This window comes from Pelophylax lessonae (assembly GCF_965119305.1).
Source record: "Pelophylax lessonae genome assembly, chromosome: 5".
Taxonomy (NCBI): Eukaryota; Metazoa; Chordata; class Amphibia; order Anura; family Ranidae; genus Pelophylax; species Pelophylax lessonae.
In genome coordinates, this window is record NC_138772.1 from 248,108,720 (window position 1) to 249,112,177 (window position 1,003,458).

The 1,003,458-nt window shown below is 44.9% G+C and overlaps 1 protein-coding gene across 1 annotated transcript; it reads right to left on the reverse strand.

The window, feature by feature from the left end:
* Nucleotides 1–310,106: 310,106 nt before the first annotated feature.
* Nucleotides 310,107–895,963, reverse strand: GALNT12 (polypeptide N-acetylgalactosaminyltransferase 12). Its single transcript, XM_082258648.1, has 10 exons — nucleotides 895,486–895,963; nucleotides 763,925–764,094; nucleotides 761,461–761,650; nucleotides 728,704–728,889; nucleotides 680,072–680,189; nucleotides 613,531–613,707; nucleotides 562,742–562,873; nucleotides 475,926–476,039; nucleotides 413,395–413,550; nucleotides 310,107–310,483 (listed from the first exon to the last, which is right to left on the reverse strand). The coding sequence occupies exons 1-10, from the start codon at nucleotides 895,902–895,904 to the stop codon at nucleotides 310,346–310,348; spliced, it is 1,800 nt and encodes a 599-aa protein (XP_082114774.1). The 5' UTR covers nucleotides 895,905–895,963; the 3' UTR covers nucleotides 310,107–310,345.
* Between the last annotated feature and the right edge of the window lie 107,495 nt (nucleotides 895,964–1,003,458).

The window sequence follows — 1,003,458 nt, forward strand, 5'->3', positions numbered from 1 at the left end:
TACAGCATGCAACAATCCAGGTAGTGTTATACAATCCTTCCCTCCTAAGAACTAGACGACGCTTAGGCCAGGAGTCAACTCAGAATGCATTGTTTATTGAAAATACAAGAGATCAACACTTCTCCAAAACCCCCTCCCTCTTCGAGTCATTCCACACAAACACACATCCCATAATATGCTTAGAAGGCAGACAGGAACAATAGGACAATGGAATGCAGGTAATCACAATAACAAACCCCACCCCACTAGCAGGGGTCTATGAAACACTGCTGCCATATTCTAGCAATCTGCAATATATCTTTATATATTTCCTCAGGGGCACTGTTCAGTAATATTATGGCCATTCTTTCAACACAAGCCACACTCTCAGTGTCCATTCCACTACAGCCTGGGAATACCAGGTGCTGTAGGCTTTTCCATTATTCGTTGGCTTTCTTTTTGTTTCTCCTGAGGTGCCATCTTGTCATTGCCAAGTTCAAAGGGGTCGAGGGTGGCAGTTGTGATCGCCTACGGCCACATAACCTTGAACGCGCCCAATCTCGTCTGATCTCGGAAGCTAAGCAGGGTTGGGCCTGGTTAGTAGCTGGATGAGAGACTGCCTGGGAATACCAGGTGCGGTAGGCTTTTGGCTTTTCATTTATTTGTTGGCTTTCTTTTTGTTTCTCCTGAGGTGCCATGTTGTCATGGCCAAGTTCAAAGGGGTCTAGGGTGGCAGTGGTGATCGCCGATGGCCACATCACCCCGAACATGCCCGATCTCATCTGATCTCAGAAGCTAAGCAGGGTCGGGCCTGGTTATTACCTAGATGGGAGACCGCCTTGGAATACCAGGTGCTGTAGGCTTTTGGCTTTTCCTTTATTTGTTGGCTTTCTTTTTGTTTCTCCTGAGGTGCCATCTTGCCATGGCCAAGTTCAAAGGGGTCGAGGGTGGAAGTGGTGATCGCCTACGGCCACATCACCCTGAACACGCCCAATCTGGTCTGATCTCTTAAGCTAAGCAGGGTCGGGCCTGGTTAGTATCTGGATGGGAGACCACCTGGGAATATCAGGTGCTATAGGCTTTTGGCTTTTCCTTTATTCGTTGGCTTTCTTTTTGTTTCTCCTGAGGTGCCATCTTGCCATGGCCAAGTTCAAATGGGTCGAGGGTGGCAGTGTTGATTGCCTACGGCCACATCACCCTGAACGCTCCCAATCTCGTCTGATCTCGGAAGTAAAAGGCCCCTGACAGCTAAAAACATAGTATTTTGTGGCTGAAGGTACATTAGGCATTCACAGGGTACAGAAGTAAGTGTCGGCCATAAAAGGCCCCAAAAATTAGCCCACATGGGTTTACCTGACAGCTAAGAACGTAGTATTTGGTGGCTGATGGCATATTAGGCATTCACAGGGTACATAAGTAAGTGTCGGCCTGCATAGGCCCCAAAAATTAGCCCACATGGGTTTAATTGACAGCTAAGAACGTAGTATTCTGTGGCTGAAGGTACATTAGGCATTCACAGGATACAGAAGTAAGTGTCGGCCATAAAAGGCCCCAAAAATTAGCCCACATGGGTTTACCTGACAGCTAAGAACGTAGTATTTGGTGGCTGAACGTATATTAGGCATTCACAGGGTACAGAAGTAAGTGTCGGCCTGTATAGGCCCCAAAAATTAGCCCACATGGGTTTAATTGAAAGCTAAGAACGTAGGGGGCGTGCCCGGAAGCGGTCATGTGAGGACGCGCTCCGTGTAGCTCGATGAGACTCCCTCCCTATCTCCCGGCTACCGAGGAAAGAGCCTGAGATCAGCAACGCTAGGCTGTGCGTCCGAGTGACAGATCGGTGTCTAAGAGAGGGGGTCTGCGGTGACTCACCTATGCTGAAAGTTTATCGGGAAAGCGGGTCCTGCACAGGATAGCGAGGAGGAGGCGGAGGAAGAGGGGGGACCAGTGGCTCCCCGCCGGAGTGTGGGTTGCAGCGATCCTCTTTCTGTCCCGGAGTGGTCTGTGGCAGGGCTCTGAGCTGCTCGAGTGTCGGCTCGTCGCTGGGGAGGGGCCCCGTGCGGTGTGTTGCTCGCGCCGGAGGGTGAGTGGAAGGAGGAGAAGTGGCTCCCTCACAGCATAGGGTAGAGGAGGTGGAGGAGGAGCGGAGACCTCTGACCCCCCTCCTCACTACAGCGGACTTCCCAATACTGCTGTGCGGCGTATGAGCAACAGAGACGCTGCTGACCCCTCTGTCTGCCACAGTGGGGAAGACAGCGGTGCTCTGCAAACAAACTGACACATCACAGTTGGAGTGGGAACCGAGGAGGAGTGGAGACTGTGCCGTGGTGACAGAGTGGAGAGCATTGGCACCCTGCATATAAATGTAATTGACCCAAGGCAGAGGGAACCTGCCGTGAAGACATAAAGCGGCATAAACGAAAATATAAGACCAGACAGCATACGAAGCTGAAAGTCCCCCTACAGAGCAGTGCCTGGCACTATAGGAGCAATAGAGTCCGGTAATTCCCCTCCCACCCCCCCTCCTGGTTACAGTGTGGAGGCTAGCAGGGATTTGCAAACAAGCTGTGGAGGACAGAGGTGCATTGCAAGTGAGGAAGAGAGATTCGGCTGGAGAGACAGAAATATCTGCAATCAAATAGCACAGATCTGACGTCATACAAAGCTGGAAAATACTCTGTGGAGGTGAGATCTCTTACTTTGTTATATTGGGGACTGTATTTTGATTGGAAGGTGGTGGAAAGGCTCTCGCTAGAGGAGGAATAATACTCAGCATGTCTCTCTTAGAAGATCGTGCAACACCCCCAAAACACAGCAAGAGATAGTATGACCCTCACAAAAAAATGCAAGAGCAGAAAGTGTACAGTGAAAAATCCAGGAAAATCAGATGGGGAAATAAGAAAGTTCTTATCTGCTGGCCAGAAAACAACAGAAACCAATAGAACAGCAGAAATGGGTGATACCCCTACAGAATGGGACTCTAGTGGTGTTACAGACTCTAGAGCAACATCCCCCCTGCAGATGGGAGACGCGGAAGTCACTCCAAATACATCATTAAGACAGAAAAGTGACTCAGTAGTCTCGCTGGGGCCCCAATGGGATATACAAATGGCTGAGTTTAGAGCAAAACGGGACATGGAACAGTTAGTTGGACGAGTAGAAGAGACTCACAGAAAGGAAATACAGCTGATTAAAAAAGAAGTTCAAACACTAGCTACTAAGGTACGAGATGAAGAGGTAGAAATATCCATGATAAAAGAACGATTAGTAAAGTTGGAAAAAAGGAAAGAACTTCAGGAGGAAAGAGAATTTAGAATGCAACTACAACTTGAGGATATGGAAAACCGGAATAGGCGCAATAACTTAAGGATTCGGGGACTATTGGAGTCCCTGAAAGGCCCACAACTGGAAGATTCCGTAAATACCCTATTCAAAAATATTCTGGGGGAAAATTATCCAGGCAAAATAGAGCTTGATAGGATACATAGGATCCAGAGCCCACAGAAAAAGCCCCAGGAGAAACCAAGGGACGTTATCTGTAAATTGCATTATTATACTCAGAAGGATCTGATTTTGCAAAAAGCCCGGGTTTCCAGGGAGTGGAAGTTGGAGGATATGGACATTTTGATTTTTTCGGATATCTCAAGAGGGACACTGCAGAGAAGGGCCATCCTGAAACCTATTCTGGAGTTGGCGAAGAAAAAAGGGTGCACCTATAGATGGGGCTTCCCATTTACAGTGACTTTCTGTAGAGAGGGACGTTTCTTCACTCTGCACATTTATCAAGAAAGAGAAGCTTTGTTTGATTTTTAGAAGTGGAGGCCATAGAAGTTCCAAATTGGTTGGGTAGAGTAACAGGTAGTGGGCCTAGGGGCCCTATATGAGCAGGGATAAGGGGGTGGGAGGAGGGAAGCTGGAGGGGAGAAATCGTTCCCCGGATAGTTGAGTAGGAATTTAGGTTCACCTGCATTTTGGGGGAAAAAAAAAGGAAGTGAATGTGTTTTTTGTTTTTTTTTTGTTTTCACATTAAAATTGGATGGGTTACATCCTCGTATTATGTATAGCACAAACAAGGGATATCTGGGTTTTATAGAACTGGGTGATTTAACACCCTCGTCTACAATTGGATGGGTGGAGGGGGAAAAAAAGGAAGAAAAAGGGAAAGGGGGATTTTTTTTGGACACTATTGGAGTTGGAGAAGAAATTGAGTTCTGCACTTTGGGTTTTTTTTGGGGGGAGGGGTTTTATTAGTAGATTATTGAAAATAAGGACCTAAAATGTAGGTGCTTGTATCGAGTACGAGACTGGAGGACTCTGGTTAAATAGTGGGAAGGAAGGGGGAAGAGGGAGGGAAAGGGAAGGGTAAAGAAATGTATGATGTATATAAGATGATTTGCCTTAAAAAAGGTTTCTCCCCTTTTTCATTTCTCTCTTCTACTTCTTTTTCCTCCTCTCCCTGTGGACCTCTTCCCCTTTAGTGAACTGGTTTAATGATGGGAAGGAATAAAATTCATGGGATTCGCACTGAGCTGGGAAGGCCGGAGCATCCCTTGGTAGGAAAAACCCTCACCAATAAACGTGTCTCTTAGGGAGGAGGGAAGGGAGGGGGGGAGGAGAGGGGAAGGGAAGAGAAAAAAGGGGAAATTTTTTTTGTTTGTTTGTTTGGAAAAATTGGGTGGTATAGCACAAATAAGAGGGGGGGTCGATGGTTGACTTAGAATTAATTGGATTTTTTTTTTTTTTTTTTTAGAAAACTGGGTGATATTTTACCCACAGCACAAACATGGGGGGGGGGGTTGATCCTGGGAAATTTTTTTTTCCTTTCCTTTTTTTTTTTTTAGAAAACTGGGTGATATTTTACTCACAGCACAAATAAGAGGGGGGGGGGGGTTGATATAGAAATTTTTTTTTCTTTCTCTTTTTTTCTCTCTTTTCCCCCTCTTTCTTCGTTTCTCCCCGGACTTATGTCAAAGTTGTGTAAACCCTCATGTTGGGATTAAAATAAGAGACTTAAGATGAGCGGTTAACTTATAATTAGAGATTAAGCTAAGATAGCAAGGCTCTAGAATACTGGGGGTTTACAGAGGAGGAAGAGGACGAGAGGGAGAAAAAAAACACACACAAAAAACCCCAAAGAAAACAAACAAGAGCAAACTCACTCTTTATTACACACTCACACTTACCAAACCCCTCTTTCACTCGCCTGTGTCCCAGGTTGGGATGAGTGAAACTCTGTCCCAATAGGGTTCACAGGGCAGATTTAAATCCTTCCAACACACGGCGTCTTACTGCCACTAGTGTGTTCTTAATTGTATGGGGGTAAAATACCCAAAGCGGTCTCCCAAGCTCCTGCTCCTCCCTCCCCTCTCCCTTTCCACATACATCCATCTTGCCATTATTTCTCCCCTCTCCCCCCTCCCCTCCCCCCTCAATGCCCCATACTCTCCTCCCCCTCCCCCCTCACTGGGGGCCCCTCCTTACATTCTCCTATTCCAAAACCTCCCCTCTCTCTCCCTTCCAGGCATATAATTTCAATAGAGTTTAAAAAGCTTTTTTAGTATAAATAACTGCATTTGGTCACCAATGGCCTGAAAAAAAATTTTTAGTCAAAATAACTCCATTTGGTCACCAAAGGTCTGATAAAAAAAAATGTAGTCAAAATGACTGTATTTTTGTCTTTTACAGCCTTAAAAAGCCGGTTTTAGACAAGATTGTCTAAAACCTGCCATTTGGGCTCCAATGGCCTGAAAAATTTTTTTCGGTCAAAATGACTCTATTTTGGTCTCCAAGTGTCTAAAAAGCCTTTTTTAGTCAAAATAACTGCATTTGGTAACCAAAGGTCTGAAAAAAAAAATTAGTCACAATGACTATATTTTTGTCTTTTAGAGCCTTAAAAAGCCGGTTTTAGACAAGATTTTAGACATTTGGCTCCAATGGCCTGAAAAAAATGTTTTGGTCAAAATGACTATTTTGGTCTCCAAGTGTCTAAAAAACCTTTTTTAGTCAAAATAACGGCATTTGGCCACCAAAAGTCTGAAAAAATATTAGTCAAAATGGCTGCATTTTTGTCTTTTAGAGCCTTAACCACTTTACCACCGGAGGATTTTGCTGTCTTCCGTCCAGGCCACTTTTTGCAATTCGGCGCTGTGCGACTTTAACTGACAATTGCGCGGTCGTGCGACGCCGTACCCAAACGAAATTTACGTCCATTTTTCCCACAAACAGAGCTTTCTTTTGGTGGTATTTGATCACCTGTGCGATTTTTACTTTTTGCGCTATAAACAAAAAAATAGCATTTATTTTGAAAAAATAACAATATTTTCACATTTTTTTATATGAAATTCCCCCCCAAAAAAATGTAAAAATCTAATTTTTTTAAAATTTTTGGCCAATTTGTTTTATGCTACCTATGTTTAGTAAAAAAAATCGCAATAAGCGTATTTTGATTGGTTTGCGCAAAACTTATTGCGTTTACTAACTAAGGGAAAGATTTCTGTCATTTTTGGTGTTTTTTTTTTAACGCGTAATGGCGGTGATCTGCGATTTTTTTGCGGGACTGCGACATTGCGGCGGACAGATCGGACCCTTGACTGACATTTTTGACACTTTTGGGGGTACCAGTGACATTTCTACAGTAATCAGTGCTATATATATGCACTGTTACTGTAAAAATGACACTGGCAGGGAAGGGGTTAATTTTATTGGAGAGGGAGGGGTTAATGTATGCCTGGTGCTTACTGACGTGTGGGGGGAGGTGACTGTGTGACAGAAGGACAGATCGGATGTCCAGCTATGCTGAACACTCCGATCTGTCAGTCCCTGTCACTATGGAGATCCGCCCGCTGTGTTTACACACAGCGGGAGGATCTCCAGACTCGATCCCCGACGATCGGGGCAGAGCAGCGGCAATCGCCGCTGCTCCTCCCCTGGCCCGACTCCCGCTGTGAATGAACACAGCGGGAGCGAGCCTCCAGCGGCGCGCGAGCGCCGCCCACAAGGGGCGGAGTCCAGCGACGTAGGTCTACGTCGCTGGACGGGATCGCGGCACTTTGCCGCAGTAGCCTCCATGTGAGTGGGGCTAAAGTGGTTAAAAAGCCGGTGTTAGACAAGATTTGTCTAAAACCGGCCATTTGGGCTCCAATGGCCTAAAAAATTTCTTTGGTCAAAATGACTCTTTTTTGGTCTCCAAGTTTCTAAAAAGCCTTTTTTAGTCAAAATAACTGCATTTGGTCACCAAAGGTCTGAAATAAAATGTAGTCAAAATTACTGTATTTTTGTCTTTTAGAGCCTTAAAAAGCCAGTTCTAGACAAGATTCGTCTAAAACCGGCCATTTGGGCTCCAATGGCCTGAAAAAAAATTTTGGTCAAAATGACTCTATTTTGGTCTCCATGTGTCTAAAAAGCTTTTTTTTAGCCAAAATAACTGCATTTGGTCACCAAAGGTCTGACAAACTTTTTTAGTCAAAATGACTGTATTTTTGTCTTTTAGGGTCTTAACCACTTACCGCATATCAACGTACCGATACGTCGGTACACTTTGCGGGTTTATACCGGGATGATGCCTCTAGTTAGAGGCATCATCCCGGTACCGTGGTTTGAAGCCGACGGTCGGCTTTCCGTCGGTAACGACCGATGCGGCTCGGGAGCCGCTCGATCGTTACCCGGGGGGGCGGGAGGGGACGTCCCACCGGGAGCCCCGAGCACCCAGCCGGCACGTCCGCCGGCTGGATGGAGTCCCGATGAATGCCGGAAACGGCATCGATCCATGACGTCACTTCCGGGTTACTGTGCTGCAAAAGGCGGCAAATTTAAAAAACGGCTGTATGCAAAAATGCCGTTTTCGGCGTTTTGCATACAGGGAAGTGTAGTGGAGGGGTCTAGGGTCTTTTAGACCCTCGATCCCTCCATAAAGAGTACCTGTCACACATATTGCTGTCACAAGGGATGTTTACATTGCTTGTGACAGCAATAAAAGTGATCAGATTTTTTTTTAAAAAAAACCTGTAATAAAGTTTAAAAAAAATAAAAAATAAATAGGAAAAAAAAAAAAAAATTCGCCGCCCCCGTCCCCGTTAGCTCGCACACAAAAAAAAACGTATACGCAAGTCGAGCCGCGAATTAAATCGCTGTTCAAACCCCACATGTGAGGTATCGCCGCGATTGCCAGAGCGTGCGCAATAATTAAAAAAAAAGAGCTACACTGTACCTCTAAACTGGTAACCGTTAAATAAATTTAAAGCGTCGCAGATTGAGATCTCTATTGACCGTAGTTTGTCGCCATCCCACGGGGGGGGGGCACAATTTTAAACCGTAACATGTTGGGTATCTATTTACTCGGCGTGACATCATCTTTCACAATATACAAAAAAAATGGGCTAACTTTACTGTTTAGTATTTTTTAAATGCAGTGAAATGTGATTTTTCAATTTTTTTCCAAAAAAATTGCGTTTTAAAGACCGCTGCGCAAATACCGCTTGACAAAAAGTTTTGCAATGACCGACATTTTATTCTCCAGAGTCTTTGCTAAAAAAATATACATAATGTTTGGGGGTTCTAAGTAGTTTTCTAGGAAAAAATACTGCTTTTAACTTGTAAACAAAAAGTGTCTGAAATAGGGCTGGGGCTTAAGTGGTTAAAAAGACAGTTTTAGACAAGATAACTGCACTTGGTCTCCAATGGTCTGAAATTTGTTTTGTCAAAATGAATGTATTTAGTATTCTGTGGCTGAAGGTACATTAGGCATTCACAGGATACAGAAGTAAGTGTCGGCCATAAAAGTCCCCAAAAATTAGCCTGACAGCTAAGAACGTAGTATTTGGTGGCTGAAGGTATATTAGGCATTCACAGGGTACAGAAGTAAGTGTCGGCCTGTATAGGCCCCAAAAATTAGCCCAAATGGGTTTAACTGACAGCTAAGAACATAGTATTCTCTGACTGAAGGTAAGTGTCAGGTAAACCTATGTGGGCTAATTTCTGGGGCCTTTTATGGCCAACACTTAGGGCTCTTTCACACGGGCGGTCCGATCAGATCCGCCCGTCAGTTTTTTAGGCGGATCTGATCGGATCCACCATGCAGCTCTATGGGGCAGCGGGTGTCAGCGGAGACACCTCCGCTGACACCCGCTGCCATCCGCATCCAATCCTGTGCTTAAAATCTGGACTGATGGAAACCCTATTTTTCCATCCGTTCAGTAATCGGAGCGGATCGGATCTGATGAGAGCGGACAAGCGGTCCGCTCTCATCCGATCCCCCATAGAGGGCAGCGGGGGCTGAGACGCCTCCCTCTCCGCTCTGCAAGCGGAGACGGAGCTGTCATCCGCCCGGCTCAGCGGGGATCGCGGATCGATCCCCGCTGAGCAACACGGATCCGCCTACGGAGCGGACCGTGTGAAAGAGCCCTTACTTCTGTATACTGTGTGAATGCCTAATGTACCTTCAGCCACAGAATTCTACGTTCTTAGCTGTCAGTAAAACCCATGTGGGCTAATTTTTGGGGACTATACAGGCCAACACTTACTTCTGTATCCTGTGAATGCCTAATGTACCTTCAGCCACCAAATACTACATTTTTAACTGTCAGGTAAACCCATGTGAGCTATTTTTTGGGGCCTATACAGGCCGACACAAACTTCTCAAAAAGAAAACCAACGAATAAAGGAAAAGCCAAAAGCCTACAGCACCTGGTATTCCCAGGCTGTATCGGAATGGACACTGAGAGTGTGGCTTGTGTTGAAAGAATGACCATAATATTACTGAACAGTGTCCCTGAGGAAATATATAAAGATATATTGCAGGTTGCTAGAATATGGCAGCAGTGTTTCATAGACCCCTGCTAGTGGGGTGGGGTTTGTTATTGTGAATACCTGCATTCCATTGTCCTATTGTTCCTGTCTGCCTTCTAAGCATATTATGGGATGTGTGTTTGTTTGGGATGACTCGAAGAGGGAGGGGGTTATGGCAGAGTGTAGATCTCTTGTGTTTTCAATAAACAAGGCATTCTGAGTTGACTCCCAGCCTATGTGTCGTATAGTTCTTGTGAGGGAAGGATTGTTGTACTACCTGGATTGTTGCATGCTGTACCAGCCTAGTTGGATTATTACCTGTTTTCCTATCTACCAGCAGAGCCCATGTAGATAAAACTACTCCTCCGCTACACAGGCGTTCTCCCATCCAGGTACTAACCAGGCCTGACCCTGCTTAGCTTCTGATATCAGACGAGATCGGGCGTGTTCAGGGTGATGTGGCCATAGGCAATCACCACTTCCACCCTTGACCCCTTTGAACTTCGCCATGGCAAGATGGCACCTCAGGAGAAAAAAAAAGAAAGCCAACGAATAAAGGAAAAGCCAAAAGACTACAGCACCTGGTATTCCCAGGCGGTCTCCCATCCAGATACTAACCAGGCCCGACCCTGCTTAGCTTCTGAGATCAGATGAGATTGGGCGCTTTCAGGGTGATGTGGCCGTAGGTGATCACAAATGCCACCCTCGACCCCTTTGAACTTGGCCATGGCAAGATGGCACCTCAGGAGAAACAAAAATAAAGCCAACGAAAAAAGGAAAAGCCAAAAGCCTACAGCACCTGGTATTCCCAGGCGGTCTCCCATCCAGGTACTAACCAGGCCCGACCCTGCTTAGCTTCCGAGATTAGACAAGATCGGGTGGGTTCAGGGTGATGTGGCCGTAGGCGATCACCACTGCCACCCTCGACCCCTTTGAACTTGGCCATGGCAAGATGGCACCTCAAGTTATTCGTTGGCTTTCTTTTTGTTTCTCCTGTGTGAATGCCTAATTTACCTTTAGCCATCAAATACACTATGTTCTTTGCTGTCAGTTAAACCCATGTGAGCTAAGTTTTGGGGCCTATACAGGCTGACACTTACTTCTGTATCCTGTGAAAGCCTAATGTACCTCCAGCCATCAAATACTACGTTCTGTGCTGTCAGTTAAACCCATGTGAGCTAATGTTTGGGGCCTATAAAGGCCGACACTTACTTCTGTCTACTGTGAATGCCTAATGTACCACCAGCCATCAAATACACTACGTTCTTTGCTGTCAGTTAAACCCATGTGAGCTAATTTTTGGGGCCTATACAGTCCGACACTTACTTCTGTATACTATGTGAATGCCTAATGTACCTCCAGCCACCAAATACTACGTTCTTAGTTGTCAGGTAAACTGATGTGGGCTAATTTTTGGGGCCTTTTATGGCCGACACTTACTTCTTTATCCTGCGAATGCCTAAAGTACCTTCAGCCACAGAATACTACGTTCTTAGCTGTCAGGTAAACCCATTTGGGCTACTTTTTTGGGGCCTTTTATGGCCGAAACTTACTTCTTTATCCTGTAAATGCCTAATGTACCTTCAGCCACAGAATACTATGTTCTTAGCTGTCAGGTAAACCCATGTGGGCTATTTTTTGGGGCCTTTTATGGCCGACACTTACTTCTGTATCCAGTGAATGCCTAATGTACCTTCAGCCAAAGAATACTACGTTCTTAGCTGTCAATTAAACCCATGTGGGCTAATTTTTTGGGGTTATACAGGCCGACACTTACTTCTGTACCCTGTGAATGCCTAATATACCTTCAGCCACCAAATACTACGTTCTTAGCTGTCAGGTAAACCCATATGGGCTAATTTTTGGGGCCTTTTACGGCCGACACTTACTTCTGTATCCTGTGAATGAAAAAATGTTTTATTCAAAATGACTGTATTTTTGTATTTTAGTCTTAAAAAGCCGGTTTTAGTCAAGATAGCTGCATTTTGCTCTCCAATGGCCTGAAAATGTTTTTGGTCAAAATGACTCTATTTTGGTCTCCAAGTGTCTTAAAAGCCTTTTTTAGTCAAAATAACTGCATTTGGTCACCAAAGGTCTGAAAAATATTTTTTTAGTCAAAATGACTGTATTTTTGTCTTTTAGAGTTTTAAAAAGCCGGTTTTAGACAAGATAGCTGCATTTTGCTCTCCAAAGGCTTGAAAATGTTTTTGGTCAAAATGACTCTATTTTGGTCTCCAAGTGTCTTAAAAGCCTTTTGTAGTCAAGATAACTGCATTTGGTCACCAAAGGTCTGAAAATTTATTTTAGTCAAAATGACAGTATTTTCGTCTTTTAGAGTCTTAAAACGCCGGTTTTAGACAAGATAACTGCATTTGGTAATCCAATGGCCTGAAAAAATGTTTTTGGTCAAAATGACTAAATGTAGGTCTCCAAGTGTCTAAAAATACTTTTTTTTAGTCACGATAATTGCATTTGGTCACCAAAGGTCTGAAAATGTTTTTTTAGTCAAAATGACTGTATTTTCGTCTTTTAGAGGCTTAAAACGCCGGGTTTAGACAAGATAACTGCATTTGGTAAAACAATGGCCTGAAAAAAGTTTTTTTCTTCAAAATGACTCTATGTTTCTCTCCAAGTGTTTAAAAAGCCCTTTTAAGTCAAGATAACTGTATTTGGTCACCAAAGGTCTGAAAGGTTTTTTTAGTCAAAATGACTGTATTTTCGTCTTTTAGAGTCTTAACCACTTGCCGACCGCCGCACGACTATCTACGTCGGCGGTCAGCCCCTCACAGGCAAACTAACGTAGGTCTACGTCGCTTGCTTGTGAGGATCTAGGGAGCGAGCGCGCACCCCCGGAGGCACGCTCCCGCTCCCGCGTGGTCACTGACCCCCCTGCGCATGTGACCGGCGGACATCGGGTCCACTCTGCGATCGGTGGAGGAGAGGGAGAAAATCAGGCGGCTTGTGTAAACAAGCTGCCTGTCATTCTCCCCTGTGTATGAATGATGATCATACGGTTCTACTATGTAGAACCGTTGATCACCGTTCATACATCTGAAGCCACAGCCAATCACAGTAGAAAGCACGCCCCTAGGGACACACATAGCCCCTCCCTTTCAAAAAAAGTTAACCCCTTCACTGCCAGTGTATTTTTACAGTAACAGTGCATATGTATAGCACTGATTACTGTAGAAATGTCACTGGTAACCCCAAAAGTGTCAAAAATGTCAGTCAAGGGTCCGATCTGTCCGCCGCAATGTCGCAGTACCGGAAAAAAAATCGCAGATCGCCGCCATTACGCGTTAAAAAAAAACAACAAAAATGACAAAAATCTTTCCCTTTGTTAGTAAACGCGATAACTTTTGCGCAAACCAATCAAAATACGCTTTTTGCGATTTTTTTTACCAAACATAGGTAGCATTAAACAAATTGGCCGAAAATGTTAAAAAATTTTGATTTTTACATTTTTTGGGGGGGGGAATTTCATATAAAAAAATGTGAAAAATATTGCTATTTTTGCAAAATTTACGCTCTTTTTTTGTTTATAGCGCATGATCAAAAAATCGCACAGGTGATCAAATACCACCAAAAGAAAGCTCTGTTTGTGGGAAAAAAGGACGCCAAATTTGTTTAGATACAGCGTCGCACGACCGTGCATTTGTCCGTTAAAGTCATGCAGTGCCGAATCGCAAAATACCCCCTGGTCAGGAAGGGGGTAAAATCTTCCGGGGCTTAAGTGGTTAAAAAGCCGGTTTTAGACATTTTGTAACCAATAGCCTGAAAAAAAGTATTTGGTCAAAATGACTCAATTTTGTTCTCCAAGTGTCTAAAATAGCTTTTTTAGTCAAAATAACTGCATTTGGTCACCAAAGGTCTGAAAACATTTTTTAGTCAAATTGACTGTATTTTCGTCTTTTAGAGGCGTAAAACGCTGGGTTTAGACAAGAAAACTGCATTTGGTAAACCAATGGCCTGAAAAAAGTTTTTTTATTCAAAATGACTGTATTTTGGTCTCCAAGTGTCTAAAAAGCCTTTTTTAGTCATGATAACTGCATTTGGTCACCAAAGGTCTGAAAATTTTTTTTAGTCAAAATTACTGTATTATTATCTTTTAGTGTCTTAAAAAGCCGGTTTTAGACAAGATACTTGCATTTAATAACCAATAGCCTGAAAAAAATTATTTGGTCAAAATGACTCAATTTTGTCTGCAAGTGTCTAAAAAGCCTTTTTTAATCAAGATAACTGCATTTGCATTTCATACCAAAGGTATGAAAATCTATTTTAGTCAAAATGACTGTATTTTCGTCGTTTAGAGTCTTAAAACGCCGGTTTTAGACAAGATAAGTGCATTTGGTAACCAATGCCTGAAACATTTTTTATGGGTCAAAATGACTAAATTTAGGTCTGCAAGTGTCTAAAAAGGCTTTTTTAGTCAAAATAACTGCATTTGGTCACCAAAGGTCTGAAAACATTTTTTAGTCAAAATGACTGTATATTTGTCTTTTAGAGGCTTAAAACACCGGGTTTAGACATTTTTGTAACCAACAGCCTGAACATTTTTTGGGTCAAAATGCCTCTATTTTGGTCTCCAAGTGTCTAAAAAAGCCTTTTTTAGTCAAGATAACTGCATTTGGTCACCAAAGGTCTGAAAAAATTTTTTAGTCGAAATGACAGTATTTTCTAAAGTCTTAAAAAGTCGATTTTGGACAAGATAATTGCATTTGGTAACCAATGCCTGAAACATTTTTTATGGGTCAAAATGACTAAATTTTAGGTTTTCAAGTCTCTTAAAAGGCTTTTTTAGTCAAAATAACTGCATTTGGTCACCAAAGGTCTGAAAATTTTTTTTAGTCAAAATGACTGTATTTTCGTCGTTTAGAGTCTTAAAACGCCGGTTTTAGACAAGATAACTGCATTTGGTAAACCAATGGCCTGAAAAAATTTTTTTTTTGTTCAAAATGACTCTATGTTGGTCTCCAAGTGTCTAAAAAGTTTTTTTAGTCAAGATAACTGTATTTGGTCACCAAAGGGCTGAAAATATTCTTAGTCAAAATGACTATATTTTCGTCTTTAAGAGTCTTAAAAAGCCGATTTTGGACAAGATAATTGCATTTGGTAACCAATGTCTGAAACATATTTTTATGGGTCAAAATGACTAAATTTAGGTCTCCAAGTGTCTAAAAAGGCTTTTTTAGTCAAAATAACTGCATTTGGTCACCAAAGGTCTGAAAACATTTTTTAGTCAAAATGACTGTATTTTTGTCTTTTAGAGGCTTAAAACGCCGGTTTTAGACAAGGTAATTGCATTTGGTAACCAATGGCCTGAAACATTTTTTTGGTCATTGCATTTGGTCACAAAAGGTCTAAAGAAAATGTTTAGTCAAAATTACTGTATTTTCGTCTTTTAGAGGCTTAAAACGCCGGTTTTAGACAAGATAACTGCATTTAGTAAACCAATGGCCTGAAAAAAGTTGTTTTGTTCAAAATGACTCAATTTTGTTCTCCAAGTGTCTAAAAAAGCTTTTTTAGTCAACGTAACTGCATTTGGTCACCAAAGGTCTGAAAACATTTTTTAGTCAAATTGACTGTATTTTCGTCTTTTAGAGGCGTAAAACGCTGGGTTTAGACAAGAAAACTGCATTTGGTAAACCAATGGCCTGAAAAAAGTTTTTTTATTCAAAATGACTGTATTTTGGTCTCCAAGTGTCTAAAAAGCCTTTTTTAGTGATAAATGATAACTGCATTTGGTCACCAAAGGTCTGAAAATTTTTTTTAGTCAAAATTACTGTATTATTATCTTTTAGTGTCTTAAAAAGCCGGTTTTAGACAAGATACTTGCATTTAGTAACCAATAGCCTGAAAAAAATTATTTGGTCAAAATGACTCAATTTTGTCTGCAAGTGTCTAAAAAGCCTTTTTTAATCAAGATAACTGCATTTGCATTTCATACCAAAGGTATGAAAATCTATTTTAGTCAAATGACTGTATTTTCGTCGTTTAGAGTCTTAAAACGCCGGTTTTAGACAAGATAAGTGCATTTGGTAACCAATGCCTGAAACATTTTTTATGGGTCAAAATGACTAAATTTAGGTCTCCAAGTGTCTAAAAAGGCTTTTTTAGTCAAAATAACTGCATTTGGTCACCAAAGGTCTGAAAACATTTTTTAGTCAAAATGACTGTATATTTGTCTTTTAGAGGCTTAAAACACCGGGTTTAGACATTTTGTAACCAACAGCCTGAACATTTTTTGGGTCAAAATGCCTCTATTTTGGTCTCCAAGTGTCTAAAAAAGCCTTTTTTAGTCAAGATAACTGCATTTGGTCACCAAAGGTCTGAAAAATTTTTTTAGTAGAAATGACAGTATTTTCTAAAGTCTTAAAAAGTCGATTTTGGACAAGATAATTGCATTTGGTAACCAATGCCTGAAACATTTTTTATGGGTCAAAATTAGGGTTGAGCGGACACCTAGATGTCCGTGTTCGACGGGTTCGGCCGAACTTTAAAAAAAAGTCCGGGTCCGTGTCCCGGACTTTTACCGAACTTTTCCCGGACACCGAACCCCATTGAAGTCAATGGGGACCCGAACTTTAAGGCACTAAAATGGCTCTAAAACACCAATGGAAAGGGCTAGAGTGCTGCAAATGGCAGCAAAACGTAGTTAAGAGCATGGCAAGTGCTCTGCAAACAAATGTGGATAGGGAAATAACTTAAAACAACAAAAAAAAACAGAAAAATAAAACAATGTTCTTCATCTCTGAAGGACGAGGCCCATATGGAGTAGGAGGGAGGTTGAGGTGGTGGTGGATGTGGCGGTGTCATAGGCGTGCACACAGGGTGTGCCTGGTGTACCTGGGCACACCCTAATCACCTAGGGCACATAGCATTATCGCTCTGTTTGCCAGTGAGGAGATGGGAAAGATCTCCCTCGCACCTGCTCTGCTCTATTTCTCTTTGCCAGCAGGGAGAGTAATGTATCGGGGCCATGTACATGTAGGCAAACACATGCATGTGTATTTCAACTTTGGGGTGCACACCCTAATGCAATAGGCTGCGCACACCTATGGGCGGTGTAGGTGGAAGCGGCGGTGGAGGAGGACCAGGGCCGGATTAAGAGCATCATGGTCTTGGTGCTGAGGATTTTGAAGGGCCTTAAGGGCCGTGCCTTGGCATGCACCCAGAGGAGGAAGGGTGCAGCCATGCATGCCTAATTCAACATGGGATGCTGTCTCTGAAGCCCATAAACACATCCATGCATCGGCAACTGTCCCTCCTTGTCCGGCCTTCGCGCTGTGTGGGGAGGTTCTGAGGGTGCTGCCTGGGGAAGCGAGCATAGAAGCCAGACTTCTGTGTTTACAAGTGACAGAAGAGCGGTTGCAGCTCCAATAGCCCCTACGTTAATCTGGCCCTGAGGAGGAGGACAAGGTAGCCAACACTGCTTCTTTTCACAAATTTTAAATGAGGGTACACCCCAAAAGAGTGAGAAAGAGCAAAAATGGAACAATGGCTGGGTAAGGTCGGTATCCATTGCTATTCTGCACAAGGTACGGAAAAGTCCCGTGGGATCCATGCCTGGTTCATTTTAATGAACGTGAGCTTGTCCACATTGTCTCTGGACAGGCGGCTGCGCTTGTCTGTTATAACACCCCCAGCCGTGCTAAATACCCGTTCAGATAATACACTGGCTGCAGGGCACGCCAGCACCTCCAAGGCGTAAAGGGCAAGCTCAGGCCATGTGCCCAATTTGGAGACCCAGAAGTTGAAGGGGGCAGACCCCTCATTCACTACATGTAGGCGTGTGCACACATACTGCTCCACCATGTTGGTAAAATGCTGCCTCCTGCTAAGACGTTCCATCTGAGCTGCTGGTGCTGCTGTTTGTTGTGGCGTGCTGACAAAGCTTTTCCACATTTCGGCCATGCTAACCCTGCCTTCTGAGGTGCTGGCGGTGCCCTGGTTGAGTTGGCGACCTCCTCCCCCTCCTCCTCTGCCTTGTGCTTCCACTGTGGCCCCGCTGTCAGATGGGAATGCCAGCAGCATCGCGTCTACCAGCGTGCGCTTGTACTCGCGCATCTTGCGATCGCGCTCCAGTGAGTGAATTAAGGACGGTACGTTGTCCTTGTAACGGGGATCCAGCAGCGTGGCCACCCAGTAATCAGCACAAGTTAGAATGTGGGCAACTCGGCGGTCGTTGTGGAGACACTGCAGCATGCAATCGCTCATGTGTGCCAGGCTGCCCAGAGGCGACGAAAGGCTGTCCTCTGTGGGAGGTGTATCGTCCGTGTCCTCTGTATCCCCCCAGCCACGCACCAGTGATGGCCATGAGCTGGCCTGGGTGCCACCCTGCTGTGAACATGGTTCCATCTCCTCCTCCAGCTCCTCCTCCTCCTCATCCTCCTCATCCTCCAGAACTGTGCCCCTGCTGGACAATTGTGTCCCTGGCGTTTGTGTGTGCAGGAACCCACCCTCGGAGCCCCTTGCGAATGACTGCCCTGAAAGCCTTGGAAATGTTACCTCTTCATCCTCCTCCTCCTCCTCATCCTGTGCCACATCCTCTTCCATCATCGCACAAATTGTTTTTTCAAGGAGGCATAGAAGTGGGATAGTTAAGCTGAGAACGGCGTCATTGCCACTGGCCATGTTGGTGGAGTACTCAAAACAGCGCAACAAGGCACACAGGTCTCGCATGGAGGCCCAGTTATTGGTGGTGAAGTGGTGCTGTTCCGCAGAGCGACTCACGCGTGCGTGCTGCAGCTGAAACTCCACTATGGCCTGCTGCTGCTCGCACAGTCTTTTTAGCATGTGCAAGGTGGAGTTCCACCTTGTGGGCACGTCACATATGAGGCGGGGAGCGGGAAGGCCGAAGTTACGCTGCAGCGTTGCCAGGCGAGCAGCAGCAGGGTGAGAACGCTGAAAGTGCGCACAAACGGCCCACACTTTCTGCAGCAGCTCTGACATATCGGGGTAGTTTTTAAGGAACCTCTGCACCACCAAATTCAGCACATGCGCCAGGCAAGGGATGTGCGTCAAACCGGCTAGGCCCAGAGCTGCTATGAGATTTCTCCCGTTATCGCACACCACCAGGCCGGGCTTGAGGCTCGCTGGCAGCAACCACTCATTTGTCTGCTGTTCCATGCTCCTCCACAACTCCTGCGTGGTGTGTGGTTTGTCCCCCAAAAAGGCAAGTTGTAAAACTGCCTGCTGTCGTTTACCCCTGGCCGTGCTGAAGTTGGTGGTGAAGGTGTTACGCTGTCCGGATGAGGAGGCGGTAGAGGATGAGGAAGCGGAGTAGGAGGAGTTAGGAACAGGAGGCAAACTGAAGCGCCCTGCAATCCTCGGTGGTGGAAGGACATGCGCCAAATTGCTATCCGCCTCAGGCCCATCCGCCACTGCATTTACCCAGTGTGCCGTTAGGGAGATATAACGCCCCTGACCGTGCTTACTGGTCCACGTATCGGTAGTTAGGTGGACCTTGGCACAGATGGCGTTGCGCAGTGCACACCTGATTTTTTCCCCCACTTGGTTGTGCAGGGAAGGGATGGCTTGCCTGGAAAAGTAGTGGCGGCTGGGCACGACGTACTGTGGGACAGCCACCGACATAAGGTTTTTAAAACTGTGCGTCTCCACCAGACGGAATGACAGCATTTCAAAGGCCAATAATTTTGAAATGCTGGCATTCAGGGCCAGGGATCGCGGGTGGGTAGGGGGGTACTTCCTCTTCCTCTCAAGTGTTTGGGAGATGGAAAGCTGAACGCTTCCACGGGACATTGTGGAGATGGTTGTTGGTGACCCAGGTGGTGGTGTTGCTGACAGATCGTCTGTTTGCGGGGTGGCAGGTGCCGGTATCACTACAGATGTGGCTGGAGCGGCCGAGACTGCAGCAGAAGAGGAAGCAGGATGAGCCAGAGACGTTTCTTGGTTTTGAAGGTGTGTACTCCACTGCAGCTCGTGCTTTGCACTTAGATGCCTGATCATGCAGGTTGTGCTCAGGTTGAGAAGGTTTATGCCTCGCTTCAAGCTCTGATTGCACAGGGTGCAAACAACTCGTGTCCTGTCATCAGCACATTTTCTAAAGAACTTCCACGCTAGAGAACTCCTTTGAGCTGACTTTGGTGCGCTCGTTCCCTTGCTGCGTTGGGCAGTAGCGGGCATAGTGTCTAGGGCACGGCCGCTCCGCTTCTGCACCCTGCTCCCTCTTCTGCTGTGCTGGTGGCTCTGTGCGACCACCGCCTCTTCCTCCAAACTACTCAGGTCACCTGCATGACGTTCATTCCATGTGGGGTCGAGGACCTCATCGTCCTCCACATCATCTTCCACCCAGTCTTCACCCCTGCCCTCCTTGTCGGTCTCCACAATGCTGAACGCCGCAGCAGTTGGCACCTGCGTTTCGTCATCATCGGAGACGTGCTGCGATGATCCTTGCATGTACTCATCTTGAGAAATAAGTGGTTGGGCATCGCTGCACTCAATCTCTTCCACTTCTGGGGCAGGGCTAGGTGGATGGCCCTGGGAAACCCTGCTGACAGAGTCATCAAAAAGAAGAAGAGACTGCTGTATGGCTTGGGGCTCAGACTGCTTGCCTGATTTGCAAGGGGGTGAGGTGAAAGACGGTTGGACATCGGCTGCAGGTGCCAACTGTGACCTTTCTGCAGTAGACTGGGTGGGAGACAATGTGAAGGAACTGGAGGCACTGTCAGCAGCAAACCAATCTACTATCGCCTCCACTTGTTCTGGCCTCATCACTTCTAGGGGCGTATGATGCCCTACCAAATACTGATGCAGGTTCTGTCGCCTACTCACACTTGAGGAAGGTGTTTCACTTGTGCGTGTAGCTGGCACAGATCATAGCGGAATAGGAAATATGATCAAAAAAAAGTGTATGTTTTTCACACGTACAGAAGCACACTAGGCCCCAATTACTATTGTTTGTACACCAAAAAGGATGGATGAGGAGGAGGAGGAGGAGGAGGAGGAGGAGGAGTACACTAGGCCCCAATTACTATTGTTTGTACACCTAAAAGGATGGATGAGGAGGAGGAGGAGGAGGAGTATAGAACAGGCAGCACCCTCAAAGCTTCAGAAGTATGAGATGAACCCCAAAAACTTGGAAAGGTGGATCTCACACGTACCGACACAGACTATTCCGCAATTTAATTGAGCCCCAAAGGTTTTTATTGAATAGCGGAATAGGAAATATGATCAAAAAAAGTGTATGTTTTTCACACGTACAGAAGCACACTAGGCCCCAATTACTATTGTTTGTACACCTAAAAGGATGGATGAGGAAGAGGAGGAGGAGGAGTATAGAACAGGCAGCACCCTCAAAGCTTCAGAAGTATGAGATGAACCCCAAAAACTTGGAAAGGTGGATCTCACACGTAACGACACAGACTATTCCGCAATTTAATTGAGCCCCAAAGGTTTTTATTGAATAGCGGAATAGGAAATATGATCAAAAAAAAGTGTATGTTTTTCACACGTACAGAAGCACACTAGGCCCCAATTACTATTGTTTGTACACCTAAAAGGATGGATGAGGAAGAGGAGGAGGAGGAGTATAGAACAGGCAGCACCCTCAAAGCTTCAGAAGTATGAGATGAACCCCAAAAACTTGGAAAGGTGGATCTCACACGTACCGACACAGACTATTCCGCAATTTAATTGAGCCCCAAAGGTTTTTATTGAATAGCGGAATAGGAAATATGATCAAAAAAAGTGTATGTTTTTCACACGTACAGAAGCACACTAGGCCCCAATTACTATTGTTTGTACACCTAAAAGGATGGATGAGGAGGAGGAGGAGGAGGAGTATAGAACAGGCAGCACCCTCAAAGCTTCAGAAGTATGAGATGAACCCCAAAAACTTGGAAAGGTGGATCTCACACGTACCGACACAGACTATTCCGCAATTTAATTGAGCCCCAAAGGTTTTTATTGAATAGCGGAATAGGAAATATGATCAAAAAAAAGTGTATGTTTTTCACACGTACAGAAGCACACTAGGCCCCAATTACTATTGTTTGTACACCTAAAAGGATGGATGAGGAAGAGGAGGAGGAGGAGTATAGAACAGGCAGCACCCTCAAAGCTTCAGAAGTATGAGATGAACCCCAAAAACTTGGAAAGGTGGATCTCACACGTACCGACACAGACTATTCCGCAATTTAATTGAGCCCCAAAGGTTTTTATTGAATAGCGGAATAGGAAATATGATCAAAAAAAAGTGTATGTTTTTCACACGTACAGAAGCACACTAGGCCCCAATTACTATTGTTTGTACACCTAAAAGGATGGATGAGGAAGAGGAGGAGGAGGAGTATAGAACAGGCAGCACCCTCAAAGCTTCAGAAGTATGAGATGAACCCCAAAAACTTGGAAAGGTGGATCTCACACGTACCGACACAGACTATTCCGCAATTTAATTGAGCCCCAAAGGTTTTTATTGAATAGCGGAATAGGAAATATGATCAAAAAAAAGTGTATGTTTTTCACACGTACAGAAGCACACTAGGCCCCAATTACTATTGTTTGTACACCTAAAAGGATGGATGAGGAAGAGGAGGAGGAGGAGTATAGAACAGGCAGCACCCTCAAAGCTTCAGAAGTATGAGATGAACCCCAAAAACTTGGAAAGGTGGATCTCACACGTACCGACACAGACTATTCCGCAATTTAATTGAGCCCCAAAGGTTTTTATTGAATAACGGAATAGGAAATATGATCAAAAAAAGTGTATGTTTTTCACACGTACAGAAGCACACTAGGCCCCAATTACTATTGTTTGTACACCTAAAAGGATGGATGAGGAGGAGGAGGAGGAGGAGTATAGAACAGGCAGCACCCTCAAAGCTTCAGAAGTATGAGATGAACCCCAAAAACTTGGAAAGGTGGATCTCACACGTACCGACACAGACTATTCCGCAATTTAATTGAGCCCCAAAGGTTTTTATTGAATAGCGGAATAGGAAATATGATCAAAAAAAAGTGTATGTTTTTCACACGTACAGAAGCACACTAGGCCCCAATTACTATTGTTTGTACACCTAAAAGGATGGATGAGGAAGAGGAGGAGGAGGAGTATAGAACAGGCAGCACCCTCAAAGCTTCAGAAGTATGAGATGAACCCCAAAAACTTGGAAAGGTGGATCTCACACGTACCGACACAGACTATTCCGCAATTTAATTGAGCCCCAAAGGTTTTTTTTGAATAACGGAATAGGAAATATGATCAAAAAAAGTGTATGTTTTTCACACGTACAGAAGCACACTAGGCCCCAATTACTATTGTTTGTACACCTAAAAGGATGGATGAGGAGGAGGAGGAGGAGTATAGAACAGGCAGCACCCTCAAAGCTTCAGAAGTATGAGATTGTGTTCACTGTACCCCACAAAGATTGTGTTCACTGTACCCCACAAAGATTGTGTTCACTGTACCCCACAAAGGTTTTGTTCACTGCACCCCACAAAGATTGTGTTCACTGTACCCCACAAAGGTTTTGTTCACTGCACCCCACAAAGATTGTGTTCACTGTACCCCACAAAGATTGTGTTCACTGCACCCCAAAAGGATTGTCTTCTCTGCACCCCACAAAGATTGTGTTCACTGTACCCCACAAAGGTTTTGTTCACTGTACCCCACAAAGATTGTGTTCACTGCACTCCAAAAGGATTGTCTTCACTGCACCCCACAAAGATTGTGTTCACTGTACCCCACAAAGGTTTTGTTCACTGCACCCCACAAAGATTGTGTTCACTGTACCCCACAAAGGTTTTGTTCACTGCACCCCACAAAGATTGTGTTCACTGTACCCCCCAAAGATTTTGTTCACTGCACCCCACAAGGATTGTTTGTCTTCACTGCACCCCACAAGGATTGTCTTCACTGCACCCCACAAGGATTGTCTTCACTGCACCCCACAAAGATTGTGTTCACTGCACCCCACAAAGGTTTTGTTCACTGCACCCCACAAAGATTGTGTTCACTGCACCCCACAAAGATTGTGTTCACTGTACTACACAAAGATTGTGTTCACTGCACCCCAAAAAGGATTGTCTTCTCTGCACCCCACAAAGATTGTGTTCACTGTACCCCACAAAGGTTTTGTTCACTGCACCCCACAAAGATTGTGTTCACTGTACCCCACAAAGGTTTTGTTCACTGCACCCCACAAAGATTGTGTTCACTGTACCCCACAAAGATTGTGTTCACTGTACCCCACAAAGGTTTTGTTCACTGCACCCCACAAAGATTGTGTTCACTGTACCCCACAAAGGTTGTGTTCACTGCACCCCACAAAGATTGTGTTCACTGCACCCCACAAAGATTGTGTTCACTGTACCCCACAAAGGTTTTGTTCACTGCACCCCACAAAGGTTTTGTTCACTGCACCCCACAAAGATTGTGTTCACTGTACCCCACAAAGATTGTGTTCACTGCACTCCAAAAGGATTGTCTTCACTGCACCCCACAAAGATTGTGTTCACTGTACCCCACAAAGGTTTTGTTCACTGCACCCCACAAAGATTGTGTTCACTGTACCCCCCCAAAGATTTTGTTCACTGCACCCCACAAGGATTGTCTTCACTGCACCCCACAAAGATTGTGTTCACTGTACCCCACAAAGATTGTGTTCACTGCACTCCAAAAGGATTGTCTTCACTGCACCCCACAAAGATTGTGTTCACTGCACCCCACAAAGATTGTGTTCACTGTACCCCCCAAAGATTTTGTTCACTGCACCCCACAAGGATTGTCTTCACTGCACCCCACAAGGATTGTCTTCACTGCACCCCACAAAGATTGTGTTCACTGTACCCCACAAAGATTTTGTTCACTGCACCCCACAAAGATTGTGTTCACTGTACCCCACAAAGATTTTGTTCACTGCACTCCAAAAGGATTGTCTTCACTGCACCCCACAAAGATTGTGTTCACTGTACCCCACAAAGGTTTTGTTCACTGCACCCCACAAAGATTGTGTTCACTGTACCCCACAAAGGTTTTGTTCACTGCACCCCACAAAGATTGTGTTCACTGTACCCCACAAAGATTGTGTTCACTGTACCCCACAAAGGTTTTGTTCACTGCACCCCACAAAGATTGTGTTCACTGTACCCCACAAAGGTTGTGTTCACTGCACCCCACAAAGGTTTTGTTCACTGCACCCCACAAAGATTGTGTTCACTGCACCCCACAATGATTGTGTTCACTGTACCCCACAAAGGTTTTGTTCACTGCACCCCACAAAGATTGTGTTCACTGCGCCCCACAAAGATTGTGTTCACTGTACCCCACAAAGGTTTTGTTCACTGCACCCCACAAAGATTGTGTTCACTGTACCCCACAAAGGTTGTGTTCACTGCACCCCACAAAGGTTTTGTTCACTGCACCCCACAAAGATTGTGTTCACTGCACCCCACAAAGATTGTGTTCACTGTACCCCACAAAGGTTTTGTTCACTGCACCCCACAAAGATTGTGTTCACTGTACCCCACAAAGGTTTTGTTCACTGCACCCCACAAAGATTGTGTTCACTGCACCCCACAAAGATTGTGTTCACTGTACCCCACAAAGGTTTTGTTCACTGCACCCCACAAAGATTGTGTTCACTGTACCCCACAAAGATTGTGTTCACTGCACTCCAAAAGGATTGTCTTCACTGCACCCCACAAAGATTGTGTTCACTGTACCCCACAAAGGTTTTGTTCACTGCACCCCACAAAGATTGTGTTCACTGTACCCCACAAAGGTTTTGTTCACTGCACCCCACAAAGATTGTGTTCACTGTACCCCACAAAGGTTTTGTTCACTGCACCCCACAAAGATTGTGTTCACTGTACCCCACAAAGATTGTGTTCACTGCACCCCAAAAGGATTGTCTTCTCTGCACCCCACAAAGATTGTGTTCACTGTACCCCACAAAGGTTTTGTTCACTGTACCCCACAAAGATTGTGTTCACTGCACTCCAAAAGGATTGTCTTCACTGCACCCCACAAAGATTGTGTTCACTGTACCCCACAAAGGTTTTGTTCACTGCACCCCACAAAGATTGTGTTCACTGTACCCCACAAAGGTTTTGTTCACTGCACCCCACAAAGATTGTGTTCACTGTACCCCCCAAAGATTTTGTTCACTGCACCCCACAAGGATTGTTTGTCTTCACTGCACCCCACAAGGATTGTCTTCACTGCACCCCACAAGGATTGTCTTCACTGCACCCCACAAAGATTGTGTTCACTGCACCCCACAAAGGTTTTGTTCACTGCACCCCACAAAGATTGTGTTCACTGCACCCCACAAAGATTGTGTTCACTGTACTACACAAAGATTGTGTTCACTGCACCCCAAAAGGATTGTCTTCTCTGCACCCCACAAAGATTGTGTTCACTGTACCCCACAAAGGTTTTGTTCACTGCACCCCACAAAGATTGTGTTCACTGTACCCCACAAAGATTGTGTTCACTGTACCCCACAAAGGTTTTGTTCACTGCACCCCACAAAGATTGTGTTCACTGTACCCCACAAAGGTTGTGTTCACTGCACCCCACAGAGATTGTGTTCACTGCACCCCACAAAGATTGTGTTCACTGTACCCCACAAAGGTTTTGTTCACTGCACCCCACAAAGGTTTTGTTCACTGCACCCCACAAAGATTGTGTTCACTGTACCCCACAAAGATTGTGTTCACTGCACTCCAAAAGGATTGTCTTCACTGCACCCCACAAAGATTGTGTTCACTGTACCCCACAAAGGTTTTGTTCACTGCACCCCACAAAGATTGTGTTCACTGTACCCCCCCAAAGATTTTGTTCACTGCACCCCACAAGGATTGTCTTCACTGCACCCCACAAAGATTGTGTTCACTGTACCCCACAAAGATTGTGTTCACTGCACTCCAAAAGGATTGTCTTCACTGCACCCCACAAAGATTGTGTTCACTGCACCCCACAAAGATTGTGTTCACTGTACCCCCCAAAGATTTTGTTCACTGCACCCCACAAGGATTGTCTTCACTGCACCCCACAAGGATTGTCTTCACTGCACCCCACAAAGATTGTGTTCACTGTACCCCACAAAGATTTTGTTCACTGCACCCCACAAAGATTGTGTTCACTGTACCCCACAAAGATTTTGTTCACTGCACTCCAAAAGGATTGTCTTCACTGCACCCCACAAAGATTGTGTTCACTGTACCCCACAAAGGTTTTGTTCACTGCACCCCACAAAGATTGTGTTCACTGTACCCCACAAAGGTTTTGTTCACTGCACCCCACAAAGATTGTGTTCACTGTACCCCACAAAGATTGTGTTCACTGTACCCCACAAAGGTTTTGTTCACTGCACCCCACAAAGATTGTGTTCACTGTACCCCACAAAGGTTGTGTTCACTGCACCCCACAAAGGTTTTGTTCACTGCACCCCACAAAGATTGTGTTCACTGCACCCCACAAATATTGTGTTCACTGTACCCCACAAAGGTTTTGTTCACTGCACCCCACAAAGATTGTGTTCACTGCGCCCCACAAAGATTGTGTTCACTGTACCCCACAAAGGTTTTGTTCACTGCACCCCACAAAGATTGTGTTCACTGTACCCCACAAAGGTTGTGTTCACTGCACCCCACAAAGGTTTTGTTCACTGCACCCCACAAAGATTGTGTTCACTGCACCCCACAAAGATTGTGTTCACTGTACCCCACAAAGGTTTTGTTCACTGCACCCCACAAAGATTGTGTTCACTGTACCCCACAAAGGTTTTGTTCACTGCACCCCACAAAGATTGTGTTCACTGCACCCCACAAAGATTGTGTTCACTGTACCCCACAAAGGTTTTGTTCACTGCACCCCACAAAGATTGTGTTCACTGTACCCCGCAAAGATTGTGTTCACTGCACTCCAAAAGGATTGTCTTCACTGCACCCCACAAAGATTGTGTTCACTGTACCCCACAAAGGTTTTGTTCACTGCACCCCACAAAGATTGTGTTCACTGTACCCCACAAAGGTTTTGTTCACTGCACCCCACAAAGATTGTGTTCACTGTACCCCCCAAAGATTTTGTTCACTGCACCCCACAAGGATTGTCTTCACTGCACCCCACAAGGATTGTCTTCACTGCACCCCACAAAGATTGTGTTCACTGCACCCCACAAAGGTTCTGTTCACTGCACCCCACAAAGATTGTGTTCACTGTACCCCCCCAAAGATTTTGTTCACTGCACCCCACAGGGATTGTCTTCTCTGCACCCCACAAAGATTGTGTTCACTGTACCCCCCAAAGATTTTGTTCACTGTACCCCACAAGGATTGTCTTCACTGCACCCCACAAGGATTGTCTTCACTGCACCCCACAAAGATTGTGTTCACTGTACCCCCACAAAGGTTTTGTTCACTGCACCCCACAAAGATTTTGTTCACTGCACTCCAAAAGGATTGTGTTCACTGCACCCCAAAAAGATTGTGTTCACTGCAGCCCACACACAGAAAAATGGATGTGGATCACTGACACCTGCCTATCTCCTATCCCACACCACACAGCAATATCGATTGTAGTTTGTAGAACACACTTTCCCTAAAATTCAGCAGACTCTGTCCCTAACAGGATTGAGAAGAGATCGTAGATCAGGAGAACTAAGTGCAGACCCCACCCCACACAGCAATATCGATTGTAGTTTGTAGAACACACTGACCCTATAATTCAGCAGACTCTATCCCTAAAATGCCTACAACTCGCCCTGCCTAAACACTCCGACCTGTCCCTCAATTCTATCCGGACACAAATGGTTTTTTCCTGCCTATCTTTCCCTAATCAGCAGCCAGCACGTTGATGTGTGCTCTGTCCCTGATCTAAGCAGCATAATGACGCCGCTGCGGCTGCCTCGAACTTATAAAGACTTGGTCACATGCTTCAGACGGCCAATCACAGCTACTGAGACATTTGCAGGCATGGCTGGGATGGCTTAAGGCACACCAGTTAAACGATTGTTGATTGGCTGTTGAAAGCCCGCCATGAAAAGAGCGCCAAAGCATGCAAAACCCGGAAATAAAACGACCGAACACGGATTTTTACCCGAATATACAGTAAAGTGTCCGTGTTCGTGTTCGGGTAACAAAAATCCAATTATTCGGTACGAACACGAATAATACAGTCCGTGTTCGCTCAACACTAGTCAAAATGACTAAATTTTAGGTTTTCAAGTCTCTTAAAAGGCTTTTTTAGTCAAAATAACTGCATTTGGTCACCAAAGGTCTGAAAAATTTTTTTTGTCAAAATGACTGTATTTTTGTCGTTTAGAGTCTTAAAACGCCGGTTTTAGACAAGATAACTGCATTTGGTAAACCAATGGCCTGAAAAAAGTTTTTTTTTGTTCAAAATGACTCTATGTTGGTCTCCAAGTGTCTAAAAAGTTTTTTTAGTCAAGATAACTGTATTTGGTCACCAAAGGGCTGAAAATATTTTTAGTCAAAATGACTATATTTTCGTCTTTAAGAGTCTTAAAAAGCCGATTTTGGACAAGATAATTGCATTTGGTAACCAATGTCTGAAACATTTTTTTATGGGTCAAAATGACTAAATTTAGGTCTCCAAGTTTCTAAAAAGGCTTTTTTAGTCAAAATAACTGCATTTGGTCACCAAAGGTCTGAAAACATTTTTTAGTCAAAATGACTGTATTTTTGTCTTTTAGAGGCTTAAAACGCCGGTTTTAGACAAGGTAATTGCATTTGGTAACCAATGGCCTGAAACATTTTTTTGGTCATTGCATTTGGTCACAAAAGGTCTAAAGAAAATGTTTAGTCAAAATTACTGTATTTTCGTCTTTTAGAGGCTTAAAACGCCGGTTTTAGACAAGATAACTGCATTTAGTAAACCAATGGCCTGAAAAAAGTTGTTTTGTTCAAAATGACTCTATGTTGGTCTCCAAGTATCTAAAAAGCCTTTTTTAGTCAACGTAACTGCATTTGGTCACCAAACGTCTGAACATTTTTTTTAGTCAAAATGACTGTATTTTCATCTTTTAGAGTCTTAAAAAGCCAGTTTTCAGACCTTTGGAGACCAAATGCAGTTATTTTGATTAAAAAAGGCTTTTTAGACACTTGGAGACCAAAATTTAGTCATTTTGACCCCAAAAAAATGTTTCAGGCCATTGGTTACCAAATGCAATTATCTTTTACAAAATCGGCTTGCCGACCGCCGCAAGTACATATACTGCGGCGGTCAGCCCCTCACAAGCAAAATGATGTATATATACGTCACTAGCCTGTGAGGCTCTGGGGAGCGAGCGCGCGCCCCCGTGCGTGTGACCGGCGGACCCGATGTTTGCCAGTCACTTGGCGATCGTCGGGGGAGAGGGAGAAAGGCAGGTGGCTAGTGTAAACACGTTAAAAAAAAATACAAAAATCTTTCCCTTTGTTAGTAAGCGCGATAACTTTTGCACAAACCAATCAAAATACGCTGTTTGCGATTTTTTTACCAAACATATGTAGCATAAAACAAATTGGCTAAAAATGTTAAAAAAATTTGATTTTTACATTTTTTGGGGGGAATTTCATATAAAAAATGTGAAAAATATTGTTATTTTTGCAAAATTGACGCTCTTTTTTTGTTTATTGCGCATGATCAAAAAATCGCACAGGTGATCAAATAGAAAGCTCTGTTTTTGGGAAAAAAAGGACGTCAAATTTGTTTAAGTACAGCGTCGCACGACCGCGCAATTGTCCGTTAACGTCACGCAGTGCCGAACCGCAAAATACCCCCTGGTCAGGAAGGGGGTAAAATCTTCCGGGGCTTAAAAGGTTAAGACTGTAAAAGACGAAAATACAGTCATTTTGACAAAAAAAATTTCAGACCTTTGGTGACCAAATGCAGTTATTTTGACTAAAAAAGGCTTTTTAGACACTTGGAGACCAAAATAGAAACATTTTGACCAAAAAAATATTTCAGGCCATTGGTTTACCAAATGCAGTTATCTAGGCTAAAACCAGCGTTTTAAGACTCTAAACGACGAAAATACAGTCATTTTGACTAAAAAAAAATTTCAGACCTTTGGTGACCAAATGCAGTTATCATGACTAAAAAAGGCTTTTTAGACACTTGGAGACCAACATGGAGTCATTTTGACCAAAAAAACTTTTTCCAGGCCATTGGTTTACCAAATGCAGTTATCTTGTCTAAAACCGGCCTTTTAAGACTCTTGCGGTGAAAAAAATTAAATTACGGCATAGTTTGCATCGGTACGTGTGAGATACACCTTTCAAATTTTTTGGGCGCATCTTCCACCGCCGAGGATTGCAGGGCGCTTCAGTTTGCCTCCTTTTCCGAACTCCTCCTACTCCTCTTCCTCATCCTCATCCTGCCTTTAGGGTACAAAAAATTGTAATCGGGGCCTATTCTGTGTTTGTACGTGTGAGATACACCGTTTTATAACATTTTTTCTATTCCGCTATTCAATATACACCCTTTTGGGGTGAAAAAAATTAAATTGCGGCATAGTCTGTACCAGTACGTGTGACATACACCTTTTTATATATACTTTCTTCTATTCCGCTATTCAATATACACCCTTTTGGGTGAAAAAAATTAAATTGCGGCATAGTCTGTATCGGGACGTGTGAGATACACCTTTTAAATTTGTTTGGCGCATCTCCTTCCACCGCCGAGGATTGCAGGGCGCTTCAGTTCGCCTCCTGTTCCGAACTCCTCCTACTCCTCTTCCTCATCCTCCCTTTAGGGTACAAAAAATTGTAGTCGGGGCCTAGTCTGTGTTTGTACGTGTGAGATACACTGTTTTATATCCTTTTTTCTATTCCGCTATTCAATATACACCCTTTTGGGGAAAAAATAAATTAAATTGCGGCATAGTTTGCATATTTGACTGTGAGATACACCCGTGCGATACTGTTGTTGTTTTGTTCCGCAATTCAATAAACACCTTTCTAGGGAAAGATCATAAATTACAGAAATATGAGGAGAACGTCAAATAGAACGTCTGGTAGAGATCCTGTTGCAAGGAGAGGACGTGGTCGATCTGTGCCAGCTACACGCACAAGTGAAACACCTTCCTCAAGTGTGAGTAGGCGACAGAACCTGCAGCAGTATTTGGTAGGGCATCATGCACCTCTACAAGTGTTGAGGCAAGAACAAGTAGAGGCGATAGTAGATTGGTTTGCTGACAGTACCTCCAGTTCCTTCACATTGTCTCCCACCCAGTCTACTGCAGAAAGGTCAGAGTTGGCACCTGCAGCCGATGTCCAACCGTCTTTCACCTCACCCCCTTGCAAATCAGGCAAGCAGTCTGAGCCCCAAGTAATGCAGCAGTCTCTTCTTCTTTTTGATGACTCTGTCAGCAGGGTTTCCCAGGGCCATCCACCTAGCCCTGCCCCAGAAGTGGAAGAGATTGAGTGCAGCGATGCCCAACCACTTATTTCTCAAGATGAGTACATGGAAGGACCATCGCAGCACGTCTCCGATGATGACGAAACGCAGGTGCCAACTGCTGCGGCACTCAGAATTGTGGAGACCGACAAGGAGGGCAGGGGTGAAGACTGGGTGGAAGATGATGTGGAGGACGATGGAATGAAGGTCATGCAGGTGACCTAAGTAGTTTGGAGGAAGAGGCGGTGGTCGCACAGAGCCACCAGCACAGCAGAAGAGGGAGCAGGGTGCAGAAGAGGAGCGGCCGTGCCCTAGACACTATGCCTGCTACTGCCCAACGCAGCAAGGGACCGAGCACACCAAAGCCAGCTCAGAGGAGTTCTCTAGCGTGGAAGTTCTTCAGACAATGTGCTGATGACAGGACACGAGTGGTTTGCACCCTGTGCAATCAGAGCCTGAAGCGAGGCATAAACCTTCTCAACCTGAGCACAACCTGCATGATCAGGCATCTAAGTGCAAAGCACGAGCTGCAGTGGAGTAGACACCTTAAAAACCAAGCAGTCTCGGCCTCTTCATCCACCTCTGTAGTGATACCGGCACCTGCCACACCGCAAACAGACGATCTGTCAGCAACACCACCACCTGGGTCACCAACCATCTCCACAATGTCCCGTGGAAGTGTTCAGCTTTCCATCTCCCAAACACTTCAGAGGAAGAGGAAGTACCCCCCTACCCACCCGCGATCCCTGGCCCTGAATGCCAGCATTTCAAAATTCTTGGCCTTTGAAATGCTGTCATTCCGTTTGGTGGAGACGCACAGTTTTAAAAGCCTTATGTCAGTGGCTGTCCCACAGTACGTCGTGCCCAGCCACCACTACTTTTCCAGGCAAGCCATCCCTTCCCTGCACAACCAAGTGGGGGAAAAAATCAGGTGTGCACTGTGCAACGCCATCTCTGGCAAGGTCCACCTAACTACCGATACATGGACCAGTAAGCACGGTCAGGGGCATTATATCTCCCTAACGGCACACTGGGTAAATGCAGTGGTGGCTGGGCCTGAGGCGGATAGCAATTTGGCGCATGTCCTTCGACCACCGAGGATTGCAGGGCGCTTCAGTTTGCCTCCTGTTCCTAACTCCTCCTACTCCGCTTCCTCATCCTCTACCGCCTCCTCATCTGGTCAGCGTAACGCCTTCACCACCAACTTCAGCACAGCCAGGGGTAAACAACAGCAGGCAGTTTTAAAACTTGCCTGTTTGGGGGGAAAAACCACACACCGCGCAGGAGTTGTGGAGGAGCATGGAACAGCAGACCGATGAGTGGTTGCTGCCAGCGAGCCTCAAGCCCGGCTTGATGGTGTGCGATAACGGGCGAAATCTCATAGCAGCTCTGGGCCTAGCCGGTTTGACGCACATCCCTTGCCTGGCGCATGTGCTGAATTTGGTGGTGCAGAGGTTCCTTAAAAATTACCCCGATATGTCAGAGCTGCTGCAGAAAATGCGGGCCGTCTGTGCGCACTTTCGGCGTTCTCACCCTGCTGCTGCTCGCCTGTCAGCGCTGCAGCGTAACTTCGGCCTTCCCGCTCACCGCCTCATATGTGACGTGCCCACAAGGTGGAACTCCACCTTGCACATGCTGGAAAGACTGTGCGAGCAGCAGCAGGCCATAGTGGAGTTTCAGCTGCAGCACGCAGGCGTGAGTCGCTCTGCGGAACAGCACCACTTCACCACCAATAACTGGGCCTCCATGTGAGACCTGTGTGCCTTGTTGCGCTGTTTTGAGTACTCCACCAACATGACCAGTGCCGATGACGCCGTTGTCAGCTTAACTATCCCACTTCTATGCCTCCTTCAAAAAACGATTTGGGCGATGATGGAAGAGGATGTGGCACAGGAGGAGGAGGAGGAAGAGGGATCATTTCCAAGGCTTTCAGGGCAGTCATTCACAAGTGGCTCTGAGGGTGGGTTCCTGCACCCACAAACGCCAGGTATACAATTGTCCAGCAGGGGCACAGTTCTGGAGGATGAGGAGATGAAGGAGGAGATGGAACCATGTTCACAGCAGGGTGGCACCCAGGCCAGCTCATGGCCATCACTGGTGCGTGGCTGGGGGGATACAGAGGACACAGACGATACACCTCCCACAGAGGACAGCCTTTCGTTGCCTCTGGGCAGCCTGGCACACATGAGCGATTACATGCTGCAGTGTCTCCACATTCTAACTTGTGCTGATTACTGGGTGGCCACGCTGCTGGATCCCCGTTACAAGGACAATGTACCGTCCTTAATTCACTCACTGGAGCGTGATCGCAAGATGCACGAGTACAAGCGCACGCTGGTAGACGCGATGCTGCTGGCATTCCCACCTGACAGCGGGGCCACAGTGGAAGCACAAAGGCCAAGGCAGAGGAGGAGGAAGAGGTCACAACGCAACCAGGGCACCGCCAGCACCTCAGAAGGCAGGGTTAGCATGGCAAAAATGTGGAAAAGCTTTGTCAGCACGCCTGTCACGTACCTGATCCGAAGCCGGAATGTAGAGAGGGCTCCCCTTTTGGCTAGGTGCAGAACACCCCTGGAGATGAGACAGGGAGTGCTGTGCCCGAAGTAGCACGGGTTGCCGGCTGGGATGGCCAGATGGTGGCTGAGGCCAATGGGTGATAGGTCCAAGGCGGATCTGGAAAACTTGACAAGCCAGGCAGGTTTGCTGCAGGAACAAGGTAAGTTGGATAGCCCACAGGAGACTGGTAAAGCGGAGTCAATAGCCAAGCCGGGTCAGACACTGGAGAAAACAGGGAAAGTCCAGGGACAAGCCAAAGGGTCAAAAACCAGAGGTATCAAGAAGAGTCGATGGTCAAGCAATCCGGGTCGGCAACAGGAAATCCAAGATAAAGGCAAAACAAGGCACAAGGGACACAGGGAGCTGAAGATCATCCAACAACTAGTGCCTGTCATTGCTGAGTTTAAATAGGGCGTTTGGGGACAAGCGCCGCCACGTCCTGCGTGCGTGTGTGCGCATTGGCGCACGCACGTTCTTAGTTTATCTTGCCCGGAGTTGGCCGCGCATGCGTATTCGCGCCAATGCGCGAATTCGCTGATTAGCCAAACTGTTGGAGTTTACCTGACAGTGCCCCCCCCGAGGGGCAGCCACCGGATGCCCAAAAGGGCTTGTTTTCCAGGAAATTTTTTTAAAAAGTCCCGTAACAGCCTGGGAGCATGTATGTTTTGTGCAGGTTCCCAAGAACTTTACTCCGGAGGGTAGCCTTTCCATTTCACCAGATACTGGGTTTGCCTTCCTCTTCTACAGCAATCCAGAATGGATTCAACTTCATACTCCGTTTCACCATGAACTAGAACTGGAGGTGGAGGCAAATCGTCTCTATTAGGAAAGGGACCAGGATTGGCCGGTTTGAGCAGGGACACGTGGAACACTGGATGGATCCTGTACGTATTAGGGAGGCACAGTTCAAAGGCCACAGGGTTAATTATTCTCTTGATAGGGAAGGGACCAATGAACCTTGGCCCCAACTTCCTAGATGGGCAGGACAACTTGAGGTTAAGGGTGGACAGCCACACCTTATCTCCCACTTTCAAGGCAGGACTGTCTTTCTTCCTTTTGTCAAAAAACTGTTTGTAGTCCTCTTGTGCTTTTTGCATAGTCCTTTGTAGGAGCAGGAAATTTTCTTGGAGGAATGTTATCCTATCTTGCACAGCAGGTACCGTAGTTTCAGGCATCGGGCTGGACAGAAAAGATGGGTGTAACCCATAGTTCGCAAAGAATGGAGACTGATGTGTGGAAGCGTGAATGGAGTTGTATGCAAACTCGGCACACGGGAGCAAGGCTACCCAATTGTCCTGTGAGAATGTAGAGAAACAGCGGAGATATTGTTCAATGGTCTGATTTGTCCTTTCTGTTTGGCCGTTACTTTGTGGGTGATACGCTGATGATAGACAGACCTCGATATTGAAGATTTTGCAAAGAGCCCTTCAGAATCTGGAGGTAAATTGTACTCCTCGGTCGGACACGATGCTGCTGGGCAAACCATGTTACCTCACAATTTCTTTGATAAAGGTATGCGCCGTGTCCACGGCCGAAGGAGTGCCAACCATGGGCACAAAGTGAGCCATTTTAGATAGGCGATCTACTACCACCATAATTGTAGAAAATCCCTCTGGAGAAGGTAGGTCCACTATAAAGTCCATGGATAGCATTACCCAAGGTTGCTTAGGAACAGGAAGTGGTCTCAATAGACCCCAGGCTTGGACATGGCTGCCCTTACTCCGAAGGCAGGTCGTTGTAAGATTCTGGTACCTTCGGTACCCTTCCAGCCCATTTCTTCCGCATTGCGTTCCACCATTTAGGTAGGTGGAACGCATATAGCTACCTGTCCCTTTAAATCTCATGACGTCATCACTAGGCGCCGCTCTGAGCGGCTATTTCAATCGCCGGCTTTCACTCACAAGGTGTTCGTGCAAACCGCTTGTTATACAGCCTTGTCTGACGCTGCCGAAGCCTCCAGCTATTTCCCCAGTATCTGGATAGACCGGAGTCTCGCTACTTGATCCTGTATCTCGCTACTGATCCTGTATCTCGCTACCTGATCCTTATCTCATTACCGGACCCCTCATCTCTCTAAACCAACTAGTGATAAGTACCCCACAGGGGATTCCTTCCTATCAACTTACACTATCTACTCTTGCATACTAAAGACTGTTGCTATCTATGCATTACTATTTCTATCATCTGCACTGTTACATAGATTGCTAGCTCTTGAGTCTACTACTATCTATATCCTTGCACTGAGTTAGCAATTCCTGTACACTTCATCTGCTGTCCCCTACCACCTGTTATTTGTACATGATTGCTAACCTATCTGCATACTATCTATCACCATCTACTAACACTCCAGAACATTACTATTGAGTGCCTATCATTGCTATCACTACTCACGCCTGTCCTTTCAGCACATCACCTCTATACTATCGTATACAACCTATCACTCCAGGAACATCTTATCTGAGTGCCTGTATATTTGCATGCTGAGGCAGGCTGGGCCACAATGATGAGTCTGGAGAGTTGAATATGGTGATTCAACACATCTCTACACGACTACTGAGTGGAAATTCTGCAGCTGCAAATCCAGTTACAGATTGCACGAACCAGAAAAAAAAATGGATTCAGCAGAATTAGCCACTCATGTGTTACAACTAACACAAAAGGTAGATGCATTAATCCTTTCCCTTGCCGAAGTGAAAAATGAAAATCAGACTTTGAGACAGCAGATAGCCCGTGTTTCACAGCTCACTGCTGCTCAACCTCGTGAGCCCAAAATAAACCCTCCTCTAGTGTTTACAGGTGATCGGAAAAAATTTTGTGAATTTAAAAACGCATGTCAATTGCTTTTTAAATTAAAACCTCGTACTTACACTACAGACCAAATTAAAGTCTGCACCACTATCTCATATTTGTCGGGTGATCCACGGGCTTGGGCAGACTCTCTCTTTGAGAAAAATGACCCTCTTCTTAACTCCTATCCTTTATTCTTAGCAGAACTCGCTAGCTTATATGAAGACCCAAATAGGCAGAGTACTGCTGACAGCCAATTGAGGGCTTTAAAACAAGGAAGGAGACCTGTTGAAGACTTCGTAGCAGAGTTCAAAAGATGGACCCTTGATTCAGGGTGGAATGATGCATCTTTGCGAACCCAGTTCAGACTCGGGTTATCAGAAGCCGTTAAAGACGAGCTCGCCCGAGCGGATTTACCTGGCACTTTGGATGCCTTAATACAACTCAGCATCAATATTGACAGGCGACTGCGAGAAAGAAAGGCTGAGAAAATGGGAGTACCATTATCCAATCCTTCTCGGGTTTCGCCCGTTGACCCTACTCCTATGGAGGTAGGAACCATACGCCCACCATTATCGTCTACTGAACGAGCCAGGAGAAGATCTGAAAATCTCTGCATGTACTGCGCCTCCCCGGATCATTTGATTAGTGTCTGTCCCCTTGTCCGCAAAAAAGAGGGTGAGTGTTCACATGTCTTGCTGGGGGGATTAACGACTTCTTTTTCTAATCCCTATCTTTTTATTCATTTGACCTTACAGTGGGACCACAATAGGATCACCACCAAGGCTATGATCGACACAGGATCTTGTGGGAACTACATTGACACTAGTTTTGTTGCTTTAAATAAAATACCTATTATTTCAAAATCTAAACCTGTCTCTGTTAGTTTTATTAACGGTATTCCGTTATCTTCTGGTCCAATTACCAATCAGACACAAGCACTCCTTGCTACTGCTAACGAGTCTCATGCTGAGACCACCACTTTTGATGTATTACCTTCACCACATTTTCCCATTATTTTGGGACTTCCCTGGTTACACATACATCAACCAATCATTGATTGGAAAACACGGACTTTAACCTTCCCCTCTCACTACTGCGAGACCACGTGTAACCTTCAATCATATAAAAAAATCCTGTCCATGGTGTCAGATGAAATTTCACCACCACCATGTTATCAGGATCTATCAGAAGTCTTCCTTGAGAAAAATGCTCAAGTATTGCCTCCCCATAGGGACTACGATTGTTCTATTGATCTACTCCCTAATAGTAAATTACCTTTCGATCATGTTTATCCTCTTTCTCAGGATGAACTTTCTCATCTCAAGGAATACTTGGATGAGAATTTAGCGAAAGGGTTTATTAGACCCTCTACTTCTTCCACAGCTGCAGGACTTTTCTTTGTCCGCAATAAGGATTTAAGTCTCAGGCCTATTATTGACTATAGGCAATTAAATACCATTACGATAAAGGATCGCTATCCTTTACCTCTCATTCCCGAACTCATTGAACAAGTGCGCGGAGCTACCTACTTTTCAAAATTGGACCTAAAAGGGGCATACAACCTCATCCGAATCCGTAATGGGGATGAGTGGAAGACGGCATTCAGAACCAGATACGGATTATTCGAATATCTAGTGATGCCTTTTGGGTTGTGTAATGCTCCCGCAGCATTTCAGCGATTCATAAATGACATCTTCAGAGACTTACTTGATGTTTGTGTTGTGGTATATCTGGATGATATACTCATTTATTCTCAGTCCTTGTCCGAACATGTAAGACATGTAAGACTTGTGCTATCCAGATTACTCGCACACAATTTATACGTAAAATTGAAAAAATGCCTATTTCATAAGGAAGAAGTACTATTCCTAGGATACATCATATCTAAGAACGGTATCAAGATGGATATGAGCAAGATATCGTGTATACTGGATTGGCCTGTACCAACAACTCGTAAGGCATTACAACGATTCCTTGAATTTTCAAACTTCTATAGGAAGTTCATCAAGAACTTCTCTTCTATTGTGAGACCGCTCACACAACTTACAAGTGTAAAGAAACCATTCAAATGGTCTGAAGAAGCAAATAAAGCTTTCCGCTTGTTAAAATCAAGCTTCACTTCTGCTCCCATACTACGCCATCCAGACCCATCCCTCCAATACATCCTGGAGGTAGATGCGTCAAATATGGCTGTAGGAGCAGTTCTTTCCCAACGACCAACGAATACTTCACCACTCCACCCAGTTGCTTTTTTCTCTAAATCACTAAGTAGCCCAGAGGTGAATTACCCAGTGGGTGAAAAAGAGTTGCTTGCCATAAAACTGGCGCTAGAAAATTGGCGACATTTACTTGAAGGTACTCGATTGCCAATACTCATATATACAGACCATAAGAATCTCCAATACCTTCAGACCAACAAGACTCTTTCCCACCGGCAGGTACGTTGGTCATTATTCTTCCTAAGATTCAACTTCCTAGTGACCTACACGCCTGCAGACAAAAACAAAAAAGCGGATGCGCTATCACGGCTAACCGAAGATAACTGCGCCGAAATCCCTTCACTTCCTATAATACCCCATGACCGTATTATTGGTGTTGTTCGTTCCTTGAAGGAAGAGATTCTGCACAGTATAGGACTGGATTCACCACCACCACAACTAAGTGCTGATGCAAAAGGCTTCCTCTACTTTAATGACAAACTCTACATACCTCCTGGTATGCGTACCAAGATCTTGGAATTATCACATGACGTACCTATGGCAGGACATATGGGTATGACTAAGACATTCAATTTGCTCACCAGGCAATTTTGGTGGCCTGATATGAAGACGTCTGTACAAAAATTTGTTTCTTCATGTGACATCTGTGCAAGGTCCAAAATTGACACTACAAAACCATCTGGTCTACTTTGCAGTCTACCAATACCCAAAGTTCCATGGGAAGTTGTGTCCTTAGACTTTATAGTAGAATTACCACCTTCCAAAGGATTTACTAACATTCTAGTGTCAGTGGACCATCTGACAAAGATGGCACATTTCATTTCTATTCGCAGACTACCTTCATCTAAGGAAACAGCGGAATTACTAGTGAAACATGTGTTCAAGCTACATGGAATTCCAAAGACTCTTTTATCTGACCGAGGTTCACAGTTCATCTCCAAGTTTTGGCAAGCTCTATGTCATATACTACGAATTGAGCGAAAACTTACTTCTCCCTACCACCCTCAGACCAATGGACAAACTGAAAGAGTCAACCAGTGCATTGAACAATATTTGCGTTGCTACACCTCATACCTACAGGATGATTGGGTGGACCTCCTCCCTCTGGCAGAATTTGCTTACAATAACGCAACCCACAGTACTACTAAGCAAAGTCCATTCTACCTAAACTATGGGTTTCATCCCACACTTCTTCCACCACGCATCCTACCATCAAGTAACCCAGTAGCCTCTGACTATCTTACCCAAATAAAAGACTCTCTGGGTTTACTTAACACCACCATCTCACATGCTCATAGCCAACAAAAAAGGTACTACCACCTCCGTAGAAGACCTTCTCCTCAATATGCTATTGGGGATCTCATTTGGCTATCTACGAAAAACTTAAGGTTAAAGATCCCCAGTAAAAAGTTTGGGCCTTTTTTTCTAGGACCTTTCCCAATTGAGAAGCTCATTGGGAGAGCTGCAGTTCAACTCACCTTACCGGCAGATCTTAAAATACACCCCATCTTTCACGTGTCGCTACTGAAACCACATGTTCCCAACCAAGGAATAAGACCTACCATCTCGCCTCCACCTCCAGTACAAGTTGAGGGTGGAGAAGAATTTGAGATTAAGGAGATTTTGGATTCTCGCATCCACAGAGGGAATCTCCAATATCTCATAAGATGGAAAAACTATGGACCCCAAGACGACACCTGGTTGGATACTTCTGACGTTCACGCTCCCAGGCTTATACGAAGGTTCCACTCCAAATACCCGGAGAGACCAGTGCTATAGGCCTTCCGGAGCCAGCCTTAAGGGGGGGGGGTACTGTAAGATTCTGGTACCTTCGGTACCCTTCCAGCCCATTTCTTCCGCATTGCGTTCCACCATTTAGGTAGGTGGAACGCATATAGCTACCTGTCCCTTTAAATCTCATGATGTCATCACTAGGCGCCGCTCTGAGCGGCTATTTCAATCGCCGGCTTTCACTCCCAAGGTGTTCGTGCAAACCGCTTGTTATACAGCCTTGTCTGACGCTGCCGAAGCCTCCAGCTATTTCCCCAGTATCTGGATAGACCGGAGTCTCGCTACTTGATCCTGTATCTCGCTACTGATCCTGTATCTCGCTACCTGATCCTTATCTCATTACCGGACCCCTCATCTCTCTAAACCAACTAGTGATAAGTACCCCACATGGGATTCCTTCCTATCAACTTACACTATCTACTCTTGCATACTAAAGACTGTTGCTATCTATGCATTACTATTTCTATCATCTGCACTGTTACATAGATTGCTAGCTCTTGAGTCTACTACCATCTATATCCTTGCACTGAGTTAGCAATTCCTGTACACTTCATCTGCTGTCCCCTACCACCTGTTATTTGTACATGATTGCTAACCTATCTGCATACTATCTATCACCATCTACTAACACTCCAGAACCTCCAGAACATTACTATTGAGTGCCTATCATTGCTATCACTACTCACGCCTGTCCTTTCAGCACATCACCTCTATACTATCGTATACAACCTATCACTTCAGGAACATCTTATCTGAGTGCCTGTATATTTGCATGCTGAGGCAGGCTGGGCCACAATGATGAGTCTGGAGAGTTGGATATGGTGATTCAACACATCTCTACACGACTACTGAGTGGAAATTCTGCAGCTGCAAATCCAGTTCACTAAACAAACGCCGGAGCGTTACAGTCGTGCAGGAACTTACATACTCCTTACAGTCTTTTCTGACATTCGGCCACCAATAGGACCGTTGGATGAGTTCCAGGGTCTTGCGGACCTCAGAGTGACCGGCTAATTGGTGGTCATGGCATGCTTTAAGGACCGTGAGTCTGGCTTCCTGAGGTACAAAAATTTTATTTTTATATAAGAAAAAATGACCCTGTTTCTGGAGTGTAGAAGTCTCAGGGGCAGTGCATTGGGCAGAGGCCCGTTCAAGGGTGGTCCTGAGATCCGGCTGGATTAACAGAAAATTTTGGGCAGACAAAATTGTGCTAGGGGTGACATCCATAGGAGTTTCCGGGAACATCCGTGAGAGGGCGTCTGCTTTCCCGTTCTTGGATCCTGGCTGGTACGTAAGATGAAAATTAAATCTTGAAAAGAATAGGGCCCATCTGGCTTGTCGCGGTCTCAAGCGTCTGGCAGATCTGAGATACTCAAGATTTTTATGATCTGTAAAGATCATAATTGGATGGGCTGCGCCTTTCAACAAGTACCGCCACTCTTCAAGTGCTGCCTTGATGGCCAGCAGTTCTCGGTCCCCCACGTCATAGTTCCTCTCAGGTTGAGTGAGCTTTCGGGAAAAAAAGCTACTGGGTGGAGCAGAGCTTTAGGTCCCTGGCGTTGCGAGAGGATTGCTCCCGTGGCTACCTCTGAGGCATCAACTTCAAGGACATAAGGCAAGGCCGGGTCCGGATGCTGTAGCACGGGGGCACTGGTGAACACAGCCTTGAGTTTGTCAAACGCTTCTTGAGCCTCTGAAGACCAGAGGAAGCGGGTGTGTTGCCCAGTTATCTGAGTAATGGGGGCAATGATGCGGGAAAAGTCTTTAATGAATCTGCGATAAAAATTTGCGAAACCCACAAACCTCTGGATACCCTTTTTGTCCGTGGGAGCAGGCCACTCCAAGATGGCAGACACTTTCTGAGGGTCCATTGCTATCCCATCCCATCTCAAATTCACATTTTTCCGCCTTTGCATAAAGCCCGTGTTTTCTGAGAGTGGCCAATACTTTTTGCACGTGTATTCTGTGTGACTCCAAGTTGGCAGAAAAAAACAAAATGTCATCTAAGTAAACTATAAGGAAATTGTCCAGGAATTCTCTGAAAATGTCGTTTACTAGATGCTGGAAGGTGGCAGGGGCATTGCAGAGCCCAAAGGGCATAACCAGGTATTCGAAGTGCCCGAAACGGGTTCGAAAAGCAGTCTTCCACTCGTCGCCTTCACGGATCCGTACCAAGTTATAAGCAACTCGTAGATCTAATTTGGTGAAGACTTGAGCGGAGCGGAATCTCTGGAAAAGCTCAGGAACGAGAGGAAGCGGGTACCGGTTCTTTATAGTGATTTTATTTAAGTCTCTGTAATCCACACAAGGCCTTAGAGTATGGTCTTTCTTTTCTACGAAAAAGATGCCGACTCCGGCCGGAGAGGAGGAAGGATGAATGAACCCTTTCTTGAGGTTCTCGTCAATGTATTGCCGTAGGGCTTCAAGCTCAGTCTCTGAGAGCGGGAAGATACGGCCGAAAGGAATTTCGGCACCAGGTAACAGCTCTATCGGGCAATCGTAGGGACGATGAGGTGGTAATGAGTCCACTTTCTTCTTATCAAAGACATTCAGGAAGTTGTGGTACACAGAGGGAACATCTTGGCCGATATTGGAAACAGGCTGAATAGAAAAACAACCAGCAGGAGGCGGGATCTCAGGAGCCACAAAATGTTGACGGCAGTATGCTGACTTAAAAGATACTTCCCCTGTTGACCAGTCTATCAGTGGGTTGTGTGCCCAGAGCCAGGGGATTCCCAAAATTACAGGGAACATGGGCGAAGGAAGAACGTCAAAGTGAAGAAGTTCTTGATGGCCAGGGCCGGTTGTGGCAAGAATAGGTAAGGTTTCCTGGATGATGGGCCCGGATCTGGGAGACGTGCCATCTGCAAGGTGGATTTCTAGCTTACGGTTCTTGGTCTGGAGAGGTAAGTGATGATCTCTTGCCAATGAGATATCCAGGAAACAGCTGCAGGCTCCAGAGTCAATAATGGCTGGCAGCTTGACCTCCCCTCCTGCCACCTGCAAAGAAACAAGGAGGACCAGGTGAGTGGGGGAAGACCCAGGGGTCTGGAGATGCATATGACGGGAAATAAGAGGCTTACTTGGTCTGACTGGGCAGTCACTAAGGAAATGTCCATTGTCCCCACAGTACAGACATAAGTTCAGTTGTCTGCGACAAAGTCTTTCCGCAGGGGTTAAGGCTGAACGGACCACCCCGATCTGCATAGGCTCCTCAGGTGACATTGGGCTGGCAGCAGTCGGTAAAGGTGTAGGAGGTGGTGGCACCCTGGGTAGCATCCAAGCAGGCTGAAAGGACTGAGCACGTTCGGACCGGCGTTCCCGAAAACATCTGTCTAACTGGATGGCCAGTTGAATGAGCTCCTCTAAAGTGGTGGGGGTCTCAACCCGTGCTAACTCATCCTTGAGAGTTTCCGACAGGCCTAGCCGATATTGATGTTTGAGGGCGCCCTCGTTCCAGCCTGTGTCTGCAGACCACCTACGAAAGTCTACGGTGTAATCTTCCACGGGGCGTCGGCCTTGCTGTAATTTATGAAGTGTCGCTTCGGCAGTGGCTGTGCGTTGTGGGTCATCGTACAGCTGGGCCATTGCTTTAAAGAAGACCTCAACAGAGTCCAGAGCAGGATCCTTCTGTTCCAGCAAATGGTGGGCCCAGGACTGGGGTTCATCAGACAGCAAGGGAGATGATAAACCCTACTTTAACTGCCTCCAAGGAGAAAGTTCTGAGTTGCAGAGCCAAATATAATGAGCAGGCGTTTTTAAATGATTTAAACTTCCTGCGATCACCAGAGAAGCGTTAAGGCAGAGGTACTCTGGGTTCAGGAGGAGGAGCTATCATGGTAGGAATAGAAGCTGGTTGTCCCGAAGCTGCAGGAGCAGGGTTAGAGGCTGCAGCAGATGGATCTGCAGGAGCCGCCGGAGGCGGTGTAGACAGGTACTGCAGGCGACCTTCCAGTTGGAAGTAACCCTCCTGAAGATTCTTCACAGCCTGGGTTAAAGCTCCAACTTGCTGGCATAAGGTTTCCAGCGGGGAGGCACCTCTCTCGGCTTCTGTCATGGCTGGATGATACTGTCACGTACCTGATCCGAAGCCGGAATGTAGAGAGGGCTCCCCTTGCGGCTAGGTGCAGAACACCCCTGGAGGTGAGACAGGGAGTGCTGTGCCCGAAGTAGCACGGGTTGCCGGCTGGGATGGCCAGATGGTGGCTGAGGCCAATGGGTGATAGGTCCAAGGCGGATCTGGAACACTTGACAAGCCAGGCAGGTGTGCTGCAGGAACAAGGTAAGTTGGATAGCCCACAGGAGACTGGTAAAGCGGAGTCAATAGCCAAGCCGGGTCAGACACTGGAGAAAACAGGGAAAGTCCAGGGACAAGCCAAAGGGTCAAAAGCTAGAGGTATCAAGAAGAGTCGATGGTCAAGCAATCCGGGTCGGCAACAGGAAATCCAAGATAAAGGCAAAACAAGGCACAAGGGACACAGGGAGCTGAAGATCATCCAGCAACTAGTGCCTGTCATTGCTGAGTTTAAATAGGGCGTTTGGCGCCAAGCGCCGTTACGCCCTGCGTGCGTGTGTGCGCATTGGCGCACGCACGTTCTTAGTTGATCTTGCCCGGAGTTGGCCGCGCATGCGTATTTGCGCCAATGCGCGAATTCGCTGATTAGCCAAACTGTTGGAGTTTACCTGACAACGCCACAACAAACAGCAGCACCAGCAGCTCATATGGAACGTCTTAGCAGGAGGCAGCATTTCACCAACATGGTGGAGCAGTATGTGTGCACACGCCTAAATGTAGTGAATGACGGGTCTGCCCCCTTCAACTTCTGGGTCTCCAAATTGGGCACATGGCCTGACCTTGCCCTTTACACCTTGGAGGTGCTGGCGTGCCCTGCAGCCAGTGTATTATCTGAACGTGTATTTAGCATGGCTGGGGGTGTTATCACAGACAAGCACAGCCTCCTGTTCAGAGACAATGTGGACAAGCTCACGTTCATTAAAATGAACCAGGCATGGATCCCACAGGACTTTTCCGTACCTTGTGCAGAATAGAGATGGATACCGACCTTACCCAGCCATTGTTATATTTTTGATCTTTCTCACTCTTTTGGGGTGTACCCTAATTTAAAATGACTAAAAAAAAGCAGTGTTGGCTACCTCGTCCCCCTCCACCGCCACTTCCACCTACACCGCCACATCCACCGCCACCTCAACCTCCCTCCTACTCTATATGGGCCTCATCCTTCACAGATGAAGAAAATTCTTTTATTTTTCTGTTTTTTTTGTTGTTTTAAGTTATTTCCCTATCCACATTTGTTTGCAGAGCACTTGCCATGCTCTTAACTACATTTTGCTGCTATTTGCAGCACTCTAGCCCTTTCCATTGTTTTTTTAGAGCCATTTTAGTGCCTGAAAGTTCGGGTCCCCATTGACTTTAATGGGGTTTGGTGTCCGGGTAAAGTTCGGAAAAAGTCCGGGTCACGGACCCGGACTTTTTTTTCAAGTTCGGCCGAACCCGCAGAACACGGACATCCAGGTGTCCGCTCAACTCTAATTATAAGCAAACTCTGCTGTAGGAAGGTAGTCAACCCAATCATCCTGCAGATAAGTCACAAAACATCGAAGGTATTGCTCCAAAGTTTGATTGGTCCTTTCGGTCTGACCATTAGACTGAGGATGAAAAGCTGAGGAAAGATTAATTGTTACACCCAAAGCTGAGCAAAAATTTCTCCAAAATTTTGAGGTAAACTGTACTCCCCTGTCGGACACTACATCATCAGGAATTCCATGTAGTTTAAAAACTTCTCGAACCATTACTTCTGCAGTATGCTCCGCTGAGGGTACACCTTTAACTGGTATGAAATGAGCCATCTTAGTGAGACGGTCAACAACTACCAGGATAGTGGTCATCCCTTTTGAAAGGGGAAGATCAACCACAAAATCCATAGAAATTGACCCCCATGGTCTTGATGGAACAGGCAGTGGTTGAAGTAACCCCAGAGGAGAAGATCGGGGTGTCTTATTGCGAGCATATGTCAGACATGAGGCCACATATCTCTTGACATCCTTCTTGTACCCAGGCCACCAAAAGGTACGTGATAAGAGTTCTTCTGTTTTAGAAACCCCAAAATGACCAGCAAGCTTGGAGTCATGAACCAATTTGAGGGCTTCTACCTGAACAGATTCAGGTACATAGAGGCGATGCGCTTGAGTCCAAAAGCTGTTCTTGTATTTGAGATTAATGTTCCTAGGAGGATGATTAAGAAGTGGGTCATTCTCATACCCCTCCTTAAGAAGATTAAAAAAGGTTTTAGAACTTGTGGCCCCTAGAAAGTTATTTTGAGGCAGAATCGTACATTTGGAGTTGCTTTCCTGGAGGGGCCCAGACAACATCCGCGATAGAGCATCAGCCTTACCGTTCCTTGACCCAGGGCGGTACGAAATAACAAAATTGAACCTGGAGAAGAATAGGGTCCAACGTGCTTGTCTAGATGACAGTCTTTTGGCAGAACGAATAAATTCTAAATTTTAAAGATCCGTGAGAACGGTTACAGAGTGCTTAGCCCCTTCCAACAGATGCCTCCACTCAGAAAATGCTTCCTTAATTGCCAGCAGCTCCTTGTTTCCGATGTCATAATTCTTCTCAGCAGATGACATCAGTCGGGAGAAATAAGCACAAGGATGGAGCTGCATTCTTTCGCCAATTCGCTGAGAAAGGATAGCTCCCACAACAGAATCTGAAGCATCCACTTCTACGATGAAAGGTAGCTCTGGATCTGGATGTACCAATATTGGTGCAGAACTGAAGAGAGTCTTTAATTTAGTAAAGGCGGCCTGTGTCTCTGGTGACCACAAAAAGGGCACCCCCTTCTTTGTCAGCTGCGTAATTGGAGCAATTACCTTGGAGAAATTCCTTATAAATCTTCTGTAAAAGTTGGCAAATCCAACAAATCACTGTATTTCCTTAACATTCTTAGGGACAGGCCAATCCACCACTGCTTTGATCTTATTGGGATCCATGCTCACTCCTTCAGAAGAAATTATGTATCCCAAGAACTGGATCTTAGTTTGTTCAAACTCGCATTTCTCTAGTTTAATGTAAAGTTGATTCCGCCTTAGTCTCTCGAAGACAGTACAGACGTGCTTGCGGTGTTCTTCCAAATTATCAGAAAAAATAAGAATATCATCCAAATATGCTATTACAAACTGATCCAACAAATCTCAAAAAACATCATTAATGAAATGTTGGAAGGTTGCGGGAGCATTGCAAAGTCCAAAAGGCATAACCAAAGACTCAAAATGTCCATATATGGTTCTGAAATCAGTTTTCCATTCATCTCCGGGACGAATGCAGACCAGGTTGTATGCTCCTCGTAAACCTAATTTGGTAAAGAGCTTGGCGGAGCGTAGTCTCTCAAGCATTTCTGGAATTAGTGGAAGTGGATAGCGATTTTTAATTGTGATCCTATTTAACTCCCTATAGTCAATACATGGACGCAGGGTGGAATCCTTTTTCTCTACGAAGAATAAGGCCGCTCCAGCAGGAGAAGTTGAGTGTCTAATAAACCCTTCTTTTAGATTCTCATCAAGCCACTCCCTGAGCACCTTTAGTTCAGGTTCAGATAAGGAATAAAGATGGCCAAAGGGGATCTCTGCCCCTGGAAGCAATTCAATGGGACAATCATAAGAGCGATGTGGAGGCAGCTGATCAGCATTTTTTTTATCACAAACATCCTTAAATTCAAGATATTGTGGGGGCAGGTCTTCGTATGACTGGGTAGTTACCATAGCTGCTTGCGAGTCCTGGGTTGGTGGTGGGCTTACTTGGTAAGATCTTTTGCAATGTTCTTTGCAATAGTCAGAGGTAAGTTTTACAGAACGTGTCTCCCAGTTGATGGAAGGATTATTGATAGAGAACCAAGGAATTCCCAGGATGATAGGGAATTTAGGCGATGTGATCAGCTGAAAGCTGATAGTCTCCTGATGGTCAGTCTCGATTAAGAGTTCAAGTGGGACAGTCTCGTGGGTAACAGGTCCTGAAGACAAAGGTGAGCCATCCACAGTATCAATTGGGGCAAATTTATTTCTTCCTTGTATGTTATTATTTTGGGCAAATTCAATGTCCATGAAGTTCTCCCCCGGCCCCTGAGTCCAGCATAGCGGAGCAAGGTATTTCTCTGCTTTCAGTGATAAGCTTTACAGGGATGACAAAATGAGAAGATAACAAATTAACTTTATGAGCTTCTTGAATCAAAGGAGAGACAGACTGAGAAATTGAGTTTATTTGTTCAGATACCATAAGATCTGTTGCCGCAATTGTTCTTTTAAATTTATTGGGACAATTGATTGCGTAATGCCCAGATTCTCCACAATAAAGACATAAGTTTTCTGAACGTCGTCTTTCTTTCTCCTGAGTTGTAATAGATCTTTTAATAGCATCCACCTGCATAGGTTCAGGAGTGTCAGAACCTGGAAGAACTCTTGGACCCTTAGGAGTATACTGAGTAGTAGAAAAACACATGCCACCATTACTGCCTAGAATTCCCTGCCTCTCTTTTCTCCTTTCAGTAAGTCTTTGATCAATTCGAATACATCATTTAATAAAGGCCTCAAGGTCATCAGGGCTTTCTACTCGGGCAAGCTCATCTTTTACTTGTTCAGAGAGTCCTTGACGAAACTGACTCTTTTGCGCTGCTGGAATCCAATTGGTATCTGAAATCCAACGTCTGAGTTCCGTTGTGTACTCGTCAACAGAGCGCCTCCCCTGCCGTAAATTGTGCAATTTTGCCTCAGCAGTAGCGCAGCGGTTAGGATCAGCAAAAATTAGATTCATGGCAGCCACAAAATTATTGAAATTATCCAGGATGACATCATCTTTCTCCACATAAGGGGAGGCCCAGGCTAAGGCTTCCTCAGTCAGGAGGTTGATGATAAACAGCACCTTTTTCCTGTCAGAAGTAAATGCAGCAGGTTGCATCTCAAAGTAAATACGACTTTTATTAAGGAAACCTCTGTAATTGTGATGGTCACCATGCAACTTGAGTGGGAGGGGCATTCGTGTGCTAGTATCAACTGCAACAGCATCTTGAGAACGCATGTCCCGCAACTGTCTGAGCAGATCAAGGATGTCCTCTTGTAGCCCTTTCACTTCAGTTTGTAACTCAGCAAACTTTTCCTGGTAGGTAGTACCAAACGCCTGCAACTCAGAGATTTGTACCCTGAAAGGAGCCACAGCAGCTGCTACAACGGCCTCCATGTTTTGGGCCAGATTATTATTTCACGATCTGGAGTCAGGCTCGAAGACCAATAGCTATAGCAGCTTACACAGGAACCAGCTGGATAGGAACACAGGCAGGTCACTCTGGCAGATGACGCAGGCTCACCTGATGTGCGGAATCTAAGTACTAACCGGTGTTCACCAGCGCTCCTGATGGTGGAGATGGATTTTGCTGCGTGTTAGTACCAGGTCACGGTCCTCAGGATCGCCCCACCAGGAGGTGAGCAAGCCAGGGTCCAGTAGCAGATATAGCAGGTCAGGATCAAGCAGAAGCGTAGTCTAGGAATAGCCAAAGGTTGGTAACAAGTAGTTGCAGGTCGGGATTAGGCAAAAGCGTAGTCGAGGAACAAGCCAAGTGTCGATAACGGATGATAGCAAAGATACGGACGGCAGCAGGAGAGACAAGCGAGATATCGGCTGTTGAAGGCACAATATTTTGGCAACCAGGAAGTGCAAAGACATGGCTTATAACAGGAAGTTCATGGGAGGAGCAAAGGGTTCAAGGTAATAAAGATTCACAGCAGAATCATTCAAGGATTCAAGTCCGGGTCCTGATATTTGGTGACCAAATGCAGTTATTGTGACTAAAAAAGGATTTTTAGACACTTGGAGACCAAAATAGAGTCATTTTGACCCAAAAAAACTTTTTTCAGGCCATTGGCTTTTCCTTTATTCATTGGCTTTCTTTTTGTTTCTCCTGAGGTGTCATCTTGCCATGGCCAAGTTCAAAGGGGTAGAGGGTGGCAGTGGTGATCGCTTTCAGCCACATCACCCTGAACGCGCCCGATCTCGTCTGATCTCGGAAGCTAAGCAGGGTCGGTCACCTCAAAGGGAGACCGCCTGGGAACACAAGGTGCTGTAGGCTTTTGGCTTTTCCTTTATTCGTTGGCTTTCTTTTTGTTTCTCCTGAGGTGCCATCTTGCCATGGCCAAGTTCAAAGGGGTCGAGGGTGGCAGTGGTGATGAGCCTATGCCCACATAACCCTGAACGTGCCCGATCTCGTCTGATCTCAAAAGCTAAGCAGGGTCAGGCCTGGTTAGTACCTGGATGGGAGACCCCCAGGGAATACCAGGTGCTGTAGGCTTTTGGCTTTTCCTTTATTCGTTGGCTTTCTTTTTGTTTCTCCTGACGTGCCATCTTGCCATGGCAAAGTTCAAAGGGGTCGAGGGTGGCAGGGTTGATGGCCTAAGGCCACATCACCCTGAACGCGCCCAATTTCATCTGATCTTGAAAGCTAAGCAGGGTCAGACCTGTTTAGTACCTGGATGGGAGACCACCTGGGAATACCAGGTGCTGTAGGCTTTTGGCTTTTCCTCTTTTTTTTTTTATTAAAAATTTTGTAATATAACACGTGAGTATCAACAACAGAAAAGTTACAATTAAACACAGACATTATGCAAATTAGGTCACTCATAGTATGGGTAACCTGAACTGGGGAAGGGCAGGGCAGGGCGGGGGGTCCAGAGTCAAAATAGCATGGAAACTGATGGGGAATGTGAGAGTGGGGAAGAGTTCTTTTGCGAGAAAAGGGGTAAAAAAACTGCGCTAATGGTGTAAAAAATTAATTAATATAAATAAATTTTGAATATAAAGTGATAAAGTGGGATTTCTCCCACGCTGTCAGCTGCTACACAAACGTGGAATCGTGATAAATAGTGAACAAATGGGGATGTAGCGCTCGACAGAAATATATAAATAAATAAATACAAACATGTGAACCATATAAACCATATAGAATGATTCGTGCAATAAAGTCTCTGGTGTCCAAAGCAATTGGATAATTAACAGCCAATATGGAAGACACAGACTTGATAGGGTGGTTTCCTTAGCAAAGCCTTCACCTTCACACGATCACCCAGTGGAATAACTATATGAGCCGCTTACCAGATTTAATGGACCCCTTGATTATAGGGGGTCAAATGCGCTGTGTACTTGTAATGTTCTGGTACCTCTGGTACCCTTGTCTCCATATTTCTCCTTTCCTAATTGCGTCCCATCTTGTGTAACAAGGGACGCATATACCTTTAAGACCGGATGACATCATTGCCGAGCGCCGCTATGAGCGGCTATTTCAATCGACGGTTTGCTCTCACTCATCGCTCGTTCAAACCGCATGTTCACCGCACCTACTCCTGTGAAGTCGGAGCTGCTGACATTCTCCCATGCTGAACTGAAGCCGGAAACCTCGCTGGTGATCCGTATCTCGCTACGGGATCACCCCTCTCCAATGGACACTGTTACTCCTAAACCTATCTAAGTGATAAGTACCCCGCAGGGGATTCTTACTAACCAATCTCCCACTGTCATCTACTGCAATTACCAAGACTATCTGTATCTATCTATTCACTATCATCTGCATAGACTGTTAGCTCTTGGGACTACCTTCAACTATCCTTGCACTAGGTTACTCTGTCTAAGTATACTCCATCTGTGTCCTCTTACCATCTGCACTATACTTGACATCAGAACCTATCTGCTTTACCATCACCTGCAAACTCTCCTAATACTACTTCTAGTGCTCACCATACAATAGCCTGCCTCTCATCTATATATCCTCATATATTCTATCCCTCCATTAACATCTATTAATATATATGGTATATAACAGGCTGTACACGGTGATGAAGTCCTGAGAGTTGGATATGTTTGTTCAACAGATTCTCTACAAGGCTACTGAGTGTAATAATTCTGCAGCTGTAAATCCATCCACTAACAAAAACGCATGAACGTTACAGATTGAACGAGCCTTTAAAGCAAATATGGATTCAGCAGAATTATCCACTCATGTACTACAATTAAAACAGCAAGTAGATGCATTGATCCTTGCGCTTACAGAGGTACAAAATGAAAATCAGACCTTGAGACAGCAGCTTGGCCGTCTCACACAGCCTCCTGCTGCTCAGCCCCGTGAGCCTAAGATAAACCCTCCTATAGTGTTTTCTTGTGATCGGAGCAAATTCCGTGAATTTAAAAACGCATGTCGATTGTTTTTTTTGTTAAAACCTCTAACCTACACCACTGACCAAATTAAGGTTTGTACCATGATCTCCTATTTAACAGGTGAACCCCGGGCCTGGGCAGATGCTCTCTTTGAAAAGGATGATCCACTCCTTAATTCTTATCCCTTATTTCTAGCACAACTTGCTAGTTTATATGAAGACCCCAACAAGCAGAGTACCGCTGACACCCAATTACGGGCCTTAAAACAAGGAAGGAGACCTCTTGAAGATTTCGTGGCAAATTTTAAAAGATGGTCCCCTGATTCAGGGTGGAACGACACATCTTTGCGAACGCAGTTTAGACTCGGCCTATCTGAGGCCGTTAACCACTTAAGCCCCGGAGGATTTGGCTGCTAAAGGACCAGGGGTTTTTTTGCGATTTTTTACTGCGTGACTTTAACGGACAATTGCGCGGTCGTGCGACGCTGTACCTAAACAAATTTGACGTCCTTTTTTTCCTACAAACAGAGCTTTCTTTTGGTGGTATTTGATCACCTGTGCGATTTTTTGATCACGCGCTATAAACAAAAAAAAGCGTAAATTTTGCAAAAATAACAATATTTTTCACATTTTTTTATATGAAATTCCCCAAAAAAAAAGTAAAAATCAAAATTTTTTAACATTTTTCGGCCAATTTGTTTTATGCTACCTATGTTTGGTAAAAAAAAATCGCAAAAAGCGTATTTTGATTGGTTTGCGCAAAAGTTATCGCGTTTACTAACAAAGGGAAAGATTTTTGTCATTTTTGGTGTTTTTTTTTTTTTAACGCGTAATGGCGGCGATCTGCGATTTTTTTTTCGGTACTGCGACATTGCAGCAGACAGATCGGACCCTTGACTGACATTTTTGACACTTTTGGGGGTACCAGTGACATTACTGCAGTAATCAGTGCTATACATATGCACTGTTACTGCAAAAATGACACTGGCAGGGAAGGGGTTAACTTTATTGGACAGGGAGGGGTTAAGTGTGTCCTAGGTGCGTGCTTCTAACTGTGCAGGGACATTCCTATTGGTGTAAAAGCAAAGATCAACCGTTCTACATAGTAAAACGGTCAGATCTTCACTTTTACACAGGGAGAACTGACAGGCAGCTTGTTTACACAAGCCGCTCTGTCTTTCTCCCTTCACAGGAGCGATCGCAGTGTGACTGGCGGACATCGAGTCCGCCGGTCACACGCACTGACTTGTCTGTGAACGAGCCGCGGCGGGCGCGCGCCCGCCCGCGATAGGCTCGCAAGTCAGTGACAGGCGAGTGACGTACCGATACATCACTCTGCCTGGCCGGGGCTGACCGCCGCAGTATATAGTCGTGCGGCGGTCGGCAACCGGTTAAAGACGAGCTCGCCCGAGCGGATTTACCTGGCACTCTAGAGGGACTGATACAGACCAGTATCAATATTGACAGACGACTACGAGAAAGAAAGGCTGAGAAGATGGGCTCACCATTTTCCAGTCCTTCTCGGATGTTGCCTGCTGACCCTACTCCTATGGAAGTAGAAATGATACGTCCACCTCTGACCCTTTCTGAACGTGCCAGGAGGAAAACCGAACATCTTTGCATGTACTGCGCATCCCCGAATCATTTGGTAAACGGCTGTCCTCTTGTCCGCAGAAAAGAGGGTGAGTGTTCAAATGTCTTGCTAGGGGGACTCACAACTTCCTTTTCTAATCCCTATCTTTTTGTTCAATTAACATTGCAGTGGGACCAAACTAGGATCACCACCAAGGCTATGATTGACACCGGATCTTGTGGAAACTACATTGACATTTGTTTTGTCTCCCTTAATAAAATACCTATTGTTTCAAAACCCAAACCTGTCTCCGTTAGTTTTATTAACGGTACCCCTTTATCCTCTGGTCCTATCACCAGTCAGACACAGGCACTTCTTGTAACTGCTGACGAGTCTCATGTGGAGACCACCACCTTTGATGTATTAACTTCACCACATTTTCCAATCATTTTGGGACTTCCCTGGTTACACATACATCAACCAATCATCGATTGGAAAACAAGAACGTTAGCCTTCTCTTCTCACTATTGTGAGACGACGTGTAACCTCCCCACACATGATAGGATCCTGTCTGTACTGCCGGATGACATTATTCCTAAGTGTTATCAGGATTTATCGGAGGTTTTCCTTGAGAAAAACGCTCAAATGCTACCTCCCCATAGGGACTATGATTGTTGTATCGATTTACTCCCTAATAGCAAGTTGCCTTTCGGACATGTTTATCCTCTCTCACAGGATGAACTCTCTCATCTTAAGGAGTATCTGGATGAGAACTTGGCAAAAGGATTCATCCGACCTTCTACTTCCTCCACTGCTGCTGGGCTCTTCTTCGTCCGCAATAAGGACTCTAGCCTTAGGCCTATCATTGATTTCAGACAATTAAATGCCATCACAATAAAGGATCGTTATCCTTTACCCCTTATTCCTGAACTTATCGAACAGGTGCGTGGGGCTTCTTTCTTTTCAAAATTGGACCTAAAAGGGGCATACAATTTAATTCGAATCCGTAAAGGGGATGAATGGAAGACGGCATTCAGAACCAGATACGGACTGTTTGAGTACCTTGTAATGCCATTTGGGCTATGTAATGCTCCCGCAGCCTTCCAACGGTTTATAAATGAGATATTCCGAGACTTGCTTGATGTTTGTGTGGTAATATATTTGGACGATATACTTATCTATTCTCATTCCTTACCTGAACACATAAAACATGTGAGACTTGTGTTGTCAAGACTACTTGCACATAACTTATATGTTAAATCAAAGAAATGTTTGTTTCATAAAGAGGAAGTACTATTCCTAGGGTATATTATATCTAAAAGTGGAATCAAAATGGACATGAGCAAAATATCCTGCATTCTGGATTGGCCTGTGCCAACCACTCGCAAAGCATTACAAAGGTTCCTAGGATTCTCTAATTACTATAGGAAATTCATTAAGAACTTCTCTGCGATTGTGAAACCTCTCACACAACTTACAAGCATGAAGAAACCATTTAATTGGTCAAAAGAAGCAAATGGAGCATTCTCTCTACTGAAATCAAGCTTTACTACTGCCCCCATACTATGCCATCCAGACCCATCCCTTCAATACATCTTGGAGGTAGATGCGTCTAATATGGCAGTAGGAGCAGTTCTCTCACAACGACCAACAAACACCTCACCTCTTCACCCAGTTGCTTTCTTTTCAAAGTCATTAAGTAGCCCCGAGGTGAACTACCCAGTAGGTGAGAAAGAGTTATTAGCAATAAAACTGGCGTTAGAGAATTGGCGACATCTACTTGAGGGCACTCAATTGCCAATTCTGATATATACTGATCACAAAAACCTTCAATACCTTCAGACTAATAGAACCCTTTCCCACCGGCAGGTACGGTGGTCGTTACTCTTTCTGAGATTTAATTTTTTTGTGACTTACACGCCCGCAGACAAAAATAAAAAAGCGGATGCACTCTCACGACTAGCCGAGAAAGATTGTACTGAGGTTCCCTCAGTTCCTATAATACCACTTGAACGTATTATCGGAGTCGTTCGCTCCCTGAAGGAGGAGATTTTGCACAGCATAGGATTGGATTCACCTCCACCACAACTAACTACTGACGCAGAAGGCTTCCTCTACTACAACGATAAATTATACATACCCCCTACTATGCGAACCAAGATCTTAGAATTGTCGCATGATGTACCTATGGCAGGACATATGGGTATGACAAAAACTCTCAATCTACTCACTAGGCAATTTTGGTGGCCAGACATGAAGACAACCGTAAAAAAGTTTGTTTCATCTTGTGATATCTGTGCAAGGTCTAAAATTGACAACACGAAACCATCGGGGTTACTTTGTAGTTTACCGATACCCCAGGTTCCGTGGGAAGTGGTATCCTTAGACTTCATAGTGGAACTACCACCTTCCAAAGGATTCAACACCATCTTGGTGTCAGTGGACCATCTGACCAAGATGGCACATTTCACTCCTATCCGAAAACTACCTTCATCCAAACAAACAGCGGAATTACTTGTGAAACATGTCTTTAAGTTACATGGTATTCCAAAAACACTGCTGTCTGACCGTGGTTCACAATTCATCTCAAAGTTTTGGCTAGCTCTATGTCAGATACTACGAATAGAGCGTAAACGTACTTCTCCCTACCACCCTCAGACCAACGGACAGACAGAGAGAGTTAACCAGTGCATTGAACAGTACCTGCGTTGCTATACTTCGTATCTACAGGACGATTGGGCAGATCTCCTCCCGCTGGCGGAATTCGCCTATAACAACGCTACTCATAGCACTACTAAGCAAAGTCCGTTTTACCTGAATTATGGGTTTCATCCCACACTCCTTCCTCCACGTATCTTGCCATCAAGTAATCCAGTGGCATCTGATTATCTTGCCCAGATAAAGGATTCTCTGGGATTACTCAACAATACCATATCCCATGCTCATAGCCAGCAAAAAAGTACTACGACCTCCGTAGGAAACCCTCTCCCCAATATGCCATTGGGGATCTTGTTTGGCTTTCTACAAAAAATCCCTAGTAAAAAACTTGGACCTCTATTTCTGGGACCTTTTCCAATAGAGAAGCTTATTGGAGAGAAGCTTATTGGAAAAGCTGCAGTACAACTCACATTGCCAGTAGACCTCAAAATACATCCTGTCTTCCATGTGTCTCTACTGAAGCCCCATGTTCCTAACCAAGGAATAAGGCCTACTATCTCACCTCCACCTCCTGTACAAGTGGAGGGCGGAGAAGAATTTGAGATAAAAGAAATTTTGGATTCCCGTTTTAATACGATGGAAGAACTATGGGCCCCAAGATGACACCTGGCTGGATAACTCCGATATACATGCCCCTAGACTGATTCGCAATTTCCACTCGAAATATCCGGAAAAAACAGTTCTAGAGGCCTTCCAGAGCCGGCCTTAAGGGGGGGGGGTACTGTAATGTTCTGGTACCTCTGGTACCCTTGTCTCCATATTTCTCCTTTCCTAATTGCGTCCCATCTTGTGTAACAAGGGACGCATATACCTTTAAGACCGGATGACATCATTGCCGAGCGCCGCTATGAGCGGCTATTTCAATCGCCGGTTTGCTCTCACTCATCGCTCGTTCAAACCGCATGTTCACCGCACCTACTCCTGTGAAGTCGGAGCTGCTGACATTCTCCCATGCTGAACTGAAGCCGGAAACCTCGCTGGTGATCCGTATCTCGCTACGGGATCACCCCTCTCCAATGGACACTGTTACTCCTAAACCTATCTAAGTGATAATTCCCCCGCAGGGGATTCTTACTAACCAATCTCCTACTGTCATCTACTGCAATTACCAAGACTATCTGTATCTATCTATTCACTATCATCTGCATAGACTGTTAGCTCTTGGGACTACCTTCAACTATCCTTGCACTAGGTTACTCTGTCTAAGTATACTCCATCTGTGTCCTCTTACCATCTGCACTATACTTGACATCAGAACCTATCTGCTTTACCATCACCTGCAAACTCTCCTAATACTACTTCTAGTGCTCACCATACAATAGCCTGTCTCTCATCTATATATCCTCATATATTCTATCCCTCCATTAACATCTATTAATATATATGGTATATAACAGGCTGTACACGGTGATGAAGTCCTGAGAGTTGGATATGTTTGTTCATAAGATTTTCTACAAGGCTACTGAGTGTAATAATTCTGCAGCTGTAAATCCATCCACTAACAAAAACGCATGAACGTTACAGTACTCCAGTAAGGAACTCTATTGCATCTTGCTCCCATAAGTAGAGGTCATCACAGCCAGAGTCAGTGCCATAATCAGAAAGCCAAGCCATATGCAGGGATGAAAAAATAGTCTCATGGTGCAGTATCTCTTATCAATCAAGCATTTATTTAAGATAAATTGCACTTACTAGACAAAAAGCAGATAAAAGCCTTCAATAAAATCGTTTGCTGGGGATGGGAGACGCCGCTCCACGCTGCGCTCCTCAGACCTCAGACCCGGATGTGTATGGTCTCACGTTCCCGACGTTTCGTCAGTCAAGGCTGACGTCATCAGGGGATCAGGTTGATACATTAGGCATTCACAGGATACAGAAGTAAGTAGAAAATGTTAGGTGCCGACCCTAAATGCCAGTAAGCCAAGAAAGGTCCCGCCACATCCCTAAGGACATATGAGAAAAAAGTGTATCAAGTGTATCAAGTGTCGGCCTGTTTAGGGCCCAAAAATTAGCTCACATGGGTTTAACTGACAGCAAAGAACGTATTATTGGATGGCTAGAGGTACATCAGGCATTCACACAGTATACAGAAGTAAGTGTCGGCCTGTATAGGCCCCAAAAATTAGCTCACATGGGTTTAACTGACAGCAAAGAACGTAGTATTTGATGGCTGGAGGTACATTAGGCATTCACACAGTATACAGAAGTAAGTGTCGGCCTCTATAGGCCCCAAAAATTAGCTCACATGGGTTTACCTGACTGCTAAGAACGTAGTATTCTGTGACTAAAGGTACATTAGGCATTCACAGGATACAGAAGTAAGTAGAAAATGTTAGGTGCCGACCCTAAATGCCAGTAAGCCAAGAAAGGTCCCGCCACATCCCTAAGGACATATGAGAAAAAAGTGTATCAAGTGGTATTGGTGTTCCAATACACCAGACCCTAAATGAGCCCTACAGGGAACTGTGTATTCTGAGGAAACACCCAACCTGGGACTTTGCAGGCAGGAGTTACTTGGCATGAATAGATAAATAGAAGACCAATTTAAAATGTAATGATTTTATTAATACATGTGTACAAAATTGTTTAAAAAGACACAGATGCAAAGGCATCAAAAGACAGTCAATATAGAAAATATGTGATACATAAAATTATAAACCATATCCTAGAGTAGTGGGGTCACCCAGGTCCAACATGTTTCGCCGACTCAACAATTTTTTCAGGCCATTGGAGCCAAATGTCTAAAATCTTGTCTAAAACCGGCTTTTTAAGGCCCTAAAAGACAAAAATATAGTCATTTGGACTAAAAAAAAATGTCAGACCTTTGGTGACCAAATGCAGTTATTTTGACTATAAAAGGCTTTTTAGACACTTGGAGACCAAAATAGAGTCATTTTGACCGAAAATTTATTTTCAGGCCTTTGGAGCCCAAATGGCCGGTTCTAGACAAATCTTGTCTTAAACCGACTTTTTAAGGCTCTAAAAGACAAAAATATAGCCATTTTGACTAAATTTTTTTTCAGACCTTTGGTGACCAAATGCAGTTATTTTGGCTAAAAAAGGCTTTTTAGACACTTGGAGACCAAAATAGAGTCATATTGACCAAAAATATTTTTTCAGGTCATTGGAGCCCAAATTGCCGGTTTTAGACAAATCTTAGAAACTAGAGAGAGAATAAGTGTTTCCCAAAACAACGGACCCTAAAAAAGCCCCATAGGGCCCGTATGAGGACAGGAAACACCCAATGTGGGACTTTAAAGGCGGAGTTCACTTGGCATATGTAGATAAATAGTCATGAAGAGCAATGAGATAAAATGCAATAGTTTTATTGATACATAAATCACATGAAATATTAACCAACAGAGATGCAAAGCATCAATACATATGTTAAAAATTGTGCAATAAAAACAGGATTTAAGAACCATATCCTAGAGCAACCGGGTTACAGAGGTCCGACATGTTTCGCCGCCATTTGTGGGCTTCTTCAGGGACCATAGATACTGGTGACCTCCAAATAGGTTCTAGGTACAAATGATATATTATAAGTGTAACGGACCGTTTCAGCAGACAAGGGGTTAAAATCCGTTTAGGCGATATGCCCCTTTCTGAGAGACAGGCACAGCTACTGCAGAACATCAAACTCCCGAACTGGATACAAAATAGCACTCCAACCTGGAACCTCACGAATAGCTGCTAGCAGACCAACAGGAAAAGCATACATCAGCTTACACTCCTAGCAATCAGTCTCCAACAGCATACAGTGAATACCCCCAATAACGAGACAAAGCTCCGAGTTGAGGGTAAAACAGGAACAACATTTATTGGAAGAACACAGCACACTTTTATACAGAAATTGCAACATCCTTCCCCCAACAACCGCTTTCCCATTGGTCAATTTCAAAGTACCTGCAGTTCCCATTCAGGTCCTCTTTTAGCCATGCAAATGAGGAATTGAAAATGAGTCAACAGGGATTGGTCAGATAGCTTGACCAATGCAAGGAGACAGAAACCCCAGGGGGCAATCAATGTACACAATAGTCAGACACAGAACAATAGTTCCCTAACGAGCCCTCAATACACATTACTCTGAGTGTCAATACATCCCTTAGCAGACAACAGGTGAGGTCATTAGCACACCTGACAATAGGTGAATGGAGAGCCACCTCAGACAGCCCGTCTCCTCAGAACTTCCTGTAATGACCATATTAGGAGTTGACTTCCTGTTCAGAGACCTCATTTCAAATGGGAACAACAATCTTCATATTACAAGGGAGACATTATTCTTGAATATGACTGTCCCATTTGTAGTAGTCCAAACCATAGTGTCAGTGTTCACCACCCTCCTGGTCACCCTGCATCCATAACAGATGCAGGGTGACTTAAACATAAGAAAGCCACACAAGGCTGGACATGGTGCCTCCCAACCTCTTTAAAGGAATTTGGGGTCCACAACCCCCATGCCCAAAGTGACTCCTGTCACAATAAGTATCATATATACAGTTTTATTTTAACATTGCAAAAAGGTTTAGACATGAATCATCTATATAGATATGTCAAAATCAGACACTCACCAATACAATAAAATCCGGGGCACAATTAATAGATCAATGGCAAGTGGCATAATCTGCAAATCCATCTTGGGAGTGCTCACACTCCTGGATTAGGTCCAGATAGGTATGTCCTCATAATGTGGATGGGAGACCACCTGGGAATACCAGGTGCTGTAGGCTTTTGGCTTTTCTTTTCTTCGTTGGCTTTCTTTTTGTTTTTCCTGAGGTGCCATCTTGCCATGGCCAAGTTCAAAGAGGTCGAGTGTGGCAGTGGTGATTGCCTACGGCCACATCACCCTGAACACGCCCGATCTCGTCTGATCTCAAAAGCTAAGTAGGGTCGGGCCTGGTTAGTACCTGGATGGGAGACTGCCTGGGAATACCAGGTGCTGTAGGCTTTTGGCTTTTCCTTTATTCGTTGGCTTTCTTTTTGTTTCTCCTGAGGTGCCATCTTGCCATGGCCAAGTTCAAAGGGGTCGAGGGTGGCAGTGGTGATTGCCTACAGCCACATCACCCTGAACATGCCCGATCTTGTCTGATCTCAGAAGCTAAGTAGGGTCGGGCCTGGTTAGTACCTGGATGGGAGACCGCCTGGGAATACCAGGTGCTGTAGGCTTTTGGCTTTTCCTTTATTCGTTGGCTTTCTTTTTGTTTCTCCTGAGGTGCCATCTTGCCATGGCCAAGTTCAAAGGGGTCGAGGGTGGCAGTGGTGATCGCCTACGGCCACATCACCCTCAACGCACCCGATCTCGTCTGATCTAGGAAGCTAAGCAGGGTCGGGCCTGGTTAGTAAAACTGGACCGAATAGTGCCAGACCACGGAAGTTAATGGAGCGGCCAGCAATAAAATTATTAAATTGCTGCCTCCTTGAGGTCAAGCAAGAAAAGAAAGGGAGAAGAAAAAATTGGCATAAAAAATCCAACAATATATGCATGGTCTGGGATGGCGTCTATGTAAGCCAACATTGCCAGACCAATATTATTATCAAGGTTTTAAGCCGATGAAGCAGACATGAGTTGGGCAGTGTGTAAGAATGAGAAAGAAAAAAGTGCTTGAATTGTTTTTAGTCAAAGCTAATGCCCAGTGAGTACAAGTAAAAGAGAGAGAGCAAAGGTATATCCATCGAGTTATCTTGTGCAAATAGATACACTCCCGCATTTCCCAAAATTGGGATGCCTGGGTGTAAGGGGTTAAAAATACAGTTGAATAACAGTATCCTCTATAGACCCCATGTGCTATATTGTAGTTGCAGGAAAAGAGAAAGCAAGTGTATAGGTCCATAAATCAACATACCGAAGAGAAAAAGTGCCAAAGGTTAGTCGAGACTAAGACCCAGAAGAAATTAAGATATCTGTCCATAATGTCCGCCAGATCGGCAATCTTCCAATAGTAATACCTTCAAGAGCGTCCAGACGCATGTGTTTACGGTCCAGCAGGTAACATCGCCATAGTCGTGACCTGCTTAGACCGCGCCGTGGTCGGCATTAAATTTTCGGTCCCACCGGAAGTGATGCAGTCGTAACTGACCTCTGAGAATCCCGTCCCGTGCGATCCGCCCAAAAGGAAAGGGCGGGCGGTAGGACAGGACCACCGAAAGGGGCGGACTCAGGGAATAACATGGGAGGAGGCAATACAGAGGGAAAATAGCCTCAACTCACAAACCCCGGCTTGGCGCCCGAGTATCCACCACTAGAATAGAGGATCATACCACAACCCAGTGGTATTGATGCTTTGCATCTCTGTTGGTTAATATTTCATGTGATTTATGTATCAATAAAACTATTGCATTTTATCTCATTGCTCTTCATGACTATTTATCTACATATGCCAAGTGAACTCCGCCTTTAAAGTCCCACATTGGGTGTATCCTGTCCTCACACGGGCCCTATGGGGCTTTTTTAGGGTCCGTTGTTTTGGGAAACACCTATTCTCTCTCTAGTTTCCTGGGTTGGTTTGGTTTATATTCCTACCCTGGTATCTATTCATGTCAGCACATATTGTATGCCATAAATTTATGGCGGTGATGGTGTTACCTGCACTCCTCCATTTCCACAAATTAATTATCTCTCACCTTTTCTTCTAGTTGTAGACTCTCTACAACCACTATTTTCTCACTTTTCTCACTTTTAAATCACTTAACATATCACATCACACTTATGGTATATACAGGTGTATATATATATATATATATGTGTATATGTATATATATATGTATATACATATGGTGTTCACTACGGTTTCCGCTTATTACCTTCTACATTATTCAGGTTCTTCCCTCACACCTGGGTGTCACCTTTCGTTCATTTTCAATGAATATCCACTTCATTCCTTGTTCTTCTTACACTCGATCTAGGGACATTGAATTAAATTTATGATCCACTCCTCTTACTTACCAGCATAGGCTCTCCCACCAGCCACCCGTTAGCCCTCTCATTTGGATGGATTATGAGATGTATACATACATACCTTTTGGTAAGACTGTTTCCCATATATACCCCCTTTTTCTTTACATATATTTTATAATTTTCCATATACTTTGAGGACTAATATGAATACTCTACATATCCAATTTCTTCTTTACCTTTAACTTGTTTTATAGTGAATAATTACGCTACTATTGTGACCCTTATTACCTGGCCTCTTTTAGGCTTGGACCGCTCCCATGTCCGCCTGGGGGGTCATCTACTCTAATTACGATCCCTGGTCTATCCTCTTGGTCTTGGGATTGGTCTGGTTGCAGGTGGGTGTTTTGGCCTCAAGTGTGCCTCTCCTTTTGACCCCTACATCTCAAATGAATACTCATACATTGAATGTACTATGTTTTGTGTGATATTTTGTTCCACTCATCATGTTTTTTCTTTTTTATTCTTGTTTTGGTAGCATTTGTGATGTCCCTTATCTGTGTATATGCCCCTGAAGAAGCGGTTACCCGCGAAACATGTTGGGCCAGTGTATGGGCATCAACGTTCATCACTACATCAAACCTATGTTACCCCTTGGGTTTCCGTGCATGCTACCTACAATATTTGCAATACAGTATTTATGTTTTTCAATACAGTCATTTTTTTATATATGACTATGGTTTCTTCCATTAAAGACTGTTTTTACTCCATATGTACTTTGATTATTGGTCTAAAGATGGTATCCCCTTTAAAAGTCCCCCTGCCCCTCCTTGTTCTTATTTTTTTCAATGACTATATTTTTGTCTCCAAGTGTCTAAAAAGCATTTTTTAGTCACAATAACTGCATTTGGTCACCAAAGGTCTGATGAAAAAAATTAGTCAAAATGACTATATTTTTGTCATTTCGAGCCTTAAAAAGCAGGTTTTAGACAAGATTTGTCTAAAACCGGCCATTTGGGCTCCAATGGCCTGAAAAAATGTTTTCGGTCAAAATGACTCTATTTTGGTCTCCAAGTGTCTAAAAAGCCTTTTTTTAGCCAAAATAACTGCATTTGGCCACCAAAGGTCTGAAAATTTATTTTAGTCCAAATGACTATATTTTTGTCTTTTAGAGCCTTAAAAAGTCGGGTTTAGACAAGATTTTAGACATTTGGCTCCAAAGTTTTTTGGTCAAAATTACTCTATTTTGGTCTCCAAGTGTCTAAAAAGCATTTTTCTAGTCAAAATAACTGCATATTTTGGTCACCAAAGGTCTGAAAAAAAATGTATTCAAATTGACTGTATTTTTGTCTTTTAGTGCCTTAAAAAGCCGGTTTTTAAGAGTCTGCGACTCTGCAGAGTTGGCGAAACATGTTGGACCTGGGTGACCCCACTACTCTAGGATATGGTTCATAATTTTATGTATCACATATTTTCTATATTGACTGTCTTTTGATGCCTTTGCATCTGTGTCTTTTTTAACAATTTTGTACACATGTATTAATAAAATCATTATATTTTAAATTGTTCTTCTATTTATCTATTCATGCCAAGTAACTCCTGCCTACAAAGTCCCAGGTTGGGTGTTTCCTCAGAATACACAGTTCCCTGTGGGGCTCATTTAGGGTCTGGTGTATTGGAACACCAATACCACTTGATACACTTTTTTCTCATATGTCCTTAGGGATGTGGCGGGACCTTTCTTGGCTTACTGGCATTTAGGGTCGGCACCTAATATTTTCTACTTACTTCTGTATCCTGTGAATGCCTAATGTACCTTTAGCCACAGAATACTACCTTCTTAGCAGTCAGGTAAACCCATGTGAGCTAATTTTTGGGGCCTATAGAGGCCGACACTTACTTCTGTATACTGTGTGAATGCCTAATGTACCTCCAGCCATCAAATACTACGTTCTTTGCTGTCAGTTAAACCCATGTGAGCTAATTTTTGGGGCCTATACAGGCCGACACTTACTTCTGTATACTGTGTGAATGCCTGATGTACCTCTAGCCACCCAATAATACTGTCAGTTAAACCCATGTGAGCTAATTTTTGGGGCCTAAACAGGCCGACACTTACTTCTGTATACTGTGAATGCCTGATGTACCTCCAGCCATCAAATACACTACGTTCTTTGGTGTCAGTTAAACCCATGTGAACTAATTTTTGGGGCCTATACAGGCCGACACTTACTTCTGTATCCTGTGAATGCCTAATGTACTTCCATCCTTTAAATACTACGTTCCTTGCTGTCAGTTAAACCTATGTGAGCTAATTTTTGGGGCCTATACAGGCTGACACTTACTTCTGTATCCTGTGAATGCCTAATGTACCTTCAGCCACAGAATACTATGTTCTTAGCTGTCAGTTAAACCCATGTGGGCTAATTTTTGGGGACTATACAGGCCGAGACTTACTTCTGTATCCTGTGAATGCCTAATGTACCTTCAGCCTCCAAATACTACATACTTAGCTGTCAGGTAAACCCATGTGAGCTAATTTTTGGGGCCTATACATGCCGACACTTACTTCTGTGTACTGTGTGAATGCCTAATGTACCTCTAAACAAAACGATTCAGGATGCTCATAAGTGTCCGTTATGTTCCGCGGAAAGACCTTCTCTTTGCCACAAGTTCTGGTCCTGTCCCTATATCACGACATTCTGGGACCAGGTACTGACCTTCATCGGGGAAGTGACGAAGTGGCACATACCGAAAGACCCTATATTGCTCCTGTTCGGTTACTGGGACAAACGCCTCCAAAAGTGGTCTAGCAACCCTGCCTTGCCACATCGTCTGTGGATCCTGACCTGTTTACTGGTGGCCAGAAGGACAATCCTAACTAATTGGATCTCCACGACTCCCCCCTTAGTTTCCCAGGTCAGATCAGAGCTTTCCACACTTCTTTCCATTGACCGCCTCAACACGGATTTTTCAGCCCCATCCTCACGGAAATCATTTCTACAGAAATGGGACAATTACATCAAGTACTCCTTCCCCAAATCCGACCCCTCTATGGATCAATATACATTTACGTTCCAGGACTCGCCCAAGAACTCTCCCCCACTCCCACATTCCCCATCAGTTTCCATGCTCTTTTGACTCTGGACCCCCCTCCCCCCGCACTGCCCTGCCCTTCCCCAGTTCAGGTTACCCATGAGTGACCTAATTTGCATAATGTCTGTGTTTAATTGTACATTTTCTGTTGTTGATACTCACGTGTTACAAAATTTTAAATAAAAAATAAAAAAAGGAAAAGCCAAAAGCCTACAGCACCTGGTATTCCCAGGCGGTCTCCCATCCAGGTACTAAACAGGCCTGACCCTGCTTAGCTTCTGAGATCAGATGAGATTGCGTGTGTTCAGGGTGATGTGGCCGTAGGCCATCACCACTGCCACCCTCAACCCCTTTGAATTTGGCCATGGCAAGATGGCACCTCAGGAGAAACAAAAAGAAAGCCAACGAATAAAGGAAAAGCCAAAAGCCTACAACACCTGGTATTCCCAGGCGGTCTCCCATCCAGATACTAACCAGGCCGGTCCCTGCTTAGCTTCCGAGATCAGACGAGATAGGGCGCGTTCAGGGTGATGTGGCCGTAGGTAATCACCACTGCCTCCCTTGACCCCTCTGAACTTGGCCATGGCAAGATGGCTCCTCAGGAGAAACAAAAAGAAAGCCAACGAATAAAGGAAAAGCCAAAAGCCTACAGCACCTGGTATTCTCAGGCTGTAGCGGAATGGACACTGAGAGTGTGGCTTGTGTTTAAAGAATGGCCATAATATTACTGAACAGTGTCCCTGAGGAAATATATAAAGATATACTGCAGAATGCTAGAATATGGCAGCAGTGTTTCATAGACCCCTGCTAGTTGGGGGGGGGGGGGTTTTATTGTGAATACCTGCATTCCATTGTCCTATTGTTCCTGTCTGCCTTTTAAGCATATTATGGGATGTGTGTTTGTGTGGAATGACTCGAAGAGGGAGGGGGTTTTGGCAGAGTGTAGATCTCTTGTGTTTTCAATGAACAAGGCATTCCGAGTTGACTCCCAGCCTATGTGTCGTCTAGTTCGTGGGAGGGAAGGATTGTATAATGCTACCTGGATTGTTGCATGCTGTACTTGCCTAGTTGGATTATTACCTGTTTTCCTATCTACCAGCAGAGCCAATGTAGGTTAAACTACTGCTCCGCTACACAGGCGGTCTCCCATCCAGGTAGTAACCAGGCCCGACCCTGCTTAACTTCCGAGATCAGGCATGTTCAGGGTGATGTGGCCGTAGGCGATCACCACTTCCACCCTCGACCCCTTTGAACTTGAACTTGGCCATGGCAAGATGGCACCTCAGGAGAAACAAAAAGAAAGCCAACGAATAAAGGAAAAGCCAAAAGCCTACAGCACCTAGTATTCCCAGGCGGTCTCCCATCCAGGTACTAACCAGGCCCGACCCTGCTTAGCTTCTGAGATCAAACGAGATCAGGCGCATTCAGGATGATGTGCCCATAGGCGACCACCACTGCCACCCTCGACCCCTTTGAACTTGGCCATAGCAAGACGGCACCTCAGGAGAAACAAAAAGAAAGCCAACGAATAAAGGAAAAGCCAAAACCCTACAGCACCTGGTATTCCCAGGCAGTCTCCCATCCAGGTTCTAACCAGGCCCGACCCTGCTTAGCTTCTGAGATGAGACGAGATTGGGTGCGTTCAGGGTTATGTGGCCGTAGGTGATCACCACTGCCACCACTGCCACCACTGCCACCCTCGACCCTTTTGAACTTGGCCATGGCAAGATGGCCCCTCAGGAGAAACAAAAAGAAAGCCAACGAATAAAGGAAAAGCCAAAAGCCTACAGCACCTGGTATTCCCAGGCTGTAGCGGAATGGACACTGAGAGTGTGGCTTGTGTTGAAAGAATGGCCATAATATTACTGAACAGTGTCCCTGAGGAAATATATAAAGATATATTGCAGATTGCTAGAATATGGCAGCAGTGTTTCATAGACCCCTGCTAGTGGGGTGGGGTTTGTTATTGTGAATACCTGCATTCCATTGTCCTATTGTTCCTGTCTGCCTTCTAAGCATATTATGGGATGTGTGTTTGTGTGGAATGACTCGAAGAGGGAGGGGGTTTTGGCAGAGGGTAGATCTCTTGTGTTTTCAGTAAACAAGGCATTCTGAGTTGACTCCCAGCCTATGTGTCGTCTAGTCTAACCAGGCCCGACCCTGCTTAGCTTCTGAGATGAGACGAGATTGGGTGCGTTCAGGGTTATGTGGCCGTAGGTGATCACCACTGCCACCACTGCCACCACTGCCACCACTGCCACCCTCGACCCTTTTGAACTTGGCCATGGCAAGATGGCCCCTCAGGAGAAACAAAAAGAAAGCCAACGAATAAAGGAAAAGCCAAAAGCCTACAGCACCTGGTATTCCCAGGCTGTAGCGGAATGGACACTGAGAGTGTGGCTTGTGTTGAAAGAATGGCCATAATATTACTGAACAGTGTCCCTGAGGAAATATATAAAGATATATTGCAGATTGCTAGAATATGGCAGCAGTGTTTCATAGACCCCTGCTAGTGGGGTGGGGTTTGTTATTGTGAATACCTGCATTCCATTGTCCTATTGTTCCTGTCTGCCTTCTAAGCATATTATGGGATGTGTGTTTGTGTGGAATGACTCGAAGAGGGAGGGGGTTTTGGCAGAGGGTAGATCTCTTGTGTTTTCAATAAACAAGGCATTCTGAGTTGACTCCCAGCCTATGTGTCGTCTAGTTCTTGGGAGGGAAGGATTGTATAATGCTACCTTGATTGTTGCATGCTGTACCTGCCTAGTTGGATTATTACCTGTTTTCCTATCTACCAGCAGGGTCAATGTAGATTAAACTACTGCTCCGCTACACAGGCGGTCTCCCATCCAGGTAGTAACCAGGCCCGGCCCTGCTTAGCTTCTGAGATCAGACGAGATTGGGCGCGTTCAGGGTTATGTGGTCGTAGGCGATCTCCACTGCCACCCTCGACCCCTTTGAACTTGGCCATGGCAAGATGGCACCTCAGGAGAAACAAAAAGAAAGCCAACGAATAAAGGAAAAGCCAAAAGCCTACAGCACCTGGTATTCCCAGGCTGTAGCGGAATGGACACTGAGAGTGTGGCTTGTGTTGAAAGAATGGCCATAATATTACTGAACAGTGTCCCTCAGGAAATATATAAAGATATATTGCAGATTGCTAGAATATGGCAGCAGTGTTTCATAAACCCCTGCTAGTGGGGTGGGGTTTGTTATTGTGAATACCTGCATTCCATTGTCCTATTGTTCCTGTCTGCCTTCTAAGCATGTTTGTTTGTTTGGGATGACTCGAAGAGGGAGGGGGTTTTGGCAGAGTGTAGATCTCTTGTGTTTTCAATAAACAAGGCATTCTGAGTTGACTCCCAGCTTATGTGTCGTCTAGTTCTTGGGAGGGAAGGATTGTATAATGCTGCCTGGATTGTTGCATGCTGTACCTGCCTAGTTGGATTATTACCTGTTTTCCTATCTACCAGCAGAGCCAATGTAGATTAAACTACTGCTCCGCTACACAGGCGGTCTCCCATTCAGGTATTAAAAAGGCCCGACCCTGCTTAGCTTCTGAGATCAGACGAGATCGGGTGTGTTCAGGGTGATGTGGCCGTAGGCAATCACCACTTCCACCCTCGACCCCTTTGAACTTGGCCATGGCAAGATGGCACCTCAGGAGAAAGAAAAAGAAAGCCAACGAATAAAGTAAAAGCCAAAAGCCTACAGCACCTGGTATTCCCAGGTGGTCTCCCATCCAGGTACTAACCAGGCCCGACCCTGCTTAGCTTCTGAGATCAGACGAGATCGGGTGTGTTCAGGGTGATGTGGCCGTAGGCGATCACCACTTCCACCCTCGACCCCTTTGAACTTGGCCATGGCAAGATGGCACCTCAGGAGAAAGAAAAAGAAAGCCAACAAATAACGTAAAAGCCAAAAGCCTACAGCACCTGGTATTCCCAGGCGGTCTCCCATCCAGGTACTAACCAGGCCCGACCCTGCTTAGCTTCTGAGATCAGACGAGATTGGGTGTGTTCAGGGTGATGTGGCCGTAGGCGATCACCGCTTCCACCCTTGACCCCTTTGAACTTGGCCATGGCTGAGCTAACTTTTGGGGCCTATACAGGCCAACACTAACTTCTGTATACTGTGAATGCCTAATGTACCTCCATCCATCAAATACTACGTTCTTTGCTGTCAGTTAAACCCATGTGAGCTAATTTTTGTGGCCTATACAGGCCGACACTTACTTCTGCATATTGTGAATGCCTGATGTACCTCCAGCCAGCAGAGTTGACTTACAGCCTATGTGTCGTCTAGTTCTTGGGAGGGAAGGATTGTATGATGCTACCTGGATTGTTGCATGCTGTACCTGCCTAGCTGGATTAGTACCTGTTTTCCAGTCAACCAGCAGAGACAATGTAGATTAAACTACTCCTCCGCTACACAGGCGGTCTCCCATCCAGGTACCGACCATGCTTAGCTTCAGAGATCAGACGAGATCAGGGCGCGTTCAGGGTGATGTGGCCATAGGCGATCACCACTGCCACCCTTGACCCCTTTGAACTGGGCCATGGCAAGATGGCACCTCAGGTTATTCGTTGGCTTTCTTTTTGTTTCTCCTGTGTGAATGCCTAATTTACCTCTAGCCATCAAATACTACGTTCTTTGCTGTCAGTTAAACCCATGTGAGCTATTTTTGGGGCCTAGACAGGCCGACACTTACTTCTCTATACTGTGAATGCCTAATGTACCTTCAGCCATCAAATACACTATGTTATTTGCTGTCAGTTAAACCCATGTGAGCTAAGTTTTGGGGCCTATACAGGCTGACACTTACTTCTATCTCCTGTGAAAGCCTAATGTACCTCCAGCCATCAAATACTACGTTCTGTGCTGTCAGTTAAACCCATGTGAGCTAATATTTGGGGCCTATACAGGCCGACACTTACTTCTGTCTACTGTGAATGCCTAATGTACCACCAGCCATCAAATACACTACGTTCTTTGCTGTCAGTTAAACCCATGTAAGCTAATTTTTGGGGCCTATACAGTCCGACACTTACTTGTGTATACTGTGTGAATGCCTAATGTACCTCCAGCCACCAAATACTACGTTCTTAGTTGTCAGGTAAACTGATGTGGGCAAATTTTTGGGGCCTTTTATGGCCAACACTTACTTCTTTATCCTGTGAATGCCTAATGTACCTTCAGCCAAAGAGTACTACGTTCTTAGCTGTCAATTAAACCCATGTGGGCTAATTTTTGGGGTTATACAGACCGACACTTACTTCTGTACCCTGTGAATGCCTAATATACCTTCAGCCACCAAATACTACGTTCTTAGCTGTCAGGTAAACCCATGTGAGCTAATTTTTGGGGCCTTTTACGGCTGACACTTACTTCTGTATCCTGTGAATGAAAACATTTTTTATTTAAAATGACTGTATTTTTGTATTTTAGAGTCTTAACCGCTTGCCGACCGCCGCACGAACATATCCTGCTGTGGTCAGCCCCTCACAGGCAGAGTGACGTATCGGTACGTCACTAGCCTGGGAGGGTCTGGGGAGCGAGCGCGCGCCGCCGCCGGCGCGCTCCCGCGCGGTCACGCACCCCCCCCCCCACGCGTGTGACCGGCGGACCCGATGTCTGCCGGTCACTCTGCGATAGTCGGGGGAGAGGGAGAAAGGCAGGCAGCTTGTGTAAACAAGCTGCCTGTCAGTTCTCCCTGTGTAGAGACACTGATCATACGGTTCTACTATGTAGAACCGTTGATCAGTGTAACTACACATCAAGCCACAGCCAATCACAGTTAGAATCATGCCCCTAGGGACACACACAGCCCCTCCCTCTCAAATAAAGTTAACCCCTTCACTGCCAGTGTATTTTTACAGTAACAGTGCATATATATAGCACTGATTACTGTAGAAATGTCACTGGTAACCCCAAAAGTGTCAAAAATGTCAGTCCGCCGCAATGTCACAGTACCGCAAAAAAATCGCAGATCGCCGCCATTACGCGTTAAAAAAAACAACAACAAAAATGACAAAAATCTTTCCCTTTGTTAGTAAACGCGATAACTTTTGTGCAAACCAATCAAAATACGCTTTTTGCAATTTTTTTTACCAAACATATGTAGCATAAAACAAATTGGCTGAAAATTTTAAAAAATTTTGATTTTTACTTTTTTTTGGGGGGGAATTTCATATAAAAATATGTGAAAAATATTGTTATTTTTGCAAAATTGACGCTCTTTCTTTGTTTGTAGCGCGTGATCAAAAAATCGCACAGGTGATCAAATACCGCCAAAAGAAAGCTCTGTTTGTGGGAAAAAAAGGACGTCAAATTCGTTTAGGTACAGCGTCGCACGACTGCACAATTGTCCATTAAAATCACGCAGTGCCGAATGGCAAAATACCCCCTGGTCGGAATGGGGGTAAAATCTTCCGGGGCTTAAGTGGTTAAAAAGCCAGTTTCAGTCAAGATAGCTGCATTTTACTCTCCAATGGTCTGAAAAGGTTTTTGGTCAAAATGACTCTATTTTGGTCTCCAAGTGTCTTAAAAGCCTTTTTTCTGTCAAAATAACTGCAATTGGTCACCAAAGGTCTGAAAAAACTTTTTTGTCAAAATTACTGTATTTTTGGCTTTTAGAGTCATAAAAAGCCGGTTTTAGTCAAGATAGCTGCATTTTGCTCTCCAATGGCCTGAAAATGTTTTTGGGCAAAATGACTCTATTTTGGTCTCCAAGTGTCTTAAAAGTTTGGGTCACCAAAGGTCTGAAATTTTTTTTTAGTCAAAATGACTGTATTTTGATCTCCAAGTGTCTAAAAAGCCTATTTTAGTCAAAATAACTAGGGTTGAGCGAACACCTAGATGTCCGTGTTCGACGGGTTCGGCCGAACTTTAAAAAAAAGTCCGGGTCCGTGTCCCGGACTTTTACCGAACTTTTCCCGGACACCGAACCCCATTGAAGTCAATGGGGACCCGAACTTTAAGGCACTAAAATGGCTCTAAAACACCAAAGGAAAGGGCTAGAGTGCTGCAAATGGCAGCAAAACGTAATTAAGAGCATGGCAAGTGCTCTGCAAACAAATGTGGATAGGGAAATAACTTAAAACAACAAAAAAAAAACAGAAAAATAAAACAATGTTCTTCTTCATCTCTGAAGGACGAGGCCCATATGGAGTAGGAGGGAGGTTGAGGTGGTGGTGGATGTGGCGGTGACATAGGCGTGCGCACAGGGTGTGCTGGGTGTGCCTGGGCACACCCTAATCACCTAGGGCACATAGCATTGCCAGTGAGGAGATGGGAAAGATCTCCCTGGGACCTGCTCTGCTCTATTTCTCCTTGCCTACAGGTACATGGCCCCGATACATTACTCTCCCTGCTGGCAAACACATGCATGTGTATTTCAACTTTGGGGTGCACACCTTAATGCAATAGGCTGCGCACACCTATGGGCGGTGTAGGTGGAAGCGGCGGTGGAGGAGGACCAGGGCCGGATTAACAGCATCATGGGCTTGGTGCTGAGGATTTTGAAGGGCCTTAAGGGCCGTGCCTTGCCATGCACCCAGAGGAGGAAGGGTGCAGCCATGCATGCCTAATTCAACATGGGATGCTGTCTCTGAAGCCCATAAACACATCCATGCATCGCCAACTGTCCCTCCTTGTCCGGCCTTCACGCTGTGTGGGGAGGTTCTGAGGGTGCTGCCTGGGGAAGCGAGCATAGAAGCCAGACTTCTGTGTTTACAAGTGACAGAAGAGCGGTAACAGTGAATATGGCCAACCCGGGGCCTATATAAAAGGTAGGGGCCTGGAGCTGCAGCTCCAATAGCCCCTACATTAATCTGGCCCTGAGGAGGAGGACGAGGTAGCCAACACTGCTTCTTTTCAAAAATTTTAAATGAGGGTACACCCCAAAAGAGTGAGAAAGAGCAAAAATGGAACAATGGGTGGGTAAGGTCGGTATCCATTGCTATTCTGCATAAGGTACGGAAAAGTCCCGTGGGATCCATGCCTGGTTCATTTTAATGAACGTGAGCTTGTCCACATTGTCTCTGGACAGGCGGCTGCGCTTGTCTGTTATAACGCCCCCAGCCGTGCTAAATACCCGTTCAGATAATACACTGGCTGCAGGGCACGCCAGCACCTCCAAGGCGTAAAGGGCAAGCTCAGGCCATGTGCCCAATTTGGAGACCCAGAAGTTGAAGGGGGCAGACCCGTCATTCACTACATGTAGGCGTGTGCACACATACTGCTCCACCATGTTGGTAAAATGCTGCCTCCTGCTAAGACGTTCCATCTGAGCTGCTGGTGCTGCTGTTTGTTGTGGCGTGCTGACAAAGCTTTTCCACATTTCGGCCATGCTAACCCTGCCTTCTGAGGTGCTGGCGGTGCCCTGGTTGCGTTGGCGACCTCCTCCTCCTCCTCCTCTGCCTTGTGCTTCCACTGTGGCCCCGCTGTCAGATGGGAATGCCAGCAGCATGGCGTCTACCAGCGTGCGCTTGTACTCGCGCATCTTGCGATCGCGCTCCAGTGAGTGAATTAAGGATGGTACGTTGTCCTTGTAACGGGGATCCAGCAGCGTGGCCACCCAGTAATCAGCACAAGTTAGAATGTGGGCAACTCGGCGGTCGTTGTGGAGACACTGCAGCATGTAATCGCTCATGTGTGCCAGGCTGCCCAGAGGCGACGAAAGGCTGTCCTCTGTGGGAGGTGTATCGTCCGTGTCCTCTGTATCCCCCCAGCCACGCACCAGTGATGGCCATGAGCTGGCCTGGGTGCCACCCTGCTGTGAACATGGTTCCATCTCCTCCTCCAGCTCCTCCTCCTCCTCATCCTCCTCATCCTCCAGAACTGTGCCCCTGCTGGACAATTGCGTCCCTGGCGTTTGCGTGTGCAGGAACCCACCCTCGGAGCCCCTTGCGAATGACTGCCCTGAAAGCCTTGGAAATGTTACCTCTTCATCCTCCTCCTCCTCATCCTGTGCCACATCCTCTTCCATCATCGCCCGAATTGTTTTTTCAAGGAGGCATAGAAGTGGGATAGTTAAGCTGAGAACGGCGTCATTGCCACTGGCCATGTTGGTGGAGTACTCAAAACAGCGCAACAAGGCACACAGGTCTCGCATGGAGGCCCAGTTATTGGTGGTGAAGTGGTGCTGTTCCGCAGAGCGACTCACGCGTGCGTGCTGCAGCTGAAACTCCACTATGGCCTGCTGCTGCTCGCACAGTCTTTCCAGCATGTGCAAGGTGGAGTTCCACCTTGTGGGCACGTCACATATGAGGCGGTGAGCGGGAAGGCCGAAGTTACGCTGCAGCGCTGCCAGGCGAGCAGCAGCAGGGTGAGAACGCCGAAAGTGCGCACAAACGGCCCGCACTTTCTGCAGCAGCTCTGACATATCGGGGTAGTTTTTAAGGAACCTCTGCACCACCAAATTCAGCACATGCGCCAGGCAAGGGATGTGCGTCAAACCGGCTAGGCCCAGAGCTGCTATGAGATTTCGCCCGTTATCACACACCACCAGGCCGGGCTTGAGGCTCGCTGGCAGCAACCACTCATTTGTCTGCTGTTCCATGCTCCTCCACAACTCCTGCGCGGTGTGTGGTTTGTCCCCCAAACAGGCAAGTTGTAAAACTGCCTGCTGTCGTTTACCCCTGGCCGTGCTGAAGTTGGTGGTGAAGGTGTTACGCTGTCCGGATGAGGAGGCGGTAGAGGATGAGGAAGCGGAGTAGGAGGAGTTACGAACAGGAGGCAAACTGAAGCGCCCTGCAATCCTCGGTGGTGGAAGGACATGCGCCAAATTGCTATCCGCCTCAGGCCCATCCGCCACTGCATTTACCCAGTGTGCCGTTAGGGAGATATAACGCCCCTGACCGTGCTTACTGGTCCACGTATCCGTAGTTAGGTGGACCTTGGCACAGATGGCGTTGCGCAGTGCACACCTGATATTTTCCCCCACTTGGTTGTGCAGGGAAGGGATGGCTTGCCTGGAAAAGTAGTGGCGGCTGGGCACGACGTACTGTGGGACAGCCACCGACATAAGGTTTTTAAAACTGTGCGTCTCCACCAGACGGAATGACAGCATTTCAAAGGCCAATAATTTTGAAATGCTGGCATTCAGGGCCAGGGATCGCGGGTGGGTAGGGGGGTACTTCCTCTTCCTCTCAAGTGTTTGGGAGATGGAAAGCTGAACGCTTCCACGGGACATTGTGGAGATGGTTGTTGGTGACCCAGGTGGTGGTGTTGCTGACAGATCGTCTGTTTGCGGGGTGGCAGGTGCCGGTATCACTACAGATGTGGCTGGAGCGGCCGAGACTGCAGCAGAAGAGGAAGCAGGATGAGCCAGAGACGTTTCTTGGTTTTGAAGGTGTGTACTCCACTGCAGCTCGTGCTTTGCACTTAGATGCCTGATCATGCAGGTTGTGCTCAGGTTGAGAAGGTTCATGCCTCGCTTCAAGCTCTGATTGCACAGGGTGCAAACCACTCGTGTCCTGTCATCAGCACATTTTCTAAAGAACTTCCACGCTAGAGAACTCCTTTGAGCTGACTTTGGTGCGCTCGTTCCCTTGCTGCGTTGGGCAGTAGCGGGCGTAGTGTCTAGGGCACGGCCGCTCCGCTTCTGCACCCTGCTCCCTCTTCTGCTGTGCTGGTGGCTCTGTGCGACCACCGCCTCTTCCTCCAAACTACTCAGGTCACCTGCATGACGTTCATTCCATGTGGGGTCGAGGACCTCATCGTCCTCCACATCATCTTCCACCCAGTCTTCACCCCTGCCCTCCTTGTCGGTCTCCACAATGCTGAACGCCGCAGCAGTTGGCACCTGCGTTTCGTCATCATCGGAGACGTGCTGCGATGATCCTTGCATGTACTCATCTTGAGAAATAAGTGGTTGGGCATCGCTGCACTCAATCTCTTCCACTTCTGGGGCAGGGCTAGGTGGATGGCCCTGGGAAACCCTGCTGACAGAGTCCTCAAAAAGAATAAGAGACTGCTGTATGGCTTGGGGCTCAGACTGCTGGCCTGATTTGCAAGGGGGTGAGGTGAAAGACGGTTGGACATTGGCTGCAGGTGCCAACTCTGACCTTTCTGCAGTAGACTGGGTGGGAGACAATGTGAAGGAACTGGAGGCACTGTCAGCAGCAAACCAATCTACTATCGCCTCAACTTGTTCTGGCCTCATCACTTCTAGGGGCGTTTGATGCCCTACCAAATACTGATGCAGGTTCTGTCGCCTACTCACACTTGAGGAAGGTGTTTCACTTGTGCGTGTAGCTGGCACAGATCGACCATGTCCTCTCCTTGCAACAGGAGCTCTACCAGCAGCACCACGACCCAGGCCACGGCCCTTATTTGACGGTCTCCTCATATTTCTGTAATTTAAGATCTTGCCCTAGAAAGGTTTTTATTGAATAGCGGAATAGAAAATATGATCCAAAAAAAGTGTATGTATATCACACGTACACAACCACACTAGGCCCCAATTACTATTGTTTGTACCCCTAAAAGGCTAGATGAGGAGTAGGGGGAGTATGGAACAGGCAGCACCCTCAAACCTTCAGAAGTATGAGATGAACCCCAACAACTTGGAAAGGTGGATCTCTCTCACACGTACCGACACAGACTATCCCGCAATTCAATTGATCCTCAAAGGTTTTTATTGAATAGCGGAATAGGAAATATGATCAAAAAAAGTGTATGTATCTGGCACGTACACAACCACACTAGGCCCCAATTACTATTGTTTGTACCCCTAAAAGGCTAGATGAGGAGTAGGGGGGGTATGGAACAGGCAGCACCCTCAAACCTTCAGAAGTATGAGATGAACCCCAACAACTTGGAAAGGTGGATCTCTCTCACACGTACCGACACAGACTATCCCGCAATTCAATTGATCCTCAAAGGTTTTTATTGAATAGCGGAATAGGAAATATGATCAAAAAAAGTGTATGTATCTCGCACGTACACAACCACACTAGGCCCCAATTACTATTGTTTGTACCCCTAAAAGGCTAGATGAGGAGTAGGGGGGGTATGGAACAGGCAGCACCCTCAAACCTTCAGAAGTATGAGATGAACCCCAACAACTTGGAAAGGTGGATCTCTCTCACACGTACCGACACAGACTATCCCGCAATTCAATTGATCCTCAAAGGTTTTTATTGAATAGCGGAATAGGAAATATGATCAAAAAAAGTGTATGTATCTCGCACGTACACAACCACACTAGGCCCCAATTACTATTGTTTGTACCCCTAAAAGGCTAGATGAGGAGTAGGGGGGGTATGGAACAGGCAGCACCCTCAAACCTTCAGAAGTATGAGATGAACCCCAACAACTTGGAAAGGTGGATCTCTCTCACACGTACCGACACAGACTATCCCGCAATTCAATTGATCCTCAAAGGTTTTTATTGAATAGCGGAATAGGAAATATGATCAAAAAAAGTGTATGTATCTCGCACGTACACAACCACACTAGGCCCCAATTACTATTGTTTGTACCCCTAAAAGGCTAGATGAGGAGTAGGGGGGGTATGGAACAGGCAGCACCCTCAAACCTTCAGAAGTATGAGATGAACCCCAACAACTTGGAAAGGTGGATCTCTCTCACACGTACCAACACAGACTATCCCCCAATTTAACTGATCCCCAAAGGTTTTTGATTAAATAGCGGAATAGAAAATATGATCCAAAAAAAGTGTATGTATATCACACGTACACAACCACACTAGGCCCCAATTACTATTGTTTGTACCCCTAAAAGGCTAGATGAGGAGTAGGGGGAGTATGGAACAGGCAGCACCCTCAAACCTTCAGAAGTATGAGATGAACCCCAACAACTTGGAAAGGTGGATCTCTCTCACACGTACCAACACAGACTATCCCCCAATTTAACTGATCCCCAAAGGTTTTTGATTAAATAGCGGAATAGAAAATATGATCCCAAAAAAGTGTATGTATATCACACGTACACAACCACACTAGGCCCCAATTACTATTGTTTGTACCCCTAAAAGGCTAGGAGTAGGGGGAGTATGGAACAGGCAGCACCCTCAAACCTTCAGAAGTATGAGATGAACCCCAACAACTTGGAAAGGTGGATCTCTCTCACACGTACCAACACAGACTATCCCCCAATTTAACTGATCCCCAGAGGTTTTTGATTAAATAGCGGAATAGAAAATATGATCCCAAAAAAGTGTATGTATATCACACGTACACAACCACACTAGGCCCCAATTACTATTGTTTGTACCCCTAAAAGGCTAGGAGTAGGGGGAGTATGGAACAGGCAGCACCCTCAAACCTTCAGAAGTATGAGATGAACCCCAACAACTTGGAAAGGTGGATCTCTCTCACACGTACCAACACAGACTATCCCCCAATTTAACTGATCCCCAAAGGTTTTTGATTAAATAGCGGAATAGAAAATATGATCCCAAAAAAGTGTATGTATATCACACGTACACAACCACACTAGGCCCCAATTACTATTGTTTGTACCCCTAAAAGGCTAGGAGTAGGGGGAGTATGGAACAGGCAGCACCCTCAAACCTTCAGAAGTATGAGATGAACCCCAACAACTTGGAAAGGTGGATCTCTCTCACACGTACCAACACAGACTATCCCCCAATTTAACTGATCCCCAAAGGTTTTTGATTAAATAGCGGAATAGAAAATATGATCCCAAAAAAGTGTATGTATATCACACGTACACAACCACACTAGGCCCCAATTACTATTGTTTGTACCCCTAAAAGGCTAGGAGTAGGGGGAGTATGGAACAGGCAGCACCCTCAAACCTTCAGAAGTATGAGATGAACCCCAACAACTTGGAAAGGTGGATCTCTCTCACACGTACCAACACAGACTATCCCCCAATTTAACTGATCCCCAAAGGTTTTTGATTAAATAGCGGAATAGAAAATATGATCCCAAAAAAGTGTATGTATATCACACGTACACAACCACACTAGGCCCCAATTACTATTGTTTGTACCCCTAAAAGGCTAGGAGTAGGGGGAGTATGGAACAGGCAGCACCCTCAAACCTTCAGAAGTATGAGATGAACCCCAACAACTTGGAAAGGTGGATCTCTCTCACACGTACCAACACAGACTATCCCCCAATTTAACTGATCCCCAGAGGTTTTTGATTAAATAGCGGAATAGAAAATATGATCCCAAAAAAGTGTATGTATATCACACGTACACAACCACACTAGGCCCCAATTACTATTGTTTGTACCCCTAAAAGGCTAGGAGTAGGGGGAGTATGGAACAGGCAGCACCCTCAAACCTTCAGAAGTATGAGATGAACCCCAACAACTTGGAAAGGTGGATCTCTCTCACACGTACCAACACAGACTATCCCCCAATTTAACTGATCCCCAAAGGTTTTTGATTAAATAGCGGAATAGAAAATATGATCCCAAAAAAGTGTATGTATATCACACGTACACAACCACACTAGGCCCCAATTACTATTGTTTGTACCCCTAAAAGGCTAGGAGTAGGGGGAGTATGGAACAGGCAGCACCCTCAAACCTTCAGAAGTATGAGATGAACCCCAACAACTTGGAAAGGTGGATCTCTCTCACACGTACCAACACAGACTATCCCCCAATTTAACTGATCCCAGAGGTTTTTGATTAAATAGCGGAATAGAAAATATGATCCCAAAAAAGTGTATGTATATCACACGTACACAACCACACTAGGCCCCAATTACTATTGTTTGTACCCCTAAAAGGCTAGGAGTAGGGGGAGTATGGAACAGGCAGCACCCTCAAACCTTCAGAAGTATGAGATGAACCCCAACAACTTGGAAAGGTGGATCTCTCTCACACGTACCAACACAGACTATCCCCCAATTTAACTGATCCCCAAAGGTTTTTGATTAAATAGCGGAATAGAAAATATGATCCCAAAAAAGTGTATGTATATCACACGTACACAACCACACTAGGCCCCAATTACTATTGTTTGTACCCCTAAAAGGCTAGATGAGGAGTAGGGGGAGTATGGAACAGGCAGCACCCTCAAACCTTCAGAAGTATGAGATTGTGTTCACTGTACCCCACAAAGATTGAGTTCACTGCACCCCACAATGATTGTGTTCACTGCACCCCACAAAGATTGTGTTCACTGCACCTCACAAAGATTGTGTTCACTGTACCCCCCAAAGATTGTGTTCACTGCACCCCACAAAGATTCTGTTCACTGTACCCCACAAAGATTGTGTTCACTGCACCCCAAAAAGATTGTGTTCACTGCACCCCAAAAAGGATGTTGTTCACTGCACCCCAAAAAGGATGTTGTTCACTCCACCCCAAAAAGATTGTGTTCACTGCACCCCACAAAGATTGTGTTCACTGCACCCCAAAAAGATTGTGTTCACTGCACCCCAAAAATGATTTTGTTCACTGCACCCCAAAAAGGATTTTGTTCACTGCACCCCAAAAAGGATGTTGTTCACTCCACCCCAAAAAGATTGTGTTCACTGCACCCCAAAAAGATTGTGTTCACTGCACCCCACAAAGGATTTTGTTCACTGCACCCCAAAAAGATTGTGTTCACTGCACCCCAAAAAGGATGTTGTTCACTGCACCCCAAAAAGGATTTTGTTCACTGCACCCCAAAAAGATTGTGTTCACTGCACCCCACAAAGGATTTTGTTCACTGCACCCCACAAAGATTTTGTTCACTGCACACCAAAAAGGATTGTGTTCACTGCACCCCAAAAAGATTTTGTTCACTGCACCCCAAAAAGATTGTGTTCACTGCAGTCCAAAAAGATTGTGTTCACTGCAGCCCAAAAAGATTGTGTTCACTGCAGCCCAAAAAGATTGTGTTCACTGCAGCCCAAAAAGATTGTGTTCACTGCAGCCCAAAAAGATTGTGTTCACTGCAGCTCACACACAGAAAAATGGATGTGGATCACTGACACCTGCCTATCTCCAATCCCACACCACACAGCAATATCGATTGTAGTTTGTAGAACACAGTTTCCCTAAAATTCAGCAGACTCTGTCCCTAACAGGATTGAGAAGAGATCGTAGATCAGGATTGAGTGCAGACCCCACCCCCCACACAGCAATATCGATTGTAGTTTGTAGAAGACACTGACCCTATAATTCAGCAGACTCTATCCCTAAAATGCCTACAACTCGCCCTGCCTAAACACTCCGACCTGTCCCTCAATTCTATCCGGACACAAATGGTTTTTTCCTGCCTATCTTTCCCTAATCAGCAGCCAGCACGTTGATGTGTGCTCTGTCCCTGAATCTAAGCAGCATAATGACGCCGCTGCGGCTGCCTCGAACTTATAAAGACTTGGTCACATGCTTCAGACGGCCAATCACAGCTACTGAGACATTTGCAGGCATGGCTGGGATGGCTTAAGGCACACCAGTTAAACGATTGTTGATTGGCTGTTGAAAGCCCGCCATGAAAAGAGCGCCAAAGCATGCAAAACCTGGAAATAAAACGACCGAACACGGATTTTTACCCGAACATACAGTAAAGTGTCCGTGTCCGTGTTCGGGTACAAAAAATCCAATTATTCGGTACGAACACGAATAATACAGTCCGTGTTCGCTCAACACTAAAAATAACTGCATTTGGTCACCAAAGGTCTGAAAAAATTTTCGTCAAAATTACTACATTTATGTCTTGTAGAGCCTTAAAAAGCCAGTTTTAGACAAGATTTTAGACATTTAGCTCCAATGGGCTGAAATTTTTTTTTGGTCAAAATGACTCTATTTTGGTCTCCAAGTGTCTAAAAAGCCTTTTTTAGTCAGAATAACTGCATTTGGTCACCAAAGGTCTGAAAATTATTTTTGTCAAAATTACTGTATTTTTGTCTTTTAGAGCCTTAAAAAGCCGGTTCTTAGCTGTCAATTAAACCCATGTGGGCTAATTTGGCCCCAGAAATTAGCCCACATGGGTTTACCTGACACTCACCTTCAGCCACCAAATACTACATTCTTAACTGTCAGTTAAACCCATGTGGGCTAATTTTTGGGGCCTATACATGCCGACACCTACTTCTGTATACTGTGTGAATGCCTAATATACCTCTAGCCATCAAATACTACGTTCTTTGCTTTCATTTAAACCCATGTGAGCTAATTTTTGGGGCCTTTAGAGGCTGACACTTACTTTTGTATACTGTGTGAATGCCTAATGTACCTCCAGCCATCAAATACACTACGTTCTTTGCTGTCAGTTAAACCCATGTGAGCTAATTTTTGGGGCCTATACAGGCCGACACTAACTTCTGTATACTGTGTGAATGCCTAATGTACCTCCAGCCACCAAATACTACGTTCTTAGTTGTCAGGTAAACTGATGTGGGCTATCTTTTGGGGTCTTTTATGGCCGACACTTACTTCTTTATCCAGTGAATGCCTAATGTACCTTCAGCCACAGAATACTACATTCTTAGCTGTCAGGTAAACTCATGTGGGCTAATTTTTGGGGCCTTTTACGGCCGATACTTACTTCTGTATCCCGTGAATGTCTAATGTACCTTCAGCCACAGGATACTACGTTCTTAGCTTTCAATTAAACCCATGTGGGCTAATTTTTGGGGCCTATACAGGCCGACACTTACTTGTGTATCCTGTGAATGCCTAATATACGTTCAGCCACCAAATACTATGTTCTTAGCTGTCAGGTAAACCCATGTGGGCTAGTTTTTGGGGCCTTTTATGGCCGACACTTACTTCTGTATCCTCTGAATGCCTAATGTACCTTCAGCAACAGAATACTACGTTCTTAGCTGTCAATTAAACCCATGTGGGCTAATTTTTGGGGCCTATGCAGGCCGAACCTTACTTCTGTACCCTGTGAATGCCTAATATACCATCAGCCACCAAATACTACGTTCTTAACTGTCAGGTAAACTCATGTGGGCTAATTTTTGGGGCCCTTTACGGCCGACACTTACTTCTGTATCCTGTGAATGTCTAATGTACCTTCAGCCACAGAATACTACGGTCTTAGCTTTCAATTAAACCCATGTGGGCTAATTTTTGGGGCCTATACAGGCCGACACTTACTTCTGTATCCTGTGAATGCCTAATATACGTTCAGCCACCAAATACTATGTTCTTAGCTGTCAGGTAAACCCATGTGGGCTAGTTTTTGGGGCCTTTTATGGCCAACACTTACTTCTGTATCCTGTGAATGCCTAATGTACCTTCAACCACAGAATACTATGTTCTTAGCTGTCAGGTAAAAACATGTGGGCTAATTTTTGGGGCTTTTTACAGCCGACACTTACTTCTGTATCCTGTGAATGAAAAAAATTTTTAGTCAAAATTACTGTATTTTTGTATTTTAGAATCTTAACAAGCCAGTTTTAGTAAAGATAGCTGCATTTTGCTCTCCAATGGCCTGAAAATTATTTTGGTCAAAATGACTCTCTTTTGGTCTCCAAGTGTCTAAAAAGCCTTTTTTAATCAAGATAACTGCATTTGGTCACCAAAGGTCTGAAATTTTTTTTAGTCAAAATGACTATATTTTCCTCTTTTAGAGTCTTAAAACGCCGGTTTTAGACAAGATAACTGCATTTGGTAAAGCAATGGCCTGAAAAAATGTTTTGGTCAAAATGACTCTATTTTGGTCTCCAATTGTCTATAAAGCCTTTTTTAGTCAAAATAACTATATTTGGTCACCAAAGGTCTGAAAAATATTTTTAGTCAAAATTACTGTATTTTTGTCTTTTAGAGTCTTAAAACGCAGCTTTTAGACAAGATAACTGCATTTGGTAACCGATAGCCTGAAAAAAATGTTTTTGGTCAAAATGACTCTATTTTGAGTGTCTCCAAGTGTCTATAAAGCCTTTTTTAGTAAAAAAAAAAAACTGCATTTGGTCACCAAAGGTCTGAAATTTTTTTTAGTCAAAATGACTGTATTTTTGTCTTTTAGAGTCTTAAAAAGCCGGTTTTAGACAAGATAATTGCATTTGGCAACCAATGGCCTGAAACATTATTTTGGGTCAAAATGACTCAATTTTGGTCTCCAAGTGTCTAAAAAGCCTTTTTCAGTCAAAATAACTGCATTTGGTCACCAAAGATCTGAACATTTTTTTTAGTCAAAATGATTGTATTTTCGTCTTTTAGAGTCTTAAAACACCAGTTTTAGACAAGATTACTGCATTTTGTCTCCAATGATCTGAAAAATGTTTTTTGGTCAAAATGACTCTAATTTGGTCTCCAAGTGTCTAAAAAGCCTATTTTAGTCAAAATAACTACCAAAGGTCTGAAAAAAAATTAGTCAAAATTACTATTTTTGTCTTTTAGAGCCTTAAAAAGCCAGTTTTAGACAAGATTACTGCATTTTGTCTCCAATGGTCTGAACATTTTTTTGGGTCAAAATGACTGTATTTTGTTCTCCAAGTGTCTAAAGAGCCTTAAAAAGCCAGTTTTAGACAAGAGTTGTCTAAAACCGGCCATTTGGTCCTACAGTGGCCTGAAAAACATTTTTTGGTCAAAATGACTCTATTTTGGTCTCCAAGTGTCTAAAAAGCCTTTTTTTAGTCAAAATAACTGCATTTGGTCACAAAAGGTCTGACATTTTTTTTAGTCAAAATTACCCAATTTTTGTCTTTTAGAGTCTTAAAAAGCCGGTTTTAGACAAGATTTTGTCTCCAATGGCCTGAAAATTTTTTTTGGGTCAAAATGACTGTATTTTGTTCTCCAAGTGTCTAAAGAGCCTATTTTAGTCAAAATAACTGATTTGGTCACCAAAGGTCTGAAATTTTTTTGTCAAAATGACTGTATTTTTGTCTTTTAGAGCCTTAAAAAGCCAGGTTTTAGACACGATTTGTCTAAAACCGGCCATTTGGGCTCCAATGGCCTGAAATTTTTTTTGGTCAAAATGACTCTATTTTGGACTCCAAGTGTATAAAAAGCCTTTTTAACCACTTGCCGACCGCCGCCAGTAGATATACTGCGGCGGTCAGCCCCGGCCAGGCAAAGTGACGTATATATACGTCATTAGCCTGTCACCGATTTGTTAGCCAATAGCGGGCGGCTCATTCACTGAAGAGTCCACGCGTGTGATCGGCATACCCGATGTCCGCCGGTCACACTGAGATCGTCGGTAGAGAGGGAGAAAGTCATCCGGCTTATGGAAACAAGCCGCCTGTCATTCTCGCCTTGGGTAAAAATGGAGATCAGATTCTACTATGTAGAACCGTTGAGCTCTGTTTTTACAATAGTAGACATGTCCCATCACAGTTAGAAACACGCCCCTAGGACACACTTAACCCCTCCCTCTCCAATACAGTTAACCCCTTCCCTGCCAGTGTCATTTTTACATTAACAGTTAATATGTATAGCACTGATTACTGCAGTAATGTCACTGGTAACCCCAAAAGTGTCAAAAATGTCAGTCAAGGGTCCGATCTGTGCGCCGCAATGTCGCAGTCCCACAAAAAAAATCGCAGATCGCCGCCATTACTCGTTAAAAAAAATACCAAAAATGACAAAAATCTTTCCCTTTGTTAGTAAACGCAATAACTTTTGCGCAAACCAATCAAAATACGCTTTTTGCGATTTTTTTTACCAAACATATGTAGCATAAAACAAATTGGCCGAAAATGTTAAAAAATTTTGATTTTTACATTTTTTTGGGGAATTTCATATAAAAAAATGTGAAAAATATTGTTATTTTTGCAAAATTTATGCTCTTTTTTTGTTTATAGCGCATGATCAAAAATGCACAGGTGATCAAATACCACCAAAAGAAAGCTCTGTTTTTGGGGAAAAAAGGACGTCAAATTCGTTTAGGTACAGCGTCGCACGACCGCGCAATTGTCCATTAAAGTCACGCAGTAAAAAATCGCAAAAACCCCCTGGTCAGGAAGGGGTTAAAATCTTCCGGGGCTTAAGTGCTTAAGTCAAAATAACTGCATTTGGTCACCAAAGGTCTGAAAAGTTTTTTTTGGTCAAAATTACTCTATTTTGGTCTCAAAGTGTAAAAAAAATAGAAAATTGATATCAATACTTACCGTAACTTTCCTTTCCTGATGGACTCCATGGCAGCACACGTTCGGGTAGGCCCCGCCTCCTCTCCTACCTCATAGGACCCCACTCCCATAAATCTTTGCTCCCTTTCAGCATCAGTGTTCTGTAACTAGCCTACTCAGGAAATGGGAGGGGACTCCTGTTGCCATGGAGTCCATCAGGAAAGGAAAATTACGGTAAGTATTGATATCAATTTTCCGTTTTCCTGACAGACTCCATGGCAGCATACGTTCGGGAAATAACTCGCTATACACTCCCGGGTGGGAAGATGCTGAAGAAAGAAAAACTTTAATTGGCACTGTCAACTGACAAGACTTGAACGCCAAAGTTAACGGAAGATAAGGCAGCAGGTTCAAAACAATAATGGGAAAGGAAGGTATTGACAGATGACCAGGAAGCTGCTTTGCAGATCACATCAGGCGCAACATGTTTGGAAGCTGCCCAAGACGTAGCGATGCTTCTGGTAGAATGAGCCATAATCGCCTCTGGAGGAGCCAAGCCCTTCGCTCTATACGCCCATTGGATAGCCTGGACGATCCACGCAGCCACTGCTCTAGAAGAGGCACGCATTCCTTTCTTTTTGCCATGGAGAAGAACGTAAAGGAAGTCCGATTGGCGGAAGGAGGATGTGGACTCCAAGTATTGACTTAAAGTGTTGCCCACGTCTAAAGGATGGACTAAAGATTCCTCATCAGTTCTGAAGGTGGGAAGAATTACCTCAGAGTTTTCGTGGAAGACAGAGGTCACTTTCGGGTTTGACCCCAGCATAGGGATTAGGACCACTCTGTCCTGAAAGAAGGTCAGAAAAGGTTCTTTGCAACCTAAATTATGTATCTCCGAGACCCTTTTAGCGGAGGTAATGGCCACCAAAAATGCTGTCTTTAGTGTAATCTCTTTGATTGACATGGTAGCAACATCTTTTGAAGAAAAAAAGTTCAAAACTAATGGGAGATCCCATTTTGGGAATCTCGGCTTTCTCTGAGGCCTGAGCCTGACTGCGCCCTTGAAAAATTGTTGAATCAGATGATGACTTGCACACTGAATTCCGGTGAAGGCTGAGATGGCAGAGACTTGCACCCGGAGAGAGCTAACCGAGAGGGACAGATCCAGACCAGATTGCAAGAAACTCAGAATTTGCTGAATAGTAGGTGTACCTACTGGGCCTGACCTCTGGGCTTGATGACTCATGAACCTAGCCCAGATCCTTTCATATACCCTGTTGGTGCTAGCTCTTCTTGAACTCATAAGAGTCGGGATCACCTCCTCTGAGCATCCGAGGGCCTCCAACCTCCCCCTCTCAAGAACCAAGCCCTGAGGTGCAGACGTGCAGGGCATGGATGCAGAGTAGGACCCTGAAATAGAAGGCCTGAGAGGTAGAGGGATTGGATCCCTGAAGCTGAGAAGGGACAGCAGGGGAAACCAGGGCCTGTTGGGCCAGAAGGGAATTATTGCAATGATTTCCACTTCCTCCATCTTCAGTCTCCGTAGGAATTAGAGTACTATCGGTACTGGTGGAAAGGCATAAGCAGACTGGAAGTTCCATCTGTCCGTCAGGGCATCCACCCCAAAGGCTCGAGGATCCCTGAACCTGGTATAGTACTTCCGAAGTTTCTTGTTGCGTGGACTCGCAAACAGATCCACTTCTGGCGACATCCCCAGGGACAGTACCCAATTGAACACCTCCCGATGGAGGGACCATTCGTTGTTGTCTAATTGGAATCGGGATAGGAAGTCTGCTTCCACATTCAACACTCCCGGAACAAAGACCGCCGAAAGATTGGCCAGATGATGCTGGGCCCATGTCATAATCGGCTCTGTTTCTTGGAGGAGAGACATGCTGCGAGTTCCTCCCTGCCTCTTGACGTATGCCACTGCCGTGGTGTTGTCCATCCTTAGCAACACTGAGGCCCCTTGAGTTAGATGGTGAAAAGCCTGAAGGGCTTTGAGGGCAGCTCGTAGTTCTAGGATATTGGACACCACTCCGTGACCGGGAAAATCCCATCTGCCTTGTGCCACTTCTGACAGACAGTGGGCTCCCCAACCAGTACTGCTGGCATCGGAAGTTATCGTAATCCAGGAGATTGGAGCAATTGAGTGGCAGTTGGTTAGATTCACACGGCGTAACCACCAAGGAAGGCACCCCTTCATGAATGGGGTCAGGTGAATAACTTGCGACAAGTTCTCCGTCGTCCATTGTTGGAGAAACCCCTTCTGGAAGGGTCTCAGTTTCCACAGAGCCCACTTCACCATGGGTGCAGTAGCCACGAGAGTCCCTACTACCTTCAGACATTGACGAGCAGTGAGCCAGGAGGCAGCGAGAGCGAGAGCCACCCTGCTCTGAACTACTGGGATTTTCTCTTCGGGCAGAGAGATGGTGCACTTCACCGTGTTGAATAGTGCTCTGAGAAACACCAGAGACTGCGTTGGCACCAGATGGCTCTTCTCTAGATTCAGAATCCACCCGAATTCCTGGAGCGTAGAGATCACCTGTTCCAGATGTGAGAGTAAATGAATTCTGTCCTGGGACAGAAGAAGGAGATCGTCCAGATAATGATGCAATCTGACACCTCTGGTCCTGATGAGAGCCACAACCGCCAACAAGGTCTTGGAGAATGTGCGAGGCGAAGTTGAGAGCCCGAAGGGAAGACATGTAAACTGCATGTGGGCATGACCGACAGCAAACTGGAGAAACTGATGATATTCTTTTGCCACAGGTACATGGAAGTACGCATCTTTTAGGTCTATCGATGCTAACCAATCTCCTGGGAGAACCGAATGCTGTATTGTAACCAGGGATTCCATCTTGAATCTTTCTCAATGGATAGATCTGTTGAGATATGTGAGATCTATTACCGGGAGCCAGGTGCCATTCTTTTTCTGGACAAGGAAGAGAGGTGAGTAGACTCCCAGACCTCTTTCCACTTCGGGAACTGGTATGACGGCTCGCTGAGCCAGTAGGGTGTCCACATAGCCAAGAAGAATCTTCCTTTCCTCTGCTGAAGGAGGAAGGGAAGTTGCGACGAACCTGGGTTTGGGAACGTTGTCGAACGCCCAAGAGTGGCCTTGGGACACAATATTTAAAACCCAGGGATCCTGGATCGAGGCCGTCCAGATCTCCCGAAAATGGAGCAACCTGGCTCCTACCGGGAAAGCCTGGACGGGCCCAACCTCAAAAGGATTTGGTGGCCTCCCGGTCACCGGACGAAGAGCCTTTTGGGCCTTTCTGGAAGGTGGATTGCCTTGACTTCCAACCTCTTCCATAGGACTTGCCTGGTCTGTAGCTGCGTGCTTCTTTAGACCGGTTAGTGTTCTGTCTCCTTGAGGAAAAGCGCTTCTGAGCACCTGGGCGTTTATCCTGAGGGAGGAACCCAGATTTTCCGCCTGTGGCCCGAGTTATGGCTGCATCCAATTTGTTCCAAAAGAGGGAAGAACCCTCAAAGGGAATCCGGCACCATGCCTGTTTGGAAGCAGCATCGGCAACCCAAGGACGAAGCCAAAGGGCACGTTTAGCCGTAACAGAAGACAGCATAACTCGGGCCAAAAGGCGAATGGTGTCCAAAGACGCCTCCCCCAAGAAGCCCGCGGCCATCTTCAGCTCCTGGATCGGGGAGCTCCGGAGAACTTCCTCTGAGACTCCTCCAAGAGTGCCCTCCAAGGCGTTGATCCAGACTTCCATGGCCTTTGAAATTGTAGCCAAAGCCAAGGCTGGCTTGCAGGCCATGCCGGCTGAAAGGTATGCTCGTTTAAGATCAGCGTCGATCCTCCTATCCAACGGATCCTTAAATGAGGCTGTATCCTCCATTGGAAGTGTGACATGCTTAACCAAACGCATTACAGATGCATCCACACTGGGGGAAGATTCCAGGTGCTTCACCTCTTCTTGTTTAAATGGATACAACTTCGCCATCTTTGTGGTCATGGAATTTTTCCTTTCCACTTTGCTCCACTCTTCGGAAATTATATCCCCCAGCTCCCCTAGAAATGGAAAGTTCAAGCGTTCTTTGCATAACTGCTTGAAATATTTTCGCTGCTTCGGGGAGGAGACAGCCGGATCTTCCCAGTCAAGGGCTTCCCTCACCGCCTTTACTAGAGGGGAGACGAGGTTAAATTCAAACCCTGTACCGGAGTCTTCTGAATCAGACTCAGATTCTGATAGGAGAACCGAAGGATGGCTGGGCTGGGAAGATTCAAAAGGATCTTGAACCAAAAGATCTCTTTCAGGAGAGTGGGATGGCCTTGCAGAAGTACTTGGTCTGTGTAGATCCGCCAGGGAATCTCTAAGGACTCTGCGCACAACCTCCTCAATATGTTGATCCGACCTCTCCCGTTCACCCGTAGCTTGGGTATAACACGGTTTGCACAAAGAGGAGCCATCTGACACAAGGGTACCACACCCCCAGCACTTCTTCCCGTGCGGACACTCCGAGTGATCTGGGCGTTTGGATGAGGAAGACTGGCCCTCGCGTCCCTTACCATGGGGGGAGCTGCATCTGGACTTAGAGGAGGAGTGCCGGTGATGCGATTTAGAGTGACTGTCTTCGCTGCGTGTGCTGGGCTGTTTATCAGACCTAGAAGAGCTGGAGACAGACAATATAGCATAGGAAAGACAAGAAGATACAAACAATCCAACCTCCCCCCCCCTAAACTACCCAGCACATACCTTGTATGAGCGGGCTGGCCACTAGGGGGCGGCGATGCATCCATACTGACAGTAAAGGAAGTAGACACCTTCAGGCTAGATAAATAAAATCAGCAGGCTAAGAAACACATAAATCCTGTAAAGATGGCCAAAACACACTTAAAGACTGCATACAGTCTCTTACCTTAAGCACAGAGCCAGACACTGGGGGAGGCTGTCAAACGCCGACCTTCCCACCAGCTATGGCATTATAGGAAGTTTAAATAGGCCGCCTGTGCGAGTGACGTCACGCGTCATCGCGCCGAATCAGGCCCCCGGCCGCTACCGCGCATGCGCAGAGCATAGCGCAACCTGGAAGCGGCGGCCGTAATTTCGGCCGATGCCGGTAACCAGAGATACGAGCGGCAGCCACCGGAGGTACTACGATCCCTAAAGCCCCATGACAGGGCGAAGCAGGCGACTCAAGACCAGGTAAAGGGAGCCTAAACAACCGAAGGCATTAGAATAAAAAACACCTAACACAGTAACAAAATAAGGAAAAAAGAGATCCCATAACAGGGTTTACCACCCCGACCGGAGCAGGGACGGGTCCAGAGACGCATCACCAGTCATGTCTTCGGGTAATGATGGGCCACCCGCAGCAGGAAAGCCTTTTTTAGTCAAAATAGCTGCATTTGGTCACCAAAGGTCTGAAATTTTTTTTAGACAAAATGACTGTATTTTTGTCTTTTAGAGCCCTAAAAAGCCAGTTTTAGACAAGAGTTGTCTAAAACCGGCCATTTGGGCTCCAATGGCCTGAAAAAAAATTTGGGTCAAAATGACTCAATTTTGGTCTCCAGGTGACTAAAAAGCCTTTTTTCGTCAAAATAACTGCATTTCGTCACCAAGGGTCTAAAAAAAATTTAGTCAAAGTGACTGTATTTTGTCTTTTAGAGCCTTAACCACTTGCCGACTGCCGCACGACTATTTACGTCGGCAGTCAGCCCCTCACAGGCAAAGTGATGTTGATCTACGTCGCTAGCCTGTGAGGGTCTAGGGAGCGAGCGCGCACCCCCGGAGGCGCACTCCCGCGTGGTCACGGACCCCCGCGCATGTGACCGGTGGACCCGATGTCCGCCGGGCACTTGGCGATCGTCGCTGCAGAGGGAGAAAGTCAGGCGGCTGATGTAAACAAGCTGCCTGTCATTCTCCCCTGTGTAGAAACAGTGATCATACGGTTCTACTATGTAGGACAATTGATCACTGTTCCTACAGCTCAAGCCACAGCCAATCACAGTTAGAATCACGCCCCTAGGGACACACACAGCCCCTCCCTCTCTAAAAAAGTTAACCCCTTCACTGCCAGTGTAATTTTACAGTAACAGTGCATATGTATAGCACTGATTACTGTAGAAATGTCACTGGTAACCCCAAAAGTGTCAAAAATGTCAGTCAAGGGTCCGATATGTCTGCCACAATTTTGCAGTACCGCAAAAAAATCGCAGATCGCCGCCATTACGCGTTGAAAAAAAAACAACAAAAATGACAAAAATCTTTCCCTTTGTTAGTAAACGCAATAACTTTTGCGCAAACCAATCAAAATACGCTTTTTGCAATTTTTTTACCAAACATATGTAGCATAAAACAAATTGGCCGAAAATGTTAAAAAATTTAGATTTTTCCATTTTTTTGGGGAATTTCATATAAAAAAAATGTGAAACATATTGCTATTTTTGCAAAATTGACGCTCTTTTTTTGTTTATAGCGCATGATCAAAAAATCGCACAGGTGATCAAATACCATCAAAAGAAAGCTCTGTTTATGGGGGAAAAAGGACGTCAAATTCGTTTAGGTACAGCGTCGCACGACCGCCCAATTGTCCGTTAAAATCAACGCAGTGCCGAATCGCAAAATAGGCCCTGGTCAGGAAGGGGGTAAAATCTTCAGGGGCTTAAGTGGTTAAGAAGCCAGTTTTAGACAAGATTTGTCTAAAACCGGCCATTTGAGTTTCAATGGCCTGAAAAAAAATTTTGGTCAAAATGACTCTATTTTGGTCTCCAAGTGTCTAAAAAGCCATTTTTAGTCAAAATAACTGCATTTGGTCACCAAAGGTCTGATAAAAAAAATTAGTCAAATTGACTGTATTTTTGTCTTTTAGAGCCTTAAAAAGCAGGTTTTAGACAAGATTTTAGACATTTGGGCTCCAATGGCCTGAACATTTTTTTTGGTTAAAATGACTCTATTTTGGTCTCCAAGTGTCTAAAAAGCCTTTTTTAGTATAAATAACTACATTTGGTCACCAAAGGTCTGAAAAAAATTAGTCAAAATGAATGTATTTTTGTCTTTTAGTGTCTTAAAAAGACGGTTTTAGACCAGATTTGTCTAAAACCGGCCATTTGGGCTCCAATGGCCTGAAAAAATATTTTTGGTCAAAATGACTCTATTTTGATCTCCAAGTGTCTAAAAAGCCTTTTTAGTCAAAATAACTCCATTTGGTCACCAAAGGTCTGATAAAAAAAATATAGTCAAAATGACTGTATTTTTATCTTTTAGAGCCTTAAAAAGACGGTTTTAGACAAGATTTGTCTCAAACCTGGCCATTTGGACTCCAATGGCCTGAAAATTTTTTCGGTCAAAACGACTCTATTTTGGTCTCCAAGTGTCTAAAAAGCCTTTTTAGTCAAAATAACTGCATTTGGTAACCAAAGGTCTGAAAAAAACTAGTCAAAATTACTTTATTTTTGTCTTTTAGAGCCTTAAAAAGCCGATTTTAGACAAGATTTTAGACATTTGGCTCCAATGGCCTGAAAAAAATGTTTTGGTCAAAATGACTCTATTTTGGTCTCCAAGTGTCTAAAAAGCCTTTTTCAGTCAAAATAACGGCATTTGGTCACCAAAGATCTGAAAAAAAATTTGTCAAAATAACTGTATTTTTGTCTTTTAGAGCCTTAAAAAGTCGGTTTTAGACAAGATCTGTCTAAAACCGGCCATTTGGGCTCCAATGGCCTGAAAACATTTCTTTGGTCAAAATGACTCTTTTTTGGTCTCCAAGTGTCTAAAAAGCTTTTTTTAGTCAAAATAACTGCATTTGGTCACCAAAGGTCTGACAAACTTTTCTAGTCAAAATTAGTGTATTTTTGTCTAAAAAGCCGGTTTTAGGCAAGATAACTACACTTGGTCTCCAATGGTCTGAAATTTTTTTTGTCAAACTGAATGTATTTAGTATTCTGTGGCTGAAGGTACATTAGGCAATTACAGGATACAGAAGTAAGTGTCGGCCATAAAAGTCCCCAAAAATTAGCCTGACAGCTAAGAACATAGTATTTGGTGGCTGAAGGTACATTAGACATTCACAGGGTACAGAAGTAAGTGTAGGCCATAAAAGTCCACAAAAATTAGCCTGACAGCTAAGAACATAGTATTTGGTGGCTGAAGGTACATTAGGCATTCACAGGGTACAGAAGTAAGTGTCGGCCTGTATAGGCCCCAAAAAATTAGCCCACAGAATACTACATTCTTAGCTGTCAGTAAATCCCATGTGGGCTAATTTTTGGGGACTATACAGGCCGACACTTACTTCTGTATCCTGTGAATGCCTAATGTACCTTCAGCCACCAAATACTACATTCTTAACTGTCAGGTAAACCCATGGGAGCTCATTTTTGGGGCCTATACATGCCGACACTCACTTCTGTATACTGTGTGAATGCCTAATGTACCTCTAGCCATCAAATACTATATTCTTTGCTGTCAGTTAAACCCATGTGAGCTATTTTTTGGTGCCTATACAGGCCGACACAAACTTCTCAAAAAGAAAGCCAACGAATAAAGGAAAAGCCAAAAGGCTACCGCACCTGGTATTCCCAGGTGGCCTACCATCCAGATACTAACCAGGCCCGACCCTGCTTAGCTTCCAAGATCAGCTGAGATCAGGCACGTACAGGATGATGTGGCCGTAGGCAGTCACCTCTGCCACCCTCGACCCCTTTGAACTTGGCCATGGCAAGATGGCACCTCAGGAGAAACAAATAGAATGCCAATGAATAAAGGAAAAGCCAAAAGCCTACAGCACCTGGTATTCCCAGGTGGTCTCCCATCCAGGTACTAACCAGGCCCGACCCTGCTTAGCTTCTGAGATTGGGTGCGTTCAGGGTGATGTGGCCGTAGGCAATCACCATTGCCACCATTGCCACCATTGCCACCCTCGACCCCTTTGAAGTTGGCCATGGCAAGATGGCACCTCAGGAGAAACAAAAAGTAAGCCAACGAATAAAGGAAAAGCAAAAAGCCTACAGCACCTGATATTCCCAGGCGGTCTCCCATCCAGGTATTAACCAGGCCATACCCTGCTTAGCTTTCGAGATCAGACGAGATTGAGCACGTTCAAGGTGATGTGGCCATAGGCGATCACCACTGCCACCCTCGACCCCTTTGAACTTGGGCATGGCATGATGGCACCTCAGGAGAAACAAAAAGAAAGCCAACAAATAAAGGAAAAGCCAAAAGCCTACAGCACCTGGTATTCCCAGGCGGTCTTCCATCCAAGTACTAACCAAGCCCGTCCCTGCTTAGCTTCCGAGATCAGACAAGATCAGGTGCGTTCAAGGTGATCTGGTCATAGGTGATCACCACTGCCCCCCTCGACCCCTTTTAACTTTGCCATGGCAATATGGCACCTCAGGAGAAACAAAAAGAAAGCCAACGAATAAAGGAAAAGCCAAAAGCCTACAGCATCTGGTATTCCCAGGCGGTCTCCCACCCAGGAACTAACCAGACCCGACCCTGCTTAGCTTCTGAGATCAGACAAGATCGGGTGCTTTCAGGGTGATGTGGCCAAAGGCAATCACCACTGCCACCCTCGACCCCTTTGAACTTGGCCATGGCAAGATGGCACCTCAGGAGAAACAAAAACAAAGCCAACGAATAATGGAAAAGCCAAAAGCCTACAGAACCTGGTATTCCCAGGCTGTAGTGGAATGGACACTGAGAGTGTGGCTTGTGTTGAAAGAATCGCCATAATATTACTGAACAGTGTCCCTGAGGAAATATATAAAGATATATTGCAGATTGCTAAAATATGGCAGCAGTGTTTCATAGTGGGGTGGGGTTTGTTATTGTGAATACCTGCATTCCATTGTCCTATTGTTCCTGTCTGCCTTGTAAGCATATTATGGGATGTGTGTTTGTGTGGAATGAATCGAAAAGGGAGGGGGTTTTTGGCAGAGTGTAGATCTCTTGTGTTTTCAACAAGATGGCACCTCAGGAGAAACAAAAAGAAAGCCAACGAATAAAGGAAAAGCCAAAAGCCTACAGCACCTAGTATTCCCAGGCGGTCTCCCATCCAGGTACTAATCAGGCCCAACCCTACTTATCTTCCGAGATCAGACGAGATCGGGCGCGATCAAGGTGATGTGGCTGTAGGCGATCACCACTGCCACCCTTGACCCCTTTGAACTTGGCTATGGCAAGATGGCACCTCGGGAGAAACAAAAAGAAAGCCAACGAATAAAGGAAGTGCCAAAAGCCTACAGCACCTGGTATTCCCAGGCGGTCTCCCATCCAGGTACTAACCAGGCCTGACCCTGCTTAGCTTCAAAGATCAGACAAGATCGGGCACGTTCAGGGTTATGTGGCCATAGGCAATCACCACTGCCACCCTCAACCCCTTTGAACTTGGCCATGGCAAGATGGCGCCTCAGCAGAAACAAAAAGAAAGCCAACGAATAAAGGAAAAGCCAAAAGCTGACAGCACCTGGTGTTCCCTTTGAGGTGCCCGACCCTGCTTAGCTTCCGAGATCAGGCACGTTCAGGGTTATGTGGCTGTAGGCAATCACCACTGCCACCCTCGACCCCTTTGAACTTGGCCATGGCAAGATGGCACCTCAGGAGAAACAAAAAGAAAGCCAACGAATAAAGGAAAAGCCAAAAGCTGACAGCACCTGGTGTTCCCTTTGAGGTGCCCGACCCTGCTTAGCTTCTGAGATCAGACGAGATCGGGCGCGTTCAGGGTGATGTGGCTGTAGGCGATCACCACTGCCACCCTCTACCCCTTTGAACTTGGCCATGGCAAGATGACACCTCAGGAGAAACAAAAAGAAAGCCAACGAATAAAGGAAACGCCAATGGCCTGAAAAAAGTTTTTTTTGGTCAAAATGACTCTATTTTGGTCTCCAAGTGTCTAAAAATCCTTTTTTAGTCACAATAACTGCACTTGGTCACCAAATGTCAGGACACGGACTTGAATCTGGGACCTCCAGTGTTTTTGCCAAAGACTCTACTTGCTGAGCCACCTGGAATGCTAGACAGCTCATTGGACAAATCCTTGAATGATTCTACTGGGAATCTTTATTACTTTGAACCTTGAACCCTTTGCTCCTCCCATGAACTTCCGGTTATAAGCCATGTCTTTGCACTTCCTGGTTTCCAAAATATTGTGCCTTCAACAGCCGATATCTCGCTTGTCTCTCCTGCTGCCGTCCGTATCTTTGCTATCATCCGTTATCGACACTTGGCTTGTTCCTCGACTACGCTTTTGCCTAATCCCGACCTGCAATTACTTGTTACCGACCTTTGGCTATTCCTAGACTACGCTTCTGCTTGATCCTGACCTGCTATATCTGCTACTGGACCCTGGCTTGCTCACCTCCTGGTGGGGCGATCCTGAGGACCGTGACCTGGTACTAACACGCATCCCCACCATCAGGAGCGCTGGTGAACACTGGTTAGTACTTAGATTCCGCACCTGAGGTGAGCCTGCGTCATCTGCCAGTGTGACCTGCCTGTGTTCCTATCCAGCTGGTTCCTGTGTAAGCTGCTATAGCTATTGGTCTTCGAGCCTGACTCCAGATCGTGACAGAATATTCTGGCCCAAAACATGGAGGCTGTTGTAGCAGCTGCTGTGGCTCCTTTCAGGGTACAAATCTCTGAGTTGCAGGCGTTTGGTACTACCTACCAGCAGCGCAAAAGAGTCAGTTTCGTCAAGGACTCTCTGAACAAGTAAAAGATGAGCTTGCCCGAGTAGAAAGCCCTGATGACCTTGAGGCCATTATTAAATTATGTATTCGAATTGATCAAAGACTTACTGAAAGGAGAAAAGAGAGGCAGGGAATTCTAGGCAGTAATGGTGGCATGTGTTTTTCTACTACTCAGTATACTCCTAAGGGTCCAAGAGTTCTTCCAGGTTCTGACACTCCTGAACCTATGCAGGTGGATGCTATTAAAAGATCTATTACAACTCAGGAGACAGAAAGACGACGTTCAGAAAACTTATGTCTTTATTGTGGAGAATCTGGGCATTACCCAATCAATTGTCCCAATAAATTTAAAAGAACAATTGCGGCAACAGATCTTATGGTATCTGAACAAATAAACTCAATTTCTCAGTCTGTCTCTCCTTTGATTCAAGAAGCTCATAAAGTTAATTTGTTATCTTCTCATTTTGTCTTCCCTGTAAAGCTTATCACTGAAAGCAGTGAAATACCTTGCTCCGCTATGCTGGACTCAGGGGCCGGGGGGAACTTCATGGACATTGAATTTGCCCAAAATAATAACATACAAGGAAGAAATAAATTTGCCCCAATTGATACTGTGGATGGCTCACCTTTGTCTTCAGGACCTGTTACCCACGAGACTGTCCCACTTGAACTCTTAATCGAGACTGACCATCAGGAGACTATCAGCTTTCAGCTGATCACATCGCCTAAATTCCCTATCATCCTGGGAATTCCTTGGTTCTCTATCCATAATCCTTCCATCAACTGGGAGACACATTCTTTAAATCTTACCTCTGACTATTGCAAAGAACATTGCAAAAGATCTTACCAAGTAAGCCCACCACCAACCCAGGACTCGCAAGCAGCTATGGTAACTACCCAGTCATACGAAGACCTGCCCCCACAATATCTTGAATTTAAGGATGTTTGTGATAAAAAAAATGCTGATCAGCTGCCTCCACATCGCTCTTATGATTGTCCCATTGAATTGCTTCCAGGGGCAGAGATCCCCTTTGGCCATCTTTATTCCTTATCTGAACCTGAACTGAAGGTGCTCAGGGAGTGGCTTGATGAGAATCTAAAAAAAGGGTTTATTAGACACTCAACTTCTCCTGCTGGAGCGGCCTTATTCTTTGAAGAGAAAAAGGATTCCACCCTGCGTCCATGTATTGAATACAGGGAGTTAAATAGGATCACAATTAAAAATCGCTATCCACTTCCACGAATTCCAGAAATGCTTGAGAGACCACGCTCCGCCAAGCTCTTTACCAAATTAGATTTACGAGGAGCATACAACCTGGTCCGCATTCGTCCCGGAGATGAATGGAAAACTGCTTTCAGAACCATATATGGACATTTTGAGTCTTTGGTTATGCCTTTTGGACTTTGCAATGCTCCCGCAACCTTCCAACATTTCATTAATGATGTTTTTCGAGATTTGTTGGATCAGTTTGTAATAGCATATTTGGATGATATTCTTATTTTTTCTGATAATTTGGAAGAACACCGCAAGCACGTCTGTACTGTCTTCGAGAGACTAAGGCGGAATCAACTTTACATTAAACTAGAGAAATGCGAGTTTGAACAAACTAAGATCCAGTTCTTGGGATACATAATTTCTTCTGAAGGAGTGAGCATGGATCCCGATAAGATCAAAGCAGTGGTGGATTGGCCTGTCCCTAAGAATGTTAAGGAAATACAGTGATTTGTTGGATTTGCCAACTTTTAGAGAAGATTTATAAGGAAATTCTCCAAGGTAATTGCTCCAATTACGCAGCTGACAAAGAAGGGGGTGCCCTTTTTGTGGTCACCTGAGACACAGGCCGCCTTTACTAAATTAAAGACTCTCTTCACTTCTGCACCAATACTGGTACATCCAGATGCAGAGCTACCTTTCATCGTAGAAGTGGATGCTTCAGATTATGCTGTGGGAGCTATCCTTTCTCAGCGAATTGGCGAAAGAATGCAGCTCCATCCTTGTGCTTATTTCTCCCGACTGATGTCTTCTGCTGAGAAGAATTATGACATCGGAAACAAGGAGCTGCTGGCAATTAAGGAAGCATTTTCTGAGTGGAGGCATCTGTTGGAAGGGGCTAAGCACTCTGTAACAGTTCTCACGGATCATAAAAATTTTAGAAATTATTAGTTCTGCCAAAAGACTGTCATCTAGACAAGCACGTTGGACCCTATTCTTCTCCAGGTTCAATTTTGTTATTTCGTAACGCCCTGGCTCAAGGAATGGTAAGGCTGATTCTCTTTAATGGATGTTGTCTGGGCCCCTCCAGAAAAGCAACTCCGAATGTAGGATTCTGCCTCAAAATAACTTTCTAGGGGCCACAAGTTCTAAAACCTTTTTTAATCTTCTTAAGGAGGGGTATGAGAATGACCCACTTCTTAATCATCCTCCTAGAAACATTAATCTCAATTACAAGAACAGCTTTTGGACTCAAGCGCATCGCCTCTATGTACCTGAATCTGTTCGGGTAGAAGCCCTGAAATTGGTTCATGACTCTAAACTTGCTGGTCATTTTGGGGTTTCTAAAACAGAAGAACTCTTATCACGTACCTTTTGGTGGCCTGGGTACAAGAAGGATGTCAAGAGATATGTGGCCTTGTGTCTCACATATGCTCGTAATAAGACACCCCGATCTTCTCCTCTGGGGTTACTTCAACCACTGCCTGTTCCATCAAGACCATGGGGGTCAATTTCTATGGATTTTGTGGTTGATCTTCTCCTTTCAAAAGGGATGACCACTATCCTGGTAGTTGTTGACCGTGTCACTAAGATGGCTCATTTCATACCAGTTAAAGGTGTACCCTCAGCGGAGCATACTGGAGAAGTAATGGTTAGAGAAGTATTTAAACTACATGGAATTCCTGATAATGTAGTGTCCGACAGGGGAGTACAGTTTACCTCAAAATTTTGGAGAAATTTTTGCTCAGCTTTGGGTGTAACAATTAATCTTTCCTCAGCTTTTCATCCTCAGTCTAATGGTCAGACTGAGAGGACCAATCAAACTTTGGAGCAATACCTTCGATGTTTTGTGACTTATCTGCAGGATAATTGGGTTGACTACCTTCCTACAGCAGAGTTTGCTTATAATTAGAGTTGAGTGGACACCTGGATGTCCGTGTTCGGCGGGTTCGGCCGAACTTGAAAAAAAAGTCCGGGTCCGTGACCCGGACTTTTTCCGAACTTTACCCGAACACCGAACCCCATTGAAGTCAATGGGAACCCGAACTTTCAGGCACTAAAATGGCTCTAAAAAAACCAATGGAAAGTACTAGAGTGCTGCAAATGGCAGCAAAATGTAGTTAAGAGCATGGCAAGTGCTCTGCAAACAAATGTGGATAGGGAAATAACTTAAAACAACAAAAAAAAACCCAGAAAAATAAAACAATTTTCTTCATCTGTGAAGGATGAGGCCCATATGGAGTAGGAGGGAGGTTGAGGTGGCGGTTGAGGTGGCGGTGGATGTGGCGGTGTAGGTGGAAGTGGCAGTGGAGGGGGACGAGGTAGCCAACACTGCTTTTTTTAGTAATTTTAAATTAGGGTACACCCCAAAAGAGTGAGAAAGATCAAAAATATAACAATGGTCGGTATCCATCTCTATTCTGCACAAGGTACGGAAAAGTCCTGTGGGATCCATGCCTGGTTCATTTTAATGAACGTGAGCTTGTCCACATTGTCTCTGGACAGGCGGCTGTGCTTGTCTGTGATAACGCCCCCAGCCAAGCTAAATACACGTTCAGATAATACACTGGCTGTAGGGCACGCCAGCACCTCCAAGGTGTAACGGGCAAGCTCAGGCCATGTGCCCAATTTGGAGACCCAGAAGTTGAAGGGGGCAGACCCGTCATTCACTACATTTAGGCGTGTGCACACATACTGCTCCACCATGTTGGTGAAATGCTGCCTCCTGCTAAGACGTTCCATATGAGCTGCTGGTGCTGCTGTTTGTTGTGGCATGCTGACAAAGCTTTTCCACATTTCGGCCATGCTAACCCTGCCTTCTGAGGTGCTGGCGGTGCCCTGGTTGCGTTGGCAACCTCTTCCTCCTCCTCCTCTGCCTTGGCCTTTGTGCTTCCACTGTGGCCCCGCTGTCAGGTGGGAATGCCAGCAGCATCGCGTCTACCAGCGTGCGCTTGTACTCGTGCATCTTGCGATCATGCTCCAGTGAGTGAATTAAGGACGGTACGTTGTCCTTGTAACAGGGATCCAGCAGCGTGGCCACCCAGTAATCAGCACAAGTTAGAATGTGGAGACACTGCAGCATGTAATCGCTCATGTGTGCCAGGCTGCCCAGAGGCAACGAAAGGCTGTCCTCTGTGGGAGGTGTATCGTCTGTGTCCTCTGTATCCCCCCAGCCACGCACCAGTGATGGCCATGAGCTGGCCTGGGTGCCACCCTGCTGTGAACATGGTTCCATCTCCTCCTCCTCATCCTCCTCATCCTCCAGAACTGTGCCCCTGCTGGACAATTGTGTACCTGCGTTTGTGGGTGCAGGAACCCACCCTCAGAGCCACTTGTGAATGACTGCCCTGAAAGCCTTGGAAATGATCCCTCTTCCTCCTCCTCCTCCTGTGCCACATCCTCTTCCATCATCACCCAAATCGTTTTTTGAAGGAGGCATAGAAGTGGGATAGTTAAGCTCACAACGGTGTCATCGGCACTGGCCATGTTGGTGGAGTACTCAAAACAGCGCAACAAGGCACACAGGTCTCGCATGGAGGCCCAGTTATTGGTGGTGAAGTGGTGCTGTTACACAGAGCGTCTCACGCGTGCGTGCTGCAGCTGAAACTCCACTATGGCCTGCTGCTGCTCGCACAGTCTTTCCAGCATGTGCAAGGTGGAGTTCCACCTTGTGGGCACGTCACATATGAGGCGGTGAGCGGGAAGGCCGAAGTTACGCTGCAGCGCTGACAGGCGAGCAGCAGCAGGGTGAGAACGCCGAAAGTGCGCACAGACGGCCCGCACTTTCTGCAGCAGCTCTGACATATCGGGATAATTTTTAAGGAACCTCTGTACCACCAAATTCAGCACATGCACCAGGCAAGGGATGTGCGTCAAACCGGCTAGGCCCAGAGCTGCTATGAGATTTTGCCCGTTATCGCACACCACCAGGCTGGGCTTGAGGCTCGCTGGCAGCAACCACTCATCGGTCTGCTATTCCATGCTCCTCCACAACTCCTACACGGTGTGTGGTTTTTCCCCCAAACAGGCAAGTTTTAAAACTGCCTGCTGTCGTTTACCCCTGGCTGTGCTGAAGTTGGTGGTGAAGGTGTTACGCTGACCAGATGAGGAGGCGGTAGAGGATGAGGAAGCGGAGTAGGAGGAGTTAGGAACAGGAGGCAAACTGAAGCGCACTGCAATCCTCAGTGGTGGAAGGACATGCACCAAATTGCTATCCGCCTCAGGCCCAGCCGCCACTGCATTTACCCAGTGTGCCGTTAGGGAGATATAACGCCCCTGACCGTGCTTACTGGTCCACGTATCGGTAGTTAGGTGGACCTTGCCAGAGATGGCGTTGCACAGTGCACACCTAACTTTTTCCCCCACTTGGTTGTTCAGGGAAGGGATGGCTTGCCTGGAAAAGTAGTGGCGGCTGGGCACGACGTACTGTGGGACAGCCACCGACATAAGGCTTTTAAAACTGTGTGTCTCCACCAGACGGAATGACAGCATTTCAAAGGCCAAGAATTTTGAAATGCTGGCATTCAGGGCCAGGGATCGCGGGTGGGTAGGGGGGTACTTCCTCTTCCTCTGAAGTGTTTGGGAGATGGAAAGCTGAACGCTTCCACGGGACATTGTGGAGATGGTTGGTGACCCAGGTGGTGGTGTTGCTGACAGATCGTCTGTTTGCGGGGTGGCAGGTGCCGGTATCACTACAGAGGTGGATGAAGAGGCCGAGACTGCAGCAGAAGAGGAAGCAGGAGGAGCCAGAGACCTTTCTTGGTTTTGAAGGTGTCTACTCCACTGCAGCTCGTGCTTTGCACTTAGATGCCTGATCATGCAGGTTGTGCTCAGGTTGAGAAGGTTTATGCCTCGCTTCAGGCTCTGATTGCACAGGGTGCAAACCACTCGTGTCCTGTCATCAGCGCATTTTCTGAAGAACTTCCACGCTAGAGAACTCCTTTGAGCTGGCTTTGGTGCGCTCAGTCCCTTGCTGCGTTGGGCAGTAGCAGGCGTAGTGTCTAGGGCATGGCCGCTCTGCTTCTGCACCCTGCTCCCTCTTCTCCTGTGCTGGTGGCTCTGTGTGACCACTGCCTCTTCCTCCAAACTACTTAGGTCACCTGCATGACCTTCATTCCATGTGGGGTCGAGGACCTCATCGTCCTCCACATCATCTTCCACCCAGTCTTCACCCCTGCCCTCCTTGTCGGTCTCCACAATTCTGAGTGCCGCAGCAGTTGGCACCTGCGTTTCGTCATCATCGGAGACATGCTGCGATGGTCCTTCCATGTACTCATCTTGAGAAATAAGTGGTTGGGCATCGCTGCACTCAATCTCTTCCACTTCTGGGGCAGGGCTAGGTGGATGGCCCTGGGAAACCCTGCTGACAGAGTCATCAAAAAGAAGAAGAGACTGCTGCATGACTTGGGGCTCAGACTGCTTGCCTGATTTGCAAGGGGGTGAGGTGAAAGACAGTTGGATATCGGCTGCAAGTGCCAACTCTGACCTTTCTGCAGTAGACTGGGTGGGAGACAATGTGAAGGAACTGGAGGTACTGTCAGCAAACCAATCTACTATCGCCTCTACTTGTTCTTGCCTCAACACTTGTAGAGGCGCATGATGCCCTACCAAATACTGCTGCAGGTTCTGTCACCTACTCACACTTGAGGAAGGTGTTTCACTTGTGCGTGTAGCTGGCACAGATCGACCACGTCCTCTCCTTGCAACAGGAGCTCTACCAGCAGCACCATGACCCAGGCCTCGGCCCCTATTTGACGTTCTCCTCATATTTCTGTAATTTATGATCTTGCCCTAGAAAGGTGTTCATTGAATAGCAGAACAAAACAACAACAGTGTCGCACAGGTGTATCTCACAGTCAAATATGCAAACTATTTTGTTTTACTTCAAAAGGGTGTATATTAAATAGCGGAATAGAAAAAAGGATATAAAACGGTGTATCTCACACGTACAAACACAGACTAGGCACCGATTACAATTTTTTGTACCCTAAAGGGAGGATGAGGAAGAGGAGTAGGAGGAGTTCGGAACAGGAGGCGAACTGAAGCGCCCTGCAATCCTCGGCGGTGGAAGGAGATGCGCCAAACAAATTTAAAAGGTGTATCTCACACGTACCGATACAGACTATGCCACAATTTAATTTTTTTCACCCCAAAAGGGTGTATATTGAATAGAAGAATAGAAAAAAGTATATAAAAGGGTGTATCTCACACGTACAAACACAGACTAGGCCCCGATTACATTTTTTTGTACCCTAAAGGGAGGATGAGGAAGAGGAGTAGGAGGAGTTCGGAACAGGAGGCAAACTGAAGCGCCCTGCAATCCTCGGCGGTGGAAGGAGATGCGCCAAACAAATTTAAAAAATGTATCTCACAAGTACCGATACAGACTATGCCGCAATTTATTTTTTTTCACCCCAAAAGGGTGTATATTGAATAGCGGAATAGAAAAAAGTATATATAAAAAGGTGTATCTCACACGTACCGATACAGACTATGCCGCAATTTAATTTTTTTCACCCCAAAAGGGTGTATATTGAATAGCGGAATAGAAAAAAGTATATAAAACGGTGTATCTCACACGTACAAACACAGACTAGGCCCCGATTACAATTTTTTGTACCCTAAAGGCAGGATGAGGATGAGGAAGAGGAGTAGGAGGAGTTCGGAACTGGAGGCAAACTGAAGCGCCCTGCAATCCTCGGCGGTGGAAGATGCGCCCAAAAAATTTGAAAGGTGTATCTCACACGTACCGATACAGACTATGCCGTAATTTAATTCTTTTCACCCCAAAAGTCTTAAAAAGCCGGTTTTAGACAAGATAACTGCATTTGGTAAACCAATGGCCTGAAAAAAGTTTTTTTGGTCAAAATGTTTCTATTTTGGTCTCCAAGTGTCTAAAAAGCCTTTTTTAGTCAAAATAACTGCATTTGGTCACCAAAGGTCTGAAATTGTTTTTGTCAAAATGACTGTATTTTCGTCTTTTAGAGTCTTAACCTTTTAAGCCCCGGAAGATTTTACCCCCTTCCTGACCAGGGGGTATTTTGCGATTCGGCACTGCGTGACTTTAACGGACAATTGCGCGGTCGTGCGATGCTGCACCTAAACTAATTTGACGTCCTTGTTTCCCCACAAACAGAGCTTTCTTTTGGTCACCTGTGTGATTTTTTGATCATGCGCTATAAACAAAAAAGGAGCTACAATTTTGCAAAAATAACAATATTTTTCACATTTTTTTTATATGATATTCCCCCCAAAAAAATGTAAAAATCAAAATTTTTTAACATTTTCGGCCAATTTGTTTTATGCTACATATGTTTGGTAAAAAAAATCACAAAAAGCGTATTTTGATCAGTTTGCGCAAAAGTTATCGCGTTCACTAACAAAGGGAAAGATTTTTGTCATTTTTGTTTTTTTTTTAAACGCGTAATGGCGGTGATCTGCAATTTTTTTTGCGGTACTGCGACATTGCGGCGGACTGACATTTTTTACACTTTTGGGGTTACCAGTGACATTTCTACAGTAATCAGTGCTATACATATGCACTGTTACTGTAAAATTACACTGGCAGTGAAGGGGTCAACTTTATTTGAGAGGGAGGGGCTGTGTGTGTCCCTAGGGGCGTGATTCTAACTGTGATTGGCTGTGGCTAGAGCTGTAGGAACAATGATCAATGGTCCTACATAGTAGAACCGTATGATCATTGTTTCTACACAGGGGAGAGTGACAGGCGGCTTGTTTACACTAGCCGCCTGCCTTTCTCCCTCTCCCCCGATGATCACGAGTGACTGGCGGACATCGGGTTCGCCGGCGGCGCGCGCTCACTCCCCAGAGCCTCACAGGCTAGTGACGTATATATACGTCACTTCGCCTGTGAGGGGCTGACCGCCGCAAGTACAAGCCGATTTTGGAAAAGATAATTGCATTTGGTAACAAATGGCCTGAAACATTCTTTTGGGGTCAAAATGACTAAATTTTGGTCTCCAAGTGTCTAAAAAGCCTTTTTTAATCAAAATAACTGCATTTGGTCTCCAAAGGTCTGAAATTTTTTTTGTCAAAATGACAGTATTTTCGTCTTTTAGAGGCTTAAAACGCCGGTTTTAGACAAGATAACTGCATTTAGTAAACCAATGGCCTGAAAAAAGTTTTTTTGTATCTTGACTAAAAAAGGCTTTTAAGACACTTGGAGACCAAAATCGAGTCATTCTGACCCAAAAAAATGTTTCAGGCCATTGGTTACCAAATGCAATTATCTTGTCCAAAGGCGTCTTTTTAACTACTTAAGCCCCGGAGGATTTGGCTGCTAAAAGACCAGGGGGTATTTTGCGATTCGGCACTGCGTGACTTTAACGGACAATTGCGCGGTCGTGCGACGCTGTACCTAAACGAATTTGACGTCCTTTTTTTCCCACAAACAGAGCTTTCTTTTGGTGGTATTTGATCACCTGTGCAATTTTTTGATCACGCGCTACAAACAAAAAAAGAGCGTCAATTTTGCAAAAATAACAATATTTTTCACATTTTTTTATATGAAATTCCCCCAAAAAAAAGTAAAAATCAAAATTTTTTAACATTTTCGGCCAATTTGTTTTATGCTACATATGTTTGGTAAAAAAAATCGCAAAAAGCTTATTTTGATTGGTTTGCGCAAAAGTTATCGCGTTTACTAACAAAGTGAAAGATTTTTGTCATTTTTGTTGTTTTTTTTTAACGCGTAATGGCGGCGATCTGCGATTTTTTTGCGGTACTGCGACATTGCGGCGGACAGATCGGACCCTTGACTGACATTTTTGACACTTTTGGGCTTACCAGTGACATTTCTACAGTAATCAGTGCTATATATATGCACTGTTACTGTAAAAATACACTGGCAGTGAAGGGGTTAACTTTATTTGAGAGGGAGGGGCTGTGTGTGTCCCTAGGGGCGTGATTCTAACTGTGATTGGCTGTGGCTTGGGGTGTAGTTACACTGATCAACGGTTCTACATAGTAGAACCGTATGATCAGTGTCTCTACACAGGGAGAACTGACAGGCAGCTTGTTTACACAAGCTGCCTGCCTTTCTCCCTCTCACCCGACGATCGCAGAGTGACCGGCGGACATCGCGCGGTCACACGCGAGGGGGGGTGCGTGACCGCGCGGGAGTGGGAGCGCTCGCTCCCCAGACCCTCCCAGGCTAGTGACGTACCGATATGTCACTCTGCCTGTGAGGGGCTGACCGCCGCAGTATATGTGCGTGCGGCGGTCGGCAAGAGGTTAAGACTCTAAAAGACGAAAATACAGTCATTTTTGACTAAAAAAAATATTTTCAGACCTTTGGTGACATAATGCAGTTATCTTGACTAAAAAAGGCTTTTTAGACACTTGGAAACCAAAATCGAGTCATTCTAACCAAAAAAATGTTTCTGGCCATTGGTTACAAAATGCAACTATCTTTTCTAAAACCGGCTTTTTAAGACTCTAAAAGACGAAAATACAGTCATTTTGACTAAAACAAATTTTCAGACCTTTGGTGACCAAATACAGTTATCTTGACTAAAAAAGGCTTTTTAGACACTTGGAGACCAACATAGAGTCATTTTGAACAAAAAAAAAACTTTTTTCAGGCCATTGGTTCACCAAATGAAGTTATCTTGTCTAAAACCGGCGTTTTAAGACTCTAAAAGACGAAACAGTCATTTTGACTAAAAATAACTTTCAGATCTTTGGTGACCAAATACAGTTATCTTGACTAAAAAAGGCTTTTTAGACACTTGGAGACCAACATAGAGTAATTTTGAACAAAAAAAAACTTTTTTCAGGCCATTGGTTCACCAAATGAAGTTATCTTGTCTAAAACCGGCGTTTTAAGACTCTAAAAGACGAAAATATAGTCATTTTTACTAAACATTTTTTCAGACCTTTTGTGATCAACTGCAGTTATTTTGACTAAAAAATACTTTTTAGACACTTGGAGACCAGAATCGAGTCATTCTGACCCAAAAAAATGTTTCAGGCCATTTTTTTCCAAATGCAATTATCTTGTCCAAAAACGGCTTTTTAAGACTCTAAAAGACGAAAATACTGCCATTTTGACTAAAAAAGTTTGTCAGACCTTTGGTGACCAAATGCACTTATTTTGACTAAAACTTTATTTTCGTCTTTTAGAGTCTTAAAAAGCCGATTTTGGACAAGACGAAAATACAGTCATTTAATGACTCTATGTTGGTCTCCAAGTGTCTAAAAAACCTTTTTTAGTCATGATAACTAAATTTGGTCTCCAAAGGTCTGAAAGTTTTTTTTAGTCAAAATGACTGTATTTTCGTCTTTTAGAGTCTTAAAAAGCCGGTTTTAGACAAGATAATTGCATTTCGTAACCAATGGCCTGAAAAAATTTTTTTGGTCAAAATGACTCTAAAATGGTCTCCAAGTGTCTAAAAAGCCTTTCATGGTAACTGCATTTGGTCACCAAAGGTCTGAAATTTTTTTTTAGTCAAACTGACTGTATTTTCGTCTTTTAGTGTCTTAAAAAGCCGGTTTTAGACAAGACATTTAGTAACCAATGGCCTGAAAATTTGTTTTTGGTCAAAATGACTCGATTTTGGTCTCCAAGTGTCTAGAAAAGCCTTTTTAGTCAAGATAACTGCATTTGGTCATCAAAGGTTTGACAATTTTTTTTAGTCAAAATGACAGTATTTTCGTATTTTACAGTCTTAAAAAGCCGATTTTGGACAAGATAATTGCATTTGGTAACCAATGCCTGAAACATTTTTTATGGGTCAAAAATGACTAAATCTAGGTCTCCAAGTGTCTAAAAAGGCTTTTTTAGTCAAAAAAACTGCATTTGGTCACCAAAGGTCTGAAAGTTTTTTTTAGTCAAAATGACTGTATTTTCGTATTTTAGAGTCTTAAAAAGCTGGTTTTAGACAAGATAATTGCATTTTGTAACCAATGGCCTGAAAAAATTGTTTTGGTCAAAGTGACTCAATTTTGGTCTCCATGTGTCTAAAAAGCCTTTTTTTTAGTCAAGATAACTGCATTTGGTCACCAAAGATCTGAAAATTTATTTTAGTCATAATGACTGTATTTTCGTAGTTTAGAGTCTTAAAACGCCGGTTTTAGACAAGATAACTGCATTTGGTAATCCAATGGCCTGACATTTTTTTTGGTCAAAATAACTTTATTTTGGTCTCCAAGTGTCTAAAAAAGCCTTTTTTAGTCTAGATAACAGCATTTGGTCACCAAAGGTCTGAAAACATATTTTTTAGTCAAAATGACTGTATTTTCGTCTGTTAGAGTCTTAAGCCGATTTTGGACAAGATAATTGCATTTAGTAACCAATGCCTGAAACATTTTTTTGGTCAAAATGGCTAAATTTAGGTCTCCAAGTGTCAAAAAAGCCTTTTTTTAGTCAAAATAACTGCATTTGGTCACCAAAGGTCTGAAAATTTATTTTAGTCATAATGTCTGTATTTTCGTCGTTTAGAGTCTTAAAACGCCAGTTTTAGACAAGATAATTGCATTTGGTAACCAATGCCTGAAACATTTTTTATGTGTCAAAAATGACTAAATTTAGGTCTCCAATTGTCTAAAAAGGCTTTTTTAGTAAAAATAACTGCATTTGGTCACCAAAGGTCTGAAATTTTTTTTAGTCAAAATGACTATTTTCGTCTTTTAGAGTCTTAAAAAGCTGATTTTGGACAAGATAACTGCATTTGGTAAACCAATGGCCTGAACAAAGTTTTTTTTCTTTAAAATGACTCTATGTTGGTCTGCAAGTGTCTAAAAAGCCCTTTTTAGTCAGGATAACTGTATTTGGTCACCAAAGGTCTGGAAGCTTTTTTAGTAAAAATGACTGTATTTTTGTCTTTTAATGTCTTAAAAAGCCGGTTTTAGACAAGATACTTGCATTTAGTAACCAATGGCCTGAAAAATTGTTTTTGGTCAAAATGACTCTATTTTGGTCTCCAAGTGTCTAAAAAGCCTTTTTTAATCAAGATAACTGCATTTGGTCACCAAAGGCCTGAACGTTTTTTTTAGGGAAAATGACAGTATTTTCGTCTTTTAAAGTCTTAAAACGCCGATTTTAGACAAGATAATTGCATTTCGTAACCAATGGCCTGAAAAACATTTTTTGGTCAAAATGACTATTTTGGTCTCCAAGTGTCTAAAAAGCCTTTTTTAGTCATGATAACTGCATTTGGTCACCAAAGGTCTGAAAATTTTTTTTAGTCAAAATGACTGTATTTTTGTCTTTTAGTGTCTTAAAACGCCGGTTTTAGACAAGATATTTGCATTTGGTAACCAATGCCTGAAACATTTTTTATGGGTAAAAATTACTACATTTAGGTCTTCAATTGTCTAAAAGGGCTTTTTTTTTGTCAAAATAAGTGCATTTGGTCACCAAAGGTCTGAAAACATTTTTTAGTCAAAATGACTGTATTTTCGTCTTTTAGAGGCTTAAAACGCCGGGTTTAGACAAGATAACTGCATTTGGTAAAACAATGGCCTGAAAAAAGTTTTTTTCTTCAAAATGACTCTATATTGGTCTCCAAGTGTCTAAAAGCCCTTTTTAGTCAAGATAACTGTATTTGGTCACCAAAGGTCTGGAAGTTTTTTTAGTCAAAATTACTGTTTTTTCGTCTTTTAGAGTCTTAAAAAGCCGGTTTTAGACAAGATAATTGCATTTTGTAACCAACGGCCTGAAAAAATTTTTTTGGTCAAAATGACTATTTTGGTCTCCAAGTGTCTAAAAAGCCTTTTTTAGTCATGATAACTGCATTTGGTCACCAAAGGTCTGAAAAAATTTTTTAGTCAAAATTACTGTATTTTTGTCTTTTAGTGTCTTAAAAAGCCGGTTTTAGACAAGATATTTGCATTTGGTAACCAATGCCTGAAACGTTTTTATGGGTAAAAATGACTACATTTAGGTCTCCAATTGTCTAAAAGGGCTTTTTTTTAGCTCTACTTTTTGCCATTTGGTCAATCAACAGTATGGTTTTTATCCCATTGTCCCGTCCCTGTCTCCCCGGGATGAATCCTACTTGATCATTGTGTATCCACTCCCCCATTAGGTTCTTCATTCTAGTGGCCAATATTTTTGTGAATAATTTAGTATCAACATTAAGTAGGGAGATGGGTCTAAAACTAGAACACAGTAACGGGTCTTTTCCCTCTTTCCGTATAACTGTGATTGATGCTGACAGGGCCTCTCTACTCATCTCATACTGAGTCCCTATTCCGTTTATATATTCTTTAAATCTTGGGATTAGAATGTCCTTAAATTTTTTATAATAACTTATGGTAAACCCATCTGGTCCTGGGCTTTTACCTAGACTCGTTTCTTTAATGGCTCTCTCTATTTCTTGTTCTGAGATTGGTCTTTCTAAGAATGCTAATTTTTCCTCATCTATCTTTGTCAATCCTGCGTCTACAAGGTATTTTTTGATTTTCTCCCTCCTTTCTGTTTCATTCCCCTGTATCTCACCTTTCTTTACTGCATAGAGGTTTGCATAGTAGTTTTGGAATTCTTTGGCTATTTCTGTCGTTGTTTGAATTATTTCCCCATTTTTATTTTTAATTTTATCTACAAAATTTTTTCCTTTCTTCTTTTTCAGGATTTTTGCTAGGTTTTTCCCAACCTTATTACTTTCAATGTATTTTTCTCTTATACATCTTTTCATTTCCTGCTTTATTTCCTGTTCTAGCAGATCTTTCAATTCTTCTCTTTTTACCTCAAGTAAATTATTTATTAATATATCTTGTGTATTTTTATGTTTTTGCTCTAATTGATGTACTTCTGTCATTAGCCTAATCTTATCTTTTATTCTTTCTTTTTTTCTTTGGGCCCCCTTTGAGATAAATATGCCCCTCATATAAGCTTTATGAGCTTCCCATACTATGTCTTTTGGTGCATCTTTTGTATCGTTTATTTGAAAGTAGAATTCCAACTCTTTCACTATTTCTTTTTCACACTTTTTATCTCCAAGAATCTCTTCATTTATTTTCCAGGCATCCATCCTAGGCCGCTCTTTCGCCATTTTTATTTTTACCGTAATGGGGGTATGGTCCGACCAAGTCTTGACCCCAATCTCTGCCTCGCTTACCCTTTCGATCCACCTATGTTCGATTAGTATATAATCCAATCTTGAGTATGTTCCATGTACACTTGAGTAGCATGTAAAATCTCTATCTTTCGGATGGAGGATTCTCCAAATATCTGCCAATTGATTTGTAAATAATTTTTCCTTTATTTTCTTTGCCTGTACTTTATTTATCCGTAGGGTTTTTGATGTGGTATCTACTTTAGGGTCGAGGCAGAGATTGAGGTCCCCTGCCAGTATGACTCCTCCCTTTTTAAACTCCATTAATTTTCCCAGTACTTTACCTAGGAAGTCTACTTGTCTCTCATTAGGACTATATATATTTACTAGGGTCAAATCTTCATCTCCTATTTTTCCTCTTAAAAAGAGGTATCTTCCCTCTGGGTCTACCATTCTCGACTCTAGAGCAAATCCAAGGCCCCTAGAAATGCCAATGGCTACTCCCTTGGACTTCCTCCCGGGTGAGTCCGCGTAATACCAGGTAGGGTGGCTCTTAGAGTATATTCTAATATTAGATGCGTGAGATAAATGAGTCTCCTGTAAGAATGTCAAATCTGCTTTCAAATAACTAATTTCTTTTAGAATTTTTTTCCTTTTTTCTGGAGAGTTTAAACCTCGGACATTATAAGATAATATATTGACTATAACCATTGTTTCTTTTCTTGCCTTATGGGTTCTCTTAATTCTTGTATTTTCTTATAGGAGACAATTGAATCTATTGACTTCTTTTTCCCTCTTTCTTTCCCTTTCCTCCTCCCGCCCCTACCCTCCCCCCCCCTATTCGTTACCCCCACCCCTCTTTTCCTCTCCTCCCTCTCCCTTCCTTGTGGGGGCATATCTATTCCCGGTCCCTCCATCAGGGTTGTCGATTCCCCTTCCTCCCTTTCCAATCGACTTGTGGCCGAGGTCGAGCTCTGCCAGTGGTCACCGTTCCCTCCCATCTTCCCTAGTGTTGGGTCTGATGGTGACGGCCCGCTGATCTCCGTAGGGCCACCCGTTTTATATTCTTACTTGCTCCTCCCCTTCTTCCCTACTCCCGCCAGCCCTCCTCCCTCTCCCCCAATCCCCCCGGTCCCCCCAGTCCTTTTTCATCCTCTTGTTTTCAGCTTTTTCTTCTGTTTCCACTGGTTCGACTCTCCTTCATCAACTTCTTCTTCCATAAACTCCTGGTCTGTCCAGCCTGGAATGTCTATGAGTGGGATATTTACTGCTTCACAAAAATCTTTAGTTTCCTCTGGGTATCTAAGGAGTACTGTCCTTCCATCTCTTCTCACTCCTAAACCTGCTGGGAAGTTCCAGAAGTACTGTATATCATTTTTCTTTAGTACATCTACCATTGGTCTAAGGATGCGTTTTCTATTAATTGTTTCTTTTGCCAGGTCTGGAAAAATCTGAATGTCCTCCCCATCATATTTTAATTCACGTCCATCTCTCATTTTCTCCCAGATCTGGGCCCTTGTCTCGTACTTATGGAATCTTGCAATCATGTCTCTTGTTTTTTCTTTTGGTAAATTAGTTGGTTTACGCAACCTATGTATTCTTTCAAATTTAATTTTATCTGTGATCGCCTTTCCCACCAAAGGGTTAAATAACTTCTCCAGGGTTTCTTCTAAATTTTCTGTCGATCCTTTCTCTGGTAATCCTCTTATTCTCAGATTTTTTCTTTGATTTCTGTTCTCCTGATCTTCGATCTTGTATAACATATTTCTCTGCTCCATTTTCATTTTCCTCATTTGATCTTTTAGGTTTTTTAACTCTTTTCCATGGGAGTCCACCTTCTCTTCTGTTTCTTCTACTCTACCCAAGATATGCCCAAAGCCGACGTGTAAAGTAGCCATCTCAGCTTTGATGGATCTTTTAAGGCTTGCAAACATTTCCCTCATTTCAGATTTTGATGGTGGATAATCTTTTTCACTGAGTTCATCTTCTCTATTCATATCTCCATCTTCTATTGTTAAACTACTTTCTCTTGACACTTGTAGGCTTTCTTCTACACTTGCTCCTATATGCTTTTGATTCTTAATTTTCTTAGTTCCCTCTGTATTTTGTTTGGGTCTTACGACCGGTTGATTCTCTGGCTGTGTATTTTGCCCTTTTCCCTCAGGTGTCATGTACTTTTTGATTGTTCCTGGGCTTGCTGTAATTTTTGCAGGTTTCCCTGCTACTTCTTTTGCCGGTTTATTTCTCATTTTGGATTCGGCTCTGGGGGATAAACCCACAGTATAACTTCCTCTTATGTCTCTATTGTCAGTATAAACTAGGTATCATATGTATTATTCAGTGACTTAAGTAAGCAGAGTCCCGCATTTTTTACACAACAGTCCCGCTAGTTCTTAAGCTGTACACTCATGAATGATAATATAACAGTGCTTTCAGGGAAGGCTGATATTGAGATCCAACGTAAGAAAATTCTGGGGGATTTCCCCTCTCATTCAAGCAGGCAAAGTCCCGTACACTTTTCAAAACAGTCCCACCATCTCTTAAGCCGTATACCCATAGATGACAATATGACTATGCTTCCAGGGAAGGCCGGTATTTAAATCAAATGAAGGAAAATTCTGGGGGGTTTCCCCTCCCCCTAAGTGAGCAGAGTCCCACACATTTTTTCAAAACAGTCCCACTAACTCTTAAGCTATATACTCATGAATGATAATATAGCAGTGCTTTCAGGGAAGGCTGATATTAAGATCAAACGCAAAAAAAAAAAAAAAAAATTCTGGGGGGTTTCCCCTCTCACTTAAATAAGCAGAGTCCCGCACATTTTTCAGAACAGTCCCGCTGTCTCATTAAGCTGTACACTCATAGATGGTAATATGACAATGCTTTCAGGAAGAGCTGGTATTGAGATCAAACGTAAAACAATTCTGGGGGGTTTCCCCTCACACCTAAGTAAGCAGAGTCCCGCACATTTTTCCAAAACAGTCTCGTTAGCTCTTAAGCTATACACTCATGGATGATAATATGACAATATGACAGTACTTTCAGGGAAAGCTGGTATTGAGATCACGCATAAGAAAATTCTGGGGGGTTTCCCCTCTCACCAGTCCCCTTCGGCTATTCTGTGGAGTTCCTTGTGCTGAGGTATGGAGGGGGTGGTTATGGTCTCCAATACTACTGGGTCTCTCCAGACTGGATCCCTCCAGCACTAGCCACCCAGCAGTGTCCAAACCAACCAGGTCCTTCTCTCCTGGACGCCGGCTCTCCCAGCGTTCCCGCAACTGCAGCACTCGGCGGCCACCCCGCCGGGGGATAGCCGATCCCCGCCGGACACGAGGGACCCCGGGCGCTCGTCCTCCTTCCTCCACACCTCAAACCAGATCCACGATCAGGACCGGTGCGGGCCGTCGGGTGAACGGGGGGGGCAGAGGATTCCAGCTAGGCGGGCCTCCAGGCCGGGGGAGCGAGCGTTCCCTCACTCATCTCTCTGGGCGGCGGTCCAGAAACCAAGCGGGCCGTCGGAGTTGGCGCCACTAGCAGGCTCCTCCCTCCATGCACTCCTACCGTGAAACATTTTTTTTACTCAAAATGACTGTATTTTTGTCTTTTAGTGTCTTAAAAAGCCGATTTTGGACAAGATAACTGCATGTGGTAACCAATGCCTGAAACATTTGTTATGGGTCAAAATGACTACATTTAGGTCTCCAAGTGTCTAAAAAGGCTTTTTTAGTAAATAAAAATGCATTTGGTCACCAAAGGTCTGAAAACATTTTTTAGTCAAAATGACTGTATTTTTGTCTTTTAGAGGCTTAAAACGCCGGGTTTAGACAAGATAACTGCATTTGGTAAAACAATGGCCTGAAAAAAGTTTTTTTTCTTCAAAATGACTCTATGTTTCTCTCCAAGTGTCTAAAATGCCCTTTTTAGTCAAGATAACAAGTTTTTTTTAGTCAAAATGACTGTATTTTCGTCTTTTAGAGTCTTAAAAAGCCGGTTTTAGACATTTTGTAACCAATAGCCTGAAAAAAATTTGGTCAAAATGACTCAGTTTTGGTCTCCAAGTGTCTAAAAAGCCTTTTTTAGTCAAGATAACTGCATTTGGTCACCAAAGGTCTGAATTTTTTTAGTCAAAATGACTATTTTCGTCTTTTAGAGTATTAAAAAGCCGATTTTGGACAAGATAATTACATTTGGTAACCAATGCCTGAAACATTTTTTTATGGGTCAAAATAACAGTATTTTCGTCTTTTAGAGTCTTAACACGCCGGTTTTAGACAAGATAATTGCATTTCGTAACCAATGGCCTGAAAAACATTTTTTGGTCAAAATGACTCTATTTTGGTCTCCAAGTGTCTAAAAAGCCTTTTTTAGTCATGATAACTGCATTTGGTCACCAAAGGTCTGAAAATATTTTTTAGTCAAAATGACTGTATTTTAGTCTTTTAGAGTCTTAAAACGCAGGTTTTAGACAAGATAAGTGCATTTGGTAATCCAATGGCCTGAAAAACATTTTTTGGTCAAAATGACTCTATTTTGGTCTCCAAGTGTCTAATAAAAGCCTTTTTTAGTCAAGATAACTGAATTTGGTTACCAAAGGGCTGAAAATATTTTTAGTCAAAATGACAGTATTTTCATCTTTTAGAGTCTTAAAAAGCCGATTTTGGACAAGATTATTGCATTTGGTAACCAATACCTGAAACATTTTTTTTGGTCAAAATGACTAAATTAAGGTCTCCAGGTGTCTAAAAAGGCTTTTTTAGTCAAAATAACTGCATTTGGTCACCAAAGGTCTGAAAACATTTTTTTTAGTCAAAATTACTGTATTTTCGTCTTTTAGAGGCTTAAAACGCCGGTTTTGACAAGATAACTGCATTTGGTAAACCAATGGCCTGAAAAAAGTTGTTTTGTTCAAAATTACTCTAAGTTGGTCTCCAAGTGTCTAAAAAGCCTTTTTTAGTCAAGATAACTGCATTTGGTCACCAAAGGTCTAAACATTTTTTTAGTCAAAATTACTGTATTTTCATCTTTTAGAGTCTTAAAAAGCCAGTTTTCAGACCTTTGGTGACCAAATGCCGTTATCTTGACTAAAAAAAGGCTTTTTAGACACTTGGAGACCAACATAGAGTCATTTTGAACAAAAAAATGTTTCAGGCCATTGGTTACGAAATCTTGTCTAATACCGGCGTTTTAAGACTTTAACCACTTGCCGACTGCCGTCAGTAGATTTACTGCGGCAGTCAGCCCCTCACAGGCAAAGTGACGTATATTTACGTCACTAGCCTGTGAGGATCTCGGGAGCAAGCGCGCGCCGGCGGCGGCGCGCTCGCGCTGCCGCGCGGTCACGGGCCCCCCCGTGCCTGTGACCGGCGGACCCGGAGAGGGAGAAAGGCAGGCAGCTTGTGTAAACAAGCTGCCTGTCATTCTCCCCTATGTAGAGACACTGATCATATGGTTTTACTATGTAGGACCGTTGATCAGTGTAACTACAGCTCAACAGACAGCCAATCACAGTTAGAATCACGCCCCTAGGGATAAAGTTAACCCCTTCACTGCCAGTGTATTTTTACAGTAACAGTGCTTATATATAGCACTGATTACTGTAGAAATGTCACTGGTAACCCCAAAAGTGTCAAAAATGTCAGTCAAGGGTCCGATCTGTCCGCCGCAATGTCGCAGTACCGCAAAAAAAATCACAGATCGCCGCCATTACGCGTTAAAAAAAACAACAAAAATGACAAAAATCTTTCCCTTTGTTAGTAAACGCGATAACTTTTGCGCAAACCAATCAAAATACGCTTTTTGCGATTTTTTTTTACCAAACATATGTAGCATAAAACAAATTGGCCGAAAATGTTAAAAAATTTTGATTTTTACTTACTTTTTTGGGGGGGGAATTTCATATAAGAAAATGTGAAAAATATTGTTATTTTTGCAAAATTGTCGCTCTTTTTTTGTTTATAGCGCGTGATCAAAAAATCGCATAGGTGATCAAATACCACCAAAAGAAAGCTCTGTTTGTGGGAAAAAAAGGACATCAAATTTGTTTAGGTACAGCATCGCACGACCGCGCAATTGTCCATTAAAGTCACGCAGTGCTGAATCGCAAAATACCCCCTGGTCTTTTAGCAGCCAAATCCTCCAGGGCTTAAGTGGTTAAAATACGAAAATACAGTCATTTTGACTAAACATTTTTTTCAGACCTTTTGTGACCAAATGCAGTTATTTTAACTAAAAAATTTTTTAGACACTTGGAGACCAAAATAGAGTTATTTTCACCAAAAAAACTTTTTTTAGGCCATTGGTTTACCAAATGCATTTATCTTGTCTAAAACTGGCGTTTTAAGCCTCTAAAAGACGAAAATACAAGTCATTTTGTCAAAAAAAGAATTTTCAGACCTTTGGTGACCAAATGCAGTTATTTTGACTAAAAAAAGGCTTTTTAGACACTTGGAGACCAAAATTTAGTCATTTTGACCCCAAAAAAATGTTTCAGGCCATTGGTTACCAAATGCAATTATCTTTTCGAAAATCGGCTTGCCGACCGCCGCAAGTACATATACTGCGGCGGTCAGCCCCTCACAAGCAAAGCGATGTATATATACGTCACTAGCCTGTGAGGCTCTGGGGAGCGAGCGTGCACCGCCGGCAGCGCGCTCCCGCTCCCACGCGGTCACTTTCCCCCCCGTGCGTGTGACCGGCAGACCCGATGTCCGCCAGTCACTCGGCGATCGTCAGGGGAGAGGGAGAAAGGCAGGCGGCTAGTGTAAACAAGCCGCCTGTCATTCTCCCCTGTGTAGAAACAATGATCATACGGTTATACTATGTAGGACCGTTGATCATTGTTCCTACAGCTCTAGCCACAGCCAATCACAGTTAGAATCACGCCCCTAGGGACACACACAGCCCCTCCCTCTCAAATAAAGTTAACCCCTTCACTGCCAGTGTAATTTTACAGTAACAGTGCATATGTATAGCACTGATTACTGTAGAAATGTCACTGGTAACCCCAAAAGTGTCAAAAATGTCAGTCCAGGGTCCATTCTGTTCGCCGCAATGTCGCAGTACCGCAAAAAAAATCACAGATCGCCACCACTACGCGTTAAAAAAACAACAAAAATGACAAAAATCTTTCCCTTTGTTAGTAAACGCGATAACTTTTGCGCAAACCAATCAAAATACGCTTTTCGCGATTTTTTTTACCAAACATATGTAGCATAAAACAAATTGGCCAAAAATGTTAAAAAGATTTTGATTTTTTAATTTTTTGGGGGGGAATTTCATATAAAAAATGTGAAAAATATTGTTATTTTTGCAAAATTGACGCTCTTTTTTTGTTTATTGCGCATGATCAAAAAATCGCAAAGGTGATCAAATACCACCAAAAGAAAGCTCTGTTTGTGGGAAAAAAAGGACGTCAAATTCGTTTAGATACAGCATCGCACATCCGCGCATTTGTCCGTTAAAGTCAAGCAGTGCCAAATCGCAAAATACCCCCTGGTCAGGAAGGGGGTAAAATCTTCCGGGGCTTAAAAGGTTAAGACTCTAAAAGACGAAAATACAGTCATTTTGACAAAAAAAATTTCAGACCTTTGGTGACCAAATGCAGTTATTTTGACTAAAAAAGGCTTTTTAGACACTTGGAGACCAAAATAGAAACATTTTGATCTAAAAAATATTTCAGGCCATTGGTTTACCAAATGCAGTTATCTAGGCTAAAAGGAATTGTGGTGGGGGACACAGTGGTTATTTAAATAATCGTCTATTGGCACCTCCCCCAAGAAGAACAAAAATTGTATGTAGGGAGTGAAGGCATGTGCTGGTCTACACACAGAAAGGGTGCAGTCCAAGCATCAGGCCTGGGGGTTTAAATGTGCCACATATACTAACAAAGGAAATTATTTTCACACTTCCAAACCATGTAAAAGGTAACAAATATGATTTTATTAGGTTTATGTTGACAACAATAGGAAATGTAAGAGTTAAATGTGGTACAGCAATCATAAATACATATTATTACATTACATAAAGCCCCAAAGTGTCCGGGCTACATAGATAGAATGAAGAGCTGGAACTACGCGTTTCGCATGAGATGCTTCCTCAGGTTCCAGCAAGGTAGAAATAACAATATGTTCTATATACTTTTATTAGCGTTGGTTCTTACTGAATATATAGATCTCAATCAGCTGACTAAAGATCTATCCTTCCACATAGCATTAGAGTGAGTGGGGGGGGGGGGAAGGGAAAAGGAGGGGGGCAAGTTTTGGAAAAAACGGAAATAACAAGGATGTTTCATTAAAAACCCAATGAAGCTGGGATGAAATATATCGGATAGATATATATATATATCAGGGTATAGATGAATTACCCAAGGAAATAGTGAATATAGTGTATTTAAAAGATATAATATATCACCGGGATATAGACTTGGAAGGATATGACCATATCTCTCAATAGCGCTGTATGGGGATGCTTATGACTAAGAAGTCAATTGTAGACATCCAATCTGGTTCCATCAGCGTTCAATGAGAGAGTATGTCAATCGTAGAGTATAAAGGTTTGCAGGTAAGTATAGTCCCGTATGTTACGCTGGCCAAAAGACGAAAATACAGTCATTTTGACAAATGACCAAATGCAGTTATTTTGACTAAAAAAGGCTTTTTAGACACTTGGAGACCAAAATAGAAACATTTTGATCTAAAAAATATTTCAGGCCATTGGTTTACCAAATGCAGTTATCTAGGCTAAAACCGGCGTTTTAAGACTCTAAAAGACGAAAATACAGTCATTTTGACTAAAAAAATTTCAGACCTTTGGTGACCAAATGCAATTATCATGACTAAAAAAGGCTTTTTAGACACTTGGAGACCAACATAGAGTCATTTTGACCAAAAATTTTTTTTTCAGGCCATTGGTTTACCAAATGCAGTTATCTTGTCTAAAACCGGCTTTTTAAGACTTTTGGGGTGAGAAAAATTAAATTACGGCATAGTCTGTATCGGTACGTGTGAGATACACCTTTCAAATTTTTTGGGCGCATCTTCCACCGCCGAGGATTGCAGGGCGCTTCAGTTTGCCTCCTGTTCCGAACTCCTCCTACTCCTATTCCTCATCCTCATCCTGCCTTTAGGGTACAAAAAATTGTAATCGGGGCCTAGTCTGTGTTTGTACGTGTGAGATACACTGTTTTATATCCTTTTTTCTATTCCGCTATTCAATATACACCCTTTTGGGGTGAAAAAAATTAAATTGTGGCATAGTCTGTATCGGTACGTGTGAGATACACCTTTTTATATATACTTTCTTCTATTCCGCTATTCAATATACACCCTTTTGGGGTGAAAAAAAATTAAATTGCGGCATAGTCTGTATCGGTACGTGTGAAATACACCTTTTAAATTTGTTTGGCGCATCTCCTTCCACCGCCGAGGATTGCAGGGTGCTTCAGTTTGCCTCCTGTTCCGAACTCCTCCTACTCCTCTTCCTCATCCTCATCCTCCCTTTAGGGTACAAAAAATTGTAATCGGGGCCTAGTCTGTGTTTGTACGTGTGAGATACACTGTTTTATATCCTTTTTTCTATTCCGCTATTCAATATACACCCTTTTGGGGTAAAAAAAATTAAATTGCGGCATAGTTTGCATATTTGACTGTGATATACACCCGTGCGACACTGTTGTTGTTTTGTTCTGCTATTCAATGAACACCTTTCTAGGGCAAGATCAAAAATTACAGAAATATGAGGAGAATGTCAAATAGGGGCCGTGGCCTGGGTCATGGTGCTGCTGGTTGAGCTCCTGTTGCAAGGAGAAGATGTGGTCGATCTGTGCCAGCTACACGCACAAGTGAAACACCTTCCTCAAGTGTGAGTAGGCGACAGAACCTGCAGCAGTATTTGGTAGGGCATCATGCGCCTCTACAAGTGTTGAGGCAAGAACAAGTAGAGGCGATAGTAGATTGGTTTGCTGACAGTACCTCCAGTTCCTTCACATTGTCTCCCACCCAGTCTACTGCAGAAAGGTCAGAGTTGGCACCTGCAGCTGATGTCCAACCGTCTTTCACCTCACCCCCTTGCAAATCAGGCAAGCAGTCTGAGCCCCAAGTCATGCAGCAGTCTCTTCTTCTTTTTGATCACTCTGTCAGCAGGGTTTTCCAGGGCCATCCACCTAGCCCTGCCCCAGAAGTGGAAAAGATTGAGTGCAGCGATGCCCAACCACTTATTTCTCAAGATGAGTACATGGAAGGACCATTGCAGCACGTCTCTGATGATGACGAAACGCAGGTGCCAACTGCTGCGGCACTCAGAATTGTGGAGACCGACAAGGAGGGCAGGGGTGAAGACTGGGTGGAAGATGATGTGGGTCCTCGACCCCACATGGAATGAAGGTCATGCAGGTGACCTAAGTAGTTTGGAGGAAGAGGCGGTGGTCGCACAGAGCCACCAGCACAGCAGAAGAATGAGCAGGGTGCAGAAGCGGAGCGGCCGTGCCCTAGACACTATGCCTGCTACTGCCCAACGCAGCAAGGGACCAAGCACACCAAAGCCAGCTCAAAGGAGTTCTCTAGCGTGGAAGTTCTTCAGACAATGTGCTGATGACAGGACATGAGTGGTTTGCACCCTGTGCAATCAGAGCCTGAAGCGAGGCATAAACCTTCTCAACCTGAGCACAACCTGCATGATCAGGCATCTAAGTGCAAAGCACAAGCTGCAGTGGAGTAGACACCTTCAAAACCAAGAAAGGTCTTTGGCTCCTCCTGCTTCCTCTTCTGCTGCAGTCTCGGCCTCTTCATCCACCTCTGTAGTGATACTGGCACCTTCCACACCGCAAACAGACGATCTGTCAGCAACACCACCACCTGGGTCACCAACCATCTCCACAATGTCCCGTGGAAGCGTTCAGCTTTCCATCTCCCAAACACTTCAGAGGAAGAGGAAGTACCCCCCTACCCACCCGTGATCCCAAACCATCCCTTCCCTGCACAACCAAGTGGGGGAAAAAATCAGGTGTGCACTGCGCAACGCCATCTGTGGCAAGGTCCACCTAACTACCGATACATGGACCAGTAAGCACGGTCAGGGGCGTTATATCTCCCTAACGGCACACTGGGTAAATGCAGTGGCGGCTCGCCTGAGGCGGATAGCAATTTGGCGCATGTCCTTCCACCACCGAGGATTGCAGGGCGCTTCAGTTTGCCTCCTGTTCCTAACTCCTCCTACTCCGCTTCCTCATCCTCTACCGCCTCCTCATCTGGTCAGCGTAACACCTACACCGCCAACTTCAGCACAGCCAGGGGTAAACGGCAGCAGGCAGTTTTAAAACTTGCCTGTTAGGGGGAAAAACCACACACCGCGCAGGAGTTGTGGAGGAGCATGGAACAGCAGACCGATGAGTGGTTGCTGCCAGTGAGCCTCAAGCCTGGCCTGGTGGTGTGCGATAACGGGCGAAATCTCATAGCAGCTCTGGGCCTAGCCGGTTTGACGCACATCCCTTGCCTGGCGCATGTGCTGAATTTGGTGGTGCAGAGGTTCCTTAAAAATTACCCCGATATGTCCGAGCTGCTGCAGAAAGTGCGGGCCTTCGGTGCGCACTTTCGGCATTCTCACCCTGCTGCTGCTCGCCTGTCAGCGCTGCAGCGTAACTTCGGCCTTCCCGCTCACCGCCTCATATGTGACGTGCCCACAAGGTGGAACTCCACCTTGCACATGCTGGAAAGACTGTGCGAGCAGCAGCAAGCCATAGTGGAGTTTCAGCTGCAGCACGCACGCGTGAGTCGCTCTGCGGAACAGCACCACTTCACCACCAATAACTGGGCCTCCATGCGAGACCTGTGTGCCTTGTTGCGCTGTTTTGAGTACTCCACCAACATGGCCAGTGCCGATGACGCCGTTGTCAGCTTAACTATCCCACTTCTATGCTTCCTTCAAAAAATTATTCGGGCGATGATGGAAGAGGATGTGGAACAGGAGGAGGAGGAGGAGGAGGAGGAGGAGGAGGAGGAAGAGGGACAATTTCCAAGGCTTTCAGGGCAGTCATTCACAAGTGGCTCTGAGGGTGGGTTCCTGCACCCACAAACGCCAGGTACACAATTGTCCAGCAGGGGCACAGTTCTGGAGGATGAGGAGGATGAGGAGGAGGAGATGGAACCATGTTCACAGCAGGGTGGCACCCAGGCCAGCTCATGGCCATCACTGGTGCGTTGCTGGGGGGATACAGAGGACACAGACGATACACCTCCCACAGAGGACAGCCTTTCATTGCCTCTGGGCAGCCTGGCACACATGAGCGATTACATGCTGCAGTGTCTCCACATTCTAACTTGTGCTGATTACTTGGTGGCCACGCTGCTGGATCCCCGTTACAAGGACAACGTACCGTCCTTAATTCACTCACTGGAGCGTGATCGCAAGATGCATGAGTACAAGCGCACGCTGGTAGACGCGATGCTGCTGGCATTCCCACCTGAGAGCGGGGCCACAGTGGAAGCACAAAGGCCAAGGCAGAGGAGGAGGAGGAGGAGGAAGAGGTCACCAACGCAACCAGGGCACCGCCAGCACCTCAGAAGGCAGGGTTAGCATGGCCAAAATGTGGAAAAGCTTTGTCAGCACGCCACAACAAACAGCAGCACCAGCAGCTCATATGGAACGTCTTAGCAGGAGGCAGCATTTCACCAACATGGTGGAGCAGTATGTGTGCACACGCCTAAATGTAGTGAATGACGGGTTTGCCCCCTTCAACTTCTGGGTCTCCAAATTGGGCACATGGCCTGAGCTTGCCCTTTACGCCTTGGAGGTGCTGGCGTGCCCTGCAGCCAGTGTATTATCTGAACGTGTATTTAGCATGGCTGGGGGCGTTATCACAGACAAGCGCAGCCGCCTGTCCAGAGACAATGTGGACAAGCTCACGTTTATTAAAATGAACCAGGCATGGATCCCACAGGACTTTTCCGTACCTTGTGCAGAATAGAGATGGATACCGACCTTACCCAGCCATTGTTATATTTTTGATCTTTCTCACTCTTTTGGGGTGTACCCTAATTTAAAATTACTAAAAAAAAGCAGTGTTGGCTACCTCGTCCCCCTCCACCGCCACTTCCACTTACACTGCCACATCCACCGCCACCTCAACCTCCCTCCTACTCCATATGGGCCTCATCCTTCACAGATGAAGAAAATTGTTTTATTTTTCTGTTTTTTTTTTGTTGTTTTAAGTTATTTCCCTATCCACATTTGTTTGCAGAGCACTTGCCATGCTCTTAACTACATTTTGCTGCCATTTGCAGAACTCTAGCCCTTTCCATTGTTCTTTTAGAGCCATTTTAGTGCCTGAAAGTTCGGGTCCCCATTGACTTCAATGGGGTTCGGTGTCCGGGTAAAGTTCGGAAAAAGTCCGGGTCACAGACCCGGACTTTTTTTCAAGTTCGGCCGAACCCGCCGAACACGGACATCCAGGTGTCCGCTCAACTCTAATTATAAGCAAACTCTGCTGTAGGAAGGTAGTCAACCCAATCATCCTGCAGATAAGTCACAAAACATCGAAGGTATTGCTCCAAAGTTTGATTGGTCCTCTCGGTTTGACCATTAGACTGAGGATGAAAAGCTGAGGAAAGATTAAATTGTTACACCCAAAGCTGAGCAAAAATTTCTCCAAAATTTTGGGGTAAACTGTACTCCCCTGTCGGACACTACATCATCAGGAATTCCATGTAGTTTAAAAACTTCTCGAACCATTACTTCTGCAGTATGCTCCACTGAAGGTACACCTTTAACTGGTATGAAATGAGCCATCTTAGTGAGACGGTCAACAACTACCAGGATAGTGGTCATCCCTTTTGAAAGGGGAAGATCAACCACAAAATCCATAGAAATTGACCCCCATGGTCTTGATGGAACAGGCAGTGGTTGAAGTAACCCCAGAGGAGAAGATCGGGGTGTCTTATTGCGAGCATATGTCAGACACGAGGCCACATATCTCTTGACAACCTTCTGGTACCCAGGCCACCAAAAGGTACGTGATAAGAGTTCTTCTGTTTTAGAAACCCCAAAATGACCAGCAAGTTTAGAGTCATGAACCAATTTGAGGGCTTCTACCCGAACAGATTCAGGTACATAGAGGCGATGCGCTTGAGTCCAAAAGCTGTTCTTGTATTTGAGATTAATGTTCCTAGGAGGTCATTCTCATACCCCTCCTAAAGAAGATTAAAAAAGGTTTTAGTGGCCCCTAGAAAGTTTTTTTGAGGCAGAATCGTACATTCGGAGTTGCTTTCCTGGAGGGGCCCAGACAACATCCATGATAGAGCATCAGCCTTACCGTTCCTTGACCCAGGGCGGTACGAAATAACAAAATTGAACCTGGAGAAGAATAGTCATCCAACGTGCTTGTCTAGATGACAGTCTTTTGGCAGAACGAATAAATTCTAAATATTTATGATCCGTGAGAACGGTTACAGAGTGCTTAGCCCCTTCCAACAGATGCCTCCACTCAGAAAATGCTTCCTTAATTGCCAGCAGCTCCTTGTTTCCGATGTCATAATTCTTCTCAGCAGAAGACATCAGTCGGGAGAAATAAGCACAAGGATGGAGCTGCATTCTTTTGCCAATTCGTTGAGAAAGGAACTGTATTTCCTTAACATTCTTAGGGACAGGCCAATCCACCACTGCTTTGATCTTATCGGGAATCCATGCTCACTCCTTCAGAAGAAATTATGTATCCCAAGAACTGGATCTTGGTTTGTTCAAACTCGCATTTCTCTAGTTTAATGTAAAGTTGATTCCGCCTTAGTCTCTCGAAGACAGTACAGACGTGCTTGCGGTGTTCTTCCAAATTATCAGAAAAAATAAGAATATCATCCAAATATGCTATTACAAACTGATCCAACAAATCTCGAAAAACATCATTAATGAAATGTTGGAAGGTTGCGGGAGCATTGCAAAGTCCAAAAGGCATAACCAAAGACTCAAAATGTCCATATCTGGTTCTGAAAGCAGTTTTCCATTCATCTCCGGGACGAATGCGGACCAGGTTGTATGCTCCTCGTAAATCTAATTTGGTAAAGAGCTTGGCGGAGCGTAGTCTCTCAAGCGTTTCTGGAATTAGTGGAAGTGGATAGCGATTTTTAATTGTGATCCTATTTAACTCCCTATAGTCAATACATGGACGCAGGGTGGAATCCTTTTTCTCTACGAAGAATAAGGCCGCTCCAGCAGGAGAAGTTGAGTGTCTAATAAACCCTTATTTTAGATTCTCATCAAGCCACTCCCTGAGCACCTTCAGTTCAGGTTCAGATAAGGAATAAAGATGGCCAAAGGGGATCTCTGCCTCTGGAAGCAATTCAATGGGACAATCATAAGAGCGATGTGGAGGCAGCTGATCAGCATTTTTTTTTATCACAAACATCCTTAAATTCAAGATATTGTGGGGGCAGGTCTTCGTATGACTGGGTAGTTACCAGGCTTGCGAGTCCTGGGTTGATGGTGGGCTTACTTGGTAAGATCTTTTGCAATGTTCTTTGCAGTAGTCAGAGGTAAGTTTTACAGAACGTGTCTCCCAGTTGATGGAAGGATTATGGATAGAGAACCAAGGAATTCCCAGGATGATAGGGAATTTAGGCGATGTGATCAGCTGAAAGCTGATAGTCTCCTGATGGTCAGTCTCGATTAAGAGTTCAAGTGGGACAGTCTCGTGGGTAACAGGTCCTGAAGACAAAGGTGAGCCATCCACAGTATCAATTGGGGCAAATTTATTTCTTCCTTGTATGTTATTATTTTGGGCAAATTCAATGTCCATGAAGTTCCCCCCGGCCCCTGAGTCCAGCATAGCGGAGCAAGGTATTTCACTGCTTTCAGTGATAAGCTTTACAGGGATGACAAAATGAGAAGATAACAAGTTAACTTTATGAGCTTCTTGAATCAAAGGAGAGACAGACTGAGAAATTGAGTTTATTTGTTCAGATACCATAAGATCTGTTGCCTCAATTGTTCTTTTAAATTTATTGGGACAATTGATTGCGTAATGCCCAGATTCTCCACAATAAAGACATAAGTTTTTTTGAACGTCGTCTTTCTTTCTCCTGAGTTGTAATAGATCTTTTAATAGCATCCTCCTGCATAGGTTCAGGAGTGTCAGAACCTGGAAGAACTCTTGGACACTTAGGAGTATACTGAGTAGTAGAAAAACGCATGCCACCATTACTGCCTAGAATTCCCTGCCTCTCTTTTCTCCTTTCAGTAAGTCTTTGATCAATTCGAATACATAATTTAATAAAGGCCTCAAGGTCATCAGGGCTTTCTACTTGGGCAAGCTCATCTTTTACTTGTTCAGAGAGTCCTTGACGAAACTGACTCTTTTGCGCTGCTGGATTCCAATTGGTACCTGAAATCCAACATCTGAGTTCCGTTGTGTACTCTGCAACAGAGCGCCTCTCCTGCCGTAAATTGTGCAATTTTGCCTCAGCAGTAGCGCAGCGGTTAGGATCATCAAAAATTTGATTCATGGCAGCCACAAAATTATTGAAATTATCCAGGATGACATCATCTTTCTCCACATAAGGGGAGGCCCAGGCTAAGGCTTCCTCAGTCAGGAGGTTGATGATAAACAGCACCTTTTTCTTGTCAGAAGTAAATGCAGCAGGTTGCATCTCAAAGTATATACGACATTAAGGAAACCTCTGTAATTGTGATGGTCACCATTAAACTTGAGTGGGAGGGGCATTCGTGTGCTAGTATCAACCGCAACAGCATCTCGAGAACGCATGTCCCGCAACTGTCTGTGCAGATCAAGGATGTCCACTTGTAGCCCTTTCACTTCAGTTTGTAACTCAGCAAACTTTTCCTGGTAGGTAGTACCAAACGCCTGCAACAGAGATTTGTACCCTGAAAGGAGCCACAGCAGCTGCTACAATGGCCTCCATGTTTTGGGCCAGAATATTCTGTCACAATCTGGAGTCAGGCTCGAAGACCAATAGCTATAGCAGCTTACACAGGAACCAGCTGGATAGGAACACAGGCAGGTCACACTGGCAGATGATGCAGGCTCACCTGAGGTGCGGAATCTAAGTACTAACCGGTGTTCACCAGTGCTCCTGATGGTGGAGACTGATTTTGCTGCGTGTTAGTACCAGGTCGCGGTCCTCAGGATCGCCCCACCAGGAGGTGAGCAAGCCAGGGTCCAGTAGCAGATATAGCAGGTCAGGATCAAGCAGAAGTGTGTAGCCAAAGGTGGGTAACAAGTAGTTGCAGGTCTGGATTAGGCAAAAGCGTAGTCGAGGAACAAGCCAAGTGGCAATAACGGATGATAGCAAAGATACGGACGGCAGCAGGAGAGACAAGCAAGATATCGGCTGTTGAAGGCACAATATTTTGGCAACCAGGAAGTGCAAAGACATGGCTTATAACAGGAAGTTCATGGGAGGAGCAAAGGGTTCAAGGTTCAAGGTAATAAAGATTCACAGCAGAATCAATCAAGGATTTGTCCAAGGAGCTGACCAGCATTCCAGGTGGCTCAGCAAGTAGAGTCATTGGCAGAACCACTGGAGGTCCCAGGTTCAAGTCCGGGTCCTGACATTTGGTGACCAAATGCAGTTATTGTGACTAAAAAAGGATTTTTAGACACTTGGAGACCAAAATAGAGTCATTTTGACCAAAAAAAACTTTTTTCAGGCCATTGGCTTTTCCTTTATTCGTTGGCTTTCTTTTTGTTTCTCCTGAGGTGTCATCTTACCATGGCCAAGTTCAAAGGGGTAGAGGGTGGCAGTGGTGATCGCCTACAGCCACATCACCCTGAACGCGCCCGATCTCGTCTGATCTCGGAAGCTAAGCAGGGTCGGGCACCTCAAAGGGAGACCACCTGGGAACACCACGTGCTGTAGGCTTTTGGCTTTTCCTTTATTCGTTGGCTTTCTTTTTGTTTCTCCTGAGGTGCCATCTTGCCATGGCCAAGTTCAAAGGGGTCGAGTGTGGCAGTGGTGATTGTCTATGGCCACATAACCCTGAACGCGTCTGATCTCGGAAGCTAAGCAGGGTTAGGCCTGGTTAGTACTTGGATGGGAGACTGCCTGAGAATACCAGGTGCTGTAGGCTTTTGGCTTTTCCTTTATTCGTTGGCTTTCTTTTTGTTTCTCCCAAGGTGCCATCTTGCCATAGCCAAGTTCAAAGGGGTCGAGGTTGGCAGTGGTGATCACCTACGGCCACATCACCTTGAACGCGCCCGATCTCGTCTGATCTCGGAAGCTAAGTAGGGTCGGGCCTGATTAGTACCTGGATGGGAGACTGCCTGGGAATACTAGGTGCTGTAGGCTTTTGGCTTTTCCTTTATTTGTTGGCTTTATTTTTTTTTCTCCTGAGGTGCCATCTTGCCATAGCCAAGTTCAAAGGGGTCGAGGGTGGCAGTGGTGATCGCCTACGGCCACATCACCTTGAACGCACCCGATCTTGTCTGATCTCAGGAGCTAAGCAGGGTTGGGCCTGGTTAGAAGCTGGATGGGAGACTGCCTGGGAATACCAGGTGCCTTTTGGCTTTTCCTTTATTCGTTGGCTTTCTTTTTGTTTCTCCTGAGGTGCAATCTTGCCATGGCAAAGTTCAAAGGGGTCGAGGGTGGCAGTGGTGATCGCCTACGGCCATATCACCCTGAACGCGCCCGATCTCATCTGATCTCAGAAACTAAGCAGGGTCGGGCCTGGTTAGTAGAATAGGTAAAGAAATCAGGTGCGCTGCCCTAGTGCATATGTGCAACATACAAAATGATGTAAACAAATAAACCAAAAATGCAATAATAATGCAAAAAAATGAAAACGTATGCAAATCGTGTAAAACAAAAAATGTCCAGAAGGTGACTAGTGATACACCAATGTGCAATAAACGTCCATATTATAAGTCCATAAATAAAGTGCAAAAAATGGTGACAAAAACTTCCAGCTTGGGGAAAGGTGAACTGTGATTGGAAGGTGCAAAGTCCCACCACCAGCTTGGCCTCTTACCAGAAGTTAAACGTTAAGGGCATATATGAATATGACCGCTCCAAAGGTCATGCAGCCAGGTAGAAAAGTTCCCAGAAATACAGAAGGCACTCTGACACACTCGTGCTCCCTAGACTCTTACCGGACAAAAGCCAAACAAGAAGCCTGGTTCTATGGTGATGAGTGGTCCTGCCGGGGGGTTACTGGACTCTAGGATGGCTGATGTAGTTGCTTGTGTCCAAGAGGAACAGACCCAGTCAGAAAGCCTGACGAAAGAAGATCCTGCCAAAGGTGGCTAGACTCTGATTGGCTGCTGTAACTCCTTAGTCTGGTCGACCTCAATAATAGGGGACACAACAGAGGGGACCGCAATGGTGCATTACCAACAGTAGATTTTTATTAAAACAAATGGTTGCACTTACAGTTGTGAAGACTGGTTAGTAGTTGGATGGGAGACTGCCTGGGAATACCAGGTGCTGTAGGCTTTTGGCTTTTCCTTTATTTGTTGGCTTTCTTTTTGTTTCTCCTGAGGTGCCATTTTGCCATGGCCAAGTTCAAAGGGGTCGAGGGTGGCAGTGGTGATTGCCTACGGCCACATAACCCTGAACGCACCCAATCTCGTCTGATCTCAGAAGCTAAGCAGGGTCGGTTCTGGTTAGAACCTGGATGGGAAACTGCCAGGGAATACCAGGTGCTGTAGGCTTTTGTCGTTTCCTTTATTCGATGGCTTTCTTTTTGTTTCTCCTGAGGTGCCATCTTGCCATGGCAAAGTTAAAAGGGGTCGAGGGTGGCAGTGGTGATTGCCTACAGCCACATCACCCTGAATGCATCCGATCTCGTCTGATCTCGGAAGCTAAGCAGGGTCGGGCCTGGTTAGTACCTGAATGGGAGACCACCTGGGAATACCAGGTGCTGTAGGCTTATGGCTTTTCCTTTTTTTTTTATTTAAAATTTTGTAATATAACACGTGAGTATCAACAACAGAAAAGGTACAATTAAACACAGACATTATGCAAATTAGGCACTCATAGTATGGGTAACCTGAACTGGGGAAGGGCAGGGCAGGGGGTCCAGAGTCAAAAGAGCATGGAAACTGATGGGGAATGTGAGAGTGGGGGAGAGTTCTTGGGCGAGTCCTGGAACGTAAATGTATATTGATCCATAGAGGGGTCGGATTTGGGGAAGGAGTACTTGACGTAATTGTCCCATTTCTGTAGAAATGATTTCCGTGAGGATGGGGCTGAAAAACCCGTGTTGAGGTGGTCAATGGAAAGAAGTGTGGAAAGCTCTGATCTGACCTGGGAAACTAAGGGGGGAGTCGTGGAGATCCAATTAGTTAGGATTGTCCTTCTGGCCACCAGTAAACAGGTCAGGATCCACAGACGATGTGGCGAGGCAGGGGTGCTAGACCACCTTTGGAGGTGTTTGTCCCAGTAACCGAACAGGAGCAATATAGGGTCTTTGGGTATGTGCCACTTCCTCACTTCCCCAATGAAGGTCAGTACCTGGTCCCAGAATGTCGTGATATAGGGACAGGACCAGAACTTGTGGCAAAGAGAAGGTCTTTCCGCGGAACATAACGGACACTTATGAGCATCCTGAATCGTTTTGTTTAGAGGTACATTAGGCATTCACACAGTACACAGAAGTAAGTGTCGGCCTGTATAGTCCCCAAAAATTAGCCAACATGGGTTTAACTGACAGCTAAGAACATAGTATTCTGTGGCTGAAGGTACATTAGGCATTCACAGGATACAGAAGTAAGTGTCAGCCTGTATAGGCCCCAAAAATTAGCTCACATGGGTTTAAATGACAGCAAAGAACGTACTGTATTTGATGGCTGGAGGTACATTAGGCATTCACAGTATACAGAAGTGTCGGCCTGTATAGGCCCCAAAAATTAGCTCACATGGGTTTAACTGGCAGTAAAGAACGTAGTGTATTTGATGGCTGGAGGTACATTAGGCATTTCCAGTATACAGAAGTAAGTGTCGGTCTGTATAGGCCCCAAAAATTAGCTCACATAGGTTTAACTGACAGCAAGGAACGTAGTATTTAAAGGATGGAAGTACATTAAGCATTCACAGGATACAGAAGTAAGTGTCGGCCTGTATAGGCCCCAAATATTAGCTCACATGGGTTTAACTGACACCAAAGAACGTAGTGTATTTGATGGCTGGAGGTACATCAGGCATTCACAGTATACAGAAGTAAGTGTCGGCCTGTTTAGGCCCCAAAAATTAGCTCACATGGGTTTAACTGACAGCAAAGAACGTAGTATTTGATGGCTGGAGGTACATTAGGCATTCAAACAGTATACAGAAGTAAGTGTCGGCCTCTATAGGCCCCAAAAATTAACTCACATGGGTTTACCTGACTGCTAAGAACGTAGTATTCTGTGGCTAAAGGTACATTAGGCATTCACAGGATACAGAAGTAAGTAGAAAATGTTAGGTGCCGACCCTAAATGCCAGTGAGCCAAGAAAGGTCCCGCCACATCCCTAAGGACATATGAGAAAAAAGTGTATCAAGTGGTATTGGTATTCCAATACACCAGACCCTAAATGAGCCCCACAGGGAAATTCTGAGGAAACACCCAACCTGGGACTTTGTAGGCAGGAGTTACTTGGCATGAATAGATAAATAGAAGACCAATTTAAAATATAATAATTTTATTAATACATGTGTACAAAATTGTTTAAAAAGACACAGATGCAAAGGCATCAAAAGACAGTCAATATAGAAAATATGTGATACATAAAATTATGAACCATATCCTAGAGTAGTGGGGTCACCCAGGTCCAACATGTTTCGCCGACTCTGCAGACTTTTTAAGGCTCTAAAAGACAAAAATACATTCATTTTGACTAAATTTTTTTCAGACCTTTGGGGACCAAATGCAGTTAGTTATACTAAAAAAGGCTTTTTAGACACTCGGAGACCAAAATAGAGTCATTTTGACCAAAAAAAATTTCAGGCCATTGGAGCCCAAATGTCTAAAATCTTGTCTAAAACCGGCTTTTTAAGGCACTAAAAGACAAAAATACAGTCAATTTGAATAAAAAAAATTTTCAGACGTTTGGTGACCAAATGCAGTTATTTTACTAGAAAAAGGGCCAATTGGCCGGTTTTAGACAAATCTTGTCTTAAACCGGCTTTTTAAGGATCTAAAAGATAAAAATATAGCTATTTTGACTAAATTTTTTTTTCAGACCTTTGGTGACAAAATGCAGTTATTTTGGCTAAAAAGGCTTTTTAGACACTTGGAGACCAAAATAGAGTCATATTGACCAAATATATTTTTTCAGGTCATTGGAGCCCAAATGGCCGGTTTTAGACAAATCTTAGAAACTAGAGAGAGAATAGGTGTTTCCTAAAACAACGGACCCTAAAAAAGCCCCATAGGGCCCGTGTGAGGACAGGATACACCCAATGTGGGACTTTAAAGGCGGAGTTCACTTGGCATATGTAGATAAATAGTCATGAAGAGCAATGAGATAAAATGCAATAGTTTTATTGATACATAAATCACATGAAATATTAACCAACAGAGATGCAAAGCATCAATACATATGTTAAAAATTGTGCAATAAAAAACAGGATTTAAGAACCATATCCTAGAGCAACCGTGTTACACAGGTCCGACATGTTTCGCCGCCATTTGTGGGCTTCTTCAGGGACCATAGATACTGGTGACCTCCGAATAGGTTCTAGGTACAAATGATATATTATAAGTATCATATATACAGTTTTATTTTAACATTGCAAAAAGGTTTAGACATGAATCATTTATATAGATATGTCAAAATCAGACACTCACCAATACAATAAAATCCGGGGCACAATTAATAGATCAATGGCAAGTGGCATAATCTGCAAGTCCATCTGGGGAGTGCTCACACTCCTGGATTAGGTCCAGCTAGGTATGTCCTCATAATGTGGATGGGAGACCGCCTGGGAATACCAGGTGCTGTAGGCTTTTGGCTTTTCCTTACTTCGTTGGCTTTCTTTTTGTTTCTCCTGAGGTGCCATCTTGCCATGGCCAAGTTCAAAGGGGTCGAGGGTGGCAGTGGTGATTGCCTACGGCCACATCACCCTGAACACGCCCTATCTCATCTGATCTTGAAAGCTAAGCAGGGTCGGGCCTGGTTAGTACCTGGATGGGAGACCGCCTGGGAATACCAGGTGCTGTAGGCTTTTGGCTTTTCCTTTATTCGTTGGCTTTCTTTTTGTTTCTCCTGAGGTGCCATCTTGCCATGGCCAAGTTCAAAGGGGTCGAGGGTGGCAGTGGTGATCGCCTACGGCCACATCACCCTCAACCCACCCGATCTCGTCTGATCTCGGAAGCAAAGCAGGGTCGGGCCTGGTTAGTAAAAATGGACCGAATAGTGCCAGACCACGGAAGTTATTCGAGCGGCCAGCAATAAAATGATTAAATTGCTGCCTTCTTGAGGTCAAGCAAGAAAAGAAAGGAAGAAGAAAAAATTGGCATAAAAAATCCAATAATATATGCATGGTCTGGGATGGCGTCTATGTATGCGTCCCAAAAATTGGAAAGGTTTATCTCACACGTACCGATACAGACTATGCCGCAATTTAATTCTTTTTACCCCAAGGGTGTAGATTGAATAGCGGAATAGAAAATATGATACCAAAAGGTGTATCTATCTCACACGTACAGACCCAGACTAGGCCCCGATTACTATTTTTTGTACCCAAAAGGCAGGATGAGGAGTAGGAGGAGTTCGGAACAGGCAGGAGGCAAACTAAAGCACCCTGATATCCTCGGCGGTGTAAGATGCGCCCCAAAAATTGGAAAGGTGTATCTCACACGTACCGATACAGACTATGCCGCAATTTTATTCTTTTTACCCCAAGGGTGTAGATTGAATAGCGGAATAGAAAATATGATATCAAAAGGTGTATCTATCTCACACGTACAGACCCAGACTAGGCCCTGATTACTATTTTTTGTACCCTAAAGGCAGGATGAGGATGAGGAGTAGGAGGAGTTCGGAACAGGCAGGAGGCAAACTGAAACACCCTTCAATCCAATGCGATGTAAGATGCGCCCCAAAAATTAGAAAGGTGTATCTCACACGTACCGATACAGACTATGCCGCAATTTAATTCTTTTTACCCCAAGGGTGTAGATTGAATAGCGGAATAGAAAATATGATATCAAAAGGTGTATCTATCTCACACGTACAGACCCAGACTAGGCCCAGATTACAATTTTTTGTACCCAAAAGGCAGGATGAGGATGAGGAGTAGGAGGAGTTTGGAACAGGCAGGAGGCAAACTGAAACACCCTGCAATCTTCGGCGGTGTAAGATGCGCCCCAAAAATTGGAAAGGTGTATCTCACACGTACCGATACAGACTATGCCGCAATTTAATTCTTTTTACCCCAAGGGTGTAGATTGAATAGCGGAATAGAAAATATGATATCAAAAGGTGTATCTATCTCACACATACAGACCCAGACTAGGCCCTGATTACTATTTTTTGTACCCTAAAGGCAGGATGAGGAGTAGGAGGAGTTCGGAACAGGCAGGAGGCAAACTGAAGCACCCTGCAATCCTCGGCGGTGTAAGATGCGCCCCAAAAATTGGAAAGGTGTATCTCACACGTACCGATACAGACTATGCCGCAATTTAATTCTTTTTACCCCAAGGGTGTAGATTGAATAGTGGAATAGAAAATATGATATCAAAAGGTGTATCTATCTCACACGTACAGACCCAGACTAGGCCCCGATTGCAATTTTTTTACCCTAAAGGCAGGATGAGGATGAGGAGTAGGAGGAGTTCGGAACAGGCAGGAGGCAAACTGAAACACCCTGCAATCCTCGGCGGTGTAAGATGCGCCCCAAAAATTGGATAGGTATATCTCACACGTACCGATACAGACTATGCCGCAATTTAATTCTTTTTACCCCAAGGGTGTAGATTGAATAGCGGAATAGAAAATATGATATCAAAAGGTGTATCTATCTCCCACGTACAGACCCAGACTAGGCCCTGATTACTATTTTTTGTACCCTAAAGGCAGGATGAGATGTAGGAGGAGTTCGGAACAGGCAGGAGGCAAACTGAAGCACCCTGCAATCCTCTGCGGTGTAAGATGCGCCCCCAAAAATTGGAAAGGTGTATCTCACACGTACCGATACAGACTATGCCGCAATTTAATTCTTTTTACCCCAAGGGTGTAGATTGAATAGTGGAATAGAAAATATGATATCAAAAGGTGTATCTATCTCACACGTACAGACCCAGACTAGGCCCGATTACTATTTTTTGTACCAATAAATATATATCTGGACACACGTATGTCAAGCAGGATATCTCTGCGCTTGCTGGAGGAGTCAGCTGGTTAACTGCTAAAAACAAACAAACTGCTGCTACTTAACCAAATATCGTATAACTTGGAAAAACATGAATGAAGAATAATAGTAGCGCAAAAAGTCACTTATGATGTAACTCACAAATTGCATAAAATACAACCATAAAATAAGGGGTGTTTTAAAACACTTCAATATAGGATAAAAAAATATTTTATCCTATATTGAAGTGTTTTAAAACACCCCTTATTTTATGGTTGTATTTTATGCAATTTGTGAGTTACATCATAAGTGACTTTTTGCGCTACTATTATTCTTCATTCACTATTTTTTGTACCCCAAAGGCAGGATGAGGAGTAGGAGGAGTTCGGAACAGGCATGAGGCAAACTGAAGCACCCTGCAATCCTCGGCGGTGCAAGATGCGTCCCAAAAATTGGAAAGGTGTATCTCACACGTACCGATACAGACTATGCCGCAATTTAATTCTTTTTACCCCAAGGGTGTAGATTAAATAGCGGAATAGAAAATATGATATCAAGAGGTGTATCTATCTCACTGTAACGCTCCTGCGTTTTACGTATGATGTGGATTTTCAGCTGCAGAAATATTCCACTTCAGTAGTCATGTAGAGAAACGCTGAGACACCAATCCCAACTCTCAATGACTCATCATGTGTGGATAATCTCAATTCAGCAAGTAAATACACACACTCAATAAGATGTTTCCTAGAGTGACTTATGTATATAGTAACACAGTGATGATAGGCTGAAGAGACAGGTTGGGTGGAGATGGTAGATGACAGACACTTGAAAGGAAATGTTCTTGAAAGTAAGATAGTAGCAGATGGGATGCAGATAGGTTTAGCAATCATGTATGGTAGCAGATGACAGAGTAGCAGGTGGACATACAAGAGAGATCAACCCAGTGCAAGAACAGGTGGTAGTAGGCTCAAGAGCTAGCAATCTTAGATAATGCAGATGTAGTAATAGTCCTTAGTATGCAGAGCTAGATAGTGTAAGCTTTAGTATAAAGGTTATAGAGGTTTCCCCTGTGGGGTACTTATCACTAATAGCAATGTAGCAGAGGAGAGGTTCGGCAAGAGCGGATGATCCGGTAGCGGGATACAGGGATCAGCGCAGCGTGGTTCCGACAGCGAGGTATGCTTGCAAGCATGAGAGCTTCAAGACAGGTTAGCATCAAGGCACAAAGCAGTTTGAACGAACACATGTGAGTGAGAGCCGGCGATCTAAATAGCCATCCAGTCCGGCGCTCAGTGATGACAGCATCAGTCTTAAAGGTGTATGCGCACCTTACCAAAAGAGAATGGTGGGGCGCATACACTTATGAAAGAGTAATTAGGGTACCCAAAGGTACCAGAACATTACACTCACACGTACAGACCCAGACTAGGCCCTGATTACAATTTTTTGTACCCTAAAGGCAGGATGAGGATGAGGAGTAGGAGGAGTTCGGAACAGGCAGGAGGCAAACCGAAAAACCCTGTAATTTTCGGCGTTGTAAGATGCGCCCCAAAAATTGGAAAGGTGTATCTCACATGTACCGATACAGACTATGCCGCAATTTAATTCTTTTTACCCCAAGGGTGTAGATTGAATAGCGGAATAGAAAATATGATATCAAAAGGTGTATCTATCTCACACGTACAGACCAAGACTAGGTCCCGATTACTATTTTTTGTACCCTAAAGGCAGGATGAGGAGTAGGAGGAGTTCGGAACAGGCAGGAGGCAAACTAAAGCTCCCTGCAATCCTCGGCGGTGTAAGATGCGCCCCAAAAATTGGAAAGGTGTATCTCACACGTACCGATACAGACTATGCCGCAATTTTATTCTTTTTACCCCAAGGGTGTAGATTGAATAGCGGAATAGAAAATATGATATCAAAAGGTGTATCTATCTCATACGCATAGACCCAGACTAGGCCCTGATTACTATTTTTTTGTACCCTAAAGGCAGGATGAGGAGTAGGAGGAGTTCGGAACATGCCGGAGGCAAACTGAAGCACCCTGCAATCCTCGGCGATGTAAAATGCGCCCCAAAAATGGGAAAGGTGTATCTCACACGTACCGATACAGACTATGCCGCAATTTAATTATTTTTACCCCAAGGGTGTAGATTGAATAGCGGAATAGAAAATATGATATCAAAAGGTGTATCTATCTCACACGTACAGACCCAGACTAGGCCCCGATTACTATTTTTTGTACCCTAAAGGCAGGATGAGGAGTAGGAGGAGTTCGGAACAGGCAGGAGGCAAACTAAAGCACCCTGCAATCCTCGGCGGTGTAAGATGCGCCCCAAAAATTGGAAAGGTGTATCTCACACGTACCGATACAGACTATGCCGCAATTTAATTCTTTTTACCCCAAGGGTGTAGATTGAATAGCGGAATAGAAAATAGGATATCAAAAGGTGTATCTATCTCACACGTACAGACCCAGACTAGGCCCCGATTACTATTTTTTGTACCCTAAAGGCAGGATGAGGAGTAGGAGGAGTTCGGAAAAGGCAGGAGGCAAACTAAAGCACCCTGCAATCCTCGGCGGTGTAAGATGCGCCCCAAAAATTGGAAAGGTGTATCTCACACGTACCGATACAGACTATGCTGCAATTTAATTATTTTTACCCCAAGGGTGTAGATTGAATAGCGGAATAGAAAATATGATATCAAAAGGTGTATCTATCTCACACGTACAGACCCAAACTAGGCCCCGATTACTATTTTTTGTACCCTAAAGGCAGGATGAGGATGAGGAGTAGGAGGAGTTCGGAACAGGCAGGAGGCAAACTGAAACACCCTGCAATCCTCGGCAGTGTAAGATGCGCCCCAAATATTGGAAAGGTGTATCTCACACGTACCGATACAGACTATGCCGCAATTTAATTCTTTTTACCCCAAGGGTGTAGACTGAATAGCGGAATAGAAAATATGATATAAAAAGGTGTATCTATCTCACACGTACAGACCCAAACTAGGCCCCGATTACTATTTTTTGTACCCTAAAGGCAGGATGAGGAGTAGGAGGAGTTTGGAACAGGCCGGAGGCAAACTGAAGCACCCTGCAATCCTCGGCGGTGTAAGATGCGCCCCAAAAACTATGCCGCAATTTAATTCTTTTTACCCCAAGGGTGTAGATTGAATAGCGGAATAGAAAATATGATATCAAAAGGTGTATCTATCTCACACGTACAGACCCAGAGTAGGCCCCGATTACTATTTTTTGTACCCTAAAGGCAGGATGAGGAGTATGAGGAGTTCGGAACAGGCAGGAGGCAAACTGAAGCACCCTGCAATCCTCGGCGGTGTAAGATGCGCCCCAAAAATTGGAAAGGCGTATCTCACACTTACCGATACAGACTATGCCGCAATTTAATTCTTTTTACCCCAAGGGTGTACATTGAATAGCAGAATAGAAAATATGATATCAAAAGGTGTATCTATCTCACACGTACAGACCCAGACTAGGCCCTGATTACTATTTTTTTTTACACTAAAGGCAGAATGAGGAGTAGGAGGAGTTCGGAACAGGCATGAGGATAACTGAAGCACCCTGCAATCCTCGGCGGTGTAAGATGCGTCCCAAAAATTGGAAAGGTGTATCTCACACGTACCGATACAGACTATGCCGCAATTTAATTCTTTTTACCCCAAGGGTGTAGATTGAATAGCGGAATAGAAAATATGATATCAAAAGGTGTATCTATCTCACACGTACAGACCCAGACTAGGCCCCGATTACTATTTTTTGTACCCTAAAGGCAGGATGAGGATGAGGAGTAGGAGGAGTTCGGAACAGGCAGGAGGCAAACTGAAACACCCTGCAATTTTCAGCGGTGTAAGATGCGCCCCAAAAATTGGAAAGGTGTATCTCACACGTACCGATACAGGCTATGCCGCAATTTAATTCTTTTTACCCCAAGGGTGTAGATTGAATAGCGGAATAGAAAAGATGATATCAAAAGGTGTATCTATCTCACACATACAGACCCAGACTAGGCCCCGATTACAATTTTTTGTACCCTAAAGGCAGGATGAGGAGTAGGAGGAGTTCGGAACAGGCAGGAGGCAAACTGAAACACCATGCAATCCTCGGCGGTGTAAGATGCGCCCCAAAAATTGGAAAGGTGTATCTCACACGTACCGATACAGACTATGCCGCAATTTAATTCTTTTTACCCCAAGGGTGTAGATTGAATAGCGGAATAGAAAATATGATATCAAAAGGTGTATCTATCTCACACGTACAGACCCAGACTAGGCCCTGATTACTATTTTTGTAACCTAAAGGCAGGATGAGGAGTAGGAGGAGTTCGGAACAGGCAGGAGGCAAACTGAAGCACCCTGCAATCCTCGGCGGTGGAAGATGTGCCCCAAAATTCGGAAAGGTGTATCTCACGTACCGATACAGAATATGCCGCAATTTAATTATTTTTACCCCAAGGGTGTAGATTGAATAGCGGAATAGAAAATATGATATCAAAAGGTGTATCTATCTCACACGTACAGACCCAGACTAGGCCCCGATTACTATTTTTTGTACCCCCAAGGCAGGATGAGGAGTAGGAGGAGTTCGGAACAGGCAGGAGGCAAACTGAAGCACCCTGCAATCCTCGGCGGTGTAAGATGCGCCCCAAAAATTGGAAAGGTGTATCTCACACGTACCGATACAGAATATGCCGCAATTTAATTATTTTTACCCCAAGGGTGTAGATTGAATAGCGGAATAGAAAATATGATATCAAAAGGTGTATCTATCTCACACGTACAGACCCAGACTAGGCCCCGATTACTATTTTTTGTACCCCAAAGGCAGGATGAGGAGTAGGAGGAGTTCGGAACAGGCAGGAGGCAAACTGAAGCACCCTGCAATCCTTGGCGGTGTAAGATGCGCCCCAAAAATTGGAAAGGTGTATCTCACATGTACCGATACAGACTATGACGCAATTTAATTATTTTTAACCCAAGGGTGTAGATTGAATAGCGGAATAGAAAATATGATATCAAAAGGTGTATCTATCTCACACGTACAGACCCAGAGTAGGCCCCAATTACTATTTTTTGTACCCTAAAGGCAGGATGAGGAGTATGAGGAGTTCGGAACAGGCAGGAGGCAAACTGAAGCACCCTGCAATCCTCGGCGGTGTAAGATGCGCCCCAAAAATTGGAAAGGTGTATCTCACACGTACCGATACAGACTATGCCGCAATTTAATTCTTTTTACCCCAAGGGTGTAGATTGAATAGCAGAATAGAAAATATGATATCAAAAGGTGTATCTATCTCACACGTACAGACCCAGACTAGGCCCTGATTACTATTTTTTTTTACACTAAAGGCAGAATGAGGAGTAGGAGGAGTTCAGAACAGGCAGGAGGCAAACTGAAGAACCCTGCAATCCTCAGCGGTGTAAGATGCGCTCCCAAAAATTGGAAAGGTATATCTCACACGTACCGATACAGACTATGCAGCAATTTAATTATTTTTACCCCAAAGGGTGTAGATTGAATAGCGAAATAGAAAATATGATATAAAATTGGTGATTTTTCAATAGCACATGTGAACACAGCAGTGTCTTATCTTTTATGTCACAGTCAGCTCTGCAGCAGGCTATGAAGGAAAAAAAAAGGAAGTTCCCCTTCAAAGCGGAGTTCCGGGGACAGATGTCATTTTTTAATAAACATACCCCCGGGACAGCCAGGGCTAGCACATTCCACAATGGCTAGCCTCTGATCTGTCCCGGTTCGCACTTACCTTTTAGAAGAAATACTTAATTTCTTCCACAGCGTTTCCATCTCTCTTGTGGGCAGCTGAAGCCGGCGCGGTCCTCTTCTGTGTCTTCTTCCGCGTCTTCTTGTCCCAGAATGCGCCGCACCGACCCCTCTCGTCACTTCCGGCGCGTCGCCGCATTCCTCCACAGCTTCTGGGCATGCCCAGAAGCTGTTTAGCAGGCGTCGCCTGGAAATGACGAGCAGGGCCAGTGCCGTCGCATTGATTCCTGGGAGCTGTGACGTTCAGCTCCCAGGAATCATAGCGAGGCAGGAAGTGACGGGGTGAGCCGCGGCTCCGAGGGAGGAAGTACTCTGAGGTGAGTATCTTCGATCTTCAATTGCAAGGTAAGTAAACAAAAAAATAACTATCCAATTCCTTTTCAGGTGAGGCATACCTAGCGGAGGGGCACAAAAAAAATATTGTTTTTGTGCCCGGAACTCCGCTTTAAGTTTGTAATTTTTAAATAGATTAGTACAGACTATGCCACAATTTAATTTTTTTTAACCCAAAAGGGTATATATTGAATAGTGGAATAGAAAATGGTGTATAAAATTTAAAATCACTCAATAGCACATGTGAATACAGCAGTGTCTTATGTCACAGTCAGCACTGGAGCAAAAAGGCTATGAAGGGGGAAAAAAAAATCCCTTTTAACTTGTAGTAAAATAGATCTAAGATGAACGCTGCACACAACTGACTGATAAAAATAGATTTTCTTTTCTCCCTCCTCCTCCTTAGTGGGCTCCAGTGAGGGCAAAAAGATTGTTCACTGCACCACCCCCCACACAGCAAAATCGATGTATACTGTCCCTGCCTAATCTCCAGCCTGTCCCTAATATGCTCAAAAAGATCGTTCACTGCACCACCCCCCACACAGCAAAATCGATGTAGAAGACTGCCCTGCCTAATCTCCAGCCTGGCCCTAAAATGCTCTAATAACTTTCCCTGCCTGCACTCCGACCTGTCCCTGCTTTATTTTCGGACACAATTTTTCACAGAATCACTGTCTGTCCCTAATCAGCAGCCAGCACGTATGATGTGTGCTCTGTCCCTAAACTACAGCAGAATGATGCGGCGCGCTGGGGGCTCTCGAACTTATAAAGACATGGTCACATGCTTCAGATGGCCAATCACAGCTACTAATACATTAGTAGGCATGGCTGGGATGGCTTAAGGCACGCCAGTTAAACGCTTGTTGATTGGCTGTTGAAAGCCCGCCATTAAAAGCGCGCCATTACATAAAAAACAGGAAATAAAATGACCGAACACGGATTTTAAACCCGAACATACAGTAACGTTTTCGGGTCCGTGTTCGGGTAACAAAAATCCAATTATTCGGTACGAACACGAATAATACAGTCCGTGTTCGCTCAACACTAGTCTCCAAGTGTCTAAAAAGCCTTTTTTAGTCACAATAACTGCATTTGGTCACCAAAGGTCTGAAAAATTGTTTTAGTCAAAATGGCTGTATTTTTTCTTTTAGAGTCTTAAAAAGCCGGTTTTAGACATGATAACTGCATTTGGGTTCCATTGGCCTGAAAATTTTCTTTAGTCAAAATGAGTTTATTTTCATCTTTTAGAGTCTTTAAAAGACGCTTTTAGACAAGATAACTTCATTTGGTAACCAATAGCCTGAAAACTTTTTTTGGTCAAAATGACTCTATTTTGGTCTGCAAGTGTCTAAAAGGCCTTTTTCCGTCAAAATAACTGCATTTGGTCACCAAAGGTCTGAAATTTTTTTTAGTCAAAATGACTTTATTTTGGTCTCCAAGTGTCTGAAAAGCATCTTTTAGTCAAAATAACTGCATTTGGTCACCAAAGGTCTGAAACAAATTTAGTCAAAATGACTGTATTTTTGTCCTTTAGAGCCTTAAAAAGCCGGATTTAGACAAGATTTTAGACATTTGGGCTCCAATGGTCTGAAATAGTTTTTTAGTCAAAATGACTCTATTTTGGTCTCCAAGTGTCTGAAAGGCCTTTTTTAGTCAAAATAACTGCATTTGTTGACCAAAGGTCTGGAAAAAAAATTAGTAAAAATGACTGTATTTTTGTCTTTTAGAGCCTTAAAAAGACGGTTTTAGACAAGATTTGTCTAAAACCGGCCATTTGGGCTCCAATAACCTGAAAACATTTTTTGGGTCAAAATGACTCTATTTTGGTCTCCAAGTGTCTAAAAAGCATTTTTTAGTCAAAATTACTGCATTTGGTCACCAAAGGTCTGAAAAAAATATTTAGTCAAAATGACTGTATTTTTGTCCTTTAGAGCCTAAAAAGCCAGTTTTAGACAAGATAACTGCATTTGGGATCCAATGGCCTGAAACTTTTTTTATGGTCACAACGACTCTATTTTGGTCTCCAAGTGTCTAGCATATTTTAGTCAAAATAACTGCATTTGGTCACCAAAGGTCTGAAAACAAAATTTAGTCAAAATGACTGTATTTTTGTCTTTTAGAGCCTTAAAATGCCCATTTTAGACAAGATTTGTCTAAAACTGGCCATTTGGGCTCCAATGGCATGAAAAAATGTTTTGGTCAAAATTACTCTATTTTGGTCTCCAAGTGTCTAAAAAGCCTTTTCTATTCAAAATAACTGCATTTGGTCTCCAAAGGTCTGAAAAAAACAATGTAGTCAAAATAACTGTATTTTTGTCCTTTAGAGCCTTAAAAAGCCTGGTTTAGACAGGATTTGTCTAAAACCGGCCATTTGGGCTCCAATGGCCTAAAAAAAATGTTTTGGTCAAAATGACTCTATTTTGGTCCCCACGTGTCTAAAAAGCCTTTTCTATTCAAAATAACTGCATTTGGTCACCAAAGGTCTAAAAAAGAAAAATGTAGTCAAAATGACTGTACTTTTGTCTTTTAGAGCCTTAAAAAGTCGGTTTTAGACAAGATAACTGCATTTGGGCTCCAATGGCCTGAAAATTTCTTTTGGTCAAAATGACTCTATTTTGGTTTCCAAGTGTCTAAAAAGCCTTTTCTATTCAAAATAACTGCATTTGGTCACCAAAGGTCTGAAAAAAAATGTAGTCAAAATGACTGTATTTTTGTCTTTTAGAGCCTTAAAAAGCCCGTTTTAGACAAGAATTGTCTAAAACTGGCCATTTGGGCTCCAATGGCCTGAAAAAAATGTTTTGGTCAACATGACTCTATTTTGGTCTCCAAGTGTCTAAAAAGCCTTTTTTAGTCAAAATAACTGCATTTGGTCACCAAAGGTCTGAAAAAAATGTAGTCAAAATGACTGTATTTTTGTCTTTTAGAGCCTTAAAAAGCAGGTTTTAGACAAGATAACTGCATTTGGGCTCCAATGGCCTGAAACTTTTCTTTGGTCACAACGACTCTATTTTGGTCTCCAAGTGTCTAGCATTTTTTAGTCAAAATAACTGCATTTGTGTAATGTTCTGGTACCTCTGGTACCCTTATTTCCACATTTCTCTCTTAATATTGCGTCCCATCTTGCTATCCAAATGGGACGCATACACCTTTAAGGGCAATGACATCATCGCCGAGCGCCGCTATGAGCAGCTATTTCAATCGCCGGCTTTCTCTCACTCATTGCTCGTTCAAACCGCATGTTCACCGCACCTTCTCTTGTGAAGCTGGAGCTGCTGGCTATTCCCTTTGCCTGAACTGAACCGGAACCTCGCTGCCGATCCGTATCTCGCTACTGGATCACCTCTCACTACTGAACTTTGTTACTACTACCTATCTAGTGATAAGTACCCCACAGGGGATTCCTTACTAACCTGCACTTCTTATATCATCTACTGCATATACCAGGACTATCTCTATCTAAGCTATTTCCTATCATCTGCATAGACTGTTAGCTCTTGGGACTACCATCAACTATCCTTGCACTAGGTTACTCTGTCTTGTATACTCCATCTGCTGTCCCCTACCATCTGCACTATACTTGACATTAGAACCTATCTGCTTACTACCATCACCTAAACACTCTCCTAATACTACTCCTAGGTGCTCACCATACGATAGCCTGTCTCTCACCTATATACTCTCACATATTCTATCCCTCCATTAACATCAGATTGAGTGTATGTATATTGCATAAACAGGCTGTGCACAGTGATGAAGTCCTGAGAGTTGGATATGTTTGTTCAACAGAATCTCTACACGACTACTGAGTGTGACAATTCTGCAGCTGCAAATCCATCCACTAACAAAAACGCATGAGCGTTACAGATTGAACGAGCCTTAAAAAAAATTATGGATTCAGCAGAATTACCCACTCAGGTACTACAATTAAAACAGCAAGTAGATGCATTGATCCTTGCTCTTACAGAGGTAAAAAACGAAAATCAGGCTTTAAGACAGCAGGTTGGCCGTCTCACGCAGCTTTCTGTTGCTCAGCCCCGTGAGCCTAAGATAAACCCTCCAGTAAACCCTCCTAGTGTTTACTGGTGATCGGAGTAAATTTCGTGAATTTAGAAACGCATGTCTACTGCTTTTCTTGTTAAAACCTCTGACCTACACCACTGACCAAATTAAAGTCTGTACCATTATCTCCTATCTGACGGGTGAACCCCAGGCCTGGGCAGACGCTCTCTTTGAAAAAGATGACCCACTCCTTAACTCCTATCCTTTATTCCTAGCGCAACTCGCTAGTTTATATGAAGACCCCAATAGGCAGAGTACTGCTGATACCCAATTGAGGGCTTTAAAACAAGGAAGGAGACCTGTTGAAGATTTCGTGGCAAATTTCAAAAGATGGTCCCCTGATTCAGGGTGGAACGACACATCTTTGCGAACGCAGTTCAGACTCGGCCTATCAGAGGCCGTTAAAGACGAGCTCGCCCAAGCGGATTTACCTGGCACTTTGGATGGCCTGATGCAGACCAGTATCAATATTGACAGACGACTGCGAGAAAGAAAGGCTGAGAAGATGGGCTTACCATTTTCCAGTCCTTCTCGGATGTCGCCTGCTGACCCTACTCCTATGGAGGTAGGAATGATACGCCCACCTTTGACCCTTTCCGAACGTGCCAGGAGGAAAACCGAACATCTCTGCATGTACTGCGCATCCCCGGATCATTTGATAAGCGGCTGTCCCCTTGTCCGCAAAAAAGAGGGTGAGTGTTCAAATGTCTTGCTAGGGGGACTAACAACTTCCTTTTCTAATCCTTATCTTTTTGTTCAATTGACATTGCAGTGGGACCAAACTAGGATCACCACCAAGGCTATGATCGACACTGGATCTTGTGGAAACTACATTGATACTTGTTTTGTCTCCTTAAATAAAATACCTATTGTTCCAAAACCCAAACCTGTCTCTGTTAGTTTTATTAACGGTACCCCTTTATCCTCCGGTCCCATCACCAATCAGACACAGGCACTCCTTGTAACTGCTGACAAGTCTCATGTGGAGACCACCACCTTTGATGTATTAACCTCACCACATTTTCCCATTATTTTGGGACTTCCCTGGTTACACATACATCAACCAATCATCGATTGGAAAACAAGAATGCTAGCCTTCTCTTCTCACTATTGCGAAACTACGTGTAATCTCCCCCCATATGGTAGGATCCTGTCTGTGGTGTCGGATGACATTATACCAAAATGTTATCAGGATTTATCGGAGGTTTTCCTTGAGAAAAACGCTCAAGTGTTGCCTCCCCATAGGGACTATGATTGTTGTATCGATCTACTCCCTAATAGTAAGTTGCCTTTCGGTCACGTCTATCCTCTTTCACAAGATGAACTCTCTCATCTCAAGGAATATCTGGATGAAAACTTGGCAAAAGGATTCATCCAACCTTCTACTTCCTCCACTGCTGCTGGACTCTTCTTTGTCCGCAATAAGGATTCTAGTCTTAGGCCTATCATTGATTTCAGACAATTAAATACCATTACAATAAAGGATCGTTATCCTTTACCTCTTATTCCTGAACTAATCGAACAGGTGCGCGGAGCTTCCTACTTTTCAAAATTGGACTTAAAAGGGGCATACAATTTAATTTGAATCCGTGAGGGGGATGAATGGAAGACAGCATTCAGAACCAGATACAGACTGTTTGAGTACCTCGTGATGCCATTTGGGTTGTGTAATGCTCCCGCAGCCTTCCAACGTTTTATAAATGAGATATTCAGAGACTTGCTTGATGTTTGTGTTGTAGTATATTTGGACGATATACTTATTTATTCTCATTCCTTACCTGAGCACATAAAACATGTAAGACTTGTGTTGTCAAGACTACTTGCACATAACTTATATGTTAAATCAAAAAAATGTTTATTCCATAAAGAGGAAGTACTATTCTTAGGATACATTATATCTAAAAATGGAATCAAAATGGACATGAGCAAAATATCCTGCATTCTGGATTGGCCTGTGCCAACCACTTGCAAAGCATTACAAAGGTTCCTTGGATTCTCTAACTACTATAGGAAGTTCATTAAGAACTTCTCTGCGATTGTGAAACCTCTCACACAACTCACAAGCACAAAAAAATCATTCAAATGGTCAGAAGAAGCAAATGGAGCTTTCTGTCTGTTGAAATCAAGCTTTACTTCTGCTCCCATACTACGCCATCCAGACCCATCCCTTCAATACATCTTGGAGGTAGATGCGTCAAATATGGCAGTAGGAGCAGTTCTCTCACAACGACCAACAAACACCTCACCTCTTCACCCAGTTGCTTTCTTCTTAAAGTCATTAAGCAGCCCCGAGGTGAATTACCCAGTAGGTGAGAAAGAGTTGCTAGCCATAAAACTGGCACTAGAGAATTGGCGACATCTACTGGAGGGTACTCAATTGCCAATCCTTATATATACTGATCACAAAAACCTTCAATACCTTCAGACTAATAGAACTCTTTCCCACCGGCAGGTACGGTGGTCGTTATTCTTTTTGAGATTTAATTTTTTAGTAACCTACACACCTGCAGACAAAAATAAAAAAGCGGATGCGCTTTCACGATTAGCCGAGAATGATTGCACCGAGGTTCCCTCAGTTCCTATAATACCACATGAACGTATTGTCGGCGTCGTTCGTTCCCTGAAGGAGGAGATTTTGCACAGCATAGGACTGGATTCACCTCCACCACAACTAAATGCTGACGCAGAAGGCTTCCTTTACTACAACGATAAATTATACATACCCCCTACTATGCGAACCAAGATCTTGGAATTGTCGCATGATGTACCTATGGCAGGACATATGGGTATGACTAAAACTTTCAATCTACTTACTAGGCAGTTTTGGTGGTCAGACATGAAGACAACCGTAAAAAAGTTCGTTTCATCTTGCGATATCTGTGCAAGGTCTAAAATTGACAATACGAAACCATCGGGTCTACTTTGTAGTTTACCAATACCCCAGGTTCCGTGGGAAGTGGTATCCTTAGACTTCATAGTGGAACTACCACCTTCCAAAGGATTCAACACCATCTTAGTGTCAGTGGACCATCTGACCAAGATGGCACATTTCACTCCTATCCGAAGACTACCTTCATCCAAACAAACAGCGGAATTACTTGTGAAACATGTCTTTAAGTTACATGGTATTCCAAAAACACTGCTGTCTGACCGTGGTTCACAATTCATCTCAAAGTTTTGGCTAGCTCTATGTCAGATACTACGAATAGAGCGTAAACTTACTTCTCCTTACCACCCTCAGACCAACGGACAGACAGAGAGAGTTAACCAGTGCATTGAGCAATATCTACGTTGCTATACTTCATATCTACAGGACGATTGGGTGGATCTCCTCCCGCTGGCGGAATTCGCCTATAACAACACGACCCACAGCACTACTAAACAAAGTCCATTCTACTTAAATTATGGGTTTCATCCCACACTCCTTCCACCACGTATTTTGCCATCAAGTAATCCAATGGCATCTGATTATCTTGCCCAGATAAAGGATTCCCTGGGATTACTCAACAATACCATCTCACATGCTCATAGCCAACAAAAGAGGTACTACGACCTCCGTAGGAAACCCTCTCCCCAATATGCCATTGGGGATCTTGTCTGGCTTTCTACAAAAAATCTGAGATTAAAGATCCCTAGTAAAAAACTTGGACCTCTATTCTTGGGACCTTTCCCAATAAAGAAGCTTATTGGAAAAGCTGCAGTACAACTCACATTACCAACAGACCTCAAGATACATCCCATCTTCCATGTGTCGCTACTAAAGCCCCATGTTCCTAACCAAGGAATAAGGCCTACCATATCACCTCCACCTCCTGTACAAGTTGAAGGTGGAGAAGAATTTGAGATAAAGGAGATTCTGGATTCCCGTATCCATAGAAGAAGACTCCAATATCTAGTACGATGGAAGAACTATGGGCCCCAAGATGACACCTGGCTGGATACCTCCGATATACATGCCCCTAGACTGATTCGCAATTTCCACTCGAAATACCCGGAAAAACCAGTTCTAGAGGCCTTCCGGAGCCGGCCTTAAGGGGGGGGTACTGTAATGTTCTGGTACCTCTGGTACCCTTATTTCCACATTTCTCTCTTAATATTGCGTCCCATCTTGCTATCCAAATGGGACGCATACACCTTTAAGGGCAATGACATCATCGCCGAGCGCCGCTATGAGCGGCTATTTCAATCGCCGGCTTTCTCTCACTCATTGCTCGTTCAAACCGCATGTTCACCGCACCTTCTCTTGTGAAGCTGGAGCTGCTGGCTATTCCCTTTGCCTGAACTGAACCGGAACCTCGCTGCCGATCCGTATCTCGCTACTGGATCACCTCTCACTACTGAACTTTGTTACTACTACCTATCTAGTGATAAGTACCCCACAGGGGATTCCTTACTAACCTGCACTTCTACTATCATCTACTGCATATACCAGGACTATCTCTATCTAAGCTATTTCCTATCATCTGCATAGACTGTTAGCTCTTGGGACTACCATCAACTATCCTTGCACTAGGTTACTCTGTCTTGTATACTCCATCTGCTGTCCCCTACCATCTGCACTATACTTGATATTAGAACCTATCTGCTTACTACCATCACCTAAACACTCTCCTAATACTGCTCCTAGGTGCTCACCATACGATAGCCTGTCTCTCACCTATATACTCTCACATATTCTATCCCTCCATTAACATCAGATTGAGTGTATGTATATTGCATAAACAGGCTGTGCACAGTGATGAAGTCCTGAGAGTTGGATATGTTTGTTCAACAGAATCTCTACACGACTACTGAGTGTGACAATTCTGCAGCTGCAAATCCATCCACTAACAAAAACGCATGAGCATTACAATTTGGTCACCAAAGGTCTGAAAACAAAATTTTGTCAAAATGACTGTATTTTTGTCTTTTAGAGCCTTAAAATGCCCGTTTTAGACAAGATTTGTCTAAAACTGGCCATTTGGGCTCCAATGGCATGAAAAAAATGTTTTGGTCAAAATGACTCTATTGTGGTCTCCAAAGTGTCTAAAAAGCCTTTTATATTCAAAATAACTGCATTTGGTCACCAAAGGTCTGAAAAAATTTTTTGTCAAAATGACTGTATTTTTGTCCTTTGGAGCCTTAAAAAGCCACGTTTAGACAAGATTTTAGACATTTGGGCTCCAATGACCTGAAATTTTTTTTTTAGTCAAAATAACTGCATTTGGTCACCAAAGGTCTGAAAAAAATATTTCGTCAAAATAACTACTTTTGTCTTTTGGAGCCTTAAAAAGATTTGTCTAAAACCGGCCATTTGGGCTCCAATGGCCTGAAAAATATTTCTTGGTCAAAATGACTCTATTTTGGTCTCCAAGTGTCTAAAAAGCCCTTTTTAGTGAAAATAACTGCATTTGGTCACCAAAGGTCTGGAAAAAAATTTAGTCAAAATGACTGTATTTTTGTCCTTTAGAGCCTTAAAAAGCCGGTTTTAGATAAGATTTTAAACATTTGGGCTCCAATGGCCTGAATTTTTTTTAGTCAAAATGACTTTATTTTGGTCTCCAAGTGTCTGAAAAGCATTTTTTAGTCAAAATAACTGCATTTGGTCACCAAAGTTCTGAAAAAAAATTAGTCAAAATGACTGTATTTTTGTCCCTTAGAGCCTTAGAAGGTGGTTTTATACAAGATTTGTCTAAAACCGGCCATTTGGGCTCCAATAACCTGAACATTTTTTTGGGTCAAAATGACTCTATTTTGGTCTCCAAGTGTCAAAAAAGCATTTTGTAGTCAAAATAACTGCATTTGGTCACCAAAGGTCTGAAAAAAATTTAGTCAAAATGACTGTATTTTTGTCTTTAAGAGCCTTAAAAAGCCTGGTTTAGACAAGATTTGTCTAAAACCGGCAATTTGGGCTCCAATGGCCTGAAAATTCTTTTTTTGGTCAAAATGAATCTAGTTTGGTCTCCAGGTGTCTAAAACGCCTTTTCTATTCAAAATAACTGTATTTGGTCTCCAAAGGTCTTAAAAAGAAAAATTTAGTCAAAATGACTGTATTTTTGTCTTTTAGAGCCTTAAAAGGCCGGTTTTAGACAAGATAACTGCATTTGGGCTCCAATGGCCTGAAAAATATTTTTAGTCAAAATGACTTTATTTTGGTCTCCAAGTGTCTGAAAAGCATTTTTTAGTCAAAATAACTGCATTTGGTCACCAAAGTTCTGAAAAAAAATTAGTCAAAATGACTGTATTTTTGTCCCTTAGAGCCTTAGAAGGTGGTTTTATACAAGATTTGTCTAAAACCGGCCATTTGGGCTCCAATAACCTGAACATTTTTTTGGGTCAAAATGACTCTATTTTGGTCTCCAAGTGTCAAAAAAGCATTTTGTAGTCAAAATAACTGCATTTGGTCACCAAAGGTCTGAAAAAAATTTAGTCAAAATGACTGTATTTTTGTCTTTAAGAGCCTTAAAAAGCCTGGTTTAGACAAGATTTGTCTAAAACCGGCAATTTGGGCTCCAATGGCCTGAAAATTCTTTTTTTGGTCAAAATGAATCTAGTTTGGTCTCCAGGTGTCTAAAACGCCTTTTCTATTCAAAATAACTGTATTTGGTCTCCAAAGGTCTTAAAAAGAAAAATTTAGTCAAAATGACTGTATTTTTGTCTTTTAGAGCCTTAAAAGGCCGGTTTTAGACAAGATAACTGCATTTGGGCTCCAATGGCCTGAAAAATATTTTTGGTCAGAATGACTCTATTTTGGTCTCCAAGTGTCTAAAAAGCCTTTTTTAGTGAAAATAACTGCATTTGGCCACCAAAGGTCTGGAAAAATTTAGTCAAAATGACTGTATTTTTGTCTTTCAAAGCCTTAAAAAGCCGGTTTTAGACAAGATTTTAGACATTTGGGCTCCAATGGCCTGAATTTTTTTTAGTCAAAATGATTTTAATTTTGGTCTCCAAGTGTCTGAAAAGCATTTTTTAGTCAAAATAACTGCATTTGGTCACCAAAGTTCTGAAAAAAATTTAGTCAAAATGACTGTATTTTTGTCCCTTAGAGCCTTAGAAGGTGGTTTTATACAAGATTTGTCTAAAACCGGCCATTTGGGCTCCAATAACCTGAAAATTTTTTTGGGTCAAAATTAATATATTTTGGTCTCCAAGTGTCTAAAAAGCATTTTGTAGTCAAAATAACTGCATTTGGTCACCAAAGGTCTGAAAAAAATTTAGTCAAAATGACTGTATTTTTGTCTTTAAGAGCCTTAAAAAGCCTGGTTTAGACAAGATTTGTCTAAAACCGGCCATTTGGGCTCCAATGGCCTGAAAATTCTTTTTTTGGTCAAAATGAATCTAGTTTGGTCTCCACGTGTCTAAAAAGCCTTTTCTATTCAAAATAACTGTATTTGGTCTCCAAAGGTCTTAAAAAGAAAAATTTAGTCAAAATGACTGTATTTTTGTCTTTTAGAGCCTTAAAAGGCCGGTTTTAGACAAGATAACTGCATTTGGGCTCCAATGGCCTGAAAAATATTTTTGGTCAGAATGACTCTATTTTGGTCTCCAAGTGTCTAAAAAGCCTTTTTTAGTCAAAATAACTGCATTTGGCCACCAAAGGTCTGAAAAAAATTTAGTCAAAATGACTGTATTTTTGTCTTTTAGAGCCTTAAAAAGCCGGTTTTAGACAAGATAACTGCATTTTATCTTGTCTAAAACCGGCTCTAAAGGACAAAAATAGTCATTTTGACTAAATTTTTTTCAGACCTTTGGTGGGCAAATGCAGTTATTTTGACTAAAACAGGCTTTTTAGACACTTGGAGACCAAAATAGAGTCATTCTGACCAAAAATATTTTTCAGGCCATTGGAGCCCAAATGTCTAAAACCGGCTTTTTAAGGCTCTAAAAGACAAAAATACAGTCATTTTGACTACATTTTTTTTCAGAACTTTGGTCTAAAAAAGGCTTTTTAGACACTTGGAGACCAAAATAGAGTCATTTTGACCAAAACATTTTTTCAGGCCATTGGAGCCCAAATGGCCAGTTTTAGACAATTCTTGTCTAAAACGGGCTTTTTAAGGCTCTAAAAGACAAAAATACAGTCATTTGTTGACTAAATTTTGTTTTCAGACCTTTGGTGACCAAATGCAGTTATATTGACTAAAAAAGGCTTTTTAGACACTTCGGCGGTGGAAGATGTGCCCAAAAAATTGGAAAGGTGTATCTCACACGTACCGATACAGACTATGCCGCAATTTAATTCTTTTTACCCCAAAGGGTGTAGATTGAATAGCAGAATAGAAAATATGATATCAAAAGGTGTATCTCACACGTACAGACCCAGACTAGGCCCTGATTACAATTTTTTGTACCCTAAAGGCAGGATGAGGAGTAGGAGGAGTTCAGAACAAGAGGCAAACTGAAGCACCCTGCAATCCTCGGAGGTGGAAGATGCGCCCCAAAAATTTGGAAGGTGTATCTCACACGTACCGATACAGACTATGCCGCAATTTAATTCTTTTCACCCCAAAGGGTGTAGATTGAATAGCGGAATAGAAAATATGATATCAAAAGGTGTATCTCACACGTACAAACCCAGACTAGGCCCCGATTACAATTTTTTGTACTCTAAAGGCAGGATGAGGATGAGGAGTAGGAGGAGTTCGGAACAGGCAGGAGGCAAACTGAAACACCCTGCAATCCTCGGCGGTGTAAGATGCACCCAAAAAATTGGAAAGGTGTATCTCACACGTACCGATACAGACTATGCCGCAATTTAATTATTTTTACCCCAAAGGGTGTAGATTGAATAGCGGAATAGAAAATATGATATCAAAAGGTGTATCTCACACGTACAAACCCAGACTAGGTCCCGATTACAATTTTTTGTACCCTAAAGGCAGGATGAGGAGTAGGAGGAGTTCGGAACAGGCAGGAGGCAAACTGAAGCACCCTGCAATCCTCGGCGGTGTAAGATGCGCCCAAAAATTTGGAAAGGTGTATCTCACACGTACCGATACAGACTATGCCGCAATTTAATTCTTTTTACCCCAAAGGGTGTAGATTGAATAGCGGAATAGAAAATATGATATCAAAAGGTGTATCTCACACGTACAGACCCAGACTAGGCCCCAATTACTATTTTTTGTACCCTAAGGCCAGGATGAGGAGTAGGAGGAGTTTGGAACAGGAGGCAAACTGAAGCACCCTGCAATCCTCGGCGGTGGAAGATGCGCCCCAAAAATTTGGAAGGTGTATCTCACACGTACCGATACAGACTATGCCGCAATTTAATTCTTTTTACCCCAAAGGGTGTAGATTTTTTTGGTCTCCAAGTGTCTAAAAAGCCTTTTTTAGTCAAAATAACTGCATTTGGTCACCAAAGGTCTGAAAAAAAATTTAGTCAAAAATTACTGTATTTTTGTCTTTTAGAGCCTTAAAAAGCCGGTTTTAGACAAGATAACTGCATTTGGGCTCCAATGGCCTGAAAAAATTTTTGGTCAAAATGATTCTATTTTGGTCTCCAAGTGTCTAAAAAGCCTTTTTTTAGTCAAAATAACTGCATTTGGTCACCAAAGGTCTGAAAAAAACTATTTAGTCAAAATGACTGTATTTTTGTCTTTTAGAGCCTTAAAAAGCCATTTTTTTTATCGCTTAGTTGCCTGTTTGTAAACCTTTCTGGAAATCCTGCTCTGTCTATCCAGCCCTAATTTATCAACTCCTGATTGTTTAATTGGATAGCCCCCACCTCAGATCTAACAGTATATAACAGTATATAAGTAGAGCATCTCTTGGAGAAGGCACGTTTGCAAGGGGGGGCACGTTTGCTCTTTGGGGGCTCATTCTCAAAGTGGGGCGATTTCTATAAGTGGACGCACTTCTGATTCTGCACTAATCATCTCAATGTGTCATCTGAAACCTTCTTCTCTGTCTCTCCACAGGTATGTCCATTATCCTGCATTTTCCACCCAATGCTAAACTTCTGAATCCTGCATTTTCTATATTCGGTCTTTAATTTGTGGTACGTCCATTATCCTGCATTTTCCACCCAATGCTAAACTTCTGAATCCTGCGTTTTCTATATTCTGTCTTTAATTTGTGGTACGTCCATTATCCTGCGTTTTCCACCCAATGCTGAACTTCTGAATCCTGTGTTTTCTATATTCTGTCTTTAATTTGTGGTATGTTTGTTTACCCATCTGTAGACTGGTCCTTGCCATGTTTTCTTACCTTTCATTTATAACCATTATAGCCTTTAACCTTTAGAGGTATCTCTTAGTTGCCTGTTTGTAAATCTTTCTGAAGTGGAAATCCTGCTCTGTCTATCCAGCCCTAATTTATCAACTCCTGATTGATTAATTAGATAGCCCCCACCCCAGGTCTAACAGTATATAAGTAGAGCATCTCTTGGGGAAGGCACATTTGCAAGGGGGGGGGGCACATTTGCTCTTTGGGGGCTGATTCTCAAAGTGGGGCGATTTCTATAAGTGGATGCACTTCTGATTCTGCACTAATCATCTCAATGTGTCATCTGAAACCTTTTTCTATGTCTCTCCACAGGTATGTCCATTATCCTGCATTTTCTACCCAATGTTGAACTTCTGAATCCTGCGTTTTCTATATTCTGTCTTTAATTTGTGGTATGTCAATTGTCCTGCATTTTCCACCCAATGCTGAACTTCTGAATCCCGTGTTTTCTATATTCTGTCTTTAATTTGTGGTATGTTTAGACTAGTCCTTGCCATGTTTTCTTACCTTTAATTTATAACCATTATAGCCTTTAACCTTTAGAGGTATCTCTTAGTTGCCTGTTTGTAAACCTTTCTGGAGTGGAAATCCTGCTCTGTCTATCCAGCCCTAATTTATCAACTCCTGATTGCTTAATTGGATAGCCCCCACCCCATGTCTAACAGTATGTAAGTAGAGCATCTCTTGGGGAAGGCACGTTTGCAAGGGGGGGCATGTTTGCTCTTTGGGGGCTCATTCTCAAAGTGGCCTGAGATATACACCACATAGACTTCAGGTGACCTAATTTACCCTATCAGCTCTTGCTCCTTGTAACATGCACTCTCTACCACTTCTTGTTACAGCCATGTCCTCTATCCTTAAACTCTCTCTCCTTTACCCCTCTTCTCTACCTCACAGCTTACATATTTCACCCTCACTACTGTACTCTCCTTATTACTGCACATACCATCTCCTGCTATTTTTAAATCCACACACACACAAAACCTCCAGGACACTAGGACATTTCCCTTCATATAAATCACACTCTCATATTACCACCCTCACCTTTCATCTTCTCCTAACCTCTGGAGACCTATCCCCAAACCCTGGGCCTCCATCATTTAACTGTACTCAACACACTCACTACCCTGCACCCTCTGGCTGCAGCCGCAATCAGCACAATCTAGTTTCCAACTCTCTTCTTCCTAAGACTAGACTCCCTTTCTCTTGCGCCCTTTGGTACGCCCGCTCTGTCTGTAATAAACTCACCTCTCTCCATGACCTTTTTATCACTAACTCTTTTAATCTACTTGCCATCACCGAAACCTGGCTTTATGAATCTGACACTACTTCTCCTGCTGCCCTATCCCAAGGTGGTCTTCTATGGACTCCCCCAGACCCAATGGATGCAAGGGAGGGGGTGTTGGGATCCTTCCACATAGCACCTTTCAAGTACTTCACCCTCCTCCCTCTCTGTCACTCTCCTCATTTGAGGTACATTGCATTCGTCTTTTCTCCCCTGTTTCTCTAAGGATAGCTGTGATCTACCACCCACCTGGACCAGTATCGACCTTTCTAGACGACTTCTCCGCCTGGCTACCCTACTTTCTCTCTTCTGAAATCCCCACAATCATTCTTGGTGACTTCAACATCCCTGTTAATACTAACACTCCTGCCACTTCCAAACTTCTCAGTCTAACCTCCTCCTTTGACCTGAAGCAATGGATACATGCTTCTGTCGGGACTGTTGGGGGTTATTAAAATAATAATAGGTAAAAAGAAAAATTATTTTAAAAGCCATGTATCTCATATTATGCATAAGAGATACTGAATGGTACAGCATGGCATCCATCTTGTTTTTAAGGTGTAATAGAGTTCATTATGTACTTGTTAAACAAAATGTCTCTCACAGGCTTACAAAGGGTCTATGGTTTCAACAGAGATCTTTGTATATCTATGTAATCGTAAATAAGATCCCTTTTGACATCTCTATCAGATAAGGATAATTAGCGAGACACCATACTAGTCTAGCTTGTAATCTTATCTGTGTGTGTGAAGATATTAGCCATAATTATGTCATTATATTATGTAAGGCATATACATATATATATTTAGGAATGTTATATCACTTTTGGGTTTATATTCTTACAGTAGTAATCTTACTTAGAATACATTATTTTTAAGTGTAGGACAGATGTATCTCGTCACTAATTACCTCATTTCAGAGAAGTTTGTGTCTTTGTGTGTTCAGAGGTATCATAAATTCTACCCACTTAGACTATGTCTGACAGCCCTATGGCATGGTCAAATAAGTAATGGCTTTCACTAGTCAAGAGGTCAATAAGGTCACTTGTAAATAGTAGGCCATTGTATGTTGTGACGTATGTTAAATACAAAATCTAATGAACGGTACGATACTGCCCTCTATAGACGAAATACCAGGTGCAGTCTTGAGATAATTTTAGATATTCCCATATAAAAATATTATATTGTGTTAAATAATATAATTATTGAAATGGCATTACTTGCCAAGGTGAATGATGGAGATACAGATGGACATTTATGTATGTACTGGGAGTCTGGACAAAGTTTTATATGTGTTTTATGATTACTCTTACATATAGAGAAATCATCCTTTAATTTTATTATACCAAGTATTGGGTTAATTATCAAAAGAGGTGTGTCTCTGACCTCACCAGTTTAGGTATAGAATATCCTAACCAATGGAAATCATGTTTCATCCCTCTGGGTTTAACTTATGGTAATTTTTATAGCTCTTTGTTCTTACCATATAAAAGACCAACCCAGATGAGAGATAACACACATTACACTTTACACTACTGACAACACACCTCACACTTACACCACACACGCTACTACGTCAATCGATAGACTCATCAGACATACTCCATCTTGTCCATCATTCATCTGAAACTTGAAGGGAAGCCACCATCTTAAGAAAGGCGTCCATCTTAGGACTCTGGTAACGCCCATTTGAAGCTAGCGGCCATCTTAAGTGTGGTAAATATGCCTTGCTGTATTATTTGATTTTATTCAATATTGTTTATTTCCTTCCTTATATGTTTTATATTGCATATTTAAGGGTAATGAGATTACAATCCCAGCCGTATAAACCATGGTAGATTTTTCTCTAAAAGCTGATTTTTGTTTTTATACATTTTTATTAATATCAGATTTAGTGCATTATTTGCAATTTTAAGTCTTTCGTTTTGCATGGCTCATTCTCACTCATCTGCAGTGAAGTGACTTTCAGCTATGCATTGCGCAGACCATTGTAGTCTGTTTATATAGAACATTTATTTATGGCTTATGCTATACCTGGGAAGAAAAGGTAATCTTGCTTTCGTTTCACTTTCACTTTGTTTCAGTTTCACTTTCATTATTGAGCTGCATTGATTGTTTGAAGTTAGTAGTTTATTTTAGAGTTATCTTTTTGTGTCACTTCTTGTTTGATTATTTATTGTGATTATATGTCTTGAGAATAAATATTTTATATATATTCCATACTGTAGACTGTACTCACTAAGATTGGTATATGCTTTTAAAAAGAAATTAATCAATTAAAAAGAATTCACGACATTGATTTATGGAATAAGTGGAGACTCTCCTACCGCACAGATCTTTGCTTATTAACCATAAATAAATACACTGCTATATTCAGAGCAGTATAAATATTCTGACATAATGAAGTACGAGCGCGAGATATTTATTATTAAATATTCTTACACTTCTACTCACTCTGAAGGCAATATCCTTGACCTTGTTTTCTCCCACCTATGCACTCCGCACAACCTTTAAAACAATCCTTTCCCTCTCTCTGATCACTACCTTATTAGTTTCACTCTCTCCCTCTCCTCCACCTCCTCTCCCGCAAGCTACCTTACAGTTACCCGCAGAAACCTACGCCATCTCAACCCTTCTCTTCTCTACTCTGCTACCAACCACCTCTATGACAAAATCGGACCCCTGTCCTGCACCAACCTAGCCACTTCTGTCTACAACGCTTCACTCTTAGCCTCCCTGGACACTCTGGCCCCCCTCACTACACATCGAATCAGACCCCGACCCCTTCAACCTTGGCAAACAGATAACACTAGAAGTCTGAAAAAGCATAAGCCTATGGCGTAAGACTAAGTCTCAGGAAGATTTCAACCAATATAAATCTGCCCTCCAAAAATACAATTCCAGTCTCCACACTGCCAAGCAGACCTATTTCATCACTCTCATTAACAACTTGTCATCTCGCCCCCGGCAACTCTTCGCTATCTTTAATTCTCTACTCCGTCCTCCACTGCCTCCACCCACTGATTTACTCACTGCCCAGGAGATTGCCAACCACTTCAAACAAAAGATTGATACAATCCGTAAGGAGATCATTGCCATTCAGATACCTTCCATCCTTTACGCCTCATGCCCACAGGTGCGATCACTACTTCCCTCATTCAACCCCACCACTATAGACAAGGTTGCTAAACTACTTGCTAATGTCCACTTAACCACCTGCCCTCTGGATCCTGTTCCCTCGCAAATGCTACGTTCACCCTCTGGCCCTATTCTATGCTCTCTAACCCACATCTTCAATCTCTCCCTCTCTTCTGGCATCTTCCCCAACTCTCTAAAACATGCACTAGTCAGCCCCATACTTAAAAAGCCCTCACTGTGCCCAACCGATCTTAACAACCTACGCCCTATTTCCTTGATCCCTTTTTATCCAAACTCCTTGAATGTCTGGTCTACAACCGACTGTGCGACCACCTTGCCGAGAATAGCCTCCTTGATCCCCTTCAGTCTGGATTTTGGTCTCAACACTCCACTGAAACTGTTCTTCTAAAACTGACAAACGATCTACTAACGGCCAAACCATACTGTACTCCTCCTCCTGGACCTCTCTGCTGCCTTTGATACGGTTGACCATCCCCTCCTCCTCAATAAACTCCATGCCTTTGGTCTCCGTGACTGTACTCTTCACTGGTTATCTTCCTACCTATCCAACTGCACCTTTAGCGTTACTTACAATTCCACTTCCTCCTCTCCTCTTACCTTCTCTGTTGGGGTCCCCCAAGGCTCTGTTCTTGGACCCCTCCTATTTTCAATCTACACCTCCTCCCTGGGTCAGCTGATAGCCTCCCACGGCTTCCAATACCATCTCTACGCTGACGATACCCAAATCTATTTATCCACCCCTCAGCTCTCTCCCTGAGTCTCCGCACGTATCCCTAATTTACTATCTGATATATCGGTCTGGATGTCACACCACTTCCTCATACTCAATCCCTCCAAAACCGAGCTAATAATCTTTTCTCCACCATGTGCCCCTTCCCCTGATCTCTATGTCAATATCGATGGAATTACTATCATCCCATCCCCGCATGCCAAGGTCCTAGGTGTTGTCCTGGACTGTGAACTCTCCTTCAAGCCCCACATCCAATCGCTGTCCAAATCTTCCCGCCTAAACCTCCGCAACATCTCCAAAATATGCCCCTTTCTAACCAAGGACACAACAAAGCTCCAAGTTCACTCCCTGGTCATCTCGCTCCTCGATGACTGCAATTCCCTTCTCATTGGCTTACCTCTACACAGGCAATCCCCCCTTCAATCCATTATGAATGCTGCCGCCAGACTCATCCATCTTACCAATCGCTCAGTGTCTGCCGCTCCTCTCTGTCAAGCCCTCCACTGGCTTCCGATCACCCAACGAATCAAATTCAAAATACTAACATCTTACAAAGCCATCCACAGCTTAGCCCCCAGCTACATCACTAGCCTAGTCTCAAAATACCAACCTAATCGCTCTCTTCGTTCCTCTCAAAACCTCCTGCTCTCTAGCTCCCTGTCACCTCCTCCCATGTTCGCCTCCAGGACTTTACCAGAGCCTCTCCAATCCTATGGAACTCCTTACCCTTATCTGTCTGATTATCTCCTACTCTATTAGCTTTTAGGCGATCTCTGAAAACCCTCCTCTTCAGTGAAGCCTATCCTACCCACACCTAACAACTCTACCTCCATTTTATCCATCTGCCCATCCCCCTCGGTTACTGCCTTTTGTTTAACCTGACCCTCTCTTCTATATTGTAAGCTCTAACGAGCAGGGCCCTCTGATTCCTCCTGTATTGAATTGTATTGTAACTGTATTGTCTTCCCCCACATTGTAAACACTGCGCAAACTGTTGGCGCTATATAAATCCTGTATAATAATAATAATTTGCCATGTTGGGTGAAGATGTGGGGGTGGCAAGTTCAGAGGTGACAGCCCTAGATGTCACTGCTATCCCTAACAGCCGGGAGAGCAGTCCGTCTAGTAGAGGTTGTGAGGGGACTGTAGGTAGACCTAGACAGTTGGTGGTAATTGGGGATTCTATAATCAGAAGGACTGATAGAATAATTTGTCGCCAGGATCACCTCAACCGAATGGTTTGCTGTCTCCCTGGTGCCAGGGTTCAGCATGTGGTGGACCAAGTTGATAAATTACTGGGAGGGGCTGGGCATGACCCAGCTGTCTTGGTCAACATTGAACCAATGACAGAATATATTCAAAGTGGAGGCTCCTTAAGAACCAATTTAATGAACTAGGCTGCAAGTTGAAGGGAAGGATCTCCAAGGTGATATTCTCTGAAATATTGCCTGTGCCATGCGCAACACAGGAAAGGCAGGGGGAGATTAGAGAGCTGAATGCATTGCTAAAGACCTGGTGTAAGAAGGAGGGATTTGTTTTTTTTTTTAGAGCACTGGGCTCACTTTTCATTGGGGTGCAACCTATATGCTAGAGATGGTTTGCATCTAAATGGAAAGGGGTCTGTAGTGCCGGGGGAGAGGTTTATGGAAAGGCTGGAGGAGTTTTTAAACTAGCATTGAGGGGGGAGGGTGAATTAGATTATAATGGGGCAGACAGGTCAGACAGGGGTCAGCCCCTATTGGTGGGTGGAATGGTGAAAGATGGGGGGAGGGTTTTGGCAGAGGATAAGAAGGTTCCCATGTTACAAACAACCATTGGAAATGGTACTATTTGTACCAAAATTAAAAACATGCAAAATAGGTCAATGATTTAAAGTGTTTGTTCACCAATGCCAGAAGTCTGCCAAGCAAAATAGGTGAGTTGGAAGCTCTGGTGCACAAGGAGAACTATGACTTAATTGGTATTGCTGAATCTTGGCTTCATTCTTCACATGACTGGGCTATTAATATTCCTGGCTATGCTCTCTTTCGGAAAGACAGGGTAAAAGATGATGGTGATGGTGTTTGTCTCTATGTGAGAAGTGATCTCAAAGTGAGTGTGAAAGATGACCTAGTTGATGGAGAGTGTGCTGAATCTGAAGCAGTATGGGTTGAAATGTACATGGGTGTGCGTAAAACAAAGATTATCATTGGAGTTTGTTATAGACCTCCCAGTATTAATGAGGATGTGGAGACTCAGCTCCTGGCACAGATAGAAAGGGCTGCAAGGGCTGGGACAGTGTTAATAATGGGGGATTTTAACTACCCAGACATTAACTGTTCCAGCAGTGCCATTAATCCAGTCAAAGGGCAAACATTTATAAACCTATTACAAAACAATTTTATGGTGTAGTTTATTGAGGCCCCCACTAGAAATGATGCTCTGTTGGACCTGGTAATCTCAAACCATGCAGAGCTTATTAACAATGTTCATATAAAAAAACATCTGGGTAGCAGTGACCATAACATGATTTCTTTTAATGTTAGCTGTAAGCAAAAAACACATACAGGAAATACAAAAACACTTAACTTTAAGAGAGCAAATTTTCCAAGAATGAGGGCTGCTCTCCAGGATTTAGACTGGGAGGGAATATTGGCATTGATGAGCACAGAACAGAAATGGGAATTTTTCAAAAGACTTTATGCAAACTCACTGCAAAGTATATTCCCATGGGTAATAGGTTTTATTTTTAGCCTTTTAAACGTATGTGACTCACGACAAAAGTTAAAAAAGCTATAGATAAAAAGAAAAGAGCTTTTAAAAAATATAAAGATGAGGGTACACTATCATTGTTTAATTTTTACAAAAAATATAACAGAAAATGTAAAAAGGAAATCAGGGACGCAAAAATTCAAATTGAACGACAGATTGCAAAAGATAGGACAAACCCCAAAAAATTCTTCAAATATATTAACAGTAAAAAGGTTAGGTCTGAGCATGTAGGCCCTTTACAAAATAATCAGGAGTGGGTGAATGGGGACAAAGAAAAGGCAAATTTATTAAATACTTTCTTCAGCTCTGTATATACAAGGGAGCTCATGACCATAATGAGGACGGAATTGACACATCCCCAAATGATCCACAATGGCTCAAAAGTGATATGGTCCAGAAATATTTAGACAGAATAAGGGTGGATAAAGCGCCTGGACCAGATGGCATCCACCCACACATCCTAAAATAATTGAGCGCTGTAATTTCTAAGCCTTTGTTTCTAATTTTTAGGGACTCGTTAAGGACTGGAATAGTACACTTGATTGGCGTAGGGCCAATGTGGTGCCTATATTTTTTTTTGTAAATTTCTTTTTATTAAGTTTTGTACAAGCAAAACAGACGTCAATAAAAATTAAAAAAGTCAGGCTCCCCCCAACATGGGAAACCACATACACACATTGAAAAAGCAAAAACGGTGAAACCCCCCCCCCCCCCAACCCAGGCAACCCAACCCCAAATGAACAGATATTTCACAACCAGGTTATAAAGGTAGGACCCAGAACGACTGAACCTTCGGAAACCAGCATCCAGTCGTCCCGGCCCCCAGTTCACATAGAAAAGCATCACTTAATTCGGTGGACAACATCAAGGCAAGTTTCAGAAGACATTCAGCGCACAGTGTCAGAAGACTCCACCCATGCCCTCCACACCTTCTCAAACTTCTTGGGGCATCCTCTGGACTGATAGGCCGCCTTATACAGAGGCAGGACAGCATTCACCAACCCTTTCCAGTACAATAAGGAAGGCGGGACCACCTTCTTCCAATGCAACAATATGGCTTTTTTGGCATAAAACAATAGGATAGTCAAAAGTGTTCTGAGTGCCACTGAGGGAACCACCTCCTCCACCAAACCCAAGAGACAAATGCTCGGGGTCAACGGCACCGGGGTCATCAGCAGCCCCCCCAAACAGGCAGCAACTTCAGACCAGTACCGCTGAATCAGCGCGCAATCCCAGAAAATATGCGTCGCATCCGACGGGGAGGCAGAGCATCGCCAGCATTCAGCGGACGAGGTGGGATAAATTTTAGCTAAGCGGGCAGGAGTATAGTATATCCTATGGAGAAATTTGAATTGGATAAGTTTGTCCCTGGCAGCAATCAAATGTTTAAAGGGTTCCACCCATAGATCATCCCAGTCCTCACCCTGGAGCTCAGGAATTTCAGCAGTCCAGCGTTCTTTGCATTTAACAATACTCGGCGGAGTCAGTTTAAAGAGATCCTTGTAAACAGTGGACAACGTCTTAGTAAGGCCAGGATTGGTCAGCATCAACTCCAGGTCAGATGGGACAGATTCAATAGTGGAATCAGTAAACTGGCACCCAAAGGCATGGCGCAACTGCAGGTACCTAAAAAAATGGGTAGTAGGTAAGTTATGTCGAGTACGCAAATTGTCAAAAGACAGCAGGGCCCCCTCCGTGGTTATGTCCCCCAATGTCTTAATCCCCACAGTAGCCCACACCATAGGGTCCGGTAAGCGGTAAAAATGAGGGAGTTTGGGATTCAGCCAAAGGGGAGTAGACAGGGAAAGGCCCACGTAGCTGGGGCAGGCCAGCCTCACAGTCTGACCCCACACCCTAATGGTAGCCCTCATGGATGCTGTCAGCGGAAGGTCCGATCCCACCCCCCTATATAAAGCCAAACGGAGGCTCTCATATGAACCCAAATGAGCTGCCTCCAGGACCGTAGCGGAATCCCCTTCATCTGCCCGCAGCCAACGTCGTGCAAATACCATCTGCCCAGACAGGTAGTACTTACGCCAATCCGGGAGAGCAAGACCCCGTTACCCCAGGGCTCCTGGAGGGCCCGCAGGTCAATCCTGGGAACCCCGGGGGAGCAGAGGAAGGAGCTAATAATACCATCCAATTCGCCAAAAAACGCCTTCGGAACCCATAAGGGGGAATGACGCAAAAAATACAACACCACCGGAGGAAATTTCATTTTTAGGAGGGCAATCCGACCCAGCAGGGAAAGTGGAATTTTCTTCCACACCCGGACTAGGTGCTGGAGCCTAGGAATGAGTGGAAGGAAATTCAGGGCATAGTAATCCTTTGGGTTTCTAGTTACCTGAACACCTAGATAGGTAAGGGTGTCCACCCAACCAGGGAAGGGGCCATCACCGGTCACCGGTCCAAGCACTCCAGTTAAGGACAGCTTCGAGGACTTCCCCCAGTTCACCTTAAGTCCGGAATACTTACCAAAGTCATCCAGGATCCGCAGAACTGCATGCAAGGAGGGACCGGGGTCATTAAGAAAGAGGAGCATGTCGTCAGCAAATAACGCCACACACTCTTTAATAGAGCCCACCCTGACCGCCTCAAATCCCTGCGAGGTATGCAATGCAATAGCAACAGGTTCAATGGTAAGTGCAAAAAGGAAGGGGGACAGGGGGCAACCCTGCCGGGTCACCCTACCCACCTTAAAGTACGCCGAGGTCGACAATCCCAAGCGAATGGCCGTACGGGGGGAGGAGTATAACAGTTTCACCCAGGTCCGGAAGTTGGGGCCAAAACCCATCAAGGACAGGACAGCATGCATGTAAGCCCAATCGTCAAAGTCAAAGGCCTTTTCTATGTCAATAGAGACCACGACCCACTGCGAAGAAGCAGTAGTAGGGAGTTGGACATGAGTAAATAAACGCCGGATGTTAGTATCCACCGATTTCCCCGGCATAAAGCCAGTTTGATCAGGATCAACCAATGTGTGTATAACCCCCGCTAGACGAATCGCCAGGACCTTAGTAAGAACCTTCAAGTCAGCATTCAGGAGGGCTATGGGCCTGTAGGAGGAGCACTCCAGGGGATCTTTGCCCGGCTTCGCCAGCAATACCATATAGGCATCCATCATAGATGGCGGGAGAGCCCCCCCATCCAGGCAATGTTGAAACAAGGCACTAAGGCGTGGGGCCAACTGCTCGGAGAACTCTTTGTAAAAGTCCGCCGGGAACCCATCCGGGCCCGGGGCCTTTTGCGGTGGAAAGGACGCAATGGCCCTCTCCACTTCCAGGGGAGTGATGGGGCGTCCAGAACGTCCCTGTCCGTGTCCGCAAGAGTAGGGAGGTCAAGGTCTCTGAGGGTACTCTCCATAGCAGTCCTGTCACAGTCAGCATCTGGGGTATACAAGGACTCGAAGTAATTCCTGAACTCCGGGGTCAGTGAGCACAGCACCGCTAGAACTCTTAATGAGCGGGATATTGATTGGAGCCCGCTGATCCACCATCAACGTAGCCAAGAACTTGCCATTTTTATCCCCCTGAGCGAAAGCAGAAGCCCTGTAATTGGAAGCCTCAGTATGGGCAATATCAGAAAGGCGAAGCGAGAGAAGACGCCTCGCCTCCAGCAATGAAGTGTAACTGGAGTCAGAAGGCGAGTCCGCATAGTCCCGTGCCCTCTCCCTCTCTGCCTCCTGTAAGGAACGAAGCTCCTCATTGTGATCCCCCCTAGCAGATTTAATACTAGAGATGCACTCTCCCCTGGCCACTGCCTTAAAGGCCTCCCAAACCACCATAGGCTCAGCGGAGTCATCATTGCACGCCCAGTATGTCTGGATCGCCTGCACAAGGTGAGAGGCGACCTGTTCATGCTGAAGCCAGCCTGGAGACAGTCTCCAGCCCCGCTCTCTAGCCCCCAAGTGGAGGTGCACTGTCAAGAAAAGCGGGTTATTATCAGACACCCCCCCAGCCAAGTAGTCAGCAGCGGTCAAGAGAGACTGAAGGTGAGCATTACCGAAAGCCAGGTCTATCCTGGCCGCCGAACGGTGTGTGGTGGACAGGTGAGAGTACTCCCGAACAGCAGAATGCTTCCATCTCCAAAGCTCAACCAGGCCCATTGCAGATGCCCAGGCAAGAAGGTCCACCGAGGCCTGTCGGGTGGGGTTGGAAGTATCCAAAGTACAATCCAAAATGGCATTAAAATCACCCATGAATAACATAGGTAGAGAAGCATAGGCAGAGAGCTTGTCACGCAGGTCATACAACATTTGAACATTGAAAGGAGGAGGCACGTAAACAGCAACCAAAAGAAGTTTTAGGGAATACAAATCCATCACCACAGCCACATATCGCCCCCCTGGGTCCGAGATCACCTGGTGGACAGAACACGGTACAGACTTACTAATAAGCACCGAGACACCACAAGCATACGTGGAGTACGAGGCATGAAATGCCTTTTGAATCCATGGTTTTTTCAAAGCTAGCTGTAAGATTCTGGTACCTTTGGTACCCTTATTGCCCATTTTTCATTGCATATTGCGTCCCACCTTTTCAGTTAGGTGGAACGCATATACCTTTAAGCCGCATGACATCATCACTGAGCGCCGCTCTGAGCGGCTATTTCAATCGCCGGCTTTCTCTCACAGGTTGTTCGTTCAAACTGCATGCTTAACAGCCTTGTCTTATGCTGCCGGAGCCTCCAGCTATTCTCTTTACCTGGAACAGACCGGAACCTCGCTACTGATCCCGTATCTCGCTACCGGATCACTCCCTTACTACCAGACCCTTCTACTTACTAACCTCACTAGTGATAAGTACCCCACAGGGGATTCCTTCATAACAAACTTACACTATCTACTTCTGCACATTAAGGACTGTTACTATCTATGCATTACTAATCCAATCATCTACACTGTTACATAGATTGCTAGCTCTTAAGTCTACTACCATCTATCCTTGCACTGGGTTAGTCTCTCCTGTATATGTCATCTGCTGTCCTTACCACCTGTTACTATACATGATTACTAACCAATCTGCATTCTACCTATTACCATCTACCACTCTCCTGAACATTACTATCAAGTGCTTATCATTGCTATCACTGCTCACGCCTGTCCCTTCAGCACATCACCTCTATACTGTCATATACATCCTATCACTCCAGGAACATCTTATAGAGTGTATGTGTATTTGTATGCTGAAGCAGGCGGGTCCACAGTGATGAGTCTGGAGAGTTGGATCTGGTAATTCAACACATCTCTACATGACTACTGAGTGGAGATTCTGCAGCTGCAAATCCAGCTCACTATAACAAAAACGCAGGAGCGTTACACTAGCACTAAACTACCATCCAGGTGAGTCTCTTGCAGGAGGAGGACATGCGGCTTCGCTTGCTTTAAATTTTGGAAAACACTAGCCCGTTTATATTTACTATTGAGGCCCCTCACATTCCATGAGAGAAAAGGTACAGTATTAGCCATGAGAGTCTATAAAAAAATAATAAGAGGGATACATGAAAATAAAAGCGCCACCAGCAACAAGAAGTTGTGAACTGAGGGTGATCAGCAGCAAAAAGGTCCCAAAACTTTTCTGAAACAATAAAAGGTTGAGTTGCCCATGAAACTTCCCCAATGCCTTTATACCAGCAACCATAAAAAGAGAAACAAACAAGCCGGTATGAGGCACAAGCCCATAACTTCCCAACATCTGGAACAGTGAACGAGTGTCAAATGCAATCGAAAGTTTGGCAGTCACTTAGGGCCGGATTTAAAGAAACTGCAGCTTCAAACATCTATGACGTGTTTCAGTTTCGCCGCGTTCAAATCAATTAACTGGCGCTGCGGCGAATTGGCTAGTGAAACAGCAATAATGAATTCCGCCGTCAGCGGGATTCACTTACGATCGCGGCTTCGCCAATTCGCAAACTTATGTCTTCGTGCTTATAGCAGTTTCACATAGCGATGTGGGCTAGTGGATTAGTGCACACATCACACGTCTGTAATTCATCTCCCTCTGCTGTAGGTTCGAGGCTTACCATCTCCACCTACTTTTTTTATTTTCTTTTTTTGTTTATATTGCTAAAATGTAACGGATTACATCATATATATTGCTAAATAATGTTACACTCAGAAGCGCTTGCAAGCTTACACCATTTTAAGTGTTTTTTTGATCTTGTCTGTGTGTCAAATCGATCTTATGATTGAAAGTACCAAAGGCAAGTGACCAAACCCCTACCCTACTTCAGGGCAAGATGAAACCTCACAATTTTACCATGGTCTTCTTCCCACATTCCATACAATGGTTAGTTCTTTAGCTATATGTGCTTTTTAGCCTTAACACACTCCTTTTTTTCCACCATACAGCTTTATTCTGCACAATAGCTAAGTGCTTTGCAACTTCACTGCAGTTAACAATGTCATGGGTTCAAATCACATCACTACACTTGGGATCTCTTTTCACTCTCATTTTCTTTAACAGTTTTTTTTAACTATCTTGAATTTGGGGGGGGGGGTGTCCTACCCAAATTTCAAGCACATCAATGGAAACAACACAATTTTGATTTTATGAGTGTGGTCCTAGTTTTATCGAGATGCAATTCTTTACATATTTACCATGGTTCTTACAATTTCTTGACCAATAAACATAGGTGTCTGATATTGGACTCTCTCCATATTTCAACAACACAGACCCTCATAGTCCAACACTACATTTGCCTCACACCTCAACACAACACTGTCACATCCCTACTCTACATTACAACCCCTCACATCACCAGTACAAGCAGCATGCAAAGTGCAAAACTCCGGCCTTGGCAGCTTAATGGGCCATACACTAACAATTTGTCTAGACTTTTTCCTGTAGACTTAACCAAACCATATAATATAAGCTCAAACCTCAACACTTTCAATTTGGATGCAATCAGGCAGGCCCTTGCACTACATAGAAAATGTCAATCTGAAGGATAAAGTCTTCTCTAAATCTTACAGTGTGGATGGCCCTTTTGTCTGTAGGCACCCACACAAAACAAAAAAACACATGTTCAATTCTAAAGTCTTTATTTATTTGAGAATGACAGCAGAAGGAGGGATGCAGCAAAATAATATTGTCACTCTCCAGTCCGTGTGCCTTTACAGCGCCAGACCACGATCTTTGCTCCATGGCTACGGGATTCTGATGTCTTCCACAACTTCAGGCAGAGTTCAGAATCCATTCTGCACCTCTACCAGCTCATAGGGGACAGGCATGGCAAGGTTGCTGGTCAGCTTCCAAGCCACTTTCGAAGTTCCAGGGTGTTCATGTTGGTCATTGGCCATGTGCCTTACCAAATATCCACTGACCACAAAAGAAGATGAGTGGAGTCCATCAAGGTGGGTTTCTACCACCTACACCCGCAAGCAGTACCACTCCTGGAAAAATAAAACAAAGGATAAGACATTTCATTATGAAAATCACATCTTAATGCCTGTTTGCTTCATTCTGAACTTCATTTAATTTCGACATCACGAGTGAAATAACACATTTTATGCCAACTTACACAAACCAGAAATCATTAATGTAAACATTTGAATACACACCTGTGACGCCAGACAGCCCATCACCACAGGCTTCCCATGGTACGTGCCATGATTCCAAGATGTTGATGTTCTGGAAAATTACAACACCATAAGATACCAAGCAGCCGTTCATGTTATCAATAACTACACAGGTGGCATAGACACAAATAAACACCTGCCAGCTCTTCTCAGCCCTTTACACTATTCACAATACCAACATGTTTATGGTTAGAGGTGCATGTTTTTGCTCAAGTAACACAATTTTACCAATGTTGACTACACTTTATCTACAATGGCAAGTGTCATTGGCAGATGATAATGACCCTCTGTCTCCCTGTGAGTGGCACCTCTGCTAACTAGCTAATTAATACACATGCCTTATCTTGACCGGTTACAGTACTTACATGTAAAGTGGCTAGCAACCAGGGTATTCCGGGTGGCCATACCGGCAGCGGTGCTCCGCCGCCTGGGGGCCGCCGGCTGACGGACCTCTGGCTCCCTCTCCTCCGTCAGCTCCCAAGATTCATCCCGGGCAACACACATGTTGTGCAAGGATGATCTTGGAAGCCTTTGTAGGAGAGTACAGGAGTTCACCCCCAGGCCGGGCCAAGCAGAGAAACCGGGATTTGAGAAGACCTATGGTCAACTCAATGATACTCCGGCTTCTCCGCAAGGCCCTGTTGTAATTCCTCTCTGCTGGGCCCTGGGGGTACCTGATTGGAGCCATCAGCCACGTCAGCTGCGGGTAACCAGCATCCCCTGAAAAATAAGAAAAATATACATTAGTTCTTCCTATCATGTGACTTTAGATGACTCCTCAAAATGGGAGACAATTAGGCATTTTACTAAACAACCTGCTCGTCTGTTTGCAAAAACTCATTTGAAACATCTCAACTCTGTCTAACTGCCTAAATCACTAATACAAATGGGAAAAAGGACACACAAAGTGGTGGGTTTCTCTTGCAAGTTCCAACTTGGCCCCTATTTTGTTCCTATTACATTAGCCTAGGTCTTACTTCTGGAATATATCTGCAACTAGAGTGGGGAAACCAATATTGACTCACTTATGCAAAGTACTTTGGGGATATGGCAATACCATTGGAATCATTTGTAGGTTTTCTTTGGGTGGCTAGAGGACACCATTTACACATTGGTTAACCACCTTCATTGGACTCAAAGACAACTTTGCAAATCTTTCTTTTGTGAGCTGCTAAGCTGCTGATCTGGTTGTGTGTGAACAGCCTGACAACTCCTAACACATCCATTTTAGGTAGGCTTTGCTTAAATCAGGGTGTACACCGATGTAGCTTATTCCTATGTCTATGTAATCTTACAGTTTATGTTGTTAAGACAAAATACTTTACCAATAAGCCACCCTTCGGGCATTTGTCCACTTTCAAACACCTCGTACAGAGTACTGGTTCTTAACATACTGGAATCATGGCACGACCCTGGGTGACCAGTGTTGACACTCATGATGCGCTGTTTGGCGTCACACACTAATTGGACGTTCACAGAGTGGTACTGCTTGCGGTTCCGGTACTCACTTTCGTGGCTCCTTGGTGGCCTAATGGCTATGTGGGTGCCATCGATTGCCCCTAGGATTTGCGGCATGTGTGCCCGCAGGTAGAAACCCAACTTGACTTCATTCCACTCATTTTCATTCTGTGGCCAGTGGATAAAATTGGGCACTATATCCACTATGGCATTAATGACCAACATGAACACCCTTGAAACTGTGGGCTGGCTAATGCCCATGATACTTCCCGAAGTGGCTTGGAAGCTGCCACGCCCTAAAATATACAAAGTGGCCAGCAATCTGGCCATGCCGGGCACCGCATGGCCGCGCTGTGTGTCCGGGTCAATTTTGTCTGCTATGAGCTGGTAGAGGTGTAGAATAGTTCCTCGCTCGAGCCGGAACTTCCTCCTGACATCAGAATCCTGCAGCTTGTCCAAATAGATCCTTGGAGCAAAAATGCGTGGCTGGCGAGGTAAGGGCACACGGACTGGAGGTGCTGCTGCTGGAGGTGCTGCTGCTGCTGCTGCAGCTTCCCCACCTTCTGCTGCAGCTTCCCCACCTTCTGCTGCCTCCTGTGCCAGGGCCTCCTCAAACAAGGCACCGATAAATGCCAGCATTGCACCATCTAATGCGTCTGGGATATCGTCCTCCATTTTGAACGCGCAAATTCGCGAATGCGCAGATATATATAGAAACGGCCGCTAATTATCACACCTGTGAGCCAGCTATAAAAGGAGCACATGGCCAATATGGCTGCTGGATGTTATAGATCGATGTTTCTTATGTGCTAGCAAGACCCTGTGACCCACAACCTACATTATCTGGAGGTAAGACAATTGTATCTCTCTCTCCCAAAAAAAAGGAAGGAGAGAATTTGTACTTATCTTGGGTGTGCTTAAGTTGTCTATGGTGAATCCCCTCCAACCCACAATAGCTTGGGAACCCCTCAAGTGTCTTTTAATCATTGGCAGTTGGCCCCATGTGCATGTGGTTTGGACATGTGTTTTCTCATGTTTGTTAAAGGTGTGCAGTCTAGATTTGGCATCTAAACCTGCCCCCTTACCTTCCCAGCTTCCAAAGACACCATTTTTGCTTTCCTGATAACTGTAATTTATTATGTGCACGTATGTAGGTCATGCGATTTCTCATGTATGTTTAATGTTTGCAGCCTCCTTTTGCCTATAAAGGATTACACCACCCCCCCTCCACCAAGTCTGTTTGTGCCATTAGGTAAGTGTTTGGAGGGCCTTGTGTGATTTGTACCCATATGCGTTTTCTTATGTGTTTTTTTTTTCCATTTCTTTGCAGCCTCTTCTGCTTTTTTTGCCACCACCACCACCACCACCGTGTTTGTGCCATTAGGTAAGTGTTTGGAGGGCCTCGTGTGATTTGTACCCATATGCGTTTTCTTATGTGTTTTTTGTTTTACATTTCTTTGCAACCTCTTCTGCTTTTTTTGCCACCACCACCACCACCGTGTTTGTGCCATTAGGTAAGTGTTTGGAGGGCCTCGTGTGATTTGTACCCATATGCGTTTTCTTATGTGTTTTTTTTTTCCATTTCTTTGCAGCCTCTTCTGCTTTTTTTACCACCACCACCACCACCACAGTGTTTGTGCCATTAGGTAAGTGTTTGGAGGGCCTCGTGTGATTTGTACCCATATGCGTTTTCTTATGTGTTTTTTTTTTCTATTTCTTTGCAGCCTCTTCTGTTTTTTTTTGCCACCACCACCACCACCACCACCGTGTTTGTGCCATTAGGTAAGTGTTTGGAGGGCCTCGTGTGATTTGTACCCATATGCGTTTTCTTATGTGTTTTTTGTTTTACATTTCTTTGCAACCTCTTCTGCTTTTTTTGCTACCACCACCACCACCGTGTTTGTGCCATTAGGTAAGTGTTTGGAGGGCCTCGTGTGATTTGTACCCATATGCGTTTTCTTATGTGTTTTTTTTTTCCATTTCTTTGCAGCCTCTTCTGCTTTTTTTGCCACCACCACCACCACCACCACCGTGTTTGTGCCATTAGGTAAGTGTTTGGAGGGCCTCGTGTGATTTGTACCCATATGCGTTTTCTTATGTGTATTTTTTCCATTTCTTTGCAGCCTCTTCTGCTCTTTGCCACCACCACCACCACCACTGTGTTTGTGCCATTAGGTAAGTGTTTGGAGGGCCTCGTGTGATTTGTACCCATATGCGTTTTCTTATGTGTTTTTTTTTTCTATTTCTTTGCAGCCTCTTCTGCTCTTTGCCACCACCACCACCGTGTTTGTGCCATTAGGTAAGTGTTTGGAGGGCCTCGTGTGATTTGTACCCATATGCGTTTTATTATTTTTTGTTTTACATTTCTTTGCAACCTCTTCTGCTTTTTTTGCCACCACCACCACCACCGTGTTTGTGCCATTAGGTAAGTGTTTGGAGGGCCTCGTGTGATTTGTACCCATATGCGTTTTCTTATGTGTTTTTTTTTTCCATTTCTTTGCAGCCTCTTCTGCTCTTTGCCCACTACTACCACCACCACCACCACCACCACCAAGTCTGTTTGTGCCATTAGGTAAGTGTGTTCTGTACCTGTTCACTAATTATACTGTATATGAAGAGCAATCTGCAAATCCTGTTTTTTCTGTTTTCTCTTTTGTCATTTCAGATTTAGGAGTTTGGGGCTCTTTGCTGCTGCTGGACAGCCAGATTCTCTGCCCACCTCGTGCTCCCATGGCCCCACCCACTGGAAGGATGAGAAGGGGCAGGGTGGCCAGGGTGGCCAGGGTGGCCAGGGTGGCCAGGGGGGGCAGGGGGGGCAGGGGGGGCAGATCGTCTGGCTCTGGTGTGAGGGAGGCTCCAGCTGTATCCATGAGGGAGTCCACCATCCCCATCCCGGAGGAGGAAGCCGGGGGAGGTGGTAACACACCAAGTGGACAAGCTGGCTCTTCTGACAGTAGTCCTGGAGCGGGTCCGTCCACCAGAGTCAGCTTGTCCACATTATCCCGGCTTCCCCGTTTCACCCACAATCAGTGCTGTGCCCTGGTCCACGCCTATATGGCCATATATCAGGCGATACATGGGACCAGGGCCGCGTCTTACTCAGTAACAGAGAAGAACAGATTGTGGGATGAAATCCGGGATGCTGTAAATGCACTGGGTGAAGCACCTCGCCACCGTGACAGTGTGCGGAAGAAGGTCAACGACATCTGTGGGTCCGTTCGGAAGAAGCTAATTGCATGGGCTGCGGAGGGTCTTTATGACCGACATGGATGAACGTGCACGAAGTTCTCTCTGGGATTATCAATTACCTTTCTTGAACATCATAGGACCTGATACCATCTTTACCAGAGAGGACTTAGATTCGGATGCTTTGCACCGAGGTAGGATATTATCTTGGATGTCAATTGTGTGAGTTGTTTGGAAAAGATTAACTACTATCCTATGTGTGATATTAATAGAATGTGATACTTGCCCTTCCAATTGTCCTTTTTTTGTTTTCCCCAACCTGCAATTTGTTCATCTGTAGCACGGATCTCAGCCCCTCCACAGCCCATGCAGCTTGGCGAACCAGACGGACTCACAGGTGTTGACATCAGTGCTGACCCTCCTCCTGGTAGGTCCAATATCATACTGTGCCAAACAATATAGATGTTTTTTTTTTTCCAAGATAGCTCATATTGCTATGTCCTTTACAGAAGATCCGCAGCAGGGAACACACCCAGTGCAGCTAGGCCTGGAGGAAGGTGTTGGTATGTCTAGCCAAATAATGTTTTTTGGAATCTTATTAACCCCATTAACACACATGTTTTTTCTTATGAAAGAGTGTTGCCTTTTAGATGTTTACCCTGCAAAACACAGTTGACAGCATTAATGGGTGCCGTCATTAGTAGGCAGACCAAGCCTTCTTAACCTTTGGGAGGGTTTAGCAAGTGTCCTATGAGCCCAGGAAAGCACTTTTGAATGTTTGGCCTCAATGCTTCATTCATGAAGCTAGGAGGGCAATCTGGCCATAATCATTACTGACTAAGGTTATGTACTAAACATGTTTTTTTTTTTTGTTTTTAAAAGAACATCAGGCCCCTCTTGACGTTGCAGCTGGAGTTGGATCAGGAGCTGGCGACGATTCTGCATCCAGTGCTGTGGTATGTGATATAAGGGAACAAGGTGCACATGTAACATTTCAATGGTAGCATTGATTTTGGACTAGATGTGGCTTACATTGTGTGTGTTAAATTAGTGCTATGACATTCTGACGATGCACCAGCACAACAAGAGTTCTATCTTGAACATCAGGGAATTATGTTATAATTTGGTGTGCCACTAATGTTCCAAAAACATCCAGGATCTTTAAAGTCCGGCCCGTCTTTGATTTTCCAGGTCCAAATTCATGGGTATCGTTTGGTTGGGTTGTCCTCTAGCCGATTGATGGCAAGATTTTAGACAACATACGTAGATGTATAAAGTCATTGGTGTAGTAACAGATTTACCAAAAGCATAAACAACCTACCACACCAGGGTTAATTGGGAACACCTTCATGTTGAATCTTTTTTGCCTTTGTCATATTAGTCCTACCAATATAATATGTACCCATTATCAGAAGTGTTGCTAGCTTGGATAATCTTACAATGAACAAGTACTCATTAGAAGCACATCAAACTTTTCAACGTTCTGCTTGGGGTGTTAAGTTGTCAAACTAATCTGAAATATTTAGTCATGATGTTTGATAATGATTTGGTCTATTTCTTCTGCTTTCAGGTAGCCTTAGATGCAGAGGGATTGTCACCTACCCAACTTCGTCCATCTATGCTGGATGTAGCCGAGAGGCTGCTTGATGAGTATCAGGTCCAAAATGAGTTAAGGAGGCGTACTCAGCAATCTACTGAGGCAGTACGTCTGCTCGGGCTCATACAGGAATCTGTAGCAACAATGGTACAGGTTCACCAGGATATGTTACAGGTTCAACAGGATATGCGTAACAGCTTGGTAAGTTTAGCAGACCAGCATCAACGGGATCGGCAAAGTGTTGACACTCAGGTGCTGGCCACACGCCAATGCCTGTTTGGATCTGAAGATGCCCCATTGGCAGAGCCCTCCCAAACATCTCACTCACCTGCCACTGCAGGTTGTGGTAGTGGGAGGGTAATGCCAGTGTTGGCCACTTGTCAGGCAGCTGGGGATGGGACAATTCCTCCTGTAGCCACTCCTAGCACTTCACACTCCGTTCGGACTCCCACACCCCTCAATGAGCAATCCTCCTGCACAACCTCAATGCGCACTGGTTCCACAGTACCCCTTCCACCTGACTACATTCCCTCCACACCTTTATCACTTCACTCCTCCCCAGGCCGTTCTTCTTTTTTGTCACCAATGCGACATGTCGTTTGCCCCCGCACCGTGGACCACAACAACCAATCAACCACCACTCCCCACACATCTTCACAACCCTTGCACCACCAGCAGCATCAAATAGCCTTGGAGCAGCAACGATCCCATCTCATGTTAATGGCACATGTTGCCCAAATTCTTAGGCTGACCCCAGAGCAGATGAGACTATTGGCACAACATCTTCTGTCTGGGACATTTCCAAGGTTCAACACCCTGCATCATCAGCAGCCTCAGACACAAGATATGATCCTAATGGGCCACTTGACCACAACTCTACAGCTAACCCCAGACCAGATGGAACTATTGGCCCACCATTTGATGGCAGGAACCTTAACAGTGCTCACCACACTGCTTCAGGCACCACCACCAACTTAATTTTTTGTTTTTTTGTTTAATTTGGTTTAGTTTTGTTAATGATTGTTACATTGGCCAATTTGTTGGGCCATTTTTTTTTTTAATTTGAGGGTGGCACAATATGATTTATTATAGTGCTTCTTTTGGGGATGAAATAAAATTTTATGCAAAATGATTAGTTTGTGTTTGCTCTTTGGTTTTTTAGGAGTGTTGGTGGCCAAGTAATGGCCCTGGTTAATGTAGGCATTTATACACACGTGCTTCTCGATCTCCAAACATATGATTTCATGTAAATTTAGATAACTCAATGTTCACATAACGACCCAAGAAAAGGTCTCCCTTCAAATGTAGCTTCAAAACAAGTCTCAAGGCTAACATAAACCAAAGCCAACATACTAACAATTACAGACCACACCACTCGACTAAACAAATACAACACAAAAGACATTCGATGTGTACACCAAAAAGAAAACTTGGGTAATAAAATAAATTTTTTAATAACACATGTGGGTGTCTACCAACTGTAGCGTACAAAAAATATATTACAATATATAATAGAATGAACTAAATTGCCAATGTAACATTTGTGTTGCAAAGAGCAACATACTTTAATTTTATTTAGATAAACATATTTTGTGTTCCAAAATTTTTTTTGAGGTTTTCACTAAAACAAGTCTTTTTTGTAAACATTTTTGGTTTTTTCCGTTGCCAAAAACAACAAGTCTTTTTTGTAAACATTTTTGGTTTAGTTTGTTACCAAAAACAACAAGGCTTTTTTGTAAACATTTTTGGTTTAGTTTGTTACCAAAAACAACAAGGCTTTTTTGTAAACATTTTTGGTTTAGTTTGTTACCAAAAACAACAAGGCTTTTTTGTAAACATTTTTGGTTTAGTTTGTTACCAAAAACAACAAGGCTTTTTTGTAAACATTTTTGGTTTAGTTTGTTACCAAAAACAACAAGGCTTTTTTGTAAACATTTTTTTTTTTTGGTTGCCAAAAACAAGGCTTTTTTTGTTTTTTTTGTTTTTTTGGGTCCCAAAAAAAGGGGTTTTTTAAAATTTTTATATTTTTTTTTGGTTGCCAAAAACAAGGCTTTTTTTGTTTTTTTTTGTTTTTTTGGGTCCCAAAAAAAGGGGTTTTTTAAAATTTTTATATTTTTTTTGGTTGCCAAAAACAAGGCTTTTTTGGTTTTTTTTGTTTTTTTGGGTCCCAAAAAAAGGGGTTTTTTAAAATTTTTATATTTTTTTTGGTTGCCAAAAACAAGGCTTTTTTTGTTTTTTTTGTTTTTTTGGGTCCCAAAAAAAGGGGTTTTTTAAAATTTTTATATTTTTTTTGGTTGCCAAAAACAAGGCTTTTTTTGTTTTTTTTTGTTTTTTTGGGTCCCAAAAAAAGGGGTTTTTTAAAATTTTTATATTTTTTTTGGTTGCCAAAAACAAGGCTTTTTTTGTTTTTTTTGTTTTTTTGGGTCCCAAAAAAAGGGGTTTTTTAAAATTTTTATATTTTTTTTGGTTGCCAAAAACAAGGCTTTTTTTGTTTTTTTTGTTTTTTTGGGTCCCAAAAAAAGGGATTTTTTAAAATTTTTATATTTTTTTTGGTTGCCAAAAACAAGGCTTTTTTTGTTTTTTTTTGTTTTTTTGGGTCCCAAAAAAAGGGGTTTTTTAAAATTTTTATATTTTTTTTGGTTGCCAAAAACAAGGCTTTTTTTGTTTTTTTTTGTTTTTTTGGGTCCCAAAAAAAGGGGTTTTTTAAAATTTTTATATTTTTTTTGGTTGCCAAAAACAAGGCTTTTTTTGTTTTTTTTGTTTTTTTGGGTCCCAAAAAAAGGGGTTTTTAATTTTTTTATTTTAATTATAATTTTTTTTTAAGGGAGAAATGTCACATTGCTGGGTACAATAACAAAACCAATGAAAAAAAACTATGATCTTTTTAACGGGGTGACATTCCGCACAAATGGCTCCTTTGGGTCTGGAGCAACCCCCGAAATGTTTTTTTTAAAACTAGAATTCGGTCAATACACCATGTCACATACTCCAAAAGATCCTCATATGTGAGGTGGGTGTGCCCTGGGTAGAAAAAGACATAACAATTAGTTTTAGCCAAAATGATCCAAACAACGATTGTAATTAATGTGCCTCAACAAATATGCTTAGGAGTCTATTGTTTGGCTTTTATCAACACTCTGAAGCAAATATGCTAAATTGCTGTTGTAAACCTTGAACTCAAACTTTCACAGCAAATTGGTCAAAAGGTTACATAAGATGGCTTGGAATGTTAGTAGCAGTTCCACCAAAGCTAAGTAAAAGGCTTTTCTTCATGTCAACACAAGCAATCATTTAGAAGAATGTAAGGTGTTTTGGGTTCAATTGGTCAACACGATACATGTGCACACATTTATCTCTATCACCATTGGAGTTTGTGTAGCGTTCTCTCTCCCTCTTACTGTCTATAGATTGAACCTGACACATAGTAGAGACTTACCCTTTGGAATTCGGAGGGCCAGTTCTGGCCGGAGGAGATATGTCTGCTCCCTTTATGTTTTTCCGCCATCCCAGCTGTGTTAAGAGAAAATAAAAAATGTATCTAAAAATCGAATCACGCTAACTGTAGGTTACGCAGTCATGAAAACGCTCTAACACCCACTCATTACCCCTCCACATTTCCCTGACAGTTAGATTTAGACTTTGATATGGTGGTGATGCAGATTTGTACAGTGCAAGCGTCATTCTACTGGGTGAAGCTTGTAGCGTTAAGGATACGTACTCCCTGCTTTGGTGCTGATTGTGTTTTTCGGATGTTTTTTGTGCCTCAGCCCTGCCTGTTCTAAGTGTTGGAAACATATCATTTTGGGAGGGCTGCGGAAAACTAATCAGGTTAGACTTACACTCTCTAGGTTTTTGGGGACAAGAGAAATAACAATCCTCCTTTTTACATGGCCCCTGTACACACCTCTAGGCACCTCCCTCCTGTTGTTTGACCCCACAGCAGGCAGCTTGCTATGGAGGCACATGAGATGAAGCCAAGCACCCTGTGCCTGTTCAGGCACTAGGCTGTGAGCCAGCCTTGCCCCCCTCCCTTCCAATGGTCTCAATGATTAGGAGTGACAGCATCAGGAGGCAATATTGGCATGCTGTCACCTCAGTTAAGGAGGAGGGGGAGTCTGTTCCAGACAAGTATTAGTGCAAAAATTTGGACCGTAAAAAATGGTCCCAGTAAGTCTTAGGGGGAATATGCACACCTATCACTTGGAATACTAATGCATAGAATGCATTCACATAAAGAACCTGCTGCCTTTAGAACAACTTGAAGCCTGAGCGGGGACATACACAGTTAGCATTTCTCCACTTACTAAGTAGACACATTACTGGAAAAGCACACAACTTACCATCATCAGGTTTTTTTTGGGCCCCTGAAGTGGATGGCGTGGCTGGCGTGGCTGGCTCTGGAGAAACTGCACAAAAAGAACACAAATTGTGAACTGGAATGTGTTACATTACCGAGGAAGAGTATTTATGAAAGATTGACAAACACACATTTTCAGTGTTGACTAAATCAGGACATGATTAAATTACAATGTCCACAAAAAATTTACAAGTACAAAGCACACCATTTCCAATGTAGAGAAACTAACACCAATTTAGAATAGGGTGGCTTGAGATAACTTACAAAAGATAACATGTCCTGTAAAGCTCCCCAAAACCACCTTTCAAACATGAAGGTTATGTGTAAAATAGGTGCGCTAACAATGAATGAATAAATGAATATATCAACACAGTGATAAATAACAATCTTAAATATGGTGATATTCCAAGTGAGTAAATAAAATAAAATAAATCAAATGTCCAAAAGAAATCAAAAGTGACAAGTGATGAAACGTTGTGATCCTTGACTTATTAAATACAAAAACTCATATGGTGATGTGAATTCAAAAGTCCACAAAAACTCTTCACCAAAATGTTGAAAAGGTAAAGTAAGTTGCCAGTGCTCTGTGATTGAAGATCCCGCCACCACCACACTATCCTTCTTACCAGATGAATGAATTAGGAAGGCAGAGAAAACTCTGATGATAGTGTTGGGGAGAAGAAAATAATCAATTAATCCACCCTGTGATATGGTGCAGGATTAGCCTCTTACCAAATGGCAGATGGAATCAGCACAGAGAATATGGAGCAGACAATGCCTCTTCACTGTATCTGTAACTGGCAGCTGTGTTTCACTTTCACTAAGAATCCGTCCTCCTATTAGCTCTCCAAGATGAGCATTATGGTGATAGAAAATAAACGGACCATAGTGTAATATCCCCGAGGTAAATTTATTCAAAATAAAGTGTTGCACTTACATTAGGGATGGAAACATTTGCGGCAGTACAGAAACGATACACCTGACTCGGCTGCAGACCGAGCGGTGTTGGACGTTCGTGGCGGCGCGACACGCCTCCTCTCTAACGACGTTTCTTCCAAACGGGCTTCTGCTGAGATAGGAGGGTCCCTCCTATCTCAGCAGAAGCCCGTTTGGAAGAAACGTCGTTAGAGAGGAGGCGTGTCGCGCCGCCACGAACGTCCAACACCGCTCGGTCTGCAGCCGAGTCAGGTGTATCGTTTCTGTACTGCCGCAAATGTTTCCATCCCTAATGTAAGTGCAACACTTTATTTTGAATAAATTTACCTCGGGGATATTACACTATGGTCCGTTTATTTTCTATCACCATAATGCTCATCTTGGAGAGCTAATAGGAGGACGGATTCTTAGTGAAAGTGAAACACAGCTGCCAGTTACAGATACAGTGAAGAGGCATTGTCTGCTCCATATTCTCTGTGCTGATTCCATCTGCCATTTGGTAAGAGGCTAATCCTGCACCATATCACAGGGTGGATTAATTGATTATTTTCTTCTCCCCAACACTATCATCAGAGTTTTCTCTGCCTTCCTAATTCATTCATCTGGTAAGAAGGATAGTGTGGTGGTGGCGGGATCTTCAATCACAGAGCACTGGCAACTTACTTTACCTTTTCAACATTTTGGTGAAGAGTTTTTGTGGACTTTTGAATTCACATCACCATATGAGTTTTTGTATTTAATAAGTCAAGGATCACAACGTTTCATCACTTGTCACTTTTGATTTCTTTTGGACATTTGATTTATTTTATTTTATTTACTCACTTGGAATATCACCATATTTAAGATTGTTATTTATCACTGTGATGATATATTCATTTATTCATTCATTGTTAGCGCACCTATTTTACACACAATTTTCACTAAGGCACAGTTCAGGTTGCAGCTATCATTTATATCAGCGCACCCCTATTTTGCACCTAAACATGAAGGTTAAGCAAGAGTGTTTCATGACCAACCTTCCTGTCACATATAGCAAAACTACACTTGCTTAGACTCCAACTTAGATTATCCTAGATACACATCATCCTAGCACACACAATTCATGTGAGAATCTAATTTTAGGTACTTACAGACTAGTTCAGGGGAGCCTGGAGTGGGGGAGGATGGGGGAGACCCTACATGGGGGGATGGTGTCCCTTCATGGGGGGATGGCGTCGTATCTCCTAGAAACACAAAGACACAAATACAATCCTTGAACCAAAGCTATTTGATAAAGGCACACAGAAAGTAGTTGGGAAACATTGAAGGTAGTAGTTACTTTGGACTGGGTAAGCAGCAGCCCCTCTTCACCAGTCCTCCACAACTAACATCCTCAATGTCAGCTGCTACATAACCCCAATGGCAAAATATAGATATTACAGCCCTTAGATTTCCCAGGACACATTGAACACACAAACACATGTAGAATACTTACTTCCCATTTGAGGAGAGCCCAGGTCCTCATCCGGTTCAGACCAATTGGCCTCTTCTTGGGCACCAATGTGTTCCTGGCCCGGATCCAGGCGACTTGGCCCTGCCTGAGGCTCCTCTCTTGCTGAAGTTACATCAACCACAAAAGAAAACAAAACAAACAATCATTCCTCCAAGTTCGACCTAATACACAACACACCAGCACATCCACATTACTTACAGGGGGCCTGAGAAGGCTGAGCCTCCACATCCTGATCACTGGTTTCTAAAATAAAAGAAAAACATTATATATTATTTATGGACACAAATAGGCAGTAACCTCTCATCATGCTAGCACCATACTCAATGCCCCTACAATTCAGAACATAGAAGTGCACTTACACCAATGAGATGCATTGACCATGTTTTAAAACAGGAGGGCACCATGCAAATTAAGCGGGCGCCTAAGGCCTCGCACCTACAGGGGCCTTGCGGCCAGTGGCGGAGCACCAACATTTCGAAGGGCGCAGTCAGGGAAATCTCCCAAGTAAAAGATTGCTTTCAATACTCGGATCAAAAAGTTGCAGCAGTGTGCTGCAGTCCCTTCACTGCGTCTGCCAGGTGTCTGTTGTCCGCTGACACTTACTCCTCCTTCTCTGCCTGGGGATTGGCCGTCTGATCATGTTATCCTAAGATGTGGAGGAATCGGTAGGTGTGTACCTGCACCAGTAGGAAGTGACTGGCCGGTCAACTCACTCTGCTATCATCAGTTGTTGCTCTGGGAGGAGAGCTCCGCCCTGGACCCGGAACATACAGGTAACCAGGCCCAGACTTGATATTTTGCAGGCTGGTCATAGATTTGTTGTGTCCACTATGCAAAGTGGTTGAGTAGCCCCAGGGAAGTTGGAAGAGTCTGAAAATGGTTGGTGGAGGAGGAGGAGAAGAAGGCCCTGGGTGGCTGGGGGACAAGGAGAGGGCCCCTGGGGGTTTTCTAGAGGAGGAAAGATCCACAATGACGCCAGAGTCAATTGCCAAGGAAGAGAGTGGAGCTGAGCAAGTCCTGCCTATCTGACATGAAAGCCAAACATGGTGTAGATGGAGCCCTTTGCCCTACACAATGACAGCACCGGAGGTGGAAGGTGACTGGTAGCGGGTATTTGACATTATAGAGCATATGGACTCTGTCCATTATTGGTAGTTTTGTTTGGAGTTGTCCTTTAGATGTTTAACTGTGTTGTTTTTGACCCGAGCTGTGAGGGACTGAGGTATGACAGCCCACTATGCTGAGACTTATAGTGCCCTAGAATGTTGAGGACTGAGGAATCCTTAGTCACTAACAGAGGGCACTACAAGTCTTAGCATAGCAGGCAGTAGTTCCTCATTCCCCTACAGAGAGCATTACAAGTCCAAGCAGGTAGCCTTCTGCAGTGGGACTTGTTGTGCCCTTGACTGTGGTGGACTGAGGAAGGGAAGTGTAAGAGGGTCTCTGTAAGCTCAGATTTATGGGGGAGTTTTGGGGACCACAGAGTTCCCTTTTACACCAGAGTCCACAGCTTCCCCCCTCAAATAATGGTTCCCAGAACTCTCATTACATCAGAGTCTTCACACTTCCCTCTTACAGTGTAGTAAGTCTGGAGACTCCGATGTAAAGGGGGCTCTGTAAAATGTGATTAGAGATTTGAAATTTCTACCATTTTTATTTTCTACTTACGATCCACAATTTTCAGCTGCTCAAATGGCTCGCTGTCTCTGAAGGCATATTGGAGTGTGGCCGTCCTCCTCCTCCCCTTCTTCACCAAAAGCACAAGAGGGTGCCGGCCGTCCGCTTTGGCTAGAAGCAGAAGAAAAAAAAAAAACATAAAAAATATGAATGTACATAGTAGTATTAAAGGTTGTGAAGAGACACTTGATGGAGGTAGGAAAGGTAGGAGCGAGAGGGAGGGGGGGGGTGTGTTGGTATTAGTGTTGTTGCATAGCTAAACACATGTCCACCTACCCAAAAAATTGTAACCTATCTGGTCACATGTAATGTATATTTTTACTTACCGGAGATTTGCTCCACAGCCTTTATCAGGAGCCTGGGTGAGCGCCTTTTGGCATCACTCCAGGCCCGCTGCAGATCCACCATATCAGCCTGGAACTGAAATCTCCGCTGCAGCCTCATCCGGACACGACACATCATCTTGTGCTTTTGGTGAAGATGCATGTTCACCTTATCATACCCCCAGAGGAGGAGGAGCTGTGGAAAGAGCAGTGTATGTTTGAGTCCAAGTATGTCCAAAATAGTACAGTCTTCAAATAACATGCTAGGTATATTTGAGATATTGTAGAACAAAGAATTCCATTTCTGGTGATACATATACATCGATGTCCAAATCTACCTCCATGACATAGGTTGCCCCACACTGGTGATTTCCTCTACATGATATAGCCATTTTCTCAATTGGCCTTTCATGACACACCCAGGGCCGCCATCAGGGGGGGACAGGCAGTCACTGTATTTACAACCTTATTGCTGTCCATTTAGCAGGGTGAAAGTAACTTTACACACATGTAGCATAGGTATCAACTTTTGTCACCATGTTAAAAGGACAGCAGTATGGGTAGCATTACAGTGACTGTTATTAGTCCAGGCTCACTAAACTAGCCAATGCTTGGAAAAGCAAGCCATGCAGATTGCTTTTCAGGTCCCTTTTAACATGAGCTGTCTGATTGGGTGTGGCTGTTAATTTTTGACGCAGACCTGATAAGCCCCTCAATTCTCCTTTATGGAGTGTTATATGTAAATGGGATTGCTTCATTTGAGATGCAGATTTAAACTATGTATGGCCAGGCTGAAGGTACCCAAGTGGATTGCTCGATCACCTGGAGGACAACGTACAACCAGTCTGTCAGATTTTACACACACTTATCGCTAGCATCTCTTGTAGCCACTAGCAATAATCACTGTGTTTTCCTGGCAGGGGCAGCACCGGGTGAACACAATGGCTCCGCAGGAGGGTTTCCCCTGTCTGTGTTGATGGTGGAATCAAGGCAAAATGTTTTTCCTGCAAGCCACGGGACAAACAAAGATAGTTTTGTAATTAATCCATGATTTTGCCAAAATGGAAAAAAAAGAGGTTTGCTTTGTATATTCTTAAGTTTGCTACATAACTAGAACATGTAACAGTGTTATATCATTGCATGAGATTTCCCCTCACTTCCTGTCTTGGTGTCACCACGACAGGAAATGAGGGAATCTCCCGTGGGGATATAGCCAGCAATTCTTTCCTTTTATATATACTATGGACATTATAAGGCAACAATTGCAAGCTATTTCCCCACAGTGATATTCCCCTCACTTCCTGTCTTGGTGACACTAAGACAGGAAGTGAGGGGAAATCTCATGCAATGATATCACCCTATTAGAAATTGGAGTTCCGTCTAAAAAGTATACATAAAGTAAGCACTTGGTTTCCAAAGTGGCAAAATTATGGAGGAGTTAAAACCCCATAGTGTGATTGGGGAATCTGACGCTGTGCTCCTACACTCCTCAATGTGTCTGTTCATTATGCTGTGCTGAATTATCCTTGATTCGCAATTCCTGCAAGAGTTGCACATGGTATGTGGGAGATGCGAATTTAAGGTGGCATAATTATCCACACAATCACACATAATCCTTTTTAAAGGTCCCCAGCAGAATTTGATGGCATAGTGGTTCACAGCAGTGCCATCAAATTCCAGTTAGATCTGTAAATTAACAAAGCAATGTGATCTGGGGGTGTATTTAACTTGCAATGGACACCCCCATTCATTATCATATGGCAGTGTGAGATGGGTGTGTTGGGAATGTGATCCATTAAGAAAAGTGATTATACACTCATGTGTTTCTTTTAGAGGTGATTTGTTCAAGGCAATCCTTTGAAGACATGACCATTCCAGATTTTTGGGATCACTGATTCCATCTCAGGTGAACCAATTAGCTGCTGTGTGCAGATCCAGCTTATGATGGTAAGAGTGTCAGACAAGACAAACGGGGCCGAGCTTGCAGTGTGTATGGATGTATGTAAGGCAATAATTTTTGGCATTATGCATTTAGGGAATATAATAATGTTTCTAATCTTGCATATATGAAAAGGGTCAATACATTTGTCTTTATCTAGACAGATTCCAAAGCGTCAGAGCAATCTGTCACAGATAATTGTGTTTCATTTTGTGTAAACGTTGAAACTAATCAAATCTATCTATATACAGGCATAGCCCACTTTAAGTACACAATGGGACCAGGGCATGTACGTAAACTGAAAATGTACTTAAAGTGAAGCAATCCCTTTTTTCTTTTCTCAATGCATGAAAATACACCAGCTCCATTGTAAATTTTGGCCACATTGACATAGCCTTACTCCGAAACCATGTGGGAGCATGTTAAGGGGATCCAGGACTATGACATGATAGATTACCTAGGCAAGCTGCCCAGCCACAAAATGGATATGGTGTAGTCCTGGGTACCCTCTCGTTGCTCCCTAAGTTTGTTATCCCTGTCACTTATGGTTTGTGAGCAGTGTCATGGCAAGCTGAACAAGCTGTGTCCTTACTCACGATTGTATATAAAGTGAGTGTACTTAAAGCAGGGTATGCCTATCTATATCTATATAGAAAGATCAGAGATGTGAACCTGTTCCCTATTATATACACTAATATATGGTATATAACATATTCTATAATGTATATATTGTATATAATATATACATAGTATATATATTGTCTCGAATATATATATTTTCTATAATATATATTTTGTGTATATATATATATATATATATATATATATATATATATATATACACACACACACACACACACACACACACATATATATATATATATATATACACACACACACACACACACACACACATACACATATATATATATACACACACACACACACATTATATATATATATATATATATATATATATATATATATATATATACACACACACACATACATTATATATATATATATATATATATATATATATATATATATATATATATGGAACAGGTTCACATCTAGGAAGTTTCTATAACAGGAAGCTTCTAGATCACGTCTAATAGGCAGAAAGTGCATGCGCAGATCAGCAGACCAAAAGTTTCTTGCACACCCGCTAGATAAGCGACCCACCCACCATCCCCCATCCCGCACATTCACACCCCCTCCTTACCTTACACACAAATGCCACAATTTCGGACGTGTAGAGCGCAGGAGCCATGATTGCGATAAGGGCCGGGACAATTTCCGGAAACGTGTGCACGCACCAAAAGTTTCGTTTCCGGTTTCATGTATAAATGTGAGAATGTGGGTTTGTATATTCGCGAATAGTCACCATACACAACCATTAAGCATATTTAACTTAGAAAAAGAAATACAAATACATACATTTGTGGACACCAGAAAACTTTATTTAGACACATGAAGACATTTGTAAAAAAGATTGTAAACATGCTGTTTAATACACAAATACACAGCTCAAACATTTCACATGACATATTTTTGGCACAGTCTCCACAGTATCCCATTGAAGCCACAGATTTGTATTTTTCAAACAAAAACAACCTTTGTACAACATTTAGACCATATACATCGACAAAGAGCCCATAATCAACAGATGCATGTGCAGATTGACAGAATTATGTTAACAGCAATAAATACTTACAGAGAGTCAACACACAACACAGCCAAATCTCACCTCCATAAATAACAAAGGGCCACAAATGTGAACCATAAAGCATGTGACACACAAATATTTTGGACCTCTTCGTAGGTCAAATCTTTCCTGATGTCTGAGTGAGCTATATATAATCCAAGCAAACACACACCCAGAATGGTAACGCCCAGTCCAAAAATTAACTGTGTGTGTCCTGTGTGTTTTGGAGCATGCTCAGTTGCCAAAACAAGGGAAATAGAAATGAGGAGGAGGAGAGAGACCTAAACTGCCCAAATCCATGTATGTATGTATGTAGGTGTGTATAGTATATGTGAATTGATAAAATTCTCTCTTCAAGTTTGCTAGTCATTATTTAGAATGTTTAGATACAGGAATACATACATATATATACAATTACATGAGAGAGCGAGAGAGAGAGAAATGTATATTTAGGGAAACAATTGAAACACACCTTTTGGGATTTGGGAAGTGAGATTGTGACGATTGAACAGACATGTAAGCCAACAATCTGACTCATCACTCATGAACATCCCTAAATTTGGCGTGGCAATTATATCAGGCGTTCTTATGTGCGTTTTGGCTGGCGTTTTCACAGGCGTTTTGACATGCATTTTTTGGGCAGGCATTGTTATATGAAATCACCTAAAAAAGCCCCAAAAACAGACCACAAACACCTACATGTGAACGTAGCCCGTTTGGGGGCGTTTGAGGGGGATTTGTCCAGCTCAAGGATCAACTCCCAAAACAGGCAAAAAATCCAATCCTATTCAGTTCAATGGCCCCTTTTCCCATGTGAGCATTTTGCCGGCATGAGGAAAACACCCAACGCTCACTGAGAAATAGCACAATGATTAGGGAGTCTGCCTTCCTGCTGTAGGTTTGTAAGTTCGAATCCGGAAGGAGCCCTCTGTATGGGCAACACTTGGATATCTCCAATTCTCCAAATGTTGACATCAATAATTTTGTTCATGTTTGAAAAAGGCATGTGTATCAGCAAACTTTTAATCTAAAGACATGAACAAAATACAAAAGATGCCAGTCAATATGTAGCAATATCGTGAGCTAAAGCTCTATTTGTTTGTTGGGCATACTTTGCTAATTAGCCAAGTATGAGATATATATATATATACCTTCAGTTAAATGTGTATTAAAATGGTAACACTTGGCCATACCCATATGGAAGAAAATGTAGTATTTGCAATATATTTCTAAAAAAATTCTTTGGAAACACATAAAATATTGTCAAAATTGTGACATTTCCTTGATATGTGTGAAATGCTAATAATCTTTCTTTGAAATATGTTTTACATCTATTTTTTTTATATCTGACTACCAATTCCCCAATGTAATATTTTGTGGGTTTTTTCCGATAATGTGGAGGTTCTATATAAACACTGTAGATTTGACTGCTATGATTTCTGAGTTAGCAGGAAAGGTGTATGGAATGTGATGGTGTTTACTAAGGGATCCCTTGTTGGAAGTGTGCATGTTTTTCCAATTCCGCCGGTTTTTGCCATTTTCTATGGGCGAGACAGCGGATTTCCAAGCGGTATTCAAAAAAAATTTGACCCAAAATCGCGCTGGCGAAATTTTTGGAGCCTATTTGGCGTTGCGCATGCGCACATTCGCGCGTTCGCAGCTCGAGGCTGGAGGAGCTGTTTAACCTTTCTACACTTTCGCAGATATCTCTCTTTCTAAGTCAGTTTTTGACATTTTTTAAACGCAAGTCATCTCCAAATTGACTTCCACACCTTCCACAGTGATTTGGGATTTTTGGGGGTACAGGGGAAAATTTGGCTAAACTTTAGTCGAGCTTTTAGCTGGCGTGGTTTTAAGTCGCGCTCTGACCATATTGCATCTTAATGAATCTCACACTAGGCGCTATTTTCCGCCCGCCATTCTTTGAATGCCAATTTCAGACTTAAATAATCGCCGGTTCGCAAAATCCCGCCGAAACGCCAATTCGCCGTACTATGAATTAGGCCCTTAGTGTGTGATGATAAGAGACTCCAACGGAGCCCCCGGAACCAACAGGGCAGCCAAAGGGATAAAACAGGAAGCATATGGGAAACTTCTCCTCAGCAGTGAAAACAAGACCCACCGAACATCAAGAAGGACCCTGGAACGGGTGCAAGTTCAGAGCAGCACTTCAGCGTAGGCCATCCAGCCAGTCAGAGACCTCCTGCGGTGATTCATAAAATTTAACAGCGCCATTGTACTGGATCCTGGCCTCCGACAACAGCATGTCGCGGTCCCGATAGTTCAGAAACTTGACCAGGAAAGGCTGCGGTGGGGTACCTGGGGGCCTAGCCCCCATGGGGACACGGTGCGCCCGCTCCACAACATAGGTAGGGGGGAAGTCAGTAAGAGACAGCAATTGTTTAAAGAATTGCTCAGCAAAGATGGCCAGCTTGTTCCCCTCCGCACCCTCGGGAAGTCCCACCACCCACACATTATTGCGGCGTTGGCGGTCCTCCGCATCATCAGCCCTATTTTGCAAAGATTTGACCAGGTGCTGAAGGTCCGACAGCTGGGAGGCATGTGCGTGGGTACTGTCCTCCACCCCAGAGATGCGTTCCTCAGCAGATGTTATGCGACCCCTCATCTTGTCCAGGTCATGCCGGATCAACGTGCATTCAGATGCCAGGTGGTCTATCTTGACCATGAGGGCCGCCTTGCTGCTATCAATAGCCGCCAGGATGGGAGCCGTAATGGCCCGCTGGTCCTGCTCCAGCAGTGAGGGAGAAGTCAAGGAGACAGGTACCTGTGAGTCCGTAGGAGGAGTAGCACCCTGCTGTGCCGCATCCATCTTCGCGCCCGCACCCGAAGCATGCTGAGGGACGGAGGATGAATCCAAGATGGCGGAGGCGGAGCTTTGTCCCAGGCCGCGAGCGGAGCGAGTCTGTCTCTGATCCGGATGCTTCCCGCGCTGTGGTTTCAAGGCAGAAGTGGGCATCCCCGTGGCACTCTAGGGCTCCCCCACCGTAAGCGAACCCCAAGGAGGCAGGAAAAACACCCCAAACAGGGATATTATCAGGATGGTCCGGGAGCTCCACCAAAGCACGTCCTGCCGCGATCACATCCGGCCACGCCCCCCCCCCCCTGGTGCCTATATTTAAAAAGGGATCAAAGTCTTTGCCAAGTAACTATAGACCTATTAGTTTAATTTCTATAGTTGGGAAGATATTAGAGAGTTTAATAAAAGACCACATAGATGAGTTCTTGCTGAAAAAAAATATTTTAAGCAACAGACAGCATGGATTCATGAGACAGATGTTGTCAAACAAACCTGATTTCTTTTTATGAGGTGGTAAGTAAAACCTTGGACAGAGGGGTGGCTGTGGACGTAGTATACTTGGATTTTGCAAAAGCGTTTACCTTACACATTAGCCGTGTGTGGGTAACTGTGTTAACGTCTACTGGCTTGGAAAGATCGGTTTGTAATTGGATAGAAAATTGGCTAAAAGATAGAATTCAGAGAGTAGTGGTTAATGATTCTTACTCTGAATGGTCTAAAGTTATTAGTGGTGTACCACAAGGTTCAGTGTTGGGACCCTTACTTTTTAATATCTTTATAAATTATATAGGGTCTGGGATTAAGAGTAGCATTTCAGTCTTTGCAGATGACACCAAGCTTTGCAGTGTAAGAACTTCTTTACAGGATGTCTCCAACTTACAAGCTGACCTCAATGCACTGTTTCATTGGGCAACTATGTGGCAAATGAGGTTTAATGTTGATAAATGTAAAGTTATGCACTTGGGGGCTAAGAATATGCATGCATCATACATACTAGGAGGAGTAGGACTGGGGGAATCCATAGCGGAGAAGGATCTGGGTGTTCTGGTAGATCATAAGCTTAATCGCTTGCATCCTAGCATGCAATGCCAAGCTGCTGTTTCCAAATCAAGCAAAGCAAGCAAAATCCTTTCTTGTATTAACAGAGGTATGGACTCCAGAGAGAGATCTATAATTTTGCCCCTGTACAAATCATTAGTAAGACCTCACCTGGAATATGCAGTTCAGTTTTGGGCACCAAACTGATTAGAGGCATGGAGGAGTTCAGCTATGAGAAAAGATTACAGGAACTGAATTTATTCTCTCTTGAGAAGAGGAGATTAACCACTTGCCGCCCGCCCGCCGTCATATGACGGTGGGACGGTGCTGCCATTATCCTGGGCGGACGTCATATGACGTGATCCAGGGCAGGCGCACGATCGCGTGCACGACGCCGTGCACTGCCGGTGTCGGCGTGTCCCCGGGACACAGCCGGTCACCGGCAGGGGGGAAACAGCCAAAGGGCATGGCTGTTTCCCACGTGATCGGCTATGTTTCAATGACATAGCCGATCACAACAGTAGATGCCGGAAGAAGACCGCGCATGCGCGATTGGGAGCGCGCAGCGCGGTCATGTCGCTAGGAACACAGCTAGTCACCGACAGTGTAAAACAGCCAATGACAGTGGCTGATTACCACGTGATGGGCTGTGAATCCATTCACAGCCCATCACAAATGTAAACAAAGAGCAGTAACTCACTGTTACTAGCTCTTCTCCCCTCACACACCGTTTCCAGTGTGAGGAGAGTAGAGCCAGAAACAGTGAGTAACTGATCTGTGTCTGTCAGTGTAAAAAAAAAGTGTCATCAGCCCCCCCCAATTGCACCTGTCACCCAACAGTCATCTGTCACCATCAGTGCCCAAAAATCACTACCTATAAAGTGCACCTGTCACCAGAGACTGCCATCAGTATCGCCAGCGGTGCACCTGTCACCCATCGGTGACCAGCGCCCGTCACCTGTCACCCCATCAATCACCGTCACCTGTCACCCCATCAGTCATCGTCACTTGTCACTCCATCAGTGATCGTCATCTGTCACCCCATCAGTCATTGTCACCTGTCACCCCATCAGTCATCGTCATCTGTCAGCCCATCAGTGACCGTCCCCTGCCACCTATTAGTCACCTGCCACCCATCAGTGATCATCCGCAGTCACCCGTCGCACAGCCAGAATGTCAAAAAGGATGTACAGCAGCGAGGAGGCGTTTCAGATCATCTCTATGACTAATGAGAGCACCGGGGAGCTCTCATCAGTATCTGAATCCAATTTCGAATCCGATTCGGAATTTGAAGTTGCTAATAGTAGCGGATCGGAGATGGACTCGGAGGAAGAATGGGTCCCTCCCAAAAGGGCACGGCGCTCTGGAAACCAGGCAGCCACAAGGGGTACACCCCAGGATCCTATGCCCAGGCCCAGTACCCGCTCTGCCCCCAGCGAAACACCCCAGGAGCGAATGCCCAGGCCCAGCACCAGCGCTGCGGCATCACTCCCAATTTCGAATCCCCCTTCTACCAGCACTGGAGTGTCACATCCCCCAAGAGCCAGGGCCACTATCCACCTCCCAGATGCTCTTGCCAACCCAAGATGGCTGCCCTCCAACTCGGGATCAGCAAATATTCCCCCTTTTACCGCACAGCCAGGTGTGCAGGCCAATACAGAAAATTTTTGTTTATTGATTTTCTCCATTTATTTTTGCCCAACGATTTTCTGCAATACATCGTGGACCAAACAAATCTGTATGCCCAGCAGTTTATTGTTAACAACCCCCAATCTTCCTATTCCCGTCCGTTTGAGTGGAGAGAGTTAACCTTGGAGGAGTTCAAAATGTTTTTGGGCCTCACAATAAACATGGGGGTTACAAAAAAAAATTAAGGACATGCCTATTGGTCCACCCACCCCATACACAGTATGCCCATATATTCTGCCCTAATGTCCAGGTCCAGGTATGAAATTATCATGCGCTTCCTTCATTTTAGTGACAACAGCCAGTGCCCCCCCCCCAAAATCATCCAAATTTTGACAAGCTACTGTATATAAAATTCACCCCCTCATAAATTTTCTTTCCCAAAGTTTTGCAGAACTTTACGTCCCTGATCAAAACATATGTGTAGATGAGTCCCTGCTACACTTCACAGGCCGGCTAGCAATAAAGCAATACATTCCGAGCAAAAGGTCCAAATATGGGGTCAAATTGTACAAACTGTTCGACAGAGCTACGGGATATCTGTATGCATTCCGCATATACGAAGGAAGAGATTCCCAGCTCGATCCCCCTGATTGCCCGGCCTACATGGGCACAAACGGAAAGGTTGTATGGGACCTGGCGTACCCACTGCTGAGGAAAGGCTACCACCTTTACCTGGATAATTATTATACCAGCCTGCCCCTTTTCAGACATCTGTAGCTTGAAGGAACCCTGGCATGCGGAACCACCAGGAAGAACAGGAAGGGCTTCCCACAGTCCTTGGTGAATAAAAGAATGAGGAAGGGGGAAATAGCAGCCACTCGTTATGAATGGTGGACATTCCCCCGTTGTTTCGAGGTGCTGGCCTTGAGATGGAAGGATCACAGAAATGTGTACATGATGTCCACCATTCATAACGACACCACAGTGGAGGTTCGAAGAAGAAGAGGTCCCACTGAAAAGCCAAAATGTGTCCACGATTACAATCTTTACATGGGGGGGGGGTGGATTTTAATGACCAAATGATTCAGCCCTACTTGGCCACAAGGAAGTCCCGATTCTGGTATAAGAAAGTTGCAATTTATTTATTTCAATTGGCCTTTTATAACGCTTATGTAATCTATTCCAAATCCACTGAAAGCTCCATCTCCTTCCTAAAATTCATTGAGGAAAATGTCACGACCCTCGTCTACCCACAAGGACTCCCCCGAGAAAACCTTTGCTCTGAGGCTGTTAGCCGACTTAGTGAGCGCCACTTCCCAGACTACCTTCCACGGAGGCCGAAGACGCCAAAAAAGATGCCGTGTATGCAGCAGAAGGGGGTTTCGTAAAGACACCAGCTTCTATTGTCAGTACTGTCCCTCCCAACCTGGCCTGTGCATTGGAGAATGCTTCACACGTTACCATAGATTCGTAAATTACTAGCCCATTTCCCCGTTTTCATCTGTGCTGACCAATTTTCCTCATGCCACTGCCTTCCACATAAACTGACCCTGGCCTGTTTTTCCACTATGCCTCTGCCTACTGTTTGGACTGCTTTCACGTGAACTGACCCTGGCTTGTTTTACCGATTACGCTTCTTCTTACTGTTTGGATTACTTCCCTGTGAACTGACCCTGGCCTGTTTTTTCAACTAGAATATAAATAAATCCGCGCTAAGGATGTCAGAGGATAAATTAAATGTGTGCACAGGTAAGCTGCAGCCTCACTTAAAATATAGCCAAAAGGCTATATAAATATGTATGTAAATATGAAGTGGTGGCGCTGCTTATAAAGTGCAAATAGGTATATATAAATATATAAAATGAAAAGAATATAAAATGTAGAAACACAGATGTGATTGAGGAATAAAAATATAAATATAAATGGTGGATATGTAAATAGTGCCACAATATAGTGAAAATCCAACATAAAATGGTATTGGGAATGAGTTAATATGGAATATATGAAAAAATATAAAAAAGTAAAATGAAGTAAAATATAAATAACCACCAAAGTGCGTAATATAAAGTGCAAAGTACTACAATATATATATCCTAGTATATACCTAAAATAATAATATCAGCATGTTGCAATAAAATGGTAAGAGAATAACTTAAAATAATAATACATAGGCGATGGTATAATATGAAAAAGTGTGCAAAAAGTGCAACAATTAAACTGGGTGTGCGGGAAACTTTTCCGGAAAAATAAATAAGAGTGCGGGAAACTATTTTTACAAAGTGCAGCAAGAAGTGATGTGATCTAAATTCATGTGATAAATAAGTCCGTATAATAGTAAAGGTGCAAACAATATTATGGGCAAGCTAGATGTGCGAAGAAATATGAACTCCAAGGTGGAAATAAGAAATGGTATTCAATCAGATCAGCTGATAAAATAAGTCCATATATAGATGATTGTGCCCCGAGGAGTGGTGAATGAATAAGTATCCTGCGGTGACCCCCAAGGTGGGTGACTGGCGAGTGGCGGGGAAACCTCTAGTAGAAAAACCTACTCACCAGATGTACCCACCCCACACAGGGGTATAGGGCAGGTACTGTAGAAATATCCTGTTGGTCCTGGCTCTGGGTAGTAGTTCCCTTCCTGGGGGAGATGTAGTATAGGGTCCGCAGGGATATCCTAAAGTGGGATCCTATCCGATAGTAGGATATCCAACGATCCGTGGGGTGAACTGATATGGCCACTCAAAGGTATGTGGATGGAGGGATCATATAAATGGAAAAGAACTCGATAGTGTAATACCGTTTTTAAAGTTTATTCCTTCCAGCAGTAACATAAAAATGGGTACTCACATAGATAAAATCAGTAAACAGCGAGGTAGTGGCGTCCCGGAACGCAATGCGTTCCAACTGGAGACCGGAACCGGAAGTGACGTGACGGCGCTGTACGCGTTTCGTCATGTGACGTCTTCTGCAGGCTGCAGAAGACGTCACATGACGAAACGCGTACAGCGCCGTCACGTCACTTCCGGTTCCGGTCTCCAGTTGGAACGCATTGCGTTCCGGGACGCCACTACCTCGCTGTTTACTGATTTTATCTATGTGAGTACCCATTTTTATGTTACTGCTGGAAGGAATAAACTTTAAAAACGGTATTACACTATCGAGTTCTTTTCCATTTATATGATCCCTCCATCCACATACCTTTGAGTGGCCATATCAGTTCACCCCACGGATCGTTGGATATCCTACTATCGGATAGGATCCCACTTTAGGATATCCCTGCGGACCCTATACTACATCTCCCCCAGGAAGGGAACTACTACCCAGAGCCAGGACCAACAGGATATTTCTACAGTACCTGCCCTATACCCCTGTGTGGGGTGGGTACATCTGGTGAGTAGGTTTTTCTACTAGAGGTTTCCCCGCCACTCGCCAGTCACCCACCTTGGGGGTCACCGCAGGATACTTATTCATTCACCACTCCTCGGGGCACAATCATCTATATATGGACTTATTTTATCAGCTGATCTGATTGAATACCATTTCTTATTTCCACCTTGGAGTTCATATTTCTTCGCACATCTAGCTTGCCCATAATATTGTTTGCACCTTTACTATTATACGGACTTATTTATCACATGAATTTAGATCACATCACTTCTTGCTGCACTTTGTAAAAATAGTTTCCCGCACTCTTATTTATTTTTCCGGAAAAGTTTCCCGCACACCCAGTTTAATTGTTGCACTTTTTGCACACTTTTTCATATTATACCATCGCCTATGTATTATTATTTTAAGTTATTCTCTTACCATTTTATTGCAACATGCTGATATTATTATTTTAGGTATATACTAGGATATATATATTGTAGTACTTTGCACTTTATATTACGCACTTTGGTGGTTATTTATATTTTACTTCATTTTACTTTTTTATATTTTTTCATATATTCCATATTAACTCATTCCCAATACCATTTTATGTTGGATTTTCACTATATTGTGGCACTATTTACATATCCACCATTTATATTTATATTTTTATTCCTCAATCACATCTGTGTTTCTACATTTTATATTCTTTTCATTTTATATATTTATATATACCTATTTGCACTTTATAAGCAGCGCCACCACTTCATATTTACATACATGTTTTTTCAACTACCCTTCTGCCTGCCGCCTGGATTGCTTGCACGTGAACTGACCCTGGCTTGTTTTACCGACTATTCTTCTGCCTACCGCTTGAACTGATCTGTCGCCCCCTGCTACTGTAGTACACAGGGGTCTCACATATGTGAGGGGCTCCAGAGTTGTTTTTCCGGATAGAGAAAACCAGTTTTTTTGGTTCTCTCTGGGTTTCGTAAATTCCAGATTAGGGTCTGGAGTCCGGAGGCTTCAAAGAGATTTGTGTGGGAGAAGCCTCTACCCCTGTCCCCATGTCTCACCTGACCAAGGCCCTCAGCTGACTTACTACCATCATGCCTCTGCCTGCTGCATGATATTAGCTGGAGAGTGGTACAATGATTGTCTGCAGTGTACTGGGACCAATATTATGGCTGTGCTGACCATGTCTCTGCCTGGAAAATTCCTTTGGACAAATGCTGCGGCTGTGCTGACAATATCCCAGTATTGACTATAGACTATATTCCTGCCTGCTGCCTGGAAAATTGCTATTGTCGTCGCTAAGCATGTCCCTGCGTGCTGCCTGGACTAATGCTCTCCTCTGTGGACAACTGCACTACTACAACCACAGGTAATAATTTTTTTACACTTTCCTTTATAGAATGTATTTTGTAATGTATTTCTTGCTATGTACATGCTATGTGTTAAAAATGTGAGGGGCCTTCAAAAATGATAGGTTGTCAGGAAATTAGATGTGCATTTTATGTAAAAGTCTCACAAGTGTGGTATTGCCATAATTAAGAGGAGTAGCAGAATGTATTTTGGGGTACAATTTTTGCTATATACATGCAACCACTTACCGACCGCCTAACGACTATATACATCGGCCATTTAAAGCTAAATACTGGGGTTATGGCAGCAGATAGCTGCCATAACCCCGGTATTTTTTTAAATGGCGGGCGGTCGGCTTTCAGATAAGGGTGGTCCCAGTGGCAGATTCGCCGCCGAATCCGCCGCAACGGTGCATGGGAAGAGGTGCCCCCCCTCCCGCCGCGTTCTAGACGTTTTCCCAGCTTACCGGACCCACCGGCAGCGGGAAAAACTATCCGGTCCCGGATCCTCAGAGACAGGAAGTTGAGTGAGGGCAAGATGGCCCTCACTCGACTCTATGGTCTTGGAGGACCGGAGCTACGTCAAAAGTCGTTGCCTAGCAACTGGTTTAAAGGGCCGTTTTTTTTTTTTTTGTTTTTGTTTTTTTTTCTTTTTCAAATTTTTTTTTTTTGTTTTTTAGTGTAGTTGTGAGGTGTGAGGTCTTTTTGACCCCAGATCTCACAATAAAGAGGACCTGTCATGCCTATTTCTATTACAAGGGATGTTTACATTCCTTGTAATAGGAATAAAAATGATCAAAACATTTTTTTTTTAAAAAAAACTTTTAAAAATAAAAAATGATTAAATAAAATAAATAGGAAAAAAAATTAATGTGCCCTGTCCCCGTTAGCTCGTGCGCAGAAGCGAACGCATACGCAAGTCCCGCCCACATATGTAAACGGTGTTCAAACCACACATGTGAGGTATCGCCGTGATCGTTAGAGCGAGAGCAATAATTTGAGCCATAGACCTCCTCTGTAACTCTAAGCTGGTAACCTGTAGAATTTTTTAAAATGTTGCCTATGGGGATTTTTAAGTACCAATGTTTGGCGCCATTCCGCGAGCGTGTGCAATTTTGAAGCATGACATGTTGGGTATCTAATTACTCGGCGTAACATTATCTTTCACATTATGGAAAAAAATTGGGCTAAATTTACTGGTTTCTTATTTTTTAATTAAAAAAAGTGAATTTTTTTCAAAAAAATTGCATTTAAAAAGACTGCTGCGCAAATATGGTGTGATAAAAAATATTGCATTGATCTCCATTTTATTCTCTAGGGTCTCTGCTAAAAAAAAATATATAATGTTTGACGGTTCTAAGTAGTTTTCTAGCAAAAAAATGATTTTAGCTTATAAACACCAAGTGTCAAAAATAGGCCCAGTCTTAAAGTGGATAAATGGACAACTTTGTGTAAAGAGCTACTTGGATGTTAGGCCTCTGTATGTGGCCAGGCTGTGTAAAAGTATTACACATGTGGTATCGCCATACTCAGGAGGAATAGCAGAATGTATTTTGGGGTGAAATTTTTGCTATGTACATGCTATGTGTTAGAAATATTGCATAAATTGACAACATTGTGTAAAAAAAAATGCATTTTCATTTTCTTTCCACAGTTTCCAAAAGCTTGTGGAAAAAAATGACACGTTCAAAAGACTCATTATGCCTCACAAATTATACGTTGGGGTGTTTGCTTTCCAAAATGGGGTCATTTTATGGGAGTTTCCATTGTCCTGGTGCTCCAGGGCCTTCAAAAGTGCGATAGGTTGTCAGGAAATTATATGTGTAATTTCTGCTTCTAGAATGCCGGACGGGGCTACTTGAATGTTGGGCCTCTGTATGTGGCCAGGCTGTGAAAAAGTCTCACACATGTGGTATCAGCATACTCAGGAGGAGTAGCAGAATGTATTTTGGGGTGCAATTTTTGCTATGTACATGCTATGTGTTAGAAATATTGCATAAATTGACAACTTTGTGTAAAAAAAAAGCATTTTCATTTTCTTTCCACATTTTCCAAAAACTTGTGGAAAAAAATGACATGTTCAAAAGACTCATTATGCCTCAAAGATTATACGTTGGGGTGTTTGCTTTCCAAAATGGGGTCATTTTATGGGGGTTTCCATTGTCCTGGTGCTCCAGGGCCTTCAAAAGTGCAATAGGTTGTCAGGAAATTATATGTGTAATTTATGCTCCTAGAATGCCGGACGCTGCTACTTGGATGTTAGGCCTCTGTATATGGCTAGGCTGTGAAAAAGTCTCACACATGTGGTATCGACATACTCAGGAGGAGTAGTAGAATGTGTTTTGGGGTGTAGTTGCAAGTATACATGTGCTGTGTGAGAGAAATAACCTGTTAATACGGCAATTTGTAAAAAAAAAATCTTAATTTTCAAAGCATTGTGGGAAAAAAATACAACTTCAAAAAACTCACCATGCCCCTTATTAAATACCTTGGAATGTCTACTTTCCAAAAAGGGGTCATTTGGGGGGTATTTGTACTTTCCTGACTTTTTAGTGTCTCAAGAAATGAGATAGGCCTTCAGTACATCAGGTGTGATCAAGTGTGATCAATTTTCAATGATTCGCACCATAACTTGTGGACTCTATAACTTTCACAAAGACCAAATAATATACACTTACTTGGGTTATTTTTACCAAAGATAAGTAGCAGTATAAATTTTGGCCAAAATTTGTGAAGAAAAATTACTAATTTGCAAAATTTTATGACAGAAACAAAGAAAAATGCGTTTTTTCACGATATTTTCAGTCTTTTTTTTATTTATAGCACAAAAAATAAAAAAACCCAGTATTGATCAAATACCATCAAAAGAAAGCTCTATTTGTGTGAAAAAAAGGACACAATTTTTGTATGGGTACAGTGTTGCATGACTGAGTAATTCTCAGTCAAAGTGTGAGAGCGCTGAAAGCTGAAAATCGGTCTGGGCAGGAAGGGGGTGAAAGTGCACTGTAGGCAAGTGGTTAAGGGGGGATATGATCAACATGTATAAATACATAAGGGGACCATATAGTGAACTTGGTGTTGAGTTGTTCACTTTAAGGTCAACACAGAGGACAAGGGGGCACTTTTTACGTGTAGAGGAAAACAGATTTCAAATACGGAAAGGTTTCTTCACCATAAGAGCTGTGAAAATGTGGAATAGACTCCCTCCAGAGGTGGTTCTGGCTAGCTCACTAAATTGCTTTAAAAAAGCTCTGGATTCTTTCCTAGGTGTACATAATATAAATGGGTACTAAAATATTTTTTTAGGTAAAGTTGATCCAGGGAATATCAGATTGCCTCTTGGGGGATCAGGGAGGAATTTTTTCCCCTGCTGTAGCAAAATGGATCATGCTTTGCTGGGTTTTATTTTCACCTTCCTCTGGATCAACAACGGGTATAGGATTGTGTATATGGGATTGTATGGTTGGGTTTTCAATACTGGTTTTTTTTTGGTTGAACCGGATGGACTTGTGTCTTTTTTCAACCTGACTAACTATGTAACTATGTAACTATTCCCGGCCACACAGGGACCCTAAATACTGACAGCAGCAAAGGGGCCTACACAGGGACCCCCCCTCCAGGGCACAAAAGAACCCACAAACAGTCAGAGGAGCCGCCAACAGCATGCTTACTACCCCCCTCCAGTGACAACTCACCTACACCACACAGAGAATTTAGCAAATAATAAAAATTAAATTTCTCCTTATCCCTAAAAGGGAATGGGGGAGGGGATGTGTGCTAGAGGTCCATTAGTGGGGAGGGGGGGGTTGCGGGACCCGCGTCCACCCTGATTTTTCCCGAGGTAGAGGGGGGCACTACTCACCACACCTTTGGGACTGGGCGGGCACCATTCTGGGCAGAACATCTCCCTATCTTGGACTGGTGGGTGCTGCGGCCAGAGGTATGCTTTGACTCGGGCCATGACCAGGTCGTATGCGTCCTCGCGAGGTGTCGCACTCACAGGCCAGCCCCCATCCAGTGGGGCTATGTCGCGGCCCTCCTAGTGTGGAGCTAAGGCTTGCACATGCTCGATGGCCAGACTGGGGGGACCGTAAGGATCTAGGATATTTAGTGCGTCACACAGTCCGGCAGTTGATAGTAATTCTCACAGGAACAGACTTGATTGTAGAAGAAAAACAACAAAAGGAAAAAGTTCAGTTTAAAAAAAGGAAAAAAATGCCAGGATCAGAGATCCTTAGCTAGGTCCTTACTCCTGACTAGGCAGAAAAAAAACAGAGTTCCTAGAGCATCAAGGGGGAGTATAAATACAGTGATAATAATCAGCGCAAACCCTAAATAAAATAGTGAAAATGATGAAATAATGTGCACAAGGCTGCAAACAATCAGTGTCAAACACAAAACACCTGTGATAAATTAATAAATAATATTGCTGTGCCAAGTGAATAAATCAATCGATGTAGAAATAATGTCAAAAATAAATATTAATCTTATCAAAACCAATGAATAAACTGTGACATCAAGTGATAATATTAGTCACAATTCACATTGAATATAGAAGTGACATAATAATAAACGAAACAATCTTCATCTGTGAACGTGATCAAAGGTGCTGCATGCTCCACTCCAAGTGCTCCTAGTGACTGGTGTAAGATTAGCAGCTCACCTTGAAATCAGACTCCTGAGAGTCAAACATGCTTTGGGATAATCACAGCCGCCTGATGTCCCTTCCTATCACCGCCTCCAAACACTCTCCAAGTATATAAGGAATCCGGTGTGGAAAGAAAAAGAGATCTAGTGCTCTCTGTTTTAAATAGGCTATTTATTCTCACAAAACAGATGAATATACACTTACATCTAAAGCACTTCAAGTAGTGCAGACTTTCAGAGCATCAAAAACATTGCCTGTAGCCTCCGGGAATCATTGTAGTGACGAGCAGGCTCCTCCCCCGTACGCGTTGCGTCAGAGACTTCGTCAGCGGGGTGAAGCCAATCGTATATAAGAATCCTATATAGTCCTACTGCTGCCGTCGTCCCGCCCAACTCCTGGCGGGGAGACCGCGCAGCGCAGCGCCATTCCTCAGCTTTGCCAGCATTCGGATCCGATGCTGCAACACAGACCTACTTCTCCTGCGTGCATAGGGAACAAACCGAGCGACCCTTCAATCGTTCACCTAAATCGTAATGAAATCTACTAAATTGAAATTTCTTTCATTAGGAGCCTGCTCACAGCTCTTCCCTGGAGGCTCGGCATTTACCATTTCACGGCTTATATCTATGAAATGTACCAAGTACTGATACTAATTCATTCCGCAACCATAAAAATAAACAATATCACATGTCAGCAATCATTATATAAGGACACAATATAAATTAATTCTTATAGTAAACAAAACCTGCGCCTATGTAAATATCAATGTTTCAGAGACCCATTTTAGTCTGATAACCTGTTTAAAATAATATATTAATTTATTGAATAATATTAAAATCAATAGTTGATATCTAAAAATCACGGGGACCCTTAGATAAGATTTAGGATTTGAGGAGGTAAATCCAAATAAGTTATATTAATAAAAACAATTATTTAATTAAATATATCATATAAAACCCTAAATAAATATTAAAAATTAAAATTTAAAATTAAAATATTAAAATTAAATTTATAAAATTAGTACAATTAATACATGAATTACTATTAAAAAAATATATAATCATAAAAATGTTATACAAAGAATATTTAAATATTTAAATATAATCGTATCAATTTATTTAAAAGGGAATCGTATCAATTTATTTAAAAGGGAATAAATAAGACAGAGGGAAAAATTATTTATCACTAATAAAGCAATTGAGGTCAAACTCAACGTTCAAACCCCTAGGCACAAGAACCTTGGTCTCATAAATCCAGTATGACTCTCTTTTACTCAATTGTCTGATGAAATTCCCACCCCTCCAATGTCTCACTACACGTTCAATCCCCCAACATTTCAGAGATCTGGGATTGCGGTTATGGACCAATCGGAAATGTTTGGATACATTATGATTAATGGAACCTTTTTTGATGTTTTTGACGTGTTCCCCCATCCTGACACTCGAACTTCTGGAGGTACGCCCTATATACTGGAGACCACACCCACATTCTAACATGTAGACCACTCCTATGGTACCACATGTTATCAGATCCTTTATAGGGTATACTTTGTTCGTACTGTTCGACAGGAACTCCTTTTTCTTTTTCTGGTTATTCACTGCATGTCTACATGCGGAACATCTCCCACATGCGTGAAAACCTGTGATAAATGAGAACAGTCCCTCCTTTTTCTGAATGGGTGGATCTATAGCACCTGGGGCTATGATATCCTTGAGAATCGGAGCCTTTTTGTACACAAATTTCGGTCTTTCCGGTAAAGCTGGTCCAAGTATTCTGTCTTTTCTTAAAATGTTCCAATGCTTCTTCACGATCTTCTCTACTTGTTTATATTACACATTAAAGTCTAAAATAATCTTAAATTCACAATTTGTCTGGTCTTTTCTTCTTTCTCCATCATTTCTTCCTATTTAAGTATTTCTATTCATTTGTTGGATTTGTGTTCTGGCCGTTTGTATATCTTCAGCCCGGTATCCTTTCTCTAGAAATCTTTTTCCCAGCGTTTCTGACTGGACTACGAAGTCAATTTCTTTAGTACAATTCCTTCGTAGCCTTACGAATTGTCCCTTGAGAAAATTACAGAGCCACATTTTATGATGACAGCTGTCAACTGGAAGATAGAAGTTCCTATCTGTTGGTTTAAAATATTTTTTGGTAAAAAGACTTCCTTGATGTTTAAAAATCTCTAAATCTAAAAACACTGTACTTTCATTGTTGATATTGCAGGTCAGCTGTATGTTTTTCTCGTTCCTGTCCATTTTCCCTTTAACCACTTCCATACCGTGTCATTGTAAAATGACGTCGGCAGGGTGGCTTTACCGATCCGGGCCGCCGTCATATGACGTCGCCCAGATCTCCCCGCTACTGCGCGCCCCCGGGGGCGCGCAGCGCGGCGATCGGGGGTGAGTCTCGTCCCTCGGACTGAGCCCAACCCCGATCAAGGTAAACAGCCAATAAAATTGGCTGTTTACCACGTGATCGGCTGTGTCAATCACAGCCGATCACATGAGCGGCTCCAGCGCGAGACGCTCGTTCCTTTCTTAATGCGCGCCCCCCGGGGGCGCGCAGCGCGGCGATCGGGGACGAGGCTCGTCCCTCGGACAGAGCCCATCCCCGATCTAGGTAAAGAGCCAATGAAATTGGCTCTTTGCCACGTGACCGGCTGTGTCCAATCACAGCCGGTCACAAATGTCCTCAGAGAACACGGTAACTAGCTGTCACCGTGTTCTCCTCCTCACACACTGATCCTGTGTGAGGAGGAGATTGTGGTAACAGCTGGTTACCAATTACAGTGCACCCCAAACACACTGGTTCCCCCCCCAATAAAGAGCACCTGTCACTAGCCCATCAATGTACCCGAGTACATGTCACCAGCCCATCAGGTACTCTGATGACAGGTACTCGGGTACTCTGATGGGCTGATGACAGGTACTCGGGTACTCTGATGATGGGTACTCGGGTACTCTGATGGGCTGGTGACAGGTACTCGGGTACTCTGATGATGGGTACTCGGGTACTCTGATGACAGGTACTCGGGTACTCTGATGACAGGTACTCGGGTACTCTGATGACAGGTACATGGGTACTCTGATGACGGGTACTCGGGTGCTCTGATGACAGGTACTCTGGTACTTTGAGTACCCGTCACCGGAGTACCTGAGTACCCGTCATCGGAGTACCCAAGTACCTGTCACCTACCCATCAGAGTACCCGAGTACCTGTCACCTACCCATCAGAGTACCCGAGTACCTTCCACCTGCTCATCAGAGTACCTGACACCTGAAGTACCCGAGTACTTGCCACCTGCTCATCAGTACCCATCACTACTCATCAGTACTCATCAGTACCCATCAGTACCTATCACCTATCAGTATCAGTACTGATCATCCGTACCCATCAGTACAGTATCAGTATCACCTATCAGTATCAGTACTACTCATCAGTACCTATCACCTGCCTGTCACCTGCCCATAAGAGTACCCGAGTACCTGTCACCTGCCTATCGGAGTACTCGAGTACCTGCCACTTGCTCATCAGTACCAGAGTACCTGTCACCTGCCCAGCAAAGTACCCGAGTACCTGTCACCCTTCATACAGCCACCATGTCTAAGTCCAAAAAGGTTTATATACGTCCTCCGTTTAAACCTAAATACCGGTGTTATGGCAGCAGATAGCTGCCATAACCCTGGTATTTTTTTAAACGGTGGACGGTTGGCTTTCCGATAAGGGTGGTCCCAGCAGCGGATTCGCCGCGGGATCACCCTTCCGGGGTGGCGGAAGAGGTGCCCCCCCCCTCCCGCCGCATTCTGGTCCTTTTCCCCGCTTACCGGACCCGCCGGCAGCGGGGAAAACGATCCGGTCCCAGATCCTCACAGACAGGATGTCGAGTGAGGGCAAGCTTGCCCTCACTCGACTCTATGGTCTTGGAGGACCGGAGCTACGGCAAACGTCGTTGCCTAGCAACCAGTTTAAAGGTCCCTTTTTTTTTTTTCATTTTATTTAATTTTTTTTTTTTCTATCTTTTAGTTTACTTGTGAGATCTGAGGACTTTTTGACCCCAGATCTCACAAAAAAGAGGTCCTGTCGTGCCTTTTTCTATTACAAGTAATGTTTACATTTCTTGTAATAGAAATAAAAATGATCATTTTTTTCAAACAGTGTAAAAATAAAAAATAATAAATAAAATAAATAGTAAAAAAAAAAAAAAAAATTAAAGCGCCCTGTCCCCGCAAGCTCGCGCACAGAAGCGAACGCATATGGAAACCCCGCCCACATATGTAAACAGTGTTCAAACTACACATGTGAGGTATCGTCGCGATCGTTAGAGCAAGAGCAATAATTTGAGCCCTAGACCTCCTCTGTAACTCTAAGATAGCAACCTGTAGACATTTTTAAAGTGTCGCCTATGGGAATTTTTAAGTACCAAAGTTTGTCACCATTCTGTGAGAGTGCGCAATTTTGAAGCATGACATGTTGGGTATCTATTTACTCAGCATTACATTATCTTTCACATTATGGAAAACAACTGGGCTAACTTTACTGGTTTCTTATTTTTTAATTAAAAAAAGTGAATTTTTTCCCAAAAAATTGCGTTTGGAAGACCGCTGCGCAAATACGGTGTGATAAAAAATATTGCAATAATCTCCATTTTATTCTTTAGGGTCTCTGCTAAAAAAAAATATATAATGTTTTGGGGTTCTAAGTAGTTTTCTAGCAAAAACAACTGATTTTAGCTTGTAAACACCAAATGTCAAAAATAGGCCTAGGCAAGTGGCTAGGATGCATGATGATGCTCCTTGGATGTTGGGCCCCTCTATATGGCTAGGCTGTGAAAAAGTCTCACACATGTGGTATTGCCATACTCAGGAGGAGTGGCAGAATGTATTTTGGGGTGTCATTTTTGCTATGTACATGCTATGTGTTAGGAATATCCTAAAAATTGACAACTTTGTGTAAAAAAAAAAAGTTTTTATTTTTTTCCCACATTTTCCAAAAACTTGTGGAAAAAAATGACATGTTCAAAGGACCCATAATGCCTCATAGAATATACGTTGGAGTGCTTGCTTTCCAAAATGGGGTCATTTTGTGGACTTTTCCATTGTATTGGTGCTCTCGGGCCTTGAAAAATGTGATAGGTAGTAAGAAGGTTTTATGTGTATTTATGCTCCTAAAACGCCTTATGGTGCTACTTGGACGTGGAGTCTCTTTTTGTGGCCAGGCTGTGTAAAAGTCTCACACATGTGGTATCACCATACTCAGAAGGAGTAGCAGAATGAATTTTGGGGTGTCATTTTTGCTGTGTACATGCTATGTGTTAGAAATAGCTTATAAATTGACAACATTTTGGGAAAAAAAAGAAAAAAAATTTTTCTTCATTTTCCCAAGAATTGTGGGAAAAAATTATAACTTCAAAAAACTCACCATGCCTCTTACTAAATACCTTGGACTGTCTACTTTACAAAAAGGGGTCATTTGGGGGGTATTTGTACTGTCCTGACATTTCAGGGCCTCAAAAAGGAGATAGGCCATCAGTACATCTGGTGTGATCAATTTTCAGTAATTGGTACCATAGCTTCTAGACTCAATAACTTTCACACAGACTAAATAATATACACTAATTTGGGTTAATTTTACCAGATATATGTAGCAGTATAAATTGATATCTCATCCATGAGAACAACTGGTGAAACTTCCTATCCATTCACCCAAACCCTTGCACCAAAACCTTTTACCTACAGGAAACGTAGGTAGGAACATTAAACTCTCCTTTCGCCCAAAAGGAGCTAAAAGAAACAAAACCCCCCCTCCCCCTCCCCCGCTCTCTTCCCAGGACATACCCCATGTCTGATCACCCCCTATAAACCAGAGAATCTATACTTTTGAACTGCTGTTAAAACTGAAAACTGAAGATCGCATATTGTACTATCTATGATTTATTGTATAAATGTATTAATCGATGATCCTTGAATATATATGATTATACTCTGTCATCACATAAGCCCCCAACTGTCTGCTCAAATCGCACCCGGCACGGTAAGCCCCTGGACAGCCAGGGGTTAAGATGGAACCTTGGGACATACCATCTCCCTCAACAAGATCCCCTTCCCGGAGATCTTGGTTCCTCCCCTCCATGTCGGCGGCCAATACGTGAAGACGGACCCTCGGATGCGCGCGCACCTTCGGGCGCATGCGCAGTAACCGGGGATCGCGCCTATTGCGTCATAAGCCTAGTATGTGCAGGACTCACTGCGCCTGCGCGACAGGCTTTATAAGGCCGGGGAACCAGCGTCTCTCCACTACTCCTTCACATCGAAGGGAATGGAGAAGACAGAACGGCAGCACCACGAGGAACAAACTACCCAAATAGTAAGTCTTGCAAAGGATGGCTCACCATCCACTGTAAATATCACAAGTCACTTAACAATAAAATCGGCACTTACTAGCTCACTGGACTCTATTTATTTTACAATAGAACGTTTGCCAATAGGACTGAACACCTGTGATCTCCACTTTCTACATACCTATTAATGATTGTGCGGGAGGACAAAAGGTTTTTTCGCCTTCTTGACCACAAACCCACCTTATATAAGTAAGTCTACTATACCCATATGCCTATACCTATATATATATAGGCTAAATAAGTAACTTTAACAACAGAATCTGGGAATCTTTTACAGCCCAGCAGAACCCAGTACTTCACCCCAAAGAGAGGAAAAAAACCTCAAAAACATTTATACTAAGGTGAACAGGCTACATATATTGTAAGTACCTTCACCCTAGGAATATAACTAAAACCTACTCCTATACCCAGCACAATCATCAATATAAAATATATGTACCCTCAGATCCATTCATCACAAGAATAGGATATTATCTCCTCCATCCAATAACCTTAAGAATAAAAGAAATTGGAAGACAACCATACAGTAAGTTGTCAGATACTTACCTTAAAAAACCAATACAAATTTAGAACTTACCAAATACACAATACATAACGTGTATATATATATATATATATATATATATATATCCCCAGGCTGCACCATAGTGGTTCCTGTTGCGAATCCGTCCAGACACAAGGAGGCTTACAGGAATAGACAGAAAAAGTATGTATATACAAATAAAATATTAAATAAATATTATACCAAAAAGTATGTAAAAAAAGATCAAATAATACCTATCACTACTTCCACAGAATTGGTGATAACCTAAAATCCTTGAGAAAGGCTACCCAGTAGCCGAAACGCGTTGGATAAACACGCTTTGGACCAACAGTTGGATCTCTGTGAACATATTTTTCAAGCAACAAGCCTGGAAAAAACAGAGAACAACGTCCAAAAATAAAAGTCACCTCTTCACTTATGTCACGGATATTCTCCAAAACTTTCCTCTCTTCTAAACACACCTTGGGTCTATAACCCAAACACCTATGCACTGGATATATGTATAAAATAATTGTATCCAAATATTGTATATAAATAAATCTTGACTATTTTTTATAAATTGTGTGTAAACTCACTTGCCCGTAAAAGTCCCACCCCCATCTTTGGCCTGAGGCACCAAATACTTTCCCCCTTCTAATCATCTTTGGTCTACTATCATTTAGGTAATACCTTTTGAGATTTATTTTTCTTATGTACTTATGTACATCCATATATACACCAGATTTTCCAATGGGCTTCTTAGCCGCACATTTCAGCCCCGCATTGAGTATGTTAATTTCTTTATCGTTTAGAGTGATGCCTGCTAGGTTGTAGATCCCATTTAATCTACCACCCTCCTTCTTTTTTTGGGTCCTCCTCCTGGCGCAACATCCTCTGTATTTGGCCCTATCCAGAACTCTCGTTGGTTCTGTGGTTCTTTCCATTGGGGACCCCAACTTTCTCCGCCGGGATTTGAATGGGGGGGTGGAGGGCCGGAGACCCTCCTCTCCAACCTCTCCCCCCTCTCCGACGTCCCCGACCCCTGCCTCCCCTCCATAAAAAAGGACGTGGGGGCATAGGGGTCCATGGTTCATTCTGGTATGCCAATGATTCATACCGGTTATGCGTTGGTACCGTATACCCATTGTTATGGTGCTGAGTACCTGCATGGGGCCTATAATCCATTTCCTTATTCTTTCCTTTATTCGGATGTTGGTAGATCTGTGGGGCTACCGACCTAGATCCACCAGCTACCGAATTTCCTGCCCTATTATTCCCAGGCTTTTGTCCACTAGGATTAGTTTTTTTAGGAGTTTTGTTTTTTTGGGGTTGCATCTGTATAGCCCTTACAGGGGTTCCCCTGGCTGGGGTGCCAGGAGCCGCAGACTCACCCCATATTTGATTCGGTATCCCTAGTGGCGCCACCTCACTCGGAATTTACCAAGAATATATCTGATTGCTATTAAAATCCTTCACATCTCTGTGGAATTTTTTTACTTTCTTTTTTTGGGTATCTCTATCCAATTTTTCCAGCTTTTTCTTTACATCTACATTGAATTTTTCTAAATTAGAATTCTCTTTATGTTCCTCTAAAATCAACTTAATCTCAGCTATCTTAGTCTCCAATAAAGCCATTTTCTTCTTTTTCCTTTTTAATACTAACTCCTGTAGTTTTAAACCTACTGAGTTAAAAAACTCAAGCCATTCCACCTTTGAGCTCTCATCCTCTAGACCATCCTAAGGGGCCACATCCCAGCGTAAACTCCTCATGATTATCTTTTCTTTGATGTAGCGCTCAAAGGTGCAAATGTCCCACCATGCGCGTATTTGCTTGTCTAACAGGTGGCTCAATGCGGTCAATTGTCCGCTAATAGCTAGTGTCCCTTGCGGAACAGCATTGTCTGCCCAGAAAATATTCTCAAGTATAATAGGCCTATTTTTTAGATAACCAATGGCCTCCATTAGCAGCTAGATATTCAAAATTAAATATGAAATAAGGACTGAGAACCAAGCAAAGCTTAACACCTCAATCACCCAGCGCTTTGCACCACCAATCAAAAGGGTGTGCACCGTCTCATAAAAGTGACTCAGTGAGCTGCTACCTAATATAATAAAATCCAAGTAAAGTGCATACAAATCATAGGCATCCTAATCAGTACACACAGGCAGCGCTATGACCCTAATTTCTAAGGTCTTGCAAGAAAGTCTCTGAATGGTGTGATAGACACAAACCCAAAGAGAAAAGAGTCCAATAGTTACATAGTTACATAGTTACATAGTAGGTGAGGTTGAATAAAGACAATAGTCCATCTAGTTCAACCTGTGTAGGTGTGTGTGGCTGTAATCATCTCACATACCCCTGAATGTTCTGATCCTTGAGATGTAAGTCTAAGAGTCTTTTGAAAGCCACCATACTACCCGCAGAAACCACCTCTTGTGGTAGAGAATTCCACAATCTTGTTGCCCTAACAGTAAAGAACCCCCCGCGTTGCCTGAGGTTAAAACGCTTCTCCTCTAATCGCATTGTATGCCCTCGAGTCCTCATGCAATCCCTTCGAATGAACAGCTTTTTTTCAAAGCTGGGATCCCCATTAAGATATTTATAAATTGCTATCATGTCCCCCCTCAGACGTCTCTTCTCCAGGGAGAATAAATCGAGCGATTGTAGACGCTCTTCATAGTCAAGGTCCTCCAATCCCCTAATTAGTTTAGTTGCCCTTCTCTGGACTCTCTCCAGCTCCAACACATCCCTCCTGAGGACTGGCGACCAGAACTGGACGGAATACTCCAGATGCGGTCGGACCAGAGTTTTATAAAGTGGAAGGATTATAGTCTTATCTCTGGAATGCATCCCTTTCTTTATGCATGCTAATATTCTGTTGGCTTTGGAAGCTGCCGCTTGACATTGCATGCTGTTTCCTAATCTATCATCAACCAAGACTCCCAGATCCTTCTCCATTTTTGATTCCCCCAAGGGCTCCCCTCCTAACGTGTATTGTGTTTTTATGTTTTTAGTCCCCAAGTGCAAAACCTTACACTTCTCCACGTTAAACCTCATTTGCTATGTCGTTGCCCACTCTGTTATTTTGTCCAGGTCATTCTGTAGGATATCTGCTTCATGTTGTGAAGTTATTGCCCTGCCCAATTTTGTGTCATCTGCAAAAACTGATATCAAACTACTGATCCCGACCTCAATGTTGTTTATGAATAAATTGAACAAGGTTGGTCCCAAGACTGAGCCTTGGGGGACCCCGCTTACCACCTCAGACCAGTCTGAGTATGCGCTGTTTATTACTACCCTTTGGACACGCCTTTTTAGCCAGTTCCGTATCCAAGAGCAAACCCTGCTATCGATACCTGCAGACCTTATTTTAGTAAAATCATTAAATTAATAACACAAGTCCATCGCTGGCAGGTTCATGCAGGATCTCAGTGAGGGATGCAACTCCGGTATGGTAACACAGCTGACACTATGTCCCGCCACCTCACCTCGTGCAAACACCCAAACTGGATACTCTTACCAAATCACGTTAGTAGAAGCGCCTGTACATGGGTAGCTGACACGTCCGGACCATCCCGATATCCCAGCTGTAAGAAATCTACTCGCGGCTAGACTCTCCTCATAGAACGTGGTGCATGGGAGGGAGTAAAAAAGAAGCCCATAGAGCAGTACCGTTTGGATGCAAATGCGCCTCTTTATTAATAAAATCTCCCCCCCTCACCCATTACACTCACATTTACATAAATTTGATAAGCACAAAGTACATTGGTTGGCACCGCGGACTCCGCCGATCGCTTACTGGTCCTCCGTGCGCTCGTCAGCGTTCCGGAAGTTGCCGATCAGTTGCGAAGCTGACGTCCTGCGTGCCGTTGTCAAGGTGACCGCGCAAGTCACCGCCCTAACGCGTTTCGTCAGAGGACTTCAACGGAGAGCGTGACTTGCGCGGTCACGTCACTCATATTTATCTCATGCCTCAGCTGGACCTTAACCCCTTCGGTAATGTTCCAACCACTGCGGCGGTTATATATATATATATATATATATACATACATACACACACACACACATATATATATATATATATATATATACATACACACACATATATATATATATATATATATATATATATATATATACACACATATATATATATATATATATATATATATACATACACACATATATATATATATATATATATATATATATATACATACATTATGTTTGGGGGTTTTAAGTAATTTTCTAGCAAAATATACAGATTTCATCTTGTAAACAACAAATGTCAGAAATAGGCCTGGTCTTCAGGTGGTTAAAGGAAATAAATTCACTTAAAGGAGTTGTAAAGTCAGAAGATGTTTTATCTTTATGCAGTCTTTGCATTAAGATCAAATACCTTCTTTGTGCAGCAGCCCCCCTCACACTTACCTGAGGTCCCTCTCTGTCCAGCGATGTCCATGAGTGTCTTAGCCGTCAGAGATTCTCCCTCTTAATTGGCTGAGACACAGCAGAGGTGCCATTGGCTGCCACTGCTGTCATTCAAAGTCAGCTAGCCAATCAGGAGGGGGAGGGAGGGGCGAGGCTGGGCGGGGCTCCATGTCTGAATGGACAAAGGGAGCTATGACTTGCCTTGGGTGCCCCCATAGCAAGCACTGTGTAAGGCCAAGATCACAGAAGAGGGACCTGAGAAGAGGAGGATCCAGGCTGCTCTGTGCAAATCCAACTGCAACAGAGCAGGTAAGTATGACATGTTTGTTATATTCATAGGAAAAAAAAAATGAGACTTTACAATCTTTTTAAAAAATGATTCTTCTCTGCAAGGGTCCATTCACATTCCAGTTAATATCATTTTGTACATGGTTCTCATACAGGTCATATAAACAGAAATTGTTAAAAGCTAGTAAAAAATCTGTTTCTGTCATGGATCTTCTATAGCAGCCTTTTGCAACCAGGGTGCCTTAAGGGTTCTTCAGGGGTGCCTTGCCAAAATGCCTAAAAAAATTGCCCAAAAGTTGTATACAAGCAGGCAAATGGATGAAGCCTTCTTTTTAGATACACAAAGCCACAGGTTTTCATTGTTCACTAATACAATCCTTCTAGCTGCCGGTGTCCCAACGACTAATGGTGTCAACTGTTGATAAGGAGAATGTCAGTCAATTGCATAATATCAGTATAAAATTGAAAAGCAGCGCAATATAAAAAGTCCAGGTAGAGGTAGGGTCCAGCTGATTGGTTTCCTTGAAGTGCCACCACCACCAAAGAGAGAGAGTGACCCCAATCACACTGCCGCTTACCGTCCCACTAATAAAAGAAGGCTCAAAGGATCCACCAAACTGCTCCTCCAGGAATCCTAAGCAATTCCATGATCAAGCCAATTAGGTGCGACTCCAAACAGATGGTACAAGGCAGACTGATCACTCATATAAACCAGAAAAAAGCAAAAAAGAAAACCATAGTGCAACACCTAATGAACCACCATTTATTTTCTTATGCCAAATAACTGCTTACAGGTAATAAGAGTAAAAAGAGCTTATCTGCTGGAAATGTTTGACCGCCAACGAGATGACCGCTGCTTCACTCAATAGTGACGTCCCGCGTCACAGGTCCCGCCCAACGCGGCGTTTCGTCCAGTGTTAGACTTCTTCCGGGGACGCCCGGAAAGCTATTTGAATAGATTTTACATTTTAGAATGGGGTGCCTTAAAACTGTCCATAATTTTAAAGGGTGTCTTGAGATTGTATATAATTTTTAAAGGGTGCCTCTACTGAAAAAAGGGTGAGAAACACTGCACCAGTTAAGCCCTGTGATTATATAAATACTAATTGAGATAATTTAATAAAGAAACAGCATGCGCTCACTTTGCAAAATGAATTTAGATTAGCGAAAAGGTGAAGTTGTTCTAACTCAATCATCTATTTGAGTGTGGGCAAAAATCATATAATCATGTATCCTTTACATGGTTCGAATATTCTTTACAATAAGGTGAACTTAGATTTACCTTATTACTTAGAAGCTACTCATTCACTTCCTTGTTATCTCTCATCTCGACTATTGCCACTCCCTTCTCATAGGTCTTCCTCTCTTTAGTTTATCGTGAATGCTGCTGCCAGGTTTATCCACCTTACTAACCGCTCAGTGTCTGCCACACCTCTCCACCAATCCCTACACTGGCTCCTGATCGCCCATCTAATTAAATTCAAAATACTAACCACAACATACAAAGCCATACACAACTCTTCCCACAAGTTACATCACCAAACTTGTCTCCAAATATCAGCCAAACCGTCCCCTCCGCTCCTCTCAAGACCTCCTACTTTCAAGCTCCCTTGTCTCCTCCTCCCATGTTCATCTGAAGGATTTATCCAGAGCCTCTCCCATCCTCTGGAACGTGCTACCTCAACCTGTCCAGCTATCTCCTTCTCTAGCTGCCTTCAGGCGATCCCTGAAAACTCATCTCTTCAAGGAAGCCTATCACACCTCCAAGTAATCTTTGACCTCTTCCATCAGCTCATTCCCCACAGTTACAACCTTTTGTACCACCTGCCCAACCCTATTGTTTAGCTTGTAAGCTCCTCTTGTATTTTATTGTATTGTAACTGTATTGTCTTCCTTTTTGTCTCCCTTTTATATTGTAAAGCGCTGTGTATACTGTTGGAACTATATAAATCCTGTATTATAATAATAATAATAATAATAATAATACTTAGCTTAGTCAAAATCAATTTTACCAAGTGGATATGCAGTACTCTTTTAGTAAACCACTTACATTATCTGTTAAACACAAGTTTAAATTGTGTAACTGCCTAACACACAAACCCCTTTATAACAAAATAACCAGGCAAATCAAATTCTTGGTTAAATTTAGGTTTTTATAAACTACATGATCTGTAATAAAGAAACAAATATGCAAAAAGGTATTCCTCACAACTAGCTACATGCTAAACGTTATCAATTAAAGGGAATCTATGGGGGAAACATAGACCAGATATCCCACTAACTAACCCTATGGACTTGTAGGTCATAGGCTACGATTGAAGAATTATTTTCAGAAAACACCAATATGAAGCGAATCTGACCAAGTGGATTTCAGCAACGAAAAATGAAGGCAAAATAGCAGTCAGCTGAAGCTATGTGTCAGATCCCTTCTTGGTAGAGGCCGAAATGCTGAGAGGGCTTCCCTTGCAGCTCGGTGCGAATCACCCCTGGAAGTGGGACAGGAGGTGACGCGTCCCAAGGAGCACTGGATGCTTGTGGAGTGCAGGTAAAGGTTCACAAGGGTATCCGGAACAACTTTCAGGGCCTCCAGGGAATCAAGCAATGTGCAGGTAAAAGCCAGGCCGAGGGTCATACACAGGTATCAGTCCAAACAGGCGCCAAGACAAGGGGATTTGAGCAGAAGCACGTCCATTGAGCAAGCCAGGATCGGTACACTAGAAGTCAGGCAAAAGAGCAAGGATGGTTACACAAGCCGAGGGTCAAACACTGGAGCAGGATCGGATGGTCAGATGAAGCCGGGGGTCAAAGCCAGGAGAGAGAGCAGACAGGTCAGGAACAAGCCGGGTCAAACTGGAATCCAGGAAGTAACAATGCACAGGAAACAGGAAGAGCTGAAGACAATCCAGCAATCAGATGGGCAGAGTCCTTTTATAGGCCAGTGAATTAGTCTATGGCCTGAGTCCATTGCGGCCATTGGGAGTACTGGCGGAGTTGCCAGTTGCAGCATGGCCGTTTCTCTGACAGTGCCCCCCCCCCCAAGGGGCAGCCTCCGGATGCCCAACCGGGCCAATCTTTCCGGGAATCTCCTGTGGAATTCCTGTACCAGCCTGGGGGCATGCAGGTTACTAGCGGGTTCCCAGGAACTGTCTCCAGGGGGGTAACCTTTCCATTTAATAAGATACTGTATGAGCTCACCCCTTCTTCGACAATCCAGAATGGTTTCCACTTCATATTCAGGTTCACCCTCCACTGAAACTGGAGGTGGAGGCAATTCTTCCCTCCCTGGGAAGGGGCTAGAAATTGCAGGCTTAAGCAGGGAAACATGGAATACAGGATGGACCTTGTATGAATTAGGTAAAGTTAGTTTGAAAGCCACAGGGTTCATCATCCTTTTGATTCTAAAAGGCCCAATAAACCTTGGTCCCAATTTTTTAGAAGGGCAAGATAGTCGTAGATTGTTTGAGGAGAGCCACACCTTATCCCCGACCTTATACATAGGATTTTCCTTTTTCTTGCGGTCATAAAATTTCTTGTACTCCTGTTGGGTTTTGGATATGGAGTCCTGTAGCACCCGGTAGTTATCCCTGATAGCCATTATCCAGTCTTGCACTGCAGGAACCGAGGTTTCTGAGAAAGCACTGGGCAAAAAAGAAGGGTGGAACCCATAATTCACCCAGAACGGGGTCTGGTTGGTTGCAGAATGCAGGGCGTTATTATACGCGAATTCCGCGCACGGAAGTAAAGAGACCCAGTTATCCTGGGAGCAAGTGCAAAAGCAACGTAGGTATTGTTCAAGGGTCTGGTTGGTCCTTTCCGTTTGACCATTACTCTGCGGGTGGTAGGCTGATGATAGGCATATCTCAATGGACAAGGATTTGCAAAGCTCTTTCCAGAATTTGGAAGTGAACTGGACGCCTCTGTCCGATACTATACTGTCCGGGAGACCGTGTAGCCTGACCACTTCTTTAATAAACATGTCAGCTGTTTCCACGGCAGATGGTGTGCCAATCATAGGCAAAAAGTGCGCCATTTTTGAGAAACGGTCCACCACCACCAGGACAGTAGTGAAACCTTCTGAAGGTGGTAATTCCACTATAAAATCCCTGGATAGTTGCTTCCAGGGCTGTTCCAGGATGGGCAATGGCCTTAACAGGCCCCAGGACTTGGTCTTAGCCCCCTTGTTACGCTGACACGTAATACAAGAACCCACATAGGATTTACAGTCCCGAACTAAATTGGGCCACCAAAAGTCGCGCTGAATGAGTTCACATGTCTTCCTGACCCCAAAGTGCCCGGCAAGCTTGTGATCATGCAAAGTCTTTAGGACCTGTAGTCTGATTTGTGAAGGAACAAAAATCCTTTTTTGGAACCACAAGAATCCCCCGTGTTTTTCCAAGGAAGAGGTCCCATGCTCGAGACATTGAACTGAGGCTTGCTTAATTGCTGATTGCAGATCCGTTTGAATAAGCAAAAAATTTTGAGCCGAGAGGATGGTGTTAGGTTCGGCTGTGTTTGGGGTATCTGGAAACATTCTGGACAAGGCGTCTGCTTTCCCGTTCTTGGACCCTGGCCTGTAAGTCAGATGAAAGTTAAACCGGGAAAAGAACAAGGCCCATCGAGCTTGACGGGGTCTCAGGCGTCTGAGGTATTCCAGGTTTTTGTGGTCTGTGAATATCAAAATGGGATGAGTAGCCCCTTCAAGCAAGTATCTCCACTCTTCCAAGGCACATTTGATGGCCAAGAGTTCCCGATCCCCTACGTCATAGTTTCTCTCCGGAGGTGTCATCCTCCGGGAAAAGAAAGCCACAGGGTGCAGAAGAGTCTTCGGGCCTTGTCTTTGAGATAAGATTGCTCCAGTGGCTATTTCTGAAGCATCCACTTCAAGCACATAAGGTAGGGTTGGATCAGGATGCTGGAGAATAGGTGCTGAGGTGAACAACGTCTTCAGTTTGTCAAAGGCCGTTTGAGCTTCCTGTGACCAATGGAAACAGACCTGTTGGCGGGTCAATTGGGTAATGGGGGAGATAATCATAGAGAACCCCTTCACGAACCTCCGATAGAAGTTAGCAAACCCCACGAAGCGTTGAACTCCTTTCTTATCACAGAGAGCAGACAGGTCAGGAACAAGCCGGGTCAAACTGGAATCCAGGAAGTAACAATGCACAGGAAACAGGAAGAGCGGAAGACAATCCAGGAATCAGATGGGCTGAGCAGAGTCCTTTTATAGGCCAGTGAATTAGTCTATGGCCTGAGTCCATTGCGGCCATTGGGAGTACTGGCGGAGTTGCCAGTTGCAGCATGGCCGTTTCTCTGACACTATGTCTGGATCCATTTTAAAATATGTCACGCCTTCAACATCTACCGTAGTAGGAGAAAGTGCTGATAGCATTCAGTCTGGTGATTCCAAGGGGGAAATACCAGAAGTATCTTCTAAAGAACATTTATATATAAAAATGCAAGATTTGGAGAAGATCAACTTATCTTCTAGTAGTGAGAGTGATGTAGAGGAAGGCAATGCCAGCAGAAGCCTCCCCCAGCAAGACTCTGAGGCAGAAGAAGAGACTGATAAACTATCAGTTTATTCTGATGTTGCTGCTTGGCCAGTTCCAGTTCCAGATGATTTAAGAGTGGACCTTATTAAGAGGGGAAGTGAAACTTTCCAAAATAGAGATGGGCCTTTCAGTACTGTTGAAAGATGAGGAGAGAAATCAAAAGGCAAAAGTTGACAGCTCACCACTGCATGGTTCTATAAGGCTCTGCCAAATGGTGAGAAGATTCTTATGAAGTGGATGGTGTACTCTTCATCAAAAGAAAGTTTGTTTTGTTTTTGCTGCAGACTTTTTGCTCCTAATGAAAAAGTAACCATACAAATCTAGTTTTGTTTCTGGGTTTCAGGTGTGGTGTAAGCTGAATCCAAATGTGTCTGATCATGAAGCTTCTGAGCAGCATCTTACATGCTAGGAGAAATGGAAGGCCTTGAGAGCAGGACTGAGGCTACAAAAATGCATTGATCATGTCCACCAAACAACAGTGGACAAAGAGGTATATTTTGCATCGCCTCATGAATGTGACCTTGTTTTTGGCTCATCAGAATCTTCCTTTTTGTGGTCATAGAGAGACCATGTCATCAGCAAACAAAGGAAACTTTCTGGAATTGGTAGAATTGCTCTCAAATTATGATCCAGTTTTAAAGGAACATTTCATAAGACTGAAACATTCTATTGCTTCTGGGAAGAGAGACTTCTTTTTTCTCTCCAAAAATTCAGAATGAACTCATTTGTCTTCTGGGGAATCATGTGAAAGAGAAAATAGTGGCTGATATCCAGAAAGCAAAGTATTTTGAGATTCTCTTTGACAGCACCCCTGATGTGCCACACACTGATGAAATCTGCGAAGTGTTCAGATAATTGCATATTGAAGGCAACAATGGGGAAGTAACAGAATCATTCTTGGGCTTCTTTCCTATTGCTGAAAAGACTGCTGCTAAGCTCACAGAAAATATCCTGCAGCATCTGGAGAAGATGGCCTGGACATAAGCCTTTGCCGTGGTCAAGGATATGATAATGCTGCAACTATGGCAGGGATTCATGGTGGTGTTCAGGCAAAGATAAAAGATTAATCCCAAGGCTTTGTTTATCCCATGCGCAAACCATTCTGTTGCTTCCTGTGTTACTTTTTGTGAAACATTGGAAAGAGTTTATTCCTTCTTTTCAGTTTCTACACATTGTTGGGAATTGCTGATGGAAAATTTAGGTGACAGTAAAAAGACTTTCCCAAAAAAGATGGAAGCGCTCATTATGATGCTGTAAAGCCAGTGAGGGCAAATTTTGAAAAACTGACTTCAGCCCTTGAGAGACTGTGTGATTCCAAAGAAAATGTGGACACAAGAGGATCTGCTCAGATGTTGCTGCCTGTCGTATGTGATTTTGCTTTTTTGTGTTATCTTTCTTTCTCGTGTGATGTTCTGGAAGAAGATAATATCACACAGAAGTATTTGCAAACAGTGGAGCTTGCTCTTGAAAAGTGCATTGTGAAGCTACAAGCTCTAAAAGCATTTCTTGAAGATCAGCGAAATTGTGGAAAAAGCCAATTGTTAAGCAACTACCATGTGTGAAAAAATGGGCATTTCTATCGAGAGAAGAGGGAGAGTAAAGCTCCGGAAAACAATGCCAGGAGAGAAGGCAGAGAATGCTGGTCTCACATTGCCAGAGCAAATAAAAAGGGCTTTGTTTGAGTGCCTTGATCGGTTTCACCAGGAGTTGGAAATTCGTACTAATGCAATTGAAAAAATCCTTTCAATGTTTGCGGTTTGCGGTTGTCAACTTGTCACTGTGTTTTAGATTCTTTTTGACTCTGTGTGTCCATTGCTTCATGTGAAAGAAGTTTTTAAAAATTAAAATTAATAAAAAACTTCTTCCGCTCCACCATGAGCGAGACACGATTGACAAATCTGGCCATACTTTCAATTGAACATGAATATGCAAAGAAGATTCATTTTGATGCGGTCATTGATCAATTTACTGAACTGAAGGCTCGGAGGCAGAGGATGTGAATGTATCCTTTCAATATAGACTGAGTGGTCACTTTGGATCTGTGTTTTTTGTTTATAAAAAGCAGCATTATTTGCTGCTATATTTATTAAGTAGATGTAAAGTTTACAGAGTTGTGCAATAAATATTCTTGAGAATATTACAAATTTTTTGTGGGTGTTTTTACATTTTAAAGTGGGGGGGGGGGGCAGATACCAGATCTGCCCTGGGTGGCAAATGCTCTAGGTACGCCCCTGCTTACGTGCCCTTCAAATGGCTAAAGATGACAAATTAACCACTTGACGACCCCCCCCGCGTAGATTTACTGCGGCAGGCAGTCGCTCCTGGGCGAATCAACGTAGCTCTACGTCGCTCGCTCTCAGGATACTATCAGCTGGGCTTCCATTATGCCCCCAATTACCTTTCAGGAGGGATGGGCCACCTCCAGGCTCACCTGCCCCCTATCTATCCATTAGCTTGCATGTGCTCCCACTGTGGAGACTCTTTAAAATTCATTAGAGTTAGGACTGCAGGTAACAGGGAGCCTTGACGTGGCCCTGCAGCTTTCACATGCGTTTGCAAATGTGTGCTAACTAAACCCCTGTATTGACGCAAACTGTTAGACAGGCCAATTTGGTTGGTAAGCAGACTGGTTGGCAAATTGAACTGGGAATTTTATCTTTGTTTGTTTCATGTGCGTTGCCCTTCCATGTGTTCTTTGCTATGAAGGCCAGTTATAGGTGGGGGCAGAGGCCATTTTCTTTGTTGTATATGTTTACTGGTGAGTGGACATACTGGGTGCCTTTGCTGTAATACTATCAGCTGGGCTTCCATTATGCCCCCAATTACCTTTCAGGAGGGATGGGCCACCTCCAGGCTCACCTGCCCCCTATCTATCCATTAGCTTGCATGTGCTCCCACTGTGGAGACTCTTTAAAATTCATTAGAGTTAGGACTGCAGGTAACAGGGAGCCTTGACGTGGCCCTGCAGCTTTCACATGCGTTTGCAAATGTGTGCTAACTAAACCCCTGTATTGACGCAAACTGTTAGACAGGCCAATTTGGTTGGTAAGCAGACTGGTTGGCAAATTGAACTGGGAATTTTATCTTTGTTTGTTTCATACTTTCAATTGAACATGAATATGCAAAGAAGATTCATTTTGATGCGGTCATTGATCAATTTACTGAACTGAAGGCTCGGAGGCAGAGTCAGAGACAGAGGCATGTGAATGTATCCTTTCAATATAGACTGAGTGGTCACTTTGGATCTGTGTTTTTTGTTTATAAAAAGCAGCATTATTTGCTGCTATATTTATTAAGTAGATGTAAAGTTTACAGAGTTGTGCAATAAATATTCTTGAGAATATTACAAATTTTTTGTGGGTGTTTTTACATTTTAAAGTGGGGGGGGGGCAGATACCAGATCTGCCCTGGGTGGCAAATGCTCTAGGTACGCCCCTGCTTACGTGCCCTTCAAATGGCTAAAGATGACAAATTAACCACTTGACGACCCCCCCCGCGTAGATTTACTGCGGCAGGCAGTCGCTCCTGGGCGAATCAACGTAGCTCTACGTCGCTCGCTCTCAGGAGGCTAGGGAGCGAGCGCGTGCCACCGGTGGCGCGCTGCCGCCCCCACCCCCGCTTGTCAGCCGGGGAGCCAGTGCGCGTCAGGCCAATTGCTTCAATTGCCGCCTGACACCGGCGATCTCCCCCCGCTGACAGAGAAGAACGGACGGCTGATGTAAACACAGTCGTCCATCCTTCTCCCTGAGCTGATCACAGAGCTCATGTGATCCTGCTATATAGGATCGCATGTCTCTATGGTCATCTCACAAGCCCAACCCCCCCACAGTTAGAATCATTCACCTAGGATCACATTTAACCGCTTGATCACCAACACTGTTAACCCCTTCCCTGCCAATGGCATATTTTTAGCACTGATTACTGTAGTATTGTCACTGGTATCCCCAAAAGTGTAAAAAATGTAATTTAGGGGTCCGATCTGTCCGCCGCAATGTCGCAGTCCCGCATAAAAATCGCAGATCGCTGCCCTTACTAGTAAAAAAAAAAAAAAAACAATAAAATGACATAAATCTTTCCCTTAGTTAGTAGACGCAATAACTTTTGCGCAAACCAATCAAAATACGCTTATTGCGATTTTTTTTTACTAAAAATATGTAGCAGAAAAACAAATTGGCCTAAAATGTTAAAAAATTTTCATTTTTACATTTTTTTTTTTTTAGGAATGTTATATAGCAGAAAGTGAAAAATATTGTTTTTTTTTTTCAAAATTGTCGCTCTTTTTTTGGTTATAGAGCAAAAAATAAAAATCGCACAGGTGATCAAATACCACCAAAATAAAGCTCTATTTGTGGGGAAAAAAAGGACATCAATTTTATTTGGGTACAGCGTTGCACGACCGTGCAATTGTCTGTTAAATTAACGCAGTGCCAAATCGCAAAATAGGGCCTGGTCCTGGTAAAGCAGGAAAATCTTCCAGTCTTAAAGTGGTTAAAAGCACCAGGCATTGAAAATTTTGTTGCGTCAGCAAGATGGTGTACCCGCTTTATGAATAGGTTTGCCTTATGTTTGCTGCAAAGAACAAAGATTTCACAGAAGTTGCCAAAAGACCTTGATGAAAAAGTGATGTCATTCCATTCATTCATCATAAAACAAAGAAGGATCCATAAAAATGACTTGGGAGATATTGGAAATATGGATGAAACACCTATGACCTTTGATCTTATAAGCAACAGAAGTGTGGCAAGTTTGGGAGACAAAACTATTTTACTCAGAACCACAGGAAATGAAAAAAAAAACATTTCACAGTCGTTCTGTCATGTTTGCAACATGTCATTTTTTTAAAAAAGAAAGACAAAAGGTCAAATTCCCACCAGGAATTACAGTGCGCGCACATATTAAAGGCTGGGTGGATGAAGACGGAACACAAAAATGGCTGGAAGAAATTTGGAACGAACGACCAGGTGCAGCCTTAACCACTTGCCTACAGTGCACTTTCATCCCCTTCCTGCCCAGACCGATTTTCAGCTTTCAGCGCTCTCACACTTTGAATGACAATTACTCAGTCATGCAACACTGTACCCATAAAAAATTTGTGTCCTTTTTTTCACACAAACAGAGCTTTCTTTTGATGGTATTTAATCACTACTGGGTTTTTTATTTTTTGTGCTATAAATAAAAAAAGACTGAAAATATTGTGAAAAAACGCATTTTTCTTTGTTTCTGTCATAAAATTTTGCAAATTAGTAATTTTTCTTCACAAATTTTGGCCAAAATTTATACTGCTACTTATCTTTGGTAAAAATAACCCAAATAAGTGTATATTATTTGGTCTTTGTGAAAGTTATAGAGTCCACAAGTTATGGCGCTAATCATTGAAAATTTATCACACTTGATCAGACCTGATGTACTAAAGGCCTATCTCATTTCTTGAGACACTAAAAAGTCAGGAAAGTATAAATACCCCCCAAATGACCCCTTTTTGGAAAGTAGACATTCCAGGGTATTTAATAAGGGGCATGGTGAGTTTTTTGAAGTTGTAATTTTTTCCCACAATTCTTTGCAAAATGAAGGATTTTATTTTTATTTTTTACAAATTGAAGAATTAACAGGTTATTTCTCTCACACAGCACATGTATACTTGCAACTACACCCCAAAACACATTCTACTACTCCTCCTGAGTATGGCGATACCACATGTGTGAGACTTTTTCACAGCCCGGCCACATACAGAGGCCTAACATCCAAGTAGCACCGTCCGGCATTCTAGGAGCATAAATTACACATATAATTTCCTGACAACCTATCGCACTTTTGAAGGCCCTGGAGCACCAGGACAATGGAAACCCCCATAAAATGACCCCATTTTTAAAAGCAAACCCCCAATGTATAATTTTTGAGGCATGATGAGTCTTTTGAACGTGTCATTTTTTTCCACAAGTTTTTGGAAACTGTGGAAAGAAAATGAAAATGCATTTTTTTTTACACAAAGTTGTCCATTTATGAAATATTTCCAACACATAGCATGTACATAGCAAAAATTGCTCCCCAAAATACATTCTGCTACTCCTCCTGATTATGTAAATACCACACGTGTGAGACTTTTTCACAGCCTGGCCACATACAGAGGCCTAACATCCAAGTAGCACCGTCCGGCATTCTAGGAGCACAAATTACACATATCATTTCCTGACAACCTATCGCACTTTTGAAGGCCCTGGAGCACCAGGACAATGGAAACCCCCATAAAATGACCCAATTTTGGAAAGCAAACACCCCAACGTATGCAATATTTCTAACACATAGCATGTACATAGCAAAAATTGCACCCCAAAATACATTCTGCTATTCCTCCTCCGGTGATTCTTCCCGCGATCGCTACGCTCACATGTGAACGTAGCCTTATGGGTGGCAATTTCTGGGCACTGATGAGGTGACTGTTGGGTGACAGGTGCAATTGGGGGGGGCTGAGGACTGTGTGGGGACCTTTATTTTTGTGCTTTTACATTGTGACAGGTGTACAGAGCATTAACTCACTGTTTCTGGCTCTGCTCTTCTCACACTGGAAACTGTGTGAGGGGAGAAGAGCTAGTAACAGTGAGTTACTGCTCTGTCTTTACATTTTGTGATCGCCTGTGAATGGATTCACAGCTGATCACATAGTAAACAGCCACTGTCAGTGACTGTTTACTACTGCCGGTGACTAGCTGTGTTCCTAGGGAACACAGCGCCACCGACATGACCGCGCTGCGCGCTCCCGATCGTGCATGCGCGGTCTTCTTCCGGGCTTTCCCATTGTGATCGGCTGTGTGATTGGAACACAGCCGATCACGTGGGAAACAGCCATGCCCACCGACAGTGCAGGGCGGCACGCACACGATCGCGCGCCTGCCCTGCCTGAATGGCCCTGCCTGAACCTGTGCCCCATTGGCGAGATTTACCTTAATTTCCTGTCCCATTGCCAAAACAGGAAGGGAGAGGAAATCCCTGCAAACTAACAGAATCCCTTGGGGGTACCCCAGGTCACACATGGTTTTGACCCCATTCGAAAATATCAACTCTGTTATCAAAGTTTGGGATTTTCTTTTAGTTTTACTTCAATGTTAATAGTAAACAGGATAAACACTGTGAATCTCCCCCCCCCCCCATGGGGAGAGAGAGAGAGCAATAAGAAAACCTAACCAAATCTAAAAAACCCACCCTATCCAAAATATTAAAAAACATTTTTCCTTTACTTGTATTTGAAGCAAATACTAAATGTCCAATATTGAATGAAAATAGTATCAGAAATTACACACATATATGAATACCCTTCTTCCACCGATTAAAAAAAAACAAAGTTAAAGAAGAATGTTTTTTATATATGTGTGATTTTTTTTTTATACTATTGGCATTCAAGATTTGACATTTATAAAGATATTTTATATTTACTTTACCTTACTGGTTGTTTTTGATAGACCATGTTTCCTTTATTATTGTAATAATACATATGCTGCAGGGACCGCACTGACTTTGTGAGTTGGCATATTTCTAAGGTTTTAAACCATTTTACCTCTTTATTAGCAATAAAAGCCTAACAGGCGTTCTAATTCTTCTCCGCGGTATCCATTTCACTGGATATTGCATGAAATGATGGGATTTTTGACCGTAAAATCCATTTCTCTCATGTTCATTGACGGACACAGCTCCTGATTCTTCTTAACCACTAGGCAGGAAAAAGCTTGACTATGCCTATGAGCAGTCCCAGAGGGTATACACACACTCTCAGCTATAGGCAATCAGTTTTGTTACAAGCAGTGTCAGAAGAAAGCCAACTTCACAGAGGGGTGGGTGCTTTGTCCGTCAATGAACCTCAGAGAAATTGATTTTATGGTAAGTCAAAAATCCAATTTTCTCTTTTGTTTATTGACGGGCACAGCTCCTGATTCTTTTTAACCATTGGAACGTCCCAAAGCAGTGTTAAACATGAGGGGTGGATAAACAGCAAAAAAATTTTTCCAAGGCCAACCAGGTAACATGGAGTTCAACAATAACAACTGGAGCTCATGTAACATACCAGACAAAAAATGAATTGTAATGGTCCCCTGCACTCATAAGAGAAAGCAGACCACCTATCTGGGATATCCACACTTGAATTCCCAATTTAAGGTGGATTGCTACTTGAAGTAAAATGAATAATATTGCAACACCAACTAATCTTAATAGAGAAACTGGAATCAGTAGCGCAATCCCATTATGGTCATATAAACATATAGTATAACTTTTAAATACAATGGCCCATAAGCAAGTAATTGCACACAGGAGAGTGTAATGTAGAGGAAACATTCTATCACAAAAGTGCCATCACAAAGCAGAGTCCATATCTGGATCAACTCCAAATTCAAGGTGAGGGAGAAAAAGTCCAAAAGTCCCACTTTTGCAGTTCTATAAAAAGGAAACACCTTCTAAGCCTCCACCAGAGTGCTGGTCACCCCAAGGGAATTGGACACTCACCAGAGATATGTGCCCTCCCACTCTCATGGACAGGGCTTGCTCGCTTAATAAAATGGCTCTTTATTCCGGGTTAGCCAATTTCTCTGCATTCAAATTACATCCTTCCCAACAGGATACACATCCTCCTTCTACTTAGTACCACACCGTCATCCACATGGGCATATGTAAATAGAATAACAACCCCACTAGTGTGATACCGTTTATAAATAAAATCAGTCTTTATTTCGATTTTACAAAGTGTGCACACACAAAACACATGCTTGATTAAAGCCCATCAAATCATGTACATCAATCACATCAGGCTGGATGACTCCTGCAACCACCCCGGGTACTCACGACCTCTCCACGCTGAAGGAGTAAACGACAGGGATGTCCGTTCGTCACCACAATGTACTTCCGGTTGCCGTATGGTCACACCCTGACATGTTTCGTCATTTCCGACTTTCTCAAAGGGGAATGACCATACGGCCCGGCAAACCGGTTTTTAAAGCCACTGATGACGCAAGCCGCCCACAACACAGCCGCCGCTTAAGTAGCTCTAATGATGGTAATCAACAATCGGATGCTAGGCAACACCCACCACTGCTGTGTCACACTATTATTGTGAGAACTAACATTATAAAACACAGTTAGTATCCACTGCAGCCTAACTTGATAGTGACTAGTATCGATTCGCTCAATCTCCACGTATTATTGTAGAAACAGAGCTGAACCGAAGCATACGCAGTAGACACTAATAATATATATAAAGTGGCCACCTATTTAATGTGCGCAGGTAAAATCCCCGCACAATATAAGTGTGTATATGCACACGTATGTGCAATAAATGTCATATATTACAATATGCATCCGATAATTGATAAACCATCTCACTCGTAATATATGTAGTGAAACCTCCAAGTTATAAGCATTATTATCCAAACATTTGACTATAATAGTGAAAATAAAAAAATAGCACTAAAACATATTCTGGTCAAATACTCAAAACCAGAGACAATTATGTCTCAATTTTTCCATGTATAAAAAAACATATCCATACAACTTCTTCAATTAAAATGCAGACATGAAGAAGATAATATAAAAAATAAAATTAATTAAAAGGCAAATAATGCATACCCTGAAAAGCAAACCACTTTGTGAATCGCTCTTCATCTTCAATAGGAACCAACCTACTAACTTTACCCACTCCAATTATTATCAACCCCTGGCCAACTATGAGGAGTCTGGCAGTTACAGTCAGAATTTCCAAGGTCGGTTTTTAGAGAGGGGAAGGTGTCGAGGACGTCATCGACCCTATAAATGCAAACAACAAGGGCAAAGAAGAAATGTAGGAGAAGATGTAAGACAAGGAGAGCTGTCAGAGCGGGAAGGAGAATCCAGTACAAGAAAACGAAGGAGGGAGTACTAAACCAGGGAATTAGGTTGAGCTGGACAAAAAAAGAGTTGAACATCCTGAATCAGGGCCTCAAATGTGCACCAAGACGTGCCTTAAACAAATTTAATGTTTACATTGATGCCCATAAGTATATAAGGAAGCCCAACCTCAAAAAGTACTTCCTTAACAATGCAATTACTTCAATCAGTAACAGTGTTCCAGGGGGAATAGTGGACTGAAAAACAAGTCAATTTTCAATCCCCCTGTTAGAAATAATCACTGTATTGAAGTATTCAAAAACCTTTTACTGGAGGATCTTGAAAAATTAGAACCTCAGAATACATTTCAAGGTCACAATAGACACATTATGGAGGGCATTGAATCCCTTGAAAAGAGGAAAGAAATTATTATAATACCTGCTGATAAGGGGGGGGGGTGGTCATCTTAGACAAATCGTTTTACCATCAACAATTATTGAATATGTTGTGTGATACCATGACATATATCAAATTGACAGGTGACCTGACAAAGGGTTTTGAATCTGAATTGAAATCTTTGGTTCACGTTTTGAACAAAAAAGAGAAAAAAAATTTAACCCCCAGCGCTTGTAAAATTCCTACGATCTACACACTCCCGAAAATTCACAAAGATGTGAATTGTCCACCTGCACGTCCAATTGTGTATGTTGGATCGGTGACTGCCCGGTTGGGCCAATACCTGGAGCAATTCCTCCAGCCGAGTGTGACAAACACTAAGGCGTTCCTAAAAGACACGAAAGTGGTTCGCTTTTCTTCTTATCTCTGACCAATATATTCCCTCTGAATGGCGACTGATTGGGATAAGTACTTTGTTTCAGTTGCAATATATCCGTTTTCTTTTAACCAAAGAAGGGGCCGTGGGTTATGTTTGTATCCATTTAAGGTTTGGTTGAAAGCTCTTCATCTACCAGCTTTCTCCAATTTGGTTGTTTTATTGCAATATAGTTCGTTCTCTCTCTCTCTATATCTATCTCTCTCTCTCTCTCTGTATCTATCTCTCTCTCTCTCTATATCTCTCTCTATATATCTCTCTCTCTCTCTATATCTATCTATCTATATATATGTAACGGGATTTGAGGGCACCCCCTAGTGTCTTTGGGGTCCCTAAACCTAGTTAACTCACTATGCCTGACAGGCGGATCCTGAGCCTCCGCTATCTGGGAGCTGGGGTACATGTCTGCGGCAGTGCCTCCACCCAGTGGGGCATCCGGGGTAGGGATGTGGGGTCCCACTGGGAACATACTTGGTGCAATGAGACTGACACAGCCTAACTGGAACTAACTTTATATAGTAAGTAGCAAATGAACCAACATACATGGGAAAATACAATAGAATAACATAGATAACAATGCAATGTATATTTTCCTCACCCACCCACTAGCACACCTGCGTCCCACCCCCTTATCTTCACCCTAATGGCCGTTGGTGCACATAGGAGAGTTGGGGTCCTTATAAGTCCTGCTCCGCAGGGTCACTGAAGCAGCCTGAGATGTGCAGTGTCCACTCTGGACCTCAGAGTCTTTACTGTGAGTGAGGAGACAGGTGCCCTGTGGTGATACAGGGAGAGGCTTGACTTACCCTCACAACGCAATTAACCCGGTGGGTCCGCTGCAATCTTCTCTCACTGGATTCACCAGACGTCTTGACTCAGTGCGTGTCTTTGAAAGCAGGTCCCTCTCTCAGCTGGTGTGGTCTTGGGTGAAGCAAGTTCTCTCAGCAGGGTTCTATCTCTGTGCTGCAGTCTTTCACAGCTAGTCGCATGTCCTTTCTCTGGCTGAGCATGTGGTAACTTCTAGAAGTCTTCCATGACCTCCTTCCTCAGAGCTGTGCAGGAAGTCCTCCCAGGACATTAATAGGTGATAAAACCTGAGCAGAAGGATAAGAAGTCATCCAGAGCTGGTGTCTATCTCCCTCAGTCTTCTCATCTCCTCACACACCATTTCCTGGTCACACTGTGATGATGCCACAATCATGTGACTGAAAAGGCCAAGTCCTGTGATCAATGCTCAATGTTTTATTAACAGCATACTGAGTCCATCTGCCATCTACTGGACATTTCAGATAATACAGCCTGTGTAAAATCCACAGGGTTACATGCTCCCCCTTGAAAAATACTTGCCTTCCACTGGCAAGTCCTAGCCAGGGGGCTTAACAAAAGTTCAATAGAAAAAGGTTTAGCATACATACAGTACAGTTAGCACAGTAACATCCTAGCTAGCTAGTTACCTAGGGTAAAGAGTCACTAACATTTACCACTTCAGCTAGTGCATGTAGGAAAGTGGCCATTTTAGATGCCGCTTGTGTCAGCGGGGCATAACTGGGCTCTCCTATATTATCATAAACTAGGGCCCTAGGCTGTTGCCGCACTCTGGTGCTGTGTCTCAGTTCTCACTGTGGGAGAGGATCTTGGGACATCAACTGTGGAACTTCGACTCCTGCCCTCAAACTAGAGTCTTTAAGGGAAGTTCCAGGCACAAAACATGGACTTTCTGGATTCAACCTTGGAGAACTTTGTGAAACCACAGGAGTTAAAGGAGGCAATTGCTGTGTTTCTTCAGCGGGTGATGACCACCACTGATCCTCTGCACTGGGAGTTCCTGGGGTCTCCTCTGCCCCATTTCCAGGACTCTCTGCTGGGTTTTCCCTCAGTTCTTCACTACTCTCCTCCTCTTCATCAGCATACACAACTGGAAGCAGATGGTTTCTATGCCAAGCTTTTATTCGGCCCTCCGGCCCCTAATGTTGTACACTGGCAGCCCTTCCAGCTTGGACACAACCTCAAACAGGGTATCTTTCCATCTGTCAGCCAGTTTGTGTTTTCCAGGCACACCTAGATTCCGGAGAAGAACTTTATCCCCTGCTTGAATCTCCCAATATCTCACCTTAGCATCATACCTTCTTTTGTTCCGTTCTTCCATTTTTGCTGCAGCTCTCAAAGTCTCTACCTTGATCAGAGTGTATCCGATTGGGTAGTCCATAGTGAATGAAATACTTCTGCCAAAGGACTTTGGCTACAGTCACAGCCTTTTGATCTTTAGTGGGGAAGGCTTGAGCATATCTGGTGAAATGGTCCGTTACCACCAGCACATTTCCAATTCCCGCTGTATTGTTCTCAATGCAGAGATAGTCCATGCACACAAGATCCATGGGTCCCGTACTTTTCAGATGACCCATAGGGGCAGTTCTCACAGGCAGGGTCTTCCTCTGGATACACCTCCTGCATGTCTGTACATGTTGCTCGACATGTTCCCTCATGCGAGGCCAATAGAACCGATCTTGTACTAGGCCATAGGTCTTGTCCACCCCGAGATGCCCATGTTGATCGTGGAGAGCTCTCAGGACCATGCCACGGTATCTGTGCGGTAGCCAAGTCCTGTGATCAATGCTCAATGTTTTATTAACAGCATACTGAGTCCATCTGCCATCTACTGGGCATTTCAGATAATACAGCCTGTGTAAAATCCACAGGGTTACATATATATATATATATATATATATATATATATATATATATATATATATAAAATGATTGATAGAGCAATCAATTGGAGTCTATTGGAACTTTAAATGAAGCATTTGTCCATCTACCGTTTCACATTCTCACTTTTATTTACTATCTTTTATTTTTCACACGAAGTGCACAGTTCCTATATCCCTATTTTGGTTCAGGTTTCTCCTTTTTGCCCATTTTTTTCGGGTTATATGTGGTCATGATTTTCACCTTATTAAGGCCTATTCCCACTTCACTTTTCGGTCTCTGGTACTTGTTCAACAGATATAGACTACCTTGTTTTATCTGTTTCAAGTCCTTTACCTCTCTCTTTTTCTTCTTTTTCACATCTATATGTAGCACTATGATACCCCAATATGAACAATTATTTATCAATATTATGTTTACTATAATTATTATTCTTATACCTTACACACAGATCGTATCTTGTTGCTACACTCCTTGTTTTGTACTTCACTTCCCTTCAACCCACACTCATCATTGGTTGTGCTACGTATCCCGCCTTGCCCGCCTGCCTGTGTGCCCTCAGCTCCCGGGTGGGACTTACGAGGGGGCCTTCGATATCTCTAATACCATACACCATCTGGTTGCTATGTAAGTTGGAAATTTTTTGGGGGGTTTTGGGTATTTCCCTCCCTGCCCCCATTCTTTTCATCCTTCCCCCTTTCGAATTATTATCATCACTCCAATTTTTCATTCAATTTATAGATCAATATCATGCATCCACTACTGACGAAGTGGCGATTTGGGTCCACGAAACATGTTGAGTCTACGATGCTTTGATATAATCAATTATTCTCCTACTATACGATTATTGGATCTACCTACATTATGACTACAATTTATTACTCCATCCATTTTTTGATACTACATCTTGTTGGTCTTGTGAATGTGGAATTGGGGACCCCCTACTAGCTCTTGCATTTGATGATGTATACATTTATGTCTTGTTATTATTTATTTGATGTACCATTTACCAATATGCCACGATGTTATTCTATATTTTATATGTAATTGATAGAGTTGAGCGGACACCTGGATGTCCGTGTTCGGCGGGTTCGGCCGAACTTTAAAAAAAAGTCCGGGTCCGTGTCCTGGACTTTTGCCGAACTTTTCCCGGACACCGAACCCCATTGAAGTCAATGGGGACCCGAACTTTCAGGCACTAAAATGGCTGTAAAACACCAAAGTAAAGGGCTAGAGTGCTGCAAATGGCAGCAAAACGTATTTAAGAGCATGGCAAGTGCTCTGCAAACAAATGTGGATAGGGAAATAACTTAAAACAACAAAAAAAAAACAGAAAAATAAAACAATGTTCTTCATCTCTGAAGGACGAGGCCCATATGGAGTAGGAGGGAGGTTGAGGTGGTGGTGGATGTGGCGGTCTCATAGGCGTGCGCACAGGGTGTGCCGGATGTGCCTGGGCACACCCTAATCACCTAGGGCACATAGCATTATCGCTCTGTTTGCCAGTGAGGAGATGGTAAAGATCTCCCTCGGACCTGCTCTGCTCTATTTCACTTTGCCAGCAGGGAGAGTAATGTATCGGGGCCATGTACATGTAGGCAAACACATGCATGTGTATTTAAACTTTGGGGTGCACACCCTAATGCAATAGGCTGCGCACACCTATGGGCGGTGTAGGTGGAAGCGGCGGTGGAGGAGGACCAGGGCCGGATTAAGAGCATCATGGGCTTGGTGCTGAGGATTTTGAAGGGCCTTAAGGGCCGTGCCTTGGCATGCACCCAGAGGAGGAAGGGTGCAGCCATGCATGCCTAATTCAACATGGGATGCTGTCTCTGAAGCCCATAAACACATCCATGCATCGGCAACTGTCCCTCCTTGTCCGTCCTTCGTGCTGTGTGGGGAGGTTCTAAAGGGAGCTGCCTGGGGAAGCGAGCATAGAAGCCAGACTTCTGTGTTTACAAGTGACAGAAGAGCGGTAATAGTGAATATGGCCAACCCGGGGCCTATATAAAAGGTAGGGGCCTGGAGCTGCAGCTCCAATAGCCCCTACGTTAATCTGGCCCTGAGGAGGAGGATGAGGTAGCCAACACTGCTTCTTTTCACAAATTTTAAATGAGGGTACACCCCAAAAGAGTGAGAAAGAGCAAAAATGGAACAATGGGTGGGTAAGGTCGGTATCCATCGCTATTCTGCACAAGGTACGGAAAAGTCCCGTGGGATCCATGCCTGGTTCATTTTAATGAACGTGAGCTTGTCCACATTGTCTCTGGACAGGCGGCTACGCTTGTCTGTTATAACGCCCCCAGCCGTGCTAAATACCCGTTCAGATAATACACTGGCTGCAGGGCACGCCAGCACCTCCAAGGTGTAAAGGGCAAGCTCAGGCCATGTGCCCAATTTGGAGACCCAGAAGTTGAAGGGGGCAGACCCGTCATTCACTACATGTAGGCGTGTGCACACATACTGCTCCACCATGTTGGTAAAATGCTGCCTCCTGCTAAGACGTTCCATCTGAGCTGCTGGTGCTGCTGTTTGTTGTGGCGTGCTGACAAAGCTTTTCCACATTTCGGCCATGCTAACCCTGCCTTCTGAGGTGCTGGCGGTGCCCTGGTTGCATTGGCGACCTCTTCCTCCTCCTCCTCCTCCTCTGCCTTGTGCTTCCACTGTGGCCCCGCTGTCAGGTGGGAATGCCAGCAGCATCGCGTCTACCAGCGTGCGCTTGTACTCGCGCATCTTGCGATCGCGCTCCATTGAGTGAATTAAGGACGGTACGTTGTCCTTGTAACGGGGATCCAGCAGCGTGGCCACCCAGTAATCAGCACAAGTTAGAATGTGGGCAACTCGGCGGTCGTTGTGTGCTCATGCGTGCCAGGCTGCCCAGAGGCAATGAAAGGCTGTCCTCTGTGGGAGGTGTATCGTCCGTGTCCTCTGTATCCCCCCAGCCACGCACCAGTGTTGGCCATGAGCTGGCCTGGGTGCCACCCTGCTGTGAACATGGTTCCATCTCCTCTTCCAGCTCCTCCTCCTCATCCTCCAGAACTGTGCCCCTGCTGGACAATTGTGTCCCTGGCGTTTGTCTGTGCAGGAACCCACCCTCGGAGCCCCTTGCGAATGACTGCCCTGAAAGCCTTGGAAATGTTACCTCTTCATCCTCCTCCTCCTCCTCCTCCTCCTCATCCTGTGCCACATCCTCTTCCATCATCGCCCGAATTGTTTTTTCAAGGAGGCATAGAAGTGGGATAGTTAAGCTGACAACGGCGTCATCGCCACTGGCCATGTTGGTGGAGTACTCAAAACAGCGCAACAAGGCACACAGGTCTCGCATGGAGGCCCAGTTATTGGTGGTGAAGTGGTGCTGTTCCGCAGAGCGACTCACGCGTGCGTGCTGCAGCTGAAACTCCACTATGGCCTGCTGCTGCTCGCACAGTCTTTGCAGCATGTGCAAGGTGGAGTTCCACCTTGTGGGCATGTCACATATGAGGCGGTGAGCGGGAAGGCCGAAGTTGCGCTGCAGCGCTGACAGGCGAGCAGCAGCAGGGTGAGAACGCGGATGTGCGTCAAACTGGCTAGGCCCAGAGCTGCTATGAGATTTCGCCCGTTATCGCACACCACAAGGCCGGGCTTGAGGCTCGCTGGCAGCAACCACTCATTTGTCCGCTGTTCCATGCTCCTCCACAACTCCTGAGCGGTGTGTGGTTTGTCCCCCAAACAGGCAAGTTGTAAAACTGCCTGCTGTCGTTTACCCCTGGCCGTGCTGAAGTTGGTGGTGAAGGTGTTACGCTGTCCGGATGAGGAGGCGGTAGAGGATGAGGAAGCGGAGTAGGAGGAGTGTAAGATTCTGGTACCTTCGGTACCCTTCCAGCCCATTTCTTCCGCATTGCGTTCCACCATTTAGGTAGGTGGAACGCATATAGCTACCTGTCCCTTTAATTCTCATGACGTCATCACCAGGCGCCGCTCTGAGCGGCTATATCAATTGCCGTCTTTCACTCACAAGGTGTTCGTGCAAACCGCTTGTTATACAGCCTTGTCTGACGCTGCCGAAGCCTCCAGCTATTTCCCCACTATCTGGATAGACCGGAGTCTCGCTACTTGATCCTGTATCTCGCTACTGATCCTGTATCTCGCTACCTGATCCTTATCTCATTACCGGACCCCTCATCTCTCTAAACCAACTAGTGATAAGTACCCCACAGGGGATTCCTTCCTATCAACTTACACTATCTACTCTTGCATACTAAAGATTGTTGCTATCTATGCACTACTATTTCTATCATCTGCACTGTTACATAGATTGCTAGCTCTTGAGTCTACTACCATCTATATCCTTGCACTGAGTTAGCAATTCCTGTACACTTCATCTGCTGTCCCCTACCACCTGTTATTTGTACATGATTGCTAACCTATCTGCATACTATCTATCACCATCTGCTAACACTCCTGAACATTACTATTGAGTGCCTATCATTGCTATCACTACTCACGCCTGTCCTTTCAGCACATCACCTCTATACTACCGTATACAACCTATCACTCCAGGAACATCTTATCTGAGTGCCTGTATATTTGCATGCTGAGGCAGGCTGGGCCACAATGATGAGTCTGGAGAGTTGGATATGGTGATTCAACACATCTCTACATGACTACTGAGTGGAAATTCTGCAGCTGCAAATCCAGTTCACTAAACAAACGCCGGAGCGTTACAGATTGCACGAACCTGAAAAAAAAAATGGATTCAGCAGAATTAGCCACTCATGTGTTACAACTAACACAAAAGGTAGATGCATTAATCCTTTCCCTTGCCGAAGTGAAAAATGAAAATCAGACTTTGAGACAGCAGATAGCCCGTGTTTCACAGCTCACTGCTGCTCTACCTCGTGAGCCCAAAATAAACCCTCCTCTAGTGTTTACAGGTGATCAGAAAAAAATTTGTGAATTTAAAAACGCATGTCAATTGCTTTTTAATTTAAAACCTCGTACTTACACTACAGACCAAATTAAAGTCTGCACCACTATCTCATATTTGTCGGGTGATCCACAGGCTTGGGCAGACTCTCTCTTTGAGAAAAATGACCCTCTTCTTAACTCCTATCCTTTATTCTTAGCAGAACTCGCTAGCTTATATGAAGACCCAAATAGGCAGAGTACTGCTGACAGCTAATTGAGGGCTTTAAAACAAGGAAGGAGACCCTTGATTCAGGGTGGAATGATGCATCTTTGCGAACCCAGTTCAGACTCGGGTTATCAGAAGCCGTTAAAGACGAGCTCGCCCGAGCGGATTTACCTGGCACTTTGGATGCCTTAATACAACTCAGCATCAATATTGACAGGCGACTGCGAGAAAGAAAGGCTGAGAAAATGGGAGTACCATTATCCAATCCTTCTTGGGTTTCTCCTATGGAGGTAGGAACCATACGCCCACCATTATCGTCTACTGAACGAGCCAGGAGAAGATCTGAAAATCTCTGCATGTACTGCGCCTCCCCGGATCATTTGATAAGCGTCTGTCCCCTTGTCCGCAAAAAAGAGGGTGAGTGTTCACATGTCTTGCTGGGGGGATTAACGACTTCTTTTTCTAATCCCTATCTTTTTATTCATTTGACCTTACAGTGGGACCACAATAGGATCACCACCAAGGCTATGATCGACACAGGATCTTGTGGGAACTACATTGACACTAGTTTTGTTGCTTTAAATAAAATACCTATTATTTTAAAATCTAAACCTGTCTCTGTTAGTTTTATTAACGGTATTCCGTTATCTTCTGGTCCAATTACCAATCAGACACAAGCACTCCTTGCTACTGCTAACGAGTCTCATGCTGAGACCACCACTTTTGATGTATTACCTTCACCAAATTTTCCCCATTATTTTGGGACTTCCCTGGTTACACATACATCAACCAATCATTGATTGGAAAACACGGACTTTAACCTTCCCCTCTCACTACTGCGAGACCACGTGTAACCTTCAATCATATAAAAAAATCCTGTCCATTGTGTCAGATGAAATTTCACCACCACCATGTTATCAGGATCTATCATAAGTCTTCCTTTAGAAAAATGCTCAAGTATTGCCTCCCCATAGGGACTACGATTGTTCTATTGATCTACTCCCTAATAGTAAACTACCTTTCGGTCATGTTTATCCTCTTTCTCAGGATGAACTTTCTCATCTCAAGGAATACTTGGATGAGAATTTAGCGAAAGGGTTTATTAGACCCTCTACTTCTTCCACAGCTGCAGGACTTTTCTTTGTCCACAATAAGGATTTAAGTCTCAGGCCTATTATTGACTATAGGCAATTAAATACCATTACGATAAAGGATCGCTATCCTTTACCTCTCATTCCCGAACTCATTGAACAAGTGCGCGGAGCTACCTACTTTTCAAAATTGGACCTAAAAGGGGCATACAACCTCATCCGAATCCGTAATGGGGATGAGTGGAAGACGGCATTCAGAACCAGATACGGATTATTCGAATATCTAGTGATGCCTTTTGGGTTGTGTAATGCTCCCGCAGCATTTCAGCGATTCATAAATGACATCTTCAGAGACTTACTTGATGTTTGTGTTGTGGTATATCTGGATGATATACTCATTTATTCTCAGTCCTTGTCCGAACATGTAAGACCACCACCACCACCACAACTAAGTGCTGATGCAGAAGGCTTCCTCTACTTTAACGACAAACTCTACATACCTCCTGGTATGCGTACCAAGATCTTGGAATTATCACATGACGTACCTATGGCAGGACATATGGGTATGACTAAGACATTCAATTTGCTCACCAGGCAATTTTGGTGGCCTGATATGAAGACGTCTGTACAAAAATTTGTTTCCTCATGTGACATCTGTGCAAGGTCCAAAATTGACACTACAAAACCATCTGGTCTACTTTGCAGTCTACCAATACCCAAAGTTCCATGGGAAGTTGTGTCCTTAGACTTTATAGTAGAATTACCACCTTCCAAAGGATTTACATAAAAAACAAAACACAGAGCGCTACGAAGACCTCCAGCATATGAAGGGTGGATGAACAGAACTAATAAGCAGCTGAATCCAGGGAGGAGGGGGAGGGGAGGGAAGGGGAAAAAAAAAAAAAAAAACACAGGCAATAAAAAAGGTTGTAGCTGCAAATGGACATAGGCATAAAATGGTACCATACAATAGGGGACAATGGGATACCATAAATAGGTTGATGATCCTAAAAGGGATAAAGTCCGTGGGCACTGAGCTGCTCTTCCACAGATGAGGAGGAAGAATCTGTACAGACAAAAAGAAGAGGGGAGAAGCGCTCTAAGTGCAGACAATTTATTGCAGATAACAAGGCAGGTGATATACACTCACTAGACATGAAGACTGAAAAGCTGTATGTGTCAAATCAATCCTGCAGCCATCCTCTGGAGGGTGTCCTCTGGTCACAGGAGGCCGTATGCAGTACTGTCACTGGCGGTGGGAGGGAAGAAAGCCGGCTGTCTCCCACAACATCAGCGGTGAGCGGTCAAGCGGCTCGGATCTGCGGTTCCGTGTTGCGAGTGATGGATGGAGGCACTCTCACCCACAGGGATGGTGGGATCTGTCCGATGTGTTACGGCATGCACGACGCGTTTCTGAGCATGCGCGGGGTCCTCTGCACCCGGCGCGCTCTTTCATCAGGTGCTAGAGTGCCGTAGTCTCTGTGGGGCTTTATGTAGTGCTGAACAAGAGGATAATTAGGCACAGCTGAAGTAAGGGGATGGCAACCGCCCACAGCACTGAGCAATAACCTAACCAATCAAACATTTTTGTAGCAATGGGAGAGATTAAAAACAACTTAGAAGTGGAGTATGATCGGTCGGCTGCCCTTAAATACACATGTATGTGGGCTAGACAACCGCTTATCACAGTGATAGCAAACAATTAGGCAATACAAAACATATAATAAATGTAAAATAGGGGTAAGCCTGGGTTCATCAAGGCTTATGAAGAACATGTAAAAACGTTCCAGGTTTAAAACGATACAATTATAAAAATAAAAAAGTTAATAAAAAGCATCTTTAAAAGGTATATTTTAAGAGCTAATGCATAATACCTATACAGGCTGTGGTATGGAGAAACATATAAGCAAATGAAACAATAAAAGGAGGGAGGGGGAGGGGGGGGAGTAAAAAAGCCTTATATATTGGATAAGAAAATGGAGGATGGATATAACCCATATATAGGTGTACATATGTATATCCGAATAATTATATTTTCTGTATAAAGGATTTTTATATGGATTACCAACTACGGTACCACATGTATGATATATAGGGGAATAAGCCTTCTGATTGCTCAGTAGGTAAACCTTATAAAGTTTGTATAAAAGATTTATATACCAGAACCAGGGCCAAAGTGTATATATTAAAAAATCATCTGATATGATGTGATGAAAAAATAATAAATAAAGACCAACAGAAAACCCTGATAATAATTATAAGATAGTGTGCACGTCTAATTCTTCATTTAACCCTCGAGGAGCGAGAACATCTAACGTATAGATCCAGAAAGTCTCTCGCATACATAATTTGGAAAATCGTTCTCCCTCCGGCAAGTCTTTGGGAATCGATTCGATAACCCAAATTTTTTGTCCCTCGGTGGATTTTCCATGGACTTCTGAAAAATGTCGAGGGACACTATGAAGGTCACATCCACCTTCAATAAGACGGCGATGTTTGCCGAATCGTTGTCTGACTGGTCTGATGGTTCGACCTACATAGAGCAACTGGCAGGGACATATCAGACAATACACCACATAGTCTGTGGAACAGTTGAAAAAATTGTCCAAGACATAGATTTTGTCATTATGTGTAAAGTTCTTTTGGCCATGTTGCACAAAACTACACATTTTGCATAACTTTTTACGGCAGGCATACATGCCTTTCAGGGGGATCATCCATGATGGATGATTAGTGGCCTTGATGTTCTTTAATTTGCTGGGTGCTATTTTGTTTTTCAAGGTGGTAGCCCTCCTATAAGTCACTTTTGGCTTGTCCAAAATGACCGAGTTCAAGTGGGGGTCTTGTTTTAGGATATCCCAGTGTTTTGATAGAATTTTTTCCATTTTTCTATACTGACAATGGAACTTAGTGACAAAACGAACAGGATGGTATTCGCTCTAGAGGTTCCTCTAGAGCAGCTTGATTGACCCAGCATGTGTGCCTAGATGATTGTAGATGATTCTATTTTTGATGACCCTGTCTTTGATACAAGCCTAATATCTATGGGTTTAGATGCACCTATCTCCTACAAAGGTTTATACACATCACAGATATATGTATCATCACTCATATTGGTAGTTGTTTTTTTCCGTTCCAGTTATTGATAATTGTTTTGTACTTATTAACTATAGATGTGGAGTTGTCCCCTGGGTTACTTGACACCACTCATCTAGTTGTCAGTATACCAGCCAGTGTACCTTGGAATTTGGTCCTTGGTTGGGTGTATATACACGCATATACACTGATATTCACCATTTTATAACAATAATTGTTTACATTTTATACAATTTTCTGCATATTTGTACATTCCACTCTGACCTGCGTGATCATGGATCTAATCAGTGATGTGGAATTACACAAATATGACATTTTAGATACCTTATATTCCATTTTTTCTAATGATTTGTTTTCTGATGAGCCTATCAGAAAACGTACAGACCGCCATGTCTTATGTGGTATGTTCAAAAAACTAGAGAGACTAATGCACTCCGCCAACACTCAGTGGTGGGATGAATTTTTTCTCAATAAATATTTATCTGCCAAAATTTCCCCCAGGGGCCTTAGGATTACGCAGACCTGCTCCTTTTTAGATCCCGCCCACCTGAAAGAGTGGCGTGGTATTGCAGAGTTCTGCACCACTAAGTGGCTAGGGCTTCTCGCCACTCAGCGACACATTAAATACGATTCATTAGTACACAACATCCAAATATTGATTCAGGACATTGAGAGTTTTCATACGCATATCCCTCTTGAGTGGTTTGACACTCTAAAAAGGAATACAAAAAGAAAGGAGGACCAACTCATACATACTAAATTGGATAAATTTAGGAGAGACCTAGATGATTACAGCAACGATAAGGTTTTCCTGTGGAAACAAAATCACCACATACCTCCACTAATGTCCCTGGAGATTCACCCAGTCCAACCCCTTAGGACTGCGCCACATAGTGGTGGCAGTGATACACGGCCCATGTACAACCATAGACTCATACCCATAGCCAAGAATCAGACCACTAAGGTAGATAGACTTTTTGACCAACATAATAAGAGTAATATTCCCTCTAGTTGTCCAACCAGAATTCCACCTAACCATTCTAATAAGTGTAATAATAAAAATATAAATAAAAACAAAACCAAGACAGATATAGGTAAAGTTAGTAAGATTGAGAGCATTTCTGCCACCTATAATAATATTACTAAAAATAGACTTTCCAGTACCACCAACGCCCGAGTTACCGCTGGTAAGTCATCTGTCCCCACGTCGGTTCAGACCCTCCCAAACTTACCCGCCAACCGGGAAGAGTTCATTAGTCCCCCTATAGCCAGTCAGATACCAGTAACACCAAAGTCACTTGGCTTGAGCCAAAATATATCTTTTCCTGTCATGATCAATGAACTTGACACGGTTCCCTCTACAATGGTCCCCCCTCCGGTGTCTTTTTTAGAGGAGGGCCCACTGACCAATACCAGAAAGAAAAAAAGAAAAATTATAGACGAGGATGTAGAGGAGGTAAACGAATTACCAAAAATAAACTCCAAACAACGGAGACTATAAAGATTTTTAATCTTTCCTCCGTCCAGTTAAACCAGGATGATATGTCCTTATTACATAAAGGCCTAAGTTTTGCCCCTACCTCCTTCCCTAACTCCTTTTTACTATTTCGTGATTTAAATAAGTTTATACGCAACCTTACATTGAAGCGTTATTTCAATATAAAGGCCAAACAGGCTGATACCAGCTCCCTCACTGACAATGTAGACACCAATGCCCCTACCCCAACTGATGAGATTTTTCCTGGCAGTCCCTTTAGCACTTATGATCCCTGTGAGGATGACGATCTGGACCCTGATATACTGTTATATACTCAGCATCTCCCGGAGTCGCCACACTATACCCATACGGACTTACGGCCTAAATCCGTGTTTTACCCCACACGCTCAAAAGGCCCGTACCTAGAAACTTATTATAGGACAGTCTTTGCTGACCTGCAAGCCATGTGTTCAGATACATCAAAACAGAGCAAATACTCCCACCTTAATCTCCATCATGGCGAATCCCAGGCCCTTAAGAGATTCTCTGATAACCCTGATCTTATTATTAAATCTGCAGACAAAGGTGGGGGCATTGTCCTACAGAATAAAACTGATTACGTGAATGAAGCCCTTCGACTATTAAGTGACCAAAAAACATACTTGAGGCTCTCAAAAGACCCATTGCCCATATATAAAATTGAGGTCGAACAACTGGTAGGTTCTGCACTATCCAAAAAAGTGATTAATAAGGATGAGGCGGCCTTTTTGAAAAAGGAGTATTATAATACTCCATATTTCTACCACCTGCCAAAGGTCCATAAAGACCCCCTTCATCCCCCAGGGAGACCTATCGTTGCAGCAATGAATAGCGTCACTAGTGGCCTCTCACAGTTTATTGATGTCTTTTTACAGCCCTTGGCCCAAAGTCTGCAATCGTACATACGAGACTCGGGCCACCTATTGGAGCAGATTACGCCATATAGATGGGAAGATAGTTACTCGTGGCTATCTTTAGATGTTAGCTCCTTGTATACATCTATCCCCCATAGTATAGGCTTACAAGCATTACAACATTTTCTCCTACTAGATTCTTCCCTACATCATGACCAAGTTTCCTTTATTTTGGAGGCGACACATTTCTGCCTAACCCACAACTATTTTCAGTTTGAGGACACGTTTTATCTGCAGATAAATGGCACAGCCATGGGAGCTAACTTTGCTCCTTCATATGCGAATCTGACCATGGGCTATTGGGAACTTAGATACATTTGGCAGAATAATCCATTTGCTCAACACATCGTTTTTTTTGGGCGGTATATTGACGACATTATCGTCATCTGGGATGGTTCCGCATCCCAGATTGACGGTTTTGTCAGCCACTGCAATAACAACTCTTTGGGTCTATCGTTCACGTCAGTCTCACATCCAGATTCTATGCCTTTTTTAGATCTGGAATTGGGACATGAGCTACATCAGATACATGCCAAAAATTATATCAAACCCACGGGAGGTAATTCATATCTCCATTATAAGAGTTGCCATCACCCCCAATGGACAAAAAATATACCAAAAGGCCAGTTCTGTCGACTTCGACAGAACTGTACCAGAGATGGAGATTATCTAACTCAAAGTAAACACTTAAAGAAAAAATTCTCAGAGAAGGGCTACCCTGATGATTTGGTAAACTCAGCCTATGAGGCCTATCTTCCAGGGAAACATCCTAGTTCTAGGGCCAAGAGCGAATACCATCCTGTTCGTTTTGTCACTAAGTTCCATTGTCAGTATAGAAAAATGGAAAAAATTCTATCAAAACACTGGGATATCCTAAAACAAGACCCCCACTTGAACTCGGTCATTTTGGACAAGCCAAAAGTGACTTATAGGAGGGCTACCACCTTGAAAAACAAAATAGCACCCAGCAAATTAAAGAACATCAAGGCCACTAATCATCCATCATGGATGATCCCCCTGAAAGGCATGTATGCCTGCCGTAAAAAGTTATGCAAAATGTGTAGTTTTGTGCAACATGGCCAAAAGAACTTTACACATAATGACAAAATCTATGTCTTGGACAATTTTTTCAACTGTTCCACAGACTATGTGGTGTATTGTCTGATATGTCCCTGCCAGTTGCTCTATGTAGGTCGAACCATCAGACCAGTCAGACAACGATTCGGCAAACATCGCCGTCTTATTGAAGGTGGATGTGACCTTCATAGTGTCCCTCGACATTTTTCAGAAGTCCATGGAAAATCCACCGAGGGACTAAAAATTTGGGTTATCGAATCGATTCCCAAAGACTTGCCGGAGGGAGAACGATTTTCCAAATTATGTATGCGAGAGACTTTCTGGATCTATACGTTAGATGTTCTCGCTCCTCGAGGGTTAAATGAAGAATTAGACGTGCACACTATCTTATAATTATTATCAGGGTTTTCTGTTGGTCTTTATTTATTATTTTTTCATCACATCATATCAGATGATTTTTTAATATATACACTTTGGCCCTGGTTCTGGTATATAAATCTTTTATACAAACTTTATAAGGTTTACCTACTGAGCAATCAGAAGGCTTATTCCCCCATATATCATACATGTGGTACCGTAGTTGGTAATCCATATAAAAATCCTTTATACAGAAAATATAATTATTCGGATATACATATGTACACCTATATATGGGTTATATCCATCCTCCATTTTCTTATCCAATATATAAGGCTTTTTTACTCCCCCCCCTCCCCCTCCCTCCTTTTATTGTTTCATTTGCTTATATGTTTCTCCATACCACAGCCTGTATAGGTATTATGCATTAGCTCTTAAAATATACCTTTTAAAGATGCTTTTTATTAACTTTTTTATTTTTATAATTGTATCGTTTTAAACCTGGAACGTTTTTACATGTTCTTCATAAGCCTTGATGAACCCAGGCTTACCCCTATTTTACATTTATTATATGTTTTGTATTGCCTAATTGTTTGCTATCACTGTGATAAGCGGTTGTCTAGCCCACATACATGTGTATTTAAGGGCAGCCGACCGATCATACTCCACTTCTAAGTTGTTTTTAATCTCTCCCATTGCTACAAAAATGTTTGATTGGTTAGGTTATTGCTCAGTGCTGTGGGCGGTTGCCATCCCCTTACTTCAGCTGTGCCTAATTATCCTCTTGTTCAGCACTACATAAAGCCCCACAGAGACTACGGCACTCTAGCACCTGATGAAAGAGCGCGCCGGGTGCAGAGGACCCCGCGCATGCTCAGAAACGCGTCGTGCATGCCGTAACACATCGGACAGATCCCACCATCCCTGTGGGTGAGAGTGCCTCCATCCATCACTCGCAACACGGAACCGCAGATCCGAGCCGCTTGACCGCTCACCGCTGATGTTGTGGGAGACAGCCGGCTTTCTTCCCTCCCACCGCCAGTGACAGTACTGCATACGGCCTCCTGTGACCAGAGGACACCCTCCAGAGGATGGCTGCAGGATTGCTTTGACACATACAGCTTTTCAGTCTTCATGTCTAGTGAGTGTATATCACCTGCCTTGTTATCTGCAATAAATTGTCTGCACTTAGAGCGCTTCTCCCCTCTTCTTTTTTTCCAAAGGATTTACTACCATTCTAGTGTCAGTGGACTATCTGACAAAGATGGCACATTTCATTTCTATTCGCAGACTACCTTCATCTAAGGAAACAGCGGAATTACTAGTGAAACATGTGTTCAAGCTACATGGAATTCCAAAGACCCTTTTATCTGACCGAGGTTCACAGTTCATCTCCAAGTTTTGGCAAGCTCTATGTCATATACTACGAATTGAGCGAAAACTTACTTCTCCCTACCACCCTCAGACCAATGGACAAACTGAAAGAGTCAACCAGTGCATTGAACAATATTTGTGTTGCTACACCTCATACCTACAGGATGATTGGGTGGACCTCCTCCCTCTGGCAGAATTTGCTTACAATAACGTAACCCACAGTACTACTAAGCAAAGTCCATTCTACCTAAACTATGGGTTTCATCCCACACTTCTTCCACCACGCATACTGCCATCAAGTAACCCAGTAGCCTCTGACTATCTTACCCAAATAAAAGACTCTCTGGGTTTACTTAACACCACCATCTCACATGCTCATAGCCAACAAAAAAGGTACTACGACCTCTGTAGAAGACCTTCTCCTCAATATGCTATTGGGGATCTTGTTTGGCTATCTACGAAAAACTTAAGGTTAAATATCCCCAGTAAAAAGCTTGGGCCTTTGTTTCTAGGACCTTTCCCAATTGAGAAGCTCATTGGGAGAGCTGCAGTTCAACTCACCTTACCGGCAGATCTTAAAATACACCCCATCTTTCACGTGTCGCTACTGAAACCACATGTTCCCAACCAAGGAATAAGACCAACCATCTCGCCTCCACCTCCAGTACAAGTTGAGGGCGGAGAAGAATTTGAGATTAAGGAGATTTTGGATTCTCGTATCCACAGAGGGAAACTCCAATATCTCATAAGATGGAAAAACTATGGACCCCAAGACGACACCTGGTTGGATACTTCTGACGTTCACGCTCCCAGGCTTATACGAAGGTTCCACTCCAAATACCCGGAGAGACCAGTGCTATAGGCCTTCCGGAGCTGGCCTTAAGGGGGGGGGTACTGTAAGATTCTGGTACCTTCGGTACCCTTCCAGCCCATTTCTTCCGCATTGCGTACATATGAGGCGGTGAGCGGGAAGGCCAAAGTTACGCTGCAGCGCTGACAGGCGAGCAGCAGCAGGGTGAGAACGCTGAAAGTGCGCACAGACGGCCCGCACTTTCTGCAGCAGCTCTGACATATCGGGGTAGTTTTTAAGGAACCTCTGCACCACCAAATTCAGCACATGCGCCAGGCAAGGGATGTGCGTCAAACCGGCTAGGCCCAGAGCTGCTATGAGATTTCGCCCGTTATCGCACACCACCAGGCCGGGCTTGAGGCTCGCTGGCAGCAACCACTCATTTGTCTGCTGTTCCATGCTCCTCCACAACTCCTGCGCGGTGTGTGGTTTGTCCCCCAAACAGGCAAGTTGTAAAACTGCCTGCTGTCGTTTACCCCTGGCCGTGCTGAAGTTGGTGGTGAAGGTGTTACGCTGTCCGGATGAGGAGGCGGTAGAGGATGAGGAAGCGGAGTAGGAGGAGTGTAAGATTCTGGTACCTTCGGTACCCTTCCAGCCCATTTCTTCCGCATTGCGTTCCACCATTTAGGTAGGTGGAACGCATATAGCTACCTGTCCCTTTAATTCTCATGACGTCATCACTAGGCGCCGCTCTGAGCGGCTATTTCAATCGCCGGCTTTCACTCACAAGGTGTTCGTGCAAACCGCTTGTTATACAGCCTTGTCTGACGCTGCCAAAGCCTCCAGCTATTTCCCCAGTATCTGGATAGACCGGAGTCTCGCTACTTGATCCTGTATCTCGCTACTGATCCTGTATCTCGCTACCTGATCCTTATCTCATTACCGGACCCCTCATCTCTCTAAACTAACTAGTGATAAGTACCCCACAGGGGATTCCTTCCTATCAACTTACACTATCTACTCTTGCATACTAAAGACTGTTGCTATCTATGCACTACTATTTCTATCATCTGCACTGTTACATAGATTGCTAGCTCTTGAGTCTACTACCATCTATATCCTTGCACTGAGTTAGCAATTCCTGTACACTTCATCTGCTGTCCCCTACCACCTGTTATTTGTACATGATTGCTAACCTATCTGCATACTATCTATCACCATCTGCTAACACTCCTGAACATTACTATTGAGTGCCTATCATTGCTATCACTACTCACGCCTGTCCTTTCAGCACATCACCTCTATACTACCGTATACAACCTATCACTCCAGGAACATCTTATCTGAGTGCCTGTATATTTGCATGCTGAGGCAGGCTGGGCCACAATGATGAGTCTGGAGAGTTGGATATGGTGATTCAACACATCTCTACACGACTACTGAGTGGAAATTCTGCAGCTGCAAATCCAGTTCACTAAACAAACGCCGGAGCGTTACAAGGAGTTAGGAACAGGAGGCAAACTGAAGCGCCCTGCAATCCTCGGTGGTGGAAGGACATGCGCCAAATTGCTATCCGCCTCAGGCCCATCCGCCACTGCATTTACCCAGTGTGCCGTTAGGGAGATATAACGCCCCTGACCGTGCTTACTGGTCCACGTATCGGTAGTTAGGTGGACCTTGGCACAGATGGCGTTGCGCAGTGCACACCTGATTTTTTCCCCCACTTGGTTGTGCAGGGAAGGGATGGCTTGCCTGGAAAAGTAGTGGCGGCTGGGCACGACGTACTGTGGGACAGCCACCGACATAAGGTTTTTAAAACTGTGCATCTCCACCAGACGGAATAACAGCATTTCAAAGGCCAAGAATTTTGAAATGCTGGCATTCAGGGCCAGGGATCACGGGTGGGTAGGAGGGTACTTCCTCTTCCTCTCAAGTGTTTGGGAGATGGAAAGCTGAACGCTTCCACGGGACATTGTGGAGATGGTTGGTGACCCAGGTGGTGGTGTTGCTGACAGATCCTCTGTTTGCGGGGTGGCAGGTGCCGGTATCACTACAGATGTGGCTGGAGCGGCCGAGACTGCAGCAGAAGAGGAAGCAGGATGAGTCAGAGACGTTTCTTGGTTTTGAAGGTGTCTACTCCACTGCAGCTTGTGCTTTGCACTTAGATGCCTGATCATGCAGGTTGTGCTCAGGTTGAGAAGGTTTATGCCTCGCTTCAGGCTCTGATTGCACAGGGTGCAAACCACTCGTGTCCTGTCATCAGCACATTTTCTAAAGAACTTCCACACTAGAGAACTCCTTTGAGCTGGCTTTGGTGCGCTCGTTCCCTTGCTGCATTGGGCAGTAGCAGGCGTAGTGTCTAGGGCACGGGCGCTCCGCTTCTGCACCCTGCTCCCTCTTCTGCTGTGCTGGTGGCTCTGTGCGACCACCGCCTCTTCCTCCAAACCACTCAGGTCACCTGCATGACGTTCATTCCATGTGGGGTCGAGGACCTCATCGTCCTCCACATCATCTTCCACCCAGTCTTCACCCCTGCCCTCCTTGTCGGTCTCCACAATGCTGAACGCCGCAGCAGTTGGCACCTGCGTTTCGTCATCATGGGAGACGTGCTGCGATGGTCCTTGCATGTACTCATCTTGAGAAATGAGTGGTTGGGCATCACTGCACTCAATCTCTTCCACTTCTGGGGCAGGGCTAGGTGGATGGCCCTGGGAAACCCTGCTGACAGAGTCCTCAAAAAGAACCAGAGACTGCTGTATGGCTTGGGGCTCAGACTGCGTGCCTGATTTGCAAGGGGGTGAGGTGAAAGACGGTTGGACATCGGCTGCAGGTGCCAACTCTGACCTTTCTGCAGTAGACTGGGTGGGAGACAATGTGAAGGAACTGGAGGTACTGTCAGCAGCAAACCAATCTACTATCGCCTCTACTTGTTCTTGCCTCATCACTTCTAGAGGCGCATGATGCCCTACCAAATACTGATGCAGGTTCTGTCGCCTACTCACACTTGAGGAAGGTGTTTCACTTGTGCGTGTAGCTGGCACAGATCGACCACGTCCTCTCCTTGCAACAGGAGCTCTACCAGCAGCACCACGACCCAGGCCACGGCCCCTATTTGACGGTCTCCTCATATTTCTGTAATTTAAGATCTTGCCCTAGAAAGGTGTTTATTGAATAGCGGAACAAAACAACAACAGTATCGCACGGGTGTATCTCACAGTCAAATATGCAAACAATGCCGCAATTTAATGTTTTTTACCCCAAAAGGGTGTATATTGAATAGCGGAATAGGATAAAAAATGGTGTATCTCACACGTACAAACACAGACTAGGCCCGATTAAATTTTTTTGTACCCTAAAGGGAGGATGAGGAAGAGGAGTAAGAGGAGTTGGGAACAGGAGGCAAACTGAAGTGCCCTGCAATCCTTGGCGGGGGAAGGAGATGCGCCAAACAAATTTAAAAGGTGTATCTCACACATACCGATACAGACTATGCGGTAATTTAATTTTTTACACTCCAAAAGGGTGTATATTGAATAGCGGAATAGGGAAAATTTTATAATACGGTGTATCTCACACGTACAAACACAGACTAGGCCCCGATTATAATTTTTTGTACCCTAAAGGCAGGATGAGGAAGAGGAGTAGGAGGAGTTGGGAACAGGAGGCAAACTTAAGCGCCCTGCAATCCTTGGCGGGGGAAGGAGATGCGCCAAACAAATTTAAAAGGTGTGTCTCACACGTACCGATACAGACTATGCCGTAATTTAATTTTTTACACTCCAAAAGGGTGTATATTGAATAGCGGAATAGGAAAAAATGTATAATACGGTGTATCTCACACGTACAAACACAGACTAGGCCCCGATTACAATTTTTGTACCCTAAAGGCAGGATGAGGAAGAGGAGTAGGAGGAGTTGGGAACAGGAGGCAAACTGAAGCGCCCTGCAATCCTCGGTGGTAGAAGGAGATGCGCCAAACAAATTTAAAAAGGTGTATCTCACATGTACCGATACAGACTATCCCGCAATTTAATTTTTTACACTCAAAGAGGGTGTATATTGAATAGCGGAATAGGAAAAATTTTACAAAATGGTGTATCTCACACGTACAAACACAAACTAGGCCCCGATTACAATTTTTTGTACCCTAAAGGCAGGATGAGGAAGAGGAGTAGGAGGAGCAGGCAGGAGGCAGACTGAAGCACCCTCAAATCCTCGGCAGTATGAGATGCGCCCCAAAAATTGGAAAGGTGTATCTCACACGTACCGACACAGACTATCACGCAATTTAATTGTTTATACCCAAAGGTTTTGATTAAATAGCGGAATAGAAAATATGATAAAAAAAAAAGTGTATGTATATCACACGTACACAACCACACTAGGCCCCAATTACTATTGTTTGTACCCCTAAAGGCAGGATGAGGAGTAGGGGGAGTATGGAACAGGCAGCACCCTCAAATCTTCAGAAGTATGAGATGAACCCCAAAAACTTGGAAAGGTGGATCTCACACGTACCAACACAGACTATCCCGCAATTTAATTGATCCCCAAAGGTTTTTATTGAATAGCGGAATAGGAAATATGATCAAAAAAAGTGTATGTATCTCACATGTACAGAAGCACACTAGGCCCCAATTACTATTGTTTGTACCCCTAAAAGGATGGATGAGGAGTAGGAGGAGTATGGAACAGGCAGCACCCTCAAATCTTCAGAAGTATGAGATGAACCCCAAAAACTTGGAAAGGTGGATCTCACACGTACCAACACAGACTATCCCCCAATTTAACTGATCCCCAAAGGTTTTTGATTAAATAGCGGAATAGAAAATATGATCAAAAAGAGTGTATGTATCTCACACGTACACAACCACACTAGGCCCCAATTACTATTGTTTGTACCCCTAAAAGGATGGATGAGGAGTAGGAGGAGTATGGAACAGGCAGCACCCTCAAATCTTCAGAAGTATGAGATGAACCCCAAAAACTTGGAAAGGTGGATCTCACACGTACCAACACAGACTACCCCGCAATTTAATTGATCCCCAAAGGTTTTTATTGAATAGCGGAATAGGAAATATGATCAAAAAAAGTGTATGTATCTCACACGTACAGAAGCACACTAGGCCCCAATTACTATTGTTTGTACCCCTAAAAGGATGGATGAGGAGTAGGAGGAGTATGGAACAGGCAGCACCCTCAAATCTTCAGAAGTATGAGATGAACCCCAAAAACTTGGAAAGGTGGATCTCACACGTACCAACACAGACTATCCCGCAATTTAATTGATCCCCAAAGGTTTTTATTGAATAGCGGAACAGGAAATATGATCAAAAAAAGTGTATGTATCTCACACGTACAGAAGCACACTAGGCCCCAATTACTATTGTTTGTACCCCTAAAATGATGGATGAGGAGTAGGAGGAGTATGGAACAGGCAGCACCCTCAAATCTTCAGAAGTATGAGATGAACCCCAAAAACTTGGAAAGGTGGATCTCACACGTACCAACACAGACTATCCCCCAATTTAATTGATCCCCAAAGGTTTTTATTGAATAGCGGAATAGGAAATATGATCAAAAAAGTGTATGTATCTCACACGTACAGAAGCACACTAGGCCCCAATTACTATTGTTTGTACCCCTAAAAGGATGGATGAGGAGTAGGAGGAGTATGGAACAGGCAGCACCCTCAAATCTTCAGAAGTATGAGATGAACCCCAAAAACTTGGAAAGGTGGATCTCACACGTACCAACACAGACTACCCCGCAATTTAATTGATCCCCAAAGGTTTTTATTGAATAGCGGAATAGGAAATATGATCAAAAAAAGTGTATGTATCTCACACGTACAGAAGCACACTAGGCCCCAATTACTATTGTTTGTACCCCTAAAAGGATGGATGAGGAGTAGGAGGAGTATGGAACAGGCAGCACCCTCAAATCTTCAGAAGTATGAGATGAACCCCAAAAACTTGGAAAGGTGGATCTCACACGTACCAACACAGACTATCCCGCAATTTAATTGATCCCCAAAGGTTTTTATTGAATAGCGGAATAGGAAATATGATCAAAAAAAGTGTATGTATCTCACACGTACAGAAGCACACTAGGCCCCAATTACTATTGTTTGTACCCCTAAAAGGATGGATGAGGAGTAGGAGGAGTATGGAACAGGCAGCACCCTCAAATCTTCAGAAGTATGAGATGAACCCCAAAAACTTGGAAAGGTGGATCTCACACGTACCAACACAGACTATCCCCCAATTTAACTGATCCCCAAAGGTTTTTGATTAAATAGCGGAATAGAAAATATGATCCAAAAAAGTGTATGTATATCACACGTACACAACCACACTAGGCCCCAATTACTATTGTTTGTACCCCTAAAAGGCTGGATGAGGAGTAGGGGGAGTATGGAACAGGCAGCACCCTCAAATCTTCAGAAGTATGAGATGAACCCCAAAAACTTGGAAAGGTGGATCTCACACGTACCAACACAGACTATCCCCCAATTTAACTGATCCCCAAAGGTTTTTGATTAAAAAGCGGAATAGAAAATATGATCAAAAAAAGTTTATGTATCTCACACGTACACAACCACACTAGGCCCCAATTACTATTGTTTGTACCCCTAAAAGGATGGATGAGGAGTAGGAGGAGTATGGAACAGGCAGCACCCTCAAATGTTCACAAGTATGAGATGAACCCCAAAAACTTGGAAAGGTGGATCTCACACGTACCAACACAGACTATCCCCCAATTTAACTGATCCCCAAAGGTTTTTGATTAAATAGCGGAATAAAAAATATGATCCAAAAAAGTGTATGTATATCACACGTACACAACCACACTAGGCCCCAATTACTATTGTTTGTACCCCTAAAAGGCTGGATGAGGATTAGGGGGAGTATGGAACAGGCAGCACCCTCAAATCTTCAGAAGTATGAGATGAACCCCAAAAACTTGGAAAGGTGGATCTCACACGTACCAACACAGACTATCCCCCAATTTAACTGATCCCCAAAGGTTTTTTATTAAATAGCGGAATAGAAAATATGATCAAAAAAAGTGTATGTATCTCACACGTACACAACCACACTAGGCCCCAATTACTATTGTTTGTACCCCTAAAAGGATGGATGAGGAGTAGGAGGAGTATGGAACAGGCAGCACCCTCAAATCTTCAGAAGTATGAGATGAACCCCAAAAACTTGGAAAGGTGGATCTCACACGTACCAACACAGACTATCCCCCAATTTAACAGATCCCCAAAGGTTTTTGATTAAATAGCGGAATAGAAAATATGATCAAAAAAAGTGTATGTATATCACACGTACACAACCACACTAGGCCCCAATTACTATTGTTTGTACCCCTAAAAGGCTGGATGAGGAGTAGGGGGGAGTATGGAACAGGCAGCACCCTCAAATCTTCAGAAGTATGAGATGAACCCCAAAAACCCCAAATATCATTCAGCTCTGCTGCAGGCCACAACTTAATTTTTTTTAACCCAAGGCTGTATATTGAATAGTGGAATAGAAAAAAAGTGTATGATTTTTGAAACCACTTAATATTAGCACATGTGAACTGAACACAGCAGTGTATGATCAGTCACTCAGCACAGCACAGCTGAAGGAAAAAGGCTGCACACAGTGCCTGATAGAAAAATACTTTTCTCCCTCCTCCTCAGTGGGCAAAAAAGATTGTGTGCACTGCACCCCAAAAAGATTGTGTTCACTGTACCCCAAAAAGATTGTGTTCACTGCACCCCAAAAAGAATGCGTTCACTGCACCCAAAAAGATTGCGTTCACTGCACCCAAAAAGATTGTGTTCACTGCACCCCAAAAAGATTGTGTTCACTGCAGCCCACACACAGCAAAATGGATGTGGATCACTGACACCTGCCTATCTCCTATCCCACACCAGACAGCAATATCGATTGTAGTTTGTAGAACACACTTTCCCTAAAAATCAGCAGACTCTATCCCTAACAGGATTGATAAGATCGTAGATCGGGACTGCAAAACCCACCCCACACAGCAATATCGATTGTAGTTTGTAGAACACACTTTCCCTAAAAATCAGCAGACTCTATCCCTAACAGGATTGATAAGATCGTAGATCGGGACTGCAAACCCCACCCCACACAGCAATATCGGTTGTAGTTTGTAGAACACACTTTCCCTAAAAATCAGCAGACTCTGTCCCTAACAGGATTGATAAGATCGTAGATCGGGTGACTGCAAACCCCACCCCACACAGCAATGTCGATTGTAGTTTGTAGAACGCACTGTCCCTAAAATCAGCAGACTCTCTCCCTAAAATGCCTACAACTCGCCCTGCCTAACACACTCCGACCTGTCCCTCAATTCTATCCGGACACAAATGTTTTTTTTTTCCTGTCTGTCCCTAATCAGCAGCCAGCACATTGATGTGTGCTCTCTCCCTGATCTAAACAGCAGAATGACGCCGCAGCGGCGCTGCCTCGGACTTATAAAGACTTGGTCACATGCTTCAGACGGCCAATCACAGCTACTGATACATTTGCAGGCATGACTGGGATGGCTTAGGCACACCAGTTAAACGCTTGTTGATTGGCTGTTGAAAGCCCGCCATGAAAAGCGCGCCAAAGCATGCAAAACCCGGAAATAAAACGACCAAACACGGATTTCTACCCGAATATACAGTAAAGTGTTTGTGTCCGTGTTCGGGTAACAAAAATCCAATTATTCAGTACGAACACGAATAATACAGTCCGTGTTCGCTCAACCCTAGTAATTGATTAAAACAATTTATATTAAATTATTTTTATACTACCATGTGAGACCCGCCTTTATTATCTTGTCAAAACACCAATCATCTCTACACACCTCATTTAAAGTCCCAAATTTCCCCCTTTACCTTCTTTTGCCTTATTTCTACATTTTACAACTGGCTACAATAATAATATTACATGTGGATCTGTATGACCGTACCTATATACCACATGTGCCAGTTGCTATTACGTATTTTAACCCCCTTTTTTATTCCCCTTCCCCCTTTCTCTGATGTGATCAATAGGGATGGAAGCAATTTTTTCCCAGATGGCCAAATGCGTCATTTAAAGTCCCAATAGACTCCAATTGATTGTTCTATCAATCATTTTATACAAATGCTTAGGGATGGAGGTGTGTAATTTGGTTGGTGATATCTACACTGTTACCACTCATTATCTACATTAATTTGCAGGTGGTGTCATACCACATTATACTATGTCGAAGTGGTATCACTTCCTGTTTTGGTTGCCTTGTTGTAATCTTGTATTTTTTACAATACCAACTTGATGAAAATATTTTTAATATATATATTTTTTTCGTCATCTTGGCAGTAATCTTCAATACACATATTGGGTTACAATTGGTTTTTGGTCTTTTTGGTGGCCCCTGGACACCCTCCCGGGAGCTGCGATGCGAGCCGAATGCCCTTCCTTTTTCCCTCTGTCTCCTACACGGGGGATCGGGTGGGCGGATCCGCCGCGCATCGGCGCCACGCCCCCGTCGACGCATGACGTCATCTGGCGTCAATGTGCTGAGGGTCTTTGTTTTCCATCATAAATGCAGTAGTTGGCCCGTGGGATAGTCATGTCCTTGGCGGTTCCCGTCGGGTCTTGTCTCTGCATTATCGTGACGCTGGGTCCACACTGCTTTTGCGGCTCTTGGCTGATGCGGGGCACCTCTATATGGAGTCTGGGATATATCTTCGGTAATTTTTGCTATTCTACCGTTTCACGTTCTGACTTTTATTTACTATCTTTTATTTTTCACACGAAGTGCACAGTTCCTATATCCCTATTTTGGTTCAGGTTTCTCCTTTTTGCAAATTTTTTTCGGGTTATATGTGGTCATGATTTTCACCTTATTAAGTCCTATTCCCACTTCACTTTTCGGTCTCTGGTACTTGTTCAACAGATATAGACTACCTTGTTTTATCTGTTTCAAGTCCTTTACCTCTCTCTTTTTCTTCTTTTTTCACATCTATATGTAGCACTATGATACCCCAATATGAACAATTATTTATCAATATTATGTTTACTATAATTATTATTCTTATACCTTACACACAGATCCTATCTTGTTGCTACACTCCTTGTTTTGTACTTCACTTCCCTTCAGCCCACACTCATCATTGGTTGTGCTACGTATCCCGCCTTGCCCGCCTGCCTGTGTGCCCTCAGCTCCTGGGTGGGACTTACGAGGGGGCCTTCGATATCTCTAATACCATACACCATCTGGTTGCTATGTAAGTTGGAAATTTTTTGGGGGCTTTTGGGTATTTCCCTCCCTGCCCCCATTCTTTTCATCCTTCCCCCTTTCGATTTATTATCATCACTCCAATTTTTCATTCAATTTATAGATCAATATCATGCATCCACTCCTGATGAAGTGGCGATTTGGGTCCACGAAACATGTTGAGTCTACGATGCTTTGATATAATCAATTATTCTCCTACTATACGATTTTTGGATCTACCTACATTATGACTACAATTTATTACTCCATCCATTTTTTGATACTACATCTTGTTGGTCTTGTGAATGTGGAATTGGGGACCCCCTTACTAGCTCTTGCATTTGATGATATATAAATTTATGTCTTGTTATTATTTATTTGATGTACCATTTACCAATATGCCACGATATATATATATATATACAATATATATATATAATATATATATATATATTATATATATATATATATATATATATATATATATATATAAACTATATATATATTTTATATGTAATTGATTAAAACAATTTATATTAAATTATTTTTATACTACCATGTGAGACCCGCCTTTATTATCTTGTCAAAACACCAATCATCTCTACACACCTCATTTAAAGTCCCAAATTTCCCCCTTTACCTTCTTTTGCCTTATTTCTACATTTTACAACTGGCTACAATAATAATATTACATGTGGATCTGTATGACCGTACCTATACCAAATGTGCCAGTTGCTATTATGTATTTTAACCCCCTTTTTTATTCCCCTTCCCCCTTTCTCTTATATATATATACACATATATATATATATATATATATATATATATATATATATATATATATATATATATATATATATACACAGCTGCAAGAAAAGCATGTGAACCCTTTGGAATAATATGGATTTCTGCACAAGTTGGTCATAAAATGTGATGTGAACCCTTTCGAATGATATGGATTTCTGCACAAGTTGGTCATAAAAAGTGATTTGATCATCATCTAAGTCACAACAATAGACAATCACAGTCTGCTTAAACTAATAACACACAAAGAATGAAATGTTGGCATGGTTTTATTGAACACACCATGTAAACATTCACAGTGCAGGTGGAAAAAGTATGTGAACCCTTGGATTTAATAACAGGTTGAACCTCCTTTGGCAGCAATAACTTCAACCAAACGTTTCCTGTAGTTGCAGATCAGACATGAACAACGGTCAGGAGGAATTCTTGACCATTCCTCCTTACAGAACTGTTTCAGTTCAGCAATATTCTTGAGATGTCTGGTGTGAATCGCTTTCTTGAGGTCATGCCACAGCATCTTAAAGCGGGTTGAGGTCAGGACTCTGACTGGGCTACTTCAGAAGGCGTATTTTCTGTGAACCCCTAGAGCACAGGTGTCAAACACAAGGCCCGTGGGCCGAATGTGGCCCCCCAGGCCATTTCACGTGGCCCTCGCACCTCTCATGCAGCTGTGGCAGCCCCCTTGTCTCTGCCCCCACATTTTCTCTGTAGTCGGCAGCAGAGAGGACAAAATTCCTTTGCCAGATCCAGTACTCTGTGCAGCTGCAGAAAGGCTTGTCTCCCCGCCCTCCTCAGCAGTCCGCATCAGAGAGGAGGGCAGAACTCCTCCTACAGATCCTGCACCTCTCTGTGCTACCGCAAAAAACACCTTGTCTCTGCCTCCCCTGGTCTCAGCATTCAGCAGACTCTGGAAGCTGACTCCAGCCCTTCTCTGGTTCTCCTCCAGACTCTGCATTTCTTCCCAGATCCACCCTCTGATAAGGGGGTGCATTGTGATGTAAGGGTGTAAGGGGGTGTGGGGTGCTCTGGACATCTAATCTTACAGATATAACCGGTACTTTGAGGGAAACCATAATGCTGATGCGGCCCGCGATGGAAGTGGAGTTTGACACCCCTGCCCTAGACTAATGACATCTCCAAGAGCTAATTGGAGTGAGATGTCAGCCAACTGGAGTCCAATTAATGAGATGAGATTGGAGGTGTTGGTTACAGCTGCCCTGCCCTATAAAAAACACACACCAATTCTGGGTTTGCTTTTCACAAAAAGCATTGCCTGATGTGAATGATGCCTCGCACAAAAGAGCTCTCAGAAGACCTACGATTAGGAATTGTTGACTTGCATAAAGCTGGAAAGGGTTATAAAAGTATCTCCAAAAGCCTTGCTGTTGATCAGTCCATAGTAAGACAAATTGTCTGTAAATGGAGAAAGTTCAGCACTGCTGCTACTCTCCCTAGGAGTGGCCGTCCTGTAAAGATGACTGCAAGAGCACAGCGCAGACTGCTCAATGAGGTGAAGAAGAATCCTAGAGTGTCAGCTAAAGACTTACAAAAGTCACTGGCAAATGCTAACATCCCTGTTAGCTAATCTACAATACGTAAAACACTAAACAAGAATGGATTTGATGGGAGGATACCACAGAGGAAGCCACTGCTGTCCAAACAAAACATTGCTGCACGTTTACAGTTTGCACAAGAGCACCTGGATGTTCCACAGCAGTACTGGCAAAATATTCTGTGGACAGATGAAACCAAAGTTGAGTTGTTTGGAAGAAACACACAACACTATGTGTGGCGAAAAAGTGGCACAGAGCACCAACATCAAAACCTCATCCCAACTGTGAAGTATGGTGGTGGGGGCATCATGGTTTGGGGCTGCTTTGCTGCATCAGGGCCTGGACGGATTGCTATCATCGAAGGAAAAATGAATTCTCAAGTTTATCAAGACATTTTGCAGGAGAACTTAAGGCCATCTGTCTACCAGCTGAAGCTCAACAGAAGATGGGTTTTGCAACAGGACAATGACCCAAAGCATTGAAGTAAATCAACAACAGAATGGCTTAAACAGAAGAAAATACACCTTCTGAAGTGGCCCAGTCTGAGTCCTGACCTCAACCCGATTTAGATGCTGTGGCATGACCTCAAGAAAGCGATTCACACCAGACATCCCAAGAATATTGCTGAATTGAAACAGTTCTGGAAAGAGGAATGGTCAAGAATTACTCCTGTATATTCAAGTACAGCGCCACATTTATAGATGACAATGAATAGACAGTGAATGAACAGAGTCCATAAAGTCCGTGAAACCAGATGCTGAGGTGCAGAAATGAATGCAGAAAGATTCCAGCACCATGAGTGAAGACACAATCCTGACGTTCACCACGTGCACAGATAAGGTGATTCCCTTACCAGAACTTTAGACCTCCTGTTACGGAAGGTCCACCAAGCATAGGGCATGGAAGCAACCACCAGGGCAGGGTCCACTCCAAAATTCAGCACCAGGTCCACCACGGAACTTTCTTTCAAAGCAGCACAACCTCATATTATTATTATTATACAGGATTTATATAGCGCCAACAGTTTGTGCATCGCTTTACAATGTGAAGGAAGACAATACAGTTACAATACAGTTCAAAACAGGAGGAACTAGAGGGCCCTGCTCGTTAGAGCTTACAATCTAGAAGGGAGGGTCAAGTGAGACAAAAGGCAATAACTGTGGGGGATGGGTTGATGGCGAAAAAGGAGGTACATTTGTTAGGGGCTGGTAGGATAGGCTCATATGCTCAAAAGCCACAAATGTTGAATGATGGTATCCCTCCAAAAAACAAGTGAGGCTCACATGGTGAAGTATGTACATTTATTGAAGTAAAAACAAAAGTAGAACACTCACATGACATCTGTTTGATTCAGGCATGTAGTTATAATGGCCGCGGCTGGAAGCGTGTCTGCATAGGGGCTGGCATTTCGTCTTGCCGTCAGACGTTATCAAAGGCGAAGCACCCATGTTGCAGCACGCTATTTATGTTGTCCCCTTAGTGGAAAATGCGATAACGCACTTCCGCTTCTGCTGCGCAATGACGCACTTCCGGTCGCGGCGTGCGTGATGACGCACTTCCGGTTATCGGCAAGGAGCGCGGTGAAGCACTTCCGCCCATACTAGAAGTCATTCGGGACGCTTGAATGGAACACAGAAGCGGGCACTATCCACCGCATCACCTACAAAGAAGCGAAGCAGAGGACAATACCCCCCGCTGTGAACTGTGCCTAAAAATGAATATAACTCATCAAGTGTGCCGTCACTTCTTTCTCCATAAAAACATTTAGAAGCATTACTACAATAGGCATAAATGGATCGATCAAACTAAATGATGAATTTAATAAATACATATATGATTCACACTCCCCACGCTAGAAGCACAAAAACATACATAAAGATAATAAAAAACGCCTCCAGTGTGGAGTGTGAATCACAAGTAGGGTTGAGCGAACACGGACTGTATTATTCGTGTTCGTACCGAATAATTGGTTTTTTGTTACCCGAACACGGACCCGAAAACTTTACTGTATATTCGGGTAAAAATCCGTGTTCGGTCATTTTATTTCCGGGTTTTGTATGCATTGGCGCGCTTTTCATGGCGGGCTTTCAACAGCCAATCAACAAGCGTTTAACTGGTGTGCCTCAAGCCATCCCAGCCATGCCTACAAATGTATTAGTAGCTGTGATTGGCCATCTGAAGCATGTGACCAAGTCTTTATAAGTTCGAGACCGAGCGCCGCTGCGTCATTATTATGCTGTAGTTCAGGGACAGACAACACAAAATATTACGTGCTGGCTGCTGATTAGGGACAGACAGGCAAAAGTCATTTGTGTCCGAATAGAATTGAGGGACAGGTCGGAGTGTTTTAGGCAGGGCGAGTTCTAGGGCATTTTAGGGCGAGGCTGCTGATTTTTAGTGTCAGTGTTCTACAATCGATTTTGCTGTGTGGGGGGGGGGGTTTGCAGTGACCGATCTTATCAATCCTTTTAGGGCGAGGCTGGAGATAGGCAGGGTCAGTGTTCTACAATCGATTTTGCTGTGTGGGGGGGGTTTGCAGTGCCGGCAGTGACCGATCTTATCAATCCTTTTAGGGAGAGGCTGGAGATAGGCAGGTGTCAGTGGTCCACATCGATTTTGCTGTGTGTGGGGTGCAGTGAACACAATCTTTTTGCCCACTGAGGAGGAGGGAGAAAAGTCTTTTGTATCAGACAGTCACTTGTGTGCAGCGTTTTTCCTTCAGTGCTGCTATGCTGACTGTGATAATACACTGCTGTTTTTACATGTGCTATTATTGAGTGATTTAAAAAGTTTTACACTTTTTTCTATTCCACTATTCAATATACACCCTTGGGTTAAAAAAATAAAATTGTGGCATAGTCTGTACTAATCTAGTTAAAAATTACAAACTTAAAAGCCTGTTCCGAACTCCTCCTACTCCTCATCCTGCCTTTGGGGGTACAAAAAATAGTAATTGGGGCCTAGTCTGGTTCTGTACGTGTGAGATACATACACCTTTTTTTCATAATATTTTCTATTCCGCTATCCAATCTACTCCTTTGGGTATAAACAATTAAATTGTGGGATAGTCTGTGTCGGTACGTGTGAGATACACCTTTCCAATTTTTGGGGTGCATCTCATACTTCCGAGGATTTGAGGGTGCTGCCTGTTCCGAACTCCTCCTACTCCTCATCCTGTCTTTGAAGGTACAAAAAATAGTAATTGGGGCCTAGTCTGGTTCTGTACGTGTGAGATACATACACCTTTTTTTTGATAATATTTTCTATTCCGCTATTCAATCTACACCTTTCGGTATAAACAATTAAATTGCGGGGTAGTCTGTGTCGGTACGTGTGAGATACACCTTTCCAATTTTTGGGGTGCATCTCATACTTCCGAGGATTTGAGGGTGCTGCCTGTTCCGAACTCCTCCTACTCCTCATCCTGTCTTTGAAGGTACAAAAAATAGTAATTGGGGCCTAGTCTGGTTCTGTACGTGTGAGATACATACACCTTTTGATATCATATTTTCTATTCCGCTATTCAAACTACACCTTTGGGTATAAACAATTAAATTGCGGGATAGTCTGTGTCGGTATGTGTGAGATACACCTTTCCAATTTTTGGGGTGCATCTCATACTTCCGAGGACTTGAGGGTGCTGCCTGTTCCGAACTCCTCCTACTCCTCATCCTGCCTTTGGGGGTACAAAAAATAGTAATTGGGGCCTAGTCTGGTTCTGTACGTGTCAGATACGTACACCTTTTGATATCATATTTTCTATTCCACTATTCAATCTACACCTTTGGGTATAAACAATTAAATTGCGGGATAGTCTGTGTCGGTACGTGTGAGATACACCTTTCCAATTTTTGGGGTGCATCTCATACTTCCAAGGATTTGAGGGTGCTGCCTGTTCCGAACTCCTCCTACTCCTCATCCTGCCTTTGGGGGTACAAAAATAGTAATTGGGGCCTAGTCTGGTTCTGTACGTGTGAGATACATACACCTTTTGATATCATATTTTCTATTCCACTATTAAATCTACACCTTTGGGTATAAACAATTAAATTGCGGGATAGTCTGTGTCGGTACGTGTGAGATACACCTTTCCAATTTTTGGGGTGCATCTCATACTTCCGAGGATTTGAGGGTGCTGCCTGTTCCGAACTCCTCCTACTCCTCATCCTGCCTTTGAAGGTACAAAAAATAGTAATTGGGGCCTAGTCTGGTTCTGTACGTGTGAGATACATACACCTTTTGATATCATATTTTCTATTCCGCTATTTAATCTACACCTTTGGGTATAAACAATTAAATTGCGGGATAGTCTGTGTCAGTACGTGTGAGATATACCTTTCCAATTTTTGGGGTGCATCTCATACTTCCGAGGACTTGAGGGTGCTGCCTGTTCCGAACTCCTCCTACTCCTCATCCTGCCTTTGGGGGTACAAAAAATAGTAATTGGGGCCTAGTCTGGTTCTGTACGTGTGAGATACATACACCTTTTTTTTTATAATATTTTCTATTCCGCTCTTCAATCTACACCTTTGGGTATAAACAATTAAATTGCGGGATAGTCTGTGTCGGTACGTGTGAGATACACCTTTCCAATTTTTGGGGTGCATCTCATACTGCCGAGGATTTGAGGGTGCAGCCTGTTCCGAACTCCTCCTACTCCTCATCCTGCCTTTGGGGGTACAAAAAATAGTCATTTGGGCCTAGTCTGGGTCTGTACGTGTGAGATACATACACCTTTTGATATCATATTTTCTATTCCGCTATTCAATCTACACCTTTGGGTATAAACAATTAAATTGCGGGATAGTCTGTGTCGGTACGTGTGAGATACACCTTTCCAATTTTTGGGGTGCATCTCATACTTCCGAGGATTTGAGGGTGCTGCCTGTTCTGAACTCCTCCTACTCCTCATCCTGCCTTTGGGGGTACAAAAAATAGTAATTGGGGCCTAGTCTGGTTCTGTACGTGTGAGATACATACACCTTTTGATATCATATTTTCTATTCCGCTATTCAATCTACACCTTTGGGTATAAACAATTAAATTGCGGGATAGTCTGTGCCGGTACGTGTGAGATACACCTTTCCAATTTTTGGGGTGCATCTCATACTGCCGAGGATTTGAAGGTGCTGCCTGTTCCGAACTCCTCATCCTGCCTTTGGGGGTACAAAAAATAGTAATTGGGGCGTAGTCTGGTTCTGTACGTGAGAGATACATACACCTTTTTTTGATAATATTTTCTATTCCGCTATTCAATCTACACCTTTCGGTATAAACGATTAAATTGCGGGATAGTCTGTGCCGATACGTGTGAGATACACCTTTCCAATTTTTGGGGTGCATCTCATACTTCCGAGGATTTGAGGGTGCTGCCTGTTCCGAACTCCTCCTACTCCTCATCCTGCCTTTGGGGGTACAAAAAATAGTAATTGGGGCCTAGTCTGGTTCTGTACGTGTGAGATACATACACCTTTTTTTTGATAATATTTTCTATTCCGCTATTCAATCTACACCTTTGGGTGTAAACAATTAAATTGCGGGATAGACTGTGTCGGTATGTGTGAGATACACCTTTCCAATTTTTGGGGTGCATCTCATACTTCCGAGGATTTGAGGGTGCTGCCTGTTCCGAACTCCTCCTACTCCTCATCCTGCCTTTGGGGGTACAAAAAATAGTAATTGGGGCCTAGTCTGGTTCTGTACGTGTGAGATACATACACCTTTTTTTGATGATATTTTCTATTCCGCTATTCAATAAAAACCTTTGGGTATAAACAATTAAATTGTGGGATAGTCTGTGTCGGTACGTGTGAGATACACCTTTCCAATTTTTGGGGTGCATCTCATACTTCCGAGGATTTGAGGGTGCTGCCTGTTCCAAACTCCTCCTACTCCTCATCCTGCCTTTGGGGGTACAAAAAATAGTAATTGGGGCCTAGTCTGGTTCTGTACGTGTGAGATAAATACACCTTTTTTTGATAATATTTTCTATTCCGCTATTTAATCTACACCTTTGGGTATAAACAATTAAATTGCGGGATAGTCTGTGTCGGTACGTGTGAGATACACCTTTCCATTTTTTGGGGTGCATCTCATACTTCCGAGGATTTGAGGGTGCTGCCTGTTCCGAACTCCTCCTACTCCTTATCCTGCCTTTTGGGGTACAAAAAATAGTAATTGGGGCCTAGTCTGGTTCTGTATGTGTGAGATAAATACACCTTTTTTTTGATAATATTTTCTATTCCGCTATTTAATCTATACCTTTGGGTAAAAACAATTAAATTGCGGGATAGTCTGTGTCGGTACGTGTGAGATACATACACCTTTTGATATCATATTTTCATATTTTCTATTCCGCTATTCAATCTACACCTTTGGGTAAAAACAATTAAATTGCGGGATAGTCTGTGTCGGTACGTGTGAGATACACCTTTCCAATTTTTAGGGGGGGCATCTCATGCTGCCGAGGATTTGAGGATGCTTCAGTCTGCCTCCTACCTGTTCTGAACTCCTCCTACTCCTCATCCTGCCTTTAGGGTACAAAAAATTGTAATCGGGGCCTAGTTTGTGTTTGTACGTGTGAGATACACCCTGTTTGAGTGTAAAAAATGTAATTGCGGGATAGTCTGTATCGGTACATGTGAGATACACATTTTTAAATTTGTTTGGCGCATCTCCTTCTACCGCCGAGGATTGCAGGGCGCTTCAGTTTGCCTCCTGTTCCCAACTCCTCCTACTCCTCTTCCTCATCCTGCCTTTAGGGTACAAAAAATTGTAATCGGGGCCTAGTTTGTGTTTGTACGTGTGAGATACACCGTATTATAAAAGTTTTCCTATTCCGCTATCCAATATACACCCTTTTGGAGTGTAAAAAATTAAATTACGGCATAGTCTGTATCGGTACGTATGAGATACACCTTTTAAATTTGTTTGGCGCATCTCCTTCCACCGCCAAGGATTGCAGGGTGCTTCAGTTTGCCTCCTGTTCCCAACTCCTCCTATTCCTCTTCCTCCTCCTCCCTTTAGGGTACAAAAAATTGTAATCGGGGCCTAGTCTGGGTCTGTACGTGTGAGATAGATACACCTTTTGATATCATATTTTCTATTCCGCTATTCAATATACACCCTTTTGGGGTAAAAAACATTAAATTGCAGCATAATTTGCATATTTGACTGTGAGATACACCCGTGCGATACTGTTGTTGTTTTGTTTCCGCTATTCAATAAACACCTTTCTAGGGCAAGATCTTAAATTACAGAAATATGAGGAGACCGTCAAATAGGGGCCGTGGCCTGGGTCGTGGTGCTGCTGGTAGAGCTCCTGTTGCAAGGAGAGGACGTGGTCGATCTGTGCCAGCTACACGAACAAGTGAAACACCTTACTCAAGTGTGAGTAGGCGACAGAACCTGCATCGGTATTTGGTAGGGCATCATACGCCTCTAGAAGTGATGAGGCCAGAAGAAGTAGAGGCGATAGTAGATTGGTTTGCTGCTGACAGTGCCTCCAGTTCCTTCACATTGTCTCCCACCCAGTCTACTGCAGAAAGATCAGAGTTGGCACCTGCAGCCGATGTCCAACCGTCTTTCACCTCACCCCCTTGCAAATCAGGCAAGCAGTCTGAGCCCCAAGCCATACAGCAGTCTCTTCTTCTTTTTGATGACTCTGTCAGCAGGGTTTCCCAGGGCCATCCACCTAGTCCTGCCCCAGAAGTGGAAGAGATTGAGTGCAGCGATGCCCAACCACTTATTTCTCAAGATGAGTACATGCAAGGACCATCGCAGCACGTCTCCGATGATGACAAAACGCAGGTGCCAACTGCTGCGGCGTTCAGAATTGTGGAGACCGACAAGGAGGGCAGGGGTGAAGACTGGGTGGAAGATGATGTGGAGGACGATGAGGTCCTCGACCCCACATGGAATGAAGGTCATGCAGGTGACCTGAGTAGTTTGGAGGAAGAGGCGGTGGTCGCACAGAGCCACCAGCACAGCAGAAGAGGGAGCAGGGTGCAGAAGCGGAGCGGCCGTGCCCTAGACACTACGCCTGCTACTGCCCAATGCAGCAAGGGAACGAGCGCACCAAAGCCAGCTCAAAGGAGTTCTCTAGCGTGGAAGTTCTTTAGAAAATGTGCTGATGACAGAACACGAGTGGTTTGCACCCTGTGCAATCAGAGCCTGAAGCGAGGCATAAACCTTCTCAACCTGAGCACAACCTGCATGATCAGGCATCTAAGTGCAAAGCACCAGCTGCAGTGGAGTAGACACCTTCAAAACCAAGAAACGTCTCTGGCTCATCCTGCTTCCTCTTCTGCTGCAGTCTCGGCCGCTCCATCCACATCTGTAGTGATACCGGCACCTGCCACATCGCAAACAGACGATCTGTCAGCAACACCACCACCTGGGTCACCAACCATCTCCACAATGTCCCGTGGAAGCATTCAGCTTTCCATCTCCCAAACACTTGAGAGGAAGAGGAAGTACCCCCCTACCCACCCGCGATCCCTGGCCCTGAATGCCAGCATTTCAAAATTCTTGGCCTTTGAAATGCTGTCATTCCATCTGGTGGAGACGCACAGTTTTAAAAACCTTATGTTGGTGGCTGTCCCACAGTACGTCGTGCCCAGCCGCCACTACTTTTCCAGGCAAGCCATCCCTTCCCTGCACAACCAAGTGGGGGAAAAATCAGGTGTGCACTGCGCAACGCCATTTGTGCCAAGGTCCACCTAACTACCGATACGTGGACCAGTAAGCACGGTCAGGGGCGTTATATCTCCCTAACGGCACACTGGGTAAATGCAGTGGCGGATGGGCCTGAGGCGGATAGCAATTTGGCGCATGTCCTTCCACCACCGAGGATTGCAGGGCGCTTCAGTTTGCCTCCTGTTCCTAACTCCTCCTACTCCGCTTCCTCATTCTCTACCGCCTCCTCATCCGGTCAGCGTAACACCTTCACCACCAACTTCAGCACAGCCAGGGGTAAACGACAGCAGGCAGTTTTAAAACTTGCCTGTTTGGGGGAAAAACCACACAACGCGCAGGAGTTGTGAAGGAGCATGGAACAGCAGAAAAATGAGTGGTTGCTGCCAGCAAGCCCGGCCTGGTGGTGTGCGATAACGGGCAAAATCTCATAGCAGCTCTGGGCCTAGCCGGTTTGACGCACATCCCTTGCCTGGCGCATGTGCTGGATTTGGTGGTGCAGAGGTTCCTTAAAAATTACCCCGATATGTCAGAGCTGCTGCAGTAAGTGCGGGCCACCTGTGCGCACTTTCGGTGTTCTCACCCTGCTGCTGCTCGCCTGTCAGCGCTGCAGCGTAACTTCGGCCTTCCCGCTCACCGCCTCATATGTGACGTGCCCACAAGGTGGAATTCCACCTTGCACATGCTGGAAAGACTGTGCGAGCAGCAGCAGGCCATAGTGGAGTTTCAGCTGCAGCACGCATGCGTGAGTCACTCTGCGGAACAGCACCACTTCACCACCAATAACTGGGCCTCCATGCGAGACCTGTGTGCCTTGTTGCGCTGTTTTGAGTACTCCACCAACATGGCCAGTGCCGATGACGCCGTTGTCAGCTTAACTATCCCACTTCTATGCCTCCTTGAAAAAACAATATGGGCGATGATGGAAGAGGATGTGGCACAGGATGAGGAGGAGGAGGAGGAGGATGAAGAGGTAACATTTCCAAGGCTTTCAGGGCAGTCATTCGCAAGGGGCTCCGAGGGTGGGTTCCTGCACACACAAACGCCAGGGACACAATTGTCCAGCAGGGGCACAGTTCTGGAGGATGAGGAGGATAAGGAGGAGGAAATGGAGGAGGAGATGGAACCATGTTCACAGCAGGGTGGCACCCAGGCCAGCTCATGGCCATCACTGGTGCGTGGCTGGGGGGATACAGAGGACACAGACGATACACCTCTCACAGAGGACAGCCTTTCGTTGCCTCTGGGCAGCCTGGCACACATGAGCGACTACATGCTGCAGTGTCTCCAGAACGACCACTGAGTTGCCCACATTCTAACTTGTGCTGATTACTGGGTGGCCACGCTGCTGGATCCCCGTTACAAGGACAACATACCGTCCTTAATTCACTCACTGAAGCGCGATCGCAAGATGCGCGAGTACAAGCGCACGCTGGTAGACGCGATGCTGCTGGCATTCCCACCTGACAGCGGGGCCACAGTGGAAGCGCAAGGCAGAGGAAGAGGAGGAGGAGGAAGAGGTCGCCAACGCAACCAGGGCACCGCCAGCACCTCAGAAGGCTGGGTTAGCATGGCCGAAATGTGGAAAAGCTTTGTCAGCACGCCACAACAAATAGCAGCACCAGCAGCTCAGATGGAACGTCTTAGCAGGAGGCAGCATTTCACCAACATGGTGGAGCAGTATGTGTGCACACGCTTACATGTAGTGAATGACGGGTCTGCCCCCTTCAACTTCTGGGTCTCCAAATTGGGCACATGGCCTGAGCTTGCCCTTTACGCCTTGGAGGTGCTGGCGTGCCCTGCAGCCAGTGTATTATCTGAACGGGTATTTAGCACGGCTGGGGGCGTTATCACAGACAAGCACAGCCGCCTGTCCAGAGACAATGTGGACAAGCTCACGTTCATTAAAATGAACCAGGCATGGATCCCACGGGACTTTTCCGTACCTTGTGCAGAATAGCGATGGATACCGACCTTACCCAGCCATTGTTCTATTTTTGCTCTTTCTCACTCTTTTGGGGTGTACCGTCATTTAAAATTTCTGAAAAAAAGCAGTGTTGGCTACCTCGTCCTCCTCAGGGCCAGATTAACGTAGGGGCTATTGGAGCTGCAGCTCCAGGCCCCTACCTTAATATAGGCCCCGGGGTTGGCCATATTCACTGTTACCGCTCTTCTATCACTTGTAAACACAGAAGTCTGGCTTCTATGCTCGCTTCCCCAGGCAGCTCCCTCAGAACCTCCCCACACAGCACGAAGGACGGACAAGGAGGGACAGTTGCCGATGCATGGATGTGTTTATGGGCTTCAGAGACAGCATCCCATGTTGAATTAGGCATGCATGGCTGCACCCTTCCTCCTCTGGGTGCATGCCAAGGCACGGTCCTTAAGGCCCTTCAAAATCCTCAGCACCAAGCCCATGATGCTCTTAATCCGGCCCTGGTCGGACCCTGGTCTGGACCCGCCGAACACGGACATCCAGGTATCCGCTCAACTCTAATCACAAGCCATTGTGTAGCTAAAATACATATTAAATATTAGTAAATGAAGCAAGACCTCAAATGAATGACTTGATACATTCACTAACATAAAAGGCAGCTAATGTACATATATAATATACATATATAATAAAACCTTATTTAATAGATAAAATATTAAAGGTCCTTAATGTTAAAACTGTATGTAAAAACTCTTAGAAAAAATCCTTTGATATAAATTAATCAAACAGTAAAGATTGGAGGTCTCTCCACAGTGAAGTGGAACGTCAAATTCCCCCTTAGCTGTTATTTATAAAACAATTGACGTCCCAGTCCACGTTGAGACCATGGGGGGTATAGCACTTGAGGTCAAATATCCAACGGGTCTCCAATCGGGAGATCTCCCTCCTCATATTGCTTGTACTCTTCCTGCGGCTTTACTTCCGGGTTGCGTTCCACCGCTGAGCTAGGTGGAACGCATATGACCGTAATGACGTCACGCATCATGCGACGCGGAGCGTCATCTCCAAGCGCCGCTCGAGGCTCCTATTTAGCAGAGCGGTATGCACAGAACAAACCGTTCGTGCAACCGCTTGCTATCGGTACAAGCTACCTATTTACAAGCCCTATTGAAGAGAGCCTACCTACCGCCTTGCCTTGCCTTGCCTTGCCTAGCCTTGCCTTGCCTTGCCTTCCTACTGACTAGTTAGTCAGCAACCTCTACTTAATTCTCTGGAGCCTCATCAGGATATCCTCCTACCTCGGCACCAATCTCTACAAGGATAAGTACCCCATAGGGGATTCCACCATTCCTAAGCTATTCCTCGTTATAACTACTAAATCAATGATCAGATATATGTTGCTATAAGTACATGTTCTCTCAGTGTCACGCTACAGTGAAGTAGTTGCTAATTTTGTCTGTTGCTTGCTTCTGCTCAGTTGCTATTCATTACTGGAACGTTTACTATAGCCATACACTATTCATTGTGCTACGTCCTCTGTGCTTCTGCTTGTGTATGTTCTTATACGTGTTCAGGGACAGTTCATCCACTATGATGAGTCAAGAGAGTTAAGTCAGGCGATTTAACATATCTCTGCAAGACTACTGAGTGGAATTCTGCAGCTGTAGATCCAGTTCCATCTAAAATTAACCAGAGTGTGACAGATTGCACGAACCCAAATAATGGATCCAGCAGATATGGCCACTCACGTTATGCATTTAACTCAGAAAGTGGAGGCGCTTGTACATACTGTTACTGAAGTGCAAAAAGAGAACCAGACACTGAGACAACAACTTGCTCGAGTTTCACAGCTTACTGCTGCACAACCCCGTGAACCTAAAATAAACCCTCCACAAGTGTTCACTGGTGATAGGAAGAAATTCCGTGAATTTATAAATGCATGTCAGTTATTGTACAGCCTGAAACCCCGTACTTATAACACAGACCGCATTAAAGTCTGTACTACCATTTCTTACATGTCGGGTGATCCACGTGCTTGGGCAGACTCCTTTATTGAAAAAGATGACCCGGTACTTAATTCCTACACTGCATTTATAGCAGAATTCTCTCGGTTATATGAAGATCCTAACAAACAAAGTACTGCTGATAGTCATCTCAGAGCATTAAAACAGGGTAGGAGACCTGTTGAGGACTTTGTTGTGGAGTTCAAGAGATGGACCCTTGACTCAGGGTGGAACGACGCATCTTTAAGGACCCAATTCAGGCTTGGCTTGTCTGAGGCTGTTAAAGATGAGCTCGCCCGTGTGGATTTACCTGACACCCTGGATGCATTAATTCAGCTTTGTAATAATATTGATAGACGATTGCGTGAAAGGAAGGCTGAAAGAACAGGAGTTTTACCACCTATTCCACCTCGCTACACCACATCTGAACCGACTCCGATGGAGATTGGCACCATACGTTCCCCACTAACATCTAGTGAACGGGCTCGATGGAAATCCTTAAACCTCTGTATGTATTGTGCCTCCGCTGAGCACTTGATAAGTGGCTGCCCACTTATTCGCAAAAAAGAGGGTGAGTCTTTACATACTTTGGTGGGGGGCTTAACAATTCCATCATCTAACCCATACCTTTTTGTTCATTTAACTTTGCAGTGGGACCAAAATTGGATCACTACCAGGGCTATGATTGATTCCGGCTCTTGTGGAAATTTCATTGATAGAACTTTTGTTTCCTTAAATAAAATACCTATTATTGCAAAACCTTCCTCAGTCTCAGTTAGCCTGATTACTGGAGTCCCGTTATCTTCTGGTCCAATAACATCACAAACCCAAGCACTCCTAATCACTGCAAATTACATTCATACTGAAACTAACACGTTTGACGTGCTCACTTCACCTCACTTTCCAATTATCCTAGGACTTCCCTGGTTACATCTGCATCAACCTAAAATTGATTGGGAAAAACAAACCTTATCATTCCCCTCCCATTACTGTGACACTACATGTAACTCCCAGTCGTATCCTAAAACACTCCTCATGGTGTCTAACCAAATTACACCACCTTCATGCTACCAAGATTTGGCTGAAGTTTTCTTAGAGAAAAATGCTCAGGTATTACCTCCACATAGAATTTATGATTGTGCTATTGATTTACTTCCAAACAGTAAATTACCATTTGGTCATGTTTATCCTCTATCTCAGGATGAACTCTCTCATCTCAAACAATATCTGGAGGAAAATCTGGCTAGAGGATTCATCAGACCCTCTACATCTCCAACAGTTGCGGGACTTTTCTTCGTTCGCAACAAGGATCAAAGCCTCAGGCCTATTATTGACTATAGGAAATTAAATAACATCACTTTGAAGGATCGTTATCCTTTACCTTTTTTTTTTTTTTTTTCAGAAAGAAAAATATAATACTTTATTGAAAATTAAACATTACACGGCATAAATGATACAATGCAAAAGAGAGCATTCAGCAGTAACAGTAGTACATAACCCAGGTAGAAGCAACAGTATTCCCGAATACAACTGAAGGCTGCAATAACAAGCCATGTCAAAGTAAACAACAGGAACATCACATATCAAGAGAGGAAGTAGTGTGAAGCAATGCGGAATTGGGTAATAGGGGAGGAGGGAATTATTAGGATGTTCACGAGCTGAGTGCGTGAAAAATAATCGTTAAACCTACACACAGGATCAATCCCAGAATTAGACAGCTCAGACCACAGAGTGGTCTCAGGGTCAGTGAGAGGGGAAAACAGTGGCAGAGAACAGAAGGACCGAAAGAGGGAGAGGGATGGGGAGGGGGGTAGAGGTTCAGAAAGAGGGGTGAAAGAGGGTATGGAGAGCGAGAAACGCGGACCAGACCAGCAATGCATAGTGAGAGCCGGCCCACCGCATTCCCCATCAATCCATCTACAAAGGATGCTCACAATTAAAACACTTAGCCTGTCAGTAGCCTATCCATAACCAGTTGAGGCGGTGCCAATGTCGGATCATCGAACCACGGCTGCCACAATGCCGCAAACTTCCGATGCGCCCTGCGGTGCTGGTATGTCAGTTTTTCTCGTACTAGAGAAGTGTTAACCTGAGCGATCCACTGTCCCGCGCCAGGAACCCTGGGGGATATCCAGTATCTAGCAATGAGCTTTCGTGCAATGTAGAGCAATCGCAAGACAGCCACATGTGCATTTGGAGACAAAGTTTCCACTTCCAGGGCTCCAAGTAGGCAGACCAGCGGATCCCTCATTAATTGAAAGTTATACACTCTAGAGATTGTATCAATCACCGTTGACCAATAGCGAAAAAGTTTTGGGCATCTCCACATCATATGAATTAATGTGCCCTGGTCTCTATCACATTTCGGACAAAGCGGGGAGGACCTATGACCCCATCGGAACAACTGCACCGGTGTCCTATAGGCTCTATGGTACAGCATTAGATGCGACACCTTGTGAGATGCAGACACCGACACCAAAGGAATTGAAGAGAGACACAGGTCCCATGTCTCACCATCAATAGGGCCAATGTCCCCCTCCCACCCTGCCCGAGCCGGCAGAGAGGCCAGATCCTGCAGGGACCCTAACAATATGGCATACACATTGGAGATCATACCCTTCCTGTCCGAGACCTGGAAGACATCCCCGAGCAATCGGTGAGTAGCCGACTGCAAGCAGGAGGACTGTGCCTGGGCCGATACAGCATGTCTCAATTGTAGGTATCTGAAGAAGAAACTCCTGGGGAGACCAAATTCCGTCTGCAGCTCTTGGAAGGACTTCAATATTCCGTTATTAAACAGCTGTATCATAAAGCAAATACCAAACCGTTCCCAGAACTCAACACCCTCCATTTTGAGCAGTTCCCTGTAGTTCCGGTTGCGCCAGATCGGGGTCCTACTAAGGAATCCCCGGATCTGAAGCATCTCCTTGACACAACGCCAGACCATCCGGAGCAGGTTGATCGTCGGAAGACCCGACTGCACAGAGGCAAATCCCGCCTCCAGATGAACCAGCACCGGGTGTGGGGAGTCCGGAGGCATCAAAACAGAGCCAATAGGATCCATTGGGTCTAGGACACCCCAACCCCCCATATGCTGAACCTGGGAGGCTAGAAAGTAAATCCTAGGGTCTGGGACCGCCAGGCCTCCAAAGTCCTTCCCCAACTGCAATGTAGATAGTTTAATTCTAGCCACCTTCTTACGCCAAATAAGGTCCCGGAACTGCGATTCTATCCTATGAAACCATCTCCTAGGGATCCACACCGGGGAGTTATGAAGGACATACAGGAGCTGCGGAGACCAGACCATCTTAATTAAGTTGACACGCCCTGCAACGGACAATGGTAGTTTGCACCAGCTCGAGCATTTAGATCGAAATTTCTGCAGAAGAGGCACTAAGTTCAGAGTCAGGTATGTAGACGGATCAGGGGATACAATAATTCCCAGGTATTTAAACGAGTCCACCACCCTTACCGAAGAGGCGCATTCAGGGAGGGGCGCAGGCAGCGGCTCCAGCGGCATGAGGACCGATTTGTCCCAGTTGATGGAGAAACCCGATAGGGACCCAAAGGAATCTATTAGGGACATAACAGCTTGCAGGGACCCCTGGGTGTCGCCTAGATATAGCAAGGTGTCATCCGCATACAGCGAGATGACATCCATACGTGGGCCCCTCCGAAACCCCACTATCCCCGGCAAGGAGCGAATCCGCGCCGCTAAGGGCTCCAATGCCATAGCAAACAACAGTGGGGAAAGAGGGCATCCCTGCCTAGTACCCCTATGGAGGCTGAAAGCCTCAGACAGATCCCCATTGATTCTCAACCTAGCTGTCGGATCTGCGTAGAGCACCTGCACCCATGTCAGAAAGTTCATACCTACCCCAAACCTTTTTAGGACCGCCCACAAATATATCCATTCGACACTGTCAAATGCTTTAGCGGCATCCAGCGAAAAGACAGCCCGGTTGCCCGGGTTATCCACAGGGACTTGGAGGTTAAGGTAAAGGTGCCTGAGATTCAGGGCAGTTGAGCGGGTAGGAATAAATCCCGATTGGTCACGATGTATAACTGTCTGAATTACTTGGGAAAGCCGTGTGGCCAGAATTTTAGCTAGGATTTTAACATCAGCAGTAAGGAGGGAGATGGGCCGATAAGAATCCGCCAGTAAGGGGTCTTTGCCAGGTTTAAGTATCAGGACCACAATCGCCTCGGACATAGAAGCCGGCAGGCTTCCAGTACGGAACGATTCGTTGTAGACCCTGAGCAAGACTGGAACCAGTTGCTCAGCGTACCTCCCATACACCTCCGAAGGCAGACCATCTGCCCCCGGTGACTTACCATTCTGCATGGATTTCAAAGCAGTAAAGATATCATCCTCTGAAAGAGGAGCATCCAGCATAGCCACATCTGAAGCTGAGAACGTGGGCAACTCGCAAGCATCCAGGAAATCCTCAATCTCCTGGCTACCAGCTGTGATTTTTGAGGAATAGAGGTCTGCAAAGAAATCGCGCAACACCCTCCCTACGTCAGGCGCTGCAGTCCATTGTACCCCCTGGGGATCCCTGATCATAGGTATAAACGCTGCGGGTTGTTGCGCCCTGACTAACATAGCAAGCATATGCCCCGTGTTTTCCCCTTCTTCAAAGTACCGCTGCTGCAGAAAGAAACGCTTATTTTCAGCTCGCTGAATTGACACAGTAGTGGCCAAATTCTGGGCAGCTAACCATGACCTCTGAGTGGCATCCGATGGATCCGCGATATAGGCTCCCTCCGCCCTAGATACCTCCTCCAGCACCGTGTTTTCCCAGGCTTTAGTGGCAGTCTTAATACCATTAATGATGTATATGAATTGACCCCTGAGGAACGCCTTAGCAGCATCCCAGACCACCCCCAGTCCAGCTGTACATAAATTACGTGCAAAAAAATTAGACAACAAAGCCGGCACAGGGTCAGGATCAGGGAAGAGAGATGACCAGAATGAATTAAGTTTCCAGAGGGGTCTACTCCGTCCTACCGGGAGGGTCAGGCGAACCCAAAGCGGGGAATGATCAGAGACCAGTCTCGGCTCGTAGTCCGCCCCGACCACCAGCGGCAGGAGAGAGCCATTACCTAGTGCCAAATCTATCCTAGAGAGACCGGAGTGAGCAGCCGAGTAACAGGAGTACTTCCGTTCCCCCGGATGCCCCATCCGCCACAGATCCGTCAAGCCGATTTTACCCACCAGCCAGCTGAAAGGCATAGGCCCACCAGCCGCATGAGGACCACCGGAGTGAGGGGAGAACCTGTCCCATTGAACATCCAGCACCGCATTGAAGTCTCCCATCATGAGGAGAGGCACATCAGGAAACCTTACCACATGATCAATAATAAGTTTGATGACCCCAGAGGAGTATGGCGGAGGCACCTACACTGCAATTAGCCCACAGGTAAGACCCGCTATTTGGCACAGTAGAATAATAAATCGCCCCTCTGAGTCGATCACAGTTTGCAAGCAAGTAAATTTGACCTCCCTTCTAATGAGAATACTGACTCCCCTGGAATAACTAGAAAACACTGAGTGATATTGATGACTAAACATTTTAGGATGTAAGTTAGGCACAGTATTCGGAGGGAAATGAGTCTCCTGCAGACAGACAATATCTGCCCGCATATGCTTAACATGCCGGAGAACCGCTGTCCGCTTGACCGGGTCTCCCAGGCCCCGAACGTTCCAGGACACTAAACAGACAGTCTCAGCCATAGTCATGGAGCAAACATACAAGCAGGAGAAGCACCCGATGCCTGCACTGGCGCGCATCCGCAAGACCAGGTACCCACATTAACATCCGTGAGACTACCCCAGGACAAAGGACATCCAGGCAACCATAGTAGGCAATCATACAAAAATGGGAGAGAAGAGACAAGGCACAGCAGGAAGTCCGAGCATAAAAGATCCATACCAGCGATAGTGTAGCAGGCCACAACTGTAGACAGAAGGAATAGACGAACAAAGTCACAGTCCAGGGAATACGTGTAGGAAGGGAGAGGAAGGGAACCACGTCTGCCACGTGAGGGAACAGGGGTAGGACAACAGGGTATGTCCAACTAGGACAACGAGGGGGAATCCGGGGAGGGACTGCAGATGCCACAGCAATCTCCTCAGGAACTGCGAACATGGTAGGGTCAGTCACAGGCGTTCCACTCGGACAGCATCCGCCAATATCCAACAGTCTAGTATAGCATCCGGATATCAGGACAAAAGATAGCTAGGGACCTCCCCAGACAAATAGGCAAGAGATCCAAAGGACCGTAGGATCCAACTGGGTTGTCACGGGGCTCCACGTCCGGGAGGTGCGGCAGCGCGCAGCGCCCCGCCATGGGTATCCAACCATTGGGCGGCGGCAGCCGGCTTATCAAAAAATAGGACCTCATCTCTGGCGACCACACGCAGCTTGGAAGGGAACAGCATAGCGTAGGGGATGTTAAGGTCCCGCATCCTCCTTTTAACATCCACAAACTTCGCTCTCTGTTTTTGGACGTCAGCAGAGTAGTCAGGAAACAGCGATATTCTCGAGTTGTCAATCTTCAATTGCCCTTGCATTTCTCTGGCTTTAGCCAAGATGATGTCTCTGTCCTTATAATTAAGGAGTTTGAATATAAACGTACGAGGAGGGGCCCCTGGAGGGAGAGGGCGCATAGGGACTCGGTGCGCGCGTTCCACCGAGAACATGGCGGTAAAAGCATCTTGCCCAAACGTAGTTGTTAACCAGCATTCGATAAAGCCCACAGGGTTCTTACCCTCAGCTCTTTCTGGAATCCCAATGGCCCTGATGTTATTTCTGCGAAGCCTGTTCTCCAAATCGTCTAACTTGGCTGCATGTTGAGCTGTGAGCAATGCAGTGTGTTTTACCTCTCTCTGCATGGGCGCCATGTCATCCTCTAGGGAGCTCACACGTCCTTCCACTGCAGACGTGCCCTCCCTGAGTTTCTGCATGTCGTGTCGCATGAATGACAGCTCGGCCTTAACCCCCTTCAGTTCAGCAGTCAGGGCCGTGATGGAGGTAGTGCAGGTAGTTACAGCCGCCATAATGTCCCGCAACGTGGGTTCCGTATCAGGAGAGGGGGATGAATGCATTGGGGTTTGCTCCAGGCCGGCTGTCTCCCAATCCCCTAGCTGGTGCGAGATGTCACCCAGCGGCACTGTGTCGTCTGCATCGGAGTGTGAGTCTGGGGAGACCGGCAGTGCCGACCCGCTATCCACAGGAGTATCCCGAGGCACAGACTTGGCGAAGAGCTTGTGTGCAGCCTCCATGTACCTCTCCTTCTGAGAGGCACGCTGCTGGGAGCCGCCATCTTGGGCCGCCACGGCCGGAGCCGCCTTGCCATCCTTACCCCGCTTGGACATGGAGAAGGAGGTGTCGGAATCGCTCGTCAGCTGTGCCCCGATGTGCAGAGTACCGCAGGGTCTCCCCAAAGGTGGGTAGCATACCGGATCCGGTGCTACAAAGGATTTTTAACAGGATGAACGGCGGAGCTAGTGTCACTTGCGTCCTCTCACATCCGCAGCTCGGCCACGCCCCCCATCCTTTACCTATAATACCTGAACTAATTGAAGAGGTACGTGGAGCCAGATATTTCTCCAAATTGGATTTGAAAGGTGCATATAACCTTGTGCGAATACGTGAGGGGGATGAATGGAAGACAGCTTTTAGAACCAGGTATGGTTTATTTGAGTATTTAGTAATGCCGTTCGGACTATGCAATGCCCCCGCAGCATTCCAGAGATTCATCAATGATATCTTTAGGGATTTGCTGGATGTCTGTGTGGTGGTATATCTGGACGACATACTTATATGCTCTCAATCCTTACCTGAACATATGAGACATGTACGCATGGTTCTTTCCAGATTACTAACTCACAATCTTTACGCAAAATTGGAGAAGTGCCTGTTTCATAAAGAAGAAGTCCTTTTTTTGGGATATATCATATCTAAAAATGGCATCAAAATGGATAAAAGTAAGATCTCTTGCATATTGGATTGGCCTACACCTACTACACGTAAGGCATTGCAACGGTTTCTTGGATTCTCAAATTTTTACAGAAAATTCATTAAAGATTTTTCTACCATTGTAAGACCTCTGCATCAACTTACTAGTGTGAAGAAGAGTTACAGTTGGACGGAAGAAGCTAACCAAGCTTTTTGCCTGTTAAAATCAAAATTTACCTCTGCTCCTATACTTCGTCACCCTGATCCAACTCTGCAATATATTTTGGAAGTGGATGCATCTAATACAGCTGTTGGTGCAGTCCTTTCCCAAAGACCAACAAACACATCTCCCCTACATCCGGTAGCATTCTTCTCTAAGACACTAAGTGCTCCCGAGGGTGAGAAAGAATTACTTGCCATAAAATTGGCTCTTGAAAACTGGCGACATCTACTTGAGGGGACTCAATTACCAGTGATTATATACACCGACCATAAAAATCTTCAGTACCTACAAACAAATAAAACTCTCTCTCACCGTCAAGTTCGCTGGTCCTTGTTTTTCTTACGATTTAATTTCTTAGTAACCTACAAACCAGCAGAGAAAAATGAAAAAGCTGATGCATTATCCCGTTTGGCCGAAAATAGCTGTGTGGATTACCCTCCTCGGTCCATAATGCCTTCTGATCGCATTGTTGGGGTTATTCGATCCCTGAAGGATGAAATCCTACACAGCCTAAAGGAGGATTCACCACCTCATCAATTAAACCCCGATTCAGAGGGTTTCCTTTATTTTGGTACTAAGCTCTATATACCTCCCAACGTTCGTACAAAAATTTTAGAGCTAACACATGATGTGCCCATGGCAGGTCATATGGGGATGACAAAAACCTTAAATCTCCTAACTAGACAGTTTTGGTGGCCTGATATGCGAACATCTGTGCAGCAATTCATTTCCTCCTGTGAGACCTGTGCTAGATCTAAATCTGACACTACAAAACCATTTGGACTACTTTGTAGTCTACCCATACCTTCGGTTCCATGGGAGGTACTATCTCTCGATTTTATAGTCGAGTTATCTCCATCAAAAGGTTTTACTACAATACTCGTGACTGTAGACCAAACCAAAATGGCACATTTTATCCCTGTTCGGAGGCTACCCTCCTCCAAGGAGACAGCCGAGTTGCTTGTAAAACATGTATTTAAATTACATGGTATTCCCAAAACTCTTATTTCAGATCGTGGATCTCAATTCATCTCGAAATTTTGGCAGTCTTTATGTGGTATTTTACGCATTGATCGAAGATTAACTTCACCATACCATCCACAAACTAATGGACAGACTGAACGGGTTAATCAGTGCATTGAACAGTACCTGCGTTGTTATACCTCATATCTACAAGATGACTGGGCGGATCTGATTCCTTTGGCAGAATTTGCCTACAATAATGCGGTCCATAGTACTACCAAACAAAGCCCTTTTTTCCTTAACTATGGTTTCCATCCAACACTTCTCCCTCCTCGTATCTTACCTTCTAGTAATCCAGTAGCTACTGATTACCTGACACAAATAAAAAATTCCTTGGATTTACTTAATACCACCATTACCCCTGCTCATAACCAACAAAAACATTACTATGACCTCCGTAGGAGACCTGCTCCTCAATATACCATTGGTGACCTTGTTTGGTTATCCACAAAAAACTTACGATTACGGATTCCCAGTAAGAAACTTGGACCTTTATATATGGGACCCTTCCCTATCGAAAAACTCATTGGTACATCTGCTGTTCGCCTTACCTTACCAACAGACTTGAAGATACATCCCATATTTCATGTATCATTATTGAAACCTCATGTCCCAAATCAAGGTAGGAGTACAGTAGTACCTCCACCAGCTGTGCACGTAGAAGGTGGTGAAGAATATGAAGTTCAGGAGATTCTAGACTCTCGAAATCATAGAGGGAGACTGCAATATTTATTGAGATGGAAGAATTATGGACCCCAAGATGATACCTGGCTAGAGGCCTCAGAAGTTCATGCACTTAGGCTTGTTCGGAAGTTTCATACAAAACAGCCAGGGAAACCAAGCCTATAGGCCTTCTGGAGCCGGCCTTATGGGGGGGGGGGTACTGTAAGAGTCTTCTACTCTTCCTGCGGCTTTACTTCCGGGTTGCGTTCCACCGCTGAGCTAGGTGGAACGCATATGACCGTAATGACGTCACGCGTTGTGCGACGCGGAGCGTCATCTCCAAGCGCCGCTCGAGGCTCCTATTTAGCAGAGCGGTATGCACAGAACAAACCGTTCGTGCCACCGCTCGCTATCGGTACAAGCTACCTATTTACAAGCCTACCTACCGCCTTGCCTTGCCTAGCCTTGCCTTGCCTTCCTACTGACTAGTTAGTCAGCAACCTCTACTTAATTCTCTGGAGCCTCATCAGGATATCCTCCTACCTCGGCACCAATCTCTACAAGGATAAGTACCCCATAGGGGATTCCACCATTCCTAAGCTATTCCTCGTTATAACTACTAAATCAATGATCAGATATATGTTGCTATAAGTACATGTTCTCTCAGTGTCACGCTACAGTGAAGTAGTTGCTAATTTTGTCTGTTGCTTGCTTCTGCTCAGTTGCTATTCATTACTGGAACGTTTACTATAGCCATACACTATTCATTGTGCTACGTCCTCTGTGCTTCTGCTTGTGTATGTTCTTATACGTGTTCAGGGACAGTTCATCCACTATGATGAGTCAAGAGAGTTAAGTCAGGCGATTTAACATATCTCTGCAAGACTACTGAGTGGAATTCTGCAGCTGTAGATCCAGTTCCATCTAAAATTAACCACTTAAGCCCCGGAGGATTTGGCTGCTAAAAGACCAGGGGTTTTTTTGCGATTTTTTACTGCGTGACTTTGACGGACAATTGCGCGGTCGTGCGACGCTGTACCTAAACGAATTTCACGTCCTTTTTTTCCCACAAACAGAGCTTTCTTTTGGTGGTATTTGATCACCTGTGCAATTTTTTGATCATGCGCTATAAACAAAAAAAAAGCGTAATTTTTGCAAAAATAACAATATTTTTCACTTTTTTTTATATGAAATCCCCCCCCCCCCAAAAATGTAAAAATCAAAATTTTTTAACATTTTTGGCCAAATTGTTTTACGCTACATATGTTTGGTAAAAAAAAATCGCAAAAAGCATATTTTGATTGGTTTGCGCAAAAGTTATCGCATTTACTAACAAAGGGAAAGATTTTTGTCATTTTTGGTGTTTTTTTTTTTTTAACGAGTAATGGCGGCGATCTGCGTTTTTTTTAGCGGTACTGCGACATTGCGGCAGACAGATCGGACCCTTGACTGACATTTTTGACACTTTTGGGGGTACCAGTGACATTACTGCAGTAATCAGTGCTATATATATATGCACTGTTACTGCAAAAATGACACTGGCAGGGAAGGGGTTAACTTTATTGGACAGGGAGGGGTTAGGTGTGTCCTAGGGGCATGTTTCTAACTGTGCAGGAACATTGCTATTGGTGTAAAAACAAAGATCAACGGTTCTACATAGTAGAACCGTCTGATCTTCATTTTTACACCAGGGAGAATGACGGGCGGCTTGTTTACATAAGCCGCTCCGCCTTTCTCCCTTCACAGGAGCGATCGTAGTGTGACCGGCGGACATCGAGTCCGTCGGTCACACGCACTGACTTGTCTGTGAACGAGCCGCGGCGGGCGCGCGCCCGCCCGCAATTGGCTCGCAAGTCAGTGACAGGCGAGTGACGTATCCATACGTCACTCTGCCTGGCCGGGGTTGACCGCCGCAGTATATAGTCGTGCGTCGGTCGGCAACCGGTTAACCAGAGCGTGACACCCCTCCAATGAGCAGTAAATCTATCAATGGCGATGATTTTAGTGCCAGCTGATTTTTTATGATGACATTCTAAGTAATGTCTTGAAACGCTATGCTTTGGGAAGCCACGGCGAATGTTACCAAGGTGCTCGTTCACTCTAACCCGCATAGCTCTGGTGGTCCTGCCCACATATTGGTACCCACACAGGCATTCCAACATGTAGACCACATTTTGAGTGGAGCACGTAATAAACTTGTCTATAGGATAATTCTTGTGTGTCGTCTTTGAACAAAAAGAAGTGACCTTCCTATCTTTAATAGCGTTGGTCCTACAGACCACACATCTCCTACAAGGGAAGAAACCTTTAATTTCCGGAAAAAGATGAGTGTTTTTTAAAGGTTGATCCACAATGTTAGGTGCTACTCTCAGTCTAAGGGGGGAATTACTCCTGACCGTTGTGCACTTCTGATCTGCAACTACAGGAAACGTTTGGTTGAAGTTATTGCTGCCAAAGGAGGTTCAGCCAGTTATTAAATCCAAGGGTTCAAATACCTTTTCCACCTGTACTGTGAATGTTTACATGGTATGTTCAATAAAAACATGGCAACATTTCATTCTTTATGTGTTATTAGTTTAAGCAGACTGTGATTGTCTATTGTTGTGACTTAGATGATGATGATCAGATCACATTTTATGACCAATTTGTGCAGAAATCCATATCATTCCAAAGGGTTCTCATACTTTTTCTTGCAGCTGTATATGTAAATTCACTTTGTGCGAAGAGCGATTTATTGAGGGGCTCCCTGATGAGGGGAACCATTGGTGGGCTATAGGGATCACTTTCCCATATTTGAAAGGGTTTTTCTAGTGATCCCTTATGGAGTTTTCAACCAAAACTAGTGTCTTCCCTTTTCCCAACATTTACAGTATGAAAAGCGATTCGCAAAATGGTTCACTTTTCAGGGTATGCATTATTTGCCTTTTAATTCATTTTATTTTTTAAATTATCTTCTTCATGGCTGCATTTTAATTGAAGAAGTTGTATGGATATGTTTTTTTATACATGGAAAAATTGAGACATGATTGTCTCTGTTTTGAGTGTTTGACCGGAATATGTTTTAGTGCTAATTTTTATTTTCACTATTATAGTCAAATGTTTGGATAATTATGCTTATAACTTGGAGGTTTCACTACATATATTACGAGTGAGATGGTTTATCAATTATTGGATGCACATTGTAATATATGACATTTATTGCACATACTGTCGAGAAAAAGATTGGTGGTATATTGTGCATGTGTGGGGATTTTTCCTGCGCACATTAAATAGTTAGCCACTTTATATATATTATTAGTGTCTACTGCGTATGCTTCGGTTCAGCTCTGTTTCTACAATATTACGTGGAGGTTGAGCGAATCGATACTAGTCACTATCAAGTTAGGCTGCAGTGGATACTAACTGTGTTTTATAATGTTAGTTCTCACAATAATAATGTGACACAGCAGTGGTGGGTGTTGCCTAGCATCCGATTGTTGACTACCATCATTAGAGCTACTTAAGCGGTGGCTGTGTTGTGGGCGGCTTCCGTCATCAATGGCTGTAAAAACCAGTTTGCCGGGCCGTATGGTCATTCCCCTGTGAGAAAATCGGAAATGACGAAACATGTCAGGACGTGACCATACGGCAACCGGAAGTACATTGTGGTGATGAACGGACATCCCTGTGGTTTACTTCTTCAGCGTGGAGAGGTCGTGAGTACCCAGGATAGTTGCGGGAGTCATCCAGCCTGATGTGATTGATGTACTTGATTTGATGGGCTTTAACCACTTTACCACCGGAGGATTTTGCTGTCTTACGTCCAGGCCACTTTTTGCGATTCGGCACTGTGCGACTTTAACTGACAATTGCGCGGTCGTGCCACGCCGTTCCCAAACGTAACTTACATCCTTTTTTTCCCACAAACAGAGCTTTCTTTTGGTGGTATTTGATCACCTGTGCGATTTTTACTTTTCGCGCTATAAACAAAAAAAGAGCGTTTATTTTGAAAAAATAACAATATTTTTAACATTTTTTATATGAAATTCCCCCCCCAAAAAAATGTAAAAATCAAAATGTTTTAAATTTTTCGCCAATTTTTTTTCTGCTACCTATGTTTGGTAAAAAAAATCACAATAAGCGTATTTTGATTGGTTTGCGCAAAAGTTATTGCGTTTACTAACTAAGGGAAAGATTTCTGTCATTTTTGGTGGTTTTTTTTTTTAAACGCGTAATGGCGGTGATCTGCGATTTGTTTTGCGGGACTGCGACATTGCGGCGGACAGATCGGACCCTTGACTGACATTTTTGACACTTTTGGGGGTACCAGTGACATTACTGCAGTAATCAGTGCTATATATATGCACTGTTACTGTAAAAATGACACTGGCAGGGAAGGGGTTAATTTTATTGGAGAGGAAGGGGTTAATGTATGCCTGGTGCTTACTAACGTGTGGGGGGGGGGGGAGGTGACTGAGTGAGTCAAGGACAGATTGCATGTTCAGCTATGCTGAACACTGCAATCTGTCACTCCTTGTCACTGAGGAGATTCGCCCGCTCTGTTTACACAAGCGGGTGGATCTCCAAACTAGATTCCCCGACGATCGGGGAAGAGCAGCAGCGATCGCCGCCGCTCCTCCCCTGGCCCGACTCCCGCTGTGACTGAAAACTGCGGGAGCGAGCCTCTGGCGGCGCGCGGGAGCGAGCCTCCGGCGGCGCGTGTGCGCCGCCCACAAGGGGCGGAGTCCAGCGATAACGAGCCACATTGCTGCAGTAGCAGCAATGTGAGCAGTGGTAAAGAGGTTAATCAAGCATGTGTTTTGTGAGTGCACACTTTGTAAAATCTAAATAAAGACTGATTTTATTTATAAACAGTATCACACTAGTGGGGTTGTTATTCTATTTACATATGCCCATGCGGATGACGGTGTGGTACTAAGGAGGAGGAGGATGTGTATCCTGTTGGGAAGGACACCATTTGAATGCAGAGGATTTGTCTGACCAAGAATAAAGAGCCATTTTAATAAGTGAGCAAGCCCTGTTCATGAGAGAGGGAGAGGGAGGGCAGATATCTCTGGTGAGTGTCCAATTCCCTTGGGGTGACCAGCACTCTGGTGGAGGCTTAGAAGGTGTTTCCTTTTTATAGAACTGCACAAGTGGGACTTTTGGACTTTTTCTCCCTCATCTTGAATTTGGGGTTGATCCAGATATGGACTCTGCGTTGTGATGGCACTTTTGTGATAGACTGTTTCCTCTACATTACACTCTCCTGTGTGCAATTACTTGCTTATGGGCCATTGTATTTAGAAGTTATACTATATGTTTATATGACCATAATGTGATTGCGCTACTGATTCCAGTTTCTCTATTAAGATTAGTTGGTGTTGCAATATTAACAACTGGAGCTCACCTCAAAAAAACAATACACCCTCAAAGAGGACCAAGTCATCTAAACAGCAGCCGGCAAAAAGAAGCATCCACAAATGCCAAAACATCCATTTTATAAAACTTTGTAAAAGTGTGCAGACGACCAGATGGGCGTCATCAGGCATCAGTGGTGCCTGAGTAGAGTGTGCCTTAACAGGGAAAGGAGGAACTTGACCCCTAATTGAATAGGCTTGAATCCCTGTCTGTCTGATCAATCTGGAAATGGTCGCAGCAGAAGCGGCAACCCTTTTAGGTCCAACCGTGAGTACAAATAGTTTCAACAGCCAAGTCATTAAAACCAGTGACTGTAAAGCAGGATGGAAGATTGGCCCTTGGGACAACAGATCTTCCCTGAGAGGAAATCTCCAAGGAGCATCTGCGACCAGCCATACCAGATCGGCGTACCAAGACCGGCGAGGCCAGTCTGGAGCCACTAGAAAGACCGGAATCCCTTATTGTCTTGATCCTGCACAGGAATCTTGGCAAAAGTTTGAGGGGGGGGGGGGGGGGGAGGAATAAATCAGACGATATTGAGGCCAAGGAGCCACTAATGCGTCTGCAGCATCAGTCAGAGGATTCCATGACCAAAGGTAAACGCCACAAACTGATAATGCTCCTCGCCCACGACAAAGCAGAGGAAGCACTGGTGACGGATTTATATTAGAATATGAAGGTGAGTAGGCATGTCGATAGAAGCAAGAAAATCCCCCAGTTGTAGGGATGCCACTACTGTGCGGATGGATTCCATTCGGAACTTCTATACCCGCTCAAGGCCTTGAGGTCCAGAATTGGATGTACCTTGCCTTCCTTCCAGGGAAATGTAAACAGGTTTGAGTAAAACCCCTGAAAACATTGTGAAGCCGCAACCGGCATAATCACCCCATGAAGGAACAAGTCTTGCACTGCTCCAAAGTGATCCTTCACGCAGGTCTGGAAGAGCCCCTCATGGCTTGGCAGACCAGGTCCTATTGAAACCTCCGGGGGAGGCCATGAAGGACTTTTATTCCTTGAGGGATGAAAAAGGCCTGTTACAGTATGAGCTGAGAAGAATGGCCTACGTCTACTAATGATGTCATCTAAGAAAGCTACAAACAGGCGATCCCCCACAAAGAGGAGATCAGATAAGGTCTTCTTAGAAGTCTGGTCCACAGACCAGCATTGTCAGCCAGATAAGATGCCGAAAGACCACTGCTGATACAGACAGCCTAAATTTAAAGGAGCTGCATCCAAAGAGGCATCACAAATAAACTGTAGCCCCTGGATCAACTGATCCGCCAGCTCTGTAAAGGCAGGGGGAACCAGTTTCCCCTCCAGGTCCCAATGTAAAAGTGTAGCCCACTCGTCAGGACACCAGGGCAATAGTAAATACAGGCCTAAGCCATACTAGCCATGATGAAACATGGGGCGGGCCAAATCCTCGGCTCTCCTATCAACCGGATCTTTAAAGGCCAAGGACTCCTCAACTGGAAGTAATGTAACTTTATTTAACCTGGAAACCGGCGAGTCCACAACAAGTGGGACCGTCCACTTTTTAAGCAGGGAATCCTTATAAGGATACCGCATAGCAAAACGCTTAGCGTGCGTTTTGGACAACCCTGGTGTTATGCGACAATGTTGTCAAAGTAAGCGGGTAAGGAGAACACCCCTGCCACAGTGAAGGACCCGTGATGCCAAAAGGAACCGGCACCTCCGCTGCAGCATCTCCATGTTTAACATTTTTCATTCTTGCACAATCAGTGCATCCTCACTGTCTGAGCACTCAGGGTGCATGTTCACAGACCCAGTAGAGTGACTCGTGCCCACATCAGCCAAAAAAAGATTCAGGATCTGATGGACAAATGAGGCAGGGCGGGGGATGCTATATACTAAGGTCACCCGGAGAAACAACAAACAGGGGAAGGCCGCAAGGGGGACACCGACCCAGGATCCATGAATGAACCACCTACTGGACCCTGCAAAAAACAAGGGGGTCGTCCTATGAGCCCCTCCATAGAGACCCGCACAATAGGAAATATCACCCTTAAAAGGGAGGCCACGCCGTGAAGAGATTATAACAGGAGTCTTCTGACAAGTAAGTAACATCTGAAATTTTCTATTAGTTATATTATTGTTGTAACCGGGAAAATGTGTGCTAGCAAGATTGAAGGTTTTGTGCAGTGCATGGTGTGCCGTATGTATACAATAACGGAGCAACGGCTCCAGGATGGATACCACTGTGACAGATGTGAGTGGGTTGCCCTTCTGGAAGCTCACATTAGAGATCTGGAGGAGCAAATTGCAACACTGGGCAGAACTGGCAACCTAGTGGGGTTAATGGGGAGGGTGGAGGGGTAAGTCAGAATTATCAGGTAGGAAGATGGGTTAATACAGTCAGAGGGTGTGGTAGGGGCTCACAGAAAGAAGATGTGGGGTTGCCAAGCTCAGAGGTGGCAGCCCTAGATGTCACTGCTATCCCTAACACCTGGGAGAGTCCATCTAGAAGAGGTGGTGAGGGGACTGTAGGTAGCACTAGACAGTTGGTGGTAATTGGGGATTCTATAATCAGAAGGACTGATAGCAAACCATTTGGTTGAGGTAATCCTGGTGACAAATTATTCTGTCTCCCTGGTGCCAGGGTTCGGCATGTGGTGGACTGGGTTGATAAATTACTGGGAGGGACTGGGCATGACCCAGCTGTCTTGGTCCACATTGGAACCAATGACAGAATATATGGAAGATGGTGAACCAATTTATTGACCTACGCTGCAAGTTGAAGGGAAGGACCTCCAAGGTGATATTCTCTGAAACACTGCCTGTGCCATGCGCAACACAGGAAAGACAGGGGGAGATTAGAGAGCTGAATGCATGGCGAAAGACCTGGTGTAAGAAGGAGGGATTTGGGTTTTTAGAGCAATAGGCTCACTTTTCATTGGGGTGCAACCCATATGCTAAAGATGGTTTGCACATAAATGGAAGGGGTTTTTTTGTGCTAGGGGAGAGGTTTATGGGAAGGCTGGAGGAGTTTTTAAACTAGGATTGAGGGGAAGGGTGAATTTGATTATAATGGGGCAGACAGGTCAGACAGGGGGTCAGTCCTTATTGGTGGGTGGAATGGGGAAAGATGGGGGGAGATTTACGGCAGAGGATAAGAAGGTTCCCATGTTACAAACAACCATTGGAAATGGTACTATTTGTACCAAAATAAAAAATATCCAAAATAAGTGTGCAAAATGTGACAATGAACTAAAGTGTTTGTTCACCAACTCCAGAAGTCTGCCAAGTAAAATAGGTGAGTTGGAAGCTCTGGTGCATGAGGAGAGCTATGATTTAATTAGTATGGCTTTGTTCTTCACATGACTGGGCTATTAATATTCCTGGCTATGCTCTCTTTCGGAAAGACAGGGTAAAACGGAGGGTTGGTGGTGTCTGTCTCTATGTGAGAAGTGATCTCAAAGTGAGTGTGAAAGAGGACCTAGTTGATGGAGAGTGTGATGTGTCTGAAGCAATATGGGTGGAAATGTACATGGAGTTTGTTATAGACCCCCCAGGATTAATGAGGAGGTGGAGACTCCTGGCACAGATAGAAAAAGCTGCAAGGGCTGGGACAGTGATAATAATGGGGGATATTAACTACCCAGACATTGACTGGAGTAATGGCACTGCTGGAACAGTTAAAGGGCAAACATTTATAAACCTATTACAAGACAATTTTATGGTACAGTTTATTTACTAGAAATTATGATCTGTTGGACCTGGTAATCTCAAACCATGCAGAGCTTATTAATAATGTTCATATAAAAGAACATCTGGCTAGCAGTGACAATAATATCATTTCATTTACTGTTAGCTGTAAGAAAAAAATGCATACAGGAAATATAAAAAAAAAAAACACTTAACTTTAAATCCTGGAGAGCAGCCCTCATCCTTGGAAAATTTGCTCTCTTAGACTGGGAGAGAATATTGGCATCGATGAGCACAGAACAGAAATGGGAAATTTTCAAAAAGACTGTATGCAAACTCACTGCAAAGTATATTCCCTTTGGCAATTAGTTTAAAAGACTAAAAATTAAACCTATGTGGCTCATGGCCAAAGTTAAAAAAAACTATAAATAATAAGAAAAGAGCTTTAAAAAATATATAAAAATGAAGGAACACCATCATGGTTGAATCGTTATAAGGAATATAACAGAATATGTAAAAAGGAAATCAAAGACAAAAAAATTCAAAATGAACGACAGATTGCTAAACATAGTAGGACAAACCCCCAAAAATTCTTCAAATATATAAATAGTAAAAAAAGTTAGGTCTGAGCATGTAGGCCCTTTACAAAATGATCAGGAGTGGGTGGCTGGGGACAAAGAGAAGGCAAATTCATTAAATACTTTCTTCAGCTCTGTATATACAAAGGAGCATGGGGGAGGTCATGACCATAATGAGGATAGTATTGACACAGCCCCAAATGATTCACAATGGCTCAAAAGTGATATGGTCCAGAAATATTTAGACAGACTAAAGGTGGATACAGCGCCTGGACCAGATGGCATCCACCCACGCATCCTAAAAGAATTGAGCGCTGTAATTTTAAAGCCTTTGTTTCTGATTTTTAGGGACTCGTTAAGGACTGAAATAGTAACACTGGATTGGCATAGGGCCAATGTGGAGCCTATATTTAAAAAGAGATTTGAAAAAGTCTTTGCCAAGTAACTATAGGCATGTTAGTTTAACTTCTATAGTCGGGAAGATACTGGAGACTATAAAAGACCACATAGATGAGTTCTTGCTGGAAAAAAATATTTTAAGCAACAGACAGCATGGATTCATGAAAGACAGAAGTTGTCAAACAAACCTGATTTCTTTTTATGAGGTAAGTAAAACCTTGGACAGAGGGGTGGCTGTGGATGTAGTATATTTGGATTTTGCAAAAGCGTTTGACACAGTTCCCCACACATGGTTAATGTTTAAGGTAAAGTCTACAGGCTTGGAAAGATCAGTTTGTAAATGGTTAGAAAATTGGCTAAAAGATAGAATTCAGAGAGTAGTGGTTAATGATTATCTGAATGGTCTAACGTTATCAGTGGTGTACCCCAAGGTTCAGTGTTGGGACCCTTACTTTTTAATATCTTTATAAATGATATAGGATCTGGGAATAAAAGTACAATTTCAGTCCTTACAGGATGTCTCCAACTTACAAGCTGACCTCAATGCACTGTTTCATTGGGCAACTATGTGGCAAATGAGGTTTAATGTTGATAAATGTAAAGTTATGCACTTGGGGGCTAAGAATATGCAAGCATCATACATACTAGGGGGAGTAGAACTGGGGGAATCCATAGCAGAGAAGGATCTGGGTGTTGTGGTAGATCCTAAGCTTAATAATAGCACGCAATGCCCTTTCTTGTATTAACAGAGGCATAGACTCCAGAGAGAGCGGTATAATTTTGCCCCTGTACAAATAATTCGTAAGACCTCATCTGGAATATGCAGTTCCGATTTGGTTACCAGTTCTTAGAAAGGATATTGGGGAACTGGAGAAAGTGCAGAGAAGGGCAACCAAATTAATAAGAGGCATGGTGGAGCTCAGCTATGAGAAAAGATTAGAGGAACTGAATTTATTCTCTCTTGAGGAGATCAACATATATAAATACATAAGGGGTCCATATATGAACTTGGTGTTGAGTTATTTTATTTATTCATAGGTAAAGTTCATCCAGGGAATATCCGATTGCCTCTCGGGGGATCAGGAAGGATTTTTTGTCCCCTGCTGTAGCAAATTGGATCATGCTTTGCTGGGGTTTTTTCGCCTTCCTTTGGATCAACTGCAGGTATAGGATTGTGTATATATGGGATTGTATGGTTGGGTTTTCTTTACTGGTTTTTGTTTTTTTATTGGTTGAGCCAGATGGATTGGTGTCTTTTTTCAACCTGACTAACTATGTAACTATCCTGATGGTCCCGAAGTGCTAAAAGGGGTAAATGCCATCCACAATAATGGCAGCATGGTTGCTGTCAAAATTTAAACTGCCCCCCCAGTGGCTCACCTTCCAAGGAAGGTGCCAAGCTGGCCACATGGCCTAGTAGGCCGCAGGCCAGGGAGGGGGGGGGGCCTGAAGACCCATAGTGATCACTGAAATTTTTAGAGGGCTGGGGGGGACTCAGGGGTCCCACCGACCCAGGGAGGGGCCCATGTCCACCCCCCATCTACCCCCCCTACCATAATGTAGAAGAAACAGGGTGGGCACTGCTCCTGATAGACCACTGCTCCATCAGGATGTGGGTGGCTGTCAGCCAGGAGGAACGCTGCGACTCAGGCCGAGGCTAGGTCGTATGCGCCCTCGCAATTTAGTTTACTCCCAGGCCAGCCCCCGTCCAGTGGGGCTATGTTGCGGCTGACCTAGCGCAAGCTCTCCCTGGCCAGACTGGGTGGACCCTCTGGACCTAGATTATCCAGTCCATCGCCCAGTCCAGCAGTTGATAGTAGATTATCACAGGAACAAAATTACAAAGATAGGATAAAATGTATTTAAAAGGAATAAAAATTCCAGGACCAGAGATCCCAGCAAGGAACTAAGTACTTACTCCTGACTAGGCAGAAAAAAAAACGAGTGCCTATAGCTGAGTTTGGGTGTATACCCCCTGGGACTGCCCATATGCCTAGTCAAGCTTTTGCCTGCCTAGTGTCCTACTCCTGTAGGGGGCAGTATAACCCAATGGTTAAGAAGAATCAGGAACTGTGTCCCTCAATGAACGAAAGAGAAAAAATACTGCATGGTTTCAAGAGATAAATACCACATATTTCAGAAGAATACTGCATTCAGTATTTTAGAAGTGTTTTTTGTGAATGCCAAAAAACATTTTGAAAAATGCTAAGCTGTATTTTACTGCATTTGTTAAAGCAGTAGATACTGCTTTGTGAATGTTAATGCTTCCATTTGCTAAAAAAAAGAACAAAAACATTCAGGCGGTTTCTGTCTATAATAGAAAAAAATTGATTCCCCAGTGTCTTTTTTATCTAGTTAGATTCCATATGTAACAATGCATGGCATTGCAAGGAAATTGTATGACTATTACTTAATTTCCTCACAATTCTTCATGGCAACATAAATTCATGCCCTTAGACCAGTGTTTCTCAACTACGGTCCTCAGGGCACACTAACAGGCCAGGTTTGCAAGAAAACTGAAATACATCACAGGTGATATCATTTGCTGCTCAGTGATTTCAGTAATCTAGTCTGCATCTCCCCAAGGTAATACTTAAAATCTGGCCTGTTAGTGTGCCCTGTTAAGAGTTGAGAAGCACTGCCTTAGACTGTGCAAGAATCATAGCTATTGAAATTAGGCTGAAAGAGCAATCTTTATTTGCTCACCCTCTAGGGTTAAGAGAAAAAGTTAACTTGTACATGTATGCTACCATGGAGAACTGTCATGAAAGAAAAATTGTTAAGTATGGTCATATACATTTCTGGTGGTATAACAAATTGGCTCTGAAGACCTTTGTGATCATGAAAGCAGGTGTATGCAACACAAAATTACAATTTTGACATGCTGGACTAAAGAAAAAAGGTAAACATATTTAGGGCGTTTGGGTTGCTCACCATAATCACACTACAAAATGTAATTTGAATTTATTGATTTATTTCTTTTAATTAGCATTACAGTAAATCAGTTTGTTAAAATTATTTTAAATAAGAATCAATCACATAACATATAGTAGAAAAGACCCATCATACAAACAACAGAATCAACTTTCACGGTTAAATTCAGCAAATGAACACAAGCTTCAATGAATATACAGTATTTTCATTTTGCGCTTACACAAAACATTGTTATGTAAACCTTCTTTATACTTTAATTTATCCTTAACTTATCCTTCATATATCAGAGCAAGCATGTTTCTTTACACTAGAGGTATTTGTGAAAGGGAATGCTTAGAAGTGTTTAATATTATGTAAAATTTGCCACATTTGTTGTTTTTTTTTTTTTTTTTTAATTATCAAAGGGAACCTGTTATGACAGAAATACTGAGTTTAAAAAAAAATTAGTGCAGCGCTAACAAATATGGTATAACCCATACAGTGTATATAATGGATTGAATTAAATACACATAAATCAAATGATGAAAAATTGGTGTAACCAAAGCAGTGTAGATAATGGTTTAAATGAGTAAACATAAATCAAAAAGTCCATAAGTGATCCAATAAAAGTGCACAAGTCCCAGAAAGGTGATGTCAGAGCGGGAGGCTTGAATCCCAAGATAAGGTAGGAATACACCCATGATAATATAATCAAAGTGGCAGCTTACCAGAAGCTAAGGCCTCCAACTTAATGGAACGGCCACACACGCTTAGATGTAAGACCAAGTATATCGCATCCTTGAGGGACCAGGAAGCCATGTATGCTCTGCTGCACCATATAAGACTTAGGACTCCAAAGATGTTATCACATGTGTATGAAGGGAAATGAAAGGCACATAGCGTAATCCCATTTAAAACATATAAGACGCTTATTTACAAGTTGCACTTACAATGAGCCGACTTGGAACAGGCACATCAAAAGACAAGGCAGACTGCGGCGTCCCGCGTGTATAGAACAAAAGGCGGCGTCTAGGGGGCATGACAGCTGTGCATCCGGTACCGCCCGACCGGTTTCATCAACCATGCCCCGGACGACATCACGTATGACCAAACCGGTCGGGCGGTACCGGTATTATGATTGGTTGACAACCCCGGGCACCAGCCGATTCATTTCCGCCTTTTAGTGGGAAACGGCATTTGAGTTGCCACGACTATAAGGATCAGCCAGTCAGAAGACCCGCCCCGCTCGGCCAATCAGCGAGCGGTGCGGCTTGAGCAATTGGCTGACATTTCCGGCACCAGTCTGCTGATTTCCGCTTTCAGCGGAACACGGCGTCCGAGTTGCCCTGACAATTGAGATCAGCCAATCGGATGATCCGGACCGCCCGGCCAATCAGCGGGCAGTCCGGTGTTTATAAAGGGGGACGTCCTACATAGCCTTCAATACCGCTGAAGAAGTCTCCGCCCATAGGGGGACGACACGCGTATGGGGGGAAGGCGGAGCCATCGACGTCACCCGCTGATGTCTGGAGTTTGGCGAGGTCTCTGCAAGAGTCCATGGTTATTAGCAGTGTACCCCAAGGTTCAGTGCTGGAACTCTTACTTTTTAAATTTATTTATAAATTATATAGAAATTGGGATTAAAAAGTACCATTTCAGTATTTGCAGATGACACCAAGCTATGTAGTGGAATAGCATCCTTACTGGATATCTCCAATTTACAACCAGACCTCAATGCACTATTTATTTGGACAATTGTGGGGTTTAATGTTGCTAAATGTAAAGTTATGCACTTTAGGTCTAAAAAGTTTATGCTAGGGGGCACAACTGGGGGAGTCAAGGATGGAGAAGCATTTGAGTGTTCTTCTAGATCATAGACTTAATAGCATGCAATGCCGCAATGGCAGTTTCTAACGCAAGCAAAATACTTTCTTGTATTAAAAATAGGTAAAGACTCCAGAAAGAGAAAGAAAGACATTTTGCCTCTGTACAAATCATTAGTAAGACCTCATCTGGAATATGCAGTTCCGTTTTGGGCACCAATTCACAAAAAAAAGACATTGGGGAACTGGGGAAAGTGAAAAGAAGGGCAACCAAATTGAAAAGAGGCATGAAGGAGCTCAGATATGAGGAAAGATTAGCTGAACCAAACTTATTCTCTTTAGAGAAAAGAGACAATTGAGGGGGATAGGATCACTATATAATACTACATATATATTAATATATATTAATAGTGCACTTGGTGTAGAGTTATTTACTTTAAGAACATCACAAAGAACAAGGTGGCACTCTGTCTGAAGGAAAATCTTCTTCACAGTAGGAGCTGCAAAAATATGGAGCACACTCCCTCAATAACTAGTTCTGGCCATCTTAATATTAAAATAAAAAAGGCCTGCATTCTTTCTAAAATGCACAATATATAACTGAATACTAATATTTATAGATAATAACACTAGGGGTAGTCAATCCAGGAAATATACAATTGCCTCTTGGGGAATGAGGAAGAAATTTCCCCTCTGCTGGAGCAAATTGGATCATGCTTTTTTTTTTTGTTTAGGGTTTTTTTTTTTTGCCTTCCTATGGATCAATGGTGGGTATGGGATTAGAGGTTTTCTATTTGTCTCTGTGTTTTTTTTTCTTTTCAGTTGGTAAAATTTGATGGACTTTTTCAAGCCATTTAGGTAATTTGGGGGCCCTAGTAGATTAAATACTCAGAAATAACATGCAATGCCAAGTTGCAGCAAATAAGGCCAGCAGACTATAAGCTTGCATTCAAAAGGGTGTTTATGCAAGAGATAAAATTATAGTTCTACCACTTTACAAAACTCTGGTTCAGCCACATCTTGGGTGTGCCGTCCAGTTTTGGTCACCAATCGTGAAGGAGGTTGCCCTTGAAATGGAGAGAGTCCAGAGAAGATCTACAAAGCTGATAAAGGGGCTGGAGGACCTCACTTTTTATACTGCATTTTTATTATGCGTTTTTTTTTTGTAATGCATTTTTTGTAACGCATTTTTATAATGCGATCAAACTGTATACCCTCTTGAGAGTCTCTTCTCCAGGAAGAATAGGTTTAATGTTTGTAGTCGTTCCCCAGTCTTCCTGGAGAAGAGACTCTCAAGAGGGTATACAGTTTGATCGCATTATAAAAATCATCAAATGGTGAATGGTGACTCTGGCATGAAGAGAAAGGTATTTAATCTCCGGTCTCTAAAGAAGACACACGGCCACACAATAGAGATGGACAGGGTTCAATCTTAAACTACATAAGTGGTTCTTTACTGTTAGAGCAGTGAGGATGTGGAACTCCCTTCCAGAGTTGGTGGTGTCAGCAGGGAGTCTGAAAAAAAAACATTTAGATGGGTTTCTCAGCGAACACAATGTGCAGGGATAAGGAAAATGGTAGTGACATAAATACAGGTTAAACTAGCTGGACCAGTTCATTCAACCTCACAGACTGTTATTTAACTGAAAGTGTATTTGATGTTTGGAACAGACTTCCAGCTTAAATGAGTCAAACAACAGTAGAATAATTCAAACCTGTTTGGGAAAAATAGGGTCTGTCTATCCACAGGTAAAAGATGATGAGAGCAGACTTAATGGACTACTCAGAGGTTTAGAAAAAAAAAGAAAAGAAAAAAATGTATTGAAAAAATGTGACAAGCAATTCACCCATCCCACTGTAACTTCCTAGGACCGTCCACTCCATTTAGTGGCCATAATATGGTATTTTTTCAGGATGAGGCATTTAGGAAAAATGCAGCATTTTTGCCACTAAATGGAGATGATGATCATAGAAAATCACTGTACTCAAACTGCAATCAGAATTTGCGCTGGTTGAGTGAATTCTCATCATATTGATCCAACAAAGACCTTCAGTCTTTATGTTTTAGGACTCCATGTTTCTCCAATAAAAAGTTATATTTTTTGGGAACAAATATGCATGCATACTGGGATTTTGAGAGAAGAACATTCTGTAGAACATATTAAAAATCAAGCTATTATTAAAAATAAAAAAAGTGGAAAAATTGTGAGCATTTATACTAATATATATATACACACACACTCATCTTTCTTACCATGATTCATGTTACTCCCATATTTGGGGTGAAACATGGTCACAGTGTATGTATATTATATTATATATATATATATATATATATATAGGGAGAAAAGGGAGAATTAGGCAGGTAAATGTTATTCTTGAGCTATGGTAGAGAACTCCAGAAACAATTAATTTCATTTTTTTTTTTTTACAAAAGTGTATATATTTTCTCCAACATCTGAACAAATAAATAAGAGTCTAGCACACTAGCGTAATAATTGTAACATGCACTAATACGGACCATAGTCATTATTTTAACATTGGTGCTAAAAGCTCCGCACCTCAAAATGTCCAAAAAGAACATTTCTGTCATGACAAGTTCCCTCTACCCACAGCCATACACCTTATTCTGTCCATATACTATTATGTATGGAATAATGATATTAAGGATTACATTTTTGAGTTACTTTATGAAACTACTGCAGTGCAAGTTAGACCCATTCTCTGCAAAAAGTAAATATTTAAAAAATGATACTAAATATAGTGTGAAATATGAGGGCTGCCAATGATCACCTTAAAAAATACTATTTGTCCCATTGCCTGACTTCAGTACTTTATGAGCAGCAAGCATGCATATTAGTAAGTCAGAGCTCAGAACGTACGCCAGTAACTGACATGGTCATAAAAAGTCGGCAACGGCAGTCCCCACATTCTCTCATTATAGGTTTCATTTAGCAGGACCAAATAAATTCTGACACACTGAAAATTGCAGAAAATTTACAATGAACATGACAACTGTAGGTCACTTGCAGCAGCTTTAACAAATGTGATTATTTTGCATTTAAATAATTGCATAAGTGATTTGTGAATCATCAGTTTTTGAAACAAAATGTAAACAAGCTTTGTTTTAGTTTAAAAATAAACAGGGGCTCGATATAGTCAACTTCCACCTACAGAAATCAAGATCTACAATTCTGGTAAAAGGAAAAGTTAAAACATGGTTTTAAACAGAAATCAATAAAACAGCAATTTCCCTTAAGTTGCAATATTTTCATATATGCTATATGAGAAATAAATGCCTTATTATCACTACACACCATCACCCTTAAAATAGAAACTCATCTTTCTTACCATGATTCATGTTACAGCCATATTTAAGGTGTAACATGAAACATGGTCACAGTCTGCCGCCCTTACCAGGGATTCTTCTCCCATTAGTATCCCCTCATATGCTTTTTAATTCGCACAGCGCCATTCATTCACAAAAATCTGTGATTGGGAAAAAAAAAAAAAAAACACCACAGCAGAGGGAAGTCTTGTAGTCCATTAATACTTCCTCCAGCCCCATAACATGAGGTCCATAACTTGGTACAAACCTGTGGCTGCAGAAATAGTGTGCAGGAGCCAGGGCTTTTCGTGCGCAAAAACTGATTGCATTTGCAATGCTTTGCAGGTGCTCCAATGCAAAAAAAATAATAGATGCACATTTTTTTTTTTAATGAATATGGGTGCATCTATAATTTATTTTTATTTTTTTTTTGGACCATGCATCTAAAATTTCATCTATGACTGCATTCAAATTCTGTGAAGTGTTCCACCACCTGTAACTCTAAAAAGGCACAGTGCAAAAGAGAATTACTGAGATTTTCAAAAATTGTGAAGATTCTAATGTAGCACATATTACATAAATCCAAGACAAAAAGTGCCAGTGATATCAAATAGCTGCCAAATTCTCCTTTCCGTTGAAGCTACATCAGTCCAAAACACTTTCAACTTCTTTCTTGGAAAAACCATTTCTGTAGATCGATATTTAAACAGGGCCTTAATACAGGCTCAGGATTTCCTGTTTGAGAGTTTCTTTCAGCTTGAATGCACTTTTGGGTTTGTTGATGTAGCAAGGTACCGTCCTGTAAAGATCCAAAACAAATATTCAATATATTTAAAGAAATGGGTGACCTAGGTAATTCATAGTCACCCTCATTGAAAAAAGTATATATATATATATATATATATATATATATATATATATATATATATACACAGTATCTCACAAAAGTGAGTACGCCCCTCACATTTTTTGTAAATATTTTATTATATCTTTTCATGTGACAACACTGAAGAAAGTTCACTTTGCTACAATGTAAAGTAGTGAGTGTACAGCTTGTATAACAGTGTAAATTTGCTGTCCCCTCAAAATAACAACACGCAGACATTAATGTCAAACCGCTGGCAACAGAAGTGGTACACCCCTAAGTGAAAATGTCCAAATTGGGCCCAATTAGCCATTTTCCCTTCACAGTGTCATGTGACTCATTAGTGTTACAAGGTCTCAGGTGTGAATGGGGAGCAGGTGTGTTAAATTTGGCGTTATCGCTCTTGCTCTCTCATATCGGTCACTGGAAGTTCAATATGGCACCTCATGGCAAAGAACTCTGAGGATCTAAAAAAAAATAATTGTTGCTCTACATAAAGATGGCCTAGGCTATAAGAAGATTGCCAAGACCCTGAAGCTGAGCTGCAGCACCGTGGCCAAGGCCATACAGTGGTTTACCAGGTCAGGTTCCTCTCAGAACAGGCCTCGTCATGGTCCACCAAAGAAGTTGAGTGCATGTGTTCAGTGTCATATCCAGTGATTGTATTTGGGGAATAGATGTATGAGTGCTGCCAGCATTGCTGCAGAGGTTGAAGGGGTGGGGGGGTCAGCCTGTTAGTGCTCAGACCATACGCTGCATCAAAGTGGTCTGCATGGCTGTCGTCCCAGAAGGAAGCCTCTTCTAAAGATGATGCACAAGAAAGCCCGCAAACAGTGTGCTGAAGACAAGCAGACTAAAGACATGGATTACTGGAACCATGTCCTGTGGTCTGATGAGACTAAGATAAACTTATTTGTTTCAGATGGTGTCAAGCCTGTGTGGGGGCAACCAGGTGAGGAGTACAAAGACAAGTGTGTCTTGCCTACAGTCAAGTATGGTGCTGGGAGCGTCAAGGTCTGGGGCTGCATGAGTGCTGCCGCCACTGGGGAGCTACAGTTCACTGAGGGAACCATGAATGCCAACATGTACTGTGACATGCTTAAGCAGAGTATGATTTCCCTCCTTTCCGAGACTGGGCTGCAGGGCAGTATTCCAAACCCACCTCCAAGACCAGTGCTTTGCTAAAGAAGCTGAGCGTAAAAATGGACTGGCCTAGCATGTCTCCAGACCTAAACCCTATTGAGCATCTGTGGGGCATCCTCAAATGGAAGGTGGAGGAGCACAAGGTCTCTAACATCCATCAGCTCTGTGATATCGTCATGGAGGAGTGGAAGAGGACTGTAGTGGCAACCTTTGAAGCTCTGGTGAACTCCATGCCCAAGAGGGTTAGGGCAGTGCTGGAAAATAATGGTGCTCATAAAAAATATTGACACACTTGGCCCAATTTTGACATTTTTAGTTAGGGGTGTACTCACTTTTGTTGCCAGCGGTTTAGACATTAATGGCTGTGTGTTGAGTTATTTTGAGGGGACAGCAAATTTTCACTGTTATGCAAGCTGTACACTCACTACTTTACATTGTAGCAAAGTGTAATTTCTTCAGTGTTGTCACATGAAAAGATATAATAAAATATTTACAAAAATGTGAGGGGTGTACTCACTTTTGTGAGATACTGTATGTATACATATGTGGTGGCATGATAATGTTAGTAATATCAAAAACGTGGTGCACCACTTATATTTCAAATAAATTAATAATCTGTGTATCTAGCAAAAACTCTGAACAAAGTGCTGCAATACAGTGCAAATGAGGCAACAAGAACAAATTCAAAAGTAGATATCAAAATCAATACCAATGATAAAAATGAATGTGCAAAAAAATGTCAAATACAGTGAAAATCGAATTATTAATAAAAGCCCTTTTCATATTAGAGTCCCAATAAAGTGCAAAAAACTTGTACAAAAAATCTGTGCAAACACTGCAAATCCGATGCTATTAGAAAAGTGCCAGTGCTTCAACTTTGGATCCAATATCCGTGCATCCCTTCACCTTAAATTAGATGGCAGCTCACCTCAGCTTCTGACCCTTGTTTTACCAATGGGTCAGAGCTTGCTGTTCCCTTAAGGGGATAATCACAGTAGAAGGGGATACCACAATCCTCCAACGTAATTGCAATCAGGATCAGCTCTAGCTTCCTAACGATATTTCTGCCTATGTGAACAAGAGGTTCGGTGAACATCCCCCAGTAACAACCATTTTATAAACAGGGTCTATAGTTTTAAAGACTCAGTATAAATCTATGTATATAAACACTCAGAAATGATTTTGAACAAAACAAATGTAAGAAATATCCATCACCCCAGTGGTAACCTAGAGTAAGCTGCAATAAACAGCTATCATCTAATGTGATGTTTTAAAGCTATAGCCAATAGTTTGGTTTGTTATGGATAGAGCAGAGAAGGATTAAATAAACCCTGCTAGGTTATATTTGCTGTCCGTGTACTATTGGAGAAGTTCCCCTTCACATAGACACAGCAGGAAGTTATAAGGAATCTCCCAAAGTGAGGGGAATACCTCCCCCCCACCCTCCGATAGTTGTTCCCAGAACATTTGCCCCATTTGAAAATCTGCCCTCATTTCTTTTTTCGGGGGCAACCCTAAAATTGTGGGTTTCCCATTACTTTCTTCTATGACAACAATGGTTATCAATGCAAATCCAGGGGTGAAAACGCCATCCAAAACTAATTTAAAAGGTTTTCCTTAGATAAGCACAAAGACCCAGGTAAGGTCTGCCCTAAAACATAACACCATAGGAGCTTAAAAAAAACCACATGAGTGCTGGCTATTCTTTACAATGTAGTCTCTGACGGTTCCTTTATTAGCTATGCACCCACAGCTATCGAGGTTTTATGGTTTGAGTGCAGGTATGGGTGCAAGATAAGACCCCCTTTCCATGTTTGCGGTAAACCAATCTCACGTTCATAAGGCCATAAAACATCAGTTTTTCCCCTTTTTCCCACCGCAAAAATTGCAAAAGCCTTACTCAAATTGTGTTTAAAAAGTGATCATTTGTGTTGAGATTTGAATTAGGGTAAACAGCTAATTCAACCCTAATTTACAAAACTGAAATACCATTTTTTTTTTTTTTGTCAGTCAAAACTGTAGTCATTGAATTGATGACCTTTGCCTCACAGTAAGAGAGTGGCTAGGATCAGCTATAGTGTCAGTGTGTTGGATCTGGTGCTATTGAGAATACAGGGCAGGCTGATTGAATGAGCTATTTATAGGTTATTCAGGTAGTTGCACTTGATTTCTGTTTATTGCATTGGTGGGGTACACTCCTTTTGTGCACCCCCAGTAATGTCCACAGAGATTTATGTAACTGAACTGTAATTTGTCTGTCAGCAAGGATGCTATCTCTGCACAAAAAACTGGATTTTGACTTACCGTAAAATTATTTTCTCTTAAGCTCATTGACGGACGCAGTCCTCTGATCCATATCAGTAGGGTTATACTGCCCCCTACAGGAGTAGGACACTAGGCAGAAAAAAAGTTCTGGCGACGCCTATGAGCAGTCCTGGAGGGTACACCCCCTCTCTTCCTGCATAGGATGTCAGTTTTGTATCAAAGCAGTGTCAGAAAAGTAACACCAACTCAACTCAAAAAAGAGGGGAGGGTACTGCGTCCATCAATGAACTTAAGAGATAAGGATTTTACGGTAAGTCAAAAATCCAGTTTTCTCCATCATTCATTGACGGACGCAGTCCTCTGATCCATATCTGTAGGGACGTCCCAAAGCAGTGCCATAAAATGAGGGGAGGGAACAGCAGAAAAGAACAAGTCCCCAAGGCTAAACATAGCCAACCAGGCTACATAGGGCTCATCAGAACAAACAATGAGGCCCACCTGAAACAAACAGTAAACACCCTCAAGGAAGGCCGAAAGCCCTCCAGACAGCAGCCAGCAAAACTTTGCAGCTAAAAGAGGCATCTGCAGATGCCAGCACATCCACCTTCTAAAATTTGGTAAAGGTGTGAACAGACGACCAGGTAGCCATCTTGCAACCTGAAGCACAGACGCCTGTATGGCAAAAAGCCCAGGAAGCACTAGATGCTCGAGTAGAAGGCGCCAAAACAGGGAAAGGTAAGACCTGACCCTTAATTGAATAAGCCTGCACCACCGTCTGTCCGATCCATCTGGAAACAGTCGCACCAGACGCAGGCATCCCTGTTCCAGGGCCATCCGTGAGTACAGAGAGCGAACCTGACTCACAAAAAGACTCAGAAGTCGCCAAGTACACCTTGAGTGCCGGGACTGTATCCAGTATGCAATGTACATTCCTCAGGATTAGAAAAAATAAATAATCAGGCGCCCAGGACACCAATGGTGAAAAAAACAATTATTAGTGAGGTTAGGGAATGCTGCTAATTAATTGCAGATGGTCTGCATATAAATACAATAAAAAATGGCAATCAGCGCAAATCCTTACTGAACCTCTGCTATTATAAACGAAAATGATGTGTATAATATTTTTTAATGTGTTATAATTTGATATTTCTTCCAAATGTGTGACAATACTATGTGTCTAAAGTGTCTATAAGTTAAGTACACATAGAAAGTGCTACGTGACATTGAATAAAATAATAATAATATGTACACAACCAAGTGCAAAAATCAGTGTAAAATTAGTACAACATATTATTTAACATTATTAAAAACAAGTCAAGCTAAGTGAATATGTGTATAAAATCAATCATAAAAAAACAAATTACTGAGCTAAAAATATAAGTGATCTGTCATAAATCATTGGCATAAACAACAGTATATAGGTGTGAACATAATTGATAAGAAAGTGCTCAAATGACAAATAAATAACCAAACAGAATGAAAATTGACAAGTGCAAAAAAGTCTCTGATGTAGGTCCAAACTAAGGATGTAAAAAAATCCACCTCCAGTGTTAATCCACCAAACTTAATAAAGGTGCATTTAAAGATGAAAGAAATCCACCATCAGTGTTGATCCACCACCAGTATAAAATCTGCTTACCAGAAACTGGTAAAGAATGCGCCTGTAAACCCCGCAGGAGACTTACACTGGCTTCACATGGACCCAAGGGACAGCTTGATATCCCCACGATGTTAGCCCCAGATCAGCTCAAAATCTTTAGCACGGTCACCATAAATGAGCCACCTTCTCCACTGGAGGTTTAAAATCCTTTATGTTGATTTGTATTTTAAAAGTGATTTTCAGATTCCATCACTTCTTATAGATCGTTTCTCAACATTTCTATCTTGTAGGTATATTATATGTATATTGTAGGTATATCTTGTATATTATTTATTATATAGAAGTCCCTACTAGTTTCGTCTATTGAAGTCTTTCTCTGCCGCCCTGGGAAGACGTCAATAGACAAAACTAGTAGGGCGGGGCTTCTGGATGCCGAAGGCTACACCGCATTGAACACACACAAGCTCGCGGCTTTCACTGCAGCAGCCGGAGCGGTGTCCGTGTGATTGTAATATTGCTCAGCACCCCTAGTGTCGGGTCAGACACTTATATATGTGAGTGTAATTGCATTTTGTTTAAGGAATTACTCTATCCTAATATCGTTCTTCCTCCTCTACATATGGTCTAGGACTCTATCTCTCTGGCAATTGTGGCGATTGGTGGTTACCCCCGGAATAACATGCTCATGTTGGATATTTAACCCTATAAGCGTGATTGCTTGATAATACCAGCTTATCCTCTGGTGAGTCCATTTAGTGAGACCTTTGACACGTGGATGGTGGGATGCTCACAAATATGCACTGAAGGCACTCATTATATGTGGATTTTTTGCACGATTCTGCACGGGCACCTTATTCCTTATCAAGATCTCCTTTGATGAATTGTGGACTCATTTTGAAATATTTATTATAGTATATTTAGTCACGGATCGATATCTGCAAAGTGTATGGATTTTTGAGATATGTAATCATGAAATTAATTTTATTTTATTGCATATTAAATTTTACTCACCTTTTCTCCGTTTTTGATACACTAGTGCACTTTATAGATATTCTCCAGCAAGCTGGTTTCATAATTTTTATTTAATTTTTTTATATTTTTTTTATATTAGAAATAGTTTTTTGGCACCTTACGTACATTTTTCCAGGGAACTGGTCAATGTTCTTCAGCATTTCATATGTTAAATAATATGTTGTACTAATTTTGCACTGATTTTTGCACTTGGTTGTGTACATATAATTATTTATTTATTCAATGGCACGTAGCACTTTCTATGTATAATTAACTTATAGACACTTTAGACACATAGTATTGTCACACATTTGGAAGACATATCAAATTATAATGGGTATGAATGGGGGGTGACCAGCGCTATGGAGTGGCAGGTAGCGCCATTTCCAACCTCTCCTTTTTTCCCAAACATATCAAATTATAACACATTACAAAATATTATACACATAATTTTTATTTATAATAGCAGGGGTCCAGTAAGGATTTGCGCTGATTGGCATTTTTTATTACATTCCTCAGGATGTTTGGGCTTAGGACACAAAGACGGTAATAAAACGTCCTTGTTCAAGTGAACACTAGTAACCACCTTCAGAGGGAAGGACAGCTCCGGACGAAGTACCACTTTTCTCCATGAACCAACATATAGGGATAACGACAGGACAATGTCGCCAGTGCCGACACCCTGCACGCAGAGTGACCACAAACAAGGAGGCCACCTTCTGTACTAAGGTAGGCAGGGGATACCCCCCAATACTTGCAAAGGGAGGTTCTTGAAAAACCAACTGCACCAAATCAAGGTCCCCAGTTGGAGACGGAGGTCACACCGGAAGTACCAAAGTGACGCACCCCCTGGAAGAAGTTACGCACCAGGGAACGGGCTGCCAAGGGCCTTTGGAAGAAAATTGCCAAAGCCGAAAACCTGACCCTTGATATTACTGAAGACCAACTTTTGATCAATTCCCCGTTGAAGGAAAGCCAAGAGCGAGGGGGAGCCAAAAGAGACTCGCACAGTGCAATATACGACTTTCTTGTACGATGAAAAATTATCCTATAAGTCGCTTCCCACGCTTTAAGCAGGGTGGGAATCACTGAAGCCAGCCTTCAGCACCTGGCTTTCAACAGCCAAGCTGATAAAGCCAGCGACCATAAAGAGAGGAAGCCTCCAAGGAGCGCCTGTGGCTAGCCTGACCAGGTCAGCGTACCAAGCTCGGCGAGGCCAGTCCGGAGCCACGAGAATGACCGGAATCCCTTCCGCCTCGATCCTGCGAAGAAGTCTTGGCAGCAACTTGAGAGGAGGAAAGACAAACAGCAGCCGATACTGACCTTGGTCCATCTGTGACTGCTCACACACAACCATGCCAGCGTCATCCTTGTGCAGGTGACCATGCTAAACTTCTCAGCATCGTTTATGTTGAACTTAGCATATGTTCTCGCCTACGACAGAACCCATGGGGCCACCAGTGCACCTGCCAGACGGTTCCAGGAGCGGGCCACAACCTCTGCACTATCCTGTAGATGCGACGCCAACAAATAAATGGCTGGAGTGCCCCAACGAAAGCACAACTGCTGTAGCACCTCCGGATGAAGGGACCATTCCCCTGCATCCAAGGCCTGTCGACTGAGGCAATCCACCTGCCAATATTACACACTGGAAGGGAACAGCGGAGAGAGCTGAAAAAAGGCGCTCAGGCCAACGAAGAATGCGTGTCACTTCCAAGACCGCAAGGACACCCTTGCAGGTGCCTGGTCCAGTGAACCAGGCAAAGGCGGATCGCTCTCAGCTCCAGGACATTGATTGGTAACCTTGGATTCCAGTCCCATTTGAGAAGGAGTGCCTTCTGGGGAATCCTTGAGCGAAAGGGACCAGCTCGAAAGAAGACACCATCATTCCCATCACTTGCATGCAGGTCCGAAGGGACGACTCTGTGCTGGACAGTAACAGTTGACCGCAATCTGAAGTTCCAAGAGTTATTTCCCTGGAGGGAGAAGCACCCTGACTCAGGATGAGTCCAAAGTCAGGCCCAGATAGACCAGTCTCATGGAAGGGACCAGGGATGACTTCTGAAGGTTCAGAACCCACCCAAACTCCTCCAGAGTTCACATGGAAACTTCCAAATTCGTCTTCAGCACCGTAGGGGACTCCACATGGAGAAGCAGATTGGCCAGGAACCCAGGACCGATACACCCCGCTGCCGCAACAGCGCCAGGATTGGAGCCAACACTGTTGTGTAGACCCGAGGAGCAGGAGCAAGACCAAGGGGTAAGGTAACACCACAAACCAAGAACCGTTGGTGTTCTGCACATAACCAGATGTGAAGGTAGGCATCTTTGATGCCTATGGAGGCCAGGAATCCCCCTGATGTAGGGAAACCACCACTGTGCGAACCGATACCATCTTGAATTTTTGATCTGCACGGAACCATCAAGGGCCTTGTTGAATCAGAGCCTGAACTGACCCATAGAGCACCTGCAGGCGATCTGGGGACAGCCGTACACCCCCTAAGGGAAGACCTTACCGGAAAAAGCAGATCGAAACTCGATCTTGCAACTGGACCGCATGACCCCCTGAACCCAGCTGCCTGGGATCTGGGCCAGCCGCAGGTCCGAGAACCGGCAAAGACGTCCCCCTACCCCATATATGGGTGAGGATGCACCTTCAGGCCGAGTAGGCCTTGTCCGCAGGTCTGGATAAAAACAATCTCATGTTCGCCAGACTAGGGCGTTTGAAACCACCCGAGGAAGGACTTTGCCACATCGACTGTCCCCGAGGGAATGAAGAAATTGTTAGTTTGTCCGCGACTGAGGCCCTTACCCTTGTCAGCCTGTGGAAGAAAAGCACCCCCCCCCTCCCGTGAAACCTTTACATAATGTCATCCAGGGCAGCGCAGTGCCTGAAAAGGGAGATCCGTTAAGGCCTTCGTAGAAGTTTGATCCGCAGACCAACATTTCAGCCAAGTATACGCTAGATAACCACCACCAAAAACTGATAGGTGACCCAATAAAGAAGCCGTGTCCAGCGCGGCATCGCAAACAAACTGCAGCCCCTGCACCAGCTGGTCCAACAGCTCCCCCAGGCCAGGAGGGACTTGCTCCTCACCAAGTCACGGCGTGGGAACTCCGCCCATCAGACAGATTCTGTGTGGCAAGGGCATTCAAACACTGTTCCCAGTGCAGACCCCACCAGGGAGAACAGATTGCAGGCCACAGCCCGGGCCATCCTATCCCCCAGGTCCCTAAAGGACAGGGAGTCCTCCACCAGAACAACGGTAGTCCCATGCAGCCCAGAGAGCGGTAGGTCCACATTAGGCGGTACAGCCCACTTTAACAGAGACTCCTCAAAAGGGCAATGTCTAGCAGCCGCTTAGACGCCCCAGGGGAACGTCGCAGGCGGTCCCATCCTTCATGAGCATGCTAGCAAATTAAGCTGCTATGGATGGCACGTGAATGCCAGATGCAACCTGTGCCCCAGGCGCAGCCCCTGCTGCTTCCTCCAATTGCAGGGTGTCACGCACTGAGACAACCAGTGCATCCACCAGCTCCTGTATCATGCGCAGAAGGGGAGGTAGAAATGTCATCCTCATTATCCGAGGAGACAGGGTGCGAGGTAACAGACCCGGCAGGGAGGCCGGGTCAGACTCAGAATCCAAGACATCAGATGAGGCAGGGGCAGGTGGAGAAACGTTTCAGCACACCTCGCTCTCAAGGCCACCTCCACCCAGGACCTGAATGCTTCCAGAACCACCGAAAATGCATTGATGGACAGTGGAGATCCAGAAGGCCCTGCGGCCTCTGTGATGGGGTCAGAGAACACATGGTCTGCAGGGTCCATACTGAAACAAAAGAACCCGCCAGAAAAATTAGCAAAAAAATTACAATATTTTTTTTTGAAAAAAAAAAAAAACAGTCCCACCACGCTACAGCACCCCTCGAAGGTCAGGCAAGCCCTGAAGACTCCCAACAGAGAGAGACCCCAGAACCACTGTCCCCAATATGCATTCCCAGGGCTGCACGTGTAACAAGCAAGTTCTCCTATAAGTGAGTGAGCAAAGGAAACTGCCCAGGGTGGAAGGAGGGGCTCCACCCCCCAGAAAACGCCTCCAGGCACTCCCACCCAGCTTCTCTAGCAGAGAATCCACCGCAAAATGGCAGAAAACGGGTATACCAAGATGGCCACCATAATAATAGCAGACGAGGCTACAAGAAAATGTTGGCCCCACGCGGCCAGCGCAGCAATAAGGCCCAAAGGGAGACCAACTGCTAGCCCTCCTACATCATCCTGCAGCAGGAAGCCCTGGAGGACCGACCGAGGCCCCCCCACACGATCAACCGAGCGCCGCGGACGGCGCACCCCCCGGCCCCCTGCGTGGCCTGCACATGAGGTCCCAGCCCTAGGTAGGCCCAAACAGTCCCCCACGTGGGAAGGGGAGTGGGGAGGTTGCACAACAGGACAGAGGGAAACCCAGGAGTGTGAGGATCCGACCATCCCAGGGAGGGGCCCGCGTCCACCCCAAAATCGGCCAGGGAAGAGGGGGAAACATTTATTCACCGTACCAGGAACAAAGGCAGGCGCCATCTCCTAACAGGATCCCTTTCCACTGAAATTGGGGGGGGGGCTGTCAGCGAAATAGGAACGCTGCGACATAGGCCTAAACCCTGTCGTGTGCAACCTTGCGAGACGTTTAACTCATGGGGCCAGTCCCCGTCCAGTGGGACTATGTCGCAGCCGACCCAGCGCGGAGCTAAGGTCTGCATGCGCTCGCTGGCCTGCTGGGGTGACCACTGGATCCAGATTATCCAGCCCGTCGCCCATATCCGGCATAGTTTCTTGAAGATCTCACAGGAAAAAAATCCGGAGAAAAAGCTAGCTAATAAAAAATCATCTACATAAAAAACTGAATTTTTGTAAAATCTTACTGTAAAATTCCTTTTTCTGAGTCCTCTGACAGTCGCTGCCCACTCATACAGTCTTCACCAATGGGTATTGACCTCTTATCCCCAGGAGCAAGCTAGGCATAAGACTTGTTAAAAACAAAGCAATTTACATAGACACACCTGTAGGGGGCTGTCCCTTTGGTCCAATACCCCCCTGCTATCAGCCTTCCCAACTCAGTTTGGTAGCAAGCAGTTAGAGTCCATAAAACCCCAAAAGAGGGGCGGGGGCGGCGACTGTCAGAGGACTCAGAGAAAGGAATTTTACGGTAAGATTTTACAAAAAACGGAATTTTTGTAAAATCTTACCTGTAAAATTCCTTTCTCTGAGTCCTCCGACAGTCGCCGCCTCTTCATATTCGTCACATATGGGGTATTAGACTTTGCTCCGAAGGAGTAGCTAGGCAACAGAATATGTTAACAATAAAGCTTTAACATATCCCACCCTCAAGGGGTGGTCCCCTCAGTCAATACCCTCCTACTTCCTGCAACCATATCTCAGTTTTAGTGGAATAGCAGTAGAGTATACATTCAAACCCCAAAAGAGGGGCGGGGGCGGCGACTGTCGGAGGACTCAGAGAAAGGAATTTTACAGGTAAGATTTTACAAAAATTCAGTTTTCTCTTACGTCCTCCGACAGTCGCCGCCTCTTCATATTCGTCACATATGGGGACGTCCCAAAGCAGTGCAAACATGAGGGGTGGGAAACGCATCCGCGCCGAAAGGCAACGCAGTCTCCACATCAAAGAAAAGAACCTTACCAAAGGAAGGAAACCAGCTGGGCAACAGCAAAAATAAGTGCTCAACAGGAGCAACAACCCAGGAAAAGACAAAAAAACCAGGGGATACAAAAAAACTATCCCAACAGCCAGGAGTCCCCAACAAGGGACCCTATGGAACAGCCGCACTAAGAACCTTGCGGCCAAAGGAAGCATCCGCCGATGCCTGAACATCTACTTTGTAGAATTTTGTGAAAGTGTGCACGGTCGACCAAGTCGCCGCCTTACACACCTGGGCTACAGAAGCCCCATGACGGCAGGCCCAAGACGTACTCAGTGATCTAGTAGAGTGCGCCTTCACAGGCACAGGGGGAACCTTCCCCTGCAAGGCATAGGCCTGTTCAATGGTCTGCCTGATCCATTTGGCAATGGTAGAGGCGGAAGCCGCCATGCCCTTCCGAGGACCCTCTGGAAGAACAAACAAGGAGTCAGTCTTACGAAAAGACTCAGTCGATTTAAGGTAAACCCTTATCGCCCGAACAACATCCAGAGAGTGCAACCTCACCTCCTTCGGATGTTTAGGCTTCGTGCACAACGAAGGCAAAACAATATCCTCGTTAAGATGGAATTCCGAAACTCGTTTCGGTAGAAAAGAAGGATTAGGTCGCAAGACCACCTTATCCAAATGAACAACCAGGTACGGAGACTTGCAGGACAAAGCCGCCAGTTCCGACACTCTGCGAGCCGAAGTGATCGCCACCAAAAAGGCGACCTTTTTGGACAACATAGACAACGAGATCTCCCTGATCTGTTCAAAAGGAGCACGTTGTAACACAGATAGAACTAGATTCAAGTCCCAAGGGGGCAAAGGATCCCTCCTAGGAGGAACCAGATGCCGCACACCCTGAATAAAAGTGCCAACCAAGGAGTTGGAAGCCACGGGACGTTGAAACAGAACGGCCAGCGCCGACACCTGACCCTTAATCGTAGCCAGCGCCAAACGCTGATCGACACCCGTCTGAAGGAAAGACAGCACACGGGAAACCGAGTACGTGCGGGGTGAAAACCCCCTGGACTCACACCAGGCAAAATAGGCCTTCCAAGTACGGTAATAAACCTTCCCCGAGGAAGACTTCCTCGCGTTGATCAAAGTATGAACGACCTCTGGAGAGAGACCCTTCTCCTTCAGGACCTCGGTCTCAACAGCCAGGCCGTCAAAGCCAGCGACTGTAAAGCAGGATGGTAAATCGGTCCTTGAGACAGTAGATCGTCTCGAAGAGGCAGACGCCAAGGAGCGTCGACCGCCAGATTCACGAGGTCTGCGTACCAGGACCGGCGAGGCCAGTCCGGTGCCACAAGAATCACCGTGCTGCGTTCCGAGTGCAACCTGCGAAGGAACCTGGACAGCAACTGAATCGGTGGAAACGCGTACATCAGCCTGTACTGATGCCACGGGGCCACTAACGCGTCCGACGCGTCTGCCCGAGGGTCGCGCGTCCTTGCCACGAACCTCTTCACCTTGTAGTTGAGGCGAGACGCGAACAGGTCCACATCTGGAAGACCCCACTTCGCGCACAACATCTGGAAGACAGCCGGGTGGAGAGACCATTCCCCCTGATCCAGGGTCTGGCGACTCAGATAGTCCGCCTGCCAGTTCTCCACTCCCGGAATGTGAACCGCCGTTATCGCCGGGACATGAGCCTCGGCCCAAGACAGAATGTCGGCCACTTCTCGAGCCGCTCGGGCACTCCTGGTGCCCCCTTGGTGGTTGATGTAGGCCACCGCCGTGGCATTGTCCGTCTGCACCCGAACCGGGCAGCCCTGCAGCCGGTCCGTCCAGCGATGAAGACAGAGCCTTATCGCACGCAATTCCAGAATGTTGATCGGAAGGGAAGACTCCCCCTCCGACCAGGTCCCCTGGGTGGACAGAACGCCCAGAACACCACCCCAGCCCGACAGGCTGGCATCCGTGGTGATTATCGTCCACGAGATCGGACGAAACGACTTGCCCCCGGACACCAACGGGGACTGGAGCCACCACAGAAGGTTTTCCCTGGTGCGATGACTCAACGAGATCTGAAGATCCAGAGATTGAGGTCGCCCGTCCCACCTGGACAGGATCTCCACTTGGAGACCCCGCGTGTGAAACTGCGCGAAAGGAATCGCCTCGAAGGCCGAGACCATTAATCCCAGACATCTCATACCCGTCCGCAGAGACGAGTGTGGAACGTCCCTGAGGGACCTGACTTCCTCCTGAAGAGTCCTGAGTTTGTCTTCCGGCAGGAAGACCTTCGCCTGCACCGAGTCCAGTATCATTCCCAGATAGGGGAGACGAACCGACGGACTCAGTGTCGACTTTGGAACATTTATCGTCGAACCGAACTCCTGCAGAGTTTGCATTGTGACAGACAGGTCCTTCTCCAGACCCTGTCTGGTCGCAGACCGAACCAGAATGTCGTCCAGATACCCCAGGACAGAAATGCCCTGGGCTCTCAATAATGCCAGAACCGGTGCAAGCACCTTGGTGAAGACCCGCGGAGCCGAGGCGAGCCCAAAGGGCAACGCCACAAACTGGTAGTGATCCTCCGCAATGGCAAATCGAAGGTACTTCTGATGACCCTCGAATATGGGGATGTGAAGGTACGCATCCTTCAAATCGATGGAGGCCATGAATTCCCCCGGAACCGGGGCAGCCACCACCGAGCGCAGGGATTCCATGCGGAACTTGCGAACTCGCACAGAGCGGTTCAGAGCTTTCAAGTCCAGAATCGGACGAACCTTGCCCTCCTTCCTGGGCACGGTGAACAGATTGGAATAAAACCCCCGAAATCTGTCCCGATGAGGCACCGGAACCACCACTCCCTGAGCCCTCAGGTCCCGCACCGCCAGGTGCAGATCCCGCAGGCGCTCTGGAGACAGTTGAAGATTTGAGGGAAAAAATCTGCTCTCCGGCCGAGAGAGAAACTCGATCTTGTAACCAGATCGAACGATTTCCAGAACCCATCTGTCCCTCACACGGGCCAACCAGGGCTGAAGAAAACCGAGCAAGCGTCCCCCCACCCCAAAACTGGGTGAGGGCGCCCCTTCAGGCCGAACTGTTATGGGCCGCAGGTCCGGATTGACCGGACTTCTGTTTCCCAGACCAGGGCTTCTTCTGAGAGCCTTGGCCCTTGAACGGTTTGCCCTTGTAGTGCAGCCGAAAGGCACGAAAGGACCCCTGAGGGGGCCGAAAATGAGCATGCTTCTTCCCAGAAGCCCCCTTAGCCTTGGGGAAATGGGGCAAGAGAGTGCTCTTACCCCCGGTAATCCCCTTAATCAACACATCCAGGGACTCCCCAAAAAGGCGAGACCCATCATAAGGCAGATTGGCTAAGGTTTTACGTGAAGATTGGTCCACCGACCAACATTTCAACCAAACCAGGCGGCGAGACAACACCGCCACGCTGTGCACACGCGCGGCCAACGGAATCAGGTCCAGGTCCGCATCACACAGATACATGACACCCTGGTGGATCTGATCCACCATATCCAGGGTCGCCGCCGAGGCCGAATCGGCCACTAGGACGCGCCTAAGCATCTGCGTCCAACTTGCGATCGCCTGGGCCGCCATGAGAGAAGCAAACAGAGCCTTAAGCATAGAACCCGTAACAGAATAAGTATGACGGGCAAGAGACTCCAGTCTCCTATCCGTGGCATCACGGAAAACAGGGGATCCCTCTGCAGGGATCGCAGTGGCTTTGTTCAAAACCGCAATAGCATGATCCACTGGCGGAGGCACACACCACCGTTCATCAGTGGCAGGCGAGAAAGGATAACGCAGCTTAAATTTACTTGGTACCGCAAAAGGCTTGCGCAAATCGCGCCATTGGTCCTTAACAGCGCGCTGAAAATCAGCATTGCAGGGAAAAACCTGCGGCGTCCTGCGTTTTCTCTGCGTCCCATAAGCCGCCAAGGCAGCTGGGGGACACACCTCGTCCTGCAAACGTAGCGTCTGCTTAATGGAAGCAATCAACTCATCCATGATTGCAAGCTCTTCAGGCGAGCCAGGGGGAGAATTATCAACCCCCTCAACTTCAGCCTCTACCTCAGACCCCACTAGATCAAGAGAGGAGCGGGACCCCGATAGGGGGGTCCCCGCCAGAACAGCCCCATCACCTTCACCCTCAGAATCAGAGGACAGAGCAACTCTGGGCCGTTTAGTAGATTGAGCAGCCACCAGCATTTGCACCTGTGCAGCAAGGCCAGCCACAATAGTGGCTAAATCCCCCCCTGGGGGGGAAACAGCGGTCCCCTGGCTTTCCACCAATACTGTGGGAAACTTGCCCTCCTGAGAATCCATTGCCCCTGTATGCCACACAACCAAGGGTTAACTGCCCCCTTACAGCAAGCGCAGCCCACCGCACCACACTCAGGCACAATGAGACCCCCACAGGGAATATACAGACTGAACACAGGCAATGGAACACAGGAATAGAAGGATAAAACCTGAGGAGACTCCGCTGCTGCTGCTGCCTCGATCGGTGCTTCCAGGAGAGAGGAAGTGATGCTGCCAGGGCGCTCTATGTAAGCCTATGGAGGCTACAAGAAAATGGCCGCCGTGCATGTAAACCATGCGGCCGGAGCGGGCGCCGGTAAAATGGCGTCGTTTGGCGCCGAAATCGCCGCTCCACAGTGCATAAAATCACACACAATATTATCCCATTATATGGATACATGTTAGATCGCCGCAGCGATCGCTGTATATGCCCCAACATGCCATTAAAAACATGCCCCACAGCACACAGCTCCTCACACTGCCCAGCCTGACATACTCAGTGTCATACAGCTCCCCCCCCCCCTTGCAGCCCACAGCATGCAGCCGAGAGATAGGGAGACAAGCAGTGTGATTAAAGGCAGGTTACACAGTCCCAGACTGAGACCCCCCCCAGACAGACAGGTCCCCACATAGATACACTTACCTCACATGGCGTGGGGAACCCGCACAGGCGAACAAGCCGCTGCACATGAGGCAGGGAGAGTCGCAATTCAAGACGCACACAATGGCGGTTCAGAAACCGCACAGCGTCCGGTGAGGTAGCCACCTCACCAATCATCCCTGCACCGAACAGGGATGGGTCGTTCACTGTGCCAGGAGCGTTACCTGGCTGAACGCTCGATGGCAGACTGGGAAGCCACTGACCCACGACCTGCGACCAGGGGGATCAGCCCGAGACCCAGTCCGCATGATCCTCTTCGTCCGAAGAACTAACTAATGCTGACAAAAATAACAGCTAAGTAAAGGTAGAGAGAAAACTCAAACAAAATATCAAAAAGAAGAAAGAGTCTGGGACAAAAAGTCCCAGCACAGAGAGAGCCAGCCACTCCTGACAAGCTAGACATTAAAACTGAGATATGGTTGCAGGAAGTAGGAGGGTATTGACTGAGGGGACCACCCCTTGAGGGTGGGATATGTTAAAGCTTTATTGTTAACATATTCTGTTGCCTAGCTACTCCTTCGGAGCAAAGTCTAATACCCCATATTTGACGAATATGAAGAGGCGGCGACTGTCGGAGGACGTAAGAGAAATTCCGTTTTCTCTTATGTCCTCTGACAGTCGCCGCCCACTCATACAGTCTTCACCAATAGGATGTCCCAAAGCAGTGTAGACATGAGGGGAGGGAAGCGCAACCGTCACAAAGGCAACGCAGCACCCAGGTCAGAGAAAGGAACCTTATCTGAACAGAAAGGTAAACCCTCTGGGTAACAAAAAAGCTCAACTGGAGCAACAACCCAGGAAAGCAAATAAACAAGGGGAAAACAACCCCAACAGTCAGGGGCCAGCAAAGCCAGGGCCCCCTCAAGGTACTGCCGCACACAGAACTTTGCGGCCAAAGGAGGCATCTACTGATGCCAGAACATCAAGTTTGTAAAATTTGGAGAAGGTGTGCACGGACAACCAAGTCGCAGCCTTGCACACCTGGGCCACCGAAGCCTGATGTCGGAAGGCCCAAGACGCACTCACGGCTCTGGTAGAGTGCGCCCTGACAGGGAAGGGCGGAACCCGTTCCTTAGGCGAATAGGCCTGTACAATCGTCTGTCTGATCCATCTTGAAATGGTTGCCGCAGACGCAGCCGTACCCTTCCGAGGTCCCTCAGGAAGGACAAAAAGAGAATCCGACTTCCTAAAGGATTCAGTGGACGACAGGTAAACTCTGATCGCCCAAACTACATCCAAGGAATGCAAGGCAAACTTCTTAGGATGCATAGGATTCGCACACAGCGAAGGCAAGACAATATCCTCGTTAAGGTGAAAATCAGAAACCACCTTAGGAAGGAAAGATTGATTAGGTCGCAAGACCACCTTATCCCTATGAACCACCAGGTAAGGGGAGTGGCAAGACAGGGCCGCCAACTCCGACACTCTGCGGGCAGAAGTGATCGCCACCAGAAAGGCAACCTTTCGTGACAGCAGAGGCAAAGAAATTTCCATGATGTTTTCAAAGGGAGGACGTTGCAAAATGGACAGAACCAAGTTCAAGTCCCAAGGAGGTAAAGGCGCCCTCCGAGGAGGAGCCAAATGACGCACTCCTTGAACAAAGGTGCGTATCAAAGAATTAGAAGCCAAGGGGCACTGGAAAAGGATAGCCAGTGCAGATAACTGGCCCTTAATCATGGTCAATGCAAGGCGCTGGTCCACACCAGTCTGCAGGAAGGCCAACACCCTTGCCACCGAAAAGGATCGAGGAGGGAAGCTCCTGGATTCACACCAGGCAAAATAGGCCTTCCAGGTACAGTAATACTGTAGATCTTACCGGACGAGGCCTTCCTAGCCTTGAGCAGGGTAGGAATGACCTCCGATGAGAGACCCCTGTCTCTCAGGACCTGGCTTTCAACAGTTATGCCGTTAAAGCCAGCGACTGAAAAGCAGGATGGAAGATCGGCCCCTGAGACAGCAGATCATCCCGTAATGGGAGCCGCCATGGAGGCTCGACGAACAGTTGTATGATGTACGCGTACCAAGACCGTCGCGGCCAGTCCGGGGCCACCAGAATCACCAACTTCGGTTCCGAGACCAACCTGCGAAGGAACCTGGACAACAACTGGATCAGGGGAAAGGCATAAATCAGGCGATACTGATGCCAAGGCACCACCAGCGCATCCGAGGCGTCTGCCAGAGGATCACCCGTTCTTGCCACAAACTTTCCCACCTTGTTTAGGGTGGTCATTGCTAACCCGGAAGTAACACACAGGCATTCGTAGCAGAGGCTGGGACGCTTACTGACCGCCGCAATACAAAGGAGGGGAAAGGAGATACAGGGTGCTGCAGATCCCCGGAGAATATCTTCCTAAGACCCAATACGAATTTGTACTGCCGAATTGCCCAGTGCCAGGAGGGCACAACAAATAGTAAGAGGCTAATTGTCACCCTTTAGTGTATGTTTTTAAAAAAAATAAAACAATATTTCTCTATTGGAGGCTACTCTCTTCTATATCTTTATGTATATAGGAGGACTATATGGTCCAACTCGAGCAATATAGGAGCAAGAGATCCAAACAATCGAGGAGAGGTTTGATCCACCCAGTTTAAGGGATCACAGGCGTTGAAGGTCTTTGTGACCTGCTGCTAGCTGGTAAGAGGCCACGTTTGTCACACCCTAGCACTTGGAGCACTGTGAAGGGGAAAAAAACCAAGGATTCACTAAGCACAATTTGATTGCATGAAATCGCCTGGATTTTAGAGATACTAATTTGGAGCACAATTATTATATTTTTTTCTATGTGATTTTTTCATATTATTTTTTATTCATTTTATTGGTGTATTTATCTGCCCACAATTTTGTGGATTGATTTACTAAGCACTTGCACTTTTAATTGAATTTGCACTGGTATGCACTTACTTTGTTTATTGCACCAATAGTAGATTAATATCTCTAGTTTCAATACTTGAAGCACATTTTTTTAAGTATTAATCACATCTTTTGCACTTTATAATCACGTATATTTTAGTACATTTAATAATTTGATAATTTTTTTATCCAATATTTATAATACGTGACATCCTAAAAAAAGATTACCAGCGCCTCTTTTATCTATGATATATACCTTTCAACAGTTATGCCGTTAAAGCCAGCGACTGAAAAGCAGGATGGAAGATCGGCCCCTGAGACAGCAGATCATCACGTAACGGGAGCCGCCATGGAGGCTCGACGAACAGTTCTATGATGTACGCGTACCAAGACCGTCACGGCCAGTCCGGGGCCACCAGAATCACCAACTTCGGTTCCGAGACCAACCTGCGAAGGAACCTGGACAACAACTGGATCAGGGGAAAGGCATAAATCAGGCGATACTGATGCCAAGGCACCACCAGCGCATCCGAGGCGTCTGCCAGAGGATCACCCGTTCTTGCCACAAACTTTCCCACCTTGTTTAGCCGAGATGCGAACAGATCCACATCTGGGGTTCCCCATCTCGCACACACAGCATCTGAAACACCTCCGGGTGTAGGGACCATTCTCCCTGCTTCAGGGTCTGACGGCTCAGATAGTCGGCCTGCCAATTCTCCACACCAGAAACATGAACTGCCGAAATCGCCGGGACGTGCGTCTCGGCCCAAGACAGAATGTTGGTCACTTCCCGGGCCGCCCGGGCACTCCTGGTGCCCCCTTGGTGATTGATGTAAGCCACTGCAGTGGCGTTGTCCGTCTGCACCCGCACAGGGCGGCCCCGAAGTTGATCCGACCAACGGAGCAAGCACAGTCAAATCGCTCGCAGTTCCAATACGTTGATCGGCAGGGAGGATTCCTCCTCTGACCAAGTGCCCTGGGCAGACAGAATGCCCAGAACGCCACCCCAGCCCGACAGGCTGGCATCCGTGGTGACCACCGTCCACAATGACGGGCGGAAGGACTTGCCTCCAGTCAGAGCCGGGGTAGAAAAACCTTTGCTTTGGCAGAGTCCAGGACCATTCCCAGGTAAGGGAGACAAACAGAATGGGACAAGGTCGACTTCTGAACGTTGATGGTCCACCCGAACTCCTGGAGCGTCTGAACGGTAGTTGACAGATCGCGCAATAGGCTCGGACTGGCGCTTGATCTTAACAGGAGATCGTCCAGATATCCCAAGATCGCAATCCCCTGCGCCCGCAACAGGGCCAAAACAGGAGCCAGCACCTGGGTAAACACCCTTGGAGCCGAAGCGAGACCGAAAGGTAACGCCACAAACTGATAGTGATCCTCCGCGATTGCGAATCGGAGGAACCTCTGATGACCCTCGAATATGGGGATGTGTAAATACGCATCCTTGAGGTCGATGGAAGCCAGGAAATCTCCCGGACTTAAAGAGGCCACCACGAATGGAGGGATTCCATGCGGAACTTCTGAACCCGCACAAAGAGGTTCAGAGCTTTCAAGTCCAGAATTGGACGTACCTTGCCCTCCTTCCTGGGCACAGTAAACAGATTAGAGTAAAACCCCCGAAACCTGTCCCGATGAGGCACCTTGGGCGAGGAGATCCTGAACCGCCCTGACGAAGATCGTGCAACCGATCTGGGGTCAAATGAAGATTTGAGGGAAAGAATCTGTCCGCTGGCTGCAAAAGGAATTCAATCTTGTATCCCGATCAAATTATTTCCTGAACCCACCTGTCCGGAACCCGGAGCAGCCAAGGTTCTAGGAAACTGTGCAGACGTCCCCCCATCCCTGTAACGGGTGAGGGCATCCCTTCCGGTTGAGGCAGAAGGACCCGCCGGGCCGGCATAATTGGATTTTTGCTTGCCCGCCCAGGGCTTCCTCTGACCACCCTGGCCTTTAAAGGGTTTCCCCTTGTCCTGTGTCTTAAAGGCACGAAAGGACCCCTGATTTGGTTTAAAGGAAGGCCCCTGCTTACCCCGGAAAAAATTACCCTTGGGCTGCTGGGGCAGCAGAGTGCTCCTAGCCCCAGTGACCCCTTTAACCAACTTATCCAGGGATTCCCCAAAAAGACGATTCCCCGCATAAGGGATGTCAGATACCGTCTTCCTGGAAGACTGGTCAGCCGACCAGCTCTTCAGCCACATCAAACGACGGAGCAGCACCGTGACACCAGACAGCCGTGCTGCTAGAGGAGCCTCATCCTAGGCCGCATCACACAGGTACAAAACCGTCAGACGCATCTGCTCCACCATTTCCACAGTAGCTGGAGGGGCGGAATCCGCTTCCAGAGTGCGTTTGAGCACCTGGACTCAATTAGCCACAGCCTGAGAGACCATAACAGAGGCAAAGATGGGCTTCAGTAAGGAACCCGCCACCATATACGCGTGGCGAGTAAGAGATTCCACCCGGCTATCCGTAGGCTCCCTGAACACCGGAGAATCCTCAGAGGGCATGAGAGTGGCCTTGTTTAACCTGGACACCGTGTGATCCACTTTAGGGGACACGGTCCATAGCAAATCTGTAGGAGACGTGAAAGGGTATCGGAACTGAAACCGTTTTGGTACCACAAAAGGGCACTTTAAATTACACCATTGTTCATTCACCGTTTCGTGAAACTCAGCGGGACAAGGAAACACCTGTGCCGCTTTTCGGGTTCTGTGAGTCCCAAAGGAAGACTGCTTACCCAGTGGGTTGGGCTCATCCTATAAATGTAGTGTATCTTTAACAGAAGCAATGAGCACAGACACAGCCGCGCGTTCGTTAGCCGCTTCAGGAGAAGGATCATCCTCCTCCTCCCCCTCCACCTCTATATCAGAATGCAAGGACTGAGACCCCTCAGGGGGTAGACTGTCCAGGGCGACCATATCAGACTCAGAATCAGAGGACAATGAAGTCCTAGCTCTTTTTCTGGAATCCCGCTCTGACATCAACAAATCCACCTTGGACGCTAAAGTTGCAAGTGCAGCAGCAAGGGAAGATGAAGATTCAGGAGTTCCTGAATCACTCACCACGGCTGGGGGGAATTTGCAGTCCTGGGACTCCATGAGAAAAGCACTATCGCTGGCCCTTTAAGACGCGATCGCAGCTACCAACTGCAATAAGGATTACACTAAGGCACCCCCCTGAGATGGGAAAAGCACTGAAAACAGAAGAATATTCCCCAAAACCAGCAAAAAGAACCCCCACAAGTGTTACCACACTGCTAGAAATGATCTCTGCATACAGGAAAGGAAGTGATGTCATCCGCAAGAGGCTAAACAGGAATCTGTCCAAGGGAAAATGGTTGCCAATGCATCTGAATGGGAGGCTCTGGGAAAATGGCCGCCGACCATGTGCAAAGAAAAAACACCTTGCCACACACAAGATGCCAAAAACACTACATAGAGAGCTGCAGAAAGTGCCCAAAGTGAGGCCAGAGCAGCTGCCCACACCCAAAATGGCACACCTGCGTTTTTTTTGCACCGCAGCGGTCCGCACCGCCATGTCTGCACCCCCAAACACACTGACAAAGTGGACAAGGATAGGGACCCCCACAGCCCCCCTCCCACGGCGATACATGCGCCAAGAGGCCCCCGCAGGGACCGGGAGGGATGCGAGCCCCGGACGCAGACATGAGGGGAGAGCACAGACATCAGCAGACTGCCATTCCCAAACAGAGGCCCCACACAGAAGTTATTTACCGCTCCATATGGCGTGGGCACCTCAATATCGCGGGAACCCCCCACCCCAGACGGGGGGGGGCCGGCAGCCAAAATAGGATGCGTAGTCGAAATAGGATGAGGTAGCCACCTCGCAGGCTGCTGCCCCTGAGGACAGGGGCAGGTCGTTTGCTAGGCCAGGGCGCACTGGGATTCCATAAGATCCTCTGTCCTGGAGTACCAGAACGACCAGTCCGATTCCCAGCTCCGCAAACGCTGACAAATAAAAAGCTAGTAGTGCAAAGAAAACACTTTTGCAGAAAATAAAAATAATAAAACAGAAGAAAGGCTGAGACATGTAGCCCCAGCACAGGGAAGCCTATCTTACTCCTAACTAGGCAGAAGACAAACTGAGTTGGGAAGGCTGATAGCAGGGGGGTATTGGACCAAAGGGACAGCCCCCTACAGGTGTGTCTATGTAAATTGCTTTGTTTTTAACAAGTCTTATGCCTAGCTTGCTCCTGTGGATAAGAGGTCAATACCCATTGGTGAAGACTGTATGAGTGGGCGGCGACTGTCAGAGGACGTAAGAGAACATTTTTTTTTTTGCCAGGACCAAAGATCCAGGTCCTTACTCCTGACTAGGCAGATTAAAACTGACATCCTATGCAGGAAGAAAGGGGGTGTACCCTCCGGGAATGCCCATAGGTGTAGCCAGAACTTTTTTTCTCCCTAGTGTCCTACTCCTATAGGGGGCAGTATAACCTATTGCAAGACAATTTTATGGTGCAGTTTATTGAGGCCCCCACTAGAAATGATGCTCTGTTGGACCTGGTAATCTCAAACAATGCAGAGCTTATTAACAATGTTCATATAAAAGAACATCTGGGTAGCAGTGACCATAATATGATTTCATTTAATGTTAGCTGTAAGCAAAAAACGCATTCAGGAAATACAAAAACACTTAACTTTAAGAGAGCAGATTTTCCAAGGATGAGGGCTGCTCTCCAGGAATTAGACTGGGAGGGAATATTGGCATCAATGAGCACAGAACAGAAATGGGAATTTTTTAAAAAGACTTTATGCAAACTCACTGCAATGTATATTCCCATGGGTAATAAGTTTAAAAGGCTAAAAATAAAACCTATGTGGCCCACAGCAAAAGTTAAAAAAGCTATAGATAAAAAGAAAATAAAAAATATAAAAATGAGGGAACACTATCATTGTGTAATTGTTAGAATATAACAGAATATGTAAAAAGGAAATCAGGGACGCAAAAATTCAAAATGAACGACAAATTGCAAAAGATAGTAGGACAAACCCCAAAAAATTCTTCAAATATATTAACAGTAAAAAGGTTAGGTCTGAGCATGTAGGCCCTTTACAAAATAACCAGAAGTGGGTGACTGGGGACAAAGAGAAGGCAAATGTATTAAATACTTTCTTCAGCTCTGTATATACCAAAGAAGCATGGGGGAGCTCATGACCATAATGAGGACGGTATTGAAACAGCGCCAAATGATCCACAATGGCTCAAAAGTGATATGGTCCAGAAATATTTAGACAGAATAAGGGTGGATAAAGCGCCTGGACCAAATGGAATTCACCCACGCATCCTAAAAGAATTGAGCGCTGTAATTTCTAAGCCTTTGTTTTTAATTTTTAGGGACTCATTAAGGACTGGAATAGTACCACTGGATTGGCGTAGGGCCAATGTGGTGCCTATATTTAAAAAGGGATCAAAGTCGTTGCCAAGTAACTATAGACCTGTTAGTTTAACGTCTATAGTCGGGAAGATATTGGAGAGTTTAATAAAAGACCACATAGAGGAGTTCTTGCTGGAAAAAAATATTTTAAGCAACAGACAGCATGGATTCATGAGAGACAGAAGTTGTCAAACAAACCTGCTTTCTTTTTATGAGGTGGTAAGTTAAACCCTTGGACAGAGTCGTGGCTGTGGACGTAGTATACTTGGATTTTGCAAAAGCGTTTGACACAGTTCCCCACACACGGCTAATGTGTAAGGTAAAGTCTACAGGCTTGGAAAGATCGGTTTGTAATTGGATAGAAAATTGGCTAAAAGATAGAATTCAGAGAGTAGCGATGATGATTAATGATACTTACTCTGAAAGGTCTAAAGTTAACAGTGGTGTACCCAAGGTTCAGTGTTGGGACCCTTACTTTTTAACCACTTTACCACTAGAGCATTTTGCTGTCTTACGTCTGGGCCACTTTTTGCGATTCGGCGCTGTGGGACTTTAACTGACAAATGCGCGGTCATGCAACGCCGTACCCAAACGAAATTTACGTCCTTTTTTTCCCACAAACAGAGCTTTCTTTTGGTGGTATTTGATCACCTGTGCGATTTTTACTTTTTGTGCTATAAACAAAAAAAAAGCGTTTATTTTGAAAAAATAACAATATTTTTAACATTTTTTTATATGAAATTCCCCCCAAAAAAGATGTAAAAACCAATTTTTTTTAATTTTTGGCCAATTTGTTTTCTGCTACCTATGTTTGGTAAAAAAAATTGCAATAAGCGTATTTTGATTGGTTTGCGCAAAAGTTATTGCGTTTACTAACAAAGGGAAAGATTTATGTCATTTTTGGTGTTTTTTTTTTTAACGAGTAATGGCGGCGATCTGCGATTTTTTTTGCGGGACTGCGACATTGTGGCGGACAGATCGGACCCTTGACTGACATTTTTGACACTTTTGGGGGTACCAGTGACATTACTACAGTAATCAGTGCTATAAATATGCACTGTTACTGTAAAAATGACACTGGCAGGGAAGGGGTTAATTTTATTGGAGAGGGAGGGGTTAATGTATGCCTGGTGCTTACTGACGTGTGGGGGGGGAGGTGACTGAGTGAGACAAGGACAGATCGGATGTCCAGCTATGCTGAACACTCCGATCTGTCACTCCCTGTCACTGAGGAGATCCGCCCGCTCTGTTTACACAGGCGGGCGGATCTCCAAACTGGATTCCCCGACGATCGGGGCAGAGCAGCGGCGATCGCCGCTGCTCCTCCCCTGGCCCGACTCCCGCTGTGAATGAAAACAGCGGGAGCACGCCTCCGGCGGCGTGCGAGCGCCGCCTACAGGGGGAGGAGTCTGGCGACGTAGGTCTACGTCGTCAGACCTACAAGAGCCACTTTGCCGCAGTAGTACTACGGTACTCAGCAGTAAAGTAAAGTGGTTAATATCTTTATAAATGATATAGGGTCTGGGATTAAAAGTACCATTTCAGTCTTTGCAGATGACACCAAGCTTTGCAGTGGAATAACTTCTTTACAGGATGTCTCCAACTTACAATCTGACCTCAATGCACTGTTTCATTGGGCAACTATGTGGCAAATGAGGTTTAATGTTGATGAATGTAAAGTTATGCACTTTGGGGCTAAGAATATGCATGCATCATACATACTAGGTGGAGTAGAACTGGGGGAATCCATAGCGGAGAAGTATCTGAGTGTTCTGGTAGATCATAAGCTTAATAATAGCATGCAATGCCAAGCTGCTGTTTCCAAAGCAAGCAAAGTCCTTTCTTGTATTAATAGAGGCATGGACTCCAGAGAGAGAGATGTAATTTTGCCCCTGTACAAATCATTAGTAAGACCTCATCTGGAATATGCAGTTCAGTTTTGGGCACCAGTTCTTAAAAAGGATATTGGGGAACTGGAGAAAGTGCAGAGAAGGGCAACCAAACTGATAAGAGGCACGGAGGACCTCAGCTATGAGAAAAGATAAGAGGAACTGAATTTATTCTCTCTTGAGAAGAGGAGATTAAGGGGGGCTATGATCAACATGTATAAATACATAAGGGGTACATATAGTGAACTTGGGTTTGAGTTGTTCACTCAAAGAGGACAAGAGGGCACTCTTTACGTCTAGAGGAAAACAGATTTCTACTCCAAATACGGAAAGGTTTCTTCTTTCATCATAAGAGCTGTGAAAATGTGGAATAGACTGCCTCCAGAGGTGGTTCTGGCTAGCTCACTAGATTGCTTTAAAAAAGGCCTGTATTCTTTCCTAGGTGTACATAATATAAATGGGTGCTAACATTTTTTTTTAAGGTAAAGTTGATCCAGGGGATATCCGATTGCCTCTCGGGGGATCAGGAAGGAATTTTTTTTTCCCCCTGCTGTATCAAATTGGATCATGCTTTGCTGGGGTTTATTTTCGCCTTCCTCTGGATCAACAGCGGGTATAGGATTGTGTATATGGGATTGTATGGTAGGGTTTTCAATACTGTTTTTTTTTTTATGGTTGAACCAGATGTCTTTTTTCAACCAAACTATGTAACCCTACGGATATGGATCAGAGGACTGCCTCTGTCAATGAACGATAGAGAAATACACTATCTCCCCACATTCCCCAAAACCCCCACGAAACCCCCTAAAAAGTTATCGAAATTAAGAGATTCTTGCAAATGTATTCAAAATGGCAGGCAGGTCTAAAGGGATAGGCAATGCTGGTAAGTATGGGGTTAGAAAGAATGTTCCATTTCAAAAGCAGGTCCTTTACATCAAAGCAAATGAAGAGACTGGCCAGGCCCATCTGCAATGCCTGGGCCAATGTGGCCAACCAATCCAGTCATTGGACAAGAATTAAACTGTTATCTTCTCCTCCCAGGTGCAGACCAGTTAGTATTCAGCCAGTGTTGCTGATGCTCCCTCTTCCTACTCTAATCTGGTCAGACTCTTTTAAACTGTCTGCAAGGAGTCTACAGACATGAGGGAGTGGCATTTAGAGTCAGCACAGGAAGATTGTAGTGTTACAGGTCTTCCTTTGTTCTCAGTACTCAAACTGGCAGTGGCAAAGGAAGGAAGAGAATGGATTATTTTTTTTTTTTTTAGAAAGGCAACTTTTTAGGACTTTGGTCTCGATGTCTGGTCAAATGATAAGAAACAAAAGCATTTATTCTGATATCAAAAATGTATTGTGATGTTATCTCCTCAACCGTTAAAAGCAGGCCTAGTATCATTTGATGAAAAACACAAGTGTCACTGATAAAGCAACAGCGATATCAGGTCATCTGGAGCCCAGAGCGAAGATGCCAAAATGGACCCCTCCTCCATTGGTCAGCAACAATCCTCTCCCCCCTACAAAAAAAATCTAGCACTAATCTGCACGCGCTTACTACCCAACAAGCATAATTTCTCCATAAACAAAAATGACCCCCCCCTCTCAAATCCCCATTCCTAGCATATCCCCCCCCCTATACCCACTACTAGGACAAATCTTCTTCCCCCCAAAATGCCCCTCCTAGCACAAATCTCTCCCCCCCAAAATATCACCTCCTACCTAGCACCTACCTGCCCCACAATTACTCACTACTACAACAAATCTCTCCCCCCAACCCCCCCTCCTAGCACAAATCCCACCCCCAAACTCCCCTGCCTAGAAAAAAAGCCAATTCTGCCAACGCACACACCAAACCCCCCCCCCCCTCCTCCTAGCACAAATCCTCTCCTCTCCAGCACAAATGTTTGTTACATTTGTATTACATGTCTACTGACACCTGGTATACCATGCAGTGAATAAAGGTCAAAGTGAAAGTATTTTGGCCAATTCATCACTACTGAACAAAAAAACACCTGTACAAATAGAAAAATAGAAGCTGCGTCCTGGAAATGCGTGTCAATCGGCTGTCTCTGGTTTCGTTTTTTTTTTTTGGAATTACTAACACAGAAAAAGCATGCAGTCAGTGTAAGTTAAGAACTACTTTACTTAGCTGTCAACTTGTTCTGGATCATCAAGCAACTCCAATATTGAGTTTTTGACTTGATTGTTTGAAAATGTATAATTTTCACATACTGAAAGCACTTTGGTGCTTGTTCATTTTTTGTCTTTTAACCTTGCATTTTTTGTCCAAATTTTTTGGAAAATGTGTTTTTTTTGCGCAATTATTTTTTTGTCACCAGAACAGTACTGTGTCGCCATGTGTCTGATATGGTGGTGATCAGGGACACTGACTGGTGACATTATGTAAAATAAATAAATAAATAAATGAACAATAGGTTGATTACATAGTGTGTTCTAGTTATAGCTTAAACAATTCTGGAAAAGACTAAGGCTCCTTTCACACGGCCGCTCCGCTGCTTTCCGTGTGTCCGCAAATCATCCTATTTTTTTGCGGATGATTTGCGGACATCAATGTAAGTGAATGGCACTGCGGATGTCAGCGGAATACCATCCGCTGACATCCGATTTTCCTCCTTTCAGTTCTGTTCCGTTTTTTGGAACGGAACAGAACCCCATTTTTCCATCCGTGTAAAAAACGGAAAGGAAGGAAAATCGGATGTCAGCGGTGTCATCCGCTGACATCCGCAATGCCATATACTTACATTATGTCCGCATATCATCCGCAAACGGATGGGATGATATGCGGGCATACGGAGCGGATGACACAAATGTCATCCGCTCCGTGGAAAAAAAAGAAAAAAAAGTCCCGCAGCGGACTACAGCAGCGGAGCGACCGTCTGAAAGGAGCCTAAGTAAAATTATATCTCATCCTTTTTCTATTTGTCTCCCTGCACATGGGCTTTAACCGCTTGCCGACCGCCGCACGACTATATACTGCGGCGGTCAGCCCCTCACAGGCAGAGTGACGTAGCGGTACGTCACTAGCCTGGGAGGGTCTGGGGAGCTCCAGCGCGCCGCCGGCGGCGCGCTCCCGCGCGGTCACGGACCCCCCCGCGCGTGTGACCGGCGGACCCGATGTCCGCCAGCCACTCTGCGATCGGCGGGGGAGAGGGAGAAAGTCAGGCAGCTTGTGTAAACAAGCTGCCTGTCATTCTCCTCGCTGTAAAGACACTGATCACACGGATCTAGTATGTAGATCCGTTGATCAGTGTCCTTACAGCTCAAGCCACAGCCAATCACAGTAGAAAGCACGCCCCTAGGGACACACACAGCCCCTCCCTCCCAAATAAAGTTAACCCCTTCACTACCAGTGTATTTTTACAGTAACAGTGCATATGTATAGCACTGATTACTGTAGAAATGTCACTGGTAACCCCAAAAGTGTCAAAAATGTCAGTCAAGGGTCCGATCTGTCCGCCCCAATGTCGCAGTACCGCAAAAAAAAAAATCGCAGATCGCCGCCATTACGCGTTAAAAAAAAAAAACAACAAAAATGACAGAAATCTTTCCCTTTGTTAGTAAACGCGATAACTTTTGCGCAAACCAATAAAAATACGCTTTTTGCGATTTTTTTTTACCAAACATAGGTAGCATAAAACAAATTGGCCGAAAATGTTAAAAAATTTTTATTTTTACATTTTTTTGGGGGAATTTCATATAAAAAAATGTGAAAAATATTGTTATTTTTGCAAAATTGACGCTCTTTTTTTGTTTATAGCGCGTGATCAAAAAATTGCACAGGTGATCAAATACCACCAAAAGAAAGCTCTGTTTGTGGGAAAAAAAGGCCGCCAAATTAGTTTAGGTACAGCGTCGCACGCCCGCGCAATTGTCCGTTAAATTCACGCAGTGCCGAATCGCAAAATACCCCCTGGTCGTTTAGCAGCCAAATCTTCCGGGGCTTAAGTGGTTAAAAAACACCTGTGAGAGGTAATTATTTGGAGGAGTGAGGAGAAGGAGCTAATTATCTTTTTGGAGTCATTCAACTAATATCCAAGAGGAGAGGAGGTGTTCCTATGGTTTGATCCACCAAAGGATAAAGGGATCACAGGCTTGTGGGGTCTGTGTGACCCACCTGTATCCGGTAAGAGGCAAAGATTATCATCTTTATGCACTGGAGCACCTGACATTCAAGCAATATCATTCACTACCTTGGAGTTTTTGTTGGATCACTGCTTTAACCCTTTGAGCACCTTAGAAATGCACCTTATTTTGTATATGTGGAACCAATTTCCAATTCATATATTATTTTGTATATGCATTTTTTTCACATACGTTTTTTTAATTAGAAGTTTATTAAGGTGCACCTTAGAAATGCACCTTATTTTATATATGTGGAACCAATTTCCAATTTAATTCATACATTATTTTGTATATGCGTTTTTGTTTACATACGTTTTCTAATTAGAAGTTTATTAAGTGATCACTAGCACTTTATTGGTTCTTTATTGCACCTTTTAGCGCCTTATTGGGTTTGCACGATATATTCTGTAGCACTAGCACTTTACAAAAAGGTTTATGATGGTATATATGATTAGTGGTTATAAAATTTAACCTACATATTTTTTTACCATTTTTTTAAGAATAAGTTACTATTTACCTTAATTTATTCCTTGTCACAGACAAACACCAGGCATTGCACCTTATATTCATTTTTTAATTTTTATAACATTAATTAATTGGTCACAGATATTTGTATTTTACACATTTATATTATTTTCAGAAAATTGGTGCACCATTAATATCTATTTTATATTCAGGGATACCAGCGCCTTTTTACCATTTTTATCTAGCTTGTATTGCATCTTGCAATTAAAAGGTCAGCAGGTTCTATAATCCAAAAAAATCCCCTATGAACAAGGCGCCTTCACATCATCCACCCATACATCTTATGAAAGGAGATACTGTATTGCGGGTTGCAAATGTTCATGTGTCTTGAGATACATACCCTGGTTGAAAGGGGAACACCTTTTTTATTTTATTTTTTTCAACCACCCAAGTACTGCTCACTTTCACCCCCCTTCCTGCCCAGGCCAAATTTCAGATGTCAGCGCTGTCACATTTTAAATGACTATTACTGTACTATAAAGCTATGGCATTAGTTCGTATGCTGAATTGGGCGCACGGCGGTCAGTCTAAACCTTGGGTCCCCTTGGAGAAAACGCTGGCGGGCCGGAATCTTGCGGGTGCCCCGTGGATTCCTTCGGGCGATCGTGGACTGTCGGCCTGGACGTCACCCCTGACTGTGGCCACACTCCGCATCTGGGATGGCCTTAATGCGTCTGGCGCCATGTCTTCCGGCGTGTCCCCTTTGGCTCCCCTGGGGGGATTTCCCTGGTTCCCCCCGGGGGAGGATGTACGCTTTTTTCGCTCTTGGAACGCTGATGGCAAACTGTACTGCGGGAAATTTGCCCCGGCAGGCACTTTGCTGCCCCTTGCGACTTTGCGCGATCGCTTCGGCGACTTTCCGATGTCTGACTGGCGCTATAGGCAACTGACTGACTTTTTCGTCACACTCCCAACTGCTCCACGCCCGATAACTGGCCTCTCGGACTTCGAGAAGTGGTTTGTCGACCCTCCGGAGTCCCGCCACCTACTGTCGCACATGTACAAATTGTTATTGAGCGGGGTCTCCTCCTCGCCTCCCTATTTCATGAAGGAATGGGAGAGAGAGCTGGGGGTGGAATTTTCCCCTCCACAACTCTCTCGCATTCTGCGTTTGACCCATGTCTCCTCTATTAGCACCAGGATACAGGAGTCGGCCTATAAATTTGTGGCCCGATGGTACAGGACCCCTGCCAAGTTGGCTCGGATATTTCCGGGCTCGGACCCCCATTGTTGGAGGGGCTGCGGTCAGGTGGGCACTTTCCTCCACATTTGGTGGGAGTGTCCCCTACTGCGGCCCTTCTGGGACGCTGTACATCTTTGGGTATCCAAGCTGTCGCTCACCCCTCCTTCCCGTGCTCCCCTTCAATACGTGTTCCATGATACACACTCCTCGATCAAACGCTACAAACGTAGTATAGTTCCTTTCCTGCTGAACGCCGCCAAGTGCCTCATACCGAGGCATTGGCGGAGTTCCGCCTGCCCCACGCTCTCTGAATGGAAAAAGGAGGTCAACCTAGTGATGGAAGCCGAAAGACGTGTTCTCACGTCACAGGGTAGGGAGGAACGCTTTAAGGACACTTGGACGGGGTGGATGTATTACTCTGATGAGATCTCGGATGAACACACTCCTAATATTAGCGGCTGAACTCTAGGACTCCTACCTGGTCTTCTCCAGCCTGGGGCCCGCGCCCCCTGCCCGGACCTCCCTTTCTCTACCTGTTTTATCCTTCATGTTTGTCTTTTCCCCTATACTATCTCTCCCCCCCCCCCTCTTTTTTTCCCTTTTTTTTTCTTGTCTCTCTGAGGCCAGTAGTCGATTCTGCGACTGTATAGACTGTAACACGGACGTTAATGTGTACAGATGCTGGAACTGTGTGTGGTGTCTGTCGGGCCCTCCGGCCTCCTCTGCGGGGATCCCTTTTTTTTTGGGCGGCACTGACAGACACAGCGCATCCTGGGGGTCCATAATTGTATTTGCTGTTTGGCCGATATTGGCACACGCTTTCACAATGACTGATTAATTGACCCCTATGGACTTGTTTTTGTTTCACTAATGATGTCCGGACTGAACATAATGCCGATTGTGCCTTTTCTGTATTTTTTTTTTCCTACATGCATTTATGCACTTCTTTGCTATTTTATATTTCTGTATGTTGTTTTGAATTTGTTAAATAAAGATTATTTTAAAAAAAAAATGACTATTACTGTCATGCAACACTGTACCCAAGTGGAATTTCTTTTTTTTGTTAAAGACAGAGTTTTCTTTTGGTGGTATAATCCCCACTGGGTTTTTATAAACCTAAAACCAAAAAATACCAAAACCAATTGTAGCACCCTCCTAGTTACTGTAGGCGCTAGATAGCAGACATAGTTTTGGCTTCCTCTGCTTAACAGAAAAGAAGCAGGTAAAGCATTTGTTCTCTATGCTTATCAGAGAGCTGGATCTGCTAATTAGGCCTGCTCAGTGTGTCCAGTGTGTATTCATGTGGGCTGAGGGAGTGTCCCCACTGTATCCAATGGAGAGGTACATTGGACAGTGGACCCAGCCAATGATGCAAAGGCTTTTGTAACTGTCCCAGTGGGTTGGCACAGACAAGAGGCACATCCTGGGATAGGGTATAAAAGCCAAGGGGATGCCAAGGGCACATGAGGCAGGGGGTCTTTGGGCGGGAAGCCAGGTCCCAGAAGGAGGGTGACGGCTGTCTCCCCTTCTGTTTTCTGTTTGCCGAGGGTCTGCCCAGGAAGGGGACCACTCCAGTGGCTAGTCAGTGGACGGGTGTCAGCACACACAGTAAGAGAGAAAGGGGTGCCAAGTTTAGAACCCTGAAGAGATAATTCAAGCAGGAACACTTCAAGTATTAAAGTATCTTTTCACTTCAGTCGCAAGGTGAAGCAGCGCAGTAGGATACTCCAACTGATAACTATTCACAATGTTGAGGAAAAATGACTTAGGATGCAGCAAGGATTTTTTTTTGGAAAATTAAGATTTTTTTTTTTTTCACAGTTTTTATTTTGCATACTGTCACCAGAGAAGTCCAGTGCCATAGTGCACTGTACTGCTCTGGAGATGTGATCTTGATTTTTTTTATTTTGATTGCTTTCTTCAGTGATGACCACTGTATAAGCAATCAATTTTACAGTGAGAATGGCATCCTTCATGTGTCATTTGTACTATTGTGATAGCTGTGATTGGCCCTGAACCATGTGATCACTGTGGCCAATCACATAGGTCACAATAGTACGCAATGTATATGAATGAAAAGCCATTGTTTACAACTGACAAATGATCACAGTGATTGGTCACAACGATCACATGATACCAGGGCTGCGCGAAGCAGCCCAGTACAACGCTCTGTGTTTTGCTATGTCCAGTGGACATACAGTGCCTTTGAAAAGTATTCACATCCCTTGAAATTTTACACATTTTTTTCATGCTGCAACCAAAAACGTAAATGTAATTTATTGGGATTTCATGGGGACCAACACAAAGTGGCACATAATTGTGAAGTGAAAGGAAAATGATAAATGGTTTTAAAAATTTTTGCAAATAAATATCTGAAAAGTGTAGCGTGCATTTGTATTCAGCACTCTAAATGAATACTTGTAGAACCAATTGCAACTGCAAGTCTTTTTGGGTATGTCTCTACCAGTTTACACATCTAGAGTGATATTTTTGCCCATTCTTCTCTCCAAAATAGCTCAAGCTCTGTCAGATTGGATGGAGAGAGTCTGTGAACAGCAATTTCAAGCCTAGCCAAAGATTCTCAATTGGATTTAGGTCTGGACTTTAACTGGACTATTCTAACACATGAATATGCTTTGATCTATGCTATTCCATTGTAGCTCTGGCTGTATGTTTAGGGTCGTTGTCCTTCTGGAAGGTGAACCTCCGCCTCAGTCTCAAGTCTTTTGCAGACTCTAACAGGTGTTTTTCTAAGATTATCATGTATTTGGCGCCATCCATCTTCCCATCAACTATGATTGCCTTCTTTGTCCCTGCTGAAGAAAAGTATCCCCACAACATGATGCTACCACCACGTTTCATAGTGGGGATGGTGTGTTCGGGGTGATGTGCAGTGTTAGTTTTCAGCCACACATAGCATTTTGCTTTTAGGCCAAAAAGTAAAATTTTGGTCTCATTTGACCAGAGCACCTTATTCAACATGTTTGTTCCCCACATGGCTTCTCGCAAACAGGACTTCTAATGGGTTTTTTCTTTCTCAGCAATGACTTTCTTCTTGCCACTAAAGGCCAGATTTGTAGAGTGCGCAACTAATAGTTGTCCACTGGATAGATTCTCCCACCTGAGCTGTGGATCTCTGCAGCTCCTCCAGAGTTACCATGGTCCTCTTGGCTGCTTTTCTGATTAATGCTATCCTTGCCTGGCCTGTCAGTTTAGGTGGAAGGCCATGTCTCGGTAGGTTTGCAAGTGTGCCATACTCTATGTATGACAGACAGCGTGGATTCATGAGAGACAGAAGTTTTCAAACAAACCTGATTTCTTTTTATGAGGAGGTAAGTAAAACCTTGGACAGAGGGGTGGCTGTGGACGTACTATACTTGGATTTTGCAAAAGCGTTTGACACAGTTCCCCACACATGGCTAATGTGTAAGGTAAAGTCTACTGGCTTGGAAAGATCAGTTTGTAATTGGATAGAAAATTGGCTAAAAGATAGAATTCAAAGAGTAATGGTTAATGATTCTTACTCTGAATGGTCTAAGGTTAATGATTCTTACTCTGAATGGTCTAAAGTTATCAGTGGTGTACCCCAAGGTTCAGTGTTGGGACCCTTACTTTTTAATATCTTTATAAATGATATAGGGTCTGGGATTAAAAGTAGCATTTCAGTCTTTGCAGATGAAACCAAGCTTTGCAGTGGAATAACTTCTTTACATGATGTCTCCAACTTACAAGCTGACCTCAATGCACTGTTTTATTGGGCAACTATGTGGCAAATTAGGTTTAATGATGATAAATGTAAAGTTATGCACTTGGGGGCTAAGAATATGCATGCATCATACATACTAGGTGGAGTAGAACTGGGGGAATCCATAGCGGAGAAGGATCTGGGTGTTCTGGTAGGTCATAAGCTTAATAATAGCATGCAATGCCAAGCTGCTGTTTCCAAAGCAAGCAAAGTCCTTTCTTGTATTAACAGAGGCATGGACTCCAGAGAGAGAGAGAGAGAGAGATATAATTTTGCCCCTGTACAAATCATTAGTAAGACCTCATCTGGAATATGCAGTTCAGTTTTGGGCACCAGTTCTGAAAAAGGATATTGGGGAACTGGAGAAAGTTCAGAGAAGGGCAACCAAAGGCAACCAAACTGATAAGAGGCATGGAGGACCTCAGCTATGAGAAAAGATTAGAGGAACTGAATTTATTCTCTCTTGAGAAGAGGAGATTAAGGGGGGATATGATCAACATGTATAAATACATAAGGGGTCCATATAGTGAACTTGGTGTTGAGTTGTTCACTTTAAGGTCAACACAGAGGACAAGGGGGCACTCTTTACCTCTAGAGGAAAACAGATTTCGTCTCCAAATATGGAAAGGTTTCTTCACCGTAAGAGTTGTGAAAATGTTGAATAGACTCTCTCTCCAGAGGTGGTTCTGGCTAGCTCACTAGATTGCTTTAAAAAAGGTCTGGATTCTTTCCTAGGTGTACATAATATAAATAGGTATTAAAATTTTTTTTTAGGTAAAGTTGATCCAGGGAATATCCGATTGCCTCTCGGGGGGATCAGGAAGGAATTTTTTCCCCTTGCTGTAGCAAATTGGATCATGTTTTGCTTTTCTCCTTCCTCTGGATCAAATACGGGTATAGGATTGTGTATATGGGATTGTATGGTTGGGTTTTCAATACTGTTTTTTTTTTTTTTTTTGGTTGAACCAGATGGTCTTTTTTCAACCTGACTAACTATGTAACTATATGTTCAGATGTATTGAACAGTGCTCTGTGAGATGCTCAAAGCTTGGTATTTTTTTTTTTTTAATCTAACCCTGCTTTAACCACTTCCGGACCGCTCATCGTGTATTTACGTCGCTACTTTGATGTTAAATACCGGGGTTATAGCATCAGATAGCTGCTATAGCCCCAGTACATTTTTAAATAGCGGGCGTTCCGCTTTAACATAAAAGTGGTCCCGGCAGGGGATTTGCCACGTGATTACTTTTATGGGGGGCGGGAGAGATGCCTTCTACCTCTCGCCACTTCCCAGAGAGATCGGTAGTGGCAGAAAAGCCTCAGATCCTGTGTAGAGATGGGCAGGAAGTCGAGTGAGGGCAAGTTGGCCACCAGGGCATCTGACGTCGGCCAGAGGATCCCGAGACCTGGCCACAAACCTCTGAACTTTCCTATTGAGGCAAGACGCAAACAGATCCACGTCCGGGTTCCCCCACCAGACACACAGGAGATGAAACACCTGACGACTCAGGTAATCAGCTTGCCAATTCTCCACACCCGGGACTGCAGAAAGAGCCGGAACATTGTGTTCCGCCCATACCAGAATCTCAGCCACCTCCTTGGCCACCAGGGCACTCCTGGTGCCCTACTTGATGATTGATGTAAGCCACGGCAGTGGAATTGTTTCATTGGAGCCAACAGCTGTGTAGCCGACTTGTCCAGTGAAGCAGGCAGAGCTTTATCACTCTCAGCTCCAAAGTATTGATCGGCAAGGAAGACGCCCAAGTCCCCTGAGTACAGAGCTTCCCCAGCACTCCACTCCAGCCTGACAGGCTGCCGCCCATGGTGACCACCGTCCAAAACACTGGCAGGAAGGACTTGCCATGGCACAGGACAGGTGACTGGATCCACAAAGAGAGAGCCGACTTTGTGAGATGGCTCAACCGAATCTTCTGGTCCAATGACTGAGGATCTCTGTTCCATTGTGACAGAATCTCTTTTTGCAGCTGCCTTGTGTGAGACTGAGCAAATAGGACTGCTTCGAAGGTCAAGACCATCAGGGCCCTCATGCAAGCCCGCAAGGACTGATCGGCCTCCATCAGCAGTTGGACAAGCTTCAGAAGTTGCAAAAGGTGGTCCAAGAGAAGGAAGACCCTCGCCAGAGCAGAGTCGAGGATCAGCCCCAGATAGGTGACCCGCACGGACGGAGTCAAGGCAGATTTGGTAAAATTGATCATCCAGACGAGGTCCTGAAGGGTCCAAATTGTGATGGAGATGTTTTCCAGCAAACCCGAATGGGAAACTACTCGCAACAGGAGATCGTCCAGACACCCCACAATGGAGATACCTCATCAAACGCAACAAGGCAAGCCTAGGGGCTAGGACCTTGGTACAAACTCTGGGAATCCGAGACAAGACCATAGGGTAACACCACAAATTGAAAGTGCTCCTCTGCCACCGCAAAGCGGAGGAATCGCTGATGTCTCTCGAATATGGGGATGCGAAAATGCATCTTTGAGATCGATGGAAGCCAGAAAATCCCAGATTCAAACATGCATGCCACCACCGACCAAATGGACTCCATTCGGAATTTCTGCACCCGCACAAAGCCGTTCAGAGTCTTGAGGTCCCGGATTGGACGCACCTTGCCCTCCTTTCTGGGCACGGTGAACAGGTTCGAATAGAAACCTTGAGAGCGTTCCTGTTGGGGAACTGGCACAATCACTCCTTGAGCCAGGAGATCTCACACAGCCTCCCGCAGATCCTTCAAACGCTCAGGGACAGGTGAAGATGTGACTGAAAAAAACCTGACCCATGGCCGGCACCAGAACTTGATCTTGTACCCGGAACAAACCAGTTTGCGAACACATTCGTCCTGAATGAAGGAAGTCCAGGGTTCCTGAAAAAAGCGTAGAGGTCCCCCCACCCCGGGTGATGGGTGAGCGTGCCCCTTCATGCTGAAGAGGACTTGTCTGCAGCACCGGACTGACCGGCCTTGGACTTGCCCCTGGGTTTCTTAGCACCTCCAGAAGTTTTGAACGGTTTACATTTTTCTTGCGCCCCAGAGGCACGAAAAAACTGTTTATGAACAGAAAAGGAGGGACCCCACTTAGGACGGGGTGTCTTGCCCTTGGAGGATTGAAGAAGAAGAGTACTCTTCCCGCCAGTCAGGCCCTTGATCAACTCATCCAATGAGTCGCCAAAAATCCTGTCTCCCAGAAAGGGGAGATCATCTAAGGCTTTTTTAGAAGCTTGGTCAGCAGACCATGCATCTTAAAACAATGCCCACAGCCGAGACTCTGGCCACCAGGGGAGCCGCATCCATAGATGCATCACACAGGAACACCAGAGCCTGGATCACCTGGTCCAACAGTTCCAGCCATTCCGGAGGAACAGTCTCAGGGTTCAAAGTCTCCCTGATCCATTCCGTCACCGTCTGCGAGACTAGCACAGAAAAACCAGTTTCAAAATGGAACCCGCCAGCACGTGAAGATGGCTGGAAAGGAATTCCACCCGCCTGTTCACTGGATTCGTAAAAACTGGGGAATCCTCCACAGGCACAAGAGTAGATTTGTTTAATCTGGAAACAGGATGGTCCACTTTAGGTGGCACCGTCCAATGGTTGGAAACCTTTTCAGCAAAAGAATACCAGCGTTTAAAGCATTTTGGCACCACTAACACATGCTTAACGCGCCGCCATAGGTCATTCACAATATCATGAAAACTGTCGGGACAAGGGAAAACCCTTTCAGCTTTTGAAGACTTCTGGGAGCCACAAGCTACCCGCGTCCCTGCCGGCGTGGGCTCTCAGCCAATTTTAAAGTATCCCGCACTGAAATAATCAGGGCTTCCACCAAAGTGTATTGCCGTGCTGCAGGTCCTCTTCTGACTGCGAGGACAGCGACCCCCTCAGGAAGGGGAGCATCCGGGGCAACCCCATCAGCCTCTGAATAAGAAGACACCTCCACAGATGGAGAAGGCAGCTGCCGTTTACGGCTATCAACCTTTTTCATGACTACATCAACTTTTTTTTTTTTTTTTTTAAACTTCAACTTTATTAAATTAACAAGTCATACACAAGCAAAACACAACACTCTTAGTGGAAAGCATTACACACACAATCTTGGGACATAATACCAGTAGAAATTAGTAATCAGAAGCAAAAAGTGAGTGTCAAATGATAACATCTCAATTTATAATGACATTAGAGAAAAAGGAGAAAACAAAAAAGGGGAAAAGTAAACCAAAAGGGACTCAGGTAATCGAGGCAAAAAAAAAAAAACAAAACACAGAGATATGGTCAAATTTTAAATATCACCAAAGAATAATCAGTGAGAAAGCAGCCACTATACCGAAAAGGTCTCTCATGCGGTACACGGTGCCAGGAATAGGTCTTCCATGCTCACACGCCCCTCCTTCTATACAATGTGGGAGGTTAAACCTCCTCAGTAGCACAGGTTTCAACCATATCGACCCAGTCACCCCAAATTTTATTAAACTTATCCGGGCAACCCCTAGCTTCATATGTCAATTTATACAATGGAAGAACTTGATTATTCATATTTTTCCAGAAATTCAAAGATATTCAGGTAGTACTGATCCACTGCATCACGATCGTTTTCCTGGCATAAAACAATAAGAATCTCAGAAATTATTTTTGGCTAGAACGCAGACCTATGTCTTCCAAGATTCCTAGGATGCACCATTTGGGGTTACACACATTAGGGAGGTCAAAGTGTGTGGAAACAGTAACCTGAGACCAGAAGGGCCTAATTTTATCGCAGTCCCACAACATGTGAAGTAAATCATCCATCATTTTACCGCACTTGTGGCACTCTGCAGTGGACCCGTGTTTCATGAGGAACAGTCTATGGGGCGTATAATATGTTCGATGAAAGATTCTCAACTGTATCAGCCTGTCCCTGGTGGATATAGCTGTTGTAAAATATGTATGAAGCAGTTCTTCCCAATTGTCCTCCAATAAATCCGGAATATCTTTCACCCACCCGGCCCTAATGGCATCTAATCGAGACGGCACACTGCGAATCAGAACACTATAATATGAGCTGATCAGTTTAGTGTGGACCTCATACAGCAATACTTTTTCCAGCAAGGAATTAGCAAGAGACACTGGTGCTGCACCGAACTGGGCCGCAGCCGCGTGTCGTAATTGCAAGTATCGGTAGTGCCAAGAGCCAGGCGCCTGAAAGTCCAGCTGAAACTGCCGGAATGTTTTAAAGACTCCATCGGAGAACAACTGGTGGGTGTATTTAAGACCTCGTCCCGCCCATGCAGTAGCATCCTGAAAGTCACAGAAATGAGGAACACTGGGATTACACCACAAAGGTTGATTATGCGAAAACAGCACCACAGGTTCCTGCACCAAGGAGGTACACCTAGCATAAATTTTAAGGGAGGACTCCAGGAGGGCCGTACCGTCAAAGGGAGAAACAGAACGGCAGTAAATAAGATTTGTCAGAGTCTCAAAGGAAGACATCACCGCCGCCTCGGTGGCCGTGGCCGCGTTGCCCCTCTGCGGGAAGAGCCACCCATGGACATGCAGTAATTGCGCCGCATAATAATAAATGCGTAAGTTCGGCAAGGCCAAGCCTCTTAGGGATACAGGTTGTTGGAGTGTGTTAATCGAAAGCCTGGGCATCTTAGGGTACCACAGGAATGCATAGATGAGAGAATCCACTTGAAGAAGTGGTTTGGGATAAAGAGAGGGCAATTCGCCAGAATACAGTGCATTGCGAAAGTATTCGGCCCCCTTGAACTTTTCAACCTTTTGCCACATTTCAGGCTTCAAACAAAGATATAAAACTGTAATTTTTTGTGAAGAATCAACAACAAGTGGGACACAATCATGAAGTGGAACGAAATTTATTGGATATTTCAAACTTTAACAAATAAAAAACTGAAAAATTGGGCGTGCAAAATTATTCAGCCCCTTTACTTTCAGTGTAGCAAACTCTCTCCAGAAGTTCAGTGAGGATCTCTGAATGATCCAATGTTGACCTAAATGACTAATGATGAATAATAGAATCCACCTGTGTGTAATCAAGTCTCCGTATAAATGCACCTGCACTGTGATTGTCTCAGAGGTCCGTTTAAAGCGCAGAGAGCATCATGAAGAACAAGGAACACACCAGGCAGGTCCAAGATACTGTTGTGGAGAAGTTTAAAGCCGGATTTGGATACAAAAAGATTTCCCAAGCTTTAAACATCCCAAGGAGCACTGTGCAAGCGAGAATATTGAAATGGAAGGAGTATCAGACCACTGAAAATCTACGAAGACCTGGCCGTCCCTCTAAACTTTCAGCTCATACAAGGAGAAGACTGATCAGAGATGCAGCCAAGAGGCCCATGATCACTCTGGATGAACTGCAGAGATCTACAGCTGAGGTGGGAGACTCTGTCCATAGGATAACAATCAGTCGTATACTGCACAAATCTGGCCTTTATGGAAGAGTGGCAAGAAGAAAACCATTTCTTAAAGATATCCATAAAAAGTGTCCTTTAAAGTTTGCCACAAGCCCCCTGGGAGACACACCAAACATGTGGAAGAAGGTGCTCTGGTCAGATGAAACCAAAATCGAACTTTTTGGCAACAATGCAAAACGTTATGTTTGGCGTAAAAGCAACACAGCTCATCACCCTAAACACACCATCCCCACTGTTAAACATGGTGGTGGCAGCATCATGGTTTGGGCCTGCTTTTCTTCAGCAGGGACAGGGAAGATGGTTAAAATTGATGGGAAGATGGATGGAGCCAAATACAGGACCATTCTGGAAGAAAACCTGATGGAGTCTGCAAAAGACCTGAGACTGGGACGGAGATTTGTCTTCCAACAAGACAATGATCCAAAACATAAAGCAAAATCTACAATGGAATGGTTCACAAATAAACATATCCAGGTGTTAGAATGGCCAAGTCAAATTCCAGACCTGAATCCAATCGAGAATCTGTGGAAAGAACTGAAAACTGCTCTTCACAAACGCTCTCCATCCAACCTCACTGAGCTCGAGCTGTTTTGCAAGGAGGAATGGGCAAAAATTTCAGTCTCTCGATGTGCAAAACTGATAGAGACATACCCCAAGCGACTTACAGCTGTATTCGCAGCAAAAGGCGGCGCTACAAAGTATTAACTTAAAGTATTAGCTGAATAATTTTGCAAGCCCAATTTTCCAGTTTTTTATTTGTTAACAAAGTTTGAAATATCCAATAAATTTCGTTCCACTTCATGATTGTGTCCCACTTGTTGATTCTTCACAAAAAATTACAGTTTTATATCTTTGTTTGAAGCCTGAAATGTGGCAAAAGGTCGAAAAGTTCAAGGGGGCCAAATACTTTCGCAATGCACTGTATATAAGAATTTAGGGAGCATGATCATTTTAAACAAGTTTACACTTCCGGTCAGAGTCAGCGGCAGATGCTTCCAGTGCTCCACTTTAGATTTAAATGGGGCCAGGCAAGGGAGAAGATTATTAGGTACATACATAGAGAGAGGCTGCTGCACCACAACACCCAGATATCGGAAGGACATGGTAACTCTTAAAGGGCATGCGGTGAGTAAGGAGAGAGGAATAAAAAAGTGTAAAATTGTAGTGCTTAAAACTATTACTGGAAAGTCCATATGATTAAAAGGAACAGTCCTTAAGATCAATCCAAATGCTGGATAACCACGTGTGGATGGAAACTATAGTAAACAGTCCTTCCTCCCTTCAAAGGCCACGTGACACAGACCACCACCAAGAGAGGTATTTTAAATACCCTTACCAGATATCACCATGTATTGAGCAGTATATTGATATAGACCTCAAAGACATAGGATCGATCCCAGCAGATGTCCAGGGCACACTAGATCACAAACACTGATGTCCTCTCGCACTTGCTCTCAAGGAAACATAAGAGGAACCTCTCATGGTGCAGTAAGTTTTTAAAAAGGTTTATTGGCATAAACTATAAAAATTTGCACTCACATTTGTTGCAGAGTGGCAGCAGCGTTTGGAAGTGTGCATGTCAGGATGTTTCCAACCAAAAAGATGGCCGCCGCCATCGTCTACTACACATGCGCCCGCCTCCACCAATGGGAACGCCCTCAATACTTTACCACGTCAGACACACATCCTCCTGAATCTTCCACAGCATGGAGAGAGAAGCAGGAAATGGGCTCAGCAGCAGGAAATGACCAAACAGGAAGTGATGTCGTGTGATAGGAAAACACTGCCAAGTATAGCACCAGGACTACACAAAGATGGATGCCCATACAAAATAATAGGAAGCTGCAGGGAAAATGGCTGCCCTATACAAGTCTATGGGGAAAAAATTCCATTGCCCACATCTAAGATGGCAGCGCCCACGGCTCACCATGTGGCTAGGGACCGACACACAAAGGCCTCAGGAACCACAACAGAGACCAGCAAGCCCATGGTACCATGTCACCCCCCCCCCCCCCCGAGCACCAGAGCACTCCAGACACGCAGCCACCGCAGGGACAGGGAGAAGGAAGGACACACAGACCCTGCACCAGGCAGACCAGGAGGATCTCTTGAGAGGCACAATCCCATTATCCCCAGAGGGCCCACATCCCCCCAAGGCCAGCAGGGGCAAGGGGGGCACAGTTACTCACCATACAATGGACCGGGTGGGCTCTGCTCCGGGAAGACTGCCTCCCACCCGAAGGAAGTGGTGGTGCTGCCAGCCAAGGAGTACACTGCGACTCACGGAGTTCCAGGTCGTTGCGACCCGGCGAGGCATTCGCTCGCATGCTCATCCTCCTCCGGACAAGGGGGCACCGTCGTGGCTAGGCCTAGGTCGGAACTATAACCTGCGAACGCTCTTAGGCCAGACTGGATAAGGATCAGGATCTAGATTATCCAGTACGAAGCCCCAGCCGGCATCGTTGTATTTTTTTTGTGTGACAAAGTATTGCAACTGCATTTTATTCTTTAGGGTCTCTATATATGTTTGTGGGTTCTAAGTAATTTTCGAGCAAAAATACTGATTTTAACTTTTAAACAAGTGTCAGAAATAGGCTTGGCTCGACTTCTCCACAAGGTTATCCCTGACCTGTCTTGGTGGGTTCCTTGGCCTTCAGGATGCTGTTTGTTCACTAAGGTTCTCTAACAAACCTCTGAGGGCTTCATAGAATAACTGTAAAATATGGAGATTAAATTACACAAATTAACTCCATTTACTAAATAGGTTACTTCTGAAGGTAGTTCGTTCCACTAGATTTTAGTTAGGGGTATCTGAGTAAAGGTGGCTGAATACAAATACACATTACACTTTTCAGATATTTGTAAAAAATTTTGAAAACCATTTAATAATTTTCTTTCACTTCACAATTATGTTCCACTTTGTGTTTTTTTTCTATCACATAAAATCTGAATAAAATACATTTACGTTTTTTTTACATAGTTTGTGAGGTTGAAAAAAGACATCAGTCCATCCAGTTCAACCTATGATGTGTGTGTGTGTTTGATGTTAACCGTACATTGTATACCCCTTTATGTTGTGGTCTTTAAGGTGCCCATCTAATAGTTTTTTTTGAAGCTATCAATGCTCCCTGCTGATACTACTGCTTGTGGAAGAGAATTCCACATCCTTACTGCTCTGACAGTAAAGAACCCCTTACGTATTTTAAGGTTAAACCGTTTTTCCTCTAGTTTTAGTGAATGGCCACGTGTCTTATTGTAAACTTTAAAAACAAAGGGTTCCTGCGAGCTACCTGTCCCTATTAGATTCTTAAAATGCCGCAAACACTTCACTTCTCATAAAAAGTGTAAAAATCGAAAATCTATAAAATTGTGTTGCGCAGAATAAAAATCTATATGGTAAATACTCTTAATAAATAATTGCATAAGCTGGTACAACCAATGATATCCTTCCTCAAATATCCTGTCCTCTGTGCCCAGATTCCCTTTGTTGTCTTTTAAGTGTACTGGCCTCGCTTTCTTACTATTTATATACTTAAAGAATTTCTTGGGTTTTTTTTTTTACTCTTTTCCGCTATATGTCTCTCGTGTTCTATTTTAGCTGCTTTGATTTTGCCTTTACATTTCTTATTACACTCTTTGTAATGCTTAAATGCTGGCAATGACCCCTCAGCCTTGTATTTTTCGAAGGCCTTTTCTTCAGTATTAATATGCATTTTTATGTTGGAGTTTAGCCACCCAGGGTTTAGTTTTGCACTTTTAAATGTATTTCCCTTTGGAATGCACTGGCCAATCCCTTTGTTTAGTATGCTCTTGAAGCACTCCCACTCTTCCTTCGTGTTCTTTGTTCCCAGGGTTCTATCCCATTTGATATTTTCTAGCAAAGAGCGCAGTTTTGGGAAATTGGCTCTTTTGAAATTCAGTGTCCTTATATTACCCTTGTGTTTCCTGTTACTATGATTAATACTGAAACTAATTGACCTATGGTCACGGTTTCCTAAATTGCCCCGTATTTCTATATCCGTGAGCAGGTCTGAATTGTTGGTAATCAGTAGTGTAACAGATCCCCAATACTTGGACCAAGTATTTCTGTCTTAGGTCCCCGGAATCTCAAGTGATGCAGTCCTGGCCCCTCAATTCCCCCCAAACATCAGCCTCCAGCTTGATGAAGGTTAAAACAAATGACACTTTATTTACCAACTCACTTGCAATATATATATCCAGTAATTAACATACCTGGCCATCTGGACAGACACAGGTGAATGAGACTGCAACATTATCATAATAAATTCAACAAACTACAAACCCACAACATCGCCGAATACACATTTCTAGAAGTGTGAACACACTTAACCTCTAAGCAGATGAAAGCTGGGGACATAGGCTCTCAGACAGCACGTCTTCGCTTTCAAAACACTTTACTATAAATGTCAAAACACATCCCCACAGCAGACAATAGCTGAATTTGACGTCATTAGCATCTCTTTAGTCTCTCAATGTGTGGAGAAGTCCTCTGCTGTAATATGCAGCCCTAGGCCTGTAACATTGATCCCAGTCTGAATCTTGGGGTGACATGGATTTGAGTCCAAAGCAACACTACTCCCATTGTCCCCCAGCACATATCCCCACACAGGTTATAGGTCCGAATAGCTGGTTTCGTCACATTGCTTCCCCCAAGTTCCATAGAGCGGCATACCTGACTAGACCCTGACAGGTTGCTTCGGGGATGTCCGGGGAGAACCATTAGGGTTCCAGCTCAGTCTGCCGGGATAAGCCATCTGCATTGGCGTTTTGTTTTCCGGGGCGGTACTGTAGGGTAAAATTGTAAGGCTTCAGCACCAGGCTCCAACGTAGCAAACGGGGGTTATCTCAAGCCACTCTGTTGAGCCAGACAAGGGGGTTATGATCAGTCATCAGGGTGAAGGGACGCCCATAGAGGTAGGGTTGTAACTTTTTCAAGGCCCAAACGAGAGCCAGGCATTCCTTCTCGATGATGGCATAGCTGACTTCTCGGGGTAGGAGTTTGCGGCTGAGATAGGCCACTGGGTGTTCCATTCCGTCGTCTTCCACCTGACTCAATACAGCTCCCAGCCCAAACATGGAGGCATCTGTGTGAACAAGAAACTTTTTAGCATGGTTTGGAGCGGCCAACACAGGTGCCTCGCTCAGCGCGGTCTTGAGTCTCTGGAAAGCAGCCTCGCACTCTGGGGACCACACTACCTGTCTGGGAAGGAACTTCCTAGTGAGGTCCGTGAGGGGTTTGGCCAGGGTGCTATACTCAGAGACGAATTTCCTATAATAGCCCGCAGTCCCTAAAAATGCTAAGACTTGCGTTTTTGGTCCGGGGTTGGGGCCAGTTAGCAATTGCTTCTACCTTGGCGGGATCGGGCTGCTGATTGCCAGAACCTACCCTATGGGCGAGGTACTGTACCTCCGCCATGCCGACATGGCACTTATCTGGCTTCAAAGTGAGTCCGGCCACCTGGATTCGCTTCAGTACCATAGACAAGTGCTTCAGGTGGTCCTCCCATGTGCGGCTGTAGACTGCGATGTCATCCAAATACGCACATGCAAAGTCCTGAAATCCCTCTAGGAGTTGGTCAGCCATTCGCTGGAAAGTAACCGGAGCATTCTTCATCCCAAATGGCATAACCCGACACTGGTATAGCCAAATGCCCCAAAATGACAAATGCCGACTTGGGGATGGCCGCCAGGTCCAGGGGGATTTGCCAATACCCTTTGCACAGGTCTAGGGTAGTCAAGTAGTTCCCCCCAGCCATGCAATCGAGCAATTCATCGATCCGAGGCATGGGGTAAGCGTCCGTGACAGTCCGGTCATTAAGTCTCCCGTAGTCGATACAGAAGCGAGTCGTGCCATCTCGCTTCGGTACCAGCACTACTGGCGAGGCCCAGGGACTCTGAGAGGGCTCGATGACCCCCAGTTTCAGCATCTCCTGAATCTCTTTCTGCATGCTATCCCTAACCACTTCAGGAATACGGTAGGGTTGCTGCCGCAGGGGGGTTTCTCCCTGGGTCTCTACTCGATGGACCGCAGTGGAGGTGTACCCGGGTACAGTGGAAAACATTACCCGATATTCCTGAAGCAGTTGGGTGGCCTCAGCTTTCTGAACAGGATCTAGTTTTTCCCCTAGCCCGACCTGCTCTACCGTACCTGGAGGCGAAACAAGCAATTCGGGTAGAGGAAGTCCCTCGCTATCTTCTGACGATGGGGCACATACCGCTGCCACATCATCTACTCGCTCGAAGTAGGGTTTAAGCATGTTCACATGAAAGGATCTCCGTATCCTTTCATTGGAACATTTCCCTACAATGTAGGTGGTGTCGCTTATCTGTTCCACTACCTTAAATGGTCCCTGCCAAGCGGCCTGAAGCTTGTCCTTCTTCGTCGGATTCAGGGCTAGTACCTTTTGTCCAATCTCTAAGACCCTATCCCGGGCCCCCCTATCGTACCACCATTTCTAGCGCTGCTGAGCAACTCACAGGCTCTCCCTCACGGAGTTGGTGAGCGTCTGCAATCGATCCCTCAACTCCAGAACGTAAGGGACAATAGGAATTCCGCCCTCTCCTGTGTCACCCTCCCAGTGCTCCCGTTTTAGGTCCAGGGGTCCCCGTACTTTTCTCCCATATAGAAGTTCGAAGGGGGAGAACCCGGTGGATGCCTGAGGTACTTCACGGTAGGCAAACAGGAGGTGGGGGAGAAACCTTTCCCAGCATGGACATGAGTCGGTGAATGCCTTAAGCATCTGTTTTAGCGTGCCATTGAAACGTTCACAAAGTCCGTTGGTCTGAGGATGGTAGGGGGAGCTGAACAGGGGCTTGACTCCGCAACTCTGCCATAACTGTTGAGTCACAGCTGCAGTGAACTGAGTCCCCTGGTCAGATAACATTTCCCGGGGAAATCCTACTCTCGTAAAGATCTTCACTAGGGCCTCAGCCACCGTCTCTGCCTCTATATTGGAAAGGGCTACAGCCTCCGGATATCTAGTAGCATAGTCTACTACCGTGAGGATGTAGCTCTTTCCAGAGGAGCTGGGCCTTCTGAGGGGGGCCTATCAAATCCACTGCTACCCGGTGGAACGGTTCCTCTATGATAGGTAAAGGATGGAGTTTGGCTTTAGGATGGTCACCCCTCTTTCCCATCCTTTGGCAGGTGTCACATGTCCTGCAATAATTCTGCAAGTCCCGTGTGACTCCTGGCCAGAAGAAGGTCTGGGTGAGCCGGTCTTTGGTTTTCCGGACACCCAGATGTCCAGCTAGGGGAATGTCATGGCTGACCTTGAGTAGCTCAGCCCTATACTTACGGGGCACTATTAACTGTCTTTTGGGAATTTGCGCAGCCCCGCTCCCTGCTCCCCCAGTAACCTGGTATAGCAGCCCTTTCTCCCACTCAAATCTCTCCTGAAATATATCTCCCTGCGGGGACGCTGCCTCTTTCCTATACCCGGCTAACGTAGAGTCATGCCTCTGTTCTTGCTCAAAGTCCTGGGGAGTATGCCAGAACGGGAGGGGGACTTCTGATAAGGGAGAGACAACGGGTCCTACCTGTGGCTCCTCCGAGTGCAATGGCTCCCCCCGGCAAGCTTGTGCTCTTGTAGTCACTGGGCACGCTTCCTCTGGGTCGAGATAGGTAAGTTGAGAGGTCAGGCAGCCAAGATCATTCCCCAGCAACACTTCTGCAGGCAACTCCTTCATGATGCCGACCTCTAGGTGTTTGGCGCCTGCACCCCAGTTGATGTGTGCACGGGCAGTGGGAAGCTTATGGTTGGCCCTCCCGCCACTCGAACCGCCACAGTCCTGTTATTGCGGGCATGAGCCCGTATCTTGTGCGGCTGTACCAGGGTGAGGGTGGCGCCCGTGTCTCTCAAGGCCCGGGCTTCCTGCCCATCAATGGTGACCCACTGGCGATGGTGCTTCCGGTTGTCGTCTGCCGCTTGGACCGGATTGGCCTCATGTAGCACCATCCACTGTTCTTCGCTGTGTCCTAGGGCAGGGGCCACTTCCTGATCATAGCAATGAGCCGCGGCCCAGGCTGGTTGTGGCGCTGGTCTCTCCCAGCCCCCTCGGTTCTGGTGGGGACAGTTCCGTTTAAGATGCCCGGATTGCTGGCAGTTGTAGCAACGTAAAGGCTGGCGTCGAGGAGATGTTGGAGGGTAGGTAGTAGGTCTGGATGGTGGTAAAGACGCTGGCACCGGGTAGGAGGGTTTAAAGGTGGGATGTCCTCCCCTCGGTTCTGTCTTCCTCCCATCCTGATACTCATCCGCCAACCAAGCTGCCTCCTCCACTGTGCCCGGCTTCCTATCCCTTACCCAGTCCCTGGTTTCCGTGGGAGTGTGCTCGAAAAATTGTTCCAATAATAGCAACTGTATAGCATCCTCCAAAGTCTTGGCTTGACAGCCCTGCATCCAAATCAGGGCCGCTTGGTGCATCCTGAATGCCCATTCGGCATAAGAATCTCGGTTCCCTTTCCTCAGTCCCCGAAACTTCCTGCGGTAAGCTTCCGGAGTGACAGCATACTGAGCTAGCAAAATGTCCCTTACCCGCTCGTAGTCGTGGATGGCTGAGTCGGGAACTGCCCGGTAAGCTTCCGCCGCTCGGCCGGAGAGTTTACTGCTCAATATCACAGCCCAATTTTCTCACTCCAGCCCTTCCAGTCTCTCGAAATCCTGCAAGTAAGTGTAAATCTCCATTTCCCCGTCAATTAAGTTTTTAAAAGCAGCAGAGTTAATCTTTTTGCGCTGCCCTCCATTACTAGATCCAGGATGGGAAGAAGTTCCGGCTTGGCACAGGTTCGTCTGGGGTGCCATTTGCAATGCGTTCACCTGCTCCATGATCCTCACTACAATGTTCTGTGGAGGGTTCGGTCCCAACTGACTGAGTCTCCAGATTACCTTCTGTTGAAACTCGGCTTCCTCCCGACTCACGCCCACTGCACTGCTGGCTTGGTCGCTCTCCATCAATTCGGTGATGAGTGTAGCTCTCTTTTTATTAGTCGCCGACTGACCCCGAGCTTCCAGTAGATCTTTCAGTGTTGCTCTCTTTAACTTCTCGTACCGCTGGGCCATTCACTAGTTCTCCTTGCTTGGGAATTCCTTTCGATCCCACCGCTTGCCACCAGTGTAACAGATCCCCAATACTTGGACCAAGTATTTCTGTCTTAGGTCCCCAGAATCTCAAGTGATGCAGTCCTGGCCCCTCAATTCCCCCCAAACATCAGCCTCCAGCTTGATGAAGGTTAAAACAAATGACACTTTATTTACCAACTCACTTGCAATATATATATCCAGTAATTAACATACCTGGCCATCTGGACAGACACAGGTGAATGAGACTGCAACATTATCATAATTAATTCAACAAACAACAAACCCAAAACATAGCCGAATACACATTCCTAGAAGTGTGAACACACTTAACCTCTAAACAGATGAAAGCAGGGGACATAGGCTCTCAGACAGCACGTCTTCGCTTTCAAAACACTTTACTATAAATGTCAATACACATCCCCACAGCAGACAATAGCTGAATTTGACGTCATTAGCATCTCTTTAGTCTCTCAATGTGTGGAGAAGTCCTCTGCTGTAATATGCAGCCCTAGGCCTGTAACATTGATCCCAGTCTGAGTCTGTATCTTGGGGTGACATGGATTTGAGTCCAAAGCAACACTACTCCCATTGTCCCCCAGCACATATCCCCACACAGGTTATAGGTCTGAATAGCTGGTTTTGTCACAAGTAGGTCTAGTACCGCATTGTTTGTCGGTGCGTTTACCATCTGACCCATAAAATTGTCCTGCAAAACATTTAGGATGTTTTTGGTTGTAACATGAAAAATTTCAAGGGGTAGGAATACTTTTTCAAGGCACAGATGCACGACCCCCAGGGAGCGCATGAGGAACACAAGTGGGAGGATGTCATATGATGTCCACCCGGGATAACAGAGCACTTGCTCGGTCGTATTATGAAAATAGGTCAGATGGGAAGTAGCTAAATAACTGACTTTTTATTGCATTTTAACAGAATACAACAACATGAAGGCAAAACAAAGAAACAAGTAGAATTTCTCAGCGTACAATAAAAAAAAAAAAATTTGTACAAATGTTTAGTCACTTCTATGGTCCATGACCAAAATCCTACAGTAGTACGTATGTTTCTGCATAACTCTTCTCAGGGCTATGTAGCAAAGTGATAAACACGTGTCCATGAGCCTTGCACTAGGTATATCAATTGGAGATTCACACTTCATATTTACTGTGAGAGTATGGCTTGATGAAAAGGGAAAAGTATAGAAAAAAGTAAACAGAAAGGAGTATAAAGAGGAACAGATTCTGAAAGAACAAATGGAAGAATACGGTTCTAGCCATTTCCCTTTACTGGACGTGCAGCACAAATCTCTAGTTAGTGTAAAATTGAAAAAGGGGGCGTGGTCTTCATGGCTAAATGATGGCTGCCTGAGATGGGAGCTCCACAGCAGCACTGGGATCTCATACGGTCTGAGGCGGGATTTGCAATCTGCTCTCCTTCCTGAAGGGTCCTGCACCTCTCAAGCCATGACCCGCAAATGAAAAGAGGCTTCCCAGCCTAAAAAGCTCCAGCACTTCTTCCCACGGGCTGAGACGGAGTGGGCCCAAGATGGCGCCGGTGGCCACTCACCGGCTGCATCCAGCGGCTCTCCCCCTGCTTTTCACAGCCCCAGTTCTCAGGCAAACTCAAAGTAGAGTTCACCTAGTGTCTCCACTCCACTTTCCTGCAGCCCTGCTAGTCTAAGCCTAGATTAGAGGCTGACTCCCCTGCTGCACAGCTTCATAGGGGCACCTCATTCTGGATGACACTAGGGAGTTAGTGGATCCAATTAGCCCTTTCCTAACTACTATCCAACCTTTATTGGGTACTACATTAAAAGACATGTTGGTTTCTCTGCGCAGTTCACTCCACTCTGACATGATGTCATACATCCAAGTCTTTAAAACTGAGATAGGAGAGTTGGGAGGTAGAGTTGATCATGTGGAAAAGAAAATGGGGGAATTTGCTTCCTCTTATAACTCACTGGTGGACACTCAAAATGAACAATCTGATGAGGTAGACTAGCTCAAGGCTAAAGTTGCTGATTTAAAGGATCGCTCACATAGAAACAATGTTCAAATCCGGGGGAACCCTGAATCTATTCAACCAGTTCAGTTACATCAGTACCCTTTGGAGCTTAATTAAGCTTTTCTACCTTCTATTCCAGAATCTGAATTGATAATAGACAGGATTCACTGCCTACATAAGCCGGTCTTTCTTGCTGATGATGTCCCCAGGGACGTATTGATGCGGATACATTTTTACCACATCAAGGAGCAGTTCATGACGATATTTCGGAAGAATACGCAACTGCCAGCTGAATATGCTACAATTCAAATTTTCGCAGATCTGTCCCAATATACTATGCAGAAGCGAAAAAACTGGATTTTTGACTTACCCTAAAATCCTTTTCTCTTAAGCTCATTGACAGACGCAGGACTGATATCTTGATATCCGTAGGGTTATACTGCCCCCTACAGGAGTAGGACACTAGGCCGGAAAAAAGTTCTGGCCACACCTATGGGCAGTCCCAGGGGGTATATCCTCTCTCTCCCTGCTATAGGATGTCAGTTATGTAACAAAGCAGTGTCAGAGACTCATACCAACCCAACTCAAAATAGAGGGACGGGTACTGCGTCTGTCAATGAGCTTAAGAGAAAAGGATTTTACGGTAAGTCAAAAATCCAGTTTTCTCTGTCGCTCATTGACAGACGCAGGACTGATATCTTGATATCCATAGGGACGTCCCAAAGGAGTGCCATAAATGAGGGGTGGGATAACAGAAGAAAACATCCCATAAGGCCAAAAACATAGCCAACCAGGAAACACAGGACTCATCGGAACAAAAGATGAGACCCACCTGAAAACCAAAAACAGAACCCCCGAGGTAGACCAAAGGTCCCCTCAAACAGCAGCCTGCAAAACCTTGCGGCCAAAAGAGGCATCCGCCGATGCCAGCACATCAACCTTATAAAATTTTGTAAAGGTATGAACCGACGACCAGGTAGCCGCCTTGCAAACCTGAAGCAACGACGCCTGATGGCGGAAGGCCCAGGAAGCACTAAGAGCCCCAGTAGAGTGCGCCTTAACAGGGAATGGAGGAACCCGACCCTTAATAGAATAAGCCTGCACCACCGTCTGTCTGATCCATCTGGAGATAGTCGCGGCAGACGCAGGCAACCCCTTTCTAGGGCCATCCGTGATCACAAAAAGTGAATCCGCCTTACGAAAAGAGTCAGTAGTAGCCAAGTATACCCTGATCGCCCGAACCACATCCAAGGAGTGTAACGCAAACTCCCGAGGATGACTGGGCTTAGGACACAGGGAAGGTAACACAATATCCCCATTCAAGTGAAAGTCGGAAACCACCTTAGGAAGGAAGGAGGGATTCGGACGAAGAACCACCTTATCCCTATGAACCACCAGATAGGGGGAACGACAGAAAAATGCAGCCAGTTCCGACACCTTGCGTGCAGAAGTGATAGCCACCAAAAAGGCCACCTTCTGGGATAAGGTAAGCAAGGGAATCTCCCTAATATTTTCAAAGGGAGGTTTCTGGAGAACCGACAACACCAAATTAAGATCCCAGGGCGGCAAGGGCGCGCGCACCGGAGGAGCCAGTTGCCGCACCCCCTGTATGAAATTCCGCACCAAAGAATGAGTAACCAGTGGCCTCTGGAAGAAGATCGCCAATGCTGAAACCTGACCCTTGATAGTGCTCAAGGCCAGCTTCTGCTCAACCCCCCGTTGCAGGAAGGCCAATACCTGAGCCACCGAGTAAGAATGTGGAGGAACCCCGAGGCACCACGCGATATAAGACTTCCATGTGCGATGATAGATCTTTCTGGAAGTCGCTTTCCTCACTTTAATCAGACAAACCCCTGTCCTTCAGTACCTGGCTCTCAACAGCCAAGCCATCAAAGCCAGCGATCGTAAAGCAGGATGGAAGATCGGTCCCTGAGACAGCAGATCCTCCCTGAGAGGAAGTAGCCAAGGAGCGTCCGCAACCAGCCTGACCAAGTCGGTGTACCAAGCCCGATGAGCCCAGTCCGGAGCCACAAGGATGACTGGAATTCCCTCTGCCTCTATCCTGCGAAGAAGTTTCGGCAGCAACTTGAGAGGAGGAAAGGCATACAGCAGCTGATACTGCCCCCACGGAGCAACCAGCGCGTCGCGTCTGCGGCGTCCGCCAGAGGATCGCGGGCTACAAACCTCTGCACCTTCCTGTTGAGTCGAGATGCCAACAGATCCACGTCCGGGGTGCACCAATGAAGACACAACTGGTGAAACACCTCTGGATGAAGAGACCATTCCCCGTGATCCAAGGTCTGACTGCTGAGAAAGTCCACCTGCCAATTTTCCACACCCGGAATGTGAACTGCCCCGAAGATGCTCGGTCCAGTGAACCAGGCAAAACCTGATCGCTCTCAGTTCCAACACATTTATCGGCAACCTGGATTCTTCCAGGGACCAGAGCCCCTGAGCAGATAGCCTGCCGAGAATCCCTCCCCACCCGGATAGACTGGCATCCGTGGTGACAATCGTCCAATAGATCGGAAGAGAGGACTTCCTGACTGAGCATCGGAGACCGAAGCCACCAAACCAGAGACTGCCTGGTCCGCTCGCTCAGCCGGATCCGATTTTCCAGGGAATCGGGATTCCGGTTCCATTTGAGAAGAATCTCCTTTTGGAGAGTCTGCGTATGAAACTGAGCCTGCGGAGACTCCGCACAGAGGAGGAGGTTGTCCAGGTAGCCCAGAACCGATATGCCACGCTGCCGCAACAGCGCCAGAACTGGGGCCAAAACCTTTGTGAAAACCCGGGGAGCAGAGGCGAGACCAAAGGGTAACGCCCCAAATTGATAGTGGTCCTCTCCCACAGCAAAGCGCAGAAACCGCTGGTGTCCTGTGTAAATGGGAACGTGAAGATAGGCATTCTTGATGTCTACGGACGCCAGAAAATCCCCCTGATGCATGGAGGCCACCACTGTGCGAATGGACTCCACTCCTTGTTGCATCAAGTCCTGCACTGCCCCCAACAGAGCCGTTAGGCGATCCGGGGACAGTCGCATATTGGAAGGGAAGAACCGCACCGGTGGAAGCGATCGAAACTCGATCTTGTATCCCGACCATATGACCTCGTGAACCCATTTGTCTTGAATCCTGGAGAGCCACGGGTCCAGGAACCGGCAAAGACGCCCCCCCCCCCCACCCCTGATATAGGTGGGGGCGCACCTTCAGGCAGAAGAGGTCTTATCCTCAGGTCTGGAAGGACCGTATTTTTGCTTACCAGACCAGGGTCTCTTGAAACCCCCGGGGGGGCTTTGGAGGGCTTCGCCTTGTCGCCCGCCCTAGAGGAGCGAAAAAACTTCTTGTGAGCTGAAAAGGAAGGTCCCTGTCTGCGAAAAGGTTCCATTCCCTTATTAGCCTGTGGTAAAAAGGTGCTCTTGCCCCCAGTGAGATCCTTGATAATCTCATCCAAGGTAGCACCAAACAGGCGATCCCCCTGAAAAGGGAGATCAGTCAAGGCTTTTTTGGAAGCCTGATCCGCCGACCAGCACTTCAACCATAGCATGCGCCGGAGGACCACCGCCGAGATCGACACACGCCCCAGCAATGGAGCAGCGTCCAGTGCGGCGTCACAAACAAACTGTAGCCCCTGCACCATTTGCTCCAGCAACTCCGCCACGGCAGGGGGGAGACTTCTCCCCTCCAGGTCATGGCGTAACAGCTTGGCCCATTCCGTCAACGTCTGTGAAACCAGAGCAATGGCAAACACTGGCCTCAAGGCCGACCCTGCCAGGGAGAATATGGAACGGGACACAGATTCCGCCCTACGATCAACTGGATCCCGAAAGGACAGGGAATCCTCCAACGGATAACAGTAGCCTTATTTAGTCTGGAAACCGGTGGATCCACCGAAGGTGGCACCGTCCATTTTTTAAGGAGGGACTCTTCAAACGGATAGCACCTAGCAATCCGTTTGGGCATCCCAGGGGGTTGTTTTGGACGGACCCACTCCTTCTTAATGATATTGTCAAAGCATTTGGGAAAGGGAAACACCTTTGCCACCCTGGAGGGCTTGCGAGTGCCAAAGGCAACTTCCGTATGAGCTGCATCCGCAGGTGCAACCTCCAGTTTTAGGGTCTCCCGGACAGACACAATCAGTGCGTCCACCAGTGCCTTGTCTTGCGCTATGGCGGAGGCAGAAAGGTCATCCTCACTATCAGAGGAGACGGGGCGCGAGACAGCAGCCCCAGAGGAGGAACCGTCAGGAGCAGCGACTGGCTCAGGATCAGACTCTAAGGCATCAGACGAGACAGGGGTAGGCGGGGGTCGCTTTTTAGCCCCCCGTCCCTGACAGGCCACCTCCACCCGGGACACAAATGACTCCAGGACCGCCAAAAGCGCATCAATGGTGAGCGGAGAATCTGAGGGCCCTGCGGCCACCTCGAGGGGATCAGGTGGGGACACATGCAGCAGGGTCCATGGCAACACCAGGGGAACCCGTCAGCAAAGTATGACAAAATTAAAAAAAAAACACTTTTTTTTTTTTTTTGCAAAATGTCACCCAGCGCTACAGCGCGCCTCAATGAGACAGCGTGCCTCGAGACCCCCGCAGAGAGGGAGAGAGACCCCCAAAAGGCTCACCACACGATGCACCAGAGTTCAAAAGGACTGCTCTCAGCGTTGTCTACATGACAAGGAAGTCCTGTGGAGCAATCTTCCCGGGTCTAGGGAGGGGCTCCGCCCCCTCACACGCCCTCAGTAACTCCCACAGCTGCCCAGCACTGCAAACAAAACGAGCTGGGTGTACCAAGATGGCCGCCCCCATGAGCCACACGAGGGACTCCAGGAAAATGGCGGCCCCGCGCGCTGCGGTGGGAAGGGGGGTCCCCACATCACTAACAGACGATCGATCAGCAGGTAGGCCTTGGGAAGCCAGGGAGGAAGCCCCCCCGCACAACAGCCCCCGCACAGTCGGGACCCCCCACCCCCCTAGCGGCTTGCACGTACGGCTAGCCACCCCACACACACACACAAACACCCCCCCCCCCATAGGGGGAGAGGGAGGGGGGAGAGGGACACCACAGGGGGGGGGGGTGCACAGGGGAACAGAGGGGAACCCAGATTAGTGTGGGTCCGACCGTCCCAGAGAGGGGCCCGGGTCCACCCCAGAGTCAGCCATGAGGAGAAGGGGGGAAGCATTTACTCACCATTTACTCACCACCGGAGTGGGGGGGGGGTGTCGGCCAAAGGAGACGCTGCGACTCGGCCGTCGACCGGTCATATGCGACGGGCCAGTCCCCGTCCAGCGGGACTATATCACGGCCGACCCAGCGCGGAGCTGGGCCTGCACATGCTCGTAGGCCGGCTGGGGTGACCACTGGATCTCAGCATCCAGCCCGTCGCCCAGATCCGGCATAATTGCTTGAAGATCTCACAGGAACAACTGGAGAAAAAAGCTAACTAAAAAAAGATTTATCTAAAAAAACTTGCCAGGAACAGAGATCCCAGCAAGGAACTTAGGTCCTTACTCCTGACTAGGCAGAAAAAAACTGACATCCTATAGCAGGGAGAGAGAGGATATACCCCCTGGGACTTCCCATAGGTGTGGCCAGAACTTTTTTCCTGCCTAGTGTCCTACTCCTGTAGGGGGCAGTATAACCCTACGGATATCAAGATATCAGTCCTGCGTCTGTCAATGAGCGACAGAGAAACCCTGCTGACAATCACTAAGGCCCTGTGGAACCACAGCATAGTATAGTGCTGGGGATACCCTACCTGGCTGACCATTACACACAATGGATCATCCAAAGTGATCTCCTCTCTTGAAGATTGAATGCTTGAAGCTTCTCTGTTCCTGGGACTGAATTGAAGCTTCTCTGTTCCTGGGACATCCTGCCTGCTCAGGAACCCCGAGGCCAGTCCTCCTTACCTAAACTGGATACCCAAGATGATTGGAAACTAGTGACCCACAAATGCCGCAATAAGAAGCATAATACATAATAATTTCAGATGTATGCTGTGTATTTCATGAATGACAAATATCCCGTGGCACCACAAGAGATCCATTCTGGTCTGGTGACTCAGAGACACCCTCAGGTCCAAGGACTGAGGCAGTCTGTCCCACCTGGCGAGGATCTCCGCCTGGAGAGATCTCGTGTGAAACTGGGCTGACACCATCAACCCCAGGGACCGCATGCAGGTCCTGAGTGACGAGGAGTCGTTGTCCCTGAGGGACCTGACCTCGTTCTTCAGAGTCTGGAGCTTGTCCTCCGGCAAGAATACCTTTGCTTGAGCAGAGTCCAGAACCATTCCCAGATACTGGAGACGAACCGAAGGAAACAAGGTCGACTTCTGAACGTTGATCGTCCAACCGAACTCCTAAAGCGTCTGGACTGTAGTGGACAGATCGCGCAGGAGGTCCTGACTGGCACTCGATCTTAACAGGAGATCGTCCAGATATCCCAAGACCGCAATGCCCTGTGCCCGCAACAGGCCCAGAACAGGCGCCAAGACTTTGGTAAAGACCCTTGGAGCCGAAGCGAGACCGAAAGGTAACGCCACAAACTGGTAATGATCCTCCGCGATAGCAAATCGGAGGTACCTCTGATGACCCTCGAAAATGGGGATGTGCAGATACGCATCCTTCAGGTCTATGGAAGCCAGGAACTCTCCCAGATTCAGGGAGGCCACCACTGAACGGAGTGATTCCATGCGGAATTTTTGAACGCGCACGAAGCGGTTCAGCGCTTTTAAGTCTAGAATCGGATGCACTTTGCCCTCCTTTCTGGGCACAGTGAACAGATTCGAATAGTAACCCCCGAAACCTGTCCCGATGAGGCAACGGGACAATCACCCCCTGAGCGAGAAGATCCTGCACCGCCTGATGCAGATCCTGTAACCGCCCTGGGGTCAAATGAAGATTTGAGGGAAAGAATCTGTTTGCCGGCCTTGAAAGAAATTCGATCTTGTACCCTGACCGAATGATTTCCTGAACCCACCTGTCCGTGATTTGGAGCAGCCAAGGTTGTAGGAAACCGCACAAACGTCCCCCCACCCCTGTAACGGGTGAGGGCGCCCCTTCAGGCAGAGGCGGACTGAGCTGCCGCACTGGCCTGGCTGGATTTTTGTTTACCCAACCAGGGCTTCTTCTGGCCACCTTGGCCCTTGAAGGGTTACCGCGGAAAAACATGCCCTTGGGATTCTGGGGGAGCAGAGTGCTCTTACCCCCAGTGACACCCTTAACAAATTCGTCCAAGGGGATGTCAGCCACCGTCTTCCTGGACTTCTGGTCAGCCGACCAGCACTTCAACCAGATTCATCGATGGTTAACCAAAGCGACACTGGACAGGCGTATTGCCAATGGGGCCTCATTCAGAGCCGCATCGCACAAATACATGACCCCACGATGAATCTGCTCCACCATGGCCACAGTAGTGGCAGGGGCAGAGTCGGCCACGAGGGTGCGTTTGAGCACCGTGGTCCAATCCGTCACAGCCTGAGCCACCATCACAGAGGCAAAAATCAGCTTGAGCATGGAACCCGCCACCGTGTATGCATGACGGGCAAGAGACTCCAGTCTCCTATCAGTAGGATCCCGAAACACCGGGGAGTCCTCAGTGGGCAGCAGGGTAGACTTGTTCAACCTGGCCACCGTGTGATCCACTTGAGGAGGCACACACCAGCGCACAGCCGTAGTAGCCGCAAAAGGGTAGAGAAGTTGAAACTTCCTAGGCACCACGAAGGTGTGCTTCAAATTACGCCATAGCTCAGTCATCTTATGGTGAAATTCCGCGGGGCAAGGAAAACCCTGCGCCGTCTTGCGGGTCCTGTGTGTTCCAGAAGAGGACACAACGCCTGGAGGAGTGGGCTCATCCTCCAAATGTAGTGTTTCCTTCACTGCTAGGATCAACTCATCCATAGCTGCGCATTCCTCGGGAGACCCAGGGGGGGGAGTCATCCACCCCTGCGACCTCCCCCTCAGACTCTTGAGGGTCCTGAGAAGAGCGAGCCCCTGAAAGAGCCACGCTACCTACAGCAACCATGTCACACTCAGAATCAGAAGAAAAGGAAATCCCTAGGCCTTTTCCTAGCAGCACGTTCCGACATCAGCACATCCATTTTTGACACCAAAGTTGCCACAATAGCAGCCAAATCAGTCTGGTTAGAGGATGCAGATGACCCTGAATCCCCCACCAAGGCTGGCGGGGATTTGCTGTCTTGGGATTCCATAGCAGAAAAGAAAAATATATATATATATATTTTTTTTAACCTGGCCCTTTAAGTGCGCTGCGGAACCCTCCCAGCACACCGCTATAAGACTGTGATATACAGAACCCCCACAGGGACAAAACTGACCAGGAAAGGCACACAAGGCAAGGCAGGAAAAAAAACAGCAGGACAGAACCCCACAAAGTGTTACCAGCTCCTTCGGACTCTCCTGTGAAAAGGGAGGAAGTGATGTCACCGCTGGAGGCTGAGCCAGGCTGCAGGCCAAGGGAAAATGGATGCCTATGTAAACTAATGGGAGGCTTCGGCAAGATGGCCGCCGACATGTGCTCGGAACGATCGCATTGCCACACACAAGATGGCGCTGGATGGCGCGAAAATACACTACATAGTGTGAGGAAGGGAAGGGGTTAATCACAAGCATTTCACCTCACAAAATAGTCTAAAATTCACTTTGTAGAAAAACAGGACATTTATCTCATTTCATAAGTTACTGATAATTTTGCAAGGCTTGAGTCAATATGCCAATGTTGACTTACAGGGTCACGTTCACCTAAATACTGCAAAATACTGAATTTTAGGCTCAACAGCATGTTAATGATTGATGTTCTGTATCATGCGATGTTTGGGCATATATTTTATTGCCAGCTTATATGCTGTAATGATATTATTGGTTAAGATACTTCTACTGATGTATTTTGATTACTGTGATTTGTTAGAAGCTTTCCATCCACTACGTCATTGCCTCTATAAAAGGGTAAATGGCTCAGAATAAACTTTGAACATTTATGTGACAACTTGCTGTGTGGGCTACGTTTATTGTCACTTCATGTTCCCAGCGCTGACTGAGGCCCTCTACTGGTCATCTAGGAAAACCCAATTACCAACAGTTTTGGTGGCAGCCGGCAGGATCAGAAAACAACCAAGAGGTAAGTAGCTCTGTGTCTGTACTGACGCTTGCTTAACTTGGTTCTTGGCTCTGTTTAAATCTGATTTCTGCATAAAGTAGTTTTAAACATATGTGTACTTTTTGGTAAAGTACTAAAATTGGGATTGTGTCTCAGGCAGACAACGATTGATTTAATGTAAATTAATTAACTCAAGCTTCCTTTTGGCAAGGATTGGCTATAGGGTCCTTTGGCAGGACATTAAGGCATTGGGGCATTGGATGACCAGTGAGGCTCTCAAACCTCTTTGCTTTTCTTCCTTTCGCTGCATATTGCATATTATAAGTGTGTTAAGATCAACTGTATACCTGCATAACCTTGATTGCTAACAGCTGTTGTAAGGTGAGACTGCAGCTGTTGGCACCACTCCACATTGTTTATTTATGAGATAAGATTGTGATATGGGCACTTCTCAGAGTGAGACTTACCCCCCTCCCAATCCCGGGGAGACATGAAAGGATTATGTGGCAAGGGTTTGTGGTACAGACTATGCTCTGATTAACCCTTTTGTGGATAATTTAGCAGGATGGAGTTTAGCCATGGGAAGTACTTCCCCATTTCCTAAAGACGGGGCAAACGACGAGTTCCATATGGACATGATAAAGGGTCTTTGTCTGGGAGATAGGCAGGCTTTCCCATGGTATTCAGGTGACCCTCAGTGGGATAAAGAGTACATGAGGCAGGGAGGGGAGAATTGGCTTAAGGTGGCTCCTTCTTGGCGAAAGATTAAAGGTGAGAGTAATGCATCAGAAACCAAGAAGGACAGTAATAAGGAGGTAGAGAGCCAAGATAAGAAGGGGAAGAAAAGGATAGCAAAAAGGAAGATTGATTGGTCTAAAATAAAGCGAGGGAAGATCGAAGAATTGCCTACCTTTACCCGTGGGCAGTTGCATGCTGTAGAGGCAAAGGTACAACGCTCACCCATAGTGTCTCCATTTGTCCCCCCTGCTCTCTGCAATCCTTGTCCACCTCCCTCATGTGCCCCCATATATCCCAATATCTCACAAACACTTGCACGGGCCAGAGATGATGAACTGATTCAAATCGGTGCCCTAACCCTGGGAGGTCAAGCGCGTCCAGCCCCACTACCACAACCGCTAGCAATTCAGGCACAGGACCCTGCACCATCACAGAGTGTGATGAAAGAACCTGATGAGGTGAGTAGTGAGGATACTGTGATTATTGAGAAGGCTACGCTGGATAAATTGGCGGAAAGCGCAGGGGCAACAAGGACAGAGGTGAGTGAACCAGAGACTAGTGTTGAGCGTCCCAGAGCAGCAAAGACAAAGGCAATAGTGAAACTTCAAGGGTATACCAAGGGGAGTAAAGTGAAAAGCCGTCCTCAGAGCCCTGAGCTGGAGGCACAGGAAGCCGTCTACGCAGCAGAAAAGGGAGGGGACCAATATCCTTTCCTAGTTATGGGTAACCAGTTAATTCTCAAGCCATTGGACTTTGGAGAATTGAATGACATCATTGCAAAAGCGCCCAAACCTCAAACCAGCCCCACTGCTTGTATAAATTACTTAAAAAGAGCCTGCAAAGGAAGACAGTACACTCAGGAAGACGTGAGGCTTATAATAGATGGTTTGATGGGTTTTGAGGATGGGACTGGTTGGAATTGGGGTGCTGTTAAGTCCGTAAGCACAGTGCAATCACCAGCCACGGCAGCCTCTGATTATGCACTCAACTTTGAAGATGGGAGGAAAGAGATGTGGAAGGAACTAGAAACAGAAATGATACGGGTATTTAAGAGTAGATCCTCTCTCCCCACGGCTGTGGCATGCAAACAAAAGAATAAGGAGGAAGTGGCAGATTTTCTTAAAAGGTTTTCGAAAGTGTGGAAGGAAGAAGCAGGTATGCCCACAGAAGGAGAAATGGAAAAGGTGTTTATACAGACATTTATTGGTTGCTTGAAGCCGGAGTATGGACTCATGGTAAAGCAATTAATTCCAGATTGGCCAAGTCTTGATGCAAAGGACTTTATTAAAAAGGTTATAGAGATAGATGCTGCAGGTTGTTTTGAGGTAAAAGGGCTTGTGGCCCTCATGTACCACAATGGGTCGCGTAACAGCAACCCAAATGCATGCCCAGTCACAGGATGAAAATACCAAAAATAGTCAGAGGTGGGGAAGAGGAGGAAGATACCAAGGCTCAAGAGGAGGGGTTCAGCATGGAGGAAGTAGACGCACTCATTGTTTCAACTGTGGCCAAGAAGGCCACTGGAAGAATCAATGCCCTCAACCACCGAACCAACCACAGCCATACACACAACAACAAACATCTCAACAACCACAGCAGGCCCGACAGGCACAAGGCCCCCCTTCTCAATCTTCTGTTCGTTATCCCATTCAATGGGGACCACAGCAACACCAGGCATGAAGATGCCCGGAAGGTAGTACCCCAGCATTCACACTTCTCACTGACCATTATTCCAAAAGCCCCCTTGTGTCACTCATGGTTGATGGCAAGATCTATCCATTTATTGTAGATTCAGGGGCTACTAACTCTACTTTTTCAGGGGATATGTACAGGGGTGAGAGACAGATTGCTGCACCTTCCATGGGAATAAATGGGATACTGACCAAAACTTACTAAACACCACTTCTCTCAGTCGCAGACATGACAACAGGCCGAACACTTTTGTACCATTCATTCAAGGTCATTCCTTGCTGCCCAGTGAATTTGCTAGGAAGAAATTTGATGGGGTTGCTGGAAATGGGTATTTCCATTGACCGGGAAGGAGGTGTTTCAATTGAATCACCTTTCTTCGCACTGTCAATAATGGTTCCTGGGGCAGACATTTTCTTGGCTTCAGACCAAGAAACTCTGACTCCTGGAAGCAACCATTCAGATGAGATCTCCTCCATATTTCCACCTGATCATCCTGTATGGGCCAAAAACAGTCTGGATGTAGGACACATTTTATGCACCCCTTACAAAGCCAGACTGAAACCAGGAGCATCCCCTGTATATCACAAACAGTACCCTTTGTCAAAAGAGAAGGTGGAGGGAATAGCCCCCATGGTGGAGCATTTCCTGAAGAATGGGATATTGAAACCAGTCATATCTCCTTATAACACGCCCATCAATCCTGTGAAGAAGAGTGATGGATCTTATAGGTTTGTACAAGACCTAAGGGCCATCAATAATTTGGTGATCCCCATTGCCCCAATTGTACCTGATGTGCCATCTCTTATCACCTCAATTCCTGCTGATGCAAAATTTTTTTCTGTCATTGATTTGGCAAATGCATTTCATTCCTGTCCTGTGGATGAGGAAACACAATTACTACTTGCATTCACGTTTCTTGGGCGCCAGCTAACCTGGGGACGTCTTAGTCAAGGATTTATAGATTCTCCAGCAGTTTTTTCAATAGCGCTCCAAGCTACGCTTCAGGGTTGGGCACCTTGCCATGGTTCCGTCCTCCTTCACTACGTCGATGACCTACTGTTGACAAGTCCCACCAGGAGTTCATGTGTAAAACTTCCCTGCTTGAACACTTAGCTCAAACAGGTCACAAAGTGTCTAGAAAAAAATTACAATGGTGCCAGGAAACTGTTAAATACTTGGGTTTTACTTTGTCTCATGGTGAACGACAAATCAGTCACAAGAGAGCTGCGGCGCCCACAAACTAAGAAAGACATGCTAAGTTTCTTAGGAATGTGTAGTTATCTGAGACAATGGATAAGTCAATGCGCTTATCATGACAATATCTTGAGGCAAGCTACTCTGCCTGAAAACCCTGACTTTATCAAATGGTCTGATGAAATGGTTGATGCTTATGTGTATCTTAAAACTTCAATGGTCACAGCTCCTGGCTTGGGACTTCCTGATTATTGTAAAATGTTTCATCTGTTTGCGAGGGACAACTGTAAAACCATGGCTGGGGTCCTAGCACAGGAGCATGGAGGCAAATTGAGGCCTGTTGCCTTTTTTTCTAAAGTAGTACCTGTTCCTGTCCAAGGAATGCCACCATGTTTGAGAGCTTTGGCTGCATGTGCCATAGCAGTAGAAATGGCTACATCACTTACATTGGGTTATCCCATGACATTACACACAACGCATCAAATCATGTTTCTGGTGAAGAATTTGCACACACAACACATGTCTGCTCAGTGGATATGAAGTTATCCTCCTGGGTAACCCTTCCCTGACAATTGCATACGGCCCTCCCACCTCAGGTCCTGCACCCATACTGAATGCCATGTTGAGTTTACAAAAAGAAGGTGATGAGTTACCTCCCCTGCATGATTGTATTGAAGTCATTCATCAGGATACCTCCCCAAGGGCAGACATGCTTTCTTCCCCTATGGAGGGGGTGCAGACTATCTTTGTGGATGGCTCCTGTTCTCGCCCGAATGATAATACTTATCATGCAGGGTATGCTGTGGTACAGCTGCCTGACATAGTTCTGGAAGCTAAACCAATTCCTTATCAGTCTGCACAAGCAGCAGAACTGATTGCATTGACACGGGCATGCCAAATTTTTGAAGGACAGGAAGTGAATATTTACACTGACTCAAAGTACGCATTCTCCGTGACCCATGATCACGGCTTGATCTGGAAGAGAAGAGGCTTTATAGCAGCAGATGGGAAGGCCATATCACACTCATCCTTGGTGGACGACTTGCTGTCATCTATTCAGCTCCCGTCCAAAGTGGCTATCATTCATTGTAAAGCACACACTCATGGCACAGATTCAATTGCAAGAGGGAATGCTTTAGCAGATGTTACTGCAAAAGCAGCTGCTAGTGCTGGTCAGGCTTTTGTACAGCTCCCTCCTTTAGTGCCCCCGTCCCTGCCCTGGGACCAGATACTTCAGGATCTCCAGGCTTTTGCAACCAAAGAGGACATGGACTTTTGGGTTTCACAAGGTTTGGAGCTGGACCCTGATACAGGACTCATCTCCAAAGAGGTTAGACGTGGTATCTCATAGAGTAGTGGAGTTTTGTTCATTTCACAGTATCATGGTGTAGGACACAGGGGATGGAAAGTCACAGCAGAACTGATAGCCAAAGACTTCTACATTTTGCACCTTCCCTCGCTCTGCAAGACATTTGGGGCCCGATGTATTGAATGCATTAGGAACAATCCTAACATTCCCAATAAGCCCTCACATGAACATCTACAATATCCTACTTCACCTTTCACACATTTGCAGATTGATTTCACCCACATGCCCAAGGTAGGGAAAAGACAACAGTATCTTTTGGTCAAAACAGACATGTTTTCCCGCTGGTTGGAATGCTTTGTGACCACAAGAGAGGACGCAAGAACTGTAGTTAAGGTTTTAACTCTGATAATGGACTGGCATTCACATCTAAGGTTTGTCAGGAGCTTGTGAAGCTACTCCAGATTGACTGGAAGTTTCACATCCCCTACCATCCACAGAGCTCAGGGATAGTGGAAAGGATGCATAGAACAATAAAAGACAAACTTAGGAAGGCCACAGGAGGTACTTACCACAAGTGGAAGAATTCACTGCCCGCTGTTCTGGCTGAGATCAGAATGACCCCCTCAAAAAGTACTGGTCTTTCCCCGTTTGAGATTTTAATGGGTAGACCATTTCCCACTCTTTGGACTAAGAAGCCCCTAGTGATAGAAACAGGGGACCTGGAGCAAATACAGGAGGAGTATTGTAAAAATCTGATTGAGAAATTAAACAGTATCCATGGCAATGTTGCTTGCACTCTCCCTCTTCCTCCACAGGAACCGACCCATTCCTTGGTACCGGGTGATGCAGTGGTCGTTAAGCAGCTGAATTGGAATAAGAAGCCAGAGTACCCCTTTGGACCGCCAACCACCGTGATTGCCGTGACCCGGACCGCTGTATTGACAGAACAAGCTAACACCTGGATCCATGCAAGTGGAGTGAAGAAGATTCCCCCCAGGCCTGAGAAGCAAGACACAGGTAAAGGAGGTGAAGCAGGTGTTATAAAACCTCGAAGAGCGAGTGAAGTAGGTGGTATAGTCTCTGAAGAAGATGTCCTCAATTCTCTTACCCAGAATTCTGGGAAGGCAACTTGTGGACTGTTTCTTCTAGTGCTGACAGTGTTCTTGCCCACATGGATCATTAATAACTGTATATACCATCCAGAGGACTTGGGGGTGTTCCGCCTCGTTTGTGGAACTTCCAGCATCAACACCAGGAATAGAAGAGAAACTGCTTATAATGATGTAGAAATATTTAATGAGAGAATGATATTGCTTAAGTTTAAGTATATTTACGCACAAAAATCAGGATATGATAAGTGTTGGATCTGTAGTAAGTTACACCCCGGTTCTGCTAGAATTCCTTTAATTGCTTCCCCTTTAAGAGCAGTTCCTTTCCTTAATGGTACCCCCCCCCCCCTTCCTATGGTTTTGACTAATATCTCTACAATCTATGATAATGATACTGTCTCTTTTCACATAGTCAGTAAAACTCACTCTCCAGACTGGTGTTTCAGATTAGGAAATGTACCCAATGAGGGAAGAGGAATATGTAGTGAATCCAAGTTAAATTTCACCCTAGATACAAATATGACATCAGTATTTACCACTCAGGATGCAGAATTAAATAGAACCATGTATAGGCTCGTGATTGAGGATAATAACCCCACTCTGAAGAAGGTTATTGCCCTCCTAGCTTTAGCAGGATTTTCCACTTATGCACAAAGGGCCTTAAGCAGACGCCCTTACTCACTTGGGAATAGCACATATATTTGCTGTGGGAAGGTTTGTTACCCTTGGATCCCCATGAGAGCAAAAGGGTGGTGTTATTTGGCCCATGTAATACCTGTACTGGGAGTGTTGGGAGGAGAAGAAGGAAAACAGCAATATCACCTAGAAGCAGGCCCTCATCCCAAATATCCACTTAGACACAAGGAGAAGCGTGAGCTGTTTACGCAGGCTGACAAAGTTTGGGCCTGGTTTCCCTCCTGGACAGGTGGGGGAATGGAAGTGATGACTAGGTTGAATAATTACTCAAGTATATTAGATGAGATGATTGAGAGAAACGCAGAAGACATTGAACTTTTAAGTGTGGAACAGAGAGCAATTAGGAAACAGCTAGAAGTCCAGAATCTAGCCATTGAGTCTATGAGTGCAGCATTGACAGGACTGTGTGAAATGACAGAAGACTATGAATGTTGTACATGGATATATAATACAAGTTTTGAAATTCCAGATTATTATGATGTAATTAGTAAGCATAGGAAAGAGGTTACCAGCCTCCAAGAGAAGGCCAGGAAATGAGGAAGGTTGGAATCCTTTCAAGGGATTGAGTGGCATTGGGGACTTTTTTGGAGGAATTTTTCTATGGATCAAAAAGGCTGGTGCATTAATATTGATGTGTTTATTCTTCCTTCTCTTTCTCTATCTAGTATGGAGATTTTTTGTTTTTCTAATTAGCAGGGGACACCGCTCTGGGTCTCAAAAGAAAATTACTTTGTAATTTTATTTGAAAGAGGGGATTGTGAGGAAGGGAAGGGGTTAATCACAAGCATTTCACCTCACATTTCACCTCACAAAATAATTCACTTTGTAGAAAACAGGACATTTATCTCATTTCATAAGTTACTGATAATTTTGCAAGGCTTGAGTCAATATGCCAATGTTGACTTACAGGGTCACGTTCACCTAAATACTGCAAAATACTGAATTTTAGGCTCAACAGCATGTTAATGATTGATGTTCTGTATCATGCGATGTTTGGGCATATATTTTATTGCCAGCTTATATGCTGTAATGATATTATTGGTTAAGATACTTCTACTGATGTATTTTGATTACTGTGATTTGTTAGAAGCTTTCCATCCACTACGTCATTGCCTCTATAAAAGCGTAAATGGCTCAGAATAAACTTTGAACATTTATGTGACAACTTGCTGTGTGGGCTACGTTTATTGTCACTTCATGTTCCCAGCGCTGACTGAGGCCCTCTACTGGTCATCTAGGAAAACCCAATTACCAACACATAGCATGCTGCCAGAGCGCCCACAGTGAAGCCAGACATGCTGCCCACATTAAAAATGGCGGACCGGCGGTGTGTTACCACGCAGCGGTCGCCGCAAATGTCTGCATCCTCAAGCACCCTAAGTGACATGTAGGATAGGGACCCCCAAAAAATCCCACACAGCGCAGCTGTGAGAGAAAAGCGCCCCCGCAGGGACCGAAACGGGGAACCCAAAAACGCACAGACACAGGGGACACCACAGACACAGAGAGGCTGTTCCTAAAAGAGGTTGCAAAGAGAGATGCTGACAACTGCTAAATATCAAAAATGAACAACTTTATTGAAAAAGGCACTGTATAACATATTAGAATACGCCCCATAAATTGGGGGTCATGACACACATAGAAAGATCAAATGCAGTAGAGCCACATGTGAGACAGCATTAAAAACATCACAATGACAAACAAATACACACACTACTGGCCACACCACCCACCGGGAATACTAGGACACATGTACAGCGGTTGGCAGTATATGGCCCTAACCGGACCCTGTAATACTGTCAGTAACCGCTGAAGCGGTGCCGGCATGCCACAAAAACCGTGCTGCAGTGAAAAAATGCTAGTGTGAGTGCGGCCGCCACTCTACATGGGACCGAAAAGGTCTGTGTTGGTGTATAAAGGACAATGTCACTTACTGACTAGTTTGTCAATAGACACAGGAAAAAACCTGAAATGCAAAAATATATTAACAATAACCAAAACAGTCAATGACTAATTAGCAATCAGGAAATAGATCTCAACATGGACATGAATGTCCCACCAAGTGTATGGTAATATTGAGCTTGGGACCACCTTTTGTTATTTCATACTGTAGCAGCAAAGAACAGTGCGAGGCAAGGGGAAGTTGAACAAGCAATGACTCTTCTAACAATCTCCAGTTCATGAAGAGTCATTAATGACTTAGCTATGATTGATGGAGTGGCATCGAAGATAGCAAATTGAGCAACCAGGGATCAATGCATACAGTGGCAAATAAAGTGGACCATATGGAGCTGTAAAATCACCTATTGTGGACCTCAAGCGATAGAGAGATGAAAGGGAGAGATGCTGTATGTGGGGACAGCAAGGGCTCACACCGGATAGATTTAGACGGTAGGCGGAGTTCCAACTGCACTCTAATAAAGCCGATGCTGTAAATTCAAACAGAGTGCTTACCGCATCACCGGAGTCCTAGCATGACATACAGATGCCCGGTGGTCATGGCCCTTTCTCCAACCCTATTGCTCCGTCTGAGGGTCCTCTTCCAGCCGGTTAGTTTCCAGGTCCGTGTACAGGGCAGACAAACAGGTCCGCGGTATCTTAGTGCCTCCTAGTGGTCTGCTCAGTCACGCCCGTCACTTCTGCTCTACTCGCAGGTAGCGGCATCAGCCTCATAGCATCAGAACGGCTTCGGCAAGTGAGAAGTTCCCATAGGTGCGTGGGCTGCAGCGCGTGACGTCAACGTGTTTCGCATGCGTGACGCACGCTTCTTCAGGACGTCATTGTGTGGGCGGGACGTTATTTTAAGGAGTATTTTTGATTGGTAATTAGTCACCGCTGATAGAGGGAGGAAAACAGTTATTATGCAAATAACCCAACCCACTTCTAAAAATGCCATCTTGTGGATGCAATGGGGTATTTAAAAACGTAATACATATATTGCAACTCTGACATTGTATACAGACCGAGCAATCCGTGAGTAGATATATTAATGCGAACAAAACAGGGGGAAGAGAAGTCAAAGCAATCCTAATCTTGACAGAGCCCCTATTGGAGTACAGGCACAGAAAAATTAGCTAGACCAAATAGCAGTACCTAGGACCCAATCAAAGCCAGATTAACCAGGGGGAAATTAGTCATTGTACTTCCAATTCAAGCCAATGAATACAAACCTAATAGTTTCAAGGGGCATGATGTAATTCTTGTGGACAGAGAAACATCAATAGAAAAAAGCCCCCCCCCCCCCCCTTAGTGTTAGACCATAATAGCCATAACACTAGAGCACTCTAGGCAGTAACCTTAGAAAGAAATAGAGCACTTGAGGAGAGAGGACAGTAGGTCATTGTCTACGTTTTCTATATTAATGCCAGATTAATGGTGTCGACATTTGATCACATATGTATTGACATTAATTGTCCAGACAATATGTGATTAGACGAAAGATATTTTTAATAGGGTAAAGTACTACTTTTGTATATAATACCAGTCAGAAGTGTTATAGCAAGTAAATAATGATGTCCTGATACCCCTACATTATTCCTCTGCAAATAGGGCAGACAGCCCAGTCACAGAGGGACAGATGTATTTCTATCAAGGAAAAAGGCCCTATCATATACTCTCTTTTGGGATACCTATTAAGATCGAGATGTAACTGAGTAATACTACTACATCTAGTGACAAAGTATATACTATGTTCCCAAAGAAATGGAGACTATTTAATGGAACAGGGGAAAGCAATGGGGGAGTAGGATAGATGTAATACACTTAAATACCCCAATAGGTCAGACTATGGGCAGTAATGGTAGTTATTGATGCTGTAGTATTACTCAAACATCTGATGGCGGAGGGGAGAGGATGCATACTACGTCGAGCCAGGGTAGAAAACGAAGATTAGGGCTTAAGAAACACCCTCAGGCTCATTTCAGTATTTAAGCCCTGGGGTGCTAATGTCTGTAGGCGGAAAATCCATGCCTTCTCCTCCATCAGTAGTACCCTATCGTAATCCGCCCCCCCTGGCTGAAATTTTTAGAGCCCAGAATCCCCTGATTTTAAGGCCTTGTGGGTCTTCATTATGCCTCTCTGCAAAGTGCAGGCCAATTTGTGTTTCCTCCTTCAGACGTACACTCTTAAGGTGCTCATTGATCCTTACTCGTAGTTGCCTTTTGGTTTTACCAACATATAATTTGTGGCAAGGGCACTCCATTAGGTACAGAAGGCGTGAGGTCGCGCAATTAATGAAGGAATCAATTGTATAGATCACTTCCCCTTTAGAATCGGTGTATGTCTGGGGTTTCTCCACATAGCCACAGATGTTACAGTGGCCACAGGGGAACATGCCCTTAATTGGTGGAAGATCGGTCAGCCAGTTACGCTTCGGAGTCCTGACGAACTCCGAGCGGACTAGCTGATCGCTTAAGTTCATCGCTCTTCTGGCTACCATGAGTGGTCTGGGGCCCACAATTTCTTTGACGGATTCATTTTTTGGGAGAATATGCCAGTGTTGCTCTAATATCCTTTTGACATCATGCCAATGGCACCCAAATTTAGTTATTAATCTCGGCGAATTAGTACTTTCCCTCTGGGGTCTATGTTTATTTTGAATTAGAAGGTCTTTTCTATTTTGCTGTCCTGCTTTCCTTTTTGCTCTTCTAATTGTGCGGTGGGAGTAACCGCGTTCACGAAACCTATTATAGAGGTCCTTGGATTCCCTGATGTAGTCTTCTTGAGTAGAACAATTTTGTTTTAGCCTAATAAATTGGTCTACTGGGATTCCTTGTTTTAGGCTCCTTGGGTGATGACTATCTGCCCTAAGGAGTGTGTTGGCAGCTGTGGCTTTCCTAAAGGTGGAGGTTTTTAACCTTCCATCCTTGAGCTCAATATTCAGATCCAGGAAGGAGATAGATTTTTTATCTGCAGTATAGGTAAGGTGTATATTCCTATTGTTGTTACTTAGTTCGGACATGAACTCTTCTAGTTGGGGCAGTGTACCATCCCACACCATGAGAACATCGTCTATGTACCTCAGCCAGGTCAACGCATGGCTGAGGTACATAGACGAGGTGTACACTGTCTCCTCTTCCCACATGCCAAGGTGTAGACAGGCGTAGGATGGTGCCACTGGGCCCTCATTGCAGTGCCCCTAATCTGCTGATAGTAACTCCCCAGAAATTGAAAGAAGTTGTTCTGGAGTGTTAATTCTAATATTTCAATGAGGAACTCATTTTCTACTCCCTTCAAAGGGAATTTTTGATCTAAAAAGTGATATACAGACAGGATGCCCCAGGGGTGGGGTATAGAGGTATAAAGTGATTCTACATCTATACCTACAAGTAGCACCTCCTTTTCAAACTCCAAATCGTTTATCTTGTTCAGGACGTCCCCCGTATCTCTCACATACAAGTGAAGGTCAAGAACAAGATCATTAATTAGGGAGTCCAGGTATTTCCCTATCCTTTCCAGGGGCCCACCACAGGCCGAAACTATCGGCCTACCTGGTGGGTCCACCTGGTTTTTATGGATCTTCGGGATGATGTAAAATGTTGGAACATTATATTAGACTACCTGTAGAGATTGCTTTTCTTTCGCCGAAATTAGTGATGCTTCATACGCAAAGGCAAGTTTTTCATTAACTCTAGAGGCCAGAGTTGGTAAGGGGTTATTTTCAAGTTTCTTGTATGTACTCTTGTCAGAGAGGAGGCGTAAAGCCTCCTTCTCATACTTATCTGCCAACAAGAGCACAACATTCCCTCCCTTATCGCTTTTTTTGATCACCAGGTCATCTGCATTTTTCAGGTCCCTTAGAGCCCTTCTCTCACTGCGTCCCACCCACACAATGACGTCCTAAAGAAGCGTGCATCACGCATGCGAAACGCATTGACGTCACGTACTGATGCCCACGCACCTATGGGAACTTCTCACTTGCTGAAGCCGTTCTGATGCTATGAGGCTGATGCCGCTACCTGCGAGTAAAGCGGAAGTGACGGGCGTGACTGAGCAGACCACTAGGAGGCACTAAGATACCGCGGACCTGTTTGTCTGCCCTGTACAAGGACCTGGAAGCTAACCGGCTGGAAGAGGACCCTCAGAGGGAGCAATAGGGAAGGAGAAAGGGCCGTGACCACCGGGCATCTGTATGTCATGCTAGGACTCCGGTGATGCGGTAAGCACTCTGTTTGAATTTACAGCATCGGCTTTATTAGAGTGCGGCTGGAACTCCACCTACGGTCTGAGTCTATCCGGTGTGAGCCCTCGCTGTCCCCACATACAGCGTCTCTCCTTTTCAGACTCTTCATGAACTGGAGATTGTTAGAAGAGTCATTGCTCTGTTCAACTTCCCCTTGCCTCGCACTGTTCTTTGCTGCTATGAAATAACAAAAGGAGGTCCCAAGCTCAATATTACCATACACTTGGTGGGACATTCATGTCCATGTTGAGATCTATTTCCTGATTGCTAATTAGTCATTGACTGTTTTGGTTATTGTTAATATATTTTTGCATTGCAGGTTTTTTCCTATGTCTATTGACAAACTAGTCAGTGACATTGTCCTTTATACACCAACACAGACCTTTTCAGTCCCATGTAGTGCGGCCACACTCACACTAGCATTTTTTCACTGCAGCAGGGTTTTTGTGGCATGCTGGCACCTCTTCAGCGGTTACTGACAGTATTACAGGGTCCGGTTAGGGCCATATACTGCCAACCGCTGTACATGTGTCCTAGTATTCCCGGTGGGTGATGTGGCCAGTAGTGTGTGTATTTGTTTGTCATTGTGATGTTTTTAATGCTGTCTCACATGTGGCTCTACTGCATTTGATCTTTCTATGTGTGTCATGACCCCAATTTATGGGGCGTGTTCTAATATGTTATACAGTGCCTTATTTTTCAATAAAGTTGTTCATTTTTGATATTTAGCAGTTGTGAGCATCCCTCTTTGCAACCTCTTTTAGGAACAGCCTCTCTGTTTCCTTCACTCATTTTCCTTCAGTACTTTTTGGTTGCGGTGGCTCCCTGCGTACTAATGGACCGATTGGGAATCCCCGTCGGTGCCCTGGATGTTAAGTGACCATGTGCCTTGCTAGCAAGCCACAATTGGCCCTATAGGTCTCCACACTAATCCATTCTATATCGCTTGCTCTCTCTGATCTACTCTAAATCAGTTCTTTTTCTAGGTGTGAGACCACATCCTATACGGGGCTTTTTACACAAATCCCGTTTTTCCTTTGGAATTAATTACACTGAAAGATCGGATGCAGTGAGACCCATATATGTTACTAGGGGTTTACCCAAGTTTTTACCTTGCAATTACTGACATTATCTACAGTGAGGGTTCCGTATTTTTCTGCGTTGGTTTTCAGGTACAACATGGCGTTCATGATAGGGGATACAATTGACGCTGAAATTAGGGCGACGTTTGACCAAAGCAGTCTAGGTACAGATCCCAATGGGGACTTGAAAAGTCTATTCAAGGAGCATAAACGGTTACTTATTCGATTATTGAATAGAAAATGGGATGTCCTGTCTCTGGAGTCATATATCTCTCAGGGGATTATACCTAGGGGGTTACGAGAACGTGTCATCCCAGCCATGCATCTACACACTGAGCGGTTCCTTGATAAGTGGAAAGCTGAGTGTATAGAACACGGAATCAGAATTATGAAACTTATAGTTGAGGAAGAGAAACTGCAGCTGGAGGAAATCCAGGAGGAAACAAAACTTATGCTAAATTAATTAGAGCCCCATAAAGCTCTGGATGAGTTTCAAAAATTGAATGTTTTCTTGAAGAGAGAAAAAGAAAGGACACAAAAAGGATTGAAAAATACAAAACAATCAAAGTTTCAGAGAGACCTAGACGATTGGTCACGTGGTGAGATATTTGACTTGGCGCCTAAAAATAGGCGAAGTAGATCGCGGAGAAGGGGTGGCAGCTATAGGAACTATTCTGGTAATGACTCCATGCCATCTGGGAGTGACGAGGAGGAACGATCAGTCACTTTTTTAGGGGGAGAGTCAGCGGGGGAGGCTACCCCGCCTACAACACCGAGGGGTATCCTGAAAAAAACCCCCAAAAAAAGCAAAGGTGGAGGAAACGAAAGAGAAGGAGCTCAGGGGAATGTCTGGGAAAAACGGACGAGAATGAGAAATCGTCGGTAATTAACTGCCAAGTAAACTCTGAAAGTACACACTACATTCCTAATACACCAGAATTGACCCCTATGATAGAACAACCTGATGATCAGAAGGTGATCAATCTCTCAAACTTCCCGTTGGAAAAAATCCACATTGACCTGTTAAAAAAGGGCTTGACTTTCTCTTTTACCTCAGGTATGGACCACTTTGAGGTCTATAAGGACCTCTGTTTCTACTTGAGAAAAGTCTACTATAGACTACTCCATGCTGGTGAAGCTGAACCATCTAATGAGGAACAACTCAATGAGGAAGAAAGAGTGGCCCTTGACACCCTTGAATCTTTATTGGAGGAGGCTGGGGAGATTTCAGAGGATGATGAGCTCCCATACGGAACAGATGCCATGCGAAAGAGTAACATCTGTATACGTTCTACGGCAATGCCTAAGTTCCGCACGAACAAATGGCTGAACCTGTTCCTTGTGTTGGTCGAAGAAGACCTGAAATCTTTCAATTGGAGTTCTACATCCTCTGATAATCTCTCACGCAGTGAGAGAAGGGCTCTCAGGGACCTGAAAAATGCCGATGACCTTGTGATCAAAAAAAGCGATAAGGGAGGGAATGTTGTGCTCTTGTCGGCAGATAAGTATGAGAAGGAGGCTTTACGCCTCCTCTCTGACAAGAGTACATTTAAGAAACTTGAAAATAACCCCTTACCAACTCTGGCCTCTAGAGTTAATGAAAAACTTGCCTTTGCGTATGAAGCATCACTAATTTCGGCGAAAGAAAAGCAATCTCTACAGGTAGTCGAATATAATGTTCCAACATTTTACATCATCCCGAAGATCCATAAAAATCAGGTGGACCCACCAGGTAGGCCGATAGTTTCGGCCTGTGGTGGGCTCCTGGAAAGGATAGGGAAAAACCTGGACTCCCTAATTAATGATCTTGTTCTTGACCTTCCCTCGTATGTGAGAGATACGGGGGACGTCCTGAACAAGATAAACGATTTGGAGTTTGAAAAGGAGGTGCTACTTGTAGGTATAGATGTAGAATCACTTTATACCTCTATACCCCACCCCTGGGGCATCCTGTCTGTATATCACTTTTTAGATCAAAAATTCCCTGAAGGGTACTTGAAGGGAGTACAAAATGAGTTCCTCATTGAAATATTAGAATTAACACTCCAGAACAACTTCTTTCAATTTCTGGGGAGTTACTATCAGCAGATTAGGGGCACTGCAATGGGGGCCCTGTGGGCACCATCCTACGCCTGTCTACACCTTGGCATGTGGGAAGAGGAGACGTGTACACCTCGTCTATGTACCTCAGCCATGCGTTGACCTGGCTGAGGTACATAGACAATGTTCTCATGGTGTGGGATGGTACACTGCCCCAACTAGAAGAGTTCATGTCCGAACTAAATAACAACAATAGGAATATACACCTTACCTATACTGCAGATAAAAAATCTATCTCCTTCCTGGATCTGAATATTGAGCTCAAGGATGGAAGGTTAAAAACCTCCACCTTTAGGAAAGCCACAGCTGCCTACACACTCCTTATGGCAGAAAGTCATCACCCAAGGAGCCTAAAACAAGGAATCCCAGTAGACCAATTTATTAGGCTAAAACAAAATTGTTCTACTCAAGAAGACTACATCAGGGAATCCAAGGACCTCTATAATAGGTTTCGTGAACGCGGTTACTCCCACCGCACAATTAGAAGAGCAAAAAGGAAAGCAGGACAGCAAAATAGAGAAGACCTTCTAATTCAAAATAAACATAGACCCCAGAGGGAAAGTACTAATTCGCCGAGATTAATAACTAAATTTGGGTGCCATTGGCATGATGTCAAAAGGATATTAGAGCAACACTGGCATATTCTCCAAAAAAAATGAATCCGTCAAAGAAATTGTGGGCCCCAGACCACTCATGGTAGCCAGAAGAGCGATGAACTTAAGCGATCAGCTAGTCCGCTCAGAGTTCGTCAGGACTTCGAAGTGTAACTGGCTGACCGATCTTCCACCAATTAAGGGCATGTTCCCCTGTGGCCACTGTAACATCTGTGGCTATGTGGAGAAAGCTCAGACATACACAGATTCTAAAGGAGAAGTGATCTATACAATGGATTCCTTCATTAATTGTGCGACCTCACGCCCTTTCCACAAATTATATGTTGGCAAAACCAAAAGGCAACTACGAGTAAGGATCAATGAGCACCTTAAAGCGGAGTTCCGGCCCCAAAAACATTTTTTTCAATAAACATACCCCCGGGACAGTCAGGGCTAGTACATTCCACAATGGCTAGCCTCTGATCTGTCCCAGTTCGCACTTACCTGCAAGAAGAAATACTCCCTTTTAAAATTTCTTCTCAGCGTTGCCATCTCTGTTGTGGGCAGCTGAAGCCAGCGCGATCCTCTTCTGCATCCTCTTCCGCGTCTTCTTCTCCCAGAATGCGCCTTCACCGGCCCCTCTCGTCACTTCCGGTGCGGCGCCGCATTCCTCCACAACTTCTGGGCATGCCCAGAAGCTGTTTAGCAAGGAATGCGGCATCGCACTGGAAGTGACGAGCGGGGCCAGTGCCGTCACATTGATTCCTGGGAGCGATGACGTTCAGCTCCCAGGAATCATTGCAAACCGGAAGTGACGGCGCGGGCCGCGGCCGCCGAGGGGGGAAGTGGAAGACAGGTGAGTATTTCTTTCTACAATTACAAGGTAAGTAAAAAAAAAAAAATATCCTAACTATCCAATTCTGTTTCAGGTGGGGAAAAGCAAGCGGATGGCCACAAAATCGGTTATGTCGATTTTGTGGCCGGAACTCCGCTTCAAGAGTGTACGTCTGAAGGAGGAAACACCAATCGGCCTGCACTTTGCAGAGAGGCATAATGGAGACCCACAAGGCCTTAAAATCAGGGGATTATGGGCTCTAAAAATTTCAGCCAGGAGGGGGGAATACGATAGGGTACTACTGATGGAGGAGAAGGCATGGATTTTCCGCCTACAGACATTAGCACCCCAGGGCTTAAATACTGAAATGAGCCTGAGGGTGTTTAAGCCCTAATCTCCGTTTTCTACCCTGGCTCGATGTAGTATGCATCCTCTCCCCTCCTCCATCAGATGTATGAGTAATACTACAGCATCAATAACTACCATTACTGCCGATAGTCTGACCTATTGGGGTATTTATGTGTATTACATCTATCCTACTCCCCCATTGCTTTTCCTCTGTTCCATTAAATAGTCTCCATTTCCTTGGGAACATAGTATATACTTTGTCACTAGATGTAGTAGTATTACTCAGTTACATCTCGATCTTAATAGGTATCCCAAAAGAGAGTATATGATAGGGCCTTTTTCCTTGATAGAAATACATCTGTCCCTCTGTGACTGGGCTGTGTGCCCTATTTGCAGAGGAATAATGTAGGGGTATCAGGACATCATTATTTACTTGCTATAACACTTCTGGCTGGTATTATATACAAAAGTAGTCCTTTACCCTGTTAAAAATATCTCTCGGAGTGCGCATGCGCGCGGCGCCGGGTCAAGACATGTACTGACCGCGCTCCGCACAACCCACCAGCTTCACAGCGTATAATCGGCTGACAGACCAGAGGTACGGACTCCCAATTGGGTGCAGGACAGAGGCGAAGAGAGGATGAACCGGAGGGCCACGGGAGCTGGCAAAAAGAAACATGCTACACCGGCACATCCACCCTGCAAGCCGCGCCTGTCCCCTCCTAGCTCGTCACAGCTATCCAAGATGGCCGCGGCTCAGCTGCACAAGGCGGCCCATCCCCAGCCACTCTACCACCAGCATCGCCATCTCAGAGGGCAGCTACATCGCCTCCACACAGCACGGAGCACCCCTCACCGGCAACACCTCGGATGGATGAGGTAGGGGATCCTTTTTCATCACAATCCCAGGGGGCCACATCCTGCGCTTCTCCCCTTACCGGGCTTCACTGAATGGGGAAGTGGAGGGGGCCTCATCCCCAGCGTCTTCTCTCGATAGGCAAATGGCGAACATTGCAGAGATGGCCTTGAGCCAGGGCAGCTCCAAAGCCCTCCCCCCTCCTCCCCAGGCTACTTATTCGGGCGATTCTGTACTTATTGCTAGATTCTCGGCTCTGCTACAACAGGAACTTTCTAAGGCCTGTGCCACCATTACTGCTGACTTAAAGGGAGACTTTCAGGAGATAGGCGGCAGGCTTGACACTATTGAATCCAAAGTAGATGGCACCGTAAAGAGGGTCAACCAGAACCACAGGCTGATAGTCTCGCTTCAGGATCAGCTGGATCAAGCCCAGGCAAAAATTGAGGATCTTGAAAACAGATCCCGCAAATACAACTTCAGGATCAGGGGGCTCCCTGAATCGATAACTGACTCAGAACCAGCTATTCACACGCTCATGACTGATCTTATCCCTGACATTTCACCGCATCACCTAGAACTGGATCGCTTTCATCGGGCCCTGACAGCTCCGCGCTCAGATGGCCTGCCCAGGGACATTATTGTGAAGCCACATTTCTACAGAATCAAAGAAAAGATCATGGCGGCTGCTCGTTTTAGCAATGATGTCACTTTGCTTGATCATCCTGTACAACTGTTTGCGGACATCTCTCAGATGACCATACAAAAACGGCGATCCCTGAAACCGTTGCTGACCCATCTGATCAACCGCCAAATCAAATATAGTTGGTCGTACCCATTTAAACTGTCCTTTTCATTCAAGGGGAAGTCTCACTCTTTCTCCAGCTTTCATGAAGGAGAGGAGGTCTTCCTGAACCTGGGCATCGTCTCCAGAGACGTCCCCCCAGCTAGATCCCCACGGGGTTCTTCGGAGGAGGCCTCCAGGCCATTGTCACCCCTATGGTCACAACCTACAAAGAGGGGTAACGCCAAGTCACGCACCCCACCATGAATGTTTGACTGTCCGCTAGCCTGGACTGGCTTCTAACTCCCCCTTATGTTTTTTTTTCACCCCTCTCTCTCCCTTTTTTGCTCCCCATTTTTTGGGGTAAGTCCCGGATCCTAGGTGCTCTATGCCCCGGGGGTGCCTGCTGGCTTATTGGTCTGGTGGACATCCCCGGGTCTCTGGCCCAAGCCACCGTGGCTTGGGTGCCTGTTTATCTAATCTGCCTCCGGTTTCCTGGACAGCTTTTTGAGAGGGAGGCCCTACCGGGTTTGACCGCCCGGGCTGATTTTTACAGCGGGCCCTCGTGGAGAGCTCCGGCTCTCAGAATTATTGCTGTAGTTTACTGTTTCCTGCAATTCACTGCAGTTGATTTCTACTGTTGATTGCTAGTTGTGATTTTGAGACTGTCTAACTATACCCTTGGCATGTAGGGGGATGCTTCCCTCCTGACTTGTGTTCCCTTTCGGACGGGGCTTATGTTTTAGGGGTCTGTTGCCTCTCTTTCCTGTATTGTTAACTAGTTCACAGGCTGGGAGTGAAGCAATTAGGGTTGTTTCCGCATGCCACTTTCTGCGGCCTTGCTCACGGCTTTGGGCGGTGAGCAACCTCGCACAACTTTAAGGGGTGCTGGACCCCACAACCAGTCCATTATGTGTTATGTGCTTGTTTTACTGGCGCATCCTCTGCCCCCCTCCCCCTTTGCGGAGGCTGGGGGAGGGGGGCGGGGGATTCCCTGTTTTTTCTTCATGTCCTTCCGGTTGTCTTGTTTCTCTTCTAACCCCTCTCTCCTCTTCCTTTCACCGATGGCGGCTGATCGACATCCAGGTCCCTCCTGTTTAGCTCCAGATCTTCAGGGCTCCCCGGCAGCGGGAGAGCGAAACATACCGGCTTTCACGGCATACAGGCGAGTACAACTTACCGAACCACCATGACACGTCCCTCTACCTGTAATTTTAAAATCCTCACACACAATGTACAGGGCCTCAATGCCCCTGTGAAGAGGGCAAAAGCCTTTCAATTTTATCACAAACAGGGTATAGATGTCCTCCTCCTGCAGGAGACTCACTTCTCTCGCACATCTGCACCTAAACGCCTTAGTGCTAAATTCCCAACTTGTTACATGTCAAATAGTGTTGATAAGAAAAAAGGGGTAGCGATCTGCATAGCCAAGAAGGTCCCATTCACACCCATGGAGGTGATTAGAGATAAGGAGGGGAGATATATTATGCTCCAAGGCAAAATAAATGAGCATGATGTAACTTTTGTCTCCTACTATTACCCAAATGTGGGACAGCTTCCCTTCTTTCAAGACATGTTGAGTGTAGTGATGCCGCGTGCAACGGGTCATGTTGTATTTGGGGGAGACAGTAATGTCCCCTTGGACCAGGTCATGGATAAATCCGACTCCTTGCGTGCCTCTTTGAAGCATGCCCCGCCACAGGGGGTAAAATTGGCTCGTTTGCTGCACTCCACTGACTTGGTGGATGTGTGGAGGAATGACCACCCCACGATGCGTGACTTTACCCACTATTCCCACGCCCATAAGACTTATGCCCGCATAGATCATCTTTTTGCCTTGTCGGCCCTCCTCCCGTTTGCGCTGAAAGCACAGATTATATCCACCCCATGGTTTGACCACTCCCCCGTGTTATGACCGTCTCTGACTTGTGGACTAAACCTAAGCCATCCTCTTGGCGGCTTAATGCTTCACTATTGAATGACCCACTCATCTTCAAGGAGGTATCTGACTGTTTGCAACAATACTTTCTTGACAACCCAGCTACTGACACTTCCCTGGCCATAGTGTGGGCGGCGCACAGGGGTAAACTCATTCAAATTGCCTCTCGGAAAAAGAAGGAACGCGACGGGGAGATACAGCGACAGGATGCTGAGTTGAGGGATCTCTTGCGGGAACAGAGGAGGACCCCTGAGGTGAATATCAGGCATAGGATTGATGCGGCACGTGTAGCCCTCAATTTTAGCCTAACCACCAAAGCCGAAAAATCCATTCGCTGGTCGAGAAATAGATATTATACCTTGGGTGACAAACCACACACCATTTTAGCCCGCAAGTTGGCCCCGAGACTCCATTCTTCGGCACTTCCGAAATTGCGGCTCCGAAATGGTCTCCGGACACAGGACCTGCAATTGATAGTTAACGAATTCTATCACTTCTATTCGCAGCTCTATTCCAAACCGCAACCGCCCAGACAGTCCTCTTTCGATTACTTTTTCCAAGACATTCCCCTCCCTCAACTCTCCTCCCAGCATGTGACTATCATGGACTGGGAATTCTCGGACTCTGAGGTACTGGCAGCTATTAAGACTGTTAATCCTAATAAAGCGCCCGGCCCCGACGGGTTCTCTGGCCACTACTAAAAGAAATTCCATGAGATCCTAGCTTTGTTCCTATTTCAACTCCATTCGAGTGGGGGCCCCGATCCCAAAAGTACAAAAACCACACATTTATTCACGTTATCCCTAAGCCTGGCAAGGACCATGGGGACTGCCTTAACTACAGGCCGATTTCACTCATCAACGTGGATCTTAAAATTATGGCGAAAGTGTTAGCGACTAGGCTTAACACCTTTTTGGCGGATTATATACATCCGGACCAGACTGGCTTCGTACCAGGTCGGCAAGCGCCTGACCAGACGAGACGTGCGATTGATGTTATATCGGCCCTTCAGTCCAATTGGGACGGCATGGGTCGTCGGAAAGGCATGTTGTTATCCCTAGACCTGCACAAAGCGTTTGACTCCTTGTCTTGGGACTATCTCCTGCAGATATTGGAGCGTTTTGGCTTCGGAAGTAACTTTCTCACCCTCATCCGCACGCTATACGATGACCCCATCGCGAGGTTGTCAATCAAGGGTTATAGGTCCTCTTTTCTGAACATCCGTAGGGGTACCCGCCAGGGGTGTCCCTTGTCCCCACTGCTATTTGTTTTAGCCTTGGAACCATTGGCCATTAGGTTACGACTTAATCCGGATATCCGGGGCATACAGTGCGGGGGAATTGAACACAAGTGCGCCCTATTTGCGGACGATATCTTGTTGTACATTTCGTCCCCCCTTGTCTCTATTCCCAACCTGCTCCGGGACTTGGAGAAGTTTGCGTCCATTTCTGGTCTTAGGGTTAACCCCTCTAAGTCGCAGGCTTTGAATTTAACATTAGACGGGTCCACACTATCTGCTCTCAGAGCTAACTTTACGTTTGCTTGGCAGGAGCGATCGCTACCATACCTTGGGATACACCTCACTACATCTATAACTACTCTCTATACACACAACTATCCGCCATTGTACAAAAAACAGAGAGGACCTTGCAGCTTGGTCAGCCAACCCCCCGTCGTGGTTCGGAAGGTTGAATTCTGTAAAAATGAATATATTGCCTAGACTGTTGTACCTATTCCGCACTATACCTGTAATGCTTAACATGTCTGATCTTAGAGACTTCCAGGGGACAGTTGTTTGGTTCATTTGGGGGGACAAGAGGCCCAGGGTGAATAGGCGCACTTTTTTTACCCCAAAGCTGAGAGGGGGTTTGGGGGTCCCAGACCTGGGCAAACACTATTACGCAGCCCAATTGGCTCATTTGATCCGCTTCCACTCCCAGGATCCTCTCCCCATCTGGATGCAATTGGAGGCGGCCCACCTGCGGGTTCCCATTCATCATGCGATGTGGTTGCGGGCCAGAGACAGGCCGGGTATACTCTGTCCCGCCCTGTCTCTTTCCCTGGGTATCTGGGATAGGCTGTCGGGCAGGCATGCCTTCAGGTCCCCCCACGCCCCATTGGCACCCCTGCTGGGCAACCCCTTGTTCCCGCTGGGCCTGTGTCCCTCAGTGTTTGAGTGGTGAACGAACAAGGGGTTCCTCCGGCTGGCTGATTTGTGTGACCACCGGGGTCTGCTTACTAAGGCCCAATTGCGAGAGAAATATTCCCTCCCTGAGGGAGAGTGCTATCGCTATGCCCAGATCTCTCCTTTTGTAGCCTCCCTTAAGCGTAAGAGTGATATCACCACCTCCACCCAAATGGAGCATCTTTGCCGAACGCTGGATAAACAAAAGTGTTATATATCCACGATCTATAATATATTGCATGGTGACGACACTAAACTGTCATATATGTTGCGCTGGGAGGAGGATCTGGATGAGAGCCTGGACCGAGCTGATTGGAACACTCTAGCACAGTATAATTCTAAATCCATACTCAATACCTCCTTAATAGAAGCTAATTACAAGGTGTTCCTAAGATGGTACATGGTCCCGGTCAGGTTGGCAGCAGCGGTTCGCACCGCATCCCCCAGTTGTTTTCGGGGATGCGGACAAGCAGGCACGGTCCTCCACATCTTGTGGACCTGCTCGAAGGTGCGTCGATTTTGGATCCGTGTCTATAACTTTTATCTATTCATTGACGCAAGTCAACCTGGTGAAAGACCCCCAACAAGCTCTTTTGGGAAAACCGATAGCGGGGGCACCTAAACATAACAAACGTCTTATAGCTTTCGTGTTTACAGCCGCTAAAATTGCAATCGCACGATCCTGGCGCACCCCTGTGGTACCGTTCGAGCTGCTTAAAGCCAAACTGACCTGGATCATGATAAATGAACGAATGGTAGACTTATTGAATGATAAGATGAAATTGTTTGACAAGATCTGGGACCCATGGATCCGCTATTTAGCCGGCCCCTCTTAGGGGGGGTTTCGGCGCCTTGATCCCTTCGGACCGCGTGCTCTGGGTCCCCTCCTTGACACTTCTCTTTGCTTTTCTTTGCTCTTTGGATCCTTCTTTTCTCTCTTGTCTTTCCTCTCTTCCTTATTTTCCATTTTTTTTCTGTCAGTGCATTGATGGCAGGATGTTGCATCCCCTAGTCAGGTGCACTGGATTGAGGGTGCGGGGTTGGGGCTGCCTCCCCCCAGGGGTGCAATGTGTTCCCGTAGGGGCTCCCGGGGGGGGGGGGACCCGGACCGTCAGCTCCTTAGTGTTATGGAGCGGGGGCTTTGTACCTACTTTAACTTGGTCAATCTGCTATTGCTCCTATTGTTACGTTCTTCTGACTCCTGCTGTTACCAATATCTGCATATGCATATTACATGTTTTATGTTTCCTATGTTCTATACTGCCTTCAATTTATACGGTTGAGCCGAATTGGCTCATTATGCACTGTAATACGTTTTCTGAAGACTCAATAAAAATTATTGAAATTAAAAAAATATATATCTTTCGACTAATCACATATTGTTTGGACAATTAATGTCAATACATATGTGATCAAATGTCGACACAATTAATCTGGCATTAATATTGAAAACGTAGACAATGACCTACTGTCCTCTCTCCTTTAAATACCCCATTGCATCCACAAGATGACATTTTTAGAAGTGGGTCGGGTTATTTGCATAATAAATGTTTTCCTCCCTCTATCAGCGGGTACTAATTACCAATCAAAAATACTCCTTAAAATAACGTCCCGCCCACACAATGACGTCCTGAAGAAGCGTGCGTCATGCATGTGAAACGCGTTGACGTCACGCGCTGCTGCCCACGCACCTATGGGAACTTCTCACTTGCCGAAGCCGTTCTGATGCTATGAGGCTGATGCTGCTACCTGCGAGTAGAGCGGAAGTGACAGGCATGACTGAGCAGACCACTAGGAGGCACTAAGATACCGCGGACCTGTTTGTCTGCCCTGTACACGGACCTGGAAGCTAACCGGCTGGAAGATGACCCTCAGACGGAGCAATAGGGAAGGAGAAAGGGCCGTGACCACCGGGCATCTGTATGTCATGCTAGGACTCCGGTGATGCGGTAAGCACTCTGTTTGAATTTACAGCATCAGCTTTATTAGAGTGCGGCTGGAACTCCGCCTACCGTCTGAGTCTATCCGGCGTGAGCCCTCGCTGTCCCCACATACAGCGTCTCTCCCTTTCAGCTCTCTATCGCCTGAGGTCCACAATAGGTGATTTTACAGCTCCATATGGTCCACTTTATTTGCTACTGGATGCATTGATCCCTGGTTGCTCAATTTGCTATCTTCGGTGCCACTCCATCAATCATAGCTAAGTCATTAATGACTCTTCATGAACTGGAGATTGTTAGAAGAGTCATTGCTCTGTTCAACTTCCCCTTGCCTCGCACTGTTCTTTGCTGCTATGAAATAACAAAAGGAGGTCCCAAGCTCAATATTACCATACACTTGGTGGGACATTCATGTCCATGTTGAGATCTATTTCCTGATTGCTAATTAGTCATTGACTGTTTTGGTTATTGTTAATATATTTTTGCATTGCAGGTTTTTTCCTATGTCTATTGACAAACTAGTCAGTGACATTGCCCTTTATACACCAACATAGACCTTTTCAGTCCCATGTAGTGCGGCCGCACTAACACTAGCATTTTTTCACTGCAGCAGGGTTTTTCTGGCATGCCGACACCTCTTCAGCGGTTACTGACAGTATTACAGGGTCCGGTTAGGGCCCTATACTGCCAACCGCTGTACATGTGTCCTAGTATTCCCGGTGGGTGGTGTGGCCAGTAGTGTGTGTATTTGTTTGTCATTGTGATGTTTTTAATGCTGTCTCACATGTGGCTCTACTGCATTTGATCTTTCTATGTGTGTCATGACCCCAATTTATGGGGCGTGTTCTAATATGTTATACAGTGCCTTATTTTTCAATAAAGTTGTTCATTTTTGATATTTAGCAGTTGTGAGCATCCCTCTTTGCAACCTCTTTTAGGAACAGCCTCTCTGTTTCCTTCACTCTTTTTCCTTCAGTACTTTTTGGTTGCGGTGGCTCCCTGCGTACTAATGGACCGATTGGGAATCCCCGTCGGTGCCCTGGATGTTAAGTGATCATGTGCCTTGCTAGCAAGCCACAATTGGCCCTATAGGTCTCCACACTAATCCATTCTATGACACCACAGACACACATGGACTGCCGACCCCAGACTGAGGCCCCACATAGAGTGTACTTACCTGTACCGATGGCGTGGGGTGCCTCAGATCAAGCGGGAAACCGCCCACCCCCAGATGGCAGGGGAGTGCCGCCAGCCAAAAACGCAGGACACTATGAATGCACGGACGAACCTATGCTGTGTCCAGTGAGGTAGCCACCTCACATAGCTGCATCCCTGATGGACAGGGATGGGTCGTTTATGAGGCCAGGGCGAACGCATAGCCTGCATAACGCTTGATGGGGGGCTGGGATTCCATCCGACCCTCTCTCCTGGAGAACCAGGACGGTCAGTCCGATTCCCAGCTCCGCAACGCCGTCTTCAATCTAACTAAACTAGCGCTGACAAAAGAAACAGCTAGCAATGTAAAGAAAAATGACATTTCCAGAAAATAAATCATAATGAATAAGAAGAAGGCTGAGACTGTAGCCCCAGCACAGGGAAGCCTATCCACTCCTAATCTAGGCAGAAGACAAACTGAATTGGGTTGGCTATTGCAGGGGGGTATTGGACTAGTAGGACAGCCCACATGGACTATGTAGATTTATTGTTCTTTCCAAGTCTTACGCCTAGAAACTCCTGTGGAGAAGGCTGAGACTGTAGCCCCAGCACAGGGAAGCCTATCCACTCCTAATCTAGGCAGAAGACAAACTGAATTGGGTTGGCTATTGCAGGGGGGTATTGGACTAGTAGGACAGCCCACATGGACTATGTAGATTTATTGTTCTTTCCAAGTCTTACGCCTAGAAACTCCTGTGGAGATGAAGTCAATACCCCATATGTGAAGACTGTGTGAATGGGCGGCGACTGTCGGAGGACGTAAGAGAAACAAACTTTTAGCTACAGAGAGGAGAGCCGCACAGGGCAGAGCTCAGCAATTGCTACCGCCCACCTGCCACACTGATCTCCCTGCTTTCTGAACCGCCTACAGGAGGAAAAGTGATACCTTCTTATCCGCGGCCCTGACCCTTCTGTGATGTAGTTTCACATTGAATTTTGAGGGCTGGTATAGAATACTTATTTCACTCATTAAAATGCAAATGAATGTATAACTTTTTTAAAATGCGCTTTTCTGGATATTTTTGTCTGTAAAAACCTACCATTAACATTATAGACTGATCATTTCTTTGTCAGTGGAAAAACAAACAAAATCAGCAGGGGATCAAATACTTTTTTTCTCTCTGTATATAAATATAAAAATATATAAAATGTGTGTATATATATATATATATATATATATATATATATATATATATACTGTGTATATATATATATACATACACACACACATACAAACTTTTTGCCATTTATTTTTATTTTAAATGAAAATATTGTTTTACAAAGGGGGCTGTTCACATATACTTTAATAAACTTGTAGCATGTTTCTAAAGACGAACTTAGTCTTTAAATAGAGATGTAACTATAGGGGTTGCAGAGGTCACAATTGCGACCTGGCCCAATGCTTCAGGGGGCCTGTGTGGCCCCCTTGTCCCATTTTTTCTAAACTTGAATTAGAGGGGCAGCAGGGGTGGTGGCATATAGTGGAACGATGCCCTGCATTTTGCTCCTGCAGCCGCTGAATGCATGCCAGAGGGAGGGGAGGAGAAGCAGACATTCAGCGGCTGCAGGAGAAAAATTCAAAGCATTGGTTCCACTATTCGCTGCCCCTGCCGCCCCTCCCATCCAGCCTGGTGCTAGGTGTTTTTGGCAGTCGTAGTCTAGGACCGCCGGCTCTGCTCTTAGCTCCGCCTCTTTTCTTGCCTCTAGGCTTCTCCTACTGGGAAGATAGGAGGGTTGCTTCCCTGAGGCTGCTCCTACCTGGTAGTCTAGAAAACAATATATTCACTGCCTCAGCAGTGCCAAGCACTTGAGTGAGTATACTGTGTCGCCTAGTGTAACAATTGCCCCGCACCTGTCACACTGCCCTCCCGGTCATACTGCTCACGATCACACTGCCCCCCCCACCTGTCACTCTGCCCCCCCCCCTCGTCACAATACCTCTCGTCATACAGCCTCCCTCCTGTCACACTGCCCCCCACCCCTTTTACAGTGTCCACCTCATCACACTGTCCCCTTATCACACTGCTACCATTCTTTTACAATTCCCATGTACTCTTCTGTCATTATGTCATTATTTTTGAAAGACTAAACATCATATCTTGAAAATAGGTATCTTTTGCTGCATTATCATACATTTGTGCTTCCAAGCATTTTTTTCCAAACACTCCCCTCAACAGGTCATTTTTCACTTCCAAAAACTACAATGCATTGCAAAACATTATATATGAGAGAGAGAGAGAGAGAGAGAGAGAGAGAGACATATAGAAATATATATAAAAAGAGGGAAGGTAAAGAAAAAAAAAACACCAAAATAATTTAAAAGAGAGGTATGAACTTTGTAAAAAAATACTCAAGCATTTATACTCACCTAGGTGGATGCAACATTGATCTGATGCTTCATCTGTCTCTCGTCACCTCTGCACTGAGAACTAAACAATTAAACACCGCTGATTGCTCAGTTCTACTCCTCCGCTCTGAGCAGAGAGCCAGGGCTGTCAGTCACCAGCTCTCCACTCTGCCCCTCCAGTGCTCACTGGAGCACTGGGCTGTAGTGTGGGTGGGAGGGGATAGCTCAGGCTCTTGGCGGATTGCTGAGAGACTGAGCCAGGTGCCGTTACATGCTGCTAGATGGATCTTGACCGTATGGTTGTGATCTTTTTAGAATCTGAACCAGCCCAGTGATATCAGCCAACAGCAGACTTTAGCCTGCTATAAGCTGAAAATGGGTTACAGGAGTGCAGTTCATTCTGCACTCCAGTGATACAAAAGGGAAGTATAACCAAAAAAGCTTTGGCTATACTTTTCCTTTAAAATAGTTAAAACAATTTAAAAAAATAAGAAATATTATTTTAAGAATACAAACCTGATTCCAAAAAAGTTGGGACACTGTACAAATTGTGAGTAAAAAAGGAATGGACTAATTTACAAACCTCATAAACTTATATTTTATTCACAATATAATATAGATAACATATCAAATGTTGACAGTGAGACATTTTGAAATTTCATGCCAAATATTGGCTGATTTTGGATTTTATGAGAGCTACACATTCCAAGAAAGTTCGAACAGGTAGCAATAAGAGGCCGGAAAAGTTAAATGTACATATAAGGAACAGCTGGAGGACCAATTTACAACTTATTAGGTCAATTGGCAACATGATTGGGTATAAAAAGAGCCTCTCAGAGTGGAAGTGTCTCTCAGAAGTCAATATGGGCAGAGAATTACAAATTCCCCCAATGCTGTGGCAAAAAATAATGGAGCAATATCAGAAAGGAGTTTATCAGAGAAAAATTGCAAAGAATTTGAAGTCATCATCTACAGTGCATAATATCATCCAAAGATTCAGAGAATGTGGAACAATCTCTGTGCGTAAGGGTCAAGGCTGGAAAACCATACTGGATGCCCGTGATCTTCGGGCCCTTAGACGGCACTGCATCACATACAGGAATGCTACTGTAATGGAAATCACAACATGGACTCAGGAATACTTCCAGAAAACATTGTCAGTGAACACAATCCACCGTGTCATTTGCCGTTGCCGGCTAAAACTCTATAGGCCAAAAAAAGAAGCTATATCTAAACATGATCCAGAAGCACAGGCGTTTTCTCTAGGCCAAGGCTCATTTAAAATGGACTGGGTGAACTAGCAATTATCTTCAGGACACTCTCACTAGCTTCCTCTTTCCTGCTGACCCCATCCACTGACTATCCTACACGTAGGGTGGCCCCCCTCAGGTCAGTCCCCTTGACACAAGTCCCTGTACTCACGATACTGTGGTCCCAGGGTCTCCAGTGTCTGCCCCTCAGTCAGCTCTCTTGGACCTCTGGGTTCAGCTCCTCTCATCCGTTCCTCTGGCCTTCAGGACGACCTCCTGCGACCGCATGCCACTATTACAGAGGAGGAGGCAGCTGCCCCCCTCCCTCCGGGACTGTGCTCTCCAGCCAAAGACCTCACAGCACATGTGCTCCTGACTTTTATACAGTATCACAGAATGCACTAAGGTGACCTGCCCCCTGCCAATCACCAGGACCGTATCAAAGCCTAAGCATCTATTCGTCAGGTTTCCTCCCACTGTCCAACATATCTCCCTATTGGACCAGTGTGAAACACTTCTCTAGACACAATGAATTGCATACTGAGCACAATGAGCAGACCTTACTAACCGATCCTGCTCTCTGGTAGGCAGAGAATAATATAGATTTACCTGCAGCCCCTCTGGTAAGCAGACAGGGCTCAAAACTATACATTCTCACTAGCACCTACCTAGGAGGGTGCTACACTCACCCGCCAAAATTAGCCATGTCCTCATTGGCTCTGGGCAGCCGCCCCTACAAAAATTCTTTCTCACAAAAATTTCACGGACTATCCCACAAACTTGGAAAAGGGGAATAACAAATGTACAGAGCCATGGGGCATACCCTATATGTGGCCAGTAGATACAATAAATTACGTGGAAACATATATGACTCTGCTGTACAAATATTCACACATTTATGTACACATAGCAGGTGCATTTAAATCAATGCACCCCCCACCAAACAAAAATCTGCTTGATAGGTAAATAAAAACATTACCCTGTCTAGCTAACTAAATAAAATATGGACATTGTATAGAAGTCTGCATTGAATAGTGGAAGGCCTATCCAGATCCGGGAGTCCTAAGCAAGCCTGTAAAGGAAATAGAGTTAAGTACAAATTAATATAGTGTTACCTACTCACGGTGAGACTGTCCTCTCCTCAGAGGCGACCTTCTCACCACATTTATCTCTAATGGCGACATTCTTATAGAGATCTTCATTAGTCCAGGCTCCCTAAGGGCGCGATTGACTCAACGTTCTATTGTTATTCCTGAAGGAGATAACAAACCCTATCAAGCTAACTATCTAACACCTCCATGTCAGTTCCTTCTGAGAATCATTTTGTTGACTGAATAATACAAATTACCTCTCCGAAAGTAAGGCACTGACTCTCTGTATTTCTTCATTCTGAACTTGTGGGCCTGACTATAATCCACCGGACTGGTGTTCACAGTGTCCACTCTTTCTGTAACACCGAGGCTACATATCTTCTTCTGCGACAAGCTATTTTGCTGGAGCCTGAGCAAACTTGTCCAACTTGTGGGTTTTGCAAATCTCTTCAAGGGGACTTTTACGCTAGCATCCCCCATCTGTGAAGAGACAATGAGCCACTACCTACTCTCCTAAGGTAGCAACTAACATACAGTTCTTTCAACTGGCCCACTGGCCTTACAGGAAAGTGTCTTTTTAGCAAAGTATCTTTGTAAAGGGGTCCTCTTTTTTGCTGCCCTTCAATTCTCCTGGCCCGTTGGCCCAAATTTCTTCACAAAGTGTCTCTGATAGTAACTAGTGATCCTGGCCCATTGGCCCAAAGGATCTTGACGGAACACCCAGTAAAGATGGATTCTTGTAGAAACTAAAGCACAGAACTAAGTGTCGTCTTAGGTTCTCTGAACAGGAAGTCTTTGTGGGTTAGGGGGGTCGGCCCATTTTTTGATGATAATACACAGTGGTAGTTTTTCTGCTGATTCCCAATCCTTCTTGCAAGGATAGAAGGGATACGGGAATGTGGGAATAGGGCTTCCAGACCCAACAACAGCAAGATACTTCAGGCTCTCCAGCCCCTTTTTAACAAACTTCCAGGTTTGCCAGCCTTGTGACACAACCCCCCTACAGGGGTGGGAATTCTACATCCTCAACAGTAGTAGTCGGGATGAGGTATCTGGACCGTCTTTCCTGTAGGGTCCTGAACACGAACAGCCCAAGCCTGGCCTGTTCCATTTGGGCGGTGAACTTCCACACGGTCCATGCAGATAGACTGCCCTAGCTTCCAGTTGGCCTTGACAGAAAGAAAAGTGTCCCACAATGCAGGCCTCTTCTGGTTCCCATGCGGTTTGGGGATGTATAGAAATTCCCAAATCGCCCCATCGCACCACTCTTCTCTCTTGGTCTCAATCTCTTCCATAACCTCCCGAGGAGCATAGGGGTAGTCCTATTCATACTCCAGGGCCACCTTCCTCTGTACTAGGCGCTGGCATCTTGAGAACCTGGGGAGTTTCTGCCTGTCTCCTCTTCCAGGTGGGGTATACAGGGTCTCTTCTCTCTTGATAAGATGAGCGTAGGCCTCATTTTGATCCCGAGCCTAGGTGTAGATGAGAGGTGGGGACAAATCTGGGAGCCTTGTGGCATAGGCCTCACAGAACCACAAGCTCCTAGCACACTGCATGCATACCACAGCCTCCTCGGTCTCATCTTCGATTGAACTGGGACTCGCAGAGCTACTCCTCTTCTCTGTTCCCCAGTCCCACTCCTCTTTAAATTTCCACTTTAGAGCCCACTGATTCCCCTCCTCTGCCTTGCTGAGAGCTACGGGTTCTGCCTGTGCAGGAATTGCTGGCCCTTCTTCTGGCCGCGACTCAGCCTGCACCATCTGTGTGCCTCTTGCCTCAGAAATATAAGTTTCCCTGGCCTGGCATACCATAGTGTACGTCTGCTCCACTGGTCCCATCCCCAGCAGTGCTTTCAACACTCCTCTTCCTTGGTCCACAGGGATCCTCATAGGCACCAGAAAATAGCGGAAGTAATGTCTCAGCTCTCTTCCTCCACTCGGATTGGCAGTCGCCGCCCACGGCTCCAGACTAGCTCACTATCTGGTAGTGGCTCCTTCTGTAAGGCAGATCTCTTCAGCACGCGCTTTCCCGCATGGTGCAGTAACCCCTTCGCTGCTGCTACAAAATCTGCTCAGCCAGCCCGAATGGTATTGCGTGGCAGAATGTGTTTACCGACATACACACACACACACACACACACATCTGTTCTCTTCATCTGTACTTGGGACTCAGTTGCACTTCTTTCTTCCCAAGCCAACTGATCTACCATACGGCTAGTGAAAATTGTCCTGCTGTCATTAACTGCACAGTCAACACTTTCCTTCACAGTACATGTACAGACATGACCTCCGACACACCGATCCTTGCATCCCGGGTCACAGCTCTCTTGATCAGCACTCGCACTGATTTCTGTAAAGCAGACACAGTCATTTTGTACAATACAGTGCATTTCTCCTCCAACTCTCTAGCAATTTACTTGGGAAAAATATGATTTTTGTAAGATCTTACCGTAAAAATGTATTCTCTGATGTCCATCGACAGACGCAGCCCCATCTTTATGAGCTGAGTGGGTTATGCTGCCACCTGCAGGAGTCGTCTAGGCAGTACGTTAGTACAATGTTTTTAACATATCCACGCCCACGGGGCTGTTCCTCCAGGCATAACCCCCACTGCCACAGCCCAGCACATCAGTTTAGTGTCAAGCAGTGAAGACAAAAGAACCATCCCCAATTAGAGGGGCGGGTACTGCATCTGTCGATAGACATCAGAGAAAAAGATTTTACAGTAAGATCTTACAAAAATCTTATTTTCTCCATTGTCCATCGACAGATGCAGCCTCATCTTCATGAGCTGAGTGGGATGTCCCAAAACAGTATAGGAATGAGGGGTTGGAAAAACGTAATGTCAACTCCAATAGGCTAAACCTAGCCAACCGGGCAAAATGGAGCTCAACCAAACAGCAGGAGCTCACCCAGGCAAAAAACCCCAAGAGAATAATAAAAAAACATTCTCTTATGAAACAGTAGCCTGCAAAACCTTGCGGCCAAAAGAGGCCTCCGAAGAAGCCAACAAAGCCACATTTTGTAAAGGTGTGCACAGACGACCAAGTCGCTGCCTTACAAACTTGTATAACAGAGGTCTGGTGGCGTAAAGCCCAAGAGGCACTCAGCGCTCTAGTAAAATGTGCATTCACAGGGAAAGGAACCTGACCCTTGATCAAATAAGCCTGAAAAACCGTCTGCCTGATCTATCTCGAGATGGTAGCAGTGGACGCAGCCAAAACTTCATGAGGACTGTCCGGAAGGAAAAAGAGTTGGACTTCCTGAAGGACTCAGTAACTGTCAGATAAACCCTTATCGCCCGAATCACATCCAGAGAGTGCAAGCAACTTCCTTGGGATGTTTAGGCTTAGGACATAAGGAAGGCAACACAATGTCCTCATTTAGGTGAAAGTCCGACACCAGCTTAATGATAGCCACTAGGAAGGCAACCTTCTAAGACAAAGAAAGCAGAAAAATATCCCTAGTATTCTCAAAAGGAGGCTTCTGAAGAACAGACAAAACCAGATTAAGATCCCATGGAGGTAACGGGGATCTCCTCGGAGGAGACAGATGACGCACCCCCTGAATGAAAGTGCGAATCAGACTATCAGTAGCCAACAGACATTGGAAGTAAATAGACTAGGTCAAGACCAGGCCCTTGATAGTGCCCAACGCCAAGCGCTGCTCAACCCCTTTCCGTAAAAAGGCCAAAACCCTAGCTATAGAGAACAAGCAAGGGGGCAGCTGCAGCGACTAACACCATGAAATGCACACTTTCCACCTACGATGATAGATCTTCATAGATGTCCACTTCCTGGCCTTTAAAAGGGTAGGAATCACCGATTCAGAGTGACCGCTATCCCTCAACACCTTGCTTTCAACAGCCAAGCCGGTAAAGCCAGCGATCGTTAAGAAGGATGAAAGATCGGTCCTTGAGATAGTAGATCTTCCCACAGAGGAAGACGCCATGGAGGATCTATGACCATTTTTACCAGCTCTGCATACCAGGATGGCTGAGGCCAGTCTGGTGCCACCAGAACGACCGGAATGCCTTCCATCGCCACCCGGCGAAGAAACCTCGGCAGGAGAATGAGCGGAGGGAAGGCATATATCAGGTGATACTGATTCCAAGGAGCCACCAGAGCGTCTGTGGCGTCGGCCAGAGGATCCTGAGACCTGGCCACAAACCTCTGAACTTTCCTGTTGATTCGAGACACAAACAGATCCACCTCTGGAGTCCCCCACCGGACACACAAGTGATGAAACACCTCCGGATGAAGGTACCATTCCCCCTGATCCAACACCTGATGACTCAGGTAATCCGCCTGCCAATTCTCCACACCCAGCATGTGGACTGCGGAGAGAGCGGAACATTGTGTTCCGCCCACACTAGAATCTCGGCCACTTCATTGGCCGCCAGGACACTCTTGGTGCCCCCTTGATGATAGATGTAAACCACAGCTGTGGCATTGTCCGACTGAACCCGAACCGGAGAGCCGCATAGCTGACTCGTCAAGTGAAGCAGACAGGGCTTGATGGCTCTCGGCTCCCGAATACTGATAGGCAAGGAAGACTCTTCCATCGTCCAAGTCCCCTGGCCACAGAGCTTCCCCAGAACTCCACCCCAGCCTGAAAGGCTGGCATCCGTGGTGACCACCGTCAAAACACCGGCAGGAAGGACCTGCCCTGGCACAGAACAAGTGAATAGAGCCACCAAGAGAGAGACAACTTCGTAAAACAACCGAGGATCCCTGTTCCATTTTGTCAGAATCTTCTTCTGCAACCGTCTCGTGTGAGACTGAGTAAATGGGACTGCTTCGAAGGTCGAAACCATCAGACCCAGAGCCCTCATGCAGGCCCGCAAGGAGGACTGATCGGTCTCCATCAGCAACCGGACCGCCCTGTGCAACTTCTGAAGCTTGTCCAAGGGAAGGAAGACCCTTGCTAGAGCAGAGTCGAGGATCAGCCCCAGATAAGTGACCCGCCGGACGGTGTCAGGGTAGATTTTTTTTAATTGATCGTCCACCCGAATTCTTGAAGGGTCTGAATGGTGATAGAGATGTTGTCCAGCAGATCCGAATAGGAGACTGCTCGCAACAGGAGATCGTCCAGATATCCCATAATGGAGATACCTCGTCGACACAACAAGGCTAGCACAGGGGTTAGGACCTTGGTAAAAACTCTGGGAGCCAAGGGAGACCAAAGGGTAACAGCACAAATTAAAAGTGTCCTCTGCCACCGCAAAGCGGAGTAATCGTTGATGTCCCTCTAATATGGGGACGTGGAGATACGCATTTTTTGAGATCAATGGAGGCCAGAAAATCCCCCTGATTCCACCACTGACTGAATGGATTCCATTCGAAACTTCTGCACCTGCACAAAGTGGTTCAGAGCCTTGAGGTCCAGGATTGGACGCACCTTGCCCTCCTTCCTAGGCACTGTGAACAGCTTTGAATAGAAACCTTAAGAGCGTTCCTGCGGAGGAACCGGTACAATCACCCCTTGAGCCAGGAGATCTCTCACAGCCACGCGCAAATCTTTCAAACGCTCCGGAGACAGATGAAGATTTGACTGAAAAAATCTGTCCCCTGGCCGGACCAGAATTCGATCTTGTACCCGGAGCAAATCAGTTTTCGAACCCAATTGTCCTGAATTAAGAAAGTCCATGGTTCCTGAAAGAAGCACAGCTGCCCCCCAACCCCTGAGACGGGTGAGGGCGCCCCTTCATGCTGAAGAGGACTTGTCAGCAGGACCGGACTGACCGGCCTTGGGCTTGCCCCAATGCTTTTTAGCTTCTCCAGAAGCTCTGAACAGCTTACCTTTTTCTTGTCCCCCGGAGGCACGAAAAAAACACTTGTGAGCAGAAAAGGAGTGACCCCGCTTAGTACGGGGTGTCTTACCCTTAGAGAATTGAGGAAGAAGAGCACTCTTCCCGCCAGTTATGCCCTTAATCAACTCATCTAATAAGTCGCCAAACAAACGCTCTCCCAGAAAGGGGAGATCAGCTAGGGCTTTCTTAGAACTTTTGTCAGCCGACCAGCACTTTAGCCAAGCCATGCGCCTTAAAACAATGCCCACGGCCAAAACCCTGGCCACCAGGGGAGCCGCATCCATAGACGCATCACACAGGAACACCAGAGCCTGGATCACCTGGTCCAACAGTTCCAGCTGTTACGGAGGAACAGTCTTGGGGTCCAAAGACTCCCACAAACCCCTTATCCATTCCGTCACCGTCTGTGAGATTAACAGACACAAAAACCGGTTTCAAAATGGAACCCACCAGCACGTGAAAATGGCGGGAAAGAGATTTCACCCTTGTGTCCCCTGGATCCGTAAAGACCGGGGAATCTTCCACAGGCACAAGGGTAGATTTTTTTAATTTGGAGACAGTATGGTCCACTTTAGGTGGCACCGTCCAACGGTTGGAGGACTTTTCAGCAAAAGGGTACCGGCGTTTAAAGCGTTTCGGCACTACTAACACGTGCTTAACGAGCTGCCACTTCTGAGAGCCAAAGCCACCTGCATCCCTGCCGGCATGGGCTCATCAGCCAATTTTCAAGTATCCTGTACGGAAATATTTAGGGCTTCCACTAAAGCGCGTTTCCGCGCTAAAGCTGAAGAGGACAGGTACTCTTCACCACCGGAGTGAGGACAGGGACCCCTCAGGTAGGGGGATGTCCGGGGTGACCACATCAGCCTCTGAATCAGAGGACACCTCCATAGATGGAGAAGACAGCGGCCGTTTTCGGCTATTAACCTTTTTCATGACTAAATTAATTTTAGTCGCCAGGCATTCCAAAGTTCCTTAAATCACGGCCAGCGACTGCGATCTGGACTTTCTGGGAGTTGCACAGAGTGGGTCTGAGGGTGACTGCACAGTTTGGGACTCCATATTGCAAACTGAAAAAAACGGAGTACTGTCGCTTTAAGAGAGCCAATTGCGGTATCCACCACCGATCGCAGCGGTCTGCAGGAAACCCCTTTTAACTAAACTGACAGCAGAATGTGCAGGGATATGTCTGCAGGGACCCCAAGTACTGTACCACCTCAGAAAAACCGTCCTCCTGATTGTTCCAGCAGCATGGAGAGAATGACAGGAAGTGACCTCGGTCAGCAGCAGGAAACAAATGCACAGGAAGTGATGTCACCTGAGAAAGGACAGACTGCTCAGTATAGCACAGGGGCTACAGAAAAATGGAGGCCCATACAGATCAATAGGAAGCTCAGGGAAAATGGCTGCCCCATACAAGTCTATGGGGAAAAATTCACATTGCCCACACTTAAAATGGCGGCGCCCACGGCGAACCATGCGGCCAGGGACCGACACATGAAGGCCTCAGGAACCACAACAGGGACCAGCAAGCCCAAGGTACCATGTCACTCCCCCCCCCCCAGGGTGCCAGGCGCTCCAGACACACAGCCACCGCAGGGACAGGGAAGGGGGGAGGGTAGGACACACAGACCAGGCAGGCCAGGGGGATCTCTTGGGAGGCACAAATTCCATTATCCCCAGGAGAGCACCCCCAAGGCCAGCAGGGGCAAGGGGGGCACATTTACTCACCATACCATGAACCGGGTGGGCTCCGCTCTGGGAAGACTGCCTCCCACCCGAAGTGGGGGTGCTGCCAGCCGAGGGGTACGCTCTGACTCAGGGCAGTCCAGGCTTGTACCCATCTGGAAAAGGGGCACCGTCATGGCTAGGCCTAGGTCAGGACTATAATCTGCTCACGCTCATAGGCCAGGCTGGGGGGATCATAAGGATCTAGATTATCCAGTGCAAAGCCCCAGTCGGCAAAATTGCTTGTAGATCACCAGGAAAAGTCTTCCCTGAAACAAGCTAGCAAGTGAGTAAAGAGAAATAATAAGAAAATATTCTGAAAAGAATAAAAAAACTGAGACCGGAGTCCCAGCAGGAAACCTAGGTCCTACTCCTCCTCTAGGCAGAAACAAACTGATGTGCTGGGCTGTGGCAGTGGGGGTTATGCCTGGAGGGACAGCCCTGTGGGCGTAGATATGTTAAAAACTTTGTACTAACGTACTGCCTAGACGACTTCTGCAGGTGGCAGCATAACCTACTCAGCTCATGAAGATGAGGCTGCGTCTGTCGATGGACGATAGAGAAACATACTTTTTCTTGGGTAAATGTCCATTTGTTGCCCGTAGCAACCACCGTTGCAAACATAATTTGTCAGAATGCCTGTAGAGGCAGCTTTTTACAGCTGCAGTGTCCACGAGTCCTAAAGCATACCTTTTACAAACCTTAAAACTTTCACCTTTATGCTTTGAGCAAGAGTGAGCTAAAAAAAAAAGAGGTTGTCACTCTTACAAATTTGGCTTAAAAAAAAAAAACATACCTCTCTGAAAATAAACTTCTGGTTTTCAGGCACTTCTTGGCCGTTTTCTCGACATAAATACATTGTCAAGTGATCAGAGTCTTGATCTACTGCTGCACATCCTTCAGGCTGGCGAGTGTTGTATCGAATTTCATTGTACGATGTGTATTCAAAGAACTGTGGAAAGTAAAAAGTGATGCACCGTTAAACAGAAATACCTCTCCTCTTTAAGGGCCCTTTCACACGGGCTGTCCGATTGGGCATGTCTGTCAGTTTTTATTGGTGGACCTAATCGGACCTTGCGGTCTCCCCTAAGGATTGACGGATGTCAGCGGACACATGTCCCCTAACACCCGCCACTACCTGATCTGATCTTGCCCGCAAAATCCAGACAGATGGTGGTCCTATTTTCCATCCGTCTGGCAGATCAGATGAAAATAGACAGGCAGTTTAATTTCAACCGATTTCCCCATAGAGGAGAGTGGGTCATCCGCCTGCTCAGCGAGGATCAGCGGAGTGACCCCCCGCTTAAAAAGCTGATCGCATTAAGCGGAGGCGCCGTGTGAAAGGGGCCTAATACTTTGCTACTTTAACCTTTATCTGCCAATATATATATGAGAAAGGAACCTTGTGTAATATGTTTTGCCTTTACTTAGTTACACAAAGTGTTACTAAACCCACAACAGTAAAATAAGTCTGTATATGCAGTAAAGCGTTCTTGCTATACTCACTGTGGAACCTAAGGGGTTAATCCTCTGCATTGTGTAAAAAATCTGTTTGGTCCTGTATGCACAGATCCTCCCCCTTCTTGCATTACTCCCAAAACATGTCTGGATAAGACATAGTAAATGGAGTCAGACTGCACATGCTCAGTTTGGTGTGTATTGCTGGAGAGTTTTTTCTTCGGAGAGTGCAGGTGATCAGCACAGGGCCAATCAGCACTGTCCTGAGGGCCAGCGGTCCTGCATCCTGACAGGACAGCCAGTGCAGTATGAAAACTTCTCCTACAAGCTTTATCCAGGCGCTGATAGAAGTCACAGAACTGCCATATACTGCTGATGAGAAAAGGTATTTAGCAGTTTATATTTATATATATATTATATACGTATACATACACATAATATATATATATACATACATATATACACACACATAAATATATATATATTATATATACATATATATATTATATATACATATACATACAGTATATATATATATATATATATATATATAGTGACAGGTCAAGACTCTGTCACGGTGAAAATGGTAATTTAAAGGACACAGAGTGTGCACATTTGCTCTGTGCAGGACTACAGAGCATAGATGTGCATTGGAGAAAACTGCTTTTGCAGCTTTCTCCAGGTTTTGGTATACCTGGATGGGGCTCTGTAGTTTGGAGATTTCAGAGTGTCTTGGGAGGGACGGAATCTCCAACTCTGTGTCCATGTTTTGTTGATGATCAACGGGGTGTGTGCTCTGAGTCAGATGCACACAGCCCTTATAATGAAGGTCTAGGAAGACATCAGGGCTCCCAGTTGGAGACTGCTTCATCCAACAGACAGGCGGTCTGTTCATGGGGAGTCAGTGGCTGCAGGTGGCAGCCAGAGCACGTGTGTGTGTGTCTGAGGAGACAGGAGACAGCCTGAGGACCAAGGCCACAGTGAAGCTGTCAGCTTCAGAGAGTCCATGGTCTGTGTGACCAGCACCAAGAGCAGAGGTACTGCTACAGCGAGAGAGCCAGGTGGGCTAGCATTTTTTTAGTTTGATACATATTTACTGGAGAAGAACCCCTGCGTGGGAAATTATGTTGTTACCGACTGCTTATTTTTGCCTTTTAATAAAAATGGGCTGCCATGCCCTTAAACCGCAGTCCTGACTACAGTGAATCACTGGAAAAACGCATCTGCCACTGAGCTAATGGTCCCCCATGTTACTATATATATATATATATATATATATATATATATATATATATATATACACACACACAAACCCGATTCCAAAAAAGTTGGGACACTGTACAAATTGTGAATAAAAACAGAATGCCATGATGTGGAAGTTTCAAATTTCCATATTTTATTCAGAATACAACATAGATGACATATCAAATGTTTAAACTGAGAGAATGTATAATTTTAAGGGAAAAGTAAATTGATTTTAAATTTTATGGCATCAACACATCTCCAAAACGTTGGGACAAGGCCATGTGGGGCATCCCCTCTTCATTTTATAACAGTCTGCCAACGTCTGGGGACTGAGGAGACAAGTTGCTCAAGTTTAGGAATAGGAATGTTGTAATACAGGCTTTTAGTTGCTCAACTGTCTTAGGTCTTCTTTGTTGCATCTTCCTCTTTATGATGCGCCAAATGTTTTCTATGGGTGAAAGATCTGGACTGCAGGCTGGCCATTTCAGTACCCGGATCCTTCTTCTACGTAGCCATGATGTTGTAATTGATGCAGTATGTGGTCTGGCATTGTCATGTTGGAAAATGCAAGGTCTTCCCTGAAAGAGACAACATCTGGATGGGAGCATATGTTGTTCTAGAACTTGGATATACCTTTCAGCATTGATGGTTCCTTTCCAGATGTGTAAGCTGCCCATGCCACATGCACTCATGCAACCCCATACCATCAGAGATGCTGGCTTCTGAACTGAGCGCTGAGAACAACTTGGGTTGTCCTTGTCCTCTTTAGTCCGGATGACATGGTGTCCCAGTTTTCCAAAAAGAACTTCAAATTTTGATTCGTCTGACCACAGAACAGTTTTCCACTTTGCCACAGTCCATTTTAAATGAGCCTTGGCCCAGAGAAAACGCCTGCGCTTCTGGATCATGTTTAGATTTGGCTTCTTTTTTGGCCTATAGAAAGGCAACAGCGAATGGCACGGTGGATTGTGTTCACCGACAATGTTTTCTGGAAGTATTCCTAAGCCCATGTTGTGATTTCCATTACAGTAGCATTCCTGTATGTGATGCAGTGTCGTCTAAGGGCCCGAAGATCACGGGCATCCAATATGGTTTTTCGGCCTTGACCCTTATGCACAGAGATTGCTCCAGATTCTCTGAATCTTTGGATGATATTATGCACTGTAGATGATGATAACTTTAAATTCTTTGCAATTTTCTCTGAGAAACTCCTTTCTGATATTGCTCCACTATTTTTCGCCGCAGCATTGGGGGAATTGGTGATCCTCTGCCAATCTTGACTTCTGAGAGACACTGCCACTCTGAGAGGCTCTTTTTATCCTGAATAAGTTGCAAATTGGTCTTCCAGATGTTCTTTATATGTACATTTAACTTTTCTGGCCTCTTATTGCTACCAGTCCCAACTTTTTTGGAATGTGTAGCTCTCATGAAATCCAAAATGAGCCAATATTTGGCATGACATTTCAAAATGTCTCGCTTTCAACATTTGATATGTTATCTATATTATATTGTGAATAAAATAGAAGTTTATGAGATTTGTAAATTAGTCCATTCCATTTTTACTCACAATTTGTACAGTGTCCCAACTTTTTTGGATTTGGGTTTGTATATACATACCTACACACGTGTGTGTATATATATATATATATATATATATATATATATATATATATATATATATATATATATATATATATATATATATATATATATATGTATATATAGATAGATAGATAGATAGATAGATAGTACAGTAAAACTGCAGACAAGGGCACTGGGGGGCAAACTAATGTCAATTTATTTTATTTAGTAATGTAATCCAATAGGATTATAATATATCCGTGTGTTTGTGTCTTTTCAAATTTGCCACCAGTTCCACCCCCCTGCGACGTGACGCTCGCAGGAGATAGAAGCCGGTGTGTGTGTGTATATATATATATATATATAATTATACAGTGCCTTGCGAAAGTATTCGGCCCCCTTGAACTTTGCGACCTTTTGCCACATTTCAGGCTTCAAACATAAAGATATAAAACTGTAATTTTTTGTGAAGAATCAACAACAAGTGGGACACAATCATGAAGTGGAACGAAATTTATTGGATATTTCAAACTTTTTTAACAAATAAAAAACTGAAAAATTGGGCTTGCAAAATTATTCAGCCCCCTTAAGTTAATACTTTGTAGCACCACCTTTTGCTGCGATTACAGCTGTAAGTCGCTTGGGGTATGTGTCTATCAGTTTTGCACATCGAGAGACTGAAATTTTTGCCCATTCCTCCTTGCAAAACAGCTCGAGCTCAGTGAGGTTGGATGGAGAGCGTTTGTGAACAGCAGTTTTCAGTTCTTTCCACAGATTCTCGATTGGATTCAGGTCTGGACTTTGACTTGGCCATTCTAACACCTGGATATGTTTATTTGTGAACCATTCCATTGTATATTTTGCTTTATGTTTTGGATCATTGTCTTGTTGGAAGACAAATCTCCGTCCCAGTCTCAGGTCTTTTGCAGACTCCATCAGGTTTTCTTCCAGAATGGTCCTGTATTTGGCTCCATCCATCTTCCTGAAGAAAAGCATCCATCTGCTGAAGAAAAGCAGGCCCAAACCATGATGCTGCCCCCACCATGTTTGACAGTGGGAATGGTGTGTTCAGGGTGATGAGCTGTGTTGCTTTTACGCCAAACATAACGTTTTGCATTATTGCCAAAAAGTTCGATTTTTGGTTTCATCTGACCAGAGCACCTTCTTCCACATGTTTGGTGTGTCTCCCAGGTGGCCTGTGGCAAACTTTAAACGACACTTTTTATTGATATCTTTAAGAAATGGCTTTCTTCTTGCCACTCTTCCATAAAAGCCAGATTTGTGCAGTATACGACTGATTGTTGTCCTATGGACAGAGTCTCCCACCTCATCATGGGCCTCTTGGCTGCATCTCTGATCAGTCTTCTCCTTGTATGAGCTGAAAGTTTAGAGGGACGGCCAGGTCCTCGTAGATTTGCAGTGGTCTGATACTCCCATTTCAATATTATCGCTTGCACAGTGCTCCTTGGGATGTTTAAAGCTTGGGAAATCTTTTTGTATCCAAATCCGGCTTTAAACTTCTCCACAACAGTATGTCGGACCTGCCTGGTGTGTTCCTTGTTCTTCATGATGCTCTCTGCGCTTTAAACGGACCTCTGAGACAATCACAGTGCAGGTGCATTTATACTGAGACTTGATTACACACAGGTGGTTTCTATTTATCATCATTAGTCATTTAGGTCAACATTGGATCATTCAGAGATCACTGAACTTCTGGAGAGAGTTTGCTGCACTGAAAGTAAAGGGGCAGAATAATTTTGCACGTCCAATTTTTCAGTTTTTTATGTGTTAAAGTTTGAAATATCCAATAAATTTCGTTCCTCTTCATGATTGTGTCCCACTTGATCACCTGGACCACATCCAAAGACTAGAATGCAAGGCAATTTCTTTGGATGCTTGGGCTTTGGACAGAGTGAAGGCAGCACAATGTCTTCATTCAAATGAAAATCAGAAACCACCTTAGGAAGAAAAGACTGATTACCACCTTATCTTTGTGGACCACCAAATAAGGTAAACGGCAGGACAATGCCGCCAATTCAGACACTCTGCGGGCAGAAGTGAAACCCCCCAAAAAGGCAACCTTCTGAGACAATGAAAGCAGAGAAATCTCCCAAATGTTCTCAATAAGAGGCTTTTGAAGAACAGAGAATACCAAATTCAGATCCCACGGAGGTAGCGGGGATCGCCTCGGGGGAGCCATACGGTGCACTCCCTGAATGAAAGTGCGAATCAAGGCATGCGTAGCTAATGGGCGCTGGAAATATATAGCCAAAGCCGACACTTGGCCCTTGATAGTGCCCAAAGCCAACCGCTGTTCAAACCCTTTCTGCAGAAAGGCCAAAACCCTAGCTACTGAAAACAAGCAAGGGTGCACCTTCAATGATTCACTCCATGAAATGTACGATGAGAGATCTTCCTGGGGGTCGACTTCCTGGCCTTCAATAGTGTAGGAATCACAGAGTCAGAAAGACCTCCAACTCTCAACACCTGGCTTTCAACAGCCATGCTGTTAAAGCCAGCGACTGTAAAGTAGGATGGAAGATCGGCCCTTAAGACATATAGTTACATAGTAGGTGAGGTTGAATAAAGACAATAGTCCATCCAGTTCAACCTGTGTAGGTGTGTGTGGCTGTAATCATCTCACATAGCCCTTAATGTTCTGATCCTTGAGATGTAAGTCTAAGAGTCTTTTGAAAGCCACCATACTACCCGCAGAAACCACCTCTTGTTGTAGAGAGTTGCACAATCTTGTAGCCCTAACAGTAAAGAACCCCCCACGTTGCCTGAGGTTAAAATGCTTCTCCTCTAATCGCATTGTATGCCCTCGAGTCCTCATGCAATCCCTTCGAATGAACAGCTTTTTTTCTAAGCTGGGATCCCCATTAAGATATTTATAAATTGCTATCATGTCCCCCCTCAGACGTCTCTTCTCCAGGGAGAATAAATCGAGCGATTGTAGACGCTCTTCATAGTCAAGGTCCTCCAATCCCCTAATTCGTTTAGTTGCCCTTCTCTGGACTCTCTCCAGCTCCAACACATCCCTCCTGAGGACTGGCGACCAGAACTGGACAGAATACTCCAGATGCGGTCGGACCAGAGTTTTATAAAGTGGAAGGATTATAGTCTTATCTCTGGAATACATCCCTTTCTTTATGCATGCTAATGTTCTGCTGGCTTTGGCAGCTGCCACTTGACATTGCATGCTGTCAGGGCAGCCATTAGAAATATTGGGGCCCCTTACACAGGTTTAGGCCTGGGCCCCCTGGGCCCTTACCACCAACATTCCCCTCAGGATGGCTGGGCCCTTGGGGATGCCCGGGCCCCCTACATGTGTATGGGCTGTCCTCCCCTGATGGCTGCCCTGCATGCGGTTGCCTAATCTATCATCAACCAAGACTCCCAGATCCTTCTCCATTTTTGATTCCCCCAAGGGTTCCCCTCCTAACGTGTATTGTGTTTTTATGTTTTTAGTCCCCAAGTGCAAAACCTTACACTTCTCCACGTTAAACCTCATTTGCCATGTCGTTGCCCACTCTGTAATTTTGTCCAGGTCATTCTGTAGGATATCTGCTTCATGCTGTGCAGTTATTGCCAATTTTGTGTCATCTGCAAAAAGACAGCAGATCCTCCTGACAGGATGTCTCCAAGGAGCATTGGTAACCAACATTACCAGGTCTGTGCATCAAGACCGGCCAGGTCAGTCTGGGGCCACCAGAACGACCGGAATCCCTTCCACCTCTAACCTGCGTAGAAGCTTCGGCAGGAGTTTCAGTGGAGGAAAGGCATAAATCAGCCGATACTGACCCTGAGGAGCCACAGCGCGTCTGTGGTGTCAGCCAGAGGATCCCGAGACCTGGCTATGTACCTCTGAACCTTCCTGTTGAGACAAGACACAAACAGATCGACCTCAGGAGTCCCCTACCGGACACACAGAAGATGAAACACCTCTGGGTGTAGGGACCATTTCCCTTGATCCAACACCCGATGACTCAGGTAATCCAATTGCCAGTTCTCCACACCTGGGATGTGTACAGCAGAGAGGGCTGGAACAAACTTTTCTGCCCAGACCAGAATCTCGGCCACCTCCCTGGCCATCAAGACACTCTTGGTGCCCCCCTGATGATTGATGTAAGCCACAGCCGTGGCATTGTCCGATTGAATCCGAACCGGACAATCTCGCAGATGAGTTGTCCATTGGCTCAGACAAAGCTTTATTGCGCTGAGCTTCAAAACATTGATCAGTAGTTTTGACTCTTCCACTGTCCAGGTTCCCTGGGCACAGAGCTTTCCCAGCACCCCGCCCCAGCCTGACAGGCTGGCAACCCTGGTCACCACTGTCCAAAACAACGGCAGGAAAGACTTGCCCTGGCATAGTGCTGGCGACTGAAGCCACCACAACAGAGCAGACTTTGTAGAGAGAAAGGATTGGATGACCGACATTGGTTCACCTATTGCCAACAATCACCGCCACATCCCTAGTATACTATCAAAAGGTAAAAAGGTGTTCAATGGCCGAACTGACCATCCAAAGAGCCACCAAAGAGGTGTGGGACTTTGAAGGCAGTGTGTTTATGGCAGAGACCGACAATCAGAAAATGTTTCAGTTAAAATACATAATTTTATTCATTTTACAGCATAGATGAATAAAATGAATAAAAAAAGTTAGGGTTTGTCATGGGGCCAGATGAATATAGAACCAGGCCTCCAGGGTGAATAAATAGTGGCAAATGGAAAAAGGGGAAAAAAGGAAGGAAGAGAAAGGAAAAACAAAATGAAAAAATGAAAGAATGAAAAAATGTAGCCCAGAGAGTGAAGACTAAACCGTGACTGTAGTGGGGAACTAGAAAGTGAAGACATACAAGGAGTTCTTCTCTCAAAAGGTAGTTTAGTGACAAGAGGTGTGGGATAGGAGGAGAGGTGGGTGAATGGCCGTGGCTGAAGGTGATGTGGTGAACTTGGAAAAAAGAGACCACCCGTAAATGGAAAGAGAGGACCTGTACACCAGGGATGCATAAATGGGAAAGTAGTGGTAGTATACCGCGAGAAGCAGGGACTGGACTACTTAAGGACTAGCGGCGGCGCAGGTCAGTCAGGACACGACTACCTGACGCTGCAGCGTTCCGGACCCAGACTGTATCTATGCCTTCGGTAAGCTAACAACTACATGACAATGCTACCTTTATTCCCCGCTTCTCGCGGTATACTACCACTACTTTCCCATTTATGCATCCATGGTGTACAGGTCCTCTCTTTCCATTTACGGGTGGTCTCTTTTTTCCAAGTTCACCACATCACCTTCAGCCACGGCCATTCACCCACCTCTCCTCCTATCCCACACCTCTTGTCACTAAACTACCTTTTGAGGGAAGAACTCCTTGTATGTCTTCACTTTCTAGTTCCCCACTACAGTCACGATTTAGTCTTCACTCTCTGGGCTACATTTTTTCATTTTGTTTTTCCTTTCTCTTCCTTCCTTTTTTCCCCTTTTTCCATTTGCCACTATTTATTCACCCTGGAGGCCTGGTTCTATATTCATCTGGCCCCATGACAAACCCTAACATCTTTAGGGTAAGGGGAAATACTTGGCCTGCTTGGTTGTTTTCACTCGTCACTTTTTCCTCTTGGGTCACATACACTGTTGTATGGTTATGACAAAATATGATCAGTTGATATAGTATACATGATGGTCCTTGTTTATTCCATTTAGAGGCTGAGACCTCCTTTCTACCGGTGCCAGATTTGGTGAACTAGCCAGCTGCTTGTCCTAGCCCGGTCCAGTATCAGCCAGCCCTCGAGGGCACGTTAACCCCTTGTCCCTCAGGACTCGGGGGTGGTCCACCATTGCCGCGCATGCATGATAATACCCATTTCATTGTCCAAAGCATCAAATTCTTTGATATTTAACTGTTGGTAAGTTCTTAATGATCTAACCATGTATATGTATATGTATATGTGAAAATGGTCAAAACAGAAACAATGTATGAATCTGACAAAGGTGCAATTACGCACGAAAAAATTAACTGTCTTAACATTATGTTTGTTATTGCCTAGAACTACTTGAGAGGTCATAAGTACATTCGGTCCCTGATGAAGCCACCGAAATGGCGAAACATGTAGGACCCTGGTGACCCCATGTATCTCTTGGTTCAAAGTATCACAGTATCCGTATCTATTTTATCATGGATAATTTTCTGCATTTTGCTATATGTTTTCTGCATGTTTTTTGTATGTTTTACGCTGTAAAATGAATAAAATTATGTATTTTAACTGAAACATTTTCTGATTGTCTGTCTCTTGCATAAACACACTGCCTTCAAAGTCCCACACCTCTTTGGTGGCTCTTTGGCTGGTCAGTTCGGCCATTGAACACCTTTTTACCTTTTGAGAGCAGACTTTGTGTTGTGGCTCAACTGAATAAAATTGTCCAAGGACTTCGGATCCTTGTTCCATTTGACAAGAATCTCCCTTTGTAAAGGTCTCGTGTAGAACTGAGCAAATGGAACCGCCTCGAAGGCTGATAGTTAATACTATCAGACCCAAGGCCCGCATGCAAATCCGCAGAGAGGACAGATTGTTTGTCAACAACCGAATAGCCCCCCTGCAACTTCTGCAGCTTGTCTAGGGGAAGAAAGACCCTCGCCAAAGCGAAATCCAGAGCCCGGCCCAGATAAACCAGTCTCAATGAAGGTATCAGGGCAGATTTCTTGAAATTGATATTCCACCCGAACTCTTGCAGGGTTCTGACAGTGATCGACAGATCACCCAACAGGGCTGAATGAGAGTCCGCTCTCAACAGGAGATCATCCAGATACCCAAGTACCAAAATCCCCTGTTGGCGCAGCAATGCCAACACCGGGGCCAGTACCTTGGTAAAAACCCTGGGGGCGGAGGCGAAGCCAAAGAGTGATAATGCTCCTCTGCTATGGCAAAATCGAAGAAACCACTGATGCCCAGTGTAGATAGGGATGTGTAGATATGCGTCCTTGATATTTATGCAGGCCAAGAAGTCTCCCTGATGTAGGGACGTCACTACCGTGTGGATGGATTCCATCCGAAACCTCTGTACCCGCACAAAGTCGTTCACAGCCTTCAGATCCAGGATTGGATGCACCGTGCCCTCTTTTCTGGGCACAGTAAACAGGTTTGAATAAAATACATAAGGTAGGGGTTTCCGCGCTTATGGAGGAATAAGTAGACTGCAGCCTACCTCAAAAATATAGACTATGAAGTCAATATTCAGTATATAATAGGGGTGGTGAGGTAATTGGCGCTGCCTAAATGTGTAGTGGTGTATTGAGTTCTATATAATACAATAAGTCACAGTTCAATCATATACAAATGTGTGAAAGGTATATAATTCCGCGCTAATGGTCTATCTGGATGTAAGGCAAAAAGATGTGTGCAAAAATATATGTGCAAATGGGAAATGTGTAAAAATAATGTAAAATATGATATATATATGTGTATATAAAAAAAGATGTGAAAAAGATATGAGATACTGTATAGGCTGCAGCCTCCCTATATATTAGTCCGGAGACTAAAAATGTAAAATAAGGAAGGTAGGGTAGTGGCGCTGCCTAAAGTTAGAAAGTGCTAAAAAATATATATAGTGCAATAGAATAATATCAGTGATAATATCAGTGATAAAAACTCAATATGCAGAAGTGTTTGTCATAGTGTGACAAGTGCATATAAATGTGATACGATGAGAAACTTTAGATGAATCAAGAATAAAACAGATATTAATAAATAAATTAATAGTGCAAATCTAAAAGTGCATATCAAAAAAAGTGCTTGAGTGCATCTGGAATCTCCCAACTATACCACACACCGTGGTATTGAGGTGCAATAAAGTGCCAATCAAATATAAAATACAACGGATATATTCACAAACAGTCCAATGTAAGTTAAATGTCTCTATGCCACATGCAGTGACTAAATGCAAAGTGTAGAATTCCAAAATAGATAATAGGTGACAACACTCTGATAATGGCTGTAAGGAGTGACCCCATGCTGGACGGTGAGGTGCTGGGTGATCCTTCTGGTAAAAAAACTCACTCACCAGAAACACCCAACCCACACAGGGGTATAAGGCGGGTGTGTAAAAGTATCCAGCGACCAGAGATTCTCGGTATCTCCCCTACTCCTGGATAAGGGCGTCCTGGAAGTGGTCTAGGAGATCCTATATGGAAGTATCCCTGGGGTAGTGGCGGGTCCTACTGAGCTCCTATAGGCATGTAATGGTCCGGGATGTCCGCAGGAAATCACTCATAATAGTGTACCAGGGAATAATAAATAGACAAGGCACATAGTGTGATACCGTCTAGGTAATTTAATAAAGCAAGATAGAGAGGTACTCACATAACAGGAGAAAATACAGGCATGTAATCGTTAGTCTGGAGCGTGGTGCGGTCCAAGCCTCGATCGTGAGAAAACCGGAAGTGACGCGACACGCTGTACGCGTTTCGTAATAGATACGTCTTCAGCAGCGTCGGTTCACTTCCGATATTGTCCCTTATAGGTGCATGCGGACGCTAGGCAACCAATCGTCAACAGGTTGGCGAGATGTTATGTAATCCGGAAGTGAACTCCACATCACGGACTACACTAAAATGGCAGTGTATCATACTGTGAATACTCAGAACAGCGTATTCAACTAAACAAAGATATGTACAACTTTTACAGTGTGGTATATCAGTTCACCAAATATAAATCTTGTATATCAGACCTGGATTTTGGATTGGGTATACTGAACCCATTAGTTCCCAGCACATTGCATGTAAATAGTCCGGGAGGGAAACATACAAATAGAGCCTCTTAAGTGTGGGTGTACCACTCAAAATATTTTAAATAACATATAGTACATAAAGTTTAATCGAAAAAAAGGCAACAAAAAAAATATAATAAAAAACATTAAAAATACATATATATGTAGAGATTAATAAAAAGAGAGGGTGAGAGGGCCATCTAAAAAGATATGGGCAAAGTGTATAAATAGGAGATAATTGAATGGAACAAGGAATAGTGAATATAATATGGTATTTAAAATCAATATACTTAAAATATCTTCTTTTATTGTAAAATAAGAGTAGTACTCACATTTAAAACAGGTAAACAGGCAAGCAAATGTGTTAGGGACCGCAAGACCCTCTTTCGCGGTAGCTTCCGGGACGCTGTGCGAGCCAACAACGGATCTGTGTTCCAGTGATGCGGAAATGACGTAGTTACGTCCTATGCATTTCGTCATCAAAGAGGTCATTGACGAAACGCGTAGGGCGTAACTACGTCATTTCGGCATCACTGGAGCGCAGATCCGGCGGGTGGCTCGCACAGCGTCCCGGAAGCTACCGCGAAAGAGGGTCTTGCGGTCCCTAACACATTTGCTTGCCTGTTTTAAATGTGAGTACTACTCTTATTTTACAATAAAAGAAGATATTTTTAAATAGTACTTCACTATATGAGGCTCTTTTCTCCTGTACATGACCCTGGATATTTTTTGATGGATATGTACCGTACTTGAGGCTCTTTGAATACTTGATACATATGGGAATGATGATTCAGGATTAACCATTGAAGTGATCGGCACACAGGATAACTCCTTACTAAGGGCATACCTTATTGCCAACACGCTGGTTACCCCTGCAGGGGTGCCGACCTCTGGTGAGTGCGGGAGAAATTGAAGGGGGAGCACTGTTTCCTCACCCGGCACCCAGCACCTGGATCACCTCAAGAATCACCCATCAATTTGACATTCCAATCATTTTATGAATTTTATGGACTTGTCTGCCACTTTTCTGCGATCTTGTATATAGTGACTTTTTTTGGCCAACTTTCTGATTTCTGCATTTTTTCACGGGTCCTTTTACCAATTTTTGGAAGGACCTATTGCACCTAATCACTCTTTCTGATTTATTCACCCCCACCAATAGTTTTTTGGCCATTTTCTAGTCTCACCTGTCCATTCCAGGACATCTTTGCACTTGTTCACCTTTTTTGATATTTTATATATTTATATATATTTTTTTCCATACCAACTTACCAACTTATATTGGAATCACTGATTCTTTAAATTATCAGCCCTTTGCTGATTCACTTGATTATTTGCTTTACTGTTACTCTGTTTACACTCCTTAATGACCGTTATATAGCTCTCTCGATACCTTTTTCACTTTATTTGGTCACTTACAGTTCACCAAGCACTTTATATTTATTCATTTATTTATTTGTTCATCGTTTACATCATTACACTTTATATTTATAGTAATTTATACCTGGTTTACACATTTGTATATGATTGAACTGTGACCTATTGTATTATATAGAACTCAATACATCACTACACATTTAGGCAGTGCCAATTATCTCACCACCCCTATTATAGGTTTGAATAAAACCCTTGAAAGCGTCCCTAAGAAGGAAACCGGCAAAATCACCCTTTGTGCAAGCAGATCTTGTACCGCCTCTTGTAGATCCCTTAACCGGTCTGAAAATAGATGAAGATTGGATGGGAAAAACCTGTCTGACGTCGAGACCCGAATTCGATCTTGTACCCCGATCAGATTAGTTCGTGAACCCATTTGTCCTGAATCAAGGAAGTCCATGGTTCCGGAAAGAAGCAAAAACGTCCCCCCAGAAGCGGGTGAGGGCGCCCCTTCATGCAGACAAGGATTTGTCTGCAGAACCGGACTGGCCGGTCTTTGATTTACCTGACAATGGCTTCTTGGAACCCCCAGAAGACCTGAACGGCTTTCTACTTTCTTGCGACCCAGAGGTATGAAAAAGCCGCCTATGAGCAGTGAAGGAAGGCCCCCGTCTATGACGTGTCGACTTGCACTTAGAAGACTGAGAGTACTCTTCCCATCCGTAAGACCTTTGATAAGTTCATCCAGAGAGGATCCAAACAACCTCTCTCCCATAAAGGGAAGATCAGTCAAGGCCTTCTTGGAAGCCTGGTTCGCCGACCAGCTTTTAAACCACACCATGCTTCTAATGGCAAGCCCCACTGCAGACACCCTGGCCACAAGGGGAGCTGTATCCAAGGACGCATCACACATGAACACAAGGGCTTGAGCCATCTGGTCCAGGAGTTCAATCAGTGCCAGGGGGAGCTGTTCAGATTCTAAGTTCCCCTTAGGTAACTTCTGCCATTCAGTGATCGTCTTTGACACCAGAACGTTCACAAAGATTGGTTTTAATATGGAACCCGCCAACCCGTGTAGATGGCGGGACAAAGACTCCACCCTTCTATCCACGGGGTCTGTAAATGCTGGGGATTCCTCCACCAGAACCACAGTAGACTTATTCAATCTGTAAACCTTGTGATCCACGGACCATCAAGTAGAAACCGCCTCCGCAAAGAGATAACTGTGTTTAAATCGCTTGGGCACCACTAGCATGTGCTTGATGTGCTGCCATTGCTCATTAACAATATTGTCAAAATTTCAGCCACAACTGCCAGGAAGATTGTTCGGGATGCAAAGAAAAACCCAAAAATAACTTCAGGTGAAATACAGGACTCTCTGAAAACATGTAAAAGTAATTGTGGGGGTTTGCTATAGGCCACCCAACCAAAGGGAGGAGGTAGAGCTGGGATTTTCTATCACTGTTGGGTAAAGTGGCAAAACTGGGATCAGTCATCATATTGGGGGACTTCAATTATCCAGACATTGACTGGGAAGAGGGGACTAAACACTCACAGAAGGCCCGTCTATTCATGGAAACCTTACAGGACAACTACATGTCTCAGTTGGTCGATTCTCCTACTAGAGAAAATGCAGTGCTGGATCTATTGATCACTAATGACCCAGACCTAATCTCAGAGGTAGGAGTCCAGGACACCTGGGCTCTAGCGATCACAGGATGATCACATTTAGCGTAAATAACAATATACCAATGCAAGTGGGGAACATAAGAACCCTAAACTTCAGAAGGGCAAACTTTCCCAAATTGTGCTCAATGATGGAAAGGGTAAACTGGGACCAAACCCTAGGAACACTGACCACAGAGGAAAAATGGGAATGCTTTAGGAACCTATTAAACAAATGCATCCGGCAGTGCATTCCTATGGGAAATAAATTTAGAAGAGACAAAGCCAAACCTGGCTGGCTAAACTGTAATGTTAAAAAACCTATTAAGGGTAAAAAAATGGCCTTCAAGAAATATAAATCAGAGGGCACAGTATCGGCTTTCGAGCAATCAAAGGAGGCAAATAAGTAAATACGAAATCAAAATGGCTAAAATCAACTTTGAGAGACAAATAGCAGAGGATAGTAAAAAGAATCCAAAGAAATTCTTTAAATATATCAACAGCAAAAAAACTAGGGCAAAGCACATTGTATGCCCCCGAGTCCTCATGCAATCCTTTCGACTGAATAGATTTTCTATGCTGAGATCACCATTGAGATATTTATAAATTGCTATCATGTCCCCTTTCAGGCGTCTCTTCTCCAGGGAGAATAAATCAAGCGATTGCAGACGCTCTTCATAATTAAGGTCCTCCAATCCCCTAATTAGTTTAGTTGCCCTTCTCTGGACTCTCTCCAGCTCCAACACATCCCTCCTGAGGACTGGTGACCAGAACTGGACAGAGTACTCCAAATGTGGTCAGACCGGAGTTTTATAAAGTGGAAGGATTATAGTCTTATCTCTGGAATACATCCCTTTTTTTATGCATGCTAATATTCTGCCGGCTTTGGCAGCTGCCGCTTGACATTGCATGCTATTGCCTAGTCTATCCTCTACCAAGACTCCCAGATCTTTCTCCATTTTTGATTCCCCCAAAGGTACCCCCCCTAAAGTGTATTGTGCTTTTATGTTTTTAGTCCCCAAGTGCAAAACCTTAAACTTCTCCACATTAAACCTCATTTGCCATGTCGCTGCCCACTCTGTTATTTTGTCCAGGTCATTCTGTAGGATGATATCTGCTTCATGCTGTGCAGTTATTGCCCTGCCCAATTTTGTGTCATCTGCAAAAACTGATATAGTACTACTGATCCCGTCCTCAATGCTGTTTATGAATAAATTGAACAAGGTTGGTCCCAGGATTGAGCCTTGGGGGACCCCACTTACCCCCTCAGACCAGTCTGAGTATGTGCTATTTATTACCACCCTTTGGACATGCCCTTTTAGCCAGTTCCGTATCCAAGAGCAAACCCTGCGGTCGATGCCTGCAGACCTTATTTTACACCACATCCACTGGTCACCCCCTATCTAGCTCACAGCTCACCTCCTCATAGAATGTTAAGAGATTGGTTAGACAAGAACGCCCATTTGTAAACCAGTGCTGATTACTGCTGATGATGTTGTTGTCATTAGCAAACTCTACAATATAGTCCTTTATCCCCTTAGAAGTTTACAAACTATCGATGTCAGACTGACAGGCCTATAATTTCCCGGGACATGCCTCTGCCCTTTTTTGAATATCGGTACCACGTTTGCTTTCCTCCAATCCCCTGGTACATTTCCTGTCATAATACTGTCAGCAAAGATCACGAACAGTGGTCTAGATATAACCTTACTAAGTTCTTTGAGTACTCTTGGATGTACGCCACCTGGGCCTGGTGATTTGTGTTAATTTTATCCAGCCTTTTCCTGATTTCACCCTCTGTTAGCCAAAGCGGCAAGTCCTGTGAATTACTACTTACCATACAGTCATGGTCAGTGTACCCCTCCTTTTCATGTGTAAAGACTGATGAGAAAAAAGCGTTCAGCACGGTTGCTTTTTCAGTGTCCTCTGTAGCCATCCTCCCATCATCGTTAATTATGTGTGCAACATGCTCTGCCCTAGTTTTTTTTTTTTTTTTTGCTGTTGATATATTTAAAGAATTTCTTTGGGTTCTTTTTACTATCCTCTGTTATTTGTCTGTAACAATCCTACGGGCTCACCTGAGTCAGAGGACTGCTGGCCGGAGGTAGGAGTGGAGCCCAGTGGCAAAGATCGCAGGCAGGTAGTAGGTGCAGGAAGTCTGGCTGCGGCGTGGTCAGACAATCGGGGTTGACTACGGTGTTAGCAGTGCTGGATACCGGATGGACACCAGGTAGTACTCTGATGAAGACACGGGTTCACCTGAGGTGCGGAAACTAAGTGCTAGCTGGTTTTCACTAGAGCCCCTAATGGTGGGGATAGACTGCGCTGAAAGCCAACACTAGGTCGCGGTGCCCAGGATCACCCAGCCAGGCAGAGTGCAGGTTCGGTCCGGAGGCATAGGAGCAGACAAGGGATAACCAGAGAGAAGTCAGATGAGCCAAAGGTCAGGGCGGGCAGCAGTAAGCGTGGTCAGACAAACTTCCGGATCGGCAACGGAGGTAGCAGTTCAGTAGGTAGGGACAAAGCAGAAGAGTAATCGGTAATCAATTCCTAGTCAGCAGTGGATTTGTGGTAGTAGACAAGAGCAGCATGTGAGGAGAAGCTTGATCAAGGAGCTCAATAATCAGCAAGCTGGAGTGCAAGGGGCTGGACTTGTATAGGGAAGTACCAGGTGTGGGGAATCAAGGGTGATGAGCAAGGCTTGGCAAGCCTACGGTTGAAATAATAGGCTTCAGGGAGGAATGTCCAGAGAGGACGGTAGCCTAGTAAGCTGGGTTACCGCCTGCGATGTGGCTGGTCACGGGTTTGAATTCCAACATTATCTCTCAAAGTTGATTTTAGCCATTTTGATTTTGTATTTACTTTTCTTATTTGCCTCCTTGTATTGCTCGAAAGCCGAAACTGTGCCCTCTGATTTATATTTCTTGAAGGCCATTTTTTTTCCCCTAATACGTTTTTTAACATTACAGTTTAGCCAGCCAGGTTTGGCTTTGTCTATTCTAAATGTATTTCCCATAAGAATGCACTGCAAGATGCATTGTTTAATATGTTCCTAAAGCATTCCCATTTTTCCTCCGTGGTCAGTGTTCCCAGGGTTTGGTCCCAGTTTACCCTTTCCATCATTGAGCATAATTTGGGAAAGTTTGCCCTTCTGAAGTTTAGGGTTCTTATGTTCCCCTCTTGCCTTGTTATATTGTTATTTACGCTAAATGTGATCATCCTGTGATCGCTAGAGCCCAGGTTGTCCTGGACTCCTACCTCCGAGATTAAAAAAATGGAAAAGTTGGGACTTTAAATGAGAGACATTGCAAGGCTGGTTGGACAAAAAATAAAAAACATTTATTGATACATACATATATATATAATAATATAGAATACAGAATGATAAGGAAACTGGTAAGTGGTCCCCCGATCCAGGTACATATCAATCAACAAGGCAAAGATTCCAAAGGGTAAAAAGTATTATGATACAAATCATGACATCGTGGGACTCGGCGCGTTTCGTGGACTGTGTATGCCACTTCTTCAGGAGTAGATGTGTGATATGTATCTAAAAAAATAAATGAGTATAAGGAAATTGCAACTATGATGATGAAGGGAACAGGAGGGGGGAAGAAGGGAGAGGGGGAGGGACAAACCCCCCAAAATCATAAACTTACATAAAAGTTCTCATGGCACCAGCACTGAATGTAAAGACACGACCATGAGTGCCTCCCATGGGAGCTGAGGGCACACAGGAAAGGCAGGCAAGGAGAGATGCCACATACGTGGTGAGTCTGGGTGGTTCAAGAGTATTGGCAGTAACAACATAATGGTATCTAAAAATAATGAGGTATATACAATGCATGTAAATAAAAATACATGATGTTACTTGCAAAAAATATATATGAAGTAAAGGGATCAAAATAAAGTGGGTGGTAAGAGTAAATGTGGTATGAAAGAAAAATGATAGAAAGGTCTATCCAAATCCAGAGAGAGTGAGTGAGAGCCCTTGTGGTGAAATCATGAGCCACTCATGATTGGGAAACCAGAAAAGGGAAAAGGGGAGAGAGGGGGAAGTGGGACCCAGAGTGAACCAGAGTCCAAGTACCCCCAAAGAGCAATTGCCAATGGGGAATAACCATAGTGAGAGATAGAAAGCAAGTTACCAAAAATATGGATCCCAGAACTCAAACCACATAGTGTCCAAACATCGCAAACGGCCTCCAATCACTCTGGTCCCAGCGTCACGTCGGTGTATCAGAGTAGGGAAACCGTGGGAACGGAGGAGACAATAGCAGCACCGTCCCATGGGCCACCTAATATACACTGCGATGAACAAACAGTCGCCGGCGCTTGGCGCCAAAATGACGTCAATCGTCGGCGCAGGGCGTGGCGCCGATGCACAGCGGGACCGCCCACCAACCACCCCATGCCAGGAGGGCGGGGGGAGAGAAGGAGGACACCCGCTGCGCATCGCAGTTCCCAGGTGGGACATCGTACGGTCAGTCAAAACAGACAGTGCATGTCCAGGTGCACTATAGTAGATTGTTGGAAACGTGAAAACTAAATAATGATAATTAATATGCTGTATGTACAATCTGGTTGTTGCTTGTAAAAAGAGTATACACAATCCCCAAACGGTCTAGGGGGAATATGTGGAACAGCATGTGGGGCTGGGAAATGTAGGTCATCACATGCGGTAACATAATAAATATTATATCAACCAATCGGCCAGAGCAATGTCTCTCCATCCCTATATTGCGTAGCGAAAAAAGGAGGGGGAAGGTGTGGGACTGAGAAGGGGCTTTTTGTCGTGTATCTCCATCCCTATTCAATAGAAGAAAAAAATGGAGAAGTTGGGACTTTAAATGAGAGACATTGCAAGGCTGGTTGGACGTAGGTGAGTCTGGGTAGTTCAAGAATATTGGCAGTAACAACATAATGGTATCTAAAAAGAATGAGGTATATAGAGTTCCGAGATTAGGTCTGGGTCATTAGTGATCAATAGATCCAGGACTGCATTTTCTCTAGTAGGAGAATCCACTAACTGAGACATGTAGTTGTCCTGTAAGGTTTCCATGAATAGACGGGCCTTCTGTGAGTGTGTAGTCCCCTCTTCCCAGTCAATGTCAGGATAATTGAAGTCCCCCAATATGATGACTAATCCCAGTTTTGCCACTTTACCCAACAGTGATATAAATTCCAGCTCTACCTCCTCCCTTTGGTTGGGTGGCCTATAGTAAACCCCCACAATTACTTTTCCCTTTACATCTTCCCTATGGAGTTCTACCCACACAGATTCTAACTCCATACTCATCCCTTCCATAATATCACTTCTCTCTATCACCCTTACATTATTCTTGACATAGAGACATACCCCTCCCCCTCTTTTTCCTACCCTGTCCTTCCGCTACACTGAATACCCTTGGATATTGGCCAGCCAGTCATGTGAGGGGTCGAACTAAGTTTCCGTTATTCCCACAAGGTCTATGTCCTCATGTACTCACATTTCCAACTCATCCATTTTATTAGCTAGGCTCCTGGCATTTGCATATACCCCTCTTAGTATTGTGGAAGTTGATAGTGAATGGTGATTATTTTTATTCTTGTTTGGTCTGAGGTTTTCCTGCACAGACCCCCCAATTGACGTTATGGAACTACTGTCGCTGCTGACTCTACTACTACCTTCTGTCCTTTGCTCCCTCCTGACTGACTACTTCTGAGCCCTCCTTCCGTCTCCTAGTTTAAAAGCCCCTCCAACTTGGTGGCCATCTTGCTCCCCAAAAGAGCTGTACCCAGTGCTGTATCTTGGTCTAGGCCAACAAGGCCCAGGCCTAGGGCAGCACTTTGTAGGGGGGGCAGCAAAAAATGTGGACTTGTGTTTGCTGCCACTGATTATTTCACTTATTTGTATAATGACTATGGACTTTCTATTTATTATATAAATAAGTGACATAATCCTATGTTTACAATCAGTGGCAGCAAACACAAGTCCAAAAATCTTAAAAGAACTGATGAGGCTGCTCTGATGGCCACTAATGAGTTGCCAATGGTGGGTACTGATAAACTGCACTGATGGACACTAATAATGCTGCATTGATAAGGCAGCGCTGATATGCTGCACCGATGGGCATTGATGTGGCTGCACTGATGGGCATGAGGAGGCACTGATAGGCTTCATTGATGGGGCTGCACTGATATGGTGCCCTGATGGGCACTGATATGTCGCACTTTTGGGCACTAATAGGCTACACTGATGGCCACTGATAGGCACTGATATGATGCACTGATAGACTGTACTGTTGGCCACTGATGAGGCTGTACTGATATGCTGCACTGATGGGTTCTGATAGACTGTGGTTGTGGTCTTTGATTTACAGATGACAGGATGGGTCATAAACAGGAAGGAGTGTGGCCTTTACAGGAAGGGGTGGGTCATATTTCAATTAGGGGGTGCACAAGTTTAGTCAGGCCTAGGGCAGCATAAAACCAAAATACACCACTGGCTGTACCATCCCCATTAAGGTGCAGCCCATCCTTACTAAAGAGCCGGTAGCCGACTGAGAAGTCAGCCCAGTTCTCCAGGAACCCAAACCCTACCTTCCTACACCAGTTCCTTAGCCACTTGTTAAGCTCCCTTATCTCCTTCTGCCTCTCTGGTGTGGCTCGAGGTACCGGCAGTATTTCAGAGAGGTTCTATTCCTCAATCTATTCCCTAAGTCCCTGAAATCATTCTTTAGGATCCTCCACCTTCCTCTTACTTGGTCATTAGTGCCCACATGCACCATGACCGCTGGGTCATCCCCAGCCCCACCCAATAATCTGTCTACCTGATCTGCGATGTGCCATACTCGAGCGCCCGGTAAACAACATACTGTCCGGCTACCGCGATTTTTTTCGACAGATTGCCCTCTCTGTCCTCTTGATTGAGTCCCCCACTACCACAACCTGTCTAACCTTTCCTGAGTCTCAACCCCCCCTTCTTCCTGGAGCTGCCACTCCCCTGGCAGCTGGGGGAGGGCGCCTGCTCCAGCACTGCCACCCCTGAGCTGATATCCCCCTAAACCTGCAACTTGGCAAATTTGTTAGGGTGTATCAACTCAGGACTGGCCTCCCTGGCACTCATCCCTCTACCCTTCCTAAAAGTCACCCAACTGCCTACCTCTGATGCCTGTGTCTTCTCTACTCCTCCCACCTCTATGCTGGCCCCTGCCAGCGTCTGATGGGTAATGTCCAAGCTCCTTTCCAGGTTGTTGATGCTACGCAGTGTGGCCACTATGTTTTCTAGATCCAGGATCTGGGCTTCCAGAGAAACAAGTCGCACACATCCTGCACAGCAGTATTCGCCCTTGATTGGTTCATCAAGGAATGCATACATGGAGCAAGAAGTGCACTGAGTGGCATCCCCAATCCTGTCGGACATTATTACCCTCTACTCTATGGGGATAATTAGTAACGACCTGCTATTCCTTACCTACACTCTCTCTATCTCCCCTGGTACTAAACCTTGGTTACTCACCAATCGCTAAGATACTCACCAGTCACTAAGATACTTACCAGTCCTCCCAGGCACTCAGTCAGTCGCAGGGCACAGTCAGTCGCAGGGCACAGTCAGTCGCAGTCAGGCACAGTCAGGCACAGTCAGTCGCAGTCAGGCACGGTCAGTTCCTGATCTTTGCTGACAGTATTATTACAGGAAATGTACCAGGAGACTGGAGGAAAGCTAACAAGATACCGATATTCAAAAAAGGGCAGAGGCATGTCCCGGGAAATTATAGGCCTGTCAGTCTGACATCGATAGTATGTAAACTCCTGGAGGGGATAAAAAGGGACTATATCATAGAGTTTGCTAAAGACAACAACATCATCAGCAGTAATCAACACGGGTTAACAAATGGGCGTTCTTGTCAAACCAATCTCTTAACATTCTACGAGGAGGTGAGCTGTGAGCTAGATAGGGGTAGACCAGTGGATGTGGTGTACCTGGAATTTGCTAAGGCGTTTGATACAGTTCTCCACAAGCGCTTAATTTATAAAATAAGGTCTGCAGGCATCAACCGCAAGGTTTGCTCTTGGATACGGAACTGGCTAAAAGGGCGTGTCCAAAGGGTGGTAATAAATAGCACATACTCAGACTGGTCTGAGGTGGTAATTGGGGTCCCCCAAGGCTCAGTCCTGGGACCAACCTTGTTCAATTTATTCATAAACAGCATTGAGGACGGGATCAGTAGTTCTATATCAGTTTTTGAAGATGACACAAAATTGGGCAGGGCAATAACTGCACAGCATGAAGCAGATATCATCCTACAGAATGACCTGGACAAAATAACAGAGTGGGCAACGACATGGCAAATGAGGTTTAATGTGGAGAAGTGTAAGGTTTTGCACTTGGGGAACCTTTGGGGGAATCAAAAATGGAGAAAGATCTGGGAGTCTTGGTAGAGGATAGACTAAGCAACAGCATTCAATGTCAAGCGGCAGCTGCCAAAGCCGGCAGAACATTGGCATGCATAAAGAAAGGGATGTATTCCAGAGCTAAAACTTTAATCCTTCCACTTTATAAAACTCTGGTCCAACCACATCTGGAGTATTCTGTCCAGTTCTGGTCACCAGTCCTCAGGAGGGATGTGTTGGAGCTGGAGAGAGTCCAGAGAAGGGCAACTAAACTGATTAGGGGATTGGAGGACCTTAATTATGAAGAGCGACTGCAATCGCTTGATTTATTCTCCCTGGAGAGGAGATGCCTGAGAGGGGACATGATAGCAATTTATAAATATCTCAATGGTAATCTCAGCATAGAAAAAAAGCTATTCAGTCGAAAGGATTGCATGAGGACTCGAGGGCATACAATGCGATTAGAGGTGAAGCATTTTAACCTCAGGCAACGTGGGGGGTTCTTTACTGTTAGGGCTACAAGATTGTGGAATTCTCTACCACAAGAGGTGGTTTCTGCGGGAAGTATGGTGGCTTTCAAAAGACTCTTAGACGTACATCTCAAGGATCAGAACATTCAGGGGTATGAGAGATGATTACGGCCACACATATCTACACAGGTTGAACTGGATGGACTATTGTCTTTATTCAACCTCACCTACTATGTAACTATGTAACTATGTGGTGTGGCTGTTTCAAGGTGCACAATAATGAGCCACTTGAAGAAAGATGGGCTGCATGATCGAGTCGCCAGAAGAAAGCCATTACTACGCAAATGCCACAAAGTATCCCACTTACAATATGCCACCAGCACAGAAACAAGCCTCAAACCTTCTGGCACAAAGTCATTTGGAGTGATGTGACCAAAATTAAGCTTTTTGGCCACAACCATAAAACGCTACATTTAGAGAGGCGTCAACAAGGCCTATGATGAAAAGGTACACCATTCCTACTGTAAGGTGGATTTGTAGTGGAACTGTAAGGCAGAATCACTGTGTAAAACAGAATACACAGGGCTTCACCTATCAAGGCCACAAATTTTCCTGCAAAACCTCGGAGGAACTTCACTCCCCCCTTCATGATCTGCATCTGCTTTGACCACCACCATCTCCAGCTGACCAGCAACAACGTCGGTGATCTGCATCCTGTTCTCACCAGAAAGCCTCTACCTCCACTATGAAGGCGGCCATCATGGCTCCTCCAAGCACGGCATATTTTCTTCTCCATCTCTCGCTCTTTCTAACTCCATGGACTGATGACAGCATCTATCTACCTGGCTTCCTCCTACGCCTGTAATGGTGGTGGGAACTCGCCACCAGTTGTATTTTCTTTTATTCCTCTGTTTCTGCTGTTACCTTGTAGATGGTAACCATGATCCTCTTGTTGCTGATGGGTTATACTGTATGTTTGTTTTTCCTCCACATTGACCTTCTGCCTGGTTCCACCACTCTTTACCAAGAAGAGAAGAGGCTGTTTAGTTCTGTATATGTTATGTTGTCCTGCTGTTTAAGTTTTTTTTTTTGTTCCAGTTTGCCGGATTCACATGTGTTTCATGGTTTCTTAGAGAAACACTTTCCCCATTTTTGCCTTGCCTTCCTAGCCTTGATTGGGTTGGGTCTAACATTGGCTCTAATTCTTCCTTATTCCACCCCACTTCCATTACTACCAGTTTTCTCTGTATATTGTATCTCATGTATATTGAGGTATTTTGAACATTACCTTAACATGTAGATAGTTATACTAGTTACAGAAATACTTACACTGACTACACCCACCTGCTGGGTGATGTGATCATTTTGCTTGAGTTGGACATCTGTCCCTCACCCTGCCTAGGTCATGCTTCATCTCGGGAGCCAACCTACACATGTCAACAGATTGGTTCCCGCACTGTTTAGCTGTCAGTTGGTATTTTGCATCCTTTTTTTTTGCATTGTTTTTTGACTCTGATGTCCCACTCATCACATAACACTAGGTCTTTGGGGAAGTGTTCAATTACCTTTTAAATTCCCGTGCCTTTGGCAAGCTCTCCATGGCACACTCAGGCCCACAAAGGCAGTCTACTGCTTGGTCACAGCTTTTACCCTAGTGTTCAATAATTCCCTGCAGGTCAATTTCTTGAACCTTCCCATCTTTGTCAGGCTTGGTCCCCTGTTTGAATCCTAAGTTTGATCTCACTTTAAGGCTAGTGTGACCTCTGTCGGCTATCACTGCTGCCCCACCTTTGCTAATAGAGGTCTCCTATTTGGCCCTCCTTGGGCAACGTGTTCCCCTCCGAGCAGGAACATTTCACCTGCACAGACGAGCAATCTCTTAGATTCATTACTTTTATTCTCCTTATTTTGAAGATTTTCATGTTTTCTTCCTGCTCACCCCCTATACTACTTTCTGCTCCATTTCTCAACCCTCTTTCCCATTCCCGATTTTATTTAAAACATGCCTTCCTTTTATTAGAAACTGTAATTAGCGCAATATCTGTAGGTTAAACTCCTAATTTATCTAATAAATCTGGTTCAAAAGTGAAAATCTTGATGGTGATAAGTATTAGATGAATAAAATATGTCCAAGTATGGTGTGAGATTCTTATATCTACCTCAAACACAATGATATAAATATATAAAAAAATATATAAAACAAAATATGTTTATCAATTTATCTATTATTGTAAAGTGCTGGACTTATATTTTAGAGTGCAATAAATGAAATAAATTTGTCAAATCCCATAAAATATATATTAAGCTGATCAAGAAAGTGCTAGTGGAAACGAAAATGTGCTAAACTACAGTGCAAAATAATATATTAACTTTTAAGGCAGTTATTGATTCTGGATAACTGTCATCTCTGGTGAGTTTGACCCAGGCATATTAATTGAGCACTTAAACACTGTGAACACTCTGCGTTTTGTTGATTAGCACTTTTGCACTTTGTCACTGGAGGATTTAAATATGGACTCTATTTGATGGACTTTATATTATTCACATATTATTCACATATTTATTTATATTGTTTGTCACATGAATTTATATTTTTGATATTCATTGTGGGTATTTTTATTGATACAATTCATGCAACATTTATTGCACTATATGAGCACTTTTTCTAAGAATATTTATTGCACTTGCACTTTTCCGTTGGAGGATTCATTTTGTCACAATTTGCAGCACTTTAAAATAATTAATTATAAGAGACTAGTACTAGTATATAACATAAATATTAACAGTTATCCAGAATCAATAACTGCCTTAAAAGTTAATATATTATTTTGCACTGTAGTTTAGCACATGGTTTCCACTAGCACTTTCTTGATCAAAATTTTTTGATCAGCTTAATATATATTTTTTAACAAATTTATTTCACTCTAAAATATAAGTCCAGCACTTAACACTAATAGATAAATTGATAAACATATTTTGTTATATATATTTATTTCATTGTGTTTGAGGTAGATATAAGAATCTCACACCATACTTGGACATATTTTATTCATCTAATACTTATCACCATCAAGATTTTCACTTTTGAACCAAATTTATTAGATAAATTAGGAGTTTAACCTATGGATATTGCACTAATTACAGTTTCTAATAATCGTATACATAGCATCGCTATGGTTCATTGGCTGCATTTCTGATAGATTACCCCTATTTCCAAAAGACCCTTAATACATTTTTCCAAGAAATTCCTAAGCGCCAGTTCCCCTTATTTTTAAAATGCCTTCCTTTTATATCTCACTATGGCCCCACGATTAGGAATGGGCTTTGGCGTGTTTGGGATCCCACCCGCCCGATATCGCCAGGCAACCGACACTGCACGTGGCTAATCACAGGCAGTGAGACATTTCCCGGTCCGCAGCTGCACAGATCGGGAAATGTCTCACTGCCTGTGATTAGCCGTGTGCAGTGTTGGCTTCCTGGTGGAATCGGGCAGGTGGGATCCTGAACACACCCGAGTCCATCTCTACACACTAAATGTCCTCACTCTTAATGTTTAGGGTTTTAATACCCCCCATAAATGAGTTAAAGCCTTTCAGTCATTTGCTTAGACCCATGCTCATGTGGTATTTTTGTTCAATAAACAGTTCCAGTTTTGCAGCTAAAAGGAGTTCTGCCTAGATTTTGGTTGCAATATGCGGCTAAAATATCTCATATCTATGTTCAAGACTAGAGGAAGCAGTATACTGATGACAGCACTCAAACACAGTGTGGGTTGGTTCCGTCACATTGGAGGCAGCAGTGGGATGATTCCTGCAGTCTGGGACATCCAAACCTCCACCTGGATACAAGGTCGAGGTAGCAGGAGAGAAGAGATACAGATACCAGCCGCCATGGAAGAGGAATTCGGAAGGAGGTTGCGAGAGATGTGAATACAGCACAGGGGACCAGTGTCAGAGCAGGTCCTGCTGGGATGGTATGATTCTGTCCGCTGGGAATGCTGGAAGGGGTAGCCCATGAACAGTGACACCAGGGTAACAATTCTCCCCTCCATCCAGAAAAGGTACTGGTCACAGTACGAAGTGTGAATGATTTTTGGGTTTTTGGGGAAACAACCGCTTTCCATTCCTTGTGTGGAATGAATCAGGCTGGTCCAGGTGGAGATGCGGTTGAACGAGAACTACAGAGCCCTCCACTGGTATGTAACAAAAGTGTGCCCGTGGACAGCGAAAGCCAGCCAGATGGAAGGCTTTGGCTACGGCGGTCTAGGGCTGTTATTAGAGAGGCTGTCCGAGGACCCCGACTTTGGGAACGATTTGGAGTGGCGTTTGAAGGAAATCTTGGAATACAGAGAATAAATTCTGAATATCTTGGAAGTGCACTGGAAGATTTTGAGTTTCTAGCCAATCAGGAATGGGAGCTGGAGATCACCTACAGACGGCTGCTAGTCTCTGCTCAGCAGCCGGTCTGGGCTCCCTTTGCCTGGGACTATCAGGAAATACCAGCTGACAGCTCTGAAATCCTGGCTGAAGAGTCGGTAATGTGGCAGAGTAACAGTGGGCTTTTGCGCATCCCTGCCCGCAGCTACGGAAGCGGCGGTCTTATGGCGGATGCAGCAAGTGCTGACTCACCTTGACAATCCTGTTTCTGCATGGGATGATCTTGAATGGAGGAATAATCTGAAAATTAGACACCTGGCCATAGTTGGATAATTCCCCTATCAGGTTTGGCAGTGAGACAAGGGAGTCAAGTAACATGAAAGAGTATGTCATTCGCAAATGCCAATAGTTTATGTACCGTAGAGCCCACAGAAATTCCTCCAATATTCAGATTAGCTCGGAATCTCCGAAGCAACTGCTCTAGAGTTAATGTGAACAAAAGGGTTGAAAGTGAGCACCCCTGCCTTGTGCCTTTCCGAATGTAAATTACCTGGGAAAGGGAATCGTTATCCTTAACCTGAGCAGTAGGAGAAGAGTAGAGTGCAAAAATCCATTGTAGCATATGGGGACCAAGGCCCAGCCTCTCCCAAATCGCCCAATCAACCCGATCAAACGCTTTCTCAGCGTCGATAGATAAAATCAAATAGGGAGGCAAGTGATTATGTGTACGGGGCCAATGAACGAGCTAGAGTGCCCTAATGGAGTTATCTCTAGCCTCATGTCCCACAATAAAACCAGTTTGGTTAGGGTGAACTATTGAGGGTAGGAGGTGCTTTATCCGATTGGCGATGATTTTGGAAAAGATTTTCAAGTCAGTATTTAAAAGGAAAATATGCCTTTGTAAAGCCGTCAGGCCGCAGGCTTTTCCTGTTTGGTAGGGATTTGACTGTAGCCAATCCTACCAGAGATATGGGTTGTTCCTGGTTAGCCTGCTGTTCAGGAGATAGGGTGGGGAAACCAGAAGAGGAGAGATAGGCCTCAATGCGGGACCTCTTCAGCACTACGTCTACAGGGGAGGAGGCAAAATCCAGGTCATACAAAGCTGTATAATAATCTTGGAACAGGGAGGCAATTTTAGAAGTGTGTTGTACCGTCGCTCCTGAAGAGGAGCGCAGTTTGTGAACATGGGTGGACACGCGTTGCTTATGGAGTGCCCTTGTGAGCATTCCGCCACATTTATTGCCATGTTCATAATACTTATGAGCTGCATATCGCAATCGCCAATGCAAATACGTCGGTTTAAAGTTTAGCAAAACGTGCAGTTCCACCAGATGGCGCTGTGCTTCCAGGTCAGCCCGCTGTTTATGTTGCAGCTCAGCTTGTTGCAAGGCTGAAAGGAACCTCTGGAAGTCTGCCTGCCTCTCCTCCTTTCGCTTAGTTCCCCAAGTGATAATAGTGCCCCGTACAACTGCCTTGTGGAACTCCCAAAGAACACCCTCGCTAACATCCCCATTATTGTTCTCTGCAAAGTAACATAAAGTCTCTGTTGCACCTGCCACATCCTCTAGAAGGTTTTCATTAAGCCTCCATGACCGGGTCCTAGTCACAGAGTGCGAAAATGAAAGAGAAATCGGAAATTGGGGCGTGGTCTGACGGTAAACTGCTTTATGGTGGCATCGGTCAAAAAGTCCAAAGTGCTTGGGTCCACTGACAATAGGTCTATCCTAATGTGTGTCATGAAATGAACCCTAGAGTAGTAGATGCAATCCCTCTCAGAGGCATGTAGGGCCCTCCAGCCATCTACCAAGGCAATATTTTGGAGGAATTTACCAAAATGTTTCAAAGTGCAAGACTGTGTAGGGCAGTTTGCAGAAGTGTCCAGTGAGGGGTCGGAACTTACATTAAAATCCCCTTCCCTAAAATCGGCCAAACGATCTAAAACTCAAAGTCAATAAAGGGAAGCTGTTGAGGGTTGGGAGCAAATCATGTCATCATTGTGTACATCTGGCCCATGCCAGGGCTCTTTAAAAGGACAAAACCTTGAGAATCTGAGTGATGGTCCGTAGGTTGAAATGGGCAACTCTTATGGATAGCAATAGCCCTGCCACAAGATTTTGCATTCAGAGAATTACTCAGGTACCAGTGAGAAAAAAGGTGAGTGGGGAGTTTAGGTGTCGAGGTAAGTGAAATGTGCCTCCTGCAAGAACGCAACCTGCACCCCTAACTGCTTTAGCTCCAGCCATAGCCTGTTGTGCTTGTTGGGAGAGCAGAGACCATGTACATTGTAAGCCACTACCTTAACCAAAGCCATGGCGGATAACAAAAAAAAAACGCTGTCCAGGCAACCACATGAAAACCGCCAAATCAGGTGTCAAAAGCAGCATTAATGTGTCCTAAAAAAAAAAGAAAAGAAAAACAATACAGAATAAAATAAAGAAACAATGCCAACATAGGAACCGGTTCACCAGAGGTGAAAACAACCGTCTGTGGCTCAGTGGATATCTGCATGCCTGACCCTGGAAGCCTATCCAATAAAGGAAAGAATCCCAGGTGAGACATGGTGCCCCCAATGGGACATTCATCCATAAGGGGTGACCCTATGTGGGAAACGTAGTCAGACGTGGGGTTAAATGAACCCCAGTTCCTCACAGTTTAGCAAATCAAAAGCTGAAAATGGAACGGGGGTGTTCAATAAGAAAACAAAGTCCTCACTGCGGTCGTGATCTCCCAAGCTGCGAAAAATAGACCTCAGCAAAAAAAGGGGAACAGTGGGTTTAACGAAAGGGGTAAAATAGCGGAGAGGCAGTCCAGGATTAAAAAATTAAAAAAAAAAGAAAAGGAAACCGGTTATTTGGCTCTGCGGGAGAGTAGGAACAGTACTGCCAATGTCCACCATCTTCTCAGGGGGTAAAAGGAATACGAAAACACACAAAAATATTTCCTAAAGATAATGAAACTACTAAGTCGCCAGCAGGAGATGAATGCGGTAATGTCTGAGGTGAGGAGCGTTTTCTGCCCCTGGATCATCTCTTGAATCTAGCAGGATGAAGAAGGAACTTTGTGCCTTGACGCTGTGACAGGAAGGCACCTACGGCATTTTCTGAGGCGCTAACTTTAAGGATATATGGTGATGCAGGGTTTGGATGTCGCAGAATAGGTGCTGTGGTAAATAAGGTCTTTAACTGGTCAAATGCAGTTTGTGCTGACGGTGTCCACTAAAAACGAGTATTTTGCTTCGTCAGCTGGGTGATCGGAGAGAAATTCTTAATAAACTTGCGGGAGAAGTTGGCGAATCCAATGAATCTTTGCGTGCTCTTCCTGTCTGTGGGAGTGGGCCATTCGAGGATAGATTTAACCTTCTGGGGATCCATGGAGATGCCTAAAGTAGAAATTACGAGTCCCAAGAATTGGATTGTTTCTTTTTCAAATTTGCATTTTTCGGCCTTTGCGTATAGTCCATGGTCTCTCAGGCGGCCGAGGACCTTTTTGACGTGTTCACGGTGCATTTCGAGGGATACTGAAAATATAAGAATGTCATCAAGTTATACAATCATGAATAGGTCAATAAAGCCTCTGAAAATATTATTTATGAAATGCTAAAAGGTGGCTGGAGCATTACACAATCCAAAGGGCATAACAAGGTACTCATCGAAGTGACCGAATCTGGTGCGAAAGGCTGTCTTCCATTCATCCCCTTCGCGGATCCGTACTAGATTGTATGCTCCTCGTAAGTCAAGTTTGGTAAATACCAAGGCTGCCCTAAAGCGTTGAAAAAGTTTGAAAACCAGGGGCAAAGGATATCGGTTCTTGACAGTGATTTTGTTTAAAACCCGATAATCAACACAGGGGCGCAGAGAGTGATCCTTCTTTTCAACAAAGAATATACCAGCCCCTGCGGGGGGACGTAGAGGGACGGATTAAGCCTTTCTCCAGGTTTTCGTCGATGTAGAGGAGTAGTGCTTCAAGTTCTAGTTTGGAAAGAGGGGCTATGTGCCCAAAAGGTATCTCAGCTCCAGGTAAAAGTTTGATTGGGCAGTCATATGGACGGTGGGGTAGCAAGATGTCTGCTTTCTTTTTATCATTGACTTCCAAGAATTCATGGTATGCAGAAGGCACAAGCTGTGATAAAGAGTGATCAGGATGTAGACCCAGAAGAGGTGCAGGTCCCACAGGACTGGGCTGGAAGCAGCATTGTTGGTAATAGGTGGATGGAAATATGACTTTCCCTGTTCCCCAGTTTATCTGAGGGTTGTGTGCTTGTAACCAGGGGATGCCCAGAATAACATGGAGCAGAGAAGATGGCATAATGTCCAGACATTGGTATTTTCGGTGACCAGTATTCAATATAGCCAGTAGTAGGCACGTTTCTCGAATTATAGAAAAAATACAAAAATAAACCTGGCGCTTAGAGCTGACTAACAAAGAAAAAACCCAAGGAGCTGACTGATGAAGACAATAAAAAGGAGTTAAAAAATTGTGCATTCACATGTGGCAATAGCCATGAGTCTTATGTCAAGGGTGCAGCTGTCCCATAAACAGTTCCAATGAAAGAAGCACCACAAACAGCAGTGGGATAATTAGTGCTCACCAAGACAAAAAAAAAACTACAAGGCTGAAGAGTAAAAGATGAAATATCACAGTTTATTAAAAAAGTCTTGACAAAAGACATCCACAGGTCACCATGAGAACATCTCCCCTTGATATAGTCTGAATCCCTTCTCTACCCTGCATGCAAAGCTATCCAAATCCTCCTTGGTGGGGAGAGCCCAAGAAGAAGAAATAAATAAATAAAACATATCATAACTCAACACAACACTGAATTTCTGACTTGCGCCATAGTGTCATGAACCTCAAAAGATTATTTGTTTGCCATATATTGGTTTATGTTGCCTTATGGGATGCAGAAAAAAATTTCCATGTCATCCACCTTTTATCAAATTGGGTGGTCTTATCTTCTTTATATGCCAGTATTTTTTCATATACATAGGAGTCGTTTACTAAGCCTATTACCTCTGATGGGGCTAATTTAGATTTGCACTTACGCGCTATTACTAGTCTAGCGGCGTAAAGTATATGCATTCATTTAGTTAAGAAAGTAGGTGGGTATATATCCAGATTTACACTCAATAATGCCTGCTCAGCCTTCATCTAATTTAATACGCCTGTAACTTTGGCAATGAGTCTTGCTATGCTAAACCAAAAGCCAACCAAAACCAAAATCAAAAGAGAAATGCAGAACCATAACATATGGGCTAAGTTTCCTATTTGTCCGCACTCTCTCCAGCAGAGATTAGATGAGCAGTCTGTGAATTTTGCTAGAGTATATGGTGTCCTTTACCATCTCAAATGTATTTTTTGTGCTATCTCCCTGAAGTTTGAGCATTTAGTGTATGTGTGGTTGAATCCTATGGCTTTGAGCCATTGGTCTTGGGTAAAATTTAGTTGTAAATCATTTTCCCATTTAGCTGATTGTTTCGGTTTTTCAAAGGATTTTTTGCTCTGTAATAGAATATATATCAGGTTATCCCCTTAACCGGCTGGAATTTGCGGTACCATGAAGACACTAGCTGTGATATATGTTGTGTCCTAGCGTGGAAAAGTATACTTACTATTCTTTTCGGCCAATTTGTTTTATGCTACCTATGTTTGGTAAAAAAAATCGCAAAAAGCGTATTTTGATTGGTTTGCGCAAAAGTTATCGCGTTTACTAACAAAGGGAAAGATTTTTGTTGTTTTTTTTTTTTTAACGCGTAATGGCGGCGACCTGCGATTTGTTTGCGGTACTGCGACATTGCGGTGGACAAATCGGACCCTTGACTGACATTTTTGACACTTTTGGGGTTACCAGTGACATTACTACAGTAATCAGTGCTATATATATGCACTGTTACTGTAAAAATACACTGGTAGTAAAGGGGTTAACTTTATTTGAGAGGGAGGGGCTGTGTGTGTCCCTAGGGGTGTGCTTTCTACTGTGATTGGCTGTGGCTTCAGCTGTATGAACGGTGATCAACGGTTCTACATAGTTTAACCGTATGATCATCTCTCATACACAGGGGAGAATGACAGGCAGCTTGTTTACACAAGCCGCCTGACTTTCTCCCTCTCCCCCGCCGATAGCAGAGTGGCCGGCGGACATCGGGTCCGCCGGTCACACGCGCGGGGGGGTCGTGACCACGCAGGAGCGCGCCTCCGGGGGCGCGCGCTCGCTCCCTAGACCCTCACAAGCAAGCGAGTAGACCTACGTCAGTTTGCCTGTGAGGGGCTGACCGCCGACGTAGATAGTCGTGCGGCGGTCGGCAAGTGGTTAATACTTTGTAGCGCCACCTTTTGCTGCGATTACAGCTGTAAGTCGCTTGGGGTATGTCTCTATCAGTTTTGCACATCGAGAGACTGAAATTTTTGCCCATTTCTCCTTGCAAAACAGCTCGAGCTTAGAGAGGTTGGATGGAGAGGGTTTGTGAACAGCAGTTTTCAGTTCTTTCCACAGATTCTCGATTGGATTTCAGTCTGGACTTTGACTTGGCCATTCTAACACCTGGATGAACCTGGATGAACCATTCCATTGTAGATTTTGCTTTATGTTTTGGATCATTGTCTTGTTGGAAGACAAATCTCCGTCCCAGTCTCCGGTCTTTTGCAGACTCCATCAGCTTTTCTTCCAGAATGGTCCTGTATTTGGCTCCATCCATCTTCCCATCAATTTTAACCATCTTCCCTGTCCCTGCTGAAGAAAAGCAGGCCCAAACCATGATCCTGCCACCACCATGTTTGACAGTGGGGATGGTGTGTTCAGGGTGATGAGCTGTGTTGCTTTTACGTCAAACATAACGTTTTGCATTGTTGCCAAAAAGTTTGATTTTTGGTTTCATCTGACCAGAGCACCTTCTTCCACGTTTGGTGTGTCTCCCAGGTGGCTCGTGGCAAACTTTAAACAACACTTTTTATTGATATCTTTAAGAAATGGCTTTCTTCTTGCCACTCTTCCATAAAGGCCAGATTTGTGCAGTATACAACTGATTGTTGTCCTATGGACAGAGTCTCCCACCTCAGCTCTAGCTCTCTGCAGTTCATCCAGAGTGATCATGGGCCTCTTGGCTGCATCTCTGATCAGTCTTCTCCTTGTATGAGATGAAAGTTTAGAGGGACGGCCAGGTCTTTGTAGATTTGCAGTGGTCTGATACTCCTTCCATTTCAATATTATCGCTTGCACAGTGCTCCTTGGGATGTTTTACATAGTTACATAATTTGTGAGGTTGAAACGACATCAGTCCATCCAGTTCAACCTATGATGTGTGTATGTGTTTGCTGTTAACCATACATTGTATACCCCTGTATGTTGTGGTCTTTAAGGTGCCCATCTAATAATTTTTTGAAACTATCAATGCTCCCTGCTGATACGACTGCTTGTGGAAGAGAATTCCACATCCCCACTGCTCTCACAGTAAAGAACCCCTTACGTATTTTTAGCTTAAACCGTTTTTCCTCAAGTTTTAGTGAGTGGCCACGTGTCTTATTGTATTCCCTTTCTCTGAAAAGTTTGTTCTTTATGCTAGGGTCACCAGTACAGTATTTGTACATTGTTATCATATCCCCCCTTTATCGCCTCTTCTCCAGAGAGAATAAGTTCAGTGCTTGTAGTCTTTCCTCATAGCTGATGTCCTCCATTCCCCTAATTATTTTTGTTGCCCTTCTTTGGACTCTCTCCAGTTCCAGCACATCCTTCCTGAGGACCGGTGCCCAGAACTGGACAGCATACTCCAGATGTGGCCGGGCCAGAGTCTTGTAGAGAGGGAGAATAATCTCTTTATTTCTGGAGTAAATTCCCTTTTTTTATACATCCCAGTATTCTGTTCCCTTTGCTTCCAGCGGCTTGGCATTGCATGCCACTGCCAAGCCTGTTGTCTACCAGTACCCCCAGGTCCTTTTCCATCCTAGACTCACCCAGAGGTTTCCCCCCCCAGAGAGTAGCTTGCTTTCGCATTACTGATGCCCAGGTGCATTATTTTACATTTTTCAACATTAAACCTCATCTGCCATGTAGGGGTTAGGAGGTGTTGGTATGGGGCGCTACCACCTTGCACAGCGAATTTCTTCGTTGTATGTGATCCAAAGATGAAAGTGCACAGTGCTTATTGGTGAGCAGATATTGTGCAAATCAAAATTATTTTATTGTTAAAATCTTAAATGTGCAATATAGTGCAAATATAAAAAGACGGTAATTATCGTGTATCGATTGGATTGTACCGTATATGTATCACTCATCGGATGTAAACAATCATATATAAGTGACCAGTGCAAAAAAGTGCTAAGTGCAATTGAGTGATTTAAACAATAAATGCTTTATTGTGGTCTCCTTTTAAAGAGGAAACTGACATCCGTGGTGAATATTACAAACACTATGCAGTGTAAAGTGAGAGAATAAAATGCCTGTTGCGCGTGTTGAGAGTGAGGAGTGCTAATACCGTGGGTAAAGCACTTACCAATGTCCTCTCCCTTCTCACTCTAGTATACTGTGTCTCCCTTCTCCTGATGCCTGTAAGAGCTGGTTGTTCCGTACATGTAGTTGCGCTTGCATCTAGGGAGTCAGTGTACAAAAGACCAAGAGAGCTTCCATTGCGTAGTATAGTACAACATTGAGGGAAAAATAAGTATCGACTCACTGTTAGGAAGTTCACCGTCAGCTTGTTTGGTGTGTCTCCAGTGTTCGGCCGCGCGGTGATTCCGCGTTCCACCGGCCGGAGCCACCTAACCGGAAGTGACGTATGACGCTGCTTTGCCGCTCTACGCGTTTCGTCACTGCGACGTCATCTGGGGCGGTGGCGTCGGACCGCCCCGTATTTCTATATCCTTGATCAGGTCTGTATTGTTGGTAATCAGTAGGTCAAGTACCGCATTGTTTCTTGCCGGTGTGTTCACCATCTGACCCATAAAATTGTCCTGCAGAACATTTAGGAACTGCCGAGCCTTGGCTGAGTGCGCGGTCCCTTCTGCCCAGTCTATATCTGGATAATTAAAGTCCCCGATTATAATGACATTACCCCTCCTTGCCGCCAATCCTATCTGTAAAAGGAGGACCGCCTCCCCTTCCTCCCTCTGGTTGGGGGGCCTATAGCATATGCCCAATATTACCTTCCCCATAGTGCCTTCCCTTTTAAGTTCAACCCATAGGGATTCTGCCTCGTCCATAGCTCCATTATTAATATCATCCCTCCTATTTACCTGTACACTGTTCTTAATGTACAGAAATACCCCTCCCCCTTTTTTAATTTCTCTATCCCTGCGATAAAGGGAATACCCCTGAATGGTCGCCATCCAATCATGAGAGCTGTCGAACCAAGTCTCAGTTATCCCCACAAAATCTAAGTCCTCCTCAAACATCAGTAGCTCCAGCTCTCCCATCTTGTTGGCCAGGAAAATACTACCTTGGAGGTCCTAGTCCTCAACTTGGCGCCTAAGTCTCTGAAATCGTTTAGGACTCTCCATCTTCCTCTGCCTATGTCATTGGTACCCACGTGTACCATGACAGCTGGGTCTTCCCCAGCCCCACCCAGTAATCTGTCCACCCGATCCACGATGTGCCGAACCCGAGCGCCCGGTAAACAACAGACTGTTCGGCGCTCACGGTCTTTGTGGCAGATTGCACTGTCTGTCCTTCTAATAATTGAGTCCCCTACCACCAGCACCCGTCTTTCCTTTCCCTTTCTCCCGGCCTCACTGGAGTAGCTCTTCCCCTGGCAGCTAGGGGCGTCGGTCTGCTCCAGCAATGCTGGTCCCTGACTGGATTCCCCAACATCATGCAACGGGGTGAATTTATTGGGGTGCTCCAGCCCAGGATCGGCCTCCTTGCCTTTTTCCCCTCTACCCTTCCTAACCGTCACCCATTTAAAGCTTGGGAAATATTTTTGTATCCAAATCTGACTTTAAACTTCTCCACAACAGTATCTCGGACCTGCCTGGTGTGTTCCTTGTTCTTCATGATGCTCTCTGCGCTTTAAACGGACCTCTGAGACTATCACAGTGCAGGTGCATTTATACGGAGACTTGATTACACACAGGTGGATTCTATTTATCATCATTAGTCATTTAGGTCAACATTGGATCATTCAGAGATCCTCACCAAACTTCTGGAGAGAGTTTGCTGCACTGAAAGTAAAGGGGCTGAATAATTTTGCACGCCCAATCTTTCAGTTTTTTATTTGTAAACAAAGTTTGAAATTTTCAATAAATTTCGTTCTACTTCATGATTGTGTCCCACTTGTTGTTGATTCTTCACGAAAAATTACAGTTTTATATTTTTATGTTTGAAGCCTGAAATGTGGCAAAAGGTCGCAAAAATCAAGGGGGCTGAATACTTTCGCAAGGCACTGTAAGTGACTCCGTCATTCGCAGCTCTCCTATCTGCTCTCCTGTGTCCTTCTCCCCCCCCCCCCCCGCCTGTCAGCTCTGTCCACTCCACAATCCTCCCTCCTGCTGCTCTCATATCTATAGTATAAGCATGCCATCCCCTCTGTTATATAACGTTATGTGTCCCTGTGCTGTATAAGCAGATGCCGATTATACCTAATATCAGGGCAACTCCCAGTGCTCAGGTGACTTCTATGATCTCTCTCCTCCCCTATAGCTGTCAGATGGGAAGAGGAGAGAGCCCAGGAGTCACGTGAGCACTGGGAGATGCTCTGATATAAGGTAAAATCAGCACAGGGACACATAGCGTTATATAGTTAGTCAGGTTGAAAAAAGACAAGTCCATCTGGTTCAACCAATAAAAAGAAAAAAAAAAAACAGTATTGAAAACCCAACCATACAATCCCATATACACACGCAGTTGATCCAGAAGAAGGCAAAAAAAACCAGCAAAGCATGAGTCAATTTGCTACAGCAGGGGAAAAAAATTCCTTCCTGATCCCCAGAGAGGCAATCGGACATTCCCTGGATCAACTTTACCTAAAAAATATTCTAGTACCCACTTACTGTATATTAAGTACACCCAGGAAAGAATCCAGACCTTTTTTAAAGCAATATAACAGAGGGGGTGGCATGCTTATACAATAGTGGGTTAACAACCACTTTAAAATAATGAAATAAACAAATATATACCTGGCAATAGTGGTGATGACCACTCATAGGTCAACAGAAACCAAAAAAAGGCAATTATAGTTTATAGTGACATAACACAAACCATATGATATATACTCAAAAGTAACATGCAGTTGAAATAACCATAACAACTCTGCAATCTTAAATGGATACTGTAAATAGTCTTTATAGAAAAGTAATCATAAAAATCCAGTCCATTCACTTAGTGCACATGCTCATACACTCTCTGTGAAAAATCAGAAATTCAGTAATATACTTTACTGCAAATCTTGTGTTGCTCACCTCGAGATGAGACCCTCCCAGGGGTCTACATTAGCATTCCCCTAACTGATATATATATCCAGTGGCCGGCTGCTTTCCTGGTGATTCTTGGATTCTTGTTGGGATGTGAGGACGTCGGGCAGATCGCACACTACCGGGAAGCAGATTGCCACTGGGGAGCACAGGACTGAGAATCTGCAAATGTTTGTGTGACCAGCAAGGGGTTTTATGATCCCAACTGTACAAGGCGAGCCATCTGTGTGCACCAGAGCTAGCGCACTTAAAAATGTGTGTGTGATTATTTCTATTTAATAAAGACCCATTTTTATACGGTTATTTTTTTTCCCTCTTCTTATGACATATGTGTATGATGCACACCAGTGGTGGCTGGTGCTCCATGGGCCGGGGGAGCAGACAGACCGCACCATACATCCCCGCCCCCCCCTCGGACCAGGCCGCAACATAGCATGACATGACAGTACAGGACCCCCCCGGCTCACTCACCCATCTGCAGCAGGTGAACGGCAGCAGCTTCTTCCTCGTCTTCTGCGTCTCCTCCTCCATGCCCAATGGCATGGCTTCTCCTTCAGCCAATGGGGAAATGGGTCTCAGAACTCGCTTCCTGATTGGCCAGGAGGAGGATCCATTCGCTATTGTCACACAACTGGGTGCGCTCGGGGAGCAGTGCTCTGCGCCCCGAACTCACACTTTTTTTTAGCCTATTAGAGCCTCTAGCTGTAATCACATGGCTAAAAAAAAAAAAGCCCCATTGAAGTCCATGCGTATGGCGCCCCACATGTAGATTAGGGGGCCGGACTCATGGATAGGGGGGGTGGCACCCCTGCGCCCCATATACACCAGCCGCCACTGATGCACGCGGTCTAAGGGAACAAGAGTCCAAGAATCACCAGGAAAGCAGCCAGCCATTGGATATATACCTGTAGGGGGAATGCTATTGTAGACCCCCGGGAGGGTCTCCCCTGGAGATGAGCACATAGCGTGACCAGTGGAGCACACTTTTGATTTTTTTTGGAGAGGAACACAAGATTTGCACTGAAGTTTATTACTGGATTTCTGCTTATTCACAGAGATTGTAAGAGCATGTGCACTAAGTGAATAGACTGGATTTTATGATCTTTTTTATAAGGATTATTTACAGTATCCATTTAAAGATTGCCGAGTTGTTATGATCATTTCAACTGCATGTTACTTTTGAGTATACTGTATATCAAATGATTCACAAGTGTGTTATGTCACTATAAACTATAATTGCCTTTTTTTTTTTGGTTTCTGTTGACCTATGAGGAGTCATCACCACTATTGCCACTTTTAATATTGGTTTCAAAATTATTTAGCAAGTGTTTGCATAATATGCAACTCTTTGAGCTAGCTAGATAGGTAGCACTTCACATTTCTTTGATATTTGATTTTTAAACGTGGGAACACAGCTAGTGCGACTTGTGAGGCGACTTATGTCGCCCCAGGTCGCTTGACATAAATGTTAATCAATCAGTGCCGTCTTAATTGGCACTACTGAAGTCGCTCCTACTTCAGAAAAGGGTCCTGTACTACTTTGAAGCGACCTGTGATCCGACTTGTCCCATATACTTCAATGGGAGTCGCCTCCTTATCTTAATTGAAGCGACTTGTTATCAGACTTTCCAGGAAGAAGAAAGAGATTAGCCAGGCATTCCCCACATTGCAGCCATGCCTATATGGTGTATATATATGGCTACGTGGCACTGATACGTGGCACTGGTGGACACTGATTCGTGGCACTAATACGTGGCACTGGTGGACACTGATACGTGGCACTGGTGGACACTGATACGTGGCACTGATATGTGGCAGTGGTGGACACTGATTCGTGGCACTGATATGTGGCACTGGTGGACACTGATACGTGGCACTGATACGTGGCACTGATACGTGGCACTGGTGGACACGGATACGTGGCACTGATACGTGGCACTGGTGGACACTGATACGTGGCACTGATATGTGGCACTGGTGGACACTGATTCGTGGCACTGGTGGACACTGATACGTGGCACTGGTGGACACTGATACGTGGCACTGATACGTGGCACTGGTGGACACTGATTCGTGGCACTGATATGTGGCACTGGTGGACACTGATTCGTGGCACTGGTGGGCAGTGGCACTGGTGGACACATACGTGGCACTGGTGGGCAGTGGCACTGGTGGACACATATACGTGGCACTGGTGGGCAGTGGCTTTGGTGGACACATACGTGGCACTGGTGGGCAATGAGGAAATGAGTAAAAAAAAAAAAACAGAAAAGGGGAAAGGGGAATTAGGTCACAACACATCATATTCTGATTGGCCAAACACAAAGTCGTCTGTCATATAAGTCACGCAAAATAATTCACAAGTCCCGCTGAAGTCGCAGTAAAGGCGCGGTAAAATTGCGGTAAAAAGTAGCTCCGACATGGGGCGACTTATGGTCGCGGCAGTGTGAACCGGCTCTTAAGCAGCAACCTTGAGTATACTTGTTTTGTTTATTTATTTACACATCACACTACCCATAGTAGCGCAGAAGTTTTACCACATTTTTAATGCAGTAGCACTGCTCCATCTGCCCATAGAGACACAAGTGGACCGATTGACTGAACACTGTCTGAAACACTACACTTGTCAGTAATACATTTCTCAACACCATTATCCTCATCAACATTATCAGAAATGCTGTGGGTATAAAACACTTAGATGACCTATTTACAGCTGACACTACCAAATCCTTTCAACAACTCCAGAACGAGTATCAAGTGGCAAACAAAGATTTCTACCTCTATATTTGCACTATCCATTGCCTATCACGGAAATCCATGTGGTCCTGTAAACTCCCCCCCATCGAGCATGGGCATACTTTTTTTTTACAAACAAGGTTGCTCTTTATTGAAAAGAAAAACAGGAACAATGAACAATATACAATACATGTGTAGCCGTTGTACATCATCAGACCACAGGGGAAGAGCAGGTGTGCCGAAGGCATCAGAACAAACACAGTGGGGGAACCCAGCAATAAGAACATAGTAGAACGCCCAGGAGAGACAAATGCAAGTCATCAAAAATAAAAAAAACAAAAACAACACAGGCAGACAGCAACAAACAGACCAGAGGATCAATCCGTGCCATCTAACCAGGGCTGCCAAACCTTCTCATATTTATGGGGACAGTTCCTATTAATGTAGGTGAGTTTGTACATTGGGAGAGCCCCATTCACCAAGGCCTCCCACGTGGCCAGCGTGGGAGGGGAGGGGGAGACCCACCGAAGGACAATCATCTTCTTAGCATAATACAGCAACAGAAAAATCAGCAAACGGGAGTATTTAGAGCGCCTGACCTTATCGGGGATGCCCAAGAGTGCCAGCTCCGGGGCGTGTGTGACCGAGAGGTGAAGACGGTTGTTCAAGACTTCAAACACCGCCCCCCAGAACTCCGCCACCCGTGGGCATGTCCAGAACATGTGGAAATACGAACCATCTGCACAAAAACGCGCTGATACAGCTGTCTAGGTCACGAAAAAAGGCAGCGGGGAGCCAGGCCGGGGAGTTGCGAAAAACGTAAAGGAATTTAGGCAAAAAAAACATTTTGATGATATTAATGCGGCCCAGAAGGTTAAGGGGCAGGGAGGTCCACCCAGCGCAGCGCGTCCGTAACCGCTCCAGAATAGGGGTAACATTACGAGAGAGGTACGCCCCCAGATCCCCAGAAACCCTGATACCCAAATATTTAAATTCATTTACCCACCCCACTGCAGAGGGGAGGGGGCAGCAAGCGCCCTGGCATCCGGATCTAGGGGAAACAAAACAGATTTGCTCCAATTAATGAGCATGGGCATACTTACTACCACTCACCTCCGACATTTTGGAAAGGTAGATCAGTTTTTTACAATTTACTTCAACAGAAAACTGACTTTTAGGTCATACATCCCAGAAGTCTTCAGGAGGGCAGGGAGGGTTCTCAGCTCAAACCATGCCTGAGATGGATTCCAGGAAGTAAATGCTACATGAATCATCTGCCCTTACTCAAGATGGCTACAACCAGAAATGCCAGGGGGCATTGCTTTTTCTCAGCAAAATAAAGTATGGAGATAGATGGGCGAGTTTGCTTTAAATACTAAGAATTAATGAAATAGTGACTTTGGTTTGTGGTGCCCAGATGCTGTGCAGTTCCACTTTAACTAGTTCTGGACTGGAAGGTTCTGCCACATTAAACACTTAAGGACCGCCCGCCGTAGTGCGAACCGACATAACTGTACGTTGGTCGCGCGCCTGCTACTTGGCAGTGGGGACTCCGATGCATGGGGCTGGTGGCTCAGATTGCCGCCGGCCATCCGTGATCGCTCCCCGCTGAGAGAGAACAGTCAGCTATTGTAAACACTGCTGACCATTCTTTTCTATGGAATGATCACAGAGCTCCTGTGATCCTTCTATATAGGATCACAGGTCTCTGATCATTTCAGAAGCCCAACCCCCATACAGTTAGAAACACTCCCCTAGGCTTACATTTAACCTCTGATCACCTACTGTGTTAACCCCTTCCCTGCCAATGACATTATTACAGTAACAGTGCATATTTTTTAGAACTGATTATCGTAGTAATGTCACTGGTTCCCCCTAAAAGTGTAAAAAAGTTAGGGGTCCGATCTGTACACTGCAATGTCGCAGTCCTGCTAAAAATCGCAGATCGCTGTCATAACTAGTAAAAAAAAAAAAAAACAATAAAAATGACAAAAATCTTTCCCCTAGTTTGTAGATGTGATAACCAATCAAAATACGCTTATTGCGATTTTTTTTTTTTTTAACCAAAAATATGCAGCAGAAAACAAATTGGCCTAAAATGATGAAAAAATTAGATTTTTTAATTATTTTTTTGCGAATGTTATATAGCAGAACGTGAAAATATATATATTTTTTTTTCAGAATTGTCACTCTTTTCGTTTATAGCGCAAAAAATAAAAAAAAGGTGATCAAATACCACCAAAAGAAAGCTCTATTTGTGGGGAAAAAAAGGCATCAATTCTATTCGGGTACAGTGTCGCACGAACGCACAATTGTCCGTTAACCACTTAAGCCCCGGAAGATTTTACCCCCTTCCTGACCAGGGCCTATTTTCGATTCGGCACTGCGTGACTTTAACAGACAATTGCGCAGTCGTGCGACACTGTACCTAAACTAATTTGATGTCCTTTTTTCCCACAAACAGAGCTTTCTTTTGGTTGTATTTGATCACCTGTGCGATTTTTACTTTTTGCTCTATAAACAAAAAAAGAGCGTCAATTTTGCAAAAATAACAATATTTTTCACATTTTTTTTATATGAAATTCCCCCCAAAAAAAAGTAAAAATCAAAATTTTGTAACATTTTGGGCCAATTTTTTTTTTAACATATGTTTGGTAAAAAAAAAAAAAATCGCAAAAAGCGTATTTTGATTGGTTTGCGCAAAAGTTATTGCGTTTATTAACAAAGGGAAAGATTTTTGAAATTTTTGTTGTTTTTTTTTTTTTTAACGCGTAATGTCGGCGACCTGCGTTTTTTTTTTTGCGGGACTGCGACATTGCAGCGGAAAGATCGGACCCTTGACTGACATTTTTGACACTTTTGGGGTTACCAGTGACATTTCTACAGTAATCAGTGCTATACATATGCACTGTTACTGTAAAATTACACTGGCAGTGAAGGGGTTAACTTTTTTTTGAGAGAGAGGGGTTATGCGTGTCCCTAGGGGCGTCATTCTAACTGTGATTGGCTGTGGCTTGAGGTGTAAGAACAGTGATCAACGGTCCTACATAGTAGAATCGTATGATCACTATACATACACAGGGGAGAATGACCTGCCTTTCTCCCTTCACGGCAGACGATCGCGAGCTGATGTCCACCGGTCACGCGCGCGGACTCGTTCGTGAACAAGCCGGGGCGGGAGCGCGCTCGCCCGCTATTGGCTCCCAGGCTAGTGACGTATATATACGTCACTTTGCCTGGCCGGGGCTGACCGTCGCAGTAAATAGTCGTGCGGCGGTCGGCAACCGGTTAAAGTAACGCATTGCCGAATCGCAAAAAATGGCCTGGTCATTAACCACTTAAGCCTCGGAGGATTTGGCTGCTCAAACACCAGGGCCTATTTTGTGATTCGGCACTGCGTGACTTTAACGGGCAATTGCGCGGTCGTGCGACGCTGTACCCAAATTAAATGGACGTCCTTTTTCCCACAAACAGGGCTTTCTTTTGGTGGTATTTGATCACCTCTGCGATTTTTATTTTTTTATTTTTTGCGCTATAAACAAAAAAAGAGCGTCAATTTTGAAAAAATACCCAATATTTTTCCCATTTTTTTTTATATGAAATTCCCCAAAAAAATGTAAAAATCAAAATTTTTTAACATTTTAGGCCAATTTGTTTTCTGCTACATATTTTTGGTAAAAAAAAAAAAAAATATTGGCAATAAGCGTATTTTGATTGGTTTGCGCAAAAGTTATTGCGTTTTACCAACTAAGGAAAAGATTTATGTCATTTTTATTGTTTTTCTTTTTTAACTAGTAATGGCGTTTTTTTTTAACTAGTAATCTGCGGTTTTTTTTTTTTCTTGCGGGACTGCGACATTGCGGCGGACAGATTGGACCCCTGACTAACATTTTTGACACTTTTGGGGGTACCAGTGACATTACTACAGTAATCAGTGCTATACATATGCACGGTTACTGTAAAAATGACACTGGCAGGGAAGGGGTTAACTTTATTAGAGATCCAGGGGTTAAGTGTGTCCCTAGGGGCGTGCTTCTAACTGTCAAGGGGTGTGGCTTTTGATGTAACCACAGAGACATACAATCCTACATAGCAGGATCGTATAGTCTCTGCTGTTACACCAGGGAGAAGGACAGGCGGCTTTGTTTACATTAACCGCCTGCGGTGCGCACTCACCCCCCTACAGGCTCCTGGGCGAGCGACGTAGTACTACGTCGCTTTGCCCAGGAGAGGCTGACTGCCGCAGTAAATGTACTTGCGGCAGTCGGCAAGCGGTTAAGGGGGCAAATCCTTCCGGTCCAGAACTGGTTAATAACCAGGCCATTTTTTGCGATTCGGCACTGCGTTACTTTAACGGAAAATTGCGCAGTCGTGCGAGGATGTACCGAAATAAAATTGATGTCCTTTTTTCCCACAAAGAGAGCTTTCTTTTTTATTTTTTTGCACTATAAACAAAAAGAGTGACAATTCTGAAAAAAAACAAAATATATAAAATATTTTTCACATTCTGCCATCTAACATTCCCCCCCCCCCAAAAAAATTTAAAAATCAAAATTTTTTCATCCTTTTAGGCCAATTTGTATTCTGCTACATATTTTTGTTAAAAAACATTGCAATAAGCGTATTTTGATTGGTTTGCGCCAAAGTTATTGCATCTACAAACTAGGGGAAAGATTTGTCATTTTTATTTATTTGATTTTTTTTTTTTAATAGTAATGGTGGTGATCTGCGATTTTTAGCGGGACTGCGACATTGTGGCGGACAAATCGGATCCCAAACTGACATGTTTGACACTTTTGGGGGGACCAGTGACATTACTACAGTAATCAGTGCTAACAATGTGCACTGTTACTGTAATGACACTGGCAGGGAAGGGGTTAACCTAGTGGGTGATCAAAGGGTTAAGCCTAGGGGAGTGTTTACTAACTGTGGGGGGAGGGGCTTGTGAAATGACCATAGAGACCTGTGATCCTATATAGAAGGATCACAGGCACTCTGTGATCATTTCAGAGAGAAGAATGGTCAGCTGTGTTTACAACAGCTGACTGTTCTTCTCTCTCAGCGGAGAATGATTGTGGGTGCCCGGGGTCAATCGCGGCCGCTGGCCCCGTGCATCGGCATCCCCGCTGCCTAGTGAGAGCCGTGGCCGGCGCGCGCTCCCCTCCTAGCACCACACGTGCGACCAACATAGTACTATGTGATTTAGCGCAGCCAAGCCAGCCAGCCGCAGTAAGACTGCGGCAGGCGGTTGCAAGTGGTTAAGCACCTTAAGGCTTTGGAAAGGGCGTTATTTCCTCATTAAACTTACTGACTGCCTATCACAGTTCTGGAGGCCCTGAAATGGCAGGATAGTATAATAATTAAATATTGTTTGTTCTATCCTAGCATCACAAGGGGTGACCCCCCATAGCCTCAGGAAAGGCATCTCAAGTCATTTTGTGATCCTGGGGAATTGCGAAATCTTGTGGAGTAGGCAGGGGATTGGACCTTCCACACCCCCAATCAGGAAAAGCCACATCAGACAGGGAAAGAGTCTCTAGAAAGTTTGGTAGATCATTTTTGTCTCGAAGAGTGGCAGAAACCCCTTCTTTAGTAGCTGTAAGCCAAAAAGGCAAACTCCAGCAATAGGTATCACCGGCGTTCTTAAGGGCATCTAGCAGAAGATGTAAAGTTTTACACAGTTCAAGCGAGAAGAGACAGGTCAGGGAAAAAGTACAACTTTGCTCCCTCAAATTCCAAATAAGGTCTCTTACACATTCCACGCATGATGGCCTCTTTGTCCTGGTAGTGCAGCAGATTACATATTACATCTCGTGGCTTATTAACATCAGGGTTCATCAGCCCCAGGACTCTATAAGCATGTACAGTTTCAATGGGGAGAAGAAATATCTTAATAAAGTGACAACTTTGTGGGAAAAAAAAGAAAACCTTTTTTCTTTTGTAATTTTACTTAAAAACCTGTGACAAAAAATAAAAATCTTCCATGGGCTCAGCATGCCTCTCAGCAAATTCTTTGGGGTGTTAACATTCCAAAAAGGAGTTATTTGAAGGGGGAGGGTACTACCTTGGCATTTTAGCACCTCAAAAAATGTGGCAGTCAGAAAGTAAAAGCTGCGTAAATTCCAGTATATATATCCCATAGTTTGTAGACACTGTAACTATAACCATTTATACAATTATTGGAATTTTGTTTTACCAAAGACAGGTACGAATACATTTTGGCCTAAATTCATGATGAAATTTGAGTTTATTTTTCAAGATTTTTGGCCTTTTTTTTTTGGCTATATCGCAAATAAAAAAAAACAAAAACAAAAAAAAACAAGTGGTGAATAAATACCACCAAAAGAAAACTCGATTTGTGACAAAAAAGGATAGAAGATTAATTTGGATACAGGCTTGCATGACCTCACAATTACCAGTTAAAGTAGCATAGTGCCGAATTGAAAAAAATGCCCTGGATAAGAAGGTCAAGTAGGTTTTATTCACAAACACGCACACCCACACAGGTTGAACTGGATGGACTGGTATCTTTATTCAATCTTACCAACTATGTAACCGTGTAACTAAATGTGGGGACTCACAGGTATCAGATCAGGCACCAGACCAGCCTAGACTGGAGATCGAGGCACCAGACCAGCCTAGACTGGAGAATGAGGCACCAGACCAGCCTAGACTGGAGATCGAGGCACCAGACCAGCCTAGACTTGAGATCGAGGCACCAGACCAGCCTAGACTGGAGATCGAGGCACCAGACCAGCCTAGACTGGAGATCGAGGCACCAGACCGGCTTAGACTGGAGATCGAGGCACCAGACCGGCCTAGACTGGAGATCGAGGCACCAGACCGGCCTAGACTGGAGATCGAGGCACCAGACCAGCCTAGACTGGAGTAGCAGGCACCAGACCAGCCTAGACTGGAGTATCAGGCACCAGACCAGCCTAGACTGGAGTATCAGGCACCAGACCAGCCTAGACTGGAGTAGCCGGCACCAGACCAGCCTAGATTGGAGTAGCAGGCACTAGACCAAGACCAGCCTAGACTGGAGCAGCAGGGACCAGACCAGCCAAGACTGGAGAGCAGGGCACCAGACCAGCCTAGACTGGAGAGCCAGGCACCAGACCAGCCTAGACTGGAGTAGCAGGCACCAGATCAGCCTAGACTGGAGTAGCAGGCACCAGATCAGCCTAGACTGGAGTAGCAGGCACCAGACCAGCCTAGACTGGAGTAGCAGGCACCAGACCAGCCTAGACTGGAGTAGCAGGCACCAGACCAGCCTAGACTGGAGTATCAGGCACCAGACCAGCCTAGACTGGAGTATCAGGCACCAGACCAGCCTAGACTGGAGTAGCCGGCACCAGACCAGCCTAGATTGGAGTAGCAGGCACTAGACCAAGACCAGCCTAGACTGGAGCAGCAGGGACCAGACCAGCCAAGACTGGAGAGCAAGGCACCAGACCAGCCTAGACTGGAGAGCCAGGCACCAGACCAGCCAAGACAGGAGCAGCAGGCACCGGACCAGCCAAGACTAGAGTATTAGGCACCGGACCAGCCAAGACTGGAGTACAAGGCACCGGACTAACCTGATCTGAAGTAGCAGGGATCAGGGCACCAAGCAGATTGTGTTGCTGGTAGGGGAGTAGTGACAGTACTGAAAAGTGGGGGAAAAAAAGGTAGCAGTAGAAGAGGAAGATTTCTGAGGGACTGCCAAGGGCAAAAGAGCAGTAGAGGGAGCCTTCAGTGAGTTAAAAGTACAGCTATTGAGAGCAGCGTACTCATATACAGGTAGTAAGGAGTCTCTAGTAGCAGCTGTGGTTGCTAAGGATAACAAAGAAAGATTATTGGTGTCTAGAGGCAGGATAGTATAATAATTAAATATTGTTTGTTCTATCCTAGCATCACAAGGGGTGACCCCCCATAGCCTCAGGAAAGGCATCTCAAGTAATTTTGTGATCCTGGGGAATTGCGAAATCTTGTGGAGTAGGCAGGGGAGTGGACCTTCCACACCCCCAATCAGGAAAGGCCACATCAGACAGGGAAAGAGTCTCTAGAAAGTTTGATAGATCATTTTTGTCTCAAAGAGTGGCAGAAACCCCTTCTTTAGTAGCTGTAAGCCAAAAAGGTAAACTCCAGCAATAGGTATCACTGGCGTTCTTAAGGGCATCTAGCAGAAGATGTAAAGTTTTACACAGTTCAAGCGAGAAGAGACAGGTCAGGGAAAAAGTACAACTTTGCTCCCTCAAATTCCAAATAAGGTCTCTTACACATTCCACGCATGATGGCCTCTTTGTCCCAGTAGCGCAGCAGATTACATATTACATCTCGTGGCTTATTAACATCAGGGTTCATGAGCCCCAGGACTCTATAAGCACGTACAGTTTCAATGGGGAGAAGAAATATCTTAATAAAGTGATAACTTTGTGGAAAAAAAAAGAAAACCTTTTTTCTTTTGTAATTTTTCTTAAAAACCTGTGACAAAAAATAAAAATCTTTCATGGGCTCAGCATGCCTCTCAGCAAATTCTTTGGGGTGTTAACTTTCCAAAAAGGAGTTATTTAAAGGGGGAGGGTACTACCTTGGCATTTTAGCACCTCAAAAAATGTGGCAGTCAGAAAGTAAAAGCTGCGTAAATTCCAGTATATATCCCATAGTTTGTAGACACTGTAACTATAACCATTTATACAATTATTGGAATTTTGTTTTACCAAAGACAGGTATGAATACATTTTGGCCTAAATTCATGACGAAATTTGAGTTTATTTTTCAAGATTTTTGGCCTTTTTTTGGCTATATCGCAAATAAAAAAAAACAAAAACAAAAAAAAAAAAAACAAGTGGTGAATAAATACCACCAAAAGAAAACTCGATTTGTGACAAAAAAGGATAGAAGATTAATTTGGGTACAGGGTTGCATGACCTCACAATTACCAGTTAAAGTAGCATAGTGCCGAATTGAAAAAAATGCCCTGGATAAGAAGGTCAAGTAGGTATTATTCACAAACACGCACACCCACACAGGTTGAACTGGATGGACTGGTATCTTTATTCAATCTTACCAACTATGTAACCATATAACTAAATGTGGGGACTCACAGGTATCAGATCAGGCACCAGACCAGCCTAGACTGGAGATCGAGGCACCAGACCAGCCTAGACTGGAGATCGAGGCACCAGACTGGCCTAGACTGGAGTAGCAGGCACCAGACCGGCCTAGACTGGAGTAGCAGGCACAAGATTAGCCTAGACTGGAGTAACAGGCACAAGACCAGCCTAGACTGGAGTAGCAGGCACCAGACCAGCCTAGACTGGAGTAGCAGGCACCAGACCAGCCTAGACTGGAGTAGCAGGCACTAGACCAAGACCAGCCAGGACTGGAGTAGCAGGGACCAGACCAGCCAAGACTTGAGAGCCAGGCACCAGAGCAGCCTAAACTGGAGAGCCAGGCACCAGAGCAGCCTAGACTGGAGAGCCAGGCACCAGAGCAGTCAAGACTGGAGAAGCAGGCACCAGACCAGCCTAGACTGGAGTAGCAGGCACCAGAACAGCCTAGACAGGAGTAGCAGGCACCAGACCAGCCTAGACAGGAGTAGCAGGCACCAGACCAGCCTAGACAGGAGTAGCAGACACCGGACCAGCCAAGACAGGAGCAGCATGCACCGGACCAGCCAAGACTAGAGTATTAGGCACCGGACCAGCCAAGACTGGAGTACAAGGCACCGGACTAACCTGGTCTGAAGTAGCAGGAATCAGGGCACCAAGCAGATTGTGTTGCTGGTAGGGGAGTAGTGACAGTACTGAAAAGTGGGGAAAAAAAGGTAGCAGTAGAAGAGGAAGATTTCTGAGGGACTGCCAAGGGCAAAAGAGCAGTAGAGGGAGCCTTCAGTGAGTTAAAAGTACAGCTATTGGGAGCAGCGTACTCATATACAGGTAGTAATGAGTCTCTAGTAGCAGCTGTGGTTGCTAAGGATAACAAAGAAAGATTATTGGTGTCTAGAGGCAGGACTAAATTGATATGAATCAAATGAGACTTGGAATAGTATCTCTGAAGAGACTTGGAGTAGAGGCTGAGCAAAGTTCAGTTTGCATTTTCCTTCTATGACTAGTGAATCTAACCGAGCCCTTTGAAAATAAGCTAAGTAGAGCTCAGAAAAGTAAGATTTGTCATGCTCCAGCATCAACACTAGAGACTCAATCTGAGACATACTAAAAGCAGAAGACAAATCATCATGATCTTGAGGTACAGGGCAGATAAGGAGGTACAGCTGGCCCTCCTGTACCGGGCCCAACCCCATCAGTTGAAAGGGGGGGCCCGGACACCTGCCGAGCAGGAGGGACGGATGTACTGCTTTATTGCTCCTTTTGTGGCTCCCTCTGCAGTGCTGCCGATTCTCCTCCTCTCAAAAAGAAGGTATCCTTAATGGTTGCAATGTGTGAGGTTATCCATTGCAGCCAGTGAAGATTCCGGTTGGTAGAACATGCCTGAGCTCTTTGCTTCTCTCGCACCCCCTCCTTCCTCTTCTTTGCAGTTATTGGTTGCTAGGCATCCAATAAACCAATAATGCTTTGTAGCGGGCACAGTTTCACTTCCCAACTCCACCCCCAACTCTGGCTTCCAATCTCTTGCTCCCACTCGGCAAGGTGAGAAGAAGTGGAAGGTTGGGCAGGATAGGCACAAGTGTTTATCAGGAGAGAGGGGGTGCGCCCGGTGCACCTTGCTTACCACCACCACCAACACAGCACACCACAGGGTGATTTAATGAAGGAGACAGCCCAAAGTGGAGCTCCTGCATGCTAAGCAGGATTACACACAATAGACCTGCCCCCTTCTTCATATTGCAAAAATAAGATTTTTGTAAGATCTTACCGTAAAATCTTTTCCTCTGATGTCCAATGACAGACGCAGCCTCATCTTCATGAGCTGTGTGGGTTTTGCTGCCACCTGCAGGAGTAGTCTAGGCAGTAAGTTAGTACAAATTTTTTACATATACACGCCCACGAGGCTGCCCCTCCAGACATAACCCTCACAGACACAGCCCAGCACATCAGTTTAGTTGCAAGCAGTGAAGACAAAAAAACCATCCCCATCAGAGGGGTGGGTGCTGCGTCTGTCAATGGACATCAGAGAAAAAGATTTTGCGGAAAGATCTTACAAAAATCATATTTTCTCTATCGCCCATTGACAGATGCAGCCTCATCTTCATGGAGCTGTGTGGGACGTCCAAAAGCAGTATAGGCATGAGGGGTGGGAAAAACGCAACCAGAAAGTAACATAAATTCCAAAAGGCTAAACCTAGCCAACTGGGTAACATGAAGCTCAAGAAAAAACATTCTCTTATGAAACAGCAGCCTGCAACAAAAGAGGCAAAAGAGGCATCCGAAGAAGCCAACAAATCTACCTTGTAAAATTTTGTAAAGGTATTTACAGACGACCAAGTCGCTGCCCTACAAATTTGTATTACTGACGCCTGAGGGCGAAAAAGCCAGAGGCACTCTGTGCCCTAGCAGAATGCGCCTTCACAGGGAAAGGTGGAACCTGACCCTTAAGTGAATATGCCTGTACCACCGTCTGCCTAAATCTTCTGGATATGGTCGCAGCAGACGCAGCCAATCCCTTCCGAGGTTCTTCCATTTCTTCCTAAGGTGGTTTCTGATTTCCATTTGAATGAAGACATTGTGGTGCCTTCACTCTGTACTAAGCCTAAGCATTCCAAGGAAATTACCCTGCATTCTTTGGATGTGGTTCGGGTGATTATGGTTTACCTGGCGGTTACTGAGTCTTTCAGGAAGTCAGACTCTTTTTGTCCTCCTGAAAGACCGCCAGGTAAACCCTAATCACCCGAACCACATCCAAAGAATGCAAGGCAATTTCCTTGGGATGCTTGGGCTTAGGACAGAGTGAAGGCAGCACAATGTCTTCATTCAAATGGAAATCAGAAACCACCTTAGGAAGAAATGACTGAACAGGTCGAAGTACCACTTTATCTCTGTGGACCCCCAGATAAGGTGAACGCCAGGATAGTGCTGCCAATTCAGACACTCTGCGAGCAGAGGTAATAGCCACCAAAAAAGGCTACCTTCTGCATGGGCGTCCCCAGAGCTTTTTTTAGGTGGGGGTATCATTTTAAGGTCAGCCATGCTCCGCCCCTTTTCAACAATGTCATGAAGGGGAGGGGCTTAGTCTATCAGATAAAGTTCAGGCATTTAAAGGTCAGGAGAAACCTGATGGAAAAGCAAAGGTGACCATCTCTGTTTTGGATTCATGCAGGCGGTGCATGCATGCATGCAACGTCAGTATGTGCTGTGATGTCATGTGCCGTGCCTCTGTGCACTGGGCCACGAATCTCAATTTTCTTGCCCCGTCTCCCGGAATGATAGCACTGGGGCTGAGGACAATGGTCTGTGCGGCTGCTGTCAGTCACCGCGCAAGCTGCAACTCCCGAATATTTATTTTTAAAGGGGAAAAATAACCTGCTCTTTACCAGTTTTCAGAGTGCTGATCACAGCTCATGTGACCAGCCACCTCTCTCCGCCTCCTCCCCTCCCGACTGACGTCAGCGGGGAATCCTCGGCCCTGCCCGCTGCAGGCAGCTGTCAGACCGGTAGGGGAGAAAGCTGGCGGGTAACGTGAGCAGTGATCAGCACTCAGAAAAATGGCAAAGAACAACTTATTTTTTTTAAAACACATACACAGGGGCTCGGGTACACAGGATTATTAGAACAGACCAAACAGGATAGTATAAAATGGCTTAACAACCACTGTAAAGGGGAAGTTGAGATTCCGGGGGCCGTGGATGCACCTTCAGCAATTCACACCATGAGATGTAGGATTTTTATGTACGATGATAATCTTCCTGGAGGTAGATTTTCTAGCCTTGAATAGTGTAAGAATCAGAAAGACCCTTATCCTTTAATACCTGGCTTTCAACAACCACGTCGTTAAGGCCAGCGACTGTAAGCAGGATGGAAGATCGTCCCTTGAGACAGCATATCTTCCCTGAGAGGAAGTCTCCAAAGAGCATCGGCGACCAACTTTACCAGATCTGCATACCAAGACCCGTGAGGCCAGTCTGGAGCCACCAGAATGACTGGAATCCCTTCCACCTCTATCCTGCACAGAAGCCTCGGCAGAAGTTTCAGCAGAGGAAACACATAGATCAGCCATCTGTGGCGTCGACCAGCGGATCATGAGTCCTGGCTACAAACCTCTGTACCTTCTCGTTGAGCCAAGAAACTAACAGGTCTACATTGGGTGTCCCTAACCGGACACACAGCAGGTGGAAAACCTTGCGGGTGCAGGGACCATTCCCCCTGATCCAACACCTGATGACTCAAGTAATCCGCCCGCCAGTTCTCCACTCTGGGTATATGCATGGCGGAGAGGGCTGGAAACAAAATTTTCTGCCCATTTTAGGATCTCGGCCACCTCCCAGGCCGCCAGGACACCCTTGGTGCCTCTTTGATGATTGAGGTAAACCATGGCCGTGGTATTGTCTAATTGAATCCGAACTGGACTGCAGACGATTTGTCCAATGACTCAAGCAAAGCTTTTCGCTCTGAGTTCCAGAATATTGATCGGAATTCTGGACTACCCCCCCTCCCCAGCCAGACAGGCTGGCATTCGTGGATACCATGGTCCAATAGAATGGAAGGAAGGACTTGCCCTGATACAGGGCCAGGGAATGGAGCCACCTCTGATTAGCACTTCTTGCGTTTGACTCAACCGAATCAGATTGTCTAAAAACTTTGCATCCTTGTTCCAGTGTGGAAGTGAGCAAACGGAACCGCTCCGAAGTTAGACACCATCAGGCCTAGAGCTCGCATGCAAGTACGCAAAGAGGACAGAGTGCTTGATAACAGCAACCGAATCGCCCTCTGCAACTTTTGCAGCATTTCCGGGGGAAGAAATCCCTCGCTGAGGCTGAGTCCACAGTCCCAGATAAACCAATTTGGAGGCTGGGACCAGAGTAGATTTTTTTTAAATTGATGGTCCTACTGAACCCTTGCAGAGTCTGTACAGTGATTGACAGATCACCCACCAGAACTGAGTGGGAGTCTGCTGTTAAGAGATCATCCAGGTACCCTAGTAACGCAATCCCCCGCTGTCACAGTAATGCCAATACCGGAGCCAACACGTTGGTGAAGACCCTGGGGGCGGAGGCGAGACCAAAGGGTAATATCACAAATTGAGAATGTTCCTCCCCTACAGCAAAGTGAAGAAAAGAAAAGGCTGGCGTCCAGCATAAATAGGGATGTGCAGATATGTGTCCTCGATACAGGCCAAAAAATCCCCTTGGTGTAGGAACGCCACTACCGTGCAAATGGACCCCATTTGAAACCTCTGTACCTGCACAAAGCGGTTCAGAGCCTTGAGGTCCAGAATTGTACGCTTTCCCTTCTTTTCTGGGAACAGTAAACAGGTTTGAATAAAACCCATGAAAGCATTCCTGAGAGGGAACCGTCACAATCATCCTTTGCAACAGCAGATTTTGTACCACCTCTCATAGATCCCTCAAACGATCTGAAGATAGGCATAGACTGGGTCTGGACAGAAAACAAAGACCCCCCCCCCCCCCCCAGATACCGGTGAGGGCGTCCCTTCATGCAGACGGAGATTTGTCCGCAGATCTGGAGGGGCCTATACCACAAAATAGGGGCCCCTTCTATTACACGGTGACTTGCCCTCGTGGATAGAGGAAGAAGAGTACTCTTCCCACCTGTGAGTCCTTAGATCAGTTCATTCAACAGGACCCAAAAAGGCAGGCCTCCGTAAAGGGGAGATCTGATAGAGCCTTTACAAGCCTGGTCCGCAGACCAGATTTTTAGCCACACCACGCATGGTTACCATTATTGCATTTAGAACAACTCCACTGACTCGCGACAGTTTTGGCACAGTAGGCGGGAAAAGGGAGTACCTTTGCCGCTTTTAGGGAATCTGCAGGCCCCGAAGGTACCAATGCCCCCATGTTAAAATTTTCTGCACGATACAATCAGTGCACCTATCAGCGCCCTTGCATAAGCATGTGCAGTAAAAAAAGGAATCATCCTAACCGCAGCACACCCGAAGTGCGTGGACGCAGACCCAGTAGAGTCGCTATATGCTAAGCTCACCTTGAGAGCATAACAAGCAGGGGAGGTTGCCGACCACAGTCCCGCAAGGAGACACCGGTTAAAGGTCCACAAAAGGACCACCATAAAGGACCTAAAAAGACATAGCCCCTTAGAAAAAAGGAGGGGGCCCGCTGTGGTGCCGGCGCGCAGAGTACCCCCACACAACAATGCCCCCACAGCAGCCCCTGGGTTCAAGGGGAGTGCCAGGCAGTCCATATATCCACCCCCCTTTAGGGGGGGTGGGGGCGGATGCCCATCTGCTGCTCTATCACCACGGTCAGCAGCTCAAGCTCGGTCAGCTTGGCCAGCAGCTCGGTCCGCCAGCCGTGAGTAGGCCTCAAAGCCATGGCCTAAATTTGGGGTCCGATTTGGTCACGAGTACATCATCAGCTCTGCTAGCTTAATCAGCAGTTCAGACAGCCTAGTCAGTCACTCAGACAGCCAGCCCCGTCAGCCGCGAGTAGGCCGCAAGTCGCGGCATCAATTTTTGGCTCGATCTGGCCGCAAGAGGTAATCTGTCAGCATCCGTTCAGCATGATCAGGCATCGGTCAGCTTAGCAAGGCACTCGGACAGCTTGGTCAGGTACCCAGACCGCCGCGAGTAGGCAGCGGCCTCGATTTTCGGCCTGATCTGGCCGGGAGGGGCGCGCATCTGTTGACAGTACCGTCTGCTCAGCTTGGGCAGGCACTTGGTCAGCTTGGTCAGGTACCCTGACAGCCGCGAGTAGGCTGCAAAGCCGTGGACTAAATTTTTTGCCTGATCCAGCCACAGGGGGGATGCAGACCCACAGAAGAAGAGACATCAGCCCCCCCCCCCTCCAGCCTATAACCACCGCAGGGAGCCCAAAGGACATCCCTGCCACAGTCACTAACCCCCAGGGGGCCGGGAACTTGCTCAAAGACCCCCATGTGCGATCCGGACAGCCCGGTCAGCAACAACCACATCCACCCCCCCCCTACTGGAGCAAGTGGCAAAGCCAGGTCCTACCTCACCCTGGGAGGGGGGGTAGGTTTGGCCCAAAAGACCACCCTGGCTGTTAGAGGAGCTGGGGGGAAAGGAAAGGAACCCGGGGGTCCGACCATCCCAAGGAGGGGCCCGTGTCCCCCCGAGGGACAACAAAGGGGAAGGGGGGACACTACTTACCACACATGGACTGGATGGGCACCACTCCAGGCAGACCACTTCCCCATCCTGGAATAGGGGGTGCTGACGGCCAAGAGGTACACTGCGACTCAGGCCAAACCAGGTCGTGTGAGTCCCGGTAAGGTGTTTCACTCGTGGGCCAGCCCCCGTCTATTGGGGCTCTGTTGTGGCGAGGCCTAGTGCAGGAGCTGTGACCTGCACACGCTCCCTGGCCAGACTGGGAGACCTTAAAGATCTAGAATATCCAGTCCGGTTCTCTCAGGAACATAACTAGCTAAAAAATAAAATTTTTAACAAAAGGCTCCCTTTCAAATAAAAAACATGCTAAGACCGAAGTCCCAGCAGGGAACTAGGCCCTACTTCTAAACTAGGCAGAAACAAACTGAATACTTTAGCAGAGTGAGTGGGTGTATGCCCTCAGGGACTGCCCCATAGGCATGGTAATGTTTTTTCAAATCAGGATATGACGCTAGCCTTAAAATAAGATATAAATTAAGTCCGTAAACCGGATGTGATGTCTTTAAAAAAGGCCTGGAGGAGGGCGAAACGCGTTGACGCAACTTCCGGCTACGGACGAGACGTCACTTCCAGTCAAGCAATTCCTGGTAACACCGTGGAACGCACGCCAAGCGCGGCTTACACGAGGCTGTGATACATGCGATACCTCAATACATGTTTGTGAGTATGTCTTTGACTTTGTAAACATCAATAAACTGTTTAAGCATACTTCACCATGTATGGCCTTTCTATATTTTAATGGTGGATACGGAGGCAGATTACACCATACCTATATCCAACGATTTATGAGAGATTACCAAAGATCCTGGTCAAGAAGGCTTTTGTGCAATATATACTCAAGGCTTAAACAATCTGGCATTGTGGTGAGTGGGGAACCAAGAGGGGTCACCTATCACCTTGGAGCACCTTTGAATATTTCTGCACTGAGCACTTTATTTGGATCACGTTATAAGGACTTTTAATGAATTTGTAAAATTATGTCACATTTTAACACATTTGTTTAATGCTAGCGCTGCTTAATTTTGGTTTTAATATATTTCCTAAGATTTGCTTAGAGTTGCAGCTGCTGCATATTCCTATTTTTTGCACATTATTTATACACCATATATATTTATTGATTTACACTTGATTTTATGGAAAGTATTTATTCACGGTTATTATTAAGTTGATATGTTTATATACATATATATTTATTTGATCTATTAGCGTGGGGATTAATATAGTTTTTTCACACAATGTTTTTTCCTGCCTAGTGTCCTACTCCTGTAGGGGGCAGCATAACCCAATGGTTAAGAAGAATATGGAGCCGCATTTGTCAATGAACGATAGAGAAACAATGTTTTTGCTTGCTGAGCGTTTGAGCTTAGAGCTACAAGTTACAAAATGCAAATAAACCACTTGGGTTCTAGGGCAATTTTTTTTTCATTTTTGCACACATATAAAATCTTCATTTTTGGCAATAAAATTACTTAAACTCCCAGAACACTATATATTTTCTGAAAGCAAAGGTCCAGTAGAATAAAAAGATGATATTTGCAAATTTTTATGTCACATGTTATTTGCGCAACTTTTTATTAGATGCACATTTTTAGAAAGAAATATAATAAAATAAATGTTAGTGCAAACACACAATATAATACCCATTTTAGGTAAAAGGTAAAATATAAAAGATGAGGTTGTGTCAAGTAAATATATAGCAAATATGCCAAGTCTTAAAATTGCATGTGCCTGCGATATCGCAAAAAAAACTATGGTACTCAAAATCTCCATAGGTGATGCTTTAAAAGCCTTTACTCAGTTTAGGGTTAACAAGGATCCCTTGTGCTAAAATTATTGATCTCACTCTGACATATGAGTGCACACCCTGGGCATGCGTTTGCGAATGTGTGCAGGGCATAGGGGGTTACGTCAATTTTACATAAATGTTTCTTAATAGATTTAAATTTTTTTTATTTTATTAATTTATTTTTACTTGATTGCGATCACAAGGGATTAATAAACCCCCATGTGATAGCATTGGGTAGATGACAGATACTCTTTTTGGAGACATTAGGGGTAGACCTCAAGGTTTCTCTTGCCCTTCACTGCATTTAACCAAGCACAGATTAGCTTGGTTAGATATGTCTGCTGGCTGTAACAGACAGGAAATAGTGAATCTGAATCCGGAATTGATTGTTCTGTCCAGTGGTCAGAACTTAAAGATGGTTAGATGGTCAGGACAAATTTAGGGACTCAATGTAAGAAGTGAATCATAGCAATTTATTGTAGAAAAATCATATGTGAATACATAACCGTTCAGATACTAATCATGTGCATTTTGTAACCAGTATAAACAAGAAACAAGACATACAACATAAAACAATTAACAGGGTACCGGCCGGTGAATAGTAAATGTCATCACAGGGGTAAAAAGTATCAAAGAGATATAAATAATGCAGGTGGTGTACACCACAATAAGTGCTTCCCTGTGATGTGTTCCTGTGGACGTTCGGGATATTCTGGGTAATTAGTCACTTTGTGCTTAACTAAGCAGTATAAGTGAGAGTATTATGTGGCAGGCTTGTCGGGATGGCTATTTCGCCATTATACATCATCTGTGGTGGTTGGGGATATATAGGGACTTATGCAGAGTCGGTGCAGTGACCCGTGACTCTGGCGGCTAATGCCGTTACTTCACCCTTTTCCCTTCTGAATTGTCACTCTCTTCAGGGACCTAGGTGTATATGGGAATGTTGTCTGTCCTTGGACATCAATGGCTGAAATGCCGTTTTTGATCCCTTCCCTATTCCTGAAGGGTGTGTTGTTATGCGGGGGAGAGATGATTTAGTTCGTTGCAGCGGTATAGTGGAGTGTCAGGTATGGTTTTTCTGAAGCATCGGGTGGGGACTATGCAGAGTGTGCTTTTGGAGTGCTTGAGGCTGTCTGATGGAGGAAATGCCTCGGTAGTCTTAACACTGCAGCCAAATGCTCTGTCAGCCAATTGGCTGATGCTTCACCCCTTTGTAAAGTAGTCTGCCTACTTGTGCGATGTTTCACTTACCTGACCTCTGTCCTGTGACGAGGTAGTTCCGATTCCTATCCTCCGCTGATGGTGTAGATGATGTTCCCGGTTGCCTCGCTTCAGTCCGCTCTGCCCGCCATCAGCGTCTGGAACTCTCGTGGTTGCACTGGCGGTAGTGATGACGTCAACGCGTTTCGCTTCTAACGTAGCGTAGCTTCGTCTGGACGTGGCTTAACCCAATGCCTGTGCCCTATATGTATAAGCCTTCACAGGTGATCGGGCTTGAGTTCAATCAAGTGATTAGGGAATTTCTATGGGCTTGTTCACACATTACATTCATCTTACATTGAGTCCCTAAATTTGTCCTGACCATCTAACCATCTTTAAGTTCTGACCACTGGACAGAACACCTTCTTATATACATATTGTACAGCACTGACTGTATATTAAGAACAACATTTAAAGAATATGTAAACCCAACATTCCTTATATGTGCCTGCTGTATCATGTACTTATATGAAAATGTATCCTGTTCTTTTTGTATTGCTTCCATTGTAAAACAACATTTATACATTTATATAGCGCGTTTAGCATGAAGAAAGCAGACTATGTTCTTACCTGATTCTGCCCCATACCATGACATGGGTATAAGATAATTTTCTGTCCTGAAATGTCATGCTCATTAGGAGGATTGTAGTCAAAGCAGTGGTTGTCTATCCCTTTACTTTTGAGCTGCAAAATAAGTCATATTTCCCTATTACTAAAAGAGCTAGTGACAAAATACTCTGCAAAAACTATTGGTACTATATACTGTAACTATTTCTAATAGGAAAATAAGAAAGAAGTTTTACCTAAATAGGTATAAGCCCTGGTTCACACTAGCGCAGCTTTGAAGTCAAGCTATTTCAGTGTGACGTCAAAGCCAACTATCAGTGCGATTTCAAATGGGGCCTGCTGATATCTGTGAGATTTCATTTAACATATGTCAATGCAAGTCGCACTGAAATCACACATAAATAGTGCAGGAACCTGACTTAAGTGACAACTGTGGAAAAGGTTCCTGCACTACTTCAGTGCAACTTGTATTCAATGGTTCCATTGCTGCAAATGGAGTGTGACTTCTCATACGACTTTGAACTTTAAAATCGCATTAAAATCGCATGACAAAATCGTACTGGTGTTAACCAGGCCATAGTGACAAAGACTAAAAACTTAAAAAAGAAATAAAAATGGTAAATAAAAGGTTATCAAGTAATGGTCTTACAAATTAACAATGCACTAGCAACTACTTTGTGTTAACAGTGCACTAGCAACTACTTTGTGTCAATCTTTAAGACCAAAGAAAATCTCTAATGAAGGGTGCAAATAATTAATACACAGCAAAAGCAAACATACAGGAGAACCTGTCATGTCCCAAAACATTAATTTAGGTTTGTAATGCTTGTACTCTTTGCAAAGGTTGTCCCTATTCCTTCCCTCTAGTCCAGAGGTGGTCAACCAGTGGCCCGCAGACCCCGCAACCTCAAACCAGGAAATTGCATGTCCATGCTCTGGGATGGTGGATCGGCAAACCCAGATCAAGAACAATGGGTTGGCCATCCTAGAGCATCAGAGTACATGGAGCTGGTGTCAGCAGCAAAGGAAGCAGGCAGCCGCGGAGAGCCAATCCTTTCTCTGTAGTACCGGCTCCTGTCCTAGTGATACAAAGTGGACTTTGCTTGGGACCGTTCTAGAAACCTGTGTGCCAGTGTTTTAAACATCACACACATTGCACTTTTGGGATAGGCATATTAGCACTTATAAAAAAAAAAGGGTTATTATTATTATGATGAAGTAAAAAAGCAGGGCCGTACCGGTACCATATCCAACAATCCTTTGCATGCAGCCTTGACTGTTTGTCACTACTAGCCACTGATTGGTCAGAGAATGATTGTTATCCCACCCACTTACTTTAGTACTACTTTAGTGGAAAAGCAAACCATACCAAACCGTACCGAACCGTTCCAACACCGTACCATGTGGTACCATGCAGTGGAAAACCAAACAGGGCCAAGCAGGGCCCAGTAGAGCCGAGCCGGTACTTGCAGTGGAAAAGTGCCAATAAACGCCCTTTTGATTTCTCACTCTGGTAAGGGAGCCAGCCCATTAACGGTGGTAGGAGTATTACAGCACATCCAGTTGCTGTGGATTTTTCACTTGGAGCTACACTGAGTGTGTTTTATTTTTACCATGGACTTTTGTTTGTACTATGCACCTTTACACAGCTGTATTTATTTGTATGCATTTATACAGTGCCTTGCGAAAGTATTTGACCCCCTTGAACTTTGCAACCTTTTTCCACATTTCAGGCTTCAAACAAAGATATAAAACTGTAATTTTTTGTGAAGAATCAACAAGTGGGACACAATCATGAAGTGGAACGAAATGTATTGGATATTTCAAACTTTGTTAACAAATAAAAAACTGAAAAATTGGACGTGCAAAATTATTCAGCCCCTTTACTTTCAGTGCAGCAAACTCTCTCCAGAAGTTCAGTGAGGATCTCTGAATGATCCAATGTTGACCTAAATGACTAATGATGATAAATAGAATCTACCTGTGTGTAATCAAGTCTCCATATAAATGCACCTGCACTGTGATAGTCTCAGAGGTCCGTTTAAAGCGCAGAGAGCATCATGAAGAACAAGGAACACACCAGGCACGTCCGAGATACTGTTGTGGAGAAGTTTAAAGCCGGATTTGGATACAAAAAGATTTCCCAAGCTTTAAACATCCCAAGGAGCACTGTGCAAGCCATAATATTGAAATGGAAGGAGTATCAGACCACTGCAAATCTACGAAGACCTGGCCGTCCCTCTAAACCAGGGATATGAAAACTGTGGCCCTCCAGCTGTTGCAAAACTACAAGTCCCATCATGCCTCTGCTTCTGGGTGTCATGCTTGTGCAGTGTTGCCAACCCCCCGGAGTGAAATTTACTGGCAGAATGCCAAAAATTTACGGACGGCACCAATTTTTTACTGGCACTGCAAAAATGTACATAAAATAGCCGTTTTCAGTGCTACACCGTGCAAATATGAATAATTAAACTATAAACATGTAGATAGTGCTATTAGCAATGCGTTTAAGTTAAACAAAAGTCAGTGCCCACTTACATTATTGTATTCTCTCCCCCTTACATCAGTGACCCCCCCATCAGACTGGTCTGGCGGCGCTGTCACTGACCTCCCCTCAGGTGCACTGTGCAGGGCTCAGTCAGACGGCTCTTTTCTCCACTCCGCAGGCCCCACACATCTAACTTCTCCCGTGACCCCCATCCCGGAGGCGCTCTCACTCTTGACTCCTCTCCAGACTCCCCTGCAGAGACTGCAGACATGATAAAAGAAAAGATGGTTCGAGACTACGGACATGGAACAGAAGGTGGTCAGAGACTGCGGACATGGAACAGGAGGTGGTCAGAGACTGCGGACATGGAACAGGAGGTGCTCAGAGACTGCGGACATGGAACAGGAGGTGCTCAGAGACTGCGGACATGGAACAGGAGGTGCTCAGAGACTGCGGACATGGAACAGGAGGTGCTCAGAGACTGCGGACATGGAGCAGGAGGTGCTCAGAGACTGCGGACATGGAACAGGAGGTGGTCAGAGACTGCGGACATGGAACAGGAGGTGGTCAGAGACTGCGGACATGGAACAGGAGGTGGTCAGAGACTGCGGACATGGAACAGGAGGTGCTCAGAGACTGCGGACATGGAACAGGAGGTGCTCAGAGACTGCGGACATGGAACAGGAGGTGCTCAGAGACTGCGGACATGGAACAGGAGGTGCTCAGAGACTGCGGACATGGAACAGGAGGTGCTCAGAGACTGCGGACATGGAACAGGAGGTGCTCAGAGACTGCGGACATGGAACAGGAGGTGCTCAGAGACTGCGGACATGGAACAGGAGGTGCTCAGAGACTGCGGACATGGAACAGGAGGTGCTCAGAGACTGCGGACATGGAACAGGAGGTGCTCAGAGACTGCGGACATGGAGCAGGAGGTGCTCAGAGACTGCGGACATGGAGCAGGAGGTGCTCAGAGACTGCGGACATGGAACAGGAGGTGCTCAGAGACTGCGGACATGGAACAGGAGGTGCTCAGAGACTGCGGACATGGAACAGGAGGTGCTCAGAGACTGCGGACATGGAACAGGAGGTGCTCAGAGACTGCGGACATGGAGCAGGAGGTGCTCAGAGACTGCGGACATGGAACAGGAGGTGGTCAGAGACTGCGGTCATGGAGCAGGAGGTGCTCAGAGACTGCGGACATGGAACAGGAGGTGCTCAGAGACTGCGGACATGGAACAGGAGGTGCACAGAGACTGCGGACATGGTACAGGGAGTGGTCAGAGACTGCGGACATGGTACAGGGAGTGGTCAGAGACTGCGGACATGGTACAGGGAGTGGTCAGAGACTGCGGACATGGTACAGGGAGTGGTCAGAGACTGCGGACATGGTACAGGGAGTGGTCAGAGACTGCGGACATGGTACAGGGAGTGGTCAGAGACTGCGGACATGGTACAGGGAGTGGTCAGAGACTGCGGACATGGTACAGGGAGTGGTCAGAGACTGCGGACATGGTACAGGGAGTGGTCAGAGACTGCGGACATGGTACAGGGAGTGGTCAGAGACTGCGGACATGGTACAGGGGGTGGTCAGAGACTGCAGTCATGGTAAAGGGGGTGGTCAGAGCCTGGGTGGACATGGAAGTGCCCTCCTCACCCCCTCACAGCAGTTTCTTCCTATGTCCCCCTTCATATTAGCTCCCCACATCAGTGTCCACCTCCTAAGTCCCTTTCACCTCTCCATAGCCATATCAGTGACATTACTGCAGAGTGAAGCTGTGACACTGCCTGTGGAGAGGTGAAGGGGGCACAGGAGCAGGACACTGATGTCCTCTGCCTCCTGACTCATCTCTCTACTCCAGTCTGCGCTGCCTGCTAGCTGAGTGTTGGAGGCTCGGAGCCCCACTCACCAGACAGTCCTCTGTTTTTCTGTGTGCACTGCGGCTGCCTCTCCTGTCTGTCACACAATCTGTTGCTCTGTCCACTCCACCGACCACCACACCACCATCCGTCCAGCATCCTCCTCGACTTCTAATACTCCACAGTGACAGACAGTTCAGACTCCACTCCACACTGTCACTGGCGCCTGTACTGCCGATTGGTTCAACTTTAGACGTCACTTCCGCCGCGCGGCCGCCGCGAGTACGAGACTTCCATTAAGACACCGGGAAAACTTTAATGACGGCGGGGGGCGGAGTCGGGGGCGGAGGCAGGGGCGGGCGCAGGCGGCCGTGGCACTCCAGTGCGAGTCTGCGATGTCTCTGCGAGAGGAGAGAACACTTGCCTCGGGGTCGGATCTCCGGAACTGCGTGCCGCGCATGCGCAGTTCTGATCTTGCCACCGCCGTTTTAGATTTACGGGCACTTTTCTCCTGCTACGGGCATTTACGGGCAGGAGAAAAGCGCCCTGTTTTTACGGGCTGTCCGTAAATCTACGGGCGGTTGGCAACACTGTGCTTGTGGCTGTCAGAGTCTTGCTATGCTTCATGGGACTTGTAGTTCTGCAACATCTGGAGGGCCACAGTTTGCATATCCCTGCTCTAAACTTTCAGCTCATACAAGGAGAAGACTGATCAGAGATGCAGCCAAGAGGCCCTTGATCATTCTGGATGAACTGCAGAGATCTACAGCTGAGGTGGGAGACTCTGTCCATATGTCCATAGGACAACAATCAGTCGTATACTGCACAAATCTGGCCTTTATGGAAGAGTGGCAAGAAGAAAGCCATTTCTTAAAGATATCCATAAAAAGTGTTGTTTAAAGTTTGCCACAAGCCACCTGGGAGACACACCAAACATGTGGAAGAAGGTGCTCTGGTCAGATGAAACCAAAATCGAACTTTTTGGCAACAATGCAAAATGTTATGTTTGGCATAAAAGCAACACAGCTCATCACCCTGAAGACACCATCCCCACTGTCAAACATGGTGGTGGCAGCATCATGGTTTGGGCCTGCTTTTCTTCAGCAGGGACAGGGAAGATGGTTAAAATTGATGGGAAGATGGATGGAGCCAAATACAGGACCATTCTGGAAGAAAACCTGATGGAGTCTGCAAAAGACCTGAGACTGGGACGGAGATTTGTCTTCCAACAAGACAATGATCCAAAACATAAAGCAAAATCTACAATGGAATGGTTCACAAATAAACATATCCAGGTGTTAGAATGGCCAAGTCAAAGTCCAGACCTGAATCCAATCGAGAATCTGTGGAAAGAACTGAAAACTGCTGTTCACAAACGCTCTCCATTCAACCTCACTGAGCTCAAGCTGTTTTGCAAGGAAGAATGGGCAAAAATTTCAGACTCTCGATGTTCAAAACTGATAGAGACATACCCCAAGCGACTTAAAGCTGTAATCGCAGCAAAAGGTGGCGCTACAAAGTATTAACTTAAGGGGCTGAATAATTTTGAACGCCCAATTTTTCCGTTTTTTATTTGTTAAAAAGGTTTGAAATATCCAATAAATTTCATTCCACTTCATGATTGTGTCCCACTTGTTGTTGATTCTTCACAAAAAAATTACAGTTTTATATCTTTATGTTTGAAGCCTGAAAATGTGGCAAAAGGTCGCAAAGTTCAAGGGGGCCGAATACTTTCGCAAGGCACTGTATATTTCATTGGCTGGTCATTGACCAGTTTTCCTTTGCTGGTATTCCACTGGTTCAATTGATCAGTCATTTATTGTGTTTTGTACCCACGTTTATTTTGCACTAATCTATGTTATTGGCTGTTCATTGATCAGTCTCCTTTGCTGGTTTGTATTGGTTGAACAGGCCAGCCATATTTTGTGTTTACACATATAGGATTTTGTTGATTTTAGGTGACAGACCCCTGTTCTGCACTTCCCAAATTGTTTTGCTCTTTATGTTAGTGATTTGTTTGATCAAGGAGTCCATATTAGTTCAGCGCACCTGCTTTTTCACTTCATCATAATAAACCTAATTTTGAATCTAAGGTTGCAGCTTCACTATATTATATCCAGCGCACTTTCTTTATCTATATCTTTATTATTATTATTATCATCATCATACTGATCCAAAGGTGCAGCATAGTGCACCTGCGGCTTTCTTGCAGGTTAGATGCCCTGAGCCACAGACTTCTATTATATCCTGTGGGTTTGGTGTGCTTTCTGAATGCAGGAGTTTTGGTATGCTTTCAGAAAGTGCACCACAGCCTCAAGATGTAATAAAAGTCTATGGCTCAGTGCAGCTAACTCATAGGAAACCACAGGGCATCAGTGCGAAAGTAGCCTTATAGGGGATTTAGTACAGTAAGGGATTGTTTACATTTGCAATTTGGGGGCCAGTGAAAACACATAGTTTTTTGTAGTCTGCGACTGGTTACCAGATCACTTATATAAGGGGGGAAGGGGAATATGAAGGATAAGAAGGGGGATAAAAAAGGATAATTCAGGGGATCGGCATGTTGGTAAAATCTATAAAAATTGTGGTATAAATTATATATAAAATAAAAATACATGACATATCATCAATGTAAAATAGTTTATAGAAAAGCCGATGCCCTATATAGGTATTAATGAGGTAAAACGGGAAAGGGGGGGACAAAAACGGGACTTTAAATGAGGTGTGCGGAGTTGGTGGTCACAATAACGAATGCAATTGTACAAAGATGAAGGTTTTAATGTATGTCATGAAGAAATAGCATATACAGCATAAACACATTGATACAGGTAACATCAACAATACATGCGTGAAATGGCACAATCCCAATGTAATAAAAGACATCGTAAATACCAAGTCATAACTCAAGAAATACACAATGAGAAAAGTAGATCATTGATAAAAACATTAAAAAAAAAGTAACATGTTAATATTGGTAAGGAGTGCATCCATATTAGACTCGACGCGTTTCGTGGATACATTCCACTCGTCAGGAGCCAAGTGCACCCCAAATCATAATTTCAAGGGAAGGTAATTTCAGACAAGGTGTTGTAGATGGGTACTCCCAAGAGGTCAGAGAAGTCTGTTCCGGGAGCTGTAGGAGCCCAGACTGGGGACACAGGCACACCACACAGGCATACTATAATGTCATGAAGGTGACAAGAGTGTTTGGAAGATGAAATCAAGGTATTAATCTCCAAGGATATCTATGGGTAAAGATGTTAGATTAATATAAGGAAAGTTTTCACTGTGACTACAGTGACAGGAAGGAAGTAATAGAGTTGGTATAAAGGGTAAATCTAGAAGTAAATATAAATACCTAGATGATTTAAATTAGTTAATCGAGGGAGATAAGCTGGATCATCTGAAAAATTTCAGGAATGCTGAAAAAGGAGAAAACCAATTGATAAAAATATATAAGAGTATATATATATATATATATATATATATATATATATATATATATATATATATATATAAAGAATATAGGCAAAAGGCCACACCCAGCAATAATATTGAGTGAGTAATGGTGACTGAATAAGGTGAGGTGCAAATTATGAAAGCAAAGGTGAAAGGGTGAATGAAGGTGAAAAATGCCATGTGATTCCATTCTCGCGCTCATACATAGGGAGGTGGCGTTTGTCTGGATCCGGGACGGCGCTTTGATCCTGGACGTGACAGCGCCTCCTCCAGTTTTGAGCGCGGACGTGACGCTAGGAGCCCCATCGCTGTGGACACCAGGTATTCCTCCTGGCATTCCTTGTTGTCACCTCATTTGCTCTCTGGCGCTGTTCTGAGCACCCTTACCCTTTTACATTCTCCATCACTGCCCTTGGTGGTTTGCACACTTCTGCACCTTATTCCTTATTTTTCACTCCCATGGTTTCCCCATTTCTTTTGATTGTCACCTAGCATTGAGGCACTTCCCCCCCCCCCTCATTTTTCACCTTCATTCACCCTTTCACCTTTGCTTTTATAATTTGCACCTCACCTTATTCAGTCACCATTACTCACTCAATATTATTGCTGGGTGTGGCCTTTTGCCTATATTCTTTATATATATATGTATATATACTCTTATATATTTTTATCAATTGGTTTTCTCCTTTTTCAGCATTCCTGAAATTTTTCAGATGATCCAGCTTATCTCCCTCGATTAATTTAAATCATCTAGGTATTTATATTTACTTCTAGATTTACCCTTTATACCAACTCTATTACTTCCTACCTGTCACTGTAGTCACAGTGAATACTTTCCTTATGTTAATCTAACATCTTTACCCATAGATATCCTTGGAGATTAATACCTTGATTTCATCTTCCAAACACTCTTGTCACCTTCATGACATTATAGTATGCCTGTGTCCCCAGTCTGGGCTCCTACAGCTCCCGGAACAGACTTCTCTGACCTCTTGGGAGTACCCATCTACAACACCTTGTCTGAAATTACCTTCCCTTGAAATTATGATTTGGGGTGTACTTGGCTCCTGACGAGTGGAATGTATCCACGAAACGCGTCGAGTCTAATATGGATGCACTCCTTACCAATATTAACATGTTACTTTTTTTTTTTTTAATGTTTTTATCAATGATCTACTTTTCTCATTGTGTATTTCTTGAGTTATGACTTGGTATTTACGATGTCTTTTATTACATTGGGATTGTGCCATTTCACGCATGTATTGTTGATGTTACCTGTATCAATGTGTTTATGCTGTATATGCTATTTCTTCATGACATACATTAAAACCTTCATCTTTGTACAATTGCATTCGTTATTGTGACCACCGACTCCGCACACCTCATTTAAAGTCCCGTTTTTGTCCCCCCCCTTTCCCGTTTTACCTCATTAATACCTATATAGGGCATCGGCTTTTCTATAAACTATTTTACATTGATGATATGTCATGTATTTTTATTTTATATATAATTTATACCACAATTTATAGATTTTACCAACATGCCGATCCCCTGAATTATCCTTTTTTATCCCCCTTCTTATCCTTCATATTCCCCTTCCCCCCTTATACAATGAACAGGGATGGAGGCGGCTAGCCTTGGGCAGGCACCGCCTCATTTAAAGTCCCAACTGTCTTTGTCTCTTTGTCTGTTTTGTCTTTGTTTGTCCTGTATCTTGTTATATATTTTTTGAATACCAGATCACTTAAGTGGACCTCGCTCTTCAAAAGCTTAAGCACCCCTGTTTAGAAGCTGCAGTTTGGCATTGCAAGTGTTCGAAACTAGCCCACCAGGAAGCCGCCACTGCACACTGCCAATCATAGGCAGTGAGGTATTTCCCAACCGGCAGCTGCACATACACGTGCTGCCTATGATTGGCGATGTGCAGTGTCGGCTTCCTGGCGGGCTTGATCAGTACATGCCCAAGCCCATCCCTAATTGCTATTAAGTCTAAGATCTACCAGAACACCAAGATACTTCTCTATCATTGACTATCCCTGCTGTTCTTCACCTAATATGTAGATGTTTTTAGCCGACAAGTGCATAACTACATTTATCAACATTAAGACCTCATGCACACTGGACTTATATGCCAGTAGCGTTAGCTGTAGAAAGCTGTAGCTTTAGAATGTGTTTTGCAGTAGCGTTTTTTAGCCTTTTCTATACTTCCATAAATGCAGAATAGCTGCCTTTTTTTAGTGTTTTTCATAGTTAGAGCGTTTTTACAGCTGAAAAAAAATATTTTTTTGTACTTACCGTAAAATCCGTTTCTCTGGGTTAATTAGCGGACCTCAGGGTTATATTGCCCCCTACAGGTGTAGGACACTGAGCAGAAAAATGGCTTGGCTACGCCTATGGGCAGTCCTAAGTGGTATATATCCCATCCCCCCTCTCTGCTATAGGCCTTCAGTTTAGTAACAAGCAGTGTCAGAAGTATAAAAACTCCATAGAAGGGTGGCCGCTGCGTCCGTCAATGAACTCAAAGAAATGGATTTTACAGTAAGTACAAAAATCACATTTTCGTTTTGTTCATTGACGGACAAAGCTCTCCATTATTCAGAACCACAGGAACGTCCCCAAGCAGTGCTAAACATGAGGGGTTGGACAACAAAAAAAACCAAGGCTAAACAAGAGCCAACCAGGTAAACAGGAGTTCAAAAAAAAAAAAACAACTGGAGCCCAACCTGAACAATACACCCTCAAAGAGGGAACAGACCCTCTAAACAGCAGCCTGTAAAACTTTGCGGCCAAAAGGAAACATCTACAACACATCAACTTTGTAGAATTTAGTGAAAGTGTGCACCGCAGACCGCACTTTCCAAAGTCTACCTCTAGGAAAACCTACTTAGAGCTACTTAGAAGATCTACTTAGAGCAAACCTGTGCCACTAACGCCTAATGACGGAAGGCCCAAGAAGCACTAAGCACCTGACTAGAGTTCGCTGTTACAGGAGAAGGAGGAGCCTGACCCTTGATAGAATAGGCCTAAGTCACCGTCTCTCTGATCCATCTGGCCCATCCGTGATCACAGTGAGTCTGGCCACCGAAAAGACTCAGTGGCTTTTAAATACACCAGAATCGCCAGAACAACATCCAGGGCATGCAAAGCAAATTCTTTAGGATGTTTTGACCTAGGACCCAGGGAAGGCAATACAATGTCTTCATTCAAATGGAAATCAGAGACTACTTTTTTAAAAAGGAACGACAGACATGATTCTTTGTGGACCACCAGGTAGGGGGTACGACAAGATCACACCGTCAGCTCCGACAACCTGCGAGCAGAGGTGATAGCCAACAAAAAGGCCACCTTCTGGGACAGCATAAGCAGAGGAATTTCCCAAAAATTTTTAAAGGTAGGCTTTTGGAGAACTGAAAGCACCAAGTTCAGATCCCATGGCAGTAGAGGAGACTGCACCGGTGGAGTCAGATGTCAAACCTCTTGAATAAAAAGGTATGCACCAGGGAGTGCATGGCCAGGGGTCGCTGAAAGAAGACTGCCAAGGCCGACACCTGGCCCTTGATGGTACTCAAGGCCAATTTCTGCTCAACACCTCATTGAAGGAAGGTCAAAATCCAAGCCACGAAAAAGAATGAGGGTGAACACCAATCGTCACACACCACAAAATGTACGCTTTCCATGCACAATGGTAGATATTCCCAGAGGTAGACTTCAAAGCCTTCAGCAGTGTCGGAATCACTGACCGAGGCAAACCTCTTTTCTTCAGCACCCGGCTTTCAACAACCAGGCCGTCAAAGGCAGCGACTGCAAAGCAGGTTGGAAGATCAGCCCTTGGGACAGTAGATCCTTCCTGAGAGGCAGTCTCCAAGTGACGTCAGTGACCAATCACACTAGGTCGGCGTACCAAGACCACGCAAGGCTGATACAGGGCTACTAGAATCTGGAATCCCTTTTAACTTCCATCCTGCGCAAAAGTCGTGGCAGAAGCTTGAGAGGAGGAAAGGCATAAATCAGATGAAACTGGTCCCACAGGGCAACCAGTGCGTTTGTGCCATTCGCCAGAGGATCCCGTGACATTGCCACAAACATCAGTACCTTTCTGTTGAGCCGGGATGCCAACAGATCCACCTCGAAGATGCCCTACCAAAGAAATATCTGATAAAACGCGTCTGGGTGAAGGGATCACTCCCCTTGAACAAATGCCTGCTGACTGAGATAGTCTGCTGACAGTTTTCCACTCCTGGAATGTGTACAGTGGAGAGGGCCGGAACAAAGTGTTCTGCCCACCGGAGGATGTGGGCTACTTCCTGGGCTGCCAACACACTCTTTGCTCTGCTCTGATGATTGACATAGGCCACTGCCGGGGCATTGTCCGAATGGATCTGTACCGGAAGCCCCCGGGGAGACAATCTGTCTAGTGATCCAGGACAGCCCGATTGCCCAAAGTTCTAAGACTTTGATCATTAGTCTGGACTCTCCCAGCATCCACCAACCCTGAGCGGAGCTCAGTCCCAGGACACCTCCCACCCAGACAGACTGGCAACCATGGTGTCCACTGTCCAATACAAGGGGAGAAAAGATTTGACCTGCCGAAGAGCCGGAGAGTGAAGCCATCAGACCAGGGACCCCCTGGTTACCCGGCTCAGCCGAACCTGATTGTTCAGAGCCTTTTTTTTTATCTCTTTTCTTCCTTCAGACTACTAATTAAGGGGAGTGGTTAATTTGTCACAGGTGCTTCATGTCCTATATAACTTTCTGTAGGACTCATTTCTGAGCTTGCCCTTTCTTGAGCTTGCCACCTTTTTGCTTGCCGGATCTCTGACCAAGTGGACCTTGACTAAGTGGTGAGTTAAAAACCAGTGTTTAAAACAGGAGATTTGAACAGGAGTCCTCTGACCAGTAAGTAACATCTGAAATTTTCTATTAGTTGCATTATTGTTGTAACTGGGAAAAAGTGTGCTAGCAAGATTGAAGATTTTGTGCAGTGCAGTGTCCCGCATGTATACAATGGAGCAACCGCTCCAGGATGGATACTGCTGCAACAGATGTGAGTGGGAAGCTCACATTAGAGATCTGGAGGAGCAAATTGCAACACTGGGTAGAACTGACAACCTTGAAAGGGGTCCTCTGCTCGCTAAGCAGGTGTCAGGGTACTACCAACATCTTGGCCAATCAGCGAATTTGCGCATTGGCGCGAATACGCATGCGCACCCAATCACGGGCAAACGCAGTCCGGAATGTGCACGCGCCAATGCGCACGCGCATACGCAAGTGCGTAATGGCGCTTGGCGCCAAACGGCCTACTTAAAGCCAGCAATCACAACAACTAGTTGCTGGATGATCAACAGCCTCCCGTGTTCCCTGTGCCCTGTAAACCTGCTGATTGTGATTTCCTGTTGCCGACCCGGACTGTTTGACGTTGTTTCTCCTGGCTCCTGACCCCTTGGCTTACTCTTGGATTCCTGTTGTCTTCTCCAATACTTGACCTCGGCTTGGCTCCTGACTTCTCTACAGCATTCTCCCAGTCTGTTCCTGTTTGCACCTTGCTACTGCCTGGCTTGCCAAAGTGTTCCGGACCTGCTTGGAACTTCACAACAAGCTTTGTTCCTGCTTCCATCTGGTCATCCCAACCGGCAACCCGTGCTACTTCAGGCACAGCACTCCCTGTCCCACTTCCAGGGGTGCTCTGCACCTAGCCGCAAGGGGGAGCCCTCTCTACACTCCGGCTTCGGATCAGGTACGTGACAGCAGGTGGCTAGTGGCGTTAATGGGGAGGGTGGAGGGTTAAGTCAAGATTATCAGGTAGGAAGATGGGTTAATACAGTCAGAGGGAGTGGTAGGGGCTCACAGAAAAGGAAGGCCAGCCCTGGGTTTGAGCACCCCAACAGATTTGCCACGTTGGGTTAAGATGTGGGGGTGGCAAGCTCAGAGGTGGCAGCCCTAGATGTCACTGCTATCCCTAACAGCTGGGAGAGAGCAGCCTGTCTAGTAGAGGTGGTGAGGGGACTGTAGGTAGGCCTAGACAGTTGGTGGTAATTGGGGATTCTATAATCAGAAGGACTGATAGAATAATTTGTCGCCAGGATCACCTCAACCAAATGGTTTGCTGTCTCCCTGGTGCCAGGGTTCGGCATGTGGTGGACCGGGTTGATAAATTACTGGGAGGGGCTGGGCATGACCCAGCTCTCTTGGTCCACACTGGAACCAATGACAGAATATATGGAAGGTGGAGGCTCCTTAAGAACCAATTTAATGAACTAGGCTGCAAGTTGAAGGGAAGGACCTCCAAGGTGATAGTCTCTGAAATATTGCCTGTGCCATGCACAACACAGGAAAGACAGGGAGCGATTAGAGCGCTGAATGCATGGCTAAAGACCTGGTGTAAGAGGGAGAGATTTGGGTTTTAGAGCACTGGGCTCACTTTGGGGTGCAACCTATATGCTAAAGATGGTTTGCACCTAAATGGAAGGGGGTCTGTTGTGCTAGGGAGAGGCTTATGGGAAGGCTGGAGGAGTATTTAAACTAGGATTGAGGGGAGGGTGAATTCGATTATAATGGGGCAGACAGGTCAGACAGTGGTCAGCCCCTATTGGTGGGTGGAATAGGGAAAGATGGAGGGAGAGTAATGGCAGAGAATAAGAAGGTTCCCATTTACAAACAACCATTGGAAATTATACTATTTCCACCAAAAAAAAATGCAAAATAAGTGTGCAAAATGTGACAATGAAATAAATTGTTTGTTCACCAATGCCAGACGTCTGCTAAGCAAAATAGGTGAGTTGGAAGCTCTGGTTCACGAGGAGAACTAGGATTTAATAAGTATTGCTGAATCTTGGTTTCATTTCTTCACATGACTAGGTTATTAATTTTCCTGGCTATGCTCTCTGGAAAGACAGGGTAAAATGGAGGGGTGGTGGTGTCTGTCTCTATGTGAGAAGTGATCTCAAAGTGAGTGTGAAAAAGGTACTAGTTGATGGAGAGTGTGATGAGTCTGAAGCAGTATAGGTGGAAATGTACATAGGTGTACGTAATACAAAGATTATCATTGGAGTTTGTTATAGACCTCCAAGTATTAATGAGGAGGTGGTGACTCAGCTCCTTGCACAGATAGAAAAGACTGCAAGGGCTGGGACAGTGATCATAATGGGGGATTTTAACTACCCACACATTGACTGGAGTAATGGCCCTGCTGAAAAAGTTAAAGGGCAAAAATTAATAAACCTATTACAAGACAATTTTATGGTACAGTTTATTGAGGCCCCGACTAGAAACGATGCTCTGTTGGACCTGGTAATCTCAAACCATGCAGAGCTTATTAATAATGTTCATATAAAAGAACATATGGGTAGCAGTGACCATAATAGAATTTCATTTAATGTTAACTGTAAGCAAAAAAAGGCATACAGGAAATACAAAAACACTTAACTTTAAGAGAGCAAATTTTCCAAGGATGAGGGCTGCTCTCCAGGACTTAGACTGGGAGGGAATATTGGCATCAATGAACACAGAACAGAAATAGGAATTTTTCAAAAAGACTGTATGCAAACTCATTGCAAAGTATTTTCCCATGGGCAAAATGTTTAAAAGACTAAAAATAAAACCTATGTGGCTTATGGCCAAAGTTAACAAAGCCAAAAATTCAAAATGAACGACAGATTGCAAAAGATAGGAGGACAAACCCAAAAAAATTCTAATATATTAATAGTAAAAAGGTTAAGTCTGAGCATGTAGGCCCGTTATAAAATAATCTGGAGTGGGTGACTGGGGACAAAGAGAAGGCAAATTTATTAAATACTTTCTTCAGATCTGTGTATACAAAGGAGCATGGGGGGGCTCATGACCATAATGAGGATGGTATTGACACAGCCCCAAATGATCCACAATGGCTCAAAAGTGATATGGTCCAGAAATATTTAGACAGAATAAAGATGGATAAAGTGCCTGGACCAGATGGCATCTACCCACGCATCCTAAAAGAATTAAGTACTGTAATTTCTAAGCCTTTGTTTCTAATTTTTAGGGACTCGTTAAGGACTGGAAAAGTACCGCTGGATTGGCATAGCGCAGTTGTGGTGCCTATATTTAAAAAGGGATCAAAGTCTTTGCCAAGTAACTATAGACCTGTTAGTCGAACTTCTATCGTTGGGAAGATACTGGAGAGTTTAATAAAAGACCACATAGATGAGTTCTTGCTGGAAAAAAATATTTTAATCAACAGACAGCATGGATTCATGAAAGACAGAAGTTGTCAAGCAAACCTGATTTCTTTTTATGAGGAGGTAAAGTAAAACCTTGGACAGAGGGGTGGCTGTGGATGTAGTAAACTTGGATTTTGCAAAAGCTTTTGACACAGTTCCCCACTCACGGCTCATGTGTAAGGTAAAGTCTACAGGCTTGGAAAGATCAGTTTGTAAATGGATAGAAAAGATAGAATTCAGAGAGTAGTGGTTAATGATTCTTACACTGAATGGTCAAAGGTTATCAGTGGCGTACCCCAAGGCTCAGTGTTGGGACCCTTACTTTTTAATATCTTTATAATTGATACAGGGTCTGGGATTAAAAGTACCATTTCAGTCTTTTCAGGCGACACCAAGCTTTGCAATGGAATAACTTCCTTTCAGGATGTCTCCAACTTAAAAGCTGACCTCAATGCACTGTTTCATTGGGCAACTGTGTGGCAAATGAGGTTTAATGTTGATAAATGTAAAGTTATGCACATGGGGGCTAAGAATATGCATGTATCATACATACTAGGGGGAATAGAACTGGGGGAATCCATAGTGGAGAAGGATCTAGGTGTTCTGGTAGATCCTAAGCTTAATAATAGCATTCAATGCCAAGCTGCGGTTTCCAAAGCAAGCAAAGTACTTTCTTGTATTAAAAGAGGCATGGACTCCAGAGAGAGTGATATAATTTTGCCCCTGTACAAATCATTAGTAAGAACTCATCTGGAATATGCAGCTCAGTTTTGGGCGCCAGTTCTCAAAAAAGGATATCGGGGAACTGGAGAAAGTGCAGCGAAGGGCAAACAAACTGATAAGAGGAATGGAGGACCTCAGCTTTGAGGAAAGATTAGAGGAACTGAATTGTTTCTCTCTTGGGAAGAGGAGATTAAGGGGGATATGATCAACATGTATAAATACATAAGGGGTCCATATAGTGAACTTGGTGTTGAGTTATTCACTTTACAGTCAACGCAGAGGACAAGGGGGCACTCTTTACGTCTAGAGGAAAACAGATTTAGTCTCCAAATATGGAAAGGTTTCTTCACCGTAAGAGCTGTGAAAATGTGGAATAGACTCCCTCCAGAAGTGGTTCTGGCTAGCTCATTAGATTGCTTTAAAAAAGGCCTGGATTATTTTCTAGGTGTAATATAAATGGGTACTATTATATCTATAGGTAAAGTTGGTCCAGGGAATATCTGATTGCCTCTTGGGGGATCAGGAAGGAATTTTATTTTCCTCTGCTGTAGCAAATTGGATCATGCTTTGCTGGGATTTTCACCTTCCTCTGGATCAACTGCAGGTATAGGATTGTGTATATGGGATTGTATGGTTGGGTTTTCTTTACTGTTTTTTGTTTTTTATTAGTTGAGCCAGATGGCCTTGTGGCTTATTTTAACCTGACTATGTAACTTGTCCCATTTTACCAGGATCCACCACTGAAGGGACCTCATATGGAACTGTGCAAACGTAACAACCTCGAGGGTAGATACCATCAGGCCCAGCACCCGTATGCAAGTCCGGAGGGCCACCTGCTGGACAGCAGTAGATAAATCACAGCAGGCAACTTCCGGAGTTTATTCCAGAGGATGGAACATTTTGGCTAGAGCTGAATCTAGAGTCAGACCCAGATAATCCATTTTCCTGGATGGAATCAGAGCAAACATCTGGTACATTAGAAGCCAACCAAACTCTTTTAGGGTCTGTTTAATGATCTCTACATCGTTCATAAGGGCAGCGGAGGACTCCGCTCAGAGGAGGAGGTCGTCCAGGTAGCCCAGTACCGCAATCCCCCACTGACGTAGCAATGCCAGAATCGGGGCCAACACTTTTGTGAAGACGTGAGGAGCAGAGGCGAGACCAAAGGGTAACACTATGAACTGATAATGCTCCTCTCCCACAGCAAAACAGAGGAAGCGCTGCTGTCCGGCACATATTGGAATGTGCAAGTAAGCATCCTTGATGTCGATAGAAGCAAGAAAGTCCCCTTAATAAAGGGATGCCACCACCGTGCGAATGGACTCCATTCTGAACTTAAGGGTATAAATACCAAAAACTGCGCAAATGAATATATAAATAAATAAATAAAAAACGTGATTTAAAGTGGAATTTCTCCCACAATGTAAGCTGCTACATAAACGTGAATAACGTAGTAAAGTGAGAAAAAAAGGGGGGTAGTAGCGCTGAACAAAATATATCACTTGATTGAATTAAATAACGTGCAAATGAAATCATGCAAATAAAGTCTCTAGTGTCCAAAGCAATTTGGTCAATCAGAACGGCCAATCATGAAAACACAGACTTGATAGGAGTGATTCCTTAACAAAGCCTTCACCTCCACACGATCACCCAGTGAGATGTGTATAAATACCGCTTACCAGATCCACTGGACCCCTTAATTACAGGGGGTCAAACACGCTGTGTATTTCACATTAACATCTTGTGCATCCCATTTCCATAGGTGTACATACAACAGCCAGAACGATGCCACAATCAGGAAGCCAAGCCATAAATAGGGACATAAAAAACGCTCTCATGGTGCAGTAATTCTTAATGTATAATCATTTATTCAAGATATATTGCACTTACTACAAGGTTGTAGATAGAAAGCCTTCAAAGTAAAATCGTTGGCTGGGAATAGGAGACACCGCTCCACGCTGCGCTCCTCAGACCTCAGACCCGGAAGTGTATGGTCTCACGTTCCCGACGTACGTTTCGTCAGTCACGGCTGATGTCATCAGGGGATCATGTGACCGTACCTTACTCTGCATTATTTATGCAGATCGTAACCATGTCCACACCAATCACTTTCTTAATGTGTATTTCCTGAACCGCCCATGCCTCTCGGCTTGTAAGGTTCAGCCCCTCTGTTAAACTTGCTCACTTAGAACATTTTTTTAGATCAATACGATCTGTCATTGCTGGCATTTAAGAAGCAAACAATAAATACACTAAGACCTTGAATATATTAATTAAATTAAACACATATAAAAGGTGCCAAATACCATAACCAAGTTTGGAAGTGAATGGGGGATTAAAACCAATCTAAAATAGAATTAAACAACAATGGCGCAATAAATATTAAATCACAAATACATAAATCTTTAATATTTTATATAAAAACTAAAAATTTACCTAAAATTGACTAAAATCTAAATATGATCATAGGTTAAAATGGACTCTACTACTTCTATAGGACTGAAAGACTAGGAAATGTAATTTAAAATTTAAAATGGTTATTGAATTAAAAAAAATATTATTATTAAAAATTGGATATAAAACAATTTAGGTCGATATCAATGTTCATACCTGCCGTATACAAAGTATTCATTTTATAGATCCATTCGGTTTCATTCATGGAAACCTTCTGTGTCATATTTCCTCCTCTCCAATGATTCTCCACTTTGTCTATCCCACAAAAGGACATCAAGGTGGGATCTCTATTGTGGTACAGGCGAAAGTGGTTGGAGAGGCTGTGTTTGGCGAACCCTTTTTCACATTCTTTATGTGTTCATTAATTCTGACGGATAATTTTCGGGTGGTTCTCCCGATATACTGTAGCCCACATGGACAGGTTATCATGTAAGATACATGAGTGGACCTGCAGGATATGAACTTTTTTTTATGGTAAAATTTTGACCTGTATCCTTTGATTGAAAGGTGGTTATTTTCCTAGGATTTTTCTTGGCGGTTCTACACGCGTTACACCTTTTACAAGGAAAAAACCTGTTAGATCCAAAAATTTTACTTTTTTGGTTGGGGGATATGGTATATTAGGGGCCAAATTGTGCCTTAGATTTTGGGCCTTTCGATATATAAAAGTGGGTTTGGATGGTAACACTTTGCTCAAAGTTTTGTCTTTCTGCAGAATGGCCCAGTGCTTTCTAATAATGCCTTCTATCTGTCTGTAATCTCTATTGAAATTGGTCAGAAAGGCCATTTCGCCCTTTTTATCGTTTTCTTTCTTTTTTGTTTTTAATAGTTCACTTCTTGGCATACGGCTAACTTCATCTCTTGTTTTTTGGACCTCTTCTAATTTATATCCTTTTTCTACAAATCTAGACGTTAGTAAGTTTGATTGAGTAATATAATCATCCTCATTCCTACAATTTCGCAATTTCGCCTGATGCGCATGTATTGTCCTTTGGGTATGGCTCCCAACCATTTGGGGTGGTGACAGCTTTTGGTGGGAATATAGCTATCCCTGTCGGTTTCATTGAACTAGCTTTTTGTGGAAATAATATTACCCTGTTTCTCCAGAGTTAAATCTAGAAAATGTATTGTTTTCCTGTCCCACGATGCGGTAAATTTTAAGCCATATTGGTTATTTATTCTCTCTACAAACTCTATTAGAGAGTCTTCCGATCCATTTTAACTTATGATCATATTTAGATTTTAATCAATTTTAGGTACATTTTTAGTTTTTATATAAAATATTAAAGATTTATGTATTTGTGATTTAATATTTATTGCGCCATTGTTGTTTAATTCTATTTTAGATTGGTTTTAATCCCCCATTCACTTCCAAACTTGGTTATGGTATTTGGCACCTTTTATATGTGTTTAATTTAATTAATATATTCAAGGTCTTAGTGTATTTATTGTTCGCTTCTTAAATGCCAGCAATGACAGATCGTATTAATCTAAAAAATGTTCAAAGTGAGCAAGTTTAACAGAGGGGCTGAACCTTACAAGCCGAGAGGCATGGGCGGTTCAGGAAATACACATTAAGGAAGTGATTGGTGCGGACATGGTTACGATCTGCATAAATAATGCAGAGTAAGGTACGGTCACATGATCCCCTGATGACGTCAGCCGTGACTGACGAAACGTACTTCAGGAACGTGAGACCATACACTTCCGGGTCTGAGGTCTGAGGAGCGCAGCGTGGAGCGGCGTCTCCTATTCCCAGCCAACGATTTTACTTTGAAGGCTTTCTATCTACAATCTTGTAGTAAGTGCAATATATCTTGAATAAATGATTATACATTAAGAATTACTGCACCGTGAGAGCGTTTTTTATGTCCCTATTTATGGCTTGGCTTCCTGATTGTGGCATCGTTCTGGCTGTTGTATGTACACCTATGGAAATGGGATGCACAAGATGTTGATGTGAAATACACAGCATGTTTGACCCCCTGTAATTAAGGGGTCCAGTGGATCTGGTAAGCGGTATTTATACACATCTCACTGGGTGATCGTGTGGAGGTGAAGGCCTTGTTAAGGAATCACTCCTATCAAGTCTGTGTTTTCATGATTGGCCGTTCTGATTGACCAAATTGCTTTGGACACTAGAGACTTTATTTGCACGATTTCATTTGCACAATGTTATTTGATTCAATCAAGTGATATAGTTTGTTGAGCGCTACTACCCCCCTTTTTTTCTCACTTTACTACGTTATTCACATTTATGTAGCAGCTTACATTGTGGGAGAAATTCCACTTTAAATCACGTTCTTTATTTATTTATTTATTTATATATTCATTTGCGCAATTTTTGGTATTTATACCCTTTTTTTCACTTATTTGCACTTTATTGTGTTCAAACTTGCAGCAATGGATATCTTTGAGTTCATGAACAATAGAAATACCACAGATTTATTTGCAGCTCAGAGTACTGTATCCAAAGATATGGAACAAAACATCAAAACTCTTAACAACACTCTTGAGAAAAAAATCCGGGTTTGGTGGGATTTAGCCACCTTGGAACAGTATTCCAAAATGAAAATGACCCCCAGGAGGTTACGTTGGGACTTGGGTCCCAATGATGGGCTTATAGACCCAGACCTCATTAAGGAGTGGTTCAACTTTTTTAACCATACTGAAGCCAGACTGCTCAGTTTAATTATAACACGCAGAAAAACCAAAATGGCTAAACTAGAGAAAAAAATTAAGGAGCTGAAAACCGCTTTAGAGCCATTTAAAGAGACCACTGAATTTACAGAAAAAATTGCCTCAACACAGAAATTTCTGGATAAAGTCGACAAAGACACCAGGAATAAAAAGATGACCAAGTATCAAAGGGATTTGATAGATTATAAAGAATCTAAAGTTTATAGATGGCAGGAGATTCCAGATGGGCAAAATGTAATTCCCACCCAATCCCCAGCTGTCAGGGAAATTGGGATTGAGAGATTTACTGACCCGAATTTCACACCGATAGGAGGAACACCAAATTTTGACTCCGTAAGACCACAGAGGAATTTAGAGAATAGACCAAATCATTTTCAATACCCTAATCCACCCCTTACAGAATATGCTGTATCCACCTATAATAGCTATTCACCATTGGCCTATACCCCAGAGCAACACCAAGAGAGGGAGGTTTTTCAGAGGAGGGGGAGGGGTGGCCCCCCTGGCCAAAGAGGGAGAGGGAGAGGCTCTGGCCACCCAAACCGAGCACCCCGAGGCCACAGAGGGGGAAGGAGAGGGCAACCATGGCATCGTGGGAGTTACCAACATTGGGGGAGACCCCACCAACCTTGGCCCCAAGAGAACCATTGGCAACAATGGCAAGGGGATACTTATCCCCAATACCAACAGAGGGATACCCCACACAGGAATGGCCCCCACCAGGAAGGGTAGAAAACAGAGAAGGGGATGAAGAAGCAAAAGAAAAGAGAATCCTAGGTGCGGGGATTTTCAATTTAAGCGACATCCAATTCACCCCTGATGAACTACAAATATTGGAATTGGGCTTAAAATTTGCCCCAGATAAGGGTGTCGATAAGTTCAATACTTTTATCGATATAGAGAAATATATCAGGAAACTCAAAATCAAAAAACATTTCCTAGAGAAACCTATGAGTCAAAATAATACTACTACAGAATATCAGGACAGTGGACTGAGAAATCTGTCTATTTTCAACTCTCCAAAAGCCTCTAACCACTGTTTAGAGGTTTTCAAAAATATGGTTGAGGATGATGTCCGTAAACTAAAAACAAACAGATATCCAAACAGGGATAATTTGTACAAAGGACTGAAAGATTTAGAACAACGGAAAAATATTGTGATTAGGGGAGCAGACAAAGGTGGTGGTATCATGGTTCTCAATAAATGTGACTATAAACAGGAACTTGATAGACTTGTGGGAGATCAGGTTACCTATCAAAAATTGAGACAAAACCCCACCTCAAAATTAAAATTGAAACTAGAGAAACTGGTCAAGAAGGCTAAAGATCAAGGAATACTGAGTAAAAAGGAGGCAAAATATCTCGTACCCAATGCCCCTAAACTTCCTACGATATATCAATTGCCAAAAATTCACAAAAATAAAATGAAACCCCCAGGCAGGCCAATAATCAGCGGGATTGGGTCTCTCTTTTCACGGATTGGAGAATACGTGGACCACTTTCTGCAGCCAGTGGTACCCTTCTATCCGTCTCATTTGAGAGACAGTAAACACCTGATTAACATATTGGAAGACATAGAGGTGCAATCAGAAACATTCCTAGTTACAATTGACGTTGAGCCTTTGTATACTAGTCTGAAGCAAAAGGATGTGATAGACACCACTATAGCGGCCTCGAACGCCAAAGCCAAAATAAAACCTGCCCAAAAAAAGTTTATATGTGACGCCCTCGATTTGGCTATGAGCAACAACTATTTTTGGCATAATGGTTGTTGCTACAACCAAATCAAGGGCGTAGCGATGGGGGCAAAATATGCACCCAGTGCAGCAAATCTACTTCTTGGACAATGGGAGGAGGAGGAGATTTTCCGGAGACGGGAGCCCTCCCTAATCCTCTATAAGAGATTTATTGATGACCTCTTGGTCCTATGGAGCGGATCGGAAGACTCTCTAATAGAGTTTGTAGAGAGAATAAATAACAACCAATATGGCTTAAAATTTACCGCATCGTGGGACAGGAAAATTTTCTAGATTTAACTCTGGAGAAACAGGGTAATATTATTTCCACAAAAAGCTATTTCAAGGAAACCGACAGGAATAGCTATATTCCCACCAAAAGCTGTCACCACCCCAAATGGTTGGGAGCCATACCCAAAGGACAATATATGCGCATAAGGCGAAATTGTAGGAATGAGGATGATTATATTACTCAATCAAACTTACTAACGTCTAGATTTGTAGAAAAGGGATATAAATTAGAAGAGGTCCAAAAAACAAGAGATGAAGTTAGCCGTATGCCAAGAAGTGAACTATTAAAAACAAAAAAGAAAGAAAACGATAAAAAGGGCGAAATGGCCTTTCTGACCAATTTCAATAGAGATTACAGACACATAGAAGGCATTATTAGAAAGCACTGGGCCACTCTGCAGAAAGACAAAACTTTGAGCAAAGTGTTACCATCCAAACCCACTTTTATATATCGAAAGGCCCAAAACCTAAGGCACAATTTGGCCCCTAATATACCAGATTCCCCAACCAAAAAAGTCACATTTTTGGATATAACAGGTTTTTTTCCTTGTAAAAGGTGTAACGCGTGTAGAACCGCCAAGAAAAAGCCTAGGAAAATAACCACCTTTCAATCAAATTCTTTTAAATATATTGCCAGAGAAAAAGTTTGAAGCACCACATCCCTGAATAGAGTAGATATGATTGGAGGGGCAAAGTGGGACTTTTAAGGTGCAAATGATGGAGAAAAATCTGGATTCTCATAAAAAAAAAATCACATTTTATTTTAACATGAAGGACAAAAGACATAACAAACAGTACTTTAAAATGATAAAAGCACAAGAAGGCACTCGATTATGTCAACTCTACATGTTTAGCCATCTTCATAATAGCTTCTTCAGGAGTTTGATAGACATTTCTCGAGAGTGAACATTCTAAATTTACAAAAGAAAAAAGTGAAAATAACAAGACAAAAAAGGGGCATATAGCAATGGTCCTATGTTGAATGCCCAAAGACTATAATTTCAACAGAGATAACATTTGAACATGAACAGAATGTACCTTTCAATCAAAGGATACAGGTCAAAATTTTACCATAAAAAAGTTAATATCCTGCAGATCCACTCATGTAACTTACATGATAACCTGTCCATGTGGGCTACAGTATATTGGGAAAACCACACGAAAATTATCCGTCAGAATTAATGAACACATAAAGAATGTGAAAAAAGGGTTCCCCAAACACAGCCTCTCCAACCACTTTCGCCTGTACCACAATAGAGATCCCACCTTGATGTCCTTTTGTGGGATAGACAAACTGGAGAATCATTGGAGAGGAGGAAATATGACACAGAAGGTTTCCATGAATGAAACCGAATGGATCTATAAAATGAATACTTTGTATCCGGTAGGTATGAACATTGATATCGACCTAAATTGTTTTATATCCAATTTTTAATAATAATAATTTTTTTAATTCAATAACAATTTTAAACTTTAAATTCCATTTCCTAGTCTTTCAGTCCTATAGAAGTAGTAGAGTCCATTTTAACCCATGATCATATTTAGATTTTAGTCAAGTTTAGGTAAATTTTTAGTTTTTATATAAAATATTAAAGATTTATGTATTTGTGATTTAATATTTATTGTGCCATTGTTGTTTAATTCTATTTTAGATTGGTTTTAATCCCCCATTCACTTCCAAACTTGGTTATGGTATTTGGCACCTTTTATATGTGTTTAATTTAATTAATATATTCAAGGTCTTAGTGTATTTATTGTTCGCTTCTTAAATGCCAGCAATGACAGATCGTATTGATCTAAAAAAATGCTCTAAGTGAGCAAGTTTAACAGAGGGGCTGAACCTTACAAGCCGAGAGGCATGGGCGGTTCAGGAAATACACATTAAGGAAGTGATTGGTGCGGACACGGTTACGATCTGCATAAATAATGCAGAGTAAGGTACGGTCACATGATCCCCTGATGACGTCAGCCGTGACTGACGAAACGTACGTCGGGAACGTGAGACCATACACTTCCGGGTCTGAGGTGCGCAGCGTGGAGCGGCGTCTCCTATTCCCAGCCAACAATTTTACTTTGAAGGCTTTCTATCTACAACCTTGTAGTAAGTGCAATATATCTTGAATAAATGATTATACATTAAGAATTACTGCACCATGAGAGCGTTTTTTATGTCCCTATTTTTGGCTTGGCTTCCTGATTGTGGCATCGTTCTGGCTGTTGTATGTACACCTATGAAAATGGGATGCACAAGATGTTGATGTGAAATACACAGCGTGTTTGACCCCCTGTAATTAAGGGGTCCAGTGGATCTGGTAAGCGGTATTTATACACATCTCACTGGGTGATCGTGTGGAGGTGAAGGCTTTGTTAAGGAATCACTCCTATCAAGTCTGTGTTTTCATGATTGGCCGTTCTGATTGACCCAATTGCTTTGGACACTAGAGACTTTATTTGCACGATTTCATTTGCACGATGTTATTTGATTAAATCAAGTGATATATTTTGTTGAGCGCTACTACCCCCCTTTTTTCCTCCATTCTGAACTTGTGTACCCACACAAAGCAGTTCAGGGTCTTGAGGTCCAGAATCGGACGTACCTTGCCCTCCTTCTTTGGGGCTGTGAACAGGTTTGAAAAAAAAACCTGAAACTGGACCAGAACGGGGACAATCACACCCTGAAGCAATAGGTCTTGCACCGCCCCAAAAAGAGCTTGTAAGCGTTCCAGGGACAGACGCGCATTAGAAGGGAAGAACCTTTCCACAGGGCAAGAACGAAACTATCTTGTAACTGGACAGTATCACTTTGTGTCGTTTACCAAGGAGGTCCTCGGGCCCGGAAACCAGCGAAGATTTCCCCCCACCCAAGGCATGGGACAGGACACACCTTCATGCTGAAGTAGCCTTGTCTGCGGGTCTAGAGAATCCCGCTCTTGGCTTGTCAGACCAGGGCCACTTGGAAACTCCTGAAGAGAACTTGATAGGTTTTGAACGCTTGTCAGTGGACCCTGAGGGACAAAAAAACTTCTTATAAGCCGAGAAAGAACAGCCACGTCTGTGACGAGGTTTCTTTCCTTTCCCAGACCGTGGAATAAAAGTACTCTTCCCCCTCTATGAGAGACTCTTAATGATATCATCAAGGGTAGCCCCAAACAGATGATCACCCTGCAATGGTCAGGACTGGCCTAAGCGCCAAACACTCAACAGTGAACATATTGCGGTCCACCTGGATCTTTAAAAGTTGGAGATTCCTCTACCGGAATCAGTTACCTTGTTCAACCTGGAAACAGGGAGGTCCACAACCCGTGGAACAGTCAACTTCTTGAGGAGTGACTCCTCAAAGTGGTCCCTCACCGCAAAGTGTTTAGGAACCACAAAGGGACATTTCGGACACTCCCACTCTTTAGAGACAAATTTGTCAAAAGAGGAGGGGTAAGGAAAAACTTTTGCCGTGCGATATCGCTTGTGGGTGCCTAGGGGGACTGGCACCTCCGCCGCAGCCTGAGCTGCATCCTTCATTTTTAAAGTTCCCAGCACAGATGCAATTAGTGTGTCAACTAGTGCCTTCTCGTGTGCAGCTACAGGTGTGGAGGAGTCATCCTCACTATCTGATAAATCAGGGAGCGAGACTGCAGACCCCTCAAGGTGAGCCTTGTCCTCAGCGCCGAGTCAGATTCAGGATCTGATGGGACAAATGTTGCAGGGGCTCTTTTTGCTAGCCCGCCGCCCAAAGTTACATAGTCAGGTTGAAAAAAGTCCATCTGGCTCAACCAATTAAAAACAAAAAAATCAGTAAAGAAAACCCAATCGTACAATCCCATATACACAATCCTATATCCGCAGTTGATCCAGAGGAAGGCAAAAAAAACCCCAGCAAAGCATGATCCAATTTGCTACAGCAGGGGAAAAAATTCCTTCCTGATTCCCCGAGAGGCAATCGGATATTCCCTGGATCAACTTTACCTATAAATATTAGTACCCATTTATATTATGTATACCTAGGAAAGAATCCAGGCCTTTTTTAAAGCAATCTAGAGAGTTAAGGCCCGTACACACGTACCGATTGTCGGCTGAAAATGTTCGGCCGCCAAACGATCGGCCGATTTTCGGCTTGTTAGTATGATGCTTCCGACAGCGCACTTTCGGCCGAACAGAATCTGTCCTGCAAGCATTAAAATTTTTGTATGCCGACACCAGAACGGCCGATTGTTCGCCAGTCAGTACAGAATTCGGCCGACACACATCTACAAATCTCAACACGCATGATCGGAACCAAATAACGTCCCGGAAGAATATTCTCAAGTAAACTCAACATTTTTTCCAGAAAGAACTTTCAGCTCGCGGCAGTCCAAAAAATATGTGAAATGCGGAGCACATGCTCATCTTGATAAATGTGAGAAGAAGGAAGATGCTGCTCATAATTCAATACTTTACAAATAAAAAGGCATGTGTTCTGTTATGATGAAGATAATGTTTGTCTATTCTATCTGTTGTATCAAATTTTAGATTTTAATAATTTTAACTCTTCACCATTATCTTTGTATTTGACTGCAAAGATCTAACTATTGATATGTCCCTTTATTCTTTTATGAATTAAATGTATAAAACATATTTTGCTGGCTATGCACAATATTCAACATGTTAACAAATTAAGATACGCCATTTTTTAATTGCAATCTTATTTATTTTTTTAAATCAGAAAAAACAAACAGAAAACATTAATACTTTCCGTATTATAAAAATAAACATAAAAAAGGTCCATTTGGACTAAATTAACTTATAAAATGAGAAACAGGGGTAAAATAAATAACAGGGTACAAAAATTATAATTGACTATAAGTATAGTCAGGCTGCCATGAGGGCATGTTGGCATCATGTTGCCCATATTGCCACTGACTGCCATGTGGCATTTGGCGAGGTGGTGGCTGTTGTTGTGGAGGTGGAGGGCACGGGTGCTCATGGCACGCGTGGCTGTGCTCCGTAAGGCAGCCCCTTTCGGCCTTGTGCAGCACATCTAATATTATTTTTTGGTCATATTGGCGCTGCAGTAGGTCCACTTGCCCTAAAGTTTTCCCAGTTAGATTCCCGAAGGACTCATGTGCCTCAGGTTTCCTACGGAGGGCTATGGTGGCCTCGCTAATAAACTGGTTGGTGATGTCATCTATGTGTTCCCTTTTTTGTCTGCGTTTGGCAGGAGGTGGAAATAATACCGAGGGCTCCACAGCCTCCTGGCTGCCACCTGCCTCCCCCTCAGTGATACTTCCCTGTTGATGAAATGAACAATTGATTAGAATGTTATAGTGTATATAAAAATGCATGTTTGTTATATTATTGTGAACAAATAGCAGACTTTACATACAGTGGCGTATCTAGGGTCTCCAGTGCCCTTGTTGAGGAGCTGTATTTGGCAACAACCCCCCCCCCCCTATCTAATCTAAAAGGGCATTAAAAGTTTCTCATTTGTCCCTTGTTTGCCCAGTGTAGAGCTCTCTAGTGGCAATCATTGTCTCCGGTATGAACAGCAAGAAAGAGAGGGGTGAGAGAGAGAGAGGAGGGGGGTTGCAGAGAGAGAGGGGCCTGAACTTGCAGAGGGCTTGATGTAGGGCATTGAGGGTGAAGCGGTGCAGGGAAACAGGAATAAGAAAGCCACCTGCTTTGCTGACCCAGAGTGAGAGACCAGAGACATGGAAGCAAGGATGGATGTATCATTTGCAGGAGCTGTTAGTTTTTTAAAAAAAAAGGTTGAGCCGGAGGAATGCTGAGGCTACAGCAGTGTTTGCTAGGATCTGAGGTGTGCTGGGGATGCAGCAGTGTTTGTAAGACCAGAGGTGTGCTGGGGATGCAGCAGTGTTTGTAAGACCGGAGGTGTGCTGAGGCAATAGCAGTGTTTGTTAAGACCGGAAGTGTGCTGGGGATGCAGTGAGAGGCAGTCTCAGTCTCCTGGTCTGTTGGCTCAGCTGCTCTCAATGTTTTACACCTGCATGAAGCAGCTCTCAATGTTTTACACCTGCATGAATCCGCATGCAAACTGGGGGTTCTGGGGTGTGCAGGCTGAGTGGATTTTGAAAAAATCACTAAAACAATGCCAATGTTTTTGCGACCCCCCCCCCTTGGCCTGCGCCCCTGGCGGTTGCCTGTCATGCCAACCCCTTGCTATGCCCGTTTACATAAAGGGCCAATTATGGTTTTACTTATAATTTTGTTACATGATTACATTTTTAGCAGACAATATATTGTGAAATGCCATACCTGAGTCAAACTCTCCTCCAGGATATCTTCCTCCTGGCCGGGATCAACTGAGACCTCTCCCAAAGTAGAAGGCAGTGTTGAAATGGATGGCCTGGATTCCTCCGTGTCTGCCAGGAATCGCAGGTTGTCAAAGTACCACAGCCGTGGTACAGGGACATCATCTGCAGCAGCTCCAGACTTTGTGGCGTCTTCTATTTTTTTCACCTCTCGTCTGTAGGCAGTCCTAATACTGTTTATTTTTCTTTTTATGTATTCTATATTTGCCCTCGGATATATGGGCTTGTACAAGGCCACTAGATGTTCATAGGCCTGTTGTTTAAGATGCTTATTTTTGTAGGCTGCAGATTTGACTTGCCACAAACAGGGCAGTTGCCTGTACTCCTCAATGAACTGGAGTAAAAATTCATGGCTGGTGAAAGTGTCCACCATTTTGCAGTACAGTATATGCCTGCAAGACACAACACAACACAAAACATAGTAAAATATCATGTATTTTGGGACATAATAAAGATATTCCCAATAAAAGCTGTATAGGGCCCAAAACACACACTTTATAATCAAATAGTCGTACCTTTGTTTGCGGGGAAGAGTCGTGATTCGCCGATCGCTCGTGCTCCAACCAACGATATGTCCGCTAGCGAATCGTCGACCGAAAGATCTGGCGTCCTTTAAATACAGCGCATGCGTCAACTCCCCCTCCAGTGGCGGGCTTGTGCAGGGGTGTGTACGTGCCGAAGATCAGGCCTGCATGCGACACACACACACACCTGAGGCGGTGGAACAATCTTTGGCAAGAAACATGTCTCAAAGATCTGAGAGTTCAACTAGTGTGGGCCGAAGTGGTTGGGCCACTCAAAAAACCAAAGCAACACCCATGACCAAGGGGGAAATGGTGGAGATGGTTGTAATACTAGAAAGGATGGACTATGATGGCAAGTTAGAAAATTATGAGGGGCCCAATGCCAGAAAAGACCGCATTATGGACAAGGTGGTGGCCTGTTTAAAGAAAAAGTACGGTATGGAGCGATCCAAAGACCAAATCAGGAAAAGATGGTCTGATCTAAAACATTGTGAGCAAGATCAGCTTGGGCAAATACATCGTATTCTGAAAAAAAGTAAGTTTTTTTTTTTATCATGCAATATGTTTTGGTTAAATTTGGTGTATGTTGTATTAACATGTCTAGATTAGAATGTCTATATAAAAAGTACTATTACTCATTTTATTGGTCATGTTGTGATTAGATTGATCTATTGTTGATTTTTTAGTATATTACATTAAAAGACAGGAAGCCATAGTAAATATATGTATTGTATTGCAACGAATGTTCTTTCTTGGCACAAATTTTCTCTGCAAACATTCCCATTATTCACATATTATTATTCTAACCTTGAAATAGGAGAAAAAAGAAAACTAAAAGCTAAGGAATGGGAAAGGAGGAGGAGAGGTGAAGCTACTTTGGCATCTCCATCTACAGTGGAGGAAGAAGCAGAGGACATGGGCCCAGATGCTGGCACAGATTCTCCAAAAGGTAATTGGTTCCTATGCACAGTCAAGCATTAATGTACCATATTTTTATGAGATAACCATGTACATGTCTTAATATTTGTTCATAAAATAGCTATCAAGCAGGGCACCATGTCCTATCAAATGTACCTCTTGTGACTTTTATGATATGGCAACTTTTTTTTATTATGTAGATCAAGACATTCTTCCAGAGTGCATAATGGTGGAGCCAACAAGTGTGCAGCCACCACAACAACATGAAGGTTGGTAGGCACAGATTTTTGGGTAGTGGAATAATAGAAATATGTGTATTTGCAATGATTGTTTAACCTTCTATTCTTGTATTCCCTTACTAATTTACCTTGCAGATGTGTCATCTCCAGCCGGATGGGATGTTCATACATCAGAGGAGAAATCTCATGGCAACTTGCCAAGCAGCTTTGCCGGCACATCTGCAAATGTTGAGGATCATGGACCAAGTGTCGGAGAGCCAGTTGTGTGCCCACGTAGGTTTTTTAATAATGATTTTTAAAGTGTATTTGTCATTTGCTGTATTTGATGTAATGCTTCAAAGGAACGACCTGTTTGTTCAATAATGTAAATCAGGTGTGGCAAGCTTTGAAAATATGTGTCCATTATATAATCATATAGTGTAAATTCGTCATGATTTTTTTTTCCTGTAGATTTGTGACTATATGATTATATATTACACACATGATGAAATTGTTTTGCCAACCTGATTGACATTTTACATAAAACATATGTTTTTGACGTTTGCAGGTTTCTAGGCCCCTTGCACACGGGGCATGAGCTAAAAGATGTGTCAAAGATTTGTTTAACGCCAGAAAAGCAGCTGTAAATACGTGTTTTCAGTATTTTGGAGAATTTGCGTAATAGCACGTTTTGCCATGTTGCTTTTATCAGCGTTATTTTCAGCCTCCATTTCTAAACACTAGTTCCCTATGGGAGCCTCTTTATTTGAATGGAAGTCGCACTGTAAGTCGGATCAGGATGATCTGACTTGCGGGGCCACTTGCGCTGTGAAGATTATTGAGGGGGAACTACACAGAAAAATTGGATAAGCCGCCATGGGTGTCCCCCCCAAGTTCCCAAGCAGGCCCTTTGTGTGTGGTATTGAGTTTGAGGGTAGGCCCACACCAAAAAGACGGCGTGGGTTACCCCCAAAATCCATACAAGACCCTTATCCAAGCATGCAGCTTGGCAGGCCAGGAAAGGGGACAAGCAAGCGGACCAAACCCCCCCTGGACCACAGCAGGACATATGCCCTCAACATGGGGGGGGGGGGGTTAGTTGCTTTGGGCCAGGGGGGGCTCTGCACCCCACAGCCAAAAGCACCTTGCTCCCATGTTGATGAGGACAAGGGCCTCATCCCCACAACCCTGTCTGGTGGTTTTGGGGGGTCATGCGGCCAGGGGGTTCCTAGGACTTTGGAAGCAACCTTTAACAAAGGGTGGCCCCCAGATCCCAGACCCCACTCCCTATGTGAATGGGTATGGGGTACATAGTACCCCTACACATTAACCACATAAGAAGTGTATGTGAATAACGACAGGAGACGTTTTCTGAAATGTTCTTAAATATCTTCATCCGGTCTTCTCCACTCTGCTCTTTGGATCTTCTCCTCTCCATTCTTCTGCTGTCCAATCTTCTGCTCTTATGTTGTCTGCTCTTTTGCCCTAGGCTCTTCTTCTTCCTCCTGTCCTCCTCCGATGCTGTTGCCATGGATTCTGCCCCTCTCTGGTCTCTGCAGCTTAATATATATATACATTACGACCATGCCCTCACAATGACGTCATCATGCGTTCACACCCCTAATGAATATATAGTAAGCTCCGGAGACCGGCAGAATCATCAGCAACAGCATCGGAGGAGGAAGAAGAAGAGCCTAGGGCAAAAGAGCATAAGAACAGGGTAGTTATTAACTCAAGAGTAATTTAAGATAAACTGGACACCAAATGTTTCTATATTATGACCTCATGTAGGTGATTCACATTGATTCTGATTTTTTTTTTTTTTTTTACAGATCATGTTTTACATAGTTGCACTCTTGCAAAATTGACCACTGAGGCTCTACAATGCTGCTCAGACCTTGAAAAAATGAAGGAGACTGCAACAGCATTACAGAATAAAATGCGAGACTTCGTGGACATGATTGGCAAATTTAAAAAAAAAAATTTACTACGTTTTAAATGTTTTTATTGGGATGTTCCTGATTTTACCCATTTTGTATTGTCTTTTATGGCATATTTATTGCACTCAGCTGTTAAGGGTGTACCCAAGTTTGGGAAAAGCACTTTACAAAACCCTAACCCTAACCCTGTGAATGTTTGTTACTAAAACATTTTTACATTCAACAATGTGTGTTGGATTCTTTAATTGACTTTTGTTGGGGGGTCCAGGTCTAAAGGTGTGTAAAGAAGCACTAAATGTATGATGGCTGTCCTATTCACATATTTACATGTTAATGAAAGCAGTTTTGACACTGCCATATGCGAGTTGCTGGGGGTGTCAATGAAATGTTAAAGACCCCCCCAGTTTTAACGCATATCACAGTGCGATCTGACATTTCACACAGGATCGGATCACACAAGTGTGAACGACTGTGCGATCCTATCCTGATGCAGCTGAATAAATGCATCATGTGCGACTTTTGTGCGAGTGCAGTGCGAATTTAGCTATACAAACTGTATAGCTGATTTTGCCCTGAACATCTGATCGCATGTAATAAAGGAGCAGTGCACTCCGATATTACATGCCATCAGATGTGCAGTGTGAATTGAGCCATACACTTTGTATGGCTACATTCGCACTGAACCCGCACACAAGTCGCACATGACCCTTTATTTCTGATGTATCTGGATTGGATCGCACAGTGCTTCACACTTGTGGAATACAATCCTGTGCAAAAAGTAAGTGGCGGGTCACCCTTATGCGATGCAGGAAGGCTGCAAAGTCGCAGACTTCCCGCATCGCATAAGTGTGACTCAACACTCAAGGTACTAGCAGTCCTAGGATTCAATATGGCATGGATATTGCCAGTAGCAATCAGTGTAGGGAGATCAGTGTAATCTATAGTGTATTGCTGGTTCGTTGCTCTAGTTCACTTTACATTACCTATATATAACACTTTGAGATCAACAATGATCAAGTTTCACATAACACTGACATATCCTAACATTGGTGGGCAGTGAGAAGGATGTCATAAATGAACACAACATAACAGGTGAAGGTACGTTGTTAATACCCTAATGTATTATATGAAATATATAGTATGGACACCTTCTGGAGAATGACCACAATTGTAAGGTGACATTAGATGAACCTTGGGTGTGACCTAGTTCTCAATGTGAGAGGGTTTGTGGAAATGTAATGGGGTGCAGAAGGCCCTTGTATTTACAACACTGGATAAAAAATAACACATGGCCATCATCACTTTGGATCAGCTGGTGAGATACTACAGTAAAGAAACACACTGATGAATGTATTAACCCTTCCAAAGTCACACATATATAACACATGATTAACCCAAAAAATGATGTTTGGGATATGTGCCCAAATGATTAGAATCCACAATACAGAATCATTGCAATTTTGGTTTAATGTGTAGAAAAATCTTATATTTCAGACATGTATCTTGTGTGTAAAATATTTTATAACATTAATGGGTGTGTTGCAGTGATTGCTGCCAGGACACAGCTCCTCTCCCCACAAAATATTCCAGATATTCCTGGCGGATCTGACAGGCCCTTTGTGATGCCAATCCTGAATGTCCAACTTGCATTGAGGTCATGGACTCCATTTGGTCACGAGGTTGTGCCTCTCCACTTGTCCCTGGGATAGCAGGGTCAGTATCCAGTTGCTGCATAAGATAGTTTTCTGCATTCCTGCGTAGAAAGTTGTGTAAAATGCAGCAACAGAGTACCACGTTATCTACTTTGTAGAGTGCCAGGTGTATGGACGTCAGGAATATCCGGAACCGGTTGGCCATTATCCCGAAGGCATTCTCAACAACTCTGCGAGCTCTGGACAACCAGTAGTTGTAGATCCTTTGCCCGGGGGTGAGGTTCCTCTGAGGGTAGGGCTTCATAAGATGCTCCCCAAGCGCAAAAGCATCATCTGCTATAAAAACAAAGCTCATGCCCTCAACGGTTTGCTCCCTGGATGGCAAGTTCAGAGTGCCGTTATGAAGACGACGAGCGAACTCCGTCTGCTCAATAACTCCTCCATCCGAATTGCGGCCATTTTTGCCAATATCCAAAAAAATAAACTCATAGTTAGCATTAACTATGGCTAGCATGACTATACTAAAAAATCCTTTATAATTATAAAAAAATGCGCCGGAATTCGGAGGGGGGACAATGCGGACGTGCTTCCCATCTATAGCACCCCCACAATTGGGAAAATTCCACTTTTCCAGAAATTGAGCAGAAATCTCCAGCCATTGCTCTGCGTTTGAAGGAAACTGTGGGGGAAACAAAAAAACAAGATTTAGTGCTTGAGCACATCACATTATTAATTACACACACAGTTGTCTGTTAAATGCTTATGCAACTTTGATAAAATATAAACAACAGGAAGGCAATCGTTTGGATTTGGGGATGTAACATCTACATACATTTATTTTACACCTCCTAATGTTATTATATTGTAACTCACCAGCTAGAGCAGAGATTCTCAAACTACGGCCCTCCAGCTGTTGCTGAACTACACATCCCATGAGGCCTTTTAAATCTCTGACATTCAAAGACATGACTAGGCATGATGGGAATTGTAGTTCCTGAACAACTGGAGGGCCATAGTTTGAAGACCTCTGAGCTAGAGCTTTGGTATATGCTGACTTTTATATTTAGCATGGGTGGGTGGGGGGATGGGTAAGTAAAAATATGCATTTATACATCAATAAGGGCTTGTGGTCAGTGAAGGTTTTAACATCATTACATAAACATACACAATCATAGGTGGGAATGGATGGACTGATGTGTTTAAGATAAATCATAAACTAGGTACTAAAACATTGGCCAAGGAATAATTGTTTGAGGCAAAGTCATAAAATGACACAGATTCAAAATACTGTTAACAGGCAATGCGTTTAGGGACACATAGGAGAGAATGCTGGGGTGGTTAGTGGGTAATTTTACAAATGGTTAAGATAATCTACATCTTTACTACTATGTGCATGCGGACAGAGGGTAGTTACAAAATAATGGCCTGTGTAAATTTCTGTACATCCAAAAACATCATAATTCGGGTGAGATGACTAATACATGTAATGTAATGTAAAAAATAAAACATACCTTGATATAGTCCTTCTGCAAGACCTTGATGATAGAGCAGGTCTCAGGGATGATGATACCAAGTGCTTGGGGGGAGATGCCTGTGGTGAACTTCAGATCCTGCAGGCTTCTCCCTGTTGCAAGATACCTCAAAGTCGCAATTAACCTTTGATCAGGAGTAATTGCAACCCGCATACACGTATCCTGCTTCAGAATATAGGGGGACACCAGGGCAAGAAGACGGTGAAAGATGGGATCCGTCATCCTCAAATAATTCCTGAAGTCATCAGGATTATTTTTCTGGAGCTCCCTCAGCAAGGACATGTGGGAAAATTGATCACGGTTAAGCAACCAATTTTTCGTCCAGGAGGTCCGCTTCTTCTTCCTCTTGCTCATACCTCGCCCCAGAGAAAAAACTCCAACGCTAACTACAGCAAGGGTCGAATCCGTGGACTCCATAATGAATTCTCGAACGATGTCTCGGGAAATAGCGAAATGTCGTCAACCAAACAAATGCTACCGAAATCAGCGCGAGATGCCCAGAAGGGTCACGGCCAAACACTCACTTCCTCTTTTGTAGCGGCGGAAGTGCGTGGAACGTGCGTTGAACGTACTGACGTCATTTTCTGTCGGCCGACAAATGTACAGGGCAAGTCTAGAGCACTTTTCAACAGACAAACAACAAACACGACAGCCGTAGACATTTGACGGCCGATCGGTCGGCCGACGATCGGTGCGTGTGTACGAGGCTTTAGTCTATTCCACAATTTCACAGCTCTTATGGTGAAGAAACCTTTCCATGTTTTGAGACGAAATCCGTTTTTCTCTAGACGTAAAGAGTTTCCCCTTGTCCTCCGTGTTGACCTTAAAGTGAATAACTCAATACCAAGTTCACTATATGGACCCATTATGTATTTATACATGTTGATCATATCCCCCTTAACCACTTCCATACAGGGCAGTTACACTCACTTCCTGCCCAGATCAATTTTCAGCTTTCAGCGCTCTCACACTTTGAATGATAATTACTCAAAATTTTTATAATTTTTTTTCACACAAATAGAGCTTTCTTTTGGTAGTATTTATTCACCACTGGGTTTTTTATTTTTTTGCGATATAAGTGAAAAAAAGCAAACATTTTGAAAAAAAAAAAAAAATGTTGTTTTAGTTTCGATTATAAAATTTTGCAAATATTTTTTCCTAAATTTGGGCCAAAATGTATACTACTACATATCTTTGGTAAAAATAACCCAAATTAGTGGATATTATTAAGTCTGTGTGAAAGTTATAGAGTCTAATATCTATGGTGACAATCATTGAAAATTGATCACGCCTAATCACACCTGATGTACCGACGACCTATCTAATTTCTTGAGGCCCTGAAATGTCAGGACAGTACAAATACCTCCAAATGACCCCTTTTTGGAAAGTAGACATTCCAGGAGACAGGTACTCAGGAACTCTATTGGGCTGCAGATAGGTACTCTAAAGGGCTAGAGACAGGTACTTGGTTACTCTGATGGGCTGCAGAGAGGTACTTGGGTACTCTGATGGGCTGGAGACAGGTACTCGGGGCACTCTGGGCTGGAGACAGGTACTCTGGTACGCTGGGCTGGAGACAGGTACTCGGGTACTCTGGGCTGGAGAGAGGTAATCTGGTAACCCGATGACAGGTACTTGGGTACTCCGATGACAGGTACTCGGTTACTCCCATGACAGGTACTTGGGTACCCGAGTATCTGTCATCAGAGTACCCGATTACCTGTCATCGGAGTACCCAAGTACCTGTCACCAGCCCATCACAGTACCCGAGTACCTGTCACCAGCCCATCAGAGTACTCGAGTGCCTGTCACCAGCCCATCAGAGTACCTGATGGGCTGGTGACAGGTACTCGGGTACTCTGATGGGCTGGTGACAGGTACTGGGATGGGCTAATGACAGGTACTTTGATGGGCTAGTGACAGGTCCTCTTTATTGAGGGGGAGAAAGGTGTGTGTGTGTTTTAGTGTGGACTGTAATCAGTAACTAGCGGTTATCGGAATCTCCTCCTCACACAGGATCGGTGTGTGAGGAGAACACGGTAACAGCTAGTTACTGTTGTTTTGTTGACATTCTGTGACTAGACACAGCCGGTCACGTGGTAAAAAAACAATTTCATTGGCTCTTTACCCTGATCGGAGATGGACTGTGTCAGAGTGACACTCTCCATCCCAGATCGCTGCTCTGCGCGCCCCTGGGACAGTGAATGTAGCCAGCTGTGATTGGACACAGCCGGTCACATGGTAAAGAGACATTTTTTTATTGGTTCTTTACACAGATTGGGGATGGGCTGTGTCCGCATGTTTCCTCTCCCTGCTTAAAAGACTATATTGAGGATTAGTTTATATGTCTGACAAACTCCCCTCTTTTGAGTTGCCACGAATACCTGGAGAGGACTACTTGTCAGCCTCTTACCATGTGATTATGGTCCCATGTTGAAACACTTGTTTTTCCCCTGCTGTTGAATCCATACGTATGTGATCTGAGCACCATTCAGTAATAATGTGCGCTCAGATCGAAATTATCTGGGGATATGTTGAATGTACCTGTTTTATGCAATAAGCTGCATAGTTATATAGTATCATGTATTTTGCTGTCCTTGGGAGATGAGTGGATCACTTCTCAATTGTCTCCAGGACAAAAGACTGTGTAGAACTGGTTTTGGGCAGACAAGCAATGTGTACAGCGAGGCCAAAGAGATTTGTACTAACTTTGGAACCTCTGGTCCGATTCGTGCCATTTTTTAATATGTTGTTCCCCTGAATGGATTGATTGTGAATATGTATTTGTATAAAGATTGGATGTATAGTTATAAAGTTACAGCATGTGTAAAGGTGTTCGAGCATTCAGCTTTGGCTCATGTGTGGAATTATTCAGCGATACCAGCGATTTCTTATTTGGCGAATTGGGGATTCTTCAACTATTGGGGATTAAGGAATTACAAGGCGGTGAGATACAGTGATACCGTCACAGAGTCCATGCCTCTCAATAAAAGAAAAAATTTGCTTGCTTTGTAAATCACAGCTTGGCATTGCATGCTATTAAGCTTAGGATCTACCAGAACACCCAGATCCTTCTCCGCTATGGATTCCCCCAGTTCTACTCCCCTAGTATGTATAATGCATGCATATTCTTAGCCCCCAAGTGCATAACTTTACATTTATCAACAATAAAACTCATGTGCCACATAGTTGCCCAATGAAACAGTGCATTGAGGTTGGCTTGTAAGTTATAGACATCCTGTAAGAAAGTTATTCCACTGCAAAATCCAGGTATACTACAACCACAGCCACCCCAAGGTTTTACTTTATCTCCTCATAAAAAGAAATCAGGCTTGTTTGACAACTTCTGTCTTTCATGAATCCATGCTGTCTGTTGCTTAAAATATTTTTTTTCAACAACAACTCATCTTTGTGGTATTTTATTAAACTCTCCAGTATCTTCTTGACTATAGAAGTTAAACTAACAGGTCTATAGTTACTTGGCAAAGACTGTTATTCCTTTTTAAATATAGGCACCATATTGGCCCTATGCCAATCCAGTGGTGCTATTCCAGTACTTAACGAGTCCCTCAAAATGAGAAACAAAGGCTTTGAAATTACAGCACTCAATTCTTGTAGGATGCGTCTAAATATTTCTGGACCATATCACTTTTGAGCCATTGTGGATCATTTGGGGCTGTGTCAATACCATCCTCATTATGGTCATGAGCTCCCCCATGCTCCTTTGTATACACAGTGCTGAAGAAAGTATTTAATAAATTTGCCCTCTCTTTGTCCCCAGTCACCCACTCCACATTATTTTTTAAAGGGCCTACATGCTAAATTTTTTGGGATTTGTCCTATCTTTTGCAATCGGTCATTCATTTTGAATTTTTGCATCCTTGATTTCCTTTTTACATATTCTGTTATATTCTTTATAACAATGAAACAATAATCGTGTTCCTTCATTTTTATATTTTTTAAATGCTCTTATTATTTATAGCTTTTTGAACTTTGGCCGTGAGCCACATAGGTTTTATTTTTACCCTTTTAAACTTATTTCCCATGGCAGTTAACTTTGCAGTGAGTTTACATACAGTTTTTTTGAAAAATTCACATTTCTGTTGTGTTCATCGATGCCAATATTCCCCCCAGTCTATGTCCTGGAGAGCAGACCTCATCCTTGGTAAATTTTCTCTCTTAAATTTTGGTGTTTTTTTATTTACTGTATGCGTTTGTTGCTTACAGCTAACAATAAATGAAATAATATTATGGTCACTGCTACCCAGATGTTCTTTTGTATAAACATTATTATTAAGCTCTGCATGGCTTGAGATCACCAGGTCCAACAGAGCATCGTTTCTAGTCGGGGCCTCAAACTGTACCATAAAATTGTCTTGTAATAGGTTTATAAATATTTGCCCTTTAACCACTTAAGCCCCGGAGGATTTGGCTGCTAAAAGACCAGGGGGTATTTTGTGATTCGGCACTGCGTGACTTTAACGGACAATTGCGCGGTCGTGCGACGCTGTTACCTAAACAAATTTGACATCCTTTTTTCCCACAAACAGCTTTCTTTTGGTGGTATTTGATCACCTGTGCGATTTTTTGATCACGCGCTATAAACAAAAAATATCGTCAATTTTGCAAAAATAACAATATTTTTCAAATTTTTTTATATGAAATTCCCCCCCAAAAAAATGTAAAAATCAAAATTTTTTAACAGTTTCGGCCAATTTGTTTTATGCTACATAGGTTTGGTAAAAAAAAAAAAAAATCGCAAAAAGCGTATTTTGATTGGTTTGCGCAAAAGTTATCGCGTTTACTAACAAAGGGAAAGATTTTTGTCATTTTTGTTGTTTTTTTTACGTGTAATGGCGGCGATCTGCGATTTTTTTGCGGTACTGCGGCATTGGGGCGGACAGATCGGACCCTTGACTGACATTTTTGACACTTTTGGGGTTACCAGTGACATTTCTACAGTAATCAGTGCTATATATATGCACTGTTACTGTAAAATTACACTGGCAGTGAAGGGGTTAACTTTATTTGAGAGGGAGGGGCTGTGTGTGTCCCTAGGGGCGTGATTCTAACTGTGATTGGCTGTGGCTTGAGCTGTAGGAACACTGATCAACGGTCCTACATAGTACACAGGGGAGAATGACAGGCGGCTTGTTTACATAAGCCGCCCGCCTTTCTCCTTCTCCCCCGACGATCGCAGAGTGACCGGCGGACATCGGGTCCGCCGGTCACACGCGCGGGGGGGGGGGGTCTGTGACCGTGCGGGAGCGCGCTGCCGGCAGCACGCGCTCGCTCTCCAGAGCCTCACAGGCTAGTGACGTACCAATACGTCGCTCTGCCTGTGAGGGGCTGGCCGCCGCAGTATATGTACTTGCGGCGGTCGGCAAGCGGTTAACCGTTCCAGCAGTGCCATTACTCCAGTCAATGTCTGGGTAGTTAAAATCCCCCATTATTATCACTGTCCCAGCCCTTTCTATCTGTGCAAGGAGCTGAGTCTCCACCACCTCATTAATCCTGGGAGGTCTATAACAAACTCCAATGATAATCTTTGTGTTATGCACACCCATGTACATTTCCACTCGTACATATTTAGACTCATAGTACTCTCCATCAACTAGGTCCTCTTTCACACTCACTTTGAGATCACTTCTCACTTCTCTCTATGTGAGAACATGGGGACAAGGTGCTTTGGGGTGGCCGGGGCAACCCTCTGATGTATATGGCATGTGACCCTACTCTTTTTTTTTTTATTCTATTTTGGCGTGGTACTGGACTCTGGGGGGGGGGGGGGGGGGGATGACCCCACGCTGTTTTTGTCTTACATTTTTTAATAGCAAGGTGCTGGCAATGGATATTGTGAGTTAATTTAAATGTGATTTTACTTTTTTTTTTTTTTCTTTAGACATGTCATTGCTGCAGCATGTTATATACATGGTACAGATGCGCCACTTTACAGGCAGAATAATGGGATCCCCCAGGCACTATATTTAAAATAAATTTTAATTTTTTTATTTTTATTTTGCACTTTAAGCATCAATAAAATCACTGCTCCCGAAAAAACGATTGCTTTTTAAAAATAATTTTGCATTGATACATCGTCCTCCAGGGCAGTACCCGGACCCCAATACCCCTTTTATGGCCATTTACTTGCATAGAAGCCTTAAAAATGGACACTTTAATTTTTCCTGTAGACTCCCATAGACTTAAATGGGGTTCGCTGTTCGGGTTCAAATTTTTCCCCTGTTCAAGAGTTCTGCTGCGAACCGGGGGTCAATCGGCCCATCTCTATTTGTTAGTGATCATAATTTCCACATCTACAATCCCCAAATTTTCAAGCCTAGATTCAAAATTCAAATGACCGTGCCAATATTGATCACAATCAACTTGCACTGTTTTGGTGCTAGATGATACAACAGCTAATAAAAATGATATTTTGTAGTGTCACTGCACACATTAAATGCTAATTGTATATTTCAGCAAAGGTTAAAGGATAAGCTCACCTTTACATGTTCCACCCATTTGGCTAAATATAAGAGTTTAATCACTTGCCGACCGCCGCACGACTATCTTCGTCGGCGGTCAGCCCCTCACAGGCAAACTGACGTAGGTCTACATCGCTTGCTTGTGAGGGTCTAGGGAGCGAGCGCGCGCCCCCGGAGGCGCGCTCCCGCGTGGTCACGGACCCCCCCGCGCGTGTGACCGGAGGACTCGATGTCCGCCGGTCACTCTGCGATCGGCGGGGGAGAGGGAGAAAGTCAGGCGGCTTGTGTAAACAAGCTGCCTGTCATTCTCCCCTGTGTATGAATGATGATCATACGGTTCTACTATGTAGAACCGTTGATCACCGTTCATACATCTGAAGCCACAGCCAATCACAGTAGAAAGCACGCCCCTAGGGACACACATAGCCCCTCCCTTTCAAAAAAAGTTAACCCCTTCACTGCCAGTGTATTTTTACAGTAACAGTGCATATGTATAGCACTGATTACTGTAGAAATGTCACTGGTAACCCCAAAAGTGTCAAAAATGTCAGTCAAGGGTCCGATCTGTCCGCCGCAATGTCGCAGTACCGCAAAAAAATCGCAAATCGCCGCCATTACGCATTAAAAAAAAAACAACAAAAATGACAAAAATCTTTCCCTTTGTTAGTAAACGCGATAACTTTTGCGCAAACCAATCAAAATACGCTTTTTGCGATTTTTTTTACCAAACATATGTAGCGTAAAACAAATTGGCCGAAAATGTTAAAAAATTTTGATTTTTACATTTTTTTGGGGGGGAATTTCATATAAAAAAATGTGAAAAATATTGTTATTTTTGCAAAATTTACGCTCTTTTTTTGTTTATAGCGCATGATCAAAAAAATCGCACAGGTGATCAAATACCACCAAAAGAAAGCTCTGTTTGTGGGAAAAAAGGACGCCAAATTCGTTTAGATACAGCGTCGCACGGCCGTGCAATTGTCCGTTAAAGTCACGCAGTGCCGAATCGCAAAATACCCCCTGGTCTTTAACCACCTCAATACAGGGCACTTAAACCCCCTTCCTTCCCAGACCAATTTTCAGCTTTTAGCGCTGTTGCAATTTGAATCACAATTGCGCAGTCATGCAACACTGTACCTAAACCAAATTTGTGTCATTTTTTTCCCCACAAATAGAGCTTTCTTTTGGTGGTATTTGATCACCGTCAGGTTTTTTCTTTTTTGGTGCACAAATAAAAAAAGACTGAAAAGTTTGAAAAAAAAAAAAAGTTTTTTTGTTTAGGTTATAAAATTTTGTAAATAGATCTGTTTTTTCCTGCACTGATGAGCACTGATGATGCCGCACTGACAGGCACTGATGAGGAGACACTGATGGGGTGGCACTGATGGGGTGGCACTGATATGCAGCACTGATGGGCACTGATAGGTAGCACTGATATGCAGCACTGATGGGCACTGATATGTGGCACTGATAGATAGCACTGATATGCAGCATTGGTGGGCACTGATAGGCAGCACTGCTGGGCACTGATAGGCAGCACTGATGGGCACTGATTGGCGGCACTGATGGGCACTGATATGTGGCACTGTTGGGCGGCAATGATCGGCACTGATCGGCACTGATGGGGGGCACTGATCGGCACTGATGGGGGGCACTGATGGGCACTGGTGGGCAGTAATGGGCACTGGTGGGCGGCACTGATAGATGGCAATAACGGCACTGGTGGGCAGCACTGATAGATGGCATTGGTGGGCAGCACTGATAGGGAGGGCACTGGGGGGCTCTCTGAGCCCTGCTTGCCATCCCTGGTGGCCATGGTGGGCATCCCTGGTGGTCATGGGTGGGCATCCCTGGTGGCTTAGTGGCACCCCTCCCCCCCCAGGGCTGCACTGGTAATCAATGTTCTGATTACCAGCACAGACCCCCCCTGTGATCAGTGAGTAATTAGAAATACTCACTGATCACCCCAGCAGCAGCACCGATCCTCTTCTCTTCTCCTCACTGACAGGATCTGTCAGGAGGAGAAGAGATCGAAGCCGTTACAACGGCTCTATTTACATTACATGACGGCTGTGATTGGACACAGCAGTCATGTGATCAGGAGGGCCAATCACAGGGCCCTCCTGCCGAATGATGTTGCTCTGTGTCCGAGGGACACAGGCACATCGAGATCGCGCCGCTGCGCGTGCCCGCGGCGGCGCGATCTCTCTCCTTCTGAAGGACGTTCCGGAACGTCCATTCAGAAGGACGAGACTCCCACCCGGCCGTATATTTACAATGGCCCGGGTGGGAGGTAGTTAAGCAGCCAAATCCTCCGGGGCTTAAGTGGTTAAAAGTGCTCTCAATTGTCCAAGTGTGAGTAACTCCCCCCAAGGTGGAGTAAAATTTAAAATATATAGTTTTTCTGTATATTTTTTACAGATAACTAAAGATATTCACATTTTTTTCCTGGTGCGGTGATTTAATATATTTTATTTGAACTCAACTGAAGTTCATATCCCTTTCAGACAAGCAGGCAAATAATGAAATGATTTCATAAATTTCAGGAATGACTATCAGTATTCAAGTATATACATCACTGAATCTTGTTGAGAAATAATTGCTGCACTGCCCTGGATCAATGACTCCTGAGGACCATCAGAAAGCACTAGCAAATATGATTTCACAAAACACTGCTGTGAGACAAAAGTCACAGTCACCAGGTAAAATAGTTTGTGTTGTTCACCTTTCCAAAGAGCAATGTTTTCCATGTATTTTGCTACGCATACAAAAACACAGTAAAACATATGTAGTTTAAAAAAAAATAGGTGACTAGAATAACAGACTGACTAGAACAGAGATGCCCAACCTCTTAAGGAGAGAGGGCCAATTAAGTGATTCTGTAATTAGTCATGGGCCACAATGAACTATGGGTTTTTACTGCCCCCCCCCCCCCCCAAAGTGCAAATATAGATGAGCCCTTACTGTCCTGAGTTCCCGATAAGGCTGCTTTCATACTGATGTGCTGCAGGTTACTCACAACATGGGTGCAGAGCAATGCACCTGCGGCTTTTCTGCACTTAGCCATAGACTTCCATTACATCTTGCGGGTGTATTCAGGGGTTTTAGTGCTCTTTCAGAAAGCGCTCCAAACCCACCAGATATAATAGAAGTCTATGGCTCAGTGCAGCTAACCTGCAGGAAAGCTGCATCTGTGGATCAGTATGAAAGTAGCAGAATAACCCTTTTTTAGAAGTACTACTATGCCAACTGCAAAAAAGCATTGTATGTGCTGTACAATACAATGATCTTTTTCTCTTCCAGCTTCTGAGCACCCCTGAACTAGATTGACTAGTGTCTTTTTTTCAACCTATGTGTAGCGGGTGTCCCACACTTCCCACTGGCTGCCGCCGGATTTTAGTTGGTAGTTAATCCATTGAAGTATTATTACACTTACTACAATTTGTCATTTTTGTGTGTGTATCTCTGCTCTCGGGGTTATTCACTTTGAGGAGTCCCCTAAAAGCAGTTGGATATTATCCTTGAGATTTCGCTTATAACCTCTACTCCTTGTTATTGTGGTTTGCTTTACCATACACATACATTTTTACCTATTACTACATATTATTGTTATAGTGAAGACAAACAGAGGCGCCTCTAAGTGTAGACTTTATGCAACAGGTTTAATGAATAAAATTATGCACTCACGTTAGTAAGCATATATTCATGCCCATAAAACAAGGTTCCAGTGTGGAGAAGTGATCATCTGGTCATGGACATCCATCCTGCTGGAGCCGAAATCCTTTCTATTGATAGATACTTGCCGTGAAGAAGGAGCGCGGCTGCCCTCCCCCAGGCAGCAAGCACGCTCTGAAACGCGTAGCATGCAGAGAACATCGTCCAGGTTCGACTATCCACCAAGCCTCGCTGTCAAGCAAATACACCAAGCCTACTTCCTGGTTCTAACCTTGCCGTAAAAGCCAGCCACGGCGAAAGGATTTCGGCTCCAGCAGGACGGATGTCCATGACCGGATGATACCTTGTTTTATGGGCATGAATATATGCTTACTAACGTGAGTGCATAATTTTATTCATTAAACCTGTTGCATAAAGTCTACACTTAGAGGTGCCTCTGTTTGTCTTTGTTTTAGCCCTGTGGAACCCCTGGCCTTTGGTTTCTGGATGGCTGCCCTACATGGTGGACTTTTTCTCCCCCTGTGCCATTAATGACTTTTAACTCTATGGACTTTTGGTTCGATATGTGATCAAGCGCCTGATAACATTGTGTATTTCTATTGTTATAGTGGTCTGTTTTAATTCTCAAAGCAAGCCCACAGTAAAGAAAAATTCTGTGTTCACTACAATCTGTGTCCATTTACTGTAGTATTTTCCTAACATTACTGCCAGGTGTGCCAGTGCAGCTGAGACTGTTCCTGAGGTTGAAAGGCAGAGTAAGAAACTGAATATATTCAAGCGGCTTCTGTGGGGGTAGTGATACATATGCAACTATGTAATTATTTGTGTGCTTAACCACTTGCCGCCCGACAGGTCGGCTCTCCCAGGCAAAGTCCCGTAGATGTACGGCGCTCACCAGGGAGGAGCTAGGGGGCAATCGCGCGCCGCTGGAGGCCCGCTCCCGCCCCCGCTCGTCAGCGGGGAAGCTAGTGCATGTGACAGGCGGCTCCGATGGCCGCTGGCCACTCGTGATCTTCCGCCGCTGAAAGAGAAGGACGGACGGCTGATGTAAACACAGCCGTCCGTACTTCTCCCTGAAGTTATCACAGATGTCATGTGATCCTGCTATATAGGATCACATGTCCCTGTGATGACATCACAAGCCACACCCCCCACAGTTAGAATCACGCCCCTAGGGTCACATTTAACCCCTTGATCATCCACAGGGTTAACCCCTTCCCTGCCAGTGTCATTATTACAGTAACTATTCTGTCTCAGCATCGATTGTACCTGTGACCTTCTTGTAGACCCAGTCTGAAAGTGTGTGCAGCAGGTTGAATGATGACTTTAACAGATAGTTTACTCAATGAATAAAGACTCCAGAGGTGTTCTCCAATGCTTCTTTATGCTTCAAGTTAGCAAAGGGCATAAACATAGAGGCTTTTCCATAGGTAAATTTCCAATGAAGTTACACAGCTCTCACACTCTGCAGTCTCCTCATAACCACTACACAAAATGAAGTTACAGCAGGAAATGGAGGTAGGAGCAACCAACTAGCCAGAAACAGCAGGGGTTAAAGGAAGATACCAATAACATAGCATAACATAACATGTAATAACAACTGCTAGACAGTTAAAGCTGTGTGGCAGCACACTCTCCGCCTGGTATCGTGAGATACCACTATACAATTATTTTCCATAAACATACAATTAACATTGCATACAGTAGAATGCTATGTAGCCCTCTAGTCTAAGCTAACTATACTAGAGGTCTAAGTGACTCCTTCACATAACACTGAATCAGAATTTTTGGAAGCAGGCATAATTAGGACTGTCTCAGTGACTGGTCTCAGGAAGGTTTTTGGGCTGCCGTCCTTTACAATCCTGACTTCCACACCTCGGACCTTTCCATCATCACTAGCAATGGCCTTTGTAATAACTCCAACTGGCCACTGGATTTGATTGGTTTGCTTGTCTTTTAGAAGAACCAGGTCCCCTTCCTTTAAGTTAGGCTTCTGGGTTTGCCACTTTTTACGTCCTTGGAGAAGTGTGAGGTATTCCCTCCTCCATCTGTCCCAGAAACAATCTGCAAGGTATTAAGCGTATCTCCATTGACGTTTATATATGTCCTTTTCATCAAAGATGCTCTTTGGCGCTTGGATCTGTCCAATTTTCCGGCTCAATAATGCAGCTGGAGTTAAAACAGTCGGACATTCTGGGTCTGTGGATACAGCGGTCAACGGTCTTGAGTTGATTATTGCTGCGACCTCAGCAAGGAATGTAGTAAGTACTTCATGGGTAAGACGTGAAGAACTCACATCAAGCAACATAGAATCCAGTATGCGCCTTGCCATCCCAATCATACGTTCTCATGCTCCGCCCATGTGTGAAGCGTGTGGTGGGTTGAATTTCCACATGCAGCCTAGATCACTCAAATAATTTCCAACTTGCTGTTGGTCGATCTGTAACTCTCTGCAAGCACCAATAAAGTTAGTTCCACAATCTGATCTCAACATCTTCACGGGACCTCTTAGAGCAAGAAATCTCCTTAGAGCATTGATAAAGCTCGAAGTATCCATTGACTCGATTACTTCGATATGCACAGCTCTTACAGTTAAGCAAGTGAACATTACAGCCCATCTTTTGCTGTTGACTTGACCACCACGATTTCTTCTAGCCGTTACTGTCCATGGTCCAAACACATCGATTCCGACATATGCAAATGGTGTATCTTCACTCAGTCTGTCTGCAGGTAGGTCAGCCATCTGTTGAAACTGCTGTCTACCCCGTAACTTCTGACATTTAACACAGTTGTGAATGATCGTGGCTATTTGTCTTTTCACTCCAACTATCCAGAATCCTGCAATTCTGACTGCACCTTCTGTGTAGTGTCTTCCTTGATGTTTGACTCTCTCATGGTAATGCTGTATAATCAATGTTCCCAAATGGTGGTTTCTTGGTATTATCAAGGGGTTCTGTTCTTTCCCTAGCAGGTTTGACCTTTTCAGTCATCCGACTCGGAGCATGCCCTCGTTGTCGATCACTGGGTTCAGTGTGAATAGTGGGCTACATTTTGGGACTGGTCCATTGCCTCTTAAGCACTTAATCTCTTCCACAAAGACTTCTTCTTGCACACGACGTATGATGAACAGCTCAGCCCTCTCATACTCTAAGGCATTGGGTGACTCCTTACAGGTGTGCCATCCATGGCAAGACGATGTCTGATTCGATTTGCGGAAAATCTGTGCAATATGACTCAATCTTTTGCAATAGTCTTCCCCAACCTTTTCCAAGAGGAGAAACGTTCAAAACTTCTTACCTCCAAATTTCTTCTTGAGCAGATGTTGGAACTCAATGCTACAACTTCAGGCTAGATTTCCGGATCAGTATCTGGATCCTCCAGGTGGAAATCGATATCTTCTGAGTTTGTAGAAGACTGGTCCATTAAAAACTTGGGTCTGTTGGAATTGTCCTTGAAGAACTCTTCATCGATAATCTTGATGAACTCCTTGTCTTCGACTGAAGGGGCAATCTTGTTGTCATCACAAGTAGTCTGGTACACTGAATCACCAAAGTCCTTTTGAGAAGTGAGCTTGCAGTTAATACTTTGAAGTGCTTGATATGGAACTTCATTTTTGAAATCAAGTCTTTCCTTCACATAATAGTGCAATGGGCGTTTCATCAATCGATAGGCAACATTAGTTTTGTAGGAAGCTACATCCAAGAGCTTGTGAGATTGGTCTAAACAGACTTCTCCTATTATCACCCATCCAAGATCAAGTTTCTGGGCCTGAGGAGCATCATCTGGACCGTTACATAACTCTCTTATTTTATGAACTCTAGGAATGTCCCTCCCTAGTAGAATCAAAATCTTAACATCCTTGTTAAGTGGTGGAATGTAGTTAGCAATGTGACTCAAATGAGGGTGATGACGTGCAACCTCTGGTGTGGGGATTTCTTCTCTGTTGTTCGGTAGCTGATCACATTTGATTAGAGTTGGAAGAGGAAACTCTGTGTCCTCATATTCTGATGCAACTATGAAGCCATGGGCTCTTCTTCCAGAAGTATTGATCTTTCCTGCACATGTCTGCAAGGTATAGGACCAGGTCTCTCCTTGAATGTTGAATAGGTCAAAGAATTCTGTACTGGCCAATGAGCGATTGCTCTGATCATCGAGTATGGCATACATTTTTATGGAATTTTGTGGACATCCTTCAGGAAAAACCCTTACAAGACATATCTTGCTACAAGACTTTCTATGAAGCCCTTATCCACATACCTCTGTACACCTTGTGGTTACGGGGTTGGCATATTGCTCAGTTCTCTCCCCACCATCATCTGATGTAGTCTTGGGGTTGCTGCCGGGTTAAGGTTTCCTTTTGAACAGGTCTGAATGAAGAGCGTCCACATGTTTGGCACTGTTACAGAGAGTACATCTGATGGCGATCTTACAGTCTCTAGCTAAATGATCGGAGGATGCACAACACTTAAATCAGATATTATGCTCTTTGAGAAATGACTTGCGTTCTTCAATAGGCTTGTCCTTAAATGCACGACATTTGGAGAAAGAGCGTGGCGCATTATGAATAGGACACTGTTGATTAAGATTGCTTGCTTTGATGTCTGTAGCTAAGACGTTGGATGCTATCGCGGTCTTCCTCACGGCAATAGGATGCCTTAAATCCTTGGATTTACTGTTGTTGGCAATACCCCTTGAAGTACTTAAAGGAGTGGTGGTTGTATCTGGATAGAAGAAGCTTGGGTCATTCCTGGATCTTGCAACCTTCCGCACGAACTCTGCGAAATAAGAAAAGGGAGGGAAGGAAACATGATGTTCATACTTATACTTTGATCCTACACTAGTCCACTTTCCCTGAAGATAACTAGGCAACTTTGCTAAAATAGGATTTACGCCCTGAGCAGTGTCTAAATAGCTAAGACCTGGTAAACTAGGATCTAACTTAGCAATTTCAAGTTCATGAAGGAGGTCACCTAACTCTCTAAGCTTATGATTGTCCTTAACAGAGATCTTAGGAAAGTCGTTTAGTCTCTGGAATAAGGCAGATTCAATGACTTCGGGGCTCCCATAGTCTTGTTCTAGACGTTCCCAGGCAGCATCAAGGCCTGCTTTAAAGTTATAAATGTAGACAGATTTAAGTCTCTTTACTTGTTCTGAAGATTGACGCCCCAACCACTTTATTAGTAAGTCAAGTTCTGCTTGAGGTTAAATGTCCAAGTTCTTGGTTACCGCCTTAAATGTAGATCTCCAACTCCTGTAGTTCTCTGGGCGGTCATCAAATCTAGACAGTCCAGTTGTAATCAACTCTCGTCCAATCATATACTTGCTGAACTCTGCAATGTCAGTGCTTTCAGTTTTTATAGCCACAGGGGGTACTGATGGTGTGCCGTCTTGGACCATGGTTGGTATATGATGTTGGCTGGTAGGTAGAGAGAAAGGTGTTGCAGATGGGTTTAATCTAGGTAAGGGTCTGTCGTCTGAAGGTCTCTGAGCATTTGAAGTTAAAGAGAGCTGTATCAAAGGGGGTATAGAGTTCATTCTGTAGTCTTCTGCTGTGCCCTTGTAATCTCTATGCACATAGGGTTGTGGTGGCACATGAGCTGCGTAGGTTGATTCACTTGATTTTGTGACGTGCGGTAGTTGTGGAGGGTCTCTGTTAGTAGGTGTGTCTAGTTGACCAGCTTGCTTTGGCGACACATTGCCTTCAGATCCACTTGCTGGATGATTATGAGAAGAATCTCCAACTGTAGGTGGGACTGTATTGTCGTGGTTCCGAGTTAAGACAAACTGTAGGGTCCTTTCAACAGGGTCTTGACAAGCAGCCAAGCTGGTACAAGCTGCTCCTTCTTCTTCCAATAGGGCTTGTTCCAAGACATAACTCTTCTAAAGCTACTTCCTTTTCTCTATTCTTCTGAAGAATTTCTAGCCTCTGTTTCTGCTTGTATTCTTGCATGAATGCGTTTAGCTTCTGCTTCCTTGCATTCTGCTTCCTTGCATTTAGCTTCTGCCTTGAAGGCTGCTTCTTTTTCAGAGCAGGCGGCTTGAACCTGGGCTACTGCAACCTTTTGGCGAGCTTTGAGTATTTGGTCGCTCAGTATTGACCTTATAGAGCAGGACCGTAATGACTTAGAAGAAGATTTAGGATATGAGCGGGCAGACCTAGAAGATTTTCCTGAGTGTCTGGAAGAAGCAGATTTACAGGATGTAGTTTCATGTAGCTGTGCTAATCTATCTTCTATCTGTGCCTTTGCTTCAAGATATGTACTATGCCTCTGCTGGTCATTAGAAGTAAAGTCCTTTAATTCCAATGCAGCTTCCTCTATGTTGGAATGTGACAATAGGGAATAGTACTTCTCAGAAAGTCTTTTATAATTCTCAAATTCCTTCTTAACCCTTGAGAGAGCAGTGTTCAATTGCTCAGAATTGTTGCTAGTTTCATTAGTGGCTGTTATACAACTTAAAGTCTTTTCCCATAATGCAGTCAGGTTACTAGATGTTTCTTCCTTACTTGCTTCATAAACCTCCCTTGCCTTCAAGGATGGATGAGGGGCTCTAACAGGATGAGGAGAATGAAGTAAGGAGTCTGCTTTATCTTGACTAAATGCAGGTAACTCTGTGGAATCTCTGTCAGACATAATAAGTACTGTAGTTTTGGTGTCTTGTTAGAAATCTGCCAGAGCTCAGCTCTGTAAGTAGTGACTTCTGTTAGTAAGCAGGCTGGGCTGAGACAATGAGCCAGCTAGTGCTGCAACTGGTTAAGACTGGATAGCTCAGCTCAGAAGGCTGTAACAGTAATGAAGCATCCAGTAGGTGTCTGGCTTCATATGCAGAGTAATGCTTCTGGTGACACACAGGCATTGCCTTTCAGTGCACAGTCTGACGATGGGTTCCGGTCTTAGGGTGTTTGTTATTCACATAGGCATGTGGATACTCACGTTTCTGAAGCTGCAGAGATACCTGTGATGGATTCTTCTGGAAATTTACTTTCTGAAGCTGCAGAGATAACCATGTGATGGATTCATGGAAATTTACTGTTCTGTCTTAGCATCAATTGTACCTGTGACCTTCTTGTAGACCCAGTCTGAAAGTGTGTGCAGCAGGTTGAATGATGACTTTAACAGATAGTTTACTCAATGAATAAAGGTTCCAGAGGTCTTCTCCAATGCTTCAAGTTAGCAAAGGGCATAAACATAGAGGCTTTTCCATAGGTAAATTTCCAATGAAGTTACACAGCTCTCACACTCTGCAGTCTCCTCATAACCACTACACAAAATTAAGTTACAGCAGGAAATGGAGGTGGGAGCAACCAACTAGCCAGAAACAGCAGGGGTGCAAGGAAGATACCAATAACATAGCATAACATAACATGTAATAACAACTGCTAGACAGTTAAAGCTGCGTGGCAGCACAGTAACAGTGCATATTTTTAGCACTGATTACTGTAGTAATGTCACTGGTACCCCCAAAAGTGTCAAAAATGTCAGTTGGGGGTCCGATCTGTCCGCCACAATCCTGAAAAAAAAAAAAACAATGCAGATCGCCGCCATTACTAGTAAAAAAAAAAAAAAAAAGCATAATTCTTTCCCGTAGTTAGTAAACGCAACAACTTTTGCGCAAACCAATCAAAATGCGCTTATTGCGATTTTTTTTTTACCAAAAATATGTAGCAGAAAACAAATTGGCCTAAAATGTTAAAAAAATTTAGATTTTTACATTTTTTTTTTTTTGAGAATTTCATATAAAAGAATGTGAAAAATATTGTGTTTTTTTCAAAATTATCGCTCTTTTTTTGTTTATAGCGCAAAAATTAAAAATCACACAGGTGATCAAATACCACCAAAAGAAAGCTCTATTTGTGGAAAAAAAAAAAGACGTCAATTTCGTTTGGGTACAGCATCGCACGTCCGTGCAATTGTCCGTTAATCTCACGCAGTGCCGAATCGCAAAATAGGGCCTGGTCATTGAGCAGCCAAATCCTGAAAATCTGAAAGTGGTTAAAAGATGCTTTTATCCAAAACATTCCAATGTAGCTCTGGCTGTATGTTTAGGGTCATTGTCCAGCTGGAAGGTGAACCTCCGCCCCCGTCTCAAGTCTTTTGCAGACTAACAGGTTTTCTTCCAAGATTGCCCTGTATTTAGCTCCATCCATCTTACCATCAACTCTAACCAGCTTTCCTGTCTCTGCTGAAGAAAAGCATCCCCACAACATGATTCTGCTATCACAATGTTTCACAGTGGTGTGTTCAGGGTGATTTGCAGTGTTAGTTTTCTGCCACACAGCGTTTTGCATTTACTTCCATAAAGTCCAAAATTTGTGGAGTGCGGAATAATAGCTGTACTGTGGACATATTCTCCCACCTGAGCTGTAGATCTCTGTAGCTGCTCCAAAATTACCACGGGCCCCTTGGCTGCTTCTCTGACTAATGTTCTCCTTGCCAGGCCTGTCAGGCCTGTATAGTGCTCCGTGAGATGTTCAAAGGTTTGGATATTTTTGTTTTTATAACCTAAACCTGCTTTAAACTTCTCCATAACTTTATCCCTGACCTGTCTGGTGTGTTCCTTGGCCTTCGTGATGCTGTTTGTTCACTAAGGTCCTCTGTGGGCTTCACAGAACAGCTGTATTCACCTGACTGGGACAGCCGCCCCAAAGTAGAGCTGGACATTTGGACGAGATAACCCGATAACCCCCCATAAATTAAGGAGCAGCTGCAATGTTGACAGGGCTAACCGGGGAGTCCTTCACGCCCATATGAAACTAGTGACTATACTATTCTCCTTAGTTAAAAAGGATTTCAACAAGGGAAAAGGGCAATGTCTAAAGAAGTACAAGAATTCAGGCAGATACACCATCTTAACCACTTCCCGCAAACCAATGTACCTGTACATCAGCTTGCAGAAGAGGTTGTACCGGGATGATGCCTGCAGCTGCTAGTATATGCTCTCAGAGGATTCGGCCACCGCCAGACATCTACGAGCTGAGAAGCATCTGCCCAAGCAAGCAGATCCAAGCATGGAGAGCTTGTAGGAGACATCTATCTTAGGGTCTAATACCATGTTAAAATCTACTTCGATTTGTATGTTATCAAAAGAAAAAGTAGCCAAATAAGATAGATAGCCATATAACATACTGATTGGTGACACCGGGGGGAAATACAGCCCCACCAGCACCATTTCCAAACAATGCGTATCTGCATGAGTAATCACATAAGCACTAGGAGACTAGCCCCACTAGAAAACATTTGATATGTAGAGTGTTAATGGTGGCCCACCCAGGGTTTTTTTTTTTTTAAGGCCGAGCACCATCCCACCCACCAAGTGGGTCTCTTGGAGAATACAAATGTGAGGGTTGTATTTCCGCAAAAATTGAAATACTAGGGATCTCTTAACCCTGTAGTTGAGCCCCACACATTCCACGATATTTTATTATAAGTAGCCATAATGGGATGCCAATGAAGAATTTCAGGATATTAGTCAGCAGCAGGACTCAGACAGCCAACAATATCTGTAACCGAATAAAGACATATGAGACAACTAGAATACAGGTAGGGACTCTGGAGTAGATACAACATGCTATGTACCAAAGCAACCATAAATGCAGTGTAAACAAAAACATTCCCCCCACAAACCCCGCAACAAGCCAGGGGAGGTCCCTTACCCAAAACAAAACATGGCGGATCTGCTAACTAGGGGGCAATATGAGCAAGAAACAGGTGACCAGTTCCCTAGTGTGAGCACCAGTAGTATTGAGGAGTATACAAAGTAAGGATCAGTGTCCGGAAATAAATGTGGGCATGGGCACCAAGCTAAAAGCTTGGGGGCACAATGTTAAAGTTCAGCTTCTAACATAAAACTTAAAACAAAAGAAAACCACAGTACTTGGGTCCATACACATTAAACATTGTAGTAATCAGGACAACAGACGGTGACCAGGCAGACAAAAAAAAAAAAGCAAGGGGTATCCAGCAGTTTAACAGGCAGGTCACAATAGGCCTCAAAATATTTAGCAACTGGTTAGGGGTCATAACAATACTAGCCGACCACCCTGGCAACTAGGTAGGTATTGAGGCAGAGGATCCCGGTCTTCAGGACACAGGTGTATTTGTGTGCAGCCAGTCAGGAAGAAAGGTCAAGTGTTCCATACCTTCATGATCATTAGCCACCAATGCAGGAGCCACAAGTCACAACTCAAACAGGAGGCAGTAGTAGTAGGCACAATAGTGGGTGAACAACAGAAGGCAGAAATGGCTCAACATCGATGAATAGTGTCTAGCCAAGCTGAGGCTTCTTCTGGGAATGGAAAGAAACAGACTGATTTGCCATCCTCCACTCGAAGCAGGGCAGGAAATAACATGTGGTATTTAAGCCCTTTGACACGTAACTGGGCCTGGACCAAGTGTAATGATTTCCTCGGTTTCTGCGTCTCAACTGGGTAATTGGGAAACAGCAGGAGTTTTGCCTTGTCCTAGCGTAGCCTGCCCTTGACACAGGCCTTCCTTTAGAACCAGGGGAGGTCCTGAGAATGCAACAATTTTAAAATAAACATGCGTGGGGGGTTTGTCGGATCCCTATTGGGAGGGTTGCGGTTGGCTTGCTCCACAGAAAAAAAGAGGGAAAACCTGGCATTCGGAAGCAGCTGGGTCAGTAGTTCTGTGAATGCAGTAGGATTAGCACCCCCCCCCCCCAGTCCCTCTGAGAGGCCCAGGATCTGGTGGTTATTTCTCCTGTTGCGATTCTCTGCATCCTCCGCATGTGTTTGCAAGGCCTTTTCTTTACTTATAGGGTATGGAGATCCACATTGTGATCTCCCAGGGTGTATCCGTGGAGGATACTCTCTGCTCCACTTTTGACACACATTTCCTGAAGGTGTCTAGGTCCTTTCTAATAAACTCAATGCTGGTCTGAAGGGGATTAATCTTGTCTGTCAAGAAACTGAAAAAGTAGTGATGGACTGCCAGACCGCTCCAAGCTCCACCGAGCTTGTGGACTGCGAGCCTGACTCCTCTGTCTGTGTGCCTATGTGTGCTGTAATGGTGCCAGGGTCTGGATTTTCCACCACAGCGGACCACTCAGCGAGGCACCTGTATGCCGTGTGGGAGGCTGACTTCCCGCCCTAGTCATGCCCTGAGAGCAGCGCTGAGGCAGGGGATTAGAATCCAGTGCTGCAAGAACTCGCTACACCTGAGAAACGTCAGATAACTGCTCCAGCTAGACAGAGCTCCACTACAGAGCATCATTTCCCTACACCATCTTGGAGAAGCCCCCTCCAAAGTATGTTAAGGCTTACAGAACATGGCAGACATTTTTAATTGCAGTTGGAGCCTTTGCACTGCAACTTTACTCTACCCAGTGACTAAATCTGGGGACAATTCTCCAAGCAACAATACTGTGAGTGTGTGTCAGGTAATCCTGACACCCCTGAACTCTGCATCAGGTAATCCTGACATCCCTGAACTCTGTGCGTCAGGTAATCCTGACACCCCTGAACTCTGTGCGTCAGGTAATCCTGACACCCCTGAACTCTGTGCGTCAGGTAATCCTGACACCCATTAATTCTGTGCATTATATAATCCTGACCCCTGAAATCTGTGCATCATTTAATCCTAACCTCTAAACTCTGTAAAATATATAATCCAGACCTCTGAATTCTGTGTTAGTTAATCTTGACTACTGAACCGTGTGTGTTAGTTAATCCTGACCCCTGAACTTTATGCTTTAATTCCTTCTGATCCCAGAAACATAGAAAAGTGGCGGCAGAAAAAAGGCTATGGCAGAAAAAAGGCTGTCTGTTCAATTGAGCCTGCCCTGTTTTTTTTTTATTTTTTTTTAACTTTATAGATCTATGTTTGTCCCAAGCATGTTTGAATCCATATACTGTTGACTAGCTCACTACCTCAGCTGGAAGTTTATTCCAAGCATCATCTACCCTTTCAGTAAAAGAATACTTTCTACGATTAGTTTTGAACTTTCCTCCAAATAGTTTAAGGCAATGTCCGTGTTCTTAAAATCGGTTTCATATTGAAAATACTGCCCTCCTGAACCTTATTCACCCCCTTGATGTTGCTTCTTTGACCTCTGAAATAATGGGATTTTTGACTTACCGTAAAATCCATTTCTCTGATGTTCATTGACAGACACAGCTCCTTATCTTCTTGACCATTGGGACGTCCCAAAGCAGTGTCAAACATGAGGGGTGGGAACAGCAAGAAAAAAATCCCATGGCTAAACCGTTGCCAACCAGGTAACATGGAGCTCAACCATAAACAACTGGAGCTCACCTGAAAAAAACAATACACCCTCAAAGAGGACCAGGTCCTCCAAGCAGCAAAACCTTGCAACCTTTATAAAACATTGTGAAAGTGTGCACAGACGACCAGGTGGCTGCCTTGCAAACCTGCATCACTGAGGCCTGATGACGGAAGGCCCAGGAGCAGAGGCGGACTGACAACTCATGGGGCCCCCGGGCAATAGGAGATCATGGGGCCCCCTGTGTCCCCATCCACACTCAAGCCACACCCACACCCCAGCCTGCCCGTACACATCCCCAGCCTGTCAACATACCACCCCAGCCTGTCCGCATACCACCCCAGCCTGTCCGCATACCACCCCAGCCTGTCCATATACATTGCCAGCCTGTCCGCATACCACCCCAGCCTGTCCGCATACCACCCCAGCCTGTTCGCATACCACCCCAGCCTGTCCGCATACAACCCCAGCCTGTCCGCATACATCCCCAGCCTGTCCGCATACATCCCCAGCCTGTCCGTATACCACCCCAGCCTGTCCGTACACATCCCTAGACTGTAAACATACCACCCCAGCCTGTCCGCATACCATCCCAGCCTGTCCGCATACCACCCCAGCCTGTCCATATACATTGCCAGCCTGTCCGCATACCACCCCAGCCTGTCCGCATACCACCCCAGCCTGTTCGCATACCACCCCAGCCTGTCCGCATACAACCCCAGCCTGTCCGCATACAACCCCAGCCTGTCCGCATACAACCCCAGCCTGTCCGCATACATCCCCAGCCTGTCCGCATACATCCCCAGCCTGTCCGTACACATCCCTAGACTGTCAACATACCACCCCAGCCTGTCCGTATACATCCCCAGCCTGTCCGTATACCACCCCAGCCTGTCCGTACACACCCCCAGCCTGTCCGTATACATTCCCAGCATGTCCGTATACATCCCCAGCCTGTCCGTATACATCCCCAGCCTGTCCGTATACATCCCCAGCCTGTCCGTATACCACCCCAGCCTGTCCGAATACCACCCCAGCCTCTCCGAATACCACCCCAGCCTCTCCGAATACCACCCCAGCCTGTCCGTATACATCCCCACTCTGTCCGTATACCACCCTAGCCTGTCCGTATACCTCCCCAGCCTGTCCGTATACCACCCCAGCCTGTCCGTATACATCCCCACTCTGTCCGTATACCACCCTAGCCTGTCCGTATACCTCCCTAGCCTGTCCGTATACAACCCTAGCCTGTCCGTATACCACCCTAGCCTGTCCGTATACCACCCTAGCCTGTCCGTATACTAACCTAGCCTGTCCGTATACTAACCTAGCCTGTCCGTATACTTCCCTAGCCTGTACATATACTTCCCTAGCCTGTCCGTATACTTCCCTAGCCTGTACGTATACCTCCCTAGCTTGTCTGTATACCTGCACGAGGAAGCGAGCCGGTGTAGTATTTATCTTCAGTCTGGGCCCAAAAGAGCAGGTGCAGGTCTGGGGACTACGGCTGAAGAAATAGGTAGAGAGGCGCCACAAAAAATCTTCACCCCTGCCACCGTATACATGGGCAGAGAAAAGGGGATGGAGTCAGGGGCAGAGCCAATGGGGGGCGGCAAAATGTAGTTTCGCCTTGCACCAGCCCTGGCTGTGTCCTCAATCTTCTTTCTTTCTTTCTTATTTTCACTCCAAGGTGACACCGTCCACTGCCCTTCTGACACCGTTCACTGCCCTTCTGACACCGTCCACTGCCCCCTTCTGGGGCACCCGGGCAATAGGAGATCATGGGGCCCCTTGTGTCCCCATCCACACTCAAGCCACACCCACACCCCAGCCTGCCCGTACACATCCCCAGCCTGTCAACATACCACCCCAGCCTGTCCGTATACATCCCCAGACTGTCTGTATACATCCCCAGCCTGTCCGCATACCACCCCAGCCTCTCCGAATACCACCCCAGCCTGTCCGTATACATCCCCACTCTGTCCGTATACCTCCCTAGCCTGTCCGTATACCTTCCCAGCCTGTCCGAATACCACCCCAGCCTGTCCGAATACCACCCCAGCCTGTCCGAATACCACCCCAGCCTGTCCGTATACATCCCCACTCTGTCCGTATACCACCCTAGCCTGTCCGTATACCTCCCTAGCCTGTCCGTATACCTCCCTAGCCTGTCCGTATACCTCCCTAGCCTGTCCGTATACCTCCCTAGCCTGTCCGTATACCTCCCTAGCCTGTCCGTATACCACCCTAGCCTGTCCGTATACTAACCTAGCTAGCCTGTCCGTATACTTCCCTAGCCTGTCCATATACTTCCCTAGCCTGTCCGTATACTTCCCTAGCCTGTCCGTATACTTCCCTAGCCTGTCCGTATACTTCCCTAGCCTGTCCGTATACTTCCCTAGCCTGTTCGTATACCTCCCTAGCTTGTCTGTATACCTGCAGACCACAGCCGGCGTGAGGAAGCGAGCCGGTGTAGTATTTATCTTCAGTCTGAGCCCAAAAGAGCAGGTGCAGGTCTGGGGACTACGGCTGAAGAAATAGGTAGAGAGGCGCCACAAAAAATCTTCACCCCTGCCACCGTATAACATGGGCAGAGAAAAAGGGATGGAGTCAGGGGCAGAGCCAATGGGGGGCGGCAAAATGTAGTTTCGCACCAGCCCTGGCTGTGTCCTCAATCTTCTTTCTTATTTTCACTCCAAGGTGAAAGATTAGAGGTCTGTTTAGAACCCTGGTATATCACCAAAGCCTCCCAACTGGGCTCCTAAAAAAAGTTGTATAAAGTAATAAAAAATAAAATTGTAAAACAAAATAATAAAATAAATTGGTAAAAAAATTAACAAAAATAAAAGACTACTGACCCCATCCACAGCCCTACTGGCACCTTCCACTGCCCTACTGACACCATCCACTGCCCTACTGACACCGTCCACTGCCCTACTGACACCGTCCACTGCCCTACTGACACCGTCCACTGCCCTTCTGACACCGTCCACTGCTCTACTTCCAGCTTGCTGATCCATCAAATCTGAAATACTGTCTCTGCACTCCCACTTCAGATGTTGTTTTTACTCTCCCATAGCTCAAAGTGTAACACAACCTCGGAGCACAGAGCTGCTGAGTGTTCCTCTGCCCGTGCCTGCTCCAGCTCACACCAAATAGTCCATCCGTGTTCTACTCGGCTTCACTACCATACTGACAGCTTCCCTGAATATAGTAAGATGGCGAGCGTCATGGGGCCCCCTACTGGCCCCGGGCCCCCGGGCAGTGCCCTAAACGCCCGTATGGTGCATATGTCCAGGAGCCACTAAGTGCTCAAGTAGAGTTCCCCTTAACAGGGAAAGGAGGAACCTGACCCCTAATTGGAAAGACCTGAATCACTGTCTGTCTGATCCACCTGGAAATGGTCGCAGCAGAAGCGGCCAACCCTTTCCCAGGTCCATCTGTGAGAACAAATAGTGAGTCTGACTTCCTAAAGACTCCGTAGCTGCCAGGTACACCCTGATTGCCGAACCAAATCCAGGGAATGCAAGGCAATTTCCTTAGAATGTTTAGGCCTGGGACATAGGAAAGGCAACACTATGTCTTCATTCAAATGGAAATCAGAGACAACCTTTGGAAGAAACGATGGACAGTGACAAAAGAAACACCAGGTAAGATGAACAGCAAGACACCGCCAGCTCCGACACCCTGTGCACAGCAGTAATCGCCACCAAAAAAGCCACCTTCTGGGACAATGTAAACAGACGAACCCCTTGAATATTTTGGAAGGGAGGTTTCTAGAGAACTGACAACCAAATTGAGGTCCCACGGCAGCAATGGAGACCGCACTGGAGGAGCCAAGTGTCGAACTCCCTTTATAAAAGGTACGCACTAAGGAATGTGCCAAAGCCGAAACATGACTCTTGATGGAATTCAAGGCCAGGCAATGCTCAATCCCCCATTGAAGGAAAGCCATCAAAAAGGAGCGAGGTAGAACCCCAAGAGACTCCCCATGCAATGTACGTCTTCTAAGTACGAAGGTAGATCTTCCTAGAGGTAGATTTTCTATCCTTTAACAGCATAGGAATCACTGATTCAGACAAACCTCTATCCTTCAGCACCTGGTTTTCAACAGCCAAGCCGTTAAAGCCAGCAACTGTAAAGCAGGATGGAGGAATGGGCCTTGGGACAGCCAATCTTCCCTGAGAGGAAGTCTCCAAGGAGCATCGGTGACCAGCCATACCAGATCAGCATACCAAGACAGGCGAGTCTGTAGCCACTAGAATGAGCGGAATTCCTTCTGCCTCAATCCTGCACAGGAGTATTCGCAGAGGTTTGAGAGGGGGGCATCTGTGGCATCGGCCAGAGGATCCCGAGACCGTGCCACAAACCTCTGTACCTTCCTTGGAATGTGTACAGCAGAGAGGGCTGGAACAACTTGGTCTGCTCACTTTAGAATGCCGGCTACTTCCCGAGCTGCCAGGACACTTCTTGCGCCCCCTTGGTGATTGACATCGACCATGGCATTGTCCGATTCGTACCGGACACCCCTGAAGATGAATTGTCCAATGATCCAGACAAAGTCTGATCGCTCGGAGTTCCAGTAAATTAATTGGCAGTCTGGACTCTTCCAGAGTCCAGACCCCCTGAGCACAAGCTGTGCCGAGGAAGCCTCCCCACCTGGACAGGCTAACATCCATGGTGACAACCGACCACTATAGGGGGAGAAAATTTTCCCTGTCGAAGTGTCAGAGAACTAAGCCACCTCTAGTGACTGTGGATTCTTGTCCCATTTCACCAGAATCTTTTTGCAGAGATCTTGTAAGGAACTGTGCAAACTGAACCGCCCCAAAGGTAGACACCATCAGGCCCACATGCAAGCCCAGAGGGATGACCGTCTGCTGGACAACAGAAGCTGAATTGCCTCCTGCAATTTCCAGAGGATAAACACTCTTGCCAAGGCCGAGTCCAGACTCAGACCCAGATAGTCCAGTTTTGTGGATGGAACCAGAGCAGACTTCTGAAGGTTCTGAATCCAACCAAACTCCCTCAGAGTTTGCAGCGTAATCTCCATGTTGTCCATCAGAGCAGTCGGAGGCTCTGCTTACAGAAGAAAATCGTCCAGGTACCCCAGTACTGAGATCCGCTACTGACGCAACAATGCTAGCACCGGGGCTACCACTTTTGTGAAGACCCGAGGAGCAGAGGCAAGACCAAAGGGCAGTGGCGGCTGGTGCTCAAAATTTTTTGGCGCAAAAAAGAAAAATGTAATAGGTATTGCTTTGCGGCAAAAACACGCGATAAAAAATTGCGTGACTTTGAGGTCATGGTACAGGCCATGTCACAGGCCATGTCACAGGTCATGTCACAGGCCATGTCACAGGTCATGTCACAGGTCATGTCACAGGTCATGTCACAGGCCATGTCACAGGTCATGTCACAGGTCATGTCACAGTCAGGTCACAGGTCATGTCACAGGTCAGGTCACAGGTCATGGCATCGCTGCAGCGGCTTCAATCACTTACCTGCTCTCCTGGGCTGGCTCACTGACTCCATCACGCTGCCTGCGAGACGTCCACGGCGGCTGCTCCTCTCCTCGAGTCCTCTTCATGCTGACAGCGGCGGGAAGGTGAGCGGCTTCTCCCTCTCCTCTTCGTTCTGCGGCGGCGGGAACCGGCGGGAAGGTGAGCGGCGCCGGCTTCTCCTCTCCTCGAGACTCCTCTTCGTTTGCGGCGGCTCTGCCGGGTGGAACCCCCCCCCATAGCCACCAGTGAGTCCGGCGCCCCTAGTGGGCTAAAAATTGAATTTTTTTTTTAGTCATTTCTTTTAATCTTTTTCTTTTCTTTTTTTTTTGGGGGGGGGGGGGCGGCGCCCCTGCGCCCCCTATCGGCCGGCCGCCACTGCCAAAGGGTAACGCCACAAACTGATAATGCTCCTCGCCCACGGCAAAGCGGAGGAAGCGCTGGTGACCAGCACATATTGGAATGTGAAGGTAAGCGTCCTTGACGTCGATGGAAGCGACAAAGTCCCCCTGATGTGGGGATGCCACTACCGTGCGAATAGACTTCATTCAGAACTTTTGTACCTGCACAAAGCAGTTAGTGTCAGTTTAGGTCCAGAACTGGACATACCTTGCCTTCCTTCCTGGGAACGGTAAAGAGGTTTGAGTAAAACCCCTGAAAACCTTCTGAAATCACCCCTTAAAGTAACAAGTCTTGCACTGCCCCAAAGAGCCCCGTAAGCGATCTGGGGACAAGTGCAGGTTGGAAGGGAAGAACCTTTCCCGGAGGCTAATACTGAAACTCGATCTTGTAGCCTGACCAAATGAAATTGTTGTCCTGTACCAGCGAGGTTCACAGATCTGGAAACCAGCAAAGATGTCCCCCCACCCCAGAGACGCGTGAGGGCGCCCCTTCATGCAGAGGAAGCTTTGTCTGCAGGTCTGGAAGAGCCCGCTCGTGGCTTGCCAGACCAGGTACTCTTGAAACCTCCAGTGGAAGCCCTGAAGGGCTTTGATCCCTTGTCTTGAGACCCTCAATGATGTCATCCAAGGAAGCTCCAAACAAGCGATCCTCTACAAGGGGGAGATCAGATAAGGCCTTCTTAGAAGTCTGGTCCGCAGACCAGCATTTCAGCCAGATAATACACCGAAGGACCACTGCTGATACAGACAGCCTAGAAACCAAAAGAGCCGCATCTAAAGAGGCGTCACAGATAAACTGTAGCCCCAGGACCAACTGATCCACCAACTCCGCAAAGGCGGAAGTTGTTTATATTAAATAGTAAATACCGGTCTTAGTGCCGAACCAGCCACAGTCAACATTTGGCGGGCCAGAACCTTCGCCCCCCTATCAGCTGGATCTTTAAAGGCCGGGGACTCCTCAACCGGAATTGAGGTAGCTTTATTTAACTTGGAAACCGGCGAGTCCACTACAGGTGGGACCGTCCACTTTTTAAGCAGGGAATCCTCATAAGGATACTGCATAGCAAAACGCTTAGGGACCACAAGAGTGCATTTTGGACAACCCCACTGTTTTGTGATAATGTTGTCAAAGTGAGTGGGTGGGGGTTTTTTGATCTTAAAGGTGGTATCAGTAGGTGTTGCCTCCGTCCCTATATCTTGAAAAAAGAGGGGGTTTTTTCTTGGTGTCTCAGGCCAAGAGGGGGGGGGGGGGACTTTATGGGCAGGTGAGTTGTAGTAAAACAAGGTGAAAGAAATATATATATATAATAAGTCAATTTATTACCAATATTAACATGAGTTAAAAATAAAATATCATCTCAATGTGAATGTTGGTGTTGGGTATAGGCCCAATGTGAAAAGAATGAAAGAAGGAAGAAGGATTCTAAATGAATCCGTGACACAAGTGCTATTTGTGACAGTTATGGATCCTGTCTCTGTGTATCCCATGTATACTCAAGGGTAGATGGTTCACAGAGTTTCAGCCATAAATTCTGACGCGTTTCGGCTATATTAAGCCTTTATCAAAGTTTTCTGTCACCCAGCTGTAATATATAATTAATGGTATTTAGTATTCCCATTAATTGGGGAATATGCATATAATTAATATATAAACGTGACTAGATACATACTTTCATTTAAAATCTTGTTTTTGCAAACCAGAAGATTCCCTCTGTCTCCTCTAGTCCTGCAGCAAGGAGTCGTAAAATACCATGGTCTGGAAGGATATTTTGTTATTATTGGAATGTCATATCATATAGGTATATAAAATCATATATTGCCATTGTTGGCTACTCACATCCAGATTTGAAGGTAATCTTATATGAGTATATATTGTTCTTCCAGTAGGTATCCTGGAATATTCTAGAAGGGAGTATATATGTATATATATATAATTTAACATTATATCTTTCTGAGTAGATAAAAAACAAAAACAAAAACGTATGGGTGTTCTATGCAAAAGGACTTACGTTTTGCAAAGTTTGTAAGTGGAAATAAGTGGGGGAGGTTGTCTCTCCTATTGCCGCAGTCCAAGGTGAAAAAAACTGCCGCCAGTAAGTCGTTTCTACAGGGGGGGGGGGGGGGAAGAAAATCATGGGTTGTATCCATGAAGTGTTTGGTTCCCAACATGATTTGGTGGTTTAAAACGAAATTTTATTGTGACTTTAGAGAACGTAATAAGGATGTTTCGTCCAGACTTACATTTTTAAGAAAGGTATGGTGTTGGGAGGGATGGGGTAAAAAGTCCTTTACCGCCGCTGGTCACGTCCGTCCTGTTCCCTCCTTCCGAGGGAAGTGAGAGTGGACGCCGGCTCCCCGGCCTTATAAAGCCGCTCGCGCATGCGCAACAAGCGCTGCACGTAGTCGGCTTCTTCCGTCAGTGATTCAGGCTCGTTTACTGCGCATGCGCCTGGGTGATGCGCGCGCAGCACGAGCCGGTCCTGACAGCTCGGCCGCTGACACGGAGTATGTGAGATCTGGAAGGTCACCCAGCCGTGGCCGGTGGGTGCGGAGGAACGATCTTAAAAAACCTTTTCCGTCTCAATGGTAGCCCCTGTCCCAAGAGAAGGGCAGGGGCTTCCCGTGCCAGGTGCAGGATGGAGGGGAACAGAGTGGTTTGCTTGAGAGAAACAAGATATATATAATCATTCTAACATAAGAAACAGCAGTTCTATATAAAACGAATTAATAATAATAATGAATAATAAATACAAATTCCATGTATATAAAACATTCTTGTGACTAATTTTAACAGCAGTAACAATATATGGATGGATACCTGGGGGAGCATCCCTAAGGGGGACATTAATAGGATATCCACAGGTTCTGGCATATCAAAAGAGGGCGGGAGGGGAAGGATTAAGCAGGAATTCAAAGGAAAAAATGTAAAAGATTTTTCTTTATATTGTCAATCTGTTTTCCCGGATACAAAACCTTCCAGGAAAGGTCTGAAACTCTCTGTTTCATTTAGCCCTGGGTACTTGGTGGCGTTCAAACGTCTGATCCAGCGCATCTCCATTTGTAACAGTTTTTTATTCCAATCGCCCCCTCGTTGCGGTATATGCACTCTCTCAAGGGCGATAAAGGTTACTTTGGGCATTTTGTTGTTGTGTGTATTTTTGACATGTCTGCCAAGTGGAAGGTGGAAATTGCATATTTCCATACTTTGGATATGCTTATTAATTCTCTTGCCCATTTCTTGTTTGGTCTTGCCAACATAAAATGACCCACAGTCGCACCTCATAAGGTAAACGACCCCTCTCGTCTTGCAATTAACATAGTGACGTGGTTTGAAATGTTCACCATTTGGGAGAATGGTATCTGTACATTTTTTGATGACACTGCATTGTGCGCAAGTGCCACAAGGGTAAGTGCCTTTATCCTTACATGGATCCTTCCTTTTTTCCTTAAATTCACTATGTATTAGGTCTTGCTTGAGGGAGCCGGCCTTTTTATAGGTGATTAGTGGGCCATCTGATACATATGGTTTCACCACAGGGTCTTCACTTAAAATGGTCCAATTTTTCTGGAGAATTTCTTTTATTCTATGATGTTCATTTGTGAATCTTAAGATGATACGACTTTTTTCTCCTTGTTCTTTTATTTCATCTACTTTTTTGGTTTGGAAGAGGAGTTCGTTCCTATGTCTTTTCCTGACTTTATTGAATGCTTTCCTGAGGGTGCTTTTGGTGTACCCTCTTTCTAGTAGTCTGCCTGTAAGGAGATCAGCTTCTTTTTGGAAATCATCCTCATCTCTGCAAATTCTCTTCAAACGTAAGAATTGGCTATATGGTATAGCTCTCTTCAGTGATGTTGGGTGGAAACTAGTGGCATGCAAAATAGAGTTTCCCGCTGTTTCCTTGCGGTAAAGTGTGGTTTTAATTGTTCCATTATCTTCTTTTAGAATCCAAGTGTCTAGGAATGCAATTTTATTTTTGTCGTAGTTGAGTGTGAAGTACATGTTGTAGGTGTTGTTGTTCATTACTTTCAGGCACTCCCTAATTAAATTTTCCGGGCCTGTCCAGATGATGAAAATGTCATCCAGAAAGCGTTGCCATAGTAAAATGTGGTCCACGAAAATACTATTTTTTCCTCAGCTAAGAATTCAGATTCCCAGGCTCCTAAGTAGATGTTCGCATATGACGGTGCGCAACTCGTACCCATCGCCACGCCGCACGTTTGTAGGTAATAGGTGCCATTAAAGGTGAAAACATTATGGTTTAATATGTATTCCAACATCATAACGATGAATTCATTGAAGTTGTAGTCCCTTTCACTCTGTTGTTTAAGGGTTTCTCTTATTATCTCAATGCCTTTTTTATGGGGTATGTTGTTGTAAAGAGCTTCTACGTCAATAGTAATCAGGAAAGCATCTTCTGGTATTGTTAGATCGTCAAGTATCTGGAGTAGGTGGGCTGTGTCTTTTATGTGTGATGGGAGTTGGGTCACATAAGGTCTCAGGTATGCATCAATAATTTTGCTTGTTGTCTCAGTAAGGTTTCCGTTCCCGGATACAATTGGTCTCCCTGGTGGGTTCTCCTTGTTTTTATGTATTTTTGGTAGTGCGTATAGTGTAGGGGTTCTAGGATGTTTAGTCCTCATGTATGTCCATAGGGTTTCTGTAATGGTACCCTCGTTAAGGGCTCTATCCAATTTTCTGTAGAAATCCTCCTTGAAAGTCTCCAGCATGATAGGTAATATTTCCTTATAACATTTTTTGTTGTTCAAAATGTTTAGACACATCCTTTTATATTGGTCATTATCCATCAAAACAACATTACCCCCTTTATCAGAGGGTTTAATTGTGATGTTTTCATTATCCTGGAGTTCCTTCAGGGCCTTCTTTTGATGTTTCGTTAGGTTCTGTGTGATCCCCTGATCTTTTAGTTGGTTGATTTCCTTAGTGATCTCCCGTACGAAGAGAGCAATAGCCGGGTTAGTATTTAGAGGTGGAAATACACTTGATTTTTTCTTAAATCTTTTAAGAGATGTCTCCCTTGGTGGTTCTATTTCCTGTTCTTCCTCCTCACTGTCCATTGTGGTATCATCATCCGTCCAATCTTCCAGACCACCTTCCTCCAATAATAAATTAAGATCCCTAATAGCTCTGAATTCAGCAGCCGTAAATTTTGTCTGTGGTTCTTCTGTTTGTTTCTTGCTGTACATGACTTTTAAGAGTAGTTTCCGGGCGAAAAGGTTGATGTCTTTTATGGTCTCAAACTTATCTGTGGTTCTATTTGGGCAAAAAGAAAGCCCTAATTTTAGAACCTCAGTTTGCTCCTTGGTGAGTGTATATTGAGAAAGGTTTATAATAGTATGTTCCCGTGTTTCATCCGTTATTTGGGGTTGGTTTTCTTCTTCTGAGTTTTCCCTAAAAAAGGCTTTTGGGATTTTGGGTCATTATTTCTACTTCCTCTTGGTCTTAAGAATATTTGGTGATGTTTAACTGGGACTGTTTCATCTTCTGTGTTGGGTGTGTCTGCTTCCCTGGAGTCAGTTTCTCCCAGATTTTGTGGGGGTTCCTCTCTATCCTCCAGGTCGGATTGTAGGTCTTGTTGGGGTTGTTCTGCACCTCGTCGTCTTCTTTGATTTTCTGTACCAGATGCATAGGATGATGAATCGGATGAATAGTAGGGTCCCATATTGCGATTGGTTTTATTTCTCCTCTGTTGTCTATTGGTTGACCATTTGTATGCGCGATTTTGGGAAAATGCGTTCTTATCCCTCCAGTATTTTTTCTCCTTTTTCTTTAATATTTCTCGGCTGTATTCTTCTAGGTGTTCTTTAAGATTTTTTTCCTGTTCACTGTATAGCGATATCTTCTTTAAGGGGGTTAATTGGTCGTAGATAGTTTTTATATCTTCATCCAGGGTTTTCATCTGCCTGGTATATTCCTCCTGTAGTAGTATCATGAGTTTTTTTGAACATTCATTCAAAATCTGTTCCCATTCTTTTTTCATATTAATGGTGATATTGTCCATTGTTGGAAATATTTGTATGCGGAGGCCTACTGGATTGATATTTTCTGTTATGTATCGCTGAAAGGATTTGATATGCCAGAAGAGGGCTGATTTCCGTTCTAAATGTTTCCTTAAGGTTCCAAATAAGGCCAAGATGTCTGAGTCCTGTTGCTCCTGCCCCTGAAAGCTCTTTTGGATGTCTGACATGAGGGTATTCCATCCATCCCCCATCAGATCTCCCGTGGGTATCTCTTCCATTATGGGAGAATTGTATATCGATCTCAGCCTTGTTGGTTGAGAGTAGATGGGTATGGGGTATAGTTCCCCTTATTCTTATGTGATATTATCACAGAGAGAAGGGGGAGGGAGTACTATCCAACCCTTACAAATTAATTAAAGTTATGGGGTCCTGCTGATCGGCCCTATAGAGGTAGTATATTTTTTTAAATATTTCTTTTCCACCTAAAGATCAGTGAGAACATGGATGTATTTTCCATCCGGTTGATTGAGTGAGTGGGTGGGGGTTTTTTGATCTTAAAGGTGGTATCAGTAGGTGTTGCCTCCGTCCCTATATCTTGAAAAAAGAGGGGGTTTTTTCTTGGTGTCTCAGGCCAAGAGGGGGGGGGGGGACTTTATGGGCAGGTGAGTTGTAGTAAAACAAGGTGAAAGAAATATATATATATAATAAGTCAATTTATTACCAATATTAACATGAGTTAAAAATAAAATATCATCTCAATGTGAATGTTGGTGTTGGGTATAGGCCCAATGTGAAAAGAATGAAAGAAGGAAGAAGGATTCTAAATGAATCCGTGACACAAGTGCTATTTGTGACAGTTATGGATCCTGTCTCTGTGTATCCCATGTATACTCAAGGGTAGATGGTTCACAGAGTTTCAGCCATAAATTCTGACGCGTTTCGGCTATATTAAGCCTTTATCAAAGTTTTCTGTCACCCAGCTGTAATATATAATTAATGGTATTTAGTATTCCCATTAATTGGGGAATATGCATATAATTAATATATAAACGTGACTAGATACATACTTTCATTTAAAATCTTGTTTTTGCAAACCAGAAGATTCCCTCTGTCTCCTCTAGTCCTGCAGCAAGGAGTCGTAAAATACCATGGTCTGGAAGGATATTTTGTTATTATTGGAATGTCATATCATATAGGTATATAAAATCATATATTGCCATTGTTGGCTACTCACATCCAGATTTGAAGGTAATCTTATATGAGTATATATTGTTCTTCCAGTAGGTATCCTGGAATATTCTAGAAGGGAGTATATATGTATATATATATAATTTAACATTATATCTTTCTGAGTAGATAAAAAACAAAAACAAAAACGTATGGGTGTTCTATGCAAAAGGACTTACGTTTTGCAAAGTTTGTAAGTGGAAATAAGTGGGGGAGGTTGTCTCTCCTATTGCCGCAGTCCAAGGTGAAAAAAACTGCCGCCAGTAAGTCGTTTCTACAGGGGGGGGGGGGGGGGAAAGAAAATCATGGGTTGTATCCATGAAGTGTTTGGTTCCCAACATGATTTGGTGGTTTAAAACGAAATTTTATTGTGACTTTAGAGAACGTAATAAGGATGTTTCGTCCAGACTTACATTTTTAAGAAAGGTATGGTGTTGGGAGGGATGGGGTAAAAAGTCCTTTACCGCCGCTGGTCACGTCCGTCCTGTTCCCTCCTTCCGAGGGAAGTGAGAGTGGACGCCGGCTCCCCGGCCTTATAAAGCCGCTCGCGCATGCGCAACAAGCGCTGCACGTAGTCGGCTTCACACTCAACTACGACAAAAATAAAATTGCATTCCTAGACACTTGGATTCTAAAAGAAGATAATGGAACAATTAAAACCACACTTTACCGCAAGGAAACAGCGGGAAACTCTATTTTGCATGCCACTAGTTTCCACCCAACATCACTGAAGAGAGCTATACCATATAGCCAATTCTTACGTTTGAAGAGAATTTGCAGAGATGAGGATGATTTCCAAAAAGAAGCTGATCTCCTTACAGGCAGACTACTAGAAAGAGGGTACACCAAAAGCACCCTCAGGAAAGCATTCAATAAAGTCAGGAAAAGACATAGGAACGAACTCCTCTTCCAAACCAAAAAAGTAGATGAAATAAAAGAACAAGGAGAAAAAAGTCGTATCATCTTAAGATTCACAAATGAACATCATAGAATAAAAGAAATTCTCCAGAAAAATTGGACCATTTTAAGTGAAGACCCTGTGGTGAAACCATATGTATCAGATGGCCCACTAATCACCTATAAAAAGGCCGGCTCCCTCAAGCAAGACCTAATACATAGTGAATTTAAGGAAAAAAGGAAGGATCCATGTAAGGATAAAGGCACTTACCCTTGTGGCACTTGCGCACAATGCAGTGTCATCAAAAAATGTACAGATACCATTCTCCCAAATGGTGAACATTTCAAACCACGTCACTATGTTAATTGCAAGACGAGAGGGGTCGTTTACCTTATGAGGTGCGACTGTGGGTCATTTTATGTTGGCAAGACCAAACAAGAAATGGGCAAGAGAATTAATAAGCATATCCAAAGTATGGAAATATGCAATTTCCACCTTCCACTTGGCAGACATGTCAAAAATACACACAACAACAAAATGCCCAAAGTAACCTTTATCGCCCTTGAGAGAGTGCATATACCGCAACGAGGGGGCGATTGGAATAAAAAACTGTTACAAATGGAGATGCGCTGGATCAGACGTTTGAACGCCACCAAGTACCCAGGGCTAAATGAAACAGAGAGTTTCAGACCTTTCCTGGAAGGTTTTGTATCCGGGAAAACAGATTGACAATATAAAGAAAAATCTTTTACATTTTTTCCTTTGAATTCCTGCTTAATCCTTCCCCTCCCGCCCTCTTTTGATATGCCAGAACCTGTCCTATTAATGTCCCCCTTAGGGATGCTCCCCCAGGTATCCATCCATATATTGTTACTGCTGTTAAAATTAGTCACAAGAATGTTTTATATACATGGAATTTGTATTTATTATTCATTATTATTATTAATTCGTTTTATATAGAACTGCTGTTTCTTATGTTAGAATGATTATATATATCTTGTTTCTCTCAAGCAAACCACTCTGTTCCCCTCCATCCTGCACCTGGCACGGGAAGCCCCTGCCCTTCTCTTGGGACAGGGGCTACCATTGAGACGGAAAAGGTTTTTTAAGATCGTTCCTCCGCACCCACCGGCCACGGCTGGGTGACCTTCCAGATCTCACATACTCCGTGTCAGCGGCCGAGCTGTCAGGACCGGCTCGTGCTGCGCGCGCATCACCCAGGCGCATGCGCAGTAAACGAGCCTGAATCACTGACGGAAGAAGCCGACTACGTGCAGCGCTTGTTGCGCATGCGCGAGCGGCTTTATAAGGCCGGGGAGCCGGCGTCCACTCTCACTTCCCTCGGAAGGAGGGAACAGGACGGACGTGACCAGCGGCGGTAAAGGACTTTTTACCCCATCCCTCCCAACACCATACCTTTCTTAAAAATGTAAGTCTGGACGAAACATCCTTATTACGTTCTCTAAAGTCACAATAAAATTTCGTTTTAAACCACCAAATCATGTTGGGAACCAAACACTTCATGGATACAACCCATGATTTTCTTTCCCCCCCCCCCCCCCCCTGTAGAAACGACTTACTGGCGGCAGTTTTTTTCACCTTGGACTGCGGCAATAGGAGAGACAACCTCCCCCACTTATTTCCACTTACAAACTTTGCAAAACGTAAGTCCTTTTGCATAGAACACCCATACGTTTTTGTTTTTGTTTTTTATCTACTCAGAAAGATATAATGTTAAATTATATATATATACATATATACTCCCTTCTAGAATATTCCAGGATACCTACTGGAAGAACAATATATACTCATATAAGATTACCTTCAAATCTGGATGTGAGTAGCCAACAATGGCAATATATGATTTTATATACCTATATGATATGACATTCCAATAATAACAAAATATCCTTCCAGACCATGGTATTTTACGACTCCTTGCTGCAGGACTAGAGGAGACAGAGGGAATCTTCTGGTTTGCAAAAACAAGATTTTAAATGAAAGTATGTATCTAGTCACGTTTATATATTAATTATATGCATATTCCCCAATTAATGGGAATACTAAATACCATTAATTATATATTACAGCTGGGTGACAGAAAACTTTGATAAAGGCTTAATATAGCCGAAACGCGTCAGAATTTATGGCTGAAACTCTGTGAACCATCTACCCTTGAGTATACATGGGATACACAGAGACAGGATCCATAACTGTCACAAATAGCACTTGTGTCACGGATTCATTTAGAATCCTTCTTCCTTCTTTCATTCTTTTCACATTGGGCCTATACCCAACACCAACATTCACATTGAGATGATATTTTATTTTTAACTCATGTTAATATTGGTAATAAATTGACTTATTATATATATATATTTCTTTCACCTTGTTTTACTACAACTCACCTGCCCATAAAGTCCCCCCCCCCCCTCTTGGCCTGAGACACCAAGAAAAAACCCCCTCTTTTTTCAATGTTGTCAAAGTAAGCAGAAAAGAGGAACACCCTCTCTGCTTTGGAGGGCCTGTGGGTGCCAAAAGGGACCTGTGCCTCCGATGCAACATCAGCCGCATCCTCCATATTAAACGTTTCACGCACTGACACAATAGTGGGAGAACAATAAAAGGTAGAAACAGCTCAACATCGATGATTAGTGTCTAGCCAAGCTGAGGCTTCTTCTGGGGATGTAAAGAAATGGACTGATTTGCCATCCTACACTCAAAGCCGGGCAGGAAAAAACATTAAGCCCTTTGACACGTAACTGGGCCTGGACCAAGTGGGAGGGTTGCAAAAGGGGGCCGCCAGCCATGACGTGGACGCGCAGGCAGGGTACCCTGATGGTCCTGCAGCACTAAAAAGGTGCAGGTGCTCTACACAATAATGGCGGTATGGCTGCCATCAAAAAATAAACCACCCCCACAGCACCACACCTTCCAAGGGAGGCGCCAAGCTGGCCGCATGACCTAGTAGGCCACAAGCCGCGGCCTAAATATTGTGGAGGCCCAGCCGCAAGTGCAAGGATCCCAGTCAGGCAGATGCCCAAAAGAAGAGCAGGGGCTTCAGTTAACCTCACTGGGGCCGACACCCAAGGAAGGCGCCTGATGCGGGCGCATGGCCTAGTAGACCGCAGCCTAAATTTTTGTGGACACCCAGCCGTTTGGGCATGAGCCCTAGCGGAGCCGACTACCCAGAGGCAGCGGAGGGGAGGGCGGATGCACAAACAGAGGGTAGTAGCTTCAGCCACCATCACTGGGGCTACCCCACATAGCTCCTGACCAGTAGGCTGAAAAGCTGCGGTCTAAATTTTAGGCCGGATCCGGCCACGTGAGGTGCGAACCCGCGAAGGCGGAACCCGGGGTCCCACATCCTCCCCAAAACCCTCCAAGGGAAGAGGGGGGGGGCAGCTACTTACCATACCAGGAAAAGGGTGGGCACCGCAACTGACATCAGAATGTGGGTGGCAGTCAGACAGGAGGAACGCTGCGACTCAGGCCGAGGCCAGGTCGTATGCGCCCTCGCAAAACGTTGAACTCGCAGGCCAGCCCCCATCCAGTGGGGATATGTTGCGGCTGACCTAGCGCTGAGCTGAGGCCTGCGTGCGCTCACTGGCCAGACTGGGGGGACCCTCTGGATCTAGATTATCCAGTCTGTCGCCCAGTCTGGCAGTTGATTGTAGATTCTCACAGGAACATAATAACAAAGGAAAAAGTTCAATTTAAAATTAACAAAAATTGCCAGGACCAGAAATCCCAGCAAGGAGCTAGGTCCTTACTCGACTAGGCAGAAAAAAAATGAGTGCCTATAGCTGAGAGTGGGGGTATACCCCCCCCTGGGACTGCCCCATAGGTGTAGTCAAGCTTTTTCCTGCCTACTGTCCTACTCCTGTAGGGGGCAGGATAACCCAATGGTCAAGAAGGTAAGGAGCTGTGTCCATCAATGAACGAAAGAAAAGTGTGTATTACTTAATTCTGACCCTCGAACTCCGTATGTTACCTAATCATGATCCCTGCATTCTATGCTTTATACTCTCTTCACCCATAGCAGCATAGGTTAAGGTATAATTTTACGATACCCATATAAGCTCTCCCCACTGTTCTCAAACTTAGGCCACACCCACAATTCACAGCACAAAACGCATCTCACCACAATTTCCTTCTGGGTTAAATTTTTTTTAGTTTAGCAAATTAGGGCATAAATCTGTGGGTGTGTCCACAAATTAGAGTGTGGTCTGTGGGCGTGTCTACTTGAGTGTCCCTGGACTTTATTTTCAAAATTTGGTATTTTCAAAATTTGGAAACTATACAGGTATTTTAAATGTTGAAGGATCTCGAGAATATTTCTCATAAGTTTAATACACTTTTAAAAGTTTTCCTTAACCACTTCCATACAGAGCAGTTTGACACCCTTCCTGCCCAGACCAATTTTCAGCTTTCAGCACTCTCACACTTTGAATGACAATTGCTCAGTCATGCTACACTGTAACCAAACAAAATTTTTATCATTTTTTTCACACAAATAGAGCTTTCTTTTGGTGGTATTTGATCACAACTGGGGTTTTTTTTTTTCGTGATATATGCAAAAAAAGAGCAAAAATTTTGAAAAAAAAACACTTTTTTTTAGTTTCAATTATAAAATTTTGCAAAAAATAAATTTTTCTTCATACATTTGGGCCAAAATGTATACTGCTACATGTCTCTGGTAAAATGAACCCAAATTAGTGTATATTATTTAGTCTGTGTGAAAGTTATTGAGTCTAGAAGCTATGGTACCAATTACTGAAAATTGATCACACCAGATGTACTGACTGCCTATCTCCTTTCTTGAGGCCCTGAAATGTCAGGACAGTACAAATACCACCCAAATGACCCCTTTTTGTAAAGTAGACAGTCCAAGGTATTTAGTAAGAGGCATGGTGGGTTTTTTGAAGTTGTAATTTTTTCCCACAATTCTTGGGAAAATGAAGAAAAAAAATTTTTTTTCTTTTTTTTCCCACAAAGGTGTCAATTTATAAGCTATTTCTAACACATAGCATGTACACAGCAAAAATTACACCCAAAAATACATTCTGCTACTCCTTCCGAGTATGGCGATACCACATGTGTGAGACTTTTACACAGCCTGGCCACAAAAAGAGACTCCACGTCCAAGAAGCGCCTTCAGGCGTTCTAGGAGCATAAATACACATAAAACTTTCTTACTACCTATCACACTTTTCCAGGCCCTAGAGCACCAATACAATGGAAAGACCCACAAAATGACCCCATTTTGGAAAGAAAACACTCCAACGTATATTCTATGAGGCATTATGGGTCGTTTGAACATGTCATTTTTTTCCACAAGTTTTTGGAAAATGTGGGAAACAAATGAAAACCTTTTTTTTTTACACAAAGTTGTCAATTTATAGGATATTTCTAACACATAGCATGTAAATAGCAAAAATTACACCCCAAAATACATTCTGCTACTCCTCCTGAGTATGGCGATACCACATGTGTGAGACTTTTACACAGCCTGGCCACATAAAGAGACTCCACATTCAACTAGCACCTTCAGGCGTTCTAGGAGCATAAATTACACACATCATTTTCGGACTACCTATCACACTTCTGAAGGCCCTAGAGCACCAAGACAATGGAAACACCCACAAAATGACCCCATTTTGGAAAGTAAACACTCCAACGTATATTCTATGAGGCATTATGGGTCTTTTGAACGCGTCATTTTTTTCCACAAGTTTTTGGAAAATGTGGGAAAAAAATGAAAACCTTTTTTTTTTTTACACAAAGTTGTCAATTTATAGGATATTTCTAACACATAGCATGTAAATAGCAAAAATTACACCCCAAAATACATTCTGCTACTCCTCCTGAGTATGGCGATACCACATGTGTGAGACTTTTACACAGCCTGGCCACATAAAGAGACTCCACATTCAACTAGCACCTTCAGGCGTTCTAGGAGCATAAATTACACACATCATTTTCGGACTACCTATCACACTTCTGAAGGCCCTAGAGCACCAACACAATGGAAACACCCACAAAATGACCCCATTTTGGAAAGCAAACACTCCAACGTATATTTTATGAGGCATTATGGGTCTTTTGAACGTGTCATTTTTTTCCACAAGTTTTTGGAAAATGTGGGAAAAAAATTAAAACCTTTCTTTTTTTACACAAAGTTGTCGATTTATTGAATATTCCTAACACATAGCATGTATACAGCAAAAATGACACCCCAAAATACATTCTGCCACTCCTCCTGAGTATGGCGATACCACATGTGTGAGACTTTTTCACAGCCTAGCCATATAGAGGGACCCAACATCCAAGGAGCCCCATCATGCATCCTAGCCACTTGCCTAGGCCTATTTTTGACATTTGGTGTTTACAAGCTAAAATCAGTTGTTTTTACTAGAAAACTACTTAGAACCCCCAAACATTATATATTTTTTTTTAGCAGAGACCCTAGAGAATAAAATAGAGATTATTGCAATATTTTTTATCACACCGTATTTGCGCAGCGGTCTTCCAAACGCAATTTTTTTTAAAAAAAAATCAAAAGATAATGTTATGCCGAGTAAATAGATACCCAACATGTCATGCTTCAAAATTGCGCACGCTCACGGAATGGCGACAAACTTTGGTACTTAAATATCCCCATAGGCGACATTTTAAAAATTTCTACAGGTTGCCATCTTTGAGTTACAGAGGAGGTCTAGGGCTCAAATTATTGCTCTTGCTCTAACGATCGCGGCGATACCTCACATGTGTGGTTTGAACACCGTTTACATATGTGGGCGGGGTTTCCGTATGCTTCCGCTTCTGCGCGCGAGCTAACGGGGACAGGGTGCTTTAATTTTTTTTTTTTTTTTTTTTTTACTATTTATTTTATTTATTATTTTTTATTTTTTACACCGTTTAAAAAAAAAAAAAAAATTGATCATTTTTATTTCTATTACAAGGAATGTAAACATTTCTTGTAATAGAAATAGGCACGACAGGACCTCTTTTTTGTAAGATCTGGGGTCAAAAAGTCCTCAGATCTCACAAGTACACTAAAAGATAGAAAAAAAAAAAAAAAAAATGAAAAAAAAAAAAGGGACCTTTAAGCTGGTTGCTAGGCAACAACATTTGCCGTAGCTCCGGTCCTCCAAGACCATAGAGTTGAGTGAGGGCAAGCTTGCCCTCACTCAACATCCTGTCCATGAGGATCCGGGACCGGATCGTTTTCCCCGCTGCCGGTGGGTCCGGTAAGCGGGGAAAAGGACCGGGACGCGGCGGGAGGGGGGGGGGGTCACCTCTTCCGCCATCCCGGAAGGGTGATCCCACGGCGAATCCGCCGCTGGGACCACCCTTATCGGAAAGCCAACTGTCCACCGTTTAAAAAAATACCAGGGTTATGGCAGCTATCTGCTGCCATAACACCGGTTTTTAGGTTTAAACCGAGAACGTATATATACATTGGCCGGTTGGCAAGTGGCTAGGGACATAAATCACACACATAAATTCCTGACAACCTATCACATTGTTGAAGGCCCCTAACACATAGCATAATACATACAAAATACATTCTGCTGAGCAAAGGATAAACAAAAAAATACCTGTGGTTTTAGCAGTGCAGTGGTTCAGGCAGCAGGCAGGAACGTAGACAGCGACAGTGAAAGGATTGTCCAGGCAGCAGGCAGGAATAGTGTCCATAGTCAGTACAGGCAGCAGGCACAGATATTGTCAGCACAGCCAAAGCATTGGTCCAGGTAGCAGGCAGGTCAGCAGCAGAAAAAGGATTGTCCATGCAGCAGGCAGGAATACTGTCCATAATTAGTACAGGCAGCAGGCAGAGATATGGTCAGTACAGCCCAATTATTGGTCCAGGTAACAGGCACATGTTCCATAAAAAGTCCTGGGTCAGTGCAGGCAGGGATATGATCAGCACAGCCAAAGTATTGGTCCAGGCAGCAGGCAGGACCATGAAGCTTAGGGCCTCGGTCGGGAAAGAATGGGGACAGGGGTAGAGGCTTCTCCCACCCAAATCGCTTTGAAGCCTCCGGACTCCAGACCCTGTTCTGAGTTTACAAACCCAGAGAAATCCAAAAACTGGTTTTCTCATATCAGAACGCTATATTCTGAAGCCCCTCACAAAAGTGAGACCCCTGTGTCATTTTGAATCCCACTACTACAGTAGCAGGGCGAAGGATCAGTTTAAGTGGCAGGCAAAAAACATGGTCGTAACAGGCCGAGGTCAGTGCAGGTAAAAGGCAGAAATAGACGGTAGGCTAAGGCAAAATCCATAAACAATCCAGGGTCAGTTCACTTGAAAGGCAGAAACATGGCGGATAAACAATGCAGACGGCAGGCAGAGGCATCGTCGATAAACAGTCCAGGGTCAGTTCACTTGAAAGGCAGAAACATGGCGGATAAACAATGCAGACGGCAGGCAGAGACATAGTCGATATACAGGCCAGGGTCGGTTCACAAGGAAGGCAGTAATATGGTTGGTTGAGGCAGCAGGAAAATATTCAGCAGTGAAATATGGGCTAAAAGTTTAGGGCAGTGGGATATATTTTGAAGCATTCTCCAATGCAAAGGCCAGGTTGGGAGGGACAATCGGGACAATGGAAACTGGTGTCTTTCCTAATTCCTCTTTTGCCACACACCCGACACCTTTTTTGGCGTCTTCTTCCGGTTTGTGATGGTGGGATACGGAAAGGGAAAATGGCGCTCATGAAGTCTGCTGACACAATCCGAACGAATGATTTCTGGGGGGGATCCTTGCTGGTAAAGCAGGGCAGTGGCAATGTCTTCAATAAACTGGAGGAAGGGGATTGGTGTTGTTGTGGACTTTTTATAGGTGACAAAGGCATTGTACATGGCCAAATGGAAAAAGTACATTGCAAGCTTTTTGTACCAAAAGACGGTCTTTCGTGTCGGGAGATAGGGCTGCAGCATTTGATCGTTTAAATCCACCCCCCCATGTACTTATTGTACTCGTGGATGCAAGCAGGCTTTTGAACGGAACCGCGTCGTCTTCGAATTTCCACTGAGCTGTCATCGTGGATGGTGGACATGAGGTAAACGTCCTTACTGTCCCTCCACTTCAAAGCCATTGCCTCCTCGTTCCTAAGGCTTGCGGATTCCCCAATTCGTAATTGAGTGGTGATAAGACTCTGCGGGAAGCCCTTCCGATTTTTTCTTACTGTACCGCATGCCAGGGTTTTCTTCAGGTACAGGTGGCGGAAAAGGGGCAAACTGGTGTAATAGTTGTCCATATAAATATGGTACCCCTTTTGCAGCAATGGGAAGGCTAGGTCCCAGACAATCTTCCCACTTACTCCCATGTACGTTGGGCACTCAGGGGGCTGGAGCTCAGAGTCTCTGCCTTCGTACACGCGAAAGGCGTACACATATCCCGTTTTACTTTCGCAGAGCTTGTTTAGTTTTAAGCCGTACCTAGCCCTCTTGCTGGGAATATACTGCTTAAATGCCAGCCGGCCTGTGAAGTGGACCAGTGATTCGTCCACAGCGATCTTTTGGTCAGGGACATAGACTTCGGGGAACCGTCTAGAAAAGTAATCAATTAGGGGGCGAATTTTGTAGAGTTTATCGTAATTGGGATCATCTCGGGGAGGGCACTGGGAATTATCGTTGAAATGCAGGAAGCGCATTATAGCATCATAGCGGGACCTGGGCATGACTGAAGAATAAATTGGCATGTGGTGGATGGGTTGGGTGGACCAATAAGAGTGCAGCTCATTTTTTTTTGTAACCCCCATATTGATTGTAAGGCCCAAAAACACTTTGAACTCTTCCGTTGTTAGGGGTCTCCATTCAAAAGGACGGGAATGATATGAGGTGGGGTTGTTCAAGATAAACTGTTGGGCAAAAAGATTGGTTTGGTCCACGATGTTTTGAAGGAACTCCAAAGGGAAAAATAAATTAAAAAAATCAATCAGAATAAAATTTTCGGTGTTGACCTGCAAACCTGGCTGTGCTGTGAAGGGGGGGATTGTAGCTGACCCAGAGCTAGAAGGCAGCCACAATGGGTTTGCCAAGGCATCCGGAAGCTGCATTTGGGCTCTTCTTCTTTGGGGCTGGTGTGAAATCCCAGTACTTGTACTGGGCATTTCCTCCTGGGGTCCAGCGCCGTTGGCGTTTGCCGATTGGCCATTGGCGCTGCTGGTGTCTGCCTGATTTTCAGTGCGGCGTCTTTTAGGCCGAACTTCTTCCTCCTCCGATTCAGTGCCAGATGTAAAGCCTTCAAAGGGCTCAAATTCTGAACCGGATTCAGAAATTGTTTCAGCGTCGGAAGGTGAGAGCTCCCCGCTGCCGTCACTCATCATGGATATCATTTCACAGGCCTCTTCGGCAGAGAAAACCCTTTTGGACTGTGACATGGTGGCTGTATGAAGGGTGACAGGTAATCGGGTACTTTGCTGGGCAGGTGACAGGCAGGTGATAGGTACTGATGGGTACTGATGAGTAGTACTGATTCTGATAGGTGTTACTGATGGGTACTGATCAGTACTGATACTGATAGGTACTGATGAGTACTGATGGGTACTGATAGGTACTGATGAGTACTGATGGGTACTGATGGGTACTGATGAGCAGGCGGCAAGTAATCAGGTACTTCAGGCGTCAGGTACTCTGATGAGCAGTTGGAAGGTACTCGGGTACTCTGATGAGCAGTTGGAAGGTACTCGGGTACTCTGATGGGTAGGTGGAAGGTACTCGGGTATGCTGATGGGTAGGTGACAGGTACTCGGGTACCCTGATGGGTAGGTGACAGGTACTCGGGTACCCTGATGGGCAGGGAAAAGGTACTCGGGTACGCTGATGGGCAGTTGACAGGTACTCAGATGGGCAGGTGACAGGTACTCAGATGGGCAGGTGACAGGTACTCAGATGGGCAGGTGACAGGTCCTCTTTATTTGATGGGGGCAATCAGGGCACAGTAATGGTACAGTACTCTCACTGGTAACTCACTGTTAGCTGATCTCCTCACACTGGATCGGTGTGTGAGGAGAAGAGCCTGGTAACAGTGAGTTACCCTCATCTTTGTTGACATTTGTGACCGGCTGTGATTGGACACAGCCGGTCACGTGGTAAAGAGCCAATTTCATTGGCTCTTTACCAAGATCGGGGATTGGCTCTGTCCAAGGGACGAGCCTCGTCCCCGATCGCTGCTCTGCGCGCCTCCGGGGGCGCGCATTGCAGAGAGAACGAGCGGCTCGTGCTTGAGCCGCTCATGTGATCGGCTGTGATTGACACAGCCGATCACGTGGTAAACAGCCAATTTCTATTGGCTGTTTACCTCGATCAGGGATGGGCTATGTCCGAGGGACGAGCCTCATCCCTGATCGCGCCGCTGCGCGCCGCCGGGAGCGCGCACTGGAGGCTAGAACGGGCCGACGTCATATGACGGCGGCCCGGATCTAGACAACCACTTTGCCGACGTCATTTAACATGACGCGGTATGGAAGTGGTTAAGAGCACTGAGCAGTATACAGTAAAAATAGCTTTCATATTCCAAGAAATCGTAAACTTTTCCACTGTGGAACCATGCAGTCACAAATCAAATAAGTTAAAGTTTTTTATCCAAACTCTCTATCTAGTGCAAAAACGGATGAACCCCTGGGACCCAAACCTGAAATAGTGATTTTTTGCAATTGTAAAAAAAAAAAAAAAAAAAAAAAATTCAAATCATTAAAAAAGCAAAAAACGTAAAAATATTGTACAAAATGATTGCCAACACATAAGAATAGGAGAAATCGGTCAAAATAGTTTTCCAACTTTTTAAAGATAATTTGTTTTTCATTTTATATTTAATTGAGTGGTTTATACAGTGAAAAATAGATTTACCTTTAAAAGGTTATACAGCACAATACTTGTTGGTTAACCGCTTTAATGCCGGGCACTTTTCCCCCTTCCCGCCCAGGCCAATTTATTGCTTTTAGCGCTGTTGCATTTTGAATGACAATTGCGCGGTCTTGCAAAACTGTACCTAAACCAAATTTATGTCATTTTTTCCCCACAAATAGAGCTTTCATTTGGTGGTATTTGATCACTGCAAGGTTTTTATTTTTTGCTAAACAAATAAAAAAGACAGAAAAGTTAAAAAAATAAAAAAAAATATTTATGTTATACAATTTTGTAAATAGATATGTTTTTTTCCTGCACTGATAAGCACTGATGAGGCCGCACTGACAGGCACTGATGGGGAGGCACTGATAGGTTGGCACTAATATGCAGCACTGATAGGCAGCACTGATATGAAGCACTGATGGGCACTGATATGTGGCACTGATAGGTAGCACTGATATGCAGCATTGGTGGGCACTGATAGGCAGCATTGATGGGCACTGATAGGTGGCACTGATGGGCACTAATGGGCACTGATAGGTGGCACTGGTGGGCAATGATGGGCACTGGTGGGCGGCACTGATAGATGGCAATGATGGGCACTGGTGGGCAGCACTGATGGGGAGGGCACTGGAGGGCTCCCTGAGCCCTGATTGCCATCCCTGGTGACCATGGTGGGCATCCCTGGGGTCATGGGTGGGTATCCCTGGTGGTTCTAGGGGCACCCTCCCCAAGGGTCTGCTCTGATTACCAGTGCCGACCCCCCCTGTCAGGAGAGCCGCAGATTGGCAGGCATGAACTGAGGAAAGTCGATCAACGGCACTTCCTATTTACTATGTGACCAGCTGTGATTGGACATGGCTGGTCACATGGTAAAGAGCCTACGTCAGTGTGTCAGAGTGACACGCCGCATCATCGATCACCCCGGGGGGGGCACGCAGAGCGCATTATCTTGCCGCCGTCATATGACGTCCAGGCAGGATAATGTAACCACCTTCCCGCCGCCATTTGCCTATAGGGTGGGTGGCAAGTGGTTAAGCATACTTTCCTTTTTTTTTTTTATTTACTTATTTATTTTTTACTTTTTCAACATCTAGTAAATTTTGATATATCTTAACAGATATGCTTCAGGATTTCTGTAGTAATAAATCTGATCTATCTTTCTGCTGGCAGGAATCACAAGAATCCCATGTTTAGAGACTCTGCTCTAATTGATTTGAGCAAGGAGGGTTTTTATGGGAGCAAGCTGCTGTGAACTCCAGAATTTCACAAAAAACGACAAAATTTCCACTATAAGGAGACAATGGTTTTACTACTATGGAGCTCGAAAGAATGCCATTTATGATACAATGATTATAGACAATGCAGGGACTGCTATCTGTTTGCAATGAGAACTATCAGTAGGCTCCAGTAATAGTTCGGCTTTAAGAACCGTAATAAACCAGAAGGCACTAAAACGACTTTGCTAAAGGGAGTCTCCGCATACATTTAAGACATCATTTAGATTCAGTCACATTTAGATGACTTTCCTAGTTTTAGGTTTATCAGAGATAAAGGGTTACCATTCCAAAATAGCCTGGCTTGTCCTCAGGTACATGGAGCTCTGGGTATACATTTTCCAAAAACCATTTGAAAGGTTTGCACTGCAGTCTCTCTCTGAGTTGCCTTCGCTCTGTCACATCTCCATAGGGCTCCTAAAAGAGATCTCTTGATTAAATTGTAAAATGAGCTTCAGATAACATAGTAAAAACCAGGAAGAAAAGTTTTGATCGTCAACATTCACTACAATAAATGTATGTAAAATACTATAGGCAAAAGTTTATATGATTATCCAGCGTTTCTTCGGGTGATTTCTGTGTAAGACTGCTTTCATTCCGCAAATAGGCACAGGTATAGGGTAAGTAAGCAGCAGAATAAAGGTTAGTACAATTCTGTTTATACATTGATAGAAGATTTTTGTACAACCTTAATTTTGAGGATATCAAGGTCTTACCTTGCCCTCCTGTTGGCAGCCATCTTGGACATGTGCAGACTGCTGCCTCTTATAGACTCCGATTGCATCACCACTTGCCTGCTGCTCAGGTGTCGAACAGCAATGATGCTGCACACATAACTATATCTTTCAGCTGATGGGTTGCAGTCCTTGCCCTTGTGTTTGTGATCCAAGGTGCATCTCTGCTAGCAGTCTTCTGTTCTCCGTGTTCCTACATGTATGACCTGGCTTGGCTGACAACTCTCCTGGCTTTCAACCCGGCATCGACAGACTACCCACTTCTGGACTCAACCCTGGCTTGGATGACTACCCGCTTCTGAACCTGACCCCGGCTTGTTCCTGCTCCCCACTTCCTTACTCTTGCTTTGCATTCATTGTTGTTTGCTCCAATAAACTGCTTTATTTTACCTACATCCCCATGTGGTCTGGTTTCCTGGCACCCTGACATAGGGTTACATTAGGGCAATGTTAGGCCTACTTCATTGTTAAAAATCATATAGGATATCTGCGCTAAAACATAAACTATGAATGAGCAGCTGCTTAAGCAATCTGGCACTAGATGCAAGAATTTTGATAAATATATGAAGCAGCGATAAAAAATTGAACTCAATATTGTGAAAATACACAAATGAATCAATAGGACATCAAACTTATAAGGTGAAAAACGTGTATAAAGAAATCACACCATATATTTAAATAATTGCTACTTCATTGTTAGATGGGGTAGGGGGTAAAAAGGCTAAGTTCACATTATTTTTTATTTTTTTTCTAAAATCCAGCTCCCCTATAAACCAATTTACCATTAATGTACCTCTGTTGCACACAAATACAAGTTTTCTTTGATTTTGAAAACAAGACCTACCTCATCCATGGTTATATTTTGCAGATCCCTTTAGAGGCTCCCTGGTATACAGACACAGACAGACTAGCCATAAAGACAAATGTGTATCGTGCTTGTACTGTCATTACATGTTAAAGGCTCCCCAAGTGCAGCAAACGCACCAAAAACTGCGGTAATGCACCATGCTCTGCTCCATAAAAAGTTCTGGAGCTTCTCAAGGGTGACTGTCTCGTGTAGGGCAGCCCATTAAAGTAAACGGCTGTCCTATGTGTAACAAATGAAAACGCTCCAAAACACCCAAAACAAACGCAGTCGGGAATGTGAGTTTTCACTACATGGAGATGTGAATGAGGCCTGACAACTGAGTGTTTCTGTCCACTCCCTCCTTTTTACTTGTATAGATGGCCATGCACTATGCAATCTGATTGTACAATCTCTATACAATTTCCTTTAGACTTACCAGAACTATGGAATAGAGGACACACCTAAACAATCCATTCAATTTGTATCCAATCACAAAGGCCCTTGCACTACATAGATGCTGGGAGATCTAAAGGAGATTGTAAAACCAGATTGTATAGGAAGTGGGTGGAAGGTAGTGTTGTAATGAGGGAGGTGTGCTCCAGAGTGGTGAACACACCTCATCACGCCGTCCTCTGTGATGCGACAAGTGAAGGCTTCTGGGAGGTGACCCAACAGGAAGTGAATGCTGTTACAAGCTACAGGAAGTGATGGAATAGAAAAATCCATTAAAAAATACAAATAAACTGACAAGACTCGAAATACCCCATGGATAAGGTAAGTGAGAGAAAAGCACATTGGGATGGCTGGGCCAGAAATGGCATTGGAAATGCTTCTTTTTATTATGAAAAGTTAAATTATGCCCGAAAAGGTGAACTTATCCTGTAAGATCATATTTCCTAGATTGTTAAATTGTATGTTAAGCCAAAACATTTTTTTCCTAGTTTTATACTTTTTTTTTTTTTTATAGCTATTCAGTGATAGTTATACCCTTAGGCCCCTTTCACATGGGCGAAGTTCCGTATGCCTGTTTTTTCTCCAATCCGTTGATAGATGAAAAGTGGACACCAATGTATTTTTGTGATCAAACAGATGTTAGCAGATGATCATCCATTGACATCCGACTTCGTTAATAGCAGTTTTTTGAAAAGGAAGACCTAAATAAATGTCAATGGACAAAAAGTCTGTTTTTGCATTTGATTTTTCCCCGCTGAGCCTGAATGTAAAAACAAATGCTTTCAATAAAACGTCTGGAAAAAAGCTGTGTGGGGGTCCCCCTGATCCATACCAAGTCCTTCAGATCTAGTAAGGATTTTAAAGTGAACCCCATGCCAAGTTTAAAAAAAAAAAAAAGTTGGGTCCCCACCAAAATCCATACCAGACCCTTATCTAAGCATGCAGCCTTGCAGGCCAGGAAAACGGAATTTTTTCTTACCTGTAAAATTCCTTTCTCTGAGTCCTTGGGTATTGACTTCCGCTCCGCAGGAGTAGCTAGGCATAAGGCTTCGTCAAAAGAGCAAAAGCATTTGCATAGACACACCCTTGGGGGCTGTCCCACTGGTCAATACCCCCCTGCAGTAATCCCTCCCAACTCAGTTTGGTAGAATAGCAGTAGGTGTACAAGAAAAAACCCCAAAAGAGGGGCGGGGGCGGCGACTGTCGGAGGACTCAGAGAAAGGAATTTTACAGGTAAGATTTTTACAAAAACTCAGTTTTCTCTTACGTCCTCCGACAGTCGCCGCCACCAATAAGTCATCACTATTGGGATGTCCCAAAGCAGTGTAGACATGAGGGGTGGGAGACGCAACCGTACAAAAGGCAACGCAATACCCACATCAGAGAAAGGAACCTTACACGCACAGTAAGAGAACCTTCTGGGCAATAGAAAAAGGCTCAACAGGAGCAACAACCCAGGAAAACAAATAACCAGGGGCTAACACCCCAACAGCCAGGGACCCACAAAAAAACACAAGGGTCCTTTATGGCACTGCCGCACTGAGAACTTTGCGGCCAAAGGAGGCATCAGCTGATGACAGAACATCCACCGACGACCAAGTCGCAGCCTTGCACACCTGGGCCACCGAGGCTCGATGCCAGTAGGCCCAGGACGCACTCAAAGATCTGGTAGAGTGCGTCTTAACAGGGAAGGGTGGGACCCGTTCCTTCAAAGCATAGGCCTGTTCAATGGTCTGTCTGATCCATTTGGCAATGGTCGCTGCAGACGCAGCCATGCCCTTCTGTGGTCCCTCAGGAAGGACAGAGGGAATCCGTCTTCCGAAAGTACTCCGTGGACGACAGGTAAACCCTGATCGCCGTGACAACATGCAAGGAATGCAATGCAACCTCCTAAGGATGCTTAGGCTTCGTACAAAGCGAAGGCAGGACAATGTCCTCATTAAGGTGGAACTCAGAGACCACCTTAGGAAGAAAAGACGAATGAGATCGCAAGACCACCTTATCCTTGTGAATTACCAAGTAGGGAGAGCGGCAAGACAACGCCGCCAGCTCCGACACTCTGTGAGCCGAAGTGATCGGCACTAAAAAAGCAACCTTCTTAGACAGCAGAGGCAACGATATCTCCCGGATGTTTTCAAAGGGAGCACGCTGTAACACGGACAGAACCAAGTTCAAGTCCCATGGAGGTAAAATGTCGCACACCTTGAATAAAGGTGCGAATCAAGGAATGAGATGCCACAGGGCATTGGAAAAGAATAGCCAGTGCAGATACCTGGCCCTTAATTGTGGCCAGCGCCAGGCGCTGGTCCACACCAGCCTGGAGAAAAGCCAACACTCTCAACACCAAGTACGAGCGAGGGGAGAACCCCCTGGACTCACACCTGGCGAAATAAGCTTTCCAGGTACGGTAATAGATTTTACCAGATGAGGCTTTCCTTGCCTTGATTAGAGTAGGAATGACCTCCTGGGAGAGACCCCTGTCCCTCAGGACCTGGGTCTCAACAGCCAGGCCGTTAAAGCCAGCGACTGTAAAGCAGGATGGAAGATCGGTCTCTGAGACAGTAGATCTTCCCGCATTGGCAGCCGCCAAGGAGGCGCCACTGCCAGGTGAACAACGTCGGCATTCCAGGACCGGCGTGGCCAGTCCGGCGCTACCAGAATCACCAAGTGCAGTTCCGAGGCTAAACTGCGAAGGAACCTGGACAACAACTGAATCGGAGGAAAGGCATATATCAGACGATACTGATGCCAAGGGGCCACCAACGCGTCCGAGGGGTCTGCCAGAGGATAGCGCGTTCTTGCCACGAACCTTTCCACCTTGTGGTTTAGCCGAGACATGAACAGATCCACGTCCGGGGATCCCCACTTCGCACACAGCATCTGGAAGACCTCCGGGTGCAGGGACCATTCCCCCTGGTCCAGGGTCTGGCGGCTCAGATAGTCGGCCTGCCAATTCTCCACACCCGGAATGTGAACTGCTGAAATCGCCGGGACATGAGTCTCGGCCCAAGACAGAATGTCGGTCACCTCTCGGGCCACCCAGGCACTCCTGGTGCCCCCTTGGTGGTTGATGTAAGCCACCGCGGTAGCATTGTCCTTCTGTACCCGAACAGGACGGCCCCGAAGTCGATCCGACCACTGGAAGAGACAGAGTTTGATCGCTCTCAATTCCAAAATGTTGATCGGAAGGGAGGATTCCTCTCCCGACCAAGTGCCCTGGGCAGACAGGTTGCCCAGGACTCCACCCCAGCCCGACAGGCTGGCATCCGTGGTAATTACTGTCCACAGCAACGGACGGAAGGACTTGCCTACCGACACTGCCGGGGACTGGAGCCACCACAGAAGATCCATTCTGGTCCCGCGACTCAATGAGACACTCAGATCCAGGGACTGAGGTAGTCTGTCCCACCTGGCCAGGATCTCCGCTTGAAGAGACCGTGTGTGAAACTGAGCAAAGGGTATCGCCTCGAAGGCCGATACCATCAACCCTAGGGACCGCATGCAGGTCCTGAGTGACGAGGATGGTTTGTCCCTGAGGGACCTGATCTCGTCCTGTAAGGCTCGGAGCTTGTCCTCCAGCAAGAACACCTTTGCCTGAGCAGAGTCTAGGATCATTCCCAGATAGGGAAGACGAACCGAAGGAGACAAGGTCGACTTCTGTACGTTGATGGTCCATCCGAACTCCTGGAGCGTCTGTACCGTGGTGGACAGATCGCGCAATAGGTTCTGGCTGACACTTGATCTTAGGAGGAGATCGTCCAGATACCCCAAGACCGCAATGCCCTGCGCCCTTAGCAGGCCCAGAACAGGCGCCAGCACTTTGGTAAAGACCCTTGGAGCCGAAGCGAGAACGAAAGGTAACGCCACAAACTGATAGTGGTCCTCCACGATTGCAAACCGAAGGTACCTCTGGTGACCCTCGAAAATGGGGATGTGTAGGTATGCATCCTTCAGGTCTATAGAGGCCAGGAATTCCCCTGGGCTCAGGGAGGCCACCACCGAGCGCAGAGATTCCATCCGGAACTTCCGAACGCGCACGAAGCGGTTCAGCACTTTCAGGTCCAGAATAGGACGTACCTTGCCCTCCTTTCTGGGCACAGTGAACAGATTGGAATAAAACCCCCGAAACCTGTCCCGATGAGGGACCGGGACAATTACCCCCTGGGCAAGGAGGTCCTGCACCGCTTGATGCAGGTCCTGCAGGCGCCCTGGGGGTCAAATGAAGATTTGAGGGAAAAAATCTGTCCGCCGGCCGGGAAAGGAATTCGATCTTGTATCCTGATCGAATGATTTCCTGAACCCACCTGTCCGGAATTCGGAGCAGCCAAGGTTGGAGGAAACCGCGCAAACGTCCCCCCACCCCAGAAATGGGTGAGGGCGCCCCTTCAGGCAGAGGCGGATTGACCCGCCGTACCGGCATTGCCGGACTTCTGCTTGCCCGCCCAGGGCTTCTTCTGGCTACCATGGCCCTTGAAGGGCTTGCCCTTGGTTTGATTCCTAAAGGCATGAAAGGACCCCTGATTGGGTCGAGAGGTGGAACCCCGTTTGCCACGAAAGGACTTGTTCTTCGGGTTCTGGGGTAGCATCGTGCTCTTGCCTCCCGTGACGCCTTTTACCAAGGTATCCAACGCCTCGCCAAAAAGACGAGAACCTGCATAGGGAAAATCAGCCACTGTTTTCCGTGATGTCTGGTCAGCCGACCAGCTCTTCAGCCAGATTAGTCGACGGTTAAGCACCACGACACTCGACAGGCGTGCGGCCAAAGGGGCCTCATTCAGGGCCGGATGGCACAAATACATGACCCTTTGGTGAATTTGATCCACCATAGCCAGCGTGGCAGGTAGGGCAGAATCAGACGCGAGGTTGCGCCTAAGCACCTTAGTCCAATCCGCCACCGCCTGAGCCACCAGAACGGACGCGAAAATAGGTTTGAGCAAGGAACCCGCCACCGTGTAGGAATGGAGGGCAAGAGACTCCAACCTCCTGTCCGTTGGATCCCGGAACACCGGGGTGTCCTCAGTGGGAATCAAGGTAGCCTTGTTTAAGACAGCCACAGTGTGATCCACCTGTGGAGGCACACACCTGCGCGAGTCCGTAGCCGGCGCAAAGGGATAAAGCAGTTTAAACCGACTAGGTACCGTGAATGGACGTTTTAAATTGCGCCACAGTTCTTTCACAGTGTAATGAAATTCAGCGGGGCAGGGAAAAACCTGCGCCGACTTGCGGGTCCTATGTGTACCAAACGATGACACAATGCCCGGAGGAGTGGGCTCATCCTCCAAATGTAGTGTTTCTTTCACAGAAGAAATCAACTCATCCATAGTTGCGCGTTCTTCAGGCGACCCCGGGGGAGAATCATCAACCCCCTCCACCTCCGCCTCCCCTCAGACCCCAGAGGGTCCAGGGATGAACGAGACCCTGAAAAGGGCACGCCTGCCACAGCAGCCACATCACCATCTGAATCAGAGGAGATAGATAATCTGGGCCTTTTCCTAGCAGCTCGTTCAGCCATCAGCACCTCCATTTTGGACACTAAAGACGCCACTACGGTGGCCAAATCAGGTATAACAGGGGGTACAGCAGGACTGGGGTCCCCCACCAAGGCTGGGGGGAATTTGTTGTCCTGAGAATACATTGCCCAAGTTACAGTAAAAAAGTACAAGAAAAAGGTACTGGCCCTTTAAGATCGCTGCGGAGTGCGCAGCCCACCGCTATATACACAGTGAACACAGACCCCAAAAAGGAGACAAAACTGAGCTAGGAAGGACAAAACAAAGAGGTATGGAAGAGACAGTCTGCAGAGCCCCCACAGAGTGTTACCACATCGATCGCTGCTTCAGAGGCTGAACTATAAGCTGCAAGACCCAGGGAAAATGGCTGCCTATAGAACTGAATGGGAGGCTTCGGCAAAATGGCCGCCGAACATGTGCTCGGAACGATCGTTCTGCCACACACAAGATGGCGCCGGATGGCGCCATCACAGCATGCAGTTAAGCCCACAGTGAAGCCAGACATGCTTGCCCATACTTAAAATGGCGGACCGTGCGGTTTTTACCCGCTGCGGCCGCCGCCACACACAGTCTGCACCCCCAAAACACCGCAGTGACACAGGGGAAGGGGCCCCCAAACCCACACAGCACCGCAGAGCATGTAAAAGGAGACCCTCGCAGGGATCGCATCAGGGAGCCCCACACAGGTACAGACATGGGGAATACACAGCAAAACAGGACTGTCACCCCAGACAGAGGCCCCCACACAGAAGTACTTACCTGTACCGGATGGCGTGGGGTGCCTCTCTGAACGGAAAGCCGATGTCCTCATCTGACAGGGAATGCCATTAGCCAAGGACAGAACACTGCAGCACCGCAGATGTGTCCAGTGAGGTAGCCACCTCACAGTTGCATCCCTGCTGCGAGCAGGGATGGGTCGTTCATAATGCCAGGACGAACACATGGCTGAACGCTCGATGGCGGGCTGGGGGTCCCTCTGACCCTCTGCCCTGGAGAACCAGGGCGGTCAGTCCGATTCCCAGCTCCGCAAGAATCCATCTTCATCCGAAGATCCGACTAAAAAACTAAAGCTGACAAAATAAACAGCTAGTAAATCAAAGAAAAAACTGACATTTTCAAAGAAAATCAAAGAAAAAAGATAGAAAGGCTGAGACTGGAGCCCCAGCACAGGGAAAGCCTAGGCAGAAACAAACTGAGTTCAGAGGGATTACTGCAGGGGGGTATTGACCAGTGGGACAGCCCCCAAGGGTGTGTCTATGCAAATGCTTTTGCTCTTTTGACTAAGTCTTATGCCTAGCTACTCCTGCGGAGCGGAAGTCAATACCAAATAGTGATGACTTAGAGGTGGCGGTGACTGTCGGAGGACGTAAGAGAAAGTGTGTGTGTGTGTGTGCAGGGGGGGGGAAGGGGGGGCAGCCCTCCCCTCAACCATACCAGGCCAAATGCACTCATCATGGGGGAGTGCTTAGGGGTGGGGGCTTTTTCATCTGATTTTCTAACAAAAAAATTATTAAACATATGAAGAATATGGAACGAAACGTGTGACAGAAAATTACCGCAATTACAGCAATCTACAGTTATATGGACACAGACAACTACTCTACAAAAGAAAAGCATTTTTTTCCCTGTCTGTGTTGCTGTAGGGGAGTCCCCCTTACTTTCTGTCTGGTAAAATCTGTTAGCAGGACAGGAATTAATGATAGATCTCTCTTAACAGACCTTTTGATGGCAGTAAAAACCTGATAGGGGTTTTAACCACTTAAGCCCCGGAGGATTTGGCTGCTGAAAGACCAGGGGGTATTTTGCGATTCGGCACTGCGTGACTTTAATGGACAATTTCGCGGTCATGCGACGCTGTACCTAAACGAATTTGATGTCCTTTTTTTCCCCACAAACAGAGCTTTCTTTTGGTGGTATTTGATCACCTGTGCGATTTTTTTGATCATGCGCTATAAACAAAAAAGGAGCGTCAATTTGGCAAAAATAACAATATTTTCAAATTTTTTTATATGAAATTCCCCCCCAAAAAAATTTAAAAATCAAAATTTTTTAACATTTTCGGCCAATTTGTCTTATGCTACATATGTTTGGTAAAAAAAAAAATCGCAAAAAGCGTATTTTGATTGGTTTGCACAAAAGTTATCGCGTTTACTAACAAAGGGAAAGATTTTTGTAATTTTTGTTGTTTTTTTTTTTAACGCGTAATGGCGGCGATCTGCGATTTTTTTTTCGGTACTGCGACATTGCGGCGGACAGATCGGACCCTTGACTGACATTTTTGACACTTTTGGGGTTACCAGTGACATTTCTACAGTAATCAGTGCTATACATATGCACTGTTACTGTAAAATTACACTGGCAGTGAAGGGGTTAACTTTATTTGAGAGGGAGGGGCTGTGTGTGTCCCTAGGGGCGTGATTCTAACTGTGATTGGCTGTGGTTTGAGCTGTAGGAACAATGATCAACGGTCCTACATAGTAGAACCGTATGATCAGTGTTCCTACACAGGGGAGAATGACAGGCGGCTTGTTTACACTAGCCGCCTGCCTTTCTCCCTCTCCCCCGACGATCGCTGAGTGACCGGCGGACATCGGGTCCGCCGGTCACACGCGCGGGGGGGTCCGTGACCAAGCAGGGGCGCGGCGCGCGCTCGCTCCCCAGAGCCTCACAGGCTAGTGACGTACCGATACGTCACTCTGCCTGTGAGGGGCTGACCGCCGCAGTATACGTACTTGCGGCGGTCGGCAAGTGGTTAACTGTTCCCCACACCATTTAAAACTAATACAAAAAGTTTTAAATGGACATACTTTAAATGTTTGGTTTGAGAGAAAGGGCAGTTATGTGTTAAAAACAAATTTCTAAGTAGAACTACAGGGAAAACTTTTTTCCATTTTGGATAGAGTAAGGGAGGTTTATAACCCATAGCCAAACAGGAAGTGAGAGGAAATCCCTGCAAACTAAGGGAATTCCTTGGGGTCCCCCCAGGTCACCAGTACTAGTGTCCCTCATTGGAAGATTTCCACGCTACTACTTTTCTGGGAATAGCCCAAAATGTAGGAATTTCTTTTATTTTCACTTTTAAATGATAATGATAAACAGGACAAAGAAAGAGGAGGAATCTCCAAAACAGGAGCACAAACAGCAATAAAATCTGATAGGGGTTCTAATCCCTTTTCACTCTATCCAAAACTAAAAAAAAAATGTTTTGCCTTTAGTTACACTAAGTATTCGGTTCAGGAAAAAGGGTGTGTATTGGTAACCCATTTTTAAGATTATATTAAGTGTTAGGGAGGTTAGATGCCAAGAACTCTATGTTTGTGTTAACTACTTGTTGACCACCCTATAGCAGTTTTTACTGCTACAGGGAGGCTGCACTGAGCAGGATCACATTTATATACATGATCCTGCCCTTCTGGGTATCGGAGGGTGAGTGCAGGATCACATATATCACAGAATCTCAGCGGGAGTGAGTCCCTGGCGGTGTGCACGCATGCACAATACCTGGAAGTGCAGGATCACGAGTATATATACACGTGATCCTGCACTTCCAGTTTTCAGGTGTGAGTGCAGGATCACACATATTATATATATATATATATATATCTATATATATATATATATATATATATATATATATATATATATATATATTCACACATACTGTACACACACACACACACACGATGCTGCACTTCCAGGTATTGGGCGTGAGTGCGCACCGACTGCACCTCGCTCCCGCTGTGGTTCTACGCACTCGATGTCTGCTGGCACTTGCTGATTGTTCGGTACACAGGCAGAATGGCGATCTGCCCATGTAAACAAGGCAGATTGCCATTCTGTCAGTAGGGAAGGCATTGATCCTGTGTTCCTGAAAAGAAGGAACATGGATCAATGCCTTCTCCTAGTAAAAGCACCTCCCACACAGTTCGAGATCACTAGCTAGGCACACAATTAACCCTTTTATCACCCCTGAAGTTTAACCCTGTTTAAAGGCAACATGTTTTTATATCCTATATATTTCTGCATTTTTACTTCATAGATAATTATGCCATTTGGCCTATGTTGGAAGTCGTCTTGGAATGCCAGTACAGCAAGTTTACCCAGCAGGGTGTTTGCAACAAGGAGTTATAAATGGAATTTCATCTCCTAAAGGATGTTCTCGCATAGCCCTCCTGATGTAATATATGGGGGTAAAAGAGCATCATGAAGACTGCATGGGGAAGTAAAAATTAAAATTACTGATTTCCTGAGTAACAGCAACATCAAAGGACAGCTGTCACTGGAAGATGAACTGGGTCAAAACAGAGGTTGATTGGCTAATGCTGCCACCTGGTGGAGACCGCAACATACTTCCTGGAAGATGTCCGGGGGAAAAATATACCTCCTGGTGATTAGGAAGGATGGCCTCCTATGGCGTCTCATTGGACAGAGGACTACATATTTGGTTAGAGGGTGTTTGTGTGGGTTGTGTCAGAAAATGCTTTAAAGGTAATGGCCAGATAGGGTTCTTCCTCTTTTCTCATTAAGCCCAGCCAGGTCACAGAATTTTGAGGACAACCATACGTAAAGTATCATCTAAATATTTTTGTTTTACATGCTGTGTAGTATTGTTTTACGGTTTTATGTTAGTATTTCTACTTTCTTTGTAAGTAAATTAGCATTGTGCTTATATAGCGTACAATGATAATTTATCACCACTATTACCTTATCAGAGCTTTGATAGTCTAGCGAACTATAGGAATAGACATTTGGAAAAAGGGGGAGAGGGCGGGACTTTGAATGAGACGCATGGTGGGATTGACCGTGCGACTCCATCCCTAAATTCATTTGGAAAAAATGTGGAGGGGTTGAGACTTTGCATGAGAGTCATGACCGTGACAAGGTTGGTAGAATGAGATATCACATTTATTGTACTCATAATTGTATACAAAGGGCATAAAATGCTATGCAAAATAAGACACATTGGTATGTATAAAACTAGAGTGGTAGAAAAAATAAATAATCCCCAGTACAGCTTCAAAAGAACCAACATAACAATAAACAATCATAAAGTATTTGAGTAAAATCATGACATCCGTAAACTGACGCGTTTCGTGGCCTAATTCCGCCACTTCTTCAAGAGTAGATGTATGATCCATGTCTAGAAGTAAAAAATGCATATAAGATATTGCAAAGAATGATGGTTGATGGAAGCTGAAAGGGGGAGGGGAAGGGAGGAATAGCCCTTACAATCCCAACTTACATGGTAGCCATGGCAGTGACTGGTGATGGAGGTGGAGGCATGGACCCAGGTGCCTCCCACGGGAGCTGAGGACGCTAGAGGTCAGCGGCGAGAACAGAAGAAACCACACACAAGGGAGAGTGTGAGATATTAAATGGGGGAAATCCAAAACCACCCCAAATTTATTTAAACCCATTCCCAGGCAGTGTCATTAGTACAGGGACATGGCAGATTTTTAGCACTGATCACTGTATTGGTGTCACTGGTCCCCAAAAAGTGTCAGTGCCCTGACTGTCCGCCAAAATATCGCAGTCCCGCTATAAGTCACTGATCACCATCATTACAAGTAAAAAAAATAAAATAATAAAAAAAAAACTGGATTTTTGTCTTACCGTAAAATCCTTTTCTCTGACGTTCATTGAAGGACACAGCTTCATATCTTCTCTGACCTTTGGGTTATGCTGGGTTATGCTGCTCTCCAGAGGAGTAGGAAACTAGGTGGAAAAAAATTAACTACGCCCCTAGGGCAGTCCTATGGGGGTATACTCCCACTTCCTGCAATAGGACTTTAGCTTTGTAACAAGCAGTGTCAGAAGAATACATAACCCAACTCAACAGAGGGGTGGGTGCGGTGTCAGTCAATGCAAAGGATTTTACAGTAAGACAAAAATCCAGTTTTCTCTTTCGTTAATTGACGGACACAGCTCCATATCTTCTTTGACCCTTGGGCCGTCGCTAAGCAGTGTCAACATGAGGGGTGGGAAAAAACACAGCTATAAATTTATTTCCCAAAAGGGCTAAACGTAGCCAACCAGATAAACCAGGAGCTCAACCAGGAACAACTGGAGCTCACCTACCAACAAAAATACACCCTCAACGGCATTCTGCAACGTCAGCCTGCAAAACTTTGCTGCTAAAAGCAGCATCCACAGATGCGAGTACATCCACCTTGTAAAACATTTTGACGACCAGGTTGCCGCCTTGCAAACCTGGACCACTGAAGCCTGATGACGGAAAGGCCCAAGAGACACTAGGCGCCCTCGTAGAATGCACCTTAACAGGGAAAGGAGGAACCTGACCCTTGATGGAAAAGGCCTGCACTTCTGTCTGCCTGACCCATCTGGAAATGGTTGCAGCAGATGCGGCCTGCCCCTTACGAGACCCATCCGTAAGGACAAACAAGAAATCGGATTCCCGAATGGACTCAGTCGCTGCCAGGTACACCCTGATTGCCTGAACCACATCCAGGGAATGCAAGGCAATCTCTTTAGAATGCTTAGGCTTAGGACACAAGGAAGGCAACGCAATGTCTTCATTTAAGTGAAAACCCGAGATGACCTGAGGAAGGAACGACTGGCAGGGACGTAGCACTACTTTGTCCCTGTGAACCACCAGGTAAGATGACCGACAGGACAATACAGCCAACTCCGACACCCTGCATGCAGAAGTAATAGCCACCAAAAAGACCACCTTCTGTGACAAAGTAAGCAGAGGAAATTCACAAAAAAAAGGCGGTTTTTGAAGAACCGACAATACCAAATTGAGGTCCCACGGAGGCACCAGGGACCTTACCGGAGGAGCCAAGAGGCTTACCCCTTGAATGAAAGTGTGAACCAAGGAAATTGTGGCCAACGGGCATTGGAAGAAGGTTGCCAAAGAGGAAATCTGGCCCTTGATGGTGCCCAGGGCGAAACGCTGATCTACACCTCTTTGTAGAACCCCCCCCGAGACTCACCCCAAGTAACGTACGCCCTCTAAGCCGATTGATAAATCTTCCTAGAAGTAGATTTCCTAGCTTTCAACAGTATAGGAATTAACAGATCCGACAACCCTCTGTCCCTCAGTACCTGGCTTTCAATAGCCAGGCCGTTAAAGCTAGCGACCGTAAAGAAGGATGGTAGATCGGTCCTTGAGACAAAAGATTTTCTCTGAGAGGGAGTCTCTAAGGGGCATCAGCAACCAGTCTTACAAGGCCTGCGTACCAAGACTGGCCAGGCCAGTCCGGGGACCACCAGAATGACTGGAATCCCTTCTGCCTCGATTCTGCGCAGAAGTCTCGGCAGAAGTTGTAATGGAGGAAAGGCATACATTAGACGATACCGACCCCAAGGTGTCACCAGAGTGTCCGAAGCGTCAGCCAGAGGATCTCGAGACCTTGCCACAAACCTCTGAACCTTCCGGTTGAGATTAGAGGCTAACAGGTCCACATCGGGAGTCCCCCACGAAGGACACAGTTGATGAAATACCCCTGGGTGAAGAGACCATTCGCTCGGATCCAGCGTCTGCCGACTGAGGTAGTCCGCCTGCCAATTTTCCACAACTGGAATATGAATAGCAGAGAGGGCTGGAACAAAGCTTTCTGCCCACCTTAGAAAGTCGGCCACTTTTCTGTACTCCACAATATTTTTGGTGCCCCCTTGGTGATTGACATATGCCACAGCCGTGGGGTTGTCCGATTGAATCCTTACCGGGCACCCCAACAGACGATCGGTCCAGAGGGACAGGCAGAGCCTTATCGCCCAAATCTCCAGGACATTGAATGGCAGACTGGACTCCTTACGAGTCCAAGCCCCTTGAGCAAGATCTGTGCCTAAGACACCTCCCCACCCGAACAGGCTGGAATTCAAGGTAACCACCGTCCAGTACAGAGAGAGAAATTATTTTCCCTGTCGAAACACGCCGGGGAGTGGAGCCACCATATCAAGGACCCCCTCATACCCCGGCTCAACAGGATCAGATTGTCTAGGGACTGTGGATTCTTGTCCCATTTGGCAAGAAACTCCTTTTGCAGAGGTCTGGTATGGAACTGAGCAAACGGAACCGCCTATAACCCCCTTAGCGGTAACCGAGCGTGACTCGGGGTGTTTTTTTTCATGCTAGGATCGGTATCCCAGAGTCACGCTCGGGGTAGATGTGCAGAGCCTGCAGCGGGGTTCCTTACCTTCTCCTGGCGATCCAGCGATGATCTCCCATTGCTGTGATCGCCACCGAGATCCCCGCCGCGCTGTCTGAAGCTCTGATGACTTCCTGGTTCCGTTCTCTGCAGCAGCAATGGTGCATGGGAGCGGAACTGGGAGGGAAATTCAAAGTTGCACCAACACAAACACATAAAAAGGAGGTGATACAATTAGAATTATAGAATATGAATTATAATAAGATGAAGAGTAGGATGTATAAATATGGAAGTATAAATATAAAAACCCACTCACCCGGCGCACAAAGATTAAAACTCCTTAATGGTTAAAATTAACCTTAAAATAATCCTTAAAAAGTGTGGTTTGTATCATACAAAATAAAAATCAACCATATGTCAGCAGCTGCTATTAAGACAAGAAATAAATAAATAACAAGGTGCACCTAAATGGCTAAAATAGCTAGAAGACACACTAGCAGCGCTTCATATAGAGCTTCAGTCTCTATAAGTAAAGTGAACGTGTGCAATGTCCATCCATTAATTGGAAACCAATGCAGAGTCCAAATGTTTAAATTCCACCACCGTCCAGGTATGATATGAGCCGCCTTCACCACACCACCGTGCAAGCCCTATGGTAAAAGACTTACCAGAGCCCCCTGAATCTAGGCAAAATGGATAGCTTTGATTCCAAAGTTCCAAACCACGACTCCGGGTGGGATGATGATGGACCCCTCTCCTTACTCATACAACCATGGCATCACGTGTAAACATGTAAGTGGATGGAATGCTATCACATAGTGTAATACTGATAAACCACACGTTTATTTCACACAAAGATAGACTCTACAAAAGTTGCACTCACAAACGTTCAGTATAGTAATAGCATGTAAAGAGGTACACTTGCGTCAGGTCAGTATAGATGATATTAAACGGTCCCCGTTCGGTACCTAAACAGACAGACCTCCGGGCATGACACCAAATGCTGGAAACCTCGTGACCGCGGCAACCACGCCCTGACCGGTTTTGTCAACCAATGACTTCTTCCGAGGGCGTGGTTCTGCAGTACGGTCACAGATACATATAGTGGGAGAGATGGGCGGCCCTCTCATTGCGGGACGGCGTGACGCTTCCAGCGTCAATGTCATCACGCTTCCTATCTCGGTATCCCGAGATGTGCTTCCGTCCACACTCACCTCTCCTCCTCCATCTCCTTTCCATAGTGACTCCACATTCACTGATAAACCAGGATAGGTGGGTCCCGTGTACTAGCGAGTCATCGGAGATACTATATGCTTGAATTATAATAACATTACCTGTGCATCGAACATTAAGAGAAGTGTGGGCGGTCCTATCACTACAGATAGACGCAATCCTTCCGGGATCGACGTCACCACACTGCCCATCTCCCTAAAAAAGGGAAGATGCTCTTCCGCCATCATACCTTCTCCTCCTCCGTCTCCGTTCCCAGGTTTAACCCCAAAATGCCTGATCACTCAGGCTAAATGGTTACCCCGGACCAAGGGATCATAATTGGCGTTCTATGCATAAATGTTATTTATTATTATTATGCCCCATACGACCATACCAACCATATAATTACAATGTTCGGCATAACATTATTATTATTATACAGGATTTATATAGCGCCAACAGTTTGCGCAGCGCTTTACAATGTGAAGGAAGACAATACAGTTACAATACAGTTCAAAACAGGAGGAACTAGAGGGCCCTGCTCGTTCGAGCTTACAATCTAGAAGGGAGGGTCAAGTGAAACAAAAGGCAATAACTGTGGGGGATGGGTTGATGGAGAAAAGGAGGTACATTTGTTAAGGTTTGGTAGGATAGGCTTCTCTGAAGAGGAGGGTTTTCAGAGATCGCCTAAAAGCTAATAGAGTGTGGGATAATCGGACAGATAGGGGTAAGGAGTTCCATAGGATTGGAGAGGCTCTGGAAAAGTCCTGGAGTACATACAGTAAGATGGAGATTACAATCATAAACATCCTAATACATCCATAAATAATACATAATACACATATAAAAATTCTTATTAAAACCTTAAAAGCCTTAAAATATATGGTTCAAAATGTATATAGAGCCAACCTTACTCAAATTCACTAATAAGTCAAATTAGGGAATCCCCTGAGAAGGTCTAAAGATAAAAAGATATATATGTATAAAAGGAAATAAAAAAGATCCAACAAAGGGGGGTAAGATAAATGAATATCCCCCACATCATGTCTAATAAATAAGATTACAATCGGCGATCACCGACACACATATAAATATATATATAAAAAACTCCTATACAGGAATAAAATCATACATATACATTTATATGTGTAAGTAAAAAATAATTGCCAGCTCAATAATTGCTGATGAAGCAATTTATATTGAGTTCTACGTTCAACCCATTGGGATGCAGCGCATTGGTCGAAAAGATCCAATGAGTTTCTCGTTTTGAAAGCTCCCTCACTCTGTTGGAACCCCTCCAAACTGGGTCTACACGTTCAATCCCCCAAAACTTTAACATAGTGGGATCGCAATTGTGATAACGCTTAAAATGGAGGGACACATTGTGATCCTTATAGCCTTTTCTGAAGTTTGCTATATGCTCCGAAATTCTCAATGCCATTGTTCTCTTTGTCCTGCCTATATAAATGAGACCACATGGACATTCCATGCCATACACCACGTGAGTGGTGTGGAAAGTGATCAAATCTTTGATCTCAAAGTGCTTCCCATTTGCCGAGGAATAGAATGTTGTAAAACCACGCAAATGGGTTTGCACCTGTTTGCAGGTTTTACAACGACGGCAAGCGAAGAAACCGGAACGGTTGTCCCAGAACATGGTAGGTTTTTTGGGGGGGATCTAGGACTTTTTGTACAATTTGATCTCCAAAGGTGGGAGCTTTTTTATAAATAAAAGTAGGTGAAGATGGAATCTGCTTGCCTAAAATCTTGTCTAAACACAGGACCCCCCAATGTTTTTTAAAAATATTTTCAATTTCCCTATATTGGGTATTGTATTGGGTCAAAAAGCTCCACTCATGCTTGTTATCATGATTTCGTACCCGATCAACCAGACATTCGTCTTGTGAAAGTGCAGCCACTTCAGATATGTTATTCTCAAGAAGGTCTCCATTATACCCCTTCTCAAGAAACCTCTGCTTGATTACCTGGGATTGGGTACGAAAATCTCAGTCTGTGGTACAATTTCTCCTGACTCTCAAGAGTTGCCCCTTCGGTATATTTTTGAGCCACTGATGGTGGTGGCCACTCTGTATTGGGAGGTACCCATTACGATCCGTGGGTTTGAAAAAAACTTTTGTCTCCAACCTTTCATTCCGCAGCATAATTTCCACATCAAGAAAGTGTATTGAATGACGATCCCAGTTGAATTCCAACTTAATATTGTTACGGTTGGCATTCAGGGAGTCTGCAAAATCTCTTAGAGAACATTCCGGACCCTCCCACACAAAAACAAATCATCGATGTACCGTCTGTACATCTTTAACTCGTCCTTGTGGGGAGCATATACAAATCTGTCCTCCCACTCCCCCATAAAGAGATTGGTGAGGCTAGGGGCGAATTTGGCGCCCATAGCCACGCCACGCTTCTGGTTATAGAACATGCCGTTGTACCAAAAGTAATTATGCGTTAAGCAAAATTCCATTGCATGTTTCAAGAATCTCTTCTGGGCATCCGGGAGGTCAGATCTCCTACTTAGAGCCCAATTCAGGGCCAGCAGAGCATCTTTGTGCTGTATCACCGTGTATAACGATGATACGTCTGCTGTTACTAAGTAGATTTCTTTGTCCGGAGTTATCTGTACTTCTTTAAGTGCCCTCAGGAAATCTTTAGTATCCCTCAGATAAGATTTCAAACTTGTTACACTCTTTTGTAAAAAGAAGTCAAGATATTCTCCTAGTCTTGCTGTGACTGAATTGATTCCGTTTACTATAGGTCTAGCGGGAGGATTTACCACATCCTTGTGAATCTTCGGAAGTGTGTAAATCGTGGGCAAACGATTAAAACTAGGTATAAGATACCTTTTTTCCTTTTCGGAAAGAACTCTCTTGTCATATCCATATGTGACAAGATCATTCAGTACCCTGCGGTATTCAAGTGTTGGGTCACTTTTTAACTGCACATATGTATCTGTGTCTGCCAAAAGACCGCACAACTGTGTGTGATAGAATTCTTTCTTTAAGATCACAACACCGCCTCCCTTATCCGCTGGACGGATAACGACATCCTTTCTCTTCGCTAATGCCTCTAAGCCATCCTGTATATAGCGAGGATTTACCATTTTCTTGGGTTGTAATGTATTCACATCCCTCAAAACTACGTTTTTAAACACCTCTATACATTGGTTTGATGGTTGGGGTGGGTTAAAGAGAGAGCGTTTTTTTAAGCCGCTATCCACACCTATAGTATGTCCTATGTTACTCGCTGGATTTCTGTTCAGAGTTCTAGTTGGGTTTAAGAAGTATCTCTTCAAATTAATCTTGCGGATGTATTTGTGGACGTCTACATAGACATTACATTTATTAAGAGGTCTATGTTTCGCACATTTGAGGCCTGCATTAAGAATGTTTACCTCTTTCTGTGACAGAGATACATCCGCAAGGTTATAGATGCCAGTTAATCCACCACCCTCCTTTTTTTGGAATTTTCGTCCTGCCCGACAACCTTTTGTGTGGGGTCTGATCTGGGGGCTGGATGTACATAGGGACCACCTCTCCCTGGGATTTGGTGGCTCGTGTAATCTGGCTGGGGAAAGCCCCTGTCCGAGGGTCTCCCCCTCCAGGGCCTGCTTCCTCTCCTCCCACCCCTGCCCCTTCCTCCCCTCCATAAAAAAGGACGAGGTGGGGGGGGTGGATGGGTCCACATACCCGTCTAGATACTCAAATCTATTTTGCACTGGGAAATGTCTCGGAGTACCAGGAGGAGGTCCCCTATAAGGGGTTCCCTGGGCTCCCTGATTTCTAACCGGGATCTGTTGCCACTGTGCATCTCCAGCAATATTGTTTACAGTTTGCTTCTTTGGCTTCCTCTTTTTCTTCACAACCCCTGGGTGATTCCCACCAGGTTGGGAATTCAAAGGTCTACTTCCCCCATTGGACCCTGAGGGTTGAGGTGTAGGTGGGGTGAACGTCACTGAAACCCCATTGTTAGCTGATGACACCGGGTATTGCCAGGCGTATATCAACCCATTTTTAAAATCCAAAGTGTCTCTCCTGTATTTTTTAATCTTTTTCTTATGTGTATCTTTATCCACCTTCTCTAGTTTTTTCTTTATATCCGTATTAAATTTCTTAACTTGTACCGTATCTTTCTTTGGCTCTAATATAAGCTGTAAATCGGCTATCCTTCTTTCCAAGATGGCCATTTTACGCCTTTTGCGCCTCAAAACCCAGGGGTTGTGAAGAAAAAGAGGAAGCCAAAGAAGCAAACTGTAAACAATATTGCTGGAGATGCACAGTGGCAACAGATCCCGGTTAGAAATCAGGGAGCCCAGGGAACCCCTTATAGGGGACCTCCTCCTGGTACTCCGAGACATTTCCCAGTGCACAATAGATTTGAGTATCTAGACGGGTATGTGGACCCATTAACCCCACCCCCCCACCTCGTCCTTTTTTATGGAGGGGAGGAAGGGGCAGGGGTGGGAGGAGAGGAAGCAGGCCCTGGAGGGGGAGACCCTCGGACAGGGGCTTTCCCCAGCCAGATTACACGAGCCACCAAATCCCAGGGAGAGGTGGTCCCTATGTACATCCAGCCCCCAGATCAGACCCCACACAAGAGGTTGTCGGGCAGGACGAAAATTCCAAAAAAAGAAGGAGGGTGGTGGATTAACTGGCATTTATAATCTTGCGGATGTATCTCTGTCACAGAAAGAGGTAAACATTCTTAATGCAGGCCTCAAATGTGCGAAACATAGACCTCTTAATAAATGTAATGTCTATGTAGACGTCCACAAATACATCCGCAAGATTAATTTGAAGAGACACTTCTTAAACCCAACTAGAACTCTGAACAGAAATCCAGCGAGTAACATAGGACATACTATAGGTGTGGATAGCGGCTTAAAAAAACGCTCTCTCTTTAACCCACCCCAGCCATCAAACCAATGTATAGAGGTGTTTAAAAACTTAGTTTTGAGGGATGTGAATACATTACAACCCAAGAAAATGGTAAATTCTCGCTATATACAGGATGGCTTAGAGGCATTAGCGAAGAGAAAGGATGTCGTTATCCGTCCAGCGGATAAGGGAGGCGGTGTTGTGATCTTAAAGAAAGAATTCTATCACACACAGTTGTGCGGTCTTTTGGCAGACACAGATACATATGTGCAGTTAAAAAGTGACCCAACACTTGAATACCGCAGGGTACTGAATGATCTTATCACATATGGATATGACAAGAGAGTTCTTTCCGAAAAGGAAAAAAGGTATCTTATACTTATATCTTTTACAAAAGAGTGTAACAAGTTTGAAATCTTATCTGAGGGATACTAAAGATTTCCTGAGGGCACTTAAAGTACAGATAACTCTGGACAAAGAAATCTACTTAGTAACAGCAGACGTATCATCGTTATATACGGTGATACAGCACGAAGATGCTCTGCTGGCCCTGAATTGGGCTCTAAGTAGGAGATCTGACCTCCCGGATGCCCAGAAGAGATTCTTGAAACATGCAATGGAATTTTGCTTAACGCATAATTACTTTTGGTACAACGGCATGTTCTATAACCAGAAGCGTGGCGTGACTATGGGCGCCAAATTCGCCCCTAGCCTCACCAATCTCTTTATGGGGGAGTGGGAGGACAGATTTGTATATGCTCCCCACAAGGACGAGTTAAAGATGTACAGACGGTACATCGATGATTTATTTTTTGTGTGGGAGGGTCTGGAATGTTCTCTAAGAGATTTTGCAGACTCCCTGAATGCCAACCGTAACAATATTAAGTTGGAATTCAACTGGGATCGTCATTCAATACATTTTCTTGATGTGGAAATTATGCTGCGGAATGAAAGGTTGGAGACAAAAGTTTTTTTCAAACCCACGGATCGTAATGGGTACCTCCCAATACAGAGTGGCCACCACCATCAGTGGCTCAAAAATATACCTAAGGGGCAACTCTTGAGAGTCAGGAGAAATTGTACCACAGACTGCGATTTTCGTACCCAATCCCAGGTAATCAAGCAGAGGTTTCTCGAGAAGGGGTATGTTGGAGACCTTCTTGAGAATAACATATCTGAAGTGGCTGCACTTTCACAAGACGAATGTCTGGTTGATCGGGTACGAAATCATGATAACGAGCATGAGTGGAGCTTTTTGACCCAATACAATACCCAATATAGGGAAATTGAAAATATTTTTAAAAAACATTGGGGGGTCCTGTGTTTAGACAAGATTTTAGGCAAGCAGATTCCATCTTCACCTACTTTTATTTATAGAAAAGCTCCCACCTTTGGAGATCAAATTGTACAAAAAGTCCTAGATCCCCCCAAAAAACCTACCATGTTCTGGGACAACCGTTCCGGTTTCTTCGCTTGCCGTCGTTGTAAAAACTGCAAACAAGTGCAAACCCATTTGCGTGGTTTTACAACATTCTATTCCTCGGCAAATGGGAAGCACTTTGAGATCAAAGATTTGATCACTTTCCACACCACTCACGTGGTGTATGGCATGGAATGTCCATGTGGTCTCATTTATATAGGCAGGACAAAGAGAACAATGGCAGTGAGAATTTCGGAGCATATAGCAAACATCAGAAAAGGCTATAAGGATCACAATGTGTCTCTCCATTTTAAGCGTTATCACAATTGCGATCCCACTATGTTAAAGTTTTGGGGGATTGAACGTGTAGACCCAGTTTGGAGGGGTTCCAACAGAGTGAGGGAGCTTTCAAAACGAGAAACTCATTGGATCTTTTCGACCAATGCGCTGCATCCCAATGGGTTGAACGTAGAACTCAATATAAATTGCTTCATCAGCAATTATTGAGCTGGCAATTATTTTTTACTTACACATATAAATGTATATGTATGATTTTATTCCTGTATAGGAGTTTTTTATATATATATTTATATGTGTCGGTGATCGCCGATTGTAATCTTATTTATTAGACATGATGTGGGGGATATTCATTTATCTTACCCCCCTTTGTTGGATCTTTTTTATTTCCTTTTATACATATATATCTTTTTATCTTTAGACCTTCTCAGGGGATTCCCTAATTTGACTTATTAGTGAATTTGAGTAAGGTTGGCTCTATATACATTTTGAACCATATATTTTAAGGCTTTTAAGGTTTTAATAAGAATTTTTATATGTGTATTATGTATTATTTATGGATGTATTATGATGTTTATGATTGTAATCTCCATCTTACTGTATGTTATGCCGAACATTGTAATTATATGGTTGGTATGGTCGTACGGGGCATAATAATAATAAATAACATTTATGCATAGAACACCTCTTATGATCCCTTGGTCCGGGGTACCCATTTAGCCTGAGTGATCAGGCATTTTGGGGTTAAACGTGGGAACGGAGACGGAGGAGGAGAAGGTATGATGGCGGAAGAGCATCTTCCCTTTTTTAGGGAGATGGGCAGTGTGATGACGTCGATCCTGGAAGGATTGCGTCTATCTGTAGTGATAGGACCGCCCACACTTCTCTTAATGTTCGATGCACAGGTAATGTTATTATAATTCAAGCATATAGTATCTTCGATGACTCGCTAGTACATGGGACCCACCTATCCTGGTTTATCAGTGAATGTGGAGTCACTATGGAAAGGAGATGGAGGAGGAGAGGTGAGTGTGGGCGGAAGCACATCTCGGGATACCGAGATAGGAAGCGTGATGACGTTGACGCCGGAAGCGTCACGCCGTCCCGCAATGAGAGGGCCGCCCATCTCTCCCACTATATGTATCTGTGACCGTACTGCGGAAACACGCCCTTGGAAGAAGTCATTGGTTGACGAAACCGGTCAGGGCGTGGTTGCCGCGGTCACAAGGTTTCCAGCGTTTGGTGTCATGCCCGGAGGTCTGTCTGTTTAGGTACCGAACGGGGACCGTTTAATATCATCTATGCTGACCTGACGCAAGTGTACCTCTTTACATGCTATTACTATACTGAACGTTTGTGAGTGCAACTTTTGTAGAGTCTATCTTTGTGTGAAATAAACGTGTGGTTTATCAGTATTACACTATGTGATAGCATTCCATCCACTTACATGTTTACACGTGATGCCATGGTTGTATGAGTAAGGAGAGGGGTCCATCATCATCCCACCCAGAGTCGTGGTTTGGAACTTTGGAATCAAAGCTATCCATTTTGCCTAGATTCAGGGGGCTCTGGTAAGTCTTTTACCATAGGGCTTGCACGGTGGTGTGGTGAAGGCGGCTCGTATCATACCTGCACGGTGGTGGAATTTAAACATTTGGACTCTGCATTGGTTTCCAATTTATGGATGGACATTGCACACGTTCACTTTACTTATAGAGACTGAAGCTCTATATGAAGCGCTGCTAGTGTGTCTTCCAGAATATGAATTATAATTACAAATAATTATAATTATAATTATTTGTAATTATAATTATACTTATTATAATTATATAAGTATTATAATTATATAAGTATATATTATACTTATTATAATTATAGAAGTATAATTATACTTATTATAATTATAAATATTATAAATTATTACAAATAATTATAATTACAAATATAGATTATAATTCATGCGTTTGTGTTTCAAATTTATCACATCTGGGATGTCTACTAGAGTCTTGTTTTGGTCAGGTTTAAGTAAGTAATTACTAAGAATTGTAGGCATACAATACATAACGCCAAATTTCCATGCAAAAAATTGTACCGCTTTTGGTACATACAGTAATTCCTGACATAATCATACCGCCAGGAACGTTAAGGTGGAGACCCATCAAGCCCAGCACTTGCATGCAAGTCCTGAGAGATGACCGTCGCATAGATAACAGGAGCCGAATCGCATGCTGCAACTTTAGAATTTTTGTCTCTGGAAGAAACACTCGGGCTGAGGCTGAATCCAGAGTCAGGCCTAGGTAGTTCAGTTTGTTGGATGGAGTCAGAGCTTATTTCTGAAAATTTCGTGTCCAGCCAAACTTTTGCAAGGTTTGCACAGTGATGTCCAAATCGTCTTTCAAGACAGTCGGAGACTCTGCGCAGAAGGAGATCATCCAGGCACCCCAGTACCGCGATTCCCCCTCTGCCTGAGCAAAGCTAACACCGGGGCCAAAACTTTGGTGAACACCCGAAGAGTGGAGGCGAGACCAAAGGGTAACACCACGAATTGATAGTGCTCCTCGCCCACGGCAAAGCGAAGAAAAAGCTGATGCTCGACATATATTGGGATATGAAGGCAAGCCTCCTCGATATTGATAGAGGCCAGAAAATCCCCTTGATGAAGGGATGCCACTACCGTGTGCATGGACTCCATCCGAAACTTCTGAACCCGCACAAAGCAGTTCAGGGCCTTGAGATTCAAGATTGGACAGACATTGCCTTCTTTCCCAGGGACAGTAAATGGGTATGAATAAAATCCCTGAAAACGTTCAGACTCTGGAACTGGTACATTGACTCCTTGTGATAGCAGATCCTGTACTGCTTCAAGAAGGCTTTTCAGACGATCCAGGAACAGACGCAAGTTGGAAGGGAAGAACCTTGCCGGTGGCAAGGACGGAAACTCGATCTTGTAATCAGACCAAATCAACTCGTGGACCTATTTGTCTTGAATGAAAGAGGTCCACGGGCCTGGAAAGAAGTGAAGACGTCCCCTCACCCCAGGTACGGGTGAGGGCGCCTCTTCAGGCAGAGTGTAGACCAAGGTTATGGCAAACACTGGCCTCAAAATTGAACCGGCCACAGTAAAAAGGTATTGGACCAGAGACTCGGCTCTCTTGTCCACCGGCTGTAGTGTGGCTTTATTTAATCTGGAAACCTGAGAATCCACCACCGGTGGAACTGTCAGTTTCTTTAAAAAGGACTCTTCAAAAGGATACTTCCTAGCAAAACGCTTAGGTTCCCCGACTATGCGTTTTGGGGAACGCCACTGACTTGCGACAAAATCGTCGAAAGAGACGGGAAAGGTGAAAACCTTAGTCGCCTTGGTTGGTCTGCGGGTACCAAACTGCATCGGTGAAGCCAATGCAGCATTAGCGGGGTGTAAAGTTTCCTGCACTGATACAATCAGTGCCTCCACAAGCGCCTTTTCATGCGCGGCTGTAGTGGAAGAGAATTCATCCTCACTGTCGGAGCACTCGGTGCGTGGACGCAGATCCAGTAGGGTGATGCACGTCCGTGGCGGCCAAATCAACCTCAGAATCTGAGGAGACAGAGGATGCATGTGAAGGCGGGGGACGTTTTTTGCTAGGCCTATGTTGAAGGGCCATATCAACTTTTGACACCAGTGACTGCAGGGCTGCCGTCATGGCCAGCCAGAGTGGACTGAGACACAGAGCTTTTGTTTTTTGTGCAGCTTTTGAGAGTAGGTCAGGTGGTGACACGTGCTACAGGGACTCCATGGTTAACCCAGGGACCACCAGCAAAATCTTGGGGAAAAAAATCCCCCCCCCCACCGCTACACCGGTGGCACCACAGGTCCCAGCACACCAAAAGCGCTGATATAGCAGAAAGCGGGAGCTTGCACACCTGCAGGGACTCCCCACCACCGAATCAGGAGGAACCCAGAGCGCCAAGCTGCCTCCAGCAGGACAGATTTCCAAGAAAATCATTAACTGAGCAGCCGGTGGCACGCTCCCTCTCCTCTTTAGTCCCATCACCACTTAACCTCCCAAATATGTAAATAGTCTGGCCACCCGGGGGGGGGCTAAAGGGGAGTAGTTAGGGTGTTTGTGCAGGGGGACCCCACTAGTCAGGGGGGCACCATTTGGGAAGGAAGGACACATGGGGGCTGTGTCCAACCTGAGAATTCACCAGAGGAGAGGGAGGACACTGCTCACCACACCTTGGAACTGTTTGGGCACCATTCCGGGCAGACAACCACACCATCTTGGGGGTGCTGTGGGCCAGAGGTACGCTGTGACCGAGGTCGTGACCAGGGCTTTGTGTTCTCGCGAGATGTTTAACTCGCCGGCTAGCCCCTGTCCAGTGGGGCTATGTCGCGGCCGACCTAGTGCGGAGCTGCAATCAGGTCGCGCTCGCTGGCCGGACTGGGAATACCATAAGGATCTAGGATATCCAGTGTGTCGCCCAGTCCAGCAGTTGATTGTAGTTCTCACTGGTACTGACTTGATTGCAGTTCAGAAAATAATGGGGAAAAAAATTCAGTTTTAAAAGAAAACAATGCAAGGAACGAGGTCCTTACTCCTGACTAGGCAGAAAAAAAAATTAAGTCCTATAGCATAAAATGGGAGTATCCCCCCTAGGACTGCCCTAGGGGCGTTAGATTTTTTTCTGCCTAGTGTCCTACTCCTATGGAGAGCAGCATAACCCAAGGGTCAAAGAAGGTATGGAGCTGTGTCCGTCAATGAATGAAAGAGGAGAATCCCATAGTTTGTAGATGCTATAACTTTTGTGCAAACCAATCAATATACAGTCAGGTCCATAAATATTGGAACATTGACACAATTCTAATCTTTTTGGCTCTTTACACCACCACAATGAATTTGAAATGAAACAAACAAGATGTGCTTTAACTGCAGACTTTCAGCTTTAATTTGAGGGTATTTACATCCAAATCAGGTGAAAGGTGTAGGAATTACAACAGTTTGTATATGTGCCTCCCACTTTTTAAGGGACCAAAAGTATGGGACAGATTAACAATCATAAATCAAACTTTCATACTTGGTTGCAAATCCTTTGCAGTCAATTACAGCCTGAAGTCTGGAACCCATAGACATCACCAGACGCTGGGTTTCATCCCTGGTAATGCTCTGCCAGGCCTCTACTGCAACTGTCTTCAGTTCCTGCTTGTTCTTGGGGCATTTTCCCTACAGTTTTGTCTTCAGCAAGTGAAATGCATGCTCAATCGGATTCAGGTCAGGTGAATGACTTGGCCATTGCATAACATTCCACTTCTTTCCCTAAAAAACTCTTTGGTTGCTTTCGCAGTATGCTTCGGGTCATTGTCCATCTGCACTGTGAAGCGCCGTCCAATGAGTTCTGAAGCATTTGGCTGTATATGAGCAGATAATATTGCCGAAACACTTGAGAATTCATCCTACTGCTTTTGTCAGCAGTCACTTCATCAATAAATACAAGAGAACCAGTTCTATTTGTGGGGGGGGGAAGGGACATACATTTTGTTTGGGTACAGCATCGCACGACCGCTCAATTGTCAGTTAATGCAGTGCCGTATTGCAATTAATGGCCTGTCAATGAAGGGGGGTAAATCTTCTGGATGGCAAGTAGTTAACATATGCGTACTTTATAAATCATAATCTCTGTCCTATGCATTATTCAGCCACTATGCCCCCAAGACCAATCACAGCCTACCTCTTGCACATACTCCCTCTAAATCACAGCCTGCCTGTTAAACTCCCTCTGCTCAAGCACACCATGCATCTGGACTCAGGCGGAACAGGCTATGCAGTAAAAGCACATTGTGGGGTTTATTTACTAAAACTGGAGTGTGCAAAATCTGGTGCAGCTGTGCATGGTAGCTAATCAGCTTCTATCTTCAGCTTGTTTAAATAAACTGACCAAAAAACCTAGAAGCGGACTGGTTTCTATGCAGAGCTGCACCAGATTTTGCAATCTCCAGTTTTACCCCCTTCATAAACAGGCAATTTTTTGTGATACGGCACAGTGTTACTTTAACTGACAATTGTGCGGTCCTGCGATACTTTACCCAATAAAAATGTAATTTTTTTCCCGCAAATAGAGCTTTCTGGTGGTATTTGATCAAATCTGGGGTTTTTATTTTTTGCGCTATAAACAAAAAAAGGCCGACAATTAAAAAACAAAAACAAAAAAAAAAAACACTTTCTGCTAGAAAACATATCAAATAAAAATGGGGGGAGAAAAAAATTTTTTTCATAAATTTAGGCCAATATGTATTCTAAAATTATAAAACAAATACATGTGGTGCTCATGATAAAGAACAAAAATTAAAAATAAAAAATGTAGGAAATGAAGCTCCACCAAAAAACATATAATGGAAGTGTTGCGCTAAACCACATAAATGAGCATGTGTAAATAATGAAAGTCCAAATGTAAACAGTCTCTTTCATAGACCAAAGATTCAAATGAGATACCATGTGAAGAAACTCTTGCACTTTTATGATCAGATGTAAAACCTCCACCAAGTGAAATCACCAAAAAACCCAATAAAGATGGAATCTCTATTATGGGAGGTCACATAGGCTTGAGATGTTATCTCAAGCTCTTTACACAGGTGGGAAACAGAGAAATCGGCTCCAGGCAGACCCCGGAATGATTACAATCCTCTCGTCTGGCCGTCCAATTGCAGACAATGTTCCCAATGATAAAAACCCCAATAGTGTAAAACCTCTTACGAGTAGTGTTGAGCGAACACGGACTGTATTATTCGTGTTCGTACCGAATAATTGGATTTTTGTTACCCGAACACTGACACGGACACTTTACTGTATGTTCGGGTAAAAAATCCGTGTTCGGTCGTTTTATTTCCGGGTTTTGCATGTTTTGGCGCTCTTTTCATGGCGGGCTTTCAACAGCCAATCAACAATCGTTTAACTGGTGTGCCTTAAGCTATCCCAGCCATGCCTGCAAATGTATGAGTAGCTGTGATTGGCCGTCTGAAGCATGTGACCAAGTCTTTATAAGTTCGAGGCAGCCGCAGCGGCGTCATTCTGCTGCTTAGCTCAGGGACAGAGAACACATACGTGCTGGCTGCTGATTAGGGAAAGACAGGCAGGGAAAACGAATTGGTGTCCGGATAGAATTTAGGGTCAGGTCGGAGTGTTTAGGCAGGGCGAGTTGTAGGCATTTTAGGGATAGAGTCTGCTGAATTATAGGGTCAGTGTGTTCTACAAACTACAATCGATATTGCTGTGTGGTGTGGGATAGGAGATAGGCAGGTGTCAGTGATCCACATCCATTTTTCTGTGTGTGGGCTGCAGTGAACACAATCTTTTTGGGGTGCAGTGAACACAATCCTTTTGGGGTGCAGTGAACAAAATCTTTGTGGGGTACAGTGAACACAATCTTTGTGGGGTGCAGTGAAGACAATCCTTGTGGGGTGCAGTGAAGACAATCCTTGTGGGGTACAGTGAACACAATCTTTGTGGGGTGCAGTGAAGACAATCCTTTTGGGGTGCAGTGAACACAATCTTTGTGGGGTGCAGTGAACAAAATCTTTGTGGGGTACAGTGAACACAATCTTTGTGGGGTACAGTGAACAAAATCTTTGTGGGGTGCAGTAAAGACAATCCTTGTGGGGTGCAGTGAAGACAATCCTTGTGGGGTGCAGTGAAGACAATCCTTGTGGGGTGCAGTGAACAAAATCTTTGGGGGGTACAGTGAACACAATCTTTGTGGGGTACAGTGAACACAATCTTTGTGGGGTGCAGTGAAGACAATCCTTGTGGGGTGCAGTGAAGACAATCCTTGTGGGGTGCAGTGAACAAAATCTTTGGGGGGTACAGTGAACACAATCTTTGTGGGGTACAGTGAACACAATCTTTGTGGGGTGCAGTGAAGACAATCCTTTTGGGGTGCAGTGAACACAATCTTTGTGGGGTACAGTGAACACAATCGTTGTGGGGTGCAGTGAACACAATCCTTGTGGGGTGCAGTGAAGACAATCCTTGTGGGGTACAGTGAACACAATATTTGTGGGGTGCAGTGAACACAATCCTTTTGGGGTGCAGTGAACACAATCTTTGTGGGGTGCAGTGAACAAAATCTTTGTGGGGTACAGTGAACACAATCTTTGTGGGGTACAGTGAATACAATCTTTGTGGGGTGCAGTGAAGACAATCCTTGTGGGGTGCAGTGAAGACAATCCTTGTGCGGTGCAGTGAACAAAATCTTTGGGGGGTACAGTGAACACAATCTTTGTGGGGTACAGTGAACACAATCTTTGTGGGGTGCAGTGAAGACAATCCTTTTGGGGTGCAGTGAACACAATCTTTGTGGGGTACAGTGAACACAATCCTTGTGGGGTGCAGTGAAGACAATACTTGTGGGGTACAGTGAACACAATCTTTGTGGGGTGCAGTGAAGACAATCCTTTTGGGGTGCAGTGAAGACAATCCTTGTGGGGTGCAGTGAAAAAAATCTTTGTGGGGTACAGTGAACACAATCTTTGTGGGGTGCAGTGAACAAAATCTTTGGGGGGTACAGTGAACACAATCTTTGTGGATTACAGTGAACACAATCTTTGTGGGGTGCAGTGAAGACAATCCTTTTGGGGTGCAGTGAACACAATCTTTGTGGGGTACAGTGAACACAATCTCAAACTTCTGAAGATTTGAGGGTGCTGCCTGTTTCATCCTCCTCCTCCTCATCCATCCTTTTAGGGGTACAAACAATAGTAATTGGGGCCTAGTGTGCTTCTGTACGTGTGAAAAACATACATTTTTTTTTGATCATATTTCCTATTCCGCTATTCAATAAAAACCTTTGGGGATCAATTAAATTGCGGGATAGTCTGTGTCGGTACGTGTGAGATCCACCTTTCCAAGTTTTTGGGGTTCATCTCATACTTCTGAAGCTTTGAGGGTGCTGCCTGTTCCATACTCCTCCTCCTCCTCCTCCATCCTTTTAGGTGTACAAACAATAGTAATTGGGGCCTAGTGTGCTTCTGTACGTGTGAGATACATACACTTTTTTTGATCATATTTCCTGTTCCGCTATTCAATAAAAACCTTTGGGGATCAATTAAATTGCGGAATAGTCTGTGTCGGTACGTGTGAGATCCACCTTTCCAAGTTTTTGAGGTTCATCTCATACTTCTGAAGATTTGAGGGTGCTGCCTGTTCCATACTCCTCCTCCTCCTCATCCATCCTTTTAGGTGTACAAACAATAGTAATTGGGGCCTAGTGTGCTTCTGTACGTGTGAGATACATACACTTTTTTTGATCATATTTCCTATTCCGCTATTCAATAAAAACCTTTGGGGATCAATTAAATTACGGAATAGTCTGTGTCGGTACGTGTGAGATCCACCTTTCCAAGTTTTTGGGGTTCATCTCATACTTCTGAAGCTTTGAGGGTGCTGCCTGTTCCATACTCCTCCTCCTCCTCATCCATCCATTTAGGTGTACAAACAATAGTAATTGGGGCCTAGTGTGCTTCTGTACGTGTGAGATACATACACTTTTTTTGATCATATTTCCTATTCCGCTATTCAATAAAAACCTTTGGGGATCAATTAAATTACGGAATAGTCTGTGTCGGTACGTGTGAGATCCACCTTTCCAAGTTTTTGGGGTTCATCTCATACTTCTGAAGCTTTGAGGGTGCTGCCTGTTCCATACTCCTCCTCCTCCTCATCCATCCTTTTAGGTGTACAAACAATAGTAATTGGGGCCTAGTGTGCTTCTGTACGTGTGAGATACATACACTTTTTTTGATCATATTTCCTATTCCGCTATTCAATAAAAACCTTTGGGGATCAATTAAATTGCGGAATAGTCTGTGTCGGTACGTGTGAGATCCACCTTTCCAAGTTTTTGGGGTTCATCTCATACTTCTGAAGCTTTGAGGGTGCTGCCTGTTCCATACTCCTCCTCCTCCTCCTCCATCCTTTTAGGTGTACAAACAATAGTAATTGGGGCCTAGTGTGCTTCTGTACGTGTGAGATACATACACTTTTTTTGATCATATTTCCTATTCCGCTATTCAATAAAAACCTTTGGGGATCAATTAAATTGCGGAATAGTCTGTGTCGGTACGTGTGAGATCCACCTTTCCAAGTTTTTGAGGTTCATCTCATACTTCTGAAGATTTGAGGGTGCTGCCTGTTCCATACTCCTCCTCCTCCTCATCCATCCTTTTAGGTGTACAAACAATAGTAATTGGGGCCTAGTGTGCTTCTGTACGTGTGAGATACATACACTTTTTTGATCATATTTCCCATTCCGCTATTCAATAAAAACCTTTGGGGATCAATTAAATTGCGGAATAGTCTGTGTCGGTACGTGTGAGATCCACCTTTCCAAGTTTTTGAGGTTCATCTCATACTTCTGAAGATTTGAGGGTGCTGCCTGTTCCATACTCCTCTTCCTCATCCTCCCTTTAGGGTAGGAAAAAATTTAATCGGGCCTAGTCTGTGTTTGTACGTGTGAGATACATACACTTTTTTATCCTATTCCGCTATTCAATACACACCCTTTTGGTGTAAAAAACATTAAATTGCGGCATAGTTTGCATATTTGACTGTGAGATACACCCGTGCGATACTGTTGTTCTTTTGTTCTGCTATTCAATAAAGACCTTTCTAGGGCAAGATCTTAAATTTCAGAAATATGAGGAGAGCGTCAAATAGGGGCCGTGGCCGGGGTCGTGGTGCTGCTGCTAGAGCTCCTGTTGCAAGGAGAGGACGTGGTCGATCTGTGCCAGCTACACGCACAAGTGAAACACCTTCCTCAAGTGTGAGTAGGCGACAGAACCTGCAGCAGTATTTGGTAGGGCATCATACGCCTCTAGAAGTGATGAGGCCAGAACACAGAGAGGCGATAGTAGATTGGTTTGCTGCTGACAGTGCCTCCAGTTCCTTCACATTGTCTCCCACCCAGTCTACTGCAGAAAGGTCAGAGTTGGCACCTGCAGCCAATGTCCAACCGTCTTTCACCTCACCCCCTTGCAAATCAGGCAAGCAATCTGAGCCCCAAGCCATACAGCAGTCTCTTCTTCTTTTTGATGACTCTGTCAGCAGGGTTTCCCAGGGCCATCCACCTAGCCCTGCCCCAGAAGTGGAAGAGATTGAGTGCAGCGATGCCCAACCACTTATTTCTCAAGATGAGTACATGGAAGGACCATCACAGCACGTCTCCGATGATGACGAAACGCAGGTGCCAACTGCTGCGGCGTTCAGCATTGTGGAGACCGACAGGGAGGGCAGGGGTGAAGACTGGGTGGAAGATGATGTGGAGGACGATGAGGTCCTCGACCCCACATGGAATGAAGGTCATGCAGGTGACCTGAGTATTTTGGAGGAAGAGGCGGTGGTCGCACAGAGCCACCAGCACAGCAGAAGAGGGAGCAGGGTGCAGAAGCGGAGCGGCCGTGCCCTAGACACTACGCCTGCTACTGCCCAACGCAGCAAGGGAACGAGCGCACCAAAGTCAGCTCAAAAGAGTTCTCTAGCGTGGAAGTTCTTTAGAAAATGTGCTGATGACAGGACACTAGTGGTTTGCACCCTGTGCAATCAGAGCCTGAAGTGAGGCATAAACCTTCTCAACCTGAGCACAACCTGCATGATCAGGCATCTAAGTGCAAAGCACGAGCTGCAGTGGAGTACACACCTTCAAAACCAAGAAACGTCTCTGGCTCATCCTGCTTCCTCTTCTGCTGCAGTCTCGGCCGCTCCAGCCACCTCTGTAGTCATACCGGCACCTGCCACCCCGCAAACAGACGATCTGTCAGCAACACCACCACCTGGGTCACCAACAACCATCTCCACAATGTCCCGTGGAAGTGTTCAGCTTTCCATCTCCCAAACACTTGAGAGGAAGAGGAAGTACCCCCCTACCCACCCGCGATCCCTGGCCCTGAATGCCAGCATTTCACAATTATTGGCCTTTGAAATGCTGTCATTCCGTCTGGTGGAGACGCCCAGTTTTAAAAAGCTTATGTCGGTGGCTGTCCCACAGTACGTCGTGCCCAGCCGCCACTACTTTTCCAGGCAAGCCAACCCTTCCCTGCACAACCAAGTGGGGGAAAAAATCAGGTGTGCACTGCGCAACGCCATCTGTGCCAAGGTCCACCTAACTACCGATACGTGGACCAGTAAGCGCGGTCAGGGGCGTTATATCTCCCTAACGGCACACTGGGTAAATGCAGTGGCGGATGGGCCTGAGGCGGATAGCAATTTGGCGCATGTCCTTCCACCACCGAGGATTGCAGGGCGCTTCAGTTTGCCTCCTGTTCCTAACTCATCCTACTCCGCTACCTTATCCTCTACCGCCTCCTCATCCGGACAGCGTAATACCTTCACCACCAACTTCAGCACGGCCAGGGCTAAACGACAGCAGGCAGTTTTACAACTTGCCTGTTTGGGGGACAAACCACACACCGCGCAGGAGTTGTGGAGGAGCATGGAACAGCAGACAAATGAGTGGTTGCTGCCAGCGAGCCTCAAGCCCGGCCTGGTGGTGTGCGATAATGGGCGAAATCTCATAGCAGCTCTGGGCCTAGCCGGTTTGACGCACATCCCTTGCCTGGCGCATGTGCTGAATTTGGTGGTGCAGAGGTTCCTTAAAAACTACCCCGATATGTCAGAGCTGCTGCAGAAAGTGTGGGCCGTCTGTGCGCACTTTCGGCGTTCTCACCCTGCTGCTGCTCGCCTGGCAGCGCTGCAGCGCAACTTCGGCCTTCCCGCTCACCGCCTCATATGTGACGTGCCCACAAGGTGGAACTCCACCTTGCACATGCTGCAAAGACTGTGCGAGCAGCAGCAGGCCATAGTGGAGTTTCAGCTGCAGCACGCACGCGTGAGTCACTCTGCGGAACAGCACCACTTCACCACCAATAACTGGGCCTCCATGCGAGACCTGTGTGCCTTGTTACGCTGTTTTGAGTACTCCACCAACATGGCCAGTGGCAATGACGCCGTTCTCAGCTTAACTATCCCACTTCTATGCCTCCTTGAAAAAACAATTCGGGCGATGATGGAAGAGGATGTGGCACAGGATGAGGAGGAGGAGGAGGAGGATGAAGAGGTAACATTTCAAAGGCTTTCAGGGCAGTCATTCGCAAGGGGCTCCGAGGGTGGGTTCCTGCACACACAAATGCCAGGGACACAATTGTCCAGCAGGGGCACAGTTCTGGAGGATGAGGAGGAGGAGGAGCTGGAGGAGGAGCTGGAGGAGGAGCTGGAGGAGGAGATGGAACCATGTTCACAGCAGGGTGGCACCCAGGCCAGCTCATGGCCATCACTGGTGCGTGGCTGGGGGGATACAGAGGACACGGACGATACACCTCCCACAGAGGACAGCCTTTCGTCGCCTCTGGGCAGCCTGGCACACATGAGCGATTACATGCTGCAGTGTCTCCACAACGACCGCCGAGTTGCTCACATTCTAACTTGTGCTGATTACTGGGTGGCCACGCTGCTGGATCCCCGTTACAAGGACAACGTACCATCCTTAATTCACTCACTGGAGCGCGATCGCAAGATGCGCGAGTACAAGCGCACGCTGGTAGATGCGATGCTGCTGGCATTCCTATCTGACAGCGGGGCCACAGTGGAAGCACAAGGCAGAGGAGGAGGAGGTCGCCAACGCAACCAGGGCACCGCCAGCCCCTCAGAAGGCAGGGTTAGCATGGCCGAAATGTGGAAAAGCTTTGTCAGCACGCCACAACAAACAGCAGCACCAGCAGCTCAGATGGAACGTCTTAGCAGGAGGCAGCATTTTACCAACATGGTGGAGCAGTATGTGTGCACACGCCTACATGTAGTGAATGAGGGGTCTGCCCCCTTCAACTTCTGGGTCTCCAAATTGGGCACATGGCCTGAGCTTGCCCTTTACGCCTTGGAGGTGCTGGCGTGCCCTGCAGCCAGTGTATTATCTGAACGGGTATTTAGCACGGCTGGGGGCGTTATGACAGACAAGCGCAGCCGCCTGTCCAGAGACAATGTGGACAAGCTCACGTTCATTAAAATGAACCAGGCATGGATCCCACGGGACTTTTCCGTACCTTGTGCAGAATAGCAATGGATACCGACCTTACCCACCCATTGTTCCATTTTTGCTCTCTCACTCTTTTGGGGTGTACCCTCATTTAAAATTTGTGAAAAGAAGCAGTGTTGGCTACCTCGTCCTCCTCCTCAGGGTCAGATTAACGTAGGGGCTATTGGAGCTGCAGCTCCAGGCCCCTACCTTTTATATAGGCCCCGGGTTGGCCATATTCACTGTGACCGCTCTTCTGTCACTTGTAAACACAGAAGTCTGGCTTCTATGCTCGTTTCCCCAGGCAGCACCCTCAGAACCTCCCCACACAGCGCGAAGGCCTGACAAGGAGGGACAGTTGCCGATGCATGGATGTGTTTATGGGCTTCAGAGACAGCATCCCATGTTGAATTAGGCATGCATGGCTGCACCCTTCCTCCTCTGTGTGCATGGCACGGCCCTTAAGGCCCTTCAAAATCCTCAGCACCAAGACCATGATGCTCTTAATCCGGCCCTGGTCCTCCTCCACCGCCGCTTCCACCTACACCGCCCATAGGTGTGCGCAGCCTATTGCATTAGGGTGTGCACCCCAAAGTTGAAATACACATGCATGTGTTTGCCTACATGTACATGGCCCGATACATTACTCTCCCTGCTGGCAAAGAGAAATAGAGCAGAGCAGGTCCGAGGGAGATCTTTCCCATCTTCTCACTGGCAAACAGAGCGATAATGCTATGTGCCCTAGGTGATTAGGGTGTGCCCAGGTACACCCGGCACACCCTGTGCGCACGCCTATGACACCGCCACATCCACCACCACCTCAACCTCCCTCCTACTCCATATGGGCCTCGTCCTTCAGAGATGAAGAACATTGTTTTATTTTTCTGTTTTTTTTTTGTTGTTTTAAGTTATTTCCCTATCCACATTTGTTTGCAGAGCACTTGCCATGCTCTTAATTACGTTTTGCTGCCATTTGCAGCACTCTAGCCCTTTCCATTGGTGTTTTAGAGCCATTTTAGTGCCTTAAAGTTCGGGTCCCCATTGACTTCAATGGGGTTCGGTGTCCGGGAAAAGTTCGGTAAAAGTCCGGGACACGGACCCGGACTTTTTTTTAAAGTTCGGCCGAACCCGTCGAACACGGACATCTAGGTGTCCGCTCAACCCTACTTACGAGTTGCGTTTATTAAAAAGTACTGCACTTACATATTTCCAAAGATAAACTCAGCATTGAACAGAAATTCAAATATGGCGGCCATTAAAACATCAGAGTAATGCGCTGACTGGAATGTGGCACGAAAGTCCTGTTGAGACTAAACCGGTCGGGCAGAGTTACACCGTCCAGTCAGTGCGTTACCTGGATGTTTTTTAATGGCCACCATATTTGAATTTCTGTTCATTGTTTATCTTTGGAATTATGCAAGTGCATTACTTTAATTGCGTTTAATTAACGCAAATCATAAGAGGTTTTACACTATTGCCATTTTTTTCATTGGGAACATTGTCTGCAATCGGACGGCCGGACATAAGAGGAATGTAAACAAGATGTATTCTGGTACATATTTTTGGTAAAAAAAAATCCCAATAAGCATATATTGATTGGTTTGCGCAAAAGTTATAGCGTTTACATACTATGGAATATTTTTATTTTATTTTTTTTTACTAGTAATGGCATCGATCAGCAACTTATAGCGGGACTGCAAGATTGAAGCTGACATTCTGACACTGACACATTTGAAACATTTTGTGAACCAGTGACACTAATACAGTGATCAGTGTTAAAAATATGCCTGGTCCTGGATCAAGGGGGGAAAAAATGGTAGCGATCCTACAGGATAAGGTATCCAAGTTTGAACTGATATGGGAACCGTGGGCTAGACTAAATCATATCTCGATTTCATAGATAAACCTACCATAGTTACATAGTTACATAGTAGGTGAGGTTGAATAAAGACAATAGTCCATCCAGTTCAACCTGTGTAGGTGTGTGTGACTGTAATCATCTAACATAGCCCTCAATCTCCTGATCCTTGAGATGTAAGTCTAAGAGTCTTTTGAAAGTCACCATACTACCCGCAGAAACCACCTCTTGTGGTAGACAATTCCACAATCTTGTAGCCCTAACAGTAAAGAACCCCCCACGTTGCCTGAGGTTAAAACGCTTCTCCTCTAATCGCATTGTATGTCCTCGAGTCCTCATGCAATTCCTTCGAATGAACAGCTTTTCTTCTAAGCTGAGATCCCCATTAAGATATTTATAAATTGCTATCATGTCCCCTCTCAGACGTCTCTTCTCCAGGGAAAATAAATCGAGCGATTGCAGCCGCTCTTCATAGGTAAGGTCCTCCAACCCCCTAATCAGTTTAGTTGCCCTTCTCTGGACTTTCTCCAGCTCCAACACATCCCTCCTGAGGACTGGCGACCAGAACTGGACAGAATACTCCAGATGCGGTCGGACCAGAGTTTTATAAAGTGGAAGGATTATAGTCTTATCTCTGGAATACATCCCTTTCTTTATGCATGCTAATATTCTGTTGGCTTTGGAAGCTGCCGCTTGGCATTGCATGCTGTTGCCTAATCTATCATCAACCAAGACTCCCAGATCTTTCTCCATTTTTGATTCCCCCAAGGGTTCCCCTCCTAACGTGTATTGTGTTTTTATGTTTTTGGTCCCCAAGTGCAAAACCTTACACTTCTCCACATTAAACCTCATTTGCCATGTCGTTGCCCACTCCGTAATTTTGTCCAGGTCATTCTGTAGGATATCTGCTTCATGCTGTGCAGTTATTGCCCAGGCCAATTTTGTGTCATCTGCAAAAACTGATAACGAACTACTGATCCCTTCCTCAATGCTGTTTATGAATAAATTGAACAAGGTTGGTCCCAGGACTGAGCCCTGGGGCACCCCGCTTACTACCTCAGACCAGTCTGAGTATGCGCTGTTTATTACCACCCTTTGGACACGGCCTTTTAGCCAATTCCGTATCCAAGAGCAAACCCTGCTGTCGATACCTGCAGACCTTATTTTATAAATTAAGCGCTTGTGGGGAACTGTATCAAACGCCTTAGCGAAATCCAAGTACACCACATCCACTGGTCTCCCCCTATCTAGCTCACAGCTCACTTCCTCGTAGAATGCTAAGAGATTGGTTTGACAAGAACGTCCATTTGTAAACCCGTGCTGGTTACTACTGATGATGTTGTTGTCTTTAGCATACTCTACGATATAGTCCCTTATCATCCCCTCCAAAAGTTTACATATTATTGATGTCAGACTGACAGGCCTATAATTTCCCGGGATATGTCTCTGGCCCTTTTTGAATATCGGAATCACGTTAGCCTTCCTCCAATCCCCTGGTACATCTCCTGTCCTAATACTGTCAGCAAAGATCAGGAACAGTGGTCTAGATATAACCATGCATAGTTCCTTGAGCACTCTCGGATGTACGCCATCCGGGCCTGGTGATTTGTTTGTGTTAAGTTTATCCAGTCTTTCCCTGATTTCCCCCTCTGTTAGCCATAGTGGCAAGTCCTGTGTATTACTACTAACCATACAGTCATGGTCAGTGTACCCTTCCTTTTCCTGCGTAAAGACTGACGAGAAAAAAGAATTCAGCACGGTTGCTTTTTCAGTGTCCTCTGTAACCATCCTCCCATCATCGTTAATTATGTGTGCAATATGCTCTGCCCTAGTTTTTTTGCTGTTGATATATTTAAAGAATTTCTTTGGTTTTTTTTTACTATCCTCCGCTATTTGTCTCTCGAAGTTGATTTTAGCCATCTTGATTTCGTGTTTACACTTCTTATTTTCCTCCTTGTATTGCTGGAAGGCCGATACTGTGCCCTCTGATTTATATTTCTTGAAGGCCAATTTTTTTCCCCTAATAAGTTTTTTAACGCTACGGTTTAGCCAGCCAGGTTTGGCTTTGTCTCTTCTAAATTTATTCCCCATAGGAATGCACTGCAAGATGCCTTTGCTTAATATTGTTCTAAAGCATTCCCATTTTTCCTCTGTGGTCAGTGATCCCAGGGTTTGGTCCCAGTTTACCCTTTCCATCAATGAGTACAATTTTGGAAAGTTTGCCCTTCTGAAGTTTAGGGTTCTTATGTTCCCCACTTGCCTTTTTATATTGTTATTTATACTAAATGTGATCATCCTGTGATCGCTAGAGCCCAGGTTGTCCTGGACTCCTACCTCCGAGATTATGTCTGGGTCATTAGTGATCAATAGATCCAGGATAGCATTCTCTCTAGTAGGGGAATCCACCAACTGCGACATGTAGTTATCCTGTAAGGTTTCCGTGAATAGCCGGGCCTTATGCGAGTGTGCAGTCCCCTCTTCCCAGTCAATGTCGGGATAATTGAAGTCCCCCAATATGATGACTGATCCTAGTTTTGCCGCTTTACCTATTAGTGCTAAAAATTCCAGCTCTACCTCCTCCCCTTGGTTAGGTGGCCTATAGCAAACCCCCACAACTACTTTTCCCTTATCTTCTTCCCTATCGAGTTCAACCCACACAGATTCTAAATCCATGCTCATCCCATCCGTAATGTCACTCCTTTCTAGCACCTTTATATTGTTCTTGACATAGAGACATACCCCTCCCCCTCTTTTACCAACCCTGTCCTTCCGGTACACCGAATACCCTTGGATATTTGCCAGCCAGTCATGTGAGGGGTCGAACCAAGTCTCCGTTATTCCCACAAGGTCTATGTCCTCCTCATGTACTAACATGTCCAACTCATCCATCTTATTAGCTAGGCTCCTGGCATTAGCATATACCCCTCTTAGTTTTACGGAAGTTAAACGTGATTGGCGGTTTTGTTTATTTCCATAGCGCAGGGTCTCCCGGTGATCCGACCCTTTCTCTCCTCTTCCTTCCACTTCTCTCCACCCTTTCTCTCTCCTTTCTCTCTCTACCCCGCTAGAGCTCCCTTCTTATCTGTGTTCCCACAGAGCAATCTCCTGGCTCCTCTTTAAGGCGCTGCCGCTTGCTCCCTCTATTGAATCCAGTTGAGCACTTGGATTTCCTCACTCTGGAGGAACTCCAATATCCTTGTTGATTAGTTGCCTATCCGGGTTCCCCAATGTTACGCAACCTCTTCGGGTTCTGGGGTCCCGGATTGTCAACCTTCTGTACAACTCTCTCGGAGGTAGCGGGTTCAGCTGTGTTTTCTAAGTCAATCTGTGATTTTACCTGCACATGATATTTCGAATGGAGTCTAGTTGTCTTTCTTATTTTATGTTGTTCTTGTTTCATATTTTTCATTAGCCTTCGATGGTGCTCTCTTTGTTTTAGTTCTAGAACCGTTTCATGCTGCCATAGCAGGATGAGGATTCCCAATTTTATGCTTCCGATGGTACATGATCGGTCGCGAATAAGGTTCTATAGTACGTGCCCTGCACGGTATTTCAGACACAATTGGTTCTGTTTTCTTTATATTATGCTGTTCCTGCATCGAGGTTGTGTCAATGTCTCTTTATTGCTGTGTCACATATTGTATTGATACTGTATTCCTTGTTCGCTTGTATTTTTGGCCTCTTAATAAAAACTTATTGAAAACTAAAAATATGCCTGGTCACTGTACTAATGACACTGACTGGGAAGGGGTTAACACTCATGGGCGATCGAAGGGTTAAACGTGGGCCTTACCAGTGTTTACGTGTACACAGTGTGGTGCTTTTACTAGGGGAAGTAATCGATTTAATTCCCTGCCTTACGGGGAAAGTAAATCCATTACTTTCTCACTGACAGAGCAGAGTTCTGCCTTGTTTACATAGGCAGAGCCCTGTCCTGTGTGCGTTCCGGACGATTGACAACTGCTGTGTAAATTCACAGCAGAGTTGGGTCGCTGGCAGCACGCGTCCCAGAAGTGCAAAATTAGGTACTAGATCTGGCGCAGCAGAGCCGCCTTGTCGCCGTATATCTATGTTATAAGGTTGGCAAGTGGTTCAAACTTGTAAAAAAGGTAAGAAAGATAATTTCTGAAACTAGGAGAGATCAGTTAGGGCACCTGCCTAGTTATAACTGTATTAGAAATGATTTATGGGGGCGTGGCTGGGTCATGGCGGTGTGAAGACGTGCTTTTCTGGTGCTCCCGCTTCCTGACCTCCCTTATATTGGCATTCTTAGGCTGTCATGAGCACCCACAAATGGAGGAGGACGAAGGCTGCTTCACGGGCTACGCTATCGGCTCCTATCCAACAGTAGGCCTCAGCAGCGGCCTTGCCCGGACCGCCGCCTCGCCTACACAGCTGCCTGCTTCTCCCCGACTCCAGCGATGTCTCAGGGCTCCCTCCCTTCTCCCTGCTGGTTCCCCCGGAGGAGGAGAGAGACATTTGGGCGCTACTCCACTCCCTTCCTACGAAACGGGACATGGAGCACATCGTGGCCCAGGTTGCAGAACAGCACCGCCGGGATTTTGTGGCCATAACGGCTGAGGTGACTCAAGTCCGGGGGCGAGTGGCGGCGGGTGAATCCGCACTTGGGGATCTCCAATCCCGGGTGGCCCTCCTGGAGAAGACCCAGGCTTCCCACGCTGATTCCCTGGCGATACACCAGCTTCAGATGGAGGATATGGAGAACCGGAGCCGCTCCGGGGCCTACCTGAGGCGACGGGGCGAGAGGACCTGGTGGTGACGGTCCAAGCTATTTTCTCCAGATTGCTTCCGCAGGACCCCCCGGTGGACTTTCTTTTTGACCGGGTGCACCGGGCTCTGGGCCCCCGCTCGATGGATGCGGACAGACTGCGGGACGTGATTTGCCGCCTACACAGGTACTCAGTGAAGGAGCAGCTACTGCGGGCGGCGTGGTCTCACAGCCCGGTGGACTTTGATGGGGCGCAGGTCGCCGTCTTCCCGGACATCTCCAAAGGTACCCTGACTCGCCGGGCTATGCTGAAACCTCTCCTGGAGAGACTCCGCTCTCAAGACGCCACCTACCGCTGGGGGTTCCCCCTGCAACTGACAGTCCGACGGAACGGATCTTCGTTCACCCTCCGTAGACATGCAGATCTCCCGGCCTTGTATCGCTTTGCAGGCCTGGCTCCCCAGGACTTACCGGATTGGATGGCGAGGCTCCCGGATCGTGCGGCTCGCCCCCCGGGCGGTGGCCCCTCGCGGGCTCGATCGCGGGGATCGCAGCGCTCTCATGGTTCCTTGAACTCGGGCTCCACCGGTCCGGCGGAGGCCTCCCCGGAAGATTAGCCTGCTGTTGCCCGCAACCGTGAGTTTGACTGTGGCCCTGTGGTACCCCTCTGCTCTGCTTTCCTCCCTCCCCTCCCAGGTGTTCCGTGCACTGCCCCATAGCCCTGTCCCGCAGGTGCTCTGAACTGTCCATCCCCCTCCCTGCCTGCTCCCTGCTTTTACCTGCTTGCCCGGTCCTGCTTGATGCCAAGTGACCCTCCTGATGTTATTCCCGCCGGCCCCGCGCTCATGGACTCCGCGGGTTGGTCCCTATCCCTTCCTGCCTTGAAGCTCTGTGGGGTACTCCTTGCCTAATGTCGCCTTGGGGCCCTCCTGCTGGACTTGATGACTGCTGCTTCAGGATAGATGTGCTGCTAGTGTGATCGCCTATGCCCTGCTAAATATGTGATGTGGCTCTGCATTTTCCTTATGCTGTTATGCTTGGCTGATACATACTCTCTGCTTCAATTGCTATAGATCGCAGCCTCCTTCTCCCCCCCTCCCTTCTCCCCCCTCCCTTCTTCCCCCCCCACCCCTCTCCCCCCCCCCACTTCCCCTCTCCCCCCCTCCCTTCTTCCCCCACCTCCCTTCTCCCCCTCCCCCTTCCTTCACCCCCCTTCCCTTCTTTCCCCCCCCCCTACTCCCTTCCTCCTTACTTCCCCCACTCCTTCCCCCTCTCCCCCATATCTACTCCCCTCCTCTCCACTTCCCCCCTTCCCTTCTCTCCCTTCCCTCCCCCCCTTCCCTTCTCCCCTGCCCTCCCCCCCCTCCCTTCTTCTCCCCCCCCATGGGGTTGCGGGAGCGGGAATCTGTCGGCTGCCATACCACTGCAGGGGCTTGGCAAAGTACTATATGCGGGTTGGCGGGAGTTTCTGGTGTGCTGTGTTCCTCTCCTTTCCACCTCTCTCCCTCTCCCTCCCCCTCCCCCCTCTCCCCCCCCTCCCCTCCTCCCTTCCCCCAATGGGGGGCCATATCTTTCTCACATGGGGGTTTTTGGGTTTGCTGTTTTTGTATGTACTTTCATGACCATGGTTGCGCGGTCACTTTGCCTTCACGGGCTTCTCGCTTGCTGCTCCTCAGCTTTTTCACTTTGTTCATTGTTATGCCTATCTATTTGATATTGTTAATGTTTTAATTTTTCTTTCCGGTATGGGGGGGTTCTGGGTAGTGGTCACCTTCCTCTATCTGCTGTGACCCTCCTCGTTCCCCCAGTAGGGTGTCCCTTGAGGTCCCACCTGTTCTGCCCGCGGTTTGGGCGGCACGGGTCGAACCTCTTGGTACCTTGAGACTTGGTCTCCTTAGTGCGTTTGGCACTATAGATCCTCCCTCCGTGCACCAGAAGTGCACCTCTTTTTGATTTTTTTTTTTTTAAATTTTTTTTCCCACTTTCTTTCTTTTCTTTTCTTCTCTCTCCCTTTCCCACTTTTCCTTTCTCTTTCTCCCTCCCCTCCCTTTACCTCTTTCCTTCTTTCCTGGCCCGCCTTTGGACTTGGGGGTGAGGGACGATGGCTCCCCCCGCGGGTGGATCCGCTACGTTTGGTATCCCTGAATGTCAAAGGGTTAAACACACCCAAAAAGCGTTCTGTGGTTCTCTCTGATCTTCACCGTCTCCGGGCGCAGGTCGGTTTTTTACAAGAAACTCATTTCAGATTGGACAAGCTTCCTAAATTGGGAGACCGACGCTACCCCACGGTGTATCACGGCTGTTCTTCTGACTCCAAATCTAAGGGGGTATGTATACTGATTAATAGTCGTGCCCCATGGACGTTCTCGGACTCGTGGAATGACGGCGCGGGGCGTGCTCTCTTTGTTCAGGGGCGGCTGGGTGTCCTGCCGGTTACGTTGGTCAACCTTTATTTCCCGAACACTGGTCAGGTGGCTTTCATGGAATCCCTGATCTCGCGGCTGGAGGAGTTTGCGGAGGGTCAGATCATCATGGGTGGGGATTTTAACCTGGCTCTGGATCCGGTGGTGGACACTTCTAGGGGGTCCGCTCACCTTTCTTATGCTGCGTTGAAGCGTTTCAAGATGCTGTACCAGGGGTTCCGTCTGGTTGATCCTTGGCATATTCTCCATCCGGAAATGAGGGACTACACCTTCTACTCCCCCCCCACATGCCTCTTACTCCCGCATTGACTTTTTCTTGTTGCCCCAGGCCTTGCTGCCGCGCGTCGTCGCGGCTTCCATGGGGTCTATTACATTTTCCGACCATGCCCCGGTCCTTTTGGATTTGGATCTAAGCTCCTCAGACCGCCCGCAGTGGCAATGGCGGCTGAATGATAGTCTCCACCATGACAACGCTGTGGTTGAGGAACTGTGCTCGGAGCTCAGGGGTTTTTTCGCCACTAACGCCACGTCAGAGAGCCCTCCCCTAATGGTGTGGGAAGCGCATAAGAGTTACATGCGTGGCGTTCTCATCAAGATAGGGTCACGCCGCAAAAAGGAACGTACTCAGCAATTGAGTGATCTCCTCTCTAAAATCAGTACCCTGGAACTGGCCCATAAGCGCTCTCTGGCTCAAGCTGCACTGCAGGACCTGACTATTTTGAGGGAGCAGCTGCGATCTCTAGTCCTTTTCCGGGCGAAGGCGGCGCTGGCTAAGTGCAGACGGACCTTTTACGAGCATGGAGACAAGTGTGGAAAATTGCTGGCTCGAGCGCTCCGTGCGCAGAGGGCCCGCACCTTCGTACCTGAGCTCTCGACTCCGGGGGGTCGCAGGGTGCATTCTACAATGGATATCGCTGAAGCCTTCCGTCACTATTATTCGTCTCTTTACAACTTGTCGCCGGACTCACCGCCCCCTTCCGGGGCTGGGCGGGTCGATGCAATCCGATCTTATCTTAGTGCTTCGGGCCTCCCCTCCCTTCCGCTGGAGGAGGCGGAGAAGTTAGACGAACCTTTGCGCCCTGGGGAGCTGCTGTTAGCTCTGAAGGCGACACAGTCGGGGAAGGCTCCGGGCCCGGATGGCTATTCCATCCGTTACTACAAGAGCTTTAATGACATCCTCTCTCCCCATTTCCTTGCTGCATATAACGCCACGGGTGAAGGAACCGCGTTCCCGACGGACTCACTTAGGGCACACATCGCGGTTCTCGCGAAGGAAGGTAAGGACCCATTGGTCTGCGCCAGCTACAGGCCTATCTCACTCTTGAACGTCGACCTGAAGCCCTTTACTAAGATCCTGGCCTCCAGGTTGGCCCCGCTGCTTCCGCAATTGATACACGACGACCAGGTGGGTTTTGTCGCTTCTCGGGAAGCCCGAGGCAACACCACCAAAGCGCTTGACCTGGTGCACTTTGCCAATACCCGCCGAATCCCGACTCTACTTTTATCCACCGACGCGGAGAAGGCATTTGATCGGGTGAACTGGGAATTCCTCTTTGCCACACTGGAACACGTTGGCGCAGGGGAGCGGCTCCTGTCTTGGGTTCGAGCTATATACTCAGCCCCTTCGGCGAGGGTGAGGGTCAATGGTCACCTATCTGACCCTCTAGTAATCTCCAATGGGACCCGGCAGGATTGCCCGCTCTCCCCGCTGATCTTCGTTCTGACCCTCGAACCTTTCCTGCGTACGGTGAGGGCTAATGCTGATGTTGCTGGGGTGTCGGTCTCCCCGACGCTTTCCCCTAAGGTGGCGGCGTATGCGGATGACCTCCTCTTCTTCCTTACGAAACCTCTGACCTCTTTACCCAATTTGCTGAGGGAGTTCCGAGTTTATGAATCCCTTTCGTTCTACAAAATAAATCAATCTAAGTCCAAGGCCTTGGCGGTGGCAATTTCACCCGCTCTCTCTGCTCTTCTCCGGGCGAATTTCCCCTTTAAGTGGGGATCGACCCATATTCGATATCTGGGGATTTCCCTGCCACGCTCACCAGACGGAGCCTTTGACTGCAACTTCCCACCTTTGTTGACCCAAATTAAAAAAGATCTCGATGACTGGCATGTGGGACGTTTTTCGTGGTTCGGGCGATGCAATATCATAAAAATGAACGTGATGCCCCGCCTATTATATGTGTTTCAGGCGGTACCGGTGACCGTCCCGACCTCCTTCCTCCGGAAGGTTAATCGAGTGTTCCGGGAGTTTCTGTGGCGCAGGGGCTCCCCGAGGCTGGCGCTGCGCGTTCTGCGCATGCCTAAATTGAGCGGTGGCATGGCACTACCGGATGCTATAGCATATTATGAGGCATGTCACTTGTCCCGTATTTTGGACTGGTACCGCCATGGACCCCTGAAACAGTGGGTACGGCTGGAGCGGAGCTTGGTGGGGACCCCACCTGAGGCCTCCTTGTGGACTCCCTCGGCTGTCCAGAGGGATCTGTCGGACCACCCCACTATTGGCCCCACCTTGCGAGTGGGGAGGCGATTGTGTCATTGGGGCTCCTTGGCTACCCTGCCGTCCCCCCTTCTCCAGGTGGTTGACAGCCCTGATTTTCCTCCGGGGGTGGACCAACCAGGATTTAGGTCCCTGGGAGATGCGGGACATGGTCAGGCCCGCCACTTTGTGCGGGATGGGTCCTGGATCACTAGGTCTCGCCTTCACTCAGACTTCTCCGAACTGACCTTTTGGCAACAGGTCCAACTCTCGCATTTTTTGCAGTCTCTCCCAGCGGCACCCCAGTTTGCCAGACGTCTCACCTACTTTGAGGAACTTTGCTCCGTTCCGTCTCCTTTACGTCACACTATTTCCCTCATGTACAAGACTCTGGTCACCCCTGAAGCATCCTTCCGACCTCCTTATGTTGCACGTTGGGAGCGAGATCTTGGTCTGTCCTTCACTGATCAGCAGGTGGAACGCCTACTGTTTTTCACGTACAAAACTTCGATCTGCTCTCGCTACCAAGAGGTAGGATATAAATGTCTGACCAGATGGCATTATACCCCGGTGCGGCTGAGTCGGATGTTCCCGTCCAGTGTTGACACTTGCTGGAGATGCGGCAGGGAGCGAGGGACATACCTCCATATTTTTTGGTCATGTGAACGGGTTCAACCGTTCTGGACATCGGTGCGCCTCATTGCCCAAAAATTCACAGACCATTCTCTGGCACTGGACCCTGCGCTATTCCTGCTCCACCATCACGAGTTCCCGAGGGCGTCTTATCGGAAGTCCATCTTGCCGTTATTGTTCACGGCAGCGAAAAGTTGCATCCCCCCCCCTTTGAAAGCAGACCCAGCCCCCGACCGTGGCCATGTGGCTTAATAAAGTCAAATGCATTAATGAAATGGAAGATCTGATGGCAACGGAGAGGGGAACCAGAGAGAAATTTACGAAACGCTGGTTCTACTGGCACGAATTTACATTTTCGGCGGAATACCGTGATCTGCTGCTTTAATGCTCTGTAATTATGGTGATGATGGGCCACACGGTCCCCCGCCCCCCCCTCCTTTATCTCTCTCCCTTGCCCCTCCTTTTTTCCTCTTATTTTTTCTCTTTTTGCTGTCTTTTCTATACCCTTTTTTTTTTTTTTTTTTATTTATTTTATTATTTTATATGGTTCTGTCCGGCTTACTCTTACAGGCATATTTTCCTGTTTCTCTGTCACGATCCACGCCTTGCTCCCAGACGGACGTACTGGTGTCGTCCCCCCCCTGCCCCTGGGGAGCTCCTGAGGGACTGTTGGGGGGCGGACCCCGCGCGCCTGATACCGGCCATGTGTTGGATGCCGGTGGTGCCCGGGGTTGGCCCCGTGACGGCCTTTGGGCTCCTGACTATACACTTAATATCATATTCCCATATGGGTTGGGTTCTAGGGGGTCAGCATGCTTGTGTGTGAGTGTCAGGGGCTGTATGCCCCCAAGTTCCACTATGTTATTATCCTGTTACTCCATGCTGTCTGTATCGATCAAGAGCTATGTTTCCTATATTTACGCTGTTACTGCTTACTGTGTTTATCTGGTGGCTTGTTATGTGCCTTATTTCTTTGTTTCAATAAACGAATTTAAAAAAAAAAAAAGAAATGATTTATAACATTTTATGTTTAAAATGCAAACACACCTTGTTATTCAATTTAATGCACATTGCAACACTTTCCACTGCATGTCAATGCACACCAACTCACAATAAAGCATGTCGGGATGTGTTTTTACAAACATTACAAATGCTGACAAGCCATTTGATGCCTTTCCATTCATTTTATTTAAAACTATATCATACAAAAATATAAAAATATAAGTTTGTTTCCAAACTTAGTGTATTCGTGTTTCAAGACCAGGAACCTGGTCCAGATGGTGAAAACAATTGTATTGTTATAATGATATTACCCTTACAAAAGAAAGGACAGTAGCTTTGCAGTGATGAAGACAAGCTTTCAATAAGGTATATTATCTGTTAGTTAGGCATGTTTTCCATTTACACTTTTCACCAAATGTGATACATCTTACCAGCCGTGCATGAGGGTTTCGGTGATAATAAAGTTCTTTATATTCATCCATCCAAACCTCTGCTGCTCGCACACTATTTGCCAAAGCTTTACTACGTGAGTATGGGGCTTGCCTGGGAAAGACATGTCCAACATGTGAACATGGGTGTACTTCAAGTGTTCCTCCACACTGCCAAATCTATCATTAGAAAGAAACATTTTGTAGAAATTTATATATATATACACATATAAAATATATATATATTTCATTCACAAGCCATTTAAATCTTGCCATAGTGAAACTTCAGTGAAAGTCGATGCCAAGTGACACAACGCTACAGACAATGACAATTGGGTAAGCTCAGGGTGCACCCCAAGAATCCATGGAACCAGTGCAGTCCAGTGAATGAGAAGTGTTAATTACAAGGATAAACCAAACACACAAGATGTAATTATTTAACTATTTAAAGGGGAAGAATTATTGATTTGTCTCTGGAATGTATGCTCTTTTTTAATGCATGACTGTATTTTGCTAGCTTAGTTAGCTGTGGCTTGGAATTGCATGTTATTGCTTATTCTGTGATCTTCAAGTATCCCCAGATCGTTTTCCATCAGCAATTCTCCCAATGAAGCTCCGTCAAATGTGTATTTTGCATGTGTATTTTTAGCACTCACGCAAATAACGTTATATTTCTTATTACTGAACCACATTTGCCATGTAGCTGCCTTTTTAATCAAGGTATTTCTGTAATGATGTTACAGAATATCATGTGCCAAAGTTATTTCCCTGCACACCAAATTTTAAGATAAACCTAAATTTACCTTAAAACAGACTTACTGTAGGTGTTGGCATGTACAATCATTAAGAAAATACTTTGCAAATGTATTCAATTGATCCCCTATCTCTCCTTTCCTGTCCACTACCAGTAAAGTGATGTTCTCCATATGAGCATGCTGCAATAATGTATCTGTCTATACTCATAATCCAGACATTTTATGGAAAAAAAGAACTAGTGTCCTAATAACTGCTGGATAGCTAGCCTATGACTTGAGAAGAGCTTTGCACTCTGCAGCATGCTGACCGCTGATAGTCTGTCTAGTCTGTTGCTGAGATTTGAAGAAAACAAACACCTTTTGTAATAATGTGCCCAGAATGTATTTAGTTAATTTAAAGCTAAACTCCAACTTTCTTTTCACTAGGGAGGAAAAAAGTTAGCTTTTGCTAGAGAAGTGGACTTTTTCGGCACAGTAATTGACACTAATGTCATAAAAAATAATTGTTTATTGATAATTAATTAAAAAAGTTTATAAACATGTGTACGCCAGAAAAATGCAAATAGATATAATTACAATCAAGCTAAAAACAGATCATAACATCACAATCATGAAATGTGGATATCCCTCAATCACCACTAAGATTTTTTAATTCCCATGAGAACCTGATACTTCAATATAGGTCATAGTAAGTGCGGGTGTATATCCGGTGTTGAGGGAGCCACTGTAGAATGAATTTCTTCTACATGTTTCGCGTTCTAATGTAACGCTTCTTCAAGAGAGTGTAATGAGTTAGAACAATGTAAGATCTGAATAAAACAAAGGGACAGTACACGAGTACCATACAGCATATCCTCAATTTATACAACCTATCATAAATGGAAAGCAAAGACACTCTATTCGTGTCACTTTAATGTTAACAAATATATTATAACAGTATATGAAAGAGATTTTCGCTTACCAATAATTGATGTATAAATACCAATGACAACAGGTCCCAATGCAGACCCAGATTAAACAATTTGTATTGCAGTGCTGAGTAAACAAACACCCAAAGCTATAAGTAGATAGAGGTGGGAGAATATTTAAAGGAAAGATTTCTTGTCTTTCATATTTCAATGTATGCAAATACACATTCATGTACCGTCTATATAAGACGAGCCATTCAAAATAATATTATAGTGACTGTATTGTATCAGAGTGAGGATACATTAGAAGCAAAAAGCTAATTTCCACTTTTTTCTTACCTATAATATACTCCTTGGCGGGGGACATTTTATCAGGTAGAATATAGTCAATTAAGCCAGCAGTTATGTGTATTCCGAAAACTTTAACACTTTTTGGTACAAATTGGCCAGTTCTATGGAAAAAATGTATAATATGCTATCTGTATAAAACGTATATACCACAGAGCCCTAAAATAGGGCGGTGCTATACAACAGTAAAGAATATTATTGTACATATATATGAGCATGGTTAACAAGTATATAATCAATTAATATACCTGTCCAGCGTGGAGTATTGTTACTCCCCCAGCCCTTGGAATGCTGGACCAGTGTTTGGGCAGTCGGTGGTTATACAGGTTTTTATCTGAGTATGCCTATTGTAATCCCATAAGGATGTCCACGGTGCAGAAACCGCATCTACGGTGCTAAGAAAACAAATTATAGTGCTGTTAACACTTAGCATGTAATTGGTTTGTTGCTTAATAAGGCATAGATACGGCATAGACAGGAATACAAACATTCCTTAGTCTGGCCACTAGATGGCGATCAATAACCGAGCTAGTCTATATATGGCTTACCTTCCATGAAACGTTTATGAGGGCTAGCCAAGTCCCATGGAGCAGGGGGTAAGTAGGTTGTATCCCTGTTGTCGGTCAAGCAGACTGAGGCGTCTGCTTGGCTGTTTAAATATTCTCCAACTGTGTGACGTTTCCCGCTGGTAAGCGTCTTGACGTCACACAGTCCGGCTGAATGGTGCCTCCCATCTAGTCACCGCCACTACGCATGTGTGTACATGCCGCTCGGGACCAGAAGAGAAACACGTCTGGGAAGTGGGTGGAGACACAGGTAGTGTCCGCCCTGCTGACCAATCCCAGACTGGCGCCGCCCACCGAACCCCGAACGGGACAATTGCGGCAGTGTCACCGCGACTGTCCAAAATCAGACCCAGGGAGCAAGCGGCACGGAGCCCCAAAGGGGGGGAAAAAAAGGAAGGGGGGGAAAAAAAAAAAAGAAAAAAATATAAATTACATCCGGCCCGATCAGTCCATGGGAATGGTTCCCAGGAGTTTAAAGTGACGGCGCTTTCAGCCGCACCTCACTACCATAACAGCCGAGGTGTACATCCATCAGCACTGCAAATTAAATTCGGATAGATATACAGTTCCATGTAATCCAAAACAAATGTGCAGTGGCGACAGAAACATAGATACAGACAAGACCACACAATACATTTATATATATATAATACAAGCAGTCAATGATTATCAAACAATTAGCATGTTTGTAATTTCAGCTTTTTAAAGACTGGCATTAGTCAGTCTGCTAGCAAATAATTAAGAGAATATGTGTTGAAGGATAAAGATGAATATTATCCCATATATGGGTCATATGTAAAGCTCGGTATATAGTTTGTAAGACTCATATAGCAGATATCCATATATCTTCCTCTATATCTTAATGAATCAATTAGCCAATATAGTCTTATTAGACAATGTCAGAGGTGGCTCCTTATGCCGGTCTAGTATATTGGTGCCTACAGAAACGATTTATAAGAGATAATCTCATTAAGGCCAGGGGGATAGATCGCATTCAGGCGCTCTATCCAAAGAGATTCTCTTTGGAGAATCCTTTGGTCCCAAATGCCCCCCTAGGATCCGGTGGAATAACTGCTAATACAATAAATGAGATGCATGACGTTTCGAATCTGTAATACAGGTCAACATGGCGACTAATGGGTGTCATCATTTTCCCATTGCCTGACAGGTAGGTATGATCGTTTATCCTTTGTTTAAACATTCTTTTCGTCTTCCCAACGTAATAAGCCCCACAACGATATGTCATTAAATACACAATTCCCATTGTCTCACAATTAGTGAAGAACTTGGGTATAAAGATTTCTTGATTGGGCAATAGAAAGCACTGGCCTTCACTTACCCATTGACAGAAATAGCATTGGTTACATTTAAAGATTCCTTTTAATTGTTTTCGAGGTTTGACCCTTTTGGGATCATAGTGGGAAGACACAATGGTGTCCCGAATTGACCGTGCCTTTCGAAACACAATTTCTGGATTTTGGTTTATGTGTCTAGCTAATGTTGTATCCTGTAGCAACACATGTCAATGTTTAGTGAGAATACCTCTAAGTTGGTCATGTTGGGAGGAAAATTTTGTAATAAATTTAGTTGTAACTGATTTATTGTTGGTGTTTTTTGGTTTAAAGAGTAACGCACGTCTATCCTTTCCTATAGCCCTATTAAAGGCCCTGCGCAACAAGGATTTGTTGTAGCCTCTACGTAGTAACCTATTTCGAAGTAAATTCGCCTGTTTTATGAAAGTCATCTTCGTGAGTACAGTTCCTACGTAGACGGATATACTGTGCGTAAGGGATGCTCTTTACTAATGTCGGAGGGTGTGCGCTGTTGGCATGTAAAAGTGTGTTACCCGCCGACTCTTTCATGTAGAGGTCAGCGGCCACACATCTATCCATGCCTATATACAGACGCAAATCCAAGAAAGTGATGGAAAATTCGTCAAAGGATAGGGTGAACTTGAGATTATATGTGTTGGCATTGATACATTGAACAAACGCTTGGAGGGATTCTATGGAGCCCTGCCAGATCATAAAAACGTCGTCGATGTATCGATGCCAACAAAGGATCGACTCTGTATACTGTGAATATCTGTCCTCGGTCCATAGGCCACGCTCCCACCCCCCCAGGTACAGGTTCGCATAGGAGGGGGCACAACAAATGCCCATAGCGACCCCCTGTACCTGGAGGAAGTGGGAGCCAGCAAATGTGAACCAATTGTGAGTAAGTATATATTGTAATAGTTTCAACAAAAATTTGTTAAAATCTCGTTCATCCTCACCCTCTTCCCTAAAGAACATGCGCACTACATCAAGACCCTTAAGATGGGGGGATACTAGAGTAGAGGGACTCTACATCCAAGGTCACCAATATGGCTCCTGGTGGAATGTAGAGGCCCTCTACTTGTTTCAAAAGGTCCAATGTGTCTTGGACATAAGACGGTAGTCTTGTGACATGTGGGGTAAGGAAAAAATCTACATAGCGACTAGAGTTTTCAGTGATAGACCCTATGCCCGACACTATCCGATTCTTGTGGATTTTGGGAAGGGCATAAAAGGTAGCATCTTGAGGGAAGGAAGTGTTGAGGAATTCATAAGTACTCTGATCAATGAGGCCCTGAAGGAAGGCCTCATTGATCATTTCCTTGAATTCCATATTGAAATGTGCAGTGTGGCGAAGGGAAATTTTTCTGTACCATTGTTCGTTTAGCAGTATCTCAAAACACATATTCTCATAGTCCTTAAGATTCATTATCACTACATTCCCCCCCTTGTCGGCGGGTTTAACTATAATTTCTTTTTTGGCTGCCAAGGCAGAAAGTGCCAGGCGTTGTGCCCGTGTAAGATTTGAGGTAGTACGCTTGAAATGTGTATTTTTAATTTCGCTTACTGTAGATAATAAAAAAGCCCAAATATTGGGATTTATCGTGAGATCAGGAAATTTTTTAGATTTTGTATGGAGATTCGGCTGGTCTGTTTTTAATATACCCATTGGAGGGTTTGTCAGAGTCACATCATCACTGTTGGTATCATCATTGTGGGGGGCATGTTCATTCTCTTCTAATTAGAGGATGAGATCCCTAAGTGCCCTAAATTCTTGCATTTTTAAATATTTCATGCGTTCAGTAAGGTCTTTATCTTTTTTCAATCTCACTCTCTCCTCATCAAAGATATAATTAAAAGTTAGTCTTCTAGCAAAGAGGTATAGATCTTTTATTACCTCGTATTTGTCAATATCCGTTGATGGGCAAAAACGAAGTCCTAGTTTTAAGATGTCAATCTCATTTTTGCTAAGTGATACAGAGCTCAAATTTATTACATCAATTCCTGTGTTTGGTGTGGAGATATTGGAGTTAAATTCCCCATGCGGGTTACGAACCGGTCCATAGTTCCTTGTTGCGTTCCCGTCATGGGGGTGCCCGGGAAAAAAGTCCCCTGAGGGGGGATATGATGTGCACCTAGAGTTTCTAATATTTCATCATTAGATTGGGCATGTGTATGAATGCCCAATCTAATTTAATGTGTACAAATACCATTCATACACATGCCCAAAGTATTCAGACCAATACCTTAAATTTTTTACTCTTTGTTATATTGCAGCCATTTGCTAAAATCATTTAGGTTCATTCTTCTTCCTCATGAATGTACACATAGCACCCCATACTGACAGAAAAACACAGAATTGTTGACATTGTTGCAGATTTATTAAAAAAGAAAAACTGAATTATCACATGGTCCTAAGTATTCAGACCCTTTGCTGAGTATTTAGTAGAAGCCCCCTTTTGATCTAATACAGCCAGGAGTCTTTTTGGGAAAGATGCAACAAGTCTTTCACACCCGGATTTGGGGATCCTCTGCCATTTCTCCTTGCAGATCCTCTCCAGTTCTGTCAGGTTGGATGGTAAACGTTGGTGGACAGCCATTTTTAGGTCTCTCCAGAGATGCTCAATTGGGTTTAAGTCAGGGCTCTGGCTGGGCCATTCAAGAACAGTCACGGAGTTGTTGTGAAGCCACTCCATTATTTTAGCTGTGTGCTTAGGGTCATTGTCTTGTTGGAAGGTAAACCTTCGGCCCAGTCTGAGGTCCAGAGCACTCTGGAGAAGGTTTTTGTCCAGGATATCCCTGTACTTGGCCGCATTCATCTTTCCCTCGATTGCAACCAGTGATATTTCAGTTTTTCTTTTTTAATAAATCTGCAACAATGTCAACAATTCTGTGTTTTTCTATGGGGAACATTCATGAGGAAGAAGAATGAACTTAAATGATTTTAGCAAATGGCTGCAATATAACAAAGAGTGAAAAATTTAAGGGGGTCTGAATACTTTCCGTACCCACTGTATATTAAAAACTGACCAGCCGAATTTCCGTAAAAAATCTAAAAAATTTCCAGATCTCACGATAAATCCCAATATTTGGGCTTTTTTGGTATCTACAGTAAGCTAAATTAAAAATACACATTTCAAGCGTACTACCTCAAATCTTACACAGGCACAACGCCTGGCACTTTCTTCCTTGGCAGCCAAAAAAGAAATTATAGTGAAACCCGCCGACAAGGGGGGGGAATGTAGTGATAATGAATCTTAAGGACTATGAGAATATGTGTTTTGAGATACTGCTAAACGAACAATGGTACAGAAAAATTTCCCCTCGCCACACTGCACATTTCAATATGGAATTCAAGAAAATGATCAATGAGGCCTTCCTTCAGGGCCTCATTGATCAGAGTACTTATGAATTCCTCAACACTTCCTTCCCTCGAGATGCTACCTTTTATGCCCTTCCCAAAATCCACAAGAATCCCTCTAGACCACCAGGTAGACCGATAGTGTCGGGCATAGGGTCTATCACTGAAAACTCTAGTCGGTATGAGGATTTTTTCCTTTCCCCACATGTCACAAGACTACGTCTTGTGTCCAAGACACATTGGACCTTTTGAAACAAGTAGAGGGCCTCTACATCCCACCAGGAGCCATATTGGTGACCTTGGATGTAGAGTCCCTATACTCTAGTATCCCCCATCTTAAGGGTCTTGATGTAGTGTGCATGTTCCTCAGGGAGGAGGGTGAACGAGATTTTAACGAATTTTTGTTGAAACTATTACAATATATACTTACTCACAATTGGTTCACATTTGCCGGCTCCCACTTCCTCCAGGGGTGGGAGCGTGGCCTATGGACCGAGGACAGATATTCACAGTATACAGAGTCGATCCTTTGTTGGCATCGATACATCGACGACATTTTCATGATCTGGCAGGGCTCCATAGAATCCCTCCAAGCGTTTGTTTGATGTATCAATGCCAACACATATAATCTCAAGTTCACCCTATCCTTTGACGAATTTTCCATCACTTTCTTGGATTTGCGTCTGTATATAGGCGTGGATAGATGTGTGGCCGCTGACCTCTACAGGAAGGAGTCGGTGGGTAACACCCTTTTACATGCCAACAGCGCACAACCTCCGACATTAGTAAAGAGCATCCCTTACGCACAGTATATCCGTCTACGTAGGAACTGTACTCACGAAGATGACTTTCATAAAACAGGCGAATTTACTTCGAAATAGGTTACTACGTAGAGGCTACAGCAAATCCTTGTTGCGCAGGGCCTTTAATAGGGCTATAGGAAAGGACAGACTTGCGTTACTCTTTAAACCAAAAAACCCCAACAATAAATCAGTTACAACTAAATTTATTACAAAATTTTCCTCCCAACATGACCAACTTAGAGGTATTCTCACTAAACATTGGCATGTGTTGCTACAGGATACAACATTAGCTAGACACATAAACCAAAATCCGGAAATTGTGTTTCGAAAGGCACGGTCAATTCGGGACACCAATGTGTCTTCCCACTATGATCCCAAAAGGGTCGAACCTCAAAAACAATTAAAAGGAATCTTTAAATGTAACCAATGCGATTTCTGTCAATGGGTAAGTGAAGGCCAACACTTTCTATTGCCCAATCAAGAAATCTTTATACCCAAGTTCTTCGCTAATTGTGAGACAACGGGAATTGTGTATTTAATGACATGTCGTTTTGGGGCTTATTACGTCGGGAAGACGAAAAGAATGCTTAAACAAAAGGATAAACGATCATACCTACCTGTCAGGCAATGGGAAAATGATGACACCCATTAGTCGCCATGTTGACCTGTATCACAGATTCGAAACGTCATGCATCTCATTTATTGTATTAGCAGTTATTCCACCGGATCCTGGGGGGGGGGGGGGGGCATTTGGGACCAAAGGATTCTCCAAAGAGAATCTCTTTGGATAGAGCGCCTGAATGCGATCTATCCCCCTGGCCTTAATGAGATTATCTCTTATAAATCGTTTCTGTAGGCACCAATATACTAGACCGACATAAGGAGCCACCTCTGACATTGTCTAATAAGACTATATTGGCTAATTGATTCATTAAGATATAGAGGAAGATATATGGATATCTGCTATATGAGTCTTACAAACTATATACCGAGCTTTACATATGACCCATATATGGGATAATATTCATCTTTATCCTTCAACACATTCTCTTAATTATTTGCTAGCAGACTGACTAATGCCAGCCTTTAACCCCTTCAATACCGAGTCATTGTAAAATGACGTCGGCAACATTCCTTTACCGATCCGGGCCGCCGTCATATGACGTCGGCCCGTTCTAGCTGCCAGTGCGCGCTCCCGGCGGCGCGATCAGGGATGAGGCTCGTCCCTCGGACATAGCCCATCCCTGATCAAGGTAAACAGCCAATAGAAATTGGCTGTTTACCACATGATCGGGTGTGTCAATCACAGCCGATCACATGAGCGGCTCCAGCGCGAGCCGCTCGTTCCCTCCTTAATGCGCGCCCCCCGGGGGCGCGCAGCGCGGCGATCGGGGACGAGGCTCGTCCCTCGGACAGAGCCCATCCCCGATCTAGGTAAAGAGCCAATGAAATTGTCTCTTTACCACGTGACTGGCTGTGTCCAATCACAGCCGGTCACAAATGTCATCAGAGAACACGGTAACTAGCTGTCACCGTGTTCTCCTCCTCACACACTGATCCTGTGTGAGGAGGAGATTGTGGTAACAGCTAGTTACCAAGTACAGTGCACCCCAACCACACTGATTGCCCCCCCCCAATAAAAAGCACCTGTCACTAGCCCATCAAAGTACCCGAGTACCTGTCACCAGCCCATCAGGTACTCTGATGACAGGTACTCAGGTACTCTAAAGGGCTGATGACAGGTACTCTGATGGGCTGATGACAGGTACTCTGATGGGCTGGTGACAGGTACTCGGGTACTCTGATGATGGGTACTCGGGTACTTTGAGTACCCGTCACCGGAGTACCCGAGTACCCATCATCGGAGTACCCGAGTACCTGTCACCTACCCATCAGAGTACCCGAGTACCTGTCACCTACCCATCAGAGTACCCGAGTACCTATCACCTACCCATCAGAGTACCCGAGTACCTATCACCTACCCATCAGAGTACCCGAGTACCTTCCACCTGCTCATCAGAGTACCTGACACCTGAAGTACCCGAGTACTTGCCACCTGCTCATCAGTACCCATCACTACTCATCAGTACTCATCAGTACCCATCAGTACCTATCACCTATCAGTACTGATCATCCTTACCCATCAGTACAGTATCAGTATCACCTATCAGTATCAGTACTACTCATCAGTACCTATCACCTGCCTGTCACCTGCCCATAAGAGTACCCGAGTACCTGTCACCTGCCTATCGGAGTACTCGAGTACCTGCCACTTGCTCATCAGTACCAGAGTACCTGTCACCTGCCCAGCAAAGTACCCGAGTACCTGTAACCCTTCATACAGCCACCATGTCTAAGTCCAAAAAGGTTTATATACGTCCTCCGTTTAAACCTAAATACCGGTGTTATGGCAGCAGATAGCTGCCATAACCCTGGTATTTTTTTAAACGGTGGACGGTTGGCTTTCCGATAAGGGTGGTCCCAGCGGCGGATTCACCGCGGGATCACCCTTCCGGGGTGGCGGAAGAGGTGACCCCCCCCCTCCCGCCGCATTCTGGTCCTTTTCCCCGCTTACCGGAACCGCCGGCAGCAGGGAAAACTATCCGGTCCCGGATTCTCACAGACAGGATGTCGAGTGAGGGCAAGCTTGCCCTCACTCGACTCTATGGTCTTGGAGGACCGGAGCTACGGCAAACATCGTTGCCTAGCAACCAGTTTAAAGGTCCCTTTTTTTTTTCATTTCATTTAATTTTTTTTTTATTTATTTTTTTATTTTTTCTATCTTTTAGTGTACTTGTGAGATCTGAGGACTTTTTGACCCCAGATCTCACAAAAAAAAAAAAGAGGTCCTGTCGTGCCTTTTTCTATTACAAGTAATGTTTACATTTCTTGTAATAGAAATAAAAATGATCAATTTTTTTTTTTAAAAAAACAGTGTAAAAATAAAAAATAATAAATAAAATAAATAGTAAAAAAAAAAAAAAAATTAAAGCGCCCTGTCCCCGCGAGCTCGCGCGCAGAAGCGAACGCATACGGAAACCCCGCCTACATATGTAAACAGTGTTCAAACTACACATGTGAGGTATCGTCGCTATCGTTAAAGCAAGAGCAATAATTTGAGCCCTAGACCTCCTCTGTAACTCTAAGATAGCAACCTGTAGAAATTTTTAAAATGTCGCCTATGGGGATTTTTAAGTACCAAAGTTTGTCACCATTCTGTGAGCGTGCGCAATTTTGAAGCATGACATGTTGGGTATCTATTTACTCGGCGTAACATTATCTTTCACATTATGGAAAACAATTGGGCTAACTTTACTGGTTTCTTATTTTTTAATTCAAAAAAGTGAATTTTTTCCCAAAAAATTGCATTTGGAAGACCGCTGCGCAAATACGGTGTGATAAAAAATATTGCAATAATCTCCATTTTATTCTGTAGGGTCTCTGCTAAAAAAAAATATATAATGTTTTGGGGTTCTAAGTAGTTTTCTAGCAAAAACAACTGATTTTAGCTTGTAAACACCAAATGTCAAAAATAGGCCTAGGCAAGTGGCTAGGATGCATGATGATGCTCCTTGGATGTTGGGCCCCTCTATATGGCTAGGCTGTGAAAAGGTCTCACACATGTGGTATTGACAACTTTGTGTAAAAAAAAAAGTTTTTATTTTTTTCCCACATTTTCCAAAAACGTGTGGAAAAAATGACATGTTCAAAGGACCCATAATGCCTCATAGAATATACGTTGGAGTGTTTGCTTTTCAAAATGGGGTCATTTTGTGGACTTTTCCATTGTTTTGGTGCTCTAGGGCCTTGAAAAGTGTGATAGGCAGTAAGAAAGTTTTATGTGTATTTATGCTCCTAAAACGCCTTATGGTGCTACTTGGACGTGGAGTCTCTTTTTGTGGCCAGGCTGTGTAAAAGTCTCACACATGTGGTATCACCATACTCAGAAGGAGTAGCAGAATGAATTTTGGGGTGTCATTTTTGCTGTGTACATGCTATGTGTTAGAAATAGCTTATAAATTGACAACGTTTTGGGAAAAAAAAGAAAAAAAAAAATTTTTCTTCATTTTCCCAAGAATTGTGGGAAAAAATTATAACTTCAAAAAACTCACCATGCCTCTTACTAAATACCTTGGACTGTCTACTTTACAAAAAGGGGTCATTTGGGGGGTATTTGTACTGTCCTGACATTTCAGGGCCTCAAGAAAGGAGATAGGCCATCAGTACATCTGGTGTGATCAATTTTCAGTAATTGGTACCATAGCTTCTAGACTCAATAACTTTCACACAGACTAAATAATATACACTAATTTGGGTTAATTTTACCAGAGATATGTAGCAGTATAAATTTTGGCCCAAATGTATGAAGAAAAATTAATTTTTTGCAAAATGTTATAATAGAAACTAAAAAAAAGTGTTTTTTTGCAAAATTTTTGCTCTTTTTGCTTATATCACGGAAAAAAAAAAAAAACCCCAGTTGTGATCAAATACCACCAAAAGAAAGCTCTATTTGTGTGAAAAAAATGATAAAAATTTTGTTTGGTTACAGTGTAGCATGACTGAGCAATTGTCATTCAAAATGTGAGAGTGCTGAAAGCTGAAAATTGGTCTGGGCAGGAAGGGGGTCTAACTGCTCTGTATGGAAGCGGTTAAAAAGCTGAAATTACAAACATGCTAATTGTTTGATAATCATCGACTGCTTGTATTATATATATAAATGTATTCTGTGATCTTGTCTGTATCTATGTTTCTGTCGCCACTGCACATATGTTTTGGATTACATGGAACTGTATATCTATCCGAATTTAATTTGCAGTGCTGATGGATGTACACCTCGGCTGTTATGGTAGTGAGGTGCGGCTGAAAGCGCCGTCACTTTAAACTCCTGGGAACCATTCCCATGGACTGATCGGGCCGGATGTCATTTATATTTTTTTCCCCCTTGCTTTTTTCCCCCCCTTTTGGGCTCCGTGCCACTTGCTCCCTGGGTTTGATTTTGGACAGTTGCGGTGACACTGTCGCAATTGTCCCGTTCGGGGTTCGGTGGGCGGCGCCAGTCTGGGATTGGTCAGCAGGGCGGACACTACCTGTGTCTCCACCCACTTCCCAGACGTGTTTCTCTTCTGGTCCCGAGCGGCATGTACACAGATGCGCAGTGGCGGTGACTAGATGGGAGGCACCATTCAGCCGGCCTGTGTGACGTCAAGACGCTTACCAGCGGGAAACATCACACAGTTGGAGAATATTTAAACCGCCAAGCAGACGCCTCAGTCTGCTTGACTGACAACAGGGATACAACCTACTTACCCCCTGCTCCATGGGACTTGGCTAGCCCTTAAAAACGTTTCACGGAAGGTAAGCCATATATAGACTAGCTCGGTTATTGATCGCCATCTAGTGGCCAGACTAAGGAATGTTTGTATTCCTGTCTATGCCGTATCTATGCCTTATTAAGCAACGAACCAATTACATGCTAAGTGTTAACAGCACTATAATTTGTTTTCTTAGCACCGTAGATGCGGTTTCTGCACCGTGGACATCCTTATGGGATTACAATAGGCATACTCAGATAAAAACCTGTATAACCTGTGCCCAAACACTGGTCCTGCATTCCAAGGGCTGGGGGAGTAACAATACTCCACGCTGGACAGGTATATTAATTGATTATATACTTGTTAACCATGCTCATATATATGTACAATAATATTCTTTACTGTTGTATAGCACCGCCCTATTTTAGGGCTCTGTGGTATATACGTTTTATACAGATAGCATATTATACATTTTTTCCATAGAACTGGACAATTTGTACCAAAAAGTGTTAATTTTGTCGGAATATACATAACTGCTGACTTAACCACTTTAGCCCCAGCCACTGTGCTGCTACTGCGGCACAGTGGCTCGTTCCCGTCCAGCGACGTAGACCTACGTCGCTAGACTCCTCCCCCTGTAGGCGGCGATCGCGCGCCGCCGGAGGCGCGCTCCCACTGTTTTCATTCACAGCGGGAGTCGGGCCAGGGGAGGAGCGGCGGCGATCGCCGCTGCTCTGCCCCGATCGTCGGGGAATCGAGTGAGGAGATCCGCCCGCCTGTGTAAACAGAGCGGGCGGATCTCCTAAGTGACAGGGACTGACAAATCGGAGTGTTCAGCATAGCTGGACATCCGATCTGTCCTTCTGTCACTCAGTCACCTCCCCCCCCACACGTCAGTAAGCACCAGGCATACATTAACCCCTCCCTCTCCAATAAAATTAACCCCTTCCCTGCCAGTGTCATTTTTACAGTAACAGTGCATATATATTGCACTGATTACTGCAGTAATGTCACTGGTACCCCCAAAAGTGTCAAAAATGTCAGTCAAGGGTCCGATCTGTCCGCCGCAATGTCGCAGTCCCGCAAAAAAAAAAAAAAAAAAAAAAATCGCAGATCGCCGCCATTATGCGTTAAAAAAAAAAACACCAAAAATGACAGAAATCTTTCCCTTAGTTAGTAAACGCAATAACTTTTGCGCAAACCAATCAAAATACGCTTATTGGGATTTTTTTTTACCAAACATAGGTAGCAGAAAACAAATTGGCCAAAAATTTTTAAAAAATTAGATTTTTACATTTTTTGGGGGGGGAATTTCATATAAAAAAATGTTAAAAATATTGTTATTTTTTCAAAATAAATGCTATTTTTTTGTTTATAGCTCAAAAAGTAAAAATCGCACAGGTGATCAAATACCACCAAAAGAAAGCTCTGTTTGTGGGAAAAAAAGGACGTAAATTTCGTTTGGGTACGGCGTCGCACGACCGCGCAATTGTCAGTTAAAGTCGCACAGCGCCGAATCGCAAAAAGTGGCCTGGACGGAAGACAGCAAAATCCTCCGGTGGTAAAGTGGTTAATTGACTATATTCTACCTGATAAAACGTCCCCCGCCAAGGAGTATATTATAGGTAAGAAAGTGGAAATTAGCTTTTTGCTTCTCATGTATCCTCACTCTGATACAATACAGTCACTATAATATTATTTTGTATGGCTCGTCTTATATAGACGGTACATGAATGTGTATTTGCATACATTGAAATATGAAAGACAAGAAATATTTCCTTTAAATATTCTCCCACCTCTATCTACTTTTTTTTTGAAATTCCGATTTATTATTTTTCCACAAAAATACAAGAAATAGAAAAAAAAAAAAACACCAGTTAACCTGGCGCTGTCACTCCACCTGTGTATTAATTCCAAAAAATATTAACAATACAATCTGTGCACCCAAAAAAAAAAGAAAAAGAAAAAAAAAAAAAAAAGGATCTTTTTCTTTCCCTTTTCTCTCCTTTTTTTCTGGAGAAGGTCTTGTAGACTATATAAGTGTGATATAAACATACTTAAAATATACCAAACTCAAAACCCTATCCACCAATCAAGCTCTTGTGTGCATCTCATCCTTCCCTTCCCTCCACCCCCACCCATAACGAGAAAGAAAGAAAAAAATAATAATAAAGGGACCAAGAGGTACTCCATAGCCCCTAGCCATAATACATTTACAACTAATAACGATCACCCAATATTACCTTGAACCTCATTCAGTGAGTTCGTTCCCTCTAATCGCCTCTCCTCCCACTGGCCCTATTACCCCCAATACTCCAAAATTGTGTAATATAATAGTGCGAAAAAAAACAAAAAGGAAAGAAGCGGGATTTGTATCCCCCTGATCCCCATGAACCTCCATACCTCCAATTCCGCTGCCAGACGCTAATATATCCCCTCCAACCAAAAAAGGGGGACAAAAAAAAAAAAAAAAAAAGGACCATTTTCCCCTCTTTTTTTTTTTTTGAAAAGGTCTACAATCTTGTAGACTATATAAGTGTAAAAAACAAACATACTTAAAATATACCAAATTCAAAACCCTTTCCACCAATCAAGCTCTTTGTGCATCTCATCCTTCCTCCTCCCCATCCCCCCGAACCCTCAGATAGTCTTCCGAGGAAGTGTAGGCGGTCCAGGGCTGCCAGCAGTTACGGGTCATCTCTTCCCTTCTATTGCGTGCTGCTATCAGTGTTTCCATTCGGTGGATCTCATTCACCTTCGAAAACCATGTTTGTAAGGCTGGTGGATTGGTTTGTCTCCATACCCCCGGAATACTCGCTTTAGCAGCGTTGAGTAAATGACTCAAAAGGGAGTTTCTGTATTTCCTAATTGATAGCTTTGTCAAATGTAAAAGACATAAGGCCGGATCCCCTCCCACCTCGACTGCAGTGAGATTTTTTATCACTTTCGCTACCTCTGACCAATAGCCCCTAATCCGGGGGCACGACCAGAAGATGTGAACCATTGATCCACCTCCCTCTCCGCATCTCCAACAATTGTCAGGGTTTTTTTTATCCATCTTATGTAAAATTACTGGGACTCTGTACCACCTTACCAATATTTTATAGCTAATCTCCTGGTATTTATTAGCTATTGAGGCCTTATGTGTAAGTGCTAGTATTTTTTTAATTTGTTGTGAATTGAAGTTAATACCCAACTCTCGTTCCCATTTTCCAATGAAAGTCAATAATTGTTCATACTGTCCTTTAGATAAAAGGGAATAAAAGAACGATAAGGCATGTGGGACTGGACTTCCTCCTCTACATAAAGATTCAAATGGTGTCAAAGAGCGGGGGGAATATCCCTGTTTCTGTAAGTCAACAAGATAATGTCCAATTTGAAACGCGGAGAACGCATCCAAGGTCTCTTCCGACCAGGACACGATCTCCCTCAGAGTGGGGGTGTTCTCCTGGCTCCATAAGTCTACCAAACAAATTTTACCACTCCGGGCAAGATTTCTTATCTTCCCCTTTGAGTATCCTGGTGGGAAATCCATATTTCCCACTAACGGCAACATTGGAGAAATTGAGGGTGCGATCTCTACATTTTTTTGTATGTTCCTACATACCTTAATTGTAGTTCCTATTGTCGGATGGGAATGTATAGGATCATCCATTGAAACTGGGACCCAAGGGGCCAAGGGGACTGGTCGATCTGTCATCTCCTTTTCTAGGTTCACCCATTGTTTAGTTATCGTGTTACAATGCCAATCAAGCTCCCGCGTAAGGTGTATTGCCCTATGGTAGCGCTTTAAGTCTGGTAGCCCTATCCCCCCTTCACATTTAGGGCGGGAAAGAGTATTTATCCCTATCCTTGGGGATTTATTAGCCCACACGAATGTTCTCAATAGAGTCTTCATTTGCATGAAAAAGCATTCTGGTATTTCTATTGGTAGTGCCTGTAAGAGATATAGCACTCGTGGGAGTACATTCATCTTCTAGGCACTGCTTCTTCCAAACCACGTTAGAGCAAGGGTCTGCCATCTCAAAGTGTCTCTCTTAAGGGTCTTTATCAAAAGGGGGAAATTAGCCTCAAACAAGTCTTCTACTTTAGGTGTGATATGCACCCCAAGATATACTAATGAGTCTCTTGCCCACTTAAGAGTAAAAAGAGGTTGTAATTCCCTCCATTTATCACCAGGGATTGAAATATTCAAAGCAACTGATTTTGCTAAATTTACTTTAAAGTAGGAAAGATTCCCATATTCCTGAATTGCCCCTAGAATTAGTGGTAGCATTTGCACCGGTTTTGTTATAAAGAAAATTAAATCATCAGCATAAGCTGCTAATTTATGGTGCGTCCCTTCCACCTGTAGACCCTCAATCTCTAGATCTTTCCGAATTTTACATAAGGGCTCCAATGTCAAAATAAAAATTAATGGAGATAACGGACATCCTTGGCGTGTGCCATTTTTAATTTAAAAAAAGTTTGACCTCCAGCCATTTATTTTTACTGCTGCTGTAGGCCTTGAATATAGAGCCATGATGCAAGTTCTCATCCACTCTCCCAGTCCAATATATGACAGGGTGGCCTCGATAAACTCCCAGGCCACCCTGTCAAATGCCTTCTCGGCGTTGACAGAGAGAAGCATCAGTGGCTTTTGTAAGCTCTGGGCATGAAATATGAGGTCAATTACTCTGGTCGTATTGTCCCTTGCTTCTCTCGAGGGAACAAATCCCACCTAATCATAATGGATCAGTTGAGGGATAAATGTTATAATTCTATTCGCAATGATCTTGGAAAATAGTTTCAAATCCAAATTCAATAAAGCTATGGGGCGATAATTACCACATGATGAGGGATCTTTACCCTCCTTGTGTAGAAGTGAAATATATGCCCGCAAACTATCTAAGGGCAAGGAACCCCCCTTCCCAATACTATTAAAATGGGCTAATAGGGGAACTTTTAGCTGTGTCCAGAATTGTTTATAATACGGCAGAGTTAGACCATCAGGACCTGGAGCCTTATGTGGTTTATTTTGATTTAGCGCATATTCTAATTCCTTCTACTAAGATGTCTCCTTCCAAAGCCTCCGCCTGTTCTTTCTTTAATGAGGGCATCCCAGATGTTTCGATGTACTCCCGCACTTTTGGGAGCAAGAATCTGGACTTCTCGTCCACATCTCCCCCTGTATCTATATTATAGAGGGATTGGTAAAACTTCCCAAACTCCTCTCCAATCTTTCCTGTCTCTGTAATTTTTCCATTCTTATTTGATTGTATCTGTGCGATTACGGTCTTTTTTCGGGGTCCCCGAAGTGCCCTGGCCAACATGGCCCCCGGTTTGTTGGAAAATTCATATAATTGTCTCCTCATAAGCGACAGACTTTTTACTGTTCTTTGGTATAAAAGATTATTCAACTCTTCCCTCGTCTTAATAAGAGATTGTAAATGTTCCTGCGCCAACGATTTCTTATGTGTGGCACTCAACTCTCCCACGCGTGTCATCAATTCCATTACGCTTTTTTCATATTCCCTTTTACGGCGAGATCCCAGCTGCATTAATATCCCCCTGATCACGCATTTATGTGCTTCCCATACTATAGACGGGGATGCCTGCAATTCAGTGTTTTCTTTAAAATAATTTACCAGGGCTAGTTCTATTTCTAGTCTCGTTTCCGGGGATTGCAATAAGGCTTCGTTTAGTCTCCATGTGGGTGGTTTCGGTGGTACAGAGTCCAGATCAATCACAATGTGTACAGGCGCATGGTCTGATATAATGGGCATCCCAATAGTAGTAGCTTTAACCCTACCCAGGTCCCCCTGAGGGATTAGGAATCTGTCTAACCTTGAATATGTGTTGTGAGATGCAGAGAAGTATGAATAGTCTTTCTCCCCTGCGTGCATAATCCTCCATGGGTCTATTAAGTCGAGGAGCGAGAGTTCCTTCCTAAGCCCATTAAGTTTTGTATAGGATAAATGGGAGGAACCACGTGACGTATCCAACAAGGGTTCTGCCACGTAATTCCAATCTCCGCCCATTATTAAAAGGCCTTCCCGGAAGATCAAAATCAAAGGCAGCAACTGCTGTAGAAATGTCAAATGATCAACGTTTGAAAAATAAACGTTAACCATTGTCACTACCCTTTGTCCTATTGTGCCCTTTATCATGAGATATCTTTCTTGTGGGTCTACCCTTGATTCCTGGTGCGTCCAATCTACTTCCTTTGCTATAACAACACTGACCCCTTTCGACTTCGGAATTGGAGAGGGGGCATGGTACACCCATGGATAATTTCTATTACAAAATTTAGGTACACTTTCGCATTTAAAATAAGTTTCCTGGAAAAAAGCCACCTGTGTATGACCTCTTCTCATATCATTAAGTACCCGCATACGTTTTTCTGGGGTGGACAATCCCCTCACGTTTAGAGAGGACAATTTCAAACCCACTCTGACAGCCCTGGCCATCCCGCCCACCCTTCCTCTATCCATATTACTATCGACACAATCCCTGCACAAATCAGGGGGGAGGGGGAGGGGAGTTGGAGAGAGAGGGGGAGGAAGAGGGAGAGAGAAAGAAAAAAAAAAAAAGGAGGGAAATAAAATTTCCCCCCTCTAGTATCTTTCCCTTGGAGAGGATATATCAAAGCGCCGATCCTCTCTGCCTACTTCCCCTTGCTTCCCCACTTGTCAATCCTTGACCTAAACGCGACTAAGCGCTTATCTATTTCAGGGGCGTGTGGGAGGGTCGCTCCATGAGGCTTGTGTTATATTACAGAGAAAAAGAAAGGAAGAAAAAAAAAAAAAAATATACACCCATCAAAAAGAAAAGAAAAAGACAAGCAAAAACAATAACTTCCTCGCTTAATCTGCGAGCGCGGCTCCAAAGGACCCAGCGAGACTGCTCTGACGATTTTTTTTTTTTCGTGAGGAGCGGGGCTGCACGATAGGCCAACTTTATTTTAAGGGAATTATTTTTAACCCTTACGTATACTCAAGCCTCTACAGAGGCATTCTATCTATGCGTCTAAATTATGTTTACTGTAGAAATTCAGATTCCATTCTTCCCTTATTTATTCAATACAGCTTCTTTACCTTGTGGCCTCCTCATGCAGCCCTCACTCCTCCACACATCTACTGAATATTCCCTGCTAAATATACTCATAATGTAAGATCCCTTCGGGAAATCATAACCCCCCCATTAGGAGACCATATTCCCAAGGTGTGTACACCTCTTCCACAACCTGAGGAAGACCCCTTCCCCATCTGGGGGTTGTCCTTTGATGATTACTTCCCAGCTACCAGGGACCCCAGGGAGTTTTTATATCCCTGTAGCCCCAACCAGTCGGGCACTACCACCGGAGGGAACTTTAGAAATACAAATAGTCCTGGTAGCTGATCAGGCCACCTTAGAGTATATGAGCCATCATTTTTAACCATGATTAAATGGAAGGGGTGACCCCAATGGTAATTAGCCCCAGAGTTTTGAATAACTTCTAGTAAAGGTTTTAATGTAGCTCTCATCCTGAGTGTCTGTCTTGAAAGGTCTGGCAATAGCCGTATGGTTGAGCCTTCAAAGTCAAATGGACCCTTGTTCCATGCGTTTTTCATTATTTTTTCCTTGATTGAATAGAAATGAATCCTTATCAGAACATCCTGAGGAAAATCTGATCCCATACTCCTAGGTGCCCGTACCCGATGCACCCGATCTATTTCTATGGCTTCAGTTTGGGGAGTTTCCAAAAGTATGTTTAATATAGACATCACTTTGGATTTTAGGTCAGGACCTTGGACTTTGTCTGAAAGCCCCCGAAGGCGTATATTGTTCCTTCTACTCCGATTCTCCCCATCATCTTGTTGGAGTTTTAATGTCACTAATTGCCTGACAAATGCTTTATGGGTGTCTTCGGTCATCAACTCTGGCGCTCAAAGCGCTTGATCCCACTTCCACCATTTCTATTTTTTTGGACATTACATCCATTTGTCCTTTAAGGGAATTGATTTCTTGTGTCAGCGCATTTACAATTGAAGATGCCATTTCTGACATATCCTGTTTTGTAGGGATTATTGCCAGCAACTCCTGCCAATCCTGAATTCGGGGCCCCTGGGGAATGGGTGATTCTGTTCCGTGTACTATTACAGTTCTATCTGCCCCTTGCTGATGCTGACTCGCTAATAAGGCTTCGGTGGATTCCCGCTGGTTACTGACAGTTTTTTTGGAAGTATTTGCATTAGCTGACCCTGAGCGTGTCTGTGCCATTTTAGGATAGAAAACACTTTTTTCCTGTGTGGGGAGGCTTTGGATGAAATACTCTGAAATATCTGAATGTCTTACCGGCGTTGTAGCAGCCGCTCGCTCCCCTCCACCACTCATAGACCAGGTAAGGACTTCTATCCTATTTCAGCCGAGGTATTGCTTCCTCTTATTGCCTCAAAGAGCGGCTCCCAGCACTCTCACATGTGTCAGATGGGAGCAGTATTACCTCTGGGTCTGCCTTCGTACTCCCGTTGTTCGCCAGGTGCAATCGCTCTCCCTCCGCTCTGCCAGATCAGACACCCTGGACGTCGGCGCTCTCCTCCACTACTCACAGGCCAAGCCAGCGCTTCCTCTTTCCGCCTCGGGGAATGGCTCCCAGCGCTCTCTCATATGTCCGGTGAGGACGGTATTGCCTCTGGGTCTGCCTTCTTATTCCCGCCGTGCAGTCCAGTTTGATCGATCTCTTTCCAATCCGCCCGATCAGTCACCACGGCATCTAGCAGGGGACGCCGGCTTACTCAGAGCGGTGAATCACCAGCGGTCCTGGAGCCCCGCTGCACACTGTCTCACGGCGCCATTTGCACAACCACGCCCCTTGCAGGGAGGATCCTCCTGCTCAACCTTATTCCCACCTCTATCTACTTATAGCTTTGGGTGTTCGTTTACTCAGCACTGCAATACAAATCGTTTAATCTGGGTCTGCATTGGGACCTGTTGTCATTGGTATTTCTACATCAATTATTGGTAAGCGAAAATCTTTCATATACTGTTATAATATATTTGTTAACATTAAAGTGACACGAATAGAGTGTCTTTGCTTTTGATTTATGATAGGTTGTATAAATTGATGATATACTGTATGGTACTCATGCACTATCCCTTTGTTTTCTTCAGATCTTACATTGTTCTAACTCATTACACTCTCCTGAAGAAGCGTTACATTAGAACGCGAAACATGTAGAGGAAATTCATTCTACAGTGGCTCCCTCAACACCGGATATACACCCGCACTTACTATGACCTATATTGAAGTATCAGGTTCTCATGGGAATTAAAAAATCTTAGTGGTGATTGAGGGATATCCACATTTCATGATTGTGATGTTATGATCTGTTTTTAGCTTGATTGTAATTATATCTATTTGCATTTTTCTGGCGTACACATGTTTATAAACTTTTTTAATTAATTATCAATAAACAATTATTTTTTATGACATTAGTGTCAATTACTGTGCCGAAAAAGTCCACTTCTCTAGCAAAAGCTAACTTTTTTCCTCCATATTGAATAATTAGGACGTGGCACATATACTAAGGGTGTCCACAAGGGCCATCTTGTGGTGACACTGTATCACTATATCTTTCTTTTCACTAGGACTGAATGGAATGATCAACCCCAGCATAGATCATACCTCTGCACCATGTTGCTCTGCTGTCTGCAGATCTCCTGATATTCTGGGTTTAGTTGTTGCTTTTTGTCATGTGACACTCTGTATAGCCTGCTGATAGACTCTGTCCCTTCCACAGCTACTACCTGCAGCAGCTGAAGCTTAAAACACACCCCTCTGTGGTCTTTTAGACTCTGTAAATGATGTAACTTTCTTCACAGCCCTGATGGTGGGTGGGATGAAATACATCCTCATTAGCATTCAATCCCACCCAGTCACACCTACAAGAATAGTCTAAACCTATCATGTCCTGCCTCACAGATTACAGCATTATTCAAAAAGGAAACCCCTTCATATACAAACATATACAGCCTGCTCTGAAAGCTAGCTGCGTTTTCTAAACGCATAGCAAAGTATACATTTTTTTGCAGGTTGCTGGGCATTGGGAAAGAAATAACGGAATTTTTGTAAAATCTTACCATAAAATTCCTTTCTCTGAGTCCTCTGACAGTCGCCGCTCACTCATACAGTCTTCACCAATGGGTATTGACCTCTTATCCATAGGAGCAAGCTAGGCATAAGACTTGTTAAAAACAAAGTAATTTACATAGACACACCTATGGGGGCTGTCCCACTGGTCCAATACCCCCCTGCTATCAGCCATCCCAACTCAGTTTGGTAGCAAGTGGTTAAAGTCCAAAGAACCCCAAATAGAGGGGCGGGGGCGGCGACTGTCAGAGGACTCAGAGAAAGGAATTTTACGGTAAGATTTTACAAAAATTCTGTTTTCTCTTACGCCCCCTGACAGTCGCTGCCCACTCATACAGTCTTCACCAATGGGATGTCCCAAAGCATTGAAGACATGAGGGGTGGGAAAACGCAACCGTCAGAAAGGCAATGCAGCACCCACATCAGAGAAGGGAACCTTACATGAGCAGAAAGGTATCCTCTGGATAATAAAAAAGCTCAACTGGAGCAACAACCCAGGAAAGCAAATAAAAACAAGGGGAAAACAACCCCAACAATCAGGGACCCGTAAAACCAGGGTCCCCTTAAGGTACTGCCGCACAGAGAACTTTGCGGCCAAAGGAGGCATCAGCTGATGCCAGAACATCAAGTTTGTAGAACTTTGAAAAAGTGTGCACTGACGACCAAGTCGCAGCCTTGCACACCTGGGCCACCGAAGCCTGACGCCGGAAGGCCCATAATGCACTCACTGCTCTGGTAGAGTGCGCCTTAACAGGGAAGGGCAGAACCCTCTCCCTAATCAAATAGGCCTGTACAATCGTCTGTCTGATCCATTTGAAATGGTCGCCGCAGACGCAGCCATACCCTTCCGAGGTCCCTCAGGAAGGACAAAAAGAGAATACGACTTCCGAAAGGATTCAGTAGACGACAGGTAAACCCTGATCGCTCGGACAACATCCAAGGAATGTAAGGCAACCTCCTTAGGATGTTTAGGATTCGCACAAAGCAAAGGCAAAACAATGTCCTCATTAAGGTGGAAATCAGACACCACCTTTGGAAGAAAGGACTGGTTTGGTCGCAAGACCTCTTTATCCCTATGAACCACCAGGTAAGGGGAGCGGCAAGACAAGGCCGCTAACTCCGACACTCTACGTGCAGAAGTGATCGCCAACAGAAAGGCAACCTTTTTTGACAGCAGAGGCAAAGAAATTTCCCTGATGCTTTCAAAGGGAGGACGTTGCAAAAAGGACAGAACCAAGTTCAAGTCCCAATGAGGTAGAGGCGCACTCCGAGGAGGGGCCAAGTGACGCACACCTTGAATAAAGGTGTGGATCAAAGAGTTAGACGCCACTGGGCGCTGAAAAAGGACAGCCAGTGCAGATAACTGGCCCTTAATCGTGACCAACGCCAGGCGCTGGTCCACACCATTTTGTAGGAAGGCTAACACCCTTGCCACCGAGTAAGAACGAGGAGAGAAGCCCCTGGTTTCACACCAGGCAAAATAAGCCTTCCAGGTACGGTAATAGATCTTACCGGACGAGGCTTTCCTAGCCTTAAGCAAAGTAGGAATGACCTAAGATGAGAGACCCCTGTCTCTCAGGACCTAGCTTTCAACAGCCATGCCGTTAAAGCCAGCGACTGTAAAGCAGGATGGAAGATCGGTCATTGAGACAGTAGATCGTCTCGTAACGGTAGCCGCCCTGGAGGCTCGACGGCCAGTTGAATGATGTCCGCGTACCAGGACCGGCGTGGCCAGTCCGGGGCCACCAGAATCACCAACTTTTGTTCCAAGACCAACCTGCGCAGGAACCTGGACAACAACTGAATCAGGGGAAAGGCATATATCAGACGATACCGGTGCCAAGGCACCACCAGCGCATCCAAGGTGTCTGCCAGAGGATCGCGCGTTCTTGCCACGAACCTTCCCACCTTGTTGTTTAGTCGGGAAGCGAACAGATCCACATCCGGGGATCCCCATTTCGCACACAGCATTTGAAACACCTCCGGGTGTAGGGACCATTCCCCCTGGTCCAGGGTCTGGCGGCTCAGATAATCGGCCTGCCAGTTCTCCACACCCGGAATGTGAACTGTCGAAATCGCCGGGACGTGAGTCTCGGCCCAAGACAGAATACTGGTCACTTCCTGGGCCGCCCGGGCACTCCTGGTGTCCCCTTGGTGATTGATATAAGCCACCGCAGGGGCATTGTCCGTCTGCACCCATACAGGGCAGCCCTGAAGACGGTCTGACCAACGAAGCAGGCACAGCCTGATCACTCTCAATTCCAAGATGTTTATCGGTAAGGATGATTCCTCCACCCACCAAGTGCCCTGGGCAGACAGGTTGCCCAGGACGCCACCCCAGCCTGACAGGCTGGCATCCGTGGTAATCACTGTCCACAGCATTGGCCGGAAGAATTTCCCCTCCACTACGGCCGGGGACAGGAGCCACCACAGAAGATCCAGTCTGGTTTGGCGACTCAGAGACACCCTCAAGTCCACTGACTGAGGAAGCCTGTCCCATCTGGCCAGTATCTCCGCTTGGAGAGACCGCGTGTGAAACTGTGCAAATGGTATTGCTTCGAAGGCTGACACCATCAACCCCAGGGACCGCATACAGGTCCTGAGTGACGAGGATTGGTTGTCCCTTAGGGACCTGACCTCGTTCTGCAGGGTCCGGAGCTTGTCCTCCGGCAGAAACACCTTCGCTTGGGCGGAGTCCAAGACCATTCCCAGGTAAGGGAGACGAACCGAAGGGGACAAGGTAGACTTCTGAACGTTGATGGTCCATCCGAACTCCTGGAGCGTCTGAACCGTAGTGGACAGATCGCGCAGCAGGCTCTGACTGGCACTCGATCTTAACAGGAGATCGTCCAGATAACGCAATGCCCTGGGCCCGTAACAGGCCCAGAACAGGAGCCAGCACTTTAGTAAACACACTTGGAGCCGAAGCAAGACCGAAAGGCAACGCCACAAACTGATAGTGTTCCTCCGCTATAGCGAATCGGAGGTACCTCCGATGACCCTTGAATATGGGGATGTGTAAATACGCATCCTTCAGGTCGATAGAGGCCAGGAAATCTCCTGGAATCAGAGAGGCCACCACCGAGCGGAGCGATTCCATGCGGAATTTTTGAACGCGCACGATGCGGTTCGGAGCGATTCCATGCGGAATTTTTGAAAGCGCACGATGCGGTTCAGAGCTTTCAAGTCCAGAATCGTACCCACCTTGCCCTCCTTTCTGGGCACAGTGAACAGATTCGAGTAAAACCCCCGAAATCTGTCCCGATGTGGAACCGGGACAATTACCCCCTGGGCGAGCAGGTCCTGCACCGCCCGATGAAGATCTTGCAACCGATCTGGGTTCAAATGAAGATTTGAGGGAAAGAATATGTCTGCCGGTAGTGAAAGGAATTCGATCTTGTAACCTGATCGAATGATTTCCTGAACCCACCTGTCCGGAATCCGGAACAGCCAAGGTTGGAGGAAACCGTGCAGACATCCCCCCACCCCTGAAACGGGTGAGGGCGCCCCTTCAGGCAGTGGCGGACTGGACCGCCGCCCCAGCCTGGGCGGCTTTTGGCTTGCCCACCCAGGGCTTTCTCTGGCCACCCTGGCCCTTGAAAGGTTTCCCATTGTCCTGCGCCTTGAAGGCACGAAAGGACCCCTGGTTTGGTTTAAAGGAGGGGCCCCGCTTACTGCGGAAGGACTTACCCCTAGGATTCTGGGGCAGCAGAGTGCTCTTGCCCCCAGTGACACCTTTAACCAATTCATCCAGGGATTCCCCAAAAAGACGAGACCCCCGCATAAGGGATGTCAGACACCGTCTTCCTAGAAGTCAGGTCAGCCGACCAGCTTTTCAACCAAATCAAACGGCGATTAAGTACTACGACACTAGATAAGCGCGCAGCCAATGGGGCCTCATTCAAGGCCGCATCGCACAAGTACATGACCCCCTGGTAAATCTGGTCCACCATCTCCAAGGTAGTAGGGGGGGCAGAATCAGCCACAAGGGTGCGTTTGAGCACCTTGGTCCAATCAGCCACGGCTTGAGCCACCATGACAGAGGGGAAAATAGGTTTCAGCATGGAACCCGCCACCATGTAGGAATATCTGGCAAGAGATTCCAGCCTCCTATCAGTAGGATCCCTAAACACCGGAGAATCCTCGGTGGGAACCAGACTGGCCTTGTTCAACCTGGCCACAGTGTGATCCACCTTAGGAGCCACACACCAGCGCGAATCTGTAGTAGACGCAAAGGGGTAAAGGAGTTGAAACTTTCTCGGTACCACAAAAGTGCGTTTCAAGTTGTTCATTCACAGTGGCGTGAAACTCAGTGGGGCAAGGAAATACCTGCGCCACCTTTATGGGATCTGTGGGTACCAGAAGAGGACACTATTCCCGGAGGATTGGGCTCATCCTCTAAATGTAGTGTTTCCTTAATGGCAAGGATCAGCGCATCCATAGCTGCGCGGTCTTCGGCCGTCCCAGGGGGGGGAATGATCCACCCCTGCAACCTCCGCCTCCCCTTCAGACTGGGAAGAGTGAGACCCTTCAAGGGGCACGCTACCTACGGCAAACATGTCAGACTCAAAAGAAAAAGAGAGCCTAGGCCTTTTTCTATTGTCCCGTTCAGTCATCAAAAGATCCACTTTAAACGCTAAAGTCGCAAGTGCAGCAGTCAAGAGTAGTCAGAGCAGAAGATTCAGAGGACCCTGAATCATCCACCAAAGCTGGGGGAAATTTGCTGTCCTGGGACTCCATAGAAAAAACTTTTTTTTTTTTTAAAGGTACTGGCCCTTTAAGCACGCTGCGATCCCCCGCAGTGCACCGCTATAAAGGACTGAGCAAGCAGACTCCTAAGTAGGAATAAGCTGCCAGCTAGAAGTATTCCCCACAAAAAAGGACAGCAGACAAACCACACAAGTGTTACCACACGCAGCTGATCTCCTCTGCACAGAAAAAGGAAGTGATGTCACCACCAGAATATAAATAAAAACGTGATGCGCCAAATGTGCACAAAATTATTGCTGAAGTGACCGTATAAACAATAAAAGTGTCCAAATATACAGTTCAAGAATGATGCCGTGCTCAAAAGCAATTATTAATGTGTTCAAGTGTCCATATATCATAAAAGAAGCCTTGATCCCGTGAGAGATAATAATAAACACCAGTGTATTGAATCCCTCCATCAGAAAGATTGGCCTCTCACCTCAACATACGACCCAAACGGGCCAGCAATAGCCTGTATGAGGATAATGGACTCCAGGGATGACTCTCCAGCCTTTCACCTCCGGAGGTCGCCAGGACATGCAGTAAAAATATAAGGCAAAAATCTAGTGCTCTCTGCTTAAGTGTAAGTAAGCTTTATTGAAAATAGGAAGGTAACTCACATTTGTCAGGCACTCAGCCGTGCCTGCTAGTATGGCATTCAGTGTCTAGTTCAACCCGAGAGATGATCGGCGTCAGGCACGCAGGCTCCGCCCCCCTATACGCGTTACGTCAGAGCGTACGTCTCCGTTGACTTCCTCGGTAGGGGTGGGATTTGCGTGTCAAGCCTCGCCTTATATCAACATTACTAGAGGTGGATTGGCCGGTGATCATTCGCCCCTCCTTCTACTACTAGCAATATGCGGGACACGGGAACCAACGATACAATCATGTAATCTTCGGTGTCACTAGCTAATATATTCATTTGGGGCAATCCGAACCTATACTTATGGGCATCTGCAACTAAAGATAACGCGGAGATCGCGTGTCTGGGCCGCCATCGCTCGGGTATCGCTATTAAAAACATATTATTACAAATAAAATCCAATTAAATCATTACATTGCCATAAAGGAAGACCTAAAATTAAATAAAAGGTAATAAGAATCTCTCAATAAATTTAAAAATATAAAACCAGATAAAGTCAGATAAAGTAGATAAAAGTAGATAAAAATACAATTAAAATAGCCCCAGATAATCACTGTATATACTGATAAATATTGGGGTACTGTCTGTCGCTAATGAAGCAGTTGAGGTCAAAGTCTATATTTAACCCCCTGGGTGCCAATACTTTGGCCTCATAAACCCAGAAGGACTCTCTTCTGCTTAACTGGCGAATATAGTTTCCCCCTCTCCAGTGTGGTTGGACATGTTCAATACCCCAAAACTTTAGAGAGTGGGGTTTCCTGTCATGGACTTCTCTAAAGTGCTTTGAGACATTGTGTGAGACTTCACCCTTTTTAATATTTTTCATGTTTTCCCCTATCCTTACATTTAGGGGTCTAGATGTACGGCCCACATATTGAAGTCCACAACTACACTCCATTATATAGACAACCCAATGGTAGTACATGTGATCAAATCTTTGATCTGGTATTCGTTGCCTGTGCTGTTAGATTTAAACGATTTTCTTTTCTTTATATTTTTTCTCGTTTGTCGACAAACTCCACATTTGCCACATGCATAAAATCCGGATAAAAACTGGAAAACTGTATTTTTCATGGGTTTGGGGGAATCTACCACTCCTGGTGCCAACCTGTCCTTCAAAATAGGCGCTCTTCTATATATGAAGCCAGGTTTCTCCGGGAGGTGGGGTCCTAAAATTTTATCTTGTTTTAAAACACCCCAGTGTTTTTTGATAATACGCTCAACCTGCCTGTGTTCAACGTTAAAATCAAACACTAATTTAAAATCATTACCCTCCCTCGGTGGTATCCTCTTGTTTTCTAAAAGATCTGCCCTATTCAATGAGGATACTTGTTGTAAATCAGAAGTCACTTTCTCCATATTGTATCCCTTTGCCTGAAAACGATCTACCAATATTTTGGACTGTGCAATATAGTCATTCTCGTTCGAGCAATTCCTCTTGATTCGGATAAGCTGTCCCCTCGGGATGTTGAAAAGCCAATTTCTATGGTGGCAGCTATCCATAGGCAAGCAGCAATTTCGATTGGTTGGTTTAAAAAAGTTTTTTGTATGTATGCGACCTTCTTTTATAAAAATTTCTAAGTCAAGGAAATGTAACTTTTCCTTACTTTCAGTCCATGAAAGCACAATGTTTCTGTTATTAAAATTCATCTTAGCTTTAAAAATATTAAAAGATATCATATCTCCCTCCCAGATCATGATCAGATCGTCAATAAATCTTTTATAAAAAATGAGTTCTGGGTGTCTGTCCAGTAAAATCTCCTCTTCCTCCCACCGAGCCATGAATAAATTGGCTACACTGGGGGCAAATCTTGCCCCCATAGCCACGCCTTTGGTTTGTAAAAAGTAATCCCCGGCATACCAAAAATAATTATGATTAAGACAAAATTCCAAACTTTCCAAAAGAAATTCTACATGCTCCACATCTAAATCGGACTCTTCAAGAGCCCATGCAGCTGCCTCCAGTGCAGCTTCATGCCCAATAATGGTATAGAGAGAACCTACATCTGCAGTTGCTAGAATGCAGTTCTCTGATATGGATAAATTCTGTAGACTCTGTATGACATGTTTGGTGTCTTTAATGTATGCTTGTGTAAGGGTAACCAATGGCTGCAAATAAAAATCGATCTATTGGCCCAATCTGGAACTGAGGGAGTTGATGCCATTAATAATTGGCCTCCCCGGAGGTTTCTCTACACATTTATGGACCTTCGGGAGAAAGTATATAATTGGAGTTCTACAGGCAATGGGATTCAGGTAGAGTGCTTCTTTTTTATTTAAAATAGCATTACTTAACCCATTTTTAATCAAATTATCCAATTCTTTTTTGTAATCATTTACCGGATTTCGTCTTAATCGGGAATATGTACTCTGATCCGAAAATTGCCTCTTCATCTCATTAGTGTAATATTCCGCACTCATGACAACAATACCGCCGCCTTTGTCCGCTGGTCGTATCACCAGTTGCTTATTTTTTTCTAAACTGGCTATACCATTTCGGATCCACTGTGGATCCTGAATTTTCCTAACTTTCAGGTGTTCAACATCATGGGACACCAGATTCTTAAACACCTCCATGTATTTGTTAGCTTTGTTTGGCGGATTGAAGACTGACTTGTTCTTCAAAGTGGAGTGATGTGTTCTCTCACTGACATTAGGGCGATTGTCTGGTTTGGACAAAAAATACTTTTTTTGGTTTAAAGTTCTCATGTATTTTTGCAGATTGACATAAGTGTCAAATTTACTTTGAAGAACAAGTCAGTCTTCAATCCGCCAAACAAAGATAACAAATACATGGAAGTGTTTAAGAATCTAGTGTCCCATGATGTTGAACACCTGAAAGTTAGGAAAATTCAGGATCCACAGTGGATCCGAAATGGTATAGCCAGTTTAGAAAAAAATAAGCAACTAGTGATACGACCAGCGGACAAAGGCGGCGGTATTGTTGTCATGAGTGCGGAATATTACACTAATGAGATGAAGAGGCAACTCTCGGATCAGAGTACATATTCCCGATTAAGACGAAATCCGGTAAATGATTAGTGATGTCGCGAACATAAAATGTAATGTTCGCAAACGGCGAACGCGAACTTCCGCAAATATTCGCGAACCGGCGAACCGCCATAGACTTCAATAGGCAGGCGAATTTTAAAACCCACAGGGACTCTTTCTGGCCACAATAGTGATGGAAAAGTTGTTTCAAGGGGACTAACGCCTGGACTGTGGCATGCCGGAGGGGGATCCATGGCAAAACTCCCATGAAAAATTACGTAGTTGACACAGAGTTGGGTTTTAATCCATAAAGGGCATAAATCACCTAACATTCCTAAATTGTTTGGAATAACGTGCCTTAAAACATCCAGTGTGTGTATACGATCACGTATGATGTTGTATCGATCAGGTAGTGTAAGGGTTACGCCCGCTTCACAGTGACAGACCAAACTCTAAAAGACCAAACTCCCCGTTTAACGCACCGCAAACAACCGCAAACAGAACAGAACCGACCAAAATGGGACAGGAACTGGGCTTTAAGGGTTAGGGGATAGGGTTAGGGTTATGGTGAGATACTTAGGATTAGAGTTAGTAACCCAAACATATTGGACTAGGTGGGACTTTAGATGAGACCCAAGCTGGTGTTGCCCGGCGTCTCCATCCCTACAACAAGAAAAAACTGAATTTTTGTAAAATCTTACCTGTAAAATTCCTTTCTCTGAGTCCTCCGACAGTCGCCGCCTCTTCATATTCGTCACATATGGGGTATTAGACTTTGCTCCGAAGGAGTAGCTAGGCAACAGAATATGTTAACAATAAAGCTTTAACATATCCCACCCTCAAGGGGTGGTCCCCTCAGTCGATACCCTCCTACTTCCTGCAACCATATCTCAGTTTTAGTGGAATAGCAGTAGAGTATACATTCAAACCCCAAAAGAGGGGCGGGGGCGGCGACTGTCGGAGGACTCAGAGAAAGGAATTTTACAGGTAAGATTTTACAAAAATTCCGTTTTCTCTTACGTCCTCCGACAGTCGCCGCCTCTTCATATTCGTCACATATGGGGACGTCCCAAAGCAGTGCAAACATGAGGGGTGGGAAACGCATCCGCGCCGAAAGGCAACGCAGTCTCCACATCAAAGAAAGGAACCTTACCAAAGGAAGGAAACCAGCTGGGCAACAGCAAAAATAAGTGCTCAACAGGAGCAACAACCCAGGAAAAGACAAAAAACCCAGGGGATACAAAAAACTATCCCAACAGCCAGGAGTCCCCACAAGGGACCCTAGGGAACAGCCGCACTAAGAACCTTGCGGCCAAAGGAAGCATCCGCCGATGCCTGAACATCTACTTTGTAGAATTTTGTGAAAGTGTGCACGGTCGACCAAGTCGCCGCCTTACACACCTGGGCTACAGAAGCCCCATGACGGCAGGCCCAAGACGTACTCAGAGATCTAGTAGAGTGCGCCTTCACAGGCACAGGGGGAACCTTCCCCTGCAAGGCATAGGCCTGTTCAATGGTCTGCCTGATCCATTTGGCGATGGTAGAGGCCGAAGCCGCCATGCCCTTCCGAGGACCCTCTGGAAGAACAAACAAGGAGTCCGTCTTACGAAAAGACTCAGTCGATTTAAGGTAAACCCTTATCGCCCGAACAACATCCAGAGAGTGCAATCTCATCTCCTTTGGATGTTTAGGCTTCGTGCACAACGAAGGCAAAACAATATCCTCGTTAAGATGGAATTCCGAAACTCGTTTCGGCAGAAAAGAAGGATTAGGTCGCAAGACCACCTTATCCAAATGAACAACCAGGTACGGAGACTTGCAGGACAAAGCCGCCAGTTCCGACACTCTGCGAGCCGAAGTGATCGCCACCAAAAAGGCGACCTTTTTGGACAACATAGACAACGAGATCTCCCTGATCTGTTCAAAAGGAGCACGTTGTAACACAGATAGAACGAGATTCAAGTCCCAAGGGGGCAAAGGATCCCTCCTAGGAGGAACCAGATGCCGCACACCCTGAATAAAGGTGCCAACCAAGGAGTTGGAAGCCACGGGACGTTGAAACAGAACGGCCAGCGCAGACACCTGACCCTTTATCGTAGCCAGCGCCAAACGCTGATCGACACCCGTCTGAAGGAAAGACAGCACACGGGAAACCGAGTACGTGCGGGGTGAAAACCCCCTGGACTCACACCAGGCAAAATATGCCTTCCAAGTACGGTAATAAACCTTCCCCGAGGAAGACTTCCTCGCGTTGATCAAAGTATGAACGACCTCTGGAGAGAGACCCTTCTCCTTCAGGACCTCGGTCTCAACAGCCAGGCCGTCAAAGCCAGCGACTGTAAAGCAGGATGGTAAATCGGTCCTTGAGACAGTAGATCGTCTCGAAGAGGCAGACGCCAAGGGGCGTCGACCGCCAGATTCACGAGGTCTGCGTACCAGGACCGGCGAGGCCAGTCCAGTGCCACAAGAATCACCGTGCTGCGTTCCGAGTGTAACCTGCGAAGGAACCTGGACAGCAACTGAATCGGTGGAAACGCGTACATCAGCCTGTACTGATGCCACGGGGCCACTAACGCGTCCGACGCGTCTGCCCGAGGGTCGCGCGTCCTTGCCACGAACCTCTTCACCTTGTAGTTGAGGCGAGACGCGAACAGGTCCACATCTGGAAGACCCCACTTCGCGCACAACATCTGGAAGACAGCCGGGTGGAGAGACCATTCCCCCTGATCCAGGGTCTGGCGACTCAGATAGTCCGCCTGCCAGTTCTCCACTCCCGGAATGTGAACCGCCGTTATCGCCGGGACATGAGTCTCGGCCCAAGATAGAATGTCGGCCACTTCTCGAGCCGCTCGGGCACTCCTGGTGCCCCCTTGGTGGTTGATGTAGGCCACCGCCGTGGCATTGTCCGTCTGCACCCGAACCGGGCAGCCCTGCAGCCGGTCCGTCCAGCGATGAAGACAGAGCCTTATCGCACGCAATTCCAGAATGTTGATCGGGAGGGAAGACTCCCCCTCCGACCAGGTCCCCTGGGCGGACAGAACGCCCAGAACACCACCCCAGCCCGACAGGCTGGCATCCGTGGTGATTACCGTCCACGAGATCGGACGAAACGACTTGCCCCCGGACACCAACGGGGACTGGAGCCACCACAGAAGGTTTTCCCTGGTGCGATGACTCGAGATCTGAAGATCCAGAGATTGAGGTCGCCCGTCCCACCTGGACAGGATCTCCGCTTGGAGACCCCGCGTGTGAAACTGCGCGAAAGGAATCGCCTCGAAGGCCGAGACCATCAATCCCAGACATCTCATACACGTCCGCAGAGACGAGTGTGGAACGTCCCTGAGGGACCTGACTTCCTCCTGAAGAGTCCTGAGTTTGTCTTCCGGCAGGAAGACCTTCGCCTGCACCGAGTCCAATATCATTCCCAGATAGGGGAGACGAACCGACGGACTCAGTGTCGACTTTGGAACATTTATCGTCCAACCAAACTCCTGCAGAGTTTGCATTGTGACAGACAGGTCCTCCTCCAGACCCTGTCTGGTCGCAGACCGAACCAGAATGTCGTCCAGATACCCCAGGACAGAAATGCCCTGGGCCCTCAATAATGCCAGAACCGGTGCAAGCACCTTGGTGAAGACCCGCGGAGCCGAGGCGAGACCAAAGGGCAACGCCACGAACTGGTAGTGATCCTCCGCAATGGCAAATCGAAGGTATCTCTGATGACCCTCGAATATGGGGATGTGAAGGTACGCATCCTTCAAATCGATGGAGGCCATGAATTCCCCCGGAACGAGGGCAGCCACCACCGAGCGCAGGGATTCCATGCGGAACTTGCGAACCCGGACAGAGCGGTTCAGAGCCTTCAAGTCCAGAATCGGACGAACCTTGCCCTCCTTCCTGGGCACGGTGAACAGATTGGAATAAAACCCCCGAAATCTGTCCCGATGAGGCACCGGAACCACCACTCCCTGAGCCCTCAGGTCCCGCACCGCCAGGTGCAGATCCCGCAGGCGCTCTGGAGACAGTTGAAGATTTGAGGGAAAAAATCTGCTCTCCGATCATGTAACCAGATCGAACGATTTCCAGAACCCATCTGTCCCGCACACGGGCCAACCAGGGCTGAAGAAAACCGAGCAAGCGTCCCCCCACCCCAAAACTGGGTGAGGGCGCCCCTTCAGGCCGAACTGTTATGGGCTGCAGGTCCGGATTGGCCGGACTTCTGTTTCCCAGACCAGGGCTTCTTCTGAGAGCCTTGGCCTTTGAACGGTTTGCCCTTGTAGTGCGGCCGAAAGGCACGAAAGGACCCCTGAGGGGGCCGAAAATTAGCATGCTTCTTCCCAGAAGCCCCCTTAGCCTTGGGGAAATGGGGCAAGAGAGTGCTCTTACCCCCGGTGATCCCCTTAATCAACACATCCAGGGACTCCCCAAAAAGGCGAGACCCATCATAAGGCAGATTGGCTAAGGTCTTACGTGAAGATTGGTCCACCGACCAACATTTCAACCAAACCAGACGGCGAGACAACACCGCCACGCTGTGCACACGTGCAGCCAACGGAACCAGGTCCAGGTCCGCATCACACAGATACATGACACCCTGGTGGATCTGATCCACCATATCCAGGGTCGCCGCCGAGGCCGAATCGGCCACTAGGACGCGCCTAAGCATCTGCGTCCAACTTGCGATCGCCTGGGCCGCCATGAGAGAAGCAAACAGAGCCTTAAGCATAGAACCCGTAACAGAATAAGTATGACGGGCAAGAGACTCCAGTCTCCTATCCGTGGCATCACGGAAAACAGGGGAACCCTCTGCAGGAATCGCAGTGGCTTTGTTCAAAACCGCAATTGCATGATCCACTGGCGGAGGCACACACCACCGTTCATCAGTGGCAGGCGAGAAAGGATAACGCAGCTTGAATTTACTTGGTACCGCAAAAGGCTTGCGCAGATCGCGCCATTGATCCTTAACAGCGCGCTGAAAATCAGCATTGCAGGGAAAAACCTGCGGCGTCCTGCGTTTCCTCTGCGTCCCATAAGCCGCCAAGGCAGCGGGGGGACACACTTCGTCCTGCAAACGTAGCGTCTGCTTAATGGAAGCAATCAACTCATCCATGATTGCAAGCTCTTCAGGCGAGCCAGGGGGAGAATTATCAACCCCCTCAACTTCAGCCTCTACCTCAGACCCCACTAGATCAAGAGAGGAGCGGGACCCCGATAAGGAGGTCCCTGCCAGAACAGCCCCATCACCTTCACCCTCAGAATCAGAGGACAGAGCAACTCTGGGCCGTTTAGTAGATTGAGCAGCCACCAGCATTTGCACCTGGGCAGCAAGGCCAGCCACAATAGCGGCTAAATCCCCCCCTGGGGGGGAAACAGCGGTCCCCTGGCTTTCCACCAATACTGTAGGAAACTTGCCCTCCTGAGAATCCATTGCCCCTGTAATGCCAGACAACCAAGGGTTAACTGCCCCCTTTTAGCAAGCGCGGCAAGCGCAGCCCACCGCACCACACTCAGGCACAATGAGACCCCCACAGGGAATATACAAACTGAATACAGGCAATGGATAGCAAGAACAGAAGGATAAAACCTGAGGAGACCCCGCTGCTGCTGCTGCCTCGATCGGTGTTCCTGGAAAGAGGAAGTGATGCTGCCAGGGCGCTCTATGTAAGCCTATGGAGGCTACAAGAAAATGGCCGCCGTGCATGTAAACCATGCGGCCGGAGCGGGCGCCGGTAAAATGGCGTCGTTTGGCGCCGAAAACGCCGCTCCACAGTGCATAAAAACACACACATTACATCCCAATATAAGGATACATGTTAGATCGCCGCAGCGATCGCTGTATATGCCCAAACATGCCAAGAAAAAACATGCCCCACAGCACACAGCTTCTCACACTGCCCAGCCTGACACACACAGTGTCATACAGCTCCCCCCCCCCCCTTGCAGCCCACAGCATGCAGCCGAGAGATAGGGAGACAAGCAGTGTGATTAAAGGCAGGTTACACAGTCCCAGACTGAGACCCTCCCAGACAGACAGGTCCCCACATAAATACACTTACCTCACATGGCGTGGGGAACCCGCACAGGCGAACAAGCCGCTGCACATGAGGCAGGGAGAGTCGCAATTCAAGACGCACACAATGGAGGTTAAGAAACCGCACAGCGTCCGGTGAGGTAGCCACCTCACCAATCATCCCTGCACCGAACAGGGATGGGTCGTTCACTGTGCCAGGAGCGTTACCTGGCTGAACGCTCGATGGCAGACTGGGAAGCCACTGACCCACGACCTGCGACCAGGGGGATCAGCCCGAGACCCAGTCCGCATGATCCTCTTCGTCCGAAGAACTAACTAATGCTGACAAAAATAACAGCTAAGTAAAGATAGAGAGAAAACTCAAACAAAATATTAAAAAGAAGAAAGAGTCTGGGACAGAAAGTCCCAGCACAGAGAGAGCCAGCCACTCCTGACAAGCTAGACATTAAAACTGAGATATGGTTGCAGGAAGTAGGAGGGTATCGACTGAGGGGACCACCCCTTGAGGGTGGGATATGTTAAAGCTTTATTGTTAACATATTCTGTTGCCTAGCTACTCCTTCGGAGCAAAGTCTAATACCCCATATGTGACGAATATGAAGAGGCGGCGACTGTCGGAGGACGTAAGAGAAAAAGAGGTTTAAGGATTGTAAGAGGTGCATGAAAGTCAGCCAGCCCCCAGTCTGATGTACTCACCCTCCAGTCTGTCACCAACCAAATAAAACCTGTCTCTTGGTACAAAGAACAGGGGTTTAGTTGACACACATTTGCAAACGCATGTGAAAGCTGAAGAGCCACTTCACGGCACCCTGTTTAAATCTGCAGTCCTACACTCTCAATTTAGTGTCCTCACACTGGAGGCACATGGCCGCTAATGGGTGGATGGGGGACAGGTGAGAGGGAGACAGCCCAACCTCCCCCAACCCATCCCCATACACGACTGGCTGTTGTCTCAAAGACTCAAATAATTAGGTTATAACCATGGTGCAAACTGGAAAAGACCAGCTGAAAAGCATTACACCTCCATCCCCTTGGTGGATGCAGTATATAGATAGGAAGGGATTTTATGTATGGGGTATGGCCTGTAAAGCACACTGCCTTTGAAATCCCTAATTTCCTTTTTGGGACTTTATATGAGACAAGCAGGTCATGCTATTGGTCTCCATCCCTGTCTACGGAAAACACTAAGGTCAAATCAAAACTGCATCCACCAAAAAACGCACGAAAATCGCACGGTGGGACTTTAATTGAGGCACCAAGCTGTGAGCAAGGCGTCTCCATCCCTGGTTGCTTAAACATATTGGACTAGGTGGGACTTTAGATGAGACCCAAGCTGGTGTTGCCCGGCGTCTCCATCCCTATAACAAGAAAAAAAGAGGTTTAAGGATTGTAAGAGGTGCATGAAAGTCAGCCAGCCCCCAGTCTGATGTACTCACCCTCCAGTCTGTCACCAACCAAATAAAACCTGTCTCTTGGTACAAAGAACAGGGGTTTAGTTGACACACATTTGCAAACGCATGTGAAAGCTGAAGAGCCACTTCACGGCACCCTGTTTAAATCTGCAGTCCTACACTCTCAATTTAGTGTCCTCACACTGGAGGCACATGGCCGCTAATGGGTGGATGGGGGACAGGTGAGAGGGAGACAGCCCAACCTCCCCCAACCCATCCCCATACACGACTGGCTGTTGTCTCAAAGACTCAAATAATTAGGTTATAACCATGGTGCCAACTGGAAAAGACCAGCTGAAAAGCATTACACCTCCATCCCCTTGGTGGATGCAGTATATAGATAGGAAGGGATTTTATGTATGGGGCATGGCCTGTAAAGCACACTGCCTTTGAAATCCCTAATTTCCTTTTTGGGACTTTATATGAGACAAGCAGGTCATGCTATTGGTCTCCATCCCTGTCTACGGAAAACACTAAGGTCAAATCAAAACTGCATCCACCAAAAATGCACGAAAATCGCACGGTGGGACAGGGATGGAGACGCCTTGCTCACAGCTTGGTGCCTCAATTAAAGTCCCACCGTGCGATTTTTGTGCGTTTTTGGTGGATGCAGTTTTGATTTGACCTTAGTGTTTTCCGTAGACAGGGATGGAGACCAATAGCATGACCTGCTTGTCTCATATAAAGTCCCAAAAAGGAAATTAGGGATTTCAAAGGCAGTGTGCTTTACAGGCCATGCCCCATACATAAAATCCCTTCCTGTCTATATACTTCATCCACCAAGGGGATGGAGGTGTAATGCTTTTCAGCTGGTCTTTTCCAGTTTGCACCATGGTTATAACCTAATTATTTGAGTCTTTGAGACAACAGCCAGTCGTGTATGGGGATGGGTTGGGGGAGGTTGGGCTGTCTCCCTCTCACCTGTCCCCCATCCACCCATTAGCGGCCATGTGCCTCCAGTGTGAGGACACTAAATTGAGAGTGTAGGACTGCAGATTTAAACAGGGTGCCGTGAAGTGGCTCTGCAGCTTTCACATGCGTTTGCAAATGTGTGTCAACTAAACCCCTGTTCTTTGTACCATGAGACAGGTTTTATTTGGTTGGTGACAGACTGGAGGGTGAGTACATCAGACTGGGGGCTGGCTGACTTTCATGCACCTCTTACAATCCTTAAACCTCTTTTTTTCAGAGTTAGTAACCCTACCCCTACGCCTCTAACCCTAACCCTCTAACCCTAAGCACTAAAAATAACCCTAACCCTAGCCCTAACCCTATTTTCTTTTTCTGGTTCTGGACATGCTACAGAGCTGAAACTTCACAGGTACACTTTTTAGACCCCCCATACACTAAATCACACAAAAAAAAGTTCTTAAAAATTGTCATTTTTGATAGAGAGCCAATTATTGGAAAAATTAAAAAAAAAATAAAAATAAAAAAAATAAAAAAATTTCTTTGGATTTAGTGTCTGGGGGGTCTAAAAAGTGTACCTGTGAAGTTTCAGCTCTGTAGCATGTCCGGAACCAGAAAAAAATTACGAATTAGGGTTAGGGCTAGGGTTAGGTGGTTAAGTTTAAGGTTAGAGGGTTAGGGTTAGGATTAGGGCTAGGGTTAGGTTTAGGGTTATTTTTATTGCTAGGCTTAGAGGGTTAGGGTTAAGGTTAGAGGGTTAGGGTTATGGTTAGAGGGTTAGGGTTAGGTTTAGTGTTAGGGGATAGGGTTAGGGTTGCGGTGAGATACTTAGGGTTAGAGTTAGTAACCCTACCCCTCTAACCCTAAGCACTAAAAATAACCCTAACCTTAGCCCTGACCCTAACCCTAGCCCTAACCCTAACTCTAATTTTTTTCTGGTTCTGGACATGCTACAGAGCTGAAACTTCACAGGTACACTTTTTAGACCCCCCAGACAATAAATCTAAAGAATTTTTTTTTTTATTTTTTTTTTTTTAATTTTTCCAATAATTGGCTCTCTATCAAAAATGACAATTTTTAAACTTTTTTTGTGTGATTTAGTGTCTGGGGGGTCTAAAAAGTGTACCTGTGAAGTTTCAGCTCTGTCGCATGTCCAGAACCAGAAAAAAGATAATTTTTCAGTAGAGCAGGGATGGTGGGAACCCTCCTTTTATAACTATATGATCTTTTTTTTTCTGGTTCTGGACATGCTACAGAGCTGAAACTTCACAGGTACACTTTTTAGACAACCCCCCCCCCCCCCCCCGACACTAATCAAAAAAAGTCAAGCCTGCCTCCAAAAATGCCTGATAAATATATAGAAAAAAAATAAATAAAAGCAGACTGATATACCAGCCCTAAAAAGGGCTTTTTGGGGTGCTGTCAGGATGCTGTCCTTACAGCAGGAGTGGACACAGAACACTGGCCTAGCTAATGATTTCCCTATCAATTCAGCAGCAACAGCAGCCCTCTCCCTGCTCTAACTAACTCTGCAGCTTCAGAATGAATCTAAGATGGATGCTGCCCTTGCTTTTTTATAGGAGGTGGGAGGGTCTGGGAGGGAGGGTATGCTGATTTGCTGATTGGCTGGAATGTGTCTGCTGACTGTGAGGTACAGGGTCAAAGTTTGCTCAATGATGATGTATAGGAGGCGGACCGAACATCGCATATGTTCGCCCGCCGAGGCGAACGCGAACATGCGAAATTCGCCGGGAACTGTTCGCCAGCGAACAGTTCGGGACATCTCTATAAATGATTACAAAAAAGAATTGGATAATTTGATTAAAAATGGGTTAAGTAATGCTATTTTAAATAAAAAAGAAGCACTCTACCTGAATCCCATTGCCTGTAGAACTCCAATTATATACTTTCCCCCGAAGGTCCATAAATGTGTAGAGAAACCTCCGGGGAGGCCAATTATTAATGGCATCGACTCCCTCAGTTCCAGATTGGGCCAATATATTGATTTTTATTTGCAGCCATTGGTTACCCGTACACAAGCATACATTAAAGACACCAAACATGTCATACAGAATCTACAGAATTTATCCATATCAGAGAACTGCATTCTAGCAACTGCAGATGTAGGTTCTCTCTATACCATTATTGGGCATGAAGCTGCACTGGAGGCAGCTGCATGGGCTCTTGAAGAGTCCGATTTAGATGTGGAGCATGTAGAATTTCTTTTGGAAAGTTTGGAATTTTGTCTTAATCATAATTATTTTTGGTATGCCGGGGATTACTTTTTACAAACCAAAGGCGTGGCTATGGGGGCAAGATTTGCCCCCAGTGTAGCCAATTTATTCATGGCTCAGTGGGAGGAAGAGGAGATTTTACTGGACAGACCCCCAGAACTCATTTTTTATAAAAGATTTATTGACGATCTGATCATGATCTGGGAGGGAGATATGATATCTTTTAATATTTTTAAAGCCAAGATGAATTTTAATAACAGAAACATTGTGCTTTCATGGACTGAAAGTAAGGAAAAGTTACATTTCCTTGACTTAGAAATTTTTATAAAAGAAGGTCGCATACATACAAAAACTTTTTTAAACCAACCGATCGAAATTCCTGCTTGCCTATGGATAGCTGCCACCATAGAAATTGGCTTTTCAACAGCCCGAGGGGACAGCTTATCCGAATCAAGAGGAATTGCTCGAACGAGAATGACTATATTGCATAGTCCAAAATATTGGTGGATCGATTTCAGGCAAAGGGATACAATATGGAGAAAGTGACTTCTGATTTACAACAAGTATCCTCATTGAATAGGACAGATCTTTTAGAAAACAAGAGGATACCACCGAGGGAGGGTAATGATTTTAAATTAGTGTTTGATTTTAACGTTCAACACAGGCAGGTTGAGCGTATTATCAAAAAACACTGAGGTGTTTTAAAACAAGATAAAATTTTAGGACCCCACCTCCCGGAGAAACCTGGCTTCATATATAGAAGAGCGCCTATTTTGAAGGACAGGTTGGCACCAGGAGTGGTAGATCCCCCCAAACCCATGAAAAATACCGTTTTCCAGTTTTTATCCGGATTTTATGCATGTGGCAAATGTGGAGTTTGTCGACAAACGAGAAAAAATATAAAGAAAAGAAAATCGTTTAAATCTAACAGCACAGGCAACGAATACCAGATCAAAGATTTGATCACATGTACTACCATTGGGGTTGTCTATATGATGGAGTGTGGTTGTGGACTTCAATATGTGGGCCGTACATCTAGACCCCTAAATGTAAGGATAGGGGAAAACATTAAAAATATTAAAAAGGGTGAAGTCTCACACAATGTCTCAAAGCACTTTAGAGAAGTCCATGACAGGAAACCGCACTCTCTAAAGTTTTGGGGTATTGAACATGTCCAACCACACTGGAGAGGGGGAAACTATATTCGCCAGTTAAGCAGAAGAGAGTCCTTCTGGGTTTATGAGGCCAAAGTATTGGCACCCAAGGGGTTAAATATAGACTTTGACCTCAACTGTTTCATTAGCGACAGATAGTACCCCAATATTTATCAGTATATACAGTGATTATCCGGGGCTGTTTTAATTGTATTTTTATCTACTTTTATCTACTTTATCTGATTTTATCTGGTTTTATATTTTTAAATTTATTGAGAGATTCTTATTACCTTTTATTTAATTTTAGGTCTTCTTTTATGGCAATGTAATGATTTAATTGGATTTTATGTGTAATAATATGTTTTTAATAGCGATACCCGAGCGATGGCGGCCCAGACACGCGATCTCCACGTTGTCTCTAGTTGCAGATGCCCATAAGTATAGGTTCGGATTGCCCCAAATGAATATATTAGCTAGTGACACCGAAGATTACATGATTATATCGTTGGTTCCGGTGTCCCGCATATTGCTAGTAGTAGAAGGAGGGGCGAATGATCGCTAGCCAATCCACCTCTAGTAATATTGATATAAGGCGAGGCTTGACACGCAAATCCCACCCCTACCGAGGAAGTCAACGGAACCGTACGCTCTGACGTAATGCGTATAGGGGGTGGAGCCTGCGTGCCTAACGCCGATTATCTCTCGGGTTGAACAAGACACTCCTCTTCCTATGGGATGGCACTATGGATTCCCTTCAGGAGTTCATGGTGACCCTTAACAACCAGAGAGGCATTAGCCTACAATTTGAATCCGTTACTACCGAGATTCATTTTTTGGATCTCAAAATCCGTGTGGAAGAGGGCCAATTTGTGACATCAACCTTTTTTAAGACTACTGACAGGAACGGATTCATAGATACCACGAGTTGCCATCATAAGGCGTGGTTGGAATCCGTTCCTGTCAGTCAGTTCCTGCGTTTGAAGCGTAACTGCTCGCACAGGGAGGATTTCTTGCGTGAAGCCTCTATTCTCAAGGGTGGATTTTTGGAAAAGGGCTATGGGGAACCACTACTTAATGAGGCTTTAGTGCGTGCAGACTCAAGGGCCAGAGAGGATCTCCTGCAACCTAGGAAGAGAGACCCCCAGCTTTCGTTTGGCTTTGCGTTTTATTCCTCATATTCTACCCAACACTTTTCTGTAAAAAAGAACTTACGCCGTCATTGGCACATTCTGCAGAATGACGGGGTTTTGGGCCCGCTCTTACCACAACAGCCTCAGGTTATATATAGGGGAGTCCCTCCCCTTAGGTTGCAAGTAGCCCTTAATATTCGAGAACCCCCTAAAAAGGTTTCTTTTTTTCAGCAGAAGGGGGGTTTTTACAGATGCAGAAGATGTGCGATTTGTAAATTGAATGTTGAGAAAGGAAGACGTGTGAAGACCTTCAAATCGGGTGCCACAGGCAGGATTTTACCATCAAACCGTTTATATCCTGTACCACTAAATTTGTGGTGTACCTGATTAGGTGCCCTTGTGGCTTTGACTATGTTGGCCGCACTATCCGAGAGCTTCATGTGAGGCTCAAGGAGCATGTGGCCAACATAGTCAAAGGTTTCCCTAAGCACAGTCTTTCGCGTCATTATGACGAATGCCATCAAAGGGATCCCAGTGGTACTTTATTTCTGGGTATCGACAGATTTTCAGGCCACTGGAGGGGAAGTAATCTAACCAGGGGTGTCTCAAGGCTTGAGACTAGTTGGATCTATAGGCTGAAGTCCTATACCCCTTTGGGGCTCAATATAGAATGGGACTTGAATGCCCATATTAATAATTCTTAAATTAATTTATTATGTCATTCTTGGAAGGGATGTTTGGTGGCTGACGTTTTTTCCTGTCCTGTGTACATAATGTTTATTGTATTTTTAAATGTGTATGTTTTTTAAATGTTTTTATATGTTTTAAAATGAATGTATTTTAATATTGGGACCTTTCTGTTCCTCTGGTGTTTTTCGGTTTGACACCTGCTGTAGGTGGCGCCGTCTCCTTTACGTTGTGGCCTAATGTGTGGTTCCTAGTGCTAGTCACCTTTTGTGTGATTGGTAATATTAGGAATCACATTTTGCATATTCGAATAGGATCTGTGACACAGGATTCCTTTTTAGGATCTATTTCTTGAGGCTGGTGGAATTAAGATTAAGTTCTTGTTCCCCGAATGTTGCTATGTGTGCCTTCTTCCGGTGTGGGGCTGGTTCCGGTGTGTGGAACGCAGCTCCCACTTCCGGTCGTCAATTAGTCACGCCAGTTCCGCTCTCCTCTGCGGCTTTATATAGCGTAAGCGCACCTCGAGGCCACACCCCTTGACGACGTCTTTTGATGATGAAACGCGTCGGGTGGCGCTCTTGGTGACGCACGCTACAGCGTGGAGGAGACGTGGCAGCCATCTTTTTGGTTGTCCATACGAGGAACGCCGAGGAACACCGAAGGGAGGTCTAATACACTCATTTGAGATGCGATGATCATCTGCCTAACATTGTAAGTGCATTTTTAATTACGTGGAAATACAATTTAAGCATTCTACGCTATGTTAGTGTCCCTGCTTTTGTGTTCCATATCGCACCATCTGTTGAGTTTGCCAGTCCGGGACCAGTGAGTGGGAGTACCTGTTCCAATATATACTGTTTGGGCTCATATGATCTCTGTCATGGGGATCAACTCAATCTGGTAAGCAGTGGTGAGATTGGAGTGCTTTTGGTGGCGGTTCTCCGATTCTGAGGTTATCTCATCTATCTTCAGTGTGAAGCTTTATTTGAAGGACTGCCTTTGGCTCATTTATTTAGGACATTTTTCAGGGTCTAGCGCCACAGTTATTGTTTTAGACACGGCTGAGTGCCTGACAAATGTGAGTTACCTTCCTATTTTCAATAAAGCTTACTTACATTTAAGCAGAGAGCACTAGATTTTTGCCTTATATTTTTACTGCATGTCCCGGCGACCTCCGGAGGTGAAAGGCTGGAGAGTCATCCCTGGAGTCCATTATCCTCATACTGGCTATTGCTGGTCCGTTTGGGTCGTATGTTGAGGTGAGAGGCCAATCTTTCTGGTGGAGGGATTCAACACACTGGTGTTTATTATTATCTCTCACGGGATCAAGGCTTCTTTTATGATATATGGACACTTGAACACATTAATAATTGCTTTTGAGCACGGCATCATTCTTGAACTGTATATTTGGACACTTTTATTGTTTATACGGTCACTTCAGCAATAATTTTGTGCACATCTGGCGCATCACGTTTTTATTTATATTACTTTGCAAGAAAGGAGAGAGCGGCGCCAGCTTAGTATAGTACAAGTTTATTTAACACTGTTAAAATTGGTGACTCACTGTCCGAAGTTGGGTGAGACCGGTACACAAAGACTGTTAGGGTCATCCATCTTCCTCTTCCAGGATAGTGGTCATAGGAGAAGGTGGTGAGGTTCCAGAGGTATAGCCGAGCCGCTGTGGGGCTGCTAGTTGTCACTGGCCGCGGCGGAGCATGCACAACAGGGCTCCGGCTGCCGACTTCTGATCCCTGATGACATCACTTCCTGGCAGGAGAAAAATAGGGGTTGCACGTGTTCGGAGCATCCGTGCTCCTTCGTCAGGCGATGGGAGTGTCTCAGGTGGGGCAGGGAATTTATACCCTGTTGCCGGATAATTGCAAAGACATCTGTCTGTGGGGGGGGCGGAGCCAAAAGACTCTAAGAAAGTCATCTCAGTAAAAACACAATTGGGGATACATGTCTCTAGGAAATCCATAAAAGTACATAAAAATACATGATGGTATTACATAAAAGAGGACTTATAAGAATAAATCCCATAAAAACAATACTGACATGGCCATGGGGAAAATAGATCGGTAATGTGTGTATACATCTACATGAAAAAACGGTATTGGAGGGAAAAAATAAAAATAGAAATAAATGTAAAGATAAAAAAAAATATATAAAGATAAAAAAAAAAAAAAATTAAACATAAAAATAAAAATATATAAATAAAAATAAACATGAAAAAAAAATAAAAGTAAAAATAAAATAAAGATAAAAATAAAAATAAATATAAAATTAAAAATGAGAATAGAATACACACATATATATATACACATATAAAAAAAAATATATATAAAAAAATATTGATGAAAAAAAATATATATATATATGTCACCGATAGGGAATGATGTGTGAATGTATGAGGTGTCACAAGTATATGTGCAATATTTTAGAGTGTGATATTGATTTCTAATCCCTCGTTTAGGCCTCCTAGCGCTAGAGTGTCCAGGGTATAAATCCAGTAGTTTTCTCTGGTACACAGTCGCTTGAACCGTTCAGCAGGGGGAAAGTGTGCAGGGATGGCTTCCAATACCCACACTTTGAGTCCATCGGAGCTCTTGGGATGATACTCAGTAAAGTTTACTGAGTATCATCCCAAGAGCTCCGATGGACTCAAAGTGTGGGTATTGGAAGCCATCCCTGCACACTTTCCCCCTGCTGAACGGTTCAAGCGACTGTGTACCAGAGAAAACTACTGGATTTATACCCTGGACACTCTAGCGCCAGGAGGCCTAAACGAGGGATTAGAAATCAATATCACACTCTAAAATATTGCACATATACTTGTGACACCTCATACATTCACACATCATTCCCTATCAGTGACATATATATATATATATATTTTTTTTTTTCATCAATATTTTTTTATATATATATATATATATATATATATATATATATATATATATTTTTTTTTTTATATGTGTATATGTGTATATATATATATATGTGTGTATTCTATTCTCATTTTCATTTTTATTTTTATATTTATTTTTATTTTTATCTTTATTTTATTTTTTATCTTTATATATTTTTTTTTATCTTTACATTTATTTCTATTTTTATTTTTTCCCTCCAATACCGTTTTTTCATGTAGATGTATACACACATTACCGATCTATTTTCCCCATGGCCATGTCAGTATTGTTTTTATGGGATTTATTCTTATAAGTCCTCTTTTATGTAATACCATCATGTATTTTTATGTATTTTTATGGATTTCCTAGAGACATGTATCCCCAATTGTGTTTTTACTGAGATGACTTTCTTAGAGTCTTTTGGCTCCGCCCCCCCCACAGACAGATGTCTTTGCAATTAGTCCGGCAACAGGGTATAAATTCCCTGCCCCACCTGAGACACTCCCATCGCCTGACGAAGGAGCATGGATGCTTTGAACGCGTGCAACCCCTATTTTTCTCCTGCCAGGAAGTGATGTCATCAGGGATCAGAAGTCGGCAGCCGGAGCCCTGTTGTGCATGCTCCGCCGCGGCCAGTGACATCTAGCAGCCCCACAGTGGCTCGGCTATACCTCTGGAACCTCACCACCTTCTCCTATGACCACTATCCTGGAAGAGGAAGATGGATGACCCCAACAGTCTTTGTGTACCGGTCTCACCCAACTTCGGACAGTGAGTCACCAATTTTAACAGTGTTAAATAAACTTGTACTATACTAAGCTGGCGCCGCTCTATCCTTTCTTGCATCTCTCAGGGCTTCTCCACGCTTCAGCCGGCTGCCGCGGACTATAGCTTCCCTACAGTACCAAACTTTGTTCCCCCCCCCCCCTCCCATCCACCCACATTCCTTGTACCACCTTGGGATATTAGAAGAGCGCCATGACACCCCCCCACATTTATATTACTTTGATTGTGAGGTGTGGACACGATTAGTGTATGCTGCCGGTTACTTTCATGCACATTGATTGATAGTATAAAATAGTTGCGCTATGCACCACTTAGCTAGAATTCATATAGCACTTATTTAAATAAATTACATAAATGAATATAAAATTGTATAAAAAGCAGCTACACAAAATGATCCTGTAAAAATCATAAAGCATAAAAAGTATAAAATTGTAGCGCTTAAAACTATTAATAAAAAGTCTGTATAATTAAAAGGAAAGGTCCTTTAAAATAAATCCAAGCAATGGATAACCACGTGTGGATGGAAATTATAGTGTACAGTCCATTTTCCCTTGAAAAGGCCACGTGACATAGACCACCACCAAGAGAGGTATCTTAAATACCCTTACCAGATCTCACCATATATTGAGCAGTACACAGATATAGACATCAAAAGGCATAGGATCGATCCCAGCAGATATCCAAGGCACACTAAATCATAAACTCTGATATACTCTCGCACTTGATCTCAAAAAGACATAAGAGGAGCCTCTCATGGTGCAGTACGTTTTAAAAGGTTTATTTTGCATAAACTATAATAAATTGCACTCACATTTATTGCAGAGTGGCAGCAGCGTTTGAGTGTGTACACATCGAGATGTTTCAAACCAAGAAGATGGCCGCCGTCGTCGTCTACTGCACATGCGCCCGCCTTCACCAATGGGAACGCCCGACGTACGTTTCGTCATACGGAATGACGTCGTCAGGGGCGTGGCCTCATGGCGGAGGGACGCACTATTTACAGAAGCAGGACGAGGCGGATTGGATGAAAAGTTAAACCGGAAATGGGAAGCTATGCGCTCCACCACCCGGAAGTAGTGAGCAGAAGATCGGCAACAATGTAAAAACCACCCGAAAAGGGTGTATTACGCCGAAAAGGGGGAAAGTGAATCCCACTCTGATTTCAAATGGAATTGTATTACCAAATATTTATCCAGATTCAATGATAAATACCTTTTTATGGACAAACATGCACAGTATTGAGACGGCGCCATCTAGTGGATAAATAAAACATCTACATGGAACCACTGCATACTACTGCCACTTACATCAGTACAACAGTTAAAAACAGGCAAAAAATGAACAAAAAATATTATAAATACATCAATCATTAATATATGGTGCAACGGGTAACAATAAATTTCCCACATTCATAATCAATGAAAACCTTCATGATCCTATTTGAATGATGGTTAATAAAAACCGAAGATGTACCTTTTTCAAAAAGAATATTATATGGATAAATGGATTTATCATGCGTTATTTATAAACGCATTCAAGTCCCACTCAATATTGAGTCCATGAGGGGCATAGGCCTTGATGTGATAAATCCATGAGGTTTCCAACATGGAAACACCCCGCGTGAGGTTACTTCCCCGCCAGTTCCCCACATACCTATCTATCCCTAGGAAAAGAGTCCCTGCTGGGTTCCGATTATGATGTGTGTCATAATGGCAGGAAACACTATGTTTAGGGAACCCATTACATATGTTGGTGATGTGCTCATTCAGGCGGACCCTAAGCATCCTAGTGGTCCGCCCAATATATTCCAAACCGCATGGGCACCTGATAAGATACACCACGTGTCTGGAAGCACAAGTGATGAAGGTGTTAATTTTATGTACCTCTTTGGTAATCCTGGCTTCAAACTCCTCACATTTTTTCCTGCCTCCCGTGTTAACCCTACATACGGCACAGGATCTGCAAGGAAAAAACCCAACTTTGTCCTGAAAAAAGGACACCCGTTTGGGGGGATTGATAATATTGGGGGCTACTTGTAACCTCAAAGGAGGTACACCCCTAAAAACCACCTGTGGTGCTTCTGGTAAGACTGGACCCAAGATCCCGTCATTCCTCAGCACCGACCAATGTTTTCTCAAGATTTTTTTAATAGAATAGTGCTGCATGGAAAATGAGGAAAAGAAAGCATGTGTATACGAAACATCCGTTTGTTTATATCTGGGTTGTAATAATTCCTCCCTTTCTCTCTGGTCCGCCTTCAATATGGCAGAATCGAGATCTTTCTTGTCGTAACCCTTCTCCAAAAACTTTTTCTTTAAGGAGACTGCCTCTTTCAAAAAGTCCTCCTTTTTGGAGCAGTTACGCCTGAGCCTCAAGAACTGACTGACAGGAACGGATTTCAGCCAAGACGGATGATGACAGCTGGTATTGTCAATAAATCCGTTCCTGTCAGTTTCCTTGAAGTACGTGGAGATAGTGATCTGACCTTCTGCGATTTTAATATTTAGATCCAAAAAATGGATCTTGCTATTGCTCCATTCAAAGGTCAACACGATCCCCCTATCATTCGTATTCAATCTCATCATAAACGATTCAAGAGACTGATTCCTTTGGAGTTGCTGCTGTGTGTTTTCCAGAAATGGATATTTTTGATTATCCATTAACACTGAAGGAGTGTTCTCTCCTATGGAGGAGACACCGGATAACATTGGAGGCTTATTCTTGAGACTTAAAAATCTCTTGACTACTGAACTCCATGCCAACTGGGATGTGGCCTTTTTCAAAAGGTACATCGCAGATGGCATGGTACCTAGAAGCCTCCGATGGGAAGTGTACCCTCAAAGTGATTTGGTAGACACTAACGAGTGGTATCAATTTTTTAATAATTCAGGACTAAACCTCATGAATTTTATGTTAGCAAAAAAGAAACAAAAATTGTTGAAATTAGATGGGGAGATTAGTGCTATTAAAGAGAAACTTAGTACCTTTAAAAGTGGAGAGGAATATAAAAATAAATCGGAAGCATTGAGAAAGCATCTGGAGAAGGAAGAATCTGAACAAAAAAATAAGAAAAAGAAAAAATTCTCCAGAGATGTTGGCGATTATAAGCGGGGTGAGGTTTTTAAATGGCAATCTACCATCACACCTAGAGGAGCATCTGGTGAGGGGGGCTCGGGAGATTCTCCAGAGGAGATGGAGATCCCCGTTGCCCAACCACCAGTGGTGCCTAGGCCCATTTCCACTGTCACTAGTGCCTCTACTCCTAGGCCTCCACCTGCGCAGTGGATCCAGAGGGGTAGAGGTAGAGGAAGGGGGAGAGGTAGAGGGACAGGGAAACCACGTCCCAATAATAACCATCCTGTTCACCACCAGAATAGATTTGAACCCTTATTGGAACGATTTGATGATCCAGGTCGTTTTGTAACTTCACACCCGCGTGAACAGTCTGGATTTGATTCATATGATGATCGGGCCCAGTCTGGTCAGGATAGAGGTTATCAGAGACCCCCGTTTTACCACCATGATTATAATGATTATGATTATGGGAGTCCGTATTCCGGGGCTCAGGCATATGGTGGACATAATAATCAGAATAATGTTTTTTTTCAGGAGACTCCGAAAGGCAAAAGGTTAAAAAACCTAAAAGAGGGTCCAGAGGGGGGAGAAGGATCCGAATGTAAAAGGAGGCGATTCTGAGAGACATGGGCCTTTTCAACTTGAGTTCAGCGTCTATCTCCAATGCGGAGAAGCACGTTTTGAACCATGGCCTCAAATATGCACCTCCCAAGCCTCTGAACAAATTCAATACTTTTATTGATTTGCAGAAGTTTGTTCGGAAGATGAGCATTAAACGTCATTTTCTTATGAATCTGATTCAACCAAGGACGAACTATGTGATGGGTGTTAAAACCACCACTTTGGCTAATGCCTCCACTTTCAATCCCCCCGGAGCAATGGCTCCGTCCTTAACAGTATTTAGGAATTTAGTCGCGAGGGACATTGATGCTTTACCCTCTAGAGATTTGAGGATGAATCCCACATTTGCTAGGGGTCTTAAGAGTCTCAAAGAAAGGGATGACATTGTCACGCGACCCGCTGATAAAGGCGCGGGGATTGTTATCTTAGATACTCTTGCTTATAACAATGAGATGCTTAGGTGATCGCGAGACCTATGAAATCCTGATGGGTAATCCCACAGCTAAGTATAAAAAAGAACTAGGTGCTTTGGTAGAGGCTGGTTTTAAGAATAAGCTTCTCACAAATTAAGAGAAAGAGTTTTTGATCCCTCTGGCTCCGAGGACACCTGTAATGTACTATTTGCCAAAGGTACACAAAAATCCTGTCAACCCACCCGGGCGGCCTATTGTTAGCGGGATTGATTCCGTGACCTCCCGGGTGGGTAAATATATTGACAAATTTCTCCAACCTTTGGTGGTTAAGACCCCCTCGTTTTTGCGTGACTCCATGCAAGTGGTGAATGAATTGAGGAACGTCAGCTGGAAGGAGACTTACATCTTAGCCACCGCTGACGTTTCCTCATTGTATACTATTATTTCGCACGAACATGGAATGGAGGCAGTGGCTCATTACTTGAGACAGAGTGTACCTTTGGGGTTCCAGAGGGAATTCCTGATGTCACTCCTCGACTTTGCAATGAGTTAGAACTATTTTTGGTTCGACAACACCTATTCTCGTCAAAGTCGGGGAGTGGCTATGGGAGCGAAATTTGCGCCAAGTATGGCCAATTTATTTATGGCCAAGTGGGAGGAGGATGTCATCGGTGGGGTTCCCCAACCGGAGTTGGTGCTCTGGAGGCGGTACATTGATGACATCCTCCTCCTATGGGATGGTGATTTCGCGTCTCTTGAATCGTTTATGATGAGATTGAATACGAATGATAGGGGGATCGTGTTGACCTTTGAATGGAGCAATAGCGAGATCCATTTTTTGTATCTAAATATTAAAATCGCGGAAGGTCAGATCACTACCTCCACGTACTTCAAGGAAACTGACAGGAACGGATTTATTGACAATACCAGCTGTCATCATCCGTCTTGGCTGAAATCCGTTCCTGTCAGTCAATTCTTGAGGCTCAGGCGAAACTGCTCCAAAAAGGAGGACTTTTTGAAAGAGGCAGTCTCCTTAAAGAAAAAGTTTATGGAGCAGGGTTACGATGAGAAAGATCTCAATTCTGCCATATTGAAGGCGGACCAGAGAGAAAGGGAGGAATTATTACAACCCAGATGTAAACAAACGGATGATTCGTATACACATGCTTTCTTTTCCTCATTTTCCACGCAGCACAATTCTATTAAAAAAATCTTGAGAAAACATTGGCCGGTGCTGAGGAATGACGGGATCTTGGGTCCAGTCTTACCAGAAGCACCACAGGTGGTTTTTAGGGGTGTACCGCCTTTGAGGTTACAAGTAGCCCCCAATATTATCAATCCCCCCAAACGGGTGTCCTTTTTTCAGGACAAAGTTGGGTTTTTTCCTTGCAGATCCTGTGCCGTATGTAGGGTTAACACGGGAGGCAGGAAAAAATGTGAGGAGTTTGAAGCCAGGATTACCAAAGAGGTACATAAAATTAACACCTTCATCACTTGTGCTTCTAGACACGTGGTGTATCTTATCAGGTGCCAATGCGGTTTGGAATATATTGGGCGGACCACTAGGATGCTTAGGGTCCGCCTGAATGAGCACATCACCAACATATGTAATGGGTTCCCTAAACATAGTGTTTCCCGCCATTATGACACACATCATAATCGGAACCCAGCAGGGACTCTTTTCCTAGGGATAGATAGGTATGTGGGGAACTGGCGGGGAAGTAACCTCACGCGGGGTGTTTCCAGGTTGGGAACCTCCTGGATTTATCGCATCAAGGCCTATGCCCCTCATGGACTCAATGTTGAGTGGGACTTGAATGCGTTTATAAATAACGCATGATAAATCCATTTATCCATATAATATTCTTTTTGAAAAAGGCACATCTTCGGTTTTTATTAACCATCATTCAAATAGGATCATGAAGGTTTTCATTGATTATGAATGTGGGAAATTTATTGTTACCCGTTGCACCATATATTAATGATTGATGTATTTATAATATTTTTTGTTCATTTTTTGCCTGTTTTTAACTGTTGTACTGATGTAAGTGGCAGTAGTATGCAGTGGTTCCATGTAGATGTTTTATTTATCCACTAGATGGCGACGTCTCAATACTGTGCATGTTTGTCCATAAAAAGGTATTTATCATTGAATCTGGATAAATATTTGGTAATACAATTCCATTTGAAGTCAGAGTGGGATTCACTTTCCCCCTTTTCGGTGTAATACACCCTTTTCGGGTGGTTTTTACATTGTTGCCGATCTTCTGCTCACTACTTCCGGGTGGTGGAGCGCATAGCTTCCCATTTCCGGTTTAACTTTTCATCCAATCCGCCTCGTCCTGCTTCTGTAAATAGTGCGTCCCTCCGCCATGAGGCCACGCCCCTGACGACGTCATTCCGTATGACGAAACGTACGTCGGGCGTTCCCATTGGTGGAGGCGGGCGCATGTGCAGTAGACGACGACGGCGGCCATCTTCTTGGTTTGAAACATCTCGATGTGTACACACTCAAACGCTGCTGCCACTCTGCAATAAATGTGAGTGCAATTTATTAGAGTTTATGCAAAATAAACCTTTTAAAACGTACTGCACCATGAGAGGTTCCTCTTATGTCTTTTTGAGATCAAGTGCGAGAGCGTTTATGATTTAGTGTGCCTTGGATATCTGCTGGGATCGATCCTATGCCTTTGATGTCTATATCTGTGTACTGCTCAATATATGGTGAGATCTGGTAAGGGTATTTAAGATACCTCTCTTGGTGGTGGTCTATGTCACGTGGCCTTTTCAAGGGAAAACGGACTGTACACTATAATTTCCATCCACACGTGGTTATCCATTGCTTGGATTGATTTTAAAGGACCTTTCCTTTTAATTATACGGACTTTTTATTAATAGTTTTAAGCGCTACAATTTTATACTTTTCATGCACATTGATTGTTTATGCACATTTTTTATGCACATTGATTTTTATGCACATTGACTCTATCATTATTGCACTTGATGTGAACTTCATACAAGGCTTTGCGCTGATAGTTTATCGTTTTATGTCATCACCAGAGACTGAACTATGACTTCAGGCCATGTAAAAATGGTTGCCCATAGAAAGTAATGGGAGGCTCCGGGAAAATGGCTGCCGACATGTGCTCTGAAAAGAACACATTGCCACACACAAGATGGAGCCGCAAGGTGCCAAAACACATTACATACACTGCTGTATAAGCGCCCACAGTGAAGCCAGCATGCTGCCCACACCTAAAATGGCGGACCGGCGGTTTTTAACCCCGCAGCGGTCACCGCACGTGTCTGCACCTCCAATACACCACAAGTGACATAGGAGAGGGACCCCCAAAAAACCCACATAGCATAACAGCTGTGAGAGAGCCCCCACAGGGACCGGGATCAGGGAGCCCAAAAACGCACAGACATGAGGGGATAACACAGACACCCAGGACTGCCAGCCCCAGACAGAGGCCCACACAGAGTGTACCCGATAGCGTGGGGTGCCTCTCATCGACAGGAAACCTCCCACCCTCAGATGGCGGGGGTGCCGTCAGCCAAAAAAAAAAAAGGACGCCAGCAGATCATGGGAACCATGGGGGGACGTCCAGGCGAGGTAGCCACCTCGCGGGCTTACATCCCTGAGGACAGGGATGGGTCGTTTGCGAGGCCAGGGCGAACACATAGCCTGCTAAACGCTCGATGGCGGGCTGGGATTCCATAAGGCCCTCTGTCCTGGGATACCAGGACGACCAGTGCGACTCCCAGCTCCGCTACGCCATCATCATCTTGAAGAAGTGACTAACTAAACGCTGATAAAATAAACAGCTAGTAGTGCAAAGAAAAACACATTTTTAGAAATAAAATCATAAATCAGAAGAAGAAGGTTGAGACTGTAGCCCCAGCACAGGGAGAGCCTATCTCACTCCTAACTAGGCAGAAGACAAACTGAGTTGGGATGGCTGATAGCAGGAGGGTATTGGACCAGTGGGACAGCCCCCATAGGTGTGTCTATGTAAATTACTTTGTTTTTAACAAGTCTTATGCCTAGCTTGCTCCTATGGATAAGAGTTCAATACCCATTGGTGAAGACTGTATGAGTGGGCGGCGACTGTCAGAGGACGTAAGAGAAACCATGCTTTTTAAAAATGAGCGGTAATGCATGTTGTGCTTGCGTTACCATTTGTACAGAATAATAGCGCAAGCACAACGTGCGTTACCGCGCGTTTTTAAGAAGCATGGTATGGTGTACATTTTCTTGTGGTTTGCCACGCATTCAGAAATGGGCAGATGCAAACGAATGGTAACAAACGTGCCGCACATTGCTGTGCATTTTCTTGTGGGTTGCTGTGCGTTTGGAAATGTGCAGATGCAAACAAATTGTACCGCAAGCGTGATGTGTGTTGACGTGCGCTTTCGAAACACATGGTAAAGTGCATGCTTTCTGTGCAGGTTGCTGTGTGTTTCGCAACGCTCACCAAACTGTGCATTTTCTTGCGAGTTGCCGTGCATTTAGAAAAACGCACAGATGCGAACGTAAGTGTGATGCGCGTTGCCATGAGTTTTCAAAATGTGCAGCAAAAACTGAATTTTTGTAAAATCTTACCTGTAAAATTCCTTTCTCTGAGTCCTCCGACAGTCGCCGCCTCCTCTAAGTCATCACTATTGGGTATTGACTTTCACTCCGCAGGAGTAGCTAGGCATAAGACTTAGTCAAAAGAACAAAGGCATTTGCATATACACACCCATGGGGGCTGTCCCACTGGTCAATACCCCCCTGCAGTGACCACTCCCAACTCAGTTTGGTAGCATAGCAGTAGGTAATAAGAGAACAACCCCAAAAGAGGGGCAGGGGCGGCGACTGTCGGAGGACTCAGAGAAAGGAATTTTACAGGTAAGATTTTACAAAAATTCCGTTTTCTCTTACGTCCTCCGACAGTCGCCGCCTCCTCTAAGTCATCACTATTGGGATGTCCCAAAGCAGTGTAGACATGAGGGGTGGGAGACGCAACCGTAGAAAAGGCAACGCAGTACCCACATCAGAGAAAGGAACCTTACACGCACAGTAAGAGAACCTTCTGGGCAACAGAAAAAAACAAGGCTCAACAGGAGCAACAGCTCAGGAAAGCAAATACCAACAGCCAGGGACCCACAAAAAAACACAAGGGTCCTTCATGGCACTGCCGCACTGAGAACTTTGCGGCCAAAGGAGGCATCAGCTGATGCCAGAACATCTACCGTGTAGAATTTGGAAAAGGTGTGCACCGACGACCAAGTCGCAGCCTTGCACAACTGGGCCACCGAGGCACGATGCCAATAGGCCCAGGACGCACTCAAAGATCCGGTAGAGTGCGCCTTAACAGGGAAGGGTGGAACCCGTTCCTTCAAAGCATAAGCCTGTTCAATGGTCTGTCTGATCCATTTGGCAATAGTCGCTGGCAGACGCAGCCATGCCCTTCCGAGGTCCCTCAGGAAGGACAAAGAGGGAATCCGTCCTCCGAAAGGACTCCGTAGACGACAGGTAAACCCTGATCGTCCTGACAACATCCAAGGAATGCAAAGCAACCTCCTTAGGATGATTAGGCTTCGTACAAAGCGAAGGCAGGACAATGTCCTCATCAAGGTGGAACTCAGAGACCACCTTAGGAAGAAAAGAGGAATGTGGACGCAAGACCACCTTATCCTTGTGAATTACCAAGTAAGGAGAGCGGCAAGACAACACCACCAGCTCTGATACTCTGCGAGCCGAAGTGATCGCCACTAAAAAGGCAACCTTCTTAGACAGCAGAGGCAACGATATTTCCCTGATGTTTTCAAAGGGAGCACGCTGTAACTCGGACAGAACCAAGTTCAAGTCCCATGGAGGTAAAGGCTCCTTCCTGGGAGGAGCTAAATGGCGCACACCTTGAATGAAGGTGCGAATTAAGGAATGAGACGCCACAGGGCATTGGAAAAGAACAGCCAGTGCAGACACCTGGCCCTTAATTGTGGCCAGCGCCAGGCGCTGATCCACTCCAGACTGGAGGAAAGCCAACACTCTCGACACAGAGTAAGAGCGAGGGGAGAACCCCCTGGACTCACACCAGGCCAAATAAGCCTTCCAGGTACGGTAATAGATTTTACCAAGATGAGGTTTTCCTAGCCTTGATCAGAGTAGGGATGACCTCAGGGGAGAGACCCCTGTCACTCAGGACCTGGGTCTCAACAGCCAGGCCGTTAAAGCCAGCGACTGTAAAGCAGGATGGAAGATGGGTCCCTGAGACAGCAGATCTTCTCACATTGGCAGTCGCCACAGAGGCGCCACTGCCAGGTGAACAACGTCGGCGTACCAGGACCGGCGTGGCCAGTCCGGCGCCACCAGAATCACCAGGTGCGGTGCCGAGGCTAACCTGCGGAGGAACCTGGATAACAACTGAATCGGAGGAAACATCAGACGATACTGATGCCAAGGGGCCACCAACGCATCCGAGGCGTCTGCCAGAGGATCGCGCGTTCTTGCCACGAACCTTTCCACCTTTTGGTTTAGACGAGACGCGAACAGATCCATGTCCGGGGATCCCCATTTCGCACACAGCATTCCAAAGATCTCCGGGTGTAGGGACCATTCTCCCTGATCCAGGGTCTGGCGGCTCAGATGGTCGGCCTGCCAATTCTCCACACCCGGAATGTGAACTGCCAAAATTGCCGGGACATGAGTCTCGGCCCAAGCCAGAATGTCGGTCACCTCCCGGGCCGCACGGACACTCCTGGTGCCCCCTTGGTGGTTGATGTAAGCCACCGCGGTAGCATTGTCCGTCTGTACCTGAACAGGACGGTCCCGAAGACGTTCCGACCACTGGAAGAGACAGAGCTTGATCGCTCTCAATTCCAGCACATTGATCGGAAGGGAGGATTCCTCCCCCGACCAAGTGCCCTGGGCAGACAGGTTGCCCAGGACTCCACCCCAGCCCGACAGGCTGGCATTCGTGGTAATCACCGTCAACAACAACGGACGGAAGGACTTGCCTGCCGACACCGCCGGGGACTGGAGCCACTGCAGAAGATCCATTCTGGTCTGGCGACTCAATGAGACACTCAGATCCAGGGACTGAGGTAGTCTGTCCCACCTGGCCAGGATCTCCACTTGAAGAGACCGCGTGTGAAACTGAGCAAAGGATATCGCCTCGAAGGCTGACACCATCAACCCCAGGGACCGCATGCAGGTCCTGAGTGTCGAGGATGGATTGTCCCTGAGGGACCTGATCTCATCCTGCAAAGTCCGGAGCTTGTCCTCCGGCAAGAACACCTTTGCCTGAGCAGAATCCAGGATCATTCCCAGATAGGGAAGACGAACCGATGGAGACAATGTCGACTTCTGTACGTTGATGGTCCATCCGAACTCCTGAAGCGTCTGTACCGTGGTGGACAGATCGCGCAGTAGGTCCTGGCTGACACTCGATCTTAGCAGGAGATCGTCCAGATACCCCAAAATCGCAATGCCCCGTGCCCTTAGCGGGCCCAGAAAAGGCGCCAGCACTTTGGTAAAGACCCTTGGAGCCGAAGCGAGACCGAAAGGTAACGCCACAAACTGATAGTGGTCTTCCGTGATAGCAAACCGAAGGTACCTCTGGTGACCCTCGAAAACGGGGATGTGCAGATACGCATCCTTCAGTTCTATGGAGGCCAGGAATTCCCCTGGGCTCAGGGAGGCCACCACCGAACGGAGAGATTCCATAGGGAACTTCCGAACGCGCACGAAGCGGTTCGGCGCTTTCAGGTCCAGAATAGGACGTACCTTGCCCTCCTTTCTGGGCTCAGTGAACAGATTTGAATAAAATCCCCGAAACCTGTCCCGATGAGGCACCGGGACAATTACCCCCTGAGCAAGAAGGTCCTGCACCGCAGACGCCCCGGAGGCAAATGAAGATTTGAGGGAAACAATCTGTCCGCCGGCCGCGAAAGCAATTCGATCTTGTACCCTGATCGGATGATTTCCTGAACCCACCTGTTCCGAAATTTGGAGCAGCCAAGGTTGGAGGAAACCGCGCAAACGTCCCCCCACCCCTGAAACGGGTGAGGGCGCCCCTTCAGGCAGAGGCGGATTGACCCGCCGAGCCGGCATTGCCGGACTTCTGCTTGCCCGCCCAGGGCTTCTTCTGGCTACCTTGGCCCTTGAAGGGCTTGCCCTTGGATTGGTTGCGAAAGGCACGAAAGGACCCCTGATTGGGCCCGGAGGTGGAACCCCGCTTGCCTCGAAAGGACTTGTTCTTCGGGTTCTGGGGCAGCATGGTGCTCTTGCCCCCCGTGACGCCCTTTACCAAGGTATCCAATGCCTCGCCAAAAAGGCGAGAACCAGCATAGGGAAAATCAGCAACTGTTTTCCGTGATGTCTGGTCAGCCGACCAGCTCTTCGGCCAGATCAGTCGACGGTTAAGCACCGCAACACTAGATAGGCGTGCTACCAAAGGGGCCTCATTTAAGGCCGCATCACACAAATACATGACTCCTTGGTGAATTTGATCCACAATAGCCAGCCGGGCAGGTGGAACAAAATCAGACACGAGGTTGCTCCTAAGCACCTTAGTCCAATCAGCCACTGCTTGAGCCACCAAAACGGACGTGAAAACAGGTTTGAGCAAGGAACCCGCCACCGTGTAGGAATGGCGGGCTAGAGACTCCAACCGTCAGTAGGAATCAAGGTAGCCTTGTTTAACAAGGCCACAGTGTGATCCACCTGAGGGGGCACACACCATTGCGATTCCATAGCCGGTGCAAAGGGATAAAGTAATTTAAACCGACTAGGCACCAGGAACGGATGTTTCAAAGTGCGCCACAGTTCATTAACAGTGTAATGAAACTCAGCGAGGCAGGGAAAAACCTGCACCGACTTGCGGGTCCTGTGTGTCCCAAAAGAGGACACAATACCCGGAGGATTGGGCTCATCCTCCAAATGTATTGTTACCTTCGCAGAAACAATCAATTCATCCATGGCCGCGCGTTCTTCAGGCGATCCCGGGGGAGAAGCATCAACCCCCTCCACCTCCGCCTCCCCCTCAGACCCCAGCGGGTTCAAGGACAAGCGAGACCCTGAAAAGGGCACGCCCGCCGCAGCAGCCATATTACCATCTGAATCAGAGGAGAGAGATAATCTGGGCCTCTTTCTAGCAGCACGTTCAGCCATCAGCACCTCCATTTTGGACACTAAGGACGCCACTACAGCGGCCAAATCAGGCATAACAGGGGCCACAGCAGGACTGGGGTCCCCCACCAGGGCTGGAGGGAATTTGTTATCCTGAGAATCCATTGCCCAAGGTGAAAAAAAATAGTGCAATAAAAAGGGTACTGTTCCTTTAACACCGCTGCGGAGTGCGCAGCCCACCGCTATATGAACAGTGACAAAAGACCCCCAATAGGAGAAGAAAACTGAGCCAGAAATGAAAAAACAGAATGTTATGAAAGAGACAGTCTGCAGAGCCCCACAGAGTGTTACCACCAAGATCGCTGCTTCAGAGGAAAAGGAAGTGAGGTCATGAGAGGCTGAACTATAAGCTGCAAAGGACTCAGGGAAAATGGCTGCCCATAGAACTGAATGGGAGACTTCGGGAAAATGGCCGCCGAACATGTGCGGAACGATCGTTCAGCCACACGCAAGATGGCGCCGGATGACGCCAAAACAGCATGTAAATCAGCCCACAGTGAAGCCAACATGCTAGCCCAAAGTAAAGATGGCGGACCACGCATTTTTTTTCCCCCGCTGCGGTCGCCACACACATCGTCTGCACCCCCAGTGAAAGCACCTAAGTGACACAGGGAAAAGGGCTCCCACAAACACACAGCACCACAGCGCAGCGTATGTATAAAAGACCCCCACAGGGATCACAACAGGGAGGCCCACACCGGCACAGACATGGGGGACACACAGCAACACAGGACTGCCACCCCAGACAGGGGCCCCACACAGAAGTACTTACCTGTACCAGATGGCGTGGGGAGCCTCTCAGAACGGAAAGCCGCTGTCCTCATCTGACAGGGAATGCCGTTAGCCAAGGACATTACACTGCAGTATCGCAGATGTGTCCAGTGAGGTAGCCACCTCACGGCTGCATCCCTGCTGCGAGCAGGGATGGGTCGTTGTGTATATGCAAATGCCTTTGTTCTTTTGACAAAGTCTTATGCCTAGCTACTCCTGCGGAGCGGAAGTCAATACCCAATAGTGATGACTTAGAGGAGGCTGCGACTGTCGGAGGACGTAAGAGATATGTGTGTTTTTTGTACGGTTTGCCCCCGCTGCGCGTTGCCATTTGTTTTTTTTGCTGTGTTTTCAGAAACAGGCAGATGTGAACTAATGGTAATGTATTCGTGATACGCATTGCCACGCATTTTCTTGCGGGTTGCCATGTGTTCGGAAATGCGCAGATAAGAACACAGCCTAAAAGGTAATAAAAGTGTGACGTGCATTGCCGCACATTTTAAAAATGCACAGCAAAGAGTGTGTTTTCTGTGTGGGTTGTCATGCATTCAGAAACACACAGATGCAAACCCAGCCTAAATGGCACCATGAGAGCGACGAGTGTTTAGTGGGTGTTGCCATATATTTTCTGTGCAGGTTGCGTGAGCAAGCATGCATAAGTGCCCCCTGAGCTGCCCCCGGGGCTGCTTTCTGCACAACCATTGAGAAGTTAAGTATAACATGTTTGAAGTCTAAAAAAAAATCACTTTTGTTTTCTGACCAAAGTCCTACTTCCTGCTTGTTGCCTATTTACTGGGGATTACACAATTCCATTCCTCCCCTTTCACCACCCACATGAAGGCCCATAAATGCCCACAGTAACCCTTAGACCCACTCATATCAACTCTCACAGCTTGTACAAGTGAGTCCCATATCCTTCCCTGAAACTACAGAGGCTCAAAGGATTATGAGACATGTAGCATCAGGACTGGAAAAGGAAGGAGGCAGGGAGTCAGAGGACTTTGAAATTCAGCCAGGAGGAGAAGTGACACAACAGACACAGAAATCTGCTTTATACAGCTAAAGGAGGTACAGTCGGGATCGAAAGTTTGGGCACCCCAGGTAAAAATTTGTATTAATGTGCATAAAGAAGCCAAGGAAAGATGGAAAAATCTCCAAAAGGCATCAGATTACAGACATTCTTATAATATGTCAACAAAAGTTAGATTTTATTTCCATCATTTACACTTTCAAAATTACAGAAAACCAAAAATGGCGTCTGCAAAAGTTTGGGCACCCTGCAGAATTTATAGCATGCACTGCCCTATTTACAAGGCTGAGACCTGCCAGTGTCATGGATTGTTCTCAATCATCGTCTGGGAAGGAAAGGTTTTAAATGCCCAGACTTGACCTTGCCCCAAAAATCAGCACCATGGGATCTTCTAAGCAGTTATCTTGAAAACTGAAACTGAAAATAGTTGACGCTCACAAAGCTGGAGAAGGCTATAAGAAGATAGCAAAGCGTTTTCAGATGTCAATATCCTCTGTTCGGAATGTAATTAAGAAATGGCAGTCATCAGGAACAGTGGAAGTTAAATCAAGATCTGGAAGACCAAGAAAAATATCAGACCGAAAAGCTTGCAGGATTGTGAGAAAAACAATTCAAAACCCATGTTTGACTGCACGATCCCTCCAGAAAGATCTTGCAGACACTGGAGTTGTGGTACACTATTCCACTATAAAAAGATACTTGTACAAATATGGTCTTCATGGAAGAGTCATCAGAAGAAAACCTCTTCTATGTCCTCACCACAAAAATCAGCGTTTGAACTTTGCAAATGAACATATAGACAAGCCTGATGCATTTTGGAAACAAGTTCTGTGGACCGATGAGGTTAAAATTTAACTTTTTGGCCTGAATGAGCAAAGGTAGGTTTGGAGAAGTAGGGGCACAGAATTTAATGAAAAGAACCTCTGTCCAACTGTTAAGCATGGGGGTGGATCAATCATGCTTTGGGGTTGTATTGCAGCCAGTGGCACAGGGAACATCTCACAAGTAGAAGGAAAAATGGATTCAATAAAATTTCAGCAAATTTTGGATGGTAACTTGATGCCATCTGTGAAAACGCTGAAGTTAAAGAGAGGATGGCTTCTACAAATGGATAATGATCCTAAACACACCTCGAAATCCACGGGGGATTACATCAAGAGGCGTAAACTGAAGGTTTTGCCATGGCCTTCACAATCTCCTGACCTCAACATAATTGAAAATCTATGGATAGACCTTAAAAGAGCAGTGCGTGACAGACAGCCCAGAAATCTCAAAGAACTGGAAGACTTTTGTAAGGAAGAATGGGCAAAGATACCTCAAACAAGAATTGAAAGACTCTTGGCTGGCTACAAAAAGTGTTTACAAGCTGTGATACTTGCAAAAGGGGGCAGTACAAGATATTAACTCTGCAGGGTGCCCAAACTTTTGCAGACGCCATTTTTTTGTTTTCTGTTATTTTGAAAGTGTAAATGATGGAAATAAAATCTAACTTTTGTTGACATATTATAGGAATGTCTAATCTGTAATTCTAATTTTGCCTTTTGGAGATTTTTCCATCTTTCCTTGGCTTCTTTATGCACATTAATACAAATTTTTACCTGGGGTGCCCAAACTTTCGATCCCGACTGTATGTTACACATAAGGTGACAGTGGGGTTGGGATTCATTTACATGCACAATGCATCTGTTTTGGGAATGAAAAGCTAGGGTTCTTCTTTAAACTTAAAGCGGTATTAAACCCAAAAGCAAACATATTGCAGTTTAGCAATTCATAGATGTGATGGCAGCATTAGTTTTCTTTTTCAGGCTGACTTTCTTTTTTTTTCACCTGGTAATTATGCCAATAAGTCTATTTTTCAACAGAACAAGCTGTCCTGCAGATGTTGCAGTTAGCGGAGGCTTGACAGAGCAATGAAAGTGGTGCTTACAATGGTCATCATTTATGTAAAACCTTCATCACAAAAGTAAAAAAAATATTGGTTTAACTGCCTAAAAAGTTTTAGCTTGAGTTTAGCTTCAATGTGTTTACTGTATCCAAACCTGCTAGTGTATCCAACGCCACCATCCCCTCAGACTTGCAATGCAGTTATCCAAAGGTATCTCTGTGCTCCTTCGTCCAGAGTGTATGCAATGTAATATAAGAAGGGTGCAACTGGCAGAATACCAGGTGATAACGGAGGGAAAAAAAAAACCTTATGTAGCCACATCTATCGCCTGATAAGGTGCAATGTGTTACATTTTTGGTATTGGGTTTAATACTGCTTTAAGTAAATCTTGCATGAAATTTAAGATGAAATACTTACTCTGAATGAGAATTCAAGGTTTTCTCCTCCCCATACTTCCATCCCTGTATCATAAGATCCCAGATACTCAAAGTACTTCTTACTGACAGAGAATAGTCCACCAGCCATGGTTGGTGATCTAAAAAAAAAAATTTTAAAAATCGACATGCAATAACAAATAAATATACTGCTCTTAATCTTCACTACTTGTTAAAAATTGCCAAATTTATCTGACAGTCAGTTTCCAATTTCACAAAAGGTCTACTACAACTTCAGCAATAAGATTTCTCAGTGTATGGTAATGTAGCATCCTCCTAGGTAGGTGCTAGAGAGAAAGTATAGTTTTGAGTCCTGTCTGCTTACCAGAAGGACTGCAGGTAAATCTATAATGTTCTTTGCCTACCAGAGAGCAGGATCTGTTAGTGAGGTCTGCTCACTGTGCTCAGGTGCAACTCGTTCTGTCTGCAGAATGTTTCACACTGGTCCAATAGGGAGGCTTATTGGACAGTGGGAGGAAACCTGACAAATGAGTGCACAGGCTTTTGATACAGCCCTGGTCATTTTGAAGGAGGGAAAGTGCCTTGGCGTCTGCACCATTTGAAATCTTTGGAATCTACTCAAGCCGATACGTGAGTGTTGACTTACAAGTGTTTAATGGGCACCAGCTGATTGACTGTTTCGCTTGCTTGAACCCGCTGCTGCACTGTGCTTCATTTTGCTTGTTTGGACCTTAAAGCCTCCTAATTGACCACCCACTGGGGGATAGAGGGACAATTTATACTACCTATACCAACACGGGGCCATTTATTGCTATATCCACCCATGCCTGGAGGACTGTGATCACGGCCCATACACAGTGGTGGTTAAATCTGCTCTCCCCCAATTGTGACTGAGTGGTCTTAGTAGAAGAGCTTTATCTACGGTCCATTTCAATGCTTGCAACAATTGCTATATGCTACGCAACGGAGTGAAGCCCCTCTGTGATCATCCACCTGGGTACAGATGGACAATCTGTTCTACATTTATTACTATTGAGCCATAGACTGCCATCTCCCTTTCATCCAGGAGGACTGTGACCACGGCTCATACCCAGAGGCAGTTTACCTCCATAAGGTGATCCAGGGGCCTCAAGAGTTGAAGAGCTTCATGCTAAGCCCTACTTTATGCTTGCCTAATTGCTATGTGCTATGTGCTTTGCTACTGCGCTGCTGCATTACACTTGCTCTGTCACTGCTCCGCTTGTCCTAAATTTGGTGCTATACATGAGGATCTTTATTTGCCATAATACCAGAGTTTGATGATGTGGAGAATGTAAGCCCATGTTTTCTATTACAGTGGGAGGAGCCTCAGCCACATGAACTTGCCCTAAAACTACACCCCCCCCATATTTCGTATTCCCTATTTCCAACTCAAACTTGGACTTACCATCACACTGTTTGCCAACTCCCATTTCCGTGAGAGTTTTATCTTTAGACCTCATGATTGTGGTACTTCACATTCAATAGCCATTGGATCTGGGATTTGGCCAAGGAGGGTGTGGGGTGGTCGGCCATTACGGTGGCTTTAGTGCAGCTTGGGTGGTGGGTGGAGCCATAACCTTGAGGTGTCACCAGCGTCTTCTTAGAGGCAGGACCCCTACCAACTGATTTTATCCAGCTTTCATGAGCATCGTATATATTTTTTGTATTTTCTTAAATTGTGTTGTGCCTCTTGATTTTTTACCCACTTCAATAAAGTACCAAAGCTTTTATCCACCTTACACCCTTTGTTTGAGCCTTTCATGCAACTTCTTTTTCTGTTTTTTTAAAAGTGCCTTGGCGCATGCTGGGATACTGTTTAAAAGCCAAGAGCACATGTGCTCGGGGTCTTTTGGCTGGATATCGGAGTCCCGGAGGGAGGGGGCGTCTGCCTCCTCCTCTGTAGAGGTGCCATGCGGCCTCAGGTAGTCGACCTGAGGGCTTGGAGAGTGCTAGTGAGGAACTGAACCCAGAGGTCTTGTGAAGCTGACTGAAAGGGGAGACACTTGAGGATCTGATTCTGCAGTACAGTGAGTACAGATCTGTGTCAAGGGGCCTGACCTGAGGGGGGCCACCCCTGCAGCTAGAAGAGTCAGTGGATGGGTGTCAGTAAAGGGGATGCTAGTAAGTGTCCCAAAGATAATGTAGATTCACCATGTCTATTGCTGGAGAGTAAAGAGCAAGGAGACTTAACCCTTTCCAAACATGTGGCAGTTTGGATCAAGCAGTGCAGCTGCTTCCACAAGCAACCTGGTGAGGTCAAGTGAGAGTTGTCCTTATCCATTGTGAATAGTTACAGTTGGAGTATCCCACTTTTCCTTTCTTCCATCCAAGTTCCAAAATAAACACTAAAAACCAATACCCCTGGACTGTTTATTGTGTGATGAGCCTTCGGGAGTAAGGAGGGATGTGTGCACGGTTCCCTTAAGTGTGTGCTAGTAATCAGAGGAAGCCCGACAAGTCATCATACAACAAGCCCTACGGGGACAGTGCTACAAATGTTGCTACTGGCAATGGCCGAGTATTTGCCCAAGTAACGCTATCACTTCTCAAGCAAAGTACTGGAGTGTTAGTGGAGAAAGTAATGTCTGTTCTACAGCAACCAGTGAAAGTGTGCTGCCAAGTCATAGTCACAGAAACGGTTGCTATTGGCAATCACCAGACATTTACCTAGGAAACAATAGGTCTTCTCAAGTTAAGTGCCATTCGTGCAGGCTGGGGAGAGTTATGGCAGTGGCGAAGGAGCTACACTACACACACACAGAAAAGCACACGCTAAAGAGATCTGCCTTGCAGGAGGAGCCACCGCCAGAGAGTCAGCTAGTCTGGAGTCGTGGGCAGGGTCGCCATCTGCCGGCTGGCAATCCAAGTGGAGGAAGGGAGCTGAGACGTCACTTCCGCCATGGAGTGTAGCTGAGGAGCAGACACGTGTGTGGAGGAGCAAGATGGCAGATGCTGGAGTGAGCCGGAGCGCAGGTGCTATCCCATGTGTTGGCGGAGTACCTGACAAACAGACAGTCACCGAGCTCAACCCTGTGGGACACCGGGGTGCGACTAGTGCCCAGAGGAAACCTGGCCCTGTGCAGCAGAGAAGACACAGAGCATTTAGGACTAGTATATAGCCAATGCCTGAATGTGTCCATGTGGCTGCGGGCGCGGGGTCAGTGTTGGCACTGCAGGGACATGTTGCAGACAGAGAGGAGTGATTGCCAGTCCAGAAGATTGTATGTAAGCTGGGAGACAGGAACCACTTAGGAGTTGCTAACACCCAGAGTGGGGACCCCTGTGACTTTGTGCTAGTAATCAGAGGAGGTCCAACAAGTTATCATACAGCAAGCCTTATGGAAACAGTGCTACACTAAATATTTCTGTTTCAGCAGCTGGTCTGCTTTGGAATTTCATTTTCCTACATACATTTCAGTGAGGTGAGAGTTGTGTACACATCTTTCTCATCTTGAAGGCCTTGTTCACACCATGGCACACCACATAATTTCATAGTTCATGAGGCTGAAAAAATACATAAGTCCATCCAGTTCAACCTATGATGTGTGTGTGTTTGCTGTTAACCGTACATTGTATACCCCTGTACGTTGTGGTCTTTAAGGTGCCCATCTAATAGTTTTTTGAAACTATCGATGCTCCCTGCTGATATGACTGTTTGCAGAAGAGAATTCCACATCCTTGTAAAAAGAGACAACCCCCTTTGGGTCGGTGGGACTTTAAAGGCAACTAGTAATTATCTCTCATAGGAAAGATTAATTTGAATAAAATACAATTTATTTGAAAAGGGTGATTATAAGAAAAATCATCAAGGTAAATTATATTACATATATAACAGTATAAATGAACATGTAATACAATACAGTGTTACAGGTGCACAACAGAGTCCAACGCGTTTCAAAGTATTGTATAATACCAGAATCTTCCTCAGGGAATCTGTGTATATTCCTGCAAACCCTAATAGCCACAATTATTTGTCCAAAAGGGGAGATATATTGTGATCCCACAGTATAGGAGCTAGAGTCAGATATTGAATCGCAATTTTCTTTACCTGTTGTGATGATCAGAAATTTAATATGTGAAAACAGGGGAAGAGGACAAGTTCTCTCCAAAAATAAAAGGAAGGAGAAAAAACTCCTAACAGCTTTGTAAAGGTTATTCTCCAGTGGGGGTGCCTTCAGGACTTAGTAGGTGGTAAATCCTCCATATTAATGTGGAACATCCATGGTGTCTGATGACTTCTATGGATATAATGTTCACACAGGTGTATATAAAAATTATATTCCAAAATTTTCAGGTCGATGTTGGATATTAGTCTCAATATTGAGGTGGGTTGTTCATAGTATCCCCACAACTTACAAGTCTGCAGTATCCACAGGAATGTATAATTAAATTCCCAGGTATTTATTCGGTATCAGTACCAGTTGATTGCCGTTTGATGTAGGAGAGACGACAAACATCTAGTCACTATCCACAAACGTTAGCAGTCAAGAAAGTCCTAAGCCTTAACAGTGCAGTCCTATCATTTCCATCAAATATCTGATTGTAGGGAAGATTTAGAGGAACAGTAGTCCTGTCATGTCACGGAGAAGTGACTCTGTCACTGGTACTGATACCGAATAAATACCTGGGAATTTAATTATACATTCCTGTGGATACTGCAGACTTGTAAGTTGTGGGGATACTATGAACAACCCACCTCAATATTGAGACTAATATCCAACATCCAACATCGACCTGAAAATTTTGGAATATAATTTTTATATACACCTGTGTGAACATTATTTCCATAGAAGTCATCAGACACCATGGATGTTCCACATTAATATGGAGGATTTACCACCTACTCAGTCCTGAAGGCACCCCCACTGGAGAATAACGTTTACAAAGCTGTTAGGAGTTTTTTCTCCTTCCTTTTATTTTTGGAGAGAACTTGTCCTCTTCCCCTGTTTTCACATATTAAATTTCTGATCATCACAACAGGTAAAGAAAATTGCGATTCAATATCTGACTCTAGCTCCTATACTGTGGGATCACAATATATCTCCCCTTTTGGACAAATAATTGTGGCTATTAGGGTTTGCAGGAATATACACAGATTCCGTGAGGAAGATTCTGGTATTATACAATACTTCGAAACGCGTTGGACTCTGTTGTGCACCTGTAACACTGTATTGTATTACATGTTCATTTATACTGTTATATATGTAATATAATTTACCTTGATGATTTTTCTTATAATCACCCTTTTCAAATAAATTGTATTTTATTCAAATTAATCTTTCCTATGAGAGATAATTACTAGTTGCCTTTAAAGTCCCACCGACCCAAAGGGGGTTGTCTCTTTTTACAATTTTCAACGGGATTATGGTAACACTTTACCTGGAAACTACCTACATACCTTGACAGAATTCCACATCCTTACTGGTCTGACAGTGAAGAACCCCCTACGTACTTTAAGGTTAAACCGCCTTTCCTCTAGTTTTAGTGAGTGGCCACGTGTCTTATTGTATTCCCTTTCTCTGAATAGTTTGTTCCTTATGCTAAGGTCGCCAGTACAGTATTTGTACATTGATATCATATCCCCCCTTAATAGTCTCTTCTCCAGAGAGAATAAGTTCAGTGCTTGTAGTCTTTCCTCATAGCTGATGTCTTCCATTCCCCTAATTATTTTTGTTGCCCTTCTCTGGACTCTTTCCAGTTCCAGCACATCCTTCCTGAGGACCGGTGCCCAGAACTGGACAGCATACTCCAGATGTGGCTGGACCAGAGTCTTGTAGAGAGGGAGAATAATCTCTTTATTTCCGGAGTAAATCCCATTTTTTATACATCCCAGTATTCTGTTGGCTTTGCTTGCAGCGGCTTGGCATTGCATGCCACTGCCAAGCCTGTTGTCTACCAGTCCCCCCCATGTCCTTTTCCATCCTAGACTCACCCAGAGGTTCCCCCCCCTAGTGAGTAGCTTGCTTTCTGGTTTCTGGCACCCAAGTGCATTACTCTACATTTTTCAACATTAAATCTCATCTGCCATGCAGTTGCCCACCCCATTATTTTGTTCAGGTCCGCTTGTAAGGTTTCCACATCATGCATAGAAGATATTGGCATGCTTAGTTTAGTATCATCCGCAAACACTGAGATTCTACTAGATATCCCCTCCTCTAGATCATTTATGAATAAATTAAAGAGGATTGGCCCCAGAACATAACCCTGGGGGACCCCAGTTTCCACACCAGCCCAATCCGAGTACTCCCCATTAATCACCACCCTTTGCACTCTCCCCTGGAGCCAGTTCTCTAACCAGGTACTCACCTTATGGTCCATACCTACCTTCCTTAGTTTGAACAGTAAGCATTTGTGGGGAACGGTGTTGAAGGCCTTTGCAAAGTCCAGATACACCACATCCACAGGCTTACCTTTATCTAGGTGGCAGCTCACTTCATCATAGAAGGTTACTAGATTGGTTTGGCAAGAATGATTTTTCATGAATCCATGCTGATTACTACTAATAATACAATTTTCATTACTAAAGTCTTGTATGCCGGGATATATCTCGGCCCTTTTTTAAATATTGGTACCACGCTGGCTTTTTTCCAATCAGCTGGCACCATACCCGTCTGTAAACTATCCTTAAAGATTAAGAATAATGGTCTGGCAATCACCTGGCTGAGCTCTTTAAGAACCCTCGGGTGCAAGCCATCCGGTCCCGGTGATTTATTTATGTTAAGTTTCTCTAGTTTAGTTCTAATTCTATCTTCTGTTAGCCATGGCGGTACTTCCTGAGGTGTGTTGTTTAGTTTGGCCTTACAAGCTGGGTTAGTGTAGCCCCCCAATTATTTTAAGACTGAAGAGAAGAAATTATTTAACACTACCGCCTTTTCCCTGTCCTCTGTGGCCAAATCTCCCTTGTCGTCTTTTATGGGGCCAATGTGTTCTGGCCTCGCTTTCTTACCGTTTATATACTTAAAGAATTTTTTGGGGTTATTTTTACTCTCTTTTGCTATATGTCTCTCATGTTCTATTTTAGCCGCCTTGATTTCGTCTTTACATTTCTTATTACATTCTTTGTAATGCTTGAATGCTGCCAGTGACCCCTCAGTCTTGTATTTTTTGAAGGCCTTTTCTTTAGCATTAATATGCATTTTTATGTTGGAGTTTAGCCACCCAGGATTTAGTTTTGCTCTTTTAAATTTATTTCCCTTTGGAATGCACTGGTCAATCCCTTTTGTTAAGCATGTTCTTGAAGCACTCCCATTTTTCCTCCGTGTTCTTTGTTCACAGGGTTCTATTCTATTTGATATTTTCTAGCAGAGAGCACAGTTTTGGGAAATTGGCTCTTTTGAAATTCAGTGTCCTTATATTACCCTTGTGTTTCCTATTACTGTAATAAATACTGAAACTAATTGACCTATGGTCACTGTTTCCTAAGTTGCCCCGTATTTCTATATCCGTGAGCAGGTCTGTATTGTTGGTATATACCCTCATTTGATGCTTTTAGGCTGCTCTTGTGATTTTTCCCCATACCCACCCTGAGTTTAGGTGCTCCGAACACTCTACTGCTTTCCATTTGTGCCCTTTGAATCTTGCTTTCCACTGGCTAATTCTACATCTGTACCCTCCCCGCCATCACCTAGTTTAAAAGCCCCTCTAACTTTTCGCCCATCTTCTCACCCAGTACGGTTGCACCCTCCCCATTTAGGTGCAATCCGTCCCTACCATAGAGCCGGTGGCCAACTGAGAAGTCGGCCCTGTTCCCCAGGAACCCAAAACCCTCCTTACTATACCAGCTCCTCAGCCACTTGTTAACTTCCCTAATCTCCCGCTGCCTCTCTGGTGTGGCTGGAGGTACAGGTAGTATTTCTGAAAATACTACCTTGGAGGCCCTACTCCTCAACTTAGCGCCTAAGTCCCTTAAATAGTTTAGGACTCTCCATCTTCCTCTGCCTATGTCATTGGTACCCACGTGTACCATGACAGCTGGGTCTTCCCAGCCCCACCCAATAATCTGTCCACCCGATCCGCGATGTGCCGAACCCGAGCGCCCGGTAAACAACAGACTGTTCGGCGCTCATGGTCTTTGTGACAGATTACACTGTCTGTCCGCCTAATGATTGAGTCCCCTACCACCAGCACCTGTCTTTCCTTTCCCTTTCTCCCGGCCTCACTGGAGGAGTTCTTCCCCTGGCATTTAGGGGCGTCGCTCTGCTCCAGCAATGCTGGTCCCTGACTGGTTTCCCCAACATCATGCAACGGGGCGTATCTATTGGGGTGCCGGCCGGCTAGGACCGGCCTCCTTGCCTTGTCCCCTTCTACCCCTCCTGTCACCCCTCTACCCGCCTGATGGGTCCGATCCTGGCTCTCCTTCGGTATGGACATTCGGCTCAGTGTTGCCAGCTGCTTCCGTAGATTCAGGCCCTGAGCTTCCAGGGAAGCAACGTGCTTACATTTTGCGCATTGATCGAGAAAAGCATACATATCACAAGATGTACACCGAGTCGCTTCTCCACACCCGCCGGGCATTGTACCTACTAATCTAATAGGGATTCAGTAATTTAAGTCTATCCTGTGTGGCTGTTTCCTGGCTTCCTAACTCTACCTCCTCACCCTCTGGCACTCCGCTACACTCAGTCGCACCACTCACAGTCGCACCACACTCACAGTCACACAGCCTGGTCAGTCGCACAACACTCAGTCGCACAACACTCAGTCGCACAACACTCAGTCGCACAACACTCAGTCGCACAACACTCAGTCGCACAACACTCACAGTCGCACAGCCTGGTCAGTCGCACAGCCTGGTCAGTCGCACAATACTCATAGTCGCACAGCCGGTCAGTCGCACAACAGTCACAGTCGCACAGCCCGGTCAGTCGCTGTTCTAGAGCACAGTCGCACAACACTCAGTCGCACAGCCCGGTCAGTCGCAGAGCACAGTCAGTCGCAGAGCACAGTCAGTCGCAGAGCACAGTCAGTCGCAGAGCACAGTCAGTCGCAGAGCACAGTCAGTCGCAGTCACAGAGCACAGTCAGTCGCCTACAGTCCTTAGCTACTGCTTGTCTGCCCTGGTCTGTCCTCGTCTGATGGAAGATCCTGCAGCCTCCCCCTGTCAGTCTCTCTACACACTGTGTGTGCCTGTCTGTACCTGTATGTGTGATCCCCCTCCCCCACACTCAGCCAAACAGCTGATTCAGCACACTCACGTTTCTGCTGTCTCCTGTCCGGTCAGTCAGTCCCCGCACGCCTCCACATGCATAAACAGAGTAGCTCTGTCAGCAACCTACTGCTAACATCCTTTGATCTAATAATTAAAAGAAACGACTTGACTAGTCAGAAACTATAGCCAATCAGCTGTCAGAATACAATGCTCTCAGCAGAAAATGTGTTCATTTGCACTGCGCAGATGGGGAAATCCGTTGGATTTTTTTCGTTAAGCTTGCAGGCTAAACAAAAAGCAACTTATTGGTATATGGCAAACATACTCTGCTTGTACACCTTGTACTTTCAGCCCCTACCATCCTGCAAAGGAGGCCTTTGGAACAAGAGGGACTTTCATGCAAGGTGGTAGTGTACCACAACTGGCAAGCCGAGAAGATAAGATAATATCCTGCAGTGCCACAAGCTGAAGCCTCCATCCGGGATAATAGAGAGAACCCCCAGGAAGATAGAGGACCGGGATTGGGACATAATACGAAAAGTGAGACAACTTGCCCATACTTGGAGCGATCTGGTAAGAGGCCAATTTTGTCTGCACATCCCAAGGTGACCCCCGGGACCCCTAGGACACTACTGGGTTAATTGTCCGCCCTTGACCTCTTTCTTATGGTAAGAGGCCAATCCCTATCCAGGTGGTGGAACCATTGCACCTTCACAGTTTTATCCAATACACGTCGGGGGACTGTATTATTTGTGTGGGACTTTGGGACTTGTGTACCCCCCAGGGGTGTATATATACACTTTAGGAGGTTCACACTGAAGTTTTGGACTTTATTTTGCATTATTTGTGAAGCACCATTTGATTATGTTGTTATTATCACATCGAAAATTATTACTTCATCCATCACCTTTATTTGTCAGCACCAGGGTTTCTGGTAATACCATACACCCTCTTAGTGCACATCAACCAAGGTACACACTGCAGAGGTTGGTTGGTTACTTATTATAGTGACACACCCAAGTTTTGATGTGTGACACATGTGAATTTAGCGCACCTGATTTTCTTTTTTCATTTCATATCACCTATTGGCTCTAAGGTTGCTGCTTTTTTCACCTACTTTATCCAGCGCACTTTTTCTTTATACATATTGCTCAATGATCTGTCTGATCCATTTGGCGATGGTCGCAGCCGACGCCGCCATGCCCTTCCGAGGTCCCTCAGGAAGGACAAAGAGGGAATCCGACTTGCGAAAAGATTTAGTGGACGACAGGTAAACCCTGATCGCCCGGACAACATCCAAGGAATGCAAGGCAACCTCCTTCGGATGCTTAGGCTTCGCGCAGAGCGAAGGCAAGACAATGTCTTCATTCAGGTGAAATTCCGAGATCCTTTTCGGAAGAAAAGATGGGTTAGGCCGCAGGACCACCTTATCCTTGTGGACCACCAGGTAGGGAGAATTGCAGGACAAAGCCGCCAGCTCCGACACCCTGCGAGCCGAAGTGATCGCCACCAAAAAAGCAACCTTTTTGGACAACAGAGACAACGAGATCTCCCTGATCTTTTCAAAGGGAGCCTGCTGTAACACGGACAGAACCAAGTTTAAGTCCCATGGAGGTAAAGGTTCCCTCCTAGGAGGAGCCAAATGTCGCACCCCCTGAACAAAGGTGCTAACCAATGAATTAGACGCCACAGGGCGTTGAAAGAGAACGGCCAGCGCAGAAATCTGACCCTTAATCGTGGCCAACGCCAAACGCTGGTCCACGCCCGTTTGAAGGAAAGCCAACACTCTTGACACCGAGTATGAGCGAGGGGAATACCCCCTGGACTCACACCAGGCAAAATACACTTTCCAAGTACGGTAGTAAATCTTCCCCGAAGAGGCTTTTCTAGCCTTGATCAAAGTGGGAATGACCTCAGGGGAGAGACCCCTATCCTTCAGGACCTGGCTTTCAACAGCCAGGCCGTTAAAGCCAGCGACTGTAAAGCAGGATGGAATATCGGTCCTTGAGACAGGAGATCTACCCGAAGTGGCAGACGCCACGGAGCGTCGACCGCCAGATTTAAGAGGTCTGCGTACCAAGACCGGCGAGGCCAGTCTGGCGCCACCAGAATCACCGTGTGCGGTTCCGAGGCTAACCTGCGAAGAAGCCTGGACAGCAGTTGAATCGGTGGAAAGGCATACATCAGACGATACTGATGCCAGGGCGCCACTAACGCGTCTGAGGCGTCTGCCCGAGGATCGCGCGTCCGTGCCACGAACCTTTCCACCTTGTTGTTTAGACGAGACGCGAACAGGTCCACATCCGGGGACCCCCACTTCCCGCACAACATCTGGAAGACATCCGGGTGGAGGGACCATTCTCCCTGGTCCAGGGTCTGGCGACTCAGATAGTCCGCCTGCCAGTTCTCCACCCCCGGAATGTGAACAGCCGTTATCGCCGGGACGTGCGTCTCGGCACAAGACAGAATGTCGGCTACTTCCCGAGCCGCTCGGGCACTCCTGGTGCCCCCTTGGTGGTTGATGTAGGCCACCGCGGTGGCATTGTCCGTCTGAACCCGAACTGGACGGCCCCGAAGCCGGTCCGTCCATCTCAGAAGGCAAAGCTTTATCGCTCTCAATTCCAGAATGTTGATCGGAAGGGAGGACTCCTCCCCCGACCAAGTTCCCTGTGCGGACAGAACGCCCAGGACACCACCCCAGCCCGACAGGCTGGCATCCGTGGTGAGTACCGTCCATGATAACGGACGAAAGGACTTGCCCCCCGACACCGTCGGGGACTGGAGCCACCACAGAAGCTCCCTTCTGGTGCCGTGGCTCAACGAGATCCGCAGATCCAGGGATTGCGGCCGCCCGTCCCACTCAGCCAGAATCTCCGCTTGGAGACCCCGTGTGTGAAACTGGGCAAAAGGGATCGCCTCGAACGACGTGACCATTAACCCCAGACATCTCATGCATGTCCGGAGAGACGAGTGTCGGTTGTCCCTGAGGGACCTGACCTCGTCCTGAAGTGTCCGGAGCTTGTCTTCCGGTAGGAAGACCTTCGCTTGAACAGAGTCCAGAGTCATTCCCAGGTAGGGAAGATGAACTGAAGGACACAGAGTCGACTTCGGAAAGTTGATAGTCCAACTGAACTCCTGCAGTGTCCGCAGCGTGGTGGACAGGTCAGTCACCAGGCTCTGACTGGCGTTTGACCATATCAGGATATCGTCCAGATACCCCAAGACAGCAATGCCCTGTGCTCGCAACAGGGCAAGAACCAGCGCCAGCACTTTGGTAAAAACCCGCGGAGCCGAAGCGAGACCGAAAGGTAATGCCACGAATTGGTAATGATCCTCCGCAATGGCGAATCGAAGGTACCTCTGGTGACCCTCGAAAATGGGGATGTGTAGGTACGCATCCTTCAGATCAATGGAGACCATGAATTCCCCCGGACTCAGGGCAGCCACCACTGAGCGCAGGGATTCCATGCGGAACTTGCGAACCCGCACAAAGCGGTTCAGAGCTTTCAAGTCCAGAATCGGACTGCCAGGGTTATTGGGGGTTGATTAAAATAATAATAGGTAAAAAGAAAAATGATTTTAAAAGCCATGTGTATTTCATATTATGCATAAGAGATTCTGAAGGGAAGCCACCATCTTAAGAAAGGCATCCATCTTAGGACTCTGGTAACGATTTGAAGCTACCAGCCATAAGTGTGGTAAATATGCCTTGCTATGTTATTTGATTTTATTCAACAATTGTTTATTCCTTCCTTATATGTTTTATATTGCATATTTAAGGGTAATGAGATTACAATCCCAGCCGTATAAGCCATGGTAGATTTTTCTCTAAAAAGCTGATTTTTGTTTTTATACATTTTTATTAATATCAGATTCAGTGCATTATTTGCAATTTTAAGTCTTCCGTTTTGCATGGCTTATTCTCATTTCATCTGCAGTGGAATGACTTTCAACTATGCATTACGCAGACCATTGTAGTCTGTTTATATAGAACATTAATTTATGGCTTATACTATACCTGGGAAGAAATGGTAATCTTGCTTTTGTTTTGCTTTCGTTTTACTTTCACTTTGTTTTACTTTCACTTTCATTATTGAGCTAAACATCACATTGCATTGATTGTTTGAAGTTAGTATTTTATGTAGAGTTATTTTTATGTGTCACTTCTTGTTTGATCATATATTGTGTTTACATGTCTGGCGAATACATATTTTTATATATATTCCACGCTGTAGACTGTACTCACTAAGATTGGTATATGCTTTTAAAAAGAAATTAATCAATTAAAAAGAATTCACGACATTGATTTATGGCATAAGTGGAGACTCTCCTTTCTTATAGATCTTTGCTTATTAACCATAAATACACTGCTATATTCAGAGCAGTATAAATATTCTGACATAAGTACGAGCGCAAGATATTTATTATTAAATATTCTTACAGGACGCACCTTGCCCTCCTTTCTGGGCACAGTGAACAGATTGGAGTAAAATCCCCGAAATCTGTCCCGATGAGGCACCGGGACCACCACCCCCTGGGCCCGCAGGTCCCGCACCGCTAGGTGCAAATCCTGCAAGACAGCTGAAGATTTGAGGGAAAAAATCTGCCCGCCGGCCGAGAGAGAAATTCGATCTTGTAACCAGATCGAACGATTTCCTGAACCTTGATGGATCTGGTCCACCATAGCCAACGTGGTCGGCGGGGCGGAATCAGCCGCCAAGGTGCGCCTGAGCATCTTGGTCCAATCAGCAACAGCCTGAGCCGCCATAATGGAAGCAAAAAAAGGGTTCAGCATAGAACCAGCCACCATATAGGCATGACGGGCAAGAGACTCTATTCTCCTGTCCGTAGGGTCCCGGAAAACCGGGGTATCCTCAGAAGGCACCGCAGTAGCTTTGTTCAAAACGGCTACCGCATGATCCACCGGAGGCGCCACACACCAACGCTCGTCGGTGGCAGGTGCAAATGGATAAAGCAATTTAAACTTATTTGGCACAGTAAAAGGCTTCTTCAAATTGCGCCACTGTTCATTAACAGTATGGTGAAATTCAGCAGGGCAGGGAAAAACCTGCGCTGATTTGCGAGCCCTCTGTGTACCAAAGGCAGACATCCTAGCAGGAGGAGTAGGCTCATCCTCCAGGTGCAAGGTGTCCTTTATGGAAGCAATCAGCTCATTCATGAGTGCAAGCTCTTCAGGCGAGCCAGGGGGAGAAACATCAACCCCCTCCACCTCAGGCTCCCCCTCAGACCCCACAAGGTCCAAAGATGAGTGAGACCCCGAGAAGGGTACGCCAGCCACAGCAGCCACATCGCCCTCTGAATCAGAGGAAATGGATAACCTGGCCCTTTTTGCGGATCGTTCAGCCAGCAGCATCTGCACCTGAGACACTAAGGAAGCCACTACAGTGGTCAGATCGGCCCCCTCGGGGGGTGCGGCAGCCCCCTGGTCCCCCACCAAGGCGGGGGGAAACTTGCTATCCTGAGAATCCATGCCCCAGTACAGAAAAGTATAAAGGTACTGGCCCTTTAATACCACAGCGAGCGCAGCCCACCGCACACTACTGTATGCACTGACCCCGCAGGGATAGACAATACTGAGCAAGGAATGACAGGACAAAAAGGTAAAAACCTGGAGAGAGCACACCAGACTGCTGCCACCGATCGCTGTTCCCAGAGAAAGAGGAAGTGATGCAATGCTGACTGATTGATATAGCCTATGGAAGGCTCCAGCAAAATGGCCGCTCGGCCGAGGGAAAAGGCTACAAGAAAATGGCGCCGCCATGTGCATGATGAGTATCGCCCGCCAAAATGGCGGCGAATGGCGCCAAAACACGGCGCTGCATAAGGACAGGGCCGGTCACAGTATACAGGCAAATAAAAATGGCGGATCGACCGCCGCATACACACGTCTGTACACAAACTGCACCCAGAGCATGTTAAACAGCAGAGCAGGATGGCCCCCCCTCGCAGCCCACAGGCAGTGCAGACACACAGGGATCTGACACAGTTACACAGACATGGGGGGTACTACACAGCCACAGACTGACACCCACACAGAAGGTCCCCACACAGAAGGTGCTTACCGTACCAGATGGCGTGGGGAGCCGTCTCCAGCGACAAACCGCTATCAGGGCAGACAGGAAGTGCCGCAGCCAGGACGTTTTGCGGACCGCAGTCACGGCGTCCAGTGAGGTAGCCACCCCACAGGCAGCATCCCTGCAGCGAACAGGGATGGGTCGTTCAATTTGCCAGGGTAAAACCTAAGCTGAACGCTCAATGGCAGGCTGGGGATCCATCTGGCTCTCAGTCCTGGGATCCAGGGCGGCCAGTCCGAGACCCAGCTCCGCATGATGATTCTTCATCAGAAGATCCCTAAACTAAGACTGCCAAAATAACAGCTAGCAAGGAAAAGAGAAAAATACTTGAAATAAAATCAAAGAAAGGGTAGAAGGCTGAGACAGAGCCCCAGCACAGGACAGCCAGCTACTCCTAAGCTAGGCAAAGTCAAACTGAGTTGGGAATGCTGGTGCAGGGAGGTATTGACTGAGGGGACAGCCCCTAGGGGTGTGTCTATGCTAAAAGCTTTTGTATTAACAATTCTTGTTGCCTAGCTACTCCTGCGGAGCAAAGGTCAATACCCATTGGTGAAGACTTGGGAAGGGGCGGCGACTGTCGGAGGACGTAAGAGAAACTGACTTTTTGACTTACCGTAAAATCATTTGATCTGAAGTTCATTCACAGAAGCAGCTCCATATTCTTCTGAACCGTTGGGTTATGCTACCCCCTACAGGAGTAGGACACTAGGCAGAAAAAAACAGAGTTAGACTTACCGGTAACTCTGTTTCTAGTCGTCCAGGTCAGCACAGGAGAGATAGGCTCCACCTCCGGAGACATCAAACACAAAGGATCAGGTGAAAAATGGGGCAGACACCACCCTCTTCCCCAGTCGTCCTATCCGAGAACTCCCCCAAAATGACTTCTGAAACAAGACCAAAAACACTCGCCCAAGGTTATAACAGCATGTAGGGAGGGAATTCCTGCTGTCCTGGAACGTCTCCTAGAAAGCGAGTTACCGGTAAGTCTAACTCTGGTATTTCTCCAGTCGTCTGTCCAGGACAGCACAGGAGAGTATCAACGAGAACTTACCAGAATAGGGTGGGACTACCGCCTGGAGGACCTTCCTCCCAAACGCTTGATCCTGCATGGAGAGAAGGTCCAATCTGTAGTGCTTAATGTATGTCGAGTAGCTAGACCACGTTGCTGCTTGGCAAATTTGTTCTGGTGTTGCTCCGGCTCGCTCCGCCCAAGAAGCAGATAACGTCTGCGTGGAGTGAGCCAACAGAGAAAAAGGGCACTCCTTTTTTAGACTTTATAGGCCTCCACTATTGCCTGTTTAATCCACCGAGCAATAGTGTTCTTTGAAGCTTGCTGCCCCCTATTTTTACCAGAATGTAAGATAAATACAGCATTAGACTTTCTAAAGCCCTTGTCCAAATCTGCATATGGTAAGACACTGGCCCTGACATCTAGAAGGTGGAATTCTGCTTCCTTAGGATTGGTAGGGGACGCACAGACGTACAGAAGTAGGGTAACACAATCTCCCGAGCCCTGTGGAACCTGGAGGCCACTTTAGGTAGGAATCCCGGATCTGTACGCATCACCAACCTGTCTTCAAAAATTTGGAGAAAAGGTTCCTTGACCGAAAGCGCCTGTAACTCACTAATGCATCTGGCTGTAGAAATGTAGGATGGCTGGGACACAGACTTCCCAGTTTCTGGTGTCCAGCCAAGAACAGAAAAGTTTCCAATACTTTGAATAAATTGCTTGGGTCACTTTCTTCCCACTGGATAGAATTGTGTGGACCACTTTGTCTGAAAGCCCTTTTGATTTTAGAAGACTTTCCTCAGACACTAAGCTGCCAATTTAATTCTATGAATTTTTTGGTACCTGAACCGGTCCCAGAGACAGCAGGTCCTCTCTCTCGGGCAACATGAGGGAAGGCCCTGTTGCCAGACGCAACAGAGACGAAAACCAAGGCCTTTTTGGACAATACGGGACCACCAGGATCATAGTGATGTTCTTTCTCCAGGACGAATTTCTTTAGGACAAGGGGAATAAGTTTGAATGGGGGAAAGACATAGCTCAGACGACATGTCCATTTCTGAGCCAGGGCATCTATACCTATGGCTCCCCGTCTTTCTCCTAGGAGAAATACATTGGAACTTTGTTGTTCGACTTTCTGGTGAACAGATCTATGTCTGGAAGGCCCCACCTCTGGGTCACTAACTGGAAGACTTCTCTGTTTAGAGACCACTCGGACTCGTGTACCCGATGGCGACTTAAGAAGTCTGCCAGACCATTGTCCACTTCCCTGAGGTGGACCGCGAAAAATGAGCTCAGATTCGCTGCCAGTCGCATCAAGGAAGGGCGCCGTGTCCCTCATTGTTTGTTGACATATGCCACTGCCACCACACTGTCCGAGAGGACCTGTACATGGTGGCTGTTCAAATCCTTGGCAAATGCCTTTAGGGCTTCCCAGATTGCACGCAACTCTCTCCAGTTCGCCGCCCTCGAGGATTCTGCCATGGACCAGGATCCTTGAGCCACCTTCATTCCCCAGTGGGCTCCCCATCCCCAAGTACTGGCGCCCATGGTAATACGGACGGATACCGGGAAAGACCACTGAAGACCCTTCAAGAGGTTCTCCTTGCTCCTCCATCACCAATGCGACCGCTTGGCCTTTAGGGATAGATAGATCCAATGACTGCTGTCTCCCATTCCATACTCTTAAGATGTTGGCTTGGAGACACCGGGAGTGGGCTCTTGCCCAAAGAACAGCTGGCATCATTGTCGCCAAGAACCCCAGGCTTGACATGGCCGTCCTGATGGATAATGCCTGATTGCTCTGGAAGGCGACCGCTGTTGCTTTCATCTTTTTTCCAATCTTTTCTGTAGTGAGAAAAATCTTTTGTGCCACAGAGTTTATTCTGTACCCCAGATAGCACAAGTCTTGTGCTGGGACCAGGTTTTATTTCTCCCAGTTTATTAACCACCCTAGTTCCTCCAAGAAAAGAATGGCGATCCACAAATCTTCTTGTAACTGAGGAAAGGAGTGGGCAAAAAATAAAAGGTTGTCCAAATAAGGGATTACTGAGATCCCCTTTAGCCTCAAAGGGGCCAGTGCTTCCGCCAGAACCTTGGTAAAAATTATTGGAGAAGGGGACAGACCAAACAGTAGAGCCCTGAACTGAAGATGGCAGATTTCCCTCCCCCAACTGATTGCTATTCTCAAAAGACTTTGCGATTCCTTGTGAATTGGGATATGCAAATAAGCATGCCTTAGATCCAGGGAAGCCATATAGCAGTTTGGGGGGAGCATCGCCTTTACCGTAAAGATGGTTTCCATCCAAAACCTCTATTTGTTCAGCGGCTTTAGGTTCAGAATAAGACGAAACTTCCCTAACGGTTGCCTCACTACGAAGACGTGCGAATAGAAACCTTGATTCGTCTCTTCTTGGGGCACTGGAACAAGGACCCGCTGGTCCATAAGTTCGCCAATTTGCAATAGGAGTGCCAACGCCTTCTTGGGGGTCTCTGGGAGGAGAGGTCACAAATGTTCTTGCGGGCGGAGTGCTCCTGAATTGAATTTGATAGCCCTCCCTGATTATCCTCCGTATGAGCCCATTTTGGGTCACCTTTTCCCACTGTTGGAGGAATTACCCCAATCTTCCTCCCACCGGGACCCCGTCACTGGGGTCTGAGGGGGTTTTTTTGGAGAGGAAAAAAGGATACCCCCTTTTTGTTTTCCTTTCGCCCACTTTTTTTTTGGGGGGGAGGCGAAAGTGAAGGTGTAGAACTTTGCTTTTGGTAAAGTTTATCCTCAGACCCGAACATGCTCAGAAACGCATGGAAATGTAATCTGCAAAAAGAGCAGTGCATAGTTCTTGATTGCTGACCCTGACCCTATGCAGATGTGATTGAAAGAGCAGGTCCCGGAAGAGAGGTTCCAACGTGAGGTTGAAAAGCAAGGTGGAGAGGGGACACTCTTCATGTACCTTTGCTACGTCAGACGCTGTTGGAGATGTGACCCGCCACAATAACATTAGCAGATGGGGCAGAATACATGTGAAGATAAAGTGTAGGAATGGTCCTAAGAAGCAGAATCTCATGAGAACAGGCCGCAACCAGTGGAAGCTTACATTATCAAAAGCCTTTTCGGTATCTAAGGTGATAATGGCTGTATCACTGGAGGGCTTTGCCCTCGCGGACTCCAAGACCGCCAGGACCCTTCTGATGTTAGAGGCGGCAAAGCTCATTTGTGTGAAGCTGGCCTGCGAAGAGTGGATAAGTGATGGCACGATGAGCGCTAAAAAATTGGCCATTATTTTGGAAAGTAGTTTGGAATCTAGGTTTAGCAAGGAAATCGGAACCCAGTTCAGAGGGGTCCTTCCCCTTCTTGGGAATCAACTTCATATGTGCTCGATAGCATGATGGAAGGTATTGGCTCCCTTCTAAAACCCAAAAAAAAGAGACTAGGCGCCAGGAGATTTGGTGACAGCTCTTATGTGATGATCATATGTCCAAAGCTGCAAGAGAGGATCATCCTCCAGAACAAGGATACTAGAAAAAGTCACAACAAAGAACACTCGGCCTCCCCTTCAGGGTTAGTAAAGCGGACAGTACATGACATTGTAATTGTTTTAACCTTAGTTTTTTCTTCCTTTTTATGCCAATAAACTGTAGATTTCTTTTGAAATTTCAACAACTGCATCAGTACAATTTTTTATTACAGCCCTAAGCGCCTCCTTTGAGAGTTTGTTGTGATTGGTTCCCTTAGAGGATTTTTTGATAGACCGATGCCAGGGTAGGGGCAATTGTATCCGATGAAAGTTTGTAGAAGTCTGCCGTGAACCTGTCGGGGCCCAGGGACCTTGCTACTAGGGAGGTAATTGCGCTAGAAACATCTTTGGGTGAGATCGGGGCATTGAGTTGGGTCAGAAGTGTATCATCTATTTTAGGAAGGGGGACTTTGTCGAGGAAAGATTCTGCCAGGGCCTCGTCAATGGGGTCAGGGCCATACAATTGTGTATATAATTTTTCAAGAATTAGCTTGATCTCTTTAGGGGAGGAGGCAAGTTTGCCCAATCCTTCTTTTAATGTGGGTAGGAGTGTGATGCCCCTTACATAGATGGGCTAGAAGTTTTCCTACTTTATTGCCAAATTTATGGTATTTGCGATCTTGGAGAGATTGGTACACCTTCTCCGGAGCTTCTGTCCATAAGTCAATCTGATTTTTGGTGACACGCCAATCTTCCCTGAGCTCTGGGGATTTGTGCTGTGCTAATCGTGATTGGGTTGTGTGTAAAGCTTTGCTGGCCACACTATATTTTTTGGCAATGTTTTTTTTTTTTTTTTTGTAGCCAGTGGCGAAACATATGATTCTGCCTCACAGCACGGCTTTCCTAGCTTCCCTGAAAAGGTTGGGGTCCTCTTTATGCACTGAATTAGTGGCTGCGTAATCAGACCATGTTTCCCGAATGATTCTTTGAAGATCTTGATTTTGCACTAAATAAGACGGGAAGCGCCAGGTTTTGACTGTGTTCAAGGGGATGAACCAAGTCAAATCCACTGAAATCGGGGCATGGTCGGTGATCCCAATTTTGTGTATGCGGGGGTCGGTTATGTGATCGAGAAGGATAGAGTTAGAGAAAGTGTAATCTATCCTGGATAGAGTGTTGTGTGGGGGGGGAGAAGAAGGTATATTCCCTTTCCTCCGGATGGTGCAATCTCCACAAGTCCACTAGGTGGAGGCCGTCAGCAAAGTGTTGTAGGGGAGTGAGAGGGGGGGGGCCCAGGGGAGCGTTTACCTGAGGATTTGTCATCCTGCAGGGTGAGTACAGAGTTAAAATCCCCGCCTACTAGTAGGGGAAGGTGAATGAATGGAGCTAGTTTAGAAGTTCGTTTTTGGAAGAATTTTTGGGGAGGGGAATTAGGGGCATAGAGGTTGGCCAGAACCCATTCCCGAGCAGAAGTTTTAGGTTTAGCTATGAGGATGCGGCCCTCATCATCCCCGTGGACTGAAATAACCTCACAAGGCAGGTTCTTATGAATGAGGAGAGCCCCCACTTTCCCTTTGATCGCCAACATACCAAAAACTTGTCCTACCCAGAGTTTCCGCATACATCCGGTTAGAGTCTTTTGCAGACTAGTGTGTCTCCTGAAGTATCGCTAGGTCTGCTTTTAGGTGTTTGAGGTGGCGAAGGATAGCCATATGCTTATGGGGTGAGGGTAACCCTTTAATATTCAAAGAGACTACTTTCACATCGAGACAAACAGATGGAGGGGATTGTATAGCCGAATTGGACCAATGTAAGAGACACAAAGAGCTGTACTAGCAACACCACTGGGGTACTGCCAATAACATTAGGAAAGGTTTGGGAGAGCTTAAATCTTTGAGAGTAGGGTTTAAAAGGGAGGTCAACCCAATGTGGGTCTGAAAATAAAAAAAAACATACCAAGTGAAGCCTGGACTTCTTTTTTCCACGTTTAACATCCACCACCAAACAGCGTTACCGGGGGGAACTAAGGCACTCGCGCGCAGACTGTGGGGCGAAACCGTTTCCCAAGGGGGAGCCTTTGCGGAGCGGTCCATCAGGGGTAACATGTGGCTACAGGCTGGGTCTGGCTAGGGCAGGGTACCTACCCCACAGTAAGATTGTGCATGCGTGGTCAAATGGGGTCTTTAAATAGAAAGAAAACAATATGTGTTAGCAACTAGCTTGGCAACAACAAAACTGGCCTAGTAATAAAAACCTGACCGAATGGATTTTTCAAGATAGGATGGGGACTCAGCAGGTTTATCAGAGTCCAATGTTAACGTGATTTTTTGCGGCCAGAGTTGGAGAGTTGGAGTTTCTTTGCCAGATCCTTTGTTGGACTACACTGATCTCTGGTTCTGCAAACTGTGGTGGGGGCGGTGAAGAGGAAGAATCCATGGAAATATGCAGATATGCCTGAAGATATTTCGTCGCTTCCTCTTGGTGGGAAAAAAACTTTGGGTCACCAGGAGGATCTTCTACCCCTTTCTGGTAGAGCACAGAGCAGATTGGCTGGAAGGCTTTGCGTCTACATAAAACTTCTTGGGTGTAATCCTCGAACACAAGGGGCTTGTTACCATCCAACTGGAGATATTTAGAATTTCAGAACGATCTCAGAATGTTTACTGTCATAATAGTTGAGGTACCGGACGATAACGGGGTGTGGGGTGCATCTGTCGTTTGAGGGACCTCCCAGGCGGTGAACCCTTTCCACTATACAGTGAGATGAGATCCCCAAAGCACCTGGTATGCGAACTGCGTAGACTTCCTGGAGGGATTCTGTGTTAAAGGACTCGGGGAGCCCTATGATCCTCAGGTTGTTGTGGCGAGATCGGTTTTCAAGATCATCCAGTTTTTCCAGGATGTATTGCTGTGTGTGTCTCGATTGTTGCTCTGTTGTATGTGAACTTTGAATTTTGTCCTCCAGATCGGATATGCAGTGTTCTTATTCTGACAAACCCTTGGCATGGTCTCCCAGCTCCTTCCTGAGCTGTGTAATGCCCGCTGCTATAGCCCTGTCAACTGGTGCAGTGATGGTGGGAGACAGGAGGGTTGCTACTGTCTGAGCCAGGCCATTATACTGGTCCTCTGGTCGGATGGGAGCCTTAGCTGCTGGATGTGTGGGGACCGCTGTGACGGGTATGTCCACCGCCTCGGCCATGTTGGCCGCATGTGAGGCAGGCAGTGAAGGCTCTGAGCGGGTGGCTGCAGCCACGCCAGAGGTGCTGTGTAGCACATACTGGTCCATTGCTGCTGACTCCAAGGATGTCACAGAGGAGGTGGCTGGGTCGATTGCCGTCTGCCGGCTGTGACAGGCTGCTTTTTTATGGCGATGTGCCCAGAGCCGGCGTTCCAAACTCCTCTACATGTGGCGCCAGAACCGCAAGTCAGCAGAAGAATCTTTTAATACGAAGTATAAATCCAGAAGAGCTAAAGTAAGACATCCTACCTCCTTAGAACAATATGCTAAACCAAACTCTTGAGCAGGTGTAGGGGTACAGCCACCAGATGTAGTGTCTGGACCTAGAAGGAAAACAGCAGCTGGACTCTGGAGCTCTGTGAATTAGGGGCAAAACTGAGGGTTTTTACTGCTGAAAAACAGCCGACATGCACATGACTAGGAGCAGGAGACACTGATGACACAGCCGACAACCTCATACAGCAGTTATTACCAGGTACCTCTCCTCTGCCACACTGTATTGTGTCACACTCCTGCTCTCTCGCTAAAGGAACAGCAACACATAACAGAAGCAGAGTGACTCTCTGAAGGGAGCGTAAAGACAATAAATAGGTAGCACTGTCTCCAATGCCTACCCCATGGCTTACCAGGGAGTCTTCTCCCTCTGCCTACTAATCTTCACATCATGCTGTGACACAACCCTGGGCTACACAAAGTGATCCTCCATTCCCTGTCAACCAAGCAAAACATGGATATGGAGTCAGTGGACGAATCTTTAAAGGTTTAAAGAAAGAAATAGGCAAGTCAAAGTCAAACAGGAGGTCTCCAACCTGGACACCAAGGTAATTACTCTGGAAGGGGGCAAATGACACTATAAACTCACACCTAACTGCACTGGAGGAATCATGTGTCTCATTTCACCACTGCTTTAATGCCATATTCCTCCACCTAGAAGACACAGGAAACCGCAGCTGGAGAAACAGCACACAGATCAAGGGACTCCCAGAAGCCAGTGGACCTTAAATCTTCAGTCCAGACACTCGAACAGTACTTTGGATAAACCTCCAGAGGCAGATCTCGAGCTTGACAGTGTGCATCAGGTTCTTCTACTTAGAAACCATGGTATGTGCTTTATGGGGTCCAAATCTATAACATTAAGAAAGAAATAAGGTGCACAGCCTGACAGAGGGGGCTCCTAGACTTGGACCTGCACAGACACGATCCTGCCAGATCTTTCTTGCCACACTTTGTGTATGAGGCACTTGTTAGACGGTATCTGCAAGGCTGGGCAACCTACAGATGGGGATACCAAATCCATCTTTTGATCCGTAGGCAAAACAGATCTTTCACTCTGCATACCTAATCTCAGTTGCCAGATCGGTTCCAGTTCCTGTCCTATAACCTGATCAATCAAGATCAGCCAGCCAATATTCCTCCTCCGCTTCGAGCAATCAGGGTCAGACCACAGGGTTTCTCTACCTCCCGACAGCCACCCAGACTGGCGGATCCAAAACTTTACATTTTGCCAGTGCTGTGCTTGCCTTTTGTCTCAAGTTACCTCAGCATTAAATTTTATTATAAAAAGGGCAAGATCCCAGATCCAGATTGTGCAGGTAAAGGAAAGCCAGCACCCAATTGTGATGTGCACTCTTATGCGCTTACCAGAGATCAATAAAATCAGAGCGATGTATGAATCCAAGAGGAGCAAGATGGACCACCAAATTGTTTCAGGGATTCCGACTCAAATTGATCTGATATGCTGACACCAGTAGGGTATAGATAGCCTTATATGGGAAGTATCGCCTGGGCTTGCTGCAAGTTGATCCCAACTCCAGTACCTCAACACAAAGGGGAGGACAATAGTGCAGACTGTACAGGATAACATTTATTTACATAAAGAATGGTACTCACACATAACGAAATGTGAAGGAGCATATAACATAACAAGATTCCGCGGTGTAGGGTGGCCTGACGCGTGTCGTCAAAGAAAATGACATCATCAGAGGCAGACCCGGCCGGAACGCCAGCACGCATATAAAAGACTTAGCCGGAAGTGACGAATGCGGAATTACTCGCATATGCGTTCCACTCGGCTCTAACCGGAAGCCGGATGTTAATCGTCAGCGGACCCCGGAAGCCGGAAGTGGATGCAGTGAACCGCAAACAAGAACCGGACATCCTCAAACCACAGACATACAGTCCAGAGACCGGGAGAAGAACCGAGCGGAGCAATCACAGACCGGAACAATTTTTATACAGAAACTGATATGACACAAATATTGCACATAAGAATAAAAACATATATAAAATGAATAGAAAAGAAACGGTACTAAAAGCCAGACGGATTATGGCTTCAGAACCTGATTCCACAGTACAATCATCAGTCATATAACACAAGATATAGAAAAATTAATATATAAAAGTCGGTGCGATCAGTATAACAAATTAATGATAAGAAAGCTGATAGCAACAAACGACTCACATAAAAATGTCAATGCTTGAACAATTTAAAAAATATATAAAAATTACAAAACAGATATATCACCAGAATTCAACTATTGCTAATATAACAATTCACGTCCCACTCTATATTTAGTCCCCAAGGGGCATATGTCTTCATATTAAAAATCCACCGGGTTTCCAAACGGGAAATCTCGCGGTGTATACGACTCCCTCTCCAGTGGGGGGGTAAATTTGTCAATCCCCCAAATTTTGGTGCCAGCGGGATTTTTATCGTGACAGCTGGCATAATGTCTCGAGACACTATGATTGGGGAAAGCTTTCCTAATATTCTTAATGTGTTCCCTCACCCTTACTGTCAGTGTACGCTTAGTGCGGCCAATATACTGAAGGCCGCAAGGGCACTGCAGTAAGTACACAACATTGGTGGAGGAACAACCTATGAATGGTTTAATAGAATGTGTTTGGGACGTGGCTGTAGATGTAACCTCACAAAACTTCCTACCAACAAGCGAATTAACTTTACACACCGAACATCTTCTGCATGGGTAGAAGCCTGTTAAAGTGTGAAAGAAGGGAAGCTGATTTGGTTTATCTAAGACATTTGGAGCGATCTGGAGACGTAAGGGTTCAACCCCTCTAAAAACAACCGGGGGAACCTCAGGTAGCGAAGGGCCTAGTACTTTATCATTCTGAAGGACCTTCCAGTGCCTTTTGAAAATCCGCTTAACGTCTCCAAACTGCTTAGAGTAGTTAGTAATAAACGAAAAACCAAAGCGATTTGAATCTGCTTCAACTTTAGGCTGTTTCTGTAATAGGTAGACCTGTCGGTGTTCGCCACTTCATGAAGTACTACATTCAGGTTGGCCTCATCGTATCCCTTATCAAGAAACTTGCCCTTCAACATCTCAGCCTGACTCATGTAATCCTCTGTTTGGTACAATTACGCCGGAGTCTTAAGAATTGACTCCTTGGCACCGACCGCAACCAAGAGGGGTGATGACAACTTCCCTGTTCGATGTACCCGTTGCGGTCGGTGGGCTTAAAGAAGGTACTTGTTACCAATGTACCCTCTTTAACCTCAATCGTCAGGTCAAGGAAATTAATCCTTTCACTACTGGCTTCATGCTGGAGGACAATGCCCAACTCATTGGAATTAAGGTCATTCATGAAACAATCAAGTGACAACCTATCGCCATCCCACAGGAGGAGGACATCATCTATGTAACGCCGCCAGAAGACCACCTCTGGTCTGGGGCGGCCATAGATGACATCCTCCTCCCATTTGGCCATAAAGAGATTGGCCATACTTGGTGCATATTTGGCACCTATGGAGACTCCTCTTTTTTGTAGAAAGAAGGAGCCGCCGAACCAAAAATAATTATGACGCATGGCATACGTAAGCAAGGAAAGAATGAAATCTCTTTGTAATGAAACGAGCGAGTCATCTCTCTCCAGAAAAGTTTGGACGGCCTGTTGTCCATGCTCATGCGAAATAATAGTGTAGAGCGAGGTGACGTCTGCTGTAACCAGCAGATATCCCTCCCTCCACACTATTTGGTTCAATAGATTCAGCACCTGGGTGGAATCCTTGAGGTAGGATGGAGTATTGGTAACAAGTGGTTGTAGGTACCCGTCTATATACCTCCCAATTCTACTAGTGACGGAATCAATTCCGCTCACTATCGGACGTCCCGGTGGATTCAGGGGGTCCTTGTGAACCTTTGGGAGGTAATACAGAACGGGTACCCTTGGAGCCACTGGGACCAAAAATGATCTCTCCTTGTTAAGGATGTGCTCCTGATAGCCATAATCAATAAGGGCTGTTAAATCCTTTTTGAACCTTGTGGTGGGATTATATGGGAGGGGGCTATATGTGTCCGTGAGTAATCTATTCATCTCAGTATAGTATGAAGATTTGTCCAGGACCACAATCCCCCCCCCTTTATCCGCGGGTCTAACCACAATGTCATTCCTCTTTTTGAGGGATTTTAAGCCCTCGTTGAATATTGGGCGTATGCTATAGGCCCCCCAACCTGAGGGAGGAGGGGGAGGCGGACCTCATTTTACAGATAGGATTGGCAGCAAGGATGGGAAATGTCATTATAATGGGGGACTTTAATTATCCAGATATAGACTGGGCAGATGGACCTGCGCATTCAGCCAAGGCTAGGCAGTTCCTAAATATCTTGCAGGACAATTTCATGGGTCAGATGGTGAATGCACCGACAAGAAACAATGCGGTACTTGACCTACTGATTACCAACAATACAGACCTGCTCACGGATATAGAAATACGGGGCAACTTAGGAAACAGTGACCATAGGTCAATAAGTTTCAGTATTAATTACAGTTATAGGAAGCAGAGGGGTAATATAAGGACGCTGAATTTCAAAAGAGCCAACTTCCCAAAACTGCGCTCAATGCTAGAAAATATCAAATGGGATAGAACCCTGGGAACAAAGAACACGGAGGAAAAATGGGAGTGCTTCAAGAGCATACTTAACAAGTGGATTGACCAGTGCATTCCAAAAGGAAATAAATTTAAAAGAGCAAAATTAAACCCTGGGTGGCTAAACTCCAACATAAAAATGCATATTAGTGCTAAAGGAAAGGCTTTCAAAAAATAAATGGCTGAGGGGTCATTGGCAGCATTTAACCACTTCCCGCCCGCCCTATAGGCAAATGACGGCGGGAATGTGGTTGAGTTATCCTGACCGGACGTCATATGACGGCGGCAGGATAACTCCGCTCTGGGCGCCCCCCGGGGGCGCGCAGAGCGGCGATCGGTGATGCGAGATGTCAGTCTGACACCCTGCATCTCCGATCTCGGTAAAGAGCCTCTGACGGAGGCTCTTTACCATGTGATCAGCCATGTCCAATCACGGCTGGTCACATAGTAAATAGGAACAGCCGTTGATCGGCTTTCCTTAGTTCATGCCTGACAGGCACGAGTAAAGGAGCGCCGATCGGGGGGGGGGGTCGGCACTGGTAATCAGATCATTGATTACCAGTGCAGACCCTCGGGGGGGGGGATGCCACTACATCCACCAGGGATGCCCACTATGACCCCAGGGATGCCCACTATGACCCCAGGGATGCCCACTATGGCCACCAGGGATGGCAATCAGGGCTCAGGGAGCCCCCCATTGCCCACCCCATCAGTGCTGCCCACCAGTGCCCTCCCTATCAGTGCTGCCCACAAGTGCCCATCATTGCCATCCTTAAGTGTCGCCCACCAGTGCCCATTATTGCCCACCGGTGCCGCCTATCAGTGCCCATCAGTGCCGCCCGTCAGTGCCGCCCATCAGTGCCCATCAGTGCCGCCTATCAGTGCCCATTAGTGCCCGTCAGTGCCACCTATCAGTGCCTGTCAGTGCCACCTATCAGTGCCCATCAATGCCGCCTATCAGTGCCCAGCAGTGCCGCCTATCAGTGCCCACCAATGCTGCATATCAGTGCTACCTATCAGTGCCACATATCAGTGCCTATCAGTGCCGCATATCAGTGCCGCCTATCAGTGCCGCCTATCAGTGCCACCCCATCAGTGCCACCCCATCAGTGCCACCCCATCAGTGCCTCCTCATCAGTGCCTCCTCATCAGTGCCTGTCAGTGCAGTCTCATCAGTGCTCATCAGTGCAGGAAAAAAATTATTTATTTACAAAATTGTATAACAAACAAAAATTTTTTTTTTTTTTTTAAACTTTTCGGTCTTTTTTTATTTGTTTAGCAAAAAGTAAAAATCGCACAGATGATCAAATACCACCGAAAGAAAGCTCTATTTGTGGGGGGAAAATGACATAAATTTGGTGTAGGTACAGTGTTGCATGACCGCGCAATTGTCATTCAAAATGCAACAGCGCTAAAAGGGGAAAATTGGCCTGGGCGGGAAGGGAGGGAAGTGCCCTGTATTAAAGTGGTTAAGCATTACAAAGAGTGTAATAAGAAATGTAAAGATGAAATCAGGGAGGCTAAAATAGAACACGAGAGACATATAGCGGAGGAGAGTAAAAAGAACCCCAAGAAGTTCTTTAAGTATATAAACAGTAAGAAAGCGAGGTCAGGACACATTGGCCCAATAAAAGATGACAAAGGAAATATGGCCACTGAGGACAGGGAAAAGGCGGAAGTGTTAAATAATTTCTTCTCTTCAGTCTTCACAAAAGAATCGGGGGGCTACACGAACCCAGCTTGTAAGGCCAAACTAAACAACACACCTCAGGAAGTGCCGCCATGGCTAACAGAAGATAGACTTATAACTAAACTTGAGAAACTTAACATAAATAAATGTTAAGGGACCATATACAAGACTTTAGTAATGAAAACAGTATAATTAGTAGTAATCAGCATGGATTTATGAAAAATCGTTCTTGCCAAACCAATCTATTAACCTTCTACGATGAAGTGAGCTGCCACCTAGATAAAGGTAAGCCTGTGGATGTGGTGTATCTGGACTTTGCAAAGGCCTTTGACACCGTTCCCCACAAACGCTTACTGTACAAACTAAGGAAGGTAGGTATGGACCATAAGGTGAGTACATGGATAGAGAACTGGCTCCAGGGGAGAGTCCAGAGGGTGATGATTAATGGGGAATACTCGGATTGGGCGGGTGTGGAAAGTGGGGTCCCCCAGGGTTCGGTCCTGGGACCAATCCTGTTTAATTTATTCATAAATGATCTAAAGGAGGGGATATCTAGTACAATCTCAGTATTTGCGGATGATACTAAACTAAGCATGCCAATATCTTCTATGCAGGATGTGGAAACCTTACAAGCGGACCTGAACAAAATAACGGGGTGGGCAACTACATGGCAGATGAGGTTTAATGTTGAAAAATGTAAAGTAATGTACTTGGGGGCCAGAAACCAGAAAGCAAGCTACTCACTAGGGGGGGAACCTCTGGGGGAGTCTAGGATGGAAAAAGACTTGGGGGTACTGGTAGACAACAGGCTTGGCAGTGGCATGCAATGCCAAGCAGCTGCAAGCAAAGCCAACAGAATACTGGGATGTATAAAAAAGGGGATTCACTCCAGAAATAAAGAGGATTATTCTCCCGCTCTACAAGACTCTGGTCCGGCCACATCTGGAGTATGCTGTCCAGTTCTGGGCACCGGTCCTCAAGAAGGACGTGCTGGAATTGGAAAGAGTCCAGAGTAGGGCAACAAAAATAATTTGGGGAATGGAGGACATCAGCTATGAGGAAAGACTACAAGCACTGAACCTATTCTCTCTAGAGAAGAGACGTTTGAGGGGGGATATGATATCAATGTACAAATACTGTACTGGCGACCCTAGCATAAGGAACAAACTATTCAGAGTAAGGAAATACAACAAGACACGTGGCCACTCACTAAAACTAGAGGAAAGGTGGTTTAACCTTAAAATGCGTAAGAGGTTCTTCACTGTAAGAGCGGTAAGGATGTGGAATTCTCTTCCACAAGCAGTGGTATCAGCAGGAAGCATTGATAGTTTCAACAAACTATTAGATGGGCACCTTAAAGACCACAACATACAGGGGTATACAATGTACGGTGTGGCAGGGCACATGGATCCGTGGTCGACGGAAGATACGTGTCACCGAGGTTCCTGGCCTCGGTGAGATAAGAGCCGGTAATTCTGTGTCAGCAGCAGCTAGTGCTGTTTGACATTTTTCTATTTTAGTATGGCTGCAAAGCCGAATCCGGGCCGGCTCTTATTGGGAGCAGTTAAGGTATGGGTGGGTGGCTGCTCCCCACGCTCCAGGCCAGGTCTTGCCTGGGGTTTATAAGGCAGACAGCCTAACAGGTGATTGAGATTTGTCTCCAGGCACCAGAAGGCTGTGGAAGTGAGTGTTGAGGCTGGAAAGCTTACAAGCAGATGAGCTGACCCATTGCTGTGTGTGAACAGCACCAAAGAGACACAGGTGAATGGACTTGTTGCTGTGCTTAAACCTGCCTTTAAGACTGTCAGTTTTCCTTTTTGTTGGGTGTGAGTTAACACCAAGAAAGACTGTTACTTTTGTGTTCCTGAAGTGTAAATAAAACACTCCTGATTTACTTTGAAGAACCATCTGTTTTGCCTCTATACTGCACCCGCAAATCCTACCTACCAGAGCAAATCCCCACATTTGGTGCTCGGATGCGGGCATGCGCAGTGAGGCTGGCGTAAAACGCCAAAATATTTTTGTTCTGCTGAATGTGACTGTACATGTCGTATATTAAGCCTGCTAAGCTGCAGCCACAGGAAAAGATGGAGGAATTGATAAGGCAGCTTACCCAGGCCAGTTTAGGACAACAGCAGGCCATAGAGCTACAGCGGGAGACTAACCTGCAACAGCAGAAAAGACATGAGGAGGCTATGCGTGCACAGCAGGAGACTAATCAACGGCTGCTGCAACATGTGTTGGCGTTGGAAAAGTCTGGGGTGTCTCGGGGAGTGCATGATGCCCGGAAAGCGGTCCGTGCAGCGATACCCAAGATGGCTCCCACGGATGACGTCGAGACGTACCTCGCCATATTTGAAAAAGTGGCGGTCCGGGAGAAGCTACCCCGTGACCAGTGGGCTGAGGTGGTCGCTCCGTTCCTGGCATCCGGACCCCAGCAGGTGTTTTTCGATTTGACAGATGACCAAGCTGCCGACTACCCGACCGTAAAAGGTGAGATCCTGGCGAGACTGGGCGTAAATGTCTTAGTCCGCGCTCAGCGAGTGCATCAGTGGGGCTACAAAGCGGCCGAACCGGCCAGGCCACAATATTACGATTTACTGCACAGACTGCAAAAATGGCTGCAGCCTGATCTGTTAAAGCCCACTGATATGCTGGACCGCTTATTGGCTGACATGTTTTGGAGGGCCTTGCCTTATCCCCTCCAGCACTGGATCGGCCAGGCTTCTCCTGACAATGCTCTGGATATGGTTGACCTGGTGGAGCGCTATGAGGCCACCAAGAACTTGCAGGGATGTACAGGGGGGAGGGGGCCAGTCAAACCCCGGAAATCTCCGCCACAGACCCAACGCTTGGTGGCAATGAGACACACTCAAGACGTACTCCCTGTACGCCCGGCCCCAATAGTCTGCTGGCGGTGTCAGGAGCCAGGTCACGTGAGGGCTGAGTGTCCCCAACAGGACGAGCCTATGGAGACTAACTATGGACACCGCCACTCGTTGTATGCACGAAAGCTATGCGCCACAGGCACTGGTGAGGTGATAGACAGTAACCATCTGTGTCAGGTGGAAGTGGGAGACACTTTTGCGGTGGCTCTGCTGGACTCAGGAAGTCTGGTGTCCCTGGTGAGAACGGCGTTAATACGGCCTGCTGAATATACCGGCCGCAGAGTCGGGGTCGTATGTATTCATGGAGACTTAAAGGACTATCCCACAGCGCTGGTAACTTTGTCTACAGCGGCCGGCAAATGGACCCATGAGGTGGCTGTCGCTACCAAGTTGCCACATGAACTAATAAGCGGAAGGGACTTTCCAGGTTTTCCGGCACTGTGGCCTACGGTTAAAGGGTCTGACAAGCCTGAGACAGGGACAACCCTAGCAGAATGGCCTGGTTCCAGTGTGAGGCCAGAGCCCTGGGAGCCTGAGTCCGAAGGGCCCTCGGTAGGGGTGACCACAGCTTCTGTGATAGAGGGGGACACCACCCCACTAAATGTAATGGTGGGAGACGTGGAGGACTTCCCATCCGGCCCTGAGTTGGCAGACCTCAATGTCTCCGGGGAAAATTTTGGGACCGCACAACACCGGGATACGTCCCTAAGCAGGGCCTGGGAAAATGTTGTAATCATTAATGGTAAACCAAAAAAACCTGGGGCTGAATTGATGTTTCCACGTTTTATTGTTCAACAGGAAATGTTATATCGAGTGAATCAAATCCGGGGTGAACTGGTTGAACAGTTGGTGGTGCCCACAGCGTACCGCAAGCTTGTTATGGAGCTTGCCCACCAACATGTTCTTGGGGGACACTTGGGGTGGCAGAAAACACAGGACCGCATACTACAGAGGTTTTATTGGCCCGGTGTGTTCAGAGAAGTGGAAGAATATTGTAAGTCATGTCCGGTCTGTCAGATAACTAGCCCCCAGCCCCATTTCCGTAGTCCCCTGATACCTCTCCCGATAATTGAGGTCCCATTTGAACGAATCGCTATGGATCTAATCGGCCCTGTTCCAAAATCTGCCAGGGGTCACCAACATATTCTAGTCATCCTTGACTACGCCACTCGCTACCCGGAGGCGATACCCCTGCGACATACATCCGCCAAACTTATAGCTAAGGAGTTAATGGAAATGTTTTCCCGGGTGGGATTGCCTAAAGAGCTCCTGACTGACCAAGGGACACCGTTTATGTCCAAGGTTATGAGAGAGCTCTGTAAGCTGCTCCACATAAAACAATTACGTACATCCGTCTACCATCCCCAGACGGATGGTCTGGTCGAGAGGTTTAACCAAACATTAAAAAACATGTTAAAAAGAGTAGTTTCCAGGGATGGTAAGGACTGGGACCTGCTTCTACCCTATCTGATGTTTGCAGTGCGAGAAGTACCTCAGGCTTCCACGGGGTTCTCGCCCTTCGAACTGTTATATGGTAGGCATCCTCGCGGGTTGTTGGATATAGCCAAAGAGGCCTGGGAACAACAACCCACCCCCTACAAAAGTGTTGTTGACTATGTCACCCAGATGCAGGAACGGATGGAAAAGGTGATGCCCTTGGTCCGGGAACACATGGAGGCAGCCCAACGAGCCCAGAGTAGGATCTACAATCGACAGGCTAGGGTCCGGAACTTTAACCCGGGTGATCGGGTAGTGGTACTAGTACCAACAGTAGATAGCAAGTTCCTAGCTAGGTGGCAAGGTCCCTATGAGGTGCTCGAAAAGATAGGAGAAGTAAATTACAAAGTACACCAGCCAGGGCGGCGGATGCCGGAGCAAGTGTACCACGTAAATTTACTAAAGCCGTGGAAAGATAGGGACTTGTCCGAGAACGACAGCCCCCAGCCAGGGTTTCTAGGTGAAAAGGGTCCAGCCCCTCCTCTTGAAGCCTGTGAAGCAGTAACCAAGGTAAAAGCTGCAGATAGCCTGTCCTCCAAACAGGTCCAGGAAGTCAGGGAGTTCATTAGTCGGAACACAGATGTGTTCTCTGACCTCCCTGGACGTACGTCTCTAATCCTACATGATATCGTCACTGAGCCCCGGGTCAAGGTCCGGGTAAAGCCATATCGGGTACCCGAGGCTCGGCGACATGCTATTGAAGAAGAAGTACAACTCATGTTAAAACTCGATGTTATTGAAGAGTCTAAAAGTGAATGGGCCAGTCCTATAGTCTTAGTACCCAAACCAGACGGGACGTTGCGGTTCTGCAACGATTTTCGTAAGCTAAACGAGGTCTCCAAGTTTGACGCGTACCCTATGCCCCGAGTAGACGAGCTGATCGAGAAATTAGGCCAAGCCCGATATTTTTCAGTGCTAGACCTCACCAAAGGGTACTGGCAAGTACCCTTAACGGAGTCTGCCAAGGAAAAAACGGCTTTTGTTACTCCTCAGGGCCTATATCATTATAAGGTGTTACCCTTTGGCCTGCATGGCGCCCCTGCCACCTTCCAAAGACTAATGGACATAGTGTTGCGACCTCATCGTCAGTACGCCTCGGCTTACCTGGACGATGTCGTCATCCACAGCCGGGATTGGGAAAGTCATCTGCCCAAAGTGCAGGCGGTAGTGGATGCCCTTAGGAAGGCCGGGCTGACCGCTAATCCAAAAAAGTGTTCAATAGGATTAGAAGAGACTAAATACCTGGGGTATGTGGTTGGGCGAGGAGTCATCAAACCCCAAATAAACAAAATAGAAGCCATACGTAGTTGGCCCCGACCAGTCACCACTAAGCAGGTCAGATCATTCCTGGGAATGCTGGGATATTATATGAGGTTCATTCCCCATTTTGCCACCTTAGCTGCTCCACTGACAGGGCTACTAAAAGGACGAAAGTCCGTCATGGTTCACTGGAATGATAAGGCGGAAGAGGCCTTTTCCGCTTTGAAGTCGGCACTATGTGGGTCCCCAGTCTTGGTCACCCCAGACTTCAAGAAGGGATTTATAGTACAGACGGTGCCTCGGAAGTAGGTCTAGGGGCTGTACTATCACAGGAGGTCAATGGGGAGGAGCATCCTGTCGTGTACCTCAGCCGGAAGCTTACCCCAGCAGAGACCCGATACAGTATAGTGGAGAGAGAGTGCCTGGCTATCAAATGGGCACTCGAGTCTCTTCGCTATTATCTGTTGGGGAGGAAATTTCGTCTGGTGACCGACCATTCCCCTCTCCAATGGATGAGCCAGGCCAAGGAGAGAAATGCTCGGCTCACCAGGTGGTTCCTGTCCCTTCAGAACTTCAAGTTCTCAGTGGAACACAGGGCAGGCCGCCTACAGGGAAATGCGGATGCCCTGTCTCGCGCACACTGTATGACATGTGTTCACCCCCTGAGGGTTGAACAAAGGGGGGAGGTATGTGGCAGGGCACATGGATCCGTGGTCGACGGAAGATACGTGTCACCGAGGTTCCTGGCCTCGGTGAGATAAGAGCCGGTAATTCTGTGTCAGCAGCAGCTAGTGCTGTTTGACATTTTTCTATTTTAGTATGGCTGCAAAGCCGAATCCGGGCCGGCTCTTATTGGGAGCAGTTAAGGTATGGGTGGGTGGCTGCTCCCCACGCTCCAGGCCAGGTCTTGCCTGGGGTTTATAAGGCAGACAGCCTAACAGGTGATTGAGATTTGTCTCCAGGCACCAGAAGGCTGTGGAAGTGAGTGTTGAGGCTGGAAAGCTTACAAGCAGATGAGCTGACCCATTGCTGTGTGTGAACAGCACCAAAGAGACACAGGTGAATGGACTTGTTGCTGTGCTTAAACCTGCCTTTAAGACTGTCAGTTTTCCTTTTTGTTGGGTGTGAGTTAACACCAAGAAAGACTGTTACTTTTGTGTTCCTGAAGTGTAAATAAAACACTCCTGATTTACTTTGAAGAACCATCTGTTTTGCCTCTATACTGCACCCGCAAATCCTACCTACCAGAGCAAATCCCCACAACGGTTAAAAGCAAACACACACACACATCATAGGTTGAACTGGATGGACTGATGTCTTTTTTCAACCTCACTAACTATGTAACTATGTAACTATGTAATGACCTCGACAGATTCCGGATGTCGGAGGCGGAGGACCGCATCACTCACCTGGAGGACTCAGTCCGCGCTGCAAGACCGGGTCATTGACACGGAGAATAGACTCCGGCGCAATAACATTCGGATCCTGGGTCTGCCGGAGCGGGCTGAGGGGACTAAGCCCACGGAGTTTGCAGAATCCTTCCTCCCCTCCCTGCTGGGATTGACTGACATGCCACCTACCTTCATCATGGAGAGGGCGCATAGGGTGCCCCCGGTCCCTCCGATCCCTGGCGCACCGCCCCGGCCCTTCCTCCTCCGCCTGTTGAACTATAGAGACCGGGATCGCTTGCTGGCCGCGGCTCATGCTAAACAAGACCTCCATTTCGAGAATGCAAAGATCCTGCTGTTCCCGGACTACTCTCCTGAAGTGCAACGTAGACGCCGGCTCTTTACTGACATCCGGAAGCGTCTGCGGGACAAGGGCCTGAAGTACAGTCTCCTCTACCCCAGCAGACTACGTGTCATTGATGGTGATCGGGCCCGGTTCTTTGAGGACCCGGGCGAGGCAGCTGCCTGGCTGGATACTCGCTGATCTCCCCTTCTGCTGCTGGTGATTTCCCTGGCTGCTCCACCGCTGACCTTGTTGTGGCAGGTATCGGTGTCCTGTTCTTCCCATCCCTGCTTCTCATCCTTCCTTGCCTGCTCCTTCCTTGCTGCGGAACTGTTGCCTGCCCCATCATGATGGATGCCCACTATCCAGGAGCTCTCCCCCCCTACAGTGCCTTTTTTTCCTTCTGGTTACTTTTTACCTGGTTGCGGTGCCTCCCTGCGCACCATCCCCCCCCTTTTTTTTATTTTTTTTTCTCTTCTTTTTTGGTTTTCCTTTTTGCCACTTGCCCTTGCCTTTTTCTTTTTTGGCTGGACTGTGACTGTCATGCTCTAGGGGTTGGCTTTTAGCGCTGCCCTTATTTTTTCTAGCCTTCAGTAGTGTTTTGGGTATAGACCGCCCCCCACCCCCCCTGCGTTTTTATGGGGTTTGAGGGAGATGGTAGGGTGAGCCATGTTGGCTCGGGGACTGTTCACTTGTTTTGTGTTTTACTATGTGTTATGTTTCTGTCTTGTGTCCGTTTTATGGCCCGTTACTACGGGCTCTCCCAATCCCCTTCTTTATTATGGCGCCCTCTAATCAACACACCTTTTTGGTGCTCTCCTGGAATATCCGGGGTCTAAATTCAAAATTCAAAAGAGCACTCCTTTTCCAATATGTCAAGTCCCATAATCCCTCCATTTTAGTTTTGCAGGAGACGCACCTGGTGGGCGGCAAGCTACAGGCCTTGAAGAGACCGTGGGTTCAGAAGGCGTTCCACACCTCCTATTCTAATTACGCTAGAGGGGTGTCTATTTTGCTTAACAAGTCCCTGCCAGGGGTGGTGGAGGCGGTTCACACCGACCCTTTTGGCAGGTATGTGATTCTGGTGCTATCTATTTGGCAGAAACGTTATGTTGTGGCTGGTATCTATGTCCCTCCGCCATTTAAGTCTGAGGTTCTATATACTGTGTTGGACAAAGTGTCCGGCTATAACCCCGCCAAAAATGCTTCTGCTTGGGGATTTTAACGCCCTTCTCTCCCCTGACCTGGACCGGCCCGCAGCCCCTAAGGTGTTCTCCGGAAACCTGCTCGCTTCTTGTGATGGACCTGCCCTGGGTGGGCAGTACGACAGTATATGTTATTCTACAGAACCTCCATGCTGTGTATTGCTCGCACCTTGTTTTGTTTTGCTTGTGTTTTGTTGAAGTTGTTTTTGTATATTTCAATAAAAAGATTAAAAAAAAAAACATTTTTTATTATAGCTGTATTTTCATGTATTTGCCTTCTCTTAGACCATAAGAGGTTGTTTATTTTTCTCTGCATCCCATTTCTCGTGTCTGTTGCCATAAGCCTTTGGCATTCAGCAATTTATAGCTTGCTGCAAAGAGTACACCTCTGTGACAGACCTAACCAGAACAGGGGCTTTTGGAGAGGACTAGGGGCAAGCCTCTTACCAATTGACTATGGGCTTTAGGGGGAACACTACTCTTTGGGAGGTGTGTGCCTGGGGGACCCTTGGAGTGGTTTTGTTTCTGATTTAGGTTCATGTCTCCCCAAAACACACAAACTCTGGGAACTAGAGGACCCATATACATATTTTGAATCTCTAGGCCCAAGCCAAACTGCTGTGGAACGCATAGCAGATGTTTATCTCATCAGCTCCAAGCCACCTGTCCGAGGTCTCCTGATATTTGTTTATTTTAAATGCATCTCTCTCATAGCGTTCCTACTAAGTGTCTTTAACCAATTAACCCAACTATTGTCTCTGCTAGCAAACTATTGTTGGATGTGTTTATACTTGTAATAATGTGTATTGTACAGTACTCTGTATTTAGTATTGTTGGTGCCAAATAGTCTGGGTGGATACTAAAATCACCCAGGTGGCTAGTTGTTTAACTTAATGTTTATAGTATATGTTGGCTGTTCCTTAGCTATGCTAAATATATTTATTGTTTACAGTTTGTTTTGTTAGGTTATTATGATCAGATGGGGATGTCCTCCTGTAGAGTGTAAAGTATCTGTCGGAGTTTCAATAAAGACTCTTTCCTTTGGAGTTTTCCTCAAATCTTGTCTGTATACGATAATTGGGGTAAAAAGGGCTGGTATTGGCTCTCGGTCTGCTCAAAATGGTTTGGAGGGCAGAAGGCATTGTTTGGAGGACAGAAGCACCTAGTTGGTGGTGCCCAATTGCACCTATCCTGTGGCATACCAATGACCTCCTATTTCCAAACCCAAGGGTGTCAGCAGCCAGGTGCACAGACCACAAATGAAGGTAGGTACCTCAGGGTAAAGGTGTCAATAGGTGTGAAAAGGGTGACTCTGGTGAATGTTTACTTACTAAATGTAGGCCATCTCCTCTTTAAAAAGCTCATCCCACTTATTCTAGAACATACAGACAGGGTTCTGATCATTTAAATTTGCTTATGCCTGACATATTAAGGGGCTCACCCCACCTAAACCTACTTAAGATGAATGAAAGCAGAACTCCATCTCCTCCATTTTGTGCATATTTGGGGTTTTAATCATCTAACGTGAGATACTTTACGTTCTTCTAATCTGTCCACCAGATATATTTTCGTCTAGACAATTTTCTTTCCTTCCCCATAAGGAACAATTCAGGGTCTATTCCACTTTGAATAACCTGATGCTGCTTTCAGAACACGTGCCCATACTCAGAGCTGGATCTGTCACTTTCAGTGACTAAAACAATAACCTGGAGACTGAATGAAGCACTGCTAAAGGGCCCTACACCACCATGACAGAGGTAGCAGGAAATAAAATTGCATCATCTATGGCTTGCTTGCTTTATATGAGGTCAATGTTAGCCCCCTGCTGACAAAAAATCATCTGGGATCTTTGAAAATGGCAGGGATTCATTTAGCCAAGCATTATTTATCAAAATACCCCAATTGTTATTTCTCTGCCCATCACATTAACCCAGGTTATATGGAGGGACACAGTAGCCCGTATAAGACTTGCTCTTCTTATCCTCCCCAAAACAAGTGATGGAATTGGCCTCCCAGATCTGGTGCTATATTACAAAGCCTTACACTTGTCCAGGGTTGTGATGTGGTACATCTCACCACAGTAAAAATGATGGGCCCGAATTGAACAGCACTCTCCCCCAGTGGCCTTATCGGCTTTTCCCTGGGTACCAATCAAATATTTCCGATCTCTCAAAGGACACCCTTCCATCGGAACCACTATAACAGTTATTCACCAAACCTTCCACCAAAAGGGGCCGTGACGGTCTGACCCCCTCTCACCATCACGGGTTCCCCTTTTTCAGAACAGCAAATAATCCATCTAGGCGAAATAACACTGGCATAACATAACATCCCCCATACATGAGCCAAGGCTTAATGCTGGGTAAAAGATACTTTATTAACCAGTCTAATACACTATATATATTATATATATACACACACACGAACACACAAAACACAGGGACACATCCCCCCCCTCCTGACCAGGGCCCCGATTATATTATCATGTAGATGAGATTGTGTACAGAAAGAGAATCAGTCTGAACCAATTATCTAGCCCTCTGGACAGAAGTTCATTAGCAATTAACAAAGGAGACACACAGCACACATTAATATACAAATAATAGGAAGATCACCAGGGATAGACTGTCCGTCTCCAATACCAAAGAACATGGAACAAAGGCCAAGGTGAATAGCTCTTTTGATGAACATATTCAGAATCAAAACAGGCCAGGGACAGTCTTCACATCTTTCTCAAGACACAATCCTGACAAACATTACTGTCCCATTGTCGTAATCCAAATAAAGTGTATGAAATGAGTCCAGAGTGATGGGGTTCTCCTTCACAGGGGCTATCCCCTTATCCTTCTCCATTTACTCTGCGAGGCATTGGCAAAAGACAGTTTCAAAGACTGGCAGAGAAGGGCCAGACTAGATGCCTGCACTATTAAACCAAGGTGGGGTGTGAATGTCACTACAAGCCATTAGTGCCTTCGTACCAGTCGCCACTGAGCCCATGGTCAATCTATCAATCAATCTCAGACCCAGGCCTCTGCACCAGACCATTGACCTCCTTTGACTGCTTGTGTAACAAAAATGGGAGTCAGACTTAGAAGTTTCCCTTACCAAAGCACAAATAGTCAGGGCTATTTGACTGGTCTACAAATCCTCAATCATAAAACTGCTTTCAAGAACAGGGATAAAAAAACTACTGTCCAGGTGGTATAGGGTCCCAGTGCCACTGAATACATTTTACCCCAAAGTCTCCAAGATGTGTTGGAGATGCCATAAAGAACCAGGCACACTCCTGCATATTTTCCAACACTGCCCCTTGTTAATACAGCTCTGGATGGGCATCAAAAATATAAAGTCTTTCAATTTATCTCTGTAGAACTAGGGAAGCAAACATCCCCGCTAGCCTTGAGTCACTGGTTCTCTAGGCTGAATGAAATTAGATCCATGGAGAGGCTGACAGCTGAGCTTTATAACAGGGAAGACAAATTTAGGGACATCCAGCTGCCATGGAAGGCCTACAAGTGGTTCTCTCAATATCTCAATTTATTGCCCAACACTCCAAGCCCCAGTTGAAAATCCTTATGCATCAATAGCTGAAAATCACTGACACCTATACATTGAGACACTGTTTCATGCTTTAATCACCAGGCCGAAAGTACTAAGTTCCAATTAATCATTGTATGAGGAAGCTGTAATGATTCAATGAAAGAGTACAGGGCACCGCGACCAAGTGTATTCCTGTTTAAATGTTACACTGTATGTTCTTATGGATTTCACTGCTGAATTGTTATGGGAGCAGACTGCGTGTGTATGAGCCTATAAGTCTATGAAGGTGATGCAAGAGCTTAAAAGTTTATATTTATATGTCACTAAAACAAAGGTGTAGCGCTTAAAACTTGAATGTAAAATAGAACTACACAGTCCTTTAACTTAAAATAGTCCACACATACAGGTCATCTAAGTTGAAAATTTTCTTCCAGAGAGATGAAATGTGTGCTCCCAAAGACACTCCAAAAACCAAAATCCCAGTGCAGGAAGTACCACCACCAAAGGATAAGATTGGCCTCTTACCACAGATAATTGATCCCCACGACAAGGATCAAAAGCAGCATGTATGAAATCCGAATCCACTGACAGGTCCTGCACCAGCTCCCACACCAATCGTATCCACTCCTCTCAAGGTGTTAGGATATAAAAGGAAGGGAGACCACTGTGCAGCACACATCCCTGACTGGCTCTAAGGTGATGGGAGAGGCTCTATTCCTGAACAGGTGGCCACCAATACACCCCCAGGCAGCCTCCCGGGGCTCCCAGTCGCTACTACCGCAAGCTGGAGGTTATCCCAATGCCATCCACACATTTCATCTCTCTGGAAGAAAATTTTCAACCTACTGTATATGACCTATATGTGTGGACTATTTTAAGTTAAAGGACTGTGTAGTTCTATTTTACATTCAAGTTTTAAGCACTACACCTTGATTGTTTTATTGGTTTATGACGATCTGTTTGTTTCTAATTCATGGGTCAAGTGTTGGCAGCTCATTCATTTTTTATTGATTTTATATTGCATTTCATATTGCAATTTACATGTTTGGAATGAACATTTCCCCATAATTTATTTATTTTTATTTAATTTTTTATAAATTCAATGTTTATTAGGAGAGGAAAGGGCATACAATGGAGTCAAGATCAACAGTACAGGACCATATACACAGTTCCAGACATAACTCAACTTTGAAATGAATACTAGCAATCACATTATATAACACGTCAGAACAGGAGGGCAGTTGAAGAAGACGTCAGATCAAGGTGCCACAGGAGGCCAGGCCCCCCCACCGGCATCCACCATATGGCCGGGGTACGGAGGCGGAGAGGAACCACCCCAGCAGACCCAACCCCCCGCAGTCGACCAGGGGGGACCCAAGTATGTATGCCCACAGGAAGAGACAGATAAATAAAAGAAAAAGTGCAGCAATTCCTATTCTCCCGCCTCTCCCTTTTCTTTTTTACTGAGAAGGTGGGACAGGCCCACAGGGTGAGAGGGAAGAAGTTAGGGACAGTAGAGGGGGGAAGTAGTAGAGAAAGAAAGGGAGAGGGGGGGGACTGGGGGGAGGGGAGGAGAGAGAGAGATGACCACCCAGTCCGCAGATATCAAGCTAGACCACCAAGTCCTTGTATTCTGCGGAAAAGCTGAACTCATGCCAGTAGTACCATCTTTTGAGGAACTTCTCCCTCGTGCCCCGTTCGGTAGCCACAAGATCTTCCATTTCATTGATACTTGCTACTTTCCGCAGCCACATAGCCACCGTGGGAGGTTGTGACTGCTTCCAGAGAAGAGGGATACAGCTTTTGGCCGCCGTGAAGAGAAGCGGCAAGATGGATTTTCTGTAGGACCCTCGTGGGAAACTGTTGTGAAGGAGGATGAGAGCAGGGTCCAAAGTAAGAGCATGGTCTGTGATCATTTGCGCAATGCGCAAGACCTCAGCCCAAAAGGGATCCAAGCGGCAGAGGGGGGGGGGCACACGAGGGAGAGGATGCCATGCCAATGGATGGGGATACACAGGAAGCACGGGATGCCATGTCAGCAGGAGGGGGGGACCAAAAAGGCATGAGCATAGTAAGTGCAGTCAAAGGACAATGGGGGACCTCTGAGAGTTGTGTATAAAATCAGGTGCGCTAAATTAGTATATGTCACAAATCAGAAAGTGGAATATGACACTATAATAAGTATCTATCACACTCCTGTGATGTGTGCCTGGGTTAATGTACAATAAACTGTGTATACAATAGAAAAAGGGTATACACTCATGTTTGAGGGAACATGGATAGTGGGTGGTGATAAATGAAATTGTGTTAAATAATAATTCACTCAGGTGAAAATTAAGAATGTACACAAACGTACACAATGAAATAATTCTCAACGGAATTGTAACACTCAAATCAAATAATGTCACCACTACAAAACGTGTACAAAGGGGGAAGGGGGGAAAAAGGTGCATAAATAATATTCCAAAACAAGTAGGTGGCGAGATACAAAAGGAAGATTCCACTAAACTTGTAAGGTGCAGATAGATTCCACCACCGTATTGGGGACTGGCCCCTTACCAGAAGGAAGAAGATTCAAGGGTGTAATGTCAGCTCAGACGTGTAGTAAATACTCAGGAGGGAAAGTGAATCACTCAAGTGGGAGGTTCAGCCTCTTACCAGATTACAAAATAGCAGGGCTAATGTTACACTCTTATCTTGGTGCCTCTCCACAATCCTGGTCATCCACACTCTGGGCGATACCTCTTTGCTGCCACAGGTGAAGTCTCCCACAAGTATCTCACAAAGACAGAAACCAGACCATAGTGCAGTACCTCTGACGTTTATTGTAAAGCAATACAAGATGCACTTACATTGGTAGTCTTGTTTGCGATCACATAGAGATCTATACCGTTTGGAGAGAGAGGCCGTGGCCGCCTGCAGTGCGGTCCGCGGCAACTGGTGATGACGATGTGGCGCTCCTCTCTGACGCGTTTCCTCCTAGTGACGTCATGCACGGGATGCCATGTCAGCAGGAGGGGGGGACCAAAAAGGCATGAGCATAGTAAGTGCAGTCAAAGGACAATGGGGGACCTCTGAGAGTTGCCAGGGGAGGGCAGCCCGCACACCCATATCCAGAACATCAGGCTCCGATAAACAGCAGGGGGGGGGGGGAACGGCGATATGCAGTCTGTAACAGCCGGACATAGAGCCATAGGGGAGAGCCCGGAGGGAAACCGCAAGCAGTCCTGTGTCAGCAGCCATCCGCAGGTAGCGGGGTCGGGGATGGGGGGAAGGGGGGAGAGTCGAGCATGGGGCCATACTCACAGACCAAGTCCATTAGGGGATCAAGTTTCAGGGGCCTCGATCCCTGGCCCGCGGGAGCTCTCCTTCGAGCGCTGAGTCCTCCGACGCTGTCTCCGTGGCAAAGGGCGGCTGAATCTTCCGGTGCCCCAGCCAGGGTCACGATCCGGGAGCAGCGCCATCCAGTTCCGGGAGGTCCACTGGGGGCATGTCCAAGAAGGTAAACAGGGCCGGAAGGTAAGCGTGCTTGTGGAGAGTAAAGGAAGATCCAGCTTTCCGCACAGTGAGCTGCAGCGGGAATCCCCATCGGTAAGTGAGCTCCGGTTGTCTAAGCTGCTCCAACAAGGGCTTTAGCATCGCCCGACACTGTAAAGTACCCCGGGCAATGTCCGGGAAGATCTGCACCGTCGCTCCATCGAAGTCCACCGGACCCTTAACCCAGGCATCCCGAAGCACCTTCTCCTTCACGGCATACCGGTGGAGTCGGCAGATCACGTCCCTAGGTCTGGAGGGGTCAGAGGGCTGGGCACCCAGGGCTCGATGAACCCTGTCAAATTCGTAGGGGGCCTGAGGATCCGGTGGCAGACCAGAGAAAGGATAGCCCGCACCGTCTCGACTAGGTCCTCAGAGCCAGTAGCCTCCGGGATGCCGCGGAGCCGCAGATTGTTACGACGGCTCCAATTTTCAAAGTCTTCCATCCTGAGCTGGTGGGAGGCGAGCGTCTCGCTATGTGAGGATTGTGTTCTCTCCAGAGCCAGCACCCTAGTCTGAAGGTCACTAACCACCGATTCCCCGTCTGATAGGCGTCCGTCTAGCTGGGCTACCTCACCGCTTAGTTGCTGATAGTCCCTTTTGTGTTGCTCCGCCACCCGAGCAACAATGGCCTCCATATCCGCCCTGGTAGGTAGAGCCCAGAGGAGAGCCCATAGTTCAGTGTTGTCTCCTATCTGGACAGCAGGAGAGGGCCGAGAGGCAGATATCGCGTTGGCAGTGGCCATAGAGCGGGCGGGAGGCAAAGGAGAGGAGCTCTGTCCCGGCAGGGGGGCGGCTGTGGGTCCCAGGCCGCCACGCGGAGTCAGGGACAAGGCCGCGGGTGACGGGCTCGCAGATTCCGGGAAAAAGGAGTGGATCGGGGTGACTGAAGTCGTTTTGGAAGACACTGCAGATGCAGATTTGGTCTTTTTATTCCTGTGGACGCTCATAGCAGCTAGAAGTATGATATATTTGCCGAGAAGGGAGGACAAGGAGCGGGAGCACCGTGTAGAAGCTTCCTCACACCGCTATGTCCGAGCCAAGCCCCTCCCCCCATAATTTATATATGCGCAGCATATTTCCCAATATTTATATTTATATGTGCTTGTGATGCTCTTACATAATTTGTACTACTGGTCTGGAACCGCCTTTTTAATTACACAATGTTTAAAAAATAATTTTGATAACAGATTGTATTATAAAACATATTTTATTAATGAAGAATTTTAGTGAAGCTCTTCGGTTCATTGCAGTGATCATATTATCCGATAAGGGCCTGGCGAGTGTGACAGGACATCTGGGGAATTGTTTTTTACTGAGACTTGATTATGTATTTATTGTAAGCAGACCCTTGCATTTTCAGGAAGATTGCCAGAATGGCTTGTTTTAATACTGTTTCAATATCTACAGAACTAAAGCAAGCAAGAATCTGCAAAAATAATTCATAAATTCCAAATTGCAAAACTTGCAGTTAATCCAGAAAATTCCTTGCAATATATACAGTGCCTTGCGAAAGTATTCAATCCCCTTGAACTTTACGACCTTTTGCCACATTTCAGGCTTCAAACATAAAGATATAAAACTGTAATTTTTTGTGAAGAATCAACAACAAGTGGGACACAATCATGAAGTGGAACGAAATTTATTGGATATTTCAAACTTTAACAAATAAAAAAACTGAAAAATTGGGCGTGCAAAATTATTCAGCCCCCCTTAAGTTACTACTTTGTAGCGCCACCTTTTGCTGCGATTACAGCTGTAAGTCACTCTGGGTATGTCTCTATCAGTTTTGCACATCGAGAGACTGAAATCTTTGCCCATTCCTCCTTGCAAAACAGCTAGAGCTCAGTGAGGTTGGATGGAGAGCGTTTGTGAACAGCAGTTTTCAGTTCTTTCTACAGATTCTCGATTGGATTAAGGTCTGGACTTTGACTTAGCCATTCTAACACCTGGATATGTTTATTTGTGAACCATTCCATTGTAGATTTTGCTTTATGTTTTGGATCATTGTCTTGTTGGAAGACAAATCTCCGTCCCAGTCTCAGGTCTTTTGCAGACTCCATCAGGTTTTCTTCCAGAATGGTCCTGTATTTGGCTCCATCCATCTTCCTATCAATTGTAACCATCTTCCCTGTTCCTGCTGAAGAAAAGCAGGCCCAAACCATGATGCTGCCACCACCATGTTTGACAGTGGGGATGGGGTGTTCAGGGTGATGAGCTGTGTTGCTTTTACGCCAAACATAACGTTTTGCATTGTTACCAAAAAGTTTGATTTTGGTTTCATCTGACCAGAGCACCTTCTTCCACATGTTTGGTGTGTCTCCCAGGTGGCTTGTGGCAAACTTTAAACAACACTTTTTATGGATATCTTTAAGAAATGACTTTCTTCTTTTCACTCTTCCATAAAGGCCAGATTTGTGCAGTATACGACTGATTGTTGTCCTATGGACAGAGTCTCCCACCTCAGCTCTAGCTCTCTGCAGTTCATCCAGAGTGATCATGGGCCCCTTGGCTGCATCTCTGATCAGTCTTCTCCTTGTATGAGCTGAAAGTTTAGAGGGACGGCCAGGTCTTCGTAGATTTGCAGTGGTCTGATACCCCCTCCATTTCAATATTATCGCTTGCACGGTGCTTCTTGGGATGTTTAAAGCTTGGGAAATCTTTTTGTATCCAAATCCGGCTTTAAACTTCTCCACAACAGTATCTCGGACCTGCCTGGTGTGTTCCTTGTTCTTCATGATGCTCTCTGCGCTTTAAACGGACCTTTGAGACTATCACAGTGCAGGTGCATTTATACAGAGACTTGATTACACACAGGTGGATTCTATTTATCATCATTAGTCATTTAGGTCAACATTGGATCATTCAGAGATCCGCACTGAACTTCTGGAGAGAGTTTGCTGCACTGAAAGTAAAGGGGCTGAATAATTTTGCACGCCCAATTTTTTAGTTTTTTATTTGTTAATAAAGTTTGAAATATCCAATAAATTTCGTTCCACTTCATGATTGTGTCCCACTTGTTGTTGATTCTTCACAAAAAATTACAGTTTTATATCTTTATGTTTGAAGCCTGAAATGTGGCAAAAGGTTGCAAAGATCAAGGGGGCCGAATACTTTCGCAAGGCACTGTAGCATTAATCTAGGTAAAATTGCTTTGTTTCTCTCCATAAACCTGTAGTTTTAGTTTCAGACAAGAGAAAAGTACTAAAGAAGATCACTCCACATACGGTTGTGCTGACAAACAAGTGCTTGTTCATATCATACTTTCATAGTGAATGCACTTTATCCATAATTATCTAAATGCCTGCTGCCATTGCCAGAGCCCTACAGGGTTCTATAAAGTATTGCTTTAGCATTCTTCACACTAGAAATGTAATATCTGTGTAAAAAAATAGAATAATTTTACTTCCCACAATTTTATAGCATACAGATTATCAATATTATATACAGACCTGATAACATCAATAGATGAGCGCCTTCGCTTTTGCTCTCTCTCTGGGACCACATGCCAAGTAAAGACAAGTCTCCAGTCGAGTCCTCCAACCTGAGGTATACCAGAATTGCCTAAATACTCAAAAGTATGCCAGTCTATGACATCTATCACTGGGCATACTACTGCAGTTTCCTCTTCCCGGATCCTGAGGAAAAATAAAAAATAAACCACAATCATGTTTATCCCATATTACAAGTATTAAAGTTTTGAAAAATAAAGACAATTTTTTGACACAAATCTGGTACTGAACATGATAATTTTTTTTTAATGCTTAATGGCTGGCTTCCTGGCACCCTGTGGTGGGTGGGTGGCTGGCTGGCACCCTGGAGTGGGTGGATGGCTGTCTGGCACCCTGTGGTGGGTGGCTGGCTGGCACCCTGTGGTGTGTGGCTGGCACCCTGTGGTAGGTGGGTGGCTGGCACAGGGGCTGTCTGGCACTCTGTGGTGGGTGGCTGGCTGTCTGGCACCCTGTGGTGGGTGGCTGGCACCCTGGGGTGGGTGGATGGCTGGCACAGGGGCTGTGGGTGGCTGACTGGTACAGGGCCTGTGGGTGGCTGGCTGGTACAGTGCCTGTGGGTGGCTGGCTGGTACAGGGCCTGTGGGTGGCTGGCTGGTACAGGGCCTGTGGGTGGCCGGCTGGTACAGGGCCTGTGGGTGGCTGGCTGGTACAGGGCCTGTGGGTGGCTGGCTGGTACAGGGCCTGTGGGTGGCTGGCTGGCTCACTGGTACAGTGCCTGTGGCTGGCTGGCTTGTACAGGGCCTGTGGACATGGGTGGCTGGCACCGGGCTGCTGTGGGCGGGTGTATGGCTGTGATACACTCCCGTGAGACTAGTCCCGACTCCAGACGAGGCTGTCCATGGTGAGAAGGCGGCCTAAGAAGGCAGAATGACGTCACAAAAATAACGGCAATATCGGCCAGTTCCGGGGCCGATACCGATATATCAGGCTAAAGTGCATATCGGCCTTGCCGATAATCATTCTATCCCTACTAACGACCTCCATTTTCATAATATTTCATCCACTTCACTGTGACAGTGTTTAACTACTTTACCACCGGAGAATTTTGCTGTCTTACGTCCAGGCCACTTTTTGCGATTCGGCGATGTGCGACTTTAACTGACAATTGCGCGGTCGTGCGATGCCGTATCCAAACGAAATTTACGTTCTTTTTTTCCCACAAACAGAGCTTTCTTTTGGTGGTATTTGATCACCTGTGTGATTTTTACTTTTTGCGCTATAAACAAAAAAATAGCGTTTATTTTGAAAAAATAACAATATTTTTAACATTTTTCTATATGAAATCCCCCCCCCCCCAAAAAAAAAATGTAAAAATCAAAATTTTTTAAAATTTTTGGCCAATTTGTTTTCTGCTACCTATGTTTGGTAAAAAAAATCACAATAAGCGTATTTTGATTTGTTTGCGCAAAAGTTATTGCGTTTGCTAGCTAAGGGAAAGATTTGTCATTTTTGGTGTTTTCTTTTTTTAAAGCGTAATGGCGGCGATCTGCGATTTTTTTTGGCGGGACTGCGACATTGCGGCGGACAGATCGGACCCTTGACTGACATTTTTGGGGGTACCAGTGACATTACTGCAGTAATCAGTATTATATATTTGCACTGTTACTGTAAAAATGACACTGGCAGGGAAGGGGTTAATTTTTTTGGAGAGGGAGGGGTTAATGTATGCCTGGTGCTTACTAACGTGTGGGGGGGGAGGTGACTGAGTGACACAAGGACAGATCACATGTTCAGCTATGCTGAACACTGCAATCTGTCACTCCTTGTCACTTAGGAGATCAGCCCGCTCTGTTCACGCAAGCGGGCGGATCTCCAAACTAGATTCCCCGACGTTCGGGGAAGAGCAGTGGCGATCGCCGCAGCTCCACCCCTGCCCGACTCCCGCTGTGACTGAAAACAAGGGGTGTCCAGCGACGTAGGTCTACGTCGCTGGACGATAACGAGCCACATTGCTGCAGTAGCAGCAATGTGAGCAGTGCTAAAGTGGTTAAACAGCAGAGTCAAATGGGCAGCAGAGTTACCTCCACTAAAGACATATAGGGGTCAATTCACTAAGCTTTACCACATGCGGTAAGGGTATCAGGTTACTCATTTGCATAAAATTATTGCATATGACAAATAAAGTCCAATTCATGAGAACAAAAAAAATATTTTGCGTTAAACTAAAAAAAATGTTGGTAACTATCGCAAAAAATAGCGCGGTTCTGTTCAATTCACAAATTAAACTGGAACTAAAAAAAAGGTGCAATATTTAACACCACCCTTTTGGTGGTGGTAACCAGTGTGGTACCAAAAAGAGGGGCCTATTTAAACCCTCAGAAAGGGGCATTACACCCACCGAGAGCCTAACCGAACCCACAGAACATGCACAGGAAGGGGTACTATTCCACCCACAGAAAGGGGTGCAATACTACCCCCAGAGAGGGATTAATTCCACACACAGAGGACCCACAGAAAGTTTATACTATTCCACCAGCCGTGGACACACAAAAATGTGCCATTGTACATCACAAGTTTTTATTAAATCAAAAAGGCATGACGTGCAGTGCAAATTAAATGCTAAAATTTAAAGAAATGTAACTTTAAAAAAAAAAAAAATTATTAAAAGTAAACATTTAAAAAAGTGTAACAATGGAATGTTAACCATGACAATTACTCACTCCAGCTTGAAGTAACCTCTTAACCACTTAAGCCCCGGAGGATTTGGCTGCTAAAAGACCAGGGTTTTTTTTGCGATTTTTTACTGCGTGTCTTTGACGGACAATTGCGCGGTCGTGCGACGCTGTACCTAAACGAATTTCACATCCTTTTTTTCCCACAAACAGAGCTTTCTTTTGGTGGTATTTGATCACCTATGCAATTTTTTGATCATGCGCTATAAACAAAAAAATAGCGTAATTTTTGCAAAAATAACAATATTTTTCACATTTTTTTATATGAAATTCCCCCCCAAAAAAATGTAAAAATCAAAATTTTTTAACATTTTCAGCCAAATTGTTTTACGCTACATATGTTAAAATGGTAAAAAAAAAAAAATCGCAAAAAGCGTATTTTGATTGGTTTGCGCAAAAGTTATCGCGTTTACTAACAAAGGGAAAGATTTTTGTCATTTTTGGTGTTTTTTTTTTAACGAGTAATGGCGGCGATCTGCGATTTTTTTGCGGTACTGCAAAATTGCGGCGGACAGATCGGACCCTTGACTGACATTTTTGACACTTTTGGGGGTACCAGTGACATTACTGCAGTAATCAGTGCTATACATATGCACTGTTACTGCAAAAATGACACTGGCAGGGAAGGGGTTAACTTTATTGGACAGGGAGGGGTTAAGTGTGTCCTAGGGGCGTGTTTCTAACTGTGCAGGGACATTGCTATTGGTGTAAAAACAAAGATCAACAGTTCTACATAGTAGAACTGTCTGATCTTCATTTTTACACCAGGGAGAATGACGGGCGGCTTGTTTACATAAGCCGCTCCGCCTTTCTCCCTTCACAGGAGCGATCGTAGTGTGACCAGCGGACATCGAGTCCGCCGGACACACGCACTGACTTGTCTGTGAACGAGCCGCGGCGGGCGCGCGCCCGCCCGCAATAGGCTCGCAAGTCAGTGACAGGCGAGTGACGTATCAGTACATAGTCGTGCGGCGGTCGGCAACCGGTTAAAGAAGCCACTGTATTAGTTTTAGTTATACAGTATCTCACAAAAGTGAGTACAACCCTCACATTTTTTGTAAATATTTTATTATATCTTTTCATGTGACAACACAGGAGGAATGACACTTAGGCCCCTTTCACACTTATGCGACGCGATTTTACGGCGCGATTTTGACGCAACTTTGCCCCGATTTTGACGCGATTTTGAAAGCAATGGCTATGGCTCAAAGCGCAATCAAATCGTGGCAAAGTAGTGCAGGAACTACTTTGAAGTCGGTGCAACTTCAAAACGCACTGATATGAATGGGGCTCATTGAAAATAATGGAAAACGACTTGTCATGCGATTTTGCAGTCCAAAATCGCGGGACAAGTCGCACTAGTGTGAAAGGGGCCTAAACTACAATGTGAAGTAGGGAGTGTTGAGCTTGTATAATGTGTAAATTTGCTGCCCCCTCAAAATAACTCAACACACTTATGTCTAAACCGCTGGCAACAAAGGTGAGTATGCCCATGAGTGAAAACGTCCAAATTGGGCCCAAATAGTCATTTTCTCTCCCCGGTGTCATGTGACTTATTAGTGTTACAAGGTCTCAGGTGTGAATGGGGAGCAGGTGTGTTAAATTTGGTGTTATCACTCTCACTCTCTCATACTGGTCACTGGAAGTTTAACATGGCACTTCATGGCAAATAACTCTCTGAGGGTCTGAAAAAAAAAAAAAAGAATTGTTGCTCTACATAAAGAAAAAATAAAGAAAAAATAGTCCAGTTTTCTTTAGTTTCCACAATATAAACATAGGCAGCAGCACAGAAATGTGCCTAAACATAGAAAAGAGCACTTTCAACAACTCTAGTAGGCCATACATTTACATTTTTTTTTTTTTTACGAATGTATGACATGATGGATTTAGTTAAGGACCTTCGATTACCAAACATCAAGAGAGATTTGAGAAGGTAATTCTGCCTTCAAATACAGACTGCTTTAAAAAAATGTTTTTTGCAAAAAAAATAAACATGTTAAAAAGTAAAACCTTAACCACATCCCGCCCGCCCTATAGCAGATTGACGGTGGGATTGTGGTTGTATTATCCTGACCGGACGTCATATGACGGCGGAAGGATAATACAGCTCTGCGCGCCCCCAGTCTGACTCCCTGCACCTCCGATCTCGGTAAAGAGCCTACTGACGTAGGCTCTTTACCATGTGACCAGCCGTGTCCAATCACGGCTGGTTACATAGTAAATAGGAAGAGCCGTTGATCGGCTTTCCTCAGTTCGTGCCTGACAGGCACGAGTGAAGGAGCGCCGATCGGCGGCTCCCCTGACAGAGGGGGGGGGGGGGTCAGCACTGGTAATCATATCATTGATTACCAGTGCAGACCCTCGGGGGGGGGTGCCACTAGAACCACCAGGGATGCCAATCCATGACCCCAGGGATGCCCACCTATGACCCCAGGGATGCCCACTATGGCCACCAGGGATGGCAATCAGGGCTCAGGGAGCCCCCCATTGCCCTCCCCATCAGTGCTGCCCGCCAGTGCCCTCCCTATCAGTGCTGCCCACCAGTGCCCATCATTGCCATCTTTCAGTGTCTCCCACCAGTGCCCATTATTGCCCACCAGTGCCGCCTATCAGTGCCCATCAGTGCCGCCAGTCAGTGCCGATCAGTGCCGCCTATCAGTGCCCACCAGTGCCGCCTATCAGTGCCCATTAGTGCCCATCAGTGCCACCTATCAGTGCCCAGAAGTGCCGCCTATCTGTGCCCACCAATGCTGCATATCTGTGCTACCTATCAGTGCCGCCTATCAGTGCCACCTCATCAGTGCCTGTCAGTGCAGTCTCATCAGTGCTCATCAGTGCAGGAAAAAACGTATTTATTTACAAAATTGTATAACAAACTTTTTTTTTCCGAACTTTTCGGTCTTTTTTTATTTGTTTAGCAAAAAGGAAAAAACCCAGAGGTGATCAAATACCACCAAAAGAAAGCTCTATTTGTGGGGGGAAAATTACATAAATTTGGTGTAGGTACAGTGTTGCATGACCGCGCAATTGTCATTAAAAATGCAACAGCGCTAAAAGGGGAAAATTAGCCTGGGCAGGAAGGGGGAAAAGTGCCCGGTATTGAAGTGGTTAAACTACCCTTAACCACTGACACGTACGATAAATTACCGCCTGAGAAAATGCGGTGGTTACCGAACAATCAAAAATATACCGCTTATTTAATTAACTCTTGGAGCTTAAGCCTTTTTCTGACATTTGTTGCTTACAAGTTAACATCACTATTTTTTGCTAGAAAATGACTTAGAACCCCCAAACATTATATACAGTGGGGATCGAAAGTTTGGGCACCCCAGGTAAAAATTTGTATTAATGTGCATAAAGAAGCCAAGGAAAGATGGAAAAATCTCCAAAAGGCATCAAATTACCGATTAGACATTCTTATAATGTCAGCAAAAGTTAGATTTTAATTTCCATCATTGACACTTTCAAAATTACAGAAAACAAAAAAACGGCGTCTGCAAAAGTTTGGGCACCCTGCAGAATTTATAGCATACACTGCCCCCTTTGCAAGGCTGAGACCTGCCAGTGTCATGGATTGTTGACTCATCTGACCTTGCCCCAACAATCAGCACCATGGGATCTTCTAAGCAGTTGTCTAGAAAACTGAAACTGAAAATAGTTGACGCTTACAAAGCTGGAGAAGGCTATAAGAAGATAGCAAAGCGTTTTCAGATGTCAATATCCTCTGTTCAGAATGTAATTAAGAAATGGCAGTCATCAGGAACAGTGGAAGTTAAAGCAAGATCTAGAAGACCAAGAAAAATATCAGACAGAACAGCTCGCAGGATTGTGAGAAAAACAATTCAAAACCAACGTTTGACTGCACAATCCTTCCAGAAATATATGGCAGACACTGGAGTTGTGGTACACTATTCCACTATAAAGAGATACTTGTACAAATATGGTCTTAATGGAAGAGTCATCAGAAGAAAACCTCTTCTACGTCCTCACCACAAAAATCAGCGTTTGAACTTTGCAAATGAACATATAGACAAGTCTGATGCATTTTGGAAACAAGTTCTGTGGATCGATGAGGTTAAAATTTTACTTTTTGGCCAGAATGAGCAAAGGTACGTTTGGAGAAGAAGGGGCACAGAATTTAATGAAAAGAACCTCTGTCCAACTGTTAAGCATGGGGAAGGATCAATCGTGCTTTGGGGTTGTATTGCAGCCAGTGGCACAGGGAACATCTCACGAGTAGAAGGAAAAATGGATTCAATAACATGTCAGCAAATTTTGGATGGTAACTTGATGCCATCTGTGAAAAAGCTGAAGTTAAAGAGAGGATGGCTTCTACAAATGGATAATGATCCTAAACACACCTCGAAATCCACAGGGGATTAAATCAAGAGGCGTAAACTAAAGGTTTTGCCATGGCCTTCACAATCTCCTGACCTCAACATAATTGAAAATCTATGGATAGACCTTAAAAGAGCAGTGCGTGACAGACAGCCCAGAAATCTCAAAGAACTGGAAGACTTTTGTAAAGAAGAATGGGCAAAGATACCTCAAACAAGAATTGAAAGACTCTTGGCTGGCTACAAAAAGTGTTTACAAGATGTGATACTTGCCAAAAGGGGGCAGCACAAGATATTAACTCTGCAGGGTGCCCAAACGTTTGCAGATGCCATTTTTTTGTATTCTGTTATTTTGAAAGTGTAAATGATGGAAATAAAATCTAACTTTTGTTGACATATTATAAGAATGTCTAATCTGTAATTTAAATTCCTTCTGGAGATTTTTCCATCTTTCCTTGGCTCCTTTATGCACATTAATACAAATTTTTACCTGGGGTGCCCAAACTTTCGATCCCCACTGTATATATATTTTTTAGCAGAGACCCTAGAGAATAAAATAGTGATCATTGCAATATTTTGTGTCACACGGTATTTGTTCAGCGGTCTTCCAAATGCAATTTTTTTGGGAAGAAATACACTTTCATGAATTAAAAAAAACAAAAAAAAAAACAACATTAAAAAGTTAGCCCAATTTTTTTTATATAATGTGAAAGATGATGTTTGTCCGAGTAAATAGATACCTAACTTATAGTGACTGACTGTGCTCTGCGACTGACTGTGCTCTGCGACTGCCTGTGCTCTGCGACTGACCGTGACCTGCGACTGACCGTGACCTGCGACTGACCGTGACCTGTGACTGAGACTGTGCTCTGCGACTGAGCTCTGCGACTGAGACTGTGCTCTGCGACTGAGACTGAGACTGTGCTCTGCGACTGATTGTGCTCTGCGACTGTCTGTGAGTACCGATGAGTGTCTGGGAGTACCTGAGAGTGTCTGGGTGTACCTGAGAGTGTCTGGGATTACCTGTGAGTGTCTGGGATTACCTGTGAGTACCTGAGTGTCTGGGAGTGTCAGTGAGTGTCGCGGAGTACCAGAGGGTGAGAAAGTGAGGAAGCTAGGAAAAAGCCACACAGGATAGACTTAAATTACTGAATCACCATTAGATTAGATTAGTAGGTACAATGCCTGGCGGGTGTGGAGATGCGATTCTGTGTACATCTTGTGGTATGTATACGTTCCTTGATCATGCGATCATGCACAAAATGTAAGCACGTTGCTTCCCTGGAAGCTCAGGTCCGGAATCCAGGGAAGCAGCTGGCAGCACTGAGATGAATGTCCATACCGAAGGAGAGCTGGGATCGTACCCGACAGGTGCAAACTGGGGCCTGCACAGAGGTGGGCGGAGAAACTGAGATGCAGGCAACAGAGCAGAGTAGATGGGTGACAGTTAGGAAGGGTAGAAGGGAAAAAGGAAAGGAGGCCAAACCTGGGCTGGAGCACACCAATAAATACGCCCCGTTGCGTGATGTTGGGGAAACCAGTCAGGGACCAGAATTGCTGGAGCAGAGCGACGCCCCTAGCTGCCAGGGGAAGAACTCCTCCAGTGAGGCTGGGAGAAAGGGAAAGGAAAGACAGGTGCTGGTGGTAGGGGACTCAATTATTAGAAGGACAGACAGTGCAATCTGTCACAAAGACCGTGAGCGCCGAACAGTCTGTTGTTTACCGGGCGTTAGGGTTCGGCACATCACGGATGGGGTGGAAAGTTTACTGGGCGGGGCTGGGGAAGACCCAGCTGTCATGGTACACGTGGGTACCAATGACATAGGCAGAGGAAGATGGAGAGTCCTAAACTATTTAAGGGACTTAGGCTCTAAGTTGAGGAATAGGACCTCCAAGGTAGTATTTTCAGAAATACTACCTGTACCTCCAGCCACACCAGAGAGGCAGCGGGAGATTAGGGAAGTTAACAAGTGGCTGAGGAGCTGGTGTAGTAAGGAGGGTTTCGGGTTCCTGGAGAACTGGGCCGATTTCTCAGTCGGCCACCGGCTCTTTGGTAGGGACGGATTGCACCTAAATGGGGAGGGTGCAGCCGTACTGGGTGAGAGGATGGCCATAAAGTTAGAGGGGCTTTTAAACTAGGTGATGGGGGGGGTACAGATGTAGAATTAGCCAGCAAGGAGCAAGATTCATAAGGGCACAAAGGGGGATATTAGCGGTAGGGTGTTCAGAGCCACTAAACCCAAGGTGGGTATGGGGAAAAATCACAAGAGCAGCCTAAAAACAACATCAAATGAGGATATATGCAACCGGTCAAAATGACGAGGTTTGTATACCAATGCCAAAAGCCTGGCCAACAAGATGGGAGAGCTGGAGCTACTGAGGTTTGAGGAGGACTTCGATTTTGTGGGGATAACAGAGACTTGGTTCAACAGCTCTCATGATTGGATGACGACCATTCAGGGGTATTCCCTTTATCGCAGGGATAGAGAAGGTAAAAAAGGGGGAGGAGTATGTCTGTATATTAAGAACAGTGTACAGGTAAATATGAGGGATGATATTAATAATGGAGCTATGGACGAGGCAGAATCCCTATGGGTAGAACTTAAAAGGTAAGGCACTATATGGAAGGTAATATTGGGCGTATGCTATAGGCCCCCCCAACCAGAGGGAGGAGGGGCAGGTGGACCTCTTTTTACAGATAGGATTGGCAGCAAGGATGGGAAATGTCATTATAAGGGGGGACTTTAATTATCCAGATATAGACTGGGCAGAAGGAACCGCGCATTCAGCCAAGGCTCGGCAGTTCCTAAATATTTTGCAGGACAATTTTATGGGTCAGATGGTGAACGCACCGACAAGAAACAATGCGGTACTTGATCTACTGATTACCAACAATACACACATGCTCACGGATATACTGTAGAAATATGGGGAAACTTAGGAAACAGTGACACTAGGTCAATTAGATTCAGTATTTATCCTAGTAATGGGGAAAAACAAGGGTAATATAACAGCCGATTTCCCAAAACTGCGCTCTCTGCTAGAAAATATCAAATGGGATAGAACCCTGGGAACCGAGAACACGGAGGAAAAATGGGAGTGCTTCAACAGCATACTAAACAAAGGAATTGGCAAGTGCATTCCAAAGGGAAATAAATTTAAAAGAGCAAAACTAAACCCTGGGTGGCTAAACTCCAACATAAAAATGCATATTAATACGAAAGAAAAGGCCTTCAAAAAATACAAGACTGAGGGGTCAATGGCAGCATTCAAGCATTACAAAGAGTGTAAAAATATATGTAAAGACGAAATCAAGGCGGCTAAAATAGAACACGAGAGACATATAGTGGAAGAGAGTAAACTAAACCCTGGGTGGCTAAACTCCAACATAAAAATGCATATTAATACTAAAGAAAAGGCCTTCAAAAAATACAAGACTGAGGGGTCATTGGCAGCATTCAATCATTACAAAGAGTGCAATAAGATATGTAAAGAGGAAATCAAGGAGGCTAAAATAGAACACGAGAGACATATAGCGAAAGAGAGTAAAAAGAACCCCAAGAAATTCTTTAAGTATATAAACAGTAAGAAAGCGAGGCCAGAACACATTGGCCCCATAAAAGATGACAAGGGAAATATGGCCACAGAGGACAGAGAAAAGGCGGAAGTGTTAAATAATTTCTTCTCTTCAGTCTTCACAAAAGAATCGGGGGGGCTATACTAACCCAGCTTGGAAGGTTAAACTAAATAATACACCTCAGGAAGTACCACCATGGCTAACAGAAGATAGACTTAGAACTAAACTAGAGAAACTTAACATAAATAAATCACCGGGACCGGATGGCTTGCACCCGAGGTTTCTTAAAGAGCTCAGCCAGGTGATTGCCAGACCATTATTCCTGATCTTTAAGGATAGTCTACAGACGGGTATGGTTCCAGCTGACTGGAAAAAGCCAACGTGGTACCAATATTTAAAAAAGGGCCGAGATATATCCCGGGTAACTATAGGCCGGTCAGCCTAACATCAGTAGTCTGCAAGATTTTGGAGGGGATGTTAAGTGACCATATACAAGACTTTAGTCATGAAAATGGTATTATTAGTAGTAATCAGCATGGATTCATGAAAAATTGTTCTTGCCAAACCAATCTATTAACCTTCTACGATGAAGTGAACTGCCACCTAGATAAAGGTAAGCCTGTGGATGTGGTGTATCTGGACTTTGCAAAGGCCTTTGACACCGTTCCCCACAAACGCTTATTGTACAAACTAAGGAATGTAGGTATGGACCACAGGGTGAGTACCTGGATAGAGAACTGGCTCCAGGGGAGAGTCCAGAGGGTGGTGATAAATGGGGAGTACTTGGATTGGGCGGGTGTGGAAAGTGGGGTCCCCCAAGGTTCTGTCCTGGGACCAATCTTGTTTAATTTATTCATAAATGATCTAGAGGAGGGGACATCTAGCACAATCTCGGTATTTGTGGATGATACTAAACCAAGCATGCCAATATCTTCTATGCAAGATGTGGAAATCTTACAAGCAGACCTGAACAAAATAATGGGGTGGGCAACTACATGGCAGATGAGGTTTAATGTTGAAAAATGTAAAGTAATGCACTTGGGCGTCAGAAACACGAAAGCAAGCTACTCACTAGGGGGGAAACCTCTGGGTGAATCTAAGATGGAAAAGGACCTGGGGGTCCTAGTGGACAACAGGCTTGGCAGTGGCATGCAATGCCAAGCCGCTGCAAGCAAAGCCAACAGAATACTGACATGTATAAAAACGGGGATTCACTCCAGAAATAAAGAGATTATTCTCCCACTCTACAAGACTCTGGTCCTGCCAAATCTGGAGTATGCTGTCCAGTTCTGGGCAGCGGTCCTCAGGTAGGATGTGCTGGAACTGGAGAGAGTCCAGAGAAGGGCAACAAAAATAATTAGGGGAATGGAGGGCATCGGCTACGAGGAAAGACTACAAGCATTGAACTTATTCTCTCTGGAGAAGAGACGCTTGAGGGGGGATACGATATCAATGTACAAATACTGTACTGGTGAGGACCCTAGCATAAGGAACAAACATTTTAGAAAAAGGGAATACAATAAGACACGTGGCCACTCACTAAAACGAGGAAAAACGGTTTAACCTTAAAATACGTAAGGGGTTCTTCACTGTCAGAGCAGTAAGGATGTGGAATTCACTTCCACAAGCAGTCGTATCAGCATCGATAGTTTCAAAAAACGATTAGATGGGCACCTTAAAGACCACAACATACAGGGGTATACAATGTACTAACACACACATCATAAGTTGAACTGGATGGACTGATGTCTTTTTTCAACGTCACCTATCTGACCCCTTACTCGATTCAAACACACTTAATACATTCACCCTGTACCAAATAAACGAATACAGAAAGCTTAACAATACCCATCCTATGTCTATCCCCCAGAAATTATGGAACTATCTACTCAATAGAACTGACCCTAAATGCAGAGGCATTTCTCTGTTCTTCAAATTCTGTAACCAGCACACTGAGTACCATAAAACTCCAAATATGCTCAAATGGGAAGCAGAACTCAAACACTCTTTCTCCATTGCTCAGTGGTTAGCAGTGTTTAAATACAATAGCAAATCTTCAGCATGTGTGGACCACTGGGACAACTTCCAAAAAATTCTACATACAGTATCTCACAAAAGTGAATACACCCCTCACGTTTTTGTAAATATTTTATTATACCTTTTCATGCGACAAAACTGAATAAATGATACTTTGCTACAATGTAAAGTAGTGAGTGTACAGCTTGTAGAACAGTGTAAATTTGCTGTCCCCTCAAAATACTCCAACACACAGCCATTAATGTCTAAACCGCTGGCAACAAAAGTGAGTACACCCCTAAATTAAAATGTCCAAATTGGGCCAAATTAGCCATTTTCCCTCACCAGTGTCTTGTGACTCATTAGTGTTACAAGGTCTCAGTTGTAAATGGGGAGCAGGTGTGTTAAATATGGTGTTATCGCTCTTACTTTCTCATACTGGTCACTGGAAGTTCAACATGGCCCCTCATGGCAAAGAACTCTCTGAGAATCTGAAAAAAAGAATTGTTGCTAAACAAAGAAGGCCTAGGTTATAAGAAGATTGCCAAGACCCTGAAACTGAGCTGTAGAACGGTGGCCAAGACCATACAGCCATTTAACAGGACAAGTTCCACTCAGAACATGCCTCGCCATGGTTGACCAAAGAAGATGAGCGCATGTGCTCAGCGTCATATCCAGAGGTTGTCTTTGGGAAATAAACCTATGAGGGCTGCCAGCATTGCTGCAGAGGTTGAAGAGGTCAGTCTGTCAGTGCTCAGACCATACACCGCACACTGCATCAAATTGGTCTGCATGGCTGTAGTCCCAGAAGGAAGCCTCTTCTAAAGATGATGCACAAGAAAGCCTGCAAACAGTTTGCTGAAGACAAGCAGACTAAGGACATGGATTACTGGAACCATGTCCTGTGGTCTGATGAGACCAAGATAAACATATTTGGTTCAGATGGTGTCAAGTGTGTGTGGCGGCAACCAGGAGAGGAGTACAAAGACAAGTGTGTCTTGTTTCTGCTGTCCAACATGTTCTTTCCCAGAAAAGTCGCTATGAACAGTCGCTAAATGAGTTCATCAATTTATCGCTGGACTTCCTAAACCTCTCCTTAGGTCAATCCCCTATCGACAATACATCAGAGTGAGACGTAATTGCTCAACAGACTCCCTGTTTGAACAAGAGGCAAGGGAATTACAATCAAGGCTACTTGAAAGAGGATATTCGAGAAATATTCTAAAAAAAAAAAAAAAGCATACAAAAAAGCCAAAAGTACATCTCAAATTGATTTACTGTTCATGCAACATACTCCTAAAAAAAGAACAAATTACTTGCATTATCATGCAGTATTCTACACAAAGTGAACAAATCAAAAATATATATATTTTTTTTAAATCAAACGGGTTCTTTATTGAAAAACAAGACATACAAGTGAATAAACAAGATAAAGAAAAAAAAAACATGGGAACACAGGAGAGCATAGGAGTTCAAATATACATGGGTACATCCAGCATTTGCAAGCAGGGCAAAAAGAACATAGCCAAACCTAATCAAGACAAGGTTGCAAGTATATGACATGAGAAGACAGTAGCGCACTCTGCATATCAGCATCTTAATACTCAAGTACACGTTTCCGGAGCCTGTCGCCACCTGTCCCATACTTTATTAAATTTGGTAGGGCAGCCACGGTGAGTATATAGCAGCTTTTTGTATGGCACCGTGTTGTTGACGTCTCGCAGCCAGTCGCAAAATGTGGGGGGTTTATCATGCATCCATTGACGTGCCACCATCTTTCTGGCAAGAAACAGTGTCTCATGGAGAAAGAGTGGTGAATTTGTCCACACTAGTATCAGGGAAGAGCCCCAATAAACATGGCTTGGGGTGTAGTGACAGGGGGAAGCCCATAGTGTCGTGCAGGAACCCGACAACTTGCGTCCAGTATCCCTGCAGCTCCATATGAGATGGAAGAAAGTTCCTTGATCCAACTGGCACATGGGACATAGGTCTAAGGAGTCACGTCTGTACCTTGCCGTCATAAGGGGGGTGAGGTAGGCGTGGCGGAGTATATATAGCTGGATGAGGCAGTCGGATAGCTTGGGGGAAGCCAATTTACAGGTGTCAAGTGCATCGCTCCACTCATCTTCCAGTCTACCCACATCATTCTCCCACCTGGCCTTGGGGGCATATGCAAGTACCGCCGAGGCTGGCGTGTGTAACATGTCATAGATCGAAATAATGGAATTTTTGTAAAATCTTACCGTAAAATTCCTTTCTCTGAGTCCTCTGACAGTCGCCGCCCCTCATATAGTCTTCACCAATGGGTATTGACCTCTTATCCACAGGAGTAAGCTAGGCAGAAGATTTTGTTAAAAACACAAAACTCTGCATAGACACACCTAAAGGGGGCTGTCCCTCTGGTCCAATACCCCCGGCTAGCCTCATTCCCAATTCAGTTTAGTAGCAAGCAGTAGATAGTCCATGAACCACAAAAGAGGGGTGGGGGTGGCGACTGTCAGAGGACTCAGAGAAAGGAATTTTACGGTAAGATTTTACAAAAATTTAGTTTTCTCTTTACGTCCTCTGACAGTCGCTGCCCCTCATATAGTCTTCACCAATGGGATGTCCCAAAGCAGTGTAGACATGAGGGGTGGGAAACGCAACCGTCTTAAGGTCAGATAAAGGAACCTTATCCGAACCAGAAACGTAACCCACTGGGTAACAGGAAAGCTCAACAGGAGCGAACAAACCCAGGAAGGTAAAATAACCAAGGGCGAAAAAAACCCCCACAGGAGGGGACAGGCTAAAAACGCCATGTCTCCCAAAAAGTACTGCCACACACAGAACTTTGCGGCCAAAGGAGGCATCTGCCGATGCCGAAACATCAAGTTAGTAAACTCTGTAAAGGTGTGCAGGGACGACCAGGTCACTGCATAGCACATCCAGGACACCGACGCCTGATGGCGAAAGGCCCAAAACGCATCCTCCGCTCCGAAGAGTGCGCCATGACAGGGAAGGGCGGAACCCGATCCCTAGGCGAATAAGCCTGTACAATCGTCCGTCTGAACCAGACAGGAACGGTTGCCGCAGACGCAGCCATACCCTTCCGAGACCCTCAGGAAGGACAAAAAAGAGAAACCGACCTTCTGAAGGATTCAGTAGACGACAGGTAACCCTGATCGCCCTAACAACATCCAAGGAATGCAAGGCAAAACTCCGTAGGATGCATAGGATTCGCACACAGCGAAAGCAAAACAATGTCCTCATGGAGATGGACATCAGACACCACCTTCGGAAAGAAGGATTGATGAGGTCGCAAGACCACCTCATCCCTATGAACCACCAGATAGGGAGAGCGGCAAGATAGGACCGCCAACTCCGACACACTGCAAGCACATGTGATCACCACCAGAAAGGCAACTTTCCGTGACAGTGCAAGCAGAGGTAGGTCCCGGATGTTCTCAAAGGGAGGACATTGCAAAAACGACAGAACCAAATTCAAGTCCCAAGGGGTTAAGGGCGCCCCCCGAGGGGGGGCCAAATGACGCACCCCTTAAATAAAGGTGCGGATCAAAGAATTTGACGCCAAAGTGCGCTGGAAAGAATGGCCAGCGCAGATAACTGACCCTCAACAGTGGACAGTGCAAGACGTAGGTCCACTCCAGTTTGCAGGAAGGCTAACACCCTTGCCCTGGAAAAGTAGCGAGGATGGAAACCCCCCGATTCGCACCAGGCGAAGCAAGCCTTCCAGGTACGATAATAAATCTTACCGGACGAGGCCTCCCTAGCTCTAAGCAAGGTAGGAGTGACCTCCGACTAGAGACCCCGATTACTCAAGATCTGGGTGTTAACAGTCACGCCGTCAAGGCTGGCGACTACAAAGCAGGATGGAAGAACAGCCCCAGAGACAACAGATCGTCTCGTAAGGGGAGACGCCAGGGAGGCTCGACGACCATTTGCGTGACGTCCGCGTATCAAGACCGGCGCGGCCAGCCCGGGCCCACAGGACCACCAACCTCGGTTCCGAGACCAACCTGCGAAGGAACCGTGACAACAACTGGATCGGGGGGGGGAGGCATAAATCAGGCGATACTGATTCCAAGGCACCACCAGTGCATCCGAGGCGGCTGCCAGAGGATCTCGTGTTCTTGCCACGAGCCTTCCCACCTAGTTGTTTAGAGGAGGCGCGCCATCACGCACACAGTATCTGAAAACACCTCCGGGTATAGGGACCATTCCCCCTGGCCTGGGGTCTGGAGACTTAGATAGTCGGCCTGCCAGTGTTCCATACCCGGAATGTGAACTGCCGAAAGCGTGGAGACCCGCATCTCGGCCCAATGCAAAATCTCGGCCACTTCCTTGGCCGCCCGGGCACTCCTGGTGCCCCTTTGGTGATTGATGTACACCACCGTAGTGGTGTAGTCCGCCTGCACCCGCACAGGGTGGCCCTGAAGACGATTCCTCCAACGGAGCAAACAGAGTCTGATTGTTCTCAGTTCCCAGGCATGTATCGGTAGGGAGGATCCCTCCCCCAACCAAGCGCCCTGGGCAGACAATTTGCCCAGAACGCCACCCCAGCCCAACAGGCTGGTGACCGTGGTGAGCACCTTTCAAAACAACGGCCGGAAGGATTTCCCTTTCCGTCAGAGCCGGAGACTGGAGCCACCACAGAAGGTACGCTCTGACTCAGTGACTCAAAGATATCCTCCTGTCCAATGACTAAGGACGCCTGTCCCACCTGGCTAGGATCTCCGCTTGCAGAGATCGCATGGGGAACCGTGCAAAAGGGACCGCCTCGAAGGCTGACACCATCAACCCTAGGGACCGCATGCAGGTCCTGAGTGATGAGGATTTGTTGTCCCTGAGGGACCCGACCTCGTTCAGCAGAGTCCAGAGTATGTCCTCCGGCAGGAAAACTCTCGCATGGGTGGAGTCCAGGACCATTCCCAGATAAGGGAGACAAACAGAAAGGAGCAATGTCAACTTCTGAAAGTTGATGGCCCACCCGAACTCCTGGAGCGTCTGAACCGTGGTTGAAAGATGGCGCAACAGAGTTGAACTGGAACTCGACCTTAATAGGAGATCATCCAGATATCCAAGGATTGCGATCCCCTGCGTCCGCAACAGGGACAGAACAGGAGCCAAAGCTTTGGGAAACACCCTTGGAGCCAAAGCGAGACCGAAAGGTAACGCCACGAACTGATAGCGCTCCTCCGCGATTGCGAATCGGAGGTACCTCTGATGACCCTCGAATACAAGGATGTGTAGAAACGCATCCTTGAGGTCGATAAGAGCCAGGAATCTCCCGGACTCAGAGAGGCCACCACCGATCAGAGGGATTCCATACGGAATGTTTGAACCCGCACAAAGCGGTTTAGAAACTGTAGGTCCAGAATGAAACACACCTTGCCCTCCTTTCAGGGCACCGTGAACAGATTCAAGTAAATGCCCCCGAAAAACCTGTCCTGATGTAACACCGGGACGATCACCCCCTGGGCGAGGAGATCCTGAACCGCCCGTTGGAGATCTTAGAAACGATATGGGGTCAAATGAAGATTTGAGGGAAAGAATCTATCTGCTGGGCGCGATCGAAATTCGATCTTGTACCCCGACCGAATGAGTTCCTGAACCCATCTGTCCTGAATGGTGGACGGGGCTGCCGTGCCAGGGTGGGCGCTATTGCCCAAGGCTGCTTCTGGCCACCAGAGGCCTGAATTAGGATTTGCCCATGTCATGTGCCTGAAAGGCATGAAAGGACCCCTGGATAGGTTTAAAGGAAGGGTCCCGCTTAACACAGAAAACTTACTTTTGGACACATGGGGCAGCAGAGTGCTTTTTACCCCCAGTGACCCCCTTCACCAACCCGTCCAGGGGGTCCCCAAAAAAGGCGATTCCCTGCATAAGGGATGTCAGACACCGTCTCCCTGGAAGTCTGGTCGGCCGACCAGCTCTACAGCCACACAAGGCGACGGATTATCACTGCGACAGCAAATAAGCGTAAGGCTAAAGGGGCCTCATCCAAGGCCGCATCACACAGGCATAAAAAAACACCTGACAATGTGGTCCACCATCTCCAAAGTAGCAGGAGGGGCGGAATCAGTCACAAGGGTGCGTCTGAGCACCTTAGTCCACTCCACCACAGCCTGAGAGACCATCACTGAGGCGAACAGGGCTTCAACAAGGAACCTGCCACCACATAGGAGTGGCGGGCAAGAGATTCCACCCGCCTAACCGCCGGGTCTCCAAGCGCCGGATAAGCCTCCAAGGGCATCAGAGTGGCCTTGTGTAATCTGGATACCGTGTGGACCACTGTAGGGGCCACAGTCCAGTGCGAATCCGTTGGAGACGCAAAGGGACAATGGTACGGAAACCGCTTAGGTACCACAAAGGTGCGCTTTAATTGCGCCATTGTTTGTTCACCGCTTCGTAAAACTCAGCGGGACAGGGAAATACCTGAGCCGCTTTCTGGGTTTTCTGCGGGTCTCAAAAGATGACCGCTTACCCGGCGGATGGGGCTCATCCTCTACGTGTAATGTATGTGTAACAGCGCTAAGAAGTGCAGACATAGCAGCTATTTCTTTGGCCGACTCAGCGGGGAATCATCCCCCTCATCGGCCTCCTCCACCTCCCTGTCTGAATGAGAAGACTGAGACCCTTCATGGGCCACACAGTCCGTGGCAACCATATCTAGCTCAGAATCAGAAGACTGAAACAGTCTGGGCCGTGTTCTAGCGTTCCGCTCCGACATAAACACATCCACTTAGACGCCAAAGTCGTAAGTGCACAGTAAAGGAGCCCATGGCAGAGGATTCAGGCGTACCTGATCCCTCCACCAGAGCTGGGGGGAATTTGCTGTCCTGGGACTCCATACCCACTGATAAAAAATGTGTATAAGTAGATAAGTATAAGGTCAATGCGGGACATGTAACGATGAGTGGAGTAACAAGAGTAGACCCTTGCAGTGGGGTATCTAGCCCTCCATATGTCAAGGAGAATGAACTCCATCAGCAGTCTAGCAAATCTAGTTGTGGTAGGCAGGGAATGGGGGAGGGGAGTGGAGGTGGGTAAACAATCCAAACTAGGGTTCAGGGTATTGTTAAAGTCCCCGAGCCAGATTACTGGGACTCGGGGGTGCAGCATCATAAAGTCCAGGCCCTCCAGGAGGATCGAGGAAGCAAAAGGGGGAGGCACATAGAATGCTATTAGCAAAAAGGGTTCCCCAAATAACAGTACATGAAGGAAGACGTATCTCCCGAGTCTACTAGGGACTCCCGAAGCTCGAAGTGCACCGACTTGGCAACCAAGATTGCCACTCCCTGTGAGTGGGAGGTGAACATGGAGTGGAACGTCCAGCCTATCCAGGGGCACCGAAGCGCCATCTGAAGGCGGCCTTCCAAATGGGTCTCTACTAAAATCATAATGTCCGCCCGCAGGCGTTTGAGGGTAGCGAATACCGCTGACCTTTTGAGTTTATTGCTCAGGCCGTGGACGTTCCATGTCAAAAGTTTAAGGTGCGTCATGAGGTGCGAGGGGTAGCATAATGTGCAGGAGCTCCCGGAGTCCCGTTCGAACCGGACACTGGCCAGGTTAGCCATGTCCGCTCCGGGTACCATTATTGAAGTAGCAGGCTGTGTTCCTGTGAAACAGTGGAGATAATAGCATAGCAAAAAAGGCAATACACTCTATAATTTCCCATGGTGGCTGTTCAGTAAACATCACTTAAGAAAACAATCCCTCCCTCCCCGCCCTGCACCAATCCCAACTTGTGCAGGCATATGGATTACAACTCCAACCACATAGATAGCAGGATGAATAAATCCATCCGGTAATACAGATAAAAAAGAAAAAAAGTAAGGTCTGTGAGAGAAAAAAGAACAAATTTAATACTTGCCCCCCACCACTCAATTCGGTAGCAGAGGGGTGGTTGGTGTGCGGCCTTGTCAAAGACAGGCCCTGTGAGCGAAACTTCGATGGGTAGCAAGGCACTTCGTAGAACTAGTGAAACGCAAACAAGTTACAAAAAAAAGAGAACAAAATAAAATGGAGCAGATTTCTCCTCCAGGGTTGCAGGGGAAACCATCCAGTGTCCGGGTGAAGCAGGGAATAAGGGTAGTATGAGAGCAGCACAGTGTTTATCCGGTACATGGGATAAGCATACATAGGGCTCCGCAGGAAAGGCTGGGGCCGTTGTAAACGTATGGAGAGTCCAAGATGCATAGCGGGTTCTCAGGCCATTCAGAGCCAGGTAGAAAACACGACACCAGGAGACCAACAGCAGTTTAAGGAGGGGGGAGAAAGGAGAGTCCATAAGGCAAGAAGGGCGAACGGGTGTAGTACAGCATCCGATGAGAGGAGGAGATGAGACACAAGGCACGATCAACCTTGCGCCTCCAAATGTTCCAGCCAGGCGATAGCTTCAGGGTCCTCAAAGAAGTGCACCCTGTCTTCACCCTCCACCCAGAGGCGGGCCGGGAAGAGCATTGCATATATAATATGTTTAATGCGAAGTCTGGGTTTAGCCTCAATGAAGGTTTTGCGCTTTTGCTGCACCTCAGCAGAGAAATCTGGAAATATAGCAATCCTGCCATTCCCAAAGGGGATGTTGCCTTTCTCCCTGGTCAGTCTGAGGACAGCATCCCTGTCCCTGTAATTAAGCATCTTTGCTATAAATGTACGTGGAGGTACTCCCTGGCGAGTGGGTCTGCCCAAGAGGCGGTGGGCACGTTCTACCACAAATGTAGGGGAGAAGGCAGCACAGCCATAGGTATTAATCAATAGCTGCTCAAGGAAATCTGAAGGGTCAGACCCCTCAGCCCCCTCTGGCAGTCCAATCAGCCTGATGTTGCAGCGCCTCAACCTGTTTTCCATATCATCTTGTTTGATCAAGAGCTGGTTTACCTGAAGCTGAAGGCGGTCTGAGGTATTCTGAAGGGAGGCAGGGAGTCCTCCACTGTACTGATCCTGGTCTCCGTGACTCTTTCCCTCAACTTCTGCAGGTCCTGGCGGATCAATGAGACATCCGCTTTGACTTCCTCAATCTTTGAGGTAAGGGACGCCTGGCAGTGCGATATTGCCTCCAGCACTTTCGCGGTCTCGGCTCCCGCCACACTCACCCCTGCCCCCGGCTCGGCGCCATCTTGGGGAGAGAGGTCCTTGTCATTACGGCGGTATTTGTCGAGCTTAGCAAGTGTGTCGGACGTTTTTTTGGCAGAGACATAGTGCAGCAGGTGCAGGGCAAGTCAGGGAACGCAGAGAGCCCAGTGCAGGATCTCGGAGGTACAGGATTAGTGTGAGAAGGAGATTATGCCAGCGGAGCTCTGCTCACCTGCGTCCTACTTCATGCCGCTCCAGGCCACGCCCCATCAAAAATATATTTGATAAATACTGGCATCTCTTTAGCATGGATCCTTCCTTGTCTGCCTTTGTACCCAAACAGCCAATGATCACCTATAGACAAACTCATTCGCTAAAAGACAATCTAGTCCACAGTGAATTCCAAACTGACAGAAGAAATAGATGTAAAACCTTTGGAACCTTTAGATGTGGCAGATGTAGTTCCTGCACATAGATAGTGTCACGCTCTCTCTATATTGGTTAGGGTATTGGATCATCAGCTGCAGATACCACTCAGTAGTATGTGACGAGATGGTGTTAAGTCAATTAACTTAAATCTCTATACTCATCATAGTGGTGGAACTTCCAGTCCCTGGACACACATATAAAGCAGGAGCACAGAAATGTATGTTCCTATAGTGAGAGGCTATATGAATGCATTCAAACAGGGAGCCAACAGGTTTGTAAATAATAACTTGTAGTATAGAGTTTAGCTGCAGGAAAGTCTGGGTCCCCTATGGGGTACTTATCCTAGTGCAAATGGAGGATCCAAGAACAGTGGTAGCGAACGTCCAGAGGAGATAGCAAGCAAGTGGAGATCCTATCGAGTCAGGTGAGGGAGAGGTGCAGCGTCCTCCAAGGCACTGGGGTTAAGCTAGACTGAGGAACGGTAAGGCTTCCGTTGTGAGCGGTTGCACGAACAATTTATTTGTGCATACCGCCATTCTAAATAGCCACCTTGAACGGCGCTCAAGAATGACGTCATACGCGATGTCCAGCGTCATCACGTCCCGTATGCGTTCCACCTTTCTAGCCTTAGAACATTTTCATTCCAATCCGAGAGGAAATGATCTTAACAAAATTTTGCTACAAAGTGAGCTGAGATGGATTTTCCATCTCAAAGCCACTTCACCCACAGGCCTCAATGAGGCCTTTAACTTTAAACCATATTTGGCGGGTTTCCAAATTGGGCCCTGTGAATTGGATCTATAGGAATGATCACCCCTTTGTAACTTTCATTCTGTCAGGTCACCTGTGGCCAGGTGACAACTGCACCCTGTTGGAGGCAGGGGTGCAGCGCAAGGTAGTGAACCCGATAGCAGACTGCTGCGGATGGACCGGAACGTGAGCCCAAGATTCCCCAGGGTGCGGAGTCTAAGACCCAGCAGGTTTTCACCAGAGCCTCTAGTGGTGAGGATGGACTTGGCTGCAGCTGGGCCCAGGTCGCGGCCCCTGGGGTCCCCCGGGTCACGCTCCGTAGGAAGAGAAGGGAAGCAGCCACTCAGGACACACAGAATGGTGATGGGTAAGCCGAGGTCGGGGTAACAGGCATACTAGGGTAACCAAGGGACAGGCCAAAGGTCAGGGTAACAGGCAAACCGGAATAGTCAGAGACAAGCCAAAGTCGGTACACAGAAAGGTAGATCAAGCACACGGCAGACAGGAAACAAGAAACAAACAAACACTGTTGAACAGCAAAGCAGACCTGCAGTGCACTGGTTAATATAGACTTCCTGTGATGACCTGGGGTGGGGCAGGAACAGGAAGGAGAGGTGATAAAAAAGGAACCAGAAGTGAAGTCTGACCTCTAATACAGACATGAAGGAACAGTTAAGCTGCCAAACACTATTGCAAGTCCATGACACATTCCATGATTTATCTATATCATCTACATGCGGACCTCATTTAAACAAATAAATGTTTTTTTCCTTCTATGTATTGTATCCAATGGTTGTTATCTAATTACATTTCTCAATGCTGTGGTATGGGCTCCTTTTGAGATCCATCAATTTGATATCTATATAGTCGCACATGGGATATTTGTGATCACTTGTATATTTATTTATTTTTACTTTCGATCTATTCCATTTTATTTAATTTATTTGTATCCATTTTTCCCATGCCTTTTCCCCTTCCATTTCAGGTATATCCCCTTGGTGCAGGCAGATCTGGCTCTTGGGGATCGGTCTCACCTGGCGCACAAAGGGCTCCCTTCCGTCCTTTGATGAAGGTGGGCCTTACTTAGTAGAGTGTGGGGGCTGCCATTCCTGACCCCCTCCTTGTTTGCGTTCCACTCGGAATGCAGACACTCTGCACACCGGGGGCGGGCTGACACCGCGTGTGCCACTCTAGCGGAGGACCCGACAGATGCTGCCCCTTTAACTTACCAACCAGCCAGCTGATGGCTATGTCTAGGCAGTACGGGTCTGACACTGACGCTGCTCATCCCCATGGTCACTCGTCACTCTATGCATTGCACAGAGAAGGTGGTGATGGTCTGGTGGTTGCACCGGATGGATGTATTCTGACTCACAGGTGGGACTTTTCTTCTTCATAATCATGTTGATGATCAATTTTGGGAGTATAACAATAGCTCGCTATACAGTGTATTTACTGTACTAGATCACTATGCTATCTTGTTATTATAGAATTATAAATGTTCTATACAGTGGTGTATTTAGGTTTTGTGCTGCTCTAGGCCTGACTAAACTTGTGCACCCCCTAATTTAAATATGACCCACCCCCTTTCTGTCAAGGCCATGCCCCTTCCCGTTTAAAACCTGCTATGTCATCTGTAAACCACACCCCTTCCTCTTTAGGCCCCACTTTTTGTAACATGCATGGTGAGCCTTAAGCTGGCCATATTCTTTACAATCTGATTGTACAATCTCCTTTTGAGATACCATCAAAATGTGTAGTACAAGGGCCTGCCTGCCTGGATACAGAGTGAATGTATGTTTAGCTTTGTCCTTATATTACATGGTTTTGGTTAACAAAGGAGAATGTCCAAATCTTATTTTTTTTAGTGTTGGCTCAGCTTTATGGAGATTGTTGGAGAAAAGGAAGAAGGGATAGATGGATGGATGGATGGAAGTAGAGGTGAATGAATAGAAGGATGGACAGATTTATGGATGGAGGAATGAATGGAAGGAGGGACGGGTGGATGGGGGGACAGATGTATGGAGGGATGCAATGAGTGTAAGTGACTGTCACACACTGACCTGGTTTTCTTCTCCAAACCAGCTTCTTCCCCCCACTGCAGAAGTGGATTTTAGGGACACAGGGAAAGGTCGTCTTTGCTGGGGGCTGCTGCGTCTCTTTGCGGTACATACCCGATCACTGAGTCCTGGAAGATCCCAACAGGTCACCACAGGCTGGAAGACACCCTGGAACATCCAGGAGAGAGCGGTCGGTCTCAGGGTATTTTTCCTGGTGGGCAGAGGAGAGCCCATGTAATATGACAGCACATCCCTGATCCAGGCATCCTACATTCTTCTCCTATGGGGGGGGGGGGGACACATCTTGGGTCACCCAGATAGGAACCTCCTGAGATCCCTGTCAGTAGTGTCAATGTCAGGTGAGGAGGACTGATGGAACTAGTCCCAGGAAGGGAGCGGTGAGGATTGTCCACTGTGTACACAGCACAGCCCTCCCCTGCTTTGCCGTCCTTGTATCTCAGCATGACATTAAACTAAGTTCATTGGACACCCTTCCCTTTTCCCCTCAGTCCCCCTGTTCCAATGTGCTGCGATCCCCCGCTGTCAGGATGCCGCTTCACAAGTCGGCATAACTAGGATAATGTTGTATGATATCAAATGGGTACTCCTTTGATTTTTAACATAGCTCCATATGGGACATTTTTGATTGTATTTGTATTCCTGCTTTGTATTTGATATCATGTGTATTCAATAAAATGTTTTTTACATTTACTATCCTGGTTTGTCTCCCATAGTCAATGAGGGGTACCAGCACAGTTTTCTGCACCAATTTGCAATTCATAGCAAAGGAATGTCACTGTAAACTGACTATATGGACAAGCCAACCCACTAATCTCCTTTCAGGAATGTGTCATTTGCCATTGTGCCATTTTCCTGAGGTCACTGTGCTCCAGTGGGGGTGGGTTAGCCATTCCTTACACACAAATTGTATATACTACAGCTATACCTTGGAATATGTAAAGTGGGTAGGTATCTATGCGCCACCAAAAGAGAAATGAGGAACGGAGGAGGGAGATGTAGGTGTGTGAATGGAGCACCAGAGGTATGCAGCTAGTTCTGTAGTGTCACCACATATGATAAATAGTATATATAAGGATAAAACCAGCGCAATAAAACCCCTATGTAGCTATTGACCAGTTCTCCTACAGTGGAACTTGTGCAATTGCTTGTCTCTGCACATAACTTCTTATATGCTTCTTGTAGCACGGGTCACTTTATATTTATCCCGTTTTTGGATCACCTTCTAGATCAACTAATATCTCAGCACTTTTTTGGCACTGGTCACTTCACCTTGATATTTGATGATTTTATTACCAATTGTTTTACCTAGTTTTTGAGACCTATCTACATATTGTTTTAATTATTTATGTTTTGATTGATGGTTCACCGAGACATAGGGGTTTTATTGCGCTGGTTTTATCCTTATATATATATATATATATATATACATACACACCTTGGAATAGTCTCGTCTCCAGAGCTGCATCATGCAAGTGTCTGGTCTGATTATCTGGCCATGCCGTGTGAAAAGCGGATGGGACTCCGTGAAGAAACAGCATCTTTACTTAAGTATTCTGGTTATATTTTCTAATATCTGTATCTGTCATTAGTTTTATAAAATGTTATACTTATAAGTTTTGTGTGATCTCTCTTTGCACATATTGAATACAACCCCCAAAAACGTAAACATTCCCATGACCATGGTGAAATACCCCTCCATTTGAAAATGGCTCTCTTTGCTGACTATTTACTTCTCTATGTGACCCAACCACATACTTCTCTACCCTCCATTCTCCTTGAGTTCTAGAGATTTGGCAAAATCAGAAATTTTCAAGGTCAACTATACTAAAACTAAACTCTTAAATACAGTATTTATCTAGCCTCTAAACACATGTAACAACTGAAAACCAACTTCCCATTTAGGATTAGTACCAAGTCCATACATTACCTGAGAACTCATTTACCGTCAGCGGCTTCCAAATTATACTCCTTGAATTTCCTCCCGCTTCTAAATACCCAAGTAGATTTGTACATTTATACAACTAAATGACAAAAAGCCTTTCATGGCTTGGCAGGGTCAGTATTCATTCCAAGCTTTTGCTACTTATTTCAGACAATTCCCATTAACCTTCCCTTATCCTTTTTTTTTTTCAGAAACTTCATTGCTTATTTTCCAAGTTTATTTGGAATGCACCTTGTCCAAGATTTTGCTTTAGAACTTTGACCCTCCTGAAACCTTAGCGTGGGGTGGAGGTGCTTGATGCCTCCCTCTACCCTAAGGTGGCAGTGTTTACCAAAATATTGGACTAATTCCACCATTCCCCCTTGTGACAGTTTTCACTGTCACTGGAATTTAAAGACAGCTAAGTAATGGTTTGGATTGCTTCATATTTGCCAGCAATATCTCCATATAGGAATATAAAGATTTATTCCCATTTGCCATGAAATCTGTAATTCCAAAATGCTGGGTATATTACATAGCTTTCAGTGTCAGACAGGTATTCCTTTTGTTGTGTATTGGGAGGGAATGTGTATTGCCCTTTTGCATTGTTACATGTTAATGACCTCCCATTGTTCTGTCTGTCTGCCTTAAGAGAAACTTATAGGAATGTGGATTGGATGCTAAGGGGGAGGGGGGATTGTCCCACATTGTATATTTTGTACACTGTATGAGAGTGTAAAACTCTGTTCCTATTGGATGGTGAATATTATGTTCAGTCTTCAACAAGGTCCATCTGGGTGGTAACTTTGTGGGTGAAAACTGTATATAAGTCTTGTTCAATTAAAGTTGTGCTGAGTTCATTCAACCTCAATCTAGAGTTCTGTCTCTTATTGGGGGAATCTGCTGCAGGGATTGCTATGGTCTTCCATACTCCCTTAGAGAATCACTGAGCTCTTGTAAGAGCTTGTATAAGAGCTTGTTCTGCTGCACTCTCTGGGGAAAGAGAGGTTCACCCACAGGAACCTGGAGCCTTGTCGTAGGTCCAGGGTGGGTAGGAGATTGCGAGACCCTAACCAAGCTGCGGCGGTTTGTGGGGTCTGAAGAGGTTACGGTGTCTGGTGGAGTGCTTGGAGCCCCTCGGAAAGCACTAGTAGCATCTTTCAACGGAGGTACCTGGTCGGGGTGCCCTGTTCCGTTACATTGGTGGCAAGCGGTGGGATGGCGTCCTAGTGTGAGGAGAAGCAGCTCGGAGACACCGGTAACGTTATGGAGCGAGCTAACACCCGTGCAGCGTCCCCATATGAGGAGGAGTTTCTCTGGAGGTTGCAGCAACACTTGGTCCAACAGGATGGGCCTGTATCAGAGGAAGCCATACTGGACTGGAGAGATGCCACTCGAAAGGAAATGTGGTATGAGGCCTTAGAGAATGTGCAGTGGAGGCGGAGAGAGAACCTTCCCAGTGAAGAACAGCGGTTCCAGGTATACGTTGCCCTGCGGTTACCTTTCCTAGGAGAACAACCCCTGGATGAGTGGGTGACGGAGCTGTGGAACCTGATTTGGAAGGAGTTGTGGCTGGATGAAGCTTACCGGGCACTAAAGTGGTACTCCACCCGGCACGACCACTGGATGGCTGACGACAATATGCCGGAAGGTGTGGACTATAGTGGGCCGGGCTTGCTGTGGGAGGCCTTTGAAGAGAGGGACTTTGGATGTCCAGCAGAGTTTCGGCGCTGGGAAATCCAGGACACCAGGGAAGCCCTACTGGATCTCCCCAGAGTGGATGACTTGGTGTTAGACCTGATTCATCTGGTCACAATGGAGTGGGAACTGGAGCAGGACTACCAACGCCTGCTCTGCTCCATTCCACCCCAATCTACCCTGCAAGCAGAGCCGGAGCCCTGGGTGGCAGATCCAGACCCACAACCCTTGAGTTGGAGAGACAGTACAGACTGGTGGTACTTGGAAGACCCACCGATGGCAGGTGGAGATGGGACCGAGGTCTCTCTACCGGCCCTACAGGGAGGCTGGGCAGCCGGCCCAGATCCCCAGCTACAGCAGGAGTTACAGGGTGCCAAAGGTGTCGTCCTTCCTCCTTCCAAGCAGCGGTGTACCTTCCAGGGAGAGGAGACCACTAACCCTTCTCCCCAACCACAGGGAGACAACAGCCCTGTCCCCAATGGTACAGATGTGACCGCGGTCTCTGCACCAGACCTACAGGGATGCTGGACGGCCGATCCAGATCCCCAACCTGCCCCGCAGGAATACCAGGAGGAGGAGGTAGGCGATCCCTCCTCTCTACGGCAGACCCCCAACCAGGTCCTGGGGGTAGTATTCGCCAACCCCAACCCAGCAGAAGAGCTGGCAACAGGGCAGAGTGCTACCAACCTCTGCCCAGCACCTGCAAAAGCTACAGTCTTCATCTGTACACCCCAGGGATGCTGGACAGTCGGCCCAGATCCCCAACAGCCTGATGAAGTGAGCCCCACCACCCTGTCTTCTCTCCAGCGGCTGAAAGGACTCCCAGGAGAAGGGCCAGTCCACACTTATCCACAGCAGCGGGTATGTTCTGCGAGAGAGAGGCAGAGGTTGGCTGGGTGAGTAACACTGTTTTCCCGACAATTTGTTTGGGGTACTGGGTGGGTGCAGACATTGGGAGGGCCTGTGGAACACAGCCTACCTTAGAGAGGTTGGAAATTTCTTCTCTCAGCCTACTAGGCTCCTCTTATGTCTAAATCACCCTGTGTCTATTAGGAACACAGGGTGCCCAAGAAGCCCAGTCTGGCCTGCCCAAACCAGACTTTCACAGACTGATCGGCTATGAGAGCTCCATGCGCCTTGCCAAAACAAACTTACAAACTATGTGGAACTTTGTCAAGGAAGCTGCCATGATGGATTGACTCTTTGGGACTTGTTACCCGACTAACTCAGGCACAGACCGATTGGAGGTCTGGTACCTGGATTAGTCTACCTTTGGGGGGAAGATATGTGACAGTATTCACCGTCACTGGAATTTAAAGACAGCTAAGAAATGGTTTGGATTGCTTCATATTTGCCAGCAATATCTCCATATAGGAATATAAAGATTTATTCCCATTTGCCATGAAATCTGTAATTCCTAAATGCTGGGTATATTACATAGCTTTCAGTGTCAGACAGGTACGCTCTGAAACGCGTCGTGTGCACCCCTGACCGTGCTTACGTCCTACGGCTGAAGCTGAGTCCCCGCCTGCCTTGAGAGTCCGGTCCCGGGGAAGACAGAGCCGGCATCTCCCCGCTGCTTCATCTACCGGATCAGATCCTCTCAACATCCTTCCTCTCGGCAATAGCTACATGGACAGCTTGACCCCAGGATGTTTGTTTTTGTGCCTTCACTTCATCCACATCTAGTGAGTTACCACCTGTTGTATGTTTTACTTCCATTAAACGTATTGCACTTAGAGGCGCTCCGCTTGTTTTTTTGCTTCATCCTTTTGACAGATTGACTTCCTGTGCAGCAGAGCTGGCCCTTCGTGCAGACCTTCATCTCATTTCCTCATTACATGGACTTCACCCCAGCCTATTGCTATATAGGTATCTGTGTTATATATTGTTTTCTGTTTTTATTCATTTCATGATTTTGCTTGCACACTAGCTGTTTCCCAGTGCTTCAGAGCGCCAGCTTCCTTGTTTATTTGGTACCTGGATTAGTCTACCTTTGGGGGGAAGATATGTGACAGTATTCACCGTCACTGGAATTTAAAGACAGCTAAGTAATGGTTTGGATTGCTTCATATTTGCCAGCAATATCTCCATATAGGAATATAAAGATTTATTCCCATTTGCCATGAAATCTGTAATTCCTAAATGCTGGGTATATTACATAGCTTTCAGTGTCAGACAGGTATTCCTTTTGTTGTGTATTGGGAGGGAATGTGGATTGCCCTTTTGCATTGTTACATGTTAATGACATTGTTCTGTCTGTCTGCCTTAAGAGAAACTTATAGGAATGTGGATTGGATGCTAAGGGGGAGGGGGGATTGTCCCACATTGTATATTTTGTACACTGTACGAGAGTGTAAAACTCTGTTCCTATTGGATGGTGAATATTATGTTCAGTCTTCAACAAGGTCCATCTGGGTGGTAACTTTGTGGGTGAAAACTGTATATAAGTCTTGTTCAATTAAAGTTGTGCTGAGTTCATTAAACCTCAATCTAGAGTTCTGTCTCTTGTTGGGGGAATCTGCTGCAGGGATTGCTATGGTCTTCCATACTTAGAGAATCACTGAGCTCTTGTAAGAGCTTGTATAAGAGCTTGTTCTGCTGCACTCTCTGGGGAAAGAGAGGTTCACCCACAGGAACCTGGAGCCTTGTCGTAGGTCCAGGGTGGGTAGGAGATGCCAAGACCCTAACCAAGCTGCGGCGGTTCGTGGAGTCTGAAGTGCTTACGGTGTCTGGTGGAGTGCTTGGAGCCCTTGGAAAGCACTAGGAGCATCTTTCAACGGAGGTACCCGGTCTGGGGTGCCCTGTTCCGTTTCACCCCTCTAAACTGTGGGTTCAATTAGAAGGCCAGATAAACCCCATTGATTTGTGTACCTTTCCTTGGATCCCTCATTCATTGTTCCCTATTTGCATAGATCTTACACAACAGACGCTTTGCATCTTGGACTGTTCCCTCTCTACCTTACGTCTGTCTCACTACCGTGGCCACTTTTTCGCAGCAACCCAGCCTTTCCGCCGACTCTCTTATCTTCTGCCTTTGGCCTTTGGAGCAAACACACCCATTGATGGCTCTCCCAAGTCTTTCAATCTAATCCATCACTGTTTACAGCTGGCCCTGCTAGCAACCCTCTGCACTCTCCAATCCAGTGGCTACAGAGGCAACAGACCTTATCCTATATCCAATGCATTAATGCACTTTCAGATATCAATGCTGGTACAACTATATTAGAATCTCTACTTTTACAGAAAGACCCACCAACACATGCTATCTCTCAACTGTATTCTATTATTTTAGATGCAGTTCACCCAGACTCTCCCACCTTCACACAAACTTGGGAAAATTAACTACAGGCTACGTTTGCGCCCTCATCATTAGTGACCAAGGTACAGGAAAATCAGTCAGACTTTTATAGCTAGGTGGTACAGGTGCCCCTTTATTCTTAACCATTTTGATTCTACAGTTCCAGATACACGCTGGCAATGCCATGTCTCTAAAGACACTATGCCCCATATATGGTGTGAATGCCCCCCCTCCTCCCTATCCAAGCATTCTGATTAAAAATCCTTAACCTCCACTGTAAGCTTTGTGTTTATATTATTCCTTCAGTGTGTACGCTTTAACAGTGTTGGAAAACTTGAATTCTAATACCTCTTCTATATTTTCTCCTTGTTAATTATATATGGAAAATGTTGAAAAGCTGAGTACTTTTGGGGCAAAAATCTCAAGATACAGTGCATGCCGGATTCAACCCATGGGCTTTTTGTTAGACACATGTACAATAGACATTTTTTCATCATAGTGAGCCAAGTAGGCCAGCAGTTTGCGCATATATTATTTTATTTATTTATTTATTTTTTTTACAGAAAGATTTGATAAACGATTGAGATAATATCCTGCAACATAATATAATACTACTACTTAAAAAAAAAAATTACTTTTGGGAGGTTTTTGGTGTATTTTCACTTTAAAAAAAAAAAAAAAGTTTTCAACACTCCTATTATTGTTCTATGTAAATCCTTCAATTTGGGTTCATATACTTATTTTAAAAAATAAGCAAAAGACATACAAAATTTAATAAAGTGTGATTTAAAAAAAAAAAACTAACATGTGGAGCAGTATAATCCATGTGAAAGAAGGTACCTTTCTAGGAGTGGTTCCAACCAGCCTTTATGACACTCACAATGGCAATCAAGGAAAGTCAAAACCTCTCCTTTGGCTTGGGAGGCACCAAGAAGCCGTGCTCGTACGAGACCTTCTCTCTTGTTTGCGCGGATTAGTCGAACTTTCCTCAGTTCAGACACATATTCTTGCAAACGCTCCTTCAGATGTTCTATAACCATATTGGAAATTACAGTATTACAATAGCAAATTAAATGAGTATTGTAAGAATAACGTGCAGGTTTACTGGAAAAAAAACAAAAACTGGATACAAAGACGAACATGCAGGTACTATTAATAAAATTGCATGAAACACAGAACACAACTATGCAAGCTGAGGTAACAATTTGCATAACAGCACCCAGGTTTTGTAGCACTGTAAAAATGAATGGTAACCACACCTGGAGGGTCCTGCTATATTATCTAGCATCTATTACAAAAGGTTTCCTTTAGCGTGCTCAGTTTGACTTGGTGTATTATGATAAAATGCCTAGTCTATTTTCCAATTATGCTATTATGGCTGAAGTGAAAACAAGGTAAGCCTGCTCAAAAGAGAAAAATAGATGGTAAAACTAAACATTTGCAGAATCATGCACTAGTGTGTATATAAGTGTTCGCAGTAACAGGGCCTACATGAATTCAAATCAGTAGTCCTGCTAGTGAACTGCTGACAATTTTATCTCCATTAAAATGTAAAGGCTAGGCTGGATTTCCACCACTTTCACCTTACATTTATGAGGCATCCCCAATATGCCTTAAACTCACTGAAATCCAAATTGTGACCTTCAGTGCACATACGGCTTTATTTTACAGTAACTAAAAACAAGCACACGTAATCAGAATATGATCTTACAATTTTAGTTTGTCTTTAACACAACCTACACAAAACACTTACTGGGGACTTCCTGTGAGCATAACAAATGACAAAAAAGAACAAATTACTATACAATCAAAATACAGATATAAATAGTAATGTAAATTACTCTGAACAGGTTTGTGAATATTTTATATCAAATATGGAATCACTAGGCCTTGGCACATTCCCAGGTCTTCTGCAAAGTTTCCCGGGGCTGAACCCTTACAACTACTATAAATAAGTGTTAGGACTACCAAAAATAGAAGACGTCCATGCATGGATTACATTTGTCATACTTTGCTATAAGCTCTACAACCCCAGTGCTAGTCTCTAGCAACCCCTAACTTCAGCTTCTGAATAATGCTTTTTCTTCAGTGTCTTCTTGGGAGAAACTACAATGGAGGTGGTGTCACGTGGGTAAGGCGTGAAGGGAGATTTCCTTAAAAAAAAGTCACATACAGCAATAAAAAAACCTACAAAATCCTTATGTTAATTATGATCCCCTATCTGTTTTGGTTAGCATTTCCAAAGCCACAAGACCTCTAAAAAGTTTTGGTTGTAGCAATAAACATACAATAGGAAAAACATTGTTTAAAATAAAATCAAACCTACAACCACAACTTTTCCAGTACTGTGCTTTAACCAGTTGAACTAATCAAATTATTTGACTGAGAGAGACCTCAATCATTTCTATCATTCCTATATGGCTGCAATTTAATCTCCTCCTTAACAGTATTTCACTAAAGCATCTGCTGCCTTTCTATGGTTTTGTTAGGCATGGAGAAGGAGATATAGAGATTGATTTACTAAAGTCAAACTGGCTCTTAATTTTGCAAGAGAAGTCACACTTTGCAAGAGATTTATCCCTAGAGCTTGGTGGATGTGGTGCAATTTCACTTTGCAAAGAAAAACCCAATCACTTGCAACTATAAAAAAAAAAGCATTTTTGCTCACACGTAATATGCTGATGCACAGCTTCACTTTGTTCATGAACCTCTGGGGAAAATTCCCCTGCAAAGTAAACAGTATGTTGGTAAATCAACCTCAAACTAATACGTACAAAGGTGTACAAGGGAGAAAGTGAATAATAGGATATAATTCATGGGAGAGTGGCTTCTTGTGAAAACATTGTGCAAAACTAGGAAACCTGTTTTTATAATATTCAGAGTGGAGCAGGCATGTGTAGAGTGCAGTGGCTATTTCAACAGTATCCAACCAATTCTATTCATTGCAGATTTGTTTACTCAAAGCTTGAGGTATACTGAAGGTTACTTGGGGTTGCTGGGTTCATTATAATGCTGCAAGTGGGGTAAAATGATGGCATTGGGGATTATAATAATTCTGTTGGGGATTGTGCCAATAGTGCTGGGATATATTAAAATTCTACTGGAGGTTGGTTTAATTCTAATGCTGGGGCATAATATGCCCATTTTTAGTAATGTCTTCAATTTGCCACTGGGAAATGGGCCGCTTTGAAGCCTAGAAGTGAATAGTGGACTTTGCGTGGAGGCTAGTCCCTAATTTCCTCATAGAAGAAATGTTCCTGTTCAGCTTATAATAAAACGTGTAAACAGTGGTTTTTTTTTTTACCTTTCTCACTATAATCATCTACTAGGATAACTTCTTCAAGAAGAATGTCTGGAGAGGTTTCCAGGACACTGTGGACTGTACGCAAGAGTGTGGACCATGCTTCATTGTAAAACGCAATGATGACGGATGTTCTAGGTAACCTCTGATAGCCATATTTCACAGTTCCACATCTGTAAATAGAAAAAAAGTTTAAGATAGGAGTCTCTTATAAAGGCAAAGTCTAACTCTATGTTAAAGCCTGTCCCAAATCATCGGTTACACGCATGTTTTAGAACGTCATCTGACAAGGACTTTCAAGAACCCAAGAAAGTGACCGTTTCCCACCCTGTTATAAGTGGTTATATACAGTCATGTTAAAAAGTAAATACATCTCATGGCAATTGTTGACTTTTTTCATATATTTAAACAAACATTAGATCTTCATTCAGTCAGTGCCTGCAGACAAAGGAATTGATTGAGAATAAAAGCACAAAGAAAATTTGCCTTTTTAATAAGTTATTCATCAAATCAATGGATGTATTGGTGTAAGTACGCCCTTGGCCTAAGAAGCGGTTAGTGTCCTCTTTAGCAGAAATTACTTCTTGGAGGTGTTTTGTATAACTTTCCACCAGTCTCTGACACCAATTTCCTTATGCATTATTTCTTTAGTCCAGTCTTTAACCCTTTGTTTTATTTAGAGACATTCCTTGGATGCTTTGGTAGTGTGCTTTGGTTAATTATATTGAAAGTTCCACTTCCAGTTAAACATTGCCTTTTGAACAATTGGCCTCATTTTCATTACACTATACTCAAGTACACTTTATTATGTAGGGCTGCAAAGAAAAAATTATTTTCATAATCAAATTCGTTGGCCGATTGTTTCAATTAATCAGATAATACCCTTAAAAAAACGTATGGTGTATAATTTAGTAAATATGTAAAGTTTAAAAAAAAAAAAAAAAAAAAGGAAATTTGTTCTTAAATATCTATATGAAGTGGTATATATAAAAACCAACTATATGGTTAGGGAGCAAAATCTCTAATCCACTCTGAGAACAACAGACAGAAGATATACTATTAGAGGTTGAATCTGGTAAATATCATCAGATTTAGAGATCACGTTTTTTTTTTTTTAAGACAAAAAAAATGTAAGGACTGTTTTGAAATTTTCAGACAGAACTTTAATATATGATGTATGACAGAATCCCTAGTCATAGGCAGGTGGCTTGATAAAAGCTACCTGCGCCTGCTGTCACTTATGCTGGTCTTACAAAAACAATGTCTTACTTAAAATATGTTAGTTAAATTTCCTAATAGTTAGTGGGGTCAAATCGACGTTCGTTTTCAATCATAGTGACAGGAAAATTCAAAGGAGAAGAATAGAAAACTTCTTGGTCAAAAGGAATTTTCAGACAGTGTATGTGGTTTTCGTTCAGAAATTATAATTCATTTTAAAGATGAATATAATATGAAGATGAAAGCAAGTAACATTTTTTTTTTTTTTGAGAGATATTAAGAAGTAGGATAGACCTACCGGCACAGACACGTACACTAAGAGGTGATATGATTGAACAGAGGACACGAGGTGGCGTGACACTAAAAGGAACAATGAGATGGCGTGATAGGCGGGCACGAGACGAATGCAGACACGAATGACACAGTGTATATGGTCCAAGATACATATAAATTTAGGCGGAAGATACTTTGCAAACTTGGGGGTTTCCCCCATTTTCTTGCCACCCCTCCTTTTTTTTTTTCCTTCTCTTATCTTCCCCCTCTCCTATACTAAAGAAATACCCCTAGCTGTTTAACCCGAGAATACTCTACGGGCTCTTGATATGGAAATAGGTATGTAGGCCCTTATATTATGGGACTTGGCAAGATAAGCGACAAGGAACTTAACATAATTGCGGATTTAGCTATGAGAATCTTCCTTCCCCAGATATACTTTCCCTGCCCCTTTTCCCTTCCCTTCCCTTCCCCCCCCCTTTTTTTTTTTTTCTTCCCTTCTTCTTTGTTTTCTTTTCTTTATAGGATATTTTAAAAAGAAAAAAATATTAGAAGCTCGGGAGAATAAGGATAGTTAGTATAGACTGACCCAATCATATAAGAAAATTTTGGTTATTAACCGCTTCCATACCGCGCCATAGTAAAATGACATTGGCAGGAAGTCTTTCTCGAACCCGGGCGGCCGTCATATGACGTCTGCCCGGTCTCGCCGCTACTGCGCGCCCCCGCGGGCGCGCAGCGCGGCGATCGGGGGTGAGGCTCGTCCCTTGGACTGAGCCCAACACAGATCACAGTAAACAGCCAATGAAATTGGCCGTTTACCACATGATCGGCTGTGTCAATCACAGCCGATCACATGAGCGGCTCCAGCGCGAGCCGCTCGTTCCTTCCTCAATGCGCACCCCGACGGGGGCGCGCAGCGCAGCGATCGGGGACGAAGCTCGTCCCTCGGACAGAGCCCATCCCCGATCTAGGTAAAGAGCCAATGAAATTGGCTTTTTACCACGTGACCAGCTGTGTCCAATCACAGCCGGTCACAAATGTCAACAGAGAACACGGAACTAGCTGTCACCGTGTTCTCCTCCTCACACACTGATCCTGTGTGAGGAGGAGATTGTGGTAACAGCTAGTTACCAATTAATTACAGTGCACCCCAAACACACTGATTGCCCCCCCAAATAAAGAGCACCTGTCACTAACCCATCAAAGTACCTGTCACTAGCCCATCAAAGTACCCAAGTACCTGTCACCAGCCCATCAGGTACTCTGATGACAAGTACTCGGGTACTCTGATGGGCTGGTGACAGGTACTCGGGTACTCTGATGGGTAGGTGACAGGTACTCGGGTACTCTGATGGGATACAGAGAGGTACTCGGGTACTCTGATGGGATACAGAGAGGTACTCGGGTACTCTGATGATGGGTATTCGGGTACTCTGATGACGGGTATTCGGGTACTCTGATGACGGGTACCCGGGTACTCTGATGACAGGTACTCGGGTACTCTGATGACGGGTACTCAGGTACTCCGGTGATGGGTACTCGGGTTCCCCCGGTGACAGGTACTCGGGTACTTTGAGTACCTGTCATCGGAGTACCCGAGTACCTGTCACCTACCCATCAGAGTACCGAATACCTGTCACCTACCCATCAGAGTACCCGAGTACCTTCCACCTGCTCATCAGAGTACCTGACACCTGAAGTACCCGAGTACTTGCCACCTGCTCATCAGTACCCATCACTACTCATCAGTACTCATCAGTACCCATCAGTATCTATCAGTATCAGTACTGATCATCCGTACCCATCAGTACAGTATCACCTATCAGTACTACTCATCAGTACCCATCACCTGCCTGTCACCTGCCCATCAGAGTACCCGAGTACCTGCCACCTGCTCATCAGTACCAGAGTACCTGTCACATGCCTGTCACCTGCCCAACAAAGTACCCGAGTACCTGTCACCCTTCATGCAGCCACCATGTCCAAGTCCAAAAAGGTTTATATACGTCCTCCGTTTAAACCTAAATACCGCTGTTATGGTAGCAGATAGCTGCCATAACCCTGGTATTTTTTTAAACGGTGGACGGTTGGCTTTCCGATAAGGGTGGTCCCAGCGGCGGATTCGCCGCGGGATCACCCTTCCAGGATGTCGGAAGAGGTGCCCCCCCCCCTCCCGCCGCGTTCCGGTCCTTCTCCCCGCTTACCGGACCCGCCGGCAGCGGGGAAAACGATCCGGTCCCGGATCCTCACAGACAGGATGTCGAGTGAGGGCAAGCTTGCCCTCACTCGACTCTATGGTCTTGGAGGACCGGAGCTACGGCAAACGTTGCCTAGCAACCGGTTTAAAGGTCCCTTTTTTTTTTCATTTTATTTTATTTTTTTTATTTTATTTTTTTTTTCTATCTTTTAGTGTACTTGTGAGATCTGAGGAATTTTTGACCCCAGAGCTCACAAAAAAGAGGTCCTGTCGTGCCTTTTTCATTTTTTGAGAGTTCCAGAGGAGTTACAGAGGAGGTCTAGGGCTCAAATTATTGCTCTTGCTCTAACGATCACGGCGATACCTCACATGTGTGGTTTGAACACCATTTACATATGTGGGCGGGGTTTCCTTGTGCGTTCGCTTCTGCGCGCGAGCTCACGGGGACAGGGCGCTTTAATTTTTTTTTTTTTTTTTTTTTTTTACTATTTATTTTATTTATTATTTTTTATTTTTACACCGTTTAAAAAAAAAAAATTGATCATTTTTATTTCTATTACAAGGAATGTAAACATTCCTTGTAATAGAAATAAAAATGATCAAATTTTTTTTTTTTTTAAACGGTGTAAAAATAAAAAATAATAAATAAAATAGTAGAAAAAAAAAATTAAAGCGCCCTGTCCCCGTGAGCTCGCGCGCAGAAGCGAACGCACACAGAAACCCCGCCCACATATGTAAATAGTGTTCAAACCACACATGTGAGGTATCGCCGCAATCGTTAGAGCAAGAGCAATAATTTGAGCCATAGACCTCCTCTGTAACTCTAAGATGGCAACCTGTAGAATTTTTTAAAATGTCGCCTATGGGGATTTTTAAGTACCAAAGTTTGTCGCCATTCCGTGAGCGTGCGCAATTTTGACGCCATGACATGTTGGGTATCTATTTACTCGGCGTAACATTATGAAAAAAAATTGGGCTAACTTTACTGGTTTCTTATTTTTTTATTAAAAAAAGTGAATTTTTTCCAAAAAAATTGCGTTTGGAAGACCACTGCACAAATACGGTGTGATAAAAAATATTGCAATAATCTCCATTTTATTCTCTAGGGTCTCTGCTAAAAAAAAATATATAATGTTTGGGGGTTCCGAGTAGTTTTCTAGCAAAAACAACTGATTTTAGCTTGTAAACACCAAATGTCAAAAATAGGCCTAGGCAAGTGGCTAGGATGCATGAAAGTGCTTCTTGGATGTTGGACCCCTCTATAATGGCTAGGCTGTGAAAAAGTTTCACACATGTGGTATTGCCATACTCAGGAGGAGTGGCAGAATGTATTTTGGGGTGTCATTTTTGCTGTGTACATGCTATGTGTTAGGAATATCCTATAAATTGACAACTTTGTGTAAAAAAAAAAAGTTTGTTTTTTTTCCCACATTTTCCAAAAACTTGTGGAAAAAAATGACATGTTCAAACGACCCATAATGCCTCATAAAATATAAGTTGGAGTGTTTGCTTTCTAAAATAGGGTCATTTTGTGGACTTTTCCATTGTATTGGTGCTCTAGGGCCTTCAAAAATGTGATAGGTAGTAAGAAAGTTTTATGTGTATTTATGCTCCTAGAACGCCTGAAGGTGCTACTTGGACGTGGAGGCTCTTTTTGTGGCCAGGCTGTGTAAAAGTCTCACACATGTGGTATCACCATAAGGAGTAGCAGAATGTATTTTGGGGTGTCATTTTTGCTGTGTACATGCTATGTGTTAGAAATAGCTTATAAATTGACAACTTTGTGGGAAAAAAAAGAAAAAAAAATGTTTTCTTCATTTTCCCAAGAATTGTGGGAAAAAATGATAACTTCAAAAAAAAAAACCCTATGCCTCTTACTAAATACCTTGGACTGTCTACTTTACAAAAAGGGGTCATTTGGGGGGTATTTGTACTGTCCTGACATTTCAGGGCCTCAACAAAGGAGATAGGCCGTCAGTACATCTGGTGTGATCAATTTTCAGTAATTGGTACCATAGCTTCTAGACTCAATACCTTTCACACAGACTAAATAATATACACAAATTTGGGTTAATTTTACCATAGATATGTAGCAGTATAAATTTTGGCCCAAATGTATGAAGAAAAATTAATTTTTTGGAAAACTTTATAATAGAAACTAAAAAAAGTGTTTTTTTTTCAAAATTTTTGCTTTTTTTTTGCTTATATCACGAAAAAAAAAACCCAGTTGTGATCAAATACCACCAAAAGAAAGCTCTATTTGTGTGAAAAAAATGATAAAAATTTTGTTTGGTTACAGTGTAGCATGACTGAGCAATTGTCATTCAAAGTGTGAGAGTACTGAAAGCTGAAAAAGGGGGTCTAACTGCTCTGTATGGAAGCGGTTAATAAATGTTAACAAATTATAAATAATTTCGGATGTAATGACATATGTTGGCATAATGATAATGGATCAGACTTTGTAAATGTTGTTAAGAAAAATCTCCTTTGTTTCTTTGTTATAAATAAATAAAATGAAAAAAAAAAAAAAAAAGCAAGTAAAATTTTTAAAACGACATTCTTTTATTCAGCGAATGTACAAAGATTTTTCGTATGAATATTCTCGTCTGAAAATCGATACGTGTATTGCCAGTAAAAGACTCGCTTCACACCTATGCAGTTTGCTTTGGATCCGTTTCTGCATTGCCTTTTTGCACACATGATTTTGCAGAGATTTGCATTTTTTATGCTTTTTTTTTGGCCAGTTTGTTGTTGGGCAGATTAAAAAATGCAAATCACGGCAAAAATGCACTTCATGCTTTTCTACAGCTTCTCCATTGAGTCTATTAAACCAGATGTAGCACCCTTCTAGATAGGTGCTAGGAAAAGTATATAGTGGCCCTGTCTGCTTATCAGGGGGGGCCTGATTAAGTTAGTGAGGCTGTCATGTGTTTCCGGTGTGGTCTCTTGAGTCTGGGGAGTCTCCCCACTGTATCCAATGAGGGCTCCTTTTGGACAGTGGAGGAAACCTGGCCAAAAGTGCACCAGGACTTATAGCTGTCTCAGTGGGCAGACTTTGCAGCAATGCACCCTGGGTTCGGATATAAGCCTGAGGGGAGCATGTGACAGGAGGTCTTTGGCGGTAAGCAGAGTCCTAGGAGGAGGCTGACGGCTGTCTCTCCTCCTGTCAGAGCAAGCAAGGGTGTCTTGGGTGGTCGGCCTAGAGGACCAGAGGCTGAGCTGGGCTGCAGGAAGGATCCAGAGTGCTGTGGACCGAGTGGAGCTGCTGGACAGAAGATTCCTGGAAAAACAGCATTGCGAGTACTCTAAACTGCCCAGGGGTCTGCCTGAGAGAGGGGACCACTCCAGAAGGTCAGAGGGATCCATGACCCAGCTATCCAGTAGTGGTGGTTTAGAAAAGGGGGTGCCAGTATCTAAGCCCTGAAGATTAGAGAGAGAAAAGGGGGCGCCGGTGCGGGCCCTGAAGTGTTCACCAGTGCAGCAGTGTATTTAAGTGGTTACCTCAGCAGGAGTGCTTAGGGGAGCTATAAGAGGACTTCTTTAGTCAGAAAGCAGCCCCAAGTCAATTCAGCATTAACAGGCATCTGGCCAGTGTTAACCAACATCAAGTCAGCGTTGATAGGCATTCAGCAAGCATCAAGTCTGCGCCAAACAGTAATATTAAAGTGTCTCCGCCAAATGTGCCTAGTTTAGTTCAAGGAGTGTCCCACTCATCCCTCCTCCCATCCAAGTTACCAAATAAATACAAAAAACCCAAAGATACTGGACTGGTCATTGTCTCAGTGCTCATACTTGGAAAACATGCTTAAATGTGCTGTTGTTGCTAGCGGTAACCCAGGGGGACCCATATCCAGCAAAACGGCTTGGAATTGTGCTACACAAAAAAAGCACCATTTTGCGTTGAAAAAAGTCCTCGACCCTTTCCAAATATGCAACGGCTGAAAAAAGCATAGATTTGAACCTGTCCCATTAGAAACCATGTAAAATAAACTGCAGTGTGTTTCTGCAAAAAGCACCAACAAAGCGCATAGGTGTGAATCAGGCCAAAGACGTTTCGTAGCAGCAGCATGCTTTTTTTTTTGTATCACCTGTCATAATGGGGTTAAAAAACTAAAATTAGCCCTCTACAGTACACAAAAAGCAGATAATCGCTACTATATAGGGACCATTTATACTGTGAAACAGTGAAAGTAATATATATTACTTATATCATACCTATTTAATAATAAATACACCCAGAAGTAGGATATATGGGCTTTTTTAACCAGGAGTCAGAATAAAGCTACAGTATATGAAGTATGAAGGGAGATATACATCTTTTATATTAAAGTAGTACTAAAAGCTGAGACTTTTTTTTTTTAATGGATATGATCATTTTAAATATAATGCACAATACTGGTAAAAGTTTAATTTAAATGTAATTGTAATGCCTTATATTACCTCCAGTCTATCAGCCTCCACCTTCTCTGGGTTCAGATGCTGATTTTCCCTGAATAGAGTCTTTAACCACTTTACCACCGCCAGCCACAGTTATACTGCGACAGGCAGCCGCTCCTGCGCGAAGTGCCGTAGATATACGTCGGTCGCGCGCAGGCAGCTAGGGGGCGCATGAAGCCGGGGAAGCCGTTGCAGCGAATAGGCAGCAGAGATTGCCGCCTGACACCCGCGATCATTCCCCTCAGAGAGAAGAACAGTCAGCTGTTGTAAACACAGCTGACCGTTCCTTTCCCTGGAATGATCATAGAGCTCCTGTGATCCTTCTATATAGGATTGCAGGTCTCTATGGTCATTCTACAAGCCACGCCCACCACAGTTCGAAACACGCCCCTAGGTACACATTTAACCCCATTTAACCCATAGTGTTAACCCCTTCCCTGCCAGTGTCATAATTACAGTAACAGTGCATATTTTTGGCACTGATTACTGTAGTAATGTCACTGGTCCCCCCAAAAGTGTCAAAAAATGTCAGGGGTCCGATCTGTCCGCCGCAATGTTGCAGTCACGCAAAAAAAAAAAAAAAAAAATCGCATATCACCGGCATTACTAGTAAAAAAAAAATTAAAAAAAATAAAAATTACATAAATCTTTCCCGTAGTTAGAAGTTGCGAAAACTTTTGTGCAAACCAATCAAAATACGCTTATTGCGATTTTTTTTTTACCAACAATATGTAGCAGAAAACAAATTGGCCTAAAATTTAAAAAAAAAAAATGTATTTGTTTAAATGTTATATAGCAGAATGTAAAATATATCTTTTTTTCCAGAATTGTCGCTCTTTTTTGTTTATAGCGCAAACAATAAAAAAGATCAAATAAATACCACCAAAAGAAAGCTCTATTTGTGGGAAAAAAGGACATCAATTTTATTTAGATACAGTGTCGCACAACCACGCAATTGTCCGTTAAAGTAACGCAGTGTCGAATCGCAAAATATGGCCTGGTCCTTAACCTGTTCGCGCCGCGCTATAGCCGAAAGACGGCTACAGCGCGGGCTCTAATTTCCGGGAGGCCGTCTTTAAACGGCCTCCCAGTAACAGGCTCCCCGCGCGTGTGCATCGGGGAAAATCTGTGTCGTCCGTGTCCCTTGGACACAGCCAATCATAGATTGTGGTGAATGGCCAATCACAGCGGCCATTTACCACGTGATCGGAACATCCAATGAGACATGATCTCAAATGTAAACATATGAGATCATTTCTCATTGACAGCTCTCCTTCCTCACACAGAGACTGCGTGTGAGGAAGGAGAGATCTGTGAGTTATAGTTGAGCGTTGAGAGTGTGCAGTCGAGAGATCTGAGTGCCCACAGTGCCAGTGTGCCCACAGTGCCAATCAGTGTCCCCACAGTGCCAATCAGTGAGCCCACAGTGCCAGTGTGCCCATTACAGAGCCAATCAGTGTGCCCATCACTGTCACAGTTCCCATCAGTGTGCCAATCAGTGTCACAGTGGCCATCAGTGTCACCGTGCCCATCAGTCATTACTGCCACCAGTGTCACGTCTCAGTTTCACAGTGTCAAAAGGGTCTACAGTGTAATCAGTGTCATCGGTGCTATCAGTGTCATCAGTGCCATTAGTGTCACCGTGCCAGTGCCCACAGTGCCATTGTCAGTGTCATAAGTGCCATCAGCATCACCGCTACAGTGTCATCAGTGCCTACAGTGTCACCGTTCCTCGCTGTGCCATCAGTGTCACCGTGCCTCATTGTCAGTGCCCATAGTATCACAGTGCCCATAGTGTCAACGTGCCATTAGTGTCACACAGTGCTGCATATCTGACACCTATCAGTGGAACCTCATTAGCATCCATCTGTGTAGGATCAACACCACCAACGATGGCAAATAAATTATTTTCAGCTGAGGAGGCATACAATATCCTTAGTGTGGCCGACGAGAGCAACGGGGAGCTCTCTGCTTCGGATTCTTCTTCGGATTCAGAGTCTGACTCCAAAGTAAATTACGAGCCGGTCGTAAGCAGTGGGACGCTGACAGACTCAGATGAAGAAGAATATTGTGTGCCTACCAAACGAAGGCGTTCTGGTGAGGAGGAGGCAGTGGCATCCACCAGCTCCGCAGTGCCATCCACCAGCACCACCGTGCCATCCACCAGCACCACCGTGCCATCCCCCAGCACCACAGTACCTCAGAAAGAAAGGCCAAGTACAGGTGGGGTGTCACCTCACCCCCAAAGGGTTAGGACCCATGCCCTTCAGAACCCCTTGTGGCTTCCTCCTAACTCAGGAGAAGCCATCATCCCCCCTTTCACTGCCCAGCCAGGAGTCCAGGTTAACACTGAGAACTTTGCCCCGATAGAATTCTTCAATTTAATTTTTACAGAGGACCTGATTCGTCAATTGTGGCCCAGTGCAACCTGTATGCACAGCAATTTATTCTGAGTAACCCCACGTCTTATTATTCCCGTCCCTATGAGTGGAGAGACCTAACAGTGGAGGAGTTTAAGATTTTTTTAGGCCTTACCTTCAATATGGGACTCAATAAAAAAAATGAATTGCGTGCATATTGGTCAACCAAACCCATCTACCACATGCCAATCTACTCCGCAGCAATGCCCAGGACCAGATATTTAATGATAATGAGGTTCCTACATTATAATGACAAGACCCAGTGCCCTCCCCGAAATTCCCCAACATATGACAAGCTTTATAAAATTCGGCCACTTCTAAATTATTTTTCGGAAATATTCCCTCAATTATTTACCCCAGACCAACATATATATGTGGATGAGTCCCTGGTTAAATTTACCGGCAGGCTGGGTATCAAACAATTTATCCCCAGCAAATGGGCCCGCTATGGGGTTAAGGTTTATAAATTATGTGACCGAGCCACAGGGTACACATACAGTTGTGTTCAAAATTATTCAACCCCCAATGCTGTAAAGGGTTTTAGGGAATTTAGTGTACATTTATAATTGTATTCAGAATGAAATCCTACAAGGACTTTCTTAAAGAACCATATGCAATTAAAATGACATCAGTTGGTTTTGTAATACAGTAGTAAATGTTTCTTTTGTGAATTCTTCATTGACACAATTATTCAACCCCTTAAATACTACCACTCTGAAGAACAGAGGTTCATTGAAGTGTTTTCAATCAGGTATTGAAAACACCTGTGGATGTGAGGGAGCAGCAATAAAGCCTAATAAGCACCAATTAGGCAGCTTTAAAATGACTGATACTCAGCTCCTTCTAGACATACTGGTGTGGTTACAAACACGGTGAAGTCAAGAGAATGGTCCAGGAAGACAAGAGAAGAGGTTATTACTCTTCACAGGAAGGGCAATGGCTATAAGAAGATTGCAAAGATGTTAAACATACCAAGAGACACCATAGGAAGCATCATTCACAAATTCAAGGCAAAGGACACTGTTGAAACGCTACCTGGTCGTGGCAGAAAGAAGATGCTGACTTCGACTGCTGTGCGCTACCTGAAGCATAGAAAAGAACAAGGCCTATGAAGAAAAGAACACCTTGCCTACTGTGAAGCATGGCGGGGGGTCAATCATGCTTTGGGGCTGTTTTGCTTCTGCAGGTACAGGGAAGCTTCAGCGTGTGCAAGGTACCATGAATTCTCTTCAGTACCAGGAGATATTGGAAGACAATGTGATGCAGTCCGTCACAAACCTGAGGCTTGGGAGACGCTGGATCTTTCAACAGGACAATGATCCCAAGCATACCTCCAAGTCCACTAGAGCATGGTTGCAGATTAAAGGCTGGAACATTTTGGAGTGGCCATCACAGTCACCAGACTTAAATCCGATTGAGAACCTCTGGTGGGACTTAAAGAAAGCAGTTGCAGTGCACAAGCCTAAGAATGTGACTGAACTGGAAGCTTTTGCCCATGACGAATGGGCGAAGATACCCGTAGATCGCTGCAAGACACTTGTGTCAAGCTATGCTTCACGTTTAAAAGCTGTTATAACTGTAAAAGGATGTTGTACTAAGTACTAAGATTGAATGTCACTTGGGGGTTGAGTAAAACTGATAATGATGTGAGCACAGAAAAGACATTTGTGGTTATTTCATTATAAATGTTATTATATATTTGTCTGACCTACACGTGCCTCTTTGATTTAATTGTAAGCAGGATGACTGAATGATCAAAATCAATGTCAAACTGGCCAAAACAATCAATTTCAGTGGGGGTTGAATAATTTTGAACACAACTGTATGTCTGTGGTGTAAGAAGGGAAGGACACCCAGCTGCATCCCCCTGAATGTCCAGACTACTTGGGATCAAGCGGGAAAGTTGTTTGGGACCTCATATACCCTCTCCTATAAAAAGGCTACCACCTTTACGTAGATAACTTCTGCACAAGTTTGTCCCTGTTCCGCAACCTTCACAGGAAGAAGACTCTGGCATGTGGCACCATGAGAAAAAACAGGAAAGGCTTTCCTCAAAGGCTCGTAAATCGGAAGCTAAGAAGAAGGGAGACGGCGAGTCTGCGAAATGAGGAAATTCTGGCTGTGAAGTGGAGGGACAGAAGAGACGTCTACATACTGTCTTCAATCCACAATGACAACTACGTGGAAGCCCCAAGAAGGAATGGCCCAATCCGAAAGCCAACATGTGTCCAGGAGTACAACTTGTTCATGGGGGGAGTGGACTTCAATGACCAAATGATGGAACCCTATCTACCCACAAGACGAACATACCATTGGTATAAAAAAAGTCTCAATTTATCTTTTTCATTTGGCCACATACAATTCCTACATAATTTACTGCAAGTCCACCGAAAGCCCCCAACCCTTCCTTTATTACCTGGAGGAAATCATCACTGCCCTTATATTCCCAAAGGGCCCACCAGAAAACATTCGATCCGATGTAATAAGTAGACTTTCTGAACGCCATTTTCCCAGTAAAATCCCTCCCACACAAACAGACAAAAGACGGCAGAAAAAATGTAGGGTATGTACCAGTGAAGGAGTTACAAGAGACACCTGTTTTTATTGTCCCCAGTGTCCTTCCAAACCAGGCCTCTGTATAGAAGACTGTTTCCGCCGTTACCATACTTCTCTAAATTATTAGTGAAGTATGGTAAACGTAGTCCTCAATTCCTGCCATTTACCTTCACCCCTTATGCCACTGTATGCTCCTGAACTGATCCTGGCCTGTTATTCAACTACGCCATTGCCTGCTGCTTTTGTACATATGTCTGCCTGCTCTGGAACTGACCCTGGCTTGTTATTTGACCACGCCTTTGCCTGCTGATTTTTTACATACCTCTGCCTGCTCTGGAACTGACCCTGGCCTGTTATTCGACCATGCTTCTGCCTGCTGCTTCTGTTCATACCTCTGCCTGATCTGGAACTGACCCTGGAGTGTTTGACCATGATTTTTGCCTGCCTCTTGGAGTAGTGGGATTCATACCACAGGGGTCTCACATATGTGAGGGGCTCCAGAATTGTTTTTCTTCTTCCCAGATTAGGGTCTGGAGACCGGAGGCTTCAAAGAGATTTGGGTGGGAGAAGCCTCTTCCCCTGTCCCCATTGTATCTCGACAGAGGCCCTACTTCTGCCTGCAGGGCTTACTGCCATCATGCCTCTGCCTGCTGCATGAACTGACCACACCTCTGCCTGCTACCTGAACTGTGGACCATGTTCTTGCCAGGACTACTACCAGGACCAATATTTTGGCACTGCTCACAATATCTCGGCCTGCACTGACACTGGACTGGTATCCTTACCTGTTGCCTGGACAATTGCATTCGCTGTTGCTGACCAAGTCCCTGCCTGCTGCCTGGACTACCAGTGCTCAACTCCTGTGGACAACTGCGCTTCTAAAGCTACAGGTAAGCTTTTGTTTACCCTTTGCTCAGCAGAATGTATTTTGGGGTGTAATTCATGGTATGTGCATGCTATGTGTCCCTAGAACACCTGATGGTGTTCTTTCATGTTGGGCCTCTGTGTGACCAGACTGGGTAAAAGTTTCACACGTGGTATCGCCATACTCAAGAGGAGTAGCAGAATGTATTTTGGGGTGTCATTTTTGCTATGTACATGCTATGTGTTGGAAATATCTTATAAATGGACAACTTTGTGTAAAAAAAAATGCGTTTTCATTTTTTTCCACATTTTCCAAAAACTTCTGGAAAAAAATGACATGTTCAAAAGACTCATAATGCCTCACAGATTATACGTTGGGGTGTTTGCTTTCCAAAATGGGGTCATTTAGTGGGCTTTTCCATTGTGCTGGTGCTCCAGGGCCTTCAAAAGTGTAATAGGTGGTTGAGAAATGAAAAGTGTATTTTATGCTCCTAGAACGCCTGGAGGTGCTACTTCAATGTTGGACCTCTGTATGTGGCCTGGCTGTAAAAAAGTCTCACACATGTGGTATCGCCATATTTAGGAGGAGTAGCAGAATGTATTTTGGGGTGTTATTTTTGCTATGTACATGCTATGTGTTAGAAATATCCTATAAATGGACAACTTTGTGTAAAAAAAAAAAATGCATTTTCGTTTTTTTTCCACATTTTCCAAAAACTTCTGGAAAAAAATGACATGTTCAAAAAACTCATTATGCCTCAGATTATACGTTGGGGTGTTTGCTTTCAAAAATGGGGTCATTTAGTGGGCGTTTCCATTGTCCTGGTGCTCAAGGGCCTTCAAAAGTGTAACAGGTGATCAACAAGTTAGATGTGTAGTTTATGCTCCTATGTGATATTGCCATACTCAGGAGGAGTAGCAGAATGTGTTTTGGGGTGTAGTTGCAAGTATGCATATGCCATGTGAGAGAAATAACCTGTTGGAAATTACAATTTTGTAAAAAAAAAAAAAAAAATTTAATTTTGCAAAGAATTTTTGGAAAAAATGACAACTTCAAAAAACTCACCATGCCTCTTATTAAATACCTTGGGATGTCTACTTTCCAAAAAGGGGTAATTTGGGGGTCATTTGAACTTTCCTGGCTTGTTAGGGTCTCATGAAATGAGATAGGCTGTCAGTACATAAGGTGCGATCAATTTTCAATGATTAGCATAATAGCTTGTAGACTCTCTAACTTTCACACAGACCAAATAATATACACTTATTTGGGTTATTTTTACCAAAGATATGTAGAAGTATAAATTTTGGTCAAAATTTATGAAGAAAAATTACTAATTAGCAAAATTTTATAACAGAAACTAAAAAAAAAAAAATAGTTTTTTTTTTTGATTTTCGGTATTTTTTCATTTAGAGCGCACAAAATAAAAAGTCCAGTGGTGATTAAATACCACCAAAAGAAAGCTCTATTTCTATGAAAAAAGGACGAAAAATTCATATGGGTTTAGTGTTGCATGACCAAGTAATTGTCATTCAAAGTGTAAGAGCACTGAAAGCTAAAAATTGGTCTGGGCAGGAGGGGGGTTTAAGTGCCCAGTAGGCAAGTGGTTAAGGGTGCAAATCCTTCCGGTCCAGAAGTGGTTAACTATTTGCCGACCAGCCGCCGTAGTTTTACTTGGCTTTGTGTATAAGACAGTGGGGGCGCGCATGCCGATTGGCCAGCGGGGTAGGCAATTAGTGGGTTCGGTGGACGCGATGTCCACCGGCCACCCGTGATCGCTTTCCATAGAGACAGAACGGCGGTCTGTCAGCGTAAACAAGGCAGACCACCATTCTGTCACAGATGAACACAGGGATCCTGTGTTCCTACTATTTAGGAACACCGATCTCTGTGTTCATCTACTGAGCAGTTATTATAAGTTATTAGTCATTAGTACAGTAACAGTGCAAACTTTTAGCACTGATTACTGTAGTAATGTCACTGGTCCCCTCAAAAGTGTCAGTTAGGTGTCTGATTTGTCCACCGCAATGTCGCAGTCCTGCTAAAAATTGCTGATTGCTGCCACAACTAGCAAAAAAAAAAAAAAGAATAAAAAAAGACAAATCTATCCCCTAGTTTGTAGACGCGATAACTTTTGAGCAAACCAATCAATACACATTTATTGGGATTTTTTTACCAAAAATATGTAGCAGAATACTTACTGGCCTACACTGTTAAAAAATTAATTTTTTTTTTTTTAATATATATGTTTTATAGCAGAAAACAAAAATTATTTTTTTTTTTTTCAGAATTATCCTGCTTTTCCAGTTTATAGCACAAAAAATAAGAACTGCAGAGGTGATCAAATACCATCAAAAGAAAGCTCTATCTGTGGGAAAAAAAGGACATATAATTTGGGTACAACATCGCACGACCATGCAATTGTCAGTTAAAGTAACACAGCATCACAAAAAGTGGTCATTAACCACTTGCCGACCGCCGCAAGTATATATACTGCGGCGGTCAGCCCCGTGCAGGCAAAGTGACGTACCGGTACGTCACTCACCTGAGAGCCAATAGGGGGCAAAGTGCGCCGCCAGAGGCGCGCTCCCGCTTGTTCACGGACCCCCCGCGCGTGTGAGTGGCGGACCCGATCGCGATCGTCGGGTGGAGAGGGAGAAAGTCACAGCCGCCTGTCATTCTCCCCTGTGTAACAGCACAGATCATACGGTCCTGCTATGCTGGACCATTGATCTCTGCTGTTACATCACAAGCCACATCCCCGCACAGTAAGAAACACGCCCCTAGGGACACACTTAACCCCTCCTTCTCTAATAAAGTTAACCCTCCTTCTCTAATAAAGTTAACCCCTTCCCTGCCAGTGTCATTTTTACAGTAACAGTGCATATGTATAGCATTTATTACTGTAGTAATGTCACTGGTACCCCCAAAAGTGTCAAAAATGTCAGTCAGGGGTCCGATCTGTCCGCCGCAATGTCGCAGTCCCGCAAAAAAAAAAAAAAAAAAAATATCGCAGATCGCCGCCATTACTCATTAAAAAAAAAATAAAAATTACAAAAATCTTTCCATTAGTTAGTAAACGCAATAACTTTTGCACAAACCAATCAAAATACGCTTATTGCGATTTTTCTTACCAAACACATGTAGCAGAAAACAAATTGGCCTAAAATGTTAAAGTGATTTTACATTTTTTTGGCAATTTCATATAAAAAAATTTGAAAAATATTGTTATTTTTGCAAAATTGTCGCTATTTTTTTGTTTATAGCGCATGATCAAAAAATCGCACAGGTAATCAAATACCACCAAAAGAAAGCTCTGTTTGTGGGAAAAAAAGGACGTCAATTTCATTTGGGTACAGCGTCGCACGACCGCGCAATTGTCCGTTAGAGTCACGCAGTGGCGAATCGCAAAATACCCCCTGGTCAGGAAGGGGGTAAAATCTTCCGGGGCTTAAGTGGTTAAGGAGGTAAAACCTTACGTGGTTAAAGTGATTTTTTTTTTTAAAACAACATACATGTTACACTTACCTGCTCTGTGTAATGGTTTTGCACAGAGCCACTCTCATTCTCCTTTTCTGGGGTCCACCACTGACGCTTCTGGCTCCTCCTGCCTTCAGAGTGCCCCAATAGCAAGCTGCGAAGTATAGAGTACCCCTATAGCTGCCTTTAGAACCACTCACTTCCTGCCCAGGACTATATGTGGTTTCTCCTCACACAATCACAAGTTCTCAGGCACTTATTGACAGTGCAGCACATATACAGCTCAGTATGGATGGTGTACTGAGCTGTATATGTGCTGCACTGTGTCTTCTGACATGTATGGATGGTGTACTGAGCTGTATATGTGCTGCACTGTGTCTTCTGACATGTATGGATGGTGTACTGAGCTGTATGTGTGCTGCACGGTGTATACTGACATGTGTGGACAGTGTACGGAGCTGTATGTGTGCTTCACTGTATTTCCTGATATGTAAACAAATAATGCATTCTGTATGCAGGCCAACTTATCGGCTGACCAACTAATCGATTATGAAAATAGTTGACAACTATTTCCATAATCGTTTCTTTTTTTTTTTCAGCCCTATAACTTATTGACACAGATTTCATAGGTAACTCAATGACAGCAAGCTGCCATGGCCCTGTAGCAGTTAGAAACCCCAAAAGTAACTCTAAACCAAAACATTTCCATTACAATGCATTACAGTTGGAATAAATTATTTTTCTTTTAGCAGAATAGAAAGAAAAAGGGGCTGCATTAGCCCCCTTTTTATATATGGGATAGTGGCAGGGGCAGTCAGACATAGTTTTGACCATTAGTGAACTTTAGTTAACCACTTAAGCCCCGGAAGATTTTACCCCCTTCCTGACCAGGCGGTTTTTTGCGATTCTTTACTGTGTGACTTTAACGGACAATTGCGCGGTCATGCGACGCTGTACCTAAACGAATTTCACGTCCTTTTTTTCCCACAAACAGAGCTTTCTTTTGGTGGTATTTGACCACCTGTGCGATTTTTTGATCATGTGCTATAAACAAAAAAAGAGCGTAATTTTTGCAAAAATAGCAATATTTTTCACTTTTTTTTATATGAAATTCCCCCCCAAAAAAAATGAAAAAAATCAAAATTTTTTAAAATTTTCGGCCAAATTGTTTTACGCTACATATGTTTGGTTAAAAAAAAAAAAAAAAAAAAAAAAATCGCAAAAAGCGTATTTTGATTGGTTTGCGCAAAAATGGATTTTTGTAAAATCTTACCGTAAAATCCTTTTCTCTTAAGCTCATTGACAGACGTAGTCCTCGTTGATTAATAACAACTCGGGTTATACTGCCCTCTACAGGAGTAGGACTAGACAGGAAAGAAAACGTTCTGGCCACACCCTAGGGGCAGTCCCAGAGGGTATATCCTCTCACTTCCTGCTACAGCAAATCAGTTATGTCACAAAGCAGTGTTTAGAGAATTTAACCCAACCCAACTCAAAAACAGAGGGGCGGGTACTACGTCTGTCAATGAGCTTAAGAGAAAAGGATTTTACGGTAAGATTTTACAAAAATCCATTTTTCTCTGTCGCTCATTGACAGACGTAGTCCTCGTTGATTAATAACAACTCGGGACGTCCCAAAGCAGTACCACAAATGAGGGGTGGCATAACAGAAATCAAAATCCAGAAGGCCCAACCGGAGCCAACCAGAAGCATCAAGGACTCATCGAGCAAAAAGATGAGACCTAAGTGAAAAACCCAACAAACCCTTGAGGTAGACCAACAGTTTCCTCAGATTGCGGCCTGAAGAACCTTGCGGCCAAAAGAGGCATCTGACGATGCCATCACATCAACTTTATAAAATGATGTAAAGGTTGAACAGACGATCAAGTCATCGCCTTGAAAACCTGGATCGCTGACGCCTGATGGCGGAAGACCCAGGAAACACTAGGCACCCGAGTAGAGTGCGCCTTAACAGGGAACGGAGGATTCCGACCCTTAATAGAATAAGCCTGTACCACCGTCTGACTGGTCCATCTAGATATGGTCGCGGCAGACACAGGCAACCCCCTTCTAGGGCTATCCGTGATCACAAAAAGGGAGTCCGTCTTACGAAACAAGTTCGTAGTAGTCAAGTGTACCCTTATTGTCTGAACCCCATCCAAGGAGTGTAATGCAAACTCCCAAGGATGGCTAGTCTTAGGACACGGGGAAGGTAACACAATATTTTTATTCAGATGAAAACTCTGAAAACCACTTTAGGAAGGAAGGATGGATTCGGAAGAACAACCACCTTATCCCTATGAACCACCAGATATGGGGAACGACAAGATAATGCGGCCAGTTCTGACACCCTGCGTGCAGAAGTAATGGCCACCAAGAAGGCCACCTTCTGGGATAATGTAAGCAAGGGAATCTCCCTAATATCTTCAAAGAGAAGTTTCTGAAGAACCGACCACACTAAATTAAGATCCCAGGCGGTAAGGGTGCACGCACTGGCGGAGCCAGATGTCGCACCCCCTGGATGAAATTCCGCACCAAGGAATGATTAGCCAAAGGTTTCTGAAAGAAGATTGCTAACGCTGAAACCTGACCCTTGATCGTGCTCAAGGACAGTTTCTGCTCAAACCCTTGTTGCAGACAGACCAAGATTCGGGTCACCGAATAGGTATGTGGGGGAAATCCAAGAGATTCACACCACGCAATATAAGACTTCCATGTGCTGGAAGTCGCTTTCCTTGCTTTAACTAGAGGTAGGAATAACTGAAGCTGACACTCCCTTGCCCTTCAGTACCTGGGTCTAAATGGCCAGGCCATTAAGCCAGCGATTGTAAAGCAAGATGGAAGATCGGTCCCTGAGACCGCAAATCCTCCCTGAGAGGAAGTCTCCAAGGAGCGTCCGCGGCTAGCCTCACCAAGTCGGCGTACCAGGCTCGACGAGGTCAGTCCGGAATTTCCAGAATAACTGGAATTCCCTCCACCTCTATCCTGCGAAGAAGTTCCCGCAGTAACTTGAGAGGATGGAAGGCATGCCGTAGCTGATACTGCCCCCACGGGGCGATCAGCGTTTCTGCTGCGCCCGCTAGAGGATCGCGGGTGCGAGACACTCTAAGTGCCCTTTTCTTGACATAAGTCACGACTGTGGCATTGTGCGATTGGATCCGAATCGGGCTGCTCTAGAGTTGCTCGGTCCAGTAAATCAGACAAAATCTGATCGCTCTCAGTTCCGATACCCTTATTGGTAACCTAGATACTATCGGAAGGAATGACTTTCCCTGGTTGAGCATCGGAGACTCCCTGGTCCGCTCGCTCAACCGGATCCGATTGTCCAGGGAATCGGAAATTCTGATTCCATTAGAAAAGAATCTCCTTCAGGAGAATTCGGGTATGAGACTGGGTATACGGTACTGCCTCTAAGAAGGCCACCCTCAGTCCCAGCCAATTGACGGACAGCAACATCCGAATAGTTGACTGAACCTTCTGGAGTTTCTCCGCAAGGAGAAACTCTTGCCCAGGATGTATCCAACATTAGGCCCAGATAGTTCAGTCTCCTGGTGGGAACCAGGGATGATCTTTGGGAAAGCGAAGAAAACGCTGATGTCCTGCGATGATGGGGATCTAAAGATAGGCATCCTAAATGTCTATGGACGCCAAGAAATCCCCCTGATGCAGGGAGGCCACCACTGTTCGGATGGACTCAATTTTTCCCCAAGTCCAGAAATTGGACCCACCTTGCCCTCTTTCTTGGGCATTGTGAACAGGTTCGAATAGAACCCCTGAAACCGTTCAATGTTAGAAGGGAAGAATCGCACCGGTGGAAGTGATCGAAACTCAATCCTGTATCCTGACCGTATGACCTCGCGAACCCCTTAGTCCGGGGTTCTGGCAAGCCATGGATCCGGAAACCGGTGAAGACATCCCCCCACCCCAGAGATGGGTAGGGGCGCATCAGGCTGTATTCTTCAGGCTTGGTTGAGCCGGACTTTTTGTTTAGCCGACCAGCGCCCTTTGAAAACCCTCTGAAGGGGCTTTGGAGGGTTTCGCCTTATCGCCCGCCCTCGCGGAACGAACAAACTCTTTATGAGTAGAAAAGTAAGGTCCTCGTTAGTTACGAGGTCCTCTTATCCTAACAGTCTGTGGCAAGACAGTGCTCTTGCCCCCAGTGAGATCCTTTTTAATCTCAACCAAACTAAATGGCAACCACTGACCTAAGGGTTGACCCTATCAGGGAAAAAATGACGCGGGATTCCGATTCCACTTTTTCGATCCACCGGATCCCTAAAGGACGCAGCGTCCTCCAACGGGATAACGGTGGCTTTATTTGAAAATTGGTGAGTCCACTACAGGTGGTACCGTCTATCCTTTAAAGAGGGATTCCTCAAACGGATAGCGCCTAGCCATGCGTTTGGAAATAGCAGGGGTTCGTTTCAAAATGACCCCATTTGGGTAAAGGAAAATCCTTCTCCCTTTTGGTAGGCTAACAAGTACCAAAAAGGAATCTCCGTCTCAGCTACCTCTGCCGGTGTAACCTCAAGACTAAAGGTTTCCCGGACGGACACAACTAGTGCATCCACCACTCTTGTGCTGTGGCGGTGTAATGTTCTGGTACCTCTGGTACCCTTTTTTTCACCTTTAAGACCGATGCTGTCATCACTGAGCGCCGCAGAGCGGCTATTTCAACCGCCAGCGTTCTCACTCACATGTTCGTTCAACCTGCCTTGAAGCTCATATGCTCACAAGCGTACCTCGCTGTCGGATCACTCGCTCATACCGAACCTCTCTACTACTGCTTGCTATTAGTGATAAGTACCCCGCAGGGGAGTCCTCCATAAACCTTCCTACTAAGCTTACACTATCTAGCTCTGCATATTAAGGACTGTTACTATCATCTGCACTATTATTTAGATTGCTAGCTCTTGAGCCTACTAACATCTATCCTTGCACTGGGTTAGTCTCTCCTGTATGTCATCTGCTATCCTACCACCTACTACCATACATGATTGCTAACCTATCTGCATCCTACCTGTTACCATCTATACTCTCATGAACATTTCTCTCAAGTGCTGTTCACCTATTGTCACTGTTCATACCTGTCTCTTTAGCTCATCACCACTATACTGCTATATACATCTATCACTCCAGGAACATCTTATTGAGTGTGTATATTTGTATGCTGAATCAGACAGACCACAGTGATGAGTCTTGGGAGTTGGAATTGGTATTTCAACGTATCTCTACATGACTGCTGAGTGGAGTTTTTCTGCAGCTGCAAATCCATCTTGTTTCAGAAAACGCAGGAGCGTTACAGATTGAACAAACCTAAAATGGATTCAGCAGATTTACCCTCTCAAGTGACACAATTAAAACAACAAGTGACTGCGTTAATACACGCTCTTACTGAATTAAAAGAAGACAATCAGGCTCTGAAGCAGCAGGTAACCCGTCTATCACAACTTGCCGCTGCTCAGCCCCCTGAACCCAAAATAAATCCTCCTCTAGTGTTTACAGGTGATTGCAAAAAATTTAGTGAATTCAAAAACGCCTGTCAGTTACTTTTCTTGCTAAAACCTCGTACCTACCTTACTGATCATATCAAAGTCTGTACTATTATTTTATACCTAACGGGTGATCCACGGGCCTGGGCAGACTCTCTCTTTGAGAAAAATGATCAGCTTCTCAACTCCTATGCTTTATTCCTAGCGGAACTCGCTAGTCTATATGATGACCCCAATAGGCAGAGTACTGCCGATATTCAATTGAGGTCCTTGAAACAAGGTAGGAGACCTGTAGAAGACTTTGTAGCAGAGTTCAAAAGATGGACCCTTGATTCAGGGTGGAATGATACATCTCTGAGAACTCAATTTAGACTCGGCCTATCAGAAGCCGTTAAAGACGAGCTCGCCCGAGTGGATTTACCGGACACCCTGGATGCTTTGATACAACTCAGTATCAACATAGACAGGAGGCTGCGAGAAAGAAAGGCTGAAAAAATGGGAATGGCATTGTCCAGTCCTTCTCGGATTTCGGCCGTTGACCCTACTCCTATGGAGGTAGGAACCATACGCCCACCTTTATCAACTACTGAAAGAGCCAGGAGACGATCCAGTAATCTTTGCTTGTACTGCGCATCCCCGGATCACATGATAAGCGTCTGTCCCCTTGTCCGCAAAAAAGAGGGTGAGTGTTCACATGTCCTCCTAGGGGGATTGACAACTTCATTTACTAACCCTTATCTTTTTGTTCGTTTGACATTGCAGTGGGACCAGACTAGGATTACCACTAAGGCCATGATCGACACAAGATCTTGCGGAAATTATATCGATATACGTTTTGCTACTTTAACCGCTTGCCGCCCGCCCGCCGTCATATGACGGCGGAGCGGAGCGACCATTATCCTGGGCCGCCGTCATATGACGGCGGCACTTTAAGCAGGGCAGGCGCGCGATCGCGTGCGCGCCGCCCTGCACTGCCGGTGTCGGGGTGTCCCCGGGACACCCCCCGTCACCGGCAGGGGGGAAACAGCCAATGGGCGTGGCTGTTTCCCACGTGATCGGCTGTGTTCCAATGACACAGCCGATCACAATGAAGGCGCCCACAAGATGACCACGCATGCGCGATCGGGAGCACAGCTGTCACCGGCGGTAGTAAACAGTCAGTCAGACAGTGACTGTTTACTATGTGATCGGCTGTGAATCCATTCACAGCCGATCACAAAATGTAAACAAAGAGCAGTAACTCAGTGTTACTAGCTCTTCTCCCCTCATACAGTTTCCAGTATGAGGGGAGAAGAGCTAGAAATAGTGAGTTACTGCTCTGTATACCTTGTCACAAAGTAAAAATCACACAAATAAATGTCCCCACACAGTCCTCAGCCCCCCCCCCAATGTCACCTGTCACCCAACAGTCACCTCATCAGTGCCCAGAAATTGACACACATAATGTTCACATGTGAGCGCAGCGATCGCAGGCAGAATCACTGCGATTCTGCCCGCGATCCGGAAATCATTGCAAATCGCGGGACGCCTGTGCGTTGCCCCTGATTTGCAATAGCACCCCAAACGCTGTGCGATGTTGCCGCCATTTCCGCCTGCCGAATCGCGGTAACATCACGCAAACATCGCATGACGCCCAAAAAAGGTACAAGAGTTTCTTTGGAGCGTCATGCGTTGTTTGCGCGATGTTACCGCGATTCGGCAGGCGGAAATTGTAGCAACATCGCACAGCATTTGGGGTGCTATTGCAAATCACGGGCAACGCACAGGCGTCCCGCAATTTGCAATGATTTCTGGATCACGGGCAGAATCGCAGTGATTCTGCCCGTGATCGCTACGCTCACATGTGAACATAGCCTAAAGTTCACCGGTCACCAGAGACTGCCATCAGTACCGCCGTGCACCATCTCCCGTCACCTGTCACCCATCAGTGACCATCGCCCGTCACCTGTCACCCCATCAATCACCGTCACCTGTCACCCCATCAGTCATCGTCACCTGTCACCCCATCAGTCATCGTCACTTGACACCCCATCAGTGATCGTCACTTGTCACCCCATCAATCATCGTCACATGTCACCCCGTCAGTGATTGTCATCTGTCACCCCATCAATCATCGCCACCTGTCACCTCATCAATCATCATCACCTGTCACCTCATCAATCATCGTCACCTGTCACCCCATCAGTCATTGTCACCTGTCACCCCATCAGTCATCGTCACCTGTCACCCCATCAGTCATCGTCACCTGTCACCCCATCAGTCATCGTCACCTGTCACCCCGTCAGTCATCGTCACCTGTTTGCCATATACATGCAATCACTTACTGACCGCCTAACGACTATATGCGTTGGCCATTAAAAGCTAAATACTGGGGTTATGGCAGCAGATAGCCCCCATAACCCCGGTATTTTTTGAAACGGCGGGCGGTCGGCTTTCAGATAAGGTTGGTCCCAGTGGCGGATTCGCCGCGGAATTACCCTTACGGTGCAGGGGAAGAGGTGCCCCCCCCCCTCCTGCCGCGTCCCAGACGTTTTCCCAGCTTACCGGACCCGCCGGCAGCGGGGAAAACTATCCGGTCCCGGATCCTCAGAGACAGGAAGTCGAGTGAGGGCAAAATGGCCCTCATTCAACTCTATGGTCTTGGAGGACCGGAGCTACGTCAAAAGACGTTGCCTAGCAACCGGTTTAAAGGGCCGCTTTTTTTTTTTCCTCTTTCAACAATTTTTTTTTTTTTTTTCTTTTTTAGTGTAGTTGTGAGGTGTGAGGTCTTTTTGACCCCAGATCTCACAATAAAGAGGACCTGTCATGCCTATTTCTATTACAAGGGATGTTTACATTCCTTGTAATAGGAATAAAAATGATCAAAACATTTTTTTTTTTTTAAACTGTGTAAAAATAAAAAAAATAATAAATAAAATAAATAGGGAAAAAAAAAAAAAATTAAAGCGCCCTGTCCCCGTTAGCTCGCGCGCAGAAGCAAACACATATGCAAGTCCCGCCCACATATGTAAACGGTGTTCAAACCATACATGTGAGGTATCGCCGCGATCGTTAGAGCGAGTGCAATAATTTGAGCCCTAGACCTCCTCTGTAACTCTAAGCTAGTAACCTGCAGAAATTTTTAAAATGTTGCCTATGGGGATTTTTAAGTACCAATGTTTGGCACCATTCTGTGAGCATGCGCAATTTTGAAGCATGGCATGTTTGGTATCTAATTACTCGGCGTAACATTATCTTTCACATTATGGAAAAAAATTGGGCTAAATTTACTGTTTTCTTATTTTTTAGTTCAAAAAAGTGAATTTTTTTCAAAAAAATCGCATTTGGAAGACTGCTGCGCAAATATGGTGTGATAAAAAATATTGCAACGATCTCCATTTTATTCTCTAGGGTCTCTGCTAAAAAAAAATATATAATGTTTGGGGGTTCAAAGTAGTTTTCTAGCAAAAAAAATGATTTTAGCTTGTAAACACCAAGTGTCAAAAATAGGCCCAGTCTTAAAGTGGATAAATGGACAACTTTGTGTAAAGCGCTACTTGGATGTGAGGCCTATGTATGTGGCCAGGCTGTGAAAAAGTGTTACACATGTGGTATCGCCATACTCAGGAGGAATAGCAGAATGTATTTTGGGGTGCAAGTTTTGCTATGTACATGCGATGTGTTAGAAATATTGCATAAATGGACAGCTTTGTGTAAAAAAAATGTGTTTTCATTTTCTTTCCACATTTTCCAAAAACTTGTGGAAAAAAATGACATATTCAAAAGACTCATTATGCCTCAAAAATTATACGTTGGGCTGTTTGCTTTCCAAAATTGGGTCATTTTATGGGGGTTTCCATTGTCCTGGTGCTCCAGGGCCTTCAAAAGTGCGATAGGTTGTCAGGAAATGATATGTGTAATTTGTGCTCCTAGAATGCCGGATGCTGCTACTTGGATGTTAGGCCTCTGTATGTGGCCAGGCTGTGAAAAAGTCTCACACATGTGGTATCGCCATACTCAGGAGGAGTAGTAGAATGTGTTTTGGGGTGTAGTTGCAAGTATACATGTGCTGTGTGAGAGAAATAACCTGTTAATACGGCAATTTGTAAAAAAAATAAAAAAAAAAAAAATAAATCTTAATTTTGCAAAGCATTGTGGGAAAAAATTACAACTTCAAAAAACTCATCATGCCCCTTATTAAATACCTTGGAATGTCTACTTTCCAAAAAGGGGTCATTTGGGGGGTATTTGTACTTTCCTGACCTTTTAGTGTCTCAAGAAATGAGATAGGCCTTCAGTACATCAGGCGTGATCAAGTGTGATCAATTTTCAATGATTCGCACCATAGCTTGTGGACTCTATAACTTTCACAAAGACCAAATAATATACACTTATTTGGTTTTTTTTTACCAAAGATAAGTAGAAGTATAAATTTTGGCCAAAATTTGTGAAGAAAAATGACTAATTTGCAAAATTTTATGACAGAAACAAAGAAAAATGCGTTTTTTCACGATATTTTCAGTCTTTTTTTATTTATAGCACAAAAAATAAAAAACCCAGTATTGATCAAATACCATCAAAAGAAAGCTCTATTTGTGTGAAAAAAAGGACAACATTTTTGTATGGGTACAGTGTTGCATGACTGAGTAATTCTCAGTCAAAGTGTGAGAGCACTGAAAGCTGAAAATCGGTCTGGGCAGGAAGGGGGTGAAAGTGCACTGTAGGCAAGTGGTTAAATAAAGTACCTATTATTTCAAAACCTAAGCCTGTCTCTGTGAGTCTTATTAACGGTATTCCGTTATCTTCTGGCCCAATCACTAATCAGACACAAGCACTCCTAGTCACCACTAACGAGTCTCATACGGAGACCACTACCTTCGACCTATTATCTTCGCCCCACTTTCCCATTGTTTTGGGACTTCCCTGGTTACACACACATCAACCAACCATAGATTGGAAGAAACGGACCCTAACCTTCCTCTCTTACTATTGCGAGAGTACATGTAACCTCCCGTCTTATGGAAGGATCCTGTCTGTGGTGTCAGATGAGATTGCACCACTATGCTATCAGGATCTGTCCGAAGTTTTTCTTGAGAAAAATGCTCAAGTACTGCCTCCCCATAGGGATTATGATTGCACTATTGATCTAATCCCAAATAGTAAACTGCCTTTTGGTCATGTTTATCCTCTTTCGCAGGATGAACTTTCCCATCTCAAGGAATACTTGGATGAGAATTTGACAAAAGGTTTTATTAGACCTTCCACTTCTTCCACAGCTGCAGGACTTTTTTTGTCCGCAATAAAGACTCAAGTCTCAGGCCTATTATCGACTATAGGCAATTGAACGCCATTACAGTAAAAGATCGCTATCCTTTGCCGCTTATCCCTGAACTCATTGAACAAGTGCGTGGAGCTACCTACTTTTCAAAATTGGACCTGAAAGGGGCATACAATCTAATCCGAATCCGTGATGGAGATGAGTGGAAGACAGCATTCAGAACCAGATACGGATTGTTCGAATATCTTGTAATGCCATTTGGGCTATGTAACGCTCCCGCAGCTTTCCAACGATTCATAAACTATATCTTTAGAGACTTACTTGATGTCTGTGTTGTGGTATATCTGGACGATATAATTATTTATTCACGATCCTTGTCTGAACATATAAAACATGTAAGACTTGTGTTATCCAGATTACTCACACACAATCTATACGTGAAACTAAAAAAATGCTTATTTCATAAAGAAGAAGTATTATTCCTAGGATACATCATATCCAAAACAGGAATCAAGATGGATATGAGTAAGATATCCTGTATTCAGGATTGGCCTATACCAACCACCCGCAAAGCACTACAGCGATTCCTTGGATTTTCAAACTTCTATAGGAAGTTCATCAAGAACTTCTCTGCCACTGTGAGACCTCTCACACAACTCACAAGTATTAAGAAACCATTTAAATGGTCAGATGAAGCAAATGAAGCTTTTCGCTTGTTAAAAACAAACTTTACCTCTGCTCCCATACTACGCCATCCAGACCCATCCCTCCAATACATTCTGGAAGTAGATGCGTCAAATATGGCAGTAGGAGCAGTACTCTCCCAACGACCAACGAATACTTCACCACTCCATCCAGTCGCCTTCTTCTCTAAATCTCTAAGCAGCCCAGAGGTGAATTACCCAGTGGGTGAAAAGGAACTGCTTGCTATAAAACTGGCTCTGGAGAATTGGCGACATCTACTTGAAGGCACCCGATTACCAATACTCATATATACAGATCATAAAAATCTTCAATATCTTCTGACTAACAAAACCCTCTCCCACCGGCAGGTACGATGGTCACTATTCTTCCTAAGATTTAACTTCCTAGTGACCTACACACCTGCAGACAAGAATAAAAAAGCGGATGCGCTATCACGATTAACTGAAGATAATTGCTCCGAAATCCCTTCCGTTCCTATAATACCCTACAAGCGTATTATTGGGGTTGTCCGTTCCTTGAAGGAAGAGATTCTGCACAGTATAGGTTTGGATTCACCTCCACCACCAAGTGCTGATGCAGAAGGCTTCCTCTACTACAACGACAAACTCTACATACCCCCTACTATGCGCACCAAGATCTTGGAATTGTCACATGATGTGCCTATGGCAGGACATATGGGTATGACAAAGACCCTTAATTTGCTTACCAGGCAGTTTTGGTGGCCTGATATGAAGACATCTATACAAAAATTTGTCTCTTCATGCAACGTCTGTGCCAGGTCCAAAATTGACACTACAAAACCATCCGGTCTACTATGCAGTCTACCAATACCCCAGACTCCATGGGAAGTTGTGTCCTTGGACTTTATAGTAGAACTACCACCTTCCAAAGGATTTAATACCATTTTAGTGTCAGTGGACCATCTGACAAAGATGGCACATTTCGTTGCTATTCGCAGACTACCTTCGTCCAAACAAACAGTGGAACTACTGATGAAACATGTCTTTAAGTTACATGGAATTCCAAAAACTCTTTTGTCTGACCGTGGATCACAATTCATCTCCAAGTTTTGGCAAGAACTATGTCACATACTACGAATTGAGCGAAAGCTCACTTCTCCCTACCATCCTCAGACCAACGGACAGACTGAAAGAGTCAACCAGCGCATCGAGCAATATTTACGTTGCTTCACATCATACCTACAGGATGATTGGGTGGATCTCCTCCCTCTGACAGAATTTGCCTACAACAACGCAACCCACAGTACGACCAAACAGAGTCCGTTCTACTTGAACTATGGGTTTCATCCCACTATTCTTCCACCACGCATCCTTCCATCAAGTAACCCAGTAGCCTCAGACTATCTTACCCAAATAAAAGACTCTCTGGGTTTACTTAATACTACCATCTCACACGCTCATAGTCAACAAAAAAGGTACTATGACCTTCGTAGAAGACCTTCTCCTCAGTATGCTATTGGGGACCTCGTTTGGCTATCAACAAAAAACTTAAGATTAAACATCCCTAGCAAAAAGCTTGGGCCTCTATTCTTGGGACCCTTCCCAATCAGGAAACTTATTGGAAAAGCTGCAGTACAGCTCACATTACCAACAGACCTCAAGATACATCCCATCTTCCATGTGTCGCTACTGAAGCCCCATGTTCCTGACCAAGGAATAAGGCCTACAATCCCACCTCCACCTCCTGTACAAGTTGAAGGCGGAGAAGAATATGAGATAAAGGAGATTCTGGATTCTCGTATCCACAGAAGAAGACTCCAATATCTAGTACGATGGAAGAACTATGGGCCCCAAGACGACACCTGGCTGGATACCTCTGATATACATGCCCCTAGACTGATTCGCAATTTTCATGCGAAATACCCGGAAAAACCAGCTCTAGAGGCCTTCAGGAGCCGGCCTTAAGGGGGGGGGGGGGGGGTACTGTAATGTTCTGGTACCTCTGGTACCCTTTATTTCACTTCCCATTCATGTATGCGTCCCAACATTCTCTTTTGGTAGGTGCGCATACACCTTTAAGACTGATGCTGTCATCACTGAGCGCCGCAGAGCGGCTATTTCAACCGCCGGCTTTCTCACTCACATGTTCGTTCAACCTGCCTTGAAGCTCATATGCTCACAAGCGTACCTCGCTGTCGGAACCTCGCTACTGATCCCTGTATCCCGCTACCGGATCACTCGCTCATACCGAACCTCTCTACTACTGCTTGCTATTAGTGATAAGTACCCCGCAGGGGAATCCTCCATAAACCTTCCTACTAAGCTTACACTATCTAGCTCTGCATATTAAGGACTGTTACTATCATCTGCACTATTATTTAGATTGCTAGCTCTTGAGCCTACTAACCTCTATCCTTGCACTGGGTTAGTCTCTCCTGTATGTCATCTGCTATCCTACCACCTACTACCATACATGATTGCTAACCTATCTGCATCCTACCTGTTACCATCTATACTCTCATGAACATTTCTCTCAAGTGCTGTTCACCTATTGTCACTGTTCATACCTGTCTCTTTAGCTCATCACCACTATACTGCTATATACATCTATCACTCCAGTAACATCTTATTGAGTGTGTATATTTGTATGCTGAATCAGACAGACCAAAGTGATGAGTCTTGGGAGTTGGAATTGGTATTTCAACGTATCTCTACATGACTGCTGAGTGGAGTTTTTCTGCAGCTGCAAATCCATCTTGTTTCAGAAAACGCAGGAGCGTTACAGGCGGAGGCAGAAACATTCTCCTCACTGCTGAGGAGACATTACCTGAGACAACAGCCCCATAAGAGGGACCTGCAGCTGCATTGACCAGCTCCGAATCTGTATCTGAAGTATCAGATAAAAAATAGGGGTAGGCGGGGGTCGCTTCTTGACCCCCGTCCCCGACAGGCCACCTCCACCCGGGATACCAAAGACTCCAAAACTGCCGATAATGCATTAAAAACAAGTGGGGTACTGGAGGGTCCTGCGGCCACCTTGAGGGGATCAGGTGGGAATACATATGCGGCAGGGTCAATGATTATATAAGACATTTGCCAGCGACAAAAAAAAATGACAAAGTAAAAAACTTTTTTTTTTTTTGTAATCCCCCAGCGCAACAGCGCCCCTCAGTGTTACCTGCCTTTTTGGACCCCACAGAGAGAGAGAGACCCCGAGGCTCATCCCTGATGCACAGAAGTTTTCTATCAGCTTGCTCAGTGCTGTCCTGTTACAGACAGGAAGTCTTTGGTCCTTTTCCCTGGGTAAAGGAGGCGCCTCCCCCTGGCTCCACGAGGTGTTTGGTCACCTCAAACATGGCCGCCCCCATGCTGGAGACACGAGGCTACGCCAATATGGCGGCCTCGTGTGATCTGCAAGACAATGACGGCGGCCTGTTAGGATAGCGGCGGCTAGCAGCGGCCTGCGGGATGCTGTATTCGGCCTAGCGGCCTGCGGGGGTGCATCGGCCCCACAAACTTCACCCTGGATGGTGATAAGCCTGGCCTGCGGTACAGGACCCTGTACCGCATGCGGTCCGTGCCACAAAACAGTGCTGTACAGCCCGTGGAAGCTGGAGGAATGGTGATCTGGACTGCAGTACTCAGGCATAGGCATCAGCCTGTGTGCCTCTGACAGGTAGGATACCTTATACTTCAATAGTAACGCCCTTTTAGTGCTGCCACTGACTTCAGTCATCCTTACAGTCTTACAATGACTTTAGATCGTCAGCTCCCAAACCAAGCCTCCTGGTTATTTTACACAAAAATCACACTCAAATTGGGGGATCTGTGACTTATTATAGGATAGAGGGGAGATCCATCCTACCATCCCAGAGAGGGGCCCGCGTCCACCACAAACCCGACAGGGGGAGAGGGGGAACATACTACTCACCATACCGGAACCAGGCGGGCGCCAACTCCTGACAGAACCCCTCTCCACCGGGGTGGGGGAGCTGTCGACCAATATGGATGCCGTAAATCTGTTGGTCATTGGCGTCCAGGCGAGACGTTTAACTCGCAGGGTCAGTCCCTGTCCAGTGGGACTATGTCGCGGCCGACCCAGCGCGGAGCTATGGCCTGCACGCGCTCGTAGGCTGAACTGGGGTGACCACTGGATCTCAACATCCAGCCCGTCGCCCAGTTCCAGCTTACTTGCTTGAAGATCTCACAGGAAACTGGAGAAAAGAGCTGTCTAAAAAATCTTTCTAAGAAAAAAAATCCTGCCAGGACCGAAGATCCTAGCAAGGCATCTAGGTCCTTACTCCTAACTAGACAGAAAAAAACTGATTTGCTGTAGCAGGAAGTGAGAGGATATACCCTCTGGGACTGCCCCTAGGGTGTGGCCAGAACGTTTTCTTTCCTGTCTAGTCCTACTCCTGTAGAGGGCAGTATAACCCGAGTTGTTATTAATCAACGAGGACTACGTCTGTCAATGAGCGACAGAGAAAAGTTATCGCGTTTACTAACAAAGGGAAAGATTTTTGTCATTTTTGGTGGGTTTTTTTTTTAACGAGTAATGGCGGCGATCTGCAATTTTTTTTGCGGTACTGCGACATTGCGGCGGACCGATCGGACCCTTGACTGACATTTTTGACACTTTTGGGGGTACCAGTGACATCACTGCAGTAATCAGTGCTATATATATGCACTGTTACTGCAAAAATGACACTGGCAGGAAAGGGGTTAACTGTATTGGACAGGGAGGGGTTAAGTGTGTCCTAGAGGCGTGTTTCTAACTGTAGGGGGACAGGTCTCCTAGTGTAAAAACAAAGATCAACGGTTCTACATAGTAGAACCGTCTGATCTTCATTTTTACACAGGGGAGAATGACAGGCGGCTTGTTTACATCAGCCGCTCTGTCTTTCTCCCGCTGTACCGGCGATCGTAGTGTGACCGGAGGACATCGGGTCCGCCAGTCACACTCCCGCACTCCTCTGTGAACGAGCCGAGGCGGGCGCGCGCTCGCCCGCTATTGGCTCTAAAAGGAGTGACAGGCGAGCGACCTAGACCTACGTCACTCTGCCTGGCCGGGGCTGACTGCCGCAGTAAATATACTGTGAGCAGTCGGCAAGTGGCTAAGAATATAGCATTCCTTGAAGCTGGGGACAGTGACCTTTTGACTTTTAGGTCATTATAGCTCTGCTTCCCACCCAAATTCATGCGGTATCTGGGCAGTTTCGGAAACAGCTGTGGTCTTGCCGCCCGATTTAACCTGTTTCTGGGGGAGATTTGCGCGTGGACCACCACTTCCCGCTCAAATCTCCCGCCTTTAGGTGCCTAGCCAGTCCCAACCAGTTCCCTGTAGGGCTATTTAAGAGCGACATCGGGGGCTCCGAAACATTCTATCCCTCAGGAAAAGCTGTGGCGTTCCCCTCCCTCCCCTTTTGGTTGTCGCGGCCAGTTATTTATTGGTTAAAACTGTCACCTTTGCTTAGTGCCTAGGTGGATGTAAGTGTTTTTGTTGATAAAGTTGATGTAATTTGTTGGATAAGGTTATTTAAAAAGTCATGGTAATATGTAACTGCCATTTTTGTTTTTTCTGGAACTAGGAATTTTGCCGATTTTTTATTAAATATTTCACGTTTTTGGATTAATCTTTTTAATTTAGCTACAGCTAATTTCATGGGGTGTTTGGTAATATTGCATAAGTCCCCTCTTCTCCTCATATTCTCTCAATTTCTTTTTCATAGTCTGCTTTATTCAAGATTACAATACCCCCCTTCCCCCTCCCTTTTGTCCGCCGGCCTGATCACTATATCCGTCCTTTGTTGTAATCGTTGTATGCCTTTCTTTAATTCTGGTGTTATCTACTTTCTTCTGGCCATCCTTTGAATGTCATCCTTTAGAAACTTCCAGGTATTGGTTATTTACATTCTTAGGGTTAAATGTGGATGCCTTGCGCAAACCACTATGTTTCTTTCCTTAAATCATTAAGATTTTTCAAACATACATGACAAAAAAATTGAGGGATCATTTTTGTACATAGAATTATACATAGCAGACAATATAATTGGTTAAAATGTATATCTCCAGCAATCAGAATGGCATGCATAAGAACCTCGATCCTCCTACTTTCCACCCCTCAAAACAACCAAGAAAGGGGAACAAAAAAGAAGAAAATCAAAACGTATTAAACTTGTAAAAAAAAGTGTACCGTGCATCAGACTACAGTGTACTTTAAAAAAATAAAAATAAAAAACATCTCTGCATGTCTAGGTACAATAGATATAGAGCGGTATTATTACTTTACAAAGTTGAGAAATATCCCAAATTCAGTTGAACTACGTCAGCTATAATCCTGTTGCACCAAGCCAGAGGAAACTCTTCCACCAAGAATCCTATTTTGGACTAGTTGTAATGGGGCCAGTCCAGGGGTACCTAGCCAGGCATCCCTGATTTGTTTTAAATTTTGTTGGACTACCCCTGTGCTGGTAGACTCGTTTCTCAGTTAGCAGAATCGTATTAACAGTGGTAACCCAATCTTCATGGGAGGGAGGAGTTGTGGGGTGCAACTTCTGTGCTATAAGTTTTCCGGGCAATAAACAGGACTCTAATAATAGCTATGTATGTGTGTGGTGTGTATAGTTTTTCATCTAGCCAGCCCTGTAAGCAGAGTTTAGGATCTAGTGTAAGAGTAAGATTCTATATCCTATTAATAGAACCAATCACCTTTGTCCAGTATCTCACAAATTTCAGACACTTCCATAATATATGAAGGAGCGTGCCACTTTCCACCGCACATCTCAGGCATAGAGTATCCCTTCTGTGCTAAGCATGTAGCTTATGAGGTGTATGATAAGTGTAGTGCATAATGAAGAGCTGAGTGAGCTGCTGGGCAGATGACAAAGAAACCTTAGGTGCATTGTCAAGGACAGTGGATCATTCTTCGACTAAAATGTGTCCTAAGTCTTCTGACCATTGAGGTCTACAAATATAAATAATGGATTTTTGATAGTTTGAGAATTGAAAGTGTTTAATGCACAGAAGCACTTTAAATGGAAGTTAGATGAAAAAAAAAATGGTATTGTTTGATTAATAGCACATATGTTGCCCTAATATATGGGTTCATTTTGCACTAGAATATGTGATAAGAATTATAGGAAACAACACGATTCAGCGCTGTGTACTGAGATCTAAATAAAAAAATGCACTCACATGATTCTAGATTAAAATGAGCATGTCAGACAATCACAACTGAAGCAGTCGGTATGACCGGCGAAAACGGTCAGGCTTCAAGCCTTGCTCCCATCTTCTGGGATACCTCCTCCCCTATCTCCTCTCATTTATTTAAGGTACTTTGACTACTCTGGATATGGATTCATAAACCTCCACTTGCTATAAGTACAGCTTGGCCTTCTCAGGATCCACATGGATGGCTAAGTATATTTTCTCTACTTGAGTGTTATATGGCTTGGAAACTCTTCTTTGATCCAAAACGGACGGCTCCCACACCGTACAATGATAAATTCTATACCACAGTTGGAGGAATTCTCCTCTGTCTAGCTGGTTGTCAACAAGGGGAGGGCAGAAGATGCCATGCTATAAGCTATAGGAGTATAAGTGATATATGTGATGATAGGGGCATCTCTCCCTGGGAGTTTTCCATTTATGCCTGACAATTGATACACTGTGGGGAAAATAAATGTTTAATTCCCTGCAGATTTTGTAAGTTTTCCCACTTACAAAAGAAATGAAGGGTCTATAATTTTTATTTGTATTTTAAATGATAGAGACTAATATCAACCAAAAATCCAGAAAAAAAAACATGATACAAATGTTATAAACTGAGCTGCAGTTCAGTGAGTAAAATAAGTAGTTGATCCCCTACCCAACAAAACATGACTTTGTGGCAAGACGTTTCTTGCAGTTGGTTAGCAGGTTTGCACACATCTTGGTTCACTCTTCTTTACAGATCTTCTCTAAATCCTTAACGTTTCTTGGCTAACGCTTGACAACTCAATTTATTTACTCCTTCCATATATTTTCTATAGGATTAAGGTCTGGAGACTGTCTAGGCAACTCCATGACCCTAATGTGCTTCTTCTTGAGCCACTCCTTTGGTGCCTTAGAGGTATGTTGTGGGTCATTGTCATGCTGGAAGACCCAGTCATGACCCATCTTCAGTGTTCTGGCTGAGCGAAGAAGGTTCTCTTCCAAGATTTTACAATACATGGCCCCGTCTATTGGCCCCTCAATGCGGCAAAGTCGACCTGTACCTTTAGCAGAGAAACTGCCCCAAAGCATAATGTTTCCGCATCTGTGTTTGACTGTAGGGATAGTGTTCTTAGGGTCATAGGTACCATTTTTCTTCCTCCAAACACGATAAGATGAGCTAATGCCAAAGAGTTAAATTTTGGTCTCATCTGACCCCAGCACTTTCTCCCAATCCTTCTCTGAATCATTTAGATTGTTCATTGGCAAACTTCAGACAAGCCTGAACATGTGCCTTCCTGAGGAGGGGGACCTTGTGAGCGCTGCAGGATTTCAATCCATGGCGTTGTATTGTGGTACCAATGGTTTGTTTGAGGACTGTGGTCACAACTGCCTTGAGATTATTCACAAGCTCCCCCTGTGTAGTTCTGGGCTGATATCTCACTGTTCTCACGATCATGCCTACCCCATGAGGCAAACTCTTGCATGGAGGTCAAGACCAAGGGCAATTGATGGTCATTTTTATTTCTTCCATTTGCGAATAATCAATCCAACAGTTGTCTCTTTCTCACCAAGCTTCTTGCGGATTGTCTTGTAGCCCATTCCAGACTTGTGTAAGGTTTACAATTTTGTCCCTGATGTCCTTTGGTAGCTCTTTGGTCATACCCATGATGGTAAGGCTTGAATGGAAGAAAGATTCTGTTGACAGGTGTCATTTACACACATAACAAGTTTCTGTTAGGAGCACCTTCCTAAAGTGATACTAAAGTCGGTTTTGTTTTTTTTTTTATTTAAAAACCTGTGCAGTGGTTTTGCACAACAGATCCTTCTCTTCTCAGGTCCCTCTTCGGTGCTCCTGGCATCTTCACTCCTGTTGCACCTTGCTATGGGGGCACCCGAGACGAGCCGCAGCTCCCTGTGTCCATTCAGACACAGAGCTGTGGTCCAGCCCCATCCCCCTCTCTCCTCATTGGCTCCCTCACTTTGACATCAACGGGAGCCAAATGGTGCCTTGCTGTGGTCTCAGCCAATGAAGAGGGAGGTCCCAGCAGCCGAGTCTCTCGTGCAACATCACTGGATTGAGAGGGGGGCTCAGGTAAGTATTGGGGGGGGGGCTGAGGGGGGCTGCTGCACAAAGAATGCTTTTCATCTTAATGCAAAGAACCACTTTAACTGGACTCCTACTCCCAAATATTTGACGGTGGTGATCTCCTCCAATGCATCGTAATATACTACCTTAAATTTGTTGGTGCTATTGAATCTGGCGAAGCAACGCTTGCCTGCATGGTCCCATCTCCCTTTTTCCCTCATGGGTAGGAATAATCTCACTAAAATTAAGTTGCTTCCCTCTATACTATATATACTTCGTTATGCCCCGGTGTGGATTCCCAAAAAGTATTTTAGATAATTCAACTTTGCAATGGTCTTGTTTCTTTGGGGTTTACAGCAGCCCAGGTTTAGGCTGGCATTACTACAGAGACCATGGATGCAGGGTGGGTAGGCATGTCCTAATTTATTTGCTTATTATATTCCTGCTCTGCTCTGGTTGGTAGCAGATGAGGCCAATGCTACTGTGGTACTAGAGGCAGCATATCTTAGTTCATATGAAGCCCTATGCAGTATATTGTTTAAAAGGCTCCTCAACCCTCTTTTCAACTACACTTTCTATGAAATCCATCATAAAGGCCTGGCGATTGGACCATCTGTGGGTCCACCCATAATTTCTCGCCCCATATACTGATGTGGCTTAACCCCTCTCTCAAACAATTCTCTTGGTTTCCAGACTCCAATATATGGGCTTCTGAAGGGATTACATGTCTTAGCCAAATTTGTACAAGGGGTGGTCTCCAGACTTTTGATCCCCCTAACTTGACCTATTCTCTCTCTAACTTGTACCTGTTCTGTTACCTCCAGTTGTGCCATGCATTTCAGTTACAATTTTGCAATCAACCATTATCCCTTACAGCTTACACTATCAGGGATTAAGTCCCTATTGCGAGAGAAAACTTTAGAGAAACCTCTCTCCACCATTTACAAGGCCCTTCAGCCAACTATACATGATGGTCTTAATAAGCTTTTGTCCTGTTGTCGCATAGAGGTCCCGGAGCTGGATTCAGAGGATTGGGAGGATGTTTGTGAATACCCCATGCAACACCTGGTTTTAGCCAGGGATAGATTACTACAACCTAAAATTCTTTACAGAGTTTTTCACTCCCCAAAGATTACATACAATTTTTCCCTCACATTTTTCCTGCATGCTGGCGCTATTCGGAAGACCCTGCCACATTTTTACACGTGTTTTGGGATTGTTCGGGTATTCGATTTGTTTGGACTGAAATTTCTCACTACATTTGTTCTGTTACAACCATCTCGGCACCTGTGTCCATTGAGGTTTGTAGATTAGGTCTGGTACATTAGCTATCTCCAGGGCCATGAGAATTTTAATAGGCTTATTATTTTATTCTCCTAAGTCTATACTCCCTAAATGGAAATCTCCCCAGGCCCCTTACTTTAGACTTCTGGAAGTCCGTTGTTAATAAAAATGTCATCATTGTACAAATTTACATATACAGTGGATATAAAAAGTCCACAGACCCCTGTTAAAATGTCAGATTTCTGTGATGGAAAAAAAAATTAGACCAAGAAATACTTTCAGAACTTTTTCCACCTTTAATGTGACCTGTAAACTGTACAACTCAGTTAAACAACAAACCAAAATATTTTAGGTGGAGGGAAGTAAACATAAAAAATAAAATATAGTCACAGAAGTGTGAACACCCTTCAACTAATACTTTGTTGAAGCAGCTTTTGATTTTATTTACAGCACTCAATCTTTTTGGGTATGAGTATCAGCATGGCACATCCTCCTGACTTGGCAATATTTGCCCACTCTTCTTTGCAAAAACACTCCCAAATCTGTCAGGTTGTGAGGGCATCTATTGTGCACAGCCCTCTACAGATCACCCCGCAGATTTTCAATTGGATTCAGGTCTGGGGTCTGGCTGGGGCATTCCAAAACTTTAATATTCTTCTGGTGAAACCATTCCTTTGTTGATTTGGATGTATGCTTTGGGTCATAGTCATGATCAAAGATGACGTTCCTCTTCATGTTCAGCTTTCTAGTAGAAGCCTGCAGGTTTTGTACCAATATTGACTGGTATTTGGAACTGTTCATAATTCCCTCTACCTTGACTAAGGCCCTGTTCCAGCTGCTTCACTGTGGGTATGTTGTTCTTTTGGTGATGTGCATTGTTGTTTTTGCTTCAAACATCTTTTGGAATTATGGCCAAAAAGTTCAACCTTGGTTTCATCAGACCATAACACATTTTCCCACATGCTTTTGGGAGACTTCAGATGTGTTTTTGCAAAATTTAGCCGGGCTTGGATTTTTTTCTTTGTAAGAAAAGGCTTCCATCTTGTCACTCTACCCCATAGCCCAGACATATGAGGAATATGGGAGATTGTTGTCACATGTACCACACAGCCAGTACTTTCCAGATATCCCTGCAGCTTCTTTAATGTTGCTGTAGGCCTCTTGGCAGCCTCCCTGACCAGTTTTCTTCTCGTCTTTTCATCGATTTGTGGGATCTTGCAGTTCTTGGTATTGTCACTGTTGTGCCATATTGTCCCCACTTGATGAGGACTGTCTTCACTGTGTTACATGGTACAGTGCTTTGCAAAAGTATTCAGCCCCCTTGAACTTTTCGACCTTTTGCCACATTTCAGGCTTCAAACAAAGATGTAAAACTGTAATTTTTTGTGAAGAATCAACAAGTGGGACACAATCATGAAGTAGAACGAAATTTTTTGGATATTTCAAACTTTAACAAATAAAAAACTGAAAAATTGGGCATACAAAATTATTCAGCCCCCTTAAGTAAATACTTTGTAGCGCCACCTTTTGCTGCGATTACAGCTTTAGATTTTGCTTTACGTTTTGGATCATTGTCTTGTTGGAAGACAAATCTCCGTCCCAGTCTCAGGTCTTTTGCAAACTCCATCAGGTTTTCTTCCAGAATGGTCCTGTATTTGGCTCCATCCATCTTCCCATCAATTTTAACCATCTTCCCTGTCCCTGCTGAAGAAAATCAGGCCCAAACCATGATGCTGCCACCACCATGTTTGACAGTGGGGATGGTGTGTTCAGGGTGATGAGCTGTGTTGCTTTTACGCCAAACATAACGTTTTGCATTGTTGCCAAAAAGTTCGATTTTGGTTTCATCTGACCAGAGCACCTTCTTCCACATGTTTGGTGTGTCTCCTAGGTGGCTTGTGGCAAACTTTAAACTACACTTTTTAATGGATATCTTTAAGAAATGGCTTTCTTCTTTCCACTCTTCCATAAAGGCCAGATTTGTGCAGCATACGACCGATTGTTGTCCTATGGACAGAGTCTCCCACCTCAGCTGTAGATCTCTGCAGTTCATCCAGAGTGATCATGGGCCTCTTGGCTGCATCTCTGATCAGTCTTCTCCTTGTAGGAGCTGAAAGTTTAGAGGGACGGCCAGGTCTTCGGAGATTTGCAGTGGTCTGATACTCCTTGCATTTCAATATTATCGCTTGCACAGTGCTCCTTGGGATGTTTAAAGCTTGGGAAATCTTTTTGTATCCAAATCGGGCTTTAAACTTCTCCACAACAGTATCTCGGACCTGCCTGGTGTGTTCCTTGTTCTTCATGATGCTCTCTGCACTTTAAACAGACCTCTGAGACTATCACAGTGCAGGTGCATTTATACGGAGACTTGATTACACACAGGTGGATTCTATTTATCATCATTAGTCATTTAGGTCAACATTGGATCATTCAGAGATCCTCACTGAACTTCTGGAGAGAGTTTGCTGCACTGAAAGTAAAGGGCTGAATAATTTTGCACGCCCAATTTTTCAGTTTTTTATTTCTTAAAAAAGTTTGAAATATCCAATACATTTCGTTCCACCTTATGATTGTGTCCCACTTGTTGATTCTTCACAAAAAATTACAGTTTCATATCTTTATGTTTGAAGCCTGAAATGTGGCAAAAGGTCGCAAAGTTCAAGGGGGCTGAATACTTTCGCAAGGCACTGTATATCTAATGCCTTGGAAATAATTTTGTACTCCTCTCCTGACTGATAACTTTTAACAATGAGATCCCTCTGATGCTTTGGAAGCTTTCTACAGCCCATGGCTATAGGATGCAACTAAGAAAATGTCAGGAAAGACCTACTAGAACAGCTGCACTTTGGGGTTAATCAGAGGCACTTTAAATGTCAGGTGGGGGCGTGGCCTGGACATGGATGGGTGAAGCCGCACTTCTGAGCTCTGTCTTCCCTGTCACCCAGCCCGGCTATTACAGCTTTAAACAGCGGGGGAATGAGATCAGCTAAGAAACCGGGGACCAAGGGCACCCCCAGGATCGCAGGGACACCCGGCAGGCCAGCCACCAGAGCGGAAATCCAGCAGTTCTTTTCACATTCACAGACCCCATCTCAGAGTCCAAAGATGGTGGGGCCACACACATCACATCTCGAGGCACCAGAGGCCTGGGACTCACCTGCCTCACCAGCTCCCTCCTCGGTGTCAGAGGCACCTTCGGGCACCTCCGCTGCCCTCTTCCCTCAACTATCAGGATTACTACAGAGCCTGCTGACTCTGCAAGCTGATGCAGAGCTGCGCGCCCAGCTCAGCTCCTTACCTAGCAAGGCAGACCTGGAGGTAATGGTGAGCCATATCGAGGAGACACACCGGAGGGAGGTACAAGCTATCCGTAAGGAGGTGAGGACTGACTGACCGGGTTTCCATGGGGGAGGCAGCAGTAAAGGCCACAGAGCAGAGACTGACCAAACTTGAGACCTCCCAGCTCGATATGTCCATCGCCCTGCAGTTACAGGTAGAGGACATGGAAGACAGGAACATGCGGAATAATGTCTGGCTAAGGGGCATTCTGGAGAGTGGAATAGGGATATATGTGGGCCGTGTTGGATGGTTGGGATTTGGGGCCCCCCTTTATCTCATGGGTCCGTCTTCTGTATTAAATCGACCACAAGCCACTATTAGAGAGGGTGGTAGGATTTATAATTCCTTTGAGTTGAGGCAGCCGACAGGGATGCCCCCTTTCGTCACTCCTCTTTGCCCTGGCAATAGAGCAATTGGCGGCACAAAGAGCACATGCTGGCATCACGTGCTTTACATATGGTCCCAAGCATGGGAAAATTCTGCTTTATGCGGACAACATGCTTTTGCTCCTAGGGGACACTAAAATTATGGTTTTCGGTGGCAGAGAGAGCAAATTTGATCAAAATGATCTTCATGCCCCAACTGATTTATTTTCTCCACAATTTCCCAGTAGTAAATTGTGAAATGCATTGCCTTGGTGTCTTGCGTGGGTGCAGCAGATGGCTGATTGCTTGGGCAGTTATCTTTCCTGTGCTTACTGGGTTAATGTGTATATGCTGAAACCGTATGTATTATTGTTCACTAGGTCTTCAAGGTTATGTGCTATAATGTAATTACGTTCTCATGGGGAATGAAACTGGTATTTGGTATATTGCAATGGAATGATTGTACAATCTTTTCTTTATTCTTGTTGTAGGTCTATGGTTGTGACATCTCAAATCGTACTGGATTTAAAAAAAAAGTATCAGTATGACATCCAGGCAACCAGCATTCTCAGAGGAACTGCGATATCAGGAAAGATGGTAAAAAGACCCTTTGTTGTGGTGCACTGACAGCCACAAAATGAATATGCTGCCCTAATGCAACACATAACGCATCACACATGGGGGGGGGGGGGGGGGGAGTAATATTATATAAAATGTCGGAAACAAGTTTTATCTCAACTGGTGCTGTTGTCCATAGCAACCAAACAGCTTCTTCCTTTCATTATACCGACACAGCTTAGAAAATTACATTTTCTAAGCAGATTGGCTATACTCCATTTAGGACAAATATTGCTTAACCACTTGCAGACTGCCTAACGCCTATCTACGTCGGCAGTCAGCCCCTCACAGGCAAAGTGACGTAGGGCTACGTCACTAGCTTGTGAGGGTCTAGGGAGCGAGCGCGCGCCCCCGGAGGTCACGGACCCCCCCGCGCGTGTGACCAGCGGACCCGATGTCCGCCGGTCACTCGGCGATCGGCGGGGGAGAGGGAGAAAGTCAGGCGGCTTGTGTAAACAAGCCACCTGTCATTCTCCCCGGTGTATGAAGGCTGATCATACGGTTCTACTATGTAGAACCGTCGATCACTCTTCATACATCTCAAGCCACAGCCAATCACAGTAGAAAGCACGCCCCTAGGGACACACACAGCCCCTCCCTCTCTAATAAAATTAACCCCTTCACTACCAGTGTATTTTTACAGTAACAGTGCATATGTATAGCACTGATTACTGTAGAAATGTCACTGGTAACCCCAAAAGTGTCAAAAATGTCAGTCAAGGGTCCGATCTGTCCGCCGCAATGTCGCAGTACCGCAAAAAAAAAAAAAAAAATCGCAGATCGCCGCCATTACGCGTTAAAAAAAGAAAACAACAAAAATGACAAAAATCTTTCCCTTTGTTAGTAAACGCGATAACTTTTGCGCAAACCAATCAAAATACGCTTTTTGCGATTTTTTTTACCAAACACAGGTAGCATAAAACAAATTGGCCGAAAATGTTAAAAAAATTTAGATTTTTACATTTTTTTTGGGGGGAATTTCATATAAAAAAAATGTGAAAAATATTGCTATTTTTGCAAAATTGACGCTCTTTTTTTGTTTATAGCGCGTGATCAAAAAAAATCGCACAGGTGATCAAATACCACCAAAAGAAAGCTCTGTTTGTGGGGAAAAAAAGGACGCCAAATTTGTTTAGGTACAGCGTCGCACGACCGCGCAATTGTCCATTAAAGTCACGCAGTGCCGAATCGCAAAATACCCCCTGGTCGGAATGGGGGTAAAATCTTCCGGGGCTTAAGTGGTTAAGACACTTTATTAATTTCCCCTACTGTGCATTAACATGCAGTCAATACACCTAACACATTGTCTTTATGTGAATGGGCCCTTACAGATTCTCAGTTGAAATAAGGTAACAAAAATTTCCTTGCAACAGGATGTTGGGGGAAACCTCTTCAACAAATTAAAACCAAAAAACCAAAAAAACTGCAGATCTAACCTATCTTTATTCTATCCAAAATCTAAGAAATAGCTAGAGCTCTACCTACAGACATAAACAGACTTTGTGGAAACATATTTATTGTGCCTATTAGCTAGTGCATGTCTGTGTATTCTCCTCCTAATAACAAATTCCCTGAATGGATTTGGTAAAGAGATCAATAATATACATTTTTTGGTTTACTTTTTCACCTTAAGTATAAATTAAAATCGTGAATTCGAACTTTAAGCAGTGATGCAATTCTAAAAGTTTAATGATATTGCTCAGTAAACATTTGATTGGTTTCCATGTCTTCGTGTAAAATAAATATTGGGCGAGACACGTAGCATTTGTAATGACTTTTCTGAAGCAGAAGCAGAGCCTTTTAGGATCCTGTTTCACCACTGAAGAGTGAAAGATTAGGGTTTGATTATTTTTTTTTTTATATAGATGAAAGAAGTATAATGTATACAAGTGATTTCTACATCCAAAGGCTCTTAGTTTTTTGGCGTTGCTGAGGTCACTAGTATGTTTTTGTTGTTTTTTTTTTAAAGAATTGTACAATTTTGAAAGAATGTACAAAATTGTTGATTTGGCCAATCCCAACATAACTGCTATCTCTCTGATGAGTTTGTTTTGTTTTCACAACCTAATGATAGTCTGCTTTACTTGCTCTGATTGAAGGCTTAATAGCTTTCAAATGAAAATTCCACACTTGAAATTAATTTCAGGTCATTTACCTGCCTAATTATTATTGTATAAAAAGCACTATATTTTCTAAACCCTTCAACTAGCTTGGATGTAAGTACTATGAGGTTAAACTTCACAATTTGCACTTTTAGCCCCCATTCATTATGCTGTATATAACCTCAACTCCAATATTAAAAAGACTAAAAACAACAAGGTAGCTTCCTGAAGATGCAATTTTGCAAAACTAGTAGAGGCTCATCACTTCCGGCTCTGGTGTGACATCACGTCCTGGCCCAAAGGTTTGGAAATCTGTGGAGCGATCAATCTGGAGACTATATCACAATGTGCTAGTTGACCTTTATAAAGTTAGGGGGTCACTGGACTGCTGGTGATTTGAGTGGCACAATCAGGAGTAAGTTCTATTGGCACACAGGTTTCACGGTGGTGAATTTTTTACGCACATTAAGGAATGGCTATGGACTTTATGACCATTTGTGAAATGTTTGTATAGGTGTTAGCTTCATACACCTTTTTTCTTTAAATAATTTACAGATTAATTTACATTTTACTGTATAGGGACAGCTTCACTTTTTTTTTTTGTGTGTGTGTGTGTGTGAAACAAGCAGGTTCCTTTATACTGTATATGCTAAAAATAAAGTCTAAATATTTATAGACCGTTCTAAAATGGAAATATAATTTAAAGAGGTAAACCCCTTTTGTTTACATTTACCTATAGGTAAGCCTACATTAAGGCTTACCTATAGGTGCTATAAATATCTCCTAAACTTGCACCGTTTAGGAGATATTTACAGTGCATGCAGCCGATGACGTCATCGGCGCATGCGCTCTGAAGGAACGGCCACCTGTGCCGTTCCTTCAGATCCCAGTGCAGTGAACGGAGGCTCCTGCACACATGCGCGGGAGTGATGTAATCGCGCCCCCGGCCAATCAGATGGCCGGAGGACGAGATCCAGGAAGCAGTCCGGCCGTCCTGTCAGCACTGAGGGGGCTTCATTTTTAGGTAAGTACTTCATAATGAGCTAGTATGCGAAGCCTTTGTCTTAACAGGTTTGTTTTTTTTTTTTCACATTTTTTAAATGGGTTTACTTCCTCTTTAAAATTTTTACAAAGTAATGCCTGCCAAGAAAAATAAAGTGAAGTTAGGCACTATCTGGCAAAATATGAAATATGATAAATGGCTATGCTGGTAGGATATACAGAAGCCATGTTTTGCAGTATCTTAAAAGTGAAAGTAAACCCTCCTATTATTTTCAGCCTGTTTAATCTACAACTGCCATGATGCCGCAAGTGATGAGTTTAGCCACCAGCCAGTGGATGGTTTGACAGTTTGGTTGAGAGTACAACCAATGGGAGTGTTCTATTTCTGACACGTGCTGGAAACCTTCCCTTTTTTTAAACTGTTAAAATGGATGTGTTTTATTCCGCTTTAATTTGGCTAGAGACCATAGAAAAAAAAATGGATTTTTTACTCACTGTAAAATCCATTTCACAGCGCTCCATATATAATATCGGGTTAGATCACCTTCTGCAGGAGTAGTACTAGGCAGAACAAAATAAAATAAACAAACTTGGCTACGCCCATGGGCCGTCTTCAGCTGGTATATAACCCGCTCTCTGCTATAGGCATTTAGTTTAGTAGCAGGCGGTTTTCGAAGTATCAAAAATGTCTTAGGGCTCATGTACACCGCAACTTGTAAACGGCTGTTTAAGAGCAGTTGGGCTTTTTTTTCAGAAGCCCCTGAACCCACCTCTATGTCATCTTATCTGTCCATGTACACAGGGTCGTTTACAGTCATTTACAGGCAGTTGAGTTCAGTGACGTTTTTTGGAAAGCAATTATTTGTGTTCGAACTTGTGTTTCCCGGCGTTTCAAATGCAAAAACACGACCGAACGCGTTCACGGCTTGCGTTTTCAGGAGGCCTTTATACATATATATATATATCCACTTCCCTACCGGCGTATAGACAAATGACGCCGGCAGGGTGGCTTTCTAGATCCCGCCGCTACTGCACGCCCCCGGGGGTGCCAATAGCTCTCGCCGCTACTGCACGCCCCTGGGGGTGCCGGTACTGCACGGCGATCGGGGGTGAGGCTCGTCACAGCCGATCACATGAGCGGCTCCAGCGTTCTCTCTTCAATTCTCGCCTCCCGGGGACGTTCAGCGTGGCGATCGGGGACGAGGCTCGTCCCTCGGATAAAGCCCATCCCCGATCTAGATAAAGAGCCAATGAAATTGGCTTTTTACCACATGACCAGCTGTCAATCACAGCCGGTCACAGAATGTCAACAGAGAACACAGTAACTAGCTGTCACCGTGTTCTCCTCCTCACACACTGATCCTGTGTGAGGAGGAGATTGTGGTAACAGCTAATTACCAATTACAGTGCACCCCAAAACACACTGATTGCCCCCCCCCAATAAAGAGCACCTGTCACTAGCCCATCAGAGTACCCGAGTACCTGTCACCAGCCCATCAGAGTACCCGAGTACCTGTCACCAGCCCATCAGGTACTCTGATGACAGGTACGCGGGCACTCTGATGACAGGTACTCGGGTACTCTGATGACAGGTACTCTGATAGGGTGGTGACGGGTACTCGGGTACTCTGATGACGGGTACTCGGGTACTTTGAGTACCTGTCACCGGAGTACCCAAATACCCGTCATCGGAGTACCCGTCATCGGAGTACCCGAGTACCTGTCACCTACCCATCAGAGTACCCAAGTACCTTCCACCTGCTCATCAGAGTACTTTCCGCCTGCTCATCAGTACCCATCACTACTCATCAGTACCCATCAGTACCTATCACCTATCAGTATCAGTAGCTGCCATAACCCTGGTATTTTTTTAAACGGTGGACAGTTGGCTTTCCGATAAGGGTGGTCCCAGCAGCGGATTCGCCCTTGCAGGATGGCGAAAGAGGTGCCCCCCCTCCCGCCGTGCTCCGGTCCTTTTCCCCGCTTACCGGACCCGCCGACAGTGGGGAAAACGATCCGGTCCCGGATCCTCAGACAGGATGTCGAGTGAGGGCAAGCTTGCCCTCACTCGACTCTATGGTCTTGGAGGACCGGAGCTACGGCAAACGTCGTTGCCTAGCAACCGGTTTAAAAGGTCCCTTTTTTTTTTTTCATTTTATTTTATTTATTTTCTATCTTTTAGTGTACTTGTGAGATCTGAGGACTTTTTGGGGTATCATTTGGGGTGTCATTTTTGCTGTGTACATGCTATGTGTTAGAATTGTGGGGAAAAATTATAACTTCAAAAAACCCCCCATGCCTCTTAATACCTTGGACTGTCTGCTTAACAAAAAGGGGTCATTTTGGGGGTATTTGTACTGTCCTGACATTTCAAGGCCTCAAGAAAGGAGATAGGCTGTCAGTCCATCTGGTGTGATCAATTTTCGGTAATTGGTACCATAGCTTCTAGACTCAATAACTTTCACTCAGACTAAATAATATACACAAATTTGGGTTAATTTTACCATAGATATGTAGCAGTATAAATTTTGGCCCAAATGTATGAAGAAAAATACATTTTTTGGAAAATTTTATAATAGAAACTAAAAAAGTGTTTTTTTTTTTTCAAAATTTTTGCTCTTTTTTTGCTTAGATCATGAAAAAAAAACCCAGTTGTGATCACATACCACCAAAAGAAAGCTCTATTTGTGTGAAAAAAATGATAAAAATTTTGTTTGGTTACAGTGTAGCATGACTGAGCAATTGTCATTCAAACTGTGAGAGTGCTGAAAGCTGAAAATTGGTCTGGGCAGGAAGGGGGTCTAACTGCCCTGTATGGAAGTGGATATATATATATATATATATAGTGACAGGAAGTCAGGTAAATCTGTGTGTGTTGTCACAGACGGGAGATACATTTCTGCCTTGTTTAGACAATTCACCAATTACTATAAGGTGTCAGTTGCAGAGATAGCCAGAAAGGTTTGAGGACGTTGGAAAGCTTCAGCTATTCAGAATGAGGCAAGAGGCAATTAAGGCCTCTATAAGTTATCCAGAGGATGACTACTGATTGCTGCATCCTGAGGCTTTGTGAGTTAAGGAGAGCAGTGAGCTGAGAGACTTCTGAAGGTGAGGTGGTGTTGACTTTTTCTGTGTGAAAAGAAAACAAATAGACTATTGGTCTTCTGCTGTATGACCAGCAGTGTCTGCCCAGCAGTAGGTTGGGATAGACACCATAGGTAGGTTCCTGTGTTGTGAAAGTAGACGTGGCCAGGGTTTATTTTATGTTTGTTTGATTTATGCTGTTTGGATGCTTGCACTTGTTCCCAGCAAATTGGAAGAATAAACCATAGACCGTTGTTTTCAACCACTCCTCGGCTGTCTCTCTGTAACGAACCCACCCAAGGGGTCACCCACACCCGCTACCGAGCTAACCCCTTACAATAAATAAATATATATACATACACACACACACACACACACACACACACACACACACACACAATATATATGTTAAAGTGAGTGCGCTTTTCCTAAGTAATTGATAATTAATAAATTAATTTCAATTAATATTAGTGATGTTCCAATATCCAACAATATCAAATAACAATTAACACATGTGTATAAACAAAAGCTTTAGAGCCGGTTCACACTGGGGCGACTTGTCAGGCAACCTGGTCGCCTGACAAGTCGCCGTGGGTCGCCTGCCATAGATTAGCACAGGACCCGTTCTAATAGGAGCGACACAAGTTGCTCCGACTTAGAAAAAGGGTCCTGTACTACTTTGGGGCGACCTGGAGCGACCTGCATTGACTTCAATGATATGACTTCACAGGTCGCCCCGGCAAGTCGGGTCGCCTGTATGTGAACCGGCTTTAAAACACAAAATGATTGGGAAAGTCCAAATTCAGAAATCTTCTTTCAAAGTGATGGTTGTGATAAAGAGGTGAAGGAATCCAAACAAATAAACAGTGACTACAATTTCCCTCCACCAGGTGAATTTCCTCCTTACCCGGCGGAAAAAAGGTAGGAGCCTTAGGTGTATCCAATTATTCCACAATCGCTTATAGTGTGCAATCCACCTTCAATATAGTGATAACACCCCAATGTGTAAAGGTAATGGCCTCTTACCATAAAAAAGGACCCTTTAAGCTTGTGATGCACTGGTATGAAGATGGCGCTATTCCCTCTTATTCTGAACAAGGTGCACGGCTCTCTCAGTTATTCCAGCAAAGATAAAAATATCCTCCGCTCGGACATGAAAATAAATGAGGACTAATAGTGCATTATCTTTATACAGGGTATATTTATAGAAAGATTGCACTGACATGAATTAAGCAGTTTGCAGGCATAAATCGGTCTAAGAGCTGAGGAAATGATGTTAAGGTACTCGCGTCCGGCTGCAGCACGGACCACGGGTGACGTAGTGACGGCACGCCTCCTTGCTGACGCGTTTCCTCCAATAGGACATCAACAGAGATAGGAGATGTTTTTTATCTTTGCTGGTGGAGGGAAATTATAGTCTCTTTATCACAATCATCACTTTGAAAGAAGATTTCTGAATTTGGACTTTCCCAATCATTTTGTGTTTTAAGCTTTTGTTTATACACGTGTTAATTATTATTTGATATTGTTGGATATTGGAACATCACTAATATTAATTGAATTTAATTCATTAATTATCAATTACTTAGGAATAGCGCACTCACTTTAACATATACATATTACACTTTTTTTCAGTAGCAGCTTTTTCACAAGATCAGCGCACCCCCCTCCCATTCACAAATATAAATATATATATATATATATATATATATATATATATATATATATATATGTATATGTATATACACATACACACACACATACATACACGGTCACCCTGGCATGGCAGAGTCAGGTCACCCTAAACACCGGTCACCCTGCCATGTAAGGGTGACCTGACTCTGCCATGTCAGGATTAACAGAGTTTAGGGTGACCCCACTCTGGCATGCCAGGGTGACCCCACTCTGCCATGTCAGGGACACACACACACACACATTATATATGTGTGTGTGTGTGTGTGTGTGTGTGTTATATACACACACACACACACACACACACACACACACATATATACGTATATATTCATTCAAATGAAAATGGCTGAAAAACATATTTCTGTTGCATTGTGGGTGTTTGGGAGGGTCTCCTGATGTGTTTTGCAAAAAAACGCCTCTGAGCGCAAACGCGTCCAAACGCGGCATGCAAACGCGACACAACGGGCGTTTTTAACCGTCGTTCTGTAGCTGTCAAGTTCCAGCGTTCAAAGGACTTTTTCAAACGTCCTGTGTACATGTAGCCTTAGAGGGGTGGGTGTTGTGTGTGGGTGTGGATTTCCGGTGAGTAAAAAAAATCCAAAATATTTCTCTTTCGTTCATCGATGGACACAAAGTTCCATAAAATCATAACTCAGACGTCCAAATGCAGCGCCAAAAAGAAAATGAGAGGTGGGAAAAATAACCCAAGGCTAAAACACAAGAGCCCTAACCGGGCCACAGGAGCCCCATCTATGATAAAGCACCCCTTAAGAGGGAACAGCCCCTCTTAAAACAGCAGCTTGAAAAACCTTGAAGAAGCATCCACAGATGCCAAAATATCTATGTAGAATTTGGTGAAAGTATGCACCGATGACCAAGTGGCTGCCTTGCAAACTTGAGATATTGACGCTTGATGACAGTAAGCGTCTGGGTAGAATGTGCCATGACAGGGAAAGGAGGAACCAGACCTTTTAATAGAAATCGGCCATCGTCTGTCTGATCCATCTAGATATGGTAGCCAAAGAAGCAGCCAGCACTTTCCTTAGTCCGTATGTAACCACAAAAAGCGAGTCTGACCTCTGAAAGGATTCCATAGCTGCCTGATACACCTGAATCGCCCGAACCAAATCCAAGGTATGCAAAGGAAATTGCCCGGGATGAGCCAGCTTGGGACACAAGAAAGGCAACACATAAGCCATTAAAACCAGTGACTGTAAAGCAGAATGGTAGATTAGCCCTTGGGATAACTGGTTCTCCCTGAGAGGTTGCCCCCAAGGGATGTTCACGACCACCAGAAGACCCTCTTCCTTGAGGATGATACTGGCCTTACCGTGCCCCTAGGATGCCTGCAGTGTCTGTCAGAGGGACCCGTGACCTTGCCACGAACCTCGGTGTCCTGTGGAGCCGAACCCGCTGAAGGAGCTGCATGCAGGACTGCGCAAACAGACGTGTCTTGAAGGTGGATACCACCAGACCCAGAACCTATATGCAAGTCGGGAGAGAGAACTGTCGGTGTGACAGCAGCCGGTGAATCACGGCCTGTGGTCCCGAAGTTTGTCCAGAGGAAGGACCACCCTGGGCAGAATTAAAAACCAGACCTAGGTTATCCAATTTCCTGGACAGGGATTGGGGAAGTTAGGTAGTTCGGATGTCATCCGAATCTATACAAAAATTATATCTGCGCAAGGAGACTCAGGGCCTAAAAAATCCAAAATGGACAAACTTTACCCCCATTTTTTGGTACCCCAAGAGCATTTTGTGGATCCCCTTGATGCTCATAAAGGAGGTCCACGGAGCCGGAAAACGGGAAAGATGTCCCCCCACCCCAGTTATGGGTTAGGGCAGACCTTCATGCTTAAGAGGTCTTGTCTGCTGATCTGGAGAAGCCAGCTCTAGGCTTACCAGACCAAGGCTGGTTGGAACCTCCCAGGGAAGACTTGAAAGATCTATTTCCCTTATCTGCAGTCCCAGGAGCACAAACATTTTTTTCTTTGGACTAAGGAGGGCCTAGGTTTGCGACGAGGCTCCTTTCCTTTTCTAGATTGCGGCAGGAAGGTACTCTTCCACCCCCCCATGAGATCCTAACGATGTCATCCAGAGTAGCCCCAAATAGGTGATCACCTTGAAAGGGGAGATCAATAAGAGCTTTCTTCAAGGCTTGGTTAGCAGACCAATTCTTAAGCCACAGCATGCGCCTAATCCTCACCGCTGAAACGGAAAGCTTGGACAGCACAGGAGCTGCATCCAAAGCTGCATCACAAATAAATGCAGCCCCTGGACCAACTGGCCCCCTAAATCAACATAAGCAGTGGGAATCTGCTTATTCCGCAGACCCTAGTGCAAAAGTTTGGCCCATTGAGTTAGGGTCTGAGACACCAGTGCCGAGGTCAAGACTGGTCGCACTGCCGAAACAGCCATAGTAAACATGTTGTGCACCACAGCCTCTGCTTTCCTGTCAGCCGGGTCTTTAAAGGATGGAGATTAATCTACTGGAATGTGGTGGCTTTATTCAACCTGGAAACAGAGGAGGTTCCACCACTGGTGGACTAGTCCACTTTTTTAAAAGTGATTCCTCAAAGGAGTAACATACTGAGAATCATTTGGGGACTACAAAGGGTTGCTTCCATTCTTTATAGATAAACCTGTCAAATAAGGAAGATAAGGAAACGTGTGTATCAAAAGAGACAGCCATCTCAGTGGCCACATCCTCCATTTTTAAAGTCTCACGCACTGCAGTGATAAATGCATCTACCAGCGCTCTCTTATTCAGTCCTGCGACTGTGAAGGAATCATCCTCACTATCAGACAGATCGGGGGGGCGTGATATCAAGTCCCCCTGGATGGGCCACATCCACAGCTGGACCAGGATTAGAATCAGATGAGACAGACTGAGCAGGAGAAGGTGGGGGGGGAACACCTCCTCCTGGGCCTCTGCCCACATGCCACTTTCACCCCTGTTACTAAGGACTGTAGGACCACCATCAGCGCAACAATGAGGAGCTGAGGCTTTGAGGGACCTGCCACCTCCATGATGGGGTCAGAGGGGGAGATGTGACCCTGAGGCTTCATCAGAAAAGGCAGACCCCCCAGCACAAAAGTTTCTTTGGCACCACTACAGATCCCCCACACTAAGGGCACCTATTAGCAGAAAAGGAATAGGGACCCCAAAAGGAATCACCACTACTAGCCAGAGGAGTGCTGAATATTTGGACCCAGCAAATGCCATCAGTGTCCATCCAGTTCATATATCCCGGGAATAAGAGGAAGAGGAGCCCCGGCAGCACCATGCGGCTCTGGCTGTCTCCAGCGTCACAACGAACTAAGGGAAAATGGCCACCGTGACGTCACGGACTACACAAACATGGCCACCGGTCGGAGACCAAGCCAAACCAAGTGAAAAATGGCCGCTGTGATGTCACTGACTTCCCAAACATGGCCGCACCTAATGATCAGTACAGGCTATCAGGATCCTCCCTGAGCACCCTCTGCAATGGGACCCCCCGAGGTACTGTACTTCACACTGCCATACATTAAGGGGACATCACAGGACATACATTAAGGGGACTCTGCTGCACCCTCTGCAACCGCTGGGCCCTCTTGTCATGCAACTGATCCGAAGCCGGAGTGTAGAGAGGGCTCCCCTTGCGGCTAGGTGCAGAACACCCCTGGAGGTGAGACAGGGAGCGCTGTGCCTGAAGTAGCACGGGTTGCCGGCTGGGATGGCCAGATGGTGGCTGCGGCCAATAGGTGATAGGTCCCAGGCGGATCTGGAACACTTGACAAGCCAGGCAGGTGTGCTGCAGGAACAAGGTAAGCTGGGTAGCCCACAGGAGACTGGTAATGCGGAGTCAAGAGCCAAGTCGGGTCAGACACTGAACAAAACAGAGGAGAGTCCAGGGACAAGCCAAAGGGTCAGGAGCCAGAGTTATCAAGAGGAGTCGAGGTCAAGCAATCCGGGTCGGCAACAGGAAATCCAAGATAAGCAGGCAAAACAAGGCACAAGGGACACGGAGAGCTGAAGATCATACAGCAACTAGTGACTCATTGCTGAGCTTAAATAGGCCGTTTGGCGCCAAGCGCCGTCATGTCCTGCACGCACGTTCTTAGTTGATCTTGCCCGGAGTTGGCCGCGCATGCGTATTCGCGCAAATGCGCTGATTAGCCAAACTGTTGGAGTTTACCTGACAGTGCCCCCCCCCGAGGGGAAGCCTTCGGATGCCCAAAAGGGCCTGTTTTCCAGGAAACTTTTTGAAAAAGTCCCGTAACAGCCTGGGAGCATGTATGTTTTGCGCAGGTTCCCAAGAACTTTCTTCCGGAGGATAGCCTTTCCATTTCACCAGATACTGGGTTTGCCTTCCTCTTCTGCGGCAATCCAGAATGGATTCAACTTCATACTCTGTTTCGCCATGTACTAGAACTGGCGGTGGAGGCAAATCGTCTCTATTAGGAAAGGGACCAGGATTGGCCGGTTTGAGCAAGGACGCGTGGAACACTGGATGAATCCTGTACGTATTAGGAAGACACAATTCAAAGGCCACAGGGTTAATTATTCTTTTGATCGGGAAGGGACCAATGAACCTTGGCCCCAACTTCTTAGATGGGCAGGACAATTTGAGGTTAAGGGTGGACAGCCACACCTTATCTCCCACCTTCAAGGCAGGACTGTCTTTCTTCCTCTTGTCATAAAATTGTTGTTGTTTTCTTGTGCTTTTTGCATAGTCCTTTGCAGGAGCAGAAAATTTTCTTGGAGGAAGGTTGTCCTATCTTGCACAGCAGGTACCGTAGTTTCAGGTATCGGGCTAGGCAGAAAAGATGGGTGGAAACCATAGTTTGCAAACAACGGAGACTGATGTGTGAAAGCGTGAATTGAGTTGTTGTATGCAAACTCGGCACACGGGAGCAAGGCTACCCAATTGTCCTGTGAAAATGTAGAGAAAAGCAGCAGAGATATTGTTCAAGGGTCTGATTTGTCCTTTCTGTTTGGCCGTTACTTTGCGGGTGATATGCTGATGATAGACAGACCTCAATATTAAAGATTTTGCAAAGGGCCCTCCAGAATCTGGAGGTAAATTGTACTCCTCGGTCGGACACGATGCTGCTGGGCAGACCATGTAACCTCACGATTTCCTTGATAAAGGTATGTGCCGTGTCCACAGCCGAAGGAGTGCCAACCATGGGCACAAAGTGAGCCATTTTAGATAGGCGATCTACTACCACCATGATTGTAGAGAATCCCTCTGGAGAAGGTAGGTCCATTATAAAGTCCATGGATAACATTTCCCAAGGTTGTTTAGGAACAGGAAGTGGTCTCAATAGACCCCAGGCTTGGACATGGCTGCCCTTACTCCGAAGGCAGGTCGTGCAGGAACTCACATAATCCTTACAGTCTTGTCTGACACTCGGCCACCAATAGGATCAATGGATGAGTTTCAGAGTCTTACGAACCCCAAAGTGACTGGCTAATTGGTGGTCATGGAATGCATTATTATGCAAGAAAAAATTTCCCTGTTTCTGGAGTGTAGAAGTCTCAGGGGCAGTGCATTAGGGCAGAGGCCCGTTCAAGGGTGGTCCTGAGATCCGGCTGGATTAACAGAAAATTTTGGGCAGACAAAATTGTGCTAGGGGTGACATCCATAGGAGTTTCAGGGAACATCCGTGAGAGGGCGTCTGCTTTCCCGTTCTTGGATCCTGGCCAGTACGTAAGATGGAAATTAAACCTTGAAAAGAATAGGGCCCATCTGGCTTGTCGAGGTCTCAAGCGTCTGGCAGATCTGAGATACTCGAGATTTTTATGATCTGTAAAATATCATAATTGGATGGGCTGCACCTTCCAACAAATACCGCCACTCCTCAAGTGCCGCCTTGATGGCCAGCAGTTCTCGGTCCCCTACATCATAGTTCCTCTCAGGCTGAGTGAGCTTTTGAGAAAAAAAAAGCTACTGGGTGGAGCAAAGCTTTAGGTCCCTGGCGTTGAGAGAGGATTGCTCCCGTGGCTACCTCTGAGGCATCAACCTCAAGGACATAAGGCAAAGCCAGGTCCGGATGCTGTAGCACGGGGGCACTGGTGAGCACAGCCTTAAGTTTGTCAAACGCCCCTTGAGCCTCTGAAGTCCAGTGGAAGCGGGTGTGTTGCCGAGTTATTTGAGTAATAGGGGCAATGATGCGGGAAAAGTCCTTAATGAATCTGCGATAAAAATTTGCAAAACCCACAAACCTCTTGATACCTTTCTTGTCCGTGGGAGCAGGCCACTCCAAGATGGCAGACACTTTGAGGGTCCATTGCTATTCCATCCGTGGAGATGATCAGACCTAGAAACTGTATTGACGATTTCTCGAATTCACATTTTTCCGCCTTTGCATAAAGCCCGTGTTTTCTGAGAGTGGCCAATACTTTTTGCACGTGTATTCTATGTGACTCCAAGTTGGCAGAAAAAACAAGAATGTCATCCAAGTAAACGATGAGGAAATTGTCCAGGAATTCTCTGAAAATATTGTTTACTAGATGCTGGAAGGTGGCAGGGGCATTGCACAGCCCAAAAGGCATAACCAGGTATTCGAAGTGCCCAAAACGGGTTCGAAAAGCAGTCTTCCACTCGTCGCCTTCACAGATTCGTACCAAGTTATAAGCACCTCGTAGATCTAATTTAGTGAAGACTTGAGCGGAGCGGAATCTCTGGAAAAGCTCAGGAACGAGAGGAAGCGGGTACCAGTTCTTTATAGTAATTTTATTTAGGTCTCTGTAATCCACACAAGGCCTTAGGGTATGGTCCTTTTCCACAAAAAAGATGCCGGCTCCGGCCGGAGAGGAGGAAGGATGAATTAACCCTTTGAGTTTCTCGTCAATGTATTGCCGTAGGGCTTCAAGCTCAGTCTCTGAGAGCGGGAAGATACGGCCGAAAGGAATTTCGGCACCAGGTAACAACTCTATCGGGCAATCGTAGGGACGGTGAGGTGGTAATGAGTCCGCTTTCTTTTTATCAAGCACATCAAGAAAGTGGGAACATCTTGGCCGACATTGGAAACAGTCTGAATGGAAAGACAGCCGGCAGGAGGCGGGTCTCAGGAGACACACAATGTTGACGGCAGTATGCCGATTTAAAAGATGCTTCCCCTCTTGACCAGTCTATCAGCGGGTTGTGTGCCCAGAGCCAGGGGATTCCCAGAATTACAGGAAACATGGGTGAAGGAAGAACGTCAAAGTGGGCCCGGATCTGGGAGTAGTGCCATCTGCAAGGTGGATTTCCAATTTATGGTTCTTGGTCTGGAGAGGTATGTGGAGGTCTCTTGCCAATGAGATATCCAGGAAACAGCTGCAGGCTCCGGAGTCAATGATGGCTGGCAGCTTGATCTCCCCTCCTGCCACCTGCAAAGAAACAAGGAGGACCAGGTGAGTGGGGGAAGATCCAGGGATCTGAAGATGCATATGACTGGAAATAAGAGGCTTACTTGGTCTGACTGGGCAGTTACGAAGGAAGTGTCCATTGTCCCCACAGTACAGACATAAGTTCAGTTGCCTGCAACAAAGTCTTTCCGCAGGGGTTAAGGCTGAACGGACCACTCCGATCTGCATAGGCTCCTCGGGTGACATTGGGCTGGCAGCAGTCGGTAAAGGTGCAGGAGGTGGTGACACCTTGGGTAGCATCCAAGCAGGCTGAAAGGACTGAGCACGTTCGGACCGACGTTCCCGCAAACGTCTGTCTAACTGGATGGCCAGTTGAATGAGCCCCTCTAAAGTGGTGGGGGTCTCAACCCGTGCTAACTCATCTTTAAGAGTTTCCAACAGGCCTAGCCAATACTGATGTTTGAGGGCGGCCTCATTCCAGCCTGTGTCTGCAGACCACCTGCGAAAGTCCACGGTGTAATCTTCCACGGGGCGTCGGCCTTGCTGTAATTTATGAAGTGTTGCTTCGGCAGTGGCTGTACGTTGTGGGTCATTGTACAGCTGGGCCATTGCCTCAAAGAAGACCTCAACAGAGTCCAGAGCAGGATCCTTCTGTTCCAGCAAATGGTGGGCCCAGGACTGGGGTTCATCAGACAGCAGGGAGATGATAAACCCTCCTTTAACTGTCTCCAGTGTCTCCAAGGAAAAAGTTCTGGGTTGCAGAGCCAAGTATGATAAGCAGGCGTTCTTAAATGATTTAAACTTCCTGCGATCACCAGAGAAGCGTTCAGGCAGGGGTACTCTGGGTTCAGGAGGAGGAGCCATCATGGCAGGAATAGAAGCGGATTGTCCCGAAACTGAAGGAGCAAGGTTGGAGACTGCAGCGGATGGATCTGAAGGAGCCGCCAGAGATGGTGTAGACAGGTTCTGCAGGCGACCTTCCAATTGGAAGTAACCCTCCTGAAGATTCTTCACAGCCTGGGTTAAAGCTGCAACTTGCTGGCATAAGGTTTCCAGCGGGGAGGCACCTCTCTCGGCTTCTGTCATGGCTGGATGATACTGTCACGCACCTGATCCGAAGCCGGAGTGTAGAGAGGGCTCCCCTTGCGGCTAGGTGCAGAACACCCCTGGAGGTGAGACAGGGAGTGCTGTGCCCGAAGTAGCACGGGTTGCCGGCTGGGATGGCCAGATGGTGGCTGTGGCCAATGGGTGATAGGTCCAAGGCGGATCTGGAACACTTGACAAGCCAGGCAGGTGTGCTGCAGTAACAAGGTAAGCTGGGTAGCCCACAGGAGACTGGTAATGCGGAGTCAAGAGCCAAGCCGGGTCAGACACTGGAGAAAACAGAGGAGAGTCCAGGGACAAGCCAAAGGGTCAGGAGCCAGAGGTATCAAGAGGAGTCGAGGTCAAGCAATCCGGGTCGGCAACAGGAAATCCAAGATAAGCAGGCAAAACAAGGGACACGGGGAGCTGAAGATCATCCAGCAACTAGTGACTGTCATTGCTGAGCTTAAATAGGCCGTTTGGCGCCAAGCGCCGTCACGTCCTGCGTGCACATTGGCGCACGCACGTTCTTAGTTGATCTTGCCCGGAGTTGGTCGCGCAAGCGTATTCGCGCCAATGCGCTGATTAGCCAAACTGTTGGAGTTTACCTGACACCTCTGCACTGGGACAAGCATTTGCACTATACCTCACACTGCACATGGCAGGACATACATCTTGGGGTATACAGTGCTTCGCCAGAAAAAGTATATATCACATAGGATTAAAAGATAAATAATGTATACAAGTGAGTTTAGTGTCCCAAAAAAATAATGTATACAGGTGATTCCAGTACCCCCCCCCCCAAAGGGATGCAAGGTACTCATCCTATAATCGGGAGATCCCTAGGCCCCATGATGAGGGAGATAGGGATCAAATAAGGAGTTGTGGTGGTTATCCTAATGATGCCCCTGTCTCCTATCCCCCCACTAACACCAGAGGTAATTGGAGGGGAAGGAGACCAGGGAGAGGGGGTCCGCGTAGGGGGGAGAGGTAGAGGTTATTGGGGTAACACTCATAACCATTACACTCAACCACAGGGGAAATGGAGTCACCCTACCCCTTTTAAGCCCCCTACGGAAAGAGGCCATGAAGTGGCGCATGGTTCCTCTTATCCACCGACCCAATATGAGGTGTTGAGGTGTCCACCCATAACCGCTACACCCCATTATATTCACCAGAGGGACCAGCTTCGGAGTCTGACGTTTTTTTTTTTTTTTTTTTTTTTTTTTTTTTTTTTAGGGACCCCCAGTGCCCCGTAGGGGTACGGGGGATTCACTGGAAATCCATCTGGGGGAAACAAAAGAGGGAAAGAGGAAAGAGCAGGAAGACTCATACAAAAAAAGAAAACGCCAATGGGTACTGGCATTTTCAACATCAGCGCCACGTCTTTAAGTAAGGAAGAGATTAGGGTTCTTGATAAGGGGCTTAAATTTGTACCTATCAAGAACCTTAATAAATTTGACACATACATGAATTTACAGAAATTCAGGCTTTCCCTTAATCAAAACCTGACAATAGACCCCCTTTTGTGGAGAGAGGCCAGCATTCTAATCTGAAGAACAGATCAGTTTTTAATCCGCTCAATAAGGATAAGTTGGTTGAGGTTTTCAAGAATTTGGTGGTTGCTGATCTCGAGAATTTAAAAGTAAGGCAGATTCGGGATCCTCAATGGATTAGAAATGGGATAGCGAGCTTAGAGAAAAATAAACAGCTCGTAATACGCCCAGCAGATAAGGGCGGTGGTCTAGTAGTGATGAGTGTAGAGTATTCTAGAGGAAATGATGAGACAACTCTCAGATAGAAATACCTACAGTCCACTGAACCATAATCATCTGAATGAATATAAAGCCTTACTGGAAAATTGATTAAAAAAAAAAGGAGTAAATAGAGACTTTAACCAAAAAGGAAACTCAATATCTTAATCCAACAGTGTGCAGGACCCCCATTATATATTTTCCCCCTAAAATACATAAGAATTCGGATAGACCACCAGGAAGACCAATCATTAATGGGATTAATTCCCTGAGCTCAAGATTGGGTCAATATATTGACTTCTTTCTGCAACCCCTGGTGATGCGCACAGAAGCGTTTCTGAAAGATACGAAACATGTTATACAGCGTTTACAACAGCTAGAAAACACTGAAAACATGTATCCTAGCCACAGCAGATGTTAGCTCCTTGTACACGATCATAGGGCATGAGGCAGCTATGGGAGCTGTTAAGTGGGCATTACGCTGCTCAGATCTTGAGGAGGAACGCTCCAAGTATATTGTGGAATGCCTGAGATTTTTTTTTTTTTTTTTTTGTGATTTTACCTGGACAGTGAGTACTGAAAGTGTTCAATTTTTGGACCTTGATATTTTTAAAAGACAGGGACACATTCTTACTAGGAATTTCTTCAAGCCCACTGATAGAAATTCCTATCTGCCCATAGACAGCGGTCATGATCGAAATTGGCTTTTGAAAATCCCTAAGGGACAGCTGATTCGGATACGCCGCAACTGTTCTGATCAGGCAGACTATGTCCCCAATCTCAGGTTCTTATTGACCGCTTTAAAGATAAGGGCTATGATATGAATAGGGTCCTTGCAGACCAAAGAGAAGTAGTAGCTATAGATAGGAACGTACTCCTGAATGATAACACCAAATCCAATACCAGTAGTAGCGACTTCAGAATGATTTTTGACTTTAATATCCAATACAAACACGTAGAGCATATAATCAAAAAGCATTGGGGGATTCTTAAGACATGAAAATATTTTAGGCCCACACCTTCCACAACGACCTAGGTTCGTGTATAGGAAGGCCCCGATCTTGAAAGACAGGTTAGCCCCGGGTGTGATTGATCCTTCGATAGAAAATTGAATAAAGGGTTCTTTTTCACTATTTGGATTCCATGCTGTGGGAGATGTGGGGTCTGCCGTCATGTGAAATTTAAGAGGAAGAAGAGAAAGACCTTTGTTGCGCCTAGTACTGGCAGGGAGTACACGATCAAGGATTTGATCACGTGCTCCACTGTAGGGGTTGTCTATATGTTGGAGTGCGGGTGCGGGCTCCAATATATAGGACGCACCTCAAGATGTTTGAATGTGAGAGTAGCTGAGAACATTACAGTTTTGGGGGATTAAAGTGGTGAAAAAGCATTGGCGGGGTGGCAGCTACATTCGCCAACTGAGCAGGAAAGAATCCTTTTGGATTTTTGAAACAAAGGTTCTCTCTCCCAGAGGTCTTAACGTGGATTTTGACCTTAATTGCTTTATAATCGATAAGTAACGCGATGACCATCATTGTTTTTTTCATCATTGTCATTTTTAAATTTTTGTAAATTTTTGCCATTTTTAGCAAATATTTTTATCGCATGAATTTTGAGTTTATGATTTTGTGTAGCCTATGTACATGATGTTCTTATGACCAGGAAAGGGACTTTGTTGATTACTTTCACGTATGTACTAATATTTTTAAGGGATTATCCTATCCATTTTATGTATTATATTAATGATGTTTTTTTAATGGATCACCTTAGTATGACTGACTAAGCAGTATTTATTGCTGGTGTCCGGTCAGTGGTGATTTAATTGGGATTAAAATGTATTTTCTATACATTTTATATGTTGGATATATGATTGATAGCCTGAGAGATTTGATGAGAGATTTGATGTAGTGTGCACCAGGCAGGCTCCAGTTTTGATGATGGTATCCGAATTTATGCTCATTTAGATGTCTTGTTTCTGTATTGTCATTCTGCTTTGAATGTGTGTGTCCAGCCTCTGTGTCCCCATTTGCAGGGGGCGGAGATGTCATTCTAACCAATGAGCTCAATACTGGAGTAAGCTTGTGTTTTGGTTTTACTTTCTCCTGCTTCCTGTGGGGCGGGGAGACCGGTCTATCCACCAATCAGGAGGCACTGCCACAGGCCAGCTCGGCCTTATAACCTGTATGCAATCTCCACCTCTACTGTGGAAGTCAGTGCCCAATTGGCAACGACGCAATGCGTATAGGGGCGGAGCCTATCCTGCCGGACGCTGCATCCTCTCAGCTGTGTGGAGCTGTTATCATATATGCACTTATCCAAGTGTTTGTTTGCGAGTACCTTTTTTATAATAAACTCCCTGTTGATTCACCCATACGGAGAGCATTAGATCTGCTTTGCTTTTTCCCTCCTATGCCGGTCATCTGCTTCTGATGAGAGTGGAACTTATTTTGGGAATCTCTATGTGTGTCCTATTGAAGATCCTCTACACTATCCTGTGACCCCGGTGGGGTAAAGCTGTATCTGGCCTGGGTTGATTCTTGGGTCAGTGTGTAAGGTGAGAGGCTTTGATTTCTGGTGGTGGTGAAGTGGAGCGCATCACGGATTGCTTTTGTGGGGATCACAGAAGATTGTTTTTTATGAGTCACAGTTATTAAGATATCACTATTTGTGGACACTGGAAGCACCTGTATACATTATTTTCTTGGGACACTAAAAACACTTGTATACATTAATTATCTTTAATCCTATGTTATATATACTTTTTCTGGCGCAGCACTGTATATGGTTTTAGTTTTGTTTGTGGAGTAAATAACACTGTTTTGTGTTAGCAGCCGGACACTAAGATTTTGTTGCACTGCAATTATTTTATTGCATGATTGTATTTATATTTATCACTTTTGTGCTGGTAGTTTCACATTTTTATACATCTTAGGGTCTCCGCATTGGGACCCCCACTCAAGGTACTGCACCCCAGGGGGCGGAGCCAGCAGCCAGAGCGGATGGTGGTGTGAGAGCAGCTCTAACACACCGGGTGCCCTGTAGCTTTCTACAGCGACCTTCCACAGCTCTCATACAACCACAAAGGACCAGTAGACTGAGGAGACCCAGATGAATACCATGGGCAAATGAAAAGAAAGAGGGACCCCGAAATTAACCAATTTCTTCTCACCAGACCGGGGCCTGACGATCCAAGATGGCGTCGGGGGACGTCCTCCTTCCTCTTCATCCACAGATGCCAGGACACTCAGCTCTCCCTGCACAGCTGCCAGTGAGTCACTTAATGAAAGCAATCCCCATCCATCTTTGACTTCCAGCAGCCATATTAAACAAAAAAGATGGCTGACTGGCCAGGATGACCAGCTAAATGTAACTAATGTAGGTGGGGGAGATATGGAGGAGACAGCAGATTATGAGCAGCAGCTGGATTCATTCCCGACAGGACAGCCTATCACACATATTAAGATAAAAGATAGGTTAAGATTAAGGGGGGCACTCCTGTTGTAATGATATTATAGCGGCCATGTTGTTCAGTTATCATAGGTAAGCCATGCAGAACAGTTACATATTTCCGCAGTGCTATTACCCCCCTCCCTCCTCCTATAATTTATTAAATGGATAGGTTTTACATTTCAGAAGAGCCATAATCTCAACTCAGACATCAGAAACCAGCGCTTAGGCCTGTGCAGAGCTGTAAACGGTTCATTGAGTTCTGGCAGGATGTCTGTTTCTGCTGTCCAGGCCTATCGTAAAACTAGGACCAAAACAATTAAGGATACCCAGAACTAATGGGGGATCGTAAAAGGCAATTGGAGAGCTCTGCCCAATTTAAAACTTAAATCCACACATGCTTCATAAACTCAGACAGGAACATGACACATTAATAATAAGAATATATTTGAATGAGAAATGTTGTACTGAATGAATTAAGGTCATACTTGACCACACTAGCTGTTGGAAGAATTGGCTGAGTCAGGAATCTTTCATAAATGCAGCTGAAGTAATGTATATATGAACCTATAAATGTAGATAGAAGTTATACTTTATGTAAATTACAGTTAGAGTGATGCTTTATGATTAGCTTGTTTTGAGACACACATTCCTCCCTTTGCCTGTATGAAGGGGAGGGAAGTTCATTTTCTTACTTCTGCAGAGAGAAGACCTTGAGAGATAAGGAAGCAGGATTCTACATTCCAGGACCAATTTCCAGAACTAGCTCTGACCGGAGAGATTACAGCTAAAGGATGGGACAGTGGATTTAACCGTCACCCTACCAGATGCAAAAGTGGACATTGATTGGATGAAATATGCTATTACACTTTAGATCAGCCCAGAACACACCTATACCTCATAAATATTCATCACTATAAAAAGTGCAAACCCCATTGTCTGGGTAGATTTTTGTGCATGAGACAGGCTGCTGTGACTGAACTCTGTATATATCTCCATGCGCATGTAAATAAACAAATTCCTCTTGTTTTCCAAAATCACCGGATCTGAGTTTTTCCTACATTTTGGTGTTTCTGCCCGGTTAACCACAGCTGGACGATAGAAGTTCTGCTGGGACGACTGCAAAAGATCTGAGGTGAGATGCCAAGGATCGTCTTAGAAGACCTCCAGTCCTGTGTTGACTGTTAAAAGAGGCCAGTCGTCTCCAAAGGGACAGAAATCGTCCAGAGTCAGTTTCAAGGAAGCCCAGTGAGGAAGAACAAGGGAATTCGGTAAGTGACTAAATTTATATTTCCCATTGGGATAGTTCAGTGACAAGAATATGTTGTATTCTGGTAGGACAAGGTGACCAAATACTGTATCTTGGTAGGTAGTTTGTGACCAAGAGGTATGTAGTGACCGGTCAGGGTAAGGACTGACCATATAATAAATCCTTTCCGTGCACGTTAAATATTTGAAAGTTTAGGAATGGGAAGTATAAATTGTTGTCTAAGCAAGGATCCTGAATACAATGATGAAAATACATGTGAGCGGAACTAGGGACAGAGATGAGTAGAGTGTTTATAGACAAGTCTTTTCTCCCCACGGTAAATGTATGTAGCAGACAAGCTAAAAGAGGTAGCTGAATTTCTACAACAAGGGGATTCATGAAGGTCTAGAAAAAGGAAGCAGGGTTGGATACTAATGATGCTATGAAATCACTTTTTATCCAAACCTTTATGACAAATTTGCAGGTAGAATGTGAATTAATGGTCAAGCAGGTGATTTCGGTCTAACCATGACGGTGGGAGGATTTGGAACGGTTGTTTTAGAGAAGGATGCGGAAGGTTATTTTTGAAAGTAATACAGTTAAGTTAGTCTTTAAGAGGGAGCACGGTAAATATTTTGGTCCCTGATGAGAAAATGTTGTTTGTTGCAGATGATTGAATGCATTTTGAGGTTTCTGTTGTAAATGTGACAATGTTATCTGAATTCAGACAGAGAGGTAACGTGTGTATGGTATATGAGAAGGGAGGCATGATTGATTGGTAACATAAGCTTTACTACTTGTGTGTGAGAGTTTAATGTTATGAGAAAGCGCATCTGCAGAATCCTCCCCCTCCCTTTGGAAAAGGAGGGAGGGAGAGATGCAGGACCGATGGAAGAAATTCCACTCTTTTAGATGTCTGATTGTGAAAGTAGGAGAGTTTTGAACATGAGAAATGAGTAATATAATGTAATATGTGATGTTCAAATGCTTTGAAAAGTAAGGGAAGTTTTTAAATATTGACAGACATAAAATCCTATTTAAATTAGTTTTTTGTCTTGTGTAATTTTAAGATTAATTGGAAACAAAGAGACAAAATAATTGACTGAAGATAACGTCCTTTAGATTTCAAAAAGCAGCCATTACCATTATAATTATTTAAAACCTTTAGTCTTTCCATTCCAGCCCACTGGGCATGGAAAGCGAGACAGCCCCACCCACAGATAAAAACTGTGCATTCTTTTGAAATGGAAGTTGTTTAAACGAAGTAAGTTGACCAGACAGGTTCTGTATAACGCTGATGTGACCAAGTATCAAGGAAAAGATAGGACAATAATGAATGCTCACTGAAAATGTATAGTTGGGTTAGCGTAAGAGATGGTGATCGTTACTCAGTATGATTGGTGATATATAATCGATATATAATGTAATGAACACACTATGAAGGTTATTGTGAAAGAGTTTTAACCAAGGTAAATTATTGACAACTTTTAATGGACGTCCTTTTATGAAAATCCACGTGGTGAAAATTAAAATAATTAATTATTATGAGCTCATTATATATGGGAAGAATAGAGTGCACTCTCATTAACCGCTTGCCGCCCGCCCGCCCGCCGTCATATGACGGCGGAGCGGAGCGACCATTATCCTGCACTTTAAGCAGGGCAGGCGCGCGATCGCGTGCGCGCCGCCCTGCACTGCCGGTGTCGGCGTGTCCCCTGGACACCCCCCGTCACCGGCAGGGGGGGAAACAGCCAATGGGCGTGGCTGTTTCCCACGTGATCGGCTGAGTTCCAATGACACAGCCGATCACAATAGCGGAGCCCGGAAGATGACCGCGCATGCGCAATCGGGAGCGCAGCGCGGTCATGTCGGTGGCACTGTGTTCCGTAGGAACACAGCTGTCACCGGCGGTCACTGACAGTGACTGTTTACTATGTGATTGGCTGTGAATCCATTCACAGCCGATCACAAAATGTAAACAAAGAGCAGTAACTCACTGTTACTAGCTCTTCTCCCCTCATACAGTTTCCAGTGTGAGGAGAGCAGAGCTAGAAATAGTGAGTTACTGCTCTGTACACCTGTCACAAAGTAAAAGCACAGAAATGTCCCCACACAGTCCTCAGCCCCCCCCCCCCCAATGTCACCTGTCACCCAACAGTCACCTCATCAGTGCCCAGAAATTGACACCCATAACGTTCACATGTGAGCGCAGCGATCGTGGGCAGAATCACAGCGATTCTGCCCGCGATCCTGAAATCATTGCAAATCGCGGGACGCCTGTGCGTTGCCCATGATTTGCAATAGCACCCCAAACGCTGTGCGATGTTGCCGCCATATCCGCCTGCCGAATCGCGGTAACATCGCGCAAACAACGCATGACGCCCAAAAAAAGGTACAAGAGTTTCTTTAGGGGCGTCATGCGTTGTTTGCGCGATGTTACCGCAATTCGGCAGGCGGAAATCGCAGCAACATCGCACAGCGTTTGGGGTGCTATTGCAAATCACGGGCAACGCACAGGCGCCCCGCGATTTGCAATGATTTCTGGATCGCGAGCAGAATCGCAATGATTCTGCCCGCGATCGCTACGCTCACCTGTGAATGTAGCCTAAAGTTCACCGGTCACCAGAGACTGCCATCAGTACCGCCGTGCACCATCGCCCGTCACCCATCAGTGACCATCGCCCGTCACCCCATCAATCACCGTCACCTGTCACCCTATCAATCATCGTCACTTGACACCCCATCAGTGATCGTCACTTGACACCCTATCAATCATCGTCACATGTCACCCCGTCAGTGATCGTCATCTGTCACCCCATCAATCATCGTCACTTGTCACCTCATCAATCATCGTCACCTGTCACCTCATCAATCATCGTCACCTGTCACCCCATCAGTCATCGTCACCTGTCACCCCATCAGTCATCGTCACCTGTCACCCCATCAGTCATCGTCACCTGTCACCCCATCAGTCATCGTCACCTGTTTGCCATATACATGCAATCACTTACTGACCGCCTAACGACTATATGCGTCGGCCATTAAAAGCTAAATACTGGGGTTATGGCAGCAGATAGCCCCCATAACCCTGGTATTTTTTGAAACGGCGGGCGGTCGGCTTTCAGATAAGGGTGGTCCCAGTGGCGGATTCGCCGCGGAATTACCCTTACGGTGCAGGGGAAGAGGTGCCCCCCCTCCTGCCGCGTCCCAGACGTTTTCCCAGCTTACCGGACCCGCCGGCAGCGGGGAAAACTATCCGGTCCCGGATCCTCAGAGACAGGAAGTCGAGTGAGGGCAAGATGGCCCTCACTCGACTCTATGGTCTTGGAGGACCGGAGCTACGTCAAAAGACATTGCCTAGCAACCGGTTTAAAAGGGCCGCTTTTTTTTTTCCTCTTTCAACAATTTTTTTTTTTTTTCTTTTTTAGTGTAGTTGTGAGGTGTGAGGTCATTTTGACCCCAGATCTCACAATAAAGAGGACCTGTCATGCCTATTTCTATTACAAGGGATGTTTACATTCCTTGTAATAGGAATAAAAATGATCAAAACTTTTTTTTTAACTGTGTAAAAATAAAAAATAAATAAATAAAATAAATAGGAAAAAAAAAAATTAAAGCGCCCTGTCCCCGTTAGCTCGCGCGCAGAAGCAAACGCATACGCAAGTCCCGCCCACATATGTAAACGGCGTTTAAACCATACATGTGAGGTATCGCCGCGATCGTTAGAGCGAGAGCAATAATTTGAGCCCTAGGCCTCCTCTGTAACTCTAAGCTGGTAACCTGCAGAAATTTTTAAAATGTTGCCTATGGGGATTTTTAAGTACCAATGTTTGGCGCCATTCTGTGAGCATGCGCAATTTTGAAGCATGACATGTTGGGTATCTAATTACTCGGCGTAACATTATCTTTCACATTATGGAAAAAAAATGGGCTAAATTTACTGTTTTCTTATTTTTTAGTTTAAAAAAGTGAATTTTTTTCACAAAAAAAAAAAAATTGCATTTGGAAGACTGCTGCGTAAATATGGTGTGATAAAAAATATTGCAACGATCTCCATTTTATTCTCTAGGGTCTCTGCTAAAAAAAAAAATATATAATGTTTGGGGGTTCCAAGTAGTTTTCTAGCAAAAAAAATGATTTTAGCTTGTAAACACCAAGTGTCAAAAATAGGCCCAGTCTTAAAGTGGATAAATGGACAACTTTGTGTAAAGCGCTACTTGGATGTTAGGCCTATGTATGTGGCCAGGCTGTGAAAAAAGTGTTACACATGTGGTATCGCCATACTCAGGAGGAATAGCAGAATGTATTTTGGGGTGCAATTTTTGCTATGCACATGCTATGTGTTAGAAATATTGCATAAATGGACAGCTTTGTGTAAAAAAAAAGTGTTTTCATTTTCTTTCCACATTTTCCAAAAACTTGTGGAAAAAAATGACATATTCAAAAGACTCATTATGCCTCAAAAATTATACGTTGGGCTGTTTGCTTTCCAAAATGGGGTCATTTTATGGGGGTTTCTATTGTCCTGGTGCTCCAGGGCCTTCAAAAGTGCGATAGGTTGTCAGGAAATTATATGTGTAATTTGTGCTCCTAGAATGCCAGACGCTGCTACTTGGATGTTAGGCCTCTGTATGCGGCCAGGCTGTGAAAAAGTCTCACACATGTGGTATCGCCATACTCAGGAGGAGTAGTAGAATGTGTTTTGGGGTGTAGTTGCAAGTATACATGTGCTGTGTGAGAGAAATAACCTGTTAATACGGCAATTTGTAAAAAAAAAAAAAAAAAAATATCTTCATTTTGCAAAGCATTGTGGGAAAAAATTACAACTTCAAAAAACTCACCATGCCCCTTATTAAATACCTTGGAATGTCTACTTTCCAAAAAGGGGTCATTTGGGGGGTATTTGTACTTTCCTGACTTTTTAGTGTCTCAAGAAATGAGATAGCCTTCAGTACATCAGGTGTGATCAAGTGTGATCAATTTTCAATGATTCTCACCATAGCTTGTGGACTCTATAACTTTCACAAAGACCAAATAATATACACTTACTTGGGTTATTTTTACCAAAGATAAGTAGCAGTAAAAATTTTGGCCAAAATTTGTGAAGAAAAATTACTAATTTGCAAAATTTTATGACAGAAACAAAGAAAAATGCGTTTTTTCACGATATTTTCAGTCTTTTTTTATTTATAGCACAAAAAATAAAAAACCCAGTATTGATCAAATACCATCAAAAGAAAGCTCTATTTGTGTGAAAAAAAGGACACAATTTTTGTATGGGTACAGTGTTGCATGTCTGAGTAATTCTCAGTCATAATGTGAGAGCGCTGAAAGCTGAAAATCGGTCTGGGCAGGAAGGGGGTGAAAGTGCACTGTAGGCAAGTGGTTAAACAATATGGCCATATGACATATGATTGATATATGTTTGTTACTAACTATTGATTATTTCTAGGTGAGAAATGTAATGGTAACCTATTATGACCTTTCATTTTGCTTAAGTTTCTAGATGGTACTGAACAGTCTCAATCCGCCTGACAGATATGGTTTAATGTCCAAAAACTAAAGAAGGTTACAGAATCCATTGACAACTTGCATCATCTTTGTTTATATGAATACAATAATAGTTTTTTCACAACTGGTTGTATATAGAGTGACTAATTAATTTTGATTTTATATTTTTACGTAAGGCAGAAGCACTATTGGAGTGTGCAAATGTTTTGGAAAACAGAATCCACGGGATGTGCACAGTACAGAAACAGAAAGGGTTACACTGAGTTAGAGATTCCAACTTGGGTTTTACACATAACTGATATCTGATTTTAAGTATATTTTTCTTTATGATTGGCAGTTTGAATTTATGCAACTTGTGTCAATTATGGAAAAGGTAAATTCTTGTTTGCTTATAATTATTGGGTTCGGTTAGAGATAATCATGATTACTGCGAAAATTGAAAATTTTAAAGCAAGTCCTATAAAATAGGATACTGTAAGTCTTGATAGTTATATATGGTTATATCTGAAACTTAGCAATCTTTTGACCACATCTGATTACATTTTTTTGATAATTGATTATGAAATTAGATAGGTTCTTGCATATGGGTTTCTGCAGTTCCCTTTTAATTATCTAGGTTTAGGTCAGGCATGCAGAACACGATGACACACATATGTATGGGTAATATGTCCACAGAAGCTGAGGTAAATATAGATAAAAATGAATTAGTTTCCAGAATGTCTTTAGATTGTGAGAGGAGCCCGGAATATATATATGGAGGAAATGCTCACATTAAGTGGTGAGCAGTTAGGCCTATGGTTGAATATTGTTTAGTTTAGATACAAAGTTCTGTAGAAGTTTAGTTGGGAGGTGATTTTTTGTACCAATATTTTACCCTAAATGGGAAAGCTAATTTTTTCTCTTTTAGTGTTAGGCCAGGTCACTAGGGAACGTGGATTTAACTGTTCAGAAATCTATGAGAGGCTATATGGGCATTATTATTAGTTATGGAATGTTTGGCTGACACCGGTTTCGATATTTTTATATTTTCAGCCCTAACATAGCCGAATAAGATTGTCTGAGTTGGTAAATCAGCAAGAGAAAAGGAAAGTAGGTATCTACAATATTAGATTAGATATATTTCAGATCCCCCATTTTTCATTTAGGGTAAGCTGGGTAGGGAATAGAACTGATGAAAAGTATACACAATTATCAGATTAGAAATGAAAAACAGCTAAAGGTGGGTTTTCTGGACCACTCTTGTATAGCGGTTTGTTCTGGTATGTGGCTCTTTTGCGCCATGGGGTAAACCATGTCTCAACAGGAGGGATGGTATCCCTAGAAGTGGAGAAGACATTTAAGACATTTGCAGTGTTTGGATTCTCCAATTACTTCAAAAAGAAGATTTTTGTGCACAGTGTGCGCTTGGATACACATCACATGGTATAGGAAGGCCTTAGGCCTGACAGTAAGTGACAATGTGTGAAAATATAGACTCTGACATTTCTAAAGACAGCAGAGAATCCCCAAAACCATTAGAGTAAGTGAACAAATCTATGTGAGTGAGTGTTGTGAATGGGGGCACATCTCTTCCTCTAAATAAAGGGATTTACATCCTGGAAGGAGAGACCACCTCCCACCTACAAGAGGTGAAAGTAACACTGTGAACTCAACACATAGGAATAGGTAGATAGGAGGTGACCATGTTTTCTCTGCTGTCCCTGGGTGGTACCACAAAACCCCTCAAGGAAAATTTCTGATTGTTTGTACCTTCTATATATATGTGTGGGAAGGATAAGAGATGTGGTGACTGGGAGGATGTATGGTGGACAACAGACCCCCACAAGTAGGAAACCAGTTCAGTTAGGATTCCTCAGATGACATACCTACCTATCAAAGGATCTCTTCAGCAAGGGAACCATCCACTAGATGGCGATATGAGTATAAAATAGTTTTAAATGAAAATTAGAACAATGCGTAATTTATTTTATATTTTTATGTATATCTATTTATAAATTAATTTGATTAATTTATGTATATGTGTATAGATATGATATGATCCAATTAGGATAAACCATGTATATACTTTGGTCAAGCTGTAGTGGTTGATGCGGATAATAGGAAAACATACCCCACGGAATATGCAGCAAAGTTTCAATATTCAATCTATTTTTAAGTAGTTAGCGCTGATGTAATAGAAGATCGGCTTTTTAATATGGATTTTAATATGGAATGTGAAATAAAGAAATACATTTTTAAACAGTGTCAGCTGGCAACAAATGGCAATGCAATGAAGGCAGTAGTAGTTAATGAATGGCTAGAGAGGAATGCTTTGGAGAAATCCAGCAGGAGCCAATCAAATTACAGCCAGCGATATTTAATGGCGATAGTCCGGGTAGCAGAGACCGCCTGATGACGCAAGCACAAGCGAAATGCATTGTGGTCTCTGCTAAACCCGGAAGTAGGAAGTAAGGGCATTTGGAACGCAGGCTGGGACGCACGCCGACCGCCGCATGCTAGCAGGGGAAAGGAGATACGAGAGGGATACTGCAGATCCTTGGAGGCTCTTTCCTGATACCCGCAAGCAATCAATGCAAATTGCCCAGTGACAGGAGGGCACAACTAAATGTAAGAAGCCAATTTGTTATTTTGTGTATTTTTATTAAAACCAACAGTATTACACTATTTTTGGCTATCTTATGTGTCTTTATACATGCGGACTGTATCTTCATATGTACGAGTAACACACAAATAGGAGTAAGGAGCAGGATATTCTGGAAAAAGGAGTCGATTAGAGGTCTGATCCACCTAAATAAAGGGATCACAGGCATTGGGGGTCCTTGCGACCTGCTTCAATCTGGTAAGAGGCAAAAAGTGACACACCCCATCACCTGGAGCACTAAAGATCCAAGCAATTGAATTTATATATTTTTCCTGCATGAATTGACTTGGACTACCAATTAACTATTTATAAGCACTTTTTTAACCACTTTTAAGCACTGTAATAGTGGGCACAATATTTATTGATTTAAGAATTTATCATTTTTGCTATTCAATGTATTTTTGTGGATGCACAAGCAAGCACTGTAATTAATTTTTTTGCAATATATTTTACACGATTGTAGGATAGCACTTGCACTTTACTAATTATTTATTGTATATATATGCACTATTGATATTTGTATTGGATTTTTTAGAAAGAATTCTTGGTAAATTTACACTTCAAATAATTTTATAATTATTTATATTGAGCACTTTTAAAGATTTCTTGATAAATTTACTCTTCAAATTATTTATATCCAGCACTTTTAAAAGATTACCAGTGCCTTTTTACCATTTCTATTTACCTATTTATTGTTATTTAACAATTAAAAGGGCAGCAGGTTTTAACATCTTTTAATTAGGGCTGGGCGCCTTCACAATCTTTTATCATTAAAGATAAATTAAGGTTTTATGCCCATTGCCACTATGAACATTGGGACAAAATGTGGTAATTTACTGGCTAGGATGCTGAAGAAGCAACAGGTGCTGCGTCACGTTCACAGTCTGACTGTGCAGGGTAAGTGAGTGGTGGATTGATCGATCATTTAAGTATTCAAACATTTTTATAAATCACTTTTCTTCCTGCCCAAGTTGAGAAGATATGGGCCTATTTACGGGACTCTGCTATTCCATGATTTTACTCTACGATAATTGAAGACCTCGAGCACCCTATAACCTCCACTGAGTTGGATGCGGTTGACTCAGACCTCCCACTAGGCAAGAGTCCTGGCCCCAATGGCTTTACTATTCAGTATAAGAAATGATTCTCTGTCTTGGCCGATCCACTCTGCCAATATTTTAAATGTCATAACTGCCACCAACCATTTACTCCCTGGAGGTACTCCCAGCCCACATCACGGTCTTACCAAAACCTGGAAAGGATTCTCAGTGTTGTGCAAATTAAAGGCCTTTTTCCCTGCTAAATTCTGACACTAAGCTTTTGGCTAAATTATTAGCAGAGCGTCCACCTTCAGGATCATGTTCTGACCCTCGTGCATCCCGATTGGGCAGGTTTGGTGGTGGGTTGAGAGGCTCAAGACAACACTATTAGAGCTCTACATATTCTACATTGGGTCCAACATGGTCCCTAGCATAAAATATTGAGGACACCAAAAAGCCCTTCAATAGGGTTAATTGGACATGCATGGAACAATTATTGAGAAGTCTGGGCTTGAGTGTGTGGATGCTTTGTTGAATTGTGGCGCTGTATCGGGGCCACGGGCCAGGGTGGAGGTGGATGGTATGTTATCAGATCCTTTTTGTATTGGCAATGGGACTCGACAGGGTTGCCCACTGTCATTTTTTTTTACTTGCTCTGGTCCTAGAGTCCAGGACAGTCGGGAATAATGGGGATATCGCTGGGATTGGTATTGGCGCTACAAAGCATAAATTGTCAGAGTATGTCAAAGATCTCCTTTTTTACCTCTGTCAGCAGGGAGTATTGATATTTTTAAAAGACTCTTGGAAGTGCATCTTAGTTAACACAACATGCAGGGATTTGAGAAATGATTACTGACATTGACACACATACACCTTCACAGGTTGAACTGGATGGACTATTGTCTTAAGTCAGACACCTTACCTACTATGAAACTATAATCCAGGGACACGCTCTCCACATTCGGATCAATGTGTTAAGGGCTTTGGGAATCCAGACACATCTCCCATATGTATAAGCTCATTCTGGGCACTCAGTCGGTGACGACTCTATACTATATTAGAGAGTGGGAAAAGGAATTTGGAGTAGAATTTTCCACCACCGCAAATACAGAAAATGATCAAATTAACACGTGTCCTCCATTAGCACTCATTCAAGAATCTAGGGCTAAAACAAGGAATCAGCATAATCGATTAGGAGAATAGTCGTCAACTATTTTCATAAATGATTAGTTGGTCAGTCAAATAGTTGACCTGCATACAGAACGCATCATTTTGTTTACATAACAGGAAATACAGTGCAGCACACTCAGTAACACCGTTCATACAAGTCACAGTGCAGCACTAATACAGCTCAGTACACTATGGCCATAAGTGCCTGAGAACTTGTAAATGTGTGAGGAGCAATGCATCATGGGACATGTATTCCTGGGCAGGAGAAGGAAGGGATTTAATGCGATTCTAAAAAGGCAGACATTTTACCTTTCTATAGGAGCACTTAATACTATATTTTGTGGCTTGCTACAGGGGCACTCGGAGGGCAGGTGGAGCCAGAATAGCTGGTGGGAACCCCATAAGAGGAGAATCAGGGTGCTCTGTGCATAACAATCGCACAGGGTGGGTAAGAATGACCAGCTTGTTTTTAAATCTAACATTTACAAATCACGTTAAAGAGGAGCTCCAGTTACTTTTGGAGAACTTCTACTCAAAAGTGGGAACAGGTACCTGTCAAAACCAGATACCCACTCCCCCCAACCATATAACTGGTTATCTATATTTACCACTACATCTAGATATTCAAGAATAAAATTGTGCTTTTTTTTTTTGCTTTTTTTAAACTTTACATATTCACAAAATTACTGTATACAGTGCCTTCCGAAAGTATTCGGCCCCCTTAAACTTTTTGACCTTTTGCCACATTTCAGGCTTCAAAACATTAAGATATAAAACTGTAATTTTTTGTGAAGAATCAACAACAAGTGGGACACAATCATGAAGTGGAACAAAATTTATTGGATATTTTAAACTTTAACAAATAAAAAAACTGAAAAATTGGGCATGCAAAATTATTCAGCCCCCTTAAGTGAATACTTTGTAGCGCCACCTTTTGCTGCGATTACAGCTGTAAGTCTCTTGGGGTATGTCTCGATCAGTTTTGCACATCGAGAGACTGACATTTTTTCCTATTCCTCCTTGCAAAACAGCTCGAGCCCAGTGAGGTTGGATGGAGAGCGTTTGTGAACAGCAGTTTTCAGTTCTTTCCACAGATTCTCGATTGGATTCAGGTCTGGACTTTGACTTGGCCATTCTAACACCTGAATATGTTTATTTGTGAACCATTCTATTGTAGATTTTGCTTTAGGTTTTGGATCATTGTCTTGTTGGAAGACAAATCTCCGTCCCAGTCTCAGGTCTTTTGCAGACTCCATCAGGTTTTCATCCAGAATGGTCCTGTATTTGGCTCCATCCATCTTCCCATCAATTTTAACCATCTTCCCTGTCCCTGCTGAAGAAAAGCAGGCCCAAACCATGATGCTGCCACCACCAATGTTTGACAGTGGGGATGGCGTGTTCAGGGTGATGAGCGGTGTTGTTTTTACGCCAAACATAATGTTTTGCATTGTTGCCAAAAAGTTCGATTTTGGTTTCATCTGACCAGAGCACCTTCATCCACATGTTTGGTGTGTCTCCCAGGTGGCTTGTGGCAAACTTTAAACGACACTTTTTATGGATATCTTTAAGAAATGGCTTTCTTCTTGCCACTGTTCCATAAAGGCCAGATTTGTGCAGTATACGACTGATTGTTTTCCTATGAACAGAGTCTCCCACCTCAGCTGTAGATCTGTGCAGTTCATCCAGAATGATCATGGGCCTCTTGGCTGCATCTCTGATCAGTCTTCTCCTTGTATGAGCTGAAAGTTTAGGAGGGACGGCCAGGTCTTCATAGATTTGCAGTGGTCTGATACTCCTTCCATTTCAATATTCTTGCTTGCACAGTGCTCCTTGGGATGTTTAAAGCTTGGGAAATCTTTTTGTATCCAAATCCGGCTTTAAACTTCTCCACAACAGTATCTCGAACCTGCCTGGTGTGTTCCTTGTTCTTCATGATGCTCTCTGGGCTTTAAACGGACCTCTGAGACTATCACAATGCAGGTGCATTTATACTGAGACTTGATTACACACAGGTGGATTCTATTTATCATCATTAGTCATTTAGGTCAACATTGGATCATTCAGAGATCCTCACTGAACTTCTGGAGAGAGTTTGCTGCACTGAAAGTAAAGGAGCTGAATAATTTTGCACGCCCAATTTTTCAGTTTTTTTATTTGTTAAAAAAGTTTGAAATATCCAATAAATTTTGTTCCACTTCATGATTGTGTCCCACTTGTTGTTGATTCTTCACCAAAATTTACAGTTTTATATCTTTATGAGTGAAGCCTGAAATGTGGCAAAAGTTCGCAAAGTTCAAGGGGGCTGAATACTTTTGCAAGGCACTGTATATATATATATATATATATATATATATATATATATATATATATATATATATATATATATATAACATATAAACACACATAAATACATACATAAATACATACATACACACACACACACACACACTTGTTATTGTGACCGTAAACCCTTTTCTTTGTATTGTAAAATCTCGAAAAATATCTGATCATATAAATAAAAAATTGAGCAGATGTCCTGCAGGTCTCTTGAACCTGTCAGAGGCCTGCAGCACATCTGTGCACACACACACACACACAGATTATTCCTACTCCTGTACACATACATAGTCAAGTTGCTCTTTAACCACTTGAAGACCACACATTTTCTGGCACTTCTTGTACACGTGAAAATCTGTTTTTTTTTTTTTTTTTTTTGCTAGAACCCCCAAACATAGTTTTTTAAAGCAGAGGCCCTAGAGAATAAATTTGTGGGTTTTGCAACTTTGTCACATGGTATTTGTGCAGCACTTTTCAAAAGCATTTTTCAGGAAAAAAAAAAAAACATTTTTCACGTTTTTTTCACTGTTGATTTATTAATCACTTATTGCTGTCACAAGGAGTTTAATTATCCTTGTGACCTCAATAAGCATGTGATAGGCACTCTTTATGGAGGGATCTGGGAGCAAGAAGACCCAAAATCCCATCTTTACACTTGAAAGCATTCAAGACGCCAAGATCCGCATTTTTTTAATTCTTTTGATTTTTTTAAAAATGGCGCAGTGAACAGCCAGGTAAACTGGAAGTGGTGTCATGTCATAACCAGGTTACTATAGCGGAAATCTGATTCCGGAGGTGCCGGCTAGTAGCTCGGATCTCCCGGTGGGATGGGAGAGCCTGATAGAGCCGTGGAAGGTAGCAAGAGGGGGGCGTCCTCTCCCGCTGCTTGTAAAAGCAATCAAGTGGCTAGTTACTGGGGTGATGCCTGCAGCGGCAGGCATTATCCCGTACAACCACTTGAGGTCAAATGGCGTACCAGATACGTGATTTGGCGACAAGCACCCACACACAAAACTGGCCAATCAAAAAAGTGCTAGAATCCGACCCAAGCTCGTGAGAAGGAATAGAGGTCAAAATCATGAAACCAGCGAGCTAAGGATGAAGCAGGTTATTGTGGGATGGTGGAGGGGAGTGTGTTAGCAGTACTATGGGTCACAACTGTTGACAAGTTCTTCACTACCTTCGCTGAGGTGGTCCATAAACTGAAGGTGGTGGTGAGGACCCAGAATGCAACAAAGGTAGTACGCCAGTGGAATTGAGGAGAATGGAGGTTGAAAAGGAGAAACCAACAAGACGTTGCTGGAGATGTGGGAGATGTGGCTGCCAAGGAATGTTTACACAGGAAATGTGACAGTGGAGCTACGATTACCACTGGACTTTAGTGGAGATGGGACTGATATTTGGCATAATGTGATGAATAATGGGATTTTTCACTTACCCTAAAATCCACTTCCCTGGAGTTTATTGACAGACACAGCTCTCCAATATTCAGGACCATAGGGCTATATTGCCCCCTACAGAAGTAGGACACTAGGCAGAAAAGAAAAAAAAAAAAAAAAAAAAAAGGGACTTGGCTATGCCTATAGGCAGTCCTAGGTTGCATTTTCCCCCTCTCTGCTATAGGCCTTCAGTTTTGTGACAAGCAGTGTCATAAGTATTACAACTCCATAGAGGGGTGTGTGCTGTGTCCGTCAATAAAGAGAAATTAATTTTAAGTTACGTCAAAGAATCCAATTTTTTTTCTTTTATTTCATTGATTGACACAGCTCTCCAGTATTCAGAACCATTAGAGACAAATAATTGCTGTGATAATGTGCCCAAACCCCTATTATTGTGTACAACAGAATACTAAGAGAAAGATGGGGCTTTGTATGGGCAATTGGAGAGAGGATGACCACAATTATCACACCATATAATTAATTAAAATTGCTCTCTTTATTGGACATATATATATATATATATAAAAAGACAAAAACAAAATATACTATAACTACATAGAAAGACTGGATAAAAGAAAAACGCATAAGTAGAAATATATTCCCATGGGGAATGCTGATACAGTGTATCTCATTAGATGTTACAGTCTCTAGATAGCACGGTCTAGGGTCCCCAGCAAGCCGACGCGTTTCGCAACAGGGCTTCCTCCGGGCCAGAGAGACCAAGGCAGACCGATATTTCCAGCTGCGATAGAGACCTTGGCAGACAAATGCGTTGAGGGGCAGATCAGTGCAGGCAGATGTATGCAAGAGGTTATATGCAATAGAATAACTGCAAATATGTAGATTTTGGGGGAGAATTCACAGTCAGTATCCTCTCAAAATTATCACAAGAACCCCAAGATTACAGGCACCAGATGCGTTCCTCATCTAATATTATATTAACGTAAATGGGGTATCTGTTAGAACCACTGTATACATGAGGCAGATGCTTCACAGAGTACACTTTATATATCCATATGTATTGGCCATATCATAGATCTTGCCATCAAAGTGAGGGACTCCTTACATCCATCTTTGTCACAGAGATCTGCCATTAGAGACATCCCCAAGCAGTGCCAAACATGAGGGGTGGGACAACAAAAATTCCAAGGCAAAAACACAAATGCCAACCAGGTAAATAGGAGCTCAACAAAAACAACTGAAGCCCAACCTGAACAATACACCCGCAAAGAGGAAACAGACCCTCTAAACAGTAGCTTGCAAAACCTAGCAGCCAAAGGAAGCATCCCCAGATGCCAACACGTCCACTTTGTAAAATTTAGTGAAAGTGTGCACCGGTGACCAAGTGGCCGCCACTGATGCCTAATGACGGAAGGCACAAGAAGCACTAAGCACCGGAGCAGATTGCACAGATACAGGGAAGGAGAATTCTGACCTCTGATAGAATAGGCCTGAGTCACAGTCTGTCTGATTCGTCTGGAAATAGTCGCAGAAGCAGCGCACAGCCCTTTTTGTGACCAGTTCATGATCACAAACAGTGAGTCTGACCTCCGAAAAGACTCAGTGGCTGCCAAAAACACCAGAATCGCCAAAAGCACATCCAAGCCATGTAAAACAATTACCCTAGGATGTTTGGGCCTGGGACACAGGAAAAGCAACACAATGTCTTCATTCAAATGGAAATCTGAGACCGTATGACAAGATAACACCGCCAGCTCCAACACCCTGCCAGCAGAAGTGATAGTCACCAAAAGGGCCACCTTCTGGGGCAGCGTAAGCAGGGGAATCTCCAGAATATTCTCAAAGGAAGGCTTCTGCAGAACTGAAAAGGACCAAGTCCATATCCCAAGGCGATCAAGGAGACCGCAATGGTGGAGTCAGATGTTGAACCCCTTGAATAAGAGTACACACCAAGGAGGGCGTGGCCAGGGGTCACAAAAAAAAAAAAAGAAAAAAAATAGAAGACGACCGCCAAGGCCGACACCTGGCCCTTGATCATACTCAAGGCCAATTTCTGCTTAACACCTCGAAGAAAGGTCAGAATCTGGTACATCAAAAAAGAACGAAGGGGAACTCCAATTGCCTCACACCAAAAAATGTACGCTTTCCACGTACGATGGTAGATCTTCCTAGGGGTAGACTTTCTAGCCTTCAGCAGTGTCGGAATCACTGACCCAGGCAAACCTCTATCCTTCAACACCTGGCTTTCAACAGCCAGGCTGTCAAAGCCAGCGACTGTAAAGCAGAATGGAAGATCAGCCCTTGGTAGAGTAGATCCTTCCTGAGAGGTAGTCTCCAAGAGATGTTGGTGACCAAACGTACCAAGACCAACGAGGCCAATCCATAACCACTAGAATGACCCGTATCCCCTCAACCTCGATTCTGTGCAAAAGCAGCAGCAGGAGCTTGAGAGGTGGAAAATTGTAAATTAGATTATACTGGCCCCACGGGGCCACCAGAGCGTCTATGGCCTCCACCACAGAAGTACCTTTCTGTTGAGCTGGAACGCCAACAGATCCACCTCAGAGGTGCCCCACCGAAGACCTGATGAAACAGCATTATGCCCACCAGAGAATGCCGGCTACTTACATGGTTGCCAACACACTCTTTGTTTGGTGATTGACATAAGCCACCGCTGAATCTGCACCAGAAGCCCCCAGAGTCAATCCGTCCAGTGATGCAGGCACAGCCTAATCGCCCTGATATCCATAAGTTGTCTGGATTCCTCCAGCGTCCAACAACCCTGAACGGAGCTCAGCCCCAGGACACCTCCCCACCCGGATAGACTGGCATTCGTGGTGACCACTGTCCAATACAAGGGGAGAATGAATTTGCCCTGCTGGAGAGTGAAGTCACTAGACCAAAGACCCCCTGGTTTCCCAGCTTAGCCAAATCTGATTGTCCAGAAACTTCAGACACTTGTCCCATTTTACTAGGATCTCCTTTTGAAGGGACCTCGTATGGAACCACCTCGAAGATACAGTAGATGCATTCAGGCCCAGCACCCGCATGCAAGCCCGGAGGGGAGGACCACCTGCTGGACAGCAGGAGATGAATTGCAGCATGCAACTTCTGGAACATGTTCAGAGGAAGGAACATTCTGGCTAGAGCTGAATCCAGAGTCAGACCCAGATTATTCAATTTTCTGGATGGAATAAGAGCAGACTTCTGGTAATGTAGAAGACAACCAAACTCCTTCAGGGTCTGAACAGTGATCTCCACCTTGTCCATCAAAGCAGCAGAGGACTCCACTTGCAAAGAGGAGGTAATCCAGATAGCCCAGTACCGCAATCCCCCTGCAACGGCAGAACCGGGGCCCACACTTTTGTCAAGACCCGAGGCGAGACCAAAGGGTAAGGCCATGAACGGATAATGCTCTTCTACAGCAAAACAGAGGAAGCACTGGAGTTGGGCAGATATTGGAATGTGCAGGTAAGCATCCTTGATGTCAACAGAAGCAAAAAAGTTCTCCTGATGAAGGGATGTCACCACCGAAGGGACTCCATTCTGAACTTCTGTACCCACACAAAGCAGTTCAGGGCCCTGAGGTCCAGAATCGGATGTACCTTGCCCTCCTTCTTTGGGACTGTGAACAGGTTTAAATAAAAACCCTGAAACCGTTCCGATACCAGAACAGGGACAATCACACCCTGAAGCAACAGGTCTTGCACCGCCTCAATGAGAGCTGCCAATCAGTCTGGGGACAGACACACATTGGAAGGGAAGAATCTTTACAGAGAGCAAGAACTAGACTATCTTGTAACCGGTCAATATCACTTCATGGACCCACTTGAGTTTACCAAAGGAGGTCCACGGGCTCGGAAACCAGCGAATCGCCCTGAAGAGGTAATCAATCAGAGCTTTTTTAGAAGTCTAGTCCGCAGACCAACACTTAAGCCACAATACATGCCTAAGTACCACTGCCGAAACAGACATCCTAAAAATCAGAGGAGTCGCGTCCAAAGAGGCTTCATAGACAAACTGCAGCCCCTGGACCAGTTGGTCCGCCAATTTAGCAAAAGTCAGGGGGAAGCTGATCACCCTATAGGTCACAGCGCAAAAATTTAACCCACTCGGTCAGAGTTTGCGACACCAGGGCAATGGTCAGGACTGGCCTAAGCGCCCAACCAGCAACAGTGACCATATTGCGGGCCACAGACTCTGCCCTCCTGTCAGCCCGATATTTAAAAGACAGAGATTCCTCTACCGGAAACATGGTTGCCTTGTTTAACCTGGAACCTGGGAGAGTCCACCACCCATGGAACAGTTAACTTCTTGAGGAGAGACTCCTCAAAGGGGTACCTTACCGCAAAGCGTTTAGGAACCACAAGGACGTTTAGGATGCGCCCACTCTTTTGCGACAAATCTGTCAAAATAGGAGGGATAAGGAAACACTTGCCATGCGAGATGGCTTTTGAGTGCCAAAAGGGACCGGCACCTCCGCCGCAGCTTCAGCTGCATTTTCCATTTTTAAAGTTTCCCGCACAGATGCAATCATTGCGTCAACTAGTGGCTTCTCGTGTGCAGCTACAGGTGTGGATGAATCATCCTCACTATCTGATAAACCAGGGAGCGTGGCTATAGACACCGCAGGGTGGGCCACATCCACGGTGACTGATTTATATTCAGGATCTGAGGAGACCGATGAGGCGGGGGAAACTTTTTGCTAGCCACCACCCAAATGCCACCTCCACACAGGAAAAAAAGGCTCCAGGACTGCCATCAGTGCATCAATGGAGGGCTGGGACTACGAGGGACCTGCAATTTCTGAGAGGGGGGTTAGGTGGGGAAACATGCTCCAGAGATTCCATCAGTAAAGAGGGAAACCCCCACAAAGTGTCTAGCACCCCTAAGGGACACCCCAATAGCACCACCAGTTCACCAGCAAGCAGAGCAACCCACAACCTACAGCAGATAGGAAGGAGGGACCCTGCCAGACTCCCCACCCAACCAGAGTAGCACTGCCTTCACCAGGAATGCACTGCTCCACATGCGGCGTCCAAGGGAAAGAGAAAACCCAGGCATCAGCACCAGGCGAAAAGGAGGAGCCCCCACAGCCGAAATCGCAGCCCAAAGGCTCCTGTGTCATGGCGGGCACTCTATTACCACGCCGGACCAACAAAAAATGGCCGCCAGACTAGACAAACGCGGATACCGGCCATTGAATCACATAGGCCATAACAAAATGGCCACCGCATGTGGCTCCAGGAGGGATCCCTGACTGTATTAGCAAGGAAAGGGGGGGCAGGAACAGGGCCCACCTAGTGCAGAGCTATGGTCTGTGCGCGTTTGCTGGCCAGACTGGGGGGGGGGGGGGGACAACTGGATCTAGATTATCCAACCCGTTGCCCAGTCCAGCAGTTAATTGTATATCTCGCAGGAGAAAAAAAACAAAAAACATTTAAAAAGAAAAAATTGCAAGGACCAGAGATCCGGGCAGGGAACTCGGATTGCCCATAGGCGTAGCCCAGTCTATTTTTTTTTTCTGCCTAGTATTCTGCTCCTGTAGGGGGGGGCAGTGTAACCCTATGGTTCTCAATACTGGACAGCTGTGTCAGTCAATGAACAAAAAAGAAATTAGGGATTATCCTAATTGTGCTAGAGACTGGATACTGAGGGGATAACACACATGCACTGGGCATGGAGCTGAGAAGTAAAAAAAATGTGCACATAAGCAAAAAACATAACAAAAGGTTTCCGAGAGGATTAAGAACAAACATTGGGCACTAAGGGGTTAGGTTGGAACACATGTCGTGACATCACAGGAGCAAGTGGAACACAAGCCGGTCTCCCCGCTCTCCACTCCGGTTGTGTGCGGTCACTGAAGTTACTTTTACATAGTTTTTACCTGTATTTGCCCATGGATAGGAAAAACTGAATTTTTGTAAAATCTTACCTGTAAAATTCCTTTCTCTGAGTCCTCCGACAGTCGCCGCCTCCTCTAAGTCATCACTATTGGGTATTGACTTCCTATCCGTAGGAATAGCTAGGCATATAGACTTAGTCAAAAGACAAAAAGCATTAGCATATACACACCCATGGGGGCTGTCCCATCCGGTCAATACCCCCCCTGCATCACCACTCCCAACTCAGTTTGGTAGCATAGCAGTAGGTAATAAGAACCCCAAAAGAGGGGCGGGGGCAGCGACTGTCTGAGGACTCAGAGAAAGGAATTTTACAGGTAAGATTTTACAAAAATTCCGTTTTCTCTTACGTCCTCCGACAGTCGCCGCCTCCTCTAAGTCATCACTATTGGGATGTCCCAAAGCAGTATAGACATGAGGGGTGGGGAACGCAACCGTAGAAAAGGCAACGCAGTACCCACATCAGAGAAAGGAATCTTACATGCACCATAAGAACCAACTGGGCAACAGAAAAAACAATGCTCAACAGGAGCAACAGCCCAGGAAAGCAAATGCCAACAGCCAGGGACCCAGAGAAAAATTCAAGGGTCCATCATGGCACAGCCGCACTGAGAACTTTGCGGCCAAAAGAAGCATCAGCTGATGCCAGAACGTCTACTTTGTAGAACTTGGAAAAAGTGTGCACCAACTCGCCGCCTTGCACACCTGGGCCACCGAGGCCCGATGCCAACAGGCCCAGGAAGTACTCAAAGACCTGGTAGAGTGCGCCTTAACAGGGAAGGGCAGAACCCGTTTCTTCAAGGCGTAAGCCTGCTCAATGGTCTGTCTGATCCATTTGGCAATAGTCGCTGCAGATGCAGCCATGCCCTTCCGAGGTCCCTCAGGAAGGACAAAGAGAATCCGTCTTCCGAAAGGATTCCGTAGACGACAGGTAAACCCTGATCGCCCTGACAACATCCAAGGAATGCAAAGCAATCTCCTTTGGATGCTTAGGCTTCGTACAAAGCGAAGGCAGGACAATGTCCTCATTAAGGTGAAATTCAGAAATCACCTTGGGAAGAAAGGATGGGGGTGGTCGCAAACCCACCTTATCCTTGTGAATTATCAAATAAGGGGAGCGGCAAGACAACGCTGCCAGCTCCGACACTCTGCGAGCCGAAGTGATCGCCACCAGAAAAGCAACCTTTTTAGACAGCAGAGGCAACGATATCTCCCTGATATTTTCAAAGGGAGCACGCTGCAATGCGGACAGAACCAAGTTCAAGTCCCACGGAGGTAAAGGCTCCTTCCTGGGGGGGGAGCCAAATGTCGCACACCTTGAATGAAGGTGCGCACCAAGGAATGAGACCCCACAGGGCGTTGGAAAAGGACAGCCAGTGCGGACACCTGGCCCTTTATCGTGGTCAGCGCCAGGCGCTGATCCACTCCAGACTGGAGGAAAGCCAAGATTCTCGACACCGAGTAAGAACGAGGGGAGAACCCCCTGGACTCACACCAGGTGAAATAGGCTTTCCAGGTACGGTAATAGATCTTACCAGAGGAGGATTTCCCAGCCTTGATCAGGGTAGGGATAACTTCAGGGGATAGACCCTTGTCCTTCAAGACCTGGGTCTCAACAGCCAGGCCGTTAAAGCCAGCGACTGTAAAAGCAGGAAGGTGCCACTGCCAGGTGAACAACGTCGGCGTACCAGGACCGGCGTGGCCAGTCCGGTGCCACCAGAATCACCATGTGCGGTTCCGAGGCCAATCTGCGAAGGAACCGGAATAGTAACTGAATCGGAGGAAAGGCGTACATCAGACGATACTGATGCCAAGGGGCCACCAACGCATCCGAGGCGTCCGCCAACGGATCGCACGTTCTTGCCACTAAACTTTCCACCTTTCGATTTAGCCGGGACGCGAACAGATCCACATCTGGGGATCCCCACCTCACACACAGCATCTGAAAGACCTCCGGGTGTAGGGACCATTCCCCCTGGTCCAGGGTCTGGCGGCTCAGATAGTAGGCCTGCCAATTTTCCATACCCGGAATGTGAACTGCTGAGATCGCCGGGACATGAGCCTTGGCCCAAGACAGAATGTCGGACACCTCCCGGGCCGCACGAGCACTCTTGGTGCCCCCCTGGTGGTTGATGTAAGCCACCGTGGTAGCATTGTCCGTCTGTACGCGAACAGGCAAGCCCTGGAGACGTTCCGACCACTGGAGGAGACAGAGTTTTATCGCTCGTAGCTCCAGTACATTTATCGGGAGGGAGGACTCCTCCGCCGCCCAAGTGCCCTGGGCAGACAGGTTGCCCAGGACTTCATCCCAGCCCGACAGGCTGGCATCCATGGTAACCACTGTCCACACCAACGGACGGAAGGACTTGCCTTCCGCCACTGACGGGGACTGGATCCACCATAGAAGAGCCAATCTGGTCTGGCGACTCAGGGAGACATCCAGATCCAAGGACTGAGGAAGTCTGTCCCACCTCAGGTCAAAGGAAAATGGGACTTTAAGGGCTCAGTAAAATGGTGTGTTTATTAAAAATTATATAAATTGATTTGCTGTTAGCAAAAATTGTAATCCAAACAAAATAACACAATAGGTGCCAATGGGTTATAGACCCATGTGAGAAGGTGAGAATGGAATGAAAAGTGACAAGGTGAAAATGGTGACTTTTTTGAAACTCTGTCTGTTGGGCTCAGAATTGTGAGCTTGTTGAGAGAGAGTATCTTGTCGAACTTCCGACGCGTTTCGGCATATATTGCCTTTATCAAGGAAGCGGGGAGAGTTCACCATATCTGAAAAAGTATGGTAAATATATATTGAAATGTATAGCACTATTTGCAAAAATAGTGAATAATGAGGTAAACACATACATGTGACTAAGCGGTCAGGTCCCAGGCTGTGGTATTCCCATTGCTTTTCCAAAACTATTCACACAGGATTTAAGTGGAGTAGCTGTCTGTAACAATATGGTTTAGGTAGTGATAATATTGCCAGTTTGATATGAGTAAGGGAGGAAATATATGTTGAGCAGACTTGCATAGCATAAGGATCACTTGATGTATGTGAGGAGGGAGGGGAAAGTCCGCAGCTTTTCCTCCGGCAAGAACACCTTTGCCTGAGCAGAGTCCAGAACCATTCCCAGATAGGGAAGGCGAAGCGACGGAGACAACGCTGATTTTTGAACGTTGATGGTCCATCCGAACTCTTGGAGCCTCTGTACCGTGATGGACAGGTCGCGCACAAGGTCCTGACTGGCACGCGATCTCAGAAGCAGATCGTCTAGGTAACCCAGGACCGCAATGCCCTGGGCCCGCAGTAGGCCCAGGACCGGTGCCAACACCTTGGTAAACACCCTGGGTGCCGAAGCGAGACCGAAAGGTAACGCCACAAACTGGTAGTGGTCCTCTGCGATAGCAAACCGAAGGTACCGCTGATGACCCTCGAAGATAGGGATGTGCAGGTACGCATCCTTCAGATCTATCGAAGCCAGGAATTCTCCTGGGCTCAAGGAGGCCACCACCGAACGGAGGGACTCCATTCGAAATTTCCGAACACGCACAAAGCGGTTCAGCGCTTTCAGGTCCAGAATAGGACGCACTTTGCCCTCCTTCCTGGGCACAGTGAACAGATTTGAATAAAACCCCCGAAACCTGTCCTGATGAGGTACCGGGACAATCACTCCCTGAGCAAGCAGGTCCTGCACTGCTTGATGCAAGGCCTGCAGACGCCCCGGAAGCAGATGGAGATTGGAGGGAAAAAAATCTGTCCGCCGGCCGGGAAAGGAATTCGATCTTGTAACCGATCGAACGATTTCCTGAACCCACCTGTCCGAAATCCGGAGCAGCCAAGGTTGGAGGAAACCGCGCAGACGTCCCCCTACCCCGGAAACGGGTGAGGGCGCCCCTTCAGGCAGAGGCGGATTGTCCCGCCGAGCCGGCATTGCCGGCCTTCTGCTTACCCGCCCAGGGCTTCTTCTGGTTGCCCTGGGCCTTGAAGGGCTTGCCCTTGTATTGGTCCCGAAAGGCACGAAGGGACCCCTGAGTGGATCTAGGCGCAGAACCCCGCTTGCCTCGGAAAGACTTGTTCTTCGGGTTCTGGGGCAGCATAGTGCTCTTGCCCCCCGTGACGCCCTTCACCAGGGTATCCAACGCCTCGCCAAAAAGGCGAGAGCCAGCATAGGGAAAATCAGCAACAGTTTTCCGTGAGGACTGGTCGGCCGACCAGCTCTTCAGCCATATCAGCCGCCGGTTAAGTACCGCGACACTAGAGAGGCGAGCCACCAAGGGGGCCTCATTCAAGGCTGCATCACACAAATACATGACTCCTTGGTGGATTTGATCCACCATTTCCAGCCGGGCAGGCGGAACACCATCAGACACGAGATTGCTCCTAAGCATCTTAGTCCAATCAGCCACCGCCTGAGCCACCAGAACGGACGCGAAAATGGGTTTGAGCAACGAACCCGCCACTGTATAGGAATGGCGGGCCAGGGACTCCAACCTCCGGTCCTTCGGATCCCAGAAAACCAGGGTGTCCTCAGTAGGAACCAAGGTAGCCTTGTTCAGCACGGCCACAGTGTGATCCAAGCAATTTGAACCGACTAGGTACCAGGAATGGACGTTTTAACGTGCGCCACACTTCATTAACAGTGTAATGAAATTCCGCTGGGCAGGGAAAAACCTGCGCAGACTTGCGGGTCCTGTGCGTCCCAAATGAGGACACAACGCCCGGAGGACAGGGCTCATCCTCCAAATGTAAGGTTTCTTTTACAGAAACAATTAACTCATCCATGGTCGCCCGTTCTTCAGGGGACCCTGGGGAGGATGTATCAACACCCTCCAGTTCAGCCTCCCCCTCAGACCACGGGGGGTCCAGGGATGAGCGGGACCCTGAGAAGGGCACGCTCGCAGCAGCAGCAGCCAAATCCCCATCTGAATCAGAAGAGAGAGACAACCTGGGCCTCTTCCTCGCAGCCCGTTCAGCCATCAGCATTTCCATATTTGCCACCAAGGTTGCTACTACAGCAGCCAGATCAGGTCACAGCGGAGCCACAGGAGAACTGGGGCCCCCCACTAAAGCTGGAGGAAACTTGCTTTCCTGAGAATCCATGGCTCAAGTTAACAGAACAAACTACAGTGCAAAAACCTGTGTACTGTCCCCTTTAAGAGCGCTGCGTGTGCGCAGCCCACCGCTACTGTCACAGCTATGAAAGACCCCTAAAGGAGAAAAGAAAACTGAGCCAGAAGCGATATACAGAGGGAAGTATGTGAGTGATAACCTGCAGAGCCCGCAGAGCGTTGCTGCCAGTGTCCTTGCTGCTGATGGAGAAAGGAAGTGCTTCTGGAGAGGGCTGGACTATAAGTCAGACCTCGGGAAAATGGCTGCCCCATAGGAATGCATTGGAGGCTATGCCAAAATGGCTGCAGACATGCGGTCGGACCGATCGTTCCACCGCCCACAAAATGGCGGCGGTTGGCGCCAAAATGACCTGTATAATCGCCCCAGAGGAGCTATACACGTGTGCCCACAGTAAATATGGCGGACCGCGCGAATCTTCCCCGCAGCGGTCGCCGCACAATCACAGACGTCTGCACCCCCGAACATGTACCTAAGGTGACACAGGGACCCCCGGCAAACATACAAATCTGCACAAGCGAACCCCGCAGGGATCGCACAGGAGTCACACAGGCACAGACATGGGGACACACAGCAGCACAGACTGCCACCCCAGACAGAGGCCCCACACAGAAAAGTACTTACCTGTACCCGATGGCGTGGGGGAGCCTCTATGCACGGATAAACCTCTGTCCTCATCTGACAGGGAGTGCCATGAGCCAGGGACATGACGCTGCAGCACCACAGACGAGTCCTGTGAGGTAGCCACCTCACGGCTGCATCCCTGCAGCGAACAGGGATGGGTCGTTCGTAATGCCAGGGCGAACCATAGCTGAACGCTCGATGGCGGGCTGGGGGTCCATCTGACCCTCAGTGCCCTGGAAAAATCAGGGCGGTCAGTCCGAATCCCATCACCGCATGATCCATCTTCATCCGAAGAGAAGACTAACACTAGAAGCTGACAAAATAAACAGCTAGTAAAGTAAGAGAAAAAACTGACATTTTCAAAGAAAATCAAATAAAAGATTAGGAAGGCTGAGACTGAAGCCCCAGCACAAGGTAAGCCTGACTATTCCTGACGCTAGGCAAATTAAAACTGAGTTGGGAGTGGTGATGCAGGGGGGGTATTGACCGGATGGGACAGCCCCCATGGGTGTGTATATGCTAATGCCTTTTGTCTTTTGACTAAGTCTATATGCCTAGCTATTCCTACGGATAGTAAGTCAATACCCAATAGTGATGACTTAGAGGAGGCGGCGACTGTCGGAGGACGTAAGAGAAACGGAATTTTTGTAAAATCTTACCGTAAAATTCCTTTCTCTGAGTCCTCTGACAGTCGCCACCCACTCATTGTCTTCACCAATGGGTATTGACCTCTTATCCATAGGAGCAAGCTATGCATAAGACTTGTTAAAAACAAAGCAATTTACATAAGACACACCTATAGGGGCTGTCCCACTGGTCCAATACCCGCCTGCTATCAGCATTGCCAACTCAGTTTGGTAGCAAGCAGTTAAAGTCCAAAAGAACCCCACTAGAGGGGCAGGGGCAGCGACTGTCAGAGGACTCAGAGAAAGGAATTTTACGGTAAGATTTTACAAAAATTCTGTTTTCTCTTGCGTCCTCTGACAGTCGCCGCCCACTCAGTCTTCACCAATGGGATGTCCCAAAGCAGTGTAGACATGAGGGGTGGGAAACGCAACCGTCACAAAAAGGCAACGCAGCACCCAGGTCAGAGAAAGGAACCTTATCTGAACAGAAAGGTAAAAACTCTGGGCAACAGAAAAGCTCAACTGGAGCAAACAACCCAGGAAAGAAAATAAACAAGGGGAAAACACCCCAACAGACAGGGAGAGGCCAACGCCATGGCCCCTTCAAGGCACTGCCGCACACAGAACTTTGCGGCCAAAGGAGGCACCTGCTCGATGCCAAAACATCAAGTTTGTAGAATTTGGAAAAGGTGTGCACAGACGACCAAGTCGCTGCCTTACACACCTGGGCCACCGAAGCCTGATGTCGGAAAGCCCAAGACGCACTCACTGCTCTGGTAGAGTGCGCCTTGACAGGGAAGGGTGGAACCCGTTCCCTAATAGAATAGGCCTGTACTATCGTCTGCCTGATCCATTTAGAAATGGTTGCCACAGACGCAGCCATACCCTTCCGAGGGCCCTCGGGAAGGACGAAAAGGGAATCCGACTTTCTGAAGGATTCAGTAGACGCCAGGTACACCCTGATCGCCCGGACGACATCCAAGGAATGCAAAGCAAACTCCTGAGGATGTTTGGGATTCGCACACAGCGAAGGCAGGACAATATCCTCATTAAGGTGAAAATCCGACACCACCTTAGGTAGGAAAGATTGGTTAGGTCGCAAGACCACCTTATCCTTGTGAACCACCAGGTAAGGGGAGCGGCAAGACAGAGCCGCCAGCTCCAACACTCTGCGGGCAGATGTGATCGCCACCAGAAATGCAACCTTTCGGGACAACACAGGCAGAGGAATCTCCCGGATGTTCTTAAAGGGAGGTCGTTGCAAAACGGACAGGACCAAATTTAAGTCCCAAGGAGGTAAAAGTGCTCTCCTAGGAGGAGCCAAGTGATGCACACCCCGAATAAAAAGGTGCGTATCAAGGGGCGTTGGAAGAGGATTGCCAGCGCAGACAACTGACCCTTAATCGTGGTCAGCGCAAGACGCTGGACCACACCAGTTTGCAGGAAGGCCAGCACCCTCGCCACCGAAAAGGAGCGAGGATGGATGCCCCTGGACTCACAGCAGACAAAATAAGCCTTCCAGGTACAGTAATAGATCTTACCGGACGAGGCCTTCCTAGCCTTGAGCAGAGTAGGAATGACCGCCAACGAGAGACCTCGATCTCTCAGGACCTGGCTTTCAACAGCCACGCCGTTAAAGCCAGCGACCGTAAAGCAGGATGGAACATCGGCCCCTGAGAGAGCAGATCGTCCCGTAACAGGAGTCGCCAAGGAGGCTCGACGACCAGTTGCATGATGTCCGCGTACCAAGACCGGCGCGGCCAGTCCGGGGCCACCAGAATCACCAACTTCGGTTCCGAGACCAACCTGCAAAGGAACCTGGACAACAACTGAATCGGAGGGAAGGCATAAATCAGTCGATACTGATTCCAAGGCACCACCAGCGCATCCGAAGCGTCTGCCAGAGGATCGCGTGTTCTTGCCACGAACCTTCCTACCTTGTTGTTCAGCTGGGATGCGAACAGATCCACATCCGGGGATCCCCATCGCGCACACAGCATCTGAAACACCTCCGGGTGTAGGGACCATTCCCCCTGGTCCAGGGTCTGGCGGTTTAGATAATCGGCATGCCAATTCTCCACACCCGGAATGTGAACTGCTGAAATCGCCGGGACGGGTGTCTCGGCCCAAGACAGAATCTTGGTCACTTTCTGGGCCGCCCGGGCACTCCTGGTGCCCCCTTGGTGATTGATGTAAGCCACAGCAGTGGCATTGTCCGTCTGCACCCGCACAGGACGGCCCTGAAGATGATCTGATCAACGGAGCAAGCACAGTCTGATCGCTCGCAGTTCCAAAATATTTAATCGGCAGGGAGGATTCCTCGTCCGACCAATTGCCCTGGGCAGACAGATTGCCCAGAACGCCACCCCAGCCTGATAGGCTGGCGTCCGTGGTAATCACCGTCCACAACAACGGCCGGAAAGACTTTCCTTCCGTCATGGCCGGAGACTGGAGCCACCACAGAAGATCCTCTCTGGTTAGGCGACTCAAAGATATCCTCTTTTCCAAGGACTGAGGATGCCTGTCCCACCTGGCCAAGATCTCCGCTTGAAGAGATTGTGTGTGGAACTGTGCAAACGGTATTGCCTCGAAGGCTGACACCATCAACCCCAGGGACCGCATGCCGGTCCTGAGTGACGAGGATTCGCTGTCCCTGAGGAACCTGACCTCCGTCTGCAGAATTCGGAGCTTGTCCTCCGGCAGAAACACTTGGGCTTGGGCGGAGTCCAGGACCATCCCCAAGTAAGGGAGACGAACCGAAGGAGACAAAGTCGACTTCTGAACGTCGATGGTCCACCCGAACTCCTGGAGCGTCTGAACCATAGTGGACAGATCGCGTAGCAGGCTCTAACTGGCACTCGTCAGATCGTCCAGATATCCCAAGATCGCAACTCCCTGTGCCCGCAACAGGGCTAGAACAGGAGCCAGCACTTTGGTAAACACCCTTGGAGCCGAAGCGAGACCGAAGGGTAACGCCACAAACTGATAGTGTTCCTCCGCGATTGCGAAGCGGAGGTACCTCTGATGACCCTCGAATATGGGGATGTGTAAATACGCATCCTTGGTCGATGGAGGCCAGGAAATCTCCCGGACTCAGGGAGGCTACCGCCGAACGGAGGGATTCCATGTGGAATTTTTGAACCCGCATGAAGTGGTTCAGAGCTTTCAAGTCCAGAATTGGACGTACCTTGCCCTCCTTTCTGGGCACAGTAAACAGATTGGAGTAAAACCCCCGAAATCTGTCCCGATGTGGCACCGGTATGATCACCCCCTGGGCGAGAAGATCCTGAACCGCCCGATGAAGATCTTGTAAACGATCTGGGGTCAAATGAAGATTTGAGGAAAAGAACCTGTCCGCCGGCCGTGAAAGGAATTCGATCTTGTAACCTGATCGAATGATTTCCTGAGCCCACCTGTCCGGAATCCGGAGCCGCCAAGGTTCGAGAAAAAAACACGCAGACGTCCCCCCACCCCTGGAACGGGTGAGGGCGTCCCTTCAGGTGGAGGCGGACTGGGCCGCCGCGCCAGCTTGGTCGGCTTTTGACTTGCCCGCCCAAGGCTTCCTCTGGCCACCATGGCCTTTGAAGGGTTTGCCCTTGTCCTGTGCTTTGAAGGCACGAAAGGACCCCTGATTTGGTTTAAAGGAAGGACCCCGCTTACCGCGGAAAAACTTACCCTTGGGATTCTGAGACAGCAGAGTGCTCTTGCCCCCAGTGACCCCTTTAACCAATTCGTCCAGGGAGTCCCCAAAAAGGCGAGTCCCCGCATAAGGGATGTCAGACACAGTCCTCCTGGAAGTCTGGTCGGCCGACCAGCTTTTCAGCCATATCAAGCGACGGGTAAGCTCCACAACACCAGACAGTCACACGGCTAAAGGGGCCTCATCCAAGGCATCACACAGATACAAGACAGCCTGAATAATCTGGTCCACCATCTCCAAAGTAGTAGGAGGGGCGGAATCAGCCACGAGGGTGCGTCTGAGCACCTTGGCCCAATCTGCCACAGCCTGAGACACCATGACAGAGGCTAAAATAGGTTTCAACAAGGAACCCGCCACCATATAGGAGTGGCGAGCTAGAGATTCCATCCGCCTATCCGTGGGGGTCCCTGAACACCGGAGAATCCTCCGTGGGTACAAGAGTGGCCCTATTCAACCTGGACACCGTGTGATCCACCTTAGGGACCACGGACCAACGCAAATCTGTAGGAGACGCAAAGGGATAACGGAGTTGAAACCGTTTTGGTACCACAAAATTGCGCTTCAAATTGCGCCATTGTTTGTTCACCGTTTTGTGGAACTCAGCGGGACAAGGAAACACCTGTGCCGCCTTCTGGGATCTGCAGGTCCCAAAGGAGGACCACTTTCCCGGAGGGTTGGGCTCATCCTCCAAATGTAGTGTATCTTTTACAGCGGTAATAGGCGCAGACATAGCAGCGCGTTCTATGGCCGTCCCAGGGGGGGGGAATCATCCCCCTCCTTGTCCTCCGCCTCCCCTTCAGACCGAGAGGATTGAGACCCTTCAAGGGGCACACTGTCTATGGCAACCATGTCAGACTCTGAATCAGAGGAGTGAGAAAACCTAGGCCTTTTCCTAGAAACCCGTTCAGAAATCAAAAGATCCACTTTGGACGCTAAAGTCGCAAGTGCAGCAGTAATCGCAGATTATTCAGACGTACCTGAATCATCCACCAAAGCTGGGGGGAATTTGCTGTCCTGGGACTCCATAAAAAAAAAACTTTTATGGCACTGGCCCTTTAAATCGCAATAACGGCGATCCCACCACAATGCACTGCAAACAGGGACTAGACTGAAAACCCCCTCAGGCAGGAATAGAACTGATAGCCAAGAGATATTCCCCAAAAAAACAGCAAGGATAGACCCCAAGAAGTGTTACCACACTGCTTACGATCCTCCTGTACGTGCAGAAAGGAAGTGATGTCACGCTCTAGAGGCTAAACAGGATGTAGGCTAAGGGAAAATGGTTGCCCATAGAAAACAATGGGAGGCTCCGGGAAAATGGCCGCCCAACACTCTGTATAAAGCCAGACGCCACACACAAGATGGCGCCTGAAGGGGCAATACACTAGCACGGAAAATGGCTGCCGAAGCTCACACAGTGAAGCCAAGCATGCCGCCCACACCCAAAATGGCGGTTTTGCACCGCTGCGGGTCGCCTACACATGTCTGTACACAGCATTGCCACAATAGTGTCACCGACTTTAGGGACCCCCATAACCCCCCACAGAGCGTCCTGGACGCATTAGAGCCCCCGCAGGGACCGGGAGAAGTGCGAGCCCCAGACACACAGACATGAGGGGATAACACAGACCTAACAGACTGCCATCCCCAGACAGAGGCCCCACACAGAATGTACTCACCGTACCCTGATGGCGTGGGTGCCTCTCTGCGACGGGAAGCCTCCCACCCCAGGTGGAGGGGGTGCCGTCAGCCAAACAGGACTCTAGCAACGCACGGAACCGCGTTGAGACGTCCAAGCGAGGTGGCCACCTCGCAGGCTTTCGTCCCTGAGGACAGGGACAGGTCGTTTGCGAGGCCAGGGCGTACGCATAGCCTGCTAAACGCTCCACGGCGGGCTTGGATTCCATAAGGCCCTCTGTCCTGGGACACCAGGACGACCAGTCTGACTCCCAGCTCCGCAAACGCTGTAGTCTTCCAAAGATCCGACTAACTAAGCGCAGGAACAAATAAAAAGCTAGTAGTGCAAGAAAACACTTTTCACAAAATAAAAGTAATAAAACAGAAGAAAGGCCGAGACCGTAGCCCCAGCACAGGGATCGCCTATCTTACTCCTAACTAGGCAGAAGACAAACTGAGTTGGAAATGCTGATAGCAGGGGGGTATTGGACCAGTGGGACAGCCCCTATAGGTGTGTCTTATGTAAATTGCTTTGTTTTTAACAAGTCTTATGCCTAGCTTGCTCCTATGGATAAGAGGTCAATACCCATTGGTGAAGACTGAATGAGTGGGCGTCGACTGTCAGAGGACGCAAGAAAAATACATTTTTACCTTTACATACTACACCATTTGGAGTCTCTTTACTTGGGCCTCTACCTGACGGAGGAGAGGAAAAGGAGGGACCTGCCACTATCCAGGGATCGGAGTGTCATTGAGGATACCTACCCTGGCCTCGGGGCCAATCAAGCGTGAGTGGTCTTAATGCCATACGGCAGGGCTTCCCAAACTTTTTTGGGCCGAGACCCACTTCTGAATACAGTTATTTTTCGGGACCAACTTGCTTGTAATTGAAGCAGGAGGAGAGAGCGTTCCCGGAAGCAGTGTGTGGGTGGCGCAGCAGCAAGCAGCGAGGAAGCTGTGTGGAGCAGGGGAGCTGTGTGGAGGAAGAGCCAGCCGTGACATGTGCGGGGGAGCCGCACTAGGAAACCGGGCGCGGGTGCAGAGGACCTCAGGGACAAAGAGCAGCAGTAACAGCGTTGGAGGACAGACACCGCACGGTACTGTGGAGAGAGGAGGTGACCGGAGGTGAGAGAAGGTGACTTGGAAGCAGAGGCAGTGTGCGAGGCAGCAGCTGATAGAAATCTGACTGTCTGACCGTACTCTGACTGCTCTGAATCTGTCTGACCGTGCCCCGCGACCGACCGTGCCCCGCGACCGACTGAGTGCCTGGGAGGACTGGTAAGTATCTTAGCGACTGGCGAGTATCTTAGCGACTGTTGAGTACCTCAGGTTTAGTACCAGGGGAGATAGAGGTAGTGTAGGTAAGGAATAGCAGGTCGTTACTAATTATCCCCATAGAGTAGAGGGTAATAATGTCAGACAGGATTGGGGATGCCACTCAAGTGTACTTCTTGCTCCATGTATGCGTTCCTTGATGAACCAATCGAGGGCGAATACTGCTGTGCAGGATGTGTGCGACTTTTTTATCTGGAAGCCCAGATCCTGGATCTAGAAAACATAGTGGCAACACTGCGTAGCATCAACAAACTGGAAAGGAGCTTGGACATTACCCATCAGGCGCTGGCAGGGGCCAGCATAGAGGTGGGAAGAGTAGAGGAGACGCAGGCATTAGAGGTAGGCAGTTGGGTGACTTTTAGGAAGGGTAGAGGGAAGAGCGCTAGGGAGGTCAATCCTGAGTTGATACACCCTAACAAATTTGCCATGTTGCAGGTTGAGGGGGATATCAGCTCAGGGGTGGTAGTGCTGGAGCAGGCGCCCTCCCCCAACTGCCAGGGGAGTGGCAGCTCCAGGAAGAAGGGGGGCCGAGACTCAGGAAAGGTTAGACAGGTTGTGGTAGTGGGGGACTCAATCATCAAGAGGACAGAGAGGGCAATCTGTCGAAAAGATTGCGGTAGCCGGACAGTATGTTTACCTGGCGCTCGAGAAGGGCACATCGCGGATCGGGTAGACAGATTATTGGGCGGGGATGGGGATGACCCAGCGGTCATGGTGCATGTGGGCACTAATGACCAACTAAGAGGAAGGTGGACTATCCTAAAGAACGATTTCAGGGACTTAGGGAATAGATTGAGGAATAGGACCTCCAAGGTGGTTTTCTCTGAAATACTGCCGGTACCTCGAGCCACACCAGAGAGGCAGAAGGAGATTAGGGAACTTAACAAGTGGCTGAGAAATTGGTGTAGGAAGGAGGGGTTTGGGTTCCTGGAGAACTGGGCTGACTTATCTGTCGGCTACCGGCTCTTTAGTAAGGATGGGCTGCACCTTAATGTGGATGGTACAGCTCTTTTGGGGAGAAAGATGGCCACAAAGTTGGAGGGGCTTTTAAACTAGGAGGAGACGGGGGGGGGGGCTTAGAAGTAGAGTCAGTCAGGAGGGAGCAAAGGACAGAAGGTAGTAGTAGAGTCAGCAGCGACAGTAGTTCCATAATGCCAATTGGGGGGGTCTGTGCGGGAAAACCTCAGACCAAACAGGTATAAAAACAATCACCATTCACTATCAACTTCCACAAAACCAGGAGGGGTATGTGCAAATGCCAGGAGTCTAGCTAATAAAATGGATGAGTTGGAAATGTTAGTAAATGAGGAGGACATAGACCTTGGGGGAATAACGGAAACTTGGTTCGACCCCTCACATGATTGGCTGGCCAATATCCAAGGGTATTCGGTGTACCGGAAAGACAGGGTAGGAAAAAGAAGGGGAGGGGTATGTCTCTATGTCAAGAATAATGTAAGGGTGGTGGAGAAGAGTGATATTATGGAAGGGATGAGTATGGAGTTAGAATCCGTGTGGGTAGAACTCCACAGGAAAGAAGTAAAGGGAAAAGCAATTGTGGGGGTTTGCTATAGGCCACCCAACCAAAGGGAGGAGGTAGAGCTGGAATTTATATCACTGTTGGGTAAAGTAGCAAAACTGGGATCAGTCATCATATTGGGGGGACTTCAATTATCCCGACATTGACTGGGAAGAAGGGACTACACACTCACAGATGGCCCGTCTATTCATGGAAACGTTACAGGACAACTACATGTCTCAGTTGGTGGATTCTCCTACTAGAGAAAATGCAGTCCTGGATCTATTGATCACTAATGACCCAGATCTAATCTCGGAGGTAGGAGTCCAGGATAACCTGAGCTCTAGCGATCACAGGATGATCACATTTAGTTTAAATAACAATATAACAAGACAAGAGGGGAACATAAGAACCCTAAACTTCAAACGGGCAAACTTTCCCAAATTGTGCTCAATGATGGAAAGGGTAAATTGGGACCAAACCCTGGGAACACTGACCACGGAGGAAAAATGGGAATGCTTTAGGAACATATTAAACAAATGCATCTCACAGTGCATTCCTATGGGAAATACATTTAGAAGAGACAAAGCCAAACCTGGCTGGCTAAACCGTAATGTTAAAAAACTTATTAGGGGAAAAAAATGGCCTTTAAGAAATATAAATCAGAGGGCACAGTATCGGCTTTTGAGCAATACAAGGAGGCAAATAAGAAAAGTAAATACAAAATCAAAATGGCTAAAATCAACTTTGAGAGACAAATAGCGGAGGATAGTAAAAAGAACCCAAAGAAATTCTTTAAATATATCAACAGCAAAAAAACTAGGGCAGAGCATATTGCACAAATAATTAACGATGATGGGAGGACGGTTACAGAGGACACTGAAAAAGCAACCGTGCTGAACGCTTTTTTCTCGTCAGTCTTTACACATGAGAAGGAGGGGTACACTGACCACGACTGTATGGTTAGTAGTAATACACAGGACTTGCCGCTATGGCTAACAGAGGGTGAAATCAGGAAAAGGCTGGATAAAATTAACAGAAATAAAATCAAACAAAGGAAGTGGATCTGCCACTGAATGATCTTGATAGAGTGTCTAGCTATCTCCATCCCTAATTAAATATAGCAAAGAAGGAAGGAAATGTGGGACTTTAGATGTGTACGGCTAGATACAGGGGCTAACACTGTATGTAAAATTATTGTAAATAAAAAATAAATATATTAATCCATGTATTACATATAAATACAAAAAGAACTTGTCGAATTCCTTAATAATAAATAAACGATTTCATTGTGAAAACAAATTCTCCATAGGTACACAATTATATATAATGTAAAAAACAAAACTCTATATAAACCCAGTTAAAGGGGGACCTATGGAGAGCTGACACAAAATCGAATATCTGATTAATCAATTGTAATCTAGCGTTTTTCGCGCGTTTTTTACCGCGATTTTACCGCGATTTTTGCGGCGTTTTTTACCGCGATTTTACCGCGATTTTTACCGCGATTTTTGTGCAGGCGTTTTTAGATTGAATAGAGATCAATGGAAAACGCCTGTAATCTGCCCAAAAAGAAGCTCATGTACTTTTTTGAGCGTTGGGCGTTTTGTATACAGCTTCAAAACGCTCAGATGTGAACAGGGGCCATTGAAATGAATAGGATTTGTCTTGTTGGGCGTTTTGAGAGCTGATCCTAGAGCAGAAAAACGCCCCAAAAACGCCCCAAAACGCCTAGATGTGAACGGAGCCTAAAAGATATTAATACATACAATGGGTCATATAAATGAGAATAAATACATGGATGGCATAACCAAAATCATTCATTAAAACAGATTTAATAAAAGGCTATATTGGCAAAAATACATAATCTTGGGATAAAAATCGGATGGGATTGTCTAGGCGATTGTCGGCTCATTATAGGAAGCCTTGGATGGGGTTGTCTGAGTAAGTGTCGGCTCGACGCGTTTCGTGGACCTCCATCCACTCATCAGGAGCATTATATTGTATTTGTGCGGTGTCATGAATCCAAGAGCAATCAATGTTGATATAGAAGGACCCAAGCTGATCCAGGAGAAGCCTGACCCGGGGCTGAGGCATGGTTCAACGCCAGCACACAAGGGCAATTGGGAGGAAGGGACCAGGAACGAAATAGTCATGAGTAAACGATTGTAAAGGGCTTTACAGATATCGCTCAAAAAATTATGGCAACGGCACATTGGAAACCAGCACAATCAGAGGATAAAGAAGCCATTAGTAATGAAAAGGTCCGTCCACACCGTATGTCTGAGGAAGCACTGAGGATTCTGTCTAGGGCTGCAACTAACAATTATTTTCATAATTGATTAGTTGGCCGATTATTGTTTCGATTAATCGGATAATAACCCTAAATAATAAAAGTGTGGTGTATAATTTAGTTATTATGTAAAGTTAAAAAAAAAAAAAAAAGGCAATTTATTCTTAAATAATAAGAACCATTACGCAGTGGTAAAAATAAATAACTATATGGTTAACCACTTGCCGCCCGCCCGCCGTCAATTGACGGCGGGACGGTGCGACCATTGTTCTGGGAAGACATCATGACGTGATCCCAGAACAGCAGGGCAGGCGCGCGATCGTGTGCGCGCCGCCCTGCACTGCTGGTGTCGGGGTGTCCCCGGGACACTCCCCGTCACCGGCAGGGGGGAAACAGCCAATGGGCGTGGCTGTTTCCCACGTGATCGGCTGAGTTCCAATGACACAGCCGATCACAATAGCGGAGCCCGGAAGATGACCGCGCATGCGCGATCGGGAGCGCAGCGCGGTCATGTCGGTGGCACTGTGTTCCGTAGGAACACAGCTGTCACCGGCGGTCACTGACAGTGACTGTTTACTATGTGATCGGCTGTGAATCCATTCACAGCCGATTACAAAATGTAAACAAAGAGCAGTAACTCACTGTTACTAGCTCTTCTCCCCTCATACAGCTTCCAGTGTGAGGAGAGCAGAGCTAGAAACAGTGAGTTACTGCTCTGTGTACCTGTAAAAAGTAAAATCACACTAAAAGCAATAGCACCCCAAACGCTGTGCCCAAAAAAGGTACAAAAGCTTCTTTGGGGCGTCATGCGTTGTTTGCGTGATGTTACCGCGATTCAGCAGCGGAAATCGCGGCAACATCGCACAGCGTTTGGGGTGCTATTGCAAATCACGGGCAACGCACTGGTGTCCCGCGATTTGCAATGATTTCTGGATCACCGGCAGAATCGCAGTGATTCTGCCCACGATCGCTACGCTCACATGTGGACATAGCCTAAAGTTCACCGGTCACCAGAGACTGCCATCAGTACCGCCGTGCACCATCGCCCGTCACCTATCACCCATCAGTGACCATCGCCCGTCACCTGTCATCCCATCAATCATCGTCACCTGTCACCCCATCAGTCATCGTCACCTGTCACCCCTTCAGTCATCGTCACCTGTCACCCCTTCAGTCATCGTCACCTGTCGCCCCATTCAGTCATCGTCACCTGTCGCCCCATTCAGTCATCGTCACCTGTCGCCCCATTCAGTCATCGTCACCTGTCACCCCATCAGTCATCGTCACCTGTCACCCCATCAGTCATCGTCACCTGTCACCCCATCAGTCATCGTCACCTGTCACCCCATCAGTCATCGTCACCTGTTTGCTATATACCGATTTTCACGACTATAAGGCGCAGTATCATATATAAGGCGCACCGGATTATAAGGCGCACTTTTTTTTTGGAACGTTGATCCGCGCGAGGTTTACTGGCAGTTGCTCATCGCGAACCCTCGTATGACAGTTCTGGCGGATACTTAATGCCAGGCATCCACTATCCACTGGCACACAGTGGCATAACTGGCCCGGTGTTGCCTCCCGTTCTTCGTGAAGGAGTGCTCTCCTTCCATCATCCAGTTTTCCCACGTGATTCGCAGTTTCGCCTTGAAGGAACGATTGACACTTATGACCAGTGGTTGCACCCCTTTGGTCAAACCATCCAGTTAACGGTAAATTTTCAAACTATTTTCATATATAAGGCGCACCGGATTATAAGGCACACTGCCAGTTTTTGATAACATTTTAGGATTTTCAGTGCGCCTTCTAGTCCGAAAAATACGGTACATGCAACCACTTACCGACCGCCTAACGACTATATGCGTTGGCCATTAAAAGCTAAATACTGGGGTTATGGCAGCAGATAGCTTACCCTCCTGCCGCGTCCCAGACATTTTCCCAGCTTACCGGACCCACCGGAAGCGGGGAAAACTATCCGGTCCCGGATCCTCAGAGACAGGAAGTCGAGTGAGGGCAAGATGGCCCTTACTCGACTCTATGGTCTTGGAGGACCGGAGCTACGTCAAAAGACGTTGCCTAGCAACCGGTTTAAAGGGCCGCTTTTTTTTTTTTTTTTTCCTTTTTCAACAATTTTTTTTTTTTTTTTTCTTTTTTAGTGTAGTTGTGAGGTGTGAGGTCTTTTTGACCCCAGATCTCACAATAAAGAGGACCTGTCATGCCTATTTCTATTACAAGGGATGTTTACATTCCTTGTAATAGGAATAAAAATGATCAAAACATTTTTTTTTTTTTAAAACTGTGTAAAAATAAAAAAATAATAAATAAAATAAATAGGAAAAAAAAAAATAAAATTAAGCGCCCTGTCCCCGTTAGCTCGCGCGCAGAAGCAAAACGCATACCCAAGTCCCACCCACATATGTAAACGATGCTCAAACCTCACATGTGAGGTATCGCCGCGATCGTTAGAGCGAGAGCAATAATTTGAGCCCTAGACCTCCTCTGTAACGCTAAGCTGGTAACCTGCAGAAATTATTAAAATGTTGCCTATGGGGATTTTTAAGTACCAATGTTTGGCGCCATTCTGTGAGCATGCGCAATTTTGAAGCATGACATGTTGGGTATCCAATTACTCGGCGTAACATTATCTTTCACATTATGGAAAAAAATTGGGCTAAATTTACCGTTTTCTCATTTTTTTAGTTCAAAAAATAAATTTTTTTCAAAAAAATTGCATTTGGAAGACTGCTGCGCAAATATGGTGTGATAAATATTGCAACGATCTCCATTTTATTCTCTAGGGTCTCTGCTAAAAAAAAATATATAATGTTTGGGGGTTCTAAGTAGTTTTCTAGCAAAAAAAATGATTTTAGCTTGTAAACACCAAGTGTCAAAAATAGGCCCAGTCTTAAAGTGGATAAATGGACAACTTTGTGAAAAGTGCTACTTGGATGTTAGGCCTATGTATGTGGCCAGGCTGTGAAAAAGTGTTACACATGTGGTATCGCCATACTCAGGAGGAATAGCAGAATGTATTTTGGGGTGCAATTTTTGCTATGCACATGCTATGTGTTAGAAATATTGCATAAATGGACAGCTTTGTGTAAAAAAAAAAAAAAAAATGCGTTTTCATTTTCTTTCCACATTTTTCAAAAACTTGTGGAAAAAAAATGGACATATTCAAAAGACTCATTATGCCCCAAAAATTATACGTTGGGCTGTTTGCCTTCCAAAATGGGGTCATTTTATGGGGGTTTCTATTGTCCTGGTGCTCCAGGGCCTTCAAAAGTGCGATAGGTTGTCAGGAAATTATATGTGTAATTTGTGCTCCTAGAATGCCGGACGGTGCTAGTTGGATGTTAGGCCTCTGTATGTGGCCAGGCTGTGAAAAAGTCTCACACATGTGGTATCGCCATACTCAGGAGGAGTAGTAGAATGTGTTTTGGGGTGTAGTTCCAAGTATACATATGCTGTGTGAGAGAAATAACCTGTTAATACGTAAATTTGTAAAAAAAAAAAAAAAAAATATCTTCATTTTGCAAAGAGTTGTGGGAAAAAATGACAACTTCAAAAAACTCACCATGCCCCTTATTAAATACCTTGGAATGTCTACTTTCCAAAAAGGGGTCATTTGGGGGGTATTTGTACTTTCCTGACTTTTTAGTGTCTCAAGAATTGAGATAGGCCTTCAGTACATCAGGTGTGGTCAAGTGTGATCAATTTTCAATGATTAGCACCATAACTTGTGGACTCTATAACTTTCACAAAGACCAAATAATATACACTTATTTGGGTTATTTTTACCAAAGATAAGAAGCAGTATAAATTTTGGCCAAAATTTGTGAAGAAAAATTACTCATTTGCTAAATTTTATGACAGAAACAAAGAAAAATGCGTTTTTTCACAATATTTTCAGTATTTTTTTATTTATAGCACAAAAAATAAAAAACCCAGTAGTGATTAAATACCATCAAAAGAAAGCTCTATTTGTGTGAAAAAAAGGACACAATTTTTTTATGGGTACAGTGTTGCATGACTGAGTAATTGTCATTCAAAGTGTGAGAGCGCTGAAAGCTGAAAATCAGTCTGGGCAGGAAGGGGGTGAAAGTGCACTGTAGGCAAGTGGTTAAGGAGCAAAATCTGGTCAAAGGAATTTTCAGCCAATGTGGTTTTTGTTAAGCAATGACATTCATTTTAAAATGTAATGTTAAAAGCAAGTAAAAATTTTCAAATAAGATAATATAGTGCAGCGCAATCCTAAAAATATAGCAACCACCAATATGATGATAATATTCAAACATAAATGAGATTATAAATATACATATAAATATAGTCCAAAAATGCGGAGCCAGAAAAAAGTGGAGGAGGAAAGTCCTTTGATGCAGATAATGAAAATAAGAGCCCAAAACAGACTAGTGAACAAATTCAATAGAGTGTGCCTTCTCAGTGCTCAAAAATTCCCACAACCAGGCATTTTCTGCCTCTCACCTTATGGCATAGACAGGGGTCAAATTATATCATCCACTCTCAGGGAACACAGCTTCCAAAAGAATCGATACACAAGCCCTGCAAGATCCCTCAGCAAGATGTCACAGCTGGTCAGATATACCAATCCGGAAAAGCCTCCAGCGATAGGATCTAGTGCTCTCTGTTTACTAGATACTTTATTGCAATTTTGCACGCCCAATTTTTCTATTTTTTATTTGTTAAAAAAATTTGAAATATCCAATACATTTCGTTCCACTTCATGATTGTGTCCCACTTGTTGATTCTTCACAAAAAAATTACAGTTTTAGATCTTTATGTTTGAAGCCTGAAATGTGGCAAAAGGTCGCAAAGTTCAAGTGGGCCGAATACTTTCGCAAGGCACTGTATATGCATTTACATATTATCCCGATTAATACCGCTGTATTGCAGAGCGTGCAGAGTGCTGTGTTGCTTCCTGGTGTTCTTTTTAAAGATGGCCAGGTCACATGAAATTCCCCCCGTACGCGTTACGTCCTTACAATGGGCGGGACTTACACATGTGGCAAATGTGCCATGTGTAAAAACTGTTGGAGTTCTGCAGACATTTATGCAGCTCTGAAGTCACAGCTTGTCCAGCCTCCATGTATACAATGACAGATCGGCTCCTTTATTCCACTTTAGCCACCGAGCGTACACCATCCACTCCTCCTCTACATGACACACAACCAGCCACACAATCCTCAATTCCAGCAACACAAATCCAGCTGTACAGAGTCCAGGAGGGGCAAGGATCCTTTGTATGTATTCACATTCCCTTCCCGATCCTCAGCACACTGCCACCAAAGTCTCACCGAACCCGATCCCCCTCCTCTGAGGGTGGGCTCCAAAGTCTTCGGTGAGACGTTGCTGGCAGTGTGTTGAGGATCGGGAAGGGAATGTGAATACATACAAAGGATCCTTGCCCCTCCTGGACTCTGTACATCCGGATTTGTGTTGCTGGTTGTGTTTCATGTAGAGGAGGAGTGGATGGTGTACGCTCAGTGGCTGAAGTGGAATAAAAGAGCCGATCTGTCATTGTATACATGGAGGCTGGACAAGCTGTGACTTCAGAGCTGCATAAATGCCTGCAGAACTCCCAACAGTTTTTACACATGGCACATTTGCCACATGCATAGGTCCCGCCCATTGTAAGGACGCAACGCGTACGGGGGGAATGTCATGTGACCCGCGGGCATCTTTAACGAGAACACCAGGAAGCAACACAGCACTCTGCACGCTCTGCAATTCAGTGGTTTTAATCGAGATATTATGTAAGTGCTTATATGTTCACTGTGCAATAAAGCATCTAGTAAACAGAGAGCACTAGATCCTATCTGATTTCTTTGCATATCACTGGAGGCTTTTCCGGAATTGGTATATATCTGACCAGCTGCGACATCTTGCTGAGGGATCCTGCAGGGCTTGTGTAGCGATTCTTTTGGAAGCGATGTTCCCTGAGAGTGGATGATATAATGCTGTTTGACCCTACAGGGTCTATGCCATAAGGTGAGAGGCAGAAAGCCTGGTGGTGGGAATTTTTGAGCACTGAGAAGGCACATTCTATTGAATTTGTTCATCAGTCTGTTTTGGACTCTTATTTTCATAATCTGCATCAAAGGACTTTCTCCTCCACTTTTTTCTGGCTCCGTATTTTTGGACTATATTTATATGTATATTTATAATCCCATTTACGTTTGAAAATTATCATCATATTGGTGGTTGCTATATTTTTAGGATTGCGCTGCACTATATTATATTATCTTATGTACATTGGAGGTTTTTTAGGTTGCCCTTGAGTGCCAACTGCTACTCCATTCTTCATCTATTTTAAGTTCAGCGCTGAATTTGTTTATTTTATTCAGCGAATGTACAAAGATTTTTCATAAGAATATTCTCATCCAAAAATCTATACATGTATGGGCAGCATAAGGCTTGGTTCACACACATATGCAGTTTGCTTTTGATCCATTTCTGCAGTGCTTTTTGCTGTGCGTTTGCATTTTTGCACCCGTGATTTTGCTGCGATTTTCATTTTTTTATGCTTTTTTGTGGCTAATTTGTTGTTGGGCAGATTAAAAAACACAAATCGTGGCAAAAACACACATGCTTTTCTGCAGCATCTCCATTGAAGTCTATTGAACCAAAAAAGCAAAAAAAGCAATGTTTTGCGTTGAAAAAAATCCTTGACCCAATCTCGCAGGGGCTGGAAAAAAAAAGCGTGAACGTGTCCCATAGGAAACCATGTTAAATGAACTGTAGTGCGTTTCTTTAAAAAGCACCAAAAGCACTGTGAACCAGGCCTAAGACGTTTAATAGTAGCGGTGTGCTTTTTTTGTATAATGGGGTTAAAAAAGCTAAAATTAGCCCTTTATAATGCAAAAAGAGCAGCTAACCGATACTATAAGGAGTTAATTTTAACTGTGAAACAGTGAAAGTAATAATATATATTACTTAGATCATATACAGTGGGTACGGAAAGTATTCAGACTCCCTTAAATTTTTCACTCTTTGTTATATTGCAGCCATTTGCTAAAATCATTTAAGTTCATTCTTCTTCCTCATGAATGTACACATAGCACCCCATATTGATAGAAAAACACAGAATTGTTGACATTGTTGCAGATTTATTAAAAAAGAAAAAACTGAAATATCACATGGTCCTAAGTATTCAGACCCTTTGCTGTGACACTCATATATTTAACTCAGGTGCTTTCCATTTCTTCTGATCATCCTTGAGATGGTTCTACACCTTCATTTGAGTCCAGCTGTGTTTAATTATACTGATTGGACTTGATTAGGAAAGCCACACACCTGTCTATATAAGACCTTCCAGATCACAATGCATGTCAGAGCAAATGAGAATCATGAGGTCAAAAGGAACTGCCTGAAGAGCTCAGAGACAGAATTGTGGCAAGGCACAGATCTGGCCAAGGTTACAAAAAGATTTCTGCTGCACTTAAGGTTCCTAAGAGCACAGTATAGAATAATGTAGATAGCTACCAGGTAATTGGTTACCATAATCCCGTCATAAATTGAAAAAGAAACCCCCTTAGGTTTGTGGGACTTTAAGGTTAACAGTAAAGGCTCTCTTAAGAGAAATTTTTTACGTGTAATAAAGATAAAATTTATTTTGAAAAGGTGTAGTTATAACAAATAATCATCATAAACTGTACATATTTATAATCATAGACTCGAAAAAAGCATGAATGATACAATACAGTTATAGGTACATAGCAGAGTCCAACGCGTTTCAAACCGTTTGTTTAGTACATAAATCTTCTTCAGGGAATCTGCATATGTTCCTGAAATACATAATTGAATATAAATTCCAAGAAACAGAATATACATAGGCATTTTACAATGAAAGTTTTTTTTACATGAAAAAAATATTATTTGCATCTGCGACCACATGTTGCCCTGAAAATGCCCTGGAAAGCCTATTGCTTATCCAGGATACCCCTAGAGAAGAAACCTACTCCCAAAGATTAGGGGGGGAAAAGAAAAAAAGGGGGGGGGGGGAAGGGGGAAAGATAAAGAGACCCCTTGTGTTGAAGAACATACCTGCAAAACAGTAGAGCCCAATAGGGTTCCCCTTCGGGGGGTAGAACTCCCATGCGTTGAGAGCTAGAGTCAGGTATAAAGATTTATTCTTTATCTGAAACAGCGAGTATATTTATAAGAAACTGTCAGAGATCCTGGATTGATGTAAGTATATTTACAAACATTGTTACAGAAAATATTCATGTAAATTCACCTGTTATGATGATTTTCGTGTAGACATATAAAAAAAAGAAAAAGAAAAAGGGAACGAAACCAGGAAAAATAGGGAAAAAGGAGAAAATGGATTTTTCCCAAAGAAATATTATTATCTTCCGATGTATATATCTCCCAGATTTATTATAATAGGATCCTATTAGGGGAGAAGAAGATGTGTCTTTTCAGCTTTTGTAAATCAGGATAACGTATATAGCATATTTAGTGATTCGAATGTAGTAACTCTTACCTCACTAATTTATTGGAGGGTGTGGGGTATCCCATCGGTCTCCAAGAGTAAGTTGAGGTAAGGGTTTTGGGGAAACCTGTATCTTCCTAATGGGAATATAGATCCTTGCCTGAAAGGTATAGGACAGGGAGAATATGCATATGTAGGTATACATTTTTACATATCTTAATGTTAGTTATAAATAGGTATTCCACCTATAGAAATTATACCGTTCAGACTGAAGCCTGTCGTCACCGTATCCAGTGGAGACAGCGGCGTATCATCCCATGAGATATAGGATGTAATCTAACGTTACTCGTCCTATGGGTCCTGATAATAACATAAGGAGAAAATAAAACCCTCTTTCAATAAGTTGCCATAACGGTTAAGAAAGAAGTTTTGCAGGTCTCTTCCAGAGTACTCACTGTTCTGTGTAGATATCAGAGCGATAAACGTCCTGTGTTGCATCGGAGAGATAGCTCTCCGTTCTGGCTCTCGGCGTCCCCTTAAATACCCAAGTGTCCGAGAGTCTCGTAGTGATTCCCGCGGGAACTCTGTAGGTGATTACGTCATATCAGTCTTTTGCCACCGGAAGTTCCTCGGACTGGCGGTGACATCACATCCGCCCAGATCAGGGGCTCCGATGTGTGTCATTTCCGCCTGAAATGCCCGGAGATGATTCCGCTGGACTGGCGGTGACGTAATATCCGCCCTTCTCTCTAATAGACTCCACTGTATGTCCGCCTTAGTTATAGCGGTATAGTCATACAGTGGGTACATAAATGGGGAATAATTTTTTAATTAAATTTTGTTTTTAGGAACGTAGAAAAGAGAGGGAAAAGGAAGGAGGAGGAGGAAGATTTTCCTCTCTCCAAGTTGAGTTTGATTTTTATAAATATTATTAAAATAAAGTTTGTAATTATGATAAATAATGCCTCTCTATATCGTATATGGGGACTGCTAATGGACACTTATTTTGAAAAGGGGAAATCTCTAAAAGATAACGCCCCGGGCACGGGTAATGCGTATATCCCCTGGAAAAAATTATCCAGGGGTTTCAGGATGAAACATATGGAGCATTGCAACCAACTGTTAACATCCCGAGAACGCTCGTTTCTCCAGATGTTGGGGGCCTATTGATGGTCCCCATAGGAGATGTCTCACCCGTGCCGGGCTCTCATTTGCAGGGGAGCCCCCCGAGGGGAAAGAGAAAAAGAATGATACAAAAGCCATGTTGATGTAAATTGCATGGACAGGGATACAAGTTAGCTGGTATGCCTACACAGTGGGAAGAAAAAGAGATAGCAGAATCTAGAAGGGGGAGGTTCATCAGGAGGGAACAGGGAATCCCCTGGTGCACAGGAGAAGGGGGCAAGGAGGGCAAAAATTCCCCAATATGGGGGATTTTGCACAGAAGAGACCCTGACCGGGTCTGCAGTTGTAGACCCACCCACAGTTAGCCTGTGACAGAAAGGGAAAAATGTTAATCGCAGAATGCATCACATGTTTAATTTAGACAATTTAAATGTAATTACTCAGAGTGCCTTACCAAACTTAATGAGAACAACATGAACTTATTTTTTACTATGAAATATGACTTTAAATCTGTGGACTTCCTGGATATTACCATCATCAAAAATGATGATGGTCAGCTGTCAACCACCTTATTCAGAAAAGCCACAGCTGGCAATACGCTGCTTCATGCAGAAAGCTTTCATCCCCAACCCCTTAAGAGATCTATTCCATACTCACAGTATTTAAGAATTAAAAGAAATTGTTCTTCTGAGAAAGAAAAGGCAAATGAACTAACACAGAGACTCCTAGAAAGGGGATATTCCAGGTCATGTCTCAGGAAAAACTATAACAGAGTACAAATCCTAAAAAGACAGGACTTGCTGTTTAAACCTCAGAAACAGGAAGAAGCACCCTCTAGGAATCCACCAAGAGTAATTTTAAATTACTCAACCGAACATGAGAACATTTATGTTGGTTGCAATGCTCCATATGTTTCATCCTGAAACCCCTGGATAATTTTTTCCAGGGGATATACGCATTACCCGTGCCCGGGGCGTTATCTTTTAGAGATTTCCCCTTTTCAAAATAAGTGTCCATTAGCAGTCTCCATATACGATATAGAGAGGCATTATTTATCATAATTACGAACTTTATTTTAATAATATTTATAAAAATCAAACTCAACTTGGAGAGAGGAAAATCTTCCTCCTCCTCCTTCCTTTTCCCTCTCTTTTCTACGTTCCTAAAAACAAAATTTAATTAAAAAATTATTCCCCATTTATGTACCCACTGTATGACTATACCGCTATAACTAAGGCGGACATACAGTGGAGTCTATTAGAGAGAAGGGCGGATATTACGTCACCGCCAGTCCAGCGGAATCATCTCCGGGCATTTCAGGCGGAAATGACACACATCGGAGCCCCTGATCTGGGCGGATGTGATGTCACCGCCAGTCCGAGGAACTTCCGGTGGCAAAAGACGGATATGACGTAATCACCTACAGAGTTCCCGCGGGAATCACTACGAGACTCTCGGACACTTGGGTATTTAAGGGGACGCCGAGAGCCGGAACGGAGAGCTATCTCTCCGATGCAACACAGGACGTTTATCGCTCTGATATCTACACAGAACAGTGAGTACTCTGGAAGAGACCTGCAAAACTTCTTTCTTAACCGTTATGGTAACTTATTGAAAGAGGGTTTTATTTTCTCCTTATGTTATTATCAGGACCCATAGGACGAGTAACGTTAGATTACATTCTATATCTCATGGGATGATACGCCGCTGTCTCCACTGGATACGGTGACGACAGGCTTCAGTCTGAACGGTATAATTTCTATAGGTGGAATACCTATTTATAACTAACATTAAGATATGTAAAAATGTATACCTACATATGCATATTCTCCCTGTCCTATACCTTTCAGGCAAGGATCTATATTCCCATTAGGAAGATACAGGTTTCCCCAAAACCCTTACCTCAACTTACTCTTGGAGACCGATGGGATACCCCACACCCTCCAATAAATTAGTGAGGTAAGAGTTACTACATTCGAATCACTAAATATGCTATATACGTTATCCTGATTTACAAAAGCTGAAAAGACACATCTTCTCCCCTAATAGGATCCTATTATAATAAATCTGGGAGATATATACATCGGAAGATAATAATATTTCTTTGGGAAAAATCCGTTTTCTCCTTTTTCCCTATTTTTCCTGGTTTCGTTCCCTTTTTCCTTTTTCTTTTTTTTATATGTCTACACGAAAATCATCATAACAGGTGAATTTAAATGAATATTTTCTGTAACAATGTTTGTAAATATACTTACATCAATCCAGGATCTCTGACAGTTTCTTATAAATATAGACAGTATGGATGGAAGGGGGGGATTGGGGTCTTTTTAATCAGAGATTATAATGGCACCTGCCCCCATATGCAAACAATGGAAGGAATTCCAGCAAGGGCATAGGCCTGTCCCTATGGAAGGGTCAAGACTACGTCCCTACAAGAAGAAAAGGGGGTTTAAATGTGCCTCTACAAACAGTCAAAGTATGCACATGTTCTTGTAACATAGCAACGGTACACAAATGTTATTTTTTTAAAAAATTCATAAATCTTTATTAATACATAATAAAAACAAAAAGTATATCACTCTAATGGATAGAACAGTCAATACATGGTGACAGGATTAGTATAAATACAGATAGAAAATGCTGGAGCTACGCGTTTCGCATTATGCGCTTCCTCAGGGTCCAGCAAAGGAAAGTATGTAAACAGAGATTCAATCTTTAATAATCTAAAGGTACATAAAACAGTTATTAGATTTGTGAATATACACATATGTCTTATAACATTTTTATTATTTTCAGTTTGTTATTTGCAGCTATCAATTGTATGTTACTTATACTCATATCTTAACCTTGAACACATCAGTTTTACTCTAATTATTTAACAATTATATAAGTAGATCAAAAGATAGATTTTCCATAAATATAGCTGGTTAGTATATTAGTTCCTATATTATAGATTCCTTTAGATAAAAAGGAGGGAGAGAAAAACCATTTCTGTTTAACAAACTCTTTTATGCTTTGCTTGTCAGAAGGACAAGAAAACTAAATCCCACACACTGAACAGAAGGAATAGAAAGGGGTGGGAAAGAGGAAAAAGAGAAAAAGGATGAATATGAGAGAACAATGATCGAAAAAAGGGGGGGGGGGGGAAGGGGGGAAAATACTGTAGAGTGTGAATTACCACGTAGCCCACAGGGGGGGCAGTGATAAGGATAGGCTAGTTCACCCGAGTATAGTGGCTCAGGGGACAGTCCATCCATAGAGAGGGCATGGAGGAGACCAGAGAAGATAAATGGCATATATGAAGAGGTATATTCACTTTATTATAAACTGAAAAAATGACATACTAAGGCATTAAATTGTCTTACCCCAATTTAGACGTCACAGTGAATAGAGTTGAATATACTTGTTTAATTTAAAATCATGTTGTATGAAAGGGGGAGCCAGAAGCCCCTAAAATCAGCAGGAAGAAAAAAATGAATTTATATGTATGTATGGTTACTCCTTATTAGATTATTTTAATAAGGGGGATAGTGATTTGTAAGAATAGGTACTTACCAGGGACTCATTCTCTAAAATTTATGTGTTAGGTGGTGTAAGCGTCAAGCAAAACGTGCATCTATTTAAGTAAAGAGGGGGTTAGACATTGGAATCCCCTACAAAGGTGTGCACCAATATTAAGTGAGAACGGGTTAAATAGAAAGTCCCCTTTGAAACTTGGGGATTAGTGTGGTGCTGGAAGTATAAAAACTAAGTATGAAAGAGTCACTGGATGCTTTAGACAAATTGGATCCAGCCCCGAATCTGAAAAGATATATAAAGATAATGGACCGTTGGTAAATTGCTGAGCCTGACAAAGAGGAAAAGTGAGGAGCTGAGTCTATAATTAGAACACTTACCATCTGAAGCAATTCAGAAAACCCACGGGGAGTATGACACTCAGCCTAGGCAGCCTGTAAGTGTGAGCTCACTAAGCTGTCCGGTATATATACTAACCACTCTGTAACTGGTCTCCTCCTCCTCCCGGTCTCACGCCCCCCACATCCGCCCGCCATAGCGTCCACGTGTAGACGCCGCGGGAGGATGTTCCCGCATACCGGAAGTGAGCATCACTTCCGGTTCCGGGACCGGAAGTGACGATCTGCCATAACGTAATCCACCAATCGGACAAATAAAAGCCAATAGAAGCTGATTAACACTATCAAAGATAATCTCACACAATGCTCAATTGAAATGATGAAGATTCTAAAAAGCTATTATGAGGCAGAAGCACTCATTTTAGACAAAGAAATAGTAGAAATTGTAAACCAACTAGCGGCATTCCAAAATAAACCCATTTTCAAGGAAAAAAATCTTGAAATTAAACATGCAGTGGAAAAATTTAGTGGAGAAATTATCAAAAGAAAAGACAAAAAAATGAATCGTGACCAAATGGCATTTAGGACAGGAAGAGCCTATAAATGGGAAAGGAACACTAATAAAACATACAGGTCTAGACCACAAAATGAACAAAATAGAGAGGATGGCAACTGGTCTGACTCATCAGCTGCATCCTCCACATCCTCCAACTTTTGGAATGCTCGCCAAGAGAGATCTAATAGAATGAGACAGGAAAAAAGGAAAGATGATGAAAGGGATACCCCTATGGGAACACAGCATAATTCTCAGACTACACAAACAGCCAAGGCTTTAAAACTTGGACCCAAAACTCAAAATCAATCACCATCAAACCCATTGGCAAGTGGATCCAGCACATCATCAGCAAATGCCCAAGGAACACACTGTGGAACTATCCCAAAAAGAAATTCCCCTAATACTCAGGACAATGCTTTTTTAGAACAAATGACACTAGGACTTCTAGGTCCTCTAAAAATATCCACAACAGAAGAGAAAAACTAAACCAAGAAACAAATTCTCTACAAGTCATTAACATCTCTGGGGTTCAATTAAATGAAGAGGAAATTAAAATACTTGGTCTAGGGCTTAATTTCTGTCCGGCAAAAGACATAGATCGTTTTGAATTTATAAAAGATGTTAATCTTTTTGCACGAAAGCTTAATTTTAGGTCCCTAATTGAGGGCCCTAAAATCAAGCAAAAAGAAGCCCCCATGGGTGGTCTTCTTCAAACCTGGCGTGATTGGTCCAAAAAGGATTATAAGATGCTTAAAATCCTGACCGAGCTTGAGGATGAGTCGGGTCCGACTACACCCGGACCCTGCCCACCCTCGACCTCGGTAGGAACAACACAACAATCAGTACAAACTTTTAAAAAAAAGTCTAAACGTTTCCCGAGTCAAACCAATCCTAAAGTTGATCTTTTTATCCATATGGTAACAAAGGATATCAAACAAATGAACATACGAAAAAACTCTAATAACCTGTCCGAAACTGAATACCAGGCTCTACGTAACTTACAAGAACGCAAAGATATTGTGATTAAGTCTGCGGACAAAGGCGGAAACGTTGTCATTCTAAATCAAGTACAATACACAGAAATGTGCAACAATATTCTTGATAATAGAGCCTGGTATTCAAGAGTAAGCAGTTTACAGTTACTTAAAAATCAAAGAGAATTTCTAAAACTCCTAGATCAATACCATCAGTGGGGAATTATAACCAAGGATTTGATGGAATTTTTGATTATTAAAGAACCCACAACGCCCACATTTTATGCACTTCCAAAAATGCATAAAAATCACACCAATCCCCCCGGCCGTCCCATAGTCTCGGGCATCAATAGTCTTACACAGAATGCTAGTTCGTATGTAGATGCATACCTACGCCCACATGTAGAGTCGCTACCCTCGTATCTAAAAGATACCATGCATATGCTATTAACGATTGAAAATATACAGATCGAAGAGGAGACCTATCTGGTATCTATAGATGTTGAGTCCCTATACTCAAATATTCCACACTCTCGAGGTGTGGAAGTTATTGAATCCTTTTTGGATGAGAGAGGACTTGACCATAGAAGGTTAAATAAGTTTGTTTCTGACTTATTATTTTTTATCTTGACACATAACGTGTTTGTGTTTGATGGTTCCCACTACCTCCAGGTGCAGGGGGTGGCGATGGGGACTAAATGTGCCCCATCTTATGCCAACCTGTACCTGGGGGGGTGGGAACGATGGCTCTTTGCCCAAGAATCTATATCAGTATATCTGGCATATATAGAAATCTGGAAAAGATATAATCGACGACATATTCATCCTATGGTCGGGTCCTCTCGACACCCTAAAGGAATTCATAGACATCCTAAATGTAAATGACTTCAACTTGCATTTCACCTATGTTTTTGATAGATCTAGGATTCCTTTTTTAGATCTCGAGATCTATAGAAACATGGATAATACACTTTCAACCACACTCTATAGAAAACCAACTGCAACAAATGCGTTACTACATGCAGATAGCAGTCACCCAAGACATGTAATTCAAGGAATACCAATAGGACAGTATTATAGGATTCGTAGAAACTGTTCGGAAGAGACTGAATTTGAAAAAGAAGCTTTAGAATTACAAAAAAGATTCCTACAGAGGGGATATAGTAGGAAAAGCACTAAAAAAGCATACAAAAAAGCAAAAGACAGCCCTAGAGACCTTCTCCTTTTTCAAGGAGAATGTCAAAACTCTCAAAACTCAACTAAAATGATCACGAGATATTGTTCTCAATCCAACCAACTAAAAAGTATTATAGCCAAACATTGGCATCTCTTGGCAGAGGATAAAATCCTCAGTAACTTTGTGGATACTAGACCGAGTGTGATTTTTAGGAGAAATAAATCTATTCGAGATATGGTGACTGCCAGCCACTATCAGAGAGACAAAAGGGCAGACCCCTGTATCAAACTACCCCAAGGCACTTTCCCTTGTGGACTATGTGGTTATTGTAAATTTATTGCTAGCAAGCCTCAACAAACGTTGCCAAATGGACGCCCATTTGTTCTCAAACATTTTGTGACATGCCAAACTATAGGTATTGTCTATATTTGGAAATGTGAATGTCCCGCTTTTTATGTGGGCAAAACCAAACGACATTTCTGGGAGAGAATTAAGGACCATGTATCATATATAAGGGGTGGAGACTTAGAAAGTCCCATAGCAAGACACATAGCTCAAACGCATAGATATAAATGTCCAAAATTCAAATTTTTCGCCCTAGATAGGATCCATCCTGGACCCAGAGGGGGACCTTTTGACAACTTAATTCTACAAAGGGAAGCACGTTGGATTTTCTCTTTAAATGCCTGCACCCTCCCAGGACTGAATGAACATCTGAGCTTTGCCCCATTTTTGGCAGACTAATACCCTCTTAGACTCTCCAATATGATATTGAAGAGATTAACTCATTTGTATTTACTTTTTTATATAACTTTCAAGTTAAACAAAAATAATTTTTAAAAAAATATCTTTTTTTTTTTTTTTTTTTCCCTCCCTTATCCTTTCCCCCCCCCCCCCCTTTGTTTCCATTGCTGTGGGTCTGTTTACCGCGTGGTCCATTGTCCTACATATCGGCTGCCAAATTATATATTCTTTCTCTTCTTTTTCTTACAAATCTTAATTATTCACTGCTCCACATTACCAGACCATATAAGCAGATTTGCTAAATGTCATTTCTAAGTAAAACTGTTTTGCTGGTATGTTTATGGATAATTTCTCCTCTTATATGGCTTAAATGCAGGTTTGAATTGATCCAAATAGGGAATAAATAGTTATATTCAGATATTTTCCATACATGCTATATTGAAGGTTGGGATGTTTTCCTGCTTTTTATGCACGTATAATGTTGCCATCTTTGATAGTGTTAATCAGCTTCTATTGGCTTTTATTTGTCCGATTGGTGGATTACGTTATGGCAGATCGTCACTTCCGGTCCCGGAACCGGAAGTGATGCTCACTTCCGGTATGCGGGAACATCCTCCCGCGGCGTCTACACGTGGACGCTATGGCGGGCGGATGTGGGGGGCGTGAGACCGGGAGGAGGAGGAGACCAGTTACAGAGTGGTTAGTATATATACCGGACAGCTTAGTGAGCTCACACTTACAGGCTGCCTAGGCTGAGTGTCATACTCCCCGTGGGTTTTCTGAATTGCTTCAGATGGTAAGTGTTCTAATTATAGACTCAGCTCCTCACTTTTCCTCTTTGTCAGGCTCAGCAATTTACCAACGGTCCATTATCTTTATATATCTTTTCAGATTCGGGGCTGGATCCAATTTGTCTAAAGCATCCAGTGACTCTTTCATACTTAGTTTTTATACTTCCAGCACCACACTAATCCCCAAGTTTCAAAGGGGACTTTCTATTTAACCCGTTCTCACTTAATATTGGTGCACACCTTTGTAGGGGATTCCAATGTCTAACCCCCTCTTTACTTAAATAGATGCACGTTTTGCTTGACGCTTACACCACCTAACACATAAATTTTAGAGAATGAGTCCCTGGTAAGTACCTATTCTTACAAATCACTATCCCCCTTATTAAAATAATCTAATAAGGAGTAACCATACATACATATAAATTCATTTTTTTCTTCCTGCTGATTTTAGGGGCTTCTGGCTCCCCCTTTCATACAACATGATTTTAAATTAAACAAGTATATTCAACTCTATTCACTGTGACGTCTAAATTGGGGTAAGACAATTTAATGCCTTAGTATGTCATTTTTTCAGTTTATAATAAAGTGAATATACCTCTTCATATATGCCATTTATCTTCTCTGGTCTCCTCCATGCCCTCTCTATGGATGGACTGTCCCCTGAGCCACTATACTCGGGTGAACTAGCCTATCCTTATCACTGCCCCCCCTGTGGGCTACGTGGTAATTCACACTCTACAGTATTTTCCCCCCTTCCCCCCCCCCCTTTTTTCGATCATTGTTCTCTCATATTCATCCTTTTTCTCTTTTTCCTCTTTCCCACCCCTTTCTATTCCTTCTGTTCAGTGTGTGGGATTTAGTTTTCTTGTCCTTCTGACAAGCAAAGCATAAAAGAGTTTGTTAAACAGAAATGGTTTTTCTCTCCCTCCTTTTTATCTAAAGGAATCTATAATATAGGAACTAATATACTAACCAGCTATATTTATGGAAAATCTATCTTTTGATCTACTTATATAATTGTTAAATAATTAGAGTAAAACTGATGTGTTCAAGGTTAAGATATGAGTATAAGTAACATACAATTGATAGCTGCAAATAACAAACTGAGAATAATAAAAATGTTATAAGACATATGTGTATATTCACAAATCTAATAACTGTTTTATGTACCTTTAGATTATTAAAGATTGAATCTCTGTTTACATACTTTCCTTTGCTGGACCCTGAGGAAGCGCATAATGCGAAACGCGTAGCTCCAGCATTTTCTATCTGTATTTATACTAATCCTGTCACCATGTATTGACTGTTCTATCCATTAGAGTGATATACTTTTTGTTTTTATTATGTATTAATAAAGATTTATGAATTTTTTAAAAAAATAACATTTGTGTACCGTTGCTATGTTACAAGAACATGTGCATACTTTGACTGTTTGTAGAGGCACATTTAAACCCCCTTTTCTTCTTGTAGGGACGTAGTCTTGACCCTTCCATAGGGACAGGCCTATGCCCTTGCTGGAATTCCTTCCATTCTTATAAATATACTCGCTGTTTCAGATAAAGAATAAATCTTTATACCTGACTCTAGCTCTCAACGCATGGGAGTTCTACCCCCCGAAGGGGAACCCTATTGGGCTCTACTGTTTTGCAGGTATGTTCTTCAACACAAGGGGTCTCTTTATCTTTCCCCCTTCCCCCCCCCCTTTTTTTCTTTTCCCCCCCTAATCTTTGGGAGTAGGTTTCTTCTCTAGGGGTATCCTGGATAAGCAATAGGCTTTCCAGGGCATTTTCAGGGCAACATGTGGTCGCAGATGCAAATAATATTTTTTTCATGTAAAAAAAACTTTCATTGTAAAATGCCTATGTATATTCTGTTTCTTGGAATTTATATTCAATTATGTATTTCAGGAACATATGCAGATTCCCTGAGGAAGATTTATGTACTAAACAAACGGTTTGAAACGCGTTGGACTCTGCTATGTACCTATAACTGTATTGTATCATTCATGCTTTTTTCGAGTCTATGATTATAAATATGTACAGTTTATGATGATTATTTGTTATAACTACACCTTTTCAAAATAAATTTTATCTTTATTACACGTAAAAAATTTCTCTTAAGAGAGCCTTTACTGTTAACCTTAAAGTCCCACAAACCTAAGGGGGTTTCTTTTTCAACCTAAGAGCACAGTGGCCTCCATAATCCTCAAATGGAAGACGTTTGGGATGACCAGAACCCTTCCTAGAGCTGGCCGTCCGGCCAAACTGAGCTATCGGGGGGAGAAGAGCCTTGGTGAGAGAGGTAAAGAAGAACCCAAAGATCACTGTGGCTGAGCTCCAGAGATGCAGTCAGGAGATGGGAGAAAGTTGTAGAAAGTCAACCATCACTGCAGCCCTCCACCAGTCGGGGCTTTATGGCAGAGTGGCCCGACAGAAGCCTCTCCTCAGTGTAAGACACATGAAAGCCCGCATGGAGTTTGCTAAAAAACACCTGAAGGACTCCAAGATGGTGAGAAATAAGATTCTCTGGTCTGATGAGACCAAAATAGAACTTTTTGGCCTTAATTCTAAGCGGTATGTGTGGAGAAAACCAGGCACTGCTCATCACCTGTCCAATACAGTCCCAACAGTGAAGCATGGTGGTGGCAGCATCATGCTGTGGGGGTGTTTTTCAGCTGCAGGGACAGGACGACTGGTTGCAATTGAGGGAAAGATGAATGCGGCCAAGTACAGGGATATCCTGGACAAAAACCTTCTCCAGAGTGCTCTGGACCTCAGACTGGGCCGAAGGTTTACCTTCCAACAAGACAATGACCCTAAGCACACAGCTAAAATAAGGAAGGAGTGGCTTCACAACAACTCCGTGACTTAACCCAATTGAGCATCTCGGGAGAGACCTAAAAATGGCTGTCCACCAACGTTTACCATCCAACCTGACAGAACTGGAGAGGATCTGCAAGGAGGAATTGCAGAGGATCCCCAAATCCAGGTGTGAAAGACTTGTTGCATCTTTCCCAAAAAGACTCCTGGCTGTATTAGATCAAAAGGGGGCTTCTACTAAATACTGAGCAAAGGGTCTGAATCCTTAGGACCATGTGATATTTCAGTTTTTCTTTTTTAATAAATCTGCAACAATGTCAACAATTCTGTGTTTTTCTGTCAGTATGGGGTGCTGTGTGTACATTCATGAGGAAGAAGAATGAACTTAAATGATTTTAGCAAATGGCTGCAATATAACAAAGAGTGAAAAATTTAAGGGGGTCTGAATACTTTCCGTACCCACTGTATATTATATATATATATATATATATATATTAATAAATACACCCAGAAGTAGGATATTTGGGCATTTTAACTAGGAGTCAGACAAAGCTTTATGAAGGATGGAAAGAATTTATAAATCTTTTATATGAAAGTAGTACCAAAATCTGAGACTTTCCACAATCACTTTAAATATAATCCTGGTAAAAGTTTGCTTTAAATGTAATTGTAATTTCATAATCGATTAATCGATTCGTTGTTTCAGCCCTAATTCTGTCACTTCTGAGTTCAGAGCGGTCAAAAGTCTTCTCTTGTATACTTGTCCAGGTTTTAAATGTCAAGTGTTGAACTCAAAGGATCAATGAGCCAGCGAGCCAACCCTTTTTTCAGAAAGATAGGTTAGCAATGCCAATTTCAATGTGTATGACAGTTTTTCTTTATCCCCTAACCTAGCCCTAAAACTGAACACTTAGGGCATATTTGTAAAGCAGTAAGCCTAAAATTTACCTAACATTTTACCTACAAACCCTAACCCCATCAGAATTGAAAAGCTGCTAGGTTATATTATCCCCCTAAATAATGAATACGATTAAAAAAAAAAATACCCCACGTTATATAAATAGATATAGATAAAAATTTCTAATCATTTATATCAGGGCTTGACAAACCCCAGGCGCCATGTCGCCTTGGCACTAGAATTAGCGGCCTGGTGCCTGGGCTACACTGCAGCAGGTGTCTTCTCCCCATGCCAGACATCCCAAGTCTCCCGCAAGGTGCATGCAGGCTGTTGCTCCCTGACACCCGCAAGTGCCGAGCGATATCCCGGCTCCAGGCTGTCAGCTGTCAGAATGGATCCAATGCTTCCTGTATAGTTCCAGATCTGTCCTGTCACAGGCGGAGTAATATCAAATGCACTCCACCTGTGAGGAGAGATACAGGAAGCATTGACTCTGCATGCTTCCTCCAGCACCGCTCCTCACACTCAGAGAGGAGCCATCATTTCCCGCCAGCAGTAAGTCACATGTGTTAGGGGTGCAACTAGCCCCCAGCACAGAATTGTAACTATCCCAGCATGTGCAGTGTTTCTGACTCTACCACCATGACCACTTCAAATCACTGAAGTGGTCATGGTGATTAGAGTGTTCCTTTAATATCTTGCAGTAGACGTGAACCTCTGTATACTGATTCCATTTGATCATCTCTAGTTGTGTTAAATTGGCGGGGGTGGGGGGGGGGCGGAGAGTGCCACCTCCCTGAAATTAGTTTTTGCATGTTGGGATGTCTGCCATGCGGCCCCCCGCCCACAGGTGTGCGGACTAAGATGCCGCACCAGCAATTTAGGCTGCAGCTTTGCGACCTGCTCTAGCGAGACGGTTACACTGGGGAACTGGCGCCCTCTTTTGGTGGCTGGGGCTGCAACAAGAAGTCACTGGTGGTGCTGAGGGTTTCCCCTGCCTGCTCTCACTGCCCGCCCATCTCTGTCCAAAGAGGTTGAAGGTGTTGTGGGCTTGATCTGGCGCCCTGTCCTTACCAGTGAGTAGACAAGGAGTGCGGGGCATCCGGTTGGAATGGCCTTAGTTCCCTTTACAAGCTCACAAATATGGAAACAGTTTATTTTTTTCATGAAAATTATTTTCCAGTCTCCTCCTGTCATGCCACACAGGCAAAGGCCTATTTCACTCGGGCTGTCGGATCAGGTGTACCTGTCAATTTTTCAGGTGGACCTGATCGGACCCTTCAGCCTCCTCTATGGAGCAGCAGATATCCACTAACAACCGACGCCATCGGATCCTGTCCGCCAAAAACAGCTGGATGGTGGTCCTTTTTCCCATCCGTCCGGCGGATTGAATCCGATGGCATTGGATGGAAATAGACAGGCAGTCCATTTCCATCTGATTGCCCTATAGAGGAGAGAGGGACTGGGTTAGTGTTTGTTCTGCAGACCAGTCATCCGCCTACTCAGCTGGGATTAGCGGAGAAATTGCTGAGCAAGCGGATTTCGCTTAGCGGAGGTGCCCATATGAAAGGGGCCTAAGGTGGCATGAGTTAACTGGATCTCCTATCACTCCCACCTTGCTGCACTGTCCTTCCCTAGTGAGCCACTGCCCATCGCAACTTCAAGCCAAGTACACATGGGCCGAATGCCAGGCAACATCAGCCGGTTCAATAAAAACTAGCCGCCATTCGGCTCGTGTGTAAAGGAACCCTCAGTAAGCTTCTGAATCCACAAAATCCCTTTTATAATGTTTTAGGGCAGGAACGGATGCTGCCCTGGAATACTTCTTAGAAAAAGAGTTACCAGGTACCTAGCTGTTTTCGCTAATCGTCATCCAGGGCAGCACCTGAGAGGATGTCCCAAGCAATACTTACTAGGGAGAGGAAAGTCTGGAGCACCTTGCAACCAAATATCTGGTCTTGACTGGACAGCTGGTCGATGCGTTAATGCCTTGCAAAGGTATTGAAGCTCGACCATGTCACTGCCCTGCAGATCTGCTCCGGCGTTGCCCCGGCTCTTTCTGCACTTGATGATGCCCAAGCTCTGGTCCAGTAGGCCTTGACTCCACTAAGCGGGGGAAGGTTTAGCGCTTGGTAGGCTGACTGAATAGCAAGCTTTATCCATCTGGCTATCATACTTTTCAAAGCCGACTTCCCTTTGTTCACTCCTGCATGGAGGATGAATAGAGTGGTTGTTTTCCGCCACTCTAGTTCTCTCAAGGTAAGCTATCAGATCTTTCTTACATCTAGCTTGTTGTAAGTCACTCTTTTCCTGCTGTCCATTTAATTTGGAAGGGAAGGAATAACCACCTCCTGAGATCTGTGGAAAGTTGAAGAGACTGTTGGTAGGAAGGCTTGGTCTGGTGTGAGAATAATTTTATCTGTCCGAATTAAACAGTAAGGTGCTATCATGGATGACTCTTTGCTGACTCTTCTTGCTGATACCAGTACCACCAGGAGTACTGTTTTTAGTGTAAGGTATTAATCCGAACTTTTCTCCATTCGCTCAAAGGGTGCAGAGAGTACCCCTTTGAGTACCATAGAGATGTCGTATGTTGGAGTTCTGCTGAACTTCATAGGTGTAACATTCCTTAATCAGAGAAGGAATTTTCTTATGAACGGGGTCTTCCACCAGCCTAATATCTAGGTGGGAAGATAGGGCTGTCACTTGAACCTTCAAAGTGTTATGGGAAATGCCCCTGTAAGCTGCTTCCTGTAAAAAATCTAAGATTGCCGGAATGGCCCCCTTGTCGGGTCTCCCTTGTTCTTGTACCTGAAGACAAACTTTTTCCTCACTTTTTCATAGATGGCTCTAGTCACTGCTGGTTAAGGAAAATGCTATCGAGTAGCCTGCTACCGTACCAAGGAAAAATACGTTTTCCACGATTTCCTTCCGCTGGCGAGCGAGAAACGCTCACCTTTTTTTTTTGTTAAAGAGGTTTTTAATCAAAGAGTTTATCAAAAAAATGTTTTACCAAAAATGATTTTTTAACAGATTGTTCTATAGTATTATTGTGGATCTACTGTTTGTATACCTTATTAGACCAGCTGTAAGGAATGGTGTGCATTATGAATTAACAGTACTCTAGGCTGGAAAAAGTAAATGTGTGGCATGGGTTAACAACCCCACTGCAACCACACCCATGAGGGAGGAGCCGTTTCAAGACTCCATGGGTGAGGTACAAATCACTTCTTCTATATAAACTGGTGGTCTAGACATGGCCCCTTGGCTCTGAGGAAGAGGCGAAGCCTTAAAATGCTTCAGGCTATCAAAGACAGTGGACATTGCAACAATGGACTCCGACATTTGAATTTGATATGCTGGTTTACTACTTCTGTTTGTGAGTAGCCACTTTTATTTTGTACTAATAAAGCCTTACTGAAGGTAATGCGGTAGGCAGGTGTGCCCTTTCTTTGTTTTTTGTTTGCAGTACTTTGTTGACCACCTCGGTCTTAGAGGGCAGCAAGGCCTTAGCCATTGGAGATGCCAAGTAAGAGTTCCGTGATAGGAATGGTCTGGGAACCCTGTTTCTGAGCGCAGGAGCAAGGTGCTACGCACCGCATATTTGTTTTGGAATATCCTTAAGAGAACCACTGTGATTCTTTGGCCACCATTTTATTGATGCATTTCTGGCATAGAGGTTTTATTCATTCTGGAGGAAACCTATGACCGCAAGAGGCACATGCCTTGCTACTGGTCTTTGTCTGTAAATAAGCACAAAGGTCCCAGTGAGGAAGGCAGTTGCCTTACACAACAGTGAAAATTCCACTTCCGCCTTTCCCAAGATGGCTGTGGACCGTAAGCGTATCACCAGAAGTGACACAAAGTTCCAGTCCCGAAGCCATCTTGGTCCTCCAACAGCGAGGACGCTCCCGGCAGCTAGCCTGGACCGGTTTAAAGTTCAAGGGGACCAGGGGGTGCCACATACGTGGGGTCCAGGAAACTACCACTCCCGCATGCAGGGGGTAGCCCCCCACCCCCCCTCCACAGGCAACCGGAAGAGAATTGGTGGCTAGCAGAACTAGCCTAGAAGATCCGCTGCTCCAGGTATGGACTGGGAGGATACCATCGGCATCCTGACAGCTGAGGGGATGGTTGCAGACCCCTCAGTAGGGTGAAATCTCAGGCGGGGACCAGCTTTCCCTAATGTGCTGCCCCTGACCTGCACTGCCCAAGGCTCGCTGAGCTGGATGGGAGGCTGGTCAGGCAGCCTCCACAATTAGCACAGAGACTGGAAAAAAAAAACAGCAGATGCAGCTCCTGTGGGTCTATAAGAAACACAATCAAACTGAGGCAGAAGGTATGGCTGGCTTTTTTAGGGCTCTTTCACACAGGCTGAGACCGTTCAGCTCCGCCTGTCCGTTTTTTTTTTTTTTGGCAGATCTGAACAGTCCCCCCATACATCCCTATGGGGCATTGTCTCTGCTGACATCCGATCCGCCAAATCTGGACGGATGGAAACCCTATTTTCCATCTGTCCAGCGGATGGGACCGGATGAGAACGGACCGAAGGTCCGTTCCCATCCAATTCCCTCATAGAGATGTATGGGGAACTGACAGCTGTGTCACCGCACACAGCGCGGAGAACAGCTGTCATCCTCCTGCTCCTCCCGCTAAGATAAACAGAGTCTGTCCGGCGGACGGACAGTGTGAAAGGGGCCTAATAATGGTGGACTAATGTGTTTCAGGTGAGAGCAGTTCCATCTCTCAGGTGATACCCTGGAAGACAATTAGAGAAAAAAAAAAAAATCATACAATCCCATATACACAATCCTATACCCACAGTTGATCCAGAGGAAGGCAAAAAGCCCCAGCAAAGCATTAACCAATTTGCTCCAGCAGGGGAAAAAAAATTCCTTCCTGCCCCCCCCCCCCCCCCCCCAAGAGGTAATCAGATCTTCCCTGATTTAACTTTACCTATAAATGTTAGTATCCAGTTATATACATTAAAGAGGAAGTCAATTCTTCAAAAAAAATTATATTTTTTTCCCTGCAAAGTAAATGCTTAATGTGCTAGTATGCATTGCATACTAGCACATTATGTGACGCATACCTGCAACGAAGCCCGCGCTGTCCCTGCTGCCGGCCGCATCCATCTTCACCAGTCTTCCTTCCAGGTCTGCGGACTCCGGTCCTATTACTGGCCGCGTGATGTCGCGCCTGCGTGCGGGAGCCACCAGTTACGGTACAGGGCTCTGAAGAAACGGCACGGGTGGCCGTTTCTTCAGAGCGCATGCACCGATGATGTCATTGGCTGCGTGCAATGTAACCGTGCAAGTTTAGGAGATATTTACGGCACCTATAAGTAATTCTTATTTTAGGCTTACCTATAGGCAAGTCTTTAAAGTGGGTTTACAACCACTTAGGAAAGAACCCAGGTTATTTATTTATTTTTTTTTTGCTAAACAAACTGAGCTGGCCAGAACCAGCTCTTGAGAAAATCTTTTCCACATTTTCACAGCCTGTGAAGAAACCTCTCTGTATTTGGTGATTAAATCGCTTTTTCTCTAGACGTAAAGAGTGCCCCCTCCATGTTTACAAGTGTACCCTTATAATCTACACCATCAGCTCTTTCAAGTGCACTGCTCTTTTCCTCAAAATGTATACCCTAAGGCCCCTTTCACACAGGCGGACCGTTCAGATCTGCCTGTCCGTTTTTTTGGCGGATCTGAACGGTCCCCCCATGCATTCCTATGGGACATCGGATGTCAGCGGAGACATGTCCGCTGACATCCGATCCGTCAAATCTGGACGGATGGAAACCCTATTTTCCATCCGTCCAGCGGATTGGATGGGATCGGGTGAGAACGGACTGACGGTCCGTTCCCATCCGATTTCCCCCATAGAGATGCATGGGGAACTGTCAGCTGTGTCTCCGCACACAGCGCGGAGACACAGCTGTCCTCCTGCTGTTGTCCTCAAGCCGCAGATCCCCCGCTGAGAAAAACGGACTCCGTCCAACGGACGGAGTGTGTGAAAGGAGCCTTAGGGTCCTTTCACACAGTCCGCATTCCGTTGCGGACCGTGCTCTTCTCAGCGGGGATCGATCCATCGATCCCCGCTGAGCCGGCGGATGACAGCTCCGTCTCCGCACTGTGTGTGGAGAGGGAGGTGTCAGAGCCCCGCTGCTCTCTCTGGGGAATCGGATAAGAGCGGACTGCCTGTCCGCTCTCAGATACGATCCCCTGGATGGATGGAAAATAGGGTTTCCATCCGTCCAGATTTTACGGACAGGATCGGATGCGGATGGCAGCGGGTGTCAGCAGACGTGTCTCTGCTGACATCCGCTGCCCCATAGGGATTGTATGGAGGATCCGATCAGATCTGCCTAAAAAAAACTGACAGGCGGATCTGATCGGACCGCCCGTGTGAAAGGACCCTAAAGTACACAAAAGAGAACTTAACGGACTTGCAAATTCTCTTTGCAAGGTCAACAGCCAAGGCCTCATATCCATATCTAACTATTTCTCTGGCCACTGACATATACTGAGTACAATTAAGGACTATCACAGGAAGGGAAGAGGCATCTAGCATGATAGGATAGGCCATGATTGGACGTCTAGCTTCACCTCCTCTAGCCTATGAGAGGCAAGATGGCTGTGCCCAAGAGTGGAAAAACAAAATGCAAAAACACTTAGTGACAAACAAGGCAGCATCAATCTGCATAATAAATAATGTATAATCCTACAAATGTAAAAATAAGTTCTGTAAAAAATTCAGTACTTACAACGGATTCCATCGTTCATCCAGCCGGCGATGTAATGAGATTCTGTCACTGAGATAGATGTTTATCTGATGTTTGTTGATGCTCTCCTCTTCCAGCTTTTTTTCATCCCCATCAAGGTTGAGATTCACCGCTCGTCCAAACTCTCCCAATGCATTAGCACTGAGTGGTGGCTTTTCATATACTGGCCTCCTAAGTTGTTCATTGCTTAACTCATTTTGTATAGCAGCCTCTTCCCTGGGTATCACATGCTTCTCTAGTTTATGTCCCTCAGAATTCTGGCTACTACCATCGTCCACCCCTTTGCTTAGCAGCAGGAACCCAAAGAACAATATACAGGCTATAGTCACTAACACAAATATACTCCTCTTCCTCCGGTGTGGTAACCAAGCACCTAGAACTCCACGTCTCTTTTTACTCATTATAAAAGAGGAGTGCTTACTAATCTAAGAAATTGGGTTTCTAGTTCAGTGTTTTTAAATGATTACAGTGATTGTTTACAATATCAAAAATGTACAAAATTTACATCCAAGACTTCACTCTGTCTAGGGAGTATCTGCAACGTTTAACCATCAGCAAAAATCAAAAACTAGATCTAACCAGTCCCTTTAGTAGAATTTTTCAAATTTCTAATTTATATATTGGTTTTCAAGGTATTCTTTAAAATGATCAGTTCTATATTCGCATGAATAATAATCTTATATATGATCAGTAATTGTATATGCACAATCAAACACAAAAATCATCAATTATCCTATATTCTAACAAATGAATAATTGATTACCAAAAATATGGATCATTTAGAATCCAATCTATGAACGATCAGTTCTCATATATACAAATAATCAATTATCTAATATATAGAATTCTCTATTCTATGAATGATCCCTGCAGTGGACAAGTGTACAGGTGTAGGGAAAATATCAGCGCCGCGTCACTCCACCTACGTGTCAACAAGGATATAGGAGGTGACCCTGTTCCTGCTGTGCGATCAATCCTCAGGAATCACCTTATTAGCAATTGAGTAACAGGGCAGCTTTTACCTCCTCAGCTCATTAGCTAACAATTCCTAGCACTCCCACTTCCTTCAGCTGTCATCTCCAGCCTACGTGTACTATTATAGCCGAAAACCCACAACACAACGCAGCCTCCAACAAGCAAACTTTATCGGCCGACTACCACCCAATAACTGGTCGTATAGCTGACTTTGTCCTCCCTTCTCCCTCAGCTCCGCACACAAAATAAAAGCCCTGCTCTTCTTTTCCTGGTCCCAGCACCGGGATGACAGTTCCTGTTCCTGCGGGTGTACAGTCCAGCAACCTTCCAATGAAAAGTTCTTCAGCACCTCTGACTAACTTCTTCCTCTTCCTTCTGTCACCTTACCCCTCACACCACACCCCTCTCCTGACCCCGCCCCCCCTGAAAACAATCTCACAGCTTCTTACACTTCAGAGGCTTTTTCATTGTAAAGCGCATTCGGCTTAAGTAAAAAGTAGAAGAGATAGAGATGGGTAAAGTCTGCTTTTATTTCACCTATTAAAAACTGCCAGCTATGCCTATAGGTCTGTATTGGGTGATATTGCTGTTTTATAGATGTCGCTAAGACTGTGAAAAACATTAGGCATATGGAGGGGTGGGCGCGGCTTAAAGCTGGACTACAGGTATGAATAAACAAAAAACAATCAGCGCAGACAGGTGATAAATACTAAGACAAATGGAAATGCTGGCTGAACACAGACACAGGACACACAGCAGAAATCCCAGAATATCGCAAAAACAAATTGATGCAGCGCAGATCCTATTAATACATGAAGAAAAGAGTCCCAAAGATTGAATGAAAAAGTCCTTAGGTCCAATCGGTGTTGATTGAAAGAGGATAGAGGAGACAGCGACTCCACACAGTTATCTCCCTCCACCAGAAAGCACACATATGCCCTCACCTCATATTTTGACCACTGTATTACCAGAGGCCAAAAATCGCAGTGAATATCCACATCACTCAGACGGCTTTAGGTACACAGGCATGCACCTCTAGTCTTGCATAGTTGCCAACATTTGAAAAAAAATTCCAGGGACACTTTGCTGCGCAGCTATCAATTACTTACCACACCCACTTCCCTGAAGTTCCGCCCACTCTGCATAATTAATCTCCGCCTACTTATCAGATTATAGGGTCTACTTCATAAAGAGAGAATTACAGGAAATTGAAAAGGGAATTGAAAACTTGAGGCCAAAGTAGCAGAGTTGGAATAATTCTCCCATTCAGCTGCACTACTTCTGCCTAAAGTTTAAAATTCTCATCACAATTCCCTGCAATTCTAAAGTGTGAAATGTGCTCAGGTGTGTATGGTCACACCTGAGCACATTTCACACTTTATTCACCTGTCTTTGAATTCAGCCCTCTGTAGGGTGATAATTTTCATTTACATAAAACAATGTGGCATCCTTTCCTTCCTAACACATTACCTAGTCCATACCAGTATAGATCCTAACACATTACCCAGTCCATACCATCCTCGCACATTACCCAGTCCATACCAGTATAGATCCTAACACATTACCCAGTCCATACCAGTATAGATCCTAACACATTACCCAGTCCATACCAGTATAGATCCTAACACATTACCCAGTCCATACCATCCTACACATTACCCAGTCCATACCAGTATATATCCTAACACATTACCCAGTCTATATCATCCTAACACATTGCCCAGTCCATACCAGTATAGATCCTAACACATTACCCAGTTCACACCAGTATAGATCCTAACACATTACCCAGTCCATATTATCCTAACACATACCAAGTCCATACCAGTATAGATATCCAGCATGAGATTTTTCCCATTGAGGATTGAGGTCTGTTATCATTTTTTTGAGCAATATATATATATATATATATATATATATATATATATATATATATATATATATATATATATATATATATATATATGCACACACATACACGGATATGTACACACATTTATCTAGAGCTAGAAAACGATATACTGTATCTGTATCAATTAACAGGTGTAAAAATTATATCTATAAAAAATCATTATTAATAGTAGTAATTAATGAGTGTGAAGCCTCCAGCTTGTCGGAAGGTGCTCTGCCTCCCCCTGCTGGCGGATTTTGGAAAGTGCACCATGCTGACACCCTGCCTCCGGTGACACGTTAAATTTGCGACAGATGGGAAGAGTGAGCGGGCACAGAGAGAGAGACAACCTGCTGCCAGAACTACAACACCTAGCTGGGGTGAGAGCAACACTGTGTGGCACAAAATTAAAAAAAAAAAAATAATAATTTTTTTTTTTTTTTTTAAATGATTTACATTGTCCCTGATTAACAGGGACAATGTAAATCACCCGGGACAGGCTCCTATTTGCCGGGATTGTCCCGGGAAAAACGGGACAGTTGGCAGGTATGGTCTTGGTAATCACGGAACAGACAGAACTAATAAACCAGATGCCCCAGGTAATAACATTCACAGAGATTACATGGAGTACAGTTGTATTCAAAATTATTCAACCCCCCAATGCTGTAAAGTGTTTTAGGGAATTTAGTGTACATTTGTAATTGTATTCAGAATGAAATCCTACAAGGATTTCTTAAAGAACCATATGCAACTAAAATGACATCAATTGGTTTTGTAATACAGTAGTAAATGTTTCTTTTGTGAATTCTTCATTGACATAATTATTCAACCCCTTAAAGACTACCACTCTGAAGAACAGAGGTTCATTGAAGTGTTTTCAATCAGGTATTGAAAACACCTGTGGATGTCAGGGAGCAGCAATAAAGCCTAATAAGCACCAATTAGGCAGCTTTAAAATGACTGTGATACTCAGCTCCTTCTAGACATTTACTGGTGTGGTTACAAACATGGTGAAGTCAAGAGAATGGTCCAGGAAGACAAGAGAAGAGGTGATTACTCTTCACAGGAAGGGCAATGGCTATAAGAAGATTGCAAAGATGTTAAACATACCAAGAGACACCATAGGAAGCATCATTCGCAAATTCAAGGCAAAGGGCACTGTTCAAACGCTACCTGGGCAGAAAGAAGATGCTGACTTCGACTGCTGTGCGCTACCTGAAGCGTAGAGTGGAGAAAAGTCCCCGTGTGACTGCTGAGGAACTGAGAAAAGATTTGTCAGATGTGGGTACTGAAGTTTCTGCTCAGACAATACGGCGCACACTGCGTAATGAAGGCCTCCATGCCAGAACTCCCAGGCGCACCCCCTTGCTGTCTCCAAAGAATAAGAAGAGTCGACTGCAGTATGCCAAAAGTCATGTGGACAAACCACAGAAGTTTTGGGATAGTGTTCTGTGGACTGATGAAACAAAATTAGAACTGTTTGGGCCCATGGATCAACGCTATGTTTGGAGGAGGAAGAACAAGGCCTATGAAGAAAAGAACACCTTGCCTACTGTGAAGCATGGTGGGGGGTCAATCATGCTTTGGGGCTGTTTTGCTTCTGCAGGTACAGGGAAGCTTCAGCATGTGCACGGTACCATGAATTCTCTTCAGTACCAGGAGATATTGGATGACAATGTGATGCAGTCCGTCACAAACCTGAGGCTTGGGAGACGTTGGACCTTTCAACAGGACAATGATCCCAAGCATACCTCCAAGTCCACTAGAGCATGGTTGCAGATTAAAGGCTGGAACATTTTGGAGTGGCCATCACAGTCACCAGACTTAAATCCGATTGAGAACCTCTGGTGGGATTTAAAGAAAGCAGTTGCAGTGCACAAGCCTAAGAATGTGACTGAACTGGAGGCTTTTGCCCATGACGAATGGGCGAAGATACCCGTAGATCGCCGTAAGACACTTGTGTCAAGCTATGCTTCACGTTTAAAAGCTGTTATAACTGTAAAAGGATGTTGTACTAAGTACTAAGATTGAATGTCACTTGGGGGTTGAATAAAACTGATAATGATGTGAGCACAAAAAAGACATTTGTGGTTAATTCATTATAAATGTTATGTTATATTTGTCTGACCTACACGTGCCTCTTTGATTTAATTGTAAGCAGGATGACTGAATGATCAAAATCTATGTCAAACTGGCCAAAACAATCAATTTCAGTGGGGGTTGAATCATTTTGAATACAACTGTATATAAAAGGGAAACGGGACCTCTAAGTGCAGACCGTAAATACTCTTCCTCCTCTTTTAAACAAGATATCCCTAGGAAGTCTCTCAAAAATAAACGCATCTCTCCAAATACTGATACTAAAAATCCTCCTAAACACATTGCAGAGGGAGGCCGTTTTGTTTCCTCCCACAACGAATACATACAATACACGCCAAAATCGTAATACACCAAACATGGCCCACCAGGCATCCTTACCCCCCAAACAAACCAAACGCCAGAATACTATTCCTGCTCAGGCTGATTTAGGTTCTGACAATGAAGATTCGGATGTTTTTTTAGAACCAGGAGACCAAGAGCAATAAAACAGGCTCATTATACCAATTTGACGTCCTCGTCGCCCAGCAATAATTTGCTGGGGGATGAGGACGCCTCTATGGTTGATGACCAACCAGGATTCAGTGATGTAATTAACTTGACTGACTATCCTATCACTCCTGATGAATTGTCACTACTATCAAAAGGCCTGAGTTTTTGTCCCCAAAGCAAGCCCGATAAATTTTCAATTATTAAGCACCTACATCTTTTTGCAAGAAAAGTCCTTCTCAAGTCATGACCAGAAATCAAAGTCAGCACAACCCCCCCCCCCCCCCCAACATCCTCTGCCAAAATAGCTGAACAAAATAATGCCCTTGATTGTCTCATAACCCTATTAGAAGAACAAGAGGAGGGTGACGTGATTGATAACATTGATTTAGATTCTTTACTTAATTTGGAGGAAACTGACCATGACCAGTTTATTATTGAATCGACACCTATCTTTCGAAAAAGTCTGACAAGTTCCCCTCTTTAAATCTGAATTCAAATTTAGCAGCATTTGTCACTCTAACCACACAAGAGATTAACAAATTGCATTTCTCTGCCACCACTTCTAATCTATCGAGCTTAGAAAGAAAAGCTCTTAAATCCTTGGTTGAACAACATTATCCAACGATGAAACCTTCGGATAAAGGCGGGAACATTGTCATACTAACAAATGCACAATATAGGGATATGTGCCTCCTTATTCTCAACAACAGAGAATGGTACAGACCCATTTCTAAATCTGTTATCATCAAGTTCAATTTAGAATTCTATACCATGGTTGATCATGCCTATCTGTATAACATTATTGATAAACCTACATGGAACTTCATACGCACCCAATTCCCTGTCGTTCCCACGTTTTACAGTTTACCAAAAATCCACAAGCGCCCTTCCAAACCCCCAGGCCGTCCAATAGTTTCCGGATGTGGAAGTGTCTCCGAAAATTTAAGTAAACTCATCGACCCCAAACTTAAACATTAGGTACAAAGCTTGCCCTCCTACGTTAAGGATACTATCCACCTACTCCAAATTTTGGAGTCTCTGACTATCCCTCTGGATGCCCTATTGGTGGCTATAGATGTAGAGGCTCTCTACAGTTCTATACCGCACCAACAGGGCATCCATGCTATTCAACATATCTTGTCCCAATCGGACCGGACTCTGGGTGATTTCAACAGGTTCATTGTTCAGAGCCTAGAATTTATACTGAACCATAACATCTTCTCATTTGATGGTTCCCACTACCTCCAGGTACAAGGGGTAGCGATGGGGACTTTGTGTGCCCCATCGTACGCCAACCTGTACCTGGGGGAGTGGGAACGGTGCTTTCTCCTTTTACCCTTCCAGGACGGCCTACATATGAGAGATTGTGGCCCCACCCTACAGGAAACACAACTAATTTGCAGCTGTTTAAAAGGTCCCACCCATCCCTGAGCTTCAGTTCAGTTGTGTTTCCAACCTTACACCAGAACGTTTTTTTTTTTTCTCTGACCTGAAGGCAAATGAGTGTCTGATAGGTACCCCTGGAAGGCAGGTACGGACGGCCTATGAGAGGTTCCTCCCTATCTGTGTCCTGGAAACAGGAACTTACAGGTCGCCAAACATGCCAGGTAGTCGGTTACCTTAAGGAGAAGGTCCCTCTATACCTGAAGTCCTGTTGTCTCTGCAGGAAGAGTCTCCTCTATTGCTCCTCTATTGCTGGACGATAAGGATTTCGAAATTCCCGCCAAAGCGAGCACTTCAAGCCTCGCTGTGAAGACCAGAAGTTCCGGTCGGAAGAGGAGGAGCGAGCGATACCCGGAAGAAAGCTCGAGATGGAGGAGACGCCGGGTCCACGAGCATTCATGGCAGAATCTCCGGCTACGAAGGGGCTGAAACACCCCAAAGAGTTTGAAAATGGGGTTGGTGCCTCAGGTCAAAAATGGGACTTTATGGGCTGATGTATTCATTCATAGGTAATTGTGGTTTTTATAAAACAGGTTTATTTAAATGTTTTTAAGAACATATAATATAAATGTAGTATTTCCAAAAAGAAAGGATAAAGAAATAAAATAATACATAAAGTGTATGGGTTATAGACCCATTTGTGATAGTGGAAGGAGAAAAAGTAAGGAAGAGGTGACACGGTGGTATGGTGACAATAAATATCTCTCTATTGTTCCACGCTTCTTAGTATGGCGTCGGATCTATAGGGAGGGTATTCAGGTTTCCTACGCGTTTCGGCAAAAGAGCCTTTATCAAGGAGAGTATGTCAACCACGTCTGTAAGTATAGCAAGTAATAAATTAAGTATATATTATGTTGAGCCAATCGGAACGTTATTTTCCTTTGGTCACATAATAGAGTACATACTTTTTAGGTAAAAATTTAGCTTCTGGTCCTTGCTTCTAGTCCTTATCAGCCACATAAGAATCAGGTTGACACTGCTGCTAGGGTATATAATATATAGGTGTAACGCTCCTGCGTTTTTGTAGTAGGCTGGATTTGCAGCTGCAGAATCTCCACTCAGTAGTCATGTAGAGATGTGTTGAATAACCAGATCCAACTCTCCAGACTCATCACTGTGGGCCTGTCAGCTTCAGCATACAGATATACACACTCAATAAGATGTTCCTGGAGTGATAGGATGTATATGATAGTATGAAGATGATGTGCTGAAGGGACAGGTGTGAACAGTGACAGAGATGGCAAGCACTTGATAGAAATGTTCAGGAGAGTATTAGATGGTATTAGGTAGAATGCAGATAGGTTAGTAATCGAGTATGGTAACAGGTGGTAAGGACAGCAGATGACAAATACAGGATAGACTAACCCAGTGCAAGGATAGATGGTAGTAGACTCAAGAGCTAGCAATCTATGTAACAGTGCAGATGATAGAATTAGTATGCATAGATAGTAACAGTCCTTAATGTGCAGAGGTAGATAGTGTAAGTAAGGTTATGGAGGATTCCCCTGTGGGGTACTTATCACTAGTAAGGTTAGTAGTAGAAGGGTCCAGTAGTGAGGGAGTGATCCAGTAGCGAGATACAGGGATTAGTAGCGAGGTTCCGGTCTGTTTCAAGTAAAAGAATAGCTGGAGGTTCCGGCAGCAAGACAAGCTTGTAAGCATGTGGACACACAGGCAGGTTGAACGAACAACGTGAGAGAGAACGCCGGCGGTTGAAATAGCCACTCTGCGGCGCTCGGCGATGAAGTCATCCGTCTTAAAGGTGTATGCGTACCACCTAATTAGAAAGGTGGGACGCATATTGAAAGAAAATGGAAAATAAGGGTACCAGAATCTTACAGTACCCCCCCCCCCTTAAGGCCGGCTCCGGAAGGCCTATAGCACTGGTTTCTCCGGGTATTTCGAGTGAAACCTTCGTATAAGCCTAGGTGCGTGAACATCAGAGGTATCCAACCAGGTGTCGTCTTGGGGTCCATAGTTCTTCCATCTTATGAGATACTGGAGTCTTCCTCTGTGGATACGAGAATCCAAAATCTCCTTAATCTCATATTCTTCTCCGCCTTCAACTTGTACTGGAGGTGGAGGCAAGATGGTAGGCCTTATTCCTTGGTTAGGAACATGGGGTTTCAGTAGCGACACATGGAAGATGGGATGGATCTTGAGATCTGCTGGTAAGGTGAGCTGTACTGCAGCTTTTCCAATAAGTTTCTTAATTGGGAAGGGTCCCAGAAATAAAGGTCCAAGCTTTTTGCTAGGGATCTTTAGTCTTAAATTTCTTGTCGATAGCCAAACGAGGTCCCCAATAGCATACTGAGGAGAAGGTCTTCTACGTAGGTCGTAGTACCTTTTTTGTTGGCTATGGGCGTGTGAGATAGTGGTATTAAGTAAACCCAGAGTCCTTTATTTGGGTAAGATAGTCTGAGGCTACTGGGTTACTTGATGGTAGGATGCGTGGTGGAAGAAGTGTGGGATGAAACCCATAGTTCAAGTAAAACGGACTTTGCTTAGTAGTACTGTGGGTTGCGTTGTTATAAGCAAATTCCGCCAGAGGGAGAAGGTCCACCCAATCATCCTGTAGGTATGATGTGTAGCAACGCAGATATTGTTCTATACACTGGTTGACTCTTTCAGTCTGTCCGTTGGTCTGAGGGTGGTAGGGAGAAGTGAGCTTTCGCTCAATCCGTAATATTTGACAAAGAGCTTGCCAAAATTTAGAGATGAACTGTGAACCACGGTCGGATAAAAGAGTCTTTGGAATTTCCGTGTAACTTGAACACATGTTTCATCAGTAGTTCCGCTGTTTGTTTAGATGAAGGTAGTCTACGGATAGCGGTGAAATGTGCCATCTTTGTCAGGTGGTCCACTGACACTAGAATGGTATTAAATCCTTTAGAAGGTGGTAGTTCTACTATAAAATCTAAGGACACAACTTCCCATGGAACCTGGGGTATTGGTAGACTGCAGAGTAGACCAGATGGTTTTGTAGTGTCAATTTTGGACCTTGCACAGATGTCACATGAAGATACAAATTTTTGTACAGACGTCTTCATATCAGGCCACCAAAACTGTCTAGTAAGCAAATTAAGGGTTTTCGTCATACCCATATGTCCTGCCATGGGCACATCATGTGATAACTCCAAGATCTTGGTGCGCATAGTAGGGGGTATGTAGAGTTTGTCGTTGTAATAGAGGAAGCCTTCTGCATCAGTACTTAGTTGTGGTGGAGGTGAATCCAATCCTATACTGTGCAAAATCTCTTCCTTCAGGGAACGAACAACCCCAATAATACGTTCATAGGGTATTATAGGAATAGAAGGGATTTCAGCGCATTTATCTTCGGTTAATCGTGATAGCACATCCACTTTTTTATTTTTGTCTGCAGGCGTGTAGATCACTAAGAAGTTGAATCTTAGGAAGAATAATGACCATCGTACCTGCCGGTGGGAGAGAGTTTTGTTAGTCTGGAGGTATTGATCTGTATATATGAGTATTGGTAACCGGGTACCCTCAAGTAGATGTCGCCAATTCTCCAGTGCCAGTTTTATGGCAAGCAACTCCTTTTCACCCACTGGGTAATTCACCTCTGGGCTGCTTAATGATTTTGAAAAGAAAGCAACTGGGTGGAGTGGTGAAGTATTTGTTGGTCGTTGGGAGAGAACTGCTCCTACTGCCATATTTGACGCATCTACCTCCAGAATATATTGGAGGGATGGGTCTGGATGGCGTAGTATGGGAGCAGAAGTAAAGCTTGATTTTAACAAGCAGAAAGCTTGATTTGCTTCTTCTGACCATTTGAATGGTTTCTTTATACTTGTCAGTTGTGTGAGAGGTCTCACAATGGCAGAAAAGTTCTTGATGAACTTCCTATAGAAGTTTGAAAATCCAAGGAATCGCTGTAATGCCTTACGAGTTGTTGGTATAGGCCAGTCCAGAATACAGGATATCTTGCTCATATCCATCTTAATTCCGGTTTTGGATATGATGTATCCTAGGAATAATATTTCTTCTTTATGAAATAGGCATTTTTTTAATTTCACGTATAGATTGTGTGCGAGTAATCTGGATAACACAAGTCTTACATGTTTTATATGTTCAGAGAGAGATCGAGAGTAGATAAGTATATCGTCCAGATATACTACAACACAGACATCAAGTAAGTCTCTAAAGATGTCGTTTATGAACCTGTGGAAAGCTGCGGGAGCATTACACAACCCGAATGGCATCACAAGATATTCGAATAATCCATATCTGGTTCTGAATGCTGTTTTCCACTCATCACCGTCACGGATTCGGATTAGGTTGTATGCCCCTTTCAGGTCTAAATTAGAGAAGTAAGTAGCCCCACGCACTTGTTCAATGAGTTCAGGGATGAGTTCAGGGATGAGTGGTAAAGGATAGCGATCCTTTATTGTAATCGTATTTAATTGCCTATAATCGATAATAGGCCTAAGACTTGAATCCTTATTGCGGACAAAGAAAAGTCCTGCAGCTGTGGAAGAAGTAGAGGGTCTGATGAACCCTTTTGTCAAATTCTCATCCAAGTATTCCTTGAGATGAGAAAGTTCATCCTGTGAAAGCGGATAAACATGACCGAAAGGCAATTTGCTGTTAGGGAGTAGATCGATAGTGCAATCATAATCCCTATGGGGAGGCAACACTTGAGCATTTTTTTCAAGGAATACTTCGGACAGGTCCTGATAGCATAGTGGTGCAATCTCATCTGACACCACCGACAGGATCTTTCCATAAGATGGGAGGTTACACGTAATCTCGCAATAGTGAGAAGGGAAAGACAAAGTCCGTCTTTTCCAATCTATGATTGGTTGATGTGTGTGTAACCAGGGGAGTCCCAAAATAATAGAAAAATGGGGTGAAGATAGTATATCAAAAGTGGTGGTCTCCATATGAGACTCGTTAGCAGTGACAAGGAGTGCTTGTCTGGTTGGTGATTGGACCAGAAGATAGTGGAATACCGTTAATGAAACTAACAAACAGGTTTAGGTTTTGAAATAAAAGGTATTTTATTTAAGGTAACAAAACATGTATCAATATAGTTTCCACAAGATCCGGTGTCGATCATAGCCTTGGTGGTAATCCTAGTCTGGTCCCACTGCAATGTCAAATGAACAAAGAGATAGGGGTTAGAAAAGGAAGTCGTTAGTCCTCCTAGCAAGACACTCACCCTCTTTTTTGCGGACAAGGGGACAGATGCTTATCAAATGATCCGGGGATGCGCAGTACATGCAGAGATTTCTGGATGTTCTTCTAGCTCGTTCAGTAGTTGATAAAGGTGGGCGTATGGTTCCTACCTCCATGGGAGTAGGGTCAACGGCCGAAATCCGAGAAGGACTAGACAATGGCATTCCCATTTTCTCAGCCTTTCTTTCACGCAGTCGCCTGTCGATGTTGATACTGAGTTGTATTAAGGCATCCAAGGTGCCAGGTAAATCCGCTCGGGCGAGCTCGTCTTTAACAGCTTCTGACAACCCGAGTCTGAATTGAGTTCGCAGAGATGTATCATTCCACCCTGAATCAAGGGTCCATCTTTTGAACTCAGCTACAAAGTCTTCTACAGGTCTCCTTCCTTGTTTTAAAGCCCTCAATTGAATATCAGCAGTACTCTGCCTGTTGGGGTCATCATATAAACTAGCGAGTTCCGCTAGGAATAAAGAATAGGAGTTGAGAAGCTGATCATTTTTCTCAAAGAGCGAGTCTGCCCAGGCCCGTGGATCACCCGTTAAGTATGAGATAACGGTACAGACTTTAATTTGATCAGTAGGGTATGTACGAGGTTTTAACAAAAAAAGCAATTGACATGCGTTTTTGAATTCACGAAATTTTTTCCGATCACCTTTAAACACTAGAGGAGGGTTTATTTTAGGTTCACGGGGTTGAGCAGCAGTAAGCCGTGAGAGACGGGTTACCTGCTGTGTCAGAGTCTGATTTTCTTCTTTTACTTCAGTAAGAGCAAGTATTAATGTATTTACTTGTTGTGTTAATTGTGTCACTTGAGTGGGTAATTCTGCTGAATCCATTTTTTAGGTTCGTTCAATCTGTAACGATCCTGCGTTTTTGTAGTATAGGCTGGATTTGCAGCTGCAGAATCTCCACTCAGTAGTCATGTAGAGATGTGTTGAATAACCAGATCCAACTCTCCAGACTCATCACTGTGGGCCGGTCAGCTTCAGCATACAGATATACACACTCAATAAGATGTTCCTGGAGTGATAGGATGTATATGATAGTATGAAGATGATGTGCTGAAGGGACAGGTGTGAACAGTGACAGAGATGGCAAGCACTTGATAGAAATGTTCAGGAGAGTATTAGATGGTATTAGGTAGAATGCAGATAGGTTAGTAATCGAGTATGGTAACAGGTGGTAAGGACAGCAGATGACAAATACAGGATAGACTAACCCAGTGCAAGGATAGATGGTAGTAGACTCAAGAGCTAGCAATCTATGTAACAGTGCAGATGATAGAATTAGTATGCATAGATAGTAACAGTCCTTAATGTGCAGAGGTAGATAGTGTAAGTAAGGTTATGGAGGATTCCCCTGTGGGGTACTTATCACTAGTAAGGTTAGTAGTAGAAGGGTCCAGTAGTGAGGCAGTGATCCTGTAGCGAGATACAGGGATTAGTAGCGAGGTTCCGGTCTGTTCCAAGTAAAAGAGAATAGCTGGAGGTTCCGGCAGCAAGACAAGCTTGTAAGCATGTGGACACACAGGCAGGTTGAACGAACAACGTGAGAGAGAACGCCGGCGGTTGAAATAGCCGCTCTGCGGCGCTCGGCGATGACGTCATCCGTCTTAAAGGTGTATGCGTACCACCTAATTAGAAAGGTGGGACGCATATTGAAAGAAAATGGAAAATAAGGGTACCAGAGGTACCAGAATCTTACAATAGGGTATATGTTGTATAGTACACCGTTCCAGGTCCGGTTCAATCTGTGTTTGAAATAGGGGTATGCTTTAACATTTATTCAGGTGAGTATGTTTTTACATATTCAAGTCCTTGTATTCTTGGCATACACTTACTTGTGGATATGCAGAGTGTATTCTCAAAAACATCCACTAGATGGTGCTAGTTGTCGGCTGATCCCCTTCATTCTATCAATAGATAGAGAGGGGAGTGAAAGTGTATCAATGCGCCTTACTGAAATATTATAGCCTTCAACGACAACTCACCAATGGGTGAGACTGCTTTTATGGGTGTTAGAAAGTTCTTATTTATTGGGTGTCAGATATTTGATGTGTTCTAATTTGACACATATGAGCTCTGGCATTAATGAGGTTCTATGCCTTAGATAATTAAGCATCTCTTGTCTTATAAAGTTTTTTATTATATTGTGAGATGGAAGAATAGGATGGAATTGGATAAATTGTTGCTCTATTATTACACCTATAGTGTGCTAAGAATTATAATGAATTTATGTCAGCGTTACTATTTTGGTAAAAGGTAACCTCCTGTTGTTGTTTCAATTAGTTACATGGCCAGCCAAGCCATCTCTTTTCATTCTAAGGTGACTCATTGCCCCAGGCTTTGCATATAAATGGTCCTTGAAGTCAAACCCTGTGTCTCCAAGGCTGTTTGGTTTCAATTTCCTGTTTGGTGTCACTGGGCAACTGTGAAATCCCTTATAAATTTATGTTTGCATGGGTACTCACTTCTAGCTGTTTTGTGTGTCTCTGTGTGTCCATGTACACAAGACAGCTTGAATTTTACTCCCTACTGTTTAGTGATCACAGCATCTTAGCCATGCAAGGGATTCTCAGTTGTCTATTGGCCTTTAGTTCTAGGTAGCTGCCTGCTTGGGTGAGTAAGAGGACTGCAAGTTAACCCATCTCCACCTTTGGAGAATACAAGGCAGTTCAACCCCTCCAAGGGCCCTCACCATTGTTGCATGTGTGGACATGCTGTGTTCTCCCAAGATAGTGCCATTAGGTATCCTTCCTGTCTTAAAATTACCTGTAGGCCCTAAACCCCAGTGCTGCAAGTGGTTCTTACTAGCATTTATTTTGCTGCCTGCCTGTAAGACCAGAAGCCCAGTGCCGCAATATACTCCTGCCATTCTTGTAAAACTTGTATTCTTGTCTCTGTACTTACCTGCTAATTTTGCTGAAGTCAGAATGACTCCAGACCCACAAACCAAGCTATCTCCCTTTGAAATCTTGATGGAGAGACCCTTCCCAACCCCATGAATCCATTAATTCTCATATCTAGAGATCTGCAGCAGATGCAAGAGGAATATGTGGCAGAATTAATTGAAAAATTAAACAGTGATTATGGTGATAGTTCGCTCTCGTTTCCTTTGCCAACAGGTGCACCAACCCACCCATTCAAGCCTGGAGACAGAGTCCTGGTGAAGGCCCCCCATAAGCTGATGTCACTAGACCCACCCTACGGACCTCCTGCGACAGTTCAAGCAGTGACCAGAACAGCGGTATTGACAGACGACTCCCCGGTTTAGATCCACGCATCGCGACTGAAGGAAGCCCCACCTCTGGACCCCACGACTGCGGACCGGAGATTGTGACGAGCACTAGACGAATTCCAGTTGGATCCAGACAGACGCATTGGTACAATGCCAACGGACACCCCTACTCCTGGAAGACTTCCCATTCGTGCAGCAGTGGTACTCTTTAACACTTAACACTAGTAGCCACTGTCTGGTTACTTGCAACATGTGCTCACCACCCGGAGAACCTCTCCTCATTTTGCCCTTCCTCACCCCAGGAAAGGAGAGAGACACGAGACATTCATGTCCCACTTTACAGTTGAAGTCAAGCCTATTGGACACAAAGGACATTGTTAACGTTGTAGCCGCCAGGGATTTAGTCTGACTGCTCTGATGATATGGGGGTCTAAAGGGAATTTTTTTCCTCCCATTGAACGGGGGGTTTATTTTTGCCCTTTCCTGGCAAAGGCTTTAGGAGATGTTGAAGATTCACATGCTATAGTCAACAGGTGGTATGTGCTGCCATGGTCTATTTGTAGTGACTTTATTGCCATAATATGGAGTTTAGATTTTTCAGGCCATAGATTCTTGCAAGCTATGGCCCTCCCCATTGAACATGTCTGTTTTTGATTTGATAGAATTCTAAGAAGTTATATCCCTATGTGCACACAACCAAGTCGCCAGCCTACATACACCTTAGAATATAATGTCACCTGTTTTGTGCAAGTCAGTTGCCAATAATATGACATGCACTCATGCAATAACACAACCCAGGTAGGTCAAGAATGTCCAGCTCATTAAGGGATGGTTACTATCATGTGGGACTCATAGTTGGACATATATCCCAGGAGGGCACATAGTGCTATTCACAGACTCTAGGTGAATAGAGTCACCCTTATGAATAAGGTTGTGATCAAAGGTTGGGTTGAAAGAGTGTATCAATACGCCTTACTGAAATATTATATTTCATAATACATTCCAGCTCATGCCCACTTTCCAATGGAATGTGGTCCCTTGCACTGACATTAACGAGTCAGACTAACACACCTCATTCATACATCCTTTGCCACAGTTGTATTTTTGCATATAGACGACAGGCATTGATAGGTGTTTACATAATAAACACCATTCATGCATTCATTTGGACACTTAACAAGTTAGGCTTCGCATAGAGATTACAGACCACACCTAAACACAATTGACAATTGCTTACATTAACACATCAGACAGCTGAACACAGACGGAGCGGCTTTCCCACAAAACACAATTTCAGACACGAGTCACCCCACATTGACAGAGATGTGTGGGGAACATAAGGTCATTTTCATGTATTGTTTTTGTGGAGATATGTTCTATTGTTAAGTTGACCCATGAATTGTAACTGGTTTAAACTGGGTTTTGCCGCTCAAATTTCCTTTAAATGTGTGAGCCAACTTGAAATAAATTAGATGTGTCTACGCTAAGCTTAAGTTGCTATGTGTCGTTGCATCTCCTGGCCAGCAGACGGAGAATTCACTACATAGGGGCAGTTGGGACTGAAGGGCTGTAAATCATCTTGTAATTGCCTCCTGACAAGATTGAGCTAACAGGGAGGCTTAGTTAGATTTAATAAATAAGGAAGTACCATCAATGCATCCAGTTAGCATTGTGGTTAATTACTTTTTGTGGGTATCCAATAGGGTGTCCAAGGTGTTTGTCCTAGCAGCGGGTCCGGGCGTCCTCACGCTCCCTCAGTTGGAGGGAAGTGGTGCCCTGTTTCGATTCCCAGCCTATTTATACCCCCCGGTGCGCATGCGCAGATGTGCGCAATGACGTTGCTTCCGGGTTTAGTGGATGACGTGGCACGGGTGCGCACGCATACTGTCATTTAATTGCGGAGGTATATCTCAGGCGGCCGCCGACACAGGAATGGAGGGGCGCTCCCTGTAAGGGATCTTTAGCAGTAGATGACACTTTCTGCTTGCCTCCTGAACCCCCGGCTTAAGCAATATCGGGGTTACCTGTGCCGGATGTGGGATAAGGGATGAAGTTGGACCTGGAGTTTAATATTCAATCCTAATGTGCATAATAAATTTAATAGAAAAATAAAAAAGCAAAGAAATGAAAATATAGAACAAAAACAGTATTTCTTTTTTAGACTGGTCCGGGGACCGTCTTATAGCTCATTACATATGAGTGTTTGTTGAATAATTCAATATATATGGGTTATTTTACAGCAATATATATATATTAGGAACAGGTAGGTTTTGGGGCAATAATGGAAGGTCTTGGCATGGCAAGGAGTTTTGGACCCCCTTGGTATGGGTGATGGATTATAATTAGGTGTACCCAAAATAATTTTTTATTATATTGGAGTCCCTAGGTCCCCATTCAGTGTGGTATTAGCATAGACATGGATGGGGTGGGATGTTGGTTTTTTCCTCAGTCAGTTTTACCTGATGAGAAGCCTTCAAGGAAAGGGCGATAACTCAAGTTTTCATTTAGGCCCGGAGGTTAGGCTGCATTGAGTCTTTTGATCCATCTTGGCTCCATCTGGAGGAGGGACTTATTCCAGCCCCCCCCCCCCTTGAAGGGACATGTATTCTGTCCAATATAGAGCAATTAACTTTTGGCATCCTGTTTTTATGGTAGTTGGCAACATGGCGGCCTAGTGGGAGATAAAAGTGCATGCTGTGGAGATGTTGGTTCACTCTAAGGCCAAATTCCTGCCGTGTCTTGCCGACATAGAAGCTGCCACACTCGCACTCCATAAGATAGACCACACCTTTAGTTTTACAATTCGTGTAGTGTTTGGGGGTGAAGTGTTCTCCATTTGGTAGTATTTTGTGGGTTGATTTTTGAATTACTGTGCACAGGACCCACATGGGAAAGTACCCTTGGTTTTGCAGGGGTCTCTTCTGGTTTTTAATTCACTATGGACTAGTGATTGTTGTAAGGAATTGGTTTTCCTGTAGGTGACCAAGGGGTTTTCCGGTACTAGATCTTTTATGATGGGGTCTTCAGTAAGTATTGACCAATTTTTTTGTAAAATGTTTTTGATCAGCCGGTGTTCGTTTGAGTATCGCATTATTATTCTTGCGGGTTGTAGAGTCGTATGGTCCTTGGGGGTGTCTTTATTAAAAAGGATCTCCTGTCTATCCATTTTCTTAACTTTATTGAAGGCCTTTCTAAGGCATGTCTTAGTGTAACCTCGTTCTTGTAGTCTGAGGTAACCTCGTTCTTGTAGTCTGAGGTTGAGGTTATCTGCTTCTTTTTGGAATTCTGATTTGTTCGTACATTTCCTCTTGAGTCTGAGGAATTGACTGAATGTGATTGATTTTTTGAGGGGTTCCGGGTGAAAGCTGGTGGCGTGCAGTATGGTATTCCCCACCGTCTCTTTCCTGTATAGCGTTGTCATTCTATTTCCTGTGTCATCTTTGTATATATATGTATCAAGGAATGGGATTTTGGTTTTGTTATGCGTCATAGTGAAAAACATGTTGTGGCTATTTTTGTTCATTTGTTCTAGACATTCTTTAATTTGGTTTTCTGGTCCGTTCCAGATCACTAGGATATCATCCAGATATCTTTGCCATAGCATAATATTTTTCATGTATCTCATGTTTACTTCTGACGTCAAAAAATCTTGTTCCCAATCACCCAGGTATATATTGGCATACGAGGGTGCACAACTGGTGCCCATCGCAACCCTGCAAACCTGTAGGTAGTATGTTCCACAGAATGAAAAAAGTATTGTGGTTCAGTATGAATGCCAACATGTTAAGGATAAATTCATTAAAGTTCTTGTCGTGGTTACTCTGTTTGAGTGTTTTTTCCACTGCTTTTAGGCCTTTTGAGTGGGGAATGTTGTTAAATAAGGTCTCCACGTCAATAGTGACTAGTATGGCATCCTTTGGTATGGTTAGGCCTTCCAGTATCTGTCTGTAGTAAGTGGACTGTGTCTTTGGTATGTGAGGCTAATTGTGTCACGTGCGGTCTAAGATAAGCATCTATGACCTGACTAGCTTTCTCCGTAATGTTGCCATTACCCGAAATTATCGGTCGTCCTGGTGGGTCCGTCGGGTTTTTATGGACTTTTGGTAATGAGTAGAAGGTGGGGGTTCTGGGATGCTTGGTTCTAATAAATTCCCATAGGGTTTGTGATATGATTTTTCGGTTACATGCAGTATCCACAAGTTTGTAGAATTCCTGATTATACTTGCCAATCATGAGGGGTGAGATAGTTTTGTAGCATTTTTTTTTTCTAATATCTTTAGACATATTTGTTTGTAGTGTTCGTTATCCATCACCACAACGTTGCCCCCTTTGTCTGAGGGTTTAATTGTAATTTGGTCGTTCTCCTTTAGTTCCCTCAAGGCCTTTTGTGATTGAGGAAGGCGTTAAGCCGAAACGCGTCAGCATCTGTCATGTTGTCACTGCTATCCATGTTGGAATAAAGCATTTTACTTGGAAGAAGACTTTGTGTGCCGGCTTTATTCATACAACTTATTTTGTGATTGGTTGGTTCAGGTTTGTGGTTCTAGTCTTTCTGTGTATTTTCTCTATGTCTTTAGATGTTTGTCTGACAAACAACGCAATTGTCGGGTTGGTGTTCAAGGGTGGGAATTTATGTGATTTTTTTTCTAAAGGTGTCTATTGTTGCATCCTCCTCTTCGTCACTGTCCATTGATATATCAGATTCCTCTGAATCATCCAGTCCACCCTCTTCTAGTAATATGTTCAAATCCCCGATGGCTCGGAATTCAGCGGCAGTGAGAGGTGTGGGTTGTTCGGTAGTTGTTGGTTTTTTTATTGTGCATAACTTTTAATAGCAGATTTCGTGCGAAGAGATTAATGTCCTTAATCGCCTCAAAGGTATCCATGCTCTGATTTGGGCAAAAGGATAGTCCTAATGATAGGACTTCGATTTGTTCTGGTGTCAAGTTCTGGGATGAGAGGTTAATTACATTTAATCCCTCGGTTCCTCTTGTCTGGGCTCCTGTTGTTCTTGAGTCGGTGGTGTTTTTGTTTTGGTTTTTTCCTTGCCTAAAAAAACCCTTTTTGTAGTTGTTTTGGGTCCTCATCTTTTTTATTTTGTGATCTGATGGTAATTGGTTGGTCTATTGGGTCCTGAGGCTTCTGTTACCTCCAATTCTTGAGAGTTTCTCCTGGTTCATTTTGTGTTCCCCACTCCCTTCTGTCAAAATGCCTCTGAGGGTCTTGTTGACTGTTTTTTGGGTAGGGCCTACCTTTACCTCTGGCTCCTTCTGCCCCTGAGTTATAGGATGATGAATCAGACGACTGATAGTAGTTGGGGTTTTTCGGGAATCTATTTTTGTTCCTACTTTGTCTGGTTGTATTGGACCATCTGTATGCTCTGCCTTGGGTAAACGCATTTTTATCGCGCCAGTATTTCTTTTCTTTTTTCTGTAGGATCTCTTTACCATAGTCTTCAAGGTGGGTCTTTAGTTTTTTCTTCTTCGCTGTACAGTGGTGCAGCTTTTAAGGGTAGGAGTTGTTCATATATAGATTTAATTTCCTCATCTAAGTTTTTAATTTGTCTCCGGTATTCATCTTGGAGTAATTTCATTAGATTTTTTGAACATTCATTGAGGATGTTCTCCCAGTCTTTCCATGTTCCCCACCATGGATAAAGTGACTGAACAGATGAAGAGAGAAGTTGTGCACCCTCGTATGCCAATATATACCTGGGTGATTGGGAACAAGATTTTTTTGACGTCCGAAGTAAACATGAGATACACCAAAAATATTATGCTATGGCAAAGATATCTTGATGATATCCTAGTGATCTGGAACGGACCAGAAAACCAAATTAAAGAATGTCTAGAACAAAAATAGCCACAACATGTTTTTCACTATGACGCATAACAAAACCAAAATCCCATTCCTTGATACATATATATACAAAGATGATACAGGAAATATAATGACAACGCTATACAGGAAAGAGACGGCGGGGAATACCATACTGCACGCCACCAGCTTTCACCCGGAACCCCTCAAAAAAATCAATCCCATTCAGTCAATTCCTCAGACTCAAGAGGAACTGTACGAACTAATCAGAATTCCAAAAAGAAGCAGATAACCTCAGACTACAAGAACGAGGTTACACTAAGACATGCCTTAGAAAGGCCTTCAATAAAGTTAAGAAAATGGATAGACAGGAGATCCTTTTTAAAAAAGACACCCCCAAGGACCATACGACTCTACAACCTGCAAGAATAATAATGCGATACTCAAACGAACATCGGCTGATCAAAAACATTTTACAAAAAAATTGGTCAATACTTACTGAAAACCCCATCATAAAAGATCTAGTACCGGAAAACCCCTTGGTCACCTACAGGAAAACCAATTCCTTACAACAATCACTAGTCCATAGTGAATTAAAAACCAGAAGAGACCCCTGCAAAACCAAGGGTACTTTCCCATGTGGGTCCTGTGCACAGTGCACAGTAATTCAAAAATCAACCCACAAAATACTACCAAATGGAGAACACTTCACCCCCAAACACTACGCTAATTGTAAAACTAAAGGTGTGGTCTATCTTATGGAGTGCAAGTGTGGCAGCTTCTATGTCGGCAAGACACGGCAGGAATTCGGCCTTAGAGTGAACCAACATCTCCACAGCATGCACATAAGTAACTTCTATCTCCCACTAGGCCGCCATGTTGCCAACTACCATAAAAACCGGATGCCAAAAGTTAATTTCTCTATATTGGACAGAATACATGTCCCTTCAAGAGGGGGGGACTGCAATAAATCCCTCCTCCAGATGGAGCAAAAGACTCAATGCAGCCCAACTCCCGGGCCTAAATGAGAACATGAGTTATCGCCCTTTCCTGGAAGGCTTCTCGTCAGGTAAAACTGACTGAGGAAAAATCCAACATGCCACCCCATCCATGTCCATGCTAATACCACACTGAATGGGGACCTAGGGACTCCAATATAATAAAAAATTATTTTGGGTACACCTCAATTATAATCCATCACCCATACCAAGGGGGATCCAACACTCCTTGCCATGCCAAGACCTTCCATTATTGCCACAAAACCTACCTGTTCCTAATATATATATATATTGCTGTAAAATAACCCATATATATTGAATTATTCAACAAACACTCATATGTAATGAGCTATAAGATGGTCCCCGGACCAGTCTAAAAAAGAAATACTGTTTTTGTTCTATATTTGCATTTCTTTGCTTTTTTATTTTTCTATTAAATTTATTATGCACATTAGGATTGAATATTAAACTCCAGGTCCAACTTCATCCCTTATCCCACATCCGGCACAGGTAACCCCGGTATTGCTTAAACCGGGGGTTCAGGAAGCAGAAAATGTCATCTACTGCTAAAGATCCCTTACAGGGACCGCCCCTCCATTCCTGTGTCGGCGGCCGCCTGAGATATACCTCCGCAATGAAATGACAGGATGCGTGCGCACCCACGCCACATCATCCACTAAACCCGGAAGCAACGTCATTGCGCACATCTGCGCATACGCACAGGGGGGTATAAATAGGCCGGGAATCGAAACAGGGCGCCACTTCCCTCCAACTGAGGGAGCGTGAGGACGCCCGGACCCGCTGCTAGGACAAACACCTTGGACACCCTATTGGATACCCACAAAAAGTAAGTAACCACAATGCTAACTGGATGCATTGATGGTACTTCCTTATTTATTAAATCTAACTAAGCCTCCCCTCTCTATCTATTGATAGAATGAAGGGGAATCAGCCGCCAACTAGCACCATCTAGTGGACATTTTTGAATACACTCTGCATATCCACAAGTATTTTCAAACACAGATTGGACCGGAACTGGGAGGGTGTTCCCACTCCCTTCTTGGCCCAATAAATACATGGCATGACCAGTAAGTACTGAGAATAATATGAATCCCACAAAGACAACTGTAAATACTTAACTTATATTTACAAATACTATACAACATATACCCTATATATTATATACCCTAGCAGCAGTGTCAACCTGATTCTTATGTGGCTGATAAGGACTAGAAGCAAGGACCAGAAGCTAAATATTTACCTAACAAGTATGTACTCTATTATGTGACCAAAGGAAAATAACGTTCCGATTGGCTCAACATAATATATACTTAATTTATTACTTACTATACTTACAGACGTGGTTGACATACTCTCCTTGATAAAGGCTCTTTTGCCGAAAAGCGTAGGAAACCTGAATACCCTCCCTATAGATCCGACGCCATACTAAGAAGCGTGGAACAATAGAGAGATATTTATTGTCACCATACCACCGTGTCACCTCTTCCTTACTTTTTCTCCTTCCACTATCACCAATGGGTCTATAACCCATACACTTGATGTATTGTATTATTTCTTTATCCTTTCTTTTTGGAAATACTACATTTATATTATGTTCTTAAAAACATTTAAATAAACCTGTTTTATAAAAACCACAATTACCTATGAATGAATACATCAGCCCATAAAGTCCCATTTTTGACCTGAGGCACCAACCCCATTTTCAAACATTATTCTCGGGATGATGGCTAAACAGAACTAAAAGTTTTTTGGGAATCGCACACCTATACATCCCAAAGGGATTTGAACAACCGCACTTCCCACAGAGGAGAAAGCGTCGGTGCAGGTGGCTGTAGGACCGGGTAAGTGACTACACCAGTGGCGGGCCGACTGCTGTCTATGGGAGACAGTCATGCCTTTTTTTCTGTCCTGATTGAGCAGCTGCAGTGTTAGACTAAATGTGTCTGTTACACACAAATGTTTACTCTTTTTGTGTTTATGCACAGGTCTTCCAGCTGCACAGGAGGCCCCTGCCAAACCCCCTTCTAACACCAACACTAGCATGACTAGAAAGTGTGGGAACTGTGGGGATAAGTTGTCGAGGTCTTACTTAAAACCTTTATGCCATACATGTATTAATAAACTGGCAGGGCAAGAAGCATCTGTTTTAATGAAGGATTTCCTTAAATCAATGCAGGAGGAGATGCTAGCTACTATCCAGTCATTTAGGACTACAGCAGCTATCCCTCAGACCCCAACACAGACAGAGGAACTATCCAGGGATAGCTTATCCTCCCAGGATAGTGGGTGGTCAAAAAGACCCTCTTCTCTCTTGACAGGATCACAAACCATTCCCTCATCACAGGTTAGGGAGGAGGAGGATCCTGGGGAAGGCACCAGTCACAATAGATCTCCGTCCAGTTCAGACAAGGAGTCAGACAGTGACAGTGAGAAGGAAAGGGATAGTTTCAAAAGAAATAAGAGTCTCTTTCCTTTAGAATGTATGGAGGGTCTCCTTAAAGTTGTGCATGCCACTGAAGGGATCCCAACTCCGGTCAAAGAGTCTTCCATTAAGGATAGAGTATACAAGGGCTTGGGAAGAGCCCAGTACAGAGCAATTCCCATCCACCAGTTTATAAAAAGCCCTAAACTAGACGCTCCTATGGCCCAGCTATCAAAGAGGTCAGATTTGTCCTTTGAAAATGCTGGTCACATTAAGGATATCATGGATCGCAAGATCGAATCCTTACTAAAAAAGGCTTGGGCTTCTAACTCATAAAATATGACTACAGTTCTAGCAGATACCTGTATGGCCAGAAATGCAGATTTCTGGATCAAGGAATTGTCAAAACATATCTCTACTATGGAGGGATCACAAGACTTACTAGATTCCCTATCTGTGATTGGGAAAGCAGTGTCTTACTTAGCAGACTCAGCAGTAGAGTCAATATTAGCCTATGCAAGTCAAAGCATGGGAAGGAGATATATCTTCCAAGCTAAGACTTTGCGTATTACCTTTTGAAGGTTCTTTTGTGTTTGGCTCTGGGCTGGATGATGTTTTATCCAGATCCTCAGAGAAGGGCAAGAAATTCCCCACTAAGAGGAAGGACAAGTTAGGGAGATATTCCTTTCGGAACTTCCAAGACAGAAACCAAAAAAGGCCTTTCAGGGGACAAGCCAGGAGAGGTGGTCCGGCAAAGGGAAAACAAGGAGATAACCTGTTGTTCCTTAAACCTGGAACCAATCCTAAAGAGACCAAGTGATGCCAGCGTCAGGGTAGGGGTCAGGTTGGCCCATTTCATTTCCCAATGGGAAAACATCTCAACCAGCCCCTATATTCTCCAGATCATCCGGGAAGGTTACCGACTGGAGTTTTCCTCTCAGCTGATGACAGAAATAACAATGACATATCCCTCAAAAATAGAACAAAGGAAGAAAGCACTGCTAGAAGGTATTCAAGAATTAGCAGAACAGAGGGTGATTACACCTGTACCAGTAGGTCAAGTATTCCAAGGCTTTTACTCCCACATATTTGTGGTGCCAAAGCCCTCAGGAAAATTCCGGCTAGTTCTAAACCTCAAAAATTAAACAAATTTCTAATATACAAGAAGTTCTCTATGGAGAACATTTATGCAGTCAGAAAAAATCTGTTTCAGAACATCTTTATGACCACATTGGATCTAAGGGATGCTTACCTGCATGTCCCAATCAGTCCGGAACATCAAGCATTCCTCAGATTCGCAATAGTGACGGAAGAAGGAACTGCACACTGGCAGTTCAGAGCTCTTCCCTTTGGCTTGGCAGCCAGTCCAAGGATCTTTACGAAGATTTTGGCAGAAGTAGTAGGCCATCTGCATCTGCAGGGCCTAAGTTTGATCCCTTATCTGGACGATATGTTGATCTTTGCAAGATCAGCAAAACAGGCAATAGCAGACACCCAAAAAGTGATGTCAGTCCTACAGAGGGTAGGGTGGCTGATAGATGTGGAGAAATCCTCAATACAGCCAGCACAGGTTCAAATCTATCTGGGGTACAAAATAGATTCCAGAGTAAAGAAACGTTTTCTCCCAGAGGAAAAGGTGGAAAAAGTGGTCTCAGCGGTGGAAAATGTCTGTTCTCATCCTCGGTGTTCCAGGAGACAGATCATGAGGATTTTGGGTTTGATGACAGCTTGTATCCCAGCTGTAGAATGGGCCCAATTGCACTCACGAGACCTCCAATTTTTCCACCTGCTCTCTTGGAACAAGAGACAGGAGTCCCTAGATGAAAAAATTACACTCTCCCCTCAAGTAATATCATCACTAAAATGGTGGACAGTTCCACAAAACCTGAGGGAAGGTCGACTCTGGAGTCAAGAGCAGCCCTTAAGGATCACCATGGACACAAGTTCGGAAGGGTGGGGAGCTCACCTAGAAGGAGCTCATGCCCAGGGCACCTGGGATATACAGATAAGTCAGGCCTCATCCAACTACAGAGAGCTGAAAGCGGTGGGGAAGGCCATAAAAGCTTTCGAAAAGGACATTTTAGGGAAAGAAGTCCAAATCCATTCAGACAATGCTACAACAGTAGCTTACCTGAATCATCAAGGGGGGGACCAGATAAAAACCCTGTTAAAATTAGCCCAGGAGACACTGGGCTGGGCAGAAAAGAGAGTGATTTCTCGATCGGCAGTTCACATAAAAGGGAAGGACAACTGGGAAGCGGACTTCCTCAGTCGTCATTCCATCAAGCAGACAGAATGGGAACTGAATCCCAGAATATTTCAACTTCTAGTTCAAAATTTTGGTCAACCGGAAGTGGATATGTTTGCCACTTGGCAGAACAAAAAAGTAAGCCGATTCTTCTCCCTGACACAACAAAAGGGTATGTTGGGCTTGGATGCTCTAGCACAGCCATGGCACTTCAGGCTAGCCTATGCGTTTCCTCCTCAAAATCTAATTCCAAGAGTTCTACAGAGACTCAGTGGATGGCCGCAACTGCGTCTCATCTTGATTGCCCCTTGGTGGCCAAAGAGAACGTGGTTCGCGACTTTGGTATCCCTATCAGTGACGGCTCCTTGGAAACTACCAGAGGTTCCGGATCTGTTACTACAAGGGCCTCTTATTCACCCCAGGCCTCAGTTTTTTCAGTTAACAGCCTGGGTAGTGAGCGCCAAATCCTAAAGGGAAAAGGTTGTTCAGATAGGGTCATTGATACCCTCCTTTTAAGTAGAAAACCAGTGACTAGGAAAATTTATTCCAAAATTTGGAAAAAATTCTGTACTTGGCAGAGTCAGAAGAAGAATTCCTCTGCCTCGATCCCCATTATCCTGGAATTTTTACAGGACGGGGTAGATAAGGGGGTGGCAGTTAACACCCTTAGAGTACAGGTAGCTGCACTTTCTGTTTTCTTAGATAAAAGTCTGGCTAAAGAGCCTTTAATTAAAATATTTTTGTTAGCTCAGGGAAGAGAGACCCCGATCAATAAAGCTAATGTTCCAGTATGGAACTTAACTCAAGTACTATATGGTGGTAGATGGTGCGCCAAATGAAGATCCCTCATGAAATACACACATACCTACCGCATTACCACCAACGGTAGACGAGAACAGTGGTATTGTGAACCTTTCTAACTATCCCCTCTCCACAGCCCAGATTTCATTACTACGGAACCTTCTGTCCAGCAACAGACATTGACAAATTCAAATTCAAAAAGGACCTCAACCTTTTTGCTCGAAAAATATTACTACAGAGCCAACATGCGCAAAAACATAACCCTAAAGTATTACAACCTAAATCAAAAAAACTTGAAAATGCCGCTCTAGATACTCTAATTTCTCTATTAGAAGAACAAGAGGGTTTAGACCTAATTGACCGAATAGATCTGGATGCCTTGTTGGGTAACCAACCCCAACCTAGTGCTTCCTCTCGGTTCCAAAAAAAGTCAGATAAATTTCCAGCACTTAATACGAACACCAATTTAGCAGCCTTTGTGATGCTGGTATCAAGTGAGGTGGAAAAAAATCAAACTATCAAAACATAAAAAAACGTCTAATTTAAATGAACAGGAAAGTCAAGCACTCACCACCCTTATCGATCAGACCCAATTAACTATCAAGCCCTCCGACAAGGGGGGCAACATTGTGGTTATGAATAACGACCATTATGCCAGAATGTGTTGGAACATTCTTAACAATTCTGGTACAAAAAAATCTCTAGAACCACCATAGATAAATTCTTCACTGAATTCTATGAATTGGTGGATAGCGCTTTTCTTTCAGGCTGCATAGACAAGTCCACTTGGGACTATCTACGCATAAAATATCCCAAAATTCCAACCTTCTACAGCCTTCCCAAAATACACAAGAACAAAATCGACCCCCCTGGGAGACCGATAGTCTCCGGTAGAGGAAGTATTGCTGAGAACTTAAGCAGATTTGTGGACAGTAAATTATACCCTTTCGTTCAAATCCTTCCGTCGTATGTGAAAGACACAATACATTTATTACAACTCTTGGAAGGCCTGTCAATTCCTCCAGATGCCCTGCTGGTGGCTGTTGATGTTGAAGCACTTTATAGCTCCATCCCCCACCAACAGGGCATCAGGACGATTGAACAGGTCCTCGCCCAATCAAATACGGATTCTCCTACAATGCAAAATTTTATTCTGAAATCTTTGGAATATATTCTATCACGGAATGTCTTTTCATTTGACGGTTCCCATTTCCTCCAGGTACAGGGCGTGGCGATGGGGACATGTTGTGCCCCATCGTACGCCAACCTGTACCTGGGGGAATGGGAACGCTACTTCCTATTAGAGGAGACCCATGCGATCCATACACAATATATCTTGGCCTGGTACAGATATATCGATGATATATTGTTTGGACAGGCACCAATGATCAATTGACCAACTGTGTTAAATGTATGAATAAAAACGGCTATAACCTATTCTTTACCCTCAATTTTAGTCCACGTTCTATTGATTTCTTGGAGATCACGATCCCAAAAGACCATGAAGGACAGATTAAAACTTCTCTCTATAGAAAACCCACGACAGCTAACACTATACTTTATGCCACCAGCTCACATCCGACTCCATTAGTACGTTCCATTCCCTATGGACAATACCTACGTCTACGTAGGAATTGTTCAGACGAACATACCTTCAAAATAGAAGCTGATAAACTAAGAACTAGGCTGACCCTAAGAGGATATTCACAAACGTGTCTAAAAAAGGCTTTCAAGAGAGCCCAATCGCATACAAGACAGAATTTACTATTCAAAAGCCAAAGTAAAAAATCAACTTCCTCGGCACCCCCTATGGACAATTTCCAACACCAATCACGGATAATTACTAAGTATACCAAACAACATGACCGTGTGCACAAAATCATGAGTAAATTTTGGCATTTACTCACTTGTGACCCTGACCTAAGTCCATTCGTAACAGAAAAACCATCTATAACCTACCGTAAGACCCATTCCCTTAAAGACAAACTAGTCAAAAGTGAATTCACTGGAGAATTCAGACATGACCCTTGCAAATGGGCAAAGACCTTCAAATGCAGGGGGTTGCAACATTTGCCAACACATGTATACGCAGAGCAACATCAGACTGCCCAATGGCTCTCCATATAGGCCCACACACTTTGCAAATTGCAAAACCGTAGTCTATCTCCTCCTCTGCAGCTGTGGGTGCTTTTATGTAGGAAAAACAAAGAACGAATTCTACAAACGGGCACAGAGGCACATCTCCAGCATGCGCTCATGCAACCCAGATCTCCCCCTAGGGAGACATGTACAGGGATTACACAATGGTATTTTCCCACAAGTCTTTTTTATCATCTTAGACCGTATGCACCCCAGCAGCAGAGGAGGAGACTGGGATAAAACCCTATTGCAACGCGAATCCAGGTGGATTCATACATTAAGGGCCACTATTCCCTCTGGTTTAAACGACAATATTAGTTTTAAACCTTTTCTGGAAGGTTTTACCTCAGGAAATTGGGAACCTTAAAACCAATTTCAATTTTTAAAACCATTTACCCATTGGCTTTCCTTCCTCCCTGTATATATAGATTTCTACATTCCTTTGTCAGAGATTTCGACATGGCCTGTAGCCCTTTTCTGTTCTAATATCATCGTATTTTCAATTTCTTCCCCTTCTATTATTATTTTTTCTCTTTCTCCAAAGTAATGCTTACAGTACCGAGCATCACAATGTTTTGGATGTTGACAGAAACTTTGACCTCTTAAAATCATTATTATCGTTCTCTTCTGTGTTTATTTTGCTTAGGCTGTATTTACTGATATGTGGCATGCCATGTAAAAATTTCGTTTATTGATCACATGTTAACACTATGTCTGTTCCTCCATTAGAGATGTGCACATAGCGAGGCTTGGGCTGCTTCCCTTCCCTTTCCTGATTCCCCACAGCGCACAAAGGGGCGTATCCACGCCCCTTACATTGACCGGCCGGCATCGGCACCATTTGTTGATGTCCGGCGGTCACATGATGTGCGCTGGCGTGCCCGGAACGCACGCCGCGGTCCACTTTCTTTGTGGGCGGCGCTGTGCGTTCCGGACACGGGGGATCCCATTCGGCCTGCACGTGGTAGATGGGCGGTCACAACTTTGTACGCACTGCGCATGCGCCGGCGTCCTTTCAAAAGGCGGTCACTCGCTTCTAGAGTGCGCACCGCCATTACACAGCTCTGAAGTGACACAAGGTAAGATTATGGCAGGAGGGGAATTCACCACTACGACTTATGTCAGCAACAATGGATTTTCTTTCCACTACACTTTCTCTTCATACTGGTCTCTCTCTGCTCCTTCCGATTGGTGGTTGGGAACTATTCCATCCTGTTTACCCATGCTAACACCTTGAATTGACTACTATGAGTGCTCTGCATGCCCTTCATTATACTTGGGAAACTAATTGGATAAGACTACTAGTATTTATTATTTTTTGATCACTATACTACCATAATAGGACTGAACCTAGCGCATTACAGAGCACCCATAAATATAAGTCTTAAGGAGCCTTTCTATACACTTTTATACATTCCTATATGTCTTGTTCTTCCCCTACAACTCCATGGAGAACTGTGTTCTCTTTTTCCTAATAGTCTGCCTGACAATGAGGGGATGGCTATTATGGAACTTTGTCTCCCTTCCCTCATTTTTACTTTCACCATCCCTCCTTTTCCCCTGACATATCTCGTAGTGGTGCCAGTACCCACACACCCCCCTGACCCGCCAAAATGACCTCATGGGCTTCACCATTTTCTCATTCCTCTTGTTATGTACAGGAACTCCCCTCCAAATGGAGATACGCATCTCTTGATCGGATTACTACATTCCCTATTCAGGGATTCAACGATGGATACTTGATCTTATTGTATGTATACACTCTGGAATATCCACTGACACACATTATAGGCCTTGACACATGCTGTGGGTTACACTAATATCTACCAATATTTCACTTTCAGACGCCCTGCAGTGCGGGCTGACTCTCCTGGGATCCTCGTGGGAGTCTCTTGTGGGTTGGGTGCATTCCCCTCGCTTCACATCTCCATTCATGGTCTGCCATTAAAACACCTAAATTGATACAAAGCCTTCTCTAAGGCAAGACACAGACCTGGAGATGCTGATAGTTGGCGACTCTTTCTGATAGCACGAGCCATAGGTCCTCTACTGGCTTCGTTTTTATGTTCTGTGGCCTTCTTTTTCACATCACATTTAGGATGTGCCCTTAAGGTATGTACACACTTAGATATAAATTCACTATGTGAAATTTGTTAACCCTGTATGGGTGTAACAGACATTGTGTATAAAATATGGATGTAAATGTCTCTATATGAAATATCATTCTACTGTCTTCTTCCTAATGACTGCAATATGTTTCACATCCTTAGTCTGAGATTCTTTCCTGTTGGACCACTGAGAAAGGTTACCAACCGAAACGCGTCTGGTCCCCTCTTTTCAAGAAATCCCAGCCATTCTTATCTGAGATGTATCATCTGGCCACTTGTTTTTAACCAATAATGTGTTTGTAACTATTGTATACAGTGATTTTCACATGTTTTCAATGCAATATATAATATCTAATGTATTAATAAAATTTGATTTATCTACTCAAGCTCTGGTCTTTGCCATTTAAAGTCCCACCCATAGGGGACCTTTTTGCTATAAATAACTCAAGTACTAGAGACGTTATCTAGTGAACCCTTTGAACCTTTGGATAAGGTTTCCCTGAATATTTTGTCAATTAAGTTAACTTTTCTGTTGGCAATTACCACAGCTAGAAGAGTGGGAGATTTACAAAGTTTGTCCATAAAGGAGCCCTTTATGCTAATTCTCCAAGACAGAGTGATTCTTAGACCTTAGTTTCCTCTTTTCACAGAAAACAAGAGATGGTCCTGCCATCATTTTGTGAAAAGCCTAGGTGTGCAAAGGAACGAAAATTCCATTGCTTGGATGTTAAAAGGTGTCTTCTCACCTATTTGGAAAGAACCAAAGGATTTAGGAGGTCTAGTCACCTGTTGGTTCTACATTCTGGACCAAGAAAGGGATTGCAAGCTTCAAAACCCTCAATCTCTAGATGGATTAAGCAAGCCATTAGTATGTCCTATAAGGTGTCAGGTATCCCCACACCAGCAAACCTAAAGGCATATTCCACAAGGGGCATGGCAACATCCTGGGCCGAAAGAGTCGGAGTATCCTGGGAACAGATCTGCCATGCAGCCACCTGGTCCAGTCAAGATACCTTCCTAAAGCACTATTGTGTGGAAGTACTGTCTCAACAAGACCTTGCCTTTGGCAGAAAGGTTTTACAGGCAGTGGTCCCGCCCTAAGGTAGGCCAGTATGGATTCCTTTATCATCCTCTCATATGTAGGCCGTCCTGGAAGGGTGAAAGGGGAAAACTTACCGTTAGTGTACCGGTAACGGCTTTTCTCTTAACCCTTCCAGGACGGCCGGCCTACTTCCCGCCCAAAAGTGGTGGTGAGTTAAATGTGTGTGTGTGTGTGTGTGTGTGTGTGTGTGTGTGTGTGTATATATATATATATATATATATATATATATATATATATATAAACTGTATGTTATTGAATAACTGTGTCCCTTGAAAGTTCGGTTTCCTGTAGGGTGGAGCCACAATCTCTCATATGTAGGCCGTCCTGGAAGGGTTAAGAGAAAGGCCATTACCGGTACACTAACGGTAAGTTTTCTATCAGATGACTTACTTACACCGTGGACCAGACATATACTTGCCTGGCATCTTTATATTGACTATGTACTCGTCATCTGGAGGGGCTCTATAGATGAGCTCATAGAGTGCAACACCCAGATGAACAACAACCCCTTCAATCTTAAGTTTACCATGACTTATGATTTACATTCCGTCAACTTCCTAGACATTACCATTGCAAAGGACACACTTGGCAACCTACAAACATCACTTTATCGGAAGCCCACATCCGCTAACACTATTCTCCATGCCTCTAGTTCCCACCCTGCGCCACTGATTCGTTCGATACCGTATAGTCAATACCTTTGAATACGGAGAAATTGCTCCAGTGACACCCAGTTTAAAATTGAGGCAAATAATCTGAGGAAACGTCTCCTCAAAAGAGGATACTCTAAAACGTGTTTAAAAAATGCCTTTAATAGAGCTATCTCTCACACTAGACAGGAACTTTTATTTGACAACAAAAAACCTAGGTCCAAGAATTTGAATAATGACACCAATCTCCCTCGGATTATTCTACAGTACACTGAGCAACATCAACAGATATACAAAGTCATCAATAAGTTTTGGCACTTATTACGTATTGACCCCAATATCAGCCCTCATGTAACAAACAAACCAGCCATCACATACCGCAGGTCAAAAGCCCTTAAAGACTATTTGACGCAAAGTCAATTTGTAGGCAAACACCGTAATGATTCATGCAAAAGATTCGGCACATTTACATGTGGAGGCTGCAATCACTGTCAGTATATCAATACAGCTAAAAATGTACAACTCCCCAATGGGAGAACTTTTAGACCATCTCATTATGCCAACTGTAGGACCGCGGGGGTGGTCTATTTGTTATCCTGCCCCTGCGGTGCCTACTATGTTGGCAAAACTAAATTGCCGTTTCACAAGCGCATATACAGACATGTGAATAGCATGCGTAAATGCAACCCCGATCTACCTTTGGGTAGACATGTCCGCGATAAACACGCGGGACACTTCCCTATACCCAAGTTTTTAGCTCTGGACAGGGTTCACCCCAATCCCCGTGGAGGGGATTGGAATAAAACCCTTGTACAGAGAGAGACACGCTGGATATTGGATCTCAATGCCACTACAGTGCCAGGGTTGAACGATATGATAATCTTCAAGCCATTTCTAGAGGGTTTCTCCTCAGGAGGATGGGAACAATAGCGTTACAAAACAATAATCATATCCCCTAATTGGAACTGACAGGGACTATATTTCTATACATGGCTTTTTTGTCCCATGGCTCACACATCAGGCCAATCACAATTTATGGGGCTCCATGGAGATTTGTTATGGGTTTGGTATAACGAATAGCACGCATGTGATTACTGTAGAGACTACACGTTGTGACTTGTATAACCCACATGATGACTGGCAAGACCATCATGGATCAAGTGTATACATGACATGACGTGCTTAAATTATAGGTTAAATTGTAAAAACTATGAAAGAATTCCATGATTTGTTATGTATCCCATTATCCTCTTGGATTGCTTCTCCTTTTCCCCTTTTTCCTCTTTCTTTTCCTTCTGTGCTGCGCTGTGCGGCCCCGAGGTTCCCCCGGCGCGGGTAGAGGGCGTTGTTGTGTGCAGCGGTTCCTCTTACACCAGCTCCCTTCCGGGATAGCTGGTTTCCCGCGTCGGCGCCCGTGGAGCGCAGATCCGGCCTCTCCTTCCTTGATGGGCGGGGTCTGCGCTCCTACGGCGTGTGATCGTATTAGCTCAGATCAGGACAAGCTCCGTGATGTGACGCCAGTGCGCATGCGCTGGCGTCCTACTGATGCCTTATCTTCAGACAGCCTCGGCATTTGTTTGCAGAGGCTGCCTGGTTCCAGGACAAACAAGACAGGTAACGATGATGTAATTCTTTTGGGCAACTTGGAGGGTTCTTATAGCTTTGGCATGTACTTTAAGCACTTTTGGGCTACTTGCAAGGTCCTGATTACTCTTGTCAGGGTCCGGACTGGCGGCAGATGAAGACACTAGGGGTGAATCCTCTGTGTCTGTGAGGGAATGGCGTGGACCGCACCAGAGGACCGGTTCTAAGTGGCTACTGGTTTTCACCAGAGCCCGCCGCAAGGCGGGATGGACTTGCTGCGGTGGTAGCAACCAGGTCGTATCCTCCGGTTGCAGCTCAACCTCACAGACAGCTGAAAACAGGCGTGGTACAATAGGACAAGGCAAAGGCAAGGTCAGACGTAGCAGAAGGTCAAGGCAGGCGGCAAAGGTTCGAAGTCAGGGGCAACGGCAGAAGGTCAGATACACAGGCAAGGCAATACACAAACGCTTTCTCAGGGCACTAAGGCAACAAGATACGGCAAGGACAGGAAGGGGAAGTGGGTTTATATAAGGAACAGGAAACAGGTCACAGGAACAGGAAACAGGTCACAGGAAACAGGAAACAGGTCACAGGAAACAGAAAGGGAGGTTTGGACCAGACACCAATTACTGGTGCACAGGCCCCTTAAATTTCAAACAACCGGCGCGCGCGTGCCCTATGGTGCAGGGGCGCACACGCGGGAACCACGTGAGCGGGGAGCGGAGGAGGGAGCCGGAGCGGGCACAGGTGAGTGGATCTGGAACGAACGCCGCGAGCGCTCCGGTCCAGAAGCAGCGACCGGAGCGCTCAGCGTTACAGTACCCCCCCCTTTGGTCTCCCCCTCTTTTTGGTACCCAGAAACCTGTGGATGAGCTCCTTGTCGAGGATATTGGACTCGGGCTCCCATGACCTCTCTTCGGGACCACAATTCTCCCAGTCAACAAGAAATTTTTTTTTACCTCTGACGACCATGGAGGCGAGGATCTCTTTTACCGAGAAGACGTCAGAGGACCCAGAGACAGGAGCAAGAACGGTGACCTTGGGGGAAAATCGGTTAAGAATGAGGGGTTTGAGAAGGGATACATGAAAGGAGTTAGGAATACGGAGAGAGGGAGGAAGATGGAGTTTGTAAGATACAGTGTTAATTTGGCTTTTGATTCTAAAAGGCCCACGGTAACGCGGACCCAGCTTGTAGCTAGGGACCCGAAACCGGATATATTTGGCAGAGAGCCACACTCTGTCACCAGGGGCAAGACAGGAGGAGTTCTTTTTTTATCTGCGTGTCTCTTCATACGAGAGGAGGCCAGGGTGAGCGACTTTTGAGTTTCTTTCCAGATGGAGGAGAAGTCCAGGGTCAACTCATCAACGGCAGGAAGTCCAGAAGAAGTGGGAATAGGGAGGGGGGGCAGTGGGTGACGGCCGTACACCACAAAAAATGTAGATTTGGTGGATGACTCAGAGTCTCTGAAGTTGTATGAGAATTCGGCCCAGGGCAACAGGTCGACCCAATCGTCCTGACGGGAGGAGACGAAGTGTCGCAGATAGTCACCAAGGATCTGGTTAACCCTCTCCACTTGCCCATTGGACTGAGGGTGGTAGGCGGAAGAAAAATTCAATTTGATCTTTAATTGGGTGCAGAGTGCTCTCCAAAATTTTGAGATGAACTGAACGCCTCTATCAGAGACGATATGTGTTGGAAGACCATGGAGACAGAATATATGCAAAAAGAATTGCTTCGCCAACTGTGGCGCAGAGGGGAGACCCGGAAGAGGAACAAAATGTGCCATTTTGGAAAATCTGTCAACGACCACCCATATGACTGTGTTGCCATGGGATACGGGGAGGTCAGTGATGAAGTCCATCGCTATGTGGGCCCAAGGCTGTTCGGGCACTGGCAGAGGGAGGAGAAGACCCGCAGGCCTCTGGCGGGGAGTTTTGTCACGTGCGCAGACAGTACAGGCCCGAACGAACTCTGTCGCATCTTCCTCAAAGGAAGGCCACCAATAGTGTCTGGCAATTAGCTGAATAGTCTTTTTAATTCCAGCGTGACCCGCCAGGTGGGAGGAGTGACCCCATTTGAGAGTCCGGAGGCGAAGACGTGGAGGAACATACGTTTTCCCAGGAGTAACTGGTGCCAGTGAAGCAGGGGCAGCTGAAATCAGACACTCAGGAGGTATGATGTGTTGAGGAACGGTTTCAGCTTCGGAGGCATCGGTGGAGCGTGATAGGGCATCCGCCCTAATGTTCTTATCAGCAGGACGAAAATGGATCTGGAAGTTGAATCGGGCAAAGAACAATGACCACCTGGCCTGGCGAGGATTAAGGCGCTGGGCAGACTGAAGGTAGGACAGATTTTTGTGGTCAGTGTAGATGGTGATAGGATGAAGGGACCCTTCTAGGAGATGTCTCCATTCCTCTAGTGCCAACTTAATGGCCAGTAGTTCACGGTCTCCAATAGCATAGTTCCTTTCTGGAGGAGAAAAAGTTTTAGAGAAGAAGCCGCAGGTGACATTTTTTCCTTTAGCGGACTTTTGAAGAAGGACCACTCCGGCTCCGACCGAGGAGGCATCTACCTCCAGAAAGAATGGTTTCAGAGGATTGGGCCTAGTCAAGATTGGAGCGGAGGCGAAGGCGGTCTTAAGGCGAGTAAAGGCTTCTTCAGCTTGGGGAGGCCAGGATTTCGGATTCGCTTCTTTCTTGGTTAGTGCCACAATAGGCGCCACGGTAGTGGAGAAGTGGGGAATGAACTGGCGGTAGTAATTGGCAAATCCGAGGAAGCGCTGGATAGAGTGAAGTCCCGAGGGGCGTGGCCAATCCAAGACTGCGGAGAGCTTGTCGGGGTCCATTTGAAGACCTTGTCCAGAAACTAGGTATCCCAGAAACGGAAGACAACTACGTTCAAAGAGGCATTTTTCAATTTTGGCGTAAAGATGATTAACACGGAGACGCTGGAGCACTTGACAAACATGGAGACGGTGTTCCTGCAGAGTGGAGGAGAAGATTAGTATTTCGTCAAGATAGACCACTGCGCAGGTATACAACAAGTCCCGGAAGATCTCATAGACAAAGTCTTGAAAGACTGCAGGGGCATTGCACAGACCAAAAGGCATGACAAGATATTCGAAGTGGCCATCTCTGGTGTTAAAAGCGGTTTTCCACTCATCTCCTTCACGGATTCTGATGAGGTTATAAGCGCCCCTGAGGTCAAGCTTAGTGAAGACCTTTGCTCCGCGCAGACGGTCAAAGAGCTCCGAGATGAGAGGCAGAGGGTAGCGATTTTTTACAGTGATCTTGTTGAGACCGCTGGTAATCAATACAAGGGCGTAGTGACCCATCCTTCTTGGCAACGAAGAAGAATCCTGCTCCGGCAGGAGAAGAAGACTTCCTGATGAAACCTTTCTTGAGATTCTCCTGAACGTATTCCGACATGGCCTTGGTTTCAGGAGCGGAGAGAGGGTAAATTCTGCCACGGGTGGTGTGGTACCAGGAAGCAAGTCAATGGGGCAGTCGTAGGGTCTATGTGGTGGTAAGACCTCTGCCTGTTTTTTGCAAAAGACGTCAGCAAAGTCTTGATAGGCCTTAGGAAGGCAGAGCAATGGATAGGAGATGGAGACTTGTCTAGTAGGTACTGACTTAAGGCAACGAGTGTGGCAGGTAGGCCCCCATGATTTAATGTCCCCAGAGGTCCAGTCGAGGGTAGAATGGCGCTGGAGCCAGGGCAAGCCAAGAAGGATGTCAGAAGTGCAATTAGGCAGAACAAAAAATTCAATCGTCTCTTGGTGGAGAACCCCTATGGTCATGAGCACGGGTTCTGTGCGGTAACGCACAGTGCAGTTCAGATTTTCTCTGTTAACTGTAGAAATAAAGAAGGGTTTGACGAGACGAATAACAGGGATGCTAAACCGGTTGATGAAGGAGGCTTTAATGAAGTTTCCTGCAGAACCAGAGCCCAAGAAGGCCTCCACAGGGAAGGAGACTTTAGCGGCTGGAGAAATCTGTACTGGAACAATCAGGCGTGGAGAGGAAGAATTTACACCCAGTGACGCCTCTCCCACGTTCACTAGGTGCGAGCGTTTCCCTGACGCTGAGGACGAAGGGAACAGTTCTTTAAGAAGTGTTCAGAGCTCGCACAGTATAAACATAAGTTCTCGTTCCTCCGGCGAGACCTCTCTTGCTGGGTCAAGCGAGACCGAACCACTTGCATAGCCTCCTCAGTGGAAGACACAGTAACAGGCTGCAAAGGGTGCTGGAAGAGAGGAGCCAGGCGTGGATATCGCCTGATGCGAACAAGATCTTTCTCCTGGCGGAGCTCCTGACGTCTTTCAATGTAGTGCATATCTATGCGAGTAGCCAACTGGATGAGTTCAGTCAGGGAAGCAGGTATTTCTCGTGCGGCCAGACAATCCTTGATATGGCTGGATAAACCTTTTTTAAAGGTCGCGCAGAGGGCCTCGTTGTTCCAGGCCAATTCGGAGGCCAGAGTGCGAAACTGTATAGCATATTCGCCCACTGTAGAGTCTCCTTGGACGAGGTTTAGCAAGGCTGTTTCCGCGGACGAGGCACGGGCAGGTTCCTCGAAGACACTGCGGACTTCAGAAACGAAGGACTGGACGGAGGCAGTGGCAGGATCGTTGCGGTCCCAGAGCGGCGTGGCCCAGGCCAAGGCCTTCCCAGATAGTAATCTGACCACGAACGCCACCTTAGACCATTCTGTGGGAAACTGGTCTGACAACATCTCCAGGTGCAGGGAACATTGGGACAAGAATCCCCGGCACATCTTAGAGTCCCCATCAAACTTGTCTGGAAGGGACAAGCGGACTCTAGTGGTAGCCGCGGCAGCTCGGGGAGGAGGAGATGCAGAAGCCGGCTGTGGAGGCAGAAGCTGTTGAATCATGGCGGTCAACTGCGACAGCTGTTGTCCTTGTTGAGCAATCTGCTGGGACTGCTGGGCAACCACGGTAGTGAGGTCAGCGAGACTAGGCAGCGGCACATCAGCGGGATCCATGGCCCGATCTACTGTCAGGGTCCGGACTGGCGGCAGATGAAGACACTAGGGGTGGATCCTCTGTGTCTGTGAGGGAATGGCGTGGACCGCACCAGAGGACCGGTTCTAAGTGGCTACTGGTTTTCACCAGAGCCCGCCGCAAGGCAGTATGGACTTCCTGCGGCGGTAGCAACCAGGTCGTATCCTCCGGTTGCGGCTCAACCTCACAGACAGCTGAAAACAGGCGTGGTACAATAGGACAAGGCAAAGGCAAGGTCAGACGTAGCAGAAGGTCAAGGCAGGTGGCAAAGGTTCGAAGTCAGGGGCAACGGCAGAAGGTCAGATACACAGGCAGGGCAATACACAAATGCTTTCTCAGGGCACTAAGGCAACAAGATCCGGCAAGGTCAGGAAGGGGAAGTGGGTTTATATAAGGAACAGGAAACAGGTCACAGGAACAGGAAACAGGTCACAGGAAACAGGAAACAGGAAACAGGTCACAGGAAACAGGAAACAGGTCACAGGAAACAGGTCACAGGAAACAGGTCACAGGAAACAGAAAGGGAGGTTTGGACCAGACACCAATTACTGGTGCACAGGCCCCTTAAATTTCAAATAACCGGCGCGCGCGCGCCCTATGTTGCAGGGGTGCACGCGCCAGGAACCACGTGAGCGGGGAGCGGAGGAGGGAGCCGGAGCGGGCACAGGTGAGTGGATCTGGAACGAACGCTGCGAGCGCTCCGGTCCAGAAGCAGGGACCGGAGCGCTCAGCGTTACAACTCTTATCTTTTATCTTGCATACCATGTCCTGGCTAGTCTGTCCAGGCATGGGTTATGGTATGCTAGCCCTTAACTCTCTGATTCTTCATGGTCTTTCTGGTTTCCACTTACATTCACTTATTCACAACCTGACTCTCTCTTGGGTAACTGCCTGCCTTAAACCTCACGATGTATACCCTGCGATAAGACCAATACTGGCTATGTATGTAACTTATATCTCTATCCTATATGCTATATTGATATAAAATGCACACATGTATATATGCACCATGACTATATAAATGAACCAACATGGATTCTGATATTGAGTATATACTATATCTAACCTAGTAGACATATTGAAAGGTGCTTTAATTATATTATGTGGCAAATTCATACAGCATGTAGTGATACTTTCACATTTATCTTGATGCATATCTATCTGCACTCCAATTTTCTAGCCTGTTTGGCTTTTTACCCTCTCCCTTCCACATGTCTTTTGTAAGGGCTGGCACTTCCCCATCTTTTGTCTTTGGTTGTTTTTCAACCCCTCCTTACACATTTATCCTGGTGGTTTTATTCATGTCACTCACGGTTCTCTACTCCTCACCTCACTATATATGTTTTACATGACAAGTATGGAGAGATTCCTTTCAAAGAATCTTCCTCATTTTTCTAGATACTTCACATGTTGTGATACTCCAATTACGGATTTGTTACTCCTAATTCACTTCATATGACCCTCTGTCATCATATCTTCTTACCCTCCACAGGTAATATGTTTTTTTCTATCCAATTGAAGTGCACTCTTTGTGCCTACAAATACTGTTTATATACAATTGGTTTTCTTACGTTGCCCTTCTACCTAATTAGGTTGATAACATTTATCCACACAACACAAGTGAGGTCTTCTTTGGAGTGGTCCTTGCTGAGCTACATTTGATCATCGTGGTGCCCCGGTGGTCCTCCAGGGCAGCTACTATAATTTTTTTCCAATTTGCTCTTGATGGGATCATTGGAACTGGGCATTCCTTTTTATTGGTAATCTTTACCGCTTTTTAAACAACAGATCGTTCCATTCTCCTATGAGGACTTCAAGGGTAGGTTTCTTACTATTAGAATACACCCAAACACAGGTTGTAGTATATATATTTTCCTATGTCCTACTAAGATTTTCAATTTTTGCAGGCACATTTAGTGTTTGGAACTCTGGTTGACCCCTGAAGAAGGGTTTGGATACCCGAAACGCGTAGGATCTTTTTTCCGGTTCAATCCACCGTGTGTACCTGAGCGTCTTCAGTGTTGACTGGTATATGATCTGTCATTGCATGCATTTTTAACGTGCCCTCCTGTCTTTAAGTTATCGTTATATTTACTCTGTATGTATTTTTCTGTGTTTTTGCTGTTTGTATAATAAAATTGACTATTTTTACCTCGATATACAGTGTCTAGTGGCATTCATAGTCCCACACCATTGGGGATTTTCCTTGTATACATATTTATTGGGATGGTGGCCACTAGCACTGGGTACTAGGTGCTGGGATTTTTTTCGACCGTAAATACTAGAACATTTATTGAATGAAATTGCACTTACATTTAAAACGAAAAAAACACAGGCACATCGATAGTATTCATCGGCGTTGTGGGCTCTGCATGTCTGCAGCCAGCCACATACACTCGAGGCAGCAGCAGCAGGTGACGTCAGAAGGATGCGACTCCACTCCCGTATGCGGCGTTACGTCCAACAGGACTTCGTCAGCGGGGGTCAGGTATGGTGATTGTTGTAAAGTTACATTGTTCCAGCTTTTGCCCCGGTCCTGTGCTGAATGGCTTACCGTCCCAATTGTGACCACAAGGGGTCGCCTGCTCACTCACTCACTCACCCTGCCTGCGATATCACACAACTGGGTGGGCTCGGGTGGCAGTGCTCTGCTCCCCAAGCCCACCTTTTTATTTAGCCTATTAGAGCCTCTAGCTTTAATTACATGCTAAAAAAAAAGCCCCATTGAACTCCATGCGTTCGGCGCCCTGCATGTAGATTAGGGGGCCAGACGCATGGATGGGGGGGCGGCACCCCTGCGCCCCCAATGCACCAGCTGCCACTGATGTATATATTAGGGATTGGCCAGTATCAGTTTTTCGTTGCCGATACCGATATTTTGGCCATCGCATATCGGCATCGGCCGATATTTTGTACATTTAAAGTTTTTTGCAAAAAAAAAACACAAATTTCGACACAAATCTGTTACTGAACATCTTAATGTTTATTTATGAACTTTTTAATATTAAGGGCTCATACTTCACACCTTAACTGCATGAAAACTGCACTTGCATGGATATCAGTTTCACATCATCTGTGAATGATGCATAAACTACTGCAGTAGTGCACTCACTCACTCCCTGCAATAATTTTAAATCACTACGGCGGTGCAGTCAGTGCAAAACTGCTAGAAACAAGCTAGACAACAGATAGACAGTGGATTGAAGTCAGTGGACTACTGCTGCAATAGTGCACTCACTGCAATGATTTTAAATCACTACTGCAGTCAGTGCAAAACTGCTAGAAAAAAAGCTAGACAGTGGAGTGGACACTAGCAGGGCTGCCGTTAGAAATTACGGGGCCCCCTACAGCCTACCTGATAGGGACCCCCCCCCAAAAAAAATATCAAATTGAATTTCTGTTAAAATGCCATGGTCACAATGCGGTTTTGCAGCCATTACAGAAATCATACCCTTGCTAACGCTGCTTCCTGACACCTGTATTTTGTTATACCTTTTTAAAATTGCTGAATGGTAATTTTACATTGCGAGACCATGCTGCAACTGTGAGTCAAGTGTTTGGCTTGCAGTTGCAGATCAGCCCCTTTTAACTGAAGGCTGGGTTCACACTGATGCGAATTGGACGTGGGTTTTTTTGTATCCAATTTGTATGTCAGGAAAGTGTGACTGTCTCTTAACCACTTGCCGACTGCCTAATGCCGATTTACGTCGGCAGTCAGCCCCTCACAGGCAAAGCGACGTAGGTCTACGTCGCTAGCCTGTGAGGCTCTAGGGAGTGAGCGCGCGCCACCGGAGGCGCGCTCCCGCTGGCTCACGGACCCCCCCCCCCCCCCGCGTGTACCCGGCGGACCCGATGTCCGCCGGGCACTCGCGATTGTCCGTTACAGCGGGAGAAAGGCAGGTGGCTAATGTAAACACAGCCGCCTGTCATTCTCCCCTGTGTAAGAATGGAGATCATACGGTTCTGCTATGTAGGCCTGTTGATCTCTGTTCTTACATCACTAGCCACATCCCTGCATGCCCCCTAGGGGCACACTTAACCCCTCTTGCTCAAATAAAGTTAACTCCTTCCCTGCCAGTGTCATTTTTACAGTAACAGTGCATATGTATAGCATTTATTACTGTAGTAATGTCACTGGTAACCCCAAAAGTGTCAAAAATGTCAGTCAAGGGTCTGATCTGTCCGCCGCAATGTCGCAGTCCCGCAAAAAAAAAAATCGCAGATCACCGCCATTACTAGTTAAAAAAAAAAAAACAACAAAAATGACAAAAATATTTCCCTTAGTTAGTAAACGCAATAACTTTTGCGCAAACCAACGCTTTTTGCGATTTTTTTTTTTTTTACCAAACATATGAAGCATAAAACAAATTGGCCTAAAATGTTAAAAAAATTTGAATTTTACATTTTTTTTTTGGGGAATTTCATATAAAAAAATGTGAAAAATATTGTTATTTTTGCAAAATTGTCGCTCTTTTTTTGTTTATAGTGCATGATCAAAAAATCGCACAGGTGATCAAATACCATCAAAAGAAACCTCTGTTTGTGGTAAAAAAAAAGGACGTCATATTCGTTTAGGTACAGCATCGCACGACCGCGCAATTGTCCGTTAAAGTAACGCAGTGCCGAATCGCAAAATACCCCCTGGTCAGGAAGGGGGTAAAATCTTCCGGGGCTTAAGTGGTTAATGGAGCCAGTTCACAAAGCTCCGAGGCAGCTGCAGAGCGGTTAGCAGAAGAGTCCTGTGCATTTTCTCATCTCTTTCAGGTCAGAATTGAGCCAAGAATTTGGGCCCGATTCATTCCTGAAATGGAGAACAGGGACATACTGGATCCCCTATTGTGAGCAGCTCCACATAACAGTGTGAACCCAGCGTGATAGGTGGTGCTACATGTCCAACTCTTCAGCATGCGTTAGTGCCGGTTCACACTACCGCGGCACGACTTCTGGGGCAACCTGTGAAGTCGCATGCACCGCGACTTTGCGCGACTTGCACGGACTTGCTATAATGAATGTCAATGTAAGTCGCTCCGATGTCGCCCCGAAGTAGTACAGGAACTATTTTCTAAGTCGGAGCGACTTGAGTCGCTCCTATTAGAACGGTTCCCGTAGCACTGCATTGACCGCGACTTGTCAGGCTGACCAGTCGCCTGACAAGTCGCGGTAGTGTGAATGGGCACTAAAATGCTGCAGCTGTGTAGTAAAACATTTCAGCCACAGCATGTGTACAGCCCTATCTGACTGCATTGTTAGGATTCGGATGCACAGCCAGGGGTGGCAGTAAATCCATTGCTCAGCTGCCCATGTAAAAGAGTCCTTAGGCTGCATTAACACTTTGCATTTCCTGAACATGTGACAAAGTGCATGGGAAACTCACATACTGCTTGTGGTGCCATTAATTGTTAACGGCACTCCAAAAAAAAGTTAGCAGACCCACATTTTGTCATGTGGCAAACTTGCAAAGCTGCATGCCTGAAAATGTTCTAGAATCTAGACCTTCTATACTGTGTTTGTCAAATGTAGGGCAGCCCAGTCAAGTGAATGGGCTTCCCTATGTGTACAAAAAACAAGCTAAAAAAAATGTGAGCAGGAACATGCATTCCTGCAATGCTTAGTGTGAATGGGACCTCGGGATGGCTTATAGAAATGGCTTGGTGGAGATGTGCATCAGCTGGAATTCTTAACTTTATTCACCCCCTTCCCCACTCACCCCATTTCAGAAGAAGCACTACAACATTAAAACTCTGCAGCCACTGCAGGTTAAAGTGCTGACAGAGCATGGTGAGGTCAGGAGAGCAGAGCTCGGGATTCAGGGATGAGGAGCAGGCAAAAAACTTCTTACCTCAATCTTTCCTCCTTGCAAGAGAACACTGCCGATCACAGGGGGAGGGGAGGGGAAGGGGAGTTTCAGGACCCAGCAGTGTAATGATTTCAAGGCAAAAGAAGAGAGACAGTCTACAGCTGTCCCTGCTGCTCCAAAATCGGGATGCAGCCCGAGAAAAAAGCCAGCATAGAACAGCTTGTTAAATAAAGTGACTGGAGAATGGAGGGAGAAAGCTAGCAGCAGTGACAGGGATTTCACAGGAGTCACAAGACAGTACAGCCGGCTCTCCTCTCCTGCAGGTGCCCGGGCCCTATTTTGGACTGATGAGGCAGGGGCCCCCTACAGGAGGGCTGGCTGTATTGTCTTATCAGCGGCCCTGGACACTAGTACTATACAACTACACTTTTCAATACTCCCAGTTAAGAAGAACAATATTATACTGCAGAAAGCAGAACATTTCAGCATGTTCATGTTCACCTGTTAAACGGCTTCTGTTTTTTTTTTTTCATATAATGCTGCCACTTCATTAAATGCTCACTTGGTTCAGGAGGAGAAGAGGACAGAGGAGCAGAGAGAGAGAGAGGTATCTTCAAGCATGGGAAGCAAGTCTTTTGTAGCGTGCCTCATTTTCTTTCCACCACTGAAGTGGATCACCATTTCTTCTGTCAATTACTGGTTCCTTCAAATAGAGATTAAGTTCATCATCCAAGGCTCATTATTGCAGATTCAGAAGAATCCTCTGCATGAATTGGGGTTAACAAAGGTGTTGGTGAGTGGTGCTACCACCATGCACGGGTCTAATTGTGCATTGGTTACAATTAGTGTATAGTATATCAGAAACAATTGTTAACAAGGTGCACTGTGCTGAGAAATGGATTTCCCCCTTAACCAGTGTAAATTGGTCACTGTATTAAAAACAAAAAGTGCACTGTGCTAAAGTATTATAATGCCAGCATGCTGGATGACAATTCCAGATGCTTAGTATGAAGTGAACAACTGGTTGTGCATATACATAAAGTGCTGCGTGCTGAAATAAAATTGGTGCAAAATGAATAAACCGTGCTATAAAATAATTTATTGTGATATCCCCAATTTCAGGGGGTGAAGGAATGGTTAAATATTGAGGTGTTAGCCGATAGAGTGATAGGTACCAGTCTTTTCGTGGGTGTGACACCCTCTGGACTCGTGCTGGGAGTGACCCCACTAGGTAAAGCACTTACCACACTAACTCCCCTGTTCCAGGTGTAAGGCTGGTGGATAAGACTCAGTTGGTGGGTAGATGGATATCCCACTATTTCACTCTGTCTCCTTGCTACAGATTTTAGGCAAGACTCGGCTTGTGGGAAAACTCAAAAACGTTCCTTGGTTGTTGTCCCACTATAGCTATAGAATCAGTATACAAAACAAGAAGCTTCCATGGCGTAGTATGTCTGTATAATAGGGGAACAATAGTATAGACTCACTGTTTAGGAAGTTCATGTTCAGCTTCTGGGTGTCTGGCCGTCTTGGCGCTTCCGCGTTCCACAGTCCGGAACCACCTAACCGGAAGTGACACTGTGTTGCTGTTCTACGCGTTTCGTCACTACTACGTCATCTGGGGCGGTGCCAGCCTACGTTACTCCCGGTAATTATATAGGCCTCCGTATCCTAGTGACCAATTTGATTACCTCTGCCATATTGGTAACACAATTGAAGTCTAACAGCGGCCACATTGGTGTATATTAGGATTGCTCTATTCATTGCCGCAGCCAATATGTATGTATGGATACGGTAGGCATTGTATATGTTTCATCATGTGAACTTCCTTTGTTGTACAGTGGCCTCCAATGGCATAATCTTATTAATACACTCTAAAATAAATAGTGCAAAAATTGTGCATAAGAATGTGAACCGAAGTGTAAAACCTCTGTCATAGAGGTATTTTAGCAACTAAAAAGGTTAAAAGAGAACAATTTTAATGATTTTTATGAGGTAAATTTTATATAACAATAAAAATAAATATAAAAAATTTAAATTAATCAAATACATATTCAAATAAATACAAAATGTATTTATATTTATTTATAAGTACTCCATAGCGCGGGTATACCCAACCCATTCCTCATTGCATCTTGTGGTATTACACCACCATGCCTGCAGCAATGGAGATTTTTAAATACATGCACAATAGAACAGTCAGTCTAGAGGTCATATTTGACCAGGACACTGTCATTAATAGACAGGATATGGATAGCTCCTTCAAACAATTAGGACATAGTATGGAAAAGCAACTGAGAGTATGGTGGGATATAGCCACCCTAGACAAATACACCAAGGAAAATATCACACCCAGAGGTGGGATATTGAACCCAATGACAACATTAATCAACAAATGCGAAAAAAGATCTCTTAGGGATGATCATTAAGAGGAGGCAATTTAAACTCAAGAAAGTTGAGGGGATCATAATACAACTCAAGGAGCAACTAGCACCCTTTGCGGATACTAAAGAGTATAAGGATAAAGAAAAAGCACTACAAGAAGCTATACAGAAATATGACAAAACGATCGAAGGAAAAAAACAGAAGAAATACAAAAGGGATATGATGGACTACAAGAATGAAGAAGTCTACAAATGGCAGACGGATGAAATCCATGGGGGACAAGGGACCCACGTGGACCCCATCAGTCTTCCCTCCAGGGAACCATCGGAGGATGGAGATGATGATGAAGACATGTGGGTAAAGGTAAGAACACCAAGAAACCCACCAAGGGAGAACACACATAAACCAACTGATCAGAGACACAGTAGGGAGGAACCCAGACCAAATAGACAAGATAATGCAAGATCCATGAGAACCCTGAGGAATGAAAGAGAACATGTGACCACATACAATAGTTACTCACCACTGGAGGATTACCAACTATGAAAATAGGGGTCCACCGCCAGCTAGGTGGGGTTTTTTTCCGAGGGGCAACAGGGGAAGGCCACCAAGAGGGAGAGGAGGACCACAGAGGCCACCAGGACAATGGGGCTACCAGAGTGACAACTGGTGGCACCAACCATGGCAACAAGGACCCCAAAGAGGGGAGAACAGGGAGAACCCCTGGCCACAGGGAGGAAACAATGGGCACAGGAGAGAGGATACACAGAAATATCAGGAGCAAAACAGAAATGGAAACCGAGAGGAAAACGAGGAGAGACGAAGAAAAAGTAGGGAGCAGTAGGAACAGGCATTTTTCATCTGAGCAAGATAATATTTGATGAGGAAGAATTAAAACTGTTTGACTTGGGACTGAAGTATACACCAGACAAAAATCTGGACAAATTTGAGGCCTATATGGAAACTCAATACTAAAAAATTATTTTCCATTAAGAAAGATCAAGAAACACCAATCACTAACACAAATTACCGACAAACTAACTTGAAAAATCAATCAACTTTCAATCCCAAAAACCCCTAAAGTGAAAACCTGGAGGTATTCAAGAGAATGGTGGAGGAGGAAATAAGAGCATTGAAAATCAGAAATAAAAAAGAGAAAACCACCTGGGACACTATTAAAAAGCTGGAGAAGAAAATGAGTTGTTATAAGGCCAGCAGACAAAGGAGGGGGGCTGGTTATATTGGATAAAAAGGATTACGAGGAAGAGATGGAACACATACTGAACATGGAGGATACATACATCAAACTAAGGGGAGACCCTAAGAAGAAATATGAAAAGACATTACATCAATATGTTAACAAAGGCATTATAAACAAAAAGGAGGCTAAATATCTCTGCCTCGAGGCACCCAGGATCCCGGTCATCTATTATGTACCGAAAATACATAAGGATGATAAAAAACCACCGGGCCGACCTATAATAAGTGGCATAAATTCCCTACATTCCAGGTTAGGGGAATACCTTGACCAATACCTGCAACCCTTAGTACCCCTAAGCAAATCCTATCTGAGAGATAGCAAGCAGCTTTTATCGGAAATCCAGAACATTAAAACTACGGAAGAAGAAATATTAGTCACAATCGATGTGAATTCCCTGTACACGAACATTATCCAACAGGATGGCCTACAAGCAGTGGAATGGGCATTACACAAACACACTGACATGAAAGAAACGCAGATCAACTACATTCTGGAATGACTCAAATTGGCCATGAATTCCAACTATCTTTGGTACAAAGGTAAATACTATACACAAACGAAAGGTGTAGCCATGGGAGCCAAGTATGCCCCAAGCGTGGCCAACATTTTCATGCAGAAATGGGAGGAAGAGCAAATATGTAGTGTAAACAGACCCAACCGTGGCTATTACCATAGATGTATAGATGACATCATGCTTATCTGGAAAGAAGACATGGAATCCTTACAATGTTTTTTCAATGAAATAAACACGAAGGCATACGGGATTACATTCACAGGCAGCTGGCACACTCAACAGATCAATTTATAGAAAGGTGCCTGCGCTTAGGTAATAAATATCTATAAATTGGCTCAAGCTGCTGCTGATTAAAAAGGAAACCTTTCTCATATGTTGTATTAAAAAGTATCAGCGCTGCTCAGTGATTATAAAAAATCTATATTTATCTTGTGCTAGAAATATGTGCAAATGCTGTGTTTAAAATATGTGCAAACATTAACCACTTAAGCCCCGGAAGATTTTACCCCCTTCCTGACCAGGGGTTTTTTTGCGATTTTTTGCGATTTTTTACTGCGTGACTTTAACGGACAATTGCGCGGTCGTGCGACGCTGTACCTAAACGAATTTCACGTCCTTTTTTTCCCACAAACAGAGCTTTCTTTTGGTGGTATTTGATCACCTATGCGATTTTTTGATCATGCGCTATAAACAAAAAAATAGTGTAAATTTTGCAAAAATAACAATATTTTTCATATTTTTTTATATGAAATTCCCCCCCCACCCCCCCCAAAAAAATGTAAAAATCTACATTTTTTAACATTTTCGGACAATTTGTTTTATGCTACATAGGTTTGGTAAAAAAAATCACAAAAAGTGTATTTTGATTGGTTTGCGCATAAGTTATCGCGTTTACTAACAAAGGGAAAGATTTTTGTCATTTTTGGTGTTTTTTTTTAACGAGTAATGGCGGCGATCTGTGATTTTTTTTGCGGGACTGCGACATTGCGGCGGACAGATCGGACCCTTGACTGACATTTTTGACACTTTTGGGGTTACCAGTGACATTACTGCAGTAATCAGTTCTATACATATGCACTGTTACTGTAAAAATGACACTGGCAGGGAAGGGGTTAACTGTATTGGAGAGGGAGGGGTTAAGTGTGTCCTAGGGGCATGTTTCTAACTGTGATGGGACAGGTCTACTATTGTAAAAACAGAGATCAACGGTTCTACATAGTAGAACCGTCTGATCTCCATTTTTACACAGGGGAGAATGACAGGCGGCTTGTTTACATAAGCCGCCCGCCTTTCTCCCGCTCTACCGACGATCGTAGTGTGACCGGCGGACATCGGGTCCGCCGGTCACACGCGCGGACTTCTCCGTGAACGAGCCGGGGCGGGCGCGCGCTCGCCCACTATTGGCTCACAAACCGGTCACAGGCTAGTGGCGTATATATACGTCACTTTGCCTGGCCGGCAAGCGGTTAAATAAAATAAAGTGCTATTAATCCAGTATATAATCTATGTAAGATATATCATGTAAAGTGCTAAATTGTAAAACTCATTAGCATACATATATAAATAAATACAAGTAATCTTCAAATTGTCCAAATAATAAAATATGAGAAAGTGCTAAGTAATATTGCTTTTAGCATCAATATATATGATATTGCTTTTAGCATCAATATATAAATAAATAATCAAAGTGTCCAGTGCTTGATAATAGATAAATAAATTCATAAATTAAAAACTCTCCTCTTCATGCAAAAAGTGCTCAGTGCTGATCTGCTGACATAAAACAATGTGGAGATTCAAAGTGCTCAGTGCTTGTCCATCCGGGTGCTCCCCTCTCAGTCCCCTACTCACTGGACTGTCAGAGGAATCAAGCCTTTTAAATTATCCTCAGCGGTCAGGATCCCAGGTAAGCCCCAAGTATAAAGCTCCACAGATCACTATCTCCTCCTATTCATATTGCAGCAGCCTCCAATAAATCTCATCCAGGAGCAGATCCACCATATAAAGTTTAAATAGAGAGAGACCTCATCGTGCAGTATTTCAGACTTTATTCAAAATCAATAAAAATTGCACTTACGGCGTTATAAGACAATCAAGCGGTATGAATTCCTATGTCGATACGCCAAACATTCCTGTGCGTTCCACCCGCTCAAACCAGAAGTGTCGTGGTGCGTGAGAGTGACGGCTTGACGCATTTCGCTCTGCCAATCAGAGCGTTCTCAAAAGCGATCCTCAAGCGAACTCAACAGATCGCATACCTGGACCTAGAGATTTTCAAGAAAAATGGGACACTGGCCAGCAAAACATACTTCCAAGACAACGGATAGAAATGGGTATATCCCAAAGAAAAGCTGCCACCACCCCAAGTGGTTGGGCAATATCCCAAAGGGTGAGCTGATGCATATCGGGAGAAACTGTAGTGATCCCAAGGACTACAACACACATACAGAGATGCTAATTGAGCGATTCGTGGAGAAAGGGTACAGGAGGAAGGACTTAATCAACCTTAAAAATTCAGTAGAGAAGGTGAAAAGAGAGGATATGATTTAAGATAAAAAACAGAGAAATAAAAACAATAACTTGGATTTTGCCTTCCTTACAGGTTATAATAGGCAACATAAAGCAATAGAGAAAATCATCAAAAAACACTTCTCAAAGCAGACAAAACTCTGAAACACATTCTGCCCAACCGACCCACCTTTATCTACAGAAAGGCACCCACACTGAGAAATAGGTTGGTACAGAATGTGATTGACCCTCCAAAAACAATACATCTTCCTAACAATCTAAAAGGTTTTTTCAGATATAAAAAATGTCTACCATGTAGGACCAACAAGGGGCAAGATAGGAGAAAAAACGTATTCCAGTCTACAGCCACGGGCAAAGAGTACAAAATTAAGGCAATCGCTTGTACAAGCACACACGTGACATACGTGATTGAATGTCCCTGTCGGTTACAGTACGTGGGTAGAACCACCCGACCACTGTTCGTTAGAATAAGGGAACATATAAAAAACATAAGAAAGGGCTTTGACAAACACAGCCTGTCACGTAATTTTAAAACAGCACATTCCTAAGACCCTTCAGTAATTACTTTTTATGCTATTGATAAAATCAAGGGAGACTGGAGGGGCAGTGACAAGAAAATTAACATATCACGCAACGAAACAAAATTGATATATTTATTACAAACCCTCCAGCCCGAAGGCCTTAACATAGACATTGACCTAAACTGTTTTATTACGGATTTTAACAAGTTTGAAGCCCTCTCCCAAACATTTTTAAGGCCCTCTTTACCTTTTATCCTTTTTCATCTCCCTTTTATCTTGCAAATGGTATCTGCTTTTATTTGATTTTTATCCGATTAACCCCTTTTCAGCAATGAGGGGAGCCCCACTTGAATCCAACTGCCCACTTAGGGGTTGTTTTTCCTCCACACATAGCAAGCTACTCACAGGTTTTCAATATCTCTAGCGATCCTCGCACACTCCCCCCCCCCTCCTTTTTTTTAAGGGTTTTAAAAGATAAGCACTTCAGCAGGGAGATTTATTTATTTATTTTTATTTTTATTTTTATATTTTTCATTTTTATTTTTATTTATTTTTTATATTTATTTTTATATCAATTTACCTCATAAAAATCATAAAAATTGTTCTCTTTTAATCTCTTTTAACCTTTTTAAGTTGCTAAAATACCTCTATGACAGAGGTTTCACACTTCGGTTCACATTCTTATGCACAATTTTTGCACAATTTTTGCACTATTGATTTTAGAGTGTATTAATAAAATTATGCCATTGGAGGCCAGTGTACAACAAAGGAAGCTCACATGATGAAACATATGCAATGGCTACCGTATCCATACATACATATTGGCCGCGGCAATGAATAGAGCAATCCTAATATACACCAATATGGCCGCTGTTAGACTTCAATTGGGTTACCAATATGGCGGAGGTAAACAAATTGGTCACTGGGATATGGAGGCCTATATAATCACCGGGAGTAACATAGGATGGCACCACCCCAGATAACGTCGTAGTGACAAAACGCGTAGAGCGGCAACACAGCTTCACCCGTCCCTTCCGGTTAGGTGGTTCTGGACCGTGGAATGCGGAAGCGCCGAGACGGCCGGACACCCAGAAGCTGAACGTGAACTTCCTAAACAGTGAGTCTATACTATTGTTCCCCTATTATACAGACATTCTACGCCATGGAAGTTTCTTGTTTTGTATACTGATTCTATAGCTATAGTGGGAACCAAGGCTCGGCAGTTCCTAAATGTTTTGCAGGACAATTTCATGGGTCAGATGGTGAATGCACTGACAAGAAACAATGCGGTACTTGACCTACTGATTACCAACAATACAGACCTGCTTACAGAGAAATATGGGGCAACTTAGGAAACAGTGACCATAGGTCAATTAGTTTCAGTATTAATCATAGTAATAGGAAAACTAAGGGTAATATAAGGACACTGAATTTCAAAAGAGCCAATTTCCCAAAACTGCAGGATGTGGAAACCTTACAAGGGGACCTGAACAAAATAACGGGGTGGGCAATTACATGGCAGATGAGGTTTAATGTTGAAAAATGTAAAGTAATGCACTTGGGTGCCAGAAATCAGAAAGCAAGCTACTCACTAGGGGGGAACCGCTGGGTGAGTCTAGGATGGAAAAGGACCTGGGGGTACTAGTAGACAACAGGCTTGGCAGTGGCATGCCAAACCGCTGCAAGCAAAGCCAAGAGAATACTGGGATGCATAAAAAAAGGGGATTTACTCCAGAAATAAAGAGATTATTCTCCCTCTCTACAAGACTCTGATCCGGCCACATCTGGAGTATGCTGTCCGGTTCTGGGCACCGGTCCTCAGAAAGGATGTGCTGGAACTGGAGAGAGTCCAGAGAAGGGCAATAAAAATAATTAGGGGAATGGAGGACATCAGCTATGTGGAAAGACTACAAGCACTGGACTTATTCTCTCTTGAGCAGAGACGATTGAGGGGGGATATGATATCAATGTACAAATACTGTACTGGTGACCCTAGCATAAGGAACAAACTATTCAGAGAAAGGTAATACAATAAGACACGTGGCCACTCACTAAAACTAGAGGAAAGGCGGTTTAACCTTAAAGTACGTAGGGGGTTCTTCACTGTAAGAGCAGTAAAGATGTGGAATTCTCTTCCACAAGCAATAGTATCAGCAGGGAGCATCGATAGTTTCAAATAACTATTAGATGGGCACCTTAAAGACCACAACATACAGGTATGCAATGTACGGTTATACAATGTACGGTTAACAGCAAACACACACACATCATAGCTTGAACTGGATGGACGGATGTCTTTTTTTCAACCTCACTAACTATGTTACTATGTAACAACCAAGGAACGTTTTTGAGTTCTCCCACAAGCAGAGTCTTGCCTAAAATCTGCAGCAAGGAGACAGAGTGAAATAGTGGGATATCCATCTACCCACCAACTGAGTCTTATCCACCAGCCTTAAACCTGGAACGGGAGTTTGTGCGGTAAGTGCTTTACCTAGTGGGGTCACGGGTATTAGCACTTGCACTCCCAGCACGAGTCCAGAGGGTGTCACACCCACGAAAAGACTGGTACCTATCACTTTATCGTCTAACACCTCAATATTTAACCATTCCTTCACCCCCTGAAATTGGGGATATCACAATAAATTAATTTTATAGCACGGTTTATTCATTTTGCACTAATTTTATTTCAGCACGTAGCACTTTATGTATATGCACAACCAGCTGTTCACTTCATACTAAGCATCTGGAATTGTCATCCAGCATGCTAGCACTATAATACTTTAGCACAGTGCACTTTTTGTTTTTATTACAGTGACCAATTTACACTGGTCAAGGGGGAAAACCATTTCTCAGCACAGTGCACCTTGTTAACAATTGTTTCTGATATACTATACACTAATTGTAACCAATGCACAATTAGACCCGTGCATGGTGGTAGCGCCACTCACCAACACCTTTTTTAAATCCAATTCACGTTTACCCTAGTGGTAGGTTGGAGGCAGCAAAAACCGCCGAATTTGTATTTATTTGAATATTTATTTATTTGATTAATTTAAAAAGTACTCCATAGCGTGGGTATACCCAACCCATTCCTCAATCCTCTGCATGAGGCCCCAATAAAACACTGAAAATGCCATGATCAATTCGACCACGATAAAGAAGATTCTCTTCTGTTCGTTGTCGTCTTTTTGGACATTTTTCTGTTATTGCAGCATGCTGCTCTTTCAGATTATAAAAATGCTGTTCTGGACTTTTCAGCCTTTTCGGCAGGAACCTCCTGCACCTCCTGTTGAATATCTTTTCTGTCAGCCATTGTTTTGCCTTAGCCAATACATCATCAGAAGAGAAAGCATGGTTCTTGTATCAAGGATTCAAAAGACTTGCCAGCACAACATTTTTAATCTCTTTATGCTTCTCAAAACATATATCAATCAAAGCTCTCTGGCTTGACAGACCCTCATTTGAAAGTTGGAGGGTGTTGTGTGCCATGACACTGAGGTGTGACGTATCAGCAAGCCTCATTCCTTTCTGCAGGTTTGCTCCGCTGTCTCGAAGGAGACCGGTGGCCATGCTAGAAGTGGCTGCTTAGGCAGCAGCAATGGTCATTTTCTTGTAGCTGCGCAGAGCAGCGAGGGGGGGATCAGCGTGCTGCAGCTTGGCTCTCTCTCTCCCCTCTCAGGCTGAGACGCGGTGGTGGTGAGTCCTGGGCGGTATCTCCAGGCGGATGCTGCGTCAGCTACTCCGGTGCAATTTGTGCCTGCAGGCCATCCAGGGCAACTGAGGTTTTTCCCTTCCCTGCCTATTTTGACGAGATTGTCACTAGTCAGTGGGGGTTTCCTAAACGCATGGCTGGGATACCTAAGCGTTTTGCCAGGAGGTACCTTTTTTGAAGAGTCTCTTTTGAAGAAACTGACGGTACCACCAGTGGTGGACACCTAGGTTTCTAGGCTGAATAAAGTTACGTTACTACCAGTATAGGACGCTCCGTCCTTTAAAGATCCCACGGATAGAAAGGCTGAATCCTTGGTCTGCCATATTTTTACTGTGGGTTCTATCCTTAGACCAGTGTTCATAACCTTAATCTCTTAGACCCTAATGGAGTGGGCGAAATTTTTCCACCAGGATTTGAAGAAGGGTCAGCACCCTGATGAAATGACGGAGTTGTTGGACCAGTTGATACAAGGGTTGCAATGCACTTGTGATGCATCCTTGGATGCAGCTCCGTTGGCCCGCAGAGCGTCGGTGTCTCTACGCCGCATGATCTGGTTGAAATGTTGGTCTGCGGACCAAGCCTCCAAAAAGGTTCTGACGGATTTTCCTTCTGTAGGGGACTGTCTGTTTGGAGCCTCCATGGAAGAGATCATTAAGGGGCTCACAGGAAGCAGGAGCACCTTGCTTTCACAGGTTTCTGCCGCAAGCATGGTCCTATTTTTTTTTGGGGGCTTTCGGCCTTTTCGTCCTTCGGGGGTCACATGTGAAAGGGTAAAAATCTTCTCACCCCTTCTCAGGGGGTTCCAAGAGACCCTGGGGTGGTAAGTCCAAGGTCTTTTTTTTCCAGCCCCACGGACAAGTCTTCCTTTGCCTGAAGGGACTCCCTCACCCGTTATAGGGGTGGGGGGACGTCTTCGGTTCTTTATGGACCCATGGACCTCATTTATCCAGGACAAGTGGGTACTCGAGTCGATTTGGTCAGGTTACAAGATCGAATTTCGATCCTTGCCCCCGACAAGGTTCTTCCCCTCCAATCTGCGTCTGCCTGCCGAGCGGCTTTACAACCTTCTGGGAGCGGTACAGGATTTGTTGTCACAAGGGGTAATAGTCCCGGTTCCACAGTCAGAACAGTTTCAGGGGTTTTATTCAAACCTCTTCACAGTACCCAGGAAGCAGGGGAAGGTTCGCCCAATCCTGGATCTCAAGGTCCTGAACCACTTTGTGCGGGTTCAGAAATTCAGAATGGAATCCATCCATATGGTTGTGGCTTCTCCAAGGAGACTTTCTGGCATTCATCGACATCAATGAGGCTTACCTTCATGTCTCGATCTACATCTGGCATCAGCGTTTTCTACGTTTTGCCGTAGTCGAGGAGCACTATCAATTTGTGGCGTTGCCCTTTGGTCTCGCTTCCGCTCCTCGAGTATTTACAAAGGTGTTGGCTTCAGTGCTAGCATTGCTCAGACGGGGGTATTTCGGTATTGGGGTACCTGGACGATCTTCTGGGGGCAGAATCGTCATCTGGCCTGCGGAAGGATCTGGACATCAGTGAGAAGTCTGCAGGAGTTCGGCTGAACTCTGAATTTTAAAAGCCAGCCTTAATTTTCCATCCACCAAGTTGAACTTCCTGGGGCTGACTCTGGATTAAGCCACAGCCTGGGATTTCCTCCCAGAAACAAAACTCTTAAAATTACAACATGGGATTCGGCTCCTGTTGTCCAGCTGTCGGTCGTCTCTCAGAACTTGCATGCAAGTGCTAGGTCTGATGGTTTCCACCTTTGAGGCAGTTCCATACCAGACGCTTGCAAAAGGACATTCTAACCAAATGGGACAAGGATCCCCAGTCTCTGGACCAGCTGATCCTGTTGAGTCAGGGCGCGAGAGGATCTCTGCTTTGGTGACTCCTCTCCCTGGTGCTTTGACAAGGGAAATCTTTTCTCCCCTGTTCTGGACCGTGGTTGCCATGGACGCCAGCCTGTCTGGATGGGGAGGGGTCTTGGGCACGGCAACAGCCCAGGGGCTCTGGTCCAGGGAGGAGTCCAGTCTGCCGATCAACATCCTGGAAATTCGAGCGATCAGGTTATGCCTGTCCCAGTGGACGGATTGTCTACAGGGGTGTCTGGTAAAGATTCAATCGGATAACGCCACAGCCGTGGCATATATCAATCACCAAGGGGGCACAAGAAGTGCCCTAGCTGCCAAGGAAGTGGCCAGTATTCTAAGGTGGGCAGAGCTTTGTTCCAGTGCTCTCTGCAGTGCACATTCCAGGGGTGGAAAATTGGCAGACGGACTACCTGAGTCGTCAGGCTCTGTGCCCGGGCGAATGGTCCCTTTACCCGGAAGTGTTTCAACAACTATGTCTCCAGTGGGGGACCCCCAATATGGACCTGTTGGCTTCTCGTCTCAACCAGAATCAAGGCAGAAGGGATTCCAGTGATTCTGGTGGCCCGAGAATGGCCTCTTGGGTCCTAGTACACGGGTCTGGTAAGACTGGTAGCCAATGCCCCTTGGCGGCGTCCTCTCAGAGAAGATCTTCTGTCTCAAGGACCTATCTTCCATCCTGCTTTACGATCGCTGGCTTTAACGGCCTGGCTATTGAAAGCCAGGTGATGAAGAAGAGGGGTTGTCGGAATCGATGATCCCTATTCTGTTAAAAGCTAGGAAATCTACTTCTCTGAAGATCTACCATCGAGTTTGGAAATTTTATATTACTTGGTGTGAGTCTAGGGGGTCCCCCCCCCCGTTCCTTTTCGGTATTACATCGTACTGGAGTTTCTCCAAAGCGGTGTAGATCAGTGTTTGGCTCTGGGTACCATTAAGGGCCAGATTTCAGCTTTGGCAATATTCTTCCAAAGACCGTTGGCTGCAAATTCCTTGGTTCACACTTTCATGCTGGGGGTTAGCCACCTGGCCCCACCAGTGCGGACCCTGGTGCCTCCGTGGGACCTTAACCTGGTACTGTCGATTCTTCAAAGACCGCCCTTTGAGAATATTCAGGAAATTCCTCTACTTACCTTGCCACAGAAAGTGGCTTTCTTGGTGGCTATTACTTCAACACACAGGGTCTCGAAGCTGGCTGCGTTGTCCTGTCGGTCGCCCTATCTGGTGGTTCACAGGGACAAAGTGGCACTCCGCCCATGTCAATAGCTCTTCCCGAAGGTCGTTTCAGGGTGTCACTTGAACGAGGACATTGTGTTGTCTTCTTTATGTCCTAAATCTAGAGAACACTCATCGAAGTAGAGTAAGGTGTCAGTTGGCCAACATCCCCAGTTGCAGTAAACAAAAAGAGACCCACCTGAGGGAAACGGGACTTTATAGGCCAAAGGAACACGACAAATTGTATAAAAAGTATGAATTTAATATTGAAGGTTAAAAATCACAGTAATACATGTGTGTATATATAGAAAAAAACAATATATGGTAAATACAAAAATGGAAAAGAATATAAAATCATATCCTGATCACGAAAATCTGGTGATAAAGCACTGGTTTCCAGAACACCCTACGCATTTCGGGAAGTACCCTTCGTCAGGGTTGTGGATATGGGAAATCATATGCAAAAATCGCTTTTCTGTAATAAAGGATATAAGAGTAGTAGCATATGCAAAAAGGCAATATATACAATCATTTTTTGTGCATTTACATGTAGCGAGGTTTCATATGCCTAAAAGATGACTGTTTGACATTTGAGAGAAACTCGGCTCCATCTAGTGGCCAAAACGACACATTGCAGCTGATCTGGAATTTCCTGTGATGTGATGTGATGTGATTTCCTGTCAGGAAGTATAAGCAGACTACATCATCCATAATTCCATGGGAGTACCAGGGTGCATTGCTTCACCACACAGCCTTTTGGGGGAGGCTTTATAAAGGAAGGGAGGAGCCAGGCTCTCTCTCTTGTCTCCTCACACAACACCTAGAAGGAAGCAAGTGCTGTGGGCTGATGCTGCGGACTGGCTGGTGACAGAAATCGGAGGTGGAGAGCTCCTGAAGAAAGAGGCCGTTTGGTGAGCAGGGCACATGCCCAAATCTGATTCTCGCTTGGAAGAAAGTAACTTTAGCCGGTGCTGACTATACTTTAGATAGTACGCAGTACACTCAGCGGCCTAGTGCACCCTCCAGGAGACTAAGCATTTAAACACAAGTACATAAGGTGTCAGGGGCCTATATATGCACCACTAAGAAGATTCATACACCCAATTACGCAGTAACATTGCGGGTGATTGTAACCTTTTTTTTTCTCACCCTTTTTGACTATATATCCTTACTTTTGGATTACAAATAGCTTGTGCACCAACGATTGCTAGCGAAGATTCCAAACCAAAAGAAAAGGAACTGTGTGTGGGATTCCAATAGGTTCTGCCTACCTGATACAAGAGACTAGACAAGTGTAAAGTGTAGTCTGAATTGGGTAAAAGAAAGCTTATGAGTAGTGTTGAGCGAACACGGACTGTATTATTCGTGTTCGTACCGAATAATTGGATTTTTGTTACCCGAACACGGACACGGACACTTTACTGTATGTCCGGGTAAAAAATCCGTGTTCGGTCGTTTTATTTCCGGGTTTTGCATGTTTTGGCGCTCTTTTCATGGCGGGCTTTCAACAGCCAATCAACAATCGTTTAACTGGTGTGCCTTAAGCTATCCCAGCCATGCCTGCAAATGTATGAGTAGCTGTGATTGGCCGTCTGAAGCATGTGACCAAGTCTTTATAAGTTCGAGGCAGCCGCAGCGGCGTCATTCTGCTGCTTAGCTCAGGGACAGAGCACACATACGTGCTGGCTGCTGATTAGGGAAAGACAGGCAGGGAAAACGAATTGGTGTCTGGATAGAATTTAGGGTCAGGTCGGAGTGTTTAGGCAGGGCGAGTTGTATGCATTTTAGGGATAGAGTCTGCTAAATTATAGGGTCAGTGTGTTCTACAAACTACAATTGATATTGCTGTGTGGTGTGGGACAGGAGATAGGCAGGTGTCAGTGATCCACATCCATTTTTTTGTGTGTGGGCTGCAGTGAACACAATCTTTTTGGGGTGCAGTGAACACAATCCTTTTGGGGTGCAGTGAACAAAATCTTTGTGGGGTACAGTGAACACAATCTTTGTGGGGTGCAGTGAAGACAATCCTTGTGGGGTGCAGTGAAGACAATCCTTGTGGGGTACAGTGAACACAATCTTTGTGGGGTGCAGTGAAGACAATCCTTTTGGGGTGCAGTGAACACAATCTTTGTGGGGTGCAGTGAACAAAATCTTTGTGGGGTACAGTGAACACAATCTTTGTGGGGTACAGTGAACAAAATCTTTGGGGGGTACAGTGAACACAATCTTTGTGGGGTACAGTGAACACAATCTTTGTTGGGTACAGTGAACACAATCTTTGTGGGGTGCAGTGAAGACAATCCTTGTGGGGAATTGAACAGACAAGGAGTCACTACTCAAGGTGGTGTGATTGCCTGATGACTCACACAGGTGCATGCCCCGGCTCGCCTCCGTGAAAACTTGATAAAAGAAAAGGAATTGGCAGCACTCCAGGTTGAGTCAAAATCCAGGTTTATTGACTGGACATCCAAATATGACAATCGTGACAAGGTAGACGCGTTTCACACACTGACTGTGTGCTCAATCATTACCATAGTAATGATTAAGCACACAGTCAGTGTGTGAAACGCGTCTACCTTGTCACGATTGTCATATTTGGATGTCCAGTCAATAAACCTGGATTTTGACTCAACCTGGAGTGCTGCCAATTCCTTTTCTTTTATCAAATCCTTGTGGGGTGCAGTGAAGACAATCCTTGTGGGGTACAGTGAACACAATCTTTGTGGGGTGCAGTGAAGACAATCCTTTTGGGGTGCAGTGAACACAATCTTTGTGGGGTGCAGTGAACAAAATCTTTGTGGGGTACAGTGAACACAATCTTTGTGGGGTACAGTGAACACAATCTTTGTGGGGTGCAGTGAAGACAATCCTTGTGGGATGCAGTGAACAAAATCTTTGGGGGGTACAGTGAACACAATCTTTGTGGGGTACAGTGAACACAATCATTGTGGGGTGCAGTGAAGACAATCCTTGTGGGGTACAGTGAACACAATCTTTGTGGGGTGCAGTGAAGACAATCCTTTTGGGGTGCAGTGAACACAATCTTTGTGGGGTGCAGTGAACAAAATCTTTGTGGGGTACAGTGAACACAATCTTTGTGGGGTACAGTGAACACAATCCTTGTGGGGTGCAGTGAAGACAATCCTTGTGGGGTGCAGTGAACAAAATCTTTGTGGGGTACAGTGAACACAATCTTTGTGGGGTACAGTGAACACAATCTTTGTGGGGTGCAGTGAAGAAAATCCTTGTGGGGTACAGTGAACACAATCTTTGTGGGGTGCAGTGAAGACAATCCTTTTGGGGTGCAGTGAACACAATCTTTGTGGGGTGCAGTGAAGAAAATCCTTTCGGGGTGCAGTGAACACAATCTTTGTGGGGTACAGTGAACACAATCTTTGTGGGGTGCAGTGAAGACAATCCTTGTGGGGTGCAGTGAAGACAATCCTTGTGGGGTGCAGTGAACAAAATCTTTGTGGGGTACAGTGAACACAATCTTTGTGGATTACAGTGAACACAATCTTTGTGGGGTGCAGTGAAGACAATCCTTTTGGGGTGCAGTGAACACAATCTTTGTGGGGTACAGTGAACACAATCTTTGTGGGGTGCAGTGAAGACAATCCTTGTGGGGTGCAGTGAAGACAATCCTTGTGGGGTGCAGTGATCAACATCTTTGTGGGGTACAGTGACCACAATCTTTGTGGGGTGCAGTGAACAAAATCTTTGTGGGGTACAGTGAACACAATCTTTGTGGGGTACAGTGAACACAATCTTTGTGGGGTGCAGTGAAGACAATCCTTTTGGGGTGCAGTGAACACAATCTTTGTGGGGTACAGTGAACACAATCTTTGTGGGGTACAGTGAACACAATCTTTGTGGGGTGGAGTGAAGACAATCCTTTTGTGGTGCAGTGAACACAATCTTTGTGGGGTACAGTGAACACAATCTTTGTGGGGTGCAGTGAAGACAATCCTTGTGGGGTGCAGTGAAGACAATCCTTGTGGGGTACAGTGAACACAATCTTTGTGGGGTGCAGTGAAGACAATCCTTTTGGGGTGCAGTGAACACAATCTTTGTGGGGTACAGTGAACACAATCTTTGTGGGGTGCAGTGAAGACAATCCTTGTGGGGTGCAGTGAACAAAATCTTTGGGGGGTACAGTGAGCACAATCTTTGTGGGGTACAGTGAACACAATCTTTGTGGGGTGCAGTGAAGACAATCCTTTTGGGGTGCAGTGAACACAATCTTTGTGGGGTACAGTGAACACAATCTTCGTGGGGTGCAGTGAAGACAATCCTTGTGGGGTGCAGTGAAGACAATCCTTGTGGGGTGCAGTGAACAAAATCTTTGTGGGGTACAGTGAACACAATCTTTGTGGGGTGCAGTGAACAAAATCTTTGGGGGGTACAGTGAACACAATCTTTGTGGATTACAGTGAACACAATCTTTGTGGGGTGCAGTGAAGACAATCCTTTTGGGGTGCAGTAAACACAATCTTTGTGGGGTACAGTGAACACAATCTCATACTTCTGAAGATTTGAGGGTGCTGCCTGTTTCATCCTCCTCCTCCTCATCCATCCTTTTAGGGATACAAACAATAGTAATTGGGGCCTAGTGTGCTTCTGTACGTGTGAAAAACATACACTTTTTTTTGATCATATTTCCTATTCCGCTATTCAATAAAAACCTTTGGGGATCAATTAAATTGCGGGATAGTCTGTGTCGGTATGTGTGAGATCCACCTTTCCAAGTTTTTGGGGTTCATCTCATACTTCTGAAGCTTTGAGGGTGCTGCCTGTTCCATACTCCTCCTCCTCCTCCTCCATCCTTTTAGGTGTACAAACAATAGTAATTGGGGCCTAGTGTGCTTCTGTACGTGTGAGATACATACACTTTTTTTGATCATATTTCCTATTCCGCTATTCAATAAAAACCTTTGGGGATCAATTAAATTGCGGAATAGTCTGTGTCGGTACGTGTGAGATCCACCTTTCCAAGTTTTTGGGGTTCATCTCATACTTCTGAAGCTTTGAGGGTGCTGCCTGTTCCATACTCCTCCTCCTCCTCCTCCATCCTTTTAGGTGTACAAACAATAGTAATTGGGGCCTAGTGTGCTTCTGTACGTGTGAGATACATACACTTTTTTTGATCATATTTCCTATTCCGCTATTCAATAAAAACCTTTGGGGATCAATTAAATTGCGGAATAGTCTGTGTCGGTACGTGTGAGATCCACCTTTCCAAGTTTTTGGGGTTCATCTCATACTTCTGAAGCTTTGAGGGTGCTGCCTGTTCCATACTCCTCCTCCTCCTCATCCATCCTTTTAGGTGTACAAACAATAGTAATTGGGGCCTAGTGTGCTTCTGTACGTGTGAGATACATACACTTTTTTTGATCATATTTCCTATTCCGCTATTCAATAAAAACCTTTGGGGATCAATTAAATTGCGGAATAGTCTGTGTCGGTACGTGTGAGATCCACCTTTCCAAGTTTTTGGGGTTCATCTCATACTTCTGAAGCTTTGAGGGTGCTGCCTGTTCCATACTCCTCCTCCTCCTCCTCCATCCTTTTAGGTGTACAAACAATAGTAATTGGGGCCTAGTGTGCTTCTGTACGTGTGAGATACATACACTTTTTTTGGTCATATTTCCTATTCCGCTATTCAATAAAAACCTTTGGGGATCAATTAAATTGCGGAATAGTCTGTGTCGGTACGTGTGAGATCCACCTTTCCAAATTTTTGGGGTTCATCTCATACTTCTGAAGCTTTGAGGGTGCTGCCTGTTCCATACTCCTCCTCCTCCTCCTCCATCCTTTTAGGTGTACAAACAATAGTAATTGGGGCCTAGTGTGCTTCTGTACGTGTGAGATACATACACTTTTTTTGATCATATTTCCTATTCCGCTATTCAATAAAAACCTTTGGGGATCAATTAAATTGCGGAATAGTCTGTGTCGGTACGTGTGAGATCCACCTTTCCAAGTTTTTGGGGTTCATCTCATACTTCTGAAGCTTTGAGGGTGCTGCCTGTTCCATACTCCTCCTCCTCCTCCTCCATCCTTTTAGGTGTACAAACAATAGTAATTGGGGCCTAGTGTGCTTCTGTACGTGTGAGATACATACACTTTTTTTGATCATATTTCCTATTCCGCTATTCAATAAAAACCTTTGGGGATCATTTAAATTGCGGAATAGTCTGTGTCGGTACGTGTGAGATCCACCTTTCCAAGTTTTTGGGGTTCATCTCATACTTCTGAAGCTTTGAGGGTGCTGCCTGTTCCATACTCCTCCTCCTCCATCCTTTTAGGTGTACAAACAATAGTAATTGGGGCCTAGTGTGCTTCTGTACGTGTGAGATACATACACTTTTTTTGATCATATTTCCTATTCCGCTATTCAATAAAAACCTTTGGGGATCAATTAAATTGCGGAATAGTCGAAGGGGCGTGTCCGGATGTGAGCAAGACAGGACGTGTCTCGGCGGAGCTCCTGGTTCTATCCTGCCATTAATCCTTCCTGACCGTTTTCCCGGGCTTGTAACCGCTCCTGTTCGGTGGGGGAACATCTGCTCATCCTGGGGATGCCTACATCGGCCTCCGGCACTCCCGGTAAGACCCGGAAGGATCAACGCCAGACCCGCTCCGCTCGCGGCCAGGCACAGAGCTCCGCCTCCGCCATCTTGGCGCCATTGCACACACCGCAGCGCGCATCGAGGGAGAGTGTGACCATGGAGCCGGAGCAGCGGGCGGACGGTTCTCCTCAGGTGCAGCCGGCTACGTCCCAGTCCTCTGTCACACAGCAGGAGGCAGACCAGCGGGCCATTACAGCTCCGATCCTGGCGGCCATCGATGACTGCAAGGCCTCCCTCATGGTGCGGATCGACCATCTGGCCTCGGAGTGCACCCTGATACGCCACGACCTTGATAAGGTGAGGGGCCGCATTGCTACTGCGGAGGGCCGCATCTCCAACGTGGAGGACAGCACGACCACCCATGCCGCCCAACTTGCGGAACTTCAGGGCCTGGTCAAGTCCCTGCAGCACCGTGCGGACGATGCTGAAGACCGCCAACGCCGCAATAATGTGAGAGTGGTGGGGCTCCCTGAAGGGGTGGAGGGGTCTAAACCGGCCATATTTGCGGAACAATTCTTTAAGGATCTGCTCGCCCTCACGGATCTCCCCCCCACATATGTTGTGGAGCGAGCCCATCGCGTTCCCCTGGGCGCTAGGCCGCCGGGGGCCCCGCCACGGCCCTTCCTGGTCAAATTCCTGAACTATCGGGATCGGGACGTGCTCCTGGCCGAGGCCCGGAAGCATCAAGACCTACATTTTGAGAATACCCGGATCATGCTCTTCCCCGACTTTTCGGCTGAAACCCAGAGGAAACGCCGGTCGTTCACGGAAGTCCGTAAACGTCTCCGAGATAAGGAAATTAAATATAGCATGCTGTACCCCAGCAGGCTCCGGGTTCAATTTAACGGTTCCGTGAAATTTTTTGAATCCCCTCAAGAGGTCTCAGAGTGGATGGACGGTATTCGCTGATTCCCGGCTGCGGACTGCTCTTCTTCACGGATCTGTCCCCTGCTTCCTGGAGTGCTGATGTCCCTTTGTGCGAGGTTTTCCTTTTTTCTTTTTTCCCCCCCCGTTTTGTATCCCTTTTTTGGTCTCATGTGCTCCTGACTGCCCGGGGGCTCCGCTGGAGTCTCTACTACACTCATTTGGTTCCTGTCGAACTTTGTTTGCACTGCACAGCGTTCACTGACTCTCATGTTGGGAAGTTTGGGGCTTCAGGCCCGTGCCAGCTGGGTTTTGCCAGGATTCCCTGGCTTGTTTGATGTTGCTGGTACAAGGGCATTTGGGCAGTTTTTTTCTGGGCAGCTTTACCTCCTCCTGACTATATGGATCCTCGGGGCCTGTTGGTCTCTGTGGTGCACTGAATGTGACTCGGACAACTGGATTGTGGACTTCCTGGCCATCCCTGACTGTTTTTTTTCATCCCCCTTTTGTTTTTATTTTTATTTTTCCTTTTCTACATGCCCCCCATGGCTGATGTTTATAGATTCCTCTCATGGAATGTGAGGGGGCTTAATAGCAAGTATAAGCGGGCTGCTGTATTTCAATATCTTGAGCAACATAGACCACACGTGTTCCTCCTTCAGGAGACTCACCTGGATGGTAGTTTGGTCCGGGCACTTAGAAAACCCTGGATACAAAAGGCGTTTCACGCCACTCATTCCACCTATGCACGGGGGGTCACGATCCTGATTAGTAAAGCGATTCCTTGCTCCATCCACCAGGTGGTCTCCGACCCGGAGGGACGCTATGTGGCTTTAGTCGTTACTTTATATTCTCTCAAACTGCTTCTGATTAATGTCTATGTGCCTCCACCCTTTAGGGTGCAACTACTGTATGACCTTATGCACAAACTTTCTGATCATGTTTCATTGCCAGTGCTCTTGATGGGGGATTTTAATGCTATTCTGGATGGTGGGTTGGATACTTCCAACTCCAGTCGGCCGGCCTCGCTTGACCTCTTGGCCTGGGCATCTGCTTTGGGCCTGGTGGAACTCTGGCGTTGGAAGCATCCTGATGATCGGTGTTATTCTCATCTTTCCGCCTCGCATCGTTCTGCGGCCCGCATTGACCTGGCTTTTGGGAACGCTCGTCTGCAATCCCTCCTTTCCACTGCTGACTATCTGGCCGGGGGGGTGTCTGATCATAACCCGCTTCTCTTGACAGTGCACCTCCAGGTGGAGGCTAGAGAGCGGGGCTGGAGGCTGTCCTCTGGATGGCTCCAAAATGAGCAGATTACCTCCCGGTTGGAGAAGGTCATTCAGACGTATTGGGAGAGCAACGAGGGTTCTGCGGAACCTGGGATGGTGTGGGAGGCATTTAAGGCGGTGGCCAGGGGTGAATGTATAGCCGGTATTAAGTCTGCTAGGAAGGATCATAACAGTACGATTGTGTCCCTACAGGAGGAGGAGAGAGAGCGGGCGAGAGAACATGCGGAGTCGGCCTCTGATTCCACTTACATTTCTTTAATGGAGGCGCGGCGCGCTCTCTCTCTCCACTTCTCTGACCTCGCCCACACCGAGGCCTCACATGTGCGGGCTTCGGTGTTTGCGCAGGGGGACAAGAACGGCAAGCTTTTGGCGAGGCTGGTGGCGGATCAAAAGGCCCCGATTAATGTTCCGCTTCTCAGGTGCTCGGGGGGTGACCTCTTGACGGACCCCGCGGACATACTGGCTGAGTTCAGGAGGTACTTTGAGACCTTGTATACCCCTGCCACTGACTACGACCACACTGCCATGGAATTGCTCCTTCAAGGTCTCGACCTCCCCACACTGACTGCTGACGACAGCGCCCTTCTGGACGCCCCTATTACCCCTTTGGAGGTGGAAAAGGCTATTGCCGCATTTCCTCCGCATAAGGCCCCGGGTCCGGATGGGTTCCCCGCAGATTTTTATAAGTCATTTGCTGAGCAGCTGGCTCCGCGCCTTAGTAGTCTATTTCAATATTGTTTGGAGGAGAAAGCTCTTCCCCCTTCCATGCTCGATGCCACCATGGTGTTGTTGCTGAAACCAGGTAAGGACCCCGTGGAGTGCTCCTCCTACAGGCCTATAGCCCTTCTAAATGCAGATCTGAAGGTCCTTTCCAAAATCCTGGCGTCCCGACTGGCGGGGGTCATCCATACATTGGTTGACCCGGACCAGACGGGTTTTATGCCAGGGAAGTCAGTGGATACCAATATCAGACGCCTCTTTACCCATCTTCAGCTACCCGCTGCGGACTATCCGCAGCGGATTGTGGTCTCTATCGATATTGAAAAGGCTTTTGACTCGGTCGACTGGTCGTACATGCATAAAGTGCTGGAGCTGATGGGCTTCGGCCCTACGTTCCGGCTGTGGGTTAAACTACTATACTCCTCTCCTCGTACGGCCATTCGGCTGGGTCTGGCCAAATCTGAGTACTTTGGGGTGGGGCGGGGTACCCGGCAGGGTTGCCCCCTCTCTCCCTTTTTGTTTGCCCTCACGATTGAACCGGTGGCCACCGCTCTCAGGACCTCCAATGCCTTTGATGCCATTCAGGTGGGATCCATTAGGGAATGCGTGGCTCTGTATGCTGACGATATGCTGCTCTTCCTTAGAGACTCGGGTCCCTCCCTACGGGCGGTTTTACGCATCCTGGACACTTTCGGCTCCTACTCCGGGCTCCGGGTGAATTGGGGGAAATCTTCCGTACTATCCCTTACTGGGGCGCCGGTGGCGGTCTCCCCTGCTGATCCTCCCCTATGTTGGGTGGACTCCTTCACGTACCTGGGGGTTAAAGTCACGCGGTGCCCGGGGGATTATTACTCCCTGAATCTCCTCCCGCTTGTGCCTAGGCTACAACAGCTGGTACAGGTGTGGAGGAGGCTCCCGCTCTCGTTGCTTGGGCGTATTGCCTTATTGAAGATGAAGTTTCTTCCCGTGGTACTGTATTTTTTGAGGCACTCCCCTACCTGGGTCCCTCGAGCCTTTTTTCGCAAGTTGGATGGCATCATCGGATCCTTTTTGTGGTCTCCTGGGCCCCCTAGGATAGGCCTGCGGGCCCTCCAGGAGCCCAAGGCCAGTGGTGGGCATGCTCTTCCTGATTGGCAGAAATATTACCTAGCTGGGCAGATGGTATTTGCGAGACGTTGGTTGAGGGCGGATGCGGAGGATTCGGCTACGGTTCTGGAGGCTGCACACCTGGGGTCCTATGAGAGTTTACGCCTGGCATTATTTCGAGGGGTGAGCACCGATCTGCCGTTGACCGACTCCATGAAGGCTACGATCAAGGCGTGGGGCCAGACGGTGAAGCTGGCGTGCCCTAGTTACCTTGGTTTCTCACCTTCTGCCCCCTTGTGGATGAATCCCAGACTTCCCCATTTTTACCACCTCCCGGACCCTGGGGTATGGGCTGCTGTTGGTATAAAGACGTTGGGGGACGTTACCACCGAGGGTGCACTGGTCCCCTTTGACACCTTACGTTCCCGACATGACTTACCCACGACTTATTTCTTCCGTTTCTTACAGCTGCGGCACGCTTTCCAGAGTCAGTTTGCAGATCTCCGGATCGAGCCAGTGCCGTCGGACCTGGAATTGATGTTGACTAACCCTGACCTTAGTAAAACACTGTCTACTGTCTACAAGGAACTGTTCCGCCTCACCCCTCCGGGGATTGTGCGCTGCAAGCAGCGCTGGACGGAGGATATTCCTGACTTGCAGGGGGACGACTGGGATGACCTGTGGACAGATCCCTTTAAACACCTGGTGGCGGCTAGAGATAAGTTCATCCAATTTAAATTTCTCCACAGAGTGTATTATACGCCTGCCCGCCTGGCCAGGATCTTTCCGTCGGTGTCCGCTGAGTGTTGGCGATGTTCGGCCGCCCCAGCGGATGCCCGACATGTATTTTGGGACTGTGCTCTGGTTCAGCGCTACTGGTCGGAGGTCGTCTCCTGCCTTGGAAGGGTGCTTATGACTCCGGTTCCGCTGACCCAGAGCGTCTGTCTCCTGGGCCTGGTGGAGGAGGTGGTCCCCTCGGTGGCTCATAGGACGCTGTTGATTATACTACTGTTTTATGCCAAGAAGGCCATCCTACTACACTGGAAAAAAGTGTCACCCCCTTCGATACCCTTCTGGAAGGGGCTGGTGAACGCTGTTTTACCTTTGTATAAAGCCACTTACGAGTCCCGTGGTTGTCTCCGGAAGTTCGAGAAGGTGTGGAAGGCATGGGTGGAATCCACCGAGACGGCGGGCTAATTGTGAATGGGAAGTGTCTGTATCTTATGATTTATTTGGGCCCGCACTCTCACTGGTTCTTTTCTTTCAGTCAGGAAACCTCTGCTATTTCTGACCTGTAACTTTGTGTTCTGATCCAGTTGTCATGTATTATTTTTTTTTTTGTCCTGTACCCCTGGGCCTGGGGGGGGGCGGTCTGGACGGGTTATGCTGTCCCGGCCGCCCCCGGCCCCCTATGCTTTACTCGGTTCTATAGGTAAGCTGCCAGGGTTGGGAGGGTGGGAGGGGTGGGTTGGGATGGGTTGTTGTGCCGTCCCGCCATGTTAGGGACTGGTGTTTGTCACTGTCTGTATTTTTTTTCTTGTTATAAAACAATAAAAAGAATTTTTCAAAAAAAAAATTGCGGAATAGTCTGTGTCGGTACGTGTGAGATCCACCTTTCCAAGTTTTTGGGGTTCATCTCATACTTCTGAAGCTTTGAGGGTACTGCCTGTTCCATACTCCTCCTCCTCCTCCTCCATCCTTTTAGGTGTACAAACAATAGTAATTGGGGCCTAGTGTGCTTCTGTACGTGTGAGATACATACACTTTTTTTGATCATATTTCCTATTCCGCTATTCAATAAAAACCTTTGGGGATCAATTAAATTGCGGAATAGTCTGTGTCGGTACGTGTGAGATCCACCTTTCCAAGTTTTTGGGGTTCATCTCATACTTCTGAAGCTTTGAGGGTGCTGCCTGTTCCATACTCCTCCTCCTCCATCCTTTTAGGTGTACAAACAATAGTAATTGGGGCCTAGTGTGCTTCTGTACGTGTGAGATACATACACTTTTTTTGATCATATTTCCTATTCCGCTATTCAATAAAAACCTTTGGGGATCAATTAAATTGCGGAATAGTCTGTGTCGGTACGTGTGAGATCCACCTTTCCAAGTTTTTGGGGTTCATCTCATACTTCTGAAGCTTTGAGGGTGCTGCCTGTTCCATACTCCTCCTCCTCCTCCTCCATCCTTTTAGGTGTACAAACAATAGTAATTGGGGCCTAGTGTGCTTCTGTACGTGTGAGATACATACACTTTTTTTGATCATATTTCCTATTCCGCTATTCAATAAAAACCTTTGGGGATCAATTAAATTGCGGAATAGTCTGTGTCGGTACGTGTGAGATCCACCTTTCCAAGTTTTTGGGGTTCATCTCATACTTCTGAAGCTTTGAGGGTGCTGCCTGTTCCATACTCCTCCTCCTCCATCCTTTTAGGTGTACAAACAATAGTAATTGGGGCCTAGTGTGCTTCTGTACGTGTGAGATACATACACTTTTTTTGATCATATTTCCTATTCCGCTATTCAATAAAAACCTTTGGGGATCAATTAAATTGCGGAATAGTCTGTGTCGGTACGTGTGAGATCCACCTTTCCAAGTTTTTGGGGTTCATCTCATACTTCTGAAGCTTTGAGGGTGCTGCCTGTTCCATACTCCTCCTCCTCCTCCTCCATCCTTTTAGGTGTACAAACAATAGTAATTGGGGCCTAGTGTGCTTCTGTACGTGTGAGATACATACACTTTTTTTGATCATATTTCCTATTCCGCTATTCAATAAAAACCTTTGGGGATCAATTAAATTGCGGAATAGTCTGTGTCGGTACGTGTGAGATCCACCTTTCCAAGTTTTTGGGGTTCATCTCATACTTCTGAAGCTTTGAGGGTGCTGCCTGTTCCATACTCCTCCTCCTCCTCATCCATCCTTTTAGGTGTACAAACAATAGTAATTGGGGCCTAGTGTGCTTCTGTACGTGTGAGATACATACACTTTTTTTGATCATATTTCCTATTCCGCTATTCAATAAAAACCTTTGGGGATCAATTAAATTGCGGAATAGTCTGTGTCGGTACGTGTGAGATCCACCTTTCCAAGTTTTTGGGGTTCATCTCATACTTCTGAAGCTTTGAGGGTGCTGCCTGTTCCATACTCCTCCTCCTCCTCCTCCATCCTTTTAGGTGTACAAACAATAGTAATTGGGGCCTAGTGTGCTTCTGTACGTGTGAGATACATACACTTTTTTTGATCATATTTCCTATTCCGCTATTCAATAAAAACCTTTGGGGATCAATTAAATTGCGGAATAGTCTGTGTCGGTACGTGTGAGATCCACCTTTCCAAATTTTTGGGGTTCATCTCATACTTCTGAAGCTTTGAGGGTGCTGCCTGTTCCATACTCCTCCTCCTCCTCCTCCATCCTTTTAGGTGTACAAACAATAGTAATTGGGGCCTAGTGTGCTTCTGTACGTGTGAGATACATACACTTTTTTTGATCATATTTCCTATTCCGCTATTCAATAAAAACCTTTGGGGATCAATTAAATTGCGGAATAGTCTGTGTCGGTACGTGTGAGATCCACCTTTCCAAGTTTTTGGGGTTCATCTCATACTTCTGAAGCTTTGAGGGTGCTGCCTGTTCCATACTCCTCCTCCTCCTCCTCCATCCTTTTAGGTGTACAAACAATAGTAATTGGGGCCTAGTGTGCTTCTGTACGTGTGAGATACATACACTTTTTTTGATCATATTTCCTATTCCGCTATTCAATAAAAACCTTTGGGGATCAATTAAATTGCGGAATAGTCTGTGTCGGTACGTGTGAGATCCACCTTTCCAAGTTTTTGGGGTTTATCTCATACTTCTGAAGCTTTGAGGGTGCTGCCTGTTCCATACTCCTCCTCCTCCATCCTTTTAGGTGTACAAACAATAGTAATTGGGGCCTAGTGTGCTTCTGTACGTGTGAGATACATACACTTTTTTTGATCATATTTCCTATTCCGCTATTCAATAAAAACCTTTGGGGATCAATTAAATTGCGGAATAGTCTGTGTCGGTACGTGTGAGATCCACCTTTCCAAGTTTTTGGGGTTCATCTCATACTTCTGAAGCTTTGAGGGTACTGCCTGTTCCATACTCCTCCTCCTCCTCCTCCATCCTTTTAGGTGTACAAACAATAGTAATTGGGGCCTAGTGTGCTTCTGTACGTGTGAGATACATACACTTTTTTTGATCATATTTCCTATTCCGCTATTCAATAAAAACCTTTGGGGATCAATTAAATTGCGGAATAGTCTGTGTCGGTACGTGTGAGATCCACCTTTCCAAGTTTTTGGGGTTCATCTCATACTTCTGAAGCTTTGAGGGTGCTGCCTGTTCCATACTCCTCCTCCTCCATCCTTTTAGGTGTACAAACAATAGTAATTGGGGCCTAGTGTGCTTCTGTACGTGTGAGATACATACACTTTTTTTGATCATATTTCCTATTCCGCTATTCAATAAAAACCTTTGGGGATCAATTAAATTGCGGAATAGTCTGTGTCGGTACGTGTGAGATCCACCTTTCCAAGTTTTTGGGGTTCATCTCATACTTCTGAAGCTTTGAGGGTGCTGCCTGTTCCATACTCCTCCTCCTCCTCCTCCATCCTTTTAGGTGTACAAACAATAGTAATTGGGGCCTAGTGTGCTTCTGTACGTGTGAGATACATACACTTTTTTTGATCATATTTCCTATTCCGCTATTCAATAAAAACCTTTGGGGATCAATTAAATTGCGGAATAGTCTGTGTCGGTACGTGTGAGATCCACCTTTCCAAGTTTTTGGGGTTCATCTCATACTTCTGAAGCTTTGAGGGTGCTGCCTGTTCCATACTCCTCCTCCTCCTCATCCATCCTTTTAGGTGTACAAACAATAGTAATTGGGGCCTAGTGTGCTTCTGTACGTGTGAGATACATACACTTTTTTTGATCATATTTCCTATTCCGCTATTCAATAAAAACCTTTGGGGATCAATTAAATTGCGGAATAGTCTGTGTCGGTACGTGTGAGATCCACCTTTCCAAGTTTTTGGGGTTCATCTCATACTTCTGAAGCTTTGAGGGTGCTGCCTGTTCCATACTCCTCCTCCTCCTCCTCCATCCTTTTAGGTGTACAAACAATAGTAATTGGGGCCTAGTGTGCTTCTGTACGTGTGAGATACATACACTTTTTTTGATCATATTTCCTATTCCGCTATTCAATAAAAACCTTTGGGGATCAATTAAATTGCGGAATAGTCTGTGTCGGTACGTGTGAGATCCACCTTTCCAAATTTTTGGGGTTCATCTCATACTTCTGAAGCTTTGAGGGTGCTGCCTGTTCCATACTCCTCCTCCTCCTCCTCCATCCTTTTAGGTGTACAAACAATAGTAATTGGGGCCTAGTGTGCTTCTGTACGTGTGAGATACATACACTTTTTTTGATCATATTTCCTATTCCGCTATTCAATAAAAACCTTTGGGGATCAATTAAATTGCGGAATAGTCTGTGTCGGTACGTGTGAGATCCACCTTTCCAAGTTTTTGGGGTTCATCTCATACTTCTGAAGCTTTGAGGGTGCTGCCTGTTCCATACTCCTCCTCCTCCTCCTCCATCCTTTTAGGTGTACAAACAATAGTAATTGGGGCCTAGTGTGCTTCTGTACGTGTGAGATACATACACTTTTTTTGATCATATTTCCTATTCCGCTATTCAATAAAAACCTTTGGGGATCAATTAAATTGCGGAATAGTCTGTGTCGGTACGTGTGAGATCCACCTTTCCAAGTTTTTGGGGTTCATCTCATACTTCTGAAGCTTTGAGGGTGCTGCCTGTTCCATACTCCTCCTCCTCCATCCTTTTAGGTGTACAAACAATAGTAATTGGGGCCTAGTGTGCTTCTGTACGTGTGAGATACATACACTTTTTTTGATCATATTTCCTATTCCGCTATTCAATAAAAACCTTTGGGGATCAATTAAATTGCGGAATAGTCTGTGTCGGTACGTGTGAGATCCACCTTTCCAAGTTTTTGGGGTTCATCTCATACTTCTGAAGCTTTGAGGGTACTGCCTGTTCCATACTCCTCCTCCTCCTCCTCCATCCTTTTAGGTGTACAAACAATAGTAATTGGGGCCTAGTGTGCTTCTGTACGTGTGAGATACATACACTTTTTTTGATCATATTTCCTATTCCGCTATTCAATAAAAACCTTTGGGGATCAATTAAATTGCGGAATAGTCTGTGTCGGTACGTGTGAGATCCACCTTTCCAAATTTTTGGGGTTCATCTCATACTTCTGAAGCTTTGAGGGTGCTGCCTGTTCCATACTCCTCCTCCTCCTCCTCCATCCTTTTAGGTGTACAAACAATAGTAATTGGGGCCTAGTGTGCTTCTGTACGTGTGAGATACATACACTTTTTTTGATCATATTTCCTATTCCGCTATTCAATAAAAACCTTTGGGGATCAATTAAATTGCGGAATAGTCTGTGTCGGTACGTGTGAGATCCACCTTTCCAAGTTTTTGGGGTTCATCTCATACTTCTGAAGCTTTGAGGGTGCTGCCTGTTCCATACTCCTCCTCCACCTCCATCCTTTTAGGTGTACAAACAATAGTAATTGGGGCCTAGTGTGCTTCTGTACGTGTGAGATACATACACTTTTTTTGATCATATTTCCTATTCCGCTATTCAATAAAAACCTTTGGGGATCAATTAAATTGCGGAATAGTCTGTGTCGGTACGTGTGAGATCCACCTTTCCAAGTTTTTGGGGTTCATCTCATACTTCTGAAGCTTTGAGGGTGCTGCCTGTTCCATACTCCTCCTCCTCCTCCTCCATCCTTTTAGGTGTACAAACAATAGTAATTGGGGCCTAGTGTGCTTCTGTACGTGTGAGATACATACACTTTTTTTGATCATATTTCCTATTCCACTATTCAATAAAAACCTTTGGGGATCAATTAAATTGCGGAATAGTCTGTGTCGGTACGTGTGAGATCCACCTTTCCAAGTTTTTGGGGTTCATCTCATACTTCTGAAGCTTTGAGGGTGCTGCCTGTTCCATACTCCTCCTCCTCCTCATCCATCCTTTTAGGTGTACAAACAATAGTAATTGGGGCCTAGTGTGCTTCTGTACGTGTGAGATACATACACTTTTTTTGATCATATTTCCTATTCCGCTATTCAATAAAAACCTTTGGGGATCAATTAAATTGCGGAATAGTCTGTGTCGGTACGTGTGAGATCCACCTTTCCAAGTTTTTGGGGTTCATCTCATACTTCTGAAGCTTTGAGGGTGCTGCCTGTTCCATACTCCTCCTCCTCCTCCTCCATCCTTTTAGGTGTACAAACAATAGTAATTGGGGCCTAGTGTGCTTCTGTACGTGTGAGATACATACACTTTTTTTGATCATATTTCCTATTCCGCTATTCAATAAAAACCTTTGGGGATCAATTAAATTGCGGAATAGTCTGTGTCGGTACGTGTGAGATCCACCTTTCCAAATTTTTGGGGTTCATCTCATACTTCTGAAGCTTTGAGGGTGCTGCCTGTTCCATACTCCTCCTCCTCCTCCTCCATCCTTTTAGGTGTACAAACAATAGTAATTGGGGCCTAGTGTGCTTCTGTACGTGTGAGATACATACACTTTTTTTGATCATATTTCCTATTCCGCTATTCAATAAAAACCTTTGGGGATCAATTAAATTGCGGAATAGTCTGTGTCGGTACGTGTGAGATCCACCTTTCCAAGTTTTTGGGGTTCATCTCATACTTCTGAAGCTTTGAGGGTGCTGCCTGTTCCATACTCCTCCTCCTCCTCCTCCTCCATCCTTTTAGGTGTACAAACAATAGTAATTGGGGCCTAGTGTGCTTCTGTACGTGTGAGATACATACACTTTTTTTGATCATATTTCCTATTCCGCTATTCAATAAAAACCTTTGGGGATCAATTAAATTGCGGAATAGTCTGTGTCGGTACGTGTGAGATCCACCTTTCCAAGTTTTTGGGGTTCATCTCATACTTCTGAAGCTTTGAGGGTGCTGCCTGTTCCATACTCCTCCTCCTCCACCTCCATCCTTTTAGGTGTACAAACAATAGTAATTGGGGCCTAGTGTGCTTCTGTACGTGTGAGATACATACACTTTTTTTGATCATATTTCCTATTCCGCTATTCAATAAAAACCTTTGGGGATCAATTAAATTGCGGAATAGTCTGTGTCGGTACGTGTGAGATCCACCTTTCCAAGTTTTTGGGGTTCATCTCATACTTCTGAAGCTTTGAGGGTGCTGCCTGTTCCATTCTCCTCCTCCTCCTCATCCATCCTTTTAGGTGTACAAACAATAGTAATTGGGGCCTAGTGTGCTTCTGTACGTGTGAGATACATACACTTTTTTTGATCATATTTCCTATTCCGCTATTCAATAAAAACCTTTGGGGATCAATTAAATTGCGGAATAGTCTGTGTCGGTACGTGTGAGATCCACCTTTCCAAGTTTTTGGGGTTCATCTCATACTTCTGAAGCTTTGAGGGTGCTGCCTGTTCCATACTCCTCCTCCTCCTCCTCCATCCTTTTAGGTGTACAAACAATAGTAATTGGGGCCTAGTGTGCTTCTGTACGTGTGAGATACATACACTTTTTTTGATCATATTTCCTATTCCGCTATTCAATAAAAACCTTTGGGGATCAATTAAATTGCGGAATAGTCTGTGTCGGTACGTGTGAGATCCACCTTTCCAAGTTTTTGGGGTTCATCTCATACTTCTGAAGCTTTGAGGGTGCTGCCTGTTCCATACTCCTCCTCCTCCATCCTTTTAGAAGTACAAACAATAGTAATTGGGGCCTAGTGTGCTTCTGTACGTGTGAGATACATACACTTTTTTTGATCATATTTCCTATTCCGCTATTCAATAAAAACCTTTGGGGATCAATTAAATTGCGGAATAGTCTGTGTCGGTACGTGTGAGATCCACCTTTCCAAGTTTTTGGGGTTCATCTCATACTTCTGAAGCTTTGAGGGTGCTGCCTGTTCCATACTCCTCCTCCTCCTCCTCCATCCTTTTAGGTGTACAAACAATAGTAATTGGGGCCTAGTGTGCTTCTGTACGTGTGAGATACATACACTTTTTTTGATCATATTTCCTATTCCGCTATTCAATAAAAACCTTTGGGGATCAATTAAATTGCGGAATAGTCTGTGTCGGTACGTGTGAGATCCACCTTTCCAAGTTTTTGGGGTTCATCTCATACTTCTGAAGCTTTGAGGGTGCTGCCTGTTCCATACTCCTCCTCCTCCATCCTTTTAGAAGTACAAACAATAGTAATTGGGGCCTAGTGTGCTTCTGTACGTGTGAGATACATACACTTTTTTTGATCATATTTCCTATTCCGCTATTCAATAAAAACCTTTGGGGATCAATTAAATTGCGGAATAGTCTGTGTCGGTACGTGTGAGATCCACCTTTCCAAGTTTTTGGGGTTCATCTCATACTTCTGAAGCTTTGAGGGTGCTGCCTGTTCCATACTCCTCCTCCTCCATCCTTTTAGGTGTACAAACAATAGTAATTGGGGCCTAGTGTGCTTCTGTACGTGTGAGATACATACACTTTTTTTGATCATATTTCCTATTCCGCTATTCAATAAAAACCTTTGGGGATCAATTAAATTGCGGAATAGTCTGTGTCGGTACGTGTGAGATCCACCTTTCCAAGTTTTTGGGGTTCATCTCATACTTCTGAAGCTTTGAGGGTGCTGCCTGTTCCATACTCCTCCTCCTCCTCCTCCTCCATCCTTTTAGGTGTACAAACAATAGTAATTGGGGCCTAGTGTGCTTCTGTACGTGTGAGATACATACACTTTTTTTGATCATATTTCCTATTCCGCTATTCAATAAAAACCTTTGGGGATCAATTAAATTGCGGAATAGTCTGTGTCGGTACGTGTGAGATCCACCTTTCCAAGTTTTTGGGGTTCATCTCATACTTCTGAAGCTTTGAGGGTGCTGCCTGTTCCATACTCCTCCTCCTCCTCCTCCATCCTTTTAGGTGTACAAACAATAGTAATTGGGGCCTAGTGTGCTTCTGTACGTGTGAGATACATACACTTTTTTTGATCATATTTCCTATTCCGCTATTCAATAAAAACCTTTGGGGATCAATTAAATTGCGGAATAGTCTGTGTCGGTACGTGTGAGATCCACCTTTCCAAGTTTTTGGGGTTCATCTCAAACTTCTGAAGCTTTGAGGGTGCTGCCTGTTCCATACTCCTCCTCCTCCTCCTCCATCCTTTTAGGTGTACAAACAATAGTAATTGGGGCCTAGTGTGCTTCTGTACGTGTGAGATACATACACTTTTTTTGATCATATTTCCTATTCCGCTATTCAATAAAAACCTTTGGGGATCAATTAAATTGCGGAATAGTCTGTGTCGGTACGTGTGAGATCCACCTTTCCAAGTTTTTGAGGTTCATCTCATACTTCTGAAGATTTGAGGGTGCTGCCTGTTCCATACTCCTCCTCCTCCTCATCCATCCTTTTAGGTGTACAAAACAATAGTAATTGGGGCCTAGTGTGCTTCTGTACGTGTGAGATACATACACTTTTTTTGATCATATTTCTCATTCCGCTATTCAATAAAAACCTTTGGGGATCAATTAAATTGCGGAATAGTCTGTGTCGGTACGTGTGAGATCCACCTGAGGTTCATCTCATACTTCTGAAGATTTGAGGGTGCTGCCTGTTCCATACTCCTCTTCCTCATCCTCCCTTTAGGGTAGGAAAAAATTTAATCGGGCCTAGTCTGTGTTTGTACGTGTGAGATACACAGTTTTTTATCCTATTCCGCTATTCAATACACACCCTTTTGGTGTAAAAAACATTAAATTGCGGCATAGTTTGCATATTTGACTGTGAGATACACCCGTGCGATACTGTTGTTCTTTTGTTCTGCTATTCAATAAAGACCTTTCTAGGGCAAGATCTTAAATTTCAGAAATATGAGGAGAGCGTCAAATAGGGGCCGTGGCCGGGGTCGTGGTGCTGCTGCTAGAGCTCCTGTTGCAAGGAGAGGACGTGGTCGATCTGTGCCAGCTACACGCACAAGTGAAACACCTTCCTCAAGTGTGAGTAGGCGACAGAACCTGCAGCAGTATTTGGTAGGGCATCATACGCCTCTAGAAGTGATGAGGCCAGAACACAGAGAGGGGATAGTAGATTGGTTTGCTGCTGACAGTGCCTCCAGTTCCTTCACATTGTCTCACACCCAGTCTACTGCAGAAAGGTCAGAGTTGGCACCTGCAGCCAATGTCCAACCGTCTTTCACCTCACCCCCTTGCAAATCAGGCAAGCAGTCTGAGCCCCAAGCCATACAGCAGTCTCTTATTCTTTTTGAGGACTCTGTCAGCAGGGTTTCCCAGGGCCATCCACCTAGCCCTGCCCCAGAAGTGGAAGAGATTGAGTGCAGCGATGCCCAACCACTTATTTCTCAAGATGAGTACATGGAAGGACCATCACAGCACGTCTCCGATGATGACGAAACGCAGGTGCCAACTGCTGCGGCGTTCAGCATTGTGGAGACCGACAGGGAGGGCAGGGGTGAAGACTGGGTGGAAGATGATGTGGAGGACGATGAGGTCCTCGACCCCACATGGAATGAAGGTCATGCAGGTGACCTGAGTATTTTGGAGGAAGAGGCGGTGGTCGCACAGAGCCACCAGCACAGCAGAAGAGGGAGCAGGGTGCAGAAGCGGAGCGGCCGTGCCCTAGACACTACGCCTGCTACTGCCCAACGCAGCAAGGGAACGAGCGCACCAAAGTCAGCTCAAAAGAGTTCTCTAGCGTGGAAGTTCTTTAGAAAATGTGCTGATGACAGGACACGAGTGGTTTGCACCCTGTGCAATCAGAGCCTGAAGCGAGGCATAAACCTTCTCAACCTGAGCACAACCTGCATGATCAGGCATCTAAGTGCAAAGCACGAGCTGCAGTGGAGTACACACCTTCAAAACCAAGAAACGTCTCTGGCTCATCCTGCTTCCTCTTCTGCTGCAGTCTCGGCCGCTCCAGCCACCTCTGTAGTCATACTGGCACCTGCCACCCCGCAAACAGACGATCTGTCAGCAACACCACCACCTGGGTCACCAACAACCATCTCCACAATGTCCCGTGGAAGTGTTCAGCTTTCCATCTCCCAAACACTTGAGAGGAAGAGGAAGTACCCCCCTACCCACCCGCGATCCCTGGCCCTGAATGCCAGCATTTCACAATTATTGGCCTTTGAAATGCTGTCATTCCGTCTGGTGGAGACGCCCAGTTTTAAAAAGCTTATGTCGGTGGCTGTCCCACAGTACGTCGTGCCCAGCCGCCACTACTTTTCCAGGCAAGCCATCCCTTCCCTGCACAACCAAGTGGGGGAAAAAATCAGGTGTGCACTGCGCAACGCCATCTGTGCCAAGGTCCACCTAACTACCGATACGTGGACCAGTAAGCACGGTCAGGGGCGTTATATCTCCTTAACGGCACACTGGGTAAATGCAGTGGCGGATGGGCCTGAGGCGGATAGCAATTTGGCGCATGTCCTTCCACCACCGAGGATTGCAGGGCGCTTCAGTTTGCCTCCTGTTCCTAACTCATCCTACTCCGCTACCTCATCCTCTACCGCTACCGCCTCCTCATCCGGACAGCGTAATACCTTCACCACCAACTTCAGCACGGCCAGGGCTAAACGACAGCAGGCAGTTTTACAACTTGCCTGTTTGGGGGACAAACCACACACCGCGCAGGAGTTGTGGAGGAGCATGGAACAGCAGACAAATGAGTGGTTGCTGCCAGCGAGCCTCAAGCCCAGCCTGGTGGTGTGCGATAATGGGCGAAATCTCATAGCAGCTCTGGGCCTAGCCGGTTTGACGCACATCCCTTGCCTGGCGCATGTGCTGAATTTGGTGGTGCAGAGGTTCCTTAAAAACTACCCCGATATGTCAGAGCTGCTGCAGAAAGTGCGGGCCGTCTGTGCGCACTTTCGGCGTTCTCACCCTGCTGCTGTTCGCCTGGCAGCGCTGCAGCGTAACTTCGGCCTTCCCGCTCACCGCCTCATATGTGACGTGCCCACAAGGTGGAACTCCACCTTGCACATGCTGCAAAGACTGTGCGAGCAGCAGCAGGCCATAGTGGAGTTTCAGCTGCAGCACGCACGCGTGAGTCGCTCTGCGGAACAGCACCACTTCACCACCAATAACTGGGCCTCCATGCGAGACCTGTGTGCCTTGTTACGCTGTTTTGAGTACTCCACCAACATGGCCAGTGGCAATGACGCCGTTCTCAGCTTAACTATCCCACTTCTTGAAAGAGAAACCCCCTTAGGTTTGTGGGACTTTAAGGGTAACAGTAAAGGCTCTCATAAGAGAAGTTTTAACGTGAAGTAATTATAAAATTTTTTATTTTGTAAGGTTGTGGTTGTAACAGACAATCATCATAAACTGTACATGTTTAAGTCATAGACTCGAAAAAGCATGAATGATACAATACAGTTGTAGGTACATAGCAGAGTCCAACGCGTTTCAAACTGTTTGTTTTAGTACATAAATCTTCCTCAGGGAGTCTGCATATGTTCCTGAAATACATGGTTAAATGTAAGTTCCAAGAAACAGAATATATATAAACATTTTACAATGAAAAGTTTTTTATACATGAAAAAAGTATTATTAGCATCTGCGACCACATGTTGCCCTAAAGAGGTCCTGGAAAGCCTCTTGCTAGTCCAGGATACTCCTAGAGAGGAAACCTACTCCCAGAGATTGAAAGGGAAAAAGGAGAGAGGGGGAAAGGGGAAGAAGAGGAAAGGGGAGGGGAAAGGAAGAAAAGGGAGGGAAAGGGGGGGAAAAAGAAAAAGAAAAGAAAAGGGGAAGGATGAAAAGACCCCTTGTGTTAAAAAGACATACCTGCAAAACAGTAGAGCCCAAAAGAAGGTTCCCCTTCGGGGGGGTAAAACTCCCATGCGTTGAGAGCTAGAGTCAGGTATAAAGATTTATTCTGTATCTGAAACAGTGAGTATATTTACAACTGTCAGAGATCCAGGGTTAATGTAAGTATGTATATAAACTTTGTTACAGAAAATATTCATGTAAATTCACCTGTTATGATGATTTTCATGTAGACATATAAAGAGGGGAAAAAGAAAAACGAAACCAGGAAAAATAGGGAAAAAAGAGAAAAAAGCTGATTTTTCCCAAGAAAATATTATCTTCCGATGTATATATCTCTCAGATTTATTAGAGTGGGATCCTATCAGGGGAAAAGGAAATGTATCTTTTCAGCTTTGGTAGATCAGGATAATGTATATATTATATTAAGTAATATGATTAAAATAGCTCTTACCTCACTAATTTATTGGAGGGTGTGGGGTATCCCATCAGTTTCCAAGGGTTTTGGGGAGACCTATATCTTCCCAATGGGAATATAAATCCTTGCCTGAAAGGTATAGGACAGGGATAATATGCCTATATAGGTATACATTTTGCATATCTTATTATTACTTAAAAATAGGTATTCCACCTGAGAAGATCATACCGTTCTGATTGAAGCCTGTCGTCACCGTATCCAATGAGGACAGCGGCATATCATCCTATGAGATATAGGATGTGATCTAAAATTACTCGTCCTATGGATCCTGATAGTCACATAAGGAGAAAAATAAGATAAAACCCTCTTGTAATAGGTTGCCATCATAGTTAAGAAAAAAGTTTTTAGTTATATAGGTCTCCTCCAGAGTACTCACTGTTATGTATGGATATCGGAGCGATAGGCGTTCTGTGTTGCATCGGAGAGATAGCTCTCCGTTCTGGCTCTCGGCGTCCCCTTAAGTACCCAAATGTCCAGAGTCTCGTGGTGATTCCCGCGGGAACTTTGTAAATAGTTACGTCATATCCGTCTTTTGCCACCGGAAGTTCCTCGGACTGGCGGTGACATCACATCCGCCCAAATCAAAGGCTCCGACGTGTGTCATTTCCGCCTGAAGTGCCCGGAGATTATTCCGCTGGACTGGCGGTGACGTAATATCCGCCCTTTTCTCTAATAGACTCCGCTAATATGTCCGCCTAAGTTGTAGCGGTATAGTCATGCGGTAGATACATAGAGGGGGGATAATTTTAATTAAATTTAATTTTTAATTGAAAGTGAAATAAACTTGTGAATGGGATAAATAATACCTATCTATATTGTATATAGAGACTGCTAGTGGACACTTGTTTTAAAAAAGGGGAAATCTGTAAAAGATAACGCCCCAGGCACGGGTGATGCGTATATCCCCTGGAAAAGATTGACCAGGGGTTTCAGGATGAGACATATGGAGCATTGCAACCAAATGTTAACATCCCGGAAACGCTCGTTTCTCCAGATGTTTGAGGGGCCTGTTAGTGGTCCCCATAGGAGATGTCTCACCCGTGCCGGGCTCTCATTTGCAGGGGAGCCCCCCGAGGGGAAAGAGAAAAAGGATGATATAAAGGCCATGTTGGTGTCAATTACATGGACAGGGATACAAGTTGGCTGGTAGGTCTACACAATGGGAAGAAAAAGAGATAACAGAATCTAGAAAGGGGGGGTTTTTTAAAAAGAGGGAAAGGAAAAACCTCTGGTGCACAGGAGAAGAGGGGCAGGAGGGGCAAGAATTCCCCAATAAGGGGATCTTTGCACAGAAAAGACCCAAAACCGGTCTGTAGTTGTAAATCCACCCACCCAAAGTTAACCTGTGACAAAAGGGAAAAATGTTAATCGCAGAATGCATCACATATTTAATTTGGACAGTTTAAATGTATATCCAATTTAGGATATATTAGTATATTATAATGTTGATGATTTTGTGACCCACTCAGAGATATGATATCTCATAAAGTTTGGTATATTAGTACTATCACATAATCACGATGGGGGGAGGGGGGAAGAGGGGGAGGGTTTTACAATGTAGTGATGGTCCTAGTTTGAATAAGGAGAAGGTATTTGAGATATAAGTGAGAAATTTACCCACATTTCTATGAAGTGTGGAGTATATTTCCCAAGGGAAAGGGGACATAGAGAGTGGAGACCCTCAGTCTGTTTTCCCCGAGGAAAATCCCTCTAGAAAAGGCCTATAACTTTCCGCCTCATTTAGGCCAGGGGGGGTGGTTGCCGCAAGCCTAGCAATCCAGCGCATTTCCCGCTGGAGTAGCTGCTTGTTCCAATCACCCCCCCTGGCCGGTATATGTACCCTTTCAAGGGCATAAAAGGTTACCTTGGGGGTCCTGTATTTGTGCGTGATTGCCATATGCCTACCGAGTGGTAGATAGAGGTCTCCAATATTGAGACTCTGCATATGCTTATTGATGCGTTTTCCTAGTTCTTGCTTGGTCTTCCCGACATAGAAGGCCTTACATTCGCAGCGCATCAAATACACGACCCCCTTAGTTTTACAATTTACAAAATGTCTGGGTTGAAAAATTTCACCATTGGGCAGTGTGGTTGTTTTGCATCTGACTATCACTTTGCATTGATCACATCTACCACAGGGGAATGTGCCTTTTTGTTGACATGGGTCCTCTCTATTGGGGCCTTTATACTCACTTTGTACTAAAGTATCTTTTATAGAGGTAGCTCTTCTGTATGTGATGGCTGGGGCTGGTGTCACTATATGTTGGAGGATAGGATCCTCCCTGAGTATAGCCCAGTGTTTTTTTAGAATTCCATAAATATTCTCATGTTCAGTTGAATAATTTAAAATTATTCTTGGTGGGTTCCTAGAGGGTGCTTCTTCCTGTTTCTGAGGTTTGAACAGTAAGTCCTGTCTTTTTAGGATTTGTACTTTGTTGTAATTTTTCCTGAGACATGATCTGGAATATCCCCTTTCTAAGAGTCTCTGTGTCAATTTATTTGCCTTTTCTTTGAAGTCTTTCTCAGAAGAACAATTTCTTTTAATTCTTAAATATTGTGAGTATGGAATAGATCTCTTAAGGGGTTGGGGATGAAAACTTTCTGCATGAAGCAGTGTATTGCCAGCTGTGGCTTTTCTGAATAAAGTGGTTGATAGCTGACCATCATCCTCTTTGATGATGGTAATATCAAGGAAGTCCACAGATTTAAAGTCATACTTCATAGTGAAAAATAAGTTCATATTATTCTCATTCAGTTTAGTAAGGCACTCTTTAAGTAAATCCACCGGGCCATCCCATACCATGAAGATGTCGTCGATGTATCTCTGCCACAAAAGAAAGTGGCAAGAGTACATCGACAAGTCTTCATTGGTAATAATTTTGTGCTCCCACTCCCCCAGGTACAGGTTCGCGTAGGATGGGGCGCAGCAAGTCCCCATTGCTACTCCCTGTACCTGGAGGTAGTGGGAGCCTTGAAAAGAGAACACATTGTGTTCTAAGATAAATTTCAACAAATCCACAATAAATTTATTGTAGTTTGGTTCTTGTTGTCCCCTTTGTAGCAGAATATTTTTGATGGCCAAAAGGCCTTTGTCGTGTGGTATAGAATTATAGAGACATTCTGCATCTATGGTTACTAGAATAGCGTTTAACGGAATGGTGACATTTTCTATAATTTGAAGCATATGAATAGTGTCTTTAGTATAAGATGTTAAACCAATTACATGGGGTTTGAGGTGGGCGTCCACAACACGGCTGGCAGTTTCTGTTATACTACCGTTACCCGATATTATGGGGCGGCCGGGTGGATCTCTCAGGTTTTTATGGACTTTAGGTAAACAGTAAAATGTGGGAGTACGTGGATGTAATATCCTCATGTACTCCCATATCTCTGTAGTAATGGTGCCAGTAGTTCTGGCTTCATCAATGATAGCATAGTATTCGTTATTAAATTGTTGGACTATAGAGGCAGAAATTTTTTGATAACACGTTGTGTTGTTTAGAAGTTTGTAACACATCTTCTCATAATCCACATTGTTCATTAGAACAATGTTCCCCCCCTTATCACTTGGTTTTAAAGTGATGTTATTATCTTTTTGGAGGGTTTTAAGGGCTTTACGTTGGTTTGGGAGGAGGTTATCTATAGTAGGGTTGACGTTTAGTTTGTTGATATCTTTTGAGACTTGTCTCACAAACAAAGCTATTGTGGGATTTTGATTTAATTGAGGAAATTTTGGAGATTTTTTCTTGAATTTTTTAGTTGGAGCTGGATCCTTTTTTTGTGTTTGTATGGATTCCTCATCAGAAGAACTGCTGAGGTTTTCCCAAATTTCTTGGTCATCGTAACCACTTTCCTGTAACAGTATATTTAAGTCCCTAAGGGCTCGATATTCTGCCGCTTTTAATTTGGAGTCAGGTCTCTGCATTTTATCCGCTTGTTTGAAAAATTTGCTTTTGAAAAAAATATCCCTTGCAAAAAGATTAATGTCTTTAATGACACTAAATTTATCTGTTTTCTGACTTGGACAGAAAGATAATCCTAAATTAAGTAAATCCTCCTCCTCCTGGGTTAAAATATGAGAAGAGAGGTTTATGATGGTTAATCGATTTTGTCGGTTATCTTTACTGCAAAGGAGTCCATACTGGCTTGTGTTTTGACTGCCAGTCGCGTGTGAGGCTTCCCTAAAAAAATCCCCTTATTTACCGTGCCTTGAGTTTTATTGCCTGTCGTCCCTTCGAGTTGTGATCCGCTGGGATCTTGATTCTCGTTAGGGCCACTCATATTTTCACTAGTTGTAGCGTCGTTATTTCTAGATTGTGATGCTTGTCCTCGTGGTGTGTTGGTTTTAGTCTTAGTTTTGTCTTTGTTTTTTCTCATTTGTGGATAATCCACTCGAGGACGACCACGTGAGTTAGATTGAGAGGAATTAGAGGCAGATGAGTCAGAGGAATGATAATCACTCCTCTTATATTCATTTCTGCGTCTTATATTCCGTTGTCCTGAATTCCATTTATAAGCTTTACCTTCATTAAAGGCTATCCGATCTCTCCAGTATTTTTTCTCCTTTCTTTGTAATATTATTCTGTTATAGTCCTCCAGGTAAGTTTTTAGTTTTACCTCTTGTTCTATATAAAGAGGAGATGTTTTTAAAGGAGTAAGTTGTTTATTAATGGTAGAAACCTCTGATTCTATATGTTTCAATTGTTTTAAATATTCCGCTTGGAGAAGAACCATTAAATTTCTTGAGCATTCATTAAGAATTCTCTCCCAATCTTGTTTCAATTCTTGCGAAATATTTTCCAACGTTAGGAAGATCTGAATCCTCAATCCTAGAGGATTCAGACCTTCCTTCACATATTTATCGAATGTTTTAATATGCCAGTGTAGCGCTGACTTTTTTTCAAAAAATCTCTTTAGGGTAGAAAATAGAGTGTAGATGTCTGATTCTATTTGTTCCTTTTGTTGGAATTTACTCTCAATACCTGACATTAACTCCTCCCATCCATCCCCCTGAAAACCTCCCATCTCGAAGATGCGGTATAGAGCAGGCTATATAGATAGCCTGATAGAGGGTATATAGGGGAAATCTATTATGGAAACTATTTCCCGCCTTAGCCCTTTTAATATGTAAGAAAAATAGTTAATTAATTAATCTCAAAAAAGTGGGTTACCAGGTAGTTATCTAAAAAGATGGGGGTAGGGTGTGTTATCCACCCGAAACGTAAAGTGTAAAATAGTATAGATAGCTACCAGGTAATTGGTTACCATAATCCCGTCATAAATTGAAAGAGAAACCCCCTTAGGTTTGTGGGACTTTAAGGGTAACAGTAAAGGCTCTCATAAGAGAAGTTTTAACGTGAAGTAATTATAAAATTTTTTATTTTGTAAGGTTGTGGTTGTAACAGACAATCATCATAAACTGTACATGTTTAAGTCATAGACTCGAAAAAGCATGAATGATACAATACAGTTGTAGGTACATAGCAGAGTCCAACGCGTTTCAAACTGTTTGTTTTAGTACATAAATCTTCCTCAGGGAGTCTGCATATGTTCCTGAAATACATGGTTAAATGTAAGTTCCAAGAAACAGAATATATATAAACATTTTACAATGAAAAGTTTTTTATACATGAAAAAAGTATTATTAGCATCTGCGACCACATGTTGCCCTAAAGAGGTCCTGGAAAGCCTCTTGCTAGTCCAGGATACTCCTAGAGAGGAAACCTACTCCCAGAGATTGAAAGGGAAAAAGGAGAGAGGGGGAAAGGGGAAGAAGAGGAAAGGGGAGGGGAAAGGAAGAAAAGGGAGGGAAAGGGGGGGAAAAAGAAAAAGAAAAGAAAAGGGGAAGGATGAAAAGACCCCTTGTGTTAAAAAGACATACCTGCAAAACAGTAGAGCCCAAAAGAAGGTTCCCCTTCGGGGGGGTAAAACTCCCATGCGTTGAGAGCTAGAGTCAGGTATAAAGATTTATTCTGTATCTGAAACAGTGAGTATATTTACAACTGTCAGAGATCCAGGGTTAATGTAAGTATGTATATAAACTTTGTTACAGAAAATATTCATGTAAATTCACCTGTTATGATGATTTTCATGTAGACATATAAAGAGGGGATCTTTTGGGCTCTACTGTTTTGCAGGTATGTCTTTTTAACACAAGGGGTCTTTTCATCCTTCCCCTTTTCTTTTCTTTTTCTTTTTCCCCCCCTTTCCCTCCCTTTTCTTCCTTTCCCCTCCCCTTTCCTCTTCTTCCCCTTTCCCCCTCTCTCCTTTTTCCCTTTCAATCTCTGGGAGTAGGTTTCCTCTCTAGGAGTATCCTGGACTAGCAAGAGGCTTTCCAGGACCTCTTTAGGGCAACATGTGGTCGCAGATGCTAATAATACTTTTTTCATGTATAAAAAACTTTTCATTGTAAAATGTTTATATATATTCTGTTTCTTGGAACTTACATTTAACCATGTATTTCAGGAACATATGCAGACTCCCTGAGGAAGATTTATGTACTAAAACAAACAGTTTGAAACGCGTTGGACTCTGCTATGTACCTACAACTGTATTGTATCATTCATGCTTTTTCGAGTCTATGACTTAAACATGTACAGTTTATGATGATTGTCTGTTACAACCACAACCTTACAAAATAAAAAATTTTATAATTACTTCACGTTAAAACTTCTCTTATGAGAGCCTTTACTGTTACCCTTAAAGTCCCACAAACCTAAGGGGGTTTCTCTTTCAATTTATGACGGGATTATGGTAACCAATTACCTGGTAGCTATCTATACTATTTTACATTTTATAACTATCCCACTTCTATGCCTCCTTGAAAAAACAATTCGGGCGATGATGGAAGAGGATGTGGCACAGGATGAGGAGGAGGAGGAGGAGGATGAAGAGGTAACATTTCAAAGGCTTTCAGGGCAGTCATTCGCAAGGGGCTCCGAGGGTGGGTTCCTGCACACACAAATGCCAGGGACACAATTGTCCAGCAGGGGCACAGTTCTGGAGGATGAGGAGGAGGAGGAGCTGGAGGAGGAGCTGGAGGAGGAGATGGAACCATGTTCACAGCAGGGTGGCACCCAGGCCAGCTCATGGCCATCACTGGTGCGTTGCTGGGGGGATACAGAGGACACGAACGATAAACCTCCCACAGAGGACAGCCTTTCGTCGCCTCTGGGCAGCCTGGCACACATGAGCGATTACATGCTGCAGTGTCTCCACAACGACCGCCGAGTTGCCCACATTCTAACTTGTGCTGATTACTGGGTGGCCACGCTGCTGGATCCCCGTTACAAGGACAACGTACCGTCCTTAATTCACTCACTGGAGCGCAATCGCAAGATGCGCGAGTACAAGCGCACGCTGGTAGATGCGATGCTGCTGGCATTCCCATCTGACAGCTGGGCCACAGTGGAAGCACAAGGCAGAGGAGGAGGAGGAGGAGGAGGAGGAGGTCGCCAACGCAACCAGGGCACCGCCAGCACCTCAGAAGGCAGGGTTAGCATGGCCGAAATGTGGAAAAGCTTTGTCAGCACGCCACAACAAACAGCAGCACCAGCAGCTCAGATGGAACGTCTTAGCAGGAGGCAGCATTTTACCAACATGGTGGAGCAGTATGTGTGCACACGCCTACATGTAGTGAATGAGGGATCTGCCCCCTTCAACTTCTGGGTCTCCAAATTGGGCACATGGCCTGAGCTTGCCCTTTACGCCTTGGAGGTGCTGGCGTGCCCTGCAGCCAGTGTATTATCTGAACGGGTATTTAGCACGGCTGGGGGCGTTATAACAGACAAGCGCAGCCGCCTGTCCAGAGACAATGTGGACAAGCTCACGTTCATTAAAATGAACCAGGCATGGATCCCACGGGACTTTTCCGTACCTTGTGCAGAATAGCAATGGATACCGACCTTACCCACCCATTGTTCCATTTTTGCTCTTTCTCACTCTTTTGGGGTGTACCCTCATTTAAAATTTGTGAAAAGAAGCAGTGTTGGCTACCTCGTCCTCCTCCTCAGGGCCAGATTAACGTAGGGGCTATTGGAGCTGCAGCTCCAGGCCCCTACCTTTTATATAGGCCCCGGGTTGGCCATATTCACTGTGACCGCTCTTCTGTCACTTGTAAACACAGAAGTCTGGCTTCTATGCTCGTTTCCCCAGGCAGCACCCTCAGAACCTCCCCACACAGCGCGAAGGCCTGACAAGGAGGGACAGTTGCCGATGCATGGATGTGTTTATGGGCTTCAGAGACAGCATCCCATGTTGAATTAGGCATGCATGGCTGCACCCTTCCTCCTCTGGGTGCATGGCACGGCCCTTAAGGCCCTTCAAAATCCTCAGCACCAAGACCATGATGCTCTTAATCCGGCCCTGGTCCTCCTCCACCGCCGCTTTCACCTACACCGCCCATAGGTGTGCGCAGCCTATTGCATTAGGGTGTGCACCCCAAAGTTGAAATACACATGCATGTGTTTGCCTACATGTACATGGCCCCGATACATTACTCTCCCTGCTGGCAAGGAGAAATAGAGCAGAGCAGGTCCGAGGGAGATCTTTCCCATCTCCTCACTGGCAAACAGAGCGATAATGCTATGTGCCCTAGGTGATTAGGGTGTGCCCAGGTACACCCGGCACACCCTGTGCGCACGCCTATGACACCGCCACATCCACCACCACCTCAACCTCCCTCCTACTCCATATGGGCCTCGTCCTTCAGAGATGAAGAACATTGTTTTATTTTTCTGTTTTTTTTTTGTTGTTTTAAGTTATTTCCCTATCCACATTTGTTTGCAGAGCACTTGCCATGCTCTTAACTACGTTTTGCTGCCATTTGCAGCACTCTAGCCCTTTCCATTGGTGTTTTAGAGCCATTTTAGTGCCTTAAAGTTCAGGTCCCCATTGACTTCAATGGGGTTCGGTGTCCGGGAAAAGTTCGGTAAAAGTCCGGGACACGGACCCGGACTTTTTTTTAAAGTTCGGCCGAACCCGTCGAACACGGACATCTAGGTGTCCGCTCAACCCTACTTATGAGTTATCTTTTAGTTGCATAAGTATACAAAAATAGCTATCTTAATCATATGGTTTATTATTGTGACACTAACTTTATCTTTCTTAGTTGACTCTTGTGATGTCTTATGGAGTCAACTTTAATTCTCAGTAAAGCTACTTTGGTTAAGCAAAAGTCTGTGTGTTGCACCTTGTGTCACCCAGAGGAACTGCGGCTGGAGAAAGGTAACAAGTTATTATTACTTATTGGGGTGATATATCCTGAATTGTGTTCTCCTGTAGCCATTTGGTATTATAGTGCCATTTCATGTCAGTTGTGCCTAGGGAGGGTTCGAGCCAATTCCAGGGGTTGGTAGGCAGGACGTAGACCCAATAATCTAATCAGCAGCTCCTGCGGGGGTGGTGCTACACGTGGGGGCTCGTCTGGGATATCTACAGTCCTGCAACACAACCCTCTCAGCCACAGAATCCCCCTCAACGCAGAAATGGATCCTACCGCTGCAGCCGAGTGGTGCAGGGAAGAGAATGTCGTAGTGGAAAATGGCCTGGTGGTTAAAATCAAGGGGGAGGTCTGGACTGAGGAAAAACTCCTCCCAGTTTTAAGGGCACTGTCCACAGACAGGAAATTCTGGGTGACTGACATAAAGACAGACACCACCGTTCCACACACGTATGCATTGTGTGAGTGGAGGAAGGGGGTCCCTGATTACTTTAAGGGAACCAGTGTAAAGACTACTGACCAAACAGAACTTTTCTTAATACATCCAGAAGCTCTTACTGAAGGTCCCTCATCCACCACTCCTGGGGGATCCAGTAAAGAAAAAGGTGTCCAAGAAGGGAGTCCAGAGTCACCACCTTTGTCTACCTTTAGCTCAGAACTGTGTGCTGTTCTCGGGGAAATCGTAGCAAAATGTGGTAAGGACTCCCCAAACTATCTGATGACTGGATATAGGAAGCTCAGGACATTCTCTGGGAAACAGCCTGTGCCTTCAACAGAAGATGGGTTTGAAGAGTGGTTAGATACTGCCACTCAGGCTTTGGAAGAGTGGGTGGTACCAGAACAGCACAAGAAACAGAGAATCACAGAAAGTTTAAGGGGACTAGAGGCCGTACGTAATCTCAAGCTAAGCAAAAAGAACTGTACTGCACAGGATTATCTAGAAATTCCACAATATGTATTTGGTTGGACGGAGAACGTGGCTGAACTTCTTTACCAGTTAGACCACTGTTACCAAGAAGAGGAAGAGAAGTTGTCCGAATTTATTAGACGCCTGGATAAGATCATTCACCAGATCCTGTTAAAGAAAGGGATAGACCCCCGGAAGGTAGATGAGACTCGTGCACGGCAGGTGCTGAGAGGGGCTCAACCTTTAGATCCCATTGCCATACTGTTGCGAACTCGTCAAGATGGTGGCATTCTAGAATACCCTGACCTGATTCGAATGGTCAGAGAAGAAGAGGTCATGTTGGACAACAAAAAGAAGAGTCGGCAGTTTGACTCAACTGCTCGAGTCAGAGTGATAAGTGTAGAAGAGGGTGACTCGCAAGTTGAACTCCTAAAGACCCAGGTGTCCCAGTTGATAGAAATGGTGTCTATCCTGACTAGTCAGGCATCCACTCTACCTAATGGGAACATATCGGAGAAGCCAGATGAACCTCCTAACCTTACAGCAGATCCGGAACCGAGACCTACAAGATTGTTAACTTGTTTCAACTGTGGGGGAGTAGGACATGTTAGAGGAGTATGTCCCAGCCCAGGAAAGGTTGTCTCAAAACCTCGCAAGCCAGCGGAAAACTTCAGAGGGCCTCGGTGAAGGAGTCAACCGGGTGCCCGCCAGTTTCAAGGGACTCCAGGAGGCTCACTGGTTCAGGGAAACTGAGTCAGGGGGTCAGATCTAGGTACAACGCCCCTAGTTCTATACTCCAGGCTACTGGGGGGAGGAAAATCAATGCACACCGGGCCCAGCGGGGACTGAATCCAAGGAAAGAAGGAAAGAAGAAAAGAGCTTGGGTGCAGAGAACTGAATCAGACAACAAGGCCACTTCAAGAGAATTCCCAATTAACTTGGTCGGGCCTTCCCCTGTAGTCTCCGTCCAGGTAGAAGGAATTTACACAAGAGCCCTCCTTGACACTGGGGCCCAAGTGACTCTTCTGTATAGAGACTTCTATGATAAACATCTACCTCTGCAGAAGTTGGAAGATCTGGAGATATGGGGTATCGGGACTCAAAGTTTTCCCTATGACGGGTATCTGCCAATCAAGTTGACCTTTGACCCCTCAGTGGCTGGTGAAGCTGAAACCTTCGACACCCTAGCAGTGGTCTGTCCTCGTCCGCCAGGGGCCAACAAAAGCTCTCTCATCGTAGGGACCAAAACTGACCTGGTAAGGCGCCTCCTGACACAACTGGTCCAGGGACAGGATGCTCCAGCGCCAAGGATTCACCCCATGCTACGGCAGGCCTATCAACGACTAGTATTGGAGCAAGAGACTCCGGAAGAAGGAGTTGGAAGACTCTGGAAGTTGGACAGAACGGAAAAGGTCTTGCAGCCAGGAGAGGTGGCTTGTCTGAAAGCTTCGGTTAAACTCACATGGAAACAGCCGGGCCCTTTTATCATCTTTAAATCAGGTCCACAGGAAGAGGAGAGGGATAGAAGTAATTCCTGAAGTGATCCCTTTGAAAGTGTTACAGAAAAACCATGGAAGGGTTTTAGTGAGTGTCAGAAACACTTCTACTACACCGGTGAAGGTACCGGCCAGAGTGCTGTTGGGCCAAGTTAACCCGGCTACCCCAGTTGTCCCATCTGATCTTAAAGAGGAGGAAAGGGGTGAAGTTGTCATAGAAGAGCTCTGCTCTGGAAACGCTGCCCTCCCACCGGAATGGGTGAAGAGGGCCAAGACACAACTTGCTCGATGGCGAGGAATATTTTCTAAGGATGAGTTCGACGTGGGATGCGCCAGGAGTGCCACTCATAAGATCCGCCTGAGTGAGGACAAACCTTTCCGAGAAAGAGTCCGGCGAGTTCCCTTAGGTGACTTAGAAGATCTACGTCAGCAGCTGGCGGAACTCAAGAAGACTGGGGTTATTCGAGAATCCAGGAGCCCATATGCTTCTCCGATAGTGGTAGTCCGGAAGAAAAACAGATCTTTGAGGCTTTGTATCGACTACCGAACACTGAACAGAAGGACCATCCCAGACCAGTATACCACTCCTCGAATTGAAGACGCCCTACAGAGCCTGTCAGGGGCGAAGTGGTTCAGTGTGATGGACTTAAAGAGTGGGTACTATCAGATCCCCATGAACCCTGAAGACTGGGAGAAGACAGCCTTCATAACCCCCGTGGGGTTCTTTGAGTTCAATCGCATGCCTCAGGGGTTGTCAGGAGCCCCTGCTACTTTCCAGAGGCTGATGGAAAGGACCGTTGGGGATATGAATTTGATAGAGGTACTGGTATACTTGGATGATGTTATCGTGTTTGGCAGGACTTTAAAAGAACATGAGGAGAGGTTGGAAAAGGTCCTGAAGAGGCTACATGAAGAAGGCCTGAAGCTTTCTCCTGAGAAGTGTCAGTTCTATCAATCCTCGGTCCATTACCTGGGCCACATCGTGTCTGCAGAAGGGGTAGCCACCAACCCGGACAAGCTGGATGCTGTCGCCTCCTGGCCGAGACCTACAAATGTGACCGAACTTCGGTCGTTCCTGGGCTTTTGCTCCTATTACAGGAGGTTTGTGGAGGGGTTCGCCAAGATTGCCCGACCCCTCAATGAGCTACTAAAGAACGAGGAAGATGACGTTCCTGAACTGGTCAAGCCGGTGAAGTCCACCATGGGACCCAGGAAAGCTAAGGAGTCCATCCAGGATCAGTGGACCCCAGAATGTGAAGAGGCTTTCATTCAGCTGAAAAAGAATCTAACCACTTCCCCTATGTTGGCCTACGCAGACCCCATGAAACTATATGAACAACATGTCGATGCCAGCCAGGTGGGGTACTCTACCAGGAACATGAGGGTCACTTGCGACCTGTCGCCTACGTGAGCAGGAGTCTACTACCTGCTGAAAAGAATTACCCTACCCACAAACTTGAATTCTTGGCCTTAAAGTGGGCAGTGGTCGACAAACTGATAGATTACCTGTACGGAGCTGAATTCATTGTCAAGACGGATAATAATCCATTCACCTATCTGTTGACTACAGCCAAGCTGGATGCCACAGGACATAGATGGTTGGCTGCCCTCTCTTGCTTCAACTTCAGCCTGAAGTATCGGCCAGGAGTCGGGAACAGGGATGCAGATGCCCTATCCAGAAGGTTGCATGCACCACACAAACCTGATGAAGAATGGACCCATTTGGCTCCAGAAGGGGTGCGTGCCCTATATCAGGGAACTGAACTTCGATCCAGAGGAGGATCAAGAGCCGAAGAGATTGGGGTTTCGGCTGTCGGAGTACCCAAATACTATTGCAGGGTGACCCAAGTTGAAGGGGAAGATTTACCCCGGCTGTCCAAAAGGGACTTGAGGAAGGAGCAGCTAGAAGACCCTCTGGGAAGTTACTTCTAACAGACTCTCCTCAAGGGGCCTGTCTTTTGCATAGAGAGTGGACCTGGCTACAGAGAAGGGGTGGTCTACCGAAGAGGTCCATCCGGAGATCTGGAGGAGAAGTGGCAACTGTTCTTACCAGCTAAATACAGGGAGAGAGTTCTGGCTGCTCTTCATGATAATCATGGCCCTCTGGGACCTGAAAGAACTTTTCAGCTTGTCAGAGACAGGTTCTACTGGCCCTGTATGAGGGCCGAAGTTGAAGGATACTGTCATTCTTGTGTCCGATGCATACAAAGGAAGACTCTGCCACGTCAAGCAGCCCCAATGGGCCATAAGCAAAGCCAGGGACCCATGGAACTGGTGTGCATTGATTTCCTTTGCCTAGAGCCTGATCTGAGTGATCAAGGGAATGTCCTTGTGGTAACAGACCATTTTACCAGATACGCCCAAGCATTCCCAACAAAGGATCAGAAGGCCTCAACGGTAGCCAAAGTTCTTGTAGAGAAGTTCTTTGTACACTATGGGTTACCACAATGCCTCCATTCAGATCAGGGAAGGGACTTTGAAAGCAGACTGATCAAGAGACTGTTAGATCTGTTAGGCATTCAAAAGACTAGAACTACTCCATACCATCCACAAGGGGATGCCCAGCCTGAACGATTTAACAGGACTCTTTTGGACATGTTAGGGACTTTGAGCTCAGAGAAGAAGCAGCATTGGGGCAAGCATGTAGCTGCCATTGTGCATGCTTACAACTGTACTGTCAGTGATGTTACTGGATATTCCCCTTATCGTCTAATGTTTGGACGAGAGGCTCGGTTGCCAGTGGATTTGGCCTTTGGCATCTCGCCCGATCACACCTCTTCAGCATCGCACAAGGGATATGTGGACCGACTGAGGAAGAGTCTGAAATCGGCCTATGATAAAGCTCAGGCAACATCTGATCAACGTGGATTGAGAAATAAAAGGAATTTTGACTTAAAAATTCGGATCCAAGACTTGCAACCCGGGGACAGGGTATTGTTGAGGAACTTGGGTGTCCCGGGAAAACACAAGTTGGCAGACCGCTGAAAGTCCCAACCTTATGTTATCTGCAAGCAACTACCAAACCTCCCTGTGTATCAAATTCGGCCTGAAGGAAGTGTGGGTCCATTGAAGACTTGGCATAGGAACCATCTACTACCTCTCTCTGAAGCAGTTCGCATGCCTCCTGTCGTAGATTCGCCAGAGACCCCTTCGAGCTCTCGCCTGTCCAGACCAGTCACCAGATCTCAGTCGACACTCCCAGATGTGAGGGAGGGAAATTCTCCATCTGAAGATCTGGAAGATAAAGAGGAGGTACCTGACAGGATGTGGTCATCTCAGTTACCAGAACCCACACCTGCCTCCCTGTCTTCATCCGAATTGGCTGACAGAGGAACCCTTCGGGTAGAAGCCCCCAAATTCATACCTTTCCACATGCTTCCAGAAGAAGTAGTTGATGATGAAGATCCTGAGGAGGAGGTTGCACCTTTCTCTGAAGAAGAACTGACTGCTCTTGAAACATCAGATTCCTGTGTGTTGGAACATGAGGAGGAGGACATTGAAGAATCCCCAGAAGTGGCTGGTCCTAGTACCTCTGAGATCGTGCATCCCAAAGAACAGAGGGAAAGAAGAGTCATTCACCCACCCAAAAGACTGGCCTATGACCAATTGGGTGAATGCTCGGAAGAAGCTATCTTTACTTCCAAACGAACTCTTGATCAGCCTAGTTCTTCCACCGCAGATTTGGTGGAGGACAACCCTAGCTCACCCCCATGCACATCTGTACAAGCCACTCAAGTGTCGGGGGTCTGTGAACAGAATTACCTTCCCTCCCCCGACAATTGGTGGGAGGTTCCTATGTCGAACGTGTGTTGTAATATGCAGTTGTTAAGTTTGAATTCTGCTTATGAAAAGGAAGATAATTCTCTGTTATGCATATGTTAATGTTTTTGTTGTGTACTGCCAACATATGCACTGGAGTACATGCTGTTGTCCTCTTTGGGGACCAAAGTTTCTTAAGTGGGGGGAGTGTGTAGCGAGGTTTCATATGCCTAAAAGATGACTGTTTGACATTTGAGAGGAACTCGGCTCCATCTAGTGGCCAAAACGACACATTGCAGCTGATCTGGAATTTCCTGTGATGTGATGTGATGTGATTTCCTGTCAGGAAGTATAAGCAGACTACATCATCCATAATTCCATGGGAGTACCAGGGTGCATTGCTTCACCGCACAGCCTTTTGGGGGAGGCTTTATAAAGGAAGGGAGGAGCCAGGCTCTCTCTCTTGTCTCCTCACACAACACTTAGAAGGAAGCAAGTGCTGTGGGCTGATGCTGCGGACTAGGCCTGAAGCCTGGGCCTGAAGTGACTGAGTGGAAGCGTTTCATCTTTAGTAAAGGAGCCTTCCCAGAGAACCCATCGATGCTCTGCAGAGACTGGTGTCGCCCACATCTAACCACAAGAAATCGGAGGTGGAGAGCTCCTGAAGAAAGAGGCCGTTTGGTGAGCAGGGCACATGCCCAAATCTGATTCTCGCTTGGAAGAAAGTAACTTTAGCCGGTGCTGACTATACTTTAGATAGTACGCAGTACACTCAGCGGCCTAGTGCACCCTTCAGGAGACTAAGAATTTAAACACAAGTACATAAGGTGTCAGAGGCCTATATATGCACCACTAAGAAGATTCATACACCCAATTATGCAGTAACATTGCGGGTGATTGTAACCTTTTTTTTTCTCACCCTTTTTGACTATATATCCTTACTTTTGGAATACAAATAGCTTGTGCACCAACGATTGCTAGCGAAGATTCCAAACCAAAAGAAAAGGAACTGTGTGTGGGATTCCAATAGGTTCTGCCTACCTGATACAAGAGACTAGACAGGTGTAAAGTGTAGTCTGAATTGGGTAAAAGAAAGCTTATGAGTTATCTTTTAGTTGCATAAGTATACAAAAATAGCTATCTTAATCATATGGTTTATTATTGTGACACTAACTTTATATTTCTTAGTTGACCCTTGTGATGTCTTATGGAGTCAACTTGTACTTTAATTCTCAGTAAAGCTACTTTGGTTAAGCAAAAGTCTGTGTGTTGCACCTTGTGTCACCCAGAGGGACTGTGGCTGGAGAAAGGTAACAAGTTATTATTACTTATTGGGGTGATATATCCTGAATTGTGTTCTCCTGTAGCCATTTGGTATTATAGTCCCATTTCGTGTCAGTTGTGCATAGGGAGGGTTCGAGCCAATTCCAGGGGTTGGTAGGCAGGACGTAGACCCAATAATCTAATCAGCAGCTCCATATATGACAAATTATGCCAGCTGTAGTTTGTGAGCACATACTCCGCTAACCACATAAAGATGGAGTGTAGGTCCAGGAAATAAGCAAGAAGAAGAGAAGACCAGGAAGCAACATCATTAGTTGGATTAGAAAGGTAGTCCAAAAGTATCTCCAGCACAGGTCCCTGGAAAGCCCATATATAAATAAAAGTAAAAAAATACTATAAAAAAAAGGCCAACCTGTTTAAAGAGCTTATTATGGCAGAAAAAAAAAATGTCCTAAGCCAAAGCATCCGAAAGAGGTTGCTTTGCATTCTTTGGATGTGGATGTGGTTGGAGCCATCAGGGTGTACTTGATGGTGACTGAGTCTATTCAGAAATCGGATTCATTCTCAGGGATGGCCCTCGTAAGGGGCAGGATGCATCTGCCGCGACCATTTCCAGATGGATCAGGCAAACGGTGGTGCAGGCCTATTCAATTAAGGGTCAGGTCTCTCCTTTTCCCTGTTAGGGGGCATTCCACAAGGGCGCTTAATGCCTCCTGGGCCTTCCGTCATCAGGCGTCAGTGGTCCAGGTCTGTCATCTGGGCGTCTGTACACACATTCACCAAGTTCTACAAGGTGGATGTTCTTGCATCTGCTGATGCTGCCTTTGGTCGCAGTTTTGCAGGCCACTGTGGCAGAGTCCTCTGCCTCTTGAGGGTGTTTTTTTTCTGGTTGGTGAGCTCCAGTTCCTGGTTGAGCTCCTGGTTTACCTGGTTGGCTAAGTTTAGCCTTTTATTTTGAGAATATGTTTATTGGTGTGTTTTTTCCCACCCCTCATGCTTTGGGACGTCCCATCCATCTAATGAAGATATGAAGCTGTGTCCGTCAATGAACGAAAGAGAAAATAGAAAATTGTATCAAATACTTACTGTAATTTTCCTTTCCTGATGCCAATACATGGCAGCATACACATGATATAGCTCCGCCCCTATATCCACCCACAGGACCTGTTTAAATCTATAAAAGCATGACTGAGGGCAATCTCCCATTCTTCATATTAAGCATAAAATATCAGAGGGAGGGTCCATATTCTGCCATGTATTGGCTTCCGGAAAAGAAAATTATGGTAAGTATTTGATACAATTTTCCATTTTCCTGACTCAACATGGCAGCATACACATGATAAATGATGAGGTATGAGAGGGAGGGTTTAATGTTGCAAACTCAGTCTTTATTTATGCCTGAATAGTTTTTCTCCCAAACTCTACTGTAGTGAGAGCTGCCAGATCCACCCTGTAGTGCTTTAGGAACGTGTGGTGGGAAGACTAGCTCGCTGCTCTGCATACTTGTCTCCAGGGACACCCCTGCACGTGCTCCCCAGGAAGAAGATACTGCTCTAGTCGAATGAGCTCTTTCCACCTCGGGAGGTGCCTTTCTAGCCACTCTATATGCATCATGAATAGTTTTGACTATCCATGACGATATTGTTCTGGCCGAGGCTTCCTTCCCTTTTAGTCTTTCTGAAGGTATGATAAAAGGCCTTTCAGATCGTTCGAAGGAGGCAGCGACTTGCAGACAGAACTTTAGAACTTTGGAAATGTTCAGTTCCTGTAAGTTCGCCTCTGATTCCTCTGGGAATGCTGGAAGTATCCATTCATTAGTGAGGTGAACCATTGAAGCTACCTTAGGCACGAAGTGATCAAGTGGTCCCAACACCACTCTGTCTGGGAAAGGTCGTATATGGTCCCACCATTCCTAGGACTTGGAGCTCTGACATCCTCCCGCCGGAGGCTATGGCAATTAAGAAAGCAGTCTTTAAGGTGATATTCCACAATGAACAATCCTGCACAGGGGTACCAGGACGGATTGCCAAAAAATTTAGGATCAACGTCAAGTCTCACTGGGGAAACCTATTTCCCCTTGGAAGGCGTTATCTAAGCACTGCTCTCATGAAGCGTTCCACCAGCGGATCTGCTGTCGCTTTTTTTTTTTTGTAAAGGCCGAGATTCGACCTTCAAGGAACTCAGGCTGAGACCTAGATCTAGTCCCGTTTGCAGTAATTACAAAATTTGTAAGTTGTCAGAGTTACTAAGTCTGAATCAAAGCTTGCAAACGTATGCCATATTCTGGTGTATATGGCATTTGTAGAGCCCTTTCTGGAGTTTTGCAATGTTCTTAAGGCCTCCAGAGAACATCCTGAGGCCTGTAACCCTTGCCTTTCAACCTCCAAGCCGCTAGGGCCAGCCGGGATGGATTTGGGTGTAGGATGTCTCCTTGTACTAGGTGAAGAGGAGTTACTGGCAGCATGATCGGAGGACACATTCTCAGGTCCATTGCCAGAGAGAACCACGGTCTGCGCAGTCAGTATGGAAGCACCGCGATGACTGTCAGAGTCTCTGTCAATAACCTCCTCAGAAACTTCAATATTAATGGAATTGGAGGAAAGGCATAAGCCAGTTGTGTCGGCCAAATATGAGTCAGGGTGTCCAACCCTTCTGCCATTGGGTGAGGATATCGAGAGAGGAAGCGGGCTACCTTGCAGTTTGACGAGGAGGCTAACCGATCTAGTTGCGGGAGCCCCCACCAGAGGACAATTTGTTTGACTACCTTCTGGGTGAAGAGCCCACTCGTTGGGATCCTTGAACTGACTGGAGAGAAGACCTGCTTCTGTTTTCTGACTGCCTGGTAGATATATCACTCTCAGATCTGACAGGTGTTGTTGCGCTAATGTCATTATTGGATCTACCTCTGCTAGGAGGGATCAACTGTGTGTTCCACCTTGTCTTTGGATGTACGATACTGCCACTGTATTGTCCATACGGAGCAGGACTGGACGCCCTCGTATGTAGGATAGTAGGGCAGCTAATGCCATAAAGGCTGCTCGAAGCTCCAGGATGTTGGACACTAGACCCTGCATTGGAAATTCCCATCTGCCTTGGACTTTGTCCAGTTCGCAGGTGGCTCCCCACCCTGCCCTGCTGTCATCTGTAGTAACAGTGATCCAGTTTTGTGGACCTAATGGTCGGTGCCTTAACCACTTGCCGACCGCCGCACGACTATTTACTGCAGCGGTCAGCCCAGTGCAGGCAAAGTGACATAGGACTACGTCGCTTATTCCCGCCGGTCTGGTGCGCACTATCGTGCCTCCCCCCCCCCCCCCGCTGCCGCCGCTGATGGCTTGATTGGGTTCAGAACCAATCAGTCATCAGGTCCAGGCCAATGATTTTTGGCCTGGACCTGTTGACCGGTCCTGCCCAATCAGATTCTATTCTGAGCCTGTGTAATGTAAACACAGGCTCAGAAAAGACCTGCTCTTCCCTCCCATGATCCTTTTTGGATTCATCGAGAGGAGAGAGCACAACTAACTGTGAGTACTGCACCAAGCACACATATACACATACACACACTTAGATAGGCACATTTAACCCCCGATCGCCCCCCCCCCCCCCAGTTAACCCCTACACCCCCTGTCACAATACACACTGTGTACAGTATATAGCATTTTCCAATATACCCGTGTAAGTGTGATTTGTGACCAGGTGTAGCTCTTGCGGAACCCCTTTTACACTTAAAATACCCGCTACCCCCCCAATAAATAACCCCCTGATCCCCCCCTGATCACCCCCAGTTAACCCCTTCCCCCCTGTCACATTGCACACTAATACAAACGTAATATACTGTTTTTCTGTATTTTGTATTAGTGCAATTGTGACTTGAGTTAGCGCTAGCGACTTCGTTTCTGTCCCAAGGAGGTTTAGGGTCCCCGCCACCCCCCCAATAAAGATTTAACCCCCTGATCCCCCCCTGATCCCCCCTACACCCCCTGTCACAACACACACTGTGTACAGTATATAGAATGTTCTATATACATGTATAAGTCTGACTTGTGACCAGGTTTAGCATTTGCGGGCGTTACTTTTATCCTTAGGATACCCGCCACCCCTTCCCCCCTGTCACATTGCACACTAATACACACGTAATATAGTTTTACTGTTTTTGTATTAGTGTGAATGTGACTTGAGTTAGCGCTAGCGAGTTCGTTTCTGTCCTAAAGGAGGTTTAGGGTCCCCGCCCCCCCCCAATAAATATTTAACCCCCTGATCCCCTCCTGATCACCCCCAGTTAACCCCTTCATTGCCCTGTCACAGTGTCACTTTTATAGTGTACAGTTTTTTTTTCTGATCACTATTAGTGACACAGGTGACATTAGCTAGTGTTAGTGTCAGTCTAAAATAGCGCAGATCCCTGGCGCATAGTTAGAAATAACCCCTTGATTACCACACACACGCACATACACTTCCATTACTAGTATAGTGTTTGAACAGATCAATATCTGATCTGATCGGAACTATACTAGTGTCCCCATAGTTTAGGGTTCCCAAAACGCGGTGTTTGCACAATCAGCACTGATTCCTGCCAGCACCTGCGTTTAACCCCTCCGCCCAGCCCACCCCACCTAGGCAAGTGTAGTAATCAATAGATTAGTGTCACTTACAAAAAAACACGACACACAAAACCGCTGTGTTAGCAGAGTCAGGCCTGATCCCTGCTAGCATTAGCAGTTTTTTTTTGCTAGCGCTTGAAATAGTCCTTGACAACCAGGTGCTTTTATTACCTGTGAGTCACACTACTGTACCGGTAAATTTAGTTACCCAAATGTCCAAACGTTTGTACAGTAGTGCAGAGGCTTATAGTATACTGACCATGTCAGATGAGAGCGATGGGGATGCCTCGCTGGCAGAATCTGGGTCAGTATACGAGCCTGATGACAGCAGCGGCTCCCTGACAGATTGGTCCCTGTTAGACCCAGGTGTGCCCGATCCCATTCTGGAGTTGTTGAGATGCAGGAATCGCAGGGTGCTCGTATGGAGCAGAGTGTCCGTACTAGTGCCGCTCATTCTTCTGGCGGCCTGGCAAGCGCCAGCGCCTAGTACACCCTGGACCTAGAACAACCAGCACTGCAGTAACACTTGGTGACGTGGCGAGTCTAATAAGTGCAGTTGAAGCTGGTGCGGTGGCTTGCACGAGTAGTGGCCCGCAACCACCGCATATTCGAAGACAGGCCCGTAGAGCCCATAGTGCCCTCCCTGATGCGCTGGCATATCCCAATTGGCAACCCACTGATTCTACAGTGCCAGTACTTCCCCCATTCACTGCCCAACCTGGAATCCATGTGGAGACAGCTGGTTTTACGCCCCTGAAATTTTTTGAGCTGTTCTTCACAGAAGATCTTTTCAGATCTATTGTGGATCAATCAAATTTATATGCACAACAATTTATCACCGCCAACCCAAATTCGCCCCTTGCCAGACCATTCGGCTGGAAATCTAGAACGGTTTCCGATTTTAAAATCTTTCTGGGCCTTTCCCTCAACATGGGTATAACAAAACAGAGTGAATTGTGGCTATATTGGTCCACTAGCCCAGTGGTTCTCAATTCCGGTCCTCGGGACCCACTAACAGGCCAGATTTTAAGTATTACCTTGGGGGATGCAGACTAGAATACCACAATCACTGAGCAGCAAATGAGATCACCTGTGATGTAATTTAGTTATCTTGCAAACCTGGCCTGTTGGTGGGTCCCGAGGACCGGAGTTGAGAACCACTGCACTAGCCCACTTCACCATATGCGCATTTACTCTGCCTCCATGTCCAGGATGAGATACGAGCAAATTCTGCGATTTATGCATTTCAGCAGCAATGAAATTGAAATCTGTCGTCCTCTGGGAGACCCTGCATATGATCAGATCCACAAAATTCGGCCCCTCATAGACCACTTCAATCAGCGGTTTGCAGCCTTGTTTACGCCCGAACAAGTTGTCTGCGTTGACGAGTCCCTGATTAAATTTACTGGCCGCCTTGCTATGAAACAGTACCTCCCCAGCAAGCGTGCCAAGTACGGGGTCAAGCTGTACAAGCTCTGTGACAGGGCCACAGGCTATACAGTTAGTTTCCGGGTCTATGAGGTAAAAGATAGCACTGTGGAGCCCCCCAACTGCCCAGACTACATAGGGAGCAGCGGCAAGATAGTTTGGGACTTGGTGTCACCCTTATCCGGAAAGGGGTACCATTTGTACGTTG

Bases quoted from the DNA above. Each gene is read 5' to 3' on its own strand.
- GALNT12 (XM_082258648.1), bottom strand. From the start codon at position 895,904: ATGAGTAAAAAGAGACGTGGAGTTCTAGGTGCTTGGTTACCACACCGG. The intron at 761,651-763,924 runs GTAAAAAAAAAA...ATATGGTTATAG, and splicing joins AGATGATTATAGTGAGAAAG to AACATCTGAAGGAGCGTTTG. The intron at 310,484-413,394 runs GTATGTTTTTTT...GGATCTTTACAG, and splicing joins AGAAGTTTATTTTCAGAGAG to GACGGTACCTTGCTACATCA.